The 1,153,433-nt window shown below is 47.3% G+C and overlaps 11 protein-coding genes, 5 long non-coding RNA genes and 1 other non-coding gene across 35 annotated transcripts; 10 read left to right on the top strand and 7 right to left on the bottom strand.

Annotated features, from left to right (window-relative positions):
* Nucleotides 1-20,919: 20,919 nt before the first annotated feature.
* Nucleotides 20,920-209,718, bottom strand: CDYL2 (chromodomain Y like 2). 2 transcript variants are annotated; one of them, XM_033406429.2, is made up of 8 exons: nucleotides 209,335-209,718; nucleotides 83,347-83,935; nucleotides 49,693-49,910; nucleotides 40,376-40,548; nucleotides 31,842-32,052; nucleotides 29,896-30,039; nucleotides 27,149-27,328; nucleotides 20,920-25,119 (listed from the first exon to the last, which is right to left on the bottom strand). In XM_033406429.2, the coding sequence occupies exons 1-7, from the start codon at nucleotides 209,356-209,358 to the stop codon at nucleotides 27,170-27,172; spliced, it is 1,518 nt and encodes a 505-aa protein (XP_033262320.1). In that variant the 5' UTR covers nucleotides 209,359-209,718; the 3' UTR covers nucleotides 20,920-25,119; nucleotides 27,149-27,169. The 2 variants fall into 2 exon arrangements, with proteins under 2 accessions (XP_033262320.1, XP_004280167.1); XM_004280119.3 differs by having other exon boundaries at nucleotides 20,920-27,328; nucleotides 209,335-209,716.
* A 115,788-nt stretch (nucleotides 209,719-325,506) lies between these two features.
* Nucleotides 325,507-325,579, top strand: TRNAV-CAC (transfer RNA valine (anticodon CAC)). The gene has a single exon. It is a non-coding gene; the product is annotated as a tRNA-Val (tRNA).
* Nucleotides 325,580-350,559: 24,980 nt separating this feature from the next.
* CMC2 (C-X9-C motif containing 2) lies at nucleotides 350,560-365,321 on the bottom strand. 4 transcript variants are annotated; one of them, XM_004280118.4, is made up of 4 exons: nucleotides 365,139-365,321; nucleotides 358,634-358,749; nucleotides 354,489-354,560; nucleotides 350,560-350,946 (listed from the first exon to the last, which is right to left on the bottom strand). In XM_004280118.4, the coding sequence occupies exons 2-4, from the start codon at nucleotides 358,712-358,714 to the stop codon at nucleotides 350,860-350,862; spliced, it is 240 nt and encodes a 79-aa protein (XP_004280166.1). In that variant the 5' UTR covers nucleotides 358,715-358,749; nucleotides 365,139-365,321; the 3' UTR covers nucleotides 350,560-350,859. The 4 variants fall into 4 exon arrangements, with proteins under 4 accessions (XP_004280166.1, XP_049559825.1, XP_033262318.1 ...); XM_049703868.1 differs by lacking the exon at nucleotides 365,139-365,321 and adding an exon at nucleotides 364,712-365,021; XM_033406427.2 differs by lacking the exon at nucleotides 358,634-358,749.
* Nucleotides 365,322-365,540: 219 nt separating this feature from the next.
* On the top strand, nucleotides 365,541-386,121 carry CENPN (centromere protein N). Its single transcript, XM_004280114.3, has 11 exons — nucleotides 365,541-365,659; nucleotides 368,205-368,385; nucleotides 369,636-369,681; nucleotides 371,541-371,600; nucleotides 371,901-371,977; nucleotides 378,016-378,192; nucleotides 379,986-380,087; nucleotides 381,374-381,437; nucleotides 382,963-383,075; nucleotides 385,108-385,234; nucleotides 385,499-386,121. Exons 1-11 carry the CDS (start codon nucleotides 365,628-365,630, stop codon nucleotides 385,579-385,581), a joined length of 1,062 nt encoding a protein of 353 aa, XP_004280162.1. The 5' UTR covers nucleotides 365,541-365,627; the 3' UTR covers nucleotides 385,582-386,121.
* LOC117196720 (uncharacterized) lies at nucleotides 378,187-389,093 on the bottom strand. The gene is made up of 4 exons (XR_004477041.2): nucleotides 388,731-389,093; nucleotides 388,121-388,255; nucleotides 387,402-387,491; nucleotides 378,187-378,440 (listed from the first exon to the last, which is right to left on the bottom strand). It is a non-coding gene; the product is annotated as an uncharacterized LOC117196720 (long non-coding RNA).
* A 3-nt stretch (nucleotides 389,094-389,096) lies between these two features.
* On the top strand, nucleotides 389,097-411,531 carry ATMIN (ATM interactor). 3 transcript variants are annotated; one of them, XM_033406417.2, is made up of 5 exons: nucleotides 389,097-389,545; nucleotides 399,589-399,714; nucleotides 400,296-400,495; nucleotides 401,194-401,397; nucleotides 410,600-411,531. In XM_033406417.2, exons 1-5 carry the CDS (start codon nucleotides 389,183-389,185, stop codon nucleotides 410,622-410,624), a joined length of 918 nt encoding a protein of 305 aa, XP_033262308.1. In that variant the 5' UTR covers nucleotides 389,097-389,182; the 3' UTR covers nucleotides 410,625-411,531. The 3 variants fall into 3 exon arrangements, with proteins under 3 accessions (XP_033262308.1, XP_033262307.1, XP_004280161.2); XM_033406416.2 differs by lacking the exon at nucleotides 410,600-411,531 and adding an exon at nucleotides 401,929-404,959 and having other exon boundaries at nucleotides 389,137-389,545; XM_004280113.4 differs by lacking the exon at nucleotides 410,600-411,531 and having other exon boundaries at nucleotides 389,137-389,545; nucleotides 401,194-404,959.
* Nucleotides 411,532-412,635: 1,104 nt separating this feature from the next.
* On the bottom strand, nucleotides 412,636-436,312 carry C20H16orf46 (chromosome 20 C16orf46 homolog). Its single transcript, XM_033406418.2, has 3 exons — nucleotides 436,179-436,312; nucleotides 421,145-421,392; nucleotides 412,636-416,076 (listed from the first exon to the last, which is right to left on the bottom strand). The coding sequence occupies exons 2-3, from the start codon at nucleotides 421,352-421,354 to the stop codon at nucleotides 415,045-415,047; spliced, it is 1,242 nt and encodes a 413-aa protein (XP_033262309.1). The 5' UTR covers nucleotides 421,355-421,392; nucleotides 436,179-436,312; the 3' UTR covers nucleotides 412,636-415,044.
* Nucleotides 436,313-436,468: 156 nt separating this feature from the next.
* LOC117196722 (uncharacterized) lies at nucleotides 436,469-451,847 on the top strand. The gene is made up of 3 exons (XR_004477042.2): nucleotides 436,469-436,604; nucleotides 451,009-451,116; nucleotides 451,483-451,847. It is a non-coding gene; the product is annotated as an uncharacterized LOC117196722 (long non-coding RNA).
* Nucleotides 440,663-452,145, bottom strand: GCSH (glycine cleavage system protein H). Its single transcript, XM_004280110.3, has 5 exons — nucleotides 451,854-452,145; nucleotides 448,288-448,367; nucleotides 447,074-447,137; nucleotides 442,187-442,318; nucleotides 440,663-441,310 (listed from the first exon to the last, which is right to left on the bottom strand). The coding sequence occupies exons 1-5, from the start codon at nucleotides 451,999-452,001 to the stop codon at nucleotides 441,213-441,215; spliced, it is 522 nt and encodes a 173-aa protein (XP_004280158.1). The 5' UTR covers nucleotides 452,002-452,145; the 3' UTR covers nucleotides 440,663-441,212.
* Nucleotides 452,146-455,989: 3,844 nt separating this feature from the next.
* PKD1L2 (polycystin 1 like 2) lies at nucleotides 455,990-539,543 on the bottom strand. Its single transcript, XM_049703631.1, is given in 50 exon segments — nucleotides 455,990-456,205; nucleotides 459,262-459,316; nucleotides 459,567-459,652; nucleotides 459,654-459,797; nucleotides 460,013-460,110; nucleotides 461,004-461,189; nucleotides 462,809-462,946; nucleotides 465,899-465,995; nucleotides 467,158-467,253; nucleotides 467,255-467,363; nucleotides 468,569-468,612; nucleotides 468,614-468,714; nucleotides 468,717-468,797; nucleotides 472,236-472,452; nucleotides 473,319-473,344; nucleotides 473,347-473,380; nucleotides 473,383-473,543; nucleotides 474,219-474,418; nucleotides 476,424-476,570; nucleotides 478,202-478,380; nucleotides 481,213-481,301; nucleotides 483,459-483,700; nucleotides 487,591-487,786; nucleotides 488,345-488,567; nucleotides 491,459-491,590; nucleotides 492,265-492,391; nucleotides 493,434-493,495; nucleotides 493,498-493,556; nucleotides 495,144-495,225; nucleotides 495,227-495,331; nucleotides 496,874-497,006; nucleotides 500,025-500,218; nucleotides 500,907-501,052; nucleotides 502,791-502,907; nucleotides 502,910-502,954; nucleotides 504,089-504,224; nucleotides 504,944-505,064; nucleotides 506,920-507,127; nucleotides 508,640-508,757; nucleotides 510,475-510,524; nucleotides 512,931-513,008; nucleotides 515,445-515,615; nucleotides 515,618-515,848; nucleotides 517,809-518,038; nucleotides 526,546-526,891; nucleotides 529,572-529,756; nucleotides 534,256-534,475; nucleotides 536,601-536,812; nucleotides 538,669-538,736; nucleotides 539,367-539,543. Coding segments are annotated over 50 exon segments (6,864 nt in total). The 3' UTR covers nucleotides 455,990-456,043.
* BCO1 (beta-carotene oxygenase 1) lies at nucleotides 534,375-593,372 on the top strand. Of its 4 annotated transcripts, XM_004280109.4 has the most exons (14): nucleotides 534,375-534,486; nucleotides 547,520-547,627; nucleotides 554,205-554,229; nucleotides 555,563-555,867; nucleotides 559,913-560,041; nucleotides 569,704-569,833; nucleotides 571,398-571,545; nucleotides 573,101-573,248; nucleotides 575,513-575,736; nucleotides 578,305-578,562; nucleotides 585,393-585,498; nucleotides 588,534-588,628; nucleotides 590,185-590,296; nucleotides 592,258-593,370. In XM_004280109.4, exons 4-14 carry the CDS (start codon nucleotides 555,804-555,806, stop codon nucleotides 592,485-592,487), a joined length of 1,644 nt encoding a protein of 547 aa, XP_004280157.1. In that variant the 5' UTR covers nucleotides 534,375-534,486; nucleotides 547,520-547,627; nucleotides 554,205-554,229; nucleotides 555,563-555,803; the 3' UTR covers nucleotides 592,488-593,370. The 4 variants fall into 4 exon arrangements, with proteins under 4 accessions (XP_004280157.1, XP_049559821.1, XP_049559823.1 ...); XM_049703864.1 differs by having other exon boundaries at nucleotides 554,205-555,867; XM_049703866.1 differs by lacking the exon at nucleotides 588,534-588,628 and having other exon boundaries at nucleotides 554,205-555,867; nucleotides 592,258-593,372.
* An 18,764-nt stretch (nucleotides 593,373-612,136) lies between these two features.
* Nucleotides 612,137-714,002, top strand: GAN (gigaxonin). Of its 9 annotated transcripts, none has more exons than XR_007474471.1 (12): nucleotides 612,137-612,479; nucleotides 644,255-644,369; nucleotides 646,688-647,038; nucleotides 649,195-649,412; nucleotides 649,632-649,753; nucleotides 653,398-653,510; nucleotides 654,479-654,628; nucleotides 655,542-655,678; nucleotides 655,937-656,065; nucleotides 678,691-678,882; nucleotides 687,237-688,124; nucleotides 713,775-714,002. XR_007474471.1 is itself a non-coding variant. In XM_004280108.3 (11 exons), exons 1-11 carry the CDS (start codon nucleotides 612,313-612,315, stop codon nucleotides 666,020-666,022), a joined length of 1,794 nt encoding a protein of 597 aa, XP_004280156.1. In that variant the 5' UTR covers nucleotides 612,137-612,312; the 3' UTR covers nucleotides 666,023-678,295. The 9 variants fall into 9 exon arrangements, 4 of the variants coding, with proteins under 4 accessions (XP_004280156.1, XP_033262304.2, XP_033262306.1 ...); XR_007474472.1 differs by lacking the exon at nucleotides 713,775-714,002 and adding an exon at nucleotides 696,163-696,254; XR_004477038.2 differs by lacking the exons at nucleotides 678,691-678,882; nucleotides 713,775-714,002 and having other exon boundaries at nucleotides 687,237-687,328; nucleotides 687,751-690,002.
* On the top strand, nucleotides 701,950-708,919 carry LOC125962763 (uncharacterized). The gene is made up of 2 exons (XR_007474479.1): nucleotides 701,950-705,860; nucleotides 708,040-708,919. It is a non-coding gene; the product is annotated as an uncharacterized LOC125962763 (long non-coding RNA).
* A 1,556-nt stretch (nucleotides 714,003-715,558) lies between the features above and the next one.
* On the bottom strand, nucleotides 715,559-716,373 carry LOC117196718 (uncharacterized). Of its 2 annotated transcripts, none has more exons than XR_007474475.1 (2): nucleotides 716,233-716,373; nucleotides 715,559-715,809 (listed from the first exon to the last, which is right to left on the bottom strand). It is a non-coding gene; the product is annotated as an uncharacterized LOC117196718 (long non-coding RNA). The 2 variants fall into 2 exon arrangements; XR_007474474.1 differs by having other exon boundaries at nucleotides 716,223-716,344.
* Nucleotides 716,374-716,714: 341 nt separating this feature from the next.
* CMIP (c-Maf inducing protein) lies at nucleotides 716,715-954,974 on the top strand. The gene is made up of 21 exons (XM_033406408.2): nucleotides 716,715-717,435; nucleotides 863,043-863,168; nucleotides 874,713-874,763; nucleotides 902,179-902,340; nucleotides 907,249-907,290; nucleotides 914,230-914,292; nucleotides 916,999-917,079; nucleotides 922,018-922,121; nucleotides 923,800-923,904; nucleotides 929,474-929,827; nucleotides 938,434-938,499; nucleotides 939,765-939,791; nucleotides 940,093-940,141; nucleotides 942,586-942,693; nucleotides 945,320-945,436; nucleotides 947,072-947,212; nucleotides 948,032-948,079; nucleotides 949,119-949,265; nucleotides 950,110-950,215; nucleotides 951,280-951,350; nucleotides 952,980-954,974. The coding sequence occupies exons 1-21, from the start codon at nucleotides 717,139-717,141 to the stop codon at nucleotides 953,031-953,033; spliced, it is 2,319 nt and encodes a 772-aa protein (XP_033262299.2). The 5' UTR covers nucleotides 716,715-717,138; the 3' UTR covers nucleotides 953,034-954,974.
* On the top strand, nucleotides 907,298-910,246 carry LOC125962761 (uncharacterized). Its single transcript, XR_007474476.1, has 2 exons — nucleotides 907,298-909,326; nucleotides 909,432-910,246. It is a non-coding gene; the product is annotated as an uncharacterized LOC125962761 (long non-coding RNA).
* A 45,871-nt stretch (nucleotides 954,975-1,000,845) lies between the features above and the next one.
* PLCG2 (phospholipase C gamma 2) lies at nucleotides 1,000,846-1,147,125 on the top strand. Its single transcript, XM_004280106.4, has 33 exons — nucleotides 1,000,846-1,000,962; nucleotides 1,006,685-1,006,923; nucleotides 1,061,903-1,062,046; nucleotides 1,064,267-1,064,360; nucleotides 1,065,174-1,065,221; nucleotides 1,073,633-1,073,717; nucleotides 1,075,229-1,075,312; nucleotides 1,087,488-1,087,531; nucleotides 1,089,095-1,089,167; nucleotides 1,093,906-1,094,007; nucleotides 1,094,831-1,094,949; nucleotides 1,096,481-1,096,566; nucleotides 1,097,739-1,097,859; nucleotides 1,098,441-1,098,609; nucleotides 1,101,974-1,102,078; nucleotides 1,103,634-1,103,723; nucleotides 1,104,356-1,104,531; nucleotides 1,105,636-1,105,836; nucleotides 1,106,713-1,106,832; nucleotides 1,110,708-1,110,888; nucleotides 1,112,352-1,112,423; nucleotides 1,115,723-1,115,832; nucleotides 1,118,769-1,118,865; nucleotides 1,120,208-1,120,274; nucleotides 1,121,920-1,122,077; nucleotides 1,126,508-1,126,610; nucleotides 1,128,119-1,128,328; nucleotides 1,129,788-1,129,933; nucleotides 1,130,858-1,130,972; nucleotides 1,131,886-1,132,053; nucleotides 1,136,451-1,136,539; nucleotides 1,145,905-1,146,089; nucleotides 1,146,785-1,147,125. Exons 2-33 carry the CDS (start codon nucleotides 1,006,731-1,006,733, stop codon nucleotides 1,146,825-1,146,827), a joined length of 3,798 nt encoding a protein of 1,265 aa, XP_004280154.1. The 5' UTR covers nucleotides 1,000,846-1,000,962; nucleotides 1,006,685-1,006,730; the 3' UTR covers nucleotides 1,146,828-1,147,125.
* The last annotated feature ends 6,308 nt before the right edge of the window (nucleotides 1,147,126-1,153,433 follow it).

Raw genomic sequence — 1,153,433 nt, 5'->3', positions numbered from 1 at the left:
CTTCTCGCAGCTCCAGACACACCCATTCTCCTGAGTGTCCTGTCAGCATCCTCACCATGCTCCCTCTCACCACAGGGACTTTGCACGTCCTTTTTCCTCATTTCCTCACCTCTTTACCTGCTTCACTCCTATCATCTGTCCTTCAGTTCTCAATTCAAAGTCACTTCCTCTGAGAAGCCTTCCCTGACTTCCTGAGCGAAGTCAAACCCCCCAGATGACCCCTCTGGACTGCACTCCTCACCTGTCATGGTTGCAGTTCTACATTATTTAGAGAGTTACTGAGTTAATCCATTAGACTCCCAGACCAGGACTTCTCAGTCCCCCTGGGCATTAGAATCAACTAGAGACATTTCTAAAACTGCAGAAGACTGACTCCCTGCAACTGGACTATCACCCCTACCCCCCCCCAACCCTTCTAATTCAGTTACTCGGGGTGGGGGGGGCGTGGCTTCCCAGCAGGGAAGAGAACCACTAGGCTGGTCTCTCAGCCTCATGATGGCAGGAATGAGGTCAGCTTTCCACCCCACCATGCGCCCTAGTGCCTAGCTCTGCTTTAGAGTGTGTGGAAGGGAGGGAGGGAGGGGAGATGGAGAAAGAGGAGGGAAGAGGGGAAAGAAGGAAGGAGGAAGGGGGAAGTGAAGGAGGGAAGGAAGTAAGAGAAGGGAGAACAAGCAGCCTCCTGAAGGAGGATGCAACTTCCAACACAAAGAAGCTACGGCTTTGCTTGTCTCAGTTCCAGCCCCTGGAAGATGCTGAGGGTCTGGAGGAACCCAGCAGGCTGGCAGCGTGAGAACCTTCGCTCTCCTCGGGGTCCCAGCTTACTGGGGTGCGTCTGCTGGCCCTGCAGCCTCCCCCAAAGCAGAGAAGGTGCCCTCACAGCCGGGGTGGGGTAGGGAATAGTTCTGAACAGCTGTAGGACAGGACAGGATTTCACCTCCATTCCCCCTCCGACCTCACACAAAGGGGCGCAGCTGCACTGACTCTTGTCCAAGCTCCTTCCTGTCTGTGTGACAGCACCCCAAGCCCATGGGTCTGTAAGGGCAGGAGGACTGCCAGTTAGGGACACAGCCTGTCCCTCAGCTAGGGGGTCCTGGGAATAGAGCACTCAACAAAATGACAGCCCTTGGCCTCCCACAGCTTGCAGCATAGCAGGGAAGAAATATGTCAAATACGTAAATTATAATAACCAATGAACTAAAGCATCACGGCTGTGCAAAATGCTGCTGGCGGGGGAGCAGGGAGGGTGGCGATGGGGAGGAATAAGGAGCAATGGCCTTGGAGCCACTCAGACCTGGGTCTGGGATACACCTTCCACCTGTGGAATCTTGGACAGGTGGCCTCACTTCTCAGCCTCAGTTTTCCTAACTGTAAAATGGAGATAATAAGATGCCCTCATCAGGCTGTTTGTGGGGCAGAAATGGGATAATCTGTCTAAAGCGCTTAGCACTCTGTCTGCCCTGGAGTGAGCACCCGTCAGAGATGGGTGTTATCTCTGTTCCCAAGCGCAGACGTCAAAATTAAGGCTCAGAGGACAGGAGAAGTCGGGCACTGGGGAGACCTGGTCAGCTCTGTGTTTGAGGAACATTATTCTTTTGCTGGCTCCTCTCCACTCCAGCTTTGAAAGCTCATCACCTTCTGCTCTTCCTGACACTTTTTTCCCAGGTAGTCTTATCCTGTCCCGTGGTTAGAATTCTACCTATAAGCTGATGACTCCCACATTTATATCACCACCCCTGGCCTCTGCCCTCAATGCTAGACTCATCCATCCAACTGCCTACTTAGTCCACTTGACTGTCTAGTGGGCATCTCAAAATAAACACGGCCAAGGAAACCTCTTGATCGGCACTCTCACCCCCATCTCAAAAAGGGACCTCGATTCCTCCCTTCCCCTCGAAGCCCACAGCCCATCCATCAGCAAGTCCTACTGTTCCTGCCTCTAAAATAAATCCCCAATCCACTCACTTCTCTTCACTACCACCGGCATCATCAAGGGCTCCATGATGGCTGACTCCTGGGGTCAGCAGGATAATGGCCCCCAAAGATGCCCACGTCTTAGTCCCCGGGATCTGTGGATGTGTGACCTGACACAGCAAAAGGGACTCTGCAGATGTGATAAAGTTAAGGATCTTGGGATGGGGAGAGGATCTGGGGTCATTCAGGTGGGTCCGATGTAATCAGGAGGGTCAGAGGCAGAGAAGGAGATGCGACAGGAACAGAGTTCAGAGAGAGAGAGAGAGAGATTGCAAAATGTCATGGTGGCAGCTTTCAAGGTGCAGAAGGAGCCACAAGCCAACCAAGGCAGGTGCCTCTAGAAGCTAGAAAAGAAAGGCAAGGACCAGATTCTCCCGCAAAGGCTCCAGAGGAGCCAGCCCTGCCCACACCTTGATTTAACCCAGGGAGACTCATTTCAGACTTCTGACCTCCAGACAGTAGGACAATAAATTTGTGCTGTTTCAAGCCACCAAGTTTGGGTTAAGTTTGTTACAGCAGCAAGAAGAACCTAATCCACCTCTGCACTGCCCTCACCTAACTGGTCCCTCTCTTCCTTCTGTTCCCTCCAGTCCATTCTTGCCACGGCAGACAACATGGGCTCTTAAAAAACATATATCAGATCACAACATCTGGTACATAATACCCTCTGATGGCTTCCATTGTATTATATATATATATATTTATTTGTTTGTTTATTTATTTTAAATTTTTGGCTGCGTTGGGTCTTCGTTGCTGTGCGGCAAGCAGGGGGGGCTACTCTTCGTTGCGGTGAGCGGGCTTCTCACTGCGGTGGCTTCTCTTGTTGCGGAGCACGGGCTCTAGGCGCGCGGGCTTCAGTAGTTGTGGCGCACGGGCTCAGTAGCTGTGGCACGCAGGCTCAGTAGTTGTGGCTCGCGGGCTTAGTTGCTCCGCGGCATGTGGGATCTTCCCGGACCAGGGATCACACCCGTGTCCCGTGCATTGGCAGGTGGATTCTTCACCACCGCGCCACCAGGGAAGTCTGCTTCCATTGTATTTAGAATAGAATTTCATCTATTGTGGCCGAAGAAGTCCTTCGATTCCTGGCCCCTGCCAGTCTCTCTGACCCCCTCCTCCCTCCAGGGATCCCCACAGCCCCCCACTTTTTCTCCAGGCTCTAGTCGCCCAGGACACCTTTCTGCTCCATGAGTAAGTCTAGCCTGTTGCCACCTCAAGGCATCTGCTCTGCTGTTTCTCTTCCAAGGACACTTCCATCACTTGTCATCAAGGGTCTAGCCTGAGGTCTCTGATGACACCCTCCTGTTGAAGAAGCCCTTCTTGCCTTAACAAACGTTGGCCGTGTTCCCCCATTTTACTTCCTTCCTGGCGTTTATCAGTAGCTAAAACGATCTTGTATTTATTTTTTTGCCTACAACTGTGCATTTGCGGGGAGGAGGGGTTTTTTTGTCTCCCCTCTACATCCCCCAAATTATCAGCTCCGTGGGAGCTATTTGTTTGTCTAATTGTTTCTTGCTGCTCTGGCACTATAATGATTCCTGGGGTTAGCAGTACTCAAAACTTGTCTGTTTTAATGTCTGAGTGAATGATTGACTGAACGAGTGAATGAATGAATGAATGAATGAATAGTGCAGCAGCTGGTACAGAATCAGTGCTCAATAAAGGTTGTTTATTTAATATTATCCTCATCATGACGATCACCATGAGAAAGCTTGTTGTTAAGAACAGAGCCCTGCACACGTGTGGCACCCTCATGACTTCATTAGCTCCCCTCTAGGGGGATAACCAGCTGGGATGGCTTTGGGGCTCAGCACCCACCCCAAGAGTCAAACTGGAAGACACAGGGGCCCGTGATGGGTGCAGGAAGTCTGGGCTGGCAGAGACCCAGTCTGGCGGCCAGATGGGAGGGCAGAAACTTCCTTGGGGGAGATATTTGTGTTATTACAAGTGCTAAACTCAGAGAGGCAACAAATGCCCGCTCTCAGTGCGCAGACACACACACACACACACACACACACCACCTCAGCCCCAACAGGGCCCTGCCAGGAAGAGCCAGCAAATGAGGAACCTCTGGAGAACGGATTTGCAGGCGCCTCCCTGCGCACCGTCTGGAGGGCCCTCACGTCATTAATACGCCCTGCAGCTGAGCACATGCTTTTTATTGGGATGAGTATAAATAAACAGCAACAGGAGCCTTGAAAGAAATGACCCCCAGAGGAAACCTGATCCTCAGGCAATTAGAACACTTTTGTTCGGCTAATTGCCGGCTGAAAGAGTGATCTGGGTGCCAGTTCTCAAAAGGCGTCAGCGCCGGCCACCCCAGGCTGATGGCAGTCTCCCGTACGGCCTGGCGCTGGGAGATGGCGCTCCAGCAGGTGTCCCGGAGGGTGTGGAGAGGAAATTTTACCCCTCCAGGGACAGTTAGCAAAGCCTGGAGACATTTTTTGTTATTCCAACTGGCATTTAGTGGGTAGAGGCCAAGGATGCTGCTAAACATTCTGCAATGCACAGAACGGCCTCCACACCAGAGAACCGTCAGCTCAGAAGGTCGAGAGCGCTGAGGCTAAGAAACTCTCGTCCAGGGCGGGGAGAAACCCACAATGAGTTCCAAACACCCACTGCAGGCCAAACACTTTGTCAAACACAGATCACAGTCACTGAATCCTCAAAACATTATTGTGAGGTTTAATCGCCATCCTCATTTTACAGTTAGGGAAACTGAAACTTAAAGTGGTTTTTAAAAGGGGGCAGCTTGCCCAAGATCACCATGCCGGTCAACACAGAGCCGGATCTCAAAGCTGAACTGAGGCCACAAAGCCTGAGCTTTCCCCTCCAAGCTGGACCACCACTCACCGTTATAAAGCCCCACCCTATGCTGGTCACTCTGACATAAGCATCTTCTGGACCCTATCGGAAATGGGAAATGGTGGGAAAAGTGGGGCCTTTGGCTTCCTGTGGACCTGAATTCAATGCCCTGCTCTGCCATTTTTACCTGCCACACAACAGGTTATGGGCATGCTAGTGAAACTCTCTAGGCCTCAGCTGCCTCATCTGTAAAATGGGCTGATAATGTGATCCATCAGAGGGTTTTCATGATATTTCACTTTGAACAGTGCCCAGAGCATTGAGGATCTCAACAAACAGTAGCTCTAAGTGTGACTGTTACTAATGAGTTTGAAATTCAGAGCCACAGAGGTGCTGACTTTCATTAGGGAAGTGGGGCCATGTGGGGCGAGTAGGAGGAACTGAAGGTAGAGGGTGAGAAGGGGAGGGGTTTTGAAGGGTGGTGGGGAGTTGTTCCTACGGCTGCCAGAACTCTTGCCTCTAACTCCCCTCTGCGCTCCTTCCTTTGGGGAAAGCCTTGTATTTTGTTTACTGGTGAAAGTAACAAAAAGTAATGATTCTCTGTCTCACCAAATACCCAAATCTATAAAGTTCCAAACAACACAAACCCAGTCTAGAGAAGCAGGCTGATGTGAGGATGGGGGAACTTCCCTGCAGCTTGCTAGGCTTCGAACCTCTCCCACCCTGGCCTTCTCTCCAATGGAAGGGAAGAGAACTAACACTTCACAACCTGTTCTGTGCAAGTGCTTTTGACACGGCTCTTCCAATTTTCCCAGAAGCGCCTATGAAGTCCTGGCATTCCCATTTCACCGTTGGGGAAACTGAGGCCCAGGGAGGTTTATTAATTTTCCCAAATTGCATAGCTGGGAAATGGAGATCTGAGCCCTGACTCCAATGCTGGTGTCTTTAAACACTTCACCTCAAGCCCAGGGTGCTTATGCAAGATGGTGGTGGCAAGACTGATGAGTCCACTAGGAGCTTCTCTCTAGCTCCTATCCCACTGGTATATGTTGGCCACAGTCAGCATATTCCCCAAGCCCCAGACCAGCCCCCTGGTCTGAAGAGATTAGTGTACTCAAAGGGCACAGGGGACTGAGAATCAAGACCCTCTAGAACAGCACCAAGAGAACTTTTTTGCAACGATGCAAATGTTCTGTATCTATGTATCCGATATGGTCACCAGCAGCCACAGGTGATGGTACATGTGAAATGTGGCTAGCGGAACTCAATTTCCATTTTATTTTATTTTAAATAATTGAATGTTAAAGTTTAAATAGTCACAAATGGTCAGTGGCTTCCATACTGGACAGTGCAGAGAAAATGTAGGACTCTCAGTCTCTGAGTTTTGTGCCAACCATGTGCTTCTGAGAGCTCCCTTCCACAGGAGTTTCAGGTTTAAGACCCATTAGCCCTCAACTGCTCTGGGCACCTGGATGAGAAAGCCTCTTGGATGAGCTGACCTCATATAGGATTGTCTCATTCATGTTTCCAGTCTACAGACACGTGCTGAGACGCTACTGTCTGTCAAGCCCGAACTGGGTATGGGTACCATCCCAACCCAGGAGGAGCTCTAGGGCTACTAGGAATAGTTAAAGAATAACAATAATCATGACATAATGATAATAATGATGAGGGTAGTGATGATGACGATGGTGATGATGACAATGGTGATGATTGTAATGGCGATGATTGTGATGATGGTGATGGTGATGGTGAATGATGATGCTATTGATGACAAAGGCAATATATGTGTGGTAAGAATATGGACTTGGAGTCACTCTCTGGATTCAAATGCACATTCCACCATTTACTAGCTATGAGACCATGGGCAAGTCATTTGGCCTCTTTAACCCTCAGATCTCTTTTGAAAAATAACGTTAATAAAAGCATGTCTCCCTAAGGTGGTTGAGAGCATTAAATAAGATATATAATGTGCATAGCATAGCCTGACACATAGGGAGGACCAATTAAATGTTAGCTATTATTATTATGATGTATTATTATTATTATACAGTACCACTGATTCAGGGCACACTATTTCCCAAATTGTTTTACACAATCTCAATTAGTCTTCACACTGACTCTACTCTCCTTCCCATTTGACAGGTCAGAAAACTGAGGCTCAGATAAATTTAAAGGATTTGCCCAGGTTCTTAGAGCAAGTGGCAGTGCTGTGATTTGAGCCCCGGTCTACATGTCTTCAAAACTTTTTAAGTTGCTTAACTGCCCAGGATGCTACAAATCAGAAACGTTAGGGGCTCTCAACATGGCACCTGCAGAAAGAGAGAAAGAGCTGTGTGACGTGGATAAGTCCTTTCACTTCTCAGATCCTCAGGTGCCTTGGCCGTGAAACACTGTACAGATGTTACAGAATCCCATGGGTGAGTAAATAAGACAGCCCGTGTAAAAAGCGTTTCATGGGGCTTCCCTGGTGGTGCAGTGGTTGAGAGTCCGCCTGCCGATGCAGGGGACACGGCTTCGTGCCCCGGTCCGGGAAGGTCCCGCATGCCGCGGAGCGGCTGGGCCCGTGAGCCATGGCCGCTGAGCCTGCGCGTCCAGAGCCTGTGCTCCGCAACGGGAGAGGCCACAACAGTGAGAGGCCCACATACCGCAAAAAAAAAGCGTTTCATGGAGCTTTCGCACATGGAACACTCATTAACAGCTCACTTGATCAACCAGCATTAAATCACTGAGCGTAAGCCTGGCACACAGGCCATGAATGCTGCCCCCTGACCTTTTCTCCATGCCCCCAGCCCCTTTAACGACACAGCACTAATCTCCAAACTGTTTTATCTCAGTGGGACAAAGGCAAGTGTTATGTCCCCACATGGCTTTTGACTGCCTGGCAAGGCACAGCGCGGAGGGAAGCAGTTCCAGGAAGCAGTTCTCTGCAGGGCCGCGCCTCTGCCGCAGACCCTCCCCGGGGCTGGGGGTGACCCGCCGCCCCTGATTGTCACCCTGGGGAATCGAAGTGCAGAGGCTCTGTGAGAAACCCTGAAATTACTAACAATCAGCTGGGGTCAGAACCGCCGGGGGAAGGGAGAAGGTATTTATAAACCGGGCGTCAGTGACTGCGCCCTCGGGAACCCGAGAGGGGAGCAGGCTCCCCACCCCGCAGGGAAACCAAAGAGGAAAAACACCAACACGCTCCGAGCTTGGGCCCCGGTCAAAAGCCGCAGAGGGTGCATCCAAGTCCCCTTCTAAATTTAGAACATTCAGCCAAACCAGTTCTCCGGCTCACCCAGCATCTCTCCCCTTGGCCGGACCGGGACGTTCTTCCAAGAGCCAACCGCACAGATGGGAGCCCAGATCCCAACCCACTTTGTCTCCATTTCTGTTCCCATCGCCCCGACAGCCAGGACCCCTGGGGCCTTTCTCACACCTGAGACCGCGAGTTCAGATGTTCTTGCTGGCTGCTGACGCCAACCAGCTGCAGATCCTCAGACAAGCATCTGAAGCTTCCTACGTCTCAGATGTTCGTCTATAGCATGAGTGAACCTAACCCAGTGGCATATGGCGGGCACCCAACCCCTGTGGCTGCACCGAGATGGAAACTGGAACCTGAAAGTCCCTGTTCTGAGTCTCTCTTTCCTTCTCTTTGACAAAGTTCAACACGTTTACTTAAATATTACCTGTGTGTTCCAGGCTCTATTTTTAGGACAGGGATAAAAACAGGGGTCATGGTAACTGTAATCAAAATGTATTTCTCTATCCTTGACCCTCCTCTACCATTGAGTGGCATCTAGCCCATCTTTAAAGGCCTCCTGTTATTCTAGTACCACTACCTCCGCTGATACCTGCAATAATAATAATAATAACAGCGATAACCATAGCAACTAGCAGCTACTGAGGACTTACTGTGTACAGACATTGGGTAATTTCATATAATTTAATTCAATGATTTATAGCACATATATCTATCTATCTCAGAAACAAGGTTCATTTGACCCAACAATTTAAATTATACAACAGCAATACCGGGGACTTCCCCAGCGGTCCAGTGGTTAGGACTCCATGCTTTCACTGCCAAGGGCCCAGGTTCGATCCCTGGTGGGGGAACTAAGATCCCACAGCCACGAGACGTGGCGGAAAAAAATAAAAATAAATTTAAAAACCAGCAATATCAATAACAATGCTCTTTTTATGCTCTCATGTAATCCTCACGTTGGCCCTATGACACGCGACCTCACCTCCCTGATTGAGTCCACAGGGGCGTCGTACATAAACTCAAGAACACGCCCCTCTTGGGTATCCCATGGAATCTGACTGCCATGTATCCCTCCTGGCCAGCTCGGGCTCCACCTCTCTATGGGAGGGTCACTGTTGTCCCCAAAGCGCCATCGCCCTGCACTATGCCCTCTAGCATGACGTCATGCTGCGCTCCAACAGCCACCCCCAACTGGGAAAGTACCTGTCCCCATTTGTGCTACATCCTGTTTCCCTGGTTACGAAACCCCGCAGCCGTGGGCGCTCAATGCCTCACCACGTTTTGATGGGTAGCAGGCCTCTGATTTTGTGCTCAGGATTTATGGTAGCTGCCTTGCCCTCGGGAGTTCAGCAGGGAAGTGCGTCCCTCACACAGCCCTGTTCTTGGTCTGGAGTCCACCTTCCCTCAGAATGTTTCTTTCCAGAGGCCTTGGGCAAATAACCCCATGAGGCCACTCCACCATCCTCTAGACTGGCCCGGATATCACCGCCTCCCAGGTGAACAAAAGAGTTTGTGCTGCCCAGCTGGGACTTCCACTCAGAAGATGGAGCTGCTGAACGGCCATATCTTTGGGTTATCTTCTTAGTCCCGGGCTGGTTTCACAATGACTCATTCGTGGTCTCCCTCTGCTGTTGTAAGAAGCCCTGTGCATTGCTGAGACAACTGGTTAGCAGTACGAGTGCTTCTCTGCTCATGGTAAGTGCTCTGTGATGCAGGCTAAATCCCCTTCCTGCGTCCATGCACTCATCTCATCAGGAAGGTAAAGGGTTCTTGTGAGGTCAAACTCACGACTTCACCCCTTCAATTCCACATCCCCACCCCATGGGCTAACTGTAAGGAAGATGAGGTTCTGAGTTGTCGACCAGAAATTCCAAAGCAAGATGTGCTTGAACTCTGCGTGTGTTTGGAATGAAGAAGCATCCCCCGATGTGCAATGACCATTGTCAACTGTAAGAACAGCCTGGCCCACACGGCACTGTCAAGATGGCAGCTGGCTTATGAAATGTTCTTGAAAGAAACAGCCCCGGCCACTTGGCTCCTGGCTGCTACTTGCTACTCACCACGAAACTGCACGTGTTTGAAAAGCTGATGACATCTGGAGTTTCGGTCTTAATCAGGCTGCTTTTGGCACTATCTTTCCTGGCATGGAGCTCATTCTGGGTATTTTTCAAACTTGTATTTAGAGAATTCCATAGAAAAACCCCTACGCTGAATCTTGCTAAAGCCACAGCTTGAAATTCCTTGACTTGCACATTTGTCTCGTGGTTTGATGTGTATCAACACCGAGAAAGTGAGACCAGAGACCGTAAAGGTACAGCACCAAGCTATGACTAGATAGATTTCCCTCCATCTCCAGCCTCAGGCCCAGCTCTGCCATGTCCCAGGTGTGAAGCTGGCAAATCACTTCTCTGGGTTTCTCTAACTTTGCCTAAAAAATTGGGGGAAATGACGTATGTAAAGCACTCAGAAATTACATATTTTTAAAACAGAAGAACACTTTTAAAAAGCATAACTATCGTGTCATTATCCCACCAAAAAATTTACCAATAACTCCTCAGTATTATTCACACAGTTTTTTTTGTTCAAATCAGGATCTGACATAATCTTCACATGGCATTTGGTATGTATGTCTCTCCTAAATTCCCTCCTTCCATTGGTATTTTCTCCTTTGAAATTCATCCGGTAAAGGAACCAAATGCTGAAATACTTTGTTCTGTACTTTTCCACATTCTGGATTTGATTAATTGCATTGATGGAGTTTTAACATATTTCTCTCCCATATATTACCTGGACATTGCAAGTTCTATTTGGAGGCAGGTGGTATTGTGTTTTGCCATGAGGAGGAAAATAATGTCCAGTTGTCTCACTTTTGGTGAAATTCACAGGAATGGTGATCATTACCAAAATTTAATAACTTGTGAGGGGTTGCGACTCCATCATTTTTTTTTTTTTAATTTTATCTTTGGCTGCGTTGGGTCTTCGTTGCTGCGCACGGGCTTTCTCTAGTTGCGGCGAGCAGGGGCTACTCATCGTTGCGGTGCGCGGGCTTCTCATTGCGGTGGCTTCTCTTGTTGCACAGCATGGGCCCTAGAACACGTGGGCTTCAGTAGTTGTGGCACGCGGGCTCAGTAGTTGTGGCTCGTGGGCTCTAGAGCACAGGCTCAGTAGTTGTGGCACATGGGCTTAGTGGCTCCGTGGCATGTGGGATCTTCCTGGACCAGGGCTCGAACCCATGTCCCCTGCATTGGCAGGTGGATTCTTAACCACTGTGCCACCAGGGAAGTCCCTCAGTCACTTTTAAGAGCACAAAAGGGGCCTAAGACCAAGAAGAATGAGGACCATCAGTACAGAGTAAAGGTCACAGAGCTTAAAACAAGACCACCCCACATTACAAACCCAGCAGCTGCCATTTACTAGCTTGGACTAGTTATGGACTTGGAAAAGTTACTTAACCTCTTTGAGACTCAATTTCATTATCTGTAAAAAGAAGATCATAATATTACCCAACCAACTGGCTTGCTGTAAGGATTAAACAATGGATATAAAAGGCAGTGTATGAGAGCTAGAGGAACCATACTCCCCTACTTCAGACTATACTACAAAGCTACAGTAATCAAAACAGTGTGGTACTGGCACAAAAACAGACACACAGATCAATGGAACAGGATAGAGAGCCCAGAAATAAACCCATGCACTTATGATCAATTAATCTATAACACAGGAGGCAAGAATATACAATGGAGAATAGACAGTCTCTTCAATAAGTGGTGCAGGGAAAACTAGACAGCTACATGTAAAAGAATGAAATCGGAACATTCTCTAATACCATATGCAAAAATAAACTCAAAATGTATTAAAAACCTAAATGTAAGACCACATACCATAAAGCTTCTGGAGAAAAACATAGGCAGAACACTCTTTGACATAAATCACAGTGAGATTTTTTTGCATCTATCTCCTAAAGTAAAGTAAATAAAAGCAAAAATAAACAAATGGGACCTAATTAAACTTAAAAGCCTTTGCACAGCAAAGGAAACCATCAACAAAACAAAAAGACAACCTCCTGAATGGGAGAAACTATTTGCAAAAGATGTGACTGATAAGACATTAATATCCAACATACATATAAACAGCTCAACATCAACAAACAACCCAATTAAAAATGGGCAGAAAGGGCTTCCCTGGTGGTGCAGTGGTTGAAGGTCCGCCTGCCGATGCAGGGGACATGGGTTCGTGCCCCGGTCTGGGAAGATCCCACATGCCACGGAGCGGCTGGGCCGGTGAGCCATGGCCGCTGAGCCTGTGCGTCCAGCGCCTGTGCTCCACAACACTGTTGTGGAGCTCCACAACAGTGTTGTGGGAGAGGCCACAACACTGAGAGGCCCACGTACCAAAAAAAAAAAAAAAAAAAAAATGGGCAGAAGAACTAAATAGATATTTTTCCAAAGAAGAAATGTAGATGGCTCTTGTTGGTGGTGGCATGGATGGATATCATTGAAGATGTGGGGAAGCCTAATCTCTCTCGGTTTCTTAATTGGGAACACTAAAGGTAGAAAGTGGGATATCAGGATGGATTGATTAATGGGAGTACAACTATCCAAGTTGAGCTCCCTGGTAAAACATGAGTAGAAAACACCACAGGACCGCCTACCTACCTTCTACCCCCAAGTGAATCTATTCCTTCTCCTCCCCTCATTTGAGACAGAGAAGCCAACGAATGGCAGCCCTCTTCCCAAGGGGGAACACCCAACCCCAGGGGAGAGATGCATATTTTTGTCTCCAGGACTTAGTCTCTCATTGAAAAACAAGGTCCAGTAGACGTTGGGTTCTCACTGATCAGGGGAGCACCCTCCTCGCCCATAGAGATATCTGAACAAGGGGTGGAAGGAGGTGGGAGCTGTCACCCCAGCACCTTGGAGACACTGATGAGATTTCCTATAGGACAAGCAAAAGTGGGAATATGGGGAGGGAGAGAGGGCTTACCCCTGCAGTAATGAAAATTTGCAAGTGCCCTCTGTGGCTAAAATCTCCCCAAAATGATAATACCAGATGCTGACAAGCATATAGAGCCACAGGAACTCTCGCTCACAACTGGTGGGAATGCAGAATGGTACAGCCACTTTGGAAGACAGCTTGAGAGTTTCTTACAAAGCTAGACATAGTCTTTGCATACTATTCAGCAATTGCACTCCTACGTCTACTCAAATAAGTTGAAAACTTATATTCAGACAAAAAACTGCACGTGAATATTTACAGCCGCTTTACTCATAACTGCCAAAACTTGGAAGCAACCAAGATGTCCTCCAATAGGTGAATGGATACACACACTATGGGACATCCAGACAGTAGAAATATAATCCAGCAATAAATAGAAATCAGATGTCAAGTCACAAGGAAAACATGGAGGAAACCTAACTGAAATAAGCCCATTTGAAAAAGCCACATACTGTATGAGTCCAACCATATGACAGTCAGGAAAAGGCCAAATGATTGCTGCGTAACAACATACCACAAACTCAGCAGCTTAGAACAACATGAATTTATCATCTCACAGTTTCCATGGGTCGGGAGTTGGGGCACAGTGTAGCTGAGTTCTTGGCTCAAGGTCTTGAGGCTGAAATCAAGGTGTCCCTTGGGGCTTGGCTCTCATCTGAGGCTTGGGTCCCCTTCCAATCTCACTCAGGGTTTTGGAAGAATTCACTGCCTTGTGTTTGTAGACTGAGGTCCCTGTATTCTTGCTACAAGCCACGGACTGGTGGCTGATCTCAGCTCCTAGAAACCTCCTGCCATTCCCTACCATGTGACTCTCTCCCTTTGGTCTCTCAAGTCTGAATCTCTGAATACTCCATCGCTGACCTCTAGTCTCATAATGGTTCAACTGATTAGGGCAGGCCCACCTGCACTCAAGAACAGGGGATTATGTGGGGGTTTGCAATCTTGAAGCCATCTCAGCCTTCTGCCTACCATAGCCCCAAATCATTAAGCAGCTTTCTTAAACTAGACAGACTTGGTCTCCATCTGCAAAAGACACCAAGAAAGACCAAAGATAAGAAAATTATTTTATTTTTACACCCCCAGGATCAAAGCAGAAACACTTCTGTTTAGAAAAGAGAAAGGGCTACAAAAAAAAATTTTCTTTTTTAAAAAATTAAACAGCCATTTTCCCCTTCCTCCTGTAAGTCAGGAAATATCCACCAGGAAGAGTTAAGTTTCTTTCACTCAAATTTAATTGAGTACCCAATGTTTGTAGGCACTATAGAAAGTAAAGGTAAATTTTCCTGCCCTCAAGGAGCAAACTGAACCGAGAATCCCATTCACTCATGTGTTCATTATTTTATTTCTTTATTTTCATTCAGGAAACATCATGTGGGCTCTCCCCCTGTGCAAGGCACAAAGCGCTGGAGATTTAAAACTGGTTTTTGCCTGCAAGCAAACTCACAGGGTAAAAGCAACATCTTGAGTTGCAATATCATTTAATATTATTTTCAACTGCTTTAACGACAGTATCAGTTCTGACAGTTTGAATACAGTATACAGAAATCAGATTGTGGGTAGCACGGTGCAGTTGAAAGAAAAGAAGCCTTGGAATCTAAACCCAAATGATCAAGTTGACATCACCAGTGATGGAACAAATGGGCATGATGGGATGCACTCTGAAAGATAGAACATCACTTCTGTAATCGTCCTGCCAAAAATGCAGAGCCTGAATTTAATAATGGGGAAGGATGAGACAAACCCAAATAGAGGGGCATCCTACAAAATATAACTAGCCTGTTATATTCTCTTCCAGCTGTCAAGGTCTAGAAAATCTTAGTTCCAGATTAAAGGAGAGTAAATAAATGTGATGTGTGATCTTGGATTGGATTCTGGACCAGAAAAAGGACACTCATGGGACAATAGGTAAAGTCTAAATAATGAGATCATAATATCGTTATCAATGTTAATTTCCTGATTTTTATAATTGTGCCAGGTTTATGCAAGATGTTATCATTTGGGGGATCTGGGTGAAGGGTATGTGCAATTTGGGGGGTATAATTTTTGCAACTTTTTTATAACTCAAATTATTTCAGAATGAAAAAACAAAAGACACATTGGAATTCCTACTCACTGCTTACTACTGTGTGTCCTTGAGCAAGTCACTTCACCTCTCTGAGCCCCAGTTTTCTCTCCTATTAGATCAAGGCATGCAAAGAGACTGGGGATAAAAATACTTAATAAGTAAGAAACTAATCTGAAATGAGTGTACATTATTCAGTTGTATGTCTGCATACGATATTTCTCAATTCTTAAAACAAACAAACAAAACCTGGAAGAGGTATCTGAAGCCAAGAGGAGCCGAGTCATCACATTACGTCACACCATGATGGCGGAAGAATTTGAACCCAGCTCTATTTGATTCCACACGTCAGGCTCTTCCTACTCCCCCAGGGCTGTTGCTATGATGATAATACTACAAGCAAGGCAAGACACCAGGAGGAGAAGAAGGGGGAGAAAAAGACTCCGCAATCAAACAGGAAATGTGGCCCAGAGGAGATAGAATCTTAAAGACACAACCACAAGACTTCTAAAAAAAATTGTCAACCACAGCTCTGTTCTTCCAGAAATTGGCCCACAACATCTGAATTTTCTCCTCTTTGTCAGTAACTGCTTGTCACCATGCAAATGTCTGTGAGAGCAGCCCGTAAGCCCCTCTTTGGAAGTGTAAGCAAGTGTGGCTGCACAGGTGGCATCTTGGGACACTGAGTGTGGCATGAAGCTAGAACCCATCGGGTCCCCTGTCACCTCGAGACAGCTCATTTGCCATCTGTCCTGGCAAAGCCCAGGGCTCTGTGTTTGACCACAGCTGGAAAATCACAAGGACAAGCTTTCCCCACCCTCGCCCACCGGGCACATCCCCGAGTGCTCTATTAGCGTGTGTGAGTGTGTTCCGTACAGGATGGCTACACCTGCGGACCCCAACCATCCTACAGCCACAAATCATTTTGAAGGCCCCTAATCCAGGAGGTTATTAAGTTACTTCCCACAGGTCACCATCTGGCTGGGGGGTTTCCCATGTGGGTGGGGTCTCCTGGCACTTCTCGAATTTCCACAGCTTGGACGTCAGTCCCTGATGACAGACTTGCAGAGACTCTCCCCGCCTCCCAGTTCATGTCCTCCCCTCCTCCCCTGCACTCCAGCCACGTTTCCACTGCTTTAAAGGGAAAGGGGAGGAGGTGGGTATCGGGCAATCAGCATGTATAGGACACCTACTACACGCCAGACCCCGCTACGGGAACTTTCTGCATTTGGTTCACATGAGCGTCGTAATAACCGGTAATAGGAGTGATTGTGCCCATTGTACAGATTAGGAAATCAAGAGTGTGCCATTCATTAAAGTCAAATCAGAGATTTGAATGCAAGGTTGTCTGACTTTATAAAAATCATGTATGTCATGCTCTTTCCACTAACATCCTTGCCTTTGATCTCTCCAGTTGCTTCTTGGCAAAATCTCCCCACATTTCTTACAAACTGACCGTCCTGGAGGAGGAATTCTCATTGATCTATGCAGACACTGGTGCTTACTGCCTGCCCGCTGCCCTGGACAGTCTATCAAGTGCACAGGTTTCCCCTCCCACCCTCCGTCCTGAACCCCCATGGCGGCTCTTGCCCCTGCTGTCCATTCTGGCGCTGGGCGCTGGTGCTCAGCCAGCCACTCCAGATTGGTGCCCTGATCAGGCTCGTTGGCTCCTGGACGCTGACTTCTCGACTTGGCTCAGTGCCCAAAGGGCTCTCGCCCTCACCCCAGCTTAGGAAGGCTCCCGGCCCATCCCTGGTCCAACGCCACCGCATCTGCATTTCCAGGAAGGGGTTTGGAGGATGGAGGAGTACAGACCTCACTGGAAACCTCAGAAGCCAAGAGTTTCTGATGTGGCTGCATTAGGGAATCCCCAAGGAAAAGGGCCCCAGGCCTCACACACGCTCGCATTTAATCCTCATGACCATCTTGAGAGAGGCAGTGTGAGCTCCACACGCAGGAGGACACAGAGGCCAGAGAGGAAAAGGGTGTGCCAGGGTGTCAGAGCCCGGGGACTTCTCTGGGGAAAAGGCTCCGTTTGGCTGTCAGCAGAGACAGGGTCTCGGCTGGGAGAGCAGAGGGACATTACCTGCACTGAGTCCCTGACTTTCGCCCCTGGCCTTCACCAGCATAAGTACTGATACGGCTACTCTTGATTCCATAACAATGCTGTGCCAACAACGGTCCTAAAGGGGTGTGTGTGTGTGTGTGTGTGTGTGTGTGTGTGTGTGTGTGTGTATGTAGGTAGGTAGGTATCCATCTACGTACCTAATCTCATATTTTACATAAATCATATATATGTATCTAATCTCATGCATATATGTAAAGGTCATTTCATCACTAAAGAGTGACTATGCACATAGTGAAGACATGGAAACAACCTAAATGTCCATCGACAGAGGAATGGATAAAAAGATGTGGCACATATATACAATGGAACATTACTCAGCCATAAAAACGAATGAAATAATGCCATTTGCAGCAACATGGATGCAACGAGAGATTATCAAACTAAGTGAAGTAAGTCAGACAGAGAAAGACAAATACCATATGATATCACTTATATGGGGAATCTAAAATATGACACAAATGAACGTATCTATGAAACAGAAACAGAATCATGGACATAGAGAAGAGACTGGTAGTTGCCAAGGGGGAAAGGGTTGGGGGAGGGATAGAGTGGGAAGCTGGGGGAGCAGATGTAAGCTTTAATTCAATATATAGAATGGATAAACAACAAGGTCCTACTGTATAGCACAGAGAACTATATTCAATATTCTAGGATAAACCATATGGAAAAGAATATTAAATAAAAAGAATGTATATACGTGTATAACTGAATCACTTTGCTGTACAGCAGAAATTAACACAACATTGTAAATCAACTATACTTCAATTTAAAAAAAAGAGTGACGAGTGCCAACAGCTGTTCTAAACATTTTATATATAGATAAAATCTCATTTACATATGTACATAATCTCATTTATATATCTTTCCTATATGTGTATAAATCTTATATAAAACCTCACATATATATACACATATGTAAATAACATTAAACCATTAAATAGTAACTGTCAACTGTTCCAAAAATTACATATAATGATACTTATATATAATCTCGTTTGTGTAAATCTTGCATATATAAAATCTTACATATATATGAAAATCTCATTTAATCATTAAAAAGGCTGTATGCCAACTCTTTTAAATATTATATATAATCTAATTTTATATATTACTGTCCTTTACATATTTAAGTAAATCTCATATATATAAAATCTCATATATACATCAGTCACGTGTGTGTGTGTTTGTGTGTGTGTGTGTGTGCACGCACGCACGTGTAAATCTCATTTAATCATTTAAAAACTCCTTAGGAGGCAGGCACAGTTGTAATCCCCAAAGGCTGAGCGAGCTCAAACACCCCATGCATGTGATACCAGGACTCAGCTGAGCTCCTGGTACCTCCACTCAGACCTGCTCCCCCAAGCCCTGGAGCGGTCCCTGCCTCAATCTGGGGGCAATTCCACCTTTCCAGCTGCTCAGGCCCCAAATCCCAGGATCACCCTTGACTCAGTTCTCTCTCTCTTAGTCTGCCTTCAAAATACACTCAGGACTTCACTCCTTCTCATTACCTCAACTGCCCCATCCCTGAGTCAAGCCTTCGTCAAAGGCAGATGGTCAATTACAAGAGTCTCCTCTGGGTTCCCTTTGCCCTCAGTCCCCTTTTGCCCATAGTCACAGAGCGAAATCTTAAAGCGCAAGTCAGTCCCAGCCATGCCTTCCCACACCCTCCCACCTCCCTTTCATCTGAAGTCAAAGGAGAATGAGGCTTTAGCGATTTATATGTACCCCCTAAAATTCAGGGGACACAGTAGATCGGCATCTGACTCATGCCTGAGAAATTCAGCAAATACGAGGCCAACTAGTTGACTAGTTATAGTACACCAGTGAGGCAGTAGCTCCTGTTTGGAAGTTAGCTTGCACGCCCTGATCTGTGTGGACAGAGGTTGCACGAATGCTCCCCTGAGCCACATGGGGTCCAGGAGTGGCAAAGGGCTGGCATGGGGATCATCTTACCCTAAAGGGACAAACAGACCTCAACTGACGAAGCTGGCAGTGGACCACCGGACTCCTAGGGACTGAAAAGGGAGTGGTGGGCTGATGATATAGAGTTTACTTGGCAGTTATAAGAGACTGGCCAGCATCAACTGAAGAGGTCACCGAGAAACCCATACGAGTTCCCTGAGAGTCTATGAGGCCCAGAGGAGGAAAGCACCCATGTGACAACAGCACCATTTGGTCCTTATAAAATCTTTCCAGTTCTCCCTAATCCAACCAGAAAAAGAAATGAGAGTCAGCAAGAATGAGTGAAGTCTTGAATGAAGTTGGAAGCATTGATGCTTAAATGGAACATGGCCATCTTCGACTACTGAATTGATACTGTGTTTGCGACTTTATATTATTTATTGGAAAGGTCCTACAGCCTACCTGTGCTGTCATCTAGGGTGGGGTCAGGACTATTCCGTTAAGTCGACTTAAAGGGACAGTGAGAGACAAAACAAAGTTGCTTCTGGGATTATACTCCATTACTGCTTATTCAATATATTGGTGAGTCATTTAATTGTTGATGTGTCTAACCAGATGGGAGCCTCAGCCCACTTCCTCTCACGATTGGGCAAGGGCTTCTTTCAGTATCATATCACATCAGTGTTAGCCTGTGACAGACAGTTAAAGGAAGAAGGGTTTGCCTTATAGATGCTACACTCTGAAACATCTGAAGGGCCTCGTCCAGTCTCCTAGAAGGACCAGAAGCAGTCAGGAGCAAAGGACTTCCCAGGTTTGACCTTGACTACTTGGGATGGAGTCAGGACCTCAGAGAAAGGGTAAACAGGCACACAAGACGACAATGATGACACCAAGAACAAGAGAAAGGGAAAGGAAAGGAAAGGGGACCAGCACAGGGAAGATCCTGGGCTCCAGCCAAGGCTGGCGGGCCCACACCGACAGAAAGGGGACCCGAAAGAAGATTAACAATTAACGCCGCACAGTCTTCTAGACTTTGCAGGTGTTCACGATTGTGTAAAGTGTTCTCTCCGGTACTGCGCCGTGAACACTCTGAGAATCACAGCAGGATTACGTGCCTTTCTCACATTCTTGGACCCCAAGCTTCTGTACGACGGGGGCTGTCTGAGTCATCTGTGCCTTTCAGCACCTGTGCAGCCCGAGAGAGAGCAGGGGACTCGATACTGCTGCTGGATGGACGGACAGGTAGATGTGACCTTGTGCAAATCCCTTTCCCAGAATTCCCTGCTGCCACGCGCCCCCGAAAGTCTCCTTCTTCCTATTTCCTGCAGCCTCCACGTCGTCTCCGGAGCCAGGCATCCTCAGCCGTGTGTCTTTCCTAAGAGCCACATTGTGATGACCGAGGCAACGAGAAAGGATTCTGCATAATTCCTCAGTGACAAATACGGTCGTTAGCCACGTGCGGCCACTGGGATTGTACAAAACCAAGCTCTGTGGAGGCTTATCTCGAGTGAGGACGGGTCCCTATGCAAAGAAACATTCCAGGTATACCAGGGAAGGGGTGAATGAGCCTATCAACCTTCTGAAAAACAGTACCAGTGCCCTCCCCATCAACACCAGCCTGAATAACTCGAAGCCTCAAGGCCGACGTGGGTGAGGGCATCTCTGCTCCCCAGGAAACCAGACACAACTTAGAAGCCTCAGATGTCGCAACCCCCTGGAGGCCCCAGAAACTTCTCTGTTCAGAAACCACAGAACCTGTTTGTGAACCTTATGTGCAGGCTAACAAAGGGAGAACACAAGCAAACGCAGACGGAGTTTCAACCTTTTTATTCAAAGCAGCTTCTCACAATGTATAAATACTGCATATTAGCACACATGAAAAATACAACTTCTAAGGCACCCAGAAATGTGTTCATACACGTTACAGGACCATTCACAAAGAGAGTGTACAATTTGCTCTAGACAGTCAGCATTTGATAAATCAGAAGATTATTATCCCTCCGTACTGCACCCAGTCTCAGGGAATATTTACAGCATGGTGAGAAAGGGGCAGCTGTACCTGCTTTATCAGTCTATGAATTACTCATACTTACAGATATTCAGAACTAGTTAAAGACTCTCCCATGATAACCCGGTGAAAGAAAATGAGTAGCCTAATTTGCAAAGGTCTCCTTGGATTTTGGTGTGTGTGCTATATCCAGGATCAAATCTGAACACTCCCAGGGTAGGCTGGATACTTTTTTGGTAGCCTGCTTCAATTATCAGAGGTTTGGTAATAAGCCTTACCACTAGAATCCCACTTCTTCAGTATCAATCATTTCTCAACCGGTTAATGGATGAATGATTTCAACATGGATGAAGATGGAGCATCACCTAGCGTGAGAAGTGAAGAAGATTCTTCTCGGGCTAAACAGGAAGTGGAATGGGTTGATGGAGAACAAAAAGGAGGTGGAAATCTAGCAACTGCAGGATCTCAGTGCTCAGTGTAGACACATCTGAAGAACTCACGCTGGAGGTTTCTATTCAGATGGAGCAGTCCACACTGCTCAGATAACCTGAAGAATGCCAGCCCCCCCCACTCCTTATGGTACCGGTATGGATAAAGGCTGGGACTACACAGCAGAAACACCAACCTGAGACACTGCATTTCAATCCGAGAAGCTCATCTCTCAGAGCCTTCTCAAGGTGACGACAAATCCTTCTGTAGGGCCAGCCAGGGGGAGCATGAGGTCGGTGGATGGGAGCAGATTCTCTGTGCCATAAAGCATGTACGTCTCTGCCTAGATGTGCCCACAATCTATGAAACTCGTACTCTGCTGGAATAATGGAATTCTTTGGTCCTTGGTTTTATGAAAGGCAATATTTTCACAATCCTGTCAGCATGGACATCAGCAAATGACTTCAAGCTGGGACGAACGGCACAGGGACACATTAAGTACTAGATGGAAAACTCCACACCCTCCAAACTTCCCAGAGTCGCCTTAAGGAGCACCAGCGTGAGGCCAGGTGTTGGGCCAATGAGGCGTGGTCAACCCACAGAGATGCCAGAGCTGAAGCTGAAAACTAGATGTCAGTTTCTCTGATTGACGCACACACTGCAAATATTTGTAGCAAATCTCCAACCTAATGGAAGATAAGTTGACTTTATGAACACTTATTTGAGAAGAACCAAATAACTTGACTTTAGCTATTCTATGGCCCTGGTCTCAAGATCATCTTTAAAGCCTTGGTAAGGAGAACCAGTAGGTAAGCAGGGCCAACTGAAAAGAATCATAATTTTAAAAAAAAGAAATTTAAGTTCCAAAGTTTAGTTGGTTTTTATCAGACACAGTGGACACACTGCCAGTGAGCTCCGTGACTTACACGCCATTCAAACAGCCCCGGGTAGACTGGCTCAGCTGATGTGTACGTCGTGCATCTAGTTTGCCTGTGCCCTGCTAAACTCAGGTTCAGTATGGCTTAACGCACCTAGTTCACTGATAAGACACTCAGGACATGTGGGAATGCGGATGATGTAACTGAAAGCGACTTCAGATTGTCTGCACAGTAAGACTCACATGTAAACTTTGTTAACGTCTCTCAAGGAGTGCTGACCACAGCCAGACTGGACATGTCCAGGTCACCTGCAAGGAGCCTGGAGTCAACCACCAAGGTCAGGAGCAGAAAATGCCATTGGTTCAGAACAAATGATGGACCAGTAGCCCTCCCTGTGACCACATCTACACCATGTGACTAGCACGAAGGTGGCTCCAGAACACCTGTCCGTGGCCAAAGACAGTCACCAAGGTGTCTGTCTGGGCCCTGCCGCCATCAACTCAACCAAACTCTCCGGATTAGATTAGCCATGGCGTACAGACTGCACAGTCCATCCACGTGGCTTACGCTACTTGGAAGAAACAACCCGTATTACCTTTTTTTTTTTTTTTGCAACAAGCTTAAGGCTCTGTTCACAAACCCCATCAACTGGCACACAGTGAGAATTTATGGGGAGATCTTCAACTACATATGTAGTTGCAAAGGTTGGAAAATCTACTGATCCTAATGGTAAGGCTTATTCACAAATTCAATACATTTTCAAATTCTACTTCAAACTCACTTACTTTGAGAAAAGGAAAATTAACCGGCTCTCTTACAATTTAAGAACACTAGATTCTAATGGAAAACAAAAAAAACCATTGGCACCAAACCAGAATGCTATTTTTTTGAAAGAACAAGTGATATTAATGGAAAAGATTGCCTAAAACGCATATCCTAACTTACCACAGAAATATAAAAGTTTATATTCTGAAAATATATATTGTATTAAAGTCTGTAAGCATTTCAACCAAAATTTGCAGAAATAACTAAGCAACACTTATCTACAACAAAAATATACATGCAAGACAACCCCCAAATGGTTTCCGTTAAATATCTACAAAGGCAAAGTGTAGATTTTTAAAGATTATACAAAACCATTTACAGAGAATAAAATAAAATACTTAAGAAATCTCATTTAGAGTCTTAAATACTGTGTATATTAGTGAGGATGTCTAAACTAATATATACAACAGATCTAAGTATCTGAATACAGAAACACAGAAGAGAAGCAGTTCTGCATTTTAAATATTCACTTAGGAAGATCTGAAGATGTTTCTATCTGTTTCTCTTTGTTAAAAAAATTTCCACAGAAACTAGATTGGAAAATTACATGAATGTGACTAAATTTCAAATTAAAAAAAGTTTACAAAATTTTTTAAACCAACAATTAATAATGGGAAATGCAATTCAGCATCCAATCAAGGCTATCTTTTAAATGTGGATATCTGGAGATACAGTTGCACTGATCGAAGTCTACTGTGATTATCATTTTTCCATCCTCATACTAAACTTCATATGGGAAAAACATATTTTCATGCTTCAGAGAGAACATTTCCTAGTTTACTTTATACCAAACAAGAATAACATTTAAAATCAATTCTCTACTACTTTCTCAGAGTTATCCACTTTCATTCCAAGAGGGTCACTTTTGATGGTTTTCACCCACAGACATTATCTCAAAGCAGGAAGGGACATATGGGTATATCTACCTTAGGCTGAGGCTTCCAAACGGTGAGGAACTCTGATCATCTTAGCAAAGTTCTCCAAAAAGTCCTCCTGGAACAAGGCTGTTAACATAAATGTTCCACTGCAAGATGCTGGATGCTAATCGCCAGGGGTTGGAGGAGAGGAGAGTTCTAACGCATGGCTAACAGGATGGCAAGGAGTGGATTGTCCAGAAGGCTGCTTGACTAAAGAAGTATCCTCATCTTCCCACCACAGCTCTCCTTCCAACCCCAAAGGTAATTCTGGGATGGGGCTACCAAGACCAAGCATGATTCCTCCAAGAACCTGCCCAGGCTCTGGGATGTGACCGCCTGGGTGGGGAGGGGGCAAAGCAGAGTAGAGAGAAAGGAGAAAGGATCCTATGGGTGGAGAGAAGGTCCTGGGGTAGAAGACAAAAAGTGGGCCTTGTCTCAAGAGAGCTATGAGGTTAAACCCTGACACAACAACAGGTCTGGCAAATTCCAACCCAGGTCAATCAGCTGGAAGTTTCCTGGATCTCATCTATACATTATCAAAACAACTAACCAGAAAGTGAAAAATTCAGTGGTTTGGTCTACCCTGTAGCAAACAGATGTAACTGAGTTTTGCCCAATTTGTGGAACATCCTTCTAGAACTGACTGTATGGAAACAACCGAAACACAGACTGTCTTGTAAAACACCTCCTGTTATACACGAAACCTACAGGTTAACACCAGGCATTCCATCTTAGTGATGGTTTCACATTCCTACCTCATCATCAGAGATCCTTGAGGTGTTTAGAAGTTTAGATTTGATGATCCAAAGCTATGTTTTAGTTCAAAGCTAAAACACTTCTGGTTTTTTCAGCAGGGAACAAAGATGGGCACTGAGCAAAAGGAATTTCCAAACATCCTCTTCCATTCCAACGAGAATCCTAACACTGCTTCTAGAGACGTTGAACGTGGCTGCCCCTAGAAGGTAAAAAGAAAACGAAGTGCTCTTTCTTTAGATGACTTAGTGATGGTTGAGAAGTTATCTGTCAAGGGTGAGGTCGTCTAGGGCCTTTGGTCTCAAAGGAAAAGACAAACCCAAATTGAGATGTGACAACAGGTATTTGGGCAAAAGCAGGTGTTTCCCTGTAGAAACTCCCCATCGTCTAGGTCTGCAGTTCCTACAGAAACCCCCATGGAGCAAGGGGAGGGTAACACATCAGCCCCATCTTCCTCTGGCTGGATTCAGCCAGGGTGGCTGCCCCCCAGCCGAAGCGAGAAGAAAGTGAGACATGTCCTCTTCCCTGAGCCTCGAGAAGTCATGGGGAAACTCAGAAGGAGAGAGGCTTTCAACAGAGGGAACCAAGACCATCTGGAGGACGGAGAATCCAGGTAAACTCAGCTTCACTGTTTAAAGGCCTATGTCTCTAGTTCTGCTATAGACAGTCCACCTGTTCTCCGAAACACAAAGCTCAGGGCCATGAGTCCTCTCCACCTGCCCAGTCTAGTGCATCCAGCTGCCTTCAGGGGAGGGAAGAGGACCAGAAAGGGAGAGAGAACTGTAACAATGACCCTCCCTCCCCTCAGCTGGCCTCCCCTCCCCCAGCTGTGCCTAACTCTCACTGCTCAACTTTCTCTGCGGAAGGGTCAAGAGGGGCTGGTGACTAACAGAGGGTACTAGGAGGAGACGGGTGAGCAGAGGTCCTTGAGGACACCTGGCGGGGGGATTGTGATGGAAATGGAAAAATCCCGCCACTCTGGGAACCTAACTTTCTCTGGCGCTTGACCCTCATACAGAACATGGTCCTGTCACTTCTCTGCTTGAACTCTGATGTCTACGTTCTCCTCTCCAACCAAAACCAACACCCCAAACCAGAACCCCTCCTTCGCCACAGCTGATCCAGGGACTTTGGGCTGATGGTCTGAATACAAATGCTGGAGCCCCCCTGCGGCCCATGCGCCCTGGGACAGGAGGCCTCATCCCTGGTTACTGCTCCATTACTGGACCATTCAGGCGGGAAGCCCCATTTATCTCCTTAAAGGGAGCAGAGTGAAGAGAAAACTCTTCCATGATTTCTCCCAAGGGCAAGTATTCACTTGTCATAGAACTGTTTCACACGCAGGAAATCTGGGGCAGAGCTATTCCTTTTATTCACAGAAATCCCGTTTTCATCTCTCTGAATTTTATTTCTACGCGGTTCACTGCTAGAATGTACCAAATGGCGTGAACCTTGTATGGGATTTGGTCCAGGGCAGTGTGAAAATAATATCTGTGTGAACAACAGATATCATAATATATAAACAAAAATAAATAAATTAAATAAGTCGGGTGAAAAAAAAAACATTTTCCTAGTAGTTATGTGTTTGCAAAACTAGCTTTACATATAATACACATAAATTATCAGAATTTCCACTTACATTGTTTTAAAAATATATATTTAACAAAATGCTCCTAAATGTACAATATCTGGGTTTGTAAATCACTCAGTTGGGTTTTAAGACCAAGCCCTAGAAGTCACGCAGATGTGCATCAGAGAGGAGACTGAGGCTGGATCTACACAGTCGTTCTGCTCATGGGTCTAGAGATTCCCTAAGGTTGGTCGTCCCCTGTCACTGGATCTGTACTTAACCAGACAGAGCCATGGCAGCCAAGTTTCCAAATCAGAGGCACTGTGTAGACACAGCCTGAGTCAGAGGATGGGGAAATGGGTCTTCCCCTTCCTGGACCAGGATGGTGCATTTCAGCAAGTGGGGAGAGGACAAGGGCACCTGGCAGAGGACTGGGAAGATACAGCCCTCGATAGCTCTCCAGCCAGTTGGGGTGGGGACACAGGGGAGGCCAAGTATGCTGCGTTTCCCATCGTTACACAAAACCAAACCAATGAGGAGCAACCAAAGGACACGAGGAGATGGACACGACCCTAGGTATAGCGAGACACCTTGACAGACTCCTTGGCCGGGAATACACTGTGCTCTGATTTCTGAAACACAGGACAGAGCTGGAAGTCACCTGCCCTTGAGCACTGGGCCCTCAGACTTCATAAATTTTGTCCTGCAGGTAGCTGAACAGGGAATCCAGGCCTTTGGAGGAACCCCAGAGCTGTTTGAGCATGAGGCATTCTTTCTCGTTCACATCTTCAAGCACCGACTTCAGGAAGCTCCGGACGAGGCATTTCGACTCCTCCAGCACCTGGAGGGAAACACACAAGCCTCATTAGCCTGGCGCCAGGGACTCTGCTCCAGAAGGATGTACTTAACCTCCTCATGTCCAAAGCCAGAGGAGGTTGCCTCCTCTGGTCCGGGGCTTCCCAGGCCTCTGCCCTTGGCAACGGCCAGGAATGGACTGCAGGCATGCTGAGACGTTGAGCCCTCAGACCTTGGGATGGCTGAGTGGGACCCGCATTAACCTCAACTGCAGGAGTGACACTGACATATACTCAGAGTCACTTTCTATGGATGTCATGAAAAAGTTTGGGAAATACTGCTTTCACCTCCCCATGCTACCTAACTTAAGAATGGCTGGGATCACAGAGTAAGATAATGAAATGAACTAATGGTTGTCAAAGTATCCGTGGGACCCACCCTGACAGCAATGCCCGTTGGTCAGGCTTAGTAGTTAAGAGTAGTAGTAATAAAAGTAGTAATAAAAGTAGCAATCATTGTAATAGTAATAACAATTGCAGTATCTGTAGCAATGAGCAATAATAGTGGGAACAATAGTAACGCTATAGTATTATAGCGGTAACAGTAATGTTAGTGGTAGTAATAATGGTAACAACACCATAGTATTATAGCAACAATAACAGTAATGCCAGTGGTCGTAATAATACTACAGTATTATAGTAGTGATAATGGCTAATATTAGTAATATGGTAGCAATCACGGTAATAATAGTAATAATAACCATAATCATGAGTAAGAACAGTGGTAGCAAGTATAGTGATTAGAATAAAAATGCCACTACCACCACTGTTAGCCGATCGGCTCTACGATAGGCACTTCTGCATTCTTTTATTTCTTCCTCAAGTTAACTGCGCAACTAGGTAGCCATCTCCGCGTTACAGATGAAAGATGTGAGGGCAGGAAGTGAAGGTGCCCCGGGCCGCCTGATGGGTGTGCCCTGCCAACGCCTGGCTGATTCTGCAGGCTCCACACTGCCTCGGTCTGGCAGGGGCATAGCCGGAAGCCGGGCGTCCGAGCATCCTTCCGCTGGCCTCCACCACCCTCTGTGGACCTGGAGGCTCTGGTCCTCAGTCTCACAAAGCGCTTTCCAACAGAAAAAAGCAAGACAAGAGCTCCCTTGCTCAAGCAGGCTGGAAAGGGGCAGTGATCTCCCTCATCTTGGGCTGGAGGCGAATGGGTGGTAAGAAAGGGCTGGCAGACCAAGGGTGCCTCTTTCCTTCCAAGAATTGCTCTCCTGGGGTCGTGGGGTAGATTCCCATCTCAGGTGAATCACCCCAAAGCTCCTGAATTCATACCTGTGGGTGGGAGAGGTTTCCTTGCAGTATTTCTTCAAAAGCCGGTTTCATCTGAGCACCTCCACTGCCCAGAGACCAAACTCCTCAGTGGAGCCTTGGGGCCTTTCTCCTCCCTGCCTTTTCAGTCTTATCATCCCTCAGCTAGCCCCTGCACCTGCTCACACCACCAGGAGCCGCTGCCTAGACTCCACGCAGGGTTTTGGACTCTTGCGGCCTCACTCACACCATTTGCTCCGCTGAGAACTTCCACCCACCTCTCTGTGCAGCTGCCCCTATGTCACCAATCATCCCCGTTTGCCCAGGCTCACGGGGTTTCCTGGGACTCGAGATTTTTGGTGCTGAAACCAGGAGAGTCTCAGGCAAAGTGGGACGAGTTGGTCACCAGAATCATCAGGAAGATTAGAAGAGAATTCACATAAAGGGATCAGCAAAGTGCTTGGCCCAACAAGGCTGTACCCTCCCCACCCTGCCACCGTCACTGGGACCAACAGGCTTCCGGGGGGCAGAGCTGACACACAGTGTGTGCCCAGTAAAGGCTGATGAGGCGTATCAAGAGGGGAGTGGCAGCTGGGTGCAGGCTCGGGGTAGACAGGGAGAAGGAGAGGGGTGCTCACGGGTCAGCCCCACAACCCAGCCCAGCACCCCTGTGACGCTGAAGCACAGAGAGCGTCCGGGCCTGCTGCTCCCAAAGCACCTTCCTCGTTCCCCACTCGGCCCTTTCTCCACCTGCAACAGGGTATTTCCATACAGCGCTCAGAGAGACTTTGACGAGATAAAATCGACACAATTCAAACCCGGTGTCTCCGCGGAGGTGTTATTTATCTGTTTTTCAAGGCGTCTTCAGAGTCGAACCGGTTACATGTGCCAAGCACTGGACAGGCAGGAGAGATGAGGTACCAGGACAGCGGAAACCACTTTTTCTCATCTCTCAACTGGCTTCACACCCTCTGTCCTTATTCGTCTTTGCTCCTCATTTCTTTGAAAACCATAGATGATTTGTATTTTCGTGCATGTTCAGGACTTTCTTTAAAGGCAGCCCTTCTACCCCAGGGTATAAATCTCTTCTGTGAGGTTTTCACACTAGAGCTGATGGGGAATATCTAACAGTGCTGACCACCTCCCTCTGGATTTAAGCTCTCAGCACCGAGATGCGGCATCTGTTAAATCACGTACTCCCTGCGTGACCTTTGGCAAGTCGGTCACTCCCTTCCGGCCTCGTTGCCCTCACCTGTGAAATGGGTCTACTGCAAGGACAGGGCACAGAGACTCGGGAACTCACCACCGCGCTGCAGGAGGCCATCTCCTTGACCCGCAGCATGACCTCCTGGCTGAACGTGGTTGGCCAGAAGACCTGTGACACCAGGCCTCTGCTGCATGCCTCCTGGGCGGTGAGCTTCCGCCCGCAGAAGAGCATCTCGTTGGCCTGAGAAAGCAAAGGCAGGAGAAGGCTGAGAGCTGGCACGCCTCCAAGCCTGCTCGCGAGCCCGCCTGCTGTGCGCAACTGTCCCGGCTCCCAGAGGCAGCATCCTTAACTGGGGGCCAAAGATGCTCTGGGGGCTGCTTGCACACGCCTGTGTCTACATGCGTCTTTCTGCAGAGGGCCCACAGCTTTCACTGAATTCCCCTAAGAAGCCATGTCCCTGCAGGGGCTCCGCCTGCAGTACCCACTTCCCCCCCCCCCCGCCCCCGTCTGGTGGCAGGGCTGCAGGAGGAGATGTGTGTGGGCTGGGAACAGTTCACAGCTGATACCCCTTCCTCGGTGACTGATTCGGGGATGAGCAGATGAGCCACCCGAGATATTAAAGCTGTCTGTGAGGTCTCCAAGCTGGAGAGGATGGGGAAGACACTTCCTCCCTCTCTGGTGGCTTAAGTCACAGAGCCCAGGGCCACCCGCTGCTGTGGAGAGGGACGGGCTGCCAAGACAGCAGGGATGGAGAACAAGAGCCCTGCTGGCGCTGGGATTCCTGGGCGTGACACCCCCAAAGGGGGCTCTACTGCTGGACCTGCCAGTTACAGCAACCGTTAAATTCCTTTCTTCCCCTCTTTAAGCCAGTTAAAGTGTTTCCATCACCGGCAGCCAGAAAGGTCCCGAGTAAGACCATAATCCCAACGCAGAGAGGCGCACCCCTCCCAGTGACCCGGGGCTGTGCATAGGCAGTGCCCAGGTACGAAGGGCAGAAACACCTCCTGCGTCCTGCCGTGTCCTCTGCGCCCCACCCCCCAGAGAACTTCCCCTGACTTTGAAGTGTGCAGCTGTTGTACATGGTCTGGGAAAAGCAACGTGGGAAAGGTCCCGGGCACAGACAGAGCCCAGCGCAGTCACCCACTGACACCAACAAATGACTCTCCCGCTGATAATTAGGGCAAGATGGTCACGGTCCCTCCCCCACCGCCTTCACACAGCAGACAACCCAATCCCTTCCCTGACTGCCGTCCACCTGCCTCCCCTGTCCCTCCCTTCCCAGCCCTGCAGGCTTAGCCGCTCTCAGATGGATGTTGAAATGTCAAGCTCTCCCAGCCTCTGGATCTGTGCACGTGCCTCCCCTTTTGTTCTGGTTGTCACTGGAGGGTCATGATGACCCAAGAGACAATCTTTCACGCCCGAGGAGCAAAATTTGTCCGGTCGGTAATAAGCCTGTGGATGCATTCGGCTGGACGTTTGAAGACAAATACGTGTCACTGAACGTATTCAGAAACACCGTCTCAGGAAGGAGGAATGCGAGGAAGGAACCCAGTAGAAGGAGCCCACCAGGACGCAGTTGGGGAGAACACGTCTCAATCAGCAACATTCTTGGAGTTTCAGAAATGATCGAAATGAAAGAAAGCGATAAGGCTGTACAAGGTTAACATTTCTGTGACCACGAAGGAATCGGGCAGAGCACAGGGGCCGAGATCAAAAGGGAAAAGCGCCTGCTTCCGGGGCTCTCTGGCTGCCCCGTCTTCCTACCACTGCTGAGATGGTAAAGCCGCAGAAAGTAGCCCCAGCTCCCGAGTCTGAATGGCCTTGCAATCCACCTGCTGGGCCTGCTGCATAGACACCGGCTGGCGGCAACTCTGGGAAGGCAGAGGAAGCTGAGACGACCCCCAGATTCCACAGGCCAGGAGCACCCCCGGGACTCGACCCACATGAAGGGCTGTATCCTAAACCCAGGACAGAGGAGGGGTGCTGTGGGACCCAAAACCCATGGGTCGCAGGGAAGGACCCGCCGCAGAGAGGAGGCTTACCAGTGCGACACCCAGGATCTGGGGGAAGGTATAGGAGGAACAGCCGGCGGGCGTGAGACGGATGGTGGCGTAGGGGGTCTGAAACCAGGCCTTCTCGCTGGCCCACACGATGTCGCAAAGGGGCAGGATGGAGGCTCCCAGGCCCAGCGCAGGCCCGTTGATCGCCACCACGATGGGCTTCTTAAACTGGATAAAGGCCTTCACAAAGTCCCTGGGGAAGAGAGAAGACCCCCCCTTTAGCCAGTGAGCAGGCCTGCCGAGACCCACGGACACCCTTGATTCTGTCGAGGTGGAAATAAGCTTCCCCAGGTGCTGGGAAGCACCCACAGATCGTGAGGGAAGTGGGTGCTCAGCAGGGTCTCATTCTCCCAGACACCGAGCCGCAGAGCTGCGGGCACAGGCGTGGCACTTAGTGGGTGGTACCAGATTTTCAGAGGGAAACTCATGGGGTGATCACGGTTTGCCCAGAGGGCCCCAGGTCATGCCCGTTGTCCCAGCACTGCACCAGGCTACCCTGTCCTTCCACCCCCTAGATATTGACAAGGTGTAAATATCCTTAAGGAAGATCGCTTGAATGTTAAGGTTCTGAACAGAACCAAAAGGAGGGTGTTACAAGGAAGGGTACGTGAACTCAAGGAGAGAAGGAACATTCTAAGGGCACTGGCGAGGGTGGAATTGGTGGCTTTGAGAGGATGAACCTCTTATTATTCGAGGTGCTCCAAGTTTGGTCTAATGGTCACCATGGGTGATGCTGCAGAGGGCATTCAAGCGTCAGATGGTAGGCACAGGTGGGGATTGATGACATTTAAGAATGCTTTCAAGTCCTAGGATTGTCTGATTCTGAGTTACCTAAAGACATGCCAGACTCACCCGGGGTGGATTCAGAATGCTGACAAGGGTCTCTATATTTGGGTGGCTTTGACCAAAACTGGGGAAGGACGCTGGGCTCCCCTGGAGGTGTGAGGCATCTGGCACCATGCCTACGAATTAGGTGATATGCTATCTCCCTGCCCTTCTGCATTGAGCAAGGTTACAGGGTGCATCTTTAATATTAAACAGAGACGCCTACAATAAACCTCTACTTCCTTGCCTTAGAACACTTTTCACCTTTCCCTTAGTTGCTGTATTAGGGTCTATAAAATTTTAACATTCATGTGGACACAGAGGAAAGATCCAGGATGTCTAGCAAAGCTTGCGTCCCTCATTATTCTCAGGTGGAAGATCGGAAACTAACAAGAACTCACAAGAATAAAATCCAAACTCCTGACCATGACCTTGGTCTGCCTCTGCTTACCTCTCCAGACTTATCTCCCGTCTCTCTCACCCCTGTTCACTGTGCAGGAGCTGCACCGGCCTTCTGAGAGTTCTTGGAAAACACCACTATCACAATTTGCAATTATCCTAATTATTTGCTTGCTTACTTGAATTCTCCTCCCCCTTTAGTTCCTGAAGGAAACTCACAGGTCTGCCTTGGGCACTGCTTGGTCTCCATGCATACTGGAATCAGCACTCAGTAAACAATCTCCCAGAATGAGAGCAAAGACTGCAGATGTGTAGCGGTGATGCACGAGCTATTCACCAGACCTGGTTTCCCTTCCCTCTTCTTCCTGAGGCTGCAACTGGAACACGGTCCCCAGGCTCCCTTGCAGTTGGCTGTGGCCCAGTAAACAAGTGCTGGCCGATGGGATGTGAGTGGAAACCAAGTACACACTTCCGGGCCTGATGCAAGGAAACCTCCCACCACACAGCCCCCCAAGCCCTCTCATCTTGACAAGCTTGGCAGTCTTGGAAGACCTTTGTTGAGCCGCAAGATGGAAGGAGTTTGAGTTCCTGAGTCACCACTTGGAGGACAGTCATGGGCTGATCAGCAACTTCTGTTCTAGGTTCACATATATGTGAAGTAAATTTCTATCACAGCTGAGCTGTTACATACATTTGGGGTTCATTTGTTACAGCAGCTAATACTTAACTAATACAAATGTCGAGCTGATTTATCCCTTCTCAGTTGATACTATTCCCCCCGAATTCTTATCGAAAGATGTGGGTATCACGGTGATATGCTGGGATCAGATTGAACTGTGAGAAGACTGCTTAATACTCCACTGGGGTAGGGGGTATCTTAGGACCTACACGTTGTCATGAAAGTACACGTCCAGGCTTGAGACGTCAGATTTCCTGACATCCGTGTGATTCTGTGAGTAGATTCTCTGTGAGGTATCTCAGTCACTGCTGCCCCACTGTGGCTGATCCCGGAAGGATACTGCTACCCAGAGGGAGACCTGGCACCACGGCCTTCTGAGTCCTGGTTTTCCAGTGGCCCATTTCCTGGCTTGACTTTCTAACTCCATGGCTTCAGTCACTGGTTTTAACAAGTGCTTTTTACCAAATGCAATTTGGAGTCTGCAGGAGATGTGGGGCTTCCTTGTAGGGTCCTTGGAACCACAGGGTTTGGGTATTTTTAACAGATGTTCTACTCCTAAATCCCCTCATATGATTCCAGGATCTTGGATCTCAGAGTTGGGAAGGACTTTAAGAGGCATGGAGCCATATGACAAACCCACAGCCAACATCGTCCTCAATGGTGAAAAACTGAAAGCATTTCCACTAAGATCAGGAACAAGACAAGGTTGCCCACTCTCACCACTCTTATTCAACATAGTTTTGGAAGTGTTAGCCACAGCAATCAGAGAAGAAAAGGAAATAAAAGGAATCCAAATCGGAAAAGAAGTAAAGCTGTCACTGTTTGCAGATGACATGATACTATACATAGAGAATCCTAAAGATGCTACCAGAAAACTACTAGAGCTAATCAATGAATTTGGTAAAGTAGCAGAATACAAAATTAATGCACAGAAATCTCTGGCATTCCTATACACTAATGATGAAAAATCTGAAAGTGAAATCAAGAAACACTCCCATTTACCACTGCAACAAAAAGAATAAAATATCTAGGAATAAACCTACCTAAGGAGACAAAAGATGTGTATGCAGAAAATTATACGACACTGATGAAAGAAATTAAAGATGATACAAATAGATGGAGAGATATACCATGTTCTTGGATTGGAAGAATCAACATTGTGAAAATGACTCTACTACCCAAAGCAATCTACACATTCAATGCAATCCCTATCAAACTACCACTGGCATTTTTCACAGAAATACAACAAAAACTTTCACAATGTGTATGAAAAGACCCTGAACAGCCAAAGAAATCTTGAGAACAAAAAATGGAGCTGGAGGAATCAGGCTCCCTGGCTTCAGACTATACTACAAAGCTACAGGAATCAAGACAGGATGGTACTGACACAAAAACAGAAAGATAGATCAATGCAACAGGATAGAAAGCCCAGAGATAAACCCAAGCACATATGGTCACCTTATCTTTGATAAAGGAGGCAGGAATGTACAGTGGAGAAAGGACAGCCTCTTCAATAAGTGGTGCTGGGAAAACTGGACAGCTACATGTAAAAGTATGAGATTAGAACACTCCCTAACACCATACACAAAAATAAGCTCAAAATGGATTAAAGACCTAAATGTAAGGCCAGAAACTATCAAACTCTTAGAGGAAAACATAGGCAGAACGCTCTATGACATAAATCACAGCAAGATCCTTTTTGACCCACTTCCTAGAGAAATGGAAAAACAAAAATAAACAAATGGGATCTAATGAAACTTCAAAGCTTTTGCACAGCAAAGGAAACCATAAACAAGACAACAAACAAAAGACAACCCTCAGAATGGGAGAAAATATTTGCAAATGAAGCAACTGACAAAGGATTAATCTCCAAAATTTACAAGCAGCTCATGCAGCTCAATAACAAAAAAACAAACAACCCAATCCAAAAATGGGCAGAAGACCTAAATAGACATTTCTCCAAAGAAGATATACAGACTGCCAACAAACACATGAAAGAATGCTCAACATCATTAATCATTAGAGAAATGCAAATCAAAACTACAATGAGATGTCATCTCACACAGGTCTGAAGAGCCATCATCAAAAAGTCTAGAAACAATAAATGCTGGAGAGGGTGTGGAGAAAAGGGAACACTCTTTCACTGCTGGTGGGAATGTGAATTGGTACAGCCACTATAGAGAACAGTATGGAGGTTCCTTAAAAAACTACAAATAGAACTACCATATGACCCAGCAATCCCACTACTGGGCATATACCCTGAGAAAACCATAATTCAAAAAGAGTCATATACCAAAATGTTCATTGCAGCTCTATTTACAATAGCCAGGAGATGGAAACAACCTAAGTGTCCATCAATGGATGAATGGATACAGAAGATGTGGCACATATATACAATGGAATATTACTCAGCCATAAAAAGAAACGAAACTGAGTTATTTGTAGTGAGGTGGATGGACCTAGAGTCTGTCATACAGAGTGAAGTAAGTCAGAAAGAGAGAGACAAATACTGTATGCTAACACATATATATGGAATCTAAGGAAAAAAAATGTCATGAAGAACCTAGGGGTAAGACAGGAATAAAGACACAGACCTACTAGAGAATGGACTTGAGGACACGGGGAGGGGGAAGGGTAAGCTGTGACAAAGTGAGAGAGAGGCATGGACATATATACACTACCAAACGTAAAATAGATAGCTAGTGGGAAGCAGCCGCATAGCACAGGGATATCGGCTCGGTGCTTTGTGACCGCCTGGAGGGGTGGGATAGGGAGGGTGGGAGGGAGATGAAAGAGGGAGGAGATATGGGAACATATGTATATGTATAACTGATTCACTTTGTTATAAAGCAGAAACTAACACACCATTGTAAAGCAATTATACTCCAATAAAGATGTTAAAAAAAAAAAAGAGGTATGGAGTCCAATCTTCCACTTGTGCAGAATCCCCTCCACAGCCTCCCGAGGACGCATCATGGCCTCTGCTGAACATTCTCAATGCAGAGGGTCCATCCCTATAAAGGCGCCTCCCTGCCGAGGCCCTTATGTGGGCCCCTCCGATGCTCCTATTTGCTCTGCTTCACCATCCACACGACAGTTCTTCCAGAATTCACCCGGGCCCTCATGACTTTCCAGAAGCTTCCCGTTCCAGACCCAGAGACTTTCATGCTATTGTTTCCAACCTGAGCTCTGTGCAGAGGCACCAAGGACGCCCGAGGAGGGCTAAGGGGCCCAGGTGTGCTCAGCTCCGACCCTCCACCCCCAAGCTCCCCTGTTTCAGTCCAGCAGCCTCATGAATTCATTTCCTTGATATAAAAATGTGATGCACAGACCACTCTCCCCATCCTTTTCCTCTCACCTCAAGCGGTAGATCGCTATCGCGAGGGCCCGCCGGATGTGGGAGCCAGACAACACACAGGATATTGCATTACAGACACTGCCGCTCAGATAGCTGATGCTGGTCTGCGTGGCGGGGCTGCGCTGGGGAGGTGGCTGGCCGTCATCCCCCCGCGTCAGAGTCCCTCAGGCTGACACCAGCCCTCGCTTCTCCCTCCCAGGCTGATGTGGCAGAAGGAGCAGGAACTTCGGGGTCTGAAAGACTTGGGGTCAAGTCTCAACACTGCCCCTCACTAGTGGGGAGACCTCGGACAAGTTACCCAGTCTCTGGAGCCTCATTTTGCTTCCTGGAAAATGGGAAAGCCAGTGGGGGTGTCCACAAGAATTAAATGTGATGGTCCACCAGAGGCACCAGCACACTGCCTGGCACACAGGCCACTGTTATCACGGTCGGCGCATCGGCTACGGAGGGTGGACACAGCTTTCACTCCATTCTCAGTGGTCTGTAATCTGCTCACCTGGCCTGAAGGAGACTCAGCAAAATTCTGCACACGGGGATGTCTGGATTTCACCTGGAGCACTTGGCAACTGTGACCCCGTTATCCAGTCCCTTTAACCAGAGCCGTACAGTGCAGCCCTCCCACTGCCAAAGTTCAGAGCCAAGGCAGCCGGGACGGGGCCTGTGAGCACCAGGTACACACGGTGACAACCATCCTGGACCGCCCCCGGAAGCCCACTCCATAGTCAGACCCAGGCTTAGCTAGAACTTGCGGCTGGAAGTAACACGGGTAACAATGAAAATAATTCTTTACACTTATTCTAAGTACTCATTCTGGGCCAGGCACGGGTCAAGTATTGCACACAAGTTATCTGATTCCTCTTTGTCCCAGCAGCCCGCCAGCAGGCCACCACATCCCCTGTGAGGAGTTCAGGTGAGGGCAGCCTCTCATCCAGGATTGGGCGGACAGCTTTGCTTGGATCCTGGATAGAGGCGTCTTCGGAATGAGTCATCTGAGCTCTTCCCACATCTGCCAGTCCATTCAGCGAACATCTGCAGAGGGAACGCAGCTTCCCGGGCCATGTGCACGCATGTTTTCTTTACGAAACTTTGAGGATGGGAAGGGAGCACCGCTGGGGGTATTATGGCTGCGTGGCCCAGCCGACAGCGTGTGTGTGCCGGGAGAATTGCAAGGGATGCCCGCAGGTGATAAGGTCCTGTGGCCAAAATATGTCTCAGCCATGCCAGATTGTGAACGAAGTTCTTTCACAAGAGACTGCTCAGACAGTAAATACGTTAACGTGCCTGGAAAATCCGCAGGACTGGGGACAGAACTCATTTATTGACAGAGCCCCTCGCTCACGATGCTGCTCTGGAAAGCTACAGAACAGTCTTTGGGGAAGGCTTCTCTGCACTGTGTTCCTGAAACTTCTGGTGCGCTCAGTCAAGGTGCAGAAGCCTCTTGGTTGGTACGGGGCGGGGGTTCTCAACCCTGTCTTCATATTAGAAACACCGAGGGAACTTTAAAACCCCCACATCACACACATTAACTCAGAAGCTCCTGGAGGGACAGCTGAGCAGCTGGGTTTTGGAAAAGCTCACTGGGCTGAGAACTGGTGGCCCAGGGGACACCCCCACTCCATCTCCCTGGGTCCCTGCCAGCCCACGAACTAGGAAACTCCGCTTCCTCTGCCGCCTTTCCCTTTGCTCTGCCTAAGAGAAACTCTCCTTCTTGAGGAGATGGCAACTGTCTGAGCTCCACTGGCTGCGTTTCTCCAGAGATGAGGTCCTGCGTTCAGCATCTCCTCCAGTTTGGGACTGCAGCTAATGCCACCAGTGAAACTCGTAAACCAGGTGAAGGCTACAGCCACGACTTTGCTCAGGCCACAGAGGTAGGCGCCCCATCTCTGACAGTCCCATAAATGAGGAGGGACATTTATGGGGGACCCTGCTGGTCCCCTCACTATGTGACAAGGTGCCTGTGAAAGGACACAGCCGAGTGGAGCAAAGAACAAACCACCGTGTACATGGCTGGGCTATCTGCACGTGGGCAGCCCGAGAGCAGCCTGAAACCACGCCGCCTTTTCTCATAACTGCCTTCAGGTAGCCCACGTCTCTTCCAGCAAGAATTCTGCCACGGGAAGTGCACAGGGGTTTTAGAGCAGAGATTCTAGGGGATGCTTCCCCCTAAAGAGGGACTCGGAACCCCACGTGTGCAGGCGTCCCTGTGTCACCTCTTGGAGGCTCTGCATCGCCTGGAAGCCTCCCTTGCCTGTGGGAATCAGCTTCCGGGAGATGCTGCCAGAGCCCAGTGAGACTGGAGGCCACAGAAAATCCCTAACATGCGGCCGGAGGCTCCACGACTCCACGCAGAGTAACTGCTCCTTTTCAAGGGACCAGGAGGCATCACTGAACCGTGGCTTGTCTGAGGACCACATGAGATGCAGCAGTGGGCGTACGTGCCCTTCCCAGGATGGAGGACCCGTGACACCCTTGCTGGAAATCACGATCACTTGCTTTTGACAAATGCATAAAGAAAGGGGAAATAACTACCCTTCAGTGTCCCAGAGGAGATACTGATCTTTGGGATTGGATGTCACCCCGAGGATCCCACTTTTTGTCCCAAAGGCAGTAAGACAGTGGGGGAAACACTTCCCACCCCATTGGATCTGCATATACACAGCTCCCCACATCCATCCTTCTCCCCAGGGCTGAGCCATGTCAGCTCCAGGAGGCAGGGACCCCCAGAAAAACAAAGATTTCACCATCAGGCAGAGGGTGGGAGTAGTGTGTATAATACTTGGGCATTACCAGACACTGGGCTTAATATGAAGAAATAAAATCTCTTTTTGATCCAAAGAATAAAGTGGGATATAACCTAGAGTGTAGAAGCATCCCTAATTTTGGCAGGAAAACACTGGATGCCCAGTTAAAATCTGAATTTCAGATAAACATCAAATAATTTTTTTAGTACATGTATATCCCATGTACTGCATGGGTTGGGATACACCTATGCTTTAGAAAATGCTTCATTGTTTGAAATTCCAATTTAACTGAGCAGTCTGTATTTTATTTTATTATTAATTTCTTTGGCTGCACCACGCAGCATGTGGGATCTTAGTTCCCCAACTAGGGATGGAACCCGTGCCCCCAGCCATGGAAGCGTGGAGTCTTAACCACTGGACCGCCAGGGAAGTCCCTGAGCAGCCTGTATTTTTCAGTGGTAAACGTGGCAGCCCGAGGCAGGTCCCCAAGTGTTTGAACATGAGCAGGGCTCACCTGATGGCCTCTGCAATCCGGGTGCTCTCCTTCCTCCGGTCACTGGACAACCGGCCAATTAGGTAGGAGTAATCCAGGCCACTGCAGAACACGCTGCCCACGGCGCTAAGCAGCAGCAGTTTGCTGTCGTCCGTGGCCGCGTTGCAGAGCGCGCGCCGCACCTCCTTCATGATCTGTGGGCAGAGACGGATTTGCGGGGGTGAGTGTCCATTTGTAAGGAAGGGGCCTTCAGACCTGTGCCGACCCCTGGGCGCAGAGGCCAGTCAGTCTACTCGGCCTGCACAGGGAGCCTCCCCTGAACACACGCCACGTCCAGACCAAGCAATGAAATGCCAAACCAGACACCCTGCACCATCCCGGAAGCAGCACAGAGCGCTAAGGAGGTGCCAGTGGGGTCACTGGCTGCAGACTCGGAAGCCTGGCGTGGAGCCATCTAAGCCCTGGTAAATCTCTGCAGATCTTCCTCCAGCGTTCGCTTGTTTAGCCCTTTCCGAGGGGTGGGAAAATACTCCTGTTCACAGCCCAGGTGAGGTATGTTAGCCAGCACTAGAAGGCCCGGTTTAATTACACTCTTCCTTACCCTAAACTCCACTAAGATGCTCACGTGGCTCATAGGTGGCACGTAGGAAGTGGGCTTTGGCAACAGACCCATAACGTTTTCCAGGTGCTGAGGAAAATAACCATTAAACACGTATTCTGTATCCAGCTAAACCATCATTCAAAGGCAAGGGTAAAGAGTAGGCATTTTCAGTTAAAAGAGTGTCTGCCACCCTTAGGCCCTCACTGAAAGAACTAAGAAAGGATGCACTTCAAGAAGAAGAAAACCATGTTCAGAAAGAAAAACTGACATGTAAGGAACAGCAACCGGCACAGAAAGTGGAGAATGTGTTAGGAAATCAATATAAGAATTGACTGTAAGGCTTCCCTGGTGGCGCAGTGGTTGAGAGTCCCCTGCGGGTTCGTGCCCTGGTCCGGGAGGATACCACGTGCCGCGGAGCAGCTGGGCCCGTGAGCCATGGCCGCTGAGCCTGCGCGTCCAGAGCCTGTGCTCCACAACGGGAGAGGCCACCACAGTGAGAGAGGCCCGTGTACCGCAAACAAAACAAAACAAAACAAAACAAAAAAAGAAAAAAAAGAAGAATTGACTGTAAAAATCATCATACTGATAGTGGCTAATTGGAAGCTGGGGTTTTGCACAAGGTAGAACTATAGCCTTAGGCAATAATATTGGGTTAGATGACGAGAGTTAGGGCGCGCCGAGGTTATGTGTCTGGGAGTGGTGCAAAGGGTCATGATCACGTTTAGGCTCCGCTACGTGTACATAGCTTAAGGAAAACTTCTTAAAAGTACGTGAATGACAACTAATGGCTGCAGGGGAGGGGCAAAATAAAGCAAGCTTCATCACTCAATCCAACAGAAGTTAGGGAAGCAGGAAAAATAAGTGCAAAAAGTGCACAGTAAGAAAAAACAAGGCATTTACTTGCCTGAGTGGAGCTGACAGTCCAACAGGAGAGACAGTAAAGGAACAGGCTTTTAAAGGATTCTTATTAATTATTCAAAAGGCAGAATCACAGGGTATAGTGGGGACATTTTATGAGAGCATTGTTTTTTAAATTGTACTTTAAATGACACCCCCACCCCCGCCGCCCCGCTTAATTAAGCACTTAAGAGGGGTCAGGGATTGCATCTGTTAACTTCCACGTAACATTTTACTCCAAACAAAATTCCTGTAAGGTAGGGAATGGTATCCCAATCTTGCAGATGAAGCAAGGAAGACTCAGAGAAGCGAAGTAAGTGGTTCAAGGTCACCAGTAAGAGGCAGAACCAGGATGCAAATCTCACCCCTACGTCCCTTCTCTGTCCATGACTGCACACTGTAGGATGACTTAAATAAATGGATGAATCTTTGTGGAAAAAACACCAGGCCTAGACGTCAATCTGAATCACGACTCTCGGGGTCTGAGCTCTGTGAGAAGGACGGGAGAAGTACTTTCCGCTCGTAACAGGGGATAAGCCACAGATACTCACTTTGAACATCAGAAAAGCTAACAGGCCACTATCATGTGGGTCCTTTAATCCATCTGACTCCAGAAATAGACACACTCTCACCTAGATATGAACTCTATTTCTCCGAGAGGCAAAGAAAACCCTGCTCTGAAGACATGAGCTGCACTTCTGCGTGTGACTCTCCATGCGAGGGCACACGTACTTGTCAATTAGTAAAAGCAAAATCAAACACGGCGGCTGCCTCCTTTACGAATTAAGTGGAAAGTGGCTTTGTGTTTTCTTCATACAACAAAAGTACATACTACATTTTTAATTTTAAAAAACGTATCTATCTAGTTAGTATGCCCTTCCTTTGCCTTTCTCGTGTTGATAATCCAATCTGGACTGATGGCTAAGATGCCACCTTCTCGAAGGACCACGCCCCATCCCACCACCTATTTTATAATGTAACTGGTGTGTTTAGAGTAAAAGGTTCTAAAATTATTACACACTCCTTTGCCTTCTTAAACAGAACACATGGCACACGTGTAACTACCTCTCCAGGGCAAGTGCTACAGCCTGTAAAGGAGCAGTCCCCTCAGAGGCTCCCAGGGCATGCTTCTGTTACAAAAGGGGCCAGACCGTGGTGCATCTGGAAGTCCCAGGTCCGTTCTGGAGATTCACTGCCCCTGCTCTGCTCTTGCCAGCCACTACCTGCTCCTGCGTGAGTGTCTGCTAGAGAAAGCATGCTTCTCCCTGACACTTCTACCTTTCGATCTGCCATGGGTTGGAAGCAGATGACCAAATCCATTAAAAGAGGGTATAGGGATTCTCTGGAGGCGCAGTGGTTGAGAGTCCGCCTGCCGATGCAGGGGATGCGGGTTCGTGCCCCGGTCCAGGAAGATCCCACATGCCGCGGAACGGCTGGGCCCGTGAGCCATGGCCACTGAGCCTGTGCGTCCAGAGCCTGTGCTCCGCAACGGGAGAGGCCACAACAGTGAGAGGCCCGCGTACCGCAAAAAAAAAAAAAAGGGTATAAAAAGGGAGCAGACCAGGGTCCCTCTCTCTCCTTCATCTTTACTTGCTGAACCCAGTCACCCAGGGCCCGTCTCAACTGCGACCACCCTCACAAAGGCCTTCCCAAATACCGCAGACAAAATGCCACCCCCTCCTTCCCCTGACACCCCAAGTACTTTAAATCCCTGCTCTGACGCTTCTACAAACTCCCTGGTAGAACGGGTGTCTCCTTACTTTTTCCTGCCTCCTTCCTGATTTAACCCCCTGTGACAGGCAGCCTCTAAGGCAGCTGGTATTCACACCTGTGTGCAATCCCCTCCCCTCGAGTATAGACAGGACCTAGTGACCCACTTCTAACCGAGAGAATATGGTAAAGTGATGGATGCCCCTTTCAAGAGGAGACTAAGATACAAGATGACGATAGCTTGTCTTGGCTGTCCTCTTTTTTTTTTTTTTTTTCCTGGCTGCACTGCGAGGCTTGCGGGATCTTAGTTCCCCAACCAAGGATTGAACCCGAGCCCCAGCAGTGAAAGCGCCAAGTCCTAACCACTGGACCACCTGGGAATTCCCTCGGCCGTCCTCTTTTGCCAAACCTCTTTCTTGAAGCTCTCGGTCCAGGGGATGCAGGCTGCCATGCTGTGAGTACCCCTGTGGAGAGGCTATGCCATAGTCCATGGGGAGTAGCCAATGACAAGGAACTGATGTCTCTGGCTAGTGAGGACCTGGGACCTGCCAGCAGCCAGCTGGAGGAGCCTGAAAGTGGAGCCTCCCCTATCGAGCCTTCAGGTGAGACTGCAGCCGCAGCCAACACCTCAACTGCAGCCTTGTGGGAGACTCTGAGGCAGAAGTACCCAGCTAAGCCGAGCCAGCACACTTGACCCTCACAGACTGTATTTGTTGTTTTAAGATGCTAAGTTTAGGGCAATGTGTTATGTGGTAATATAACTAATACCATCCCTTAAGGGTTTAAATAAGGGCTTCCCTGGTGGCTCAGTGGTTAAGAATCCGCCTGCCAACCGAGGTGACACGGGTTCGATCCTTGGTCTGGGAAGATCCCACATGCCACGGAGCAACTAAGCCCATGCGCCACAACTACTGAGCCTGTGCTCTAGAGCCTGCGAGCTACAACTACTGAGCCCACATGCCACAACTACTGAGCCCAGGTGCCACAACTACTGAACCTGCATGCCACAACTATGGAGCCCACATGCTGCAACTACTGAAGCCCGTGCACCTAGAGCCCATGCTCCGCAACAAGAGAAACCACCGTGATGAGAAGCCCACAAACAACGAAGAGTAGACCCCGCTCACCACAGCTAGAGAAAGCCCATGCACAGCAACGAAGACCCAACACAGCCAAAAAAAAAAAAAAAAAGAGCTTCAATAAAATAGTATTCTACTCATCTGTTTAGCCCTATAACACCAGGAAACTGTGCATGTAACAGAATTTAATAAATGTTTGTTGGATTGAGTGAATGGTACAGTGTTTACCTCCTCAAGAAGTTTAGAGTCTAATGGAGGCAATCAGACATTTCACAAATTACCACACAGCTACACATACACTGATAACTGGGATGTGTTCCAGGAGGGAGAGTGCAGAGGCCATGAGAGACAGACATAACCTGGTCCAGGAAGGGAGGGAAGACTTCCCTGTGGAAGCGGTGGCTGAGCTGAGATCCTTAGGAACAGCAAGGTTCAGCTAAGCCAGGAGGGAAGGAAGGCTGCTTTAGTCAGAAAGACAGGCATGTACAAAGGCCCTGGGGCAGGTGTGAGCATGAAAGAAAGCCAGGGTGACTGGAGTGCAGCAAGAGAAGAGTGGAAGTCCCAAATCCTTTCCTGAGATTCACTGCCCCTGCTCTGCACTTGCTAGCCACGCGATGTGAGATGAGGCTGGAGGGTCAGAAGCACCAGCCTCGCCAGCAACATTAGTTAAGGGTTTTGATTCTTATCAAGAACCATCAGGAGCCATTGATGTCTTTGAAGTGCGTGTGTGTGTTGGGGGGGGGGTGACTTGATTGTATTTGCATTTCCAACAGATCACTCTGTCTTCTGAAGAACGGATGACAGGGCAGGAAACATGACAGTGGGCAGACTTGTTAGTAGGTTATTACAATAGTGCAGACAAAATAGCTAGTAGTGTGGACTCTCATGTTTGTGATGGAAACAGAAGGAAACATATGAGAGCTATTTAAGAATGAACTGGCTTGCAGATGGTGTGGATATAGCAGGTATGATCAAGAGGGTGTGAGGTGTGCCCCCGTGGAGGGTGGTGATCTGTCTGCCGAGGCTGGGAGCCACCAAGAAAACCAGGAACAGAGTGAGGGCCTGAGGTCCTCTCCTAATGGGAAAGTGAATGAGCTTTTAATCACCAAGACACTGGACAATCTATTTTTCTGGCTCTTTCCTTCAGGGGCATTTTCATTATTTTCCTGGCTCTTTGCTATATTTCAGACAGGAGAAATATTACAACACACCTGCTGGCCTCAGAATCTAGTTAATACACCCAGTAATGTGTGAATTTCTGCCCATGAGGCCGATCCAGCCAATGTCACATATACAACTAGAAAAAGAATTCAGTTATGACTGTGAAGGAGGCCTCCTTCCAGTCCCTCCACGAATGAGCAGGGCTGGGCCTGCTGGTGGCTGTTAAGTCACCTCCGTTTCATCTTAACAATGATAGGAACATTCACTGAATACCTCCTAGGTGCCAGGGACTCTGAGAGCCTCTTTTGCAGATATTATCTCTAATCCCACAGGGAAGATACTGTATAATTTCTGTAAACGAGAATGCTCAGAGAAGGAAAGTAATCCCAAGGTAACAGAAGAGGTAAATTAGTGGAAGGAGGGTTCAGACCCGGTCTGCTAGGCTCCTGCGCTAACTCTGTACCCCTCCCTAACACCATCTCCTCATTTCAACAGGACCTTCATTTCAGGGCTACTTTACGCAGTTAGCCAATTTATCCATAGAGTCAATCCACTTTGGTTGCTGAGAGAGCTGAAAACACCCGATCAATGACTGTTTCTCCATCTTCTTCCTGTTCTGTTACTGACAGACACCAGTTAGGAGTAAACCCCCTAATTAACCAAGCCCGCGGCTCGGGAGGTGAGAACCCGGGCACCTTAAATCACTTGAATGCCACACGTTTCTGTAATGAGAAGGCAACAGTTAGTACACAGAGCTGCTCCAAAGAGACAGAATGAGCTGGGAGGCTTCTCATTTATTCGGTTTATCAGAGGAAAATACTGCGCCTTTTTCAAGCATGCTTTTTATTTTTTAAAAATACATTTATTTATTTTTGGCTGCGTTGTGTCTTCGTTGCTGTGCGTGGGCTTTCTCTAGTTGCAGCGAGCAGGGGCTACTCTTTGTTGCGGTGTGCGGGCTTCTCATTGCAGTGGCATCTCTTGTTGCGGAGCACGGGGTCTAGGAACGCAGGCTTCAGTAGTTGTGGCCCGTGGGCTCAGTAGTTGTGGCTCGCAGGCTCTAGAGCACAGCCTCAGTAGTTGTGGCACACGGGCTTAGCTGCTCCGCGGCATGTGGGGTCTTCCTGGACCAGGGCTCGAACCCGTGTCCCCTGCATTGGCAGGTGGATTCTTAACCACTGTGCCACCATGGAAGTCCCAAGCACCCTTTTTAAAAGTAGTGAAGCAGAAAAAAAATCTAAGCAGAATCGGTCTCGTGTGAACGTTTCATGATGAGCTTAAAATAACAAGGCTTCCAGGTGTATAAACATGTGAAGGGCGGCCTTTGGGGTAAAGCACAGACCCCAGGCTCTGAGTCCTACGCAGAGGTCTACACAGCAGAGGACCCTGAGGTGGTTCTGCTGAAGGTGGAGGGGGGAGAGACCCCCAAAACACCATGCTTAGAAGAGGGGCAACGAGCAACCAGCAGCCCCCCCCATCTCCACAGGCTTGAGCCGCTCTCTTCCCTCACAGGTTGACAAGCATTCCTGACTGTCACCCCACAATCCCGAAAAAGAGCCACAGTCTATGTAAATCATAATGACAAGACACGTGACTGCAAGTTCAAGGACACAGCACCTCCCACTCCACCCACTTCAGGGGCCACCCTGAGTGCACTGGACGTACTGGGCAGTGCCAGGCCACCTAGCCATCTCCATCTGGCTGGGCGGCCACTCCTTGACTGTGTCCCACCTAAAAGAAAACACACCCCTGTGGTTCACCCTCCAGGTCTGCATTGCTATGGTGGACACTGGAGTGCAGGATATCAAGGGACAGGAAAAGGGGGTTTGCACTGAACTGTCTTCAATGGGCCAGGCGCTGGGCTGAGGGCCAGGGCAAAAGGATGGGTGAAAGTGGTGAGGGCCCTGCCCTCCTGAAGCTCTGTGACCCCAGGCCTGTTCAGTTCCCTAGGCCTACCCTGTCTCCTCTGTAAGAGGTGGATCATAATAATCCTACATCAGAAGGGGACTGGTGGGATGAAATGGGACAAATAGCAAATATAAAGCCTGAAGAGCCACTACTAGCCACACCATGGTCGTTTTTGTCATTGATCACTCTACGCCCTGCCCAGGTGGTTCCAGTTGGAGAAGACTGCTTAGATGCATGTTTTCCTACATTTGCACCGTTAACAATCTCTTCATTGCTCCCTACTAAGTATCCCATATTCTGAATGGTGTTGTCTACCTAACTGCATTAAGCATTCCCTGTTTCCCTGTTCTATTCATCTAAGACATAAGTAGGATTAGCATTTTAAAAAGTAATAGAGGGCGCTTCCCTGGTGGCGCAGTGGTTGAGAGTCTGCCTGCCGATGCAGGGGACGCGGGTTCGTGCCCCGGTCCGGGAAGATCCCACATGCCGCGGAGCGGCTGGGCCCGTGAGCCATGGCCGCTGAGCCTGCGCGTCCGGAGCCTGTGCTCCGCAACGGGAGAGGCCACAACAGTGAGAGGCCTGCGTACCGCAAAAAAAAAAAAAAAAAAAAGTAATAGAGGAGAAAGATAAATTGGACTTCCCCAACATTTTTAAAATTGTATATCAAAGACTAGTACCTAGAAAGGAAAAAGATAACCCACAGAATGGAAGTATCATAGCTCTGATAAGGGTCTAGTATCCAGAACATACAGAGAACACTCAAAACTCAACAACAACAACAAAAATCCCATTTTTAAAACTAGGCGAAGGATTTGAATAGACATCTCTCCAAAGAAGGTAGACAAATGGCCAACAGGCACCTGAGAAGATGCCCAACATCATCAGTCACTAGGAAAATGCAAATCAAAACCACAATGAGACAGCACCTCACTCCCACTAAAACTTCTATAATAGAAAAGACAGACAATAATAAGTGCTGACAAAGATATGGAGAAATTGGGACCTTCACATACCACTGGTGGGGATGTAAAATGGTCCAGCCACTGGGGAAAATAGTTTGGCAGTTCCTCAAAAAGTCAAATATGGAGTTACTATATGACCCAGCAATTCCATAATCAGGAATATATCCAAGAAAACTGAAAACATATGTTCACACAAAAACATATACACAAATGTCCATAACATTATTTTTCATGATAGCCCAAAGTGGAGACAATCCAAATGTCCCTCAACTGGAGAACTAATGGACAAAATGTGGCCTATCCACACATGGAAGAGGAATGAAGCAGTGATCATGTAGAAAGCCCCAAAACACCGCGCTGCGTGGAAGAAGCCAGTCACGGAAGACCATGTATTGTAGGATTCCATGCACACGAAATGTCCAGAATAAGTAAATCCAGAGAGACAGAAAGGAGATTAGTGGCTGCCGGGGACTTGGGCCGGGGGAGGATCGGGTGACTGTTAATGGGCACAGGGTTTCCTTTGGGGGTGATGGAAATGTTCTGGAATTAGTGCCAATGGTCGCACAACCTTGTGAATATACTAAACACCACTGAATGGTACGTTTTAAAAGGGTAAAATTGATGGCATGTGAATTACATCTCAGTTAAAAAAACTATAAGCGAGCTGAGTGAATATAATTCCATCTAAAGCAAAGAAATTTGACATGCTGATTATAATGCAGTCTCACTGGAAAAGCCCAAGATACGATGCTTGGTTTCTGGGGCTAATACTGACTAATTCTGGGACCACAATCAGTTTATTGAATCTCTCTGTTTACCGAGGTCTTCATCTTCAAAATGGGATAATATGGTTACTGGTCGTAAAGATCAGACGGATAACGTATGTAAGGTGATCAGTAAATGGGGTCCCGCGGTCAAGTCTGCACGAGTGTCGGCTGTCTCCATCCACTCCTGAGGGCAGAGAGCCAGCGCCCTACTGTGACTGCCTCAGAGTGACACCCACCCCCCATCCTGCCCCCTCACCTCAGGGGTCAGCGCGTTGTTGTCCGAGGTCTGGCTGGACAGCAGGATGTGCGTGAAGCCCTCTTCCTTCCGCACGACAATGTCCCGAAAGCGACAGTTGCTTTCGTTCTGGCGGACGCTGTACCTGAGCCTCTTGTCAAAGACGTAGTCCTTCTCCGCTTCCAGCTTCCTCTTCACCGAGCTGTGCAGGTTTAGTCCCCCGTTGGTCAGAGTGGAGCCTTCCAAAATCAGAGGAACAAAGTGAGAAACTGACTGGGGAACAGTCACACAGGAGTGTGATCAGAGAACGCTCAGATTTTCATGGAAAGGGTCCGATGTGGCTGGGACCCGTGTGCAGCTCTGTTCTGGGTGGTGAAGGGCCTGGGACTTAACGGCTACATCTCCAAACTTGGACGAGCACAGAGAGGGCTCTCTGTGAATGACCCCATGCAATCCTTGCTTCCCTCTCCCACTCATCCATCCGAGAGCACCCAGCTTCTGCTTGGATGCTTTCAGCAACGGGGAACCCGACAATGGCCACGAAACAAAACAAACAAACAAAACCAAAAAACTGCAGCTTTACTCATAATAACCCCAAATCAGAAGCAACCAATATGCCCTTTACTAGGTGAATGGATACACAAACTCTGGTTCATTCACACAAAAGAATATTTGGCATACACAGAAATTCATCATCAAACCACAAAAATACGTGAATGAATCTGAAATGCATATTACTAAGAAGCCGCTCTGAAAAGGCTACACATTACATGATTCCAATTATGTGACATTCTAGAAAAGGCAAAAGTAGAGACACAGTAAAAAGATCAGTGGTTGCCAGGGGTTCAGGTGCAATAAGAGGAGGGTGGAATTGGTGAAGCGCAGGGGATATTTTTAGGGCAGTGAAACTACTCTGTATGATGCTATGATGGTGAATATGAGACATAAAGCATTTGTCGAAACCTGAAGAACTACAGCATAGACAGTGAACCTTAAAGTATGCAAATATTTTTAAAAAATTGAGAGATGGGGGGAATCCAAGGATGGAATGCAGAATGTGATAAAAGAATCTAACTGTATGACAAATGTATGAAACCACCTCCCTGAAGCGGGCGGGGGAAGGCGCTGACCTAAGTAACTTTAGGAATGAGTGGAGTTTGTAAAATTAAAGGCAAAATAACCCGCACAGAAGCAGTGTACTCCAGCTGATAAAGTTGATCACATGGAGGTAAGTACGAGTTAACAATTCTGACATCACACATGAACGCTGGAGTTCAACAATTACATAAATGGATGGCAGATGGGGAGAAGAAGGTTTTTCAGTGTTGGAGTGGCAGTTTACAGGTAAGCAAGGAGAGGGGGCTAGAATGAGCAACGTGGTAATGGATGAGCACTGAAGACCTCAGTATGAACTCAATACAGATACAGATGGTTACCTTCAGAAATATTTACAGATAAGCGTGTACAAACAGGTTAGTATATACATGTGTATTTCCTTGCTCTGTCAGCTGAGAGGGCCCAGAGTCTGACATCCCAATAGCAGTGAGCACACCTGGGGCCCAGAGCTTGGTTTCATTCTCAATAAAAGGAACCAGGGCTCTCTAGAGAGATGGCTGATTCCAGGACTGGGGCAAGAAACATGCAAGATAAGCTTGCAGAGGCTGAAAGGACGAAGTACTAAAAAAAAAAAAAACACACAATAAATAAATAATAATAACGACAACCTTCACAATGATGGGAGTATGTCAAAAGGACACAGGAGCCAAGTGAAAGAGCTCCCCATGGCCAAAGACGGCAGAATTTGAGCAACGACATAAAGTCGTATGTATTGCATTATAATTGAAAGCACAAAATAAATATCCATGAGTCCATACTGATATAATTAAATGAGATTGAATAAATGAATAAATGGGAGACAAGAGCCAAATCTCCCATGGAGAAGAATTCCAAACAGTTTATGTAGATGCTCTGCTCTCAAGGGGGTAGAACATAACTTCTTTAAGGGCGGGCTGCACAAAGTGACTTCCTTCCAAACGGTGTGGAAAGTTGGGGGGCTCAGGGGGGAGAGTAACAGTGGAGAAACCTGACTGTGGCAGATGGAGAAGTCAAAGCCTTGTTGGCCACGTGATCAAGACCAACACCAACAGGGATAAGTCATGGCGTGGTGTGCACCCCTGACACGATGTGAGGAGAAGGGCGCTGGACCTCTGGGGTCTTCCTCTCAGAAACCTACAACCCCAGTCTAATCATGCAAAAAAGGTCAGACAAATCCCAATGGAGGAGAGTTCTACAAAATACCTGATCAGTACACTTCAAAACTGTGAAGGTCATTAAAAACCAGGAAAGCCTGAGAAACTGTCACAGTGCAGAGGATCCTAAGGAAACATGACGACTAAATGTGATGTGGGATCAGGATCTCAGAACAGACGTTAGGATAAGGTATGGACTTTAGTTGATAATGATGCATGAATAGCAGTTCATCGGCTGTAACAAATGTACCACACTAGTGAAGAAGCTCATAATAACAGGAGAGACTGAGTACGGGGTATACATGAACTCTATTAGCTTTCCAAATTTTCTGGAAATCCAAAGAAGTGAAGTTTATTTTAAAGAGTACATTTTAAAATTAAGTTAACTTTAGAAAACAAAACAAAACAAAAAACCCCCAAGAGAACCACTTCCCAGGCAATTCTGACATACAGGCAGGTTTGAGACCCTGGACCAGTGGTTCTTACACTTTTTTTTTTTTTTAAAGATCATGAACATCTTTGAAACACACCTATCTACCTACCTACCTACCTATCTATCTATCTATCTATCTATCTTGGCTGTGCCGGGTCTTAGTTGCAGCATGTGGGATCTTTTAGTTGCAGCATGCAGACTTCTTAGTTGCAGCATGCGGACTTCTTAGTTTCATCATGCAAACTCTTAGTTGCAGCATGCATGCGGACCTAGTTCCCTGACCAGCGATCAACCCCTGGCCCCATGCATTGGGAGTGTGGAGTCTTACCACACTCCCACACTTACCACACTGGACCACCAGGGAAGTCCCCAGTTGTTCTTACACTTGAACAGGCATCCGGATCACCTGAAGAACTGTTAAACCAGCCTGCTGGGTCCACCCCATGCTGCTGCCTCTGCTGCAGCCACCAGGCTTTGAGAACCAGGGTCTGGATAACATCAAGGTGGACTCAGATTCTTAGTTAGCATGGGGGGTCTTGGAATCTCAAGAACCAAGTCAAAGGCAGGGACCAGGAAATGCTTCCCTGGACCCTTTCCCTGCATACCCCGTCCCCACCCAGATGAGCGCCCAGCCCCAAAGGGGCACAGAAGCAGCAGTGCCTGTGTCACCTGACAGCCTCCAAGAAGCCTCCTCAGTTTGTACTTTTCCATTACCCACAGCAACTGGGCTTTGTCAAACACCATGATGTGGGTAAATGATTCAATGAACTCCGGAAAGTAAACGCGAGCATTTAATTAAAAGCCTTGTGTAAAGGGAGCTGTTTCTTCAGGGTCAACCTCAAAACCTCCAGCTCCTCAGAAGCTTCCTAATTAGAGCTGGCAGATCCGTGCTGGGGACCTGCTGGCAGAGGTCAGCACATCATGGGAGCTGCTCTCAGCGGCCACCAGCTCTTGGCCGTGAGAAGTCAGAAGCTCGGGGCTTGGGAAGATCAGTGCTACCCGGGGCTGGGAGAGGTCTGATTAAACTCCTGCCCCACAACCAAGTCAAGGTGCTGCTTTACAGTCATATTAAGGAGGAGGACCTGAGGGTTACCTTTTCTGAGCAGCTCTGTACGCTGCCTCTAAATTCCTCAACAGTCCTACAAAACTGCCATTCTTACTCCACTTTGCAGATAAGGAAAAGTGAGTAACTTGCTGGGAGCTGTGAAGGTTTTAAGTGGCAGAGCCAGGATTAGCGGCAGCTGCCTCTCCTTTTCTCCATTCATTCAAAATCTAATTAGGGGCTTCCCTGGTGGTGCAGTGGTTAAGAATCCGCCTGCCAATGCAGGGGACACGGGTTCGAGCCCTGGTCCAGGAAGATCCCACATGCCGCAGAGCAACAAAGCCCGTGCGCCACAGCTACTGAGCCTGCGCTCTAGAGCCCGTGAGCCACAACTACTGAGCCTGTAAGCCACAACTATTGAGACCTCGAGCCACAACTACTGAGCCCGCGCACCTAGAGCCCGTGCTCCGCAACAGGAGAAGCCACTGCAATGAGAAGCCTGCGCACCGCAACGAAGAGTAGCCCCTGCTCACCGCAACTAGAGAGAGCCTGCACGCAGTAACAAAGACCCAACGCAGCCAAAAATAAAAATAGATAAATTTAAAAAAATCTAATTAGTTATCACCTCCTATGGGCCAGCTATAACACTAGATGTTGGAGATGAAACAAAAATCAGAGAAATAAGGTCCATGCCGTCCCAGAGCTTGCTTCAGGCGTGGGCGATGGAAAGTAAACAAGCAGACTTAGTTTAAACAATGACAGATGGGAAAAGATAGGGTGACATGATAACAAATATTGGGTGGAGGGTTCTCTGTGAAGGAGCCCATGGTCTTTCTGTTAAAGCATAAGGGGAAGCAGCCCTTAAGGAACCATCTGACCAAATAATCCATAAAACTATGTGAGGAAAACAGACCTGTTTATTCTCTATGAGGACACATGGCTCACATCTCCAATGGTGACTTGGAAGATGCACCATCTCTGGGCCAGGGAAGAGAGGAAGCCTCCGTGAGGGCCCGGATTCGCTCACATACAGCTGCGTTAAGTTACCTTTCTGGACCTAACTCTGACCTCACACAGAGGTGCTCTCAAGCCCACTCCTCTTCTGGGGCACCGTGCCTCTGGAGAAATGGGGGCAGGCTGGCAGGGAAGGCACCATGGGAAACAGAACATGCCGGAAGCATAGAAGTTTGGGGCTTTGCAGCCAGACAGCATGGCAATCCCAGCCCTGTGTTTGCTCATCAGGAGAAGCCAGGAAGCCACACGAGCCCTCAAGTGTCGTCTCCTTCGTCAGAAGATGGGGTTAGTGGTACCTGCTTTTCATGGTTGTTCGGAGCTAATTTAATTAAGGAACCATATGGGATTAGCAAGTGCCTGGCTCATTCTAGGCACTGCAGAAATGTTAGCTGAAGGATGCCAAGTCATTCCAAAAATGAGGAATTAGCTGGTGAGTCCTTGCAGCCCCGCCTCTCGCGCTCCCAGCCCCACACACTCCCTCCAAGCCCGGGGAACAGACCCAGGAGAGATGGGCGAACACCCTGGTGAGCCCGAAGGCCAGAGTGAAAACCCAGTGGTGGCGGCGTTCAAAGCCCCGCACCCCGTCCTCTCAGGGCTGCGAGGCTGGAGGTCACTATCCCTCCTCTGTGCCCTCACTTCCCGCACGCGGATGACTGCGAAGTGAAGGGACACGTGCTGTGCTTCTGGGACAAAGGAACCCCCCCCACCCCCGAATCAGGCTCGTTTCCTTCCTTCCACTCCCTTCAAGCCTTCTCACATTCCTTCCTTCAGAGTACAAAGGAGTATTTCCCATTAGGAAGCCTCCATAAAATCATGCTCTGACACAGCCCCTCTGCTCCAGACGTGCAGAGGTGATAGAGACAACACTGGGCTCACAAACAACCATCTCTGTGTGTGTGTGGCAGAGCATCAGCACGAGGCTCGACACAGGGGTGGGGGCCAGGAGTGCTGGGCGGGAAGGGGACCCGGGGGGCAGCAGAAACCAAGCCTCCCACTCGAGACGGGAGGAGGGACCCAGGGGATGGAAGCCAGGCGATGGCGTGATGCCCTCCCACGAAGGCAGAACAACAGTGACAAAACCACGTGCTGTCCACGGCCAAGGCTTTCTCGGGAGCTCCGGGCCAGGTGGAGGGAGAAAGAGGAAGCAAAGAAAGACAAAAACCAACTTCCCTCTTGAAATGAGCCTGTACACCAAAATTCTGAAATAGGGACATATTGAATGCTCAGAATTCTAGCCAATAAAATCAATACTGGTGACATGAATGAATCCAAATCAGATAAATTGAATATTATGAGACAATCTGACAAGGACTTTAGAATAGGAATGTTTCAAATGCTAAAAGTGATAGATGTGAGAAAAAGAGCCATTTAAAATAAATAAGAAATTCTCAGACAAAAGCAGACAGAAAGGAAAAGAGCACAGGGGTAAGGCAAAGAGCTAATTAGAAAGCAAATGACAAACAGGAAGAAATTTGCATATCACAGATAAAAGATCCTCAAATTGTAAAGAAATTTTAAACAGTGAGGACAAGAAGACCAAAATTCTTCCAGGGAAAAAAACGGACAGAAGACGTGGACAGACAATCCACAAATACTACATAAAAATAGCTCTTAAACGTAAAAAAAGATTTCCTCTTCACTCAAAAGAATAATGCAAACTAAAACTCATAATAAAAGAAATGAAAGTTAAAACTACACTGAGATACCATTTCTTACCCATTCACTGGGCAAAAGTTCAGAATTTTGACAGTATACTCTTCTAGAGGGGATGTGGGGAGCTGGGCGTTCTCTTAACTGTGGGTGGAATGCAAAGTGGTACAACCACTATGGAAGGGAATTTGGCAACATGTGAGAAAAGTGTTCATGCATGTACTCTCAACATAGCAATCCCACTTCTGGAAACATAACATAAAAATATACCAAAAAAATATATATATTTATTATTATTACTATTATTATTATTATATATAATTTTCCTCACAGCATTATTCACAACTGCAAAATATTGGAACTACCTAAACTTCCAAGCATAGATTAGGGATGTAAACTATGGTGTATCCACACAAAGGAATACTACGCAGCTGTAAAAAGAATGAAAACTATTTCTATGAATGAATGAGTGATTTCCAAAACATACCTTCAAGTAAAGAGAGGCAAGGTATAAAAGTATTTTACCTTTAGTATAAGAAAGAAGGGAAAAATAGATAAATCTGTTTATTTTTGCAAAAGGAAACAGAGGAAGAATAAGTCAGAAAACAATGAAACTGGACATCCACAGTGGTTGACAGAATAGAGCAGAAGGGATGGGGAAGGAGTATAGTTCTCTCCTATACTTCTCTGAGTATAGCTGACCCTTGAACAACGCAGGGGTTAAGGGCACCAACCCCATGCAGTAGAAAATCTGCATATAACTTTACAGTTGGTCCTCTGTGTCCACAGTTCTGCATCCGTGGATGCAGCCAACCATGGATCACGTAGTACTTATGTATTCAACGGGAGGATGAGCAATACAGATAACTTTTGGACTCAATATAATGACTTATATACCCTCAAACAAATCTTGAATTCTTCTTAGTGGGTTTGCTTTTCGTAAGGGTAAGGGTGGAGCAATTCTAAAATTATTTTATGAGAATTATAGGGTGAGCAAATGAGTAATTGTATGATGTTATGGAGAAAGCAGCGTTCTCTCTGTGGAAGAAGGGACACACAAACATGGAATGTGGGAAGGCAAGGAAGAACTCAGTAGGATTAGAATGAAACTGGAGGTATCAGTATGAACTCATGGCTTTTAAAATTATATCTATTTCCTAGCTCCATTAGCTGAAAGGGCTTAGAAAAAAATGAAGATCTCATAGCAATGAGCACACTTAGACCCCAGATGTTGGCTTCTAAATACCATCCCCACTAAAATAATCCAGGACTTCCCAGAGAAATGGCTGCTTCCAGGGCTGGGACAGGCAAGGTACAAAGTGGGCTGGAAAGTCTTATTGTACCTGGAAGTAAGGAAGTGACCAAAAAAATAACCAGGCATGTCAAAAGGACATAAGAGGCAGCTTGGAGGGGGTTCCCATTGGCCAAATCTAGGACAATTTGAACATAAAAGTAAATAAGGGGAAGAAATGGATTATAAACCATTGCATAAAATAATAATCTTCAAGTCTGAACTGATAATAGATAGAGATGAGGATGATAGATAGATGAGAGGGAGGGAGGGAGGAAGGAAGGAAGGGAAGAAGGAAAGAGATGGATGGGTAAGACAGAGGAAATAACATCATATCAAGTATTTCAGTGGAGATGAATAACTTGAATCTAGTCTTAAGGAAACATCAGACAGACTCAAAATGAGGAACACTCTGTAAAATAACTGGATGGTAGTCTTCAAAAATGCCAGTGTTACTGAAGACAATGCAAGACCAAGGAACTGCTCCAGATTAAAGGGAACTAAAGAGACATGACAACTAAAGTCATCATAGGATTCTGACCTGGATTCTATATTGGAGGGAAAAATAATCTAAAGAACATTACTGGGATAATAGGAAAAAAATGGAGTAAGAACCAAAGATTAGGGCTTCCCTGGTGGCGCAGTGGTTGAGAGTCCACCTGCCGATGCAGGGGACACGGGTTCGTGCCCCGGTCCGGGAAGATCCCACATGCCGTGGAGAGGCTGGGCCCATGAGCCATGGCTGCTGAGCCTGCGCATCCAGAGACTGTGCTCCGCAACGGGAGAGGCCACAGCAGTGAGAGGTCCGCGTACCGCAAAAAAAAAAAAAAAAAAAAAAAGAACCAAAGATTAGATAAAAGGATTCTATCAATGTTAAATTTCTTGGATTTCGTAACTGTACTGTGTTGACTTGAGAATATCCTTTTTCTTAGAAATACCTATACTAAATATCACTGGGGACGGAGGGAGGGATAAATTAGGAGTTTAGCACAGGGAACTATATTCAATATCTTATAATAACCTATAATGGAAAAGAATCTGAAAAACAATATATATATGTATATATGTGTGTGTGTGTGTATGTATACACACACATATATGAAAACCTGAATCACTCTGCTGTATGCCTGAAACTAACACAACATTGTAAATCAACTATACCTCAGTAAAAACAAACAAACATAAAACAAACCACAAAAAATATTACTGGGTAAAGAGGCATGATGTATGCAATCTACACTCAAATGGTTCAGAAAAAGAATAATAATTTATATATAATCTGTATAATCATTTGTATATAAGTTCTAAGTGTGTACATATGTGTGAGTCTATATATATACATATACATGTACAGAAACACACATACACATACAGAGAAAGAGACAGCAAATGTGGCAAAACGTTAAAAACTGGTAAATCCAAAAAGGATTACAATGTTTGATATAAGTTTGAAATTATTTTCAACTTATTATTTACAAGCAGTGACAGAGGGCTGAAAAAAATGAACTATCATCAAAATGCTGAGAGAAAATAACTATCAACCAAGAATTTTATACCCAGCTAAAACCACATTTAAAGGACCGAGAAATGGGTATTTTCAGATACCCCAAAACTAAAAGAGTTTATCTACCACAGACTCTAAAAGAATTATAAAGAGAAACTTCAGCAAATCAAAAAGTTAATTCATAGGAAGACAAGAGATAAAAGAAACACAGTAGATTATTTTTAATTTAGTAAATGTAATTCCTGGCTGCAAAAATAGTTTTTGGTGTTTAACAACACTGACTGGACAAAACAAAAACAAGAGGCTCATTGAGAAGTTAAAACCAAGTAGGGCCCTCCTTGTTATATCAAGAGGAGGATATCACATCTATTAGAAAAAAAATTCATAGTTGAGTATGTATGCTAAAATTTAAGAATACAAATACTATCTATGGTTAGCGTCTAAGTCAGTTCAGGGAGACAGAATATATAAAATGTACCAATTCACTTTAAAAGTATGAAAAGGGTAGGGGCTGGGGATGGGAGAGCGAGCAGAGAAACAGAATGATAATATTAAAATGCAAAATAGAATAGGAAAAAAATCCAAATATATTAATAATCACATTAATTGTTGAGCAGGTTAGACTCCTATACTAAAAGATAGAGATGGTCAGATTGGAGAAAAGAATAAAAGATCCAGGTGTGTGGAAGATTCCCTAAGGAGAGACTCTTGCAGACTGAAAAAGGCATCTCAACTCAGCTAGCAGGAGAAGGAAACCTGCCCAATCAACTGAGAAATGGTGGAAATACTCAAGAAGTGTCAAGAAATGGTGCACAGTTGTCACTGTGCGGCAGGAAGAGGTGTGTCAGAAAATGCACTGCAGTTTGTAAGACACCCAAAGAGAAACAGAAGCTGTCCCGGGACGAGGGGTGAGCTTTCTGGGAGGACAGAGGGTAAAGGTCTGGGGGAGGCCACAGAGGACTGGACAGACGAGGGACAGACCACAGGACACCGCTGCACGCAGCATTAGCCACTCCAGGCAGGGCTCAGCGTCCATGCCTACGTTCTCCACCAGGAACATGTCAAACCCCAGCACCGAAGAGCACCAAGCTTCCTCTGGACATCGAGGAAGGAAGGAGAAGTTCAGACAGGGCACCAAAGGATGCTATCCCCAGGGGAGGGTGCGTCATCTGTGCTGGTTTCACACTCGATTCCTCACCATAATGGAATAATCCTATTTTGTTGAATGCTTATTATGTGATTCACATAGCTTACATCACCCAATCCTAAGAAGAACCCTATAAGACATCGTTTCAGCCACATTTTAGAGGTGAGAAAAGCAAAACCGAAGGTCATGCCACTAGGAAGGGTCAGAATAGGGTTCAAACTCCAAGAATCTTGACTTCAAAAGTGATGCTTGACTCAAGCAACAGGACTCGGAAACCTAACACTGGTCTCGGGCCCTCCCGCTGGTGCTGGTGCTGGCGCTGAGGGATATTCTGCTTTTCTTCCCACGAGCCCACTGAACAAAGGAGGAAGGAGAATCTGGGTGCCACACCTGGCTCCAGTGTCACATGCAACTGTTACCAAGCCGAGCTCGGTTTACTGCATCATCATCATCTCTGCACCTGCCTGATGTCTCCACCTAACGGCGGGCTCTTTGGAGACAAACCTGAGAGCCACTCGCTGTGTCTGCAGGACTGAGCACAGTGCCTGGAAGGCAGCACTGCTCAGCGCAGCGTCCGTCAAGCGAATGAATGAGCAGAAGACAAACAACGGAAAGTAACTGGAGCAGCCTCCTCACACCACATGGCGGCCTCGCATTTAACACTCCTGATTTTGAAACACGTTCCTTGTTCATTTCTCAGCCTCTTGGCCACACTTCCAAATCCTGGTATTAGTCGCACACATAGGAGCGTCTGTTTCCTGAAATCAGGTTGCTCTCACACCTAGATGACTAACTCTCGTACTTACATCACACCTGGCCCTTCTGCTTCACAACAGCTGGGCAAGACCTCACCTCTCAGAGATGCCCAGGGAGAGAACACGGTGTGAGTGCTGTGAAGTTTCCTCCCCTTGCGAAGAATATAGTAACACTTTTTTGGGGTGTGAGCCATCAGGACACAGAAGGAAGACATCTCAAGGCCAGGGTCGCTCTCTCCCGGAATGCCCTTCCTCCCTTGCCCACCTGGTAATGGTCTCCTCACCATTCTCAACGCAGCTCTGCTGTGACCCGCTTAGGAATTCTTCCAGAGCAGCAGCTAATCCCTCTTCTAGTGGCTGCTGGTACATCCTTTTTTTTTTTTTTTTTTTACAGCCTTTACTGCCGCTCCCTCCATCCATTCAGCACGCAGTTCATGAGTGTCTAGGACAAACCTGGCTCCTGGGATACACTGATGGGCAAAGAGATGGATCCTGTGCTTAAGAACTTACAGTCTGATTCAGCGCTGTCCTAGAGAACCCCCTACAATGCTGGAAATGTTTGATATCTGCCCTGCTCAACAGAGTAGCCAACAGCTACATATGGCTACTGAAACTTAAAAACTTTCGTCTAATTTTAATGTACTGAGTTCTAACTTTAACCACATGTGGCTGGTAGCTGCCATACTGGACAGTGCAGGTAATCACGCGGCAGGATAATTACCTTGCGTACGTTGCAAATCCTGACATTGCTTTTCTGGCACATCTGGCTCCCTCTTCACCTGCACACAGATTCTTAAACGTAAGAGCCATGTTAGCCATTCCTGTATCTTTAGACTCAGTGCAACCCAGCACACAGAAATGGCTCAATCGCTGCTGAATAAATGAATGGGTGGACAAAGGAGCAAGTGCTAAACACATAACAGAGGACCTAGAGAAGTTTCTGTCTCCTAACCAAAACTGGGAGAGTGAGAGCGAGAGGCTGGAGAGCAGGATAAGGAAATTGTGTTGGATCTGCTGCTGTCCCCGTAAAAAGGTGCGAATGTTAGGCACTTCCCTTCTGGTCCTTCTCCCCCAGCATCCCAGTCACGATCACTATCTTGGGAAGCAGACACGATTCACAGAGATAAGGGAGGGCTGGGAGCCCCCAGAGAGCGCTTCACACTGGAGCACCTTCAGCTGCAAGCTGGGGAGAGGGCTGGGCAGAGGGGAGGCTTAAAATAAACAAGAGAGAAGACTCATCAGTTCCGCAGTGGAGGGAAACCGCCCTTTGTTGACTGCGGGATTAGGGTTTTCCAGCTGCAGTTCTTAGAAGAGAAAGTGATAGTCTTTGCGCTTGAGAACCATTTCCTGGTCTGTGGTTCACTCACCGGAGATCCCTAAAGCGTGGACCGGTCTGGGGGTGCACTGGGAGGGGAAGTATGAGAGTGCAGAGTTACCGCACCGGGGCCTTCTTGTCTCTGCCCGGCAGAAGGAATGGGGTGTCACCAACAGATTCCGCAGGTAGGGACAGCAGCGCCTTTCCACAGAAGCGGTGCTGGGGGTCAGATCTCTAGAGGTGGGTGGGCCGGGGGCAGTGTGAAGTTGAAAACACCCTGCAATCCCTCCACCCACTCGTGTGATGAGAGTTCAAAGAGCCCAACATACACTCAGTACTTGCACCAGTCACTTCACAGCTGGTCACTGTCCCAGCCCCTAACTGTCACCATGGACAGAATCCCTGATCTCAGAGCTGAATTCAATAGCAAGGCTTGAATTTACAGGTACCTTAAAAAAAAAAAAAAATCTCATTTAAGCCATTATGCTAAGCGAAATAAGTCAGAGAAAGACAAACACTGTACATCACTTACATGTGGGATCTGAAAAAATACAGCAGACTAGTGACTATTATCAAAAATGCAGACTCAGACATAAAGAACAAACTAGGGGGGCTTCCCTGGTGGCGCAGTGGTTGAGAGTCCGCCTGCCGAAGCAGGGGACGCGGGTTGGTGCCCCGGTCCGGGAGGATCCCACGTGCCGCGGAGCGGCTGGGCCCGTGAGCCATGGCTGCTGAGCCTGCGCGTCCGGAGCCTGTGCTCCGCAACGGGAGGGGCCACAGCAGTGAGAGGCCCGCGTGCCGCAAAAACAACAAAACAAAAGAACAAACTAGTGGTTACCAGTGGTGGGGAAGGGGCAGTATAGGTGCTGGAAAGTGGGAGGCACAAACTATTGGGTGTAATCAGGCTCAGAGATGTACTGTACAACATGGGGGATATACAGCCAATATTTTGTAATAACTATCAATGGACTGTAACCTTTAAAACTGTATGAAAAAATAAATTAGCCAAATTAAAAAAAAAATCTTCTTTAGCCATGTTGGTCACCCTCTGGCATGTTACAATCATGCCTGATAAAATCTATACACTAGGAATTTCAAGAAAGCTTAGGCTCCCAAATCCCTTCAAAGTGTCAGGAGTGATGACAGTCATACATCTTACGATGTCTATTGTCAGTTGTCTAAATGTTTTAAACAGCGGAGCCTGAATTCAAAATGTAAAATAACCTGAGTAAAAGGAAACTTTTCTACAGGTGAAATCACAGCTCCTGTGTTAAACCCTACCCAAGGCCAGGCCGACCCTCAAAGCACTGTTAGACCAGAATCCTGGCACCCGGCAAAAGACTCCCTAGGGTCTCCAAAGCAGAGAGCGACCCCACCAAAAGGTCATTTTCTCATCTGTTTTTGTCACTCCTCTGCTCACAAACTCTACCTCCTGGCCTCACCCTATTTTCGAACCTCATCTCCCACTCCTACTCCTTAAACACCCTGATTTCCAGGATGACGTGAAGTTTCCTGCTTCTGGGCCGTCTTCAGCTGCCCCTTGGCCCAGAATGCTGCTTCCGTCCACCTTCACAGCTGGAATCCTCGGGGCCACCTGAAATGCTTCTCTTCCAGGCAGCTGACTCTTCTTCCCCAGGAATAGCCACCCCCGGGGGCCCCGACGGCGGTCTGTCTGGGGTCTTCCTGAGCGCTCAGCACACTCGGGTTTGCAGCTGGCCATCTGGGAGCATCTGATCCCTTAATTAGTTTAATAAGTTCTTTGTAAGATGAGCCTTGTTATCTCTAATCCCCAGTTCCCAACACACAGTGGGTACAAAGTAAATGCCTCTTTTTCCCAACTGAACTGTACGAAAAAATAACGATCTCAGAAGGCTAATGATCTCGGAAGAGCCAACTCTGACTACCGTTGAGGACACAAGTGACAGGGTCAGGCGTCCTACCACCCAGAAGGGGGGCCTCTTGACTTTGCCTTGCTGGTTGACATGAACGGAATGACAATGAATATCCTAGTGTTGATGAGAAGGCAACAGGGCATATGGCGGTAGGGAGGAAAGCGTGCCTTTGAGTAAAGGGAGGGGCCCCAGCAGCAGCAAACCTGCCACCTAAGAAAGGAGAGAAGAGAAATTAACATCCACCAGCACTGCCTGTGTGCAGGGACTCACCATTTAATCCCTTGTGGTGGGTACTGTTATCCCCCTAGGACAGAGGTGAAAACCAAGGCTTCAAAGCTGGAAACACTTGCCTAGAGTCACTGGCTCAACAAGAGGCAGTCTGTACTGGAACTCACAGACCCTCTGTCTCCAAAGCCCACCCCTCACTCTTCCCAGTCTCTTCCTCACCACGATGCCTCCAAAACCCACAACAACCTTACAGGAGAAATCCCGAAGCCCTTTATGTAAGTAGTCCTTCTGTTAAGAAGTCCGCTGCCTTTTCTCTTCCACGGTGAAGGACTACACAAAATACAGAACATGTGACCCGAATGAAACACACTCTGCTGAAAAGGACATGCAGTGCCCTTGATGGAGGACAGGCAGGGTCTGAGCCCAGGGGCTTAATGAGGAGCCGGTGAGACTGCACAGATATTAAGGGTGGAGAAAGAAGCGCAGCCAGCAGGGCCATGGGCAGGTGGTGAGAACAACTGTCAGACAAAACTCTGGAAAGGGAATCCTTCAGGTGCTATCAAGAGCCCTGACAAAACCTCGGCTCTCCATGCCACATTACCAGGAGCAGGCGTGCAATGTGAGAATGTGAGACAGTCCGCCAGGGGTGGGAGGTGCAATGCGTGGACCTGACAGACGTGCGACGATTCACAGGGGCTCAGGACCCCCACGTCTCCAAGCAGGAGAGGCTCCCTGCTTCTCTCTCTGGTCCATCCATTCATTCACCTCCTCATTCGGTGGGTGTTTCTGAAGCACCTCCTATGTGCCCGGCAGTGTTAGGTGTTGGAGCTACAAGTGGAAGCAAAACTAGAGACCATCCCTGCCCTCATGAGCTGACAATCCAGAGAGGGAGGCAGCGGCTCTTCAAGAAATCAGGCTGCGACCATTACAAACCGAGGTATGTGCTGTCAGTGAGGAAACACGGTTCTAGGTGTGGATAAAACGGGAAGCTGACCTACCCTGGGAGTCAGGGGAGTTTCTATGGGGGGGACTGCTGCTTAGTGAGCCATGAAGGATGAGCAGAGATTAAGTGACCAGCTGAGGGCGGGCAGGGAGGGGCATACACGTGCCCAACACGGGGAGATGGCGTGGAGAAGGATGCAAGCGAGGCTGGGGCGTGTGAGCTGCACAAGGGACTCTCTCAGCTCCTTCCAGAAAGAGTCCCCAACACCCTCCTATTGCAGGCTCTATCCACCCAGTTCTTAAGCCAACACTGCAGCTTCAGCCTCCCCTGCAGGGTGGTCCAGAATTGGCTGGGCTGCCGTGTTCTTTGCGACGTGGTATCGTGCACCCACACGCTGATCCTTGGCTTTATGCTTCGGTGGGTGCTGTCATCTTCTCCCACGGGCCCTGCCTTTTTCCTTGCTCATTCTGGCTCATTCTATCAGACTCAGCTTGCATGTCACCTCCTTCAGGAAGCCCTCTCCTAACTCCCTTCCCAAGCTGGCTTAGGCACTCCTGCTTGTAACTCCCTCAATATCTTCTGTGTCTCTCCATCATGCTATGTGGGATTGCAACTATGTCTCAACAGTTCCTGGTATACAGTAGTCACTCAGTGAGTACAGTTGAGTTAAAAAATATAACAAGGGAGTAATATATACAATATATGAAATGCTCTGAAAAGCAAATAGGAAAATACCAAGACCCAGCTAGAGAAACGAGCATAGGATACAAATAATATAGCTAATATTTATCAAATGTCTACCATATGCCAGGTAATGGTCTAAGGGCTTTCTATGAATGAATTCACTTATTCTTTACCAAACCCCATGAGGTATGATTATCTCTACATTTTTATGAATGAAGAATACGGCCCAGAGAAGCCAAGCAATTTGCCTGAAGCCACATGGCCAAATGCCCTGGTCCACCCACCATACTGAGTGTCACCTCCTGCTCTACTTGGCATGACGATACTTGGGCCCCTCCCAGGGAAGGAAACACAAGTGGGGGGAACATGAGAAGATGCTCACCCTCATTTGTAGACTAAAATCAAAACAACAGAGCTTGGAGAAGCATGATGAAGACTGGCAGCAGCCAGAGTTGGCAAGAGTGTGTGCCTCTGGAGGCATCTTGAACGGCCAACAGAGAGAGGACAGCTAAGTCCCTGCACACCATGAAACCCCAGGCAGGCAGAAAGGGGAAGCACATCCACATGCCTGACACAGATGGATTTTTAAATTTAAAACAAGATGTTCTCACCACCTCCAGGCTTCACCCAGATGCCACCTTCTCAGTGAGGCCTTGGCGTCTCACACGTGTGTGCTCGTGCGCCCGTGTGTATATACACCCACCACACCCACAGACGCGGGGTTATTCTTGTTCATCACTCCTTCAACAGATATTTGAGCAAACAGAACATTTTTACACATATAATATATAATGTGTAATAAATAAATAAATATATATATATATAAAATTTGCATAAGCTTAGAGAGTGGTCCAGAAAGATCTATAGGGAAATATTAACATCAGTCACCTCTAAATAGCATTTGGGAAAAAAGAAGGGGGGAACTTGAATTTTTTAAAAGCTTATACTTTCCATAGTGTTTTAATGTTTTAAAGTGAAATATGTTACTTTTTAACTTTAAAAAGGAAGGAAGGAAGGAAGGAAGGGGGGAGGGAGGGAGGGAGGGAGGGAAAGAAGTCGGGGGGAGAAAAGGGAAGGGGCATTTTGGGGACCTGCAGTTAGATAGGCCACCATCCCAACCCATTTCTCTCTCATGAAACCACCCTGAAATAGCAGTGAAGGAATAAATTTTTAGAAAGATATAAATACTCACAAGAAAAAGAGCAAGAAGGGACAAGGGCGGACAATGCAGGTCACCACGTGGACAGGAAATAGGAAGAGGGAGGGCCAAGGTGACCGACCTGAAGTTTCCTCCAAGTGCCCAGGGAGGGGACGGGATGAGGTGGGGGCCGCTCCCCCAGAGCCTCTACAGCTCAGGACTTTGAGATGCCGAGGACCGGGAAGCGTGGCCATGCCCAGCTGTGGACTCCAGGGGTGGGGGGGCCCCAGAACCGAGTCAGAACTGCAGGAAGCCCCAGGGCGGGGACAGGGATCTGGGCCGAGGGCACCGGAGAGGGTGTTGGGCTGGGCAGCCGGAAGTGGACAGGTGGCAGCAGCGGAGGGCAGTCACAATTCCCTTCTCCACGTTCACCACTGACATACAGGCCAGGAGGAGATTTTGCTATTTCTGTCTCTTCCGACAGTTCATCCATAATTTAGGATCAGAAAGTCATCAGGAAACCCTAAATCAAAAATGTAGGATCAGTCCTTCCATTGATTCCATTGATGACCTGCACAGCAGCTGGTCCTGTAAGTACAACTAGGGTCAGGTCCTCAGGCATCCAGGCATCGCCCACCCTTGCCCCGCCAGCCTTCTAGAAGTCTCCCTGAGACTTTCCCTAAACACATCAGCCCCTTGGCCAAGCCCACCTCCTCCCCAGGCTGCAGGCACACCTTGCCCTCGCCTCCATCCTCCTTTGTCAAGGCTGGCAGCACACCACCCAAGTTCAGAGATGGGAGCAGACAAGCCACAAAGAGTCAATGAGCACGTGGAGAAAAGACCCAACCTCAGTGATAAGTAAAGAAACGTGAATCAGAGAGAGACCGAAGTTCCCCCTTTTCTCCCCCCGCAAACAATGCTGGCAAGACAATGGCAAAACTACAAATCAGACCTCGCTGGTTATTGTTAAATATCTGTACAGTCTTCTTTTTTTGCCAGGGAGAGGGGTCAAATCACCAGTACAATCCTGCCTCTGGGAATTTATTCTAAGAAAATAACTGAGAAATAAAACAAGATCAAACCAAAGTAGTTTAGACCCAACCTAAATGTCCAATGATAAGAGACTAAGTAAAATAGTGTATGTTCTCTTGAAAAAATATAATGGCATGACTAAAATTACAAACATGAAGACCTGCCCAATGCGGAAATAGGCGTATGCTATACTGAGTAGAAAAATGCAAATGCAAATGTTGTCATACAAAGTGTTGTCCACACACGCAGACACAAACACACACACACGTGCATGCACACACAGGAGCAGAACAGGCTTTTTCCCACTGTGTGATTAGGGCCTGGTAAGAAAGTCAGATATCACGCATTTAAGGCAGTGTAAGAAAGTTTTAAAAGGCCCTGGATCTCAAAAAAAAAAAAAGGTGGGTCAGAATTCTGACTCTACCCCATTACCCTCTGGAGGTCCTAACTTCTGAAAGGCTCAGTTTCCTCACCTGTAAACTGGGGATGAAAAGATGACCTAGTTCATAGAGCTGTCAGGACTGCCTGAGCTACTGCATGTGAAATTCTGAGCCCCGCACCTGACCCACAGCAAGGATGTAATAAATGTTATTGATGCCATCGCCGCTAGTGTCATTATTAGTGAGGCTCAAACATTCGGAGGGCTTGAGCCAGCTTGTCTAAAATAAATGCTGACGTGGGATGCGTCACATGGAGATGCCTTGTGGAATTCAGAAAGTGCTTCCTGTCTTGTGGGAGCTGCTGTTCACCTCCCATCTCTAAGATCAACAAGCAAACTTAAGCCAACTTCAGCGCCCGCCAGGCATTCACCAGTCCACACCAAGCAGATGATTCCATTTACATGCACTGTCTGATCCAGAGGACAAAATTCATGTTTCCTTGTTACCAACTGGTTTCTGCCCATACAAGAATATAAACCCACGTGCCTCAACTTTCTTCCCTCCAAATTCTCCTACGTGCCAGTGGTCTGCTGAATAATGCACCCCCAAAGATGTCCTCATTCTAATCCCCGGAACCTGGGAATATGTGACCTGACGTGGCAAGAGGAACTTTGTAAATGTGATTGAGGCTCTTGAGATGAGGAGATTACCCTAGATGACACTGAGTGGGCCCAGGATCATCACAAGGGTCCTTATAAGAGAGAGGCAGGAGGGGCGGAGTCAGAGAAGGGGATGTGACAATGGAAGCAGAGGTCAGAGAGACCGATGCAGGGCCACAATCCAAGGAATGCGGGCGACCTCTAGAAACTGAAAAAGACAAGCAACCCAACCCTCCTCTAGAGCCTCTAGAAGGAGCACAACCCTGCCAACCCATTTTAGACTTCTGATGTCCAAAACTGTAAGAGTATAAACGTGTGCTGCCTTAAGCCACCCGGCGCATTGCAGCAGCTGCAGGAAACTCGTATGTGCTGCTGGTCCACTAAGAGCACTTGGATTTCGTAGGTGGGATCTGGTGTTCGGGAGTCGCATTGTGGCTCTATTCCAGCTCCACCTCCTGTGGCACTTGGACAGATCTGAGAGGTGTGGGAAATGGGGGCATCTCTGCGGACAGCACTCAGGAGGGTCCCTAACACACGGCAAGCACTAGCCATGTTTTTAATTCGACTTGTTGTTTCTTTTCCTTTTTGTTTGAAACAGCTTTGTTGAGATATAATTTACATACTGTAAAATTCACCCATTCAAGGTATACAATTTAGTGATTAGTAAGTGTCTTTGCAGGGTTGTGCAACCATCGGTCACTCCCCATTCCTGTCACTCTCCCAGCCTCTGGCAACCACTCATCTCCTTTCTGTCTCTACCCTGGGCCTTTCAAATGAATCGTCGCACAGCAAGTGGTCTCCTGTGGCTTCTTTCACTTAGCGCTGTGTTCTCAAGGGCCGTCCAGGTTGTAGCCTCTGCCAGTACTTCATTCCTTTTTACGGCTGAGTAACATTCCATTGTGTGGGTATAACAAATCTTGTTTACCTTTTCATCAGCTGATGGACGCTGTTGACTTTTATTTTTTGCTATTTCTTCTAGCACTGAAATAAACTTTGATAATCAAGGGAGTTCCCTGGAAGTGTTGCGAGTGTGCGGGGGGGGGGGGGGGTGTGTGTGTCTTTTAACCTAAAGCCTAGAGGTAAAAACAAATGATATAAATGAACTTATTTACAAAACAGAAACAGACTCACAGATTTCAAAAACACACTTATGGTTACCAAAGGGGAAAAGTGCAGGGGAGGAATAAATTAGGAGTTTGGGATTAACAGACACACACTACTATGTACAAAATAGACCTACCAACCAACAAGGACCTACTGTACAGCACAGGGAACTCTGCTCAGTATTCTGTGATAACCTACATGGGAAAAGAAACTGAAAAAGAATGAATATACGTATACGTATAACTGAATCACTTTGCTGTACACCTGAAACTAACACAACACTGTAAATCAACTATACTCCAATAAAACTTAAAAAAAATAGAAAATAAAGCCTAGAGGAAAATCCTCAGGACTGGCAATTCCATCCCCCTAGAATGCCAAGCCAGCATCTTTGGAACCACTGAAGATATCTCATAGGAAGACTCAGGGATGCTGGCCAGAATGCTGCCCTAGGACCCTGGGGAGAGCTTTGCTGGTTTGAACTTAAACCCCTGAAGTGTCTTTTTATAAAACGGGTCACAGACTTCTGAGAGCTTCAGCATCGCCAGACCTGGCACCACCTAGCTCCTCCCTTTGGCACTTCGTGTCCCCACCCCTCTGAGCCTCAGTTTCCCCATCTCTAAGGAAGGCTGATCATAGCTAGCCTTGTTGTGTTGCTATGTTGTCAAGTTGCTATAGGTCAGAGAGCCAGTGAGGGGATGAAATGATATGCACTGACTGGTTAAACACAAACAGTGAGGCTTCCGCTACCGTGGGAGCCCAGCACCACATTAGCCGCACCATTAATGGAGACTGGCTCTTTGCAGGGCCCGTGCAGGTGGAGCCAGAGCCCTGGTCCTGGGGGTCCACCCCGGTAGGGAGGACTAGCTTTTCACCAACATCTGCAAACTGAATTTTACCATTGTTTTGAGACTCTCTGCAGACAATGTACCCCTCTCACAGCTGTGACTGGGGAAGGGGGCGACTTCTACTCCCCACTCCCCGTCTTTTGTTCACCACCGATGAATGGGACTTGGAAACAGTTCCTCAGATTTTTTTTGAGGTAGTTGAGAGAGGAAAACAATATCGGAGCTGGCAGGGAAAGTAATCTGTCGATTTCCGAGTCTTGACAGTAGTCAAGATTCCATCAGCCTCCTCTGGATGCCAAAGTCAAATCCGGAATTGGGAGAGGGAGAGTCGAATTCCCCCTTGGATTGGCCTTGCGTCAGGCTGACGGTCAGATTTTCCATCACAGTCAGGCACTTTCCACTCAGATGCAGCAGCCACGTTGGACAGGTCTGCACATTACCCATAAAAGGGTTTTAAGTTCATTCATTCACACAAGTTGCTCACTTGCCATGCTTTGAAAGACAAAACCTAAGAACCCCTTAGGCTTTGGTGGTGGTTATGTGTCTGGAAAATGACCCACTTCTGAAAAAACAAAAAGGTTGGTTAAAGTCTGCTGCCTGTTAGTGGGTGTTTCAAGTTTGTTAAAAGAACAGCTGTGCCCAGGGAAACGGATACCTGCCTTCACAAGAGGCCCCGCGTGGACACCCTCTTCAGACTTTCTGTGATTCACCAGATGGCTTGGGGCCACTGCCCCGCACCACTGGGGACAAGATGGGCACCTCCAGAAGCAGTGGTGATTCTAAAGGTCATGAACCAGGGTCAAGTTCAGGGCATGGAACAAGATGTTTCTGAAACAATCACAATTTTGAGGAAGTATCAGGGAACTATAACAAGCCCAGAGGGTTATTCAGGACTTTTACCACTATCCTCTTAAGGGAACCCAGCCTATAATTTTCCTTTCTCCTCCCTTCCTTGTCTGGTTTGGAAATCCAGGTTATACTGGTCTTTACACAAGAGTTGGAGTGTTTTCTCTTTTTCTGTTCTCTGCAACCATTCGGATATGAGAGGTAAAGTTTCCGTTCTAGAATATTAGGGGGGCTTGCCTGTAAAATCATCTGAGCCTTGTGTGCCTTCTCCCCGCTTTATGTGAGAGATGTGTAAAGACTGATTTAATGATTTAAGAGTGATTGCCTGAGGGAGACCTTCAAGATGGCGGAGGAGTAAGATGTGGAGATCACCTTCCTCCCCACAAATACATCAGAAATACATCTACACGTGGAACAACTCCTACAGAACACCTACTGAATGCTGGCAGAAGACCTCAGACCTCCCAAAACGCAAGAAACTCTCCACGTACCTGGCCTTGTGGCTGACAGGCTCTTGGTGCTCCAGCCGGGTGTCAGGCCTGTGCCTCTGAGGTGGGAGAGCCAAGTTCAGGACACTGGTCCACCAGAGACCTCCCAGCTCCACGTAATACCAAACGGCGAAAGCTCTCCCAGAGATCTCCATCTCAACGCCAAGACCCAGCTTCACTCAATGACCAGCAAGCTACAGTGCTGGACACCCTATGCCAAACAACTAGCAAGACAGGAACACAACCCCATCCATTAGCAGAGAGGCAGCCTAAAACCATAATGAGGCCACAGACACCCTAAAACACACCACCAGACATGGTCCTGCCCACCAGAAAGACAAGATCCAGCCTCACCCACCAGAACACAGGCACTAGTCCCCTCCACCAGGAAGCCTACACAACCCATTGAACCAACCTTAGCCACTGGGGGCAGACACCAAAAACAACAAGAACTATGAACCTGCAGCCTGCGAAAAGGACACCCCAAACACAGTAAGATAAGCAAAATGAGAAGGCAGAGAAACACACAGCAGATGAAGGAGCAAAGTAAAAACCCACCAAACCAAACAAATGAAGAGGAAACAGGCAGTCTACCTGAAAAAGAATTCAGAGTAATGATAGTAAAGATCATCCAAAATCTTGGAAATAGAATGGAGAAAATACAAGAAATGTTTAACAAGGACCTAGAAGAACAAAAGAGAAAACAAACAATGATGAACAACACAATAAATGAAATTAAAAATTCTCCAGAAGAAATCAATAGCAGAGTAACTGAGGCAGAAGAACGGATAAGTGACCTGGAAGATAAAATAGTGGAAATAACTACTGCAGAGCAGAAGTAAGAAAACAGAATGAAAAGAAATGAGGACAGTCTTAGAGACCTCTGGGACAACATTCAACACACCAACATTTGAATTATAGGGTCCCAGAAGAAGAAGAGAAAAACAAAGGGACTGAAAAAATATTTGAAGAGATTATAGTTGAAAACTTCCTTAATATGAGAAAGGAAATAGTCAATCAAGTCCAGGAAGCTCAGAGAGTCCCATACAGGATAAATCTGAGGAGAAACATGCCAAGACACATAGTAAGCAAACTATCAAAAATTAAATACAACGAAAAAATATTAAAAGCAGCAAGGGAAAAACAGCAAATACATACAAGAGAATCCCCATAAGGTTAACAGCAGATCTTTCAGCAGAAACTCTGCAAGCCAGAAGGGAGTGGCAGGACATATTTAAAGTGATGAAAGGGAAAAACCTACAACCAAGATTACTCTACCCAGCAAGGATCTCATTCAGATTCGACAGAGAAATTAAAACCTTTAAAGACAAGCAAAAGCTAAGAGAATTCAGCACCACCAAACCAGGTTTACACCAAATGCTAAAGGAACTTCTTTAGGCAGGAAACACAGGAGAAGGAAAAGACCTACAATAAGAAACCCAAAACAATTAAGAAAATGGTAATAGGAACATACATATCGATAATTACCTTAAATATAAATGGATTAAATGTTCCTGCCAAAAGACACAGACTGGCTGAATGGATACAAAAACAGGACCCGTATAAATGCTGTCTACAAGAGACCCACTTCAGACCTAGGGACACATACAGACTGAAAGTGAGGGGATGGAAAAAGATACTCCATGCCAATGGAAATCAAAAGAAAGCTGGAGTAGCAATACTCATATCAGACAAAACAGACTTTAAAATAAAGACTATTATAAGAGACAAAGAAGGACACTACATAATGATCAAGGGATCCATCCAAGAAGAAGATATAACAATTGTAAACATTTATGCACCCAACATAGGAGCACCTCAATATATAAGGCAAATGCTAACAGCCATAAAAGGGGAAATCGACAGTAACACAATCATAGTAGGGGACTGTAACACCCCACTTTCACCAATGGACAGATCATCCAAAATGAAAATAAATAAGGAAACACAAGCTTTAAATGATACATTAAACAAGATGGACGTAATTGATATTTACAGAACATTCCATCCAAAAACAACAGAATACACATTTTTCTCAAGTGCTCATGGAACATTCTCCAGGATAGATCACATCTTGGGTCACAAATCAAGCCTTGGTAAATTTAAGAAAATTGAAATTGTATCAAGTATCTTTGCCGACCACAACGCTATGAGACTAGATATCAATTACAGGAAAAGATCTGAAAAAAATACAAACACATGGAGGCTAAACAATACACTACTTAATAACGCAGTGATCACTGAAGAAATCAAAGAGGAAATCAAAAAATACCTAGAAACAAATGACAATGGAGACACGACGACCCAAAACCTATGGGATGCAGCAAAAGCAATTCTCAGAGGGAAGTTTAGGGGCTTCCCTGGTGGCTCCGTGGTTAAGAGTCCACCTGCCGATGCAGGGGACACGGGTTCGTGCCCCGGTCCGGGAAGATCCCACATGCCGCAGAGTGGCTGGGCCCGTGAGCCATGGCCGCTGAGCCTGCGAGTCCGGAGCCTATGCTCCGCAACGGGAGAGGCCACAGCAGTGAGAGGCCTGCCTACCACAAAAAAAAAAAAAAAAGAGGGAAGTTTATAGCAATACAATCCTACCTTAAGAAACAGGAAACATCTCGAATAAACAACCTAACCTTGCACCTAAAGCAATTAGAGAAAGAAGAACAAAAAAACCCCCAAAGTTAGCAGAAGGAAAGAAATCATAAAAATCAGATCAGAAATAAATGAAAAAGAAATGAAGGAAACAATAGTAAAGATCACTAAAGCTAAAAGCTAGTTCTTTGAGAAGATAAACAAAATTGATAAACCATTAACCAGACTCATCAAGAAAAAAAGGGAGATGACTCAAATCAATAGAATTAGAAATGAAAAAGGAGAAGTAACAACAGACACTGCAGAAATACAAAGGATCATGAGAGATTACTTCAAGCAACTACATGCCAATAAAATTGATAACCTGGAAGAAATGGACAAATTCTTAGAAAAGCACAACCTTCAGAGACTGAACCAGGAAGAAATAGAAAATATAAACAGACCAATCACAAACACTGAAAATGAGACTGTGATTAAAAATCTTCCAACAAACAAAAGCCCAGGACCAGATGGCTTCACAGGTGAATTCTATCAAACATTTAGAAAACAGCTAACACCTATCCTTCTCAAACTCTTCCAAAATATAGCAGAGGGAGGAACACTCCCAAACTCATTCTATGAGGCCACCATCACCCTGATACCAAAACCAGACAAAGATGTCACAAAGAAAGAAAACTACAGGCCAATATCACTGATGAACACAGATGCAAAAATCCTCAATAAAATACTAGCACACAAAATCCAACAGCACATTGAAAGGATCATACACCATGATCAAGTGGGGTTTATACCAGGAATGCAAGGATTCTTCAATATATGCAAATCAATCAATGTGATAAACCATATCAACCAGCTGAAGGAGAAAAACCATATGATCATCTCAAAATATGCAGAAAAAGCTTTTGACAAAGTTCAACACCAATTTATGATAAAAACCCTCCGGAAAGTAGGCATACAGGGAACTTACCTCAACATAATAAAGGCCATATATGACAAACCCACAGCGAACACCATTCTCAATGGTGAAAAACTGAAACCATTTCCTCTAAGATCAGGAACAAGACAGGGCTGTCCACTCTCACCACTATTATTCAACACAGTTTTGGAAGTTTTAGCCACAGCAATCAGAGAAGAAAAAGAAACAAAAGGAATCCAAATCGGAAAAGAAGAAGTAAAGCTGTCACTGTTTGCAGATGACATGATACTATACATAGAGAATCCTAAAGATACTACCAGAAAACTACTAGAGCTAATCAATGAATTTGGTAAAGTAGTAGGATACAAAATTAATGCACAGAAATCTCTTGAATTCCTATACAATAATGATGAAAAATCTGAAAGAGATATTAAGGAAACACTCCCATTTACCATTGCAACAAAAAGAATAAAATACCTAGGAATAAACCTACCTAGGGAGACAAAAGCCCTGTATGCAGAAAACTATAAGACACTGATGAAAGAAATTAAAGATGATACAAACAGATGGAGAGATATACCATGTTCTTGGATTGGAAGAATCAACACTGTGAAAATGACTCTACTACCCAAAGCAATCTACAGATTCAATGCAATCCTTATCAAACTATCAATGGCATTTTTCACAGAACTAGAACAAAAAAATTCACAATTTGTATGGAAACACAAAAGACCCCGAATAGCCAAAGCAATCTTGAGAAAGAAAAACGGAGCTGGAGGAATCAGGCTCCAGGACTTCAGGCTATACTACAAAGCTACAGTAATCAAGACAGTATGGTACTGGCACAAAAACAGAAAGATAGATCAATGGAACAGGATAGAAAGCCCAGAGATAAACCCACGCACATATGGTCACCTTATCTTTGATAAAGGAGGCAAGAATATACAATGGAGAAAAGACAGCCTCTTCAATAAATGGTGCTGGGAAAACTGGACAGCTACATGTAAAAGAATGAAATTAGAATACTCCCTAACACCATATACAAAAATAAACTCAAAACGGATTAGAGACCTAAATGTAAGGCCAGACACTATAAAACTCTTAAAGGAAAACATAGGGAGAACACTCTATGACATAAATCACAGCAAGATCCTTTTTGACCCACCTCCTAGAGAAATGGAAATTAAAACAAAAATAAACTAATGGGACCTAATGAAACTTAAAAGCTTTTGCACAGCAAAGGAAAGAATAAACCAGATGAAAAGACAACCCTCAGAATGGGAGAAAATATTTGCAAATGAAGCAACTGACAAAGGACTAATCTCCAAAATATACAAGCAGCTCATGCAGCTCAATAACAAAAAAACAAACAACCCAATCCAAAAATGGGCAGAAGACCTAAACAGACATTTCTCCAAAGAACATATACAGATTGCCAACAAACACATGAAAGGATGCTCAACATCACTAATCATTAGAGAAATGCAAATCAAAACTACAATGAGGTATATCACCTCATACCGGTCAGAATGGCCATCATCAAAAAGTCTACAAATAATAAATGCTGGAGAGGGTGTGGAGAAAAGGGAACCCTCTTGTACTGTTGGTGGGAATGTAAATTGATACAGACACTATGGAGGTTCCTTAAAAAACTAAAAATGGAACTACCATACGACCCAGCAATCCCACTACTGGGCATATACCCTGAGAAAACCATAATTCAAAAAGAGTCATGTACCACAATGTTCACTGCAGCTCTATTTACAATAGCCAGGACATGGAAGCAACATAAGTGTCCATCAACAGATGAATGGATAAAGAAGATGCGGCACATATATACAATGGAATATTACTCAGCCATAAAAAGAAACAAAATTGAGTTATTTGTAGTGAGGTGGATGGACCTAGAGACTATCATACAGAGCGAAGTAAGTCAGGAAGAGAAAAATAAATACCATATGCTAACACATACATATGGAATCTAAAAAAAAAAAAAAAAGTGGTTTTGAAGAACCTAGGGGCAGGACAGGAATAAAGACGCAGATGTAGAGAATGGACTTGAGGACATGGGGAGGGGGAAGGGTAAGCTGTGACAAAGTTAGAGAGTGGCATGGACTTATATATACTACCAAATGTAAAACAGATAGCTAGTGGGAAGCAGCTGCATAGCACAGGGAGATCAGCTCGGTGCTTTGTGACTACCTAGAAGGGTGGGATAGGGAGGGTGGGAGGGAGATGCAAGAGGGAGGAGATATGAGGATATACGTATATGTATAGCTGATTCACTTTGTTGTGAAACAGAAACACACCATTGTAAAGCAATTATACTCCAAAAAAGATGCTTAAAAAAAAAAAGAGTTATTGCCCTATTCAGGTTTTCTAGTTGTGAGTCCGTTTTGTTAAGTTGTATTTTTTTAATGAAATTGACCATTTACTCCTGGCTTTCAAATTGAATGGCACAGAGTTAATCTCAATTTCTCAGGCTTAGAAGAATTGTATCTGTCCATCAATAAGAAATGAGGGTGAGTCCAAGTGGCTTCTGCCCCACGTGCACTCTGGGGGTCCCCCAATCAGGGCATATTGTTTTTCAATTTTATTTTACATTGGAGTATAGCTGATGAACAATGTTGTGATAGTTTCAGGTGCACAGCAAAGGGACTCAGCCATACATATGCATGTATCCATTCTCCTCCACACTCCCCCCCTCCGGCATCCAGGCTGCCACATAACGTTGAGCAGAGTTCAGTCAGGGCGTATTTTTATCAGGGATCAGGAACTGCCTTGTACTGCCTGGGAGCCAGCTGAGCAGTGATCTAGGGACCATCACTGGAGTCGAACTGCCTGGGTTTCTCTCCTAGTCCCAACTTGGACCCTTGTAACTTCAGTCTCCTCCTCCGAAAAGTGGGTAGTCTCCTAACAGCTGCCAGTTAGGACTGAGAGGGTCACCAAAGGACTTTGTAAACTCCAAGGCCTAACAGGGAAGTTCCCATGCAGTAAGACTTCCACTTAACAACTTCATTTCACAAACTTTCAACTTACGAATTCTCAGGAACGCAAACTCAAGGACCAGAGCAAAAGGGCTTCAACTCTCCCCAGTACCACCAACTGGTGTTCCCAACCACTGTCTGTCATTTTGGTCCCAACCACCTTGGTGCTTATTCGTCTAGAGCAGCGAGCAGTTCTGAAAGCAGGGTCCCTGGCGCAGCGGCAGCATCTGGGAACTTGCTAGCAATGCAGATTTTCAGGCTCTGCTCCATACCTACTAAATCAGAAACTCTGGGGGTTGGCACAGTAATCTGTGTTTTAACATACCCGCCAGTGGATTCTGATGCCGGCTCCATGTCTGAGAGCACGAGGTTCTCGAAAGTCATAGGGCATCTCCCATGTTCACGCTTCGTTCTGAAGTGCTTTTAAAACATGGTTACTCCATGATGATCAATAAAAGGAAAACGATCATCGTGCTGATAGAGTGAGTAGGAGGAGATAAACAAACATGAGAGAAGTGAAAGCCGAGATAATTTTAAAAGATCAATGGAGAGACGATGGCAAGTGTTGCACGTTTGTGTGGGATGACTCACTCAGTGATAGGAACAATTCTGAAAACACTGAATCAGGCGGTGTCTGAGATGCAGCACCTGGGCCACAGACAACACTCATCAGAAAACAAGGACGATGATTCTCAAAATTCGAGGAAATGTGAACACGGGGTCACCGGGTCAGCATCAAAGTGGAAACTCACTGGCTTCATGGAAATTCGGAAAACGCTGGGCGTCTGTGTGTTGCGCTGGGGCTCAGAGTTTGCTCCTAGGCAGGGGTGTGTCCACAGGTTAAAGGCTCATCTGAATCTGTCACATATTGATGCTTTGGCCTATTCTGATGAAACAGAACTAATCAGTTCTAGACCAGACCACAGCAGGAGTTCACTAACCCAACGGTTTTTCTATATGGATGAAACAGTCTGTTTTAGGGAAAAAAAAAAGCGAGAGAGAGGGATGCCTGGTAGACAGTGCATTTGCAAGAAGGAGAAATTATATCAGGTTTTAAATGTTTAAAGGACTAAATCACACTCCCACTTACAAGCTTAAAGCCGAAGGAGTAACTCGATCTACCAACAAAGGATGGGATCTATGAACCACCCATCACTTACAACCAAACGCTTATGCGGGAACTACTGTATATATCATGGCAGTTAAAATTCAGCATTTAAAAGACACAATCCACACCCTGCCCCCTGAGATTCATTTGACTGGGGTAGAGCCCAATTTTAACAAGCTCCCGAAGGGATACTGAGGCAGATGGTACCCGGACCACAGAGCCATTTGTCATTATGGGAGAAGAATCAGAAGCAAAAGCGGCACTGAGTCGCTGCACGCGCTTCACAAACATTGCTGGAGAAAATGCTGTCTGAAACCAAAGCACCACCCGCTGGAGCCCCAATTTAGCACCTGTTCCCACAGCTCAGATCGGGGAAGTCAGCAGTAAATGAGTAACGTGTTACATAAGTTGCTTTTCTGTATGCAGAACCTTAATTCACCAAAGAGGAGTTGAAATCATATAAAAAGCAACAGCCCACCCCCAAAACAAATGCTGGGAAAGCGTAGCCAGGATCTCCCCGTCCCCCTCTGCAAGGCAAAGATGAGGCCCCCTCCATGCTGAAAACCCTGCTACCTCACCCTTGTGCCACTGGGATCTGGATCCTTGGGGGCAGTGGTCAGAGAAGGTGGGGCTGGGGAGGGGGGGTAGGAAAACATTCAGGGTCTGCATGGGCATGGACACTGGCCGCATCAAGGCTTCCCTCGGCCTGAAAACATAAGTGGAGTCATGCTGTGCTTGACTATGCCGCTGACCCCTGGCTGGCAAGTTCTGGAACGACACAACCCCCTCTGTCTTGGGTCTTCTCCAAGAACCCCAAACCTTTCTCTCCTCTCTCTCTCTCTCTCTCTCTGGCAAGGATTCTCAGTCTTTTCCTCTTCCCAGTTACTCCAAGACCTGGATATCATGCTATTTCTAACTAGAGTGTTAAAAGCTGACCAGGGCTGGGGCATTTATCACCCCAGTGACCACAGAAGATGTCACGCAGATACGGAAAGGCATACCATCTACGTAACGTATGTGTTACTCCTTCCAGTCAGTCAGCCTCAGGAGTCTTCTCAACAATGACCCAGAGACACCAACTCTCAACCTAGCAGAGCGCAGACTGTAAGTTTCAGAGGGTGCAGTCCTTACCTATCTTTTTATTACTTTACTCCAAGCACCTCGCGTGGTGATTAACTCTCAGGAAGAACAAAAGAAGTACTGAATTGACTTAAATTGACACCTGATGTGAAACGTAATTATCACCCCATTTTGCCACAAAGCAGGTCCCCAAATGCATGAGAGCCACCTAGGGCGCTTGTTAAAAACCCATCTTCTGGGCTCCACCCCAGACTTAGTAAATCAGATTCTACAGGATTTGCATTTTAACAAAGCGCCAAGGAATCTGACACACAAGAATTTGAGAACCACTGCCTTAGGCTTATGAGAACCTCAAGGACACCAACATTGTGGGATGCGATTAAACAAAAGGGCGCTTTGGGAACACCCAAAACCAAACAAAAGAGAGGCAGGTGGCTTCCTCCCCTCTGTCCAGGCATGGGCCCGAGTGAAGTAGAGAACATTCAACATCGGGGAAAAAATGAGGCCAAGAAGAGATCAAAGACAAGAAAGACCTGGGGAAGCACTCGAGGTTAACAAGGCCACCACTGAGGCCAGCAGGCTCATTCTCATCTGTTTCCCCGGGTCATGGGGAACCATGCTCCATCACCAGATCGTGAACCGGGCGGTATCGATGAGGCCCAAGGACAGGTTGCGCACAGCTAGCAGCCCTGCCCCGCTCTGGAAAAGGGCATGGAAGGAGAAGCATGCCTTCACTGAAACTTCTCTACAGGTCTGCCTTCTGTCTCAGCCCTGCAGTGTGGCAGCTAGAGTCAGCACGCTTCCCCGCCCACGTTCCCATCCCCCCACTCTCAGGGCAGCCACATCTTGAGCAGAGTAGAGGGCTGCTCCCGGCCGGGGTGCCAGCAATCACACCCAAGTTCCCTGAGCCTGCACCCAAGGAGCCTCACAAGCCCCCCTTCCAGAGACAGGGAATCCCTCCGTTGCTGTCACAGGAACGCCAAACACCAGTGTTTGTGCCAGGACTCATTTACACAAGCCCACTCCTCCCCAAGAGATGGATTTTTAAAACAAACAGCTTTTCCGTATGTTAGCAGGCAGCGTCATGTCAGCATCAGGGATCCCCAGACGGAAACATGAGTCAGTCTGGGGCAGAGACTGCTAAATAAATCCTGTTTGGGTGAAATTCCTCTCTCTGGAGAAAGAGGAACCTCAAAGCGGATCGCTCAGATTCCCTGGCAAGAATACCTAAAGACGCCACGTTCTCCCCAGCCGGGCACGCCCTGAGCACCCTGAACTCTGAAATCATCACCCCTCTAACGTGCATCTGCCTCTGTCACCCCATCCTTCCGGAAACTCTCCCAACCCGTCCCACCTGCGTCCCGGCACCCCTATTCCCACACGCACTCTGGTTCCATCCAGGGCATCGGGTGGCCCTACTCTGTTGGGCATGGGTTGTCCACACTCGAGCAGGATTTCCTGACATCCCAAGGCTTAGAGTTCTGGCAGCTAAAGAGACAAATGCACCACGTGGACACACGGGTACCTGAGAAATGAAGGAACACAGGTAACAGGTGCAGACGGCTCACCTGGGAGACTCAGCCACTGAGCACTCTGTTGAGGAGATGTCAGATTTGGGAGCTTGAATTACCTGGGTCATCGCCTCCTCTTTCCTTAATTTTGCTTGTGGGGACTTGGTCAGAGGGAGGGATTCCTGAATCTTTGCTGTGTTGCTTGCGGGAGGTGGCAAGAAGGTACAAAGCAAAAGAACTGGCCTAGGAGGGGGTCGGGGCAGCATTTAGGACCTAACACAGACATGGGGCCAGATCATGCATGTTAGCGAGAGATGAGAGGCAGGAGGCTCCAGCTTAAGGACCAGTTGGGAGAATTCCAAGTCCAAACTGCGAAGCAGCAGAGCCTGGGCCAGACCTCGCCTCTCCGGGCTACAGCGCTGAGGGCAGGAGACTGCAAGCAAGGGCTCTGGGAGGTGCATGCGGCCTCCGAAAGGCACTGGTCCTGTGGGGACATGAGTCTCGGGTCCTGATGGGTGAAGACTCTGAGCCGCCCTCAGAGCAGGGGCTCCAGAGCGGTTACCATGGCTTCGGGTGCCTTTAAGCACAACCAGGGATTTCCGACGCAGGACAAGCCTTGGCTGGAGCATCAGTGGCTGGGCCCCGGCCCCGGCCCCGCCCCCGCCCCGCCCGCCACGCATAGGTGTCTGTAACCAGTGCAGGCACGTGAGCGAGCCCACAGTGCCCTAGGTGAAAGAGACAAAGGAACAATTACTGCCTGGCTGAGGGTCAGGGCCGGGGTGGGGGCAGTGTGTTTCCCTAGGCTGCCCGCAAAGCCCCATCCGAGAGGAAGACCAGCCACGTACCGAGTCCGTTCTCCGCCAGCGCCGCGGGGCTCACGTGGCAGTCGCCCAGGTCCTGCTCACCCACGTCATTCAAATCCAAGCCGGGCTGGTGGGACCCGTTTCCAAAATGCCTCTCTTCCTTCTCGGAGCCGGCGTCCCCGTTTTCCATCCCATTCTGCGCCTTTTTCAGGGGCATTATTTGCAAGCCACTGGGGGTAGTCCTGTAAGACACCGTCTTGGTGGCCCTGTCCCCGCCTGCAGGGGGCTTGGCCGGATACCCTTTTTTCGGCTTGGACAGGGAAGGGTTGATCCGCTTCCGTTTATGGGAAGTCCCTTTGCTCCTGCCGGATTCCGAGGGTCTGTGGGACAGTTTCTCGACCGAGGGGCCTCGGCCGTCCCGCAGAAGCTTGGAGGCGCCGGACTGCTTCCCCGACTTGAGCCTCTTGTCCTTGGCCAGGTGCAGCCCGTTGAACTCATCAATGAACTCCTCGCAGTGCAGCAGGTGGTGCTCGGGCTCCCACGTGTCCTCCGTGCTCCCGTAGCCTTTCCACCGGATCAGATACTCCCATTTTCCCTTCTTGTTCTTCCTCTTGTCTACAATCCTTTCAACCTGGGATGCAAGAGGAGAATCAGGAAACAGAGATAGAAGAAAAAAAAAATTAGTCCCAGAACACAAGAACAACGCAGAGCCCTCGGGATAGATGCATCCGCCCTGGCCATGGGGCGAGCTGCTCCCGAGGCAGGAAGCTGACCCTCCCAGGAGTCTTCAAGAAGGCTGGTTTATTTTAGGACATCGCTGAAGGAAACTGGCGGTGAACAACAACCATCGTTGTTTCCCATGACAACTGCACGATGCCACACCTGCCTGGCTGCATCGACCTGTCCATCCAAGGCTTACTCTTACTCGAAATCGCATTGCAAGCGTTCACTGAAGATCTATATTCTTTTCATTGCACCAAAGTCGAATCAGACTTTTAAAGACCAATTTGGTGTGCGTTTTTCACCGTTACTCATAATAATAAGTAACACTGAGCATTTACATCATAGGCACTCTTCTAAATGTATCCTTACTTACAATGATACTAACGATTAGTAATATTCGCTGGGCATGTGTGAGGCAGACGCTACTAAATGCTGGCCATGGATGGTCCCATTTCATTTTCTCCAGACAACAACCCGATGCAGTAGGTGTTCTTCCTATCCGCACTTTACAGAGAGGGAAGTGGGGCTGAGAGATTGTCTCTCAACCAAGCTCCAAGCTGGTAAAAGCAGAGCTGGGATTTGAACCACTCTCACCCCGAGTTTTTTTTCTTAACCATCAGGCCATACCAACTCTCTCTCAACTATAAAAATCTTCCATATTGGCCAAAACTGACTCGAATCAATGAAGCCCAATATCCCCCTATTCGGCTCCCCCAGCTGCAACACAGGGGGTACAGGTACGAGGTAAGGTGATGGGTGACATTTTTTGAGCGCCTATTATGTACCTTGCATAACCCCACAGGGTGTACCTTATTAATGCTCCGATTTGATAGATGAGGGATTAAGTATGACACAAGCTGCCTACGATGCAGGGCTAAGAGGTGGTAGAGGTAGATCTGAGCATATATCTGCTTTTCGAGCCATGGAACTCCTGTCTATGTACCTTCAAAAGTAAGTAAATCTCTCATCTTCAACAAGACATGGAAAAACACACTTAGAGAATGCCAGTCCGAAGGCTAATAACTGGTGAATCGGGGTGAAGGGTGAGTGAGGCTTCACTCATTATTCTCTCAACTTTGCTACACATGTGAAATTTTTAATGAAAAAAACTGACAGAAAATTTCCAGTGCTCTACCCAAAAAAGAGCTAAATTTCAATGAAAAAGTAAACAATTATATTCAAAAGTTTACTATATTTTAATGTCAAGATAATATACTTTTCTAGAATGGAATTCGACCCAGTGAAATGAAGTAATAAGTGAGGAATATGCCCTCAAAACTCATGGAAAAAAAACCAATATGAGAGGGGAGAAGCAGTTACAGTTATAGTTGATAATTGTTAAAGATGGGTAATAGGTAAATGTGGGTTCATTATACAACTGTTTATGCCTGCATGTTGGAATTTTTATGTGTCTAAATTTTTCCATAATAAAAATTTTTGAAAAGTGAGATTATCTCCCAATGATCCATATACAACAGAAGCTATGCAAAATAATTAAACGACTTCCATTGCTTTGCACTTAATAAATGTCTAAACAGCTAGGCCATATTGCCTCTTTATAATACTGCTTCTTCACAGACAATTTAAATTGTTTCCTTAATTGATCCGTCTGAAATCAAATTGGCCTATTTCTATGAAAATTTCTTTCCTTATAAAATGCTCTGTAAACATCTGTTTTAGATTTATTACATAATTTTTAGATGTATCACACAAACTCTATAATAGCTTGAAAAAGTAAAATCATGCCAAACGAATCCAACTTCCAATCTCTGAATCAAGGAATGGGACTAGCTGGGTATTCATTTGTGATAATGCTGCAGAAAAGTCAAGAGGAGGCTCTGGAGGAGCCTGCAGCTTTGCACATTTGTAGGACTTTGAAGGGGGAAACCCTCTGCAAGTTAACAGAGGGAGGAAAGTGAACAAGCAACATGGCACTGCTGGAAATAGCAGCATCCCTGAGAAGACCAACCTAGGAGTGTCAGGAGGAAGCCCAGAAATGTCTAAGGGCTATGAGGTACGGGATGCGTGTTGGCACGGAGGTCTCCAGCTTCAGAAAGCATGTGCTTGGCTCCCAGAATGGAGAACCTTCTTCCCCAGAATAAAGCAGAAAACCATGTTAGACAAACAGCCCACACAGTGATAGGTGGGTAGGTGGATGGAAGGGTAGATGCATGGATGGATGGATGGAAACATGGATGGTTGAATGGATGAATGAACAGATGGCTGGAGAGTGGAAAACCAGCTCCTCCCCCAGTGTGGCCCCAAGGAGCCATGTAGACACTCCACGTGTTCCTGGGCAAGTTACTAAACCTCAGATGACTCACCTAACAAGGGGGAAATAACAGCACCTACCTCGTAGGGTGATAGTGGAGGATATACAAATAAGGAGATTAGCATTCCAGAGTAAAGGTCACTGAATCTTGCATACCCTCCTGTGAATGCAAACCTGGTATCTAAAGATACTGTGTCTCCACCCTGCAGAGCGTGAGCCCCTGAGGACACTCAACTCCTCCCCGGGAAGAAGACAGGGTCGAGTCCACCTACTTAGATAAGTCCTTCCAAGTGCGGGAGGCGGCTGTGCAGAGGAGGGCTGCTCGAGAAGCTTCGGCAGTCAGCAAGGGTGTCTACATGGCTACCTGGGGCCGCACTGGGGGAGGAGCTCCTAGTTACTGGAGGATTGAGTCACAAGTGGCTTTATGAGGGACAGAAAGGCCATTGCTTCCACCTCCGGTACCAACCAGAAAGCCACTGGGTGGCTTGACAGTCATTTCTACTTAAATTAACCCAATATCAACAATGAACAGTATTAACAGGATTATTAACGGCCTGACATGCAGGGGGAAAACTACTGGCTCTTCCACTTTCTATTCACATGACCCTGGGCAAGTTGCCCAGCCTCTCTGGGACTCAATGTCCCCATCTGTCAAACAGAAATAGTAATAATAATAATAATAGCGGCTTCCTGCAAGGTTGCTGGAATAAGGAATAAGGTGTGATTGAGAAAGTAAAGTGCCTTGAACACCACAAAGCACTACGAGGACATGAGTGGAATTGCTCTCAGAAATATAAAGCTTCAGGTGACAAAAGTGATTTTATATACATGATTTCTTCTACCGTTTAAACCTTTTATAAAAAATGGGTTTTTTCAGTTTCAGAAAAACAACTGCTTTTTCTGAAAGATGAAAATGCCCACAAGGAGCTCAGAGGAGAGCTGGCTCCCAAACACCCCAGCAGACTTTGAATGCGCCATCTCCTGGGGCCTGATCTCCTTCTTTACATCCCTGCACAGGTTTTCTGACCCTCTTTTCCTCTTCTTCTCGGGAGATCCTCAAATAGAACCAGAACTCTAGTCTGTTCTGTTGATAACAAAAGCCTACATTATTTAGGACTTGAATGTTAAATGACTGCAACGTTCTCTGTCTGGAAATCCTGTCTTTCCCTTAAGCTCCCCCCAACCTCCGCCACTGTCCTCAACTCCTCACACCTGTTGAAAACAGAGACCTGGGCCCCCAGGTGCTAGCAGCTCTGCTCTTGATGCCCCGCACCCACGCTACCTGCACAGGCCTTGTGCACTACCTGAGGCTCAGGCCCTCCATATGGAAACAATGGTCAATTCCCTTCTCCTGTAGTTACCTAGGAATGCGTGAATGATATTAAAAAAGCATGTGCTCACACACCTGCCACCTTCTCTATTCAAAGGTAAGCCATCTGAGGCCCTGAACGATTCCTTTGAGTTCAACCAAATCATTCATTAACATGTTCTCTCTGTGATCCCCGCTAACACAAGATGCGACTCTACTGCAGGTGGGGGCAGGGAAATTGAGGCAATTATTATCAGCGCCACGATGACAGGTGGATGGCTGTCTCGTTAGGAATGAGGATGACGACAGTCACCTTTAGTGGTACATGCTAAGTTCCAGGAACTGTGTTAAGAACTCATAAGCTGTCCACTGGGCAGTATTCTCAGCACGGTCAGGTGAGGAAGTTGAGACTCAGAGAAGTTAGGTAAGTTTCCCTCCATCACACAGTCAGTAGGTGGTTAGCCAAGACTGGAACCCTAGTTCGTCTGACTCCTCGGCCCAAGTTCTTGGCCACCTGGCTACACCTCACCAGTGGGAAGCCACCAGAACCAGGCAAGCAAGGTGCCAAGCATGTGGCCCACAAGCACTGAAGAAGGAGACGGCTTCGTGAAGTCCTGCGTCCAACACTGTCATGTGTGTCCGTACACAAGGCACCGCAGGCCATGGTGAACCCACAGACCGCCAGCGTGGCACCCACAGGCTGGTGGGGACACAGCGCTTGAATGAGGGTGCACGAAGTCACAGGTGATAACAATTATGAAAAGGGCTCTGACAGTGAAGAGAAAGGGGCTGTGGGAAAGAATGGCTACTTCAAATTGGATGGACAGGGAGGTTCCTCTGAGAAGGAACGGGGCCTTCGGAGATGGAGAAAATTTGGACCAGTGAGAGGCCTTTCCAGGCAGCAGGACAGCCTCCTCAGCTGTTGACTGGCAGGTGACCCAATAACACCACCACCACCTAACATTCACTCAGCATTTACCAAATGCCAGCCACTGTCTTATGTGATCCCTACACAGTAATGTAATATTATACATGTTAACTCATTTAATCTTCAAAATACCTGAACGAGGTAGGTCACTTTATTCTCTTTTTGACAAAGGACAAAGCTGAGGCGCCCAGGGATTAAGGACCTTGGCCAAGACCCCACCTCTGACAAGCAGCAGAGAGTTAAGACTTGGTTTGATGCATCCTGGCTCCAGACCCCATGCTTTCAAGGATGACACCATTTCCACTCCCCACTCTTGTTCAGTGAGCCCAACCTGACTGAGGCTGATGGCATACGTGCAACTTCTGATGCTCCCCCCAACTCCTGCCGGGTCACAGAAAACCTACAGCATCTTTACATGGCTTGAAAGTGGCCTCTCAAAGAAAACTCTAATTCAAAAAGATACATGCACCCCAATATTCATAGCTGCACTATTTACAATAGCCAAGACATGGAAACAAATGTCCATCAACAGATGAATGGATAAAGAAGATGTGGTGTATATATATATATATATATATATATATATATATATATATGTTGGTATATAATATATACAATGGAATATTACTCAGCCATAAAAAATGAAATAATGCCATTTGCAGCAACATGGATGGACTTCACCTATCATACTAAGCGAAGTAAGTCACACAGAGAAAGACAAATATCATATGGTATCACCTATATGTGGAATCTAAAAACTATAACACAAATGAACTTATTTAGAAAACGGAAACAGACTCAGACATAAAAAACAAACTTACGGTTACCAAAGGGGAAAGGGGAGGGAGGGATAAATTAGGGGTCTGGCATTAGCAGATACATACCACTATTTATAAAATAGATAAACAACAAGGTCCGACTATATAGCACAAGGAACTACATTCAATATCTTGTAATAACCTATAATGGAAAAGAATCTGAAAAAGAATAGAGATATATATATGTATGTATAACTGAATCACTTTGTTGTACACCTGAAACTAACACAACATTGTAAATCAACTATACTTCAATTTTTAAAAAAAGTAGCCTCCTGAGCTTGACTCTCCTGGGGTCTCCCAGCATGCCATGTGGGCCTCCCTCCCCTCCTGCTCCAATTCTCCATCAGTTCAAAGGAAAAAAGACTAATCATCAGTCATATTCCCTATCCCAAGCTTCCCATCAAACCAAAAGAGTATATAAAATGACAATAGCTCGGGAATCCAGGATCATCAACGAAGATTTTCCAGACGCTGGAAGGAAGGTCCCTCACGCCAGATGGCGTTGGATGAGAAACTTTGGGTTACTAGTACATGTCTTAACCTCTGAATGCGAAGAACAAGGCCAAAAAGGAATAAAGGAAGATGATGTCCACAACTGCTGTCTACCCACACATACACCAGAGCAGTCATCCTTGGACATTCCTCAGATTCTGGACCTCAAACCCCACACCCACAAGGACCTCTCTTTCTACATCCTTTCAACATCCTGGGACAGCTTCCTTGGACGTAGAGAGGCACAGGCTCCCATCTTTACGACTTGGGGTATGAAGTCCTCAGGAAGAGTAAAGACGGGACAAGTTCTGGGGACAACCAGGTATGGACTGTTTCAGGTCTAGAAGATGGTGGTTGCTTCAGATTATCTAGTCAAAGAAGAAGGCAGTAAGAAGACGTGGCACGTCCCACTCAGTCCAGCCAAACTACAGTATACTAAGGATATAGCTGCAGACCAAGAAATTCGGCTCAGAGCCATGCAATTCAAGCTAGCATCGGGTGAGGGACAGAATGGGGAACACAGCAGCATCCAAGTGAGGAGGGGACCAAGAGGAACTCCCACACCCACTCTGTTGGAAAACACTAAACCAGAGAGACTTCTGTTTGATCAAGAGCACACAGACAAAAACTGGTAACTTATTTATAAAAACTTCTAAAACAGAGCAGAAGCAAGAATTACAGTCCTGCAGCCTGTGGAACAAAAACCACATTCACAGAAAGACAGACAAGATGAAAAGGCAGAGGGCTATGTACCAGATGAAGGAACAAGATAAAACCCCAGAAAACAACTAAATGAAGTGGAGATAGGCAACCTTCCAGAAAAAGAATTCAGAATAATAATAGTGAAGATGATCCAGGACCTCGGAAAAAGAATGGAGGCAAAGATCGAGAAGATGCAAGAAATGTTTAACAAAGACCTAGAAGAATTAAAGGACAAACACCTAGACGAATTAAAGAACAAACAGAGATGAACAATTCAATAACTGAAATGAAAAATACACTAGAAGGAAGCAATAGCAGAATAACTGAGGCAGAAGAATGGATAAGTGACCTGGAAGACAGAATAGTGGAATTCACTGCTGCGGAACAGAATAAAGAAAAACGAATGAAAGGAAATGAAGACAGCCTAAGAGACCTCTGGGACAACATTAAATGCAACAACATTCGCATTATAGGGGTCCCAGCAGGAGAAGAGAGAGAGAAAGGACCAGAGAAAATATCTGAAGAGATTATAGTTGAAAACTTCCCTAACATGGGAGAGGAAATAGCCACCCAAGTCCAGGAAGCACAGAGAGTCCCAGGCAGGATAAACCCAAGGAGAAACACGCCGAGACAAATAGTAATCAAATTGACAAAAATTAAAGACAAAGAAAAATTATTGAAAGCAGCAAGGGAAAAAGACAAATAACATACAAGGGAACTCCCATAAGATTAACAGCTGATTTCTCAGCAGAAACTCTACAAGCCAAAAGGGAGTGGCATGATATATTTAAAGTGATGAAAGGGAAGAACCTACAACCAGTATTACTTTACCCGGCAAGGGTCTCATTCAGATTCGATGGAGAAATCAAAAGCTTTACAGACAAACAAAAGCTAAAAGAATTCAGCACCACCAAACCAGCTTTACAACAAGTGCTAAAGGAACTTCTCTAAGTGGGAAACACAAGAGAAGAAAAGGAGCTACAAAAACAAACCTGTAACAATTAAGAAAATGGTAATAGTAACATACATTTTGATAATTACCTTAAACATGAATGGATTAAATGCTCCAAGCAAAAGACACAGGCTCAGTGAATGGATACAAAAACAAGACCCATATATATGCTGTCTACAAGAGACCCACTCCAGACCTAGGGACACATACAGACTGAAAGTGAGGGGATGGAAAAAGATACTCCATGCCAATGGAAATCAAAAGAAAGCCAGAGTAGCAATACTCATATTAGATAAAATAGACTTTAAAATAAAGAATGTTACAACAGACAAGGAAGGACACTACATAGTGATCAAGGGATCAATCCAATAAGAAGGTTTAACAATTATAAATATATATGCACCCAACATAGGAGCACCTCAATACATAAGGCAACTGCTAACAGCTATAAAAGAGGAAACTGACAGTAACACAATAATAGTGGGGGGACTTTAACACCTCCCTTACACCAATGGACAGATCATCCAAACAGAAAATTAATAATGAAACACAAGCTTTAAATGACACAATACACCAGATAGATTTAATTGATATTTATAGGACATTCTGTCCAAAAACAGCAGATTACTTTCTTCTCAAGTGCACATGGAATATTCTCCAGGATAAATCACATCTTGGGTCACAAATCAAGCCTCAGTAAATTTTTAAAAATTGCAATCATACCAAGCATCTTTTCTGACCACAAGGCTATGAGATTAGAAATCAATTACAGGGGAAAAAAACCCCTAAAAAACACAAACACATGGCGGCTAAACAATACGTTACTAAATAACCAAGAGATCACTGAAGAAATCAAAAAGAAAATCAAAAAACACCTAGAGACAGATGACAACAAAAACACGATGATCCAAAGCCTATGGGATGCAGCAAAAGCAGTTTTAAGAGGGAAGTTTATAGCAATACAAGCCTACCTCAAGAAACAAGAAAAATCTCAAATAAACGATCTAACCTTACACCTAATGGAACTAGAGAAAGAAGAACAAACAAAACCCAAAGTTAGTAGAAAGAAAGAAATCATAAAGATCAGAGGAGAAATAAATGAAATAGAAACAAAGAAAACAACAGTAAAGATCAACAAAACTAAAAGCTGGTTCTTTCAGAAGATAAAAAAAATTGGTAAACCATTAGCCAGACTCATCAAGAAGAAGAGGGAGAGGACTCAAATCAATAAAATTAGAAATGGAAAAAAAAAAACCTTCTAAAATACATCAGAACAAGATCATAAGTAAAAATTCTCTGTAATATCCTACTAAGAAAAGTACTACTATACATTTTTGGATAGCATTTGTGTCATGTTTTCAAAGACTACAGAAAATATGGCCTCTGTTTTTAAAAGATAGAGAGAGGAAAAAAAGATAAATGATGAAATGAAATAAACAGGTTGAGTAGGGAACTGAATTGAAAGTAGACCCATTTATATAAGAAAGGATGTAAGGAAACCAAAGGGAGAAAAAGAAAAAAAGAAAAAACACAGGCAAAGAAATAAAATTCCCATTGGAACCAGGAAAGGACAGAGCCAACATGCACAAAATGACATCAGTGATGTATATGACATACTTGAAGAGCTCTCCAAGAATGCAGAAGAAAAGGACACAAAGATTTTTAAAGAAAACATTAAGGAAAATGAGTGTAGGCATCCAGGAGGGTTAACAGGGACCCAAGCAATGTAAGTCTGACAAAGGGAAAAAAATCAAAATGGGACAAGAACATTAATAAAGCATAACAGAAGAGATCTCTGTACCTTGAGTCTGTAGGTCAAAAAAAGATCTCTGATGGCGGACGCAAAGGTTGAGGATAAATCAACTTTATTTCTATTCTTACAAAACTTAATTTCAAAAAATTAAACTCCCTACCTCACACCCCAACCTTCCCCCATCCAAAATAGTACAGAAGTTGAAAACATAAATATTGTAAACTTAAGAATTCTAAAACCAGTCAAGTGGACCTTCAGTTGGGAAGGAAGAAGACATTTCGTTGGTTAAAGGACAAAACATAAACTAACCCATTAAAAAAGTGAGCCTGGAGGATCTCATAATGCCAGAAAATAAGAAATGTTCAACCAATCAACCCCAAATGATGGCAGTGGAATGCCAAAGGAGACAACTGGAAGAGGTCCCAGTGGCCAAAGCTGGAATAATTTGAATAATAAATAGGTTATACATGTATAACCTAAAGAATAAAATAAATACCCATGAGTTCACCTGATGTAAATAAATGAATTAATTATCAGAAGTTGGCCTGCAGGCCAAATCTGGCCCAGTGTCTGATTCATTGGAACACAGATTCATTGGAACACACCACGCCCATTCATTTATGTATCATCTATGGTGCTTCACGCTATCAGAGTCAGTTGTGTAACAGAGACTGTACGGTCCACAAAGACTAACATATTTGCTGTATGGTCCATTACAGAAAAAGCTTGCTGACTCTGGAATAAATAAACAAATGGGAGAAGGGACAAATATTCCTTAGAGCTGAATTCCAAATAACAAATGTAAAAAGAATAAGGGAAATAGAAAAATCACCATTAGAGCACCACAGTAATAACTGCTACAGACAAGAGCCACAGATGGATGCTAAAACTAGTTGGTAAAACTTTAAAGAGAAAGAGGATATTTGCATAGCCTGAAAATATCTCCCCCGACATATTTATGAACTATCATGGTCGTTTGAACAGATGCCCACCAATCGATCCTCTTCCCTTTAGGAGGTGCAGCTTAATTCCTCTCCCCTTAAGTGACTGGACTTAATGACCCCTTTCTAACAAACAGAGTATGCAAAGGAAAAAAAGAGTACCTGTACGGTGCAGAAACCTGGCCCACACCAGTGATCAAGGTTACATCACCTGCATAAATCGTGTTGCTGGCATGTATACTCTGATCTGATTCACCGAGAAGCACACTTCCCCTTTGTGGTATAATCCCCCAAACCCATAACCTATTGATTACACATCAGACAAACCCAAATTGAAGGACAGTCTACAAAATACTTGACCAGTACACTGGAAAAGTATCAAGTCACAAAATACAAGGAGACCAAGATGTGGCCTTAGATTGGAGGTGACTGAGGAAAAGCAGTAACTAAATGCAATGTGGTATCCTGGACTGGATCCTGAAACAGAAAAGGATGTTCGTGGAAACACTGGTGAAATCCTAATAAAGTATGTAGGTTAGTTTACAGAGTAGCACCAATGTTAATTTCTTAGTTTTTATAAATGTACACGGTGTAAGATGTAAATAATCATGAAAACTGGCTAAGCGGTATATGGAAACTTTGTACTATATAACTCTTCTGAAAATACATAATTATTTCAAGTTTTTTTTAACATACAATTGCAGGTTACGCAAAAACTTAAAAAAAAGCATGTGAATAATGGGAACAGCAATCATAAAACCTAACAGTTCCAGGTACTCATTATATACTTATTCGCTTAGTAATAAAAAATAAGAGAAAGAACAAAAATATATCAGGCAGGATCAAATTTTGTAAAGAATATCAAAGTAAAATTTGAGGAGCAAAAATGCATTGAATAGGAAAGGAAATTTTTTAATTAAAAAATACTCACTAAATACATAATAGTTATGAACTTTTCTGTATCAAATAACAGACTCAAAAGTAACTTTTAAAAATTCAACAGAAAATTGGTGGAAACAATTTGAACTGAAGACTTAAACTCAATACTTTCAGACTGAGACACATCAAGCAGATGAAAAATATGGATATAAAGAATCTGACATATAAATATGATGGTTGATCAAGTAAATATTACATATATTTGTATGAACACAAATTTTAACTGCATAATTTGTAAAGAAAATAAACTCTACAAAATTTCAAGAAAATCATCCATGGAACACTTATAAAAATTGATTAAATACGAAAATGTAAGAGGAAAATAATCCCTAATGAATGCAAAAAAAGAGATATTTTACAGACTGTGATTTCTAAATACGTACAATGCTATAATACTAGATAACACAATTTAAAAATAAACCCCAACCACTTATAAATGAACAAACAACCCTAAGTAACCATCAAATAAAGAGCTAAGAAAAAACTGCAATAACATTTTTTCAAAAATCAGAAAGTGAGTATACACACAGTCAAATAGTTGGGAGGCAGAAATAAGGAAGGAAGGAAGAAGTTAAAACATCTACCCTCAGTAAGCAGTAAAAGAAAACAAATACTCTTGGGCAGAAAGAGGAAAGAATAAATATCAAAGCAGAAATTAACAAACTAGAAAATGTAAAAAAGCTGAACTCATTGACATTCAAAAACTGATTTTTGAAATAAAGAGGAAAGATGGCAGAGTAGGCAGCTCCAAGGGTTGGTTTCTCTACAGAAGCAATGAAAAATCAAGCAAAAACGTCAGAATCAACTGTTTTAGAATTCTGGAAAACAAGGTTTGTAGCAACCAAACTGAAGGCTGAATCAAGAAAAACACAGCTCAAAAACAGTAGGAAGCTTTTTGTCACTTTTACTTAGTTTTGCCCCACCCACTCCCCAACTCAGTAGCAGTCTTGAATAAAGCAGCCCATATCCCCAGTACGGAACAACGGTCCTTGGTTCTGGAGGAAGAAAAGCAATCCTTCTCCTCAAAGAACTGTGTTTGTTCTAACTTGTCTAGGGGCTACCTGAGGAATGACATAAGCACTTGTTTTTGTTCTCCTCAAAACTTACTTAGCTTGGAAAATAGCTAGGCAGAGTCATTCTTTGAAAACAATGTATGCAAATGCACAATCTCCTGCCAAATGGGACAAAAGAGTACAAGTGAGAAAAACAATAGACGCACCAAAAGCCTGGGAAGAAAAGATGAAGAGTTTCCTTGGGAAATTCGGGGATTCAGAAAAGCTACATACATGCCCAAGGCAGGATACATGCCCAGAAAAGATGGCCCTAAAACTTTCCCCTCTGGCTGATCTCTAAACTTAGTGCATGCAGGAAGTGAAGACTAAGGCAGACTTGTAAATGCCCTGGCTAAGCACTGAAGGAATGTCCCAACACAGAGCCAATCTGAAAAGCCAGAGGGAGGCTTGCTTGCTTCCTTCCTTCCTTCCTCCCTCCCTCTCTTCCTTCATTTCTATTCTTTACTTCCTTATTTATTTCTCCTCGCATGCAAGGAAATCTGTCACAACCAGCTTAACACAAGACAAAGGAACAGAGAGTTCATAGACCACACATGACAAGGAGTACAGACTTTAAAAAAACAGTTTAGATAAGCCTCTAAACAAACAGCAACAGTCCACAACAAGCAACAAGAACAAACCCTGACAAGGGGGGAAAGTCTAATTTCCAGAGTTACCACATTATAATATTCAAACTGTCCAGTCTTCAATAAGAAATTATGAAACATTCAAAGAAACAAGAAATATGGCCCATTCACAGAAGAAATTAACAGAAATTTCCCCTAAGAAAGGAAAGACATTGGACTTACTAGACAAAGGCTTTGAATTAACGGTCTTAAGTATTCTCAAAGGGCTAGAGAAAACCATGGACAAAGGGTTAAAGTAAGCCAGAACAACAATGTCTCAACAAATAGAAAACATCAATAAAGCAATGAAAATTATGAAAAGGAACAAAAGAAATCTGGGAGACAAAAAGCACAATAACATACATGAAAAATCCACATGAGAGTTTCAATAAAAGATGTGAAAAGGCAGAAGAAAGAATCGGCAAATTTGAAGATAGTTCAATTAAAATTATCCAGTCTGAGAAGCAAGAAGAAAAAAATAAAGGGAAATAAACAGAGCCCAAGAGACCTGTGGGACACTGTCAGGAGTAACAACATACACACATAATAGGCGTTCTGGAAGAAAAGGAAAAAGAGAAAGGGGCAGAAAGACTATTTAAAGAAATAACGGCCAAAATTGTCCAAATTTGATAAAAGATGTAAGTGTACATATTCGAGAAGCTCAACAAACTCAAAATAGGATAAGCTCAAAGAGGTCAACACTGAGATACATTACAATCAAACAACTGAAAGACAAACTCAAAGAGAGGATCTTAAAAGCAGCAAGCAAAACGATTCATCACATACAAGGGATCCTCAATAGGATTAACAGTCAATTTCCAATCAGAAACCATGGAGGCCAGAAGGCAGTGGAATCACACATTTAAAGTGCTAAAAGGGCTTCCCTGGTGGCGCAGTGGTTGAGAGTCCACCTGCCGATGCAGGGGACACAGGTTCGTGCCCCGGTCCGGGAAGATCCCACATGCTGCGGAGCGGCTAGGCCCGTGAGCCATGGCCGCTGACCCTGAGCGTCCGGAGCCTGTGCTCCGCAACGGGAGAGGCCACAACAGTGAGAGGGCCGCGTACCACAAAAAAAAAAAAAAAAAAGAGTGAAAGTGCTAAAAGAAAAAACTGTCAACCAAAAATTTACATCTGAATATACATGCACCGCAATGTTCATAGCAGCATTATTTTCAATTGCCAAGGTATGTAAGCATACCTTGTGCCCATCAGCAGACAAATGGATAAAGAAGATGTGGTATATATATACAGTGGATTATTACTCAGCTGTAAAAAGAATGAAATATTGCCATTTGCAGGAAGATGGATGGACCTAGTGATTATAGTACTAAGTGAAGTAAGTCAGATAGGGAAAGACAAATACATGATATCACTTATATGTGGAATCTAAAAAAATGATACAAATGAACTTATTTACAAAACAGAAATAGACATAGAAAAACTTATGGTTACCAAAAGGGAAAGGGAGGGAGGGATAAATTAGGAGTTTGGGATTAACATATACACATTACCATATATAAAACAGATAAACAACAAGGACCTACTGTATAGCACAGGGAACTATATTCAGTATCTTGAAATAACCTATAATGGAAAAGAATCTGAAAAAGAATATATATATACATATATTGAATAAATAATTGAATCACTTTGCTGTACACCTGAATCACTGTAAATCATTCAATTTTTAAAATTTGGTGAAAAATTCTACATCTGGCAAAACTACCCTTTAAAATTGAAGGAGAAATTATGTTATTCCCAGGTAAAGAGAAACTCAGGTAATAATATTATTAGTAGACTTGCTTTACAGGAAATGCTAAAGGGAGTCCTTTAGGCTGAAATGAAAGGATACAACATAATAACCTGAAGCAACATGAAGATTAAAGAACTCCAGAAATGTTAACCACATAGGTAATATAAAAGCCAGCACTACTGTATTTCTGATGTGCAACTACTTCTGTACATTTCCTATACGACATAAAAGAAAAATGCATAAAGCAATAATTATAAATGTATATTGATGAGTATAGAATATATAAAGATGTAATCCGTGATAATAACAACATAAATGGGGGAAAGGGAAGGGAGGTACATACAAGCAGAGTTTTGTACAATATTGCAGCTGCACTGATATCAATCCAGTAGACTGCTATACACTTAGGATGTTAATGGTAAATCTCAAAAAACCACTAAGAAAATATCTGAAAAATATACAGTAAAGGAAATCAGAAGGGAATCAAAACAGCACATTACAAGAACTGATTTTTGAGGCAAGGCAATAAAACAGATAAATTTTCTGGTAAATCCCACTGAAGGAAAAATAGAGAAAATACAAATAAAATGAATCATAAATGAAATGAGAATATAACAGATGTAAAATAAATGCATATAATACCATGTCTTCTAACATGCTGAAAAGTTTGAAAACAGGTGAAACGCTTACTATGAAATAATATGTGCATTAGCAAAAATGACTCAGAAGATGAAAGTATAAACAGACCAATAACCAGGAAATAAGCAGATACAGTTATTAAAGTTAAACATCTGAACAGAATAACAACTCTAGGAAAAAATGGATAGTTATTAAATAATTTTTTAAGAAAAGGGTCTACCCTATAATAGGTTTACTCAGGAATCTTACCAATGTTGAAGAAATAGGTAATTCCCACAGTACAGAAATGATTTTGGTGCAGAGAGAAAAAATGGAATGCTTTGAAATCCACTGAACAAATCTATCATTGCCTTCATGAAAACTTATAAAAGACAGCATAACAATAAAATATATATAACAATTTCACTGATCAATATGATGTAAGCATTTTACATAGAACTAAAAAACAGAAGGAGTAATATATTTAAAGGATAAAATATCTCAAAGTGACAGAATGGTTAAATTTAAAAGTCTACTAAGAGGAAGTTTCACATTAATTGGTCAAAGAAAAAAATGAGATGCTCTTAACAGATGCTGAAAAGTTAATTACCCAAACTTTAAATTCATTCCAGACCACCTCTCCCCGCAAAAAAAGGACTAAAATATATATGACAAAGAAAAGCAATATCAAACTGGAAGTCTGCACCAATTCTAAGAGTAAAATTTAATAAGCACTTACACTGATGTCAAGATCAAAACAAAATATGTACAATTATTTCGCTATTGAGCTATTTTGGGTGACAGAGCAACATATGAAAATACAAAACAAGAAAAGGAGACATGAATATAGAAACAGAAAACAAATTATCACTATATTAGATAATATGATGTATGTCTAGAAAATGGGAGATAATTAACATAAAAAAATTTGACTTGACCAGAACTTACAAAGTTTAGCAAATACTTAACAATAAAATAAATATAAATAATTCACTATCAACATTGCTCCAAAATGAAACTACACATTCTCTTCAAATACACATCAAGTATTCACAAAAACAATTACATATTACACTTCAGTTAAATCTCAATACATTAGAAAACATAACAAAAATCACACAATCCATAATTTCAAAATTTATTCTAATAAAATTCTGAATCAACAAGAAAATGACAGAGAAGAAAACTCTATGGACTAGGTTTCCGGTTTCTGCTTAGGCTGTAGAGCTGGAAAACAACTGCTCCCTGCTTTAAAGAGTAAGAACAAGAATAACAAAAGTCCAGGGCTTCCCTGGTGGCTCAGTGGTTAAGAATCTGCCTGCCAATGCAGGGGACACGGGTTTGAGCCCTGGTCTGGGAAGATCCCATATGCCGCGGAGCAACTAAGCCCGTGAGCCACAACTACTGAGCCTGCACATCTGGAGCCTGTGCTCCGCAACGGGAGAGGCAGCGACAGTGAGAGGTCCGCGCACCACAATGAGGAGTGGCCCCCGCTCGACGCAACTGGAGAAAGCCCTCGCACAGAAACGGAGACCCAACACAGCCAAATAAATAAATAAATAATAAATTAATTAATTTAAAAAAAGAGATAGAAATCTAAACACTACTTTCTTTAAATAAAAAAAAAAAAGTCCAGACAAACTCATGTTCTTGACTTGCCTAGAACTCACCACAGAACAGATATTGAGGGGAAAACAACTAGCCCAAAATCTCAGATGCTTGCAGAGAGAGACTGAATTTGATACTTACCTTGAGCAGTGCCACTGGACACCAGCTCTAATGGAGAAGATGAACAATGCAAGATCAGATAGAAAAACTCAGTGGAAAGAAGGAAACGGTAAGAAATAATCAAGCAAAAATGCTAGAAATCAACAACATAACAAGAAATATGAGAATTTCAAGAAACAGACTGATCAGTAGACTCGACATAGCTGAGGAAGAAAATCAGAAAACTTGAAGGTAGGTCAATAGAAACTAAACCAAACTGAACCACAAAGAAAAAAACAGGGCACCTAAGAGCTGTAGAATGATACCAAATAGTCTGACATACATGTCAGTGGAATCCCAGAGGGAAGAGAAAGAAAGAATAGGCAGAAGAAATATTTGAAAACTGAATAGCCAAAAATTTTCAAAATTGATGACAGTATCAAAGCACTAATCCAACAGCTCAGAAAACACTGAGCAGGATAAATACTCTTCCTGCGAAAGAAAATAATATAATACAATGCAATACACTAACTCATATCATACTGAAACTGCACAAAACAAAATACAAGCAGAAAATCTTACAGTCAGAGAAAACACGATGCATTTCATATCTAGGAACAAAAATCAGCATTACATCAGACTCCTTATCAAAAACCATGCATGATAGCACAGTAAAATAACATCTTAAAGGTGACGAAGGAAAAAAATGGTCAAGCAAGAACTTGTCTGGCAAAAATATCTTTCAAATAGAAAAAGGAAACATTTCTCAGACAAAAAATAAGGGAATTAATCTCCAGCAGACTTATTCTACACAAAATGTTAAAGGAAGTTCTTCAGATAGAAGGAATATGATAACCAGACAGAAACTTGGATCTACACGAAGAAATACAGAGCCCTGGAAGTGGGATAAATGAGGGTAAAAATAAAACTTTTTTTCCTTACCTTGAATTGCTCTAAAGTTAAATGACTATCTCAAGCAAAAAGAGCAGCAATGCGTTGTGTTCATGGCATACGTACAAGTAATATGTATGACAACAATAGAACAAAGGCAGAAGGGAAATGGGAATATACTGTTGTCAGGTCATTAAACTACAATGAAGCAGTGTAAGTTATATAAAAGTAAACTGAGTAAATACATGTAATGCAAACTTTACAGCAATTAGTTTTAAAATTAAACAAGAGATATAAATAATTGCTGAGATAAAAAAAGAATCATGAGAAATGCTGAACTTTTTTGAAATTTGTAACTCAGAAGATAGAAAAATGAAACAATAGATGAAGCAAACAAAAAATAGCAACATTGTAATACAAGTATCAATATATAAATAATTACATTAATGTAAAGGGTATAAACATCAAAGTTAAAGACAATATTGAATTGGATTTTAAAAAGTGATGTTGTTTCTAAGTAATCTACTTTCAATCTAAAGACATAGGTTAAAAGTAAAATGATGGGAACATATACTGTGAAACAATAATAAGGCTTCAGCAGTTATGTTAATATCAGAAAAAGTAGAGTTCCAAACAAAGAATACTACTAAAGACAAACAGGAACATTACATAACAATAAAAGAGTCAATATTCCAGGAATATGCAACAATACAAAATATTTATGCACTTAAAAAGAGAGTTACAGGGCTTCCCTGGTGGCGCAGTGGTTGAGAGTCCGCTTGCCGATGCAGGGGACGCGGGTTCTTGCCCGGTCTGGGAAGATCCCACATGGCGCGGAGCGGCTAGGCCCGTGAGCCATGGCCACTGAGCCTGTGCGTCAAGGAGCCTGTGCTCCGCAATGGGAGAGGCCACAACAGTGAGAGGCCCGCGTACCGCAAAAAAAAAAAAAAAAAAAAAAGAGTTACAAACATGCAAAGCAAAAACAGAAAACTGGAAGAATGAGACAAATACACATTATAGTTGGAGAGTTCAGTATTTCTCTCAGTAATTAACAGAACAAGAAAAGATGAAATCAGTTTGGATACCAAATTCCTTAAAAACACTATGAATCACCTCGACCTAATTGACATTTATAAAAAATCTCACACAAAATACACATTCCTTTCAAGGGCACATGGAACATTTACTATACTCTAGGCCATAAAATAAACTTTAAAAAGTTCAAAAGAATGGAAATCATGCAAACAATGTGCTCTTACCATAACAAAATTAAACTACAAATTAACTAAACTATATCTGGAAATCTCAGATGTAGCTTAGTTAATCATTTGGAAATTAAACCACCCACTTCTAAATTACCCCATGGGTGAAAGAAGTCTCAAGAGAAATTATAAAATATTTTAAACTAAATGAAAATTAAATGAATACAACGTATCAAAATTTGTGGAAGGCAGGTAAAGCAGTGTTCAGAGGGAAATTTATAGCATTACACGCTGTTATAAGAAAAAAAAGAAAGGTCTAAAATAAATAATCTGGGACTTCCCTGGCAGAAGATTCTGGGCTTACACTGCAGGGGGAGCGGTTTGATCCCTGGTCAGGGAACTAAGATCCCACATGTGGTGTGGCATGGCCAAAAAAATATTAATAATAAAAATAAAATAAATAATCTAAGCTTCCATCTTAACAAACTAGAACAAAGAGCAAATTACACTCAAAGCTAACAGAAGGAAGAAATTAATAATAAAGGTAGGAACAGAAATAAATGAAATTAAAAACACTAACATTAAAGACAACATCAATGAAGTCAAAAGCTGGTTCTTTTAAAGAACTGTAAAATTGATAAACCTCTAGTCAGACATTAACAACAAAGAAAGTGAAAATCCAAATTACCTATAACAGGAATGAAAGAGTAGACATCCACAGAGACCCTCACATATACATTTAGGTCCATAATCCATGTTTGCCAGGGGGTGGGGAGAGAGGGATGAACAGGCAGAGCACAGAGGATTTTTAGGGGGGTGAAGCTATTCTGTGTATTATAATGATGGATACATGTCATTACACATGTCTCCAAACCCACAGAACATAAAACCCCAAAAGTGAACCCTAAGGTAAACTATGGACTTTGAGCAACAATGATGTGTCAATGTACGTTCATCAGTTAAAAAAAAAAAAAAAAAAAAAAAAGACAGGCACTTCCCTGGTGGCGCAGTGGTTAAGAATCCACCTGCTGATGCAGGGGACACAGGTTCGAGCCCTGGTCCGGGAAAATCCCACCTGCCATGGAACAACTAAGCCTTTGCACCACAACTACTGAAGCCCGTGCTCTAGAGCCCACAAGCCACAACTACTGAGCCTGCATGCCACAACTACTGAAGCCTGCACACCTAGAGCCCGTGCTCCACAACAATAGAAGCCACTGCAGTGACAAGCCTGCACACTACAAGGAAGAGTAGCCCCCGCTCGCCGCAACTAGAGAAAGCCCGCGCGCAGCAACGAAGACCCAATGCAGCCAAAAATTAAATTTTTAAAAAAGACAAATGACAGGTTGACAAACTACTGACATTTATAACAAAGGGTTAATGTCCAGAGCATATTTTTTAAAACTGTGAAATCAACAACAACAAAAAATTTAAAACAATAAAAATAGGCAAAGAACCAGAAAAAAAAATTCAAAGAAATAAAAATGGATATAACATGGAAAAGCACGGTCAATCTCATCACTTATCAGCAAAAGTAGCAATGAAACAATGAAGAAGATTGGCAAAAATAAGGTTGATAATATGCACTGGCAAGGGTGTGGGGAAATGTACAGCCACATATGCCTTTGGTCAGAGTGTAAACTGGTATACCCTTTAGGGTAATTTAATAGATATCTATAAAAAATTTTAAAGCACAGATAATAGATATCTTAAAAATTTTTAAATGCACACACACAGTATTTATATTTAGGGTCACATCACATTAGTTCAGGCCAATGGACCACGAGCAAAAGAATTGTGTGTCCCCTCTGGAGAAAAACCATTTCATTTCTGGCTCTGTCTCCTCATGCTCGTAACACCAAGGAAGCCATAAACTGTTTTTGGTGCAGCTGCAGGAGAGTTAAGCCGCCATCGTCAGCCTGGGCCCCTGAGGGGCTGGGTGGAGCTGACCCCCCCCCCACCAGCCCGCCCTCCTCATGCAGCATGAGTGAAAAATAAAACTCTGTTGCATTAAACCACTGGGAATAAAAACCGCACAAATCGTTGACCCAGCACTTTGTCTTCTGGGTTATCTATCCTGACTGTACAACTGTTTCTAAAGGGAAAAAGAAATCAAGGCAGACCGTAGGTAATCATCTATCAAAGGAGAATGATTAAAGAAATTAAAACAGAGCTATATGCTTTGATATAATAGTATGACTCCATTTCTGTTAAAATACACATATGCAAATGGATACAGGGCTAGAATAATTCACTGTTAATTGTCTATAACTGTTGCCTAATTCTTTTTTTTTTTTTTTTGTGGTACGTGGGCCTCTCACTGTTGTGGCCTCTCCCTTTGCGGAGCACAGGCTCCGGACGCGCAGGCTCAGCGGCCATGGCCCACGGGTCCAGCCGCACCGCGGCAGGTGGGATCCTCCCGGATCCCACGTCCCCTGCATCGGCAGGCGGACTCCCAACCACTGCGCCACCAGGGAAGCCCATGTTGCTTAATTCTTAACAACGCTCGGCTCTCAGGCTGGGAGTGGGATCAGGGAAGAGGCACTAAGGGGATCTTGCATTTTTATTCAACAGTCTTCTGCACTGTTTAACTTTTCTCGGTGCAAGCTATTTATATAGCATCCGTGCCACTGTTAAATCAATAAAAATATTTTCAAATAAATGCATTTTCTATATAACCTAAACGACCAGCTAGAAGATATAATGGGAAAACTGAGCCCATTCCAAAAAGCAACCAGAAAGATTAAATAGCAGAGGTTAACTTTTACAAGAAATATTGAGAAACCGTAAGAGGAAAAACCACAAAATTCTGCTGAGATATTTTAAAGGCCTCAAATGAATCAAGCTATATGTACAATGCTTCTGGGTGGGAAATCTTAATATATTAAAGATGTCAGATTGCAACCAACTGATCGATAAAAATCATGCAGTTACAATCAAAATCCCAATGGGTCCATTTTCAGAACTGTTCAAAATGATTCTCAAGTACCTCTGGAAGAATTAAACAGAAATAGTCAAGAGATTTTGAAAAAGAAGAAAAATGAGGAGGCACTTCCACAATTATATAATAAAGCACGATATAAAGCCACAATCATTGTGAGTATAGCATTTGGGCAGGAAAAAAAATCAAATGAAGAAGAGAGGAAGCCCGGAAACAGTCCTCAGTATATTAGGAAATAGAATCTGAAAGGGAAAAATAGTGGCATCAAAAATTAGTGCCAAGGGGCTTCCCTGGTGGCGCAGTGGTTGGGAGTCCGCCTGCCGATGCAGGGGACGCGGGTTCGTGCCCCGGTCTGGGAAGATCCCACGTGCCGCGGAGCGGCTGGGCCCGTGAGCCATGGCCGCTGAGCCTGCGCGTCCGGAGCCTGTGCTCCGCAACGGGAGTGGCCACATAGTGAGAGGCCCGCGTACCGCAAAAAAAAAAAAAAAAAAATTAGTGCCAAAAGGAAGAATTCTTGGATAAGTGGGATGATTCAATAGGAATGGGGTGAGAAGCAGATCCTCACCTCACAATAGAGGAATCAGAGTTCAGTGTTTGTTTAAATCTAATTCCAGATGGTTCTGAGAGTCAGAAAGCTGAAGGACACACACACCACCACCACCACCACCGCATACAAAACTGAAAACCTAGAATAAAATGGAGGTGGAGAGCCAACTGATTTTTAGTTGAAAGATACCCTATATTTAAAAGGAATAATTTTTCACTCTGAAAAAATTTGTATATAAAAATAGAAACAAAATCAAAAGGCACACAGTAAAATGGAGAAAAAACCAAGAGACATTTCAGACAAAAGCTTAAATAATTACCACATGAAAATCTCAGGAACATCATTAAGAAAGGTACATAAATGAGCAAAGGGCATGAAGAAACTCTTCCCAGATGGTATATACAAATGGCTATTAAATATGTAAAAACACTTTAATTAATGAGTGAAAATGTAAACAAGAATGAGGTGCTGGTTTTTATCCATCAAATTAAAGGGTTTTTTTGAAAATCAATAGTGCTTAATGCTGACAAGGGGATGGACCCCTTGATGTACCACTGTGAAGCGCCACAACTTTCAGAAGGGAATTTTTTTCTTTTTACATCTTTACTGGAGTATAATTGCTCTACAATGGTGTGCCAGTTTCTGCTTTATAACAAAGTGAATCAGCCATACACACACACATGTTCCCATATCTCCTCCCTCTTGCGTCTCCCTCCCTCCCACCCTCCCTATCCCACCCCTCTAGGTGGTCACAAAGCACCGAGTTGATCTCCCTGTGCTATGCGGCTGCTTCCCACTAGCTAGCTATTTTACGTCCAGTAGTGTATACACGTCTATGCCACTCTGTCGCTTTGTCACAGTTTACCCCTCCCCCTCCCCATATCCTCAAGTCCATTCTCTAGTAGGCCTGTGTCTTTATTCCTGTCTAACCCCTAGGTTCTTCATGACATTTTTTTTTTTCAGAAGGGAATTTTACAATACGTATTAAGAGCCTTGAACACCAATACTCTTTGACCCAGTAATGCCTCTTCAAGGACTCCAAAAACTTGGCAAACCATCATACATGTCTACTGCGGCATACATGGAAGCAGACTAAAATGTAAATCTCTAACAAACAGGTTAAAATGAAACGGGTACGCTCTAAAAATTGCTTCTACAAATAGGCTTTAATGATGTGGAAAAGTGATGAAATATTAAATGGAAAACAATGATTTTCATAGCTTCAGGGAATCCTAAATTGTTCCAGTTATGGCCCTTAACAAGTAACATCTTTCTGTGTGCACTCCCTTTGCAGTGGGACTTCACCTCTCTTCTTATCAAGTGGTGGAGTGTATTTTCCAACGCTTGAATCTGGAGTAGGCTTATGACTTGCTTCAACCACCACAAGGCGGTAGAAGTGACGTCATTCAACTCCAAACTCTAAATAAGCCTTAAGAGACTCTGTAGCTTCTAATTTCACCTCCTTGGTCCACTGCCCTGAGACCACCAGGTAAAGAAGCTGGTCTAGCCTACAGAGGATGAGAGGACCAGAGGTGCCCAGCCAGCTGCCAGTACCTTGTGCCAGAAAGGTGAGTGAAGCCTCCTTGGACCATCCATCCCAGCTGCATGAGTAAGCCCAAGACACCCACAGAGACCATCCAGCGTATCCACTGAATCACGAGAATGATAAACTGTTATTTTTCAGCCACTAAGTCTGTAGCTGATACACCGTGATACAAAATTCTACTAGAGAACTAGCTCAATCATGTAACATACAACACACGTAACCTTAGACAAAACGACAAGAAGGAAATATTAACAGGAATAGAAAACCTTATGTATAGAATTATCTCAAACGTGCAGAATACATACACCTGGGAAAAAAGAGAGGAAAAGGCTGTGAATGCTATATCCAGGGAGTGGGACTCGAGTTGAGTATCTTCATTATACTCTTTTATATTTATGAATTTCCTTTTATTCACTGAAAAACACATGTATATAGCATTAGGCTTTAAAAATTCATTTATTTCCACAACTAGATTGTGAACTCTTTGCTGCTAAGTAAAGACTATGTCTTTCGACTGTGGACCTGAAAGCTTGTCACATAGCAGGTGAACAATAAATGTTTGATAAATGAAAACATGAAGCACCTGGGCGTCACAGATTCCGGATTTTTGGGCTGCAGTTGCCAAACTCCTCTTGCCCCCCGGCTTTCCCCTAATGTCCAACAGACCAGACCTAGTGCCCAGGGGTCAATGACCACCCATCCAAGTTGCCCTACGGCAGGTCTCCTGGCCGCCCTGTGCTGGTTCAGGCCAAAGGGCCTTCCTGTGGGGTCCTCTAGGGACTGTTCTGGTTACCCTGTATCATCATATCATTTCTAGATTAACCATATAAAATTACTATTATCATTTCAATGTAACACTCCAAGCAGCCACAGCTGTTCTCTCAGAGCTAATACAAAATATGGAACTCGTTTATTCATTCAACAAACACTTTACTGAGTGCTTATCACGTGCCAGGTGCTATGGTTGACACCAGAGGTACAATGGTGAGTAGAATCAAATGTGGTCCTTACTCTCATGGGCGTACAGTCTAGTGGGGGAGGCAGATACTGATCAATAACATCACCAATAAACATATAATGACAAACACTAAACGTTTGGAAAGAATGCACTGCTTGACCCCGGCTACCAAGAAACAATTAGTTATACTGAATTATCAACCTGGAAGCATGGGACAGCCCCAGAGGAAACCATTCCTCTTCCTACACAAAAATAATTAGCACAGGTGACAAGAATGCTCTAGGTTATAGAAAATATGGACAAGAATGAAGTTGAGAAGGTCTGTGGTGTGGACAGGGACCACCTGGAAGAAGGAAAAGGAGGAAACAAGGGCTGGGGGTGCAGGCTTCCTGACCCAGTGCCCAGACCGGGCAATCAAACATCTTCATCAGAGTGAGGCAGACAGAGGACTGTGTCTCATTCATGGGGAGCAGAGGTGGCTGTAGGAAGGGCTGGCTCTTTGACTGCCTGGCTAAGGGACTGGATGAATCACACCTACAGACTCACTTCCTGGCAGATGAAGTGAAGGTCTGAGCTGCAGCAGTCAGAGACTTCCACCTCTGTTCTGGCAAGTCCTACAAATGGATGGAGGTGTCATGTCACAAGAAGTCACCTCGGGGCAGTGTGGCCAGGGAATATCCCCCCTTCTAAGTCCATCCACCCAGAGCCAGCCACTCTGCTTGGGGAGAGATCAGAGATCTGCCTGATACAGCATCTGGAGCTAAAAGAACATTTCCAGACAATAAAAAATAAATGTGAAAAACCTTGAACAAGATGATCCTTGTTTAAGGAGACTTCTGGAAATTTCCTTCTGGTTCTATGACTTTAAATGCTCTGGTAGAGAAGGAGCCTCAAAGAGGCCAGAACACAAAGCTTCCCCAGGTTGCCTTCACCAAACTGCAGACGCTTTAGTGGTGTCATTCTCATGTCTAAGCCCACACTGAAGTCATAATCCTCTCCTCATTTTTAACAGACTGCATGTTTGCACAAAATGGGTTACTCTGTTTGTAACAGAATGGCCACATCTAGCCCTCCAGAAAGACAGACCCATTAAGTTAGGGGAACGAAGCTCATCTGAACCCTGGCACAGGTCAGGGCTGGTACTTCAAGGGGGCTGTAATACAAGGCACAATTGTTTCATTGCCATTCACGGGGAAAATTCCAGTAAGAGACCACTGATGTCTCTTACACCACGAGTGTCTTCTCTTCCAATATGGCGTCAGGGTACTGAGGGAGTCTAGATCACCTTACAATTATCCAGAAAGCAAGGCAAATGGTTCCTCTTCCAACAGGAGGGCTCAGAGGGCTAAACTCCTCATTGGTGGGGCAAAGATGGCACCCTTCCCCCCCCTGCGTGCCATGAGAAGGTTGTGGAGGATGTTAGGTCAACGGAAAAACCAGCACGGGATGGAAGGATAGGAGGAAACTCTCATTCACCCAATAGGAAATAGAGAAGTCACAGCCATTATCTTGGTACAGCCTCATCACTCCCTAAGAAGGAGCCAACACCATCCCATGTTGAGGATGAGGCTCAGAGAAGATTTCCATCAAGGAGAAAACTCACCTGTCCCTTGAGAATACAAAGGGCATCACTGTACCCAACAGGCAATCAATATGTACTAGCTGGTAGTCAGACATCCTTTTAAAAATGAACAAATAGGGGCTTCCCTGGTGGCGCAGTGGTTGCGAATCCGCCTGCCAATGCAGGGGACACAGGTTCGAGCCCTGGTCTGGGAAGATCGCACATGCTGCGGAGCAACTGGGCCCGTGAGCCACAACTACTGAGCCTGCGCATCTGGAGCTTGTGCTCCACAACAAGAGAGGCCACCACAGTGAGAGGCCCACACACCACGATGAAGAGTGGCCCCTGCTCGCCGCAACTAGAGAAAGCTCACGCACAGAAACGAAGACCCAACACAGCCAAAAATAAATAAATAAATAAATAATTTTTAACAAAAAGAAAAGGAATTCAATATAATGTGGTACATGCTCTTTAAAAAAAAAAGAACAAATAAATAAAAGGCATGGTCTTCTTTGTACACTTATAAATGGAAAATACTAGACGCTCAATTTGTAGTTCAAATTCTTCCCAGCCCCAAAGTATGAAGACAGAGCAGACAGAAATCTGGTAATGATGGAATCTGTATTACAAAGTAAAACTGATGCAATCCTTATTTATTATAAAGCGAAGTGAGGCAATTACTTACCTACATTCCTATTTTTAAATACAAAGATAAAAACTCTCTTCTGGAAACACAACTCCTGTTTGCAAATTGAATAGAACCATAAGACATCGGTCCAACGACAGGAAATACAAATAGAAGAAGCACAGTGAGGACTTCCCTGGTGGCGCAGTGGTTGAGAATCCGCCTGCCAATGCAGGGAACGTGTGTTCGAGCCCTGGACTGGGAAGATCCCACAGGCCGTGGAGCAAATAAGCCCATGTGCCACAACTACTGAGCCTGTACTCTAGACCCCACGTGCCACAACTACTGAAGCCTGCACACCTAGAGCCCGTGCTCCGCAACAAGAGAAGCCACCGCAATGAGAAAACCATGCACCACAACGAAGAGTAGCCCCCCGTCGCCGCAACTAGAGAAACCCCGCGCGCAGCAACGGAGACCCAATGCAGCCCAAAATAAATAAATTTATTAAAAAAAAAAGAAAAAGCACAGTGCATTCTGCTTATAACTTGTTTTGAAAACACACATTTGTTCCAGTACGATTGATATGAAGGTACAATTTGAACATAATGCAAACTTTGTGTTCACGTGTGCAGTTTTCACCCATCAGAAGCACTAGGTAAATGCAGAAACCCACACAAAATGTGCACTCACACGCACACACACACACGTCACACATCTATCAGCCGCCTCAGTTCGCCATGTGTGTTCTGAGCCACAGCGATCCCCAACTCTCCTCGATTCAGACAACCCTCCTTCCAAACTCACAACCACTCTTCAGCTGCAGCCCTTCTCAAACCCACTTCCACAGGCCAACTTCCAGTCACATGCATTGTTGTAGGTATGTGTTTCTTAACCATTTAACATGGGCAGAATTGTGCTGCCTTCTTTTTTTTACTGTGTCACTGACAACGTTTTTGAGCTTTGTGCCTTAATCTCACTTCTCCCATAAACCCTGTGGGTTATTATTGCATGATTCTGGATAGCATAGTGATTTTTAGGGACACCTAAGTCACTTCAAACAGAACTTGCTGTACGTGGAAAAATGTTCTTCCACGGTTGATTTAATTTTTTAAGGAAATACACAGCCTTTTAAACTGGTACAGCCCTTCTAGCTGTCATCTGGCAATATATACCAAGTTATGCCCATGTCTTTTGACCAAGTAATCCCATTCTAGGAAACATAAAACATAATTCAACAGGGATTGCAGACATAATTTGACAAAAAAAAGGAAACAAGACATGTGAAGATGTTCATTGTGAAACTGATGGGTGTGTGTGTATGCAAAGCCATGGAACATTATAATTACGACTATGTAACCCAATAGTAAATGACTGTAATATATGGTTTGTTAAGTGGAAAAGGGGAAAAAAAATGTATGTAAACTGATTAACAGTATGAAAACAAAGTGTGGGAAAAACAATATTTGTTTACACAAGCACACACACACAAGCACACAGAGTTGTGTTTTCAATTTTTAAAGAGCTAAGTCACCAAGAAGGCTTTTCAATGAGCTAATTTTCAGTTTTGCTAAAAATCAGAAATAGTTCTTCACTGCGTATCACATACCCAGCACACTATTTATTTCAAGATGTGAAGGAAGTAATTTGAAATTTTAGTTGTGTGAATACATATTTTTGTACCAGTACCAATCTGCACCCTGAACTACAGCTGGTTATCTTCAGTCTGTCACTAAAACTAATCTGCAGCCTGCTGCTTTCTGTAAATATGGAAACAATGGTCCCTTTGCAACATGCAAATACACAGGGCAAAACATACCAACAGAAAGTAAAGGTTTTATTGAAAGACTGGAGAATTGTACAATGCTTACAGGCTGACTGTGTTAATGGGAGAAGAAGTGGGAGGGTTTGATGGAAGCAGGGCCATTACCAAGAACACAACTTTCTGGACAGACCAGAGGGCCAACAGGAAGTGAGGATTTTTCACGTTTAGCACAGAAGGAACCACCCAATGGGTTCTGTGAAAACTATAAACTCTGTGTCTTTTTTTTTTTTTTGCGGTACGCGGGCCTCTCACTGTTGTGGCCCCCCCCCGTTGCGGAGCACAGGCTCCGGAAGCGAAGGCTCAGCGGCCATGGCTCACGGGCCCAGCCGCTCCGCGGCATGTGGGATCTTCCTGGACTGGGGCACGAACCCGTGTCCCATGCATCGGCAGGCAGACTCTCAACCACTGCGCCACCAGGGAAGCCCTAAACTCTGTATCTTGAACCATTCATGTCAGAATCTCTGAATCAGTCCAAATTCCCATGTGGGAAAGCAGACATTGACAATGTGGAGGGGAAGTGGGTGGACACGCCTGTGTGCACACCTGGGCGGGGGCAAAGATGGGACCACTTTGAATGTTTAATAGAAAGTCCTATTCTTATTAACATTTTGTGAGTTGGCTTTCCCATACCAAAAAGCTCTCTCCTCCTCTGAACACCTGGGACGCAGAGTAGAAAGGAGTGGATCTTAACAGCTCTGGGGGTTCATTCGAGCTGTTTGCTGGGTGACCCTCAGCAAATTGCTTGACTTCTCTGAGCCTCCCTTTCCTCTTCAGAAATGCAGGGATAACAGTGTCTCTCAAATGGCTGTTCTGAGGATTGAATGTTTTAAAAAGCAACACCCCTGACCCTAAGAGGGCTTAACAAATACTCATTAAATCTGAAGCCTAGTATTCCAAGAGACATTCCTATTGCCTCTACTCCTCAACTTGACCCCATCCCTGATGTCCCCAGAAAGAACATAATGCCCTGGCTGACCTCATTCAGTATGGCACCGAGGGATGGGCACCCCAGCAGGATCCTGAATTATCATTTATGCAACCAGCACTGGAATGGACCAACCAGCTTCCCTCACCCCGATCGCCGCAGCCATGTGTGTAGGGGATGATGAGATTGGGAGGAAAAGGGGAGAGTGAGTGCTAAGAATTGCTCTTTACACTTTAAAAGAAAAAGAAAAAACCCAACCACTGCTCACTGGGATTCAACTGAATGCAATTAAGTTGTGTCTGTTTTAAGATAATGTCCAAGAACTTCCTCCGAAATAACCACTTGATGACCTGGAGACTGTGCATGAAATCACTGCTGTAAGGGAGAGCTGCCTGGTGTCCTTTGTCTGCCCTTGAAATTCTCTCTGATTCATTCATCAGCATCACCACGATGCAGGTTGCTGGTTCCTCTACATGTCAGTTAGCCCCTCACATCTCCCAGCACCTCGCCACAGCAGCAAGAAATCGAATACTCGCGGACATGAATGCGGCAAACCAATCCCATCCCGGGCAGCAGCGCAGGGGAAGCCGTATCTCCCCCGCCGCCACCCACTGCGTGGGAAAAGGTGGGCTACCAGGAGGAGGAGGAAGGAGGACTCCTTAAGCCTGAGCAGGGTGCCTGGAATGGAAAATCGTAATGCAAACCCCTCTCCTTGAAAGGTGCATATGGTAAGGCAGCCCCGAGCTGCAGTGCACAGATCTGGAGCAAAGGGAAATGGGTTGCGAGAAGAAAATGCAGTTGCTACCAGACACATCTGTTGCCCTTCATTTGATTTATGCAGCATGTTCAGCTGGCTCTGTCAATTTGCTATCCACTGGGTGTCACAAGCTCAGTGACGTCCAGCCCAAGGGGCACTGGTCTCCTTGGTAGAAGATAGGGACTTTCTGCCAATACCTAACAGAGGGACGACCGGGGGAGGCCACAGGGATATTGGAAGCTGAGGGCACCGAGGTCCAGTGGGTGTGGCTTCATTAATAAAGGGTTTAGCTACAGACCTCTCTACGGCCCCCAGCAGCCCTACTTACTAGCACACGACTATCTCTTCCAGACAGCGTGTTCCTTGAGGGTGTGGCCTGTGATCTACTAAACTCTGTCTTCTTCTCCTGCAGCTCATGACACCCTGTGCAATTCATAGCACATGGTAGACACTTAACAAGTGCTCGGTGGACGGGAGATGGGTACAAGGGTGGGCAGAAATGTGGATGAAAACATGGATGGATGGAGAGGTGGACAGAGTTTGAAGAGAAGCCAGGAGGGGCTTTGAGTACACTACACTGGGGGAAAACTCTGAAACCATTCAGGTGACTCAATCGGATTGTCATCTGCTATCTGTAAACACCCAGAAGACTGGCAGCATTTTAAATGAAATCAAATGGCCATTCGGATGCACTGTGGCAGCAGCCGTGGGTCACTCTTCAAGATGTTCCATTTGAACCATACTGAAACTTAACCCAGAGCTCAAAAGATCCCTCTAAACCTCTGATTAGCTTCAGAGAATCAACGGTCATCTGGGGATGACCATGACCTTTGACACCACCCTGCCTCTATCAGTAGAGTTTGTGGAAGTGACCCTGTGTGACTTCTGTGCCTAGACCATAAAAGTGCCATTCATTTCCACCATGCTCTCTTGGGAGACTCATTCTTGGAACCCAGCAGCCATGCTGTGAGGAAACCCAAGACAGCCGCTATGGAAAGACCACACTAGGTGTTCTAAGCTCACAACACAGCTCAGGTCCCAGCCAACAGCCAGCATCAACCACCAGACATGCAAGCAAAGATGCTTCCAGATGCTTCCAGCCCCCGGCCATCAAGCCCTCAGGTCTTCCTAGTGGAGGTCTCACACACTGTGGAGCGGAGACAAGCTGTTCCTAGGTTCCCTGTCTGAATTTCTGACGGCAGAATCCGCCAGCATTTTAAAAATGCTTTATACCATTAATTCATGGGATGGTTTGTTTTACAGCCATGTTAATTGGAACACTGGAACTGAAACATTATCCCCAAACCCAAACCACTTAGCTCAGGCCTTGACACTGAGCCCCCATCCTATGAGCCCCTACACTGCAGGGGTGGCCCTTTCCTCCTTTAGCCTTAGATACTTTGCGGGGTCTTACTACCAAACATCAATAAAATAAATAAGTCAAGAGACTGCTGCCCATCTGGTTTGGCACCCACCATGTATATATCTGTTCTGTATCTCACACATTAGATCAGACTTCCTTGGACCTGCCACAGTTCTGGCTGCTTCAGTAAAGTCATCTCTGACCCCAGCTCTCTCTGCTTCCCCAGCTGTTCTGGTTCATAAATCCCAGCATACCTCCCATAGATGCCGACCCGGGAACTCCGGGAAGAACTACCATCTCCGCATTCCACGTTCAATCCAAGTAACTCTGAGGCTCACCTGAGGCTGCCAGGTGAAAGGTACATTAGTCCAAAAGTAGGTTACCACTGCACTTGATCAAAGCTCCAGTTTCAGAGATGAGATGAAAGGTGAGCATTTATAACGCTCCTTTAGTGGACAGGCAGATTCCACAGAGCGGCATCAATATGGTATTTCTATCCATCCCACTGGGTGGGAGGTAGCCAGGGCCTCGGAGCAGCAGGCGCTCAGGAGCAGAGACATAACCCTGAGACAGAAACATCAGCAGACACAGAGCGGTTGTTTAAGCTCACACAGATGAGTGGTTACACCTGACTCACCTGGAGGAGCCATGGAGGTGAGACCAGAGTGAGCCTAACTGAAGCACGATGCACAAATACAACTGGGACGTTGGTCAAGCCATGAGCCACTGTGGCTGCAAGGACCAGGCAGCACAGAGAGGAAGAAGTGTTGTACCTGGCCCAGGCCCTGAGGAAGGAGGGTATCACACACACTGTACTCCTGCATCTTGGCACTGGCCTGAGAATACAGGAATCTTTGTGGGAACCCAAGTCATGACCTCTTCACAGTCAACAGCGACCCCTGGCTAGGGAAGACGACAACCGGCATCAACGCCCCAACTAAGCAGCTACCCAAGAGGAGTAGTTATTTTGACAATCAGAGCATCTCATCCTTGCCTCCCGTAAGGCTCTCCATTGGCACCGCCCTAGGGCACCACCAGCCTCTCACAGCAGCCTCCAGATGGAAAACCCTACACCACCCTGGCATCCCTTCCCCCGTTCTCCATCCTCCCTCCAGAGAGGGTTTTCACAATGGAAATCTAATCATGCTGCCCACCCTCTAACCCTGCTTAATAGTCTTCAATGGCTTCCCACTAATCAAAGTAGAAAGTGTAAAATCCCTAATAGCGACTATGGGGCCCTGCCCAGTGTGGCATCTCCCTGCACCTCCTGCCCCCTCCCCCTCCCCCTCCCCCTCACTCTCTACCCTCCAGCCACTTTCTGGAATCACCTATGCCCCTGACCCTCACCTCAGGGCCCATCCCTGGTGCTCTGGAGGGTGCGTTCATCTCCCATCTCTCTTCCCCTAATTAACTCCTATCCACCCCTTAGATGCAAGCAGTGGGTTCTGAGCCAGACTTCCTGGGTTCAAACTCCAGCCCTGCCCCTGACTTGCAGTTATGCCTTGGGGCAGAGGTCTACCTAGAGTCTGTCATACAGAGTGAAGTAAGTCAGAAACAGAAAGACAAATACCGTATGCTAACACATATATGTGGAATCTAAGAAAAAATAAAAGGTCATGAAGAACGTAGGGGCAAGACAGGAATAAAGACGAAGACCTACTAGAGAATGGACTTGAGGCTATGGGGAGGGGGAAGGGTGAGCTGTGACAAAGCGAGAGAGAGGCATGGACATATATACACTAACAAATGTAAGGTAGATAGCTAGTGGGAAGCAGCCGCATAGCACAGGGAGATCAGCTCGGTGCTTTGTGACCACCTAGAGGGGTGGGATAGGGAGGGTGGGAGGGAGGGAGACACAAGAGGGAAGAGATATGGGAACATATGTATAACTGATTCACTTTGTTATAAAGCAAAAACTAACACACCATTGTAAAGTAATTATACTCCAATAAAGATATCTTTTTTTTAAAAACTGAAGTCCCTCCTGGGGGATGATAATCATTCCTGCTTCATGGGGTTATTATGAGGATTACAGAGTTAAGATATGTAAATTAGGTAAGTCACAGGGCCTAGCACATAAAAAGCACTCAGTAACTGTGGGATCCTTACTCTTATCTCAGCTCAAATATCACTTCCACAGAGAGAAGCCTCATGTGGTTCCCCACACTAAGATTCCTTCATTAAATGCTCTTTCCTCCAGAGCACTTACAGCTTTGTAATTATACATCCTTTAGCGGGACTATCTGACTAGTGTATGTCCCACCCACTGGTCCAAGAGTGGGGTATGTGTCTGCTTTTGCCCACATGATAGATGGTAAACTATCCCATAATAGATAAAACAGTGATAACCTGCGGCTGCCATTATACTGAGCACCTCATATGCACAATTCCATTCAATCCTCACATCCCCCCGCTGGGAGAGACCATCGTACCTGATTTACAGATGTGGAAACTGAGGCTTTCAGAGTTAAAGTGCTTGCTTTAAGGGTCAAGGGTTGAACTTGAGCCTACCCACTCCAGTACCTAAGATCTGTATCACCCGACCGTCTTGACCAGAGCTGACTTACCGCTCCCAGGCAAACAGGCTGGGATGGTGGCCAGGCTCGGGAGTACGACTGGCCACAACAGGGAAAGGATGCAGCTGAAAGAGGTGCAGTCGGGCAGTCACAAAGTCCAGTCTGGCAAACGTGACCTGACACCCAAGGCACCAGCAGCAGGTGATGAGTGGATGAGTGGTGGGTTGCAGGATGGAAAATCTAGAACAGTAGGCCGGCAGGCAGGCTCAGGAAAGCCTGCCCAGGGAAGAGGGTCCCAGCAGCCAGGCCTTGGTTGGAGACAGAAGCCCAGTCCCTAAGAAAGGTACTGACCAGAGGCAGGGAAGGCCTGGGATCTAGAGAAACAGGGAAGTACGAAGGTAGCAAGGACTTAGGGCCAGGAAACAATGCAGTGACCCAGGCACAGAACCAGGAAGCCAGACAAATTGTTCTTGGCAAACAAGACCAAAGTTGTCAGAAGTAGGGCACGAGCTCTGCACTTGACGACTTAATGCTCCCAGGGAACTGGGCAAGAGCCCTGGGTTCCCAAGGGACTGCTTTGAAGAGAACAACACTCATCTATCCCTTCAATAAGTACTGATGGAGCACCTGTTATGTCTCTGGCCCAGGCCAGGCCCTGGAGATGGAGCCTTGAACAAGACAGACACAGCCCTTGCCTCCTATGAGCTTGAAGTCAAGGCAGTGTTTCTCAAACCAGAGTCTGGGGACCCTCTGGGGGTGTTTGTAAACATGAAGATTCCTGGGCCCTGCCCCAGAAGGAAGTTAGAAGCGGGAACTTGTGTGGTCTTGAGTAAGTCACCTAACTTCTCAGAGCCTCGGTTTCCCCATTTGTAACCGGGAAGTAAGACTGGCTCATGGGTTGCTGTATTAAATGTACTCGGCACGTAGGAGGGATTCAACACAGGCTGGGATCATCATGACCACCATTTACATCTTCTGCATCACCATCTTAGAATACAGTCTATGAGACTTCATTTGAACAAGACCACTAGTCACTGGCATGCACTACATTTTGAGAATCACTGCATTGTTTTTAGCTCTGCAGGCAGTTCCGGTTCTTCCAACAAGGGGATCAGCCAGCAACTCAAAATTGAGACAAACAAGTATCTGCACTCAAGGCCGCCTGGAGGAAAACAAGGTCATCTGGGACCCCAGCTCAGAACCCGTGCACGCTGTCGTCTCCCCTAGAAGCCCAGACTCAGCGACAGGAAGCAAGGAGGCCATCCCCGACTGCTTCACGCAGTGCAGTCATGGGGGACAGGAAGCACCTTGCTCACAGCTTGCGTCTGTCTGTGCAGATGATGACTCGGCCCAAGGGGAAACTGAGAAGTCACCAAGTCTGCCTTGGCCACTTCTTTCTGGCCCCAGCCCTGCGTGAATTCAGGGGGAGCTTCAAGAGCACCACGGATATTCCCTGTGCTGGGTCATTTCCCAGCAACAATCCCGTCTCCTGTGCCTTGACGTTAAAGCAATTATAGAGTAAAAAAACATGTAGGCAGAAACAAGCAGGTCACGAATGAGGGTGTAAAGATAGGGAATCCAGGTTTCTGCAGGGCTCTGAAACTGTGCAATATTCGCACCAGCTGAGGAGATAAATCCACTCGGCTGCTCTAGAGCCTCTCTCCACTTCCCCTTACCGCTCCCCCTCCCTGGGGACGCACCGGATTCCATGCTGGATCCTGGAAACCACAGACAGCCAGCTGAACTCTAAATGCCAGAAACCCAACAACGCAAGGAGACAAAAACTAGGGATGTTTTGCCCATGTTTGCCCATGCAGATGTGATGCTAATTTCTACCACGTTTAGGAACAATCGCCATTTAGAGCCCAGTGACCAGGCAGTGCAAAAATCACCCACACACATAAAACCCCCGACGAACCCTGTCATCCCTCCCATTTGATCCCAAGAACAGGAAATACTCTGGCAATGAGTGTGCACTCTTCTATCAAAGCAAGGAGAACGATGCTCTGCTGACAGTCTTTAAACCTCGAGGGACTTTACTGGGGACCCTACCCAAGCCTTGAATGTGGCTTCTGAGAGAGCTGTTGCTGCGTACAAGGCATGTCCCTGGCGTCTCTACCTGGGACTCAGGATGCATTTTCCTCCTGGACCGATACACAAATGAGGGGAGGCTGGTGTGCTGCTCTGATGAGTACAGTAACTCTGCAGCTTGAGCGAGGGAAGACTTCAGTGGGCTGGCCTGGGAATCCAACTTGTAAAATCGAACGCTGGGAGCCCAACCACTTCAGAAACTGAGCATGTGTGGTTGCTTAAAGGCCCTCTTTAGAGTCACTGGTGGGGTTACTTATTTAAATAAGAGAATAGACTAAAATAGCCAAAGAGAACCCACATCACATCACTATAGGGAAGTGGCTACAGAGACATGATACTTCATCCTGAAGAGACTTTAAACACACTGAGTGCATTTCCGCTAAGACCCCAGGAAAATGTCACCTCCTCCCAGGCAGTTGAGGGCTTCCTCTGAAGCCCACGCAGTGTCCCCCACGTGTGGCCAAAACAAGGAGGACAGTACAACACCATGAGAACAACCAGGACAACCAATCACTGCTATTCTCTGGCTGCTCCCATGTGCCCTGAGAAACACTTCACCTGCGGTAACTTACTGACTCCTCACTGCTCCCATCTGACAGGTGAGCCAACTAAGGCTCAGGAAAATTAAGGCGTCTGCCTAAACTTACAGAGCTAACACGTGCTGAAGGCTGGATGTGAACCCATAACTGACTGGGAAGCCTGAGCTCTTTCCTGCGACCCTGGGCAAGTCTGAGCAGAGAAACACCGCTCCACAGGAAAGTCCTTCCGTCGGGACTGCTGGGGTAGGTGGTGATGACTGGCCATGCTGCTCCTTGAGCTGCGAGCTCTTCCTTGTTCACGAGGCTTAAACTCAGCCTGGGCATCTGTGACCACCTTCTTCTAAGCACATTGATCATCTAGCATACAACCCACTACATTTCACTGAGTCTAAAACACACATCATTTTCCATGTTACCATTTCTGCAACCAGGATTAAAATCAAGGGTGCCTGAACAATGGCCCAGCTTGGCCATCCTTCTGCTTCTCCAGGACGGAGCTCAGCAGTGCCCACAGGGACGACTCGGCTGTTAGGCCCCCCTCCTTACCACCCCTCCTTCCCCTTTATCCCCGTGCTACCCAGTCCCCAGAGTCCTGCCCGCCCTTCCCTCCACCCACTGAACCCCAGTGCGGGAGCCCCAGCTGCGCCCTCGGGGACTGTGCACCAGGCAGGGCGAGCGAGAGATACTGGCGTTGCCCAGGGCTGGGGTCTGCCAGCTGCGCCAGCGCCCCCTGTAGAGACCCTCCCTGATGAAAGGGTGGTTAGGGAAACACTTGGACGCCATCTAAAAGAGTCCTATGAACAAATCAGAAGTTCCCACTGACAGGGAAGCACTGAGTCATCATATATTTGACGGGTATTTGGGGTTTTTTTAGCGCAGAGGTTCTCAATCTTGGCTGCACGCTGGCGTCAGTTTTTAAAAATATCAATTAAAAAATAAATAAATAAGGAAGGAAAGGAATGAATGAATGAAAACCAATGCCCAAACCCCAAATTACTGATGTAACTCGTCTGAAATGGGGCCTGGGCCTCAAGAGATGTGATTGCTCCCCAGGTGATTCTAATGTTTAGAGGCATGTAAAACACAGAGCACCTTATCATCAGTGGTGTCTCAGCGTCCACGAAAGTGAACGCAGGGCCAAATGCTCAGAATTTACCCAGGGAACTCAGCTAAGTCCCCCAGACACTCCAGTTCCTTTTTTTTAGATTGAGGTAACATTACATAACGCTTTATATATGGCTTGCAACGTTATATAAATTTCACGTATACAACCTTATATTTCAATGTCTGTGTCCACTACAGCGTGCTCATCACCAAAAATTTAGTCTCCATCTGTCACCATAGAGTTGACCCCCTCCCTTGCCCTTCCCCTCTGGTAAACATTAATCTGTTCTCTGTATCTGTGGGTTCGTTTTTCTTTGGTTTGGTTTGTTCATTAATTTTGTCTGTTTTTTATACTCCACATATGAGTGACATCATACAGTATCTGTCTTTGTCTGACTTACTTCACTTAGCCTAATATCCTCAAAATCCATCCGTGTTTTAGCAAATGGCAAGATTTCATCTCTTCTACGGCTAAGTAGTATTCCATTGTATATATATGCACACAACACACACACACACACACAAAAACCAAACAACCCCAACTAAAAACTACGTAGAGGATCTGAATAGACATTGTTCCAAAGAAGACATACAGATGGCCAACAGTCACATGAAAAAATGTTCAACATCATTAATTATTAGGGAAATGCAAGTCAAAACCACAATGGGATCGCACTCCAGCCCCTTCTGATGAGTCACTGTACCAGGTCAGCAATGGCAAAGCTGGGTATGCTCTGCATACAGAAGAATGGGTGTTTAAGCTTCACGTATATTTTATCTGCAATCCTCAGAACATACCTAAGACTGGTTTGATCAGGCCCATCTTACAAATAAGGAAACTGAGGCTCAAAGAGGTCTTATTACTTGCCCAAAGTTACAGAGGAAGTTATTGGCAGACCTCCAAAACCTATGCCCTTTCCAAAACATCATGCTGGTTCTCCAATATATTGTGTCTCCTCTATGGACAGGGCTAGCAGCTAGAATCCAAGGACAGGTAAGCCACAGGCTGTGTACTCTAAGAGTTTATAATCCACTCCAGGAGGCAGATTGGTACCCTGGCCATTATCATCCAGGTCACCCTCCAACATACAATGGGCTGAGGAAGTCCACAAGATGAAAAAATAGTCTTGACAGGAGGAGTCAGTTTCCACATAGAGGAACACTGGACTTGCCCCTTAGGGTCAGGAGGATTTCCACAAGCACAGTAGAGAGAGAGGGCAAAGGCACAGAGGGCCCAGGTGCCATGACCCCATCCTGCCGCAGGGCGTGTAGGCCTCTTACCTGCCAGGGTCCGCAGGAGTGCTATATATCCATCCTCTCTGGCCCTGTGTGTCATGGTACCCATTTCAGGGACCTGCTTAGGCTTACCATCTGCCTCCAAGTACATTTAGGTGTGTGGCACGGGTCCAGGAATTCCTGGAGAGAGGAAAAGCAGCCCGGAGAGCCACCTCAGGCCGTCTCTTCTGAAGAGCTGTTTCTCCCTACACAAAGGCTGCATTCCCTGTGCATGGCCCAATAGCAGGGAACTCTGCCCAGAAGGGTTGTATTAATTAATCCCTGGCCTGGTATCAAGTCCGGCTTTGGCCTCACAGCCCTGAGGAACTGAGCTGAACATCCAATTTACAGTTCGCATTCCGTCTGTGGCTAAATCTGAGGCTGGGAGATGGGACCTTAACTTCAACTGCTTCTGCACCCCAGACTCCCCACACTGCAAACCCTCTGAGTGTCAGAATGCACCGTGGCCCCAGTGGGCCTTCCTCAGAAGGGCCACCACACTCCAGATGCTGTGATCCCCCTGGAGGACCACGCAGGGCAAGCACCATCCTGCAGCACACTGACTTTATCTCAACAAATCCTCCTTCCTCATAAATCCCACAAATCATTCCCCTCCATTCCTCAGGCCACCTGTTGTTGTAAATAAAGTTTTACTGATAACACGGTCATACCCATTTTTTACATGTTGTCTTTCTACAGCTACTTTCCAGTCTTGATGACAGAATTGAGTAGTGGACAGAGATTAAATGGCCCATAAAGCCAAAAATATTTATCCTCTGGCCCTTTACATAAAAAGTTTGCCAACTCCCACCAAAATGAAAAAGAAGAAAAGGAGGAGGAGGCAGAGACTTAGGGAAACTATTCATGCCTTAGCGTTCCTGTCACAAGGCTCTTTTCTTGATTGTTATTTTCTATTATTGTTAGGGTTACTTCTCTCAAAGAACAAATCTGCTTTAGAACCCTGGAGAGGGACTTCCCTGGTGGCACAGTGGTTAAGAATCCGCCTGCCAATGCAGGGGACATGGGTTCGATTCCTGGTCCGGGAAGATCCCACATGCCGCGGAGCAACTAAGCCCTTGCGCCACAACTACTGAGCCTACGCTCTAGAGCCCGTAAGCCACAAATACTGAGTTTGCGCGTCACAACCACTGAAGCCCACCTGCGTAGAGCCCACACTCCACAGCAACAGAAATCACCGCAATGAGAAGCCCGCACACTGGAATGAAGAGTGGTCCCTGCTCGCCACAACTAGAGAGAAAGCCCGCACACAGCAATGAAGACCCAATGCAGACGAAAAAATAAATAAAATTAAACAAAAAAAATCTTGGAGATATCCCACTTAACGCTGGATGAAGATCCAGATTCATTAGTATGGCCCATAAAATCCCCTAACACCCTCCCTCTGCCTACCTCAAACACACACACACACACACACACAAGACGTGACACAAAATATTTCAGTGTGACTTGCCTATAGTAGAGGCATTGTTTTACGAAGTTTTTGTTTCACACAAATATACATACACACTCATTTATGTATTGAGCCCATGATGCAAACTGGTTTTTTTTCAGTAGATCACAGTCAAAAAAGTCTGAAAGGCACTACACTAAAACTCTATGAATTCGATCTCACATCTACCCACTGCTCTGCATCACCAAGTCATGAAATCTCTTACCCAGACCTGTGTGGCAACCTCCTACCTGTTCCTCCTGCTTCCAGCCCTCACCCCCACCAGTGCATTCTGCATGCGGTGCCCAACTCTGAAAGGCCCTGTCCTGAAACCTTCTGGCGGTTTCCCAGTGGTTTAGGAATAAAATCCAGGCTTCTCATCACAGCCCACAGATACACATGGTTTACTGCCTGCCTGCCCGCCCCACTCCTGTACCCCACCCCAGTCCTACTGCCGTCTAGTGGGTCCTTGGCCATGTTCAACTCTTTCCCATTGCAGAGCCTCTTTGTGGGTATTATCCCCTTGGATACTGGGGTTGAATTGGGCTTAATTACGTAAATATTTTAACTTAATATATTGGGGATACACTGAGCTTGAGTATTTCCAAGTCTCATATATCCACCTTTAATGTGTACGCACGCGTGCGCACGCACACACACACACACACACACACACACACACACACACACACCTTGCCTCACCAACTCCTATGCATCGTTTAAATCCTAGTTTAATATCACTTCCTCAGAGTATCTTCCCTGATGCCCTAGACAAAATCAGGGACCCCATACTTTTCGCACTCTTTTCTATCCCTTGAAACGCAACACAACTGTCATTAGCAATTTGGGTGACTCACCGTGACTGTCCTCTCATACTCCCGGACAGCAAGCCCCATGTAGCAGGTTCTATGTGTGGCCTGCCCACCACTGTGTCCCCAGCATAACCCCCGGCCCACAGTAGGTACTCTGGAAACATTTGTTGAATGGCTGAGTCAACAAATCACCTTCTACACTCTGCAGATCTCAACCCACAAATTGCAAATTCTCAGAGTCACGTCTACGAACTACACTCAGTCGCTGGGGCCTAAACTAGAGGTGAAACTCCAGCAGTCCACAAGAAATCGTGGCAACGGGTGTGTTTGACCGACCTAAGAAACCTGAACGCAGGCTTAACTGGAAAATGCTTGGCGTATTTTGCTCCCGAAGGCCTGCCAGCCCCAGTGTGACTGGCATGCTTTTGTGACAAACACGTGCCCTGCTATTCAAGAGTGAGACCTGAGTTCTAGATGAGTGAACCTTCATTTGTTCAAATTCTCACTTGTCCCGAACATTCTTGGTGTCATGCTACCCACAAGCTTCTAATACGCTGGGACAGGAATCTTTCATCTTCTGAAGTGGGATGACAATTAGTTACTCACTGGCTCTTAAACGCCCAACTGTGAAATGTTCCTTCGCATATATTCAAGCTTCTTCCATTGTACGTGTGTGAGTCACAAAGAAGCAGTGACATCTATTTCAAGTTCAAAAATGATTTGCTAATCCAAAAAAAAAAAAAGTCAGGTTCAGATGAATTAAGCTTGGTATGGATACCAAAAGGAAAAGGGGTATGTGGGAAAAATTGAAAGATTGGAAATGACACATATACACTGTTGATACTATGTATAAAATAGACAACTAATAAGAACATAGTGTATAGTGTAATGCACTGTGGTGACCTAAATGGGAAGGAAATCCAAAGAAGAGGGGATATACATATATGTATAGCTGATTCACTTTGCTGTAAAGTAGAAACTAACAAAACATTGTAAAGCAACTATACTCCAATAAAAATTAAAAAAAATATATTGGCCATGAGCTGAAACTATTGAAGCTGATGGATAGGTCCTTGGAAGTTCAGGATATTATTCTCTGTATTTTTGTGTATGTTTGAAATTTTCCACATGCACACTGAAAAATTATTTGATGAGCATTTAGTGACTCAAATAAATATTCATCCACATGTTTGCTCTCAATAATAAGCATTTGTTTTTAAAACTGGCAATGGAATGAAAGCGTTTGTAAAGTAAAGAGGCTGATTTTAGCACAACAAACAATAATTATATGCCCTATCTCCAATTTAATTATAACCCTTTACTAAAATAACATCAAATTGTGAATGAATTTCTAATTAGTATGGGTAAAAATAGTGAAATTCTATTTAGAGCAAGTTTTAAATAACTAAAAACATGACCCCAAGTACAGAGCTCGACATTCAGTATGTATTTACTGAATGAAAGACAGGCTGAGGCATCTTTCCCAAAGTGCAACTAGTTTTAGATTAAGCACAAAGAAGATTAAGAATGCCTAGGGTTCAGATCTTGGTTCCGATATCATTCTCCAATAAAAGGAACAAGGACTCCTTGGAGAAATGGCTGATACAAGGGTTGCAACAGAGAATATACAAAATAAGCCTGGAGCATCTTGTGGTGCCAGAAAGTAAGGAAGTGATTAAAAAAAAGATGGAGATGTGTCAAAGGGACACATGAGGCAACCTGAAAGAGCTTCCAATGGCCAAAGCTGGAACAATTGGAGTAAACAAAATAAGTAAGGTAGTAGTGGATTATAACCCAAATTATAAAATAAATATAGGCAAATCCAATCATATAAATTAGCAATTAAGTAATTAGATGAATTAGGGAGAAGAGACAAATTTCCCACACAGAAGAACTCCAAGTAATTTATGTTAACATTCTCCCGTCAAGAAGGTTGCTTAACTCCCCACCCTTGAGTATGGTCTGAGCTTAGTGATTCGCTTCCAAAGAACAGAGGATAAGAAGAAGAAGGGGGTACCTTTACAGTGGAGAAACCAGATATGACCTCAGTCCCATGATCAAGGTCCATATCAGCAGTGATAAGTCATGTTGATAGCATGCACTCTTGATATGATGAGAAAAGAATGGTACTTTCCCTCTGGGGTCTTCCTTGTAGAAACCCATAACCCAAAGTCATCATGAGAAAAACATCAAACAAACCCAACTTGAAACAAAATACCTGCCCAGTATTCCTTAAACCAGTCAAAGGAATTAGAAATGAGGAGAACCTGAGAAACTGTCACAGATCAGAGGAGGCCAAGAAGACATGACAACTGAATATAATGTGTTATCCTGGATGGGATCCTGTGTTATACAAATGAGCCAAAGACAGCCTCTGTAGATTGACCCAGGTAGAGCATGCATGGAGGGGAAAGCTGAGTCCCAGGTAGAGCATGCATGGAGGGGAAAGCTAAAAGGTTGTTTACCTTTTCATAGCAGGTTGTGAAGCTCGCTGGTACAAAGCTCCAAAGTTTACACATCCAATTGTTTTAAATATAGCCCCAATGAGCAGATTTTCAGGCATTTAGAGCCTGCCTGCTTTGCATATCCTGCAAAATTGCTCCCAACATCTGCTAGTCATAGGTAAGAGAAACTCTGTAACTATGAAGACCTCAGGTCCCAGCTGCCCCTCAGACTCTGCTGGGCTGGGAGCAACATCACCAAGACACATAAGCCCCCTCCACCTCCCCTCTCTCCCCTGGGACTTCCTCTGCCCTCCCACATTCTGAGTAGTGACTCCTGTACCATAGCGCCTGGACAGCCTCATGCTGTGAGCGGCCTCCCCTACAGGCAAACCAGTCAAAGCATCATCCAAATAAAGTCTGTATGTGCCCCCAAATTCCTCAATTTTTGAAACCAAAAAAAGTCATCAACGAAAATTCAATGAAGTCCAAGTGAAGTATGGAGTTTAATTCATAGTAATTTACCAATACTGGGTCCTTAGTTGTTGCAAATGTACCACAGTCACTTATGATGTTATCAGCAATAGAAAAAACTGGGTGAGGAGTATACAGAAACTCTCGTAGTATCTTTTCAGATTTTATGTGAATCTACAACTACTCTTAAAATGAAGTCTATTTAAATTTTTTAAATGATTAATAATAATAAGAGGTGGGACTTCTGTAATAGCTGTGTCAGGAGCTCAGAGGATGCTCTCCCTCAACAAAACAACCATTTAACTGGTGAAAGTTATGCAAGAAAAATAAATATTTAATGTCTCTGGAAATTGTCCTAAGTGCATATAGCAAATGGAGAAACATTTATAAAAACAATTATCTGGGGCTTCCCTGGTGGCACGGTGGTTGAGAATCTGCCTGCCAATGCAGGGGACATGGGTTCGAGCCCTGGTCTGGGAAGATCCCACGTGCCACGGAGCAACTAGGCCCGTGAGCCACAATTACTGAGCCTGTGTGTCTGGAGCCTGTGCTCCACAACAAGAGAGGCCGCGATAGTGAGGCCTGCGCACCGCGATGAAGAGTGGCCCCCACTTGCCGCAACTAGAGAAAGCCCTCGCACAGAAACGAAGACCCAACACAGCCATAAATAAATAAATAAAATTTTTAAAAAAACCAATTATCTACTAAATCTCAATAATAATAGTGAGAGCCTGTGGCATTTGATCTATGACCTGCCCCCTCCCACCCCCGCCCAGCTCTAAGTTACAGATGCTCTACTCCAGGTAGTGCAGCCAAGAAAAAGGAGGTTCCCTTTCCCCCAGCTCCCAGTCTAGGGCTACAATTCTACTTTGGGGGGGGCCAGGCCCCAAAAGTCTCTCATCCTCCCTTCCTACCCCACCCCTCCACCAGCTCCATGTTGCAGAAGCTCAGGTACAGGTGAGGGACTAGAAATTCCTTCCCCAACACAAATCCCATTTATAGGACAAGGGCTCTACACTAGGCTTCGCAGGGTCCAAGAATACTGGAGCTTTAATCTCCCCTCCCCAACCCAGATGTCTTGTAGGGTGGAGGGTGCGTGCATGGAGGGGAAAGCTAAGAAGGGTCTCCCATCCTTTCCCCAGTGCCCATGCACAGAGTGGAGGTATCACTCTGGGAGATGTGAGCTTCTGTCCCCAACCCCAGCCCTGACACAGTAGTGTAGAGGTTCTGCCCAAAGCGGGGAGAGGCCATCAGAACTGGCAAGCCAGAAGCTATGCCTTAAGGAACTGACGTTATGTGGAACAGAGCACGGAGAAATCGTGCCTAAGGATGTTGTTGAAAACAGCGAAGACACTGGTGGCAAGCAATTAAGAGAAGACTGGTAGTTCCATGAAACTAGTACCATCACACAAACAGCAGACCAATCGTAAGTTTAAAAGAAAGAATAAGGGAAATGGACACTCAAGAAGGGCCTTCCTGGAATCATACTCATCCCTGGGAATCCAGAAACCTGAGCACATGTGTTAGGCAACATTCATTCACAATCAATCAGACCTGGATATGAAGCCGACTTAAAAGCATTCCCCCATATGGATGCATCAGCAAAGGGTAGGGGCCTTACTGGTTCAAGAGGTTTAGGCACAACCTCTGACCCAACACTCACTGAGCAATAAACAATGATGACCCTAGGAAGCTAGGCTTAAAATCATACTCATTCATCCCTGGTCATCTGGAAGACTATGCACATGTGCAAGGCTGCATCCCCTCAAGAGTGACCAGAGAGGGAACATCCCAGATACCAGTCTGCAGCACAGGGCAAAATCATAAACCCTGAAAGTAGTCTCCAAGCCACACACAAATCCAACGGTAAAGAGTGAAAATTTAACTGCTTGAAGGGGCATAGGCACACCATGTGACCAATAAGTGGCTTATGTTGACCCAGAGGGAATCCCTAGGAAGCCAGGCTAAAAGATAAAACAAGATGGAAAAGCTGAGCAGGGACACAGGCTACGTGTTGCAGAGAAAAGAGAATTCGTTCAGCCTAGTCATTAAACACGTAAATAAATGACCAAATATAAACAACAGCAGGCCATGGTTGGGGGTGGCGGGAGAGAATCAGTATCTAGATTTGTTACAATATATTATCTAAAATGCCCGTTTTCAACAAAAAATTATGAGACTTGTGAAGAAATGTGGTGTGTTGAATAACAGGGCAGAAAAGCAAACAACAGAAACTGTCTCTGAAGGGGCCCAGATATTGGACATAGCAGACAAAGACTTTGAAACAACTGCTGTAAAGGTGTTCAAAGAATTAAAGGAAACCACATTTAAAGAATTAAAAGAAAGTATGATGACGACAGCACATCAAATAGAAAATATCAATTAAGAGATGAAAATTATTTCTTAAAAAGAAACAAAAGGAAATCTTGAAGCTGAAAAGTACAATAACCAAATTAAGATGTCATTAGCAAGGCTCAACAACAGATTTGAGTCAACAGAAGAAAGAATCAGTGAACTTGAAGATAAATCAGTATAGATTATGCAACCTGAAGAACAGAAAGAAAAAAAAAAAGCTAAAGAAAAATGAACAGAGCCTTAGAGAAATATGGGACACCATAAAAAACACACCAACATATGCATAATGGAAGTTGAAGGACAGGAAGAGAAAATATTAAAATAAATAATAGCTGAAAATATCTCAAATTTGATGAGGAACACTAATCTACACATCCAAGAAGCTCAACAAACCCCAGGTAGAATAAATGCAAAGATATCACACCAGGATACGTTATAGTCAAATGCTGAAAGCCAAAGATAAGGAGAAAGTCTTTAAGGAAGTAAGAAAAAATGACTCATCATATACAAAGGAACTACAAGAAGATTAACGGCAGACTTCTCACCAGAAACAATGGAGACTAGAGGGCAGTGGGGCAACATATTCAAAGTGCCAAAAGAAAACACTGTCAACCAAGAATCCAATATCCAGAAAAGATAACTTTCAAAAATGAAGGCAGAGTAAAGACAGCCCAAGATAAACAAAACCTGAAAGTATCTGTTGTAAAGCAAAATAACTAGAACAAGAAAACAAAGATATATAGCTAATACTCCAATAAAAGAGATTTTAATTTTTAATTATTCAATTAATACAAAAGAAGGTAGAAAAAAGGAAGAAAGGAACAAGGTACGGCCAGAACAAATAGAAAACAAACATTAAGATGATAGAAGTAAGCCTAGTCATACCAATAACAACATTTAATATAAATGGTCTAAACACCCCAAGTAACAGAGATTATCAAATTGAATAAAAAAGCAGGAACCAACTATATGCTGGCTACATGGAACACACTTTAAATATAGAGACACAAAGTGGTTAAATGGAAAAGGATGGAAAAAGACATGTAATGTTAACACTCAAAAGAAAGCTGGAATGGCCATTTTAATATCAAAGTAGATTTCACAGCAAGGTGTATCACCAGGGAAAAGAAAAGTCATTTCATAATGATAAATGGGTCACTTCTTTGAAATACAGTTAACATTTATGCACCTAACAACAGAGCTTCAAAATACAAAAAGCAAAAACTGATAGAAGTGGAAGGAGACAGATCCACAATTATTGTCAAAAGCTTAAAAAGACTTCTCTCAAAACTTAATGGAACAAGTACACAGAAAATCAGTACATATACAAAATCAGAATATAGAAAAATCTGAGCACTACTATCAATCAGCCTGACCTAGCTGACACTCCATCACTACTTGTGACTCCAAGTTGACTAGCACACTCTGCCCCATGACAGCATAATAAACATTCTTTCCAAATGCACACAGAACACTTGCCGATATACTTCAAAGACTGGCCCATAAAACAAGTCTCAAGTTAATAAGACTGAAGTCATACAAAGAATGGTCTCCAACCAAAGTGGAATTAAATTATAGATTAATAAGAGAAGGATCTCTGGAAAATCTCTAAATATTTTGAAATTAAGCAATACACTTCTCTAAATAATACATCGGTTAAAGAAGAAATCAAAAGGAAACTAGAAAGTATTTTAGACTAAATGAAAATTAAAACAAAACATATCAAATTTGTGGTATGATGCTAACAACTCTATCAATAAAGAACTAAGGTCTCAAATTAACCTCAGATTCTACCTCTAGAAATTAAAAAGAAGAACAAATTAAACCCAAAGAAGCAAAATAAAGGAAACATTGAAGATAAGAGGAGAAATTAATGAACAGAAAACAGAAAAATGATAGAGAAAAATCAATGAAACCAAAAGATGGTTCAATGAGAAATATCAATAAAATTGATAAACCTCTATCAAGAATGATCAGGAAACAAAGAGAGAAGATACAAATTCATAATATCAGTAACAAGGGAGGTGACATCATTACAGATCCTACAAATCTTAGAAGGATAATCAGGGAATATTATCTTTTTAATTTTTTTCCAAAAAAATGTAACAATGTATATGAAATGAAGAAATTTCTGGAGAGACACAAAGACAAGGCTCTTGAATTCAAGAAGAAATGTATAACCTGAATAGCTCTGTATCTACTAAATAAATTGATTTTGTAGTTTAAAATCTTTTTAGAAGAGGAACTCCAGTTTTACCAAACATTTACTACTACTACTCGTAGTAGTAGTAGTAGTGGTAATTCAATACAAACTCTTCCAGAAAATTGAAGAGGAGAGAATACTTACCAACTTGTTCTATCAGGGCAACTTTATCATGCCCCCAAAACTACACAAAGATATTACAAGAAAGAAAAAAAACTACAAACCAATATCCATCATGCACATAAATGCAAAAGTTCAACAAACAATTTTAGTAAATACAATCCAACAATATATAAATATATATATATATCATGACCAAATGGAATTTTATCCTCAGGATGCAAGTTGATTTACCATTCAAATAAATCAATGTAATTCATCATATTTACAAACAAAACAACAAAAACCATACAAGCAATTCAACTGATGCAGAAAAAACATTTGACAAAATCTAATATCCACTCTTGAATTTTAAATTTCAGCACATTAGGGACAGAAGGAGATTTCATCAACTTGATGAAAAACAACAAACTAACAAAAACAAAAACCAAAAAAACCTACATCTAGCTAGCATTACACCTAATGGTGAAAGACTGAATGCTTACCCCCTTACCTCATAAACAAACAAGACAAGGATGTCTTCTCTCACCACGTCTACTCAACATTTATTGGAGGTTCTATCCAGAAAAAGAAATAAATGGCATCCAGGTTGGAAACAAGGAAGCAAAACTGGTTTTATTCCCAGAAGACTTGATTATCTAGGAGATAATCGAGTTGAATCTTCAAAAAAAAGCCACTAGTACTAACAAGTGAACTTATCAAAGCTGCATGATATAAGATGAATATACAAACGTCAATGATATTTCTATAGTCTAGCAATGAACAATCAGAAATTAAATCTTTTTAAAAAATACCATTCACAATAGCATCAAAATATATGAAATACTTAGGAATGAATCTGATAAAAGATTGTAAGACTTATACACTGTAAACTACACTGTTGAGAAAAATTTAAGAAGACTCTCTTTTGAGTCTTCTTAATTTAAGAGTACAGAAATAGACCCACACACATATATCAACAACTGATTTTTGACAAAGGAGCAAAGGCAACTGAGTAGAGAAATATATAGTCTTTTCAACAAATAGTGCTGGAACAACTGGGTATCCATATGCACAAAAGAATTTCAATTCATACCTCACACTACTTGCAGAAATTAACTCAAAATGGATCACAGGCCTAAATGTAAATCCTAAGACTATAAAACTTGTAGAATAAAATAAAGGAGAAAACCTCTGTGACCTAAGGTTAGACAAAGATTTCTTAAATAGAACACCAAAAGCACAGTCCATAAAAGGAAAAAATTGGACTTTATCAACGTTAAAACTTCTGTTCTTTGAAAAAAACCATTAAGAGATTGCAAAGACAAGCCATGAACTGAAAGAAAATATTTTGAAACATATATCTGATAAAGGATTTGTAACCAGAGTAAAGAACTCATAAAACTCAATAATAACAAAACAATCCAATTTTTTTTAAATGGGCAAAAGATTTGAGTCGACACATCACCAAAAACAGTATGCAGATAGCAAATAAGCACATAAAAAGATTCTCAACATCATTAGTCACTAAGGAAATTCAAATTTTAACTATAATGAAATACTACTATACATCTAAAAATGTCTAGAATTAATATTGAGCATACCAAATGTTAAATCTGGAGAAACTAAAACTCTCATACACTGCTGGTAGGAATATAAAATGGTATAACCACTTTGAAAAAGTCTGGCAGTTTCTCAAAAACTTAAACATACATCTTCTATACGATTCCTCTATTCCACTCCTATGCATTTAACCAAAAGAAATAAAAGCATACTTTTTTCAAAGTCTTGTGCATGAATGTTCATAGCAGCTTTATTTGTAATAGCCAAAACCTGGAAGCAATCCCCATGTCTGGCAATAACTGAATGGATGAATAAATTGTAGTATATCTATGCAATGGGATATTACTTAGAAATAAAGGGAGTGAACCATCAATACACTCAAGAACTTGGATGAATCTCAAAATAATTATATGAAATGAAAAAAGCCAGACAAAAGAGAGTACCTACTGTATGATTCCATTTATACAAAACTGTGGAAATGAAACTACTTCAGACTGACCTAAAATTGCTCAGTAGTTGACTGGGGTGGCTAGGCAGTGAAAGAGGCAGGAGAAATTACAAGGAGGAAAGAGGAACTACCTGGAAGTAATGGATATATTCATTAGACTGACTGAGGTGATAGTTTCACAGGTACCTACTATGTCAAAATTTATACAGTTTTACACTTTAAATATGTATAATTTATTGTATGTCAATTATATCTCAACAAAGCTATTAAATAAACACCCTTCAAGACATAAGAGAAGATAATTCCCATGCAAAATATGAATAGGATGCTATAAAGAAGGAATATTCAAAGAATCGAAAAATAAAGTTCTTGAAAATTAAAGAGTGCAGAAATAGAAGGGTTAGAAATAGAAGGGTTAGGAGACAAAGCTGAGGAAATATGAAATATGAGGTAATAATACAATCAGAAGGAATACAAGAGGGGAAATACAAGAAACTTGGAGAACCAGGAAATTCAACATCTGAATAACAGGAGTTCAAGAAGTGAAAACAGAGAAATTAAAAGAGAAAAAAAATCAATACAATAATTCTGGGAAATTCCCACAATAATTCTAGGAAATTCTGAACTTCCAAATGCAGAGTCCACTAGGTATCCCAGACAAGGATCAAAAAAAGACTAACCCAGGTCACATCCCTATGAAAATTCAGAAGTGGACTTCACAGATAAGATTCTGAAATCTTTCAAAGTGGAAAATAAAGTTTTACATCCAAAGGAGGAATCAGAATGGCTCTAGATTTCTCAAAAGCAACACTGAACACTAGGAGCAATAAAGCAAATCCTTCGAAATCTTAAGGAAAAATGATTTCCAACCGAGAATTCTACGCTGGGCCAAATAATCAAGTGGAAGAGTAGAATAAAGACATTTTTAGAAATATAAAATCTAAAAAAATTAACTTCCCCCAAAATTAACTGTGCTCCATCATAACAAAGGTATAAATCAAGAAAGAGAATACATTAGAGATACAACACAGTTGAGGAAGCAGGGACTCCCCAAACTAGTGGCCAAGGGGCTCCAGGGTGCCAGCTGTGTACTAGACCTTGAGAAAAGTCAGTCCAGAGTGGAGCAGGTGTAACTAATTTTTGGCCAACACCACTTCAAGGCTCTGTATTCAGAGCCACCGTCACTCGAGAATAAACAGGCACAATGCAAGCCACTAGAGCCATCACGTTCACTGATGAGCTCCATGATGACGGGACAGATGGACTGGATGAGGAGAAGATACAGTACCATAGTTCACTGATGCTGAGACTGCCTTTTTTACATGCTAACACCTCTGAAATCAATATGTATCTTACAACCGAGGGAGTGTCATGGTTTACTTGGCTGTGTATTGTTTTCTGCCTTCGTGGGACATGTCATCATTGACAGCACTTTTATCAATACATCCAGGGAAATATGGTACGTTCCCTACGTTAAGTGGCTAAACTGAAGTCTGGAGGCTCCTTTAATCAAAATCTTGGCAACAACCTTCTGATCTCCATAGGCTGCAATGCAGAGAAAAACACAAATCTGCCCAATCAAGAAAAAGTCTCCTCTCTAAACATCCAAGCTTGAACGTGCACAGAATTTCTTTGGAAGGATACACACGAAGCGGGTAAAGACCACAGTCATGTCTAGGGGGATGGTTGAGGGAAACTACTTTCCCTATTTACCCTTTAGCTCCTTTTGAATTGTGTGCCATGAACATATTTGACCTATCAAAAAATGAACAAACTTTTAAAATAACTAAGTAAATGAATGTATAAAAATATTTAGAAGGTAGTCTAAGAATCTGGGCATTAGGGGTGATGAAGATGACTCTGAACTGCCAGACAGTAGTGTAAGGACTTCCTTTGGTTCCATTTGTTCTGAAACTACTACACTCATCTCTCTTAAGGTCCACACACTTCCTTTGGATGGGTGATAGCCCTTCCTAAACAAGAGTCAAGTTGGGACTGCTGAGGAACAGGAAATACACACACACACACACACACACACGCACGCACGCACGCACACACACACACGGATTCTGTTGCCTGACTCAAGGTATCACGGTCTATTCAGTCTATGAAGAGATGTAAGCACAGCAGACTCAGAGGCACCTGCAGGAGAGGGTGAAAGTTGTAGCAACAAAGCCAATTTACCCCACATCTTTGGATAATGTTCTTCCTACAGCCACCCCCGTAGCACTGGGCCTCTTGTGGGAGCGGTGAAGACAGTTTACCAGGAGGAATACAGAGGTAGGAAGAAACTGAGGAAGTGGGATTCACAAAATCAATTATCAAAATAAAAGCTCTTAATATTATTATTCCAGAATCTCGGCTGCATATTTTTTAAGATACCCTGAGAACCTCCAAGGGGCCACAGCTGCAGCCTGGTTAGAGAGTGGGCAGGGATAGGAGAGGTAGAAAGCCGATTTCTCGATCTGCTGGAAGGACTCTGAATAGTTTCATAATGCCATCTTGGCTATGCAGTGGCCTCACCCTATTCCAACGTTCTGAAAACGGTGAAAATTCTGGACATTCTCCAAGGCTCCCTGGACAGGCTGACTGCAGCTTCCTGGAAGGCATCTGTGACCTCACTTCATATCCAGTAGGACATGGCAGTTGCTAAACTCCCATCCCTCTGGGGACATCACCGCTATGGCAAGATGGAGAGATGCCTGTCTGAGCAAGAGGAAACAGAGGATCTTGGATGTGCCTCTTCCCCAGGGCTTTGTCAATAAACCCAAGTAAAGCAGTTGGCACCACAAAGGAAACGGCCCGGAGGATAAAGTAATGCAGCAGTGAGATCATCGAGGATTCTAAATGTTCTCATAACAGATCACATACACAATGACCACCTTGGATCAGAACTATTCAATGGCTCCTAACTGATTTCTGCTTCAGACTCCTTCCTCTAATCTTCACTTGGACACCAGGTTCAGCTTTCTAACATATAAATCTTACTGCCTTACCTCCCTCTTAAAACTCTGCAATGGCTTCCCAACAGAATTAAGTCCCATCCTGAAGGTAAGACATACAAAGTCTCCCAAAATTATTCTGAATGGGAGACTCGCTTTGCTAACTAATTATTACCAGGAATAAAGGTAACAGATAAACTAGGATATACTAAGTTATGCTCAATGAACTTAACATCAAGCCACTATACTTCATATAGATACATGGGTGGACATTTTAACACAGTTACCTTCTCACAGACTATATTAGGAAATGCCACACTCAAAGCTCAATATTACAAGAGTGTAACTTGGAGACTTTATCTGGCCAACGTGTACATCTTGCTGAATCTACTGCAGGTGAAAAAAGTTTTCAAGTTAGACCAATGGTAGCCAGGCTACACAGAGGAGAACTTTGGGGACCACCTATGTGTTTGTACCATGGAGCTTTGGAGACGCATTTTACCTGGGCATGAAGTTGAGGTGCTTGGGATGTGGACCATGAAGACAAGAGGATGCTAGAGGTGCCCCGGGGGTTGAAAGCAAGGTTGGAAAGCAGATGCACTGTGGCTCTAGAGGAGCTAAGGCAGGACATCTAGGTAGGAAGAAACTGGACAGAAACTCAGAAAACGGAAGTAGGCTTGGGAAGGGGATAAGAGGAAGACCTTCTCATAGAAGTCAATCGATTTGGCAATTAGAAGCATGGGGTTTGGACCCACTCATTTGATGAGGTTTATTGCATTAGCACTCACTGTGTGAAAAACATTGTGTGGGGCTTTGGGGGTACAGATGTACCCCCTTAAGTTTAAGGATGTTTTCCAGGAAATGGAGGTGTTAAGTGACTCACTGTCACATGCACATCCGCTAGACAGCTGGTCCTCAATTTTGTAACCCAGCGCTACTGTTTCTTCAATTTAAGGTGCCAGAAGTGATGAAGGATCTCCCATCACAAGGTGTTCCAACTACTGACAATCAATGGGCCTCCCAGGCTACGGTGATACAACTGATGTCCCTCCATTCAAAGGCTTCCTACTGATCCCCAAGTGCCGAGCTTCATCCCGTATCCTTCGCCCACTTGGCGAAGGTGCACTGTCCTCAAGTCACCACAAAATGAGCGCTTACCACCCAGCTCAACCCTCTTTCCTGGCACTGGTTGGTTCTTCCAGCCATGCACATGGCTCACCTGCTCTCCACCATCAAGGGCAAGAACTCTTCAGAGCATGAAATGATCACAGAAAAAGAGGCCCCAATAAAGTAAACAGACTAAGATGTACCTCAAAACCGAAGACATGCTAGAACCTGCCAGCCAAGAATATAAATGGTGTCCAAGCTACTGAACTTGCCAATAAGCCGCAAAGAAAATTTATATCAATTGTACTCTTCTGTATTATAATGGGTCTGTACATAGATCAAAAAAATATTTGAGATGAAAGGGTGCGGCATTCTAAACAAAGCACAGTCCGATCACATCCTTACAGACTCTGGCAAGTTTCCCCCAGTCTGTGCATCAGTGTTTTCATCTGTAAAATGGGGTCGCTATTGACCACCTTGTGATCAGAAATAAACGAGCGCACTCCTGTCAGCACTTAGCTCTGTGTCTGCCAAGCAGAGGCACTCATCGGATGGCAGTGATGACCATTACCACCATGCCTGACGTTACAGGGCTCCAGTGGCCCAGCTGGGGGCAGTAACGGGATTCTCAGACCCCCAGAGGGTTGCCCCAGGTTCCAACTTGAGCTCTGGGGGTTTGGTCTAGAAGAGCACCCTGGAAATTTTGCTCATAGACATTTTTCTCAGGGACTTCCTAGAAATAATCACTGGACTCCCTACAGAGTGCTCTGTAAGCCATGGCGTTGCCTCCAGACCACACCCTCCATGTGCGCAGTGTCTCCAAAAGAATTCTAAGCCAGTCAGGGAGCTTTGATCAGCTCTGACTTTCAGACAAGACATTTGTCCTTTACCAGCCTTGGACTCTGCCTGTCCATAACAGAGGCTAGAGAGAGCGTGTTAAAGGAGGGACTTTGGAATCACTCAAGGCCGGGTCTGCACTTGCTAGGTCAGGGGCCTCGAGCAGGTCAATAACGGCTCCCAACCTTGGTCAGCTCCGGCCTCTTGGCTAAGAGTCGCCTGGCCAGCTCGCCCTCAGTCACTAGCCCTTTACAGCATAGGCCAGTGACCTTGAGACTGTGGAACACCCAGCTGTCACAGCTGGCCACAGGCCAGGGCAGCGTGTGCAAACCTCTGTCTTGTGGGCCGTTTGGCAGCTCCTAAATCTAATTGCACACGGTGACACATCCCCACCATCAATACATTTATAATTCACATTCTTTCGGAGGCCTTTAATGAATATGTCTCATTTGTCTGTTCTCATTTCTAATGGCGAAACACAACACCTAACTGTCACACACAGAATACTAATACGAATAACCCTTTACGTGAGTTTAGTGTGCAAAACTGTCCAACCCACAGCATTCAGCAAACTCAGCACTTATTTTTAATTAACTAATTTTGAATGTACTAAGCGCTCACTGTGTGTCACAATAGCAGTGGACAACAGAAGTCCACAGCTGAATCCCTGTCTCGTGATGTGAGGAAGAGCCAGGAAGACACAGCTAGCAAACGCAAACTTGTCTACATGGTAGGAAGAGGCAGGGCAGCGGTGGGGTTGAGCAGTGGGATCCTGCGTTCAGACTTCATGGGTTCAAAGAGTTAACTCTGGGCCCTAAAAAGGAATGAAGTGCTCCCACAGGCTACAACTGGACCCACAGAACATTGTGCCAAGCGAAAGGAGCTGGTCACAAAAGGCCAGAGACTGTATGCCTCCATCTCTCGGAAATGTCCAGAACAGGAAAATGTATAGACACAGAAAACAGAGTTGTAGCGGCCAGGGGCTGGGGGGAGGAGGGAGAGAGTGACTGCCAATGGGTATGGGTTGCTTTCTGAGGGGATAAAAGTGTTCGAAACTCGACTATCGTGATGGTTGCGCAGTGTGATGAATGCAACTAAAACCACTGACTTGTATACTTTAAATGGGTGAGCTGTAAGACAGGTGAATTATATCTCGATAAAGCTGTTTATAAAATAGAGTAATTTGGGGCAAATTATTGACTTCTCCAAACCTCATTTCTTCATCTGTAAAGTGGAGATGATGATAATAGTGGCAAATTTTAAATTATTGTGAAAATTCAGAGGGGTAACTTTGTAAAAAGCACTCACTGCTTTGACACTTACTGTTATCAGCTATAGAAGATCAGAGGATCATTCACAACAGGCAGAAGGAGGAAGCAACCCAAGTGTCCATCAACAGATGAATGGATGAACAAAATGAGGTATATACACATACAACAGAATATTATTCAGCCTTAAAAAGGAAGGAAATCCTGTCATATGCTGCAACCTTGAGGACATTATGCTAAGGGAAATAAACCAGTCACAAAAGGACAAATACTATACAATTCCATTTACATGAGATGCTTAAAGGAGTCAGATTCATAGAGACAAAAAGTAGAAGGTGGTTACCAACAGCTGGGGGGCGGGGAAAATGGGAAGTAAGCATTTAAGGAGACGATTCACACAATTCAGTTTTGCTAGATGAAAAGAGTTCTGGAGATGGATGGTGGTGAAGGTCATACAACCATGTGAGAGTACTTAATGCTACAGAACTGTACACTTAAAAATGGCTAAAATAGTGGGGACTTCCCTGGTAGTGTAGTGGTTAAGAATCTGCCTGCCAATGCAGGGGACACAGGTTCCAGCCCTGGTCCGGGAAGATCCCACATGCCGCGGAGCAACTAAGCTCGTGTGCCACAACTACTGAAGCCTGCGCTCTAGAGCCCACGAGCCACAACTACTGAGCCTGTGTGCCACAACTACTGAAGCCCGCACGCCTAGAGCCCGTGCTCTGCAACAAGAGAAGCCACCACAATGAGAAGCCCACGCACCACAACAAAGTGTAGCCCCCGCTTGCCGCAACGACAGGAAACCCACACGCAGCAACAAAGACCCAACGCAGCCAAAAATTAAAAAAAAAAAAAAAGGCTAAGATAGTAAATTTTATGTTATGTGTATTTCACCACAATTTAAAAACAAATTAAAAGACTGGGGGGATATAAGAGCTGGAGAAATGAACACTGTGGGGAGGAGGGAGAAATTTGGAGAAGGCTTCACAGGACAAAAGGCTCGGGAGCTGGGCCTTCCCTGGTGGTGCAGTGGTTAAGAATTCGCCTGCCAATGCAGGGGACACAGGTTCGAGCCCTGGTCCAGGAAGATCCCACGTGCTGCAGAGCAACTAAGCCCATGCGCCACAACTACTGAGCCTGCGCTCTAGAGCCCATGAGCCACAACTACTGAGTCCGCGTGCCACAACTACTGAAGCCCATGCACCTAGAGCCCATGCTCCACAACGAGAAGCCACGGCAATGAGAAGTCCATGCACCACAAGGAAGAGTAGCCTCCACTCGCCGCAACTAGAGAAAGCTCGCACACAGCAACGAAGACCCAACGCAGCCAAAAATTAATTAATTAAAAAAAACAAACTTGGGAGCTGAAGCCTCATCAGAGCAGACTGATGGAGTGTCTCGGTGCCCACAGCCCCAGGACAGAACCAGCACACCAGTCACATGCTGGCGCTGCCTTCCAGGAGTGCTCTGACTGCCTCCTGCTCTGCCATCCACTCTACCACCCAGCACCAGCCCACGGAGCACGAAGCGTCAGCTCAGAGCTCAGAGGTGTGGGAGCAGGAGCGAGTCACGGGCTCTGCTTTCAGACAGACAGACTCATCCCCTGCCAGTTAAGGAAGCTCCGCAGAAACAGAAGCCCCACACCTGGGACCTCCCGTTCACACACAGGCCCTACAGTCCAATGACCCAGAAGTGCTGATCTGGATTATCCCAACAGAACAGCCCAAGTGTGCTGGGGGTGAAGCTGAGTCATGCTGATGTACAGGAACAAAAGACTCAGGAACCATCTCACGGTTCTCCTTTGTATGTTGTTTTCTCCCATGTGGTCGTGAGGGGAGGGTGGGTGGCAAGCAGAAATTACAGAAGACAGGAGAGTTGCTTACAGGTCTCTAACTCAGAAAAAAAAGAGACTACCTAAATTAGGCAGGGTTGACATCCACACAAGTTTGTCCCTTTAGTGTCCCTCCTCAAACTTGGTGCAGACCGTGGGATAAGCAAGTCCAGTAAGATGCAGCAAAAACCAGCGTGCCTGAAATTTGCCACTTGTGTTGCCTACTGCAACCCCCATCCTCCCAAGGCCCAAGATCCTACAGATATATTCCCACTCTTTATCTTTTAAGTTTAAAGTGGTAGAGGCTGGGGGAAGGAAGAAGGGAATACAGAGACAGCCAACTGTAAGCATGGGCATAAGTTACCTGGAAAGCACTTGAAAGTCCTAATACAGAGAGACACCCTTTTGAGCTCTGTAATGCATAACTTTGCACCACTAAAAAGTGCAGCCCTGATTTCTAAAATCATTGTTTTAAATATTGTTTTAAACTTCTAGCCAATGCAATAAGGCAGGAAACAAAAATATAGAGGTAATCTATAGGAAAGAATCTAAAAAATATTATTTGCATAAATCATCGTACATCTAAATAGCTCAAGAGAGATGAATTGAAAGAATTTAGAGTAAGAAAATTCAGAAAGATGTCTGGTTACAAAATAAAGACCTAATCAACATTCAGCAATAACTGGTTAGGAAATATAGTAGGAAAAAAAAACCTATTTATGGAGGCAACAAAAATATAAAATGTCTAGAAATAAACTTAACAAAATTGTGCAGGATTAAATGAAGAAATCCACAAAACAACTGTGATACATAAAAAAAACAATTTTACCAAATGAAGACACTTCTATATTTGTGGATGGGAAGTTTCATTACCATAAACATGTTAATTTTCTCAAGATTAACTTTAAATTTAAAGCAATTTCAATCAAAATCCCATCTGGATTTTTTAAACCTGACAAATTTATTTTAAGTAAGTAAGAAGCAGGAATAGCCTAGAAATTTTTGAAACAAAAAGAAAATGAATTCAGGCCTTGCATTACCATTTATTAAAACATAGAGCTATAACAAAGTAGTAACTGGTGTAAGCAGAGACAAAAAACAAAGAAATTTCATAAAAAGCTCAGAAATAGACCTATGTATACATTATATGCATACATATATATTAGAATTTTGTATATAATAAAAATGGCATTTTAGAATCTAGATTCAGTAAAGAAAGTGGGTTTGGATAACTGGTTAATTATTTAAAGAAAAATTATGAGATGCCTACCTCCTATCAACCAACATGAATACAGTTTAATTCAAGAATTAAATGTACAAATAAATACACTCACACACATATGTAATTCAGGGATAGAGAAGGTCTTTCTAAGCTTACAGAAAATTTTAAAAGCTTTTGTTACATAAATAGTTAAAATGTCTGTATATCAAAGAGTGTCATAATCTAAATTGGAAAAAACATTGTGAGGGAAAGACTCATAACATAAATGGTAGATAAACATTTATTATCTTTATTATTTTTTTAAATGAATCTTATGATTCAGTAAGAAACAGATGAGCACATCAATGGAAAAGGTCAGGGAAAAGAACTGTGGGAAGAAAAAAAAAAGTGAAATGACCAGGAAACAAACAAAAGATATTTAAACTCACCAGTAATAAAACTTTGAAAAATAAAACAATGAATTGGCATTTTTCACAACATTGGCAAAAGACAAAATAACTGACCAGCACTGGTAGATGTTCAGGTAAGTGGGCACTCACATGTACTGCTGGGCAGCAGTAAATGCTGGGCTAATTTACAACATTCCTGGAGGGCCATTTGGCAACGCCCGTGAAAAACCTTTGTGAAATGGTCACAGCTTTTGATCAGTAATTCCACTTTTAGAAAATGGCCTAAGGAAATAACCAGAAGTATGTGCAAAGTTGCGACATCATCATCACATGTTATGGCACCATGTGTACTTATTAGACACAGTTCTCTGCTTTAAATGGATTGTGCAATTTAATTCTTAAAAAGGTAACATCTAGATCCTGATATGATCTCCATTTTTACAGATGAGGAAACTGATGCACAGAGAGATCAAGAAAATCATTCAACATCACACAACTAGTATGTGGTAGAGCCTGGATTCAAACCCAGGCAAGTGTGACCACCTAGGCCCAGACTCTTCAACACTAAGATGCCATCGGGGAAGCATCGATACCAAGAGCGAATCTTGACTACCACCTAACATCCAACAAAAGGGATTGATTTAAAGTACATTCTGGCATATGCACATAACAGAATTAATGGATAGATGGATGGGTAGATGAGTGGAAAGATGATGGATGGGTGCGTGGGTGGATGGGTGGATGAATGAGTGGCTCAAATCACAAAGCACTGATTTAGGACTTCCACTCACAAGTACTGAACATTAACTTCACCGCAGGCAAATTTTCAGGTTCCATTTCAGCCCTCACCGAAACAGCCATGGAACAATTAAACACCAAAATCCAAGGCTTCTGCTCCCAGGAGTAAATAGTGAACAAAGATAGCATGAGGCAGCCCCGAAACCAGGTGTTCTCTTCCCAAAGTTCGTAAAAACGTCTTCATTTCATACAAGAGAGAGAGGTCAAAAGGATTCACAAAGTATGAAAGTCTTTAATTAAAGTCTGGGTCTCAAAGAACCACAGACAAAAGGCCTGACAACTGTCTGCACTGATACAGTAGTTCTGATAGGAGGTAGCACGCCAACGGGGACTAACGTATCTGGGATAGAGAGGATTACCAAGGATGCTGTAAAAGTGAGGACAAGAGAAGAGGATTCAGAACAAGCCAGGAGAGATGCTCCCTACACCCTTGTAGGGTCTCACCTACATCTGGTGAGGAGGGATTGGCATTAAGCCCCAAAACCATGACATCTGAGCCTTATGTTCCATTATTTGTTATTATCTTAATCCAGGTAAGATTATTTCCTATAATAAACATATTAATTGAAAATTTAAAAAATTTTTTTTTAACATTTAACCTCTTCATATACAATTATGGATGAAGACGACAGAAGGCAACATCCTGGTGAACAGAATAAACCAGAAGAAAGATAAGGTCTCTCCTGAACACAGGAGTGGCATCTACTAAACGCACAAGGCATCACAGTAAGTGGCTGGGGTGGTGGTGGGATTGTACTGTTGCTACTGGTGCTGCTGACCCCCCTCAATGAAAAGGGAACATCCGATGTGAGTGTGTCATATAGATACTTCACACCCATTTACTCATTTATTCACTCACTTAATACTTGCAAACCCCTGGGAGTTAGGTATCTTAGTCCCATTTTAAAAATAAAGAAACTGAGGCACAGAGAAATTAAAGCAACTCAACAAGGCCCCACACTGATTCAAACTGAATCAGTGTGATGCTAAGTCCAGAGATGCAAAAAAGGTGGTGTCCTGTGAAACTCACTCCAGGGAGGGGCTCGCACGCGCGGGCAGATGTCACCCTGTTCTCCGCACCTTCTCTTTCCTGCCTTGCTTTCCCCACGACCCCACTCTGTGAGCCACTCTGTGAACCACAGCAGAGCTCCAGAAAGCTGTCAGAACTCTTCTGTGCTGTCATGTGTTGAATCCCTTAACACCCGCTTCACACAGACACCAGGAAGAACATCCTTCCTGAAAGAAACCCTATTCCATAGTCCCGACCTCAGAAGGCTTTTTATTTAACCCTCCCAACAACCATCCAAGAAAGTGTCATTGTCCCCAACTCACGGGTGAAGAAACAAAGGCTCTGGGAAGTTAAGCAGTATGCCCAGGTGATAGGTGTTGCACCAGCTCACCAACACCTACAGTGAAAGTCCACGTGGGGGTCTCGACCAAACTAAGGTCTGATACCATGTGTCAACACAGCCAAGGGACTTCTAGTTAACTCAGCCCTGGCAGGCTCTCTTCTTGGCTGACAGGGTAGCAAAGCAGTAATTTTATCCTTGTGACAACAGGCAGCACATTCACGCATAATCAGAAAGGTGACAATCTTGGACCATCACCCTCCTGCTATGAGTTATACAAGCCCAGCACCAAGCTACACAGTGGTACTGAGCCACCTGCCTCCTCTTCTCTCAGGACAGCTCTGCACACAGGCACCCAGGGGCCCTTTGGGTACCACAGGGCCAGTGACAGAGATGGAACAATAAAAGCACCACTGCTAGAGGTCCTCTGGATGATGAAGTGCGTGCACAATGCTTGTTTCCTTCACCTGCACAAGCACCCCCAAAAGCCAGGTATTGCAAGCATCCTGCCCATTAAAACCACCAAGATAAGAAGTTCAAACAAGCTGCCAGAGGGTGCCCTGGCTGGAATATGGGGGAGGGCCGGGGGGGGATTTTTAACTGAGACTGTCTGATTCCAAATCCCCTGACCTGTGCCCAACACCAGGCAACCTCTTTTGTGTGAAGTGAACACCTGGAAAGCCAGATGTCCACTCCCTAGGACATTAGTGACCCGAAAACCAGGATCCCAAATGAAACCCTGTCCCAGACACTCAAAGACCCCAAGGCAAAAGGCAGTCAGAATGGAATCGAGAGCACCTGGGGTACGTAATCCCAGCCCGACCACTTACCAGCTGGGTGACCTTGAGAAAGTCATATAACCTCTCTGGGCTTTAAGTTTCTCATCCGTAGGAGGAGGAGAATAACAGTGCCCACCTCTTAGAGTTGGTATGAAGATTAAATGAGCTAATACCTATAAAACACTTCAAATGATGTCTGCTACTGTAAGGACTCAATAAAACGATACACGTTAGCGATTACTACTACTATTTTTACAAAGAGATGACAGCGTACAGGTTTCCAGCTTGTAAGAGGAGGTGATTTTGCTCCTTGATTTGGCTTTGAGGAGCAAAACAACACAATTGCAACATCACTCTATGATGCCTGTGGGCCATAGGAAATCAACCCTACACAGGACCGAGGTTTTTAAACCAAACACTAGGGTGTGGTTATGCACTTGGAAAGGTTTCGATCCTGATCCATTCTTGTTGCTCCTCCTGCCTCAGAGGACGGGGGAAGGCAGGGAGGACCAATGACACCACTGTTTACCCAGACTGGTAGCACATCACCGCCACCTGACTGAACAGCCCTGTGGTTGTTAGGACACCCCTTCCTCCTGCCAATCAGCACACCTGCTGCCGACCTGCCCAGTGGGCATCATCTGCACCCAATTCCTCTGAATCTGAAGAGTGAACTGTAAAGGGAATGAAACTCACAAGACCAGACCTGTTCCCTAGCCCTACCTTCCACCTTTGGCTCTGAGGATGAGGTACCTCCCACCAGGTACCATATCAGGGTGCTGGGCTGTATCTGGGCGAAAACAGGGGCCATTATTCCCCATCCGCATAAAGATCTGCAAGTGATGGGTGGCTGAATTCCACTCTGTCTACCTGGGCAGAAGCATGGGCTGAGTGTGTAATAAAAGGACACAAAATGAGCCTACCCCGCTGACCAGGGGAGAGCTGACTTTATAATCCCGAGCACTAGGGATTCAGGAGTGCATTGTGCAACAGGACAAAAAGGGCTTTCTAAACGTGCTTGAAATGTTCCATTGGGCACTGACTCCAGCCGTGACCTCTGGTTTTCTTCTTACAACCAGGTTGCTTTTTTTATTTTATTTTATTTTATTTTATTTTATTTTATTTTATTTTATTGATTGATTGATTGATTGGCTGTGTTGGGTCTTCGTTGCTGCGCACGGGCTTTCTCTAGTTGCGGAGAGTGGGGGCTACTCCTCGTTGCAGTGCGTGGGCTTCTTACTGCGGTGGCTTCTCTTGTTGTGGAGCACAGGCTCTAGGCGTGCAGACTTCAGTAGTTGTGGCACGTGGGCTCAGTAGTTGTGGCTCACGGGCTCTAGAGCGCAGGCTCCGTAGTTGTGGCGCACGGGCTTAGTTGCTCCACGGCATGTGGGATCTTCCCGGACCAGGGCTCAAACCCGTGTCCCCTGTGTTGGCAGGTGTATTCTTAACCACTGTGCCACCAGGGAAGCCCACAACCAACTTTCTTGAAGTGCGGATTCTAACCAATTTTCTTTGTGTCCTCTCAAGCGTTCTGGAATCTTCTGACTGTTCTGAATCGGTGTTGAAGACAGAAAAAAGTAACCCCAAGAATGGAGGGCACAGGAAGTCAAGGGTCCTTGATAGACTGAGAATGATTCCTGGCTCTGAAAGTCCACACAGAATCTTCACTCGGCCACCATACAGGCCAGGAAAGAGCTACACCACGTGGGGCAGCCCCTCCCCAGGGTGTGAGGGAGACCAGCGAGGTTGCAGGAGTGTCTCTGCCAGACGGCGCAGCACAGAGACCTCTCTCTGGGAGACTGCTTCCCCCACAGCCCTACTATTGTTGGCTTAGGGGCATTTAAAAACTGAGCTGACTCTTAAAACCAGGTAGACTTCACTTAAAATCCCAGCTTCTCTTCAAAACAAAAAGTAAGAGAAAGGAAGAACTGGCAGCCCTGGGTCCACATTCCAATACTGGCTGGATTTAACGACTGGCCCTCCTGGGTTTGCCACACTCCCCGCTCTGGGCTATAGTGTCCCCAGAGCTGAGTGTCAGGTGCCGTTTATCATCATGTGTGCTGTTGGTTTTCTTACGGCATAGAAATAGTTCTCTGTCCTCAAAAGCATCAAAACATAAAAGTAAAACAAAAGGTGGACGAAAAGCCCACATATTTCAAGAAGACTGGGAAAACGTCCACCACACATCATCTTCCTCATTTGCATGACCAGCCTGGACCCCTCGGTGAAGAACACAGCATCTGGTGTCAAGAGTTGGCGGGGTTCAAATCCTGGCTTGGCAACTTCTGAGCTGTGGCCTGCAGGTATGGGCTTACCTTCTCTAAGCCCGGGGCTCTTCGTTATTAAAATACCGAGGCTTCATGGGGTTTGGGAAAGGATTTAGGAAGATACTGCATGCAAAGCGCTAGGCACAGGGACCCAGTTAGTGTTGGATAAGTGCTGGCGGTCACTGTCACCAGCGCTGTCGCAAGAAGCAGTGGCGGTGGCAGTGGCGGTGGCAGCTGGTGGGAACGGGGTGGTCTTCCTTCTGGAGCCACTTCTTGCATTTGTTTCCCTCCCAACTTCTGAGGCCAGAGACCCACACATGGCCACACCCAAAAGCTGTCCACACGGACTCTTCCGGGACCACCGAGCACGCACCCCAGCTTCTTTGCCTTACAGACTCATACACCCCACCAAGTCTCATCTCTGTTACAGACCTGTTTATCTGGCTTCGGCTGTTCCGTCTGAATGCAACAGCCTTCCCACTCCTGCCTACCTGGCGGGCCCTTACTCACGCTTGAAGTCTGTGATCAGACATCAGCACCAAGAAGCCTTTCCTGGATTCTCAGGCAAGATTCCTGAATCCAAACATTCTACGTTTGTTCGTCTTCCCCCCTAGACCATGAGCCCTTAGGAAGCAGGGCACAGTCAGCCCTGTGATCCCAGCCCCCAACACACAGGTTCAACCATGGAGCCGGTTCACACCAGTAGGTGTTCTGGGAAGACAGCAGAACATAAAGGAAAGAGTGCAGGTTTGGGGGCCAGAGGCACAGCTTTTGTATCCTGGGTCTGCCGTTTAAAACTCAGGTGGGGAATCCTGAGCTAGTCCACTTCATCCCTGGAGCTTGGTTTGCACAAATGGAAAACTGGGCTAACAAGATGTACCATGAAGGATCCTTGTGAAGAAGAGAGGAACTTTAGTGAAACAACTCAATTCATTATTACCAGCACCCCCAACTACCACAAGACCCAGCTCCTCAACCACCACCACCAACCCCATCCCCAACATAACTTATGACCCCTGACCTTAACTGTCCCCCATCTCCCACTCTCCTAAACTTCACTGCACTGAGAGCTCTAAGGGGCCCAACATGGCCACGGGTTCCAAAATACTCCACCCTGACATAAAGAAACCCATCAAAGAGGGTAACGTCTTAGAAGGGAGCTAATCATATGTTCTCTCTGGACATGTCTAAATACTACCATGAAGAATATAAGAATAGGGCTTCCCTGGTGGCACAGTGGTTAAGAATCCACCTGCCAATGCAGGGGTCATGGGTTTCATCCCTGGTCCCGGAAGATCCCACATGCCACGGAGCAACTAAGCCCATGCGCCACAACTACTGAGCCTGTGCCCTAGAGCCCGCGAGCCACAACTACTAAGCCTGTGTGCCACAACTACGAAGCCCGCGTACCTAGAGCCCATGCTCCACAACAAAGAGAAGCCACTACAATGAGAAGCCTGCACACAGCAACAAAGACCCAATGCAGCCAAAAATAAATAAATAAATTTATTTTTAAAAAAAAGCTAGGGAAAAAACAAACAAACAAAATGATCCTAATCAAAGGAGAAAGGGATTAATTTTTTAAAATAATTACGAGAAATAAAAAGTAAAAGCTTCCTTAAAAAACTAAATATAGAACTACCGTATTATCCAGCAATCCCAATCCTGGGCATATATCCAGAGAAAACCATAATTCCAAAAGATACATGCTCCCCAATATTCACTGCAGCACTATTTACAGTAGCCAAGACATGGAAGCAACCTAAATGTCCATCAACAGATGAATGGATAAAGAAGACGTGGTACATGTATATGATGGAATATTACTCAGACATAAAAAGAATGAAATAATGCCATTTGCAGGAACATGGATGGACCTAGAGATTACCATACTAAGTGAAATTAAGTCAGACAAAGACAAATAACAAATGATATGACTCATATGTGTAATCTAATTTTAAAAAAGATACAAATGATCTCAGAATCACAGATCTTGGAATCAAAGTTATGGTTACCAAAAGGGAAACATGGGGGGAAGTGATAAATTAGGAATTGGGATTAACATATATACAAGACTACATATAAAGTAAATAACTAATAAAGACCTACTGTATAGCAGAGGGAACTCTACTCAATATTCTGTAATAACCTATATGGGAAAAGAATCTGAAAAAGAATGGATATATATATATATATATATATATCTGAACCTAACACAACATTGTAAATCAACTATACTCCAATAAAAATAAAAAAGTAAAAAGAGAAGACTGGGCCAAAAAAAAACAATCAGTTCTTTTAAAAGGACTGATTAGAGCTTCCCTGGTGGCGCAGTGGTTGAGAGTCCGCCTGCCGAAGCAGGGGACACGGGTTCGTGTCCCAGTCCGGGAAGATTCCACATGCAGCAGAGCGGCTGGGCCCGTGAGCCATGGCCGCTGAGCCTGCGCATCCGGAGCCTGTGCTCTGCAACGGGAGAGGCCACAGCAGTGAGAGGCCCACATACCAAAAAAAAAAAAAAAACAACAATAAAACTAACATCTGAGTTCTCAATAAAAATAATAGAATTTCTGAGAGAAAATAAATGCCACTTGAAGGCATTATCCTATGGAAATACCCTTCTAAAGTGAAGTAAAAAAAGGGACACTGTGAGATGCACAACAGCTGAAAGAATTTGCCACCAACCAGTGATGTGCTAGTAAATATTTAACAAAACTAGTTGTAGTTTTCTGTTTCTGTGATACAAATACTCCCACCATGACTGATTTTAAGCCACCAAGGTGACATCACTGAATGTAGAGTTGGAAAAAGATGCATACGATCATTTCTCAGGGCCATGCCACTGTTACAGATAAACTAAAAGTAATTATTTAGGAAGAAGAAAAATTCTCTCACAATGAAATTTGGAAATGCAATAAAGAATGGAAATCAGCAGAAAGAATAAATATGTGAGTAAATATAAATGAATATTTAATTCAATGAATAATAATGGCATGTGGTCTTTAAAATACTGTAGAAGGAAAATGCATGGCAACATTAACAAAGCAGTGGGACAAATGGAGTCAAAGTTTCCTAAAGTTTTGAGAAGTAGTAAAACTCTCATTTACATCAGTCTTTAGTAACGTAACAGAGACAGAGCCATATATATATGGTCAATCAGTATATTATAAGGGGAACACTGAGGTAGGGAAAAAAATAACCCTTTCAAGAAACAGTGGATTCCCAACATTAAAAATAAAAAGAATCTTGATGCCCCCCACCTCATACCATACACAAAAAATCAATTCCAGATGACCACCTATCTAAATGCAATAGGTCAAACAATGAATATTCTATAAATAGCAAAGGAGAACATCTTCATGACCTTCAGGTAGAAAGCCTTCTTAAACTAGGACACAAAAAGCATTAAGAAGCTTTTATATATAAAGGAAGAGACTGATTAAGTATACTTCCTTAAAATTAAGAACTTCTGCTTATCAAAAGATGCAATTAAGAAAATATAAAGGTAATCCACAGATTGTGAGAAGATACGTAGAATACATATTTCTCACAAAGAATTTGTTTCTAAAATATATACTCCACTTTGTCAAAAGCCTGGGTAACTAACCAGGTTTCTGGGAAGAAACGAGGTAGGAGGCACTGGGAGGATGGATTATAATGGGATAATGATGACAGAAGCATGCCTTATGCATCATCTTATTTGATCTTCACAGTAATCCTTCAAGGCAAGTGCAATTTTTATCCCTATTTTACAGGCTCAGCACAACCCTAGTCTCCAACATGCTCCTAAGAGCCACCATCATGCATGGAGAAGGGTACTGAGATGCTTGGTTAGACACAAACAGTAATCAATGTTTGCCAATCTGTGAAGCACCAGCAAGGACATGGATGTATCAGACGTCCCCTGCAGGAGCGGCTGCAACCAATACATGGGCAGAGCCCAATGTGAAACAGACTATATGGCTTTCTGAGGGATGCGTGGACAAGAGTCTGGGACTCAGGACAAATGGCGCTTAAGCCGGGAGCAAATACAGGACCCCAATATCAGAAGCAAATACGGGAGGGCTTCCGGGAAGATGGTGGAGGAGGAGGACGCGGAGATCGCCTTCCTCCCCACAGATACACCAGAAATACATCTACAAGTGGAGCGACTCCTGAAGAGCACATACTGAACGCTGGCAGAAGACCTCAGACCTCCCTAGAGGCAAGAAACCCCCCACGTACCTGGGTAGGGCAAAAGAAAAAAGAATAAACAGAGACAAAAGGATAGGGACGAGACCTGCACCAGTGGGAGGGAGGTGTGAAGGAGGAAAAGTGTGCACACACTAGGAAGCCCCTTCGCGGGCGGAGACAGCGTGGCGGAGGGGGAAGCTTCGAAGCCGCAGAGGAGAGCACAGCAACAGGGGTGTGGAGGGCAAAGCGGAGAGATTCCCGCACAGAGGATGAGTGCCGACCGGCACTCACCAGCCCGAGAGGCTTGTCTGCTCACCCGCCGGGGCGGGCAGGGCTGGGAGCTGAGGGTCGGTCTTCAGAGGTCGGATCCCAGGCAGAGGACGGGGGTTGGCTGCGTGAACACAGCCTGAAGGGGGTTAGTGCGCCATGGCTGGCCGGGAGGGAGTCTGGGGAAAAGTCTGGAGCTGCCGAAGAGGCAAGAGACTTTTTCTTACCTCTGTTTCCTGGTGCGCGAGGAGAGGGGATTAAGAGCGCTGCTTAAAGGAGCTCCAGAAACGGGCGCGAGCCGCGGCTAACAGCGCGGACCCCAGAGACGGGCATGAGACGCTAAGGCTGCTGCTGCCGCCACCAAGAAGCCTGTGTGCGAGCACAGGTCACTCTCCACACCCCACTTCCAGGGAGCCTGCGCAGCCCGCCACTGCCAGAGACGCGGGATCCACGGACAACTTCCCCGGGAGAACGCACGGCGCGCCTCAGGCAGCTGCAACGTCATGCCGGCCTCCGCCGCCGCAGGCCTGCCCCGCACTCCGTGCCCCTCCCTCTCCGTGTCCTGAGTGAGCCAGAGCCCCCTAATCAGCGGCTCCTTTAACCCCATCCTGTCTGACCGAAGAACAGACGCCCTCCGGCGACCTACACACAGAGGCGGGGCCAAATCCAAAGCTGAGCCCTGGGAGCTGTGCGAACAAAGAAGAGAAAGGGAAATCTCTCCCAGCAGCCTCAGAAGCAGCGGATTAAATCTCCACAATCAACCTGATGTGCCCTGCATCTGTGGAATACCTGAATGGACAACGAATCATCCCAAATTGAGGAGGCAGACTTTGAGAGCAAGATTTATGATTTTTTTCCCCTTTTCCTCTTTTTGTGAGTGTGTATGTATACGCTTCTGTGTGAGATTTTGTCTGTATAGCTTTGCTTCCACCATTTGTCCGAGGGTTCTATCCGTCCTTTTTTTTCTTCTTTTTTTTAAATATTGTTCTTTATAATTACTTTTTATTTTAATAACATTATTTTATTTTATCTTCGTTCGTTCTTTCCTTCCTTCCCTCCTTTAGACAAAGAATCATCCCAAATTGAGGAGGTGGACTTTGCGAGCAAGATTTATGATTTTTTCCCCTTTTCCTCTTTTTGTGAGTGTGTATGTGTATGCTTCTGTGTGAGATTTTGTCTGTATAGCTTTGCTTCCACCATTTGTCCTAGGGTGCTATCCGTCCGTTTTTTTTCCTCTTAATAATTATATATTTTTTAATAACTTTATTATATTTTATCTTATTTTATTTTACTTTATCTTCTTTCTTTCTTTTTTTCTTTCCTTCCCTCCTTCCTTCCTCCCTCCCTCCATCCCTCCCTCCGTCCTTTCTTTCTATCTTTCTTTCTACTTCTACTAATTCATTCTTTCTACTTTATCTCCCTTTTATTCTGAGCCGTGTGGATGAAAGGCTCTTGGTGCTGCAGCCAGGAGTCAGTGCTGTGCCTCTGAGGTGGGAGAGCCAACTTCAGGACACTGGTCCACAAGAGACCTCCCAGCTCCACATAATATCAAACGGCGAAAGCTCTCCCAGAGATCTCCATCTCAACACCAGCACCCAGCTTCACTCAACGACCAGCAAGCTACAGTGCTGGACATCCTATGCCAAACAACTAGCAAGACAGGAACACAACCCAACCCATTAGCAGAGAGGCTGCCTAAAATCACAGTAAGTCCACAGACACCTCAAAACACACCACCAGACGTGGACCTGCCCACCAGAAAGACAAGATCCAGCCTCATCCACCTGAACACAGGCACTAGTACCCTCCACCAGGAAGCCTACAGAACCCACTGAACCAACCTTAGCCACTGGGGACAGACACCAAAAACAACGGGAACTATGAACCTGCAGCCTGCAAAAAGGAGACCCCAAACACAGTAAGTTAAGCAAAATGAGAAGACAGAGAAACACACAGCAGATGAAGGAGCAAGGCAAAAACCCACCACACCTAACAAATGAAGAGGAAATAGGCAGTCTACCTGAAAAAGAATTCAGAACAATGATAGTAAAGACGATCCAAAATCTTGGAAATAGAATAGAGAAAATATAAGAAACATTTAACAAGAACCTAGAAGAACTAAAGATGAAACAAACAATGATGAACAACACAATAAATGAAATGAAAAATACTCTAGAGGGGATCAATAGCAGAATAACTGAGGCAGAAGAACAGATAAGTGACCTGGAAGATAAAATAGTGGAAATAACTACTGCAGAGCAGAATAAAGAAAAAAGAATGAAAAGAACTGAGGACAGTCTCAGAGACCTCTGGGACAACATTAAACGCACCAACATTCGAATTATAGGGGTTCCAGAAGAAGAGAAAAAGAAAGGGACTGAGAAAATATTTGAAGAGATTATACTTGAAAACTTCCTTAATATGGGAAAGGAAATAGTTAATCAAGTCCAGGAAGCACAGAGAGTCCCATACAGGATAAATCCAAGGAGAAATATGCCAAGACACATATTAATTAAACTGTCAAAAATTAAATACAAAGAAAACATATTAAAAGCAGCAAGCGAAAAACAACAAATAACACACAAGGGAATCCCCATAAGGTTAACAGCTGATCTTTCAGCAGAAACTCTGTAAGACAGAAGGGACTGGCAGGACATATTTAACGTGATGAAGGAGAAAAACCTGCAGCCAAGATTACTCTACCCAGCAAGGATCTCATTCAGATTTGATGGAGAAATTAAAACCTTTACAGACAAGCAAAAGCTGAGAGAGTTCAGCACCACCAAACCAGCTCTACAACAACTGCTAAAGGAACTTCTCTAGCAAGAAACACAAGAGTAGGAAAAGACCTACAATAACGAACCCAAAACAATTAAGAAAATGGGAATAGGAACATACATATCGATAATTACCTTAAATGTAAATGGACTAAATGCTCCCACCAAAAGACACAGATTGGCTGAATGGATACAAAAACAAAACCCATATATACACTGTCTACAAGAGACCCACTTCAGACCTAGAGACACATATAGACTGAAACTAAGGGGATGGAAAAAGATATTTCATGCAAATGGAAACCAAAAGAAAGCTGGAGTAGCAATTCTCATATCAGACAAAACAGACTTTAAAATAAAGACTATATTAGACAAGACAAAGAAGGACACTACATAATGACCAAGGGATCGATCCAAGAAGAAGATATAACAATTGCAAATATTTATGCACCCAACATAGGAGCACCTCAATATATAAGGCAAATACTAACAGCCATAAAAGGGGAAATCGACAGTAACACATTCATAGTAGGGGACTTTAACACCCCACTTTCACCAATGGACAGACCATCCAAAATGAAAATAAATAAGGAAACACAAGCTTTAAATGATACATTAAACAAGATGGGCTTAATTGATATTTATAGGACATTCCATCCAAAAACAACAGAATACACATTTTTCTCAAGTGCTCATGGAACATTCTCCAGGATAGATCATATCTTGGGTCACAAATCAAGCCTTGGTAAATTTAAGAAAACTGAAATTGTATCAAGTATCTTTTCCAACCACAACGCCATGAGACTAGATATCAATTACAGGAAAAGATCTGTAAAAGATACAAACTCATGGAGGCTAAACAATACATTACTTAATAACGAAGTGATCACTGAAGAAATCAAAGATGAAATTTAAAAATACCTAGAAACAAATGACAATGGAGACACGACGACCCAAAACCTATGGGATACAGCAAAAGCAGTTCTAAGAGGGAAGTTTATAGCAATACAATCCTACCTTAAGAAACAGGAAACATCTCAAATAAAAAGCCTAACCTTGCACCTAAAGCAATTAGAGAAAGAAGAACAAAGAAAACCCAAAGTTAGCAGAAGGAAAGAAATCATAAAAATCAGTTCAGAAATAAATGAAAAAGAAATGAAGGAAACGACAGCAAAGACCAATAAAACTAAAAGCTGGTTCTTTGAGAAGATAAACAAAATTGATAAACCATTAGCCAGACTCATCAAGAAAAAAAGGGAGATGACTCAAATCAATAGAATTAGAAATGAAAAAGGAGAAGTAACAACAGACACTGCAGAAATACAAAGGATCATGAGAGATTACTACAAGCAACTCTATGCCAATAAAATGGACAACCTGGAAGAAATGGTCAAATTCTTAGAAATGCACAATCTGCCAAGACTAAATCAGGAAGAAACAGAAAATATGAACAGACCAGTCACAAGAACTGAAATTGAAACTGTGATTAAAAATCTTCCAACAAACAAAAGCCCAGGACCAGATGGCTTCACAGGCGAATTCTATCAAACATTTGGAGAAGAGCTAACACCTATCCTTCTCAAACTCTTCCAAAATATAGCAGAGGGAGGAACACTCCCAAACTCATTCTACGAGGCCACCATCACCCTGATACCAAAACCAGACAAGGATATCACAAAGAAAGAAAACTACCGACCAATATCACTGATGAATACTGAGATGCAAAAATCCTCAACAAAATACTAGCAAACAGAATCCAACAGCACATTAAAAGGATCATACACCATGATCCAGTGGGGTTTATTCCAGGAATGCAAGGATTCTTCAATATATGCAAATCAATCAATGTGATACACCATATTAACAAATTGAAGGAGAAAAACCGTATGATTATCTCAATAGATGCAGAGAAAGCTTTTGACAAAATTCAACACCCATTTATGATAAAAACCCTGCAGAAAGTAGGCATAGAGGGAACTTTTCTCAACATAATAAAGGCCATATATGACAAACCCACAGCCAACATCGTCCTCAATGGTTAAAAACTGAAAGCATTTCCACTAAGATCAGGAACAAGACAAGGTTGCCCACTCTCACCACTCTTATTCAACATAGTTTTGGGAGTTTTAGCCACAGCAATCAGAGAAGAAAAGGAAATAAAAGGAATCCAAATCGGAAAAGAAGAAGTAAAGCTGTCACTGTTTGCAGATGACATGATACTATATATAGAGAATCCTGAAGATGCTACCTGAAAACTACTGGAGCTAATCAATGAATTTGGTAAAGTAGCAGGATACAAAATTAATGCACAGAAATCTCTGGCATTCCTATACACTAATGATGAAAAATCTGAACGTGAAATCAAGAAAACACTCCCATTTACCACTGCAACAAAAAGAATAAAATATCTAGGAATAAACCTACCTAAGGAGACAAAAGACCTGTATGCAGAAAATTATAAGACACTGATGAAAGAAATTAAAGATGATACAAATAGATGGAGAGATATACCATGTTCTTGGATTGGAAGAATCAACATTGTGAAAATGACTCTACTACCCAAAGCAATCTACAGATTCAATGCAATCCCTATCAAACTACCACTGCCATTTTTCACAGAACTAAAACAAAAAATTTCCCAATTTGTATGGAAACACAAAAGACCCCGAATAGCCAAAGCAATCTTGAGAACAAAAAACGGAGCTGGAGGAATCAGGCTCCCTGACTTCAGACTATACTAAAAGCTACAGTAATCAAGACAGTATGGTACTGGCACAAAAACAGAAAGATAGATCAATGGAACAGGATAGAAAGCCCAGAGATAAACCCACGCACATATGGTCACCTTATCTTTGATAAAGGAGGCAGGAATGTACAGTGGAGAAAGGACAGCCTCTTCAATAAGTGGTGCTGGGAAAACTGGACAGCTATATGTAAAAGTATGAGATTAGATCACTCCCTAACACCATACACAAAAATAAGCTCAAAATGGATTAAAGACCTAAATGTAAGGCCAGAAACTATCAAACTCTTAGAGGAAAACATAGGCAGGACACTCTATGACATAAATCACAGTAAGATCCTTTTTGATCCACCTCCTAGAGAAATGGAAATAAAAACAAAAATAAACAAATGGGACCTCATGAAACTTCAAAGCTTTTGCACAACAAAGGAAACCATAAACAAGACAAAAAGACAACCCTCAGAATGGGAGAAAATATTTGCAAATGAAGCAACTGACAAAGGATTAATTTCCAAAATTTACAAGCAGCTCATGCAGCTCAATAACAAACAACCCAATCCAAAAATGGGCAGAAGACCTATATAGACATTTCTCCAAAGAAGATATACGGACTGCCAACAAACACATGAAAGAATGCTCAACATCATTAATCATTAGAGAAATGCAAATCAAAACTACAATGAGATATCATCTCACGCCAGTCAGAATGGCCATCGTCAAAAAATCTAGAAACAATAAATTCTGGAGAGGGTGTGGAGAAAAGGGAACACTCTTGCACTGCTGGTGGGAATGTGAATTGGTACAGCCACTATGGAGAACAGTATGGAGGTTCCTTAAAAAACTACAAATAGAACTACCATATGACCCAGCAATCCCACTACTGGGCATATACCCTGCGAAAACCGTAATTCAAAAAGAGTCATGCACCAAAATGTTCATTGCAGATCTATTTACAATAGCCCGGAGATGGAAACAACCTAAGTGCCCATCTTCGGATGAATGGATAAAGAAGATGTGGCACATATACACAATGGAATATTACTCAGCCATAAAAAGAAACGAAATTGAGCTATTTGTAATGAGGTGGATAGACCTAGAGTCTGTCATACAGAGTGAAGTAAGTCAGAAAGAGAAAGACAAATACCGTATGCTAACACATATATGTGGAATTTAAGAAAAAAAATGTCATGAAGAACCTAGAGGTAAGACAGGAATAAAGACACAGACCTACTAGAGAACGTACTTGAGGATATGGGGAGGGGGAAGGGTGAGCTGTGACAAAGCGAGAGAGAGGCATGGACATATATACACTACCAAACGTAAGGTAGATAGCTAGTGGGAAGCAGCCGCATAGCACAGGGAGATCAGCTCGGTGCTCTGTCACCGCCTGGAGGGGTGGGAGAGAGGGAGACGCAAGAGGGAAGAGATATGGGAACATATGTATATGTATAACTGATTCACTTTGTTATAGAGCAGAAACTAGCACACCATTGTAAAGCAATTATACCCCAATAAAGATGTTAAACAAAAGAAGAAAAAAAAAAGAAGCAAATACGGGACCCCAATATCAGAAGTTAGGAGACGCTGCCATTAGAGAATTTTTTGCACAGGAATTTTATGTAGTTTGGAAAATATGCCAGAATCTCAGAGCTGTCACAGCCATCATGATCCATAAAGTGTGGCCTCTCGTGACCAGGAATAATATTGTAGAAAAGGGCAGTCCAGTGTCAGCCCACATGGCTCCAGGGCGTGTCTGAGGCATGACCCTGGACAAGTCACTTAGCCCTTCTACTAACACTTGCTTCCCTTATCTGTACACCAGAGATGATAACAGCCCCCCATCAGGGAGGACTCGGCAGGGGAATCCACATGGAGAACTGGCATAGACTGAGAGCAATAAATTACTATGGTGAGATTGTAAAGTTCATTTGGGAGTGTGATGGAGTTTGGCCCTCTTTCCTCCCAAGTATTCATCAACTGGGGAATAAACAGGCCCCCAGAAGACCCTCCTGCAGCAAGGAAAAGCAGGGTCTCAGATGGGAAGGTAGACACTGCCTCATGGGTGAGAAGCCCATATGACTTCCCAAGAGAAGTATCCTCAGAACTTCACTCCTGAACTTGGGCAGTGGCCCAGCAACACCACCTGCACTTCCGGTGAGTGGAGGGGTTGGTAAGGGGCTCGGGCTTCTGCCCTTGCTTCCCCTCTCAGAGTCTTGGTTCCCTCACCTGCACTCTATTTAATGCATGGAGGTATTTTAAGATGGCAAAATACGTAAAATGCCTGACATTTCCTGGTTGCTCAGCAAGCATCAGTACACTTCTGTGTGTCAGCAGGGATGCTTGGAGACTGCTTGCATTTGGAGAGTGGAGGGAACTGTGAATTCTTACCCACTTAATCTACCAAGGAGTCTGGGCATCTCAGATCTATGGGAGGATGAATAGGAAGGGCTTCCTGGCCGCCTCAACCCTGAGTCCTCACACAGGAAAAGGAGAAATCACTGGGGGACCAGAGACCACACTCAACACTTCACTATTTGTGTACAGAGACCTGGCATCTGTGGGGAATGACTTTTAATAGCTACAACCAATAAAAGGCATAGCTGCCCTTGATGGACAAAAGGGCCAATAAAGAATCTGACCATATCTATCAAAAGTCCAGAAAATATTCTTACTTTTGACCTGCTAATCCTGCTTCTACAAACCTATCCTATAATTTGAGATAGAGGGAGATGCAAAATATTCATCACAGAGTTATAAAGAAATTATAAACACGTAAATGAAACCCTCAGCCATTTAGAAAAAGCTCTCTTAAATAATTATTGGGTAAGTGGATAAAGAGATTAAAATATAAATTAGTTCAAAAATAGCAATAATGATAATACGACATAGACCGCTCTAGAAGAGATATGGCCAAAACTGTAATTGTAAGAAAATTATTAAAAGTTTTATTATTAAACAAGAAAGTATAAAATTAAATGCACCAACAATCCAATTCAAGAAGTTAGGAAAAAAACAAAATAAAACCTAAGTAAAACAGAATCACAGCATTAATAAGGTGAAAAGCAGAAAAAAACTATAAACAGCAGTAGAATTCAAGAGCTCATTCTCTAAAAAACACTACTATAAACAAAAACTACCACCAGCAGACAAACCTCTATATGGTCTAATTAAAGAAAATAATGAGAAAACAAAAATAGACACAATAAAGAATGTAAAAGGGTAAAAATATGGCAGCAATTCAAAAATGACAGGAAATTATTTAAGAATTAATCAATTTTAAAATTCTCAATGAAACAGAGGGTTTTCTGGAAATTTTTAAGTGAACACAATTGACTTAATAAGAATCCAGAACATCAAATTAAGCAAACGCTGTAGATGAATTTGAAAAGGCTGCTGAAGAATACTCTCAGAAGCTTTATAAAATGTTCCTGATGCAGTAAAAAAAAAAAAAAAAAAGGAACATGTCCTCAGTCATTTTATGACATTTAGTGACCTTGACAGAAAAATTTGTTTCACACAGAAACTAAAACTAAAACTACAGCCAGTATCACTTAGGAATATAATATTTTTGAAATCTACAAACATAATAAAATAAAATATACCTCTATCAGCAAGGATTTGTCCCCCAAAAAATATGAATGCACTAATATAATCATATTAATTAGTGAAAAAAAAGCACATGATCTCAGTCATTTTTAAAAGGCATCTGATATTCATTTCCAGGTTTTAAAATACAGCAAACTAGGACCAGAAGAACATTCCTAGTCTTAGTTTAAGACTAACCAGCCAACATCAAACTTAAGGTGAAGTAATACAGGCATTCCCATTAAAGTCATGGGTAAGGCTCCTATCACAACTGTATTTAACATTGGTAAACAAAACAAGTAAAAGAAATAAGAGCTTCCATTATCAGGAAGGAGAGAAACTGACCATTATTTGCTTAAAACTGAACTCAAGAACATAAGAGAATTAAGCAGGAGACCATGATAACTCTTAACATGGCAGGTTATAAAATAAGTATTCAGTAACCAATAATTTACCCTATAAAATTAATAATGTAACAAAGATGTATTCTCAATAACAAAAACAAAACTGAACAGAACATAGCTAAGAAAAAAAGGACCAAGAAATATGTAAAATTCACATGAAGAAAAAAAAATTACTGAAAGATACAAATGAGATCTGCACCAGTTAGAGACATAAGCCAATTGGCCTATTAGTAAATAAGAAAGTTCTTCCCAAGCTCAATAATAAGTATTTAATTTATTATTCTAATCCCAGCTACTAAGATTTTATTTGACTTGAAAATTGATTCCATAAATTCACATGGAAGATAACTGGGCTAGTATAGTCAATAAAATTTTGAAACATAAGAATAAAAGCATTATACAATTATGTGTAAATATATAATGTTTATATTTTAATATTATATAATTAAATAACATAATATATTAAAGTAATGTTATATATAAATACAATATTATTATATAATTACTACAATAAGTATTAAAAATTGTTAAGTAAAGCAAAGGAAGTTTAGTCCTAAATAATGTGACTTTCTGGCAAGCCCTTCAAAATGAACTGGCCTCAAATGTGTACTCTCAGGTTAATTGAATGATTTTAACCCATATACCAGGGCTTCCCTGGTGGCGTAGTGGTTAAGAATCCGCCTGCAAATGCAGGGGACACCGGTTTGTGCCCCGGTCTGGGAAGATCCCACATGCCACAGAGCAACTAGGCCCGTGAGCCACAACTACTGAGCCTGCGCGTCTGGAGCCTGTGCTCCACAACGGGAGAGGCCGCGACAGTGAGAGGCCCGCGCACCGCGATGAAGAGTGGCCCCCACTCACCGCAACTGGAGAAAGCCCTTGCACAGAAACGAAGACCCAACACAGACAAAAATCATAAATAACCCATATACCAACTGAATACTATCACATTTTAAAATAACATGCTACAAGGATAGCCAAAACAATAAATCATAATCATTATAAATAGAGGAGTACTTCTGTCATGATGGTTATGAGCACATCAATCAAATTATTCTTTTTGATATTGGATGGTGTTTGCTGCTTGTGTGGATAAGAGGGAGTTACAACCTACCCTCCTCTAGAAGGTGGCAAAACAGACCACACTCCTGAGTGTGAAAGGGTACTTGGAAGCAAATACATAACTATAAAGACACAGTTGCAGGGGAGTAACTGCATTGAGAAAAAAAATAAACACACAAACTTAGAATAACAACAAATTCAGGAACTGCACAAACCACTTCGAGTCTAACCTCACAACTGCAAAAGTTTCCCTAAGACCAGGAAACTATCGGGGGAATTCTAAGATTCCCTGAAACATGTGGAAAAATCTTGAACTATTTTTTTTTTTCCTTTGAGGTCCTGTCATAAATTCTAGGAGAAATGACTCAGATGATTTGGAAATTACTAGAGTTACTAGAATTACTAGAAATTACTGTCTTCGGGTAAGTTAACTGTAGCAGCACGAAGACTGTTTAGAGATTACTGCTCTAACCTGAAGGCATATTTCAATTTAAGGAAAAGGTGAAAATCTAGAATTATAAATGTGGTGTCACTGTTCACTTTACGAAGATGGCTTGCTACAGGGCTCCTTTAAAAATAGCAGGTTGCCCTCATGCAATTACGTTATTATCTGACTTGGGAATGCGTTCATCTATTGTACAGACAAGGCACACCTAAGCGAAAACTTAATAGCATTTGTCCCTAAGAAAGCATCCTGCTTTCTTAGAGGAAGTGCATTGCCTCTGGTATGTTAAAAACAGTGTTAAAATAGTTGTACTCCTTGCAGCGTCTTCTCACCTAGGCTCTATGATTGGAGGGAGGATAAAAATCTTACGAGCTACATAGATCACTAACTACAACTCTGGGTATTTCATCTATTATAGATTCAGGAAGAATGACAGGTGAGCAAGAAGACACAGGAGTGACCAATTATCTAGAGCCATATTCTTAAACTTATAGAAACTTGGGGCTGGACTCAATCCAATGACAAGTTCTCCCTCAAAAGTTTAAAAGACTCATTGAGAACATGTGCTTCTGTGGACTTAATGCACAAGTGTGACAAAGTGAATTAACTCGTAAGGTGAAAGTAATGGGAACCAAATGGACCATGCCATATAGACTTTTCTTTCTTTTGTATTAAAGGTTATACTCCATTTATACTTATTGTAAAATACTGCCTACATTTCCCGTGTTGAGCAATAAATCCTTGTAGCTTATTTCATACCTAATAGATTTTTTAATTGAGATGGCTCAGTCCAAAAAAGGAAAGAAGGTACAGCGATATCAGCATCACAAAGGAGCTTGTTAGGGCTTCCCTGGTGGCGCAGTGGTTGAGAGTCCGCCTCCCGATGCAGGGGACACGGGTTCGTGCCCCGGTCCGGGAAGATCCCACATGCTGCAGAGCAGCTGGGCCCGTGAGCCATGGCCGCTGAGCCTGCGCGTCTGGAGCCTGTGCTCCGCAACGGGAGAGGCCACAGCAGTGAGAGGCCCGCGTACCGCAAACAACAACGACAACAACAACAAATATATATATACACACAAAGAGCTTAATAAGGAGCCTAATGTTCATGGTGGTGGTTTTGACGGTTATGGGTTTTAATTGCTGTCATCTTTACCAGAGCCCTCAAAACCCTCCCCCACACATATCTGAATCACCTGTGGAACGTCTATAACTAGCCCATACAGAGACTACACCCCTTGCCAATGCTGACTCCGGGTCTGGGGTGAGGCTGGGGACACCGTAGTTTATAAAACCCCACAGGTGATTGAGATGTGTGCCTCCTATTTAGAACCCGAACTTCAGGAAAGCAGATTTAAAACAGTTTGAGATTCAAAGGCTACGTCTGTGGTCCAGGAATGCTAAGAAGAAAGGCGGCTCAAAGGAACTTCAAAAGAGCCCCCAGAGTGAAACTCTGACTATGCAAGGGCAGAGGGTCCCAACAAAGAGAAAGAATTTAGTACCTAGGGAAGAATGTGACCACAGGGAGGGCCTGGGCTCCACAGAGACATGAGGCAAAGGCAGGAGGAGAAGAAAGTGACTAGGTCAAAAACGGCGGGCGACGCTAAGACCCAGAACTCACAGCTGCAGAGCTGCTGGCCACCATCAAGTCATTCAGACCAAAACCTGACTCCGGAAGGATGCTCCGCCATTTAGAAGAGATGTTACAGTCGCATTACACGAAACTACATTTGATCCTCATCATTCAGATCCCGTATTTGCGAATTCTCCTACTCACTAAAATTCATTTCTAACCCCCAAAATCAATACCCAGGGGACTTCGTGGTCATTCAAGGACACACACAGAGCAGGGACAATTGAATCATCCAACTAGCCCGTACCCAGCTGAGACTGAACAAGAGCACGTTCTTCCTTCCTGTTTCAGCTCCCATACTGCAAATAAGTGTGCCTTTTCCCGTCTATTTAGTGCCATGCTTTATCATTTTTGTGCTTTTTGTTGGTGATTTAGCTGTTTAAAATAGCCCCAAACACGGTGCTGGAGGGCTGCCTAGTGGCCCTAAGCTGAGAAGGCTACTGGGGCAGAAAACACGTGTGTTACATTAGCTTCCTTCAGGCGTGAGTTTATAATGCCGCTGGCACGCCTTCAACGTTAATGAATCAATATTATGTATTAAATAAGGTGTCTCTGAACAGAAACACACATAAAACGAGGTTATGTACTGTGACAAGAGGCTCACAATTCTAAACTCTAAGTTTCCCCAAGGAAATGGCTCAGTACAGCCATCCCTCAGTATCCTGGAGGGTGGGGTGTGGCAGGGGTGGGAGTGGGTTCCAGGACCTCCCTCGGATACCGAAATCTGCCGATGCGCAAGTCCCTAATGTAAAATGGCACGGTATTTGCATACAAGCTAGGCATCTCCTCCTGTATACTTTAAGTCATCTCTAGGTTACCTCTAATACCTCATACCTAATACAGTGTAAGTGCAGCGCAAAGAGTTGTAAATACAACGTAAATGCTATGTAAAGAGTCGCTGGTACAAGGCAAACTCACGTTTTCCTTTTGGAAACTTGCTGGAATTCCGCCCCCCCTCCCCGCCCCTCAATATTTTCCATCTGCAGTTGGTTGAATCTGTGGATACAGAACCCATGGATATGGAGGAGCCTAGCGTACTGGCAAATCCCATGTTCACAGGGACTTTATAAAGCACGTAACTGTCGTTACTAACAAGCACGGCAAATCATGAGAATCAACTGTAGCTACTCAAGAAGTATTGGCTTGGCCAAAAAGCTTGTGCAGTTCATGAATATGTCGTTCAATAAAGTTCTTGGTGAAAATGAAAAATGTGTCTTCTATTTTTACTTAAAACCGAACAAACTTTTGGGCCAACCCAGTAATTTCTTTCCACCATTCCAACAAAGAAAGGGTAAAAGAAAGAGAAGGGAACTTTAAAAGTTTCACATCTCTGAACTCAGATTAGTTACAATCTGGAGTTCCAAAATAATGCAAGTCCATTCATTGAACAAATATTCGCAGAGGCATAATGCTGGATGCCCCTCCTAGGGATACAGTGGTGAAGATGAACAAAAGTCCCTACCCTCAAGGAGCTTACATCCTACTGGGATACCATAAATAAGTTGATTTTCTTTTAAGGAAATATATAGTATGTCAAAGAGTGTTAAGAACTAGGGGAAAAGACAAAATAGGGAAGAAGGTATAAAATAAGAGAGGGGTGTTGAATATGAAATAGGGTACCCAGGAAAAGCAGTGGGGAAATCAGAGATGTAGAAAAGGGAGCTAATATTGAAAAGAACAAGACAAGATAATCTTTAAATATGGAATGATTTAACATGTTTAAAAAAAACAAACGTGAAAGATAAGCATTTAATAAAGTGGCTAGGTATAAGATGAATAAATAAAAATCACTTACTTTCCTATATTCCAGCAATAAGTATTCTAAAATATGATTTTAAACATTATTTACATGGTGGCATCAAAAGCTATATAATACGTAAGAAGGCCTTAAGAAATACACATGACCTATATAAAGACAACTGCAATACTGTTTTGAGAGATTTAAAAAGAAATTTGGAACAATGGAGCTTAGGGCTTTATTCCAGGGAGGAAGATTGAAGAAATTAAAGTATCAAAATCTCCCCGAATTAAATGTAAGAATGACGCAATTCCAATCCCTATCCCGATATAAGAAAAGAAAATCTTTTACTATGAGTAATTAAAACAGACCAGCATTATCAATACGAAAATATTTATAATGAATAAAAGGGTATGTTGCTGGGACAAGAAAAGGCAGATCTCTGGAAAAGAATATAGAGATTAAAAACGTGGGGACTTCCCTGGCAGTCCAGTGGTTAAGACTCTGCATTTCCAATGCAGGGGGCACGGGTTCAATCCTGGTCGGGGAACTAAGATCCCACATGCCGCTAGTGTACTTTTATGCACTATGGTGAGGTACCAGCATAAATGGTCTTTTTTTTTTTTTTAGGTAAATTTGGTATATAACATTATATTAGTTTCAGGTGTACAACATTATAATTCAGTATTTGTATACACTACAAAGTGATCAGCACAGTAAGTCTAGTTACTACCCATCACAACTGACCCCCCCTTCACCTTTTTCGCCCACCCCCCAACCCCCTTCCCTTTGGATAACTATATAGCAATGTGTTCACTGTATCTATGAGTTTGGTTTTGTTTTATAGTTTTATTCTTTAGATTCCACATATAAGTGAAATTATATGGTATGTCTTTCTACGTCTAACTTATTTCAGTTAGCATAATGCCCTCTAGGTCCATCCATGTTGTCGCAAATGACAAGATTTCATTCTTTTTTTATGGCTGAATAATATTCCATTGCATATCTATATCTATATAGATATAGATATAGATACCACATCTTCTTTATCAATTCATCCATCAAGGGACACGTTATTTCCATATCTTGGCTACTGTAAATAATGCTGCAATAAACAGAGGTGCATATATCTGTCTGAATTAGTGCTTTCGTTTTCTTCAGATAAACACCCAGAAGCAGGATAGCTAGATCACATGGTAGTTCTATTTTTAATTGTTCTGAGGAACCTCCATACTGCTTTCCATAGTGGCTGCGCTAATTTACCTTCCCACCAACAGAGTATGAGGGTTCCCTTTTCTCCACAACCTTTCCAACACTTGTTATTTGTCTTTTTGATAATAGGCATTCTGACAGGTGAGAAATGATATCTCACTGTGGTTTTGATTTGCAACTCCCTGATCTTTAGTGGTGCTGAGCACCTTTTTATGTGCCTATTGGCCATCTGTATATCTTCTTTGGAAAAATGTCTATTCAGAGTCCCTGACCATTTTTCAATCAAACTGTTTTTTTGTTGTTGTTATGGAATTGTATGCTTTCTTTTTATATTTTAGATATTAGCCCCCTATCGGACATATGATTTGCAAATATCTTTTCCCAATCATAGCTTGCCTTTTAATTTTGTTGATGGTTTTTCCTTCACTGTGCAAAAGCTTTTTAGTTTGATGTAGTCCCATTATTTATTTTTGCTTCCTTTGCCATTGCCTTTGGAGTCAGGTCCAAAAAGTTATTGCCAAGAGCAATGTCAAGGCAGTTACCACCTATGTTTTCCTCTAAGAGTTTTATGGCTTCTGGTCTTACATTCAAGCCTTTAGCCTCTTGTTAGTTAACTTCTGTGTACGGTGTGAGATGTGGTCCAGTTTCATTCTTTTGCATGAGGCAGCATAAATGGTCTTTGATATGTACTGTAGGAGTCACCGGCATCAGTGGGGAAAGAAGTTTAGTAAATAATTGGGTTGTGTCATCTTGTTAGTAACATGGAACAGGATGAATTTAGATCCTCATACAATGTGCCCAAATTAATTCCATACTGATTATATACTGAGAAAAACTAAATTAATATTCCATAAATGATTTCTTAAAGTTCTCTGGGTTTTTATCTCACTGTAGAGGGAGAGCAAAAGGGCAGTGTCAGTCTGATAACAGAGAATTGTCCTCAAACTGTTGTTACTGTTCTTTCCTTTTGGAAATAGAAAAATTAAAATAAAACAAAAACAAAGCATGCTGTCTACCTTTATGGTCGGGTAGTACGTTTTCATTCAAATGTGCAATGAAGCAGAGATAATTTTGTCATAGTCAGAAGACTGTTTCGATCCCCCTGAGCAAAATAAAATAGTGGGATCAACATCATATTAGACCTCAATTCTCTAAACTAACTTTTGGGAAGTGAGGCAATGAGAGGCCAGCCCTGGATTCAGATGGAAAAGCCCAAGGCAGATGCTGGATGCTTTCAGGTAGCAAGTACGTGTGGGGCTTGGCACATCAGGGGGAGTGGAGGGCACTGTTAAAAAAATAAAGGCCCTACCAGGAACAGGGGTGGTCTTAGCACCCACCTTGTTGTTTCAGGGATGACCTGGGGACCAACTTAACTCTGAGGACTTCTCCCAACAAAACAAGGAAGTGGAAAGGAGGTCCAGGGGCAAGGCCCATCCCCAGCCACTTCCATCCTAAGGGAGCACCTGGCCTGGGAGAAGCTGGCCTTGTGCTGAGTGAGGGGGAGGGGGTGTGGAATGGGCAGTGGGTACCACCTCTACATTGTACAGTCAGCCCTTCATATCCGTGGGTTCTGCATCTGCAGATCCCGCCAACCACAGGACAGACCATACTACTCCATGTTACATGAGACTTGAGCATCTATGGATTTTGGTATCCGTGGGGGTCCTGGAACCAGTCTCCCACAGTTACTGAGGGAAGACTGTGCATCTTTTTATAGAGCCTAATACACAGGCCTCTTTGCCTTTTTACAGGTCTAGTGTCAAGGGCCCTCAGTGCAAAAGCTCACTGCAAGGTGGGCCAGGTGAGGTGTGTATAAGCTTGCCCATATCTGACCCCACAACATGCATCCAATCCAAGCTAGCCCATATTCCACTCTGCATTCATCTGACATTCATCTAATCCCTGGTGGCAGGTTTCTAAGTTGAAAAGTGATGGAAGAAATGACAAAAGACACAAAAAATAGATTTAACTACATAAAAATTATCAAAGAATTATTAAAAAGCAAACATTAAATATTTTCAACAAATCTGACAAGTATCTGAAATCTCTAACATAAAAAGCAAAGAACCTTTAAGCAAAGTACTTCCACCCCAATTAAAAAACGATAGGCATACTGGGGAAAACAGTCTGACATTTCCTCAAAAAGTTAAACATAAGAGTTACCATATGACCCACTAACTCCACTCCCAGGTATATACCCAAGGTAAATGAAAACCTACATCTACACGGGTGTTCACAGAGGCATTATTCATGATAGGCAAAAAGTGAAAAACACCCAACTGTCTATCAGTGGAGGGATGGATAAACAAAATGTGCTCTATCCATACAATGGGCTATTAATCGGCAATAAAAAACAATGAAGTTCTGACATAGGCTGAAACATGGATGAACCTTGAAAATATTATGTGAAGTGAAAAATGTCAGACACAAAACCCCACATATTGTATGGTTTCATTTACATGCAATGTCCAGAACAGGCAACTCCAAAGCTGTTGCCTAGGGCTGGGGGTGTGTAGAGGGGAGGGTAGAACAGATGACAGGGTACATGATTTTTCAAAGGAGTTATGAAAAATATTCTAAAATTTATTGTGGTGGTGCCTGGCACAACTCCGTAAATATGCTACAAACCACTGAACTGAATAATTTAAAGGAGTGAATTGTACAGTATGTGAATCCTATCTCAATACAACTGTTACTGGCAAAAGCCAAGGAGAGGAAATTCACAATGGAAGACATTCAAATGGCCAATAAAACATAGAGGGAGATGAAGAAAGGATTTACTGTAAAGTACAGAGAACTATATTCAGTATCTTGTGATAACCTATAATAGAAAAGAATCTGAAAAAAATGTATATAAAAAGAACTGAATCACTTTGCCGTACATCTGAAACTAACACAATACTGTAAATCAATTATATTTCAATTTAAAAAAGAAAAAAATAGAGGGGCAGGTTTAACCTCTACTACCAAAGAAGAGTAAATTTAAAGTAAAAATCCACTTTTCACCTATAAAGTTACTGAATGCTTTTTAATGATAATACTCAGACTTGACCAATGTTTAGAGAAAACAGTATTCTCCAGTTGGTAATGAGACTTAAAATTGGTATAACCTTTCTAGAAAAAAAAGAATAGTAATAAATATCAAAAGCTTTTAAAAAATAATCTGATCTCGACACAGCCCAGTGAAGTAGGTACTATTCTTATTTAATGCCTTTACGAAGGGAAAAACTGGGGTTTCAAAAGGTACAGAAGTTTTCCAAGACAACACAACTAGTAACTCCGTACACATCATATATCTGACTACAGATTCTGAGCTCTACAACATGCAGGAGGCAAAACTGCTCTCTCCGAAAAAGAAGTATAAAAAGCAACAGCACAAAACAAGAGAGTAACATTTAAAATCTGAACCAGGAATAAAGAAGTACCAGCCATGCAATCTTCACAGGTGTAAATCACGACAAAATATTCAGTAAGAGCTTACTATATACCAGGCACTGTTTTTTACACATATGAACACATTTAATCCTCCCAACCACCCTAAGAAGCAGGTACTATTACTCCCATTTTGCAGATGAGTAAACCAAGGCACAGAGCAGTCTAGAAAACCTTCCAATGGTCACAAAGCTACTTAGTGGCAGAGCTGGGTTGTGACCCTGTGTGGCCCCCAGAACCTGCACATTCCCCCCGACACCACGCTGCCTCTCATACTCTCCCGAAAGAAAGACAGACAGAAGACAATCAGCCTTCAACATGGTGGAACTTTACTCAACTATATAACAAATGTATAAATGGATTTTTTTTTCTTTCATTCCCCAATTACACCAAGGAATACCCCAAGCATTTTGCATAGCACTTTTCAAAGAACTCTCTGAGCATATCTTCCTTTGGAGAGACTAACTATACTTAGCTGTGTTTCTCAGGGGAGGAGAGCTTCATTTGCTACTTTTCACAGGCGTTTAATGCAACAGGGAAAACACCCGCCCCATTTATTCTGGGGTGGGGCTTTCATTGCACAGAGATTCCACTCTTCAACAGCATTTACAGAAAACAGAACTGTCGAAAGGAAGGACCATCAGGGGTCATAAGATATGATGAACACCGAATGCAAAATAATTTGGTTTCTAATCATTTCATTCTTGCTCAAGGCATCCCCAAAGACTTTTCATGGTAGATGAGGCCTGAGCCATGGAAGTGGCCTAGGCTACCCTCATGCACTCTGCAAAAGCTCGTGTCTACATAGTCACAGTATGCTAGAGAATGAGATGCTGGTTGGTGTCAAAAAATTCATTCCACCAATATTTATCGAGCGCCTACTATGTGCCAGGCACCGGAGGGTCTCGAGCTCTCGCTCTCACTATAAGCTAGGAAAAGGAGCTGCAGTTGAAGCTGTCACCAAATGGCACTGAGCTCCTATGGAGCGTCCCTGGTCTGCCCTCTTCTCCTGCGCCACCTTCTCATACCAGGCACATCGGTGAGAATGGCTCCCTTTTCTAGAGCACCTTCCCTGTACCCGTGCTTTGTGAGTGCCGAGCACCTGACATGAATTAACTCCTTTAGTCTTCCTATCAGTCCTGCAACACCATGGCTACTCTGCCCATTTCATATAAGAGCAAAGCAGGATTTAGAGAGGCAGAGCCAATTCCCTCTACTACCACACTGGTAATGAATGAAGGCCCTGGGCTTAGAACCTGGTCTGGATAGTTTCCTACTTTATGTCCTTTTTACTAAGTCAAATAACCATGCTGCGGCCCACGAAGGAAGTCAAAGAGCATATAAGAGACTCTGGCAACACCCTAAACCTCATTCCCCTCCGTCCCGCCTCCCCATTCATTAGCCATCAGACCTAGCTCCCAAACATCTCTTGAATTTGGCCCACTCAACACTGTCCCCAATGTCAAGGCCTCCAGCATCTCTCGCCTATGATAACTGATATCCATGCTTCCAGCTTCCCGCTTGAGAGGCAACATAACAACACGCAATCAGGCTGCCTGGGTTCAAACCCTGCCTCCTCTATCTATTAGCTTTGTATACTAGTTTTTCAGCCTCTTGGTGCCTTCGTTTTAATGTCTGTTTAAAAAAAAAAAAAGGTGCTTGAGAATTTTTTTAAATGATGCAGATAAAGCACGCATAGAAGCAAATGGAATAGAAACATTCACAAATGTTAGCTGTTATCAATATGATTCTCTTACTTACAAAGCCTGTACTATCAAAAGCATAATGCTGACCACCAGTCTCCTACTTTAAAACCTTCAATGGCTCCCTATTACTCCAAACTTCTTAGCACAGAATATGATGGACCTCATCAAGCAAGTACCAAACACCCATTACACCATCTCCCATAATTCCAGCCCATGTGCCTCAGTCATGTCCATAGCCAGTGGCTCCACATTTCAGGAGTAAATGGAAGAAATGGAAGTGTCTTGGTTTTTAAGATCATGCATGTTCAGGGATATGGTCACATTCTAATCAGTTGTAATTTATTACATTAGGTCATTATATGATTGAGCTAATGGGTCAAAAAGTTGTAATACTAGAAAAACATTAGCCCAAGCATAAGCTGAGGGAAGTGATGGGGGAGGCCAACATTTACTGAGCACTTATACGTGCAAGTAACTATACTAAAGCTTAGCAAGCATCATCTCTCAACTAATTCTCAGGCTCTAAAAGATATGTATCATTTTCCCTTAGTCTTGGCATGCTATAAAAGAAGAGCCACTCTATGGACAGCCAAGTTGGTTAGAGAAGGGACTCTGCACATGCTGATATCAGGCTGTCACCATAAACATAAGAAGGAATCCTTCAGCAGAGCTTGGAAGCTCTGGTCATGTCAACACTTCTTGCTGCAGCTCCTTCTACAAATAAGGCAAAACAAAATCGTAGGAAGTATCAACTTCTAGTTCCCTTCATCTCAGCTTGAAAGATCTGAACAGGAACTAATACTTTTACAGGCAGAGTCTTAGCTCAACTCCTAACACTGGACAAATAAACACAGATAAAGACACTGAAAAAAAATCAGACATATTTGCACAGATGAAATTCAGGATACTAAACTGGGGAATCAGATTACTCACTTCCCAGTACAACAGTAATGAAAAACTTCATAAGACTTTATGCATTATACAATATGCATTTTCAATGACTTTGAGACCATCACATCCATGAAAAGGAAAGAAGAGTTTAAAATAAAATAACTGCAAAGGTATTAAATTAAAAAAGCATTTCTGTATTGTTTATATGATAAAGTACCAGGTTTTATAAAACCAATGTAACTATTTTGCAAAACAAATGGAGTCAGCAAGAGTCACTGCAGAAAACTGAATGAGATAATCAGAAGACTAGCTTATAAAGTTCTCTGAGAATTAAGGAGGAAGAACAAATGAGCAAAACGTTAGAAATATTCAGGGTAATATCCAAAAAAACTACAATATATTAACCAATGTTACATAATTAAGGAAGAAAGTAATAACCAATAACATAATTTTGAAGGACTTCACTACGTATCAAAAGACCTGGTACCAACCTATATTAATGAAAACTGCATACTAGATATATACTTCTGAAATGCATTAATTTAAAAGATAAAGAACAAACCTTACAAGAACCACATAAGAAAGTTATTAAGTTTTTAATCATGTTAGCATCAGACTTCTCCTCCACACCATGATTTTCAAAAAAAAACCAAAACAAATGTGCAACCAAATCTTCACAACCAGCCAAGCTAAATACTGTTCATGTGGAAAGACAAAAAAACCTCATATTTTCCAACTTCAGATCTGCACGTTGGAAAGTACATCACCCATACATTTGTTCTTCCTGAGCAAAAACAAACAAAAGAATTATACCACTGACCAAAACGTGTATCAAAATGATAAATTTTAAAATGAGGCAGATGTGCCATCAAATAATTCATACACACAAAGAAAAGTAAAATGTAGATTTGCTGTCTAATTCTTAACAATGTAACTATATAAAGGATGTTTATCTTTACTTAAATAAGACAGTATTTAAAAACCTATAAAAACAAATATAAAATACTTGGTTATTCCAACAAAAACTGGGAAAAAGTTTTACACACTAGACACCACTAAAAACTCCGCTTCCTTTTTGACAAAGAAAACTAGAGGAACAAGAGAATTAAGAAGGTATTGACTAATTATCCAGACAAGAACTGGGAGAAAATGTAAAATCAGGGAATTGATCTAGAATTGGGGCCATAGGAGGGCATTTACTGAGCCAGAAGAGTCAGCTAAGAGGATCACAAAAGTTGGATCTACTGAGAATTCGTACTGGAACCCTGAAGTTCTGCCCTCTAGAACTAGGGTAAACAGTAAGTAAACTAGCCTATAAAGACCACCGGCAAGGGACTTCCCTGGGGGCGCAGTGGTTAACAATACACCTGCCAATGCAGGGGACAAGGGTTCGAGCCCTAGTCCGGGAAGATCCCACATGCCGCGGAGCAACTAAGCCTGTGTGCCACAACTACGGAGCCCATGCCCCGCAACAAGAGAAGCCACAACGAGAAGCCTGTGCACCGCAACACCGGAGAGCCCCTGCTCTCTGCAACTAGAGAAAGCCCGTGTGCAGCAACGAAGACCCAACACAGCCAAAACTTAATTATTTAATTAATTAATTTTTAAGAAAAAGACCACTGCCAAGATTTCACTGGCTGGTCAAGAAAATCTCCACCCCTGTTCAAGATGAGCCTATCTTTCCCCAGTGTCTGACAAAAGCAGATGAATATCAAATACAGAGAAAGTACAAACATTCAAGGCCTCAGTTTAGTTACACACAGATTTTTTCCCCAAATACAATTCCAAGAACAAAAGCAAATATAAACAGATACAAGAGGAGAGAAGACAATTTTAATGAGAAATGGCAGAAATACCAGATAGTACAAACAGGGGCTCCAGATGTTGAAATGTCAAAGACTTTAAAATAACTATGTTTAGTATGTTCAAGGACCTAAAAGACAATATAGAAATTTTCAACAAAGAAATGGAAACTGAAAAGTAACAGCAGATTTCTAGAACAACAACAAAAAAAAATTAAAGCCTCAGAGGAAGAATTTTAAGACAAACTAGACACAGATGATTAAATGATTAGTGAATTGGAAGGTGAATTGGAATATAACAAGAATGAAACCGAAAAAGTGATTAAGAGACAACGAGGCTACAGGGAAAGACTTTAACATGCATTCAGAAGGAACACCAGAAGGAAGAGAAAGGGCAGGGTGATAGAGAAAAGGGCTAAGCATTCCCCTAAATTGATGAAAAACATCAATTCCATAAATTCAAGTAGCCCAATAAACATGCCAGCCACAAAAAAATGGAATGGCATCTTTAATCCCTGGAAGGAAATCACTGCAGCCTGAGAATTCTTTACTCAATGAATAACTATCCTTCAAGAATGAATGTGGAGAGAGCAGAAGCAAGAAGAACTACCACCCTGCAGCCTGTGGAACAAAAACCACATTCACAGAAAGGCAGACAAAATGAAAAGGCAGAGGACTATGTACCAGATGAAGGAACAAGATAAAACCCCAGAAAAACAACTAAATGAAGTGGAGATAGGCAACCTTCCAGAAAAAGAATTCAGAATAATGATAGTGAAGATGATCCAGGACCTTGGAAAAAGAATAGAGGCAAAGATCAAGAAGTTGCAAGAAATGTTTAACAAAGACCTAGAAGAATTAAAGAACAAACAAACAGAGATGAACAATACAATAGCTGAAATGAAAAATACACTAGAAGGAATCAATAGCAGAATAACTGAGGCAGAAGAACGGATAAGTGATCTGGAAGACAGAATGGTGGAATTCACTGCCATGGAACAGAATAAAGAAAAAAGAATGAAAGGAAATGAAGACTGCCCAAGAGACCTCTGGGACAACATTAAACGCACCAACATTCACATTATAGAGACCCCAGAAGGAGAAGAGAGAGAGAAAGGACCAGAGAATATATCTGAAGAGATTATAGTTGAAAATTTCCCTAACATGGGAGAGGAAATAGCCACCCAAGTCCAGGAAGTGCAGAGAGCCCCTGGCAGGATAAACCCAAGGAGAAACACGCTGAGACACATAGTAACCAAATTGACAAAAATAAAAGACAAAGAAAAATTATTAAAAGCAGCAAGGGAAAAATGGCGAACAATATAAAAGGGAACTCCCATAAGGTTAACAGCTGATTTCTCAGCAGAAGCTCTACAAGCCAGAAGGGAGTGGCATGATATATTTAAAGTGATGAAAGGGAAGAACCTACAGCCAAGATTACTCTACCTGGCAAGGATCTCATTCAGATTTGACAGAGAAATCAAAAGCTTTACAGACAAGCAAAAGCTAAGGGAATTCAGCACCAGCAAACCAGCTCTACAACAAATGCTAAAGGAACTTCTCTAAGTGGGAAACACAAGAGAAGAAAAGGATCTACAAAAACAAACAAAAAACAATTAAGAAAATGGTAATAGGAACATACATATCAATAATTACCTTAAATGTGAATGGATTAAATGCTCCAACCAAAGACACAGGCTCACTGAATGGATACAGAAACAAGACCCATATATATATGCTGTCTACAAGAGACCCACTTCAGACCTAAGAACACATACAGACTGAAAGTGAGGGGATGGAAAAAGATATTCCATGCAAATGGAAATCAAAAGAAAGCTGGAGCAGCAATACTCATTTCAGATAAAACAGACTTTAAAATAAAGAATGTTATAACAGACAAGGAAGGACACTACATAATGATCAAGGGATCAATCCGAGAAGAAGATACAACAATTATAAATATATATGCACCCAACATAGGAGCACCTCAATACATAAGGCAACTGCTAACAGCTATAAAAGAGGAAATTGACAGTAACACAATAATAGTGGGGGGACTTTAACACCTCACTTACACCAATGGACAGATCATCCAGACAGGAAATTAAAAAGGAAACACAAGCTTTAAATGACACAATAGACCAGATAGATTTAATTGATATTTATAGGACATTCCATCTAAAAACAGCAGATTACACTTTCTTCTCAAGTGCCCATGGAACATTCTCCAGGATAAATCACATCTTGGGTCACAAATCAAGCCTCAGTAAATTTAAGAAAACGGAAATCACATCAAGCATCTTTTCCAACCACAACGCTATAAGATTAGAAATAAATGACAGGGAGAAAAAAAGAATGAATATGAACACCATGCCCCAAAATAAATTCAAAACGAATTAAAGACCCGAATGCAAGACCTGGAGCCATAAAACTCCTAGAATAAAATGTAAGTAGTAAGTTCTTTGACACTGCACTTTTTTTTTTCTTTTTTTGGATATGTCTCCTCAGGTCCTCAGGCAAGGGAAACAAAAGCAAAAATAAACAAATGGGACTACATCAAACTAAAAAGATTCTGCACAGTGAAGGAAACCAACAAAAAAATGAAAAGGCCACCTACTGAATGGGAGAAGATATTTGCCAATGATACATCTGATAAGCGGTTAATATCCAAAATATACAAAAAAACTCATACAACGCAACATCAAAAAAACAAACAACCCAATTAAAAAAATGGGCAGAGGACCTGAATAGGCATTTTTCCAAAGAAGACATTACAGATGGCTAAAAAGCACATGAAAAGATGCTCAACATCACTAATCATCAGGGAAATGCAAATCAAAACCACAGTGAACATCACCTCACACCTGGCAGAATGGCTATTATCAAAAATACAATAAATAGGGGCTTCACTGGTGGTGCAGTGGTTGAGATTCCGCCTGCCAATGCAGGGGACACAGGTTCATGCCCCAGTCCGGGAAGATCCCACATGCCGCAGAGCAACTAGGCCTGTGAGCCATGGCCACTGAGCCTGCGTGTCTGGAGCCTGTGCTCCGCAACGGGAGAGGCCACAACAGTGAGAGGCCCGTGTACCGCAAAAAAAAAAAAAAAAAAAGAATAAATAACGTGTTGGTAAGGATGTGGAGAAAAGGAAACCCTTGTGCACTGTTGGTGAGAATGTAAATTAGTACAGCCACTATGGAAAACAGTATGGAAACTCCTCAAAAAATAAAAACTAAAACTACCAATCCAGCAATTCCAGTCCTGGGTATTTAACCAAAAAAAATAAAAACACTAATTAGAAAAGATATATGCACCCCCATGTTCACTGCAACAATAATTACAATAGCCAAGATATGGAAGCAACCCAAGTACCCATCAACAGATGAATGGAAAAAGAAGATGGAATATTACCCAGTCATAAAAAAGAATGAAATTTTGTCATTTGCAACAACACAGATGGACCTAGAGGGTGATATGCTAAGTGAAATAAGTCAGACACAGAAAGACAAATACTGTGTGATTTCACTCATATGTGGAATCTAAAAACCAAAACAAACGAACAAACATAACAAAACAGAAACAGAGTCATAGATACAGAGAACAAACAGGTGGTTGCCAGAGGGGAGAAGGGTGAGAAGAGGAGAGAAATAGGTGAGGGAGATTAAAAGGCATAAAGTTCCAGTTGCAAAAACAAAAAAATGAATCATGGGTATGACATGTACAGTGTGCAGAATATAGTCAATAATTATGTAATATCTTTGTTTGTGACAGACTATAACCAGACTTATGGTGATCATTTTGAAATGTATTGAAATATCCACTCACTATGTTGTGTTACAGGAACTAAAACAGTGTTGCAGGTTAATTACACTTCAAACACAACCAAACAAACCTAGAGAAGAAGAAATCAGATTTGTGGTTACCAGAGGCAGAGGGAGGGAAAGACTGTCAAAAGGTACAAACTTCCAGTTAAAAGATAAATAAGTACTAGGGATATAATGTACATGATAAAGATAATTAACGCTGCTGTATGTTATACATTAAAGTTGTTAAGAAAGTAAATCCTAAGAGTTCTCATCACAAACAAAAACAATTTTTTTCTATTTCTTTAATTTTGTATCTATATGAGATGATGGATGTTCACTAAACTTATTGTGGTAATCAGTTCATGATGTATGTAGGTCAAATCACTATGCTGGACACCTTAAACTTATACAGTGCAGTATGCCAATTATACCTCAATAAAACTGGAAGAAAAAAAAGAATGTGTGTGAAATAAAGATTTTTTAGCCAAAGAAAAATGAAGAGAATTTGCTTCTCACTAAAGGAAATAATAGTGTTCTTGAGAAAATGATCTCAGATGAAGGTTGGAAATGGAAGGAGGAATAAAGAGCCCCAAAAATGGGAAATAAGGGAAAGTCAAAATAATAACAACAATGTCCTATGGGGTTAAAAACGTACATAAATAAAACACGAAAAAACAATAGCACCTAAGACAAAAGAGCATAAATTGGAGCAAAAAGACTTCTAAGGCCTCTGCATCATCTGGGAAGAGTGTAAAAAGCCAACTGATGTTAGAATTTAAGTCAAGTGTGTATGTTAATCTCTAGAATAACCACTAAAAGAAAAGGAAAAAAAAAATAGAGGAAAAATGGGATAATAAAATTTTCTTAATCAATAAAAATACAAGAAAGAAGATAAAGAGTAATGCAGAACAGGTAAGACAAAGAAAAAGCACAGTAAATGGCAGTTTTAAACCCAAATATATGCATAATTACATTAGATATAAATGGTCTAAATACTCCAATTAAAACATAAGGGTTATCAGATTGGATTTTTTTAAAAAACCTAACTATACGCCATATGCAAAGACACATATAAAACATAATGGATACAGAAAAGTTGAAAGTATAATGATGAAAAAAGGAATGCCATGCAAACATTATTGAAAGAATATAATGTGTCTCTACTAAGAGCAGACAAGTATTCTTTAAAGCAAAACACTTTACCAGAGTTTAAAAAAGATTCTTTTATAATGGTAAAAGGTTTAATTTCCCAGAAATATATAAAAATTATAAATCTGTATGCACCTAATATCATAAACTCAAAATACATAATGTAAAAATTTATAAAACTATATCAAAATATAAAATACAAAAATGAAAAAACTACAAGGAGAAACAGACATATCTACAGTCAAAACAGATTTTTATAACTCCTCTCAATAACTGATAGAACAAGCAGACCAAACACTGAGCAAGGACAAATGTTTTAATATACAAATAACACTGACATAAAGGATGTACATAGGATGTGCTATCCAAAAACTGCAGAGTACAACTGTTTTAACACACATGAAACACAGAGTAGCCACATACTAGGTGATAAGGCAAGTATCAACAGATTTTAAAGTGTCAATATCAGAATGTGTTCTCTAACAAAACAATTAATCCAAAACTCTATAGAACAAAGATAACTAGAAAAATCTTCAAGTTTGGAAATTAACAAATATACTTCTAAAGCAAAATGGAAATTAGAAAATGTTTTAAATTCAACAATAATGAAAATATTACATATTAAAACCTGAGGGATATGGCTAAAGCAGTACTTAAATTAAAATGTACAACTTTAATCAATATACTTGGGGGAAAAGGCAGGGTGAACGTTAATGAACTAAAAACAACTATGTCAGAGTTTGTTTTTCGTTTTTTTTTTTTGCGGTACGCGGGCCTCTCACTGTTGTGGCCTCTCCCGTTGCGGAGCACAGGCTCCGGACGCGCAGGCTCAGTGGCCATGGCTCACGGGCCTAGCCGCTCCACAGCATGTGGGATCTTCCCGGACCGGGACACGAACCTGTGTCCCCTGCATCGGCAGGTGGACTCTCAACCACTGCACCACCAGGGAAGCCCCAAGAATTTTTTTTAACAAAAAGGAAAACAAACACAGAAAAGGTAGAAGGATGAAAATAATAAAGATAAAAGCAGAAATAAATGAAATAGAAAAAAAAACAATAGAAAAATCTACAAAGCTAAGAGTTAGCCAAAACACTTTAAAAAAATTAAACCACTAACAATTATTACTAGGGAAAAAGGAGCAAGAGGATAAATATAAGCATTCTCAGGAATGAAAAAAGGAAAATCACCATACAGCTTAAATAGGTAAAAGAATATTAAGAACAAACTTCATGTACATGGAGGTCTCTTGGTGCTGACAGTGTTCTATGATATGAAGACCTGGTGATAGAGACAGGTACTTACTCTATAATTCATTAAGGTGAATATTTATAATTTTGGCAATAAATAAGTAAACATATAAGAGAATGGATAAAATATATAAGGAAAATAGAAACAGAAAGCAAAAGTGGCCAAGGCAAAGCAAAATTAATTCAACTGATATTAACTGCATGTTTACTATGAATCTCTCACTACACTAGGGGTCAGGACTACACAACAGTGAGACAATATACTTCCTTCTCTCGTGAGCCTTAGAGGAGTCAGACATTAACCAATTAGTCATGCAAATAAGTTCCAAACCATAACAAGTCCTATGAAAAAAATAAAAACAAGATATTAGAATATAAAACAGGGAAACCTAATCTGTATTAGATGTCAAGGAAGACTTCTTATAGGAAGAGACATTGTAAAAAAGTCAGAAAATGAACATGAATTAATAAGTGTAGCAGGAGGACAGCATTCCAGGAAAAGATAGAAGAGTATTTTGAATAGTTCATTTCAATGAAACATGGTACATTCAAAGTCAGTAGGAAGGCCAGAATGAACAAAGCACAAAAAATAAAGGTAAGAGTAGTAAGATAGGCAGGGGCCACAACAGGAAGGATAAGGAGCATAGCAGCTAGCTGAATTTATCAGAATATTTTTTAAAAATCATCAGCAAGGGGCTTCCCTGGTGGCACAGTGGTTGAGAGTCCACCTGCCGATGCAGGGGACACGGGTTTGTGCCCCGGTCCGGGAAGATCCCACATGCCGCGGAGCGGCTGGGCCCGTGAGCCATGGCCGCTGAGCCTGCGCATCCGGAGCCTGTGCTCCGCAACGGGAGAGGCCCCAACAGTGAGAGGCCCGCGTACCGCAAAAAAAAAAACCCAAAAAAAATAGGAGAGAGGAAATAAAGAGCAGCTAAGTTGCTTACCTTCTTCAAGAGGGAAGCTCTAACAACTGTTTAACTCTAGACATTAGCATAAAGAATAGTATCAAATTTGTTAAAAAATTAAGGACAACCATTACAAAAATAAGCATATATAAAAATACCAGAATACTAAAAGAAAAAAAAGTCACAAAATAATCAATCCCAAGAAAAGCAAGTAAAGGAAAACAACAAAGCATGATAAATAGAAAATATAACATATGATTTCATAAATAATTTCAAATGTATCAGTATTCATAATAAATATTATCTATATACATTAACATGGAAACCTATTCAATACGTCTACAAGACCTTGAGACTTCAAACTAGCTCTCATCTTATGAAAAACCATTAAGGATCTAAGGAATTTACTTGATATAATTAATCAGCTTTATTTAATAGGTATATATCTTAACTATCAATATATACTTATTCATATAATACAGATACCACATTTTGTGCTCTCTAGAGGCTATGCAATTTCAAGTATCAATAAAATATTGATCAGACATTAAGTCACAAAAAATTCAGTAACACTGCAAAAAGCAGTTAAATATACATCTTGATCTCTGACCACAATGAATAGAAAACTTGAAGTTAGAAACAACAAAGAGAATAAAAAAATAATATTTATTTTAAAATCAGAACAGAGACACATACCCTGATTTTCTTGTTCTACAAAATGCTAAGTAAGAAGCTTTTGTGAATTGTTAGAGAAAATCCTAAAATGGATTTTTATCAGGTGAGTTTATAGGTCTTTATGAAAGTATGGAAAAACATCAATAACAACATGGAACCACCAAAACAAGCAAGTCCTTCACACCAATCTCTTTTCTTCCTTTAATAGGATTCAAAAATTGTACATAAGAAAAATTACACAGATGTACAGTATCTTAAAAGCAACAAAGCATTTGACAAAATTTTCCCTATCATTTAGAAAAAGACCATAAAATGTCAATAACACAAGGGTAATGTAAAAAAAAACAGTGAACTAATAAGGATCTCCAAACATTGTCTCCTCCATAACAGCAATAAGAAAACTGGCAAATATTGTCAGTACAAGCTTTTTAAAAACTCTGGAAATTAACCAAAGGCTTCCAGCAATCGGTTGTGGGGGGAGGGGATTTATTCAACAAAAATATCTGAATCTCAGTAAGAACAGCAAGTTTTGTGATGTTTCAACTTGCCCCATTTCATGCTTGGTACTCACTTGTCCAACACACTTCTCTATGTTACCTATGCTAAAGCCCAGAAATAAAAAGCCCACACAAGCTGGAGAGAACACTCAATCAGGTTTTCAAAATAATTTCAATAGGCTAAAGTGGCAAGGTATAAATTTAACAGAAATCACTGTACCCGTTTAGGTTAGAAAATCAAAAGAAAAGTATGTGCTAGAACAGGCTCCAGATACAATACTGGGAACTGTTTGTGTGAAAAGAAATCTAGGAGGTTTTAATTGCCTTTAAGATTCATATGACCCAACCAAATAACAAAACGGCTTTTGTAAAATGCCCACACTGTTCTATCAAGAAAATATAATGATTATAAACATATGTGCATTTAACAATATAGCCCCAATATACGAAGCAAAAATTGACAGAATGGAAGGGAGAAATATACAGTTCTACTATAATTGGAGACTTGCATACTCCACATTCGATAATGAGTAGAACAACCAGACAGATCAATAAGAGAACAGATGATGTGAAGAATACTATAAACCAATTCCACCTAACATACATATAGAGGATACTCAACAACAGCAGAATATACATTGTTCTCAAGTGCACACAGTATGTTCTCCAGGACGGACCACATGCTAGGCCAGAAAACAAGTTTTACTAAATTTTAAAAGATTGAAATCACACAGAGTATCTTTTCTGACCACAATAGAATAAAATGAGAAATCAATAGTAGAATGAAAATGGGAAAACGCACAATTATGTGAAAATGAAACAGCACTCACTTAAACAACCAGGGGGTCAGAGAAAAAAAAAATCACAAGGAAAATTAGAAAATATTACAAAAGACAAAAGGAAAACATATCAAAACGTAACGGATGCAGTGAAAGCAGTGTTCAAAGAGAAATTTATGGCTATAAACACATTTTAAAAGAATAAAGATTACAAATCAATAACCTAACTGTATAACTTAAAGAACTAAAAAGGGAAAAGCAAACTAAGCCCATGCTAGCAGAAGGTAGGAAATAAAAAAAATTAGAGTTGAGATAAACAAAATAGAGACCAGAAAAACAACAGAGAAAATCAATGAAACTAAAAGTTGGTTCTTTGAAAAGATCAACAAAGTTGAGAAACCTTTAAATACACTGACAAAGAGAAAAAGAGAGAAGACCCAAACTGGTAAAATAAATGAAAGAGACAACATTACTACAGACCTTAAAGAAATAAAAAGAATTGTAAGAGAATATTCTGAACAAATAACATTGTTCATGTAGGTTATCCAGTTTGTTGGATACCTACATTGACAAACTGGATAACCTTCATGAAATGGAAAAACTCCTAGCAACACACAAACTAACCAAAACTAACTCAAGAAATAATAGAAAATCTGAATAGACCTATAACAAGTAAAGAAATTGAATCAATAAACAAAAACTTCCCAACAAAGAAAAGGCCAGGACCAGATGGCTTCACTGGTGAATTCTAACAAACATTTAAAGAGAAATTAATACCAATACTTCTCAAATTCTTCCTCCTCTCAAAAAAAACTGAAGAGGAGGGAATAAATACCTCTTAATTCATGTTATGATGTAAACATTACCCTGACACCAAAGCCAGACAAAAATTACAAGAAAAGAAAACTACAGGCTAATATCTCTTATGAATATAGATGCAAAAATCCTCAACCAAATACTAGCAAACCAAATCCAGAAGCATATAAAAAGGATCATACATCGTGACCAAGTGGGATTTATCCAAGGAATGCACGGGTGGTCCAACATATAAAAATCAATAAATGTAATACATTAACAGAATGAAGAAAAAATACATGATCATCTCAGCTGACACACAAAAGTCATTCGATAAAATCCAACACTCCTTCATAATAAAAATGTCAGAAAATCAGGAACAGGAAACTTTCCAACATGGTAAAGCGCATTTATGAAAAATACACAGCCAATATCATATTCAGTAATGAAATATTGAAACCTATTTCCTAAGATAAGGAACAAAACAACAATGCCCACTTTCTCCGCTTCTTTTCAACAAAGTACTAGAAGTTCTACCCTAAGTATGAAACCAAAACCACAGGCAACAAAAGGAACAATAGATACTTCATTAAAATTACTACTTTTGTGCATCCAAAGACACTGACAAGAGACTGAAAAGACAGCCCATAGAAAGCAAGAAAATATTTTCAAATTATATATCTGATAGGGGTTTAATATCCAGAATATAAAAAGAACTCCTATAACTCAACAACAAAAAGACAAACGATCCAATTTAAAAATGAGCAAAAGACTTGAACAGACATTTCTCCGAAGAAGATATACAAATGCCAACAAGCACATGAAAAGATGTTCAACGCCATTAGTCATTTAAGGAAATGCAAATCAAAACCACAGTGAGATAGCATTTCTTAACTACAAAGATGTCTACAATTTCTTTTTACAAGTAAAGCAACAAGTACAAGTAAAGATGCAGAGAAATCGTAACCCTCAATACACTGCTGGTGAGAATGCAAGACAGTGTAGATGTAGTGAACAACAGTTAGGCAGTTTCTCAAAAAGTTAAAGAATTACAATATAACCCAGCAATTCCACTCTTGGCTATAGAACCAAAAGGACTGAAAAAAAAAGAACTCAAACAGATACTTGTAAGCCAAGCTCATAGCAGCATTATTCATACTAGCCAAAAGATGGAAACAACCCAAGTGTCCATCAACAGATGAAGGGATAAAAACATGTGGTATACATGAAATACTACAGAATATTATTCAGCCACAAAAATGAAATTCTGACTACACGCCACCACCTGAATAAACCTGGACAATACTATAGGAAGAAAAAACATCCAGACAGAAAAGGCCGTGTACTCCATGGTTCCATTCATATGAAATATCCAAAATGGCAAATCCATAAAGACAGCAGATCAGTGGTTGCCCGGCTAGGGAAATGGGGAATGAGCACTTAACAGGTATAGGGTTTCCTCCTGGGGTGATAAAAAAAAATGTTCTGGGGACTTCCCTGGCGGTCCAGTGGCTAAGACTCTGTGCTTCCACTACAAGGGGCACGGGTTTGATCCCTGGTTGGGGAACTAAGATCCCACATGCCACGTGGTGCAGCCAAAAAAAGAAAATAATAATAATAACAGTAACAACATAGCAGGATCACAGGACCCTTGATCCAGTGCTCCATTCATGAAGGCCAGCTTCCTTTACAACAAAACATGTTCTGGAGCAAGGCAGTGGTGATGGTTGCACAACAGTGTGAAAATACTAAATGCTGCTGAACTGTATATTTAAAATTGTTAAAATGGCAAATTTTATGTAATCTAGGTGATCCTTAAACAACACAGGTTTAAACTGCACATGTCTACTTACTTATACATGGATTTTCTTCAATAGTAAATACTACAGTACTACACAATCTGAGGTTGGTTGAATCCACAGATGTGGAACCACGGATATGGAAGAACCACAGAAAGAGAGGGCCAACTCTAAGTTACACATGGATTTTCAACTGTGTGGAGGGTCAGTGCCTCTAACTGTAGCATCTTTCAAGGGTCAAATATATATATTTGACAATTTTTAAAAATAGTAAAAAAATATATATGTAAAACTTGGACATCCAAAAAAAGCTAGTAAATCCTTCAATACACTTATTTTACTGTTTTTCTCTTTTCTACTTTATTAATGTTTTTATTTACACTTATTCCTTCTTTATTGTTTCCCTTTATTCATTTTGTTGTTCTTTTTCTAACTTTTTGAAATGAATACTGACTTTATTCTTTTCTGTTTTTAATGTATGTGTTTAAGGTTAAAAATGTTCCTCTAAGCACCCATTGTACAGAAGTTCTATGAATATTGTTTTCATTCATGTTATTTTTTAAATATTCTGCAATTCAGGTTCTGGTTTTCCTTAAGACTAAATTAATAAAAAGTCCACTGTCCAAATTACAAGAAGTGGCCTTTACTGATGAAACCAAGAGTTATTCTAGGTAATACATTTAAAGTAGAGTGCTAAATAGACTAGATATATCCAGGAGAGAACAACCAGGAAGGTAAAGGATTGGGAAACACATCCAATAAGAGCAGGAAAAAAAATACAGTGATGCTTACTCTGGAGGAGAAAACAGCCCTAATTTCTAGTAGCCCAGACCTTTCTGGAATACTTGGAAGACTTCCACAAGCACCTTTTATGCTCTAGGTGCTGGAGATACACCACTGAACCAGATGTGACCCTGCCTCCAAGAAGACAGTCCTTAAATAAGTACAAAAATAAACGACTGTTCCCTTTTCTCCACACCCACTCTTGCACCGCTGGTGGGAATGTGAATTGGTTCAGCTACTATGGAGAACAGTATGGAGGTTCCTTAAAAAACTACAAATAGAACTACCATATGACCCAGCAATCCCATTACTGGGCATATACCCTGAGAAAACCAAAATTCAAAAAGAGTCATGTACCAAAATGTTCATTGCAGCTCTATTTACAATAGCCCTGAGATGGAAACAACCTCAGTGTCCATCATCGGATGAATGGATAAAGAAGATGTGGCACATATATACAATGGAATATTACTCAGCCATAAAAAGAAACGAAATTGAGCTATTTGTAATGAGGTGGATAGACCTAGAGTCTGTCATACAGAGTGAAGTAAGTCAGAAAGAGAAAGACAAATACCGTATGCTAACACATATATGTGGAATTTAAGAAAAAAAATGTCATGAAGAACCTAGGGGTAAGACAGGAATAAAGACACAGACCTACTGGAGAACAGACTTGAGGATATGGGGAGGGGGAAGGGTGAGCTATGACAAAGCGAGAGAGAGGCATGGACATATATGCACTACCAAACGTAAGGTAGATAGCTAGTGGGAAGCAGCCGCATAGCACAGGGATATCAGCTCGGTGCTTTGTGACCCCCTGGAGGGGTGGGATAGGGAGGGTGGGAGGGAGGGAGACGCAAGAGGGAGGAGATATGGGAACATATGTATATGTATAACTGATTCACTTTGTTATAGAGCAGAAACTAGCACACCATTGTAAAGCAATTATACCCCAATAAAGATGTTAAAAATTAATTAATTAATTAATTAATGACTGATTACAAGGACCAATGCTGTGGAGGAGAAGCACAGGATGCTCAGAGAATACCTAACAGGGAGGTCTACGGTGGTCTGGGAGTCAGGGAAGGCATACTTGAATCACCTTTGGAGCTGAAAGGGGATGGAAAAGGAGACCAGGCTGGGCCAGGGGTCTCCCGGGCACAAGAAACAGCATGAGTAAAGGTCGCGAGGCAAAAAACGTTTGGATGCCTGAAAAGAGGCAGCAAGAGTGGCGCACAGAGAAGAAAAGGGAGAGCCGTCCTAGCTGAGCCTGGAAAGGTAGGCAGGTTCAGATCATGTTAAGTATTTGGAATTTCTGCCCGAGAGCAACAGGAAGCCATTGAAGACTTCAGGAAGAAAGTGACATGTTCAGAATTACCTTTTCAAACAATCACTTTAGATACAGTATGGGAACAGAGAGTGGCAAAGAGGAAATGTTGGGAGTCCAGTTAAGAGGCTATTGTTTCTTCCAGAAGGCAGAGAGGGATGGCTTGGACTAGAATGGCAGTAGGGGAAATGGAGCTACCTAGGAAATGAAACTGATAGCTCTTGGTGACTGAATTCACAGCTCTTATCAACAGGTAGAAATTGCACAAGAAGGCAGACCTTGGCTCACCAAAACAAGGCATTTTCCAACAGCTAGGCCAAAATGGAAGAGGCTGCCCTTCAAGAGAGAGCACCCTATTTCCTTTGAAAGTTTTCTAGGAGAAACGGGGTGATCATATGTGAAGGATGTATGTGCTGGTTGAGGAATGAGACTAGGTGACATCTAAGACATCCCAACCTCTAAGACTCTTTCCTTTTTTTTTTTCTGGCCATGCCGCATAGCATGTGGGATCTTAGTTACCCAACCAGGGATCGAACCCATGCCCCCTCCGGTGGAAGCACGGAGTCCTAACCACTGGACTGCCAGGGAAGTCCCTAAGACTCTTTTCTAAAATCAGTAGAAATGTCAGGCCATCTGGACAACTCAACGTAAAACACCTAGGAAAGAAATAAATCATGTGTGTTTGTGTATGTATATGTGTTGTCTCATATCTCAGTTTTCCTATCTATTCAAACTGAGTTTCTTCTAGAAAAGTACATGGATACATGATTGTCAGTACTTTACAGCTTGTCATGCAGATGGTGAAAAAATTGTACTACTTCTCTCTTTCTGGTTCTTTGTATTCAAGTACTGATATAAAGCTTCAACTTATTTGTACATATCAACTTAATTTTAATAAAGATTAGAAACATGGAGAAAACAAACCTATGGTTACCAAAGGGGAAAGAGGGGGAAGGGATAAATTAGGAGTTTGGGATTAACATATACACACTACTATATATAAAATACATAACCAACAAGGACCTACTGTATAGCCCAGAGAACTATACTCAATATTTTGTAATAACCTATAAGGGAAAAGAATCTGAAAAGAATATATATATATATATATATACATGAATCACTGTGCTGTACGCCTGAAACTAACACAACATTGTAAATCAACTATACTTCAATAAAAAAATAAAAAAAGAATTTGCCTCACCCATGCGAAGCCTAGCTGTTTTGAGGACAAATCCATACAACCAAGGCACCATTGTCCAACAGGCACCACAGTATATGGCAGTAAAGAAAGAGTTTCAAACACACCATCCTGCCAGTTCCAATCATGACGGGATGCAAACACCATGCCAACCAAAACAAAACCAAAACAAAACAAAACAAAAAGCATGTGGAGAAATGCACAGAGACTCATAAATAAGCTGAAAGAATGAAACGACACTGACCAAGAAATGTTACCAACTGCCCTCAAAACCAGTCTTCTCCTCAATGCAAAAGCCTGAGTGAGGCCGACCAGCACCAAGGCCACTGAAATTGGCTCCTGCATCATCATTACTAGGTGGCAGAGCCATCACTATTTCTGAAGCAGCATGACTTAAAGCAGTGTTGAAAAACATCTACTCAGACGGACTCAAACGGAAGATTTCCCGTCCCAATTAACTCACTTCACACGAACTCCTTCACAGGCCAACACACAGGCTGGCCTGTGTCATCCCTGTCTTGAACAATACAACATACATAATTATGTTTTCATGCTAGAAGTATGAGGAAGCAGAAGCATTTTCCTGTTCCTTTTCTTGGTTTTGGTGTAACACCCACTGACCTATACCACCTGGGATTCTGTGTAAAGCACAGGTGCAAAAGAGCGCTAGAGCAGAAACATCACCTAGTAACAAAAGGAGGGAAGTTAGAAGGAAAACTACGGGCATCTTATAATTCACCAAGAGGTGAGAAGGAAAACTACGGGCATCTTATAAATTACCAAGAGGTGAGTACCTCAGATGACATCGTGTAGATCTTGGTTTTACCATCTGGCGGCTGTGAGCCTCAGTTTCTGAATCGTAAAATGGGGACACTACTAACTAGTACGAATCCCATAGGAAGAACTAAATGAGATAATGCACGTGATGATTTACACAGTGTCTGGCACACTGAAAACACTCATTAAACACTATTATTACTGTTTTTACTATTATTAATAAGACTATTTTATACAAGAATCATCGGGAGTTACACTTCAAAAACCTCTTTATACATCAACCAGGATCCAGAGATCAGATTTCTTCAAAAGATATACCAATTCATTAAGTCAAAAGCGAATGGGATTTGCAACAGCTTCCCAAAAAGTCAATGCCATAGACATAGCCACACAAGAGTTGGAGAGTGGGGGGGGTAATAAAACGTAGAAGTGCCTCAAGATTTCAAAGACTTTGGAATCACTGCCATGTTTGATAACCAAGACAAGAAAACAATGTGTGACAATCCTACATGGTACTAAAATATACATCAATTTTGGAGAGAAAATTAGGTCAATACTTTGAAGAAGATCCATTATGTTTTTACATCCCAAAGGCAGCCATTGCGTGGTTCCTTTCCCCTTTCTATTAACTGCAAGACCCTTACCAAAGTCTGTTCCACAAACCACCATGTGTACCATATTCTCCAAAGTGAATGTGGTTTTAGGTGGCAATGCAGACAAGTAAACACAGCAATGTAACTATCAGGACACTAAAATTCTACCCATTCACGTTTTAATGCCAAAGGAGCTTGGGATTCCATGAGTTGATCTGACTTCCAACAGTTCATAAACGAGTCTGGATTTCCGGGAAAAGTTTAGATATCAAGGGCTCCCCATAATGTCAAGGCCTGTGATGTCAGTCGGTGAGGCAGGTCCTAACCCCATTCTCCATCAACAAGAGAATTAGACAAGGCTCAAGGCTGCGCTGAGCCTCACTGGCCTCCTTTACTAAGTCTTGCGTAAGAAAGTGATAATGACATCAAGATTTCCAAGGCAACTCTCCAGAGGAGTCTAGGAAGCTATCATCTCTGTCTCATGGATGACACACTCAGCTTTTAGTGAAGACAAACAGCCACTTTTAGCATCTCAAGCACTTGTCTCCTTCAAAAGAGTAAAAGAGTCCCTCAATTCTGATCACTTGGTGGAAATGTTAGTGAAAGACTGAGCAGAGGACTTCAAAACTCTCCCCCAACTCCAAGATTCAATAATCCTTTGAATACAAGACTGTATTAGCTTTACTGATAACACAAAGCCGAATGCTGTCAGTGAGTTCTGCTTATGAGAAACCCAAATAACTATTAATTGATCAATAAAGACATAGAAAAGAGACTCAAGACTTAGACACCCTTAGGAAAACTGAAAGGTTGAAAATGACTTCAAGCTTCCTACAAAACAGACTGTAGAAATAAATATCTGAGACAATTTCAACTTTCACGTAAATGAAAGACCTGCACAGGTTAATTCTTTCATTAGATTGTTTTCTGAGTCTTGCACTGTGCTAGGTGCTAAAGATGGAACAAGTCAGAGGGAATCCCTGCCCTCTCAAAACTTACAACCCAGTGGGAGATTCAGAGAATGAGTTAACACATTACCACCTATGAACATGAGTGCTGTGATGAGAGACGAACAGCGTTCTACAGGACCCCAAAGAAAACCCTTGATGAGTCGGGGAAGTTTTGCCAAGAGCAACATCTCAGCTGAGACCTAAAGGCTGAGCAAGAATTAAGGAAGCAAAATTGTGGCAGGGCTGGTAATGAAGAGCGCCCAGTCACTTGGGAGGGTGTGATTAAAGGACAGCACATGGAACATCAAGAACTGAGAGCAGAGCTCTCTGGATGGAATATCTGCTGTAACTGGAGAACTAGCAGAAGATGAGAAGGGGCCAAATCGCACAGAGCCTATACATCACTTAAAGATACTTCATCCGGAGAGACAGTAGTAAAATGGGGATTTGAGAAAGACCTTTGGGTTTCCCCGGTGGCGCAGTGGTTAAGAATCTGCCTACCAATGCAGGGGACACGGGTTCGAGCACTGGTCCGGGAAGATCCCACATGCCGCGAAGCAACTAAGCCTGTGCGCCACAACTACTGAGCCTGCGTCTAGAGCCTGCAAGCCACAATTACTGAGCCCTCGTGCCACAACTACTGAAGCCTGTGCACCTAGAGCCCACGCACCGCAACGAAGAGTAGCCCCCGCTCACTGCAACTAGAGAAAGCCCGCACACAGCAATGAAGACCCAACGCAGCCAAAAAATAACTCAATAAATTTATCAAAAAAAAAAAAAACCTTTAAAATAAAAAGAAAGAAAGACCTTTGTGAGCGCAGTATGGAGAAAAGTTGAACTAGATGCATAGATATCAGCTGAGAGGTAGCAGAGTGACTGAAACAATGGGAGTTGTCTCCTGAATTAAAGTGGCGAGAGTGAATATGAAGAGAAAAGGACGGGCTCAAGAAATATTCAGGATGCGGCTTCAACAGAACACACATGATGACGGGGCAAAACAAAGGAGGCCATGTTTCTAGCTATGGAACAGGTGGATGGAGGTACTATTGAGGCTAGGAACAACAAAAGGAAAAGCCCGTCTTACATAGGTTGAACATAAGTTCAATTTTGGATATACTGAGTTTAAAGAGCCCAAGAGGGTTAGATGGATATCATCTCCGGAGCTCAGGGGAAAAAAAAAAACAGGCAAAGTGTCAGGGACTTGGGCATCACCTATATAGTCACTGTAGCACAATAAGAAAACAGAAGAACCTTCAGTCAACACTATTAAGAAGCTCCAAGTTTAAGGAACAGGCAGCAGGAGATCAGGACATAAAGGCAACCGAGGAGTGGTAGAGCCAGTCAAGGACAACGTCTCAAGAATAAGGGGTGGAGACCCAACAGAAATGACGGCCTGTGAAATACCTCCCCGCATGCGATCCTAGCTGCACGCTGTATGGAGAGATAAGGAATCACAAGCACGATCCCAACACGTGGCCAGTGTGTCAGTACTCAAGACCTGGGCTGCCCCAAGAAGCTGTCAAACGACAAATGATGTCTTTGGGAGGGACCAATAACCTAAACTACAACCTAGGTGACAGACATGTATTCTGGTGGATCCAGAGCAGACAGATTCACCCATCAATCAGTGAACGGCAAGAATTGATGGTATTGGATAATGTGATACTCCACCCAGGTCCCCTTTTCAGGGTCGATGTGCCCATCCCCTCAGTTCTAGGAATATCCATGCTGCTAAAGACTCATAGATGTGCCCCTCAAAGGGAACTGCCCTCCACCACAGGGAGCTGCCCTGCCCAAGAATACATTCCCCCCACCGCCGCCAAGGGGCAGCTTACCAGCAACAGCTGCCTGACTTAGGGATATGAAAGTCCAGTTCCCTGGCCTCAATATGGTACATTTCTGAAGAGCCATCCCAGCTCCCAAGCCTTCCTGAGGATCTGCTGAGACCTCAGCTGTAACCTCACTGCTGGTCTGCTTCACCATCTGTCCCATCCTGCATTCCTCACTTCCTTACAGGTGTGTCTCCCAAGAGCATCCTTCAGTAATCCCTCTGGATACAATTCTCCAGTTCAGAGCCCAGTTCTAGGCAGACCAACCTAAAACGGATGGTGCGTATCAAACTGGGCCACAACACTGAGGCTTGAGTAGAGAGGCAGAGCTGCCCACGGCAGAGGTGGCTGCAAACTGTAGGGCGGTCTTTGTATGTGTCAGCGTGAGAGGGGCTCTGTCACATGCAGCATTTAACAGAGAAGGGCCACTCTCAATCCAGTTGTCACCCACAACGAAGGACAATGACTTGAATGCTTGAATTCACCTTCAGGGACTTTTGTTACCTAATAAACCTATATAAGATCTGATGGAAGGCAAAATGGAAACTTGAATTTCAAGGACGATCTGAAGTAATCTTCGAAAAGGGCGAGAGGAAACAATAAAGGATGCTCACTCAAGAGAAAGCCGAGGTGGCCGAGGAGCATAGGTTTTGAATATTTTCAATGACTCATTCAACAAATATTTATTGAAAGATTATTATGTTCCCAACAAAGCGCCACAACTCGAGACGACAATCATGGAAGAAACAAGACATGGCCCCTGCCCTCACAGAGCTTAGAATCCAGCAGAAAATTCTGGAGTTCGGGAATGGAACCCTTTTCCCCCATCAAAATGGTTCCAGGAAACCTAACACATAAAATCAGATACATGGGATAACTTCTTAGTGGAGACGTGTCTTCTGTAAGTATAACATGACACTTCCTTATCGCCGAGTTAACTCGTGAGAGCGATAAAACCTATTCTGATTAAGAGCAAAGTTTTTAAATGAGGTCTGAGGATGTAACTGTGTTCCGATGACAGGCTCGGCAATTTATTTCCGCATGTGGTTTGCTTGTCCATAAGAAAATAATCTCTGATTTGCTACGAAAAGCAGCTGCAAGTGGTATCAGATTTGGTTCGGTTTCATAATCTCGCCTTGCCATCTCAGGGTGTCCTTCACTCTAACTGATCCTGAAGTCTGATGTTTGTTTCATGGTTGAACCTTTAACATACAACTGCTCACATTCTTTCTCTCAAATTTAAAAGTCAGGGCAGAAAGACCCAGAACTCTCAATAAACCCCCACCACCACCTTGTATACAATATAAAGAGACAAAGCTTTAGCCGTTCAGTTATTGCCACACACTGATTATTACACCAGGACTAGAACATTCACCACCGCACCACCGGAACCTTGAGTGGTATTTAATGGAGTGAGGTGCATTGTGCTACGAAGTGTGTTTGCTTGTACACTTTCACGTGAGGAGATATGAACAGGCCTAAAAATTTTTAAGAACGTTGCAGACGTACAATGTTGCTAATACAGTGCATGTACTGGAAGTTCAAGTTGTATGTCCAGAGATGGCAAGAAAAGCTGTATTCTGAGGTCTGCTTGCAAAAAACAGTTGAGCCGGCTGCCCCTTTTAACATACTAAAAACACTGCCTTGTGTTAAAAATGCGGTATATAAGCATATGTGGGCGTTAGGTTTTTTCCACGATCCCATTCTGAACAGCAGTTTAAAAGACGTTTGTGGCTGCAGCCCCACCATCTAGCATAGTTCTAGGCACGTAGTTACCAAACAATAAATATTTGATTGGTGGATTACTGAACAAAAGTAACTATTTTTAAATAAAATTCAAATCCAGCATTTATATAAGATCCATGGTTTATTAGCAAGAGCCCTTGAGATACAATTTTTAGAACACTAGACTCAAAGACGAGGAAATGAAAATCAAAGAGGAAAATTCCCTGATCACGAATCTGAGAGCAGGGTGGTGGCCCCTCGGCAGGGGAACTCCTGGTGTGGCAGAGTGTGGCCCAGGGCCCCAGTCCCGCATACGTGTCCCTCCAGTCTCCACAGTGATGCTTCTGTAAGTCACTGAGAAAGCAATGTGGTGATAGATCGACACTGGGGGGATTCCAGGAGAGACAGGATGACTGGAGTGAACGAAGAGTATTTTTTATTTTTTACTATTTAACATTTTATTGATAAAAATATCTATGATTATAAACTGCATTAGGTTTTCTATTATCAAACACATGGTTAAGAGAAAGCAGGACATAAAATGACAAACTTATGGCTCTCCCAGGCTTCCCAGGAACCCGATCACAGCTTTATATAGGCCTGGTCAACGGATGGGCATTGCACCGGAGCAACAGGACCTTTGGAGGCATCTGCTTCCACCCAGTGGCTCAGGCTAACTGGGCAATGTCAGAGGGAGACAATTAGCTGGAAGGAGGGACAACAAGGCATGGATCAGGACCAAGAGGAGCTATCCCACAACCCCCATCATTCACTCAACGATCAGAGCAGACGCTAACTCAAGGCTGGGGTCAATTTCAGACCCAGAGGAGGCCTCCCCAGGGGTCCAACACCACCTCTGCCTGCCATCCCAAGCATGGCTCCAGGGAACGACTCCAAAAGACAAAGAAATGGCAGGATTCTTGGAGCTCTGGGCTTGCCCGTCTTCACACCTACATAAAAACGAGATGATGGGGCTTCCCTGGTGGCGCAGTGGTTGAGAGTCCGCCTGCTGATGCAGAGGACGCAGGTTCGTGCCCCGGTCCGGGAAGATCCCACGTGCCGCGGAGCGGCTGGGCCCGTGAGCCATGGCCGCTGAGCCTGCGCGTCCGGAGCCTGTGCTCTGCGACAGGAGAGGCCACAACAGTGAGGGGCCCGCGTACCACAAAAAAAAAAAAAAAAAAAAAAAAGATGATGACAGGTACCAAGAAGTACGGTATTTATGTGAAGAAGTAACAAGACTCAATCAGAAGGAGGAATTTCAAAAATAGAAGAGCTCTCATTTTACAGCAAAAGCCATCAAGGTTCATAAAGACTAAAAGACAGGTCTAGCTTCACAGTGTTACCAACTGGTGGTATGTGGGCGAGTACGCTGACTGTATCAATCAGGGTTCACTCAGAGAAGCTGAACCACTAGGAAATATACATTAAGAGATCTAACAAGGAACTGGCTTATGTAGTTGTGGAACTGGCTAGGGAAGTCTAAAGTCCATAAGGCAGGTCATTAGGAAGGGAAACCTGGAACTCTTCCAGGCTGAAGCTGCTATCCACAGATGGAATTTCTTCTTCTTCAGGTAAGCCTCCGTTCTATTCTTAAGGCTTTTCAACTGACGGAATCAGGTCCACCCAGATTATCTAGAATAATCTCCCTTGAAGTCAACTGATTATGGACCTTAATCACATTTACAAAATAACCTCAGAGCAACACCTACTTTAGTGTTTGACTGAATAACTGACACATAAAACACCATCACATTCATTTATCAATAGCACCCCAGTGATCTCTCCTCTCAGAGACTTGCTAGTACAACAAACCCGTTAATGAAGAACTTTATCTCCTTGTACTCAATATATCAAGACCTTTTCCTTGATTAAATTTTATTTTGAAAGGTTCTGGGTGACGATATTAAACATGCTCTACTTTTTTCTCCAGCTAAAATTACTGAAGACGTTGGACCCAACTGTCATAGTTCAGCAGGAGAGAGGTTTGTAGAATTCATGGAAAATCACTTCTTCTAAGAATGTAAGTCCAATAGCCCAAAGTGTATATCACAATTTTTTGTTATCCAAGTCATCCAAAGTAGCAGAGCATGTATAGAGCTAGGAGAATGGAGATGGCTGATCCATTCTCCCACTTCACCCCTCGATACCACACTCACTCTCGCCTATCAAACTCAAGATTCTTTTTATTTTAATTGAAGACTAGTTGATTTACAATGTTGTATTAGTTTCTGGTGTGCGGCACAGTGATATATTCTTTTTCAGAATCTTTTCCATATAGTTTACCATAAGATATTGTATATAGTTCCCCGTGTTATACAGTAGGACCTTGTTGTTTATCTATTTTACATATAGTAGTGTGTATCTGCTAATCCCAACCTCCGTATTTATCCGTCCCCCACCTTTTCCTTTTGGTAACCATAAGTTTGTTTTCTATGTGTGAGTCTGTTTCTGCTTTGTCAATAAGTTCATTTGTACCACTTTTTTAGATTACACATATAAGCAATATCATATGATATGTCTTCCTCTGTCTGACTTACTTCACTTAGTATAATCTCTAGGTCCATCCACATTGCTGCAAATGGCATTATTTCATTCTTTTTTATGGCTGTCACACTCAAGATTCTTGAAAGTGTTAACCATGTAAGATGTCTCTACATCCACATTCCACACCCACCCACACACACACACACACACACACACACACACACACACACCGTCACTGTCACACTGCAATCCAGCCCTCCCACCAGCACATTCTATGGAATATATCCCTTAAGGTTACCAATGACTTATTGGTTATTACGCCCAAAGGACCCTGTTGACCCCTTTCGTGAAATGCATTTTTTCCACTGCCTTCCATAACAGCAAAGCCTCTTGTTTTTCCTTCTACCTCTCTTGCTATTCCTTGTAAATCTGATCTTCTTTCTCTTCTTCCATCCTGTAAATGTCCACTTTCTCCAGTCCTCCTCCATTGGACCCTCCTCGTGTTTATACCCTGTCCTTTGGCTTTCACTATAATCTATACGCTAATGATTTCCAATCTCTATCTCCATGACTGATAATGCTTTTGGGTCTCAGGCTCACATGACCCACTGCTATGAACATCTATACCTGGATGTCCCACAAACACTCTGAACTCATTGTCCTTTCCACCGTCCCCACTTCCTCCACTCAATGCTTCTTCCTCGGGTCTCTACCTCCATGACTGGTTCCACCATCCACCTAATGGACCAAAACAGAAACCACGAAGTTATCCCACAACTCCTGCCTTTCCCTCAATCCCTACATACTGTCAGTCAAGTCTTACTTGAGCAGGGAAGAGGAGAGTACAGCTGAAAATCATATTTTCCAGCCTCCTTTGCAGCTAGGTGTGACCATATAATTATTCAGGCCAATGAGATGAAAGCAGGATTGCATGGAACTTCCAGCAGCTGTTTATAGAGGATGACTCAAGCCCCTCCCTCCCTCCTGTTTCCTCCAAGCTCTTACACAAAAGATGGCTAGAGCTCCATGGCCACCTTAGATCAAGCAGTGACCTTAAGGGTAGAAGCCACAGCTGAAGATGAAAGAGACAGAAGGAGCCTGATACCCTGAGAAGTTCATGGAGCATGACACTAACCCTGGACTGCCTAACTCCAAGTTTATTTCGTGTAAGAAAATAAACCTTGTTTAAGCCACTGTTACTGTACATTTTCTATTATAAGCAGCCAGACAAAATCCTGACTGGTATACCAAATTATGTCGATTCTTTTTAAGTCTTTCAATTCCAACCATTTCTCTCCATCTCTACTACCACTCCTTTGGTTCAAGTCGCCAATATCAGTTGTTTCAATTACTGAAAGAGCATATTAACTGGTCACCATACTTGTAGTCTTCCTCCAGACTAATCCACTGTCCATTTCTGAGGGGCAATCTAAGATTATGTATCAACGGTGTTAAAAATGTTAGCATTCTTCAACCTAGAAATTTCACTTCTCAGAATTTATCCTCAGGAAAATAATAAGATAGGAAGACACATAATTATGTTCATGGAGGTTAATAACAGCAATATTTAAATGGTTTATAAATGGAAAATAATCTAGATGTCCAACAACAGGGGATCAGTTATACACAAAATAGTGCATCTATTCAAGTGAAAATTGGCCTGTCATTAAAAATCCCGATATGGAGTAATATTTTAAGATAGAAGGAAATGCTCATTTTATATATATATATATATGTATACATATATAAAAAAGGGTTATAAAACAATATGTACCCTATGTTCCAATTTGATATTTTAATTACATAAATACGTACAGAAAGTAATTTCACTCTTATATTTGTAGCTACACCAAGAAAGCTATCATTTTAATTCAGATATCACATCAGTATTTAATAAACATCAAGTGTATGCTAAATGTATAATAATAGTTAGCTTAGGTATTATAATTTTTTTCTTTATGCTTGTATTTTTCCAAGATGCAACAATAAATATAAACTGCTTTCAAAAACAGAAAAGATAAATATTCTCAATAAGTCCTGCAAACCTGATCATGCTCATTTCCTAGTTCAAAGTTCTCCACAGTCATCACTTCCTCTGGAAAGCCTTCTCTCATTCCCCCAAGGCTGGTCCTCCCATGGTCTTAGAGAACCCCATCTTGCCCTGTACTAACACTCTTCCCACAGCACGGCAAACTGCCTACTTTCTTAACTATGTCTTGCACTAGACCGTAGGTCCAGGGAGCACAATCTCATGTTTCCCTAGTATAGTGCCTGGGATATGTTTGATGTTCTATTTATGTGAAATGAGCAAATGAATGATGGTGTTATGAATTCAGCCACATCTACACCTCTCTTCACCATCCAAGAGATGTCGAAAAGGACCCACATCTTTGGAAGCTAAATGTGTCTCCAATACTTAAGATCTTTGCTAATTACCATGCCTGAACCATCCCTTATCAATTGATCAGGCTGCAAGAAGCCATATAAACTCCTTTCAAGGACAGTTTAAGCCCCTGAAGAAATGATCTTATGTGATGAGGAATGACTTCACATAAAAGTCTATACTACTTGAAAACAAGCTGATATCTACCCACATGGGATCATTTAAAATAACTTTCAAAAGCTGGGAGAATCATACACCCATTCAATACTCCTCAGGTGCCTACCATGTGCCAAGAAATCGATTCAACTCATCCGATATATTTTCTTTGACGATATTTGCCTCTGCAAATACTGGTACAGAGATTCAAGAAGTTTTATCACTGACCATTTGTTCTGTGACTACACGTTTCACCTGAGGCACGAGTGGTAAGTAGGAGAATATGCCAATGTAACAAGTTGTGTTGATTCTTGTGTGATTTTCATCATTTGTTAATATTTTTAAGCAATCATAGGAAAGAGCTCTCACAAGGCAAGAGAAAGACAAAGATGTTTGAAGACCTTAGAACAAAGCTGGAAACGCACTCAAGTGCCTTCCTTTAATATGAGTAGGGGCCAATCGTGGCATCAAGCACTACTACCTTTCCACCATCTTAACTTGCCTAGCAACGCTGCAAATTACAGATGAAGAAGCTACAGAAAGATTTCTCTCTATACAGATGAATGCAGAGGGCTATGCTCTGGGCCAGATTTAATTTCAGTGAAAATGGTCTCTATTAGAAGAGAATGACATCTGTGATCTACAGAGAGAAGAAAGAAGCACAAGCCCAATTTGAAGGCTGTAAAGGATGGACTGACCTGGGGAGGGCAAACACCAGCCTGGTGGAGATTTAACTGACCTGTATTTTTATTACATTTGGTTTTGTTTTTGTTCCTGGTTACGAAGTTCCAAATGTTTTCAGCAGTCAGCCTCAATCCTGTTTTTCCCATAAGCCTGTTATTTTCAGTGCGTGATTTTGCAGGACGCAGGGTGCGTATGTAGCACTATAGCGGAGACACCAGTGTTCATCACTGCAGCAGCATGGATTTTTTTTTTAACGTCTTTATTGGAGTATTATTGCTTTACAAAGGTGTGTTAGTTTCTGCTTTATAACAAAGTGAATCAGTTATACATATGTTCCCATATCTCTTCCCTCTTGCGTCTCCCTCCCTCCCACCCCTCTAGCTGGTCACAAACCACCTAGCTGATCTGCCTGTGCTAGCAGCATCGATTTTTAACTAGAGTAAATTTCTTTCAACAAAACTAAAATCCTATTATTATTGTTATTTATTTTATTTGGAATGAAATGAAAGCAGTATTTTTTAATATATATACCCATTATTATGCATGTATTATATAAACATATACGTATATATTATATACATATGATATAAACACATACGTATTTATTAGATATGGATACATGCATGTATATCAATCCCCCCCAAAAAACAAACACATGGCACATTTGATCCTTTTAAGATAGAACTTTGGGAAATATAAATCAACAGAATGTTGACAAACATCAGGAACTGACACTGCTAAGTCCATCTCGATAAATTCAACTTGGCCACTACTGACCTTCTCTATAGACATACAGCATTCTCTTTGAACATTTTTGCCAACGAAGTGGAGACCTCCTCCATAATGTCAGCTAATCACACGGGAGAGAGTATAAAATACCACCCAACAGCGACAGGGAAAGCCACAGGGTTGAAGCTTAGATGCATTCAATGAACGCATCTTTTAGTGAATAACCGTCTAGCTCTCTGGAAGGCGACTCAGGCAAACTTCTTTTCAGAGAGAACTGAGAGCCACCCCTACACATGGTATTACCACCACGGAGAGACCACAAGCCAGAGAAGAAAAGAGAACAGAGAGCAGCGCTCAACACAAGCATAACAAGGTCAGCCAAGGTTCTTTACCTATACTTAAGTCAGTCTTCGGTTCAGTGATTCAGTGAACAAGTATTTGAAAGCGCAAGGACACAGAGATGGACAAGACAACTGGGCTCCTTATTCCACTGATTATGTCTTCCTGACATCCAAGCATCTTAGCGAATGTTCACGAGCATCCTGGGGCTACAAACTCTAATGCCTACGGGAGCCAGATAAGTAATTTACGAGTGAAGCAGAAAGGGCACCTGGTACAAGGGAGCACTGGGACAATTATACACTAGACATCACATGCCCCATCTAAAGGCATTCAAATCCAATTCTCTTATCTACCATCAAGGTGAGGCAAAACACACAGATAGCCTAGACGTGGCTCACAGATTACCATTTTATGACTCTTACGTTTAGCAAAATGTAGACCAGAGCATCTGGATAAGGAATTTCATTTTGCATCTAGATTATCTGATTTTAAAATGCTCAACCCATATTTAAGATCACCTTCCTATAGGTGATGGCTATAACATATCGGACGATGATGAGAACTCTGCTATAAGAGAAATAATCTATCAAGAACCAAAATTTTGGAAACTGAGTTTGATTCCATATTTCTTCATTATGACTGAAGAGTGCCATTACATAACATTACATAAACAAAGTTTTCATTTGTTGGTGTCTTTAAAATTAGCACCTATTCCTTAAAAGATGCTACTCAGGGAAGGTTTACTCTTTCCAATTTCACTGTCTGAAGCACCAAAGAGAAGTTGAAGAATCTCTACAATCCAAATCACATCTTCACCATAAAAGGTCAAGGATAGTGTCAGCAGACACACAGGTGAAATAAATCAATTACAAATGTAATAATTCTTGCCCACTCAAAATGTGGGTTCTTGGTCAGAGGTAACAAGAAGCCATTTTATATACCCTTGAGTATAATATTTAATTAAAGTAATATGATAATTGAGAATGGTGTCAGTTTTCCTCTTTTTTTTTTTTTCTTTAAAGGTCAACCAATGTACTGGATATTCCAAGATTTGTCCTTAAATCAACATCCTATTTTTTACACACACAACAGTTTTACAGTTACAAATATATATGCTAATGGACAGTTAGCACATCTTAATTGTTTTTAAAGCTAAATTTGGTCAACAAATTAAATTCCTCAGTATGTGTTATGTAATGGAGACACAGGCTATAAAAATGTTGACATTGGTTATATATTCGTAATGCAATTTAGCCGTTTTAGTAATGACTGTGCAAATAATCAGCCACAGGAAAACTATTTTACATCTAGTACAATTACCTACTATCACAGAAGTAATTATTATTGTCTTGTTTACTGAACTTCAATAAGAACTCGGTGAGGTGCTAAGATACTTCCAAGGCAGGTGTGAAAACTCCCCTCTTAACAGACTCATCTGGCAACTATAATTACCCATGTTAAGGAGGGCATTTCAGATGATCATTAAACAAGAAATTATGCCCAGAAGGTTCATAAGTTCCAAACTTTAAATGGAGAAATACTGACAGCTCCTAACGTGTCCTCCTAATTCCCTCTTGATGCAACTTTTCACCAGGCAAGGTCAGCAGCTCTAAGATGACTCAAGATCAATGGGTAGAAAAATCCATACTCCCAGCGAGATGAGCTTTGCCCCTGAACAATATCTACTTTTGGCCAATGCCCTAATAGTGCTGGTTATACTTCGGGAAGCTCAATCAAACATCCCATTTTACTGTGCTTCAACTTTCTTGGTTTCAGAAATTGCTCCACCATCTTAAAATAGGCAAAAGTGCTTGGATGACCCATTGGGCACAACCTGCCAAAGTTCTTCACCAGGTCTCTACCCAACTTCATCTTCTCTGTCAGCACAGGGATGAGGAAGGCAGTAGGGTAGAGAAGAGGTCAACCTGCATCATTCTTTCAAGGAACCCAGGAACATGTTAGCTGGATGGTTCAGCCCCAGCAAATATCATGGGGTTTCAGTCAGTATGTTCACCAGTGCGGTGGTCATCTGAATGCTTGACTGGGGCTGGAGGTTCTGCTTCCAAGGTGGCTCACAAACACAAGCTTGTTAAGCTAGTGCTGGTTGTTGGCAGGAGGTCTCAACTCCTCGCCACATGGACCTCTCCATAGGACTGGAGTGTCCTCTCATGACACCTGAGCCCACTAGTGGTCCATGACTGCGCCTCACCAAATCCAGAATCAACCAAAAGACCCTGGACTCACAGGAAGCTGAGATGCTACCTTGGCTGTTCTCCACTCTTCCTCTCTCACACCCGCCAGCAAATCCACCACCTGAAAAAGCTTCAGCTGTCCAGAAAGCCCAAAGGAAAAAAACCTCACTGTGGGTGAATCACCCCTGTGGTCTCCTACCCAGAAGGCTAATTCCACCCCTTGGGGTGCTCATCTCAATTTAACCAAAAGCCTTGAGAACCAGGGCTAGTGTTAATCGATTTAAGCGCAGGGGAGTCCAGGTCCAGGCTGAACTCTGACTTGCTTCTTGGAGGATCAGCAGGCCTTTGGGATGAAGATGGCAGGTCTCTTAGCTTCCTTATCCTGAACCTTCTCTTGGGGCCAACAGCTCTTTCGGGCATTCTCCCCAGGGAAAGGGGGTTGCTTCTTGTTTTGTCCACTTGTCGGGAATCCAAAAGCAGTAACTGTTGTATCCAGAGCTAGTAAAACCTAGCTCCCAGAGGCCATGGCTATTTATCCACTGTTTCAAAGATGCCAGACTAATGTTTTCCTTGAGCACTTTTGAGACGCTTTCAAAGTATCCGATGCTGGCCACTAACCTGTGTGGACCTGGAGACAGGTATCCACCGAGGGTGACGTAGAGCGTTGGAAGCTGGGCTCACATCCCATGTCCTCTAGCAACGTGCTACCACCCACCTCCGCCTTCCATGTGCTCTTCCTTCCACCGAAGGCCCTCTACAGCGCCCCCTCTCGCCCCCAGTGAGCACGACACCCGCAAGGACCGCCCCCACGCCCCAGCCCCGAGCCCGTGGCGGGGGCAGCAGGTGGGAGGAGGGGGAAGGTGGCCTGGTGGCCCCGGGGAGCGATTTGGCGGATGCCTCCCGAACTCCCCACCCGGCCGCCCCCTCCGCGGCCGCCCCCGCAGGACCCCGCCTCGGCCCGGCCGGGCTCCGCTCCGTCGGCCCGCCCCCATCCCCTCCCGCGCCCCCGGCCCAGCCCGGGCCGCGCACCCCCGGCCCCGCACCCCCGCCGGCCGCCGCGCGGCCCCCCGCATTCCCGGCACGTCCGGCGCCGACTTTTACCTGTACTTTCTGCACTCGAGGCGGCTCGTCGGGCGAGAAACACCTCCCCGGGACCGCTACCTCCCCCGCCCTGGCTCCGCCCGGCTTCCTCCTTCCCCTCCAAGGCCGCAAAGTAGATGGAGTAAGAGAGTGTGTGTGCGAGAGAAAGAGAAAGAGGGAGCGGGAGCGGGCGCCGCGGGAGGGCGGGCGGGCGGCGGGCGGGAGGCGCGCCCGGCCCCCGCCGCCCTCCGGCCGCCGCCGCCGCCGCCGCCGCGGGCTCGGCAACTCCGGCTCGCGCCTGGCCCCGGCCCCGGCCCGGTCCCCGCCGCCCGCCGTCCGCCCGCCGCCCGCCGCCCGCGGGCTGGGGCCGGCCCGCGCACCCACGTCCCCGTACCTCGTAAAGGTCCCCAGAAGCCATGCCAGGCTGCGGAACTTGGCTCGCCGGGTGTGCGCGTCTGCTCGCTCGCGCCCTCCGTGCGTGTGCGCGAGGGGGACAGTGTGCGCGTGTGTGTGTGCGCGCGTGTGTGTGTGAGTGTGTGTGTGGTGTGTTGAGTAAACTGTGTTTTTGCAGAATGACAGGCTTGGGGGCTGCCTATGCGCAGAATCAGAGCGGGCGGCGGCGGGGCTGGCGTAACCGGCAGCGGCGGCGGCGGCGGCGGCACGAGCGCGGGCAGCAGCGACGGCCGCGCAGCGCGCCCGGGAGGCACAGACGCGGCCCGAGCGCTGCGGCCCCCACGACCCGGCGACCCGGCGGCGGTGGCTGCGGCGGGCAACGGCTCGCCCCGGCGCCGCCTGCAGGAAGCCGCCCCGCGCCCGCCGCCGGCCCGGACGCTGCTGCCACTGGGCGAGTCCCCGCCCCCCGGGAGCCCGGCCCGGCCCCCCGGGCGGGGGGGGCGGGGGCGGCTGCCCGGCCGCGCCCCAGGGGACCAGTCCCGGAGCCGGGGAGCGCCCGGGCCCGCCCCGCCGCCCCGGGCTAGCCCCGGAGGCGGCCGGCGGGGCCCCCCGGGGGTGGCGGGCCAGGTACCCGCCGGGCGCACCCGGCCCCGGCTGCGAAGGGGCGGCCGGAGGCAGGTAGAGGGCTTCGGGGCGCGGCGGGGAAGGGGCCGCCGGCAGGCTCGGCAAGCCCGGGGGCCTCCCCTCTCGCCCCCAACCCCCACGAGGGAGTGGGCGCCGCCCGGGGAGACGCGGCCCTCCCCAGCTGCATAGCCCCTCCCTCCAGTCTGGTTAGTGAGATGTGGAGGCCACAGGAGGAGGGACGCAATGGCCCGTCCAGAGGCGCCCGAGATAGCCAGTACTGCACCCCGGTCAACACTGGAAAGTCTTTAGAGCCGGGCGTGGCCTTCCCTCAACCACCCCCAGCCCCCATTCATTCACTCATCCGTTATTCAACAAACATCTTCCAATGTCTACCCAACTGCACCGTGTCCCTGGTAGGCACGACGGGGACCCTGCCCACAAGGGAGTTTGAATCCAAGTGGAGAGATGAACCACGCGCACGTGAGGCGGATTCAATCGCTCAGCCAAAAGGAGCTCCTACTATGTGATAGGCTCCAGAGCTGGAGGGACTCTGAAATCCAAATGAGTTCTTAAGTTACCTCTTCCTACTTCACTGTGGACAAGTGGTCACCTTTCTGTTTAAAGATGTAGTTGACTGAGGACTTGGGAAGGCAGGCTGTTCTGAAATTGGAAGAAAGGTCTTCCTCATCCTAGCCCAAAAAATGCCCAGTTGGTCTCTTTCTCCAGCTGTGATGTGGACTTAACTCACATCCTCCCTCCGTCTTTTCCTATTTGTGAGACTTTGGACAAGTTACTTTACCCATCTGAGCCTTGCTTTCCTCATCTCTAAATTGGAGATGGTAATACACACCTAAGGTGATGTGAGAATTGAAGAGAGGATCACTGTATACATGAAGTGGCCTAACCCAGCAGAATTCCATAAAGTTATTTGTGTCTGTACTTGAACCCTGAACTGCCCTTATGGAGAGGGAGATGGCAAAGGGGAATTATAACAAGAAGAAGGGTTTAATCCAGACGTTATCAAATTTTTAAAAGTCACCACATTTTTCAATTAAAAAAATTCCACAGAATCTGGACCACAGGGTTTTCATGTCTGGCTCATTCCAGGACACATGAGTTTGCATATGCTGTTCCCTCTGCCTAGAATGTCCTTCCACACTGAATCCATCTGGAAAACTGTTCCTGCAGCGGCTTGTTTATCTTTGTATCACAAGCATGGCAATGTGATCACTATTCCTATTCCTGGCAGAGTGGGTACACAATGAATGTTTGTAGATTATACCAATACAACAGATTTTATACCAGTTTGTAGTTAAAATCCCATATTACTATGATGGGGGGGAAGGGTGAGGGTGTGGAAATAAATAAGAAAGTGTATTTGGTTTAGAAACTGTGGAGATTGTCATAGCAGTTCTCTTCCCTTTTCATACTGATATTTTCCCCATGGTGATTGTTTTAAATAATAATAATAATAAGCAGCTCTCTATCTGTAGGTCACAAAACAAATTATAATGATCCTTAATTTGTACTTGGGAATAAATGCACCACCATAGCATGAGGATGTAATTTGGAAGTAGAAGACAAGAAAGAAACTGGGTTTGGAAATAATACGCTCAACCAAATTTGAATATATAATCAGTAGTTTTACAAAAACACCAAAAACTTCACTTGTGCTGGCCAAGAACTCCCTGGGGATGTGAGCACAGTTTGAAAAAACCTTCGTCTAGACAACAGTTGTTTACGGAGTTCAGAGAAGGAGATATTAACTGCGGATTGGCATGCTTGGGGAGTATTTTATGGAGGAGATAGTGTTGTAATGGACCTCGAAGACTCATAGAAAAGGAGAGACTTTGGAGAAAGAGGTAAGTGTAGATGGTGGGCAGTGCTGCAATGGGATGGACGTTAGAAGACTAGAAGATTGATTCGTGGAAGTCACAGCACATTGGAAAATGAACGTGGCTCTGTTCATGGAGAGTCTTGAATACCAAGCTAAGAAGCTTGCAATTTAGCTAGTCCGCAGTGGAAAACTGGTTGAAGACTTCTGAATCCATCAAAAGCATGTGGCAATCAAAAGTTGTGTTAGAAGACAAATTCTAGAAGAAATATGAAAAATGGACTGCAGGGGTTGAGGTTAGAGGCAGGGAGACCAGGTGCAGTGGACCACGGTGATAGAGGTAGAAATGAAGAAGAAAAACTGGATTTACAAGATGTTCTGAAGGAAGGACCCGCTGGCCACAGACTTTCCTTATGGCTACTCCACCTACTTCCATAAAGTATTTGATCCACATCAACAGGACTTGATGACTAACAGGATGTGTGTGTGTGTGTTTGGAATTGAGGGAGGGGGTGAGCAACTAAGGAAAGAAAGGATACAGAGATGACTAAGGTTTTAAACTGAGTGAGCGCCCCATCTGTCATAACACCATGTTTTTTCTGTCGTTGTTTGTTTTGGTTTTTTGCGGTACGAGGGCCTCTCACTGCTGTGGCCTCTCCCGTTGCGGAGCACAGGCTCCGGACGCGCAGGCTCAGCGGCCATGGCTCACGGGCCCAGCCGCTCCGCAGCATGTGGGATCTTCCCAGACCAGGGCACGAACCCGTGTCCCCTGCATCGGCAGGCGGACTCTCAACCACTGCCCCACCAGGGAAGCCCTCCCATAACACCATTTTATTTTGAGCTTGCCCCCAGACCATTGCTGGCTTCTGGAAAAGCTTCCTAAAGGATGAAGAGAAGGTTCTTCACCCTCTGCAGGAAGGTCAGCCCAACCAATGGACAGAGCTGCTCCAGGTTCTTCGGATGACATACAACCATTGTTGCTCATGGAGAATGGAAGTTAACTACTATCTTCCACAAAGTGGGATAGACTCTTCATACTAGTCATAATCAAGGACAGCTGATAGAAACTCAAACTAATTTAAAACAAAGAGAATTTACTGACTCACGTAGATTAGAAAAAGATGGAATTGCTCTCAGCGTTGGCTGGATTCAAGGTCTCAAAGGATATAAAATGGAGTCTCTCACTCTGCCTCTCCCCCCGATGCTGGACCCTTTCCTGTTGAAGATGGACTTCCTCCAGGCATCTGAGAATATGGCACCTGGCAGCTCACATCATCCCAGCTTAAAGACCTCATAGAGTATTTTGAAATCCCAGGGAAAGGCTCTCCTCGGCTGATGTACATCATATGTTCTTGTCTTGGCCCAATTACTGTAGCCAGTCACTGACAGTGCTCAGCTTAAGTCACATGCCCACCTATGGGGCAGGAAGACTGGAATGACTGGTAGTTTTACCAGCACTACCTGCTTGGAATTGACGATGAGCAGAAGCCCAAAGGAACAGGGGAATGGATGCTGGGAAGATAGATATTCACTATATTCTAGAACAAGCCTGGGGCAGAAAGGGAACTTAGAAGCAAGGGCAGTGGCTGCCTAGAACATGGCCTTGCAATAGACCAAGAACAGCCAGTTTAATATCCAAGGATAGATTGTATCCACTGCCCTGACAGAGCCACTGCCACATTAGAAAGAGGCAATCTTCTCCTTCTGATATCACTTGAGACCTGATCTTGACCTCCTGTATAGTGGGATGGTTGAACATTTCTGCTCTAGATTCAGATCGCCTGGGTTCCAATTCCTGCAGCATCACCGCTAGGTGTATGCTATGACGCTCTTTACTTAACCTCTCTGTCCTTCCATTTCCAAAAGTATTTGTTATTTATTGCTACACGATAAATTATCCCCAAAACTTAGTGGCTTAAAACAAAAGGTATTTCTTAGCTCACAGTTTCTGTAGGTTACGGATTCAGAAGCAGCTTAGCTGAGCCCACGCTCAAGGAGAGATGAATTAGCTTCCACCTTCTAAAGGGAGGACCATCAGAGAATTTGTGGACATATTTTAAAACGACCACACTACATCTGTAAATTGAGGTGATAGCTAACCCATAGAGTTTTTGGAGAATTAGATAAGATAATCCATGCAAGGCACCTGCCACTAATAACAGCTGAATAATGGTATCTGTTATAATTAATATTACAACTACTACTACCAGTTTCAAACTTGTATGTGTCACTAATATGTTTGAATGTTCAAGATTCCTGTAGAAAGGCATTAAATCAAAACTGAGTATTGTTTTCAAGTCACATAGAAACCCTTGTTACTAACTAAACTTTATTTTTAGCATTAATTTTAAAACATTTTACTTCAATGGTAATGATAATAACGATAGTAATTGAAGTAAAGTCATACTTATTCAGTGTCTACAGCACGTCAGTTATTATTCTCACTGAACAAAAACTAATAATGCCCTGCCCTCAAGGAGCTTACAGTACAGTGGAGGAGACAGTGAAGAAAACAAGAAAACAACATACATATGTAATATTATTTCCCGGACTGATAACCACAAAGAAAAATGAAGCCAGGTAAAGAGACAGAAAGGAACTGACACGGGTGTATGCTTGGAAGAGCATACTGGTTTAGATAAGGTGGTTAGCTAAGACCTCACTAAGGTGATGACATTTGAGCTGAAACCCAAAAGAAAGTGAAAGAGAACACAAAGCAAATCAGAGGACAGAGAATGTCAGAGAAAACAGCAAAGGCAAAGCCCTGGGGCTGAAGAAGCTTGGTATGTTCAAGGTCCAGCCATTAAGCATGGTGGCTGAAGCTGAGTGAGCCAGAACACAGGTAGGGGTCAGGCCGGGAACTAACCGAGGACCAGATGATAGATTGATAGATAGATAGATAGATAGATAGATAGGACCTGGTAGGCCATGTAAAGAATTGAGATTCCACTCTCAGTGATGTGAGAGGTCATTGGGGAAGCTGTGAACAAGGGGATGATATGGTTGGATCACTTGGCTCCCGGGTAGAGACTGGAATGAAGAGGAACAACAGGGCTGCTGGACACCATGCCAGAAGTGCAGGTATAAGATCCTCGTGGTATGGACTAAGGGGGAAAGTGTCAAAGAGAAGTGGTTGGATGGGAGGTGTAGAGGGGGATAAGTGGGCTATGAGGAACTTAGAAGAATCCTAAATTTTTGGTCTGAGTGTCTGGGAGAATGGAGGTGCCATTTACTGAGACGTGGAAAACTGGGGAGAAATGTGATTGGTAGGTATTTGTATTTGTATTAGGCCTGGGTGTGGGGAAATCAATAGTTCAGTTTTAGAACATGCTAATTGTGCGATATGTTTAGACATCCAAGTGGACATGAGTGGGGATTCAATAATGTGAATCAGAGGGGCTTCCCTGAGGGGCTTCCCTGAGGGGCTTCCCTGGTGGCGCAGTGGTTGAGAGTCCGCCTGCCGACGCAGGGGACGCGGGTTTGTGCCCCGGTCCGGGAAGATCACACGTGCTGCGGAGCGACTGGGCCCGTGAGCCATGGCCACTGAGCCTGTGCATCTGGAGCCTGTGCTCCGCAACGGGAGAGGCCACAACAATGAGAGGCCCACATACCACAAAAAAATAATACTAATAATAATGTGAATCAGAAACTGAGGCTAGATATGGTGGCAGTGGTCAGCACACAAATGGTAAGGGCTGGGCACAGACCTGGAAGGAAAGGTGGCCTAGGACGGAGCCCTAGAGCAGTTTAGCACTTAGAGGTCAGGAAGAGGGTGAGGAACCAGCAAAGGAGTCTGAGAAGCGGTGATTGAAATAGGAGGGAATCAAGAGAGTGTTGTGTCCCAAAGCCAAGTGAGAGACAGAGGACAGATAATTAAATGTCTGTGGGAGGCTGGGTGAGAAGAGGACTGATCATAGCATCTGGCAACGTGGAGATCTTTGGTGGCCCTGACAGGACCCGTTTTGGTGGAGCAGGAAAGTTGAAACTTAGACTGAAGTGAGTTCAAGAGACTTAGGCAGAGAGGAAGTACAGATGGTGAGCACAGGTTACTCATTCAAGGCCTTTTGCTATAAACAGCAGAGAAGTGGGTCAGTAGATGGAGGGGGGCATCAGATGCAGGAAGGGTTTTTAATACAGACGATATGATAACATGCCTGTAGAATGATAGGAATGACACAGTAATGAGGAGGAAATGGTTATGCAGTAAAGAGATGAATTGCAGGAACAGGGTCCTTGAAAAGGCCAATGGAGAAGGGATGCAAAAGGCCAAAGTGGAGGGGCTAGACTTAGGAGCACAGAGTCCATCTGTACTGGATTGAATAGTGTCCCCCTAAAATTTGTGTCCACCCAGAACCCCAGAACATGACCTTATTTGCAGGTGTAATTAGTTAAGATGAGGTCATACATGATTCAGGTTGGCCCTAAACCAATAACTAGTGTCCTTAAAATAGAGACAGAGACCAATAGGGAGAATGCCATGTGACAATGGAAACAATGATGGGAGAAATGTGTCTCAAAGTCAAGGAATGCCAAGGACTGCCAGCAATCACCAGAGGCTAGGAAGGAAGAATTCTTCCCCAGAGCCATTGCAGTGAGTGTGGTCCAGCTGACACCTTGATTTCAGAATTCTAGCCCCCAGTACTGCGAGAGAATACATTTTTGTTGCTTTCAGCCATCAGGTTTGTGGTAAGTTGTTATGGCAGCCACAGGAAACTAATACATCATTCTCTGGAAGAATAAAGCAGGCCAAGTGCGTGGCTGCATATGAAGTCACTGGCAGGTTTGGAGCTCTCTTCTATTACAGTAAGTCCCCTACATACGGACCTTCAAGTTGCAAACTTTCAAAGATGCGAACGTGTTTTCACGTGTCCAATCACACAAGGCATTAGTGAAATTGCAGCTTCTCTCTACCTCCTATTGCTGACAATCCTTCAGCTCTACCATCTCCCACCTCCTCTCCCTCCTCCAGTCAGTAACTCTTCTTGCCTGTTCCCTCGATGCCAGTCCCTGTATGCCAGCTGTTGTACTGTACTACTGTACTTTTCAAGGTACTGTACTGTAAGATTAAAAATGTTGTCTTTATTTTTTGTGTTTGTTTTTTATGTATTATTTGTGCAAAAAGTATTATAAACCTATTACAGCACAGTACTAATAGCCGATTGTGTTAGTTGGGCACCTAGGCTAACTTTGTTGGACTTACAAACACGCTCTCAGAATGAAACTTGTTCATATGTAAGGGACTTACTGTATTTCTGTATTCCCCATGAAATGAACCACGAAATCATCAGATGAAAGTGAGGGGTATCAGATAGAGAAATGTGATTTGCCTGGAACAATACTTCTTTAATCTGTTGTCCCCCCAGTATTATTAAGAACACCCCCTTTCACTCCTCAGGCTATCTAGATTTAGACCAAACCTGTATCGTTTTTCTAGTGTTAGATGTTTGAAGACAGATTTTAAAATATGAAAAGTTGACTCGGGGAGAAGAGAGGACTGACTAGGAAAATAGAGAGGTGTTGCTGGGAGGTACGGAGGGCCCACTGGATATCTGTGATCAGAAGTTAATTAGACCAGTCAGACCAGTCAGCAAGGTTGTCCTTTATCCAATAACTTTCCGTTGTTCAGGGCAAGCTGGGCATTGCGTTTAAGCAAGCATGGTGTTTGCCATGTGAGTTCAATGGAAGGAGAGAGAGGAAATGGAGTTAAGAGTATATGTAAGGAAGTGATTGTAATGAAAGGATGATGGTGACCGAACCTAAGCTAGATAAGGAGGCATGTGACAACGTGGGGGCCGTGTAGAGATGATACAAACAAAATTGTTGGTCAGTGAATTGGTACAAAGATTGTTCAAGTGAGGACTGTTGCAAGTAACAAGAGCTCTTCAAATGGTGCAGTCAGTGATGGCAGTGACCGCTCACCTCGAGCTGCATGGTTTTGTTTCAGTTTTTTTTTTTTTTTTGGTCACACCACCCAACTCATGGGATCTTAGTTCCCCGACCGCGGATCGAACCCGTACCCCCGTGCAGTGGAAACACAGAGTCCTAACCACTGGACCGCCAGGGAAGTCCCCATATGCTTTCCACGTATGACCATCTTTTGTTTCCACCGCCTCTTTCTTGTCTCCTCTACTCACACGGTAAGGACCTACTGTTGTCCCAGCAGGACAGAGGCGGGATCCATGTTCAGAACCTTGAAGACCTTAAGAATCCGAGGTAAGAACTGAGGGTTGGAAAAGATCACAGATATTGGGGCTGGAAGAGGGGCTGAGAAAAGAGAGAAGGAGAAGGAAAAGGAAGGACCTTCCAGAAACCCAACCGAGATAGTCTTTGAATGACCTTAACTGAAAGGAAAAGTAAAGAAATGTGTTGAGCTGTTTACAGACTCAGGTGATTTTCAGTGGAGTGAATCTGCCTTTTCTTCTACGCATTGTATGCAGAACTGAATTATTATATGCAGATTGTACTATTTTATCATTTCAACAAGAGAAAAACAATTGGCCCTATTTTACAGATGTAAGAAATAAAGGTCATAACCCTGGAGATATGCTCCAGAAAGGGAAGGTAGACCTTCTGTTGCCTGAAGTAGGCCCAGATTCCCTGTGGGCTATGTGCACAGGAAAAAGTTATTTCTTGCAGAGCCCACAGGGGAGAAAGAAAACCCAAGTGTTTGGCTTTAAGCCTTAACTAAGAAATTGGTCCTGTGGTTTTGAAATCTTGGAGTAGGAAATGGGTGAATATTGGGAAGCAAAAAGTATCAGTTTTTTAGTTGTGTGTCTGTGTGTGTGCGTGTGCGTGCGTGTGTGTGTGTGTGTTGTAAGAAGAAGGAACGTGGACTTAGATTTATTGGCCCAACACTCCTTTGTCTAAGAAGATCAAAATGCAATGTTTTTTGTACATAGTATATCAGTGACATGACTGTGAAGCAGATATGTCTATCAGTGTAGCTTCAAGTGACTAAACTCTATCAGAGGATCTCAACTTTTGCTCTCAAGACCCATTGACACTCTTCAGCAAGATTGGGAACGCCAAAGAGCTTGTGTTTACATGTGTCTACTGTTATTCACTGTATTGGATATTAAGTTGAAAAAATTTTAAAACCAGAGTTCACACACAAAAATAACACACAAGCACACACTCCTGTTAGCCACCAGAGGAATACAGTTGTCTAGAATCATGAAACTTCTAGAAAAGTACTCCATATACTAGTGAGAGAATGAGAGTGAAAAATATCTTGGTATTATTACGGAAATAGTTTTGACCGTATGAATCCCCGAAATGATTTCAGGGATCCTGAGGGACCTGGACCACTCTTTGAGAATTGCAATTCTACAGAATTATGTAAAAGGCTATCTCTGTTGTGGGTAAAGTTGCATCTTGGAATATTATATGGAAATGTTTCTTTTCTAAATAGACTTAGACGGCATGGTTCCTACATTATAGGAGGTGAGTGTGTATGTTCTCAATCACAAAGTCCCCCCAAGAGGAGCCCAGAAATAAATGCTCAGAGGCCCTTACACAGGACCTGAGAGCCTCTTTCTTCACCACAAGCTTCTGGAGGAACCCTAAGGGGACAGAAATTTAGTACTGAAGAAGACCTACAGGGGTATTTCTCCCTCTTTTCCTCCTCCTCCTCTTATTCTCCTTCTTCTTTTTTTTTTTATACATTTATTTATTTATTTATTTATTTATTTTTGGCTGCGTTCGGTCTTCGTTGCTGCGTGGGGCTTACTCTAGTTGCAGCGAGCGGGGGCTACTCTTCGTTGCTGTGCGCGGGCTTCTGACTGCAGTGGCTTCTCTTGTTGCAGAGCACGGCCTTTAGGTGCGCGGGCTTCAGTAGTTGTGGCGCGTGGGCTCCAGAGCACAGGCTCAGTAGTTGTGGCGCACGGGCTTTGTTGCTCCGTGGCATGGGGGATCTTCCCAGACCAGGGCTCGAACCCGTGTCCCCTGCATTAGCAGGCAGATTCTTAACCACTGCGCCACCAGGGAAGCCCTTCTTCTTGTTTTTTAATCTTTTTTTTTTACCTTTTTTTTTTACATGAAAAATTCCAAACCAATGCAAAAGTAGAGAGAATAATGCAGTAAGCCTGCATACACATACCCATTACTAGATACAAAAAACACCAGCCCTAGCCCATTCTTATTTCTTCTCTACTGTCCCATTCCCTCACCCCACATGCTAGATTATTTTTAAGCAAGTCTAAGAAATTACATCACTTCATCTGAAAGTGTGTCAATATCTCTAATATAGAAGGACAGGTAGCATGTAACTACAACACCACCATCGCACCTAGATTAACACTAATTCTTTGATATCATCAAATATTCAGTTGATGTCCAAATTTCCCCAGTTGTCTCATAAATACTTTTTCACAGTTGGTTTGTATAGATCATGACTCCTGCCTTTTTTTCTTGCAATTTATTTGTTGGAAGGACTAGAGCATTTGTCAGCAGTGTCATTTAGCATGTGCTTCTGTACCTAGTATCTCCTACACGCTGGTAGCTAGATGTAGATTTGGGTTTGTTTGGTGGGGCAAGAATACTTCATAGCCAGTGTTGTACACTCCCACCAGAAGGCACATAGTGTCTGCTTGTCTTTCTTTTTGTAATTTTAGCAGCCACTGGTGATCTCTGCCTAGATCCATTTCATTAGGTGTTGCAAAATGGTGGTCATTTATCACTCCTTCCTTATTTATCAGCTGGATACTTCTATGAAATCTTCCCTGATCAACTCTTTGGTTGCCCTAAGGCATATCTGTACAGGAAAGGCTGGCTAAATTCTTCATTTTTTCCTTTTATTTATGTTTTCCAAATTATGAGTTGGTTCTCCAACATCTTCTAAAAGATCATACGGTATTTGTTTTAGTGTCATGATGAACTCATGAATTTTAGCATATTCAATATATCTCACCCCACTGTCATTGTTTCTCTTCTTATTGATCAAATTGTTCCTGTTTTTGCAGTTGGTTCTTGAATCTTTGAATGCACCCTCACTTTCCGGTATGAAAACATACTCATGTATAATAACCACTTCCTGCACTAGATCTGGAATCTACCATTTCACCAATGGTCCCTGGTTCTTTTCACTGAGAAACGTCATCAAGATGCCATAAAGTGAACATCAACTTGTAGCTATGGGTTGGTCATTGTTTCTAGACCTTTTCAATGAACAAAGAGAGAAATTTTTTGTAGTTCTTTTGGTCCTTAGGGTATATCCCACAAGGGATGTCCAGTCACATTCCTTTGTCTTATAGTCCCTTGAAATAACTTCTCCATGCTTGGTTAAGCCACCAGCTCACTACACATGTAGAGTCATTTGTTTTCATTTTGATTTTGATGTTTAGAGATTACATTTTTATTTTTTATTTAATTTTTTAATTGTATAAATATTTACATCATTCCAAAATTAAATCTGTAAACAAAGTATATTTAGGGAAGTCTAGCTTCTACCATTTTCCCTCCAGTCTGTTCCCTCCCTCCCTTTGTAGGCAACCATTTTATTTCATGGTTTATTAATGAATTTTTAAAAATAAATAAAAATGCATATACATTCATATACCCCATTTCTTAGATAAGTGTTAGTATACTATGCACACTTTTCTCTACCTTGCTTTTCTCACTAAACATCATATCTTGTAGGTCATTCTTTAGCATTATTTAGAATTACTATTCTTACAGCTGCATAATACTCCATGATGTGGCAGTATCATAGTTTATTCAGTCAGCCCATTATTGACGGACAGCCTTTCGCAGTTACAAATGGTACCACAATGATTCGCTTTATGCCTGTATCTTTTTTGAATTTTTGCTAGCCTATAGCAGGATTTCAATTTTTTGAAACTTGACTCCAGAAAACGTAGTGATCGTTACAATCTGTTGGGAGCAAGGGTGCCCAAAAGCAAGCCTCACCCCTGTGGGGAGGGCGCTAGGTTTATTTTTATTTCTGAGAGGAGTAGCCACTGCAACTGTCAATCATTATGGCAGAAAACTAATCTGGAGATGATATATGGGTACCTGCAGTGGGGAGGGAACCTGAGGCTCCATGAAAAAGAAAGCCAGTAGAGGAAGCCATTGGAGAAAATGAGAATGAGATGGACCTCAACCAGAATTACCCAGTTTAGGAAGTGGCCTTGGCAGTGCCAGATGGGGACTCAGGTGGAGGAACTCGGATCTGTGGTCTTTGAGAATAGCCCAATAATTAATCTTAACTTTCTCTGTGTTCAATGTCTCTTATCTCAAAGTCTTCAGTTTTGTGAAATGTTGCAGCACTATCTTAGTTATGCTATGGGGAATTCAGAGTCAAGCCTGTATGTATGATTGGAATGTACTGATAAAGCAGAGAGTAGCCATCCGTCCTTATGCCGTGCCCCCAAGGCAGCAGGGTAGCAGCAGAAGCAGCTCGAGGGAACAGAGTGGCTCATGATTCCAGGAAGTCAGTGAATGCTAATCCTATAGAAATCCTTGTGACACAGAGAATGGTGTCATCGATTTAAGAGATGGTCCAGGTTTGGGTCCTTATCAGCCTGTTGAGTGGAGTCAGACTTCCTGACGAAGGATGGCCACAGAAAAGGCACATAGATGGATAGAAACTAATTCTCAAGAGGTCTTTTCTTTTAAGTAGAAAAGGACCATTGTGTGTTGACTGAGGAAATATTAATGATATAACATTAAGTGATTAATAAGCGGCTACAAAACAAGGAGTCCAGTACCATTTTTCTAATTAACCATTTATAAAATGTAAAATATTGATTTCTGGTGTGTAAATAGACACATCAAAATGGAAATAATAGCAATAAACTTAGAATGGGTGATGAGATCATGGGTAATTATTTTTCTTTGTATTTTTCTTTGTTTTTGAAAGATTTTTATATTAAAATGTTATTTTGAAATAAAAATAAAAATACCTAACTCAAAAAAATGGGCAAGGCAAGGGAATTAATAGGCAATATAGAAATGAAGAAATATGAATGGGCAAGTAACTTCGGAAAAGACTATTCAAACACACTTGTTATAAAAGAAATTCAATGTAAAAGAACAGCAAGATGTCATTTTAATTAATCAATTAATGATTTTTAAAAATTAGTCCAATACTTGGTATTGCTAAGAATGTAGAGAAAACAGCTTATGTACAATGTTGGTAGGAAGCTAAATTGTTGCTATCTTTTCTGGAAGGAAATTTGAAATTGTTTATCATTCTCCTTAAAATGGTCATATCCGAAGTAATTGAACTTCCACAAATTATTCTAAATAAAAAATTAGGTATTTGTATAATGATATGTTTAAGAGTATTTATTATAGTCATTTATAATACCAAAAATGATTAAAATGTACATGTCTAAAAGGTTAATATTCTTCAGGTAATTAAAATCATGACCTTCAAGAATAGTTACGAACATGGGGAAAAATTCATTATACATTGTTGAGTGGAAAAGGCAGATCACAAAATAGTATATCTAGTATGATTACAGTTTTATTCATAAAACTGTGTGCGTGTGTGTGTAAATGTGTAACAATGTGTGTGTGGTAAAATGTTAACAGTGATTGAATATAGAAGGATATTTGGGTTTTCTCCATAGACATGGTTGAATTTTTAAATGTTCCATAATGATCATACAATACACATACACATAAACAGACACATTTATAGAATCAGGACATTTTGTTGAAGGAAATGTTATTTTAAAAGTAAAGCAAGGTTAAAATTATTATATATAGAATGGATAAACAACAAGGTCCTACTGTTTAGCACAGGGAACTATATTCAATATCCTGTAATAAACCATAATAGAAAAGAATGTGAAAAAGAACATATATGTATGTATAACTGAATCACTTTGCTGTACACCAGAAACTAACACAACATTGTAAATCAACTATACTTAAATAAAATAAATTTTTTTAAAAAGTTAAAGCAAGGTTTGGTAGTGGAAGTTTACAGAGAAGTAATGGGAGGTAGCTAGAATTAGTCATCATCCTGTAAAAAGAACCAGGGCTTTTTAGAGAAATGGCTGATTCTAGGGCTAAGGCAGAAAATATACAAAATGAACCTAGAATATCTTATAGTACCAGAAAATAAAGAAGTACTCAAAATGAATAAATAAACCCACAGTGATGGGAGTATGTCAAAGAAGCCAACTGAAAAAGCTTCCAATAGCCAAAGCTGGAACAATTTGAGTAACAAAATTAATTTAGTAGTATTGGATCATATCCAAAGTATAAAATAAATATTCATGAGTCAAATACTAATATAAATGAATGATTGAATAAATAAATAAATGGGTTAGAAGAGACAAATTTTCCTATGCAGAAGAATTCCAAATAATTTATGTAGATACTCCACACTCAAGGAGGTGGAGCATAACACCCCACTCCTTAGGTGTGAGCTGCATATAGTGAATTCCTTCCAAAGAGCACAGTATGGAAAGGGGTGGGGGAGACTAATTTTAGAGTGGAGAAACCTGACAAACACAACCTCAGCCAGGTGATCAAGACCAAGGTCAAATAGTGATAAGTTGTGCTGACAGTATGTACCCTTGATATGATGTGACGAAAATGGCACTCTACTCCTGTAGTCTTCTTCTCAAAAACCAAAGACCCCCTTCTAATCAAGAGGAAGTTATCAGGCAAATCCCAACTGAGGGACATTCTACAAAATATCCAACCAGTACTCCTCAAAAGCTCATCAAAAACAAGGAAAGTCTGAGAAACTGTCACAACCAAGAAGAGTCTAAGGAGATATGATGATTAAACGTAATGTGGTAACTTGGATGGGATCTTGGAACAGAAAAAAAATGGTATAAGTAAAAATTAAGGTCATGTAAATCAAGTATGGCCTTTACTTAATAGTAATGTATCAGCATTAGTTGCTAATTGTGATAAATGTACCATACCAATGTAAAGTGTTAATAATAGGGGAAATTAGGTGAGAAGTATATAAGAACTCTCTGTACTATCTCTGCAATTTTTTTGTGAATATAAAACTATTCTAAGAAATAAAGTTTATTTTTTAAAGCAAAGTTCTGTAACAAAATACAATAAAAGCACTTTCAGAAATTATCTCTGCAGGGCTCTGAAGGAGGCCATTAAAGACAAGGTTTTTTCTGGAGAAAAACTTTATTATATTGATTTCAATTAACAGCATATCTAAAAATACACACTAAGAGGAGGAATATTTTTCTTTTCATTAAGAGTGAAATATTACATTTTCCTGAACATATAGATGTCCATAAGCCTGTAATTTCACTCTACTTTGTCACAAAGTAAGAGGGAAAGTAGTGAATTCATCTGAGGAAAAGGCACACCTAAACAACAAGAAACCTGGAAAGAGGAGGGATCCAGGGAAGAACTTGCCTCTGAAGATGAGCTACTCCATAATTCAGAAGAAAACTGAAAGTTTTCCTGTTGGGATTCTCAAAGGACAAAAAAACAAAAAAAATAGGCTCTATAAATGATGATCAGAGTATCCTAAGAAAAGATAAAGATTAATAGGCAAAAGAAAAAAATAAAAAGGGAAATGAGTGACACAAAAGATTTCAAGGAAATTTAAAATGTTGTAGAAGAATTAAAATCAACATTACAGACAATAAGTGATAGTACGTGATGTGGACAGCAAACTTAAGAATACCTCCCAGAATTTAGAATAAAAAGACAAAGAAATTGAGATGAAGAGAGAAAATATGATAATCATGGAAGATGGAGGATGGAGAACAAAGATATAATTTTTTTAAGTGCTACTAAAGAAGAGGAAAAACAGAACAGAAGCAAGATCTGAAGCTGTAAAGGAAGAAAACAGTGATGCACTAAAGATTTAACACTTTACAGAAATTTTAAATGTTAAGCATTTTATACCAAGAAAGTAGTCATTTATATGTAAAGACAGCACAATAACATTCTCATATGAACATGAACTCAGAAAATATGCCTTTTAAAAAAAAAATTACCTAGGGCTTCCCTGGTGGTGCAGTGGTTAAGCATCCACCTGCCAATGCAGGGGACACGGGTTCCAGCCCTGGTCCGGGAAGATCCCACATGCCGCAGAGCAACTAAGCCCGTGCGCCACAACTACTGAGCCCATGTGCCACAACTACTGAAGCCTGCGTGCCTGGAGCCTGTGCTCCGCAACAAGAGAAGCCACCGCAATGAGAAGCCCTCGGCAACTAGAGAAATCCCACGCACAGCCACAGAAGATGCAATGCAGCCAATAAATAAGTAAATAAAATAAATCTATTTTTTAAAAATTACCTAATTATATATTCCAATTTAAAAAGCCTCAGGAATGGAACTATCATAAAGAAACCAGCAATAAATACTGAGATTTGTCAAAACAGTGAGGTCTAAGTAACTGTTTTAAATCTACTTTTAAAACTGAAAGTGAATGTAAAAGTAACAATGTAATAATATCAGGTACTTAAAAGCCTGTGAAGAAGGAGGAAGTAAACTGTATTAAATATTTGCCTCAAATGGGAGATGGTGGGTTGGGGAGTCCAAAGATACCCCTTTGCTCCTGACCCTGCAATTACAAAAAAAATCACAGAACAAATCTGAAACACTAAAGATAACCTCTACGAGAATTTACATGTTACATTAGCCTCTAAACACAGACAAATATAAAAGCAAAGTCGATATAGTCCATAGAGCATAAGACAAAAAATAGAGATAGCAAGGAAGAATAAAAAACAGGAAACATGAGTGAAGATGACAGGGGTAATATTTACTATAATGACAAAAGTAAATGGGATAAAGGCCCAAAAGAGAGGCAAAGACTCTTAAATTAGGCTACAAAAACGTGTTAAGCCAAAAACTACAGATGACCCTTGAACAACGTGGGGCCTAGGGGTGTCCAACTTCTGCACACAGTGGAAAATCTCCGTGTGACTTAGAGTTGGTCTTCTATAGCCATCGTTTCTCTGAATCCGCAAGTCCCCCGCATCCGAGATAGTGCATCCTTGGATTCAACCAACAAGGGATCCTGTGGTACCACAGATTTTACTATTGAAAAAAATCCACCTATAAGAGGATCCCCGCAGTTCAAACAGACATTTTTCAAGGGTCAACTGTACATTTTTCACAAAATATAAATATAAAATAAAAGTGATATAACGTGTTTAAAAAACAAAAGACTACAAGAAGATGTGGTATAAATGAAAAATGAATATTAGATGAAAACGAAATCTGGGAAAAAACACTAAATGTGCCAAAAGGGAACCTTTTATGGTAACAAGGGATATAATTCAAAATGAAGATAGGGTGCAGTATTCAACAAATACTTATCAATTCCCACAGCCTTTTAGGAACAAAAAAATGCATGAAACATTTAATGTTAGCTACTACTAAAATTTAAAATAAGTGTGTAACTCTCTTGAGTGGTTCTGTTGCTTACAGATATTTTATTTAAGTATATAAAGAAAAAAAACCTCTCAGAAATACAAAGAAAAACTGACACAAACACTGTAATTCTGTGAAATGTCAACATACCATTATTGTTTTTAGAAGATAAACTAGACAAAAAATAAACAAAATATAAAGGATTTAACTCACAAAATGAGTAAGCTTAACTTTTAAAATGAGGTGAGGAGGGAGTACATTTTCCTGGAAATTATGGAAAATTTATAAACATAAAACATATAATAATAAAATGCACAAATTCAGTAGAATTATTTCTTAATAATAGACATTCCTTGAGGATAATTGATCCTGAGACTAATCCTTTCAAAGTAAATCTCCTTAAAAGGAAGTTCAAAACTTCATAAGAAGCACTGAAGAAAAGTTGGAGTGGAATTTTATCTTGAAAAATGAAACAAAAAATTATCAAGGTAAATTTATTTTATTACATATTTAATGAAATTAAAGAACAAAAAATATTGATTTTGGCATATTCTGACAAATTTGTGATCTCATGATACAACACCCCTCATGTTTGAATAATAGAAAGAAAAATTTTGCTGAAAAAAAAAATCAAAGCTTTTATCAGTTTCCCAAGGGTCCTTTCAATGCTTTTCTCTTTAGAAGTTTCTCCCCTGACACTATACACCATCATCTTGTGATTTTCCTCTTCTTTCACTTGCATTCTGCCAGATCCTCATTTGTCAAAGAAATTTGGGTGATTCCAGCAGTTCTCCAACATGACCTTCAACCTTAAAAATTCTGCAGGCTCTCTTTTTGATCAAATATAATGTGTTTGCTTTGTGTGTCAGGAAAACATCCAATAATCAACTAAATGACCATGATCAACCAGATGGCCAGGTAAAGATCCTGGTCTTACCGGTGGAAGGACCATTAAGACAAGATCGATTTTATAAATGCTTAATTCATCAATGAACATTTCATGTTGTGACAATTTTGCTACCCTATACAACTTCATAACCATAGGGAGTTAGATATTGAAGTCTCCCCCTCTTGGAATGTAAAACAAACTATCCTACATAATTATGTGTGAGAAGATGTCAAAATTGCAATGACAGCTTATTTAGAAGTTAATCACAATGAAAATAGATGATATCAAAACTAATGGAATGAAAAAAAAACTAATGAAATAGAGTCAAGGTGTTAATCAGTAGTGGAATTTATGGAGTTAAATGCTTTCTTTATTAAGTAATATTGAAAATAAATAAACTAAGCGCTTAACTTCCAAAAAAACTGGGAAAAGGTACGGAATCTAAAAACAAGGAGCTAAAGATATAAATGGCGGTCAAAAACTTAATCTAAACTCTGATTCTTTGAAAAGAACAACACATTCCAAGTCTAAGCAAAGGAAGGAAGGAAGGGAGGGAGGGAGGGAGGGAGGAAGGAAAGGAAGGGAAAGAGGGAGGGAGAGAGGAGTGAAATGAGAAAGAAAGAAATGAGGGAAGCAGAGGAAAAAGGGAGTAAACAGGGCACAATTACATAAAGTTAGGAATGGCAAAAAGGTCTCCAGAAGAGATCAGGTTCTGGAAGACTTTTTTTTTTTAAACATCTTTATTGGAGTATAATTGCTTTACAATGGTGTGTTAATTTCTGCTGTATAACAAAGTGAATCAGCTATACATATACATATATCTCCTCGCTCTTGTGTCTCCCTCCCACCTTCCCTATCCCACCCCCACCCCCGCATCCCACCCCTCTAGGTGGTCACAAAGCACCCGAGCTGATCTCCCTGTGCTCTGCGGCTGCTTCCCACTAGCTCTCCATTTTACATTTGGTAGTATATATAAGTCCATACCACTCTCTCACTTCATCCCAGCTTACCCTTACTCCTCCCCGTGTCCTCAAGTCCATTCTCTACGTCTGCGTCTTTATTCCTCTCCTGCCCCTGGAAGACTTTCAAAGTCCATATGTTCTTAAAACGAAATTAACAATATAAAGTGACTCCTATCGCCATCTGTTGGTGGCAGACAGAGTTGACAACTTTCCTCTGGCTTTGTTCCCATCTAAGATATCTTGTAAATCAAAGTTTCCAAGTTATTTTAAATTTACAGCAGATGAAATATTTTAAATGGTACAAGATACTTTAGATGCTATGTCAATTAAATTTTTTTCATTTTTAATGACATTTATTGTTTTCTTTCTAATTTTACAAGCAATACAGTTTCATTGAAGACAATTAGAAATACATAAAAGCATAAAGTAAAAATTAGCGATCACTCATAATCCCCACCGCCCAGAGATAACCATCATTATCATTTTGATTCATTTCCTCCCAGTGTCTACATATTGTTTTAATTGGGGTATAATTGACCTACATCACTGTTAGTTCCAGGTGCACAACACAGTGATTCAATATTTCTATACATTATAAAATGATCACCATGATAAGTGCAGTTACCATATGTCACCATACAAAGCTATTACAATATCATTGGTTATATTCCCCATGCTGTGCATTTCAGCCTCGTGACTCATTTTTTTTTTCTAACTGAAAATTTGTACCTCTAAATCTCCTTCACTTATTTCACCCATTCTTCCCCACTCCCTCCCCTTTGGTAAGCACATATTTGTTCTCTGTATCCATGAGTCTGTTCTGTTACGTTTGCTCATTTGTTTTGCTTTATAGCTTCCACATATAAGTGAAATCATATGGTGCTTGTCTTTCTCTGGCTGACTTATTTCACTGAGTGTGATACCCTCCAGGTCCATCCATGTTATTGCAAATGGCAGAATTTCATTCTTTTTATGGCTCAGTAATATTCCATTGTGTATATATACCACATCTATTGATGGACTTAGGTTGCTTCTATATCTTGGCTATTGTAGATACTGCTGCAATGAACATAGAGGGGCCTATATCTTTTCAAACTAGTGTTTCTGTTTTCTTTAGAAGAATACCCAGAAGTCAAATTGCTGGATCATATAATAATTCTGTTTTTAATGTTTTGAGGAATCCTCATACTGTTTTCCATAGTGGTTGCACCAAATAACATTCCCATGAACCGTGTGCTAGAGTTCCTTTTTCTCCGCATCCTCACCAAATCTTGTTATTTATTGTCTTTTTGATAATAGCTTTTCTGACAGGTATGAGGTGATATTCATTGTGGCTTTGATTTGCATTTCCCTGATGATTAGTGATGGTGACATCTTTTGATGTTTCTGTTGGCCATCTGTATGTCTTCTTTTAAAAAATGTCTTCTCATGTCCTCTGCCCATTTTATAATTGGGTTGTTTGTTTTTTGATGTTGAATTGTATAACATCTTTGTTAATATTTTAATATTAACCCCTTATGAGACACAGAGTTTGCAAAGATCTTCTCCCATTCAGTGGGTGGCCTTTTCATTTCATTGATAGTTTCCTTTGCTGTGCATGCTATGGCAATTAACCTTAAAATCTTAACTAGGTGGGAAAATGTGTTGGAAATTATAAATCACTAAAATTGACTTGAGAAGTACAAATGTCAAAAACACGAATGACTATGTAAGAAATTTTTTTAAAAAAAGCTTTCCCCAACATGTTTTAGGACCAGAGAGTATTACAGGTGAGGTTCTTTTTTTTTTTTTTTCAGTACGCGGGCCTCTCACTGCTGTGGCCTCTCCCGTCGCGGAGCACAGGCTCCAGATGCGTAGGCTCAACAGCCATGGCTCACGGGCCTAGCCGCTTCGTGGCACGTGGGATCTTCCCGGACCGGGGCACGAACCCTGCATCGGCAGGCGGACTCTCAACCACTGCGCCACCAGGGAAGCCCAACAGGGGAGGTTCTTTTATGAAATTATCTATACTCTTGAAACTGTTCTGAAATTTAGAAAAAGAGGAGGACCCTCTAATTAATTTTTTAAAATCAGTATAACTCTGACACCATAAAAAATCTAACAAAAATACCCCAAAAAGGAAATTTAAAGATATTACAATATTAAATATGGAAGCAAAAGTCATTTTAAAAATTATAACAAAATAAATAAAAGTATATAGTCAAGAATATCACACCATGTCCAGTGAGCATTATTTCCAGACGTACAGGATAGCTCAATATATGAAATCATCAATCTGATTCACCATGGTGACAGATCCAAAGATAAAAACTCTGTGAGGATCTTTAAGTATAAAAAGAAAACACTTTGATAAAATCCAACTACATGTCTGGTTAAACAATCCTAACAGTAGAGTTAGAAGAATGGTTCATAAACATCAATAAGATTTCCTCTCCTAAAATCAGGAGTAAGAAAATGATTCCTGAAATAACCACTATTATTCAGTATTGTCTTGGAACTTTGGGTCAGTGCAGTAAGTTAGAAAAAGAAATAATATGTAAATTTCAGAAAAAAAACATATAACTATTTGGTTTCAAAAACCAAAGAGAATAAACTAAAAATTATTAAATAAGTAAATGAGTTCAGCGTTCTAATTTTATTAGAAAATAAATATGAACCAAGATAATATCTTTCCTATATACTAGTTAAAATCATTTATAAAATATCATGGGAGGGAATTATTTCATAAAAGTATCAAAAACTATAAAATTTCTTGAAATTAAGTTTAAGACACACTTTGTCATACCTACAAAACTCTAAGAAAACGTAAAACATAGTTTGGGCAAATAAAATAACATACTTTGTTCAAGGATGAGAAGACTTAGTATTGCAAACAAATTAGTTCTCCTCCAAATTAATCCAAACATATAATGGTATCCAACCATAATTTCAGTAGGACTTCTTTTGAAAATAAATGGTACAGGTTTTCAAAAATTCAACTAGAATAATAAACACAGAGAATACTCAAGACATTTATTAAATAAAGAGAAATAAAATGAACCTTTCCCTAGGTGACTTTAACTGTACAGCCCAACAGAATGTCCAGGAACTAAAAGAAGGATCTAAAAGAAAGTGGCATGTGATAAGAGTAGCATCACAGAGCAGCATGGAAAATAAAGACTATTAATAAGTGGTATTGAAACAACTGGTTAAGTACTTAGATAAATAAATAAATAATAACCTCACTAGCACCCTCCAATAAACATATGGTAAGTTATACTTAGTTCTGAATTGTCGACTGCTCTTCCTATGAGATTATACTTCCACATCCCATGGCATAGACTTGGCCACGTGACTTGATTTGGTCAGTGAATACGCCACATCCTAGTAGAAGTTCAATGTGCCATTGCGTGGTTCCACCATGGCTCTTTGTCCCTCTGGCAGGAGATAGAGCCTGCTCCTTCAGGTGGGGTCCCAGGACGAAGCACACCTAGACCAGTAGCAAAGCTAGCCTACAGCCAATATGCAAAGTGAGTGAGAAATAAATATGTATGATTACAAGCCATTAAAATTTAGGGATCATTCGTTACCATGAACAACCTAAAGAAAATCTGAGTGGTATAGAAATAGAAAGATGAAATGTAAACAAGAAACTATGAAGTCTCTAGAGGAAAATATGGATGAATGTTTATATAATCTTATGTTTATTTAAATGTAACATGGAGGGACATTACTTAAATGAAACAATTTAAAGCTTTGGCTACATAACAGGTCAAAATTTCTTTTCTACAAAATATTCAGCCAACAACACACTGGGAAAATTTATGTACAACACATATGTCAAAGGATTCATATGAAAAAGTTCTTATCAGTGGAAAAAAGTAATGTTGGGACTTCCCTGATCATCCAGTGGTAAAGAATCTGCCTCCCAATGCAGGGGACGTGGGCTCCATCTCTGGTTGGGGAACTAAGATCCCACATGCCATGGGGCAACTAAGCCCATATGCCACAAATACTGAGCCCATGCCTCAACAAGAGAACCCGCGCCTCAACAAGATAGCCCATGTGTGGCAAACTACAGAGCCCATGTGCTTGGAGCCCGCGCCACAACTAGAGAGAGAAAACCTGCACACCACAACTAGAGAGAAGCCCACGCGCTACAACGAAGACCCAACGCAGCCGAAAAAAAAAAAAGAGAGAGAAAAGAAAAGAAAGTATTTTTTAAAAAAGTAATGTTTTAAGGGGCCAAGGATATTTTTAAAAAGTTCATTCTTAAAAGAAAGGATATAAATAACCACAGAAAATATATTTAACCTCACTATCACCAAATAAATGCTAATAAATATTGAGGTTCCTTTTTTTAACAATCTTATTAACAAATATAAAATATATGATCATGCCCAATGTTGGCAGAGGAATAGGGACAGAAGCACTCTCTTACACTGCTCTTAAGAGTGTAAATTTTTTGGAAAGTAATTGGACAAAATATTAGAAGACTTAAAAAGTGACTCAGAAAGTCTACTTCCTGGAGTTTATCCTTAAAAATAATTGGATAAGTGGGCAAAAATATAGATACATATCATTATCATTTATAATAGGGAAATATCTTTTAAAATCTCAAATGGTTAAATAAATTTATGATACATTTATACAATGGAATTCCATACAGTCATTGAGGATGGTTATGTAAATGTATATTTATAAGAAAAGACATATATGACTTAAAAAGGCAAAACACAACTTAAAAATATTTGGTTAGGGACTTTCCTGGTGGCACAGTGGTTAGGAATCACCTGCCAATTCAGGGGGCACGGGTTCGATCCGGGGCCGGGAAGATCTCACATGTTGCGGAGCAACTAAGCCCATGTGCCACAACTACTGAGCCCATGAGCCACAACTACTGAAGCCCACGCATCTAGAGCCAGTGCTCGGCAAAAAGAGAAACCACATCAAAGAGAAGCCTGTGCACCGCAACAACGAGTAGCCCCTGCACGCAGCAACAAAGACCCAACGCAAGCAAAAAAAAAAATTTGGTTGAACTCTACTCAATGCTCTGTGGTGACCTAAATGGGAAGGAAATCCAAAAAAGAGGGATATATGTATAGGTATAACTGATTCACTTTGCTGTACAGCAGAAACTAACACAACATTGTAAAGCAACTATACTCCAATAAAAATTAATTAAAAAGTTCAGTTATATCCAATTATTTTATTCTAAGAATATATAGTATAAATAATATGTATATATGTATATTTCAGTTGTGTGTACATATTTATATCCATACATAATTTTTTAATATCTACAACTGGAGGAATAGCTAAATAAGTAATTTTGGGTGTATTTTTTTTCTTTCGTTCATATGCATTTTCTAAAACTTCAACAATGTATTATTTATGTATTAGAAAAGTAATAAATTTTTTGAGAGTATTCTAAAAAGCTGTGTTGCTTAAACCCCATTAGGGTGACAGATCTCTGAGAATATATGGAAGGCTATTGATTACCTGACCTTGAAAATGCACACATACAGAGAGACACAGAATTTTGTATGGATTTCCAGCGACATGTCATTTCTCTTGAATGTAAATCCATGGACATCTAGATGAAGAATGCTTGACGTTAAGTATTGTACACCTCATTTCTGTCTACTCTGGAAGTCATAACCTTGGGTCCACTCAGTCCAGGTATCTAAAATGAACAAGACCCAGCGTTGTTTAACTTAGTGTTTTCTTAAGTTGACAACGTTTTGAGAATGAATGATGGCAAGGTCTGTCATGAGAACAGCATCATTAATCCCCCCCATCACTAGAAACAAGGTACTAGGAAGTATATCCAGGGTTCCTGAATTGACTGTCTGTCCTTCCAAAGCAAAGTGTGAATTCCCTTAACCAGGACAGCCAAGACAAATGAAGAAACATATTCTGCTCTGGTCTGGTCTGATCTTCTTCCCACGTTTGAGGCTCCACATTTCCCATGCTGGGGTCCCTAAGTCTTTATCCAGACTGAGTGGTGCTGCAGCTTTCTCACCTGAATTTTGTTCTATATCTGTGTCTGCTTTGCCTGTTCTGTTCTCTCACCATCTTATTCTAATGATGGAGTGAAGGAGGGTCTATGTTCTTCCCCTTAACCAAAGGGCACGAATGGTTGAGACCCAAACCGAAAACCCATCACCTCCTTCCATGCCAAGACGACAGCAGCACAGTTATCTAGCCAGTTCACACTTTGTAACATGGGGCTCTGAAGAGTGTGCTTTTTCTCTCATAGACAAGGCATTCTGAAGGCCCCTGAGACCCTGAGATCACCCACCCAACCATAACTGGTGTCACTTGAATTCCTCTAAGTGTGACTGACACAAACTCTCAAAAGCTGAAAGATTAAATGAAGTTATGATACCCAACAGCTTCTACATGTAAAGGTAAGTCAAATCAGTAGCACTTTATTGCCTGTCTCTCATGGTTTATCTCTGTAGGAAGTGTGAGCAGAGATATAAATTAAGGATTTAGGATGATAATCTCTAAAGCTGTAAAAAGTCTAGGCAACAAGATAACATGTATATCCAAATATTTAAAGTGAAATGTGTCAAATATGGGAAGCTTACTGTTTTCAAGCAAAAGATTTTTTTTTAATGGAAATCTTTCAGAAGAAGCTAAAACATTTCTGTGCCTTGGGCAGAATATATGGAACACAGATTAACCTTTTCTATATGTCTCTGGATAATTAGGTATGTCAGCTTTTGCACTATGCTGTGATACAGAAATCCCCCTGGGGATTTTCAAGCATACAGGGTGACTGCAGCTACATGAAATGACTTCGAGCTACTACAATGCTGACTTCATACTTTTCTTTTTATAGTTTTTTTGGTCTCCTCCCATGCTATCATCACTTTTTTGATTTGAGCAGGCTTCCAACCATTTAGCCAAGTTTTGATAAAAATTGAATCCAAAGTAAAAATATATAAGCTACAAGTAAGATGTGAGGTTCTCTGCTTAGATTCTGCTTTTAGATTCATACTACCTTTAGAGAATGAAGTTTTTCGCATCTAATTTTCTGCACAATCACCACTAATTGTTTTTTTTCCCCTGGATTCTTAACTATGTTGAAGAAAGGTAGGTTTGGTGGATAGGTGACATTCGGTCAAATACGATGTTATTGAATAAAATTAAACGTGTAATGAAGGTATGTGCAAAAGAAAGAAATGGGGTCCTTGGGAAATGACACAGGAAAAGCACAACTTAAACCAAACCAGAAGAAAGGAGGGAAGGGAAAGTTCTTGGCATTTATTGACACTCACTATTGCCAAGTACTGGGATGAGAACATACTGTTTCACATTTAGGATTCACAGTTAGGATTCCATTCATCTGCAACAGAAAACAGGAATTTATTTAACTTTTCTAACAAAAAGCCTAAAAGTTCGTGGTTGCTGCCTGTGGTTCAATTTCTCAGTGATACTGTCAGAGATCTGGGCTCTTTCTCATTCTGTTCTGCCATCATTCACAAACTGCCTATATCATGGTGGTTACAAGATGGCTGCTGCAGCCCCAGACATCACATCCAATGTTCGAAGCAAAATGAAGAAGAAGGGACAAAGATTTTATCCCTGTGAGACTTTTTATTTGGAAGCTTGGCCTTCTTTGGGAAACTGCCCCTTTCATCTGCTTATCCAGATCTAGGTCACAGGCCCCTGGGCTGAGATAGGGTTCCTTTTTTTTTTTTTTTGACTGTGCCATGTGGCTTGCAGGATCTTAGTTCCCCAATCACGGATTGAACCAGGGCCATGGCAGTGAAAGCACCAAGTCCTGACTGGGAATTCCCTGAGACAGGGTTCTATTATCCTGAAATAAATTGGGATGCTGTTAGCAAAAAAATAAAAAAGTATAAAAAATGTATGGGTGGGGAAGGCTACTGAGTAGTCCACAGACAATGTACCCCAGGCAGATATTGCCTCATTTAACCTAACAATAACTTGTTTTATTGTAATAGGGAAACTGAGGCTTAGATATGTGACTTATCCCAATGCAGACAAGGCAAAATTTGGATTTGAACCTATTGCTCTTCCTCTCTCATATTCATATTTAGAAAATATATTCCAGCATGTGGAGTAAAGCTATTTCCCCAATATACAGCGAATCTTCCAAGAAGTATTATCTTTCTCTTCACCCAAATTTGGAAAGGCAGAGTGGTCACTTCCATAGAGCGGGGATACAAAGAGAGAGCACCACTCAGTGTGCTGCCCCTTCTCCACGGCTCCAAGATAGCATCGCTCTCCTGCCTCTGGGCAGGGCTGCTTGGTCACGGCCTCCAATTTCATCAGGCACCTGCCTCGACTCAGGTATTGAACTTTCAGCACAGCCTCACCTTTGGCCTCAGAAATCAGAAAATTCAACTACTCCACTCACATCTCCCTCACCTCTCCACCTAATTCCAGTGAATTGAGACAAAACAGTATTTACACTTGTGTGTTTTTCCTCTTCACAACAGTACCATCATTTTCGAGCACACTGCAGAAATTAAAATCATTGCTCCTTTTCGTTTAATAAAAATCCATGGCCGCTGAGCCTGCACGTGCGGAGCCTGTGCTCCGCAACGGGAGAGGCCAAAACAGTGAGAGGCCCGTGTACCGCAAAAAAATAAAAATAAAAAATAAAAATCCTGCTTTGGGACACATGATAAGCAACCTTATTGATTTACTTTTGTATTTAAAATTTTCCAGAAGAAAATAATGCTGTATTTTTCAAAAGTGTGAAAAGGGAAGTGATTGCACTGTAAGTCTTTAGTATTTAAAATCTCCCTTAGTTCCTTTTCATCTCAATATTGCTTCCGTGATTACTGTTCTGAAACTCATACCCAATTGGGTTAATGGTGCCCCATTAAACTTGGCCCCCATGGGTGAGTTTCAGAACATCCATTAAACTGAAAGCAAAATTGTACGTGTGTACATACATGTCTTTTTCTGGAGAAAAGATCCATAGATTTTATCAATTCTCTAAAAGACTGGATTAGTTTCCTAAAGCGGTCATAACAAATGACTAAAAGCTTCCTGGCTTAAAATGACAGAAATTGCTGTCTCAGAGTTTTGGAGGACAGAAGTCCAAAATCAAGATGTTCCCAGGACCACATTCTCTCCAAAGGCTCTAGCGGAGGTTCCTTCCTTGCCTCTTTCAGCTTCTGGTGGCTCCTGGTGTTCCTTTGTTTGTGGTCACATCATTCAAATCCCTGCCTCCATCTTCACGTGGCCTTCCTCCCTGCGTCTCTATGTGTCCTTTTCTGTCTCTTATAGAGACACTAGTTGGATTTCGGCCTCACCCTAATGCAGCATGACCTCGGCTTGATCCTTACCTTAATTACATCTACAAGGACTCTTATTTCCATACGAAGTCACATTCTGAGGTGGACATGAATTTTGGGAGGACACTATTCAATCCACTAAGGATCCATGACCCTAAATACTTAAGGACAAAGGACATCCCAAGCTCTGGGGATGACATTCCAGGATGTCCTGGATGATACTCCACGGCCTTCAGGCTCTACCACCATCTCATATCTCTGACCTCATTTTCTGCAGCCACCCCACTTCTCCCAGCTTCCCAAACAGCTGCCCTGATCTGCTTCCCACCCTTTCTGATGCCTCCTGTCTGAGGCTTTTCCATCTCGCTGTAGATGCAACACACAACCTTTGATCGTCCACCTCCTTGCTCCACACTCTTCCCACTAGAGAACTCAGCCACACCTATCACCAACTTTTCATGTTCCTGAAAAAGCCTTGCCAGCTGAAGTCTGCAACCCTGACCCAATCCATGCTGTGTCCACAAGAGTTAACATTCACTGAGACTTCATTAATTCTCTGAGTATGCGGCCACATGTAGTGACCACATATCAGGTAGGTGCTATCATTACTTGCACTTTATAAGTGAGGGAAATGAGGGTTAGACGAAGGGAAGAATTTGCCCAGCATCACACAGCTAGCAACAAGCAGAGCTGGGGTTCCAACCCAGATGCAGCTGAGTCCTGAGCCTGTGCTCTTGACTATCAAGAATGAGCTTAGCACATTCTCAGATAAGAAAAGCTGAAGGAGTTCATCGCTAGTAGATCTTCCCCACAAGAAATGCTAAAGGGATTTCTTCAGACTAAAATGAAAGTACACTAGACAGTAACCCAAAGCCATATGAAAGAAATAAAGAATTCCAGTAAAGGTAACTACATAAGTAAATGCAAATAGCATTTTATTTTTGGTTTGTAACTGCTCTCTGTGTTTCCTGTATGAGTAAAAGTTAAATGCATGAAAAAAAAAAAGAATAAGCTTACCATGTTCAAATAAAGAAAAGATGGCATGAGTGGAGAAAGGCAAAGAGTGGTAGGAGATAGAAAGGTAAGTAGCCCAGCCCTTGATTAGGTAGGGCCTCCCATGCATGGAAAGATAAAAAGTAATTCTGAATGTGGTGGAAAACCAACAGGGACATTGAGGAGAATGAGATCTGGGACAAGACCATAAAGTTATTCGTTAAAAAGAGTAGTTTCACTTATTCATTCATTTCTCCATTTACTAAATGAATATTTATTGAGAACCTACTACTACATGCAGGGCACAGTGTGGGTAATGCAGATACAATGGTGAACATGTCAGATGAGACCCTGGTCTTCATTGAGCTTGTATTCTAGTAGAAGGAGAAAGGCAATAACCAAGGAGCAGCTAAACAAGCCAATGCAGTTAGTGATAAATACTACTAAACAAACAAACAAGCAAACAAACAAAAACAAACAAAACTACAGAATGGCAGAGAGGCAGGGGAGGAACACGCTAAACGGGGAGGGTTGGCTGGCCGGGGGCAATGAAGGTCTCTCCAAAGAGGTAACATTTGAACTAAGACACGAGCAATGATGAGGAACCAACCAAGCGAATATCTAGGGGCAAGATTTAGGAGAAAGTCGAGAGACAGAGAGACAGAGAGACAGAGAGACAGAGAGAGAGAAAAGATGAAAGTGTGTTAGGGCTGATTTAGTGAGCAAAACTCCAGGAGAAAGAAAAGTCTATGGGACTGAGACCACAGCAATAATACACAAACGTTACAATTCCTACAGCTGCATTTAAACGGTCTTGGTAGGATTGGGGGAAAGGTGAATTATTGTCATTTGGACACTCTGACTATTAGTACTCCTGACTAATGGAAGAGAATGAATATTGGGCAAGAAAAATGACTGCAGCAATGCCTTGGCACCTCCAACTTTTCACCTTTGGCAAACAGCCTTTTCAACGGCCTCTTGTGCTTGTTCCCAGCTGGCAGCTGGGAACTCCCAGAACTGTAGGGAGACATAGCAGACACGACCTTTGCGATGGGGGAACAAAACTAAGAGATGTTTGGGGAACACACTTCAGAAGATGACATAAAATTCATCCATCTTCTGAAGCAAGTGACGCCAGCAAAAAGCCTGGGCTCCAGCCCATGCAACCCCAGGCTCTACCATCTTAGAGCCATCTCCTACCTCATCTCCCTTCCTCTCCTTCATGTAGCCAGGTCAGGCAAGAAGGATTAGACTCCTGCCCCTTGGGAAAGCTTCAGGCTGTACGTGACCTTGAGAAAGCCACAGATACCTATGCAGGACACACGTGCCCAGGGAGACTCGTGAAAAGCCGGGGCCCACTTTGTACCATTGCTTGACAATTCTTCTCATTCACTTAGTTCTGTAAGCCAGATGCCCCCAGTACTGTCTGGCTGGCTGAGGGCACATTTTCTTTTATTATCCAAACAACATGGCTCAAGGCCCCATCTTAGTACCATGAGAAGTCCTGTTTCTTTTCTAGTGTCTGGGAGAGTGTGAATGGGAAGAAGGGGAGAATGGGACAAAGCACATTTCTACTGGTCACAGCTTTGTTCTGCTTCTTCTGATTACCACTCATCTTGCTTCTTCCCCTCTCTCTCCAAACACTATCCAAGGCTACTGGGTGTGGTTCACTTTCACTGAGGCTTTTAAGGACAACAGAAGAGGTTTCTTCAAAATCACTTCCTCACAACCAGAGAAACTCAACACCCAATTTAAAATGGTGTCATTTTGTTCGTAGGTCCCCAGTTTCCTCCTCCACCAGGGAATTTCTCACTGCCATGATTTTCCCTAAGGTGCTGCCTGTTGCCATATTACTGAGGCCCTCTTCTCACGTACTGGGTCCCTCAAACCCTCTTTCTTGGGCTGTCCATCAACACTCAAAATCCTTACTTTTCTAGTGGAAGCAGTTGAGTCCTCTCACCCTCAAGAACCTCGGCTTTGCCTAGAAGTTGGCAAAAACGCAAGACAGAGGCTCACCTTTCTCAGACACACAGCCCCATCGAAGTATTTTACCCATCAAAGAGCCATTCATCTCTAACATTCATGCTGTTCTTTCCCTAACAGATGGAAACTTGACACTCATTTTTTTTCACTAAACAGCATTTTTTTTTTTCTGCCACACTGACTCATGATCCTATCAAGTTATATCAAGACAAACACGGTCAATAAATTCGCTTCCCTCCATATTTAATTTCCCTCCTCATTTAATTTCTGAGTGAGTTTTGTTTTTCTTTAAAGCATCATGTCAGCGTCCTATGGAACACCGCTAGCACCTCTCCACAACTGTAATAACCAAAACCATGCCGCAACATTGCCAAATATTCTGCGGGGGCAAAATGGCTCAGGTGGGCAACCACTGGTCTACTGAACATGATTTTCACTTGTCATTTTGCTCTTTTATCTCCTGGGTGCTATGAAAAACCACAACAGCTTCAGATTGCCAAAAGAAACCAACATGGATGAGGTGCTGGCTGTGTCTTAGGACTCCTGTGATGGACTTGAGTGAAGCCTGGCTGTCCCTGAAGCGATCTATCAAGAAATCCCTGAAGAGGGAATTCCCTGGTGGTCCAGTGCTTAGGACTCCACACTTTCACTGCCGAGGGCGCAGGTTCGATCCCTGGTTGAGAAACTAAGATCCCGCAAGTTGCACAGTGCAGCAAAAAAAAAAAAAGAAAAAAAGAAAAGAAAGAAAAAAAAGATTCCTAAGCAGTTCAAATATAGAAATTGGCTTTGTCTTGCTGGCCAGAACCAAAACATCTGGTTGAACGTTAATTTATCCAATTTTTAGTATGCTAGCAATTCCCAATGATTGAATGAACTTTTTCATCTTTCACTCTTTTGCGGGCTTATACCCAGCCCAACTCCTGGGCAACCCTTCTGTCAAGAGGACGCAGTTGAAGTGAGGCACAATTAGGAAGAGCTAGGCTGTTTAACATCTAAATTGAGTAGCTTTGCAGGTCATAAAACCCCACGAAACTTCCCTATAAACTTGTTTCTAACAGGGATGTCTAAGGCCAAGTTCTTTTTTTCAGGGTCACCTTTAAAATTTGATATCCCATTACAATGCCATTGCTCCTGGAAGGAGGGTCACATCTTGACCACATCAATGAATTGATCCCACCCTTTATAAAAATAAGCCTGGCTAGAAAGGAAAATGGGAAGACTAAGGTAGCCCAGTGGAATATAAGAAGGGGGCATCCCTCCTAATAAGGGCAAGGAAAACATTGGCCTCCTTCCATACTTGGCCAAGAGCAGCCCTGCTTCTGTTGAGTCATTTTCCTGGGCTGCTCCATTCAATTCTCCACACTCTCATTCATTCATCTGTTTCATAAAAGTTGGCCAAGGACTACAGTGAGCTATGACCTTCACTAGTGACTGGAGATCCAAGAATGAATAAATCATGAGGAAGCAGAGCATCATGGTGAAGAACACAGGTCCCCAATTCAGATATATCTTGGTTCCAATCCTGTCTCTGCCACTTACCAATTTGTGCAAGTCACTCACCCTTCCTGAGCCTCAATTTACTCTTCTGTAAAAGTATTGTAAAAGTTAAATGAGAAAATGATACAAGGTACTTAACACAGGCTTTGGTACATAGTCAGTAATCTATAAATGTTAGAGATGATGATGGCAGTAATAATGATATTTCTTAATGCTATTTTCACTCTTCTCAGGAAGCTCAAAATCAAGTATGTGTCAGGGTGAGGGGATCAGGAAAGTAGACAGTTAATGCAGCCAGGGGTGCTGGGTGCCAGGAGAGAAATCTCATGGAGTACAGTGAAGGCACACAAAAGAGAATGGTTAACCACACGACAAGGGAAAGGAAGAAGGAAACCGTCCTCGAGAAGGCAACCTGTGAGATGGACCAAAGTTACCATATAATCACTCCTCTCCTCAGGAATGATGCCCCTTGACCAAGGTCTCAAAGTAATTCTCCTTGAGGATGCAAAAGAATGGCCAATGGAAGAAACTCCAACACACCTACACAGGCTCTTCTCCAATAGTAAGGGGGATGAAGTTGCACATCTGCTGTGTCTAAGGAAACAAGTCAATGCCAAGATGGAGAAGAAAGTCAAGAAAAGGCGTGGCAAGACATGGAAGCGACCTATGTGTCCATCAACAGCTGAATGGATAAAGAAGATGTGGCACATATACACAAGGGAATATTACACAGCCATCAAAGAGAATGAAATAATGCCATTGTAGAAACATGGATGGACTTAGATGGCATTATGTTAAGTGAAATAAATCAGACAGAGAAAGAAAAATACTATATGATATAACTTATATGTGGACTCTAAAGAATACAACAAACTAGTGAATATAACAAAAAAGAAGCAGACTCACAGATATAGAGAACAAACCAGTGGTTACCACTGGAGAGAGGGAAGGGGGGAGGGGCAACATAGGGGTGGTGAATGAAGAGATACAAACTATTAGGTGTAAAATAAGCTACAAGCTTATATTGTACAACACAGGGAATATAGCCAGTATTTTATAATAACTTTAAGTGGGGCATAACCTTTAAAAATTGTGAACCACTATATTGTATACCTGAAACTTATATAATATTGTACAGCAACTATACTTCGATTTTTTAAAAGATTTCTTTAAAAGAAAGAAAAGGCATTGGAACAGAAGAGCTCAGTCCTACATGAAGCCAAAAGGCACAACTGCTACCCTACAATTTTTGTTTCCACTCCCCATCTGCTTTCAGGTGGCCACATTTATAAATGCTCACAACCCAACAGTAAGAAGACAAGAAGCTATTCTGTTTCCAACAACTAGTGTGTTGCATTTACACAGCTTTGAGTCTTTCAGGTGGCCCAAGATTCCAGAAAGGAGTCAGTCTATAAGGGAATGACAAGGGTTTTGTAGAGGAATCCTACGTAGTTGGTGCTTAAAGGATTCCTTTGTCTCCACAAATTAGAATAATGCAAAGCTGCCATAACCATTCCTTCTTGTGATTTAGATGTATATTTCATTCTCAAGGTGGAGAATTTACAAATATAGACTTTTATTTAGGGACTGAAACTCAGGGCACCACATCTACTCAAGAACAGGGTGAGAAAATGGCACCCAAGTCACCATGAAAGTTTTCAGAACAAAAGGAAAGTTCAACAGGGGGATTGCTCAGCTATCTCTAGAGTATGAATGTTGCCTTGGGAAGAACTATTTCGTTCTTTTTTTAAAAAAATGCATCTGCTTTGAAGACTTTCCTGTTTTGAAATCCTATCAGTTCTAAACATCAAGATACTTCCTTCAGCTCATTCATGTACGAAGTTCCCTTATTGATATCTCTCACAAAGTCATTGAGTCCTGGGGTAAGAAGTTACTCACAAGTGGCCTGTTTTGGCACATACTTTGCTATTTGCCTTTTTATTTCAAGTCCTTGAAAATGAACTTTAACACCTCTTTCTGATTGCTAGGGTACACAATCAAGTTGTCAATAGAAATATAAAAGACTGCTTATATTTTTGAAGATCCTTATTCTTTCTTGTGTAATTATCAGTCATGATTTGAGATTAAGTAAAATTAAGGTTTGTTTTTTTCTTTTGCAGTGTTCTTTTTTCCCTGTGCATCCCACTTAAATGAGCACACTCTATTCCCAATACATCATAAACTTGCACAAAGAGATTGCTTAACAGAGACGTTTAAGAACTTGTCCTCATTTCAAAGGGGGACGCGTAACATTAAAGATTCATACACATTGAGCTTCCTGTCTCTTTGGTAAGAAGAAAGAAAATGCATTGTGAAATGAGTTTTTTAAAACAAGCAATTAATTCTTCAACTGTTTTTTTTTTTTCTTTAGCCTTAACTTGCCTGGTTATTTATGAGCCAGACACTATCGTAAATGAGTTGTAAAATCTGGTGACATGTGGGGCGCCAAGGCGTAAGTGTGAATGAAATATGCTCTTGTCTCCGGGGGTGGAGGGACCAACCTCTCATTCCTTGAAGGAATAAGCGCCCCTTGATGCACACCTGTGATCACCAGGCTCTTAAACCTTTTTTGTTGATATAATCTTCCATTCAACTAATAATTAATGATGTCCTTTTATGTGCTAGGTACCAAGGATACAGTGAGGAGCAAAACCAAGCATGGTCCCTGCCCTCATGGAACTTACAGTAGGGGAAGAAAATTACAAGTTAAAGAGAAACACGAGTAAGTCTGACATAGAAAGTACAGTCTGCTGGGTGGTCCTGAGAGGGCTTCCCGGAGTGATTAGCTGGGCCACAGACCAGGGCTGTCCAGGACAGGCAGACTAATGCAATCTGCTAGCCAACTGACTAATAGTACTACAAGCGCCTTCACCTCCAGAATCATGGGGGAAAGTACTGAATCACATATCCTCAGCGAAGTCCATCCTAAAAACTAGTGCTCTCTAAGTAAATAAAAAGTCCTTTACTTATTTTTTTCTGTAAAGAAAACAGAGGCTCCACCTACTGTTCATTCTCCAGCTTTTCCCCTGTCTTCTGAATCATTATTTATTCGTTTCACTTTGCACATAACAACTTATATAACCACAGTAGAATGTTATTCTCCGGTGAGATTGGGAGACGAACCATTGATTGCTTAAAAGTCTTAGCCAGTTAAAAAAGTATGCCATTAAACAATGCATATGTTAAATATATACAATGTACATGTGCATGCCGGTTAACTGATGTCTGTAATGGGGAGGCAAGGACTTTTCTGTGAGCGGGGACACCTGCTTGCAGTGCTGTCCAGTGGAACTCTCTGTGATGCTGAAAATGTTCTATAGCTGTCCTAATGCAGTCGTCACCAGCCACATGTGGCTGAAGGCACAACACCTGTGTGTGGTATTGGCCAGCACAGGATATGACTCCTGTGTTATCTTTCCTGCATAAACCACACCCATATGCCTCCTCTCTGGTTTTCAGTCTCGGTTTCTTTACAATGGAGTGAGAATTTAAAGACAATTGTGACACACTCTGAGAGCAGAATCCTTTTAAATATTTTTTCCTAAATTTTTTACAGGTCTTTAGCTCACACCTAATCTGATAGTCATTTTCCGGAGCAGAGTGCATCTTTCAGGTCTTTGGAAGTATTCCACACCTGTCTGCCCTTCTCACTCCTTCCTGGTTCCTCTCTTGAGATGGTCAGCTTCTCACATGGACAGACTGGAGGTGGGAGGGAATGGGTTCCAATAGGCAGAGAGTCTATAGAGTTTCCCCCCTCTGAGCTGGGGAAGACCCGTGCGGCCAGCATCACAGAACCTTGAGGCAGAGATTGTAAGTGACCGATCCCAGGAAGAGTGGAACGTTACCCTTGGGCTTGGGACGCACAGGGAGCAGAATACCATGTTGGAGGAACAGTATGCCTTTCTTGAGTAGAGAGTTGGAAACTTATTTGCAAATCATAATATATAGATGTCTTATGAGCACAGCAAAAGGGAACAGAATGAAACAGAAACGTTTGATCAAATACCCAAATTAACAAGGGGAAAAACAGAATGAAAAGTGGAATGAATAGCAATCTGATGAAATCAGCAAAAAATAAAGTTAAAAAATAATAATTAAAACAAGTGATTATGAAGTAATTCCCATTCCTAGAACATGCCATGGACTTTACTCCTCTACCTCTAGGTTTACCCTCCCTGCATTTCTCTGCCTTACGAGGCTCAATGGTTTTAGTATATTGAGGGTTGTGCGTCTAACACCACAATCAATATTAGAGCATTTTCACTGCTCCAAAATGGAACCCTCTCCCCTTAGCCATCACCCCTTCTGTGAGCCAGGGCCTCAGTTATCTCACAATCAGTTTGGAAAAACTGATTGGTCTCACAGTTCTTCATTTCCTGAAATGCAACTCTACTTACAAAAGCCTTTAGTCTTGCCTAGATTGTTTGGATGTTTGGGAAATTTCATTAAACATTTCCTATGCACCAGTAACAGCTAGACACATGAAACAAAGCCACCGCCAACCTCAGGTACGGGAAAGGTTATCAACCAGCATCCTGAGGATTAGAAACAGTACTAATTGCTGCCCAACACTGGATATTCATATGCTACTGTATGTTCAAGAAGGAGTAGATGGGAAATAAAAACCCATGTAGAGTCTGATGGGTCATAAGGATCAAGACTGAAAAATAATACCTTAAATAGGAAGACATTTGGGTCTGGTTAAATATCACACCTGGAAACCTTGTATGAGGTTCCATATATGGTGATGAAAGTATGGGATGATTTAGACTGTACTGTTGTGATGACTGAAAGAGAATTACTGAATCAGAATTAGACAGACATCTCAGTTTTATTAAAAAATCACATCTCCATTAGAAAAACACTTGAGACTGTGGACCAGATAAAGAATGGAAATGCAAATAAAAGAGAGAGGTAGGGGAGACAGTGTGGTGCACGTTGACAGGAGTTTCTGTAGCTGACATAATAAACTCCTTTAGGGATATATTGAGCCTACGTGCTTGAGAGCACCTTCGTGTGGTTTCATCCTGCCGTCCCTTTCCATTTTTATGCTTCCAACTCTGCAAGCATGAAACCATCTATGTTGACTCTCCTCTCTTGCTTCAAAGCTGTGCTGTGGGAAGAAAATATTGGACACCAAGATGATGAAATTACTTGTCTGACAGTTTCTGAATGTTGACCAGTGGTGCCAGCTATAGTGGCAGCCAGCAATCGCTCTTCCTTTTCCTTACACGCCAGAAATGGCGAGTCCACGTGGGGATGCTATGATAAGAAATCAAGAGAGATCATAAAATGTTCTGAAGTTCAAGAGAAAGGTGTAAAGTTCTAAGTAAGGTTCAAAGAAGAGTTTCCTGTAAAACAGTTTTCCAATGGAAGATCATTTCACCAGAATGTGCATGATTTGACCTCTTACAGAACAATGTAGTATTTCCAGATTTAGATATCTTAGCTTCAAACAAGCTAAGATATCTAAATATTATGTGGTACCTATGGCAGAGTAAAAAATAAATTAGTTTTAAAGTTTTATATATCCTAGTAGAGTTTTATCTAATATAAATGTATCATGCAACCTAACTGAAGAATGCTAAATATTAAGCCATCATTTTGCACCAATGAAAAACATCTGGATTAACTTGAAAATGAAAAAATAACATATAACTAATATTTCATAATGGGAATACAGCAACTAGATTTTACTTATCAATTCAAACACATAGAATTTGCTTTACCCTCATTTCCTTTAAAAATGACACATTTATAAAAATGATAAATTACTTTTTGAAATGAAGTTTTTATTTCCCAGGAAATCCTTCTTGATCTGAAGAGAGGGATGTGACTAGGGTCCCTTATCAACAGGGTTGGATGTAACAGCAGCACAGAAACCGAGAATGGAACGGTGCCACAGCACTGATGAAAAGATCCATCATCTGCTTTTCCTTCCTCTGCTGTTCTCGTTCAGGTTTCTGTTTCAGCCTCTACATCTGAGCCATCTTCTCCTCAGTAATAAATGATATTTGTCCCATGAAATTTATGAGCTTTTCACAGTATAAAATAGCATCAGATAAAGGCATTCTTCACCCATCCATTTCAACTCTCACCATCACAGATCCAGCTTCCTGGAACTCAGCATCACCACGTATCATTCACTTCAGGAAATCATTCTTCAATTTCTATAATAAATGATTTTTAAAAGTGGGCAATGTTTTTTCTTTTCAAAAATAAGGATATAACAAGTATGTAATAATTCCATCATATACTTATATTTAGACTCTTGGATAAATGATATTCTACTAAACTTCATGAAATAAAAGAATGATTCATAAAACATCCACTGCTTATGTTCAGTAGGATACAAGGGAAATATTTTTATTAAATAAAAACAAACTGATATAAAACACCAACTGATATAAACATTTTTAATTAAAAAAACATTTGTATGGGACATGGTAAAAACAATGCTGCCCAAACTTGATTAAATGCTGCATAGAACAAATTTGAGAAACACTAACAGAATTTTTTTAAATCAACTATTAAAGCAATATTGAATGAAAATGAACATATTAGAGGAGGTGGCAGATAAATTGGACACATTAGAAAAATTTCACTAATGAGTGGATCTTTCTGCAGAAAAAGAGCAAATACAGCAAAGCAATACTCAAAAGTATAAGAGAAAATCTATACAAACTAAGCATTTTTAAACTTTTGAGAATGAGATATTTCAGGCAAAACTGACAAATGAACATCCTCACCAAAACACATAATGGTCACAGGTTCAAAAAAAAAAAAAAGACTGGAAAGTGGCCTTTGGATTAGGCAACCCAGAAGTCAGCATAAGAGCCAAACTTCTTTGCATTACGCAGGCCTCTCACTGCTGGGGCCCCTCCCATTGCGGAGCACAGGCTCCGGACCCGCAGGTTCAGTGGTCATGGCTCACGGGCCCAGCTGCTCCGCAGCATGTGGGATCCTCCCAGACCGGGGCACGAACCCGTGTCTCCTGCATTGGCAGGCGGACTCCCAAACACTGCGCCACCAGGGAAGCCCCCAAACTTCTTGACTCAAAGCTCATGACCTTAATTTCTTTACCACTAGCTTAGTCCTCAACCAGTTCATTATTCCACCTATTCCACTGAAACTCCTCTTACCAAGAAAAATTGATTCCTTCTTGTGACTAATCCAAAGAACAATTTTCAGTCCTCATCTTCCTTGATCTGCCAGCCACATTTGATACCACTGACTACTCTTTTTGAGAAATATCCTTTTCCTTGGTTTCCAGGGTGCCAAACTTCCCTGGTTTCCCTCCCATCTTTCCTCAGCATTTTTATTCATTCTCCTTTCCTGGAATCATCCTAATGTCAGGCAATCTTACAGGCTCTGTCTTTCTTCTTGACTCCATCTACACAGTTTGTGTGTGCAACCCCATCTTCTCCCCAAGCTTCCATTACCAGGGGTATGCCAACAACTCCCAAATCTGTATCTCTAACTCAGTCCCTTCCCACAAGCTCCAAATCCATATATTATATTTCCTGGATATGGCTAGACTTGACCACATAACTTTTCTCTCTTCCTCTCCCAAACATGTCCCTGTGCCATTGTTCCCCACCTCAATAAGTGGCACCATTATCTATTCTGATGCTCAAGCCAGAAATCTAAAGGTTATTTTTGACTACTTTCTCTCCCTCTCTTGCATACCTCAAAAACTTAGTCCTCTTGATTCAGCATGTTAAGCACATCTCATATCTGTATATCTCTCTCCATCCACACTATGGTCACCATCGTCCAAGCCACAATTATCTTTCAACCAGGCTCGTATAGTAGCCTCCAATCTGGCTTCCTAGCAACCCATCTTGTGTCCCAACTAAATCCATTCACCACTTTGCAACCAGAGAGATCTTTGTAAAATAGAAAGATGATCACGTTGCTTACCCAAACCCACCACCTACAACTCTTTAAAACTTTTCATTTTGGCTCTTCTTCTAGGAAAATATCTCAAATCTCAAGTAACCTTATAGAACCCATGATCCTGCATACTTTAGGCAGCATTCTCCCCTTTGCTTGATTCTCCTCCAGGCTTCCTCAAATGTGACACCTATTTCTTAAATCCTTGTGCTGGCATATAATTTTCCCCTTTGTCTATAAATCTTTTTCCTCCCACTTCCTATCTCTTAACCTCTCCAACTCTGACTCATCATTCAAGTTTCTTCTTTCAAGTTATTACTTGCTTAGGGAAGATTCTCTTTCCTCCTTATTTGGGTTAAATTCTTTTAGCCAGAAAACAAATAATCCAATTCAAAAATGGGCCAAAGACCTCAACAGATACCCCACCAAAGAAGATATACAGATGGCAAATAAGCACATGAAAAGATGCTCCACATCTTATGTTATTAGGAAAATGAAAATTAAAACAATGACGTACCATGACACACCTATTAGAATGGCCAAAATCTGGAACACTGACAACACCAAATGCTGGTGAAGATGTGGAGCAAGGGGAACTCTCATTCATTGCTGGTAAGAATGCAAAACGGTACAGCCACGTTGGAAGACGGTTTGGCAGCTTCTCACAAAACTAAACGTACTCTTACCACATGGTCCAGCAACTGCACTCCTTGATATTTACACAAAGGAGTTGAGACATGTCCACAAAAAAAAACCCACACATGGATGTTTCTAGCAGCTTTATTCATAATTGTCAAAACTTGGAATCAACCGAGAAATCCTTCCATATGTAAATGGATAAATAAACTGTGATGCATTCAGACAATGGAATATTATTCAGCACTGAAAACAAATGAACTATTAAGGCATGAAAAGAAAAGGAGGAAACTTAAGTGTTATAACTAAGTGAAAAAAGTCAAACTGAAAAGACTACATGCTGTATGATTCCAACAATATGAGTTTCTGGAAAAGGCAAGACTATTGAGACAATAAAAACATCAGTGGTTGGGCTTCCCTGGTGGTGCAGTGGTTGAGAGTCCGCCTGCCGATGCAGGGGACACGGGTTTGTGCCCTGGTCCGGGAAGATCCCACATGCCGCGGAGCGGCTGGGCCCGTGAGCCATGGCCGCTGAGCCTGCGTGTCCGGAGCCTGTGCTCCACAACGGGAGAGGCCACAGCAGTGAGAGGCCCGCATACTGAAAAAACAAAACAAAACAAAACAACAAAACAAAACAAGAAAAACATCAGTGGTTGCGAGGGACTAGGGGAGGGGGGAGGAATGAATAGGTGGAGCACAGAGGTTATTTAGGACAGAGAAAATACTTTGTATGATACTGTAATGATGGAAACATGTCATTATATAGTTGTCCAAACCCATAGACTGCAGAAGAAAGAATCTGTGAACTTGAAGATAGAGCAATAGAAATTATCCAGTCTGAAAAATTAAGGAAAAAGATTTTAAAAAAATAAATAGACTCAGAAATCTATGGGGAAACATCAAGCACACCAGCATACATGTAACAAGAGAGAGAAGGAGACATAAGATTTTTTGAAGAAATAATGCTTGAACACTTCTCAAAATTTATAAAAGCACTAATATATACATCCAAGAAACCTGAACAAACTCTAAGTATGTTGAAAATAAATAGATCCACACCCAGAAACATCATAGTCAAATTGTAGAAAACAAAAGACAAAGAGAAAATCTTGAAAGTAGCAAGAGAAAAATGACATGAAGTCCAAGGGAGATCAGGACAAGGCCAGGTGTCTAGTCAGCCAAAGATGTACTGTCACTGGCCTGGAGACACAGATCCATCCCAGTCCCGGACCCAGTTATGCAAGCACTATTTGGTCACTTGTGTATCATTTTCTCCAAGCTCCAGCCACCATCAACCTGAGATCATATTCGGAGGCAGTGCTTGAGGCAGAGATCTAGGAGGCTGGCAGTGATGGCAGAATCATCCTGGCCACAGCCCCGTGCTACTTGAAAAGCAGTTGTCCTCACAACAACCACAATAAGATTAACAACAGACTTCTCATCAAAAACAATAGAAGCCAGAAGGCAGTGGGATGACACTTAAAGTACTGAAAGAAAAGACTGTCAGCCAATAACTTTATAACCAGCAAAACTATCCTTCAAAAATGATTATGAAACGATGACTTTCCCAGATAAACAAAGATTGAGAGAATTTGTTGCTAGCAGACCTATATTACAAGTAATAATAAAAGACATCTTTTAGGCTAAAAGGAAATGACAACAGACAGTTATTTGAATACACAGAAGAAATGAAAATCACTGGAAATGGTAAATAAATAGGCCAATATAAAAGATTTTATACATATATTGTGTCTTCTCTTAATTGTTTTAAAAGACATTACACTGCATAAAGCAGTGATTATAATATTGTACTGTTGCATTTTACCATGCATTGATGGAATGTATATGATAACATGGTAGTACAAAGTGGGGATAGGAATGGAGCCATATTGCAGCAGAGTTTCTGTATTTTAGGAAAGTTGAGAGTATATTTATCTGAAAGCAACTGTGAAAAATTGAGATGCATATAATAATCTTTATAGTAATCACTAAGAAAATAACTAAAAATATAGTAAAAAAAATCAACAGAGGAATTTAAAAAGAAACATTTATATATAGGAGGAAGACACAGAAAACAGATAGAAAAATGACCAATGCAAATCCAACCATGTAAATAATTATATTAACATGAATAGTTTGAATGCCCCCAATCAAAATGCAGAGATTATCACATTGGAGGCAAAAAGAGCAAGAGCCAACTACATGCTGTCTATGGAAAACACCTTAAATTCAGACACAAATAGGCAGGAACTAAAGGGATGGAAAAAGATTTACAAAGCTAACAGTAACAATAATCAAGGTAGAGTGACTATATTAATCTATGAGAAAATAAACTTCAAAACAAGAAATAGTAACTAAGAGAGGAATATCTCATAATGATAAAAGGGTCAATATATATCATAAAGATATAATAACTATAAATGTATATGTAACTAATAATGAAGTCTCAAAACATATGAATCAAAAATGACAGAACTGAAGGAAAAATAGACAAATCAACAATAAGAGTTGGATATTTCAATAAATCACCCTCAATAATCAATAGAACAAATATACAGAAATTCAACAAGGATATGAAAGGACTTGAACAACATTATCAACCAACTTAACATATTTAGAATGCACCATGCAATTACTGAGGAATGCACATTCTTTTCAAGCACACGCAAAACATTCTCCAGGATAGGCTATATGTTAGGCCACAAAGCAAGCCGCAATAAACTTAAATGAACTGTAATCCTACAAAGTATGTTCCCTAACCACAATGGAACTAAATTAGAAATCAACAACAGAAAGAAATCCAGGGGCTTCCCTGGCGGCACAGTGGTTGGGAGTCCGCCTGCCGGTGCAGGGGACACGGGTTTGTACTCTGGTCTGGGAGGATCCCACATGCCGCGGAGCGGCTGGGCCTGTGAGCCATGGCCACTGAGCCTGCGCGTCCGGAGCCTGTGCTCTGCAACGGGAGAGGCCACAGCAGTGAGAGGTCCATGTACCGCAAAAAAAAAAAAAAAAAGAAAGAAAGAAATCCGGGAAAACTCAATTATTTGGAATTTAAATAACATATTTCTATATTACTAATGGCTCAAAGAAATAGTCAGAAGGGAAATTAGAAAATATTTTGAATTGAATGAAAATAAAAGCACAATATAGTAAGGGTTATGAAATGCAGTTAGAGCCAGCATTACATGCCTATATCAGAAAAGAAGAACCATCTCAAATGAATAATTGACCTCTAAATTAAGAGATTAAAAAAAGAAGAGTAAAATAAATGGCATACGAAACAGAAAAACAAAGAAACCAAAAGTTGGTTCCTTGAAAAGATCAACAGGGGCTTCCCTGGTAGCACAGTGGTTAAGAATCTGCCTGCCAAAGCAGGGGACACGGGTTCAAGCCCTGGTCCGAGAAGATCCCACATGCCATGGAGCAACTAAGCCCATGCACCACAACTACTAAGCCTGTACTCTAGAGCCCGCGAGCCACAATTACTGAGCCCACGTGCCACAACTACTGAAGCCCATACACTTAGATCCCATGCTCTGCAACAAGAGAAGCCACCTCAATGAGAAGCCCACACACCACAATGAAGAGTAGTCCCCAGTCGCCGCAACTAGAGAAAGCCCACATGCAGCAATGAAGACCCAATGTAGCCAAAAATAAATAAATAAGTAAATAAAATTTAAAAAGAAAAAATCAACAAAAGTGACAAACCTTTAGATTAACCAACCAAGAAAAGAACAGAGAAAAAGAAAACAAGCAAAAAACAAGACTGAAAAAGGGGACAAAATTACTCACTCTGCAGAAAATAAAAGAACCATAAAATAATATTATGAGCAACTTTAGGCCAAGAAATTAGATAACTAACCTATATGAGATGAACAAATTCCTAGAAAGAAATTCCAAATTCATTCAAAAAGAAAAAGAAAGTCTCATAGACCTATAGCGAGTAAAGAAAGTAGCTTAGTAATTACAATCTTCTCACAAAGAAAAGCCAAGGCCAAATTGGTTTCACTGGTAAATATTATCAAATATTTAAAGAAGAAATATTACCAATTCTTCACAAATTTTTTTTCAAAATATAAAGGAGAAGGAAGCACTTCCCAATGAATTCTAAGAGGCCAGAATTACCCTGATAACAAAGGCAAAAATATCACAACAAAAGAAAACTACAAATCAATATCCACCATTAGTATAAATGCAAAAATCTTAAACATAATTATTAGCGAACTGAATTCACCAACACATCAACAAATTATATAATCACACCAAGAATGTATTTATCCTGTGACTTACCCAGGAATGCAAGGTGGGTAGCACATGATATTCTTAGTGAATGAAGAAAATGTACTTGACAAAATCTAACACTCATTCATGATAAAAGTCTCCCCAAAAAATGAGGATTCTAAGGGAACTTCCTCAACCTGATAGAGAATATATGAAAAATATACAACTTGTTCCATACTTAAGTGTAAAGACTGAATGATTTTCCCCTAAGATCAGGAGCTAGGCATAAATGTCTGCTTTCAATAAATCTACTGAACATCATGATGGATGGTCTAGATGACAAAATAAAGCCAAAAAAGAAAAAAGAAGAAAAGAAATTGAAACCATTCAAATTGGAAAGAAGGAAATACAACTGTTTTCATTGACCGTTGACATGATACTGTATATAGAAAATCCCAGGGGGGGAAAAAAAAGAAAACCTAATATTATAATATAAAATAATGTAACACAATATAATAACAAATAAACAAGTTTAGCAAGGTCATAGGATCTAAGATCACCATACAAATGTCAATTGTATCTATATATATTGATAATAAAGAATCCAAAAATGAAGAAAACAACTCCATTCACAATGGTATCAAAATAGAAAAAAATAATGGAACATAATATGGAGCCCAGAAATGGACCCAAAAGAGTATGGCCAACTGATTTTCAATAAAGATGTAAAAGTAATCCAATGGATAGGTGATACTCTTAAACAAATGATATTGGAACAATTGGAACTCATAGCAAATAAAAAAAAAAAAGAAATCACACCTTACACAAAAATAATTACTCAGTATGGATCATAGATTTAAATGTAAAATATTATAGGGGGTTCAAGGGATTTGGGAGCTGATCAATAAAAAAAGACATGACCAAGAGAGGCAGTAATACACACGCTCTATTGGGCAGGGGTTGGACAGGATTGCCTGAGAGGGAAACTCCCTCACAGTATGAGACCATCCAGAAGTTCACAGTGGGGGGGCCTCCACCCAGGATGGGAGGAGGGCAAAGGAACTCCTGGGAAAGAGGATGATCTGAGAGGAGGCTTACATGTCTAGGTGCTGTCACTTAGCTGCAGAGTAGAGACTCTCTTAGAGAGCTCCTTGGGGTCTTTCTTTTTAAAAAAAAATATTTATTTTGGCTGCGCCAGGTCTTCGTCACGGCACGCAGGATCTTCTTTGAGGCATGCGGGATCTTTAGTTGCATCATGTGGGATCTTTTAGTTGCGGCACGTGGGCTCATAGTTGTGGCATGCAGGCTTCTTAGTAGCAACATGTGGACTCTTAGCTGCAGCATGCATGTGGGATCTAGTTCCCTGACCAGGGATCGAACCTCGGCCCACTGCATTGGGAACGTGGAGACTTACCCACTGGACCACCAGGGAAGTCCCTTCTTGGGGGTCTTATAACTACAAAGCTCTATCTTACTAATGGTCAGCAGATACTCTGTGAGGTTTCACAAGGTATGCAAAGCAAGCAGCCTCTGAATATCCTTGTTTCGGCTATTTTTTAAAATAATTAAATGTGTAAAAATTTGCGTTTGGCACCAGTGGGCTTTTGAGCTAGTAAGTCTCTGCCTGCAGTGAAGAAATAAACAACCTAGGGGTCAATACACAGAAGTCATCTTTGGGTCATTTATATAACAAATGTAAAACTATAAAATTTTTAGAAGAAAATATTGGAGAAAGTCTTCGTGACTGAGAGTTATGCAAAAGATAAAAAGGATATACAGATAGCAAGTAAGTATGTGAAAAGATGTTCAACCTCTCTAGCCATTAGAGAAATATAAATTAAAGGTAGAATGAGATACCACTGCACACTGGCTAAAATTAAGGCTGGCAATACCAAGTGTTAGAAAGGATGTGGAGCAACTGGACCTCTCATATATGGCTAGTTGGAATGTAAAATGGGGGAACCTCTCTGGAAAAAAGTATGATGGTTTCTTGTACAATTAAGCATACTTTAACATACAATTGAGCAATCGCACTCCTGGGTATTTATCCTAGAGAAATGAAACTTCTGTTCATACAAAAATCTGAACATGAATGTCCAAAGCAGCTTTATTTGGGATAGCCTAAAACTGAAACAACCTAAATGTTCTTCAATGTGCAAATGAAAAGACAAACTATGTACATCCATACAATGGAATATTACTCAGCAATAAAAGTATATAATCTAATAATCCATGCAACAGTATGAATGGATCTCAAGAGCATTATGCTAAGGGAAAGAAACTAGACACAAAAGACTACATGCTGTAAAATTCCAGAGTATGTAATTTGGGGAGAGAGAAAGCAGATTAGTTGTTGCCTAGGGCTGAAGTTGCAAATGTGGATTAACTGCAAATGGGCATGAGGGAACTTTGTAGGGTGGTAGAAATGGATTATGGTGATGATTGCACGCTTCTATAAATGTGCTAAGAATCATTAAATTGTACATTTACAATGGGCAAATTATACCTAAATAAAGCTGTTTTTTAAAAAAGCATAATTGGCTATAAAAAATATGACAACGTAGAATGGAGTTTATATCATATGTAAAAATAAAATGTATGACACCATAGCACAAGGGTTAGGAGGACAGAAATGGAAGTACAGTGGTCCCCCTATCAGCAGAGATGGTACCCCCAGTGGATACTTGAAACTGCAGATAATATCTAATCCTATATATGTTTTTCCTATGGTACATACATACTCATGAAAAAAGTTTAATTTATAAATTAGGAACAGTAAGGAAATATCTGAATTGCCAGCATCACTCCTCTTGCACTTTGGAGCCATTATTAAATAAAATAAGGGTTACTCAAATACAGTCTCTGTGATAACGCAACAGTCAATCTGATAACCAAGGCGGCTACTAAGTGACTAAGGGGCAGGTAGAATATACCATATGATTACACTGGACAAAGGGATGATTCATATCCTGCATGGGATGGAGCAGGACAGCACAAGATTCATCATGCTACTCAGAATGGTGTGCAATTTAAAACTTATGAATTGTTTGTTTCTGGAATTTTCCATTTAATACTTTCAGACATTCATTGACCAGAGGTAACTGAGACCACAGAAAGCAGAACCATGGATAAGGGGGGAACTACTGCATACTACTGTAAAGTTCTCATATGTAAAGTGGTATAATATCACTTGAAAGTAGACTGTAGGGAATTCCCTGGCGGTCCAGTGGTTAAGACAAAAAAAAAAAAACCCAAAACATCAAACAGAAGCAATATTGTAACAAGTTCAATAGTTTAACAAGTGCAATAAAGACTTTAAAAAATGGTCCCCATCAAAAAAAATCTTCAAAAAAAAATAGACTGTAATAAGTTAAATATACGTACTATAAACCCTAAAGCACTCCTTGAAATAACCAAAGAAAGGGTTATGTATGATAAGCCAACAAAGGAGACAAAATGGAATCACAAAAAAATTTAATTAATCCAAAAGAAGGCAGAAGAAAAGAAAAAAGGGAACAAAGAATACATGAGACAAAGAGAAAAGAAATAGCAAGATTATACGTTTAAACTTAATTATATTAGTAACCACATTAAATGTAAATTGCCTGGATACCCCAATTGAAAGTCACCGACTATCAGACTGGATTAAAAAAATCAAGATTCAACTGTTTGCTACCTACAGGAAAAGCACTTCAAATATAAAGACACAAATAAGTAAAAGAAAAGGATGCTAACACTAACCAAGAGAAATCTGGGGAAGGTATATTAAAATCAGACAAAGTAGATTTCAAAGCAAAGAATATCACCAAGGATAAATAAAATCATTTCCAATGATAAAGGGGTCAATTCATGAAGAGTAGAAAACAATCCTAAATATTTTGTACCCAATAACTGATCTTTGAAATTCATGAAGCAAAAACTGACTGAATTATAAGGCAATATAGATAAATGCTAAATTAGAATTTATTTCAAAACTGATCTAAATAATTTATAGAACAAAGAGAAAATCAGTAACTATACAGAAGATCTGAACAACAATATAAATCAACTTGATGTAATTGACATTTACAGAATGCTCTGGCAAAAATAGCAAGACGACATTCTTTTTAAGTGTACATGAAACACTTATCAAAATAGTTCATATTCTGAGCCATGAAAGAAGATTCAATAAACATAAAATATTCATGTCATACAAAATGGGTTCTCTGACCATAAAAGAATTAAATTAGAAACCCATAACAGAAAGATCTCTGGGAAATCCCCCAAATATGTGAAAACTAAATGAGACAATTCTAAAATAATCTATGGCTCAAAGAAGAAATCATGGAAATTATAAAGTGTTTTGAACTAAATGGAAATGAAAGCACAAAATATCAACATTTGTGGGAAGTGAGGAAGGGAACTTCAATACTTACCTTATAACATATGTGAAAAGTTAGGTCACAGACCTAAGTATAAAATCTGAACTATAAAACTTCTGGAAAAATCCTAAGAAAAAAATCTTTGTGATCATGAGAGGGATAAGATTTCTTACATGGGGCATAAAAAGTATAGACTATGAAAGAAAAATAAACTTCATCAAAACTTAAAATGTCTGACTCAAAAAAAAGAAAAGACAAGCCACAGACTGGGAGAAAATAGTTGCAAAACACATATCAGATAAAGGACTTACATTCAGAATATTTAAAGAACTCTTAAAATACACACAATAACTTTAAAAGCTTAATTTTAAAACTGAGCAAAGGATTTGCACAAACACTTCACCAAAGAAGATATATAGATGGCAAAATAGGAACATGAAAAGATGCTTGCTATATTGGTAATTGGTTATTAGGGAAATACAAATTAAAATACCACTACAGGGACTTCCTTGGTGGTGCAGTGGTTGAGAGTCTGCCTGCCAATGCAGGGAACACAGGTTGGAGTCCTGGTCCGGGAAGATCCCACATGCTGCGGAGCAACTAAGCCTGTGCACCACAACTACTGAGCCTGCGCTCTAGAGCCCATGAGCCACAACTACTGAGCCCGTGTGCCTAGAGTCCATGCTCTGCAACAAGAGAAGCCACCGCAATGAGAAGCCTGCGCACCACGACGAAGAGTAGCCCCCGATCGCCACAACTAGAGAAAATCCATGCACAGCAACGAAGCAGCAAAAATAAATTAATTAATTAAAATACCACTACACTATTAGAATGATGAATATCTTTTTAAAAAAAACTGTCAATACTAAGATGCTGGTGACAACATGGAGCAAATAGATCTCTAAACACAGGTGGTGGTGGGAATACAAAGTGCTATAAGCCACTTTAGAACACAGTTTGACAGTTTCTTGTAAAGTTGCAATACAATTACCATATCACCCAGCAATTCCAATCCTAAATATTTACCCAAGAGAAATGAAACATTGGTCCCTCAAAGATCTATACATGAATATTTATAGCAGCTTTACTCTTAATTGCCCAAACCAGGAAATAATGCAAATGTCCATTAACTGGTGAAGACATGAACAAATAGTGGTATATAGCCTGACAAAGAGATACTACAGGGGAGTAAGAAGGAAGGAAATACCTGCAGGAAGTACCTGCAACAACATCAGCAAATCTCGTAAGTGAAAAGCCCAGACACAAAGGTTATAGACTGTGATTCCATTCACTTGGCGATCTGGAAAAGGCAAAACTGCAGACATAAATCAGATGAATGGTTTTCAGGGGCTGGGGTGAAAATAGGGGATTCACCATGGGAAATGAGGGAACTGGAACTTTTGGGAGTGATGGAAATATTCTACGATTGCAGTGATGGTAACATGACTACGTACGTCAAAATTCACCCAACGGTATTGTCTCCATAAGGTAAATTTTACTGCATGTAAATTGTTCTTCAATAATCCTGACTGGAAAAAGAATATAGGGAAGGGGGAAATATTAAAGATATGTTGGCTAAGAGTTTTCCATGCCTTAAAAAAAGTCATGAATCTTTATTTTCAAAAGTTGTTCTGAGGGAATTCCCTGGCAGTCCAGTGGTTAGGACTTGGCGCTTTCATGGCCAGGACAAGTTCAATCCCTGGTCGAGGAACTAAGATCCCACAAGCTACATGGCACAGCCAAAAAAATAAAAAGGTTTTCTGAGATGAGTGAGAATAAGATAAATAAAAATAAATCCACAAGTTAAAAACATGGTGGTGAAGCTGTGGACCTCAAAAGGCAACAGGAAAATCTTAAAGGCTATGGAGTGAGCAGGGGGTTGGATATGCAGCAGAGGAGGGTTGACAAGACTACCTGTAGATGAATAACAATTAGATTGACAGGAGACTTCTCAAAAACAACAAAAGTCAGATGATAAGCGTATGATATCTTCAAAGTTTCATGAAAAAATAACTTTGAGTCTAGAAATATCTATTCACCCAAACCACCTTTCAAAGTAAAGGGGGAGCTACCATATGATCCAGCAATCCCACTCCTGGACATATATCCAGAAAAGACGAAAACTCTAATTTGAAAAGACACACACCCTTCTGTTCCTAGCAGCACTATGTACAATAGTCAAGACATGGAAGCAACCTAAATGCCCATCGGCAGATGAATGGATAAAGAAGATGTGGTATAGATATACAATGAAATATTACTAAGCCATAAAAAAGAATGAAATATTGCCATTTGCAGCAACATGGATGGACCGAGAGAACATACTAAATGAAGTAAGACAGAAAAAGTCAAATATTATGTATCACTTATATGTGGAATCTAAAAAATAAAACAGGGTTTCCCTGGTGGCGCAGTGGTTGAGAGTCCGCCTGCCAATGCAGGGGACACGGGTTCGTGCACCGGTCCGGGAAGATCCCACATGCCGCGGAGTGGCTGGGCCCGTGAGCCATGGCCACTGAGCCTGCACGTCCGGAGCCTGTGCTCCGCAACGGGAGAGGCCACAACAGTGAGAGGCCCATGTACTGCAAAAAATAATAATAATAATACAAATGAACTCATTTATAAAACAGAAACAGACTCACAGACATAGAAAACAAACTTATGGTTTCCAAAGGGGAAAGAAGGGGGAGGGATAAATTAGGAGTTTGGGATTAGCAGATACACACCACTATATATAAAATAGATAAACAAAAAGGACTTACTGTATAGGACAGGGAACTATATTCAATACCTTGTAATAACCTACAATGGAAAAGAATCTGAAACATATATGTATACATATAATTGAATCACTTTGCTGCACAACTGAAACTAACACAATATTGTAAATCAACTACACTTCATTTTTTAAAAAGTAAAGGGGGAAAATGATAATTTTGGATAAATAGAGATGGGAAGAATTTAGCACTAACAAACACTCACTGCAAGAATTACTAAATGTTACAGTACTTTCAGCAAGTAGGAAATGGAACTCAAAAGGAAGTAGAGTGGTGCAGGGAACAGTAAGTAGAGAAACTAGTAAACACGTCAGTAAATCTGAGTAATAACAGAATAATAACAAATGTTGAGGGAATAAAAACAAAACAGTGGTGATATCAGTGACACTATTTAGCAATAAAAAGGAAGAAACTAGCTCAACAACTTGGATACATCTCAAGGACTTTATGCTGTGTGAAAAGAGCCAATCTCAAAAGGTCACATATGGTACAATTCCATTTATATGACATTCTTGAAATGATACAATTATTGAGATGGAGAACAGATTAGTAGTTGCCAGGGGTTGGAGACAGTGGTAGAACAGGGGTGAGGGTGAGACCATAAAGGAATATCACAAGGGAAAGCTTTATGGTGGTGGATCAGTTCTGTGTCTTGATTACAGCAGTGGTCAAACAAACCTACACGTGATAATATGACACAGAACTATAAATAAACATTGTACCGATGTCAACTTCCTGGCTTTGATATTGCACTGTATTTGTATAAGATGTAACTTTCAGAAGGTACTGGGTGGAAAACACAGAGACCACTCTGTACTGTCTTTGCAACGTCCTATGAATCTATAATTATTTCAAAAGAAAATGTTAAAAAAAAAAAGATGAAACCACTAAATAATAAAAATATAGAAGTATAGAAGATGGCAGGGGCGATCGGAGTTAAATCATTTTAAGGTCTTCATATGTTTGAAAAGAGGACAAAGATATTGATTAAACCTTAAGTCATCTATGTCATTAAAAATTTAAGGAGGGCTTCCTGGTGGCTCAGTGGTCAAGAATCCACCTGCCAATGCAGGGGACACAGGTTTGAGCCCTGGCCCGGGAAGATCCCACATGCTGTGGAGCAACTAAGCCCGTGTACCGCAACTACTGAGCCTGTGCTCTAGAGCCCGCGAGCCACAACTGCTGAAGCCCGCGTGCCTAGAGGTCGTGCTCTGCAGCGAGAGAGGTCACTGTAGTGAGACGCCCGCGCACTGCCACGAGGAGGGGCCCCAGCTCGCCACAGCTGGAGGGAGCCTGTGCATAGCAGTGAAGACCCAATGCAGCCTAAAATAAATAAAATAAATAAATTTATTTTAAAAAATAAATTTAAGGATGACAATAAAAGAACAAAAAAAATGTACAGTTTCTAAACCAGAGAAGGAGAGGGGAAACATAATAAGGAAAACTTGATTAATTCAATAGAAGTTATGAAAGGAAAAAAGAGTAAAGTGGCTTGCTAAAACATATATATTCAAAAAGTCATAACTTTCCTACAACATCAGTAATAATGAATTAGGAAAAAGTAATACAATTCATAATAATAACAAAAGAATTATAATATCTATAAAAATCTAAATGAAAACTGTGTGTGGCATATGAAGAAAACTACAAATATTTATGGAATAAGTGCTGTTTATACATAGCTATTTGGCCTTGAGAGATAAAGAAAGGAGAGCGAGATTTGTTCGTGAAAAGCATGTCCTTGATAAGAAAGCAAAAGTAACAACGTTGTGCTGGTCTGCAAGGGCTGACTGCAAGAATGCTGCAGTTTCTAACGTGTCAAACTTTGACCAGCTGAGTAACATAAAGGATGTGAGTCCTTAAGTCCTCCTAATAAGTGGATGCCATTTAATCCCTGTTTCTGATGGAACAAGCTTGGGGAGAACTCGGGAGTTGAGGGTTCCTACATCTCACTGGAGCAGGTGTGCACCTCTAAAAAGGTCTGGGGCCTGATCCTGGTGGGAAGGCGGAGGTACTCAACCCTTGACTTGCTCGGAACAAGGCTGTTGGTGGTCCCCAAGTCAAGCGTAGTCCACATCGCCACTGCAGCCAGCCACATCTCACCACAAAAGAACATCCTAACCAAAGAGGGTCTTGCCTTAGGGCTAAGACTTCTCTTATCAGGGAGAGGAAGAATGGCTGCGACTGCTTCTATCCTCTTTATCAACCACACCCAATAAAGGGTCTTATCCTTTCAAGAGACTGATGAGGAATATTGAGTTCAATGATCTCATCTGGGTGGGTTTGGGATGATCCAAATCCCCCCTCTCCACACAGATATGAAATTCTCTACTAACTAAGAATTCAACTGGAACACTACATGTGGGTAAAACAACAATGCTCATTGATAAAATATACAGCAAGCTATGCTCCTGAAGAGGGAGTTATCTTTCCAAACCAATGTGTAGGTTTGAATTACTATGATTTCAATAAATATCCCAATGGGATGAGTTTTGAACTTGACAAAATTATAATAGCTAGTATTATTTAGAACTTACTGTGTGCCAGGTATTAATCTATGTGCCATATGTGTTTTAATTCCATTAATCCTCACCACAGCCCCATGAAGAAGATGGTACTATTGTTCTTATAGAAGATACTGCTATTATTCTCATAGAAGATACTGAAGCAACCTGTCCAAAGTTATAGAGGTGGTAGATGTCAATGCAGGATTTGAACTTGAGAAGTCCACCTGTTGGGCCCATGTTCTAAATGGCACTGCAACTTGTCTTTATTTATTTATTTTTTGCGGTACGCGGGCCTCTAACTGTTGTGGCCTCTCCCATTGCGGAGCACAGGCTCCGGACGCGCAGGCTCAGCAGCCAGGGCTCACGGGCCCAACCACTCCGCGGCATGTGGGATCTTCCCGGACCGGGGCACGAACCCGTGTCCCCTGCATCGGCAGGCAGACTCTCAACCACTGCGCCACCAGGGAAGCCCGCAACTTGTCTTTTAAACTAAAACTGGAAAAATAAATAGATAAAGCTATCAAAGAAAAACACCAATGGAGGCAGACTAGCCCTAACAGCTATCTCAGGGTGCAATACACAGTGTAATATTATATGAGAACAGATAAAGGGAACTGGTGAAACAAAACCAACCATTGCGAAACAGAATCTATTGTGTACATTGATTTAATTAAAGGTGTATCTAAAGTCAGAGACAGAGATTTTAGTAAGTTGTGTTAGCACAGCAGGCTAACAACTGCAAGGGGAGGGTAAAGATTCACTCTGAATTAATAATTTCTCTTTTCACCATGCACAAACAGATATTTCAACTGGAATAAAGAGTTAAATAAAACCAAATTGTATCATAGAAAATAGAATGCATATCATTAAATATTTATCAACTTTTGATGGAGGAGGAATGCCTATGTAATAAATTACAAAGGAAAACAGCAACTGACCTGATAACATAAAATGACCTGATAACATAAAAATGTAAATTTTCTGTTAACTAAATAAAAACTCAGAAAGTTCAGAGGCAAAGACAAACACAAAAGTTATAGCAAATATAATTTAAAATCATACAAAATGCAACTGCACTGTTTTGTCAAGTTGCTTTAAATTCGAAGAACTCATTGATGTCCTTAAAATAGAAAGAATTTTCAGAAATCAAAGAGCAAAATACTAAAACACCAGAAAAAAAACTGACATAAGCAGAAAGTCAACAGAATAGACATTAATGTTCAAAAATTCATTTTTAATTCAATAAAAGATGCAAATTAAAACAATAGGTCATTTTATATTTCCCTTTGTTGATAAAGAGTTCTTTTAAGTAATGGTAATAAGATTGTAATATAGGTATAAATGCATGCAAACTTTGTGTAATGCAATTTATCAGAACAGTATAGTTACATTTTGTGTCATTTTGAATTAAGTAAATTAAGTAGTGGGATATAAACATCTTAAGAAAATTGTATTTTGTGTGCAATCTTGGAAATAATGCAAAGCTTGACATTTTTAAAACTTGAAAAACAGCAAAATTACTGAGCTTTCCAACCAAGTGAACTGTAAGCTGTGGAGATGCAACATAGCATGGAAATTAGGAGTTTGGACACCAGAGACAGGTCATTTGGGTTTAAATTCTTCTGTTTACAAGCTGAGCTATTTACAAGCTGTGTAAACTTGGACAAGTTACTTTACCTCTCTGTGCCTTGGGTTCTTCATCTATGAAGTGGTAATAATAACCACCTTATACGTTACAAGTATTAAATGAGATAATATATTTAAAGTATTTAGAACACAGCCTGGCATGTGTAAGTATTACATAGTGTTTATTATGACAGGATGATGATGGTGGTGATGATCATTATGATCATAATGATAACGGTTGACATTGCCACATGATGGCACCAGGTTAGCAGAAAACAAACATACCCATTATCCTTTGTCATTATTCTGACCCATACTGCTGTTAAGTGCTAGACATTCTATAGATGATTTTCTTGGGTATTTATTATTTTGCTATAGTATTCAGTAAAAATAATAGTTTATAGTAAACAGCAACTTTTAAATATGAATTTTCTACTATATTTATATTTATAAGAATGTTTGTTAAATAATAATACAATTACTGTTGCTGAAATGGTAACCCCGAATCAATAACTTTAAAATAGAAATTAGATATATTACAACATTATAAGAAGAATTTTTTAAAACTCATGATACACTGTGCCCTTTGAAAAAACTATCAAAGAATGCTGAAAAATAAAGAATCATTAAAGCAAAAATAGACTGCAGTAGTTGAAAATTTATGCACACCAGGAATACCCTCTCGCACAAACTTCACATTCATTCCAATTGGAAAATCAGCCTTGGATTTTCAAAGTCTTCAGGAACACTTCCCTCACATAAAATGCAACCACCTGGTAAAGGCAGAACCAATAAACCTACAACAGTCAGGACCCTTTATGGACTGGCATCAAAATACATAAGAATTGCTATAAAAATCTCAAGAAAGAACTGACCAAAAAGTTAGACTAAAACACTTGATTTTTAAGATAAAATAAGTAGACAAATATATATACCAAGATATATACCCATTATCTATTTGTCTCGAAAGAAAACCTCAAAATTTTTTCAAAATTTGAATTCGTACAGGCCATAGGCTCTCACCATTTTATCACCAGCAAAGTTTTAAACTGTTTATAAAGTAGCTCTTGAGTCAGGTTGGAAATAAAATCTGTATTTCAAGACAATTTAGAAAATTTCTTCAACAACAATAAGTAGCACATTTCAGAGAATGCAGTCAAAGCTGTATTCAGGGGAGTATTCATAGCCTTAACTGCTTTTGTTATTGAACAAGAAATAATAAAAACAAACATTCAACACAGAAAGCTATAACCTGTAGAAAATGAAGTAAGTAATTATAATAAAGGAGAAATTATTACACTAGAAAATAAAATAGAACTGATATATCTGAGGAGGAGTTCTCTGAGATGGCCAGTTAAGCAGTTTAATAAGGAGATATATATATATATATATATATATATATATATATATGTATGTATATATATGAAATGAGATAGAGAAAATACAAATAGAAAATTTTAGGAATAAAAAGTAAAATTTCTCTCTATGAAATCTCACTTCTAGAGATTTCATAGCCATAAAAATCCAAATAACATTTAAACAAGCCTAACACAGTAGCATATTAAAATAGCCATAGCTACAACAAAATAAAGTTTAAGAAAGCAAAGATGGTTCCATATTAACAGGAATAGATAGGAAAAACTTTGTCCACTTCAATAAAGGTAGAAAAGCATTTTCTAAAGTAGAGCATCCATCCCTGCTTATTTTTTTTAAATCTCCCAATAAAATAGGAATTGAAATATACTTCTGTAATTTAGTAAAGAATATCAATATCAACTGGTAAGCCAGCAAGTAACAGCACATTGCTCATTAAAACAAACAAACAAAAAACCACCAAAGGCATTCTCATTAAAATAGACAAGAATGCCCATAATCACCTCTGCTATTTAAGATTATGGTAGAAGTTCTGTGTACCATTGCAATACTCTTTATCTGTATAAAACATGAGTATATATCTCAACAACAACAGCAACAACAACAAATCAATTGTAAAACTATTGAAACTAATAGGAAACATTTCCAAAATGTCTGTTTACATTGGTTACAATGGCTTGATAGTTTCAGTTTGGGATGAAAAAAAAGTTTCAGATGTGGTTGGTGGTGGTGGTTGGACAACAATGTCAATGTACTTAATTCCACTAAACTGTACACTTTAAATGCTTAAAATGGTAAATTTTGTGTTATTTATATTTTACCACAATAAAAAAATGTCAATGGTTTAGATAACTTGGAATAATAATGGCACTATAAAAGTGCTTGATAATTTTTTTTTTTTTTTTTTTTTTTGCGGTACGCGGGCCTCTCACTGCTGTGGCCTCTCCCACTGCGGAGCACAGGCTCCGGACGTGCAGGCTCAGCAGCCATGGCTCAGGGGCCCAGCCGCTCCGCGGCATGTGGGATCTTCCCGGACCGGGGCACGAACCCGTGTCCCCTGCATCAGCAGGCGGACTCTCAACCACTGCGCCACCAGGGAAGCCCACGATAATTATTTTTTAAATGAATAACTAGTTTTGAAAAGTTAATGGGAAAAAAACAAGCATTCACAATAAGAGAGAGAAGGAAGGAAGGAAGGAAGCAAAGAAGGAAGGAAAGGAGGGAAGGAACGAAGGAAGGAAGGAAGGAAGGAGGGAAGGAGGAAAGGAAGGAGGGAGGGGGGAAGGAAGGAAGGAAGGAGGGAGGGAGGGAAGGAAGAAGGAAGGAAGGAAGGGAGGGAGGGAGGAAGGAGAAAGGGGAGAAGGGAAGAAGAGAGTGAACAAGGGACGGAGGATGGGAGGGAGGAAGATGCAGGACTCTGATGAAGCTAAAAATGTTTATTCAGGAACATCAAAGACAACTGAGTTTTTTCAAAAGGCATCACATTCCTGGATAAAAACATTCAATATTACAAAGGTCTAAAAATTCTCCAAACTAATCTTTAAAGGTAATTCAATTCTAGTCAAAATATCAGCAGGATTTCCCTTTCAGAATTTGACAAAATAATTATAAGGTTTATCTAGAATAATAAATGAGTTAGAAGAGCCAAGAAGATTTTGAAAATTAGTAATGAGGAAGGAGGAGCCATTCCAGAAATCCATAACGTGGTCTATAATTTCTTTTTCTTCCTTTTTCTTCCAGAAGACTAGAAGTTCTGCTTCTCCCAGCTCACTCACAATTGTCCAGAGAAAGAAAAGACATTGGTACAAGTTGCTAAAAGTTACTTTAACTGAGTAAACAAGCACCTTCAGTAGAATATGTTTTTAGTATATTTTTTATTTTTAAAATAGAACACCACAATTGGAAATAAACTTACTAGTTCTGCTGTATAAATTAACCAAAGTGTATTACAGAATGCTTTTTTTTAAGATTTTTTTTAATGTGGACCATTTTTAAAGTCTTTATTGAATTTGTTACAATATTGCTTCTGTTTTAGGTTTTGGTTTTTTGGCCGTGAGGCATGTGGGATCTTAGCTCCCCCACCAGGGATCCAACCTGCCCAACAACTGGACCGCCAGGGAAGTGCCCAGAATGCACTGATATTCTGTGACTTGGGCTCTGAGATTTAAACTTATTCGAGTGTTGTCTTCTTGTACAATTAATGAAAGTAAAATCTTTCTATAAAAATAAGTAAATTTTCTACTATCCACTGAAAAACCATAATCAAGAACAATTTCTTAAAGGGTGGTTATGGGATCAAATAGACAAACAGACTAACAAACAGAATAGAAAGTATAGAAACAGCACCGAGTATATACATGATTTTCATATATAGAAAGGGCAGTGTTTTAAGTCAACAGGAAAACAATGAATTATATGACATTTGCCATTGAAGTTACAGACTGATCATTTGTGGGGAAAAAATAAAGTTAGTTCTCTAAATCATAGCTTACACTAACTTGAATTGTAAATGGATTGAACAGTTTAATTATTCCAAACATTTAACAAATGTTTACCAAGTACAAATTTATAAGCTAGACTACTGTGAGGTAGCAAGGACAGAGCAGTGAACAAGACCCACAGTCATGGGGTTGACCACCTAGCTGTGGTCTAATGGTAAATGCCGATAACTTCAGTGGAATTGAGAAATTCTACAGTTACGTATCAGGGGTCTAGTCACAGCAACTCTAGGATTAGGTGATGTTTCACTTCCCACCCTGCATTTCTTTTATCTGGTGAACAGATCTATCAGGTGATAACCCTTTGGCTTTTCACCTTTCCCTTGCTGATAGTAAACTTCAGGTGGTTTCCTGCTTACCTTTTAGAAATAGTGGGTGGGGAGGTAATTAAGCCCTAGGATGTTTAAAATTCAGTTTCCTTGGGCTTCCCTGGTGGTGCAGTGGTTGAGGGTCCAGCTGCCGATGCAGGGGGCGCAGGTTCATGCCCCGGTCCGGGAAGATCCCACGTGCCATGGAGCGGCGGGGCCCGTGAGCCGTGGCCGCTGGGCCTGCGCGTCCGGAGCCTGTGCTCCGCAACGGGAGAGGCCACAGCGGTGAGAGGCCCGCGTACCGCAAAAAAAAAAAATTCAGCTTCCTCAACATTTAGGGCAGATATGGAGGGCAGGGACACATAAGCTCACAAGGAGGTGGAGGGGATCTCCCAGAACAAAGGGCAAAGGTAGCAATCACAAGATAATGTATCCTGCCACCCTTGATAACATTTTCTCCATCAGGGTCAGAATTACTGAGAAGAAGGAAGAGAAATTCAGCTTAAAAATAAATATATACATAAGTTTCTCTCCCTCTCCCCCTCAGTGCTTGAACTGGGATGTCACCTGACAGGTAAAATGTGAGGTGTAGCATGTGGCTAATAAAACAGCTCTGATTCTGCCTTCCAATTGTTTCTACCCTAATTGACATGGCAACCATAATGCAGACATCAAAGATTGAACTGCACAATCAGTTGTTTAATTACCTCTGGGATGATGCCAGAGAAGTCCAGGGTCAGGGGATTCACAGAACAGGGGCTCTGACCTAACCTCACGGGTCAGGTGAGGCTTCCCTGATGATATTTGAGAACTCTGAAGCGGGAGCAAGAATTAAACAGGTAGAGTGACTAAGATAGAGGCTGAGCACGTGCAGAGTGTGTAATAAAGCAGATGGCCCTCTCCAGCACAGGTGGGCATCATCTAATCCATTAAGGACCTCAACAGATTAAAAAAGTGGAAGGCTGAATTTGCTCCCTGCCTGACTACTTGAACATCAATCTTCTCCAGGCCTTGGTCCTCCTGGTTCTCAGGCCTTCACACCTGCACTGGAAACTACACCATTTGTCCTCTGGCTCTTGGGCCTCTGAACGTATACCACCAGCTTTCCTGTGTCTCCAGCTTGCAGATGGCAGACTGTGGGACTTCTCAGCCTTCATAATCATGTGAGCTAATATCTTACAATAAGTCTCTTTCTCAGCTTTTTTTTTTAATTGGTTCTGTGTCTCTGGAGAACCCTGACAAATACAGATTTCTCTCTTAGTCAGTCTGAGTTACTATAACAGAATACCATAAACGGAATGGCTTAAACAACAAAAATTTGTTTCATATAGTTCTGGAGGCTGAGAAATCCAAGACCAAGATGTGGACAGATCCATTGTCTGGTGAGGGCATTCTTCCTTCTTTGCAGACCAGCCATCTTCATCTTGAATCTCATATGGTGGAGAGAGAGAGAGATCATCTCTCTCATATCTATTCTTTTTTTTTTTTTCCCCAAGGCAGAATAATAATCTGTTGCTTTATTTAACCAGTCCCTATGGATGGACATTTGCATTAATAGGTTTTGGCTGTTACAAATAATGCAGAAGTGAATATCTTTGCACACGTCTCCTTGTCCATCTGTACAAGAGGTTTTATCAAAGATCTGCCTAGAAGTGAAATTTTCATAGTCCTTATCAACGCTTTAAAAATCGTGATACATTTAAAGAGTACCGGTTCCATCCTAAAAGCAGACAGTTATTCATCAAGTTGAAATTGGGGGACATTTTTTAAACATTTCTTGATCTCTATAGAACCAATCTCTTATTTTACAGAAATTAATGACCCTAAGGAAACTTGCGTGGTCCTTCAGACACTTCCTACCTCAGCGAGCAGAAACACAGTGGTGATAGCTGGTCAGAGGGTCACTTAGCACAGCAAAGAGATGACAAAGAGGACCGTGGCCCCAGGTACGTGGGTGTGCTGTTGCCACTCACAGCACGCTTTTACCCATTAAGGTGGATGTTATAATTCCTCCTTTGTCCAGAAAAGGAAACTGAGGCTCATAGAGAGGCTTTTTTTTTTCAGGTTTATGAGATAGGTTTTTTTTTTAATAGATCTTTATTGGAGTATAATTACTTCACAATACTGTGTTGGTTTCTGTAGCACAACAAAGCGAATCAGCCATATGCATATGCATGTCCCCATATCCCCTCCCTCTTGAGCCTCCCTCCCATCCTCCCTATCCCACCCCTCTAGGTCATTGCAAAGCACGGAGCGGATCTCCCTGTGCTATGCTGCTCCTTCCCACCAGCCAACTATTTTACATTTGGTAGTGTATATATGTCGATACTACTCTACTTCGCCCCAGCTTCGCCCTCCCACCCCATGTCCTCAAGTCCATTCTCTATGTCTATCTCTTTATTCCTGCCCTGCAACTAGCTTCATCAGTACAATTTTTTTTTTTTAGATTCCATATATATGTGTTAGCATATGGTATTTGTTTTTTTCTCTTTCTGACTTACTTTACTCTGTATCTCATATCTATTCTTAAAAGGGCACTAATTGCATTCATGAAGGTCTACCCTCATAACCTAATCACCTCCCAAAAGTCCCACTTCCAAATACTATCACATTGGCAACTTAGGCTTCAACATATGAAATGGGGGGGGGGACACAAACTTTCAGTCCATAGCACATACCTAGTTACTTTCATTACATCTGGTTTCATTTTCCCTTTCTGTTGACACTGTACTATTTCTCTCTCACACTTAAATCTTTGCCTGTACATTTTCAAAGAGTGTTTTTAAACACTTGAAAAAATAATATTATTTTATCTAATTGAGAATAGTAATGTGTGCAGAATAAAATACAGGCTTGGCTACCTAGGAGAGTTCTATGGAAATCTGCTTTTCTTGACCATGACCCTATTCCAATTCAAAGTCTGGTATCTGGGGGGAAAAAAACTGATTTTTTAATCTCTCTTTAAACTCCATTTAAATTGTGCTCAAAATGTCCTATTCTCATCAATCAGAGGAAAAATGCAAATGAGTAATAAATATGAGAAAATGTTCAGCACTCAACTAATCAAAGAAATGCAAAATAAAACAACAAGGTAATAATTTTTACCTACCAAACTTGCAAATGCTTTTTAAATATCAATACTGGATGTTGGCAACGGTGAGATACAACTGATATAACAGTGATCATGGTAGCACAGACTGAAAGATATTTTGGCAATATAGATCATGAGCCTTCAAAACAGTCATAACCTTTGACCTCATAAATTCTCTGCTAGAAATCTAGTATAGAAAATCAAAGATCTAGGTACAAAAAAATTCAAAGCAGTGGCATAAAAAGAAAAACAAAAAAACTGTCAACATCCTACAATTGATAGTTTTGGTCACGGTTTTCAGGCTGTTTTCAGTAGAGCCCTAGAGTTAAAAACGGGGAAGCAGTGGGGCCAGAAAGTGGTCAAGTTGATAGGACTCTGAGTTCTATATTTCAGCTTTTATCTATTTTACATATTGAGTTCCAGTTACGATTCACTTTTTGGTGGGAGGGGTATGGAGGAGTTAATCATCTGTGAGTGATGTGCAACCAGATTCCCAAAGCTAAGCACAGTGCTTAGCTCATAATAGGTATTCAACAAATAGATGATGTTTGTTGTATATTTAAGGATTTTTTTTCCTGATTAAAAACAAGTTTGAGGGCTTCCCTGATGGCGCAGTGGTTGAGAGTCCGCCTGCCGATGCAGGGGACACAGGTTCGTGCCCCGGTCCGGGAAGATCCCACATGCCGCGGAGCGGCTGGGCCCGTGAGTCATGGCCGCTGAGCCTGCGCGTCCGGAGCCTGTGTTCCGCAACGGGAGAGGCCGCAACAGTGAGAGGCCCACGTACCGCAAATAAAAAAAAATAAAGAAAAAACAAGTTTGAAAAGTATTACAATCAGTAAATTGAATAAATACCAGAGGTTGGCAAACTGTAGCCTGTGAACCAAGCCTGGCCCACCACCTGTTTTTATAAATAAAGTTTTATTAGGACACAGCCACCCACACTCATTCACTTACATGTTGTCTATGGCTACCTTTGTGCTGCAATAGCAGAGCTGAGTAGTTGTGACAGGGACTGTGTGGCCTGCAGTGCTAAAGATATTTACTCTCTGGCCCGTTACAGAGAGTTTGCTGACCCTTGCTCTATATCATATACTGCATGCCGCCATTTGAAAATATGAAAAATATAACATTAATAATAAATGAAAATGTTCACAACGTGATGTTAAGTGTTAAAAGTTCAAAAACAAAAGTGTTGGTGAGAAGGTGAGGTAACAGGAAGTGTCCTATGCCACTGATAAGAGTGTAAATGGTTACAAGCACTTAGGAAAGCAGCTTGGCATCGTCTCCTGAATTCATAAGTGTGCAACCTATAACTGACATCTGCAAGTTGATGTCTGAACAGAATTCTTCATTCCTAGCAGTTACACAATGGAAATGAGGGCACATATGCACTAAAAGGTATATTAAAAGAATGTTCACAACAGCATTATTTGAAATAGGCTCAAACTGGAAACAACCCAAACATTCATCAAAAATAGAGTGGATAAATACATTATGGTAGATTCATACAATGGGAAAAAATCCTCAGTGCAAATGCATAAACTCTACTCACAACAGGGCTGAATATTGCAAACATAATGCTGAGAAAGAGAAAGCAGACAAAAAAAGAGTATACACAATATGCTTCTAATAATAAATAGAAGCCTAATAAGAGGCAAAATTAATTTATGACAGATACTAGGATATCCTTTAACTTTGGGGGAAATGGAGAGTATACACGTTTGTAGGGGGCTTTAAGAGAGGCTTCATAGGGGCTAGTAACCTTTCATTTCTTTACCTGGGTGGTGGTTACATGGCCATTTTCACTTAGCAATTATCTATTGATTTGTGTACTTTTCAGTATATATTTCAAAATTTGACTTTTATAAATGCTTTAAAATGAATGTATAATATGGTCCTAATTTGGTTGAAGAAAGAAAGTATGAGACTGTATGTGTGAGTGCATCAAAAAAGCAACCTATAGAACTACATCAAAATCTTGAGAAACTGGAACTGCAAAAAAAATAATAAAATACCTAGGAATAAATATAACCAAGGAGGTAAAAGACCTGTATTCATAAAATTATAAAACAGTGATGAAAGAACTTGAAGATAACACAAACAATGGAAAGATACACTATGCTCATGGATTGGAAGACTTAATATTGTTGAAATGACCATCCTACTCAAGGCAATGTACAGATTCAACAGAATCCCTATCAAAATACCAATGGCATTTTTCACAGAGCTAGAACAAATAATTCTAAAATTTGTATGGAAAAACAAAAGACCTCGAATAGTCAAAATAACCTTGAGAAAGAACAAAGCTGGAGGTATCACAATCCCTGATTTCAAACGATACTACAAAGCAACAGTAATCCAAATAGTATGGTACTGGCCCAAAAACAGACACATAGATCAATGGGACAGAATACAGAACCCATAAATGAGCCCACAATTATATGGTCAATTAATCTACAACAAAGAAGGCAAGAATATATGATGGGGAAAAGACAACTTCTTCAATAAATGGTGCTGGGAAAACTGGACAGCTACATGCAAAACAATCAAACTGGACTACTTTCTCACACCCTATACAAAAATAAACTCAAAATGTATTAAAGACTTAAATGTGAGACCTGAAACCATAAAACACCTAGAAGAAAACATAGGCAGTATACCCTGTGATACTAGCCTTAGCAATAATTTTTTGGATATGTCTCCTCAGGTGAGGGAAATAAAAGCAAAAATAATCAAATGGAACTACCTCAAACTAAAAAACTTTTGCACAGTGAAGGAAACTATTAATAAAATGAAAAGGCAGCCTACTAAATGGGAGAAGATGCTTGCAAATGATATATCTGATAAGAGGTTAATATCAAAAATATACAAAGAACTCATAAACTCAACATCAAAAAACCAAAACCTCAATTTAAAACTGTGCAGAGGGGACTCCCCTGGTGGTCCAGTGGTTAGGACTCCATACTTCCACTGCAGGGGGCAGGGGTTCGATCCCTCGCCAGGGAACTAAGATTCCACATGCTGCACAGTGTGCACCCCCCCCAAAAAAAAAGAAGTGTGCAGAGGACCTGAATAGACATTTGTCCAAAGAAGACACAGAGATGGCCAACAGACACAAGAAAAGATGCTCAACATCACTAATCATCAGGGAAATGCAAATCAAAACCACAATGAGATACCACCTCACACCTGTCAGAATGGCTATCATGAAAAAGACAACAGGGCTTCCCTGGTGGCGCAGTGGTTGAGAATCTGCCTGCCAATGCAGGGGACACGGGTTCGAGCCCTGGTCTGGGAAGATCCCACATGCCGCGGAGCAACTAGGCCCGTGAGCCACAACTACTGAGCCTGCGCGTCTGGAGCTTGTGCTCCACAACAAGAGAGGCCGCGATAGTGAGAGGCCCGCGCACCGCGATGAAGAGTGGCCCCCGCTTGCCACAACTAGAGAAAGCCCTCGCACAGAAACGAAGACCCAACACAGCCAAAAATAAATAAATAAAATAAAAATAGATCTCCTTAAAGTGGAAAGAATCACCCTATGAATAATGTTATCGTGAATATCATGCTAACAATTGAATAATTATTCCAATAAAATATTTAAAAAAAAAAAAAAAAGACAACAAATAATAAGTGTTGGCAAGGATGTGGAGAAAAGGGAATCCTCACGCACTGTTCATGGGAATGTTAATTGGAGCAGTACGGAGGTCTCTCAAAAAATTAAAAACATACGATCCAGCAATTCCACTTCTGGGTATTTTCCAAAGAAAACAAAAACACTAATTTGAAAAGATATATGCAGCCCTATGTTCATTGCAGCATTATTTACAATAGTTAAGATATGGAAACAACCTAATTGCCAATCAATAGATGAATGGATAAAGATGTGGTACACACACACACACACACACACACACACAAAATGGAATATTATCTAGCCATTAAAAAAAAGAATGAAATCTTGCCATTTGTGACTACATGGATGAACCCAATGGGTATTATGCTAAGTAAAACAAGTCAGAGAAAGAAAATACCATATGATTTCACTTATATGTGGAATCTAAAAAACAAAACAAATGAAAAAGCATAACAAAACAGAAGCAAGGTCATAGATACAGAGAACAAACAGGTGGTGGCTAAAGGGGAGTGACCTGGGAGATGAGTAAAATAGGCGAGGGAGATTAAGAGGCACAAATTTCCAGTTATAAAATAAATGTCAGGGGACTTCCCTGGTGGTCCAGTGGTAAAGAATCTGTCTTCCAATGCAGGGGATGCGGGTTCGATCCCTGGTCAGGGAACTAGGATCCCACGAGGGGCAACTGAGCCCTCGCGCCACAACTACTGAGCTCGGGCCCCTTAACTAGAGAACCTGTGTGCCACAAACTACAGAGTGCATGTGCCCTGGCACATGCCACAACTATAGAGCCACAACGATAGAGCCCACGTGCTCTGGAGCCTGTGCCCCACAACTAGAGAGAGAAAACATGCATGCCACAACTAGAGAGAAGTCCACACACAGCAATGAAAGATCCTACATGCCTCAGTGAAGATCCCATGCCACAACTAACACCCGGCACAGCCAAAAATAAATAAATAATTAATTAAAAAAAAAAAAAGCTATTAAAATAAATGAGTCAAAATGTACAGCTTGGAAAATATAGTCAATAATATTGTAATGTCTTTGTATGGTGACAAATGGTAACTAGAGTTACCATGGTGATCATTTTATAATATCTAGAAATACTGAATAACTATGTTGTGCACCTTGAACTAACATAGTGTTTTATGTCAATTATACTTAAATTTTTAAAATAATAATAAAATGAGGAAAAAAATTGTCCTATGTTTGGACATTGAGGTAGTTTCCAATGTTTTTGTGATTTCAAATAATACAACCTTCTGATATTTGTATAATATTTGAATATAATATCACAAATACAAATATTTGTATTTGAAAAAAACCTTGAGAAATTGGATTATGACTGCTTTCATTTTTTTCCTCTATACACTGTTCAAAATTGTCTACAATGTTTAAAACATGACAAACCTCTAAGAATGATAGCGGGGGCTTCCCTGGTGGCGCAGTGGTTGAGAATCTGACTGCTAATGCAGGGGACACGGGTTCGAGCCCTGGTCTGGGAGGATCCCACATGCCATGGAGCAACTAGGCCCGTGAGCCACTATTTCTGAGCCTGCGTATCTGGAGCCTGTGCTCGGCAACGAGCGGCCGCGATAGTGAGAGGCCCGCGCACCGCGATGAAGAGTGGCCCCCGCTTGCCACAACTAGAGAAAGCCCTCTCACAGAAACGAAGACCCAACACAGCAAAAATAAATTAATTAATTAATAAACTCCTACCCCCAACATCTTCTTTAAAAAAAAAAAAAAAAAAGAATGATAGCTGCAAGGCAGATATCCAGAATTCCCATTTCTAAACTTGAAAGAAATAGGCAAAAAGAAGGAAAATTAGCAAAGAATACATAGCGAACATTAAAAATTCAGCTGATACTCCCAACTAGGAGCACACGGACTAGAAGTGAGGGCAAGCCAGGGGGAGCCAGGGAACATCCCCTCTGGAGGGCCTTCCCCCACACTGCTGAATGATGTCCTACATCCCAAGTCAGTGGAGTGGCCTAAGTTTACACAGCAATAGGAGTATATACACCACAGAAATTGACAAATGCTACAAATCAGACCTTGACTTATTGCTTTATTGATCATCTAGGCTTAAGAAAATGATGGAGAATAATGTTAATCATGCATTAAAATTAAATATTTATAAAAATCACCCCCAAATTAAGGAAATATTCTTCCAGGACTCAAAAGCTATTATCCAGGGCTTCCCTGGTGGTGCAGTGGTTAAGAATCCGCCTGCCAATGCAGGGGACACAGATTCAAGCCCTGGTCCGGGAAGACCCCACATGCCATGGAGCAGCCCATGCGCCACAACTACTGAGCCTGTGCTCTAGAGCCTGCCAGCCACAACTACTGAGCCCACATGCCACAACTGCTGAGACCCGTGCACCTAGAGCCTGTGCTCCGCAGCAAGAGAAGCCACAGCAATGAGAAGCCTGCACACCGCAACGAAGAGTAGCCCCTGCTCGCCGCAACTAGAGAAAGCCCACGCGCAGCAATGAAGACCCAACGCAGCCAAAAATAAATAAATAAAATTTAAAAAACAAAAACAAAAGCTATTATCCAATCCAGCAAAGGAGTCGCTCATATCATGGACCAACATCCCTACATATGTCTTTGGTTATCTCACTTTCATCTTACTAGTTAACATAAAGGAAAACATCAGCCAACATTTATGCTGGAACTACACTTTCTGGTCAATAGCAACCGTAAGTTGGCTACAGATACAAGCATTCAGCACAAATCAGCAAAAACATACTGTGAAAATCAATCAGCTCTATGGAATTTACAAGAGTATTGCTTATTTTGTCTTTATTTGTAAATTGTGTGCTACACATCCTTTATATCAGTAATAGTGATAATAAATATACAAACATATATGCATCCATCTTCCCAGAGAGTCGGTTGTTAAGCATTTACCAGCACACCACTGCCTAAAAACATTTTTTTCTCAGTAGAAGGGAGTTATTAGCATAAACGTGATTTGCAGATGTAGCCACAGCTGGAGAAGCCAAAGAGCTGATGGGAGGAGGCCACTAAAGCAAAAAAGGTAAAGGTGAAAAGTACCTCTTTCAAACTAGGGCTAAGGGAGAGTAAACAACCAACATTTTGTACCCTGTATGGAGGGAATCTGTAGGAGGTTAAGTCCTCATTTTTCAGGTTCTGCCACAGGTAAAGAAAGAAAATAAGAAATCCGAAAGCAAGAAAGTTAAAAGGTCTTCTCTATAATTAACTTAACAGGTAAATTAAGGTGCATAGATTCCCAGGGGCTCAGATAAAAAGAAGTGGCGTCCCCCAGCATCTACCTAATTCTCTGCACCCTTCGCTATTCATCCAATAAATTGCACTTTCTCCTCTAATGAGATTGTGACTTAATGTGGGAAACCTGATTTCCTTTGCATTTAAACAGTACTTTATAATTTTCAAATACAATTGTATTATCTCATTTGATTCTCATAACAATTTTTTTTTTTGGGTGTGTTGGGTCTTCGTTTCTGTGCGCGGGCTTTCTCCAGTTGCGGCGAGCGGGGGCCACTCTTCATCACGGTGCGCGGGCCTCTCACTGTCGCAGCCTCTCTTGTTGCAGAGCACAAGCTCCAGACGCGCAGGCTCAGTAGCTGTGGCTCACGGGCCTAGTTGCTCCGCGGCATGTGGGATCCTCCCAGACCAGGGCTCGAACCCGTGTCCCCTGCATTGGCAGGCAGATTCCCAACCACTGCGCCACCAGGGAAGCCCTGATTCTCATAACAATTTTTATGAAGCAGGAATGATTAAATTTTAAGGGAAAAATATTCCCAGGGAAAACTTACTATTTTTGTGTGCTTAATTTAATCATGGTTTTAAAACCAGGCCCAAGAAAAATGCTGTATTTCTTTTAAGTGTATTCATACCTGGTTCCTTAAAGATTTTGGTATGGTTTTGTTTCTAAAGCACTTGCCCTTTATCATTCTTCCTGGGAAAGAAGACAAAACCACCTGATTACAATTAACTAAAGGGCAACCTTTAATTTTTTAATTAATTTATTTTTTCACTTTTACTTATTTTTTCACTTTTATTTATCTTTATACAGCAGGTTCTTATTTGTTATCTATTTTATTTATCTATTAGTGTATATATGTCAATCCCAATCTCCCAATTCATCCCACCATCAATTTAGTCCTTGATCTAAATTTTCTTCCTTAGTATAGAAACATGAACACAGTGTGTGCTCAAGTAAATTAGGTAAGGATGGTTTCCCCAGACTGCCTTGCTTGGATGACATAACAAACACCACACTGGAGGGAGACACATCATGAATTGTACATGACTAGAAAATTCCCAAGAAGCCTCATGAAGGCAGGTGATTCAGAGGCAGTGAGAAAATAAGTAGGTACAGTTCCTTCTCAGAGAGAAGGGGTGGGGAGAGAGAATAGAAGGAAAGAGGGAGGGCAGGAGGGAAAGAAAGAAATGCCCAGGACTTCCCTGGTGGCGCAGTGGTTAAGAATCCGCCTGCCAATGCAGGGGATACGGGTTTGAGACCTGGTCTGGGAAGATCCCACATGCCGCAAAGCAACTAAGCCCGTGCGCCACAACTACTGAGCCTGCGCTCTAGAGCCCGCAAGCCACAACTACTGAGCCCGTCTGCCGCAACTGCTGAGGGCCACGCACCTACAGCCCATGCTCCACAACAAAGAGAAGCCACCGCAATGAGAAGCCCATGAACTGCAACAAAGAGTAGCCCCTGCTCGCCACAATTAGAGAGAGCCCGCGCACAGCAACGAAGACCCAACACAGCCAAAAATAAGTAAATAAATAAATAAATTTATTTAAAAAAAAAAAAATGCCCATTCATTGAATCCCTACCACATGTTCCAGGAACCTTCACAGACTTCATGTACTGAATCTTCAGACAATCTGACTTGGTTATCATGAGTCCCATTTTACAGATGAAGAAACTGAGATTCAGAGAGAGGTTAATTGCTCGATAAATAACAAATTAGTTAAAGATGTATCTGTGGGGCTTCCTTGATGGCGCAGTGGTTGAGAATCTGCCTGCCAATGCAGGAGACACGGGTTCGAGCCCTGGTTTGGGAAGATCCCACATGCTGCGGAGCAACTAGGCTCGTGAGCCACAACTACTGAGCCTGCGCGTCTGGAGCCCATGCTCCACAACAAGAGAGGCCACAACAGTGAGAGGCCCGCACACCGCGATGAAGAGTGGCCCCCGCTCGCTGCAACTAGAGAAAGCCCTCGCACAGAAACGAAGACCCAACACACCCAAAAGTAAATAAATAAATAAATAAATTTATTTTTTTAAAAAAAGATGTATCTGTGATTTCAAAGACCATTCTTTACGTCTAGAACAGGGATTCGCAAAGTGTGGATCCCAACCAGCAGCAGCAGAGGCACCTGGAACTTGCTAGAAATGCAACTTCTCAGGACCCACCTCAGACCTTCTGAATCAGAAATTACAGGGGTGGGGCCCACAATCTGTGTGTTAAGGAGGCCCCCGCTGTTATTCTGGTACACACTAAAATTTGAGAACACCTGGCCTAGAGCAGAAGTCAATAAATATTTTCTGTAAAGGATCAGATAGAAAATATTGCAGGCTTCAGGCCAGGTGGTCTCTGTTGCAGCTACTCAATTCTGCTGTCACAGCTCAGAAGCAGCCATAGACAATACATAAGCAAATGAGTGTGACTCTGCTCCAATAAAACTTTAATTACAGACAATGAAATCTGAATTTTATATCATTTTCACGTGTCACGAAATGGTATTCTTCTTTTGACAATTAAAAATATAAAAACCATTCTTATCCCAAGGGCCGTACAAAAGCAGGCTGTGGGCTGGATTTGACCTGCAGGCCATAGTTTGCAACCCCTGCTCTAAAGCTGGACTCCTACCTACTAACAGAGAACTCTATAATTAGAACAGAGACACAAAGGCAACTCTCATACAAGGTAAAATGTTGCAAAACTCTCTAGGGTTCAATGGAGGCAGACAGCCCATTTGGCAATTAGGAAGGCTTCCATGAACAGATGACAATCTGTGTGGGCCTTCCATGATGGCAACAAGTAGGGACAATGAAGATATGCAGAAGGAATGGCTTGGATAAAGGGGTGAGGACTGGCGTATGCAAGGTACCCCCTTCCAAAATGCCCACTTCCACCCAAAATATTTCAGTCTCTTGAACTAAAAATGTTTTGGGGAATTGTAACATGTAAAATGTGTTTCAATGCTTCTGTGAGCACCAGCTAACCTAAAGCATTGAGAAAGGGACAAACTGAAATCACAGCTTCCTGTGCTAAAACCGTTATCAGTGATATATTCTTCTTCTCTCCCTACAGGTCATGAGTTGGGAGGAGGATATCTTATTTCCTACCACAAGTTATTTCCGGGTGCAAGTTCGACTGTATGAAATATGCTCCCAAGTATACAATGCAAGAAATAATTCTCTTGAGATAGTTTCTAGGTATACAAATTCATTCCCTTGAGATTTGTTTTGTTTTCCTAATTCTTTTTTTTTTTTTTTTTTTTGCGGTATGCAGGCCTCTCACTGTTGTGGCCTCTCCCGTTGCGGAGCACAGTCTCTGGACACGCAGGCCCAGCGGCCATGGCTCACGGGCCCAGCCGCTCCGTGGCATGTGGGATCCTCCCGGACCGGGGCACGAACCCGTGTCCCCTGCATCGGCAGGCGGACTCTCAACCACTGCGCCACCAGGGAAGCCCTGTTTTCCTAATTCTTTACATACCATCAAATCAAGTTGTTGTTTATTTTCAAACACAAGAGATCCCTTTATGATCATAAATTAGTCCCATTTCAGAGAGTGGTGTGTTTTTTTCAGGTTACACATTTTCATTAGATTTGCTTCAATACCAGCTATTAAGAGGAAATTCTATCCAGTCTGGTAATATTTCCAAGAAAGAAGGCAAATTGTCAAGTTTTAAGGAATAGTAATTTCCTCTCCTGATCGATTTCCAACTTCAGATAGCAAAGTCATTAAGAGACCAGGTTCTGAAGTCAAAGCCTCTGGGCCCAAACCCCTTGTCTTCCACTTAACAAGCTCTCTGACCTTGACAAATTACTTTTTTCCAGAGTCTCGGTTTCCCTAACAGTAAAATGGGAAAAAGTAATTGTAGTCACCTCTGGTTATCTAAGTGTTTGCACAGTACAGAAAAAGGGACTCAGTTTTAACCATCATTATTATTTCCCAGTGATCCCTTTCCTCCAAAGCTAAACAAGTCTACCTCTCTTGTTTTGAGCTAAAATATTCCCTTCATTCAACCTTTTGATGTGGCCACGAGTTCAAGACAGGACCTGCCAAGTAAGATCTTTCATGGCCCCTTCTCCCTCCTTCCTCCATCACTTGGACCCTGGAGGGATGAGAAACTGCTCACCAAGCTGGGGGAAGCAAAGGCATAAAGACCTGAAGCTTCACTGCCTATTAACCTCGCTGAAGTGCCATTTCCTTCCTTCCTTCCTTCCCTCCTCCCTTCCTTCCCTCCTCCCTTCCTTCCCTGTGCAGCACGCGGGATCTTAATTCCCCGACCAGGGATCAAACCGCGCCCCCTGCCGTGGAAGCGCAGAGTCTTACCACTGGACCACCAGGGCAGTCCACTGGGGATGAGGATGAGTGGGGACTAAATGAGATGAGGGGCTGCAGAGTTCTTTGCACAGCACCTGCCATCCTGCAAACCAAACAAACAACAGTTCTGTGTGTCCTGATCATTAGGACCCGTGTTCTCACACCCACTCGATGGTCACCTGCAAAGTCACATGTGTATTCACTAACAGCGGCACCAATTTGCAGTCAGTGCTTTCATCTGTCAGATTACCATCCAGCAGAGCCTGCTGCTGTGGGCTTTCCCCACACACACGCACCCCCACCCCCCACCCAAGTAACATTGACATTGACATTCCTTTACTCATTACCATTCTCCTCTCCTGACTCATTGGTCAGGAACGACAAGTTCCCAGGCTGGTATGAATAAGGAACGGGCTTGGTGGGAGGATGGAGAGCTTGCCATCCCCCACCCCTTCTGGTTCGCCTCCCTCCTCCCTGCTCCGCCACACCTGGTACTTCTTTCTTCACACAAATCACACTTTGTTGCAATTATCTCTTGAATTAAACACTTTCTCCACACTCTGTGAACTCCGTCAGAACATAGACTGGATCTTTCATCCCTGGATTTGCACTGTCTAGCTCCTAGGTTTCTTAAATGATTTAATGATATTATTTATTAAGGTCTGAGAATAAGCACCTCATTCAAAAGTACACCAGCACTGCGCGGGTTCAATCCCTGGTCGGGAAACTAAGATCCCACAAGCCACGCAGTGTGGCCAAAAAAAACCCCACAAACAAACAAACAAAAAACACATGCTATATAAATCTATATTTGTACTTATAAGCTTTTCCACAGACCATTACTCTAACCGGGTTTTTTCTCACTGAATCATTTCATTTGCCCAGCAGGATTCCCCCAAATCCTCTCTTCCCCAAAGTACAATGTGGCTGCTAGCATTCCATTATGTAAAACAAATATAGGGTGCTCCCTAGGATGCCTTAAGTCGTGTCCCCCAGTGGCCGGAAAGGGGCAACACCTCGCCCCATAACTGCTTCCTCTGGAAGAGACCTCACTGAAGGGAGGAACTGGTGCCATTCTCCAGGGAGCAGAAAACGAGGATCCAGGAGCATGTCTACACAGCCCGCTGGCTTTCTTTCCCAGATTTGCCTCCAAATGAGCATTTCTTAACTTCCTTAAGTGAGACCTCCCTACACCTTGTTATCCCATGTGGCCCATGTGTATTCAGACTAAAGAGAGGCACCAAGTGCCCGAGATCCTCCACATCCCTGAGGGAATCAAAGCCACACGGCCATGTCACAGCCTGCCACACCCCCTTGTCCCCAGCTGTGCCAGGGCAAGAATGCTGTTTCCAAAGCAACTGCAACATAACAGTTGTGCTTTATCGATGCTGCAGGCAGACAGCTCCACGTGCACACATGCAAACACACAGTCACACACCAGTATGGGCACACTTAGGCAGGCACAACTAATGACATATGCACACACCCAGACACGGATCCCCTGTATTGTGGAAGCATATGTATCTTTTAATAAGAGACAGAGGGCTTCCCTGGTGGCGCAGTGGTTGAGAGTCCGCCTGCCGATGCAGGGGACACGGGTTCGTGCCCCGGTCCGGGAGGATCCCGCATGCAGCGGAGCGGCTGGGCCCGTGGGCCATGGCCGCTGAGCCTGCGCGTTCGGAGCCTGTTCTCCGCAACGGGAGAGGTCACAACGGTGAGAGGCCCGCGTACCGCAAAAAAAAAAAAAATAAGAGACAGATATTTTATTTCTTATTCTGGCCAGAGAAGTTAGCTTTCCAAGGATATACTTAGTTGATTTCATATCTGTCCTTTAATATTTCTTACAAGTAGCCTGCAGGAAATTGAAACTCGATGCTTTGTACCTATTTGTAAATGTCTGCTGATCCCATTAGTCCAACTTATCTCCCCTGTTAGCTGGGAAGGGCTGAGAAGGTAGGGATTATACCTGGCTGGAGATGTGGGCCCCTTTCTCCTAAGGCTTCAGTTTGTCCCCTCAAATGAGCAATACATCACCCATGCTATTTCTTCCTCTTCTTCTCTTTCTGTCTTTTTCCCTAATGCTCTGCTCTTGTTGGAATTCCCCTCCCACGAAAGTCAGAAAGCCGAATCCATCTCCACGTGTGAGATCCTGGCGGCTGAGTGTGAGTCTGGGGCAGAGCAAGGAGAACGATGTTGGCCCTACAAAGTCTCAAATCTACATGGGGCAGGCCCAGAGGCCAAAAATGGGCTCTGAAGAGCTGGGTCTGCACCTGAGGTCAGGCAAGACAGAGCAGCGTGTCTGGGAGGAAGAGGTGGGCAACGGCCCAGCGCTGATGTGCAAGGCAACAGGCACCCTTGCAGAACTGGAAAAGGGCGCCCCCTTAGGGCTTGACATGGGAAGCTGTGCTGGATTTCAGCTCCCACCTACCCACCCACCCACTCCTGGTGGCCCTGGGCGAGGGTCAAACCTGTAAGAGTGGGGTCCACAGCCTCGCCCAAGGGCCAAGGTAGCCATGGTTCACACACACTCTCTCTCCACGATCTCTTTTCCACACACTCCACAATCAGATTCCTGAGACCAAACGTCCTCTCCACCTGAAGCATCAAAACTCTTAAAGAGAGTTCTGTTCTGTGCATGAAAAACCAACGAGCAAGTAGTACTTTTTTTTTTCTGGTACGCGGGCCTCTCACTGCTGCGGCCTCTCCCATTGCGGAGCACAGGTTCCACATGCGCAGGCTCAGCGGCCATGGCTCACGGGCCCAGCCGTTCCGCGGCATGTGGGATCTTCCCGGACCGGGGCACGAACCCGTGTCCCCTGCATCGGCAGGCGGACTCTCAACCACTGCGCCACCAGGGAAGCCCAAGCAAGTAGTACTTTTGAGAGTCAGTGTGGTCAGGAGCCCAGGTTCCAAAGCAAGGAGCCCTGAGTTCTCACCCTGCCTGGCCACTGACCGTGAGACATGAGGCAAATTACTCAACCCGGCTGTGCGTTTTCCTCATCTCTACCCTGGGGAGCTAATAGTTCCTACTTCCCTGGGTGGTTATGAGGATGAAATGAGGGCACACATATCAAGCTCTTAGCACCTAATACGTAGTAAGCACTCAACAAATATCACGTACTATGACTTACCTGAATTAACTCCAAATTTAAATTTTCCAAAGTTACTGGTGGATTTGGTTACATACATATATAAAGTAATAGGCGCTGTTTCCCTGTCTGCCCACCTTCAGCATATATGTTTTTTAAAATGTTTATTGGAGTATAGTTGCTTTACAATGTTGTGTTAGTTTCTACCATACAGCAAACTGAATCAGTTATATGTATACATATATCCCCTCTTTTTTGAATTTCCTTCCCATTTAGGTCACCACAGAGCATTGAGTAGAGTTCCCTGTGCTATGCAATAGGTTCTCATTAGTTATCTATTTTATACATAGTATCAATAGTGTATATATCAGCACATATTTTTTTAACATCTTTACTGGAGTATAATTGCTTTACACTGTTGTGTTAGTTTCTGCTGTATAACAAAGTGAATCAGCTACACGTATACATGTATCCCTATATCTCTTCCCTCTTGCATCTCCCTCCCACCCTCCCTATCTCACCCATCAGCACATATTTTTAAGGCACTCATTCTATGAGAAGTTTATGGTCAATATCCAGAAGGCTGGGCTTAGAGATGAGGCTGACCTTGAGCAGGGGCAGACGGGGGGCGGGGGGGATCAGTCCAGTTGGAGCTTTACCATAGGGTAATAAGTTTATCTATCAGAATGATGAACAAGTCTTGACTCTACAAAGATAAAAGTCTTGACTCTACAAAGTACAGATTCTACAGGTGAAAAGGTGACAAGCAATAAACTACAATTCCACTTTTAGAGGCTGCCAATGAAAACATTTTGAACCAAGAAATGGAAAAACCACTGAGTCGATGTTTTTCCCTGTTTCCTTATGTCTGGTGCTATTATGGAATTTGCTTATATGATATATACACAGCATGCCTTAAGGCCACCATTAATGTCAACATCAACCATGCATATGGCATTTCTTCCTAAAACTGTCCCTGAATTTCCAAGTCTGGCTTAGGTGTTCCCATCTTTTCCTCTTACATCAGTAGATTAAATTGTTTGCTTATTTATATCCTCCACTAGACTCCAAGCTCCAGGACGGCAGGGCCATTGTTTTGTTTTGGCACTGTGCCCTTAACGCCTAGCACAGCCCCTGGCACCCAGTAGGCTTCAATATTCTTGTAAGTGAATGAATGATGCTGATAGAGGGGATGAGTCAGTGTTTTTGAGAGGACTGTGGATGCGTGTGGGCACTGAGTGGTGTGTGTAAGAGGGGATTCTTGGCCCAGCTCCCAGCCAGATCCGGGCAACCAAACAAGTAATCATTTCCATTCAAAGACAAGGAAAAGAGGACTCTAGAATGTCATAAAGTGGAGGGGTGCATTCATTAATGGATCAAACAAACCAACGTGCAAAAGAAAAATTAACTTACAGACATTTCTGGAGTACATATCCACAAAGCTCAGAATGCATGTAGTAACACAAATCCCAGCTGTGAGTGTATGATTTGGACCAAGAAACTCTGCACACGCGCCTTGGCCAGAGCAGAGAGAAGTTAGCACAGGAAGACCAGACTGGACCCGCTGCAGGCAGGAGGGACGCCAGTGTGGATTTAAGCCCGGTGCCAACATTCATGGCTGCCCTTGGCTGCAGTCCAGCTGCGGGCCTGCATCTGATAGGGTGAGGGTTCCGAGCAGGGACGTGGCTGGAGGAGGGGTGCGGGAAAGGCCTGCAAAGGCTGCTGGGAAGCCCAAGTGCCCAGTGGAGGTGGGGGGAGGGGAGGCCAGGAAATAGGAGGAAGTTTAGACAGCATCGTTCCCTGGGGCACTGGCCGCTTCTAGGTCACAAGCAAGAACTGCTAGCAGAACAGAAACTTGGCTGAAAAAAAAAATGTTTTTGAAGCTGCTGAGTGAACCTTGCCTCTTTAAGTGCAGCCAGTTCCCTTACTGTGATCTCAAAGTGGCAGTGGGCAACCTCTGCGCTATCTTTGGAGCAGCATTCTCTAGGCCAGGCTACTGGACAGAACTGGGAGGTGGGTCACTGGGAGACTTCTTATGGGAGAACCTTTTGGAGGCAATCAGTCAGTCAACAAATGCTTGCCAGACACCTCTGGTGTGTGGTGGGACCCAGGAATCTAAAGGGAGGTTTCAGACCCAGCTGGTGAGTTCAGACCTGAGGCAGATAACAAACAGTATAAGTGAAACCCAGCTGCCAACTGAGGCCACCCAGGGCGTGCATCCTATCACATCCTAGATGCTTTTGCTTTTCTGAAAATATCCACACTCAGACCCTTCCTCGATTTCCTTTTAAAAGCAAAACCAAAGAAGTCTGTGTGCTTAGGGGAAATGGAAAGTTTAGGTGGGTGGAGCAAAGCAAAGAACTTAAAATCAAACACTGGATATCTTGTGCTTTAGATTCCTTTGCCTTCAGCAGTCACTTGACTCCACAAGGGAGCACCAGGCTGAGACAGGTCTCTGGTTCTCCTTCCTCCTTCCTCTTTCCATCTTTCTCTCTCACCTCCTCACTTCTTGATTACCCTTGGGAACTTCAAATGCCCTTCCTTCTGTCTTGCAAAATGATGGACTCTTTCCAGTTTCCACTCCCCAACACATCTCCGGGTCCACTTTTTTTTTTTTTTTTTTTAGTAAATATTTTATTTGAACTAAATTAAACTTTAACTTTGTAGCCACCTGTATTCATTATCACTGAAATCTAGCAAACTCCCATTGAAACTTAAGTTGCCCGTAGAGAAGTTGTAACTGGAATGTTCAAGACAGTCTAAAGTTTTGAAAAAAAAATCATGCATCCCGTGGATCCCCCAAAACACGGCTCATCCACAACCCTCCTCCTTGTTGCCTCTTTCCATGCTGGGACTGTGGATTAGTCTAACCCCATATTCTCCTTCCCCTTTTCACTTGATCTCTCACCTATATATGTCCATGAAGAACTTAACTGCAATGGAACGTTCAGGGTTTTGTAGGAATTCTTTGGTTTGTCCATCAGCCTCCAAATGTCCCCAAAGAGTCATGCCCTCTGGTCCAAGCAAAGCCCACAGAAGTCGATTTAATGGAAATGGTTGCCCCTCTGTCATTTTGTGAAATTCCAATCAAAGCCAGAGCCAGGGTTGAGCTAACTCCAGGTAGTAAGTTAGGGAAGGTGTGACTTGCTTGGTGACAGCAGCAAACAGCCTCCAGGTCCACTTTTGAAAAACCATGTTCAACTGGACCCGGCATTTGCCATGATCCTTTAGGCAGAAGTGGTTGGTTAATAACATCATTTCTCTTCTCACATCAGGATCAAGTATTATCTCTTCCCTGGTCTCCCAACCTCCAGACTCTCATCAATCCTAAATGAGACTTCCTAAAACATCACTTTTATCAGCTCACTTCTTAGCTGTTGAAAGCCAAAGTTCATCACTTTCTCCCAAATTTTCTTTTCTGTCCATGTTCCCAGTCTCACAAGCATCCATCCAAATGCCCAAGCCAGAGTACTGATATTTTCTACTGTCTCTCCCCATATCCAGTTGGCCACCAAAACCATTAGATTCTCAAGACTTCCCTGGTAGCCAGTGGTTAAGACTCCGTGCTCCCAATGCAGGGGGCCTGGGTTCAATCCCTGGCCAGGGAACTAGATCCCACATGCATGCCGCAACTAAGAGTTTGCATGCCACAACTAAGGAGCCAGCGAGCCTCAACTAAGACCCAGCGCAACCAAAAAAAAAAAAAAAAAAAGATAAAACCATTAGATTCTCCCTCTGAAATGTTTATTGATCAAGAATAATGGTCCAGATGGGTAGTTCAGTGGAAGGAAGGCAGATGCTATGACTAAGCCCTACTAGAAACACATGGGATGGGAAAAAGGAGGTTTCCCAAAAGAAGTATGATGGACAAGCAAAACTCATGACAGCATCTCAGCAAGCAATCCAGGGGCTGTGATGCTCATGAGTCTTGAGAACTGGCTTCATAAAAGTGTATACAGAGAATCAAGCCACGATCAACAGAACCAGCCCCTCAGAGAGGGATTGGAAAGATCAGATTGGGGCGGGCGTTGGGGGAAGGAGGTATGTCCTAGAGAAAGAGAGTGAGGCACAAGTCCATTATCAGAACTAGGGCAGCCATAACGAAGTACCAGACTGAGTGGCTTAAACAACAGAAATTTATCTTCTCACAGCTCTGGAGGCTGGAAGTCCAAAATCAAGGTGTAAGCAGGGTTGGCTTCTTCTGCAGTCTCTCTCCTTAGCTTGTAGATGGCCATCTTCTCCCCTAGTCTTCACATGGTCTTCCCTCTGTATGTGTTTGAGTCCTAATCTCCTTGTCTTATAAGGACACTAGTCATATTGGATTAGGATCCACCCTAATGGCCTCATCTTAACTTAATTACCTCTTTAAAGACCTATCTCCAAATACAGTCACATTCTGAAGTGCTGGGGGTTAGGACTTCAGCATATAAATTTGGGGGTAGGGGGAACACGGTCAGCCCGTAACAAGGGGCCACAGTCAGAACCAAACTGTCAACAGCAGGATGACTTGGTGATGAATCTGAGAGAAGTAGCCAGAGGCACTCAGGAGGCTCCAGCCAACTATGCTCCCCAGGCCCTTCTCATTTATGACACTTTTATTTTTTATTGACTGACTTCTGAGCTGGAGTTGGTTAGGGGCTTTGAAGCATCATCAATGATTAAAGCAGAATTAACTCAGTCACTGCAAAATGGATTCCATTCACAACTAAAGACTAAAATAATCTTCCCTGGTCATCTAGAAAGCAGAAGGGCAGGTTTCTTTGGCCATGGTAGTGAGTTACCTGGAACTGAAATCTTGGTTTTTATATCACAAAACTCCAAACAGGGCCATGCTCTCATTGAAGGCTCTAAGAAAGAATCTGTTCCAGGCCTCTAGTCATCTTCAACCTGACATTTATACATGAATTGCATTTCATATGGGATGTGGGAACATTTGATTGTGATTGATGGGTTGCAAGAAGGTGCTTCACAAAGTGAGAGTGCCTAGGGCCTCTTGTGCACATGGAGATCTTAAAACGGCCAGCCTTTGCAGCCTGCGGCCCCCATGTCAAGAGAATTCTAGCCACAACTCCCTAGTTGTGGAGTTTTGCATTCGGTGGACTTCAAGGTCTCTATAAAACTCCCTGCCTGCAGACAGGGAGCCCTAATTCACCTTGCCCTTGAAGGCCTTTCACATGGATTTCCTGACAAAATGCACCCCACTGGAGCAACCTCAAGATGGCCCTGACCTCCAGGGTGGCAGCCAGCAGCCCCGCAGGGGCAGAGGAAAGTGGGCAGTAACCGGGGTAAATGCCTCTGTCGGGAGCAGCCTGGGCACCTAAAGTCACAGCTCCCATCCAGCCTCGTGGAGGGAGAGAAGAGGGAGCCTGAGATACTGCATTCCCCTGTCAGTCTCAGGGAAGCAATTCTCTAGGTCATCAGTCAAAAGCCTCCTTGGAAATGAGAAAGGGCCTGAACACCAGGTCGTTTAAAAAGATATTTATTGTGAAATGTAGAGGCAGCAGCGCCTTTCCAGAGTCGAGACAGACGCTCAGCATGAATTATGTCGGCTAAGTCTGGAGAAGCAGGCGGCAAGTACCTGGGTAGAAATGACATACGACCTCAAAACCATCACTACAAACAAAGGCCTGGGAGGAAAGAGCACACATGTGGGGGGCGAGGACATTGGTCCCCAGGACTGTGGAAAGGGACCACGGGGAGCCCACTGCCCAGGGCAGATGCTAGTCCTGGTGGCACTCCCCAGAGGGTCTTCAGCCCTGGGTGAAGAGTGAGGCTAAACTCATTACAGTGCAAATGGAAGATGACAGCTGAAATGACTTGTTGTCTGAAATCTGCTTTGAAACACTCAAAAAAAAAATATATATATATATATCTACATCTATATCTATATATCAGGGGATGGATAGATAAAACAAGATATTGAGGGAATTCCCCGGCAGTCCAGTGGATAAGTCTCCGCGCTCCCAATGCAGGGGGCACGGATTTGATCCCCAGTCGGAGAACTAAGATCCTGCATGCCGCACAGTGCAGCCAAAAAAAAAAAAGATATTAATAATGGCTGAAGCTGGGTGATGGATATTTGGGGGTTCATTATATTATTTTTTCTACTTTTGTATAGACTTGAAAATGTAAATATTGAAAACAATTTTTTGAAGAAAATAGGCCTTTATCCTGCATTCATGAATCTATATTCATGGATATATATATCATACATATATATTGTATGCGTGGACACACACACACCAGTATTGTAATTGTTACGTGTAAACTATACAGCATGCCAGGCACAAAGCATACCGTTCTATGTGCATTTTATCATTTAATTGTCATGACAATCACATGAGGCAAGGGACTGAGTAAGTCATCCAAGGGCAAAGAACTAATAAATGCCAACTCCAGGTTTCAGGTCCAACTCTGTCTGACTCTAAAGCCTGGAATATCACCCGCCCTGCTATCCTTACCCAGCTAACCTATGCTCAACTGAGGGTAGGAAAAGCCTCATTGTACAATCACAAGGCCAACAGAAACAAATGGCTTGTGCCAATGAGGAAAGGTCAAAGGAAGCCCAGCTGGCCTGACTGCTTCTAACTCCCCTTCCACGTCTTGCTTCAACATCACCCCACCGCTCACGTCCCTTTAGGCAAATCTGTGTGCACATGACGGCACCCAAAGAGGGCCACCCACTGGCAGCTTCTGCACGAACTGCTGCTCAGCATTACGTGGCCACCCGCCCTCAGGCATCTGCAGTTGGCTGTGCAGCAGGACCCCGGAACTGAGTTCAGGGGCCAGAAGTGGGGAGAAGGGGAATGGAGTTTCCAAGTGTAAACCCACTGTTATCTTTAAATGAAACTGGCCATGTTTGATTTTCTAAAGATAATTGGGTTCCACCAGAAGCAAACCTTGAGTTAACTTGAGTGCAAGTAGTTTCGGGGTAGTGTCAGTAGGGGAGGGGGGGATGAGTCAGGGAATGGAAGGCAGCCACTGAAGGGCTGTGTTACTAAGCAGGCAACCACCATGGGCAACGCGGGAGCTCATTTCCACTGGGAAAGTCTGGGAGACAACGTAGAACATGCATTGGAGTTTCCCACCTAACAGGCAAAGAAGCTGGGATAGTTGCCCTCCAACTCCACCCACCACTGGCTGAATGCTGCTCCTGGCATCAGTAACTCCACCCACCAATGGCTGGATGCCGCTTCTGACATCAGTAACTGTGGCACTTCTAGCACCTCTCTTGCGCCTGGGGCACCATTGACATTTTAGACTGGATGATTCTTTGTGAAGGAAGCTGCCCTGGGGCACTGTAAGATGTTCAGCAGCATTCTTGGTCTCTACCCACTAGAAAGACAGCAGCAGCTCCCCCACCCTAGCTGTGTCCACCAAACATGTCACCAGACGTTGCCAAGTGTTCCTGAGTGGGAGGATAGCAAAATCACCCCACTGTTGAGGACCACTGAATTATGGCAGCCAACAATCCAAGTTTGCCCAGGACTCTGGCTTTAGCACTAAAAGGCCCATATTCTGGGACAGCCCTCAAGTCAGTTGCCCACCCAAAATACATTCCCTTTGAGGGCTAAGAGTAGCTCATGTGCCACTGAAAAGCCCTAAGTTTTTCCAGACACCCCAGTCCAGACCCAGAGTGTGTAGGGGACCTTGGGATGAAGCTACAGATAAGAAGCCCTTTGAGACATCCCACCCAAGGGGCCCAGGAGGTCTGAGCACCCACCCCACTAGACTGAGAGGTCCATGAGGGCAGAAGACCAAGTGTCTCCTTCCGCAGTGATACCCCAGTACCCAGCAGCACATGAAACATGATCAGTAAGTATTGTTGACCAAGCGGTGGATGGATGGTTGGATGGATGGATGGACGGTTGGAAGGATGGATGGATGGATGGATGGATGGATGGATGGATGGATGGACAGGTGGATGGATGGGTAGATGGATGGGTGGATGGATGGGTGGATGGATGGATGGATGGATGGGTGGGTGGATGGATGGGTAGATGGTTGGATGGATGGATGGATGAATGGATGGGTGGATAGATGATGGTTAGATGGGTGGATGATGGATAGATGGATGAACAGATGGCTAGATGAATAGGTGGATGGATGGGCAGATGGACAGACAGACGTATAACTCTAACTAAGGGACTACAATTAGGTTGTTCAATCTTTCAAAACTTCAGCATACTCCTATCCATCAAATGTGGATAGTAACACCGTCTGTGTAGAGCTGCTTGGAAAATTAAATGAGAAACTGAACTGCTGTGTGAGGCTTCCAGGATAATGCAGGCTTAATGCAGTGCGTAGCACATAGTAAATGCTGGCTCCCTTCTTCCTTTTCTGGGGTCCAGAGAACTAGTTAAATTTAATTAAATAATCTGAAACATGAGGAAAGGTAGGAGAGGCCTCCACAAGGCCCACAACACAAGCAGGGGCAAGGATGATTGCAAACACTCTTATCTTTGATTTTTATCTCGTGATCATAATTTCAAATTGTTCCTAATTCAGATAATGGATCCAGTAAATAAGATCTCACAGTGTCCTGCCAAGTGCCTTCTGTCTTGCCTGTCCTGGGGTCGGGGAACCCTTTATAACCAGCCCTCTATGCATTAGGATGACCCTGCTTCTGAGTCATTTGGTCCCTCTCATCACTCGGATCACAAGGAGTTAATCCTCCCACCCACACTGCAGTGCAGAGAAAAGAGAGCAGAAGGCAACAGCCCAGGCTGTACTCAGCATTTTGAACCTGGGGACTTTTGCCTTCGCTCAGCTAGGGGCCCCTGACCCTATGTCCTTCTCAAGTTCAGCAGCTGACCTTGGGCTGGAGACCTCTTTGAAGCCTATGTGGGGGGAAAAAAAAGGAAGGGGGTGGAGGAGAGAGGAGAGAGAAGAAAGAAGAGAGAGAGAGAGAGACAGAGACAGAGGAAGACAGAGAGAGACAAAGAGAGAGGGATTTGTATGAATTGATCCCATGGCCATCACTAGGCTGCCAGCCACCCTCGAGCCTTCTCTGGTTTGTGGAACCCGCCCAGCTCCTTCCCCACTCAGGCTTTCATGTCTGCTATTGCTCTGCCTGAAACTTACCTTCCGTGCCCAGCACAGGGCACATGAAACATGTCACTAGGGATGCCAAGTACTTTTCCATTGTAGCTTTTATTGTATTATAGTTTTAAATGTTTGTGGAATTATATGTTTGATGCCTGCCCTGAAAATTCCTATGTCGAAGCCCTAGCCCCCCGTGTGATAGTATCTGGAGATGGGACCCTTGGGAGGTAATTGGGTTTAGATGAGGTCATGAGGATGGGATCCCCATGCTGAGATTAGCGTCCTTATAACAAAAGGAAGAGAGACCAGAGCTGGTTTTCTCATGCACGCACTCTGCCACATGAAGACACAGTGAGAAGGCGGCTGTCTGCAAACCAGAAAGAGAGCTCTCGCCAGGAAATGAATCTTGATCTTGGACTTTCAGCCTCCAGAAATGTGAGAAATAAATGTCTGTTGTTTAAGTGCCCCAGTCTATGGTATTTTGTTAGGGCAGCCAGAGCTGATTTAGGACAATGTCTGTTGACCCCGGCCAGACCAAATCTGTCTTATTGTTCCCTTCACTCCCAGGCCTCACGGGAGACTTGATGGCACACCTGAACTGGATAAGCGAGGAGGGTTTATTTATATAAAGGGGTGGGGGCTGTAACCCAGAACTTACCACCCCAGGCTTAAGGGGAGGAAAGGAGGGGACATTAGGGAAGCCACAGAAGGGAGAGCTGTGACCAGACAGGAAGCCAGAGGAGGAAGTGCCTGACCCCACCCTCCTTCTTTCTCACAATCTCCTGCCAGGACCCCCTGTTGGCCAAGCCCAACCAGAGGCCAGAGGGCAATGGAGCCCAATGCTGCCCATGTAGGTCAGCCTTCTGGGCCAGAGCAAGGTGGGGACAGGTGGAGAGTAGGTCTGAAGGGGCAAGTGGAGGCTACCTGGAGCATGCCCCTAGCACGCGGCACAGTTCTGAGCACAAGTGTGAAATTAGTATTGTTGAATGAGTGACCACTCTGACCCTGAACCTTCTCTCCTGTGCCTGGAGTCTGCCTGTAAAGGCAGGTCTTAAGGATTTGGGGTACCTTCCTCCTTTGCTTTGAAGGGAAAAGAGCAGAGGTGATTCCCATACTCCAGTCTTGCGACCATGTGCCCTTTGACAATCAACACCATTTTGGTGAAAAACCACAAGAACTGCCACCTGCTCCAAAGCCATCTGGTTACTGTTCCCGATTTAGACAAAGACAGACACGTATACTTGGGTACCTGTCTCTGAGTCAAGGTATTCCATATGTCTGCTCCACATGAATGTCTTCTAAAAAGGCCAAACTCTCTCCTTGGAGAGATTTGATTTCTTCCCCTCCCCAACCACCCATTCAACTCAGCACATATTTATTTAAATACATTTCTCTATTCAAGGCATAGTGGGTGAGGGCCAATCTGCGATTAAGAGTATGGCAGCCATAGAAAATGCATTGCTCAGATCTCCAGCTGTAGGAACACAGTTGACTGACAGACCCAGCTGCCACCCATTGGGATGTACCATGTTCACGACGAGGCTATGCTTCTCTCAGGCTACACCACCCAGTGATTGAGCACAGCATGGTACAGTGCCAGCCCTTTTCCACAGGACATGGGACTCCTCTCAAGGGTGACTTTAGCTGGAAGACCCCTTATCAGCCTGGCTAAAATGTTCTTAGACCTGTACTGTGGTCTGAGGCTCTTCCTGCCTAATCCTCCCTCCTTCCCACTCTCCTTTCAAAGGTGTCAGACTTGGATCTAATCTGAAGGCTCGTCCTACCTCTTCCTGCTTCCTCCCCTTGTCACAACTTCACAGGCAAGTCCCCCAGTGAAGCCTTTGCTTGTCTAATCCCATCTTAGCGTCTGCTTCTTGCAGACGCAATCCATCACATAAAGCCTGGCAGTTCGCCAAACTGAATAGGCTGTTGATGCCTACAGGCAGGTGTTTGCTTGGGTTTGCATGCCTGTCCATGCAAAGATGCTTTCATTAATTTTATTTATTTTTATGAAAGAGGATGATGGGGGCTGGGGACTAGGGAGAGCAGGCTGATAGAGGGAATGACATGAGTACTGTCTCTTTACCAAGTTTTAGCAGCTGGTTTGAGCCTGCATGGAAGAAGGGGAAATGGCCAAAAGTCGAAGGAGCTTCATTCAAGAAAGGCTGTTTGAGAAACTGAGCATAAGTATGACCAAACGTGGGGAAAAGGACAGTCACACACACACAGTTGGCCACTGACCACCAGGCACTGGCAGAAATGGCTATATGCAGTGGGGTAGTGTTTTCATAGAAGATGGTATCAGTTAGCTATCGCTAACCTCAACATGCCCAAACATTATTTATTATCTTAAGATGACAGTAATTTCTTATCTCTCATGTGTCTACAAGTCAGGTTGAGTTTGGCTGATTTAGGCTGGGCTCCACTGAGGTTCCTTGGAAGCTGGGAAACATCCAGTGTGGCCGGAGCTCAGAGATCAGGGGAAGATGCAAGTTAAAGGGCTAGACCATGCATGGTCCCAAAAGCCCCTGTAAGATGTTTGAGTTTTATCCCAAGAGGAGATGGAATCATTGAAAGGTCTTCAGTAGAGACATGACATAACCTGATCCGTGTTTTCTTCATTCTCAGGCACTTTGGAGAATGGGTTGGAGCTGTTAAGAGTAGAAACAAGAGGCCTATGAGGAGGCAATAGCCGTGGTCCAGAAAAACAAAATGGGGGCCTGGAGATGAAGTGAAAGGGACATATCTGAGGGATGGCTTTTTATTTATTTTTATTTTTTGGCTGTGTTGGGTCTTCATTGCTGCGTGTGGGCTTTCTCTATTTGCTGTGAGCAGGGACTACTGTTCGTTGTGGTGCGCGGGCTTGTCATTGTGGTGGCTTCTCTTGTTGCGGAGCACGGGCTCTAGGCACGTGGGCTTCAGTAGTTGTGGCATGCAGGTTCAGTAGTTGTGGCTCATGGGCTCTACAGCGCAGGCTCAGTAGTTGTGGTGCACGGGCTTAGTTGGTCTGCGGCATGTGGGATCTTCCTGAACCAGGGCTCGAACCCATGTACCCTGCATTGGCAGGCGGATTCTTAACCACTGCACCACCAGGGAAGCCCCTGAGGGATGTTTGAGAAGTAAAACCAATAGAACTTGGTGGAAGATGAGGGAAGAAGATCAGGTTGGTGACCTCTTAACTCTGGACACTGCTTTCCATTGAGGACACTCTGATTTTTTTTAATGACCCTTATCCAATAGCCCAAGGAAGTCATGGAAGATTGTCTTGGCAGCAAAGAGTGTAAAATAGACTCCAAGCTAAAATCCACCCAACACTGCCACAAACTTTCTCATTCTACCAGCACAGTATGGGGTGAACTACATAGGGCTGTGAAACAGAGACCTGGGTTCCGATTCCACCTCTGACCCTCATTACCTAGAGAACTTGTGTAACCTATTTTAACTTTGTTGAGCTTCAATTTCTACATCCATAAAATGGGAACTAAAATACCCACCTCTTGGGGTGGCTTTAACATGGGTTGATTCGATCAGATGATAGAACGAAAATCTTTACAAAGCACTATATACAATGCTAGTTAATTTGGCACAATTATAAGGAAAATCATTCTCTTATGAGAGTACATTTATCTAGCACACTGGTTCCTGGCAATGGCTAGTTCTATATTTACTCATCCCCAAAAAGGGAAAATGCTCTTTGGGTCTTTGTTGTAATGTTACATACTTAAAATGTAGGGGACAAAACCTCCCTCTGTGACTTGATGATGAAGCCATTTCAAATGGAAGAGCACAAAGTATCCTATTTTGAGGACAGTTTTCTCCACTCAGAAAACCTGTCACCGATGACCTGTTGTCTTATCTACAGTCCTCTTTGATAAATTACACAGGTGTTGAAGCCACAGGAGAGCAAATGTTCAATGCAAAATGGGATCAAAAGAGGCCAAGCGAGGAGCAGGGCTGGTCCCGAGCGTAAGCCTGGTTTCAGGAGGGGGGCACTTCACTTACAGATGACTCAGAACAGTTAAGTAAAAAAGGGAAATTCATGGACATGAAACAGAAAAGACTGCGGCAGGGCTGGATATTGGGATTTGAACAATGTCAGCAGCTTCTCTCTACCTTTTCCTTCTGCCATGTTGGCTACAGCTTAGGTAGACTTTGCCCTCACATCCTCCCAGTGGCAAGTCCAGCACAAAAGAGAGAAATTCTCTTCTGAGTGACTCCTGGGCAAGTCCTGGGCTTCACTCTGATTGGGCCAACGTGAGTGTGAATCATAAGTTGGTGAGGCTCGAAGATGCCTCAAGCTATGATGGCCCGCTTCCCCACGCAAATGCAGGAGACCTCAGTTTGAGGTGGCCCAGTGGATCTCCCTTTATCACACTCCTAGGCAAGGACCTGCCTTCAGACTCCCAAATCTAGTGCCACGGCTCGTGTGCCATGCCCTGTGCCATGCTGTCTGCCGCTCTCTGCTTCCTGAGACTGCCACTTGCCAGGTATCTCAAATTATTCTAGAGTTAGAGGGACTAGTGTATTTGTGGTTTTGTTTTCCCAGCACCCATTCACCCTTCTCATGATAACGACAACCTCAATTTTCCTACAGAAAGACACATCTTGGGCTTTCCTGGTGGCGCAGTGGTTGAGAGTCCACCTGCCAATGCAGGGGACACGGGTTCGTGCCCCGGTCCGGGAAGATCCCACATGCCGTGGAGCGGCTGGGCCAGTGAGCCATGGCCGCTGAGCCTGCGCATCCGGAGCCTGTGCTCTGCAACGGGAGAGGCCACAACAGTGAGAGGCCTGCGAACCGCAAAAAAAAAAAAAAAAAAAAAAAGAAAGACACATCTTTCTGATTCTCAATCCAGTGGCTTGGGAGAGGGGGACCTCTGCCAACTCCACTCCACTGCCCATTTCCCGGAATGAGCCCATGACACTGGTCTGACCAGTCATTGTAATATCTGCCCCAAGACTCAGTGATTAAGTCAAGGATGGGTATGAACTGAGTCAACCAAGGGAGAGTCAGTCCAAGGTCTCTCTTGGGATTATGGGACAAGAGTCTCTTTGTTTTCGCTGAGCCTGTTACGGGGTATTAGAGGACTGTCCTCAGCTCTTCACTCCCGCCTGTCATGTGACTTTGTAGTGTATGAGTGGCTGGAGTTTGATTCTTCACCCTCCCCAGGTGACTGGTTTTGGTCAAAGGGCTGTGGTCAGAAGCGACAGTGTGCTTGTTCTAAGCCAAAGCCTTGAGAGGCACCACATATTTCCACTTGCACTCTTGGGCTCCCACCCTTGGCCATGAGGAGAATATTTCATGGATAGATGTGGATCCAGAGAGAATATGGAGACATATGGAGTAGACCTGAGCCCAGGCAATCCCCAACCAGGAGCAGAGCTGTCTCAGCCAACCAGCAGAAAACTGTGAGCCAGAAAAATAGATGTATGTTGTAGAAAAGCCACTGAGTCTTTGGGTGTCTTTTTATGCAGCATTATTGTGGCAATAGCTGACTAAGATTCCTGTCAAGCTGGTAAGGTATAAACCTAGAGTTGTTAGTGGTCATTGCCCCCAGATAAGAGAAGAACCTACCTAAAAATGAAGCCAACAGAAAGAAAATGTCAAAAGATAGAAATGAACAGTGTTTGTATTTAAATTTAAATAACAATTTCAAAAGCCAAATTAGTCCACTCCCAGACAATTCAGTTCATTAATTCAAAAACATTTCAAAGAAAGTTTTATTGAGCACCTGTTATGTACCAGGCACGTTTTTGGGTGCTGGGAATAGAACAGTGCACAAAACAGACCAAAAAAACCCTGCCTTCTTGGAGCTTACATTCTACTGTAGCATATATAGATAACAAACAAAGAAAATAATTAAAATAGGGACTTCCCTGGTAGCACAGTGCTTAAGAATCCACCTGCCAATGCAGGAGACACAGGTTCAATCCCTGGTCCGGGAAAGATCCCACATGCCACGGAGCAACTAAGCCCGTGTGCCACAACTACTGCGCCTGCGCCCTAGAGCCCACGAGCCACAACTACTGAAGCCTACGCGCCTAGAGCCTGTGCTCCGCAACAAGAGAAGCCACCAGGATGAGAAGCCTGCGCACCACAATAAAGAGCAGCCCCCGCTCACCACAACTAGAGAAAGCCCGTGCGCAGCAACAAAGACCCAATGCAGACAAAAATTAATTAATTAATTAATTAAAAAATTAAAATATATATAGTATGTTAGAAAGTGATAAATGCTAAAGAGGAAAATATAAAGCTGAAAGGAGGAATATGAAATCTGATGGAAGGTGTCAGGATTTTAGAGAAGGTGACCAAGGAAGGTCTCACTGAGAAGATAACATTTTAGAAAAGACCTGAGTGAGTCAGCTGTTCAGGCAAAGGGAAGAGAAAAGTCTCTGCTCCAAGGTGAGACTAAGCCTGGCATGATCAAGGAGCGTAAGGACGACACTGAGGATGAAGCTGAAAGGAGGGCAGAGTAGCAGGGTATAAGGTTAGAGAGAGGATTGGGGTGAATAGTGTCTCCCCCTAAAATTCACATCCACCCAGAATCCCAGAATGTGACCATATTTGGAAATATAATCAGTTAAGACAGGCCATACTGGATTAGGGTGGGCCCTAAATCCAATGACTGAGGTCCTTATGAGAAGAGAAGAGACACACAGGGAGATACACAGAGGGGAAGGCCATGTGAGGATGGAGGCAGAGATTAGAATAATGCAGCCACCAGCCAAGGAACACCAAGGACTGCTGGAACCACCAGAAGCTAGGAGAGATGCATGGGACCGTTCCTCGCTCAGAGCCTTCGGAGGGAGCTTGGCCCTGCTGACACCTTGATTTTGGACATCTGGCCTCCAGAACAGTGAGAGAATAAAATTCTCTTGTTTTAAGCTACCCTGTTTGTGGCACTTTATCACAGCAGCTCTAGGACACTAATACAGAGAGTCAATGGGAGACACATGTACTGGAAGATTTGGGACATGGGAGTTACATAGCCTGATTTACATGTGAACAGAGTTTCTCTGAGTGGAAATTACCTGCAGGGGAAACAAGGGCATAAGCATTTAGGAGGCCACTGCAAAAATCCAAGCAACAGACAGATAACGGTGACCCACACAGAGTGCTGAGAATTGGACTCTGGATAGATCCAGAAAGTAAGCCAACAGGACTTGCTGCCAGTTGGATGTGGGATACAAGAGAAGGAGAGACATCAGGAATGAAGCCAGAGGGCTTCCCTGGTGGCACAGTGATTGAGAGTCCGCCTGCCAATGCAGGGGACACGGGTTCGTGCCCCAGTCCGGGAGGATCCCACATGCCGCGGAGCGGCTGGGCCCGTGGGCCGTGGCCGCTGGGCCTGAGAGTCCGGAGCCTGTGCTCCACAGCGGGAGAGGCCATAGTGGTGAGAGGCCCGCGTACCGCAAAAAAAAAAAAAAAAAAAAAAAAGAATGAAGCCAGAGAAATAGAGACACAGATGTAGAGAACAAACATATGGACACCAAGGGGGGAAAGCAGGGGATGGCAAGGGGTGGGATGCACTGGGAGATTGAGATTGGGATCGACATATATACATTAATATGTATAAAACAGATAACTAATAAGAACCTGCTGTATAGCACAGGGAACCCCACTTCGCTGTACAGCAGAAACTAACACACATTGCAAAACAACTATACCCCAATAAAAAATAAATTAATCAATTAATTTAAAAAAAAAAAGAATGAAGCCAGGGTTTTTGGCCTGAGTTATAGGAATGATGGCACTGCCATTAATCAAGGTGGGAAAATTGTGTCAAAGCCAGAGTTGGTGTGCATGGGGGATACCGGGGCTCTGCTGGGACTTGTTACGTTTGAGAAACCTATTCGATGTCTACGCAGAGACAGTGTGAAGGCAGGTGGATATTCCAGAGTGGAGTTCAGGGGAGAGGTCCAGGCTGGGGATATAAATTGCGAAGTTATCAGCAGCACATGGAAGGGCTTAGAACTGTGAAGCTGGATGAGATCACCTAGGAAGAGAGTATGGATAGAAAAGAGGCCCAAGGCCTGAGCTCTAGGGAACTTCAACCTTTAGAGAGCGAATGAGTGATGCACACTCAGCAAAGAAGACCGGCATCTAGAAATGGGAGGAGGATCTCAGCAGAGGAGCTTGCCCCAGAAACATGTCAAGGACAAGGGGATCAACCGTGTCAAATGTTAGTGATAGGGCACATCAGATAAGGGCCCAGAAAGTACAGGGTTTAGCCTCAAGGAGGTCACTGCAAACCTGCAGAAGGGCAGATTCAGTGAGTTGAGGTACAGAAACCTGACGAGGGTGTGTTCAAGAATGAGTGGAACTGGAGACAGCAAGTATGGACAAGTCTTCACGGAATTCTTGAACCCATCAAGATTTTCTTTTACCTTAAGCTTGTCAATTGCCTTCTGTTGCTCATAACCAAAAAAAAAAAAGAGTTCACTAAGGAAGAAGGAAAGCAGAAGGCAAAAGAAGGTACTGAATACCTCCTATGTGCCGGGAACTTCATACACATTATCTCATTTATTTTTAATTTTATATAATAACCTATAAAGTAGGTATTCTTTATCCCCATTTTACAGATAAGGAAACTGAGGCTCAGAGAAATTCCCACCCTTGCATTCAAACTTGCATTCAAACTCAGATCTGACTCTCTTACAGCACAGCCACAGGGGGAAAATGTTATTGAAGGGACCACAGGGTGGTCACTGAGGCTCTACTTTTGCATTAATATATATGCCAGTGGCTCTCGAACTTCAGAACCACATGGAGGGCTTGTTAAAACATGGGTTGCCAGGCCCAGTTCAGCACTGGGCAAGAGAGAGGGGATAATTTGCATTTCTAACAAGGTCCAGTTGGTGCTAATGCTGCTGCAGGGACCACACTTTGAGAACCACCAATCTATACCATCACACTCCGTCGCTCAGGCTCAGGGTGCGCGAAGAGCCCCATTCAGAACTTAGATCTCTCAGTCCCACATATTTTCAGGCTACTAGAGGGGACCTCACAGCATCAGACTGTAATCCTTTGGCCCCTTCTTTTGAATCCCTCCTGAGACCTAGCAGTGGGCAGTCATAGGCACTTCATTTAAAATGTCTTGTGTTTAAAAAAAAGTCTTGTATTTAAAAAGACTCCCTGTATTTATCATCACGTAGCCCATAATCATTTATAATCATGATTGTCAAATGAGACATGGAATTCCTTGAATTCCACTACTTCAGAAACAGTTTCTTTGGGAAATTTGATAGGTATATAATCTAGGGAGATTTCTTCCCAGTTCCTGCAGGCCAGGCTGCTACAGACAGGACTATCCTGAAATTCATGGACATTTCTTGAGATTTACAGCCTCTGTAAGATAATGCGGAGAACAATCCATTGGTGCCTCGCCCAAACCTTGCACGGGCCCCTTTGGGCTGAACAGCCCATCTCCCTGATGCTTTCTGCCCAGACCATAGTTCCCAGCCCTAGAATTTTGTGTCTGCTCCTCTTTGACCCTGCCTATCCTTGCCCAGCCACGGCGTGGGGCTGGGTCCCTTTTGGGTGTCTGCATCAACAGGAGAGAATGCAGGGCTGAACAGCACATCGATCTCAGCGTCAGACACACTTGAATTCTATTCCACATTCAGCCAGGCAGTAGCTATGTTCCCCCAGGCAAATTACTTGACCTCCCTGAGCCTCAGTTTCTTCTTCTGCAAAAAAGAGACAAAAAGAGGGAAGTCCCTGGCAGTCCAGCGGTTAGGACTTGGCACTTTCACAGCCGTGGCCAGGGATTCAATCCCACAAGCTGTGCAGCGCAGCCAGAAGAGAGAGAGAGAGACAAAAAGAAATATCTCACAGGCTACTGCTGTTGATTATCAAAACTATTTAATAAATGCCCAGAATAAAGGATGGTTATTAACAGTTATTTATCTATTCATTTAGCAAGTATTTATTGAGCACATACTATGTCCCAAGCACTGCGCTAGGAGCTGGGGATACAGCAGTGAAGAAAGCAAACAAAAATTTCTGCCCTCCTAGAGCTTAAAGTCTGGTGGGAGAAGTCAGACAATTAGTGAAAAATAATTAAAATTATTATAATTATTATTATTATTACATGACATTAAAAGGAGCTAAGTTTGTTGGACGGCGGCCAGGGCCTGCTTTGGCAGGGAGTTTGCAATTTTCAAGAGGATGGTCAGGGAAAGGTCTCATGGAGAAAATGCTCTTTGGGCAAAGACTTGAAGAAGATGAGGCCCTGAGATTGGGGCATTCTACATGGGTTTGAAGACTAGCCAAGAGGACACTGGGCCAGGGCAGAGTGCATGAAAGGAAAAGGATTAGCAATGGGGTCAGGGCGTAATTATGTGGTTTTTATTAATGGAAGTTACAAGCCAAAGGTAACTCACAGCTGCTCTGTCAGCTCACCTAGTGGCAGCTACCTAAATGACACTTTTTAAATAATTGCAGTATATTACACATGACACAACAACCCTTTGTAAGCACATTTGAGTAATCAGGTCTTTCCCTTTATTGCCAACTGTTATCAAAAGCGACTTCCACTAATACCAATAAAACCCCAATTCCCCAAAGCTGTAACTGGACCACGTGGGAAGGAGCAGCTGGATCTCTTGACTTGTTCCCAGAGACCAGTCTTCCTTTCGGGATCTGTCCCAGCCACCGCCCTGATGGCCGCTAGGGGGCGTTGCTCCCCACTTAACGCCCTCCTGGTCTTGACGAGGAATCATCGCGCTCCTTTAATGCCCCTGAGCACGTCAAGGCGTTTGCAAATACGAGGGCGGAGAGCAAAGGGGAATGAAACACTGCGGACCCGTTGGAAGTGTGATCATCTGGGGCCCTAGGCCAGCCCCAGAATCCAGCTCTCAGCCAGCCTCCCTGAGGTAGGCAGCTTGCGGCGTGTATGTGTTCACTGAACACATCTATGTTGGGTGAATACCATGTGCCAGGCACTGTGCTAGGCAATGGGGATATATTTTTAATAAAAGAGGCACAGATCTTACACTTGACAAAGAAATCAATACATAATCCCAAAGTGGAATAGGCCATTGAAGGGAATGGAGAGGTGTGGTGATAGAGAACATCGGAACTGGTGTAAGGTGGCCAGGGAAGACCTCTCTGAAGGGGTACCCTTTAATCTGAGACTTGAGGAGGAACGGCCTGCCTTGAAAAGATGGAACCAGGCAGGGGGAGAGGCTGTGTAAAGCCCTTGATGTGTTAGAAAACCAGAAAGAAGGCCAGAGAGGCTTCTCATTGGGCAAGGGCAGGGGACCAGGCTCTCTGACACGGCGTTTGGACTTCACCCAGGCTCGAAATGGAATCCTACTGAAGGTCTTTAAGCAGGGGGGTTCCTAAATGACCGCACCAAGATCTCCATCCCACACGCCCTTCAGTGCGGCTTGGACACGCCCCCTCTGAGAGGTGGGGCCCACCTTCCCACCACCACCCCTCCCCCCCGGTCCGGGCAGGGGCTGGGACTGCTCTCCCTGACGCAGGGGGTGAGGCGGCGGGCTGTGTGATTCTGGAGGGCATGGGGTCCAAAGGATACAGCTCCTGCCTGCCTCCACCATTCTGGACGCCTGCTCTGGGCAAGCCAGCCATCATGCTGTGAAGCCAACCCGAGGAGCCCAGGTTGAAAGCCCACATGGACAGAACCACGTGGAGGGGAACTGAGGCCCCCAGACACTAGCCGACAACAACAGCCAGACAGATGAGTCAAGACGCCTTCAGAGGATTCCAGCTGTCAGCCCTGGAAAGCCGTTTGAATTCCTCCCCCACAGAATCCATCAATTCAAAAAATGCCTGTTTGACACCACTAAGTTGTGGAGAATGTATTACGCAGCATTAGGTAACCAAAACAAAGGTCTGTTAGAGCGTGAACTGGCTGGAGGCGTAAACAGTTTACAAGACATTTCAATTCCTTTAAGTCTAGATGCAAAGAATAAGACCCTGAGATAAAGCAAAATGCGCTTTCTCCCCTGCCTGGGATAAAACTTTCCGGTCTGACGACGCCCCCTCACACTCAGGTGACTGACCTACGGAAGAACCATTTCCTGTAGGTAGGAGCCACCTACCCACAGGTGGGATGGGCGGGGCCTCGCGGTGAAGGACCACGTACAACAAACAACAGGATCACCCTGGTGGCCCTTCATGGCGCACGCGCCGCCTGGAATCGTTTCCCGGCTTTTACTCTTGAGCATTTTCAGCTTATTCGTCCAAGGACATGTCCACCTTAATTTCATATTTGTAGCAAAGCATTTGTCAAAAGTAATTCTTTTTTCCATGATATGTAACTTTCTGTCCCTTCAGTGTTTTTGCTTCCTTTTAAATGCCTTTTGCTATTTTGCCTGCTTTTAGCATTTTAAAGACTTTTTTTTTTTAGCCATTTCATCCGAGTACCTCCATCTTAATTGGCTGAAAATCCTTGAAATGTTGAAATGTAGCTAGGCAAGAAAAATACAGCCAGGATAGAAGGCTGCCGCTGGCCTTCAAGGAGCAGCACCCAGGGTTCAATGTCTTGTCTTTGGCACATAAAATTCAAAACCCAGAATGCAAAATTCATTCTTTGTGGTGATAAAACAAATGAGTCATTTTTTTCTTATATTATTACAAAATAAATACATGTTGATTGTAGAAATTTTAGAAAATACATAAGCCACAAAACAAAGGAGGAAGAGAAGGGGAAGCAAAAGTGGGGGGGGGGGTTAGAAATAACCACTATCATTACCCAGAAAGTTATAATTTCTCATTAATACATCTTGGTAATCTATCAGGTCTTAATATGCTCATTTGGTGCCAAGCCAATCTCTCTCTTGTTTTTGTTCATTCAACTTCTGTACAAACATTTCTTAAGCACCTACTATGCACCAGGCTCTGTATTAGGCAATGAAGCTACCGCAATGAACAGGCAATTATGATACAGCCTGATACCTGACACTGTGGGGAAAACAGAGGGCACAATAGGGATGCAGGGGAAGGCCCCCGACCCTGGCAGGTTGGGGGGCTCAAAGAGAGACGTCTAACTGGACTTCAGAGATGGGTAGGAATTAGCTAGCAATGGGAATGCCAAAGGCATGGGGGCCGGGTTGGAGGGGAACTGCAGAGAGTGGCCCCCATACTGCAGAACTGAAAGAGGATCTTATGGCCGGAGCCTGGATTGCAAGGAAGGGAAATCCGGACATACGACCGGGATAACGCACAAAGGTGAGATCATGAGGCCCTTTATCCTAAGAGAATTCAGACCATCTGTGGCCTGTGGTATGACTGGATTTGAAGAAGGGCAGTAGTGAAGGCAGGAAGACTAGTTAGGAGGACTCTTCACTTACCAGCCCTGGCTGGAGATGCTAGGGGTCCATGGAGAGAAGGGGAGAAGGGACAGATTGGAGAGACATTTAGGAGGCAGAATCATCAGGAATTGGTGAGTGACTGGATATGGGGGGTGAGGGGAAGAAGGATGTTGAAGGTGACACGTGGGTTTCCACATGGACACGTAGATATATTTGTGGTCTTAGTCACTAAGAGAGCAGATACCGGGCTTCCCTGGTGGTGCAGTGGTTGAGAATCTGCCTGCCAATGCAGGAGACACGGGTTCGAGCCCTGGTCTGGGAGGATCCCACATGCCGCGGAGCAACTGGGCCCGTGAGCCACAGCTACTGAACCTGCGCGTCTGGAGCCTGTGCTCCGCAACAAGAGAGGCCGCAATAGTGAAAGGCCCGCGCACTGCGATGAAGGGTGGCCCCCGCTTGCCACAACTAGAGAAAGCCCTCGCACAGAAATGAAGACCCAACACAGCCATAAATTAATTAATTAATTAATTAAAAATTTAAAAAAGAGAGCAGATACCAAGAAATGGGACGAGGGAGATTTTGGACACATGGAGCTCCAGGTCTCTGTGGGATTCCAGCTGGAACTCAACAGTGGGGAGGTGAATGTAGTTTGTGTTTTTGTCATTCATGGCTGGTTTTCAGGTCCCCTGCATAGCATCTGTCCCTATCAAACTTTTCCATGTTGGTAATTAGCTGTTTCTCTGCTTGGATACTGGGTTTTGGACTCTTACCTAATTCTGAACCAAATGGTTACAGAGAAAAAGCTAAACAACTTATTGTTCTGTCCACAAAGTATCAACATTCAAAACAGACAAAAACTAAGAAGTGGATTCACATAGGTGTTTGCGCTTGTAGACTCTCCACCCACAGCATCTACCAACCCAAGGACATGTCCCTCTCCCCTTATTCAAGGGACCCATGGACCAAGGGACCCACATCACCAGGTCTGCAACCTGTTGGGGCTCAGAAGGTCACACTGCTTAGTGTCATTTAGGTTAGGCTGAGAATATCGGTCCATGAGGACGATCTCCGTATTCCACAGATGGCTGAAGACTCAGCTCCTGGTGGCTACAAGGCACCTTACAAAGAAGAAAGGAAGACTAAGGCAGTGAAAAGAGGCTGTCAGGACTCAGGAAATAGGCTCAGATGATTTGAGTGTTTACTGTCAGGGTAGTGGCACCTTCTTGTGCCAAAAAGCCGTCCTATGTCTGCTCCTTTGAATCTCCCATCCACCCGTGTCTAGGAGAGATCCCCCATCAGGCTGAGCCCCACCTTTCTAGCCTTGACTGTTAAAGTGAACCAGAGGCAGACCCTCCATAACTCCTCGTGGGGTATCTGGACATTGCTGAACCGCCACAGCATGGGTTCAGGGTCACTTTACATCCACATCTTTGGCGTCTTGAATGCTACAGCCAAAAGCCTTTTAGGTGGCTCCTTTGCCCCATTTCAAGGTCTGCCTTCCTACCTCACTTCCCAGTGCACCAGGAAGGGGGCATGGTCAGCTTCCTGAATGGATTTACATGATGCATGCCTTTGTGGCTTCAGGAAATGGACCAAAAAGCTTTCAGTCCATTAGTTTGTCCATTCATCCATCCACTTAATCCTATGTTCTGAGGATATGAGAGTCAGAGAAACAGACATGGCCCTTGCCCTCATAGAGGTTATGGTCTAGTGGTGGCAACAGCATTAATCCTGAGGCTCAAGGAGGCTGTTCCTAGTCAGCAAGGCATCTGCCAAGGGAAACACAGAGAGTGTCTCCTGCATCTCTGGCCGTGTCCAGAGATCTGGAAAAAACCCAGATTCTTTGTCTCATGCTCCCCTCCCCGCAGGGCACGAGTCCCTGTGTAAATCAGGCCCCAAGATCATGCTACAGGAGGCTCACATATCTCCAAGGAAGCTATGCAAGCTCAATCCTAATAACGACCTGGATTAGGAATTGGAAATAATCTCTCAGCTGCTTTAAGAAGTTGCCAAGGAGAATCTTTGATACTTGAATATTCAACTAGTGTAAAAACAAACCACTCCCTTGAATTTAAAGTCACATTTGCTCTCAGTGTGCCAAGGTATCCTAACCAGGTGAGATGCCACCTCACTTCATCTTTCTCAGTGTTGCTGCATCCCTGCTCTCCCAGGCAGTTACCCTTGCCTCCAGGAGAATGTGTTTAATTTTCAGCATTTTCATTTCTGCCACTAACTATTAAAATTCCACTAAAATTGAGAGCTCACAGCAAGAGAGCTCTCAGGATTGTGCCTCTTTATCCAAGACGCCCAGAACTGGGCCCATCATGGTGGAAGATGAGGTGTTGACAAATGACAGCCACTCTCTGAAAGGAGAATGGAGAGATGTATGGGTTATAATTCTTAGGGGTCTCCTATTTGCAAAAGAAATTGCTTAAGTAAAATCTTCTCATCAGAAGTGATTACAAAGGAAAAGGCTGGCTGATAGACTTAAATATTTAAAAGTCCAAAATTTTAGAGAGATGTCACAGAATTAAAAAGAGAAGGGTTCAAGCAGAAAGAGAGATAACAAACTGCTACAGTCATACAATGGAATACGACTCAGCAATGAGAAGGCACACAACATGATTAATGGCAAACGTGGTATGCTAAGGGGGAGCTGTCAGGCTCAAAAGGCTACGAAGTGCATGTTTCCATTTATATGACATTCTGGAAAAGGCAAAACTATACGTCAGAAAAACAGATCGGTGATCACCAGGGTCTGGGGTTGGGGAAAGAGGTTCACTACAAAGGCTCATGAGGAGATATGGGAGGTTATGGAATTGTTGATTGTAGTGGCGGTGACACCACGGCATGCATTTGTCAAACCCCTAAAAAGGGTGGATTTTCGCTATATATAAGTTGTAACTCAATTTCTAAAACTTTAACTATGAAAAAAAGCAGACAGAGGAAAGTACTTAAGTTAAATATGTCAAACCCTGAAGTAATTCAGGTTTTTAGAGACACTTCAAGACCTAATAGATAGATAAAGAATATAAATAGATAATTTATATGGGCAAATACAACTGGTAAAAAAGCATATGGAAAAAATCCATACTATTAAATTTTAATGCAGGCTAAAGCAACCTTGACATATCATTTTAAACCTGCCCAAGTTGGCAAAATTTCACAATATAAACAATATGTAATTCTGGCCAAGTTGGAGCGAAAGTAGGACCTCATTCATTAAGGGTGCCATTGTAAACCAAAATGGTCTCTTTGGAAAGCACTATTATAAAACATTTCCGATCATTTCATTCCTGGAAACTTATACTAAAGAAATGATTCAACAAAAGCAAAAAGCTATATGTCACAAATATGTTTATTACTTTCTCAGCTATTACAGAAAAATAACAACTAGAATCTATCTAACTGTCTGACACTAGACAACTGCACTGTAAATTATGAAATATCCACTAAAAATGATATCTGGAATACTGAGAAGAACTTTAAAATGCTAATAATGTATAGCCTTGAGTAAAAAAAAAAATAAGACCCAAAACTGTATGTACAATGGTTTCTCACCGTAAGCAAGAACTAGATTTTATTCCCTGTAAACAAAACCATCCCATGTATTTCAAGATAGCAGGAGCCAAAAATATTTGGAAAACAAGTATAGGGATTGTGTTGATTTCCATTTCTCTGCTTCTTTTTCTCCCTTACCAGCCGTGTAGGAAAGTCACATCTTTTAAACCTTGGTTCCTTCATTCTTTAAATTATTTATTGATTTATTTTTGGCTGCATTGGGTCTTCGTTGCTGTGTGCAGGCTTTCTCTAGTTGCGGCGAGCGGGGGCTACTCTTCATTGTGGTGTGCGTGTCTCTCATTGCAGTGGCTTCTCTTGTTGCAGAGAAGCAGCCACTGCGCCACCAGGGAAGTACCCCTTCATTTTTTTTTTTTTTTTTTTTTGGCGGTACGCGGGCCTCTCACTGTTGTGGCCTCTCCCGTTGTGGAGCACAGGCTCCGGACGCACAGGCTCAGCGGCCATGGCTCATGGGCCCAGCTGCTCCGCGGCATGTGGGATCTTCCCAGACTGGGGCACGAACCCGTGTCCCCTGCATCAGCAGGCGGACTCTCATCCACTGCACCACCAGGGAAGCCCCCCCTTCATTTTTAAATCGAGGTAAAAAATGAGTGCAAAGTATTGGGTTGGCCAAAAAATTCTTTCAGGGGTTTTCTATAAAATGTTACGGAAAAACCCAAATGAACTTTTTGGCTAACCCAATTAAAAAAAAAAAAAGAAAAGGAAAGAAAGAAAGGGGAAAAGAAAGAAGAGAAAAAGTAAGGGAAAACACTTTCTAAACTATAATGTACTATATACACAAAACATTGCAATTACTAGGAAATAGCAAAAAGTTAAGGGATGGTTCCACAGGAATTTGGAACACTAGCAAATAGCAGGGCTGATGCCATAAGATTTTAAACGTCAGGGACTGTGTGTGTGTGTGTGTGTGTGTGTGTGTGTTTATGAGCTGATTCTAAAGTGAACTTTTCTGGCAGTTTTTAAAATTGAAAGACAAGGGACTTCCCTGGTGGCGCAATGGTTAAGAACCTGCCTGCCAATAGAGGGGACGCGGGTTCGAGCCCTGGTCCAGAAAAGATCCCACATGCCATGGAGCAACTAAGCCCGTATGCCACAACTACTGAGCCCACGTGCCTAGAGCCCGTGCTCTGCAACAAGAGAAGCCACCGCAATAAGAAGCCCGCGTCCCGCAACGAAGTGTAGACCCTGCTCGCCGCGACTAGAGAAAGCCCGCTTGCAGCAACAAAGACCAAACGCAGCCAAAACCAAAACAAAGACAATATTTACAACCTAATTTATTCCCCAAGCTAACTTTTAGCAACTTGAAGAAAGTTTCTTTACTTTTCCATGTTTTGGGTAGTTCTTACACAATGGGACAGTGCTCTCGATCAGTTAAACTGGATAAGTCTGGATAAATTTGATTTAAGGATGTGTAGTACGTGAAGTCTGGAAGCAACAGTGAAGAAAAAATATAATTATCACAGTGTCTTGAACATACATGTTATTGAACAAGTGAGTGAATGAATGATCGAATGAATAAATATGGACAAGGTCCAGGGAGGATTTTTTTAATCACAGTGGCAGGCTTGTGGATAACTGGGTGTCATGGACAGAACACAACTTCAGAAATTCCAGGTTAAGAGGTTAAGACAGTAATTGAAATTGCATCTCAAAATTTCCCAGTCCTGACATCTAACACAATGAGTAAAATAGTTAAACAAGCAAAGAACCAAAAAGTCATCAGTACTATTCAAAGAAGACAAAAGGGGTAAACCAATGAAAGATCAATTATGGAAAGAAACAAAATATTCTGGAGCAAAGCAAAAAGTACAACATGGCATGGCTGTCAAGCCACCCTCATCGCCCAGAAGCTCTACCTGTAAATCAACAAAATCCAGGGAAGTTTTACTTAATCCCCCAATTCTTATCTCTTTCTCTTCTGATATAGAAATAGGGGAAAGGGCTACTGGGAAGAAATAGGGAGAGATCAGGAAACAACAGAGAAAAGTGAACAGATAGAAAGGAAGGCTCCAAACCTATATGCTGAAATTGAAAACAAGACACAGGATATCCCAGCCCCTAGAGAAATGGGTGTACACCTCCCCCAACCCCGCCAACTGAGTGTAGTGAACCTTGATCCAGGATGTTTGGCATAATTTAGAAGAGAGAATAGAGTCCAGGCAACAACAGCATTTTTGCTTGGAGAGGAAACAATCTGGTTTCAGATAGGGTATGGAAAGAGTCAAGAAGTCATCCACGCTATATAATTGCAAATAGAATGTCCAATCAGAGCTGCCCGAGCATAAGTAAAATGAAAAGAAATGTGATAGAAACTGTGCAGACTTACAGCAAAAAAGAAAAGAAGAAAGGAAGGAAGGAGGAGAGAAGGAGGGAGGGGGGAGAGGGAAGGAGCGGGGGAGAGAGGGAGGAGGAGGGAGAAAGGGAGGAGAGGGAAAGGGGGGGAGAGGAAGAGACAGCAAATATAAAACAAAGAACTCAACCAAGAAGAAAGCATGACTCCAAAAAAAGAAGGAAATCCCTTACAACTACTTCGTACTATACAGCAACAAATAAGAACATGAATGTCAATAAAACAAGAGCTCCAAACAAGAAAATAAAACAACAGAGTGAGATGCTCTAAATAGAGACTGAAGAACTTAGGAAACAAATTGAGGACCAAAACAACAGCAATATTATGGAACTAAGACATAATTCAGGACAGCAAAGAAAGAATGGATCTTGTGCTAAAAATTGAATTACTGAAATAAAAAACTTGCATTGCAATTAAAATGACAAACATTTTTAAACTGTTAGAGAGAAACTAATAGATATGGAAGACAAAAAATATCCAACATATGGATATTTGATTCCTTAAATTAATAATCCAACAAAGATTAGAGAAGATGTACTTAAAGACCATACAGTGCAAATCATTTTCCTGAAATAAAGAGAGGAATGATTTTTTAGCTCTAAGAGCACAGTTATCCATTGCAGGAAAATTTTAATCAGAATGCTCAAATATATCCCAGTTAAACTGGAATTATATAGAATCAGAAAGAATCATTCCAACACTCAGGAACAAAAATAAATTACCTACAAAGAAGGAAAAAAATTCTAGCTATCCTCAAACAATTCCACAGGGACTTCCCTGGTGGTGCAGTGGTTAAGAATCCGCCTGCCAATGCAGTGGACATGGGTTTGATCCCTGGTCCGGGAAGATCCCACACACCGCGGAGCAACAAAGCCCGTGCACCACAACTACTGAGCCTGCGCTCTAGAGCTCACATGTCGCAAACTACAGAGCCCACGCACCACAACTACTGAAGCCCACATACCCCAGAGCCCGCATGCCACAACTACTGAAGCCCGTGCTCCCTAGAGCCCATGCTCCGCAACAAGAGAAGCTACCGCAGTGAGAAGCCCACACACCGCAACGAATTGTAGACCTTGCTTGCTGCAACCAGAGAAAGCCAGCGCAGCAACGAAGACCCAACACAGCCAAAAAAAAAGGATTAAAAAGTCAATTCCACACCAGCACTCAATGCCAGAAGACAATGGAATCATGTCTACAAAGTTCTAAATGAAAACCAGTGTATCTTGAGAAGGTTACGCCCAGCCCATGTTGTTGTTCAAGCCATACAGGACCCATAAGTCATTTGTGAAACAATGACTTAAATAAATAATTGAGGAATGCAAAAGAAAAGAGCTGGTGATGAGCACTAAATCTATTTAAATATAGAATCAACAGTAAATATGTTTTACTATGGTTTCTATGGGAAATAAATTTAGATAACTGAATATGTAAATACATATATTTACTGAATGTGAATGTTATAAGCCTGTAAAATTAAAAATAATCATAGTGTAACTTTTTAAAAAATCAGGAAACAAAAGAAGTGATAGGAAGAAATGCATAAATCTCAATGCCCCCATCTTTCTTGGCAAGGATTACGTATACTAGCTAAAAACTAAAGCATGTAGCTTTCACAAATCTCCAACCACTTAATTCACATTCCTTTTCCCTCTCTCTCTCTCTCTTCCTCCTTTCCTCCCTTCTTAAACGAATATTTTATTCTATCTCTTGTGATAGACACATTTATTTAAAATTCAACAATTCTTTCCATTTCACTATCATTTCTTTTCTTGTATTGAATTTCAATAAAAGTAAATTATCAAATTGAATACTTTTTAATAAAATATCATTTCATTTTAATAAAATACTTATATCTATCCTCTACTATATACATAATATGTAAAAATATGTGCATGTATACATTAAAATCTATCTGGAGCAGGATTCACTCTGTGTTCACCAAGGTTAATTCCAAGCGGTGGGATTTTGCCTTTTTTCATGTGTGAACTTTCCTGCACCCTTGATCTCTTTAAAATAAGCATGTTATCTGTTTAAAAAGACAACAGATTGGTTGTATTATTAAGTACCGATACCAGAAGTGTTAGAGGCCGAGAGGAAGGAGGGGCGATGTCGGGTGGACAGGGAGAGAACAGAGGAGAGAAAGTAGCGAGGGGGACCAGAAAGAGGAGAGGGCAGGAAGGAGGGATGAGAGAACGGGAACCGCAGGGGGCGCAGAGCGAGGAAGAGCAGAGAGTGCGGAGAAGTGGGGAAGGGAGGGGAGGGCGCAGAGGGGGGCGCTGGGGACCAGCAGGAAGTGCTGCCTGGCCGCAAGCTGACCTACTTTTCTTGGGCCGATTTGTCTGCAGCCAAAGCTACTGTTGAGAGAGCCCGGTGCTCGGTGAGACTCGCAGGAAGCCAAGCCGGATGCCCACCACGGCCTCCTCCTCCCTATGCACAGAGGGCTGTCAGTTTCATCAACTCCAGCTTCCCCAGAAAAGCCGGAATCCCTTCGCAGACAGCGGGGCCAGGCTTCTTGGAGAGATCAGGGGGTTTCGTCTATGAACCCGAGTCCCCCGATGGGATTTCCGGCCAGAAAGCAGATTTCCTTTTCCCTGGGGCAGGACTAGACCCCTGTGCTCTGGTCCGGGCATCTGCCGGGACTTACTGACTGACAGGTTCAGGTTGTCAGCTCAGCTCTGCCACTTTCCGCCCAGTGTCCTTGGGCAAGTCATTTGCTGCCTTGGAGTTTCATCTTACTTGTTTTTTAGATGGAGAAAATGCCATGTACATCTCATGGTCAGGGTGAGGATTAAATAAAAATAATGTGTGTGATACTGCCCGGAGTGGCAGCAGGCACATGGTGGGTGCTCAATATAAATGCTGGTTTTATCTACTCGTGAGGAGGCTGCTTCCTAGGGGACGCAGCTGATGGCTCCAGACGCTGGCCGATGCTGCCTTGTCCACAGATGGTCAGGAGTGATTTACATCATCATAGTTACCTAAGCCCTGAGACATGAAGTAACGAACTGCTTGGGAAAATGCCTTTGTTCTAAAATATTTCATATGAAGTAGTTTGGCCCCATGCCCACCACCTAAAGAACGATCTTTTGGATTATTGGTACAAAAGAGTAATAAACACAAAGCAATCGCTGGGATACGATGGAGGGTGCCAGAGCTTTAGGTGAAATACCTCTCTTAGCCTCTCAGCAGCAACCACCAGGAGGAAAACTGATACTGAAATAAGCAGCGGAGCTGTGATTGGACATTTGTCATTTTGGGGTCATGTGGGGGGGGGGGTCCATGACCCCTTTTTATGGTTAATATTATCTTGATTTCTTCTAGGGAAATTACTTCGTCTGCACTGTACCATCTCGGGTGACTGAAAACCAAAGTCTCCTGCCGTCCCCAAGCCAAGGAGTGGGCCCATGACCCCACTGGCCAATTGGACTCTCCCTCCCCCAGGACTTGGAATCATGAAGGGAATGTGCAAGGACAGGAGAAAACAATCACACCAATAATAACAATAATAATAACAACAGTGGGTTTTTTTCTTTCTAGTGGTGGTGCCCTATCTAGGTTATCATTGCTTCCACCGCCAGCACCACCCACAACCCATGAGCCTCATGTCTGTCCCTGTAGGCCCACCTCTCTCCAGAGCTCCAGACACAGCAACCCAGCTGACAGCTGGACAGCCACAACCTGATGTCCCAAGGGCACTGACATGCTTAAGACTGAACACCTTGCCCTCCCCTCACCCCTAAACCTGCTCGTCTCCCGTGTTCCCTGTCTCAGTGCAGGCCACCACTGTTCACCCAGTTTCCCAATGGAGAAACCTGGAAATTATCCTAGGTCCTTCCTTTTTCAGCCCCCATCCATCTGGTCTCCAGGTATGCCAATTCTGCCTGCTAAAGAGCTTCTAAACCCATTCCTCTTTCATGGGCCTCAGTTCTTCTGGAAGATGGCAATAGCTTCTCTAGGAAGAGGCCTCCTGCCTCTGGGCCTTTCTCCTCCAACCCATCTTCCATGTTGTAGTGAGGGTGATCTTTCCGAAATCTTCCATCCGGTTATGTCAGGGGCTTGAAACGCTTCAATACTGGGCCCCTTGCTCCTCAGTAAAGCCCAGACTCCTTATCATGATAAACAAGGTCTTGTATCTCTTGGCACTCTGTGCCATGCTTGTCATCTCTCAACACTCCTACCCAAGCACTCTTCTCTAGCTTTACGAAATTCATCACAGATTCCAGGACATTCTTTGCTTTTTTGAGCCTCCAAGCTTTTGCATGTGTTATATTCCTCTGCTCAGAATGCCCTTCACCCTCTTCTCTACCTAGGAAGCTCTTCCTTGTGCTCTGCGATGAGGCTCAAACATCCCCTATTGAGGGAAGCCTTCTCTGAGCCTCACAGGCAGAATCTATCACTCCTTCTTCTGAATTCCCATTATGACACCTACACCCCAATTCTACTCTAGCACCTACTTTACCATATTGGATTTATCCTGCAAGTCATGTGTTCATCTGTCCCCTTCGACCAAGACACCACTTCAAAGAGTGGGATGAGTGAATGAGTACATTCTGGTTGGAGATGGGGAAAGGAGATAGTCTTAGGTTTGCTTTATTTCCCAGGCAGAACATGGGAAGCTGGTTTGAAATGGGCCTCTTTACATTTCTGAGAGCGATTAAGACCTAAGCCTGGACCTGCACGCAGCCATTCTGCCACTATGAGGTAAACACTGCCTGGGAATGGAACCCAAACAAAGAAGGAGTTAGTACCTGGAGTGAGACCAAGTTCCCATGGTGACATTTGAGCCCCTAGATGCAGCTGTGCCTGATGTCAGACATAACTCTTGAACTTTTCAGTTGTGTAAGCCATTCCCTCTGTTTGCCTAAGACATTTTGAACGTGGATTTTCCATCTATTGCAAGCAAAAGAATCCTGATATCATTAAAAGATGTTGAAATAATAATACTCCTTGAGAGAAAACCTTTGAAATCCACAGGTCATGCATCAAAATAGAAGTATGGGATCAACTTAAAGAGACAGAATGGCCCTGAAGCTGCAATACTTGACTGCAACCTAATTGAACAGACTTAGAGGGCATACCTTGTGCCTAGGCTCTTAAGTTACTGGACACAGAAAGTGTCCATGAGAAGGAGGTTTGGTCAGACACAGGTGCCTGGACAAAGGAGGGCTGTGGAGCAAGAGTTGGCAGTGGCCATCCAAGCACCATCTGGGTTAATAGGTATCAGAGTTTCCTTAGCAAGATTCCCCATCTAGCGCAGAGGCTCTGAACCTGGGGTCCCCGGGCTGGGCTTCCTGGAACTTCGTCACCCTCCTGAAATTGTATGTGCAGTTGTACATCTTTCAGAGAAGAGTGTCCATTGTTTCAGTCAGACTCTCAGAGGGGTTGATTATGTCAAGTAGGTTAAGATTTGCTAATGTAGCAAGTGAAAGGGTTTCAGGTATCCTGGTAGAGAAACTCTTCTTTAAAACCACCCAAATGCTTTTGTATACTTCAGTCTCATTCTCAGGACACTGCCCTGTGATAATCAGCTTTCCCGTGTGGCTTGCCTCCAGGAAGAGAATGCAGTGAGCAACTGATGGGGGCACCTGGCTCCACCTGAGAGCTGTGTTACTAACTGCAAAGTAAGAAATGCGGACATTGGGAAAGGAGGGAATGCATTCTCCTAGGCAGCCCCAGGTGCAAGGGTAACAGAACCTGGGGATTAATAACTAGTATTTGCTGAGCCTATGTTCCAGATGCTTTCATATGTTACCTTATTTAATCATAGCAAACCAGGGAGAGGGAAATTATTATCCTCATTTTTATATGAGGACACCAAGGTTTATAGAAGTTTAAAAATTTCCTAAGGGTCACACAGCTGCCTTACTTCCAAGACCATGTGTTTTCATGCTGCCAACAATGACCACAAACCACATCCAAGGAACAGTAATCACGTGTTGGTCTGTGTGGTAACTTTGGTGATGGTGCTACTGTCTTGATTCCCCCTTCCACATGTTTCTAGCAGTGGACCCCACCTCCACCGCTGGCCACAGGTCTGTGAACCCAGGCATAGCTGACTGGGATATGTCCCTGGACAGAGAGATTGACTGAGGGATGAAAACATGACCCACCTCAGGACCATCAGAGTTATTCCCTGGATTGTGTAAATGGGGAAAGCTCTTTGCCTCTTGGGTCTTGGAAAAAGAAAAAACTAATCTTCAAGAGGAGAGAGTAAAGTCAATCAGAAACCAGAAGAGATGAGAGATGGACAGCAGGACTCCAGCAGTTCTAGGCCTCCAGGTCCAGTTCTAGAAGTTCTCCTTTGCATTCTGTAAACATCTCTCCTAAAAGCCTGGACAGATGGAGTCAGTCACTGGAAAGGCAATAACCATAAACTCCATAGCAACCTTTCACCACATTTATTCTTTGCGTCCAAACTCTACGGTCAGTGCTATTCTTTTTACCAAAAGGAGAGAAACAAGGAACAAAGTGGTTAAGCAAATTTGCCCAGGGTCACACAGAGGCGAGTGGCAGGGCTCCAACTCAGTCTCCATGTCACACTGCTTTCCTTTAACATGATGGAAGTACGTGCCAATATCTGAGTCCTACCAGTAAAGAAGAGGAAGGTCATGCCTCAGTTTGGGCAGGGAGCTGGAAGTAGCTGAGATACCCGCAATGAGGAAGGTTTGCCCCAGAAGACTGACTCTTCCTCACTTACCTAGAGAACCAATGTATTAGTCAGTAATGTATTCTGCTGTAACAAACTACTCCAAAAATCTCAAGGGCTTACAAAAACAAGGGATACCTCTTACACTCAAGTTCGCAGCTCTGCTCAGCTCTGACCCACATCTTCTCACTCCAGGACCCAGGCTGAAGGAACAGCCTGAATTTGGGATGTGATGATCTGATGGCAGAACACAGGAAGGCAAGAGGCCAAGCCAAACTATGCAAGATCGATGAAGGCTTCTGCTTGGACACTGTCTAGATCATGTCCACTCACATTCCACTAGCCAAAGCAAGTCACATGGCCAAGCCTGTCGATACAGTCCACCCACTGGAATAACTCCAGGAAAAAATACATTCCACTCATTGGCATCATTCCTGGAAGTCACGTGGCAAAGGGTGTGGATGTATAATACCTTCACCAGGAGGAAGAAGATGGTTGAAAACAATAACGCAATCAGTTATACCAAGAAATGAGCGTGTGCGAGAGTAATAGAAGACCTGACAAATCTACCTTTCATCACAGGGAGCCTTCCAGCAGGGCTGATGGGAGGAGACTCAAAGCTCCCAGACTTCTGGGAGTTGAGCAAAGACAGTCTCAGCTGCAGACAGTCCAGATTTCAGTGGCAGAAACAAAGAGTCTTGAGAGCTAAGCTTTTTTTTTTTTCTTTAACATCTTTATTCGAGTATAACTGCTTTACAATGGTGTGTTAGTTTCTGCTTTATAAAAAAGTGAATCAGTTATACATATACATATGTTCCCATATCGCTTTTGACATCTGGAACCCAAACAGAGGGCTCACAAAAGGCCAGAACACAATGGTCCAAGGGATGCCTCATGAATGTGTCATAAGAATAATCATTGTCTCAAGGCATTGGGTTATGAGTAATTTCCCCTTCTGTTTTCTATTGCGTTATTATGCTACTTTCTTAATTGCTCATTTTTATACCCTTGCTGAAATGGAAAACAGCATGGGCAGCAGACGCAACTGCTTTTCAATGTCAAACCTCACGAAGTTGAGGAAGGTTTGCACGTCAGATGACGCACCGGGGCTGAGTAATTTCAATCCTGTGGGACAAATGGTCCTGCCACCGACTGGAATGACTGACAAACAGAAAGGTGGTGATCAGGATAATCTTCTTCCTTAGGTTCTATATGTGTACAAACTAGGCTTCACTTCCAAAACCTACGTTCCAGGAATTTTCGACTTAGATGCCATCTAAGGTTGAAGAAAGAGAATGGCCACCTGTTCTGTATAAGTTGGAGATCATGGATTTCCTTCTGGTCCAAGAAGGGAGATTAAGCAATATGGGCTTACAAATGTCTTACCCAGCATTGAATCAGCCCTGTGGTTTTATAAAAGTTAAATATGAGTTTGAGGGACTTCCCCGGCGGCACAGTGGTGAAGAATCCACCTGCCAGCACAGGGGACATGGGTTTGATCCCTGGTCCGGGAAGATCCCACATGCCACTGAGCAACAAAGCCCATGGGCCACAACTACTGAGCCTGCGCTCTAGAGCCCGTGAGCCACAACTACTGAAGCCCGAGCGCCCAGAGCCCATGCTCTGCGACAAGAGAAGCCACCGCAATGAGAAGCCCGTGCACCGCAACGAAGAGAAGACCCCGCTCGCCGCAACTAGAGAAAGCCCGCGTGCAGCAACTAAGACCCGACGCAGCCAAAAATAAAAAAAAAAATTTTTTTAATTATAAAAAAATTGAGTTTGAACCAATGTCAGCCCAATTTGATGTAACTTGCATGGCAACTTCAGCCATGTCCTTCTGAGTTATACAGACCTTTAAACCTTGCCCCTGCTGCTTGACAGCTCTGTGACTGTGGACAACTAATTTAATTTCTCTGTGCCTCAATTTTCTTCTTGAAAAATAGGATAATAATAGCATCTACCTCATTGGAATGTGTTTTTAGGATTAAACACACACACCTAAAGCTCCTAGCACTGTACCCGACATATATCAAGCAAATAACAAACTTTGGTTATAAGTACTAATATAATAGGGACAAAAATAATTGATATATGTGTGTTCATAGCTTTCCCCTTTCTTCTCCTATTGAAGAGAGGCTGGCATTACTTGGTCAACATTTCCTCCTTCTTCCCTTTCTCCACACTCTCCTCTACTCTTGGGTCTTATGCGGGAAATCTGGCTCATCAGTGGGAGAAGAACCAGAGAAATGGGGATGAGAATTTGTAATGGAAAAAAGCTAAACAGAACAAAACCAAAATCAAGCAAACAATTATGAAGAGAGGGACTTCCCTGGTGGTGCAGTGGTTAAGACTCCGTACTCACAATGCAGGGGGCCCGGGTTCAATTCCCGGTCAGGGAACTAGATCCCACATGCATGCCACAACTAACAGTTTGCATGCCACAACTAAGGAGCCCACGTGCCGCAACTAAGGAGCTGGCAAGCTGCAACTAAGACCTGGTGCAACCAAATAAAAACAAGTAAATAAATAAATATTTTTTTAGAAAGAAGAAACAGAGACAGAAAAACAGACAGAGGGAGAGAGGGAGGGACAGAGAGAGAGAGAAGGGAAGAATTGGTCCTGAACAATTAAGTGTATTTGTTAAAATTTTGAAAAGAGTGAAAAATAAGAAATAGGATGAGAGATTTTGGAGCTGTGAGAGAGGTGGTAACTGAGATCCACCAAGGAAAGGGACTGAATTAGTTACCTATTGCTGCATAATTAATTATCCCAAAATTTAGCCACTCAAAACAATAAAGATTTATCATCTCACCGTTACTATGGGTCAGGAATTTGGGAGAGGCTTAGCTGGGCTATTCTAGCTCAAGGTCTCTAGTGAGGGTCCTGTTAAGATATCAGCCAGGGCTAAAGTCCTCTGAAGCCTTGATGGACTGGAAGGCCCTCTTTCGAGATAGCTCACTCATATGGCTGTGGGCGGGAGGCCTCAGTTCCTCGCCTAAAGGGCTCTCCCCAGGGCTGCCTGTGTGTCTTCACAACATGGCAGCTGGCTTCCCCAGAATGAGTGATCAGGGAGAGAGAGCAAGCAGGAAGCCACAAGGCCTTTTATGACCCAGCCTTGGAAATCACTCACCAGCACTTCCACCATAATCCAATCATCAGAAGTCAGTCACTAAGTCCAGCTCACACTGTTCCGCTGTTCAGTTACTGGCAAGCCACCTTGAACCAGTGCAGGTTTAGTTTTACGACATTAGTGTGGATCTGCGGGAAGCCCAGCCTCTGCAACTTGGTAGGACTCAACTTCCAAACTCTGCCTCAACTGCAAATCTTGTCGCGATACCATTTTGGGTTTGTTAGGGAAGGTACAAATTAGGTCTTACCCTAGGGTATTGTTCTCAACTAGGGTGATTCTGCCCCTAGGGGACACTTGGTAATGTCTGGAGACATACTTGGTTGTCTCAAGGTGGTGGAGCATTCCTGGCATCTAGTGGGTGGAGTCCAGGGATGCCGCTCAGTATCCTACAATGCCTAGGACAGCTCCCACAACAAAGAACTCTCTGGTCCGAAATGTCAGTAATACCAAGGTTGGGAACCCTGCTCTAAGACAGACTTGCCTCCTAAGGTGTGGCCTTTCTAGCATCTCAGCTGGATGCCAGAGTAGTCACAAGCCATTAATGATCTCTCTCCACTGTGGCAGGACCAAAAATCCAATGATCCCCAGCACTGCTCATCCTCTAGGACCTATATTCTTCTCTCAACCCTATGGCTGCCCTTCTCTGTGAGCCTCAGGTGGTCTTGTTTGCACATGTGTCTCTAGGCCACTAGAGACTCAAAGGGGACCCGCAGAGAGGGGGTCCTCCTGTACAGAGAGCCCTCTTCTGTAACATCCTGCCCCATGGATTCTACTTCTTCACTTGCCCTGAACTCTGATCTCTGCCTCCTTCAGTCAGTGGGACAGCTGTGCTCTGCTCAAATTCTAATTCTTTATGCCACAGCCAGAATATTGTCCCCAGACTGGGTGCTGGATGATTACAGGACTCAACTCTTGAGTTTCCCATCTCTCAGGGATCACGTTATTGCTCTACTTGTCGCCCACTGTCTGACAAAAGTTGCCCCGTGTATTTATAGTTGTTTGTGGGGGCAGGGTTAATCCACACCAGTTACTCCATCATGGCTAGAAACTCGAGTCCAGTGTGTTTACCTCGGCCTTTCTATTTCTACTTGAAGTCTTGTAGAAATTGATGAATCTGAAGAACTGTCGTAACACGCCCACGCTGTAGGTGTTCCCAACCTGCCACTCACTGAAGATGTTTCTAGTTCAGATTCTCATTCAACAGACATGTCGTGAGTCCTCACTACGGGCAAGGTTCTCTTGCAGAGGACAAATCAGTTTATCCTCATAACAACCCTCAGAGGTATGCATCATTATCCCCATTATTTTACAAAATAAACTTGTGTCAGGAAGTGCAATTTTCTTAAGTTTTATGGGAGATAAAACAGATCCAGGGAGAGCACATTACTTCCCCAAGATCATATGGAAACATGTCAGCAACATGAATCAGGTCTATCTGATTCCAAGTCCAAAAGTCCTTTCCTTCCTTTCCAACTTCCACAGCTGTCTCTCTGGGATCTATCTACCACCTCTCAGAGGAGATCAAATGGCCTCAAAACGTGTTTTGAGTTTTTCCCTTCTCACACTCATCTGCTCTCTGACGATTTTATTCATACTTTTCCTTTCTGGCTAACCTGTATGTGATGCTGGGCCTCTTTGTCTAATTTGTCCTGGGACGTATCTGAGGCTGAACACCATCTGTCTCCCAGGGAGCCAGGAACTTACACTGTCAAGAACATGCTGTCCAACATTTACATCACACAACTTCATTTCCTCTGTTAAAATCTAGAAGAAGAAAAAAAACCCAAAACTCTCAGATGTTAACTAAGGAGTTATCCAACTTGGATAAGAGAAAATTTAATGCTTTCTGTGGAGCACAAGTAAGTACTGACCTATGTATTCCTATTTTTATGTATCAGGAACCACTTTTTAGGTTGAAAATTAAAACCGTGTTATCTGTTTGCACTGTAAAATCACAACAAAGAGCAACCACATTGTAGTGGGTCAAATGTTAGCACCAAAAAAAAAAGCTATATCTATGCCCTAACTCCCCAAACCTGCAAGTATGACCTTATTTGGGAAATTTGTCTTTGCAGATGTAATTCACCTAAAGATCTTGAGATAAGACCATCCTGAGTATCCAGGTGGCCCTAAATCCAGTGGCAAGTGTCCTTATAAGAAACAGAAGTGGAGAGACACAAGGAGGAGACTATGTGAAGGTGGAGGTAGGTATTGGAATGATGCCAACAGCCACCAGAAGCTGGAAGAGTCAAGGAACAGAATCCCCCCCAGAGCCTTTGGAGGAAGCGCAGCCCTGCCAACATTTTTATTTCAGATTTCTGGACCCCAAAACTGTGAGAGAATAAATTCTGTTGTTTTAAGACACCTACTTTGCAGTAATTTGTTACAGCAGACATGGGAAACTAACACACGTTCTCAGAAAAGGACAACCACACTAAAGTCTTCAAGATCTTTTCCATTAATATTTTCTTTTCTTCTTGTTCATGGGTTTCCTCAATGGCTAACCCTTGTTACTACTACAAATGTTTATAGTACAAATAGGGGAAAAGCTTAAAATTGAGTAAATTAAGAAACAATTGCTATGTGCTTCCACAACCTATGTGGTACAGAGAGAATGCTTTTGGCGGCAAGACAAGTGGAAAGCCCAGACCAAAGTAGCTCAAACCTCAAGAACATTTACTGGCTCCCCTTCTGGAAAAGCAAAAGTGGGGCGGGCTTCAGAGCCAGCGTGATACCATCAACAGATTTAATCATCTCTCCACTCTGCCATATACAGTGTTGCTTACTTTTTAAGGCTGTTCCCCTCACTGTTGGCAAGCAGAGCTACATGCTTCCTCTTTGGGGTCCAGGAAGAGAGTCCAGAGACAGAGAGAGGCTTCCTGTAGCTCTCTCCTTAGAAAAGGTGCTTCCCTGAACACTTCAGCAAACCTTGCCAAGTTTAATTGAACACAATTGGACCACATGCCCTTTTCTGAACCAACTGCTGGTAAGAGTGATGGGTCCTTAAACTAATGAGTCCATGCAACCCAAACCTAAGGGTGGGTCAGCTTCTCCGAGGCCCCAGTAGGATGCATGAAGGGAGGGTGGAGCCCTAAACAAAATGGAGGTTCTGTCAGGAAGAACAGAGGGGAACACATGATGGGTGGGCATTGAATATAAATGATAATGCAACAATACTAATGTGCCCACCGTCCCACCCACCTTAAAATATAAAATACAGCCATGGCTGAAGATTCCTGCAGTCCCGTGAACAATTACACTCCCTTCTTCCTCCTTAAAGTTGCCTGCTAATTTAAATTTAGGGCTTATCATTCCCGTGTATTTCATTCTATTTTTATTATATACGCTTGTACGCCTAGCCAATATGTTGCATTCTTTTGTGTGTTTTTAAACTTAATACAAATGGGATCATGCTGTACACGCTATTCTGCAACTTGCTTTCATTGTTCATGATCCGATTAGTGAGACATGTCCACAGGCATATGTGAAGTTTCAGTTCACACATTTTCACAGATGCATTCCAACGTACGAACGTATTCATTCATTCTCCTGTTCACCATTTAGGATGATGCTTTTTTTTTCTTTAACTGCTGCAAAGAAAGCTGCTGTGAACATGCTCATCAGCACATGACTGTATATTCCTAGGGGAGTTTCTTTTGGGTATATGAGTAAGATTGGTATCATTGAGTCATAAGGTATGTGCATCTTTAGCTTTCGTTGTTCTCGGTAGAGGCTGTACCAAGTTATATCTCCACCAGCTGTGCGTGAGGATTCTGCCCCTCCACACTCTTGCCAACGACATGCCGAGTCCCACTTTGAAATGGGTTGGTCTTGTAAATCATCTTTAAATGGTCTGTCGCTCTTGCTAATCTCCAAACTCCCCATAGGCCAAGAATGTGTTTACTTCATTCACTCCCAGACACCAGATGACGCTCAGCACTTGTTAAGTTTCACGAGGGAGAGCTGGGCCAGATGCTGAGCTTTTTGAGTGCGGCGTCCTGGCCTCATTCTTCTTCTCTGTGTAAATCCTTTGCTGTGCTGTTAACAGTAAGGAGGGAAGGTGGGAGGGTACAGTCTGGTGACTGGGAGAACCTTGCTGTGGGCTCAACCAGCATGCACACGGGATCTGTAGGATGGGGAAAGGGTGCCTTTACCTGTGCCCTCAGGTTGCCAACAAGTTTTATCAGGAGTCCTCCCCCCCACCCCCACAGTGCTCAGGGTCACTTAGCCCCTCATTATGCTTCCTGGCCAGGGTCTCCCTCTGCCTCTGGCTCAGGCTCAGCCATTCAGGTCCATCGGGTTTACCCTTTGGTGGAGATGGGAGCAGGGAGGTGGGTGGGAGCACATGGAGACGGGGATGAAGGAAGAGGAGGAAGGCAACCATCCTGGCAAAGACAAGTGTGCACCACACCCAAGACGTGCAACCAAATTTTTCTGTTCGTTCCAAATCCGTCTCCCCTGCCGTGGTTCTCAACCGGGGCAGCGGCGCCCTCTGGAGGCATATGGAAATGCGTGGTGGCATTTTTAGCTGTCTCCCTGCTTGGGAATTTAGTGGGTCAGGGCCAGGGATGCTGAACGGCCTGCAATGAGCAGGACAGACCCGCAGTGAGGAACTATCTGGCCTAAAATGCCCATAGCGCTCTCGTTGAAAACTCTGCAGGCTCTGGGAGGCTGAGGACAAGTGTGTCCCCAACACCTGGCCCAGGGCCTGGCATAGCGGGAGTCCCATAAATACCTGCTAAGTGGAAGAAGGCATGTGTGAACGCAGTATTCTATGGCACCAGCCCACAGAACTCCAGCGCTTGCTACGAGTACACTTTGAAAACCAGGGCGTTAACTCATCAGTCAGAAACAGACAGGAATCTGAAGGGAAAATATCCTCCCTGTCAGGAAGTCAGTGAGATTTTCTTTCGATGTGGGGAAAAGATTTTGTTCTCTATCCCTGGAAGCTATTGAATCCTGTCTCCTCTTCCATTTAGAAATGTGTTGGTTGGTAGGGGGGTGGGCACGGGTGAAGAGATAGAGTCACAGGAAAAAAAAAAAAAGCATAAATGCTCAGACTTTACAAAGCAGCAAAAACCTTATGCACAGTAATCCACACCCCCGAACGCCACACCAACGACAGTGACCACGAATGAACAGCGCAGGGCAAAATTTGCCAGGTTAGTTCCATGGGCTTTTGAGAGAAAGTTAAGGGAATTCCCAAGCCCATCTCATCAGAGAGGAGAGGGCAAGTGACTAAGAGCTGGGCTCAACCCTCAGCTGTGATGCCTAGTAGCTGAGAATTACCAAACTTCTCCGAGCCTTATTATCCTCACCTATGAAATGGGGATAAGGATACTTATCCTATAGGGCAACGTGAGGATTAAAGGAGATCATGCAAGTAAAGCACAGTGTCTGGCACTTAAGAAACACATTGTTATTATTATTATTATCACCATCGTTATTAATTATCTGAAAAGCAATCTCAGATGAATGGCCAGTAACAAAGCCACTGATCACCTGGGGGAACAGAAGAGATACTTCTCCGCTTATTTAACCCAAGCACTCAAGCAGACCAACAGAACTCTGTGTTCTTAAGAGACACAAATGAAGTAGTTTTATTCCGCCTCTAAGTCATTTCATCTCCTGTTGAACAACACAAGGTTGTGACTCATGTTAAATGATAATTGTGCTTCGCTATCTCTGTGATGATAAATATTTCACTTTTAGGCCTCTTTTGCCAAAAAAAAATTAAGCCAACTTATTCTTCATTCAAACTTTACAAATTCATTGTTCTTCCCCCACCTTTTCCCCACCCCAGGCAATTGCTGGCGTTTTGCTGTTCCAAGGAGTATATCTGTGGTTGATTCCAATAACTTCGAACATCGATAATAATGAAAACACTTGGCATCTGTTCTCTGTCGAAATGTGAAAGCTTCAGAGCAATATTTACAGAACCCACTTCTCCAACCACTGCTCTCAGATTTGATTAAGTAACAGTAAAACATGACATTCCAAATCAGTTACAAGCTGTTCTCGGGCTGTGTCGGGGCCAATCCTTTATATTTTCAAATTTATGAGTATGCCACTAGAGAAACATCACTTACCCAGCTGATCCAACAAATGCTCTCTCCTTTCACTCCCATGCAATACAGTTTGGTTTCTTGACTCAAATCCCAGTCAAAGCCCCCTTCCACACATATTGGAGACTGCTGGTGATATGGGGAATATTTCAATATTGGAAGTATATGAATTGGGGCATATTCATGAGTTAATCAATCTTTTGGTAAAGATGCTCTGGCATAAACAAATCAAGGTAGGAGCAGGAAAGGGTATTTTATATCAAACTCAAGTCCTTATTCAGAAAGCTGGGACAATTCTCCCCAGGAGAGCATGTGGGCAGGCGGCAACTTTCACACATCCAGTTACACAGCCACGGTATTTGATTTGAAGCGAATCCACATCATTAAATATTACTGTGTGTAGGAGGCTGAATAATGGCCCCCAAAGACATCGGGTCCTAATACCTGGAACCTGTAAATGTGACCTTATATGGCAAAGGGGTCTTTGAGACGTGATTAAAGATCTTGAGATGGGGAGATTAGCCTGGATTATCTGGTGGGCCCTAAATGCCATCACAAGTATCCTTATAAGGAGGCAGAGGGAGATCAAACAAAGAAGATAAGAACCTGTGGCCACAGAGGTAGAGATTGGAGTGATGCAGCCACCAGCCAAGGAATGCCAGCAGCCACCAGAAGCTGATTTTCCCCTGGAGCCTTCAGTGGGAACACAGTCCTGCCGACACCATGACTTGGACACAATGAAACCGATTTTGGAATTCTGGCCTCCAAAACTAAGAAAATAAACTTCTGTTGTTTTAGGCCACAGTGTCCATGGCATTTTGTTACAGAGGCCATAGCACACTAATACACCATGCAAATAAAAGGCCAATAGTAAGAGAGTCAAGAATGTAGCACTGGAAAGAATTTAATCCAATCCCTCTGTTCCTGTTTTACAGATCAGGAGACTCAACAGAGTACCATGTACCATGTCAACAGAGTATCAAGTACCAAGTACCAAGTACCATGACAAAAACCACACATAGTGGGAGGCAGAGCTAAAACCAGGTCTTCTGAGTCTCACAGCTCTTTCTTACGAAGGGAGGTCAAGCCTTCGGCCTGCAATGGGTACCCTCCTAATTTTCTCAGAATGTTTCCAGCGCTGTACAATACTGTCCAATATGGTAGCCACTGGCCACGTGTGGCTGTTTAAGTTTAAATTAATTAAAAGTAAATGAAATTTAAAATTCAGTCCCTCAATCACACAAGCCACATTTCAACAGTCCTACACTCACATGTGGCTACAGGCTACTGAGTTGCACAGCACAGATATTACATAAATATTTCCATTATTATAGGAAATTCTACTGGACAATGCTGGGCCGACACACGGAACACCCAGTAGACTACTCACTGAACTTATAAGCACCATGTCTGTTGGTTCATGCTATGTTCCCGACACCTTGTACACTGGCCTGCATGCCCTGGGGATCCCATAAGGATTTGAATGAAGGTGCAGAGTGACCCTAGGGGCTGTGACTGCTCATACCTTCTCCTTGCTGAGTAGGGCTTTCCTGCATGCTCTGAGGGACACTGCAATATGGGTCAAGGACCACATCCTGGGAAACTCCCTTGTCTGGGCCCAGGAGCAGCACAGGGAGGCCGAGTATAAGACAGTGGGGGCTAGACTCTCCTTCAGAGCATCCCTAGACCCAGCTCATGCTCCAGGAGGGTCTACAGAGCATTCAGGGGCCACTCCCTGCTTGTTCTGATGCCTGTTGGGATGCCAAGAGATGTCTGACACACTCTCTCTAGAAAATATCAACGAATATTTGCATGGCCCTGCATAGTTCAAAAGCAATGCCAGAGTCTCCTTTGATCCACCCAACAACTGGTGAAGCAGAGAACTCCATTTTATAACTGAGAAAATTGGGGTTCTATGGCATAAGGAGAGATAACCTGCCAAAGATATGCAAGGAAGCCAAGATTCCAGTGAAGACTTCTGACTCTGAAACTTGCCTTTCACACCACCACCTCCTTCTTCCTTCTTCCCCGAACACACAGAGATACGTCCCAGGCCTTCTTGAGGACACAGGTGGGGTCTTGCTAACCTCTGTAGCCCGGGTGATATCTAGCAGTGCTCTCCTCAGTTAATCAAATGGTCCTTAAGCCTGTTTTTCACATATCACTCTCTTCCCCTGGGGAAAGTTGAGAAGACAAATCAAGTCCAAAGGAAAATGAGACAAATATATGGAATTGCACTTCTGAGTGGTCAACTCCAAAAACAGCAGTACAAATTCACTTCAGAGGAGTGAATTCCTTACACTGACACAGGAAGTTATGTATCACAATTGAGATGGGGTTATAAAGACAGACAAGAGGCATCTGTCTCCATAAGGCCGTGTGCTTGAGTTTCTAGTTTTCTAACACATACATACAAGCTAGGAGTCTATGGATACTCACAGTATTCCAAGATCACCACATGTGAAATGTGATCATTTGATCCTCACCACAATTCTATGAGGTAGGTACTATAACAGTCTCATTTCACAGTTGAAGAAACCGAGGTTCAGAGAATTTAAATGTGCACTCCATCACTGCAGCTCAGAGGCGACAGAGCTGGGATTTGAATACAGGTCTGTCTGATTCCAAACTCCTGATCATGGCAGTGTTCTGACTCTCAACAAAGTCTGAAATAGACATTTTGGATTTATGGGAATTTGTCATGGAAAATAAGGCCCTGGGGGGGAAAAAAAGCCTTCAAAATAGTTATGAGTAGGTTTCTGTGTGGGCACATATATATCATATTTTGAACACATTTTCTATTCCACTCCTAGCATTTCCACAGTCAACATCTCTCGTTTTTGAAAGGCTGCCCTTTGTCTTCAGCAGAAAAACCCAGAACCTTTCAGAGTCAAAAAATTCAAAACAAATCTTAAGTATTTAGGAAAAAAAGAACCAACAGTACTGACTCCTTTCCTCAGAAAAATATGTATTTATGACAAATCATATTTCTAGATGAAATTGCTTCTTGACTCTAAACATCTAGGGCTCTTAAAAAAATTTTTTATTATGGAAATTTTCAAGCATTCATTAAAGAGAGAAAAGTATAATACACCCTTATGAATCTACCATTCAATTTCAACAGTTATACACTCATGGCCAGTCTTGTTTCATCTAATAACCCCACACTCACTTTGTTTGCTGGTATTTTAAAGTAAATCCCAAACATCTTATCACTCCCCCTATGAATAAAACCATAATGCATATTTAACTGACAAAGACACCTTTTTAAATGTAATCACAATGTCACTATCACACTTAACAAAATTACAGCAATCTCTTAACATCATCTGAAACCCAATCATACTCAAATTTCTCCAACTGTCCCCCAAAATGTCTGTTTTTCAGTTGGCTTGTTCCCATCAGAAGCCAAACATGATTCATACATTTGGTTCTTATGTTTCTTAGGTTTCTTAATCTTACACCACTCACAAAAATGCACTCAAAATGGATTAAAACCTTAAACATAAGACCTGAAACTGTAAAGCTCCTAGGGAAAAAAAATAAGAAAAAACCTCCTTGGCACTGGTCTTGGCAACAGTTTTTTGCATATGGCACCGAAAGCATAAGCAGCAAAAGCAAAAATAAACAAGTGGGACTACATCGAACTACAAATCTCTGCACAGCAAAAGAAACAATCAACAAAATGAAAAGGCAATCAGAATGGAAAAGAACATTTGCAAACCATATATCTGATAAGAAGTTAATATCCACAATACATAAGAAACTCCTACAACTCAAGAGCTAAAAAAACAACCAACTTAAAAATGGGCAAAGGAAATGAATAGGCATTTTTCCAAAGAAGACATATGGATGGCCAACAAGTACCTGAAAAGATGCTCAACATTAGTAATCATCAGAGAAATGCAAATCCAAAAAACCACAGTAAGATAACACCTCACATCTGTAAGAATGGCATCAAAAAGACAGGAGATAATAAGTGTGGTGAGGATGTGGAGAAAAGGGAGTCCTTGTGCACTGTTGGGATATTGGTAAATATGAATCCTCCATGTACAGGACAAACATTCCAGGAAAAAATAGCCAGGTCTAAAGCTCTCTATACAGAATGTTCCACTTTCTCAGTCCTCTACCCTACAGTGTTGAGTACAAAGCAAATACTCTGAGAATTTCATAATGGCTTTGCTCCAGAGTTAAGTAAGATTTTGCTGTCATATTCAATATGACAATCTCTCACGTTAACACTTCCTCAATATAATATATCACCAATAGGAATGTTCTCAAAAACCTCAATACAAAAGCCATTTCAGGAAAGTGCTTAAAAATGCTTAAAAATTAACTGCAGAAAAAGAACAAAGCCAGAGAAGTAGTGACAAGAGTGGAGGAAAGGGAGTTCCCTGGTGGCGCAGTGGTTAAGAATCCACCTGCCAATGCAGGGGACACAGGTTCGAGCCCTGGTCTGGGAAGATCCCACATGCTGCAAAGCAACTAAGCCCGTGCGCCACAACTACTGAGCCTGTGCTCTAGAACCCGCGAGTCAGAACCACAGAGCCCGCATGCCACAACTACTGAAGCCCACATGCCTAGAGCCCGTGCTCTGCAACAAAGAGAAGCCACCGCAATGAGAAGCCCACGCACTGCAACGAAGAGTAGCCCCCATTCCCTAGTGGCTCAGTGGTTGAGAGTCTGCCAGCCGATGCAGGGGACACGGGTTCATGCCCCGGTCCGGGAAGATCCCACATGCCACGTAGCGGCTAGACCCATGAGCCATGGTCGCTGAGCCTGTGCATCCGGAGCCTGTGCTCCGCAATGGGAGAGGCCACAACAGTGAGAGGCCCACGTACCGCGAAAAAAAAAAAATTAAAAAAAAAGAGTAGCCCCCACTCACCGCAACCAGAGGAAGCCTGTGCGCAACAACAAAGACCCAACGCAGCTAAAAATAAAAATATAATTTAAAAAAAAAAAAAGAGTGGAGGAAGGTTTTTAACTTCAAAGAAGTAGTCATTTTAAGGAAGTAGTTAGATCAGGAATAGTCTAAGTCAAATTTTCATGTGCATACAAATCGCCTGGGCATTTTGTTAAAATGCAGATTCTCAGGAATTTCCTGGTGATCCAGTGGTTAGGACTCCATGCTTCCCTGCAGGGGACACGGGTTAGATCCCTGGTTGGGGAACGAAGATCACATCGCTCAGCGAGGCAAAAAAAAAAAAAAAAAAAGATTCTCAGTCGGTAGGTCTAGAATGGGGTCTAAGACTGCATTTCTAACAAACCTCCCAAGTGATGCTGAAACTGCTGATCCATGGACCAGTTAAGTAGCAAGAGTCCAAACATCGATGAAGACACCTGGAAAAGAATGCTCGCAGGCTTCCCTGGTGGCGCAGTGGTTGAGAGTCCACCTGCCGATGCAGGGGACACGGGTTCGTGCCCCGGTCCGGGAAGATCCCACATGCCGCAGAGCGGCTGGGCCCGTGAGCCATGGCCGCTGAGCCTGAGTGTCCGGAGCCTGTGCTCCGCAATGGGAGAGGCCACAACAGTGAGAGGCCCGCGTACCGCAAAAAAAAAAAAAAAAGAACACTTGCTACCTAACAACTCCTCTCTTTGCCATGCCCTTCTCATCTCCCCTTTCCTTCCAACCCCTTTCACTCTCCACTCACCCCCTAGGAATGAGAAATTATTCCTTTAACTGTTTAAAATACAACCATTCCCAGTGAGCAAGTTAAATTTTATGCATGGGACATCTGTTTCTGGTAATATGGATGATTAGATCATCTGAACACCTTCCTACTAAAAAGCTATTTTAAAATACTAGAGCACATATTTCAAATGAGTTTTTTAAGGTACAGTTGAGCTCACAATAAAGTAAAGAAAATCCTTGAGGGTTGAAAGCACTGTTAAACCAGAAAGGTACGAGCATCAGGAGGTGCTGTGCATCCTGGACCAGTTCCAGTAATCTAGAAATAGGTTTTCATTCACACACTGAAAAAAGATGGAAGACACTGGGTCTGTATGAGGAGTGGTGTAGGAAGTAAGAATACCACATAGTGCCAGGACCACCAAAGGGTATCCCCTCTAAGAAAAGGAAACTAGAAAACATCCACTCACCAGCATAGGGAGACAAGAGTAAAGCCAAGACTCATCCTGGGCTCTGAGCAGAAAAAAAATTTTCACCTAGAATTCATAACCTTGAGTCTTCCCCCACCAAAACGTGAGCAATTTTCATTACTCAAGTGATCCAGAAATTCCCAACCAGCAAAATTAGCATAAAAGGTGGCTCTGAGTCAGTAATACCTCTGTGGTGCCTAGTAGAGGCAAATATAGTAGAGATACACCCTCAAGTTACACTGTACGAAGTCCAATTAAATAAACCCTGCTAAAGATATGCTAACAATAAAGGAATTAAAAACACACAAGGAAACAATCAACCATGAGGAAGAGACAGCAAACAAACAGAAGCATTAGATATCAAAAACTTCAAATAGTAGAACTATTGGATAAAAACTATTAAAAAGGAAACTATCTTTAAAAAAATAAAGAATTGAAAACATATGAAATAGCTTTGTGAAAAAAGAATGGGTAAATTTTGAAAATGTACCAAATAGAACTTCTAGAAAGGGAAAATCAGTCATTGAAATAAAAAACTTGATGGGTTGTTTAAATAAGCGAAGGAGGGCTTCCCTGGTGGTTCAGTGGTTAAGAATCCTCCTGCCAATGCAGGGGACATGGGTTCGAGCCCTGGTCCAGGAAGATCCCACTTGCTGCAAAGCAACTAAGCCCATGCTCCACAACTACTGAGCCTGCGCTCTAGAGTCCACGAGCCACAACTACTGAAGCCCATGAGCCACAACTAGTGAAGCCCGTGCACCTAGAGCCCATGCTCCACAACAAGAGAAGCCACTGCAATGAGAAGCCTGCACACTGCAAGGAAGAGTAGCCCCCACTTGTCGCAACTAGAGAAAGCCTGCATGCAGCAATGAAGACCCAACGCAGCCAAAAATAATATATAAATAAAATAAATAAATTTAAAAGATAAATAAGCGAAGGAGACAAAGCAGAAGAGCTAACTAATAAACTGGAAAATAGATTTGAGAAAATTACCAAGAAGGCAGCACAGAGGTAAAGTGAGAAAATTTGAAAAAGTTCAAGAGAAATAGAAAAGGGAATAAAAAGGCTATATATATATGTGTGTATATATATATATATACACACACACACACACACACACACATACACATACATACATACATAGATATACATACGTAATAGGGGCTCTAGAAGTAGAAAATAATGAGAATGGAGGAAACAAAGAAATGGCAGCTGAGAATTTTCAAATAAAGGCAAGAATCCTCATATTCAGGAATCAGACAAATTCTCAAGCAAGATTTTAAAAATCCACATTAAGACAAATCATAACGAAATTGCAGAGCACTGAAGACAAAGGGATCTTAAAACTAAAGAAGGACTTTCCTGGTGGCACAGTGGATGAGAATCTACCTTCCAATGCAGGGGACACGGGTTGGATCCCTAGTCCAGGAAGATCCCACATGCCGTGGAGAAAGTAAGCCCGTGCTCCACTACTACTGAGCCTGCACTCTGAGCCCGTCAGCCACAACTACTGAAGCCCGTGTGCCTAAAGCCCGTGCTCCGCAACAAGAGAAGACACCACAATGAGAAGCCCGCACACTGCAACAAAAAAGTAGCCCCCACTCGCCACAACTAGAGAAAGCCCATGCAGAGCAACAAATACCCAACGCAGTCCAAAAATAAAAATAAAAAAATAATGATGCCTTCTGGTATTTGGGGGGAAAAAAAAGAAAAACTAAAGAAAAAAGAAGAGTTGCTTCAAAGAAGCAAGAATTAGACTGACTACACAACAATAAGCCAGAAGACAATAAGAAAATTTCTTCAAAATGATGAGAGAAAATGATAACCTAGAACTCTATACCCAGCCAAAGATAATACAAGGTGAGGACAAAATTAAGCCATTCTCAGACAAACCCTGAAAAAGTTTACAACTAGTAGACCTTGACTAAAAGAACTTCTAAGGTTTGTTTTTCAGGAACAAAGTAATTAAACCTAGAAGGACTGGGATACAGGATGGAATGATGAGCAACCTATGGCAAACCTAAACACATACTGAAGTTGAAAAACAAAACAATCACTACTCTAAAATAAGAGACCTCTCCAAATAGAAAAACAATAAGGTGTAAATAGGAGTTTAAATTAAGTACACTCTACTCAGGAGATACTGATTAACTCTAGCCTTTGTGAATCAAGTGTGCATGATGGGAAATTCTGGAAAGATGGTTGTAGCTGTGGAAGCAAATTTTTGGATCTCTCCAAATCCCCCCCCACACACACACAGAGACACACACACAGAGACACACACACACACACACAGAGACACACAGAGACACACACACACAGAGGAACCAGATAAGTAAACCAAGACAAAGGCCATGGACAACACTTACAACAAAACTAGATAAAAAAGGCAACCTGCAAAGCACAAGTGAGGACAAATCCTCAGGAACCACAAGCGCTGTGATGCATGAGCATCTACTGTGTGCAAAGAGGCACACAGGAGCAACTGGGCATTTGAAGCACGCAACACAGTCAACAGATCTTCACGGCGAAGGCTGGCAAGCCAATCTGAGACTGGGGCTTCCCTGGTGGTACCGTGGTTGAGAACCCTCCCGCCAGTGCAGGGGACACGGGTTCGAGCCCTGGTCCAAGAAGATCCCACAGGCCGTGGAGCAACTAAGGTGGAGTTTTGCCTACTTCAATAGTGGGTGAGTTAAAAGGGGCCCGTGGATGGTGTGAAAAGGGCTGGAGCAGTTTAGCCCTTGTGAACTCTCAAAACCCACCCTCCAGGGTTCCCTTCCAGGACAAGATCCCACCCTGGGGAGGAAACGCAGGAAGCAGAATAAAGGCTGAGCAGGATATGACAACAGAGGTAAGGAAAAGTGAATGCCCAGAAAAAAAATGAAAGAGTAAAGGCCAAGGAATCTCAGAAAGCATAGTATTTGTTTAATACTATGCAAAACCAATAAGACTTCACACTGTCAGAAAAATCATCCGAATCAAGACTCCTTCTACAAGTTCAGAAACTATAAGGGTGCAAACTGTTATCATCATGCAAAAACCCAGGGAATATTGTTCCCATGAGACCTTCCTGATGAATCTGCTGGAGAATAAGCTTCAGACAACCAAAATGACTAGAGACATATTAATATAAGACTAGCAGTGAGCATTAAATATACTTTTAATATATATAATAAAGTACATTGAAAAGGAAAGAGTGTAGCATGTAATGGCAGAAAAGTATTTACTACAAGGTATTAAGTAACCCTAAATAACTACTGAGGGGGATGAAGTAACTTCAGGAACAAATCCCAAAGCCACTCTGCAGAGCTGGGTATATGTTCCTGACACAATTAGGAAGCTGCCTAGCCAAAAAAAAAAGGGTGGGCGGGGGGAACCACAGCAACAATGGCTGGCCCTCTGACTGCTCCCTGTGTGCTAGAATCCATACCAGCTAAATGGACACCTGATGTGCTGCTTCTCCCGCACCTTAAGTCAACTTTAAACTCAAGTCTCACTGGTGAATGGATACTAATTCGTATCTGAAAGCCTGACTGTAAAGGAACCTGAGAAAATGCAGCACTGAGCTTTCCCTTCTCAGTAGTTTGGGGAGGCATGTGGAACTGAGGTGGAGAAAGTCCGTCCACAACATGTACCACAGGAAGAACTTCCTTAACAACAGACAGGTGTTTTCCAAAAACCTACTACAAACACGTTCTCCGTGAAATGTTAGGATTTAGTGTCAGTAACAAGAGAAACCTGGTGTTTCTATTAAACATTGTACTAGATGCCCTAAGTGCAATTAAAAATAAAAAGTCTGAGACTGGAAAGGAAGAAGCAATACTGTAAACATTCACAAGTGACATGATTGTCTACATGGAAATATCTAAGATAAACTATAAACTACAGCAAGCTTTCTAGATATAAGATCAATATAAAGAAATCAATTCCATACCTATATACCACTAACAATAAGATCAAATATGTAATTTTTAAGGCACCACTCAGGAACAAATTTAGCAAAAGATTCATGAGATGGTTATTTAAAAATCATAAAAATTTATTTTAAAACATAAAAGACCTGAGTAAATTGAGAAATATACTATGTTCATGGACAGAAAAACTTAATATCATTAAGATGTATTAATTATATGTCTATAACCATTTGAGGTGTAATTTAGAAACTCCTAGTAAAGTTGAAGATGCATACCTTACAGCTCAACAATCGAAATCCCAGGTTATACCCAAGAGATTCTCTCACAGATTGCACAAGAAGACATGTAAGAATGCCAATTAAAGCATTGTTTATAGTAGCAAAAACTTGGTGTCTCAATGATCATCAACAGGAAAATGCATAAACAAACAGTGGTACAGTTATACAATGGAATATTATATAACAGTTAAAATGAGTAAAGAGCTTCATTTATCAACATAATATTTTGTGAAAAAAGCCTGCTTCATTGGGGCTTCCCTGGTGGCGCAGTAGTTGAGAGTCCGCCTGCTGATGCAGGGAACACGGGTTCAATCCCTGGTCCAGGAAGATCCCACATGCCACAGAGCAGCTAAGCCCGTGCGCCACAACTACTGAGCCTGTGCTCTACAGCTTGTGAGCCACAACTACTGAAACCCACACGCCTGGAGCATGCGCTCTGCAACAAGAGTAGCCACCGCAATGAGAAGCCCACGCACTGCAACGCTCGCCGCAACTAGAGAAAACCTGCGCACAGCAATGAAGACCCAACACAGCCAAAAATAAATAAATAAAATAAATTTATAAAAACAAAAGCCAGCTACAGAAGGCTACATACATCATGACGACTTCTAATTAAACTGTTTAGACATGCAAAATAATATAGTTTATGGATACTTAACCTATAAATGAGAAGTATAAAATCATACATGGGAATGAAATATAGCAAACTCAAAATAGTTACCTCTGACAGAGAAAGGGAATGGGATCGAGGTGAGACACATACCCAGGCAGCTTCACCCACATTTGTAATGTACTATTTCTTAAAAAAAAGAAAAAAAGAAAAAAAAGAAAACAAAAAACATCACAACCCTGAAACATATATGGCAAAATATTAAAATTAATAAAGCTAGATGGTGGGTACCTGGGTGTTCATACAGCATCTGTATTTTTCAGTAAATCTGAAATATTTACTTTCCAAAAAGAATGGCAACATTCACGCAGGGATGTGGCACTCTCCTCTGGCTCTTGTGTCAGAGGGGATCCACACGGAGCCAATTTCTTTTATGAGTGAGAGCAGCTCAGCCATATCGCTCTCACTCCCTGTCTCTCTACCATCAGTCTCGTTTTCAGCCTCCTGTCTGCCCATGTGACCAGCTGCCAGTGAGATCAGACTTGAGCTTAGAGGAAGGAAACTACCAGCCTCCAGCCTAGGCCACCAGCCTCCAGCCTACGCCACCTGCTCCATCTCTAATACCACAGAGGAGGCAGGAGACTGGTAATAATAAAGCATCCCTCTGCTTTCCCTTTCACTCACATGTCTCTTTCAGTGACCTCACTGGGGGAAGCAGGCATGCCTGTGGATGAAGGCAGGATTTGGCCTATCTGAACCCCTGGACCTCATTTAAAGGGCACCAATTTCCATCTCAGGGCAGGGTGGAAAAGGGAGCTCACTTGGGACTTGGGGACTTGTTCTTTTGCTAAGACTGAATAATCTCGGGTATGTCCACCTGGCAGTCCAATGACATCACTGGGATTCGCCCAAACTCTTTCTCAGGAAACTAATTCTGTGCTTTGAGCTAAAAACCCCATGGAGATTAACCTGATTTTAAACTCCATTTATGAAGGGTCAGAAGAAGCTCAACTTTCTCTCCTCAGTCTTAAGTAGAACTGTGTAGTGCTCCTTGCAATAAATCATTAATAAATTTGTTGTGACCAGAACATTAGGGTTGACAGTGTTCTGCAAAATTAGATTTCTCTGGAAAACACTGGCTTGAGCTCTTCAAGAGATGGTCCTTTACGACCCATAGGCACTGGACACTAGGTAAACCTATCACTTCACTCTGCAGCCCACAGAAACCCGACAATGTCTTCCAGTGCCCTTGAAAGGAAAGCCAACTCTGTACGAGGACTTAGGTGGTCTTTCATAACACAAGCCCTCACCTGGACTATGTCCAGCTTGTTCATCACTGCATCACCAGCACCCAGCACAGTGCCAGGTGCTTGAAAAAGGCAAGAGAACATAGGACCTCTGACCCGCCCTACCCCTCTCTCCCTCCAGCCTCTTAGGCTTCTACTACAAGTGGCAACTGAAAAACAAATTTAAAAGCCAGAAATCCCTAGGAGGAAAGTGCTCTTTCTCTAGCAGCCTGGTCCCCTCTTCTGCCACTTACCAAGCATTTCACCGTGACCCGCCCCACCCCTCTGCCATGGCCCTGCCCAAATGGGACCACCCCAAGTGATCTGGTACATTCTACCAAGGTGCAGGGGAAGTGTTTCTATTACTCCAGTTTGAATGCACTTATAAAGAATAACAATATTGAGTGAGCCCTACTTTGTACTAGCTAATTTGCTAAGACCTTTACTACATTATCTCAACTAATCCCCACAGTAACCCTATGTGATAAGTAATGATATTATTCCTCATTTACAGATTTGGAATGTGAGGCTAAAAAATTTTTAAGTAACTAAACTTGGGTTGAATTAGTTTCACCATAACCATTCTTCACCCAGCCACCAGACAGATCTTTGTAAGATCCCAATTCCTTGCTGTGGCTCCCCAGGCCCTGCCCACCTTCCTCTTCTTACCTCTGTCCCCTCTCTCCCTCACCCGCTGTGCACCAGCTCCACAGCCTTTTCTGCTTCACAAACTCCCTTCCTAGAAGGAGCTAGAAAAGTAGAAAGGGCTGATATGGCCAAGGCCTTGAGTGTGCACATTATTGTACAGGGATTAGGACCAGCTGGAATATTCAGAGCAGGACATGAAAAGCAGAGTGTAGGGTTTCCCTGGCAGTACAGTAAGTCCCCTCCATACCAACCTTCAAGTTGTGAACTTTCAAAGATGCGAACGTGCGTTTGCATGTCCAATCACGTAAGTTAGTTCACGTGTCTGGTGTACATTATCACGTGTGTGCATCCTCTACAAGTGGTTGTGCTTTTGTGTACTTTCCTGTACAGTACTGTATAGAGTACAGTAGTACAGTATCTTTATTTCTTGCCTGTTCACTAGATGCCAGCCCCTGTATGCCAGCTGTTGTACTGTACTACTATACTTTTCAAGGTACTGTACTGTAAGATTAAAAATGTTGTTTATTTTTAGTGTTTGTTTGTTTTTTATGCATTATTTGTGAAAAGTATTATAAACCTATTACAGTACGGTACCATATAGCCGATTGTGTTAGCTGGGTACCTAGGCTAACTCTGCTGGGCTTAACAAACAAATTGGACTTACTAACACGCTCTCGGAACGGAACTCGTTCATATGTAGAGGACTTACTGTACTGGGAGAGTTGGTTGTCTAGAGGAGGCCAGACCAGAGCAGGGAAAGGAGTTCTGAGCGGTACTTTGTAACCCTCAATTTAGCCTCCATCCTCCAGGGATACGATATAGTCCTGTTAGTAAAGGTGGCGTCTTACAGCAGTCAGAAAGAGATGCGAAGGTAGGAAGCTAAGACCTAGATGGGATGGAACTTTAAAGGGAAAATGACACAAAACAACAAAAACATCCGGGCCAAATTTCCCTGACAATCATAGCTTTTTTTATTGCAAAACAAAATTATCTCCTACTGATTACTTAGTGCTTAGTAGGCCTGAGGTAAACAACGCAGTAAACTAGTCCGACAACCTCATTTTAAAAGTAAGAGTTGGGGCTTCCCTGGTGGCGCAGTGGTTGAGAGTCCGCCTGCCGATGCAGGGGACACGGGTTCATGCCCCAGTCCGGGAGGATCCCACGTGCCGCGGAGCGGCTAGGCCCATGAGCCGTGGCCGCTGAGCCTGTGCGTCTGGAGCCTGTGCTCCGCAACGGGAGAGGCCACAACAGTGAGAGGCCCGTGTACCGCAAAAAAAGAAATTAAAAAAATAAGAGTTGAAATCCAGACTGAACAACCTGTGAGAAGTCACACAGCCAGGTGACAACTCAGAGACAGCCTGTGCCCATTTTTGAAGGTCCCCAAAGTCCTTGAGATGGCTACCAAGGTAATGTGATTATGGAGAGGAGGGTTGAGGACAGGAGGCATCTCAGCTCCTGAATTCTGTTGCTGGGGCCCTCAGGGCAGAGGCAGGTCTCATTTCCTTCCTAAACCACCTGGCATATGGTTATTCGCTCCTCTACAAAATGACACGCCCTGGAGACTCTCTGAACTCCAGGAGTCCTGGACCACAGCTGCCCTGTCACAAAAGTCACATCACAACACTCTCGCTTTAGCGTTCACCTCAGTTACAGGAACTGTCAACTGACCAAACGCTGGAAGTGAGAAAGGCGACAATCGGGGCAATCAAATGACTTGCAGTCCCTTCTGTGCATCAGAGGAGTGCCCTATGGGGCGGGTGCCAGCTGATACCAGCTCAGGAGAGACCCCTGTGCGCACCTCTTCCCAACACCACCTTCAGTGAGGTCAGCTTGGTACCTTAAAATCTGCCATGGCAGGAGTATTTACACTATGGGAAACGGAAGAAGCTGCAAAGGAGTTGTTCCATTCTGTTTTTTGTTTTTTTTCTGAGAGCCAGTTATTAAACATTTACCAGCTTATCATTGGTAACTGGTGACCATGTTAGTGTGTCTGAGCTTTTGGTGCTCAGAAAGCAGAAACAGAACCTACTAATTCTTTGGAGAAGAAACAGCACTGCGTCCTGCACAAATAGGTATTTATCACTCTCTGAAAGGAATACTTAACATTTCCTACAGTGCTTCAAGTTTTCAGAGTTTCTAATTTGCCTTCTGGAAAAAAAACATATCACTGTCAGCATGAACCCTGAATCTCATCCATTTTTGCATCCTCAAAGACTTGACTCCATAAATGTATCCCTCTCTCTTTTCTGGCATTCTTTCAACACATACCCATTCCCAAGTGTCACTCACCACTTCTTTTGATTTTGTAAAAGACTGTCTTGGGCTTCCCTGGTGGCTCAGTGGTTAAGAATCCGCCTGCCAATGCAGGGGACATGGGTTCGAACCCTGGTCCAGGAGGATCCCAAGTGCCGCGGAGCAACTAAGCCTGTGCGCCGCAACTACTGAGCCCAGGTGTCACAACTACTGAGCCCACGTGCCACAACTACTGAAGCCCGCGCCTCTAGAGCCCTGCTCTGCAACAAGAGAAGCCACTGCAATGAGAAGCCCACGCACCACAACGAAGCATAGCCCCCGCTCACCGCAACTAGAGAAAACCCATGCACAGCAACGAAGACTCAACGCAGCCAAAAATAAATTAATTAATTAATTAAATTAAAAAAAAAAAAAGAAGACTGTCTCTCAACTCTCCACTGCCCTTCCCTTCAGAGCCAAGCCTTTTCAAAGGTGCTTGAATCCTCCAGCTCCACCCGGACTTCCACCCACTTCTCCACACCCCACACCACACCATTCTAAGGTCACACATGACAGAGGAACCAAATCAACTGGTACCTCAGCCCTTACTCTGACCCAGTGAAACTCCCTCCTCTGTAACTACCTGGCAATCTGAGGCACCCTTCCCTGTGGTTTGCCTTCTACCTCTATGCCGGCTCCTTCTCTGTACACAGGGCTCCTTCTCCTGTCCTGAAATATACATGTAAGTGCATAAGACCCACCCAACTGTCAACTACAGATTCCTCTCGGGAGTCAAGTAATATAGGGGTATAAAGGGTTTCAAATTTTTACTCTGTAAGACATAAATTGTTTGAATGTTCCATAAAAAATGAACTTATACAATTGTTTTTTAAGTTAAGTGACCTCAAAGTTTCATTCTGGTCTATGAAACACCACTCACAGTCCACTGTCAACATGGGCCCATGGGCATTAGCTGCCACCTGCATGCTGCCCTCTCTCAAATCTGCTCTAGTCCCGGTGACTCTAACAAGCTCCAGGTTTGAACACTCAAAAGTCTAAGAGCCATCTCCATCCGGATCTTCCACACACTGCAAACTCAACACTTCACCACACCTCTGCTGTACGCCCTCCAGCTCAGGGCAGGGACCATCAGCATGAAAACACAAATCAAAAGCCTGCGACTGGCCTTCCCTGGTGGCGCAGTGGTTGAGAGTCTGCCTGCCGATGCAGGGGACACGGGTTCGTACCCCGGTCCGGGAAGATCCCACATGCCGCAGAGCAGCTGGGCCCGTGAGCCATGGCCGCTGAGCCTGTGCGTCCGGAGCCTGTGCTCCGCAATGGGAGAGGCCACAACAGTGAGAGGCCCGCGTACCGCAAAAAAAAAAAAAAAAAAAAAAAAGCCTGCGACCTCCTGGACTCTTCTTAAACCCTCCACCTAGTCAGTCATGCTGACTCTAGGTCCAAATTCCCCTCAAATCTAGTCCCTCTTCTATTTATTTTTTAGAAGATGTTGGGGGTAGGAGTTTATTAATTAATTTATTTATTTTTGCTGTGTTGGGTCTTCGTTTCTGTGCGAGGGCTTTCTCTAGTTGTGGCAAGCGGGGGCCACTCTTCATCGCGGTGTGCGGGCCTCTCACTATGGCGGCCTCTCCCGTTGCGGAGCACAGGCTCCAGATGTGCAGGCTCAGTAGTTGTGGCTCACGGGCCCAGTTGCTCCGCGGCATGTGGGATCCTCCCAGACCAGGGCTCGAACCCGTGTGCCCTGCATTAGCAGGCAGATTCTCAACCACTGCGCCACCAGGGAAGCCCTCCAGTCCCTCTTCTTGATCCCCAAGCCACTTCTTTAACTCAGGCCGTAATTTCTCATTTACGTTGGGGCAAAAACCAAATTGGTCTCCCTGGGTGTAATCTCCCACCTCTTCCAATTTATCCCCCAAACCATAACCAGAAAAATATTATTAAAATACAAATTGAAACACATCATCCTTCCAACTAAGGCCCCTCCACAAATCCCTAGTCACCATTTCTACTTCCCCAACTGGTTATCATAGCACTGAAGATAAAATTGCAACAGAATTCAAAGCTGTTTGGGATCTTCTTCCACCAGTAGTTCTCATATTCCAGTCAGGCTAAACAACCTTAAGTTCCTGAGAAAGTTCCATTTTCACTGTTTGCCAAAGGTCACCTTTGCTAAGGAGCCTTCTTGGAATGGCTCCTTCCTCCTGAAGGCTAGGCATGGATGCCCGATGTTTTCCACGACACCTACCTAATCATGGTACTTACTACACTACTGTAATAGTCAACTTGTCAGTTTACTACAAGCTTCTGAAGACAAAATGTCTCACTTCTGTACCTGTTCTGCCTGACACTTGGGGGAGGGCTGACTGAATAAATATTCATAAATCTCAGTCTTGAAAGGGACCTCAGAATTAATTCTGCTTCTACCTCCATGCCTTTATCGAATGTCTGTTACCCTGGGTAACCCCCTTGCTAAATGAATGTCCAGCCTCTTGAACACCTCTTGTGATGCGGAAATCACTACCAAACACTGATGCCCAACAAGGCCTCCTGCTGCACATGAAGGCAGAGTTCACTACAAAGAGCTCATGGCTCACAGTCTGCTGACATCTCATCCAACAGGAAGTTCAAGGCCCTGCCGTGGCCATGGCTGGAAGCTGGCTTCCAGACTGTCACAGGTCTCAGAAACACCCGGCGAAAGGAACACTGGCAGGATGGTTGCTAGAAATGAGACTGGGAAGAAGGGCCCTGTGCCCAGCAAAGAGGAGGCACGCGTGCCTAAGGTTGATGCCCACGAGACAACTGGCACCCAGGGTGGGCACCTTCAACCAAACGGAGTAGCTAAGTCTGCTCAGACTTAAATCCTAGCCAGACACAATTTTACCAATGCTAAACATTTAACCTTTTGGAAAAGAGCTCTTTAAAAACAATAAAGTTGGAAGACTTTCATAGAGTTAACACAGCTGGGATTTCCCCAAGCTCTGTCTGCCCTAGCTGTGCCTTCAACGTTTAGGCTCCAGAACTGCCACACTGCAAAAAGAGAAGTCTAACGGCACCATTTTGCCCTAATTCCAAGAGAGTCTAAGAAAACAGAGAAAATATGATTAGAATCAATGATTTTATTGAGGGAGATAAGTTACTCAAATGTCAACGGGCTGTAGGCAAAGGGAACAAACACGTTAGAAGTCTCAGGTGCGGTGGAAGAGGAGAGAGAGTACTAACAGCTCTGCCCAACCAAAATTCCAGATCCAGGGCTTCCATACTTCTCCAAGGCTCGATTTCTCATGGGTCACTTTCCATTCAAAGGATTCTGAAGACCAAATGCAACGGGATTCCTTCAACTACCACCCAAGAGTCTTTGGGTCTTCTCTCAGCCAAGGCATCCAATGAAAGTATGATCTATTTTTCAGATTCCTCTGGAGGATTAAAAAGTCTCTTTCGCATTGCATTGCCACGCTCCCTGCTCTTGTTCCTCTTTTCCATGTACTAGAAAATAAAAGGAAGGGGGGGAGAAGAGAGACAATAGATTACATCATCATTTACGTACGTTAAATATTTAGATATATTTGCAAAATAAAAATAACATTTTTACTGACAAAATTTCTACATGGCTCTTATTTCACTGAATCTGAGATTGGAAACAGTGACCTTAGAGGCCATCTAGTAAAATTTCATTCAATACAGTACAGCACCTAACTCCTAATAGGTGCAGAAATATTTGCTGAGTTATTTCCTCCCAAAACGTGAATTCAATAAATATTTAGGATGGATGAGTCCTGTCCCTGTTCTCCAGAAGCTCACAATCTAGCGTGTCATCTAACCTCTACTTGAACACTTCTTAATCAGGAGGCTCCCTACCCTGAGAGGCAGCCTGTTTAACTGTTGGACACTTCTACTTGTTCCAGAGCTTCTCGTGTTGAACCAAGTGTTTCCCTGTAAATTCTCCTACTTCCCTCTATTTCTCCTTGCCTGCTACAATCTTCCAAATATCTGATTACAGGTAACCCACTCACTATCTCTTTCACAGGCTGAACGCTGCTGGTTTCTACAACTGTTCCACAGAACACAGCTTCTGCCTTCTAAAGTCTTATCTGTAAAGTGCCTTTTATACAACACTTTAATATGAATAACCCCTTATAAAAAAATACCACACCAGAATTAAATACTCTAGTGCTCTAAACAAAGTCCGGCAGATATGGACTACAGTGGGCCTTCTAGTTCTTATGACCTAAACACACCATATTTCTATAAATATTGCCAAAAGAGTAACTGGCTGTTAGTAACCATATTATCCTAATGGTTCATATGGAAACTTATAGTCAGCTGAACTTCCTAGGATTTTTTCATCATGAATAGTCATCAAACCCAATTCTCCCCAAATCTTATGTTTCTGTAATCGGTTGGATCTAAATGTAGTTTTCACCTTGGAGGATTTTAGCCTAGTATTCTGATCTGGCCAGCAGGTTATAACTAACAGGAAACCCAGAGCCTGGCACTGAGAAAAAGTACTTGTTTAAGGCAGAGAAACTTGAATGTAAGTGGTTTCATACGTGTATATTTACATGCTTATAATAAATACACCAATAAAGACATATTTTAAAGGTGCAAGAGGGGTTCTTAGGCAGAGTGGAAAAAAAGGAAAAGCAAATTCAAGTTGAAAAAACTGAGTATATGTGAATAATTGGACATCAAAATCTTTCAGCTGTCAGAGATATGGAAAGAAGCCATAGAAGCAAAAGATTAGTGACAGAGCACTAACCAGGGACTCTGGCTGCCCTCCCCTGAGTCCTGAGATTAACACCTTTGAGTTACTTCATCTTCTGGGCCAGTAAGCTCAAATGTAAGGAGTTGGGTTAGATAATCTTTAAGAAGTTTTCTCGGTCTAAAGTTTTGACTGAAGAGTTCTAACATATCTTCTGGAATAGTAGCAGTTTTCAAACTTTTTTTTTCCTCATCAAAGGGCCATTTCAAATAACAGATGAAACACCAGGTCCCTTTAACCAAAACATTCCTTTTATCCGTCATACATTAATTTTCTTCATAAGACTGTCGGTGGGGAGAGGGGAAGGGCGTTTCATTGCTTTAAAAGGTTAAAAAAAAAAATGTTGTAGAACATGGAGGGATACCTGCTCTGAGAAAAATATTTGATATCCCTCTTTAATCATATGAAGCCTCCAACAATCAGGTTCAAAGGAGGGTCTAATGGGTAAGTCTTCAGAAGACAATACTCTGTAGCAGGCCAATAAAATAAGTCATAAAGCAAATTAAAACAGAGTGTATATTAAAATGCATGTTACGGTATCTCCAAAGGGAGTCAACATGGCCCCTGAATAAAAGAAGAAAAAAAAAGGATAACTATAATGTTATTCACAAAACACCACCAAACAACGCAGATAGCATGGAAGGTCAATTAGCCAAAAACCAAACCAAACAAAACAAGTAAGAGAGACAAAAGAGGATGCTGCAAAAGTAGTATTAGCGATTATTTCAATAAAAAGAACAAAAGCAGCAACAAAGCAGCAAAGAGAGCATCAGAAAGAACTGGCCGGACCTTTTTTCTAGTTAAAGCTTCAAAGAATGAAGTACTTAAATGACACATGAAGGAAATGGTAGGAGGAGAGCATTAGAAGCAGTAAATGGGAAACTGGGAAGCATTAAAAGCAGAGAGGAAATAAATGAGCACAGGTTCGGAGAATTGAAGGATGAAAGAACAGACAGAAAAACATCTATAACTCAGGTAATGAAGCAATATAAAAAACTACATAGAGGACTCAGAAAGCAGTCAAGGAGAAAACCTGACATTTATACGAAAACAGACTCAGACAAAATAAGAAAAATATCTACACATTCTTCTACCAAATAGGAAAAAAAAATTTCATCTGAGGATCTAATCACCAAACCAATGGCAAAATCACTGAAATGTAAGGGAAAAAAAAAATCTAAACTTTGGAAAAAAGCTATCTTATACAACTGAAAGCATGTAAGAAACAAACAGCTATACCAAATAAAACACTATGGGTTTTATTTTTCCATAATCTTACTAAAACAGGAACACAGCCCTAGGTTTACTTTCCATATAAACTACCATTTACATATGATGAAAAAACTCTTTTCAAAAACCAGTTTAAAACACTTATACCCATTTGTTCACACAAAGAAAATTATCAGAACTCCAGGAAGTTTTTCAAACAGGAAAGATGCTGTAAAGGGATTCCAGGGAGGGCGGGATGGCGGGGGGAGAGCCCCAAAGTGGAAAACACAAAAAATGATTCATAGATGCTGAATGGCTTCAAATATCATATCTAATACCTTTCAATATGAGGGTCATAGGGGAAAAAACGTTCAAAAGTACAGAAAACGCAAATTGGAGGGCAGATTTTTAGTAGTTATATATTTTTAAAGGTTCTGGACCTAAAATATCTGATGAACAAAACAGAAATGGAATTAAATTTCTTTTCAAAGATTTAAAACGCACTCTGTTCAGTTTGCAGTACCTGCAAAAAGACAATAAACTTTGGCTGTTTGCCCAAGTCCAAGTCATAGCCTAAAACTCTATTCAGGAAACAAGTCTTTCCAAACAAGTCAAACTAGATCCCTACGGGTTGTACATACTATAATTATAAAGAAATTCAAAATTTTAAAGCTGGAAAGAGCCTAAGTCTAGCCTCCTCATGTTATACAAGGAAACTGAGGCCCAGAGAGTTTTAGTTACCTGCTATAGCTAAACACTGACTGACAAGTCTTTCTGCTGAACAGCTTCAATGTCCTAAACCTTAAAAATCCATCCAAAGGAGTTACAGTGACTATTATAAGATAGTTGTTTTCATTTATGTACATGCAATAAAAAATCAGCAATGTCCCCAAACTGTCCCCAGAAGATACTTTCATTTCTCCTCTTGGTTTTAGGGGAAGACATACATATAAAGTCAATTTTTGGTGTTATACAAAAATTTGCAAAAAACTCAATATTGTTCCAAGATGTTCTTTTCTATTGTTCAACCATTTCTATCCTTTAACATTTTCCTTACCTCATTCTTCAAGCATTTTCTCATCTCCCGATCAAGATCATTGCAATGACCAAAAAATTTCAGAATGCTGTGCTAAAAGGAAGAAAAGGTGTAAAATATTTCATCCTATAATATGCTAAGGTCTCTGGCACACAGAATTGAAACACTTATTCCTACAGAAATGGGTTTAATGGGTCACGTTGTCAATAAGCAAACAGTTAATAGTTAAGCAAATAGTTAAGTCACAAGTATAAAATATACAAATAAACAGGCTTATTCTGGCATTCCTACAAAAGAGGAATAAATGCTCTATAGGTAGAAATGAAAAATAAAAAGACTTTTCTTTGATAAAAGAGAAGACGATTAACCTGACAAAACCTCATAATGACCGAGTGAAAAGCATTTTATTACCTAATACCCTTTCTTTAAGGGCATGTTATCCATCCTCTATTATAGAGTGATGTCAAAGGGCAGTGTAGCCATATTGACACGACAAGTAACTTCCTTCACCAGCAAACACTCCTGTCCCATAGAAGAGTTACTTATGGAAAGCTTGGTGCCAAAGCCATTCTCTCATTTGCCTCCATTCAAAATGTCATCAAAATAAATTAGAAACACATAACACTATTATTAGATGGCCTGTAAGGGCCACATAACCAAGCCAGTAATTCACAATATAAGAAAATCAATGTCTGAATTCAAAGTCTGCTTTGTTTGAAAAGCAAAGATAAAAATCTTCTAGTGGTTTCAAGTCCTGTGACTATTATCATGGCAAAAAGTATATATGCTCCAAAGCAGATAAAGACTGACATCAAGAACCTGAATTTTAGTAGGGCCATAATTACTGTGTTAGCACGTCACGATTTTTATGGGCAGGTCGGACAGCATGGTGATCTCCTATAATGACATGCCATAAATGCTGAACTTGTAACAATGAGCACATCTTTTCCTTTTCTTTCTAATTAAGGCTTTCATGGAAACCAGACAACACATAATTAGTAATAGTCATGCTACTTCTTTTTTCCCTGTTTCTTCACCACTTTAAATGTACTTTTCTGGTCCACATTGAATAAATGGTCAGAGTTTTTCTGGCAAGCATTTAAGATCTCCTACTGATTACCTAATTACCTTTTCAGGATAAATATTTCCTGTGTATAAACTACCTCTTTGACAACAAACAGGGACAATGCTTTTTCACACACCTTCTGGCCAAAGAGAAATACCAGAAAGGGTTAAACTTTTAGAATGTAAGGTAATATTTCATAGTTTAGTTTATATTTATTCATATCATCCCATACACATACATCTTATTTTAAAATTCAAGACAAAAACTAATTTATATTTTCACTTTCACCTCAACATTAGCCCAAATGAGAATTATACTCTTGTGACATTATGTGAAAAACAAACCCAAAACGCCCCAGTGGAGTTGGTAAAAGAAATGCCCATGGACTGCACTTCTCTTGTATACACGTGCATAAGCCTCCAGTGCCTGGTGTCTGTTCATAGAGAACAAACTGGTAGAGCAACTGATTGAATAAGTGAATCAATTAGTCAGTGTCTGGAAGACAGTGTCCCAGGCACTAGGGACACAACAGTGAGCAAGGTGGACCTGGGCCCTACTCTCATAGCTCAGAGTCAGAGGAAAGAGACAAATCATGAAGTGATTGCTATAAAGCAGCGGTTCTCAAAGTGTAGTCCCCAGGGCTACCCAAGACCTTTCCAGGGGAAGGTAAAATCTATCTTCCTAATAATTGAAGATCTTATTTGCTTTGCTCACTTTCATTCTCTCACAAGGGTACAGTGGATTTTTCCAGAGGCTACATGAAGTGTAATATCACCACAGATTGAGTGCAGAGACAGATATGAGAATCCAGCTATATTCTATTAAACTAAACATTAAAGAGAACTGCAAAAATGCAAAAGCAATGTCACTCTTCCCACCGTTTTTTTGTTTTGGAAAATAAGGTATTTTTTACGAAAAATAACTATTAACATGTAATGGGTTTATTATTATAATTTTTAAATAAATTAGTATTTTTCAATTTCTCAGTTTTAATTTCTAATTCACTAAATATTGGTAGATATAGTCCACATAAACAAAAGTTCTTTGGGGTCCTCAATAACTTTTAAGAGTGTGCAGGAGTCCTGAGACCAAAAAGAGTAAGAGTAACTGCCATAACGCAGGAAATCTATTCTGTACAGTATTACTGGAGTACAGAGAATCCGGGTCAGGAAAGAAAAGGAAGAGGAAATGACAAATTAAGCAGAATAAAGCCTGGAGGATGATAAAACCTGATCAAGCAAATGAGAAGTTGAGACAGTGAGGAAGGCTCTAAGTTAAGCATAGGAAAAAAGCAAGTACAAAGGCTTAGAAGACAAAAACATGCTCCAGTACAACTGCAGACAAGAACACGCAGGAAGGATGAGGGGCGCGGGGGCGGGGGGGGTGGCGTGTAGTCAAGCCCAAGAGTAAGTAGGGGCCAGTACATGAAGGCCTCGAAACACAAAGAAATTTTAGAGTTTATTCTACAGGCAAAGGGAGCCATTAAGGGGAACAGTGATTAAACTTACACCTGAGAGAGCACTCCAGATAGAGCATGGAAAGTGAACTGGGACAGAAAAGAGGACAAGGCAGTCATGGGACCAGGTGGCCCCAGTAAGATAATGTTGGAATCAACTGGTGTTAAGAACAGACATATAAATCAGTGGAACAGACTAGAGAGCCCAGAAGTAGACCCATTCACATATGGTCAGCTGATTTTTGACAAAGGCACCAAGGTAATTTAGTGGGGAAAGGACAGTCTCTTCAACAAATGGTGCTGGAATAACTGGGTATCCACAGGGAGAGAAATAAACCTTGACTCATACCTCACACCATACACAAAAATTAACTTGAATCACACACCTAAATTTTAAAAGCTAAAACTATAAAACTTCTAGAAGAAAAAATAGGAGAAAATCTTTGTGACCAGGAAATATACAAAGATCCTTAGAACACAAAAAACATAAACAATAAAAGAAAAAACTGGTAAATTAGACCTCATCAAACTTACAAACGGCTCTTTGTAACACATCTTTAAGAAAATAAAAAAGGATGCCACAGACTGGGAGAAAATATTCACAATACATTTATGAGACACAGGACTTCTATGCCAAATGATAAAAAGAATTCTTACAATTCAATAACAAGACAAAACAACCCAATTTTAAAATATGGGCAAAAGACGTTATATGAATGGCCAATAAGTACATGAAAATATGCTTAAAGTCATCAGCCCCCAGGGAAACACAATTTAAAACCAAATAATATACTATGACACATCCATAGAATGGCTAAAGTTAAAAAGGCTTACAATATCAATTCTTATTAGTTATCTATTTTATACATATTAGTGAATATATGTCAATCCCACAGTATCAATTCTTAATCTAGATGTATGGCAGAAATAGTTTACCGAAAAGCATATTGTCATCAACAACATTCTTTGAACCAGTATAAATACCTGACTTCACAGGTCATCGGGATTCCTTACTACCTTACTTTTAGTCTTAAAATTTTACTCATTTAAATAATACTATTATTGGAATCTGATATATCTACAGTTTATGAATAACATGAAGGAAATAATGCATCATGCAAAGTTAAAGAAAAACACAAATGCTCCTTATAACTGTCTCATACATCAAACACATGAAAAAAGCTAAATAGTTGACATTGGGAAAAATATCAGATTAATTTAACGCATTCCAAAAATGGGCTTATTTTCTATTTTGGTTTTAACCATGGAATTTTATTTCCATTCCACTAACAACTAAGTAAACCTGTCAAATTAGGCCAGTCATAATTTAAATCTAGTTAACATATAATTATAAAAAATGTTTCAACTTCCTTTAAACACAGAACTGTACAAGTCAAGGACAAGAAACAGGGATTCTAATTACTATATATCATTTCAGAAGCTCCCTAATAAACTACCATGCTTGATTTCTACTCATCAGAAAGGGAAATGGTTTCTAAAAAGATCACAAGCATCAATCTTTACTAAGCTAAGACCCATAACTAAGACATTATCATTTCCTTCCATTAATGGAGATAACGTTTTACATCGGTGTGTTGTACCTAGGTTTCATTTTTGCTTTATGGTCATTTTCTGAACGCTTACATTTTTGTGACATTCCTTAAGCAAGTTAATCAAGACGTTGCATTCTTCAGTATGCAAGTGTGGAGATAAGTCAGGATGCATCTTTAGGAGAAGGAGATGGAGCACAGCAGAGCAACCTGTGGATACAAGAGTGTCTTGAATATGTGTGACTGTACTTGTTAATGCGACCTAAAAGTATTTTCAGTAAGAACCTGCAGTGACTTTTATCAGAAAAGAAGGCTGACCTTAGGCAAATTATTAAACTTGAGCCTCAGCTTCCTTATCCAATGACTTAACAGATTTGGCAGGTTATCAGGAGTGTTTAGAGAATATGCAGGTTCAGAAAAAAGCGGACTCCTCAAGAGACCCAATCCTGGAAATAGGTGCTCAAGCAGAAACAGCTTGCCTATATTAATAAGTGTGCCTTCAATTACTTTTCCCACATTCCTGAAATTGATTACAACTCATTCTGTTCCGATGAAATTCTACCAATGAAGAGAACTGGCCTATTAATCCTTTTTAAATGTATAAGGGTTAAAGGGCCATTACTCAGTCTCACATCAGTGTGAATTAATGTAGACTGCTTTCTTCCTAACTAACATCTGGCTGAGAAAATCTAACTAAACCATGAAGAGAAACAAGAAGCAGATGTGGAAATTTTTTTCTCAAATTTAGCATATATACTCATAAAATGCAATTATTACAATGAAAACAAGAACCTAAAATCCCTGAAATTAAGTTTAATTGCTTCATTTCACAAAGAAGAAAATTAGCAGCCAAGGTCTAAGATAAAACATCATTTTCAGGTTTTGCTATATTTATGCAGCACTATTCACCTATTCTTTTCTTAAACCTATTCTTTTTAACTCAGAAAAGATTACTACACATCCACCAGAATAGCTATAATCACAAAATCAGACGATACCAAGCACCGGTTAGGATGTAGAGGAAAGGGACCTTACTCATTGCAACTGGGAACGCTAAATAGTACAGACACTTTGGAAAACAATTTGGCAGTTTCTAAAGAAGTTAAACACAAACTTAACATATGACCTGGAAACTGCACTCCTAAGACCACACCCAAGAGAAATGAAAACATATATCCCCACAAAGACTTATATGTGAATGTTCATAGCATTATTCATAATAGTCAATATTGGAAACAATCCAAATGTCTAATAATCAAGTAATGGATAAACAAATCGGTATATCTATACAATGGGATACTACTACCTAGCAATTAAAAAGAATGAACTTATACATGTGCCAACATGGAAGAATCTCAAAAGCACTAAATTAAATGAAATAAGCCATATTCAAAACACTGGAATGTATGAGTCCATTTATATGCAATGTCTAAAAAAGGCAAATTTGTAGAAACAAAAAGCTGATCAATGCCTAGGCCCAAAGGTGAGAGTGGGGATTAATATGCAAATGGCACAAAGAAAACTTTGGGGGACGAAAATGTTCTAAAATAGGATTGTGGTAATGGCTGCACAACTGTAGCTTACTAAAATCACTGAATTCACTTAGAGTGAGCGAATTCTATGGTATGTAAATTATACCTTAATAAAGCTGTTAAAAAAAGTTCCAAGAAATTCAAACTGCCCATCAACATCCCACTCCTGACAAATAAAATCCTTAAAAATGACTAAACAAATAATTGCAGAGAATTATAATATACCTATTTCAGATTTCAAGTGATACAAATATCAGAAGATCACTGTTCCACTGAGTAACTACTAAACACACACACACACACACACACACACACACACACACACCCACACACCCACACACCCACAGCTAAAGATCACAAATCAGGCCGCTGTGCCAAGTAAGTATTTGAGTATTTGAAATGGAAACTGGAAATGCAGCCAAGTTCAAGTTCTGTTTGCCTGTCACTGACGACAAAGTCTTTTCAATGATATAAAAATTTTGCCTCAGAAAAATGAGGTCTCATACAGTCCAGCAATTTAAGTCATCTAATATTATACCAGTATTATATACCTACACTTATGTATATATTAGTTATCCTACTTCTGCCTTGCTTATTTTTTCTGAAGGGAGATGTACACTGGTTTAGTCACCTAGAAAATGCCATTAACATTTTATTCTGTAAATATATTTGACAAAATATTCTTGCATATTTCTATCACCCAGCCCTCAAATGTGTGCTTTTACAATTCAGAAACAAGCTTCTGATGTACTGAAATGACCTCTCTCATTGGTAAGGTAAAACTTAAGAACACACCTGGCTGCTGAGATAAATATACACATGCACCTTGTATATAAGCGTAAATGTATATCATAATAGATATTTTTCCTCCCTCCACAAAAGTTTACTTCAAACACGTACGTTACTGTAGACCCAGTCATGGTGCCAATGAAACGTCTTCCTGTCTACCTACTTATCCTAGGTGATTGTGTCAAACAAGAAAATGGTTTCATATAGTTTCCTTTTCCTATTCTTCTTGGTGAAAGCTGTGACTTAACCTAAAGCTCTAAACACTTACCTATCCCTTATCTAACAAATTCCTTGCTTTATCAATCATTCCCCTCTTGCCTCCACCCTATCTTTTTAGTTAGATATTCTCTTCTTCCCCTTTCCTTCTATCTACTGGCTTTGGCTAACTGTTGGTGTATATGCAGATGCACTGCTGTACTCTTGGGTGTAATATACAAAACATAACTCTAAAACAATGGCATTGTTCTTAGAGCACATTTAAATAAGTGCTGACACCCTCCAGTAGTCATCTTTAAAAGCTTATTCTATTAACACTATTGTAACTCAAAGTAACGTTTTATGAACTGAATAAAAGCTAAATATATATTGCATATGCTTATTTTTAAAATTTCATCAAAGCCATAAGAATATATCCACATTATTAGAGTAGAAAATAATTTCTTGAACACTTAACCACCTGCAGGCACAAGTCTTATAATCCTCCCAATAACCGGAGGAAGTAGGTACATTTTTAAGTTCAGTTGAAGCATAAGAAAGAGCTTTTTTGTAGGTCAAAATACGCATTACTCATATTTTCATAGCAAAACTAAGCCCCGGGTCACACAGTAAGTGACAGAGTTACTACCCAACATAATCTCCCACCGTGACAGATTTTTCCCGCGTTCAAAATAGGAAAGACATACCTTCCCAGCAGTTTGTGAATGAAATAAATTCAGATAGAAAAAAAACTATTTCCCAAAGAACCTCTGGTTAGCTACAACTTCAACAGGGACTAATTCTAGGCCTAGGTTCAAAGAAGTCAATGTAATATTATCCTATATTATTAGAAATAGAGGATCTGTCTACATCAAGAAAAAGAAAAGTATTGTGTTTGTCCTGATCAGCCATGTCCAGAATACTGACAATTTGAGTACCCCCGGGGGGAATGCTCAGGATGGAGATGGCTCTGACACTAGGTTTAAACAGGAAGCCATTCATGAAATTGGGAATATTTACTAACTTAGGGAAACCCACAACAGAGGAAACAGATAAAAAGAACAGACTGGTTAAGTATGACAAGTAATGGATCTCAAGGGAGAAGATGTGGGTCTGAAGGCAAAGGCTGTGGACACAGCTATTCACAAGTTATATCACTTGGCTAACTTAATCTGAGACCTAAGTCTCTTCTTCCATAAAATGGAATTAGCTCTTGACCTATATCATGAGGTTTAAAATAACATATGTGAGAGTATCTGAAATAGTGAAGAGTGAGTGCGACAAAGGTAAAGTATTATTAGTATATCTGAAATGCCCTGTCACCTGATGGGAAAGGCTGAACTGAACTGACTCTGAGATGTGTCCGAGGACAGGACTGGAAACCAAAGTGTGGCAGTTACAGAGGCAGTTGTCATCTTCCTGGAGCTGTCCAACAATGAAACAGGCTGCTGTGTGAACTTCTCATTTATCTGTCCTAATGTGCCCAAGAGACTGGCTAAGTTAATTAAGGATGTTACAGAGTATATTCTTACGTTGCATCCTTACCTTTCTTCTCAAATCTAAGTTCACAATTAAATTTAAGTCACTGCCAAAAATAAAATTTGCCCTCAAGGGATAAACGCTAGTTACTACTGATAACACAGAAAACAATCTCAAAAGGCAGCACCAAGGTAATTATGAACATCAGCCGCACTATTGAAGCAAAGGTGAAGGGAGTGTTCATTGGTGACAAGACTTTGTGTACAGGTATTTGCAGTGAGAAAGACAGGGATAAATTCCATTCAAACTGTTAGTACTTAGTTAAACACAAAACTTCAGTCCCAGTTTTACACTGGCATTTTGAAACCATCAGAACGGTTTACTTGTCACAGCTACAACTCTTCCTTCCCCATGCCAATCCCATCCACTTCCTCAGGTATGCACACATTGATACCACAACAGTCCACTTAAACTCTTAAAAATGTTCATCTGTGACAATTTGATATTTTGATAACTGGCTAATAGGCCCCTGCAAAGCAACTGTAACTTTTACTTGGAGGTAAGCTGGGAGGGTTTAAGCAGTAGGGTGCCCTCACAAAAGATATAAAAACTATAGTCTTATTTTATTCACTGCTTCACCTTATTCTACCAAGACCCTGAGGTAAAATTTTTCTAACGAGTATTCTATGATAGGCAGAAGACTTCAACCACCAGGTGGCACAATTTTAGAAAATAAAAAAGCCGAGAGTAAGAAATACATTAACTAGTGAAGAAAAGGGAGGAAGCATTCTAATAACACATTTCAGCAGAACTATGATCACAAGGGGGAAACCCTATATTTTAATGCCACTTAGGCTTTCTTTAGAAAGATTTTGCTATTGTGTGGCCCCACCAGAAAGAAATTTACACTACAGTTATAATTTCTAATGTCATTTTAAAACAAGCCCAGGGCTTCCCTGGTGGCGCAGTGGTTGAGAGTCCGCCTGCCGATGCAGGGGACGCGGGTTCGTGCCCCGGTCCGGGAAGATCCCACATGCCGCGGAGCGGCTGGGCCCGTGAGCCATGGCCGCTGAGCCTGCGCGCCCGGAGCCTGTGCTCCGCAACGGGAGAGGCCACAGCAGGGAGAGAGGCCCGCGTACCGCAAAAACAAAACAAAAAAAAAAAAAAAAAAAAAAAACAAGCCCAGAAAAGCTCTTGTTCAGAGTCTGAAGAATCTGTTCTCCAGGAAAAATGATAAAGTAAGAGTTAATGCTTTCTAAAAGATATTTTTTTAAGTCTAATTTCAGAAAGCACTGGAATTAGTTAATTGAGTGTTTCTCTACTTCAAACTGCCCCATATCCAGTAGAGGTAGCAAACATAGCAGGGGACTCCCTACCCTACCCACTTTTACTTATCACAGCTGCAAAGTCACCAAATCTAAACAGATGCTTTTGAGTGACAAGTGCTCCCAGAGTACAGACCATGCCCCACTGCTGAGAGCAACCCACATAATTTCTTAAGGAATGGGCCCAGGTGCAGCTTTCCCTGAACTAATATTTACCAGCACTTACTTGGTGCTGAGCACTCTGTCAGATCACTTGAATTTCAGAGGAAAACAAATTAGTCCATGAACTTCAACGAACACACAGGCTAGTGAGGGAAGGGACATTCCCCTAAATGCACATAGTAAATGCCCAATAAATGTTTACTGAACGTTGAATATAGGATTACCATGGATTTGAGAATTGATTCAGACATCGACAGTTATTTTTTTAAAAAAGGTGGGAAATGAGGGTCACTTTAAATCAACCAAGTGCAGAAGCCTGTGTGGATAGAAAAGGAGACACAAGGGGTGTCACAACAGAATTCCTTTGCCAGCGCAAACTTCTTTTATGCATTTAAGTCTTCAAATGAAGGCTTCCAGAACTCGGATTTACTGAAGACTCTTCATAAACCACTTACTGTGAAACGACAACCTCAGTAATCTTGAAACCCAATAAACGAGAATTTGAATGTCACTTTCCTTGAAAAGCGTACTGAGGGTGATCTCACTGGATTCTCGCATCGCAAGACGGATTAGTGGGAACTTTCTCTGAAGCTGAGATGCGCCCTAACAGGCTCCCACCTACCACAAGCAAATCCTAAACGCCTGGATACCCAGTAACAGTAATCATCACACAACGTACTGAGCGCTCACCGCGTCAGACACGGTGTTCAGGGCTTCCCTTCTCACAACCGAGGCGCTGGGTTATACCCATTTCACAGGCGAGGAGGCTGACGCTCGGGGTGAGGAGGAGCTCGCCCAAGGTCACAGGCTCGAGAGCGGCGGCGAGGCCGATTCCCGCAGGCAGTGAAGGTCTACGCCGAAGCCGGCTCTCAACTACCAGCGCGCGTCCCAGAGAATGCCCGAGGGCGGGGAGCTCAGGACGACTCCAACGCCCCGGCAACACCCAGCGCAGTGGTCCCAACCCCCCAGGCGGGCGCGAAGTCCCGGCAGGATGGCACACAGCGGGGCGCGCGAGTTTGGGACCTGAGGGGGGACAGGTGAGTGTCCCGCGGCCTCCCCTCACACCTCGGCCACGAAGAGAGCGCTCCTCGGAACGCCCCGGACCCCCGAGACTCACCCGACTGGCGGCCACACCCGGAGAGCGGAAGCGGTATTCACCGGCGAAGACTATGCACCCAAAAGCCGGCGGCCAGGGCGCCGGAACCCGAACAGCTCCGGGTGGCGAAGGTTCCGCGCCCTCCACGCCTGACCCCGCGCGGCCAGCCCCCACCGCTCGCCGCCCGATGCGCATGCGCCATCCGGCCTGGACAGGCCCATTTTCTGGCGCTGTAGGGGGAGAGAGAGCGAGTCCGTGAAGGTGCGGCAGAGCCTGAACTTTAAGTCGAACCGACGAGCCAGATTTCGTGGCTGGGATTAAAGCATTCAAACAATATTCTCTGCTAAGAAGAGTGAGGCGGGGATTCGGAGAGTTTCACTTCCGTCGCTCTCCCGACACGGTCCCCTGTGCCGAGGGTACAGTCCAAAGTTTTGGCTCCGCCGGGCGGGGCTCCAGGGCGGCGGGAACTGCAATTGGTGGCTTTGAAGGTGCAGCAGGCGGGAACATCTGATGAGGAGAGAGCCGGCCAGCGATGTGGTACGGTAAGAGGACCCCTGGCGGCATGGCATCGGGCCCCCGAGCGTGGCGGAAGCCTTGAAGAAGCCACGTCCCACGCCTCTGAGGCGACTTTTTCGCGACTGCCGCAAGTCCCAAGGTGTGGGATTGGCCCTTGCTCTCGGGCCGGAGGCTGGGGACTACAGTGGAGGCTGAGGTGAGGAGGGCGATGACGCTGGGCCGTGACGTCACATCCGCCCGTGGTGGGGCGGGGCCTCGCGTAGGGCCTGCGTCACGCTGGAGCCGCGCCGAGCTGTCACCGGCTAAACTTTCCCAGCCCTGGGTTGCTGCTTTCCCAAGAGTTGAGTGTTCTTCTTTTTGGTTAACCTTGGCGTCCGTCCATTTTAGTCTTTGCAGCCTCTCGCATTACTCCTGCTGCTCCTTGTGGCAGCTCTTAGGCTGTGCAGATTTCCAGGAAAGTTACTTAAAAGGGACCTTTTTTGTCATGCGTTCATTCAGCTGTTATATCTCGAGCTCCAAGCCAAGCACTGTGCTAAGCGCTCAGATGTAAAAAGAAGTTAGCTAATCACAGGGAATCAGAAGAGTTTATTCAAGGGTTTTCCAACTTTATTGATGAGATTGTGTGGACTCTTTCCACCAGAATTCTTTAGAATGGCATTCCCAAAGTTTAGCGGGAATTAAGACTCTTAGTCTTAAAATGCAAAAATCTCAAGCCCTTCTCGGTCCCCCACCCCACCCCCAGTTTAAATCGTTGGAGCCCAGGAATCTGCATTTTAACAACCACCATCTCCAGTGTTTTTGATGGGAGACGTTGGCTTGATATTGTCACCGACTGTTGGACCCTAATCCTTCCCAGGTTGTTTACCTCCTCAGGCACGGCTGCTTCAGGAGAGCCTCTAAGACTTCATTCCACAAGTATTTCCACTAGACAGTTCTTGGGCTGACACTGTTCTAGATTCTAGGAATGCAGCTATGAATAAGACAAACATAGCTCCTGCCCTAGTGAAGCTTAATCAAATATTTAATGCAATAAAGCAATAAGCAAGATAATTTCAGATAGTTCTGTAAAGACAAGGTGGGGAAATAACTAGATTGGGTGGTCAGGGTAAGTCTCTCTGTGAAGAAGCATGGATGAGACCTGAATTACAAGAGCCATGTGAATATGTGCAGAAGAACCTTCTAAGCAGGGGTCACCGCAGATGCAATGGCCCTTAGCTGAAGGGATCCTCTTGTAATAGAGAAACTAGCAGGGCAGTGTAGCTGGAGCTCAGAAAGCCAAGGAGAGAGTGGTGGATGACAGGGAGGCAGGAACCAGACAACGCAGGGCTTTGTGGACCATGGTGAGGATTTCAGTCCTGACATTAAGGCAGGTGGGTCCTGCATCTGGACAAGGAAATGAGTCAGGCTCAATTTTCATGATCCTCATGCTGCTCCCACATTCTTAATTCAGTTATTTTTCTCTCTAAAGAACTAATCATTCCTCTTTATTTTTAACTATTGTTTTTAGTATCTTTTCAAAGTATTGGGTTGGCCAAAAAGTTCGTGCGGGTTTTGCCATAAGATGTTACAGAAAAACCCGCACGAACTTTTTGGGCAACGCAATATATTCAACTACCCATATATTTTCAGAAGTGGGTGATGGTAATAAATTATATGCCGTGTTCAACACTTAAATGGTAGAAATACGTCGCAGCCAGGATTCTTTTAGGGGAATCTCCTCTATTTGCCCTTGGAAATCCCATAGTCGTGGTGGAAGCAGGTGAGATTGACAGACTGACTTCTGCCTCTAGTCATAAAGGCAGCCCTTCATGATCTCTGACCTCACCTCCTCCTCTGTGCCTTTTCACTCACCACTCTGACCTCTCTGGAGGCCTCCTTCTCCCTGTCCCTTGAAGACCCCGAGGCTTTTGCACTTGCTGTTCCATCTGCCTGGAAAACTCCTCCACCAGCTAGCCCCATGGCTCACTCTCCCTCCCCCAAGGGTTGGCTCAAATGTCACCTTCTCTCTGAGGCCTGCTCTCCATCCCCACCACCCATTGCCAGCCTGCTCCACTTTCACTGCTTCCTAACACCGCTCCGTTTTCTCCTCAGCACTTATCACTTTTAACATTTTTTGTGATTTTCCTGTTGCCTGTCTCTCCCAACTAGAAAGGACGCCCCATATTGGCAGGGATTTTTGTCTTTTTGGTTAAAGCTGTATCTATCCCCAGGGCCTAGAAAAGTGCCTGGCACACACAGGTGCTCAATAATTTGATACATGAATCAGTAAATGAGTGAATGATTCACATGTCATTGCCATCAAAAGATCAAAACACTCTAGCCAGGAAAGGAGGGAGAGCACTAATTTTTAAAAACTCTAAAACATATTTAAATGTACGCTTAAGGAGAAAATAGTTTAATCCTCCTGTTGGAACACTGTTCGCAGAGCGCCTGAAAAATGGTAAACATTTGGGTGCTTGACCTACAAATCAAAATTCTGGCTAAAAATATCATGCTGAAAATTCACTAAGTTACACTTTTGTGTTTGGTTAATACTTTATCGTGCTGTTTTTGGTTTTGTCTTTACGAAAGTGCCAAAGAGATGGATGAAACTGTTTCCGAGTTTTTCAGGAGGACCATCTTGAAAATCCCATTGACTGAAATGATGACAATACTAAAAACCTGGAATTTTTTGTCTGAAAATCAACTGCAGACTGTAAACTTCCGGCAGAGAAAGGAATCTCTTGTTCAGGACTTGGTTCTGCTTTGTGAGGTAACAGTGTTCAAAATGATTAACCTTGAACATTATGCTACCCTTTGGTTTTTTTCTTTCCTTTCCTTAGTCCGAAAGAGATGTAAGGTGGCTGCTAGGCTGTGAAGTTAGGAGGGCTACGTACCACGATAGCGGAAAAGAAACTGATTTTTTTTTTAATTTACTTTTGGCTGCGTTGGGTCTTCGTTGCTGCGCGCGGGCTTTCTCTAGTTGCGGCGAGCGAGGGCTACTCTTCATTACGGTGCACAGGCTTCTCAGTGCGGTGGCTTCTCTTGTTGCGGAGCATGGGCTCTAGAACACGGGCTCAGTGGTTGTGGCGCACGGGCTTAGTTGCTCCATGGCATGTGGGATCCTCCCGGACCAGGGCTCGAACCCGTGTTCCCTGCATTGGCAGGTGGATTCTTAACCACTGCGCCACCAGGAAAGCTCCTCCTCATTCATTTTTAAATAAATATACTTTATGACCCAGCAATTCCACTTCGAAATTTACATATATGGAAAACATAATTAAAAAAAGGAGGTATATGTAATATCATAATTGATAAACATTTATATACCTAGTTATAGATATGTAAATATCTATATATAAAGATGTTAACTAGCGTTGTTTACACACAAAAAATTGGAAACAACTATACTTAGGAGATTAGATAAATAATATGTCCACATAAAATATTCCTTAACCATTAAAAAGAATAAATTAGATCTTTCTGTATAACACTGAAAGAAACTATATAATATGTAAACATATAAATGTGTGTGTATAGAGCAGTGGTTCTCAGCTGGGATGATTTTGTCTCCCAGAGGACACAATGTCTGGAGACGTTTTCGGGTGTCAAAACTGTGGGATTGGGGTGCTGCTGGCTTCCAGTGGGTAGAGGCCAGGAATGCTCCTTTACATCCTAGGACAGCTTCTACAACACAGCTTTATCTGACTGAAAATGTCACTAGTGCCTGGTTGAGAAAACCTGGGATAGAGAAAATCTAGACGGATACCATAGATTAAAAAAAAAAAAGTTAAAAGTGATAAATGAGGATTAGATCGGGGGAGAACAGTTGTGAGAACCTGTAATGAGACACGAATCAGAAGGTGTATGTGTTACTTAACAGAAGAGCAGAGATGGGAGACAGGTTGTCAGTAGAGTACTGAGAGGGCCCTCATCTGCTCTAAGCAATCCTAAAATGTGCTGTAGATGGGGTCGAACCACACCTATCACCACGATTACTAAAAATGGTATATTCTCTTTCAGGAAAATCGTGCAAGTCTCAATGACGCAGCCCTTTTAGACATCATTTGTAAGTTTTGGTGATTTGTATTTACGCTTAACCAGTCCAGTTTCATCAGAGAGGCAGTTTTGTATGTAACGGCTCAGATTCTAGAGTCAAGTTGACCTGGTTTCATATTTCAGCTCTGTCACTTACCAGTCTTGTGTCCTTTGCCAAGTCACACGACCTTTTTTTAAGCCTCAGACTTTTCCTAAGTAAAATGGACATAATAACAGCTTCTACTTCACAGGATTGTTATGAGGGTTAAATAAGATAAGACTTGAAAAGCCCTTAGCACAGTAACTGGCATACAATAAGCACATAGTTAGTGTTTGTTAGGCTTTGTATTATTATTAACAGAATTTGAAAGTAGATGTCTGCGAATGTGTTCTAATTACAGTGCAGCCTGTAAGGAACGTAAGGATTAACAGTGACCGTACTTGCACATAGAGTGGTCATGGGGGCACTAAGTGGGAGAGGCACACATGGCTCTGGGGTCTGCATGTGCAACTAGAAGGAAATTGGGCCCCCGGCTAAGATAGGAGACACTAGAGGTGGACCAAGCTTGTCACAAATATCATGGATTAGTCTAGCATGTGTTCTATTTGAGGAAATATCTGCATTTGTATTTAAGTTCTTGCCATTTATCATGAACTTCTACACGGTGTTTAAAAGAATCATTAACGACAAAAAGTTTTTAATCTCCATTATTACGACAACAACCTTATTCAAAGATCATTTAGCAGGCCATCTGAACTCTGAAACAGAGAACCAAGGAAGAAAATACCGGAAAGAAACAAAACCCTCTGGATGCTATCTTTCAGGGCAGGCATCACATTATACCTGATTACACCTGTTTTGGACAGAACTGGATAATCAAGAATTGTCAGGCCATCGCCATAAATGGGGTGGGATGGGGAGACAAGGATGCCAAGGCACCAAAAAAAGAAAAAAAAAAAAAAAAGACACAGGACAAGAAAAGTAATAAGACAAAGGCACAGCAGGTTGGTGCCCCTGAGTATTGGGGCCAACAGCTCCTCTTATGGGGTGCAGAGCACCTTGGTCCTAGGTCCAAAGACACAGGGATGCAGACCGAGGTCAGCGCAGGGGTTGAGTAAAGCCAGGATGACAATGTGTTGGGACTGAACTCAGTAACTTCCTAGGCCCATTTTTACTCCAAGATACTCTTAAGTTTGTAACTCCTGGAGGGTGTCTTCTATATCATACATTCATTCATTCATTCATTCATCAAATATATATGTTTAATGCCAGCCAGTGGCTAGATGCTGGGACTACAGCAGTGAACAAGACTCAGTCCAATATCCCACAGGTACAAGCAGTGTAAAAATGAACATCTAAATGTATGCTATAATGTCAGGTAGTGGTAAGTACTATGAAGGAAACTAAAGCAGGGCGGGATGGGGGGTTGATTTCGGTAGGGTGTTCAGGGTAGGCCATTCTGCACTGTGGCATTTTAGTAGAGACCAGAATGAGATGTGCAGCGAGCTAGGAGAAGAGTGCTCCAGACTAAGGAAAGCCGATAGAAACACCAGTTCCAGGAGCACATCATCCCTGGCTTGCTGCGTAGATGCAGCAGTCTATGGAGTAGACCTGTGTGGACAGAATAAATGGTCTAAGAATAAATGCTAAATCTCTACTATGTTGAGTAATTCTTTATGACTTGTTTTATTTGTCTGGAGTAAATTTAATCCATTTAAAATTTATATTTTGAATAAAGTTCTGTATAACTTAATTTGTAAATTACTGTTAATTTTCTCCACTTTCACATTATTAAAAATATGTATTTATAAGTTGAAAGTTCTCTGATATGATAGTTACTCGAAAGTTCTCCTGATATGATAGTAATAAGCTCTTCCTCCCTGTCTCAGATACTCAATTTCATCGGCATCAGAAAGTTTGGGATGTTTTTCAGATGAGTAAAGGACCAGGTAATGTTTTCCATTTTTAACTGAACACTTGTATTTGATGTTTTGGCAATTTAAAAATAAGTAGCAGTTTGTTCCTCGTAAGTCTCTTTTCTTTCCAAATGCGGTGATTATTACTCATGTATAAAAAAATGAGAACTATATCTGGTGACACTCTGTCAGGGGTACCAGCAGCGTTTGTGTGATTTGATCATTACTGCTCTTTGAGGTTACACCAAATGCTTATCTTCAGGATCTTTGTAAATGTATTGAAGACACTGTAGCTCCCTTGACTCTTCTTGATTTTTCTTTTCATTTTGACAGGTGAAGACACTGACCTTTTTGATATGGAACAATTCAAAAGTTCATTCAAGAAAATTCTTAAGAGAGCATTAAAAAATGTAAGATTAAAATTTATCTGAATTTCCATAAAATTCAATTGCATGGCATCTGTGCACTTAAAATTCGCTACTACATTCTTTTTTTCAATTTGTAAGAATTTCAGTTAGTAATATTCCATACTGTTCTATTCCGTATCAAAGACAAACTCTACTCGGTGTAAAAACTTTCCTCCCCCCTTACCTCTCAATTCAGGGGCACTGCTTCTTTCTCAAGAGCAGCACTGCCCGGTAGGACTGTACAACGATGGAACTGTTCTAGATCAGCACTGTCCAGGACCCAGCTAGTAGCCAAGTGTGGCTGGTGTGACTGAGAAACTAAAATGTTCGTCGTGTTTAACTGTGATGAATTTTAGTTAAGTGGCCCTAGGTGGCTCGTGGTCACAATGTTAGGGTAGCTCGAGAGCACAGAAGAGTCCTCAGCTGCCAGTCTGTTTCCACAGGTACCACCTCAACATCTTATCCTAGGTTGAGGTGATTGCTTTTTTTTTTTTAATTTTTATTTTATATTGGAGTACAGTTGATTAACAGTGATGTGTTACAGGCATACAGGAAAGTGATTCAGTTATACCCATACAAGTATCCATTCTTTTTCAAATTCTTTTCCCATTTAGGTTATTACAGAATGTTGAGCCAAGTTCCCTGTGATATGCAGTAGGTCCTGAGGTGATCACTTTTTAACAGCCTCCCCTCCTTCATTCCCTTTCCACCTTACTCTGCCTTAGTCCTCCTTACATATAAAGACATGCCAAAAACTGTCCCATTCACTGTGCACTGCCCGTCCTCTCTGGCGTAGCGGTGTTCCCTCTTCTCTGATAAACTCCTTGACCTGTCTCTCCATCCCCTTACCTCATCCTGTCTCTAACTGGTCCTGCTTTCTACTTACCCACCTGTCACCGAACATATTCCCTCATCTCCTTTCTTATAATGACCCTCTGTGTGTGCTGTGAATCCATCTCCTGTGTCCTCATCCAACATACCTGCTTTATTTTCCTCTGTTCTCTTGCATCCTTAATCTCTTGCCTCTTCTGATTCCTACTATACTGCTTATAAATGTGCTCAGGTCTCAGTAAAAGTACATCCTTTCCCCAGGCTCATCCTCAAGCTCTGTTCTTTCTGCCACAAGACTCTTGGAGGGAAATATTTCTTCTTGCTCCAGATGTGTCCCACACGTGGAAGCAATCCCACTGGCCCCTCCTCACCGCCCCCTTCACTTTCCTCCAGCAGGAGCAGGGCCTTAGCCTGAGTGAGAGCAGCTGCCTGCAGGCAGCACCTACTCTGGTCTGTTCCTCCAGGGCCGGCTCTGCCCCTGCAGGGAGACCACTCAGAGCGGTCCTGCCAGTTACCATGTAGGCTGCTCTGCCTGCTTCTGGATTTGGTATCAGGAGGGCCACTTGCCTGGAGCAAACTCCCCATTCCTTTAATCGCTGTATTTTTTAAAACATTTCAATAACCCTTAAGACAAGTCAACCCGGCCCCTACCTCCAATTACTCTTCTTTGTCAAAAATGTCCTAACTGTTTCTCCAGATGAATCTTAGAAACATTTTCTCAGGTTTACAGAACAAAACAAAATCTTCAGCCGTTTGAGTAGGGGTGCATTTATTTATTTTTTGACTGCGCCACACGGCTTATAGCATCTTAGCTGCCTGACCAGCGACTGAACCCAGGACCTCAGCAGTGAGAGCACAGAGTCCTAACCAATGGACCACCAGGGAATTCCCTGGATTTAATTTATAAATTAATTCAAAGAAAATTGTGAACCAAGAGAAGGTATGTCTCCTTTTTTTTTTAATTTTGTGAATAAGCAAGCACTTTTTTTTACCTTGCTCCTAAGTTCTTATTTTGGATTATATTATTTGAAAACTCTTCTTACCATGAAATTATGAACTTTGCAGACATTACAGGAGAGTCCTGTCTGGACTGTGGCTGTGGCACATGCACCTGCTTTTTTTTTTTAAACAAAGAGCCTCATTACCACATGACCCCTGGCCAGCCCTCCACAAGTGTTGTGGATATGTGGTTTGGACCCTTCTGGAAGCAGCCTTCTTATGAAGCTGAACATGACTGGCTAACTCATCTTGAGAAACACTCGTGTCTCTCTCTCTCTCTCTCTCTCTCTCTCTCTCTCTCTCTCTCTGGTCCAGTTCAGAGTTTATCCGCATCTTCCCTCCCAACACCTTCTCACTTGATGGTCTTTCCTGTCCCTGTTTTAGGCACCAGGAACTTCTGTTCTTTTAACCCCAGGCCACTGCCCTCACCAGGCATGGAGAAAAGAGTCTGAAACACTCACATTTCCTCCCACTTTGATGCCCATGTATTTCAGTTGTTAGATTTCTCTTTTCTTATCACTACCAAAAGCTTTTGCCTCCTGAATGAATTTCAGGCACACTAGCGGGGGAGGCTGGGGGGACAAAGGAGCTTTTTTACTGATCATATCTGTCCTGCTTGAAAGGCCAGCTAGAGAGTGACGTGCTTTGTATACTGCAGGTTTTAGATGAGGATGAGCAGGTAAAGGCCGTGTGTCTTCTCTGTCTCCCCGTCCCTCTACTCCGAGCTGGCCCACGTGTCCTCAGCCCTTTCCTCAACTGACTGAGGACCCCCGGCTTATCTTCACCTTCCTCCACATAACTTAACTAGTGGCTGGATAACTCCACTTTCCCAAAGGCTGATGATGGTGACGTCATGACAAATAGCACCTCCTGGTGCCCAGGAGTGAAGAGTGACTCACCTGCTGCTCTAGGACAGGCACCTTAACCTTTTTGTGCCAAGGACCCTTTGGCTATTAGTGAAGCTTATGGACCACTTCTCAGAAGAGTGTATTTAAATGCTATAAAATAAAATCCATAGACTCACAGGGGAAACAAATGGTATTAAAAATACAGTTAAGGTATTAAAATGGCAAATTGTGATAAGTAATGCATGTGCTTCTTTATTAACACAATAAATAATCTCACGATGGGTCTAAAAGCAACTAGTTTCAAAGTACTAATAGGTGTAAATGATATTTTTGAGGCATGTGCAACAATTATAATATGATAAGAGTATTTGGGATTTCTATGGACAACAAAGTAACGGGTCTTAAAATTCCACTGTTTTGATGCCTACTTTCCAGTTGAAGGAGATGCTAAATTTCAGTTAGAAATTAGTACAAATAAAGATGAAATTTTTCCCCTACCAAGTCCACAGATGCCCTGAATTCTAACCATGGACTTCAGGTAAAGAACTCCTTCCCTGAACCAATGGGGGAGAGAAGCTGATATGAAAGGACACAGGGAGCCTAACTGGGGAGTGATGAGTGGAGAGTGAGTGAGTGAGTGAGTGAGTGTGTGTGTGTGTGTGTGTGTGTGTGTGAGAGAGAGAGAGAGAGAGAGAGAGAGAGATTAACTGCACATCATACCAGGTAAAACTCTTCAAAATACAAAGTTCTTGGAAAAACTTACAAAGAAGAGACAAACTAAAAACTGCTTCAATCGTAAGGTAGCACATTTTTTGTCCCTTTCTATGCCTGTATCATGTAGTATAATAATGATGGTCTGTGTTAAGTATGTTAATGCGTTAAATATGTGGTGATTCTTTGTATTGTAAGCTTCATTTGATTCTCACGCCAAACATACGTATGTTCAGTAGCTGTGGGCCTTGGCCAGTTACTGACAGTTGATGGCTAGTGGAGGATACCCTGGCCAAGAGAACAGTCCCAGTTTCGCCAAACCACTTAGGACCCTTGGCCACACTCGTTTATGTCATCTTAAATTTTTTTTTTTTTAAATTTTTTGCCTGTTCCACATGGCATGTGGGATCTTAGTTCCCTGACCAGGGATCAAACCCGTGCCCCCCGCATTGGAAGCACGGAGTTTTAACCACTGGACCGCCAGGGAAGTCCCTTGGCTGCAGTCGTTTAAGCTTGAGCAATATTAATCTGAGCTCTCCTCTGTGAAACGCTTTATCCCAGGTATTGCAGGAGGATATCCATTGAGGTAGTTTCTTGGGAAAATAATAAATATCTATATTTGGGCCCTGCCTCTACAGGTATCTGAGTATCTTCTTTACTTTAAGAATGTGAGATGGAGCATCGGCCAGCCGGGCCAGGATTACACTGACTCTGTGGACGCCCTTTCCTCTTAGCCTATTGATTTTTAACCTTTTTTTGGACTATAGACCCTTATGAACATTTTGATAAGTGGCACAGCACCTCTCTAGAAAAGCAGTTTCTTTAGACATGTCTTTAGACATGTCTTTAGACATGTCCATCCAACGGTGCATCCAATTCAGGAGGTCACAGACCTCTTTTAAGTCCCTTCATGAGCCCTCACTTAAGTTATCCTCATTCTAGACTAGAGACTACCTGACTCCGTTGAATGCTACCAATTTTCTCCTAGCGAAAATGTGCCCTCCGTACACTACACTCAATGTTGACTTTACACACTTATTTTCTTTTGTAATGTGATGCAAAGAGGCTATTCAGAATAAGATCCTGTCCTCTTCCATTCAAGCTGGCAGAGGTCCACTGCATGCCTGCTGGGGCCGAGGGCTGTGCTGTTCATCTAGGGGAAGGTCAGACTGCTCTGTACCCTCCATGCCCCTTGTCGTGGGTTCCTTGTCTGATACACTGAGGAAATTTGGGGAAGCAACCAGATAAAGAGTGGGCAGAGTCAAAATACAGTCGGCCCTCCATATACATGGGTTCAACATCCATGGATTCAACCAACCACAAATTGAAAATATTCGGGAAAAAAAATTCTAGAAAGTTCCAAAAAGCAAAACTTGAATTTGCTTTGGGTCAGCAACTGTTTACATAGCATTCATGTTGTACTTATGATTATTTACATAGCATTTACTTTCTATTAGGTATTATAAGTAACATGGAAATGATTTAAAGTATGTGGGAGAATCTCACAGGTTATTTGCAATTACTACACCATTTTATGAGACTTGAGCATCCTCGGATTTTGGTATCCTGAGAGGGGTCCTGGAACCAATCATCCAGAATCCTTAGGGACAACTGTAACTGCCTTCTTTGCTAATGTCAGCAGCCATGTGATCACCAGGAATAAGATACAAGAGGGAGGAAATAAAGAGATGTGGGCAGGGGATTCCCTGGTGGTCCAGTGGTTAGAATTCCACGCTCTCACTGCCGAGGGCCTGGGTTCAATCCCTGGTCAGGGAACTAAGATCCCGCAAGCTGCGCAGCATAGCCAGGAAAAAAAAAAAAAACCAGGGATATGGGCAAGCCAAGTGTGCCTGTCTCAAGTATCTCCAGGGTCTGAGCTGCAAGGGGGGCTAATAATCTAGGAGTGAGCTATTAATTCCATAGAAACTGGCAATCATATGTAAAAGTTTAGAAAGGTCTATATTTTATCCATGAAATGGAAACCATGTAGAATTTCTTATATTCTCGCTATGTAACTTTGCTTTGGGGTAATTTTTAGCACCTGAGCTAAATGCATAAAAGCATTAGGATTAGTATTTTTTTAAGCCCATTGCTACATAGAAGTCTTACTATTAAACTTTACAGTGCATGCTAGGTCTGTGTTCAATGCTAAAAATGCTTCCTTATAAGATATCTCATTTGTGAGGCTGCTTTGCTTCATAAACTCTTATAGTTTTTCAGGACAAAGCCCAAGAAATTACTGAAAATTTCTGATGTCATATCCTGCTTGTAGAACTTAAAATTTTTTTCCTTCCAAAAGACTTTGCAAGGCACGAATGTATCTTTACAAAACGACCACAAAATATTTTCCCAAAGATTTCCCAAAACACTGTAATGAAGAGTAGGAGAGGGACTTCCCTGGTGGTCCAGTGGTTAAAACTCCATGCTTCCACTGCAGGGGGCATGGCTTCAATCCCTGGCTGGGGAACTAAGATCCTGCATGCCTCACGGCAGGGCCAAAAAAAAAAAAAAAAAACGTAGGAGAAAAGACTGCCAGACCTCAGCCGGTGTGCAAGATTATAATAACATCCTTCACCCCTAAAAAGCACCTATTGTTGGTGCCACATGAGATTTTAATTAGGAAACTTACATCTTTTTTTTTTTTTAAATAAGGTGACAGTCAGCTTCAGAGATGCTGAGGAGAATGCAGTATGGATTCGAATTGCCTGGGGAACACAGTATAGAAAGCCAAACCAGTACAAACCTGCTTACGTGGTGTATTATTCCCAAACACCATATGCCTTCACTTCTTCCTCCCAACTGAAAAGCAATCTACCCCTTCTGGGTCAGGTATGGAACCAATTACTATAAGCTATAATGCTGTATTATCCTTATCTCAGGTCCGTGTAGGTTTAAACTGCTCAATATCATTTGATATAAAATACGACCTGTAGGGGGACTTCCCTGGCGGTCCAGTGGTTAAGTCTCCGCGCCTCCACTGCATGGGGCACAGGTTCAGTCCGTGGTCAGGGAACTAAGATCCAGTATGCTGCACGGCGCAGCCAAAAAAGAAAATACCACCTGTAATTCTTTATCTCCTAAAATAAGAAGCAGAAAACATTATTATTCTACAAGTGGGAGGACAGCATAAGCATTGGTTTAGAACTCTTCATTACTGTCTTGTAATTGAGAAGTAGTACACAATCAAGGTAAAAATCCTACCAACATAGAAGTCTCTGAACAGTCTTTTAAGACTCCATACCCTTCTGCGCAATCCCATTCACCCAAAATAACTGCTTTTAACAGTTCTGCTATTTCCTTTCAGAAGATGTTTTATTACAAAAACCACACTGGTACATAGGGTCTGTAATTTGCTTTTTCTAACTTAACAGAACATTTCAATGAGGTTACATATGAATGTACCTCACTACTTTTTCATGACCTCATCATTTACCTATTAATGAACATTATTTTCATTTGTAACCATTTTCCCCACATTGCGTACAGAAGAAGCGTGCTTTAACAGAAGATGGTCCTCTGGTCAGAGCCTGCTTCTGTTTATGGTTCTGCCTTTGGTGTCATAGGCTTCCTAGCATCTTCCCCCAAATAAGCCATCCCTAAATTAGCCTGGCAACTGCTGCTGCTTCCACCGTCTTAACATTCACAACTACAATGGTGCTTCAGTTGGTTCCAGAGCTGATTGTAGATAAGCAGCTCTGCCATCCTGGCTGCATCATCTCTAGTGCCAAGTAGAACACCAAGTCCTCCAGGCAGGCGGACTTGTCATTTAAATTCCTTAGGTGTTTACTGAAATGGCAGAAAGATTGCTATTGCTGCTCACTTCTATTTCTTTCTAACACTTAACTCTCCTTTACATTTGGAGTCTCTTCCTCCATAATAAATGGTGGTTTTCCATCCACTGACAGCCAGGTGAGTCCACCCTGTCCCACCTAGTTTAAACATCACCCCAAAAGCTAATGTTCTTTTCTAATGTGTATCTTAAGGCAAACTTATTTCTACGCTCTAGTTCCAGGTAAATACCTTATTCTATTAATTCTGTTTCAGTCTTCCAACTTGTTTCCCCAGACAATGGGAAGCTATTATAAGTTGCATTTAATTTGCACTTTTTTCTTCAAAATTTGTCCTAGAGCGTACATACATATTTGCATTTTTGTATGGCAGTATCGTAGTATTAATGACTAGTAATCAAAAATGGTAACATTTGAGTATTCACTGTTTATTCTTAACTCTGAATTTCATTTATTATAATTCCTAACTTTAAACAGGATCACTTTGGGACTTCCCTGGCAGTCCAGTGGTTAAGAGTCGTGCTTCCACTGCAGGGGGCACGGATTCGATCCCTGGCTGGGGAACTAAGATCCCACATGCTGCTTGGTGCGGCCAAGAATTAAAAAAAAAAAATTTTTTTAATAAAAAAAATAAACAGGATCACTTTTCTAAAAATGGTATTACAAAAGACCTTACATTTGTGAGAATCTTAATGCCATTAGCCCCTGTTTTTGTTTTTCAAGCTGAGTAACAGGCCATGAGATTTAATTGTTCTGGATTTTTTCCTGAACAAGTATTGTAAATACAGAGATAGACACAGTAATGCTAATAGTCTTGCTAATTTTCACTTCAAGGCACTGACAATTGCTAGCAAACACCATCAGATTGTGAAAATGGACCTCAGAAGCCGGTATCTGGACTCTCTTAAGGCTATTGTTTTTAAACAGTATAATCAGGTGAGCCCATCAGTGACTCTATTTAAAGTTAAGTCTCCATTTTCTCTTTCACACATAATTTAGAAGCTGAGCAGGTGGGAAAGTCTACCTCCAGCGATAGGAGATCACGTCAGATATCCCTGAAGTGCAGAAAGTTTTCAGTTAACATGAAAGGAAACAATATAATTTCTCTCTCTCATCTTTTTATAGTTGCGTTGTATTTTATACTGCCCATTAGTCATTGGGGTCTATGTTATAGGTCCCCGTTTCCAAATCATCTATTCCAATCAGAATTTATTTTCTCTTCAGAGTAACTCGACACTATCTTTTGAAGCTGATTATATTATTCTGTTCTGCAAGAGAGAAGCAGAATTTTTTGTCCCATCAGTCAAGCAGGTGATACAGGAGTTGGAAGTAAAGGAGAAGGCATTGGTTTATTAAGTCCCACAATTTATTTGTCAAAATTATTTGAACACATTGTTCCCCTTTAATGATAAGAACGGATCTGGCCTTGCTCCCAGGCTCAGGGGTTTTTTGTTTGTTTGTTTGTTTTTTCCTCTGCATGGCATCTGTGTGCTCAGATGTTCACATTCCTATAGGATTGTTAAGGCTCTGTGTATATCTTTGAGCCCTTAGGTATGTTATACTTATGTATTTTCATCTGTTCTAAGTAGAAAGAAGTGATGGCTCTCTGCAAGCTACTCTTTAAGGAAAAAATCTAACATTAAGAAGTTAGATAATGATTTTCTCCCACAGCAGCCCCTCCCTCTTACCTACCACCCTCCTACCAAATTGCTATCAATAGTTCTCCTATGACAGTTGCATTTCTAGGAAAATTCATATTGTCAAACACTTAATTGTAAAAACAATGGCTTCAGTGGGGAAAGTAAGCGAAGGGGTCTGAGAGGTTCAGACTTACAATAGGAAAGTTATTTTTCGATAAGGAATCTCAGCAAATTTTTTACAGTTATAAAGACATATATATAAAGCTGAAACATCACATTGTAAATGCTGCCTCTGATTCCTCTAGCTTTTGCATTCACCAGCTATACTTCTTCCAGATCCATTTTTTACATTAACAAGGTACAGAGCTCCTCAAATAAAGCAGCCATGTTGCTGGCATTCTCTGCCAACATCGCTCTAGGAGAAATGCTCAACTCAGTCTGAAAATGGCCTCAAATCTTTGTGTTGGGAAAAACTAAAGATAAGATTTGCCATATTTTTGTGCATTAAAAGCAATTAATATCTATACTTCAAGGTGATAAAATTAGGAAAACATTCACTTTTTTCTTTTTTCTTTTTCCTAGATCTTTGAAACTCACAACTCTACTACACCTCTACAAGAAAGAAGCCTTGGGCTAGATATAAATAGTATGTGTGTTTTAAGATAAAAACTGAAATTTGGAAGGACATTCCTTTTCAGATTTCTGTCACCCAGGAAAACATTTATGTACCAGGATGTGATTCAAAAGTATTTACTGTTTTCAGAAAATTGAAAATTACATTTCTGTTGAAGTGGGGAAGATAAGCTACCATAATCTCTTTTAGAATTTACTAGACTGGCATCTAATAATAATCAGAACAAAAACAAAAATTAACTAACAGTTGTTGAGCATTTCTTCTGTGCCAGGCACCATACTAAGGTGTTTATATGAGTCATTTCCTATTTCTTCACAGCAGTCCCATGAACAAGCTCTTTTCATCAGGAAACTGGGTTTCAGAGAGGTTTAGTAACTTGTGAGGCAAAATCACATAGCTAGGAATCGGCAAAGCCAGGAGTGAAATCCGAATCTGAGTCTGGAGCCCAGGCTCTTAATGCTTCCTGAGTACTTTATTGCATCTCACAGGTATTGCGTTATTTACAAATTGAAGGTCTGTGGCAACCCTGCGTTGAGCAAATCTCTCAGCGCTATTTTTCCAACAGCATTTGCTCATTTCACGTCTCTCTGTCACATTTCCATAATTCTCACAATATTTCAAACTTTTTCATTATTATTATATTTGTTATGGTGATCTGTGATCAGTGATCTTTGATGTTACTACTGCAAAAAGATTACAACTCCCTGAGGGCTCAGATGATGGTTAGCATTTTTTAGCAATAAAGTACTTTTTAAATAAGGTATGTACATTGTCCTTTTAGACATAATAGTGTTGCACACTTAATAGACTGCAGTACAATATAAACATAACTTTTATATGCACTGGGAAACCAAAAAATTCATGTGACTCACTTTATTGCAGTGGTATAGAACTGCACCCGCTTATCTCTGAGGTGTGCCTGTAATCAGAATTGTTACCCTGTTGCTACTCACAGGTGGCATGAGTCCTTTCCTAGAAAACCCAGGAGAATATAGTATGAAACTACTAATGTAGATCAGAAAGTTCAGAAAAGTGATGGGGTACAATATAGATTTATAAAAATGAAAATGTTCCTCTCTCTTGGCAGTGACTTGGCAATAAAATGAAATGGTACAGCCATTATGAACTAAACATATTTATGACTTTCCAATGGCATAGGAACTGCTATTGATGTCATGTTAAGTAAAGAAAGCAGGATACAAAATTGTGTGTATTTTATAATCCCAGTTTAAAAAATACATATCTTTTTATTCACTGAAAAAAGGGTTAGACAAATAGATTAAAATGTTAACAGTACTTATCTCTGTGTGATGGAATTATGGGTGATTTTTATTTTCTCTTACCAGCCTATACTTTCCAGCTTTTCAACAATAAGAAATTATTACAATCGAGAAGAAACAGTAAACATTATTTTTAAGTTATGCAAGCAAGTTGAAAGGTTAGGAATGAAAGGATGATACTTTATGGATGAAATATATATTATTATAATAATATTAAATATATAACAGCTGTTTCTCTTGAAATCTTCCATCTGTAGTGGATTCAAGGATCATTCATGAAAACAAAACAGAAAAAGAGAGGGTCCAGAGAGTGACTCAAGAAATTTTTGGAGACTATCCACAACCAAGGCTAGAATTTGCACAATATAAGGTAGGACACTGCTATAAACTAACTACAACTTATCAAATTTTTTAAAAAGAACTAAAACTAAGTGGAAAACAGATCTAAGAAACTGTCTCTTATTCATTTGTCACTTTAATGTTGTATAAAAAGTTTATGAGTTAAAATAGACTTCTTTATCATATTTAGTAAGTTCCTCTGTTGCAAAGGAGACCTTTGGAAATTCTGAATTTGTCTTTTCATTTCACCTTTCATATTAATTCAGTTATGTATAACCAGCTGTGATCTGTATTTTTGAGAAAAAAAAAAAGGTAGGTTATACCTTTCTAGCCCACCCACACCTAGAACAATGCTTGCACATGGTCAGTGCTCATAAATACTTATTAAATAAAAGAGTGAATAAATAAGTCATTACAAAGCCCAGTTGGCATCATGTGGAGAAAACCCAGCAGCCTGCAAACCTGGCTCATTACAGAAGCTTGCCCACCAGGAAAGCCAGGTGGGGGGCAAGCCCATGGCCACCATTAGAAGAATTCAAGGCTTATATCATGATCACGCTAATCTAATACTCATGCTCATACTCGTAACACCCTCCTCCCCTCAGACCTTCCAATAAAATTCTTTCTGCTTAGAAGGAACCTTCTGCAGCTACGGACCACACTTTAAGTCTACCATTGATCTGCTCACTCAGGCCCAGTGCCTGTTTGGTTTGATTTGTTTTTAGTGGGAAAAGTTGACTGACACCTTTCAAGTTATGCTCCCTGAATGGCAGGTTTCAACCCATTTCTTTTAAACAGCTCACACTCTTAAGAAAGTCATTCTCAAAGTGTGGTCCCTGGACCAGCAGAATCAGCCTCAGCTGGGAATACGGGTAAGAAAGGCAGGTTCTTGGCCCCATTCTAGTCCTACTGGATTGCGGACTCTGGAGGTGGGTCCCAGACAGCTGTCTTCACAAGCCCTCTAGCCGATTCTGCACAGAGAACCACTGATCTAGGATACATAAGATTTAGTCCACAAAACTTCTCTTTATACACATCTTAGAATGGGTCTGTTCTATAAGTCAAGGCATACATTTTTTCATACCTGCTACTAATTTTTCCTTACCTTTTCTATTTTGAAAAATGTCAAACCTTCAGAAAACATGCAAGAATATTACAATGAGCATTCATTTCCCCTTTGTTTCAAAATTTACTAATGGTTAACATTTTGCCACATCTGCTTTCTTTCTCTTTCTTTATTCTGAACCATTTGAATTAACTGCAGACATTACTCACCCTCTAAATATTTCAGCATTCTGTCTCTAAATTTTAAGGATCATTTTAAGTTAAAAAAAAAATAAAATGAAGTTAGAATCTAAGAGCCAAGTACCTACTGAAGTAACAGTACTTATATATTTGATGATATGAAGGAACTGTTATTAATTTTTTTAGGTGTGGTAATGTTATGGGGGTGAAGTTTTGAAAAAGAGTCCTTTTTAGGACTCTTTTAGATACACTGAAATATTTGCAGGTGGGATACTATGGTGTCTTGGATTTGCTTGGAAATAATCCAGTGGGGGTGGGCAGTAGGGAACGGAAGGTAGGGTAATAGATGGAACAAGACAAGTCATTGTTTCAGCTGGGTGATATGCACATGGGGACTCATTACACTGTGCTCCTCGCTTTTGTATGTTTTCTAAATCTTCTATAATAAGAAGTTAAACTGCGGTAATGACTCAAAACACAAGACATTTTTACATCGAAATGACAGATTACACAAAACTGCTCATTTTCCATTAAGAATGCAAACCTAATGCTCAGGTAAAGGGCATCTGAGGGTAGAACTGACATGCAAGGTCTCCTGTGTGTCAGGCACTGTGCACGCTTGGCTTTTTGCATGCAATATTGTTAGATATACTGGTTGCCCTCAATGTTTGCAATTAGCAAATTAAATGGTTCCCACCCCCATTAGTCCCTGTGTTTCTTGATAACAAGAATTAGTGAAATACATAATCCTATTTCTTTATATTTTGCCATTGCAACTGATATATTTAATCGTCACTTAAAAATATATCTGTTGACAGCTTGAAACGAAATTCAAAAGTGACCTAAATGGGGGCATCCTGGCTGAGAGAGAAGAACCCCTCCGGTGCCTAGTTAAGTTCTCTAGCCCCCATCTTCTGGAAGCACTGAAATCCTTAGCACCAGCCGGTAAGTAGTCAGGACACTTCATCAGCCAGAAGAATTAACAACATACTACGTTCGACCCTCTCTTTGCTGACTAATTGCCCCTGAGCTTTCTCATGGCTCTAGTCTGCTATCCCATCATGCCCTGTTTTGCATATTCTGCTTCACTTAATGGGGGTCCGTGATCCACCCTCTAATCTCGGTCATTTTTAAACTGACTCAAATCGTTGTCCCTGTGATTATTTTCATTTTCTTTTCTTTTCTTTTTTTTTTTTTTTTTAATTTCAGGTATTGCAGATGCACCACTTTCTCCATTGCTCACTTGCATACCCAATAAGGGAATGAATTATTTTAAAATTAGAGATAAATAAGATGTATGCGGTTTTGTAAGCACAGCTTGACTGTATTGCATATGCATTTTATAATGATTAGCTGGATAGCTTCTATCTGCAAACTTGTTTTAGAGATTAATCCTTGATGTTGATGATTTAGAAATGTTCAGTATAATTCTTGGGACTGATTCTTTCCTCCTCCTGCAAAGCATAGCAGTTGTGGGACTTTAAGATGTGACAGGATGTCATTTCTCTCACTCCTGTCTCTCCTCAATCCTGGAGAGGTCTGGTTCCAGTTGCTGGTTTCCAGGGATTTTCTCTTAAGCCTTGGATCACAGAAAGAAGAAACAAGAAACTATACCCAACCCAAAACTTTCCAGGAGAACCATAAAATTGGTCCATTCAAAAGGTAGAATTGGGCCCATTAAGTTATTATTGCAGGAGGTAGCCTATCAGTTGATTCAGCTATATAAAATAATGATTTCATTGTAAATATGGTACTTCTCGTCTATTTTATCATACATATGGCATTCGAACTGACAGATAATATACAGGTTTGTGAATAAAGATATTTAAAAATGGGTGTATCGGTCACTTGTGGTGAAAATCCTACAGTGATCATCACTAAATTGCATGTCCTTTTACAATAACACTTTAAAATCTACTCCCTATCTTTATCCACAAAGGATTTGGGGTTATAACAACATATGTTACAATTATGATAAAATTAAAAGGTGAGGGGCTTCCCTGGTGGCGCAGTGGTTAAGAATCCAACTGCCAATTCAGGGGACATGGGTTCGAGCCCTGGTCCAGGAAGATCCCACATGCTGCGGAGCAACTAAGCCCGTGCGCCACAACTACTGAGCCTGCGCTCTAGAGCCCGCGAGCCACAGCGACTGAGTCCACGTGCTGCAACTACTGAAGCCACGTGCCTAGACCCTGTGCTCCGCAACAAGAGAAGACACCACAATGAGAAGCCTGCGCAACACAACGAAGACCAAACACAGCCAAAAATAAATTAATTAATTAATTTTTAACAAAAAATTAAAAGGTGAGGAAATCTGGGCAAATGAAGGACAGAAAAAGAATAGGAGGACAAAATAAAACTAGAGGTAAGATTACCACGTAAGAACATACAAGTGCCTCCTCAACTGCTAGAATAAAAGGAAAAATTTGGATGGCGTTAGCCAGTGGCCAAAGCAGAGGAGAAAAACACCAATTTAAATGAGATATTTAAAAACTAGTATATCAGTTACTTCTGATGAAAATCAAAAAGAGGCTTAATATACAGATATAAACACAATCAGAAGGGGCTAAACAATGCTTTATACCAATATAATGTATTGGTATTGTCTATACCAATAGGTATTTTATGTGAAATATATTTGTTTAGATTTAATTAGCAAATGGCTTAGACACTTCAGTTATCTCAGAGTGAGGCACTGAGTCTGTAGGGGCTTAATAACGCTAATTTTTTTTGTAGACCACAGTCATGGTTTAGAGCATCTGTTCCTATGTGCACACATATGGTAGGCACTTCTACTCAGTGCCTGAATGCCCATATTAGGTCTGTACAGAGGCCCTGCAGGTTCCTGGGATGGTTTCCCATAGGCTCACAGCCCTTTCTGGTGCTTTGCAAGGATGTGCAATGAGAGCCTGAACGAGAAAGCCACTATTCATATTGGGTTGGCCAGAAAGTCCCTTTGGGTTTTTCTGTAACATCTTACAGAAAAACCCAAAGGGACTTTCTGGCCAACCCAGTATTACCCAGCCTAGAGTGGAATCACTTGAACCTGCACCCTGCAGCCCTCCCAGACAGAGGCTTCTGCTTCAGGAAATGAGATACAGGGAATGCTTACCTGGTATGTGCTTGACGGTCCAGAGACACATACACCATTCAGATGCAGTCGTGGGATCAGATGGAGTAGTAAATGCAGATCCAAGGATCTCTAGGCCAAAGGAATTTAATGCACATTAGGTAGGGTCTCCAAAAATGGAAAAAGAGCTCATGTTTACTGAGCACTTACTATGTGGCAGGCGCTGTGCCAAGTATTTTATACGCTTTGTCTTATTTTCATAATAATCCTATAAGGCAGGTGGCATTACTAGTCTCACTCTATTGGCGTGAATACCAAAGCTTAGTACTAGCTAGTAAGTGACTGAGCCCACATTAACCCCAGGCAGTTGGCCTCCAGAGCCTGCCCTCTTGGACACTGCTGGAAGAAACAATAGCCCGTGGATGCTATCTCTCACACAGATGTCGGGGGTTTGGGGCCCACAGTACTTTTTAATTCAGAATTCGTTACTGTGAAGCAGAATAGTACCCTTCTCAAAGATGTCCACATCCTGATCCCTGGAATATGTAAATCTGTTACTTTACAAAACAAAAGGACTTTGCAGTTGGGGAGGTTATCCCGGATGTCCTGGATGGACCCAGTGTGATCACAAGGACCCAGTGTGATCACAAGTGTGATCACAAGGACCCAGTGTGATCCTCAAAAGTGGAAGAGGAATAGAAGAAAGCAGAGGGAGACCTGACTACTGAAGAAATCAGTGATGTGAAGAAGCCTCAACTCACCATTCATTAATGACTTCGAGAAGCTGGAAAAGGCAAGTAAACAGATTCTTCCACAGAGCCTCCCGAAGACATGCAGCCATGCCAACACCTTGATCTTCACCTAGTAGACTCATTTCAGACTTCTGACCTCCAGAACTGTAAGATAACAAATCTGTGTTGTTTCAGGCCACCAGGTTTGTGGTGATTTCTTATTGCAGCAATAGAAAACAAATAGAGCTACTAATATATAAAAGCTGGGAGTTTTCACATAAAAATCTTGAAAAATAAATCCTGCAATACCAAAGACGAGTAGTAGCCACTGCCCCCTTTAAACAAAGGATGTAACTCCCATTCCGCTGCAGTCCTCACCCCTCCCTTTTGACTACACCTGGCCTTCTACACTCATTTAGATGACCTATCTGGTGGTCCCTCTTCCGACTTAGGATTTGGAACCCTCCTCTGAGCTACACTGTCTCCCAAACAGTAATCAAATTTCAGCAGTTAAAATACAGGCAAGTAAATCTACCCTCCCTAAAATGATTAACTCTGTCAATTATAACAATCCTTTTTTTTGTATGTGACCTCGGGCTAGTTACTTCTCTTCAAATATGGGAAAACTTATAATACGTACCTACTAGGTCTGTTTCGAGGACAAAATGAGATACTGAATGAAAAGTGCATTCCCAGTGTCTAGTAAACAGAGATAGTTGTAATTCACATACTCTCGCCTCTCCTCCTGTTGAACACTTGGGTTATTTCCAATCTTTGGGAAGTAAAGTTTCTGAACGCATTGCTTTTCCTTCTATCCAACTGTGGCCCGAGGTAAGATTTCTAGGAAGGCGAACAATGGATCAGCGGGACCAATACGTGCTACCTGTCCCCAGGAACCCCTGTGACGTTTTGTAACCCGCCCGCCTCATCTGGTCGTGGCTCCTGGCAGACGCGCCCTCCGCCACCCGCACACGACGCCGCGGCCGCCCGGGCCCGCCGGATGCTAATGAGCCGAGAGGCCCCGCCCCCTTCCGGAAGTCGCTGCGGCGGGAGGCGGGGCGTCCTAGCTGTCCGGGCTGAGGTGCGGGAGCCATGGCGGCCTCTGAGGCGACTGTGGCGGCGGCGGCGGCGGCGGCGGCGGCGGCGGCGGCGGCGGGGCCCACGGCTCTGGCCTTGGGCGCCGCGGCCGTCCCGGCCGCCGGGAGGGGAGCCGCTGCCGCCCCCGGCCCGTGGGATCCCCCCGGGCGGCTGAGGGGCAGCCGGCCGCGACCCACGGCAGCGAGGCAGCAGCCTGCGGGTGCGGCGCCGCCGGCCCGGGAGCTCATCCAGCCGTCGGTGAGCGAGCTGTCCCGGGCCGTGCGAACCAACATCCTGTGCACGGTGCGCGGCTGCGGCAAGATCCTGCCCAACAGTCCCGCGCTCAACATGCACCTGGTCAAGAGCCACCGCCTGCAGGTGAGCCCGCCGCGGACGGCGCCTCCCGGGGCCTGACGCGACCGACCGCCTGAAGCGGGCGCTCGGGGCCGAGGGCGGCCAGAGTCGCGGACGGGAAGGCGCCGAGGTCCGGCCGGCGTCGGCGGGGGCTTCCGAGGCCCTAAAGGGCCGGACCGGGGAGGGGGGTCCGGGTGGGGAGAGTGGGACCTAGGAGGCAGGAAGGCGCAGCGGTAGGAAAACCCTGTGTCATGCCACTGTGCTGTCGGGCTCGGGCCGGCCGGACCACCGGCCTCGCACTTGGCGTCGCGGGCATATCTCACGTTCGTCTCGTGAGCTCTCACGGCACCTTCGTTCTACTGCAGAGAAACCGATGACGCACCTGCGTAGTGCTGGGCTTTAAACCCGGGCTCGGGTCGAAGCCGGTGCCGTTTGCACCGCACCCACACTGCCTCCTCCTCCGGGCGAGTTGTTAGCAGGGAGCTGCAGCTTTGGCAACATGTTCCACAGTGTTGGTAAACATCACCTTTGCTCAGGGATGAGACCTAAGGGAAATTTCTCCCGTGAATCTTGTTTAAGAGGGGACACGGTATATAATAACAGGACAATAATCTGAACGTCCCTTCCACCTTACGTAAAATGGGGCGACTTTCAGCCTTCAGTGCACATCTGCGGAAAGCTTCTTAAAAATCCAGATGTCCAGCCCCATCCCAGACCTATTAAATCATGATTTCTCAGTCATTACAATGGGAAGTTTACTTGCACCACTTCTTCAAGTCTTTCTAGGCCAACAGGGGCATAATTCCAAAGCACGTTACTGAAAGGAGTTTTGCGAGTATGTAGCTTTCGGTGGTCTGAATTGATTCAGGAGTAAGTTTAAATTACCTTGCCTCTTGCATGTCCCGTCTGCCCTTCAGGTAAATCTTCCTCAGAAACGTTTTTAGAATCAGGCTTCTGATAAGAATTTAACAGCAGAAAGTTTGAGGTGATGGTCTCTAGTAAGGCAGATGTGATGCCCACGAAGGGCAGCCCCCTACTAGCACCAGCTGGATACAGAGGCAACAACGTCCTGAAGTGACGATTAGGGAGGCCCGATCGGGAGAGGTACATGGAGGTAGGCTGAGGAACACCTTGCAGGTGGGGCTGCAGTTTCCCTGCAAGTTCTGCGTTTCTTCTACAACACAAGTGAAGTAACTCTGGGAATGGTCTTCGTTCTCCTGTTTTCTCCTCCATCCCGAATTTTAATTAAACACTTCCTTTTCTTAACCATATTTTATCTTGAGTGGATGAACTGTATATTTGCAGGAATTCTTCAGCCTAATCCCTGGGTTCTCTTCAACTCATGTATAACAGCCATCATCCACCTTTCAGTATCCTCCCCTCACTGGTAGACAACTAAGGCAGACATTACATCTCTGAGCACAGAGGAAGCTGCCAGTCTGACCACGACTCTCTTTGTGTTGGCCTGAACATCACTCTCGCAAGCACTTTTTAATAGTTTACATTGTTCTTTTCTATGGAATTGCTCTCAGGGGCTGTGTATCTCTGCAGACTTTGTGAAGCATCTGTTAAGCGCAAAGATACCATTTACTTGTCAGGACTAGTATACAATGGGTTTGGTAGTATGCAGTAGGTTTATTTCTAATAATGTTTTTAAAATATGTAAAGTTCAGGAATTCTGAAGCTACCAATCCGAAGCATATAATAGGCCTAAGAAGGAGGAATATGTTTGAGGCAACTGTAAATTTTAACAGTCAAACCTTTACTTGGACCTTAGCACGGCAGAGTATCAGCATCCCCCCTTGCTTAGAACCTGTGTGAAGCCATTTTTCCAGTTTTAGTCATTTTTTCAGAGTTCTCTTGGCTGCAGACAGCACAGTACGCTCAAGATTGCTTTCTGAACGGCAAATCTTGAACAACCGAAAAATGGACTCTCCTGAGTTTCCTTCCTGGGTCACTAGAGAGACCTGTTTCAGCAGGAATTAAAGAAACCTCACCCTGAACCATCGTTGTTTCTTCCATGTCAAACAGGCTCACTTTCCTGCCTTGTTCCGTCTTTCTAACCATGCAGCCCCTGAACATCTGCTGTCTTGGTGGAAAGGGGGTTCTTTTTTTTTTTAATGAAGGTAGCCTATGTGACAAAATAGCCATATCTGTATAGTGTTGCCCCAGTGTGGTGAATCTGTCCGCACAATTGGGAGCCAAGTAGTAGGCTCTTGAGTTCAAACATCATGCTTGACCCTTGATGTTCTCAAAGTATTGGGAGGAGGGAGGGGGATGAAGGAGGCCTAATAAGGACAAGAGCTGACTGAGAGCTCCCTGTGGCTTTGAAGGTGGGCTGCGTTTGGACCAGAGGCTCCACTAGCAGTCCAGTGTGCTCCTATGGGCCCTGAAGCGTGAGTGTATCTGCTTGGCAGATCTGCGTCGTATTCAATGGCAATTTTTCCCTTTGTTCTCTTGATTACGGCTACTTACATAATTCTAGTTTCTGTCCTAGTTGTTGTGGTTTTTTTCTCCTAGATTATGATAATATATATTTTTTAAATTTATTTATTTATTTTTGGCTGCTTTGGGTCTTCGTTGCTGCGCACAGGTTTTCTCTAGTTGCGGCGAGCGGGGGCTACTCTTCGTTGCAGTGCGCGGGCTTCTCACTGCGGTGGCTTCTCTTATTGCTGAGCATGGGCTCTAGGCGCGCGGGCTTCAGTAGTTTTGGCTCGTGGGCTCAGTAATCGTGGCTCGTGAGCCCTAGAGCACAGGCTCAGTAGTTGTGGCACACGGCTTAGTTGCTCCACAGCATATGGGATCTTCCTGGACCAGGGCTCGAACCCATGTCCCCTGCATTGGCAGGCGGATTCTTAACCACTGCACCACCAGGGAAGCCCCTATGATAATATTTTATTCCCGTCCCCATTATTTGTTGTAAGTTTCTTATTTATTTCTAGTCTTCAGAAGATACCCTGCCCTCAATCAAATACTCCCTTCTTAATGATTAACAAATCCTTCTGAAGGATGATGAATAAAAGTGGAGATAGAGTTGTAAGGTGTAAGGTACATGATACCTTTTGGTTTTATGTGGGTTCTTAAGATATATGTCTATATTCCATATCCTGTAAGTAAATCTGGAAATATCCTAGTCCAGCCTTGCCTACAAGGGGATCCATGGAGAAATGAAAGCTGGTGATTCAGGGAAAAGAAGAGTAGGAGTAAATCGGCATTTCTTGATTCTTTTATCCCTCACGTTTGAAAATAGTGAAGGGGACAGGGGCCCCCTTAAAGAACCTCTTATCCAGCAACACATATTTTTAAAACATGGCTTAGTGGATTTTGTGTTATGTTCAGTCCAGGGGTTTGCTTTTAATGATTTGCCAGGAATTTTTTTTTTTTTTTTTTTAAGGAAAGACAATGTTCCAAGTTGCTCTATAGATCATAGTATACAAAGACTTCTAATTTTAAATTTACAATAAGACAACAACAAAGCAAACTACTTTTCTTCTTGGATGTTTTTCTGTGAAGGCAGAGAGATGCTAGAGTAGCTATAATGCCTTTTCTTCTTTTTTTTTTTTTTTCCCCAATTTGTGCCAGTTCTTACACTCCTTTCCTTTTATCCTCACTTCATTGGGGTCCTTCCTCTTGCTTTGCTTTTCTTCTCTTTGTTTACTTTTGTCCATCTTGTTTTTCAGTTATTTCCTCTCATAGGTTCTTTTTCAAATTCTTTTACTTAAAATGTTTTATAAACAGGTACCCAAAAGGTACAGAAAGCATGAAGTATTTTTTGTCATTTTTTTCAGTTATGCACACAAAAGGCACAGTTAAAAAATAAGTCTGCTAAGTTTTATTCTAGAATGTATATAGCACTTCAGAACAAAAACATCACTTTCTTACTTCAGTTCATGTCTTATTGTGCCATTACCATTTCTTATTACCCCATTCTAATCTCAGAGCTTATTTTCTAAGGACAAGAATGGGAAGAAGGTCAGGAACTGGGGAAGAGAGGTGGTGATGGGGAGGAATGAGGAGTTGGCCCTCAGAAAGCAGGAAAGCAAACAGCGTCGGGTTGTTTCCACACCTGTAATGACAGCAACAAGGAGATGATGTTGATGTCCAATATGACTGCCTTTAGTGTCTCATCCTGGTGTGTGATACAGTTTTGACTTAGATGGCCACTTAAACATATTCAGTATAATGCCCCAAGTTTTTACTGAACATTTACTCTTTTTAAAACATTCCCAAGTGCAACAAAGTTATAAATATATTCCTCCTTTTGAAAAGGTTTGGGGAATTTCAAGTAATTCCATTAGATATAACAGAGAAATGACGGAAAAGAAGCATAGTTTGAAGCTATATAGTACAGGACTTTGGATGTCCCAGTGGCTAGAGGAATTTGGACTTGGGGAGTGTTGGGGTGCCGTTGAAAATGTTTGAGTGAGGTAATGTCATGATCAGAGGTATATTTTAGAAAGGTGAATGTGGCAAAGTGTGAATGAAAAAGAAATTGAAGGTCTAGAAATTAGTTAAGAGGTTAGTGACAAAGTCCAAACAGAGAGTCAGGAATACTTGAACTAATGGTGGTAGCAGTGAGAAAGGAAACGTGAGGAGGTGGTAGGAGACATTTTTAAAGCATAACTGCCAAAACTTGGAAGCACCCAAGATGTCCTTCAGCAGGTAAATGGATAAATGAACGATGGCACATCCAGACAGGGGAATATTAGTCAGCACTAAAAAGAAATGAGCTATCAAGCCATGAAAAGACATGGAGGACCCTTACATGCATATTACCAAATGAAAGAAGCCAATCTGAAAAGGCTACATACTGTATGATTCCAACTAAATGATATTCTGGAAAAAGCAAAACTACAGAGACAGTAAAAAGATTAGTGGTTACCAGGGCTTAAGGGGAAAGGTGTCATGAATAGGTGGAGCACAGAGGATTTTTAGGAAAGTGAATATACTCTGTATGATATAACGATGGATAGCTGTCGTTATACATTTGGCAAAACCCATAGAATGTGCGGCACGAATAGTGAACACTAATAAAATCTATGGACTTGGGTGATAATGACGTGTCAGTGTAGTTTCATCAATTGTAACAAATGTACCACTCTGGTGAGGAATGTTAATAGTGGAACAGGCTGTATTGGGGTTGGGGGGGCGGGGGCGCTACAGTGTATGGGAACTCTCTGTACTTTGCGCTCAATTTTGCTGTGAATCTAATAAAATTTCTCTTAAAAAATAAAGTTTATTAATATTTTAAAAAGTGAAGTGAACAGGTATATTGAGAACATGATAGGGAGTTTGAAAAGGGATAATAAAAGGATTGCTAAGCAAATTGAAGATGTATTAGAAGTAAGCATGGGGACTTCCCTGGTGGTCCAGTGGGTAAGACTCCATGCTCCCAATGCAGGGGGCCCGGGGTTCGATCCCACATGCATGCCGCGACTGAGACCTGGTACAGCCAAAATAAATAAAAAATTTTTTTAATTGTCCTAGACTTAAAAAAAAAAAGAATTTTAAAGCTTTCTTAATATTCTCTCCGTATTTGATTTTTTCTTGCAGATAACACTAGAAGGAAAATAATATGAGTTTAAAAGTATTTCATTTAAAAAAAGATGAACTGGTAAATGGGATGAGTTTGGTGATTGAGAGACAGTGTTGGTTGTCATTAAAGCTAGCAGAGGCCAGTGTTTCAATAAAAGTGGCATTTCAATCAGACTTTCACAAGGACAGTATTTTTTTTTTTGAGATGAATCCATGGATTTTTCTTTCTTTTTTTAATTGAAGTATGGTTGATTTACAATGTTGTGTTAATTTCTGCTGTACAGCAGAGTGATTCAGTTATATATACTTTATATATATATATATTATTTTCCATTATGGTTTATCACAGGATATTAAATGTAGTTCCCTGTGCTATACAGTAGGACCTTGTTGTCTCTCCATTCTCTATATAATAGTTTGCATCTGCTAACCCCAAACTCCTAATTCGTCCGTCCCCTACCCACCCTCCCCTTGGCAACCACAAGTCTGTTCTCTATGTCTGTGAGTCCATGTCTATTTCATAGATAAATTCATTTGTGTCATATTTTAGATTCTACATATAAGTGATATCATATGGTATTTGTCTTTCTCTTTCTCACTTCACTTAGTATGATAATCTGTAGTTCCATCCATGTTGCTGCAAATGGCCTTATTTTGTTCTTTTTTATGGCTGAATAGTATTCCACTGTGTGTGTGTGTACACACACACACACACACCCCACATCTTTATCCATTCATCTGTCAATGGACATTTAGATTGTTTCCATGTCTTGGCTATTGTGAACAGTGCTGCTGTGAACATAGGAGTGCATGTATCTTTTGGAATTATAGTTTTGTCTGGATATATGCCCATGAGTGGGATTGCTGGATCATATGGCAACTCTATTTTTAGCTTTTTGAGGAACCTCCATACTGTTTTCCACTGTGGCTGCACCAACTTACATTCCCACCAACAGTGTAGGAGGGTTCCCTTTTCTCCACACCCTCTCCAGCATTTGTTATTTGTAGACTTTTTGGTGATGGCCGTTCTGACTGGTGTGAGGTGGTACCTCGTTGTAGTTTTGATTTGTATTTCTGTAATAATTAGCAATGTTGAGCATATTTTCATGTGCCTGTTGGCCATCTGTCTTCTTTGGAGAAATGTCTGTTTAGTTCTTCTGCCCATTTTTCGATTGGGTTGTTTTTGTTGTTGTTGAGTTGAATGAGCTGTTTGTATGTTTTGGAGATTGAGCCCTTGTCGGTCCGCATCATTTGCAAATATTTTCTCCCATTCCATAGGTTGTCTTTTTGTTTTGTTTATGGTTTCCTTTGCTGTGCAAAAGCTTGTAAGGTTGATTAGGTCCCATTTGTTTATTTTTGCTTTTATTTCTGTTGCCACAAGGACAGTATTTAATGTAAAGTACTAGTTTAGATTAGCTTATTGGCCTTAAGTTGGTTGGCAGAAAGCAAAAGAAGCAACAAAAATCTCCACAGCCGATAACTAATAGCTGTAATAATTAATTGAGTGATTATGTGATAAGCACTGTTCTAAGTCTCTTAAATTATTCACTAAATCCTCACAACAACCCTGAGGTAGATCGTACTATCATGCCTGCTTCACAAATAAGGAAACCAAGACAGTTAAGTTTTTCAAGGTCACAGGAAAGGAGCAATGTAGAAAATTCCATATTCCAGAACCCATGCGTTTAACCACTGCACCATGGTTCTTAAGCCAGGCTACACACTGGGATCATCAGGGGAGATTTTTAAACCAAATACCAAACCAAATACCAAACCCACCCCAAACTAATTATATCATTACCTGGGACTGGGACCAGGCACAGGTATTTTTTTTTTTAACGCCTCAAGTGATTTTTCACAGGCCGCTAGATTTCAGAGCTGCTGCCCTACACTGGACTGCCTTTCTAAACGTGCTCTGCCTTTAGTGTGCAGTCTAAAGCATGAAAACAGTACCAAGAGGTGTATAAATTAGTTTCTGCCCTTAAGAAGTTTAGTTAAGGAGGCAGGAATTGTAGAAGAAAACAATAGTTTACAAGTTAAGTTAGCTGCTACCTTGGAATTCAGACAAGGAATAGAGCTGGGTGGTGAGCAGAACAAGGGAGTGCTATTTATTGAGAATGTGAGCGGGCTCCATGGCAATCCAGTACTAGATAATCCTGAGAGTTAACTATTCTCTCTGTTTTTGAAATGAGCAAACTGGCTCAGAGATTAAATAACCTGTCTAAAGTCATGTGCCTAATCAGTGGTGGAAATGGCTCACAGGCCTCTCCATGCCGTGCCCTCTTCCCACCGTTGCATTCTGCCTGAACGGAGACAGTCATCCGAGAGTGGCTGTAGAAGGTGGAAATGGAAGTGGGAAGAGTGTTTAGGCTGAGCAGGGGAGTGTATGAAAAGGGAACAGAAAAAGATATGGTCATAATGGTAGATTGGAGGCATAATGAGGAGATGGGATTTTATTTTATTTATTTATTTATTTATAAATTTTCTTTCTTTCTTTCTTTCTTTTTGGCTGCATTGGGTCTTTTGTTGCTGCGCGCAGGCTTTCTCTAGCTGCAGCGAGCAGGGGCCACCCTACATTGCGGTGCACGGGCTTCTCATTGCGGTGGCTTCTCTCGTTGTGGAGCACAGGCTTTAGGCACGCAGGCTTCAGTAGTTGTGGCATGCAGGCTCAGTAGTTATGGCTCGCGGGCTCCAGAGCACAGACTCAGGAGCTGTGGCACACAGGCTTAGTTGCTCCGTGGTACATGGGATCCTCCCAGACCAGGGCTTGAACCCGCATCCCCTGCATTGGCAGGTGGACTCCTAACCACTGCACCACTAGGGAAGTCCCGGGATTTTATTTTATGTGCCTTTTTTAAAAAAATAGTATTTGTTGATATATACAAATAATTTTTTGGAATGTCAAATTTGTTCTGACATTAGAAGAGGAAGGAAAATTATTTAGGAAACCATTTAAATAATCCAAATGAATATGAATATCTAGACAGTGTAGTGCAATAGGATTATAAAAAGATGGACCAAGGTAGAAGACATGGAGGAATAACTGACTACATTTGATATCACTGAGAGATAAATTACGTTGTTTAAAAATGAAACAAGAATAGCTTCTTTTCTCCTCTACATGAGTGGACACAGACAGACTCAACAAGATCAACATGTTCCTCTTGAGATCCAGTAGGAAAGCAAACGGAGGGAGTCCTAGCCGCACGGTTATTCGTTTCTTCTCTAGATGCACACTGATGGAAGCGGAGGAGGTGGGCGTGTTCCAAAAGTAGTGAATCATTTCCCATCACAGCACCTAAGGACTAAAACGTCTAGGTGCTACAGCGGTAGCTGAGGCCTGAGCACGTGTCCAGTTGTTTCCATCCGTAGTGGGGAGGTTCTTCCCCACCCCAACCCCCCATCCACACACCTTCCTCTGGGGCCAGCTGGGGGTTGCCAGGTAAGAATTATACTGGAGGTCATAGGTTTCTCACTCCTGAGGTATGTGGGCTCATCAAGGGCAACAAGACAGCAGTTTAAGCTAAATTAACTCACCAATTATTTTAAAATTCCCAGCCAAAAAGTCAATCACATACTTAATAAGAAAGGATTACTAGGATGAGTTAATATATATAAAGTGCTTAGAACAATGCCTGCCACGGTAGTAAAAGCTATGTTAGCACTGGCCATTATAATGAGTACTGAATTTCAAACAGAGCATGGTGCCTATATTCACGCTACTGTATAAAAGTTGTGTTAACTAGCTTTAGCTACTTTAGGGGGCATTGTGGTGATCAGAGAAAGTCACAGTTCTCTTTATCAGGAAGACTAGATCATAGTCAGGTTTTTTTCAGAGACTCACACTAATTCAGTGGGGTTGGGATAAAAAAGAAAGGAAGACTTAAGGATGATACCAGGTCTTGAGCCTGAGAAACTATAAATATACCACTTAACGATTAGAGAAGCTGGCTTGAAGGGCAGAGATTTTTAAGTCTAGAAGGAGTGCTAAAGGAATGGATAGAAGATTTTTAAACAATATAGTTGGTTTTTGTTTATTTTGTTTTGAAAAATTTTAACAGATTCATTGAGCTATAGTTTACACATGATATAATTTACCCATTTTAAGTTAATATTAATAATTCAGTTACTTTTTAGTAGATTTACAGTTGTGCAACCATCACTACAATCCCAAATTTTAGAACATTTTCATCACCCTAAAAAGATCGCTTGTGCACATCTTTACTTATTCCTTGTTATCACTCCCAGCTCGTTCTGTTGGGGTTTTTTTGTTGTTGTTTTTTGTTTTTTGCGGTACGCGGGCCTCTCACTGTTGTGGCCTCTCCCGTTGCGGAGCCTGTGCTCCGGACGCGCAGGCTCAGCGTCCATAGCTCACGGGCCCAGCCACTCGGCGGCATGTGGGATCTTCCCGGGCCGGGGCACGAACCCGTGTCCCCTGCATCGACAGGCGGACTCTCAACCACTGCGCCACCAGGGAAGCCCATCTGTTGGTTTTTTGAAGATAATTATTTAAAGTAATTTTTCTTTTGCAGGATGGCATAGTGAATCCAACAATAAGAAAAGATTTGAAAACTGTACCAAAATTCTACTGTTGTCCAATTGAAGGATGCCCTAGAGGCCCTGACAGACCATTTTCTCAATTTTCTCTCGTAAAACAGGTATTTTACTTGTCTTGAAGTATACTTCTCTGAGGATGAAATGCAGATGTCATAAACCTCATGTATTCTAATTACTTACCAATCATAACTAGAGAATTGAGCAGAAAGCTGCTTGTAAGGACAGCCACCCAAGTCTCCCACTTGGGGAAAAAATGAGTAGGGTGTAAGTGAAGGAGACATGGCTTGTTCTGGAGGGGAAGTTGTCCAGAAGTGGATTTGGAAAGAAAAGAAGACCAAGTCAGCAAAGTATGATAAATTGTACTTCCAGATCTCTTGTGTGAATCTGCATGCCTTCAAGGTCAGAGGAGCAAAAGCACAAAGGAAATGTTCTCCCAAGGGATTAAGAAACTGCAGGGAAAAGAATAATTTCAGAAGCAGCTATCTTAAAGAGTAGGGAGGGACCCAGCCAGTGGGGAAAGAGATGATTCTGGACTGGAAGAGTTGCCTGCTTTTACATTCTTTTGATTTGCACTGCTATATTGTATCATGTAAAATCATTGTTAATTTGGGTATGTTGATGGTTTTTGAAATGTTTTGAGCAGTTGCAGTTTTTCATTTTAGTCCTTTTGTGTTCTTCCTAGCACTTTATGAAAATGCATGCTGAAAAGAAGCATAAATGTAGTAAGTGCAGCAATTCGTATGGCACTGAGTGGGACTTGAAAAGACATGCAGAGGATTGTGGTAAGACCTTCCAGTGCACATGTGGCTGTCCCTATGCCAGCAGGACTGCATTACAGTCCCACATCTACCGAACTGGCCATGAGATCCCTGCAGAACACAGGTAAAGGGGAAAAAATGGTGGCCCAAAAGCCAATAGCTGTGGGAAGATTTTCAAATGAAACTTCCTGTAGAGCCATTAGTGTGGGGAGAAAGGAGGAATGGCGGAGAAAAGATGTGACATGAAAAAGGGAACTTTTGGAAATGGCAGCAGTACTAGCAAATGATCCACATCTACTTGACCCAACTGTTCTTCCTTATTCTTTCACCAGCTCCTTTTGAGAATCGCTTAATTATTCCCAACTGAAAATCTATTGGGTTTTCAATTCTTCAAAAACTTCCAGTGTTTTCTGTTAGAGGGATACTAGATTATTGAAGAGTTTTTTTATCATGAAACTGTGCTTCATTTGAAAGGTCATATTTATAATTGAATTAAGAGCTTCCTACTTTAGAAATGATAATAGTTGCATTATATAATCTGTTAGCTTCCTGATGCTTACGGATCTAAGTTGAGTTCTGGTACTTAGCACTTTACTCAAAAAAAGGTGTGCTTCCCTGTTTGCATGTTTCTGAACTTCTACCTACCATATATTGATAATAGGCTGAGTTACAAAAGAAGGGATTTCTCTTCGCTGGGTTGAATCTGACCTCTGCTGTAGATGTGGGAAATAGAATTTGTAAGTGAAGATACAGTGCCAGGGTTGATGAAGAAAACTGCAGTTTAAAATTGTTTTTCTCTTTTTACTCTGTCATTGTTTTCAGGGATCCACCTAGTAAGAAAAGGAAAATGGAAAACTGCCTGCACAACCAGAAGTTGTCCAGTAAGACTGTTGAATCACTGAACAACCAAGCAACCCCAAGACCAGATGCTCAAGAACTAGAAACTTCAGAAATAAAGCTAGTGGCTTCGTTTGAAGATTCTTGCAGCTCTAATGCCAGAAAGCAGACTCTTCCAACACCTCCAAGGTATCCTCAGAAGTTGCTTTTACCAAAGCCCAAAGTGGCTTTGGTTAAACTCCCCGTTATGCAGCTTTCTCCTGTGCCTGTATTTGTGCCTACAGCCGACTCCTCAGCCCAGCCTGTGGTGTTGGGTGTCGATCATCAGGGCTCTACCCACGGTGCTGTGCACTTACTGCCCTTGTCCGTCGGAACCCTGATCCTCGGCCTAGATTCGGAGTCTTGCTCTCTCAAGGAGAGCCTCCCTCTTTCAAAAATTGTAAATCCTGTTGCTGTTGAGCCAGTTAGCACAGGTGTTCAAGTGAACTTGGGTAAAAGTCCATCTAACCCTTTACAAGAACTAGGGAACACATGTCAGAAGAACAGCATTTCTTCAATCAATGTACAGACAGAACTGTCTTATACCATACCACACTTTATACCGTCTGCAGAGTGGGCTAGCCCTGATTCCTCTGTGTCATCTTGTTCTCAAACTGATTTGACATTTGGTTCTCAAGTTTCCCTTCCCATTAGTGTTCATACTCAAACTTTTTTGCCCAGTTCTAAGGTAACCTCATCTATAGCGGCTCAGACTGATGTGTTTATAGATGCCAGTTTCCAGTCAGGTGGGATCTCCAGAGAAACTCAGACCAGTGGAATGCAAAGTCCAACCGATGATCGAGTACAGATGGACCAAGCTGTAATGTGTGGAGACATTTTTGAGAGTGTCCATTCGTCATATGGTGTTTCTACAGACAGTATTATAAGCAGCAGCTTAGTAGCAGAGACTGTGACTCATGGTTTGTTACCTCAGAACCACCCTAAAACTTTAAATCAAGATATTGAGAAATCTGCACCAATTATAAACTTCAGTGCACAGAATAATAGTATACTTTCTTCACAGAATATGACAGATAATCAGACCCAAACCATAGATTTATTAAGTGATATAGAAAACATCTTGTCAAGTAATCTGCCTGGTCAGACACTGGACAATCGTAGTCTTTTGTCTGACACAAATACTGGACCTGACACCCAGCTTCCATCTGGCCCAACCCAGAATCCTGCAATTGATTTTGATATTGAAGAGTTCTTTTCGGCCTCAAATATCCAGACTCAAACTGAAGAGAGTGAGCTTAGCACCATGACCACGGAGCCAGTCTTGGAATCCCTGGACATAGAGACCCAAACTGACTTCTTACTTGCAGATGCCTGTGCCCAGTCCTACAGTTGTAGGGGAAATTCTAACTTCTTAGCCCTTGAAATGTTTGACACGCAGACACAGACGGACTTGAACTTCTTTTTAGACAGTAGCCCTCATCTGCCTCTGGGAAGTATTCTGAAACACTCCAGCTTTTCCATGAGTACTGATTCATCTGACACAGAGACCCAAACTGAAGGAATCTCCACTGCTAAAAACCTACCTGCTCTAGAAAGCAAAGTTCAGTTGAACAGTGCAGAAACACAGACCATGAATTCTGGCTTTGAAACTTTGGGGAGCTTATTCTTCACCAGCAATGAAACTCAAACAGCAATGGATGACTTTCTTCTGGCCGATTTGGCCTGGAACACGATGGAATCTCAATTCAGCTCTGTTGAAACCCAGACATGTGCAGAACTACACCCAGTCTCCAACTTCTGAAAGTGGAATCCACATGGGGGATGGCATTTACAGTTGGTTCCCTTCTGGATTTAGAAGATGGAGAACGGGGACAACAGTGTTAACTCTATTGAATGTACTTGATGATACAGTTACTTTGATTATCTGAGGTTCTTTGCCCTTTGTACTGTAAACATGAAATTTGTGTAAAAATGTGTGAGTGTATTATAAAGTATAAGATGTTGATCTAACAAGAATTGTTTTTGTGTTGCCTACATTTGCCCTTTCAGTGTAGTCTTCCCTTCTTAAAAAAAAAAATGTATTTCACATCTTTAAAACCCATCTAGCCATTCACCTGAAGCCAAGCTCAGCAGGACTAGGGTACAAACTTTTCAAACCTTCAAAACACTTTAGTCAAAGTATGACTTACTTAAATTGCACCTAAAATACTTTTGCCAGTGCTTGTTAGAAATTCCTGTGTCCCAATAATGTCTAAAGAAGTCTGATGCTGTACCATCAGATTTAAACACCAACAGCTTCATCTGCTTTGACATCTTACTCTCCCCTGATTTGAAGACACAAAGGAAACTACACTTGTCTTTAGCTTTTGAGACAATTTTCATATAGTCAATGCCATCCCTCCTCTACATGAACTCTTACTGATACCAACGTTAAGTGTATAGTACTTTCCTCACAAGACGTGTTGCTGTAAAATTATTGCTTAAAGAACTAGCGGCAAGCACTTAGTGTAAATAGTGATCCTTTCAGTCTAAGTGACAGTAAGTCACCCCAACTATGGAAATGCTGGGCTGTGAAATCATGCCTGTTAGCCCAGACTGGAGTGTGTCCTACCAGCATCTCTCCTACTCTCTACAGAAGGCCAGGACGGTGCTCCAGAGCTGCTCGTCAAAGCTCACCCACCAGCTGAGCCTGAGTTTTTCTCTCTAAATGTTTAAAGAAAAATAACATAAGGAGAAAAGGACATTCCCCCCTAAATTTCAATAGTTTGCATAAGCTTGATAGGGCAAGAGTGCAATCAGCAGCTATTCTAAAGTGAATCTTGTTTTCATCCACCTCTCATTTTTTCCTTAAATGAGGAAACACATTGGTCTAGCAAGGATAGTATTTGTGCCTTGAGGATAGTAATTATAGAATAGATCCATCTAAAGTATGGTGTTCTGCATTTTGTTGCTTTGTTTGTTTAGAGAGGGTAATACCAAACAGTCTTCAAAGAAAATGAGGTGAAGACCAAGTGCTTCAATAATCAAGAACATCTGTGTTTTGAGATGGGTGTGTGGTTAAGTATGCTTTTGGAGTTTTCTGTGTTTAGGAGATTCTGAGTTCTTGATTGTTGGCCAACTTTCAGGCAAGTAAAAATCAGTGCAGTCTGTAAATTTTTCTGAGTTTACCCAGAAAAATGCTCTGTTCTTTCTGTGGCACATGCTTATGCTGCTGAAGGCTAAATCCTCAAAATAAAACCTAAGGAGGGGACTAAGAATTCATTAAAGTAACTCAGTGGTGTTGCTACTAATTCCTATCCTGTAGAAGAATTATTGGTAGTGGATAAATAACATATCCTGAGTAGATGAACTCAGTCTGATAGATAAAAGTTTGCTTTGGTCACAGTTGCCTATGAATATGGGTTTCAAAACAAACATAAAGCCTTAACTTAGAATTTCATTATGTTTTAGAATCATCACTGCCTTAATGTTCAAACATCTATTTAAGTTCTCCTAATAAGGAGAAATGCATGTTTGTTTATGGCTTTTTGTAAATATATATGCAGCGATCTATGGCTTTAAAAAAATTCTGTGTTTCTGTGACAGTGTTTGTTAATCCAGCCAATAGAGTTATTTGCAGAAAAATGGAGCATGTAATAGTTCTTCATGTACAAGTAAGAACTGTTTCCCCAAAAAACCTTAGTTACCTGAATTGTTCTAAGATTATTTGTAAAATCTGAAACTCAGTGATTAAAGAGAAGTGAGAATTCTACCTTTTGTGTGAATTCTTCAGCATACTCATAATGTGACTTCGTTGCCTTAACTTTTCACAAACTCATCATCGTCTGAAAGTCACACGATGAAATGACTGTGCCTAGTTATTTCCATTACTGTCTTACCTTTGTTCATGAAAATATGCTAACAATTTTCCTAGTAGAAAATGAAAAGACATTCCATTACCAAAACTTCTGGTTTTTTTGGGCCACGCCATGCAGCTTGTGGGATCTTACTTCCCTGACCAGGGATTGAACCTGGGCCCTCAGCAGTGAGAGCAGAGAGTCCTAACCACTGGACTGCCAGGGAATTCCCAAAGCTGCTGTTTTGATGTAAAGTTTTTATTTTGATAAAAACTGCCCTATGATTTAAGTTTTGGGAAAATTTTTTCAAAGGAAATTTGAAAAAATAATTTCAAAGGAAATTACTCTGATTCATTTTTCATCCAAATGTCACCATTTCATAATGGGGTGTCTTTTATCTTTGTAAGTAATATGGTTCTGGCTTAAGAGCAAAATTAAGAGGGTAGGACTATGACTAGTTCTTTGCTCATACTCAGTCACTAATTGCAGGAAAGCCCAATCAGTGTGTTTGATTCCCTTTAGATAAAGGGAAATAAAAGTAGAAAATTTTTATAGACTTACCTGAAAGATGCAGAGTAAGGTTTGCAGCTACTTTTTTTTTTTTTTTTTTTTGGCTGCGTTGGGTCTTCGTTGTTGCTAGTAGGCTTTCTCTAGTTGCGGAGAGCGGGGGCTTCTCATTGCGGTGGCTTCTCTTGTTGCGGAGCACGGGCTCTGGGCACGTGGGCTTCAGTAGTTGTGGTTTGCGGGCTCTAGAGCGCAGGCTCAATAGTTGTGGCGCACGGGCTTAGCTGCTCCATGGCACGTGGGATCTTCCCAGATCAGGGCTCGAACCCGTGTCCCTTGCATTGGCAGGCGGATTCTTAACCACTGCGCCACCAGGGAAGTCCCAGTTTGCAGCTACTTTTGATTGGAAGAAAATGTATCAGTGTCAGGGTAGTTGTGAAGTTGAGTTGTTTAATGACAGGATGATATTTTCATGTAATCCTTTATAGTCTCAATTTTAGAATGCTTATCTTATTCCCAGTCCAAACTTATTATCTAATTAATATTGACTCTGAAGAGTACTTTCTATCGTGTATACTTAAAGAAATGCTTCTCAGACTTGTTTTCGGAAGGCTCTTTAATAAAGAGTAGGAGGAACGTGTAACTTTGGGGCATTTAGGAATGAAGCCTTTGAAGTCTCAAGTATTATGCAGTTTTATTTTCCTTATATCTCAATATATGTGTGTGTTCTCACCTGAAGTGTGTTAAAGTGCCACAGATTAGATTCAACACTAGGAGAGGACACGTCAGTCTGTTGGCTTAAATGGCATGAATTTAATCTAGTTTTTTCAGCAAGATGTCGGCTAGTCTAATGTTCTTATAGTCAAGAAGATAGTCGACTAAATACCATTGTTTTGCAATGCTTAAATCCAAAGCGTTCTCTCAATTGTGTGAAATGTATTTATTAACAGACACACTGATACACTAGTTTACATATCGAGAGAAGCAGGCTAAAGAGCAAATGGAAAGGCCTCTCAGGTTGTTGGTGTCCTCAAATTAACACATTTGGGCACTGTAATTTAAAAGTATGCATGTTTGAAAGGAGCAAGAGTCAAAGTACGTGAATGAATAAGAGCATTGTCTATAATACTGAAACTGAAAGAGGGCTAGTATTCATTCAGTTCTTTCAACTTCAGAAAAAATCTAAATTTATATATTGCCTTACTAATAACTAACAAAATAAAACACATTTGTAACTTTGTTCTAAATCCACAAAATCAAGAATAGTGAAGGTTGTCATGGGAGAAACTCGTGGTCAAGGCCCTTCCATTAACTTTTGGTTCTTTACCATCAAGCAAGTTAATATTACAGGTCATAAAGGCTACAAAAAAGAAACAACAAAATTAAATAATATTCTTTTTTAGTTTATCAGTGAAATAGTCAAATATTTCAGAAAATAAAAAATTGTTTAAAAAAATATATCTCCACATGGTGACTTTGTTATTCTCAAAAATATATGTTACCTATGTGAACAAAGACTTTTTTTTTTTTTTTTTTTGGCCTAAAGGAGTGAGCTGATTAGCATATTATGTGTCAATAAGACCTTGTTCCAAGTTTGGCATCTTCTTATTGCTTTTGCTTGCAGCTTTTTACTCTTTGCTTTCTGGTGATCTAGTGCTTTTTCCATGTCCTAGGTGAAATATTTGGTTTTATGATTGCATCTCAAACATTGTTGCTGCTTAGGACTGAATTTGAAACTGATCCCTTTCCTACTTTATCTTCCTTTTCCTGTGCTGTAACGAGAAATTTAGTGACTTCAGAAATCGTAGCTCGTGCTGCAGTAAAAATTTGGCAGGAGTCAATGCATCTGAATTAACTTAATCACAAAAGGATATCTAACCTTAAAATGCTCTTCAAAGACTTTTCCCTATTTAAAAAGTGAGCCTTCAAAAACTAAGATTTTTATAGTATGCTTTTTGAGAAACCATCCAAACTTTGGCAAACTATGCTTTAGGAACTGTTTATATTATCTTAGTTCAGTTCGTGGTAATAGTTTTTGTTTAGCTATATTTGAGAGTCTAGTACTTGTTAATGAATTGTAAGCTGGTATCAGTTTTTTTTTCTTTTTCTTTTGGTAAGATGTGGTGTATTTTAAAACCATTTAAATCCCATTTCTCTAATGAGATGTGTGTCTAAGGAGTAAGCCTTCAGATTTCAAGTTCTCTCATTAGCTGCCATAATGGTATGTCCCTGACAGCCCATTTTCCTGGAATTACATTAGAAAAGTCAGTCATGAGGATTTGGGTGAATAGCCATGAAACTAAACCTTCACAGAGTCATGAACAGTATCAGGACCAGTGGTTTTTATCTCAAATTAGTTAGATTTCTACTTTTCTTCACATACAGAGCTTAAAGCGAATGAAATTGCTGAGAGTCCTTTCACATTTACAGACTTAGTGAATAGTCCTAACCCTCCTGTGGTGTTGGAAATAAGACTAGTTTTATGCTATGTTTTCAAGTTAGCAGTCTTCAAGTTTTAGTAAGCGAGAAATTGTTTCATTTTAAAAGATACAAAGGGAAGAAAGGCTTGTAGTTTGAGCTAAATGGGAGAAGAAAGCCATTTTCATGTGTGTGTGTGTATATATATATGTGTATATATATACACACACACACACACACACACATGAAGTATAGATTTTCCAGCGTTACTGAGGAGGGTCATACGTAGTGTTGGCTGCCTCTCAGTATTCACAGTGATTTAGCACAAGCAGTGAAGTTGAGGAGAGTACTGGTTAGAAAAGTAGAGAATTCTGAATGATGCCATTAAATGTAAATAAAGCAACTTAACATCTTAGAATTTTCTTGAAAACCTTGCCAAAACAATAATGTACATTCTCCTAAAAGAAGGATAAGAGAATGCCAACAGCTCTTCCTGGCGCTGGCTAAATGAGCCCTACTGTTACTCTGAGAGAGACTGTCTCAGAGAAAAGCAGGCCTGGAGTCGCTTCCTTCAGGAGGGAAACCGGGCAGTTGCCCCCAGAAGGCCCTGAAGGACTAGGACAAAACTGAGAGCACCTGTGCTTTCCAGGATGAAGCAGGCAGGACATCTCCCACATTTCCTTTGCCTCTGTGCCAGGGCTTCTTGCTCTGTAAGTAAAGTTGTCAGGGAAGCAGCAAACAGAGGCATTCTAGATAACTAATTCTAGTATTCTAGATAACTAATTCTAGGATTCTAGATAACTAATTCCCTAAAGCACTGGTCCTCACCTGGGCCGGTTTTGCCCTTGTGGCACTTGGCAGTGTCTGAAGGCATTCTTGATTGTCACAACTGGGAGGGGACTATTGGCATCTAGTGGGTAGAGGGACAGAGATGCTGCTCAATATCCCTCTGTGCACAAAACAGCCCCACCACAAAGAATTATCCAGCTCCTGAATGCCAACAGTGAAGGTTGAAAAGTCCTGCCCGAGGCATAGGGCCAGTTGGTGGAGTGGAATTGTAAGCACTGCTATGGATGCAATATCAGCTGAGCATTGGAACATTAAAGAAGTATGTGTGTTCACAAAAATAAACTCATAATGGATTAGAGACCTAAATGTAAGACCAGACACTATAAAACTCTTAGAGGAAAACATAGGAAGAACACTCTTTGACATAGATCACAGCAAGATCTTTTTTGATCCACCTCTTAGAGTAATGGAAATAAAAACAAAAATAAACAAATGGGACCTAATGAAACTTAAAAGCTTTTGCAAAGCAAAGGAAACCATAAACAAGATGAAAAGACAACCCTCAGAATGGGAGAAAATATTTGCAAATGAATCGAAGGACAAAGGATTAATGTCCAAAATATATAAACAGCTTGCAGCTCAATATTAAAAAAACAAACAACCCAATCCAAAAATGGGCAGAAGACCTAAATAGACATTTCTCCAAAGAGGACCTACAGATGGCCAAGAAGCACATGAAAAGCTGCTCAGCATCACTAATTTTAGAGAAATGCAAATCAAAACTACAATGAGGTATCACCTCACATCAGTTAGAATGGGCATCATCAGAAAATCTACAAACAACAAATGCTGGAGACGGTGTGGAGAAAAGGGAACCCTCTTGCACTGTTGGTGGGAATGTAAATTGATACAGCCACTATGGAGAACAGTATGGAGGTTCCTCAAAAAACTAAAAATAGAATTACCATATGACCCAGCAATACCACTACTGGGCACATATACCCAGAGAAAACCATAATTCAAAAAGACACCATGCACCTCAATGTTCATTGCAGCACTATTTACAATAGGCAGGTCGTGGAAGCAACCTAAATGCCCATCGACAGATGAATGGATAAAGAAAATGTGGTACATATATACAATGGAATATTACTCAGCCATAAAAAGGAATGAAATTGGGTCATTTGTAGAGACGTGGATGGATCTAGAGACTGTCATACAGAGTGAAGTAAGTCAGAAAGAGAAAAACAAATATTGTATATTAACGCATATATGTGGAACCTAGAAAAATGGTACAGATGAACCGGTTTGCAGGGCAGAAATAGAGACACAGATGTAGAGAACAAACGTATGGACACCAAGGGGGGAAAGCGGCAGAGGGTGGTGGTGGGATGAATTAGGAGATTGGGATTGACATATATACACTAATAAAATATATATATAATAGATAACTAATAAGTATAAAATAGATAACTAATAACCTGCTATATAAAAAATAAATAAAATTCAAAAAAAAGTATGTGTGTTCAGAACATACAATACCCAGAATGACGCTGATGTAAACACTTTAAGTGATTATGACATGTCAGCGTAGATTCATCATTTGTAACAAATGTCCACACTCTGGGGATGCTGATTCTGGGGGAGGCTGTGCATCTGTTGGGGGGGAGAGGGGGCATATGGGTAATCTCTGTACCTTCCTCTCAATTTTGCTATGAACTTTAAACTGCTCTAAAAAATTGTCTTAAAAAAAAAAAGTACATGCGTTGTTTATACAGAATGTGTTAGTAAAGTTGAATTCTCATAGTCTTATGTAAAATAATTTTTTTTCTTAATCTCTTTAGGATTTTTACTATAAACAACTTTTGAAATGTACAAATTGAAATTCATTTAGATTTTTTTTAAAATTTCACACTACAAAAGCCAGCATCCAGAGGAAGTCTGATCGCAAATCTGCAACAAAAAGAACTATTCACATTTTGAGTGTCTGGTAATATTTACAGTCAAGTTAACTGCACTAAAATGACAGAATTAGGAGGGACCCTAGGTATTAATCCCCTCATTTTATAGGGCAGAGTCAACAATGTCCAGGGGGAAAGCTGGGCTATTAAAAAAAAAAAAAATCCTAGTTCTCAGCTCTTAGGAAAAAGGATGATGGAGCTAGTTTTACTTGTTGCACTGGAGTTATCCTAAGACTGTTCAGGAAGATATACAATAGTTTTGATCTGGGAGATTAAACTGGAAAAGTAAATTTTTTGCTACAACACTTCAAGGTGACACAAAATCAGTATGAGAGGCATGGTATAAATCTGCAGAGCAATGGTGTTCAGACTGGTGCAGTGGAAATTCAAGCAAAACAGGATGAGGAAAAGGGCCAGGGAATGAAGATGGCCCATGGATTAACAGGAGTCCCAAGCAAGGACCCTGAGTCCACAAGTTAGGAAGCTGAGTTCTGAGGACTTTTTTTTTTTTTTTTTTTGCGGTACGTGGGCCTCTCACTGCTGTGGCCTCTCCCGTTGCAGAGCACAGGCTCCGGACACGCAGGCTCAGTGGCCATGGCTCATGGGCCCAGCCGCTCTGCGGCATGTGGGATCTCCCCGGACCGGGGCACGAACCCGCATCCCCTGCATCAGCAGGCGGACTCTCAACCACTGCTCCACCAGGGAAGCCCTCTGAGGACTTTTAAAGAGTGAAGACCCATCGAACTCCAAATGACAACTGGCCATGCCCGCAGGATTTCTAGGTGATTTTGAACAGCTATTCATTAAAGGGAAATGATCCAGCTATTTGTATTTGATCTGATCACCACATTCAGGAAGACCACAGATCAAACCTCTATTTGATTTGTTTTACATACATTACCTCCTCGTCTTTACCACATCCTATGTCAAATTGTTCCCATCTTACAGGAAGGAATGACATTCTGAAGCCTTCCTTCCTGCCTTATGTGATACTTTCCACCCATTGCTCCAGCTGTTCCCTCACCTTGGAGATAAGTTGGCACCTTCAGATGCCCAAGGTGCACACCAGCCCTGACTAAACACAAGCTCTCTGTTGATTGGATTCTCCTTGGGTCACAGGAGAAAATGATCCCTGACGCTCATGAATTTGCTCAGGATAAAAAGAGAGAATACCCAGAAGAGGCTTTGAACTCTTAGAACAGTGCCTTGCCAATTCAAGTGGAATTATTGTATCATGTGACCGGCTAGTGGAGCTCGGGTCAGAGTTTAGCCTGGGCATCAAGCGCACAGCACTGAATCTCTCCTGGCTCCAGTGCCCCAGTTAGCCTGGCAGACAGTTGGAGAGTGTTGCCCGTGGTACCAGGGACCACCCTCATCTGCCCTCAGTCACAGCCACAGGAGCCCGTTTCTTCCCCATCTGACTTTTCCGTAGCCCCTAAACTGCAGCACTAAGGCTGCACTGGACCCAAGCCCAGACACCCAAAAAGTCCCAGATGCGGGACTCCAACTGTGCAGCTCGGCCTGCTTGGCCAGCTGGGGGAGCCCGCAGGGAGACGGGCTGGGGCTCCGGTGCTTCGGGAGAGGTTGAAAGCAAATTTGATTCTGGGTTCAAGTCATTTTATAGCATGGTCCTGGAAGTACAGGTAAATTTCACAATAGGGGGCAAAGTCCAGAATAAAAAGAACATAGCTAAAAATTAGGGAAAGTCTCCCTGAGTAGCCAAAGCCCTACATACTTGTCCAAATGTCTCCGGGTCTTATTCTTAGTCTTCCCCTTGGCCTTGTCCCTCGTCTCTCTGTCAGATCTATACTCTTTCCGAGGTTTCCAGCCCCTATGGCCCTGCACTTGCCCAGGAGCATCCCCACACCTCAGCCTGGCCTCACCCAGTAGTTGACCTCAGGCCCTGCAGGAGCCCTCTGTCGGGTGCTGCCACAGTTCCACTCGGTGATTTTTTTAATTTCAAAAAAGAACAGGGGTTTGGAAAGCTTTACTAATGAGACGGCCAAACATAACAGAATGAGGGGTGAAACACAGAGCCCTCCATGCTTGGTTTGGGGAGGACTAGAGGAACCAAAACCTAACTGAGATCATCACCTGGAGGTAGGAAGAGGGCCACTGGCACTGAATTGTAACATGCTTAACTCCTTAAAATGGCAGGATTTTTGTTAGTGACCTAGAACCCTAAGGGGGGGCTGCATTCTAGTAAACATTTAGCCTTTATCTAAACTTGGACATCAAAGACCAGTTCGGATGTCCTGATTTAATCTGAATAGAAATTGGGACAAGGCCTAGAGTGACTATCCACAGAGAAACAATTTAAACCACGGCTAACACAGATAAGATATCAGAGGGCCTTTAACAGGTACTTGAATAATTACCTAAAGAAAAAGATGCCAAATGCAAAGCATTCTTATCTATTCACAGAGGGATCTTCTAGTCAACATTTTGTTGACCAAATTATTTGCTCAAAAAAGATACTAAAAACCTTTAAATTTGGCCCTTCCCTTGTTCAAACTGGCTCTCCTCAATTCTAAATTATTATATGTTTACCCCCAAAGCTATAGAATTTATAACCCTTATCTCAACAAATGAGTTTTTCTTAAGAAAAAAAAACATTATGTTGTAACTTGGATCAGTTCAAACTGCCTCAAGATCTCAACAGGTAAGTACATCTGGGCTGAGCAGGTGGGCTTTGTCCCTCATACTGGTGGATACTTTTTCCCTCCCAATCAAACACTTAAGACTGCTTTACATAGTGAGCTTATTCATTATTCTGCAGCTTATAAAGAGGGGCTTGAAAAACCACTGACTTAGGTGGGCAGGCTGCCAGAGCTGGAGGGTCCTCAAACAGTACTGGGTCCAAGACCCCACTGTCCAGACACAGTGGGAAATCAGGGCCTCTTCTTGGGGATGAATCCAGATGGTTTCTTCATTCAGAGAAGAAAGAATGAGTAGAACCTGTTAACTGCTTCTAGACTATAAAGTGTATGACCTCAAAAGGCAAAATACGCCTTTCAGTGACGGTTGTACTATAGTCACTCCTGCATTTCTGGTGTTTTGTAAAGACAAACCAACAAAACAAAACCAAAAAACCTAAACTTAGACAAGACATCACAAAGACCAGTTATGGAAAGCAGATGTTTACAAATACAGTCATATATTCTGTCTGCCCATCATTTAGGAGACGGAAAGCCTAGAGTTCAAGTACAACCTACCTTAAGCACATGCCAACTATGTAATTACAGAGCGGCTAAATGGTTATGCATATTACAGAATGGTTCTTCAGAGCATTTCTCTACATAGCATTGTCACTTCACATTTAAAATATAACTAATTTACAAAAGTTTAATTTATATACAACTTCAGGAAATACGCACTCGGGTAAAATGAGGGGAGAGGAAAGATGGAAGAAGGAAGAAAGTCACAGCCCCATTCCATACTTGTCTGTTTGGGGTTGTCGAGTTCCCAAATAGTAGTTATAAGGTAAGACTGGAGGAAGCATGTGTGCTGATAATAATCACAGCGACATTTAAAAAAAAAATTATTCTTAACCTGCCTCCCAAGATGAATTTTGTAGAATGGTAAGAAAAACTTCCCAGACACAGAGACCAGCATGAGGCTATAATATATGAAATATATGAAATGTGCGACAAGCATGAGGCTATAATATATGAAATCTGGGGCATATAGGAAACAAGGGATACCGTACATCCATGGATATAATATAAGGATACACCACCTTGGACAGAGGATATGCATTTGCACACAGGCTGGAATTTTTCTCTTATAACATTGTTTCTATTAAAGCAGATCTTTGTTGCAAGAGAAAATGCGGCAACAGACAGACATCTGCCAGGTTCAAAAGATCAAGAAACGATGTGGTCTACACATGCCCAGTACCCTTGGCTTAAGGCACTGGGGTTGAGGGGGCAGGAGCCCCTGCAGGTTGGCTCAGGGCTGGCATGGGGGCATCCCTGAGGGAGGCCCTTCAGATTCCCCACCATCCACTTGTCTTCCAGTGCAGAGATAAGTCAGGCAGAGGCTGAGACTGGCATTACCAGTTTGCGTTTTGTAAACGGCTAAGCAATAGAAGCAGGTAACACATAAATATCGGGGCTTTGAGAGCACATCAAAACCCGTACAATGAGGTTCAATTTCCCCTGATTATACTACAAAAAAGCACCAGGGGAGAGGGGGAGAGAAAAGTGTACGAGAAGACAAGGGGGAGGATGAGGAAGAGACTGGGGTTGGGGCAGGAGGGAGAGAGCGAAGAGAAGATGAACAACTTTCAGACGGTGCTTATTCCCAGGGAATTACATCATGGCAACTCAGAGGAGTCTGTGAGTGGGAACGGCCATAACAACTCTGCTCACCGTGAGGGACGGCAAGAGAGGTCTTGAGAACACTTTGGTCTCCAGCGTTTGGGGCCTGTTTTCCGGCTTGGCCGCTGTGAGAACGCGGTGTGGGGTTTTCATGGGAGGTCTCGGCTCCCTGGCTTTGAATTTGGCTTTGTAGGTCTGCGCTCCTTGTTTCTCCACAAGCTGCAGGGTGGCGAGATAGCGAACACTGTTGTGGTGGGGAGGGCACACCAGGTGTTTTTCAGGCAGGAGGGACCAGGGCAGGCGGCAGGGCTCGGGACCGGCCAGCAGGGATGTCCGGGCCGCCGGGGTGGGGAAAGGCTGCGTTTCCTTCACCTTGTGGTGCTTGGCCAGCTCAATGGGCCTCTTTTCACCTGTCCCGTCAACTGTTTTCACCCCATATGCACAAGCCACTTGCTCATCCTTCGCCACGCTCAGCCCCTTCTCTTCCTGCTGCAAGAAAAAGTTCTGACTCTTCTTACCTGGCACATCCAAGCCATTTGGGGGTGAAGACTTCAGGGCAGGTAGAACTAAATGGGCCTTGGAAGTCAAGGAGTCTGCCACGGAGGCACTTCCGTCAGCGCCTCCGCTGGGGCTTCCGGGATCGTTGCCCCTCACAGCCTCGGGAGTGGCCCAGTCTTCCAGGCACCAAATAAACTCTTTTATTTGCAGACTTTTTTTCTCTCCCTGACTGTAAGTGGGAAAGCAGATCCTGTTAACTTCCCGGTAGGCAGTGTTGGGGCCTGGCGGGGGGCCCGGAGTCTGGGAGAGGCTGCCTCCATCCTTCTCCGGCCCTGCCTCAGCCGGAGCTGAAGCGCCCGACTCCAGCTTCCCGGCCTCCGACTGAAGCCTGGCCTCCGACTGAAGCCTGGCCTCCAGGCTCCCTTGGGAGAGGCTGACACAGAGTAAGCAGCTGCTGGCACTTTCTCCCATCTTCGCCTTTTTAAGCTTCTTCCTGGGCCAGATGCAGGCAGTTGGAGAAATCCTTCCCCAGCCTCGGACCTGCAAATAAAACAGCGTGTTACTCTCAGCTGAGCTGCCTAGACTCCAGTTGCCCCTGCTTTGGCCCCATTCCCAGTTTGGCTGTCCTATTTAAATCAATATTTCTCTAAAAATTGACTTAAATGTTTTAGTTTTAACTTCTCATGCCTAGTTTAGCCTCATACTAAGCAATAGTATTTGTAACAGTATTTTTAAAGACGAAAATACTAAGCGATAGTATCTATAAATGGCCACATTGATGTGCTGACTCTACATTTTTTTAGATGTGCGTTAAAGTAAATTCAGAATTATTAAAATAAAATCAAAACTGTTTGTTCTTGTCCCCTCTGCCAGCCTTTCTTGTACTGCAGGGTCTGTTTACCACACCCGGGAGACTGCTGCTCGGAGAGGCTGAAGGAAAGGCAGAGGAGCAGAGGCAGATGCAGGGTCAGCAGGGCCCAGGCACACCCATGCCCGCGGCCACACTCGGAGTCCCCTGGCTGACCCTGCCACAGAGGTCACAGGTAAACAGAGCTGTTAGAGAAAAACACAAGACCACATTCGGGATATACTTACACTAATTAGGTTTACCGAAAGCCAAGTTCAACTGGGTGCCTTGTGTTTTCATTTGCTAAATCTGGCAACCTTATATGTTAAAAAAAAAAAAAAAAAGCAAAAACAGCTCCCACGATTTTACTATGTTCCAGGCACTGAGCTGAGGATCTCTTGGCATTCGTTCATTTAATCCTCACAGGAGTGCTACAGTTTAGGTATTCTGATATCCAGGTTACAGAGGAGGAAACTGAGGCTTAAAATATCCTTACAGCCAACAAGTGCTGGCACATTCAGGAGGTCTGTGCATCCCCAAGCAGAGGACAAGGAGAGCCTGTGAGGAGCAGCATTGTCTCCTGGGCCTGAAGATGGGGCCAGCCTCTGGTCCTCCTGCACAAAAACATCCCTTTCCCATCATCCCCTTTTCACCCTCCACACCCTCTCACCTCAGGTGTTCAGCTCCCCAAATTCCTGTTAGAAATTCGTAAGTGTCAAGAAAAACTCCTTTTTATTTTTTTTTTATTTTTTAAAGGGAACTTTTTATTTATTTATTTATTTATTTATTTATGGCTGTGTTGGGTCTTCTTTGCTGTGCGGGCTTTCTTTAGTTGCAGCGAGCAGGGGCTACACTTCATTGCGGTGGGTGGGTTTCTCATTGCAATGGATTCTCTTGTTGCGGAGCACGGACTCTAGGTACGCAGGCTTAAGTAGTTGTGGCACGAGGGCTCAGTAGTTGTGGCTCATAGGGTCTAGAGCGCAGGCTCAGTAGTTGTGGCGCACAGGCTTAGTTGCTCCGTGGCAGGTGGGATCTTCCCAGATCAGGGCTCGAACCTGTGTCCCCTGCATTGGCAGGCGGATTCTTAACCACTGGGCCACCAGGGAAGCCTGCAGCATCACTTTTTTAAAAAGTCTAGTAAGTGCTACTGGAGTCCGATACTTTCTTATTCCACAGGCCTAGCTCTTCCCAAAGACGTGCTGCTGAAACCTTGAATATGTTCTCATAAAAAAAGAAAAACATTTTCTTTAGCATAGTGAAGTCCCAGTTCTTGGACGGCTACAAGGCTGCTGCCCAGCACTGCACGCTGAGTCAGCCTGAGCACATCTTCCCCAGCTTCCCCCTCCCTCTGCCTCTGTTCTGGGAACCCCGTCCCTTCACGTGCTGCAGGGTCGGCACTGCATCTTCAAGAGGACCATGCTGCTTGCCTCACACCTCACTGCTCTTGACCCTGGCTCCCCAGGTGGTTTTCCAGCTTTTACAGAAAAGCAAGGGTCCCAGCCCATTTGCTAATAGGTCCTCAGGCTGACAGCCTCTCTCCAGATGGTGGCTTTGGTGGAGTGAGGCAAGTCGCTTGGTCCCCACCTCCACCCAGGCAAGGGGATTTGTCTCCAGGCTGTGTGTGTGGAAAAGGCCAACTCTGGCTTAACGGGATGTTGAGTGAGGGGAGCCTAAAATGTGCAGCAACCCCTGAGCTTTTGTCTTTCTGAATCTATTAAACAGGTCCAATTGAGTCAGCGAAGGCTCCCCAGTTGCCTGACCCTAAGAGTCACCTGAGCTGCTTTTCAAAATCCAGATTCCCGAGGCCCACCCCAACCTACTAAGCCAGTACTCAGGGGAGGGGCTTGGGAAGGGTCAGGGAATCCCTGGGAAGGTAGATTTTAAAAAGCACCCCAGGGACTTCCCAGGTGGTGCACTGGTTAAGAATCCTCCTACCAATGCACGGGACATGGGTTTGATCCCCGGTCCGGGAAGATCCCACATGCCGCCAAGCAGCTAAGCGCATGCGCCAACAACTACTGAGCCTGCGTGCCACAACTACTGAAGTCCGCGTGCCTAGAGCCTATGCTGTGCAACAAGAGAAGCCACCGCGGTGAGAAGCGTGCGGTGAAGAGCAGCCCCCGCTCGCCGCAACTAGAGAAGGCCCGCGTGCAGCAACGAAGACCCAGTACAGCCAAAAATAAATTAATTAAAAAATAAAATAAATATATCTTTTTAAAAAAATAAATAAAATAGAAAGCACCCCACATGGGAGATCCCTGGCAGTTCAGTGGTTAGGACTTGGCGCTTTCACTGCAGAGGCCCCGGGTTCAATCCCTGGTCCAGAAACCAAGATCCAGCAAGCTGCAAGGCACAGCCAAAAAAAAAAAAAAAGGCACCCACATGAGCCTTGGGTCGAGGCTGATACAGAGGATCTGCATCTCCGGTGTGTTCAGATGGCCGGGCAGGGGATCCAAGTCCCAGGGCAGGGGGCAATGACACCTTGCCTTTTTGGTCCTTACAGGTGAGGTGTCACAGGTAAGCTAGGTGTTTCCAAAAAGGTCTGGATGTCTGCCAGGACTTCGAGCCCAGCTGCAGTGCAAGGTGACTGTGCCTCCCTCCTGACTGAGTGTCCACAGAGCCGCCAAGTGGTGTGGGCGTCCACAGGCTGCCACGGGGAGAAACAGCAGGGTAGTGATAGGAAAGGCTCCTGCACTGGGTCAACACTGCGCAGCCCTGAGGCATCCCATCACCTGCCTCCTGTGAGGTCCCTTGGCTCTGCAAGCATAAGAAACTCTCAGGAATTGCTACCAGCAAAGTGTTCTCTGTCCTCCTCTAAATGCTGGCCCAGGGGTCCCTGGCACCAGCACAGAAAGGGTCAGGGGGCCATGTGCCAGTGCAGGAAGCCAGCCTTTGCAGGGGGCAGGGACAGACCTCAGTCAACCCTCCTGAGGCAAGGCTGTCTGAGAGGTGGGGTAGGGCTGGGTGGGCAGGGGTCGGGGGCTGGACAGAGAGAGCAAAGAGTAGCAGGCAGCAAGCAGGAGGAAATGGTCATACCAGACAGTGTGAACAGCAAACGTACTCTCAGCATGGGACACGGGGCAATTTTTCCAATTAAAAGAAAATTCTTTTCCAACAGCCCTTGGTATTTCAAAGTAATTACCTTGAATAGTAAACTGAACCTTCTAACTTCTAAGCTTAGAAATGGAACCTTCTAACTTCTAAGCTTAGAAAGTTTTCCATGCTTAAATAGAACTCTCTACCACCTTGACTTACCTGATCTGGGTGTGTGTGTACGGAAGGTCATAGGTCATATATGCTTAATGAGGTGGGGGGGGCGGTGTACAGTAGAGAGAGCACCAGAGGAGGCCCCGAAGACACATTCTTGCAACTATCAAGTGGACTTGGGTAGAGTCACTCTGCCTTATTTTGGCCTCAGTTTCCATATTTATAAAATAAACCAATTAGATCAAGGTTTCTCAACATTGGCACTACCAACATTGGGGGTTTTTTATGGGTTGCATGTTTGTGTACCCTCCCCCGGCAAATTCCTATGCTGAAACCCTAATCCCCAGTTGATGGTATTTGGAGGTGGGTGTTTGGGAGGTGTTAGGGTTAGATGAGGTCAAGATGGCAGGGCCCTCATGATGGGATTAGTGCCCTTATAAGAAAAGGAGGGGACTTCCCTGGCGGTCCAGTGGTTAAGACTCCACACTTCCACTGCAGGGGGCAAGGGCTTGATCCCTGGTTGGGAAACTAAAGATTCTGCCTCCCATATGCTGCATGGCACAGCCAAAAAATAATAAAATAAAATGAAATAGGGCTCTCACCAAGAACCCAACCATGCTGGGACCCTGACCTCGGACTGAGAAATAAGTGTCTGTTGCTTAAGCTACCCAGTCTATGGTATTCTATTACAGCAGCCCAAGCTAAGACAAGGCTGGATCATTTCTTTTTGCTTTTTTTTTGGCTTCGTGGCATGTGGGATCTTAGTTCCCCCACCAGGGATCGAACATGTACCCCCTGCAATAGAAGGACAGAGTCTTAACCACTAGACCGCAAGGGAAGTCCCAAAGCTGGACCATTTATTGCGGTGGGAGCCACCCTGGGCATTGTAAGCACCCCTGGCCTCTACCCACTACATCCAGTAGCATCCCTTCTCCCTTCCCACCAGTTGTGACACTAGCAAGTGAGAATCATTGGATTAGACCAAATTCCCTTACAGTTCTAAATTTAGAACTGTATTTCTATTACTGATTCTAAGAATAGTCTAAGAATAAACCCACAGGGTTCTGAGTAGAACCACCAGGATAAAAATCTCAGGTCTCTTGGGGAATTAAGTAGCTTGGGTTAAGTTAAGCAGCTTGGGTTCTGGAGTCCAGAAGAGCTGGGTTCAAGCCCTGCCTTGCCCACTGCCTGGGTGATCTTTGACACATTTCACTTTTTGGGTGCTTTGGTATCCTTGTCCAAGAAGTGAGGCTGTCTCACATAATATTATGCCTCACATAATACCTTCCTCACAGAACTATTGAGAAAGTGAATGAATTGATGTACGTAAAGCATTCAGTACTGTGCTTGCCAATAGTGAGTGGCCATAAATACTCAATAAAAGGTACAGCTATTATCATCATTAACATTCTACCTCTGTTCCAAAAGGTTTCTATATTTCATCATTTATACTTTTTTTTTTTTGGCAATAGTAACCGTTTTTGAAAATAGTAAAAGAAAAGGCTTGTATCAAAACACTGACATGCAAGAGACCTAACTCAAGAAAATACTCACTGCTTCTTCCCATCCAGTTCCAATGACAAACTCTTTGGCTTCTTCATCTTGTTCAAGTGTAATGTCACTGATATTGAGAAGACAACAAACGTGATTCTTTTCACTTCTTTCATCTGGACAAGTATAGTTTAATTCAGTTTCTTCTGTGCTTTGAACTTCATTATTTTCACTATTTTCTAATTCAGTCTCATTTTTCAGACTGAGATCCATTACTGTGATGGTTGCTTAAAGTCTTTAACATCTTCTTCCTGTGGTTTGAAATGCAAATTGAACTTAGCATTTAGTATTGTTTTTTGTTTTTTTTTTTAAAAGCAATTCAACAACTCAGGCGAAATATCTTCAAGATATGTTCAGGAATAGACAGAAGAAATATTACAAAATCATCCGTTGCCAGCTATTGACATTGTAAAAGATAAGGCTAATTTTAAAGACTGATGGATTTAAAGACCAAAGTTGGAAGTGAAGAAAAGAGGGTAGAAAGATGTTACCACAGACTCTGTCTCTCGTGATGGGGTACCAAGTGCCCCTACAGAGTAGGAATGTAGGGTTAAGCATCCCTACCCTCCACTCCCAAAACATCCAAATGATACTGTGCTAATATGAAGAGAACCATCGTGCTATGTGTGACTGATGCATCCCAGCCACCTCCTCTGTCCTGTCCGAACAGCCCTGGATGTCGGCTTGGGGATCCTTTGGCTTCTGAGGAAGCTGGTGGAGAATGTGGTCATAGCTAAGTCAATTGGTTCACCCTCATCCACCCTATATGAAGGTGTCCACATAGAGAGGGGAACTCTGGACACAGACATGCTTAGAGGGAAGACAATGTGAGGAGACCCAGGGACGAGACGGTCATCAACAAGTCAAGGAGAGAGGCCTGGAACACATCCCTCCCTCACAGCCTCAGAAGGTACCAACCCAGGGGGAGGGATAAATTAGGAGTCTGGGATTAACATATACACACTGCCATGTGTAAAACAGATAACCAGCAAGGACGTACTCTATAGCACAGGGAACTATACTCAATATTTTATAATAACCTATAAGGGAAAAGAATCTGAAAAAGAATATATATATTCTTTCTGAAAAAGAGTATATATATTATAGATATAATTATATATTATATCTATAATATATATAACTGAATCACTTTGCTGTACACCTGAAAGTAACACAACACTGTAAATCAATTATACTTCGATATAACAAAAAAAAAGTGAGGGACTTCCCTCGCGGTCCAGTGGTTAAGACTCTGCACTCCCAACGCAGGGGGCACAGGTTCGATCCCAGGTCAGGGAACTAAGATCCCACATGCTGCACAGCGTGGTCAAAACAAACAAACAAACAAAAAAAAGTGAAAAGACAACCCAGAAAAAAAAAAGAAGGAACGAACCCTGCCAACACCTTGACTTTGGACTCCAAGTCTCTAGAACTGAGACAGTAAACTTCTGTTGTCTGTGGTGCTTCGTGGTGGCAGTCCTAGCGAACTGATAGAGTAGGTGGTGGTGATGATGGTGTCGGTGGCTGTGGTGGTGGTAGGTGGTGGTGATGATGATGCTGTCTATCTTTAGCTGATGTTTTTCCAGCTTGAAAAATAGGACTTGGCATTCATAAGCCAGCCAAAGTGTTAGGAAAGTAATCATCCTTATCAGGAGAGCACAGACTCGGGTTCCAATCAGCCAGGGTTCCAATCCTATGTCCTAGCTGTCTGTTTTGTTGGGCGAGTTACTTTTCCAGGTCTGTATGCTCATCTATAAAACCAGCATGATTGTAATACAGTCCCACAGATGGGTTCCTCCTGGGGACCCCGCAAGCTGTGTGGATGGACTCTAATGCCCAGGCAATGACCACCAATATTACATCAGCACAATGGCTGCTGATGAATGGCCAGGGCCTTCCTGAGGAAAACTTTGCTTGTAATGAGGCAGAGGCCACTGGGGACCACACGCCTTGCTCTCTCACCCCAAAGTGACCCCTGCCAGAAGCATACATTTTCACTTTCTGTCTAGGTAGAGATCAGCAGCTTCTTATAACAATATCTGTTTAATTACCATTTTGGCTTTTTCACATAGGCTTAAAATGGCATTTTGATGCTAATCAAGTTCCATGTACCTATGGAAGGGCAAATATCTTTGGGCATCCTAATCTTTTCCAATATGACATCAGAGGAAATGAATGAACGCTGAAAGGGAAAGAAATGATATTACAAGTGACTGAAAACTAGAAGCGCTATTCTGTCTCCAAACGGAAGTATGATTAAGGACCAGACAGACTGTGCAAACCAGCCTGGGCCTTTCATATTGTGAAATTTCACTTCAGTTGCTGCCCAGGCCAAAGAAGCTCCTATAAGTACACTCATACCTTTGTAATTTTGAACTGCAAATGCAAATACCACAGAACCCATAGACTTAACAAGTGTACAATTGGAAAGAAAAAAAGCAGAGAATCAAAAGCGAAGTCATTTCTTAAATAATAAAATAAATTTAAACTTGAGGTTAATAGAGCAAAGAAATAGATACTGTTTAGGAGAGATTAAGTATAGTTAGAATGTTCAAATCAATAAGAAAAATGTTCTGTGCTTGAAGTATGTCCACTGACAAGGTGCTCACTACTTAAAGAGACTGTTCCGATAGCAAAGTACTCTAATTTACTGATTCCTGAACTCAGCTGCACCTTGGAATCATCTGGGGAACTTCATAAAAAGTAAAAATGCCCAGACTATACCCACAGAAATTCTGATTCTTGTCGGTCTGGGCACAGCCTGGCCATCAGAATTTTTAAAATCACCCTAGATGATTGTAAAATCCTGCAAAGTTGGAGAACTACCACTCTGTTAGAAAGAGCATCCTTATATTGAACCAGGACTTCTTTCCCTGCCCATTCAACATCGTCCACTCCCTGGTCCTCGTTTTGCCCTCCAGACCAAGGCAGGAAGCCTTCCCATCCATGGATGGGTTTCTGGAGGTCTATGATGCCTCTGCAAACGCTCAATCATTTTTTGGGGGAAGGGCTTGCATCAGAGGTACAAAGCAGTCTGTCACTACAGAGGATTGAAGAATCATTGATTCAGAGACTGGCCACTGCCTCAGCCTCCCAACAGCCCTATGAAAATGCTCCATGTACTCTTCTCTCTTACAGGTTAACCATCTCCAGCTCCTCCATCTACTTCTCACATGTCAAGAGAATACGTGAAATCTGAGGGGCAGACTATATCCCTATCTCTATCTCTATATCTAGAGAGGAGAACCGCAGAAGCCAAAGATGTGGTATTAGGTGAGCCCCCCCGTTTTTTTTTTGGCAGCGTTGGGTCTTCGTTGCTGTGCGCGGGCTTTCTCTAGCTGCGGAGAGCGGAGGCTACTCTTGGCGGTGCAAGGGCTTCTCACTGCGGTGGCTTCTCTTCTTGTGGAACACGGGCTCTAGGCTCACAGGCTTCAGTAGTTGTGGCTCACAGGCTCAGTAGTTGTGGCACACGGGCTTAGTTGCTCTGCAGCCTGTGGGATCTTCCTGGACCAGGGATCGAACCCGTGTCCCCTGCATTGACAGGCAGATTCTTAACCACTGCACCACCAGGGGAGGCCCAAGCCCCTATTTTAGAGTCAGTAGAGGGAATTCGCTGGTGGGTCAGTGGTTAGGACTCCACGCTCCCACTGCAGGGGGCACAGATTCGATCCCTGGTCAGGGAACTAAGATCCCTCATGCGACAGCCAAACAAACAAACAAAAATCAACAACAACAACAAAAACTAGAGTAAGTTAGAAGACAGACCTGGTGAAGGCACCAGAAGAGGTTCCAGTCACATTATATTACCAAGTGCCAAAGGAAACCCAGGTAACAACAATAATCTAATAATAAAACTTACTGTTACATAGCTCTTACTATGTGCCAGGCACTGCTCTATGCACTTTACTTATTCGTTATAAATACTACATTTTTATTGGGCTGGCCAAAAAGTTCATTCGGGTTCTCCTGTAACATCTTGCAGAAAAACCTGAACAAATTTTTGGCCAACCCAATATAAGTACTTTGCTCATTTAATGGGCGGATCATGGGAACTATACTGACTCCTTATGACTGAAAACAAAGCATCATCTCTGAGTTGGTAAATGCAGTATTCTTAGTCAAATGGTCAGATTACTGCATACCAGATTGCTAGGTGCTCCTCTGGAACACTGGTGTTCTCAAGCTGCTCCACTACTAAAACAGAATATTGGTGGGCTTTTCCTAATTAGAAAAACTTCAGTAAGTGTAAAGAATCATCTTAATTTTCAGTTTTCCTCCTATAAACACGCCTTCAAGATTTTTAAAAATATTTAATTAGTTTATTTATTTATTTTGGCTGCATCGGGTCTTAGTTGCAGCACGTGGGATCCCGTTGCAACATAGTTGCGGCATGCAGACTCTTAGTTGCGCCATGCAAGTGGGATCTAGTTCCCTGACCAGGGATGGAACCTGGGTCCCCTGCACTGGGAGCTCAGAGTCTTACCCACTGGACCACCAGGGAAGTCCTGTGCCTTCGAGATTTATTGCCCATTCTTGTCCTCCAGCTCATGTAAGAGGTGACAAATAGAAATGTGCAAGAAGCCATCAAAGGTCAGCTGAAAGGGTGGATATGTGACTTCTTACAAATTACATGCAGCTTTCCTTTTATGTTGGAATGCAGAAATCTGCAGCGATATAATACCCACTTTCTGATGATAAAATTATGCCTTGTTTATAGATTTGAAGTAAATCAGAACTCATGTTCTTCCACTTCTTGATTTCCACGGACCTTTACAACCTGATTCGGTTTAAGAATCACTGGTGTAAAGTATACATAAAAGTCCATATGTTTTCCAAGAAAATTACATCAAGGAAACACAAAGATCACAGTGAAAATGCTCCCATGGGAAAATGCATTTGCAGATGCAACTAGAAGATCGGATTTGGAGTACAAAGCAGGAAGGCACACAGATGTATGCCAGAAGGTATTAAATTCTCTGACATACGCTACTGAAGTGGCTAGAACTGAAATGTACAAAGAAGAAAATTTTGACTGAGGTGCAAGCCCTGAAAGTACATGTTTGGATAAACAAGAATAAACCCAAAGAAAAACTGATCCAAGGAACTTAAGATATGTGGAAATGAAATAAAGAAGATGAATGAGAGTCTAAGAGCCTATGGAAATTCAGTATGATACAGAAAATATCATTTCTAGTAGCATTTAAAGTAAACAGAAATGGGATCTCCCTGGTGGCGCAGTGGTTAAGAATCCGCCTGCCAATGCATGGGGCACGGGTTTGAGCTCTGGTCTTATTTGCCCCCACATGCCGCGGGGCAAATAAGGCCGCGTGCCACAACTACTGAGCCTGCGCTCTAGAGCCCGCGAGCCACAACTACTGAGCCTGCGTGCAACAACTAATGAAGCCCGTGCTCCTAGAGCCCATGCTCTGCAACAAGAGAAGCCACTGCAGTGAGAAGCCCCTGCACCGCAACTAAGAATAGCCCCCGCTCGCGGCAACTAGAGAAAGCCCACGCGCAGCAACGAAGACCCAATGCAGCCAAAAATAAATAAAGTTGCAAAAAAAACAGAAATGGAAAGAAAATGATCAGCAAAAAACCTGTAAAGTATGTTATTATTTTACCAATTAAACATAAGCCGTTATGATTTGTTTCAAAAGTCCTGCAAGGGGGTGGGTGTGGCCATGGTTAGAGAGAGAATGAGGAAATAAAAGTAGCCACAAATTCTATTTGTTGTAGAAGGGTATGAGGACACAGAGGTTAATTGCACTATTCTCTCTACTTTTATGTCACTGTGAAATTTTCCATAATAACGTGTTTTTTAAGCCATCGTGTTATCAGAATATGGTGGAGGTGAGCGAAGCATGAATTTTGACCTTGAGCAAACTGAAGTAAATGTATCAAAGAATAGATTACACGGTTTGTATAATTTTAAGCTGGAGTAAAGACCTTGAAGAGGGACTTACATAAAGAGAACAGATGTACCACAAAGTCAAAAATATCAGAGAATAAAGCTTACGAAGGTGACTTGGAGACACTCCATAAATAATTGGCCAACTACTCATAAGTCAAAGTACTCAAAGCCTTCTCATTGAATTTACTGAATGCAAAAGGAAGGGCTTGAAATGCAGAGGAAAAAAAAGTAGACATTACCTTCCAGATCTCTGACCCCGCACTATGATGGTGTAGTATGTTAATGAAGAAGTACAGAGACTACCAAATGCCTTTTTGTTATACATCTGGCAAAATCAATGGCGCTTTGACAGCCTAACCAATCTGTAACTTAGAATACAAAGTGTCCTGCTCCTGAAATGAACAAAGATTTCCATTAAGCTGCCACTGGCCGGTGGCAGAGGCACACCGCTATTACAGCGGAGTCCAGCAAAAGGACACGTCTTCTGTTGCTATGCTCCTGGATGTGTTGGATGAAAGTTAAAATAGGGTGGCAGGGGTTGAAATTCTTGTAAACCAGGAACAATGACCATATCTACTATTTGCAAATAAATAATGCTGCCCAGAGAGAAACCTACTTGAAAAGAGAAGACCCCCCCACCGCAACCCCAACCAAGAACACAAAGACATTTCCAAAAGGCTAGTAGCTGAAGAGAAGCTAAGAAAAGGGATAGCAGAAGACACAAGAAGAGACAGATAGAGTATGCTATATCATTACATAAAGAAACTTTGTATTTCCTTGGTCAAGAAGGTGATAATGTAGTTACTTTATCATTTTAACAAAAGTAGAAATGGGTCTATTTGAAAATGCCCATAAAACTCTGAATTTTTGTTTGTTTTGTGTGTGTTTGCCCCCGATATGGCTTAAGCTGTCAGGTTCTTTTTGGAAAAGGTTGCCCTGGCAGCCTTACCAGGGTATACTTCAGTTTGACATGGTCACTGTCTGTTAGCCTCAGCTACCTAGTATTAGTCAAGATAGTCAAGGTTATCCTGCAATAACAGGCAATCCCAGGGTTTTTTTTCCAGTGGTAAAAAACAACATAAATTTATTTCTAACTCATGCTACATGTCCACTGTATGATGTTTTGGACTCTGTGGCACATTATCCTCACTCTGGAACTTGAACTGATGGAGATACCATCCTGGGAAACCGTAGCCAACTGCGATGGCAGAATGTGATGGCAAACATGGGGAATCACTGGCTCTTATTTATTTATTTTTTTGTGTGTGGTACGCGGGCCTCTCACAGCTGTGGCCTCTCCCGCTGCGGAGCACAGGCTCCGGACGCGCAGACCCAGCGGCCATGGCCCACGGGCCCAGCCGCTTCGCAGCACATGGGATCCTCCCGGACTGGGGCACGAACCCGCGTCCCCTGCATCAGCAGGCGGACTCCCAACCACTGCGCCACCAGGGAAGCCCTCACTGGCTCTTAGATGTTTCTGCCCAGAAGTAACTCATATGACTTCAGTCCCCATGTGATTAACTGGAACAAGTCACAAGGTACTGCTTAGCTTCAACGAGAAGTGGAGATAATACTTCCTCCTCTATCTCCAGAAGGAAAAGGAAGCCAGATTTTGGTGACCAGTAGTAATGTCTTGGTTCCACACTGGTCTGGTATCATCGGAGGTGAGATACAAAGCAAATGACCTTTAATAACTATAAATATCGCTACCTAAAATGTAGACATTTGTGGTCTTTGAAAAATAGAGTCCAGGGGCCCTGGAAATGGGAAGTCCTAGATCTTGGGAAGATAGGACTCTAAAGTTAAAATTATTTTCTTAAAACTGTTTTCAATTTTCGGGATTCAAAAACGTATGTGAAAATACAAAGGCCCAAGAATAGATAGACAATCCCAAAGAAGAAGTTGGAGGAATAACTGCTGAATATCAAGATATGAATCTAGAGCAGGATTTATTATAGATATTAACAAACTGGTTTTTAAATTTATTAGGAAATGTAAAAGGAACTATAATAGCTAAAACCATTATGAAAATGAAGAACAAAATGGAGGAATCACATTACCCAGTTTAAAAAATTACCATAAAACTATAGGAATCAGTATGGTATTTTGTTGTGGTCATGCATTTACAATGCTTGGTGTCAGTTTATTTAGCTCTTGTAAAAATAAAATACAGTGTGTGTGTGTGTGTGTGTGTGTGTGTGTGTGTGTGTATGAAAAAAGAAAGAAAAACGTTCTGGAGGTGGACAGTGGTGATGGGTGCACCAACAATGTGAATGTACTTAATGCCACTGAACTGTACACTTAAATATAGTGGAGATGGTAAGTTTTATATTATGTATATTTTATCACTATTTTTTAAAATAAAGAATAATACCTTTTTAAACTCAAAAACAAAACAACAAACAAACAAAAGACAAACAAACAAAAATTACCATAAAACTATAGGAATCAGTATGGTATTGGTGAATGCAGAGACAAACAGATCAATGGGCCAGAATAAAGAGTTCAAAAATATGCCCACATAAACACAGCCAATTGATTTTTGACAAAGATGCAAAAAAAATTAATTGCAGAAAGAACATCTTTCAACAAGAATGTTGTGATAACTGGCCATTCATATGCAAAAAAATTAACTCAAAATGGATCATAGATCTAAATATAAACCATAAAACTATATAACTTTTAGAAGAAAATACAGAAAATCTTTAAGAACTGGGGTTAGGCAAAGTGTTCTAGACATGACACCAAAAGCATGACCCATAAAATAAATAAATAAATAGATAGATAAACTGTAGATAGATAGATAGATAGATAAACTGGTCCTCATTAAAATTATGAACTTTCACTCTGCCAAAGGCTCTGTTGGAGAATGAAAAGAGACAAGCTACAGACTGGGAGAAAATATTTGCAAATCGCTTATTTGATAAAGGACTTCTATCCAGAATATGTAAAGAACTCTGCAAACTCAATAGTAAGAAAATAACAACAAATAGAAAATTGAAAAATTATTTTTGCCAAATACAAGATGGACAAAACTCTTGAACAGACACTTCACCAAAGAGGATATAATAAGCACATACTTCTTAGAGGGACAAAGGGCATTCAGCCACCCAAGACTGAGCAATAACAGGTCTGTGATGCCTAGCTCAGTGTGTGCCTACCCTATGCCGGGAGACGCAGGTAACCCGTTGAACCCCATTTGTGATGGGGATCAGGGATCACAATTATTTCCCACAAAAAAAAAAGCACATAAAAAGACATTCAACATCATTAGGGAAATGCAAATTAAAACCATATATTAAAATGGCTAAAATTAAAAATAGTGACCCAGAAATCCCACTACCGGGGATGTACCGAAGCAACCTAAGTGTCCATTGACAGATGAATGGATAAAGAAGATGTGGCACATATATACAATGGAATATTACTCAGCCATAAAAAGAAACGAAATTGAGCTATTTGTAGTGAGGTGGATGGACCTAGAGTCTGTCATACAGAGTGAAGTAAGTCAGAAAGAGAAAAACAAATACGGTATGCTAACACATATATATGGAATCTTAAAAAAAAATGGTTCTGAAGAAACTAGGGGCAGGACAGGAATAAAGAGGCAGGTATAGAGAATGGAATTCAGGACACGGGGAGGGGGGAGGGTAAGCTGGGACGAAGTGAGAGAGTGGCATGTACATATATACACTACCAAATGTAAAAGAGATAGCTAGTCGGAAGCAGCCACATAGCACAGGGAGATCAGCTAGGTGGTTTGTGACCACCTAGAGGGCTGGGATAGGGAGGGTGGGAGGGAGACGCAAGAGGGAGGAAATATGGGGATATATGTATATGTACAGCTGATTTACTTTGTTATAAAGTAGAAACTAATACACCATTGTAAAGTAATTATACTCCAATAAAGATGTTAAAAAATATATATATATATTGACAATACCAACTGTTGGCAAGGACAGCAGCAACTGGAATTCTCATACATTGCTGGTAGAAATGCAAAATGGTAAAGCCCCTCTAGAAAACAATCTGGCAATTTCTTATAAAGGGAGACATACACTCACCAAACTATGCAGCAATCCTACTCTTGATTACTATTCTAGAGAAATTAAAACTTATATTCACACAAAATCTGTACATGAGTATTTACAGCAACTCTGTTCATAATTGCCTCAAACTGAAAACACCCCAAATATCCTTCAATAGGTGAACAGGTAACCAAACTGGTATACGCATACAATGGACCACTACTCAGCAATAAGAAGAAACAAACTCTCTCTACGTATAATGACATGGATGAATCTCAAAGGCATTGTGCTGAGTGAAGCCAGTCATTTTCAAAAAAGTGTACTGCATGCTCTACAGTATACAGGAGTGTATACTCTATATGACATTCTCAAAAAGACAGAACTATAGCAATGGTAGACAGATTGGTGTCTATATATATATGTTAAAATTCATAGAACTTTACACAAAAAGTCAATTGAGATAGCACAACATAACCAAAATTTTGGTAAAGTTTAAAAAATGCCTGTTGATAAAGTGTAAAATGTCAATGGTAGGAGAGTAAATGGGTATAATTTGGAAAAGAGTTTGGCATTAAAGATGAAAATTTACATTAAAAAATAACTCATGAGAGCTCTTTATAAACTATGTATGAGACATTATTCTTACATAAGTGTTATGTTAATCGTTGGATCTGAGGCTTAAATTGGAAGTGTACATTTTTATTAGTTGGGCCTTTGTTGTAAATGACAGAATCCTCATTGATTTTTCTTTAATCTCATAACTCCTAATTTGTCTCTCTTCCCTTCCCTCTCTTGATTGTAACCACAAGTTGTTTTTTTTTCAAAACAAACAACTTTTTATTGAAGTATAGTTGATTTAAAATGCTGTGTTATTTTCAGGTTTACAGCAAAGTGATTTATATATATATATTCCTTTTCAGATTCTTTTCCATTACAGGTTATTACAAGATATTGAATATAGTTCTCTGTGCCATAAAGTAGGTTCCCGTTTATCTATTTTATATATTCCTCATTGGTTTTTAATAACAAAATTATCAGAAGTTATTAGGTAGCCTACAAAATCTTCAGGGGAAGAGTGGGTCAGAAAGCCAGACTTTGAGGCTATAAAGTGAGGAAAAATTTGTTCCTGGAACTATTTATTCAAAATATGTAACTGACTCAGCTTTCAGAAATAGGACACTTGGGATTGGATTCCAAAGCTCTGCCACCCCAGCCCCAAAGTATCAAATGCCTCTGCCACCATCACGACAATTTTCTTTCACCCCTTCGCAAACGACCACTTCTTCCTGTTATTCACTTCTCAATGCATGTATTGTGAGGGTGCATCTAATTGGTGGAAACTAGGTCACATGCCAGAATCCTTGCTACAAGGTAGTACAGGGGTCTTGAGTTTTCTGTTCTACCTCAAAGAGGGTACTCATAATACGGTATATATTACCGAAATGTAAAGATGCTGGGCTGCAACCAATTTCTACCACAGCATTGCAGAGTCAGTCTTGTTTCTCAGGAAACTAGTTGAAGAAAGATAAGCTTGAGGAAAGGAAGGACAACTAACGCTTGCCAAGTGTTTGATATCATTACAATATTAGAATAGGCAGAAGCTGAATTGCCTTTTACGACCTAGCCTCATAAGTCACATCGTTTCACTTTTGCTGGACTCACCTGGTTGACCAACCACTGAGGTCATCCCACACACAAGAGGAGGGGACACCCACACTCCACTTCTGCATGGGAGAAGGATCAAAGAATTTGCAGACATGTTTTTCTGACTCTAAAAGTCCATGCATGCTTTTCTTCATGATATTGTGTGGAAATTCTTGTTCCTGGGAATCCAATGCCAATCAGAAAGCAGCAGTCTGATGGTTCTGGCGGTATGAGACTCTCTGTCTAGCCACATTGAGAAGGGTGCAAGGGACATCCATAACTGGTCCCTGTCTTTATTGTTCTTTATTAGAGATCAGTCTATTCAGAATGCTTCAACCCCAATTCAGAATGCTTCAACCCCACTCTAGGTGGGAAGGGACAGCTCAAAATGACTCAGTCAAATGTGCACGTTATTACTAATCAATACAAGCCACCAGCTGTCTGTGATCAAGGTTGGAAGAATGCCAGAAAAGAAAATATAATGGCTGGAGGGGAATGGGAATCATTATATTGAAAATGAACAATTCCGAGACAAAGATGACATACAAGAAACACTGGTTTCAACTCAGCTAAATAAAAATAAAAGTCAACATATATTTATATCTGGTACCTATACTGAACCTCTGAAAGAGAGGAACTCATAGTTACTGATTATTAAGATAATTTTATTAATGAGAAAACATACGGGAATGTTGGGAAAATTTCCGTGGTCACTGTGAGAAAGTTAGTTCTTCCAAAAGAGCCATTGTCTTTCCCTACATTGCAGCCTCTCTTACAGTTGTGTTAGAGCCCTGTGACTAGTCTAGCCAGCAGAACGAGTGGAACTGATTATATCACTTCCTGGATGAGACATTTAAGAGGTAAAGTGTCCCTTCAGTTCTCTCTTCTCCTCCCACTATGACCTTGGAAGTCACATTTGAGTTGGTAGCATCACAAAACGAAGGAAGCCTGAATCCCGAGTCACAGCTTTGGGAAGAACCCCCATAAGCACTCATCAGACTATGCATGAATGATAACACACTTAATGAGTCAAGCCATTGAGATTTTAGGATCTGTCTGTTACTGCAGCAGAGCCTGACCTCTACCAATGAACACAGTCACTGAGATTGTTAGTGTCAACTGAAATTCCAAGGCCAGACCTTTCTGATTCTAGCACTGATTCATTTAACTATTACACCTGAAGCAAAAGAAGAAACTAGCTAGCTATAACATAGTTTTTAAAATAACTGGATGAAGAGTTACGTATTAAAGGGACTAGAGTGCTATTTACTCCTGTAAGTTATCACTATTGTATATAAAGCTACATAATGATAGAAAACAAGAACTAGCTTCAGGTATGAAAGAAAAATAAATGTAGTTTTTCTATGAAAAAATACCCCCCAAAAGCGTATTTCAGCACTATAGAAAGGAACAAATTTCTATAGGTATTCCACTGTGCAAAGCCAGGCTGGTACGTATCATAAAGTCAGAGTAAAACATGAATATTACAGATTAAAAGTATCAGAATACAAGCTCCATTCTTTGGAAGACCAAGAGTGTACTTGAATCAATTCAAAGGTAAAATGATTAGAGGTGGAACTAATAGTGTATAAGTGTGATTTATGTTCACGGAGAGAAACTGGGAAAATAAAAAAAAAAAAAACCTGTTGCAGTAGCTTTTCTACAATATTCCTGAAAGATAATGTAGTAAATTGAATTCTGCCAATCTTCCCTCCACAAGGTTTCCCCTCCTAATCCCTGGGACTATGAATATGATGCGCTATAACATCCATGAGTTATATTATGCGGCAAAAGGGACTTTATAGATGTAATTATGGTTGCTAATCAGTTGACCCGAAGATAGGGAAATTATCTTGGTTTATTGGGGTGGGCCTAATCTAATGATATGAGCCCTTTAAAAGCAGAGAGTTTTCTCTGGCTAGCAGCAGGAGTAGCAGCAGCAGAAGTCAGAGATTCAAAGCACGAGAGGAATTCGAGGCACCTTACTGTCTTTGAAGAGTGCGGACACTCTTCTTTCTTTCTTTTTGCCATCATCTTTGCCACATATTCGCTATCACCTGTCCATGCAGTCAGACTACAAATGCCTTACCCTCTATTCCTATACCTAGTTGACATATTCTTAATCAATTAATGATGAAGGGAATGTTAATGGGCCAGAAGAGGTGAAAAGCCCAGAGTGTTGAAGTCAAAAGCAGGTTGTTTCTGTCGAAAGCAGGCTGTGATTACCTCAAAACTCCTTACCCGCTCCCTGGCTCTACACCATGCCCACACACCTACCCCCACTTTCCTAGAAGTTTCAGGTTTCAAAGAATCTTGAATCTATGTCAGAATTCCAGCCAGGGAATGTCGGGTCTCTGGCAGCCTCACTTGGAATTCTGAAAGGTTATTCCTGTGGATCCTTATCAACATGTGTTGAATGAAGAAATCAAAGAATACAAACACTCTTAGCCATGATGGAACTTAAGTTTCTTACTGCAGAGCTAAGTTTTATGCATATGAACTGGTTAAATAGGTCTTGAAGATTGGCCTGGGCATGCTGATCACTGGCAATATAGCTTCTAAAGGAAAATGATACTGGGACTGCGACCTAACTTACCGTCTGGGAACACAACTTGGCAGTTGAAACTTCGCCTCAAAGGTTGCACCACCCCATTCGAACAATTTGTTCACATTTTCAAGAGTATAAATGTTATCTCCCCATGTACATTATCTGTGCTTTATGCTTCTTATACACCTACAAAGCACAGCAGCTTTGATTATTCACAGAATGATTCCTAGGACAGCAGTTTCTACAACCATCCCTCCCTACCGGAACATTTCTACTCCAATCCCAGTCTCCAACTCTTCTGTTTTCTCCAGTCACATTCATTACTCACGAAGTGCCTATTAGATGCCTAGCACTGGTAGTAAAATGGTAAAGCAACGCCCGTCTTCCCAGCTCTCACACAGCATACAATGTACAGGAAAGTTCAAGTCTTGAAACACACACTCACTCCACCTGTGGCTCCTGAAGCCCAGGCAGTTGACACCTGGCTCCTCTCTTTCCTCTAGTAGCCCCACCCCTCCCCCACAGGCCCCTCCCCTTCTTCCACGATCCTTCCTTCTTCCTCATCTAGCTCCTCCCCTTCCTCCAGCAGTTCCTACCTTGCCACAAAAGATGCTCCCCTTCTTTTTGAATTTTTAAATTTTATTTTTTATACAGCAGGTTCTTATTAGTTATCTCCTTTATACATATTACTGTATATATGTCAATCCCAATTTCCCAATCCCCTTCTTTCAATAGCTATGCCCTCCAGCAAAGCGCCCCCGCTTGCTCCACAAGCCCCACCCCTTCCCCATTGGCTCCTCCCTCACAGGCCTCCGCCCTTTCAATGGCTCCTCCCACTGCCCCACCCATTCCGCGCCCTCCTCCCCAGGCCCTCCCCGCTCTCATTCCAGCCCGGGCCCACCCTACCTCTCCTTTTTGCCTCCCCGCCTCAGAAGGCAGTTTCCTTCCGAACTGGGCAGGGGTCTCGCGCTGCAGCCCGTGGAGTGGTCTGGGGACTTGCCCCGGAGGCGGGGAAGCGGCCGCCGCCGCTCACACCCTCCTGTGGGGCCGGCGGGGTGCAAGGCCCCCGGGTAGCTTAGTCCCCGCCGGCGGGCTGCAGAGGCAGTTGCCCTGGGTTACGGACGCGCTGGGGGCGGGGCGGTAGGCGGGCCTGCGGGGGATTCGCAGTGGAAGTGACGTATACGCGCCACGCGCAACAAAGCTGAGCGCGAAAGGCGACGCCCACTGACCGCGGTGGGCGCGTGCTCCCGGCAGGCTGTGCGCGACCGCGAACCTTCCACCCGCGCCTGAGGAGCTCACTGCAGCTGAGAGAGCGGGAGGCCGCCTCGCGAGGTACCGTGTAGCCTTAAGTGATGGTCAGGGAAACCCACCGAGGGGTTGGGTGCCCGTCGGACCTTGGAGTTAGAAAGTGAGGGCTTTGGGACCAGCTTCCCCTCAGAGACCCAGGACCTCTCCCTCCGCACTGCTGCCCTTGGCGCGGATAGTTCTGTGATGGGGAGTGGCTAGCAGCGTCCCTGGCCTCTACCCACTAGATGCCAGGCGACCAAAAATGTCCCCAGACTTTGCCCACTGTCCCCCAATCGCCTCTCCCCCATAAGGACTGTGCCAGGGTGGTGCAGGCCAGTAAGTTTTTAAGGCGCCACCCCCTGTCGTGTAGAAGCGCAGCCTGTGAAGTGGGCATTTGCATCTTTTATACAAATGTAGAAAAGTAGCCCCACGTTGCTAAATCAGCTGAGGAACTCGTTGAAGACAGTGAAATGTCACCCCCTGCTCCCCTCCCAGCTTTGGTGCTGGTATTTTCGAGCATCCCAGGGTGCAGCCAGGGGTGGGAACCTGTGCCCGGAGTCAGGCATTCGTGGTAGAACCCAGCTCAGGTCTGGTTCCAAAGCCCTTGTGCTTTCTGGTTTTAAAAGTGTGAAGATTTCTGCTGGAGAAAAATATCATAAGCCTTTTATACCCCTGTGATTAAAAGCCATTTGGAGGGAATTCCCTGGCGTTCCAATGTTTAAGACTTTGCCTTCCAATGTAGGGGGTGTGGGTTTGATACCTGGTTGGGGAGCTAAGATCCCACCTACCTCCAGGCCAAAAAACCAAAACATAAAACAGAAGCAATATTGTAACAAATTCAATGAAGACTTTAAAAAGGGTCCCCGTCAAAAAAAATATTTAAAAAATATATATATATAAAAAATAGGGCTTCCCTGGTGGCGCAGTGGTTGAGAGTCCGCCTGCCGATGCAGGGGACACGGGTTCCCTCACTGCTGTAGCCTCTCCCGTCGCGGAGCAACAGGCTCCGGACGCGCAGGTTCGGCGGCCATGGCTCATGGGGGCAGCCGCTCCGCGGCATGCCCGGACCGGGGCACGAACCCGCGTCCCCTGCATCGTCAGGCGGACTGCCAACCACTGCGCCACCAGGGAAGCCCCATGAAGGAGTTTTTGTCATTGCAGTGTCTCTTAACTTTTTAAACTCCACACCAGAAATCACCTAGTAAGCAACAAAATTTTTTTTAATTATCACCTGACAGTTTGGTTAGGAAGAACCTCCTTTAGTTCTGTTGAAAATAGAAAATTTGAAACCACCTGACTAGCAGGATTTGTTAGCCAAGTCATTAAAGCTGTGTTCTCAGTTTCTGGGAAGTATACCTAAAGTCTTAACTAAGATTTACTAAATAACTGTTAAAAACTTCTTGACTGAAAGCACATTCTCCTAAGTACATGTGGAAGTGGAAGATCTGGCAAATGATTTGCTTCACACTAATTTTGCCTGCATACCCATTTTAAACGGGCTTCTAATCACTGTTGAAGCTTAGCAGGTAAAAGCCTGATAGCAGGGGTAAGCTGGGACGAAGTGAGAGAATGGCACGGACATATATACACTACCAAATGGAAAATAGATAGCTAGTGGGAAGCAGCCACATAGCACAGGGAGATCAGCTCGGTGCTTTGTGACCGCCTGGAGGGGTGGGATAGCGGGGGGTGGGATGGGGAGGGTGGGAGGGAGATGCAAGAGTGAGGGGATATGGGGATATATGTATACATACAGCTGATTCACTTTGTTATACAGCAGAAACTAACACACCATTGTAAAGCAATTATACTCCAATAAAGATGTTAAAAAAAAAAAAAAGCCTGATAACACGACTGAGCAGAAACTTAAAGGGATGAGTGTCTAGTCATGTTTATAAAAAGCCAAAGTAGAGATGGAATCAAGATACAGAAGCTCTAGTAGAAAAAGATCTCAGAGTTGGCAAAGGAGTGTTTTAAAAACACCAAGATGGGGGCAGGAGGTATACAGAAACTACTCTCTGCTCAATTTTGAACCTAAATCTACTCTCTAAAAAAGTGTATTTAAAAGAAAAAAAAAAAAAGACTGATGGGGATAGGTAGTTAATAGTAAAGCCATGTTGCTGAGAAGAAAAAAGAATTTAATCACTGAGAAAGACGCATGATTAGGTCTGAAATAATACAGTGATTGCTGAGAAGTAATGAAGGCACAGTTATAGTTAGCGTAATTTTAAAAACTGAAGGTGGGTGGCACTCTGACATTTTAGCAGCCCCAGAAAAGCTGCAGAAATTCAGAAAAATTCAGAAATTGATTTGCTTGAGAGTTGATCTGAAATACCAGCCTGATTTTCATACTAGCATGCCTGTACAGAGAGCCCTCTAGTGGTTTCTTCATTAAAACTTAATGCCATCAACTTCTTTAAACTATTCAACTATCTGGGAGGTGATAAGAGAAAAAAAATTTTTTGAACACTTCCAGGGTTACCTGTTCCATTTCTTGAATTTTAAATTATTAGAAAGCATTATTTAAAACCTATATTAAGCTCCTCTATTAAGACCAAAACCATTCAAAGGAATATGAGGTCTGAGAAATTGAATTCTCTGTTGATTTAGTCCATTTGGAGGGCCATTCAACACCTCTTATTTTCAGCAGCACTAAAATAGAAACGAAGGTTGAACTGGCTCTGTATTCTAAACAGTGAAAAAGAGCAAGTTGTCATAAAGTTTTGTTCTTTGATCCTCCCCCCGCCTGCTAGATTCCCATTTAAATATATTTTTGGCCGCATTAACGCATCTTGTGGGATGTTAGTTCCCTGACCAGGGATTGAACCTGGGCCCTGGTAATGAAAGCGCCTAACCACCGGACCGCCAGGGAATTCCCTTAAGTATTATCATAGTAACTTACATTTTGCTAAGGAACTGATGAAGAGTGAGCCAGGAAATGTGAAAATCCTAACCATATCCTCTTATCCTCTCCGTCACCTTATCTGTGAAATGGTGGTAGTTATGGATATGCCCTACCTAGCTCTGGCTACTGTGGTAAAGATGAAAGAAGGTAATATATGAGAGTAACTTTAAAACAAGATTTATTTAGATTTAAATGAGCAATTATTACTCATCCCTATTTCCAAAGCAGACAGTCAAATTAATTAACCTGATTAATAACAGACACAGCTCAGCAGTGATATGGCCACTGGCACAGTCCTGGAAAGAATGCATTCTTTCTGCAGAGGAACAAGAAAGACTTGTATGTTATTTACCTACCTACGTACTCTATGTTCTTTATTTGCTCTTTATTTACCATAAGATAGTAGTGTCTACATACTTCCCTTTTCCTCTAGTAACTGGGAAAATGGTAGAAGTTTTTTCTTGCTGTGTGTGTGTATAAGTATATATATCTGTGTGTATATACTTATGTATGTTCTCTCCCCTGCCCCAAATATCAGCATACTACAGTACTACCATTGGCTTAATTAGAAAGTATGCTATGTTGGCCACTGTGTCCACTTCTGTCCCCATTACTTAAGTAGAAACCTTATGTGAATGTGGTTTAACTTTCTTAAGGATGTCATGTGCTATGCTGATCAAAATTTCACCTTTCCTTGTTTTTACTCCTCTCTTCTTTTTTTTTTTTTTTGCGGTATGCGGGCCTCTCACTGTTGTGGCCTCTCCCGTTGCGGAGCACAGGCTCCGGACGCGCAGGCTCAGTGGCCATGGCTCACGGGACCAGCCGCTCTGCGGCATGTGGGATCTTCCCAGACCGGGGCACGAACCCGTGTCCCCTGCATCGGCAGGCGGACCCTCAACCATTGCGCCACCAGGGAAGCCCTACTCCTCTCTTCTAATTGGCATGATAGAAAAACAAAGTCAATGATTTCTTTTATGTTAAAAATGACCAAAAAATAGTACTTGATGCTATCAGGCAATTAGATCTTTGCTTAAGAAAAGCAAGATTTGTGACTAAAAGGAAACATTTTCTTGGAACCAACCTTTCATCGCTAGGGCTTAAAATTCCTTTTTAAAAAATAACTTTCCGTAAGTTAAAATTAGCATCTTTACAAATACTAGTGGAGTCACTAAATGAAATATTAACAGCAAAACAAAAAACACGATTAAGAAGTTGAATATTTTATTATTAAACTGTTTCTTATTTTCCTGCAAGGCTGTTGCTTCACTGTATAAAAATAGCACCAGCAAACACAGTATATTGCAAAATTAAGATAGTAATGTTCTTCACTGGACACTATACAACTAACAAACTTTTCTCCACTGTCATTTATTTCCAATGGCAAGTTCATTGAGTATTTTGACCCAAATCCAGGGATGGCTGTAAGCAAGTTACAATATTATGTAAGGTTAAGATAACAATGTTATCCTTGAATTACATAATTTTTATATATAGTTTTACCACAGATAATTTCAGGAATTCTGAGTATTATAACTGGAGACTAGCCTAAAAATCACAGGCTGTTGTGAAAAAGATGCATAGTGTTTATGTGAAATCATTAGGAAGTTAAGGGGTATTTTCTTCTGGCAACATTGTTGAAAGTAGTTTCTTTTGCTAAAAGTTGCTTTTTAAAAATCTATCCACCACTAATTTAAGACAACTATACTAGATTAAGTTGTTTCAAACTAGTTTATTTAGGGGTTCCATTTTCACTCCTCAATAGATTTTATGTATTTCTCATATGCTTCTTCACTCATTAGTTCATCTAGTTCTGAAGGGTTACTGAGTGTCATCTTGATCAGCCAACCTGCAACCAAAAAAAAGTATCTTATATTCTAAATCACCTTTTTAAAGAGAAAGTCAAATTCATTCAAAATGTAAATTCTGAGTGCCTCAAAATTAACCTAGTATTCTTTACATAAATCACTCATTATTTGTTCAAAGAGCGTTAAATTTTAGCTGTAAGAATTAAATTAATATTCCTTACATATCATAACTGAAAAGAACCAGAAGAAATTCTACCATAATGGATTAAGAACTTCTAGGCTGTAATAAGCATCAACAACTTTACATACGGATCCAAATACACAAGGCCAGGTATATCTTTAACAAAAGGAACACCAACACTGTAACAACTTAGATTAATGGCATTAGAAAGCTTTAGTAGAGAGAAGAAGTAGGTGATAGGAAACAGAGAACTACAACCTAATGCTAATTTTGCATCTTGTTGGCTGTGTGACCTTAGCAGAGAAATCCTTTGGGGCCTCAATTCATCTACAAAATGGAAAAAATTGCTGCTAGCTTACCTTACTACATTATTATGAAGATGAAGATGTGAGAAAACTGAAAATTAATGTAATAAATGTTATTCTATTACCACCTACATCACACAATGTGATTAGATGCTTTATGACTGAACAGGTAAATACTCTGAAGTGTTTTCAATGAGTCTACAACTATGATACTAAGAACCCTATAAAATAAGGCAATGCTTTTATTGACAGATTTTAAACATAACCTTATATATTCAGCTAAACTGTTTTCCCTTTTAAAAGCAGAATATCTCTATTTAGTACCAAGAAGGGCAAAAAGAAGTCACCATCAGCTAAAGATTGCTTTAAATTCCAGATTAAATGTTAACTGCAGCAAACAATCCTTAAAAAAATTTCTAGCAACAACTTACCATCTTCATAACAAGATTTGTTGACAAGTCCTGGATTTTCTGCCAGAGCTTCATTAATTTCAGTTACTTCTCCTGATAGAGGAGAATAGAGTTCACTAGCAGCTTTCACACTTTCCAAAGCACCAAATTCCTCTAAATTGAGAAAATTAAAGAAAGTATTAAATGTCAAGTTAGTGACCTCAAAATACAAAATATGGAGAAGTGATCACCTCTAATACAGTAATGACAGAAAGTCATAAATATCTTTAATTAAAATAAAACCATAGGTTTTGTCATGCAAGATCTTCATTTATACAGTCTGTAGCCTGACAACATGGCCCCATCCAAAGAGCACAGTGTAACTAGAACACAAGTAGAAAACCACAGTCTGATTTGCTAAAGGCATCAGAGGATGGAGTGTGGGCCCCCAAGGTGGCTGGAAATTGAGGGTTGAAATTCTAGAAAGAAGGGAGCCATAGTTTAGAGAAAAAGTAGTCAGTATAAAGATCTCAAAATGATCCACAGACCCACATGTTGGAATTAGCAGAGAACCTTAAAATAGCTACTGTAAGTATGTTCAAAGACCAAAAAACAAAAACAAAAAAACTAGCGAGTGAATATATGGGGAAATAACTTGCAAAGAAATTATAATTTTTTAAATGGACATTCTAGAACTGGAAAGCATAATATCTAAAACGTTCACTAGATGGCATTAACAGTAGACTGGATACTGTGCAGAAGGGTCAGTGAACACGAAGATCATCTGAAACTAACCAATCTGAAGAAGAGTTTGAAAAGAAAAAAAAAGACTGAAAAATTAACAGAGCCCTGGGATTTCCCTGGTGGTGCAGTGGTTAAGAATCTGCCTGCCAATGCAGGGGACATGGGTTTGAGCCCTGGTCCGGGAAGATCCCACATGCCACGGAGCAACTAAGCCCAAGGGCCACAACTACCGAGCCTGCACTCTAGAGCCCGCGAGCCACAACTACTGAAGCCCGTGCGCCTAGAGCCCGTGCTCTGCAACAACAGAAGCCACCGCAATGAGAAGCTTGCGCACTGCAATGAAGAGTAGCCCCCGGTCGCCACAACTAGAGAAAGCTTGCATGCAGCAACGAAGACCCAACCAGCCAAAAATAAAAATAAATTAATTAATTAAAAAAAAAAAAAAAGCCCTGCTCACCTACAGGACAAAATCAAGTGATCTGAACTGAATGTGATGAATACAACACACCAAAGTTTGTGGGGGCAGAGCTAAAAAAGTGCTTAGAAGGAAATAAAATCTTTAGGTGTTATTTAAAAAGAACATCTTAAAATCAATGACCTGGCTTCTAAAGACACCAGAAAATGAACAAAAGCAGTCAGTTTATGGAAAGGAGGCAACATTAGAAAGAAGGGATGACACTGGTGATTTTTTTAAAATGACTTTTAGCCTTGAAGAAAGGACACTGATCTGTGCCAGGTGGAGCAGCCAAAATTCTGAAAGAAAATCTCAGTCTTACTGGTTTAAAGGACTAGGAGACAAGAGTTTGGGGCCACGACAGCTACTGGAAAGTGAGCTGGGAAATCTCATTAAGGATAGAGATAAAAAGGAGAGCCCCAAATTCTGTCTATAAATTCTGTCCAGGTCTCTGAATGATCCCTGAATCATATGTGCACGGGGCAGACTCCAAGTGTCCTAGATAAGGCTAGAAGAATCAGACTAAGATTTTAGCTGCCACTCACCGCAAGGGAGACAGCATTTTACAGTATGGATAAAAAAAAGTCCAGTAAAAAAACCTGAAAACCAACAAAACCACAAGTTTCCAGAAGCTAGAAAAAGGAAATTAAATCTAAGTAAGTTGGAGGAAGAAAATAAAGATATGAAAGAACAAATGAAATGGAAAATAAGAGAAAATTTAACATAGTAGAAATTTGGTTCTTTCAAAAGATTGATAAATTTGATAGAGCAAGCAGACTGATTGAGAAGAGAAAATTACCACCAATATGAAGGAATGAAAAAGGAGTCCTTACTACAGATCGTATGGGTATAATAGGATAATAAATGAAAAATATGAGCATCTGTATGCTGAATATAACAACATGAAATGGAAAAATTTCTCAAAACCAATGTAAAATAATATAGAAAATCTGAAAATATATTAAAGAAATTTGTATCAAAAACCTTCCTACAAAGAAATCTGGCTCATATTCCACCAGTTAAATCTATCAAACAATTAAAGAAGAAACAACACTAATCTTGCACTTTCTTTCAGAAAAAGAAAAGAGGTAGGAATATTTCTAAACTTATTCTATGAGGTCAATATAACAGATTCCAGAATTTGACAAAGCCATTATAAGAAATGACCAATATCTCTCATGAACATAATGTACAAATTAGCAAATCAAATCCAGCAGTATGTTTTTAGAGATAATTTTTAACTTTTGTATCATGACTACCAGGAATGCAAGGTTGGTTAAACATTCAAAAATGAATCACCATTCATCACATTAACAAGAAAAACCCTTTGATCATGTCAATAGATGGAGAAAATGAATTTGACAAAAATTCAACACCCACAAATGATAATTCTCAGCAAACTAGATATAGAAAGGAACTGCATCATCTGATAATGGGCATCTATGAAAAACTCCACAGCTAAATAGCATACCTAATGATGAAATACTATATCTCTGCGAACCTTGGTATGGGCCAGAGTTGCTCACTTTCTCAGTTCACAATGCCCTTAAGTGTCTCAGTAAGGTTTTGTGGTAATCTCTAGACCAAAACAAATACCTAACACTTCAATTTATTAAGAGGTCAGGTCCAAACTACTTAGTAAGTTTTTATATCCTAACAATTGAGTAGCGATTTGAAAAAATTAACACATATAAATTGAACAAAAAAGAATTTTCATTTTTAATTACAATTTACAGATATAAATTATGTGTCTGTTGCATACTGTATTAAGTTCTCCCTCAGGGAATCAGGTCACATCAATCACTGCCATACCTGATGTTCCATGCCAATTGTGCAGTACTTGCTTCAAAGTCACATTACCCAAAGTAATGTAGTAAGATCCAACATTGAAATTGTTACCTCCATTGTTTATTAGTCTGTGCTGTGTCCAACAGATGTTAAAAATTAAAAATACCCCACAGCACCTCATGGCACTGGGGTATATAGTCTGGGAACTATGAAGATAGACAAAAGACTTCTTAGAGAAGACAATGTTCCATACATATATATGACAAAATATTCATAAAATACATTTCTGAAAAAGGATTTGTATCTAGAATTTAAAATGATGCCTAAAAATCAATGGTAAAAAGATAACCCAAGTAGAAGACTAGAGACTTCACAAAAAAAGATGTGAGTGGCAAAAAGCACATGGCAAGGTGAACAATAATCTGTCCTAGGGAAATGCAAGTTAAAACCACAATGAAATATGCAGCACCTGGAACTCTCTCATACTGCTGGTCAGAGTGTAAAATGGTATAACCTCTTTGGCAAACACGATGGGACTTCGCAGCATAAAAAAGCAAAATACTGATCACTCACTATGAATGAATCTCGAAATTATGACATTAGACAAATGAAGCCATACATAATACATATTGTCTGATTCCTTTTAAATGAAGTTAAAGAACAGGCAAAACTAATCTATGGTGACAGAAATCAGAGAAGTGGTTGTATATTGAGAAGAGTTTTGATTGGCAAGGTTTACACAGTGTATAAACACAGTTGTCAAAACTCTTTGGCTTATACAATTAAGATCCATGCATTTTCACTGTATGTAAATTTTGTATCACTTTAAAAAACACCTTTAGCAGAAAGTTTAAAGAAAGCATTCATTAGGTTAAGGGTATTAGTCAACATATTTAGTTTAATAGAATTTTTTCTATAATAGAAGCACAAAAAGTAGGTTCTTGCTTCTCACTTGCTATAAAGAGATGTTCAGAAATTTCTGATCTGCTTGAGAACAGCAAAGTGCATACACAGTAAATAAAACATGATTAAAGAAAACAGATACTTAAATTCTGTAGGGCTACCTGACATATGTCAAGGAACCCATGAATAATAATACACGTGGTTCCACTGGCTGACATTTATCAAGCACTAATCTTATGCTGGTTATTATGCTAGTTTCATTTAATCCTTACAACTACTCTATGAGGTAAGTATTATTATCCCAATTTACAGATGAGACCTACATTAAGTAATCTCTCCCAAATCACACAGCTATGTTGAGAGGCCAGGATTTAAAACCAGATTCTGACTCAGAAGCCCATGTTCTATCCTGATATTCTTTACTGCCTCCAAAGAAAGACTTTATTTTTTAAACTTCAGAGACTTCAGCTATATTATACTATATCAACATGTGGCGGGGAGGGTGCTAAGAGCCATTTCCCTCTACTTCCTGCCTTCCATTGTAAAGTCTGAAAATACTCATTATTCTCCTCACCATCATTCCTTACAGTTAGGCATGGCAATACGACCCAGACTTGGCTAAATTGATAAAAGAAAAGGTGATCTGAGAGATTTCTGGTTGAGATATTTGTTCCCAATAAAGAGACAAAGAGAGCCTGTCCTTCTCTTCCTACTTTTGGATACTGTCATTGAGAACATGATGCTTGAAGGTTCTGCTGCCATTCTGTGACCTCTGACATGCTGAGGCAGAAAAAGTACCAGAGAGGTTGTGTCCTTGATAATCTTCACTGAGCCACTGAGTCAATCCTGTATCCACCTATTTCCAAGATTGCTTGTATGAGATATAATAAACCCCTGTTGGTTGATCTACTCTTATGTAAGTTTTCTGTTACTTGAGGAAGAAGCATTCTAAATGATCCTGGGTACAAACAAGTTATTATGCAAGATAAAGAAAATTCATGGCATGAATCATGACATACCAAGATGAGAAAAACACTCACCTTGTTTGTTCAATTTTGTCCCAACTTCAGGCAGACTACAGTAAACAACATCTCCCAAAGCTTCCTTTAAAAGACAAAAACAAAGCACCAAACCTCTAAGAAATCAAATTAAACCTAGTGAATAGGAACAAGCCAAACACTGAATCCCTTTAATTCACACAGTACATACTTTACACTTGAGGGGCCAAATTCTTTGGTTTTTCTTATAACCCTTTAAAAATGCAAAATTATTCTTACCTCAGGATCTGCAAGAAAACAGGCCACTAGCTGGATTTCCCAGAGGTGGCAGTGACCCCGTCACAAACCATATGCCCCCTAAAAGATTACTGGCTCCTCTAAGAAAACACTTTGTGCTTTTCCACCTCTGCAACTTTACTGAGGCCATTTCCCCTACTGCATCTGCTGACTAATAAGTAGTGATCTCTCCATCAGGTGACAATGCCTTGTACTACTCAAGGCATCCGTCACATAATGTTTTGTATGTCATTTTCCATGTAGTTGATTCCCCCTCATAAACTCCAGGAGAGGAGGACAATACTTATGCAGTATTTCACAAAGCATGCTGTATTGGGCCTCAGTAGGTACAGATATGCCAATGAAGATACAGTTGTCATGGATTCTCAGTACCTGAGATCGCAGCATTTCTGAAGAATACTGTATATACTACCATCAGTTAATACCCCCGCCCCTTCTCCCCACCCCACCCAGAGATCGTGGAAGATCAGTGATGGTGCTGCTATTTGGCTTCTCAAGTGCTTTTACACAATATCTCAATATGGGATCAGTGGCAATAAGGGAATTAGTAGAGACAAACTCTAAATAAAAGGTTTATCTTTGTGTAATCTGTGCCAATCTAGGTGTTCCCTCTTCAAGTCCCCAGATCACGTGTATATCATTGTTATCCACAAAACACTGTCAACACTCCAGCCCTTTTGCTTGCTCTGCTTTTTTCCTTAACTGCCCCAATATGAAACAAACATTTCTCTCTTGAATTTAATTTTTAATTTTAAGTGTTAACCTTTCAATATCTCTAAAAACACTATACGCTGCCCTAACTAAACTATGTTTTACTTTTTCCATCTATGACTGATGTTCTTCTAAGGGCCTTTAAGGGGCCCAAAATAATACTAAGGGGCAGAATAAACAATTTTTAAAAGGTAAAGCAATCCAATTTAGGCAAGAGCAGACTGAAATATTGCAAGACAATCCAATACCTGTGCAAAATTGCTGATTCCCACTGTTCCAACACCGTTTTCTGTTGTTACCCATTCATGTTTGTCTGTGAATTTACGACCTAAATAGAAGACCAATATTTCAGAAAAGCAGTGGCATCACTTCTTAAAAAGCATTTTTTTACATATCAGTGCTGTCAAAGGGCAAGACCTTCCCAGTATTTGTGTTTGACTTATTGGCATTGCCATTCAACAGTATACTGCCCAGGACAAAACAGATCATGTGAGAAGACACATCTCAACATTGGTATCATTTAGGCAAAGATGGCTTGATGTGAACACCTTTGCATCTTTTGGAGATATGATTATTTGCCCTTCACATTACTCAGTCTATATCACACACACACACACACACACACACAAATTTTGGAGCACATTTCAAATATATATTTATCTATTACTGGTCTGTCATACAAAGCAAGTCTGTCCCTCTGAAGAAAGAGTGATGAGCTTTTGGGAGGAGCATAAAGACTGCTCATAAATGATTTAACCTAAAAAATTATGTGCCTCTTTAGGTAGAGCTGTGTGGAATCTTAACAGGAATAAAATTGACCTGGAACAATTATAGCTTGTCTAAGTTCCTGATTCCACCTTAAATGAATTCAAGTCTCCCCTTGAGGAAAGTGACTACCATCATTTAAAGAAGCAAACTATACGATCAGAACTCAATAGTCACCTCAGAGCTAAGACACTAAATGGTAGAAAGGCAGCCTCTGCTCGACATTCATTGGACAGGTTAGGCCTTGGCTTTATGAGCTGCTTCTCTTCAAATACACGGATGGCCAAAATACTCAAGGATTCTTGGAAGAATGACCTACCAGAGTTCGAGTGATGTGAAAAAAATTCCTTACGATTTAATGTCAAAAGTACTTGCTTAAAATAATATTTTTTTAAAAAAACTTACCTTCCTAAATATATATCACATTCTGAAGTGAAGCAGTATTTTTCCAAAAATACTACATCGGAAGTTAATAAGAAAATGGCTCGTTAATTTCAATACTGTTTTACCATAAGCATTGCTGGTTCACTCTTACCCCTTACCCAAAAGATAACTGTACTTAAAACAACATTAAACTGCCTTGATTACACAGCTCTGATACACAGCAGAGTGTAAATAAAGAGTATTTCTTTTCCTCCCAGTCATTAAAAAACTTTAATACCATACTCCTCAGTGTAAGAGGTTGCAAAATCTGCCACAAAGTAACTTGCTTTGCTTCACTCCACTTCAAATACTAAATGCTTCAGGTCAACGTGTGTTTCCCTAAGAAAGTGTGTTTGTACTTAGTGTTCTGACTGCAACCCATTCTCCCCACCGCCTTTTCTTGATTTTCAGATCTCAATTTAGCAGCTCTGCCTGCCAGATGCCTTATGCAGCCCTCCAAGCCTGGGTTCCTGGGCCGTCCAACCTGCTCCCACAGCACTCTGCACCACTCTCCCACACCGTTCCCCCCACACACTCATAGCACTTAACAGGCTACAGTTTCCCCCAGGCAGTAGACCAAGTACAAAGCAAGCAAGAGCAGGCTTTATCTCATCTGTATTCCCAGTTCAAAACACAGTGCTTGGCATATAGAAAGCACTCAAAAGCTGGAGTGAAGTAATTTTTTTTTTAAGTTTAAGAGGATGCTCAGCAAAACATCTAATATATAGTTATTTGGCTACAGGACTCAATTCTCCCTAACATTCTGTCACAACTCTAAAACTGGCAGTTTAAATCTAATATACCTTTTAAAAGTAAGGACTGGACAACCATAAGCATATGACTTCTCTGAAATTACTGTCCTGACTTTGGTCTTGCCATCTTACCTAATTGTAAAGATAATCTTAGGAGTAAGAGTGCTCTCACATTCAATTTAGCAACTGAGCAACCTCAAGTTTAGAGGAAAAGGCGGCAACATTGCTAAGCTAAATGCACCTAGGTCCACTTGACTTCAAAGGCCATGCAGTCTTTGTACTAGGCCATGCAATTTAGGCAAAAGACGATGATTCGTACAATTCTCCTTTAACCCTTGGCCCAACAGGAAAGAAGGGAACAGGAGATTAGGTAAATAATTACTTTTCCTCTGAGTCTTGAAAAACATGGGTTTTGGCCCCCCCAAAATCAGGTGTGTTGAGTAATTTATGAGAAGTTTGCATTCTCCTCCCTTCAGTCACTAAGTCAAATAAAATACATTAACATTTGATCAACTTTCCGCTATTTATTTGATTCTATACACTACTATTTAATAAGAAGTAACATTTATCAAGTACTTACTATGCGTCAAACTATATGTACAGCAGTTAAATTATTTCATTCATCCAACAAATCTGTAAGGTATGGATTATCATTTCCATTTTTCTGATTAGGGAAACAGACTCAGAGAAGTTAAGTGACTACCCAAGATGTCACAGCTCATAAGAGGTGGAGTGAAATTTTGGAACTCGGTCTCTTTAGTATTAAAAACCTAGGTGTTCAACCAGATCATGGGTATTGATATCTTGGGCAATATTTAACTAGATAACAGGAAAATGCAAAAAGCTAGTGATAGTGTAACAATGAATAACCAAAATACATAGGTTTGAAATTCAGTTCTTATCTGAGAAATGCTCTTCCCTTGAAATGCGGCACTAACAGAGCTGAGAGATTTTAATGGGTGGGTGGGGTGGGGAGGAGGTAAGCTTCATTATGTTTGACTTTGGACTTAAACCTATCAACTTTTCTAGTCCCAAACAGGTTTCTAAAACAACGAACTTAATGAGAGAACAGCCACCACAGACCTGCGCTCTGTCAGCAAGAAGCCTGAGTTCTCGGAGGTGCAGTTAATGTCTCAGGTATTGGTGCATGAAGTAAAACGTTTTTTCCTCTGCGGTAACGCGTGCTAAAGTAGGACAGATGGCCAAGACATTTACGGGCAGGTCTCCCTGTTCCTTCAAGTCCATGTAACTAAGGCCTCGTTTCAGCCCAACACACATTGACGACTCGATACAGACTTCAGTAGAACGTCTTCTGTGGAGTCCAGTGGAGTTTATCTCACTGCTTTAGGAAATAGCTCTCTCCAAAGTTGTGCCAGCTTTAGCTGGTAAAAATCTAGACCCAGTGCTTTAAATTTCAATAAATGCTCTTGCTTTACTTTTACTTCAGAATTCAGTGACGATCCGTGTAGCAAAGTAAAGCCTATTATTTGTCTTCACTCTTAGGGTCCACGATGCTCACAAATGCTAGAAATCTAAAGTCAGGAAGGAGCTCGGCGACGCTCGCCCGGGTCTCCAGCAGCGAGCGGCCGACGCTCCTGCCGGAAGCAGCCGGGACACGGCGACCGCGCGTGTTCTCCAGGCCTCCCCGCCCTCCTCCCCCCTCCTCCCAACCCGCAGGACAAAGACTGCGGGGTCGTTTAAGTCACTCAGGGAGTAGCGGCCTCGCGACACGGGATCCCAACAACAATAAGCGTGTGCAGGGGTCGCCTCCCTTGACCGGGGCGACCAGCGGCGGGGACCCGAGCTGAGGATCGAGGCCCCAGTCCCTTACCCCGAGTCAGCTTGGCTCGCCCCACGTGCCCGCCCGCACTTACCCGACAGCAGAACGGGACCGGTGCGCAGCGCCCGGACGGCGCCCGCCCGCAGTCCCCAGGGCCGCGGCGGGCAGGGCGCGTTGGGCGCAGAGATGGCGCGCAGGCTGCAGACCGCGGCCCGCACGCTCCGCGCCACTCGCAGCGCCATGTTCGCAGGGGTGCAGAGGGTCTCCGCGCAGCATCTAGAGCACCCCCGGCTGGAGGGGGCGGGGCGGGGAGGGGGCGGCCCCGGGGCCGGAGCGAGCCGGAGCGAGCTGGCTGGACCGGCGCGCAGGGGCGGGGCCCCGGGAGGGGCGGGGCCTGATGGGGTGGCAGGCGGGAGGGGCGTGACACTCGGACGCCCTGTGGCCCGGAAGGGGCTGCGGCGAGGGGCGGGGACTAGTACGGGGGCGGGCCGGGCCGGGCCGGCCGTCAGGGGCGGGGCCTCCCGGGAGGCGTGGAGCCACGCCTCCGGCATTGCTTCTGGGCGAGTGAAAGCGCTGGGTCAGGCCTTCTTGCCTCCGCGACCCAGCCGGGCGGTGAAATGGGCTCCAATCAGGGGTGGTACTGCTGGGCCAGCGCATTCCAGTGCCCTTGGGCCTTGGGGAAGGCAGGGTGCTCCCAGTTCTGTTAAAAGATTAGTTCCCACCCTTCTACGAGGATCAGGGTCACCCAGAGCAGGATTCATAGTAGGTCCAAACAATCATGCCAGCCAAAGATGGTTATTGGGCATTGGCCAAAGGCTCGGTGACACAAATGCAGTTTCTCTTTGACTTTTTGAAATATTGAAAACAGTCCAGGAACCCACTTTATTACTTTACAGATCCCAAAAGGCCCACGGTCCCCAAAGAGGGGACAGACAGAATCATGAAACTTAGAGGGGCAAGGACTTGTTGAAGGGGTAGGAGTGGCTTCTTGGTGGGGTCTGGACTGCAGGAGCAATCAAAAGGCAGAGAGTTGAGACCCAGCATGATCAGTTCCTTACTTAAGCAGGAGATATGTCCCACCCAATCCAAGGAGAGAAAATAATTAGGTTTGAGGAAAGATCTCACCTTTAACATGGATTTTATGGAGTGGGCATGAATCAGCAAAGAAACGGGGGAGTGAAAAACACTTCAATCTCTACACTTTCAGTATTACAGGATGAGTACCTTGAAGCGTGTGTGTGTGTGTGTGTGTGTGTGTGTGTTTGCGTTTGGGCGACCCAAATGTTGCAGTGAGATTCTGCCTCATTTATAAAATTGGGGATGTGGGCACATGTGTGTGGTGGCTTGCAAGGGCTGCTGTGCTCTGTTTTCCTCTGAGTAAATCATAGCCATTTATTGAGCCCTTGTTATGTGCTGGGGCTGTGTAGATATTATCTTTGTAATCTTCTCCAAACCCCTTCTGGTAGGTATTATACTCATTTTGTAGATGAAGAGCTGGAGACTCAGAAAGTTTAACTAACTTTCCCAGGAGTAGAATGAGGAAGGCATTTTATGACTTAAGCAGTTACTAGGTGGCAGTAGCAGAACTTGCCCTCTAGTCTGATTCACAATCAACTGCTCTTAAGCTCTGTTCTACTTGCCGCTGTTTGGGATGCTGACTGGCTCACAGTGGTCTACTGTAAACTCCAGATCTTGTCTGGTTTCCATAATGTCAGTGTTCTGTTTTTATTGTTTCATTACAAGCCACTGCAGCATAATGCAAGCCATGCCCTAAAATATTTATTCCTAGCTTCACTAACTCATTTGGTATGAAGAACAAGGTCACATATCAATGCGTGGGCTATGTTGTGGGCCCTTATGCCAAAGCAATAGGAAGTGTGTCTTTTTTTTTTTTTTTAATGTAACAAGCATTGTGGATTAAAAAAAATTTTTTTTTTCGTCTGATTATGTTTGTAACATCCATGGATTGGAATGTGAAAGGTCATCTCATTGCACAGTTGGTACAGGCACCTGAAAATGCAGGTGGTCATTTCTTTCAGGTGTCTCAGGGGGGCCTTCTCATCTCTTTGAGCAGATATATTTTTCTCTCTCACAACAAGAAATTTCCAATTTGATATTTATAGTCAACAGAGACGTGGAGAGTGGATGGGAAAGATGGGAAAGAGAAATGAAGAATTTACAACTTCTCTAGATCTTAGAACTTTTCCTATTTAAACTAACGGACTTTATGTGTCTGGTTAGATTTCTGTACCAGACTTTCGGGAGACATGTGTGCACTTGGTATGAATTATTTGATGCTTATCTGCTTATATAGCTCATGTTCATACCTGACACAATAAAGAATGGATGATGGGCTTTGGGGTGGATAGAAGATAAATCCCCAAGGTCTTATGTGTATTGCCATGTTATGTGTCTCTCTGTTTATAAAGGATTCTGGCTTTTGATTGTCATGGTAGTTAGGTGGGATCCTGGTTCAGCCATCATAAAAGGATATTTAAGCTCTCATCCAGATAGAAGGCTGGCAGTAGTTCAGCTTCACGGTTAAACTAGCTGTTTAATGACCTCATCAAGTGTGCATGTTCCTCTCATCTTTCTGCTCTGCCATCTTCAGATTGTTCCCCATGGTCTCAAGGTAGCTGTCAGAGTTCCAGCAGTCTTAAACCAGACAATGTCCAGCACTAGAGCCTATCTCTTTTTTTTTTTTTTTTTGCGGTACGCGGGCCTCTCACTGTTGTGGCCTCTCCCGTTGCGGAGCACAGGCTCTGGACGCGCAGCCTCAGCGGCCATGGCTCACGGGCCCCTCTGCGGCATGTGGGATCTTCCCGGACCGGGGCATGAACCCGTGTCCCCTGCATTGGCAGGCAGACTCTCAACCACTGTGCCACCAGGGAAGCCCTGTCAAGGGCTATTGCTAAGACAAATCAAGATTTACTTTGAGGTGGCCACAGGGTCACCTTACCATGAGTCATGTGGGGTAGGGGTAGGGGCTACCTGAACAAATTGGGATTCTGATAGCAAGGAGGGACGCATGGAATGGATTTGGGGCAGGCTACCTAGAGTACCTGCTACAATGGGTGTGTTAGGAGGAGAGACAAGACAGGGTGAATTGGAGAGGATTCGTGAGGTGCTTCTCCTGCATAGGAGAGGGGAAATGTGCACTTATCCACACAGTCACCTGGAAGACTTTTATTATCTAGGTCTGTGGTTCTCAGAATTTAAAGCATGTTTATCAAGTCTGACTGCACATTGGAATCATCAGGGGGGGCTTAAAAAATATTGATGCCTGGGACCCATAGATTCTGATCAATTGGGATGAAGTCTGGGGTTTCTAGCGTGTAGCCAGTATTGAGAACCACTGGTGTAGATCAACGATTCCCAAAGTATTGCCTAAGGAACACTAGCCCTGACTGAAGTGCTTCAATACCAGAAGCCATGGTCATAGGGGTTTGGGAATCATTACACACTTTATTGCTCATATTCATCTCATCCCAGAAGACTCATAGTGCACATTTAGCATATTAAAAGCTCTAACAATTCCCATGCTAAAGCACTTGTGTATCCAGTGTTTCCCACGTTTGATCTAGAAACATTTGGGGGAGGATGACACCTGTCATGAGTTGAATTGTCGCCCCTAAAGAGATAGGTTGAAGTCCCAGACCCCATACGGGAAGAAGGCCATGTGGCAACAGAGGCAGAGGTCAGAATGATGCATCTACAAGCCAAGGAATGCCAAGGATTGCTGGCGTACGCTAGAAGCTAAAAGAGAGCCTTCCAAAGGAACACGGCCCTGTTGACACCTTGATTTTGGACTTCTCTCCTCCAGAACTGTGGAGCAATACATTTCTGTTGTTTTAAGCTAGCCGGTTTGTGGTACTTTGTTCTGGCAGCCCTAGCAAACTAATATGACACCCATTAGCATCTCCTGGACACAGTTGAGGAAACCCTGAACTAGAATCATTCAAAGGCAACTCCTGACTGACCAAGAAGATGAAATAATCAGTCTGTAGAGGGGATTTCCCACCCCCCCTCCCTGAACTCCAGACAATATTTGTTATATTTCTAGTTGAAAATATATTTGAACAAACAGTCTATGATAGTGGTGGCAACTGTATAGAGGTATGTATGTATTTTTCCTTTTTTTTTTTTTTTGCTTGCCAGGTTTGGTAACTCTTCTATGGACACAGAAAAATATTGACCAGGAGAGATTACAGAATCAGTGGTAAGTGTAGGCCTAAGATGCTGGCCCTCCCCTACTCTACAGATGATTGTGCCTGGACCAACAGCTTAAATTTGGGGCACAGCTGATACAGGTTGAGGGGCCCAGGCCTCTGACAGCAACTCAGGCTGCTCACTGCTGCTTCCAGGCTCCTGTCTTTTACATTTAATGCCCAGGAAACTGAGTATCTTCATCAGTAGCAAATCGATGATCTCTCCTTCCTCCGACAGCTGCAGAGGGAGAAAGAACCATGCAACTTAGGTAGGGCCATTCTCTTTGAGGGCTTTTCTTTCTAAGGGGAAACCATGGTTTTATCGTCCAATTTGGTCCCTGCCAAAGTCACTTCACTGCTTAGTGTTGCTTTTGTGTTGGAATTGACCTCCTTCTGGGAATCCCAAGGGTGTTCACTCCTGCCTTTATCCCCACAGGGTTCCTTCTTTATCCCCAGGGGGTTCCTTCTTCCCCTCCATTGAGAATGACAAGATGCCCTCCACCACAAAGGCTATTAGGAATTTGTGTACAAAGACGCTCATTGCTGCTGAGAATGTGAAATGGAAAACAGTTTAGTGGTTTCTCAAAATTTAAACCAAAGTAACCATATGAACATCTTGAAATAAATTTCTGGGCCCAAGATGGAGCTGCTCCTATGCAGGGTGCCATGTCAGCAAACTGAAACTTGGATAACTTTTGTGTCTCTGTAAAGGCTCCCCTTGACCGGAAAGGCAGTATATCCAGTCAGCTAATCCCCAAACACCAGGCAAATTCCAGGCTCTATACTTATTTCCTCTTCCTTCTCATCCCAAACAAGGTTGACTCTGTGGCCCTGGCCAATCAGATACTTTCTATTTTCTGCTTCCTTGTTCATTATTCTTTACCCTACAAAAGCTTCCTGCCTTCCACTCCATTTTGCAGATCTCTGAATGGAGACAGTCCACTTCATGAAAAGTTAAAGTTTGTTTGTCATCACCTAAATTGTTTTCTTTAGTCATTTTTCCAGTGGGTTCTCAATCTTGGCTGTGTATGCAAACCACAGGGGAGATTTCAAGATACCAGTGCTTGGATCCTTCTCCTAGGAATTCTGTTTTTATTGGTCTCAGGTGCAGTGGCAGGCATTGCCAAAAGCCCTCAGGTGTTTCTAATGTACAGTCAGGGCTGGGAATCACTGATGTAATGAACAGAGTCCCACGAATCAGGAGACATGATTCTAGTCTGCCCTTCATTTGCCATGATCTTGGGGAATTAATTTCCTCCTTCTGGGCCTCAGTTTCCCATCCCATGTGCAAAGGTCCCCTGGCCGTCAGAGCAGAGGTTCTGAAAATGCAGTCCCCAGACTGGTAGCATCACATCATCTGGAAACTTGTTAGAATTGCAGATTCTCAAGCTCCACCCCAGATCTCCCCAGTCAGAAACTCTGGGGGTGGGACCTGGGAATTTGTGTTTTGATGAGCCATCCGAGGGATTATGACTGGCGGTTTTTTGGTTTGTTTTAAACATTATGTCTATCTGTCTGTCTATCTATCTATAAGTATAGTTGATTTACAATGTTAGTTTCAGGTGTACAGCATAGTGATTCAGTACCTTTATAGGTTTTACTCCATTAAAAGTTATTCCAGAGACTTACCTGGTGGTCCAGTGGTTAAGAATCCACCTGCCAATGCAGAGGACGTGGGTTTGCCCCCGGTCAGGGAACTAAGATCCCACATGCCGCGGGGCAACTAAGCCCACACTCCGCAACTACTGAGCCTGTGTGCCACAACTAGAGAAGCCTGCGCACCACAATGAAAAAGATCCCGCATGCCACAACGAAGATCCCGTGTGCCACAACTAAGACCCGGTGCAGCCTAATTAATTAATTAAAAGTTATTACAGAATAAGGGCTATAATTCACTTGGGAATTATATTTTATATAGATATATATAGATATAGATATATATAGATATATATAGATATATCTCCTTGTTGCGTGCCTATTTTATTTTTTATTTTTTTGGCCATGCTGCACAGCATGTAGCATCTTAGTTCCCCGACCAGGGATTGAGCCCATGCCCCCTGCAGTGGAAGCACAGAGTCTTAACCACTGGACCACCAGGGAAGTCCCAATTTTATACATAGTACTTCGTATATGATGCATTTTAAAGTTTGAGGACCATGGTGTTAGAGCAGCCGCATAGAGCATCAGGGGCTTAGGCAGGCAGCAGCTGCAACTGTCACAGTCCCTCTTGGGCTGGCAGTTCACAAGACCAGTTCCTGGAGATCTGCTCACGGGTGCCGTGGAAAGAGCACATGCCAGAGGGACCTGGGTTCAAATCTTGCCTGCCTTGTGGGAAAGCTGATAATGTCTTCGGGCCTCAGTTTCCTCATCTGCAATAGTGTTAACACCAGTGCCTCAGGATCATTGTGAAGAGGAAATAGAAGTGTGTGTGTGTGTGTGTGTGTGTGCACGTGTGTGTGTGCACATGTAGTAATAATAGCTGTTATTACTTAGAGCAGTAATGATGGGCCTGTTTTAAAACATGCCCTGTCCCTGGTGGGTCTGCGTCCTGCTTTGATACATAGAAGCAGAGAGAGAGTATCAGTTGTTCAGAGTGGCAGGAAAACACCTATTATGTGGAAATAAGCTATTCCTGGCCTGTCCTTAATCCCAGAGGACCCCTGCCAGGTGTCCTCCTTTGGGGCTTGCTCCCTGTGTTCCTTGGTGCTGTAATAGTGCCATGGAGGAGATGGAGGTTCACATGGGTTCACTAACTCACCTGGGACTACACAGCTAACAGGAGCAGTGCCAGGGTTTCAAACCTAGGGCTCTCTGACTCTAGAGCGTGCTGGGAGACACAGTGTGTGTGGGCCCTGAGTGTCCCTGCACATTCGTGCTGAATATTCCAGGAATGCAAGGCTCTGGCAGGGCTTTACCCAGGCATCATCTCAGGGCTGAATTTGCAGTGAGCAACCTCAAGGGATGAGGTGACATCCTCCTTCAGACAAAGAGCAGGCTTGCTTCTGCCACTGTAGAAACAGTGAATGCTCCAAGCTCAGTGTTCCTCCTTGGTACTGTAACTCACTGCATGGGCAAGCATCTGTCGTGGCCCTTCCTAGGGAACTGACTTCAAACACCATGAAGCTCTGCTACTGCTTTTGCTGTGAGTAATGAAATCCTTTGTCTCTGACCTAGGAGTCTTGTGTCTTCTGCCAGCATCCATGAAACAGGCTAGTGTGTTAGCTTATGAGTAGGGTAAGACCTCAGACCCTGCATAATTCTTGGTTAAGGTTAAGAGCCTTCACCACTTCCTACTTGCCTGGTGGCGGACACTTTACGTCGTACTAAGTTTCCCATCCCTGTATTGGCTCTAGCAGAGGCCACCAGGCTTGGTGCACCAGGCTGAGAATGCTGGAAGCAGGATTTCCCTTCGAACTCTGAGATTGCACAGTTTCCAGGGGCCTGAAAATATGACCTGAATGCCTCTGAATCCCCCAGCCCCTCCCCACAATGATACAATGAGCTTGGCTCGGCCCTGTTTTGAAAGCTGCACCCTCCAATCAGACCTGGACTTGAGCAAATGTCTTTCCTCTGCTGCATGTGAATCCAGTGAGCCTTACCTTGACGCACTTTGGCGATCAGTCCCCAAGGGGACCACGTAACCTCCTCCCCGGTACACGGTGAGTTAGCCCCAGATGGGATACCCTCAGGCGCTGGCTCTGGCTCTGGTACTGCCAAGCCTGGGAAAAGTCATTGCTGTTATTGAGGACGGAGGCATTCCAGCCTTCCCCATAGTCTGACAGGTCTTCAACGTCCAGGGAATATGGCACACGGCATCCATCAAGGGAAGCCTGCAGGGCTTCCCTGGTGGCGCAGTGGTTGAGAGTCCGCCTGCCGACGCAGGGGACGTGGGTTCGTGCCCCAGTCCGGGAAGATCCCACATGCCGTGGAACAGCTGGGCCTGTGAGCCATGGCCGCTGAGCCTGTGCGTCCGGAGCCTGTGCTCTGCAACAGGAGAGGCCACAACAGTGAGAGGCCCGCGTACAGCAAAAAAAAAAAGAGAAGCCTGCAGCTGCAGGGCAAGAGCACAAGAGCTTTCCTGGACCCTCACTTGGCGAATCTGGGCACTACCCACCAGCTTGGAGTTCCCATCAGTGATAAAGCCTGGAGATGAGAAACAAGTGGATAAATCTAGCCATCAACATCATCTTAACACATCCCAAGCTTTCTGGCCTGGATGCTAACGTGAATTTCAGTGTGCCCGTTGTAGAATTAGCCAAGAGAAGTTCATGGCCAACCACAGACTACATTCAACCATTCATCACCATCTCCCCACCTTGGACCTGGTCTACTTCTTGCATAACTTCTCTTGGGGAATGGCAACTCCTACCCAGTCATCAACTTGGAGACCATTTATGTCCTTTCCCTCGAGGGTCACATCCTAAGGGTCAACGAGGCCCACCAATAGTACCTTTTCAATGTTGTCTGCACCCACCCCGTCCCTCCATCACCTCTGCCCCCATCCCTACATCAGTCGCATCATTTTTGCCCAGCATCCTAACTTACCTACCCTCAACTCCAACTTCCAATGCAGCTTCTACCACAGATTTGATTATGTTACTGCCTCACCGAGAAGCTGTCAATGGCTCCTCACTCCCTTAAGCATAAACTATGAGCTTCCAGAGGCTTCATGATCTGGCCCCTGTTCCTCTCTCCTGCTCTGCTTTTTGTGGGTCCTCAACTCCTACTGTACACTGAAGTCGCACTCCATGCTCTGTAGTTCCAGGAAGTATAGTGCCTTGGTGTTTCAGGCTTGCCTTTTCTCATGTTGTCCCTTCTGCCTGGCACACCATTTCTACCTGGCCAATTCCTGCTCAGTTATCTAAGAAGGAGATTCTCCACTCTGCATCCAGGGAGGGCTAGGGACCCTCAGAGGGTCTCTCCTTCAAAGCATATGGCTCTGTGGTTATTGGTTCTCTGTAAGGCTGAAGTTGACAGTGACCCACAGTTGTTCCTGGGAGGGAGCTGACCCAAGTCCTGGGGTGGGTGGACGGTACCTGGGTGATGACTGTCCAGGTTGCTCACGAGGGTGGTGTTGGCCCACGTGAACAAGTCCTGAAAGTCCAGCACGGCTGAAAAGCCTCAGGTGAAGCTGTGCCCAAGGTGTCTGTTGAAGAGTTAGGCGCTGGGGTCCCCCTGCCCGTAGGCCACCAGCAGTGGCATCCACAGGGAGCCCAGGTGCGCTGGGAAGGGAGGCACAGCCCCTGGTCAGGCAGAGGCCCCAGCTCCTACCAAGTACAGGGCAGGAACTGGAAAGGCACATGGCTCAGAACAGTTGAGGTCTTGTAGACCAGCCACTCACCCCTCTGGTGACAAAGGAATCAGTCCTTATAAGGACAGCAGAAAGTAGTAAAGTTCACAGGCATGAGCCTCCTGCCTGGGTTCAAATCCCAGCTCTGCCACTTCCTATCCATGTGCCCTTCACAAGTGACTTAACCCCTCTGTGCCTCACTCTCCTCGTCTGTGAAATGGGGATAATTCTGTCACACAGGGTTGTGATGAGGGAGTCAACAAATTAATATTTATAAAGCACTTAAAATAGTGCCTGAACGGACTTCGTGCTGTATGAATGTTTCTTAAATAGAATTTTTTTTAAATGGGGCTCTGGGGAGTTCCCAGGCGGTCCAGTGGTTAGGTCTCGGAGCATCCACTGCAGGAGGCAGGGGTTCAATCCCTGGTCGGAGAACTAAGGTCCCACATGCTGCGTGGTGTGGCCAAAAAAAAAAAAAAAAAAAAAATGAGGCTCTGCCATGTTGCAGTGCTGAGGATAGAGCAATAAAGACGACAGACGTGTTCCCTGCCCTCATGGAGCACACCTGTAGACAGGTGAGTGTGACCTAAGGGCCCATTAGGTACAAAGATTTAGTTTAGGAGGCCCGACATCAGAATCATGTTGGGAGATGCAGAACGTTACTGAACCAGAATCTCTGGGCCCAGGGCCTGGGAATCTGCATTCTGGCACCCCTGCTCCAAGATGACTTGTTGGGGTTCTGCCCACATCTGTCTTGTTTTTCATTCTGTACATGCAGCTCCTACGCAAGCTCCGCCACTCTGTGGTTTGGCCACGTGGGCTCCCCGTGGGAGGGCAGGCCAGGGCTGCGGCAGGGTCAGCACCCTCCTCGGAAGCAGCCCTCACCAGTGACCTGGTGGGTGGCAACTAGGGGGTACGTACTACGCTCACCCCTCCCGAGGTCTCAGCAGGACTGAGCCCCAGTTGCCCACATGGAACCCACTCACCAACCGCCTTCCATCGGCTTCCGTCTCTTTCCTGCACTTTTTCCTACCAGTGCTTCTCAGGATCGCCTCCCAAACCAACTGCTTATGCCCAGATCTGCCTGTGGGGGAACCCAGACTAAGACACACAGTGAGGTTTGAAAGCGTCTGGTCAGCGGTCCAGAGGAGCCTCTCTGACGACACAGCCTTTGGGCTGAGAATTGAAGAATAAAAGGAATTAACCAGAGGAAAAGGCAGGGAGGAGGGTGCGCACATTCCAGGCAGACTAGATGCCAGAGGGCCTGGGTCAGGAGCTGCAGGACGCAGTGTCACTGGAGCTGAGGGCACAAGGGGCCGAGAGACGTGACCTGGGTGGGTGGAGCACAGCAGGGAGTTTGGACGTTATCCAGGGGCCTGGAAGAGCCACGGAAGGATTTTAAGTTTAGGGGAGAAGCTGGGGAGAGTAGATATCTGGGGCGATGGGCCCAGAAGCAGTGTGGGCCTGTCAGAGATTGTACCACATCTGCTCAAATCTATGTTGAGAACTAGCGAGTGGGAAGGTTGCTCGTAAGTAATCTTGGCTGCCTACCCAAGATTTCTCTGATTAAGGCAAGTGCTTTCTGTTCCTTGAGGTGGGTGGTTTTCATCTTCTCAACGTCAGAGGCCAGAGGCTTCTGGTAGATGTCCCTTCTGCTGTTTCTTCGTGCTTGGAACAAGGCAGAGGGGTCTGTGAAAGCAAGGGCACAAGGACAGTCCCCCAAATGGGCAGTGGAACCAGCTTGTACGTTTGCAACCAAGAGACTCCCCTCACCAGGTACAACGGGATCCACTGTTCCTCCTCCTTGGGAGCCATTTCCCAATGCTACCCTCCATGCCTCTGCCCGTGCTATCCCAGTGCTCAGAATTCCGTCCCTTCTTCTCCAGCTGGAGAATTCTCCTCATACTGAAAGCACAGATGCCTTCCTCACCTGAAGTCTTACTGATTCCTGGATGCTGTCTTTCTGTGTTCCTGAACTCTAAGATGGATCCCAGTGCTTCCAAAACTTGGAAGGATGGAAGGATGAAGGTTACTAATATCTCAAAGTCCTGTTATATGTAATTCCAAGTATCTTCTTTTTCAAACCACCTTACTGACCTATAATTTTCATAATTTCACCCGTTGGAAGCCTGCAATTCAGTGATTTTAGTAAATTTGTAGAGTTGTGCCACCATCACCACAACCTAGTTTTAGAACATTTCTGTCACCCCCAAAGGTTTCCTCATGTCCCTGAAATTGGTCTCTACTCCCACTCTATCCCCACCCTTAGCCCCATTAATTTTCTTTCTGTCTTCATAGATTCTTTTCTCTGGACTTTTCATATAAATGGAATCATATGTACATAGTTTCTTGTATCTGGCATCTTTCACTTAGCACGATGGTTTGGTGTTTGTCCATGTTGTGTATATTAGTAGTTCGTTTCTTTTTCTTTCCCTTTCTTTTTTTTTCTCCCACACCACGTGGCTTACAGGACCTTAGTTCCCTGACCAGGGGTCAGACCTGGGCCCCCTGCAGTGGAAGCGCAGAGTCCTAACCAATGGACCGCCAGGGAATTCCCTGTAGTTAGTTTCTTTTTATTGTTGAGTAATATTCCATTGTACTGACATACTACCTTTTGTTTATCCATTCACCTGTTGATGGACATTTGGATTACTCCTAGTTTGGTCTATTAAGAATAATGTTGCTAGGAATGTGTTGTGTGGACATATATTTTCATTTCTCCTGGGTAGATTCCTAGGAGTGGCTAAATATCTTTTGACTGTTACAAATGAAGCTTCTGTGAACATTTGTGTACAAGTTCCTGTATGAAAATAATTCTTCATTTCTCTGGGATAAATGCCCAAGAGTGTAATTTCTGGGGTGTATGGTAAGCCCATTTTTAGTTTTGAAAGGAACTGCCAAACTTTTCCAGAATGGCTGTACCATTTTACATTCCTACCAGCAACGTATGAATGCTCCAGTTTCTCTGCGTCCTTGTCAGCATTTGGTGTTATCACTCTTTCTAGCCAGTCTGATAGGGGTATATTGACCCAGCTATCCTTTGGATCCATGCCCCTCTGTCCACCCCCACTGCTAATACATGCCACCTCTAGTCTGGACCATTTCAGTAGTCTTCCTACTGGCCTCCGCACTTCTACTTTGACCCAATACCTCTGGTCTCCAAGAGCAGTCACAAAATCACAAGTCCAATCATGCTGCTCTCCTATTTCAAACACTCCAAAACCCCGGCATGGCCCCGGGCCCTACAGGGCCCTGTATGACCTGCTCCCCATCCACCTCATCTTGAAGCATTCCTTCCATGCACACACAGCTCCCCATGCTCTGGCCACCCTGTCAGTAATTGCTATAAAATGACAAGCTCTTGTCCCACCTCAGGGCCTTTGCACATGCCCAGTGTTCAGACCCTCCCTCTCCCATCCTCTAGGAGCCACCCTCTTATTCTGCCCCCTCATTCTCTCTTACAAGTCGTTTTGTGCATTTACTTGTTTAATGCGTCTTCCCAGATGGGCTGTTCATTCCAAGAGCAGCAGCCTGTTCCCTCCAGTCAGTGCTGTGTTGCCAGGGCTGAGGCTGAGAGTGGGGATTGACTTCAAATGGGCAAGAGGGAACTTTTGGGGGTAAGTTCCAAAAAGCTGTTCTAAATCTGAATTGTGGTGATAGTTGCACGACTCTATAAATTTACTAAAATCAGTAATTATACACTTACAATGACTGGATTTTATGTAAATCATGTTCCGAAGCCATTGTACTGCCTGGCACACAGAAAGTACTCCCTGGATAATTGCCAAAGGAATTACTGAATGAATATTTGATTGGTCAGGAGGCTGTCGTCTCTTTGGAGAAAAATTACTCTTTTGACTTGGGAAGATGGTTTTAATGGACTTTTTGGATCTACAAAGCCAAATCCCTATTGTAGGGCAGAAGAATACAGTCCCATGAGGAGGTCACCACACTGCATGATGATGTAGGGATGTGGGCTTTCGTTTGTTCCCGTTTTACTTCCCCTGAAAGTCAAAATCTCTGTGTAGACTATTAGAGTGTTGAATCTGTTCTGCTTGCTTGTTTGTTTTTTGTAATTCTCTTATTGGAGACACCCTCAGGAGTTTTGGCTGGGAAGTGAGAAATCAGGTTGGGGGGAAGAGGGCTGGTCGTGGGCTCCTCTGACCAGTCAGCATGGCTGTGTTCCACTAAAACTCTTTACAAAAACAGGCGCTGGGCTAGATTTGGCCCCCTGGCTGTTGTTTGCAGACCTTTGTCTTAGAACCCTAATTATAGCTCCCTCACACCCCTCACACACACAAGCTTGTTGTTTTTTGGTTGTCTAATGACCTGAGCCCTGGGGAAGAAAGCTGCCTGCTTGGGATTACACAGAGGATGATGGCCCTTGAAGAACGTGGACCCCATGGTGCCTCTTCATGCTTAGGTGTCAGACAGAAGGGCTCGGATAGGGGAGGAACAGGTTGCCCAAGAGACAGAGGAAGAGTCACTTGTCCCTGGATGGATTGGGGGTGCTTCAATAGTCAGGGTGAAGGCTGATGGGGAGCGAAGGCCTGAGGCCGGGACCACCCAGTGTCTGGGCTCCACGGGGCTTTCTCAGCCTTGTCAGGTTCCAGAGCCCTGCCTGCACCCGGGCACCATTACCTGGGCCAGAGACACGTCCCGGGAGGGGGGCCACAGGCTCCTCCTCATCCTCCACTGTCTTCAACACCAGCGCAAAGAAAGCAGCGAACCCCAGCACCTGGAAGGCACCCACTGTGAACCCCAAGCCTGTGTTGGAAACTCCCTGTCAATTCCTGGTCTGAGCTTGGGTAGAACGGGAGCCACACTTGTGTCCTGGGTGCAGGAGCCATGCTCTGGGGAAGCCATCCTCTGCAGAGAGGGGACGTGGTCATAAAGGGTCAGGGGCAGGGCTTGCGTGCCTGGCCACCAACCAGGCAGAGACCAGCAAATCCTTGAGCTCACGCTGCTTCCGGCATTCTCCAGCCCTCCCACCTGCTGGCCTTTCTCCTACCCCTCAGCCTGGTGACTCACTAGCATAGCTGCTTACACCTGCCTCCTCCCTCCTTCCCTCCCTCCCTTTCTTTCCGTGTTAAGTAATTCCTTCCTTTACATTGTCTGTGCACCTTCAGTGCACAAGCACAGAAGGATTCTGTGGTTTGATTGGGGAACAAAAAGGTTCAGGACTCTGTTCTTAATATTCTCAGACTAGATTGAGGGAGGTGTCAGGAGCTGTTTAAGTCTCTGACGAAGGCTGTTCAGGGAAGAATGAGGGTGGGGGATTCTGTGATGCCTCGTAGGTGGAAGGATTTTCTCTAAATATTCCCTCACTTCTGCAGCTCCCCCGACACAGTATTCCTGCTGCCTGGCTCCTTCCAGGCGGGGCTCAGGGTCTCTTTGACTCTCACTGCTCTCTTGCGTAATTTTACATTTTCAGAAATAGGAGTATTTCCAGTTCATGCACACATTTAATGGCTTGGTGGGTTTTTTTCTGAAGGTAAAGTTTGTGTAAGTTGCTGGCTCATCTCACAATCAAAAGCATCCTAGACCTGAGGAAATATGATATCATTCCTATTTATACATGTGGCCTAAGGGCAAGATTTTTTGCTGACCTTATTCTCTTAACCTCAGGTTTTCTCATCTGTAAAATGGAGGTGAGGCCCCTCCTAAGGGTGATTGTGATGATGAAATGTCAGCATCTGGCCCTGAGGGAGCATGGGTTATCCTGGTAGTTACCTTGCTGCCCCAGGTCCACCCAGAAGTGGTGCTCCAAGTGGGTTTGTTGAATGAATAGATTGAATAGATGAAGGAATTGCTGAAGCCTAAGAACTGGGCAGCTGGCAGGAGGGAAATCATGGGTGGAGGGAAGGAGGGCAGGAGGGCAGCCACACAGGGGTCCTGACCTTCAGGGGCTGGGTGACAAACACACTCTCCACGAAGGAGACGGCCATGGAGGTGAGCCACTTGAGGGGGCTGACCCGCCCGTAGTGCAGGCCATAAGAGCATGGTGAAGAAGGCTGCCACTCCGCTGGTGGCTGCCACCAGGAGCCAGCCCACCAGGACACACCACCAGGGGAGGCCTCGAGGGGGCTTGCTCGCCTGCCCGGAGCTGCAAGAGAGGATGGGTATAATCAGGGGGGCACCATTTGGGCTCCAGTTCAAACCCTGCCCCAACCCTACCAGCTGCGTGACCTTGGCCAAGCTCCTTAACCCCTCAGACCCTCAGTATTCTCCTCTATCCTATTCTGTATTCTATCCGGTACACATACATATATTCTATTCAGGTCACCTTTATTCAGTGCTTACTAGGAGCCAGTCCCCATGCAAACTGCTTTATACAGGTTTTATCTGTTATTCCTCATGGCAAGCCTAGAAGGCTGGTACTTAAGTTTTTATTATGAAAACTCCCCATTATACGGAAATCAGTGAGTACAGTGAACCCTCATCAACTACTTTCAACAACCATCACCTCCTTGTCAAACATGTATCATCTATCCCCACATGCTTTCTTTTTTTTCTGGAATATTTAAAAATAAATTTCATACGTAATATAAAATCATCACCAATTATTTTAGAATACATCTCAAAAAAATGGTCATTTTTTCACTGAATTATGGTGCTGTTGTTGGGGAAGAAAAAAAATTTCCCTCTACCCTTTCTAGATTCTTCTGGCTGGTCTAATTAACACGAGACAGATTAACAGGAGAAAAAAAAATTTAATTACATATATATAGGGGCTCCAGAAGAATATAAGGCTCAAGGACAAGTTAGGCAACTGAGGGTTATGTGGCATCTCAGAGAAAAAGGGGGTAGGGGTTTGGGACCTCAAAGGGGAGGAAGGCAGTTCACATGGAGATGAAAGCAAATGTTTGGTAAACAAAATGTTTGCTATGCCAGCAGTGACAATGGGACCCTGGAGAGGACTTTGGTCTCCAGGCCCTTCCACGCTTAGCCCACGTGCTGCTCTTCATGGACCAGGCCCTTTTAAATTCTTCTTAGGTTTGAACCAGGAGATAGGCATTATCATTCCCATGTTACAGGTAAGAAAGCTATGGCTCAGAGAGGATGGGGGGCTTGTCCAAGAGTGTGCAGCTAGGAAACACCCACGTGAAAATGGTTATAAACTGTAAAGTGCTGTACAAAGGGCTCTAACCGTCATCTGGCAAAATCACCCTGTTCAAAGTCCTCTTCCCTGAATTTGTGCAGTCCATAATCGCTGCTTCTTGGGGAGATCTGGATGAATAACCTTCCAAGGTACCGGGATGTGCTCTCCCTGCAGGCCCCAGGCAGGGAGCACCCAAGGGAGTGTATTACCTCGAGTGTGCTGGAGGCGGGGTTCTGGGCTGTCCCCCTAGGCAAACCCTTAAGGGTCTGCAGCTGCCCCAGTGCCTGGGTGTGGCTCTGGCCCTGGGAAAAGCCCTGGGGCTCCAGCAACAGCAGCTCTTGCTGTAGGTGCTCCACTGAAGGTAGAAACACTGCCTGTAGGCACTGTCCTTCCCAGCGTCTCTTGGGCCCACCTCGGGCCTGGGGCACTGCATTTCTTCTGGAGGACAAGGGAGAGAAAGAGCATCAGCTGGTGCTGAGTGACAGAGCAGACTGTGTGCAATAGAAACAGGAGCGTTAGTAATGGGTTTCTTGTATCGATCGCTTACTGTGTGCCAAACCATGGGGAATCTGAGGTTCAGAAAGATGGGATACTTGGCTCATATGGTCAGTTAGGATTTGAATGTTCCTCTTTTAGTCTTTTATGAAGGGCATTTTCAAAATTTCCGTATACATAGAAGAGACAAGAATAGTATACCCATTGCCCTCCTGCAGCAATTACCCACATTTTGCCAAAATTGTCTCGCCTCAGCCCTCCAATTTTTTTTTCCTGCAGTACCTTAAGCAAATCCTAGACATAATGTTCTCTTATCAGCAAATATTTTAATACGTACAAGATTTGAATTTGAACCCAAGTTTGCCTGTTGCCAAAGATGGTATAAGTCTTAATTGTTTGTTTTTAACTTTTTATTATGAAAAAATTTAAATTACAAAAGTAAAGAGAATGATGAGATGAACCTATACCCATTGCTCAAAATTATCGCCTCATCGTATCACCAGTCCTGTTTCGCCTGCACCCCACCCACCCTCTCCATGTGGATTATTTTGAAGTAAATTCCAAGCCCCATGTCCTGACACTAAATATTTTAATATGCTTCTATGGAAGAAGAGGACTCCTTTTAAAAACAAAACCACAATGTGTCATTATCAATTTTTAAAACAATAATGATAGTCCCTTAATAGCGTGAAACAACCAGTCAGTGGAGAAGTTTCTCCCTGTTATCTCTGAATGTTTTTCTACAGTTCGTTTGTTCAAATTTCAGTTTCCTTAAGTTTTGTTTTTTTTTTAAAAAAAAAACAAAGGTGTTGGGCTTCCCTGGTGGCGCAGTGGTTACGAATCCATCTGCCAGTGCAGGGGACACGGGTTCAAGCCCTGGTCTGGGAAGATCCCACATGCCGTGGAGCAGCTAAGCCCGCGCACCACAAATACTGAGACTGCTCTCTACAGCCCGTGAGCCTCAAGTACTGAAGCCCACAGGCCTAGAGCCTGTGCTCCGCAACAAGAGAAGCCACCGCAATGAAGAGTAGCCCCCGCCCGCCGCAACTAGAGAAAGCCCATGCGCAGCAACAAAGACCCAACACAGCCAAAAATAAATAAATAAATAAATTTATTTTTAAAGAACATTGATATTTAAAACAAAAAAACTTAAAAAAAAGGTGTTTTTTGTTTTAAATTACAGAGGTAATACATATTCATTGCAAGAAAAAAACAAATTTGAACCTTTTCATTATTCCCTGAGCCTTCTAAGGGAAGCTTGGACTCTCCAGGTGGAACCAGGCCTGGGTCCCTGGAGCCTGAGCTGGGAGGCCGGTGCCCAGGGGCACATTCTCCTGGGACAGGAAGGGCCCAGGTCTGGACCAGTGTGCATCTTCACAAGGGGTGCGTGAAACTGGATATAGAGCATGGCAAAATGGAGCACCCTGACCCCAGGACCCCTCCCCAGCCACCAGTGAGAAGTGAATGAGAAAATAACAAGTGATGTGGAGAAGGCTGTGGCTCAGACCCGATGTTGGTAAAGACCTGGCAGCATTGACTCTGACTCCCTCTGACTCAGGCCTCTTACCTCCCCCTCCCTCCTGGGCCTCCATCACTGAAGCCACAGCTAATGGTTCCAGCATCAACAGCCTTCGTAAGCGTTCTGGCAATATTTCCGGAAGATACCATCATTTGCAATCATAAACACTTACTGAATCCTTGCTTTGTGTCAGACTCGTATGATCTCATTCAGTCCTCAAAACAAGCCAAGGAGCTGGGTGGATCAGCGCTTCTGTTTTATAGGGGGGAGGAAATAGTCTCAGAGAGGTTAAACAACTGTCCAAAGTTGCACAGCTGCTTTGGCATCTGGGAGAGCCCCAGGTCTGGCCAACTCCAGAGTCCTGGTTCTAAGGCCCATGCTGTGAATGCCAAAGTCCCCCAAACCCCAAAGACCCCAAACAGGGCCAAGTGTCCAGCGTGGGCATCAGCAGAGCTACTGCAGGGACGACCTTCATAGGCAGCCCAAGCCCAGCTCTTCAGGGCTAATGCTCCAGAGTGGCTGGAACACGGGGGTCAAAGTAGGGCTGACCATGGGGTCAGCATAGGCCTGGCCAGGAGGGAGTGCTACAGTAAGGACTTGGGACCTGGTCTTGAGGACATTGGCTCTCAACATTCAGTGTGCATAACAGTCACAAAAGTGACTGGTAAAAAATGCAGATTCCTGGCCTCACCTTAGAAAACTTAATTCACTGTATCAGAGGTGGAGCCAAGAGTCATGAATTCAAACTCCCTAATCTATAGACCCCATTTTTATATTCTAAACAAGGTTTAGACTGTGACCAGCCTTGTGTTTTAAAAATGGCAGCATTCTTAACCCACACCATCCAATATGGCAGCCACTTGCCACATGTGACGTTTTAAAATTAAAATTTTTTTTTTTTCTAGTTCCCTGACCAGAGATTGAACCCCGGCTCCCTGAGTTGGGAGTGCAGAGTCTTATCCACTGCACCACCAGAGAAGTCCCTCAAAAGATATTTTCAAAGGTGTGTATGAATTGCAAGCGAGGGTTGCAGGCGAAAGAGAAGGTGATTCTGAATTCTTAGTATTTCATAGGAATAAAGATTTCATAGGAATAACAAGGAAGAGGAACAGGTTTTTATGGGAAGATATATATGGTTTAGTTTTTTTTTATAAACTTATTTATAAAATTTAAAATTAAAATAAAAAATTTAGTTCCCTAGTCACACTAGCTACATTTCAAGTGTCAATAGCTACATGTGGCTAGTGGCTGCCATATTGGTCAGTGCAGATATAGACCATTTCTGTCACTGTGGGAAGTTCTATTGGACAGCCTGATCTAAACACTGGAGGCAGCGATCTGGGTGGAAGATGGAAAGGAAAGGGGCAAGAGCAGAGCCAGAGAGACTAGCTCAAACCAGAATAATGTGCAATACATATGTGCAGCTCTTCACACAATTCATGATTTGGCAACAAGCAATGTGAAAGCAGTGCAAGAGATGCTTAGGGGCTAAAGAGCACATGGTTGGAGACCCTGTTGTGGGCTTAGAGGTTGGGTTGCTCCCCTGAGGAAGGGACACATCAGCCAAGAATAAAGTGTGAGTAGGCATTGGCCAAGTGAAGAGAGGAGAAAGAACGTTCTAGATCAGAGGACAAGCATGTGTGCAGGCCTTAGTGGGAAGGCAGCTTGGCGTTGTGTGGAGAGCAGGATGCCTGTGGTACTGCAAGGGAGGCGGTGGCGAGTGGTTGGAGTGGAGGCTGGTGAGGGAGACCCCCAGGAGGACTTCTTGACTCCCTCGTGATAGTGATACAGACGTGGCCCTCGGTCCTGCATCCACCTGGCTCCAACATGCCCCCTCTCGGCCCAGAAATGTTAGGACTCACCTTTCACTTGCACAGACCCAAGAGTGAGTGTTAAAGGGTCCCCTGTCTGGCTGGCTTCCTTCCAGAACACCTGCCCTGCTTTGTTCTGCTGACAGACGACGTCTTCCGCCAAGGCCAGCAGTTGGTTGATGTCCATTGAGTTCGCGAAGTCCCAGCCCGAGCAAGGGGGTGGCACCTTCAGAGCTTTGAACAAGGAGCTGACGAGTCTCCACAAATCCTGCAAGTCACCCAGGGGGAAGGGGACGTGAGCTACAGGTGAGGGGGCAGCAGAGTGGTCAAGAGCACTCGCCCTGGGGCTGGACAATCTGGGTCTGAATCCCAGCTCTGCCTACTGAGACATAACGTTGGGCCACCCTGAGCTTCTGTTTTGTCCCCCATAAAAATCCCTCTTCTAGGATTTCAACTGATACATTCCAGGCTGTATTCCTTGAAGTGTGGAACACAGTAGGTGCTCAATAAATGCTTAACATGTGCATGAATGCAGAGGGAATTCTTTCTATGTGCTTCCAACCTGCAATCTGTTTGAAAGTATAATATTTTGTACATAGTAGGTGCGCAAAAATGTGTGTGCATGTGTGTATGTGTTGTAGGTGTTTGCGTGAATGTATCTGCCGGTGTGTACATGCATGTAAATATGCGTATGTGTGCACTTGTGTGTACATGTATGTGTGCAGGTTGTGCAGGTGTGTTTTCAGGTGTGCACATGTGTGTACATGTGCACACATGTACATGTAGGTGTGGGGTGTATGTCTGTGGATGTGTACACGTGGCATGTGTGTATGCATTCATGTGTAGATGTGTGCACTGTGCAGATATATGTGTACATGTGTGTACACGTGCACATGTGTACACGTTTGTAGGTGTGTGTGTGGTGAATGTGTGCACATGTGGCATGTGTGTATGCATGCATGTGTAGGTATATGTGTGTACTGTGTGCACATATGTGTATGTGCATGTGTACGCAGTTGACAAATCTTAGTGACTGATGCTGTCCGACAACGTGGGTTGTAGGCCTCAAACCCCAGTCCCCACCCCCTTCTGCCCAGGCTAGAGCTCCCCACACTGCCAGGGTTGAGGACCCGCCTTGGTCACTGCTTCAGGTGTCAGAGACCATCCTCCACAGGCTGCGGTGAGGGGGCCAGGCTGAGGGGGCCCCCCCATCCCATTTCCCAGCGTTCTGCTCCTTGGCTACCCAAGGACGGGTGTTCCAAAAAATCTGAATGATCAGGAGGTTGTTGGGAAACGTGAGGAGCCCAATCCAATCATCCAGCCCAATCATCACTTCCTGCCAAGTGAATTCGATTTTACCTGGGGCAGATGGAGGGAAGGGGTCAAGGGGAGAGTCCCCTCCCCCCCTTCCAGTAAGGGTTAACCTTGCCCAAAGAGAGGTCTGCCCCTTGAGTGGCTCCTGGGAGGTGACCACTAAGCCCTTGGGCTGTCCTGCCTGGTGGGTATGCCTTTGTTTACCTGGGGTCTTGGGCCACACCATATAGTCTATGCTAACAATGTGATTTATGGTGGGGGCCTTGGTTGCACCGTATCACCTCAACCTCCGGAGGGGCTGGAGGCTAAGGTCAGCCATACTGTGTTCAGCCATGTCTATGTGAGCATGCCCCGATAAAAACTTTGGACACCAAGGCTTGGGTGAGCATCCCTGGTTGGCATTACTCCATGCGTGTTGTCACACATTGTCAGGAGGAGTGAGCGCTGTCCAGACTCCACTGGGAGATCATAACTGGAAGCTCCACGCTTGGTCTCCCATGGACCTTGCCCCACGTGCCTCTTCCCTTTCCTGATTTTGATCTGTATCCTTTCTCTAATAATTATGAGTATAATGGCATTTCTGACTACTGTGAATCCTTCTAATGAATTATTGAACCTGAGGGTGGTCTTGGGACCTCTGGAATTGCAAGGCATTTCTGGGGCAGTGACAGTTCATGTCCACCAGCCACTAGCCCTGATCGCCATGACAGTGGGAGTTACCCAAGCCCATCTTTTGCTCAGCTGGGTCCTTGGGGACACCCCAGAACATGATGGTGGTCAGTATGGTGCAGAGGAGCAGTGAGAAGCAGCAGGACACCTGGTGGGCATGGGTGAAGTTGCTCCAAGCTGAGTTGCTGAAGATGGAGTACCAAATGTGGCCATCCTGGAAGCCTGTGGAGGTCTTCATGAAAAACAGGTGGCTGTGGACAGGCCAGGGGAGAGGGACAGGCATTTAGGGAGACAGGAATGGGGAGAAGCCTAGTCTCTTTGGAGCAATCCTGGGATGAGAGGGAGGAATTTGTTTCTAAAATTCATCATCTGTTTTTTTCTTTTATAGAAGAAATACAGCATCATAGTAGCATCACTTCAAGTTAATGATGGGGACTCTGGACAGAGTGGTTGGAACCCTAGACGGCCCTCTTACTACTGTGTGACCTCAGGCAAGTTACTTTACTCTTTGTACCTCAGTTTACTCATCTGTAAAATGGGCGTAATAACAGAACCTGCCTCACTGGATTGCTGAAAGGATTAAAGATGATAATTTTTGTAAAGCATTTGGCAAAGTAGCTGGCATATAGGTGAGTGTTCATCAGTGTTAGCAATAATTTTTGTTATAAGTTTTAAATAATAATGTATAACTCTAATATTGTTTGTTTTGTTACAATTAGGGCATTAGAGAATAGTGGTTAAAAATCCAAGGCTTTGGGTTCAGACTCAGTTTGAGAGAATAAAAATTGTGAGACAGGGTTTCTGAAAATGGCACCACGTTCCCCTAAAGAATCTGTATTATTTCCCTATGAGTAGAATGTAGTTTAACCACAGGAGCTATTCAAAGGCCCAGATTCTGCTAAGAGTATCCAGAGTAGAGATTCCCAGCTGCCGCCTGTCCTGATTGGTCAATGCCAGAACCCTCCAGGGTTGTACGATGCTCTGTCACTCGGGGGTGTTCCGGTGGCCTGGACTCAGAGTACAGGTGCAGAAAGAGAGAGGTCAGTTGCCAACAACAGTAATTGTCCATGTTATTTGTCTTATTCGACAAATATCTGATGCCCCTGGTGCTGTGTCCCAGGCTCTCTGCTGGGCACCAGGGATTCACGGGAGGGATGAGGAGCTTTTGCCTTCAGAGAGCTCCTTGCCGAGTTTCTAGGCATCACATGTGCTGATGCACTCGGAGATAATACCTGCTTCTGTAACTGAGTACTTAGTGTGAGCCGCATAGTGTGCCAAGCACATTACTACAGCGTTTCATGGGACCTGGGACCCCCTATGGGGCAGGCACATTGAACTCGTCATCTTTCAGATACGGAAGCTGAGACCTGGAGAGGTGCGGTGACATATCCAAGGTCACGCGGCAAGTCAACAGCAGGCGTGTGGGACTTTGTGATCCGTGCCCACGTCTGTTATACCTCTCTTGGGGTCCAGGTCTCTCTGATTCAGACTTTTTCCCCCTTGGAGGCTGAGATGCTCACAGTGGCAGCTGGGAGGAAACGTCATCTTGCAGTAAATGCACTAGAAGCAGACTGAATGCCCATCCATAGGAGAATGGTCGTGGGACATCCATTCTGTGGAATATCATGCAACCAATAAGGAAAATTTGACCCAAACATACCCTGCTGGAAGGATGTGCGTGATATATTATTAAAGAAAAAAGGCAACATATTTAGAGTAGCATGCCATTTAAAAAGTTATAAAATAGCGATCTGTGGTGGTGTGTGTGTGTGCGCACATGCATGTGTGTACATTTGTACCTGCTTATTTGTGTTTGGGGACAGATGTGGAAGGATGCACGACAGGAAAGGGGGTGAAGGAGTGAGTAAAGCAAGGGGAAACATGCTGAAAATTGCATCTAGGATAAAACAACATGAAGAAGAAGCTCCAGGTGGCCAGACGTTGAATCACCATTCAGATCAGTCTGTTCACTCATGTCAACAGTATTATTCTGTGACATTCATAAGTAAATATGGATAAGTGTTCCATAACTGTTATCACCCCCTGAAGATAATTCTGTCTTGGAGGGTCCATGTCCCTTCAGGGCTGTTTCATTGCAACAAGAAAAGCTGGTTATTAATGTCACACACTCAGAGCTGCCCCGGCCCACTAGCTGAAATGTGCTTTTATTTGGCTGTGACTGAATTATAACGCAACTTCCCTAGAGATGAAAGAACAAAGTAAAGAGCATTTGCTTAAAAAGAGAAAATATAGTACCTGAATTGTTTCCTGTCCTGCTCTGTGGCCACTGGAAATACCTTGTCAAGGACACAGTCTCCGACATTGATGGACAGCCACGAGTTGCAGAGGAAGTACCACTTACGGTCCATTGCCAGGTCATGCACCAGCACCCGGCTTACGTACCTGGAAGGGACCCACACTTTTGAGGATAATGTGGTGGTGGGATGAGACTTATTTGGACCCCATGAAGGTCCAAACCTGAGCCCAAGAACGAGAACTCTTGGAAAGAGACTTTATATTTTTCTTCATTGCTCTTGGTGACTTGATCAAAATGCCCCAATCAGTGGGTGAATTTGGCCTCATGTGGGGAGTTCAGCTAGTGTAGACCGCCAGCTTGGAGGCTGCCAGGTTTTCACAGATATGCTGCAAGAATGTGCATTCTGAAACTGTGAACCCTCATGCAGGGCAGCAAGCCCAGGGTCGCCGGGCTTTACAAGTGAGGAAGGCCAGGTTGTCGTGTGTATAGGGAGGTGCAGGCTTGAGCACACGAAACTTGGTTCTCCTGTGGGCTTCCATCCAGAGAATGAGCCTACCGTCCATTCAGCACTTCGTGGCGATCATCTAACCTGATTTAGATCTTTGAGGCCCAGGAAGAAATGAAATCATCTTGCCTCTGCTGGGAGGTCAGATCCAGCAGCAGTTGCTTTACAGGGAAATAAGAGTAATGATAACAAGAGGCACTCTTTATTGAGCATTTACTGCACATTGGGGACTGTGCTAAGAAGCTCTTGACATGCACTTTCTCCTTTCAGGAAGGATAGTCCCATCAGGCATGCAAGAGCTACCTCTGTTGAGGTCACACAGCCTCCTGGGGAAGCTGACATCCCCTGTGACCTTTGGGTATAGAACCTGGGTGTGATCAAAACCCAGGCATCTCAGCCCAGCTCAGGACAGCTCCAGAGCCCCCTGTGTGGTCAGCTGAGCTGTCTGTGGGCTGCATCAAAGCTCTTCTCCTTCTGCCCATCCTACCTCCTCCCCTCCCTGCCCAGGGGCTGATCCCAGGCACTCCTTGGATAAACAGCCTCCATATTCAACTCCATCTCAGAGCCGCTTCCCAGGAACCAGCCCTGCAGCTGAGGATCTTAAAGCATTAATGTATTAGTGTTTTCGTCTTAAATGAGTCAAAGACAGTGGTCTAAATGCTGTGTTTTCCTAAAGCTGCCAGCCACCGATGAGTGTTCAGGCTGGAGACCACCCATCTGGGTCACTAGTTTTGGCCTCAGACAGTGGGAAGGAGTCTTGGCTCTGAGCTTGCCAGCTGTGTGACCTGGGCAGGTCAGTTATCTTTCCCGAGCTTAGATTTTCCCACCTATAAAACAAGGATAATAACAGTGCTTGTTCCAGAGGGTCACTGTGAGCATCCAGTGAGAAAAGCACAGGAAGACCTAACTTAGTGCTCTGCAGAAGAGCTGTTCTTAGGTCTCCTACTGGAGAATCAGCCCAATGTCTCATCTACTTTCCTCGTATTGGGCAGGGTTTGTCTTTGCAATAGGCATCTATCCCATTTTACAGATGGGAAAACGGAGGGCTAAATGACAGGTTGATGCTGCAGATGTGTCAAGGGAGGGACTAGCATTGTGTGGCCTGTGGACTGGTGGGCCTCTCTGACCCTTGGTTTCCTCATCTGTGAAATGGGGATCCATTCTATGTGTCTTACAGAGGCTCGTGAGGACCAGCAAAGCAGCAAATGCACAATGCCCAGCCTTGGTCGTGGCACTTAGTAGGTGCTTGTGGTTTACCCACCCCTGACTCACCAGGATGGCTGGTCCCCTGAGTTGTCATGCCATAGCCGCAGGCCCCTCAGCTCCCCCAGGGGAAACAGGGTGGAGAGTAAGAACACATCCACTCCTCCTCACTCAAAACCCGGGATGTCGGGGTCTGACAGGTGGTGGGGCTCACTCTCTCCATCCAGGCCATATAGGGTGACAGTCACCTGAAATCCAGAGACCAGTAGTGGCCAGCTCCACGTGGTAACTGAGCCCCGTGTTTCACTGGAGGTGTTGAAAAACCAATGAAACCCAACAAAGCATGGCCTTTTCACCTCCTCTCCTCCCATCTTGGACCTGCCAGAGTTATTTTTCAGTTGTGTGAAGATTTTGGGGTGACACTATCAGCATTCACATCCTGGAGATGAGTTATACTCATAAAATGCTTCCTGATGACCTTTTCAGACTTCTCGAATATTTATTTGAAAGGGCCGTAGGGCAAGAACTGGTTTTTCTCCCTAGCGATTATATTCTCAGTGCCTCCCAGAGTTCCCGGCTCTGAGACAGGAATGAATGACGGCCCACTACTTTGAAAATACATATTCCCAGGCCCCACTCCAGACCTACCAAGAATACTGGGCACAGGGCTCAGGAATCTGTATTTTTCTGAAGCCATCCTGGTGATGGCTGGTGGCCATGCCTGATTTCCTGAGCCAAAACCAACTACAGCAGATGACACCTATGCTCCACTGACATCCATCACTCAGCCTCACCACGGTGGGGTTCCCACGTCCAACTGCCAGCAGCTGTGCCTCTTTCCCTGGGGGTTTCTTTGGCTGTTAGAGCAGCAGGTTGAAGGTAGCAGAGAACTGATGGCCCCTGCAAACCATTTTCCACCAATGCCTGGGGGGATTGGTGGATAAATAACCCAGTTCACTTAGTCCTCAGCTGGGATGACTTTGAGGCCCACGTTCCTTACTGTTTTCCAGAGTTCCCCAGTGGGATTGGGCTGCAGTTGCCCACAGGGGTAATGGGGTTGATTATGCGCCCCTTATTTGTTCCTTCCCTTCCCTACCTGGCTTCCCACTCCTGTATGTGGTGTCCTGGGATCCCCTCTCAAATCAACTACCTGTGCTTGAATCCTTGTTTCAGAGTCGGCTTCTACAGCAGAGTCTCCACTGTAGACTTTCTCAGTCAGATAATTCCTTGCTCTGGGGCTGTCCTGTGTGCTGCAGGATGTTTAGCACCATCCCTGGCCTCTACTCGCTAGGTGTCAGTAGCATCTCTTCCTCTCCCAAGTTGTGACAACCAAAACCACTTCCAGCATTGCTAGCTGTCCCTGGGGGCCAACCAATTGAGAACCACTGTGCCAGGAGCACCGAACTAAGACAGTATCAATTGAAAGGTGACTGCAACTCTTCAAGAAGAGAAATGGCCTATGGATCACAGATTTTCATTCTTTCTTTCCCTGTAAGGTCAGCTCTTCAGTGTCAAATGGAAGTGGGATGGATGTTTCATTAGATGGATGAAAGTGATTCCTGCAATTATTCAACAAATAGTTACTGAGCACTTACTCTATGTTAGCTGGTTGAGGCCCTAAGATGCAGCAGTAAAATTTTTTTTTAATTTAAATAAAAATAAATAGGGCTTCCCTGGTGGCGCAGTGGTTGAGAGCCCGCCTGCCGATGCAGGGGACGCGGGTTCGTGTCCCGGTCTGGGAGGATCCCACATGCTGCAGAGCAGCTGGGCCCGTGAGCCATGGCTGCTGGGCCTGCACGTCCGGAGCCTGTGCTCCGCAACGGGAGAGGCCACAGCAGTGAGAGGCCCGCGTACCGCAAAAAAATACAAAAATAAAAATAAATAAAAATATACATAAATAAAAATAATAAGATTTTAAAAATAAACACTAAAATGTAAGTGGACACATGTCCTGCTCTCATGGAGCCTAATGTCATTTTTTAAAAAAACAGGGACTTCCCTGGTGGTGCAGTGGTTAAGAATCTGCCTGCCAATGCAGGGACACGGGTTCAAGCCCTGGACTGGGAAGATCCCACATGCCGTGGAGCAACTAAGCCTGTGGGCCACAACTACTGAGCCTGTACTCTAGAGCCCTCAAGGCACAACTACTGCAGCCCGCATGCCTAGAACCCGTGCTCCACAACAAGAGAAGCCACCGCAATGAGAAGCCCTCACACTGCAACGAAGAGTAGCCCCCGCTTGCCGCAACTAGAGAAAGCCCGCGCACAGCAGCGAAGACCCAACTCAGCCAAAAAATAATTAATTAATTAATAAAAAACAAAAACAAAAAAAACAATGGAGATTTCTCCAGGATAGTACACACAGTGCCTGTGGTTCTCAAACTGTGTTCCGTGGAGTTCCATGGAGCACAGTTTCAGTAAAGGAAGCTTGGAGGCTGCTGCAGGGGATGCTACCTTCTGATGAGTGATAGGGTGAGGCCAGACTTAACTAAGTATGCTGAGACATGACAGAGACCACCTGCTGTATGCTCCACAGCTAAATTTAAGGATTTCAGAGAATTCATAAACAAATGGAATTGTGTCCTCATGACCTCTAGTCAGCCTTCTCAGGGACAGATGGATGCCAGCTTATCAGTTTTCCTAAAAAACGTAATTCAAGGCTCGTTTTCAAATGGTTGCCATTGTTTGTTTCTTTCCTTTCTCCCCTTTCTCTTAGAAATTCTGTTTTCCCCTTTATTCATTGATAATAGTCTACTGACTGTTCTTCATATGTGAGCACATTTGTGTGCAGGTAACCAGCTGTCTGAATTATTTTTTAATAGGATTAAATGAGAAGACCAGTGAGTACAGTACCAGACCCCAACTCTCCCTTAATCCACTCCTCCTTTATATTTTTAAATATTGGGGCTTAGGGTGTTATTTTGTCTGGCAAAAAGATACTTTTCTCAAAAAAAAAAAAAAGCAAAAGTGAAAAAACCCTACAACAAAATCCACTGGGCTAAAGTAACTCAACAACGGACTGGCAGGTGCTTTGCTGAGTGGGACGTGCTGATCAACCGAGGTGTCTTGCAGGTCAGGTACCTTTGAGGAAGTGGCTGCCCCCCTCCGGTGTCCGGTATAAATTGTCACCAGGTAGTGGTACTGGGCAAAGGCGTCATTGTCCTCCAGCACTGTGACCTTCACCGGGACAGAAGGATGGCATTAGGAGGGCTCTGCTTGGTGGGTTCATCCACAGCACAGCAGCCAAGAGTGAGTTGGGCATTCATGGCAATTAAAGGGGGAAAGCAAAACTATGTATGCTATTGATTCATTCTATCAGGTGTTCTTTACAACAGCAGGGTTTTAAGTGAAAACCAAAACTTTTAAAATAAAAAAATACATTCATTATTAAATATCACCCAAAGTAGTCAAATTGGAAATGAACTTGGTTTTAAGCTGAGAATGTTTGATGCTTGAGCTGATGAATGCAAACTCTGTTCATAAATAATTTCTCATAACCTTGGTAACCAGATTGTGCCTCTAAGGGAATTTAGAAGGAATGAATGTTAAGTTGTTTTCGCAGAAAATAAATAGCAGGAGTTGGTCAGAGCTGCAGAGCGCTCTGTGATGAGCTGCCCAGATCTCCTGTCAATGGAGGGCTGTTTTCCCAGTTGCCCAGGTGGTATAGCCAGGAATGCAAGAGTCGCCTCTGTCAAGGTCATGCCCCATCCTGGAGAGGCCGATATCTAAGAACAGATTGATGCATTGCCCAAGATCAAGACCTGGGCTTCTCAACCCAACTCAGGACAGTTCTAGAGCTCCCCAAGGGGTCCCCCAGCTGTCAGTGGGCTGCATCCCAGCTTGACTTCTCCCCCTGCCCATCCTGCCTCCTTCCCTCCCTGCCCAAGGGCTGATCCCAGGCACTCCCTGGTAAACAACCTGCATACTTAACTCCATCTCAGAGTCTGCTTCCCAGGAATGAACCTAAAGCTGAAGGACTTAACGTATTAATGTTAAATCCCTTGGGCAGATCAAAGAGAGCAGGATAAATGGGGCAACTATTACCTTTTTAAGTTTCATACCATCCTAACACGCTGAGAAGTATTGCTGTGTATAGGGGCGGTAGGGAATGTTGAAGGTTTCAGAGCTTTGTGACAATGCATCCTTGTATTCATTTGTGCGCCCAGTCACTCATGAATGTTTGTTGAAGGCTACTATGTGTCAGATGTGATGCACGTATCAGAAAAATAATCAGAACTTTGTTGTCACAATTGGTTGCACAAATGGTTATAGTTTGATCTCGTTTCTATCCTCAGACCTGACTTATTGTCAGGCAGATCTGGGTTCGAATTCTGGCCCCTGGGAGGGAGGTGGCTTTGGACTAGTTAATTGCCCTCTCCGCTCCTCAACTTGCCTCCTCTGTAAAATGATAGAGGTGCTATGCAGTAAAGGGTGAATTCAGCAGGCTTGGGTTATCCAAACCCCACACATTCCAAAGCATGGACCGGTTTTGGCCAGCTCATGGAAGATAACCTCTAAGTCCTTGAAATAGCCTGCATGATAAGAGTGTCTGACTATGTGGGGCCTTGGGCCACCCCAGGCAGTATGTGCTAACGATGTGATCTGTGGTGAGGGCTTTGGGCCACGCTCTGTCAGTCTGACCTAGGCAGGCATGGGGAGCAGTGGTTGCTGGAGACTAACTGAAGTCAGTCATGCAGGCTCCATACCTATGGGACTTACTCCCAAGAACACCGTGGGCACCAAGGCTCAGGGGAGCTTTCCTGGTTGGCTGTGCTTCACATGTGCTGTCACACGTCGTTGCTAGGAGAATTCATCTGTCCCTAGGACTCCACTGGGAGAGGAATATTAGAAGCTCTTGCCTGATCCCTCCTGGACCCTTTCCTTTGCTGATTTTAATTTGCACCATTTTCACTATAATAAACCATAATCGTAAGGATTTATTTATTTATTTATGGTTTATTATAATAAACCATAATCGTAAGGATAGTGGCTTTTTTAAGTTCTGTGAGTCCTAGCAAATCACTGAACTCGAGGGTCTTGGGGACTCTCAGCACAGTACCTTCTCCTTGGGGCTATCATGAGCATTAAGTGGGGGTAGTACCTGGCACGTAGTAAATTCTCAATAAGAGGTCAGTTTCATACTGCTCCTGATACTTTGATGAACAAGGACATTTTACTGGTCAAGAGGCTGAGGGGCCAGCTTACCTGAGATGACTCCAGGGGTCAAGGCCTGGATTTGCAGCTGGCCCCTCAGCTCCCCACCTGGGCTCCATCCCCTTGAGCCCCTGCAAGGGGACACTCCTGTCCTCCCTCCTGCTGCTGGGGACTGTGCAGCCTCACTTTGGCCTGATCCTGAGCGTCCTTCCTCCTCACCCAGATCACCACCAGCACGTAGGCCACACAGAGGCAGCCTATGGTGGTCACGACCACAGGGCTGTCCGCGAAGGTGGCAAAGAGCTCAGCGGTCTGGCGGACGTCCACGGCATTGGGCTTGACCAGGAGCGTGCTTCCACAGAAGGTGAGGTGGTTGCAGAGGCGGGGTATCTGGGAGCGGGTGGTCCGTGGCCCCCCGCAACCCCAGAGAGGCCCTGGTAGGGATATTCAGGGAGCACATCCCCACCCGCCCGAGCTCAAGTGGGGAGAACTGTGGGGGGGACACTGTCCTGGGGAGGGGCTGGGGAGGCTGCTGGGAGACCAGCTCCGGGATTCCTTTGGGCTTTTTTATTTAGTTAAGAATTAATTTTAAAATGCAGAGAATGATGTCTATAATAAGCATCTTTGCACCTGTCGTCCTCAGTGAGCAACTGTGTCCATCTTGCCAGTCTGCTTTGCCTTTTTTAGGTAAGAAGTATCACGGGTAAAATTGAAGTCCCTTCTGTCCGCCAGCCTCCAAAAGCAGCCGTCATCACACATTTGGTGTGCGTCCTCACACTGCATTCTCCCACCGGGTGCTCATTCACTGGACAGCTATTTGTCGGGTGCTCCTTCCAGGCCAGGCGATGGGCGAGGTGCTGAGAGGACATTCAGGGTGACCAACTCATCTCAGTTTGCCAGAGACTTTCCTGCTTCTCACACTGAAAGCCCCCTTAGTCCCAGGCAAACTGGGACAGTTGGTCATCTTACACTGAAGAGCAAAAAAAAAAAGACGGAGGTTGGGGGAACCGTGCAAGCAAAAGGGAAGGACAGATATTTAAATACTAAGCTGGTGTCTCAGCACCAGGAAAAAATGCTCTAAATTTTACCCACCTTAGATCGAGGCGCCTGCGCGCCCCCGTCCTGGGCTCATGCTTTGAAGAGTCCCAGTCTAGCCGTCCTCAGGCTGCGCCCTTCCGCACAGGATGAGGAGTCGGGGGCGGGGCGGGGCATGCCCACCACAGCACATACCACTCATCCAGGACTAGGGCGAGGTCCTAGGTGACCCCAAGAAAGATCCCCCGCTTAAATTTTGCACTCTGGATGCCTCACTTGCCTCACCTAGTCCTGGCCCTGGCGCGCCCACTTTTAGACGGTGGTTTGGGGACCTGGACCCCAGAATTCCCTGTTACAGGGCCTGCCCGGACCCATTCCTCAGGGTCGTCCTTCTGTGGAGGACTGGCTACTGCTGTGGCCATCCCTGGGCACAAGGGTGGCAAAATGTGGGGAAACGGGGTGTGTAGATGGAACTTGGGCACGAGGTCCCTGGCGGTGTGGGGAGTGCGGTTGGGGGAGGGAGGAGACAGGGATGAGGCAGGGCAGGGCCCCCATCCGGCTCTTAATTCATACTCTGCACTTAGGGGCAGTCCTTCCCTAAAGCCCCCAGCCAGCCTGCAATCCACCCAGGGCCATTTGGTGGGTAAAGATTTAATTCAAACCCACAACCCAGCACTACCTTTTCATTCCAGAGTCCACAACGAGGTGGTAAGGTAGGAGTCAACAGAAAATACTGGCATGCGGAAAGTTCTGTGCCCAGCACCTGGTGAGGAAGAGCCCGCAGCAGCCCAAACATCCCCGCAGGTAATTCTTTTACCTTGAATGAGCCACGGAGAGAGGCCGAGCCCTCCAACAGCTATGGCGTCAACTGCTTTATTGACAGATTTCACATGGGTCTTAGTTCCATGTTTGCTTACCGTTTCCCAATCCTGGTCAGCATTTGGCATACAGCTGTGGGTCTTACAGGAACCCTTGGCACACCCAGGAGGGGTGGGGCTAGTTCAGAGAAGAACCCCAAGCAAGTACCAGTGACAAGACCATCTCAGCGCTGGGAGCCCAGGGACCAGACCTGATTTATGCCTAACATCTTTGCCCTCCTGGGTTTTCACAAAGACTTGGAGGACAGTGACTTTCCCAGTCTTTTCCAGCATGAGAGTCTTTTTGAAAACCATAAATTAATCTGGAAAGACCGGAAAATTTTCATGAGATCCCCTCGTGACAGTAGTTTCACCTTTAGTATCCTTCGAGAAAAATGTACAAATAAGAATGCAGTTCTCAAACACCTTGCAATAATTCTGCATTTCCCCCCTGATAAGGTCTGCAGTTTACAGATTTGGAACTTTCTTTAGTTATTTTGAGAATACAGTGGTGGTTTTCCATCCAAACTTAGTGATCGCATTTACTTATTTTTTTTCCCCATTCACTTATTTATGGCTCCTCAATGATCTCTGTATTGAGATCTCTGTATCAACATCTATATAATGAGCATCAGGTACACAATATTGGGTTAATATAATTTTGGCACTATAACACAGCTCCCACCAGCTCCCACATTCTTTTTTTTTTTTTTTTTTTGCGGTATGCGGGCCTCTCAGTGTCGTGCCTCTCCCGTTGCGGAGCACAGGCTCCGGACGCGCAGGCTCAGCGGCCATGGCTCATGGGCCCAGCCGCTCTGCGGCATGTGGGATCCTCCCGGACCGGGGCACGAACCCGTGTCCCCTGCATCGGCAGGCGGACTCTCAACCACTGAGCCACCAGGGAAGCCCCCACATTCTTTTGTACACCCCACATTCGTGTATGTGTGCATTAGTAGCTGTATATTCTTAATAACATAATAAGCACCTGGGAACCCATGACTCCACTCAAAAGCTAGGAACTTTCCAATAAGTTACGTTTAGCTAAGTGGTCCTCCCCCAATCCGTCCCCATGCTCCCCCTCAACCCAACCGCATGCTGAAGCCTATGTCCATTGTTTTCCTTGATTTCCATTTTATATAGTTTTGTCTTCTCTGTGCTCAGAGTGTCTAACATAGCAATCACTTTAATCTGTGGAGCACCTCCTATGTGCCAGGCACCACATTAAGTACTCTATACCCCTAACCTCGTCCAGGTCCCACCCTGTGGTAAGTGGCAGCCATCCTTTGTCCCCATTTGCAGATGGGAAAGTTCAGAGAGGTGGGGTGCCTTGTCCAAGGTCACCTTGCAAGTACGGATGACGTGGGATTGGACCCAAGTCTGTCTGATGGCAGAGCCAGTGCCGCCAGCCCCTGCATCATCCTGTTCTGAGCCCCGGCCTTGGAAGGCAGGCTGCAGCGGGTATTCTGCCAGCAACGTGGGGATCAGACAAGCTTTTGGTAGCGAGGACTCTAAAAGGTTGCAACACACCCAGGGTCTCGTTCACGAGGTACAAAGACCTGTGCTTCAGGTGTGGGGGACCCACTGTCTCTTGGACATCTCAACGTGCCTTCGTCTCTTTTTGGCACTTTGAGGGGGGCTCCCTATGTGTGGCAGCTGGAAGCAGGAGTTGACAAGGAAGCCAAAGATGCAGCAGAAACAAACCCGGAAGGAGCTTGGCTTTAAGTCCCCTTCTGTGGCTCTGCTGGGACCTGTCTTCTTACACTACTTATGACTGTTGTCATTGGACATATGTGCCATTTGCTTCTTGTCTGTGTCCTCTGCTAGACTGAAAGCTCACTGGTTTTTCTCATCATTGTATCCCTATCAGTTGGCCTTGCACCTGGTGAATATTTGTAGAATGAATGAAAGAAGGTATATGGTGTAGGGGATGGAGACAGGTGTGTGACAAATTTCAACTAGATGTGGAGGTTGCTGTTCTTGGGGAGGGTATGGAAGTCCAACAGAGGGAGACTGAAAACATCTGCCACCCAAAGAAGGTGGCATTGGATTGGGCGATCGAAGGGTGAATCGGAGTTTTCCAGGCGGGATAGGGAAGAAGGGTGTCCTGGGGGAGACAGCAGCATATGCAAAGGCATGGAAGAAGGAAGGGAGACACTGATACCTCAGGGATGGCTTTTGATGGCCTCAAAGCCAATGTCTGTCACCAGGACAGTGTCATGGGCTTGGGTCCTTGGAGGCAGAGCTGAGCTGCCCTGAGACAGGGATCTGATGGCAATTAATAGGGCCCCATGCCTCCAAGGGCTCTGTGAGCTCTGGAGAAGCAGTGCGTCACGTCGCTTAGAGCTTTTGCTCTGGGGACAGACCTGGGTTTGAGTCTCAGCTCTACCACCTTCTTATTTGCTTCCCTTTCCTTACCTGGCACCTGGAGTTGTCCCAAGTCCCCTGGACCTCATCCCAGAACACACAATGGGACAGGAAGGTGGTGATGCCAACTGTGAAGTCCCTGCCGGGGGCTGGCTCCAGGTCAGACTGGGGGATCACAGTCAGATAGTAGATGCCTTCTCCAAAATGCAGGTCCTCTGGGCTCAGGATCCATGTGGACAGCCCATCTTCAGGAAGCGGGGGTCCGGATCAGTCTGAAGCCTCATGGAAACTGGACTAACATGATGGGAGAGGGGCACCAAGATGCCTTGGCAGGGAATCTGATCCTGATGACCGCCCCGATGTCCTAGGAGTACCCTCTCCTCCTGAGACCAGGAGCATGGAAGAAGAGGCACTCCCAAGTCAGGGTGCTGAGCACAGCTGCCAAGTCAGACTGACCAGGTCTCAAATTCTGACTCTGTCCCTTCTTGGCTGTGTGACTTTGGGCCAGTTACTTAACCTCTCTGTTTTTATCTGAAAAGTAGAAATTTTATTCTTCTTCATCCCTAAGGGCTATTATGAGGATTGTAATGAGTTCAGTTCTGTGAGTGCTTGTCAGCTTCTTCAGGGCAAGTGTTCACCTAATATCACCTAGTAATAGTAATAATACCACCAACAGAAATAAGCACTGAATGTAGCAAGTGTTTTTCTGTTTTTCTTTTTCCCTATGGCCCTGATTCTCAAGTTTTAAGCTGGTCACATCCCCCAGGAAACAGCTCAAGAAACTGGCCCAGTGGTGGGACTACCTGGAACAGCCGTTGGCAGGAGGTGAGCTTGGGCGTCGTCACTGGGCACGCTGGGGTGGTAGCCGTAGCCCAGGCTGAGCATGAGTGGGATGTCAGGTCTCCAGTGCAGCTGGATCCCCAAAGCCACACCCCCTGAAGTCAGGTTCACCCACAGAGCTTCAGGTCTGGTCAGGTTCAACACAGTTGGCTCGCTGTGTCCTTCTGAAAGCTGAGGCAGCAGGATCTGTCATCAGAAACAGTCAAATCAAGGGTGTGCCAGGACAGGAATGCCAGTGAGCGTCAGGGCTGCTGGGCAGGGTGAGCCCCTGGGGACCCGAAATCCACCGTAAGCTCTGTTCTTTCCACTAGTTTCCGGGGGCTGCCGTGACAAATGACCACAAACCTGGTGGCTTGAAACAACACAAATTTATTCTCTTACAGTTCTGGATGCCAGAAGCCCAAAACCAGTCTCACAGGGCTGCAGTTGGCAGGGCTAGTTCCTTCTGGAGGCTCCAGGGGAGAATCCCCTTCTTTGCCTATTCCAGCTTCTGGAGGTGCCTGCAGTCCTTTGGCTTATGGCCCCTCCTTGCATCACCCAACCTCTTGCTTCTGTCATCAAATCACCTTTTACTTTTCTGGAGTCAACTCCCCCTCCGCCTGCCTCTTAAAAGGACCTCTTGATGACACTGGGCTCACCCAGATAACCCAGGATCATCTCTGTATTTCAGGATCTTTAACTTGAATCACATCTGCAAAGTCCCCTTTTGCTACGTCACGTGACGTATTCACGGCTCAGGGATGAAGCTGTGGATAGCTTGGGGACGTTTATTCAGCCAGTACTCATCGAGCTGTTCACCCCAGCTTGGGGCTGCATCTGCACAGAAAGTGCACAAGGGTGGCATATGAACTAGTGGTGGTGTCGATCAAAGAGTGGAACAGGGCTTCCCTGGTGGCGCAGTGGTTGAGAGTCCGCCTGCCGATGCAGGGGACACGGGTTCATGCCCCAGTCCGGGAAGATCCCACATGCTGCGGAGCGGCTGTGCCCGTGAGCCATGGCCGCTGAGCCTGCGCGTCCGGAGCCTGTTGCTCCGCAACGGGAGAGGCCACAACAGTGAGAGGCCCGCATACCGCAAAAAAAAAAAAAAAAAAAAAAAAAAGAGTGGAACAAGTAAGATTAAGTTAGGAGCACAGGCCGCAGAGGCACAGAGACCTCTGTTTGATCTTGACTCTGCCCTGTATTAACTCTGGGACCTCTGACCAATTAACAGACCACTTTGAGCATCAGTTCCTTTTCTTTTTCTTTTTTCTTTTTTTTTTTTTTTTTTTTTTGGCCTCACTGCACGACTTATGGGATCTTAGTTCCCGACCAGGGATCGGACCCAAGCCCTCAGCAGTGAAAACACGGAGTCCTAACCACTGGACCGCCAGGGAATTCCTGAGCCTCAGCTTCTTGTCATCAGTAGAATACATAGACTCACGGAGACTATTCAGAATGTCATCATATACAAAATACTGAGTCAGGTGCCAGATACACAGTAGCGCTCACCAATTAGTTGCTGCTACTCCTCTGCTTTTACTGTTACATTAGAATTTCTCACAACCACTCTCCATTTAATCAGCTCTCCAGATTAACTGATGCCCTCCATCCCCTTTTAAAAACAGACTGATTAATGCCCACCATGCACTTTTTATTTGCTCCTGGTGGCCCTCTACGGTAGACACAGGAATATGCCACCCAGCTCTCCCTTCTAGGAAGGACCTCCTACCCAGTCACAGGGAGTATGGTCAGCAGACAGGCTCCAGCTCTCAGCTCCTTCAGGGTCTGCCCTGAAGAATTTAGTACTTATATTCCCTAGGAGCGGAGGACCTGCCATGCCACACAGGGCCACAGGGAAGCACTTGGTCAGGATGCAGGAGCAGGCAAGGGGGAAAGCGTAGTCCACAGCTTTATTGGGGTTTCCACAGGAAAGGCAAGACAGGGCATAGAAAACAGCTTAGGATTGGCCAGTCTGAATAATTCCAGCAGACTTTGGCTATAGGGCTGGTCTCTAGTTGGTACCTGGCCCTGGGATGATTTGGGGCAGAGCTTGAATATTGGCCTGGTGTGTGAGTGAGATAAAGGGGGTGGTTGGGGTATAGACTCAGGACTGGTTGGCGTTCACATGAAAGGTGTGCCCTGGCAGAACCCTTGCTCTCTCTGAGAACTGGCTGGCCCCGGGAGGGGCAGTCTCTCCCCACCAGCAAGGTTTCTAAGGTATCAAAACATCATAACATACAGAAGATAGCAAACACGATTGCTAGAGCCCTGGTGGCTGCTACTTGCTGCAGAGCCCCCTCTGGGTTGACTGAGCCTCTGTGGAGTCCGGATTGTAGTCTGACTTCTGTCCAATCCTGTTTTCTTTCTTCACTCGCCACAAGCATTGATCTCTAGCAAGCATCTTGCACCACAAACACCTTCTCAGTGCCGGCTTCCAGGGAACCCAACCTACAACATCTCTCTAGTAATCCTGGCAGCCCCTCCTACCTGTCAGGCTGTATGCTCAACAATAGACAGCTGTGTCTGATCCCACACCTGCTAACGTCCATCGTACTTGTGATTGTAAGGGTCTGTTTCGATGATAGCTCTCATAGAGTGATAAGTTAACAAAGTAGGAGTGTAAAAGAACTATTTGCATAAAAACTTAAGTTGAAGGCTTTGAGAAGACTCAATAAAGATGAGTGGGGAAAAATTGTTATTGAATTAGTCACTGATGAGAAAACTGTAGAAGATTAGAAAAAAAGTCATTAAAATCTCAAAAGAATCTGAACTCGTACCAGTGTGCCTACATTTTTTATTCACTTTAAAGAACATCTAACCATGTTCAGGGGATGATTTATGTAGTGAAGATGATTAAAATTCCAATCAACAGATTTAAAGAAACTTTCAGTTGTACACCTTAAGATTGATGATGACGTACATTTATAGTTTTACATTAAAATACAATGCTTAAGGGAGGATAAAGATCATTTTTAATGATTCTCTTCTTTAATCTTTTTCTTTTTTTTTTTTCCCATAACCGACCAACTTTTGGTCCCAACCAAGTTGAAAAAGAAGACAGAAGCACCTCCTGACTTCTGAGAGCACCCCAAGTCTACCTTGATATCCTCCGACAGATTCTTCACAGGGATGAGCTGTCCACTAGGGCTGGTCAGAGGGAGGCCACCAACAGTTCCACTGACATCGAAGTGACTTCGTGCTGGGAATGGGTTCTTTGGGAAACTCTTCATCTGAAACCAGGAACAAAGAGTGTCAGCCAAGGGCCCCGAAGGCCGGAAGGTGACTAGTTCCCTGTGTGAAGGATGAGGTTTCCTAAGATGGGATGGACAAGTGGCTCTTGCCCTGTGGGGTGACTGGGAGGGCCCCCCACCTTTAGCTGCTGCTGTCTGTCCTGGTATGTGTCTTCCCTTCAGGATTGTGGCTTCAGAAAGCTGGGCCTAGAGACCCAATCGGACTTGTTACAGCTGAGCAGTTACTGGGCTATAAACAGTCTGAGCCTTTCTTCCTGCAAAGCCAGCAAGTCTCTAAGAGAAAGAAGTTTGTCTGCTTTCTCTGAGGCTCAAGGAGCAGAGAGTCAGATGTGCCCTAATTTGGGAATGGAAAGAGCCCTGAGTTTACTGTTTCCTAGCTATGGAACAAAGTCTGAAGAGCTTAATTTCCAATGACTAACTAAACCAGGGCTGCTGGAGAAATTCCACAGCACAGTAGAAAGAGGATGGACTGGGGAGTCAGAGGCCTGCCACTTTGCTTGTGGCCTCAGGCAAGTCACTGAACCTCACCTGTAAAATGGGCATAATAATTCCATAATTGACAGGGTTGTTATCAACATAAATGAGCAAATATATGTGCAGGTGCTTTGCAAACTCTAAAGGGCTGTTCCCAGGGAGATTCCTTCCGTTGTTACCCTTATGTCCACAGGCACCCTACCATCCTCCATGGAGCCAAGGGAGGGGGCAGCAGGCAGGGTGAAGGTCGCAGAGCTGGCAGCAGCAACGTGCACAGGGGAGCCTCGCTAACTCCGGGGCTGTATTCTTTCCACAAGGTGAGAACAGAGGTGCCAGGAGAGAGGGGAGAAGGTCAGAGTCAGAGGAAGATCTGCCCACCTCTTGCTCTACAGGGATCCCGGCTTTAGCACCAGAGTGGGCGGCTCTTTTGTGATCCCTGTAGATGGTTCTGCGTATTTTCATCAGTAGGAGCAGCATAGAAGGCAGCCAATGTCTCCACTCTGGGCTGGCGGCTCCCTGAGGACAGGGCTGTGGCCAGGTTTGCCTACTGTGGCACCCCAGTGCCTAGAGCAGCGCCTGCCTCATGATGGTGGTCAATACGTATTTTGTTGAATGAATAAATGAGCTTGGCTGTAGACATTTCCCCAGACTTATCTCCCCTACCTACTTGACCTCTGATGTCATGGGCTCCCATAAAGCCATCTTTAATGGCCTTTGACCTCATCCCATCCGAGTAGGCTGGGGATCTGGTTTCAGACCCTAGTGCTGATCCGGATGCTGCTCTGGGAAACTGCCCCTGGGATCCAGGAGAGCACCCCTGGCAGGAGGAGCCAAGGGAGGGTGCTCGGAGCCGGGGGTCTCAGCGGTGCCTGCAGCGTCGTCCAGCCCACGACTGTCAGGAGGAGGGATGGAAGGGGGAGGGCATCCCCAGGTACTGGAGGAGGGCTCAGTGAGTGGTAGGCAGGAGCTCCACGGAGAAACTCCCAAGGCAAGTGCGTCCGGAATCCCCACAGGTCCACGGAGCAGCAGGCTTGCCAGACACACTCTGGGTGAGGTTAAAAGTGGGCTAGTCCCCTTCATTCTGCCCCCTCACCCGCACAGCCTAACATGACTCGTCTCTTGGGACACATGTGTGGCTCTGACACTGGCGTGGTGCTCACCACGTCCCTTCCTGTGCTGCACAAACACCCAACACGGGGACCTTCTCTTGGTGAAAAGCCCTTTCCACTCTAGGTCCCATCACCTCCCCCACTGCCAGGCAGGTCTCCTGGGCTCTGCCTGTCACAGGGTCTTGGGATGTGGGTGTGGCATGAGCCAGGTCAGGGGATGCCACAGTGTAGCTGGTTACCTGTTTGTGTACACGGAGATGGAGGGGGCGGCCAGCGTGGCTGGAAGGCCGCCGGGCAGTCCCCACCCGGCAGGACGGCGGCCTGCATGTGCCCCACAGCTCCTAGCAGCTGGGGCACTATGGCTGTCTGGAAAAGGAAGCAGGGGACACTGCTGTGGACCGGTGTCCGTATACCACCTCTGGTTACTGCCACCAGGCTAGTGAGCCCTTTGGCAGGGACCGGCAGAGGAGCAAGGCGGAGACCATGATGGAAGGCCCCTTCCTGGGCACCAGGCGCTGTAGGGAGCCAAGAGTGAGCACTTAGAAGATTCCAGGCTCTGCCAGCAGGTGCTTTACCTCCCCTGCTTGGCAGAGGGGGAGACAGAGGCACAGAGAGAGTGATGACTTGCGGTGGCCACGCACTGATAGGGGGAAGTGCCGGGATCACGGCAGGGCTCACTGTGCGCCTGTCCGTGCTGCTCCATTGGACCCTGACATCTGCCCACAGCCCAGGTCTTATTCGTGGGGAAATGGAAAGTCACAGGCAGAGCCATTGCACGGGGTCACCCGGGCTCAGACTCCAGTCGCCATGCAACCCAAGCCCTTGGGTGAAGATGTGGCGTCGCTGAAGCGAAGGCAGGCGTGGGGAGCAGGAGGGCTGGACGTCTGTGCAGAGTTCCTATCAGTGTGCAGGCTGCGCGTGTGTGCATGCGTTATGTCTGATGGGTGTGCGACCGTACGTGCGTGAATGTGAGTGTTATGTGTGTGTTGAGGGGGACTGGGTGTGAATGTGTGTGTGTGAGTGTAAGTGTGTGAATGTGTGTCTGAGTGAATGTGGTTTGAGGGTGTGGGAGTATAAGTATCTGAGCATGAATGAATGTGCGTATGTGGTTTTGTGTGTGACTGCAACCATATATGAGAGTCTGTGTGTTTGTGTGACTGTGTGGCCCTGTGTGAAGATAGGAGTGTAAATGTGCATGTGTGTGAGTGTGTGCCGGAGTGTGTGCTTCCCGATGTATGTGAGCATAAATGAGTGCCTAGAAGTGTGTGTGAATGTGTGTGTGTGATTGAAGGTGTGTATGAGTGTTAGTGTTCGTGGGTGTGTGTGAGTGTGTGGATATGTGTTTGAGTGTGTTTGTGTGACCACGTGCGAGAATGTGTGTGTGAGTTCTTGAATGCAGTGATGGCTCCGCATGGTAAAGGGCTGTGGAGCAGCAGGTAATGGGTTCTGTGGCTCCGTCATGATGACGTCCTGGGGGCTGCGGCCGCATGAGGCTGTGCTGCAGCTCTTCTTACTCTGGGGGCTGCCTCTCTTCTAAAGATGTTCTGTATCCTTGGCTAAGTGAACCAGGAGTTGGATTCAAACTTGCAAAGGTGAACCTACGATCTCTCCAACGGGTGGCCTCTCCAGGATGAGGCAGAGCTTGTCCACCTACTACAGATGAGGAGATGAGGCTGCAGGAAGTTGTGTCACTGGCCCAAGTCACAAGGCTTGTGTGACAAGGTCAGGGTTCAAACTCAGGCTGCCCCTTTTGAAGGCTACGCTTGGCCTGTTGTACACTGCCTCCCAGAAGCTGTAGTCTCTGGAGCCTTTCTTTCAGCTCCTAGAAAGGACTTTAACCTCAGTGCCTCAGTTTCCTCATCTGCAAGATGTGGAGAAAGATCTACCTAGAAGTGCTGGTATGAGCTGGGCACGTGGTAAGCGTGACGTCTGTGTCTGGGCTGGGACACCTACCTGGCTGCCACTGGCCCCTGCAGGCTCTTCTGGTCTGTCCCTCAGGGAAGCTTCCAACATGCTGCACACAGCCTGGAACCAGGTCCCCAGTGGCCTCCTGGTGCCTCTGGTCCTCAGGATGGGCCTCGGCACTCACTGCCAACAGGGCCTCACTGGCATGCTGCAGAGCCCGGCTGGCCTCCTGCTGGGCTCACCCCAAGGAGGAGGAAGAACAGCATGCGCCCCTGCCTGGGTTAGACCAGCCCCTGGGCCATTCCAGGGACCAGCGCTGCAGTGGAGGGGAGCAAGGTGGGGGCTCAAGCCAGGGAAAATCTGGGCTGGGCCCGTCACACAAGCTGCCTGTGTCACTGACTTGAGGCCAGGTGTTCCTTCCCTATCACGTTCTAAGTTCCTTCAGGACACTAGCCTCATGCATCTCTGGATCTTTCCCAGAGTGCCTTGCACAATGCCCAGCACATAGTAGGCATTCAGTAAACATTCACTGACTTGAGATAGCCGGCTGGCTGGATGGCTGGCTGGATGGCTGGCTGGCTGGCTGGATGGACATAGCACTTACTCCGATTTTGTAATTATATATGTATTTGTGAAATGGTTTAGTAACTGGCGGGCCCAGTTGTCTAAAAGTGCCATGAAGGCAGAGGCCATGTCTATGTGATTTGCTGATGAATTTTCAATGAGTTGCATAGTACCTGGCACATACTAGGCATCGGGGGAGCACTTGATGAATGAATGAAAAAATTAATGCATGGATAAATGAGTGGAAGGGTGGAGAGACAGATGTATATGTACGTGTATAGATGCATAGAAGGGATGCATGAGCAAATGGATGTGTAAAGTGGGAAGTATGATATTAGGGTGATCAGGGTCCCAGAAATAAAGGTCAGCATAGCAGGCTCCAGGACCAGGAATGTGAGGGGGACAACCTCCTGACAGAGTGGGTGGGGCAGAGCCAAGACAGCTCTCCCCTTTACCGCTTACGGCTTCTTTATTGACATTTGGCTGCCACAGCGTTGGGTGGGAACGTGGTGATTCAATTTGAGTTCTCCAAGAAGCAGGCCCTAAGGCAAGAATTTGACAACCAGTCATTTATTTGGAGATAATCCCAGGAAACGCTGGAAGCAGAATGGGGAAGTGAGACAGGGAAGGGTAGGAAGCCAGTCCAGGGGGTGTGATCAAGCCACTTACCTGGGGCTCAGTCCTACTTGGGAGGTCTCCACCAAGAGGAGCAGGGGAGCCGGGGTATCTGTACCCCAGCCCATTAGTCACTGAGAACTGCATTGACCCCCTGACATGTCCAACCTGCCATGTGGGGAGGCAGAATGGACTCTGGAGGAGAGGTCAGAGAAGGCCCCCAGGCAAAGAAAGGCAAGAGCTGGCAGCTGGACATCACAGTGCACTCAAGTGGGGGACATGGTCAGGTCAGCAGCAGCATCTGGACACACCCTTGACCACCCAATGATTAGTTAGATTCAGGTGCGCACCGGCTGGTGGGGGAGTGAGGTGTGTGAGCACACAGGCCATCACAAGCAGAGGGAGACCCAGGGCTGTGAGAGGGGCACCTTCCCTCCCTTGGCATCGCCCATGTGGGACCCTTGGGAACAAGAAGGCAGAAGTCTTGGAGGCCCTGTGACTGAGGGACCTGCGATCTGGGTTGGGGTTTGTTGTCAGCCACCCACTGCAGAGGTGCATGTCCTATTGCCTGGCTCAGCGGGTGGGAACTACTCACCTGGGCCAAGGGCGTGAGCTCCTCACTGCGGCGGGTCACCTCTTTCAGTGCCTTGGCCAGCTCCTGCACCTTCTGCATGTCCCCCAAGGTGGTGCTGACCGCAGGCAGTGACCCCGCAGACACAGGATGCGCTCTCTGACCTTGGCATAGACATAGGAAGGTGGGGAGAGGAAATGTAATTCCAGTGGCTTGATGAGGCTGTTTCAGAAAGATTTGGGGTCTGAGAAAGTGACCAGGCTCATGTGGGGTTTTCCAAAGCCGGTAGACTTCTTCTTGTCTCCTAGGATGTGTGGTGGGCAGAATCATAGCCTCCCAAAGATAGCTACATCCTAATCCCTGAAATCTATGGATATGTTACTCACATGGCCAAAGGCACTTCGGCAGAATCGCTTTGGAGATTTGATTAAGTTAAGGATTCTGAAATGGGGAGAGTATCCTGTATTAACCAGTTGGGACCAATGTAATCACAGGGGTCTTTACTAGAGGGAGGTAGGAGGGTCAGAGTCAGAGAAGATGTGATGATGGAGGCAGAGGTGGTGGAGAGGGAGAGGGAGATGGAGATGGGGAGAGAGGGACAGAGGGAGAGGGTCAGGATTTGAAGATGCTGGTGTTGAAAATGGAGCAGGAAATGTGAGCAGCTTCTAGAAGCTGGAAAAGCCAATGGGTGGATTCTCCTCTAGAGCTTCCAGACAGTTCACAGCCCTGCCACCGCTTTGGTTTTAGCCCAGTGAGACTCATTTCAAACTTCTGACCTCCAGAAATGTAAGATAATAAATATGTGTTGTTTTAAGTCATAAAGTTAATGGTTATTTGTTATAGCAGCAGGAGGAAACTAATACAGGATGTCTCAAGCTTTCTGCAAATCTTGAAATCAAGTATGTAGTATCTGGGGAATTCCCTGGCAGTCCAGTGGTTAGGACTCTGCACTCTCACTGCCAAGGGCCTGAGTTCGATCCCTGGTCAGGGAACTAAGATCCCATGTGCCACATGGCACGGCCAAAAAAAAAAGAAAATCTGTAAAATCTGGCATTATTTAAAAACAAATGGTGTCTCAGGGTCTCACTGTGACTAAAATGGCATGAAATTCAGAAATTGGATTACTTTGTTGGCCCAGTATGGATGGGAGGTCTTGTTGCAGACTTGGGTCCCTGTGTGCCTTTGGGGCAATGGGGACAAGGATCCCTCCAGCCATCCCCCAACTGCAGCCTTAAGCCAGACCTCCTGCGGCTTCCGGGGAGCATGCTTTCTAAGGCGCAAAGCCCTAATGAGAGGGGCTGGCTTTGGCTGAGGCAGAGAAAAACCTAAGAATATAATTTTAACACCACCCCATCGAACTTTCTGCGTTTGTAGAGATGTTCTGTCCCTGTTTTGTCAGTAACATAGCCACTTGCCAAATGTGACTACATATTAAGCCCTTGAAATGTGGCTAGTGCAACCAGAGAACTGAATTTTTAACTTTATTTCATTAAAAGTCGTTTTAATTTAAATGTACATGGCCAGACATGGCTCATGCAACAATCTGGAAGAACACAGATAGAGGTGAGTAATCCCTCTTACCCTCCCGTCCTGCTTGCTACTCACAACTCACTCTTCTAACCGTCTAACAGTCGTTCACAGCAGCTGCAGAGTTTGAGCATGTCTGCCAACAGCTCAGGGTGCAGCCAGGCTTCCATTCAGGGCGTGGCTTGGATGGAGGAAAGAATAGCCCTGTCTATGAGAGGACGCCTGTCAGAACGTTCTGGAAGGAAAGTCAGGTAATGGATAATCTCATGTTTGCCTCTGCAGCTCTTCCCCATCCTTGGTCGCCATCCTGGAGGCTGCTTTCATGGAGATGTCACTGGCTGCTGAGCCTCTGGCTCGTGGATTCACTCAGCGGGAGACGAGAGGGCAGGAGGAGAGAGAGCTGGAAGCTTTGCTCCCGGCGCCCTCCCTGCCGGGGTTGCCTGCCTCATCCTTCAAAGCCACCGCTCCTACCGGGGAGCCCCCTCCACGCGTAGCTGCCCCTTGAGGATGCTGGTCACTTCAGGGTGAGCCCCTGGGGTCCTGTGTTCTCTGTCGTTTGTTTCTGAAACCTTGCCCCCGGTTTTCTTAACAGAGCCCTTCTTAAAATCTTCTCCATTGCCCAGTTAGAGCTTGACGTCTGTCTCCCGACAGGACTCTGGTGTTTCATGAGAAGACCTTGCGTCAGGCTGTGCAGTCTGTGTGCTTAGGACCCCAGGGCATCCAAAGGGAAGTTTGCTGTAAGTTATGCTCGGGGTGAATGAGAGCCAGGTGGGGTGTGCGGGGGGTGGGAGTGAGGGAACTAGGTGAAGGAAGGGGCTGCGGTGAGAGGGCTGGAGGTGGGCAGGGGAAGAGCGAACCTGGGTTTGCTCCTGTCTTCACCACCTCCTGGAAATGTGGACCCGGGAAAGCTGCTCACATCCTCGGCACCGTGCTGAGGACTTTCAGGCAAACCCTTCAGGAACCAGAGGAGCCTGTCTTCTGTCCTCCATGCCCAGCAGGTGTGATGCTGTGTGTGGTGCACGCAGGTAGCATGCCTGGGAGCACACACTCGGAGTGGAAGTAATCATACCTTTTGCCAGAGTTGTTTCTAATGCTAGGTTGTAGCACATGGAATGGCCATTTTTGTGGATTGAAACTGGTTGAATGTTGGCAATTTCATATGATTTGACCCACAGCTACAGTGAATGTAATTCTTAACATTCACCACAACCTTATGAGGAAAATACTATTATTGTCCCTGTTTTCCAGGTGGGGAAACTGAGGCTTAGAGAGATTCAGGCCTGTGTCAATAGAGATGGTAAATGACAGAGCTGGGACAACATCAAACCATTAACCGTATGACCAAGATGGGGTCACTTTTCTCCTCTGGGCCTCGGTTTCATCCTCTTTAGTAGGAAGAGACTGGAGTGGTACCCTCTACATTCCCTCCCGCCCTAGAAGCCTGTGACTCCGCGAGGCTGAGCAGAGAAAGCAGGCTTCCTTTACCCTGTGTCACTCACTGAAAGGACCAGGAGAGGGAGGTGACATCAACAGCTCGGGAGGCACCAAAGACTTCTCCACAGATCCGTGGACCCCACTGCCCACCCCGAATGGCTGCATACAGACCCCAGGGCCCCAGCAAAGGGACAAAGGAGTCCATCGGGAGCACCTTTTGCTGGCGTCCTCTCTCAGCGGCTGCCCGGAGCCCGGCCCTTGGCACTGCTGGTCCAGCACGGATGACACAGACCTGGCCAGCTGGAAGAGCTGCTCAGGGCCATGCCCGCCCTGCAGAGTGGCGGTGACATTGTCCCACACTGCGGCCTGAAATGCCGCATCCTCCACACGGGTGCCTCCACGTGCGGCCTAACGGGAGACCAGAGACATGCTCAGAGCAGGAGGGTCTCAGCCCATCGGTTCTTGTTCCAGAACCTGGAGCCTGAAGTTCCTGGCCTGCACGTGGTGAAGCAGAGCAGGGCTGGACGGCTTGGTGCCTGGCATGGGGGCTCTTCCGAGGCTGGAGGGCAGGGGACCCACTTGTGCCAGCAGCCAACGGCCACCAAAAGCAAGTCTCAGGCAGGTCATTACTTCTCCCCTCACTGCCCTCCTCATCGTGCTCTCAGGCCCTTCCACTCCAGCACGCTTCTGACCCTTGAAATTCACTTGAGATTTTATCCAGCCTCTGCCTTATAGACCTGTTGGCTGATCTGGGTCCTCCTTCTTCTGGACTCTGAAGGCACTTGGCCTAACTCACCTCTGGATCCTTCTGCCCCCATCTCCCTCAGGTCCCCCACCCCAAGTCCCCCAGGCCCTTCCCCTATACTGGCCACTAGTCATAAGATCTACAAAGGTAGAGACCACATCTCTTTTGTCCACGGCTATATCCCCAGGACCGGACACATAGCAGGTGCTCTGTAAATACACGTTGAAGGAATGAATGAATCAACCACTCATCTGGTCATACCCTCGGCTCCCTTCAACCCGGCCACCCTTTTGTTGAGGTTTAGACAAGTCAAGAAGTTGTCTTAGTAGAGAAACAGTGGCTGCCAGCCACCTTAACTGCTGCCTGGGTGTGCTGTCTGTCACCCACATGATTGCAGACAGAAATGACCACTGTCAGCATGAAGTCATTGTTTTCTGCTCCAAGTGGCAGATAAACTGATGGGAGGGCAGGTTCAGGGCCACAGTGTAGACAGGAACCTGGCAAATGGACATTGGACAATTAGGGGGGCATCTCCAGGCCCCAGGGACACTGTAAACCCACCAAGGTAGAGCCTGATGACAAGGACACAAAAGCCACAGCTCGTGAAGTCACGGCAGGCACTCGTGGACTCCATACTTCCCAGGAAAAGATGGCCGTTTATGCCAATCCACTGTCGTCTCTAAGTAATCACATGCTGCTGTGACTTTGGAATAATTTTACTAAAATCCATGAAAGTTTTCAGCAAAAGAATCCCCCATTTACAAGCTTTTTAGAAAAATTGAAGGTGGTAAACCAAATTACAAAAAGAAGGAGAAAGAGGAGGAGGAGGAAAAGAAGATCTTAACAATTGGTTCAAGACGTATCCAAACTCCCTCAAATGTCACTTCCTGTACAAAGGCCTTCCCAGCCTGCTCTATCTAAAGCAGCACCCCTGTCCTGTGTCTTTGTTTACCAGCTATCTCTACCACTAATTATAAATACAGTGAGGTCAGAGACTTCCTCTCTTTTGTTCACTGCTGTATATCTAGGACCTAGAACGGAGCCTGACGTTCAATACGTCTGCTGTAAGAGTGAATGAATGAATGAATATCCTTCGTATCCTTAAAGGGGACCCGCCTATCATTGGAATCACTTCATTGTAGTGTGCGGACAATCGCGACATTCTTGAATTGTAATTGACAACTCATTTTTATATAGTCACACTTCCCTGCCCCTTACTGGAGCAGCTAGCCTGGCGTCTCCATTTAGGGGGACACAGGTTTGAAATGAAATCTGCTTACCTTCCTTGAATTGGTCCCTTCCAGGCTCAGACCCAGTCGTGGCCCTCTGAACAGCCCTACATTCCATGTCCATCTGACGGGCACCCCATGAAAACCACAATCCCTTGGGTCTGAGAATGGGGCCCCTCCACCTTCGCCTAGTCAATGGGTTCAGTTTATGTCCTTGTGGTGTTTAATGCCGGACCCTGGGGAGCACCCCTGCAACACTCCTGGAGCCTAGGTTTGCAGGAAGGTCCCAATCTGACTGGCACATTTTCAGAGCTCTTGTGAGGGTCACAGAATGCCAGAGGCCATTGGGAGGAGACAAGGACTCAAACGGGCCCGCCAAGGACCAACCATCCCCAAATTAGAAGAGCAGAGGCAATGTGGGCGCTCACCCCGTCTCTCCTGCTGATGCCCTGCTGCTGTCTTGGGTGTGGGTTGTGGTGACAGGACACTGGCTGGGGCACTGAAGTGGTGGCATCAGCATGCTCCGTCCTCTCCTGTAACCCTGTGCAAACAGGTCTCGTCTCAGCTCAGCATGCTCTGTGACATCGCCCATTCCCAGCTACCTCCCGCAAAGTGGGGTCAGTAGCATCGTGGACGGTTCTGTGAACCAGGCCACCCCTGTCCTGAGTGGCTCCAGGGGTCGGGGCTACTCCGAGTGTGCACTGAGGAGTGGTATCCTGGTAGCGACCCCACGTGGTCACACTTCTGCATATCCTCCTCCATTTAGCCCGTTCCATGTCCCTCATGCCACGATAGAGGTCGTTTTGGCCTCCACAGTTGTGGAGAAGATAGGGAGTTACTGCTTCTCACCTCGCTGAGATGTGTGGCAGGGTCTGTGTGCCTGGGGGCAGGGCTTCAGGGTCATCCTGCAAAGCTCTCTCACACATGGAACATATTCTTTGCAGCTCCCAGAGAGAGACAGGCACCTATTCAGGAGCTGAGGGGAGAGCTAGTCCCAAGCCGGTACCTGACTCCAGGCAGAAGCAGTACTCCAGGAGCCCCAGGGCGGCGGAAGCGTTGCAGAAGATGGCAAAGCTCGTCAGGACAGTGCCCTCCTCTGGGGCAGTGGTACAGGTGGGCAGTGGGAGCTGATCACGTAGGTGCCCTCCCTGTAGGCGTGCCGGGTCACTGCTGGGGAGAGGAGACGGAGGGTGCTTAGGGGGCTGTGTGAGGCGCACAAACTCCGCCATGGTTCACGATCTCCTGGGAGCTTGTTCAACATGCAGGTTCCCAGGTCCCTCTCCAGGGCCTCAGACCTCTCTGTAGATTCTGGGGTGGGGCCCAGAAATCTGCATATCTAACAACTACCACGCCCACCCCCTCACCCCCTTGATGCAGGGCATTCCAGGGTCTCTGAGAAACTGGGCAGAGATAGAATCCCAGTCCTGCCATTTACTATCCATGTGACCTTGGCTTTCACCTTCTTAAGAATCAGTTTCTCATCTGTAAAATAGGGCTAATAATAATAGCTTCCTCCCAGGGCTTTAGTGAGGAGGGAGTATATCGGGAAACAAGACTTGATCAAGAGACCGAGTTAGGACAGGCCACAGCCAGGATCTGGAAACACGCAGAACTCCCCCCAAACCATGGGCTCCCATAGCACCACGAAGAGCCCCCAGCTAAGCTGCGCCAATACCCCACACCACCTGTTATAATCACCTGGTTTTTCAAAAGGAGTGCACACCTGGAAGAGCTGGGCATAGAGAATTTTAATCAATTAAAATGAATTCCCTGGCCTACACTTAATTCAGAAGGTTTGGGGTGAACCCAGGAGTGTGCATTTTAAACTAGTACCCCAGGTTATCCTGGGCAGGTGGTCTATGGGCCACTTTGAGAAATACTGAATCAAAGGAATGCACCTGAAAAAGAATAATCACCCCATTATTTATCTTTTTGAGAGTCTACTTTTCCTGCTGCTCTGGGCTTGTCTTAAGTGAGAAGCACTGAATCGCCTGGCAGGACGTGCAGGCTGCACACCCCACTGCTTTTACCACTGGTGGTGTGTCATCCACCCTGCATCATACAGTTCAGAGGCGGGTGTTTCTGTTCTGCCGTTTGCATGAGAGGAAATTGAGACACAGAGACCTTGAATCCGATGCCCGAAGTCTTCCAGTTAGAAGGCGGCGGTGGTGGGATTCACACCAGAGCCTGTGTATGGCCCCCGCCCTGCACTGATGTCCCCTGTTTCAGCGCTCCTGGGTTTGTCTTGCTCACTGTCTGCAGGAGACAGGATCTGTGACATGAGACTGAAGGAGGCCTTCCCACCTCTGACTCTGGTTCCGGTGGCCTGGCTGCTGGTCCTCAGGAAGGAGCTGTTCAGCAGCAGGGTGTCGCTCTGAAGGAGGATTAAAGAACGTGGCCAGAATCCTTGGAGTCTGCAGGCCGCTGGGAGGGGCTCGGCCTGAAAGAGAGCACAGCCCAGGGCCCCTGAGGCTGCAGCCAGCCTACAGGACTCAGCAGGGCAGTGGCTTCTGACCCTGGGAGGCCTTTCAGATTTGTCTCCAATGGATTGACAGCAGTATCACCTGCTTTCCTGAGGTCAGCCCAAATAGCTCATCTCCAGCCGCGTTAGAGTGTTTGTCCTTGTCCAGGTTCCCTGGAAGCAGAGTCTGAGACAAGGATTTGTGCGCAGGGCATTTATGAGGGAGGGCTCTCAGGCAAAACCAGGAGGGCAGGGAGGGAAGCCGAATGGGGCGGAGAATGAAACAAGGCAAAGAAGTGGTTTCGGGAGGCATCCAGCTTCATTCAGCCTGATCCCATGGGGAGCTCTGGAGCATAAGCTGCACCACAGAAATTGTCTCCCTCAGAGCCCGGGGGGCTAGGCTGTTAGACCCCACAGTTATTGGCCAGCAGCCGCCCCATCGCAGCTGGGGGATGCCTGCATCAGCCTGGTAAGGATGGGCTGGGCACCCACAGCATCTGCTGCGATGTTTCCCTATTGTTTCTGCTCCGCTGCATCCGTTCTGTCTTCTGACCAATGCTCCCCAGCCCCCGACTCCTACTCCTCGGGCTCTGAGTGGAGTTGACCAAACCCCAGCTCAGTCCTGGGCATGTGACTCAGGTCTGGTCAATCAAAGTGGGAAGACGTTTCTGTTTTTGAGAGGCTGCCAGTGTCCTCGCCTTCTCCAGCAGGGTGTCATCTAAATACCAGCTGAACACGGCTGCTGCAGACTTGTCCCCCACGGTGACCTTGAGCATAACGCCCCTGCTGGCATTCACTGGCCTGCAGTTCTCCTCACAGCTGAAAGGGAGACAGAGAACGGAGCAGGGATGCTCCCTCAGACGTTGTGGCCGCCCGCCTGGTCTTTTGTCCAGTTCTTCTCAAGTCCTTTGAGAAGGTAGGAAATGCCTTTGTCAAGTGAACGATGGAATAAAAACAACTTCTGCCCCAACCAAAACCAGGTCACGAAGATGAAGCGATTCGTTCCTGCCTGAATTCCCATTTCATTCACTGCACAAGAGAATGACACGGAAAGTGCGTGAGGCTGAGAGAGGACCCTAGGCTCCAATCCCGCCCCTGCCACTTGTGAATGACTGCTTTGCACAAGTCACTTAACCTCTCTGAGCCTCAGTTTCCTCGCCTGTAAAGTGAGGGGATAAGAGCAGTCAATTTCCATGATTCTTTCTAGTGCTGATAATGATCAGTGAGTCCTGTGGTTTTACAGCACACGTGCCACATCCCATTGTTACTAGCTTAGCCAGTGCTGACCACAACCCTGTGAGAATCCCCATATCACAGACGAGCAAACTGAGCTCAGAGAGTTGTGTGATTAGTCCCAGTGACACAACTCCTGAGTGGGGGATGGAACATGGGCCCGCACGTCTGGACGCGAGTCCTGGGCCTTCTGTGTAATGTCATATTCCCTCACAGGAGCCAGTGAGAGATCACTGACTCCTGCTGTGTCCAACCCATCCCCAGTCCTTTTAGTATGAGCTTTAAAATAGCTCTCGAATCTCCCCACTTCTGTCTTCACGTCTACCCTAGTGCAAGTGAGCCAGACATTCTCCATTGGCCCCTGCAGCCCACTTGCCATCAACTCTGTGGCTCTGTGCGCCAGGGACTGATCTCCATAGACTGCATCACTGAGTCTCCACACCTGCCAATGGGCCCAGCCAATGGGGAGCCTTGAGAGGAGAGAGGTTGGGATAGTTATTCACCACTTTCCCTGCTCCTTATTACCAAATGGACTGCAGTTGGCAGAGGCCGTGTTCCTCTGGCCGAGGCCACAGCTCGTGCCGGGGGCACCTCTCCCGCAGCTGCAGCTCCCAAGGGGGTTCCAGAGATGCCATCCCCTTCTCTTACCCCTGCAGGCCTAAGAGGGACAGTGGCTTCCTCCTGTTGTAGTCCTGCATTGTCATCCCTGGTTGATCCCCTTATCCCTGCCCTTGTCTGTAAATAGACCCTTTATCCAACTCCCCTCCGTTCCCAATTTCAGTGAGCCATCTGCTTCCTTCAGGGACCCAGCTGATGGCCGCGCCACCTTGAACTCTCACCTTGATTCCTGCAAGTGCCTAAGCAACATCCCTGAGTCCTCTCTCGCCGCCTCCGACCCCGCCCCAGCCGCTTCTCCACCCTGCTACCAGAGCGTTTGGAAGCAAAACGTGATCATGTTCCCAGCCTGCTTAAAAGTCTTGGGTGGCTTTCCAGAACTCTTAGGATAAAGGCCGAAATCATGTGTCTGACATAACCCTCAAGGCCCTGCTGGAGCCAGGCCCTGCCTGCTCTTCTTCCATGCTCCAGCCACACCAGCCTCTTTCACTTCCAGATTATTGTATGCTCCCTCCCTTTACTGTCTGTCCTGTCTCCCGCCCTCCCTTTTCCTGGCCAAGTTAATTCCTCTTCTGTCTTCACATCTCTGCTGAGGGCAGCCTTCCCTGACCCCGAGTCGGGGAAGTTGTCATAGAGGCGTGCTCTCTCCTTCCATTCATTTGTGTGAACCACTGCTGATCACCAAGTAACCCCAGTGAGAACTGAGACTGGGTCTGGTTTTACCCACCACTGTATGTCCTACCCCTTAGTCAGTGTAGCCAGAGCTGGCACTCAGTACATGTTGGCCAAATGGCAGCCCTGCAGGAGTTTGCTCTGGTGCTCCCACCTGACTCGCGGCCTGAGTTCCAGGGGGTCAGACACACAGAGGCACTGCTTCTCCAGGTTCTCCAGCTCCCGGCCTCTCCAGACTGCCAGGCGCAGGGTAACAGCAGACTCAGGCGTCGGCAGGCAGGACGGTGGCACTACCAACTCCCTCTGGTCTGTGCGGCGCAGCTGCCTCTCAACACAGTCGCTCCACTGAGCCCAGCAGTGCCCTGAGAGAAAGGGGTAGGCCAACACTGTGATCCACCCAGGCACCTTGAACTTGACACATGTGGCTACCTTCTGGTTTGGGGTTTTTAGAAGAAATGGGTCATGGATAAGAAAATTGGTTCCAAATAGAGATTTTTCTTTTTTAGTTTCAGGTTGAAGGAATGGTGCCACAGAAGAACGTTTCTGGGGAAATGACCCCCGCTTCACCCAGACTCTGAGCAAACCTGCAGGATGTGTTGGCTTGTTTTGCATCAGTGACTTGCACTGGTGAGCAGGCCAGCACAGAGCAGGAGAGGCTCCCAGAGGATATACAGCCCCGCCTGGGAGAAGGCACCTTCTTGTCCCTGGTGTAAGTGATTGTCCACAGCTGTTTGTCTCTGTGCGGTACACTGGGGACCTGGGAGGCTGTATCTCTATCTGGGACGCTGCATGTCATCTCGTGCTTTGTACCAACTCAGTAAGTCTCTGTGTCCTTTGCCCTTCAACTCTGTTGATTAATGTGTATCCACTACCCCAACTACCCCTGATGTGTAGTCATTCACAGGATATGCCTGGGGTCAGGTCATCAGCTCAATCACCTAAAGCCTATATTTGTATCCTCTATTAATTCAGATAACAAGAACTAACATGCTGAAGGATGTCCTGAACACTTATCGATTAATATCAAAAGACTTCAAATGTTACATGACTTTTGACCCAGTTATTCCATTTCTGGGAACTTGTTTATGAAAGTAACCACAGCCACAAGTAAAGATTGAACTGTAAGGATGTTCATTACAGCGTTGTTTATAAGGGCAAATCATTTGAAACAACCTCAGTGTCCAAAAAGAGGGCACTGGTAAATAAATGATCATGCAGCAACTTGACAGTCTATTATGCAGTTATTATGAAAATCAAGATGGAGAAGAAGATACCAAGACATGAAAATATGTGGGATACATTGTTCAACGAAAAAAAAGGGTAACAAAAGCAATATGTACAGTATGAATGGCATTCATTTTATTTCTAGAAGAGTGTGCATAGCTAGGATATATCCGTATAAAAAGGAGAACAACCATTTCTTAAAAATAAGTACTGGTGCTACCATCTTGGTTTGTCAGAAAAGGCCTCATCACTTCCTCCTTCTAAACTATCTTTTCAGTGGCATACCAAGAGCGTGGAGGTTAAAAGAGGGGTTCAGTCCAAGAGGGGAGGAGTATTTTACCACTAATGTTGTTTGTGGTGACAATAAAAAAGCAGGCTGGGTTTTAGGGTTTAACTGTTGTTCCTAAATTCTCTACAGATAGTGCCTCTCCTGGTTGCCTGCATTCAGGACCACCCCCATCGTGGTTTGCCACTGCTTCCACCCACCTCCCATTTCTATGGAATTCACAATCTCTGGCACATACAAGGCACACAAAACGTCAAGCGTGAGTAATCCTGGTGTGAAGGTTAAGAAAAAGAGCAGCAAAAGCTGACCGCTGTCCATCACTCCGTGGTGAGATAGGACGGTTCAGAGTTCTAAGGTCACCTACCACATGCCCACTGGAAGCGAAAGTCCTTGTTACTATCTGGCCAGCCCAGAGTCACTGTCGTGAAAGGATCCAAGTACTGACCGGGTTCCACTCACAGCTCCACATCCCCTCTATCTCTCTGCAGAAAAAGCAGCTGGCTGGTGAGACGCCCTCCACAGCTGGCACCCCACCTTGTGCCCCAGAGCAGTCTGTGCCAGGAGTGGCCACAGTGTGAGGCATGGAGTGGAGACAGACCTGTCTGATCCCCCTAGCCTGCAGGGGATGGATCACTGGGTAAGTGACTAGGCCGAGTGCAGGCTGGGTGCCAAGGGTTCATCACGCGTTCAGCTGCATTAACAGAGCCTGCTCTGGGCCAGGCCCAGTGCTTGAGGCCTGGAGATAGAGGAATAGAGAGCCAGCCCCCGCCCTTATACCTAGTCTGACAGACAGGGAACCCAACAATTAAAATGCAGAGTGCTAACTGCTGCAGTAGAGAGGGCTCAGGGGATCGTGATAATAGATGAGGGAGGAAGTAGGTTGAGGACGCCTGTTCCCCCTAAGGGTTTGACAGTGTCTGACTCCTGGGGCTGCTGTGGATCAGATGAGAAAAACGAGTGACGCGCTTCCTCTTGTGTCTGGAGCAGAGGACAGCGCGGAGCTATTACCTCTACACAGCAGACAGCTGGTGTCAGGGCAAGCTTCCCAGAGGACAGGACCCCAGGGCTATGGAGCCGGGGAAGGAGGAGGAGTGAGAGCGAGCTGGGGCAACGATGGAGAGCACATGGATTCAAGGAAAGGGGTTGGCAGGCATGTGGTGTGTTCCAGGATCAGTTCTGGTTAGAGCTGTTAAACAGCTCAGGCCCAGAGGGCTTGTCCTGGGAATAACAGGAGGCTGTGGCAGAACTCAGTCCCCAGGGGTCTCTCTGGTTTGAGAATAAAGCTCAACCCCCTTGCCTTGGCACCTGAGACCCCATGTGATTTGGCCTCTGTCCGTCTCTATAATCTCCTACATCCTCCCCGCCTCCAACAACAGGCCTCAGGGCCTTCTCATCTACATACCTAGACAGCTCTTGTTCTGCTTCCAGGATGGCTGACTGTCCTATCTTCAGGTCCCCACTTAAATGTTACCTCTCAAGAGCCCGTGTCTGATCGCATTTGCTAGTCCACCCTCTGTTAGTTGCTGTCACTGCACTGTATTGGTTCTAGTTAGATGCATCACAGTTCTTAATTATATGCTAACTTTGAGTTAGTCTCACCCACTAAGCTTCCTGAAGGCAGGGACCACATCTGTTTATTCACCATTGTTTCCCCAGCCCCTAATACCAATCCTTGAACATTATAGAGGCACAATAAATCTTGTTATTGAATAAATGCATGCATGAGCAATGTCAACAGCAAGGAGTCAAAGACTTAGTCTTGCTATAAATACCAAAAGACCTGGGCCTTTTTTCTCATATAAGCATTAAAAGCCATGAATTTCCATCCGAGCACTGCCTTAGCTGTATCCCATAAATTTAGATAGGTTGTGTTGTCATTATCACTTAAAATATTTTAAAATATCCTTGTGATTTTTTCCTTTGACCCATTGATCTTTTTTTTTAGAAGTGTGCTGTTTAATTTCCAAGATGTCTGAGAGATATCTACGTATCCTAGATAACTTATTATTGATTTATAACATGCTGCTGTTGCGGTTAGAGGACGTGCTTCATTTGATTTCAATCCCTCTGGGTTTCTTTTTAAACAGAAGAAGCCTCAGTGATTGCTAGTGCTCTGCTGTTAGCACCAAAAAGCCCAAATTCAAAACTAAAACAGAGTACTTAGACATCTTTTTCTTGTGAGGTTGTTTTTAAAAAAACATTCTTTTCCTGAGCCTTTGTTCCAGGTGGTTCTTGGAGACTGAAAGGAGCTATGAACACAGTGGGGTTGGGTGTCAGACGTTGGTGGTGTTTATAAGGTCACCAAAGGGCAGAGTCAGAGGGTACGCTGAGGATGCCCTGGGAGTATCTGCCTGTCTTTGGAAATGGCTTAGGGACACGCAGAGAATATTCAGGTTGTAGGAAATGGGTCAAAAGCAAAACCGTCATGTTCACCGCTGGGCTATAGACACCTCTTTGGCAGGTAAGAAAGAGGCGGGCAGCTGCCAATGGCAGGTAGAACAAGATTAAGGTCAGACTTGCAGCTGTTCGCCATTAATGTTTACCTGCCAGTTGAAGGGTGAGGGTGGGGAGCCCTCATCTCATATGCTATTTTCTGTGGTGCAAATGTTCCCATACAGGCAGATTTCAGGATACCAAGGTGACCTCACTGAATGCGTAGTGGGAGAGATGGGCACAACCAGCTCTGGCAGGCTGGTAGGAGCTGGACTCAGCACGCCATGATGTGTTTCTGGATCCATTCATTGGCGTCTTAATGGCTGTGCGAACCTCGGCAGGTTAGTTACTCTTTCTGAGTCTTAGGTGCCTCATCCGTAAAGAAGGCTGAAGGCAGCCCTTATTTCTCAAAGCTCCAGGAGGACTGAATGCTGTGCTGTATATATTAGTGCTTTGTCATCTATTCATCTGTAAAGAATATTAGTGTGTCAAGTTAAAAAAAATGGAAAAGGTACTCTCAGCTGATATGCTCTGAAGATATTGAAATGTGAGTTTGATTAATATCTAATTAAAGTGTAGTGATTAAGTTAAGCACTTAGGGTTGGTCATTCCATGTGATTCGCTAGGCCCTGGTGACTTGGATGTTTTAAGATCAGGGTATTACTGATCTTTAAAGAATTCCCTCTCAGTGAATTCTCATTCTCACAATGATAAGTTTGAAGGTCTGTAAAATCATACAAAACGAAGCTAAAATGCCAGACACAGAGATCTTTCTTAACCGTAAGAAGGAAGATGGTCCAATAACCCTGAATGAAGAAATCCAGAGAAATTGTTGCTACCCTGATCCTGCCATGAATTAGCTGAGTGACTTTTGCAAAGTCAATTAACCTCCCTGGACCTCAAATTCCATACGTGGAAACTCCTAGGAGGACTGTGGACAGTAAGTAGAACGGACATCTCATATTTTCTTCCCCTGTCCAGGCATCCACGCCCCCTTCTTTTGATAATGGCACTTACAGATGATATTTTCCCTGGGGAACCATCCCTCCCCACCCTCAGTCCTTTGGGTGAATCTGATCCTACGTCATGTTCCGGGGTGGACGTGTGATCCTGGTCTGCCCTGAGTACCACTCTCCTCTGGTCTCAGCAACAGGTCTAGGAGGGACCATGAACCAAGCTTAGACAAGTGAGAGGCAGCCTCAGGACTTGTTCTGAAAATATCAACACAGAGATGCTCTTTCTCCTCTGGGGTTAAGGACTGAAGCCTGCAGCCATCTTGCTACTACTTGGGAAGAGGGAGTCGGACTGAAGCCAACATAGAACAAAGAGATGGAGAGAGGCAGATTTCCGAAGACATTGAGTGGCTGGATCCTGCTGTGCCTAAACCCTGGACTTTTATTTTCTGAGTTGATAAAATTTCCTTTGGCTTGAGCCATTTTGAACTGCTTTTCTTTCTCTTGCTACTCAAAAGTCTGGGCAAACACAGTCAAGGTGAATTTTAAGACAGTGACATCTACTATTGGCTGCCTACCAACAGCCAATACCCTGCTCTTCCTCTTGGCTGTCAGAATCCATCTTCTCCCACAGAGCCTAAAAATGCTGGATTCCCAGCATCCCTTACAGCTGGGCACCTGACCCAACTTTGGCCAATGGTATCTAAAGGGAAGATTGCTGGGGACTAGTGGGAAAGATTTTCTTCCCTAATATAAAGAGATGCACAGGGGGACATGGGTTTCTGCTGCTGCTGGATAATGCTGGGTTGACAGGTGATGTCTGGAACTGCGGCAGCCATCTTGATTGCATGAGACACAAGCCTAAGGACCAAGCGAAAGCTCTTAGGATGGCAGAGCAGAATGACAGACTGAGCCTGGGTCCTCGCTGGTGACACTGAGCCACTGAACCAACCTTGGTACTAACTTCTTAGTTATGTAAGATAATAAGACTTGAAATTAAAGCCACTTACGTTGGGCTTTCTATTATTTGAAGCCTAAAGCAGTGTAACTAATACAAATTCGAATGTTTTAGAATTCTGTATCAATGCTTGGATGTTCTGTTGCTTACATTATTGCCTATTTAGAGTAACCAGAGAATTCTTAATATCTGTGAAACAAAATAAGCATTCAAAGCTCTGTTTTGAGGGCCCCCTCACTAGATTCCCGAGGAAGTGCAATGCCCTAAACTCCTGGTCACAAGTTTTATACCCCCTTGCAGAAAATTCTTACCTGTGACAGTGATGCTTCCAATTTTCAAACTCAAGTTTGAGAAGGCGTTCCTCACCAGCACAGTGACCAGAAAGGTGCCTGCACAGGGATATTGGCTCGGTGCTTTGTGACAGCCTGGAGGGGTGGGATGGGGAGGGTGGGAGGGAGGGAGACGCAACAGGGAAGACATATGGGAACATATGTTTATGTATGACTGATTCACTTTGTTATAAAGCAGAAACTAACACACCATTGTAAAGCAATTATACCCCAATAAAGATGTTAAAAAAATAAAAAAATAAAAAAATAAAAGAGAAAAAAAAAAAAAAAAGAAAGGTGCCTGCAATGCAAAGGGTGGAGAATTATGGGCATTGTAATAAATTGTTTAACTTACTCTGAGACAGTTCTCCCAGCCTGTGCTTCTCCAGTCCTCTGATGGCAGTATCTGACTCTTTCATCATCAAAGCATTTAATGTATCCCTGATGTATGCCAGGCATGGTGCAAGGCTCTGGGGACACAGAGATGAATGAAACATGGTCCTTGTCCTCAAGGCCTTATGGTCTAGTAGGCATGTGGGACACTCCAGTGTGGGAATCGGCATGGAAGGCAGTGTGGGCATGGGGTTGGGGGTCTGCTTCTACCTTGGGGGAGAAAGAAATGGTTAATGAGGTGGGGCAGGGGCTAGAGCTGAAGTTCAGAGGATGAGCAGGTGCTCATTTGCCAGATGAGAGAGGAGATTCCAGCAGAAGGAGGCCAATTACACGGTTTTAAAAGGGTCGAGAGAGTGGGGAGGGGAGAGGAGGATTTGTCAGAAGACTTGGAGAGAGCCGCTGCTACATGAGTATCCCCGCCCCCCTGCCTCCCTCATGGGGAAGAGGTGGTGGGTGCTACCTTCTTCTCTTCTCAAGCCTGGAGAGAAGGTCTTCAGAGAGGGCCCTTGGTGAGCTGGGTATGTGTTCTTTGAGGCTGGGAACCCCCATGGGCAGGTTCCTCACTCATGCCCTTGGAATGATCTATGACGGGTGGAGGAGAGGGAAGGGGAGAGAGGAAAGGCAGCATTTCTGCATTTGGGAAATGACTACAGTCGGCTGGAAGCAGCCAAGGACTGGGTGAGAATTTTCTAAGGACCAGATGTTAGCCTTGGCGGGGGGGAGGTGGTGGAGAGGGTAGAGAGAACGAGGAGAACAGAGAAAGGGACCCTGCTGGTGACAGGAGAGCCCTGGACTGAGTGAATTCTTATTCTCGGTAGTTGTAGTTGTCTGTTCTCAGTTGTAGGTGTCTGACATCTGTAGTTGTCAGTTGTCTATGAGCCTCAAGAGCCCATAGAAGCTCCTACGAGAGGCGGCTGCAAACATCTGCTGGGCGGTGAGAGCAAGGCCAGCGCCACCAAGTGAGCACCTTCCTGTCCCACCTGGTTCCCTTTCCTTCCCCCCTCACTCCCTTCATCCCTGGAGGTATCCAGTCTGTTTTTCTCATGGGGAGGAGAAGACTGCTTATCATCTAAGAGAGAGCCCCAAAGTCACGGGTGTATGGAGATTTTATCTCTTATCTCCTACCAAGTAGCTTTTATAGGAGTCAAAAATTAATTTGCATTTGAATTACAGCCTCTTTATTATATTTGCCATTGTCGTTCCATTTCATTTCCAGATTCTTCCTGTTCCAAACTGTACCTTTGGTACCTGGCAAAATTGCGATGTTTCTCGTCTTGACTCTGTCGTTCCTTCTGCCATCTCTTTTGCCACATCCCTTGCTGAGGGCATGGTAGCCCATACCTGCACATCATTACCCCCTTTCTCACACACCTCTGAGGTCCAGGTTAGCGGACCTGGGTGGGCTGGAGACTCTGCCACCTTCATCACTTTCCTGCCTGCTGACCTCACCACACTGCCCTCAGAGACACTCTGTTCTCTCCAGATTAAATGCACGTCAGCTGTGGCCTCCTGCCCTGGCTGGTGCCAGCCGGTCTGCTGCCCTATCTCTATTCCAGGCAGCCTCCTGATACCTCCTCTCTTGTCCCTCTCTCTCCCACCCTTTAGTTTTTACCCATCTCTCCCCCGCAGGGCGTGGACTGCAGTTTCCCGAAACACATTCTCCTCTAGAAATGATGGAAGAAATCCAAGTACTCCCGCTCTCTTCCAGTGATTCTCAGTGGGGGTGATTTTGCTCCCCAGGGCACAGTTGGCAATGTCTGGAGACATCTGTAGTTGTCATGACTTGGGGGCTGGGGCTACTGGCACCCAGTGGGTCGAGGCCAGGGATGCTGCTAAACATCCTACAGTGGACAGGACGGTCCCCACAACAAAGAATTATCTGGTCCCAAATGTCAGAAGTGCCAAAGTTGAGAATCCCTGTGACTATAAGTTCTATAACTGCAAGTAATATCTGTCTCTTCCTTATTTTGTGACCCAGGCTGGATGCTGTGAACCATCTTTTTGTCTGGGACACACTGAAAAACTGGCTGGCAGAACCCTGGACACCAAGTCAGGAAGGGAAGAGGAGGGAGGTTTGGAAGGGGAGCCACAAACTCCAAGTACCTTCAAGAGGAACTGCCACGTGGTAAGTCCCAAATGGCCCCCCAAGGCTCTCTTTCTCATGGGAGAAGGTTGCATTGAGTCCTGCCACCTCAAAATTCAGCCTCTCCGGGATACCGTGAGCCGCCGAGACATTGACCAGTAGGTCCTGTCCAAGCTCCAAGTTGCCAGAGCCCAGGAGGCCTGCAGGCCTGACAGGGGCTCCACGAAGTGGATGGTGATGTTTCTGGAGGGGGCAGAGGTGGTGGTGTTGCTGGTGGCTCAGATCTCCAAGTGGTGCATCCCTGGGCCCATCCGTTGCTGGACTGCTCCATCCAGGGTCACACTGTAGGGGAGCGGGACCCTCTGCGTGGTGAACTCAGCCAGGGTTGTGTTACCTGACAGCACAGTGTAAGTCACCCCTGTTCCTAGGTGGAGTAAGACACATTTAAGAATGTCAGTCATGCAGTAGATTATACTGAGGTAGTTCAGACTCCAGTTGTAAAGTCAGATTCCACATATAGACATAGATATGGATATAAAGACATATGTAAGGATATATCCTCCCCACCCAAATATTAAAACGGATTATCTCTGAGTATTGGGTTCATGAGTGATTTTTCTTTCAGGGCCCTCTCTGCTCACCTGCATATTCTAATTATTTTATTTATTTTATTTTATTTATTTGGCTGCGCCGGGTCTTAATTGCAGCACACAGGATCTTCATTGCCACGTGCGGGTCCTTAGTGGCAGCATGCAGGATCTAGTTCCCTGATGAGGGATCAAACCCGGGCCCCCTGCATTGGGAGTGCGGAGTCTTAACCACTGGACACCAGGGAAGTCCCTCTAATTATTTATACTATGCATGTGTTACGGTAAACTTAAAAGTTTGTAGTAAAAACCTCAGAACATTTTGTTGATAGAGATATCCTTGTGGCGAGGAAGGCTCAAAAGGTAGCATCTCTTAAGGGTGTGGCTGGTTTTTATGCATGAGAATTAGCCTCCAGTCTTGTCTTAAGTCGAAGCAGTGAAGCCCTTTCCATCTCCATGACTAACTGCCTGAAACCCTGCCCAACGAGAGAACTCAGCCTGTTCACATTAAGATGGGCTCCCTTACGGACTGGGGCTGGTTATCCTAACTGGATGCTAAATATTGTGGTTGACTCTTAAAAAATATGATTTAAACCACTAAATTAAGATTCTTTCCAATAGAAACCAAGCTAGTATATTTCTTGTTTGAGTGATGCTACTGTTGCTGCTGATGGTGTTGATGTAAGCCCTCTGAGAACAGGAGCCCTGACTTTCATGTTTATTGCTGCCTCCCCCCATACCTGACAAAGAGTAGTCACTCAATTATGTTTGTAGAATGAAAAAAGATTATCTTAAGTTTTTCCAGGTGCACCTAGCAAGCTATCTTCAGCCAACAAGCACACCAGAACAGAAAGGAGCCCCAAGCACTGTGTTTAAAGTCCCGTTATAGATCCATGAAGTTACTGCTCTGAGTGAGGCTCTGGGTGGTATGAGGTTGGACTGAGACATGTCCTCACCTCCACAGCTCTGTGCCACTCAGTTTATATCAACAGGTCTCTGTCCAGATCTCAGACTGGACCTGTGCCTTGAGGAAAGATACTGCCTTCGGTGAGGATGGGAGAGTCTATTGACAGAAGGGGTGATATTCAAAATATTTAACAACTGAAACTGCATGGGCACCAGCTAAGTAGAATGATGTTCTGATAAATCAGAATGGACACTGTGACCAATCCGAATGGATGCTGTGACCAATTAGAATGGACGTTGTGACCAATGAGAAATATTGCTATGACCAATCAGAATAGATGCCATGACAAATCAGAATGGATACCTTGACTGATCAAAATGGACATGATGGCCAATCAGAATGGCCTCTGTGACCAATCAGAAGAGAAACTGTGAGCAATCAGCACGGACACGAGCCATAACAGCTGCTGTAGTTGATTATCAGCCCTAACTGGGGGCAATGTGATTGTGTCAAGCTGGTCGATGCTGGCTGTGCTGAGATTCACATGCCCCCAACAGGGAATGGCTTGGAAGTCCAAGTCTTGTGATGGGACTAGGGGCATGCAAATGGTCTTCAGAAGGATGGTTGCTCTCACTAGCTTACTAGCCTTGTGACTTCGGCCAAATTTCTCAACCTTCCTTCCATTTCTTCCTCCATAAAATGTATTGGGTGGGCTACTATATAAGCACTTAGACCAGTTCCTGGTATACACTAGGTACTAAATAAATGAGTGGCTAAGAAACTAACTCTATAAGTGTTTGCTGTTAGTACTTATTGAAGCCTGGGAGCTGGATGGATAGATTGGGGGCAAATCAAGGCTGCCTTGACCTTGACCATTTCTGCAGACTCACCTCCATCAAGCTCCACCTGAATCCACAGAGGGTCCCTGAAGACTGCCCAGGAGAGAGGGCTGGTTCCTGATGTGGACAGGCCAGAACACCCAGTCACACAGAGCCTCTCCATCTTGTCTCACATCGTCACTTGCTTCTGAGCTATCACGTTCCACTCGCTGGTTGTACACTCGACAAACACAGTGAATTCCCCAGGGGCTGTGAACTGGTGGAAGACGCTGCTGGACAAACTGCCAACAACGGTCAGAAACATTACCAGTGTTGGGCTCACACACACGCGCATTCACACGTGTGCTTGTGTGCACTCCCACCATACCTCTCCCCTGCTCTGCAAAGATAAAAAACAATGAAGAAAAAGATGGTCCACGACCAAGCCACGCTCTCTGTGTTTGTGAAGGTTACACTGAGACTCCTGGAGCAGGTGAGAAATGGAAGAAATAGCTCTGACTAATTAGGGAGCCGAATACTTGGCTGCAAGTCCGTTGTCTGCCATTTGCTCCCTCTGTGGCTCATATGCACCCCCTCTCTGGGCCTTCTTGCTTCATCTGTAAAATACTATGCCCCAGCCTACCTTTCTGAGCCTTGTTTTCCCCATTTGTAAAATGGGATGAGTCCAAACATATCAAAATTGCGAGTATGTTTTGCTTCTCATTTTCCCAAGGGGACTAATTTAAAATCTCTCAAATGGCCCCAAAAGATTCATGTGACCTCCCCTCCTGTCCTCTTCCTCAGCTCCTGCCACACTCCCCTTCTGTAACTATACTGGTAGCTCAGACCTCTTTCCAGTTCATAGAACATGTCACTTCTTCCCCACCCCAAGGCCCAGAAGTGCTCTTTACAGGGAAGCCTCTTGCCCATCCCTTTGCTCATACGCTTGCTCTTCCTTCAGTTCTCAGCTTAAACATCACCTCCTCAGGGGCGTCTTAGATTCTTTTATAACTGCCATAGCTTTGCTGCTTCTCCTAGGTGACACTCACCCCTTTTGTGCTCGCTTATTCACTGTCATGCTTCCCTGTGGAGCTGTCAGCGCAGACAGTGTCTGTCTAGTTCTCCCTTTATACCTGGCATCTAGCACAGAGCCTGGCACATAGTGAGGGCTTGAGAAATAGTTTACAAATGGATACAGTTGTGGTAAAGCTTGGAGAACAGTAACCTGATTCTTGGTGCCGGCCAAGATGGAGTTAGCCCACTATAGCCTATTTCTTCCATTAATTACAACTAAAAACCTGGGCAGAACACAAAAAGAAACTACCCAAGGACTCTGAAAAGTAAAAAACAGTAGGCAGATTGCGGGTGAAAGTCAAAACTTTAAGAATCATCCATAAAGACGGGAGTTTCCTGTTTTCTTTCTGGGTTTTTTTTTGTGTGTGTGTGGGGGGGGGGGTTTGTTTGTTTGTTTAATCTCCTTTATCTCTTGACTTTGTCCCGAGGGTAGTCTGGGTCATGGTACTGCACAGTGAGTAAAGAAAACAAAAACCCTGAGAGAAACACCCTCTGTTTAGCCAGAGAACCAGAAAAAGGGCCCCAGTGAGTCTGAGACTACAGAGGAAATGCCCACTTTTGTTTTGTGTTAGTCTTTTTTTTTCCTCTCCTGTACCTACCCCAGGCTGTCCTCTCTCTTGGAGCCTCACTGACTGTGTGGGGGTGATGCAGACCCCAAAATCCCTAAGAGAAAACTGATCTTTCTATCCAGAGGATCCATGGAAAGGGGCCTGTGGGAGCTGGAGATTGTGGGGAAAGTCCTGAAAAGGAGAGATGCAGAGAAGATGATTCCCTAATTCTGTGTATGGCCCAGCATGAATCATGAGTTCACCCAGAAACTGCACATGTGCAGAACAGACCCAAAGAAATATAGCAAAGGCCTCTTGGACTAAAGTACAACATAAACCAGCACCCTGAGTGGCACATGAATGGAACAGACCCTGACGGTTTTGGAAACTGAACTGGAATGGGAACGACTGCTCACAGAAGGCAAGTCAGAATGTGTGGTCTGAACCTAACTGGGTTGGTTGCCTGCTAAAACAAAACAGACAAGAAAAAATTAACATTTTCCAGAGTGTTCTTAAAAGGACCCAGAGGGGCTTCCCTGGTGGCACAGTGGTTGAGAGTCCGCCTGCCGATGCAGGGGACACGGGTTCGTGCCCTGGTCTGGGAAGATCCCACATGCCGCGGAGCGGCTGGGCCCGTGAGCCATGGCCGCTGAGCCTGCGCGCAACGGGAGAGGCCACAACAGTGAGAGGGCCGCGTACCACAAAACAAACAAACAAAACAAACAAACAAAAAAAAAAAAAAAAAAAAAAGGACCCAGAGTGTCAGAACCTACTACCTAAAGTGTTCAGAATATAATCCAGAATTGCCTGATACACAAAGAACCAGGAAAATGTGGCCAAATTTCAAGGGAAAACATAATCAGTAGATGTCAGCCCTGAGGTGACTCAGATATTAAAATGTCAAAGACTTTAACCCAACTATTATAACTATGCTCCATGAAGTAAAAGGAAACTCTCTTGAAATGAATGGAAAGCTAGACATTCTCAGCAGAGAAACCGAAACTATTAACAAGAGCCAAGTGGAAATTTTAGAAATGAATAACACAATGTCTGAAATAAAAGATTCATTCGTTGGATGCAATAGCAGAATTGAGATGGCAGAGGGAAAAGTCAGTGAGCTTGAAGACAGAGCAAGAGAAATTATCCAATCTAAAGAACATAGAGAAAAAAATATTAAAAATCAAAAAAAATGAGCAGAATGTCAGCAATCTGTGTAACAATATCTAAAGGTAAAACATTTGTGTTATTGGAGCACCAGAGAGAAGAAAGAGGTTGCTGTAGAAAAATATATTTGAAGAAATAATGGCTGAAAACTTTCCAGATTTGACAAAGCACGTAAATTTAAAGATTCAAGAAGTTCTGTGAAACCCCAAATGTAAAAAACAAACAAAAACAAACAAACAAAAACCTTAAAGAAAACCTTGCCCACACGTATAGTGAAGTGCTGAAAATTGAAGATAAAAAAAATCTTGAGATCAGTCTGAAAAAATAGTGATACACTACATGTAGAGAAAACAGTGATTTGAATGACTGTAGATTTCTTTGGAAACTGGAGGTCAGAGACAGTGAATGACATCTTCAAAGTGCTGAAAGAAAAGAGCTGTCAACACATAATTCTATAGCCAGCAAAAATATCTTCCAGGAATTAAATCAAAATAAAGACATTCTCAGGAATGAAGAAATTCTGTAAGAGACTTTGTTGCTGCAAAATCTACTTTAAAAGAAATGCTTGGGCTTCCCCAGTGGCTCAGTGGTTAAGAATCTGCCTGCCAGTGCAGTTCGAGCCCTGGTCCAGGAAGATCCCACATGCCGTGGAGCAACTAAGCCCGTGTGACACAACTACTGAGCCTGTGCTCTAGAGCCCATGAGGCACAACTACTGAGCCCGTGTGCCACAACTACTGAAGCTCATGTGCCTAGAGCCCGTGCTCCACAACAAGAGAAGCCACCGCAATGATGAAGCCCGTGCACTGCAACGAACAGTAGCCCCTGCTCGCCACAACTAGAGAAAGCCCGTGCGCGGCTACAAAGACCCAACACAGCCATAAATAAATAAATAAATAAACAAATTTATTTTTTAAAAAAATGAAAAAGGCAATTTGAAGGAAGTTTTTTCAGCTGAAGGGAAATGATATCAGAGGGAAACTCGAAACTTCAGGAATGAAGGGAGAATGCAAGAAAAGGTAAATATCTTGGTAAATGTAGCCTATTTTTCTCCTCTTAAGTTCTTTAATATATGTATGACTGTTGAAAGGGCTTTTCAATGTATGTAAACATCCTACAACTGACAATTATAACATAAAAGATGGCAGGCAAAGGAAACTATATGCTGGTAAGGCCATAACATTTTACCTGAAGTGGAAAATATTAACTCTAAGTAGACTGTGAAAGGTTAGATATGTATGTTGTAATCCCCAAGGAAACTATTTAAAAAGTAATACAAAGAAAAATAACCAAAAAAGCCAATAGGTAAGCTAAAATGGAGTGCTGAAAATATTCAACTAATCCAAAAGAGGGGAAGAAAGGAGAGGAACGGGGGAAAATAAACAGACGGTGCAAACAGAACACAAATAACAAAATAGTAGACCTAAATCTAACTATATCAATAATTACATTAATTGTAAACAGTCTAAACATACCAATTATTATGCCAGATGAGATTTTAAAAAACCAAGACTCAACTGTATGCCTTCTATAAGATGCCCACTTTAAATATGACAATATAGATAGGTTAAAAGTAAAAGGATGGTCGTATAGCACAGGGGACTCTACTCAGTGCTCTGTGGTGACCTAAATGGGAAGGAAATACAAAAAAGAGGGGATATATGTATACGTATAGCTGATTCACTTTGCTATACAGTAGAAACTAATACAACATTGTAAAACAACTATACTCCAATAAAAATTTTTAAAAAATAATCACTTTGAGAAAACAGTTAACAACAAAAACAAAAAAGTAAAAGGATGGAAGAAAGATGTAACAGCAAACACTAATCAAAAGAATGTTGGAGTGGCCATTATTAATATCAAACCATGTAGATTTCAGAACAAGGAAGCTAACTGTAGAAATGTGAAGATGGCCTTGAATCCTACCTGTTTTTCAGCAATCTGTCTGGAAGAAGCAATTTATTCCATTCGCTAAACTCTGGTGCCAACTGAAATTGCCCAGGACTAAAAAGCAGAGAAATGGATTTTTCTTGATTTCTCACCCAGTGATCTTACCCAAGAGCAAAGAATGCAAAGTGGTTTAGTAACTGCTGCCAACAAAGAGAAGCTGTGCTTGGAGTACAAAGCAATGGAGACAACAACTTAAATTTAATGATCCTATGACCCAGGAATTCCACTCCTGGGTATAAACCCAACAGAAATGTGTACATATGTGCATGAAAAGACATGTACTAGAATGTTCACCGTTGCACAAGTTGTAATAGTACAAATGGGAAATCACCCCAATGCGTATCAACACTAGAATGGATAAGTTGAGGAATATTCATACAACAGAATGTTATACAGCAGTGAGAAAAAAGAAATCACAGTTATACACAGCAATATGCATAAATGTCAAAAACATACTGAGCAGAAGTAAGACACAAGAGAAAATATACTTTACGATTCTATTTATAAAAATTTCGAACACAGGTCACAGTAGTCGATGATGTTAGAAATCAGTATCCTTGTGGGGGGGCGGCCCGTGGAGGATTTCTGGGTACTGGGTCATGTTTTGTTTCTTGATCTAGGTGCTGGTTACATGGATGTGTTTATTGTCTAAAAATTAATTGAACTGTATCTTTTTGTGCAGTTTTCTATACATATCTTATGCCTCAATAAAAAGTTGAAAAATTAATTCAAAATTCCATCACTTACTGGTTTGTATACACTGCTTTGATACTTGACGTGAATATGATACAATTTAATGAGAGGTCCCCCAGACTCAACTCTGTCCAGAGGTGACTCAAAATAAAGACCCAAGAATTATGGCAATACCCAGATCTGTCAGTAGGTGGCGCTGAATTACCCAACGCTGGACTTGGACAAATTTCACTTTATTCAAATTGTGTCTTTAGGCACATAATATAATTTCAGAAATGTAGAAAGTTTCCCACGACAAACAGAGAAACAAAACAGCTTGCCATGCAAATGAACACAAGACATGGGGAGTGCAAGGCTAGAAGGAGCTTTTAAAGGAGAAATCCTTTGACTTCTTACGCTGTTTCTATTTGAGGTTGAATCCTATCCATTAGCTCATGTGATTTATCTAGGATGGAGACGGAGTCCGATTTGAAAAATTCACCTGTTAGCCTAATGAGGAGTTAAGCAAAAGTAGGAGTCCGTACAAACACATTTTAAAAAAGCATAGTGACGTTTGCACGAAGTATGTGACTTCTGTATACTTAAAATTCATGCCATTTTTCACACTGTAAACTGAGTTCTGAGGCTGCTAGTGCTGATAAGAAAGCATCAGAAATATATCTCCCAATATTAATAAAAATGATAGCAGAAGGTGAGTGGGTAGTTTCAAGGTCTAACAGATCTTTAAAGTAGACAAAATTGGGTTATCGGGTTGGAGTGATGGTGGAGGGTATCACCATTTATTTCTTTCGAAAGAGAAAAGAAAATGCAGTAGCTTTCACTTACAGCAAATGCCCAGAGGGTTTGCAAATGTAAAGCATTGTTTATTGCTGTTTCTCTTAGATTATGAAAACATTTAATCACACAGAGAATTCCAGAGAGTAATATGATAAACACCCTTGGACTCACCATCCAGAGTGGACACATATTTGCATTTTGTCCCATTTGCTCCAGTTTTTAACTACATTTGTATATAACTGAAATGTCCTTGTGTAACTAAAGAACTTAGCAGGGCTACAGTCAGTCAATTTTGACTTATGCCAAATGCAATTTGTGTAAAATTTGGGGGCTGAAAGACTATGTAACTTAGCATTTCTTGTTTTTTTTTTTTTAATTTATTTATTTTTGGCTGTATTGGATCTTCGTTTCTGTGTGAAGGCTTTCTCTAGTTGCAGCGCGCGGGGGCCACTCTTCATCGTGGTGTGCGGGCCTCTCACTATCGCGGCCTCTCTTGTTGCAGAGCACAGGCTCCAGACGCGCAGGCTCAGTAGTTGTGGCTCACGGGCCCAGTTGCTCCGCGGCATGTGGGATCCTCCCAGATCAGGGCTCGAACCCGTGTCCCCTGCATTGGCAGGCAGATTCTTAACCACTGTGCCACCAGGGAAGCCCCAGCATTTCTTGTTTTATTGATGAAATGGTAGCAAACGGGAAGAAACCTGCAGAATAATGCCATGGGTATTTCTATCACTTAAACCTTTTTTTTCTCCAAAGCAACTTCATATTTAATTTCTCATTTTACTCTGTGAAACAGTTAAGATCGCCATCAATATAAATGTGATAGGGAAGGAAATGGAAACCCAGAGATTGTCTCTGGGTCTCACATCATATCTAGGATAAGAACCCCAGCCTCTGGACACATTTTATTTTGCGGCATGGCACAATGCCTGAGACCCCAGAGGACTTCTGAGTTTGAGATCCGCACTCACTGGATCAGATTTGGACTGTGGACCGGGTTGGTCCCCGGGTTGCCCCAGCCCACCCAGGCCTTCTGGGAATGGCAGGCACCCACAGGGCTGAATTCAGAGTCTCTAGCCCACACAGAGTAGAACCAGAGATGTTTCAGGGTTAGGAGAGGTGCTTATGGGCCTCCATGATTTCCCTGGGGATCCTTGATTTCTCTGAAATGAGCCAGATGCCAAGGAGGATCTGGAACCGATGGGGCACCCCTTCAGCTGGGGCACCCAGCAGGGTAGAATGGAGCTTATTCCAGGCCCAGGTAGGACTTTGAAATGTTATGAATTGTGTTCAGCTGCCATCAGCTTGGGGAGCTATTCTTCCCTGGAGGATGCAGCGTCTGGTGCTCTTGGGCCCCAATGCTGCGTGCTGTGTCCTCCACCAGGGCCTAAGAGCCTAAGAGCCTGAGCTTTGATTCCAGGCAGCCCTGGCTTGCCTGGCTATGCTGTCACTCACCAGCTGCGTGGCTTGGGCAATGCTACTGGACCTGTTGAAGCCTCAATAGCTTTGTCTGTAAAACAAGATGATTATGTAGTTCAGCACTGTCCAACAGAAACTGTGTGAGCCACGTGTGTCATTGTAAACTTTCTAATGGTCACACTGAAAAAAGTGAGAAGGAGCAGGTGAAATTAATTTAGAAAATTTATTTCCTTAACCCCAATAGATCCAAAATACTATCATTTCAATGTGTAATCAGTATCAAAACATCACTTAGTGAGATATTTTACATTCTTTCATGGGAAGGGAGCTACATCTTCAATATCCCACGTGCATTTACATTTACAGCACATCTCAGTTGAGAGCAGCTGTATTCCAAGGGCCCAGTAGCTCATATGGTGAGTGGCTGTTATTCAGGACAGAGTAGCTCCTGCTCATGGGGTTGTTGTGAGGATTAAGTGAGATTGGGTGTGAAAGCTGCTTAGCTGGACTGTTATTAATATTGCTACTATTATTTTTATTATCCTTATCAACAAAAAACATTCGTACACACAGGTGAGCATCTTCTTCACCCTGTTACTGACTCCTTGGACAGTGACTCAGGAGATACCGCAGAGCCGAGCTAAAAGGACCCAGCTCTCCATGACTGTTTGAGTGACCTTCTCCATTGAGAAAACCTGTGAGCACCATTCCTCCCATTCCCGTATGTATGCCCCTTTGTACTGTGACTCTGCCTCTCCTTCCACCAACAGGTGTAGACTATTTCTCCACCTGTTCAGTGTGGGCTTGGCCATGGAACTTGCTCTGGTCAATGGGACATTAGAAAATGTGACACAAGTAGTGATTTGAAAAATGCTTACACATTGGGCCTTGCTTTCACTCTCTGCTGGAAACTCTTCTGCCACCATGCAGATGAGCCTAGGCTAGCCTGTTGGGTGATGAGTGACACATGCCACTAGCTGACATCCAGCTAACTGCCAGGCAAAAGAATGAGGCCTTCCTAGGCCATCCAGCTGAGCTAGTCCAGACAAGAAAAGACACCTAGCTGATCCAAAGAACCATGAAAAATTATAACTATTATTGTAAATCACTAAGTTTTGTGGTGTTTTGTTATGCAGCAGAAACTGACTGATACATTTTTACTCAAGGCTCAGAAATTCCTCTTACCTTGTGGGGTAGTAGGGATCGAAAGTGTGGCCATCCCCCATATTAATTATACAGGACAGAGTTCCAATGTAGGGACAGAGGAGCCATGTAAGGGAGGTGGTGACATTGTCAAAGATGAAACTCTCGGGCTTCCCTGGTGGCGCAGTGGTTGCGAGTCCACCTGCCGATGCAGGGGACATGGGTTTGTGCCCCGGTCTGGGAGGATTCCACATACCACGGAGCGGCTGGGTCCATGAGCCATGGCCACTGAGCCTGTGCGTCTGGAGCCTGTGCTCTGCAACAGAAGAGGCCACAGCAGTGGGAGGCCCGTGTACTGCAAAAAAAAAAAAAAAAAAAAGATGAAACTCTCATTGCACACCATCAGCTTCAGGCCTGCACATCAAAACTCAAAATACCATTTGCCGTTGCAAAGCAGATGTTTCTGTTTAAAACCTACTTTCTTCTATCTACCTGACCTTTATCTTTAGTGGGGCTTTTAAAGTTTTAAAATTTTTACTTTTTAAAGTTCTTTTGAATTTTTTCATTCCTAGGTAATACATGACCCAGATACAGAATTTGAAGTGTACAAAAGGGTCTACAGTGAAAAGAAAGCCCTCCCCGACTGCTACCCCTCAGTCCCCCAGTTCTGCTCCCCAGAGGCAGCCATTGTTACCAGTCTCCTGGGTCTCCTTCCAGAGATACCTACACACTCACAAGCATGTACATACTTTTCTATTTATACAAATGGTGCTCTGTTCACTATTTGGCACCTTCCATTTTTTTCACTTAGAATATTTTGGAGATTGTTCTATATGAATTCAGTTAGAGCTGCCTTATACTCTTTAATAGCTGCACAATGTACCCTAATTTATTTAACCAGGATCCATTGATTATCTAAGTGTATTTTATAATGATTAAAAAGGCAAAAGGCAAAGCACCTTTAGGAAAATCTCCTTGGCTAGGGTGGCTGATGAATCATCGTTAGCAATTTAGTGCACATTAAATTTTACAAATTTGAGCTTCACAAGTTGGCCTGGAGGATGGGGTGAGGGGTAGAATTTGTGGCGGTTCACCCAGCCATGGGCTGATTGGTGCAGCACAGTCTTCTGGTTTCTGACTTAAATGAGAAGGGAAAATATGTAAGAAGCTGAATGCAAATGAAAAGGACTTTCTTGAGCTGGTCAGAAAGCCACCGTGGTCCTGATTGGTACGGGTTCGTGATCATCCGAGGAAACTCAGGATGCAGCAGGCCCTTCTGGGCACAGAGGCAGGAGCTGGGGGGCAGGGGATACTGCTGGATGAAGTCCTTCCCTTCAGAAATCAGAAACTGACGGTGATCAGAACCCACCGATTCACAAGGGACAAGATATTTGAAATCAAAGTCAGGACAGAAAATCTGGTCCATGTGATAGCCAGACCCAACTCACCCCCCTACCCCTAAGCTACCCGTCTGTCTGATGACAGCAAGGCTGCAACTGGCAGATCTCCAAGGGCGCCCTTTGTCCAGGAGCGAAACCACCAAACGGAAAGTGCTGCCAAACCATGTGGCCTCCCTTCCCAGAAAAGAGAACAAGACACCCTGCTCACTCTTACTCCACCCAAGTGTGTTCTGCAAACGAGTGCCACCCCCCCTTCCTGCACCCTCTCCTCCGTGCAGCCCTCTTCCTCCTGTCCCCAAGGACCCCGCTCTCCTGGGTGGCCCCTGGGGACCCCAACCTTCTCTGACTCATCTTTCCCCTTCAGAGCTCCTTGAACCATTACTCACGGACTCGGTAGAATTTGCCGTTCTGACCGATTAATTGGTTGGACAGTGGCATAATGTGGTGTCCCAGCTTGAGGGGAAATTTGCACTCACACTGTAATAGGAATGAACTCGATACAGCCATCTTGGAGGGTAATGTGGCAATGTCTACTAACATTTAAAATGCACGTACCCTGTGACCCAGCATTTCCGCTACTAGGGATCTCTCCTCTAAAAATAATCCCAGGCGTATGTCAAGATATATGCACAAGAATGCACAAGAGAGCACTGCAGAGTGATCCATAACAACAAAAACTCAGAAGCAACCAAAATGTCCATCAAGAGGGGAACAGGTTGGACTTCCCTGATGGAACAGTGGTTACAAATCCGCCTGCCAATGCAGGGGACACGGGTTCGATCCCTGGTCTGGGAAGATCCCACATGCCGCAGAGCAACTAAGCCCGTGCGCCACAACTACTGAGCCCACGTGCTGCAACTACTGAAGCCCGCGCGCCTGGAGCCCGTGCTCCACAACAAGAGGAGCCACCGTAATGAGAAGCCCGCGCACCGCAATGAAGAGTGGCCCCCGCTCACCACAACTAGAGAAAGCCTGCGTGCAGCAACAAAGAACCAAAGCAGCCAAAAATAAATTAATTAATTAATTTTAAAAAAGATGGGAACAGGTTAAATAAATTTTGACATAATCTTATGATGGGATACTATGCAGTCATTAAAAGAATAAGGTAGTGACTTGGAGAGATGTCCAGGATATATTATTAAGTGAAAAAAATTGAGTTGTAGACATATACATCTATACATTCATACACAGCCATGTCTATGAAAACACTTTAAAAGGCAGGGAAGAATTTATTCTAAACAATTGAGTAGTTTCTTTATGAGGAGTAGAATTGTTGAATTGAAGGGAGGGATTCTTCCTTCTTGATTTATAAAACTTTTATAAATTCTGGTAATATGGGTTATTTTTATGGTTTTTTAGATTTGTAAAAGTTGCTGTGCATTCTAAAATGGCAGTCTACAGGGAGGGTGGTGGTTGAGTGCGTGTGGCACGTGGGAATCCTTCCAATCAAGTAATCTTGGTTTTGTCTGTTGTGTTTATTGGGTCACCCCATGAAATTTAATTTGAAGTGTCCTGGGGTTAAAACAGTTGTTTTTCAACTTCTGGCTTGATGGCTTGTTTAGCAACTGAACCTCAAATGCTTTACCCTGCAGCTAAGCCAGGTAGGGAGGGCAAGCCACAGGGCAGCAGTTTTGGGTGAGGAGGTCTCTCAGTACTGAGCAGATCCACCCCCATGGAGAGCTGCACCCTCTGCTCCAAGGAGGGCTACAGATAAGAAGGGAATTCCCACACCCAGGCAAGTTGGGGACTCACCTTCCTGGCAGTGGTACTGCACCCACAGGTAACTGCCCCAGGTGGGGCACAGGTCTCCAAAGTAGGTCCCATTTGCTGCCACCTGGCAGGCCTGCAGCCCCCTGGCACTGGCCTGGGAGGCACCCACATCCCAGCGGAAGCAGAAACCGTGTGAAGGACATTAAAGGATAGGGTCAGACAGAGATGAGTGACCTTGAGTTCGTTCATTCACCCACCATCCCCCCAACAAGTACCTGTTGGTATCTACTGAAGACCAGGCACTGAGTCCGGTGCTGGGGGAGAAACAAGTAGGATTCCTGCCCTCAAATGTCTCAGGGTCCAGCACAATGGTTCCCAAACTTCAGAATACCAGAATCCCCTGGAGGGCTTGTGAAGACAAAAATTTCCAGACCCTGATTCTGATTCAGTAGATTTGGAGGCAGCTTGAGAATTTGCTTTTCTAACAAGCTTCCAGGTGATGTCGATGCTGCTGGCCCAGGGACCCCACTTTGAGAACCACTGGTCCAGTGGCATCTACTCAGATGGTCTAAGGTAGAAACCTACATCCTGAGAACTGGCAAAGAGGGCACAAGATTAGGAACCCTGTGTCTGCCAGGGGCACCAGGTGCCCACAGGAGGGAGGAGTGTGGAGACCCCAGGCCAGAAGCCTCAGAGTCATCCCAACACCCGTTCCCTCTGCCCATGTAGACATAATAGATGCCTACAGAGAGGCCTGGAGAAAGGACAGGCAGATGCTGTGGCCCTGGTTCCCTTCTTGGCTTGAGAGCATCCTATGGCTCTGCCCTGCACTGCATCACTTTCCTTGTTCTCTTTCGCATCTTAGAAACCCATGCTTGCTCCAGGCTGTGGAATATTTAAATGCTCTTTTCCTGTCTGGTTGCTTAGCCAGGCAAGCCCCACCCCCTCCTCAGATGCTCTCCTGGCCCTGGTTCCTCCCCAGCTGTTATGGTTTTGTGCTCCTCTCACCCGGTTTTTAGCCATGGGCCGATGACTCCTTGATCTATGTCTCTTGTTTAGCTCTCTCTTGAGTTCCTATCCTGTATGTCCACTTGTCTACACAGCATCTCCACTTGGACGTCACAGGGCACTCCAGGCTTCTCATATCCTGAAATGAGGTCTTGATCTCTGATTTGGGTTGAAGTGTGTCTACTCTAAAAGGTGTCTTGAAGTCCTAACCTTTGGTACCTGTGAATATGAGCTTATTTGGAAACAGGGTCTTTGCAAACATAATCAAGTTAAGATGAGGTCATTAGGGTGAGCCCTTAATCCAGTATGACTGGTGTCCTTTGGACACGGAGACAGGGCATGTGAAGTTGGAAGCAGAGATTAGAGAGATGCACCTACAAGGGTTTGTGGGCAAGCATTGCCGACAAATGCCGGATGCTAGAAGAGGAAAGGAAGGGCTCTCCCCTGCAGGTTTTGGAGGTAGAGAAGTCCAGCTGACACCTTGATTCTGGACTCAGCCTCCAGACTGCAAGAGAACATGCTTCTGTTGTTTTAAGCCACCCAGTTTGTGGTACTTGGTAAGGCTGCCCTAGGACATGAAGACAATCTCCCTCCTCCACCTTTGCCACCAGCTGCTCCTCCCCCAGCCTCTTCTCTCAATGCCAGGGTCATCCTGGACCCCCATCATTGACAAGTCCTGTCAGTATGTCCTTCTGTTTCTGGAATCTATCCATTTCTCTCCATCTGCATTGCCCTCCAGCCTCCAGCCTCTCTCACCTGGGTTTCTGGCATCAACCTCCCTTGTTTGGACTCACAGCAGCCTGCGGGCAGCTTTAAAATACACCTGGCCGTGATCCTCCCCTGCTCAAAACCCTCCAGTGCTTCCCCAACATCCTGGGGCTAGGGTCTGGGTTCCTCAGGCACTAGTGCCCCACCTCCCCCCATGCTGAGTGCTTTGCAGTTCCCTGCACCTACCACGCTCTTCCTCAGACTTGCATGGGTTCCTCCCTCTCCCCAGAACACCCATCCCCATTCACCCAGCTGTCCTTTTCCTGCGTGACTCCTATCATATCTTCAGGTCTCAGCTTAGATCTCACCTCCTCTGGGAAGGTGGCCCGCCCTTTGACCGTTGGTCCACAGATCCACCCTCACCCTACTTGGTTCCAAATTGCAGGGAACTACATTTCCCAAACTGCCCTGTGCACTGGCAGGCACTGATGGCAGACTGAAGACGATGTATTAACTTCCAATGGCTGCTGTAACAAATTACAAAAACGTAGTGGCATAAAACAGCACATTTATTACCTCACCTTTCTGGAGGTCAGAGGTCTGGGTGGGCTCAGCTGGGCTCTGCTCAGGGTATCACAGGACTGAAATCAAGGTGTCACAGAGGCTCTGGGGAGGAATCTACTTCCAGTCTCATTCTTCTTGTTGGCTGAATTCAGTTCCTTGGGACTGTAGGACTGAGGTCCCATTTCCTTGCTGGCTATCAGCTGGGACCACCCTAAGCTCTTAGAGACCTCTCTCCAGTCCTCCCATGTGACCCCCTGTCTCTCAGAGCTGGCAGTGAGGCGTCAGGTCTGTCTCATACTTGAATCTCACTGACTTCTCCATCTGCCACCCCTCTCTTATGCTTCTAGCCAGAGAGAATTCTCTGCTTTGAGGGGCTCATGTGATTAGATTGTACCCACTTCGATAATCCAGGATAATCTCCCTATTTTAAGATTAGCAACCATAATTACATGTACAAAGACCCTTTTGCCACGTAAGTTAACATATTCATGGGCATGGCATCTCATCATACCCGCAGTTCCAGGGACTAGGGTGGGAAATTGGGGGTTCAAAGTCTGCCTGCACCAGACGGGAAGAGGTACAGGGCAGGGTGCTTTTTGCCCTCTCTCTCACCACATCTCCTCTGAAGCTCCAGCTCCCTGGGGCCCGTCCCTCCCTCCGTGGTCATTGCTCCCCCGGCGCAGATCATGGTTCTAGCACCTGCCAGGTGGCCCTGACTTCTGGTTTTGGTGTGACATCCCCCATGGCTGTCCCTCCAGTCCTTTGGGGTGGTTGCGGCTTTCTGCTCCTCTAATCTCAGGGTTCGATCATCATCCCCTATTCGGCTTCTCAGCACTTCCGTGACTGAGTCATTGGATAACCAATTCCCTGCATTAAATTCCCTCTGTTGGAAGACCTAGCATGATTTTCCTGCTGGGACCCAGTTTGCTCTACCCCTCCGTGTGAGATCTGTACCCTACTAGGTGCGTCCACAGCACTAGACTACAATCTCCAAGAGAGAGGGAATGTTTCGTTTTGCTTTGTTTTTGTTCACTGCTCTATCTCCAGCACGCAGAACAGTACCTGATACACAGCAGGTACAAAATGAGTCTTGCATGAGTAACTAAACAGCACCTTTTCTCCCTTCTGTGTGACACTGAGCACAGTGCTAGGTAATTGCCTGTATTTGTTTCTGTCTCCCCATTAGACTGTGACCCCTTCGAAGAACAGACTGTGTTTGATTCATCCCTGCATCCACAGAGCCCAGGATAGTGCATGGCACACTTTTGGTGCTCAATAAACGTCTGTCAGCAAACTGACTGAATGAATGAGTGATGGTGACACTTAGGTACAAACAGCCCCCCTGGAGCTCTGCCCAGATCTCCTCCAACCCTCCCCAAAAGGATGCAGGGCTCCCATCCAATGTGCCCTCTGGGTGTGGCTACAAGGTTTGGAAGCTTGCATCTAGGCCTTTAAGGAAATAGCCCACTGAGCTCCATCTGTGAAGGAGGCACACCCATCGGCCCGTCCTCCGGGCCTTTCCTCCTTGGTGGGCCACAGCCTCAGGAATGCTGGGGCAACGAGGCGAGATGAAGAGAACCAACTGGCTGATTTCGGCATTTCTTTCCCCCACGCCTACTCTAAGGGGAGGAGGGGTGATGTGGGTCAGACATGGCGGGGAGAGGTGCAAGTTTCTTTCCAAGGAAAAATCCTTGTCACCAGACAAACCTGGCTCAGAGGCAGATTTAATCTGATTTAGAAAAATAAGACCCTAGAGAAACTCTCCCATGTGAAGGAGAGATACCATCCAGAACAGGAGAGATACCACCTGGAACGTTTGTTTGTTTCAGGACTGTTCGCAATAGCAAGGATTAAGCAACAATCCGCACATCTCTCAATAGAGGAAAAGACAAACTATGATATAGTTACATAATAAGTGAAACAAACTAGTACAACATGTATCAGGACAGATGATACGAATCTAATGTTTTATTCATTTCTGTAATGAGGGACTCTTAAGAAAATATGGCATAACGCTAAGATTTGACAAAGTTGGGTAGTGGGTCCAGAGGATTTCACTGAAATTTTTTTCATTCTTGTATGTGCGTTTGAAGTATTTCGAAATTAAAAAAATTTAAATTAAAAAAAAAGAAAGAAATGTTTTTGCACCCAGTTGGGGTGGAGAGCAAAATGTCCACCTGACCCGTCGGGTGGGTTTGATGTCAGGTGAAGGGTGAGCCACGGCCCCCTTACTCCCCTGCTTGGTGCTGTGGGCAGACTGGCTAATTTTCCCATATGATGGAAGCCCAAGGTCAGATATGAAGATTGTTCAATCCTTCCAGACCCCTTTGCTGGGCACAGGACACCAGGAAGTGCCCTGCACTTGCAGCCAGAGCTACAGAGCCCTTGGGCCCTACCTGCCACTTCATCCTTGACGCTGACCCAGTTGCATTCCTCCTCCAGGTCTGAGGGGTCCCCGGCATCCTGGATGCAATAATGGGGAGTCTGGCGCCCATAGAAAGCATCCTGGATCTGGATCACCTCCCCTGAGCCACAGTGCATGGTGGCATTGAGGTTCTCGCAGGCCAGGCTCTGGCCGACACCTGTGGCAAAGGTAAGGTGACACCTAAGGAGGGCTCGTGGTCACAGATGGGCAAGTGCCCAGGCAATGGGAAGCAGAGGGGTCTCAGGGGTCAGGACTGTGAGATGCAAGGACACAGTGGGAGCTGACTCAGCAGGGGTGAGAAACAATGTGGAGGGCATGAGCATGGCTCTGGGGCCAGACTGCCCAGGGTCAGGGCCAGCCCAGCCACACTCGGGCTGTGTGGTCTTCTGCAAGTTATTCAGCTTCTCCGTGCCTCCTCTTTATGGGGGGAGTCAATATCACACCCCATAGAGTCGTTAGGAGGATCAAATGAGTCTGTACGTGTAGGGTCAGGGCTGTAAAAGTGGCAATTATCATTCCACCTGTTTCGAGTGCCTTCCTTGAGACTTATCTGAAAACAATGCCTGGCACATCATAGATGCTAAACTAGCATTTGTTGAATGCATGAGTGATTTCATTGAGTCTTCATACCAGTCCTATGAGCTGCACTATTATCCTCCCCTGTGGTAACATCGGGCTCTGTGGGGTCACTGTGCTGAAACCCCACTCCAGCCCAGCTCCTGGCATGTGGTCTATGCTCAGTAAACATTTGTTGATAAAGAATGACCTGGCTCAGATGTGCACAGCAGAAAGTAGGAAACACTGGCTTCAGACTCAGGCCCGTCTGCCTGGTGGGACCGCCACAGGGCAGGGGTTGAGATCAAAATCTGTGTTCGTTTCCTAATGGCTGCTGTAACAAATGACCACAAACTTAGTGGCTTAAACAGCACAAATTTATCTTCTTGCAGTTATGGTCAGAAGTTCAAAATGGGCTTTACTGGGCTAATATCAAGGTGTGGGCAGGGCTGGTTGCTTCTGGAGCCTCTAGGGGAGAAGCTATTCCCTTGCCTTTTCCAGCTTCTAGAGGCTGCCCCTTCCTTCATCTTCAAAGCCAGCAGCACAGTGTCTCCCAGTCTCTCTCTCTGATCTTCACGTCTCATCTCCGTCACCTCCCAGCTGTGTGGAACTTACCCTTTCTGAGCATCACTTTTCTTAGCTTTATCATGGGCCTGCGACAGAATGATGGAGGTATTTCTGCTGTGTGATGAATAAGTGCACAGACGCATGTACAGCTCAGTGCCTGGAACTCCTGGATGTATGTTAGCTCTTCCTAGTGTGACCTCGTGCCAGGGACTGCAAGACCCTAGGGGCTGACGGTGCTGAGACAGGCTTGCAGTGGGGGTGGGGCAGGGGATGGGGTTTGGGGGGGAGCTTTGGTAAGAAGTGAGGAAGTTGCACAACCCACAGGTCCACAAAGCTTTCGACTTTTCCGAATCGGCCAGGCAGGAAAGTTAAGCTTGCATGGCATCTATAAAGCTGAGTGTGGGGGAAATAGAGCAGGGGTCCCGTAAGTGTCTGAACCCAGGCTGGGGCCTGGGCACCAGAGTCTCCAATGAGGGGCTTAGAACCAGGGAGGGGACTGGATCTGGAAGCCCAGAACCTTCTGTCAAGGCTGGCTTGAGGGTCAGGGGACCACAAGGCAGCTCAGCTCCAAGACCAGGCCCCCCATGGCAGGCAGGACCCAGTGTGGGTCTCGGGCCACTCCTGCGGGGACTCACACACAAAGTCCCCAGGAAGGGGTTCCCAGGGCCCACAAAAGGGGCCTACCACAGGCAGCAGCTGGAAAGGGCACAAGAGCAGAGCGTGGGAGGATTTGGGAGTTGGGAGTGGGATGCGGGGGTGAGGGGCTCAAAGCCAGGCTGACCAGGGAGTGGGAGTCAAGGGTGAGTGAGAACAGCCTCCTGGGACCACATGTCTCTTCATGGGAAGACTGGAAAGGGAGCGAAGATAGGGCTGAGCACTTCCCTCTAATGTGGGCTATGAGAGGGGAAGACAGAGAGACAAGTGAGACTAGAGGGCAGGTAGGCAGGTAAGTGGACAGGGAGAGAGCGGGACATGAGCTGGAGAGATGAAGTGAGACACAGAGCATCACACAGCCGGAGATTGTGGGCATTTAGAGAGGTAGAGACAGAGAGATACAGAAAAAGAGAGAACAAGACAGAAGGAGATGCAGAGAGATAGAGACAGAGAGAGAGTCAGAGAAAGAAAGAAGGAGGGAGACCCCACAGCACAGGCCAGCTCACCAAACTCGCAGATGAAGGCGAACTTCTGCATGCAGTTGTCCGAGGGCAACCACCCAAAGGAAGGGTCTCTCCCATTGTAGCCCCAGGGGTTGGTTACAGAAGCATCCTGCCCTCGGCGCCAGATCCTGTAGCTCACATTTGAGGTGTCCAGCCAGATCCTGGGCCCTGGGATGGGAATATGACCACCAGGACTTGGAAGGGTCCTTCTGATCCTGGTGTGCAGAGAGCTTGCCCCAGCTCTACTCCTTGTATGCCGTGGGTGCTCAGGCAGTGCTGACAGGCTGAAGGCCTCTCTGTCCCATGCCAGTGAAGGGGCATCACCTAGCCACTATCTTCCAAGATAAGGTCTCAGCCTACAAACCGGGGTGCCGAGCCCAAGAGCCCATACAAAGAGGTTTGATTAAATAGATGATGCTTCTAGTAATGTGTAACCACAATTTAAAATAGAGCACAGGACTTCCCTGCTGGCACAGTGGTTAAGAATCCGCCTGCCAATGCAGGGGACACAGGTTCAATCCCTGGTCTGGGAAGATCGCACATGCCATGGAGCAACTAAGCCTGTGTACCACAACTACTGAGCCTGTGCTCTAGAGCCTGCAAGCCTCTACTACTGAAGCCCATGAGCCACAACTGCTGAAGCCCGCGAGCTCTAGGACCCACGTGCCTCAACTGCTGAGCCTGCATGCTGCAACTACTGAAGCCCGGGCGACTAGAGCCCGTGCGCCGCAACAAGAGAAGCAATAAGAAGGCGGCACACCGCAACAAAGAGTAGCCCCCGCTCACCGCAACTAGAGAAAGCCCATGTGCAGCAGCGAAGACCCAATGCAGCCAAAAAAATAATAATAAATTTAAAAAAAAAATTTAAGGTTTAAAAAAAATTTTTTTAATTTAAAAAATAAAAAAGAGCACAGAACTGTGCCTCGGGATGGCAAGACATACTCCAGAGAGTAGCAGGGGCCCTTGTCAAATATACTTGGGCAGCACTGAATTAAAGTGGAAGCAATTTTCATGATTTTGGTACTCTTCAGAGCCTTGAATACACCAACATGATTGTTGAAGAAGTGTGTGTGTGTGTGTGTGTGTGTGTGTGTGTGTGTGTGTAATACAGAGGTACACCAGAGGTCTAGAAAACACTGGCTATAAACTATTTACTGTGAAGACTCAAAAATACATTTACCATTTTTTTAAGGAAAAGAAATCCATACATATGGTTAAAAAAATTCAAAGAACACAAAAGGGTATAAAGTGAAAACATCTTCACTCTTTCAACCTATGGACTACTCCCATTATTGTTATGTTTCTTGAAAATTGTTCCAGGATGAATTGTATCCATACATCAACATTTATGAATGCCTGAAATCTAGTTACATAAATGCCATCATATCGCATACAGCCAGGACAGTCCCTTGCTTCTTAAATAACACTGAGCGATGGAGGTTGGGACGTATCAGATCTACCCCATTTCCTGTAGCAGCCATGCAGTATCCCTTGGAGATTTTAAATAGACACGCTCCTTTAACTGCATGTGAATGGGTGTCCGATATACAGAAATCCACAATTTCTGCATCTACATAGCAAGAAACCATTCAGTAGATGTTGCCTGAAGATGCATTTTAGAATTCAAATCTCTTGGCTGTGAGTTTCCTAAAATGAGCTTCTCCGGCTGCTCCTTTATTAAAGTATTTCCATCCACGCTGGTACATTTCTACAGGTGTTCAGCCCAGACCAAGCTACTCATTTATAAAACCCAGCAGCTTCTACTGGGCAATGGGAGGTAGCAAGACGCTGTCATCTTGAACAAGTCATTTCATCCCTCTGGACTTATTTTCCTCATTCATAAAATAAGAGTAGCAGTGCTTGCCTCATGGGGCAGGGGTAAGGCCTAAATACGGACATCCATTTTTTGTTGTGTATGGACACTGGGAAAACAAAACCGGCCAGAATAATGGTTCCTCCCCTTGAAGAACTCATAGTCTGGGGGGGAAGACACCTAAAAACTGAAGTCATGCCAAAAGTGCTCTCCTAAATGTGTGGACAAGATCCTACAGGTGCAAAGAGGAGGACTCACCTGAACGTGCGGGGGTTGGAGGAAGGGGTCCTCGCCGAGCGAAGGATAAGGTAGGGTTTCCAGGACGACTGTTAACCATGAGACTGTCTAATGTGAATTGAGCTGTGCTAAGCCCTTAACCCACTTCAGCCTCATAACAAGTGGGGGAAGGACATGTGGAAGTGCTTTGAAAATAGCTTAGTCATTATTTCCTGAGACTCTGTTTTCCCATCTGTAAAATAGGGACAACAATCATAACTGTCTCATCGGTTATGATAAGGATTCACTGTGAAAATGGACGTGAAGAACTCAGGACAGTGCCAGGCACTGTTCTAGCAAGAACTGAAGAAGACATAGCTAGTCTTAGGCACAAGCAAAGAAAGGGACATTTCTAGCATGTCAGCTACAAGCTGGATTTTGTGCTAGGTACTGCACAAGAATTCTTTTATTTGATCCACAAAACAACCAAAAAGGAGGGTCTCCTTACCATGAGAATTGGGACATACTAATTTGTTCCATGGAGTTCTGGGTAAGAAACTATGGTGAGAATCACAGCCACAAGCTCCCCATAAAACAAAATTATCGTGGCACCTACCTTCTGTAGTATCATTCCAAGCCAGGTTCCATGTGAGTCCAATCCACCATTCCCTGTCCTGGGTGAGGTGCTTCTGCAGGAATAGCTGGGTGGCTTCACCATGAATAAAAACCAAATGGCCTACTTGCTCCTCACACCAGCTCTGGGCACCATAGAAGGTGCGGCCGAGAGGCACAAATTCACAGCAAGCATCTCTGAAAGCCACTTGGCTCTTAGAGCAAAAGCTGCCATCCTCTGGCTTAGCCGTAATGGCCCTAAACACCAGGGCAAGCCCCAAGAGTACCAAGGCCAAGGTGCTCATCCTTGAACCACGGCTGGAGCATCTGGATGGGCCTGGCTCTCAGGTCCTTCATATGCTCGTGCCTTCACAAGTGGCTGCCATCCATCTTTCCTTCTCTTGTATCACATAATAGTGACTGACTTCTTGTTTAAGTGTCTGCATTTTTGTTAATGCACATCTTAAGTGTCTGCATTTTTGTTAATGCACATCTTGTTAATGTGTCTGCATTTTTGCTTCCCCCAGCTCTTTGTTCCATGCAGTTCCAAATCCAATTAATTTGCAAAAAGGTCTTGTAGAGAAAGATAAAGTTGCTGTATCACTTGTCTGCTTGTCATTGGGTGAACCGTTAGCTTCTGATAAAAATTCCTTGTTATTGGTTTTTATGTCATTACCCTTCAGGGCTAAATGTTTCACGAGGAGCCATCAGCTTGTGGGAAGTATGTGATAAAAGAAAACTGGCAGGAAAGCTAGAATTATGGATAGTAAAGAAACCAAGTTGAGCTCATATCCAACCCCATTGTCTGTGGCCGCTGTGCCCAGATGATAATCACCTTCTCCCCAACATGGCTTCAATCCTAATGGAGATTTTTTTCTGCTCTCTGATTCATCACATTACCACTCATGCCTGTTTGAGAATAAAAATTTCCTACAAAATTTATTTGATGTCATCATGAAAATAAGCTTTTAAAACTTCAAACTGCCCATCCTCACCTACTGCCTAAACCCTCCAACAGGTGTCCATGGTCAATGGATCAAGTTCAAACCTCCTGGCTTTGTATTCAAGGCCCTATATGAAATGATCTCTGACGATGTTTCCAAACACACCCCCAGAATGTGGGGAAACATGCTGTCTCACCAATTGCTGATGCAAGTATAAATTGGTACAACCTCTATTGTGGGTAGTGTGACAATACCTATCAAATATCTATCAAAATTTTTAAAAGTACAAGCTCTGTAATGGAGCAATTCCACTTCTAGAAACTTTACCTACAGATGAATTCATACATATGTGATATGTCATATATATATATATATATATATATATATATATATATATATGGTTATTTATTACAGAATTTTGTAAGAAGGAAAGATGGGAAACAACCTAAACGTCCATTTAAAGAAAACTGGTTAATAAAAGGTGGTACATCCTAAATAGCGACTAAAACATGAACATATTCTTTGTATACAAATTTGGGAGGATCTCTAAGATTTTGGCTAATATTAGAAGTGAAGTATGAGACATTGATGAGGTTCCAATCCCATTTACACACAACCCATATGAATACTTTTTTGTATATGTGTGTAATATATCTCTTAAGGGACATACAAGAGACTAGCAACAGTGATTGCCCAGTGTGGGGAGCGGGGACTAGGTGAGTGGGAGACAGACACAGGAGCGAGATTTTTGTTTCATTGGCCGCCTTTTTGAGACTTTTCCATTTTGTACTATGTGACTGCATTACCTGTTCAAAAATTATAAATTCTCATGAGCCCATCATTCCCCCAGAAGCTCAAAGTCACAGCTCATCCTATCATAATTCATTGCTGGTGACCTTCCTTCATGTCTCTGTGCATTTGTCTGTGCTCTTCCTTTTGCAGGAACCCCTTTCTCCCTAGTCCATCTGTGATCACCCTCAAGCTGATCCCCGGTTAGCTCAAACAGCACTTCCTCAATGAACCTTGTAGAACTTGCCTCAAATAATATGCCTGTCTCCTCTGAGTTTCTTTTTTCTTTTTTTATAACAAAAGGCTTTATTAAGATATAATTCACTTTCCATACAATTCATCCATTTAAAATAGATATCAACAGTTTTTAGTATATACACAAGGTTATGCAACCATCAGCACAATTTTAGAACATTTTCATCACTCCCGAAGAAACCATATTCTGATAGCCTTCACAGCCCGTTCCTCCCTCCCCCAGCTCTGACAGCCACCAATCTACTTTCTGTCTCTAGGGATTTGCTTATTCTGGAAATTTCATAGAATCCTCTGTGGCCTTTTGTGACTGGCTTTTTTCACTTTAGCATAGTGTCTTCAAAGTTCATCCATCTTGCAGCAGGTATTAATGCTTCATTCCTTTTTTTTTGGCACTCCATAAAAGTTTATAGAATAAATGTTCAATGAGGTGTTTTTTTTAACATCTTTATTGGAGTATAATTGCTTTACAATGGTGTGTTAGTTTCTGCTTTATAACAAAGTGAATCAGTTATTCATATACATATTTCCCCATATCTCCTCCCTCTTGCGTCTCCCTCCCACCCTCCCTATCCTACCCCTCTAGGTGGTCACAAAGCACCGAGCTGATCTCCCTGTGCTATGCGGCTGCTTCCCACTAGCTATCTATTTTACGTTTGGTAGTGTATATATGTCCATGCCACTCTCTCACTTTGTCACAGCTTATCCTTCCCCCTCCCCATATCCTCAAGTCCATTCTCTAGTAGGTTTGTGTCTTTATTCCCATCTTACCCCTAGGTTCTTCGTGACATTTTTTTTCTTAGATTCCATATATATGTGTTAGTATATGGTATTTGTCTTTCTCTTTCTTTTTTTTTTTTTTTTTTTTTTTTTTTGCGGTATGTGGGCCTCTCACTGCTGTGGCCTCTCCCATTGCGGAGCACAGGCTCCGGAGGCGCAGGCTCAGCGGCCATGGCCCACGGGCCCAGCCGCTTCGCGGCATGTGGGATCTTCCCAGACCAGGGCACGAACCCGTGTCCCCTGCATCGGCAGGCGGACTCTCAACCACTGCGCCACCAGGGAAGCCCCTGTCTTTCTCTTTCTGACTTACTTCACTCTGTATGACAGACTCTAGGTCCATCCACCTCACTACAAAAAACTCTATTTCGTTTCTTTTTATGGCTGAGTAATATTCCATTGTATATATGTGCCACATCTTTATCCATTCATCCGATGATGGACACTTAGGTTGCTTCCATCTCCTGGCTATTGTAAATAGAGCTGCAATGAACATTTTGGTACATGACTCTTTTTTATTTTATTTTATTTATTTATTTATTTATTTTTTGACTCTTTTTGAATTATGGTTTTCTCAGGGTATATGCCCAGTAGTAGCATTGCTGGGTCATATGGTAGTTCTATTTGTAGTTTTTTAAGGAACCTCCGTACTGTTCTCCATAGTGGCTGTACCAATTCAGGGTTTTTCAGAAGTAATATAGCCCCACCTTAGCTCTTTGTTTGCCTTCCTGAGTAATGTTTGTTGTTCATGATAACTTTCAAGATTAATTAAATTTGCCAAAATTACTATGATACTTTAGTGGTGGGAAGAATTGTTTTCACTACTAATGCCAGAGTTCCTCTTGGGAACTTTTTCTTTAGAAAAATACCTATTAGGCCATTTGGGTTGTGATAAGGATGACACCAAGGGCCTGGTTTGTACCATTATAACAAGAGATGGTCTTCCTAAGAAATCAATAATTTGAGATTGGAGAAGGGAGCCATGCAATGTGGTGAGACTGTGGAACATTCAAAAAAGGTGTCAGATAAACCGTTTCTTGTGTCAGGGTGGCCAAAGGCTTTAGAGAACACAGCTGTCTAATGTCTGTTTTTAAGCTTTTAGCTTGCTCTGACCTGAGTTACCATTATTTTGTTTTTTGCTTCCACCCCTCTCTCCCCCAGCCCCTGGCAACTACGACTTTCTATCGCTATGGACTTAACTATTCTGAACACTTCATACAAATGGAATCATGCAATATGTGTACCTTTGTGCCTAGCATATTTTTTCAGGTTTCATCCATATTGGAGCATGTATCCGTACTTCATTCCTTTTATTGAGGAATAATATCCCATTGTACAGATAGACCACATTTTGTTTATTCTTTTTTCTGTTGATGGACATCTGGATTATTTTATTCTGTGAATTTCTTGGGGGGAAGGAATAATGTCTCTTAACCTCTGTCTATCCCTTGGCTGGCACACAGTAGGACTCAATGAGCATTTGCCAGCCTGGCCCCATTTCCCAGGTCCCTGGGGCTGACACTTGACCCCCCCTCCCTTTCCCAGAAGCCCTTCCAAGAACCCTGGAGTAGCCTTTCCAGGCAGAGCCCTGGGTAGAATTTGATGTCATCGCTGACTCACAGGCTGGAACACAGGCTGGGCAGAACTGGTCTCTTATCTCCAGGGGCCAAGCATCTAATGACTTTCATTAGAGAACTATGTGGAAGGCCACACGCAGAGATAATGTGTCTCCTGGATAAAGGCTTAATTTATGTCCCTCGTGGAACATGCTTGGAGACATTCGATAAGGGACGCAAATGTGCAGGCTGAATTCCATTTCCACATTCTTTATATTCTGATAAATTGCAGACTCCTGGGCACAGAATTCATCTTGGTGATGTCAGCTCCCAATGTGCCTTAACCTCTGTGTATGTGAAGAAAGGAAGCAGGACATGGCTGGACCCATGTGAGCCTGATTCCAAGGATCCGGTCCAGCTGCCTGAGCCTCCAAATCCTGCATTGCAGGATCAGCCAAAGAAAGCAGAAAGAGAGCAAGTTTGGTTTAAATAGGGCACTGAGTTCATAAAAAGAGCCATAAAGCTATTCACGCCCTGTGGCCCAGACATCCCAGTCCTGGGAATAGACCCATTTTAGTTTTGGTCCCCTCAGAAGCCTAGACAAGAATTTAAGTGCAAGCAGCTTATTTGGGAGGGGGTGCAATTCTATATGAACTGGTGTTTTCGTTAGTCATATTGAAATTGGCCTTCCATTCAATCAAAAAGACAATATGACAAAAGAATTTGCATGGTCCCATCACCCTAATACATTCTCGTTTCTTTGTGGTTTCTTCAAATGCTTCTTTTCTTGAAGACAGATGTTTACCCAGGCACAATCGTGTAGTGTACGTATAACTAGCTCATATTACATCCTGCATTTCCCACTTAGCATTAGATAGTAAGCCTTTTCCATGTTGCTAAAGGGCGTTGAAATCCGCATGGTGGTGGCTGGGTCTCCTTTCAATGAATGGACATTGATTACACCACTCCCATTTTGCTAGATGTTCTATGTGGTTTTCGTTACCTGTCTGTGATCTGTTCACTTTTGCTATCCTAGTCAACACTTCTATGAACATCTTCTTGCACTTACCCTTTAGCCTGGGCTGAGTTATCTCTTGAGGGTTATAGCAGACACTGTCAATGCCCCGCCTTACCCTACACTTACCATGTAAGTCTTCTAAATGCACCCATGGCTCTTTGCCTCCCTCTGCACACAAGGAACAGAATGGAAATGCCTGGAAGTTTGAGCCTCTCGGAAGAAACTCTCACCCTATTGACCAAAGTTGCTGGGTCAGTCAATCCCCCAGCTCTCTAAAGATTACTCTAAGGCATGTTCACACCATCTGCAGAGTCTCCCACCAGACTGAGCCTCAGTTTCCTGAGATGGTAATGACCTTGATAATGTACTGTTAATGTCTACCCTCCCTGTTTCACTGCTCCCCTCCTGGGTTCACCACCCAAATAAACCATTTGCGCTGGAATGTTTGTCTTTGGGTCTGCTTCTGGGAGAGCCAAGCTCAGACAAGTCTATCCTTGGGACTGGGATGCCTGCCCACAGGGCATGAACATCTTTGTGATTCTCGCTATGGACTCAACGCTGTTTAAACCAAATTAACAATCTCTCTGTTGTTCATTTTGCTGATCCCACTTGAAGGCTCAGGCTGCCAGATCAAATTCTGGGAAACACGCTCACACAGCTGAGTCGTGCCCTGCACAATCTTCTCGTGGTTTCAGTTCTATACTTGGGGACCAGCTCTGAGCAACTGATAACGACCTGAGTCATTGGAATGGTGGGTTGTGTTCTCTTGGTTTTTTAAACATGTATGTAGGTGAGGCTTCCAAGTTTGCTCATGTATGCCTTGTTGTTTGCTTCTATAGGGTGCCTGGTAACCTGGATCTTAAAGGACTAGTCAGGAAGAGAGGGGTGAGGTGGAGGTAGGGGTGGGGGAAGAGCTGGTAGAAAGGGGTTCTCAGGGAGAGGCCCCAGAATGTTAAGTCCCTATTGCGTGTCAGTACCCCAGGACCAACATAAACCACAAAACCCTACATTATCCCCCCTGGGTGGTCTGCCACGGCAGGCCACACCTCCACACGTTTGCACATGCTGTTTCTCCACTGAGAATGTCTTCTCTCATACGCTTGCACACTTACACCCTTTTTCAAGAATAACTCAACTATAAACCGTTTCTCTGAAGCCTTCTCAGCCTCTGCACGAGTTAATTGCCACTTAATCCATGCCCTTGTAACAGTTTAATCTACTTCCATGTTAGCATTGCTTAAGTTTTCAGCCTTGAAAAACAGAAGAAGAAGAAGAAAAAAAAAATATATATATATATATGTATATATAAAAGAGAACAAGAGAGAAACTACAAGAACTTAGATGTAAAAATAAATCCACTTACAGCCTTTGTAGTTTCCACTTTTGAGTTGTTTTGCTTAATGACTATTGTGGGTTCAGTTGTAACTTCCAAAAGGATTGAAATTGAAATTCTAACCCTTGGTACCTGTGAATGTGACCTTATTTGGAAACAAGGCCTTTGAAGATGTGGTCAAGTTAAGAAGAGGTCATGCTGGCTAAGGGGAGCCTTAAGACAATGACTGGTGTCCTCATAAGAAGAGGGAGATCTGAACAGAGAGACATACAGAAACAGAGGCAAGAAGGCCATATGACAACCAAGGCAGAGGTTGAAGTGATGTAGCTGCAAGTTAAGGGACATCACAGATTGTTAGCAGTACCGGAAGCTGGAGGAGTCTGCCCTCAAGACTTCAGAAGGATCATGGCTCTACTGTCACCTTGGCTTCAAACGCCTGGCCTCTAAAACCATGAGAGAATAAATTTCTGTCGTTTAAGCCACCAAGTTTGTGACACTTTGTCATGGCAGCCCTAGCAAACTAATACAATGACGATGTAGCCCAATGAGGCCATGTGCCATTCATTCATTCAGTATCTCTTGAGACCTACTATGTGCCGGGCACTGTGCTAATCTCCAGATTTTAAATAGGAGAATGATGTGGTCAGCTTTGAATTTCAGCCAGGTCACCTGGTGGCAGCAGGGAAGGTAGATTGGAAGGGGTGGGACTGGGGCCCATGAGGAGGCTGCTCCTAAGAGGTCAAAAATAGTGAGGATAGCAGCTGGGGGACTGGAGGTGAGAGGTGCAGTGTGAAAGATTATTTAGGAGGTAGAAATGTCAGGACATCGTCCAGACTATAACTCAGTGGTTATTATTTAAATTGAATTTTTGTCCAGCTTCACTGACTGGGCCCTGAAGTACATGGTGGCAAATTGAACGGTTCCAGCTCAGGCGTTAGAAGGTGCTTCTTTTCCTACCAGTGGCGTCCGCTGTATTTCAGTCCTGTCAATTCTCCCAAGTGTGGCAAATTCGTATTAGATAAATGATAATACACAGCACCTCTGCATGATGATTATTATTATTTGCATTCCTTTCTCCCTTGTTAGACTCTGAGCTCATTGAGGTCAGGAGCTATGATTTCCCATTTTTCTGTCTGAAATACCCTATACGACACCAGTCTCTGCTGTTTAGTAGAACTTGGAGGAAATTACGAATCCTCTTAAATGTTAATGGCATAATTTATGGTCTTTGTTTAGTGGTGAAGTGTTCACTCCGGGAGTCTTGGGGAGGCTCTCCCACCACTCCCTACATCCTGTGTTCTGGAGCTCACCACCAACGCTTGTCCCTCGGGGAGGCAGCTGCCACCTTTGCTGGCACTATTCCCATTACCTTGAACGCTGCTATCTGAGATTTCCACATTATCCTGCTCAGCTTATCACACAGGCTAATTAGAGGCACCATTTAAAAGCTAACTTAATGGGAAAACCGCAAAGTAATTTAGATATGATAACATTATCTCCAAAAGGGAAATATTAACTCACTTTAGGCTACAACTTTGTTAGTAGAAGATACAGAATTGCAAAATAAGCCTGTTGTTTTTATAGCACACAAAACTTTTCCTTTTGAATTCAGCTTTATATCTTCATCTCGAGGCTGCTTTATGGACGCAGCACATTCCATGGAAAAAGTGGCCTTGGGGAAGGTAGCCTCCTCTTCCTGCATCCTTCCCCAAATTACAAGGTAAGAGGATTCCACGTTCAATCTCCCACCCCTGCCACGTGTTGTGTGATTTCTGGTCCGGGGTACCACCTCCAAAGCTTCAGTTGCTTCCTCCATAAAGAGGGGATAGTAATAGTGTCTGCCGGGTCTGTGTCACGATAAGAAGATACACAAACTACAGAGCAGGGGCACACATCTGGGAACCCCCATCCTTCTCCCTCCCCAGGGGAAGAGGCCAAGCCTTCCTGCTCACGCTGAGAGTGTCTCATCCTCCAGAGGGCAGAATGTGTGTGGTTCTGTACCATGCCTTCCACCCTCTGGAAGGGAGTCCTCTTCCACAGTCTCTGGATCACTGCTGGAAGCAACATAGCCAACTTGTGCAAACGTGTGTGACTTGGGAGGAAGCCCAGGGGTTACTCAACCCAACTCAGAGAAGGGCCCTGCCAGTTAACGCCTCCTCGAACCCCAGCCTTCTTCCTGCTTCCCTCTCAGCAACCCAGCCTCCAGTGCCTCAAGTCTGAACGATTTTCCTCTTCCCCCACCCCTCCCTCTCCTGCCTGCCATTTCCCCTGGCCCCTGCTCCCCTCTCCTGCACACCCACCCCTTCAAAAATCTGGAATGAGGTGGTGTGGCCACGCTGTGGGATGCCTCTGAGTCTTCACACAAGCTGTGGCCCTTTCGGATCGCTCCTCCCAGCTTCTCCTCGTGGCCAACTCCCAGCCATCCTTCAGCTCTTGGCTTGGCATTGCCCCTTTCAGGAAGCCTTCTGGAAAACCCCTCTCCCTACCCTGGAGGATTTCTCACTCATGCCTCTTTGTCACCTCTTCCGTGCCACTGCAACCCCACCCCAGACGGGTGGCCCTCCGTATTTGTGGAACAGCTGAATGAATGAATGTGTGGGCTATTCACATTTTTACCATTGACAACCATGGGCTTCTCTGACAATTGTACTCTCTAAACTGGCTTGTTGTGCAGTCATAACTGCTTCTGTCCACCTGAGTCACATACAAATGCCATCTTGGCAGCTCTCCTGCTAACTCAGCACTGTCAATAGAACTTTCCACAATGATTTGCACTGGCCAAGATGGCAGCCACCAGCCACATGTGTCTACAGAGCCCTTGAAATGTGGCTAGTGTGGATAAGGAATGTAATTTCATTGCAATTAATTTACATTTAAGTTTAAATAGCCACATGCTACTAGCAGCTACTGTGTTGGACAGCACAGCAAAATCCCCACAGAAATGCCTTCCTGGACCTGGCCTCTTGACTTAGGACACCACTGCCTACAGCGTACAGCCCAAATTCTTACAATCTGGCACAATCCAATCCCTAAACGGGGATCGGACTGTGCACTGTTCACTTCCACTACCTCCATCCCGGAGGTAGTGGAAATGAGCAGTGGTTGCAAGTACAGCTCTGGAGCTAGGCTGCCTGGGCTCGAAGCCTAGCTCTGTGGTGTTGGGCAAGTTACTTAGCTTCTCTGTGCCTCGCTCTCCTTGTCTGTAAAATGGGGCTAAACACCTGTACTTAGGGTGACTGTGAGGAGTACATGATCATGTGTACAAAAGGCTTAGAAGGAAAGCCCAGCACCTAGGAAGCTCTCAATAAATGGCACCTATAATTGTCATCATCTCTCACTAAGTCCCTGGCAGCGCCGGCTCTGCTTCCTCCCTGTCCGCCTGCTAGAATTGTCCAGCTCCACGCCATTGCCCACTCTGGCCCTCCCACCTGCCTCCTCTTTGCCCATCCAACTGCTTCCCACCCTCAAGGGCTCGGCTGTGCACCTCGTCCTCCAGGAAGCCTTCTTTCTTAACCCTCCCCAGCCTGAGCAAGATTTCCCTCCTCAGAACTCCCACGATACTTATCTGTGCCTCTTCTAGAACAGGTGTAATAGGGAACTAGCTATTACTTACTGTGTACGTGTCTTCACAGCCAAACTAGAAGAAACTTAAAATCCTGTACTGGGTCATGAGGGTCTACTTTCCCTCCAGGGACAGACCAGAGTTGTATACATTGTAGCTGCTCCAAAAAATTAATGTTTCTGCTTATCATACTGGCTGACCTTTCCAAGTTTTCTCTCTTTTCCAAGAAACGATAGGAAAGGAGCACACTATGAGCTCCTACTATATTCTAAGCACTATGACATACACGATTAGAGCTTACAATGTTTAATTTAAACTTTGCAGCCACCTGTGAGGCAGATATTATAATTCCTATTTTAGAGATCAGGAGACTGAGGTTCTGAGATTTAAGCCAATAGGTCAGCACTCAGCTTAGCAGGTGGAAGAGCTGAGGCTCTAATGGAAACGGGTCTGTTGAGGTTGCGAGTCTCCAGAGGTGGCCCCAAGGGACCACACAGCCCAGGCCCATATTCACACCCTGGTGTGGCCCCTCCTTGCCCCGTGATTCATGCTAACCAGTCAGGGGAAATGAAACTATGCCAGTCCTAGGTTCAGCCTTAAAGGAGACTGGCAGCTTCTGCTTCCTCTCTCTTGAAATATTCACTTTTGGGGGCTTTTGCTGCCATGGAAGAAGTCTGGCTATCCTGTTAAGAGATCTCAGGGAGAGGGTCAAGGAAGGCCCTGAAACCACATGGGGAGGGAGAGAGGCCCAAGCCCAGCCCCCCTAGTGTCCCGGTCAACTGCCAGCTGACTCACAGCCACACCAGGAACCCACACTGTGAAAGCAGAAGAACTGGCCCACAGAGCACTGTCAACCCACAGAGCTGAGCCCACAGAGCCCACAGACGTGATCAAATGCTTGTTGTTTGAAGCCACTGAGTCTTTTTTTTTTCGTTTAATAGTGTTTTTTTTTAATTTAATTTTTGTTTTATATTGGGGTATAGTTGTTTCACAATGTTGTGCTAGCTACAGGCATACAGCAAACTGGTTCAATTATACATATACATATATGCATTCTTTTTCAGATTCTTTTCCCATATAGGTTGTTACAGAATATTGAATAGAGTTTCCTGTGCTATACAGTAGGTCCTTGTGATTATCTATTTTATATATAGTAGTGTATATATGTTAATCCCAAATCCCTAATTTATCCCTCCCTCCCATCTTTCCCCTTTGGTAACCATAACTTTGTTTTCTAAGTCTGTGAGTCTATTTCTGTTCTGTAAATAAGTTCATTTGTATCATTTTTTTAGATTCCACATATAAGTGATATTGTATGATATTTGTCTTGTCTGACTTACTTCACTTAGTGTGATAATCTCTGGGTCCATCCATGTTGCTGCAAATGGCATTATTTCATTCTTTTTATGGCTGAGTAATATTCCATTGTATATATGTATCACATCTTCTTTATCCACTCCTCTGTTGATGGATATTTAGGTTGCTTCCATGTCTTGGCTATGTGAACAGTGCTGCAATGAACATTGGGGTGCATGCATCTTTTTGAATGATGGTTTTCTCCAGATATATGTCCAGGAGTGGGATTGCTGGATCATATGGTAGCTCTATTTTTAGTTTTCTAAGGAACCTCCATACTGTTCTCCATAGTGGCTGCACCAATTTACATTCCCACCAGCAGTGTAGGAGGATTCCTCTTTCTCCACACCCCCTCCAGCATTTGTTGTTTGTAGACTTTTCGATGATGGCCATTCTGACTGGTGTGAGGTGATACCTCATTGTAGTTTTGATTTGCATTTCTCTAATAATTAGTGATGTTAAGCATCTTTTCATGTGCTTTTTGGCCATCTGTATGTTGAAGACACTAAGTCCTAGAGTGGTGTGTTACACAGCAAAAAATGACCCAAACTCTTGTGCATGAAGAGCTACTTCCCTTCACACTACCATTGCCCTGTTTTCTTATGCACTGGCCAGTTCTCGTCCCATTTTAAGGCAGCACATGCATTTTAGAAATTGTGGAACACCTACTTTTGCTCCCATATCTCCTCTGTTCTCAACTATCAGCTTCAAAATGTGGGCAGCATTACTGGCTAGTGGGGGAGAACATGCGCTGACTAGCTGTTGACTTTGATCAAATTCCTCCACGTCTCTGAGGCTGTAAAAATAAGATTGCTAATGACTCCCTCACAGAGATGAACTAAAAGACAGCTAATAAGACACTTAGCATGCTACTTGGCATGTGTCAAGCATCCAGTGAATGGTGTTTATCAGAGGGCGGAGGACAGGCCAGGAGACAGCTCCTACTGGCGACAAGTCCCTTGTCCCACTCTTCCCATATTAGCAAAGACATGGAAAGCAGGGGTCAGGCTTTCATGGTTCCAGAGCGATGCCAGAGCTTCCTGGGAAAGAACAGCTGCTGCTTGTTATTTTTGTTGATAAAGAGGGAGGATGGAGGTTTGACATGAAGGCAGTCCTGTGAACCCCTGCACTGCCTCTAACTGCCTTGGGAAATGCATATTTTTGGGGATATGCAGACTCACCCCCCAAACAGAAAGAACATCATGAGAGCCCGAGAAGGCAGGGACTGACTCTCATTAATCACTACTATATCCTCAGAATTTGGCATGTAGTTGGTATAATTTCTGAGAAGGCACAGGATTGCTTTCCTGTTTTGCTCACAGCTGTATTTCCAGCACATAGTAGGTGCTGAGGAAATATATGTGGCGTGAATGAATGTGAGGATGCATGAATGTTGTACTGCCTGCAGACGACACTGTAAGTTGCCTATCCCCAGCCATTCCCTCGTTTTTCCTTGCTAATGATATCTTGACATGACTCAGGTAGCAGCGTGTTCCCTAGGGGTGACTCATGACAGGTTTAAGGAAATCAGGGCACTCCTGTTCCTCCTTGCCAGGGATTGGCCTGCGGGGCGGGGTCACATGACACAGTTCAGCCAATGAGACTAAGAGAAAAATCTGCTCAGGGGATCATGGGAAAGAGTTGTCTCTAGCACAAAAAGAGAGAAAGCTGGAAAAAGAAAATGCCTGCTTCGTCCCCATCTTATCTCTTTACTTTTGTAGTTATTGTGCAAGGACATGATTCCTGGAGGGAAGGCAATCATTCATAAGCAAAAGTGAACAAGCCCAAGAATGAGAAACCAACCCTCTGAGGATGACAGTGTGGGAGGTGGGAGCCTCGTGAGATGACCCAAATGAGCTTCTGAGCCCACCAGGAGCCCTAGGTGACTTGATGTCTGAGATAAATGCACATCTTTGCTGTGTCGGCAGATATTCTGTTACTTTCAGCCAAAGTATCTTGCATTAACTCATCGTGCTGTCATGATATTGTTATGGGCTGAACTGTGTTCACCCCCAAATTCATATGTTAAAGTCCTAACCGCCGTACCTGAGAATGTGACAGTATTGGAGGTGGAGCCTTTAAAGAGGTGATTAAGTTAAAATGAGGCCATTAGGGTGGGCCCTCATCCAAACTGACTGGTATCCTTATAAGAGCAAAAGTGGACACACAGAGACACCAGGGATGTACATATCCAGAGGGAGGACCATGTAAGGACACAGTGAGAAGACTGTCTACAAGTTAAGGAGACGTCTCAGAAGAAACCAACCCTGCCGACACCTGTATTATGGACTTCCCAGCCTCTGGAACTGGGAAAATTACTTTCTGTGCTACTTTGTTATGGCAGCCCTAGAAAATACATAGATCTCTATTGTTATGATCAAGTTATTATCACCATCATGAAAAAGTCCTTTGTTTCACCATAACATTGTCCCTGAGGAGCAGCTGGGACCTGAATGAAGGGAGCTTGCTCAATATTCCATAACAAGGCAATCATATCAACCCAAGACTGGCCTTCTTCGTCCTCCACCCTTCACTTCACTTGGTAGAAACCTAGCAAACATCCCTCATGCGCTGGAGCTGTGTGGAATTGTCAGAGTATATATTTCGAAGTCAGACGTCCTGGCTTTGCTTCCTAATTCGATCTCTTAGCAGCTGTGTGATCTAAGGCAACCTGGTTGTCTTCCCTGAGTTTTCTCATCCCCAAAACACTGCTAAGAACACGCATCTCATAGAATTATATAAGGCCAGAGCAAGCCAGTACATGCAGAGGGCTTCACCAAGTACTTGACTCAGAGAATATTCTTGATGGATGGAGACCATTTCTCTTCTGAATACACAAAATGGACAAGAAAGGAGAATACGGTCATGTTTTCACTTATACAACTTCAGTCTAATCCTCTCAACAAACCCTGTGACAGGGCATCGCCAACCTGTTTTGCAGAATAAAGTGAGGTTCAGAGGAGTCATGTGACAAATCACAGTTTTAGATCCTAGGGCCTGAGATTCCAGCCCAGGCCTTTTGATGCCCATAAGCCCTGAGCTTTTTTCTTCTGCACCAGAGATGCCGCCCTTGGTAGAGTAATTTTTTCCCAAGCACTCAAGGTATGCCAGACATTCTCCTTTAATCCTCACAAGGACTCAGCGTTCACAACCTAGGAATAAATAACCCTGACATGGTTACACGTGTTTACACCAGACAGCAGAATAAACTGGCAAAGCTATTGTGGGACTGAATGGAAAATGTGGATCAAAGGGAAGTGCCTTCAGAGATAGCAGGGAAGAAAGGCCGACATTAACTGTGCGGGGACGAGGGCTTTTGCTAGACCCTTGACTTTGAATAACCTTGAGATTTTAATATTGTTATACCTCTGTTTTACAGATAAGGAAATGGAGGCTCAAAGAGGGTAAGTAACATACCCCAGACACAGAAAAGGGAGGAACGTGAATCTGGTATTAACGCAAACACGTAGCATCTTCCCCTGGACCAGGGCTTCTTAACCAGGGCCTGCTGTGCAAAGTAGAATACTCCGGAGAAGTTTTAAGACTACTGAGGGCTGGGCTGCACCTTCAGAGACTCTGAATGGGTGGGTCTGGAGTGGGGCCCAGCAAGGGCATTGCTAAAGCTCCCGCCAGGTGCTTGGAATGTGCAGCCAGGGTGGAGCAAAGCCAGGCCACGCTGCTCTCAGGACTGAGCTCTGCGATCCTGGAACAGTCTGGGCCCAGCCCTGATACTACTAGACCCAGCTGGCTGCATAAAGGCCAGCTTTTCTCACTCCACCCAGAGAGGGAACAGCTGGTTCTTTCTTAAAGCAGCATGAGTGAAGGTGAGGCCAGTAACTCATCACCCAACATTCATAGTAAGTTGAATATGAATTTTAGGCAATGGCATCACCTCGAGATTCATGAATATAGGGGAACCTTAAAATCAAATACAGGCATACTATCTCCCTCTTGATGGGCCAGAAAGTTGGAGCTGAAGTTTGTTTTTTACTATTCCTTGTAGTTCCTGAGTAGAGTTTTTGGTTCCCTGAATTTATTGTTTAAATGGATACATGAAACATTTTATGTTTACTTCTCCAAAAAATGAAGTATAATTAAGTTGCTCTTTACATATGAGTTTTTTCTTTCTGAGTGGTGGGGAGTGTGGTGAGGAAGCTCAGGGACCTTTATTCACAACAAAACAAAACAAAACAATACTTTCCCTCTCTGGCAAACAGTTCCCATGCTGCGCAGTAGGGATTCACGTGATTGATGCACTCTGGGCTGCCCTAATCCAGGTGTCCTAAGCAGAATGCACCGCTAAATGATCCCACCTGTTGTTTTTTTAAAATTTTTATTGGAGCAGAGTTGATTTACCATGTTGTGTTAGTTTCAGGTGTACAGCAAAGTGAATCAGTTACACATATACTTATATCCACTCTTTTTTAGATTCTTTTCTCATATAGGCCATTACAGAGTATTGAGTAGAGTTCCATGTGCTATACAGCAGGTCCTTATTAGTTATCTATTTTATATATAGTAGTGTGTATGCATCAATCCCAATCTTCCAATTTATCCCTCCCCCGCCACCCCACCCCCCGGACCCTGTCAGCTTAAACACAGCAAGAAACTCGCTTTTCTTGATTCAACCAAAAGTGGAAGTGGAAAGGGAGAGTTGAGGACACAATCAGAGAATTAAAGATTAACTGGGACACATGGCTGGGGAATTGACCGTTGAGCAAACATAAATAACTCCAGTGCAGCTTCCCGCCACCGTGTGCACGAAGAGATCCCAGGCCCTCGGAGAGCGGAGAGCGGAGAGCGGAGAGCGGAGAGAGGAAAGCAAAGGGAGAAACGAGTGGCATCAGAAGGGAAGGAGATGTAAAGGAAGCTGCAGGAGAGCAGGATGGGAAGGCAAGGAGGGGCCAGGAGTAGTCGCCTTGAACACAGAGGAGCGTCTGTTCACTGTTAATACCCCTGTTGCTCATCGCCCTGCACGATGGATATAATATTTGGCAGAAATAATAAGGAACAACTGGAGCCTCTGAGGGCCAGAGTGACAGGTGAGCGTTTTCTATAAGCGATGGGTACTTATATGTTTAGATGTACACTTTTTTCTGCTTATAAAAGTAATGTTTATTATAAATTATTTTTGAAAAATCTGGAAAGCGGTATATAGAGGGAAGATGATCCATAATCTAGATATATTCTCTGTGAAGAACTAGATGTGCTTTTATGCATTATAACAGTTTTCAAGGAGAGAGAGTCGTTCTCACTATTTCCAGGAGAAAAGTCCCGGGACTGCTGCAATTGGCATACAGACAATGGGATTCTTCTGCAAATTGTGCCCCATCCCCAGTGCGTGATATATTTGTAAAAATGTGCGCGTCCTAAGTTAATTTCAACGTAACAAGAGAATCGCGTGGGAGCGCCCACTGCTGCACATGCGTGCTGGGGGGCATCGCGGAGCCCGATGTGATTTCCTAGAAGGTGCGATTTCAGGATGCGAGTACCTGCAGAGCCCAGGGTGGGAGCCTCCTCAGGAATCTCCGTTTCATGGGTTTGCTCCACCTCTTCTTAGTGGCCACTTTCGTGGGACCATTTTGTTTAGACTCTGCAGGGCAGTAAGTGGATCTGAACTCTCCCGTCCCAGGAGTGGTACTGAAACAGGGAGGGGGTTGGCTCAGCCACACCACCGTTTTGGATAGATGCACAGTTTTCACAAGGACAGGACAACAGTGCCCTTTGTGAGGCAAGTCAGATTGGAGCTTCTCAGCTGAGGAATTGCCTTGGGTGGCTTTCGAAAGAAAAAAAAAAGGTTTTATGTATATTTTTTCTGATTACAGAGGTAATGTGAAATCTATATGCGTGTCTATATTACGCATAAAACTTGGAAGTGCAAATGAGAACGCAGAGGGAAATAAAACTCAGCTGTATTTCCATCTCTTAAGCACTATTAATATTTGAGCCTATTTAAGTTTTTAAAAGATACATAAATATAGAGAGTACAAAGATCTATTAATAGATTTTGCATATAAATACTTTTTCAAAAAACAAATATACACTTACTGTTAACTTTCTATTTTTAAAAAAGGGATCCTTGATGCCTATCCTTTTATCCTCTGGGGTACCACGGACATTTTGCCATTATACCCCTTTACAGCTCATGTTTAGTGACTGCATGGAAATGCTTGGAAATTTTAGAAAACAAGAATCCTAGGACCTGAGAAGCTGAATGAACCTCTAGATCTAGATCAGCTGTTCTCAGAGGATGGACCCCAGACCTGCAGCATCAGCATCCCCTGGGCTCTTGTTAGAATCACAGATTCCTGGCCTCACTTCAGACCCTCTGAATCAGATACTCCGGGGGTGGTGCCCAGAAACCTGTGTTTTTACAGCCCTCTGGGTGATTCCAAGTGGGGGACCACTGCTGTAAATCAGGCCTCCCTACTGGGCAGGTGTGAAGCTGAGGGCCAGGGAGAAGCAGCAACTTGCCTGAGTCCCGGCGGGCAGCAGAGGATGGGCTCCAGCTTAGGGCAGGCCTCCAGCCCTGGGTCACGTCTAATCAGCTGGTCAGCGTCAGCTGGCAGACAGCTCACTAAACACTGTGCCTGTGTGGACACGTCTGCCCCGGGGGGCCAGGCCAAGGCTCTGGCTTCACGTCCAGCTGCGCATTCTTGGCTCTGAGCCTTCTTTGGCGAGTTACTTAAGCATTTTCTGACTCAGTTTCCTCTCACGTCTAATAAAGTCAACATGTACCTACCACATGAGATTGCCGCAATGACTAAATGATTTAATCTATTAAAACACATAGTGCTCAATAAATGGTCTTCTTATTATGTCTAGGGCTTTACTATATGCTCAGATTCATCTCTCCCTGCTCTGCCTCAACCTGCTCCTTCTGTGTCCTGGGTCTCTGTGAATAATCCCACCCAAGGCAAGAGACTCGGCTGCATTTTTTGAGTGTTCCCCTCCCCTTCCCCATACATTTAGTCAAACTCTAAGTCCCTTTGTTCCATTGGTTTCTCTCCATCCCCACTGCTGCTACCCTGTTCCTCTCTCTGGCCTTCCCACCTCCCTCTGGCTCCTCCCGTCCACACTCCACACCATAGCCAGAAATAACTTTTGAAACCCCCAAATCTGATCACATTCCGTTAGTATGAGAAGAGGCAGATCCTTAGAGACAGACCGTGGATTAGTGGTTGCTAGGGGCTGAGCGGGGGATGGGGATTGACTGCTAATGAGAACAGGGCTTCTTTCTGGGGTGATGGAAATGTTCTGGAGTTAGTGGTGATAGTTGCACAACATTGTAAATGTTCATTAAAAGAATAATAATCCTGAACTGTACACTTTGAAATGGTGGATTGTATGTTATGTGAATTTTATCTCAATTTTTAAAATCGCAAAAAAAATCTGATCCTATTTTCCCTGTTATAACCATCAAAGGTGTCCCATTCTTCTGAGCACCAAATCAAAGCTTGGTGTGGTCTTGTTGACCTTGGTCGCTTGGCCCTACTTAACTCTCCAGCCGCAATATTTATGATGTCCTCGCTTGAAAGTTACAGGCCAGCTCTTACTAAACAACTTGCACATCTCCTGATCTTTGAATTGGTCTTTGATCTCTGGGTTCGGGTTTCTCCAGAGATAAGAATTCAGGTGTAAGTCGTTTATTTGGGATGTGCTTCCTAAGGAACACTGGGAGGGAAGCCAATGAAGAAGACATTGTCAAGCCGTTGACCACCAGGAATCATTGGAGCCAAATCCTCTGGACAAAGCATAAAATATGCCTTGCATTGTGTCAGCCGAGGGCAAGGAAGTGGTGGCCTTTGACCCATAGCATCCCATCCATCTTTGGGTGAGAGCAGCTTTCATGGGCGTTAACTCTCCAGTGAGCTTCCAGCTCATCCACGTGTGGGCAGAGCTGCTCCACAGTGAGAACAAAGCCCTCAGGTGGAGAGCTGTAGGTTTTTGCAGAAAGCAGCCTTCAAGGAGAGGTGAACGCCAAGGGGACAGGGGCGGGACCCCAACAGCACCTGCAATGCTGTCCAATGGCAATATAACACCTGCTCATGTGTAATTTAAAATTTTCTAATAGCCGCATTCAAAGAAATACAAAGAAACAGATGAAATTAATTTTAATAGTATATTTTATTTTTTTATTTTTATTTTTTTTTAAAGAAGATGTTGGGGGTAGGAGTTTATTAATTAATTAATTTATTTTTGCTGTGTTGGGTCTTTGTTTCTGTGCGAGGGCTTTCTCTAGTTGTGGCAAGTGGGGGCCACTCTTCATCGCAGTGCGCGGGCCTCTCACTGTTGTGGCCTCTCTCGTTGCGGAGCACAGGCTCCAGATGCGCAGGCTCAGTAGTTGTGGCTCACAGGCCCAGTTGCTCCACGGCATGTGGGATCCTCCCAGACCAGGGCTCGAACCCGTGTCCCCTGCATTGGCAGGCAGATTCTCAACCGCTGTGCCACCAGGGAAGCCCTAGTATATTTTATTTAATACCACATATCCAGAATGTTATCAGACCAACATGTAATTAATATTTTTAAACTGCTAATGAGATGTTTTACATTTCTTTTTCATTCTAAGTCTTTGCAACGTGGTGTGCGTTTCACATTTACTGCACATCTCAGTTGGGACTAGCCACGTTTCCAGTTCCCAGTTGCCACTCGGGGGTGGTGGCTATCACATTGGACAACACAGCTCTAGAATGTTCTCTCCTCAGGCCTTTGCAAGGCAAACACCTACTCTCCCTCAAAACTCAACCAGGTCGCCTCCTCAGGAAACATTCCTCACCCTCCTGCTATCACCCAATTTCAGGGTGGAGTTCTGTTCCACGCAGCACCCTTGCTCAGTCTGTTGCCTTGCCTTTAGCACAGTGTATTTTGAGTGTTTTCCTTTGTTTTTGTCTTTTAATGGATGGGGAGCAACTTGGAGACAGGGATGATGCCTGTTCAGCTTGGTATCCTCAGCGCTAGCACAATGCCAGACATATTCTTTCTGGAAATGAACGGATGCAGCAAGTGGTACAGGGGCTGTATGGCCACTTCTTTTAGCTTTTTGGTTTAGGTGCAGAACTGGAAACTAAATGTTCTTTCTCTCACCAGGCAGGATTCCAGCATGGCTGCAGGGGACCCTGCTCCGCAATGGGCCTGGGATGCACACAGTGGGCGAGACCAGATACAACCACTGGTTCGATGGCCTGGCCTTGCTCCACAGCTTCACAATCAGAGACGGTAAGAGCACCGTGTGATTTGCCATAGCTGCCGTAACAAATGACCACCAATGGAGTAGCTTAAAGCAACACACATTTAATTCTCTTACAGTTCTGGAAGTCGGAAGTCTAAAATGTATTTCCCTGGGCTAAAATCAAGGTGTCGGCAGGGCTGTATTCCTTCTGGAGGCTCCAGGGAGAGAATCCGTTTCCTTGCGTTTCCTAGCTTCTAGAAGTCACTTGCATCCCTTGGCTTGTGGCCCCATCTTCATCTTCAAAGCCAGCAGCATAGCATCTTGTGGTCTCTCTCTTTCTCTCTCTGTCTCTCTGCTTCTATCATTACATCCCTTTCTCTGAGTCTGACTCTCCTGTCTCTCTCTCTCTCTCTTTTTTTTTGAAAATATTTATTTATTTAGGCTGCTCAGGGTCTTAGTTGTGGCACACAGGATCTTCGTTGCAGCATGCAGACTTCTTAGTTGCGGCATGTGGACTCTTAGTTGCAGCATGCAAACTCTTAGTTGTGGCACGCATGCGTGGAGTCTTACCCACTGGACCACCAGGGAAGTCCCCTGTCTCCCTCTTATAAAAGTTTTTGTAATTACTCTAGGCTCACTCAGATAATCCAGGATAATCACCCACTTCAAGATCCTTAACCCAACCACGTCTAGAAAGTCTCTACTGCCCTGTAAAGTATTCAGAGGTTCCAGGGATTGGGATGTGGACATCTCGGGAAGCCATTATTCAGCCCACCACAAGCACAAACCTCCCTGGAAAGGTGGCCAGTGTTGTTTTTCAGCGAGTTCAACTGGAAAAATAATATGCATTCTCAGTAAGGTGGGCAGGGACAGGTGGAAGTTTACAGGCGTTGGAATCAGACACACATCAAATTAAAATAGGAGTGTAGAGCTGAAAAGAACAAAGTGAGCCTATTGCTCACCAGGCAGGGAGAGCCAGGTCAGTCATGTCCCTGAGAAGACACTGAACACAGAGCAGAAGGTAGGAGGTGCCTCAACTAAAGTGAAATTCCGAGTTCAGATGACTGACTCAGGAGGTGCTATTGGTCATTGAGCTGATTTATGTCACAAAGTACAAGCCGGGTTCTTAAAAGGTCTGGAATGGGTTCTGGGAGGCTTCAGCGGGCTCAGGGCCATGTGGTAGGGTTCAGCGTGGTGAGAGTTTACTCTGACCCCTGTGTTCCAGCTTGGGCAAGTGGCAGCCACTCCACCTCCCTGGGCCTCAGTTTCCTCATCAGTAAAAGGAGCTTGATCGTTCTCCCTGGAAAGCTTTTGTGATGATCAGAAGTACTAGGTGTCCAGCAAGGATCTGATGCCTGGTAGATGCTCAGTTGATTAAAAACCACCATCATAGGACCTCCCTGGTGGCGCAATGGTTAAGAATCTGCCTGCCAATGCAGGGGACGTGGGTTTGAGCCCTGGTCGTGGAAGATCCCACATGCCGTGGAGCACGCCTAAAGCCCATGCTCCGCAACAAGAGAAGCCACCGCAGTGAGATGCCCGCGCACTGAGACGGAGAGTAGCCCCTGCTAGCCGCAACTAGAGAAAGCCCGCGCGCAGCAACGAAGACCCAACACGGCCAAAAAATAAGTAAATAAATTTATTGAAAAGTAAAATAAAATAAAAACCACCATCACTGTTGCTGGGTTTGAATCCCAGCTCCACCATGCTAACTAACACATACCTAAGCTGTGTGACTTGGCCAAAGTTACTGACCCTATCTGTGTCTCAGTCTCCCCATCTGTAAAATGGGGCTATTAGTAGCATGTCCCGTAGAATTGATGTGAAATTTAAATAAATTAATACGTGTGAGGGGCTTTGTATAATGCCCGGCTCATCATATGTGCTCCATAAGCGTTAGCTATAATTTTCACATAACTGTCATCTCTTTCAAGCTAGTCGGCAATTATTTTTTGAGTGCCGACTCCGCCAGCAACTTGCTCTAGCATTTCATGAACAGACACCGTGTGTGAATGCCATGAGCTCCGAGTTTGCAAAAACTCACGGTTTTTACAGTGACTCAGCTACAGGGTGGGTAGTTCCATATTTCCCGACAGCCTTGAGCCTTAACAGTCCCCTCTTTTCCTAAACAGTTCCCAGTTCCCAGTGATTCCTGGGGACAGAAGTGCTGTTCTGGATGAGGTGTCTGAGAGGCTTCCCTTCTCTGAGGCCCTGCCTCACCTGCTGCCAGGTTCTTCATGGTCCATTTCCGAGCTCACATTCACGTGTGTGAGAGGTACTCTTGTCTCCTTGCACATGTGACACTGAAACTTTAGGGAGGTTAGGTGACTGATCCAAAGTCACTGACGTAGGGCTGGGATCTGAACTTGTCTGGAGTTCGTTTGCAGCTTTCTCTCCTGTCCTCAGCCCAGCACACACGCGCGCGCGTGCGCGCGCGAACACACACACACACACACACACACACACACACACACACCTCTGAGAAATGGCAGATGCTTAAATGTTATCCTTCAGTAGAGAATCCAGGGACAAGGGAACCAGCAGGGGATGACCGAGCCCTAGCCGTCTTACAGAAGTATGGCTGCTGTCCACCAAAATCCTTGAGTGGGCTAAATGGGCCAGTGACCAAAGTTATCCCATACTATTTAGACTTTCTAAAAGCTTCTAGTAGGTTTTCAAACTAAAAGTTTACTGTCAGAGGCAAGTAGCTGTTTTCTGTTCTTTTCTGAGATGGTCGGTCAGGTGTAACCACAAGAGGAGACACAGAGAGACTCAGGAAAACAAAGGTTATTCTATCCACAGGTGCTGGAGACAGGAGGCGAGTGGCTCAGGGCACATGGAAAAGACACCAGGGTGGACAGGAGACAGAAGACAGGAGCGGGGTGAACTCTGAGACTGAGGCCTTTATTGGGGTTTCTGAGGGCAAGGCAGGAAAGGGCAGAGTGAACAGCCTAGGACTGGCTAGGTGAACAATTCAGTGAACTTTGGGCTGTAGGGATGGTTCCTAGTTGCCTGGTACTCAGTCCTGGGCTGATTAAGGCGGAGGGACATTGTCTCCGGGGGTGTATGGACCAGATGGAGGATTGGTTAGTTTGCATATCAAAGACATACTGGGCTCTTTCCTGCCTCTAAGAATTGTCTGGTCCAGGGAGACACAGTCTTGTTCCAGCCAGAAAGTTTTTTTAAGGTGTGAAAACATCATAATATGCAGAAAATTTTAAATATAAACAATAAAGCAGCATGAAAGACAGTTCTATTCATAATCTGGAATTGGCTAGAAAGTGGGAGGAATGGAGACTATAGCCAATTACTCGCCCTCCCCTGCTTGTCCTGCTCTTGAACCTGGGCGTGTGTCAAGGGTGTGTGGCCCCACTCTGCTTTACAATGATCAGTGTGCCGTTCTCCAGCCTAGGGCGGAGGCCCCAGAGTGCAGGGTCCCTGTTCAGGTTGTTGTATCTTCATCACTTAGCACAGGGTCTGGCCCACAGGGGCACTTAGGAACTCTGTGGAGCTGAAATGACACAAGCAAGGTGAAGATGTTTTGGTAGAAGGAGGCCATACTTCCCCAGTCCATCTCTTCAGTACTTGCTACAGGGAGTGCTTGCTGGCCATTGGCCGAAGTGGTTCATGGCCATCCACAACTCAGCCCTCACTGCAGCTCCTGGGGAAGGGACCACTGTTACTGTCTTGATTTTACAGATGGGCATCTAAGGCCCAGAGTAGCCAAAGAACTTACCCAAATGCACACAGCTAAGAAGCAGTGGTAGTCAGTTATAAACTCAGTGCTCTTTAAATCCAGAATCCTAAGTCCTAAGCATTATGCAATTCTGCCCCCATTCCCCACTCCTGCCAGCTACCATCTCTCCCCAACTCTCCAGCCTAATCCTCCTGAGGCTGCCAGATTGCCAGTGTTGGTGTAGCACAGCCTGGCGTCGTCTCTCCTCTCCTCTTGAACTCTCAATGGCTCCCCAGTGTCTAACAGTGGAAATATAAACCAAAAATGTTAAGTACTACCATACACAATTTAAGAGGACAATGCAATCAGGGTTCTCTGATTTGCAGGTAACACAAAGCCAGTATTTCTCAAAAGGTGGTTTGTGGGCTTCCTGCACCAGAATCCCCCAGGATGCTCATTTAGGTTGTGAATCCTGAGACCCCACCCAGGGCTTGAACGGTAGGGATAGAGCATCTATGTTTCCAACACGTTTCCCAGATGACCCTGAGCACACTGGTGGTTTGGGGCTTGGGCCTCCATGATTTTTTAAAAGTACCAGGTGGTTCTAGTGCACAGCTAGCATGGAGAATGGAAATTAGTGCCAAACCAGGAAGAAAGGACTGGAGGAAGAAAGTAAGAAAGCAAAAGACAGGAAAATGACTCATAGCCTTCAGCAGAAGTCACGAGAAGATAATGCTTTAAAAAACTAAAAAAGATTTGAATAAAAAAGGCAGAGTGGAGATGGGGAAGCCGGGTGAAGGGTGTACAGGAGCGCTCTTTTCTGTAAGTCTAAAATTCTTTCAAAATGGAAAATTTTTATAAAGCAGGCATGGAGATGAGTCAACCCAGGTCCCTCTTAGCAGCACATTTGATACTTTTCCAATAAGAGGCAAAGTCAGTGTCCCGTAAGGATTTGAACGTGTGAATTCCAAGAGTCAGAGTCACAGAGATGTTTTTTTTAAACTGGAGTATAGTTGATTTACAGTGTTGTGTTAGTTTCTGCTGTACAGCATAGTGAATCAGTTATACATATTCATATGTCCACTCTTTTTTAGATTCTTTTCCCATATAGGTCATTACAGAGTATTGAGTAGAGTTCCCTGTGCTGTACAGTAGGTCCTTATTAGTTATCTGCTTTATATATAGTAGTGTGTATCTGTCAATCCTAATCTTCCAATTCATCCCTCCCCCACTTTCCCCCGGTAACCATAGTTTGTTTTTTTTATATCTGTGACTCTATTTCTGTTTTGTAAATAAGTTCATTTGTATCATCTTTTTAGATTCCACATATAAGTGATATCATACAATATTTCTCTTTCTCTGTCTGACTTACTTCACTCAGTATGACAATCTCCAGGTCCATCCATGTGGCTGCACATGGCATTATTTCGTTCTTTTTTATGACTGAGTAATATTCCATTGTGTGTGTGTGTGTGTGTGTGTGTGTGTGTGTGTGTGTGTGTGTGTGTGTATACCACATCTTTATCCATTCCTCTGTCAGTGGACATTTAGGTTGCTTCCATGTCTTGGCTATGTGAACAGTGCTGCAATGAACATTGGGGTGCATGTATCTTTTTGAATGATGGTTTTCTCCAGATATATGCCCAGGAGTGGGATTGCTGGATCATATGGTAGCTCTATTTTTAGTTTTTTAAGGAACCTCCATACTGTTCTCCATAATGGTTATACCAATTTACATTCCCACCAACAGCAGAGTCACAGAGATTTAGGGGCACAAAGCCTCTCCCAAACTGACTTTTTCAACTGTTGTAGTAGCTCCAGTGTAGTCTTTTGGAAAGTTTGCTTTAAATTTTTTCTAATTAAAACATATATATATGTATATCTCCTGCCCCACCAAATAATAACACTTGACCCAGTTCTGGAAGATCCCAGGCGGGAACGCGTCTGTTTACTTGTGTCCCTTTAGAAGGAATGTGGTTAATTGGGCTCCCGACAGCAGGGTGCTAGAGAACGCTCCTGCCTCCTTCTTTAATCTCAATCTCAAAGTAAGTGTCAGCCTTGAGTAATTCCTGAGACACATTTCCCCATGGCCCTCTGACCGCTCCCTGCTCTGGGGCTGGTTGTTTGTAGGATATGGGCTGCCTGTTGACAACCAGCCTGGGCTGGGTGTTTATGTTTCATATGAACAGAGTTCAGCATTTTAGGCAAAGCACATTAGCCAGTACCTATGGGTGGCAGCCCTCAGAGAGAGTGACCGTGAAGGGCAGGCTGGCTCAAGGGGAGACCAGAGTGGCCTTAAAGCTGGTCCTGTGTAGCATGAAGACCAGTAGGTGTGGCCTCACCAGCCCCCAGGCGAGTCTTCCTGCCTCCAGGATTTTGGAGAATTCAGAACTGCAGCCATCACTTATCACGTGCATGCTAAGTGCCAGGGAGCCAAACTCCTTCTATCGTCCCATCTCATTTAAAACTGCCAACCCTAGTTGGGGAGGACTGTATGATCCCCAGCTTGCAGTTGAAGAAACTGAGGTTCAGTGACAAAGGGACTCACCCAAGGTCACATGGCTTGGCTGGGGACTTGCCCGGAGCCAAAGCCTTGCCCCAGCTACCTACTGTATCTGACTAGCATATGTAGCTTTTTACTGAGCACCTACTATGTGCTAAGTGCTTTACAGGCCTTAACTGTTATAGCAGCTCTGTGAGGAAGGTATCAGGGTTCTCATGTCAGAGCAGAGGGGACTGAGGCTTGCCTTTGACACAAGGTCAAGTGCATGGCCGGTAGATGATGGAGCAAGGATTCATATCCACGTGGAGACTCGAACCTACTTGGGGTGGAGATCTTGCCTGTCCCACTCACCATTACATACTCACATCCTGGCCCATCCAGGTGTTTAACAAATAGTGATCAAATGCATGAACCCCGGGCCCAGTTAGTCTCAGAGCCCTTGCTCCTAACCATTCCTCCATGTTCCTTTCCGCTGCCCCAGGGACAAAGCTGCCCCCAACAAATATCTCAGAGATCCTGATGTACAGTAGCCACCCCTGGAAAGATGCTTGCAAAGAGGACAGATGACTATCTGACACACAGTTTACCTCCTGAAACCTGGAGAGAGCACCAGAATGTCTTTCATGGTCTCTTCTAATTTTATCATGATGAGTGTTACCATTATTGTTGCTGTTGCCACTTAAATGCACAGGTTGGAGTCATCACTGCTGGAACGTACACTCACATCCTTTGGAAACAGAGGTGAAAACGCAACCCTGAGGGCAAAACTAACCAAGACTGTTGGAAGTCAAGATAGTGGTTCCCCTGCAGGGTTGGGATCGGGGAGGCTAGTACAGGATCAGATATGAGCGGCCTTCCCAAAGGCTGCTCACATTCTGTTTCTTGAACAGGAAGTAGTTTATATGGGTAGGTTTAGTTTGTGAAACTTCACCAAACCATACAGTTATGGTAGCATATTTCTATAGGTATATTTTTAATAACAAGGAACAGATAGAATGGTCAATTGACGTGGTCGCTGTGTCAGGATCTTCCCGTTGCCAGCTTTTGAGTCCAGTTTACCACTCGCTAGCTGTGTGGCTTAAGGCAAGGTACTTAACCTCTCTGTGCCTCAGTTTATTAGCTGGTAAATGGGCCTGCAGGGTCGGTCGTGAGTGCCCAAGCCCTTTGCCCTTCATTTTGTAAGAAATCTGAAACCTTCAAGTGTTGTTTAAATTTTGTTTTATTTGGCTATTAGCAAATGACATTAAGTTGATTTTTTTTTCCCTAAAGAACACTTTTCTAGTTAGAGTCTTCTACACACTTCTTATGTTCAGAGGATTAAACTAGATAATACACATAAAGTGCCCTCACAGTGATTAGCACACACATGCTCAATAAATGTTAGCTCTTAGTTTCATTTCCTCTCCTGAAAATATAAAAAGGCCCTGGGCAGGAATTTCTTGGGATTCAGTCTCTCCTTGAAGCCCATCATTGTGACAGTGGATACATGATGGGCGTTTCTCTGATGAACCTCTTTTTTATGGGAACAAACTGTCAGTATATCCTGGGTCCTACTTTTTTGCATGTTATCATTGTACCAACCCTGGAAGCATAGGTTATACTACAGCAAGGAATGTGTTCTCTAGAGGGGAAAAGTCAATAATGTCATTTGCTAACTAATGGCAACATAAAATGAAACAAAAACCCTAGAGGAGGGGCTTCCCTGGTGGCGCAGTGGTTGCGAGTCCGCCTGCCAATTGCAGGCAACGCCGGTTCGTGCCCCGGTCCAGGAGGATCCCACGTGCCGCGGAGCGGCTGGGCCCGTGAGCCATGGCCGCTGAGCCCGCGCATCCGGAGCCTGTGCTCCGCAGCGGGAGAGGCCGCAGCAGTGAGAGGCCCGCGTACCGCAAAAAAAAAAAAAAAACAACAAAAAACCCTAGAGGTTTCAAATGAGCCACCCAACCTACAGACAGCCATCCGGAGCAAACGCTGGTTGTTTTGACCGTAAAGGACATTGGAAAGCAGGACTAGATTCAAAATGGACAGTTATTTGGAAAATATGTTTTTGCAGGGGTCCGGATAGGCCACTACAAAGGTCAAAGGCCTCAGTATTCACAGCCCTGAAGACTTAGTAAGGTCCCCACCTGACCCCCAGCCTCATCTCATGCCTGCTGCTCCCAAGTGCCTGGTGTTCCAGCCCACACTGACTTAGCCCATCCAGGAAGTGGGCTGTACTCCCCACCCCTAGGTCTTTGCTTACAGACTTTCTGGGGAGAGTCCATGGGAACACCTGACCCTCTTCCTAGCCCCACCTCCCGGATCTGTTGCAGTTCAATTCTACCTATCCTTCAAGGGCTTTGTCAAGTGCTACCTCCTCTGTGAAGCCTCTCCTGACTCACCCACACCCACGAAAAGTATATGTATCTCTCTCCCTCCATATCTCTCTCCTTTCTTCCCTCTCCCCTCTCTCCTCTCCCCTCTCTCCCCTTCCTTCCCCCTTCTCTCCCCAGAAGGAACCTGTGAATATATTATGTGCTATTCTACATGGTAAAAGGGTCTTGCAGATGTGATTAAGTTAAGGACCTTGAGATGGGGAGATTGTCCTGGATTATCAGGGTGGGCTCAGTGTAGTCATAAAGGAAAGAGGAAGGCAGGAGGGTCAGAGTCAGAAAAGATGTGACAGCGAATCAGAGCTCAGAGTGATGCAGCCACAAGCCAAGGAATAAAGGCAGCTTCTAGGTTCTCCCCTAGAGCCTCCAGGAGGAACTAGCCTTGCTGACACTTCGATTTTTGCCTCGTAAAACCCATTTCAGACGATGTCTTCCAACACAGTAAGATAACAAATTTGTGTTGTTTTAAGCCACTACATTTATGATCATTTGTAACAGCAGCCATAGGAAATTAATATAGGTCTAGAACCATCTGGTATATTTTCAGGTTGGTCTTGGTGGACTAGTCAAGGGTCCATGCTTTTCTGGAGTGAGTCAGATTCTCTGCAGTGTCATCAACACATGTACTGACACTCTATTGTGTGCAGAATTGGGTATAAGGGTGCTCCCTGGTTGCAAAGAGATATGAAATGTTACTCCAGGGGCTAAATTGCCAGTGTAGGGCCCCCAGAACTGAACTGGGCCCTGGAGAAACCTAGCCTAAGTACGGGGCCTTCTGGACTAATCCTCCAAATCTGGACCTTACCTGGAAAGATACAAATATGGTGGAAGGGGTGGTTGATGGCCTGGGTCAGCACCTCTCTGGGTGATGCTGGGCAACGGGATGGAACATTTCTGAGCCTCAGTTCCCTCATATGAAGATGGGGCTGGGAACATATTGTTGTGAGTCTCAACCTTGCCGAAATGTGTGTGAGAGTTCCCTCCAAATGCTTGTTTTATCTAGCACACACATTAAAGGGACTGTCCCAGTGAACTCCCTACCCCCCACTCAACCCCCCCCCCCCCCCCCCCGCTGCCCATCAAATCCCTGGAATGGCTGAAATCAACTTCAAAGCCCTGTAAAGGTGTCAGTCTGGGATGAGTCTGCTGCTTGTCTTTCAGGTGAAGTCTATTACAGGAGCAAATACTTGAGAAGTGATACCTACAATGCCAATATTGAAGCGAACAGGATTGTGGTGTCAGAATTTGGAACAATGGCCTATCCGGACCCCTGCAAAAACATATTTTCCAAGTAACTGTCCATTTTGAATCTAGTCCTGCTTTCCAATGTCCTTTACAGTCAAAACAACCAGCGTTTGCTCCGGATAGCTGTCTGTAGGTTGGGTGGAAAATTTCCCGTGATGGCCTTTGACCATATACGCTACGCAGTTTTTGATCACTGACAGCAAGAGAGGCAAAGAGCATCTGACAGATTGTTAGGTGTTCTCCCACATAGCTGGTGGGAGAGCACTTTGGAATTATCTATCAAAATTACAAATGCACATTCCCTTCAGTCCAGAGGGGTACTTGCTTGTGTCTGAAATGACAAATGTACAAGGTTATTCATGGCTGAATTATTTGTTATGATGAGGAACTGAAAATAACTCAAATGATCATCAACAGAGGAGTGGTTAAATAAATCACAGTAACACTACAGGAAAATGCCAGGCAGATATAAATAAAGGAATGAGGATGCTCTCTATGTTCCAAATGAAAGATTTCCAAGATATACTGTTAAGTGGAAAAAAAAAAAAGCAAAGTGTAGAAAGAGCATATAGTATGCTATAATTTGTGTAAGAAGGCACGGGGAAATCTAGATTTATTTTCGTATGTGCAGAAACTCTGGAAGGATGTATGAGGGAAGTGGGGAACTGATGAGAGGAAGGATGGGGGAAATTTTCAGTTGTATACAGTTAAAATCATCTGGGTTGTGATGTACATGAATGTATTACATACATGTTCAACACTTAAATTGTTGGCCAGGGAATCAGGCCAGCCATCAGTACCTCCTTTCTGATACTCTTTAGACATAGAAGGGTTGTGAAATGTCTTAGGGGTAGACTGGCCCAGAGAGGGAGGCTGGCTTCTACTTTTCCAGAACTGACATCATCTCTCCAGTCTTAGCGTCCAGTGCTGAGTCCGGCACACAGCAAGCGGGGAACTCCCATTCCCTGCTGGGGGAGGAGCCTGGGGGAGGGGGAGGGAGTGAATTTAAAACTGCAGCCTGTGGGGCCTCCTTGCTGTTACACTGTTTGCCAGTAGGGGGAGCACTAACCAGTACACGGGGTCAGGACTTCCTGCTTTGAGTTTGCCTTCTAATCAAGTGATCAGTTCTTAACTCATAATTAGTTTACTTTTCTTTTTCAAAAATCTAATATCCTGGACAAAGTTGGGTAACCAGGGTGGGCTCACATTCCTGCACAAAGCAGATTAGCTGGTTTGCTAGTCTTTGGGGGGCCATTATGGGTATGACTATGATTTCTGTAGAGCTTCTTAAAATACTTCAGAACAATCTACCAGGTCTTGATGGCTCTGGTGCAGGAGACTTTTGGATTTGGGGAGCCCAGGAGGGCTCAGTGGGCAGCCTTGTTGTCTCAGCTGACTCCCTCCTTAGCTGATTGAATGTGGTGGTATTTTTGGGTAACTTGATCTCTGAGTCCTCAGGATTCCTCAAGGAACCCATTAGGACCCAGTACTTTTTCTCCCTTAGTTGAAGTAGAGTGTTTTAAGTGGTGGGAAAATTAAAACCATCTCAAGTAGAACTTTCCAGCTGGATGGACACAGCCATTGACCCCGTTGACTTGCTTCCTCCCCAGAGCTTTCTCCTACCTGTCCCACACCATCCCTGATTTCACAGACAACTGTCTGATCAACATCATGAAGTGTGGAGAAGACTTCTATGCAACCACGGAGACCAATTACATCAGGAAAATCAATCCCCAGACCCTGGAAACCCTGGAGAAGGTATCAGTAAATCTACAACCAGCCTCAGTTCTTGACTCAAGAAAGGGACCCCCTGCAGGAGGCCAGGAGCCTGCAGGAACTCACAGAGGAGCCCTCCTCTGATGCCCTTGGGTCTTGGGCTCTCCCAGCTCAGCACTTAGCACTAGATTCTAAGCTTCCTTACAGCAGGACTGTGCCCTGTCATCTTTGTGTCTGTATTCATTCCTAGGACTCCCATAACAAAGGAATACAACAGAAATGTATCTTAGGTGGCTTAAGACAACAGAAATGTATCCTCTCACAGTTCTGGAGGCTGGAAGTCTGAAATCAAGGTATCGGCAGAGCCATTCTCTCTCTGAAGTTTCTAGGGGAGGATCCTTCTCTGCCTCTTCCAGCTTCTGGTGGTTGTTCCTTGGTTTATAGGAACAACGAATAATTGTTGTAATCCAATCTCTTGCAAAGCTACAAATTATTGTGTGAAGGCCCACCCTAATCCAGAATGACCTCTTTTTAACTTGATTACATCTACAAAGACCCTATTTCCAAATTTAGGCACCAGGGGTTAGGACTTCAACATATCTTTTTGGAAGATACAATTCAACCCCTAACAGCGTCCATACTCCTTGACACTGAGTGGCACCTCAATGGAAATTTGAATGAATGACTATACTGGGCCACCCAGGACTCCCAGCAGCCCTGCCTTGTATTGACCTGAAGAGGGAGGCATTAGGCACAGAGCAAGGGTACAAAAATCAGTGCCCAAGCAGATACCTTTCCTGGGTAGAATCAAGTCTACATTTTCGTGAAGATCAATAGACCCACTTTCAGTTTTCTCCAGCTGGCAGTTCAAAGCCTGGATGTCTTTGCAATACAATTTAAAGATCCCTTGGAAGGAGTGCTTTCCTTAGCTGTGAAATTACGTCCAGCTCCTTTTAGGCTAGGCGGCGTAGGTCCAACTGATGTACGCTTTCCACAGAGCTGCAGAGAGGAATTACTAGGAGAGAACGAGGTATCGCCTGACTTTTGGCTGGAGGAGGTTGTGCTATTCTGGGGGAAGAAGGGCAGGCAGTTGGCTCCCGGGCCACCCCATTGCTGTATGGTTGTGGCCTGTTAGGAGTCGGGATCATTATTGAGCTCCTTAGTCTCTTTTCCCTTTGACCAAATGTTTTTGTAACCTTTCTGTTCCCAGAATAACCCTATGAGAGAGGCCTGGAGATTGATGCCTCTGTGGGATGCAAAAGGGGAGAATTTAAATAGCTTCACCAAAGAAGTGGCCAAGATTAGCCCTAAGGCTGCCTCTCTGCCGGCAAGGCCAGGTGGCAGGGTAGGAAAAGCTGTCAGAGAAAACACATGTAGCTCACCAAGTCCCCTGCAGCCTATTAGCTGTGGGAGGCCCCCTCGAGGTTACATCAGGTTGCAAGAGGAAACATCTCCTTTAAAGGTGATGTCTGCCTTATTTTCAGATCAGGAGATGTGCAAAAATAACCATCATCTCTCTGAACCTGGAGTGAGTCAGCTTTTCATAGGATTTCACCCTTTCCCCTTTCAAAAACCAGGTGGCTGTCATGTTTTGCAGGTTGACTATCGTAAACATGTGGCTGTAAATCTGGCAACATCACATCCTCATTATGATGACGCTGGAAATGTTCTCAACATTGGTACGTCCATCGTGGACAAGGGGAAGACAAAATATGTGATCTTTAAGATCCCTGCCACAGTATCAGGTGGGTCATTCTGAGGCTGTAATGGAGTACAGACACCAAGGGTGGCTCTTTCGGAAGAGTTCTGATTTTGGTTGATAGCACAGCACTCAATCTGACACTTACCCGCACAGATGATTCAGAGGACCGTGAACTCACTTTTCTCCTTTAGGAGAAAAGAAATGATGCTAGGCTTCCTTTTGGAAGAAGTGAATCCCTTTGCTATTCCAACCTCCTTTTCTTTAGGTTCCTGTTCATTAATTCATTAATTTATCCATTATTCATTAATCATCTACCTATCAATCCATCCATTAATCTATTCATCATCCAGCCATCATCCAGCCATCCAGCCATCCTTCCTTTCTTTCATTCATTTTTTTTTAGTTTTCTGACAAACCTCTGTATGTCAGGGCTGTGCTGTCCTTTCATCCCAGCGCCTGAAGCCAGGCTCCCAGGGTTGTTCAGGGAGCTCAGCCCTGCTGGCACTCACTCCAGATCCCCACCCTGTTCTGCTGGCCTCCTGGACCTTCTCCATTTAGGGGTGGGAACCTGGCGTGGAGCCCAGACCGATTATGTTCCTGAGGGGGAGGAGGGCAGGGCTCCTAGCCCTTATTTGTCCAGGACTCTCTTGGGAACCACACCCAGGAGACCAGGCCTCCAAGAGTGGCTGCGCAGGCTCAGGAGACAGAACTATGAGGGTGCTTGGCTAGACCTTCTGGTTTAGGAAGGCCGGTTTCCATCTGTGATCCCTGCTGGCTCCCCTCCCTCACAGTCACGTAGAGCCCCCCACCTCCGCCCCGCAGATTCCAGGCTCTGCTGGCAGATGGGAGCCCCGGAGGTCAGAAGGTACAATGCTCTTGTTAAATGGAACTGCCATTAATTAAGCCAATAAAGGGATATAGGGTCTGGCTTGGGATCCTAGAATGCAGACCTGGGGGTCGTCTAGCCATTTGAGTTTGCCACCTCATATTACAGAGCACTGCGAGTCCCAGGGGCATCAGGTGACATGCGCACGGCTGACAGGAGGTACCCTCTGCACACCTGGTCCAGGCTGGCAGCTTTGCTGGGATTCACACCTGTGTCCTGCCTCCCAGGCCCGGGTGCCTTTCCTTTCAGTTTGCTTTGTGTTCCATTGGTTTGGTGAAGAAAAGAACTGCCCCACAACCCAGAGCATCCCTCCCACCAGCCAGCTGTTTACAGTGTGCACAGGTGGCCACAAGAAAGGTGGCGACGCTTGCATGTAACTCATTATAACCCAGCCCCAGGCCTGGGTGGGGAGGCCTTTTGGCCAGCGGGTGACTCATCCTTGCAGAGGAAAAAGAAAACCAAATAGTCCTGAGCACCTTCGTGGTGGATGCTGAGCAAGGTACTTGGACTCCTGCAGGATTTCCCTTGGTCTCTCCCTTCCCTCTAATAACAGAGTAGGCAGCCAGGCTAAGGAGCCTGTGTCTTTCTGGCTTAACCCTGTGCCTCTGGCTGTAATGATGGAGCGTCCCACCAAGCCCTAGTTTCCCACCTGTAAAATGGGAATCATACAGCCTACCTTGACTGTCACAATCTGTCACATTACCATAGACACTTAGTCTCATTCCCAGGTGTTTCAGAACGGGCAATGCCAAAAGAAATTCATAGAAACCCCGTGAAGTACACGTCAAATGATGGTTCTCAGCAACATATCAAAGCCTAACCTTGGGAAGCTAGCCCACTGCCTGGGAGCTTGACGGAAATGCAGGGCCTCGGGCCCCACCCCACAGGCTGAGTCACACTCCACATTTTGTCATGACGCCCAGATGATCCGCGTGCACGTGAAAGTGAGGAACATTGCTCCAGAGTAGGGGTTAGCAAATGTTTTCCGTAAACGTCCACAAAATAAGTATTTGAGGCTTTGCCGCCTGTATGGTCTCCGTTGCGTGTGCTCAACTCTGAATCTCGAAAGCAAAGCAGCCGTGGACCCTGCAGGGGCCACAGTCCAGATAAACCTCTACGTTTAGGTGGAGGCTGGGTTAGCCCCGTGTTGGAGTTGCACACGCCTGGCCCAGAGGCCCCGCGGTCCAGAGGCCCAGAGCCTGGGGATGCAGTGGTTTTGGATGCCAGACCAGATCTCACGGGGGAAGGGCCCCGTCCCTGCATCAGCCAGGCAGCAGCCCCTTCACCCCGTTTGCTGTCGGCTCTCATTCGAAGGTTCTTCTCAGCGGCCGGGTGGGTTTGAGAGGCCGCGCTGCAGGAGACGGTGGCCCCGTCGGGGGCCGCCAGGCCCTGCGCTGTCCCTGAGGCTGGCTTCTCTCTAGGAGGCGGGAAGAAGGGGCTGAGCCCCCTGAAACACATGGAGGTGTTCTGCTCCATCGCCTCGCGTTCACTCCTCTCCCCGAGCTATTACCACAGCTTCGGAGTCACCAAGAGCTACATCGTTTTCCTCGAGCAGCCTTTCAAGATGGATATCCTCAAGATGGCAACTGCCTACCTCCGGGGCGTGAGCTGGGCTTCCTGCCTGGCTTTCCACAGGGAGGACAAGGTAAGGCAGGGCCGGCGACCCCGCAGCACGAGGACGGCCAGAGCAAGATGGAGGTCAGCAGGCAGGGGTGGCTTCGGGAGGGAGGCCCTCAGCTGCCACGCAGTCTCCCCAGAGGCGTGAGCCGACCTTCCAGCGAGTTCTGAAGCTGGGATGGTCCTTCACAGTGGTCCCCAGTTAGGGCAAGGGGCTGGGCCTTTATGCCCCGACGCCCATAAGTCAGTAGAGCAGACCATTGGCAGAAGAGCGTGGGACCTTGGGCGAGGCAGCCTCAGCAGCCAAGGCAGCCCCTACTCGCCCAGCAGCAAAGGGACTGCTCGTCAGCCCTGAGTGGCGCCTGGCCTCCTCCAGCCTCCGCCATCCATTGACAAGGCCCTTTCAGCATCCCTGCTGGGGGGCGGGGAGGGGATGTCACAGATTATTTAGACATCATGATGATAGAGCGTCCCACCGGATGGTGTAACAGAAACGTCTTCAGTTTAGGTACACCTGAGTGGAGTGCTCAGAATATCTGTGTGCCTGTTATGTACGTGTACCTCCCTGTATATGTGATGTCGGCATGTGTGTATACATGTGGGTATGAATACATTATTCATGTATAGGTGTATGGAAGTATTTATTTGCTCTTGTTACTTGTGAAAAATAATCAAGTAATTCTCCGTGTCATCTATTCAAATAGCACACAAGCGTAGAAAGCAACAGATCAAGTCCCCTTCCTCCTCTCCATCCCCTTCCTCCCACCTCCCCGTCCAGCCCCCTCCAGAGGGAGTCACCACCATCCATCCGACACCCTTCTACTCCTCTTTCTGTGCAGCACGTGCATCTTCATGTTCCCATGCAAATATGTGTCTCGTGTGTGGCTGCCGCCTCTATGATGCCTGTATTCTCAAGGAGGAGAGTGAGGTCCTCGAGGGAACAAAGGGGTTAGGGGAGATCCCTCCTCTGCTCAGAACCTTCTGGTGATTTCCCGTCTTCCTCAGGATAGGATCCAAAGGCTTCACTCACCAGCCCATAAAGGCCCACATGCCCTCATCCCAACCGCTGGCTTCCTGCTCACGTGGTCGCCTCCTACACCTCAAACCTGCCAAACTCGTTCCTGCCTCAGGGCCTTTGATTTTGTGTCCCCTCCACCTGGAATGTTTTTCCTCAGATGGCTTCCTCCCTTGATCAATCCCGGTCTCGCTCTACGCTCCCCCATCCCTGAGGTCCGCCTGTCTATCACAGAACCCCCAACCCCCGACAGGCTTTCTGCATCCCCCACTCCATTTTCTCAGCCGTGCTCATCCGTCGTCCTTGACGTGTTGTATATATTGATCACTGACCTTGGCCTCACCCCCACTGAAGTATACGCTCCATGAAAGTGGGCGGGTGGTTTTATTTTATCTCTCCAGTTCCCCCGAAAGTGTCTGATGTGTCTTCGGCCCTCATATGAATGTTTGTGGACTGAATGAGCTGGGCAAGGGGGCCAGCAGGGAGCCTGCGGAAGTGGGTTTGCTCCACAGGACCACGAGCGTCCCGCCAGCAGGAGTGTCGGGGCCCCCTAGGCCTCCAGTCTGCAGCCCCTGGGGACCTGTGGCCCTGGAGAGTCCCACAGTGAGAAGACAGAGCCCCCGAGGACGGGGCACAGAGCCCTGGGAAGGGCTTTGGAATGCATTTGGAGAACTTTCCAAGAAGTCCCTGTGGCTGACCCTGGGATTGGGTTTATGGGGAAGAAAGCCTACAGTAACCACGCCTGTGTTCACCTCCCCAAACCCACCCTCCCTCCCAATGCCCTCCTCCTCTGTACACTACTTCTCGCCCCTCCCCCACTTAACTTCAAAGCCTGATTCTGGGAAAGGAGAGGAAGAAGCAATGAGCCAGAGGAGGTGGGGAAATGGCAGCCTGGAGCAGCCCCTCCCTCCTTTCAGAAGGAGGATGGTTAGGCCAGAGCTGACAAACGAAAGAAAATACCCCTTCCTCCTTGGATTAGGCAACTGGGGCTGCAGATATGGCCACTTGACACCCAGAGTGATACTGCCTGTGACACCCAGAGGTGCCTGAGGATGCCTAATGAGCCGATACTCACGTGGGCTCCTTGACTAGACCGGTCGCTCAGTACCGCAGCCCTCCAGGGCAGCCGGGTTACTGGGAAAACCACACCCGCAGCGGGCAAAGGTCAGGAGAGGGGACCCAGGAGGGGCTTTAGGGGCGCTGGCCACCAATGGGGCCTGAGGAGCCTTAGAGGGCTGGACCTGACTGTTTCTCCCCAACCTGGCCTGGCCTGGGAGCTGGCCTGTCGCTGCCCACCTGGATCACAGTCAAGTGAAGGCTGGGGAGACGGTACACTCTCAGATCCTGTATCTCCCTGGGTACTGTCCTCCTGGTGAGGAAGGGGCCCTAGCAGCAAAGCTTCCCTCCTCCCTCAGCACTTCTGCGTGTGTCTGGAGGTGGTACAGAGAGGCTCATAAAGGGGAGGGAATTCTTCAGGGTCACAAGCAAGTGGATGGCAGGGCTGGGTCTTGTCCCCTGCCTGATGCCGCTGTGTTGGGCCTGCAGAGGAAGAGCTGACCACTGATGTGCATCTCCTTTCAGACTTACATTCACATCATTGACCAACGGACGAGAAAGCCCGTGCTGACCAAATTTTACACGGACCCCATGGTGGTGTTTCATCACGTCAATGCCTACGAAGAGGACGGTTGCCTTCTGTTCGACGTCATTGCCTACGAGGACAGCAGCCTTTACCAGCTCTTCTACTTGGCCAACCTGAACAAGAACTTCGAGGAGAACTCCAGGCTCACCTCCGTCCCAGTCCTCAAGAGGTTTTCAGTGCCCCTCCACATGGACAAGGTAATGGCTTGAGTCCTGGGAGATGTGAGCCCACTCAGGAAGTGACTTTGGCTCTAATTTCGTTAATATTGAAGTTCAAAATGAGCTGTTCTTTTTTTTTTTTTTTTTTTTTTCTGGCTATGTTGGGTCTTCGTTGCTGCGCGCGGGCTTTCTCTAGTTGCAGCGAGCGGGGCTACTCTTCATTGCGGTGCGCGGGCTTCTCATTTCGGTGGCTTCTCTTGTTGCAGAGCACGGGCTCTGGGCGAGCGGGCTTCAGTAGTTGTGGCCGTCCAGTGGTTAAGACTTCGCCTTCCAATGCAGGGGGTGAGAGTTCAATCCCTGGTCAGGGAGCTAAGGTCCCACATGCCCTGCCGGCCAAAAAACCAAAACATAAAACAGAAGCAACATTGTAACAAGTTAAATAAAGACTTTAAAAATGGTCAACATTAAAAAAAAAATCTTAAAAAAAACAAAACAAAGTGTTCAATTCAATGGCTGTTAGCATATTCACAGAGTTGAATGTACAACCATCAGCACAATCAATTTTAAAACATTTTCATTTCCCCAAAAGACACCTTGTACCCTTTAACCATCAGGTCCCCACCCCCCAACCCCTCCATCCCCCCCCAGCCCCAGGTAACCACTAATCTACTTTCTATCTCTGTGTATTTGCCTCTTCTAGATATCTCATATAAATGGAATCATACAATATGTAGTCTTTCGTGGCTGGCCTCTTTCACGAAGCATGTTTTCACAGTTCATCAGTGTTGTAGCACGTATCAGGGCCTCATTTTTTTTCATGGCTGAATATGTACCTACTATTTAGTCTACTGCTATACATACTATTTCCACCTACTTGTACATGTAGACATCTCTCCATGACGTTAAATATTCTTCTGTGACATCATTTTAAATATTGGCCTGACAGTCCGTGGTGGGGATTCATCACCAGTTGCTTACCCGTCTCCCTGATGTTGAACAGTCCTGTTCTTACATTAAAAATGACCCCTGGGCCAGACGCTATCCTTAATTAGGCTGATGCTGCCAGGGCTCTGGGTTTGGTTTTAAAGGCTCCAGAGGCTTCTGGCTCCAGAACTTCCTGACTTCATGACTTAATTAATTTAAATGAATCCAAATTCAATTCAATTCAGTTTTGATGGCTCATCCTTACTCAATGCACTCTATGTGCCAGGTACTTTGCTAAGCATTGTATTTTCCTTACCTAACTTAATGATCAAAACAATCTATGGGAGAGATCCTCAGGTTAGCCTCATTTTACGGAGAGGTTAAGGAATGTGCCCAAGGTCACACAGCCCAGTGGCAGAGCCAAGATTGGCTCTAAACCCTTCCTTGGAGCTGGTAAGGGGTATAACTCTGCTGATCTCCGGAGCAGGCCTAACTCCTGGAAAGAGTCCCAGAGGGTCACCCTGACCTCTCTCAGGGCCCTGCAGGCCTAGGGAACAGAAGACACTCCTACCTGCCCAGGGAGGCTTCTCTCACCCTCCAGGCTCCTCCATGCAGGAGTTCAGGCACCTCCCAACCAGTGGGCGGAAGACCCGCATCTGAACCCAGCTTTGTCCAACTCCAGAGTCGGGTCCTTTCTCCTCTCTCCAGCATTTCCCCATCTGCAGTCATTTGTGTATCTCTGTCATGATTTTCACTGTATTTCCTATCACCTCTATTAACATTTACAAAATCATGTTTTCATTTAAATCAACTCACTCTTCCCTTAACTCATTTGGAAGGAAACCCATGACGACCCAGTGGAAAGGCAGCATTGCGCGCTGCCATTGCGCGCTGCAGATGGAAGAGCAGATGAGCGTGAAGGGCTGGTAATAAAGCAGAGGTCCTGAGCTCTAGCCTGATGCTGATGCTCTTGCCAAGACCTGATCTCTTCCTTAAAGAGAACGTTGGAAAAGTATTAGGTGTCAAAGACATAGTGGCACTTAACTGAGACTCTCGCCTTGACCCAGTCGGAAAGATTGGAAGAGAAAAAGGGATTAACTTTCTCCCCATGTGATTCAGGGCTATTGAATGAACGGCCGTGTCCCACAAAATCATCATCTGAGCCGCTGGCCTCTGTGCCCGTCACTCTGGGAAGTTCCATAGTGCAGCGCTTGGGGTGTCTCCTGGCTCCAGGATGCAATGGGGGTGTCACAAAGCACACAGGTGGCAAATCCTGAGGCCTGCGCACCTCCACCACACCTCCCACCCCACCCCCACCTTGTGGAGGCCTCAGCCTGCGGCTGATACACAGAGAGGAAACACTCCCTTCCGCTGCCCACACACTGCAGGATTTTATAACCTTTTATCAAGCTCTGGAAATGATTTGCTTCCTTGGAACCAAGCTAAGAAGTTTAGCACGTGTATTTTAAAAAGGCACTGCGTGAGCCGTCTGCAAAGAAGAGCGAGTGCTGGGAAAGGTAGCTCCGGCCACGCCTTTTAATTTGCTGTTTATTGTCCCTTAAAAATGTCTCCTTGCTTCACTTTCAAGTCGCCCCACCTGTGTGTTGAAAGGGGAAATTTGAGCTACAGACATGGCCTATGTGTCCAGATCCGGCGGCTCTGATTCCATCCCGTCCAAAAGCATATTAGGGAAGGGCCTTAGGGGATGCTGTCCTTTCTCAAATGCCCTTCAGTCTGGGGCCTTTGCACGTCGCTGTCCCTCTGCCTGCAACCCTGTCCTCTTCCCGTGAGACCTCTGCTCCTGTCCCGGCTGCAGGTTGAACTTACCTGGGGGTTCTGAGACCAGCCCAGTGAAGGCACAACCTCCAGGGGATTCTACTCCCTTCTCATCCTTCAGGTCTGGCATCCTGACTCCCTCAGTGGGTTTGTATATTCTAATGGCACCTGCAGCTCTTCGCTCACATTGATGGCAGGTATAATGAGCTTCCTGTTAAAGCTCCCAGAGGGCTGGGACTCTTGGTCTTGTCAGCAGTTTATCCTCTGAGCCCATCACAGGGTCTGGTACTCAGAGGGTTCTCATTAAGCCCTTAGATATTTTAAATAAATGAATGAACGATGAATGAATGAAAAAGGTGAAGCAAGGTCTCTAAAAGGGCACAAGGTCTTCCTTTAGCGCTTGGAACATTTCCCAAGTGGAAAGTACCTTTCACATAGAATGGGCTATACTGAAGTGTGTTCAAAAGTCTGGGGCCTCCCAGCTGCCCCACCTTCTCCGGCGTTTGGGCCAGCTGGGGTCAAAGGAAGGAGGGGCCCACTGACACCCTCTGCCTGTTTGTGTAGGGGTTGTGTGGGGGTTGTTTAAGGCGGGGCTGGACCCCAAGGGGCATGGGCGGTGCCAACAGTCCCTGCCAGCCACCCTGCCCTCATCCTGCAGGGCTCCAGGGAGGGGCGGGGCTGGCATCTTGGAGCTAGAAGGGATGGTTCCAACTCCTGGCTCAGTAGATTCGGTTTTTGTCTTGTTTTCAAATGCAAAAATGAAGACCCAATAATAAGAGAAGGCACCATTTCTCAAGAGCTCACTCTGTGCGTGGCCCTGTGTCAGATGCCTTTTCTGCTCTTAGACCCAGGCCAGAGGGGCCCCCTGCTCTGGCCTTTCTCCATCAGTGTCCCTTCTTCACTGGGTGAGGAATTCACAGGGCCACAGGGTGCCCACCCACAGGGGCACCCTTCCGACCCCAACTGTGGCCTGGGATACCTGAATTCCCTGCACAAATGACCCAAGCCAGCCTGCAGCAGCTGCCTCTGTCCTCCTAAGGGCAGGCTGTGCTGCTGGATGCAGCCCTCAGACCCACCAGGGAGGCCAGGGCTGGCTGGGGCTTCCCTGCAGTGGCAAGAAAAGGAGGCGGGAAGCCTGGGCCCAGAGGCCAGCCTTCACTCTGCCACCTGCTTCTAGCTCAGAATGCCAAGGAGTCCTGGGATTCTGAATTCACATGCATCCTTCCAGACCAGCACTGGGCACTAGAACCTGCTGCAATGAAGGAATATTCTCTGTCCAAGCAGTAGCAGCCAGATATCTAGGCTACTGAAATGTGGCCAGTGCAGCCGAGAAAGGGAATTTTAAATTTCATTAAATTTAAATTTAAATAGCTACGCATGGCTGGTGGTGGTTGCCGTATCAGACAGCACAGTTCCACAACATTCTGAAGCTCTGTGCATAAAGGAAGGCGGGAGAGAACGGTATTTTACTTAACAATTTGCTATATGTGGACATAGGTTTGGTGGGCCTCTGCTCTCATCCTGGGTCCTGAACGTTTTTGGCCCTGTGAAATGCTCCACATGCTTCTCACCGAATCTGTATGACAGTCCTTGGGGTTATTTATCATCCCCATGACTGTAGGTGAGAGAGACAGTAACTTGCCCAACATGGCAGAATCATCCAGAGGGTCTGAGTTGGGATTGGAATGCATGTCTGTCTGGCTCCAAATCACTGACTACGATGGTCTGGCCCTGGATCAGGTGCTTTCATAACCATTATTTAATTTAATCCTAACCACAATCCCCAGACGCAGGTCAAAGGGACCTTCGCTTGTACTCACCACCCGTCCAAAAGTTACGGATTGCCCCCCTTTATACAAACGAGGAAGCAGGCTCAAGTTCACGTAGAAAGCTCTACAGTCATACTGCACACCCAAGGCTGCCAAACTCCAAAGCCAGTGCTTTGCGGGATTATTGAGATTACTGCTTCTCACGGGAGTTCCCTCGAGTTGAGGAATTTCAAAGCCAGACTGCAGGATTTCGTTGAATTCTGGCTGGAAAGTGATTTCTTCCCAAAGTTGAGCACATTAGCCATAGAAGGCTGCCAAGTCATGTTCGTTACTGCTGTGTGTGGAAAAATTCACAGTTTATGCCTCAACCAGTCTGACCAGTTTCATGCTGCAGCTAGAAAATGTCTCTGCGGACTGACTCCCTGAGAATCAAGCCCGGGACATGCACAAGAGGCCTGTGGCTGCCTCTTGACTAGCAAGGCACAGGGCAGGGCCTCTCACATGTGGGGCTGCACATACAGATGAAGGCAAACAGAGCCTCTGCTTCCAAGTCACCCGATGTGCTAGGCGCTAGACGACCTTTTCACGCCCTTCGTTTGATTTTTACAACCACCTGCAAAGCACATGTTCTGCCCCTTAAGAGTTGAAGGAAAAGCTCATTGAGTCATGCATTTGCTCATTCCTTCAGCAGTTACTTCCTGTGAGCTGACTATGTGCCATGCACTGAATAAAATCTGATCACTGTCTGCACAGGGAAGACAGCATGAAAGAAGGAAGCAGGTCCATAAAGGAGATATTTACAGCTTGGGACACATGCCTTGGAGACACTGCAGACTAACTTGTCAGGGAAAGGGATGTTTGAGCCGAGAACTATGGGATGGGAACAGGCCAGCCTCAGGGGCTTTGCTTTGCCTGCTGCCTGTAGTGCTTTGGCTTCTGAGCAGAAGAATCTCAGTGCGAAGCTCTGGGCCCAGCCTCTGCTCCCCTCTGTGTGACCTTGGGCAAGTCACTTTCCTTCCCTGGGCCTCAGTTTCCTCTTCTGTTAATTGGGATTGCCCTGAACAAATCTCAGAGGGGCCCTACAGTTCAGCTTCTAGGATGCAGTAAATTTCCCACCTTCTCAGCAAAAAGCTGCTGTTGTTCAAATAGGTTTGTTTTCATTATAAAAGCTTATTTTGGAAAGTTTGGAAAGTAGAGAAAAGTTTAAATGAGAAGTCAGACATGACCATACTTCTCCTCCCGTAACTCCATGAATGCAGGGATTTGCAGTCTTGTTACCCCTTCTCCCCCAGCAGCTAACCTGAACCCACCCCCAGGGGTAGTGGCAGTAGTAGTAGTAGTAAAAATAATGCTAATAATAATACAATTATGTTATCAATAGCAGTTAACATTTATCTAGCATTTACCGCTAACCAGGCCCTCTTATAAACCAACTGCATGGATTATTTTATTTAACCTGCATAATAACTCGGAGACGCACATACTATTTATACGACGCTTGTGCTATACCTCATTATACAGATGGGGAAACTGAACTTCAGAGATACCAAATAAGTTGTTCAAGGTCCCGTAGAGAGTATGTGGGGACACAGGGAGTAGTAGATCCTCAATAGATATTTAATTAATTGTGTTCAGTCTCTCTCCTGGGTTACAACGATGATGGTAAAGTACTGAACAAAGTCTGATTGTCACTTGAGACCAAGAGATGTCCTTGATAGATATTTTTCTCCCAAGTAATTTTTATTGCATGTTTGTTTTCTTTTCAACAGGGGTACATTTTCATAGGAGAAAATACTGAAAATCTAGAAAAGCCTAGAAAAAGAAATGAAAGTCTCCATAATCCCACCACATGCTATATTGTTACTATTTGGTATTTCTCCCAGGCTGTTTTCAATGTAATTTCTTTTTCTTTTTCTTTGTTTAACATGGTTGAGCTCAGACTGTGTATGCAGTTTACTCTGCTGCTTTTTTCACTCAGTATTCTATCATGAGCATTTCACACATTATTATGAACTCTTTATAAACACCTTTTGAATGACTGATGCAGCCTTTTACAGGTGAATCATCCAGTATTTAAAAAGCGAGAACTTATAAGTACATTAATTCACCTGTGAGGGATCAGGCACCCCAGAGTAGAAGATAAGATCCAGGGTTTTTAGGGCCCCCCTTCTACCACCCACCAGCTTTGCCCTCTTTAGGGAGTTACTTCCAGCCCACAGTTCTCATTTTTAACTGAAAATACCAATCGTATAATAGCTGCTTCCGGTGGTTAATGTGAGGCCGGAACAAGGTGACAGACACTAAAGCATTTTTTTTTTTTTTTTTTAACATGTGCACAGTAAAACAAATATTTGTTCTGGATACCAAGTTTTTATTTTTCTGGAAAACCGATTCTTTCAGAACGCAGAGGCGGACTCCAATTTAATCAAACTGTCATCTACAACAGCAAGAGCCCTGAAGGAAAAAGAGGACCAAGTCTACTGCCAGCCGGAGTTGCTTTATGAAGGTAAAGTGCATCCTCTCTCCTGTGTTTAGGGAGGGGCTGAATGTCCTCTTTATATGATACCTCTTTCTGATGCAGAGGAGATGTGCGAGGACGAGGGACTGAGAGGAAGGCTGTTGGGACGCCCAGGGGAAGGCATCTGGGGACACTTCTCTTTCATGTATCTTCATACCCCTCCCAGGGAGGTACTCGGGTGGTCGTTGGACCCAGGGACTTTCACGGCTAGCCTTTCAAATGCTTCCGTGTTTTTTTTTTTGCTTTCTTTTTAAAAGTTTATTTTATTTTTTTGAATTTAAATTTTTAATGCAGTTTTTTAAGGTTACTTTCCATTTACAGTTATTACAAAGTATTGGTTGTATTCCCTGTGTTGTACAATACATCCTTGAGCCTGTCTTACACCCAATAGTTCGTACTTCCCTCTTCCCCACCCCTATATCGCCCCCCTCAACTGGTAGCCACTAGTTTGTTCTCTGTATCAAATGCTGCTGTGTATTGAACGCTGACTTACTGAAAGGCATGGCACATGCAGATTTCTACCTGTGCACACTCAGAACACCCTGCAGAATCGGTGCTATCAGCCCCATTTGCCAGAGGAGAAAATTGGGCCTCAGAAAGCCTGAGCTACACCCAGAGCATAAACCCCCCCAGAGAGAAGCACCCACCAGAGCAGGGCGTCCCAATGTGGGCACTGCTGATACCGGGGCCGGGTCGTTCTTTGCGGAGAGGGCTGCCCTGGGCATTGGAGGATGTAGATAAGCATCCCTGGCCTCCAACCTGATTGAGAACCACTGCCCTAGCATAGAAGCCCATGGGGTGGGGACCGTGTTTGTGTGCTCAGTGCTGTCACCGGCACGTGACAGAAGTCTGGCTTAGAGCAGGGTGTGCTCAGTACTGCAGTGTGGAATGAACAGGCCTGCCCAGGACAGGGCTGGGGAGCGGCGGGCGGGGCTCTAGGCTGGGAGCCCGGCTCCCCATGTCGCTGCCCCACGCCAGGGCCAGGCGTCTGGAAGGACAGTCCTGGGGACTCTGCTAGGACGACCTCAGATTTGCCCATTAAGAACCCCGTCTACACATGGCATCCCATGGATCCCATAATGGGTTCTGTGTGGTGCCCCAGCCCCTCAGAGTCTTTGGAAGTGAATATAGACATGTTCGTCCCTATTCTTAAGGCATCAACTTCCATCTCTGCTCACCTGTCACTCACATGGGCAGATGGAGGAGTAAAACACTACGGTCGTTTTATTTCTGGGAAGGGAATTCTTGTTTATCGTAGCAACCTTGGGCAGCGCTGAAAAGCATGACCGTAGACAAATCCTTCATAATCCCTCCACCTGTGACGGCCGTTTGGAAACATCCACGCAGTCTTTCCATCACGTAGGCGTTGCTTGGCGCATGCCAGGCCCTCTTCTAGGGGCTCCCCAACTTCCCGTCCTTTCCTCCCCAGTCTCATCCTGTTCTTATCACGTTAGGTGAGTCCATGCATGTAAGGGGCTTAGCTGAGGGCCTGGCCCGCAGTGAGGGTCCAGCTAAAAGCAGCCGTGATTAGAACACCTCTAAGAGTCAGGGGCTGCCATGTACCGTTCATGCTTTAGAACCAAGGACAGCAGAGCTGAGAATAATTCGATAACTAGCCTGAAGTTGGGCAGCAGAGCCAGCATCTGAACCCAGGCTTCACTGACTCGAAAAACCCTTAACCTCTGCATTTACGGTTATACAAAATGCATACCATACCATCCAGAATGTTCTGAAATGGCTTCTTCCACTTAATGAACATAGCCTGGGAATTTCCCCACATCCCCAAGATTCTTCAAGAGCGTGGCTTTAATAGCCGGACAGAATTCACAGGCATGAATCACATTTTACTTAACCATGGGCGTATAGCTGGTCATTTACAAAGTGGAGGACAGGGGGGCTCCAGACCAGGTTCGAGGGACCCAAGAGCATCACAGGGAGTCTCAGACCAACTCTGGGACCGACAGTGGGCATCTTTTTTCTGAGTTGAGTGTGTGGGTGGTCCCTCGTCCTCATGTTCATCTTGACCTTGGGAATTTCGTGATTACCCGACTGTGGGATCAGACATCTTCCCTTCTTACTGCTGCACCCCACTTCCCTCCCCACTGAGCCCGATAACCAGTTAGGCCCTGGGTCCTCTTCAGGAGGCTTTTATGTGGCAGATGTTTCCATCTCTGCTTCTTCTTTTCTTGGACATTATATTTTCACCAGCAGTTGGCTCCAACTCGCTGCAATATTTCATAAGATGGACTTTCATTTCAATATTCAGACTTAGAAATTCAATTTGACACAAGCATATATAAATATATATGCATGGACATGGACACATTTTTAAGGCTTTTTGGATTACAAAAGTAATAGGTATAATGAAAATTTCACACAATGAAAAACTTAGAATGGACAGTACAAACATAAACCACCATGAGGAAGTTATCACCCCAGCAATGCTTCCAAGCTTTTTCTCTTCATTTATAACACAGTGGAGATAATCCCATAAGCAGCCTTTTACATTTAATCTTATGATGTGGACATTTCCCCATGTTATTAAAATTCTTTGTAAATGTTACTTTTGTATAATGTTATTATATGATTTCACCAGATTTATTTAAATATTCCCCACTGATGCTCCTTCCACAGTTTCAGAAGCTTCTATTCACACCCACACATGTGCACGCACACACTTTTTTTAAAAAGAGTTTTAAAAAATTGCAGTAGCCTCTGATTTTAATCATGCAATTTTCTTTGATTTTTATCTTGGATAATTAAAGATGTTTATACACTTAGAAACCCAGGTCTATCTTACCTTGCTCTTAATGGAGCTTCTAATGGAGCTGGGGTAGTTATCAGAAGTTCCTTCCTCCTGCCCTGTGATCACCCTTGATCCAATCTAGGGCCTGAATCAAGTTCAGGGATCCTGGCTTGGGAACCGTTTTTGTGAAAAGGATGCCCAGCCTGGATACCACAAAAGACCCGTGGTCCCAGCTCTCGGTGAAGGGGGCTTTGTCAGCTGTGTCATTTCTCTCTAGGCTTAGAACTGCCTCGGATCAATTACGCTCACAACGGGAAGCGATACCGTTATGTCTTTGCTGCTGAAGTCCAGTGGAGCCCCATCCCAACCAAGGTACTAGTCCTTGGGAGATGGCAGCCTATAACCATCGTGTCTGTCTGCAAAGCTGAGTTCCCAGGTTCTCAGGGAGGTCAGAACCGAGGTCCCCTTGGGGTGGGGGTAAATCAGAAAGTGACGTCAGCTTGGGACAAAATACACTGGAAGCAACGATGGACCATCCAGGGGAGGGAATTGCACCTTATGGGCTGTCGCTCAAGAAGGATGTGGTGTCTGGAGTTTATCCATTGATTTCTTTTTTGGATGCATGTTTATTGAGCACCAGCTATGTGCTACAATGTGGTAGGCACCGAGGAAAAGGAAGTGAACAGGAAGATCCCAGTTCCTGCCCTCAAGGAACTCTGTCTCAAGCAGAGAGGGTAGAGCTGAAACTAGGACGATTTACGTTTTTTTTTATTAACTTATTTTTTTAAATTAATTATTTATTTATTTGGTTGCACTGGGTCTTAGTTGCGGCAGGTGGGCTCCTTAGTTGCATCTCACAGGCTTCTTAGTTGTGGCATGCGAACTCTTAGTTGCAGCATGCATGTGGGATCTAGTTCCCTGACCAGGGATCGAACCCAGGCCCTCTGCCTTGGGGGTGCAGAGTCCTATCCACTGCGCCACCTGGAAAGTCCCTTTTAACTTATTTTTAAATTGAAGTATAGTTGATTTACAATATCGTGTTAGTTTCAGGTGTACAGCATAGCGATTCATATTTTGTTTTTTAAACTGTTATTTGTTTGAACACTTGCTGTTTCCCAGGGACCATGCTGAGTGCTGTACAGACATCAGTTTTCCTTAGTAGCTTCAGTTTTTAGTAATAAAATGGAAAAAAAAATTTTTTAATGCAAGCAGTGCAGAAATGTACAAAGCAAAAAATTAAGGTTCCCCCACACACATACGCACACCCCGAGTCACTCCCCTCTAATCCCACACCCTCAGGGGAAAGAGGCCTATTAGAGATTGAGAGAAGGCCAGGGACTCGAACTTTTAAAACAACAAAGGAATCATATTATACTTTAAAGGTTTGCATTGAATAGTTTATCTAATGTGTATAAAAATTGCAATATATGGGCTTCCCTGATGGCGCAGTGGTTGGGAGTCTGCTTGCTGATGCAGGGGACACGGGTTCGTGTCCCACTCCGGGAAGATCCCACATGCCGCGGAGCGGCTGGACCCGTGAGCCATGGCCGCTGAGCCTGCGCGTCCGGAGCCTGTGCTCCGCGGCGAGAGGGGCCACAGCAGTGACAGACCTGTGTACCGCAAAAAAAAAAAAAAAAAAAAAGCAATATAGTGCCAAGTACCAGATAAATCCAGGGGTTTTATTTCTGAAAGAATTCAGTGTGTACTGTCAGCTCTGCAGTGGCAGGAGGACCTTTGCTTCAAGTCAGAGGAGGAAGCAAGCGGCTTTTCTTTCTGCTGTTACACTGACCAGAGGCAGATGCCGTTTGGGGTCTACGTTCACCAGAGTCCACTCCCCTCTCTCTGGGGCCTTGATGCCTTCCTGTTCGCAGGGAATAAGCATGCTCTCCAACCACTCATCCCCATGTTTCTCCCCTTTGGATGCGCAGATAATAAAATACGACATTCTCACGAAGTCATCCTTGAAGTGGGGAGAGGTGCACTGCTGGCCGGCGGAGCCAGTGTTCGTGCCCACACCGGGTGCCGAGGACGAGGATCACGGTAAGGCTCCAGGAAGGGCAGCCCGCTTGCTGCACTGTACCTGTGATCACCCCTCAAACAGAGACATCGTTTGGGGGCAGTGACCACCCCCCATCACACAGCTGGTGGAGTCATGCTTTGAAGCCCAGGTGTGTCTGAGTCCAAAGCTGTGGGATGAGGGAGTCCCCCAGCCCACCCCCACTTCTGACACCAGCTGCAAGTTTGGGGATCCCCAAGACCACCCTCAGTTTCAAGAGAAGAGCTCACAGAACACACCGAAATCTGTTGTACTCATGGTTATGGTTTATCTCGGCGAAAGGGTGCAGATTGAAAGAGAAAAGGCGAGTGGGGCGGGATCCAGGAGAGTCCTGTGCTTGGGGTTTCCGCTGGTCCTTTCCTGTGGGGGGTAGGACCACACCAACTTCCCCAGCGACGTCCACAGAGCATGGCCAACCAGGGAAGCTCTCCAAGCCCTGTGTCGGAGCCCGTGTGGGGCGTGGTCATGCGGACATGGTGACCTCCAGTCTTCGGCCCCTCTGGAGGTTAAGCTGACACCTGTGGCCCAGGCCTCCCCCTAAATCACTTTGCTAGGATGGGTTATATGCAGTGGCCCCAGGTAAACAAAGGCACTCTCATCAGACCGTCAGTCCAAAGGCTTAGAGGTCATCTCCCAGGAGCAGAAGGTCAGACCTCCCTTCCGGGGTGATTAAATTGTTTGCGACACAAAAGCCCACTTCCTTTCCACGGAGCTGCCCTACCTTTGCCCAGAGTATAGAATCTTGGTTTTAAAATCCATTGCAATGGCTGGGTCTTAATTTGTGACTCCTCTAAGCATGTAAGTTTTCCGTGGAGCACCTAGAAATGCTTGTGGCCCTCCTCTCTTGTCCAGGTTTCCACCTGACCAAATGGTCCTTTCCCTCTTTGATTCTGCCTTTGCCCCAGAAATGCCCTGCCCACCCCCTAGGGATGCTAAGGAGGGTACTACAAGCCTGGGTGGGGCTGCCCATGCCTATGGGGAAGGGCAGGCTGCCCCCTGCTGAGCCTGCCAGCTGCTTCCCTCAGGTGAGAAGGGAGTGGTTTTCTACCTGGGTCTTCCTATCGACCTGCACTGCACGGCACGCCAGGTAAGGGACCCCGTGTCACTGTCACCTCCAAGGTGGGGGATGGTTGGTGCCACCTCCTGCTAAGGCTGGCCTCCCCCTGGGCTGGGCAAGTGCGTCCTGCACAATCTCTTGTGGGCAGGGAGCAACCTGGTCTTCATTCCACCAAAGGAGAGGCTCAGAGAGTGAGGTCTTACCCACGGTCTGTCACACGCCCAGTGCATACAGAGGAGGGTCGAATTCAAGCTGATCTGACCTCAGCTGCCCTCAGCCACTCTGAAAGCCGGGAGGCCTTGGGAAGAATCACAAAGTTTCGCTGGAAGTTTATGTGCACTATTTCATTTAGCCCTCTGTCCCTTGAGAGTGGGTGTTTAGAATATTCCCATTTTACAGAGGGGAAAGCTGCACGTGCATGAGATGAACTGGACTCATTCAAACGCCATTTGAGTGCAACTGGTCCGGGTTTAGCCGAGTGACGGATATTAGCCTAAGTGCAGCGTCAAAGCTGATTCTCTGTAACTGGAGTTTCTAGATAGTAGGAAAATAGCCATTCTTCAGTGCATGTAATGATTTACAAAGTGCTTTCATAACTGACCGTGCAAGAGCCTCTCAGCAACCATCTGAGGGTGGGGAGGATTATCCCCACTCTACAGATGCAGAGACTGAGGCTCAGAAAGGTGAGGGGACTGGTTCAGCCAAGCTTTCCAATTTCCCTGGCCTTTCCCTTCTGCTCCCACAGAATACCAAATTCACTTCCCTTCTGTTTTGATTAGATAACTTACATTCAAAGGACAGGGAGATAGAGCTGAGAACCTTATCCCCCCAGCTGGACCAGGTTCAAGGCTGCGCTTTTACAAAGTGTCTCTTTTTGTTTCCCCAAAGGGATTATCTTATCAGCCATTGTCTCTACCGATCCCCAGAAGCTGCCTTTTCTGCTGGTTCTGGATGCCAAGACGTTTACAGAATTGGCTCGTGCCTCCGTTGATGTAGAGATGCACCTGGATCTCCACGGGCTGTTCATCCCAGGTGCCGACTGGGATGCAGGGAAGCAGGCCCCTTCCCGGGAGGAGCGGGACAGGGCTGCTGAGCGCCGTGTGGCCCCAAGGACCTGACAGGGTGGGGGCCTGGGCCCTGGAGAATGGCTCCACCAGACTCAAGGGTGGTCCCTCCCTGGGTGGGGGGGCCCTTCATTTTATTTTGCACTTATTCTTTCCATGGTTGCTTTGAGACAAAGTTACGGAAATAGAGCTTTTATCAGTATCTTTTCTTTCATTTCATTTTGGCCATTAGAACCTTGTTGGAAAGTTGATCAAATATTTACTGATTAGCTCTAGTACTTCTAAAAGCCCCTTTCCTTTAGTATAAAGACCGTGACCATGAATCAGCAATTGTATTAAGGCACATAATCATTGCTCCTAGAATGGGCAGCCACTGACCCACTGGAGAAGAGACACAGAAATATTTATCTTTGCTCCTCCCTCCCCAGCTTTCTTTCCCTTCCCTCCCTCCTTTCTTCCCCGTGGACCACATCGTGAGTTCTAGCTTTCTCAACCCTGTGCTGTTAGTAGACTACGTGGCCCAAAAGGCGTGTACTTTGTGGTCATTCCATGCAAGGCAGGGCATAGTATAAAATAATAAAACTTTAAAGCCTTTTCAGACCTTATTTTAATTTTACATGGCTTCTTTCCTCTGAAGATCTTCTAAGGCAGTAAAACAGAGGGGCAGAGCTAGACGGTTCATAGTCCGCCAGGTGCCTCATTGTACACCCAGTGGGACAGCAGACTGGTGTGGGCGTCCCCCACTGCAGGAGGGCATGGAGGGGCTGGAATCCAGGATTGAGTCCTGTCTTGCCTGATGCTGAGAACCAGGGTGGCGGGGCGTGCCAGAGCCCTACAGGAAAGGGGGTCCCGTCAGCAGAATTCCTTGGAGATTCATCCAAGTTGTCGTTGTTGTTTTGCTCTCCTTTTTATTTATTTGGCTGCGTCGGGTCTTAGTTGCGGCTCCCGGGCTTCTCTCTAGTTGTGGTGCGCAGGCTCCAGAGCACGTGATCTTAGTTGCCCCGTGGCATGTGGGGTCTTAGCTCCCCGACCAGGGATCGAACCCCCATCCCCTGCATTGGAAGGCGGATTCTTAACCACTGGACCACCAGGGAAGTGCTATCCAAGTTGTTGTTTGTTTTCATCCAAGTTGTCCTGTGTTGGGTAGGTTTTATTCACTACTTTATCCTCTAGAACACTGCCTGGTAGATGCAGGCTCTACCAACAAATTAACTGTTTGTTGAACGAATGAATTCCGCCAACAAAGAAATCCAACTCCATAATGTACCAAAAAGGGATGGATATTTAAAAAAAGAAAAAAATAACAGGATATTTTACTGAGGATCTCCTGGGAAGACAAGGAAGACAGTTCACATGGAACACCACCCCCAAATTCCCAACAAGGGTTCCTCTCCCAGCTGTCCCTCATCTCTACTCTCTTTTTTCCCCTGTTGGTTCCTCAAAAACTCCTCTACCATCCCAGCATTTCCATTTCATGCTCAGCTCATAGATCCCATTAAACAAAAACCCAAACTCCGTGGATGGCAGAATGAAGAACATCTACTCTTCTCCTCTGGAGACCTCAGTACTTCCAGCCTTGATAAGATGGATTGGAAAGAAATGTCAACCATGGTGGCCTAAGAAACATGTGATGGAGGCCTGCATTTGGGTGGCAGGAATGGAAAAGAGTTGACAAATGGGACAGTCACTCACCTATTCATTATTTTACTTTAAACGTTTGAGAAGAGTGTGGTATTTAAAAAATGCTTCCCCACCGCTATTCTACTGAATTCCCATTGCCAAACAATACCCAGACCTAGTCATGAAAAAGGACGCAGTTCTGCGGTCAAGAAAAGTATGTCCGTGGTTCGTTTTCCTTGTTTAGGAAGACAGGTAAAATACCAGACCAATGAGGAAGCCTGACACACCACATCTTTTCTTCTTGGTTTCAGACACACCAAAGATCAATGCCAGGACATCCAATTTGCCTTGATCCTGAATTCTGTCATATTTCAGACACAGGCCAGGGTAATTAGCTCAAAAGGCCACAGGAGCTAAGATGCATGCGCCTTTCTTGAAGCCGAGACCATCCATCTTATCCTCAGAGCCTTCCTTGTTATGCTTCACGTGGGTGTAGTGCATGTCCAGGAAGTTCTGCAGGAAAAATCACCCTGGATTTGTTTATTCCTTTGACAAAGCCACAGCTTTTCACAAGCGCTCTAAGATGTGTCAGGTATGTGATAAGCCCTCAGATGTTTGACCCACTAATTTTTCCTTCAAGGGTTTCTCTAATTTGATTCCATCTCAGGAATAAGCTGGATGTATACGTGGACAAATCAACTCACAAAAAATCCAAGTGCATTCGAGCTCCATCCGCATTACTGGTTTGTACTCGTTTCCTCCCAAAGCTACCGAGCAGTGGGCTGACTCTATTGAGAAGGTTGCTTGTCCAGATTAAGTGAAAACACCTTTGATCACTCTTCAGCTGTTTAAAGACAGTTTGGATGGTTTTTAAATGGCCGGGGGAAGTCTTTTCCATGGCAAATCAGGACATGCAGACAGAAAAGTCATCACCGCCTTCCTCATCATCCAACGACAGTGAGACCAATGGTCTCTGCTCTTCAGCTTCCTTCCAGGAGTCTGGACTCAGCGACCAGGTGCAGACGCAGGGCCACTGCCCTGGCTGCCGGGCTGCAGCAGGAAGCAGTCTCTCGAGGTCAAGCACCAGCAGAGAGGCTGGAGTTTTCTTGGACAAGGTGAGCAGGGAGAGATGTGGGAGCCCTGTGTTGGGACAGGTGGGGATGAGCCAGCCTTCCTTCCTCCTGGCGACCAGGAAAGGCCTCCTGGAGGGAGCGCCTGCCCAGATTCTGAGGGTGAAGGTCGGGATGAGGATCTGAAGGCGGATGTGGGTTGACTGAACAAAGCAGGTGTTGAGTGAATTTCCCATGAAAGAGCAGTAGAAAGAGTGAGAGAATTAGGGGGTGTTGTTTTCTCTGATTATAAAAGTCATATATGTTCACAGTAGAGCACCTCGTTATGTTAAAAAAAGGAACGAGAAAGGCACCCAGGGTCCCACTACCGAAAGAAAACCCCTGAAATCATTCTGGTGTGGTTTTTCCCAAATTTAAAATTTTTTTCTATGCACAGTTTCCATATTGGTGATAGGTTTGTAACCCACCAGTTTATAACCTGCTTTTTTCACTTACTATACAATACAATGATTTTCCCAGATCATGAAATTCTTCTAATGGGTGCATATTATTCCATCTTTGGGACATGGCAGGATGTACACCCGCCTGCTGGTGGACATTTAGGTTTTGACTATTATAAACAATGCCAGATTGTATTATATACAATGTGTGTCTATTTTTAGGGTCCACGCCGCATCCCTCTCTGTATTCAGGTGCTTGTTATTGTTATTTTCTTTAGCTAGATTCCCAACTTTGGATTTCTGAGCCAAAGAGTGGAAAAACAAGGTTCGGGTGTTCTTTGAAAGGCCAAAGGTTTTGGTTTGATTCATAGGAAACTGAGAAGCCATTCTAGAATCTGAGAGGCTCAAATGGTCAATGTGGCTATAGGGCTGAGAAATCCACATTTCTCAGGCAATAGGGAAAAAAAGTAGGTACACGAGAATGTAAGTTTAATCCAAATTCTCCCTTCTTCCTTTCCTCTATTCCTTCTTATCCTCTGTATCTTTCCACTCCATTCAGATACTTGTTCTTTTCAAGCATATATTCACTCACTCACTCATTCATTCAGTGATGACCAAGATTATGTTGGCATGTAAGGGTCAACAGAACGAGTACCTCCACTGTCCTCAGGGAGCGTATAGCATAGTGAAGGACACAGCACCAAGGAACAAACCAACACAATTCAATGGACTGGCAGTAAAAAGGGAACCCCCGGGGACCCCCAATACTGTCTCCGGAGCCAGGGATGGCTGATATGTGAAGCATGGTAGCAGGTAACCAGGTGAAATGGGCAATGCAGATAAAGAAAGGGGCATGGAATCAGGAGAGAGCTTGGTAAACTAAAGGTAGAAGTTTACCAAGAACTTCTGTGGGCGTAGAATTGTGGCGTAGAAGATGGCAGAAAAGACAAGTTTCAGCCAGAACCCCAGTTTATCTGTACTCAGGTAAGAAGTGGAATTGGCATTAACTAAAGAGAAGTCTCCAATAGTTTCTTCAAGGACCGACAGTAATTTTTTTGTTTTGGCCACGTCACGTGGCTTGTGGGGTCTTAGTTCCCCAACCAGGGATCAAACCCAGGCCCTCGGTAATGAGAGCATGGAGTCCTAACCACTAATTCCCCGCCAGGGAATTCCCAGTAATTTTTTAAAACAATAGCTTTTTTGAGATCTAATTCCTATACCATAAAATTCACTCTTTTAGAGTATTCAATTCGGTGATTTTTAGTATATTGACTATTGTGTAACTATCACCACTGTCTGTTTTTAGAACATCTTCATCATCCCCAAAAGAAACCCTGTACCCATGAGCAGTCCCCCCTCATTGTGCATCCCCTCCCCCCAGTTCTAGGCAAATATAAATCTACTTTCTATCTCTATGACTTTGCCTAGTCTGGACATTTCATATAAATTGAATCATGCAATATGTAGGGTTTTTTGTGATTGGCTTCTTTCACTTAGCCTAATATTTTCAAGGTTCATCTATGTTGTTGTATGAATCAGCACTTCTTTCCTTTTGTGGCTAAATAATATTCCATTGTATGAACATACCACATTTTGTTTATCCACCCATCAGTTGAGAGACATCTGGGTTGTTTCTTCTTTTGAGCTGTCATGAGTAACACGCATGTTCAAGTGTTTAATGTGGACGTGTGTCTTCATTTCTCTTGAATATATTCCCATGAGCGAAATTGCTGGGTCATGGTATCAATATGTTTAACATTTTGAGGAGCTGCCAAACTGTTTTCCAAAGTGGCTGCACCATTTTACAGCTTCACCAGCAGCATTTAAGAGTTTCAATATGTCCACATCCTCCCTAATTTGTTATTGTCGGCTGTTTTTATTTCAGTCATCCTAGGTAAAATGAAGTGGTGTCTCATTATAGTTTTCACTGGTATTTTCCTAATAACTAATGATGCTGAACATATTTTCATGTGCTTATTGGCTATTTGTATATCTTCTTTGGGGAAGTATCTACTCATGTGTGCTCTGCAATATTTTCTCCCATTCTGTGGGTAGTCTTTTCACTTTCTTGATGGTGCTTTTGTGGTTTTTTTTTTTGTGGTACGCAGGCCTCTCACCTCTGTGGCCTCTCCCGCTGCAGAGCACAGACTCCGGATGCGCAGGCTCATCGGCCATGGCTCACGGGCCCAGCCGCTCTGCGGCATGCCCGGACCAGGGCACGAACCCGTGTCCCCTGCATCGGCAGGCAGACTCTCAACCACTGCGCCACCAGGGAAGCCTTGATGGTGCTTTTGAAATACAAAAGTTTTAAAATTTTGATGAAGTCCAATTTAATCTAATTTTTCTTTTATCTCTTCTGCTTTTGGTGTCATATCTAAGAAACCATAACTTAATCTATGGTCGCAAAGATGTACTCCTATGAATGTTATAGTTTTAGCTCTTACATTTAGGTCTATGATCCATTTTGAGTTAATTTTTGTGTACAGTGTGAGGTAGGGGTCCTGCTTCATTTTTTTGCATATAGATATCCAATTGTCCCAACATAAAAGTCACCATGTAGGGTTGATAAATCTTCCTTCCACACAGGAAACAAAATGTATCTCCTTTTCCTCCACCATTCCTTTGAAGATTGTTCCTTCAACCAGTGAAAAGAAACCGTAGGGCAGCTCTCTGCTGGTTCCAGCAAGGCCTTGGTTCAGAGACAAAGAAACCAAGATGGAGCCTCAGTCAGTGGAGATTTAGTATCTTCCTCCATCTTCATCACTGGGTCCTGGCGAAGTTCCAGGTCAGTCCAGTGTATGCATGTTCAATTCAGAGTCACATCCCCTGGTAGGATTTTCCAGGTTTTTTCTTTCCTTAAGTACATCTACTGTGTTCCAGGAGGGCCAAGGGTGACGGGTGTTCCTAGAGATGCTGATCCATTCCAGGAGGTTGGGACCAGTGAAAGGCATGGGTTCCCTGATTTTGTCTTCAGTCTGCCCTTTGGGTTGGGCAGGCAGGAGGTCTTAGCCTAGTTCAGGGTTCCTTAAATTATCATCAGAATCAATGTGGAAAGAACAGTGATGTCTACATTGTTTGTGCATCTTCTGTGGTTAAGGGCAGGAACAGAGCTTATTATAACAGTAACAACAGGATAACATCAGCTGATGTATGTTGACACCTCACTGTAAGTGCTGGTTCTCATGTAATCCTCGCAACAGCCCTGAGGTCGGTCCTGGTACCATTCTCATTTTAGGGATGAGAAAACTGAGTCTCAGAACAGTTAAGTAACTTTCCCAAGATCACACAGGTGGCTCCTGAGACCACAAGTCTAACCTCTTAACCACTACTTTTACTGTCTTAATCTTATTCACTTCTTCACCCTCAGGGCTTCATTGAGTGCCTGGGACAAAGTGGGTAGTTAATTAAAGGCACAGGGACTCCAGGCTCACTGCCTGGGTTTTGATCCTCTCGAAACCTCATGATGCCTCAGTTTCATCGTCCGTAAAATAGAGATAGTACATGTCCCTCATTCAGGGAGTCATGAAATTTAAATGAAGATTGCCTGACGCATAGCAGTTTTCAATAAATTTTAGCTATTTTATTTATGGGCCTTAAAAACAGTTAAGAGGTTGAATCTTGGCTCCCAACCCTCAGTAGTCATAAGACCTTTGATAAGTTATTTAAACTCTCTGTGCCTCTGGTTCCTGACCTGTGAAATGGGGATAACATTAGAACCCACCTCGCAGGGCTACAGTGGGGATTAAATAATGTTCTGGTAGCCCTTAGAAGAAGTGTCTGCCTCTTAGTTGCCTCTAACCATCTGAGTTAGAGAAAATTATGGGGGCAGTTCATGCAGAGGATGCTACTCGTAAACCCACAAGCGAAGGCTGTTCCTTCTCTCTTTCGGAAGGGCCTTCCTCCTGGTGTGGTGAGAGAGGATGGGGACAGTGTCCCAGGCACCCAGAGTGACCAGTGGCATCAGAGATGACATAAGCAGATCACTGGCACACCCAAAATAGCCATAGTCTGATGGGGCGTGACCAGAAGACCCTCCAATGGTCAGAGAACAGGGTCTCCGAGTTACACGGTCTCAGTTCAAATAGCAGCCGTCCCCTAGGACGGATGTGATCACTAAAAGGATGCTGTGTATCAAAGGCACAGGCCAGTGCCAGGCGCAGAATGAGTGGTCAAGGGCGGGACATCCACATGGCAGGGATTTCCATCAGTTTTTTTCTCACTATATCCCTGTCTAAAATAGCGCTGTATTGGGTTCCTATGGCTGCTGTAACAAATTACCAAAAACTGGTGGCATAAAACAACACAGATTTATTCTTACAGTTCTGGGGTCAGATGTCTACAGTGAGTCTTATGGGAATAAGATCAAGGTGTCAGAAGGGCAGCTTCCTTCTGGAGTCTCCAGGCGAGAGTTGGTTTCCTTGCCTTTTCCTGCTCCCTCATTCCTTTGCTTATGGTCCCGCCTCACTTCACCTTTTCTCCCCTGCTTTCATCGTCACATCACTTTTTTTTTTTGAATTTTAGAATTTTATTTATTTTTTTATACAGCAGGTTCTTATTAGTTATCCCTTTTATACATATTAGTGTATATATGTCAATCCCAATCTCCCAATTCATCACACACGCCCCCCTCCCCGCCACTTCCCCGCCTTGGTATCCATACGTTTGTTACATCACTTTTTTCCTTCTATGAAGTCAAATCTCCCTCTTGCAATAAGGACCCTCATGATTACATTTAGGGCCCACTGGATGATCCAGGATAATCTCCCTATTTCAAAATCCTTAACTTTGTGACATCTGCAAAGTCCCTTTTGCCATATAGGTGACATACACAGGTTCCAGGGGTTAGGACCTGGATATCTTTGGGGACCGTTATTCAGCTGACCACAAGCACCTAGCTCTTAATGCGCTCAGTATATATTGGTTGAGTGAATAGGTGAATGTTAGCCATTGAGTATTGTCGTTGGCATCATCTTGGCTTCAAGATGTGTATGTGGTCTCCTTGCCTTCAAGTCTTGCTCAAATGTTATTTCAATGCAGGTTTCCTGACCCTAGTTGAACCCTGCAACTTGCTTCCTCCATTGAACACACACTCCTGATCCCTTTATCCAGCTTAATTCCTTTTTCCCCCCTAGAACTTTTTGCCTTCTAGCATACTATAAAATTGACTTATTGATTATGTTTATTGGCATTTGTCCATCTCCCCCACTAGAATGTAAGCTCAAAGATTACATTCAGGGTGAGGATTTTTCTGTTTTAGTCTCAGATGTATCCTGGGGGTCTAGAACAGTGCCTGGCACGTAGTAAGTGCTCGATACATGAGTGCTGAATGAATGCATGAACTGAACGCCTCACCAAATTTCCCTCGGCCGCCGACCCGGTTCTTTATCTTTTGTGCTCAATCTTGGCTTTCATGACAATGAAGGCGTTGCCTGTGGTGAAGCCAATCGACTCTAGGTAACCTCTGTATTAATCCTGTTCACGGGTCTCCCCGTTCTATTAACACACTGGCAATTTTTATTTCTAAAACACAGATAACCTCAATTATCTCCACCAAGACTTGCGGAAGTCTGGGAGGGAAATGGATGGTTTGACTTTGGACATTTATTGAAGGATAGACTTAGAATTCGGATGATTGCAGAGCTGGGTGGGGGAGTTGTCCCTGGCTGAAGTTGCAGGGCTTTGTTATGTTGGGTTATACTGTTTCTACCGGTCTGCTGGAGGAAATGAGCTTGTGGTTTCTGCAGTTGGTCAGGCTCAGGATGGTCTCTGTAGAGGGGGCTTGAGTGCCTTAGGGGGCATGGTGGAGGGCCTTCAGGGCACCCGGGGCTTCCTGAAACTGTATGTGAGTTTTTGTGTGTCTGTATGTTCTTAAGGAGAGTAGAGTCCATCGCTTGTATCAGCTTCTCAACAGGGAAAGTGAAGGACTTTTGCACTACCCCAGCCGTGAGGATTCTGTGACTCTGTGTCTCACAACATGTAGGTCAAATTAACAGGCCGTACACAGCTCAGAAAGGAAAGGCAGCAGTTTGAAAGGCAGGCCCCCTTCTCCCCATCTTCTATCGCCTAACAAGTCCCCAAGCTGTTGTGTTAAAGATGCTGAACCAGGCAGTGGCTCAAATCTCAAGATGACCGATCTCAGTCTTTGCAAGACTCTTTATTTTTGGCTGCATTGGGTCTTCGTTGCTGCGCATGGGCTTTCTCTAGTTGCAGTGAGCAGGGGCTACTCTTCGTTGCAGTGCGTGGGCTTCTCATTGCAGTGGCTTCTCTTGTTGGGGAGCACAGGCTCTAGGCACGCAGGCTTCGGTAGTTGTGGCACGAGGGCTCAGTAGTTGTGGTGCATGGGTTCTAGAGCACAGGCTCAGTAGTTGTGGCGCACAGGTTTAGTTGCTCCGTGGCAGGTGGGATCTTCCCAGACCAGGGATTGAACCCGTGTCCCCTACATTGGCAGGCAAATTCTTAACCACTGCGCCACCAGGGAAGTCCCTCTGGGCATTTCTTGAGGCTTCAGTTTTTCTCATAGGTAGAATTGGGATGGCTCTACTTTCTTTGATTTTTGTGTGATTATGAATATGCTTCAAGTGTATAAAATGCTATAGAATTGCAAAGTGTTCATGTCAGAGGGAATGTGCCTTTTTTGCTGTGGCAAGGCTGGCCTGTTCCCTGCTCCATCCATCCATCCATCCGTCCCACACTTGTTTTCTCACAACAGGCATAAAAGCTACTGTGTATGTGACAAAAGCTTTACATGAAACACTAACCCTCATAAAAATCATGAATACTCTGAGGTTCAGAGAGCTCAGACCATTTGCTCAAAATCACACAGCTAGAAAGTGATGGAGCAGAGCCTGAAGGAAAACCCGGTTTTGTCTGATGCCAATAGCAGTGTTCAGCATCACACCCACCAAAACATTCCTAGAGGCAGAGGAGAGGGGAGCTAAAGAAAGGTGGGGGCACAGGTCTACCAAATACAGCACCTTGAAATCTGCATTTTACCTTAAAGTACATATACATGTTAGAGTGTACTCCACAGTACGTCCATGCTTATTTTAATAGCAAAGAACTTCCCAGCAATCTTTAGGTACAAATGGTGCTTTGGGTGTGTGTTGGGGTGGGGGGAGGGCGGTACCCCAGTGTAGCTCTCTGCTATAATCCCCATTACAAACACCATTTTCCATATCAGATGCTTTTTGTTTACATTTGACTCTTATCTCCTGGGTTGGCCTAGAAGCTCCTGGAGGGTAAGATCTGAATGTGATTCCTCCTTTCTCCTTCCCAAGGCTTAGCCCAGTCCCCAGCATGAAATAAGCAGGCAGTAATGGATTTGGCAAATACTTATTGAATTCCTGCCTAACTGAGTCAGGTGCCATGGGAGATAAAGACGGATATGAGGTGATTCCTGCTCTCAAGGTATTTACAATTGAGCTGGAGAGGCCAAGCTTCCAGAATCTGCCTGAAAAGGATCTTCCCAAGACTCTTGGTACAGCATTTTAAAAGCTCGGGACTGTAATATAGCAATAGGTGAGATGGTAGGTAACTAAGATAGCAAACAACGTTTCATTAAATAGGACAAATTTTGTGAAAAGCGACAACCTGTTCCTCTGGAAAAGTAGCATTGTGTCAATTAAAGAGCACACCTTCAACTTACTGATGTTGAAACCACTGTTTCCTGAGAGGGAAAAGTTGAAAGCAGGCACCTGCTCTAGGTGCTGTCTGTTTTGCCAGAAGGATCTCAGTCTCTAATTGCTTGGCCTTTGAGGGTCAGCTTCAAAACTTCAGCAGCACAGATAAACCCATGTTCTTTTCTGACAAGCTTGGGTACGCTGGGGTTTATTAGACTCAATTCTACTCATCAGATATTTACCAAGCTCATTGTGTAGGTGCTGGGGACACATGGAGAGGCAAGAATGTCCAATGAATGGCTTAAAAACTTTGCAGTGAATCAGGGAGTCAAAATCCTGGCTCCTCTATGAATCAGCTGAGGGATGTGGGCTGGAGCCTCAGTTTTGTAACCCATGGCATGGAGATCCTAATACTTACCTTGCAGGTTGTTGTAAACATCTGTTGGGGTAATGGACGTAAAGCTCCCTGCACAGCAAACTTCACTAAGAACTCCACAAACTCCAAAAGTTAAGGTAATGACTTCTGATTTCAAGAAACACCCAGTCTAGTGAAAAGACCATATGTTAACAGATAAATGGCATTAGTGTGATGGGTATGACTATTTTTGACTTTTTTTTTTTTTTTTTGCGGTACGTGGGCCTCTCACTGCTGTGGCCTCTGTGCGGAGCACAGGCTCTGGACGCGCAGGCTCAGCGGCCATGGCTCATGGGCCCAGCCGCTCCGCGGCATGTGGGATCTTCCCAGACCGGGGCACGAACCCGCGTCCCCTGAATCGGCAGGCGGACTCTCAACCACTGTGCCACCAGGGAAACCCCTTGACATTTTTTTTTAAATCATTTACAGAGCACTTACTATGTGCCAGACACTGTGCTAAACAGTTGTACCTGGATCATCTCATTTATTTGCACAAAACCATATATAGCAGGAACCACAATTTTTCCCAGTGAGGAATCTGAGGTTTAGGCCATTTAAACCTCAGGGCCACAGAGCTGGAAAGGGACAGAAGGAGGGTTTGAACCCAGCAGTCTGGTTCCAGAGGCAGATTTCAAGGCACAAAGAGACAGAAAGAAGCCAGGAGAGGCTTCACAGAGGAGGTGCTGGAGCGGCGAGCAGTTTTTCAGGCACCAAAGTCATGGGAGAAGGAGTCCAGGCAGGAGGGAAGAGGTGGCAGGATGAAGAGCTGGGTCTGTGCACAGGGTCTGGGATGGAGGGCGGTGTGGGTCTAGAAGGTGAGGGTGGGGAGGGAGGAGTGGGCCAGATGGTGGGACACCTCATGAGTCAGGCACAGGGACTTGGGGGACCAGTGAAGGATGAGAAAGACAGGATCATGGCACGCAGGGAATGTAATCTACGCCGATGTTCTACGGGGAAAGTATTGGGTTGGCCAAAAAGTGCGTTTGGGGTTTTCTGTAAGATCCTCCAGAAGACACAGGTTGGGAGAAGAAATTTGTGTTCCATATACATAATAAAAGAACTCCTAAAAAAATCGATTTGAAAACCCAATTTTTAAAAATGAAACAAAGGTTAAACAAGCACTTAAAAAAAGATACAAGTGTTCAAAAAGCATATAAAAAGGTGCTCAACATTGTTATTCATTATGGAAATACAAATTAAAACAACAAGATACCACTACACACTCACCAGAATGGGTGTAATTAAAACAAAGACACCACCGATTATTGAGGGATGTGGAGCAACTGGAACTCTCATAAACGATTGGTGGGAGTGTAGTTTGGTACAGCCACTTTGGAAAACTGGCAGCGTCTGCTGAAGCTGAACATATGCCTTTTCTGTGACCCGGCAACTGAACTCGGGCACATCCACAAGGGAAAAAAGCGCATGTGTCCACCCAAACAAAGACTTGTTTGAGAATGTTCATAACAGCTCTATTGTAATAGCCCCAAACTGGAAACAGTCCAAGTATCTGCCAACGGGGAAACAGATACATAAATGGTGGTATATTCACGCAGTGGTAGAGTCACAGTAATAAAGAACCAACTATTGCTACAAGTTAACAAATGGAAGAATTTCAAAGTAACAAATGGAAGAATTTCAAAGACACTGTATGGAGTGAAATACGCCAAATGCAAAGGTTCAAGAACAGGAAAAACCAATCAATAGTGATAGAAGTCAGAACAGTGGTTTCCTGTGGGAGGTACTAACTGGAAACACTGAGGGAACCTTCTGGGTTACTGGGAATGTTCTTTATCTTGACCCGGATGGTGAGTTCACAGGTGTATCCACATGGAACAATTCACTGAGCCGTACACTTTATGTTATACCTCAATCAAGATGTTTTTCCAAGAGAATAAATATATTAAAGTGTTAATTAGTTTCAAAGCTTGCTAGGCAAAGATGTCTAACGTATTTCTGAAAGTATAAGAATGAATTTAAATGTTAAAAAATCAAATTAAATGCATGGAGCATGAAATAAAAAGCAGCAGAATAGCGATGTTTAAAGAGCTGGAATAGGAAGGGGAAATGGCAGATGGGGTCAGAAAATAGATTAACGTTCACTACAGTCCAGCATTTACATCAGGGAGAAGTGAGACGTGAAGTTGTCAAGCCAGACCCGAGAGGAGGCAGCTGGTGGAGCCCGGACTGTAGAGGTGAAGAGACTAGAGTTTTGACTTGAAAGTCAACCAGAAGCTAATAATTCGTGAGCTGGGAAAAATGCCATTAAAAACCAGGAGGACGACTGTGGTGATGACAGCGATCATAAACATAAGAACACTTAGCACTTGCTGAGCACCTGTTATGTGCCAGACCTTCTTGTCAGTGCTTCACTAGTATCATCTCATTTAATCCTCACAACCGCTCTGGGAAGTTACTACGATTATGCTAGTTTTACAGAGGGAGAAACTGAAGAAGCGGAGTAATTAACCCGGAGCCTCCAAGAATAGGAGAAAGAGACCCCGTGGGGAGGTAATGAGGAAATCCAATGACTTAAAGGAATTCAAATGACTTCACGTTAAAACAGGTCTAAGGAGCAGGCAAATGACTTACATGATATAAATGCTGCAGAATACATCAGCAGCGTATTGGCTAGAATTCTAGAGGGAGGACAGAAATTGAGTATCTTTTGCATGCTTTTGGGCATATCAACAACATACTAAATTTAAAGAGTACAAAGTGGAAAATGGTGTGGCTCGAAGGAGGAAATAAAGGTTCTCGCACAGGACTTGGTTTGAAAGAAGTAACTGGGGCGACCTCTGCCCATAGCTGTTATATCGTGACCTTCTGAGGCTTGGAAGTTTCATGTCCTTTGAATCACTCTTGATAATTCATCTTTCTCCACATTGGCAAGGTCAGGTTAGGCAGCAAGGGACGAAAAGATCCAGGAAGATTTTCTCCCTTCCTCCCTTCCTTCAGTCTGTTTCTTTCTTTCAGTAAGTCTATATTTATTGTGTATCAATTATATTCCATGCATTGTTTTAGAGGCTGGCGATACAGTGATAAATAAACTAGGAAGTTCCTGCCAGGCCTCATGAAACTTATCATCAGAGGAGACACACGATACACAAATAAACATATATTATTTTAGGTACTCATTGAATGCTGTGAGGAAAAATGAAGGAGGTTGAGGGAAGCATTCATTATTCAGGAAGATAAGTGAAGGCCTCTCTGAGGAGCTGACATTTGAGCTCTGATGTATGCAGAAGGAAAGATCAAAGTCTGAAAATATGAGGAAAGACATTTCCAGGCTTAGAAATCAGCCAGTGCAAAGGCCCTGGGGTGGGCATCTGTGAGGCCTGTCCAAGGAACAGCAAGAAGGCCAGTTTGGTTAGTGCACATCGAGGGAGAGAAGAGTGGTAGGAGATGACATCACAGAGGAAGTACGAGGCCCACATCTCTCAGGGCTTTCTACTTTGGACTTTTTTTCCCTAAGTTTGATTGGAAGCTATTGGAGGGTTTTGTTTTGGGAAGCAACTGGATCTGATTAACTTACAGCGAGAAAGAACTCATAAGCGGGCAAGAGGAACAGGGAGCACAGCCTAGGAGGCTATTGCAGGAGTCCAGGGGGAGCTGACTGGTGGCTGGACTCAGGTGGTACTGATGGGGGTCAGGAGATGAGGCTGGACTCAGGACACGGTCTGCAGGAGAAGCTGCAGGGTTTGCTAGTGAATTGGATGAAGGGCATGAGAAAAAAGAGCAAGAATGTCCCGAAATCTGTGTCCTTGGTTAAACGAATGATGCTACCACTTTATTTGGGGAATGATTAGGTTTAAGGGGTAAAATTAGGAGTTTATTTTCAACCAGAGATGTTAGCCTGCTGTTGCATAGACCAGCTTGGAGTTCATGGGGGTACTGTGGAAAACAACAAGCGAAGTAATCCCTTGTGGATAGAAAAATCCCAGTTCTCCCTACTTATTAACATTTATTCATTCAGCAAATATTTATTGAGTACCTACTGTGTGTCAGGCCCTGTGTCAGGTGCTGGGAATACAGCATGGATTTGCCCAGAAACATAAACTATCTTCATTACAGCTTAATTAGTTCACTGGTTTCTGAGACACTTCTCTGAATATTGTGTAAATATATAGAATCAACTCTCAAGAGTTATAAATACTGAGATGTTCTCTGACTCAGCAATTTGGAAGAGCTCAGATTCTCGGAAAGAAAGGAGCTATATATAGCTTTGGACAAATGACAGATTTACCTAATAAAATATTTGAAGACTGCCTTAAAATGAATCAGAAGAGACTGCCTCAACCAAATTAATGTTTATGAAGAGTCAACTTGGTGTAATGGAAAAGCTTACAGGGCTGGAAGGCAGAAGCTCTGGGCCTGTCTGTCCTGCCCAACTAGATCACAGGTATGACCTTGACTGAGTCCTTCATCATCTTGCTTCAGTTTTCACTTCAATAAAATGAATCCACTGAAGGCAGTATTTTCCAAAGCGCTTCCAAACTACTAATTTTTTTCTTTGCATTATCTTCTCCTGGACTCTTATTCCTCTTTTTAACATTTATTTAAAAATAAAACCCCAAACTCCAAGGTGATTCTTCTTTCTTTTGAGGGTTCATTTTTTGAAGCAAAGTATTTTCTTTTTGCAAATGAAACGTGTTTTTTTCCTGACTGTAAAATGATACATGTTCAGAAAAGCACTTAGAATAAAAAGTCCCTACAATGATACCATGGAGGTAACTATGTCTGTTTTCACCATCAGTGCCTCTGCAACAGGTATCATATTAGCAGGTGCTTAATAAATATTTATTGAATGAATGACTACTGTTAGTATCTTGTGAAAACATCCTTTTTGGTCTTCAGAGGAAAAAAAGAATCCTTTCTCTGGGGTTGTTTAGCCTCTGAAGAGGCTATAGTTATAGCCACCAGAGACTGAAACTTGCTGGGACTGTATCGAATCTCTGAGATTACACATTTCACAACAGCTGATGTCTGTTATCTGTGGAATGTAGGGAAACAATAACACTAAATACACCACTCTGATGGCCATAAACAATATCAAGGGTGGCTCGGTTTGAGCAATATCAAGAAAGGCTGCGAAACAGTCCATGGTCTAACCAGGAGTGGCTCTGGTAGCAGCTGCCCCACAAGTCCTTCCTCCCACACTTGGGCCCTCTTCCTTCCCTACAGAACCAAGATGAGGTTTTTTGGGGCACTTGAGTTCAACTCAACAATTTTTATTGAGAATCTAGCATTCTTTCGATTGTTAACTCCCTTCTCAGTAAACCAAGATGGTCTTCTGATTGCCTCTGGAAATGAATGGAAGCCAGATCCTGTCTGCAGACACATGCTGTATCTTTTTTTCTCAGATGGAATTCGTGGCTAATGTTGAAAAACTGGGACACTGGACATGTGAATCTGAGTTTTCAGATCTCTTGAAAAATCGCTGGATTTGGCACCCATGGGCCCTCATCACCTGGAGCGATCAGCTGGAAGTGAGGGCAAGCCTCCTACCTGACACAGGGGCTGTGTTCTTCAGCTCCCTGTGGTCCCACCTGCCCCTACTGTGCTATATCCTGCCTCCTGGGCTCATTCACCCAACTTGCCACCTCTAAGAGATCACGGGAAGCATTCAGGGATAACCCACTGAGCACCAGGCACTGTGCAAGTCTCTTGGAAGACGTAAACGCAACACAGCTACTACCCTGGAGGAGCTCGTGTATAAACCAGTTAATTACAGTGCAGTGAGCTAAATGCAGCACAGAAGGCATGACCATGGCACAGCATGGGGTCTCTGCCCTGAGAAACTGGTTGGAGGTTCTCTGAAGGTCACTGAGCTGGATTTTGAAGGATGAATATGAATGATTCAGGCAGGTGGTTGGTGGGGAATATTGCAAACAGTGGGGGTGGAATGGAGAGCATTTATAAGATCTTCTGCCGAATTGCTGCCTGTTGCACAGGGGAAACTCTCAAGCCAGCAACTACCTTTCCCCTGATTGATGCTGTCTACAACCCTCTGCCCAGGTCCTCCCATACCTTCCTTCTGTCAAAACACCAGAGAAGGTTACCTCTACCAGGAAGAGCCTGCCTGACTAATCCCCATTCACCTCCAGTTACTTCAACTAAGGCAACACTCCCATTCTGGAAAAACTGGCTACCTGAGGGTGATTCTGTTATTTGAGCTCTTTGTTTTGTTTTGGAACCTCTGACATTTGAAGAATAGACCAGCATTCCAAGTAATTGATCAGTAAGTGTTTATCAAACACCTATGTATTTGATTGGAACTCTTTCTGTCATATATATCATTTTTGGCTCCAACAATGACCCAGTTGAGAAAGAAGACAAACACAAACTGAAAACAGACTGCAATTCAGAAAACATTTATTAAATGCCTGATATTCACAATTTTTAAAATACCTCCATCCATCCAACATTTACTGAGCACTAATAGGGCCAGGCAGTGAGCTTGGCACCTAGAAATGGAGATGCACTGAAATATACAAGCTAGCAGGAGACATGGATGAATAAACCCCTTACAGTAATTTTCCTGCCAGAGCAACGTTCAAAGTACAGCAATAACTTTAAAAAGAAGTGTTGACTGCTCCCATGAATACTGGGCAGGTATCACAGAGAAGATAAGCTCCAGCTGCCTATCTTATTGACTTTGTATCATGACATTTTACAACATACACAAAAATATAGAGACAAGTACAACGAATCTCCATGTACCCATGACCCGGTTTTAAAAGTAGTAACTCATAGCCACTTTTTTTTCTATTATTATTATTTTTTTTACAGCTTTATTGGAGTATAATTGCTTTACAATGGTGTGTTAGTTTCTGCTTTATAACAAAGTGAATCAGTTATACATATACATATGGTCCCATATCTCTTCCCTCTTGCATCTCCCTCCCTCCCACCCTCCCTATCCCACCCCTCTAGGTGGTCACAAAGCACCGAGCTGATCTCCCTGTGCTAATCTCCCTGTGCTATACGGCTGCTTCCCACTAGCTATCTATTTTACGTTTGGTAGTGTATATATGTCCATGCCACTCTCTCACTTTGTCATAGCCACTTTTGATTCATTTATACCTCCACCCACTTCACTCCATCCCTTTGTTTTGTTTGGAAGCCAATCCTAGACGTTTTAATCATTTCATCCATAATACTGAGCTGGAAATGTCTGGACTTTCCGCTAGTAACATCCTTCTCCCAATCTATTCTTTTGCCAGTGACTACTCCACCAGAGTTATATACCCTGATTCCCACCAGTAACCCCAAATCCTTGACTGGTTCAGGGTAAAGATCCAAGACTTTATTGGAGCCTCTGAGCTGACAGAAGGAAAAGCCTGAGCTGATCCAGTGAAAACCCCATCCTGCCTTATCTGGAATACTGAACATATTCTTCTGGTCCTTGGCCTTTGTAAAACTGCTAATTTCTTATAAGCTTGTTGAGCCCCTAATGTGTGGACAAAACGGGTGCTACATTCCACATTCCCATGTGCCCTTAGCAACCTTCCCAGAAACCTCAGACAGTATGGGGCTTGCTCTGCAGGCCAAGCTGCCCCAGATTTGCTTCCTGTCACCACCTTGATCTTCATTGGGTGGGGAGCCTGGTCACATCTGAACATCTGGCCTCTCTACCTTCCACCCCTTCAGCGTTTCTCTCTCTCTGAAATGTACCAACATCATGCAATTAGTTACTCAACCCAGAACATTATCCTGGACTCCCTCTCCCTTCTAATTCTACCTATTCGTTTACATCCATCCACTACTGTCCACCTCCATCATGACCCTTCCATCCAGGCCACCATTCTCTTCCCTCAAGTACGGCAATATTTAAGCACTTTTCTGCCTTTGGCAACCCCCCCCCCCCACACACACACACCAATTCTCCACGCAGCGGCTAAGTGATCGTGAAACGACCTGCTAAAAACCCTCTCATGGTTCCTAACACCTACGGGATCAAGACCAACTTCCTTATCACTGCTAAGGAGGCCCTGCTTCTGCTCCATCTCCTCCCTGGCCGGCAACCCAAACGCTCTTTTCAGGGCCTGGTTTCTCGGGTCTCTATGCTCTTACCTGGGAAGCGCCTTTTCTCTCGTAAACAGTGAACGCTACAACTACCGCGCCCTCGCTTACATGCGTTATCTCACATGAATCCGCAACAACACTAAGATATCATCTTCATTTTGCAGACGGACAAATTACGGATGGGCAGCTTACCCATGGTAACACAGCTAGTGAGTGGAAGAGCCGAGACTCGGATTCAGACTCACGGCGCCAGAGACCACGGGCTTAACCACCGAGTGCCAGCCTGCCCGCACACCCCTCCATCGCTGCAGCGACCGCTCTCAGCGGCGGACCGCGCCCGGCAGCGCCCGTTCGGCGACCAGCAGCTCAGTAGGAGGAACGAGGCTTCGGATTGGCAGCCTCCGGCGACGCCGGGGAAGAGGGAGGGCACAAAGGCGCAGGGGCGTCGCGCAGAAATGACGCAACACCGCGGCTCCTTAAAGGCGCCGGACTCTCGAGCGGCGCACGGCGCACGGCGCAGGCGCGTTCCGGAGGCTCCCGATTTTGCTCGCATCGCTGGGAGCCGGCCCGGGCAGACGGGCGCGAGCGGGCTGTGCAGACGGGGCGTGCGTTGGACGCGGGCGGCTCGAGGGGTCCGTTTGGGCGGCGTCCGGAGCCCGACCGGCGGGCTGAGGAGCGGGCGCCGCGATGGCCGAGGGCAGCGCAGTGTCAGACCCTCAGCACGCCACGCGCCTACTGCGAGCGCTCAGCTCTTTCCGCGAGGAGTCCCGCTTCTGCGACGCGCACCTGGTCCTCGACGGGGAGGAGATACCGGTACAGAAGAACATCCTGGCGGCTGCCAGCCCGTACATCAGGTGAAGAGGGGGCCGGGCGGGGCCGCGCTGCCCGGAGCCCGGGGGCGGGGCGAGGCGGGCGTGTCCCCGGAGCCCCTGGTCCCCACCCCCCAGCTGCCGGGGTCCCTCTGGTCACCGCTTAGCGCGGTGTCCCTCCCGGCAGACACCCCGGCCGGGCCCCACTCGTTGCCTCCCCGCAGGACAGCTCCTATGGCTTCGGCCGGGCCGGGCCCGTGCCCCCCACAGGACCCCACTCCCCCTGGAGTTGACCCAGGACCTCAGTCCCCCCGCCCTCCCTCCTCGAGTTCCCACCGCCCGGCCCTGGCCGGGGCCTCAGAACCCCGGAGGCCCCCAGACGCCGTCCTGGGCCGGACCCGGCCCCGCGACCGCGAGCAGGGCTTGGGCGGCGCCCGGGAAGAGCTGCCTCCTCGCCCCGGCCCAGCCCACGGATCCCTGGTGAAGTTTGCCGGCCGTTCGCCTCCAAATCGACACATAGTGGGCCGGGCCCAGCGCCGCGAAAGCGGCCAGGGAGCGTCCCTCCCGCGGAGAAGCCAAACAAATACCTCCTCTCCGGGTGTTGGCAGAGGGAAAACCCTGTCGGATCTTTTTCTTAGGATGGACGATCCGACACCCCCTCCCCCCCAGCCCCAAGTTCTTCGCAAAAGTGACTTTCCACCCTTTGTGGGAACTCCTTTTAAAGAGAAGGGTAGTGCGTTATAGACGTTAAAGTAAGCTGTAGCACATTCTAAAAGACTTACTGTAATTCTCAGGATGCTGTTACAGCCCGAGGACCATGAGATTTTAGCGACTTACAGAAAGCATTTAAAACAAAGCTTAACCTGGTTTGCCAGCTCAGCTAACGAGGTGAATTAAAGGTTGATAGGACAGTGCTCATACAAGTGTGTCACATCTTGAGAGGGCTGTTATGTTACAGCAACTTTCTTGCAAACTGGGTTACTCTTTAAATAAAAAAAAAAAAAATGCTAGAAGCTGGAGAAACTGCCTAGTAAGCTGGTTAAATATAGACCAATAGTAGAGAATGTCACTAGAATTGACAGGTCAGAAAAGGCAAAATGATGTGCGCTGCATTCTTAGTGCATTGTCCTAGCAGAACTCGGCACACAAACTGCATTTTAACCTTTGCATTGGCAGACATTTGTGCTAAGTCAGAAGCAGTTCAAGCGCTCTGGTAACTTCTGGCTCCTCCTGGCTCTCTTAAATCCACTTGCACTCTTTCTTTGTGGATTTAAAGGTGCGGTTGGGGTGAGTTGTCATTAGTGTGGATTTAGATTGCCAACATGACAGATATCTCATAGCTGGCAGTTCAGAGCTTTGAGCAGTCAATATAAAATTGGCATCAGCAAGCCAGCGTCTTCCCTGTATCCAAAGTATTCCCTGTTTGGGGAAATGGTTAGGAAAACTACTTTAGATGTATTAGTGTAGTTTTGTAAGTGACATCCAGCTGGCTTAAAAGAAAATTGCGAATCACCAAATACATGCTCTCTATTCCCTTTCCGTGGTTCATTTTTCTCCAGAGCACTTGCCACTATAATATACCCTATATTTTATTCATTTACTCTGTGGATCTTCCCCACCCACAGTGTAAGCTCCAAGAGGCCAGGGACTTTCCTTTCGTTCATTACCGTATCCCTGGCACACAGAAAGACCAGTGCCTAGTGGTTAGCAGATGGGTTGAAGCAAGGACTGCCTTCCTTTATGCCACAGAAGACTGGACATGAGAGGACCGGCCCTGGTGCGTTTCCATTTCAGATGCTCAGTTGTCCCTGATTGAGAAGAGCCCTGCACCTGCTTTCTGCTCCCAGCTTTCACTCTTCTGCGAGTTGTCCATAGATGACTTCATCTTGGCTTCAGCTCACTAGTCTGATAAATGAGGGATAAAATGCGTCTTCATCTCATTTAATCTTTGACCCACACTGTGAAGAAGTAGGTAATAGTGCTTTGAGCCGCTCACAGGTCTGCACACAGGTTTCCAAAGGTAGTGGTATCACTGCTATATCTGCTGAATTAGGAAAGGTGGGGCATCCGCTTGTGACGTGGTGGCACGTATGAGAATATTTAGTAATGTGAAATGTTATTTAGACTAGCAGTATTTTTTTTCTCTATTTTTAGTTTTCTTTTTAAGATTTATTATTTATTTATTTATTTATTTATTTTATTCTTGGCTGCGTGGGTCTTAATTGCGGCACACGGGATCTTTGTTGGGGTACACGGGATCTTTCATTTCGGCACGTGGGATCTTTCGTTGCAGCGTGGGCTCTTTGTTGCGGTGTGGGCTCTTCGTTGCGGTGCACGGGCTTCTCTCTAGTTGTGGCCTGCGGGTTTTTCTCTCCCTAGTGGCGTGCAGCCTCCAGGGCATGTGGGCTCTCTAGTTGAGACGCGCGAGCTCAGTAGTTGTGGCGTGCGGGCTTGGCTGGCGCGCGGGCTTGGTTGCCCTGCGGCATGTGGGATCTTAGTTCCCCCGACCAGGGCTCGAACCCGTGTCCCCTGCATTGTAAGGCGGATTCTTTACCTCTGGACCACCAGGGAAGTCCCGCTAGCAGTAATTTAGATGTGAAATATTACTAATCGTAGTAGCAGAGCCAAAAGGGACTTCAGACCCCTCTAATCCAATTCTGTTACTTTCCAGATGAAGAGTGGTGCTCGGTGGGCATTAGTGATCTGTATTACAGTGAGGTTATTAGCACTTAATGGTTGAACTAGGATTAGACAGCAGGTTAATGACACCTAGTCTCCTACTCGTTTACCATACCAAACTACAGCATTACTCACATGTAACTATTCTTTCCAAGTCAGTAAGCGGTAGAGTTTACATAATATGTTATGATTTACGTGCTTATTAAGTACTTTCACATGCTGTCTCACTTTGACTTTCATTTTCAACCATCTTGTACAGTAGGCAGGGCAGATATTTTTGACATTTTACAGATAAATATGAATTAGTCAATATGTGTTTTTTCAGTGACTAATTGCTGTAACTTTATTTGACTGTTGAAGTGGTATATTTGTTCTTGGGTTTCTTTTAAAATTATCAATCTCAAGGCTACTTCAAAGTAATGTGACTAATTTGTGTTACTGCTTAGAAACAAACTTTAATTTTTGACACCAATGATGTTGGGCTTTTATAACATCTTTGTTTTGTTTGAATGGAACTTAAAGAATTCTGTTGAAACAAAATGAGTCTGTATGTTCTAGAACTTGATGTTTCTCATTTTCCCTTGGGAAGCTGAAGCATTTAGGGCTGTGATATCATTAATATAGGGATTGGGAGTTCAAAAGTTTGGTAGTCTCTGAAGTTTTATAAAAATCTGAGTTTTGTTTAATGTCTTCAGTTAGCCTGGTTTTAGTAACTGTCATAGGGGTCTGAAGTTGTGCAGTTTAGAAACAATGTTATATATTGCTTCTGTATCATCAACCAAGGGAACCAATCCAACACTGTTGCACTAGGAATTAAAACAACTCATTTGGCATACTTTCTACTAAATATAGAAGTCTTTTAGCCTTACTGGTTTACTCTTTTCCTGTGCTTTATCTTTGGTTTAACATTTGTTTTTCCTCCGGGTCGTCTTAGCAATCATACTGCCTTAGAAACACTTTCAGTATAAAAGGAAAAAGCCAGAAAAAACCCAAGTTCGGCCACAAAACCCCAGTGATAACCTGAAAGAAGATTATGTAGGGTATGTGTCATGCAGCCTAAGATTCAAATGCTGTAGGGAAGACAGGCAGGAGCTTCCATAGTTCATCACTCACCCCAGTAAGTGGGAAGCTACTTTCCCAGCATGCCCTCTGCCCAGCATTTTCTCATGATCCTGAATGACATTTTTCCTTTGGTTTGTTGGGAAAACAAAATCTAAATGTAGCTGACGACCTTTAAGAATGATGACATTGAATTCATAGCTTGTAACAACGACCCACAGCAACCCTTTCCTTTCTCAGCAACCCTGAGACCTCCTGGGAAAGGTTCCCTGAGGCTTATAGGAAATTTCCTTTTCTCTTGAATATTGCAAAGTTTGCTTTGCTTCATGTCTGAGGCTCTTCTCATTCTGGCACAATTCCCTTGATCTGATGTGGAGTTCAGACTCCTCTCTTTCGTGAGCTGTGGTTCTTCGGGGGTAATGTATGTGAAAGGATTTGGCAATGAATTGCCGTGTGATTCTGCAGTGGCATTATAGTGGCTCTGTACAGGTTCCAGTCCCGCATAGTAAAGGAAAGAAAGATTCCCAGGATTTTGGGATCCTTTGATGAGTTAGCCAACAATAAGAATGGCAGTTTTTGCCCTTGTTTTTTGAGAGAAAGCTGGTCTAGTGGGAGTGGAGTGGAGGCATTGGGCCTAGAATCCAGCCTGGATCATCTTGGACAACTTTTCTGGGCCTTAGTCTGCTCATCTGTGAAGTGAGGTTGATTGGGCTCCGTGCTGTTTTCGGTCCGCTTGGCGTGTCTGTGTTGTGGGGAGGGGGTCTGTCTCTGTTCTTACGGCTTTACTGTATCATGTAAAGTTTTGTTGCCCATTGATGTTAAAGCCTTTCCTTTGCCCTGTCACACAGGACGTGGTTGGGTATTCTGCTTTATAAATCTAGCCCTGTAGAGTTGTTTTGTAACAAGCATTTATTTTATGCTGTTAATCTGGATGCTTTCCAAGGCCTAGTTATTGATGAGCCTGTTTTGCCATTTAAATCTAAAATTTGACTCATAGATGATGCTGATGAAACTTCTTAAGGAGATGGTTGTGATCTCTGTAGGAGTCCAAGTTTCATGGTGATGCAGAAATTGTTATCATCCTTTCTTTAGGTACTTGAAATCTGCCCTGTTATTTTATGAGCAGTAAAGTCCACTAGTGTTGTCTGCTATGTGCAGAGCAAGCTGTCAGCCCCCAAGTCCCTTTTCTTTCACTTGTGCTCTGAGTTCATAGTCACCTGTGTATGTAGCAGCTCATGAATGATTGTCATAAGGGTTTTGTATAGCAATTGTAACCTGTTAAGTTTCTTAGTTCTCAAGGGTTCAGCTAGAAGCTCCCGGTTCTGAGACTGTTGCTGAATCCTGAGCAGTCTTTAAATCAAATCAGCTGTACCTACCGCTTGCTGTCCTCTGATGGTGATGGGAAATACATTGGGCCTGAATATCTTTTGATGGATCTAGGCTTGTTTGTTTTTATCCACCTACTATAAGGCATCCCTTACAACTGCTTAAAAAGATGAAATCTGTCCTGAAGGGCTTACAGTCCCATGGTTCAAAATGATCGACTCCATCCTTCTCCTCCTCTTCCTGCCCCCCTCCTCCCCTTCCCCTTCCCCCTTTCCCTCCCCTCCCCCTCCTCCCCTTCCCTTTCCCCCTTTCCCTCCCCTCCCCCTGCTTCCCTTCCCTTTCCCCTTCCCCCTCCTCCTCTTTAGTACTTGCAGTCATATTTGATTAAACCCTTTTCTTAACGTGAGTTTTCCAAAACCAATATTAAAGTATGTTGTCTTTTAGAAGATCGAAGAAGTATTTTCTCTGGGCTTCTTAAGGAAACTAAGAGCTTGTGAATTGGAGCTCTAAGTTTAACATAGATTACTTATTTCAGGTGAAATATATGTGTTTATTTGTACAAGGCGGCGGTTGCCACTCTTAGTAGCAGTGAATGCTCTAATTCTGGACGGGTTCTCGGAAGGTTTCAAACGATGAAACAAATCAATAAAATTCTTGTTAGACTAGTGAATCTAACATAAAGTGAAGTGTTGAATGTTTAGATTTATTGTAGAACTTTCCTGAGGGTTGTCATTTTGAGTGATAGTAATGTGATAGAAGTAAATCCTAGCTCCACTGAGCACCAGCTGGTAAGTTCTCCCCTTTTACCTGTGCCCTCTGACTTTTACCTCTTCTTGCAGTGTGTATTTTCCTCTGCAAGTCCTCTTCAGTGTTCTTAAAGTAATTTTCATTATATAATTTAGAGAGTCAAGCAAAGTGCTTTTCCACATAGAAAGGTTGGTTCCTTGGATTTAGATTTGGGTAATAGAGACTGAGCATCCAGATTACAAAACCGCCTTATCCGTTGTTTACACTGTTCGTCGGTCTGTCTCATGATATCAAAGTGAGGCTTAAAATCTATAATCCATAAAGAAAACATAATTAGGACAAATAAGGAGTTGTTTGGATTCATCCTTCAGAAGGATACAAATCTATCATTTTGTGCACTAGAGCTATAATATAAATGCATAATTTTAAAGTTGGAGTCCTAGGTTAAGGGTGGAGGTGCGGGGGTGTGGGTGTGACAGTTGGCAGGTTAGGGCTGCAGCCTTGAATTTGAGTGCTTCCCATGGGTCCTCTGCCTCCTAAGACCCGATGAGTCCAAAGAAGGAAGGAGATCAAAGATGGCAGCTGTAGCTCTATGGAGGATAAAGGTCGTGTGTCCATCTAAACGTCCTCTGTCACTCAGGTGGAGTTCTTGACCCCCATGCTCAGAAGAGCAGAGACTGAAGTCGTTTTCCTAAGTGTTGCCAAAGAATATCTTCACCACACAATGATCTAATGTCTCGTGTTTGCTGCTTCCATTTCTCTGTGGGAGTAAATTATAATTTTTTTTCTTCTTTTCAGAGAGTTTTAGAAAAATAGAATGCTTAGGGAAAAATGAGATCTTGGTGAAGTATTTTGTTAGATAAAACAGTTAGCCTTCAGGCAGTAAAGCTTTGGGAGGCAGCACATATCAGGTGGAAGGGGAGAAGACTGGTTTTTAAAAACAGACTGTTATAATGGGATATAGACCAATACAGTGTCCTTCATTTTTCTGTTTAGAGTTAATGTGCTAATGAATACAGAACCTTAAATGTACATCTTTGTTCATAGGTATTTTGTGATTCTTTCAACTACTAAGTATTTTGGTATCTTTTTAGGAGCATTTTTAAAGACCATTTGACACTTGTGATTTTTATGTTAACACGATAAGATGAGTAGAAATATTGTAAAACATAGTTTGATAGTCATATTCGCATTCATCATTAACCAGTTGCCTATGCCTCTGAATAATTGTAAATTGTCTAGTACTGTTGAGTTCCAAATATTTTCAGACTTTTGTCACTGAAATTGTTTATATGAGTCCGTCCCTGAATTGGAGGAAACTGCATATTTAGGGTGTGAGGTTGGGATGAGTTTCTTCTGACACTTAGAGCACATTCACTGGGAGTGGCCGGCAGTGTGAGAAAGGTGGAATTGAGAAAAGCCATGGGAATCCTTAGAAAGAAAGGTCATTGATCACTGATTTCTATTCTTTCCTCGCTGGAGCCCACTTCTGCTTCAGGGATAGAATTGGAGGCCAGCAGAACCCAGGGTCTTCTTGAATATTCCATTTGGTTAGTCAAGGGAAGAGTTTCCCACCTCCGTCCAGCTTTTCCTCCTGTGCTAAAGCTGGTATGGGAAGTTCAGACTTACCTCGCAGATTAGAGACTTCTTTCAGGTGTTGTTGGTTGGTTGGTTTGTTTATTTTCCTGCCTGACTTCTTAACACTGCTGCTTGTATGAGCAGAGCTACCAACTTTGTTCCTTGCCCAAAAGGGAGAATCCCTGTTGCTGGCCGAGAGGGAGCAAAATTCTCATTTCTCTCACCTCCTGCAATGGAACAGGAGAAGAATAGGTGCTCTGTTCCCTTTCCTTACTGTCTGTTTTCCTATTGATAGGAAAGGGGACTATGAAAATGTGCACTATTGTCATGCTGCTGGTACATTCTTTAGAAATGTCAGCACCACCTTAACCCATATGCTTGTGGGATTGTGCTCACCAATAATAAAGTACAGTTCAAGAATTAGCATTGTCATAATGTTGAAATGTGTCATGTATTAATTCATGACGGAGTTCCCTGTCAAGGGACCTTACATAACTAGTGTTGACTAATTAGGATTAATCATTCCTTCAACAAATACACAGGAGACACTGGGTATCAGCAACAGCTGGGTGCTGGGGGGAGACGGGCAGGAGTTTGTATTTCATGGTTTGCGGAGTGTTACACCTTCCCAGGCTCCATTGTCTTTCTTGGTTGCTGGCTGCCATTTGAGTGTATATTCAATGATCTCACACAAACACTGTCAAAACTGAGACTGAGCACGTGGAGATCAAAATCACTCAACTTATTTTTTCCACCTGTGTGGCCAGTAAAGGAAAGAAACATAAAGCTAACAGTTTTTAAATTATCTTTGACGTTCACTTAATTTTTCACTACTGTACTGTGTAGTGTGGTAGTACCAGAATTTTAAGAATGGGAAAAGAAGGCTTCCCTGGTGGCGCAGTGGTTGAGAGTCCGTCTGCCGATGCAGGGGACACGGGTTTGTGCCCCGGTCCGGGAAGAACCCACATGCCGCAGAGCGGCTGGGCCTGTGAGCCATGGCCGCTGAGCCTGCACGTCCGGAGCCTGTGTCCCACAACGGGAGAGGCCACAACAGTGAGAGGCCCGTGAACCGCAAAAAAAAAAAAAAAAAGAATGGGAAAAGAAGAGATTGACTTTATTTTTGGAGTAGTCACTTCTGAAAGTCTGCTCTAAAAAGTCTAATTAAGATGTGGCACATACATACAACGGAATATTACTCAGCCTTAAAAAGAAACGAAATTGAGTTATTTGCGGTGAGGTGGACCTAGAGTCTGTCATACAGAGTGAAGTAAGTCAGAAAGAGAAAAACAAATACAGTATGCTAACACATATATATGGAATCTAAAAAAAAATGGTTCTGATGAACCTAGTGGCAGGACAGGAATAAAGTTGCAGACGTAGAGAATGGACTTGAGGACTCGGGGAGGGGGAAGGGTAAGCTGGGACAAAGTGAGAGAGTGGCATGGACATATATACACTACCAAATGTAAAATAGAGAGCTAGTGGGAAGCAGCCGCATAGCACAGGGAGATCAGCTCAGTGCTTTGTGACCACCTAGATGGGTGGGAGGGAGGCTCAAGAGGGAGGGGATATGGGGATATATGTATATGTATAGCTGATTCACTTTGTTATACAGCAGAAACTAACACAACATTGTAAAGCAATTATACTCCAGTAAAGATGTCAAAATAAAATAAAGAGTATACTTAGGGCTTCCCTGGTGGTGCAGTGGTTGAGAGTCTGCCTGCCGATGCAGGGGACACGGGTTCGTGCCCCGGTCCGGGAAGATCCCACATGCCGCGGAGCGGCTGCGCCCGTGAGCCATGGCCGCTGAGCCGGCGCGTCCAGAGCCTGTGCTCCGCAACGGGAGAGGCCACAACAGTGAGAGGCCCGCGTACCGCAAAAAAAAAAAAAAAAAAAAAAGAGTATACTTAAATGACTCATCTGATCATTCGCTACTATGTTAGTAACCGCAATTAATCACATGTACAGAAACAACTTTTTTGAATAGAATTATTTATTTACTTTTGGCTGCCTTGGGTCTTCGTTGCTGTGCGCGGGCTTTCTCTAGTTGCGGTGAGCGGAGGCTACTCTTCGTTGCAGTGTGAGGGCTTCTCATTGCGCTGGCTTCTCTTGTTGTGGAGCATGGGCTCTAGGCGCGCAGGCTTTAGTAGTTGTGGTTCGCAGGCTCTAGAGTGCAGGCTCAGTAGTTGTGGCGCACGGGCTAAGTTGCTCCGCGACATGTGGTATCTTCCCGGACCAGGACTCGAACACACGTCCGCTGCATTGGCAGGCAGATTCCAGAAACAGCTGTTTTTAAGTAGCGAACATAGATCCTTGGCCAAGGTTTCCTAAATGCTCGTTCATTCATTAAACTTTTCTTGAGCGTTTACGTGTGGTGCTGCCGTGCTCTGGGCTTTCAAGGCTCCGGCATCCGCGGACTCCAGCTGGGGAGGCAGACAATGAAGAGGCCTCGTTACAGAGAGACGTGAGGGATGGACGTGGTTGCCGCCGTGGATGGGTGAGAGGAACACCGCTCTGAGGAAGTGCCGCTTCACCTGAGATCTGGAGGAGAGCTTCAGTGTGAGCAGAGCTGGGGGCGGAGGGGCAGGGCACCGGGAGCAGAAGTGCTGCACTCTGGAGACAGAATCAGACTGGCACAGCCAGGGGGGCGGAGAACAGCAGCGTGAGGAGATGATGAGCGGCAGGTAGTGTGGCAGGAAGCCAGACTAGAGGGGTAGCAGGGCCTCGTAGTCCTGAGTTCAGGTTGGCACGTGCACTGCTTGCTCCCCAGCAAGATTAAACTTTCGCGGGAACGTCTCCCAGAGGGGCTGTGTGTGGGGAGCCAGCTGGGGAGGTGGCGGGTGTGGGAAAGGGACCTCAGAATTTTTTCTGACATGGGTTATTCCATGCAAGAGAGTTTAGGTTTTATTATAAGGCTTTAGGTTAGGTATTGATGGGAGTCATTTAGGAGGGCACTGCAATGGTTCTGACAGGAAATGAGGGTGCCCTGGGCTAGGGTGGGTCCGTGGACTTGGAGTGAAGTGGCTGTAGTAGGGAGATTAGCAATAGGACTTGTTGGTGAGAAAAGGGAAAGACCCAGGAGAGCCCAGGGTCACTTCCTCAGTATCCTCAGTGACCAGTGCTTATCATCACTTACTGTGGGTATAAGGACAGCTGTAAAAGACTCTGGAGTACAGGATCTGTCCTCAGAGTTTACAGCTTAGTTGTGAAGGCACAAAGTGCAGAACCAAGGCTCTTTTAATTGCATAGACACTTCTAGCCATAGGAGTTCCGAGGAGGAAGGACCCCTTGCGTGATCCCGTAAGGTTTTGTAAACAGAATTGAACATGGCCTCGGGGAGGAGTTGGAGGTGGGTGGGTGGGCGGGTAGGGGAAGAGGGGGGCAAGGAGAAGGGTTCAGGTGAACAAAGGTTTGAGTGCGGGGGCTTGTATGCGCCCAGGGTAGTAAGTATACTTCCCCGGGCTGGACTGGAGCCTTGGCTAGGCAAGTGCTGGTGGACGGGCAGGTCAGGACGGCATTCCCGAGTGCCAGGCTAGTTCGCTTAGATTTTTCTTTCTTTTTTTTTTAACGTCTTTACTGGAGTATAATTGCTTTACAGTGGTGTGCTAGTTTCTGCTTTATAACAAAGTGAATCAGTTATACATATACATATATCCCCATATCTCTTAGATTTTTATTCAGTCTTTCACCAGTAGTACTAGTGATAGAAACAGAGCTCTGCTTTAAGAAGGTGACTTGGAGGTTGTTTGTTCACAGGACCGAGACGGGGACCAGAGTTGCTTACGGATTCAGGTCAGCACCCCGTGGCGCTGTCCCGCACCGTGTCAGTAGTAATGACCGAGGTCGGGATTAGAGGAAGTAGCAATCGACTGCTAATGGATGTGGGAATTAGGCTGAGGGAGAGGGAAGAGCTAAGAGGTTTTGAGGCCAGCTGCTTAAGAAAAGTGGGGAAGGTAACATCTGTCTTCGATGTGTCCTATTCAAGGTAGCATCGCCCTATAAACCCCTTAATTACATTCTGTGGAGTGTGGCACTTACCTGCGAATGTGTGTGTTTCTCACCTCTGCCTCTCTTGACTTCCTGCTTTTTACTGGCAGAGGAATTCCTGTTCATCCTTCAGGACCCGGTATCCCTTCCTTTGTAACATTTTCCCAATCCTGCCAAATAATCCCTCTGTCCTACAGGCTTCTCTGTAGTGTGTGGCGTGTACCTTCAGTGTACCACGTGTCAGTGCCCCGCTGACTTTTATTCAGTGGGGAGAAATAGAACAGACAGATGGACTGGGTGCTTTCAAAGCGTCCTTTATCTCTAGGGTCAGAGGCACTAAATCCATTAGTGGAAAGTCTGTAGGTAAGAGACTTGAGTTGACTACAGTCTAAGTACTGATGAAGAAGTAGAAGATCAGAGTTCAGGATGCTGTATACGCTGCTTCCAAACAAGATGAAACTTTCGGCTGTGGCGTTTTACTGTATAGCTGAATATGTACTGGGGACTGGGGGAGAGGGGCAGAAGAAACCATCTTAGAACAGATTTTAACCAGAAGAGAGTCTTTAATTTTGTCCTGTTTCACATGGCGCAGTCAAGCTCAACAAAGTCCATTTCTGGTGCCAAGAGACCTGGGAGAAGGGTCCAAATTCTTTATTCAAAAGTAGTAGCTCCAGTGAGAGAGCTTTTGTCACAACATGACTAAAGAATTAATAGAGAAGCATTCATTCCCTTGACAACATTTTGGAAGGCACTTTCAGCTTCAGGTTGTTTAGAGAAGTTTATAACAGTAGATTATAAATGAAGAAGGCGCCAGAAGCAGAAAGATCATTGTGAGATGCTGAAGTGCACCTCATCCTGAGCTGCCTCTCATTTATTAAAGAAAACTGAAAGGGGGTGTGTTTCAGGCTGTAGTTGATTTTTGGTTTTGTTTTTGTTTTCCTAGTCCCACTATCCTTTTTTAAAAAGAAAAAAAGAGCTTCTTAACCGTCACTTAACACTTTGGTTTGAACTCCTTTGAAAGGATGAATACAGGGCTTCCCTGGTGGCGCAGTGGTTGAGGGTCCGCCTGCCGATGCAGGGGACGCGGGTTCGTGCCCCGGTCCGGGAGGATCCCACATGCCGCGGAGCGGCTGGGCCCGTGAGCCATGGCCGCCGAGCCTGCGCGTCCGGAGCCTGTGCTCCGCAGTGGGAGAGGCCACAACAGTGTGAGGCCTGCGTACCGCAAAAAAAAAAAAAAAAGAAAAAGGATGAATACAAAGACAAGAATAAATTCATATAAATTCTTACTTCTCCTTTGAATTTATTCAGGAGTTCCACTTTGCCTTTGAAAAGACATAAACCTTCCTTCTGACTCTTTACATTGGGAAGAGGGAATAGAAAGTAGAAACATGGACCTACTTCTGCAGTATGAAATTTCTGTAGTATTCAGTGCCATGGGTGTACTGCAGCAAAGAAGACCCCGGTCCACCAGTTTTTAATTAGAGAAGACTTGTAAGAATGCCCCCCAGATCAAAGGGGCTTACTCTTGAGATGGTTGTATATTTCCATGGACTCTTTTTTTAATATATATATAAATTTACTTATTTATTTTTGGCTGTGTTGGGTCTTCGTTGCTGCACATGGGCTTTCTCTAGTTGTGGCGAGCAGGGGCTACTCTTCGTTGCGGTGCGTGGGCTTCTCATTGCGGTGCCTCTCGTTGCGGAGCATGGTTTCTAGGTGCGCAGGCTTCCGTAGTTGTAGCACGCGAGCTCAGTAGTTGTGGCTCGTGGGCTCTAGAGCGCAGGCTCAGTAGTTGTGACGCACAGGCTTAGTTGCTCCGCGGCATGTGGGATCTTCCCAGGCCAGGGCTCAAACCCGTGTCCCCTGCATTGGCAGGCAGATTCTTAACCACTGCGCCACCAGGGAAGCCCTCCATGGGCTCTAAAGGTTAGAGGAGGAGGCTCTTTTAAACAGCATCTGAAAAATCATACCTGAGGAGAACATCTGGAACTATTTGACAGGTTGAGGCATGAATGTCTTTCTTTTATTTCCAAAAAGTCAGGGTGTGACCAGAACAAGGAATCAGGCTGGTTTCATCCTAGAAGAATTTTTGGCTTCGCAAGTTGCTGCCTCATGATTCTGTCTTTGAACTCACCCTAAAATTTTAATATGCATTTTCAAACCTTGTCTTTTAAAAGGTAAATTTTATTGACTGCTTTACTTTCAGATGTACAAGAACTGGATTTAAATTTTAAGAATTTTTTATACAAAAAGTTTTATGGAAAACCCCATGAGGGTTCAATTATTTATGTCACCCTAAGTTCTGGTTCTGACCAGGGTACGTAATATATTGTTACAGTTGTATTCTATATGTACATATTATTTCTGGTTCATCTTTTCATTTGAAGTCAAGTTGTGTCCCTCTTATATCTCAGTGTAATGCCCATAATCACTTTTAATAGCTATTTGTTATGACGTCATATTGCTGCACCATATAATTTGCTTCATCATTCCTCTTTGACGTTTTAATTTGCAGTTATTTTTTTCTTCTGAATAGTCACTATAAACAAATTAGGGGGGAAAAAAAGACTCTTGGTTGTTTTTTCTTTGTATTTTTTGTGGGTAAACCCACTGTGGGGACTATGTCCCAGGCATATCTGTTTCTGAAGATAGAAACAAATTTGTTCTTATTATATGAAACCAGATTACTATCCAGGAAGACTGGATTATCATATCAAGACCCTGGCAGTGTGTATCTGATTATTTTTTTTTCCTCTCAGGTTTATTACCATTGCCTGGTCCCTTTTGCAAGTGGTTTCTCAAAGTTATTACTATTTTGCATATTATTACTATTTCGTTAGGCTGGATTTCTAAATGTTGTATGTTTGCCATGGTAAAAATATTTAGAGCAGGGTTTGGCAAACTTTTTCTCTAAAGGGTCAGAAATATTTTAGGCTTTCCAGTCCACGTGTGGTCTCTGTCACATACTCTTCTTTGTTCTTATTTTTAACAACAACCTTTTAAAACATAAAAACCATTTTTAGCTCAAGGGCCATACAAAAACAGGCTGTGGGTTGTAGTCAACTGTGATCTAGAGTATTTGAGTTTTTAAAATTTGGACATAAAACCTCTAACGCTGGTGATCATCTTTAATGCAGTTTAAATGTCAGGTCATGATTTGCATGCTGGTCTTCCAGAGAGCAGAGGCTGGCAGTCAAGGCTGATTCTCCCTGGCTCCCTCACCTGCTCTCCCCTCCGCCCCCCGTATTCATCTCTTTCTTCTTGGATGGTCTGTTGTGTATCCTCTTCCTTCTCCTTAAAAAAAAATTTTTTTTTTCCTTCCTTTCTGGCTCCTTTTCCCAAGCATGAAAGTATGGTTAAGTCCTTTCCAGCAACCGGCACTTAGGAGATGTGCAAATGTTGAATGAATACGTCCGTTAAAAGCAAACATACTCTGCATCCTCTTCTAACAAGTGCACGATTTCCTTGACTTTCCTCCAGTGATTCTTGAAGGAAGAGTCTGTGTATCTCGTCCTCGGTCTCACCTCCTGCTTCACTCTGCCCATAGGCTCATGACTTCTCACTCCATTAAAACTGTTCTTTCGAAAATTGCTAAATATAATGGCCAAATCAGTGAAAACTTTTTTTTATTGAAGTAGAGTTGATTTACAATTTTGTGTTAATTTCTGCCATACAGCAAAGTGATTCAGTTATACATATATATATATATACATTCTTTTTTTAAATATTCTTTTCCGTTATGGTTTATCATAGGATATTAAGTATAGTCCCTGTGCTGTACAGTAGGACGTTGTTGTTATTCATTCTATATATAAAAGCTAACATCTGCTAACCCCAAATTCCCAATCCATCTCTCCCCCAGTCCCCTCCCCCTTGGCAACCACAGTCTGTTCTCTATGTCTGTGAGTCTGTTTCTGTTTCATAGAGAAGTTCATTTGTGTCATATTTTAGATTCCACATATAAGTCATATCATATAGTATTTGTCTTTCTCTTTCTGACTTAACTCAAGTTCAAACTTTTAAGTGCTTCTCGCACTTGACCTGTCTGCTGTGTTTATCACTCTAGGGCATTTTCTTGATGCTCAGGCTCTCCAGGCCTCTGTGACACCTTTGTCCCATTTCCCCCACAGTCTCCTTTTCTGGTTCTTTCCTCGTCTGTCCCTAAACGTGATGTGGCACAAGGTTCTGTCTTCTCGCTGTACTCTCCCCACAACAATCTCATCAAATCAGCACCAAAGGTGCTGCTGCCCCCTCTCTTCTGAGCCCCAGGCCTGGACATCCGACGGCCAGCTACACGGCCACCCCACACCCAGTCAGGTCCAGCTCCCTCTGCCCCCAGGCAGGTTGTCCTTCATTACCAGACTCTCCAGGAGAAACGGGGGAGTCCTCAGGGCGCCACCCCCTCCACCCTCCTGGAAGCTGTCTCTTCGTTACCATCGCCAGCACTCGTGCTCTAGCTTCCATAATTCCTGAGTTGTGGCAGGATCTCTGCTGGTTCATCAGTCTCCCAGAGCTGCCACCAGAGTGATGTTTCTAGAATGTAATTAGATAATGTTCGATACTCCAGTGACTTTGGGGATGTGACTGATTCAGGCGCTGGGGCAGGAAGAATATACTATGTGCCTGGAGCATTTGTGCCAGAAAGTAAGGTAAAGAGGTGCTCAAAAGAAGATAGAGGCTTTTAGAAAGCACACAGACTTGGCCTGAAAGAAGTCCCGACGGCCAAAGCTGGAATGATTTGAGCAAGAAAATGAATACCAACAACTTTGGATTATAATCCGTAGAATAAAGAAATACCTATGTGTCTGTGGATGAATAAATGGTTGGATGGATAAATAAATTAATGGTGGAGAAGAAACAGTTCTTTCTTACAGAAGAATTTCAATTAATAAATGTAGAAGAAGGAATAAGAGAATAGGAAATCATCCATTGAACACCACAGTAATAATGGAGACTAAAATTAGTGGACAAGAGTTTGAAGAGAAAAAGGATATTTGCATATTCTCACATTACCTCTTCTGATATATTTATTAATTACAAAGGGAAAAATAGTATCTTAGAGTGGAGAAACCTAACAGCACCTAACCAAGTGGCCAAGGTTAAGGTCAGCACATTGACACATGGTTAATAACATGCCCAAGGTTAATAGCATATTGACATCATGTTTTCCCTGATGTGATGGGCACAGCATCACTTTGGTAGTATCCCTGCCAGAAATGCTCAGCCTCAGTCTAATCATAAGAAATTAAACCCAAGTTCAGGGACATTGTACAGAATAATTGACCAGTGCTCACCAAAGTGTCAGGTCTTTAAAGATGAAGAAAGACTGAGGAACTGTCACAGGTTAGGGACACCACAACTAAATGCAGTTTGGAACCCTGGATTGGGTCCCAGAATGGAGAAAGGACATTAGGGGGAAAACTGGTTAAATTTGAACAAAGTCTATAGTTTATTGAATAGTACTGACCAGTCTTTATTTCTTAGTTTTGAGCATTGTACTAAGATTATATAGGTTACATACCAAGTGAAGTAACCAGAGAAAGACAAAGATCAAATGATGTTGCTTATATGTGGAATCTTAAAAAAAAAAAAAAAGATACAAATGAACTTATTTACAAAACAGAAATAGACCCACAGGCATAGAAAACAAACTTATGGTTACCAAAGGGGAAAGGAGGGGGGATATATTAGGAGTTTGGGATTAACATATCCACACTACTATATATAAAATAGATAACCAGCAAGGACCTAATGTAGTACACAGGGAACTCTACTCAATATTTTGCAATGACATGTAAGGGAAAAGAATCTGAAAAAAAATAGATGTATATATAACTGAAACACTTTGCTGTATACCTGAAGCTAACACAGCATTGTAAATCAACTATACTTTAATAAAAATTTTTTAATTAAAAATTTTTTTTATTTTAAAAATAAAAAAAATTTTTTTAAAGACTATGTGATGTATTAACAGTAGATATGCTTCATGAAGGGTATACAGGAGCCCTACAATTCTTAAAAACTTTTTTGTGAGTTTAAAATTATTTCAAAATGAAAAGACTTTTAAGAAACTCCTCCTGAGTGTCTCCATTTCCCTCAAGGTGAAGTCCACATTCTTTCGCATGGCCCCTCGACTTGGGTTTGTTTGATTTTTTACAATTCGATCGAGGTTACTCGTTTTTGGCAAGAACAGCACATGAGCGATGCTGCACCCTCCTCGGTGCATTGATCAGGGGTCCGTGTTGGCAGCTTGTCCCAACATCAGTAGTGTTGATTTGATCACATGGTTAGAGATGATGTCCGCCAGGTTAATCCACTCCTTTTCTCTTTGTACTTACCATGTAATTAATGGGGCGAGACTTTGAGATTATGTAAATATTGCATTCCCCATCAACCTTCTAGTTTTAGCATCCGCTTATGCTCTGTAACTATCATTCCTTCTGTATGTGTTAGTCGGGCTCCTAAATTTTAGGCTTAAGCAGCTGGGTAGGAAATCGTACCGTTTACCACGATGGGGACAGTAGAGGGAGGAACAGGCTTTCAGCAGGTCGGGACAAAGACTTATTGTGGAACGTGAAGGGTACTTTATCTAGAGGCTTCAGATGAGGGGGTTAAAACCCAGATTCCTAGAAATGACGGGTCACATTTCATTTTACTAACATTAAGACCATGGTTAGAAGTGACAGTTGGTCAGTTCCTCAAGGGTGGGGACCACCGGCTGGTTGAGATCCAGTTTCTAAATCCGTGCCCAGTGCCGAATGCTGTGCCCGGGCAGTGAAGGGACTCGCTGTGCAAAACAGAGTCACCATTTTTATGGGTTTGGTCTCACTTTACAGCTTTCCCTCTGGCAATTGCTTCGTTTCTGCCAGGAGTAATTAATGTCACCCGTGGTCGTGTACACCCACTGTCCCTGTGCTTTTCGTGGATACCACCTCCCTCCCTCCCTCCCTCCCTCCCTGTCCGCTCCCCACCCCCCACCCCAACACTGGCTCACAGTCTACACAGTTTCCTTGACCTGTCCCTGTTTGAGGTGTAATTCACACTTTCCACGTTCTCTTTTCAGAAAACATCACCTTCCCTGAGGTAAATTTCTATTTTGTTCAAATCACATGACTGGAAGGCATATACTTTGTGTTTTCGTATCTCTTCCAGATATTGATGTCATAGGATGTGGTTACTCAGAGCAGATCTAAATATGAAACGCTGTACTTCATCTTCAGAGTGGATGATGTGATAAGAGGAGGAAGATGGGAAACATTTTTGTGAATCCTCACGTGTTGTGTGGTCAGGGAGCGGGGAGGTGGTCAGGGACAGATAGGACTGTGGCCTCTGCATCCTCTATGGTGAAGTGGCCCTGCTTAGGCTTCATTACCAGGGGCTGGTTTGGTGCGCTGACAGCTGGACAGCAAGCCTTTCCTTTTCTGGAAACCTTTCCTAACCTTCGCACTTCTCCATCACTCTGTAGCTCCTAGTTTCCCATGCAGTGCACCAGTTATGGTGAGGGGAAGGCGGCGAAGCAGGGCAGGATGGAGCGCCAGGCAGTTAGGCACATTCACAGACGACAGGCCTCCCCTACAGCCAGTTTACATTCGGGCCTCAGCACAAAGGCAGATGATTGCGTCAGGGGCCTCTGGATAGTGGAACATTTGAACATTCAATTCTTGAATGCTGACTACAGCACACCCTGGCTCGGATGCCGGGGGAAAGCAGTGCAGACCAACCAGCGGATGCTGTACAGGGGAGCGTACAGATGCTTAGCTGGTGAATGATGCCCCTTCTGAGCACTTGTGCTCATTTTGTTTCGGAGCCAAATGGAAACAGTAACTGATCATTGCAGCGTTAAAATCCATTGGTTCCCCCGCCTGGCTGTGTGCTGTTATCAAGTGCATGATATTTTTCAAGTGCCCATTCAGTACTGGACACTTTATGGGGTATGGAGGTAGAGCAGTGAACAAAACAAAGTCCCTGTTTTCATGGATGTAAACATTAAACAAATGCCTTCTATTAGATGGTGGTAAATTCTAGGAATAAAATAAAGCAGGGAGGGGAGTGGGGATGTTATTTTATTTAATTAATTAATTTATTTATCTATTTTTAAAATTTGTTTTTGGCTGCTTTGGGCCTTAGTTGCTACACACAGGCTTTAGTCGCGGCGAGCGGGGGCTACTCTTCGTTGTGGTGCAGGGGTTTCTCATTGCGGTGGCTTCTCTTGTTGCGGAGCACGGGCTCTAGGCGTGCGGGCTTCAGTAGTTGTGGCATGTGGGCTCAGTAGTTGCGGCTCGTGGGCTCTAGAGCGCAGGCTCAGTAGTTGTGGTGCACGGGCTTAGTTGTTCCACTGCATGTGGAATCTTCCCAGACCAGGACTCGAACCCGTGTCCCCTGCGTTGGCAGGCAGATTCTTAACCACTGCGCCACCAGGGAAGCCCAGGGGCTGTTATTTTAGATAACAAGGTACCTGGGCCGCTCTTTGGAGGTGTTCCTGGAGTAGAGACCTGAAGTCAGTGAAGGATTAAGTCTTCCTTCCACTAATCAAGGAAGTGGGAGGTGGAGAGAATATTCCAGGCAGGAGGGAATACATCAGAATAAGCTGGGAAACGTTTAAAATATACGTTGTCTTGGACCTGACATAATTGGTCTAGGACCTGCTTTTCTATAAAAGCTCTTCAGAAGCTTCTGGGAAGCAGAGCTACTCTTAAAATCCAGTAAAAGTATGAGTCATTCTGGGATCTATATGAGGAAAACAGTGTTGATGGTAAATAAGTAAAAACCATAATCCCTCTGGGTAAAAAGAATTGGAGGCAGGGCTTCGCTGGTGGCGCAGTGGTTGAGAGTCCGCCCGCCGATGCAGGGGGTGCGGGTTCGTGCCGTGGTCCGGGAAGATCCCACATGCTGCGGAGTGGCTGGGCCCGTGAGCCATGGCCGCTGAGACTGCGCGTCCAGAGCCTGTGCTCCGCAACGGGAGAGACCGCAACAGTGAGAGGCCTGCGTACCGCAAAAAAAAAAAAAGAATTGGAGGCAAAGAGAAATGAATAGAGGAAATTAAAGGAAATAATGAAGGGAAAGAAACAGTCTTGAACCTTAATGAGAATGCTATTCTTATACTAAAGTTTGATTCTTAGAATAATAGAGGACTGCGGCTCTGGTCCGCATTTCTACTTTTTCTTTGGCACCTCCTGCTCTGAGTGAACCAATGTCCTGCTGGTGGCAGTTCCCAGACGGGCCACACAGCACCATGCCTGTGTTTTCTCGTGGTTTCCTCTGCTCACTGCTCCCTGACTTTGCTCGGTCTTGTGGGAGGAGCATTGCAAGGATTAGTTAGCCTATGTAGGTTGAGGTGCTGTGCAAGGGGAGCTTACCTAGAGGTTGGCCGGTGGCACCTAGCTCGTATCCCGCCGTGTGCCTCGGGATCTCCTTGGACCTCCCTCTGGGACACCTGGTCACGTGTCAGACATCTGTGTAAATGCTTTTCTCCTGTGTAGATGGAATTCTTAGGTGGCAGGAACTGGGAGATAGATGGGTTCCTGCATTCCCATCCACCAAAAAGCAGGCCTTGTCGTGAGAGGATGCCATCTGTTGATGGAAATATTACCTGCACATTTATATTTCATAAAGTTGACTGGGACTAAAAAATTACATTTTAAAAAGAGACTGTCTTTTTTAGAGCAGTTTAAGGTTCACAGCAAAATTGAGAGGAAGATAAGAGGTTCCCCATATACCTCCTACCTACTTCCGCTTCTCTTTGATTTCTGGAGTGTCCACAGTCCTGCAGGCATGGCCCTTTCGGTGTTGGTCGTCTTGCTCCTGGCTGTGTTGTATGAAGGCATCAAGGTTGGCAAAGCCAGGCTGCTCCACCAGGCCCTGATGAGCCTGTCCATCTCCACCAGCCAGCAGCTCATCGAAGAGACAGACCAGAGTTCTTCAAGCTCAGAGTCCCCTGCAGTCGGCAGAACCCACCTCAGGTGGTCTTGTGTCCCTTCGGCCAGTGTCTACTTCATGTTGCTCAGGTGGTCATCGGCTGCTTCATGATGCTGGCTATTATGTCCTACAACACCTGGATTTTCTTTGGCGTGGTCCTGGGCTCAGGTGTGGGCTACTACCTAGCCTATCCACATCTCAGCATGACTTAGCTGGTGACAGCTGTGCAGGCTCTGGGAGCTGGAGAGAGCTGGGGCCATTCTTTCCAGACATTGAACTTCCAGCCCCACGTCTCCTATTTCTTCTGTTGGCTGTTCTCATGGCATTCCCAGCTCCTGGAAACTTTGAGTTGAAGCCAGCATTTGCTCCCTGGAGTTCAGAGGCCACTGCAGCTCCTCAGCCAGGCTGCAGAGGGCCCAAGCATAGTCTTTCTGTGCCTTAAGAAGGCTGCTGTGACCAGAGGGCGGATGGAGAGACCAGAACCCGGGGGGCAGGTTTCATGATGATGGCAGCATATGCTGGGACCTGTTTCCCTTTCTTGGGGGAAGAGTGACAGCAGACTAAAGGCAGAGAAGCAGGACTGTTAGCAAGGCTTTGACCTATCCTCCAAATAGAGTGAGCTTCTCCCATCAGACAGCACTGCCTGCAGGAAGATGATACTTTAATGGCTTTAGGTGTCGGGAGCTCGTCATGGCCTTAATGCCCCCCTCTTATTCTGATCGTCCTTCTATGCAAAACCAAGAACTGCATTGAGTACTATTCAATACAGATGTTCTTTATTTATTACTTACTGCTCACCCATAATGATCTGGTAGGGAAACACGACTCATCCATTTAAAATACTGAGTAAGCCACAGGGGGTAATGACTGAAGATGCAATAAGCAGCCAAACCAACGCATTACACTAGTAGAGTTAGGTGGGGCTCTTCAGATATGTGAACCTTTTCACTTTCAAGAAAAGGGAAGAATAGACCCGCGGAGAGTAAAATCACTGCTGTACACTGTAATGTCTACACTCAAGTACCTCGTGGGCTAGATGAAAGATGGTCTGAAGCTTTGAGAACTTAAAAAGAAATATATTTTAATAAATATATATTTTTAAATAGTCAAAAAAACCCAAACAGAACATGTGTAGCCTCCCCCATGCTCAGCATCGCCCCCCAGAGGGGAGCCTTTGTTACAGCTGATGATGCTCCATTGATAACTCATCCCCCAGGGTCCATAGGTTACGTTAGGGTTCACTCTTGGTGTATATTTTGTGGGTTTGGACAGATGCATAATGACATGTATCCACCGTCGTAGTAACATACTGACTAGTGTCACTGCCCTGAAATTCCCGTGCCCTAAAGATCCTTTTTTGGTGTGGTTTTTAGGAGCTCACGAAGACAAAAAAAGGAGGAGGGGGCATTTGTAAAACAGCCTCCCCACAGGAGCAGACATCATTAGTTGGGCCTCAGTGGGCAAATGCAGTGCTGAGCCCACGCCCCTCTGCTCTTGAGAGCTACCCAGGTTGAGGTGACATGAATCATTTGAAACCGTGTGAGTAATGCCCCTGAATTTCCCTGGAGCTTCTGTAAAGCTTCACTCCTTGAGCATTACATTCTCTTGCATCCTATTTGAGGAGGTTTCCTTGCTTTTATTGGAGACAAGCTTTTGCGTCCCGGGGGAGGAAAAGTCACTTAGATGTCTTCTGTGTCACTGTTATATCAGATCCCGTTCAGTAACGTCTCCTGTGAGGAGGAGGACCAGGACTGATTACCTGGGGTGTTTGTTATGACGTTTAGACACACCGGACTTTTCCAGCAATGGGAAGCCAGTTAGAAGAGGATAGTATACAACCAGCAGAGGACTTTGCTCTGTTACACTTTTTTTTTTTTTTTTTTTTTGCGGTACGCGGGCCTCTCACTGTTGTGGCCTCTCCCGTTGCGGAGCACAGGCTCCGGACGCGCAGGCTCAGTGGCCATGGCTCACGGGTCCAGCCGCTCCACGGCATGTGGGATCCTCCCGGACTGGGGCACGAACCCGTGTCCCCTACATCGGCAGGCGGACTCTCAACCACTGCGCCACCAGGGAAGCCCTCTGTTACACTTTTTTAAAAGTCGTAGACCTCTTTCATGGATGTAAAACTTTGAATCATGCCAGCTTCTTTATTAGCCAACAGCTTTTTTCTTATAAAACGTCTTTCCAGTGTTGTCAAGAGAAAGAAAAAGTGATTTTGTTTCACTTGTGTTTAAGTTTAATAGAACAGAAAATAAATGCTTGCCCAGAGGGTAGGTGATAGGAGGGAAAATGAACTTGCACTGCATCACCCACAGAAGGCATATTGTAAATCCTATGAAACTGATTGAGTTGGCTGGACTTTATCCTCTAGGACTCAACAGAATGTGTGTCTCCAGAGCTGAGTCTCCGCCTAACTTTTTGGTGTGTTTCAGCAGTTTAGCCCAGAAGTGCTCAGGGGTGGGGAAGCCCTCAGATCACCTTATTTAACCTCTTCTTTTTACAAATGAGAGAACAGGGGCAGAGGGGGGGAATGTTTTGCCCTAGAAACAGAAAACTGGGGAAGAATGTGATAGGCATGGATATTTATATCTGAACACTGGAGGCCCAATCTTACAATACTCCCCATTATTTCTAGTTTTTTCAAAGAGTGTTATGAAATTCTCAAAGTGATGTTTTAAGTCTACGGCAGTTTCTAGGAGAGAGTTTGTAAATTGGCATCACATAATAATAATAAAAAAAAGGATTTTGTGACTTCCAATAAATTTATATATGACTCTATATCTTCCTGGGGTGGAGATACAAAACAGAAAAGAAGAGGGAGAGGGGCAATATTAGGGTAGGAGATTAAGAGGTACAAACTGTTATGCATAAAATAAGCTACAAGGATATATTGTACAACACGGGGAATATAGCCAGTATTCTATAATAATTATAAATGGAGTATAACCTTTAAAAATTGTGAGTCACTATATCGTATACCTGGAACTTATATAGCATTGTACATCAACTATACTTTGATTAAAATAAGAAAGGAAACAGAAGAGTTGATTTACTTCCTGATATATATGGACTAACTTTAGAAACAAAACTATTGGTTATTAACCCTTTGGCTTAGTTTTTTTTTTTTTAATTCATTAACTCATTCAGTCCAGTTCATTGAATTCTCAGTTATATGTGGCAGAGAAGATAGAAATGATGTTCAAGGTGAGAAAATTCTAGATTAAAAAAGGGAAAATACAGAGAAAAATGTGTTGGTAGATATTGGGAAAATCAGGGTATTTACTGGAGGAAAGAAATGTGAAACAGAATGCAACAAAAACTGAAGGGATATAGAGATTTAATTGGGGAATGGGGGAGGGGGAAGTGAAGACAAGAAGAGGGAAAATAAGTCCAGGTTTGTAAATGAGAAAGGGATGGCAAGTTTCCAGGCAATGAAAGAAGGGGGAACTTCCCTGGTGGTCCAGTGGTTACGACTCCGTGCTTCCAATGCAGGGAGTGGGGGTAAGATCCCTGGTCAGGGAACTAAGATCCTGCATGCCCCACGGCAAGGCCAAAAAAAAAAGAAGTCTTATAAAAATATTGGATCACTATAAATCTACTATACTTCGAATAAAAAATTTTTAAAAATAGAAAGAAGAGAAAGAAGGAAGTAACTGCAAATGACAGCAGGCTGTGAAGCAAGACAGTTTCACAGCAGGTCTGAGTGACTCTTAGTGTCTAAGACGGATAAGGGCTAACGGCCAACTTTCACTATGTTCCTGACAGACGGATGGATATCAGCCTCCTGAGACGTCACCTGCAGGCTGGTGATGGTCTGTGAATTGTCACCTGGCCATGATAATATAAGTACACACGGAGAGTAAAAGTTAGAAACTCTTGTAGCAGTTTGACAGAATAATTTTATGTCCGTTGAATCTAATGATAAAAGAGTTGGGGCCACAGGAATTCCCTGGCGGTCCAGTGGTTGGGACTCTGCGCTTTCATTGCCGTGGCCCAGGTTCAATCCCTGGTCAGTGCAACCAAAAAAAAAAATTTGAAAAAGAATTGGGGGGCTTCCCTGGTGGCGCAGTGGTTGAGAGTCCGCCTGCCGATGCAGGGGACACGGGTTCGTGCCCCGGTCCGGGAAGATCCCACATGCCGCGGAGCGGCTGGGCCCGTGAGCCATGGCCGCTGAGCCTGCGCATCCGGAGCCTGTGCTCCACAACGGGAGAGGCCACAACAGTGAGGGGCCCGCGTACCGCAAAAAAAAAAAAAAAAAGAATTGGGGCCTGTATTTTATGTCTTTTAAATTTTGTTTTTTAATAACTCATTCATTTTTTATTAAGGTATAATTGACATAGAACATTATATTAGTTTCAGGGTGTACAACATAATGATTTAATATTTGTGTATATTACAGAAGAGTCACCACAATAAGTCTAGTTAACATCTGTCACCACACGTAGTTACAAAATTCTTTTTCTTATGGTGAGAACTTTTAAGATCTGCTCTCTTAGCAACTTCCAGGTATTCAGTACAGTATTATTAACTAGGCACCGTGCTGTACACTTCATCCCCATTACATTTTTATCGTATTTTACAAAAGATTCATCTGAGATGGGTTAGAAATACAAAAACACACATGGATAATTTGAGAAGCATCACTTAACCCCTTGCTACTCAGAGAGGTCTGGAGGGGTCTGCGTCACTGAGAGTGTTACCAATGCAGAAACTCAGCTCCCACCACGGACCTTCTGAAAGCTTGAGAAGCTCTGTGCTTCAGACCTTTCAACATCGAATGCATGAAACTATTAGGAAGTTCTTCCTTGTATTGATTCTAGCTCTGCCTCACTGTACCTGAGATCCTGCAGGAAAAACATCTCCTGTGACAGCTCTTCAGATATTTAAAGACTGCTGTTAATTCAAAAACTTATTTTACAAATCATTATTGAACATCTATTCTTTGTAAACTGACAGGCTACCTTGTAGGGTTATAGTGATAAAGAGGACTCTGACCCCAAGGAACTTGAGGTTAATAAAGGAAAGAGGAAATGGGCTTTGTACATAAATACCATCATACAAGACAGGACCTGATGATCCCACAATATCAAGTGCTGGGGAAATTGATAACATGAGGAATTCTTTTCACCCGCAGGGCAGTGTGGGTGGAGATGGAGCCTGGGGTAGGGCAGGTGAAGGGGAGCCACTGCCAGGCCGGCATTCGAACAGCTCCTAAGAAGATGGCAGGAATTGGACATGCGCAGATGGCATGAGGGAGAGATCAGAAGTGGGACTGAAAGATGGGAAGCTTGGGATCTGAATTTAAACCGTAATCAAAATAAGGTTTTATAATTTAACCCTCAAGACATTTAGAGACTTCAAGAGTACAGTGATTCATTTTTCATGGGCTTTAAAAAGGGTCAGACTTTATGGATCTGAAATGGTGAATGCTCATATTTAAAGGAGTCTTTTTTTCTGTCCTCTTAGCCATTGTCTGTACCCTGCCATCTGCTGAAAGAAAACCATACTCTTTAAAAGGAAACATTTTTCATTGTGAAAACATGAGATAGTACAGTTGATCCATGAACAACATGGGTTTGAGCTGCACAGATCCACATATGCACAGATGTTTTTCAATATTGCACGGGTTTACTTATACACAGATTAATTGGGAAAAAAATCCACGTATAAGTGGACCCATACAGTTCAAATCCATGTTTTTCAAGGGTCAGCTGTACACGATCTATGGTTGGTTGAGTCTGTGGGTGAGGATACAGGGGGCGGACTACTGGACTTGCGCATCTGCAGACTTTGGTATCCGTGTGGGTCCTGGAATCAGTCCCTCGAGGATACCAAGAGATGACTGTATAGTCATCTTTTAAAAAAAATCCAGTCGCATGGTTGAAAAATAAAAAGGGGACACACTGCACGGTCTCTTTGTAACCCCATTCCCCGTCAGCCTGGTCCCCCTCCTCCTGCACTGTCCACAGCCCATGGGCAGGCACAGCCAGCTCTTGTTTGAACAACTTGAATTCTAGGTGGTGCCCCTCTCTCTGAACACATTTTAGAGCTACTGCCTTTAAATAGGTGCAAGACTCATCTGTATCTAGTCAGGAGAAAGAAACCACATAGTAATTTGAACAAGGAGAGTTTAATATAAAGAATTTTTAACTGCAGCAAGAGATTAGAGTAATAAGGGATTGGCTACTAAGAAGTAAACTCTAAAAATTAAAGGAATAGCTGGTGTACCCGGGGCTGAGATCCAGACTTTATTGGACGGCACACAGCCACAGCTCACCTCATGGCAGAGAAGCCACACTGGTGGAATTTGCTTGAAATCAGCCCTCTGGAACTTGCCAGAAATCTGTCCTTTAAGGTGTCTGGGAAAGCTGTTCACAGGGAGGTGTCTCCCCAGAAACAGTTGACTGCAAAACTGCCTCTGGGAGTTCCAGGGAAAGCTGCAGAGTGCTGCTGGCAGCTGTGCACTGCGGGAGCCTATCCAGCTGCAGAACCAGAGCCCGGCAGCAAAACTCTCTCCTCCTTCAGTGTCTTTCCAGCACCTTCCACTGAGAAGCTTAACATCATACCAGTTAACGCAGAAAAACTGTTGGAAAGGCTCAGAGCCATTTTCACAGAGCATGCAAAAAGGGTGGACTTGGAGCTGAGAGGCAATATGTTGATAACCAGCACGGTGACTAAGAAATACAAATAGTCATGACATCCTGAGTGAAACATTCCTGGAGGACGTGTCTGCATACAATAGATTTCAGAGCCAAATATTAATGATTTAGGTGTTATTCTTACTACTTAGGTTATTTTTCTCTCTTGACTGAGAATTGACTGAAGTTTTTTTCTTCACTTTTAGTCAAAGTGTCAGTCATATAGGTACACCTAGGGTGCAGCAAGCAGAAAAGAAATGCCTTTTGAGTAAAATTATTAGTTCTATAGAAACTGTAGAGGTAGGAGTAGCAGATACAGAATATAGGGGGGAAACAAAGTTGTCTAAAACATATGTTATATATTCCATCAGTTTTGCCCTCCTAAGGCCTGCTGAGGCATGCTGCTGTACCAGAATGAACCAGCTTTCCTTCTGCTGGTGCAGAGCTGTTACCTTAGGGTCATTCTTCACCATTCCTTTCCCTGCTTTTCTGTGTTGGATCATGTCTTTTTTTAGTCCAGAATCTTCCTCTTTGTTGGGGCAGTTTTTTCCAACAGCATTCTGAGAAGGGCTGCATGGAAGATCAATTATTTTGAGAGTCTGTATAGCTGAAAATGTCTATTCTGTCCTGATATTTGATGAGTAGTTTGGCTGGCTATAAAAATCTAGGTTGAAAATAATTTTCCTTCAGAATTTTGAAGTCATTTCCACACTGCTATTAAAGTTCCATTTGGAAGTACGAAGCCGTTCTGATACCCATTCCTTTCTGTGTAACCTGTTTTTCTTTCTGGAAGCTTTTACGCTTCCAGAAATTTTTCTGTTTCCAGTATTCTGAAGTATTATGATGACATGCCTCGGAAAGGCGTACTTTTATCCCTTGTTATGAGCATTTACTTGATAATATTCTCTCTTTTTTTTTTTTTTTTTTGGCATGGGCATTCCTGTTTTTCAGATGTTCAACCTTCCGGACTGATCTTCCAGTCTTCTTACCTTGTGTCTCCTATTTTCTACCTTTGTCTTCTTTGCTTTCTTGGCAGACTTGAGGTCTACAAGTTCTACGATTTGAAGCCTACAAGTCTATGACTTCTACAAATTTTAATTTTGACATTACATTAAAAAAAATTTTTTTTGTAGTCTTTAAAATGTTGTTGTTGTTGTTCTCTGAATGTTCCCTTTTAGAGCATCCTATTCTTGTTTCACGAGCACAACATCCTCTTTTTTCTCTCTGGGAATGTTAACGAGAGGTTTTCTTTTTTCCTTGACTTTTCATCTTGCGTGAGATCTGTACTTCCTCCAAGTTGACTTTTTTCTGCTGGTTTTGGTTTCTGTCTGTCTTCTTTGTTAGGCATCTATTGAGTTGCTCAGTTTTAAGAGTGGGGCTCTAAAGCAGAGTTTCTTAACCCACGTGCCCCCCCAAAAAAGATGTCATAATGTGTGAAGGTAATGATGGTGTCAGCCCTCCAAGTGGCAGGGCAGCATCTGGGGAGGCTGAATCCCCCTGGCCCTGCACACAGCCTCATCTGTTTACCCCAGGGTCATATTACATTTTCTGCGTGTGGTGTGAAGTGAAGAAGTTTCAGAAGTGCTCCCCACAGTGCGTGGGAAGCTCAGAGCCCATAGGTTGGCTTAGTGACAGTGGGTTTCATTGTTGCATGGTCCACCTGGGTCATTTTCTTGAGGCAGATCTGTGCCCATGTCTTTAGACCTTTCCTTTGGGGCTGATCAAATCCTCCAGAAGAGTCATCAGGTTCTCACCTGGAGGATGTAGGCCTGACTTTCAGTAATTTTAGGAGCAAAATTGAGAAAAAAGACTGCTGATCTCAGCATTCAATATGTAGACACTCTCTTGACTCTCAGTTTTTGGTGCAGCGCACCTACCCTCAGATGTGCCTGCTACCCCCCTGTCCAGAGACGCCCGCTGCATCTCACACTCTCCAGAGCACGTCACTTATCTTCCACTGGAGCTGGGGAGCCTTACTAAACAGGGCAGAGGAGTCGTGTATCTATGTGGAGCAAGGATCTGGGAACTCACCTATTTCCTAAGACTTTGTCAGTCTCTTCTTCTGTAACTAGCTCATCCTTCACCCCTCCTTCCACAGCTTCCTCATCCTACCAATTCCGAGCCTTGGGGTAATTAAATGCAACTTAGGTTGTGTCTGAGCTTCCCTCGCTGCTAAATTAGGAATATCTTTTAGATCTTGGGTAAAGTACCTGTTCTTAAACAAGGCACAAAAAGTGTTGACTGTGAAAAATTATTCTTCACATTGTTCATCACCTTAAAAAAAAGTGTCAAGTCTGCCAAAGGTTTGATATCAAGAAGATAACAGAAAACGCCTACACCTCAATATGAGGAGGGTGATTAGCTCAATTAAAAATGAGACTTGAGGGACTTCCCTGGTGGCACAGTGGTTAAGAATCTGCCTGCCAATGCAGAGGACACGGGTTCGAGCTCTGGTCCGGGAAGATCCAGAGCTACTAAGCCTGTGCACCACAACTACTGAGCCTGCACTCTAGAGTCCGCAAGCCACAACTACTGAGCCCTTGTGCCACAACTACTGAAGCCCGCGCACCTAGAGCCCCTGCTCTGCAACAAGAGAAGCCACCACGATGAGAAGCCTGCACACTGCAATGAAGAATAGCCCCTGCTCGCTGCAACTAGAGAAATCCCACGTGCAGCAAGACCCAACGCAGCCATAAATAAATGAATGAATGAATAAAAAAGAGAGAGACTTCAACTGGCCATGTGTTTCACAGAAGAGGAAACACAGGGGGCTACAGACCTTTGAAGAGCTGTTTAGCACCTGGGTAATGAGGGGAAGGCAGGTCACAACCACCACCGGAGACCATACTTCGCTCACTGGATCGTGCATTGGAGGATTAGGAAGTGAGACAGAGATAAATGTCGTAGACTTTGTGGGTCCACACATCCCCTTACATATACCAGATGAGGCTAAAAACTGCTCCAGCTACTTTGGAGAATAATTGAGTATTAGCTCATACTTTGGAGAAGAAAGTAGCTTAATTCTACTCCCAGGGATACACCCAAGAGAAATTCTTTTGCGTATCACAAAAGGAGACATATACAAGGATAGTCATAGCAGTACTGTTCACAATACCAAAAACCTGGAGCCCCAGCCCAGGGGCTCATCAACAGGAACGTGGCATACTATACAGCAGAAAGAGCAAAAGAACGCGTGTGATATGCAGCAAGATGAATGACTCAGCGATATAATATTAAATGAAAAAAGTTAGCCCCAGAAGATTACAGACAGCATGAAACACTTTTATAAAATTAAAAACTTAGAATTATATATATACATTGATTATCAATAAATCTATATATGTTATAGGTTATATATATTTCATGGATACAAAAATAAAAAAGAAAGCAAGAGAAAATTGAATATAGGTGGGATTTAGGATAATAGTTACTTCAGATGGGGAAGCAGAGGAATGAATTGGTGGCGAGGACCATTTGGTTAGAAGCAGGTTATCGTCAAGGTCCTAGCTTTTGTTTTGGGTGGTAGGTTTGTGGGGTCCTTGTTACATTACTGAAAATAATTGGATAATTAAATACAGGGAAAAAAATAAGCCTAAAAGGCCTAGGGTTCCCAAGGTGAAGTAGAGATCCTTGCTGACATGGACCTTAGTGCTTTGGTTGTCTGTTTCGTTTGTTTTTTTTAAGAGGTAGCACTCTGAATCCTGGAACAAATGCTTTGTAGTTAAAAGTCATAAAAAATATGTTGCTCTAAAGTTAACAAACGAAATGTTTCAGGTGTGATTCATATATGGATACGTATCATGTACTTTATAGAGTATTTAGTGCATAAATATTTCTAGCTATTTCTGTTCTTTCATAGAAATTTTACATGTTTTTTCCCTTTCTTAGGACAAAGTTAAACTATAATCCTCCAAAAGATGATGGATCAACCTATAAGATTGAACTTGAAGGGATATCGGTAATGGTTATGAGAGAGATCCTGGATTACATCTTCAGTGGGCAGGTATGATGAGACACAGAGGAAGGAGGACTGAGTAGAGGCTCCTCAAGCTCAGGGTGAGGGTCTCCTTCATCCACTCTGTGACTGAGCAACACCGCCATCTCCATCTTCTGTCACTGTGTGCTTGACTTGGGTCTCCTCCTGGACATGGCACCCAAGGGTGTTCTTCCGGGGCTCTGCCCTTGAAGGAACAACAGACTAAGTAAGATCTTACCCAAATCCCAGGTTTTGTTTCTACCGTCCTGAGCTCCACCTTCCAGTCTGAGACATGAGGAACATGGGATGCTCCCTTCGCTGCTGTCTTTTTGTTTTTTAAATCTTCATTCCAGTCTTGCTTTGTACCCACACTATCGGGGAACTCGTTCTGTCTCCACAGCATGGACTTGGGAGCCTTCTTGGGCGGTGGGGATTATTTTGTAGAAATAAAGACTTCGAGATTCACACCAGGGACAGGCACGTGCATCGTACTCATGATGCCTCCGTCCTGTTGCCTCAGGAGGACCAACATCCCTGTTCCCCCACATTCTTTCTTTCTGATTTCCCTTTAGTCTCTGTACCCATTTATATTTCTGGGGATTTCATGAAAGCCAAGGAAGAAAGTGATCAGTGGCTAGTGGTCCTTTCCCTTTCTTTGCCCTCCTCCACCCCACTACTCCCCTGTTTATGTGATTTCAAGTGTATAGCATGAGGACTCTTAGGGATAATCTTGGGTGTGAATTAGGAAGAAGTTCATGTGCCTCACATCTCATCACGCAAGAGTACGTTTTATCTTTACTCCTTTTGAGGGCTCATGTCCTGCTCTCTCCTTTATTCCTTCTTCCTCATCCTTCTTTTAATTTTCCTTTTGTAAAGGCTCTGTCTCCTACATAAGTATTCTGAGTGTACTGCTTACTTTCTCTAAATATGTTCATTCTGTCCAGAGTCAAACTCGGTGATCGTCATCCTCTTTGAAGTTTTTTTATTTCATTTCATGATGTTATCACTTTCTCTTTTCTCTGAACACTGGGTGGTGGGTGTGTGGAAATAAGGTTATGTGTATGATTATTAAAAATAAATGAATTTAAACCAATTTGGGGACAGCCCTTAAAATACTGGCAATGCTCCTTAGCATCACAAAACCAGGCTTAGGTCCAAACTCTTAATCTAACTTGTAAAATCAGTTCAGTGGCAGTTATAACAAGTTAGAGGAGTGTATTCATGTTCAGGCTTGCATTGGAAACTTGAAACCTTATTTATCTATGGTACAGAGTGTGCAAATTGTGGTAAAATGTTTCTTGCTGCACTTCACTGTGAAATCTCTCCTTAACGCTTCCTAATGGAGGATAAATACCCATTCTTTCGGAGAGTCTGGACCGTTCGTGATTGTGACAGTATTTTAGGGGCCTGTTTCTTGATGTTGCCTTACTGTTGCGTAGAAAAACAGTGAAGTGGTTGGAGGAAGAAGCATCAGTCAAGAAATTGAAGAAAATTAAGGGGAAGTAAATGTTCACAATGATTAAAAAAAAAAAAAAATCGGGCTTCCCTGGTGGTGCAGTGGTTGAGAGTCCGCCTGCTGATGCAGGGGACATGAGTTCGTGCCCTGGTCCGGGAAGATCCCACATGCCGCGGAGCGGCTGGTCCCGTGAGCCATGGCCGCTGAGCCTGCGCGTCCGAAGCCTGTGCTCCGCAATGGGAGAGGCCACAACAGTGAGAGGCCCGCGTACCACAAAAAAAAAAAAAAAAAAAAAAATCCTCTTAGGGATTTATTCCAGATAGTAGCTTTGAGACCAAATTGTATCTTTTGCACCAAGTGCAATGTTTGGGGTTCAGAATGAGGCCCCTTGGGCAGTGTGGCTCTCCCTCTCTTCAAGGGTCCGTGTGGTATCTTCCACATACCATTTGGCAAAGAAGTGAACTTAATGTATTTGGAGGCAGGATTTTCATTAGTTCAGGTGCTAGCATTTAAAGAAATCGCCTTCAGTTTGCCATAGAATGGGGGACTTGCCATTTCCTAAGCATTTCAGTCATTTGAGGTTTTTCTCTAAGTATAGAAGCGAGCCCCATGGACAGTTCACCTTGGCAGGGATATTGGTGGTTCATCTAGGTAAAGGAAGGGAAGAGCTGGGAAAAGTTAATCAGCCACGCGCTGCCTGTGTTGTCCGCAGGTGCCTTGGTGCCCTCGGACTGTTCTTGAAAACAAAGCTGAACCGTATGAAATCGCTAGTTTTCAATCATCTTTGACCTCTGCAAATGGAGCTTTCATATGGTCCAGCCTGATAGATTAGTGGTTGCGTTCTAAATATATACATTCAAACATAGACTATCTATGATCATTCTTACAGATCCGGCTGAGCGAAGATACCATCCAAGACGTTGTGCAGGCAGCAGACCTGCTCCTGCTGACGGATCTTAAAACTCTCTGCTGTGAGTTCTTAGAAGGCTGCATTGCCGCCGAGAACTGCATCGGAATCCGAGACTTTGCACTCCACTACTGCCTGCACCACGTCCATTACCTGGCCACAGAATACCTGGAGACTCACTTCCGAGATGTCAGCAGCACAGAGGAATTCCTAGAACTGAGTCCTCAAAAGCTTAAAGAAGTGATTTCTCTTGAGAAGTTAAACGTTGGCAATGAACGATATGTATTTGAAGCAGTCATCCGATGGATAGCACATGATACAGAAATAAGAAAGGTACCCGTACTTTATAGCGTGCTCTGACTTTGCCTTTTCACTTATTTATTCATTTGTTTATTTTTAATCCAAATTCTAGATGTTTTATTTTTCTCCTCCAACTTGAAAAACTGACAAGGTTGTGATCTAAACCATAACCTGGAAAACATCTTCCTATAGCCTCACTAAAGCAGTTTGTTGTTCAGACCAGTCTACCAAAGTCCATGTAACTCATCATATAGCAATGAAAATAGTAATACTTACAAGTCACATGATATCCTTTGAATGTTGTTATTAAGGGGAAAGGGATTTCAAGCTAAGCTGGAGAGTATAGAAATGCACCCTATACTCCTCATCCTAGCTTTCAGCATCCTTCCCTCTGCGATGGTGGGCTAACCCCTACAGGGACTCTGGTGCAGGAAGTGGGGTGAGAAAAGAATGGAATTCTGGCAGAGGGCTGAATTCTGGCACTGAGCTCTCCCTGGAGTGACTGACACCACTGGAGGAGAAGGTGGGAGAGCATTCCGGAGCTTTCATGGCAATGAGGTTCCAAATAGGAAGGTTCTAGGAGTGACAGCCTAGGAAGGAAGGGTCTTAGAGAATATCAGGCTTGAGATCCACATTGTTAATACATTGGGGGAGGGAGCTCTCACCTCTAAATCACAAGGCTTTAAGTCTAATATTTATATACTAGAGGCTCCAGTTACTATATCAAAATAAAGAAATATATTAGGTTTCAGAGTGGCTTTCAGAATGCATAATTGCATTGTTAATTGTTCTTAGTAACTCTTGGCTGACATTTTAATGATTATCTTGTAATTTTTAAATTCTGCAGGCCCATGAGCTTGTCCACTTAGAAACCACATTCGTAGCTTCAGCTCCTTAGTACAATTAGTGTTCTGTTTTCCCCATTGGTGGGGTAGATTGGGAAAGGGGATAGAAGAGTTTCCACCTTGCTGCCACCACTGAAGTATCTTCTCTCTGACCCTCTTCTTGCCTTAAAGTGATGAGGGCATATAAGATGGAACGGCTGCTGGGAAACAAGAGGCAGTACCTCATCCTGTGGTTAATCTGAACTTGGTGCTGTAAGGACTGTTGGCTTTTATTACTCAGGGTATAAAAGGGTGTACCTTAAAATGACAATTTCAAAGCCCAGAAAAACTAGTCACCTTATGTACGTAGAGTGCTGTAGTCAGTTGGTTCAAATCTGATGATTGAGTATGAAAAGTATATCATTCAGGGACTTCCCTGGTGGTCCAGTGGTAAAGAATCTGCCTTCCACTGCAGGGGACGTGGGTTCGATCCCTGGTTGGAGAACTACGATCCCACATGCCGCGGGGCAACTAAGTCCGCACACCACAAGTAGTGAGCTCGCGTGCCTCAATGAGAGAGCCCGCGTGCCACGAACTACAGAGAGAAAACCCTCACGCCACAACTGGAGAGAAGCCCACATGCCGCAACTAGAGAGAAACCCTAGCAGACTGCATACCGTAATGAAAAGATCCCTCATGCCTCAACAAAGAGCCCATGTGCTGCAAATGAGACCCGACGCAGCCAAAAAATAAATAAATAAATAAGGAAAATAAACAAGTAAAATGCATGAATATTTTTTTAAAAAGTGTATCATTCACATTATACATGTTAGATAATTGTTAACAGTAATTACTGAAGAAATGATTATATAGTACTCAGGATTATTTCTTTGAAATTTGGCTTTTTCAGATTTTTCTTGTAACGTTAATGTTGTTACATGTTCATTATCTAGTTGACCATATTGTATCAAGCTATTCCTGTATATGACGTTTCTATAAATGTGATGTAACTCACAGCACATCCAAGCATGTGAAATAAGGCAAATCATAGCAGGGTTCTTCTAAGTTTTCCTGTTGCTGTGGGAACCCTGTAGGGCATTAAAGAAAGCTGCTTAAAACTTCGCAGTGATACATCAAATATAAATCTGAAGTGATGGCTTTTTTTAAGTTAAACTTTTATTTATCAAGGCCAAGGGAAGTAGAAAGAAAAGGGGCCGTAAACACATTCAAGCAGTACTGACCCTTACCACTTGCCTGTTGATAATCTGACTGTCAATAATTTTAGTCTTCCAGGAGTGGGAAAACGTATATTCTAAATGTACAACGTATTCTCCATTTTTCCTCCCCGTGCTTTCCGCCCTCCAGGTCCACATGAAGGATGTCATGTCAGCGCTGTGGGTTTCAGGGTTGGACTCGAGCTATTTACGGGAGCAGATGCTGAATGAGCCGTTAGTCCGAGAGATTGTCAAAGAGTGCAGCAACATCCCTCTCAGCCAGCCGCAGCAGGGTGAGGCCATGCTCGCCAGCTTCAAGCCCCGGGGCTACTCGGAGTGCATCGTGACCGTTGGCGGAGAGGAAAGAGTGTAAGCGTGGCTGTGAGCGGTTTGATGGGTGGTGGTGTAAGGGAAGAGAGATTTCCACGTAAACAGAAATTTATAACACTTTTCAGTATCTAAAGCCTAATAGCAATAGGTTTTTTTAAATGTTTGAAACATTCTTTAGCGTAGTAAAACTAGTCCTAGTTATTATAAGCAGAACTATATAAAACATACTAACTACTAATCAGTTATCTCTCTCCTTAGTTCGCGGAAGCCAACAGCAGCGATGCGATGTATGTGCCCCCTTTATGACCCTAATCGGCAGCTGTGGATTGAACTGGCCCCTTTAAGCATGCCGAGAATCAACCACGGAGTCCTCTCAGCAGGTACCGTGCTGTCACCAAGTTTACCTAAACGCAAGGGCAAGTAATGTCATTTCAGAGTTGTGCAGAATGACTCAAAACCTTTTAAAGAAATAATTTTATTATCCCTCTGTGGTGACTTTTTCAGGGTGGCTCTTAGCTTCCAAGAGTATGGTAAGAAGAGTGTCTTCCGTCAGTCCTTATCGTTCCCAAATCTCAAATACGTAGCTGTTTTTAAGACGTCACTTGAGGAGCATTTTATTGGATGACTTAACTGATAGAAGAGCAAAACTCAGTGACTCCTACCACCCGTTAGCTGGATGATCACACCTGAGGCGCAGGACTTCTTTGAGCCGTGATAGCCTCTCATCTTGGAAAGTTGTGCAGTGTAGAATCGCAACATGTAACTATATTCAAAATAAGAGCGTCACATAAAAGCAGGCATTTCAGATGAAACTTGAGAAGATACTGCTTAACTTAGCTCTGGCTTCAAGTTGTTTTATGACAGGAAGTATGTTTCGGTTGACGTTTACAAGTTTGGAACGTTATTCAAAGCTTTCTCTCCAGGAGGTGATGGGGAAGGCTGTCCTTGCTGCCTTTCTCTTCACCTTGGATTTGCCTTGCTGGCTTCATCCTGCAAGTGCCATTTCACTTCATTCTAACTATTGTTAGCAGCTCTTCGTTTATAGTCTCTGCTTGCCCACAAACATTACCTTAAAAGTTTTAAGCTATGCCACACTGTACCATATTTTAGATATACCTAAAGCTATGGAATAGAAATGGAATCGTAGGTTCCACAATTATTGAAGTTTTTGTCAATGATAATCAGCTGGATGGAGTGGTGTAGGCAACAGGATGTGGGTCTGATTTCTCTGTTCCTTCTTAAAATTAGCTTCCTTAAGTTGTCCTACCATAATGTGTATACATGTGCATAATTTTCACACATGCACACCTACCACAAAGGTTCCTATATCACTGATTTTCAGATTTCCTAGAGAGGTTGTTTCAGAAACTTGAAACAATGAGGAGAGGAATTGTGCCCAGTTGTATTCATTGAAGTTGTGAAATGACTGAGTAGTTCCTATTTGTCCAGCTCATTCTGTGTTTCTTCTTTTCTTGCCTTTTTTCAAAAAATTGATTGACTTTTTTGTCATTGGGTTTTTTCCCTCTCTACCAGGTTAGAAGTTATATTCTATGTCTATATTCCTTTGAAGGTCACTTTATCTTTGCTTTGTTTTGTTCTTTTAATATTTACTTATTTATTTATTTGGTTGCATTGGGTCTTAGTTGTGGCAGGTAGGTTTCTTGGTTGCTGCTCACAGGCTCCTTAGTTGCCGCTCGCCAGCTCCTTAGTCGTGGCACACATGTGAGATCTAGTTCCCTGACCAGGGATCGAACCCGGGCCCCCTGCATTGGGAGTGCGGAGTCTTAACCACTGCTCCACCAGGGAAGTCCCCTGAAGGTCACTTTTTTTTTTTTAAAGGTCACTTTTGAATCCACAGCCTGTACTGTTAACAAAGTCTAGTAGTATAAATAGTACATTTATACTCTTATTTTTCATATTCCATAGTCTTACAGTATTAAAACACATAGTTATTTATAAGTAACTATTTACATATATATGTTTATCTGTTTTGTACACATATCTGTAGATAGGGTTCATTTAGATTTATCCACATATTTACCACTTTCTTTGTTTTTCCCTCTTACTCCTCAAACTTTCCATCTAGGACCATTTTCCTTCTCTCTGAAGTTCATCCTTTTGAATTTCCTTTAATGTGGGTCTAGTGGTAGCAAACTCTTAGATTTGTTTGTCTAAAGATGTCATTATTTTGCCTTCATCCTTAAAGGATATTTTTGCTGGGTATAGAATTTTAGGTTGGCATCTATTATTGAAGATGTTTTTCCGCTGACTTCTGTCATTCCTGTTGTTAAGTCGGTTGTCAGATCTAAAGTCCTGCCTTTTCTCTGGGCTGTATTTAAGATTTTCTTTTTGACTTGATTTTTCTGCCATTTCACTGTAGTGTGCTTAGGCAACATTTTATTTGAAATTTTACCATATTTGGAGACTGTTGGGCATCTTGACTCTGTAGCTTGGCCTTTCATCAAATCTGGAAACTTCTTGTTTGTTATGTCTTCATATGTCATCCTTGCTCCTTCTCCTCTGTCTCTCTGCTTTTGGAAGTCAGATCAAGCATGGCTAGACCTTTCTACTCCAGCCCCTGCCTTCTACCTTCTTTTCGTTTTCTTTTTCATCTTTTTGCTTCCCCATGTTGCTCTGTGATTTCTTTTGATTTATCTTGCACTTAATGAATTCTCTCTTTAACTGTGATGGATCTGCCATTAAATCCATCCATTGAATTTTTTATTTAATCTGTTTTTATCTTTTTTTCCCTAGAAATTCTCTGTAATTTTTTTTCAAATCTACTATGTCACTTCTCTTGTCCCTTCTTCTAGAGTTACCTTCACATTTGTCTTTTTTAAAACATAGTGAGCATTGTTGTTTTATTGTCTTTCTGATTACGCCAATATTTGAAATTTGGAATCTTTGCAAGACTACTCCCTATTGTCTGCTTCTGCTGTTTCTTCTTAATAGAGTCTGGTTTCTTTGTATACCTGAGTATCTTTGGCTGAGTGCCAAAGATTGTTTTATTAAAAATTATTTGTAGGGGGCTTCCCTGGTGGCGCAGTGGTTGAGAGTCCACCTGCTGATGCAGGGGACATGGGTTTGTGCCCCGGTCTGGGAGGAACCCACATGCCGTGGAGCGTGAGCCTGGGCCCGTGAGCCATGGCCGCTGAGCCTGAACGTCTGGAGCCTGTGCTCCGCAACGGGAGAGGCCACAACAGTGAGAGGCCCGCGTACCGCAAAAAAAAAAAAAAATAATAATTATTTGTAGGGATAATGTGATGTTTTAAAATCTTAGAATGTTAGAATCTAAAACTTAGATAAACGTACTTTCTTCCATAGAACTTCTGTGTTTTTTTCTGCCAGTTGCCTGAAAACACTACTAATTTGTAATTACTGTAAATCGAATTCCAATTTTGAGATTTCCTAGATAGGCAAGGAGATTTAAATCTGGCTTCTAATTCTGGTTGGCCTTCATCCTGATGGTTAGAACTTCAGCGAGGCTTTTCCTGCCAGAAGCCACGCCGTCTGTGGGCCTGGGATTTAGATTTCTATCTTCTTCATCCCCTCAAAGCCATTAAGAGAAAGGTTGCATTTTTCCCAGATTGCTAAACGCCCTCAGAGCAAAATGGTTTCCATGCATGGTAACCTCTCTAGGGCCCACATTTCCCTTCAGTTTTACCATAGTGTCTTGTTGGCTTCTTCTCCTTTAAGAAGACTATTTTAAATAGAGTCTGGGGAACAGAACAGATGAACTGAGATAACTCAAAGTCACTTGCTGACCGGGTGGGTGGTGTCAGTTTTCCTCTTAAGGTGCAGGGTAGTGGGAATCCACTCAGAGATCCCGAGGCAAGCGAAATGGTCAGAGTGACTCACAGATTTGGCTCTGTCACCCAGGCTTGGTAAGATCTCGAACCCGTTGTTGTCAGAGAAGGTATCTCCACATCCTATCTCTGCCCTTACGGCATTTGTATTTGACTAGAGATAGGTGTTGAAAACTTACATTTCAACTTCCTTGTGTGTCGTCTTTGATTTTTTGCAGAAGGATTTTTGTTTGTATTTGGGGGCCAAGACGAAAATAAGCAGACCCTGAGCTCAGGAGAAAAGTATGACCCAGATGCAAACACATGGACCGCACTGCCACCAATGAACGAGGTAAAATACTGCTTTTGTAATTTGTCTGATGTTTCTTTTTTCCCTTTAGCACTTTTGTTTGCTTTGCGTTTGAGTATAAGGAAAGAGGTAGCAGCCTCGCCAAGCCCCCCTGCCTGGTACGCTCGTGCCCCCCTCCCGGCTCTGCTCCCTGTGCCTTCCCTCGCTCCCCCTTCTGAAGCCTCCTAGGAGTGCACTTGCTTTGGGACCTTTGCTAGGTACCCACGTGGCTCGCCGCTTGCTTCCTTCAGTGTTTGTCCATGTGGCTCCTTCTCAGCGAGGCCTCCCCCGGCCTCTCAGCTCTCCTGCCCCCTCCCCTGCTTTCCTTCTCTTCATACCACGTAGAACCTCCTCACACACTAGATCTTTCTCAACGGTTCGCACAAGCTTTTTGATGATGGCAGCGCATTTCGCTTGTGTGGTCAGCGCTCTCCCTTCAGCGCTGGAGTGGGGCTGGGCGCCCAGGAAGTGCTGTGAGTGGATGAGTGTGAAACACATCAGGTTCTGTTGCTCTAGGCAGCCTTAGCCCGGGCCTCTCGCCCTCCCACCCCCACCTCTCCAGCCACAGGCAGTGCTGTTGACGTGGATCTTACTTGACTTCACACGTCAGCTGGGAACCACTTGCTGCCCACTGCTGTACAAAGATCATTTTACAGAGCCACACGGTAATAGTTCTCTTTCTTGTCGTGAGCTGTTGTGAGTAAAAAGTAAGGATTCTGCCAGTGAATTCACCACGTGTGTAGTTCCCTTGTTCCGGGAAATTCCTGGACTTGGGTTCTCTGTCTATTGTGATAGAAGAGTGAGCTGCTAGGGAAATCAGAAATATTTGAGAGAGATGGTTTTGAGCCTGGTATTTCTTTGCTGGAACGCTGGAATATAATAATATCTGTAATATTTATTAAATGTATGAATATCAGCTTTCAATCTGATAGTTGGCCTTTTGTCTACAAAGATCTTTGATGTCTTTTCAGGCAAGACATAACTTTGGAATTGTGGAGATAGATGGGATGCTGTACGTTTTAGGAGGAGAAGATGGTGAAAAAGAGCTAATTTCCATGGAATGTTATGATATTTATTCTAAAACCTGGACAAAGCAACCCGCTTTAACCATGGTTAGAAAGGTGAGAACGATATCTTGTGATAACTAATTCACAAATTGGATTTTAAAGTTATGTTTCTTCATTTCCTACGTATGCCTTTTAACACAATTGATAGTGTTAAAAGAATTAACATGATAGAATTCTGTCTTTGTGGGTAGCTTGCCTTCACTATTACCAGCCACACACCAAGCTAGGAAACGGTGTGTGAGAGCGTTTACCTTGGCAGTGGGCTCTGGGCAGCGCTGCTGTGTCCAAGGCCCACGCCTGATAAATGCTTTGTGACTGCACTAACCTAGGAAGGAACCAGGTCTCCCAAACCTGTTTTCTTAATCATTGTGCAGGACTGGGGAGAAACATTAATCCATAGGTAGAGAACTGCCATTGCTGAGTAGGATGAAAACAAATGGCTCATGTTAGCTGTTTACAGCTTAGTCTGTATTTCTTTTCCCTGGTGGAGGCTGGAGTTTCATCCTCAGGCCAAAGCCTTGTCCAGCGCCCTAGGTATTTTACACCGTGGGTACTGGGATTTACTCATAATATGATCTCTCACCGTCTGTGCCCTTTCGACTGACTTACTTGGGGCAGGAATTGAATGATGTCTTGCTCCAAGGAGTCCACATCTGGGACTCTTGAAATCGTGGTGAGAACAGAGAGCCTGGGAAGCCTCTTTAAAAGTTAGGATTATTTACTCACTTAGCGGAATAGTATTAGATGGAGTTAATCCTTTTCTGAGGATTAACAGTGTGTGTATTACCTTGCTCTTCTCATTTTTAAAAGCCTCTGTTGTAATATTGGAAGGCACCATACATAGTCTTACTATTAGAAGTCAGATCCTTTTCCAGATATTTGCCAGTGCTCTCTAGCCAAGCTGGTATTTACTCGCCCAACTTTAATAATAAATGTTGCCTCCCCCACTGTTGCTTTCTCCTTTCAGATTGGCTGCTATGCAGCTATGAAAAAGAAAATCTATGCCATGGGTGGAGGATCATATGGAAAACTCTTCGAGTCTGTGGAATGTTATGACACACGGACCCAGCAGTGGACCGCTATCTGTCCACTGAAAGAGAGAAGGTGAGAGAACTTGGATAAGGACTGTGCAGAGCCCCCTTCACCTGGCTTTTGTTTTTCCCTTCTTTCCGGCTAATCTTTTATTTGACTTGGCATTTGGTTGATATAACATTAAATTAATAAGCCATTTCCTGAAAAAGGAAGAGCCATGTATTTGTGAAACGTTGAATGGCGCAGAGCTAAAACAAGCGTAAGAGGAATTATGGAATCGGGTCATGGGTTGTAAATCTAATACCTAGTATGCCCTATGTGGCCTTTCAGGTTTGGAGCTGTAGCCTGTGGAGTCGCCATGGAACTGTATGTATTTGGGGGAGTCAGAAGTCGTGAGGACATCCAGGGGGGCGAGATGGTAACCTGCAAGTCGGAATTCTACCACGATGAGTTTAAAAGGTATTTATGAATGGTTTCATGCGGCTTCTGCAACTTTTTCTTTATGCTTTCAAAGGCATGTTTTGCTTTGTTTAGTTTTGTTTTCAAATTATTTCATTGAATTTATCTATTTATGTCTAATGCATAGTAGATATTTATTCAGTGACTTCGGAAATCTTGGTAACTCATAGGAAAGCCATAGAAGAATGTTTCTAAAATGTAGGTCAGACCTTGACACTTCTGATAGCTTTTAGGAGAAAGTTTAAACTCCTTAACTTAGCAGATATGGCCTTTTGTGATTTGGCCTATGTCTACTGTTTCTGCTACTGTTCAACCCAGATGCGTCACTTGAGTCCCACTGAGTGACTTTTTTCCTCCAAAACGTGGTGTGATTGTCTCAGCTCTGTGCTTTTTTTTTTTTTAACATCTTTATTGGAGTATAATTGCTTTACAATGGTGTGTTAGTTTCTGCTTTATAACAAAGTGAATCAGTTATACATATACATATACATATGTTCCCATATCTCTTCCCTCTTGCGTCTCCCTCCCTCCCACCCTCCCTATCCCACCCCTCTAGGTGGTCACAAAGCACCGAGCTGATCTCCCTGTGCTATGCGGCTGCTTCCCACTAGCTATCTGTTTTACGTTTGGTAGTGTACATATGTCCATGCCACTCTCTCACTTTGCCTAGAGTCTGTCATACAGAGTGAAGTAAGTCAGAAAGAGAAAAACAAATACCGTATGCTAATGCATATATATGGAATCTAAGAAAAAAAAAAAAGGTCATGAAGAACCTAGGGACAAGACAGGAATAAAGACACAGACCTACTAGAGAATGGACTTGAGGATATGGGGAGGGGGAAGGGTGAGCTGTGAGAAAGCTCTGTGCTTTTGTACTATTCTCTTTGCCTAATATTTCCCTTCCCATGTTTATCCAGTTAATTTGGCCTCTTCCAAAACTCTGCTTAATCATCACTGCCCAGAGAAAGCCTTCTCACACCTCGCAGTCTGAGTCAGGCTCCTCAGTCTGGGATCCTATACATCTCTCTCTTGGATGTGATAGAGGTAACGGAAGCTCCTTCAGGACAAGTTCCAGCTCAGCTTTGGGTCCTAGCTTCTGGCACCATACCTGGCCAGTGTCAGACACTCAGTAAACGTGATGTCAGAGATTCTTAAAACATCTGACAGGCCGCCATATGTCTTGTAAAGTAGGCAGCATCCTTCCAACCCCCTCACTTCCCTCCTCTGACACGTTATATTGTTGTAGCCACCAAACAGTATTGTTATTGCAGTAATATGTTCAAATCCTACAGGGAAACTGCCCTGCTGAAGTTAATCTTGTGGTAGCATTTCAACTGTGTTACCAGAAGGGGGCGCCAGAATATAATGTTCAAGTTCATATTATTTTAGATAAGGGCCAACAATGAGTGGTTGCCAAGATTTTAGAAATATGTATAAATGTTACCTAACTATTAGTGTATTTTAAAGTTAGGATATTTGCATAGCCTTTTCCCCCCCTTTTTCCTGCAATTACAGGGAGCAAACAGTCTTAGGAAAATTTACTAGACAACGTGTGAGAGCAGTTTGAGAATGCTTGCTCTGGTAGCGGTGGGGGGCAGAATTTCAAGGACTTTGCTACACTTCTCTTCCATAATATGTTACTGCGAGGGCTGACTGTTCAAGATATGAAGTAGTTTATTAATTTCTTGCCCAAATGAATCCCAAAACAGTGTGCCCAACCTCGTTAACAAGCAGTGGTCAGTACGTTTGGTTTCTGATAAAATATTGTTATAAGCCTTTGTCATAATGACTGAATTACTGTTTGGACAGTGTGAGCTAGAGAGCTATAAACTCGCTTGCTGAAGTAATCAGGGTTGCTTATGGTTTTACCATTTTCTGTCCCTATTTTGATTGTGTAGGACTTAAATCTGGCTGTAAAGTTTTTTATCTGCCCTTGATATGCTAGCAATTATTAGAACCTTTAGATTTCTGTCAGGTTGTCTCATATTAATATAGTTGAGAAGCTTCAGATATGAGTATATTACTTGCTTTCAGTTCATAATTGTTAAACATGAGTATTGCTTCTTCCTTGCTGTTTAAAAGCACTTCCAGATAAAATCTGTATTATCTTTAGTTTGCTTATATTCAAGCTTTCCAGTGTTGATTCACAAACAGAATGAAGAAAGCTTAACTTCTGTTGATGTATAGGATTCTTGTTTAGATAACACTAAACATGCATATAACACTAAGTGCCATGTATTAACTCATTTAATCTTCAAAACAACCCTCTGAGATATATAGTTACTCTTTTTATTCCTATCTTGCATACGAGGAAACCAAAACACAGAGAGGTTAAGTAATGTGCCCCAAAACACACAGGTAGCAGGTGGCAGAGCTGGAATTTGAACTCAGGCCCCAGAGTCCACATTTTCAGCCACCACACAATATTGCCTTAAAAATATAGGCTTTCCCATAAATACCTATAGAAGGGAAAAAAATCTATAAGTAGTTTATTTCTTTAAAGATCAGATGTTTCCAAGTGTGTGATATTTGCATACTCTGGAAACTGTTGCCAGATGAACAACCTGCATTAGATTGGAGACCATTTACTGTTTTTAAGTAATCTCTTGTCTTTCCTGTCTTTGTTCCCTATTTTTAGGTTAAAACTTTCCTGGAAAAATGCCATATCTTACTATTTTCTGTGTTTCTGACTAAAAACAAAACTATGTGAAGGAAAGCAAAAAAAAATTGCCATTATTTCTACCAAGTCATGGCAACAACTTCATATATCCAGAAAGACAGTACCTCTATTTCTGTTCCTTGTATCCCTGTTCTTTTACTCGTACTACCATCCTCCCAGTGGTCCATATTCAAAATAAGGTCATCTTTGATTCTCTCTTACGCTTCACATCTCATGAGTTGCCAAGTTTTTTCTTTTTTTTTTTAAACTCTGTAGTATTTTTTTACACATCCCCCCCCCCCGCCTTTATTTTTCTGCCCTGACTCCAGTGAGCTCACTCTTTTATATGTGCAAAGTCTTCTAACCAGTCTCTCTAATACATTTCACCTACTTGTGCTTTTGAAAGATTAATCTGACATTGGTCATTTCATTGTGATGGAAATTCTTCCTGTTTCCCCATTGCTTACCAAGTAAAGATAATAGTGTTTAGCCTCCTACTCGGGGCCCTCCACGATCTGAGGTTGAGAAAAATGTTGAGCCTTTTTCGCTTTCTCCTTTTCACATGTTCTGTACTCCAGCTCACTTCTTATAGCCATCCTGTGTTTTATTGTCTCTGTGCATTTGCTCAGCCGAGATGCCCTCCCCCTCTCATTTTTATATTATAGGTAAATCATGTTAACTATTCTTTGAAGCCTACATCTGTCAGTTTCATCTTTTGATGCCTGAATGTATACTTGGACAGACATCTTTGACCACTGGCTGAATCCCCTGTGGTTCTCTGACTTGTGGGTAAGGGACCATTATGGTAGCAAGGGTTAAGTGGAAGTCACTGGAACTTTCCTTCCCTGCCGAGATAGAAAACCAGAAACAGTACTGCATCCTGAGGAATGTGCAGACATTTGTGCCACTGTCAAAGACTTGAAAATGCAAGAGTCGTGCTACGTATCATATCCCCACTTAATTCACTTAGAAAACGTAGAAAAGTCAAGTGGATTTTGGAAAATAACCCGTGAGCTTTCATAAACTTAAGCAGGTGATTAAGCTGATCACAGACTCAGTCCCGCGGGTGGGGTCTTTATGCAGCACAGTCCCTGGCCTTGGTGCCGCTGTTGCCTTAGCTGATGCCTTCTCTTCACACCAGTCTGCAGTGACCACCAGCAGCTGTTTCTTGTACCTGGCAGGACCAGCGGTACCCCTGTACAGTGTTGCCTCAGGACTGTGTCAGTTTTGCCGTGTGCGGTATATTATTAGCCCCCAGAGATTTTGATCACCTTGGTGTGCCGTACTGTATTGGTCTGCCCCGTTGACCATGTTATGCTGTTTGGGTCTGAGGCTTGGGAAGTAGCACATACTACAGATGCCTTCGTAAGACACATGAGCAAGAGGATGGGAGATGAACGCTGCTCCTAGCCAAATCCGCTTCGGTCATGGTCCAGCCCGGAGACAGAAACCACCTCGTCATCTGCAGGGGAGATTTAATGTACGTAATTATTAACTAGGAAGAGTAGTTAGCTGCTAACAGGTGAGAGAATGCAGAAACAGCCGATGAAGGAAGCGCGACTACAGCCTGTAGGGCTGAGGGAAAGTGCCCCAGGAAGGAGCAAACTGGGAAGAGCCCTCCCTGCCCCGCAAGGCTGGATTTACCTCCGTGGAGGAGGGTGTGCAGTGGCCCCAGACGTGGCAGAGCCCTGGGGTGCCAGGGCCAGAGCTGGTGCGTGGAAGCTGCCTGCTGGCTGGCAAAGGACCACCCTGAGGGAGAGCCAGTCTGGTCCCCCGGCACACAGGAGGCGGCAGAGCAGATGGAGGAAGGAAAAGGCCACCGACACCAGGGAAGAAGCCCTTTCCTCTCCCCAGCCTTGCAGTCCCGCCAGCGCTCTCTGTGCTGCGCTTATCTTCTCAAAGAACCAGCTACGCATCCATGTTCATTTCTCCACTGTGTTTTCTGTTTCATTGGTTTCTCCCCTTGTCTATATTATTTCCTTCCTTTTACTTACTTTGGGTTTATTTTGTTCTTCCTTTTCTAGCTTCTTCAGGTAGCATATTAGATTTTTAAAATTTCTCCTATCTTTTTATCATAAGCGTGTTTTCCTTTCCCTCACTGAGCATCGTTATGGTAGCTGCGTGCAGGTCCCTGTCTGGCAGATAATCCCAGCATCTGAGTCATCTCAGAGTTGGCGTCTGTTGATTGTTTATTTCCTTGCAAAGGGGTTTTCATTTTTCTGGCTCTTTCGTTGAGTAATTCTGGGTTGTGTCCGGGGCGTTGCGAACATGACATTGTTGAGGCCCCGAGGTCTCTTGCTGCTGCTTCAGAGACTTGCTCCGGGCATTTAGCAGACAGTGGACTTGGTTAGACTCATGGAGCCTGAGGTGCAAGCATTCGTGGCTCCAGTGTCAGTCAGACATGACTCAGGTGGATGTCCATCAGTTTAGTTCTGCACCTTCCATCTTTCTGAGACCCCCGCACGCTTCAGTGATCCTTGTTGCCCCAAGATGCTCTCCCCTGATTCCAGTGGCCAGAAAGACGGCAGGGTTTTCTCTAGGGCTTTTGTTCCCCAGAGCTGCCAGCCCCAGGCTGCCTTCAGACGGAGCTACCAAGGAACTGGAAACTCATTCCATGTGGGTGCTTGTTCAGCTTTCAACTTCTTTCCCAAATCTGCCTGCTTCTGCTCGGTCTCCAGAGCCCTCAGGCAGTCTGTCTTTTGTATTTTGTCTGGAGTTTGTAGCTGCTTCTCTGTGGGAGGCTCAGCTGAGCCCTCGCTGAAGCTCCCTCTCCCCTCCCCCTCCCCTCCCCTCCCCTCCCCCTCCCCTCCCCTCCCCTCCCCTCCCCTCCCCTCCCCTCCCCTCCCCTCCCCTCCCCTCCCCTCCCCTCCCTTCCCCTCCCCTCCCCTCCCTTCCCCTCCCCTCCCCTCCCTTCCCCTCCCCTCCCCTCCCCCCTCCCCCTCCCCTCCCCCTCCCCTCCCCTCCCTCTCCCCTCCCTCTCCCCTTCCCACCTTCTCTCCTTCCCACCTTCTCTCCTTGCCTGTCTTACCCCTCCCTCTCTGCTCTCTCTGAAGCTTGCCCCATTTTAAAGTTTCCTTTGAGGGAGGGGGGATTCTTAATTCTGAGTTACCAGAGGACACATCATTGTAGCCTGCAAGTCCCGAGGAGCCCACGTTTGAGAACAGTGTAATAAAGGCATAATATTGCCTTGTCCATTACAAAAATTACTGCTACTTCACGATGCCTGCTATGTACTAGACACTGTGCAAAGTACTTTACGTTGGCTGTTCCATGTCATCCTCACAGCAGACACCTGAGCTTGGTGATGGTGTCCCCACCTTACAAATGACGAAAGAGAGACTGGGTTAGCTCAGTCATCCAAGGTCAACGAGGTGAAAAATGGTAGAGAAAGAAATGCAGAAGTACATGCCATTTATACCATTTTTAAAAGCAGCAGCTAAATATATGATCCAATTAAATTCTCATATTTTATGTACTTTGAAGCCTCAGCATTATATAAAATAGATCACACAGGATTATTTTTCTGAAACCCAGGAACTCTGAATCACTGATCTGCTTTGGACCAAATTTGGTAGACAGTCCACATAGACCAATGTCTTCAGCTTTGTGGATTTATTCCAGGGAGGAATTATGTTGAATTCTCAACTCTACAGAATTACTGAGGAATGCCCTTGTATTCTGACGCGTTCTTTCGGTAGATGATCTCGTCGCGTATGTCTTAGTTCAGAAGAAGTACCAGCTGCCTCGTGGGCGTGCCTGCGGCCCTGTCGGTGAACTTGCTGGAAGGGTTGTATGCCTCCCCAACAGGGTCATCCTGGGAGTGGCTCAGCTGCAGGCAGGGCAGGGGGGTACTCATTGGCTTTGTTTGATTCAGGACCTGGGAAGAATTGAAATGTCGAGGTTTAGTTATTTATGTTTATTTAGCCTTGAAGACATAAAATATGAACAGACCAGTTGTTGTATTTGACATTTTCCCAACTTTTTCTTTCAAAGGCCTGTTCGGGTCCCCGTTTTCGCTTTGCATTGAGAGCTCTTAGATGTTTCCCTTTCCCTATTTATTAGAGGCATCTCGGAGGCAGGGGCCCAACTGAACTCCCAGTCCCAGCAAACTGCTTGATTCCAATCAACTTTTAGATGTTCGAGGAATCGGATGTTAGGTGAAGGTACTCAGGGGTATGACAGCTTTACAGCAGCTTTGCTTCTGAGTGGTTCCATGATCTTGGGCAAATCATTCTGCTTCTGGGTTTCTTGGGATTAAAAATATGGAAGCTACTACTTTATATAACAGTCTGGGAAGAGTGCTCATTGAAATAAGAGTGCTGTTCTTAGTGAAATAATTTTACATTTGTATTTAACATCAAGATGCTGTAGACCTTAGCCAGTGGCTTCTTGGACACTTGATGGCAGAGTTAGACACACAAGAACAGTGCCAGGGCATCTTCGTGCTCTGATGGTGAGTGGAGGCCCAGACACTGGTAGTTCTGAAGGGTTTAGATACATTTCCAAGATCTGACTGAGGTCTCCTCTGACCTGGCTATGCCTTTAGCTATTACAGGGAAATTGTTTGGTCAGACTACCTTAAGTAAATATTATTACATAGCAGAGTCATTTGTTTTTGTTTTAAAGCAAAAAAACCCTTTTATTTTGGAATAATTTTAGACTTGTAGAAAAGTGGCAAAAATAGTAAGAGTTCCCAAAAGCTTCTCCCAGCTTCACCCAGCTTCTCCTAATGTTAACATCTTACGTACCGTAGTACAGATATCAAAACCAGGATACTCACATAGGTACAGTATTATTAAGTAAACTACAGACTTTATTCAAATTTCACCAGCTTGCCCACCAATATCTTTTTCTCTCTGCTCCGGGATCCGATCCAGGACCTGACATGGCTTTCAGTTGTTGAGTTTCTTCGGTCTCCTTTAATCTGTGACGGTTCCTCAGTCTTTCCTCGTCCTTCATGACCTTGACACCCTTGAAGGTTATTGGTCAGTTTTTTACTAGAATGTCTCTTCATGTGGGTTTGTCTCATGACGTCTCGTGAGGAGGCTGAGGTTGCGCGTTTGGGCCGGGAATCCCACAGAAGTGCTGCTGGGCCCTTCTCTGCCCGGCGTCAGCGGGAGCATGATGTCGATAATGTCTCGTTACTGGTGATGCTAATCTTGACGACTTGGTTAAGGTGGCATCTTTTGGGTTTCCCCATTGTAAAGTCACTACTTCTCCCTTTGTAATTAATGAGTATCTTGGAAGAGAGAATTTGAGAATATGGGAATATACTGTTTCTCCTTAAACTTTCACCACTAATTTAGCATCATTGGTGGACTGACCTTGCAGTAGTTATCACTGTGCTGCTTGCCTAATGGTGATTTTTCTGCTTCCCTCATTCCTTCTACCTTTGTCAGCTGGAATTCTGTAAAGAAGACCTGCCCCTTCTCCCTAATTTTTTTTAATGTATTCAGTCATTTGTTTTTATCAGTATGGACTTATGGATATTTATTCTGTGAGTTATCTGTCCAGGACTATCATTATTCATTGTGTTGCTCCAGTTGTTCCCACCGTGGCCATTGGGAGCTACTGCATATCAGCTCCGGTGTCCTTCTGACACAACTCATCCTGTTTTAAGCTCTTCCTATGTGGCAGCGCAAGATGATCCAGGCTCATCTTGAATTTTCGGCCTCTTCTGTGGAGTCAGCCACTTCTTCATGGAGCCCTGGCTCCTTTTAGTGGCTATTAAATTGATTTTCAACAGAAGTACCAAGCAATTTAGTGGGGACAGAAATGTCTTTTCAGCAAGTGATGCTGGAACACCTAGGTATCCGTATGGGGGAGAAAAAGGACTTGACTCTTATACCTCATATCATACACAAAAGTAAACTTGAAATGTATCATAAGACCTAAGTGTAAAAACTGAAACAATAAAATTTCCAGAAATTTTAATTTAAAAAACCTTTGCAACCTTGGAGTAGGCAAAGATTTCCTAGGAGGACATAGAAAGCATGAACTATAAAAAGAAAAAAATGATAAACTGGAATTCATCAAAATTAAAAATCTCTGTTCTCAAAGTCCCCATTAAGATAATGAAAAGACAGTCTACATGCTGGGAAAAAGATTTGTGATACACGTATCCAACAAAGGACTTGTATCCATGAAATAAAAAGAATCTTAAAAGTTAATAAGAAGACAGAAAAGCCAATTTGAAAAATGAGCAGATCTTTGAGCAGAAATTTCACAAAAGTAGATACGTAAAGTGTCCAGTAAGCACATGCAGAGATGCTTAGCACCCTTGGTCTTCAGGGAAAAGCACACCACTCATATGGCTAAAATGACAAAGACCGACGGTACCCGAGCTGGCAGTAATGCCGGGCAGTTGGAGTTTTCACATGTTGCTCATTGGAATGCAAAATGGCACAACACCTTGGAAAACAGTGTGGTGTTTTCCTATCAAAGAAAATACACCTTTAACCGTATAACCAAGCAATTCCATAACGTAAGCCCACAAAAGAGCTTTGCCCTCTCAAGTCCAAAATAGCTTCACTCACAATAGCCAGACACTGGAGGCTGCCCAGATGAACCTGAACAGGTGAATGGGTAACAAATTCTGCTGTACCATGTAATGGAATCCTGCTTAAGATTACAAGAAATGAGGTAACGATGAAGCCACAGCATGGATGAACCTCCTTCACACTGTGCTGAGTGAAGGAAGCGGACTGGATAGTGCACTCTATGATGCATTATATGCGACGTTCTGGAACAGACACAACTAAGTCTTCAGTGACAGGAAGGAAATGAGTGTGTCCGCAGAAGAGGGGTGTCGGTGTCGTGCCTTGTACTGTAGGTGGCTCAGAGTTTTGTCATCTCAGTCTGCTGAGATGTCGTGGACACCCTTTGACCTCCTTCATTCTGTCCCTCTGTTTGTTCTCAGGTGGATCTATCTTAATGACCAGAATTTATGCATCCCCGCCAGTTCCTCTTTTGTGTACGGAGCTGTCCCCATAGGAGCCAGTATCTATGTCATCGGAGATCTTGATACAGGTCAGAATGTTACAGTGATCTTGTCGGAACCGTTTCCCGGTGATTCCGAGGCACGGTGTGTCACCTCTGCTTATTCTCACGGCGCAGGTACCAATTACGACTACGTGCGCGAGTTCAAAAGGAGCACGGGAACCTGGCACCACACCAAGCCCCTCCTCCCCTCCGACCTCCGCCGCACCGGGTGTGCAGCCTTACGTATTGCGAATTGCAAGCTTTTCCGCCTGCAGCTTCAGCAGGGCTTGTTCCGCATCCGCGTTCACTCACCTTGACGGGGCCGCGGCGCGGAAGCGGAGCTCCTGACCAAGCGCGCCGGGACGCGGCGCTCTGCGAGGGGACAGAGATGGCAGGCGACCCTTGCTCTGCGCCGGCCTCTGTGCGGTAACACGAGTGGTTTTCTAACGCTTAGAAGCCTGGGCTTCCAGCTCTTGTTCGGGAGAACACGTAACTGCTGAAAAAAAACGAGGAGGAGTCAGTTCCTCCAGGAGATGTGTCCCTAGACCAACCGGGCTAGTCAGCGTCAGAGGAAAAGGGAAGTGGGAATCCGTGTCATGTAAAATCAGGAAGTTATAGCACCAAGGTGCATGTTCCCCGCGGGGAACTCACGTCTGCCTGACAGCTCTGTTCGAGTACCTGGCTTTGGTTAACAAACGAGCAAACATGCATATATCAACATATCCAAACATACCGGGGTTGCTTTTCCACTGCACTTGGAAGGAGATATTATGCCTAACTCTGCCCAACAATTTAAGGTTTGTGCCTAAAATGTTAGATTGGACTCAATGCCAGTTAGTCTCCACTTACTACTAGTTGTCCGTCCTAAGAATCTTTTTTAAACTAAATTATGATGAATTGAAACTAAGATAAAATTTCTCTTTTATGACATTCTATCTTAGTAATCCAAAGGAGTCAATAAATTAAGGAGTCAGGTGGCAGCCCTCCCATGAATTTAAAGGAAGTTGCTGACTTCTGTGTTAATTCAGATGAAGATGTGTCATGCCGTCATTTCTGGGGTTGCGAAGGATCTCATGCAGTGCCAGTCTTCCTTTCCAACTAACCAGAACTGTTTTATAAATATGAGGATATTAGTGAGTAGGAGATTTTGTAAAAGAAGGACCTGAGCCGGACAAATAATAAAGGTCTGCTATGACCAAAAAAAAAAAAAAGTCCAGAGGAAATATATAGGGATCAAAAACTTCTAAAAGTAATCTGTCTGAAAGCACACAGAGTCTTGTTTACTACTGTCTAGGATTTGAAAACGTGTCTTGGAATGCAAATCCACGTTAAGAATCTAGTCTTTGTAGCAGAATTTTCTCAATGCCGTTCACTAGTACGAGTTTCAGACAAACTACATTACAAGTAAAGGTTGGCTGGTAGAATAAACTACCTCAACTTAATTTCATTCTGTTCCTGTAGAGCAAATTAATCCTTTCCTCCTTCCCTCCCTCTCACTCCCATGTCGACCCACTCAACCCCACTCCTCAAAGGGGAAAAAGTCTGTCATTAGTGGTACTTACCTTGTAAGATATTTTGTTTTCCATTCGAATTATACCACCTTAGTGTGAAACCAAGGAGTTCAAAGTGCTTGATGACTTCATCATTTGAATTTTATGCAATATCAGATTTCTAATCAATTTAATATAGAGCTCTTCATTTCTAATTGTTTTCTACAGCTTCCCCCCCCCCTAGTATATGGCTATAAGAAGCAGCATTTAGTCTTAATGATTAATAGATGTATAAGTGTATCCTTTGGTTATAAATTTGAGAATAGGAATTTCTCCTAGAAACTTCCTACCTGGAATGTCTGTATGCTTTACCCATGCGTATGAAACATCACTTGTCTTTTCCCACCCAGGAACAGTAGAAGTCAATCCAGTGCTAGAAAAGTCACTGAGCAGCCTTGTCTGTGGGAATTCTAAAGAATGTTGTGTGTGCGCATTAACTCTCCATCCTGGCAGAGACATGGGTAAGAGGAGGTACAGGGTTTTCCTCTTCTCTGTCAGAGGCACTGGGCCAGATTTGCCGGCCATTCACATAACAGTCAGATTTGACGCGTAAGTCAAAGCCAGCCTCTTTGCTTTGTGCCGTGTACCAGTCAGCAGTTGTCTGCATGCTTTCCCCAGGATACCTTGGGTATCTTCTAATCAAAGCAAACTGCATGGCCACTGCAAAGAAAGAAAACTTTCTTTGTACAACTAGATGTTAGTTTTAGAGGAAATAAATTTCTGAAAAAGTGGATTTTCTTTGATAAAATGTCCCATACAGAACAGAACCTTGGCCTTCAGAAGCCACAGCTGAGGTATGTTAAAGTGGTAACTGATGTCCTATTAAAGCCATGACAGTCAGCAATTCTCTTTTCTTTAATTTCTGAAATTTAAAGTCCTTCCCAGGCTACGCCAGGCCTCTCCAAGGAGACAGTTCATTGTTTAGGAGTGAATGGGTCCCTGTTGCAGTATTATCAGTGCCTGCATGACTTGGTCAATTCATTTTATAAAAGTAGTTTTTTGTTTTTTTTTTTTAATTTAGTTCATTGACACTGTAGCTGCAGAAATTAGGTAACTTTTTTAAAATTAAATTTGCTGCATAATATGGGATGCAATAAACAAGAAAAGCTGCTAAGTGCCAAACTGTTATTTTACTATATAATAATATAAAAATATTACATTGAAATGTAGGCATGTATTTAGTTTTATTATATTCCAAAATTAATCATGACTTTTTTGTAAATTACAGTTACTTTAGTATCGTGAAAAAATTTTTAACTAATTTCACACAGGTTTGTGTTTTAACCATCCACTTATGCCTTGAAATACCCTTTCTTGGTAAATTTTTGATACTTCTTTTTCAATTAGGCACTTTTATCAGGTGTATATTGGAATTGGCAGCAGAAGATAGATCTTAAAATTTTAAATACAGTATCTTTGGGGGAAGTGCAATTTATTTTCATTATCCACCAACAGAAGGAAAGTTGTCTCAGCTCAGAGTAATTTAAAGTATTTCTTCTAGGCTACGGTCTAAAGTAGGTTTGTTTGTTTCTTTGTTTAACACATCCAAATACAGATTTTTTTTCAAAGATTTAAGTGTTTAATTTAAAATGAAGTTTTAAATTTTTTTGTGATCGTGCTTATATCCTGTGAGAGTAAAAGTGTGAGAGAGAGTGTGTGTATGTGTGTGATGTGACTAGCTAAGTCTGTTTGTATATGTTTAGCTTTGGAATTGTCGTTCCAAACTACATATATTATTGTCTCCTGGTGCTTCAGATAAATTCTTGAGCCTGTGGTCCTTCAGTTTATACTACTGTGTTAACTCATGTTGAGTGTATATATTGACGTATTTGTAGTTTGTAGTAAGTTTTACTTGGCGTTTGCATTTCTTTTCTTTAGCATATTAAAAACAGTGTTAGTGTTTACCAACTCATAGTTGGTATGTTATAAAGAATTGGCCTAAGAAATTTCTAAATTCCTCGTGTCTTTTACTGCTATGAGGAGTTGATAGCTGACAGTAGGCTTCTTTCAAACTGTGCAACCAGCAGAAGAGAGTATCTGGGGGATGCTGGACGGCGTGTTGCTTGCCTTGAAGTGTTCTGTTATCGTGCACGACCACTTTAATGACGGCGCTTTCTTCGGTGATGCTGTGGAAGTGCCATTTTGTCATTTATGAGTGAGGAGTCCCCTAGGCAATGCCTGGGAGATACATCCTTTATATCGATGTGGTAAAGACAGGGCTCCTTTGCTGTGGCGCTGCAGTTACTCAGGGTAGCAAGTTAGGTTTTTAGAGAAATGTGTTAGCTGCTTAGGTCCTTTGGGGTTCCGTTTGGTGTGTTCCTGCTTCATTACGCCAAACCAGGGATCTCCAGAAGTTTTCCAAGGAGCATTAAAAACACTGCGGTATTACCTTCCGGAATGTTGTTTTTCTTGATTCAAGAGGAGGCTGCCTGTGATCAGGTGAAGATATGTGATTATCCGGGGAAAGAATGAGGCAGCACTTTCACCACATCAGTTTTGAAGGTGCTGGAACCCCCGTACAGAGCACCCAGTGGAAGGGAAGGGAAAGGTGAGGCTGCTCTGGTTCAGTAGCTGCCCCTGGAGCCGTGAGAGAAGAGACTCCAACCGGCACAGAAAAGCCCGCCCTGGGTTTAATCAACAGTGTTGATTGAGCACCTACTCAGAATTCTGCTTGGGTTTCTGGGGAGCTTCACAGTGAGGCAGATGAAATCCTGCCCTCCCTCCAGACTGTAAACTCCTTGTGGGCAGGAACCCTACTTTAGTCTTCTGCTAATCCTAGTGCTTGGCACACAGTAGGTAGTCAATAAATGACCAACGTATATAGTGTCCTTGTGATCCCGGTGACGTTCTACACAGGATTGAAAGGGACTTACTTTTAAGTGAGAAACTTTGCACACAGATAGGCCGGCCTCAAAATACAGAGTGGGAAACCAGTACAGAATAAAAAACGCAAAGTGCCTGACTTATATGTGACGCACAGCTCTGTGGTCTCCATATGTTCTGGAGGATTTTTGAGACCCTGTACTCAGCACACCCAATAATGTTTACGGCATCTAATGTTGGGTTTTGTTCACTGCTTTTTCTATGGGGCTCAAAATCTTTTCCAGAACGTACTGCTTTGATCCTCACATCTCTGTGATGGGTGCAGTGCTCTCCATTGGACAGAAAGCAGCCTTTGAGGCCCAGTAGATACAGCTTCATTCCCCGCTTCAGATGTGAGTAGAAGCCAAAAAGTGGAATCTGGTCTTTGGATTATCAGTTTCACTGTTCAGTGTATTAGAATATCACTTAATTTTTTAGGCATACAAGTATTTTTAATCATATGATAATCATTTATGGTATAACTTAAACCCCCAAACGTATCCTTTGCAAGTTGCACAAATATAAACTAAAAGATCTTTGGTTTTCTTTGTCATTTAGCTGTGGGAAATTTAAGAATTTACTAAAGTTGTAAGAACAGAAGTCATAGCGTTTGTGTTTGAGAGAGAAGCTGTTTCTACTTTTAAAAGCTGAAGCTTCATTTATCCTTCCCTTTCTTACCACATCTAACCAGTAAGGGAAAAGATACTGTGTCTTAGAATGTTGAGGGAAGCATTTTGCTAGCTTTCTAGTAATCCCTGAAGTATTCCCTAGAGCTGGTTGATAGAAGTTTATGGTACAAGGGTGAGGAATGCCCCACTTGCCCACATTTGAGGGGAGTGTGAATTTAGGTGAGTTAATCCTGCCTGCTGGCAGCGGAGTCCTCCTGGTCTTGAACTGGAGACTTCCTCTATTTTTTGGCAAACCAGCTAGTAAAAATTCTAAATTTTTTGTAATTTTGTTTCAGAGGTAATTCTATTATTTTAATTTTAAACATATCTCGACTTGGTCTCTGCAGTATGCGACGTGTGAGAAGCTCAGATGTAGCTCTATATTCTTTGGACTGATGCATACTGCTTAGGAAAGTTAGTTCTTTTCAATTCTATCATTGAAGTTCTCTAAACGAATGGATTTTTAAACTCCTTCCCTTTCTTATGAAATCAAATATCTAATAACGTTGCATAATGATCTAGTGAGAAATGTCTGTTGCCTTCTCTTTTTCATGTTGAGATAAAAACTCATCTTTTAAAATTGCTACTCACCTGAAATTTAGGCTAATTATAATTTTTGATATTGATGTCTTCATGGCCCAACAAAGTTGTTGTAGACTCTTAAATCACTGTGATCTGAATTAGAGAAGGTGCAGGTAGGAGGGGGTGACAGCCCACGAAGTCTGGGTACACATTGCGTAAGATGACGCGGAGAAAGCTTAGCCACTTCCTGTGACCCTAGTAAATGAATGGCCACTTCAAATCCCGAGTGGCTGTGGGTTCATCTTTCTTTCTGGTTGGTGAATTATATTTGTTAGAACTTTATTTTTAGCATATCAGTACAGCTTTTTAAGTACCTTATTTTTATTCCTCTCACTCATCAATCACACACAAGGTGTACCTTAGAACCTTGGGTTAAATTTTTTCAAGTTAAACCGAGGAATTTGGTTCACAGTTTGCTTTATCATGTTTCCTGTTTAATCGGATGAGAATTACACATGCGCGTATTCCCTTGTTCTTCGTGTTTATAGGAAAGACGCTGTTCTCGGCTACCTCATTATGTAGTGTTGTGCTTGATCCCCTGCCAGTTTAGAAGAATTCAACACATTCTGTCCTTTAACAAAAGCCTGGAAACAAGCAGTAAGTGGCCTTGAGGAATACAATTCTCTAAGGCGTAGTTTCCATTTTACTACTTTTTTTAAAAAAAATAGGCACTTTTAATCAGGAGGAACAATAATTCTCCTAGAGCTGCTGCAAAGTGATTACTTGAAACTCAACTTGAACTTTAAAGAGTCTTTACAAGGCTATGTTTTCATAACGTAGAAAAGTAGTATATTTAAACACCACTGCTGTGTAAAATAGAGGGCTTCATTGCCATCGTCATTCAGATCAGACAGGAAATCTTGTCTATCTGTAATTTGACCCAGTGTTTGGGATTTAGATGCTTGGGGCTACTGTTTTTCCTATTCTATAAGGTGCTATTGGGAGCAGTTTAAGGGTCTGTTAGGTGTAGTTTCATGAATTTGTTTCCCAAGAATCTTAATTTTGGTGAAAGTAGAGGGCTCATCAAGAAGTTCCTCTTCTCTTTTAGTTCTGATAACCTGGGGTTTTAAAATGAAACTCTGAAAGGGCAGGGCTGAGTTGACCAAACAACATAGAACTGCATTACGCTTAAAATCACGAGTGATTGGGTTTGTTTTGTGTGTCAGTGGAACTTCCCCAGCTTCCTCCCGTACGCACCATCTGCACAGGGCACGTGTGGGTGCTGTCCTCGCCAGCATCTGTCCGCCTACCTGGCTGGTGAGTGAGGGGGAGCTGCGGGGCCCATCACTTCTCGGAGACAGACCTTCCCTTCCGGGGGTGACTTCTTATAGGAATTACCCAGTACCCTTCATGGCCAAAAAGAGTTATGCCCATTCCTAAAAACCTAGCATACTAGGAATAACTTACATACCAGGTGAGATCTAAAACCTTAACTGTCCTTGTACATTAAGATTTAATGGATGTGCTCGTGCTTTGTAGACTAAAGGGCTTGCTGCTGACAAAGTCCTCGGGGGCTTCTAGCCGTCGGCCATGAGGCATTCCCTTAGGTGGTTGCCAAGAGAACCGAGGTGCACCCCTCTAAAGCCCCAAGCTTTTGTATTGTAACTGTTTTGAGGAAAATATCTGTAAACATTCTCTGTACTGTCGCAAGTGAACCCAATGGTGTGAGCACGCGTGGGCTTCAGGGCCGGGTGCACCTGGGTTTGGAGATGCTGGCCGCTGGCTGCTTCGTGAGCTTCAACGCTCTTTACCCTGTAGAAAGAGATGATGGGTGTTTACCTGCTGGGGTTGCTGTGAGGAATCCGTGGAGTAAGGACGGTGAGAACTTGGTGTCTTGCACACAGATGGGGTGGTTGGGATCTCAGCTGCCATTGCCGCCCGACTCAGCCTCTAGTCACGCATGGTCTTAGCTCTCGCCCTGCGCTGAGTGTCCCCACCCTTAGTGCTTTCTTCATTCTCACGTCTGCCACCACAGTACACGAGTAAATGCATATTTGCACTTCCAAAATTATTTTCTGGATCCATGACACCGTTCTCCTCCTACTTCTCTAAGACCTCAATTCAAGGTAACTCTAGACAGCGGAAACACCCCAAAATATGTGTTTAGAATATTTAGAGTGGTTATAAATATCCCTTATTTCAGGGTTTGCCTAACGAAGTACTCTAGTAATATTTAAAACTCTTTCCTGAAGTTGAATTTTTCTTTTTTCCCTAAAATATTAAAGGTAGTAGTCTATATTAGTCCAATAAACTGGATGTTTTCTCGATCTCTGTTTGAGATCAGTATACCTGAACTATGCTTTCTGAACTTGGGTGTTATGTGGAACCTAAAAACAAACAAAGAAACTTTGTGTTATGTGTGTGTGTGTGTGTGTAGAACTCCTGTACCTTCAGGTAAAGAAGGGTTATTTAACAAAGTGATACCAAAAGTGAGCTACTTAATCCTTTTATAAAATCACTTCCTTTTCAGTTCAGATTACAGCCTGGTGAATTTAGTGGTACGTGACATACCCAGCTTATCTTGACTTCAATAAGGCATTTGATAAAGTCATTCTTGATATTTTTGTGATTGAGACAAGGGAGTAGAAATAGGTTTAAAAGGGCTGAGAAATACCCAGGCAGTGTTGACAGGAATGGGCCCTTGTGTCAGCACGGATGGGGGTAATCTAGCAGTATGCGTTTTTAACGTTTTCACTACTAACTTGTATAAAACTGTAGACGGCAGAGGAAAGTGTTGGGTGTTAGGGTCTGCAGTGCTTTTTTTACAGTCTAATAACATGGCTAAATATAGTCTTATGTCTAGGTTCAGAGAAGATAGTTCCCAATCGAAAGGGAAAGAAAAAATTGTGTGTGGCGGGTGGGGGGGGGGAAGTCATTGATAATTTGAACATAAGCCAACTGTTTAAAAAAATAGTGCCCTTGTCTGTGTTGGGGGCTGGTAGCCCGAAGAGGAAGTCTGTTCCATCCACATGCTGCATTGATGGGCCCTGGGAACTGCACTGAGCTGCCGACTCTGGGCACCAGCACCTGGGAGGCCACCTGGAGGATGACAGCCGGGGTGGTGGGCTCTCTGGAGGCCCCAGGCTCTGGCCTGCTGGGGGGGCTTTAGAAGGAGCAGATGTGCGTGCCCCAGAGCGCCTTGCTCAAGCCGAGAGGCAGAAACGGTAGAGGCAGAATGTTTCTGTCGCTCTTAGAACTTTCTAGAATTGCCTCGTGATGAAATGGGTGCCTCCTGTGGTTCTGAGCGCTCAGCTCTGAGAATCACCCCAAGGATGCCCCGTGCAGCTGTGACTAGTGGGTGTGACAGTGTCAACCATGGGGGTCTTGCACGGTGACAGGATGTTGTCACAGGCTCCAAAGCTTCTTGCAGATGAAGTTCTGTGAACAGTTTAGTAAAAAAGTGGCGGGGGGGATAACGTTTGTACTTTAGCTTTCACATTGTTTTTGAGGAGAAGGGCCTCTGTTCCTCCTGATGTGTGCTCTCTCCCCGCCTCCCTCCCCTCCGTCCTCTCTGCTCGCTCACCGCCTCCTGATTGCAGCCACTGGCCCACGGCTACAGCCAGCTTCAGCCGAACCTTCAGAAATAGACGTACTTCTAGCGATTTCCCTAAAGCCATGTTAACTAGACAGTGATTCTTGCTGTTTGTATACTCTTTGTTCTAAATCCCTTAGTGCCTCTGCAGGCTTAAGAAAGCTGGTAAGTAAAAATCGGACTCTTTTAAGCAGGGCCTGGGATGCCGTCGAGGGGACCGTGCACTGGGGGGAGTTGGGTCGGCTGACCTCTTCCAGCCCCTCCCAGCTCCAGGAATGGGCACCTCGCTGATGGGTTACTTTGTTATCCCTGGAGAAGCGTTTCCAGAGGACCTGCTTCCTCTCGGGTTCTGTCCCTCCCTCTTCTGTGAAAGCTCCTGCAGTCTTCCTCCCAGTTGACGGGGCTGCAGGGGCGCCATTCCCCGTCTGTGTCTCCTCCCGACCCCACCTGCCCCAAAGCCCAGGGACTGAGCAGAGGCTGGGACAGGCACTCAAGTCCAGGTCCAGGTCCAGGTCCGAGGGAGGGAGCTGTCCACGTTGTTTTCCGGGCGTGTGCCTTCTGCCCATCCCCTCGGCTGTCTTCACTCACTGCTAACCCTCTGTTTGAACCAGTGCTCACTTTCCTCCCCATGTCCCGTTGTGCCTGCACAGACTGTGGGTGGGATCTCCGAGGACATGGGCCCTTCCTGCAGTTGACACTTCTTTCTGGGCGGTTGAGGAACTTTAGTCAAGATGGGGAAGGTATTTCGGTTGCGTTCTGAAGTGTACGCTTATTTACCTACTTTTCTTGGCAATCACATCCTCGCCTGCCCTCTGTTCTCATCCCGTGGCCTCTCCCAGTCTGGTTTTTTAACTGCTTGAATTATGTATCCAAAAGAGTGGGGGGTGCTCTTCTAGTTCCCCAAACATTTAGCCTAAAACACGTGTTGAAAAAGCATTCTTCCAGGATCCCTCACCTGGCCTCTGTGACCAGCACTTTCCGCCGCCAGAGAGCCAGAGCGGTGGCCCAGGCCGGGCAGCTCCCAGAGTCTGCACTGCTCTGCTCCTCCCACGTGAGAACCCGGGGCCCAGAGCCTCACGCCCCAGGCATGGCCAGGTGCATCTCTGCGGCTCCTTAAGCAGCTAGACTGGAACAGCCTCTCCAGGGCCCCAGGCGGCCTCACCTTCCACACCTGCCCCGGAGGTTCTTAGGGCTCCTCTCTGAGCCAGAAGCAGGGGCCCCAGATGCCAGACATACCACATCAGCACCCAGCTGCCAGGCGCCGTGCGGGCTCCACCTCGTCCTTTCCTCTTATTTAGCTCTGATTAAAAACACACTGCACTCCAAATTGTGACTAGGATCGGAAATTAGAATTCCTCATTTATAGTAAGAGAGAGACCATCTTTATGTATTTTCTTCAAAAGGAATTTTTGCTTCAGAAAAAACTCTAGAAAGTAAATGTATTCTTGTTAATCTAAGCATATGCTCACTGAATTGGACTCTATGCTTTGTATAAAATTACGTAGGATCCGGTACGTGGGGCAAAAGGGTATGTATCATCAGCTTAAAAACAAACCTTCAGTGTCGGTGGGTTTACAGCATTGTTTTCCTATAGGGACCTCAAAATTTAAGTTCTGCGTGAAAACAGATCAGCCAGGTTGCATGGGGTAGATGATTTTATGATGGGAAATGTCTCCAGTGGCCTTTAGTTGAGAAAAGCACAGGCGCTTTAGCAACACTTGCTTCATTAAATATCAGTGGCTTTTTCTGCTGATGGGATTCTTTTCATTTTGACTCATCTGTGACACAGCCTCTGTTTGGTTCCTCATTCCTGTACCCCTTCAAGTCGCCAGTGACATAGCGGTACTTGTTTTGTGTTCGATCATACCACTTGTGAACTGTGACGACCATGAAAAAATAATCGTGTTTTCGGCAGAACATTTTGAACACCTGTCGCGGCCCGTTCTGCAATTGCATCAGCAGAGCTTGGAGTGATCAGTGGATTTAACAAAAGCACCTCCCTCCTCCACCCCTTCCCTCCCATCCTCATCAGAAACTATTGTAGAAGTACCTCAAGCAGGCTCTGGCAGACTTCATTTTCACACCGTATGTTCCTGGTGACAGAGACGCTCGTACCTGTCTGTGAATGGGGTCCATCCATTACTCATTCTAAAACGTGTAGATTCATTCATTGGTTTTCTCTCACCGATCCCAGTCTTCCGCTGTGAGAGAAGACTACCAAGGGAACTCCTTGAAACAGGGCCATAAATTCAGTTTGACTTTCCCAGACTCAGGGCTGATCTTCACAGTGGGCCCTGGTCCGGCAGAACAACCAGCGACACTCCTGTTGACTGGTTGCCTGTGCGGCACCAGCCGCCATATGTGACAGTTGCCCTTGTCAAGAACCAGTTTTCAGCACACTCTTGTTTTGTCATTTTCAATGCTTTTAATACCATAAAGCAAAGTCCATGAATACCAGATTCCCAAAATACCATATCAAAACTCATCCTCTTAAACGCAAGTCTTTGTTTAATTAACATATCTATATTTTCTGACATGGTACATACAGAAGAGTTTTTAATTTAAATCCTGCAGCTTTTATTATCTGGTAAGATTCCAAGTTGAGCAGTCTACTTAGACGTGTATTCCGATGAGGTTACATGTGTTCAGATGAGGTATCTCGATCTTCAAAGAAAGACCTACTACTGAAAAAAACAGATTTGCAATGAAATAGACATAAGCTAGACAAAAGACATGCTATGGAAAGTTCAAAATATTTCAAGTACTGGGAAGTTGCAACTTGTAGAGTTATCCTCCCCGAATTCAGTAGGATAGCAGAGAAATTGTGCTAATGTGATTTCATTGAAACGTCACGTCTCAAACATCCTGTGGTACAAGCGTATTCGTTTCTTCTGTGGAGTAGTTTTCTATTCCGTTGCTGGTACAAAATTTTAGTGAAGTTGAAGTAATTTTGAATTAGTGACCTTTCTTACGAAGTTGCTTTATGGTTTACAAGTAATACTGATGCAAACAGGCTATGTTAACTTTCTTAAAATTAAGTAGCACGCACTTTGTTTACAAGCTTGGTTTATTGTGGGGTAACTACGGGGTCACCCCGTTTCACGAGCACAGGATTTGTGCTTTGGGAACATAACTGCATTCGTGCTGTTCTCTTGTACCAAGGATCAGTGAAAGTGTTTTATCTTTTTTATGTAGTTTGTATTGACTGGATTTTATAACTGTAAGAAAACAGAAACAGAGTGTTGTATTTTGATCTGAAATTTGTCTATGGTAAAGTAATTTTGTTTTATGTACTGGAAGTTCATTTAAAACTTGAAATATTTTCTAGAAGGGTACCGAACAAACGAATCGTCTTTAAGCTGTTTAATTAACCTAATAAAACTATTTGATGGGGAAGGCATTGTCATTGGTTCTGATTTTTACAGTGGTTCCCACTAAGTTAGCGTTGTCGATACAGCTTGGCTTGACTTCTGAATGGAAAATTCTGTTTTTTACACCACATCTTAAACGGTTTGGGTATCAGCTCCCTGGATCCTGGCTCACAGTGTAAGATACACTCCTTCACCACACTCCACAGTCATTGCCTTGGTGTCTTCCATCCCTTATCAGAATAAGTCCCCATTCTGACTCCCCCAAAAGACAGTTTCAAATTTACTTTCCTTGGAAGAGAGAATGAATTAGACTTACGAGGAATAGAGGATCCTGACCTCAACGGTCTAATTATACGTTGGAGAATTCTGTCTCTGACAAACAGAATTCTCTGTAATTTCTTCTTGCTCTCATGCCCACAGACTACAAAGCTACAAAGACCAGGGGTCCTGAAAAATGTCACAGGCGGATCTCCACCGAAGACACGGGGCAAAGAGAGACTCTCCCAGTAATGTCAAGGTTACGTACATGAAGTCGGCCAGAATCACTCCTGAGGTCACCTGGAAAGAAGAAGAAATGGAATATTCCTCTTCAGTCGTACAGCATAGCGTCAGGTAGTTCTGGAAGTTGGTTTTAAATTCTTTCCACCTTCCGTAATAGCGAGAAGGTTCTATGGTCCAGCAGTCTGCCAGCCTTTTTATCTTTGAGGGGGGTGGGAAGGTTGCTGTGGAACCCTTTCTTTAAACAAAGACTTGGCCAGAAACCAGTGCCCAAGTTGGCTGGCTGCGGAAGGGTGTAGTCGGAGCTGTCGGAGCCTGAAGCCCGACCCTGCGATGCCCAGGCCTCCACCAGCAGCTCCGAGGGGTCCTGGCTGTGCCCATTCACCCTTGGGAAACCTTAGCAGTCTCTGCCCTCCCAGAGCCTCCATTTCTTATCTATAAAATGAGACTTAGGTCACTGGATTTCCTTGTCTGGAGGGCAAGGACATAGTTCCTTGTTATATAAAACCCTGGACCAGATCATTGCCAGGTCCCTTTTATGTCTACAGTACCTGAGATGTCAGTCTGCTCAAAGCCTGCCCTGCAAAGGAACCCAGTTCTGGAAGAATAGACCCCAGATTGCCTGTTGTAGGTGGTGGGGGAGGGGCGCTTTGCCAGTTTTGATGCAGGTGGAGATGGGACAATGGGCGTTGACCGTGTCACCTTCCTGATACTGTTGCTGGCTTCAGAGAGTGACACGTATCTTGTCTTGACCCACTGTGCGCCAGGGACTGCTTTAAGCACCTCATGTGTTAACTCACTTCATCCTCACAACAACCCATTTTACAGCAGAGAAAACTGAGGCCCGTAGAAGTTATCACTTGGCCAAAACTCAGGCTTGGTGGTGGGAGGGCAGAGCTGGATTCAAGGCCAGGCAGACCAACAGCCTGTCTCTCTGGAAAGGGGACAGACCTTCTTGAAAGCTGCTCTTGTGTTTGCCCAATGGCCAAGGATGGAAAATCAAACAGTTTTGTGGCCGAAGGGGTCAGTCAGGGAAGACTTTCTCGATGGGAGCTGAAATAGGAGGTTTGTTGCTGGTGCTGCCACCATTTTTTCAGCTGGAATAGAAGCTGATGAGAGCCAAGGTATTTTTTTAAAAAACCGAGACCGGACTTCACTGGTGGCACAGTGGTTAAGAATCTGCCTGCCAGTGCTGGGGACACAGGTTCAAGGCCTGGTCCGGGAAGATCCCACATGCCGCGGCGCAGCTAAGTCCGTGTGCCACAACTACTGAGCCTGCGCTCTAGAGCCCGCAAGCCACAACTACTGAGCCTGAGTGCCACAACTACTGAGCCCGCAAGCCTAGAGCTGGTGCTCCACAACAAGAGAAGCCACCACAATGAGAAGCCTGTGCACCGCAACGAAGAGTAGCCTCCGCTCGCCGCAACTAGAGAAAGCCTGCGCGCAGCAACGAAGGCTCAATGTGGCCAAAAATAAATAAATTAATTAATTCAAAAACAAAAACAAAAACCAACTTTGAGTGAGGGTGTGTGTGTGTGTGTGTGTGTGTGTGGTGTTGTAAAAGAAACCTGTAGCTTTCTGGAGAACTTGAGTTCATTCATGTTCACTGCCTGTTAGGTTTTGGAGTAGCTTCTGAAATTTCGGTGTGAGTAGGGCATGATCCTCTTTGTCCCCACGAATTTTTTCCAAGAGCTGTGTCAGTGGCCTCCCCTGGCCCCAGTCCATTTTCACCCAAGGATCTCTCTCTGCGTGCAACGCATTTCCTGCTAATAAAGTCGCCCCCGGGGCTGCAGAGGGTTTGAGTTCTAGGATGACCTTGGAAATCCACTTTCTCAGTGGATCTGTGGAGGTGGGGCTGTGTGGTATCTCAGCTCCACTTTCACAGTGAAGGATAAGCAGTTCGCACACACTAGGATGGCTGTCATGAAACAACAGCTACAGAAAATAGCGAGTGTTGCTGAGGATGTAGAGAAATTGGAACCCTCGTGTACTGCTGGTGGGAATGGAAAACGGTGCAACCGCTATGGGGGGCCATTTGGCGTTTCCTCAGCAAGTTGAAGAGAGTTACCATGTGACCCAGCATTTCCACTCTCAGGCATATATACCCAGGAAAGATGAAGACAGGGGCTCAAATCAATGTTCACAGCAGCACTGCTCACATTAGCCGATAGGTGGAGACAACCCACATGTCCACCAAGAGATGAATGGATACACACCACGTGGCCTGTTCAGCCAGTGGAATACTATACAGCCGTGAAAAGGAGCGAAGCACTGATACATGCTGCAACATGAATGAACCTTGAAAACACGCCAGGTGACAGAAGCCAGTCACAAAAGACCATGTATTCTATGATTCCATTTACACAAAATGTCCAGAAAAGACAGATCCTGAGAGACCAAAAGTAGATTCATGGTCGCCAGGGCCTGGAGGGAGCGAGGAACGGGGAGCAACTGCTCATGGGCCTGGGGATTCCCTTCAGGCGAAGAACACGTTTTGGAAAAAGAAGTGCTTGCACGATGTCGTGAAAAGTACTGAATGCCACCGAATTGCACACTTTCAAATGGTTTGTGTTATGTGAAGTTAGCCTCAAATAAAAGGATGAGGGATCAAGTATAGGGAACAAATCAGAAAAGTGATCAACACTAGCTGCTGGGTCGTTGGCAAGGTTGAGGAAATGGGAATCCAGTTTCCTACCCCCAGTGCTGTGCACTGTAGACGGCCCCGGGCAGGAGTGCCACGTGTCTGGTGTGCAAGGTCTGCCACCTGTGTGTGTGTCAACTGGCGTCTGGGGTGATCCACAGACCTCTTCCTCACCATCAGGAAACTGAAAATCCGAACAGCTTTTCTGAATTCGGTTCAGCAGGAGCCAGTCTACCTGTTAAATACCAGACGGCTGAGTTCAAATCCGGTCTCCACCACCACTGCTTCCTTGGGGTAGTTCCTTACCCCCTGTGCCTCAGAGACAACGGGACCATCCTGGGGACATAGTGCGAACTGAAGGGGCTACCACGTGGCACCAAGCCCCGGCCGGCGCACGGCAAGGCCCTGTGCTGGTCACAGGGCTCTTGCCTCTAGGCTCCGTCGGCACTGCCACTTACTAACAGGGTGCCCTGCACTACGGCCCAGCCTGGCCTGCTGCTTCCCCAGCGGTAGCAGCAGCCTCCTCCCCGCCTCAGAGTGTGGCACGGCTGCCGGACCCCGCGCCCAGGAACCATAGCCACTCCTAAAATGTTTGCAGGGAAAGGCAACTTGCGCTCCCCCAGGCTGGAGGCGGGGTGCTCGGAGAATTCCCAGCCTGGGAATCTTACCGTAAGGGTGGATGTATTTTTATCCAGCAGGATATACTTATCAGCTATGGCCAGGAAAGGGGAAACTGACTAACAATTCCAGCCTGGCCAGATTCTCCATCACTGCCACTGCTGTGTTTCCCCACTGCAGCTGGGAGGAAGAGGGGTATCACCTGCCTGGGGTGTCGGTGCCCCTTAGCTGCCTTCCCCCCATCCTTTAAGCTGCCCAGGGACTCTGGGGGGACAGCACCCATCGGACACCTACCATACAGTGGTGAGCCGGTTATCCTCACAGCATTCCTAAGAGATCACTGTGACCCTCCCCTAACAGACAGGAACGTCACAAGCCACTTGAGTCACTTGCTCCAAGTCATGTGGCTGGTCTGAGGCAGAACTGGCATTTGGACCCAGGTCTATCTGATACCCATGCCCAGGTTCTTCCTACAACTGTCCTTTCACCTTTATGCAGTCTCTTTTTGTCAGCAGACAGAACACAGGGAGACTGGTACTAGCACAGTCCCCACGCTGATGGGTCCACACAGCACCCAGCCTGGAGACATGGCCAGAAGAGCCAGCTGTGCTCAGGGCCCTCCCTCTCAGCATTCTCTGCAGAAAAAACCCTGCGATACCTTAACTCCTGTGGTTAACGGAACGATGCTCCCCCGGCCCCCAGATACATCGATGTCCTAATCCCTGAACCAGAGAATCTGTGACCTGATGTGGCAAAAGGGACTTTGCAGATGTGACTGAGTTAAGGATTTGAGCTGGGAGATGATCCTGGGTTATCCAGGTGGGCCCCGTGTCATGACAGGGGTTCTTATAATAGGGAGGCAGGAGGACCAAAGAGAAGAGGTGACAACAGAAGCAGAGGTTAGAGTGACGCAGGGCCCCAGGCCAAGGAATGTGGGCGGCCTCTAGAAGTCGGAAAAAGGAAGGAAACCGATTCTGCCCTGGAGCCTCCAGAGGGAAGACGGTCCTGTGATACCTTGATTTGAGCTCAGTGAGACCAGCGTTGGACTTCTGACCTCCAGAACTGTGAGGTAATAAATGTGTGTTGTTTGAAGCCATTCAGTTCATGGTGGTCTGTTACAGCAGCCATAGGAAACTCATACAACCCCACCCTCCAGGAGTTCAGCCTTGATTAGTCTGGGGGGGCCCAGGAATAGGACCCAGGTGACTCAAATGTTCAGCCAGCGCTGAGACCCATCCGTCTCCCAGATTCCTTTCCATCTTGGAAACGATGCATCTGCTTCCAGAGTTGGCCAAGGCTTTCGCTGGCCAGAGTTTGCCAGTCCGACGCCTCAAGTTCTGAGCCACTCAAACTTCCTACCCTACGGAGGCTACAGCAGAAGGCCCTGGGCCACCTGAGTCACTGGAGGCCTCTCTTTACCCAGGCTTCCTTCAGACAGACAGGCGTCTTGACAGACAGACCCTCTTGTCTTCACCAGTGCTCTCTGCCAATCCCGCTCAACTTCTATAAAAACCCATCCCCCAAATCCTAGCCCCCTCCCATCTGCTCTCTCAGTCTCTGGAAATCCCACCATGTTACTCCCCAGCGTAAAAGCCCTTTGCTGCTGTCCCACTGCCTTGAGAATGAAACCCGACCATGCCGTGGCCTCTGAACCACTGCAAGGGGGCCCCTGCCCACGGCTCCAGCTTCATTCTGTGCCACTTGACACCTCGCCCTTCAGCCCCAGGGGCCCTCTGTGACCACAGGGCATTGGCATATGCTGTGCCCCCTCCCTTCACTCATCCTGGCTTCTCATCCTTCAGGTACAGCATCAATGGCTTGTCTTTATGGAGAACTTCCCTGCTCCTCTCCTCCAACTCTGTATCAGAAGGGTGGAAGATGCCAGAAGGGTCTAAAAGTGAAGCAGAGGTGTAAAGAACCAACTGCTGATTCTCTGCAAATACAAATGACATACACAATACAAATAACCAAACCTGGGCTCTTCTCGGTCTACTGTTTTTTCCACAGGTAGGAGCAATGGTTCACTTTCCTCCTCAGCTCTACCGTCAGAACCACAGTAGCTGAAGAGTCCTAACTGGCCACAGACGCTCAGCCTCAGGGTCAGAAATCAGCAGAGAGAGGTGAGAACTTTGATACCCATCTGGTGGTGGCAGCCACGGCTCAGCAAATAGTCTGCTGCCATGTGGGAATGCTGGCCAGGTGTTGCCAGAACTTCTGTTTTGGACAGAAGCTGGACAATCTGGAGTTTTGCACGAAATGCTCTGGTTTCTGCATTTAAAGTTAATTTGATATTTTTTTTTAAAGTGTAACACTGTTGAGACCAAGCACATATGTCTATGGGCCTCATTTCTGACTTCTGCCCTACCTCAGCACCTGGTATGCCTCTCCTAGCCTGGAGTAAATTGAAAAACATGGCCATATCATTTTGCAGCTGCTCCCACAAAGAAAGGGGAGTTAATTTTCCCATCTCCTGAATCTGGGCTGGTCTGCAGACTCGCTTTGCCAATAGAAAGCGGCAGAAGTGACGTAGCACTGGTTCCAAAGCCTGGGCCCCAAATGGCCTTGCAGCTCTGCCTTTGCCCTCTTGAAACCCTCTGGCCACCATGTGAGGAAGCCATCAGGTACACTGTTGGATAACGAGAGACTACATGGAGAGAGAGAAGACACTGGTGAGGCCAGCTGAAACCCTCCAGCCACCCCACCCCCGGTCAAGCCACCCAATAACAGCTGAGGCTACCAATGACCTCAGGCAAGACCAGCAGAAGAACTGCCCAGCTGAGTCTGGCCTAAATTGCAGAATTGGGAGGAAATAAATGATGGTTGTCTAAGCCGTATGTCTAGGAGTGTTTGTTAGGCAGCAACACATAACCGATACATAGCCCTTATTACAGTCTTTCATCATTGTTGTTTGTTTACTTTTTTGTCTCTTCCTTGCTCACCTGGCTCCCCCCACACCCTGGAATGCCGGCTCTGTCAGCCCAGGGACCTTGTCTGTCTTGTTCCCTGTTGGGTCTGTAGTGCTTCATATCATGGCCAGGAGGTGCTCAATAAGTATTTGCTCAAAGAATGAATAAATGAATGTTTAAGCCAACAAAGACTTGGGAGGCCACCCCCTTGTCACAAGACATCAAGCTGGAGATGAGAGTGACCTGTCCCCCCATAAGGGAACGTGACTTAGACTTGTGCGTCTTAGACTTGTGCATCTTCCATCATATAATTTTAACCAGATAATGTAGGGAGGTCCCTTAGACCCCTGGCTGATACTTCAGCTACATCTGATTCCAGCATGCAAACAGAGTAGAAAAGGTGTGGCTTCACACTTGAGCACATTTGGGTGTGGATTCTGGAGCATGTAACCCCTCCAAGCCACAGTTGCCTTCAAAGCAGAGAGCAGAGGCTGGCATCTCCTTGAAAGGCTGCCGGGAGGCTTACCCAAGATGCACGTCATGCCTGTGTAGGCATATTGCTCTGTGCTTGGAGGAACTCTGGAAATGTGGGTCCCTTGATGTCTCTGGGGGGAAATGCCATCTTGGGTGGGTGGCATTTTCTGGCTTGGTCCCCATGCTTGGGATCTGCAGCTGGGGACAGAAGAGCAGAGATGAGGATGCTTGGCTCCAGAGCTGCAAACAGAACCCATGGTGGTCCCTGAGTGTGTTCTCTGTCTGCAATCAGGTCCCAGTTAGGAACATTTTATGGAGCAGGGGATGGGTCTGACTTTGGTGCCAACTGCACTTTTCTCTGTCTGCTCTCTGCCAGCCTCTGACCCCTCCTCTAAGGGCCATACCTGGGCCTTGAACCCCTGCAGCCCTCTCCCCACTCAGCATGGCCAGCTGCCCCTCATCATGTGATGCGCCTGGGCCACCCCTGTCACAACGGGTGTGACTGTTGTATTATAACCACTACTTAAGGGGCTTCCCTGGTGGTGCAGTGGTTGAGAATCCGCCTGCCAATGCAGGGGACACAGGTTCAATCCCTGGTCCGGGAAGATCCCACGTGCTGCAGAGCAACTAAGCCCGTGCGCCACAACTACTGAGCCCACGTGCCACAACTACTGAAGCCCGTGCACCTAGAGCCCGCGAGCCACAACTACTGAGCCTGCGCGCCGTAACTACTGAAGCCCACAGGCGTAGAGCCCATGCTCCACAACAGGAGAAGCTACCGCAATGAGAAGCCTGCGCACCGCAACGAAGAGTAGCCCCCGCTCGCCACAACTAGGGAAAGCCCACACACAGCAACCAAGACCCAACACAGCCAAAAATAAATAAATTTATAAAAATAAAATAAATAAATAACCACCACTTAATGTCTTCAATCATTTGAATCCTCACTGAAACCTACAAAGTATTTTCAGACAAAGAAACAAAGACCCAGAGAGTGGAAGTCATTTGTAAAATGGTATAAAGTCAACGTGTATCAACCTCCTCGGCTGGAGAGGGATCTGGGTGACTTGGAAGGGGTGGGCCGGAGCTCAGAGCCCTCCGCCTGCCCCAACATCTTCACTGGACCTGAATTTCTCCTCCTGGCACATTCCAGGGAAGCCAGGGGCCAGCAGCAGGTGACTTAGAAAGAAACGGGGCGAGTCCCTTCTCGGAAATTCCGGGGACTTGGCGTAGTCCAGGCGGAACTTGCACAGCCCTTGGCAGAAGTAGAGTTGGGATGATTTCATGTTTGGATTAGGGACTTTCAGGATGGGACAGAGCTTGTCTTTATTTCAGGGGTGATGACCTGCGTCTGAGTGGGTGACCTCCCTCCTAAGTGATGGGAGATGAGATCCAAACTCGTGATCTTGATGTTGAATAGAGTGACATAGACCTACAGGGCATCTGAGTAGCCCTCCAGCATTTCCTGACACCTGCTGGGTGCCGCCCACTATCCCGGGTGCCCAGGACACCAGCCCTGCCATGGAGACTCTGGCCTGGTGCATCTCACCTTTTTTTTTTTTTTTTTTTCATCTCACCTTTTAGCATTGGCATCACGTGGGGAGCTCTGACACCTACACTTGGCCTCCCTCCACCTGAGACCAATTAAATCAGAATCTCTGGGGTGGGACCCACATGTTGGCATTTTTCTAAAGCTCCTGGGTTGATTCGCAACCAGTGCTGAGAGCAACTACATCAGTGATTAAAAGCCCATATTTGTTGAGCATTTATCTTGTACCAGACTCTAAGAATTTCACATATGTAAATATTAACTCATTTACTCTTCACAGGATCCTTCGGAGGTAGGTACTGCTATCACTATCCCTCTTCTACAGATGAGGAAACTGAGGCCCAGAGTGATGAAGGCATTTACCTGGTGCAGGTGAGTAGTGGGCTCAGGATTAAATCCCAGGTGGGCTGATCCCCGAGCCCGTGCACTTAACACTGCGTATTGCTGCCAGACAGGATAGGACTGGCCTTGGGCAAACGTGGAGGAGAACAAGATCTGGAAGTCAAAGCAGGCCACAGGCCAAATACAAATGTCACTTTAATGGGGAAATCGTGGGTATTTTGGAGTGGGAAAGGTCTGAGTTCAAATCCTAGGCCTGTCATGCCCCAGCTGGGTGACCCTGGGCAAGGAAGTCATTTAACATTTCTGTGCCTCAGTCTCCCCACGGGTAATGAGCTGGTGAGATAGCCAATGAAAACACCCTGCACGGGGCCTGGAAAACCTGGTTGAGGGTGTTCAGTGAGGGCTAATTCTGCATCCGTCCTTCCTCCCCCACCGCCCAATGTCTAGCTCAGGTGTGTCTCCAGAAAGAAAACCTGAAGGGGCCCCTTAGGATGTGCTGGGATCTTCACGAAGCACCAGCACCCTGGGACGCACACCCCACAGAGCTGAGATGGATTTGTTTTGAAAGAATGTTGTTGGAAGAGGCTGTTCTTCCCCGGCCAAGAGATGACCTTTCTTTAATCAACATTCCTGATCACACAGATGGTTTCGGCCAAAGCCTTCTTCACTTGCACGCAGGGAGGGGTGATGGGAATCCCCAAGTCCCACCCCCAGCGCAGAAGGCGCTGCGGGAACTCCGGTGCGCATGTGTCAGGCCTGGCCCTCGCCTCCGCCGCTTCTCAAGTAAGGAGCTACCAGACAGAGCTGCACCAGCGGGTGGCAGAAGGTAAGTGGCTCCCTGCGCTAGTCAGAGCCCAGTTAGAACTTTCCCACCGCCTTGGGGCTGGGTGGGGGGGACGGGGTGTGTGTGTGTGTGTGTGTGCAAGCTGTCTGGCTCAGCGGGAGGGGCCCGCAAGGCGAAGGTGGGAGAGTGCTGACCTGTGATTTGGGCATGGGGCTTAATCTTTGGGGACCTCAGTTTTCTCATCTGAAAAATGGGCTTGATAATAGAAGTGAGGATTAAACGAGGTAATGAGGCTTGGACACATAACTGAGTTCTGTCAGTTTTGTCCATTCAAATAATATCCAATCAGATATCCAGTAAATAAATAGGAGGAGCGGTTCTAGCCATTAAAAATGAATTTAATACTATAATTATGAGCTACTGTGAATCCAATATCCAATGAGTAATATCTGATATACAGTAATATCCTGTATCTAATAAATTTCCAAATCCAACAAATAATATTGAATACCCACAGATAAGTAAGAATATTTGGCATAGCCGTTCAAATAGTATCTAATAAATAAGTAGGAATAATTATATCCACTAAAATAATTTTAATACTATTATCATGGGCTATTGTGAATCCAATAGCTAATAAATAATATGCAATAAATTAAGTAGTAGTAGCAGTGATATTCATTAAAATGATTTTAGTACTGTGATTATCGAGGGCTACTGTGACTCGTAAATAAGGTAAGCGATCAAAGACGGCCTGTGGGAGGGATGGAGTGGGGGTCCCAGCAGGGCAGATCGCTATTGATGGGGACACAAAAATTGAAATGAAAAACGTAGGCTCATCTGCCCTGCGTATTCTTTCCCATCGGCTGGGGACCGGCCATCTTACCCCTGTGACTGCCTCCCCTTCCCAGCTTGAGGAGAAAGAAGATCCTCTCCCCACATGCCTCGTGTCCCCGCCTGCCGCAAACACTCAAATATCCAGTCCAGAGGCAGGTGCCGGCATCACACGGCGGACAGTGGAAAATGTCCAGCAGAGGGCGCCCCAAACCCACAGGGCCGGCGTCTCCTGCTCTCGCGGTCGCCCAGGGAGGCGTGGAGGTGGGGGAAGGGGGAGGTTCTGCGCTTTGGCCTCCAGCCGGTACCCCGCCAGGTCTTCTGCAGAAAGACCGCTGGACTCTGGACAGGGCTTAAGTGACTCTCGCCGGTGATGGTGGAGAAGCAGGAAGGGAGGGGCGTCCTGCACCCTTGCTGGCCCTGATCAGAGCTGCCTGTGACCTTGGGAGGCGGGAGGAGGGTTTGGTCCATTCCCTGCGTGGGGCAGCTGTGTCCACTCAGACAAGAGGCCCTTGGCGGCACCCACCCAGCTCGGCTGCCCACCAGGAACACTCTACCACCTATTTCTCAGCGAGGCAACTCTGCAGGGCCACCTTCCCAGCATGAGCAGGTTTGAGTTAGGGGCCGTTGCCTGGACAGAAGAACCTGAGTTCTTTGTTCCTGAATGAGGTTGAGGAGACCCTGGCCAGTCCACGCAGACACGCATTCTTCCTTAGCACAAATCAGTCACGAGACCTGGCAGTCTGCCTCCGAAAGAGCCCTGGAATCTCTGAGAATGAGGTCCCACTGAGATGACCAAGGCAAGGGCTTAAGCTCTCTGTTTCTGTTTCCTTGTCTGTAAAAATGACACGATCATGTCATATGGAAATGATGTCGTGTCAGATGGAAATGATCACAATGGACCTGCTATAGAGGTTTTCTGGGAGGATTGCGTGAGCAGTGCCTGCCCAGGGCATGGGCTACAGAAGGGTTGCACATGCCCATTTGCTAAGCCAGGCCGCTGACATCTCCCCCCTGGACAGTCCAGACCACCTGTGTGCCCACACCCCCGAGATTTCTTGGGCCAGCCTCATCTCCCCGCCACACGGCCCCTACTGTCATCTCCTGCCCCCTAAGACAATCTGCCTCCCTCCCCCAGCATGCTGCGAGACTCCTCACCTAGTCTTGAACCCTCCTACCCATTGTCCGCCCTGTAGCCAAACTGACTTTTCTAAGATGCAGACCTGATCACGTTGCTCCCTGGTCAGCATCCGCCGCAGGCTTTCCATTAAATTTGGGATTAAGTTTCAACTCCTTGACGTGATTTACGAGGCCTTTGGTCATCTGGCCGATGCCTGGCACTCTAGCCTCATCCCTCTAAGGGACAGCCGGGATCCAACCACGGGGGTCCCAGGCAGGTTGGAAATTTGACACTTGTCTTGATAGTTTTTAAATATTTGCACATTTATCCCAAAGGAAACCACATTTTTTACGAATAGAAAGTCCATCCCTCCCTCTTTTGGTGAACCCAGGGGCTTTGGATCATGTCCTCTGAAGTGACCTGCCATTTGGTCTGGAAGTGTCTCTCATGTGACATTCCCTGCCCTCGTTGGTGGGTCATTCACCCTCCGTAAAGGCCGACCGTATCCCGGGTGGATTCAGTTTCAAAGTCTTCTTTGCCATAAGGAGCCTCCACCTTGCCTGCCCAAATCGGGGCGACTGGGTGCAGTTGGCTGCTCTCGGGATCACGATCCTCTCCCAGGACACACCTATGAGCACACAGATGAGTCAGTACCAGGCAAAGGTACTTTTGAAATCTCCGCCTGAGGGCACTGTTTGGAGCGGGTGGTGCGAGGTTCTGATCCCCCATCCTGACTCATTCCCACATCACTGACTCATTCCTGAGGTCTGCATGCTCCTTGGTGGGTGCCCCAGGCTAGCTGGTCCCTCCACTCAGCCCTGGCGGACACCATCATAAAACCAGTTCCCTGTCTGTCTCCTGACTCAGGGGCTCGCAAACATTCAGACCCGACGCTTCTTTTATGTATTTATTTTTTAACTTTTGGCTGTACCGCGCGGCATGTGGGATCTTAGTTCCCTGACCAGGGATTGAACCTGTGCCCCCTGCATTGGAAGCACGGAGTCTTAACCACCGGACCACCAGGGAAGTCCCCCGATGCTTGTTTTATAAAACGAATATTTTGTAACGTGACTCTCTTTCCTGAAGTTGAGTTCATAGGTATGTAATTCGCCTGTATGTGTGATTTCCAAAACAGCGATATAATTCCCTCATTATAACGTAAAAGTGGAGGATTAAAAGGAAGGTAATTTGTCATAAAACGATGTGGGGAATCAGAAGCTTGTCCTGTACCAGGATCTCCAGGAAGGCAGCGGCCACAAGTGCAGACAGTCACAGGTGTGCCCCGTGGGTGAGGCCGTTGGTGACGTGATTTTCCAGAATGGTGACCAGCTCTTGGTTAATGTCCAAATGAAACAAAGAACAACCTTCCGTCAACTGACATGGTGGTGGCGTTCCTGGAAAATCCAGTGACTATTAAAACGGGGCAGGAAAAGAAAATTTGCATTTATATGTAAGATGAAGTTAGATTCTAGACACAGATCATTTCAAGCGGGGTTTTTGCCTACATGAATGCCCGGTGAGACGTCAGACCGTCACGCGGGACGTGGGCCCATCCCGGTCGTGGGGACTGGTGGGCGCACTACAGGACGTCTAGCCTTCCTGCCCACTGCCGCTGCCAAGTGCCAGTGGCTCCCACACACACACGTTCTGGGGACACATGTCCAGGAGCACACATGTCCAGGAGCACACATGTCCAGGAGCACAGGGGGCTAGTGGGTGAGGCTGTCCCTCCGGGTCTTGGCCTACGTTGTTCCTTCCTCTCTTCACCGAGGGAGTGTCTCCTCTTCCTTCAGGAAGCTCACCCCAGTGCCGCCAGGCTGGGGCGATGCCCTTCCCTGCCCCGAGGCCCCACCCACCAGAATTTGAGAGCCTTGATAACTTGTCCATCTCCCCCCAGGAAGCCAGAAGGCTTTGCCCTTCACCACTGAAGCCCAGGTCAGCTTCAGAGCCTGGCATACAGTAGGTGCCCAATAAATGTTTGTCAAAGACGTGAATCCTAGTAGCGGCTCCTGCTTGGTACCGTGCTCACTTGCTCCTCACAGCAGCCCAGGAAGGATTCTTAGTCCCCTGTTCAGGTGAGGAAACTGAGACTCAGAGAGGTCAGGTGACACGCCCAAGGTCACACAGGAAACTAGGAAATGAATCCGGAACTTCGGATCCTCCAGAGAAGCGTCTTCCATTCTCCCTTACTGCCGCGCTCAACACCTCCCGCGGATTTCCATCAAAGACACGACAGCCAGGCCCCCACTAGCCTCGTGGATGACCCTGCCCTTCTGGGTGTAAGCCCCGAACTCTGGACTGAACCACACACCTGCCCCTGAGCCCGGCCGTGCTTTCTCCTCCTGGCCTTACCCCCACCATCTCCAGCTTGCCCATCCTTCAAGTCCCATCACCGATGCTGCTCCCCGAACCCCATCCTAGGCCCCTTTCCCCGTCACAGCCCCCAGATCTTTACTTTCTGCCCCTGCTCTGCAGGCTGCGATATTTGAGCCGTGTTCCCAGCACCTCTGATGGCCGTGTCTGGAGCGGGGGGCATGGCTTACTCACTCCTGGGCCCCTCCCTGGGGCACCAGCACAGGCCCGGCCAGTAGCCCATCGGTGACCTCGTGCGTGATCCCCACACGCTGGCTGGGCTCTGCGTAAACCAAGTCACTGCAAACGCACGCCAGGAGCAGAGGGGCACCTTTTCGTTATCCCCCGACATTGCTGAGAAGAGCTGCAGGCGAGGCCAGGCTCAGCGTCCAGCGCCGACACCGACACCGGGCCGGCCCTGCGTCTCCACACGCGGGTCAGGGGCGGCGCCACAGGCTTTCACTGCCTCCAGCCACAGGCGGATGTGCAGTCGCCCTGCCCTCCACAGGTTGTGATGAATGAGGAGCAGGGAGGGCCGTTGGCGGAGCCTTGGCGTCACGAGGCAGACGACCCCAGCATCTGCTCTTCCTTGCTGAGTCACCTCATAGCTACAGTGACACGTGGCTGACGATTTAGCCTCGCGGAGCCTCAGTCTCCTCACCTGTAAACTGAGAGTTTGGGAGCAGATGATCTTCAAAGTCTCTTGCGCCTTTTATATTTTACGATTCATTCATCAAATATTTTTTGAGTACCTACTGATGCATTCTAAAACGAAAGTGAAGGGCCTGTCCTACCTAAAATCAAACCCTCCCCTCTCCCCGCCCTCTACCCCTACCTCCTTTTCCTCCTTAGCTTTTAGCAGCACCTGACGTACCTTTGATTCCATGTATTTGTCTCTTTCACAGTGTGTCTCTGTAACGGCTCTGTCAGCAGTGCCTGGAGCAGGGCTGGGCACATAGTAGGCACTCAGTCAGTACTTGTGGAATCAGTGAATGAACTAATGAACTGGATCCAATGGATCTGCATGACATCCAGAGCCCTTACTCCCCCTTGATGGGATCACAAGAACAACCACAGTGCAGTCTTTGGGGGAGGGTTGCAATCCACATGACATCTCTGGGACTGCTTTGAGCCTCCGTGGACCCACAGGAGGTTGTAGGCAGGCCAGGAGAGCACCCCTCCCTGGAGCGCCCCTCCACGATTGACCTGGGTCATGTGGCTTCCCTCTGTCTCCCTGCGTCTCCAGGGTGATGTGTACATTCCCCCACCACCCCCAGCCCACCCTCCCCGCCACAGTGAGCAGCTCCCTGGATATCCTGTATTTTTTTAAATTTAATTCTGATTTTATATTGGAGTATAGTTGATTTACAGTGTTGTGTTAGTTTCAGGTGTACAGCAAAATGATTCAGTTATGTGTATACATATATCCATTCTTTTTTAGATTCTTTTCCCATATAGGTTATCAGAGAATAGTGAGTAGACTAACACACCATTGTAAAGCAATTATACTCCAATAAAGATGTTTTAAAAAAAAAGAATATTGAGTAGAGTTCCCTGTGCTATATAGTAGGTCCTTGTTAGTTATCTATTTTATATATAGTGGTGTGTAACGTTAATTCCAATCTCCTAATTTATCCCTTCCCTCACCATGCTTCCTCTTTGGTAACCATAATTTCGTTTTTGAAGTCTGTGAGTCAGTTTCTGTTTTTTGGATGACTTCATTTGTATCATTTTCTTCTTTAGATTCCACACATGAGTGATGTCATATGACATTTGTCTTTCTCTATCTGACTTATTTCACTTCATATGATGATCTCTGGGTCCATCCATGTTGCTGCAAATGGCATTGTTTCATTCTTTTTTATGGCTGAGTAACATTCTATTGTATACATGTACCGCATCTTCTTTATCCATTCTTCTGTCAGTGGACATTTAGGTTGCTTCCATGCCTTGGGTATTGTAAGTAGTGCTACAGGGAACATCAGGGTGCATGTATCTTTTCAAATGATGGTCTTCTCCAGATATATGCCCAGGAGTGGGATTGTTGGATCATACGGTAATTTTATTTTTATTCTTTTAATGAATTTCCATACTGTTCTCCATAGTGGTTGTACCAATTTACATTCCCACCTAACAGTGTAGGAGGGTTCCCTTTTCTCCACACCCTCTTCAGCATTTATTGTTTGTAGATTTTTTGATGATCACCAATGTGAGGTGATGCCTCATTGTTGTTTTGATTTGCATTTCTCTAATAATTAGTGACGTCGAGCATCTTTTCATGTGCTTTTTGGCCATCTGTATGTCTTCTTTGCAGAAATGTCCATTTATATCTTCTGCCCAGTTTTTGATTGCGTTGTTTGTTTGATGTAGAGCTGCATGAGTTTATTTTGGAGATTAATCCCTTGTTGGTTGCTTCGTTTGCAAATATTTTTTCCCATTCTGTGGGTTGTCTTTTTGTTTTGTTTGTGGTTTCCTTTGCTGTGCAAATGCTTTTAAGTTTAACTAGGCCCCATTTGTTTATTTTTGTTTTTATTTTCATTACTCTAGGAGGCGGATCCATAAAAGTATTGCTGCAATTTATGTCAAAGAGTGTTCTGCCTTTGTTTTCCTCTAAGAGTTTTATAGTATCCGGCCTTACAATTAGGTCTTTAATCCATTTTGAGTTTATTTTTGTGTATGGTGTAATTTCATTCTTTTACTTGTAGCTGTCCAGTTTTCCCAGCACCACTTATTGATGAGACTGTCTTTTCTCCATTGTGTATTCTTGCCTCATTTGTCATAGATTAATTGACCATAGGTGCGTGGGTTTATTTCTGGGCTTTCTATCCTGTTCCATTGACCTATATTTCTGTTTTTGTGCCAGTACCATACTGTTTTGATTACTGTAGCTTTGTAATATAGTCTGAAGTCAGGGAGCCTGTCCAGCTCCGTTTTCTTTCTCAAGGTTGCTGTTGCTATTTCCGTCTTTTGTGTTTCCATACAAATTAAAATTTTTTTGTTCTAGTTCTGTGAAAAATTCCATTGTAATTTGATAGGGATTGCATTGAATCTGTAGAATGCCTCGAGTATCTGTATCTGGGTTGGGGGGATCACCATTTAACCCACTACACGTACCAAATGCATGGAGGGGAGGTAAGCGCCCTCCCACCCGTGTCATCCAGGCACCCATAGACCTCCACAGAGTTTATTCCTGAGACAGTCTCTGCGTATATAGGAATATAGGTATAGCTGTATGTGTGTGTGTGTGATTTTTACACAAATAGTAGCATTCTCTACACACTTCTGCACTTGGCCTTTCTTTCTTAATGTATCTTAATGATCGTCCTGTAACTATAGCCGCCTCATTCTTTTTAACAGCTATGTAATACTCCATTGTATGGATGTACCAGGTTTATTTTTTTTTTTGGCTGCATTGGGTCTTTGTTGCTGTGCACGGGCTTTCTCTAGTTGCGGTGAGTGGGGCTGCTCTTTGTTGTGGTGTGTGGGCTTCTCATTGCGGAGGCTTCTCTTGTTGCGGACCATGGGCTCTAGGCGTGTGGGCTTCAGTAGTTGTGGCACAAGGGCTCAGTAGTTGTGGCTCAGGGGCTCTAGAGTGCAAGATCAGTAGTTGTGATGCACGGGCTTAGTTGCTCCGCGGCATGTGGGATAGTCCCAGAGCAGGGATTGAACCCATGTCCCCTTCATTGGCAGACGGATTCTTAACCACTGTGCCACCAGGGAAGTCCCTGGGTGTACCAGTTTTTATTTAACTATTCCCCCTTGATGGATTTTCAGGTTGTTTCCAGTCATTTGGTATTTCCACCAGTACCACAAAGACCGTCTTGGTAAGGGATGTCTCTGTCCATGTGCATGAGCCTATCTGTGCAGAAAATTCTTCTTTCTTGCTTTTGAAAAGACAATATAAGGAGATTAAAAGCTATCTTTAATTTATAAAAATCTTCCCTTATCCCCACCATGCCTGCCACTCTGCATATTCCCTTCCAGCCTGGTCCTCAATCAAGAGCATTTTGCAAAGTTGTAGGCACAAGAGACATTTTTATCCTGTTCCATAAGCTACATCATAAGAGTTTTCCATGTTGCCAGTCATCCATATTACATTTTTGTGGCTGTGTGACAATGTCCCTGGGCAGATGGGTCATGATGTACGAAGCCATCGCCCCCTGTGGACTGTTCAGGTTTTTTTCTCTTCCAGATAATACTGCAGAGAACATTTTCTCTCCAATAGCTTTTTTTTTTAATAAATTTATTTATTTACTTATTTTATTTTTGGCTGCGTTGGGTCTTCGTTGCTGCGCACGGGCTTTCTGTAGTTGTGGTGAGTGGGGGCTACTCTTCGTTGTGGTGTGTGGGCTTCTTATTGCGGTGGCTTCTCTTGTTGTGGAGCACGGGCTCTAGCTGCATGGGCTTCAGTAGTTGTGGCACACGGGCTTAGTAGTTGTGGCACGCGTGCTCAGTAGTTGTGGCTCACAGGCTGTAGAGTGCAGGCTCAGTAGTTGTGACGCACGGGCTTAGTTGCTCCGCGGCATGTGAGATCTTCCCGGACCAGGAATTGAACCCATGTCCCCTGCATTGGCAAGTAGATTCTTAACCACCGCACCACCGGAGAAGTCCTCCAGGAGCTTTTTAATCATAATAAAAAAAGAGATAATTTCCTTAGAATAGATTTCCAAGCATAGTATTATTCAGTCAAAGGCTCTACAGTTTCACAGCACGAACTGCAAGTAGCCAAATTGCCTTACAAGGAGACAGCCCTCTAGACACTGACATGGGTGGCAGCCGGGCCTGCGTAACTCACCAGCCCTCACCCAGTGTTGAGGCTTAGCTGCTCTGTCCAAAAGAGCACGTGTCCAGGGCCCTCAAAGTTGATTTGATCTGGGTGCCCTTGATTTCTCTGTTGCTCCCTACCTGTGCCACTGTGGATTCTTTGAACCCTGGCTTGGCATCTTGGCCTTGGTCCGACCACTTCACCTCTCTGATCAGATTTCCTCACCCAAAAAGTGTAGGGTGACCAACCGTGCCTGTTTTTCTGGGATGCGGGACTTTCCGTGCTGAAGTCAAGCATGTCCCAGTCAAACCCAGACAAGTTGGTCAGTCCAATGACGGTCGGATCATACCAATGCCCCGCAGAGACTTGCTGTAAGTATGAAACCAGCTGATTGGATGAAAGGGCAGCCCCAGTGCCTGAAACTGACTAGCACACCCTAAATGGGCACTGGGTGATTCATGGATGGTTCAGATCCTGTGTGCACAGAAGCTCTCCTTTTCTTAGTCCTCCATCTTCCCAGCACAGGGCGTTATTCAAAAAACTGGAAATAGAGTAAAGCGGTGCTTTCATCATAGTTTCTGTGACACTTACTCTGTTGCCCCATGGCTGAGGCACTCACAAATCGTCTGTGTTTGAGACTATCTCTGGGGAGCCCCCGGCCTTCCCACATGGCCTGGTGTCCCCGACCTTCTTCAGCCTGGCCCCTTCCCACACTCCAGACGCCTGGCCTCTCTGAGGGTCACTTGCTCCCTGTCATTTGTGGGCCCAGTGGGTAGGAATTCTCAGGCCCCAGGAGCCTTTTCACCTCCGTCGCTCCCGACGTGTGCAGGTGGGAGGGTTTGTGAGTGGGGATTCCGGCCACTCATGAGGTTGACCATTTTCCATACATTTGTTTCCTCTTTGAATTTCCTCCTGGGCCTTTGCGAGGTTACAGCTTTGGGGTATGCATACCTTTTTCGCTGAAAACTGGGTCCCTGTTGTCTTGCTGACAGCTTTTTTCTTGCTGTATTTTTGTTCTTTTCTTTCCTATTACCACGATGTGAAAGATGGACCTGAATTTTTTCTGTTTCTTTATGCCAAAAAAAAAATAATAGGGAGAGGAAATTGCCATGTCGTGTTGTTCTTTTTGATGTCGGTGTGTGTGTTCGTGCATGCACGCTCACAGATGTGGGTAAAAAGCTGCCTTCTGAAACTCACCTTGTGTGTTTTTGTGATGTCTGCTGGGGAGAAGGAGGGCATGGATGCCCAGAGAAGGGTATGAATCAAGAAGCATTTACCCAGACGCTTGGGGGCAATTTTGCATGGGTCCCACCCCTGCCCCTCACCTGGTGGGCACTCAGCATTTATTGAATACATGAGTCTTACCTTATTTCTCTCAATCCTTTTAAAGAAACATTCTAGGTGTAGCTGAAGCTCCCGACTTCAGGGGGCCCTTTTGTAGCTAAGTTTCTTCTTCCCTCCAGGGACATATCACCCCTCTCTGGAGTTTCTCTTCCTATGCTTGTTTTCATACTACTTCTATTCATTTATGTTTGCAAAAACTAGATCTAGCATTTTTTTATGCTTCCCAACCTTGTGTAAATGGTATGATACTGTCCGTGTCACTCTGCAGCTTGCTTGTGTAGATTGCTTTCCTTCTCATATAGGATTTCATTGGGAGGATGTCCCACAATTAATGAGCCATTCTTTGGTTGGTGGCTGTATTGGTTTCCCAGGGCTACCGTAATGAAATATCACAGAGTGGGTGGCTTAAACGACAGAAATGTATTCTCTCACAGTTCTGTAGGCTAGAAGTCCAAAACCAAGGTGTCAGCAGGTTGGTTCCTTCTGAAGGCTGGGAGGGAAAGTCTGTTTCAGGCCTCTCTTCCAGCTTCGGGTGGCCTCAGGCATCCCGGTGCTTGTAAATGGCATTCTCCATGAGTCTTCCCACTGTTCTCTTTCTATGTGTTTCTGTCTCTGTGTCCAAATTTTTCGCTTTTTATGAGGACACTAGTCCTGTTGGGTGAGGGCCCATTCGTATGACCTCATTTTAAATTAATTGCCTCTTTAAAGAACTATCTCCAAACACTGTCCCGTCCTGAGGTACTGGGCTTTAGAGCTTCAACATATGAATTTGGGGGGCGGGGGACACAGTTCACCCTATGACACGAGTGAGGCCATGGCTTTCCACCCTGGTTGCACCAATGCACGCTTGCCAGGGACATATAGACCTTCCTGCTTCTCAGGGTTCACAGCTGCTGACATTGCCAGGATTCTTCATTTTTGGCCAATTTGATGAAGGTGCACATCACTGTCATCTGATTTGCCCCCTCTCCCCGCAATTTTTAGTGAGATTGAGATCTTTTCATGTATTTTGTGTCTGCTTTGGTGAATTCCCTATTCGTACCTTGCCCATTTTTCAGTTGGAGTTAAGAGTGTCTTTCATACTCATTTGTAGGAATTCTTTGTAGATCCTGGATACTACCCTGCATTGCAAGCCTTTTCAGCTGGTCTCTGGCTCACCTTTATACTTGTTTATGGTCTCCTTTGATGTACAGAGGTTTTTCATCTCAACGTAGTCAAATGCTTCAAGCACCAAGGTTGATCTTGTTTAAGAAATCCTTCCCTACACCAACGTCGTAGAAATACCGTCTTATATTTTCTACTAAATAATTCCAAGCTTTGTTTCTCACTTTCTGGCCTCAGTCCACCTGGGATTTATTTGCATGTGCAATGGATGAAAAAAAAAATCGAATTTTGTTTTCCCAGATGGATTGCCAATGGCTGGACTCACCCCATTTCATGCTCTGGTTTCCCTGGTGGGCCGAGGCCCCGGCATCCCGGTCCCTGACATCAGTATTCACGGCACACCCGGGGATTTTCCTCCTGAAAAGGGCTCAGTGCTCAAAACAGTGACGTCTGTGCCTGCTCCCAGGATGAGCCCAGCTGGAGCCTGCAGCTGTGGCCGTGTCCTTCTGGAAGGGGCTGCAGAGATGGATACGGCACTAGTTTCCTGGGGCTGCCATAACACATGACCACAAACTTGATGCCTTAAAATAACAGACACATATTCTCTCACAGCTTAGGAGGCCGGAAGTCTGAAGTCAAGGTGTCAGCGGGGTTGATTCCTTCTGGAAGCTGCAAGAGAGAATCTGTCCCAGGCTCCTCTCTGAGCTTCGCGCGGCCTCCGGCAGTTCTTGGTATCTGTTGGCTTATAGATGGGTCACTCCAACCTCTGCTCTATCTCACATGGTCTTCTCCTCCACGTCTCTGTCCGTTTCCCCTTCTCTTTTAAGGATTCTCAGTGGATTTAGGGCCCACCCTAATCCAGGAGGATCTCATCCTGAGATCCTGCATTATATTTGCCAATCCCTTTTTCCGAGTCAGGTCACGTTGACAAGTTGTGGGTGGAACGTATCTTTTGGGCGCCAGCATTCCACCCACTAGAGGTATTATCTGTAGTGGAAAGAAGAGTTTCTTCCTTCAACAGTCGCTTTCTCTCCCCGACACGCACCGCCTTCTGCCTCCCTTGTTTGGTGAACTGGGCGCCCAATCTGCCATTTTTCTTTTATTTCCTCCCCGATTCCCAAATCCAGTGATGAGTTATCCCATTCCTGGGAACATATCTTAAGGAACTGATTCAACAGTGTGGAAAAAAAGATCTTCTCGTTGTGGCTTTGTTAGTAATATTGAAAAGTTGGACATAACCCCCAGGAGAGAAGGTAATTACTTAATTACTTCAATAACATTTGAGCGTCATGCAGACCAAGGAAGAGACTTAGAAGTAGACGGGGAAGGGAGAGAGCAGAGGAGAGGAGGATACACTTGCTGCCTCCACAGTGAGGGGGGAGGTTCTACTTGTGATGGCCCGAAGGATCACATAATGTCAATTAGGAAATGGACACCCAGGGAAGTCTCAGGTGTGATCCAGTGGCCCGAAGCTGGTCTGAGTCCATGAAACTAAGTCATGAGGGATAAGTTTTCTCTGGTGGACCAGGCTAAGCCAGGAAGGAGGTTTCAGGAGGAGGGCAGCAAGCCTGCAGGAACTGACCTACCTTGCTGGGACCCACGACTGGCCACCAAAATTACAAAAACATGGCAACACGGAAAGGTGCCTGATTAGGTGAAACATGCAGCCTAAAAATTGATTCAGAAGCGTGCCTAGGGACTTCCCTGGTGGTCCAGTGGTAAAGAATCTACCTTCCAATGCAGGGGACGAGGATTCAATCCTTGGTCGGGGAACTAAGATCCCACATGCCGCGGGGCAACTAAAAGCCCGCGTGCCACAGCTACTGAGCTCGCATGCCTCAACTAGAGCCTGCGTGCCGCAAACTACAGAGCCCTCGTTCTCTGGAACCCATGCGCCACAACTACAGAGCCCACGTGCCTTGTAGCCTGCGTGACACAACTAGAGAGAAGCCCACGCACCACAACAAAGAGCCCGCGCACCGCGACGAGAAAAGATCCCGCGTTCCTCAATGAAGATCCCGCGTGCCGCAACTAAGACCTGATGCAGCCTAAAATAAATGAAAAAATAATAAATAAATCTTAAAAAAAAAAAGAAGAGTGTCTAAAAAAAGAGAATTGCAGTATTTTTCAGCAGTCCTACTTCTGGGCATCTACCCATAAGGAAAAACAGGGATTCGAATAGATGTGTGTCCACCCGTGTTCACAGCAGCATTATTCCCAATAGTCAAAAGGTGAAAACAATGTAAATGTCCATTATCCACAAATAAATGGATCAAACAAATGTGGTCTGTCCACACAGTGGAATATTATTCAGCCTTAAAGAGGAAGGAAATTCTGACACATGTTACAACATGGATGAACCTTGAGGATGTTATGCTAAGTGAAGTAAGCCAAACACACAGGACGAATGCCATACGAGTCTCCTTATATGAGGGACCTGGAGTAGTCAGATTGTTCATAGACACAGAAAGTAGACTGTGGTTGCAGGGCCTGGGGGGAGGGGAAGAGGGAAGTTAGTGTTTAACGGGGACAGAGTTTCAGTTTGGGAAGTTGCAAAGTTCTCGAGGTGGATGGTAGTCATGGTTGTGTAACAGTGTGACTACACTTAATGCTCAGAGCTGTACATTTATCCAGTGGTTAAGTGGACATTATATGTTATGTGTCTTTTACCATGGGTTTGTTACAAAAAGGATGCCTAGTATAGTAGTTGATTGGCGGAGGGGGGATTCAAATCGCAGCCACACCTCTTTGTGCATTCTTCTGTCCATGTGGCTTTATTTCTCGTGTTCAGGTGCTGTATGGCCATGAGGGAAGCCAACAAGGTTGCTGCCCTGCTGAAGGCTCCAGGCAACAGGGGCAGACAGACCTTCACCAAGTCACATCATCAAATACGGGCATGACTTTCCTATCAGTGATTAGGTCTGTGACCTTGGACAAGCTGCTTCTCCTTTCTGAGTTCATTTCCTTCTCTGTAAAAACAGGGACAATCACATGACTAGCAGTAATGCTGGAGGCTCCACGAGCACCCTCTGAATCGGCCGGGCGGGACTACTTAGCTCAGAAGGCCCTCCATATGGGTGAGTTCCTTTTCCGGAGTTCCACGTCAGAAAGAGATGCTTGAGGACAACACTGACATGATTCATGTTGCCCAGGGATGGAGTCAGGCAGTGTATATACACATATTTTAAGTCATGTACAATCCTTTGACATGCACAGAAGTTCTGGATAATTCACCAAGGTGTGAAGATTGCGTGATAGGATGTCAGGTAGGAATATATATTTTTTTAATATTTATTTATCTATTTATTTTGGCTGTGAAGGGTCTTAGTTGTGGCACGCTGGATCTTCATTACGGCATGTGGGATCTTTAGTTGGGGCACGCGGGCTTCTTAGTTGCAGCGTGCGGACTCTTAGTTGCAGCATGCATGCGGGATCTGGTTCCCCGACCAGGGATCAAACCCAGGCCCCCTGCATTGGGAGCGTGGAGTCTTACCCACTGGACCACCAGGGAAGTTCCAGGAATTTTTTTCTTGAATCCCTATTAAGGGATTTCTGGCTACAAGATCTTGGGCAAATAACCTGACGTCTCTAAACCTCAGTTCAGTTTCCTCAAGTGCAAACTATGAGTGTTTTTCTTCTTTTTAACTCTTTATTATGGGAACGTTCAAGCCTTCACAAAAGAAGAAGAAATAGTCTAGTGAACCTCCATTACCCAGGGCCAAGAGGTAGCAATAAATTGCCAATTTTGTTTCATCTCTACCTCCCCACCCTTCCTCCGGCTGTTATTTTAAAGCAAATCCCAAACAAAGAGACTCTTAAAAAAAAAACCCACCACAATACCATTATCGTGCCTAAAATTTTTTAAAAAACAATTTCTGAAATCATCTAAAGTCTGATCAGTGTATAATCGTCCTCGGTTGTCCCATAAATGCTTTTTAAGTTTGATTTGCTTGAATCGGGATTCACAAGATCCACACATTTCATTTGCCTGATATATCCATTTCCCCAGAGTTTTGTTCTTTTCTTTTGGCTGTGTTGGGTCATCGTTGCTGCGCACCGGCTTTCTCTAGTTGCGGCGAGCGGGGGCTACTCATCGTTGCTGTGCATGGGCTTCTCATTGCGGTGGCTTCTCTTGTTGCGGAGCACGGACTCTAGGTGTGCAGGCTTCAGTAGGTGTGGCACGCGGGCTCAGTAGTTGTGGCGCACAGACTTAGTTGCTCCGCGGCATGTGGGATCTTCCCAGACCAGGGCTCGAACCCGTGTCCCCTGCATTGGCAGGCGGATTCTTAACCACTGCGCCACCAGGCAAATCCCTTCCCCGGAGTTTTAATAGGACAATTTTCAAATATCCAGCGAAGGCAGAAGGATTTTACAGTGAGCGCGTGTGTCACCCCCTAGGTTGAACCACTGACATGTTTACTGTGCTTTGTCACTTGCCTATCTACCTGTCTCTCTACAGTTGGTAGCACTTTTAAGTTTCTTTTAACCTCAACACTCTCCTTGCTGTCATGTTTTTGTTTTGTTTTGTTGCCATTTATTTGTTGAAGAAATCATGTCATTTGTCGTGTAGGATTGCTCATTTGAGGATTAAATGAGCTAATATGTGCATAGTGCTTAGAATGTAGTAGGTACCTAATTAACATCCATTATGACTTGTTTTGTTCTTCATCCATATCTTCTGATTTTTCCCAAGTGAAAATATATCCTTTTTGTAAAAAAAAGTTTAAAAGCATTCCTGGGCTGCTAGACTTTTCAAAGTTACGTTGATTTGTAGCCACAAGGGGGTCTGTCTTCACTTTGTTTGCTGGGCCCACCCTATCCACTAGGCCCTGAGGAAGGACCGCCAGCATCGGGCAGTTGAAGATGGCAGAATGAGGGAGTGTCCAGGTGGGAAACAGAGCCAGAGGGGCTCAAAGGAAATGCCCCGGGTGGAATCTGGGGGCCAGGACCCAGGTCTGGCCCCTTCCTGGGGGCTGAGGGTGGTGACACCAGGAGGGAGGCCCAGAGGAAACGCAGTAAAGTGTGAAAAGCTGCAGAAATCCCAGGAGAGGGTGGAAGCAACAGCACACATCATTGGGACGGCGAGGGAGCGCACAGCCTGGTTTCGAGGGGCTGGGGCAGATGGGAAAGAGGAAGATGAGCCTCCCCCAGGGACTTGACTCCACAGACTCCGACAACAGGCAGACAGATGAGAAATACAAAGGATCCGGCCTCCTCCATCAGCAGCTGGAGAAGAAAAGCAGGAGCTTGGGGGTGGGGGAGAGCTCTGGGTTGGGGGATCAGGAGCTCTGAGCCTGGATTTGCCACCCATCCATCACCTGTGTGGTCTTGGGTAAGGCTCCTTCTCTTCTCTGAACCTCAGTTTCTCCCACCTGCAAAATAGGAGGGGTGGACCGAGAGCCCCATAGGGCTTTCTTTTAGCTGTGGCAAGGCCAGTGTTCCGTCTCACTGACTGCTCCCTGGGGATGAAGGAGGGCGTCGCAGCTGCTGGGACCTGGAGGCACTGGTGATGCCCTCAGCACTTCTCCTTTCAAGGAGGCAAACACCCAGTCCAGGCTCAAAACTGTGAGTCACCAAGTCAAAGTACCAAATGAATACAGACTGTAGCTACACCGTCCTGGATTCCACTGCTCACCCGGCCCCTTCCTGCCCTGTGATCTTAGGTAGCATTCCACAAAGGGTTGCTGATGTCTGTCAAGGCTGAAGAAATGGGCAGGACCGACTTTTCCTGAACCCAGATCCTGGGCTTCCGAGATGCAGCTAATCATCGGGGTAGGTGTGGCTGATTCACCTTCGAGGAAAATCTGCTGAAGATTTTTAGCCAAACCAAATAGAGAAGTGAATAAATATAGAAATGAATCACTTGCCTGAATCTCTGGCCCAGGACCCAGCCACCTGTCCACCATCACCATTGTGAAACCGCAAGGCCAGAGGTCACACCAGCCGGCTTTGATGCCTGGGTCATTGTCATCCACGCTGAATGAAATTCATTAGTCCATTGTGAGCTGTTCAGGTTTAATGCCTCTGCAGTTGCCTGATGACACTGGAGCATGGTGGAGAAGGTCAGACAATGGGCCACCGTCTGAATAAAAGCTCCCTAATGCCCCGCCCAGGGTGCCCCAGTGGGTTCTCCTGAATCACGGCTGCTTCCTGGGAACTGCTCCCATGTGAGCTGGAGGACAGACTTGTGTCCATGCCTGTTCCAGGGAAAACAGGATGAGCAAAGCCTTCCAGGGCCATGAGGAACCAGGGCGTTACGGTGAGAACTGGCTGGGGTAGAACGGAGTGGTACTTCCAAAGCCGGCTTTGGGCTCTGTAAGGGGTCACATTATGCCCTTCAAAAAAGATGTCCAAAGGGGAATTCCCTGGCGGTCCAGATCCCACAAGCCACGCAGCACAACCAAGGGAAAAAAAAAAAAAAAAAGATGTCCAAGTCCTAGCCCCCAGTACCGCCAAATAAGAACTGTGACCTTATTTGGAAATAGGATTGTTGCAGAGGTAATAAGTTAAAATGAGGTCACATTGGAATAGGGTGGGCCCCTCATCCAGTATGACTGTGTCCTTATAAAAATAGAAGTTTGGACACAGGCATACCTAGGGAGAATGCCTTGAACTTGAAGGCAGAGCTTGGGGAGATGCCTCTGTTTACAAGCTAGAGATGGCCAGCAAACCGGCAGAAGCTACAGGACAGGCACAGAACGGGTCCTTTTCTCAGCGCTCAGAAGGCACCAGACCCGCTGACACCTTGGTTTAGAACTTCTAGCCTCCAGAGCTGTGAAACAGTACATTTCCGCTGTCCAAGCCACCCAGGCTGTGGTGCCTTGTTACAGCAGCCCAGGAAAGGAGTCCGGGTGCTGACAGGCCAGTATCCTGACTTGGTGGCCTCCCCTCTGGGAGACCTTGGGCAAGTTACTTTCCTTCTTTGAGCCTGGGGCCAAAGAACCTGAGACTCGGGGCCTGTATGGATAAAATCCAGCCATCCATCAGATTCCTCACCTGGACATTTGGAGGTGGTGGGAAGCTGGGAGATGGTGCCCACAGCCCTGGTGCATGGGCTGAGTTGGCCATTCAGGCCCAGTGCCAGACACATAGCAGAGGCAGTCAGAGTCCCATGAGCCACTGGACCAGAATCCCAGAGAGATCAGGACAAAAGGCAGAGAGGAGAGAGGAGGCTTTGTGCAGACCCTGCCGTGATTCCTGTTCCTCCCAGGGCCTGGTTGTTCAGCGTTGGCTGGGTTCTCACGTGTCTGTTCTTCCCACGGACTCCCCTTCCTTGAGGTATCACGGGGACAGTATATTAACTGATCTTTTGCCTGTCTTGGAAGTGCTTTGAAAACTGTAATGCGGGGAACACATTTTCTTGGCAAAAACCACCTTACTGAGCACCCATTGCATGCAGGTTAAGAAGCTACAGGTCCTGCCCCAGGTGGTCCAGGCCAGGGGAGTGTCACAGGGCGGCGTGGAGAGGCAATAACAATGCTGTCATGCCTGTCCCCCCTGACTCCCACAGCTCAAAATGAAACAGTGAGGACAGCCAGCAAAGTTCCAGCATTTTCCATTGTCTACTGTAAAAGGCTTTTGCGAAATGTCAGAGATGGTGTTCATCCCCTTCCTCGTCTTTTTCCTCTCTTTTTGAGAGACATGGGCTAACAGAGAAATTATAAAAAACATGATTGGGGCTAAAATAGGCAACATGGCGTGGTGGCTAAGAGAAGGAGTCTGGTACCAGATTGGCTGAGTTCAAGTGTGACCTTGGCAAGTTAATTAACCTCCCTGCTTGTCAGTTTCCTCATCCGTACAATGGGCACAGTAAACCTCATTGCAATTTTGTGAGGATTAACTTAAAGGAATCCACATAGGCGAAGTGCTTACACCAGTGGCTGGCACACAGTAAGCCCTATGTGGTTATTTGCTACTATTATTAATAAAGTCAAGAAATGCACAAGGTTGGGGAACACAATGAAAGAAGTAGTTGTTATTTGGGATAAGACGTTTCTTGGGGTGGGGGGGGTCTGACCAGATCACAGTGGCCCACCTGACCGTCCTCCTCACCTCTAAGGAGCGGGTTGCCAGCAGCCATATTTGTGCAGCTCGGCTCGGACACTGGCTAGGGTGGGCATCTGGGCCAACTGAGCAACCAAGTTCTTCCCTTAGAACTGGACCAAAAGAGAGCTCCTAGTTTGTTGATCCTGCTGGTCTCTCGAGTGGTCACCTTCTGTCAGGCGGAGGCAACACAGCAGAGAAAGCCAGGATGGGGGGGAAGGATGAGTCAGAGAGAAGCAGGTACACAGGGCAGAGAGAAGCTCCTGGGTCCCTGGCTTCTGGCTCTTGCTGAGACCTGCCTACCTTTATGCCCTTGGGGTTCTGGGAGACACCCTCGATTCCTGAAAAGCCATTTCCACCCTTTCTGAAGCTACTCTGATTGGTTTCTGTTGCAGCCGGGGTCTTGGTGAATACCTGGTTGCCGCAGCCTGACTTCCCCGTGTTTCTTTGCGTCTGCGAGGGTCTGCTCCCTGGAGTTAGTAGAGGAAAATGTCCACTCCTCTCCTGTCAGCCCAAGCAGACTGCAGTTTCAGTTTCGTGCTGTGGTTGAAGAAAGAAGGCACCAGGAGTTGAGCAACCATTTATTTCCCTACCATGTATCGGGCACTGACTTCTTCCTAAACCTTGTTCTGGGCACTTTACATGCATTATCTCATTTGCTCGATTGTGAGTATCACGATTGGGTCTCTGTTTCACAGATGAAAAGACTGAGGTTCCGAGAGGTTAAGAGGTTTGGCTAGTATCACCCACCTGAGTAAGGTGGACAGCTGGGCTCCAGATCCAAAGTTTGTGCTTTCAGCCTCCTTCCCATCCTACCTGGAGCCCCTGGATGGCATCCTTCTGCTCTCCTGCTCTGGGATCTCGCACAAACCCTTGATCGTGCCTCAGCTGATGAAAGGGGGGTGTGGGGAAGTTTGGGAAGAGCCACACGTACTCCACACATGTAACACGTTTCCCTGCCCCCCTCCGATACTTCCTTTCCTTTTGCTTCTTAGCAACTGACTCAGAGCGGATGAAGGGGAAAGAAGTGAGGTCACATTTAAATTGGTCAATTTGAGCAGCTCACCGCAAAGGCTGGTGTGGGAGAGAGATGCAATTAATCTGAAAAACACAGTGGTTTTTATTTTTAAAAATATGATCCATGGCCTTCAGTCCTCCGTGGAGCTGTGCGAGGCATCCACTTCCACGAGTCAGCAGCAGCCTGGCCTTCGGGCTCTTCATAAAGTCCCCGTGAATTTTAACACAAACGAATGGCATTCGTCTTCATTTTAAAAAGTGAAACAAATCAATGCGTGTTCATTTTAGAAAATTTGGGCTTGGGGGGTGGGAAGAGAGGCATAAAGAAGAAAACAAATATTTCCCTGTAATTGTTACAGCCGTGTAATGCTTAGATTAGTCAGCCACGAAAGGAACAGACCACAATACGTGCACCAACACAGATGGATTGCAAAAATTGTTATGCCGCATCAAAGGGGTCAGACCCGAAGGAGGATGTATCTTTTGACTCTATTTATATGCGGTCCAAGAAGTAGTGACAGTAGGCAGATCCGGGGTTGCCTAGGTCCGGAAGTGGGTGGCTGGAATCAACGGCAGAGGAGCGTAAGAAACTTTTCTTGGGTTGTGGGAATGTTCTACGTCAGTACCTTGATTGGGGTGGTAGTTACCTGGATGTAGACATTCGTCAGCCCTTATCAACCTGTTCTTTTAAAGTGGGTGCGTTTTATTTCATGTAAATTATACTTTGATGATGTTGATGTCAAAAGGGAAAAGAATGACCTGTAATCCCACCACTCCAGAGGTAACCGCTATTAAGGTTTTGGTGTGTGTATATAAATGAATCCACTGATTGTGTGTAACAAAGATTAGTTCCAGATAAATGTTCAATCCTCTGTGATACTTTAAAAAAAAATTAACCTCAGATTTAATTATTTGGGGAGAGTGAGAAAGAAAGGCAGAGCGGGTGGTACTCCATGTTCCTTTGATGCCCACCTTTGCACCCCCAAATCCCCCAAACCAGAGAAGTGGGCAGGGTGGCACAGTCATCACTCAGCCACCCAGTATCAGAGGCTGTGAAGTAGCAATCGTGCTACCACCCGCTCCTCCCTTCTTCCCCACCCGTGAGCCTAGAAAATGGGCTGACTTCACATCAGCTCAGAAGCAGAAGGGGGATGTTCCCCAACTTCAGGATGAAAACATGACTCCTCTCCCTATACCAGGAGAATAAGCACATTTTATTATTCAATCAGTACATTAAATGCCATCGGTACAGAGTGTGTGTTCCGTTATGCTGGTGTCTCATGCCTATTAAAAATGAGGTTCGGGGGCTTCCCTGGTGGCGCAGTGGTTGAGAGTCCGCCTGCCGTTGCAGGGGACACGGGTTCGTGCCCCGGTCCGGGAGGATCCCACACGCCGCGGAGCGGCTGGGCCCGTGAGCCATGGCCGCTGAGCCTGCGCGTCCGGAGCCTGTGCTCCGCAACGGGAGAGGCCGCAACAGTGAGAGGCCCGCGTACCGCAAAAAAAAAAAAAAAAAGAGGTTCGGGAATGCTCTCCTGGATGATGTAATTTTGAGACAGTTTTCAGGTGGAGCTTCCAGAGCGTTTCCCAAAAGCAACAGTGCCATGAGCAGCTATGAAATTAAGAACAAACGATTCTGTCGTCTGCTTTTGGTGCTTGGCATATGATTACAGGCATGGCTTCATGCCATTAAAGGGCTCCAAAAACACGACTCAAAACAGGTTGCACCTTATTCATCCTGTGGGTCCTCGTGTTCCTTGACAGTCTGATAAAGCTGGCTGCGAGTTTCCTCCGGCCCCTGGGAAGTGGCATCTGAGGAAGGACGTGCCGTTGCATGAACGTGGACAATATAATCTCCCCCAGACTGGGAACCACAGGCTGGCTGGGGAGCAGCCTGTACCGGCTGACAGGGTGGGAAAAATGTCTTCCTTTAAACCAGGGGTTCTCAATCGGGGCTGATTTTGCCTCCCAGGTGACATGGGGTAACGTCTGGGGACATTTTGGTTGTCACAAATTGTGGCTGCTCCTGGCATCTGTGGGTTAAGGCCAAGGATTCTGCTAAACACCCTGAAGTCGTCAGGACAGCTGTCTACCGCCAAGAATGATCCAGCCGTAAATGTTAATGGCACCAAAGTTGAAAACCCTGCGAAGGTGCTGTATTGGGTATCTGTATCCCAGTTGTTGGGCAGATGGGAAACGTTTGGAGAAGTGATCTAGAGGAGCACCTGCGATCAGGGCCGTGGAAACATGGGTTCTAAAATGACAGTGGCAACACAAAATAGCCAACGCTTATTCTAAGTGCTAACCCAGTGCCAGGCTGTGAGCTCAACATTCATTATCTCACTTAATTCCTTTGACTCTGGAAAAAGGTACCGTTGCAGTTCCATTTTATAGTAAATCAACCAAAGATACACAGAGCTGGTAAAGGAAAGGGCAAGGAGTTTGTTTTCTTCCTCGCATACTTTTTTTTTTGAGGGGGGATGATTGGGGGAGGAGGGGTGTCTGATTCCCCTCGCTCGACTATGAGCCCATGAGGGCAGCATCTTGTGTGAGCTGGATCTGTAGTTCCCAACAAAGTCCTTGGCACTCAGTAGGTGCTAACAGACACATGTTTAATGGAACTGAATGAAAGAAGGAAGGAAGGAAGCAGGGCAAGGTTGCCTAGTGGTTAGAACGTTGGTGTTGCAGTTTGATTTCCAACCATTCAACAGATAACCATAGTGCATCTTCTCTGGGCCAGAACAGGCAGGGACCTGCTCAAGCTGACCTATACTGGCTCATGAGAGCTGATTGTTAATTTTTCATGAATTTTGCAAGCTGGTTGTCCAACAGCCATTAAACAAGATTGAATTAATATAAAGTTACGATTAAATAAATCATATTCTTAAAAAGGTAATAAAACTCACCACTTCCTAATTATTTGACTACATATTATACTACATTTTGTATCTCCATTCTGTAGGTTATTTATGTCTCTTTCAGGGGTCGCCAAACTTCTTCTGTAAAAGGGCCAGGTAGTAAATATTTTAGCCTTTGTTAGCCATGAGCTGAGTCTGGCCCCTCAGCCACTGTTTGCTGCCCCCTGGAATGTTCTATCTGTAGGGTAGAAACACTCTACAATGGGGTGCGTCTCTTCCCAACTTCACGTTCAGTGATGCATGTTGATAACCTGAAAACAGCCATGGTGGGAATATTTCCAACTGGGGAATTGTCAAATGCTATAAATCAGGGCTTCCCCGCCCCCCGCAAGCCGATGGTTAAACATTTCACCAGCACGCCACCGGACACAGTGATGCGCGGAACTGGAATGGACCCTGCCCTCTTGCAGGGTACAGTGTGTTGGGTTCGTGCACCCTTTCATAGCTGGGGGCGGGGGCAAGGAGGGAGCTGGGCAAAGGCTGCCGAGGATCTCCCCTGGAGACCAGTCCGAGGAGGACACCCACCTGTGGGCGTCTGCCGGAAGGGGCAGGGCTGCTAGAAGCGGGTGCTTAGGTGGTCCTCTTCTAGGGCTGGCCGTCAGCTCCTACGCTCTCCTCCCCACCAGGGACCCCTTTGTGGGCAGCCAGGGTAACGGGTCTGTCTTTCCGCTCTGAGTTGGCTCCAGGGGTGACTTGAGGGACCTTGGGGTTGAGATGTGAGCTCACGAGGGCAGTTCCCTGCCTGCTCACTGCATTCTCCCAGCTCCTCAGGCGGAGTAGCTTCTCCACCAGTACGGCCCGGGGTAAGCCCGTAGTGGTAATAAGTCTCCCACTTGCTGACCCGAGTGGGAGAGGTACTTCCAGTGAGCAGGTGAGAGCAGAACGTTGCTCTTTGGGACTGCCAGCAAAGGATGCAGAACGTGGCAGCTCTGTCTGGTGACCTTTGTGAGTCAACTGGCCAATGGGGAACCGAGGAGAGTGAAGCGTTTGTGAACTTGCGTGCCCTTCCTGCTGCTCCATAACCCTCTGAAGTTTGACGCCGGGAGGGTGAACTCTAGGGGGCCTGCACTGTTCTTGGCAGAGTCAGGGTTCTCGTGGCACCAAGGATGACCCGGGTACATGATCCATCAGTGGAAACTTGATGGGCTTGTGTCTCCTACAGAGGCTGGCGGGCTGGAGGGAGGGGACTTCTGAAGGAATCTGACAGCCGGACTTACTCATTTTTAGGTCAGGAACCTGGGACAGTGGGAGGCGAGGGGCTCTGCGTATCACCAGCTATCAACGTGTCCCACCTTCTCACACCCTCACTTACTGACCTCGACCTACTGCCTGCACGTGCCTAGGCAACAGAGGATAGGAGAGTCTGACCAAAAGTCACTGCCTATTTGCCTGCAGGCACTGCGTGCCGCTGTCTACCAGGAGCTCCTGGTTTCTGTTCTCAAGGAACTTCTGGCAGCATCTTGGGGGCTCCATATCACTGACATCAAACTCAGGCCAAGAAATATGCTTATTGAAAGATGACATTGATCAGATTCAACACTTTCTTCCTGAGTCCCTGCTCAGGAAAACCTTAACAAAGGAGGAGCGGGAAAAACATGGACTTCCAGGTCAGAATTTCGGGTACAAATCTTGGCTGGATCCCTATGGTTGTCTGATCCTCTCTGAGACTCAACTTCCTCGCCCTTAAGATGGGGATGGTAAGAATTTTTGCCTTCTGGGTTGGTTGGAAGAAAGGAGAACAAATATCGATATATAATGACCCCACAGGACAGGAATAAAGATGCAGACGTAGAGAATGGACCTGAGGACAGGGGGAGGGGGAATGGTAAGCCGGAACGAAGCGAGAGAGTGGCATGGACATATATACACTACCAAACGTAAAACAGATAGCTAGTGGGAAGCAGCCGCATAGCACAGGGAGATCAGCTTGGTGCTCTGTGACCACCTAGAGGGGTGGGATAGGGAGGGTGGAAGGGGGGACGTAAGAGGGAGGAGATATGGGAACATATGTATGTGTATAGCTGATTCACTTTGTTATAAAGCAGAAGCTAACACACCATTGTAAAGCAATTATACTCCAATAAAGATGTTAAAAAAATATATATATATATATGTATATATATATAACACCCCCAACATAGTACCTGGCACTTGGGTGCTGGTCATTTTATCATGCTGTTCGTGTTTAGTGCTTACAGATCAACCACCATATCAAGCAGTGTTGAGGATGTCTGGATAAAATCAGGGATCCTCTGCCTCCTGGTAAATCGCGTTTGCTGAAGTTTTGCCCCCTGAACAGGGAGAGGAGGGTCCACAGATGTCCCTCGAGTGGACAGCAGCTGCTTTGTCTGCCACCGAGCCTCCCCACTCCATGATTTCCTGCTGGACCCCATCACCTCCCTCCCAGGTACCCTCAACAGCCTCCTCACCAGCCTCCCTGCCTCCGGGCTGCCGCTCTGCAAATCTTGTCCATGTCATGCTGTGGCCAGTGACCTTATGAAGGTGATATCTACAAGTCGCTCCCTGCATGCCCTACGTGGTGGCTTCCCACTGCTCTCAGGGCAGAGTCTGGTCCCTGGGCCTGCATTTGAAGGTACTGCCCGCTCAGCCCCTGCTCACCTCTGAGGCCTCTGCCCTGCATCCCCTGGGCTCCTTGCATGCCTTGGCAAAATGTCTGGGGCTCCCCTGGTGGAACAGTGGTTAAGAATCCGCCTGCCAATGCAGGGGACACAGGTTCAAGCCCTGGTCTGGGAAGATCCCACATGCCGCAGAGCAACTAAGCCCGTGCGCCACAACTACTGAGCCTACGCTCTAGAGCCCGCGAGCCACAACTACTGAGCCTGTGCACCACAACTACCGAAGCCCACGCGCCTAGAGCCTGTGCTCCGCCACAAGAGAAGCCACCACAAGGAGAAGCCCGAGCACCGCAACGAAGAGTAGCCCCTGCTCGCTGCAACTAGAGAAAGCCCGCATGCAGCAACGAAGACCCAACGCCGCCAAAAATAAATAAAATAAAAAACAACAAAAAAAGTCTGGAGTTTCCTGCACAGGCTGAGGGTCTTCCCACCTCTTTGCCTTTGTATGTGCCGTCCCCCCTTCCAGGAGCACCTTTCCCCTTTACCTGATTCCTAAAGACCTCTTGGAGTCAGGACGTGTCCCCAGTGCCACAGCCCGGCTGGGTTAGATACGCCCCTCCCCCTCCCTGTAGCCCCAAGCACAGTGCGGTCATTGTCTTTACGTGGTCTTAGACCCTGAGCTCCGCACCGGGGCCCAGTCCTGGCTAGCCAAGTGAGCCTGGCAGTCTCCCTGCATCCTCACCTGCAGGAGGGGATGCTGATGGGTCAACCCTGTGTCATGGGTTGCTGTGAGAAGGAAAAGTTGCGTGCATGCTTAGGACGCGGGGAATTACTCCTGCAACCGGCAAACAGCAGGAGCTCAATCAAGGTTCGGACAACAGACCTAACCCCCTTGGCGGCGTGGCCTGGGCGTCTTGGTCACAACCACCTGCCATCCCCACCTCCGGCATCCACGTCTGTGTCACCGGGTGGGGTCTCTGGCTTGCCTGACTCCTCCTTGCTTGATGGTTTTCTCAAGGCCGTTGATGTTCAGAACTTCAAGAACAGAATTTGCCAGCAGGCTGTGGGGAGTCAGTGAATTCCCCATTTTCCCGCCTAACTGTGCCTCCCCAGGGCTCACGAGGAGAGAACAGCTCTGCCCGTCTCCGGGGCAGGCTGGAGATGCGTCTTCTCTGGTGAGGGACACATGCGGGGGCCCTGCCTTCCACCCTGGCCCCAGCCCCGGCCGGGATCAAGTGAGAGTGTTTTGGGGGGCCCTCATCTTGTCTGTTCTTGGGAGAGAGGGGGAGGGGGCAGTCCCCACTGTAGGGCTGCCGTGGACAAACTTCGACACTCATGATGCAATTCAACACATGCTCACACACTTGTGTGTTCACTACAGAGACACCTTCACTTAACAAAAAAGGCACAGACCTGGGGGTTTTAATGATATTAACTGCAGAAGTGCGTGGATGTGAGAAAGCCCCACCTCAGAGCATAGCACTTGCTGCGTGGCTTTTGGTGCCACTCCTGATGGCAGAAAGGGAACGTTTTTTTGTTGCACAGCTGGCGTTCCCGAGTGACACCATAGCTCACTCCCCAAAGGGGCTTCCAGTATGATTCTCTCACAGCTCTGCGCAGGACCTGGGGATGCAGAGATGAATGACCCGGTCCCGGCCTGAGGGGAGAGGTAAAGAGGCTGGAGCTGCTGGGGTGCAGGCAGAGGAGGGGGGCGCCGGTAACGCTGGGGAGGGATTTTGTTGTCTAGGTTCCTAGTAGGAACTAATCAGGCTCCAGGGGCAGAAGGAAGGAGTGGGGCTGAGGAGCCTGTCCCATCCCCCCAGTAGGCCTGAGGACCCCAAGGGCCACGGCGGGCAGACATTTGTAAATGACCAGGCCTGCAGAGTGCTGCAGGCTGAGCCAGGGCAGCGTGGCTCATTCCCCGGATAACTGACGGGACACATTCAGTTCAAGGAAATATCTCTGTCTTGTGGCGCCATCTGGCCAGCCAGGTGGACAGCTTCCTGCCTGCGGTCCTGTCCCCACACCTTCGGCCCGGCCCAGCCCGGCCCCTGTCCCTCGGGTTTGCACCTGGCCGCACCTCCGCCATCCGCGTGGACAGGTTTCGGGGCGCTGACATTTCGGATCCCGGCTGGCCGCGGGGGTAAGGGTGGGCTGCGGGGGCCGCGGCGCTTTCTCAGAACCGTCGGGCAGGCGGGCCGCGCGGCTCGACACCGGCCTGGGCACCGGCGGGGGCGCGGCTCGGCGTGACGTCACGCGCCCCGCCCCCGAGGCCCCCGCCCACTCCCCAGGTTCCGGGCGGGGCGGGCCCGGGCCTGCCAGGGCTCGCCCGCCCCAGCCCCCTCACCGGGGGCCGCCCCCTCCCGTCGAGCCGCGCCTCGGCCCCTCGCGTCCCCGCCCGGCGACGGACTCCGCCTGCGAGAGGCCGAAGCCGCGGCGGCAGCCGCCGTTGCCGCCATTGACGTCAGAGGGGCGGGCACATGACCCCGCGGGGACCAATCGCGCGGGCGCCGAGCGGCTTCTGCAATCTCTCAACTGAGCCGGCCCCCGCGGCCCCCGCCGCACACTCGCCCGCGGACGGCCGCCCAGACACACGTACTGTACACACGAGCGGGCGGCGGGGCCGAGACACGCCCGCCCGCGCGGCCCCCGCTCGCCGCCGCCGCCACCGGGCCCCCGGCCCCCCCCGCCGGCGCTGCCCCGCGTCCCCGCCCGCCCGCCCCTCCGCCGAGCCGGTCCGGCCGCCGCGAGCATGCATCCGACGAGCTAGGAGGAAGCCGGAGCCCCGCAGGAAGGACCGAGCGCCGGCCGCCCGCCCGCCTGCCCGCCCGGGCCCCTCCCTTGCGGGGCGCCCCCAGCCCCACACCCCCCCACCTTCCTGGGGGGTGGGGGGGTGCGGGACGCCGACCGGGGGCCCCGCCGCCCGGGCAGCCGGGACAGCCCCTCTCCCCGCCCCCGGCCCCCTCCCCGGCCCGGCCGGCCGGCCATGGATCTGACCAGCACCTCGGGCGGCGGCGATTCCCGGCAGATCGAGGAGACCAAGCCGCTGCTGGGGGGTGACGTGCCGGCCCCCGAGGGCACGAAGATGGGCGCCGTGCCCTGCCGCCGGGCCCTTCTGCTGTGCAACGGGATGAGGTACAAACTGCTGCAGGAGGGCGACATCCAGGTCTGTGTCATCCGGCACCCGCGGACCTTTCTCAGCAAGATCCTCACCTCGAAATTCCTGAGGCGCTGGGAGCCGCACCACCTAACGCTGGCCGACAACAGCCTGGCGTCCGCCACGGTGAGTCGCTCTGCGCGGCGGCGCGCCTGCACCCCCGCGCCTCTCCTCGGGGCCCGGGAGGCGCCCCCTCCCACCGGCTGCCCCCTGCCTGCCGCTGCACCTGGAGCCCGGGGCCTGCAGGGCGCCGGGGGGCGGGAAGAACCGGGCGCCCCTTTCCTGGCCTGGGCTCCGGACTGGATTGTGGAATCCGAAGCTCTGCCCTGCCGGCGGGCTCGGGGAGACCCTTAGAATTATGGAGAGGATCTGGCCCACCCCGGACTGAGCATTTGGGTACCTCCGGGCCCAGCGCTTGTGTTAATTACGGATGGGACCTTGGGATAGACCCCCGAGGCTGGGCCCTGATGGTGGTGGGGTTCCCTTTCGGAAAGCACATCTGGATCTGTGGCGGATGGGAAAACAAAACAACCAGAAAAAAGAAAAAACAAACAAAAAAACCCCAACAACCTCAAAACCCCAAAACCCAAAGAATTTCCAGAAGCCAGTTCCTTTCTTTGCTCTCTACCCGTCTTTTTCCTGCCCGGGCTGGCAGGCAAAACTGGGTGCTTCCCTTTCTGAAAAAATTTCACTGACACACTGGGAGGGTGGAAGTGGAGGGGGAGGGGGAGGGGGAGGGGGCAGGGGTCCTGGGCTATCTCCTCCCCACGGGGGGCGGTCAAGTTCTAGTGCGGAAGCTGGCCTGTGGGGTTCTGGTCTTGTATAGTCTATGCAGTATTGTATACGTGTGTTTTGTTGCTGGAGGTTTTATTATGTTATTGTTACTGTTTTAAAATACATGGCTGGGACTGGGTCGCCCTCATGAGAGGGAGAGAAGTCATCGATCTGTTTCTGAAATCAAATCTGCAAGGTGGAGAGAGAGGGCTGCGGTGGGGTCGCAGCGGGGGAGGGTGGCGGGCAGGAGCCGGAACAGGATGCTTTGTGTTTTGAAAGGAGGACAGTTTAAAGCACCAGCTCTGCTTGGGCCCGAGCCTTGCTGTGAGGGGGTCCCGTCCTCTATGGAGAGGTGGCACGTCTTCCCCAGAATGCACGCTCCCCTCTGGGGCAACCGTGATCCGGTTCACTAAGCACGGTGGTCGGGGCGGGGGCGCTGAATCTAACGCCTGCCCACACCTGTGCCAAGAAAACCCAGCCGGGAAACAGGGTGTCGCTTACATAGCATGTCACAAACGTGTAGCATGTGCAGACATTTCCCCGGCATCCATGTTCCCTTGGCAGTGTGTCACAGGCTGTGACACATGCTCCAGGGAATGGGGAGGGGGAAAAGTTAGCAGAAGAAACCATACTCCTTGAAACAGCTCCCCCCCGCCCCCCTCCCCCCCAGGGCACTGAAGCACACGAGGACTTTTATTCTGAATTTTGGGTCCGACGTACTCAGAACACCTATTTTTTCTTTCCTGTGGGCACACTGGTGCAATCTGCAAAGGCTGCTTTCTCGGGGAGGATCCCTGGTTGGCGAGAAGCGGTCCAGTCCCAGTCTCAGGCTCGTGCACGTTCTCAAACCTGTCCCGAGCCACAGGCCTCGGCATTTGGCTTTTCATTTGATGGAGGGAGAGCCTCAGAAAATTCGCCAGCGCGCAGTGTTTCAGATTCAGGGAGGAACTGGTGTCCTCAGTAGTTCCTGCCTGGGGTCAGCAGCCTCCAAATCTGGCTTCAGAATTTCCCCTGGCCGGGGCTGGGGAAGCTTTATTTTTCTTTCTGTCACCCCTTAAAGTGAAGGGGAGTTGGGGAGGAGAAGATGGCTGGGAGGCACAGTGACCCTCCGTGGGAAGGACAGGCCGAGCTCCCGTGCTCCCCCGGGAGAAGCCAGGAGCTGTGCTGTGCTGCCCACGGCTGGGGGAAGCCAGCTTTGGAGGCTCAAGGTGCCCCTCCCCCTCCCCCAGTTTACCTCTGATTGCTCAAGAGGTGTCTGTTGGAGAGAGAGAGTGGGGAGGAAGGGCGCCTGAAGCCCTGCGCTGGCTTCTCAAGCAGGCGTGGTGGTGGCACCTTCGTCGTCTTGGGCCTCTCTGGAGAGGAGCCGTGATTTTCTGGACTGGGGGCCGAGGGCCATCCGTGGCACAAGATTTGTCTCGCAGAGCCTTGCTGTGGCGTTGGGAAGTGAGGAGGGAGGAACTACGCGCGAGTGTCCAATGGGCTGTCCCCTTTCTCCGCCTGTCGTTGGCGAGCCCCGCGGGCAGGGCAGGGAGTGTCCTTACATGTGGCCTTGGTGGGCTTGGGTGGGGTGCACGGCCCTCCCTGCCGGGGCCTGTGAGCGTGGAGGGGGGCTGCTGAGGCCGTGGCCTCCAGGGCAGGGGTGTGGGTGGCACCACCACTGGGGACCTTGTCCCGTCCTGAGACACCTGGTTGTTGGTGTGTCCAGGCCCCCCACCCCCCACCCCCACGGGAAGCAAAGCAGGCCCCTGAGGGGTTTCCCTGAGGCCCAGGCGTTATGTAATCTGTCTGCATTTTATAGTGCGGCCCAAGCACTCAATTGAGAAATGGGAGCCCAAACGAAGCAAAGGTGAATCTGAGTGCAGCTCACTCCAACGGAAAGCCCCCTGTGGCCCAGCCGCGAGCTGCTGGGGGTATCGGGCGTTTTGTATTGGTCATAGCCTTGCATGAAGTGTACGTCATCCTTTTGTTAAGCCCTCTACACAGCTCACCTCAGAACCATCTGGTAATTATCTGGTTAATTGTGTGGGCTTCAGGCGCAAGACTCAGAGTGATTGATCTAGATTCAAACCCATAAACAAACCCAATACACCCTCTGCCCAAACCGTTTTCAGGGTCTGTCTGCTCTGATCCAGTCAGTTGGATGGTAGTCAGAGCTACAGACCAGGCTTCCACGACCACAGCTGCATCAGGCCTGGGTGGAGGCGTCCGGGGGCTCTCAGTCCCACCCGGCAGGCGCTCCAGCTGGGTACACCCCCCAGGTGGACGGACCTCTCTGCATTCCCTGCCGGGGAGATGGGCTCAGCCTGGGGCCCCGGGGGGCCCGCGGCCTCACTCCCGGGCCTGGCTGTAAACTTTGCCTTCTCTGGGGTCAGGTTGGAGCTTGCCCCTGTGCCTATCTGCTGGGCCGGTTACTGATTAAATCCTTGCAGAGTCAACAGTGCCTGACATGGCCGGTGACAGCGCCGGGCCCGATGCACTCTGTGCTGGAGACTTTGGATCCAGAAGACTCATAAACAAAGGAGGAAACACAAAGGCGCCAGTGACCCGGCTGCCGGGAGGGGGACTGGGAGGTGTCCGCCCCTCCCTGGGGTACACACGGCCGCACCTTGCCGGCGGAAGGGTGCATCTGCCCAGGCTGTGGCCTGGACGCCGCTGTTCCTCATTCCCCTCTCACGTCCAGACTTCCCAGTCCCCGGGCCTCCCTGGGCTTTTTGTGGTTGCCAACCATGGTGTCGGCTGTAGCCAAGAAGGTTCGGGTCCGTGGGTCAAGAATCCATTTTGCCGTTCTCGTGTCTGGGCTGAATTTGATCACCTGCTAGGCATGTTTGTCCTCTGGAAGAGGGCTTTGTCCGTGTGCTTTGTCTCCTCTGCACCAAAGAAGTACGAATCAGCTGCTTACCTTTTATTTTACCTTATTTTTTCTAACATGTAGCAGGTGGCATCTCAGAACGGGGAGGGTCCAATCGGTCAAACGGGGGTCAGAGCACAGGCACAGTACCCTTGACTTGTTTTTTAAATTTTCACCACTCTGCTGCTTCAATTGAAACGTCTGTGGGCTTTCTGTTGTGGAAAGGAAAAGAGGAGTCACCTCAGTTCTCGTCGGTTTCTTTAGTCTGGTGTTTTCTTGGGGGCGGCAACCTTCTGAACTTGGACTTATGCTTACGAAGCGCCTACTGGGTGTCAGAGTGCTGCATTCATCCCGATGGTGGTTCCCCCTTGGGAATTAAAATCCGTGTCCTCCCGAGTAGTCAGAGGTCCCGTGGGAACTCGCCTGTGTGCACACACACGTACACGCATGTTCGTTTCTCCGCTTCGTCACCTACACCTCCTCCTTGTGCCCGTCCTCCCCGCTTTTGATTTATGGGATTTTTTTTGTGGCATAAATAAGCACAAAGAATTTTTTTTTTCTTTCAGTGCCATTTGTCATAAGATTTTGGAGTATATCAAATTTGTTGCCCAGGTTACTTGTCTGATTGGAGGTGGTGGAGGGGAGGGGCTGAGACAGAAGCAGAGGAAAAAAATCTGAATTCCCTGTAAACAGCACACGTGGTCTGCCTTCCCCAGGCTGCAGTAAAGAAGAGCATTTTAAGGAAGGAGTAGTTTTGATGCTGCCATTCTCCTGGCGCAACCCGAGATGCCTTTTCTAGCCGCTGGCAAAGTTGCACCAGTCCAGGTTGAAGGTGTCTCACTCGCTGCTCATGGCTGGGCTTTGCTGCCGAGCTGGCTGGGGCTCCGTGGCCCACAGGTGGCTGTGTATAGTGTTGCCCGCTCCTCTGTGCCAACCGGGGAGCCCGCTGACTCACCTGGCAGTGGGAGAGGGCATTTCTGGGGCACCACGTCCGGTGAGGCTTAGGGGGAGCCTGGTGGCCGTGTCATCCTAAAAAACCAAAGCTCTCTGAGGGTGCCTCACTGCCGGCCTCAGCTTGGCCCACATGGATGGTATCCCCTTGGTGTTTTGGTGGAATGAACATCTGAGATGGTCAAGTCATGCCTTTGATTAAAGGATTAAGTGAGATTCAGCAAGGCAGCCAAATGGTTCACGGTGTCTCCACCGTGGGGCAACACAACGGGGTTTGCTGCCACTTGCACCGGGCTCTGGATTCTGAGGTTACAACTTCCTGGCTGTGTGACTTTTGGAACGTTGCTTTGCTTTCCCGTGCCGGGGCTTGCTTTTCAAAACTCCAAGGGGGTGGGATAATCCTACCTCATTTACAGGGTTGCTGAAAGGATTGGGGATCACTCAGACTAGCACCTAGCAGGACGGCCAGCACACAGTAGGGGTATGACAAGGGGCCTGTATTCCACTTTGTGTTTTCCTAATTACCCTGAGAGTGCTTCAGGAAATTCTGCCCAAATGCAAGGGATTATTGCTACTTAAAAACGGGCAGTCTCTAGAGGAAAGTCTCCTGAGATGAGCGGTGCATTTGGGAAAGTTAGGGGTATTTAGTGGATCTGGTATGTGTGAGAGCAATGAAATGGTTGAAAGCAGTTTAAGAAAAATTTCTCAGGGGGCACAGTCTAGTTTCCTTTAAAAAAATACAGATCTCTTTTTTTTTGGAAAATTGAAATAGTAACGTGCACATCAAATAAATTCAGATGGTACAACAAGGCATATAAGGGAAAATGAAGCTTCTGTCTTATTCCACGGGCCCGTGGCCCCTAGTTCCCCCCCTCGCAGGCCAGCCCTGCATCCTTGCTGAGCATCCTGGGCATTTACACAGCTCTGTGCCGTTATTGTTCATTGGACGGTGTGTTTTGGCAGTCATTCTAGATCTGTGCCTGTGCACAGCTGCTCTTCCCTGCTGCATGGTGTTCCATCATAGAGGGGCACCATAATAATACAGGTAGACCATCCCCTATCACTGGACATTGAGGTTAGCCCCAGGCTTTTGCAGTTTCCAACAAGACACTTTCCACTTTGACTGAGTGGAGTTGTTTGTGTTTTGATAATTTGAATGTTTTTTGCCTCCTTCTTTGGTGAGTGTTAAAATATTTAGTCCCCCAGCGCTTTGCAAGGGTGAGCTGACCCTCCCTCAGAGGGGGGAAGGGCAGTGCTGCCTGGGGTCACCGCGGTCTGGAGGCATGCTTGGGTCTGGCTCACTGTCACTGGCTAGGGAGCCTCCTGAGGGTTTGGCCCCCCAGCCCCACCAGGAACTGGTGGGGGGCTCCGGCCAGTCTCGCAGACCTCTGCCCCAAGGACAAGGGTCTGCATGGCCAGGAGAGCTGTTTCCTGCTCCACCTGAGAGCATCGTTTTTGTCCCCAGGCTTCCTGCTTCCCCAGGATGGAAGCCAGCCGCCTGGCCCCATGGTAGAGAAAAGGAGGAAGTGACAGTGTCTCTTCCCTGCTCCTGGCTCTGGTGACAAGGCACCCAGTGCCTTCAGCGGGCCACCGAGGGAGGCCGTGTGAGGTTGAAAGGAAGCTCAGCTGATACCAGCAGAGCCCTACAAAGGGTGATGAGGCGTGTGTGTGTGTGTGTGTGTATGGGGGAGGTGTTCATGTCTGTTGAGGTGAAGGGGACCACAGAGAACATAGTTTTGGTGCTGAAGTTGATTGTTGTGGTGAAACTGAATGTCCAGTAGCCATTTCTTTACACCTGCCACATACCGGTGTCTGGGGTGTCAGGAAGGTGGAGGGAGGAGAAGCAGCAGAGGGGTCAGACAGGCAAGCTTGAGTCCTGCCCTTGCAGCGTCCTAGCTGGTGGGTGACCTTGGGCAGGTCACCTAACCTCCCTCCTTATCTGTGAAATTCACATTCTGGGGACTTCCTTTTAGCATGATGTCAGGATTAGGTGGAGTAAGGCATGGCAGTTCATTCAACAGATAAATATCACTGTTTGTAGGCACTTTGAGGAAAACCAGTCTCTGCCCTCCTGGACTAGGGTAGGGGACAGACAATAAACCACTGAGTAAGTAATTATAAAATCTGTCTGGCCCCGGAGAAAACAGAGCAGTGGTGGGTGGGGTGTGCGGGGCTTGGGGACCAGGAGCCTTGCTACTCTGCACATGGTGTTCAGGGAAGGAGATGGTATCTAGTGGGGGAGCATTCTTGGCAGAGAGGATGGCAAGTGCAAAGGCCCTGAGGCTGGACCGGACTTAGAGATCACCCAGGGAAGTGCCCGGATCTTAGTAAATGCTCTACAGTTGTCATCACCCCTGCCTTCCAGGAGCTGTTATCATCTATCACAGAATATTAATGGGCACCCAGCATATGCTAGGTGCTGGGCGTATAGACAGCTCCCTGCCCCCATGGAGCTTGCTTAGTTTCTAGCACTTTTGGGCTGTGTGTGTTTTATTTAACCCGCTCCCTCCCATAGCGAAGAATAGCAGTGCTTTAAGAGACTCTTAGATTACCAAAACCAGCTCCCTTTGTCCGTGCTGTGTTACAACGGTTCTAGGACCTAGAACACCCTAATCACTGAATTCGCCTCAGGCTTTTTTCCCATGGGGAAGCACTGAGTGTGGGGGAAGCGCTGAGCGCCGGCGTGTTGCCCAGCAGCCGGGCTGGGCTTCACACCCAGGACTCCCCGCACCCCTGGCACCTTCACTGCCTTCCTTTGTCATGGGTTCTGCTTTCTAGCTGGTATCAGATCGGGAGAGTGTATAAGCAGATGAGGCTGAGTAAACGCACTTTGGAGGGAAGCAGAAGAGCTGGATTCTCCAGCCCCCTGGTGGGTGGGCAGGACTCCGCAGGGCAGGGCAGTGGAGGCTTCCCTGGGGCCGGGGTCCTCAGGAGAGCGGAGATAGCACGGGAACGTTTCCTGGTGTCCTGGGCCAGTCCCAAGCTCCTCGAGGCCCAGAGAAGCTGCAGATAGGGGCACACAGCCTGGGAAAGCCCAGACTGCCGCCTCGTTTTGCTCACCGTCCTGCCCAGGTGAATGTGCATCGCCGTGCGTGCTTGTGTGAGGCCCAGCCGGTGGTGGGGCCGGGCCACAGTCAGGGTGGGCTCACTGCTGCAACAGCCAGCCCCCAAACCTGGGGGGCTTCATGCAGCACGGTTTACATGTGCCTCATGTCCTGGTCCGGGGGAGGTTTCTGCCCCTTCAGGGCCTCGGGGAGTCGGGGCTGGGCAGAAGGCGTGAGCCAGGCGGAGGTTCGGTCTGTGGGTCTGGCCGCTCCATTGGCCACAGCTCAGTCACATGGCTACCCCCGAGTGCAGGGGAGGCTAGGGAACGGGGTTAGCTGTGTCCAGGAGACAGGAGGCCATGGATAGATGGCGACACCCACCCCAGGACCGTTGGGACCCTGCAGTGGTCTAGAGGTCTCCAGGGTACCAGCAGCAGAGCTGCTTCCCTGGAAAGGAAATTCAGACGGCGTGGTCTCCTCTGGCTCCTGGGTTTGAGCTTGGTGGCAGGTCAGGAAAGTTTGCAGTCTGCTCTCTGGTGGGGAGTAAAACATCTTCGTGAACCTGTTGCAAGGGATGGAGCAATGCACTCGTGATTACAGCGACACTTACTGTCCCCCTGCTGAGTGCCAGGTACTGTGCTCTTTTAATTTTCCAGACAGTCCTACGGGGCAGCTATTACTCTTCCCATTTTATAGATGTTGCAACAGAGACTCAGACAAGGAGAACTGGGAAGAAGTGGAGTTGAGAGGCAAAGGCAGGTCTGCCGCCACGCCTGAGTGTGTGTGTCCGTGAATATATGTGCATCTGTTGGATCTATGTAACATGATTTCAGCCTCTTGCAGAAACGCCTTAGTGGGGAATCAGTGGGCTTATCAGTTTAGCGTTTGCCGATGTTTGGCAGACATCCCTTTGTGAATTTGTCAAATGAGTTCAGGGAACTGGTGCTGGAAAGTGAATGCCAAGTATTTGTAAAGGGTAAGAGCCAGGTACCAAGTTTGTGCATTGAGTACCAGATGCTGTGTGTGCAAAGGGAGTTTCCCAGGTACTGCACTTGTGGAGTGAGTATCTCCAGGCACCGGGCTGACAAGGTGAGTGTTCCCTGGTACTACGCTTACAAAGTCAGACGACCCTTTGTTCCCCAAAGGCTCACAGTTAAATTGGGGGACACTTCAGATTAGGATACACTATAGCAGCACACCTCCTCAGAGAGATCTGTGCCTTGTCCTGCTGTTTGGAGGGGCCAGGCGGTTTCAGGAGGGACTTCTGGACGGACAGAGGTAGGGCCGGGGACTGGCAGAGAAGGGGCTGGGGGCCAGGGCTGGGAATGGGCAGAGGGGCCGCAGCAGTGGTTGGCACCGTGAGAGCAGGTAGGGAGAAAGATGGAGGCAGGGTCACTTCCCAGAGGGGCCCTCGAGGTCAGTATGGGATTCATGTGCGAGCCGGGAGGGCCCTGGTCATGATGCAGATGGACGGGGAGCGGGCCGCCAGCTGGGAGCCCGGGATGCCCCTGAATGGAAGCTTCAGGAGTGCAGGGATGTGAGCCACCGGGCCAGGCATTAGTCACAGTAGTGACCACTGCAGCAGTGGTCTCGTGGCCACTCACGAGAGTTTGTTTGCTAGGAGCTGGGCTGGGAGGTCACGTTGGTGGCCTCCATAACAGCCCAACAAGTTGCTGTCGCTCCCTGCATTTACAGCTGGGGACCCTGAGGCTGTGTCTCTCAGCAGACGCTCTTTGGCCAGATGAGTGGATGAATGAGTGAAGGAAGGAATGAATGAGCTGCCGCACAGGTTCAGTTGGGTGGCCCCTCCTGTTGGAAGGGGTGAGGGAAGAGCCACGTCCAGACCTCCACCCTCTGCGTCCCTGCAACCCTGCGTGTCTCTTTCACCTCCAGTGAAGGACAGCGTGTGCAGTGGGCCCTCGAGTTGCCCTGCGGAGCTGGCCTCGGGGTGGACACAGGCCCGCGGTTCCTGGCCCACTGCCGGGCCTGTGAGGCCGCTGCCACCAGAGGCCTCTGGTGCTTTCCGGATCCCGGGCCTGAGCCCTCCGCTCTGAGCTTTGGCTCCCAGGGCTCCCCTTCTGGAAGCTTCCTTCCTGGAGGCCAGGTGGGAAGGCCCCGCCCAGCCGTGGGGCTTGGGAAGGTGGCACCATCAGGCCGAGGCAGGGCAGCTGTGGCGCCCTGCTGGTGCCCTTATGGGCTCTCGGGCCTGGGGACTATGGGGCAGTGGGAGCAGGGCTGCCCCGCTGGAAAGAGGAGCAGTGACTCTGACGTCTGCCTGTTGCTCCTGTTGGGTCGCGTTTCACCTGTGGCCGATGCCTGCCTTGACCGTGGGAAGGTGAAAGAGCTTGACCCGTCCCAGCAGTCTGGTGGCTACTGGGCTTGGGGGTCCAAGCAGGGTCAGCCTGCGGGGTCACACAGGCCAGGACGGGGTGGAGGTGACTGCGGGGCAGTAGCGATCATTTCCTCCAGCCCCCGCCGAGCCTCTTGGGTGTATCTGTGCATTTAACCCAGCCCCCGAGGCTCCTGTTTACACTTGGGGAAACTAAGGCCCTGTGAGTTTCAGGTTACATCACGGCAACCCAGACGACCTGGCTCCAGAGCCAGAGGCCTCCTGCAGAGCACGGCGCCTCCTTGGTGGCTTCGAGCACGGGGACCTGGGCAGCGAGGAACAGTCACCAGCAAAGCAGTGAGAACTACAGCTAGTGCTCGCACAGCGTCTTCTGTTCTGAGCCTACACGTGGATGAGCACCTTTCTTTTATTGCAGTATAGTTGACTTAACAATATTATATTAGTGTCAGGTACACAGCGTAGTGATCCAGTATTTTTACAGTTTACACTCCCTTAAAAGTTATGACAAAATAATGCCTATAATTCCCTGTGCTGTACAACATGTCCTTGTTGCTTATCTATAGTTTGTATCTCTTAATCCCATACTCCTGTCTTCCCCCCCCACCACTGGTAACCACTTGTTTGTTTTCTGTGTCTGTGAGTCTATTTCTGTTTTGCTCTATACATTCGTGTTATTTTTCAGATTCCACACGAAAGTGACATCTACAGTATTTATATTTCTCTGATCTATGTCCATTCACATTCCTGCAAATGCCAGAATTTCATTCTTATTTTATTTTATTTTATTTTATTTTGCCGTACGCGGGCCTCTCACTGTTGTGGCCTCTCCCATTGCGGAGCACAGGCTCCGGGCGCGCAGGCTCAGTGGCCATGGCTCACGGGCCCAGCCGCTCCGCGGCACGCGGGATCCTTCCAGACCGGGGCACGAACCCGTGTCCCCTGCATCGGCAGGCGAACTCTCAACCACTGCGCCACCAGGGAAGCCCCATTCTTTTTTATGGCTGAGTAGTATTCCATTGTATATGTATACCACATCTTCTTTATCCATTCGTCTGTTGATGGACATTTAGGTTGCTTCCATATCTTGGCTATTGTAAATAATGCTGCTGTGAGCATTGGGGTGCGTGTATCTTTTCGAATTAGTGTTTTCTTTTTTTCCGGATACGTACCCAGGAGTGAAACTGCTGGGTCATACGTAGATGAGCTTGTTTAAACCTCCCGATGCACCTGTGAGGTATTGCTGTCATGGTTCCTGTTTTACAGATGATCAAACTGGGGCCCAGAGAGATGAGGTCGCTACTTACCCAGCTAGTAGTGGTGGAGCTGGGATTTGCACCCAGGCCATCTGGCTCCAGAGAATAACTGCATGTGGCTGTGAGCCTGGCTCAGGAGCAGAGGCTCAGGAAGACCCAGGGTGGCCAGGGCTGGCTCCCTGCCGAGCAGGGGGGCCGTGCAGAAGGCGGGAGGGTGGGGACAGAGTCGAGTGTCTCACCCTGGGTGGTTCGGCCGTCTTCCTGCAGACGCATGTCTGGGAGAGCCGTGGTGGAGGTTTGCTTCTCACCTGCCCCTGCTTGGTGTTGGGGTCGTGAACTCAACCTCTCGGAGCCTGTTTTCTCGCCTGAGATGGCCTGTCCCTGAGAGCCGGCTGTGATGGCTTGGTGCAGGTGAGCATGGGGTCTGGAGCCCGTCTCAGAGCGTGACTGGGCTCCCCCCACCCCTCGGGGCTCTGGCTCAGCCCCTCTCCCCTCCGCTGTGGGGAGTGCTGCTGGCCCCCGGAGCCTCCCCGACCCCCAGTTGGAGTGAGGGCTTGCTCCCTGCGAGCTCCAGCTGGGTGGCGATTGCGTCTTTGCCCGTCTGTCTTCTCTACCAGCTATTCGCCTCCGTACTTGCAAAAAATAAAACAAAAACAATCACCCAGGGATGATGATGATCTTAAAAAATAAAGAAGGAAAAGATTCTCCCATAATCCCACCACCCGGAAAGCACCCAGATGCACACTTTGGGGTAGAGCCATCTCTGCTTTCTTCCTGGACGAGTACGTGTGACACACATGATCGTGTGCACAGCGAGTAGGGCGAGGTCTTATTCATAAGTGCTAAGCCATTTTCATACATGATCTCAAAGTGTGTCCCCTTGGGCCCCAGATCTTACTTGGTGGTGGGGGCCGTCCTGGGCTTTGTGGATGTTGAGTGTCCCTGGCCTCGGCCCACTAGATGCCAGTACTCTGCTCCCCACAGTGTAACAGCCCCAAATGCCTGCGGATGGTGCCACAGGTCCCCTGGGGGGCACATCACCGGCTGAGAACCCCTGTGGTGACTTGGCTGATGTCCCACCTACCCTGAGAGGTCCCGTTTGATGAGTAGCCCCGGCTGCGGGCTGGCCCGGGAGAGAGCTGGGAGCCTGTGCTCCTGTCTGCAGTCACCTTGCCTCTTTGGAACCTGGCACAGAGGTGGGAACCGAGAACTGCGTGGGGCTGCAGGAGCCCAGATCCCTCTGTCTGCGTGGCGCGGGCCGAGAGCCGGCAGGGACCCTGGAAGGAAATCCTGCTGGCCCCGGCATTAGCGAGCTTCCCACACCTTTGATCCCTCCTGTCGGCTCCCCTGCTGTGTCCTGATGACTCAGGACTTCAGAGATCTGGGTTGTTGGAAGGGGAATTGCTTCATGCCACTAAAAAAGAAGAAAGAGAGGAAATTAGCATTAAGAAGTTTTGGTGTGAGGAAAATGACTCTGAAACCTGCTTCTCGAATCCTGTTTGAGTGTTTTTGGGGGAGTGGGTGCAGCGAGGAAAGGGGCCGGGCCGTAGCGGGCGACCTGGCCACATGGCTCTTCGATAAAGGCCTTCCTCTGCCTGAGTGAAGCCCCACGCAAGGCTGTGCTTTGGGTCCCTCTGCCTTTTGGAGCTAAGTGAACCATACCACCAGGAAAGATGCGAAGAGGAAGCTTCTGGAGTATGTGTGGGCCCTGCCAGCAGGTGCAGTGAAGGTGCGAGGGTCTCAGGCCAGAGACTGTTGCAGAGGGCAGCGGTCTGGGGTTCTTCTAATGCCCCAGTGGTCAGCAGGGTGCCTCTGGGCCGGGACAGCCGAGTGCTGGTGGATCTCAGCCCCTGCTCGGCCCGGTTGGGCAGTCTCATGTCGGGCAGGCCCTGCTCGGCATTCACCGTGGCCTTGCTTGAAGGGGTGTGTGCTGCGGATTGGGGGGCTGCAAACGCTCTGCCCCCACTTTGAAACCCAAGGTGGAGGTAGAGGCGCCAAAGCCCCTGCCTTCCCAGGTCAGTCCTTCCCTAGTGGTTGGTGGGGGGCAAAGTGGTTTCGAGCTCTGGCCAGAGTTTTTGGATTCAGACACTTCATATTAGACCATGTAAGTAGTGGTGTGATCCAGCTCTCAGTTTTCTCATCTGTAAGCTGGGGATAATCGTGGCCACCTCCCAGGGTTATCCGAATCATAAAGGAGATGCTGCACACATGGAAAGTGCTTGGTGGTGTCAGGCTCGGAGCCAGTGCTCAGTCAGTGCGCCTCATGACCACCAGCTCAGTCCTGGCTGCCGCTCTGCCCACTGCGTTCCCGCTTCTGCTCGACTGTGAACTTCTCGAAGGCAGGTGTCTCATCCAGCTGTACCCGATGGCAGTACAGGCTTCTGGCTGAATACGGTTGCTTGATGTATAGAGGCCCCAGGCGTCGCAGGGACAGAAAAGGGTCTCACGTTTTGCTGGAAACCCCGGCCCTGCCTGGCGACCTCGCAGCCGTTGGGAGAACCTCCAGGGTGTGCTTGTGACCTTGGGCACCGGGACCTGGAATGGACCACAGTCCTGGACTCAACCCCAGTCACCGTGTCCCCGACTTGGGCAAGATAGAAACTGGCAGTTGGGAAGATTAAGACATTATTGGTGGTTTTCGCCTCAGCTTTCAGCAGCAGTGCTTGGGAAATAAGATTTTGATCTTGGAAAATATGATTTAAAAACAGAATTGAAAGTCGCTTTTATTTTCTCAATGATATTGCCCCTGACACACGCACAGGGCCTTGAATGGTGGTGTCCGGTCCGAGCCTGCCAGTAGGGAGCCCACTCACGACCCTTCCATGAGGCGCACCTGTGTATATATCATACCCCTACCGCCCCCCGCCCTCGGCTCTCCACCTTTGATCCCTCCACTTGGGTCTGCAGTGACAGAGCGCCCCGTTTAGACAGAGCCCGGGAAGGCCGTCTACTTCTGAGGGAGCTCACTGTGTCGTCTTAGCTTCGCTCCCACCGTTGACTGCGACCCTGCTGCCAGGGGAGGGGGCTTCTTCCTTGGACCTCTGCTGAGAACTAAGCCCATTGATGGGTGGCTTCACGGAGCTTGAATCTGGTTGTCCCATCCAGTGTTCCCATCCCAAAGCAGGAGGAGGGTCCTCTCCCTGCTGGACGAAGATTGGGAGCTCTGAGTCCCCACCAGGCCCCCTAGGGAGCCTTCTGAGAGGTGGGGTCTGGCCCCCTGGCCATCCCAGGATTAACACTCTGTTCTTGACCACCCTTCCCTGTGCCCAGGACCTGGCTGTGTGGCCTTCATCCACAGGCTTCTGTGCCCTCCGGCCTCCAGGTGGGCTTGGCTCATAAGTGGGGACCCTGCAGGGAGATGGAGGCCCTTGGCTTCTTCCTTCAGGGTTGCTGTGGGCAGGCAGCGTCCCTTGGTCACGGCCCCTGTCCTGTCACCACCCCCCCACCCCCCCACCCCCGATTCCGGGCTTCAGTAACTGCTCCTTTCACTTGTCCCTTCAGGCCTTGGGGTAGGAGCACATAGGGTAGGAGTGAGGTGACCAAGTCCTGGCTTTCCCGGGACTGGCCCAGGTGTTTACACTCACGTCCTGTGTCCCGGGAAACCCCTCAGTCCCAAGCAAATCAGGACATTTGGTCACCCTAGGAGAAAACCACCTCTTGTGTTTTCGCTGTGTTCTGCCCACACCTTGGTATGTTGTCCTTTTGTTACAATTTCTTCAAATGACACCGTTTTGTGTCTGCCATCTGCTGCTCCCCAGGGCCCCGGCTGATACACCAGGAGCTTCAGGAGGATGGAGTTGTTTTCAGAGCCTCTTTCCTTTTAGAGTTCGTAGTAGCCAAATGGGCTGTAATGCTAAACGTGGGGAGAAAGAAATTAATCTCTTGCACTTATACTTTTTTTCTGAAAATATGCCCCCTTCAGAGACAAATGGTGATGATGATAGCCGTGGCTCTCTGCCCACTTACTATGGGCTTCTTGTTGTGTTAAGAACTTTGATGCACCCTTGTGTTTAATCATTAAGACAATCCTCTGAGGATTGTCCAGGATGAGAAAACTGAGGCTTAGTGAGGTAAAGTAATTTGCCTAGAGCTCAGGATGGGTAGGAGGTCGGGCTAGGGTATGAACCCCGATGACGTTCCCTGCGAGGTTTCTATGCTTACTGATGAGGTGTTTTACAACCCAGGCCCGGCCAGACAAACCCACAGTTTTGCTGCTTCTGGCTTGGACAGGGTGTCTTATTGGGGGTGCAGGCAGCAGATCTGATGTTCTCCACTTCCTCTCATGTGGCGGGGCTGTGTGCATGGAGCATGCAGGACTGGCTGGGCAGCCAGTTTTGGCCTTGCTGCATTTAGCTATGGCTGGTGTTGGAAAATGTTAGTCTGTTCTTTCCTTTTCCATACCACCCCCCTTTTAAATTTTTATAGTTAAAATCAGAGGCGGCCAGACTTGGAAGAGAACCTGCAGGTCATCTAGTTCTGGGATGGTGAATGTATGACACACGTGCAACCATTGCTCATTGCCTAGCCCCTGGTAGACATTGTTAATCAACCCAGGCGTAATCGATCCTTCCCATTGAGCCTGGAGACAGCCACTGCTAATCAACTGTTGTTGGCATGCACCATGTCTCCCACTGTATACATTAGGAACCCAAGGCCCAGAGAAGTTAAATGACCCTCAAGGGAGCCACTGGGGTTGTGGAGCCTGCTGTTGAGAGATGACTTTGGGTTAAAAGTCCGCCATCTAAGCAAAGTGTGGTGTGGGGGAAGGACCTGGGTTTTGCATAGCAGTGTGTGGATCTGGGTTTAAATCCCAGTTCTGCTTTTACTGGTTGTAACTTCAGGCAAGTCACATGGCTTCTTTGAACCTGGTCTGTGAAACTAGAAACTGTAATCCCTACATCCCAGGGTTGTGAGGAATAAATGACATGGAATGTTAATTCAGCCTCCAGCAGATACTGGTGGAGGGCCTAGTGTGCACCCAGGACTGCTCTGGTCCTGGCGTGTGGTGGTGAGCCCTGTAGACAAGGCCCTCCCCTCAGTGGCTGTGCCTTAAAGATTCAAGTGATGCTGCATTTCTTCCTCTGCTTCTTGGAGACCCTGTGAAATTGTGGTGTTATTGTTATTTTTTAACAACACAGCCGCTTAAATTTGGCCTGTTTATGCATCACATGACTTGCTTTGGGAAGTGATGTATTTTTTCTTTCATTCCTCATCTCGTTTCCATCCTTGTATCTGGGCCGATTGGGACAGGGAGACCGAATGGATATGACAGGAGACTGGGTCTTAGACCGTTTAGAGGGACACACTCCTTTTGGAAATTTGAGGAAAGCTGTGGACCCTTCTGCAGGCAAAATGCTAAGATGACAGGCTTATAAAGTTAAGCATCTATAGTGTAGGCATTTTTAGGGATTGACTCATGGACCCCTCAGGTTATAATCAGTCCAGGGGGCCTGGGACACTCTGGTTAGCATGGAATGGAACTTTGCCCGGAAATAAACATGTAAATGACAAAAGCAAAATGGTTCATTATGAAAGGTCAAGGTTTTTATTCAGAGTTCTGCTCCTTTGGCTGGGCAAGTGGGTTTGTCCACGTAGCATTTTCTATGCTTGTTAAGCTGTGTTTAGTCTTCTTGGTTATGGTAAAAGATTTTTCTTTTACCCTAGACTGGAGTTTCAAGGTTGGTACTTCTTGCCCCTAAAATGTTTATTTTAAGGTTTAGAACAGTTCTTCACTCTGATAAGGCAGAGAGCATCATTGCAGACGCGCCGTGGTCGAGCACAGGGCGACTCCGCTGGCACTGCAGATGGTGGCCCAGCGCTCAGCCTGCCCGGCGCACAGTGACCTTGGGCCACCTCACCTCTCTGACCTGTGAAGCGGGGGACAGAATGACCGCCAACCCCTGGTAGTCAAGGATTAAACACTCTAGTAAGCATGACAGTCCAGAGAATGTCCAAATAGGCCATGGTGGATTTTGTATTCAGTTGCTTGGAATTGGGACTAAGTAGTTTGGATCCTTTGCTCTGTGAAAGGTTGGTGTTTTTACTGAGCCTGTACGATGGAGGTTGCCTGACAGATCCCGCTGAAGTGAACTGAGTTCTTCTGTGAGGGGCAGGATGAGTACAATTCTAATGTGCTTTCTCCTCCTGGACACGCAAGACTTCAAGCAGGCTGACCAGCATAGTTAAGAGAAAGCCAGGGTCTTCCTTGGTTGGTAACTTACAGAAGGGCCCCAGTAATGAGTCCCCTCGTTGCCTTTGACTCTTCCGACGCCCTCTGCCCCCTACCCGGGGCACCGTCTTTAGCCACGCCCTGGACTGAAGCATGATTTCGGTGACTTGAGAGAGAGAGGGTTCCAGGGAACCATTTCACGTTCAGACCTGGGGTTTGCTGGGGTGATTGCTTTGCCACTGACGTTTGCATGTGGGTGTTCTTAAGCCGGAGAAAGAGTTGGACTTTCCCTTTGTTTTGCTTCATTATCCCCACTACATTTGGCAGTCTGGGCGGCATGAGGTGGTGTGTTTTTATGGCTCTCAAATTTGTCTTTAAAAGTGTGCTGTGAGCCTGGAGGCCTCCCGCATCCCTGAAGATTTTGTAGGGAGATCTGAGATGACTGTCCAGCTGGGCGGAGTAATGGAATCTCCCATTTCTTGAGCACCTACTGTGTGCCAGGCACTTATGCATCTCATCTCACCCTTGCAGCAACCCCCCGGGTGGGCAGTGTCCCCGTGTCACAGGGCTGGGGACAGCCCCTGGCCTTCGGGGTCACACAGCTGTTGGTTGCACAGCTGCAAGTCACACCCAGGTCAGGCTGACCTGAATCCATGCGTTTTTCCCTGAGTCCCACGCTGCTCCTGTGGCCTCAAGGGACTTCCTCGGTGTTCTTCATGTCCCCACCCTGGTAAGATTCCACTTGAGGAAAAATGAGTAGGCACTGGTTGGACAAGGGAAAGCCTGGAGAGTTCTGTTTCTCCAGCTCGGCAGCCTCCTTGCTGCTGAGCTCAGGTGTGGCTGGGATTGTCCCTGCCGTCCTAGTCACGTCCTAGTCACCGGCCAAGGTGGCCTTCTCCAGGCAGCCGGCTCTGGGATGAAGTTAGGGCTTCATCTGCCTCACCTGTGTGACCTTCCATGACCACCCTGGCCGGTATATAAAGGAAGGGGGTGCAGAGGAGGTAGCTTTCTCATCAGTCTCCCTGTCTCACAGGTGAGAAAACTGGGGCTCTGTGGGGGGGTGTGGCTTGGGCATGGCCATTTGGATAATGAGGGGCCAGGCTGAGCCTGAGCTGTTCCTAGTAGATGTGTACCGCCCGTTTACCTGGAAGAGATGCATCTTGGGGGTTGGTGTCACGAGCCGGAGGCACATACCTGCCAGCATCTTCCCTGAATCAGCTCTGAGTCACTACATGAGGGAAGAGATCCCTCTGGTTGCTGAGTCCACGTCTGGTCTGGCGGGGCCTTTTGAGATCATCTAGGCCCGTGCTTTCATTTTACAGTTGGGTAAACTGAGGCCCAGGGAGAGAGACTGCCCGGGTCACCATTCCTTCCCCGGCGTAGCTTCTGGTTTTCTCTCTTTATCTACACTGTGGCGCCACAGTCTTATTTAGGCATTTGAGTTCTGTGTGTGTTTGTGTGTGTGTGTGTGTGTGTGTGTGTGTGTGTGTGTGTGTGTGTGTGTGTGTGTGTGTGATGAAATATACATAACATTTATCATTCTAACCATTTGTAGGTGTGCAATCCAGTGGCATTAAATACATTAACAGTGTTGTGTTACCATCACCACTACCTATACCCGAAACTTTTCATCATCCCCAACATAAATTCTGTACCTATTAAACAATAACTCTCCCTTCTCCACTCCCCCCAGCCCCTGGCAACCGCTATTCTACTTTCGGTCTCTGTGGATTTGCCTGTTCTAGGTACATCTTGTAAGTGGTATTATATGATACTTATGCTCTTGTGTCTGGTTGGTGTCACTTAGCATAATGTTTTCAGAGTCTACCCATGTTATAGCATATATCAAAATTTCCTTCCTTTTCACAGCTCAATAGTACTCTATTGTATGGGTAGACCATATTTTGTTTATCCGTTCATCTGTTGATGGACACTTGGGTTGTTTCCATGAACTCTTTTTTTTTTTTTTTTTTAAGATTTTTTTGATGTGGGCCATTTTTAAAGTCTTTATTGAATTTGTTACAGTATTGCTTCTGTTTTATGTTTTGGTCTTTTGGCCACAGAGGCATGTGGGATCTTAATTCCCTGACCAGGGATCGAACCTGCACCCCCTGCACTGGAAGGTGAAGTCTTAACCACTGGACCACCAGGGAAGTCCCTGTTTCCATGAACTTTTGACTCTGTGATGATGATGCTGTGAACATGGGGGCAAATATCTGTTAGGATTCTTGATTTCAGTTCTTTTGCCTACATACCTAGGTGTGGACATTTATTATTTAAAGACATTCATCTCCTTCTCTCCCATTTCAAAGGGAACTCGGGTTCATTGTAGAATAATTAGTCAGTACAGTCAAACAAAAGAAAAAAATAAGATTTAACCAGAATGGGAACACCCGGGAACGATAATTAATGTTTTCTCTATGCCGGTCGTTTGCGTGTGCCGTTTGTTCCGTCCACACAGGATTACTCTGTATCTGCACAGTGTTTGGGGGTGTGGATAGGTCTTCATTCAGAAATGGGCAAACCTTTGTGTAAGGCACTGGGAGGGGGGAGGAGGTGCCGCTCGCTCTTTGCGACCCAGCTGGATGTGCACTGCCTCCAGGGCACGCCCCCCTGCCTGTGACTGCTCTGTGTCCTGCTTTGCCTGTTCCCTTTCCTGTTATCTGCCCCGTCCCCCCCCCAACCCGCTGGACCGTCTGAGTCCCGGGAGGGCTGCCCAGCACAGCGCCTGGTGGTGCTTCCTGCTCAGTAGAGAAGGGGCTGAATGAATAAGTGAAATTAACCAGCCTGCAGACTTGAGACTCATCGACGTCATCGAGTGGAGTCGGGCCCTGTTGGGTGGGACCCCGCACAGGCATGCTGCATGCTGCGTCGTCCCTGTGCCGCTTCCTTGCTGTCCCCCTGCTGTGGAGGCTCTCCCTGCGAACCTGGGTTCACAGGGCCCTGTTTACTCCCCCTGTGCGTGTTCCCTCACTGCACAGATGTTTGCTGGGGGTTTCCTGGGGGTGTCTGGCTACGGGCTGGGCTGTGGGGTGACCAAAACAGGGCCCCTTCAAGGACCTTACGTTCCAGAGTAGGGGACACGCTTGGGCAAAAGAACACCGTAATTTCAGATAGCTATAAATGTGATGAAAACCGCATCTTTTTCTCTTTTTTTCCCTCTTCGTTTCTCTCTTTCTCTTAAAAAAATAAAAATTAATCCAGTCTGGCTACTTCTTGGTTGCTTGGAGGCCAGGGATGTGTGCACTTTGCCGGGTTTGAATCCCAGCTCCTCCTCTTGCTAGCAATGACCTTGGCGAGGTGCAAGGCTCAGTTTTCTTGTCTGTATACGAAAGATAGTGGTGTGTCTGCTTCCTCGAGTTACGATGCGGCCTAACTAACGGCGACATTGCCCATGGAGCACTGTGCACAGTGCCCGTCGTGAGTTCTCAGCGACGCCTGCTGCTGCTCCTGCGATCCCGGAATAATGAGGCTGCCGGCTACGTGGTTTTAAAACGGCAAAACCGGCCCATCCAATCCACTGGTTAACGCAGAGGGGCCAGGAGGGCGGTGAGTGTAGGGGACTCGACACAGCATCGCTTCCCTGGATGCATTGGTTGAACCGAATTTGTCCAGCACGCCCTGCTCCCTGGGAGCAGGAACAAAGGGCCCAGCCATGAAAGGGGCCCTGTTCCCTGACCAAGTTGGGGAACGCCAAAGGCGAGATCTGCAGCTGGTGCCAGGAGTTCTGTGGCAGGGCCCAGCTCTTTCATTTTTCCTGTGCCTCAGTTGGGGCCAGGGCCCTCTGGTTAGATGGGTGCGATGAGCAGAACACACAGGAAAATAAGCAGACAGAAACCCCCAGACTGCCCTTCGAAGTACGCCCATCCTCATGGGGCAGGGACAGGGATCTCCTTGGGCACAGAGAGGTTTTTAATTTGAGCAAGTTTCCAGGTCATCAGGCAAAGGGCTTGGCAAGGTTACAGGGTGTCATCCGGCCCGTGTGGGCCCAGCCACTGTGTGTGTTGGACCTGGACCTGGTTTGCCCCTCACCGTCAGTCCCACTTGAGCCCTTCAGTGTCTCTGAGTGTCTGGCCTCAGGTCCCACCTGCACAGGAGGCACACGGCCACCCCGGGTCTCGTCAGGCAGGTGGGGGACGTGTAGGAAGGGCACCCCAACAAGGGCCCCCCTCCCCCCACAAATACCTGCCGTGTGAAGGTGGGAGGGCTTGCAAGCTCTCCCCTCAGAAGTGCCATTTGTACCCCAGGTTCAGGCCTGGCAGGAAGAGGAATTGAGTGCTTTCCTTTTCGGGGCCTCCCCGTTCTGCCCCTCTTCGAATCCGAGGGCTCCCACGGGCCTGGGCCCTGCTGCACAAGACCATGAGATGCACAGTTGGGGCCACCTGGTGGCTCGCTGGAGTCCGAGATGACAGGAGAGGGCCTTATGGGGCTGGGTGGGCTGGGAGGGTGGGGAGGCAGGTGCGGGAATGGATGGGGGGCTGCCGTTCCCCCTTCCCGCAGGATCGGCTCTGCTCCCGCCTCTGAAATAAACTACAGTGGGCTCATTCCCTCCCCACCCACCTGCCTCTCACGCTCTCAGGCGATGTGTCTGTGCCAGGCTCAGAAGGGTTGGCCTCGAACCCCAGCCGTGCCCCTTCTTTCCTTACAGGACGGAGCCTTCTACACAAGGTAGGGTGGGAACGAAGGGAGGAGACTCCCCCGGGGCTGTGCACGCTGCGTCCTCCGTGCGTGCTAGGGGCTCCTCACTCGACATTAGGGCGTCCATGCCTGAAACATGCGCTGTGGAGCACCTACTGGGTACCAGGCTTGGCTCCAAAGGTTGGGAATACAGAGAGCCCGAGGAGAGAGGGCTGGGGACAGCTGGATCTAACGCCCCACGTGATGGGGAGCTCGGGGAAGCACCGGGGTCCCCCGAGGGGAAGGCTGCTGATCAGAGAAGGGGTTGGCTTCGGCCAGGTGGAGAAGGCAGGGAACAGCATTCCAGGCCAAGAGAGACGCTGGCAGAGCCCAGAGGTGTGGCAGGGCCAGCACTGCCTGCAGAGGGAGCCGCTCCTTGTGCTAGGAGTGTGCTGAATGGGGTGGGCCCGGGTGAGCTGTCCTGGGTGCTGGGCTCAGGACTGTGGACTTGAAGATGGAAGCCCAGTCCCTGGAATGCCCTGAACATCTTGTTCCTTCCTGCTGGGACTTGAAGGGACCTCGTTCTTTGCTCTTGGTCATCCTTAGGCATGAGAACCTGGGAAATGCTGAGCTGGTGACATGGGTGGGGCTCAGTTCTTTGCCAGCAAGGAAATGGCCTGTCTCCCTGAACCTTTGGTGTTGGTGGAAAGACTCAAAGGGGCCAGCCCTTGAGGTCATTCTGGGCCAGAAGCATCGAGCTCTAGATAATGGAGAGAACTGTCTGGTATTTGAAAGGCTGGGATCAGTCTTCCACGGCGAAAGGAACCCCTGGGCTCCTGATCCGAGCAGCAAGTTGGGAGTCCCACCCTGGGCTCCGCCCCTTGCCAGCTGTGTGACCTGGGCGAGTGGCTTCACCTTTCTGAGCTTTTGTTTCTCCTTGGTACAATGAGGTAGATAGTGGTACCAATCCTCTGGGTTTCTGAGAGGGTTTGGTGAGAATAGTGCATGTCTAGTGTTAGTGCCATGCGCAGCACGGAGCTGGTGCCCGAGAAGAAGAGAGATCTTATTGTTCCTGTGATGACTAGTGCCGTTACCAAGACTACAGAGGAGGGGACCTGACTCCTGAGCCCGGGAGGAAGGGGCCGGAGATGGCTTCCCGGGGCAGGTGACTTAGAGCTTTAGAGTCAAGCTCTGCCAGTCCCTGGCTGTATGGGACACGTAGCAAGTTATTGAGATAAAATTGAACATGTTATTTACATCCTGACCCCTTAGTAGTCTTGCCTGGAAAGTGGGATAATAGCACGCTATTCCCAGGCTGCTGTGGAGGTATAAGAGCCGCCAGGTGGCGGCTCCGGCCTGAATCCAGTTTGGGGGGCGGAGGTGAGGGCTTCCTTTGGCTCCTCCTGTCTCCTGAAGCCCCGCAGGCCGCGGGGGCCAGGGAACCCGAGAAACCTGCACCTTGAGCTCGTCCGGAGGCTCGGGCCCCGGTGGGAGCCCTGGCCTCGCCTGACATTTCACCCAGAGCTGTGTGTTATCTTTTGCAGAAGTTGTGAGCGGGAGGAAGGACAAACCACTTCCTCTCCAGCCTTCAGATTTATCAGACTCAACTCTTGACAGTTTCAGTTTGAAGAGAATTTAAAACAACAACAACAAAGATGTTGAGAAGAGTTAGACAAATACAGTGGCCTCAAGCCTCGGCTCCCTGCTGCTCTGTCCTTGGACGAGGCGCCCGCAGGGATGCTTCGGGGTCGGGTTCGGGTTCGAGAAGCAGCCCAGGTTCGGAGCTTTCTCTGTGCACGCGGGCTGCTGGCTGAGAGGCCAGGGTTCCAGGCCTCTGCTTGGTGTTTCCCGTCCTGCGCGCTGTGGCACCTGCACACACAGGCCGGCTCTCAGAGGTGGTGTAATGTTTCAGAAGTTTGACCTCAAAGCAGCTTTCTTTTCCCCTCGGGGTGTCTGGAGAAAGTGCGAAAGATAAGCTGGGCCTGAACTGCAGTGACCAGTGCCCCCCCGCACCCGGGGATCCTGGCCCTGGTATTCTTCCCTTGGCCCCTGCCCACCCTTTAAGACTCCACACAAAGCGGGGCTCCTGGGTTACACTGGGGGGACCATAGGGAACTATGATTTTGTGTCAAAAGTGATTGAATATTGGTTTCACAAAGTTCAAACCGTGAGTTTTCAAGTAAACTCAATTCCCGACTTTCTGGTGTCATTTCTTGGCTGTGGCCCCGAGACTCCTAAGATCAGTAGGGAAGGAAGCCCTTTCTTGCGGAGGAAAAGGGAATGTAATGTCTCGTGTACATATACATATGCATATGCATACACACACATAGACATAAGTACACACATATACAGGCATATACATACACAGACGCACAACACACACACATACACATACATGCACATCTTCAAAGGCTGTCTGGCGTTTCACTCCTGTGTTCAGATCTACCAGGTGTGTGTGACTTGGGGCAAGCTGTCTAACCTCTGCCTGTGTCCTCATCTCTAAGATGAGCTCAGTAGTAATATTTGTGACCTGGGACTGTGGTCAGGATGCGGTGAGAGAACGCATAAAACGAGCCTAGGACGAGGCCCAGGACCTCAACAGGGCTCAGTCCAGAGGAGCTGTTCTTATGTTCAGTATTCTTTCTGGTGTCTCCTTGGCTGGCCTTCTCCGCTCTTTCCACGGCCCTCGGCTTGCCTGCGGGCGGAGGATTTGGCCCGTCCTGCCTGTGGTTCTCCTGGTTACGGGTAGATGGTGAACTCTACCACCCACTCAGCACCGCCGAACGGCAGCTCTGTGCCACGCACGGCCTCTGTTCTCGGGAAGCTTAGTGTTCACGGCGGGGTGTGGGGACGTGACAGCAACTAAACAAGTCAGCAATCACCAAGGTCCTCTCAGAGGTGACAAGTGCTAGGACAGAAATGGGACGGGGTAGAGACAGTCGGGGCAGAGGAATACTGTAGACAGCTCAGTCAAGGAAGGCCTCTCCGAGGAGGCGGCCCTGATGGTGAGCCGGTCCTGTGGGGGTCTGGGGAGGAACGTTCCGGGGTTGGGCGCAGCGAATGCAAAGGCCCCGAGGTGGAAAGCTAGCGGGGCATGCAGGGGCCGATCGCCACGGTGACCTCAGCAAGGAGCTTGGATTTTATTCCCAGTGCCTTGGGAAGCAGGGCCATGGCGAGATCTGACATCCTTTTACAGAGGTTGGTGAGACGGGGTCAAGGGTGGACTGTGTGTCCTGCTCTCCTTTCGCCCCTTTGGGCCTGCCTCAGGCTCGGCTGTGCAGCGACCGCCCAGTGGCTGCCCGGGGCCTGTTGCACTGCTCATCCTGAGCGTGTGAGGACAGCTATTCCCCGCGCGTCCGATTGGTCCAGCGCACGGGCTTGCACCCCGTCCCCTCCGTTGTCCTGATCTGCGCAGTGGGCGTGAGTGTGGCAGCCTCCACCCTCCCACCGCTCCACCTGGGCCCCCACGTCCTTCTCTGAGGTCAGCTCTGTTCCCTGTCCGGCCTGGGGGAGGGCGTCTTGATGCATTCCTCCTGCGTGAATGACACACAGGGCAGGGGTATGTCTGCGACGCTGCTCTGTAGTTTTCATGTCTGGGACGGGCCCAGAGCTGAGCTGCTTTCCTCTGATGGCGGTGGCTGTCGCCCGGGTCAACAGCAGTGCCCTTCCCCAGTTTGCCTTTGTTGGTTTTCTTTTTTTCTCTCTTCTTTTTTTTTTTTTTTTTTTTTGCGGTCCGCGGGCCTCTCACCGCTGTGACCTCTCCCGCCACGGAGCAGAGGCTCCGGACACGCAGGCCCAGCGGCCATGGCTCACGGGCCCAGCCGCTCCGCGGCACGCGGGATCCTCCCGGACTGGGGCATGAACCCGCGTCCCCTGCATCGGCAGGTGGACTCTCAACCACTGCGCCACCAGGGAAGCCCTTCTTTTTTGTTTTTAATAGGTCCTTTTTTTTTACCCCCCTTCCTATGAAAGAAAACTGGCAACTTGGATGTGGTGGGTAGGAATTAGTAGTTTCTGTCCTTTTGGTGTGAGAGTCAGGTGCGGGTTGACTGAAACATTTATTTCCCATTAAGAGGTTCATGGGCTGGAAGCTGGTGCTGGAAGTGGGGTGATCTCAGATCCTGGCTGGTGGCTGGTGGTTTGCGATGGCTGTGGGACCTGACTGCCTTGGAGGGAAGCAGGGGGCACGCTGAGCAGAGGTGACAAGCGGAGACCCGTGGGCCAAGTCCAGTCTGCTATCTGTTTTGTTTGGCCCACACAGTATTTCGGAAAAAAAAATGCTTCAGTAAGTTGTCCGCATTTGAAAATCGGGAGAGTTCCCCTAAAAAAATCCGGATTTCCATTTTCTAATAATAACAACAAAAGCAAACACTTCTGTGTCGCTCACTGTGTGCCTGGCGCGGTTCTAAACGACTTGTGTCTCTTCTCTCCTCTGATCCTCAAGACGGTTCCGTGCCGCAGGTGTCTTTGTTATCAGCCTCCTCCTGCAGCTGGGGAAACCGAGGCAGGCGGTGACCCAGGCTGCTCCTGGCTGTGTATGTGCCTGCTTGGGGCTGGGCATACACCCTCCACTCGCCCTGGCCTTAGCCGGCCCCCTGAACTCAGGTTCCTCACCTGCCCGAGCCCGGGGTCATCGGAGTTTGTACCTTCTTGAGCGTGGAGAGGTCCACATGGGTGATGGGAGGAAAACTGCTGATCTTTTCATTGAGTCACTTATCACTGACTTATTCTCCCCCGACCATGAGCTGGCAGTCAGCCAGGGCCCACCTGGGCCGGGCGAACCCCACACCACTGCTGCTCCCCGTGGGGATTCACGCAGGCTTCTGAGTTTCAGTCCAGACCTCCAGTGGGAGGTGCCACGTGAGGGTCTCCGCGGTGAACGGAGTCAGGCCGCAGGAGAAGGGGGACCCCGGCCTCCTGCCCTGCGTCGGCCACACTTCCTGGAAGGGGGGCCGTGGGGACAGCAGAGGATCCATGCCCACCTGTGAAAAGAGCTGCAGAGGGGCTGTGCTGGAGGTACCTCCTTGTGGGGTGCCCCGCCCTCCTCCCCTTCCCCCCGCTTAGGGCCAGGGAGCAAGCCCAGGACCGTGTCTGCTCCAAGGCCCCGCCAGCCCCGCCATGGGGGGTGGGAGGGGACTGGCCACTGTTTGTCGAAACTGCTGGTGGGCGGAACGTGGTTCTGGGGTGGGCAGGCTCGAGGGTGACTCATTCTGGAAGCTCTGAGACGTTATTTCACCTAAGGAGGCTTCAGCAACGTGGAGGTGAAGTGGCCCTTTTCACAGGAGGGCTTGTGGCTTCGTGGATGGAGCTGTTGCGGTCAGCATGGCTGGCCTTCCCAGGGGCAGAGAGGAGCACGCGTGTGATGAGATGCCGCTGTGTTCGGAGGTCTTAACCCTTCCCTCCCTCTTTCCCATCTCCCCGCCCCCGCCCTGGGTACATTAAAAAAAACCCTCTTTATTGAGGTGTAATTGACATACGATAAACTGCACATTCTCCCTCTCCTTTTTTTTTTTTTTTTTTTTTTTTAACGGTACGTGGGCCTCTCACCGTTGCGGCCTCTCCCGTTGCGGCCTCTCCCGTTGCAGAGCACGGGCTCCGGACGCGCAGGCTCAGCGGCCATGGCTCACGGGCCCAGCCGCTCCGCCGCACGTGGGATCTTTCCGGCCCGGGGCACGAACCCACGTCCCCTGCATCGGCAGGCGGACTCTCAACCACTGCGCCACCAGGGAAGCCCTCTCCCTCGCCTTTTAAGATGCTGAACAGTTTTAGCCATCCAAAGCAGTATGTAAAGTAGTATGTGAACATGACACCACCATTCCAGCTGCGACTCCTGACGTTCCCATGTGTGCCCCTCTCTGCTCTCTGGCTGTAGCCCTTGCCTTTCTCTCAGCCCTGAACTCTTTATAAACATCCCCCTTTGTGGAGTGAAGGGCTTCTCCTGCTGACCCCATCCTCTCCTCCTTCTCAACATCTCCCCACCCCTCCCTTCCTCAGGTCCTCACTTCCCAGCGGCAGCCAAGTTCAGCCCATTGGACCTCCTGAAAATCTTCAGGAGACAGTGAAGAGGGCTGGGTCCTCGGTTTTACCTCTAACGTGCTGGACGTCTTTGGACTCCACCTGTAACGTGGCTGTTTCCATCTTGTGGGGCTAAGATAATTCACGCAGAATTGGGCAGAGCACCTGGAGCATATAGTACGTGCTTGCTAAATGGTGGCTGGTTACATTATCACCCACTGGTAAAACCAGTCCGTCCACTGACTTGGCAGGAACACATCAACCTTGGAAACGTTGGCCCCGAATTCCTAAGGGGAAGATACTAGGGCATGGTAGGGGCTGTATGTTGAAATCACCAGGGCCTGGCGACTGGGGTTACCTCCTCTTCCACTGAAGATGGCAGGGTGCTCTGTCTTGTGTGAAGGCAGCCAGACTCTTTAATCATTGGCAGTAAGACTTGATTTATCCTGTATTTGGGTTCAGGGTTCGTAAAATATTAAAGAACCCCAGCAGGTTAAACAAACAGAAGTTTTACATTTTTCTCTCATGTAAAAGTCTAGGGTATAGGCTGTCATGTTAGGACTAGTGTGGTTGGTCTGTGCTCTTCACGGACCCAAGGTGCTTTTTCTGCCTTGCTGCTCCACTGGTCTTAGCACCTTGCCTCATGGTTCAAGTAGCTGCTCAAGTTCCTGCTGTCGCATCTGCGTTCCAATTAGCAGTGATAGCAGTAAGTGGGAGTGGGAGGGAGAGTGGAAAAGGACTTCTTTTTTAAGGAGACTTCTGCTTTCATCTTATTTGCCAGACCGAGTCACAAAGCAATACCTAGCTTCAGGGGAGTCTAGGAAATGTAGTCAGGAAGACACATGGTAAGCGGGGCACAGACGTACCCTCGTGTTTCTAAAACAGGCCATCCTTGGGAAACCTGCCCACATGTAGAACAGTGGAAGGAACTCTTTTAACAGGAGCCGGGATATGGAGTAAGTTTTCTTCATCAAGGGTGTAAAGTAGAACAAAGAACTGTCTTATTCTTTACAGTATCAGAGATTGGAACTATGCTCCTTGAGAAAGGGTTGAAGGCAGAGATTTGGCTTCCTGTATGTGCAAGAATAGGCTACCGGAAGAGGTAGTGAGCTCCCTGAGAGAGGACGTATGCGAGCAGAAGTTGAAGGGACGTGTGTCAGTCAGGGAGGCCACTGAGTGTGTTCCAGATCTGGAAGGAAGGTTCATGGGACCTCATGGGAATTGCTGTCTAGGGGAGCTCATCCAGGACTGGACCATGCGTTGTCACCTACCTCCCCCAGCCCGCCGATGGCGGTCATCACTGGTCCATCCTGGTGCCCCGTGGAACCCAAATGCCACCTGAGAACCCTCCCAGAGCCCCTTGTTGATAGGTGGCTCATTTGCCTTTCCTGCCTGAATCCTGTCTCTCAGGTGAGAACGTTGAGGGCGAGACAGGGAAGTGACGTGCCCAGCGGTGCACAGTGCGGGCCGGCGGCCCCTCTCAGCCTCAGCTGCAGGAGTTGCCTCCTGGAGGCGGCGTAGCTGTGTCTTGTTTCCTGGGCTGCACGCCCGGCCCTCCAGACCCGCCTGAAGGGCAGCACCTGCCCCCATGCCTGGGCTTGGCTGGACACCCGGACGCGGGGCCTGGGGGGAGCGGGAAGTGAAAGTGTGCTCCGGCCCTTTTAGTTCTGCTATTGACCCGGCAGAGTCTTTCCTGGGGGGAGGGGAGGGATCCTCTGTTTTCTTTACTTAATCTGGCCTTGCCCAGTAGAGAAAACAAATGCACAGTCTCCATCCTGTTTGTAAAGAGGGCGTTTGGTACTCGAGGTCACTGGCCTGGAAAAGCTGGGAAGGTGTCGCCTCGGACAGAAGTGAGTTGTGTGCTGGGGACGCTCCGATGGGCCCCGGCAAGTTTATTTATCGTGATGTCTTGGAAGGTCAGCTTATGACTTTTTAAACTGTGGTAAAATACACAGAAGATGCAGTTTTACCATTTTCACCATTTTTAAGTGTGCAGTGCTAAGTACATTCACTTGTTGTGCAACCGTCATCACCATCCGTCTCCAGAACTTTCTCTCTTCCCAAACTGAAACTCTGCACCCGTGAAACACTAACTCCCCATCCTCCCAGCCCCATGCAGCCATCATTCTACTTTCTGCCTCTGAATTTGACCACTTCAGGTACCTCATAAAAGTGGAATCATAGTATTCGTCCTTTTGTGTCTGGATTGTGATTTTTTTTTTCTATTGAGGTGAGATTGACAAAATCCAACCATTTTAAAGTGGACAGTTCGACGGCATTTAGTGCATTCGCAGTGTTGTGCAACCACCACCTCGATCTAGTTCCAAAATATTTCATCACCCCAAGAGGAAACCCCCCATCCCCCAACCCCCAGCCCTTGGCAACCAGCATATGGTTTAAACCTGTGAATTTGCATCTACGAGGCGAGGCGTGTACTAGGCGCTCTACAAATGTATGTTGAATGAATGAAGGAAAAGCCTTGCCAGTTGGTGAAATAGTGAGGAAAACTTGAATTTCCTGAGCACTTACTATGTGCCAGGTGCATACAGACATCCGTGTTTCTCTGACCTGGTTGTACTGTGCAGTCACTCAGGTGGTCTTCATAACCTGGAGATGCTGAGTGCATTGGTCCAGGGGAGGCCTGGGCACTGGGCTTTTTTAAACAGCTCCTGAAGTGATTCTAGTGTGAGAATGACTGATACGCATGATTTCACTGCGCTATAGTGCTTCTTTGGGGCTACATGTGATCTCCATTTTATAGATAAGGAAACAGGTTCAGAGAGGTTCAGCAATTTATCCAGGCTCGCACAGCTTCAAATCTTTGTGTGAGTCCAGAGCCCTGACCCGACCCTTTCTGCTGTCCCCGGCCCCCGCAGTTAGTCCTATTTATATGTGATTTCGAAGGGGGACCTATAGCTACTCAAATGTGTGCTATGGGATAAAATAACTAAAAACTCACTAGCATTTATGGAGCACTAACTGTATGCCAGGCACTATACACTTCATTCGCCTTCTCTCATTTTACCCCTACAGGAGCCCCGTGCAGGGGAGATGTCATAATGACATGTTTCCCCATGAGCTGGCGCTAAAGGGGACGTGATTTGCTCATACATTACTGGGGAAAGACAGGTGGGGCCCCATCAGCCGTCATGCAGCCATCGTGATGGGGGGCTCTCCTGAAGCAGAGGGAGAGGGAGGGCTTCCCTGGTGGCGCAGTGGTTAGGAATCCGCCTGCCATTGCAGGGGACATGGGTTCGAGCCCTGGTCCGGGAAGATCCCACATGCGGCGGAGCGGCTAAGCCCGTGCGCCACGACTGAGTCTGCGCTCTAGAGCCCATGCGCCACGACTACTGAAGCCCGTGCGCCTAGAGCCCGTGTTCCGCAATGAGAAGCCACTGCAGTGAGAAGCCCGCACACCGCAACAAAGAGTAGCCCCTGCTCACCACAACTAGAGAAAGCCTGTGCGCAGCAGCGAAGACCCAATACGGCAATCAATCAATCAATCAATTTAAAAAAAAAAAAAAAACCAAGAAGGGAGAGGGCAGGTTGGCCTGTGCGGTGGCGATCTGAGGCCAGTCTTGAAGCTGGACACAGCATTTTCACTGGAAGGCCTGGGCCATCAGTGCTTCCTCTGCCCAGTTATATCCACCGGCGTCGACCCAGGAGAAGCCATGCGACCTTCAGGGCCTGGCTTGGCTTCCTTCAGGAACACCGTGTCACATGGTTTGTGTCTGAGTTCTTTTGATGCTTTGGGCCTCACTCATTCATTCATTCATTCAACAAATATTAGACCTGATAGCCTGGCACTGTTGGGCACTCTGGGGGTACGTGGTGGATAAGGTGGGCACAGTTTCCACTCTCCACAGCCCAGATTTCTCTGCAGGATACAGATCGTAGTGGCAAACCCTCCTTTGAGCGAGCCGGGCCCTGTCTCTGCGTGGATTCTCACATCCAGCCTCACGGCACTTGCAGGAGATACTGGCCGCATGTAAGAGATGAGGAGAAGGTGGCACAGAGAAGTTGGGAAACATTTCCAAGGTTGCACAGCTTGTGAGAGGTGGAGGCTGAAGTTGAACGGGCTGCCTGGCGTCACAGTCCCAGCCACTGATGGATAATTGTGAAAGAAGAAGTCCCTGGAGCATCTGCATGAGGTCAGACCACGCCGAGGCCAGGGCAGTACCCCCCTGAGCTGCGGGTGCAGGGGTGCGTTGGTTTCCCATGGCTGCTGTAACAAAGTTCCACAAATGTGGTGGCTTAAAAGAGAATGCATTTATTTTCATACACTTATGGAGGTCAGAAGTCCAAAAATGGGTCTCATGCAGGCTAAAACCAAGTTTTGCATTCCTTCTAGAAGCTTTAGGGAAAAATTTGTTTCCTGCCTTTTCCAGTTTCTAGAGGCTGCTTGAATTTTTTGGTTCACGGCGGTATCAGGCCAGCCTCTACTTCTGTTGTCACGTGTCCTTCTCTGACTCTGACCCTTCTGCCTCCCTCTTATAAGGACCCTTGTGATGACATTGGGGCCACCCAGGTAATCCAGGACAGTATCCCCATCTCAAGATCCCTGGCTTAGCTGCATCTGCAAAGTCCCATTCACCACGTACAGTAACATATTCACAGGGATTAGGGCAAGGACGTCCTTGGGGGCCGTTACTGTGCCTTCCACAGCAGGGGAGAGTGGGGCTGGCCTGGGGCCTGGAGGTAAGAGAGGAGGAGCCTCCGTCCTGCAGCCTCTAGGCAGGAAGATGGAGAGCTGGGAGTATCCGCGTCCTGCAGGTGCCAGCAGTCTCCGAGACAGGAGGGTGTTTGGCTCGATGGGGTCGGGCAGGCCCCACACGTTACATCAGCCACTTCGGCGGGAAGTGACATGCCTGGGCTTTGGAGCCCCCGGAGCTGGGAGTGTCCAGGCTCCACCACATTCTACGCCAAGCCCATTCTTCTGTAAAATGGGGGTGAGACGGTGCCCGTCTCACAGGGTCACCTGTGAGGAGGAACCAAATGAGGCGAGTCATGGGACGAGCAGAGCTCGCTCGCCTGCCCGCCCGCCCGCTTCTTCATCCGGCAGGTGTGGCTGGAGTATCCGCTGTGCGCCAGGTACTGTTCAAGGCACAGAGCAGAGCAGACAAGGTCCTGACCCTCTCGGAGCCCCTGGGCCCCTGTAGGAAGAAGAAGGAAATAGAGAATCTTGTCAGCTGCTGATAAATGCTATGGAGAAAAATACAGCAGGGTAAGGAGGATGGGAGCGCTGGCATAAGTGAGGAGGGGTCTGTGTGTGGTGGCATGTTAAATAAGGTGGTCAGGGAAGATCTGGGTGAGGAGACATTTTAGCAGATACCTGAAGGAAGTAAGGGAGCAAGCCATGCAGTTATCTCAGCACATGCAAAAGCCCTGGGGTAGGAGCTTGGCATTTCCTAGTAACGCAAGGAGGTGAATGTGGTCGAAGTAGAGCCAGTCAACTTGAGGAGGGTGGTAGGAGTTGATGTCAGTGAGTCAGTGAGTCAGGGAGGGGCCAGACGGTGTAAGGCCTTGCTTGAGCTTTGGCTTTGACCCTGAGGGAGAAGAGAGCTGTGCCGGAGCAGGCATCCAAGAACATGGCAGCTCTCAAAGGCCTCAGCGCCTCCCTCCCTCCCTCCCTGCCGCCTGCATCCACTGCCCACCCTGTTGTGTGAGAAGGGTTGGCCCATCAAGGCCTCGCTGCATTGAGCCCAGCCTTACCTGCTGTGCTGTTTGGGGGCTTCACTCGCTGTCCCTCCTCCAGCCCCACCACCGGTCTGACATGGCTTTTGCTATTTATATGACACAGTGGTTTATAAGCTCTGCTTCTAGAATTTCTCAGCCTCTCCTGCAGTACATTATCTCTTCAGGCAAATAATGGCGATCTTTCTCCAAACCAACGACTATAGAAAGAATTGTCTGCGTTTCATGTTTCCCACCCATTATATTTTTCCTTATGCGTTTGACTTCCAGTGGACTCATGTAAGGTAGCATCCAGTTTAGCTCAATTTTGTATATAATCATTTCAAGGTTACAGAATTGGTTAATGTGTGTCGAACACCTACCCTTTGTGCAGTTTTCTTCTAGACATGAGATTTGGTGGTGAACAAAACAGGAACCTTCTCTGTGGCTTTACAGAAAGCAAGAAAACAAGTCAAAATAATTTCAGTCTTGTTTTGACGTCATCACCCCGGGTCAGCTTGGAGGCCCACCTGGTGGAAGCCTTTCTCCCCTCGTGGACCCTGCTGGTCCCCCTTCCCTGTGGCAGGCGGTTTTGGTGAAGTAGCGTTGGCAGCTGTGCAGCTGCACTTGCCAGCCTGGGGAAAACTTCTGTGAGGTGCAGAAGCAGAAACTGCTGGGTGGCACTCAGCCGGCCCCTGCCTGGGCCAAGGTTTTGGGGTTGCCATTTCCATGGCCTCCTGCCTCCCTAAGGGCCTGGAGGGGGTGCAAGTTCACCTTGACTCTAGTGGAGAAAGATGACTCGGTTATAGAAGCCCTCGCAGTAAAAACCCTCTCCCTTCCCCTTGGTCCAGGTAGAGCTGGAGGGGAGGCAGGAGTGAGCCTGTGGGGTGTGTACACAGAACGGCTAGTTAAGGACCATTGATCAGCCTTTTGCAGACTATTAAGTGGTGGAAATATTGGACAGATCCAGTCCTCGGAGGCTCTGGACAGGGCTGGAGGATGCCAGGTGGCTTCTGGAGCAGGTGTGGAACTCAGCCTCCCTTCTGCTCCTCAGTGGTCGGCCTGCCTTTGCTCGACTCTCAGCTTCCTTATCCCTCTGTCCCCTCCTGGGAATGCCCTCTGCCCAGGCACACCCTCTTCCCTCCCCTCCTGCCTGCAGGCAGCCCCCGACGACCTCCCTTTTCTGTCCAAGGCAGCAGCTCCCATCCTGGGCTGCCCTTCAGAACCTGCGGGACTTTAGGAGACTATGCTGATTCCCCGGGCCCCACCCCCAGAGACTGGGGTCCACGCGATGTGTGGTGGGGCCCAGGCATCGGTTTTTATGATGACGTCATCTAATTTAATAGCTGCAGAGTAGTCTCTTGCACGTATATACCAGAATTGTTTCCTTTGACAGACATTTGAATTGTTTCTAAATTTTCCAACGATAGTACATTCTACATCCATCTATTTCTGAGATCACGTCTGTCAAGAAATATTGTAAATGACTTTGAAATGGGTGGGGAAAGATTCCTGGGTGTCTTGTCTTGCTCACTCATCTGAGCTATTTTCTGCCTTCCATTGTCTTGGAGCTATTTTACAACTCTATTGTAGAAAGCTGATGATAATGTAAAAATGATCCTTGCTCGTAGAAATGCCGATTAATTGTGCCCACAAAACGCAGTTGGTTACTGCTGGACACACCACCATCTGTAAACACTCCCCAGGTGATTTGAACGTGCATCCAGAGTGGCGATCTCCAGCTTAGAAGATTCCATGTCATCCCTCTGGACACAATGGGAACCAGTGGCTTATGTATTTTGCTGTAGGTTTAGACAGACAGTGGAAGTAATAGTAAGAGTTAACATTTGCTGAGCACTTAAAATACGCCAGACGTTTTTGAGCATTTTCGGGATTGTTTAGTTATGTGGGTGCCGTTTTACACAGGTGAGAAACGGCCTGATGAAATAGGTGCTCCTGTCATCCCCTGGTGCAGATGGGGAAGTCGAGGCAAGAGGAATTGCTGGAGGTAGTATTGCTGATGAATGACGGTGCTGGCCGCTTCCTCCACTGAGTTGCCCCGCTGCTCTGAGCCCGTGTCACGGGGCTAATGACCCTGAGCTCCCAGACCTGCTGCCGAGAGGTGAGGTGTTGGGCATGAGCCTGGCCCTGTGCCTGACAGGCTGAGGGGGCCTCAGCCAATGCCATTCTCAAGGCCGTCACCCTGTGTTCTCTGCGTGTCGGTTTGCATGCTCGTCACCTGCCTGGTCAGAGTAAATGCGTGTGTCAGACCTCACGTGAGTGGGTGCAGGGGCAGTTGCGTGGGTTAGGTTTTCTCAGGGCGTTCATGTTCCCAAGACTCAGGCTATGAGGTCTGCAGTTGACAGACTTAAACATTAAGGGACGGGTATGCACATACTCTGCCAGAGCCTTCAGACTGTTCTCCCCGTCTGTCCTCAGAACAGCCTTGGGAGGGGGTGGTGGAGATTATCCTCCCCATTTGACAGATGAGGAAACCGAGTCTCGGTCATTCATTCCCGGTTTCCTTCACTCATTCACCTCGTATGTGGGCCGGTACTCACTAGACCCCAGCACACAGTGGCAAGTTAGGAAATGGCACTTTGGGTCCTTTCCCGAGTTCATTCTCTTCCAGGAGAGGTGAGATGAGATGGTTTGCCAAGCGGCTCAGAGAGGTCAAGAGAGGTGCCCAAGGTCACACCGCAGGAAGTGTCAGGGCTTGGCCTGCCTGCCGTCTCAAGCCGCTTTGTGCGTGAGCGCACGCTGTGACTCCAAGCACACCTAGAGGTCCACCGGCCCCACTGAGGTGCTTTCCGGGCGTCCTTAGCCCAAGGGGGGCCCTCACCCAGTCCCCAGAGAGACCCAGGCTCCCCAGGAACTAATTTCTTAAGAGAAGTTTATGGCTCTTAACTCCCTAAGCGGATCCAGATGTGCCTTGTGGCCGGCGCTGCTGCAGATGTCCTGGCCAAAGCCAGCTTGGTTTGGAAGCCTGGCCCCGGCAGCCGCCAAGTCTGGAAATGAAGTAAATGAGCGAGTTGTTCTTGGCCATTTTCCTCTCGTCTCAACCCAACTCAAATCAAACTCGGGCTGTGACCTCAGGCATGGCACATTCCAGCCTCCCCCTGGCCTCCTGGCGTCCGGGGTACAAGGCAGGGGATGACCGCTTTGGGGGCATTGAGCAGGACAAGGGAAGCCTCTAGAGGGAGCGTGGGACCCGGGTTGGGGGCAGCAGGAGAAACCGAGGGGAGGCCTGCTGGGCCGGGGCTGGCCTGCAGCCCATGGGGGTCCGGGGAGAGCAACCGGGCCCTGCTGGGAACAGAGAGGCAAGACCGCTGCGCAGCCAGGAGTCGGGGCTGCCTTGGGGCTCCCCCTCCTCCCGCTGCATCTGTGCCTGGGAGCCCCACCCGACTTCCTGAGCACCGGTGGCATTCTGCTGCTCCCGCTGGGCGGTCGCCGAGGGCTGCCCTTGGACTCCCGAGGTCCTGGGGAACCCGGTGCAAACCTGGGTGGTCAGGGGTGAGCATGGCTCTGGTCCCTTTACTGCCCCCCCCCCCCCAGGCCCAAACCAAGCCACCCGGCCCTCGAGGGTGAGTCACTTTGAAGTGATGGGGTTCCGGGCCCTGTGGCAGGCCGAGGGGGCCGACTTGGCGGGAAGGGAAGGGGCAGGCCGGGCAGGCTGTCCCTCTTGGCTTCCGGGCAGCTCCTCCCCTGTGCAGCGAAGGAGGCCAGAGCCAGAGGGCCAGGGCCTGGGCTCGGGGGTCAGAGAGGCTCAGCTCAAATGTCACTTCCTACCTGTCTGGCCTTGGGCAAGTCACCTGACCTCTCTGAGCCGCAGCTGCTTTATTTGCAAACTCGGGGCATCCTTGCAGCACTTTCAAAGGAGAAAATCTATGTGAAGTGATTAGCCTGGCGCTCGGCTGCAAAGTTAGGGCACCAAACAGTAGTTTGGGGGCGGGGGGGCGAGCCACACCCCAACTGACATACAGTCTAGACAAAAAATGTGCTAGTTTTGCAAACCACTGTTAGACACTCTCCCGATACCCTTTGTCTCACCGAATTACCGCCTCCAGCCCCTCTTTTATATAAATTCTGGAGGGGCCGTTGTTTTTTTTTTTTTTTTAAGCATCTTTACCGGAGTATAATTGCTTTACAATGGTGTGTTAGTTTCTGCTGTACAACAAAGTCAATCAGCTATATGTATACATACGTCCCCATATCCCCTTCCTCTTGTGTCTCCCTCCCACCCTCCCTATCCCACCCCTCTAGGTGGTCACAAATCCCCAAGCTGATCTCCCTGAGCTATGTGGCTGCTTCCCACTAGCTATCTATTTTACGTTTGGTAGTGTATATATGTCCATGCCACTCTCTCACTTTGTCCCAGCTTACCCTTCCCCCTCCCCGTGTCCTCAAGTCCATTCTCTACGTCTGTGTCTTTATTCCTGTCCTGCCCCTGGGTTCTTCAGAACCTTTTTTTTTTTGATTCCATATATATGTGTTAGCATACGGTATTTATTTTTCTCTTTCTGACTTACTTCACTCTGTATGGCAGACTCTAGGTCCATCCACCTCACTACAAATAACTCAGTTTCGTTTCCTTTTATGGCTGAGTAATATTCCATTGTATATATGTGCCACATCTTCTTTATCCATTCCTCTGTCGATGGACACTTAGGTTGCTTCCATGTCCTGGCTATTGTCAATAGAGCTGCAGTGAACACTGTGGTACGTGACTTGGAGGGGCCGTTGTTATACTCTGTTTATTTATTAACTGTTTGTCGGTTCTATGACCTTTACATACTAAAGCTGAGAGTGTTATTAGAGTATCATCATCATCATCATCATCATCTACATGACCAAAGCACACTAAAGCTGAGAGACGTTCACCATAGTGGTTAAAAGTCCTGGTTCCGGAGCCAGTCTGCATGGGTTTTAAATTCCTCTTCCTCTGCTTCCTAGCTGTGTGACCTTGGGCCACTTGCTGAGTGTCTCTGTGCTGCAGTTTCCCAACCTCTAAAGTAGAGATAATACTGTCTCCCTCAAAGGGCTGTTGTGAGGCTTAAATGAGGTAGTAGCGAAAAGTGCCTGGAATGGGGCCTGGTGCGCAGCGGGAGTCTGTGTTAGTGGATTCTCTGCAGTCCTTCCTTGAGTCTGTGTCTGGTTCCCTCCAGGAGCACAACTGCCAGTCTCCTGGGACTGCTGTAAGGGTGACGGGCCAGTCCCTTCCCTGTCCCCCTCAGTGGGCTCCTTCCCCTTGCTTGACCACAGCCCTGGCATCGCCCCTGTGACTTCCAGAAGTGCGTCGGGTGGGCCCTGGAGCCTCGGGACCCCGTTCCGGGAACTCTCCCCCGGGCCCGACTCACTCTTGTTTTGTCACCCAGTGTGATCTCGAGGGGTCAATGGGGGGTGACTGTGAAGTCAGGTGTGCGCTGCCGTCGTTTGCCACTTGACTGCGGCTCCCGACTCTGGACGGTCACTGGGGGAGGGACGGCCTCTTGCTTCTTCCTGCATGTTTTGTTCACGCTTTATTCTGTCGTTCATGCAGTTTTTTTCATTCCCTCTGTTCCCACTCTTTGCTTTCATTCATTCTCTTGTCAGTCACTCATTTTTCAGCTGATTGAGTGTCTGCTGTGTCCTGGCCTCACTCTCAGGCATGGGAGATGCATCCGGGAGCAGCGCCCATCCAGGTGCCACGGGGACTCTCAGAGGCTGACCTGAGGGGTCAGGGAAGGCTTTCTGCAGGAGGCGGCATCCAAGTGGACACCCGGGGGCGGAGCTAGAGTTAGCCGGGGGAGGAGGGGAGGTGGTACTTGTTGCCTGTAGAGTGGACCTTACCTGCAGAGGCTCAGGGTCCCTGGGGCAAAGAGTGGGCTTCCAGAACTCCAGGAAGGTGATACTTTCTTCCCCTCTGTAATGAGATACACCATTTGGATGCAGGGGCTTAGGTGAGAGACCAGCCCTGGAGGTCTAGTTTGTGGGTCCCTCATTCCAAAAATCCCACTGTACCCAGAGGTCTGGAAGCCCTTTGGAACCAAAGCAAACCATGTGGCCGCTCTTCTCCCAGGACCTGGTTCCTGGGGTGGCCTTGGCTTTCACATCTGGGTTTTTGGAGCCCCTGTCCTCTGTGAAATGGCACTGGCTCAGGGTGCCGGGGGAGTAGAGCTGTGATGTGTGTGAGACGCCCCACACAAGGGAGGTTTCTGCAAATGCCCGTGCCCGTGGTCCTGGTCCTGGCCCGGTGGGTCCCTCCCAGCAGGAGGAGTCACAGTGGGGAGGGAGAGACCTGGGGAGCTTCCCCAGCCATCCAGCACTAGGAATTTGGCTTTGGCCTCCCCCAGGGGTTCCAGAATCCAGTGGATGTACTGAAATCTATAGTCCCTGCCACAGCGAGGCAGCTTGTCGTGTTTTTGGCCAGCAGGGTTCGTGGTATATTCTCAGTGGCAGTCTTTGGTCTGGTGCCCTTTCGGTCCCTAGGGAGTGGGCAGGGAAGCAGAGAGGGCGTAGGACCCATGGGCACTGTGGTGGCCTGGCCAGAGGCCTGCAGTGTCCCGGGGAATCTGATGCCCCTTGGGGGCTGTAAAGACCGCGTCGGCCCTTAGTTAAGTGTGGCCGAAGGTTCCTGTTTCTGTGGCAAAATCATCACCACCGCTTATTAATTAATCAATTCACCATTTATTGAGCTCCTACTGTGTGCTAGGAAATATAGCACCGCAAGGAACAAAGTCTCTGTTCTCATGGTAGGGGGAGCCTGACCCTAACCTGATGAATACACAGCACGTTGGGGATGGATGAGGGCCATGAAGGAGACGGAGGCAGGATACCGGGTTAGGAACGTCCATCATGTGAACAGGGTAGGCTCCGAGCGCCAGGGGAGCGCTCGAGCTGAGACTCGAAGGAAGTGAAGGGGGCAGCCACAAGGGTATCATTCCAGGCAGAGGGAGCAAGTGCAAAGGCCCTGAGGCACGGAGGAGCGCTTGCTGTGGCCGGACATTGAATGGGGTGCATGACACGCACTGTCCCCTTGCATCAGTAACCCTTGGAGGTTATGACCATTTTACTGATTGGTCGTGTTGAGGCTCAGGGCGATTCGGCACGCGGACAGTAAGCGGAGGAGTCGGGATTCACAGCCGCAGCTGGTGCGCTTGTGCTGTCCTCCTCATCCGGCTGCAGGGCTTAGGTGAGACCAGTGGTGGAGGTTTTCGTCTGTGGGTCCCCTGCTCCTGAGCCATGTGTAGAGCACGGCGTTCGGTCAGCTGCAGGTCAGGGGCGTTACCTTTGTGTAGGCTCTTGGCTGGCAGCCCCGGAGGCTGATCCGTGGTGTGGCCCAGAGTGGTGTCACGTCGGGGGACGGCCAGAGACGTCCAGGGGGTTGGAGCTCTGGTGTCTGCTTGCCCAGAGAGGACGGGCCCACAGGCCTTGTGTGGTGCCTGGCGCTTCCCTCCTGGTGGCCCTGGTTTGAGTTCCTTCTCCGCCACCACGTGGCTTAGCGAGGCTGAGGAAGTCACCTCGTTTCTGAGGCCTGGCTTTCATCTTGGTAAAAATAGGGTCAGCAGCTCCCGGCCGTACCTCCCTTCCAGAGCTTTTGTGAGGATCAACTAAGATTATAGATGAGAAAGCCCTCTGTCAGCTCGAAAGCCTGGTACATGAGAATCCTGCTTTTTTTCCCTTTATTTTATTGCAAAAACGGTATCAAAGCAACATTAAAGAGTTTAAAAAGAAAAGAAAAATCGTTTACTTACAGTTACACCACCTCAACATAACCACGAATATCCTGTCCTACCCAAACACGTACCAGCTGAACAGATCTGGATGTGTTTTCAGATAAATTCTGTATTTTCCTAACCCGCGCTAATTGCTGTCCCAAACTTGGAACCGCACAGATTCCAATTATTTGGCATCCTTCCCTATCTGACCTGGAGCTGAATGGATTTGGCCATTGAGCACTCCTTGTATTGATTTTCTAATTATTCCTCTTGGTTTCTGTCCATATAGGCATGTATTTTTATGTCATTACGGGGTGAACATGCCGGCTTCTTTTTCATTTTTTCCTCTGCCGTCACCAGCAGAGATTATGTTTCTCACAGTCTCCACAATCATTATTTTCAGTGGCTCCGTGGTAGTCACTGCACCGTGTTTTTATGAAACCGTCTCCCTTTGGTTAGATATTAAGTCAATTTCCAGCCTTTCTTCGTCACTAGAATGTGCCACCGTGAATATCTGTACGCTCGTAGCTCTTTCCCCCCTTTCCTTATGATGATGAATAATTGTTTGGAAAAATCCCCAGGAGGGAGATTAGTCGGTCAAAGGAGTATGAGCGTTTTGACGGCTTTTGATAGTAACGAGGCTCTGTTGCTTTCCAAAAGAGTTGAACCTATTTGTAATGCCTTCGGCAGCACAAATGTCCTCATTTTCCCACAGCCGAGCCCACCCTGGGTGTCATTGTTTTTCTTTTCTTCCTTTTTTTTTTTGTGTGTGTTTTAAATTCACGGGTTGAAAATGGTGTGGCGTTGAGTGTTGTGAGTGAGCAGTTGGCTTTGAGACACTTGCCCTCGTGTCTTCAGCTCACGTGTGCCCTCTTTCCTCCCGTCCCTCGACACTCAGCCACCAGCACTGCTGTCGGCAACAGAGGTGGCACCGCGTACCCTCCGACCAGGACCCCACTTCCTGTCCCGCCTGCAGAACAAGGGGGGACGAGGAGCAGAGAGGAGAGGCCCGGGGAGAGGGTCTGGGGACAGAGGCGCCTAGGGAGGGTGTTCTAAACCCGTGAGGGAAAGGAGGGCCCTGGAGAAATCCAGGCGGGGGAAGCGCAGACAGAGCCTGGCGCAGATGGACCCCTGAACAGCAGTGAAGGTCAGGAGACAGAACCACTGGGGAGAAAGGCAGGGTGTGCAAGAGCGGAGGATGGGTGGTGTGGCGGGAACGCGAAGAGGGAGATGGGCGCAAAGCGAGAAGGGGTTTCAGGGGAGGAGCACGGGGTCTGGGCCATGAGAGACAAAGACAGAGTCAGGGAGAGTCAGACAGCGAGAGACACATAGACAGACAGACAGAGAGACAGACGCAGAGAGACGGGTGGGGCGTGGGATGAAGAAGAGAGAAAAAGGGAAAAGGAGAGAGCGGGAGGGAATGGAATGGGGGGGGTGGCGAGTGGGGAGATGAGAACCCCTTGCTTTATATGAAGTCGTTGCTTTCTCTGCGGTGGGCGGCCTCTGAGCCCGGCGGGACCAGGGTGTGAGCAACGGGGTGGGGAGGGGAGGTGGGACACCTGTGTTGTCCATATGAAACTTGAATGGGAAGTTAAGCGCAGTGACTTGTAGCTGGGCACGGGTTTCCACCCGAGTCTGCCCCTTCCCAGCCAAGTGACCCCAGTTCCGCCTCTGGTGATGGCACTGTCCGCACGGGGTGACAGCGTTGGCAAGCACCTGGCATACGGTGACACCTGCTTCAGAGTGAGAAAGCCACGTCCACCAGGTCCTCCCCGGGCACCCCACCAGCATCAGAAGCCAGTCTGATGGGGCAGTGGGTGTTGAGCACAGCCGTCTGTGAGGAGGTGGGTGGGCACGAACGCTGGGGCCTGGATGCCCCGGTGCACGGCTGGCTGCCACCCTGCAGGCCAGGGGACCTGGGAGTGCTTAGTCTCTCCTTTACCTGTTGTCATCTCTTCTTACCTGTTGTCCATCTGTGAAATTCAGACAGTAGCGACATTGCCCACTTCTCGGGGTGTGAGGATCAAGTGCAGTTTGCTGTGTACGGCACTTGGAGCAGGCCGGGCACGTGGCGCGGATTCTGCTGGGACCTGAGGGGCTGCCCTCCTTGCAGTGACTGTGACGATGGCAGCGGTACTGCAGCCACCATGGCGTGAGCCCTGACCGGGAGCCTTGCCTGGTGTCGCCTCCCCAGCCACCTGGCTCATGCAGCCTGATTGTTCCCACTTCACACGTGCGAAACTGCAGTTCAGAGAGTTAGTATAATAAGAAGAAGAACAGTAACAGTGGCAACAACAAACTTTTTGAGGGCCTACCATGCACAGGGCATCTGTGCCCTTTGTAATCCTCCAAACAGTGGAACTGACAGATGAGGAAACTGAAGCTCAAAGAGGAAACTGGGTGGCTTGGGCCCCATGACCGTGGAGGGACAGAACCAGGCTGAGCGGGGTCCACACAGTCCACAGGGCGTTTGCTTCATTTTCAGGCCCAGCCTATGAACTGGAGCTTTTCAGGAAGTCTCAGGAAAGATGATTTATTTATTAGCCGTTTTTCATCTCTTAATTTAAAAAAAAAAAGTATGTGAGTGTGTGGAATTGTGATTCCACTTGATCTGAGAGGTGGAAGCCAGAGTACCTGACTCAAAGGTCACAGCCGTGCCCACCTGGGTGGGGAATGTTCCAGAAGCTTGCCTCCGGGCACCGTCCTTGCCCACTGACCAGTCACCTGGGGAAGCAGGGCAGGGTTAGGTGGGCATCAGGCTGTTGGAGCCACGTCTTCCTGGGTCTTCAGCCCGTGGCTGGCTTCGACCCTGTGCTCCCTCTGACCTCTGACCTTGGCCTTGGCCTTGGCCTTGGCCTGGCAGATCCGGGGCGTGCCTGCCCGCCGACTGTGGCATCGTTCCTCTCTCTGTCCCCAGCCCCGCGCCGGGGCACCCGCAGCAGGTCCAATCGTCCAGGGGTGTTTCCAGATGTGCACCAAGAATGGAGCAGATGCAGGGGGGGAAGGGCCCCGGCACCGACCTGCGTTGATGCAAAGGGTGGGAGAGGAGCCTGGGGCTGCGGTGGGAGGGCTGGGCCTCCTTAGGAACTTTCCAGGGGAAGGCCAAACAGCCTTCCTTTCACCTCGGGGAGGAAATGAAGCAGGACACACTTCCCACAGGAAGCCAACATCAAAAGAGCGGGTTAGAGGAGCGCTGGCTGGTTCCTACCAGGGGCTGGCGTTCAGGGCGGCCCCTCGTGCCAAGCACTGCTTACGTTTCTCTGCACGGTTCCGGGGGTCACGGGCTGCCCTCCTCACCTTGCCCACGATGCCCAGGGCCACACGGTAAGAAGTGGTGAGCCAGGATTCAGGCTCTTCATCCTGTGCCCCACGTCCTGGGCTCCTTTGACTCCCTCTGGATACCTGCCTGTGGGTACCTGGTACTCTTGTCCCCAGAAAAGCACAGAATTGATTTTTATCGTGAATATTCTTACTAAGGATAAATAATGACAGCCGCCATTTATCCAGAGCCTCTAGCTGCCAGGCACTTCCCTGCATCATCTCGTTTACCTGCTGAAGAAGCCCATGGCATGGGCCCCATTATCCATCATGATGCATGGGTTACGTCACTAGCCATCAGACATACAGCTGGTGTCAGAGACGGAGAGATGGGACCTCCACCTGGTTCTGATGACCAGAGTCCTATACCTGGGCACTCTAAGGCTTCGAGCAAGTTAGGTGACCTCTCTGAACCTGAGTTTCCTCCTCTATATATGGGCCTAATCACGCTCCCTATAGCAAAGTTTTGAATTATGTGAATTAATTAAGTGGAAAGTGCCTGGCACAGTGTCAGCTGCCGTCACGGGCATCGTCGTCATTAGTACCATAACACAGGGTCTCATGAGGAATAGACACTGATGGTCAGAGTGGAACTTCCTGGCCTGGGGAGGTAGAGGAGGAGCCCCCATGGGTGTGCCCGGGCAGGTTGGGCACAGCGGTAGGGGGGAGCCAGGCAGACCTAAGGACCGAGGCTCCTGTGAGGGGGCTGGGCGTGGGCGTGAAGAGGAGCTGCCCGCGCAGGTGGGCGGCGGAGGGGCCTCCGGGAGAACAGCAGACCGACCCAGCCCGCCACCACCGCTCCATTTCCCGCGAGGAGGGAAGTTATGGATTTCCGCCCTGGCTTCCAGGGAAGGATGGGACCGGCTGCCCGGCTGCTGGAGTGCGGTCGGCATGGGGAGGCTGGTGGGAAGCTTGCTGTGCTCCTGCGCAGCTCACGGGCCGTGTCCAGAGCCCTCCTGCTGCTGACCACGGGCTGATGGAAGTCACACACCTGCTTACTGGAGGGTGGGTAGCTGTGTCCCCTAACCTGAGATATCCTGGGCCCCTCTTCCTTTTACTTTTGTGGGAGGAGTGGTTGAGACCCCAGAACTGTTGGCCACTGGCATTTGGAGGCCTTGACATGGAGCCCTCCCTGATGGAGGAGCTGCAGCTCCAGCCTGACATCCTTGAGAGCTGTCACCTCCTAGAAGCCCTCCCTGATGCCCAGCAGCAGGCAGCCATCCTTCTTGGAAAGTTGGTCAGCCCTGCTCCACGACTTCACTGTTGGCTGTTTCCTTTCCAGCTTATCCCCCACCTAGAGAGGAATTTCTTAGCCCTCAGTCTCCTCATCTCGGAAACGTACACATTGCAGGATAACTGCCTGCGCGCTCCCGCTTCCTCCAGCCCTGAGACTTGCAGGAACAGAGACCGTCTGGTGAAAAGGGGAGGGTCAAGGGGAGCAGGAGAGCCAGTGACGGAAGGCAGGGGCCTTGAAGCTGCTGCAGATCTGGGGTGGTGAGCTCAGCTGTGCCTCAGTTTTCTCCTCTGTAAAATGGGGATAACAAGGGGACCTACCTTAAAGGGTCAATGTGAGCAGTGGGTGAGTTAACGCTCGTAACCCGTATAGACACAGCCTAGCCTGTAGTGAGTACTGTGGTTACTGTTATTAATTATTGCATTTAGTTCATTAAAACAATGTCGAATCAATATTTGTTGTACCTACTGTTGTCCTGAGGATACAGACGTGAACAAAACAAACAACCCCCTGCCTTCACGGGCCTTACTAGTTACGGGAGATGGATAGGAAACGGATAAGTAAGTGAAACGTATGTACGATGATGGTGCGTCCTGCCGTGATGATGATGATGGTGATGGTGATGGTGATGCTGTGCGCTGTGCAGAGGGATTAAGCCACGCGGTGGAGCAGGGCTTCGGTGAGAAAGGGTTTTGTGATGTTAAATTGGGTGAACTTTTGTGCACACACTGTCAGTGATTTTGATGTCACAGTGCTCAAACACCATCCTGAAGAGCAGGTTCATAAAGCCATGCCGTGCAGGTTGAGGTGGGGGCCAGCCCCCCACGGGGACCCTTGGAGCCCATTTAGGGGTCCCAGGGAGCACAGTTTGAAAACCAACATTCCATCTCTTGTGTCTCTTCCCAATTAAAACGATCACAGAGGGCTTCCCTGGTGGCGCAGTGGTTGAGAGTCCTCCTGCCGATGCAGGGGACATGGGTTTGTGCCCCGGTCCAGGAAGATCCCACATGCCGCGGAGCGGCTGGGCCCGTGAGCCATGGCCGCTGAGCCTGCGCGTCTGGAGCCTGTGCTCCGCAACGGGAGAGGCCACAGCGGTGAGAGGCCCGCATACCGCAAAAAAAAGAAAAAAAAAAAAAAAAAAAGACGATCACAGAGTCTAAGAAGAACATTCTGTTAAACAGAATTGGAGGAAAGGGGGCAAAAGGCAGGTTTAAGACAGAGAGCAGTGCCAGTTGGAAGGCAGTGCCTAGGGGCCGCCCACTCACCGGGCACTGGGGCCACTTGCTCACCTCATCGCAGCAGGTGAGTTGAGCAGCTGGCAGTGGCCATGGAAGTGGATTGTGGAGAAGTACCGGCTGGGCCCCTGAAGGGGTGTCTGGGGCGTGGCAAGGTCTCAGATGTAGAGAGGGGCAGGGACGCAGGGGCAGGGGAGCCGAGGCGTCCACGCTGAGACCCCTCACAGCCGCTCCTGGCAGCCTCGGGCAGCCATGGGGTCAGCAGCTTGGGGCCCTGTCTGCCCAGGTAGCTCTGGCCCCCGATGGCTGTTGATTATGAGAGCAGCCGTCATGCGGGAGGACCTGCTACGTGTCTCATGAGACGTGCTTTCCACCTTGTACGGGGCCCTCCCCACCCCAGGGGAGGAGCTCGGGGCCCGGCCAGGTTGAGCCACTGGTCCAAGGCTGCCTGGAGCTCAGGACTGCGAGGTGTGGCCAGCTGTGGGCTCAAGGAGCCGTTTGCAAAGGGCCCCTGAACCCGGCTGGCAGCTTCCAGAAGGGTTTCCGGGGGCCGGGGGACTTTCTCTCACCATCATTGGCTTGAGCCCTATGGGGCCTTACGACACAGCCGGCTCGTTGAGGTTGCAGTGCGAACTCGTCCTTCCTGTGACATCCCAGCCTAGGCAGGCTGGCCAGGCCCTGGCAGCTGGGTTCTAACTAATCTGAAGTCCCAGGGGGAGCTGAGGTGAACGTGGAATGCCAGTTTTCAGAAAGCACCCTGAGGCCCCAGCGTGCAGCTGCCGGGCCTGCGCAGACTCTGGGCTGGTGGAGGCCGGCCTGGGAGCCTCCACCCCACCCAGGCTGCTTCCTCTGCCACGTGGGTCCTGGGCCCCCAGCAGGACTACTTCGGGGGCGGCCCTGCCCCCCGCGGCTTCTTGAATGTGGCATGCCCCCGCTACGCCGGCGCTTCCCTTGTGCCAGGCCTTCTCTGGGCACTCGGTTTCGGTTTGCTTTTCATTGTTCTTTGTTTGTTTGTTCATTCATTCCTGCCTGTGTACGCCCATTTTTTCATTCGTTTCCATTCATTCATTCAGAACTGCGCAGCAGCTCAGAGGGCAGGCCCAGAGCGCACAGAGCTGGCTTCGAGCCCCTGCTCCGAGCTGGGGGTCTGGGGACAAATTACTTAACCTAATGGGGATGGCACTCCTCCCAGGGCCGTCAGGAGGGTGAAAGGAAATAGCACGCGGAGCCCCTGGCGCGCGTGTGTGCAGTGGCTGGTCCGTGGACTGCCGTGCATGTCTGTCCCTCACCAGCTCACACTCGCGTTTTCTCTCCGTCCTTCCTACAAAACTTGCTGAGGCACAGGCTTGAGTCACCGGTGGCCCGTGTTGCCGGCCTTGCCGGAGTGGGTTCCCCACCTTTCTCCACTTACAGTCAGCCGATGGGTCCCTCTGAGCACTGGGCCACCCATAGCCCAGGCTGCTCAGAGCCGCCCTTCCCACTGGGGTTATCAGGCCCACGCTCAACACAATTCTCCCCCCCGAGCGGGTCCACCCCATGCACGCGCGTGCTCCCCGAGCATGCCTGCACACTCTGCACGCCCACGTATGTGCACACGTGTCTTCACACTGGCCCGGGAGCAGCACGTGTTTGGGGCAGTCGCACACACTTCCCATGACCTCTGGCATCGTGGTTACACGCAGCACACGTGTTGGAGAACAGCTGGGCACATTTCACTCTTGCACGCTGCTCCGCTGCACACCCAGCCCATGTTTCCCTGCCCCAAGTGTGCGCGTGCCCCCATTTAGTCTACGCTGTGCACACCTCTGCAGTGTATACAGGTGTGCATGTCCAACCGTGTGAGCACTCACTTACATGTGTGTATTTATTTTTTTAACACACATACATCGCATTTACTCAGGCCCCACCAAAGTGCTTTACAACCAGGAGTTCATTTAATCCCCCTGAAGATACTCTGAGGTGGTGACTACCATGAGCCCTGTCTTCCAGATGAGGAAACAGGCCTGGGGAAGTTAGGGTCTCTGGCTCAAGGTCGCACGCCAGGGCAGGGCAGGCCAAGCTTCAGCCCCAGCCTGGCTCTAGCCAGGACTCTGAAGCCCGCCGTGATGCTCTTCCCGTGAAGGTGTGTGGCTTGTGCCACGCTCACCCTGTGAATGTGTGTAGGCGTGGTGTACACCCCTCGCAGTGTACACACGTGACCACCTTCTCAAGGTCACGGGTGCACACGCTGCCCACGTGCACGGGAGGACACACGGTACATGTGCCAGAGAACATGCTTATGTCTGCACGCATGCCACTCGCACACACACAGACACACAGGTATCCTGTACCTCTCTCCCAAGCCTCGCCCCAGTCTCCAGCTCCCTTTCCCACCTTCTAGATTGTTCTCTGTTTCCGCACACTCACCCGGCCGGAGAGGGAAGTGATTCTACAGGTTTGGACTTGCCCAACCGGGGCCACCTGTGCTCACCTTCTCCCCGGCTTGTGGCCCTTGTGTGGCAGGCAGCCCTGACCCAGGGCCGCCCCCAGAGCCCCACAGCTCTTCCCTCTGCCAGGGCCCCTACTTGGCTCCCTTCCCATCCATCTTCTCGGTTGGCACAGGTATCTGGGAACAGCCATGCTGGGCTGGGCCGGGGACAGGGCTGTGTCCTGGGGGGCAGGAGTGACTGGTCCAAAGGCTTCCCACGAGTCCCCGGCAGGAAACTCACGTTTCCTCCTTCTGGTCCTTCACTTCCTGGCAGTTGTCCCCCACCTCCTTTCCAGCTCATCCGCCCACCCCGACCCCACAGGGCCTTTGAATCTGACCATCAGCGGCTCCCAGCCCTGCCCAGGGCCTGCAGTTGTCGCCCTCACGTTCGAGTCTGGGCTTGTCGGCCGAGGCGAGACTCTCCTGTTTTGGCCTCGTGAGAAGTATCCAGACCTCTGGGCCACGGCCAGAGCTGCTGCGCTCCCCGGCACCTTTACCTGTCTCTGCACCTTGCTTGGCCGTCTCCCCACCGCCCCCCGTGGAACCTCTCTTTCCTTCTACAAAACATACCCAGCCTGGAGGGAGGCACCAAGTCCCCCCTTTGCGCTCAGCTGTCTTCAGCCTCTGACCTCCGTTAGAGCTGGTGGTCAGTGCTGTCTGAGCGCTGCTGGGCCTGGAGCCGTGGGCTTTCACTGAACTTGCAGCTTTTCTTCCGGTGAATTTTGATTCTTCATCAAGATGCCCACGCTCCCTCTCTCCCTCCTCCCCCCCGCTCGCCCCACTCTGCTCTTTCTCTCTTTCTTTCCGTGTGCCAAGCACTGTGTCCAGCCCTGAGCGCTGCTGCTTTGAAGCCGCACATTGAACTAACAAAAGAAAACCCCAAGGAGCTGAGAAATCACTTGATAGCGCAGGTGCCCCTTGCCAATTGGTTTAAAAGTTTTTATGAGCAAATCTGGTGGTTATCCTTTGGAAAATAAGCAAAGGCAAACCACTTCCTGCCGCTTCCAGGAGCCGCTCGAGTGCCTGAGCTTTCTAAGACCTACCAAGAATCTGAAACTTCAGGCAAGCTTCCTCCGTTTTCCTGGAGAACTCGGCAATGTGTGTTAGTGAAATTCCTCTGGGCCCGATGGGCTTGGAGATTGCATTTCAGCCTTGTCTTGCAAAGGAATTTCTGAGCTCGAGTAACTTGGCTAGAGGGAAAAAGGGGAACTCTGGCTTGTGACCGAGGCAGCAGTGCCCTTTATGGGACCGGGGCCGTGCAGCCTCAGGGGACCCAGACCCCCTCCTCTGAGTCAGCTACCTCTCGGGGCCTAGGGCGAGCTATGGCACTGCCATGTGCCACGTGTGGATTCAGGCCTTCTTGCACCTCTTACTTGACCTGTGACCTAAACTCCCAAACGGGGAGAGGAGCTGCCGTGCTCCCCATTGCGGGAGAGGGGGGTAGGACTGCCGGTGGTTAAGACACGGCCCGAGTCTTAGGTTCGAATCCAGTTCTGTCGCTAACTAGCAAGTTATGTAACCCCTTCTGTGCCTTAGTTTCCTTATTTGTAAAACAGTGATGATTCTCGTACTCCCCTGGGAATGGTAGAACTTCTTGATTCAATAAACACCTGTATAATGCACCTACCACATGCTGGGTCCTGCATTAAGGGTTTGCAAATATTAACTAGTGTAATCTTTGCAGCAGCCCTCTGTGGCCGCTGCTACTTAGCTCCATTACACAGATGAGGAGACCGGGGCCCAGAGAGGTTAAGTAACTCAGGCTGCTGCTGGTTGGTGGTAGGGCTGGGCTTTAGACCAGAAAGTCTGGCCTCAGCATCTGGGCTTGTTCCCACGGAGGTACATGTCGCTCTAGGTAGGGTAAGATGAGGTGCTGTCCTTCAGCAGGGTGAGCCCTATTCCTGTTTTGCTTGGGACAATCCCAGGATACATTTGTAATCCTGGTGTAATTATCAGTCATGCCCCACTTCAAGTCATTCCCCAGACTGTCTGTCCCATTTGGAGGATAGCTGATGGGGTCAGCTGATGTGTGGAGTACTTTGGACAGTCCCGGGAACACCGTGGGCACAGGATCCACGGGAACGATGGAGGGGGAGGTGACACAGCCATCACCACCAGCTTGGGTAGCCGGGGGGTTGCCTGAGTCACTGCAGAACAGAGATGTCCTCCTGCATCAGTTCATTCACCGACTGCGCTGGGCATCTCTCACATGCCAGGCATTTGCGGGTGTTGTGCTATGGGGCTGGGGGTTCTTTGGGGGGGTGATGAGAAGGGAGACAGAGGACACAGCTAGCAGCTCTGGAAGATGAAGTCACCCCCAAGACTCGCCCTTGTAAGAAATGCGAAGCATTACCCCCGTTCATAGTCCCCTTGCTTTGTTTGGCAAATTGTGACAATACATCACCAACCCAGCACACTCTGATTACCTGTTGTTTGAATTTAAAAAAAAAAAAAGAAAAAGAAGCCGGCCAGAAAACAGCTTCTGGTTATGTGATCGGTATTTCGAAGTTTCCATTCCTGAGCCGGCCTTGGGGCAGGGCCAGTCCCCAGGCTGTATGGAGACATGGCTGTCCTCAAGATGCCTGGTAATTGGTTTATCGTTGGTGCACACCCACTGCGCCCTGTCTCCCTGTCCTGAGATGTGTTTGCAGGATGTCGTGGGATGTGGCTTTCCCGGTGGATGTTTTATTAAAGACCTGACCCAGTTCAGCACGTGCTAAATACGGTGGCTGAAGAACACAGGGCTCGGGGGTTGGGCGAACAGCTCGCCCCTGTTTCCTCATTGGGAAGTCCCAAGTCCCAGGGAAAGAGGGCCGTTGGTCACCCTCCTCTGGAGTGAAGCCAGCCGTGGGTGACCACACCGGACTCTGCTGTGTGTCAGCCGGTACGTTGCTTAGCCACACTGAGCCTCAGTTTCCTCTCCTGCAGAAGAGGCTTGATTGGTACCCGTCTCACGGGGTCACTGTGAGGTATCAGTAATTTATGACGCCTCGCAAGTGGTGGTGAGCCCTGGTTCCTTACTGGTTATAAATTATCTTAAGATTTTCCTCCTGGTGCCGAGACAGTAGTTATTATCCTCTGGTTTCGGTGGACAGCCAGGAAGCCTGCCCAGTCTGACCACCTTAACTCAGGGAGGGTGTCTGGAAGTGAATTCTGCATCTCGGCCCACTACCTTGTTCTCTGAGGCTGCCTGCAGCCTGGGGCCCCGCCCAGATCCCGGAACCAGCCACTGGGCCTGTGTGTGATCACACCTGGCGTCGTGGTCTGTGCACTTCGTGTTTAAACCCTCACGCGAAAATCCTTACTTTACAAATGGAGACTTGAGGCTTGAAAAGGTAAAATTGTTTCCCCATCGTTAGAAAAATGTGAAGCTGGGGCTTGAGCCCACCTTTGTCTTGAGCCACAGGCCGTGCCTCTGCAGTGTGGCCCGGGATCTGGGCCGATCTGCGAGGAGATGAGTACAGAGAGCGAGAATAAGGGTGTAGACACTTTGCTAGTAATTTAACATTGCAATTTGTTTTTATTGTGTTTTTCAAAAGTATTGGTCTGCAGTGGATTGGAAATTAAAAATAAAAGTGAAAACTGGTCTCTCACAACAGGTAGGTTAAGAAATGCTGCCATAGACTGTGCTGTTTAACTCCTTGTATCAGCCAGTTAGGCGAGGTTATGCCGCAGTAGCAAACAGCCCTGCCCACCAGTAGCTTTACACAACTGAAGTTTATTTCTCCTTCGTGCTAAACATCCGGGGCACTTCAGCAGGGGCCTTGCTCGTCTCCGGAATACACGGGGCCCCAGGCTGGTGGAGGCCCCATCTCAACATATGTTTCCCCCATCAGGAAGGCAGGATAAGAGATGTGGCAACTTGTACATGGACCTGCAAGTGATACACGTCACTTTTGCCATTGCACTGGCTGGAGCGAGTCACACAGCCACACCTACAATTTAAGGAGGGGTGAAGTGGAGCCCCACCCTGTGCCTGGATAAAGGAGGAGACCTGCGTGTTTGGGAACAGCCCTGCTACCACACTCCTGCCTGTTCCCGCTCTGGGTGTGACTGGTCCTCTGGGCCGGCCAGGCTCCCACAATCTCAGGGCTGCTGATTTTGTCCCACCATTTACACTCCGGTTTCCACAGGCAGCAGGGTCCGTGGGCCCAGGGCACCAGGTGAGGCCCTCTGGACTGGGTTCCGGGCCCTGCTGGAGGGTAGCTTTAGTGCTTTCTTGGTTTGGGAACTGAAAGTCTTGTCTACTTCCGCCAGGCTGTGCAAGGGAAGAAATGGCGAGCAGTGTCAGGAAGCTACTCTGACATGTTGGCCAAGATAATTTCCCTTCCCAGACCTCGGGGCTCTCCTTGGTGAAGCAGGGGCTGGTGTAAATCAGGAATAACATGAACTACTGTTGCTTGGGTGCTTACTGTGTGCTAGGCACCAGGCTGAGCCATTTGCACACATTTTCTTGATTCATCCTTCCGCAACCCTGACAGGTGGGACTGTTCTTAGCCTCGTTTTATGGATGAGGCCACCAAGGCTCAGGGAGGTGAAGGAGCGTCCTCTAGGTCACACAGGTGGCTGAGCTGGGGCTGGATCCAGGTCTGTGTGATTCTGAGCTTGCTCTCTGAACTGCTTTACTGAGTTGGGATCTCAGGAGATAGTGATGAGGCAGGCTCCCCGGAGAAATTCTGAACCTTCAGAAAGCCCAGTGCAGTCTTGACATTTGTTCTTGAGACCTGGATCCTGGCTAAGTTAAGTTCAGCCACTTTATTACACAGGGAAACCTGATCCTTCCTTTTATTGACATTTACGATTTGTTTTTTTTTAAAAAACTGTCCTTGTGCTATGGAAATAGCATTGGAAAATGGAAATAAAAATGGAAAATGGAAAGAAAAGTTGGTAATGGCTTCAGAACACTCGTTGGGGGCTGGGGAGGTTTTCTAAATATAAAGATTATTAAGTGGGAGGAGAATAAAGTGGGTCTTTGAAGTCGAAGGGGCTCAAAGCCTTTTTTCTAAATGTGCCCTGAGATGCAGCCCCGTGGCCTGGCTCTTGGGGGTCTCGGGCACCTGCACTCTGCAGATTGAATGATGGGCCTCAAACTACTCCTCTCAAACAGGGTACGTGCAGCCCACGGGGAATCAGGAGTTCCAGAAACCATAGGCTAGCTCGGTGTGTCTTCCCCACGTATCTGCTTGACTTGTCGATTCAGAGGGAGAAGGTTAAGTCTTTTAGCTAATCTATAATTGAAAACATGGCTCATCCTCTTGGAATGAGCATTTTACTTGACGGAGGGAAAGGTTAGGTGATTTCATTGGTGTGTAATTTGTAATATGTCACCCCTTTCTGGAAGCATCCATTTTAGAAGCAGACTTGGTGATGGGGAAGGTTTCAACAGCCTAACTAAGGAGTCATTTAAAATGTGAGTTTGCTATTAGAGCAGGCGCCGATATGGGGTGGAATGCAAAATCCACAAGGCTTCTTAGGATTAAACACAAGACTTGAGTGAGATTTCCTGATGGAGTGGATGTGGGTTACTGAGTGTTTGCCTTCTTTATATTTGGGGTTCTTGGAGGCACAAGAGGCTTGGGATCTAGGGAGGGTTTGTAACGACGGCGCCAGTAGTGCTGAGGGCGTGCGTCGCGTCCTGTTGCTGCCCAGGACACCAGGCCAGCCTTGAGGATCTTTGAAGGACAGAAGTGGTCCCATCTCCAGAGGTAGCCTAGGTACACACAAGCAGATGCGTGCATATTTTTATTTTCTGTTTTGTTTGTTTAAACAAATGACGGAATCCCGCACACCCGTTCCTGTATTATGTATTTCTATCAGTACGGCTCCCTCGTTCTCTCTTTGTGGCTGCAGAGTATTCCCCTGTTTGGATTTGCAGAACCATCCCCTCATGATGGGTTTGTTTCCAGCCTTTTGCTGTTTCAAGTAATGCTGGCGGCGATCAGCCGCATACGTATATCATTGAGACGTGCAAGCTTGTCTCTGGGATAAATTCCTAGAAGTGGAGTAGCTGGGTCAAAGGTTATGTGCCTTTGGAACATTGAGAGAGATTTCCGAACCGTGCTGCCCCGAGAGGGTGCCCCTGAGGGAGGTCTCAGGACAGTGTGTGGAGGCCTGGGGTGGCCTGTGGAGAGAGCAGGCACCAGGCTGGGCTGGGCCTCGTATCCGGGGGCCTGACATGTGCTTCGTCAACGATGCAACGTGGGTTGGGCAACGCTTAGGAGAACAAGTGTCACAGCCCAGAGCCAGCCTCCCTCGGTTTGTTTGCAAAATTCAGCACGTGATGCCTTCATTCCGAAGGAATTTGGATACTTGGGATGTACAGCCGCCTTCTTGCTTGGTGTGAAGTCCCGCCTCTCCCAGGAGTGAACTCTTTCATCCAGCTCCGGTTCCCTTTCACTTTGCCCGAAGAGAAGCAGCTTTAATGATACAGAGGGAAATCATTATTTACTGTTTTTCAAAGAAAGATCGCCCTCCAGGGAGAAAAGCCAGCAGGCTCATACAAGTCTGCGAAGGTGACGCGTGCTCCCCACATGGAGGGCCCTTGTCCTGCCTCTGGGACGTCATTCTCACTGCGGTGGGCTTTTATTAGGTCCGTCCTGCAGAGCCGGTGTGGCCCTGGCAGGACCACCCAGCGTGTGTGCCTCCCCGCCTCTTGGGGTTTCGTCCCCGCCACCCAGGCCCTGGGCAGCGTGCAATGGAGGGAGCATGGCTTTGGAGACAGTCACTGGGTTTGAAGCAGAGGCTCCCCTGCTTCCTGTCTGTGTCACCTCCGGCGCCTCTCTGAACTTGAGCCTTGTCAGCACGAAAAATGGGAATGGCCTTCTTGATAGGGTGGGTGCTCAGGGAGTCGCGGTCTGGCTGTCTTTCCCTCCTGCCCCATTTGTCCATCTCCTCCCGTCATCCCGAGCAGGTCGGGCCAGTGTGGCCCCAGCACAGAGCATTTCCCTTGAGTCAGGCAGGGACATCTTTCGGGGTGGCTCCCGAACCCTGCCTGGACCGCCCAAGGGCATGGTCTGACCCGCTTTCTCTTGGGCACACCTGCCCCAGCTACATCTCTGTGGCTGGGTCTTACCCGGGACCCAGGACCCCAAAGAGCTGTCCTCCTGTCTCCCCTGACCAGATGGGCCGGGGCGTGGAAGTGAGATTGGTAAGACGGAATGGAATGGCCTGCCCACCTCTCTGGGAGGAGGCCCTTGGTCTGGAACTCCACCTAGAAGTTCTGCCCCGGAGGAACTTCGCCTAAATCGGATCTGGCTGGCAAACGCACCTCGTCTTCTGATCGGTTTACGTTACCCTTTCGGATGAGGGTGCCCTTTTACCTCTGATGGGCCGTGTGGCAGGAGCCGTCTAGCTGGGCTCTGCCTTCTCTCCCTAGTAGTGCCCTGTCGAGGCTTCGATGACGGGCACTGGCGTCCTTCCACCTTCTTCCTCCTGGAATTCATGGTTCTCAGGGTCCATTCGGGGACGAGGAGACACTCGCTCCTCACAACTGCCCAAGAGCTGCAGAGATCAGGTCCTTCGTTTCCCAGGGTGAGGACCCTGGAGCTCAGCTTAGAATGTGCTCAGGACAGACACCTCGTGTCCAACATTCTCTCTGAAGATGATGATGTGAAAACCGGTAATGCTGCCACCTGACGTTATTATGGGCTAAGCCCTCAGTTTGGATTATTTTTTGTAATCCTCGTAACAGTCTCCCGAGGAAGCACCATTGTGATTAGCTCCACTTAACAGAGAAGTAAACTGAGGTTTGGCAGTGAAGGGACATGTGCAGTCACGAGACCAGCCAGTGACAACGCCAGGGTTTCAATCCTGGAGGCGAGATTCCAGGGCTGGCTGTCATTGTTCCAACACCACCCTCCTGTGCTGCTGCCTCAGACCAGCCCGAGACTCATGGTTTTGTCTCTAATTAAAAGAAAAAAATAAATCAAACCTTTATTTTGGGAAATTTAAAAACATATACTGGCACCACAGAACAGTAAAATGACCCCCTGCACACCCGTCACCATCTTCAGCAGTTACCAGCTCTGGGCCAGTCTTGTCCAGTAAGTTTCCCCCCGCCACTCCCCTCTCCCCCAGCCAAGGAATTATCTGGAAGCAATTCCCTGACATCTCACTTTATCAGGGATTACTTAAATAGGTATCTCTAAAAAATAAGGTATCTTTAAAAAAATAAATAGAAACGTAATGCCATTCTCCTGCCTAAGAAACTAACAATGATTCCTTGATGTCCAACGCCCTGTCACATTTCCCCAGTTGTGTCGTAAATGATTTTGGTTGTGATTTGTTCAAAGAAGAATCCAGACATGGTCAGTACATCACGGTTGCTTAATATGTCTCTTAAGGGTTTTTAACTCTCCTTTGGAATCAGGTCATGTATCTTGTGGAATTTTCCATCCCCCCAGTTTTGCCGATTGCTTCCTCGTGGTGTCGTCGAGCTCGTTCCTCTGTACCCTGTATTCCCTGTAAATTTTCTGCACCTCCTGTGACTTTCTAGGTAGCTCGACACCTGTGCTGTCTAACACAACAGCCGCCGGCTTTCCTGCTAAGTTTTTAGTTGTCATCAACGATCATGCTGGGGTGCGTTATTTCCTCAGGGATGCAGAGAGACGATAGTTTAAGTCTACCTTTCCTTCTTCATTTGTTAGATGGAATTATTCTAAAAAGGGCTTCACTTCGTCAGCTACTTGTTTGTACTGAAGTTCAGTTTACACAGAAAAGGCAGGGAAGAAAGCTTCAGTCTTCCCCCGTATCGCCAAGTTTTAGAGCAATGAGCTGATTTGGCAGAACCTTCCCAAGGTTTATTTAAAACTTTTTTTTACTATCAATGTGAGTTCAGGGGTTTAAATTTGTACTTGATGTGTCTGAATCCAATGTAGTTACTCTTCTTTTTGATGTCGATCGTCCCACCTGTGGCCAGTGGGAGCCTCTGGCCTTGATTTTGATTCCTCGACTAAACCCTTTGTGAATCTCCAAGTTCTCTCCTCTTTTCAGCTGATGGGAAGATTCCCTTTCTTCCAGAAGGAGTGGGGCCTGCCTGCATTCACCGCTGCTCAGCAGGCCTGGAATGTAGGGGCTTCCTGCCAGAGGGCTATTCATAGGTGCCACCTTCCCCGCTGGCCTCGTTGCCAAGGTGCCAGCCAGAGGCTGGAGTGGAGGAGCCAGGCCAGCACTGCTGGCTCGGGCCCCACACATAGTAGGTGTTCCGGAAACGGCTGTCGAGTGAATGAAGGGACCGAAAGCTGATCCGTCACACCACCTGGCTGGGTTGGGTTCCGCTCCTCCCTGGGATTCTCCCGAGAGGCCAACTCGAAAATAGAGCTGGCCTTTGATTCCCTGCGGCCTCAGGACACCCTCCCAGGGCCAAGTGCATGGGGAGCTGGGGTGAAACCTCCAGGGTCGCACCGAGGGTGCTGATGTGGGAGCCGCCCGTCCTCCTGCGAGGGGCACTGGCCGGGGTGCGAGGGCCGGCTCTGACACTTCCCAGACCGGGCCGTCCCTGGGGGCCCAGGCAAAACTGGAGCCGGTCCCTGGCCCAGCGGCGCGGCTCCAGCTCTCAGAGCCTCTGGGCATGGATTTCACTGCGCTGACTTGCAGCCTCTGCACTATTGTCAATATTTGCTCTGCTCCCCTTGCCCTGGCCGGGCTTGTCCCGAGTACCCAGCACAGTCATGGGCTCAAGGAAGGCTCTGTGGCCGGACCCCTAGATGGACCTCGGGGCTTTTGGTTGCTGCTGCTGGTTTAAAAAAACAAAAGAAAAACGCTGCCAGCTTTGTTGATGTCCAGAGACTCTTGGTCCCCAGAATAACGTGTGTGTTTATGGAGAATGACTTCATGTATTTACTGTAGAAGAGGCTGGAATCCGGTGAAACTTCTGGTCTATCTGAGGGTGGATTTGTGTGCGGATTTGTCGTGAGGAGGGCAGGTGTTCCGACCCATGCAGCCGAGGGGAGGGTGGGCAGGGAGGAAGAGAGTGACCAAGGAAGCTTCCCCTCTGGGGGACGTGGGACCACCCCCAGAGGATGAGGATGAGAGAAGTTTCCAGAAATGGAGCGAGGAGAGCGGAAGGGCAGACCAACCTGACCTTGGCAACAAGGCTGAGCCCGTGGGTCGGGAGTAGAGTTCTGGAATGAGACCACCTAGGTCCCAACCTGCGTGGCTCCCTGTTAGCCTGTGACCCCTGGACAAGTGGCTTCACCTCCCTGAGCCTCCAATTCTTCATCCATAAAATGGGGGGCCTTTCACTTAGTTCCTGGCACAGAGCGGGTACCTGTAATGGATAGTGCGAGCAAGGTGGTTAATCGTGTGGGCTCTGGGGTGCCTGCGAACGAGTTCTGGCTCCACCTGTTACAAACTGTGAGTTCACGGGTTTGTTTCTGAACTTCTCAGTGCCTGAGTCTCCTCACCTGTAAAATGGGTGTAATGATATTTCCTACCTCCCAGGCTTGTGAAGATTAAGTGGCTTAAGAGATATGAAGTCCTTAGGATGACACCTGGCACGTGTCTGTGCTGGGTCAGTGCCAGCATTATTACTCTAGTTAATATTAATACAACCGTCTGTCCGAAGTGGCTGCCATGGGCCCAGAATGGGGCCCTTTGCTCCAGTGACAGGAGGTGCAGTGAATGGCTCACCCAAGGGTGATTGTTTGAGAACCAGGCACCATTTCAGTAAATTTCCCAGCAGCCCTGGAGGGAGATCCTATCCTTCCCGTTTCCCAGAGCTGGAGCCCGAGCCCCGGGGGTGACCCACAGCCACCCAGCCGGTTCCTGGCAGAGCCGGGCAGCCGCAAAGCCCTCAGCCTCTTCCCCGTGTCTTCTCCCAGCTAGACTGAAGCACAGGCTCTAGCAGAGAGAAACCTACTGGCAGTGGGCCTTTATTCTGAGCCAGGATGTGCCAGAGACCCTGAGCAGGGTTTCAGGATTGACTGGGCAGGTAAGGCTGGATCCTCTCGCTTGCACTTGGAGGCCTCAAAGTGACTCACATTTTTCTTTTTTTCTTTTAAGATTTTTTTTTTTTAATATGGACCATTTTTTTTAAGTCTTTATTGAATTTTGTTACAATATTGCTTTTGTTTTATGTTTTGGTTGTTTGGCCGCAAGGCATGTGGGATCTCAGCTCCCCAACCAGGGATTGAACCCACACCCCCTGCCCTGGAAGGCGAAGTCTTAACCACTGGGCCGCCAGGCATGTCCCATGACTCACACTTTAAGTGAGTTCTGGTTCTTATCCCTGAACCTTTGAGGTCCCTCCCGCTTCACGGTGTGGAAATCAGCCTCTGCTGGATGGTACTGCCGTCTGTGGGGACGGGAGGGGAGGGGCGCGTGCAGTCCCAGCTCTGAGGCCAGGCAGGTGGGCACCCCTTGGCTGCTGTTTCAGAGAACACGCTATTGATCGGCTCTTGGATGTGGGGCACGCGGACCGGGCTCAGATAACGAGAGGCGGATTTCGTCAGTCTGAGAGCAGCGTCAGTGGCTATCGGGAAATCGATCGTAGGCTTGGAGGGCCTCTGATGCCATCTGGGCTCTATTTATGCTTTTAGGAGACGTGTCTCCTGCACCAGGTGCTACTCCAGGTACCAGAGTCTTAGCTGTGCTGGTCTGGACTTGCTGACTCCCTGTCCATTCCTTGCCCTTCCTCTCTCCCGCTGGGTGCCGGGGAGAGGGGGCGACCCTGCAGGCCACATGTCCCGAGTGCCTGTGTCACTGGGTTTGGCCAGTGGGAGGAGCCAGCGGAAGGCTGGAGGATTTCTCCCCCTCTCTGTCTCCGGAAGTCTCTGTGACAGCAGCTGCCCCTCCCCCGTGGCCCTGGCTTCCACTGGACAGGCTGTGGTTCTGTCCCCAGTCCCGGGCGTCAGGACTGCCACTCCCTCCCTCTGTCTTTCCTGTCTAGGGGTGGTGGCAGCTTCCTGCTGCTGCTGATCTCCGGGTCTCCTCCGAGTCCCCCATTTGACTTCTCAGCTCTTCCATCCCTGTGTACCCATTTCCCTGCATTAATTAAGTCCCTCAGTTCAAACACCCTAGGGGCTTCTGTCTCTGGTTAGTTGCCTCTGATCCACCAGATGAAGACCCCAGGGTCCCAGCTTCTGCGTGATTTCCAGTCTTGTCACCTGATTCAGGTCTCAGCCATAAATTCTTTTTCCCTCTGCCGTTTTCCACGCGCTCAGACTCTCCCCTCCTCACGCTTCGGTCTGCCCATGCCTTTCCTCGGGGCCCGGGTTGTCATCTCAGCCTGCTTTCTCTTTCCTGCTTCCCCTGGGTGCTTGTAAAATCAAACCACGCTTCTCCTCGGAGCCTGCTTCTCCGTCTCCACCATCCTTCCCGGCAGGGTCTCCGTCACGCTGACTGCATCTTCCTCCTGAGGAACGGCACTCCGACTGCCCGCTTGTTCTGGGCAGGCGTGTGCTCTTACCAGGCTTGGAATCTGTCCCCAGCGCCCCTCCCTGGACACTCTGAGGTCTGTCTTCCCCACTAGAGGAAGCTGGCCCTGCCTCCCCAGCCTGTGTGTCCCATGGATGACGGCACCCCGTGCTCGCTCGGGGCTCAGGACTCCACGGGGCTGGGACCGGGTCTGGCTGTGTACTGCTGAGTCTAGGGGCCTGGCGATAGGTACCAAAGCGTCTAGGTGTCTGTCCTAAAGAAGTTCTCCCTCGTGCGTCTAGAGGCATGCCCTAGAGGATGTGTAAGGGAGCAGAGTAAAAAGCTAGAGACGGCGTCCAGGTTTGTCAGTGAAGGACTCGGTCAGTACGTTTCAGTCCGTTGATCCTGTGGAGTATGATACACGATGAAAAAGAGTGAGGTTCGTCTAAAATGCATTGCCGCGGAAAGATGCCCAAGATGTGCTGTTGTTTGAGACCCATTGTCAGACCAAAACATAAAGGTATTTTTTTACATGCACATAAATGCCTAGAAAATGACTCCAAGGAAACACCCCCAAACTGGCAAAAGGGATTATCGCTGGGGAAGCCAGTGGGACTGAATCCAGGTGAAGCTGACTTTGTTGCTTTTCGCCCTTCATATTTCTGGATCGTTGAGTTTTTATGACAACACTGTATTAATGTGTTAGCTACGTAACTGTAAACTAAGTAATGGTGTATCGACGGAAAGACACCCCCATGTTTAAGCTAGTGTGTCCTAGGAAACTCCCCTCAAAACACTAGGGAGACTGGAGACATTTTCTCCAGAAGAAACACGGAACAGCCTTGTCTCTGTTGGGAATATATCGGAAACAGTCCCATCCTTCGGGAATGCCATTTTGGAGTTAAGTCTTCCCTGGAGACTTGGAAGATGCAGCTGTGGCACAAAGTTGGCTTAAAACATCTGTTTTCAACCTTGACCTCACATCACAACAATGGGAACCTCTTATAGTTGTTGGATTTTCTAGGAGAGTGGACATCAATGGATTTGTGGAATTTCTTTGCAGGCAAAGTAAATGAAAGGAGTTCCTTTGACTGCCCCCTGCCCTCACCCCACCATGGTTAACTCTGTGTGTGTGTGTGTGTGTGTGTGTGTGTGTGTGTGTGTGTGTGTGTTACCGGAGTGGAGGCAGGAGCAGGTAATGCAGCTCCTTGAGGACTTGCCATCCTTTGGAAGGCTTGAGTCAATGAGATGCTGTTTCCCAAGTCACCTTTGAAACCCCCATGGCTAAAGCCTGTTTATTATCTCATCCCTACATTTCCTGTTTGGCTCTCTCTTTGATCAGAAGATCGCTGAGCACAGAAAAATCTGTCGTGATTTTGAAAGCGTGACCTGCCATCTGCGAAGGGCTCAGTTCACCTGGCTCACTGTCTGTCCCCTGAGCTTTTGACGCCACAGAGTTGGGAAGTGGAGAGAGGTGTCAGGGTCGTGAATCAAAACAATGGCTTTCTCATGGTGGACGGAATACAGGAAATGCGTGAACCTTTCAGGGACAGAAAGAGGGCACAGGCTTGGGAAGGGACCAGGCTGGGCTGCACCCCACCAGCTTGGCAAGAGGTCCAGAGGCCAGCCGTGGTTAAGGGAAGTGCGGATTCTGAGTCCCGCCTGTGTCCCAAGAGTGGCGCCGGGCTTGTGGCTCACACCATGGCGTTTATTTCTCAGCCAGCACTGTGCAGTGGGCGTTAGCGTCCTACCTTACTCACTAGCCAGCTGAGCTCAAACCGATTAAGTAACTGTGTACCTGCTTCCTGTGTTCTGTGTCTATGGATATTGACTTCAAAGTATGAGACAAAATCCCTGTAATTGCTGGTCCCACCACTACACTGGGCCTGCTTGCATTTGACAGCAGAGCCTAGACCCCCAGAGAAAGTCCTAGCCCCTGGCCTCCTAACTCATATCTTACAGAGTACAGGAAGTGCTTTCTCTGGTCTGTTTTCCCACTCAGTGACAGCCTCGCTGGGCTTCCCAGCCCCCAGGGCACACGGGGAAACAGCATATGGCTGTTGGGAAGGGGAAAGGACTTTGACTGTGAAACCAGAGAGACCTGGCCACAGTGCTGCATCTCCTACTCCCTGTCTCTGTGACCTTGGACAGGTCACTAACCCTCTCTGAGCCTCAGTTTGCTCATCTGTAAAGTGCAGCTGTAATGAGGCTCAGACATTAGGATAAGCCACATGAAACTGCCAGCATTTGGCCACTTTTACCCTACAAAACGGCAATTTCACATGGCTCTGCTGAGTCCTTACACCATGGAAATGCCTTTGTGAGGTGCAGGGACGGGCTAGACTCTTGTTTCCTCCCTTCACGCCCTCAACCTTGAGGGCCCTGTCTCCCTGGACTGCAGTGAATGGGAAGTGGCTTCTGAAATCATTGCCTCTGAATGAAGAGGGAGCAGTGAAGTCATGACTCCCTGGAAGGTCCCGCGTGCACGGAGGGGGCCGTTCACTGAAGCCGTCATTAGGATTCGCGGAGGGGCTGCGTGGACACAGCCGTGGGTGCTGATGCAGATGCTCCTGTGAGGCCAAGCAGGGTCCTTTCCAACAGTGTCATGGGGTGACAGGTGCAGCCCAGAGGGTTGGGAGGCCTCGGGAAGCTGTGCTGGCTGGCTGGGGTCTAATGTTTGTGTTTCAGCCGCGCGTGTGGTTGGGAAGCCGGTGGTCAAGAGCCCCGGCTCTGGAGTCTAGCTGGTCGAGTTTGAACCCCATGTCTGCCTCTTGGTTGCTCTGTGCCCTCAGACAAGTCATTTCACCTCTCTGCACCTCAGTTTCCTTGTCTGTAGTAGTTTCTGCCTCACAGTCTCTGGGAGACACGTAAGATGCCTCATGTAAAGTATCTAGCACAACGCCTAGCACAAAGTAAGCAGTCTTTGTGGAGTAGCTATGAATGTGTATTGAAAATAATACTTACTAAAAATCACCATTAGCCACTGTTAATAAGTAGGGCCTGATTCATTGAACACTGCATTGGAGATAACAAAGGTGACCAGAGTTTCTCAGGGCCTGAGAGTCAGATTCAGACAGCCCTGCCCAGTGTGCTGTGTGACCTTGGACATGTCACTTAACCTCTCTGAGCCTCATTCCTCTGTAAAATATGGGTAGGAAGTGGGACCTTCAATTTATGAGCAGGGTTGTGAGGATGAAATCAGATGCTGCTTTTGGAAGGGCCTCTCCCAAGTCCCTAGTCTGCTGTAGGGGCTCCTGTCGGGAGCTTGTGGGCTTACTGTGGAAGCCCCTTGGTGTCACAGCCTGCTCTCTCCATTTGAGCTGTGGCCACGTGTGGAAAGAAGTACCTGTAGGGTTCTTTTCTTATGTATTTTACTCTGGAGATTTCTGCAGCTCAGGAACAGGAATGTACTTTAGAAAGGATTTAATTTGGGGGTAAATGAATTCTTGAGGAGCAGGATGAGGGCTTTTAAACCCCGCTCTAATCGTTTCGGAAGGCTTCTGTCACTTCCCGGTGCCCGTGACTGTGGACCGCAGGACACTGTCAGCCCCAAGACCTTTTGCAGCAAGCCTTCCCGAGTGGCCTCTGCATCATTGCTTGCTGAGCGGATGGTACTGTGCAGTTGCCATGGTAGCAGCAGGATGTGGTTCCTATGGTGATGGTCGGCAGTGGCAGGAAGACAGCAGAGGTTTTAGTTATCCGGTGGCTCTACATTCGCCGCCCCCCTGAACAGCACAACACGAGCTGCCCCCACTGCCGCTCTGCTGTGTAAAATGGTTACTGCTGAGGTCGCCTCCCCGCCGCGAAACGTCAGTGCTGCTTCTTGGAAGGACTGGGCTGTACAGGGGTGTTTCTGCCTCCAGAAGGGGAGGGCCCTGAATGTCTGGGGCACCTCAGCTGGGGAGGGGGCTTCATGTGGACCCTGAAAGTAGCAGGTGGGGTCTGTGGGGAGCTGATCCAAAAAGCCCCTCCTGGTGGTTCCCTGGAGTAAAGCAGAGAACCATGCAAGTTCCAAGTCCGTATTTTCCCATCCAAGTCCGCCTTTACTTGCAGGAGAAACCAGATGGTTTGTAAAACTCCTGCGGTACCTTGCATCCAGATTTCAGCATGGCCACGGTATGGGGGTCACGGGTTGTCCAGCACGTGATCCTTTTCTTCACTTGGGGGTTGGCTACGATCAGGGAAAGGAATAAAGTATCCTGAGTGTTTCTTTTCCCTTCTGGCATCTGAAATCTTACAGCTAGGAGTTCTCCGTAGAAAGGCAAGCAGATGATACAGTGAGACATAGCATACAGAATATCATTTCTTTTTTATCTAGAGATGAGGGAGGGAGAGTGAGTAAGCAGGATTCAAGAGGCACTGTTACAATTTAAGAGGAAATCTGAAATTTAGGAGCTAAGTGTGGGCGGACACGGGGGCTGCTGGTTTCATTGTTGGACAACGCCGTCCATAAATTGCACATCCACCTTGATAAAGGCTTCCCAAGAGAAAGGAAATGTCTTTGCCTCGAGCTGAAATCCTGTCAACCTGGTGTGGCAACACGATTCGCTCATGCCGGGCAGGCGCTCCGATTGGCGGTCGGTGCCGTCACTGGGTTTCCTGGGGTGTGATTGGTGGATCGGACCCTGCCATCAGAGCCGTGTTCCAGGTGGCCATACCTGGATTGAAAGGGGCGGGATGGAGGGCCCAGTGCTGGTGCCTCCACTGCGGGACACCCAGAGCTCCTCAAGTGCCTGTCCCAGGAACATGCCTCGTGGCAGGGCCCAGGGCCGAGCGGACCAACTCTTTTCACCTGAAGTAGCCAGAGGTCAGAGGAGTGCCTACGAGCTGAGCCGGGGAGCACCCAACTCTGGGTTCTTTTTGGGAGGACTGCAGTTTAGTGAGCACTTTGAATGAACACTGCGTACTCTGGGAGACTTCTTTTTTTTTTTTTAATTAATTTATTTTATTTATTTATTTTTGGCTGCGTTGGGTCTTCGTTGCTGCGCGCGGGCTTTCTCTAGTTGCGGCGAGCGGGGGCTGCTCTTCGTTGCGGTGCGCGGGCTTCTCACTGTGGTGGCTTCTCTTGTTGCAGAGCACGGGCCCTAGGCGTGCGGGCTTCAGTAGTTGCGGCACGCGGGCTCAGTAGTTGTGGCTCGCCGGCTCTAGAGCGCAGGGTCAGAAGTTGCGGCACACGGGCTTAGTTGCTCCAAGACACGTGGGATCTTCCTGGACCAGGGATTGAACCCGTGTCCCCCGCATTGGCAGGCGGCTTCTCAACCACTGCGCCACCAGGGAAGCCCGAGACTTCTTCTTTTTGAATTTTGAGAATTAAAAAAAGAAAAACACAACGTAGGATACATATACAAGCAGTAGGATTCATTGCTTGACCACATACGGATCTATCAAGATGACTTTCAGGTTAGCCAATAATCAAACAGAAAGCATCAAAGACTAATATCAGAAAACACATTTCTACCACCCATAATTGACCATTGTTTATATTTTATCCTCTTTGCTTTGCCTTTTTAAGTAAAAGGAATAAGACACCATTGGAAAAGTGAATAATTACCTTGACCTGTAGCTCAGCACCCGCCTCCAGCTGCCCTTTATTACGAATTTGGTGTAGATCTTTCCATTAATTTCCATTTAAATACTTTTACACACACATGTAACCATAAACAGTGTGTAGCATTGCTTTGCGTATGTTTTTAAAATGTGCTTACAACTTGGCTTTCCCCCCCTGCGCCATTTGCTCCCGGGTTTGGGATCTGTGTCTGTTGGTTCCTGTTTCGCTCACTTCTTTTCCCAGCTGCACAGTAACCCTGTGTTTGCCATCTTGTGCAGATAAACCTTGTCTTACAGAGGGGGACCTGGAGCCCGTGGTCACTCGGCTGCAAGGTGGGCTTCATAACCACACCCGCCTTCATGTTGGTGGGACTCCAAAGGCAGGGCGTCCCTCACGTCCCTGGCCCAGCAGCTGACGAATGCAGTCTGACGAATTCAGGTTCCCGAGTCACCCAGCTCAGCTGTGTTTGCCTAATCTAGGTCACTGCCAACCCCCTCCCTGAAAGAGCCCTGTGGCCTAGAGTGCCGTCTGAAAAGGAAATGCGATTACGGCGCTTTTGTTGGGAGAGCGCTGTGCCCATTTCCCTGACCACCCTCACCCCCTGGTTGGAGGCCCCGGCCGCGAGGTGGCAAAGGCAGCCTTGGGTGCTGGCGCCGCTCTGCTGAGCACCCCGAGTCGCCTCCTGCACTGAGTCACCCTCAGGGAACCCTGACCTTTTGCTCAGGCGCAGCTCCCTCATCCAGGGAGCGTGGCCGTAAGGCTGACCTCATCCCTCGGCTCTCTCCCAGGCGTCGGGACCCCTTGAACCAAAAGCCACCCCCTTGCACACTGGCAGAAACTCGCAGCTCCTGGTTTCTGAGTCATCGGTGTTTTCGCCAGGTGTGTGTGGTACGTGTGCCGGTACGTGGGCAGCCACCAGCAGGTACGTGGATTTTTCAGTCCCTCTAACTGTGGCTCCCTCCAGCCCCACCTCTGCTGGCGGCCCTGGGGAGAACAGTGACCTGTGACTCGCCGGGGGAATCACAGCGTCCACGTGGAGACCTGAGAGCCCAGGCCCAGTGAATGCCACCGTCCCTCGCTTAAAAGGAAAGTCAGTTTTGCGTTCAGACAGAACTTGATTCTTCCAGTCGCCCAGCAGGTATTTACTGCGCCTCCAGAGCGCCTGCCCTGGGGATAGTGTGGCAAATGGAACAGAGACGGTGTCTGTCATGCTGGAGCCTGCTGCCCAGTGGGAGAGACAGTAAACGAGCACCAGGCAGATAACCACAGGGCCGGACCTGGGGCTCCTCTGTCAGCCCAGCCTGCCAGTCCTTGCCAGTGACCTCGGCTGGGGTCAGCTAAGTCCCCTGTGAGCACAGGCACAGTGCTCCAACCACTGGGGGTTACGGAAGTCTCAGCAAGGCGGCGTGACTGTCACCATGCTGGGCGCGGCCCCGGTGCCTGATGCGTGGCAGCCCTCTCTTACGGAAGTGGAGATTGAAGCCAGAGAGGTGAAGTGACCTGCCCACGGTGGTGCAGCAGCTCGCAATCCCAGGCCTGTGTAGCGACCCGGCCCCCAGCCACAGGGGAGGCTGTTCCTCTTTTCACAGAGCCAGTGCCCTCCATGTTCTACAGGGAGTGTTTTTTTTTTTTTTTAATTAATTAATGTATGATTTGTTTATCTATGATCGTGGTCAAATATACATAACGTAAAGTTTACCATCCCAGCCATTTTTAAGTGTACAGTTCTGTGGCATTAAGTACGTTCACACTGTTGTGTAACCATCACTACCGTCCTTCTCCAGAATCTTTTCATCTTCCCAGACTGAAACTGTCCCTAGTAAACACCTAACTTCACATTCTCCCTACCCCCAGGTCCCTGTAACCACGTGCTCGTGATACTTTCTGTCTCTAGATATCTGACTACTCGAGGTCTCTCATGTGAATGGAATCAGACAGTGGTTGTATTTTTGTGTCTGGCTTATCTCACTTAGCATAATGTCCTCAAGGTTCCTCCATGTTGTAACATGTCAGAATTTCCTTTCTAAGGCTGAATAATATTCGTGTGTGTGTGTGTGTGTGCGCACACCACATTTTGTTCATCCACTCATCTGTCAGTGGACATTTGGGTTGTTTGCAACCTTTAGTGAATGGGAGTAGCTCTGCTGTGCACGTTGGTGTACAAGTATCTGTTTGAGTCTTTCCTTTCAACTGTCACTTCGTTTGTGTATATATGTAGGTGCAGGGAGCATTTCACATCAGGAATAAAATAAAAGGAACAAAAAGGAAAACTCCTAACTTCCAGGAGTTCTTATCCTCGGGCCCATGGATAGAATTCAGGGTATCTGTGAACCTGGATATGGAAAAAAAAAAAAATGGCAGCTTTTTATCGTCACTGACCTGTAACTGACATGCAGCATTTCCTTCGAGAATGACTGTAGACAGTGCTGCACACTGGCGGCAATGTTAGCAGTACCTGTGACACAGTCACTAACAGAAATCCCAGATGTTTTCAGATACCGTTCCTGCCATTGTAGATATCTTGGAATATCGTTATCTTTGTCACTACTCCGAAGTTACAGTAGTTATCACACCTACGGCTAGATCTTGTTATTTAATGCAGTAAAGAAGTTATCTTTTGCTCTATCACAAATTTTAAGAAATATTTTGATAACCATATTTCACTGTGATCCATATGTCGCTAGGTTCCCTTGCGATCCTATGAATTTCTTTTGTCCGTTTCAAAAGTTTATTCTGGGACTTCCCTGGCGGTCCACCGGCTTCCACGCTTTCATCGCAGTGGGCATGGGTTCGATCCGTGGTCGGGAAACTAAGATCCTGCATGCCGCACGGTGTGGCCAAAAAATAAAGTAAAGGTGTACTTTTTAAAAATAATAAAATAAAAAGTTTATTCTAAGAAGAGGTCCAGAGTCACCAGACAGCCAAGGGCTCCAAGGCACAAAAAAGGTTAAGAGGCCTGAGCATCTTCCCCTGCCCACGAGTACACACAGGCCCCCTCTTCTCAGGAGGTACCCCCTCTCCCACTGCAGGTCCCACAGTGCAGGATCCAGCCCACCAGACGGAGTAGGTTTACATTATTGCTTCCAGGCAGCTCCGTGGAGGAGAATCAGAGTTTCTTTGGAGGGGTGGTCAGGCATCCTGGGCCCTCAATGATTTTCAGCCGCTCCCTACCCCACAAAACTGAGAAGAGAAATTTCACTTCATAATTATGGGAATCTTCTCTGTTTCCGGGATGGCTCTGGACATGTTTTGAGTCCGTCTGGGCTCCCAGGATTGAGCACACAGGGGCGTGCGCCCTGCAGCCTTGGGACTGTTTCCACTGGAGGACGCAGCCTGCAGGGTGATGGTACAGTTCGGACAGCGCAAGGCCAGACGGGTCTGAGCGCGAAGAGGAACGTATTTCCTTAGTTTTTGCCCACTTCACGACATCTCCATTCTCCAGCTCATCAGCCCAAAGTGGGACTGGGGGCGGTGAGGGGGCGGTGGAGGGAGCAAGGTGATGGGGCCTGGGGTGGTGGTGGTGGCCAGAGTTGGGGGAGGTAGGTTTGCAGACGGCCCTGGCTTGGTGAAGAGCTGTGGTGGGGAAGGCCGGGCTGTGTTGCTTGAGAAACTTTGGCTTTATGGCCTGCATGTTAAAATATTATTATTGGGCTTCTCTGGTGGCGCAGTGGTTGAGAGTCCGCCTGCCGATGCAGGGGACACGGGTTCGTGCCCCGGTCCAGGAAGATCCCACATGCCGAGGAGCGGCTAGGCCCGTGAGGCATGGCCGCTGAGCCTGCATGTCTGGAGCCTGTGCTCCGCAACGGGAGAGGCCACAGCAGTGAGAGGCCTGCGTACCACACACACACAAAAATATTATTGAACACTAATACCGAGGCCTGGAGGATGGCTAGAAGAATGGATAGAGAGCTGAAAAAGCAGGAGTCGTAAAATGTTCTTTGTAACATCTAACTGGTGAATGTATGAGTATCCACTGTAAGAGCCTTTCAACATTTTTCTTCTTTCATTTTGTTTTCTTTTTAATTTATTTTTTAAAAATTTTTGGCTGCGTTGCGTCTTCACTGCTGCACACAGGCTTTCTCTAGTTGTGGCGAGCAGGGCCTACTGTTTGTTGCAGCGCACAGGCTTCTCATTGCGGTGGCTTCTCTTGTTGCAGAGCACGGGCTCTAGGCATTCGGGCTTCAGTAGTTGCAACACACGGGCTCAGTTGCTCCGCGGCATGTGGGATCTTCCCAGACCAGGGCTCCAACCCGTGTCCCCTGCATTGGCAGGTGGACTCTCAACCACTGCGCCACCAGGGAACCCCAGAAGCTGCATCTTAACACTGTCTCGGGATGGGCCCAGTGAGGGAGGGTGATGGGAGAGAGTGGGCATCTGGTTTCCCTGATGGAGGAAGACAGGTGAGCTGTGCCGGGGGTGCTGAGTGAACCTCAGGCCACCAGGTGTGAGGTCAGGTGGGAGATACAGCTCTGGAGGGGTCAGCAGGCAGATTAGGCAGGGCCTAACGGCCCTCCAAGGAGCACTGGGACAGCATTTATATGGGGCAGTAGGACAGACTAATGCCCCCCAAAGATGTCCACATCCTAACCCCCAGAACCTGTGACTATGTGACCTGACATGGCAAAAGGGACTCTGAGATGTGATTGAGTTAAGGATCTTGTGATGGAGAAGTTATCCTGGGTTATCCAGATGGGTTCTGTGTAGTCACAGGGATACTTGTAAGAGAAGGGGGAGGCAGAAGAGACAGGGTCAGAGATGGAGACTGTGAGAACAGAGCAGAGGTGAGAGTGATGCTGCCACCAGCTTTGCAGATGGAGGAAGGAGTGTGAGCGCCTCTAGAAGTTGGAAAAGGCCAGCAGACAGTCTCCCCCCTGAGCCTCCAGAAGGAGTGCAGCCCTGCCGACACCTTGGTTTGGGCCCTCTGAGACCTATTTTGGACTTCTGGCCTCCAGAACTGTAAGAGAATACATTTGTGTTGTTTTAAGTCACCAAGTTATAGGTGTCCGCTGCAGCAGCCTCCGGAAACTGATACGCTGGTTAACGCGTGGGGTCATCTGAAAACCTTTGTACAAGGATCTGGGTTAGGGGTGCAGGACTTTTTGGCCAGGGACGGTAAGACCATCACCGTTTCCTGAGAACCTTCTTAGAGAGTCCCGCTTCCATCCAGTGTTCTTGGTAGATAAATTGTTCCATTTAAGGCCAGAGGGAAATTAACCTCATTTAGTATCAAGGAGACTCACTGATCCCAATGCGTGCTTACCCGGGACCCATGTGTTAGGATGTTGGAAACTCCTTTCTAGGGGATTCTGATCATACATCACCCCAAGCAGATACGATGTGAACTGGACCCCGCTTTGGGGTGAAAAATCCCAGCGAAAATGGCAGATCCCTTAGGGACCTTGATGGAGTTCCTGTTACTCATTCTCCCGTTTGCTGAGCGGGAAGGTGGGGTGTGTAGTATCACTGTAACCTGTACTTTCCTAAAGTCAAACAGATTTCTCTAGGTGGGAGTATTCCCTTTGGTGGGATCGGTGCGGCCCGTCTGACTCAGCGGCTCCCCCAGCAGCACCTTCTGCAGCTGACACCCTGACAACCCTCTAGAATCTCCTGCCTTCTGCTCACAAAAGCCTCCTTCCCCCGAGAACAGAGCAGAGCCTCTCCCGCCCCGCCTCCCTCCCACGGCTCTCCCTGAGCCGGGGCCTATGTGACTGCTACCTCCAAGACGTCTGTGTCACCAGCAGATGTTGATGTTACCCAGCGATGGAGCCAGGAGCCTCCTCCAGTCACTACCCATAAGGGCATCTCTAGGTGGGATTGAGTGCCGGCACTGTGCCCTCCTTTACATATACGTTACCTTATTTAGCATTACAACTCCTGCATTAAATGTTTTATCCTAACACCTCCGGGTTAGTAAGTGGAAAAGCTGAACCTGGCACCCGGCACATTTACCCACTCACGTCCCTTCTAAGTGTTGAACTTGGGACATTAGCCACTGGCTGATGTCAGCTTGCTCTAATACCGTTACCACTGTCGTGAGTTGGATTGCGTCCCTGAAAAAGATCTGTTCACGTCCTAACCTCCAGTACCTGGGAGTGTGACCTTATTTGGAGACAGGGCCTTTGCAAATATAGTCAAGCTCAGGTTCGCAGTCCAACCTTCGCTTGGAGAACCGGGTTCATTGGGTTCAGGAATCGTTTCCTCTCCTTCCAAGTTAACTGATTTCAAGAGCTCAAACCATGTCGTGGCTTTTCCCAGACTGGCTGATTCAAACCATGCCACAGCCAGGAAAGGAAAAAAAGAAACAAACCAGATTATTGACTAAGAAACATTCATTTCTGTTGCAAATTACTAGTTGGGGCTAGTTGTTGATTATCTCACCTCTGTTGCCATTTGTATTTAGAAATAGCTTATAAATTTGCTTACGTGGGTCTGGTTTGTCCTCTAAAATGAAACGATTGCACTGCAAGTAGTTCTAAAACCATACTGTGATTGGCTAGCTTCCATTTCGTGGATCTCCACCTCTGTCAGGCACAACCCTGGGTACTTTACTTACGTTACCTGTGGCTTTCACAGTAATCTGGTGAGCTCCAGATGAGGAAACGGAGGCCAGGACAGCTAAGGAAGTTAGGAGGCCGAGGTCGTGCAGCTGATGCCTGTGCGAGCTGGCTTCCAAACCGCAGTCTTCGGCCTCAAGAGTCTGTTCTGCCCTGCCCGTCTTCCTGCTAACTGCAGACACCTTCGTAATTAGATGGCAGAGAAGAACAAGCACAGGGTGTTCACATTTAGATGTGCGCTTGGCAGGAGAGCGTGTGGTGTGAGTGCACGCTTGTGCAGCAGGCCATCGCGTACATATAAGTGTCTTCAAGAATGTCAACCGTCACCAATTTTGAAAAATTTCCTAAATGACCTCTCCTGGCAGACCAATAAATGGAGCCCAACAGATGAACCACTGGGCTTTACTCGCAGTCTCTTCAAGTACCTTTTAAATCCCACAAATAGCCCTGTGCTTCCCCAGGGACCGGGGCTGGCCGTCCTCAGCTCAGTCCTGCAGATCGAAGGAGGCCCCCTCCGCTTGTCCAGTGGCTGAGTCAGGAGAAGCTTCCCCGGGGCCAGAGGAAGGGGGAGGTGATGCTCCGGGACCCAGTACTATGAGGTGGGTGGGAGGTGGGTCGGCAGGTCCCAGGGCTTTTCACCCCCAGCCCATGAAGGAGGGTGGAGGTGGGGCATCCAGTGCCGGGCTCCATGCCCTTTTTCCGTAGTGCCATCCACGTCTGGCTGGTCTCTCAATGATTAACCGTGTGACCTTGGGCACATCACGTGGCCTCCCGGGCCGTCAGCAAAGGCAGTGTGGCCTGCGAGCTCACCTCATTGCTTCCACTGGGGCTGACCTGGGCTGCCGCCGTGGACACGCCCGGCGATGCACCTGGAGGCCTTTGCCCTGGCTGGTCCCTCTGTTTGCATCTTGGACTAACTATCCACACCGCCAGCCCCCTCACTTCTTTTTGATCTTTACCCAGAAGTCACCTAATCATGTTTCCTCGACTATCCCGTCTAAGATGTTGACACCCACCCCACCGCCGCAATATTTTAGCTTACTTCTCGTTCTCTGCCTCATTTTTTCTCCTTAGCACTTGCCATAATCTAACAGACTATGCATCTGTTATCCGTTTTGTTTATTTTCTCCTCCTGTTAGAAAGGCAGGGACTTTTGTTTGTCTTCTCTCCCCCCACTGCTGTATACCCAGCATTCAGAACAGGGCTCTGTGCTTGTAGATGCTCGATAAATACCTTTTGAGTGAATGAATGAATGAAGAAGTGAATCTATTTAACTTCGCAGAGCCTCACTTTGCTCATTGGAGTGAAGTCTGCCTACTAAGTATGTAGTAGGCATTCACGAAGTGATAGTTACTCACTAAGTGACAGCTTCTGTTATTTATATTGTCTTTCTGTGCTTTATCTTTAAAATCAAGGGGCTGCAGCTGAAGGTTCTCCAGAGCATGAGCTGGGGCTGAGCCAGTGCGGGACAGCAGGGAAGTGCTAGTTTGAAGGCAGGGAGGACCCCACCCCCCACCCCCACCCCCCCCACCCCGCCATCAACCTTGAGCATGGGGCATCCTCTGGGCAGCCAGAGGGGGAAGGAAGATCCTGGAGACGAGCGGTTTCTCTTTCCTGCTGTCTCATTCGAGGCAGGGCAGGAGAGGGGTCCCGTGGAAGCTCCGCTCACAGCTCCACTGCCCCCCTTACATGGGTCTGTCTATCTCCACCAGGCTGGGGCTGGGGCGCCTGTCTCTGTCAGGATTCCTGCACCTGGGCACGTCCCGGGCAGCCTGTGGTCAGCTGTGTCTCTTGGCCAGGACTTTCAGGAATGCACCCTTTTGACCACACAAGCAAGGCCACACATGCCTGATGATAGTGAACTCTGAACTCTTAAGGAGCACGAACCTCGCGTGGTACCCTCTGTAAGGATTGGCTACCTTAAATCTCACTCACTCCCCTCACTTCATGAGTTTGTTATTAACTATTTGCATTTCTGTTGTGCATTGTTTAGATTCCTTATGTTTTATTTTTAATTGGAGTATATGCCTTTTTAAAAAAAAGTAGTTTATAAGGGTTTCATTTTTCATATAGAAAAATTATTAATCTTTTTTCAAATCAGATATGTAGCAATTGTTACCCCTGCCCACTTATCTTTTTCTCTGGCTTCTTAATTTCATGTGAGGTATTTACTGACATATAGAAGTTTCACATTTTTCTGTGGTTGGATCTCAGTGTCTTAATCCATGGCTTGTTAATGAACTGTCTTAGTGGTTTATAAAAGTTCTTCCAAATTTCAAGATTGAGCAGACATTCCCCATTGTTGTTTGTTTGTTTTTTAACATATAACTGTAAAATTAAACTAGAGTTAATTTTTGGTATAAGGTGTGAGGCTGTTCTTTCCCTCCAAATAGTTAACTGATTGTCCAGTATTATTCAAAGAATAATGTTCCCTTTTCCACTGCTTTAAAATATCCCTATATCGTATGCTAAAAATCTCAAATATGTGCTGAAGTCTCTTTTAGGCTTTCTGTTAGTTGCTACTGATTTACTATCCTTGCTCCAGCGCTGTACTCTTTTAGTTATTGTAGATTCATAGTGTTGTAAAGTTAAACGCTTCCTTTTAAAGATCAAGGAACCGAGGTACAGAGAGGTCAAGTAACTTTCCCAAAGTCACACAGCTAATTGGGGTCTCCAAATCTCATATGCATATAATTTCCAGTGTATTTACCTTTCTTGTAGGTGTTTCTCATGATGGCTTTCTGTGCTTCTTATGTATTATTATCACTTTTGCTCATGGCATATCACGGACATGTTTTGTTGTTGTTGTTCCCGCAGCCTTAGTAAGTTCTGTCTCTCCTAAGCAGAGCTAGCCCTTAGTATCTGCTAAAATTAACAAGCATGAGATCAGATGTGAATTTCCTAGTACCATGTCTGGCACATAAAAGCCCTTAATCTATTAATAATAGTACAGTTATTATTATTTCCATCAGTGTCATTGACTTTCTGTAAGGTACGTTTTTACTTCACACCTTTCACCTCTGAGCAGAATTCATAGTAAATGCACTGTAGTCATATGTCCTTGAGTTTTCAGGATACTCCCAATGGCCAGTGTTGGACCCTGATGTCCACCTCCCCCTCCATCCAATAAATTACTCAGATGGTCCCACACTCTCAGTGGGCTAACAAGCTCTTGCAGTGATAAGAAATCGTACGCTTGAGCAGGGACTCGAGGTCAATCTGTGTCTCCCCCAGAGTCGTGCCACCCGAGGGCCAGAGAACCTCAGCGATGAGGGACCTCGTGTCTGCAGTGTCCCAGGCACTTCTGGATCAACGGAAGTGGATCCTGTGCAGGATAAGCTCGTGGGCAGGGACTCAAAGCACCCCTACCGCAAGGTCTGCAGTGCGGCTATAATTGGCCAACGCAAAGATGACTTTCCCTGTAAAAATTCTGAAATCAGGTACCTGTTAGTTACTTTCATATTACACATAGGAGAGACCAGGTTCCGTGAAATAACTGGTTCCTCGAAGCTGTTGGAGGGTGAGGGCACTTGGAAGGTGCTCCCCAACCTTGCTGCTGGTGTCGCTTTCTTTTTTTCTTCTTTTTAATAAATTTATTTATTTATGACTGCATTGCTGCACACAGGCTTTCTCTAGTTGTGGCGAGCGGGGGCTACTCTTAGTTGCAATGCACAGGCTTCTTATTGCTGTGGCTTCTCTTGTTGCGGAGCACGGGCTCTAGGCACGCGGGCTTCAGTAGTTGTGGCACGTGAGCTCAGTAGTTGTGGCTCGCGGGCTCTAGAGCGCAGGCTCGGTAGTTGTGTTGCACGGGCTTACTTGCTGTGCGGCATGTGGGATCTTCCCAGACCAGGACTCGAACCCGTGCCCCCTGCATTGGCAGGCGGATCCTTAACCACTGCGCCACCAGGGAAGTCCCTGAAGTCGCTTTCTTGCACGTGGACAGAGGTGCGTCCCCTCTGAGTGCCTGGACTCTGGAATGTGGGTTGATATTAACCGTCATGTGGAAGCCGTTCTGGGTCACGCTCTATAGGAACCCATGCTTGGCGGTTCCTTGGCTTGGAAAGAGGTGGCCTTGATTTGGAACTGAGTCAAGAGTGAGCTTTCATGGGGACTTGCCTGGTGGCGCAGTGGTTAAGAATCCGCCTGCCAATGCAGGGGACATGGGTTCGAGCCCTGGTCCGGGAAGATCCCACATGCTGCAAAGCAACTAAGCCTGTGCGCCACAACTGCTGAAGCCCGTGTGCCACAACTACTGAAGCCCACGTGCCTAGAGCCCGTGCGCCGCAACAAAGAGTAGCCCCCGCTCACCGTAACTAGAGAAAGCCTGCGCGCAGCAACGAAGACCCAACGTGCCAAAAATAAATAAATAGATTTATTAAAGAAAAAAAAAGGAAGAGTGAGCTTTCAGCCAAAGGGAGAGGGGTGGTGTCACCTGAGAGGTGGTCAGTCACAAGTGTGGTTGTTGAACCTCTCATCCCCTCTGCTTAGAACCAAGATGTCCCCCTGCCCCATCCTGCACTTGTGTCCAGGGGGATGAGGACGAGCTCTGGGAAACAATGAGGGGAAAAGAGGAGGGAGGGCGAGTGTAATTAGGGATGGGACTGCCTGGGACACTGTATTGAGAAGGATTCTGGGACTTGATTTAAGCTCAGCAGGAAAAAGGGCTGAAATCTAGATATTTCCATGTAGGGAAGAGGGGCGGTGGTGTCTCTTAGAAACAGGAATCCACAGAGACACACAATAAAACTGGCTAAAAAGCCACTTCACAAAGGGGAGCAGCTAGACCATGAAGCCTAGATAAAAGTTATTTATTGTCATTTAGTTTTATGATTAGGAAATACGAATCTAAAATATTCAAAGTGTAGAAAAATAGAAAAAGAAAAGCATCAGGATTTCTGCTCCTCAGAACAATAATTGCTGTTGTCCGTGGCTCCTTTCCCTACTCTTTGTCTAAATCCCTGCGTGTTTCAACATATTTTTCCAAATACATAAAAACGTGTATCCTGTGTTCTCTTTTAACAGCTATTGCTATTTATTCATTTTTTCCATGCCTCAAGGCAAGCGTTTTGAAACATAGAAGCCCCAGGGTGCAACTTGGTGCCTTTCTCACAAGTCACTAACTCTGGGGCTTTATAGATTCATCTTCAGGATTAGAATATTCCCTTATAGTTCATCTCTCTTTTTTTTTTTTCTAATTGTGGTAAAATACACACCATGTAAAATTTATCATCTTCACCGTTTTTAAGTATACAGTTCCGTGGTGCTAAGTATATTTACGTTGCTGTGCCGCTGATCTCCAAAACTTTATCATTCATCTTAAATGAAGTCCTGGAGCTGACCTCAGGATGGGCACCTAGTTCACGACCTTCAGGCGAGGTGGATAGAATTTAGGGCAGGAAGGGAAAGGAGAAGCAGCACGGGCAGAGACCTCTGCAGTAGGTCTATTATCTCCCCAGTAACTCCCATTTTACAGATGATGAAACTGAGGCCCAGATTGTCCTTCATTGCTCTTTTTTTTTTTTTTAGTAAATGTTATTTAAATATATATCCAGAAATATGCACAGATACTGTACCGCTCAGTGAATTTTTGCCAACTAAACACATCTGTGTAACCAGCACTCAAATCAAGAAGCAGGCCAGCCCTCCCCGTGTCCTCAACCCCAGGGGTACCTGCTCTCCTGACCTTCGTTAGCATCCAGTAGTCTTGTCCGTCCCCGAGCTTCACACCAGTGCATTCAGCGTGTACAGTCTTGTCTGGCAACTTTTGTATATGTGATGTTTGTGTGACTTACACAAGCAGCTTGTTGGAGACCGCGGAGCCAGTCGGAGGCAGACCTGGGATGCAGACTTGGGTCTGCCCCATCTGCTCCACCGTCCTGCCTTTCAGGGGGCACGTGAGAGTGACAGCCTGGGGTGCGGGGGGATCCTGAGAAATAAAGTTGGATAGAAGTGGCCAGCTCGGGAGTTTCGTGCATGTTCAGTGGAGGAATTAGACGTGGGTGTTCCAGGAACAGCGTATGTTGATTAGCGAAGTGACCTGTGTTGTTCTCTGTGACAGTGAGACCCTGGGGTGGTGAGAGATGCCTGGAGGGAGCACAGGGCAAAGGTCAACCAAAGGAGTGACTGAGGATTCCCAGAGAAGCGTAGGGCGAGTGTGGGAATTGGGTGTGTCAGGGAGAAGAGACCAGGTGTTCTGGATCGAACAGTAACAGTAATAACTTTTTAAAAAATGGTTATTTTATTCAGAGTGGTTGCTTTTTAATGATGCTGTCTTAATTTCCTCTTGAACCCGTTTCATCTGTAATCATCCAACATTGGTATTTATTTTGTTCATTTAATTTGAAAGTCTTCTTAAAGCTATCGCCAATATTTTACTGCTGCTGAAGCTAATTCAGCCGAGGCGCTACCATGAAAGTATCATAGAAAACATGATCGATGCGTTATACCTGTGATCTGGTGTAATAAACACGGTACTATAAACTGTTTGAGTCAATTAAGAAGTAAGCCTCCTAGAACGTGAATAGCAGTGATACTTGACACTTGCCAGGGGACACTATTAAATAAGCACGTTACGCATTTCATTGCATCCCTGCCACAACCCTGTGAGGCAGGTACCACCGCTGTGCCCATTTTCAGACAAGAAAACTGAGGCTTGGCAGGTGAGATGACTTTCCCTAGATCAGGTGTCTGGAAGGAGGAGGGGTAGGACCGGGACCGTTTGGTTCTCAGAACTTCACTCCTACCCCCCCACGCTCTGAGACCTGCCCACAGAACTCACGGAGTCAGCATTGGGCCCCCTCCCGCTTCCGGGAACCTGAGCGGGGTAAACACTGAGAGAAGGCTCCCTATCTGACTGCGAGGGGTTGTTGGGACCCGGTGGAAACACGGTCGAAACCAGTTTCATCATCACTAGTGAACGTGTGGTGGGTTAGCTGGAGTTTTTTCAGAGGATTTGCTTGAGGCTGGCATGTATCTCCGTATTCTTACTTCATAAACTGAGTAAGCTGATAACTGCAATTTAAAAAGAGCCTGGTTTGGGGAGGAAGTTGATTTCATTACCATTTTATAAGATTTTCTTGGTCTGGTCTTGATCCTGTGGATTTCTCTTGGTTGCAGTAATTTTGGGGTGGTGATCTATCCCCTGCCATTTAAGCCGATTCCCCTGAAACTCAGTGCTCGCAAAGGAACGTGTTAGCATAGCCTCATGCCAAGGAAACAGAAAAAGGCGGAAATAGCGTGTGACACCTCCATCTAAGACCGTGGGATGATCTTGGATGGTGATTCGATTATCCGAATTTTTTTTCACAGGCAAGTTGATTCCTTCTAAGATCATTAATTTTATCCATATCCAGTGGAAATTGCATTCATTTTAAATTAAAATAAAAGAAATGGTGTCCATCTCTTTTTGGAAACCTTAGTCTATTAAAGCTTATATAATCAGTCTGTTTACCAGTTCATCATGGGTCAGAACAACAGTATTTATATTCATACACATAGGAAATTCAATTAGATAATGGAGAGGAAGAGCACACACTGAAGGGACGTGATTGCCCTGCATTCAGGCAGCCTAGATTCTCCGGTTCATCCGAATGTCATATTAGCTGGGGAGATCCCTTTTGTGACGCAGAACCTTGCAGCAAAACAGTTGGGTGTAGCCGCCTGGGAGGAAGAAATGCTTGCAGCAGGGATCTTCCAAGCAGGCGTCTCAATTGCACAGAAAACCATTTTGGGAATGTTTCCATAAGCCCAGCAGTGTGAGGGTCTGTGCAGCACGGTGAGAGGGTTTTTAACCAGGCACCCTTGATCATGATGGGTGGGGACAGCTGCAGAGGGTCTAGCTGTTCTAGGGGGCCTGACATGCACATTGGTGAGGCCCGCGGTGCTGGAAGCAAATGAGGGCCACGTTGGAAGCACAGGCTGCAAAACCAGTGTTTTTTCAGCTGGGCATGGACAGCACGTGCATGATGAAATGCCACCCTCCTGCTCAGGAATCCTGCTCAGGTTCCCCCAGTGTGTTTAGGAAACCTTCATAATTCTTGACCTGGGCCTCACGGCTACATAATGATTCCGTCCAGACCCATCTCTGCCACCTCTTCACGCACTGTGGGGTTCGCTTCCCTGGCCCCATCCAGGGAGTCCTTTGCTCAGCCAGGCCAGCCTTCTGATCACCTGGGTGCACGCTGTCCTCGTTGCAAAGGCCATCCTCTCTCCCACCTTCACTCCCTCCCTCCTGAGTCCCCACCGGTTCTCAGCTTCAGTGCCCTCTCCTCAGGGGTCCCTTCATGGGCCTCCCCCAACCGCCAGGATAGGCTAGGTCGTTCTCTTTAAGGGCTTTATAGCACGAACACAGTTCTCATGGAATAATTTGTCCGTTGGTGGTTTTGTGTCCTGTGTGCTGGGACACAGTCTCCAAGTTCACAGTCAGCCCCCGGGTCCAAGTGCCATGCCTCACATGAACGGGGGACCCACAGATCACTGGGGGATGAATGATGGGCACAAACGTTTGCAGTGAATGAGGCTGAAAGTAGTTGTCTAACTTGCAGAATAACTCAGCCACCTTGAAAGCTCCCTTTGAGCGCTACTTCTCGGTGAATTTGTCAGATGGTACAGCACATCCGGCTAAATGGAGGAGCAAATCAAGGGCCGAGAGCAGTCGGTCACTGCGGTGGCTTAACGCCAGTGCGGACCTTGTGTCTGGTGAGCAGCACCCTCTAGTCCTGCCCGTTGAAGATCTCCAGCCCCTGAATGCCTCTGACCACGCCATTCACTTGCTCACCCCGGCTGAGAGGCAGACAGCTGTTTCTTTGAAGCCAGTAGAATGTTTCTTGTTTTGAGTGTTATTTTAATTTTTTTCTAAGCTGCATATGTATCCGACCGTAGGCTTATTTGTCTCATGTGCTGTACTCTTCTGTTAAATCCTGTTGATTCAAAAAGAAAAAAACTCAATTATGTACTTTATCTATACATATTCTTGCAAAAAACAATGCCTTAGAGAAAAGTGTAAAGTTCCCCTTCCTTGACCACCAGTCCCCTTCCTACCCCACATCCCATCCTTCCAGTCTTTTTTTTCTGTAGATTTATATCTAAACAGGTAGTTCTATAGCAAGTCTATAAACATACAAGGAATCAGATTGCATGTATCTTTCTGCAGTTTGCCTTTTCTCTTACTAAGACTTTTTGGGGATGTGTGTTTTAGTTCACTAGAACCGCATGCATTATGCTAACTGGACTCACTCCTCTAACTGTAAATGGCTGAAGACTTATTTAAGAGATTGGCTGGGACGACGACCCCCTCCTCAATGGCTGAGGCACAGCTGACGGGATGCTCCAGGAAGCCCCTGTGCTTTTCTCCTGATGAGTCGTGCTGTGTGTTTCCAAGAGCCAGTGTGTTTGTTCCCAAACCTGATGATGCTGGTTATAGGTGTTACTGTAATCACACAATTTACTTGAAGGTTACGTAAACTTATGAAATATGAGTGTGAAAAGAGAGTGGTTGTTTTTATGAAAACCAAATGGAATGCTTAAGAAAGTCTCAGTGAAACAATAGCTGTTGTGGGTGAGAGAACCGTCAAAGAGTGAGAAGAAGCCACAATAACCAGACGGACTTGTGAAGGTCTTTAAAGGAGGAGGAATTGCAAATTGTCAGTTGCAGATTGCTTGGGGCTTCTGTGAGAAAGACTGGGGGGATTTCGGTAGGGGGGCATCTTCAAGGACAAGGCTTCGCTGCTGCCGCGAAAGGTGGAGAACAAATACCCGTTTTAGATATTCTTAGTAAAAATAAAATGTCTGTTTCATTTTGTGCTTCCCTCCTTTAATTGACTTATTTTGGGTTCATCTGATAGCTGTAGACCTACCCCATTCTGTTCAGCTGCCGCATCAAATTCCATGAAATGGCCACTCCCCAACCCCGGCCCCTGTCGATGGACGTGAAGGTCGTTTCTCTCTTAAATGCAGTGCAGGAGCAGGCAGCCTTATCTGAGATCCCTGTGCACACATCGGTTGTGGGTAACTGCTGAGATACAGAATTGCCGGGTCTGGGCATTCTTCATTTTCATGGAGGTTGGCACTGGTTGATTTGGAAGTTGCAGACTTCTGGGCTGGGAGCTCTGTGAAGGAAGGAACAGTCTTTCAGCTGTGAGTGAGGGTTACGTTAGGGCACAGGTAGTAAATGTGCAGGTACTCAACCAGTGCTTAGTTCTGTTTGTTCAGCAAGTGTTTCTTGAGCCCCCCCTTGTATGCCAGGGGGCCATGTTAGGCACTGGGGGGTGGGAGATGCCCAGTATGGGGTCCTGGTCCTGAGAAGCAGGGAAAATTATTCAGTATTTGGAAGAACAGACTGCACAAGTGGAGTTTTCTGGGCCTTAGTCTAAAGGGTAGTATTCTCCATCTGTCTCAGTCAGCTCAGGCTGCCGTAGCAAAATACCATAGACCGGGGGGCCTACACAGCAGACATTTATTTCTCACAGCTCTGGTGGCTGGAAGTCTGAGATCAGGATGCCAGCATGGTCGATTCCTGGCAAGAGCCCTCTTCCTGGCTTGCAGACAGCCACCTTCTGCCTATGTCCTCACTAGGCTGAGAGAATGAGTTCTGGTCTCTTTCTCTTCTTGTAAGGACAACTAATCCCATCATGGGGGCCCCACCCTCATGACCTCATCAAACCTAATTATCTCCCAAAGGTCCTACCTCTCAATACCATTCACATTGGGGGTTAGAGCTTCAACATAGGAGTTTCGGGGACAAACACATTAAGTCCATAACACCATCCCCGGCATGGAAGAGCAAAGAGGAGGAACGTTTTACAAAGGGCCAGAATATATAGGTTGGCTTGTGACTTGGCTCTTTGCAGGGGGGGTTGTGGATTTTCTGTCCTAGGCCTAGTGAGAGGTAAGTTCAGGGGCCCCTTCCAAAGAGTGTTCACCTGACCCCCACTGACTTGGAATCTGTGAGGTGGGAAGGGCAGAGGCATCATGGGACCTGTGTGTCACTCCTGGTTCTGTCTCTGACTTGCTGTGTGGCTTTGGAGAAGTTGCTTCACTGCTCTGGGCCTCAGTGTACCCATCTGATAGGTGCGCTGGGTCAGTTTTGGGGAATCTGAAGAAGTATAGTGCTGAGATGCCATAGAGTGGCACCCGCAGCCAGGCCTCATGGCCATATTTCAACCCTCCCCGCCCCCAGTCACAGCCAAGGCCACATGACAGCCAGAGAGTCCTCTTTGTTGGCCCCAGGAGAACATTTGGAAACAATCACATCCACCCCCATTGATTGCTGCTTGTTGCTAAGACATCGTGTTGGCCAGCCGTCCCCACGTCAAAGTTCAGGGCCGCTCAGGACTCTGCCGCTGTCTTCCTGGGCCCCGCTAAGTGTGCGTGTGGCCCGGCCTCAGCCCAGCAGAACGAGAGGGCTGAATGTGCCGAGAGGGAGGTCAGGGTCATGGGGTAAGAGCCTGACCCTTAGAGCCAGATGGCCGGGGTCACGTCCTGGCTTCTGCTCTGTGACCTTGGGCAAGTCACTTCACTGCTCAGTTTCCCCATCAGGAGTCACGGCGGGGATGAAACCAGCTCCTGTCTTGGAGCAGCGCCTGGCTTCTGTATCAGGCCTAACAGAGACGGCGTTGAATTCTCTGGGACAAAGGCAGATCCTTATTTGGTTCAGGCAGTCTCTCCTTCCGAGGAAATAACTGAGTTTGAATTCAGTTTTTGAAAACTGATTCCCTCCAATCCAGCCCCTGAAGTCCTTGCCATTTCAACTTCTGCTTTCTCTCGAAAGAGAAGGGTTTGCTGAGCTATTATGCTGGTATGAACCATATTGCAGGGGAAAAGGTTTATCCTACTGAGGAGAATGCAGCTATTTTAAGGAACTTGAACTCATCTTTATTTGCACCCACCTGCCGCAAGAAATCCGAAGGAGCCTCCTTGGGGTAACCATTCTCCTTGGAAAACAGTTCATCAGCTCAGGAGAGGGAGGAAGGCAGAGACCAAGTGTGGTCTCTCTTCACATGGTGGAGTCTCCCCCACCATCGTTCCATCTTTCATGGGGCCCCCATCACTGTACCTTCTGCACCGTGGCTCTGAGTTCGTGCAGACAGACCCACACTTCCCTTTTAAGTTGGAGCGAGGGAGGATTTTTTTTTTTTTTTTTAAATGAGGATCAGGCTGGAAAGTTGTGCAAGTGAAAAATACTGGATTTTTATTGTAAAGTCTCTGGTGCTACATGTGGTCTCCCTGACCTGCAAAGGCATCACGTTCAATTACCCATAAGAGCTCTCGTCCTCAATGGGTAAACGCGTGTGCACGTGTGTGTGTGTATTTGTGCGTGTCTGTGTGCGTGGAGAGGGTATATGTGTGTGGAGTGTTGTGTGTCTGCTTGTGTGTGTGTGTGTGTGTGTGTGTGTGTGTGTGTGTGTGTGTGTGTAGGGGGCATGCTACCGGTCTCCAGAGTTGAGTAACTTTATGAGTGGTACTTAAAACCCTTCTGTCATCCACAGGACAAAGTTCAGCTCCTTATTTTCCTGGCAGAGAAGCCTGAATTTGGCTCAAACTCAATCTTTTCATTTTCATCTCCTGCCAGTTCCTTACCAAGCACCCTCTGCTCCAGCCACAAACAACCTTTTGCTATTGCCCAGAGAGCCCATGATCTTGTGCCCTTCTAGACCTTTGAAGATGCCAGGCCCACAGCCAGGGATCCCCTTTCGTTCCTCTTTCCGGGCCCAGCTCACATGGGTGTGAAACCTCCCAGGCCTGCCCAGATCGAGTCCTTCCTCCGCCGGATTCCTTAGCTTCTTTTATCCTCACGAGACTCTCTTGTCACGTGCACTGTTGTGTTTGATTTATTGCGTCCGTCGTCCAGCAGGTGTCTGGCTACCTGAGAACGGGTGCAGACTCTGACCCGTCTCCGTGTCGCCGGCACCAAGTGCATTGCCCGGCAGGGGTCCGAGCTCAGTGCTGGTCAGAACCGAGGAGCAGAAGCTTAGGTTCTGTAGTAAGATGCTGATGTGCTGCTGAAAGAGGCTGGCAGACACATCGGCATCAGTAGTAATATATGCGTACTGAGGGTGGCTTCTGTGCTGGGCCCCTGCGAAGCCCTCGGCCTCTGTGAATGCATTTAATCCATACCACTCTGTGGGGCAGGTTCTGGCATGATTCCCCATTTGCAGGTGGAAACATGAGGCCCAGAGAAGGGAAGCCACTAGCTCGAGGTCACACGGTTAGTGAGACACTCGCCATCAAGTAAGGCCGGTTACCACTCGACTGATCTGCTTTTGTTCTGGGCACTAAACCTTCCTTGGCATCGTTATCCTTGCGATGATGGCTTTCGAGTTCTACCCGTCCAACTTCCTTGGGTATAGGAACCGCCCTGCCCACCCTTCCAGGTGCCGCAGGGTCTTTGCACAGGGTTTCCTCCTGCGGTTGCAAGTCTGGGTGTCAGCTGACCGAGAGAGCACAGCGTTCCTACATGTCCTTGAGAGGATTCCTAAATTTGCTTCCAGCGGTGCTACCCCCGTCACTGGAGGCACACCTAGTGAACGCAGGGAGAATCCACCGTGACCTACATTGGAAGGAAGTGGGGCGGGCGGTGCGGGGGGAGAATAACAGTGTGGGAGAGCATCGCAGCCGACAGTCAGAGATGAAAGGCATTTGATTTATAACAGAATCTCACATTCATCCTCATTCTCATGAGTTAGAATTTTTCCTGAAAGTTCCTGGGGGGCCCCTGCCGCCTGTGCACAGAAGCAGGGAACAGCAGCCCCGGGGAAAGGAGGAGTCCTAATCCTTTCCTCTGAGCCTAGAGCAAACAGACTTGCTCTACTTGTTCCATGGCATCGGGGGAAAGGGAAGGGCACGAGAGAAAGGATGCTTGCTCATGGCAGCCGAATCTCACAGTTGACACCAGCACGCAAGGGGCAGGCGGTCACTTTAGCGAGAAGGAAGAATTGGGCTGGAAATACATTCAGAAACCAGCCCAGTGGGACTGCTTTCTCTCTCACCACAGTTTTCCTTCGGTGTTGTAAGGAAGGGAGAGGGGGACTGAGTTACAGCTCATTCCCTCAGTGAATATTTATTGAGGTCCCGGGAACTATATAAAACACTGGGGATGTAGTGCTGAGCAGGAACCCACTGTATCCTGCCCTCGGGGTGCCCTCAGCCCGCCGGAGACGACTGCCATGGGACAGTCATAATGTGGGGCGATAAAGTGGGATAATGAACATCACTCATTCATTCATTCACTGAACCAGCGGGTATCTGGCACTTACCACGCGCTAGGCATGGTTCTAGGCCTGCACTTCCTAGATAGTAACCACTAGCCACGTGTGGCTGTTTCCATGTAATTAAAATGAAACAAAATTAAACATTCAGTCCTTCAGGTGCACAAGCCCCATTTCACATACCCCTTAGCCGCATGTGGGTACTGGCTCCCATGCTGGACCGGGCAGAAACAGGCCGTTTCCATCACTGCAGGAAGTTGCATTGGGAATACAGTGCTGCTTGATACGCCGGGCCGTGAAGGGGGGCGCTCAGGAAGGCTCTGCCCTTGGGGTTGGCGGCTCTTGGTGTTGGATGAAGAGCAGCGTGCATTCCGTTAAGGCGCAGGGTGGTAGGTGCCGAGGCGTGGGTGCACTGAAGCGGCGCGGCCCAGCCGAGCCTGGCCTCCAGAGGCCGGGGGTGTTGCAGTGAAATCTGCGTCTCGTGAAGAGGGTATGGGGCAAGTGGGGAGGGGAACAGTGTGCCAGGAAGAGGGAGGAACGTGTATCAAGGCCTGGGCTCTAGAAAGAGGCTGGAGAGACGAAAGGAGTTCAGCGTGGCTAGTCATGGACCCCGTGCGTTTCTGTGGCTGTAAGTGCGGAGACGGACAAGCAGGAAGTGGAGGGAGACCAGGCCGTCCCGGCTCTTGCAGACCCTCCGGGAGGCGGGGAGAGAGTCCAGCTCGCAGGGCTGGGGCGGGCATCTTGCTCAGAGGGCCCCTCTTGAGCAAAAGCCCGGAAGGCAGGTGGGGGACGGGGAGAGGAGGAGGGGGAAGGAAGAGTCTGCTCCGAGCTGTCTGCAGGGTCCACTCTCGGTGTTCGTCCCTTCGGCACCCCAGAAAACTGGTCCAGAAACGACCCCTCTTCCCTCTGCGGAGCTGTGGAAGGACGGAGCGCGCCGAGAGGCTGGCTTGCAATGCTGGGGCGACGAGGGCGGCTTACCCCGGGCCTGGGACCAGCCTGTGCCACAGCTCCAGGTGCCGTGGGGGACAGGAATGCGGGTGGAGCCGGGTGGCCCATTCAGCTCTGCTCCTTTAGTCACCTGAGTGAGTCGCAGCCTCTCGGAGCCCCGCTTCCTCCTCTGCAGCCTGGTGACAATAATGTCACGCTGTAGGGCCACCGGGACCATTTTGAGACGATGATAGCAGCAGGCGTTTACTGAGGGCTTACCTTGAGCCAGGCGTTGTGTTGCACCCTTTGCACCAGGATCTCTCACTCTCGGCACTGGACACGTGGGGCCGGATCATCCTCTGTGCTCGGGACCGTCCTGGGCATGGGAGCACGTTTAGCGCATCCCTGGCCTCCATCCACTAGGTGCCAGTAGCACCCGCCCCCAGTTGCGACAAACACAATGTCTCCAGACACTGCCAGATGCCCGTGACTGAGGACCCCTAACACACATTGTCCCGTGCATTCCCATAGCGACCCATTTTACAGACGTGGAACCAGCAGGCGTCAGAGCTGAGCTGTCAGCGCTGGGATTTGAACCCGGGCGTCTGTCCACTTGGGCCTGGGTGCTCGGGCCGTTAACTCTGTTTTACTGTTGGCCTAGATGGCAAGGGCGTAGCCCAAGGCCAGGAACGTAGTAGGTGGTCAGTGAAAGGGCTCTTTTGATGACCGATCACTGGCTTATTCGGTCAGCCGAGCTGGAGCTGGAGCTGCAGGGCGGGGACGGTGGGCTCTCTGACCCCCAGCTGGTCCCTGAGTTGCGGGACCTGCAGTAGCACCAGGGGGAGCAGCCTTGAGGGATGAGGGAGCCGCCCGTTCTAGGCAGCAATTAACCTGAGCTGGTCACTCATTTGAGAGGCAGAACTTTTCCCTGGAAAATGCCAGCCGTGCAGAAGTGGGGCCGTTTGTTTCATCTGCTCTTTCTTCATCGGGCTCTTATTACCCACGAGGTCAGGAGCCGTGCTGAGGGCCCACTGGGGAAGCCGCAGGCAGATCCCTCCGTCTTTCCCTTGCCAGCCCTGGTCTGCCGCTTGCCCTCCGGACAACTCCCAGATGGGGTCTTTCAGGGCCGGGTTGTGTGTGTGTGTGTGAGCGTGTGTGGTGTGAGTGTGTAGTGTGAGTGTGTGTGTGTGTAGTGTGTGTGGTGTGGTGTGTATGTGTGTGTAGTGTGTGGTGTGTGAGTGTGTGGTGTGAGTGTGTGTGTGTCTATGTGTAGTGTGAGGGTGTGGTGTGGGCATGTGAGTATGTGTGTGTAGTGTGTGTGTGTGGTGTGTATGTGTGTGTGTATGTGTGTGTAGTGTGTGTGTAGTGTGTGTGGTGTGGTGTGTGAGTGTGTGGTGTGAGTGTGTGTGTGTCTGTGTAGTGTGAGGGTGTGGTGTGGGCATGTGAGTGTATGTGTGTGGTGTGTATGTGTGTAGTGTGTGTGTGTGTGTGTGTGTGTGTGTGTGTGTGTGTGTGTGTGTGTGTCTGGGACGTGTTGAGGAAATGGCCCTGAGAGGCAGGCCTGAGTCCTGCTTGTTTATTTACTGTCTTTGGAAATCACCGTCAGTGATGAAATCGCCCCAGGGCCAGAGGCGGCAAGGCCTGGCCTTTGCTAAACTGGCAGCTGGGTTGACAGAATGCAGAGCAGGGCACAGGGTGGCGAGTGTCCTCTTCTTCTGCGTGTTGAGAAGCTGTGTGTGTACATATACAAGTGCTTGTGTGTGTGTGCATGTTAACCTGTGTCTGGGTGACCACTGCGTATGCATCTGTGTGTGTGCGCATTTGTGTGCATTTGCATGTGTGTACACGTGTCTGTGTGCCTGTGTGTGTTTAAATCTGTGCATGCATATGTGTCCTCCTGTGTGCACGCATACGTGTTGCATGCTTGTGTGTGACATGACCCCTTCTCCCCCCGTTGTCACACCGGTGGACACAGAGAGACCTGGACTTGACCCCCAGCTTTGCCAGTTACTCACTTGACCTGAGGCTAGTCACACCCACTTTCTGAGCCTCAGCGTTTGGGTCTGTGAAATGGGAGAATAAAAGACAGCAACCTTGAGGAGGAGTTGCGATGAGGACCACAGGTGACAATGTGGCTGGGAGCCTGGCTGGGAGAGGGCAGCGGGTAGAGGTTTGTCCCCACCCTCAGGCTTTGGGGAGGTGGGGACTCTGGTTCCCCTCCCAGCATCGGGCAGGGCTGGGTAGACGCATCTCCTCACACATGGTGTGGCCCGGTCACGTGGCCTCTGGTGCCTGGAGAGGCCAGAACTCAGTGGGGCCGTTTGTGTTCCCATAGCTCTTCCGCTCAGGGTCAGGGGCTCCAGAGACCCCAGCTGTGCCCCCTGGTGACCAAAACACTGCCATTCTTATGTGACGCTGCCACCCTTTTCTGTAGCGACAGCCTCCCAGGTTCTTCCCGTTTGCCCAGGAGAGGACAAAGAAAATCCCACCCCCATTTTGTACACCCCGCACCCCAGCTCCATCAGATAAAGCCAGAGGGTTCTCAGTAACCATGGGCAACCGAAAGCCAAGAAAATGGGAGTATTTTCTCTGCCTCGCCACTGTTTTCTGATTAGTCACTCCTTGCTAATTAGCAAGTGAAGAATGGGACAATAAAGCTCTGAAAGTATCCACTGACTTCCTAGAATCCCAGCCATAGGCATGGCAGAGGGCCTGGCAGAGAAGCCCAGAAACGGGAAGACGTTTGTGGGTCCCGAGGAAGGAAGCACAAAGGACCAGGTCACACTGGGCGTGTCGGCGGGTACTTGCCTCAAAGACACACGCAGGACACGCGTGGGAGGCATGGGAAGCGGCTCCGTCTTCCCCTTTCCCTCCACACTGTCTGGAAGAAGTGATTTCACTTCATGGTCATCTGATGACTACGGCAGACTTCCCCTGTCCCTGGTGGAAGTTGTTGAGGGGACCCTGGGGACGTTGCAAGGGTCTGTGGCAAGGCTTCCAAAGGCGGCTGAGAGCTCTTGAGTGGACAGCTCCACCAGATGCACGGGGGTGACAGCTGCTGCTTACATACACGGGTCCCCACGGGCCTCGTCAGGATGGGCAAGGTTGTGTTTGTAACAGAAGATCCCCCAACCCCAGGGGCATACGTCGGTTTCTTCTTGCTCCCTTGACGTGTCCATGAAGCGTCAGCAGGGACCCTGCTCCACGTGGCGGTATGTTGGGGGCCAGGCTGGTGGAGGTTCCTCCACCTGGTGATGTGTCACCTCCACACCCGGGTTCTCAGGGGCGGGGAGTACTGGAGCCCTCAGCGCCGGCAGTATAGTCCGTTGGCCTCGGGAAGGCACTCATGTCACTTGTCTCACATAGGTTCCGCCGGAATCTGTCATGCAGCTGTGGCCTGGCTCCAAGGGGGCAGGACTCTCCATCTTTCCGGTAGCTGGAGTAGGAGGAAACCAGGACTCAGTGGCCATTAGTATTGTCTGCCTGTTATGGATGTGGGATCAGTGGGGCTGATCATCGCAGGCTGGAGGTCTCGAGTGTCCTACCTGGGTGTTTTAGTTTCCTTTGGCTGCTATGACAAATTCCCATAAACTTTGTGGCTTAAAACCACATAAATTTATCATCTCATAGTTCTGGAGGTCAGAAGTCCAAAATGGGTCCCCCAGGCTAAAATCGAGGTGTCAACGAGGGGGCAGAATCCCTTCCCTCTCCTCCTCCAGTTTCTCCAGACTGCCCACACCCCTTGGCTCGTGGCGGCATCACTCTGATCTCTGCCTCTGATCTTCCTGCCTCCCTCTTATAAGGACGATGTGATGACGTGAGGCCACCTGGGTAGCCCAGGATCATCTCCCCACTTCAAGGCTCTTGATCACGCCTGCAAAGACCCTTTTGCCTTGTCATGTCACATATTCACAGGTTCCAAGGATTAGGACGTGGGCATCTCTGGGGGCCGTTATTCTGCTGACCACACAGGCCAGCCCTGGTAGGAAAAACCAGGCTCCCTCCCCTCCCCCGCTTCTGTTCCTCTCTTGCTCTTTGTTTCCCTCCAGACACTGTGCTGGGGACTGGGGCTGACGAAGCCCCTTCCTCATGGAGCTGCCAGTCCATTCCAGGGTGGGGGGACGAGGGGGACTGACGTGAACAGTGGGCACGTTTTATGGGGCGGCCCAGTTGCCTGCTCGGGGTGGGGCACGGCAGGGTTTTTTTGGGGGGGGTGGGGCACGGCAGGGTTTTTTTTGGGGGGGGTGGGGCACGGCAGGGTTTTTTTTGGGGGGGTGGGGCACGGCAGGGTTTTTTTTGGGGGGTGGGGCACGGCAGGGTTTTTTTTGGGGGGGTGGGGCACGGCAGGGGTTTTTGGGGGGGTGGGGCACGGCAGGGGTTTTTTGGGGGGGGTGGGGCACGGCAGGGGTTTTTTGGGGGGGTGGGGCACGGCAGGGTTTTTTTTGGGGGGGTGGGGCACGGCAGGGTTTTTTTGGGGGGGGTGGGGCACGGCAGGGGTTTTTTGGGGGGGGTGGGGCACGGCGGGGGTTTTTTGGGGGGGTGGGGCACGGCGGGGGTTTTTTTGGGGGGGTGGGGCACGGCGGGGTTTTTTTGGGGGGTGGGGCACGGCGGGGGTTTTTTTGGGGGGTGGGGCACGGCGGGGTTTTTTTTGGGGGGTGGGGCACGGCGGGGGTTTTTTGGGGGGGTGGGGCACGGCGGGGGTTTTTTGGGGGGGTGGGGCACGGCGGGGGTTTTTTGGGGGGTGGGGCACGGCGGGGGTTTTTTGGGGGGTGGGGCACGGCGGGGTTTTTTTGGGGGGTGGGGCACGGCGGGGTTTTTTTGGGGGGTGGGGCACGGCGGGGTTTTTTTGGGGGGTGGGGCACGGCGGGGTTTTTTTGGGGGGTGGGGCACGGCGGGGTTTTTTTGGGGGTGGGGCACGGCGGGGTTTTTTTGGGGGGTGGGGCACGGCGGGGTTTTTTTGGGGGGTGGGGCACGGCGGGGTTTTTTTGGGGGTGGGGCACGGCGGGGGTTTTTTGGGGGGGTGGGGCACGGCGGGGTTTTTTTGGGGGGTGGGGCACGGCGGGGGTTTTTTGGGGGGTGGGGCACGGCGGGGGTTTTTTTGGGGGGTGGGGCACGGCGGGGGTTTTTTGGGGGGTGGGGCACGGCGGGGGTTTTTTTGGGGGGTGGGGCACGGCGGGGGTTTTTTGGGGGGTGGGGCACGGCGGGGGTTTTTTTGGGGGGTGGGGCACGGCGGGGTTTTTTTGGGGGGTGGGTCTTGGTTGCTGCGCGCGGGCTTTCTCTAGTTGCGGCGAGCAGAGGCTACGCTTCGTTGCGGTGCGCGGGCTTCTCATTGTGCTGGCTTCTCGTTGCGGAGCACGGGTTCTAGGAGCACGGGCTTCAGCAGTTGTGGCTCTCGGGCCCTAGAGCGCAGGCTCAGTAGTTGTGGCGCACGGGCTTAGTTGCTCCGTGGCACGTGGGATCTTCCCGGACCAGGGCTCGAACCCCTGTTCCCTGCATTGGCAGGCGGATTCTTAACCACTGCGCTGCCAGGGAAGCCCCAGGCAGGGATTTGTCAGCTGTGACCTGAGCAGTGAGGAGGGGTTAGGGAAGTGAGCTGGGGGATAACGTTATAAAGACGGGTTCCTCGCTGCTTGGTCCCAGTGCCCAGGGCCTGGGCTCCCTCAGTTTCTGGAAGTCACTCCTCATTTTTGTCTGCGCTAATCATGCCTGCTGTGTTCGTGGACCCCTCTGCCCACCCACCGCTTTTCAGGGAGGTGGGAGGCGACGGCTTCCTCCTGGTCCGGGTCTCTGGCCCCAGTGTGGGCCATGCCTCCAGGAGGCCGGCCGGACTTGGCTGCAGGGAGGTGGGAAACAGGACCCAGGACCTACTGATATTTGCAAAAGCACCACAGTCGAAAGCCGGGCTGGGCAGCCTGGGCTCCGCTGTTTGCACTGGGGGAAGCGCCGGCCTCAGAGATGCCTTCCTCATCCTCGGGCCAGAAAGGGGGATTGTCTAAGCCTCCTCTGATGAAGAACAGATCCTCCAAACAAACCCCGCTGCCGGTCTTGGTGCCAGCCTTAAACAGGGGAGGTGACTGTGACACGCTGTGGCCCCCCTCCCGCATGGCGGTGGGCGAGGTTGTTCAGGCCAAGGGGAGAGCGAGACCTCTAAGTACAGCCTAGAGATAAAAGCTGGACACGCTCCACTGGCTGTAAACACACCTTCCCTCTGAGCCCTGAGAGATGCCATTGGCGTTCTCTTTCTCCTGTGCCTTTGCCCCCTGCCAAAAACTCTAGGCGGCGTGGCCAAGATTCCTCTTTGGGGTGGAAAAATCAAAGGACGAGGCATGACCTTCTAATTAGCAAAGATAGACACATGGCTGGTGGAGGGACCACCCTGGGCTTCGTGTGCTGCAGCCTCCCGAGATGCCCTTTCCCTCTCGTGCCCACATTCCTCAGCCTTCAACACCCTGCTGGGCGCCAGAGCCCACATGCAAGTGTTTCCAGTGGACTGTGGACGGGAAGGTAATTTTCCACGTCAGGGTCAAATCCTTGCCAGAGAGGCAGGGACTGGTGGGTGTGGTGGCCCCCTGGACTTTCCACTTGAGGCATTTAGACCAACTGTATTTAATTATTAAGTTAATTGTCTTCCTTGCTAAGCACTGTGAGGGCAGAGACCCTAGAACACAGTGGGTGTCTAATAAGTGTACACTGCCTGTAAGAATTGAATGCCAAGTGTGTCATTTAATATTCAGAGAAAAATACCCTCCTCTCCAAAAGTATTTCTACCTATTATTCTTTATCTGAGCTCATTTAATGCAAGGGGAAGCTAAGGACCAGGGAGGTTCATTCTCCAGCGTCAGGAGGATGTACAGTTGCCTGGTGATGATAAATGTGGCATCTGTTGTAGTGTTTCCCACAGCTGTGCCCAGAGCAGACATCAGTAATCAATCACCACTCTTTCCTGTTGAGCCCAGATGCAGCTGCAGAATCCTTCACAACACACCTCCAGGAAGTCACCACCAGGCACTTGAGATGTTTGCAAAATCCCAAATTGACAAGCATTTCCATATAATCGAATTCATCTGTACCTTAACCTCCAAATTTCTACTTTCTGACTCAGAATGGTCCCTGTACTTTCTCCTTTTCTTCAGTTACCAGCGTCAATAGGTGTCTTTCTTCCTGTGGCCACTTCACTGACCGTGTAACCCTGGTCAGGCCACTTTAGTCTTCTGTGGACCACAGTTCCTTGTTTGTAGGATGGAAATAATTATAATGTCTGGCAAGACTCCCGGAGGCCCAACCAAAGCTTAGGGCACTTGGAACAGTACTTGCTAGCGCCTAATGGACACTCAGGAAATGATAGCAATTTAAAAATACATTTGTCTCCCCGCTAAATCCTCAGCAGATTGAAGCCCCGGCAGCAGGTGGCACTGGGCTGAAGCGCCTGGGGAGGCCCGCCCTTCCTGGGTCTCCAGCCAGCCCTCCTCAGCACACGCCCTGACCCCCTCTCACTCTGATGCCCCCACCCCCGCCATCCCGCATTCACTCCTCCCAGCCCAGGGAGCCATCGCACACCTGAAGACCTCATCGCAGGTCTGCAGCATCCAACGCAAAGCCAGAGGGAAAAGAAGGCCTGTCGATTCCCCCTGTGGAAATCCACAAGAAATATTTCCGATGTTGTCATCGTTATAATAAGCAACAGGCATCATCTAGGGGTGGGAAACACGATGGAGCGACTCGGGGAAAATGCCCTCGTGCCTTTTTCTCCAAAGTGGTCACCGTGGCTCTGGGGAATTCAGGGTACCCCTGGCCTCAGGTGGGGACGTCTTCTCCTTTCTGACTTACCTTTGGGGAACACACCTACACCCTGGCGGGGGACACAGGGAGATGGTGACCCCACGGGCTTGTTAACACCACTGCCAGGCCTCCCAGGGAGGGGGTCCCAGGCCGATCTGAGGGGAACCTGCAGGCCCCAGGGTCGCCCAAATGGAAAGGGCCTGCCGGACAGGAAGCGGGTGGAGGGGGGTACCGAGCGGGGAACCAGGGCCTGGGCTCTTGTGCGGCTCGCGCCGCAGTGTGTCAGGTGTGTTACCTGGGCAGGTGTGTGCCATATTCCCTGCCCCCTGCTGGGCGCGAGCGGCCTTTTCCTCTGTTTTTTCCGCCCGTTCAGATTCCGCCCAACTTCCTGCAGAGCTGCACGTGCCTGACTCTGCTCCAGGTGCTCCCACAGTCACGATTTCATTTAAGGAGCCCAGCAAGCCTGCTGGTGCATATGATTCCTTCCATCCTGCAGTGCTGAGACTGACGCTCAGAGGGGTGAGGCTACTCGCCCAAGGTCACACAGCTTCCAGTGGCACAGCAGGAAAGTGCACCCCGATCCTCCAATTCCAGTGCAAGTGCAGCGGGCACACCTTGGACCTTTGCTGGAACTTTCCACGTATGAGTAAATAAAACTGGTGTGGGGGGGAAGAAACTCGAAAATTAACAGGCAAGAAATGTGAAATTCAGAAGGGTGTTTTTTTGTTTTTTTGTTTTTGTGGCACGCGGGCCTCTCACTGCTGTGGCCTCTCCCATTGCGGAGCACAGGCTCCGGACGCGCAGGCTCAGCGGCCATGGCTCACGGGCCCAGCCGCTCCGCGGCATGTGAGATCTTCCCAGACCGGGGCACGAACCCGTGTCCCCTGCATCAGCAGGCGGACTCTCAACCACTGCGCCACCAGGGAAGCCCCGGAAGGATATTCTGATGTGGGTTAGGGTTGAAAGAAGGGCTGCTTTCGTGGCCCTTCCCTCCCAGACCCATGCCTGGCCTTAGAACAGCTGTCCCCTCCCCTTAGACCCTCTGCTCCTGTCTTGCGGGGGTGTGGGACCCCTCCTGCCCTAGTGCATCCAATCATGCACTTTAGAGAAGGTGACACTCCTTGGTGCCAATTATTGCCGTTGGGGCTGTTGACAATCTACCCTGAACGGAGGAGCCTGATTCCTCCCTGAACCTTAGTTTGCTCACCTCTAAAATGGGTGGACAATAATGCCTGCAGGTGGGGGGCCATGAAGAGGACGGCTAGGAGGTAAACCTTAGCATACAGTAAGTGCCTAATAAATAGCGACTCCTTTGTGGCTGTCATTCACTCTTCTTACCACTTGAGTACGGTCCCACCGCAAACAATCACCGTCTTCTCTTGCTTTAGCCTTTGTTTCCCTAACAAATGCAGACCCAGTTATACGGTGGGAATCATGCAATGGGCTCCCTTAACTCCTGACGCCTCCAGCTGGGAGGGACATCCCGTGGGCATCAGAACTTGGGTTCCAGAGTCACACTGACCAGGATGATACCTATGTGACCTTGGGCAAGTCACATCCCTTGTCAAGTGCTCATTCAGCCCGGTGAGGACGACTGTTAGCAGGTTGTTACTCTTCTCTTGGTGGACACAGCTGTGGCTGTTACTTCCCAGGTGTGTGTGTGCTGGGGAGGGAGGGGCTGCTGGTCAGAGTCTCCGGGGAGGGAGCCTCTCTTTCCCACCTTTGCTTCAAGAGCCACCAGGTGGTGTCAGTAGTGCAGGCCCCGCCCAGTGCCCCTGCCCTGGGTCCCAGCTCTTCCAGGGAGGCAGCAGCTGCCTGGGGGACCGTGGGTGTCCGCTGTGGCATCTCCACCACAGCACTGCCTTCTGATGCAGCCTCGGCCGGGGACTTCCATCGTGGCGCAGGCTCACCTGGCCGCAGGTGACCTCAGCGTGCTCTCATGGAGCCCATGCTCCGTGCTGGACATCGCTGGGGCTGGGATGCCCCAAGGAGCAAGGTAGACACAGCCCCGAGAGGTGGAAGGTAGGGAGGTGGGGACACAGGTGTTGAACTGGCTATTACAAGGGGAGGCCAGTTCAAAAAGGAACTAGGTGTCCACGGACATGGGTTGCTTCCATTTTCTGGCTATTTTGCATAATGCTGCTGTGAACACAAGTGTACAAATACCCATCCAAGTCCCTGCTGTCGATTCCTGAGGGTATATACCTAGTCATGGAATCACTGGGTCATGTGGTAATTCCGTGTTTAATTTCTTGAGGAGCTGCCAAACTGTCTTCCACCCTGGGTGCTGCACCATTTTACATCCCCGCCAGCAGCAGGCAAGAGTTCTAGTTCCTCTGCGTCCTCCCAGCGCTTGTTATTTTCTGTTGTTTTGATAATAGCCGTCCTAACGGGGGTGAAGCGGCATCTCCATGTGGTTTGCATTCAGAGAGGCAGAAGGAAGAATATTGGTCCCCCCAGGGCAGGGGGGTGGTGAAAGGGGAGTTAACATTTAATGGGGACAGAGGTTCAGCTGGCAAGATGAGAACGTTCTAGAGATGGATGGTGGTGAAGCGTGTACAACAACGTGCATGCATTTAATGCTATTTAAGAACGATTAAAATCCTAAATTTTATGTTATGTATGTTTTACCACAATGAAAAAAAAAAAATGAGATGCCACATTGGAGAAACCCGATTTGAAGGGCATTCTGTAAAGCACCTGAGCAGCGCACCTCAAACCTGTCCAGAACTTCGGAGGCAAGGAACGTGTGAGAAACTGTTGTAGACCACAGGCGGCTAGGGTGATGTGATGACAGGTGTAATGCAGGGTCCTGGCTGGGATCCTGGGACAGGAAGAGGACACTAGAGGGAAGCAGTCGAGTCCAAATGAAATGTCGAGTTAGCTAATAGTCACGTACCAACACTGGCTTCTGGCTTGCGACAGACGTCCCATGGATATGAAGATGTTAACATTAGGGGAAATTGGGTGAGAGGTATACCAGAATTCATGGGAATTCCTTGTACTGTCTTTGCAACTTTTCTGTAAAACTCAAATGATTTAAAAATGTTTTTAAAAAGTTGTTAAAAGGGGGGACATGTCTGATCTGGGCGGGTGGGGTCGGGGAGGGCCTCCAGGAGAAGTGATGATGGTTAATCTGAGGCTTGAGGGCTGTCAGGGACCTGTTAGGTGAAGCATGGAGGGAAGAGTGTGTGGGCAGAAGGAACACCCATCAAGGTGGCTCAGAGTTCAGCCTGAACAGTTAAGATCCTAAAAGAACTGAATGCCCACTGCCTTGACTGCTGGACCACCCAAGAGAACATTCCTGGTCCCTGGAGCTTGTTCTCTTCCAAGTGCCAACACCCTGTTAGTTACTTCACTGGCTTCTTAATACTAATACCTTGAATATTAGCTTTTTTCTTGGTGAGTGAAATGCCTTTATCTGTTTGGTTTCTTTTTTACTTTAACTTTTACAGCAAAAAACAAGCAAACGAAATACTTGCTTATAGGAGATACAGCGAAGCAAAGTAAAGAAAGAATTACTTGGAATCCCACAACCCAGAGATAGTGCGGTTAATATGTTGGAATATATTCTTCGAGACTTTTCGCATCTTTAACCTTTCTCTGTATCCCTGGGAGATCCCAGTCATGTTTCCGAATAATCCTCGTCATGCTAAAACCCAGGGAGCTTTCAGGGGCTCTGGGATGTGTGGGCTCAGCTTTGCACACTGGGGTGAGCAGCCCCACAGGAGGTTCCCTCTGAGTGGGGACCTGATGGTGGGGTGAGGACAGCCTTCTGTGGGGGAGAGTAAGCAGGACCGAGGTGCCCGGCTCAGCCTCCTGAGGGGCGTGGTCCCCAGTGACCCTTCATCCACACTCTGTCTCTGTGACCTTGACTCCCGTAGGTAGCTCTTATATGTGGAATCGTACGACGTTTGTATTTTCGTGGCTGGCGTATTTCATCTAGCGTAATGTCCTCGAGGTTCCTCTGTGTTGTAGCATGTGTCAAAATCTCTTTCCTTTTTAAGACTGAGTGTATAAACCACATCTTCTTTACCCATTAATCTCTCCGTGGATACTTGGGTTGCTTCTACCTTTTGGTTCTTGTGAATAATGCTGCTATGAAGACAGGTGTACGGATATCTCTTAGAGATCCTGCTTTCACTTCTTTGCGGTGTGTACCCACCCCAGAAGCAGAATGGCTGGATCCTATGGTAGTTCGATTTCTCATTTTTTGAGGGGCCTCCATCCTCCATTGCCACCAATAGTGGGTAGGGGCCAGGGTTGCTGTTCAACGCCAGACAGTGCTCAGGACAGGCCCCACGGCAAAGAACCATCTGGCCCCAACGGTCAGCAGTGCCGAGGTCGAGAAACGCTGGATTAGAGTGAGGGAGGGGCAGAGGGACAGACTCGGAATGAGGGGGGGGAAGGTGGAGGCAGGCCTGGCCGGGCAGGCTGCTGCGAAAATTGCGAGGAGCAGGTTCCAGAAGAATAAAACTAATCACCACAGCAGCGGTTAATGTTTACCGAGCTCTCCTCGGGGTGCCGGGCGCCACAGGAAGCACCTTTCTCGTGTTTTCTCCTTTAAACCCACGGCCTCACAGGGGTGGTCTGGAGCGTTGAAAGTGGGCTGCACAGGTCCTCAGCAACCTGGACTCGCCTTCCTTCCCCCCTGCAGACACGTGCCCTGCGATCGTGACTCTGGTCCCATTCAGCCGTCGCTCCCCAAGGTACTTTGTCCTTTTGAAAGCAAGGCACAAACCCTGGCCGCCAGGCTGGCAGATAAGACAGCCGAGTAAACAAACACACAGTCCTTCCCGGTGGAACCTGCTCGCCCGTGTTCGTGAGTGATGGGGTGGGGTTGCCCGGCAACCGGGACCACGGGTTCCCCCCCCGCTGCCCTCCTGCACAGGGCTTCCTTCCTCTATGTGGGGCTTCCAGCTTCTTGGCACCTGCAGGCAGGACATACGAGCAGAGGAGAGGGTGTCGTTCCCTTGTTGGCTTTTATTTAAGGCGAACACCGGGCCTGGCTGAGTGGACCAGGTGATGTGACATCAGGCCCTGACACGGACTGGTTGGGTTTGGGGTAAGAATAATGGTGACAATTTACTGTTACCGCAGCAGTGGCAGCCATTTATTGAGCACCTGCTGTGCACCGGGTATCTTAACGATTCTTCCGTTCACCTTTATCAAGGGCCTGCCCTGTGCCCATCCAGGGCTGTCCCAGGCACAGGAGATACAGCTGCGAGCGTGACAGACAAAGGTTTTGTTTCCATGAATCTCACATTCTGGTAAGGAAAGAAAGAATAAACATGTGAACAAATACATAATAGTTCAGGTGATCATAGGTGTTCTGAAGAAACAAAGCAGTGGGCCGTGAGGCACAGGGGACCCAGGTGTCATTTCGTGGGGTCAAGTACAGAGCCCTGAATTAAGGGAAGCAGCTGTGAAGATATTTGGGGGAGTGTGTGTGTGTGTGTGTGTGTGTGTGTGTGTGTGTGTGTGTGAGTGAGAGAGAGAGAGAGAGAGAGAGAGAGAGAGAGAGAGAGAGATGGGTAGGTACAGCACGTGCAAAGGCCCTGTGGCAAGCCAGTGGGGCAGAACGGAGTGAGTAAGGAAGAGATAGGTGCTAAGCCTGGAGAGAGTGGAGACAGGCAGATCACAGAGGATCTTGCAGGCACGTGCCAGGGCTTAGGGTTTTCCTCTGAGTGAGAAGGGGGTCTTTGGAGGGTTTTGAGCAGAGGAGGGACACAGTCTGACTGACTTTGGCTTTAAAAAGCAGCCCTTGGCTGCTGGATGGAGAATAGTCTAAACCTCCAGTCCTATGGCCACGAGCCACACGTGACCCTTGAAATTTAAATTAATTGAAAAGAAATAAAGCCGAAAATTCATTTCCTCCGTAACAGCAGCCACATTTCACGCACTCACTAGCCATTGCAGATACAGAACACCTCCACCGTCCCAGAAAGTTCTCTCGTGTGTGTGGACAGTGCTGTGTAAGGGGGGCGGGGGGAGAGTGCGCTCCGGCCACCTGCTGGGAGCTGCTGTAATCGTCCAGGTGAGAGCTGACTCTGATATTTGGCTACTTGTGACCAGAGGTTGGTTGCAGGACCTGGTTGGAGGTGAAAAGGACAGGACTTGCTCATGGGTTGGGTGTAAACATGTGAGGGAGGGAAGCTGAGGGCAGCTAGGCTGGATGAGAGGCATTTATGAGATGAGGGCGCAGAACGTAACTGGAACTCACCCACCGAGTACACGGCCTGGGCCGGTTCTCCTGGAGCCCCCTTTGTCAGCGGAGCAGGGGAGGCCCCACGGAGGGCCATGGCCTGCCAGGCTCATCTGCCTCAGGGTTCAGAGCATCAGGATTCAGACCCTGGGTCTTCTCCGCTCTGAGCTGTTCACAGGGAACGGCTCATTGGCCGTTCTCTCATCCCAGAAACCACCTGCGAGGTGCCAGACCCTCCTGCCCCCGAGCGAGTTCATTTGGGACCGACACGGAGTGTTGGCCGTGCTTGGCAGGCACCCAGGTGCGGGCCTGGGGGCCAGGGCAGTGCTCACTGGGCTGTGGCCCATGACAGTGGGTCACGCGACAAAGCAAGGCTGCCGAGGTGTCCTCCCGTTTTTCCCAACCTCACCCTCCCCCACCACGGGCAGGCTGCCCCGCTGGGCCCCTGAACACCCGCCTGGCTCACTCATCTATCCAGTGCCGACTCTGTGCCGGCGTCAAAGGGCGCCGAGTTCATATTTCACAGTAGGTCCATGAGGAAGGTGGGTAGTTCTCCCATTTTCCACATGTGGAAACTGAGGCTCAGAGAGGTACAGTCACTTGCTCAAAGTCACACAGCGGCTAACTAGTAGAGGCGGAATTTAAACTAAGTGCTTTTGGAATCCCTCGTGTTGCCCTCACGAGGACTTGCTACCTCAGCCTGAAACACTGGGGAGCACGGCCTCCTGCAGACGGTGGTGCACTTTTCACTTCAGCCCTTGGCACGGCCAAGGGTTGAGTGGGCCGGAATCCCACGTGCCCTGGCAAGGCACTGACCCATCCGGAGAAAAGGGCATCTTGTTCTTTGCACAAAGGCTCCCCCAGCTCGCCAGGCCATGACCCGTGTTGGCTGCGAGGGGGTTTCGTTTTCTAATTCCCACAGCCTGGCTGGCACCCGGGACGGCAGACATGGAGAACTGGCGAGAATGAAGCAAAGCCCAGAGGGTGACCAGGGTGGCACCTCGGCTTCGTGGTCATGGGCTTGTGCCGTGGAGCCCCCAGTCCCGAGTTCAGATCCCGCCTCTGCCTCTTCTGCCTTTGTGACTCCAGGCAGCTCCTGAATTCTACAAGCTGCCAGTTCCCTTTTTGTTGTTAAAATGGGAGCGATGATGACGATAACCTCCTCCATCTGGTGTGAAATAACTTTCCATCTGAGGCGTGGTCCATGCAGCAGCAGCCTCAGCGTCACCTGGAAACCTGTTAGAAGTGCAGGCTCTGGACCCTTCTCGAACCTTCTGCGTTATAATGTGGGTTTCCTCAAAACACACAGGCGATCCGTATGCACGTTAAACACGAGAAGCTCCGGGGTGAACTACACGAGGTAATTCTGTAACACCAAGAGGCACCATGCCGCTCTTGGTGGGCGTGTTCCTGCTTCTTATGAGCTGTGCAGTGTCGGGCCGCCTCTCTCATACTCTCATCTTTACGGGGCTTCATGGTGCAGAGATGAGGTGCCCTGGAAAACAGATCAATACCTGGAAAAGCTTCTGCCTCTGGCCCTGCTCCTGCTGCAGTCTGGCCGTCTACCTTGCCTCGAAGAGCCAGACTCCCATTGCAGACCGCAAGCTGGGGACCGCCCAGCCCTGCTGCGGCTCAGCTGTCTCCAGCTGGCGGTGCCTCAGCCCGGCCGGCAGAGCCCGGCGTCGTGCAGCTGCCAGAGCCGCAGAGCCCAAGCCCAGGGCCCGGAGGCCAGCCACACCGCCTCCCTCCTCTCTCCTAGCTCGCAGTTTTAGGACAGATCGATATTTGTGGTCTGAGAGAGCTCGGGGTGGGTGGGAGAGAAGCAGGCGGCTATTACGTCACGGGGGAGTCCAGGTCTTAATTGGGCAAATCAGTCTCTCAGGGGACAAGAGAGTTCAGCCCCCCACACGGGCAGGGGAGCCGGCGGCCCAGAGGGACCGCAGATAAAGACTTGTTGGCCCTGGGGCCACTGGCATCGCCCTCTGCATGCCCACTTAAGTCACCTTTCTTGGGGGAGCTTCCCTAAGACATGTTCAAGAAGACCTCCAGAGACTCAACTTAAAAGTGTATATACCCACAGACACATTTAGAAACAGATGTAGATCTCTGTGTGTGCGTGTTATGTATATATTTAATGCTTCCGGAGCAGAAATCAAACCATAAAGCTATCAGAGAGGAATCTCTTCTCCACGTAATGTGGCTCTGAGCCCCTTCCTGGAATCTCTGAGGATCGATGGGGGGTGGGGAGTGAATCACGAGGACGAGGAGGGGGCAAAGCTGGCCTGCGTCAGCACTCTGCCAGCCGTTCTCAAACTGGAGTGCGCGCCGGCAGCGCAGGGAGCCTGTTACAGGAACGCGGTACTGGGTGATGGTGCAGTGGGCGGGGCTGCTCTGTGTGTCAAACAATCGAGCCGAGGCGATTCCGAGGCTGGTGACCCTGCAGATCACATTCTTAGAAACTGGGCACTGGGGGAAGAATCAGCACGTAATAGGTGCTCGGTAAATATGCGATGAGTGGAGGCGTGTATATAGCAATGAATAAAACGTGCACGAGGTGAGGGGTGAGTGTACGGAGAATGAGTTTGCAAATGATAACATGCCGAAGTACAGCAGCGAACGCACGCGTGCCGGGCGCACGTGCGTAGATCGGGGTTCCAAGGCAGTAAGGGTGGAGAAGCGACCTCCAGAGTGGGTTAACTGAAGGGTTGCTGCTCTGGTGTGCCGTGTGAGGGCTGGCCGATCCAGGAGGGAGCTCAGGACCTTCTGGCTGGTTATGGGCTCAGTTCTGGGAGTGAGGCAGAAATGGCACGGTTACTGTGGAACCTACGGAAAGTCCCTCCTTGGACCAAGGTCAGGGCAGTACTGTGAACTTTAGCCCAGAGTCTGCCTCCCAGCTGGGCGTGGAGTGGGGTGCATCTGGCTACATGGCAGACCTTCCAGAGGGAAGTTTGCTCCTTCGGGTGCCGTTGGGCTTACTCAGAGGAGACGAGCCTTTCTCCCTGGTCTTTACTGCATAAACTCCTATGCATCCTCCAAGACCCACTGAAAGGTGCTGCCTTCAGATAACCTTCCCAGTTCCAGGCACACATCACAGCAGCCCAACTCAGGACCGTGGGAAAGCAGTACCAGAAGCCCCTGGCGCCTTCATCTTCACTGCTCTCTGCATTTCTGCTTCCTCCTTCTGCCTCTCTCCGGCTAAAACACGGCCTCCAGTGCACCCGGCTTACCCTTTGCAGCTTCCCCGTTGGTGAGAAGACTGTCTGCTCTCACTCTCAGTTTCCAAGTTCCCAAGAAGGGACCCCATATGGCCAGGCTTAGGGCAGATACCGACCTCTGGACCATCACCATGGCTACCGGGCCGGGTCATAGTGTACACAGGGCAGCTTCCTATGGTAACCATGGCGACCCTACAGCCAATGGAGGCAGGGACATTCATAGGGGAAATTTAGAGTTTTCGAAAGGGGAGGGAGTGACACAGAGACAGCAGCTGTGCCACTGGTACCCCACGCCCAGGAAGAGTTTGGGTGCCTCCTGGCTTCTCTGATTTTTCAGCCCTTCACTCATCCGGTCAGTGGAAAGGCAGCCTCAACACACATCTGTCTGTCGTTACATTTATCTCCCTCTGAGAACATGAACTCCTCCTTCCACACATGCTAGCCCCATCCGTCTCTTCCCAGCCTTGTGTTGGGGTGGCAAAGGGTGAGCAGGCACAGATGTCACACGGGGGGACATGCCCCCTCCTCTAGGCTTCAGGACTAGGACCAGACAGAGTGTGTCCTCACAGCCAACAGGAAACTTCAGGCGAGAAACTCGAGAGACTGGAGAAATAGTTGGTCCTTTGAAGCTGAAATCGGGCATCAGGGGACGTGGGGGACCGTTGACTGTCCTTTGTTTGGACAAGCGAGGCTTCTGCCACTCCGTCTTGGACACTCCAGGGAGACAAAGGCGCTTCAGATCGGAGGCTGCCCTCTCCCCAAGAAGGAGGGCACGCCGGGCGGCTGGACGCCTTTGCTTCCAGGTGAAGTTATGTGCTTGGGGTTTGGTGGACTTAGGCCTCATTCATGCGTCTCTGTTTGCTCAGCCCTCCGGGCCCCATCCCTGGTCTCCCAGCCTCCTGGGGACAGACTGGGGCCTTGCTGCTCTTCCAGGGAGTTAAGGAGCGTTATCCTGCCCCTGAAGAGATCTCCCTCTCTCTGAAATCTCTTTCTCCAGCAGGTACCACTCAGGGCATCCACCCATGTGAGAGAGGAGCTGTGCATAGCTGAGTTTCAGTTCCAGCTCTGCTACGCTCTAGCTGTGTGACCCTGGGCATGCTGCTTGACCTCTCTGTTTCCTCATGTACATGATGAGGCTCGTGTTGCCTGCCTACCGGGTCTTGGCAAGGCTCTACGTGTTCATTCCTGTTTCTCCCAGGACCCAGTGATCCTGTTCCCAATGATGTTCACCAAGAGGCATGAACAAGAGCGTTCAGAGCAGCCTGAGTAATAGCCTAAAACTGGAAACAACCCAAGTATCCATCAACAGTAGAATGGATAAACAGATTATGGCATAAGCACACAGGGGAGTACTATACGGCCATGAAAAATAAACACCGCAGATGAATCTCACAGGCATTATGTTGAGCAAAATAAGCCAGACACAGATGAGTACCTACTGCACGACTCCATTTATGCAAAGTTCAAGGGCAGACAGAACTAGCCTGTAGTGACAGAGATCACAAGAGTGGTTATTTCTGGGGGACGTTGACCGGGAAGGGGCACCAGGAAGCCTGCTGGGAGCTGGGCGGCGGCCACACGGGCGTGTGCATGTGCGAATGTCCATCAGGCTTGCGCGTGCATCAGAAGAGAGCTGGGTCCCCCACCCTCAGGTGAGGGGCTGCTCTGTGAAAACCCCGCAGCCTCTGGGCTGCTAGGGTGCGGTGCCTCGGGGGCGAGTCACTCCTTCTCCATGCCAGGCAGAGGAGGTCCAGGGGACAGGGGAGTGACCCCAGTGAGTGAAGCCCTGGCGGGGAGGAGGCCCAGGCACAGCCCTTGGCTTGCTGGGCGAGAGGGGAGGAGAGCGGAAACTTTTACAGTTGTTTCTCACTCTGCAAGCCAATTAGTGGGGATCAACCTCACAGATCAACAACAGCCCTGAACCTTGGCTCTTTCTGTTCGAGAAACCACAAAGGAAGGGAGAACTGGATTTGGCTACGTAAAAAGTGACCCTTGAGCGTGGAAAAACAGACAAACAGATCAGCCTCACCATAAACCAATTTGAAAGGCACGTGATGAACTGGGAAAATACAGTTGCAGCAAATAAAGAGTTTGGCAGATAAAGAGTGAAAAACCTTAATGTGCAGAAAGGGTGCGTGAATCAGTGAGAAGCCGTGATCACTTGAAGGGGAAAATGTGCAAAGATCAAAAGGAGAAATGCAATGGCCAGTAACTGTCTGAGAAGAGTCAACCTCCCAATAATCAGATATGTGAATTAAAAAGGAAATGGGATACAGTTTTTCACCTGGAAAACTAGCAAAGATTGAAACATGATAATGCATTTTGCAAGGAAGAGAGGTGTCTGCATCGTTGTAGTGGACCCTCTCCCTTCTGGGCGTGCCAGCCCCCTCCTCTAAGTCAGTTAGTCTTTCAGTGGCCTTGTCCCTGTTCTCTCTTACCCCTGCTCCGTGTCTGCTGAGGCTCTAGTAGCCACCGCGCATGAGCACCTACTCTGGGTCAGGCCTTCTGCCCATATCATCTTATTCTGGACATCCTACGTAGGACGGCTTATTGCTCCGTTTTGCAGATGAGAAAACTGAGGCTCAGGATGGCGAAGTGACTTGAGGAAGGCCCCACGGTGGGTAGTGGAGCTGGAGATTGAACCCAGAGGTAACTAGCCCCAAAGGCCATGCTCTCCTCCTCTCTGCCTCCCTTCGCGTTTTGGGTCCTGGCATCTCTGGTCTGTATTTTGCCCTTCCAGCAGCTGTGGTCTGCAGGGGCTGACTGGCGAGGACAGCCCTGCCAAGGAGGCCGCTGGGCTGTAGGTGGGCATCCATAGCTTTGCCACGTGGTGTTTGCTCATTGAGACAAATCATCCCGTAGGTATCTGAACTCTGAGTGTGCGAGTGTGGGTTTCTCACAAAACCTGGGAGCCTGAAGGGCAGAGCATCGTGTGCGCGTGTGCATGCACATGCGCGCGCGCGCACACACACACACACACCATATACACATAGACCCACACTCAGAGAGGGGATGTGCCCTGGTGGGGGAGAGCACGAATTCTGACTCCCCGAGTTTGAATCAGTGGTGTGCCTGTGAATCTGCTTTCTGGGAAGTGGTGCATTTTCTGGGGGGAAGCCTTGTTATAGAGTTTGCCAGTTTGCAGTGTAACTAACCCTGCTGTGGCCAAAGCAAGACCACTGACTGCAGAATTGGGCAGAGATGTGAATAGTCGTCTAGAGCCAGCTCTAGCTCATACCCCACAGCTGCTCCATGTCCCAGTGGGGAGCCTTGTTCAGATCACTTCGTTGTCTGAGGCTCAGTTTCCTTGTCTGTGAAATGGGAATAATATCTGCTTTATGAGGTTGCTCATGAAGATTAAACGGGTGAACACAGGTAAAGTCTTGGTACAGTGCCTGTACAGAGTAGGTGCTAAGTTGTGATTGTGTGCGCATGACTTTTCATTCATTCGTTCATCCATTCATTCATCCAGCTTTCAGTCACTCCTTCAGTCCGTCAGCATCTGTTCATTGAGGGGCCACTGTGCACCAGGACCATGCTGGAATCTTCCTTTGCCCTCTCTCCTTTGGAGAACCAGCAAAGGGGAACCTGAGACCCTTCTCCAGAGGGGCCTGGTCTGCCCCTTGTTGGCTGTGGTTTGAGCCCAGGGCAGTGTGTTTTTACCAGGATAGCAATCTCCGTTTATGTGGCCGCCTGGCTGTGGCTGACAAGGGTTGAGAAGCCCACACCCAGAGCCGCGTGTGTTCTAACAGCCAATCCTGGCGCACCATGTTGTCTGCTCAGAGGACGTGACCTGGTGCTTCAGGTGCTACAGTCATGGGGCAGGTGCAGCCAGAGAGCCTGGGCTTGAGCCTGACCTGGCCACTTCCGGTGATGCTTTGTTCTGAGCCTCAGTTTCCCCGTCTATAAAACGGTGCTGACAGCAGCTTCCTCGCCGGTGGCGGAGGGTTGGTATTGACGAGGCCGGTGCTGAGAAGCCCTTTTCCATGGCTCATTGTGTTCTCGGTGTTTCTGCCAAGCGGCTGCGTCACCCCTGGGCCGTGGCTGGGACTTCGAGAGTCTCCCGACTGGCCCCCTTCTTCCTCTAGGCGCCAGCAGGCCTGGGAGGAGAAGCGAGGAGGGACGAGGGAAAGGGCTTTCTTTCCCTGGTGAAACATCATCCCGTGTGAATTGGGTCCTCTGAGTGCAGCTCTGGAAGAAGACACTGCTCCATTTCTTGGGGTCTCTGGTTCCCGATCCCCTTTGTGTCTCACCTTCGGGCCTTCAGGTCATCAGCCCCCCACTGTAGCCACCAGAAATGAGGACCACGTTTCCTGAGCCCTACCGAGTGCTGGGCGCTTTACAGGCACGACCTCTGGTCCCTACGACCACCCTGCGGCGTGGTTCTCATCGTTCCCGTCTGGGGGGTGCAGTCCGCAAGCAGAGGTCCGATGCGCATGTCTCTTGCCTGATCACAGAGACTGACCGAAGCCGGATCAGCAGCCCTGTTTGTCTCCCTCCAGAGGCTGATTCCGCAGCCCGTTCACACAGCCTTGGAGCAGTTGCTAGATCAGGAGGTACGAATAGTACTGGCCATACCCAGAGAGGCTCTCATAGCGACTTCTTGCCAAGGAGCACAGTATGGAAAAGGGAAAGAAAGGACTACCTGTGTGGTGGAGAGACCTGCGGACACCCCTCAGCCAGGTGCTCGAGGTCACCACCACGGCGACAAGTCCCGTGATGGCCTGCACCCCTGATAGCATGTGAGGGGGAGGGTGGTTTACCTCCTGGCTCTTCCTCCCCAAAACTCACAACCCCAGTGTAGTCATGAGGAAAACATCAGATATCCCAACTGAGGGACCTCCTCCGAAACACCTGACCAGCACTCCTGGAAACTCAAGGTCATTAACAACAAGAAGAATCTAAGAAGCCGTCATAGCTAGAGGAGCCTAAGGAGACATGACGACTAAATGTGATGTGAGATCCTGGAGCAGGAAAGGTGAAAAATAAGGAAATCGGAAATAAGCATGGACGTTAGTTAAAATAAGGCATCAATATTATTTCACTTGTAACAAAGGCACCGCACTAGTGTAAATAGAGGAAATGGAGTGCGGGGTACATGGGAGCTCACTGTACTGTCTTGCCTATTTTCTGTAAATCTGAAGCTGTTTGAAACAATAAGATCCATTGAAAAGAAACAGGCCATCCAGAGAGCTGCGGGCTCACACAGCCCCCTCCTCTTGAGCCGCACGCATGCGTAGAGAGCACAGCGTGGACTGGAGGGCGTCCCATTCATTGCCTTGGCTGGCCCCACCCTGCTCCCAGCATGGCAACCCTGACCAGCACACGGCAGCCCCGATCGTGCCTCCCAAGCCAGGAGTGCTTCCCAAGCTCTGAGCCTTTCCCGCGATGCCCAGGAAGAGTCCCAGCCTCTTCCTGTACTGATGGGTGGACCTGTGCTGAAATGACCTCTTCTCTGGTTGTCCTGGTCCTGCCCACCACAGCTCCCTCAGAACTTCATCTCACGGGAGGAAGGGCATTGGGAAGTGAGTTCCACCATCAGACCCTCATGGACTCATCACCAGGAAGTCCTTGGCCCCAGCCCTGGGCAGCAGCCCAGGACACTTTGATGTAGTGTTTGGGCCGGTCCTTGGGCCAATTTCCCTCCTTCTCTGCCCGGGACTTTTTTTGCATGTTCTTGCCAAGGCTTCAGCGACCTTGAGCTCGCCATCTGAGCGGCCATCTCTTTCTTGGATCTCCAGAGTGGTGATTTCAGGCAACTGCCCCAGACTCAGCTTCCCATTTCTGTCCATCAGGTCGGCCTCCTGCTTGGCTACCGTGTCTGCCCTGACCCTTCTCAGAGCAGCACGTGGCCCCCATCAGCTCTTTCTGTGGATGGTGGGCCACGGCATGAACCCCCCATCCCAAGGCTGGGCTCTGAGGTCTGTCCTGGAAAGAGTCCCTCCCCCCTGTACAAATGGGGTATAGGGTGTGGGAACGTTAATTAAATGAGATATTTAGAGTTTTTCCTTGCAATTATTCAGAAAAGTTAGTTCTTCTTCTGGGCTTTTTTAATAGCGGCAGCAAAAAGTATTCTGTGAGCACCTAATGTGCTTTTATTTCTTTGTCCTCCCCACGGCAGCCCTGGGAGGGGAGCTTTACTGTCCTTGTTTTACAGATGAAGAAACTGAGGCTTCAAGAAACTCCTTGCTCCACGTGCCAGCACGGAGTTGGTCTGGGATTGGGGTTGGTCTGGGATCCAAACCTGATTCAGTCTGCCTTCAAATCCAGGCTCCTTTCTTGACGGCCCTTCCTTGCCTGGTGACTGATGACCCCTTAGTCAGAGGTGCCCCAGGTCCCTGGTGATGGTTGTGAAATCAGCCTGATGCTTCTCGTGGAAAGTGACACGGGGCTGGGAGAGTCAGCCCCTTGTGACCGAGGGCAGTGACCAGCCGGGACTTCCCCAGCCCAGCACTGCAAGGCCCTTGTTCTGGGAAACTCCTCCATCCCAGGCAGACCAGCATGGTTGGTCATTCACATCCCACTTTCTTCAAGTATCGGCGAGTTTCAGATTGAGAGAGAACTGTAAATATAAGATCATGAAATGACCTCCTGTCCCTAATTATCAAAGCTGTCATCGGGAAATTCCTCTATGGGAACAGCCAGGATTTTAAATGCAGCCATAGCACGAGAACCTTCTTTTAAAAAGGAAGGTGCTCCCTGCTATCTCATCCTTGGAGGCTTTGGGACGAAGCGGTGAGGAATTTGACCGTTGGCTGAGGGGAGCGGGGGGATTGCGGAGTGGGTGCTCCAGAGGTCGGAGGTGGGGAGGTCCAGGCGGGGGCAGCGCGCCCCCACATCGGGGTGTCACTGCGCGTTGAGAAGTCGGAGAGAAACAGACCTCCAACGCACGCTCATTGAGAGCCGAGTCTTTCTTCTCCCGAGCTGGAAGGAGGAGTTTGAGGGGAGATGTGGAAACAGAAATTGACTTTAGTTGAAGGAAGCAGTCGATGGAATTGTCACTTTCCGGATTGTTCTGGCAAAGCCTTCCGTCTCCTGTGGATGGTGGGCCATCTGAGAGGAACTGGACACCCCCCGGAGGCCTTCACCACCCAGCGCCCTCCTCCACACTTGCCCTGCATCCCTGTTCAGCAGATGCACAAAATGGGGAAACAACCCAGCACACCCTGCTGCAGGAGGGTGGCTGGCGGACAGCCCCGCCCCCGGAGGGGTGTGTGTGAGTGTGTTGAGATGGGGGTGGGGAGAATGGGGCAACATAGGATGGCGGCTGAAGCCCCGGAATACTCAGACCTGAGTTCTAATCCTGTGTCCCTCCGGCAACACAAACCTCAGCCTCTTCCTCTGGGAAGTGGGCGTTGCCGTCACGCTCGCCTCCCTGGGTGGGTGTGCCAGTTGAAGCCGGTTAATGTAAGTAAAGCGCTTAACGCGAGGCTTGGGTTCGTGAACGTGAGCTGTTAGCCGTCTGAGGCCTCTTGAGCAGAGAGGAGACCGCGTGTCTGAGAGCCGGGCTCTGACGTGCTGTGCTGCATCTGGCTGGTTTCCTGGGCTGCAGCTTAACCTCCAAATCCTGGGCTTGACCTGTGGAGTCCCTGCCTGGGCTGCTTAGTACTGTAGCCACTAGCCACGCTGCGTTCAAATCACTTTCGAGGAACGCAGTTCTGCAGTCGCACTAGCCACTCTTGGAGAGCTCTGTAGCCACCCCTGGCCGCTGTGTTGGAGCGCTGAACCCCGGGGCGGGGGCGGGGTGGTTGGTGCTGCCAGGGAGCCCACCTGCGCACTTCCCCAAGCTCCGCATCCGGCGGCAGGCTGTGAGTCTGCATCCCCTCCAGCTCTCCTGGTAGCCTCTTGCCCCTTCCCAGGGCCACCCGGCGCCTGGCCCCAGCAACCTCCCAGCGCCAGGAGTCCTCCTGCTGGCAGATAGGAGGATGTGTGTGTGTGGGGGGGAGTTGCCAGGCTTGGCACCTGGCGTGTTGGCTCAGCCGGACTGGGCAGGCCCTGTCCTGGGCTCGTGGTGTCTGCGTAACCCATCAGGAAGAGATGATGGTTTGGCGAAAACTGGGAACTCCTGGAGACTCTCGTACTGGACAAATCAGGAAACTTTCATTCACCAAAAAACAGAGGGAGGGAAAGATGATGGGTGTTGCTGTAAGAAAGAGGCTTTGATTTTTGACCTGAAATAGCCCTTGACCTTTGCTCATTTCTTTCACCCATCTGTTAGCAGGTTTGATGTGCTGGGCCCTGGGGTCCGTGCTGGGGATACATGGGTGACCTCTGGGGGACGGGTCACCGTCCCTGCTGTCAGGTTCACAGATCCAGCAGAGGGTCAGACGCCTAAGCAAATAGTCACACTTCAGCTCCGTCAGTGCTTTCACCACCAGTACTGAGTGCTAGAATGCACCAAATGTAAGGGGGCCTGGCAAGGACTGCTATTGTCCCCTGAGTGGCCACAGGGCCCGGAGCACAGTAGGTGCTCATTAAGTGGTTGCTGGAGGAACATTTCTATAGGACATTGTCATCTACTGAAATCTTTGTCCTTTCCTCCTCAGAGAGGGGATATTCATTGCTCCCACTTTATGGAGTTCAAAGAGGCATTCCCTGCTGCTTCTGGAATGTCCTCAAGGAGAGTTGCCTTATAGTATAATACCTAAGATGAACCAAGTTTACTGTGTGCTCAGTACATGCTAAATGCTTTACTCTGATGATCTCAGTTAACTTTTACTCAAACAAGGGACCTGTTATTATCATTCCCATTTTACAGAGGAGGAAACTGAGGCACAGAAAAGTTTGGTAGTTGAGATCAAGTCAGGCAGCGGAGGAGTGGGGATCCCTCAGTCTCCTCTGCAGCTTTACCGGGCTCAGAACCTTCCTGAGAAGCCGATTTGGACTGAATTGACCCTGGCACTGAATTCCTTGACCTCAGCCGCCACACCACCAGGCGGTTCCAAAGCTGTCGCTGGCCCAGTTTTCTAGGAGGCTCAGAGCAGGGGCGAGGCGGGGCTGCAGAGAACAGAGAACTTTTCCCTAAGTGGAGCCAGCGGGTCTCCAGAGTGACGGTCTGGGCCCCAGGAAGGAAGGTCCCACGCGGAGGCTGACTTCACCCATTAGTGCAAAGTAAACACCGTGACGACAGGCCCTTGAGGCTGCAGCTGGGGCCTGGGACATGCTGCCCTGCTCCCTTCCTTTACTCCCCTGTTCCCCTTGGGATGCTTGAATTACTGCCAGCGTGACAGCAGTGAAGCTGCAAGCCAGAGTGCTTTGAGCTGTGTGTGGGCAGTTAGGAGTTCTGAGTTCAAGTCCCGCCTCTGGCGCTTCCTAGCCGTGTGAGCTTGAGGCCTGATGTGTGGGCAGGGGTCTGTGATGGTCTTTCAGGGGAGGGGCAGTGTGATCACTGAACTAACACTTGAATGAGTTTTGTAGACTGGCTAAACTCTAAACATTTCAAAATGAGAGCAAATGCTTATAACTGCTCGCTCAGTGCCTGGTGCAGTTCTAAGCACTCAGTAGATACTGTCTCCCTTTGTCCCCGGAACAACTCTGTGCGGTAGGGATCACCATCTTTCAGCAAATCTGAGACCATTGCTTGTTAGATATTGCATTCTCTTGTGTACATCTAAGAGAGAAAAGAATGCACCTAGAGCTTCGTTATCACATCACCTTTAAGGGAGATTAGGCTGTGCATCTTTGAATTGATGAAATACAGTATTACTATGTTCATTCTAGATGAGGATATCAAGGCACAGAGAGGTGCAGTAACTTGCTCAAGTACATGCAGCTACAAAGAGTCAGAGGCAGGGTTCAAACCCACGCAGCCTGTTTGCAGAGCCTGGTATCGTAACCACTGACGTGTGCTACGGAATTACACGAACTAAGCCTAGTGTAGAACAGAAGGTCTAGAGCTAGATCCAGCTGTGGAGCCCACTCCTGTGACTTACCAACCGTGTGGCTTTGAGATGTCCCAGAATCTCTAAGGCCTGGTGTTCTCAGCCGTGAAATGGAAGTGTCACAGCAGCGGTCAAATTTGATGAGGCTCAAGAAGCACTTGGCCACAGCGGGAGCTGTTTTCATCACCGTCACCGTCATTACCACCACCCCCATCCCCGTCACCGCTATCACTATCATCATCGTCATTACCACCCCATTACCACCCCTCTCATCACCACCTCCAGTATCACCATCATCACCATCGCCACCCCCATCACGCTCAGCAGCATCGTCACTCACCTCACCATCGTCGTATCACTGACAGTGAAAGACACTGCGTGCAAGGCCTCTTCCCTGCTCTCCCTCGTGACTGCGTCACAGTGGGAGCAGCGTGCCTTGGTCTCATCCCAGTCAGTGACAGTCGCAGTCTTGAGCTATGTGAATGCTGGGTCTTTCCTAGTGTATAACCTTCACATTATCTGAACAATGTCCAGGTCATGCTTGTCTTCAGAAAGGAAGGGCAGCGGAGTACTTTTAAGTGCTCAACCCCAACCCTGGGACTAATGGGCCATAACATTTGATTTGGAAAATGAGAGTGTTTTGGAGCTATATGAGTGCAGGGAAGGAGTAGGAGAAACTAGTCCACTTGAGGAGTCTTTCTGGATGGATCACTTAGATGGAACTCAGCATGAGTCCTTCAGTCCAACCTGCCAACAAGCCTTCAGGTTCCATTCAGGGGCCAGGACAGCTCAAGAGCAGGAAATCCCAAGAGGGTACTGAGAAGGGGTATCAGCCTCTGTTTTCTCATCTGTGAAATGGGCACCGTAACACTGAATTCACTAAGAATCCCTCACCACACTTCCTCTTTCTTGTAACACTTTTGGAAAATAAATTTGTGGTTTTTCTTACCTCTGAAAAGTTTCCCCTGCCTGGTGAGCTTAGGCGATTGTTACCAGGGCTTTTTCTGGAAGCTAAGGGCGTGTTGTTAGAGGCACAGTGGATCCTGAGCACAGAATGCCGAGGGATCAGTGAAATCCTCAGCAGTGAAGGGAGGTGAGAGCGGCAGGAGGTGAGACTTAGAGGGAAACCAGCACCAGTTGTCGAGGGCCTCGAATGCCACTCTTAGGGGTTTGGACCTTTTCTGAGAAATACAGCGGCGCACCAGAGTTCCTTAAGAAGTGTAGTGTGATCTTCTCCTTGCAGTTGAGAAGGACTTCTCCTTCCCGAATAAAGAAATTCAAACCCCTCACGCTTTTTCCTGGTGGCGCCAGGAATATCTTAGCCTAGCATTTCCTGAAATAAGTTTTGTTCCACGATGTTAATAGGTGTGCTGGCAAAAATAAGAATAACAACAACAGCAAAACAAACACAATCCAAAGGTTCAGTGATATAGAAACAATATAGACAGGTGTTTTGATTGCAGGACTTATCAGTGCCTTTAATAGGTTGCCATGAATTGTAAACCTCAATGAGGAGAGTAACAGGGAGGCAGTTCTCCCTGCCTCCCTGTGTTTGTCTGTGAGACCTCTTCCTCCCTCCCTCTCTTCCTTCCTTCCTTCTTTCCTTCCTCTTTTTTGTCCCAAAACAATCTCATCTTGGAATCCACATTAGAGAGGGCTGTCCTTGTGAATTTCCCATCCCTTCCCCTGGTCTCTTCAGCCTCATGGATGTGCAGGATATCTTCCTGGACCAGTTGGATAAGGATGCCTTGGGCTTTTCCACACGGAAGATGTCACAAAAGGCTGTGAGCACACATGCTCTGTGACTCTCTCTGGGGACCACGGCCTGGAAGCAGTAACACCTGCTCCCCGCCTGTGGTGGCTGCAGGCAGGGACCACTGCACGTAAGTCAGAGCTCCCTCCACACTGGTCTTCAGGGAGGGCTGATGGCAGAGGTGAGCCCAAGCCACCTGTGGCGCTGCAGCCACGCGCTCTGGCCCTGGCTGGCGAGGTCTGGCCTCAGTCGGTGCCAGCTGACTTTTCCAGCTGTGTCTCTCTTGCCTCTCTGTGCCGGCCAGTGGAGTAGGGCAGAAGGAGCGCCTGGCTGAGCTGAGGTCAGGAGACAAGAGTCCTAGATCTTAATCCGCTCTGTCAGCTCCCTCCCCTGAGCCTCTGTTTTTCTCTTCAGGTTCAGATAAGAATTCCAGTTGACCTTGGGGCAAGCGCCCTGACCTCTCTGTGCCTTGGTTTCCCCTGCAGGGAAATGGGGGTGGCATCCCTGCCTGCTAGAGCAGGTTTGCGGTCATCTTGCAGGAATGAGTGGAAAGAAGAGGACGAGGGGCTGCTGCAGTCAGCCGAGACAGGGTGCAGTGACTGGCCTCCTGACGCTCCTTGCCTGCCTGGGCACCTCTTGGGGTCCAGAGACCTTCATCTCCTCCCCTCTGCCTTATCTCCTTCAGCCCTCCACCCACAAACGCACCTCCTTCTCCTGGCCTCACCACAGCAGCCCTCCGGACTTTGGAAGGCAATTTCTAGCTCAAAAACAATTCTGTCCCTCGTGGAAATGGCTCGCCTTGAGCCTCCTTCTTGAAGGAATCAGCAGAAACCTGCCAGGCCTGTTCCTGAGTGTCTCACAAGGAAGATGTGAGGAAATGAACCAGAGCAGGATGGGGAGAGGTCGAGGGGCTGGGCCAGGCCCTCCCCAGGCCACTCCCCCCCGCCCCCCCCCGCCCCCCCCCCCCCCCCCCCCCGGCCCTGAGAGGCGCCTGCCTTATCTTTTACCTATCGGGACTCTGGACAAAGGTTTCATTTGAAAAAAACGTTCTCTTGCTTTAAAAACAAAAACAACAAAATGATTCGACAGGTTTGCAAAGTGCTAAGCTGGGATAGCTATGACTTGCTGAGGAACCAGTGTTTCCAGTAGGACCGAGCCAGTGTCTTTGGGCTTTTGGAAGAGTTCTTTCTCCTCTTCGGATCCTCGTAAGCGAGGAAGGTGGGGTCTGGGAGGCTTCCTCACCTGCCTTCAGACACACCTGCTTTATCGGCTTCTGCACTGGTCCCCATCCCCTCCCTGCCTCCTCCCACCTCTTCAGACCCCTCAGCCTGACAGACTGAGTGTTTTAGTCACGTCCCAGGCCCCGTGTCAAGCACCTGCACACACTGCCTCATTTCTTCACATCAGCAGCCCCATGAGGTCATGGCCACGATCAGACCCATCTGATGGACGAACGAGGAATCTGAGTAGGGAGCTGCAGGGTCTCCCAGTGCCAGAGCCTTGGACACAGTGAGCTGTGTGCTGGGCACTGAGCTAAGGTCTTTAAAACTCAGGTGAAAGTCACATAGCATGAAATTACCTCTTGTAAAGTGGAGAATTCAAGGACCTTTATTATGTTCATAATGTCGTTCAACCGTCACTTCTGTCTAGCTCCAGGACATCTCACCATCCCAAAAGGAAACTGTTGCCATTAGCAGTCACTCCTCATTTCCCCCTGCTTCCCTCCTTCAGCCCCCGGCACCCACCACTCTGTGCTCTGTCCCTGGGGCTCTCCACATTCTGGACACTTCGCATACATGGACTCATACAATATGTGGCCTTTTGTGTGTGGCCCCTTTCACTTAGCCTGATGTTTTCAAGGTTCATCCATGTTGTAGCATGTAACCGTTTTTATGGCTGAATAGTGTTCCACTGCACGGACAGACCACATTTCTTGATCCGTTCATCCGCGGATGGACTTTTGGGTCGTTTCCACCTTTTGGCTACCGTGAATAAGCCGCTGTGTGCAATGACGTATTATACAAGTATTTGTTTGGGTCCCCGTTTTCAGCTCTGTTGGCTTCTATACCGAGGAGGGGAGTTGCGGAGCTTAGAGGTCTAAGAACTGCGTCTTCTTTACTCCTCACAATAACACTTCGAGGTAGATGCAGATGTTTCAGAGGCACAGAGTGATGGAACCACTTGCCTCACGTCAAACAGCTTCAAAGTGACAGAGCTGGGGTTCGAACCCAGGGAGTCTGACCCCCGGAGCCCAGGGCCTTCGCTTCCTGCTCTCGGCTTCCTCCCCGGGGGGCCTGGGCACCAAGGGGCTGCTCACGCAGCACCCCTGGGAATTCCTGCCTGGAATGGTCATGTGCCAGCTTGCCAGCTCAGCCCCCATCTTTCTGAGCCTGATGGGACCAAGGCGATGCTTTTAAAAATCACTTATCAGACAGGCAGGTGGGGCTGGAGGAGTGGGGATCTAGAAGAGTTCCTTTCTGAATCAAAGGCCTTCCCGAAAAGGCAGGGGGTGGCCTTTAATTACAACCTGGGGTTCAGTGGTGCTGCTTTTCAATTGCAAGCACCTCTGCTCCTTGAGTCAGCGGTGGACCTTGTTTCGAGTAGACAGGGGAATGCCCTACTTATTCCGAGGTCACCTTCCAGCAGGCACACCAGCCCCCAGTACAGCCCAGAACCCCAGGAAGATGCATCCTGAGAGGCGGTAGCAGCCCCACACCGAGCTCACAGGTCTCATTACTCACATCCCGGGCACAGCTCCAACAAGTGTATTGCTTGGGTTCCCAAGACCATGAATTAGAAGCAGCAACTTAGGAGGAGGTTAGGGTAATTTTCACGGACTGACATGCCGTGCTCGGGGAGCAGGGGAGCAGGAACACATGGCGGCCTGAAGCTGGGGCGGGGGAGGGAGGGGGAAATGAGAGAAAGAAAAGAAAAGTGCAAAACTGCACGGCAGCTGGGGACATTGAGTGCCCAGCAGCCGGCTTGCCACTGCGTCCCGAGCCCCTGACGGTGGCAGTGTGCAATCAGGCATGTTCAGGATGGCGATTATGTCATCCAGAAAAGGGCAAAGGATATTCTGAATGGTCTGTTTACAGCAAGGAAAGAGGAGACATTTCTATCTAAAATTATTTAAATTTTTCTAAAGGGCCTTGGCACGGAGGGTAAGCTCTGGCTGGCGTTGCCTCTGACCTTGGCCGCCTGCCTGGGCAGTGAAAGAGGGAATTGTTCCTGGGGCTGCAAACGGGACCCTGCCAACATCTGGGCTGCCTGGCCCCTCTGTCTCCCCACTGATGGCGAGCAGCGTTGGGAGAGCCCTGGGCCTCTTGTCTGTGTGAACGTCCCCCTGTGTCACGAGTCCCAGCCCAGGGTCGGAACTGGGGGCCTCCCCTACAGCTGTGGTCCCAGACAGCAGCAAAGGAGGCTCTGTTCTTTGACCCTGACTGCAATCGGCCACCAGTCTATTCTTGTTATTTGTGGAGCAACTGTCCTGGGCTAAATCTGAATTCTTTCTCAATCATTGCCCGATTTTGCTTTTTAAAAATAAATCATTGGGAATATTTGTCCCTGGGCAGAGAGGGGGACCAGCCGTCAATGAAAGTTGTCAGTGGAGTTTCCCACAGTTGGGTCAAAGGTTCAGAGCGGAGTGGTCGAGTCCCCAAAGGAGGCCCTTTGTCTCCAAGTCCCTTCTTTTTACTGTCGCCCCCCATTGGGGTTTGGGGGGAATACCTTTCTTTGGATCCAAGCTCCTCTCTGCTCTCAGACTTTGCACAGGTACTCTGGGTACCCTGATCACATGGGCTCTGGGAGAGACCAGAGTATCTGAGAAACATCATGGTCGCTCCTGAGTGCAGGGTCAGAGGGCTGGGTTTTTCTCTGAAGGCAAAGCAGGGCTACCCAGAGTCACTGGGCAGAGGAACAAGAAAACCGAGTGGGTTTCAGGAAGAAAACTCTGGTGGCAATGTTCCATCAGAGAGAGGTGGAGAGAGTAAGCTGGGAGCAGGAAATCCAGACAGGAAGCCTTTGCAGTATTCTAGAAGGAAAATGACAGAACTGGAGTAGCATGCATTGAAAAACATGGGTGAATTGAAGGGGCAGATGTAGCTGGATCTGACCCTGGGGATGACCTAACGTCAGGAGTTAGGGCTGTGAAGAGGTTTGAGCAGTTAGACTTCGCAGGGGGCCAACTAGTAGATGTGTTGCCACAAACCAGGCTTGGGAAGACAGCAAGGGAGCCCACCGTGTGGGCTCACCTTGGGTGGTGATCTGGAGGGGCCCGGAAGGCATCAAGGTGGAGGTGCCCGCCGGCGATCGCTAGAGTGTAATCCCTCCACGAAGGCAAAGGGCTTTGTTCTGTTTGGGGACGTGTCCCCCAACACCCAGAACATACTGGAAGTACTTTCGTGGCACACAGGAAGTCTTTTATAAATATTTGATGAATGAATAAACTGTGAGTCTGAAGCTCAGGAAACAGGCTCTTAAGCCAGTTTTTGGATTATTTCTGTCGAGCTGAGTACAAGACACTGCGTGTGTGTGTGTGTGTGTGTGTGTGTGTGTGTATGTGTGTGTGTGTGTGCGCGCACATATATAATATCATCCCTCGCACTGCCAGAGAATGACCCTGTTTTTGCCTAATGCGGTCATAGAGTTTTCCATGGAAAGTGATGAGGCCATTGATCTGGAGTTAAGAGCAGGTCAACATCGATTGATCGCCGCTGTACACAATGGCTTGGTTCATCCTACCAGGGAGGCCAGTGCTCTTGGAAATAAACGCCGTTTCATCCTGTACAGACCAGCCTGGCGTCATCCATCATCGGAATTATCAACACATGATTCAGTGCCAGGAGATGATTTTCTTCTCTTGAAATGGCCTCTGAAGGAGTCCCCCGAGACCCTAGTTCCTCCTCTCTCTCTGTCCGGTGCAGGATGCTACTGGCCACTGGGCCTGGACACCTGCGTGTGAGGCCTAAGGAGGAGCAGAGGCTTCAAGCCAACCGCTCCGCCATCATCCTCGAGTCTGTAGAGTTCTTAGAATTCATTACATTTATTTTGAACTTTTAAAAAATTGAAGTGAAATTCCTATAACAGAAAATTAGCCATTTTAAAGTATACAATTCAGTGGCCTTTCGTTCCTTCACAGTGTCGTTAGACACCACCTTCATCTCGTTCCACAGCACTCGGGTCGTCTCCAAAGGCGGCCACCCCGCCCCACGCTCATGAGCGGTCAGCCCCCGGCCCTCGGCCACTGCTAGTCTGCTTTCTGTCTCTCTGGATGTTTCATGTGAATGGAATCATACCCTCTGAGGCCTTTTGTATCTGGCTTTCATCTAGCATACCGTTTCCAGGTTCATCCACGTTGTCGCCTGCGTCGGTATGAATTCCTTCCGTTTTGCAGAGAAGTTCATGTCAAACCACAGAGTTTGCAGATGCCCCGTGACTTAGCTCTCAGTCCCCTTCCCTGGCCCTTGGAAGCTCCTACGCACAGCCTGGGCTGGGGGAGAACCCCACCAGTCCTTCTCCCGTGCCCAGATGCCTCCATCCGGCCACGCGCCGGACACGACCTGTGTCTACAGCTTGGCCTTCCCTACCTTTCCCGACCCAGCCTAGCTCTCTGATCTCATAGCCCACCCTTTCCCTCGTGGATGCCACGCTGCAGCCATGCCCACTTCCCACCATCCCCCAAACTGTCCCAGACACCTTTCTGCCTCCTCCGCCCAGCAAACTCCTACTCGTTTCTCAAGAGTCAGCTTGGCAGAATCGGTGGTTGTCTTCTTTACCGTCTCGGGAGAGTCTGTACCCTCATGTGGCACTACATCTCATCCCGTGCTGACCGTGTCGCCTGTTCTCCGTGAGCTCCTGGAGGACAGAGCACAGGGCGCCGCCATTGAATGTTTGTTGAGTGAATGAGTGACCCAACGAATAAACAAATGGCATTCTCACACTCAGACGTCACTGCTTCCTCTTGCTAGCTTCTGAGATCCGTCATGTTGTCATTTATTGTCCTCCTGTCTTTTTCCAGAAGGGATTTGGGGTTTGCTTGGCTCTAAACAGCTACTTGTGGTGACAGGGGTTGCTGCACACCTAGCCTTCCAACCGCCGGGGTCCCTCAGAGATGGGATTTTGGAACCTCTTGTGTAAATGGGGGTGCTGAGAGGTAGAAGGTAACTTTCACACCACTGTTTCGATAACTCAGGTTTAGAAATGCTTTTGATGGCCAAGGCGAACGTCCCGCCGTGGGCTGTGGCCCTGAGAGGGAAGACCTGCTGGGACTGCCATGCGGCTCTTCCTCATTGAGGTGATGACTTGTTGTGACTGTTATGATAGCAACATCGATAACGGAAAGAGATGGTTGTTCAAGGCTCACCCGGTTGTAGACAACAGCCACCCTCGGGGGCCGCCTGTCAAGTCCCTCTCTCCGAGGCCTCGCACACGTCGGTTCACTCGATGTCTTGTGCACCGAGGAATCCCATCCCACCTTCCTCGGTTATCCAGTGGACATTACAGCCTGGCGTTCAAAGCTCTCCATAATCTGGACCTTAAGAGTTTTTCTGACTCGTCTCCCTCAACCTCCGCCCCTCTGCCTGATGAACTCTTCACCCTTCAAGACCCAACTCAAACATCACATAGCCTCCGAAGGCTTCTTGAATGACCCGGTAGTGAGGTTAGTTAGGTCACCTTTCCCAGGGCTCCAGTGCCTTCCATCTGCAGGTATCATGCACGTGGAATTCTGATGATCTGTGATGTGTCTGACTCCCGCACTCAACTGAGAGGTCCTTAAAGGATGGGATTCTAGACTGTGTTTTTGTTCTTGGAGCAAATGCTTGACAAGTGAATGAGGAGGTATCTGGGGGTGCTTAAAGCTGGGTGAAGGAGGCAAGCCAGGTCGATTACTCAAAGAGGGGTGATGGCTGGATTCAAACGTGAGGGCTCCAGAATTCTGGGGGGTGTGTGTGTGTGTGTGTGTGTGTGTGTGTGTGTGTGTGTGTGTGTGTGTCTGCAAATCCCTTGGGACCCCTGAACTGTTTTAATAATTTTGAAAAGTGTAAAGAACAGTCTTCGAGATCAAACCTATGGGATTGGTTGGTTGGGGGTTTTCAGTACAACGTATTCAGGTCGATTTGGTAATCCCGGTTATGCGGCACGTGGCGTTGACCCAGAATGCTGCTGGGCCGAGAGAGAGGGTCTTTTGTTCATGAAAAGGGCATCATGCGCAACTCATTACCACAGGCAGGAATCCCGTGGGCTGCACCTGGACGCAGGACCAGCTGCTTACAGCTGGTGTCTGTTCCGATTCATTCATTCCTAGGCTGTCTCAGCTATTAAATATTTTTACTATCACTTCTGTTTACTACGTCATAGGTAGGTTTTGTTTGGTAGGGAGAGTGCCTGAGGGTCAGATCCACGCGGTGGTTACTCTGGGTCACGTCTGCACACGTGGGGACCCGGACTCAGTGGCTCACTTGACGTCTGCACCCTCAGAGCCACCGCTTAGAAAGTCCTTGGCTTCCCAAGTGTCCACGTAGATGTCATAACCGTCACAGTCATCGTGACCATCTTACCAGTGACAGAGGTGAGCTGCCCCGCGAGTGAGCTGCAGAGCTGGGATGGGGATCCAGCCGTCTGACTCCACATTCCAGATCTTTCCTGCATCCCACCTGGCTTCCTGAAGTGACCAGCCTATGTCTCCCTCCTCTTCTGACATAGCGGGAGCAGATTTTTTTTTTTAGGCTTCATGGTTTTTTTTTTAGAGCAGCATTAGGTTCACAGCAAAATTGAGGAGAAGGTACAGAGATTTCACAGGTACCTGTGTCCCCACCTGTGCACAGCCTCCCAGGTATCAGCCCCCCACCGCCAGAGTGGTTCATTTTTTACAGTTGCTGGACCTAACATTGATACATCACCCAAATCCTCCAAAGCCCATAGTTTACCTTACGGTTCACTCTTGGTGTTGTACATTCTGTGGGTTTGGACAGATAAATAATGATGTGTATCCACCACTGTAGTATCATACAAAACACTTTTCACTGACCTGAAAATCCTCTGAGCTCTGCATAGTCATCCCTTGCTCCCCCCATCTCCCTGAACCCCTGGCAACTACTGATCTTTTCACTGTCTCCAAATTTTTGCCTTTTCCGGAATCTCACATAGTTGTAATCATGCAGTATGTAGCCTTTTTAGATTGGCTCCTTTCACTTAGTAACATGCATTTAAGCTTCCTCCATGGCTTTTCCTAGCTTGATAGCTCATTTCTTTTCAGTGCTGACTAATATTCCACTGTCCAGATGTGCCACACTTTATCCACTCACCTACTAAAAGACATCTGGGTTGCTTCCAGGTTTGGGCAATTCCAAATAAAGCCACCGTGTCATCCCTGTGCAGGTTTTAGAAGGGACATAAATTTTTCAGAGGCAGATTTTTAAATGATGGTCCTAGAGGTCCCGCCTCTGGGTGGGGAGCGAGAGCTTTCACAAGCGTTAGAGATGCTTCTGGCCCTGCAGCCCAGCTTCCTTGGAGGAGGATCACCGGGGCTGTGCACAAGCAGCTAGCGTGCAAGAATTCCCTTGTCACACGTCCCAGAACCCTCAGATGGAAGCTTGCAGCCCCCAGGCAAGATCCGAGGCAGAACAAGCAGGGATTTCCCACTTCTTATTTGAAAGGCACCAGCGGTGGCTGCCAGCCATGCTTCCCCAAGAGCTGTTGTTTATTTGTCTAAGATTATACCCTGCCTGCCTCCAAGAGGACAGCGGCTTCTCAGAGCTAAGACGCCATGTGAAATGAGGCAATTAGGATCTCACAGAACACGCCCCTCGGATCCCCAGAGACGCCCATTATCCCAAGCCTTGTTTGGCTGTCCCGGCTCTGTGTTTAGGCAGCAAAAGGGAAACATGGTTTACATTGCTTTTGTTTTCTGACCAGGAAAAACACACAAGTCCATCTCACAGGATAGATCCCACCCCTTCCCTGCCTTTCTCCTCTCTCTCCTTTTCCCCATTCACGGATTAAACCTCTTTAAGAGATTCTGGGTGGGATTGTCAATCACAGTTGCCCCTAGAAAGGGCTGCCTTCCTGAGCTCTGACCCTTAGTTGGAGGGGCCGTTTAGCTTGGTCCTGTTACGTCACCAGCCAGGGGGCTTGTTTCAGGCCAGGGGTGGTTTACCTCCGATCACAGCGCTTCCCACTGTGATCTCCACGTGATGGTCACGTTATTCTCTCCTTCCCTTTGTTTTTCTTTAAATTTTTTAAAAAAATATTTATTTACCTAACTACTCTTTGGCTGCATCGGGTCTTTGGCTGCATCAGATTTTAGTTGCGGCACGTGGGATCTTTCATTGCAGTGCGTGGGTTTCTCTCCAGTTGTGGCTCGCAGCCTCATTAGTTGCGGCGCGAGGGCTCTCTAATTGTGGCGCACGGGCTCAGTAGCCCCGGGGCATGTGGAATCTTAGTTCCCCGACCAGGGATCGAACCGGCATCCCCTGCGTTGCAAGACAGATTCTTAACCACTGGAGCGCCAGGGGAGTCCCTCTCTCCTTCCTTTTGAAACTCTATGGCCGCGCCAAAGCCCGGCATCCCCTCCTGCTCTGACCTGCTTCGTTTAACTTGAACTTACCGACACTTGACATCCTATGTATTTTGCTTATAAAATACCTGAACTGTCTTGCTTTTCAACAAATTTACATTCACAGTGAGAGCTTCTGCCTGCATTTGAGATAGTGTACAATGTGTACACAGACCTACGAGTTTTTCAGTCTACAGGGTGTGCTTGTGGGCAGGGGTGGGTCTCGCACACCTTGGCATCCCCCGCAGCCTGGCATGTTCCCGGCACACGTGGGCTCTCTCTGTTGCATGACGCAGGCGTGCGTGGCGAGAAAAGATCTCAGAGTCATTCTGCAAGCCCCCACCCTGGTCTGTGCCCATTACTGGCAACCGTTGATCCAGAGGAATACGGTCTTTCAAGGGACCTTCTTCTGTTGAATTGTATAAAAGACCTGCCGAAGAGCACACAGATCCTAAGTATACACTTCGGTGAATTTGCACATTGAACACGTCCTTGTCACCTGTACCCAGATTAAGACAAGGAGGATGACCACTCCCGAGACCCTTCTCGGTCCCCTTCCAGCCACCACTTCCCCAAAGGTGACCACTACACTATCCTTGGACCTTATATAAATGGACTCACACGGTATATACTCTTTTGTCGGTGAAACTCATCATATCACTGTGAAGACCTGCAGTTTTTCTATTTTCACCGCCGTGTCGTTTTCCACTGGGTGAATACCCATCGTTTATTTACTCAGTTACTGTCAACGGGTGTTTGTGAAGTGCTCCTGTGACCCTGGGGGCATGGTGACCGTGTGGACACAGCCCTGTTGGGAGTATCTAGGAGTGGTGATCCCAGGATGCAGAAGGTAGGGGAGAGTCCGCTTTCGCAAATGCTGTAAGTTACTTTCCAAAGTGCTGTACCAGTTCATGCTCCCGCTAGCAAGGCAGGAGCATCCTGGTTTCTCCTCATCTTGGCTGTCACTGGCTACTGTCATTTTTCCCCAATTTTTTTTATTGTTGTGGCAAAATGCACATGACTTGAAATTTACCATTTTAGCCAGCTTTAAGGGTACGGTTCTGTGGCATCAGTTCATTTACATTGTCGTGCCACCATCACCACCATCCTTCCCCAGAACTCTTTTTATCTTGCAAACCTGAAACTGCACCCATTCAACAGTGACTCCCACCCCCTCCCCCCGACCCTCCAGCCATTGGCAGTCTTGCTACTTTCTATCTCTACGAATCTGACTGCTGTAGATCCCTCATATAAGTGGACTCATACAGTATTTGTCTTTTTTTGTTTGTTTGCGTTGGGTCTTCGTTGCTGCGTGCGGGCTTTCTCTAGTTGCGGCGAGCAGGGGCTACTCTTCGTTGTGGTGCGCGGGCTTCTCATTGCGGTGGCTTCTCTTGTTGAGGAGCACGGGCTCTAGGCGTGCGGGCTTCAGTAGTTGTGGCTCACGGGCTCTAGAGGGCAGGCTCAGTAGTTGTGGTGCACGGGCTTCCTTGCTCCGCAGCATGTGGGATATTCCCGGACCAGGGCTCGACCCCGTGTCCCCTGCACTGGCAGGCGGATTCTTAACCACTGCGCCACCAGGGAAGCCCCGGTATTTGTCTTTTTTGTGACTGTCCTGTTTCACTTGGCATAATGTTCTCAAGGTTCATCAGAACTTACTTCCTTTTTTTTTGTTGTTTCTTTGTTTGCTTTCTGGAATTTTCTAGGTCTGTCTTTTTAAATTTATTTTGTTGAAATATAGTTGATTTACAAGGTTATGTTAATTTCTGCTGTACAGCAAAGTGATTCAGTTATACATTTATATACATTCTTTTTCATATTCTTTTCCATTATGGTTTATCACAGGATATTGAATATAGATCCCTGTGAACAGGGGTATACAAATATCTTTTCAAGTCACTACTTCTCAGTTCTTCGGGGTATATACCCAGAAGTGGAATTGCTGGATCATATGGTAATTCTGTGCTTAATTTTTTGAGGAACCTCTAACTGTTTTCCGCCAGCGGCTGCAACATCTTATATTCCCACCAGCAGTGCCCAAGGGTTCCAATTTCTTCATATCCTCACCAACACTTGTTATTTTCCGGGTTCTGGTTTTATTTTGATCATGGCCGTACTAATGTGTGTGAGGTGTTGATAGTTTCTTCTTTTTAAGCCATTCTAGTAGGTGTGTAGTGATTACTTGGTGGTTTTAATCTGGTTTCAGAAGCATGAGGTTCTGATGAATTTATCTGGGTAGCTGCCTTGAGTATTGGTTATTTTATTCCGGGGCGTTGCAGGTGATGCTGGATCACCTTTGGTGTCCTTCCAATCATGGTAAGGCTGCTGGCGCACAGTAGGGCAAGCAATACACGCTTGTGGAGTTAAATCACGGGTGAGAGTGACAGCCGTGTGCTGGGATTCCAGGGGAGAGAGAAAAGAATCCTTGGATTGTGGAAACGTCAGAGCTACACTCGCCCTGACAGGTGCTGACCCCGTGCAGCCCCAGGCCTGCAGGGAAATCTCTCTCTCTCTCTCTCTCTCTCTCTCTCTCTCTCTCTCTCTTTGCAAGAAAAGACCTGTTTACTTTCCCAAGTTCTTGCCCCAGGATCTGATCAGAGCCCCAAATTCTGTGTCTCACAGCGTAGAAGAGATGACATTAACTGAAAAACATTCGGGGCAGAGGCAGCTGCCAGCCGTGACCTCAGTACAGCCCCCCAGGTGCCCCCAAAGGACACGCACCCTCCTAAGTGGCACGCGAAAGGCCAGCCTTGCAGCTCGGATCAAAGGGGGCCATGTCCGCCTTGCTGTAATTAGCACAGGGCAGCACCTTCTGGAAATAATGAATCAACAGAGAGGAGAGCTCGACAGCAAACCTGTGCCCGGCGTGGGCCGGGCCTGTGCCCGTGTGCCACCTGCCCCTACGTGGGGTGTCATCAGCCGCCGTTCTGGTCTTGTGATGTCTTGGGGGCCAGCAGCTGGCCACACGTTTCCTCTGTGCACCGTTTTCACGTCTAATTAGAGTTTTCCCCTTAGTCCACTTGTTTATTGTGCTGACGGACACCGACTCTGGTGGTTTCGGCAGATCCCGAGTGGGCCCTGGGCTGGCCTGTCTAGGGTCAGAGCCAGTTTCCAGAACAGGAAAACCTGGGGGCACCTCGTGCTTTGCATCCCCAAAGGGCCTCTTCCTTCCCCTTTCTCCTTTTCCCTCTTCCCCCCTTCTCTGCAGCCAGGGTCTCCTGGGTCTCCTGGGTTGCTCCAGGGTCTTCTGAGCCACCAGTTTTATTATCACCATCACAGGACTGAACAGCGATTACAAGGGTTGGACGGGTCAGGAGTCAAGTCCGGGCCCCACTGCTCTCTCGTAGGTGGCTTTGCCTCCCGGTGCCTTGCTGACTCATCTGTAAAATGGGAGGAAGAGCGCGTTCCAGTGACGATTAACAGATGCTTGAAAATTCCTTCGCATAGTCAGACTTCGTAAAAAGTAGCCCAGCTCCTTCTCTCCCTTAACCTGTCATGGAGAATGGGGTGAACTCCGGGCATGGAGTTAATCTGTTTAATGAAAAATGTAAGTAACAGACAGTTACCGTGTGTGAAAGCACATGTGATAGGTTGACATCTGCCAGGGGTCTTCTGTGACCTCAGAGGAGGGGTGCTGGAATCTGCTGGGTCGGGGGTAGCAGGGACGTGGGTTGATGAAGGCCAGATGGACCCTGGACCATAGGGCAAGGTGAGCTATCATTCCGAAACTCGCGTCGCTTACCACCAGCAATCCTCACGCACCGAGGTCCAGCTCTGGGTGGAACTCACAAGAGGCAGCTCTGTCTCAGAGAGTTCGGCGGTCCTGACTCAGTTCTGCCACTCCCAGCTGGGTGACCCTGGGGAGTTACTGCACCTCTCTGAGCCTGTTTCCTTTTGCATGTTGGACCAAAACATCATTTTTGTTCTTTTCCTCCCACCCTCCCTTCTCCCGGTATTTTCTAGAAGGCTGCTTTGACGGAAGGCACTGTCCCCAGCTTTCTTTACACTGTCAGGTTCTCCGAATGGGACTTCACTCATGCTGACTTGTTCCCATTGTTTTGGGAACAAAAATAAGATGAGGGTAGCAGCACCTGGGTCCTGCTAGCTCACTTCCCGGCTCATCTCAGCAGCCTACATCCCCAGTGGACGTGGGTGGCGCTAGGAGAGAACACCCACGTGCCCTGGCTTCTGGGTTGTTTGTTCTCATTTCGAGATGGGACCGGGGTGGGGGTTTCCTCAAGTTTGTCGTCTGGGAAATTTCTGCAGAGCTTGTCTCGTGCGTCCATAGAATTTAGGGTTAGAGCTAAGGCCAGTCGGTAGAGGGGACATTGCTGGAGCCAACCTCAGGAAGTCTCAGCGGGACCCAGCCCTGGTGGACGCAATAAATAGCAAATTGATCCACTCACCTCCTTACCCGCTGAAACATCTTTTGATGCTCTGTGCTAATGTCACCCTAGAAAGAAAGCAAGGAGAGAGAACATTCCACTCATTTTCTCCCATCCATCTATCGATCACGTATTTTTACTCCTCTGGAGTGGTTTAAGTCAGAGATTGGCAAGCTATAGCCCCCAGGCCAAAACTGCCTCTGCCTCCGCCTGCCTTTGTAAATAAAGTTTTATTGGAACGCAGCCACAGTCATTTGTCTATTGTCTGTGGCTGCTTTCACACCACAACGGGCACTGTTGAATTGTTAGGACAGAGACCATGTGACTCACAAAACCTAAAGAATTTACTATCTGGCCCTTGACGGAAAATGTTTACCCACCCCTGGTTTAGATCAAAGGGCTAGAGTGCCAGTCCTGGCTTCATCAATAACTGGCAGCATGGCTTAGAGCAAGTTATTTCTCTTTTCTGGGCCTCGGTTTTCTCAGCTGTAAAATGGGACCATAGTGACATCCATCTCGTGGGTCCCTCTGAGGAGTCAAGGGGAAGACATCTGTGAGCAGTTGACCCGCATAGGCACATAGATGGTCCTTGACCAAGACAGTTACTCTGGAAGCAGGCTAAGGTGGCAGGGTGCCTGTCCTCAGGAGCTCACAGCACACAAACAGCTGACGACAGTGCACAGGAAGGTCCTGCGGTTGAGGGGTGCCCCGGCCTAGGAGAGCCTAGAGGCAGGTGGCCCTGTTTCCAGGCTGTCAAGAGGCCCCTGAGTTACACCATCAACTAGCATATGTTTGTGAAGACCTGACAGTGTGCCCTCTGGTTCCCACTGGCATCCTTACATCAAAAACACCAAGTGGATAAAGGCCTGTGTGACAGTGGCCTGTGATCTTGGAGTTAAATTAACGCTAATGTTGACCAAAAAATAACAGTTGCTGTTCCCAGCCTTTAGCTCGGAGCTCTAATCTTGAGCAGACATGCCCTTTCCATCTGCAACAGCATCTGTGCCGAGCACAGCAAGGAGACCGAACATGAAGGGAACAGAGACGTCCCTTTCTGCCACATGAGCCACAAAGAAAAAGTTTCTAAGTTGCCGCAACGTCCTCTGCAGCTCTGAGTGCAGTTTTGAGAAGGGTGCTGCCTCTCCTGCGTTTCTCAGAGGCCCGTGCGAAAGGCACGCTCCACCTTTTGAGAAAATTGAGCTCCATCACCACCCAGTTCCGTCCCCCAGACTCAGGAATCCTGTTCTCCCAAAGGCGTGGGTACCTGAGAAGAGCAGGCCCTACAAAGAAGCTTGCATTTATATCAGACTTCCCTGGAATTCCCCACAAACAGGTTTTCTTGGACTTAAATAAAAGCAGTTTATCCTGTGGCCCAGGAATCCCACTCCTGGGTATTTACCCAGAGGAGTGCATTTGCCACCCCCCGCACCCTACCAATAAGTACAGAAACGTTCACAGCAGCTTTCTACACAGTAGCCCCAAACTGGAAATAACTAAAGGTCCACAGACAGCGGTGGCACATAGAAAGGAACACTGCCTTGCGATTGGAAAGACCAGTAAGGGACTTCCCTGGTGGCACAGTGGTTGAGAATCTGCCTGCCAATGCAGGGGCCACGGGTTCGATCTGTGCACCACAACTACTGAGCCTGTGCTCTAGAGCCCGTGAGCCACAACTACTGAGCCCACGCACCGCAACTACTGAAGCCCGTGCTCCGCAACAAGAGAAGCCCCCGCTCGCCGCAACTAGAGAAAACCCGCGCGCAAGCAACAAGAACCCAACAAAGCCGAAGGGGGGAAAAGAAAAGGTGAATAAGCTACGGACACACGCATCTCACAGACGTGACGCCGAGCGAAAGAAGCCAGACTCCAGTGTGTCTACCGTGTGCTTCCTCCTGTAGGGAGTCCGAGGACCAATCTCCAGTGGTACATCTAGAACAGCGGATCTAGATGGGGGACGCAAGGGAGACTGCCTCCTGGGGTGTTGCCGACGGTCCATGTCTTGACCCAGGTAGGGGTGACACGGGGCTGTGCTTATGCAAAAATAAATGCAGCCAAATATTTGTGCATTTTTGCACTTTACTGTTTATATGGTGTACCGTAATTCTTTTAAAAGATAGGAGGAAAGAGAGAGAGAGAGGATATCCAAGAAATAGGTTGGGCAGTCAAGGGCTGTGCCCTGGTCTGGGTCCTGTCTCAGGCCTTCCTGGGAGGCTGGTACCCCAGCCTCGGGTAACACCTCCCTGTTCCGAGATCAGGGTCCCACACACCGCAGGCTCCTGTACCCTCCCTTCCCTCTGCTGGGAAGCCTTCCGCAATGTTCCAGAGCATTCCTCCCCCCACTTGCCCTTTGTACCTTGTCTGCAACCGTAGTGCTTATCACCTCGTGTGGCCGTTACCTTTGTGCACCTCTGTGACCCGGCCCCCCCCCCACCTCTGCCCCAGTCAAGAGGCCCACTCCAGCCAGTCCTGGTCATCTCGTCACTGCAGGGCCATTGTCTCAGAGAACAGACAGGGGGCGTGGCCCAGTGGACCAGACCTGGCCTCTGAGTCAACAGTGTGGCCTTTCTCCTGACCAGCTGTGACTGCCCCCAGCCTCCCTCTACCGCCTGGGGGGGTCCTAGCGGCACCCGTTTCCCAGGGTCCTTGCGAAGAATCAGTGAGATGGTGCCTGTGACCTCCTTAGCGGATCCTTGAAGATGTTTGCCGACCCGGTGGTTGGAAGTATGCTGACTTTGTGTCCAGCCCTCAAGAGCCTTGATCAACCGCTCCAGTGGCAAAGGCACTGGGTGGCACAGACGCCCCAGGGTGGCGCGGCGCCCTGGGGGTCTGGATTTCCATTTGTCTTCCCATGCCCGCCCTGGAGGCTGGAGTGGGAAGGGTCTGAACGTGGGCATACCGGCCCTTCACTCTAATGTTAAACTTCCTGAGCCATTTGGCCGTACAAGCGGGTAGCTGCTGTGGCTGGACTCATGGTTAATGAGCCCAGTGGGCCGCCTGACCATCTGCACGGAGCGCAGTCCATAGAGAACAGCCTTGGCTGGCCCCGGACTCCAGCCCCGCTCTCACGGTCCAGCCTCCGGCGCTGCTCTGCCGAGGTCTGCTTAGCAGGGAAGGGGGGCTAGTGGCTCTTCCTTCTGTGTTGAAGATCCCACAGCCCCCTAGGCGACCCTTCCTGGCCCCCCAAAGAGGCCTGGGCTGTCGGGGGAGGGGTGCTTGAGGTGGGACAAGGCGAGGGGGGCGAGCCTGGAACAGGCGGTGCTATGCGGCCCAGAGCTCCTGGGATGCCATATGGGGGCCTGACCCCAGACCGTCCACAACGGATGGGGCCTGCTTGTCATCTGTCATCTGGAGCTGGTTGATCACCTCCTGTGCACCAGGCCACTCCGAGCCAGAGCCCTGCTCTCTGATCCATCTTTCTGGAGTGATCTGTGATGAGGGAGGGCCTTGGAGGGCTCTTGTGTTAAAGCCCCCTTTTCCTTCTGTTGAGGCTTTGAACGTGATCGCCTGGGTGTAAGGAACTCCCTCCTAGCGCCCGGGCCGCATGCGGGGAGTGGAACTCAAAGACACGGTGCCCTTACCTCGCGGCTGCCCTGCCCCCAGCCCATTCCGGGCCATCTCTCTCGGGCCACCCCTGTGCAGCGCCGTCTCGGGGTGACCGTGAGAGGAGTTGCCTATATCCAGCTCCTAGGAGGTGCGGAGCTGTACATACCTAATTGCTTACCACAAACACCCTTAAGATCTGAATGCTGCTACTTTTTTTTATTGTGATTTAATTCACATACCATGAAATTCCCCACATGGGTCGTATGGAAACTGCTGAACTTTCTGAAGAACTGCCAGACTGCTTTCGCACGTGGCAGCCCCCTTTCACATTCCCACCAGCATTGTATGAGGGTTCCAGTTTCTCTACGTCTTCTCCAACACCTGTTATTGTCTTAAAAAAAAAAAAAAAAAAAAGTGGGTATGCATACTACCTCGCTTTTACAAGGGCGAAATTGGAGTCTCAGAGAGGCTGAGTTGCCTAAGGCCACACAGCCGGCAAGTGGTGGAGCCTGGATTCAACTCTAGAACTTCCGGTTTTTAAAAAATCTTTTGCTTGAAGTAGAGCACACACACACACACCCAGAAAAGTGCCCATGCCGTGTCCTGCCTGATGCATTTTAACAGAGTGAACATGCTGTGTCGCTCCCACCCGGAGGCAAGACCTAGGACGGTACCAGGCCTCCTTCAGCTCCCTCCTGCCCCTTTCCAGTCCTCTCCCACCCAGGGGGAACCTGCGGGGTCACCAGTTCTGCTGGAGGATGGTGTGATGGTCTCTCACTGTGACAGGATTCCCCCGCCCCCATTTTTAACTCACCCGCCTGTTGGAGACAAAGGTTGGGGTGTGAAGTGTGACGGCCTCGGTTCTCTTCTGGTCTGTCCTGAGTTGCTGTGTATGGCTGGGCCAGGCTCGCACCTGCTCAAAATCTCCATTTCTGGTCTGTCACAGGGGTGGTGGTCATACCTGCCTCCCGGGAGGGCTGTGGCTTCTAGGGGGCTGATGGAGGTGGGTGGGTGAGGGGAGCCAGCAGGGGTGCTCCCGGCCTGAGAGGTCCTGACACTGGGGCAGGGGAGGGATGCTCTGCTGGGCCTGTCCCTCCATCCAGGCTCCGTTCCAGACATCCTTGATCAGTTGCTCGGCTGACAGAGATGCCCAGGGGCACAGATGAAAAGTGCCGTGCCCAACGACACAGATTCCCGGTCATCTGATCCCCCTGGTTTTCCTGGGTCATCTGTTTCCTCCCTGACTGTAGGGCCATGTCCCTTCTCTTCACTGCCACGTGCCCAGCCCTGGCATTAGGTTGCATACGGAACGGGTTCCACGTGTTGAGTGGCTATGTGAATTCGGTCCCGAGGTGACTGTTGCACTGGCCACCTGTCAGGTTCTCAGGAGCCCACGGGTGTTTAGTGCGGTGGACAGCACTGTCACAGCGCATTTCCATTATCGTAGACGGTTCTGTTGGGCAGTGCCGATCCAGGGTTATTTATGAAGAACTTAGAATAATCACCACCAAGGAAAGAAGATCAAACAGAACACCCTAAAACGTAAGAAAGATGTTTTTTTCTCGTAAGAGATTTTCCTGCTCAAAGCCCAGTTACTTTTACTTTACATGTAATTGTAACAGGCTTGGCTGTCTGGTTTCACAGCCAACAACAGTAGAGCAGAAACCTTTTGAGGGTCGGGTGTGGAGACGATAGGAAGTCGCCGTTTGGCATCAAGAGAGTGATTGGAGACTGTTCAGGTCAGACACGCTCTCTCACACTCTGAGGCCAGTAGATGTGGCAGCAGGCAGCTCTCTACCCCCTTAGTGGCACCAAGAGCTTTGCTGGGCTGTAGCACCACTCACCAGTGGATGGTGGGTGGTAGTAATAACAGTAGCTCCGGGGCAGCAAAAGGCTAAGTTATGCTCAGTATCTTTGGTTTATGGAAACAAGGGGAGAGGGAGCGTGAGAGGCATTCGAGGAGCTTTGCTCCGGGACTGGGGTCCAGACTGGTCCAAATTGTTAACCTGCTGCTTTGCTTTTGCTATACAACTTTCTCTTTGTGGGATTAAAAAGAACATCAAACTATTTTGACATGCCTTTCCCAAGTGAGAGTGTGTGTGTGTCTGCCCTCAAGGCCGAGTTGAGCCGATGGCGGCTGTAGGGGCTGGGTGGGTGGCAGCGGGAAGGGAGATTCTGAGCCCCGCGCCGTGCTAGTTCCTTTCTGCACACCGTGCGTTCAGGTACACACACTGGAGTCTGGATCTGGCCGGAGGAGTTGGGCAGAGCGTAGAGATGGAGGTCACCATCTGGGGGGATGTGAGATTGAATCCATGGTCTGTTTCTTAAAAGCAGGGACTAGTGACATGTCATCGCCGATTTGTGCTTCCGTTTCTTCTTCTGTAGCGTGTGGATAAATAGAGATAAATACAGCCCCCTGACCCCAGTGTTGTTGTACAGTTAAATGAGATAATATAGCATATAAAGCCTTCAGCATGGTGCTGGCCACATGGTAACGGCTTGATAAATGTTACCCAGGGACACCCGTGCCTTTCTACGTGTGTGTGTGTGTGTAGGCGGTGGGGGGAGTCATGTGGGTGGTGTTTGCAGAGCGTGTGTCCTGCCGTGTCACTGAAGAAAATATCCAACAGGCTGTTCACAAAAACCAAGACGGAAACAACCCAAATGTCCATCGGCTGACGAGTGGGTAAACCAAATGCGGCTTCTCAGTTCAATGGAATATTATTCAGCCATAAAAAAGGAACAGCGTGGTGATACATGCTACAATGTGGGTGAACCTCAAAAACATTTAGGTGAAAGGAGCCAAATAGAAAGCAACACATACTGTATGGTTCCACTGATGTGAAATGGCCAGAACAGGCAAATCCACAGAGACAGACAGCAGACCAGTGGTCGCCATGGACGGAGGGTGGGGGGCAGAGAGCGACTGCTTAGTGGGTGCGGGCTTTCCTTTGGGACGATGCAAGTGTCTCAGCGCTAAACTGCGCTGGAGGTTGTACAGCACCGTGAATGCGCTAAATGCCACTGAATTGTACATTTTTAAATGGTTAGTGTTTAATTTTATGTCGTATGAATTCTACCACAGTCTTTAAAAGAGCAGCAGGGGGAGATGAGGACTGAAGCCCACTCCCCTGATCCAAGAGGTAATGGCGTCACCATTATTATTACTGCCGCTGGTGTTGTTGGCCATCCAAGGCAGGGCCGGAGGGGGCTCCCCTGCCCTCTGATTTGATCTCTCTCCTTTGAGGCAGGGGTTTGTGTGGGGGGCTGGGGGCAAATCCTTCCTCGTGGCGGAAGGGTGGTACCATATAGAGTCAGGCTGTGCGGTGTGGGTCCCCTGCATGACTCAGGCGACGTCCACACACGGAGAGAAGAGATCGTCCCCAGGCCCCAGCGTGGCCCGCCTGCCTGGGCGGCCACCCCCCAGACAGCCTGCTGTTCCCAGCCTGGCCCCCCGGCCGGGCAAGACTTCCCCTCCTCCCCCTCCACCCCCTCCCCCTCCTCCCCTCCCCCTCCTCCCCCTCCCCCTCCCCCTCCTCCCCCTCCCCCTCCTCCCTCTTCCCCTCCTCCCCTCCCCCTCCTCCCCTCCTCCCCTCCCCCTCCTCCCCCTCCTCCCTTCCCCCTCCCCTCCTCCCCCTCCTCCCCCTCCTCCCCCTCCTCCCCATCCTCCCCATACTCCCCATCCTCCCCTCCCCTTCCCCTCATCCCCTCCCCCTCCTCCTCCCCCTGCCCAGGAACGGTGCCGGGAGCTTTCCCGACTTGTGTCTTGAATCAGCCCAGAGCCTGCTCTTGGGGGCCTTCAGACTCATGATTCATACTCGCTTTTGGAGAAATCCCCATGGAAACAAGCAGGCATGTCTGGGCGGGAGGGAGCTGGCTCCCCAGAAAGGCAGGGGGAGGCGAAGCCTGGTGGCATCCTGCCAGCATTAGGGGCTGAGGTCAGGGGCTGTTTTCAGGGGGCCTTTGGTCACCCCACTCCCTGCCATCTCTGCCACATGGAAAGTGGAGAAGGTACAGAGTTTGGAACATCAACCCTGAAGGCCTTTGGGGGTCACTGGGGGCCCTGATGAGTTCCCTTCAAGCCCTGCTGTCTCTAGTCCAGATCCAGGTGTTGTGTGGACAGGGAAAAAGCTCCTCTCAGAAACAGAAGCAGGGAGGCAATGTTCTCTTCCCTGTCTGGCAACACCAGGGCCCACCCTGGCCCCTCATCAGTCCCTGAGAGCAAAAGGGCAAAGGCATCCCCGACCTGTTCCCTGACTCCCATGGGAAAGCAAGAGCCAGGACCTGGCTTGCAGAAGGACCCTCCTGCAGAGGGACCCCCCCTCCTGCAGAAGGAACCCCCCCTGCAGAAGGAACCCCCCCCTGCAGAAGGATTCCCCCTTGCAAAAAGACCCTGCTTGCAAACTTCTGAGACACCAGCACCCATGCCGTGCAGTTACATTGCAGGCCCTCATCGAGCAGGCGGTTGCTCAGAACTCACACGGGTCAGAGTAGCGTCCAGCAGGACCCAGCCAAGCTGGTGGCCCAGGGTAAAGCCCCCCAGGCTTAGCCAGGACTCCCCAGATCTCTTTAATTTCTCTTTAATGAGAGCAATTTGGCAACAACATAAAATATGCTCTTACCCTTTGTCCCAGTAATTCCATTTCTGGGAATCCGGCCTAAGGAAATAATCCTAAACATGGGGTAGAAAAACATGTTTCACAAGGATGTTCATTGTGGAGTTGTTTATAGTAGCATAAAGTGAAGCCACCGCAGTGTCTAGGGGAGGGGGTGGGAGTGGTGATGAGACAAACGGGGGTCAAATACTTAATAGGCACTAAAATGGTTGTTCTGAAGATGGGATGGGCATGTTCAGAATGGGTTCAGAATATGGAATGGGCATATGCTGTAACATGTGAAAAAAGGCGAGTTTCAGAATTATGTGTACCTGTAAAAAAAATTACGTATAAAAAATAATCAGGGGCTTCCCTGGTGGCGCAGTGGTTGAGAGTCTGTCTGCCGATGCAGGGGACACGGGTTCGTGCCCCGGTCCGGGAGGATCCCACATGCCGCGGAGTGGCTGGGCCCGTGAGCCATGGCCACTGAGCCTGCGCGTCCGGAGCCTGTGCTCCGCAACGAGAGAGGCCACAACAGTGAGAGGCCCGCGCACCGCAAAAAAAAAAAAAAAAAAAAAAAAAATCAGGACAGTATACCAAAGCGCTTATGAGAGGCCTTGATAATGATTTTATCTGAAAGATTTCATTCTATTTATCGGCTTCCAACTCATCTTGAACATTCACGCATTGCCTTTCTTAGGTTTGAGTTGTAATTTACATTCAGTAAAATTCACCCTTTTAGCGTGCAGATCTGTGGATTTTGACAAATGTGTACAGGCAAGTAACCACCACCACAGTCGGGACAGAATATTTCCATCACCCCAGAAAGATCCTCCACGCCCCTCCCCCAGGCCCCTTGGTAACCAGTCCCCTCCCCCATCTGCTGGCAACCGCTGGTCTGATTTCAGCCCCTGTAGTTCTTGCTAATTCCAGGATGTCATACAAACGGAATCATACAGTACCTCTTGCACTGCTTTTACATGTAGAAATAACTTTTAATCTGCTTAATGTTCTCTTAAATGCACCTCTTAGAGCTGGATTTCCTAGCTTCCCTCAAGTAGAGAATTTAATTTTTCCTTTTTACCTAACTCAGCCTTTAACCCATGCAGGAATCTCCTCCGATGTAGCTCTGATCGTCATGTTCAGATTACCAGGGAATTATCAGTTATCTGTAAAATCATCCCAACAGTGTGAAAGTACCCAGGATGAAGGAGGTCCTTGGTCAGCATTAGCTCACACCTGCATCCAAAGAGCAGCGTGGGAGGTGGGGGGGGCTTCCAATCCCGATCTGCCCCGTTACCCTTGCAAGCCTCAGGGGCACCCCCTCCAGGCTCTGTCCATGATGATGATAATAGGATCAACAACAGGGGTAGCAGCAGCAGTTAATTTTTCTTAATAAGCATTTTATGTCAGAACAGTTTGAGATGCAAAGAAAAGTTGCAAAGACAGTACAGAGAGTTCCCACATACCCCACATCCCCTTTCCCCAATGGTTAATATCTTACAATAGCATGAGACATTTGTCACAGCGAATGAACCCGTATTGATATGCTCTTATTGAAGTCCACACTATATTTGATTTCCTTAGTTTTTCCCTAATGTCCTTTTTCTGTCCCAGGATCTCACATGGGCTCACAGTACATTTAGTCATCATGTCTCCGTAGACTTGGCGGGGACAGATGCTCAGACTTTCCTTGTTTCTGATGAGTACAGGTCAGGTATTTTGAGGACTGTCCCTCAACTGGGGTTTGTCTGCTGTTTTTCTCATGGTTAGACTAGAATTATGGCTTTAGAGGAGGAAGATCCCAGAATAAGAAACATTAGTGTTTCTCACAATTGTTCATATTATTGAGTTTTTCAGTATGTTCCAGATGCTGTGCTAAGCCCTTAACAAATTGGATTCCCTTTAAGGCTCCTAATACTCTCTTAAATTCTCATTTTACCATTGGAGGAAATGGGCTCAGAGAGGTGCAGTAACTTACGTAAAGACACCCAGTAAGTGGCTCAAACACAGGTCTCATTGATTCTCCAAATTTTGCTTTTAGCCAATACTGCTTCAAACAGCATCTGCTTTTAAAAAACAGTATGTATTTATTTATACCCGTTTCCCCAAAATGCCCGTGCTGAAACTTTTAGTCAAGGCCACCTTGAGACAGCTACAGCGGGGTCGAGAAAAAGGCCAGCACAGGTGGTTAGCTGGCCCTCCATCATGTTACATCCCACATGCCGTGGTCATCTGGAAAGTGTTCCCACGGGCTTGGTGGGCACTGGGCGGCACAGGGCCTTGCTGTGTCTTCGTCTCCAGGAGGCTGTGGTGGGAAATAGAAGCCTCCAGGCTTTCTGCTCATGTGCCCAAGGTGCAATTCTAAAGGAACGAGGCTGGCCATTTGCTCAGTTTGGATAATCAAATCCACCCCATTGTGGTCACGCTCTATACCGTTGTGGGATTTTGGGAATGGGTTTCTGTATGTCTGTCGTTTGGTGTGATCCAGACATTTTCTAGATGCCCTAGTGGCTGCGTCCTAGTACGTGTTCTCTGGCTTCTCTGTGCATCAAGGGGTCAGTGGCCTGGGGTTTGGGACCCAGCCAGACCTAGAAAAGGGAGAGAGATGGCCGTGGGCCACCAAGGAGAGCTCTTCAGCACATCCGGGCACCCAGGTGCCATTGCTTCCCAAAGGAGAGTTTTTAAAATTTATTAATTTATTTTTAATTTAATATTTGAAACTAGTAACCAAAGCCTCTTCCCAAGTATGTTATGCGTGTGATTGTAAGTAATAACACGGATGGACATTTTTTATTTAGGAAAATATTCCTTCATTTGTTAAGGAAATCACCTCCTAAATGTCAGGCGCGGATTAGGCACAAGAAACGGAGCAGGTAAAAATGCTCGCCCTCGTGGTGCTGACACACCAGCAGGGGAGACAGTCAGCAAGAAGCGCAAACGTAGTCACCCATCCGCCGGGCCCCTGGTGCCGCTGGTATTCTCAGGACAAGACGTGCTGTTGAGGCTGAGTCATGTACTGCAGAATACTGAGAACGTGCCAGCGCAGGGGATGTGGAACAGGGCAGAAGGGCCAAGGGGAGCCCACGTGTCTGCCTTTGGGATACACTGATAAGCCATCTTGGTTGGACACAGAGGCTGCCTGGGTTGGTGCCGAGGGGCAGCCCATGCACTGGTGAGAAGGGCTAGATGGACTTGGCTGCCTCATCCCCGCCCTGCCTGGGTGTCAGCAGCCCCATGGCTCATCTGGACCCATGCGGGAGCCTCTAGGCTGTTCCCTGCTTCCGCCAACTGCCTCCATGCAGCAGTCCCAGTGATGCTACGCCCACCCCATGGGCAACAATTCCCGGAATCCCACTGGGCCTTCCAGTCCCTCCAGGGATGGCCTGCCCATCTCTTCAAGACCGTTCTTACCCGCCCTCCCTCCCTTTGGCCTTTGCTCCTCCCTGAGCACTCCCAGCTTGTTCCCACCCCTGGGCCTTTGCACAGGCCATGGGCCCGCGACGCGCTTCCCCTCCGTCTTTCCGCGGCGCTCCAGCTCTCTGCCACCCGTCGCCACACCCTATCTTGGTTTTTGGTGCCGCACTTGGCCACTCTCCAATCGTTTGCTTATTTGGGTATTTTGTCTGTTTGCTGTCTCTTAGCCCCGCTGCGCTTCTGTCTTGTTCACTGCTGTATCCCCAGCAGCCAGCACGGGGCCTGGAACGTACCCGGTGCTCAATAAACATCTGTCAGATGAATGAACGAGTGAATGAATGAATGACCAAATCGATGGGTCAAGTTACTCTTACTTCCTGAGCGTGGTAACTGATCGTACCAGGGAGATTTGAGGCAGCCTAAGCCCTCAGCCTTTTCTCCTCCGCCACCACGACCACCGTACCTCAGCGTTGGCAGACAGAAATTGAAAATAAAAAACCTCGTGGAGGTCCTCAATCCTCGGGGTAACATTCACTTGTTGGGCCACCGATTTTAAATCGCTTGTATCACGGCTTAGTGGTCCGGGCAGAGATCCCTGAGTCAGCAGCTGAGTTCAAGCTTGGCCACGCCCCTTCCCGGCTGGGTGACTTTGGGCAAGTCACATGACCTGCTGAGTGTCAGCTTCCTCATCTGTGCAGTGGGGATGGCTCTTGTGAGGATTAAAGGAGATAGCACTTGCCATGTGCTTGGGGAGTGCTCGGCCTTTGTCAGAGCGTAGGAGATGTTAGCTGTTACTCTTCTCAGCTGTGTTGCACTCACCTCTGATTCTGCTGAAGTCTGGCTTCCTGGGGCCAGAGTGACAAGGACACTGCTGGTTCCCGGTGGCCAGCGCATCCCCCTGGTGCCTAGCGCCTTCTCCCCGTGACAGCGGAACTCACTCAGCCGTGAGTGGCTGTGAATTTCTCTTGCCCCACCCTTACCCCAGCATTGACCGATGATAGCCCTTATCATTCTCCCTTTCAGCACAAATGATGGAGCCCTTGCCACGTACCAGGCACTGGGGAGAGAGAGCAGGGACCAAGACACACACTGGCCTGACCTCACGGAGCTGCAGCCTGGCTAAGGAGGCAGACAGCAAACAGATAACGCATAGGTCCACAGTAATTAAAACGGGTATGGTCGAGACGTCCCTGGTGGTCCAGTGGTTAAGGCTCCGTGCTTCCACTGCAGGGGGCTTGGGTTCGATCCCTGATCGGGGAGCTAAGATCCCACTTGCCTCGCCTCGCGGCCAGAAAACCAAAACATAAAACCGAAGCAATATTGTAACAAATTCAATAAAGACTTTAAAAATAGTTCACATCAAAAAAAAAAAAAAAAAACCCAACAAAGCGGGCGTGGTAAGCACGTAGGGCACAGGGAGGGATGTGACCAGGTGGGTTATGGGGTCTGGAGAGTAGAAGAGGAGATGCCAGGGGTGGGTCGGGGGGACCACAGCCTTTTGGGGACCAAAGAGTAGCCTGAGTTTGCCGTGCTGTCAGCAGGCCTGTGTCTGTGTGTGGGTGCTCGGAAAGGGAGAGAGACAAAGGGGGTGGGGCCGGAGGAGGGTGCGAGACCATTCCTGCGGGGCCCCGTCGGTGGTGGATGGGAGTGTGGCATATGTGGTTGGGCCACTGGGAGCCACTGAAGGCTGCTGAGCAGGGGGGCAGAGGGATTGAGTTTGCCGACTTGGAACACGGCCCCGAGTGCCGAGTGGAGGACACGTATCTGTAGGGGGAGATGAGGCAAGGAGTCCAGTGGGGGTGGGTGGGCTGTGACTACTTTCTGGGCAGGAGAGGGTGGTGCCTTGGACATGGTGAGGGATGGAGGGGTCCAGGCTCCGGCTGTGCTGGGCCCCGCAGAAGCCCAGAGGAACACTGCACAGGCCTTGCCCTCAAAGGGCCCCCAGTCTGGTCCCAACTCTGCACGTCCCAACACATGGGCGGGTGTCCACCATGGCCCCCCTCCCCTCCAGCTGGATGCTGCCAGCTAGGAAAGATGGAGTCCTTTGGTCCCCAGAGTTGCCAAGTGACTGTACCAGCTCAGTCTGCTTGTTGCTAGAGTGAGAATGTTTTCCAGTGCAGATATCGTGCCTGATCTTGTAACCAATGTGTGTCTTCGCTTTTTCTTTTTTTGTTGCAGCCAACTGGGTACATGGAAAACTCAGTCTCCTACAGCGCCATAGAAGATGTTCAGCTGCTGTCCTGGGAGAATGCCCCGAAGTACTGTTTACAGCTTACAATTCCTGGGGGAACTGTCCTACTGCAGGTAGGATAAATAAACATGAACAAGCAGTTTCTGCTCCATATCCCCACTCACTTGCCCTCCTCTTATCCCTTGGAGGGAGACAGCCAACTATTAAGAGGAAAGGTTGTTTAACTTGGGATGTTTTTTTCCTCCAAGTACAAGAAAGGTGTAAATTGGGGCTTACTGTGGGAGACGGAGGAGTGCGTGCAGATGGAGCTCCTGCTGCACACCTGCCACCATCTAGGAGCTTTCCGTGTTGTGTTTTTATTGCTCTTAACAAAGCCAAAAAACGGGTTTTCTGATCTCCATTTTACAGATGAGGAAACTGAGGCACACAGGCACAGGCTTTAAAAGACTGTAGAAAGCACGTAAGCAACAGATGCTACCTTTTGCTGTACTTCGAGTGAGGAGGTTTCTTACTTCTCATTGATCTCAGTCTTTTGAGATTCTGATGGAAATATGAGCCACCTCCTTGGAAAAGGGTGCATTTTGTGTGTATTGATCGAGACTGTTGGTTGGATATGATGCAAACATTATTCAAATGACCTGAAGCAAAAAGAGAATTGGATGCTGTAAGTGTATTAAAGTAAGTGGAAGTCTAAGAGAGGACTTCAGGCATAGCTGGACCCAGGAGTCAAATGCTATCATTAATATTCAGTCTCTCTCTATCTCCTGGCTTTGCTTCTGTGTGCCGGTTCATTATCGGGCAGAGGCTCTCCATGTGGTGGGAAAGATGGACTTCTGGCAGCCTCAAACTACATTCTTGGAGCTTGTAATTCTTAAAAAACGTGAGAACGCATTTTCCTTTCAGTATCTTTCTATAAAATCTCATGGAAGATTCTGATTGGCCGTGCTATTGTCCGATTCACCCCAGGGGATGCCCTGTCCTGGGTTACATGCCCACCTTTACAGTGGCAGCTGTGTACTCTGATAGCCCTACCAGGACCTCATGGGAGGGGAGAGGTGGGTCCACCAAGAAAGGAATTGCGGCAGAAATAATAGCACGGCTGCTGCAGTACATGCATGTGACATGTTCTGTATCATTTCAGGGAGTGCCACCCCACTTTCCAACAGGGACCCCAAGTCAGAGACTCCTTGTCCCGAGAGAATGTACTCTCTCATCATTGGGAGGATGGTCTGCCTTGGGCTTTCTTCTAGGAACATTTTCTAACTCTGTCAGTCCGGGGAGACCTGCTTTGAGCCCAAAGAGATGCCCCATAAAACTTGTTTGAAAAGGGGCCACTGGATTGTTTTACAACATTGGAGCCAAGAGGCACACAGTTTGGCCTCTGAGGAATGCCGAGCCCCAGAAGCTGTGTGTAACAGCTAAGCATCCTTTAGGAAAACCCCGTCATTCACTGATGTCTCTTGGAAGACACCAGAGCCACACCTGCCTGTCTGTTTTCTTCTTAAATCTCTCACTCTCTACAGTTTGAATCACGGAGCACTGAGCCTGCCGTCCCATGTGCTAGGGCTGGGGGTGGGGAGGTGAGTCAGCCCCTCAGCCCCATCTTTTTTTTTTTTTTTTATTTTTAATTTATTTATTTATTTATGGCTGTGTTGGCTCTTCATTTCTGTGCGAGGCTTTCTCCAGTTGCGGCAAGTGGGGGCCACTCCTCATCGCGGTGCGCGGGCCTCTCACTATCGCGGCCTCTCTTGTTGCGGAGCACAGGCTCCAGACGCGCAGGCTCAGTAATTATGGCTCACGGGGCTAGTTGCTCCACGGTATGTGGGATCTTCCCAGACCAGGGTTCGAACCTGTGTCCCCTGCATTGGCAGGCAGATTCTCAACCACTGCGCCACCAGGGAAGCCCCCCTCAGCCCCATCTTTGAAGAGCTCCTGGGCCCCCCCCGGGGAGACAGAGCCATAAACAAATGACTACAGAGGTAGCAGCTGAAATAGAGTCCTGTCCCCAAGGACTGGGAGCCCAGAGCAGGGAGTGACTCACTGGGCCTAGGGGTACCAAAGAAGGCTCCGCCCGGGATGGTGATATTAGAGCTGGGTGTAGAGGGATGAGTAGGAATGGGCCAGGATGGGAGGCCACACCCTCCGGGCAGAGGGAAAAGGGGGTATAAAGCATGAATGTGGCGGAGGGGGCCTTCGCTGCCGTGGAGAAGAGGGGGAGGTGGATGCAGGGCCTTGCCCATGCGTCCGGAGTTGTTGGGTCGCAGCCAGACCATACAGGTCTTGTTAGCTGAGTGGAGAAGCCACAGTGTCATTCTGAGGGGCAGTAGGGAGTCACCGAAAGCTCCTAAGAGGTGGTGGCCCAGTAGAGGGATCAGTCCGTTTGCAGGGCAGAGGGTGCTGGATCCATGCGTGCCACGGGCAGGCAGGACGGAGAGAAACCTTGAGATAGCCCAGCTGGAGGAGGGAGGGCCCCGAGCCCCCAGCTCCCTGGGTGTGATGGTCGCTCCCCTGGTAGAGGCAGCTGGGTGGCCTCATTGCTTTGGGGGCTGGAGGGGCAGCCTACCCCCAAGGAGGACCTGAGCATCACTCGCCCCGGGGACAGGGGGCAGTGCGGCTTGGAGGATGTACGTCACCGGGCAGCGCCAGAATGTCCCTTTAATCTTGGCGGTGGCCATGGGCCGGCTGTGATGACTCGCCCGGCTGGGGCTGTGTCCCGCGGTGGCCTCACGTCAGAGCTCCCCGTGACGTGTTGACGGCGGGCGGGCCTGCGGCTGCTCCGCACCCCTGTCTCGCCGGGTCCCTGCTCCAGTGGACGGCGCAGCTGTCACAGCCCAGGCACCTGCGGGAGCCAGAGCGGGACTCAGAGCCAGGGCGGGACTCAGACCCAGGGCGGGAAGCGCTCGCAGCCTCCGCCCGCCCGTCCCCCGCCCCCCACCCGGGGAGGCCCAGGTGGGTGCAGCCCTGCCCCTGCCGCCTCGGTCTCTCCGTCACTGTCATTTCCATCGCTTCTACCTTCCTTCCTTCTTGTCGTCACCCTCCTCCTCTCCCTCCTGTGATTCATGGGTGGCGTGTGGCCGTCTTGTTATGTAAGCGGGTTCGAGTCATCTTGGAGATGGGCTCCACGCTGGGAGGTCCGTATGGTTATGGGGCAGCCCGGGGTAGGGGTCCCGTGGGGCCCGGGGTGGTGCCCGGAGGTGGCAGGCCGGGCGTCCCTCCCATGCTCTTGGGACGGTCAGCAGGATCCTCTGCTTTGGTTTGGTCCTGAGTCCCGTGACAGGAGCCAGAGCAGTGGCGTGACAGAGCAGCCTTCCCTGCTCCAGTGGGGGGTGGGCGGGGGAGGACCGAGAAGCAGCCAGGTGTGCTCGGGGGGTCAAGGCCACACTTTACCTGGGTGCTTCTGGTCAGCAGAGGGTGAAGATGCCGTGAACCGTGTTGTCCCTACATCAGCCACTGGCCACACGGGGTTGTTTGCACTTAAATTTAAGTTAATAAGTCAAGAAGGCAGTCTCTCAGTCCCCTAGCCGTGTTCCGAGTGCTCAGGACACGCGTGTGGCCCGCGGCCGCTGCTGTGCCGATGGAGAACGTTTCCGTCATCACACAAAGGATATGACCCCAGAACTTTTCATTTTGGCCCCATGCTCCGTGCACCGCTCCCGCCATGGGAAATAGCCTGAGAATGCAGGGGGGGGGTCCGTAGGGTTCCAGCATTCCTGCGTCCCTGAGTAGGGTTCCATCCTGCTGCATGTGGCACAGACGTTCTCTATGTAGGGGTGACGTCTGGGGGTCACAGGGGTCCTTGCCCTAGCGTGCCCGGTCTCTCTGTCTCGTTCAGGTTCTCCGTATCCACGTACGTCTGTTTCCCTCTGACTCTCTTTGACACTTCTTTCTCCATCTCTCCCCTCCCCTCCCCATCTCTGTCTCTTGATATACCTCACTCTCTGCTTCTCTTGTAGTTTCTTTTCCTCTGGTGTCTTTCTCCAGGCCTCTCTCTCCACCTGAGCCCTTCTGTCTGTGTGTCTGGACTGAACGCTCTCCTCCTCTCTCCCTCCCCTCTCCCTGCCCCTCTGCCCACAGCGTCCTTACACAGCTGCTTTGTGAGAACTTGACTCGGTACCTCACTCAGACCCCTGGGAACTGACCTGGGCACTGAGTTCAAGGAAGGTTAAGAAACGCTCTCAGGAGGACACGCCTCCCCCACTCTGCTCAGAGACACCGAGCAACACGCCAGCAGGTCGAGTCACCAGGCAAAGGCGCCAGCCTTCTTCCAGCCTGGGTCCAATTGGTGTGTTTCTGGATGCTTTGTGGTATTTCATCGTGAGCTCCCTAATATGCCATGTTATTAGAATCCCCGGGGGCAGAAAGGACCTATTTGTCTTCCTTCTTCCCTTAATGCCCTTTCGGCTGGCATTTCGCCGTGAGGAGTATCTCCACGAGTACATAAACAGTGCCGTGAAAGCATCCTGCGGGGGTGCTCGTTGCACGCCTGCGGGGTCGGGGAGCGAGCGGGGATTAAAGAACTGGGTGGCGGCACGTCACCTTCCGGGGAGTTCTGCCTCCCAGATGGGTTTCCACCCATTGATGAGAAGCGGACAGAGGCCACTGTTCGGAAAAACAAGCTTTTTCTTGGGCGGGACAAGAGCAAGGGGGCCCGCCCGCCCCCCCTTTCCCACGAGCTTCTGCTGCTGCTGCTTTCTGGAACGGCTTCCAAGACCCGCTCTTCTCCCTGACATTCCCGAAAGCCCCTCAGGAGGCCAGGCAACTGTTGATCCCAAACGCTGGCAGCAGGGGCAGGGACAGGGCGGGTGCCCTTCTTACTGGAAGCCAGAGAGAAAGACCTTTCCGGCCTGAAAAGCACGTGCTGTTTTTTCCCTAAGAAGTTGGGCCGGGGAAGGCGAACCTGGGAACGCTCACCCACCCATGGTGCACCCTTGACTGTTTATCTCACCTCTCGAGACAATACAACAATGAGGGAGAACTTGGCAACTTTCGAAGAGGAAATTAGGCAGAATTTGCCTGGAACGAGGCCCTTTCGGTATTCGAAAGCTTTATCACTGGGAGAGGTCGGCGCCTGCCCGAGCAGGCCTGCCTGCTTCCAGGGGTCTTTCCCAGGCTTGGATCCGGGCTCCGCTGAGTGACCCTCAGGACTCAGAGGTGGGCCCTGTGTCCCGTGGGGCCGGGTCATCCAGGCTCAGCCCTTCACACGTCAGTGTGGTGACTCGGCGGAAACTCACTCTGTCCCCCAGGCCGGGCACAGCCCAGTGCGCTCTCCATTCCCCTGGAAGGCACTTAGAGATAGATGCCTGTGCTGGGATTCCGGACGTCCCTCAGCAGCCCCTATCCTTCTTCAAAACTAGACAAGCCAAAGGAAGGAGCAGGATGAACCCATCCCCTCTGGGATGTCGCATCCTCTCTCTGGTTCTGTCATCGAGAGGGGACGCAGCTGTGAGGATGCGGTGGCCACACCACAGGTCGCCTCCCCTCTTCTGGAGGAAACTTCTGGCCTACCCTCTTGTGGGCGGTGGGGGGCCTCCTGGTGATTGGAGCCTTCCCGTTCATCAGCACGGCGCTTTCAGATTCCCCAGCCCAGTTCCTGGGAGCCCAGCTGCAGAGAGAGCAGGCTGTGGGCTCAGCCCAACCAGAGGCCCAGCCCAGCTCTACCATGCTCTCTCTACCTTTGTAACCTTGGGCAGCAGGATAACCTCTCTGGGCCGGCAATTTATCTGGAAACCGGACCCATAATACCTGTCTCCTTGGGTGCCGTGAGCATCAGCGATATTACATGTAAAATCCTTCAACACTACGCCTGGTGCACAGTAGGTGTTCAGGAAAAGACTGCCTTGATTATTTCTAGAGCCCTCGTCAAATATGACATGGGGAAGACAGGGTGTAGAGGCTGGACAGTTCTTTTGAAGTTTACTGCACATGAAATGTTCTTCAGTGAACAGAATGAGTATACCGATGCTTCGTCCAGCCAGCCATCTATTCACCTACCCATCCATTTATCCATCAGTCCGTTCACCCATCTGTCCATCCACCTATCCATTTATCCATGTATCCATCCAGTCATTCCTTCATTCATTCATTCAACAAGTCAGCCAAACTTTCATTTAACAAACATTTATCTGAGCTTTACGGACACAGTGTTGAATAAGTCAGACAGGGTCCCCGACCTCACAGGGCCCACAGGCCAGAAAGGAAGAAAAACAGCGAGACAAGCGATCACAGGGCAGTGTGACCTGTTCAGTGAGGCGTCATCACCTGATGTAGTCAAGGGTGGCGAGGGGGAAGGCACCACTCAGACAGGCATTCCAGAGAATTGCCATTTCAGGTGAGACACGAAAGGTGAACAGTTCAGCAGGCATTGAGGGAGGGGGTGAAGGGTTGTCCACACTGTGTGAAAGCCAGACTGAAACAAAGCAAGCCAGGTTATGCTAGGTTATGCTGCAGTGACAAGCAGCCCTGAATTCTAAGTGGCTTCAAACAGCAAAGGATTATTTCTCACTCCTGCTGCATGTCCATCATGGGTCGGCTGGAAGCACGCTCCATCTGCAGTCTTTCTGGTCAGCAGGGCAGGGGGAAGGGACCTCCTCAGTCGTGCGCTGGCTCGTCAAGGCTTCCACCGGAAGTGACACAAGTCCCATGGCTGTGCATTCCTACCTCGTGCCCGAAGGAGAGCTGGAGACGTTGGGGGAGGACACGGATGAGACCACAGCAAGTCTGGGTCTTGGTTTCCTCATCAGAAACAAGGCTGGAGAGGAAAAGGTTGGGTCAGAGTCGGGTCCTTACCCTTTGGTCCGTGGTGTGTTCTGAAACTGCTTGCACAATTGTGTGTGTGTGGCGGGGGGTTGTACACATGTGCACGTTACTTGGGTGCGAGTCCACAGCTTGTGTCAGGCTCTCAAAGGGTTTCAGGTTCCCATAAACCCCCAAAAGACCCAGTAGCCCTGGTCTGGGTGATCCTTGAAATCCCTTTGAGCCTCTGAATCAAAGAGCCGTTTGTTACAGTGGACGAACACGGCCAAGGCCTCTGTCTTCCTGCAAAGTGCAGCGAGCCTGCAGCGGAAGAGGGGACTGTGGCCGCCTCCGCTCCCAGTGGAGCTGGAAGGAATGGGCCCGCGGGCGGACGGGAGACGTTGGGTGTCTCTGCCTCCCAGGGGAGGTGGCTCGGGAAGCTGGGTGGCGTCACCCTTCCCCAGCAGGCTTCCTGTGCTTTGCCTCGCCTGAAATTAATTCACTCAGCGGACTCTTTAACACCAGGCTCGCTGCGGAGGCAGCACTTAATCCCACTGGATCCTGCCTCCTTTCCTAATCCTGTGGGCAGGACAGATAACCGGCAGGGGGCGTGGGCAGGGTAAGGGCTCTAAGAGCTGGGAAGCAGGGGAGGGAGGGTGGACCTGGCCAGGGCCTCGGGGAGGGCAAGGGGTTTCAAAAGCAGAGAGAAGTGGGCGAGCGCCCTCGAAGAACGGTGGGCACGGGGGCGATGGTGTGGTCAGGGCAGGGCTGGGTCGGACTCCTGCGCGGGCCGCAGGGCCCTCCACCTGCTCTGAGACTCGATTTCCTCATCTGTGAGATGGGAGTTTGCACGCACTCTCCCACATGAGCAAAGACCTGGAAAACGCAGGTTGTCCTGCCTGAAAGGTTAGGCTGAGAGGGGAGATGACGAAGGGCAGGTGAGATGGTGGTTCATGTCCCTGAAGAAATTCTCCTCCCCTCCAGACAGTGAGACGGCTGTGAAAGGCGGGGCACACAGACCCAAGTGAGACCAGGACAAGGCTGGACCGGACACGGGGCAGGAGAGGAAATCTCTGGAGCTGTCCCTGCTCAGCAGCGAGCTGGGCACATTGAATGAGCTCTGGGCAGGGCCAGAACCATCTGGCGTGTGAGCCCTGGGACCTGGCGGTGCCAGGAGGGCTCACAGTGTAACTGGGAGAAGCTGTGTCTCTGGGAGCTGGCTGGCTCCTTCTGGAGAGACAGCTGCAGGGAAAAACGGATCCGGCGGGGCCGTGGGGACCCATCAGGACTCCAAGACGCAAGCAGCAGAGGTGGACTCAGGCTATCGCGAGCGGGAAGGGAAATATACTAGAAGGACTGGCGGGATCCTGGAGAGCCGAGGCCGGTGTGGGAGCCGTGTCCCAGCCCAGTAACCATCTTTAAAGGAAGACACAGCCCTTGCTTCATAAAGAATTGTCAGCCCCCCACCCCCCATCTCGACATCACTTGCTCGAGACCCAGAGTCCCAGCAGGAGCTTCTGATTGCCCAGTCAGATCACCTGCTCACACATGGCCAAGGGAGGGGCCAGGAGGCCCATTTAAAGATCTTTAGTCCCCTGCTGGCCTAGCCCTTAGGTTAGCCTTCTGGGCTTTCACTGCCGTGGCCCAGGTTCAATCCCTGGTCAGGGAACTGAGATCCCACAAGCCGCGTGGCATGGCCAAAAAAACAAAAAAAAGATCTTTAACCGGGACTCACACTGGAGAGGCCCCAGAATGGGAAGGGCTGGGCCTGGTTGTGGGGAAGACTGGTCTGTGTTGGACTGGATTGCCGAGGCAGGGAAAGGAGTCAGCATCCACCACTTACTACCATTGCCCTCCTGTTTCTTGCATTGTTTGTTTGTGTTCATTCGTTCTTGTGCAACCAGCCCTGATGGTACTACTGGCCACGCTAATCAGAGTGAGGGAGTTGGAAATGAGACCCTGCCCTCAGGGAGTTTACAGTCCTCTCGTTCATTCATTTGTTCATTCCTTCAGCAGGTCTCTCTCAGGCACCTCATGCCCCAGGCCCTGGGGATACAGTGATGGTCACACGGGGGTCACGCACGGGTCACTCGTGTCGGCAGGGCAGCATGCTGGGTTGCCCAGTGGGCGCAGAAGAGGGAGAACACGGGTCTCCTTCCCCCGCTCCTTCTCCACTTCCCTCTCCTCTGCTGTCTCCTCTCTCTTCCTTTGTGTCTTCTCTCGGTCTTTCAGTCCAGCCAGTGACACCTTGTGGGCACTGTCTGGGCTCCCCGTGGACCCTCAGAACCAATGCAGTGATCCACGTCAGCACTAAACCAACCTGGCCATGCCTCCTGTATTCATTGCCTACTGCTACCGTGGCAAGTTACCACAAATTTACCACAAAAACAACACACATTTGTTATCTGACTATTGTGAAGCGCCGAATCCAGCACAGGCCCCACTGGGCTAAAAGCAAGGTATGCGCAGGGCTGGTTCCTTCGGAGACTCCAGGCAAGAACCCATTGCCTTGCCATTTCCAGCTTCTGGAGGCCGCCTACATCCCTGGGCTCACGGCCACATCATTCCAACCTCTACTTCCCTCTCTGACTCTCTGACCTCCTGCCTGTCTGTTATGTAGACCCTTGTGATGACATTGGTTCACCCAGAGATTCCAGAGTCATCTCCCCATCTCGGGGTTTTTCACTTAATGACATCTGCAAAGTCCCTTTGCACCTAAAGTCACGCATTCCCAGGGTATTAGGACATGGACAGTCTTCGGAAGCCCCTCATTCAACCTACCACACCTCCCCTCTCTCTGGCTACGTCGGTGTGTTAAAAAGCAGACAGATGGTCGCGGACCAGAAGCATGCTGCAGCCAGCTCATACCGGCTTGTACCAGCACCCAAGAGCCGATCGGGGTCAGCTCTTCTCAGCTCTGGTCCAGGGACGGCCCCTGGTAGCGTGGAACCGGCCAAATGCCATCATTCACGGAAGGCCCCAGGCACACTGTGCCCGGGGCTTTTTATCCAGGAGAGCCTGTTGTGACGCATTTATCAACACAGCGCTGGCCGTGCTGCTGCCGGCTCCCTGCTGTTGGTAGTGTTTGCACATGCCTGGTGCCGCGCTGAGTAAGCGTTTTACACGGATTATCTCATCATTTGGTATCTGCACCGCTACTCCTGAGTGTGGGATGTATTTTGTCACCCTAATGAACAAGAATTGTCCTGAGAGCACAGCTAGGTCAGCACTGACAGGAGGTGACCCAGGCATGGACCCTCCAGAGGGGGGCTTCTGGTCCCCGCGGTGGACTCCCCTTCAGCCTCTGCTGCCCCTGTCAGGTGTCACGGGCTCTGCATCGTCAGGGAACTTGCTCCAGGTCACACCAGGGCAGAATGGGGGCTTGAACCCGGGTCTGCTGGAGACTCAGCTGCTGCAGATGTTCCTGCATCACACGGAGGGTGTCCCCCAGCCTGCTCCCCACGTGGGGCAGAAAGACAAACTCACCTTGCCTCCAGGTGCTGGAGTGGATCTGTTCAGGGTTTGGAACGAGTCTCCGAGCTTTGCTCACGGGAGCCTGATTCCCGGCTGCACAGGCCACTGAACTGGTTCATTCGTTCTGGCCCAGAGATTTGCCCAAACTCTGCTCCGGGCGAGCTGCTGACATTTCGTCGATGATTTGGCGGGAGTGGGGGGAGGTAATCTGCAAGACCTGGATCTCCTTGAACGAGGGTGACCCCAAGTTGCACACGCTGTGCGTGCGTGCACGTGTCCACCTGTGTGGCTCAGGAAAAGAAGATGGGCATTCCTGCTTGGGGCGAGGCTCCGGCCCTGTCAGAGCCCCTTGCCCATCAGGGTCACGGCGACTTGAAACAGGGAGCTGCGGGGTCAGGCAGGGAACAGACGCTGCATTTCTGCCTTGGGGGTGGCCAGCAGCAAACTTGAAACGCCTTCACACTGTGGTTTCAGCATGAGTCAGACCGCCGGTTCAGGCCCTGCCCCACACCTACTGCCTGTGAGCCCGTGGGAGAGTTTAACCTCTCGAGCCTCAGTTTCCTCATCTGTACCATAGGGATAATGGTGCTGACAGTGCCAGCTTCCCAGCACGGACTGACGAGGACTGGAGGAGCCAGTCCACGCGTGGGGCTTAGTGCTCCGTCTAGGGCCTGTCAGACGTGCCGTAAATCCTGCTTTTGCCATCAGCAAATCTGCTAGAACCGGGGGTGAGAGCGGCGTGAGGCTGAGCGGCCCGAGGTCTCTGAACGGGTGTGGAGTGGATCAGGGAAGGCCTGGCTCCCTGCGCGGTGCTTTGAAATGTAGTTCTGCCCGAGGTCAAGGCTGGGTGCTCTCTACCACAGCTTTCTGCAGTTGGCAGGAGGTGCAGTGGTTAAACCCGCAGGCTTGGAAGCCGTGCTCTGGGTTTAAGTGCGGTCAGTGGACGTGAGAGCTCGGGGTCTCAGTTTTTCCCTTTGTGAAATAGACGCAGTGTTGCCCGCCTCGTAGGGCTGTCGTGAGGGCTGATGACAGATTACGTGGATAACAAAGGCCCGGTGCCTGGAGCAGGGCTTGGGGAGCACCCAGGCAGCTACATTATCATCCTCATCTCCCTACACGCCTCTTCCCCACTCATCCTGGCCCCTTCTCTGATCCCGGATGAGTTGAGATATGTGTACAGTTTAAGCTCTTCCAGGCACCCGTGTCTACCCAGCAGAATAAGCGCCCGGTGGCAGCAATGTCTATTTCAGACAAGTCCCCCAGGCGACCACTTCCGGTCTGGTTTTACACACAAGGGGTTCAGCTTGGTGCATGCCTCGGGAGGCTCTGCAGGGCCACAGGGCAGAGCCTGCAGGACGGAGCCGGCTGGGGCTCTCATGCTGGCCTGTAAAATGCTCTGAAATGCTGCGAGCCGGCGACTTGACCTTGCTGTCCTGTTCTTCTCGTTGCAGGCTGCCAACAGCTACCTACGAGACCAGTGGTTCCATTCTCTGCAGTGGAAGGTAAGTCCTGACTCGCTTGCTTGTGGGAGGAGCTGGTCTGCCACCCAGAGACGTGAGGGCAGAGGTCTCCTGCCTTCTAGGAGGCTCAGCCCAGGGGCTTTGCTCCACTGTGTGGAAGCCCCCCACCTCCCTCTTGGATGGTTGATACCTTTCCCCCTTGCGATGGTGACACTGTGCTTGTGCCCGGCTGGCCCTTGACTTTGCCCAGGAGCCTTATCGTGTGGTGCCTGCCTGATCTCAGGACAGGGGCTCATCTGAGGGGCTCGAGGTGATGGGTTGAAAGGAACTTCCGAAGGCGCCAGCAGAGGTAAATTTATCAGAGGTGCAGAAGCCCAACCGTATTTCCAGAGGCTTCACTTCCTTTGGCCCTAATTTCCCAGTTCTAGCTCTGCATAGCATGGTCCCCGGACTTCTAATCCACACAGTGAATTAGCTCCCGACTGGTCACCTTCAAGACCCAGGGGCCAGATTTATGAGAAGGGTCCTCCCAGCCCCCTGGGGAGTCCGCGTTCTGCTCCGTGGCTCAGGACCTTCGCACCCTGCCCCCCTGTCTCTCCTGCCTTCTGACCTTTTAGTTTAGAACAAGGCGTGACAGGCCCACGGGCTCGCAGAGCCAGCAGGGTATGGCTAGGATGACCGGTGCCTGTCCTGAGCTGTCATCTTTACTGTAATCTGGAGCGCGGTGGGGGACGAGCAGCTGGCCCTGGACAGGGTTTGAGACCATGTGCCGTGTTGGGATGACCAAAGGGACACTTAGAATTCTTCTCGTCCTCTGGAGGGGCTCTCGTCACAGCTGGGCGGAGGACAGAAATACAACCCCGGAAAATTACATTCCTGGTCCCAAAGAGGGCCACTCCCCTCCTTTCCCCGACAGCTGCAGGTCCTCTCCTTTGTGCCAGCGTGGCCATCTCAGAGGCTGAACGGGAGTCTCCAAGTGGGGGCCGCAAAGGGAAAGGACTAGCATTTACTGAGCACCTACTGTGTGCCTGGAACGTGAGGCTGGCCCATCACGCCTATTGCACCCTTGCGGCAGCCTCGTAAGGCGGCTTGTTGTCATTGCTCCCATTTTTTATACAGGGAAGGCGAGGCCAGACCGGAGCCCAACTCCCATAGCTGGTAAGGGCCTGGGGCAGTGTTCAGGCCCAGGTTGTTGCCGTTCCTGGGGATTTCTGGACGCAGGCAGAAGGCCCCGGGTGACAGCTAAGCAGGCAAGTGGCACGTGCCTGCTTGGAGTCTGCAGGTGCTGCTGAGAGCTTGATTTCTGCAGGGACATCGTCCCTAAGGCCTGGCTCTCTGCCGCCAGGTGTGTCCCGGGACAGGCAGGACATACATCAGGACCTGCCAGGGGCCACCGGGGAGGTAAATGCCGGAGCAGTCTAGAGGGAGGGAGGAATAGAGGCACGGGGCGGTGGGGGCCCTGCAGGAAAGGCCGCTTCACTGCCACGGACAGTGGTTACTTAGAGGCTTCCCTCTTCTGTCGTTCATGCGTGTTTTCCTTGGGGGTCCTCAGGAAGTGATTGCCTTGCTTTTTCTTAGGTCAGGGTGGGGCAGGAGGTACTTGGAGACATACCGCCTACTTGACAGTTTGGGGAAACGCCTCTTTGAAAAGGTGGCCGAGATCAGTGTCAAGGAAGAGGTGGTCTTTAGTGGATTCCACAGAGCTCTGCTTTCCTCCTTGCCCTGGGCCACGTTTTCTTCAACCATTTTCGGGAATCTCTGGGAACACCTAAAAGGCAGTGCTTGTGAAATGTGTGAATATTATGCAGCTACAAGGGATGACTAAGATGGTGGGCATAGAAAGCCAGATTTCGGGAGATCAGTGACAGCCAGAAGGATGATTTAAGAGTGACAAGCTTGAAATGTACACATTCAGACGTCAAGGATTGCATGTGGGGTTCAGACAGTTGATTGAGCAAGTACAGAACTGGGGATCCCTGGGCTTCTAGCAGTTCTCATAAGGACCTGGATATCTGCACTCAGTTTTGGTGGTGTTTGGTTTGTGTATGGTTGTTAAATCTAATCAGTTGAATTTTTAAAAAGAAAAGAGGACTTCCCTGGTGGCGCAGTGGTTGAGAGTCCGCCTGCCGATGCAGGGGACACGGGTTCGTGCCCCGGTCCGGGAAGATCCCACATGCCGCGGAGCGGCTGGGCCCGTGAGCCATGGCCTCTGAGCCTGCACGTCTGGAGCCTGTGCTCCGCAACGGGAGACGCCGCAGCGGTGAGAGGCCCGCGTACCGCAAAAAAAAAAAAAAAGAAAAGAAAGCAAGCATCCCGGAAACTCAGGATATCAAGGAATCAGCAGATGCTCAGCAGTGAGTGGCCCTTTTGCCAGGTGAAGGAGGGTGACCTTTGTTCTCACTGTTTCGATATCTGCTCGTGTCTTAGGCACGTGTAAGATGCTAGCAGTTTTTCCCTTTGGACACGCCCCCCCATAATTTAGGTATGCTGCCACCAGGTGGCAGTGATATTTCAGTATCAGCGACCTGATTTCATTTCTGCGGCTCTTTGCCACTCGGTTTTGATGAGATTGGAGGGAGGCGTGCTCACCTTCCTTGTAAAATGGCAAAGAAACATAAGGTGTTTCTGAGGTACTGCCAGCTGGTGAAATGAGTTGAGACCCAGATTCGAATCCTGGTTCTATAGGTGACTCATCTTGTGGTCCGCATAGATTCTAGCAAGTGTTCATTGATTCATATGTGGTTACTGAGTACCTACAATATACAAGGCACGGCCAGGGGCTTTCCTGTTCCTTGTCATTCAGCAAGTGACAAGGCTCAGAGAGGTCTAGTTACTTGCCCATAGTCACACAGTGGATTTCAGTACAGCTTCGTGGAGCTGCCCTTTCTCCTCCTTGATCCAGCTGTGTGTGATCCTGAGCTTTGGCATTTTCAGCCCACTCGGGATGTGTCCTGCTTCTCCCACCTGATACAGCCACTCTCTCCTCTGTAGTTACCACCAACCATTTGGGGTTTTTCTTTTTCTTTCCTTTTCTTTTCTCTATCTTTAACTAAAAGGGGGGGGGGGAATCAATAGAACATCCAAAATTAAGGACTTTTAGAAACCCCACAACCTCAAAATTTTAAATTTTCTAAATGTTGTGTTTATCACCTTTTCTCCTATACCAACATATACGTCCCTGTTGTAGCTGCAGCGCAGATAGAGAATACTTTTTCTATTTTTAAAGAATGTTAGCTCTTAAATGCTGCGTTCCTGTTGCTTTATCGAGTTTTTATCCAGTTATGCTGACACCTCCAGGGCATTCTCCACAGGTGTGATATTGCCTCCAAGGGGGTCAAAATTGGTATTTTGGGGCTTAAAAAACCTTAAGTTATTCCAGTGGTGTGTGGCCTTCCTAGTTCAACCTACTCAACAAAATCTTACTGTCTAGAATTTAGTTTCAAAGGGATCAGGGCAAGGTGTGTGGTGGGGGGCCGGGGGCGGATATCTTAAAAGGCTCCTTAGGGGAATGATAATGGAAAAGAAACTTGAGAAGCACCGCTCTAGAATCTACCTCAGGTTGTGATGTTGAACAAGGCAGAGTCTGAGTAACACACCTGTGTGATGCTCTTGATGCCTGTCTCCATGCTGGGGGTCCCGTTGCTCTCGTGGCCTCAGCTCAGCTCTGTGCGTCCACAGGCCGTCACAGCGCGTCGGGAGCTTCCCCTCCGCGCTGGACTCTGTATTTTAAGCGTCATCTCAGCTCACTGAATGGTCTGTTGTTGACGTTTGCATGTGAGGGAATCGGAGTCACTTGTCCAAGGTGCCAGGGCCCCCAGAGGGGGGACAGGGGTTTGACCCACAACATCCTGGCCCCCCGGACCCCCTTCCCTACCTCTCCCTCTCTCCGGGCATCTCTGCCCTTCCTCCCGGATTCCCGCCCTTGGGCAGCACTGATCAGGGAGGTGCAGGGAAGGCCTGGGGCCCGGAGGAGAATGACAGGAAGGGGGTGGGACCGCAGCGGAGCACGCTGTCCTCGGGGCTGTCTGGGGAGGCCAGGCCTGTTTGGTTTGGGTGGCTTGGCCCCTGAGGCCAGTTCCTGGGGGGATGGAGGCATAAACAGTTGTACTGAGTTGATGAGGCCTCATTTCTGACTCAGATGCACCTTGGAAGCCACGTCCTGCGGAGACAGGCCTGCCCGTGTGTGTCAGGCTGTGAGGGGACAGGCCTGTGTGGGTGTACGAGGCCAGGAGGGGACAGACCTGGTTTGTGTGACACAGCCAGAGTGTGCTGCAGCCTGTGAGGGTCCAGTGTGTGTTTATAACGCTGTCAGGAAGCTGGCCTGTTTCTAGGTTCAAGCCGAGAGGCCCAGGTGCTCACAGCTGTGAGGACAGGCCCGTCTGGGCGCACAAGGCCCCGAGTACCTGGCTGGGAAGAGACATGTGCATAAGGTGCCCCCGAAAAAGCCAGGTACCAAAAAGCGCCCGCTTTGTGTAGCCGGCGCTTCTGGTGCCTCCAGCTCTGAAAGACGCCTTCTGCCTCCCTGAGAGGGCTTCCTCGGCCCTTGCACCGAAGTCTTGAAAACCAAGATGATTTTCTCCCTGGGGGAAGCTGGGGCACCAACGACAGCCCCAGGGGCCGACCGAGCGCCGTGGCGGGGAGCAGGCTGTGTGAGACCACAAGCCGCCTGTTTTCCTGTCGCAAGGCCGCCAGGCAGAGGAACGCACTTGGCTCTGGGAAAATCCCAGCCCAGGTTCGCATCCCCTCTGGCCTGCTGCCCTGGCCACGCTGCCGCCCTCTCCCCGAGTCCCCAGGCAGGGTTTCCCAAGCCCCTGGGGCGGCCACAGCGACTTGGTCACCCCATTCTCTGTAGAGAGTAGGAGGGTGGAGAAGAACGTGGGGTCTGTGTGTGTGTGTGTGTGTGTGTGTGTGTGTGAGCGCGAGGGGGTGACTGTGTTATGGGTGCATTGGGTGTGGGGTGTGTTTTTTGGGGCCTCAGTTTTCTCCTCTGTGAAATGGGGAAATTGCTAACCAGCACCTCGCCCACTGGGTCAGTGTGAAGAAGGGCTGCCCTCCCAGGGCCGTGGGAGCATCATCCCCTGCGCCCTTATCAGAGCAGCCAGCGGGTGGGAGTGGGCACCCAGCCCCTGCAGTGCCCCCGTGGCATGTCTGTAAGATCCGAGGGGGTGGGCAGTCTGTCCTCGGAGGGCCCTGCCTGGCGCAGGCTGTGGGGCGCTCCTATCGCCAGGCCTGCAGTAGCGGTTCTGCAAGGTCTTTGCTACCCCGCCTCATGGATGAGGGGACGGCCATTGCCAAGGGCGGCCGCTCCCAATGGTGTCACAGTCTAGCTTCCACATCAGGCCCTGGGCTGAGCCCCAACCAGGGTCCCCGGTGCATAGGTGAGGAACTGGGGGTGTAGGGCGTGCCTGGGAGCCTGACTTCTCTCTCCCATCGGGTCGCCCTTTTGGGAAGGCTGGACCACCACCCCCAGTCCCATGCAGGGAGAGAGGCCCCGCTGGTGCTGAGATTCCTGGGGGAAGCTGGGTCAGAGGGGACAGAAGGCCCTTGAGCTGATGCTCCTCCCTGAGGGGAAGCTGCGCAGGGGAAGGGTGGGACCCTTCAGTGGGAGCTGTCACCCTCCACTCTGACCTTCCTCCTGGACCCTCCTCCCTCTCCCTCTTGGGCACAGGAGTCCGAGACCTTTACTCCCAGGGGAAGAGCCACTTCTAGTCCCGCAGCCGCGGCCCCTGGACTACCCCGCTCTATCCACTGCAGATCCCCCAGAGCACGCATCCCCTAAAACACGTGCCCGAGCCTAAATCCAGCCCTGCCTCAGCACACGGCGGCCGGTGGCCTCAGCACCCGTCACGGGACGCTCCTCCTGTGCTGAGCAGGTGCCAGCACCTCGCGCACCACCCCGCTGAATCCCCGCAGCCCTGAGGAGGGGACACGTCCTCCTGCTGCCCCGTTTCACAGATGCGGAGACAGAGGCCGAGAGGTGAACTGCTTGCTCAAGGGCCCGCACCTATTAAGTGACAGAGCTGGGGTCTGAACACAAGTTTGATTCCAGAACCTGGGATCGTCACCACTGGGAACGTGGCTTCCGCTGCACACGTGTGTGCGCGCACACATAGGCAGACACGCATACGCACCAGACGGTTCCTCCCTCACACCTGCGGGCTTGCGCTCCTGACCATCCCCGTCGCCTGTCTGTCCTCGTGCCTGGCGTGTCGGGGGCTGTGGTATTTTTGTCTCGTGAAGCATTTCATGAGAGCTTTACATTTTTCTCTGAGTCTCACAGACGTCCCCGTGAGGATTATGTGAATTAACCTCTGACTTGGCCATCCCCTGCTTCTTGTGGGAAGGGCCAAGTGCCCCGCCCGCCCTGCGTGGCGCACGGCACACGGCAGACCACCTGGGCCTGGGCCCCGGAAGGTCAAGGTCAGGACCAGCCACTTACACATCTGCCCGAACACACCGTGTCCCCCGTGTCCCCAGGTTCGAGCATCGAGGCTGTGTTACCTGACCTAGCCTTGCTCCTGGCCCCCCTTGGCTCTGGGCCACACGCTCCCATGTGGCTCCTGCTGGGCTCACAGTGTCTAGAGGGAAGGTAGCGACCCCTGTTTCGCCTCCTGCCATTTCCACACAGCCCATCCCTCCTGCCCCGCTCCCCTCTTTCTCTGCCCTTCTACCACGATCATGAAAACACCTTTACAACCACATTCGAGGGCAGAGACCGCTCTGCTCTGGCCAGTCCCCACCTGAGGGTGGATTTTACTCCTGCAAATGCCCTTCCAGCTTTCGTCCACCTTTGCATGGACCTTTTGGCAGCTGTGGCCAGGTGTGCAGACAGTCCTGCCAGCATTAACGCTGCAGCTTAAACGTTTCAGCCTATGTCCATCACGTCTGTAGAGAGATCGTGACATAATTGACCAAAGGTAAATTTTAAAAAAAGAAAAAAAAGAAAAAATATATATATACATATATATGCATATATATGTATATACGTACAGATGGATTATGTCTTCTGCAAAATAAATCAAAATAATATTAATAAAAAAAATTGACCGAAGGACCTGCTTTTGGGTATTTGCACTGTTCCCGTTTTTCTCAGTTATAGATAATGCAGTCATGACTGTCACGTATAGCCAAGCTTTTGCTTCTTTTGAACTACGTTTTAGGGCAGGTTTCCACAACAGTGGTTACCAGGCAGAGAGCAGGGGTATTTTTGTGTGTGTGACTCTTTCCACATACTGCCAATTTGCTCCCCAAAGAAAAATTTCTGTAATGCCTAAGGGGAGAGCTCTGGGCCACACTGCGTGAGTTCAAATCCTGGCTCTACTGCCCACAGGCTCTGTGACCCTGGACTAGCTGCTTTCCTCTGTGGGCCTCTTTTTCCTCCTGAATAAAGTGGGGGTCATGATAGGACCAAGCTTGTTATGTTCCTGTGAGAGTTAAATGGGTTAGTAGCAGTAAAGAGCTTAGAACGGCACCTGCCACGTGAATAAGTATTGGATCAATGTTAATTCTTCTTCTTTAGTGATCAAGGCCTCTTTCCCTTTGTGTAGAAAGGCTCCAAAGGACAGGGCTCTAGAAGGAAGGTGCACATGTATAGCACGCGTGCCACCAACCTCCAGTGAGCCCCATGACAGGCATCACTAATCAGTCACTGAACTCTTCTCCACATAGTACCTGCTGGTCAACCTGAGTTGACAGAGGGGGCGAACGCCCACCACACCCGCTTTAGTGACCTCCTGGACCTGTGGAATTTGAGTATTACTGGGAAGCCACGTCCAGTCCTGTCAGTGCTGGCCTGTGTCTCCTTGGGGCTTTTTCACGGGAGCCTTTGCTGAGCTTCCTCTTCTCCGCTGCCTGGGAAGGTCATGAGTGTCAGCCGTCCCGCCTCTGAGCAGGAAGGTAAATCAGGGAAGCAGGGCAAGGAGGGCGGGAGTTGCCCTCGGTCCTTTTACAGGCCCGGCCACAGGTCTGCTTCCTCCAGGTCGAAAAGGCGGGAATTCCATCCAGATTGATTTCTGGCACTTGGTCAAAGAGGGCTTTGTGACTTCCTATGAGGGGTCAGAGGGATTCCACAGAGAACTGTGAAAGGAGGGGCTCTCCCCACGAGGCAGGGGGCCTATCACAGTCCAGGACTTCTGGGGGGCCCCTCAGCGGGAGGTGCAGCTGGTGGCAGAGCCAGGCCCCCGAGAGCAGAGGCCCTCACAGAGGTGAGTCCAGCCAGGCCACTTCTGCACCTGTGGTCCACGGAACTCGAGGGAGGCCATGGGGCCCAGGCTGCCAGTCCCCCGGGGAGGGCCACAGTCCAGCCTCCAGCGACTCCCAGCCACAGCTCACGGCCCTCGGTGGGTCATCGGGGACCCTGTAACTAATAACAAAGGAAGCTTCAGGGTTTGAAACTAACAAGTGGCAGAGGGCAGGACGGCCTGGGGAGGAGAGCTCACGCTCTCCTGGGTTTTCTTTACAGTAAACGGAGAGAACACTTACTAGGTACCTACTAGCTTCAGGAGCTGTGCTGGGGGCTCTGATGTGTGTGCTCTCTTGCAGTCTTCTCAAAGTCAGGCCCATCTTGAAGGAGGAGCTGAGAGGGCAAAGGGGCTTGTCCATAGCTAGAACCGGGCAGAGCTGGGATTTGAACCCGGGGTGGTGGGTCTCCGAGCCCAACCCCCTTATCCTGGTGGGAGGAGATGCCATCTCAGGCCTGGAGAGGTTGCGGGTGTGGGCAGCGTAGCCCTGTGTCTGAGCCCACAGAGGCCAGGAAGCCCCAGATGGGCGTTAAGCCCTTGCAGTAGTCTCCACTTTCCCCAACCAGAGCTCTCTTGGGAATAGACATGGGGCGCTTTGGTCTGTTTCGTTGTTGTTGTTTTGATAAATTTATTTATTTATTTTTGGCTGCGTTGGGTCTTCGTCGCTGCGCGCGGGCTTTCTCTAGTTGCAGCGAGCGGGGGCTTCTCTTTGTTGCGGTACGCAAGCTCTGGGCGGGCGGGCTTTGGTAGTTGTGACACGTGGGCTCAGTAGTTGTGGCTCGCGGGCTCTGGAGCAGAGGCTCAGTAGTTGTGGCGCATGGGCTTAGCTGCTCCGCGGCATGTGGGATCTTCCCGGACTAGGGCTCGAACCCGTGTCCCCTGCACTGGCAGGCGGATTCTTAACCACTGCGCCACCAGGGAAGTCCTCTGGTCTGGTTTTTAAATAAACTTTTCAAGGGATAACATACATGTAGAAAAGTGCATAGATCAAAAGAATGCTGCTGGATGAATTCTCACAAATTCTCGCAGAATCAACCTGTGTAACCACGCAGATCAAGACACAGAGCATGACCACCTCCCTGGTGCCCCCCGCCCCCGCCCCAGGCCCTCCAGTCCCTGCCAACCCCCCACCCCGCCGCCCCCAGCACAGGAAACCACTCTCCTGCCTTCCAGCAGCATGGATTAGTCTCGCACGAACCTGAACTTCACGTAAATGGCATCGCACAGGCTGAACTCTTCTGTGCCTGGCTCCTTCGGCTCAAAATTATGTTTATAAGATTTACCTATGCAATATATAATATCCTGTGTAGCGGTAATTTATTCATTTGCTTTGCTCCATAGCATTCTGCTAAATGAATATAGACTATTAATTTGTTCATTCTGTTAATGGACAGATACTTCCAGGTGGGGGCTACTATGAATAGAACCATTATAAACATGTCTCCTGGTGAACGTATGTTTACAGCCTTTGGAGCACGGGCCGTAGGGCAAGCAGAGGGTCCCCTCTGGTGGATGCTGCCCAACAGTTTTCCAAAGTGGTCCAAACCAACTTATACACCTACCAGGGGTATACAAGAGTACTAAGGTGAGACATTTAAAATTGCATGTATTAAGATTTTCTTTTAATAGTGAAAAGGACAAAGAAAACTAAAAAAACTTCCCACTGTCCATAAACCTTTGTTAACACTTTTTAAGTTTAAAAATAAATGGAGCTAGAATGGAGACATAACAAAATGCACCCATTTATCTTTTGGGTCTGGTGAGTTTTGACTGTTGTAGTCACCTGAGTCACCACCATCCAGGTTCCTGTCACCCAGGACAGTTCCCTCCTGCCGCCTTTTCCAGCCAATCCCTCACTCCCCAGATATCCGCTGTTAGCATCTAAGACCAGTGAGTTATGCATGTACTCGGTAATTCTAAAAACTCTAGAAGGGTGTAACATGCATAGTCTCTCCTCCCTCCACTCCATTTTCCCAAAGGCAGTCCTGTTAGTCTCATGGGGCCCTTCAGAAGGTTTTATGAAAATTCCTTTTAAAACACCACACAGGTTTTATTATCCACACTGGGTGTTCCTTGGTCCTTTACCCTTTAATTACGTATCGTGCTTGAGCTCATACACGAGCTCATACAGCACGTTCAGATCTACTTCATTTCTTTTTACGGTTTTGTAGTATTTCATTCAGACAAGCGTCAAGCCAGGTGGGACTTTAGATCTTTCGGTTTTTACTGTGGAGAAGCTGAGTTTCTGCGGGAAAGGACAGGCATTGCTGAGTGCCCGCCGTCCACCGGCCAGAGGCAGTGAGAGGCACCTTGTACCTAATCCTCACCCCTTTGGATCCCTCTAACCATCCCACTCAAAAGGTCAAGAACATGGAGCCCAGGGGCCCCAGGTGGAATGACCTGTCCGGGCCGCAGGGCAGGAAGCAGGGGAGCTGGGTTTGCACCATGTCCCTGGGACCCCAGGCCTTTCCCTGCCCCCTGCTGCCCCAGCACCGGGCTTGGAGACATTAGACACCCCAGTGCCCCCTGCATGACGGCCTTCCCTGGGCCTCAGGAGGGACGGGTGGCAGCCGACTCTCCAAACAGTCAGGAAAAGAAGGGCATCTGTGGGTTGTTTTTCTTTCCCAGACGAGGAGGGGGACCAGGGCTTCAGCGTGTCATCCCACGCACCCTTTGACGGGGCTGATGAGTCACCGCACCACACAAGGAAGTTTTCCACGTAAACGTTTTGCGGGTGAACTTGTTTCCAGCCCTTTAAGGCAAAAATTTTTTTGTTCCTTTCTCTTTTTTCAAATAAGTCCTTAAAACATAAATGGGGGCTCCCCTGGTGGCGCAGTGGTTGAGAGTCCGCCTGCCGATGCAGGGGACACGGGTTCGTGCCCCGGTCCGGGAAGACCCCACGTGCCGTGGAGCGGCTGGGCCCCTGAGCCATGGCCACTGAGCCTGCGCGTCCGGAGCCTGTGCTCTGCAATGGGAGAGGCCACAGCAGTGAGAGGCCCGCGTACCGCAAAACAAACAAACAAACAAAAAACATAAATGGGAGGCAATCTCTTGACCAGGAAGACCTTCTGTTCTACAGGAATCTGCAGGTCCCTTCCGCAGCTGGGTGGTGGGCAGCAAGCCCCCCGAGCCGGGGATGCTGGGCAGCTCTCGGGGGGCCGTGCGGGGGGCGGGGCCGGCCTCGGAGGGGAGGGTGGCCTGCCGTTCTGGGTTTGCCTCCAAGGCTCCTGCCCGCCTGTTGGCTCAGAGACAAGGCCAAACAGAGCCTCCGAAAAGAGCAGTGCCTGTCCCCACAGAGGGATTAGGTCCTCACCTCTCCCGGCCATCAGAAAATACCCAGTGGGCAGCCAACTCTCTGGATGGAAAGGGGTTTGGGAGAGAGGCTAATTGATCGGGAGACAAGGGCGCAAGTCCCATGGCCCTTGCCCCTCTGAGACCCCAAGGATGGTTTTGCAGAAGGCTCTGAAATGGACAGAGAGCTCGCCCCTGTCCAGGGTGCTAAAGCCACCCAGACGGAGCCTGCTGACCTTGGCGGCAGGAGGCCCCGGTGGTCTGTGTCCGGGTGGGAGCTGGAGAAACAGTGGGGACCAAGCAGATGCGTGGATAAGACCCTTTGGCAGAGTGGGCCGAATCTGCCCTCTGGGCTGGAACAGACGTCCGAGAGTGCGTGGACCCTGAAAAGCGCCCCCAGGAGACCAAGGGCCAGCTGAGCAATGGCCGAAGGTGGCAGGCTGGAGCAGACCATTGGCATCTGTTGGCTCTCGAAGCCTTTGTCAGCACCTGCGTTGAACTTTCCATCAGGGATGGTCTTTATTTCCTCAGAGGCCTCTTCGTCACGATGGACCCCGGGGGTTCCGAACTGTAGCTCAGTGGTTCTCAAAGTGGGGTTCCCAGACCAGCAGCCTCAACGTAGCCTGGAAACTTACTAGGAATGCAGATCTTCTGTCTTATAAACTGGAAAGTGGGGGAGGAGAGTGTAGCAAGGTGTGTTTTCCATGCCCTCCAAGTGATTCTGATACACAGCACAGTCGGAGAGCCACTGCAGTAGCTTAAAGAAAGGGGAAAGATGGGACTTCCCTGGTGGTCCAGTGGTAAAGAATCCGCCTTCCAATGAGGGGGGACGTGGGTTCGATCCCTGGTCGGGAAACTAAGATCCCACATGCCACGGGGCAACTAAGCCCACACACCTCCACTAGAGAGCCCGCGTGCCCTGGAGCCCGTGCGCCACAACTAGAGAGAGAAAACCCGCACGGCACAACTAGGGAGAAGCTCGTGCGCCACAATGAAGAGCCCGCGCACCGCAGCGAAAGACCCCGCGTGCCGCAACTAAGACCCAACGTGGCCAAAAAAGAAATAAACAAACAAATAAAATTTTTAAAAAAAGAAGAAAGGGGAAAGAGCAGCAGATGTTTATTGAGTGCCGACTGTTTTCCAGCCACTTCATCTGCTGCCCTATTTTAGTCTATACAGAGTCCCTGGGAGGTAGGATTGCGTCCCCATTTTGCAGACCCGAAAACTGACTCTCAGAGTAAATAACTTTCCCCTGTATCTGAGCCAGAATTCAGACCCAGGCCTGAGCCTCCTCTGTGTCCCTTAGGCCCTGTTGCTGGGTCCCTCTCGGCTTGCGATCAAGCAGGAAGGGCTCTTGCATTGCTCTGCCAGCCTCTCCTCCACTTGTGCGGGCAACTCGGACTTGACCGCCGTGAATGCCTCCCAGGTCCCACCCCTGGACTCTGTCTTGACCATGCCCTGGGCCTGTCTGAGGGGCCTTCCTCAGCAAGGAAGGAACAGCCCCTGGTGCATCCTGCTTCCCCACAAGACCCCCGCTCGTGAAGGCAGGAGTACGCCCCACGCTGATTCAAGCACACCCTCATTGCCTGCCTGGGCACGCCCCTTGACGATCCGCTGCGGAGGAATTAATTAGGGAACTAGACCCTTTTCCAGGGTGCTCGTAAATTAAGGCGGCTTGTGGCAGGAGCCATGGCTCCAGCCCAGAGGCGGCAGCCCGACAAGGACTAGAGGCTTCCCACACAAAGGGATGAACGGATCGGATGCCTTTGAAGTGCTGCGAGCAGTAGATAAAGTTGTTAGTCAAATAAACAGCGGAGGCCCCTGTTGAGATGCTACCGTCTGAAGCCAAGCCGGAGAACTCCTTATTTGGGGTAGAGGTTTCCCTTTATCGGACCCAAGGGCAACAGCCCTGTGCTGTCCTCTGCCCTTAAGCACAGCCAAACCCACTGGGGCTGGCCTCCTCCACACGGCAGAGGAAAAGCAGCCTCTGGTACCTTATTTGCATTTTTTAATTTATTTGGTGAGTTGCTAGCCATCGGGGGTGTTTCCTCAGAAAACAGCCTTTCCTGCTATTGATTAGCAGGTGGCCCCCACTGTGCCCTTCAGGATGTGGTTCAGCTCTGCACGGGGTTCCCAGCACCACTAACGTCATTGGCAAAATCATTACAGGAAAATAATAGGATCTCCTTACACATTCTGTTAAAGGTGGGGTCTCACCCACACCTTGGGTCGAGTTTACAATTAAGGAGAATCAGGACACGTCTCGGGGTATGTGAGAGGCTGGCCGGGGGGGGGGGGGGGGGGCGTGGCTTTGATCTCGGGAACCGTGGAAGTACGTGTTGGACCAAGGGGGCCGCCTCAGGGCAGGCAGTGGCCCCTGGAGAAGAGCTCTTTGACGCAGAGTGTCTGGTCAGGGACCCGGCTGTCTGGTCAGGGATGCACCCGGTCACTGATGTACGGCGGTCACGGCGCCCGATGGCTGCTGCCAGAAAGACCTCCCAGAGGATCTGCACAGAAGGCTGAGGTCGGGCGAGAGGACTCCTGTTGGCTTGATTTTCATTTTCTAAACGTATATGCTACCTTTGCGCGGTGATATTTCAGGTGGCTTATAAAAACACACGGCATGGGAACATCTATACTGATTGACATGGGGCCACTTCCAGGTGTTAAGAGAGAAAAAGCAAGATGCAGAGATCCACGTATAATGTGATGCCCTTTTCGTAAAACAAAACAAAAGCTAAGGACCAAAGAAAATCTCTCTCTATATTTGCATTTGATTAACGTATGGCCGTGGAGGAATATCTGAATTGATATGTACGGGGGTGGACAGACTATCGGGCTCACTGCCTGGTTTTGTAAATAAGAGGTTTGGGGGGACCCAGCCCCACCCATTTGTGCTACAACAGCAGAGTGTGGCCAGAAAAGCCTGTAATATTTATTACCTGACCCTTTTACAGAAAATGTTTGCCAACCATATGGTTTGTTTTTAGCATGGATTCTGGGGTGGGGGAGATGCAGGGGAGGCAGAGGTGAGGTTAAAAAACAAGCCAACAGGGACTGCCCTGGTGGCGCAGTGGTTAAGAATCCACCTGCCAATGCAGGGGACGCGGGTTCGAGCCCTGGTCCGGGAAGATCCCACATGCCGCGGAGCAACTAAGCCCGCGCGCCGCAGCTACCGAGCCTGCGCTCTAGATTCCGCGAGCCACAACTACTGAGCCCACGTGCCACAACTACGGGAGCCCACACGCCCAGAGCCTGTGCTCTGCAACAGGAGAAGCCACTGCAATGAGAAGCCCGCGCACCGCAACGAACAGTAGCCCCCGCTCGCCGCAACTAGAGAAAGCCCGCACGCAGCAACAAAGACCCAACGCAGCCAAAAATAAATTAAAAACAAAAAAGCCAACACGTGCGATATGGGCTAAATTTATGTACACTTTTATGGCAGGGGTATGCATGTGCACAGAAAGAGAATCTGTGGAGCGATGGTCACCCGCATACAGATGTGCAGGCGGTGAGCCCACACCTTGAGCTGTTGCGCACTTTATTACTCCCTTCCTGGACACCGTTCTGTACTATTCTGGTTTTCCAGTGAACACGTATCATTTCAAAAATGAAGTAATCCTGGGAATTTTATTTCTTTTAAATTAATGTATAATACACGGCTATGGCTTCCTGCAACAGTTTGAAACATTTCAGGTAGAGCTGAAGCTCTCTTCCTCAGCCCCCTCTTTGGTCCTCCCCTCCCCACCCATGTATGTGCAGCGTAGGCATGTAAATATATACATACACGTGTGTGTGTTTGCTTCTACACTTAACACGGTTCGTGGGGGTGGAATCCGTGGCAGGTCTGTTGGCTTGCCTTTGTTCCTTTTAACTGCTGTCTGGTGTGATGCTGCATGTGGCTGTAGTTTGTTCAGGCATTTCCCTATCGATGGGCGCTTAGGGGTTTCTAGTCACCTTTATTTTTTCTCAGCACTTAACTGTCTTTAATCGATGTCCTACTGACTGAGTAGCTACCATTTATTGAGCATCTATAAGATTCAGCATGAAATATCACATTTAATCTTGTCAACAGCCGCAAGAGGCAGGCGCGACTATCATCCCCATTTTACAGATGAGGAAACTAAGGTTCAGACAGGTGATATGATTTGCCTGAGGCTGCACAGCTTATTAGCAGCAGAGGTCCGCATGCAGAGGTGCGCCACTCTGCACACACCTGAGGGCCACAGCAGGGTCGTGACTGAGCCTCTGAGCACCCCAGGAGTTGACGAGGGTGGAGGCATGTGAGCAAAGGCAGTGAGGGTGTAGCGCCAGGTGTGCTGAGCACGACTGGGGAGCCCCCAGCCTCCCTAGAGGGCTGTGACCAGGCCGGAAGGTGCGTGCAGCCCCGCCCTGGGCACTGCCCGTTCCCCAGCCCCTGAGGTTAGGCCATGTGGAGACAGGAGAGCATTTCCAGAAGCTGAGAGCAGGTCCAGGGCTGTACCTATGTATTGCAGCTCACGGTCTCTTCATTGACCATGACTCAGGACAATGAGGTGACCCTGAGGAGGGGTCCTGGTTCAGACAGCCGCTTTGACCCGGAGCAGGTTACTGTTGGGGTCTCGCGTCTGTACGGCGTGCAGGGGTCGCATCTGCCACCTTAGACTGGACACCGGGGCTGACCTCTAGCTGCAGGCTCAAGTCACCTGGAGATTTAAGCGTTCAGTTCTGCGGCGTTCAGTGCACTCACACTGTACAGCCACCTCCACCAGCCTTCTCTGGAACGTTTTCATCTTGCACAACTGAAACTCCGTCCCTGTTAAACACGGACTCCCCCTCCCCACTCCCCCAGCTCCTGGCAACCCGCGTTCTACGTTCCGTCTACTTTCTGTCTCTATGAATCGGATGACTCTAGGTATTGCCTCCTGTGAACGGAACCTACAGTGTCTGTCTTTTTGTGACTGGCTTTTATTTCACTTGCATGATGTGCTCAAGGTTCACCCATGTTGTGGCAGGTGTCAGAATCCCCTTCCTTTTCATGGCTGAATAATCCTTTGTATCCATAGCCCACATTTGTTTATCCGTTCACCTGTCGGTGGACACTTGAGTTGCCTCCACCTTTTGGCAATTGTGAATAATGTTGTTGTGCCCATTGGTGTTCAGATGTACTTTAAAATATACCAGTGGCCAAAGAGCCAGATGCCTCGGCTCCGCCCTGCCCACAGCAGCCGCCGAGTGGGATTGGCCTGGGGTTGGACTCTGTTATTGGAATGTTGTTAAGCCTCCCAAATAGTTCTTATGCGTAGCCAGGATTGAGAACCCTGGGACAGTTGTTCTGGGATGAGTTTAGTGCAGTGCCCGGCTGTAGGAAACCCTGGGCTGTCAGCTGGAGTAATGGGGGTTGCCAACCATGGGCAGATGTGTAAACCTCATGAAAGGAAAGAGAGGGCTTCCCTGGTGGCGCAGTGGTTGAGAGTCCACCTGCCGATTCAGGGGACGCGGGTTCGTGCCCCGGTCCGGGAAGATCCCACATGCCGCAGAGGGGCTCGGCCCGTGAGCCATGGCCGCTGAGCCTGCGCGTCTGGAGCCTGTGCTCCGCAACGGGAGAGGCCACAGCAGTGAGAGGCCCGCGTACCGCAAAAAAAAAAAAAAAAAAGAAAGAGAAATGCTGGAGAGGGTGTGGAGAAAAGGGAACCTTCCTACACTCTCGGTGGAAACGTAAATTGGTACAGCCAGTATGGAGAACAGTAGGAGGGTTCCTCAAAAAACTAAAAATAGAACCAACAATGATCCAGCGATCCCACTCCAGGGCATATATCCAGAAAAGACGAAAACTCTAATTAGAAAAAATACATGCGCCCCAATGTTCACAGCAGCACTGTTTCCAATAGCCGAGACAAGGAAGCAACCTCAACGTCCATTGACAGAGGAATGGATAAAGAAGGTGTGATACATATATACAATGGAATATCACTCAGCCATAAAAACAAATGAAATAATGTCACTTGCAGCAACATAGATGGACCTAGAGATCATCATAGTAAGTGAAGTAAGTCAGACAAGGAAAGACAGATATCATACGATATTACTTATATGTGGAATCTTAAAAAAAAAAGATACAAATAAACTTATTTACAAAACAAACAGACTCACAGACATGGTTACCACAGGGAAAGGGGTGGGGAGGATAAATTGGGAATTTGGGATTAACATATACACACTACTATATAAAAAATAAATAAACAAGGACCTACTGTATAGCACAGGGAACTATATTCAATATCTTGTAATAACCTATAATAGAAAAGAATCTGGAAATATATATATATATTATATATATATATAACTGAATCACTTTGCTATACACCTGAAACATTCTAAATCAACTATACTTCAATTTAAAAAAAATATAAAAGGAAAGCGGGCTGTGTTTGCTCTGAGCCAGAGCCCACCTCATGACTCTTTGCCGAGGACCCTAAGCCAGCCCTGTGCTGACGTCCTCCCGAATCCTCCTTGGAATTCCCTCTGCAGCTTCTCTGGGTGTCCAGGCGGCTCCCCATGGCATTAGTGATGGTGCAGGCGCCCAGGTGTGCAGGCAGCACAGGACCAGGGGCTTCTGCGCTCGGGTGATGGGCTGGAGGCAGGCGTCAAGCGTGGACGCCAGCTTTTCCAACCCCGAGGGAACAAGAGGAGACAGGAGGTCAGGTCTTCCCCAGCAAGAGAAAACCTAGCCGATTCCAAGCCGAGGGTAAGCTGGGAGAAGCCGCTGAGAGCAGGGGCCCCGGCTGCCACCTCCATAAAATAAAAGGATGGGAAGGGTCAGCTCTAAGGGCTGAAGCGGACCAGCAGGGTGACCAGGAGCCGGGCTCCCTGGGGTCTGCCTTGCTTTGCTGCTCGCCAGCTGTGTGGGTTTCCCATAACAAAGTACCACAAACCGGGTGGCTGAAAACAACAGAAATGTAACCGCTCACAGTTCTGGGGCCAGAGGTGCAAAATCAAGGTGTTGGCAGGGCCATGCTCCCTCCAGAGACTCTAAGGGAGGTTCCCTCCCGGCCTCTTGCAGCTTCTGGTGGTTGCTACACTCCTTGGCGTCCCTTGGCTGGTAGAGGCGTTGCTTCAGTCTCTGCCTCCACCTTCACCTAGCTTCTCTCCCTGTGTATGTGTGTGTCTTCCCCTGGTCTTTTTATAAGGGCCCACCCTAATCCAGCATGACCTCACCTTCACTTGATGGCCTCTGTAAAGACCTATTTCCAAATAAGGTCACATCCACAGATACCAGCGGTTATAGGACTTGGACATACCATTTTGGGGAACATAGCTCACAACACCAGCTGTGTGACCGCAGGCAAGGTATCACTCCCTCGCTGCCCCCTTCTCTGTATCATGGGTGCAGAGCAAGCATGCCTCCTAGGGAGGAACAGACGAGGCACCTGGGGTTGGGTTCAGGAGCATCTCTCTTATCTGGAAACTGCTGGAAAGTGCAGACTCCCAGGCCCCATCCAGCTCTACCGAGTTAGAATCTGCCTTTTAACAAGCTCCCCCTGCAGGTAGTTCATGTGTTTGCCGTGGGCTGGGAGGGTTAAAGGATTCGGTGTAGTAGCTGACAACAGTGGAAGCCCTTCCTACATGTTGGCCGTTCTTTCTTTCTTTCTTTTAAAGAACAGGTGTCATTTTTTAAAATTTATTTATTTTTGGCTGTGTTGGGTCTTTGTTGCTGCACGCGGGCTTTCTCTAGTTGTGGCGAACGGGGGCTGCTCTTTGTTGCAGGGCTTCTCTTTGGTGCGCGGGCTTCTCACTGCGGTGGCTTCTCTTGTGGAGCACGGGCTCTAGGCGCGCAGGCTCAGTAGTTGTGGCTCGCGGGCTTAGTAGCTGTGGCTCGCGGGCTCTAGAGCGCAGGCTCAGGAGTTGTGGTGCACAGGCTTAGTTGCTCCACGGCATGTGGGATCCTCCCAGACCAGGGCTCGAACCCGTGTCGCCTGCATTGGCAGGCGGATTCTTAACCACTGTGCCACCAGGGAAGCCCAACCATTATTTCTGATTCTTATTCTCCTCCCTTTGACAAATACTGAGAGCACCTTCCATGTGCCCTCAGCGGTTCCAGCCACCACACAGAACAGTAAAGAAACAGACAAGGCATTATCCCTGTCCCCAAGGAGCCAGAGCTCAGTGAGGAAAACAGCCACCTAAAATTTTCTCAGTGCAGTCAGTCAGATCCGTGGGATGATTGGATTTTGCCAAGGTTGCAGCAGGCCCCAAGAGCCAGGTAGGATGTGGTACCCAGCTGCAAGCCTGGCACCAAGACCAGTACATCTCCTCACCAGCCAGATGCATGGTTGCCCAGGCAACCAGGCGATGCTCCAGAGACGATGAGCGGGACACTGTGCCCGAGTTTCTGCTGTTTCCTTGGAAGCAGTAATGACTGCAGGAAGACTGTCTCCAGTGGGCACTTAGGGGGCAGAGTGCCATGCTCTTCCCCCTTTTTCAAACAAATTGCCCATCTCCCCAGGACCCGGCTTTCCAGGCAGATGTCATCCAGACGCCCAGCTGCAGCCAGTCTGGAACTGCTCCTGGGCTCAGCCCTCCAATTTAAAGGGCTTCTTGTTCGTTTCAGCAGGAGGCAGCGGCATCGATCAAGGCAGAGAAAGCACTCAGGTGTGCCTCTCAGAGGGGCACAGTGGTCGGGGACTCAGGATCCGGCTCTACCTGGGTCCCAACTCCAGCTCTGGCTCTTACTAGCTCCTTGACTTAACCTCTCTCAGCCTCAGACTTCTTATCTGTGAAATGAAGCTAATTATACTGCTCCCACTGTTGGGTCGTTGTGAGAATTTTTATAAGTGTGCCCCCAGAAGCACACTGGGTTGGCAGAGGTGGTGAGTTACCTGGCACACTCCTCCATAGCCCCAAGTGAGTCTTGAGGGAATGAGGAGGTCAGAGGCCCCCCTGTCTAGGAATCAGGGAAGCCAAAGAAGTCAACCACTTGGTCATTCTCCCTGGGTGTGCAAAGGACATCTGGGGACAGCCCCTGCAGGCCTTGGAGGGAAAGTTGGAGGAGATGGGCAGCGTGCCGCTCACATACTGGCCCCAGCAAATAGGCGTTGCCTGAGTGATGGGAGAGGCAACGAGCACGTCACTGGTCCTCTGGGGCATGCTAAGACTTTAGGACAGCCTGCCCAATAGAACTTTCTGCAGTGATGAAAATGTTCTCTATTTGCACTGTCCAGTGTGGCAGCCTCTAGCCACGTGTGGCTGTCCAGCCGCTGGCATGCGGCTAGTGGGACTGAGGCGCTGAATTTTCAGTCGTATTTCATTTTAATTAGGTTCAGTGTAAGTAGCCACACGGGACTGCGGGCTCTCGTGCCGGGCAGCACAGCTTTGGGACACCCCCTGGAAAGAAGTTGTCACAGCCAGCCCAGCTCCCGCCGGGCTCCTTTTTCTCATTGGCTCCAGGAGCGCCCTCTCCTTTAATGACGGGTGGGGGGAGCATGCGTGCTTGCGTGAGCCCGAGCTTCGGAGGCTGCAGCAAGCGGCAGAGCAACCGCCCCGTCAGCGGGAGGCGTGGTGCCCGCACATTCTGAGTCACACCTCTCCTGGAGAGGGGCGCCTGCCCGGGGACGGCTTGTCTCCCGTGGAGGAGCCGACGGGCTCCACTTTCCCAGGCCGGGGAACCCGGGCGTCTGTGGTTGTCTCTGCGGTATAGCAGCATTTGCTGGAGAGATGGCGGATGTTGCCCAGGTAACGCCCCCTTCCTGATAAGCAGAGGGCGAAGACTGCAGTGGAGGAGCGGCTGGCTCTTCCTGCTGGCTCTGTTGTTTCGGGAGAGGGTGGGGCTTAGTCACAGATGCCGGGAGCCCTCCTGAGTCCTGCCTGCTCTGGATCACTCACCCACAGGACTTGGTGGGTGATAAGAATGAGCGCTGCTGTTTTGCGAGGCACAGGGCTAAGTGTTTATACATATCATCTCATGGAATGGGCATGGCAAGCCTTTGATAGTGGTTGTTCTCATCCCACGTTGCAGATGAGGAAAGTAGGGTGTCAGTAATACGCTGTAAGTTCCACGAGCACTGGGATCTGTCTGCTTTGCTCATCACTGGTATCCTTAGGACTTAACTCAGTACTTGCCACACCATACTAGATGGTTCCCAGTAACTGTTATTGGATGATTAGATAAATGGATGGATGGAGGAGTGGATGGGTGGACGGACGGATGGATGGATGGATGGATGGATAAGTGAATAGGTGGATGGGTAGATGAAGTAGAGCTTAGATTTGGACTGAATTCTGCTGATTGCAAAACCTGCACTCTTAACCACGAAGCCATACTGCCTCTGACTTTTTTTTGATGTCCTCCACCTACCTGGGTTGGGATTTTTTTCTTTAACACCTTAATGAAGGTGTAATTTACATGGCATAAAATTCACATATTGTAAGTGAATGATTCAATGATTTTAGTAGATTTATAGGGTTATGTGACCATCACAATGCAGTTTTAGAGTATTTCCATCATCTAAAAATGCCCTCGTATCTGTTTGCAGCCTAATAATCCCTGTTGCCACCTCCCAGCTCCAGGCAATAACCGTTCCACTTTCTGTCTCTGTAAATTTGCCTTTTCTAGACGTTTCCTATAAAAGGAATCCTCCAGTAAGTCTGTTGCATCTGGCTTCTTTCACTTAGCATATTGGTGAGATTCATCCATATTTGTAGCACATATGAGTGTTTCCATCCTTTTTACTGCCAAGTACTATTCCATTGTCTGGATATACCATGTCTTGCTTATCCATTCATCAGCTAACGGACATGTGGGTTGTTTCCAGTTCGGAGCTGTTATGAATAATGCTGCTCTGGACATTCACGTGCATGTCTTTAGGTAGAGTCTGTTTTTCTCTTGAGTAGATTTCTAGGAACAGAGTTGCTGGGTCGTATGATAAATTTATGTTTAATGATTTAAGAAACTGTCAACCTGTTTTCCAGTGGTGCTGTACTGATTTACATTCCCAGCAGCAATGCACAAGGATCCCATTTTCTCCTCATCCTTGTCAACACTTGGAGATACCTGTCTTTTGGTTCCAGCCAGCCTAGTGGGTGTGGAGCAGTAGCTCTTTATGGTTTGAACCTGTGTTCCCCTGGTGGCCCCTGATCTTGAGCTGCGTTGTGCTGTTACTCCTTGGCTGGGTGGGGTTCGACCTTTCCAGCCATGGGTTAGCACACTTTTTCTTTAAAGGTCCAGACAGCAAATGTTTGGGGCTTTGTGGGCTACATTTGATTCTGTTGCGTCTTCTTTTTGTTGTTGTTGTTGTTTTCCCCTGAACAACCCTTAAAAAAAAAATGTGAGACCATTCTTGGCTTTCTTACACAAAAACAAGCAGGGAGACAGTTCCGAGGTTCCTGTCAAAGGAGTCCAGCAGCCCATCCACTCCAGACACGGCAAGAGGTCACCCGCCCCTTCTGGTGACGTGGGCTCAGTGGAGGGACCATAGGGCAAAGCTGAGGGCCGGGCTTCTGGGTGTCAGGGTTCCAGAGGCATCCCCAACGCAGTCCCACCGTGATTCATCACCAGATGAGCTCAGCAGAGCTCCTGGGATGAAATGTGCTGATTTGTCACCCAAGGCAGAGTGACTAGGCCCCCACGGTCCTGGGCAGGCCTCCCTATGTCCTGTGGCTGCCCTGTGCCAGGGCTCAGAGCCTCTTCCGGGAGCCAGCCACCTACCCACACCCCATGAGCACCGTGTCACAGCTGCACTGCCCCCCTGCTGCTCCCACCAGCTCTCAGAGCCTTGGAGACGCGTTCTAGCCCTCATCCCAGACCGTCAAGCGTCCTTGCAGCCCTCCTCTCGGTGTCTCTTGGTGAATCTGCGCCTCCTCTCCACCATCTGCGCTGGCCCTGACCCATGTAATGGAAAGAGGGAGACCTCTGGGGTCCACCAGAGCCGGTGTGTACTTGTGAATTGCCCCTTTCTAGCTGTGTGACCTTGGGCAAGTCATGTCACCTCCGGGCCCTGGTAGTCTTGTGTGTAAACAGGAAACTAGAGCCTGGGGCAGAAGCTGCAGACGCCCTACCTCTTGGCATCGCTCTGCCCTGAAGACTGTAAACACGGTGACTCTGCCCTGGGGGCACGTCTTTTCCTGGCTGTGGGAGCATTTTGGCCTGGGCGCAGGGCAGCCAGAAGTCCAGGAAGTTGGTGGGTAAACAGGGCCGCTTCCTTGCTCCTTGGGTGGGTCAACTCTAGGGCGTGATCCACACTGTCTCCCAGAGGCCCCCTCAGGACTCAGCCTTGTCCCCACAGTGGTGGCGTTGCCTGTTGCCCAGTCCTAACACTTGATGATGCTCTGGCGGTGACTGACTGCCTTCTTCTCCCAGTCTCACTCCCACCCCTGCACTGATGTGTCCTCCATTACCTCCCCAGTAAATAAACCAGCTGCGCTCGGGTCCTTGTCTGCGGTTCTGCTCCCAGGGCCTATGGCAGGTCCCCAGCTCCTGGGGTTACTGTGAGGGTGGAGTGAGATGATGCCCCGAAGTGCTCTGCACAGTGCCTGGTGGGTCGTTGAACGTTAGCCCTTGTCAGCCCCTGGGAACCTCTGGTCTTGAGTGCAGCCTCTGTGACCACTGTCCTTGGGACGCGCCTTAAGCAGGGGCTCGTGGGAAAGCTGTTGACCTCCGCGGCCTGTCAGGGGGGCTGTGTCTGTGAGCCCGAGGCTGGGCACGCCTGTGAAGGGGCTCGCTGGGGCAGGCGGCGCCCGATGGGCCCTCTCACCTGGGCCTCACTGTCTCGGTGACATCGAGTGTGGGTCCTGAGGACTTAGGGGCCGAGCTCACGGCCGCCCACCCCCACGGGCGAAGTTTAACTGAGGGCCAGCTGGAACAGTGCTCACCAGAGGTTAGTGATGGCTATTTCTAGGTTGTGGGATTTTCGAGACCTTTTTTCGTTTATCCTCTTCTTTGTGCTTTTCAGTGTGGTTTATATTTCTCACAGTGAGCATGCCTCGTTTTCACAAAAAGAGTGAAGTCATTATTCTTTCAAAACTAAACAGCTTGCCGCTGATTACGAGAGAGGGCGCTTAAGTGCAGACCGTATTCCAGTCTAGAATCTACCGTGGGAATGCACGGCTGTGCGTCCTTGTGGTTTTCTTTGGGGCTGAATATACGGTGAGTTTCTGTGACCATTTCATGGTCATTTAAAAATTAAGCAATCCTCTGGGCCCAGAGCAGAACCGCAGTGTCTAGGACTCAAAGGAGCGTTCATCTTCGGGGATGGGCCGGGTTCTTGCCTTGGGAAGTGTCTCTACCGCTTCAGACTTCGGGCACTTTGAATTTGTATAGACGTGGTCATGCTCCTGGCAACACCAGTCAGGTAACTGGGACTGAGGCTGGTTACGGTCCCAGGGGAGCCTCAAGAGGCTAGGTGCGCCTCATCACGAACGTCACGGAGTTCAGCAAATACTGCTTGTCACCATCGTCTCCATCAACAGTGTATTTATTATTCACTGAACACCCACTCCCAACAGGAGTTACCATGCGTTTCTTCCGGCCCTTATAGAATCTAAAATGATTGACAAGTAAATGTTTCTACTCTTTCCCATTCCCTACTTGACGAAAACTGTGCTGTCTTCACGTCAAAAGCTTGGAGATTGTACAGCCACTATGGAGAACAGTATGGAGGTTCCTTAAAAAAACTACAAATAGAACTACCATACGACCCAGCAATCCCACTACTGGGCATATACCCTGAGAAAACCATAATTCAAAAAGAGTCATGTACCAAAATGTTCATTGCAGCTCTATTTACAATAGCCAGGACATGGAAGCAACCTAAGTGTCCATTGACAGATGAATGGATAAAGAAGATGTGGCACATATATACAATGGAATATTACTCAGCCATAAAAAGAAACGAAATTGAGCTATTTGTAATGAGGTGGATGGACCTAGAGTCTGTCATACAGAGTGAAGTAAGTCAGAAAGAGAAAGACAAATACCGTATGCTAACACATATATATGGAATTTAAGAAAAAAAAATGTCATGAAGAACGTAGGGGTAAGACGGGAATAAAGACACAGACCTACTAGAGAATGGACTTGAGGATATGGGGAGGGGGAAGGGTAAGCTGTGACAAAGTGAGAGAGAGGCATGGACATGTATACACTAACAAACGTAAAATAGATAGCTAGTGGGAAGCAGCCACGTAGCACAGGAAGATCAGCTCGGTGCTTTGTGACCACCTAGAGGGGTGGGATAGGGAGGGTGGGAGGGAGGGAGACGCAAGAGGGAAGAGATATGGGAACATATGTATATGTATAACTGATTCACTTTGTTATAAAGCAGAAACTAACACACCATTGTAAAGCAATTATACTCCAATAAAGATGTAAAAAAAAAGCTTGGAGAGAGGGAGGGAGGCAGTGGGGCCGGCAGAGTGTGTGGAAGGAGAGAGAGAGGGAGGGAGAGGCAGACTATAGAGATTGACATAAGAAAGATCTGGGATGACTATGGGAAACAAACTTAGGTGTAGTTAACTAAGCGGGTGATGGTGGTGGCGCAGGGGTCTGATTAGCAAATAAGAGGCCCCAGAACATCATGCAGTGTGGGAGAAACATGGGAGAAAAAAACGGGGTGCTGTCCGGGTCACTGAGGGTTGTCCATTTCATTCCTTTAAAGTTTTTCAGAAGAGGCAGGTTGAGTATCGCGAGTTCCCTTTGGGTTATGTGGTTGTGCTGTTGGGACTACGCTTTTGACTATAACTCCTCACAGAGAGGGGACCACCTGGGTCCAGGATTTATAAGGGTTCCACATTGGAAGAGGCCACAGGGTATTTTCATGCATAATTTACAGAAGACGAGGCTGAGGCACTCCGTAGGTGAAATACTTTATGGGAAGAACCAGGCCTGTCTGATCCTACAGTCGACCACCTGTTCCACCACCACGCCTCACTCAGCACAGAGAACTACCCAGTTGGATGCAGAATTTGTCCCCCAAATGCTTCATTTTAGGCCTTGGCTTCCAAGACCCTTTGTAATTCTTAACTCAGAAACTAAGTGGTCGGGGAGACACTGGTGGCCTACAAGCTTCTCTTTGAGCCTCGGGGCCAGTGGGGGACCCTCACCTCCTCCTGCCCTCATTCAGACTTTGGTTCAGAGATTGTGACATGTCACCCAGCTGGCTGCTGGCTCAGTGACATTAAAATTAGGTTTTCCCCAAGGAGCAGAGAGCACTTAATGAAGTTTATCCAGTTAGAGAGAGAGATGGCCAGGCAAGCCAGGCGGCAGTGGGGCAGGCCACTGCGGAGCCGGGGGAGCGCAGGCTGGGACCTCGGCCTCAGAGAGGGCTTCTGTTTCCATGATGTCAGAGGGCGGAGCCAGCCCGGCCTCATATGGACAGAGCCGCGGCCACTGCCCCAGCCGCTCGCCAGCTTTGGATGCGCAGGTGAGAACGCACCCATCTTACTCCCCAGGTGGAAGCTGAGGACCATTCTGGGCTGGGTCCCCACCTGGCTGGAGCTGAATTCCAGGCCCCAAGCCTGTCTGTCAGGTTTCCCAGCTGAGCACAGTCTCCAAGGGGACCTCTTAGGGTCAGGGTGAGCAGAAACAGTGCCTCCAATGCAAAGAAAGTGCCTTTGTGGACCCGGAATCCTTCCCCTCCTATGGCGTTTGAATACTTGGGGAACAAGTTTGGCAAAAGATATAACCTGAAGGATAAATAGCTTCATCTTTTTTTTTTTATGTCATTGGAAAAGGAGTGGAAATTACTAGCGTTCAGGAGGCCTGACTATCTGCAAAGGCAGCCTTCGACTTGGGGCAAGACTGTCCCTTCTTCGGGGGTCGGATTCTGATGGGGCTGGGAGGGGTCCAGACGTGGGGCCTTTCACATCCAGTACATCTGATTCTTGATCGTCTTGTATATTCCACCCCTGGCCTGTTAATAACACGTGTGGGTCTCTTTTTCTCTCCCAACCAGAAAAAGATTTACAAATACAAGAAAGTCCTGAGTAACCCAAGCCGTTGGGAAGTCGTCTTGAAGGAGATCCGAACTCTGGTGGACATGGCCCTGACGTCCCCCCTGCAGGATGACTCCATCAACCAAGCCCCACTGGAAATCGTCTCGAAACTGCTCTCAGAGGTAACGCTTCCCCGTGGCTTGATTTCGCACTGTGCCATCCCATTCCCCACCCACGCACCCCCCGCCCCTTTGAAGTCGGCTTCCTTTACACCTGCTGAGTACCACCCGGTACCAAGCAGCAGAATCGAATTTGAGTCTGTGTTGTCTCCCTTTTGCGGGAGGAGGTGAGCGGTCCCCCAGCGACAAGAGGGAGTTGAGGAGGAGGTTTGCCCCCGGTGCTTCCAGCTGAGCCGTCCAGGGACGATGGTAGAGTGGTTGCCACCCTGCTGTGCCCCAAGACTGGATTCGAGGGAGGACATGGTGGGTGTTGCTCTTGGGCCCGAGCTGGGCTGGCGATGGTGATGATGGCAGCTAGAATTCTCTAGTTCGTTCCTGAGCGGGAACACGTCCGTGAAGCCCCCAGACTGCCCTTCCTATACCCATGGCGTGGGCCCGCCTCCGTCTCCCCCCGCCCCGTCCCCCGCCAGCACTGGAGGTCCAGGCAGACATGGCTCTCCGCTCTAATCATCCCTCACAGCCCATAGCTGTCCTTCAACTCACACAGGGTATTAAAAGTCGAGAGATTTCACAACAAAATAGGGATTTCCAGGTTCTCTTTAAAAACGGTCGGAAAATCCAGCAGCACTTTGCAGCTCGCTGCTTAGTGCCGCCCAGCTGAGCCGTCGGCTTTGCCAGGCAGCCCCACACTTTGAGTGTGTGCCGTGTGCCAGGCGCTGTTCTGCGCACTTGGATGAAGATGGTCCCCTGCCCTCCTAGAGCTTACGTTCTGGCAGGAAAGACAGTGGGACCTGAGGCTTTAATCCGTCAGTTAGGCTGCCCGATGGAGGGCGAGGGGTGCTCGGAAACATCTCTCTGTTTACTGTGCTCCGGTGCTATTTTAAGCACTTGACAGATATTAATACTTCTCTCATTTATTTGCCTGCCTGGCCCTCTAGGGACACTGGGGTTGATGACTCCTGGTTTCAGCTATGCGTGGCCGGCAGAGCTATCTCTCTGTCCCTCTCCCCAGGGAGTGGCCCTTGCTTCTCTGGCTGCCCCGGTGCCCCTGATGGCTTCCTCACCCCACCCCCGGACTCCGGCACAAGTTCCCTGCTACCTAGAACCTCTGCTTTCTCTGCAGACCCAGGCTGGTCACTGCCCGTTGGTCCAGGAAACTGGCCCAGGCCTTCCACGTCTGCTGAATAGAGAGGGTCCCTCGCCCTGGGAGGAGGTGGGAGCGAGAGGTAGAAAGTGGGTGGCAAAGGAGCAGAGGACGTGTCTGTCCTCGGGTGGGAGACCAGCCTCGTCCCACAGAAGAGTAAAGACCCTGGCTCTGAAATGAATCACGGTCAAGGTCTGGGATTTGAGGCCTGTGCCGTACACCCGGCCTCGAGTCCAGGCTTCCCACCTGAGCGGGAAGGGCTTGTCGGCAGGCCCGGGACTGGCTTCTCATCTGGAGAAGGGGAAGCAGCTCGCCCTCAGGAAGCACCTGCTACATGCTGGACAGGCGCCGGGTGCCACGCACACAGCATCCCATCTGATCCTCACGCTCCCCGAGAGACAGCCCTTGCTGTCTCCATTTCACAGATGGGAAAGCTGAGGCCCAGAGATACCGAGTGACCTGCCGAGAAAGCAGTGGGGCCGGGAGTTTCACCTTAAGGCTGTCTAGCTCTTACTGCAGAGCTGCACCGCCCACCCCATCAACCCCACCAGTCTCAGCCGCCATCACACCGTCATTAAATCAGGCTTGTCGTCAGGACGATGGCGAAGGTGGCAGACGACACTGTGGCCGACCTCTGGAGGGATTTCTTGTCCGTCTCAGATACGTTTCACGTGACCACGTGCTCGTGCTCGTGGGCTTTGCATCACTTCTGAGGCTTTAGATAAGGATCTCAAAGTCAGCTGATCCCAAGCGCTAGGGTAGAGAGACAGAGGCATTTAAAGGAAAAATAAGGAGGGAGCTTGGATTTGCTGTGCACCAACTGTGAGTCAGGCAAGGGGTCCGTGCTATCCCCAATTTACTGCCAAGAGCTGCTGTTTGCGAGGGACAGAGCTGGGGCCGCAGCCCAGGTGGCGTCCCCTCCAGTGAGGCTAACGCCTCCCCGAGCGATGCTGACGTTTTCTGAGCACGTTCTCTGTGACGATCACAGTGGCGGGCATTTACACCAGCCCTTTTACATGTCTCCCAGCGACCCTGCAAGGTAAGTATTAAAACATACGGAAATGTAAACGGAGGCTCCAAGGGGTTACGTCGCCTGCCCAGGGTCACTTGGGTGAGGGGTAGGCAGGACCCAGGCCCAGGTCTGCCCAACTGCAAAGCTAATGTGACATTACCTGAATCGGTAGAGACTTTTTCGTGAGTGAGGGACCCAGCCACCAAGGACGGCAGTTAAGAGCAGGTGTGCAGAGTGAGGAAGACCCGGTTCTCCTCTCAGGAGCTCCCTGGCCTTGCTCAGGGTACTGGATCTCTCAGCGCTGTTTTCATCTATGAGTTGGGGCTAAGATTAGCACCCGTTTCACAGAATTCGGGATTGGATGCTCTAATATGTATACAGTGCCTGGCACTGTGCCTGATGTATAGGGACCAATGGATAACAGGTCACATTTCTGTTATCGTGGGAGATGGCTGTGAACTTGACCTTCAGTACCCTCAGCTAGATGTCTAGAGGGGATGGGTGGAAAAACAAACTCTCTCTCTTTCTTGCCCTTTTTTGTGTATGGACTGGATTCCCTGTCTGTTCTCTTTACGTAAGCTGTTCCTGAGGCCTCCTCCTAAGAGGCTCCAGGCATCACCAAAGCGACCAGAAGGTGGGCAGGATCCCAAGGGAGGGAAGGGGAGGACAGGCCTATTAAAGCTGGCATCCCCACCCTCCCAGGCCTTTGTTGGGTTGAGTGTGTGGAGTGGCCGCTCGGTTCAGGATTCAAGTGTCCCCTCCAGGGCAGTGGCTGTTAGTGAGAGCTCTCCACCCCGGGTCAGAAATGGCCTTAGTGGAGAGAAGTTTCCCTGCAGAGTGCCATGTGCCGTCACCGGTGACTGGGACCAAAGAAACGGCACCTGTGTTTGCCAGAGCTCTTCTTGGAAAGGTGCATGGGTGTGGTGAGGGATGGCTGGTCCCTTCGGAGCTCCCACGGCTGCCTGAAAGATGGAACCTCCCCTCGCATGGACTGAGCTGTATAGCTCAGTGGTTGGCGGTATAGGCTTTGGAACAGGACAGACAGGGGTCAGATCTCCACTCCACCACCTGTTACCTGTGCTCCCGGGTGAGCCACTGGTTGCTCATCTGTCACTGGGATAATAGAACCTATCCCAAGAACAGGAAATGGGTGGGAGGAGGGTAGCAAAGCCCTGACAACAGTGCCTTAGGTGTAGTGAGTAGGAAAGACCAAAGCCGGGCTTTCCTCTGCCCTCGGCTGAAAAATGGCTGGTGTTTAATAATCTGTCATAAACGGGGTGCTCAAGCCGCACCAGCATCCACAAAAAGAAAAAGATGTTAGAATCCAAAAAACATCCTCCCGCGTGTCCTGGATCCCAAGCACATAAGTCAGGCGGTCTCCATGGGAACCGGGACGCTCGTGGCGCTCAGGCACTGACCCTGGTTCTGTGCCGCCTTCACCCCTTGGGCAGCCAGCTTACCGGACAAAAGGAAATCCACAGCTCACTAGCTTTTCTTCCACTTGTAGCTGGTGTAAATGCATCAGCTAACAGGTACTTCTCAAACCTGTTCAGCCCGTGGAGCTCTTTCTAGAACCCGGGAACAGTCGATCTTGGGGTTTACTGCCCAACGAGGAGGTGCCTTATAAACAGCAAACACGGCTGTTAGGAAATAAGAGTTGATACCAGTGAAAGCTTGTGTCCACTGAGACAGATGGTCAGAGCAGAACACACCAGGACACTAGCAAAAAAGACAATAGTGGCTGTTTCTGAGTTTTTTTCGCTGTCTCTTGCTTATTGCATATTCATCCCTTTCCTCATTTGCAACCTCATTCGCCTCCTCATTTGCATACACAGGATGGTGGTCACAGGTACCAGCTGTGTAAGCAAATTCCAGATTGCGGGGCGGGGCGGGGCGGGGCGGGGCGGTGGGGGGGGAGGAAAAAACCCTAGAAATTTAGCAAGTTTAATCCATTCCGCTTAATATTTTTGCAAGTTGATTGCTAGAATTTAAACATAGCTAGACCATCTTGGGCCAACTCATGGAACACTAGTGTTCCCTGGGAACCTAGTTTGGGAACCACTGAAATATTCCATGTGCTGCTCCCCAAAGACTACCCGGCACAAAGTCAAGGCCCGAAAGTCTGTTTCTTTACGTGTTTATTATGAAGCTGCCTCCGGCCTTCCAAGTGGCATGTGTCACTATGACGAGGGCCAAGCATGAGTTTAAGCCCAAAGAAGAGCCCCATCTACGGAAGAAGAAACTGTCTCACTGAGAAGTGACCAGTCCAAGGTCACGTCACGCCAGTGGTGAAACAGGGACTTGGAACTCAATTCTTCCTGCCCCGAAGCCATCCTTCCCCTGCTTCCGACCCTGCCTTTGAGGGTCTTCTGATCTATTTAATTAAGAAAAAGTGACAAGTGCCCTCTGTCCGAGGGGCTGAAAGCATTTGAAACTGCATGGACCTTTGAGATGCAAATGTTCCATTGTATTTATTAATTTAATTTTTATTGGAGTATAGTTGATTTAAAATGTGTTTCTGCTGTACAACAAAGCGAATCAGTTATACGTGTACATATATCCACTCTTTTTTAGATTCTTTTCCCATATAGGCCATTACAGAGTATTGAGTTCCCTGTGCTACATAGTAGGTCCTTATTAGTTCTCTCCCTTATATATAGTAGTATGTATGTGTCAGTCCCAATCTCCCAATTTCCATTTTATTAATAGTGTGTTTTGCTTTGTTTTCCTCCTGCTCTCTCCGCTCATCCTTCAGAACACAAACTTGACTACCCAAGAGCATGAAAACATCATTGTGGTAAGTCCCGGGCAGCCCCTCTCCCTCTGCCCACCTCCTGTGCCCACAAGCCTCCCCTGGTTTGAGTGAACTCTTGAAATGCCAGCGTCATCCCCCAGCACGGTGGCCTTGCTCAATTTTGTCTTTTCTATCAGGCCAGACATGTCTCCCTCCTGCCTTTGCACGTGTCAGAGCCCCAGTTGATTGGGGGGATGTAATTATCAGTCTCTGAGGTTGGTAGCAAATGTGCCTTAATCGCCTCCTCCTTCCCGAGTCGGTCTCAGGGAGAGGAGGCCGGAGATGGCAGAGACCGTATAATTTACTCTCAGCCCGTAACCCTGTTAGCTGAAAGGTAAACTCTCTCTTTCTTGCGCCAGGACATGCTCCCAATTAATCCACACCTAGAAACCCGGATTGAATTCCCTCTGATGTGCAAAGTGCGATGGTAGTTTCTGGGACTTGACTTTGATGTGAGCATCTTTGGTGTAAAATATCTTCCTGGGTGATTTTAAACTATGAAATGTGGTTCTCCCAAGAGAGAAGAAAGAAATGAAGTTGCACCTACTGGGTGCCAAGCACTGAGTTCTGTATTTGAATCCACAGGTAACTAAGACGGCCCCTGCACCCAAGGAGTTCTTGGTCTATTAAATGAGATCACTGCAAAAATAAGAGGCGTGTAACATAGAGAGTAGAGTGATAAGCTCACCTGGGAAAGAAGCCAGAGAGCTTCGCAAAGGCAATGATGTCTGAGCCGGGTTTCGAAGGATCAATAGGAGTTTGCCAGATGGCAAAACAGGGGAAGGGCTTTCCAGAGAGAGAAAACAAAGCATGCAGAGAAATTTTTTTTTTAATATTTATTTATTTGTCTGCGCCGGGTCTTTAGTTATGGCACATGGGATCTTTGTTGCCACGTGCGGGATCTTTAGTTGCAGCATGTGGGATCTAGTTCCCTGACCAGGGATCGAACCTGGGCCCCCTGCATTGGGAGTGCGGAGTCTTAACCGCTGGGCCACCAGGGAAGTCCCATGCACAGAGATTTAAAGCACCATGGTATATTCTGGAAGCTTCAGCATTGCTGGAGCATAAAGCCTAAGGAAGTAGGAAGCAGGAAGGCAGAACTTGAAATGGAAGTGAGAGGCAGAGCTTTGTGTGCCCAGGAAAGGACCTGGAACATTTACCTGCCCAAGAGGTCCCGCAGCTGCAGCCTTTGACACAAGGGCCACATCCCAGACACCGTGCCCCTCTGAGCTGCTTTAGGGCTTCGGGAGCCCACCCCCTTGGCCCTGGCCAGCCCGGCCTGGAGAATCACCCTCCATGCTGCAGCTGGGTCCTGTGGGCTCCAAAGGAGGTGAGCCTTAGGGCTTTTATCCTGGAGAGTAAAGGCAGCAGCTTCTGTGGTGTCCCAACCGCAGTGTCTGGCGCATAGCAGCTGCTCAGTGGGTGTCTGCTAAGAATATAGAGGTTTTTCCCATGCTCTGCTCTGACCACCCATTGCCTCCTCTTGCTAGAACAGGGGCAGCATCAGCCTGGACCTCCCCAGTCACCCACCACCACGTTTCTCTGGCATGTTATTAATTAATAAATTCACTTAACAAAACATTCGTTGACGTGTGAGGACAAGTAGGTGCCAGACGCTGGTCTCTGTTGCACAGACAGAGCTACCATTGAGGGATTACTGTGTGCTGGCGGGACCTGACAGATAATCCAGAAATCACGTGGTCCGGGCTTGAGATTTGTTCAGGGTGTTAGGGGAGCACAGCGGGCAGGCACCTGACCTCCTCTCTCAGGGAGGGGACTGGGAGGGGGATGGAAGAGCGCTTCAAGGAGGAGGTAAGTGAACTGAGTCTTAACAGGTGGATAGGATGCTCCTGGGAAAGGCAGTCCAGGCAGGGAGCCCAGCACAGGCAAAGGCAAAGAGGCTCTCGCTGGTGGAGAAGCAGGCAAGGACGTGGGTGCCGGGGAAGGAGTTGGCATCTTCCCCTCCTGGTTGGCAACACCTGTGGGTCCCACTGTACACCTCAGCCCTGGAAGGAGGGTCAGGGCTTTGGACTTGGGAGGTGCCGGGGAAGGAGTTGGCATCTTCCCCTCCTGGTCGGCAACACCTGTGGGTCCCACTGTACAGCTCAGCCCTGGAAGGAGGGTCAGGGCTTTGGACTTGGGAGGAGCCTGGGAAAGGAGTTGTGATCTGAGAAATCCAGCCTGCATTTATTCAGCTAATTTGACTGGGCTGACCCCTAATGGGACTGGGCTGAGCTTCCCTGCTCAGTGGGGATGCCTGAGAACAGGGAAGAATTTGAACTCAGGGTCTGACCCTCAGCCGCCCGTTTTACAGCCTTGCTTTCAGTGTTCTCTATTACCAGTGCTGTTATTATCGTGAAGCCTTCTGTAGCCTCCTTTCGTTCCAGCCATTACATTTTCTGATTTGACCTGTTGGCAATTAGTCTTCTCCCAGTGGGGCTTGGTTTTTGTTTTGTTTTTTATGCACTTATTTTTCACAAGTACTTTCACAAGTAACTTAAGTTGGTTTTATTCAACCCATCAGTCAGGCATCAGTGCCGTGGGTAATTGTTAGCTGGTAACAGGTGGCGTGTCACTGGACAAGCGTGAACCTGGAGTCCAGACTCCGGCGGCGTTCCCACGTGCTGGTGAAGAACGTGGGCTTAAAGCTGAGTGTGGTTCAAGTTCAGAGCTGAGTGCAGACCCTGGGCTCACCCCCTACCAGCTGTGACCTTGGGCGAGTAATGGAAGAGCTTTTCATTTCACTTAAAATATCTTTAAAATATTCTTTAAAGTACTTTTGTAAGGATTTCATGAGCATATTTTCATTGTTTAAAAAAAAAAAAAAAAAAGATTTCACCCCATCCCAGCGGCCCCTTCAGAGGCAGCCCTGGAGGTTTTCATGGGGTGGCAAACCCACAGAGACAGACACGGTTGTGTTTTTATTTTTTGCTTTTAACATTAAAGATGCGAAGCTTGATGTGTCGTCCTGTGTTCGATTTTTCACTTAACAGCATGTCTTGAAGATTCTTTCAAGTCAAGACATGCAAGCACGTGTCTAACCCAGGGTTTCTCACCCTCGGCACTAGTGACATTTGGGCATGGATGACTGTTTGTGGTGGGGCCGTCCTGGGCATTGTAGGATGTTGGGTAGCATCCCTGGCCTCCACCCACTAGAACTCCACCCAGCATTCCCCTGTTGTGATGATCGCACTGTCTCCACACCTGCTAATATCCCTTGGGAGGGGGGCAGAGCTGACCCTGGTTGAGAACCACTGTTCTACCCCATACTCCATTCTTTCCACTGGCTCTAGAGTATTTGTATTTAACCAGATGGCCATTCAGATCATTTCCAGCTAACTTGACACTCTAAGCCTCAGTCCCCTCATCTATGAAATGTGATAACAGTGCCATTTCCTACAGGACTGCTGGGAAAGTTAAATGGGCTAACACACCGAACATGCTTGGAAGAGGGCTAGGCTCATAGCAAGATGCCACAGAAACATAAAATCTTCTTATTAATAGTACGATCTAAAATGATCCTTACTCTGTGACTGGGGCAGGCCTTGTAACAACCTCCCTGACCCTCTGTCTCTTCATCTGTACAAATGGAAATCACTACCGCTTGACCTCACAGAGTTGTCATGAGGATCAAATGAGATAATAGCTGTGGAAGCGCGGAGCCCACGCCTGACGCCCACTGTGGGCGCTTAATCTGTTCCCACTCCTTTATTCTTTGATTCAGCCCTGTGAAAGAGGTGAGCCCAGCTTGACTGAAGGGGCTGAAGCCAGGAGGATACACCCTGCACGTGATCCTTCCTCCCAGAGGTGGTCCCAGAGCTCAGTGTGGGGAGCAGAGCCACGGGCCAGGCAGCGACTCGAGGGCTGGGGGAGGCCCTTGCCCTGCCCCGCCACCGATGCTGTGGCCTGACCTCTCCCTGCGTTCACCAGCATGGGCAGCAGAGAGTTCCCACCTGACAGGCTGGGCGCTGAACTTCTGAAAATGAGCGTGCAGAGCCCGAACTGTGGGCCCGGCCTACTTTGGGGTGTTTCATCGTCTTTCATTGCCCCATTTCTCCTCCTATGGAGCTGTCACGAGATGGGTTGCTTGTTTCCTGGTAGTGTGGAGAGCCCGGGCTGAGAAGTAGCATGGTGAATAATTCAGGCTCCTGGGTCACACACATGGCTTCAAATCCGGCCCCAGCACTTTCTCACCATGCGACCTTGGGCAGCAGACTTCATCTCTCTGAGGAGAGGGCAAGACGCACACCCCGCTCCCAGCACACAGTGAAGATTAAGTGACGTGACACAGCCCAGAGCCCAGCATAGGCAGTGCCTGCAACAGCTACGGCTATTGTGGGTGTGGCTGTTGGTATATTATTATCATCAGTGCAATGATTGGTCCACGTAGCTGCGGGGGATTGTGAGAGGGTGGCGGGCTCAGCCTTGCAGTCAGGTCGGAGCCCACCAGCCCCCTTCCCACACCGTCGGGGAGAGCTGCCTGTGGTGGTGGACATGCTCTCCATCTGCGCTGTGCATTGCAGCGGCCACTAGATTCATGGGGCCGGTGAGCACTGGAAATGCGGTCAGTGCGTCTGAGGAACTGCACTTCGAATTTCATTTCCTTTAGAATCGTTTCTTGGGAATTCTGTGGCGGTCCAGTGGTTGAGACTCCGCGCTTCCACTGTAGGGGGCACGGATTCAATCCCTGGTTGGGGAACTAAGATCCCGCAAGCCATGGAGGGTGGCCAAAAAAAAGAAAAGAAAGAAAGAAAGAAAGAAAGAAATCGTTGCTTCCGTGTCAGTTACAGCGGGAAGAGTTACACGTGGCTAGTGGCTACCATGTTGGACCGCCTAGCCCTAGGTGAGTGAGACCCTGGGCCCCCTCTCCACGTGTTGGTCAGCCTGACCGTTGCTGCTGTGAAGCAGAGACTCAGCTTTTGATGATTTCGTCTTCCACATAATGGGGAAGATGGGCCGGTGGTCATCCCCCTACTGCCATCGAGCTACGTGTTCCTTCCCCTAACGGTCCTGAGACAGGCGGAAGCCCTCCCCGAGGGGTACCCACCCACATCCAAAGGCCCTGCTTGCGGGAGCAGAGCCAGGAGACCCTCTGAAACCAAGCAGGCAGGGTCTGGGCTACGGGGCTCAGTGATGGGGAGACCCTGTCATCACAGAGCCTTCCTGAGGAGTCAGGCGAGTCCAGTACGGTCCCCCTGTGCTGGTGTCAGTGACAAACTGTACTCCAGGCAGTGGGCTTATCCCAAGCCTGAGACACCAAAGCTTCTAGAGTTTTCTCTCATCACCTCCCCCCAGCAACCCTGTGAATTGGTAACTCTAGTTTTCCACGTTTTGTAGACTAGAAGACGAAATGTCCAGAGAAGCCGAGCTGCTCACTCAGTCACACAGCCCGGCAGTCTCGGTGCTGGGTCCTGGGTCTCCCGTTTCCTAATGTTGTGACCAGTGTGGAACTGGGTCCTGGGTCCCCCATTTCCTAATGTTGTGACCAGTCCACAACGAGTGGACTTCACATAGGCATTAACCATCCGTCCCATAATGAATGTTTATGGAGAGCTGGCCTTATCTCAGGCTGGGAGAGGCACTTTACACCAGGGGTTCTCAGTTGGGGCCGATTTTGTCCCCCAAGGGGAATTTGGCGATGTCTGGACATAGCTTTTTTTCCATTGTTCCAATTTTTTATTTGAGTTTGAAATTTAGCAAAATCATTAAAACAGAAATTATGAAAGGGGCAGGAAAATCAAGAAGCAAACACCATCTGAGCCGTGGGAACCTTGCACAGGAATGGCGGTGGGAAGAGGTAACAGTGTACAGCCGGCCTAAGAAGGCTCGGTGGTGGGACTTCCCCGGCAGTCCAGTGGTTAGGACTGCACACTTCCAATGCAGGGGGCGCGGGTTCAATCCCTGGTCGGGGAACTTAGGATCCCACACGCCACGCAGCGCAGCCACATTTTTAAAAATTAAAAAAAAAAAAAAAGACTCGGTGAGGAATGAATTCAAGGGGCATTAGAAATTCTAACCTCCCTTAATATAAAATGAAGTGCATCTGGAGACAGGTTTTTTTTGTTGTTGTTGTTGTTTTTTGCGGTACACGGACCTCTCGCTGTTGTGGCCTCTCCCGTTGCGGAACAAAGGCTCCGGACGCGCAGGCTCAGCAACCATGGCTCACGGGCCCAGCCGCTCCGCGGCATGTGGGATCTTCCCAGACCGGGACACGAACCCGCGTCCCCTGCGTCGGCAGGCGGACTCTCAACCACTGCGCCACCAGGGAAGCCCTGGAGACAGTTTTGATTGTCATGGTTGGCTTGGGGGTTGAGAGCAAGGATGCTACCAGCCATCCTGCAGTGCACAGGACAGCTGCGCTGCAGGCAAGGGCCAGCCCCAGGTGCTCACAGGGCCAGGCTGAGAAGCCTTCTCTGCACAGATTATCTCCGCTCACCCTCAAAGTGATGCTCTCTGGTCCACCTTCCCGGTGGGGACCACAGGGTTAAGAGAGATGAAATAACTTGCTCTAACGGTCACATCATAGCAAGTGCCTGAAGCAGGACTTGCACCCAGGACTCTGCCCCCAAAGTCTGGGCTTATGACCACCATGCGTCCTGCCTTGTAGGCAGGCACTATGGATCCACGGGGGACGCGGATGGTCATCAGCAGGTCGTGAAACCCCTGAAGTTGCATGCATCGTTACAGATGTATGTTTTTCTAGGGGGCAGCCCAGAGATTTTATCAGCTTCGCAGTGGGAGCCACGTACCCCCCCCACACACACACACAATTTAGGAGCTCTGGCCGGCAAGTTAGAGGATGGCTTTTTTGCCCAGAGGGTGACAAGGAGGTTGTGCTTTCCACCGTGAGTTAACCATCTTACGTAGACACCCCCACCCCCACCCCCACCCCTACGATTCCTTCCAAGAGATTCCGACTGACGTTTGTTCCTTTTGTTTCAGGCAATCGCTCCTTTGCTGGAAAACAACCATCCACCACCAGATCTCTGTGAATTCTTCTGCAAGGTATGGCACTGCCGAAGCAGGCCTGTGTTTGCAGGAAGCAGCCTGTCTCAGTATGTGCACGGCAGGGGTTGGTTTTGCAAAATTTGCTGAAAACCAAACTTAGACCCTCCCCCGGCCCCGACCCAGGTCAGGGCCCCAGACACAGCCAGAGACAAGCCAGGCACCCCGTTCTTGGGTTACAGCCCCCTCTCGGCCACACAGGTGATAAGCGAGACCCAGGGTCAGACCAGCAGGTCAGGGAGGAGCATCAGTTTTCCTTGGAATGTCTTCCTGGCTGTCTTGGGAGAAGTTTGCAGCAGACTTTCTGAGCTCCTGACATCAGAGCTGGGCTATTGTTATTAGCCAGGGCTCCTGTGAGCACCGGCCCGCCCACAGTGAGGGCACAGCCGTGGGGCTTTCCCTGAACAGGGCAGGCAGGCGGGGGATGCCAGGTGAGCTTGGAGGAGCCCTGGAGCAGGACATCCAGTCCCAGGGACCCCACGCCAGGCCAGCCTTGCAGTGGGATCTACGTGGAGCATCCCCAGAGCACGTCAGGGACCAGGCATCCCCCGTCTGAGAGCACCTTGGTTCCCCGGGGGCTGGACCAGCACACGATCCTGTTTGATCCTTTGCTGGGTAATTTTTTTTTTTTTTTTTTTTTTTTTTTTTTTTCCCTGTACGTGGGCCTCTCACCGTTGTGGCCTCTCCCGTTGCGGAGCACAGGCTCCGGACACGCAGGCTCAGCGGCCATGACTCAAGGTCCCAGCCGCTCCGCGGCATGTGGGATCTTCCAGGACTGGGGCACGAACCCGTGTCCCCTGCATCGGCAGGCGGACTCTCAACCACTGCGCCACCAGGGAAGCCCCTGGGTGATTTTTTTTAATGCAATGGTCTGATGTCCTTGGAAAGTCGCAGGGCCTGGCTTTGCTGCTTTCCCAGCGCTCCCCTGCTCTTCCTCTCGCCGACCCCCTTCACCGAGCTTGTTCCTTCCACGGCCACACACCGTCCTTTGGGGGTGTGGGCTGTGTGCACCAGTGAGACAGGCGCGTGGGGTGGCAGAGCAGGCTCCTGGGGACCTGCTGGTTCTGGGGTGAAGGGGACCGTGGTGCACTTATTGCTCCTCTGTCCCCTTACCCAGGGAGCATGTCCTCTGTGTGTGTTAGGGGACGCAAGCTTTAGGGAGACAGGATCGCATCATCCTCTTTGGCCCTGTCTCTCCATCAGCAGACCTTTCCCAGCGACCCACAGAGCAGAGGGTGGGCCCAGCCTGCTACCTGAAATGCCCAGGTGCATCTCTTAATGTGGGCGTGTGCCAGTGCATGGCCTGTGGCCCACGCGGGTGAGCCCCGAGTGTACAGTTGTGTGTGTGTGTGTGCAAGAGCGTGTCTAGGCATCGGGCCCTGTGCTGTACCAAGGCCCCCCTCCCCCGTGGGGAACAGCTGCGGAAGGAGTAACCACTTGGTGGGACTGCACACAACTAAGACGGGCCTTCTCTGCCCCCAGCACCTGGCGTTGTGCCCCCAAGCAGGGCAGTCAGGTCACCCAGTGTTTGGGCTCCTGAGAGAGCGGCCAGCTGCTCCCTTACCTGTCCCGGCGGGTCATCTCCTCTCTCAGTGTTTTGTCCCATTTAATCCAGACCTGCTCCTTGTTCCCCTCTCAAGCTGGGTGGTTTCTCCCAGATCTCACGGCATTCAGACTTTTGTTCTAGAACAATGGACCTTTGTTCAAAGTAAATCGTACCTGAGGGTTCCTGGTAGCACAGTTTGAAAAACAGTGATGTGGAGGACACCATCCCTTTTGGCATTTCCTGATAGAACTCCCTGGGTAGCTGCCCTGCCGTTTGGAGCGAGGGGCCCAGGCACAGGGATCGATCGGTGAGACTCAGGGCTGTTTTCCCTCGGGTTGGGGGGGTGGGTGGAGTTGCAGCCTCAGCACTTCCTCCACCAGGCAGCCCACCCAGAGAGGAAGGCTTGAGGAAACAAAGTCGCCTCCACCGGGTCCACTTGGCCAGCTCTCTGGACAGGTCCAGGCAGCCTCTCCTGCCAGACTTGGAAGCCAGGACCCCGAGATTTGGGGAAAGTTTACTTATCAAGAATAGTCTAGGATTTCTAATATCCCAAGTCCAGTGTCCTCTTCCAGGGTTGGAAACAGCACCTTCAGGCCCAGGCAGGTTTAAATGTGGTGGAGCACATCGTCTGTTCCACCCGAAGGCCATCAATTTCACTTTGAAAAACAAAACCCCCATGCTGGTGAGATAAAATACTTCCAAGAGCTGCGTGTGGCCCGCACCCTGCAGCCAGCTTATCAAAGCCTTCAACTGAGAAGTCACAGAGTTTTCGAGATTCTGGCATCCAAGCACTAACCCCCGGTATTCTTGCACCTGATTTTCAAGAGACTCTGGTAGACCACGCACGCCGAACCTTAGTGCTGTGGGGATCTTGCCCTGTTAAGTAGGATTGTGTGGGAAGGACTCCTGTCTGTACCCCCCTGAAACAACCTCAGACCGTCAGTCAGATCAAAACAAAAAGCAAACAGAAGATCCCATCCCCACCTCCTTTTCTCACTCCCCCAAAATGAACAAAAAGATATGCAGCAGTATTGAGCAGGGGAACCCAGGCACCAGAGCCGGGCTCACTGCCCCGAGCCACAGACCACGGTCAGGGCTTCCGCAGGCCCCGGCTGGACCCCGCCAGGCTCGGCGCTGACCGTTTCCTCCTGCCTCCCCAGCACTGCAGAGAGCGGCCCCGGTCTATGGTGGTCATCGAAGTGTTCACCCCCGTGGTCCAGAGAATTCTCAAGCATAACATGGTAAGTTCCCCCGACACCCGGACCACAGAGCCAGGGGAGGGGCACAAGCGTCCAGTCTTTCACTTTTCCAAAGATTTGGGGATGGGGTTGGCGGCTGACGGCCAGGGACTGGGCTTGGGATTCTGTTGCACCCTGTGGGTTTTCATGCACCCTACCTGGCTTGGTTCTGTTTTTTGCTCTTAAGACAACAGGAGGAATCTTTCCACGGTAAGAATGACAAAAATCATGTGGCTGGGGGAAAAGAGATAGTTGTGTAGAGACACAAATAATATCTGTAGAAACTCAGCCCTCGAGGAAGGGGAGGGAACTCCTCACTCCTTAAGAGGGGGCTACCCATAGGAGCGTCCATGGAAAGGGCGGAAAGAGGGCTGTACAGTGCAGAGACCTGACAGTCGTGACCTCAGCCAGAGGTCAGGGTCAACGTCCACAGTGTTAAGTCACAGTGCGGCATGTCCCCTTGGTGTGATGTGAGGAGGAGGGCCCTGGACCTCGCGGGTCTTCTCTCTCAAACCCACCACCTCAGTCTAATCATAACAAAAACGTCAGACTAATCCCAGCTGAGGGACATTCTACAGAACACCTGATGGCCCTCAGAACTGCCAGGTCATCGAACACAAGGAGAGTCTGAGAAGCGGTCACAGCATAGAGGCCCTAGGAGACATGATGAGTAATTGCAGTGGAGTTTTCTGGATGGGATCCTGGGACAGAAAAAGGACATTAGGGGAAAATCAAGGAAATCCGCATAAAGTATGGACTTAAATTAGGTTACTTTTAAAAAACATAGGCGCAGAATTTCATTGCGCACTCAGTGGTCCGGGCTCTTGTAATCTGCTGGCCCTTTTGCATTCTGTCCTCAGTCCAGTGAGAGCAGCAAATGTCGTTCTTTTCTCTGTATTACACATGGGGAAACTGAGGCTGAGCAAAGTCCTCTAACTGGCCCCAGGGCCACAGCTGGGAATAAGAACAACTAGCACCTACTCTCAGGTATTTACAGAGCACCTTTCAGAGCCGGATGCAGTGTGACGCTCCAGTGTATTATGTCATGTGACCCCCATGACGGCCCGTGACCTCCTTCTGCAGATGAGGAAGCGGAAACCCAGAAAGTGCCGTGGGTTCCTCCCGGAACCTCTAGGCAGCTGTGATTTCTGTAGGTTACTCAGGGCCCTGTGGGCAGGTGTGGTGTCTCATGAGTGGTGCTAGGGAGCTGGCAGTCTGAAGCAAGGGCTGGTGTTCCAACAGGCTCTGCTGAGCCAGCCACCAACCTGGACTGACGCCGCCTGGGTGGCGTGGAGGTGTCTGTGTCATTGCATCACACGTTGGGCCACTGAATCGGTTGTGGGGTGACCGTGACTACTGCCCCCCAACCCTGTCGAGAGGCAGCATGTGAAAACAGCTCTGAAAAGGGGTGACCTGCTCACAATTTGGTTTGTGAGGTAACCTTCCTGTCTCGACACCAGATCCCCAAAGAATAGGACATAACCTACCCCCTTCCACAGTCAGGAATGGAAAGTATGACACATGCGCCACTCTCCCCCATCCCACACCCCTGGCAGACATCATTAGCCGATTACAGCACTCCTCCTGCAGAGCCCAGAGTTAGCTTCAGTCTTTCTCTGCACAGCATTCCAAGCAGCCACTACCGGTTGTACCATGTTGGTACCCTACAGATTCTCTTTACCATTCTCCCTGAGTGATCACACACCATAATTAAATTGTTGCTTATTTCTGAGATCCTCCTTAATTTGAGATAAATGTATTTCTTGTTTTCTGAACAAGAACTAACAAAGAAACTCCCCTGGGGGATGGGTGTGTGTGTGTGTGTGTGTGTGTGTGTGTGTGTGTGTGTGTGTGCTGCCTTAATTTAGGCTTTAATCATTGCAAGGGCACTCTCTGGCCTGGGCCAGCTGGGAGGAAAAGGTCCCTGATTGTTAACTTTTCCCCCCCCATTTGTTTATTTATTTATTTGTTTGTTTATTTATTTATTTATTCTTGGCTGCGTTGGATCTTCATTGCTGCGCGCGGGCTTTCTCTAGTTGTGGCGAGCGGGGGCTGCTCTTCGTTGTGGTGCGCGGGCTTCTCATTGCGGTGGCTTCTCTTGTTGTGGAGCACGAGCTCTAGGCGTGCGGGCTTCAGTAAATGTGGTGTGCGGCCTCAGTAGTTGTGGCGCACGGGCTTAGTTGCTCCGCGGCACGTGGGATCTTCCCGGATCAGGGCTGGAACCCGTGTCCCCTGCATTGGCAGGCAGTTTCTTAACCACCACGCCACCAGGGAAGTCCCCTGATTGTTAACTTTAAAGTCACTGTGGATGTGGTGTGAGGTGAGGGCCATGCCCTTTCAGAGTCCAGAGCAAAGGTTCTGGAGTTTCTTTTGCAAAGGACCTTCTCTCATCACAACACGTCAGTGACAGAGCCACATCCCCAGGGCACCCCTGGCCAGGGTCCATGCCTCCTCAGGTGCGTAAGCATTTTTGCGCATTCCATGGTAGTCAATAGGCTGTTTAATAAGGGTTCTTTTAGGACATCTGACTTCAAAGGGGAAAATGTCAAATTTCAGGCAGCCTCCCAAGGCTTAACCATACAGCATCTCCCTTATACCTGGTTAGTTTTATGGGCCTGGAGTGTTGGCTGTGTAATTTTCTGGATAAGAATCAGAACAGCTACAAGGCAGATCCAGAATTTATAGCATCTTTTGTGGCCTGGCAGAGACCGGGGACCCTCGGGCACGAATGCTTACGTCACTTTTAAAGAACTGCCACGTATGGTCCCGGGGTCTGGGGATGCTGTAACGCTTCGCGATCCCACTTGCTCTTAAAGTCCACTAACTACACACTGAACTATGTCAAAGAGAACTGTAGACAGGACAGGGTGGGGGAATTAGGCCCTCCTGCAGAAGAGACAAATGTGACTGTGGCTCACACCGGGCACGGGAAGCGCAGCGGGCCTTTGGTGTCACCCACTTCACACTCCCTAAACCTAAGTGATCGGCCGGGACAGCGTTTCGGAGCTGGCGTGGGGTGTCTGGTCACTGCCTGCCGCCAGCCACAGACCTGTCAGCACAGCCTGAGCCAGCCCTGACTTCACCCCACGTGCAGTGTTTCTCAAGGACACGCTTGAATGTGTGGGAAATGGGGAAGGTCACACACCCCCGTGGTATTCTGGGATTTCAGAGCTTCCCCTACTCTCAGAGTGCATCTTTTGTCACTATATCCCATGTCCCGTTTCAGGGATGAGCAAACTGAATCTAGGTTAAGAGTCTCGAAGAATGGTACTCCTTGGGCCACAATAAAAACTAGATACAAATGGAAGCACCCCTTAAGTATGTCCCCCTGGAGATTCTAGACAGTTTGTTCAGCTGCATCCCCGAGAATGATCACGGATCCTGTGCCCACGTGCCACTCATTGGTGTGTTCTTGCGGCAGAGGCGACAAGAAGATGTGGCTGTGGCCTCTAGTGGCCCGTGATCTGACCTCCTACTTTCCAAAGGCAACATATTTAACTTTGCCAAAGAGGCAAAATGTCCCTCACCCACATGTTAAAAGGCCACCAGACCCATCTATAATGTTAATTTCCAGGGAAATGACCTTGACTATCCAGAAATCTAATAACAAAGATAATGGCAGTTAGCAGGGCTTAGTTGAATCAGTTTTCATAGAATCATAAAACGTTAAGGGTGGAAGGGGCCTAGAGATCGTTTCTTCAACTCTCGTTCCACAGTGGAGACAGTGAGGCCCAGAGAGGGCCGTGGCTGCACAAGGCCACACAGCTTTCCTGTTACCCTTTTCTCGGGGACTCAGGGACTCTGGGCAACTTCCTCAGTTTGAAAGCACAATCAAGCTTCCATCTTCTCTTCATGCAGGGGCCCCATCCTCTAGCCCAACGCTCTGTGTGTGCGTGTATGTACGTATGTATTTGTGGTGTGTGTGCGCACGCACACGCCTGCGCAGATCCTTCTGAGCTTTCTCGTGGCTTTTGCTGCCCTCCTTATGCAAAGGCATAACCCTAGTAGGCAGGATGGAAGCAGATGAGCCCCCGTCGTCTTGGGGATACTAATTCAGCCTCTCACTCCAGGTTGAAGAAGCACCAGGCGCTCTAGAAACTCGCTCCTGTGAGCTGGCAGGAGGGCGTGGGCGGGCCGTGTTCTGATCTGGGCTTTCCCCAGGACCCGCAGGATCGGTTAGATCTACAAGGAAAGTCTCCACAGGCTTTATTTTAGATTAGAGTCTGATCCAGGTTGCTTTTTATTAAATGGGTTCCCCCTGAGCAGGGGCAGGAGAAGAAACAGCGGAGTTTGGAGACCACCAGGCTTCCCTCCGATGTCTTACTGGTCAACCTCATCACCACACCGTGACTTGCCCTCCTGGCCGTTCGCAGCCTAGCACGCGGGTTCAGAAGTGCAGTGACGTGGGAAGGGACGCGGTCCTTTCCTGGCCCACGCCCTTCTCTCCTGCACCGCCTGTGCTGCTTCTCCTGACGAGTCCCCGAGCCGACAGCCACCTCGGACGTTGGCCTTTCCCCTCTTAGCTGAGAAAGCAGGGGGCCCAGAAACTCTCGGGGGACTGCACGAGAGGAGCCGGTCCCCGCTGAAGACCAGCTGGGCATCTGCAGGCCCCCATGCAGCTGCGCAGAAGGGAAACACACCAGCTGGGCTGTTCTCCGAGCACGTCTGGGTGGCACGCTGACCCACAGGGTGGGTGACACGTGTCAGGGACCCTCCTGTGGCAGGACATCTCCCATCTCCACCGGCAGCCGTCGGGAGTTGTGAGGAGAGGGTGACAGGGCCGGTCCCTTCGAGTGAAAGATACTTGTGCTCTTAGGAAGAGATGGCTGGCATGTCCCCGTTGCCTTCCACCCCAGTGTCTCGGGGCAGAGTGGGCTCCCACCACCCCCTGGCCTCCTGCCTGCCTGTCTCCCCAGCTCCTGCCCTCTGCTCTGTCTGCAGGACTTCGGCAAGTGCCCGCGACTGAGGCTGTTCACTCAGGAGTACATCCTTGCCTTGAACGAGCTCAACGCGGGGATGGAGGTGGTGAAGAAGTTCATTCAGAGGTGGGTTCCTCAGCCGGGCCCCCTCCCCTTCCTGGCCTGCAAGCCAGCTTTCCTCTGCGCCCAGAACTACTCACTCCATCGATGCCTGGAGAGGAGCTGCTGGCGTTCAGAGGCCCCAAGCGTCTCATCTTCTATGAGCGTCTCCTGCGTCCTCCTGACCCCATGTGGTCTGAGGCACTTGCTTGCTGTGTGACATTGAGCCAGTCGCTGTACCTCTCTGATCCTCTTTCCTCTGCTATCCACAGGGGTTGTCATGCAGTTAAATAAGATGATATATGAGGAAGCCCCTAGCACAGTGCCTGATGCCCAGTAGGAACTCAGGAAATGGTTAACAGTCCTAAACAATAAGAGGATTTCTGTGGATCCCACCTGTGGGTGCTGGGTGTGTAGGGAACGATCTCCTGCTAGCCCAGGAGAGTCATCACTGGGGATTTGAACAGCCACCTCCCAGACTTGGCCTAGAGGAAGCCTGATATTCTGACTCTTACTTTTGGTGTTTGGGGCGGGGAGGGGGTGCTTTTGTTTTGATTTTTTTAAATTTTTCTGTGCCTCAGTTTCCTCATCTGTAAGATGAGAACTATAGTACTTACTTCAGCTAGGTAACATGAGGATTCTGTGAGCTTATACACATAAACACCAAGAACGGTGCCTAAGTGTGATGGGAACGTTAGTGGTCGTCATCACGACTCTTCTCATTTTTTAAGAAAATCGTGACAGCCTGTTGAAGCCGGTTCCAAAAGATAGTCACCTGGAACTCACAAAGCATTTCCAAACCCAAGGAATGTGTCCTTCTGGGCACTTCCCTGGCAGTGCAGTGGTTAAGACTCCGCACTTCCACTGCAGGGGGCACGGGTTCCATCCCTAGTCGGGGAGCTAAGATCCTGCATGCCGCGCGGCACAGCCAAAGAAAGATAGATAAATTAAAAAAAAAAAAAAACTTGTCCTGCTGGCACCCTGGTGACCCCAGGGTTCCTTTAAAGCACCCAGTAATGGTTTACGAAATTGTTTCAGGTTAGGCCTCTTAGTCCCAGCGGCCACAGCGATTTTCCAGGAATGTTACAGGTATTATCCCCAGGCCCCAAGCAGCCCTGGGAGTAGGGATATTAGCCCCATTTTACAGATGAGAAAACTGAGGCACAGACCTAGCTGTGACGAATAACAATGGCTGGCATTTATGGAGGACTTAGCAAATGTGTCCCAGACCTCATGCTAGGCCAGGATCAGGTTGACCATAATAACTTTTCTTTCAAAGCAGGCCACTTGGAAAGGAAAATGAGGTGAATGATGGTTACAGAACCGCTGGGCATGAATTACAGACACAGGACGTATGGCCGCTGTCCGCTAACTCTTCCCATGAATTAGAAAATTAGATCCTCACGGTACCCACTGAGGAGGGGGCCGTTGTCCCCATTTTCTAGCTTAGGAAAGAGTGCAGAGTTTAAGAAGCCCGCCAAGGCCACTCAGCTGGGCGTGAACACAGGCTCCCTGGATCTGGAGCCCACGGTCCAGAGCTTGGCTCTCTGCTGCCTGCACATGGCAGAGCCAGGACGCAAATTGCCAACCCCCCAGCAGAGGACTTGCGGTGCCCCCCATCCCACCCCCCAGTGTGTGTCTGAAGGGCACCCCGTCTCCCCCTCCTCCCTGCCGTCACCTCACCTAGCCCTCTCCTCTTTTCTAGCATGCACGGCCCCACAGGGCACTGCCCCCACCCCCGGGTCCTGCCCAACCTGGTGGCTGTGTGCCTGGCCGCCATCTACTCCTGCTACGAAGAGTTCATCAACAGGTCAGTCCCCACCGCCTCGGGAGGGCCTGGGTGGGACACACTTGCCCCAAGGACGGTGACCTGTACACACCTGGCCAGGCGGGGAGGTGGAATGGCTTCCGCTGGACCTGCCTCAAGTGTGTTTGCCAAATCCCCTGTGTTCACTGGTGCCAGGGCCCAGAACCCAGGGATGTGACTGGAAAAGCAAACACTGTGAATCAATACTGGCACTGCAAGGCCGTCGTGTTGACTTGGCTTTAGGAACAAGTGTTTTATTCTGAAGATTTCTCACCAGCGGGCACATGTAACCGGAAGAAGACATGACGGAGCCACTGTCCTGGGTCCCCCAGGGTTTGGGGGCAAGCAGCTTATTAGGGAGGTAACCCCAGGAAGCAGTGGGAGGGAGCCTGGGAAGGGAGGACAGCCAGCAGACTCGACGTTCGTAAGCAGGTGACCACTGCAGGCACCTGTGCGTGTCCCAGTGGGACCTCCCGGGAGACTGTGGAATGTTCTCTCAGAGTCCCTCCCCTGAAGGATGATGACACCCGGGTAGTTACTTACCAGCTCCCATTCTTCCCGGATTGAGGTTGGCTCCTGGGATGCAGTGTGACGTGGATGCCATTGGTCATATAGAACTTTCTCTGGTGATCTCTGGGGTCATCAGAGAAGGTATGATGTGCAGGGCACAGATGGCATCTTCTGCAGCCACCCTGTCCAGTTGTTCAGGTGGAGTACTGCACAACTTGGAGAGGACCGAAATGTGTCTAGGCGCCGCTAGAGCTGGGAGCATTGCAGGAATGTATTTCAGTCCTTAAAGGAAAGGCAGTGGAGCATCACTGAAAACCTGTGCAAACAGGGCAACATGAAGATGTCATGCTGGTCATTCCCAGGTGCCTGTTCCATGCCCTACAGCATGTTATATTAAAAGCCAAAAAAAAAAAAGGAGGAGGCAGTAGAGAGTAAGGCATGGCCTGTACAACCATCCTCGGCATCCCTGTGTACATGGATGGTCACTTGCCCTTGGCCTCATGCACTGCAGCTCTGGAGCTGATCCGCGTGCATTTCAAGCCCAGGCCACCCCAGCAAGTAGGAAGAGCATCAGGGGTGCCACAGACTCGCAGGCTCCTTTTCCTCCTGAAGCGTCCGCCTCATCCACCCTCCCCGGGCTCGCTCCGCAGACACCTGAGCTGGGACTTAGGTTTCGGGGCAGGAACAGGAAACAGCACCTGGCAGCGTTCTCCCTCTGCGACTCCAAGGCTCTGCCTGGCTGCCCTAGAGCAGGGTTTCCCTGACTGGGGAGCAGGAAGCAGAATGGAATCTCTTTCCCAGTTCCCACCCTAGGAGAAGGGCAGAGATGGAAAGAACCAGAATTAGGACCCGTGCACACTGTACACGGCAACAGCCAGCCTCTGTCCTTCTCTCATCCTTTCAACACTTGTTTAGTGAGGGTCCCTGCTGTGCCAGGTGCTGAAGGTACAAAAGTAAACCAGCCGATGGGGCCCCTGCCCTCCCAGAGCGGATGGTGTGGCAGTGGGCGGAGCGGGTGGGAGTGAGGATGCGATCGATTTCATCAGGGCTGTGATGAAAGGCGCCAGAGGCGTAATTAACGTGGTCCACGGCAAGGAGTCTCAACCCTGGCTGCGTGTCAGAGTCACTGGGAAGGCTTTACAGAAGCTAAACACACATAAACCCTGGGACCCAGCTCTCATCACTTTGGTATATTCATCAGAAGGCATGGACAAGAAGGTTTACAGCAGCATTATTTGTAACAGCCCCAAACTAGGATCTGCCTCAACCCCAGTGTCCTACAGCAGGAGAACGGGTACGTTGTGGTGTGTTCACACGAAGGCACACTGCAGGACAGCAAGAATGAACAAACTAGTGCAACCAGCAAGCAGCGAACTAATCTTACAGACGTAATATGGAGGAAAAGAAGCCACAACCGAAAGATACACAGAGTGTGAATCTCGTCCCTTGAGTTTCAAGAACAGGCAAAACCAATCTCTGGTGATAGAGGCCAGAATGGTGGCAGCCTCGGGGCAGGGACTTAGGTGGAAAGGCGTGAGAGGAGCTTCTGGGTCCTTGGAAATGTTTCACATCTTGATCTTGGTCAGTGCTTCTCAGCTGGGGGCAGCTCTGACCCCCAGGGGATATCTGGCAACGTCCGGAGACATTCTGGGCTGCAGAAGGAGGGGTGCTGCCGGCATCCAGCGGTGGGAGTCAGGGATGCCGCTGAACACGCTGCCACGCACAGAGCAGCCCGGAATCCTCTGAACTGTCTGGCCGCAGATGTCCGAAGTATCGAGAGGAGGAGGCTGGTCTGGTGGCTGCTTATTACACAGGGGAATTCGTGATAGTCACAAAGCTCTGCACCTAAGATTTGTGGACGAGACTGGCCTGATGTTTCCCCCGGGGTGTGCTGGAGCCCAGGCACACTTGGAAGCACATCTCTTCCCAATTCCACAGTCAGGGATGGCATGTTGGTAGCGTGACTTCAATCATGGTGGGAGTATTTACACCAAGAAAATTGGCAAACGCTACCAGTCAGGGCTCTTTTTTTTCTGGAGACTTTGTTGTTAAGACATTTACCCTCATCCCACTGGTTATATCTTAAAGAAGAAGAAGAAGAAAACAAGGTGCCTGGGCCCCACCCACTGCCATTCTGATTTAATTGGGATGTCCCTGGCATCGGGTTCTTTCTTTTTTTTAACACCTTAGGCAAGTGGAGTCTGTGGCCAGAGTTGAGAACCCCTGCTCTAGGGGGAAGTGAGGAGGGGATTCTGCAGGGAGGTGATATTTAAATTGACACCTGCTGGCTGTCAGCAAGGCAAGAGGACAAGACGTTCCAGGCAGAGGGAACGGCATGTGCAAAGGCCCGGCAGTGCAGATGGAGCTGCCATTGGTCACACGTCCTACCCATGGTCCTTAAACACCTGCTTAAGAGTCCCCTGGAGCGCTGCTTGAAAATGCAGACTCCTGGACGCAGCGTTTCCGGGCCAGGCCCAGGAATCTGCATTCTTAAACTCCACAAGTGATCTGCTCCACGCTAAAGGCCACTGCAGGGGAGGAAGTGAAGGAAACTGAGTGTGCCCTGAGCAGAGAGAGGGGCAGAGGCAGAAGACGAAGTTGGAGAGGAAGGCCAGGCCATGGAGAGACTCGTACCACTGAGCTTCTCCCACCTCCACCTCCCGTGCTGAGCTGCTCCTGGGGTCATGTCAGCGGGTCTGCGGCAGGGCCTGAGCCTCTGCTTGTCTCATAGACTCCCAGTAATGCCGCTGCTGCTGGTTGGGGACCGTGCTTTGAGTGGCGGAGCTGTGCCTGTGTGTCAGTTGTGGAGGTTTTATTCTAAGGGCGTTGTAGTCGCCGATGGGTTTTAAGTAGAGAAGGGACTTGATGAGGTGTCAGTTTCCAGACTCCCCTCTGGCTGCCGCTGCAGAGGCCAAGCACGACCTTGGGGATCCCAGTAGGCGGCGGTTGCTACTAGGTGCCCAGGGTGGAGGCCTGGGGAGGACGAGGCGGGCCTGCTGCCTCCCGCTCAGGCCTGCCCTGATTCCCTGCTCAAGACAGCCCAGCCCCCTCGCAGCCCACAGTAGCTGGGGATCCAAGTTCTGCCCTCACCTCCCCCAGGAAATCACGCTGAGGGATGCAAGACCTTCCCTAGGCTCAGGTCCATCCCACCCCCTCGGTCAGTCCCTGGAAGATAAAACCCCGTGCCGTCTACCGGGCCCATCTGCGGCACTCTCAGTAGGTACGTGATGTACTTGCGCACAAGAGAACAGACAACTTGACCCAGGTTAGCATAGCTCGCTGGAAAATCGCCCGATCTAAGCCAAGCAGCCTTGAAAATCCACTCCTAAATCCCAGCAAAGGCAAAGGGGATGGAGCTGAGTACTGGAGAGCAAGTTTGCCCTGAGTAACTACACCACATCCTCCACTGGACCACACACAATTTTCCATCAGGCATAGAATTCTCGGACTTTAGCTAAAGGGTTTTGTTTTTCCCCAGCAAAGCTCAAAGTGTATTTATCAAACATCCTTGGTGGGCTCAGCTCAGGCCTGGCTCGTGGCACGTGCTGGACAAATTCAGGCCCTCTGAGCACACTGGGTGTGAGTCCTGTGCTTGAGCCAGTCCTTGTGCACAGGGAGCACACGCGTCTCTTTGGAAGCGCAGGCGCATGCGTGTGGACCATTTAGGGAAGGACTGGACGAGCAGCTGTTTGTGATCATATCATCGTGCTCTGAGTCTCTTGGAGCAGTGGGCTCAACCGTGACTGCACACACAGGAAGCCCTAAGCATGACTGGTGTCCGGACTCCACCCTAGAGATTCCGACCTACTGGGACATTAGGATGTTTAGAAGTGCCTCAAGGGACGCTGGTGTCCAGCCATGGGTGGAAGGTTCTGGCACAGGGGCAGGAAGGGTGAGAGCGGCGGGTGGAAGAAATCAGGGAGGACTTTATGGGGGAGGAGGACCTGCATGGGATCATGCAGCATCTTGGACATGCAGTCAGAGACCTGGTTTCAAATCCAAGTCCTCTCCACTTACGAGCCGTGTCATCAGGGTAGTCATTTGACCTCTGGTAGCATCTTTCCTCACCTGTAATGTGGAGATGGTAATACCTACCGTTCAGAGATATCTGAAAATGTCTGTGTGGTCTGCGTGATAGCACTTAGCACCGTGCCAGACCAGGGGCACCAACAAAGGAAGCCCGTTGCTGGAGTTACCTTTGTCCTGACGCGCGCCTCCCCATAATGTTTGGAAGCACCCAGTGAGGAGGCGCTTTACCCAGACTCAGAGCTCTGACAAGTCCTGCTATAAAGAGGCCCAGCATTTCCCAAACACATGTGACCTCAATGATGCCATAGCGCACTTTCCTCAGCTAACACCTGTTAATAACCCCCTGCACAAGCATTGTTCCTCTAGGCGGTGGAGATGCTGCAAGGGGCGGGGTGGGGGGTTAGCCCAGAGCGGTGGGGTGCTACAGACAGGAGGGACGTGCAGACTCCAGGGGACTAGCATCTGGGGTTTGGGATCCCTTTGAAGGGTGTTCCCAGGTGGAGGGCAGAAGCTGAGCTTTCTCACCCAGCAGGGATGGGGCCGCAGAGGTGGGGCCTGGGCCTTGCCCCGAGGATATTAGGGGGAGGGGGACAGTTAGACCACAGGAAGCAACTAGAAGCAAAATCGCTAGTAGGTCTCATAGGTGTGTCCGGAAGTTGGCCAGGGAAGGCATCTTGGTGGAGGTGAACACCAGGGGCCTTATGGGTCTTGTGTAGAGGTTAACATCACTTACTCGTTCCACAAACGTGTCGACCGCCTGCTATGTGCTGGGACTACAGCACGTGCCTCGATGACAGGCAGCCCGGTTTGGATGCCATCCCCACCTCTCCCTGTCTGGAGGCCTTGAGGGAGCCTGTCTCCTCGCTGGTGGGGAGGGATACAGTAGCACCAGCTCATCGCACCGCTGTGGGGTTCCGGGGACACTTAGCCGCGTGCAGCCTGGCGCTTGGAAGCAGCCACTAGATGGCAGCTCACGGCTTCTGTGACCCGCCCCCAGGGCCCGCACTCACGCCCCTCTCCACCTCTCCCCCAGCCGCGACAATTCCCCCAGCCTGAAGGAGATCCGGAACGGCTGCCAGCAGCCCTGCGACCGGAAGCCCACCTTACCTCTGCGCCTTCTGCACCCCAGCCCGGACCTGGTGTCTCAGGAAGCCACGCTGTCCGAGGCGCGGCTCAAGTCGGTGGTCGTGGCCTCCAGCGAGATCCACGTGGAGGTGGAGCCCGCCAGCACTGCCAAGCCGGCGCTGACGGCCAGCGTGGGCAACGACAGCGAGCCCAACCTCATCGACTGCCTCATGGTCAGCCCCGCCTGCAGCACCATGAGCATCGAGCTGGGCCCCCAGGCCGACCGCACGCTCGGCTGCTACGTGGAGATCCTCAAGCTGCTGTGAGTGTCCCCCGGCCTGCCTGGTGCCCTCGGGTTGGGGAGGGGGCTTGCCGCTGGCTGGAGGCGTGCAAGGGTGGGCGTGCTGAGTGCGGGTGCACAGGATGCAGAGGTAGGGTGTGAGGGCACTTGTTTCGGGGTGTGTGCGTGCAGGGCTGTGTGTGTACGTGTATGCTCGAGGATCTGGACACGTGTGTAGGGTACAGGCACAAGCATGATGTCTACACCTGTGTCCAAGAGTTTGAGAATGTGTGAGTGTGTACGCCTGCCAGGATGTGCTTCAGCGCACGGGGCCCAAGTATGTCTTGCGTGTGTGGACACCTCTGCGTGTTGTGTAGGGTGTGGGCTCGTTCTGAATCCGTAATTGTCCTTGTGTGAGTATAAATGGCTTTGGATGTATGAGGGCATAACAGCATATGGGTGATTGCCCGAGTTTCTGTGTGTTGTGTGTGTCTGTGTGTCTACATATAGGAGTTGGATATGGGAGGGATGTGGATTTCTCTATAGGGGCAGTATGTGTGTTTCGAGTGCCTGTGAGTGTAAGTGCACAAGTGTAGGTGTGTCCGGGTGCTTGTGCTGCTTCTGTGCATGAGTGGCTCTGAGTGCAACACCTGGGTATGAGCATTTGTGCACAAGAGCTGGAGTGTGTGTGTTCTCTGTGTATGTGTGCAGATATGCCCATGAGCCAGCATGTGGGTGTGTTTCTGTGTCACACGATCCATGTACGCTTCGCGTATGTGGTGCGTACTGGCCGTCGGGTTCCAGCAGCTGTCCCCATGCAGCCTCATCCACCGGGCGGGGGAGGGAGCATGGCATGCGGATCAGGCTCCACGCGCCTGGCTGGTGGGAGGAGTTCTAAGCAGGAGCCGGAGACCAGTCTGCTCTGAGTGGTGCTTCTGAGCTGGGTGCTTTGGACTGTGCCTGCCCCTCCCCGAGCCTCAGTTGTGTGACTCTAGAATGGAGGGGGTCTTAGTCTTTGACCCCCAAGGGTCTTTCCAGTTCCACCATTCACACCCCAGACCCGTCTCGGACTATGTGCGCCTGGGGGGGGCCTTGCTGTCCACTCCCTTCCGCCCCGCGCTGAGCTCTGCAGTTCTGTGGACCAGCCGGGCCGGGAGAACCCAGCAGACGCCTCCCCCACTTGCTCCCACCAGCTCTGTCCTTCAGAACAGGACTTGGCGCCACTTGCAGGGATGGGCATTGCCCGGCGCAGTGGGTGGTGGCACGTGGGCTTTTCCGAGGGGTTGGGGGCATGACGGCATGGTCGCGTCTGACCGATGCCCGGCGCTTATCTAATGTCAGGGCACCAGGGCCCCTCGATCTGGGGGGGGCCTGCCTCCTGGGGCTCGTCAGTGTTGCCGGGGTCACACTGAGTCCCTGCGTCGTTGTTGCTCGTCTCTGCGGCGTTCGTTCTGCTCTCATGAACGGGGTGCTGCCCGGAGTGTGCTCGTGGTCCGGAGGGTGGAGGCTACCTGCCGGTTGCCTGGTGAGCTGGTGAATGAGAGCTGCCTAGGGGTGCCCCTGTTCACGCTCTAAAAGCGAGGCCTGTGGTGTCTGTGGAGGTGAGCACGTGTGTGCACACACAGGCGTACACGTTATGCAGTGGCTTCTCGCGATTGGAGGTGACTCTGGTTGCAGCATCCCCAAACTCTTCCTCTGCCCTTGCGTTGGCCCCGGAGAGGAGAAGGGGAGGCCTCCCTTGGTTCCGGCAGCCAAGGCCAGCTGAGGGCACGACCGCGATTAGCGATATCCCCACCCAAAGCAGATTCAAAATTCTGCTCAGAGAGCATCTCCGAGAACACGTCTCAGTCTCTTTAAGGCTGGAGGAGTCCCCGCTTTCTCCCAGGGCGGCGGCCAGCCCTCTGAGGGACCAGCCAGCCGCGGCCCACATCTCCTTCTCATCTGGCCGGGCCCGGCTCTCCTCCTGCGGCCCCTGACTCCGGCTGTTTTCCGCAGACACCTGGAACTCCCAGACCTTCTGCCAGTTCGGGCCCTGACTCATTCTTCTCATTAAGCACTAAGGATTTGAGTTTCATCATGCAGTTGACACACATTTTTTTTTTCCTTCTTCATAAACATGCTCATGAATGAGGACTCTGTTCTTCCTGATCTGCTTCCAGACCTCCTGCCTGCCCGCATTGCCCAGCTGCCAGGTCATGGGTGGGGGTCAGGGGGCCCGTCAGAGGCTGCCTGCTGGGCGCTGGGCGGCGTTCCTGACCACTGCTCAGGGTAGCACGTCCCGCCCCACCCGGAGATCTCCACGAAGCAGGGTTTGTACGTCCAGAAGCCTTTTTCACCTTGGGGGAGCGCAGAGCACGATGTGGGCCTGATCACTTCTTTCCCTAGCAGCTTTCCTTTTCTAACCCTGCTGCCTGCTTGACTCACTGGCCCACTGGAGGGCCTCACATGTGTCAAACCCGCAAAACCCCAGCAGCTCAAAGTGCTCCAAAGCATGATACGTTGGAAAAAGCACAGATTCAGAGCCAGACTGCCGGGTTCAGGGCCCAGGGGTGTCAGTGTTAGCTTGTGACCTTGCACTGGTTACCCACCCTCTCTGAGTCGAGCTGCCCCCAGCCATCAGAGGGCATGGCTTCGGGCCCCAGCACAGAGCAGGTATCTTGCAGGCATGGACACTGGGCAGATGGGAGTTACTACACTTTCTGACTACAACTGTGTTTCCTCTATTTTAAGGTACCATTGGGAGTAAGACACATCATCGATTTAATAACAGCACTTTGTGAGGGGAAAAAAAAAGAAAAAAAACCCACGAATGTGGCATTCAGTGCAGACTCAGTTTGCAGGAAGCGTGCATCTGAGAATTGAGGAAATGCGGCCATAGGACTTAGTCTGCTGTGTAACTGCAGGCAGTGTTCTTGGCTTCTCTGGGCCTGAGTTTTCTCATCTCTAGAATGGGTGTCTTCCTCAGAGGGGCTATTGGGAGAATTTAGGACTTGGTGAGAATGGACTGCTGTTTTCAGTAGGACGGCTCCCCAGATAAGAGTAGTGTGTAAAGAATGGAAGGACAGAGGCTCTAATGTGGAATTGAGGGGTCCTATCAGTGCATTGTGGGGGCCAAAGAGGCCATGCTTAGAGCCTGGGCCCAGCCTGGCAGACCGCGTCCACAGGAACAGGCGGGCACCACTCCATCCCGAGAGAGTGGACAGGGGCCCTGATTAGTTGTGTTCCCATCAGAGGGCCCTCAAATAGTTAGAATTTAACACCATTGGAAAGTAACGTAAACTGCAAAACGTTCCCTGGAGACTCAGAAAAGGAAAACTATTCCCAGCACAGGTCAAGGCTGACTCTGAGATCATCACCCTGTGAGGCCCAAGCTGGGTGGTACGATGGAAAGAATGTGGACTTTGGGAGCTGGACAGAGCACGTTTGGCCTATAGTTGTTCGGATTCCAGCTCTTAACCTCCTGGGCACGTGTGTGTGGTTCACACTTTTGTTTACCCACTTATTTATGCATTCTTTCACCAAACACTTACAGCACACCCAGGTGGGCCAGGTTCTGTGCTAAATGCTGGGGACCCAACGCCCCCTGCTCTCATTCCCTCTGAATCTGAGTAGCACCAAGTTCTGAAAGCAGCGACATTGCCTGCCCGGTGGGATGGAGTGTGGGAATCTCCTGGCACACGTGTGGCCACAGGCAAAGGGATGCCCTTCCGTCCAGGAAGAGAAAAGAGCCGCCATCGTGAGGGAGAGCTGGGAGATGGGCACATCCACTGTTTTCTGATCAGCTCGAATCTGGCTACTTGTTACTTTTGCAAACACATGGATTTTAAAAGAGGCCTCGTTGGGCTGGAGGTCAGCTGGAAGACGCCTCACCCCTCGGGGCCTTCAGGGAAAATGCAGATGGACTTGGGGTTGTCCTCGTGACCGGGAAGCACGATAGTGACTAGAATGTAGAAGGCAGGCGCCGGGGACATCGCCCAGGACCTCCCTGCTCCGTGAAGGACTGGCACAGCCAGATAGCGCAGCTCTGCTGAGCGGAAACGCCCGGAGTTCAGTGCAGGGAAGGGGGACTGTCTGGGGGCTTGGAGACCCTGGCGGACAAGGAGTGGCTGGAATAGCCTCCAACAGGCGGAGAGATGGAGAAGGAGGTTGCAGGCGACCGCGCGGCCAGGATGAAGCCCGTGGGTGTGGCTGGGGAGTCTGATGAGGCTCTGGGGTGGGGTGGACAGGAGCCCAGTCAGCATCTCTGCCCTCACGCGGGTCCTCAGGCCCCAGACACCACCGCTGCCAGCCGTTCCTCCAGGTCAGCTCACCGTCTGCCAGCCGCTGTCTTCCCAGTGGGACTCGGGGGCGGGAGCTGGGTGCCCGGGGGCGGGGGTGGAAGGACCACCTCACCTCCTTGGTTGAATGTCAGCCAGACTGGGGTCCAATCTTCCCCCACACCGTTCAACTGATCATATGATTTCAGGCAATGAGTCCGCCTCTCTGGGCCTCGGTTTCCCAGTTGTGAAATAAGGATAGGGACGCCTGTCAGTGCGTGCTGGCTCTCAGGGCTGCCTCGAGAATTCAGTGAATTCGTGTGTGCCACGCGTTCGCCACACCACCTGGCACCCTGCAGGCTTGCGGCAAGGACAGGTACCCCCATCCCCACGGTCAGCATCTCCGTGCTCGGGCTTCCGGCGAGGGTTTTAGATGAGGTCTGCAGAGCAGCAGAAACACACGTGTGTGTGTGTGTGTGTGTGTGTGTGTGTGTGTGTGTGTGTGTGTGTGTGTGTGTGTGTATAGTGTATGTATGCGTATAGATGGACTGATCAGTTTGGAAAATTTCAGATGCAGATTCCTGGGGCTTGTGGCCACTCTGTAGAACCCAGACGCTCCCTAGAGCATTTGAGGCCAGTGGATCTGCCTACAGCCCTGGAAGGTCCCTGGTGGGACGACGAGGCAGAGAAGGAGGATTTGCCCAGGTCCCCAGCTTCAGAGATAAAGGCCACTCATTTCTCACCTTGGATTTTAATCCCTGGGCCAGCTAGTTGCCTCTTGAGGGAGCAGATACTTGTGCGTGTGATGGCAGGAGCAAAGCAGAATGAGCTGTGTCCCTGACACACCCTCCTGGCGCCCTGGGCTGCATTAGGTGCCTCGCTCATGGTCTTCTAGAAAGGCCATGGACCTCCCCTTGGTCTCCCAGGCCTCGCTGTGCCTAGCTCACCCCCAGGGGCCCCTTTGAGGACCCCACCAGGGCCCCACCCCAGGGAGCCACACACGGCATTCTCCAGGCTGTGGCCGTGACAGAGCCAGGGTTCAGTTTGGGCGCTGCGAGCACACAGCCGTCAGGGCCAGGCCTGCCCGTCCCAGACCCGTGTGCTGGGGGCTTCGGCTTCTCAGAGGCTTGCTTGGCCCCCCGTGCCCTCAGGCTGGTGTGTTCTCCCCATGCCATGCAGAAGATTCCGTGAAATCGGGGAAAGGGTCTGCTTGGAGAAAGCACCTTGTCCACGGGACAGCTCCGAGCTCTGGTCTAACAGCACCTGTCAAGCTGGGTTACAATTCTACCAAGTGTGCTTTGTCTCTGCCGGGCCAAGGCGGCCGCCCCAAATCCTCGGAACCACTCTGCCCTCATTTCCCACATCCACCCCTCACCGGCCCAGCTTGTCTCTGGTGTTACCTACGCGCACCACCACCACCACCCCCCGCCGCCCCCGCTCCCCTCCCAAGCAAGAGAAAGGAAGTCCTCAGCCATGTAGGCTCTAAACCGCTCGTGGAGAGCAGCCCGAGGCCAGAGGGCTGGATTTCTTGCTCACGGAGCCTCGTTCAAGTCCAGCTTCTCCCCTCATGAGCTCTGTGATCTTCAGCAGGTGTCCTGACCTCTCTGGGCCTCCATTTCTCATCTGTAAATGGGGGTTATAGGATTAAATGTGTGCTGCTTGACACCTGAGGCCCATCAGAGGCCCTCAGGTTGCTTAAGGCACCTGGTTCACTCTCCCCTTCCTCCCTGAGCCCAGGGAGGCCTGGCTATCCTGTCCTTCCTGCAGGTGGGCTCAGGCCTCTCACGGCCCGGCCTGCAGCTCTCCCTTCCACCCCAGGTCAGCCTGGCCTGCCAGCCCTTAGGCCAGCACTGCTCTCAGGATGCTCCTGACAGGCGCTCTGCTGGCCACAGGGATCCCACGCCCATCCCTTGGGCCTGGCCAGGCCCCGGGCTCCTAGCTTCCCAGTCTCTGCCCAGCACACCCACCATGTATGCTAAAATGGTCAGACCGGACATTTGGAGTAAGTCCAGGGGCCAGCTGCAAACTTGGAGCTGGGCAGGGCCCAGGCCAGGAAGGAAGTCCATCTGCCTCTGCCTCTTCCTTCACCCCTGCGTCCTCCCCCTGGTCCTGCGTGAGCTGCCATGACAGAGCCTTCAGGAGGCCGAGCTCCAGGCTGGGGAGACACTTTCACCTAGGCCCCTGCCCCAACCTCCCACTGAGCTTAGCACCTGGACCCGGTGACACAATGCTGTTCATTGATCACCTCCCCTTCCTCCGGAGTGAGCCATGGTCCGGGCTGTGTCTGTCCGGGAGCCCAGCCGGTGCCTACACACCAGGCGCGGCCACAGCTCCTCTGACACCCACTCTGATTATGGGTGATTTAAACACTCCGTAGAGATTCCTGTATTTAATGGCATTTCTACATTGAACATATCTTTTTAAAGCAAAAGAAAAACGAGTACGTGCCCCTTTTGAGAAAGGGAACAGGGCCTGCCTCTGCAGGTGGAAACAGGGGCCACGAGATGTGTTGTTCAGTGGGCAGGAGCACAGACACGGGAGCCAGGCTCCTGGGGTCAAACCCCAGCTCTTACCGACTGTGTGGCCTTGGGCCAGTGCCTGTCTTCACCGAGACTCAGTTTCCTTGGCTGTAGAATGGGGATGGCGGGTGCATCCAGCTCACTGGGTCTCTGGGAGGAACACAGGGGCTGATCCATGGCCTGGAAGAGCCCCTGGCTCGAGACACGTGCTGTCTACAGTGTTTGCTCCTATTGCTTTTAGATTTTTCTGGAAGCCATAAGTCAGTCAGTGACAGGTGGGAGGGAAAGAGGGAAGGGGTTTAGAGGGAAGACAAGCCAGCTGTAAAAATCAATGACCACAGGTATGAGGTCGAAAGGGGTCTGTCTCCACGTCTTGATCTGGGCTCCCTGTGCCCATCCACCCATGGGCAGCATAAAGCACACACCCAGCCTCGGGCACTGGAGTCCGAGGACCTGGCTGTGAATCCTTGCTCTGAGCGTCCTAGCTGCTTGAACTCAGGAGGCACGAGGGGCCTCGCTTTCTCACCTGTAGGGCAGGTGCGATACTCTTGTCCTCAAGTGCCTGTTCTGAGGACTAAGTGAGCCGGGCTGTGCCCACTGCCTGGCCTGGTCAGTGCTTAGTAACCCTCAGCTGGCAACACTGTCAGAACTTATCTCAGGCCACAGGCTTTTCTGGGAATTCTTTTCGGTGTGTCCGGCGGCTTTCCTCGGAACACTCCAGGGTGTGAGCTGGATTCTGAAGGCTGCCACTTTATCATCACTTTATTTGGAGGAAGGAGGGGTGGGAACAGTTCCTACGCCGGGGTTATCTAAACTGTGCATTGTTGGTGAGGGCGAATTATTTGTTCTGGGGGGTGAGAAGATCTTCCTCTTTTTTGGAATAAAGTAGAGACAGACATACAGCATACAGATATAGTGTACTTAGAGAGCAATTAAGGAAAATGTTGAAAAAGCTCCTTGGGGCGGCGGGGGGCAGAGGGGTCCAACTGAATGAAAAGAAGGTTGAAAAACAGCGAATTCTGGGACTTCCCTGGTGGTCCCGTGGTGAGGACTCCACGCTTCCACCGCAGGGGGCACAGGTTCGATCCCTGACTGGGGAACTAAGATCGCACAAGCCGCACGGCAGTGCCAAGAAAACAAAACAAAACAAAACAAAAAACAGCGAATTCTATACATCAGGGAGCCCTGGGCCCACAGGACCACAAATTAGGTCTGGGGTCCGGGGCCGTCCTCTGCTTAGGCCAGGTTCCAGCACAGACCAAGGGGCTTAAACAACAGAAATGTATTTTCTCGCAGTTCTGGAGGCTGGAACTGTGGAATCAGGGTGTGGGTAGTGTTGGTTGTGTCTGAGGCCCTCTCTGCTCGGCTCACAGGTGGTCATCCCTGTGTGTGTGTCTGTGTCCTGATCTCCACTTACGAGGACACCAGTCCGGTTGGGTTAGGACCCACCCTAATGACCTCGTTTTACCTGTCACCTCTTCCTGGGCTCGGGTCCTGGGGTTAGGACTTCAGCGTACGAATCTGAGGGGGATACGTTTCAGCCCATGACAGCCCTCCGTGCTCTGGAAGGTAGAAGGAACGAGGGTCTGGGAACCTGGGTGTGGTGGCAAGGAGGAGGAATCCGGGGAGCTGGGTGACCAGCCCCTTCGGCGGCCACGCGGAAGTCTCCGGAGAGGCTTATCAGGCCTTGCGGCCACGCTGCAGACACCAGCTGCTTGTCCCTCGGGGCCCCTGGGAGCCGAGGTCACCAGAGCAGAGTCGGTGCCACGTGGTGTCTGCCAGACTGTCGCCCCATCTTTGACCCTGTGTGATAACACGCCATTAACCGCCCCTCGTCTAGACCAGCCCTGACCGTCGGCCCCTCTCGTTCCAGGTCTGACTATGATGACTGGAGACCGTCTCTGGCCAGCTTGCTTCAGCCCATTCCATTCCCCAAAGAGTAAGTCCCACACACGTCCCCAGCACCCTCCGGCCCTGAAAGGACAACCTCCGTCGGCCACCCCGGCCTTAGCAGGGGGACCGATCAGGTCACGGGACGCACCAGGGGACACCACAGACGACAGCGGGAGATGGAGATGGAGGTGTTGGTCCTCAGCTGTGGGACCCCGAGGAGGCTCACTCCCACCCCCGAAAATGGGGAAATCACGTGCTTGCATGGCTAGATGGCTTCACTGAGCTAAGAGTACAAAGGCCCCATGCGGTCACGTCAGCGGTGTTTATTGTGCATCAGATGGGCGTAGGAAAACCTGCCTCTCCCGTCTCCCGAGGGCCAGAGTAGAAATCCAGACATAACGCGTGCGGAATGGCTTTGTGTGCTGCGCGGCCATATGCTGAAAGCTCCCTTAGTACCCCCATTACAGGATTAGCTCCCGCCCCACAGTGAGCTGGGCCAGGAACGGACCCTTCCGTCTCTCCGGCCCTTATCCCAGTATTGAATTTATCACGGGAAAATAGGGAGAAAACTCTCTGGTGGATAATGGCCTGAGGAGAAGGCTTTGTCTAAATCACCAGGCCCTAAAATGCCTGCAGGCCTGTTTTGATAGCTGTGAAGGAGCCGGGCCCCAGGAGGCAGCCCCGGGGGGCTCTCTCCAGAGGAGCTCTGTGTTTATGAAATGCGGCTCTCCGAGGGGCCATTACACTCAGTAATTACCCCATTTGCCGGCCCGACTGGAGAAATCCGACTCCTGAGAGCAGTGGCGTCATCGGCTGCAGTCGCTGTTCCCACAGCTGCGGGGATACACCTGACAGTGGGCCCATGAGGCGATTGGCCCTGAGAAGGGTCCCCGGTTGCCGCTCGGATGAGTGGTGGCAATTAGCGCAGCCGCGCCTTAGTGGTGGAACAGTTCACAAGCACGCCTGGGTCCCTGGCGCCCACGTGCAGACGTGCTCACGTGCACCCCCCGGAGCGCCGCTTCTGCTTCCTCTGAAGCCTGGTGCTCGTGACTAGGTGCTACCGTCATCCCCATTTTACATTAGAATTACCCTCCTTTTAGAGTAAGCAGGGGCCCGGGGAGCTCAGCCCGTTCCCGTTCCTCTGCTCCATGTCATGTCGAGTGGGGACACGATGTCGGTGTTTCATGCTCAACTTCCCCTTCATTCTTGGAATCCGGCAGAAAGCCTGCCGCCCCCAGAGGAAGGACCCTGGGTCACTGTGCTGTTGCGAACGCCCTGCTCACTGCGGTTTTCCCTTTGTTTCTGTTGCAGAGCTCTCGCACACGAGAAGTTCACCAAGTGAGTATTTGGGCAACGCCCTTGTTACCTTCTTCCCGGACGAGTGTCCTCTGTCCTGCGGGCGTCCCCCAGCAGCCAGCCCTCCTTCCGGCCCGTCCTCGTCACGTGCCTTCTGGGAGGCAAGGATGGCTCCTCCCAGAAGTTCTCCCGGAGACGCGTGTCCAGGCCCGTCCAGGCGTCTCCTGATCCCGCCAGCTCAGCCGGTGCCCCGCCCCTCCCCAGCTCTGTCCTCAGCCCCCCATCCTGGCCCACCCCAGCCAGGACCCTGGGCATGACTCTGCCCCTACCCCGTCTCTTTCAGGGAACTGAAGTACGTGATTCAGAGGTTCGCCGAAGACCCACGACAAGAGGTGAGGCCTCCCTCTCCCTCGCAGGCACACGGTCCAGGCTGCAGCAGGGCGCATGTGGCTCTGTCAGGGCCCCCTTGTCCCCCGCGGGCATCCTTAACAGTTTACAAAGGCTCCTTTGCCTTGTGCATAAACACAGCCCCCAACCCAAGTGTCCAAGCCTGGCCCGTGATGTCAGTGTTTTACTGTAAACTGAGGCTCCCCAGAGGTGTTTCCCACCGGCTGTTTCTCCTTAGGGCACGGGCCATGATTTAGGGCCAGGCTGGCACCCGGGCTCCTAACCAGCTCTGAGATACGGCTCATCCTCTCTGGTCCTGCCGTTCTGAGTATCATCGGGCCAGGGAAGATGTCTGAGCTGGGATCTGAGCCAGGTTTTATTTCCCGGGCATGGTGGCCTAGGGCCTCCCCGAGGGGCCACTCTGCCCCTCCAACAGCTGGGCTTCAGGGAGAGGGCAGCAGCCTTCCCTCCCAGAGCCCTTGTGTGTGAACAAGGACTCAGAGTGGGCCGGGAACCCGCCCCAGCCGTTCTCCCATTGCATCGCTGTAATGACAGCAGCAGCCTTCGCTGGGTGCTCACGCTGTGTCAGGCACACGCGTTCTCTCATTTAATCCTCACAACAACCCTGTGACTAGGTGCTGCCATCATCCCCATTTTACATTGGAATCACCCTCCTTTTAGAGTTGAGAAAACGGGGGTTACATGCCCGAGATCACACAGCTGGTACACGGGCCGAGGCCCTACCCTCACCCAGGGGTAGTTAGGCTCCAGAAGGGGCGGGCCCTGCCGCGTGCACAGCGGGCCGGGCGGGGGCTGCCCTGAGGTGCTCAGGCCCCTTCTCTGCACACGGAGTCTGGGGCACGAGGGGTCTGGTTCCCAGGCGGGGACAGAGGTGGACACGATGCACCCCTAGCGGAGCCGGAGGATGAGGGAGGGAGTTCTTCTCGGTGGAGCCAGAGTACATTCTAAAGAGGCCACACTATAAAGCCTGGTTCGAGAAGGATCTAGAAGGATCTAGTTCTAAAACACCATGATTCTACACCTGACTCCAAAAGCGATCCTCAGGCAGAAGCCATAGACAGGGAGCTTTTAAACGTCTGGGTACCAGCGATGGTCTCCGTTCTTCTTAACCCTGAGCCATCCCTCGCCGTGCGTGAAGCCAGAGTCTCAGAATTCCCCTGGAAAGTGAGGCTTCATTTCAGACACCGACTTTGAAGTTGATGAATAAAAGTGGTACCAGCTGCATCCCAGAGCGGAGCGGCAGTGCCGAGTGCCAGGAGGGAAACTTCCCAGCCCGGGTAACACCCGGGAGGCTGCTGAGGACACGGCCCCCCAGCAGGCCCCTCTTGCCAGCCGTGCCTCCCGCTTCCGCCCGCCTCCTGCTCTGATTTCCTCTCCTGCTTCTCTTCCCCTCACTCGTCTCCCTTCCCACCTTCTCCCTCCCAGATGGAGCCACAGTTGTTTTCTTATAGATTCTCTGCTGTATCTGTTGAACAGAGTTTCATACTCTTGCTTCCTTGTTTCTTTAAGGTATAGCTAAGTTAGCGTCCGATAGTCTTCCAACTCAGAGGGGAAAGTCAGAGCCCTGCCGCCCCTGCTTTCTGTTTACTTGTGTGTGGGTTGTGATCAACTGAATATCTGTGAGTAAGTGACTCTTGGCAGGAGCTCGTCCTTCACTCTCTCCCTGCAATTACAGCGGGGCCGGGGTGGATGTGGAATTCCTCCCACATGTGTACACGTGTTTGCACACACGCACACACGCCACCCACACACAGACGCGTGGAGCCCTGGGGAGGAAGCTGAGAGCCACAGAGAGAGCTGTGCTTCGGGCTGCACTGAAATTGCCCCCGACTCTGGACAGAGACCCTTTCTCCTAAGGAGAGAATGTCAGGGTCCCAGAGAGAGAGAGAGAGACATCGGCGGGACAGAGGCAAAGCCTGGGGACAGCACGCATGAGGGTGAAGTAGGGAAGGAAGCAGGCAGACCCCCAGAGGTGGAGGGGCAAATGCCCCAAAAGTGAGGGAGTGGGGCAGAGGTTCAGAGAGAAAGGAGAGCAGAGAGAGAGAGGAATTGGAGACACAGAGAGGGGGACAGACACCCAGAAAGAGAAGAGAAAAAAATGCCCCCATCCAAGGTACAGGAGAGAGCGGCACAGAGGTCCCTTTGCGCCTCTCTACCCCAGCTTGGCCACAGACTTGCTTTATTCAGGGCCAGGGCCCTGCCCTCCATCCTGAGGAGCTGGAGTGCCCCTGTTTATGGATATCAGAGTTTTTCCCAAAAGGCCTTCCGTGGAATTTAGTAGAAGGCTGGCGGGTCTGGACTAAACTAAGTTAAACCAGTTCCTTAACCGTGGGACTTGTCTGGGCGTTTGCCATTGGCGTGTGTGGATCGTGGGCCACCGTCGTCGTGGGTCTGCAGGGGCTGACCAAGCGCTCTCCCCCTGCGGCAGGTCCACTCGTGCCTGCTGAGCGTGCGAGCCGGCAAGGATGGCTGGTTTCAGCTCTACAGCCCCGGAGGGGTGGCCTGCGACGACGACGGGGAGCTGTTCGCCAGTATGGTACGTGAGGGGCAGGGGTGGGAGTGGCCGGAGCCACGGGCGGGCACATTGGCTTCCCCTCCTCTGACCAGTGAGAGAGCCGCCCCGCGCCCGCTGGGGCCAGCCCTGGAATTTCCAGGCTGAAAGGATGCCGGTGATGAAGATGGTGATGGTGACGCCGGCCACAGGTGTCACTTCCTCATCTCTTACCTGAGCAGGCCCCGAGCCAGAGGCTCCCCCAGCAGCGTGAGGAGGGACACTTCCTATTACCCCATCTTCCAGACGTTACAGGTGTTAACTGCCCAAGCTCATCGGGTTCACTGCAGCGCGTTGCTTTGTTCAAGGGTCTGAGCGCGTAATGGGCACAGGTATCCTAGAAGGCGCTGCAGATCCATCCGCCAGCTCGTCTGATCCTTGCCCCGTATCGCCAAGGTCAGGATGACCGGCCCACCTTGGAGATGAGGCATCTGAGATCCCCAGACCAATAGCCGCATCCTTGGTGACTCCTGATACTTGCCTTGTGCACTGTGACCGACACCTCACATGCACGATCTTTCTTCATCTTCACGGCAGCCCCATCCCTTAACTACCTCTGTGTGGAAACGGGCACAGAGAGGTGCAGTGGCTTGCCCGAGGTCACACAGGCCTCCGGCCTCCAGGTTCCTCCCTCGGCCAGGCCCACGCTGTCCAGAGCCGGCCCTTCTTCCAGTAGCAAAGAGTGTCCATCTTGTGAAAGGAGGCACAGATGCCCCTTCCCCAGGGCAGATGCTCCTCTAGGCGGCCGGCAACCTCACCTAGCCCGCTTGCTGACGAAACCAGCTCCGTTCCACAGTCACTCATGCTCCAGAGCTTGAGGAAGGCGCAAGCCTAGGCCAGCCGTGGCTAAGGTTGCAGCCCTGCTACACGCTAGCCTGATGACCTCGGATCAGTAACTTGCCTCTCGGGGCTTCGGTTTCCTCGTCTGTGAAACGGGGAGCGTAGTCCTGGCGTCTCGGGGTTACCATGGTGATTGCCTGCAATAATATATGCGAGGCACCGGGCCAGGGCCTAGGGCACAGTGAGTGCGCAGAAGTGACGGGTGTGGTTATTCTCATCCCTACTGGGCAGCCGGTTCAGTGGGGTGAGCAGCTCATAGCGCTCTCCGCTGTGAACTTGGCAGTGTTTGCGCAGTGACGACAGACCCCAGCACTGCCTCTGGATCCTCTCTGGAAAGGGGCTTATTTTTAGGTTCCTTTCCTTACGCACTTGCTCTCCACTCCTCGCCTGCTGCCTGACGCGTCCCCTTCGAGTGCCCTGTGTGTCCTGAAAATGCTGGCCTTGCCTGCCTGCACCACCTCTCACAGGCTTCTCTGCTCTGATGTCACAGCTTCACCATGGCAACGCCCCGTGGTCCCCCCCGCCCCTTGGTGCGGGGACTGTGAGAGAGAGAAGTCAGGGAGCTGGCAGCTCCCCAGCCTGAGAGATTGCATTTGTATGCCAGAGTTGTTGGTGATGGAGCAGAAACGAATATACGTGGGGAAGGAAGCAGGCAGCCCCTGGATGGTGATGCGTCGTTTCCATGGAGACACATGGCACGGATGAGGTCCCCTTGATTAGGCTGCCGTTTCCAACCGCAGAAGGGCCTTTGCTCTAACGTGAAGTCAGGGGGAGAGCACACCAGGTGTGTGGGCCTCCCAGCTGTTGGTTGGGGTCCCTTGCCCTTGGGCACCCATCTCCAGATGCACCAGAAAGAAACACACTTTTCTTAATGGCCGCCCTGCGGCTAACCCAAGATGGAGCAGAATTGGCCAGTTCTTGGGTTTCTGGGGCAGGCGACCACTCAGAATACCTTTGGGACTCACAGGGGGCTTGGGAAGGGGAGACGGGGCTCCGTACTGTTTCCTACCCTGCGTGTGAGGGGTGGGCCTGCGCACCCTAAGCAGGGGCTGCCGAGACGTTTCTGCCAGCTTTGACAGTGCCAAGACCCAGAGGGCCAGGTGTCAGCAGAGTCCCGAGGGGGACGGGACAGGGGGCTTTTGTGTGTGTGTACGGAGCGGAGGTAAAACATATATAACATAAATCTTACCACCTTAACCATTCTTTAAAATATTTTTATCGAAGTATAGTTGATTTACAATGTTGTGTTCATTTCTGCCCACCTGAACCATCTTTAAGTGTACAGTTCTGTAGCGTCAAGTGCACCGACAGTGTTCTGCAGTCACCACCACCATCCATCTCCAGACTTTCATCTTCCCAAACTGATACTGTCCCCGCTGTAAACACTAGCTCCCCACGCCCTCCCCCAGCCCCGACACCCCACCCCACCCCCGCTTCTCCTTTCTGTCTCTGTAGTCTGACCCTAGGTCCCTCCCATGAGTGGGACCCTACAGGATATGTCCTTCTGTGAGTGGCTTACTTCACGCAGCACAGTGTCCTCGAGGTTCATCCACATGGGAGCCGGTGTCAGGGGTGGGGGTGGGGGGGTGGGTCCTTTGAATCCCCTGGGGAGAGTCTGGTGATCGTTGCAGATGCAGTGTCCAGACTGGGTGTGGGGTGTGTCTGATCAGTGTCTTTTGGTCTCACAATCCTTGTAGCACGTAGAAGGCAGGCACTACGGGCCACAGCCCACGCGGTCATTGCCCTTCACCTGGCCCATCTCTCCTCACAGGTGCACATCCTCATGGGCTCCTGTTACAAGACCAAAAAATTCCTGCTCTCCCTGGCAGAAAACAAGCTGGGACCCTGCATGCTCCTGGCGCTGAGGGGGAACCAGACCATGGTGGAGGTAAGGAGCTGGTCCGAGTCCCTGGTAAGGTTGCCAACTCTCCCAGGACTTCATCCTTGTTGATGGAGCACCTTCTAGGAGCTTCTAGGAGCCCCGAGTTATTACAAGAGCTGGGGACACGGCAGCAGATGAGGCAGGCACAGCCCCAGCCCTCCTGAGCTTAGCGGGAGCTGGAGACCTTCATCAAATCGTCTGCTAATTTCATTTTAATTTCACTTTTTGATCCACGTGGGTCCAAGGGATCGATTGGGCAGGTTTCTGTTCCATTTGTCTGTTGCTGCAGAACAGACCACCCCCAAATGGGGGCTTCAAACAATAATGCTCATTTATTTGCTCCTGGGTCTTATTTGCTCCTGGGATGACTCATTTATTTGCTCCTGGGATGACTGGGCTCAGCTGACCACTTCTCACTCTGAGTGTCTCATGGGGTCGCAGTCAGATGGGGGTGGGCTAGGTCCTCCCAAGGCTGCTTCCCTCACGTGTCTGGCACTGGCCTGAGGGGACTCGACCAGCGGAGGCTGGAGCAGCTGGGGCTGCCAGGCCGCCGTCCACACAGCAGCCTTGGTCGTAGCCGTCCCACTCACCGAGGAGCACACACCAGCCCCGGGCACTCATGTCACCTCTGTCTCCCCCAAAGTCCCCAGAAGCCTGGGGCTTCCACAGCCACTGTCCAAAGAGACCTGGCAGAAGCTATATCTCTTTTCCTGACTCAACCTCAGAAGTCAGGCAGCATCACTTCTGCCACTTTCTGGCCATGAGAAGTCGGTCCCCGGGACTTCCCTGGTGGTCCAGTGGTTAAGACTCCATGCTCCCAATGCAGGGGGCATGGGTTCAATCCCTGGTCAGGGAACTAGATCCCACACGCATGCCGCAACTAAAGATTAGCGTGCCACAACTAAGACCCAGTGCAGTCAAATAAATAAATTAATTAATTAAAAAAAAAAAAAAAAAAGAAGTGAGGGCTTCCCTGGTGGCGCAGTGGTTGGGAGTCCGCCTGCCGATGCAGGGGACGTGGGTTTGTGCCCCGGTCTGGGAGGATCCGACATGCCGCGGAGCGGCTGGGCCCGTGAGCCATGGCCACTGAGCCTGCGCGTCCGGATCCTGTGCTTCGCAGCAGGAGAGGCCACAGCAGTGGGAGGCCCGCGTGCCGGAAAAAAAAAAAAAATAGAAGTGAGTCACCAAGGCCAGGCCCATAGTCAAGGGGATGGGAATTAGACTTCACCTCTCAGCAGAGAGAGCATCAAAGAGTTTGACTCCCAGAGCTTTCCGTGGAAAAGCAAGGGATAGAAAGAGGTGTCCTGTCTTTCGGGCTCTACCAGGCCATAGGGGCCCGGTGTGCATGGTGCCCACAAGCGTTAACCAGGAGCTCCCACGCACTGAGTGTGTGTGCACTAATGTTCCCGTTACACAGAGGGGACACCGGGGCAGGCGATCCCCCCCGGCATCGCACAGCGGGAAGTGCGGAGAGCGGGGAGAGAACAAGACCTGGGAACGCATGGGTGTGCCGAGCTTGGCCGCCTCCCGAGGCGTGAGGGGCTCTTGGGACAGGCTGAGGGTTCAGGCCTCCGCGCCTTCGAGGACCAGCCCCGCCCAGAGCCTCGGGCTGGCGGTAACTCGCCTCCCGGCTCTTGGCAGATCCTGTGCTTGATGCTGGAATACAACATCATCGACAACAACGACACGCAGCTGCAGATCATCTCGACCCTGGAGAGCACGGGCGTGGGGAAGCGCATGTATGAGCAGCTGTGCGACCGGCAGCGGGAGCTGAAGGAGCTGGTGAGTCCACGCCCGGCTGCCCGGCCCGGCTCCGGGGCTCCCCTGCCCAGCAGCGAGAGCGTGGCTGCAGTGAGCAGGGCAGAGCCCAGGGTCCGTGGCACCTGTGCCGGCCTCCACCGCACTGACTCCTCCTCCAGACCCAGAGAGGTCGAGATTGCCACCCGCCACTTTCCAGATGATCAGAGAGGCTGAGTCTGTGGCCCAAGGTCAAACAGCCCATATGGGCCTGCTCACAGCCACATCCTGTGTCACCCTCCGAGCCAAGCCTGGCAGTGGCTGTCTGTGCCCCTCCTCCCTCCCTCCCTCCCTCCCTCCCTCCCTCGCCCACTTCCCTCAGGCCCTTCATTTCAGGGCACGGGGCTTGATTTCCGAACGCCAGCACCCGTACCTCCTGGCCAAAGGGCCTTCTCTGTCCACGGGCACAGCAGGACAGAAGTGGTGGAAAATTCACACCCCGTGGTCTCCTGCAGCAGCTCTCAACCAGTGACTGACAGGAGAAGTGGGGTCTCTCTGTGGGATGTGACTTCGCCACCATTTCCCCGAGGCCCAGGGGTAGCTGGGGTGATCACAGCCTCTTCCTTTAGGGGCCTTGTGGTCTCAGTTCCCCGCTCCCCTGCTGGGGTTTCTTGGGGTCGCCTCTCTGATACACCACCTGCCCTCAGACCTGGCCTCGGGGTCTGCCCCTGAGACAAAGACCACCATGTTGCCCGCCACTCCCAAGGAATACAAACAGTGCCATGAGAGGTGTTACTGGAGGTGCGGGTACCAGGTGAGGGCTCAGGGAAAAGTGGGTCGTAACCAGTCTGACTTCTGTTGCAGCAAAGGAAAGGCGGGCCCACCAGGCTAACACTGCCCTCCAAGTCCACAGTGAGTTGGTTTCATTTTCCTGCAGGGCTGGGAGGGAAGAAGCGGGTTATCCTCCCCGGTGGGGAACAGCAGACAGTGTCCGCTGGAGGTGATGGGAGGAGGTGAACAGGGACCCTATGTTACTTCCCTCCCTAGGAGGGAAGTGGGTTGCAGGAAACCAAACATTATGATAAAGATTACTGTTGATATTAATGTTACTATGTGACCAGTTATTCATAATGATGACGATAATAGCTCATATACATTGAGGATTCATGTACCAGATAAATTGTGCTCATAGTTCATTTTATCTTATGACAAGAAGCCTATCGGGCTGGTGCCTCCTTCCCCATTTTACAAGGTCTTCAGGGATCTTAGTTCCTTCTATCCTGCTGCCCCACTGTCCTTGGCACATAGCTTCCACCTCATAGTCCAAACTGGCTGCTCAGGCTCCAGCCATCTTATCTCCATTCAAGCCAGGAGGAAGAGGCAAAGAGGAACACGCCCCTTCCCTTTAAAGACCTTCCTGGAAGTTCTGCGGACACATCTGCTTGTATACCGTTGTCCAGGTTTAGCACGTGGCCCCACCTAGCTGGGAGATTAGCCTTAATCCAGGGCAGCAGTTGGCAGCTAAAACTCAAGGATTCTATCACAAAGACGGAAGGGACCCTCAACGACCTCAGAGTCTGTGCTCACATACTCCTTGAAAGGGCCTCAGTGTTTGCAGGTGGGAAGTGGGCGCAAGCTCCCGCCTGGGAAAGTGAGATGGTCGGACACACGTGCACACGCCTGTGGGAGGGATGTGGCCTCGGAACACCCCACTGGTGACTCAGGCTGTGGGTCACAGCTCCGAAGGCTTTCTCCAGCTAGGCAGCTGCCACCACGGAGACGTGGAGGCAGCCGCGCCCTCCCTGACACCCCGTTTTGTCCCAACCCACTGGACCATGCTCTCCTCCCCGCCACAGCTTTCTGTGGGGCTGGGGAGGGGAGGCTTAGGGCCTCGGGGAGCTGCTGGCAGCCCCAGGCCTCCTGAGACCCCGCCTGCCCGTCCCGTCTGCAGGATGCTGACTTGGCTCGTTTGCTGAGCTCTGGCTCCTTTGGAAACCTGGAGAACCTCAGTTTGGCCTTCACCAACGTAACCAGTGCCTGCGCTGAGCACCTCATCAAACTGCCTTCTCTCAAGCAGCTGAACCTGTGGTCCACTCAGGTACATGTGGCCCGCCCTGCCCCTGCCCCCTGTGCCCCCTCCGTGCCCACCGTGCACCCCTGCCCCAGGCCTGCCCTGCACCCTCCTCCATGGCTGGCTTTCTGCCCAGAACCCACGGGGCCAGTCGCTTCATCACCACGCCCCCTCCACGGCACAGCGCCCACGTCCCCCAGAGGGTCCCAGGCCAGAGAAGGTTTAGCCCCTCGTGAAGCCCAGGGGCCCGTCCCACAGTTGGAGCCGCCAAGGCCCAGAGCAGGGGCGTGCCCGGCACAGCTGACACGTGACACAGGTCTCACACCCCTGCCCAGGGGGTGTGCAGGCGGCTGGTGGGTCTCCTCCTTGTAATGACCACAGCGCACGGTGCCCGCTGCCCGTGCTTAGTACCGACTGGGCTGTTAAACACGTACCAGCACGTGTGGCCTCCACTCCACTGTGAGGTGCGGGCCCTGCCGACACCTTCATCTCGCAGAAGAGACCCCGGGCGTTCCCAGCTGCCCTGCTGTCCCACTGTCCCGCCCGGGGAAGGGCCACCTCGGCTCCCGCTAGTAGCCACGAGTCACTGAGTTCAAAGCCACCCTTGACAGACGGCAACACCGACTCCGGGGGGGGGCCCTTGTCTGGTCCACGGCACTGGCAGAAGCTGGATTTGAACCGGGTCAGGGCACTGGAGTCTCTGGAGAGAAGCGAGAGCGGCCCAGGCCCTGAGGCGTGGAGGCCATGGGCCTCAGGCCTGGGCTTTGTCCTGTCTCCTTGCTCCGCCGCTGCCCCTGCCTCGGGGTCGTCGCCCCGGGTGCCCGGGGAGGCCAGCGTCAGTGTCCAGGCTGAGCAGGTCTCTGCCCCACAGTTTGGAGACGCCGGCCTGCGGCTCCTGTCGGAACACCTCACGATGCTGCAGGTGCTGAACCTGTGCGAGACGCCCGTCACCGACGCCGGCCTGCTGGCCCTCAGCTGTGAGTCCCTCCATCCATCCCTTCATCCCCTCCTCCATTCACGCACCGTGCTGTGTGCTCCCGGAGCACCTCCCCCGTGCCAGGCAGAAGTATCCCTGCCCTCGTGGAGCTGATGCTCTAGAGGAAAAAGGAAGAATGAGTGAGGCCCAGCCTGTGCCCTCCCGACGCTGTCCCAGCCCCTGAGGGCGATCGTGCTCCCCTGACCCGCCACAGCAGCTGCAGCCCCAGCCACAGCCTTCACCCGGGAGTTGGTTAGAAATGCAAATTCTCGGGCCCTGCCCCAGACCTGCTGACTCAGAAACTGCACTGTAACATAGTGCCGGGCAATTCTCAACGCACAGTAAAGTTTGAGAAGCACCGCCCTAGTAGAAGGAGCCACAAAATACTGGAGGCACCTAGAGCTGTCGACTTCTGTACCCTGACCCCAATCTCCTAAACTCAAATCTTGGGTGATGTCGAGCCTGGGAATCTGCATTTCCCATTTCCAGGTCCATTGGTTTAGATGAGAGGCCCTGGGCCTCAGCTGGGAGGAATCCAGGAAGGCTTCCCAGGGAGGTGACTGGATCTGGGGGTGAAAGACACATACGTAGGAATTGACCGAGGGGGAGGCATGCTGGGCAGTGGGCATGACTCCTGCAAGGTTGTCGGCACGTTCTGGGTGGCTTGGGAGTGGCTGGGGGCGGGTGACGGGGTAATGGAGGGCAGAGAGGATGAGGTTTAGAGTCACAGCGGGGTCCACTGTCTGTAGTGCGGCAGGCAAGTTCTGGGGACATTTGGGGTACAGGCAGTGGAGGGACATGACAGAGGGGGACCAGAAGGGAGAGAGGCTCAGAGGGCAGGGGGAGAACGTGGGCCCAATTCAGATCAGCTCCTGCCTGAAATAGACCTTCTGTACGTAGTGGTCCCGGGCTGTGCCTCTGAAACCCCACCTCCCCGACCCCGTCTCCGAACCAGAGGCCTCAGCAACTCAGTCCGCCCCCAGCTTTTCCATCCTGTACCTGCAACTGCCCCTTGTGGGGTCCCACTGACCTAATGACTGTGTCTGTCTGTCTGTCCCTGGACAGCCATGAAGAGTCTCTGCAGCTTAAACATGAACAGCACCAAGCTGTCGGCGGACACCTACGAAGACCTGAAGGTAATCCTTTTCTTCCCTCCTTCCTTCCGTCCTTCCTTTGCAAGTGCAAAGGTCCTGAGGCAGAAAGGGCTGGTACGAACCGACTTTGTAGCCAGCGTGACTAGAAAGTGAGAGAAGAGACTGGAGCCAGACCGGATAAGGCCTCGCAGGCCACGGAAGGACTCTGGATCTCATCCAGGTTCAGGAGGCTCTCAGAGGCTCTAAGCAGGGTGGTGAGTTCTGCTTTTACAAGCTCGTTCTGGTTGTTACGTGGAAAGCAGGATTTTTGAGGGCGAGTACAAGCAAGGGGTAGCAGCATGGAGAAGGTTTGCAGGGCTGGTGCAGTCACACAGGTGAGACCCAGGACCCGCAGGCTGGGCTAGGTTGGCAACTTAAAATCAAGGAAAGAGGATCTGGGTGGTGGAAGGTGGGCACATTTTGTTTGTAGAAACGCATGTCTCGTCAGGGCTGGAGGGGCTGGGCCTTCAGCAGGCTCCTGCCGCCCCCTCATCCTGGGCCCAGAGGAGTGGGCTCAGCCGCAGAGCCCTGGGAAGGAAGGGCCCGGCCAGGAGCGCGCCAGATCCTGGGCGCCCTGGAAGCCCACCTCCAGCAGGGCCTCCCCCCCTCAGCTTCCCCTCCAGCTCAGCCAGACCTGTAGCCTGGGGCCCATTCACTGGCCAAGCCTCCAGACGCCTTCTGTGTGGCAGGCTTGCGCTGGGGACAGGGACGCCGAGGTGCGGTGGGCTCACCCCTGCCCAGGAGGGAGCTCAGTCCGGGCAGACAGACACGTGCAGCAGACTGCAGCAGGACGGGGCTCAGGGGCCAGCAGGGAGGGGACCGCCAGCTCGGTTCATTGGGGCGGGAGAGCCTACACAGAAAGGAGTGGTTAAAGTGAGTCTGCCGGGCAGGCCAGTGCCCAGGAAGCTGGGGAGGCGGGAAGCAAAGGCAGGAGACCAGTTAGCAGCCTCTCTGTGCAGCAAAGGCTTGTAAGAAAAAGTCAACCGTTCATAAAAGAAGGCAGAGCACAAGCGCGTCTGGGTGGCAGCGATGGGGGGCAGGAAGCCGCTCTGAGGAGTAGCAGGTGGGATCCTGTAGTCCGGCCACAGATCCACGTGGGGGAGCCTGAGTGGGAAGGATCTCCACCCACCCGCCAGGAACCGGCAGCTTACGGATCCCTCTCCATTCTCCCCGCCGGACTCCTGACAGCCCTGAGGGCACAGGCACTGTCTCGGACCGGGTGCTCTGGGTTTGCCCTGCCTCGCCCCGTCCCATGAGCCAGGGACTGGACTCGGATTCCCTCCACAGATGAGGAAGCCGGCTCCCGGAGGCCAGGGCTCTACCCAAGGGCAGGTGGCCTGCAAGTGACAGTGGTGGGGGGCACACATCCTGGGTTTCCTGCCCCCAGAGCCAGTGACCCGAAGCCTCTGTGGGGTGGGAATGTGGGCTCCCCAGCAGCTATCGCCTGCTTTCTGTGGAGCCACATGCCGCCTACTTGGTTCTCCCGGAGGTTCCCCAGCTCTGGGCTCGGGAGCCCCCGATGGTGACGAAGTGGGGAGGGCATCGTGGGAATGCCAGCCGCCGGGCGGGGGCGGGATGGAGCTCTGCGCCACCAGGTTCTGGAAGGGACTGGATCCTTCTTGCTCCCCCCAGGCCAAGCTTCCCAACCTGAAGGAGGTGGACGTCCGCTACACGGAAGCCTGGTGAAGCTCCCACTCGGCAGGAAGGAGTTTGCAACTGCGACACGCAACTCTTGACTAATAGCTGTAGAGCAGCGGGTCTCGGGGTCCCACCCCGCGTCCTGGCTGTGAGATAGACGGGGGAGTCTTTCTGGGGGCGGAGGGCGGAGGGGGGAGGGGGTGGGGAGGGGGTCCGTAAGCACGCCCAGCCCCCACCTAATTCTTTTAGCTTCATAATCGGAAACATTGACCTGATCTAAAACGGACTTTGTAGCAACCAGAGGAGCGGCAGCGGGTCGGGGAGAGGGTGGGGATGGGGGCGCTTGGGGAGGGGGGACCCTTTGTGGATTTTCTTTGCCTCTGTGTTCAATGCCATGTGGGAAGAGTCAACTCTGATGCCATCGTCTCGCAACCCCGACGGGCCTGGAGGCCAAGGAAGGCTGCTTTCTCCCTCCGAGGCCCTGCGGAGAACTCGCCCCGCCATCGCCATCGCCATCGGACAAGACCCGGTCACGTGGTCACGTCATCACACCCACACCCGTCCTGTGTCCTCGCCATTGCTATGCAAAGTGATTCTTGTTGTACATAAGATTTAAATAATGCGCCTATTTAAGAAACGTTGACAAATTGCAGGTCTGGGACCTGCTTCTTATTTATGAAGTCTTTGACCCGCCCGCCCGCCCGCCCGCCCGCCGGCCGCCCCTGGCGTGTAGTACTGTACAAACCAGTCAGCTGTCAGGGTAGTGGTAGTATTCTTGTTATTTTTTTAAAGGAAACAAACAGACGGAAAAAAAAAAAAAAAAGAACCTCCTTGGAAAATTAATTGCTTTTTCGTAATGGATTCTCTATGCTAACTCTCTTATGTCGGTCCGTCCGTCCATCCCTCTGCCCGCCACGCCACCGTGTGTTTCGATCCCAGACGTCTCCAGTTTCCTCACAGGGTGGAGGTCAGCTGGGGGAGGAGAAGTGGGGTCCCCACATTGTCGTCTTGCTCCTCTATGGCCCCAGCTTTCTCTCAGCCCCCTTTTACACATTTGGAGGGGGAGGGTGCTAACCTGTCCTCCCATCCGTCCCGCAGGAGAGCTGCCCCGCCCCCTCCCCCGGAGCTCTCCCATCTGCGGTGGCCTCTGCTGCCCCCGTCCCCGCTGAGGCTCTGCGACCTGTGGCCTCCCCGCCGTCCTGTGCCTCCCGCGGTCCCCTCATGCATGCCCGCCTCTCTGCATGGTCTCTTGGGAGAAGAGAGACGTCGCCTCCACCAGCCTGACTGCCCACCCCGCCCACGAATGTGACCACTGCAGTGCAGACGCCCCTTCTGCCCCCTCTGTCCCCACACCTGCCCCAAAGACACACCAACCTCTGTTTCTTTTATAAACAAGCCCTCACTGTACAAAACAGCCCTCATGGTTTACTTGGGGTCCCCTCTCCCCCAAGCCCCTTCTTCTGTTGGTTTAGCACAAACACAGCCCCCCTTCAGCACCTCCAGACCTAACCCCCAGTCAATGTAATTGTTTTATATATATTTAATCTTATTCAATGGAAACCATGCTTTTGTCGTTTTATACTTTGCTAGGTAGACTTTATTACCCCCCGACTATGCCCTCATTTTTTTAAAAAAGGAAAAAAAAAGAAATTGGGTTTCAGTCTTAATTCATTTTCCGTGCCAGGTTTGATTTCGTGTGTGCGTGTGAGTGTGTTCCGTTTCGTGTTTTTTTTTGTTGTTGTTGTTTTCTGTTGTTTGGTTTTATTCGCTCCCCTTCGGTCCCATACTTTACAGCACTCTGGTGCAGGACGAAGCAGAAGCAAAAAAAAAAAAAAATTTTAAAAGAAAAAAAAAAAAAGAAGAGTCGAGACATGCCACCTTTTCCCTTCGCACTGTTGCTTTTCCTGATGGTTAATACTACTGTCACGTAGCTGTGTTCAGAGATGTGAAATACTTTCAGGCAAAAATAAACTGTAAGTGACTCATTGACATCTGGCCTTTCTGTGTGGCTTTGAAGGGGCCTCCCAGGGCGACGGGAAGGGACGAGACCTAGGCCGAGAGTCGGGGGCTCACAGCAGAGCCCGGACACCCTGTCCGAATGTCCAGGACTCCTCACCCTGGCGCGTTAGGGGGCAGATCTTCCTTTGTTGTGAGGCCGCCCTGGGCATCAAAGGATGTTGAGCAGGCCTCCCGCCAGCCCTGACCCACTAGATGCCAGGAGTACCTCTCCACCACCCACTGCAGTTGTAACTGAAAATGTCTCCAGACGGGGCCTAGTGTCCCCGGGCGGGGGGGTGGGGGGACGGGAAGAGTCACCCCCAGGGTAGAACCCGGCTGTCCACCTAGACTGCTGTGCGGTAGGGCGTCACGGAAGCTCTAGTCCAGTGAGAGTCTCCAGAAAACGCGGGTTCTGATCCCCAGGGTCTGGGTGGGCACCAAAGACCCTGCATTTCTGAGACGCTCTGGCTGACGTGGATGCCTCTGGTCTGTGGCGGGCTCCCTGAGGTCCAGCGCCTAGACGCATCCAGCCAGCTGGCTCCTCCCCGAAACGAACTTTCACCTCCACCCTGGCCCACGGCCAGCCCACTGCTGCTGGGTTGCTGAGTCTCCTCCCTCTGCACCTCCATCCGCCCCCCCCGCCCCGCCCTCTCAGCCAGGCCCCTCATCCCTCTCCCAAGGACAACTGGTGTAACCCCCTCACCGGCCCCTGATAACCCCACACCTTTTTCCCACCCCCGCTACCTCCCTGCCTCTCCGCACACCTCCCCCTCCCCTGGCCTCCTCACTCCCCGAGGCCTCTACATCCCTCAGGTGTGCGGCCTGTCAGCTGACCCACATGACGACCTCCGGCCACTCAGGGAAGCCAGGTGCCCTGCGTGAGAACAAGGAGGGCCCTGGACTTGCAGGGCTGGCGGGCGAGCTCCAGGAGCTCCGGTCCTCAGGCCAGATGGCCCTGGCTTCACGACAGCCAGCTGCGGGCCGAGACACGGGGCTGTGAGGCCCCGCAACCTGCCGTCTCTGATCCTTCCCACCCAGCAGAGGGCCTGGCTCAGCAGGCGCTCATCACTGCCAGATGGAAAAGGTAGGACCCTGCAGGCACCTGTCCTCAGCCCTCCTCCCCACCCTGTCACCTCGGCTCCTCCGGCTGAGCCTGGAGAATGCTGGCTACCTGGCAGAGAGGCAGGGACGCGGGAAGAGAGAATCAGGGCGTTTCCTCCCCCATGCTTTTCTTGCAGAATCGGCCTCCCTCTGTGAGCTCAGGTACCCCCCCGCCCCCGCCTCTCCCCCGGCGGCAGCCGCCCTCCACCATTCCAGCTCTGAGCACAACCCTCACCCCCACCCTCAGCCTTGGCCTGGAAGGACCTGCGGGCTGCCAGCTTCAGGTGCCTCACATTTCTTAGCCCCGCCCACCACATGCCTTGCTTCACGTCCCTTAACCCCGCCCACCCACGTGCCTCACTCCCTTTAACCCCGCCCACCCCACGTGCCTCACTTTACTTAACCCGGCCCATCCAGTGCCTCACTTTCCTTAACCCCGCCCACCCTCTGGACCAGAAGGTCACCAGCTTGCCCTCCTCCTACAGAAACTGAGTTACACCGCGTCTTCCACTCACCCTGCCGACCTGCACGTGGTAAGAGCTCCCTGGTGTATGTTCCGGGACCTCAGCGTCCCTTGTCAATTACCTAGCCAGCACCGCCCCTCCAGAGCTAGCCCTTCCTCACTGACTTTACAGAACCCACCAGAGTGGGTCTTCTGTTTCAGGCCAGGACCCTACCTGTTCCTCCCGTAACACACGTGCAACTCCCCCCTCTCCCCCTCTTCCCCCCTCCCCCCCTCCCCCCACAGCTGATGGTGAGGGGCCCAGTGAGAACCCAGTGGAGCGCTAGGTCCTTGAGCTGGGGAGGGAAGTTCATCAGGAAATTTCAGGGTAGATCCTGAAATGGGGGCAGGGAGAAGCACTCCCAAGACAGTGGCCACTGGGTTAGTGGAATCTGAGCTCTGTGGTCCGCAGGCCAGCCTGATGCAATTCTCCAGGTTGCCACACTCAAACAGTGCCTACTTTAGAATGAGCTGTCCTCCCATCACTTAGACTACAGTGTGAGTGGTACTCCCTGGAGTTGTACCACGTGGGAACCTGGTTGTCATTTGTGTCTGACAGACTGCTAGAAGTTTCTCTAAAGGCCAGCCGGGAAAGGGGTCAGAGAGCCTTGGAAAAGGGCCTGGCCTCATTCATTCATGCATTCAACTATTCCTTATTGAACACCTGTTTCTAGCAGGTGCTAGCATGTTCTAGAAAACATGCTAGAAGAAGCAGGAGACATGGCCCTCGCCCTCCAGGGCCCCAGTGACCTGGCACTTGCTGGCAATCAGTCAGGCAGCCCTGATATTGTGTGACAGATGCTATGACAGGAAGCTATGGTGGGCATGGAGGGTGGCAGCTAACCCAGGCTTTGGAAGTCGGGGCGGGGGGGGCGACGCTTCCTGGAGGAGGTGGTATTGTTGACAGTGAAGACTGAGGACGTTCGTCACATCATCAGAGAGGAAAGGGGGGTGTGCAAAGACGTGGCGACAGACCGGAGCGGGATCTGTGTTGGGACCTGCAGACGGAAAGCATGGTGGGCATGGGGGCGGGGTGGTGGCTGTTATCGTTGGAGTTGAATTGTGTCTCTTAAAAGAGAGATGTTGAAGTTCTTAGTACCTGAGAGTGTGGCCTTATTTGGAAATAAAGTCTTTACAGAGTATTCAAGTTAAAATGAGGTCATTAGAGTGGGCCCTGATCCAGTATGGCTGGTGTCCTTGTAAAAAGGGGAAATTTGGTCACAGAAGCAGACATGCACAGCAGGAAATTGATCTGAAGAGACAGGCACACAGGCAGGCCATGTGAAGATGAGGGCAGAGACGAGAATGATGCCTCTTACACACCAAAGATGGCTAGTAAGCCACCAGAAGCCAGCAGAGAGGCCGGGAACAGACTCTCCCTCACAGCCCTCAGAAAAAACCAACCCTGCCAACACCTTGAATTTGGTTTTCTGGCCTCCAGAACTGTGAAAGAATACACTTCTGTTATTTTAAGCCCCCCAGTTTGTGGTGCTTTTTCACGGCAGCCCTAAAACACAGAGTGCATCCGTTTTCCAGGGCTGCCACAAAAAGTACCACAAACCCGGTGGCTGAAAACACAGAAATGTATTCTGTTTCTGGAGACCAGAAGTCCAAAATCGAGGTGTCGGCAGGGGGAATTCCCTGGTGGTCCAGTGGTCAGGACTTCACGCTTCCACTGCTCCCTCTGAAGACTGTAGAGGAGAAACATTTCCTTCTCCCTTCCGGCTTCTGGTGGCTACCGGCGTTCCTGACTGGCGGCTGCATCACTCCCATCTCTGCCTCTGTTTCATGTGGTTCCTCCTCTTCTCCAGCTCACACTTCCCTCTGCCTTTCTATCGTAAGGACATTTGACGTTGGATTTAGGGCCCACCTGGATGATCCAGGATGATCTCATGGCCAGATCCTTAGCGTGATTACGTGATCTACGAAGAAGACTCTTTTTCCATATGAATTCCTGGTCACTGGTTCCGGGTGAAGGTACCTTCTGGGGCCACCACTCAGCATATCACAGGGGGAGCAGGCGTGGGGTGAGACCAGCCAGTGTCTCGTTAGTCATATTTATTGATCGAAGTCTGGGATTTACCTCAAGGGCTATGAATGATTGTAAGGACGTTGCAATTATCTTATCCATTTGCTGACAAAGCATGTATACAGCACCTACTACACGCCAGGCATGGTAACAGGGTTTTATAGGTCTGAACTCATTTACTCCTCCTGGCAGGCCTATGAGGCAGGTGCTAACATGATCCCTCTTGACCGATGGGGAAGTGGAGGCCAGAACAGGCTGGGTCTCTTGGTCAAGGTCACGCAGGGAGCTGGGGATCAAAGCGACCTTATGACCCAGGCATTATGGGAAGATCTCTCCACTGCTGACTGGTGAGTGGATGGGGCTGAGGCTGTGGCTTGGACCACGTGGAGAAACAAATTCAAGAGAAGCTTAGGAGTAAAACTGTAGAACGTGGTGATAGGTATGGAAGGAGGGCCAGCAAGGAGTGAAGGGTGAAGTTCGGTTTCTTGGCTTATTCCCTGAGGCTCTGTGAGGCCCAGAATTGCACCTCTGCCTGGCAGCAGCCCTCGTGGCAGGGGGAGCTGGTGTGCAAATGCCCCTGCTCTCTGGCTCCTGGTGGGGGTGGAGACCTCCAAGGCTCCTTTTCTTCCTTGATTCCTGGAGTCCTTCCCTGGGATTAATCTCCAGCTGCCCCCTGGGCTGACTTGCTTGTTAGGACTTCCTGCTCTTCTCCCCTCACTTTCCCATGGTCCCATTCATGGTTCCTGGGACCACTTCCCAAATAAGCTACCTTTGCTGGAATAGTTATTGCAGAGCCTGCTTCTGGGGAAGCCCAAACTAAGACAGTGACTGACTGTGCCAGGGGACAGAGGGACAGGATGGAGGGGAGCATCTCCACGACAGGCTGGGAAATCCCTCCCAAGGATACCAGGTCACCGGGTATTCCTGTCCCAACCTCAACAACACAACTGCCTCCCAGCCGAGCTGGAAGAGCTCTGCGACAGGGGCCCCAGAATCAGCTTGCACCCGTTTTCAGAGGTGGGAGTGGCGGCTGACAGAAGCTCTCAGACTTTGCTGGCAGGAGTAGAAATTGGTTCTGCCGCTTTGGGAAGCATATCTACTAAAGCTAAACATCTGCTGACCCCGTGACCATGCAGCTCTGCTCCTGGGTAGACGCCTGAGAGAGCTGAGCTCATGAGTCCACCGAAGACACAAACAAGAATGTTTATAGCAGTGTTATTCATAATAGCCCAAAGTGGAAACAGCCCAAATGTCCACTAACAGGAGAATGAATAAACTAACTGTGGAACAGACATACAGCGGACGACGCAAATGCCTCCGTCAACAGGAGGAAGAATAAATACATGGGGACATGTCCATATGAGAGGATTCTGCAGAAAAAGAGAGAAAGATACAACGGATGCACACAGTGGCGTGAGCGAATTGGACAGACGTTATGCTGTGTGAAAGGAGCCAGACACAAATGAGGGTTTGCTGTGTGATTCCATTTGTATAAAGTTCATGAAGAAGCACAAGTTATCTGTGGTTATAGAGGTCACAGTAGTGGTTATCTCTGCAAGAGATAAGAGGGGTTGTTATTTTTTATTTTTGTTGCGGTACGCGGGCCTCTCACCATTGTGGCCTCTCCCGTTGCGGAGCAACAGGCTCCGGACGCGCAGGCTCAGCGGCCATGGCTCACGGTCCCAGCCACTCCGCGGCATGTGGGATCCTCCCGGACCAGGGCACGAACCCGCGTCCCCTGCATTGGCAGGCGGACTCTCAACCGCTGTGCCATCAGGGAAGCCCAGGGGTTGTTATTGATGAGGAAGGTAGGAGGGAATCTTCTGGGGTGCGATTCGTGTAATTTACTGTGTTCATTACATGTCAACTTTTTTTTTTTTTTGGCCACACAGCATGTGGGATCTTAGTTCCCCTGAGTAGGGATCAAACCCACGCCCTCTGCATTGGACGCGTGGAGTCTTAACCACTGGACCACCAGAGAAAGCCCCACATCAACTTTATAAGAGTGGCAGCAGGTGGACACAATCCAAATGCCCATCTGTAGATGAACAGATAAATAAACATGGTATATAGACAATGGACTCCTATCCATCCGTGAAAAGGAAGGAAGCACTGATACATGCTCCAACGTGGATGAATCTTCAGAACCTTATGCTGAGTTAAATAAGCCAGACACAAAAGACCACATACTGTAGGATTCCATTTATATGAAATAATAGAATAGGCAAATCTGTATAGGGAGAAAGCAGATTGGTGTTTACCAGTGGCTGGGGAGTGACTGCTTCATGGCTATGGGGTTTTATTTGGGGTTGAGTGTATGGTCAGGCCACTCAAGGTGGCTGTTCTGTTGCTCTCTTCCAACCCCTGCCTGACCAGGGCCTGCTTCCCCTACATCCTACTCACCTACTCACCTGACTGACCTTCCTATGTGTACTTGCCCCCGGGGGCCCCAGGTGGTGATTGTTCTTATCAAAGGACCGGTGAGGGGCCTCGCCTCTTGTCCCTCTGCTGGTTTCCCTGGTAACTAATGAGCCCACCTGAGGTCATTTCCCCTATAACTGGTAACCTCCCCTGGCCCTCAGGAGCGAAGCCTGCCACCATGTCCTACCCACCAGGAGCCACATACGGTGGGGTGTTGCTCGTGGGACGTTGCTCCAGGACCTTGCTTCAGACGTGGAAGCTCCCCCATCCGTTAAACCTTTGATGTCTCTGTTGCCGACTCTGGGCTCTTTCTTCCATCTTAAAGCTGGGCAAGTGCAGGCCTTATAGGCCTGCGGGGTGCAGCCCCACAGTGATGAAAAATGTTTGGAGCTGGATAGAGGTGGTGATTGTGCAACATCGTGAATGTTTGAAATGCCACTTTAAAGTGGTTTGTTTAATTTGAATTTTGCATCCGTTTTTTCTTAAGTGGCATCAAAACAGAATTTTTTAAATGACAAGGTGGCTGCTGCTTCTCTCTGCTGTGTCTGGGCTGGGGAGCATAAGGGGTGCCAATGCCACCATGACATCTCCTATCACAGCCATACTTGTCCGTCCTTGCGAAGCCTCTTGGTGAATGGTTGTGTCGCCTCCTCAAAACACACTACTGCCACCTGCTGGAAATTTGTCGTAGTAAATATTCAAGTTTATGTAATAAACATACAAACTTCTAAATGCGGCACCCTTGTACAGTGCCCAACCTGCACAGCTGTACATGGCAGGATAGGTGACTTGGCTTTATTTTTCAGTGTACTCTATCCAGACTTGGATGCGGCCTTGAAAACCTTAAGGCTGACTTTTCCCTCCTGTTCCGCGGTAATGCTGAATAAGGCAAGCCTGGGCTAGCCTCTCCCAGATTTGTCAGGGAGATGAAATCCACCTGCTCCCTGATCAGTGTATTGAAACCTGCCTTTCAGAGTCACCTCTAGAAATGAAACCTTCCCCAGAGCACTTGCGGTCATCAAAGAAGCAGGAGGCCGAGGACGGGCTGGAAGGTCTCCACCAAGCTCCTGGTGACAGACGTCCTGGCTGTTTTTCCTCTGACGTAAAGGTAGGGACGAGGATCTGAACACCCCTAAAACACCGGGCGGCGCCTCCTCTCTGATTTGCCAGGGAGGGGAAGGGGCTGTCAGATCCAGTGGGAAGGGAGGTTTAAGTAATGGGGTTCTGGAATCTTAGCAGCTTGCTGGGCACAACTTACCCCTCACAGTGTTGCCGAAAACTTGGCCTCTGTGCAGCGGGTGCCGAATCGAATCTCAGAGACAGTTTTGGATGAAGTAGAAAAGAAGAGCTTTATTGCTTTGCCAGGCAAAGGGGGATACAGTGAGCTCGTGCCCTGAAAAACTGTGTGTCCCAACCTGGGAGGATTTGGTGAGGAGTTTTAGAGCAGTGGTTCAAGGGCAGAGTTGCTGATAAGGATCAAGGTGTGTGCAGGGCCTGTGCTCCTTTAATCTGGTCTCAGAAAAGCTCCCGATGAGCTTTTCTGGTTCCTTTGATCTGGCCTCAGATGGTCTCTTGATGAGCTTCTCGAGGTTATCAAACTGTGATCTTCTCCGGAATGAAGAATGCTAGCATCTTCCATTTGTTAGGGGTTTTCGTTCTGTAAAGAGCTCAAAGATGTTGTTATGTGTATCCCTTGACCTACAAACAAGAAACAGGGGACACAGAAAGGCTTCTGTGTCCAGGAGCCCCACAGGGTCCTGCTTGGTCTCAACAGCAGCTCCTGTCTGGGGCTTCCCCCACCCACTGGCTACAGGGGTTTTGCTGGGGTGGGAGGTGGGGTTTTTTGTGGGTAGCAGCGATGCATCTTAAGCCCCTCACAGGCCTGGAGTTCCGGCGGTGTCCACCATGGCCATGGGGTTGGGGGCTGTGTCCCCTGGTGGACGGCCGTTCAAGACTAGTGGTGTCCTAGAGAAATAGAACACAAGCCACACGTGTAAAGTGTTCTCGTAGACACATTTTTAAAAGTTAAAGGAAACACAGGCCACATTCATTTTAATAATATATATCTCTTACCCTAACATGCCCAAACATTTCAACCTGCAATCAATATAAAAATTATTGGAAAAAAATTATTGAGATATTTTACATTCTTTTTTTTTTGTTTTTTAATACGAAGTCTTTGAAACCCAGTGTGTAATTTGCCCTTCCGGGGCATCTCAGTCAGGACCAATCATGTTCAAGTGCCCAGTAGCAGCCATATGTGGCCAGTGGCTCTTGTGTGGACAGCATGGTTCCAGCATTTCCATAAACCAGGAGCAGGGGCAGTGGCAGCTCGGTGGGAAGCGGGGAGAGCAGCAAGGGGACAGGACTGGAGCCAGCACTTACCCATAAATGGTTTTTACTGAGATGGTGTGAATTGAGAGGCTGTTACAGGTTCACGTGCCCAATGTACAGTGAGGGCAAACAAACCCAAACGGGGGAGTCTGGAGCAGAGAAAAGTTTAGCGCAGGGCCAAGCAAGGAGAACGGGTGGCTCGTGGTCAAAACCCCTGAAATCCTGGGACTTCCCTGGTACTCAGGTGGTTAAGGCTCCATGCTCCCAATGCAGGGGACATGGGTTCGATCCCTGGTTGGGGAACTAGATCTCTCATGCTGCAAATGAGAGCCCACATGCCGCAACTAAAGATCTCACGTGCCGCAACTAAGACCCGGCGCAGGCAAATAAATGAGTAAATATTAAAGAAAAAAAAAAAAAGAAAACGAAATTCCGTATGGCCTGGGGGGAGAAGTTTTTTTTTCTAAATTCATTTATTTATTTATTTTTGGCTGTGTTTGGTCTTCGTTGCTGTGCGTGGGCTTCCCCTAGCTGGGGAGAGTAGCTCCATGGTATGTGGGATCTTCTTGGATCAGGGCTCGAACCCATGTCCCCTGTATTGGCAGGGGGATTCCTAACCACTGCGCCACCAGGGAAGTCCATGGTGGGGGGACGTTTTTAATAGGCAAAATTTGGTGTGAGGGCTGCAGGGTGTGTGTGACTTTTGTCCGATTGGTTGTTGGTGAGGTAACAGGGCGGTGCTTCAGGAATGTTGCACTCAGCCTGAAGTTACCATCCTCCACCTGGATGGGGCCTAAGTTCCTGCAGAAGAACTCAAAGATATTGTTATGTATATTCCTTGAGGAGGACCCTGCCACAAGGCTGCACTATTGTTTCTTTCTCTTTTTTTTTGCGGTATGCGGGCCTCTCACTGTTGTGGCCTCTCCCGTTGCGGAGCACAGGCTCCCGGACACGCAGGCTCAGCGGCCATGGCTCACGGGCCCAGCCGCTCCGCGGCATGTGGGATCTTCCGGGACTGGGGCACGAACCCGCGTCCCCTGCATCCGCAGGCCGACTCTCAACCACTGCGCCACCAGGGAAGCCCCTGCACTATTGTTTCTTGACTGCTCCTCCCTTGTTTCTGTGTTCCTTCCCTTCCCTGATTAGCAACTGTTTGGATCTGCCCTTTGGAACTCAGAGAAGGTCAAGGAGACTGAATAAAGCCCACTTCCTACAAACAAGCAACAGGGGACACAGATAGGGCTTGTACCTGGGAGAGCCCCACAGGGTGCTGCTCAGTTTCAAGGCCACCGCAGAGCTGAAACCGTGCATCTCAGATTGGGACTGTTTTTTAAAATATTTATTTATTTGTTTGGCTGCGTCGGGTCTTAGTTGCGGCATGTGGGATCTTTAATTGCAGCATGTGAACTCTTAGTTGCAGCATGTGGGATCTAGTTCCCTGACCAGGGATTGAACCCGGGCCCCCTGCGTTGGGGATGTTGGGTCTTGCCTGGACCACCAGGGAAGTCCCCTCAGATTGGGACTTGAACCCACGTTTTTTTACCTGAGATCACACACCTGGTCTCAGGACTTAACGAAGCTCAGGTTCTTGATGTCTCATGGCAGAAAGAATTCAGTGAGAGACAAAGTGATAGATAAGAAGTGCATTTATTTAGAGAGAAACGCACTCCACGGACAGAGTGTGGGCCATCTCAGAAGGCGAGAGTGGTCCCAGGGTATGGGATTGTCAGTTTTTATGGGGGTGGGTAATTTCATAGGCTAATGGGTGGAAGGAGTATTCCAGCTATTTTGGGGGAAAGGGTGGAGATTTCCAGGAATTGGGCTGTCACCCACTTGTGGACCTTTGTGGTCAGCCTTGGAACTGTCATGGCACCTGTGGGTGTGTCATTTAGCTGATGTGTCACGGTGAGCGCGTAATGAGGCTCCAGGTCCACTGGAAGTGGGCCGCCATCTTGGACCTAAACCGATTAGAACCAAATATGTCATGTCCTCGGGCTATGTTATTCTTTTAAAGGTTGTGCCCTGCCTCCTTCCCTCTGTTTCAGAGCCCCCCATGAGGGACCCCACGCAGGAAAGGCTGGACGCCCTGCGGGGGGCCTCCTGCAGAACTGATGTCCAGAGCTGCCAGGTTTGAGGGTCTGGCCTCAAGTCACCCTGGAAAGCAAGCATCTATTTTGATTTTTTTTTAAACAAACATATTCATTTACAAGAGAAAGACTTATAGATCATAACCATGCATTTCTGTGGCATAAACGAATGGATGAATGAAAAACTCCGATGTGAAGACAGGAAAGGAGCTCTGCCGATGGACCAAGGGGCAGTGGGCATCTGACCTACATCCACTGTCAGGGGTTGGACAGTGAGACTGGAATCTTGATGTTGAGACAAGCAAGTGTGTCTCTGGGGCAGCCAGGCCATAGTCTCCTTCAGAGTCTGTCCCTTCTTAGATATGGATCCCATAACAGACCCAGGACCATCCTCCACTGCCCATCATCCCACCAGGAGAGCACCTTTCCTTTGCTTCCCATAGCCTTTCATTCATTCAATCACCCATTCATTCATTCACTGAGCAAAAATGTATACACTGAACCTTGAAAGCACTGATAACTGAAAGAAGCCAAGGTCCACATGCTTTAACGTTCCAGTTGTCTGAGCGAGTGTCCAGCGCAGGGAACTCTCTGGAGGCAGAAAGTCAACTAATGGTTGCTTAGGGCCGAGGGGTCAGGGGACCAGGAGGTGACAGCTAAAGGGCAGAGGTTTCTTTTTGGTGATGAACACGTTCTAAAACTGACTCTGGTGATGTCTGCACGGCTCTGTAAATATGCTAAAAAAACATGGAATTGTACACGTTACTTGGGTGGATTGTATGTGAAATATATCTCAGTAAGCCTGTTTTTTTTTTTTTTCTTTTTTAATGTATTGAGTACCTACTGTGTGCCAGGCACACTGGGGACTCAGGACTGAATACAGTAAACCCTGTCCTCCACCACATACAGCCTGAGGGAGGAGGCGACCATTAGACTAATCCCACAGATATTTTCCATCAAGGCGGTGTATCTATTGAGCTAAAAGGAAGTACAGGCTGGAGGGAGCGCCGCCCAGGGCAGCACAGAGCTGACCTGGAGAAGGAGCCGGGAATGACCCGCCCCGAGGGGAGATGGAGGAGGGAACAGCCTTCCAGGCGGAGGGAAGCAAGGGTGGAGGCCCTGAGGCAGTGCCTGGCACTTGGGGCGGGGGCAGACTGCCAGGACGGAGAGGAGGAGTGTGCAGCGGGACAGACGGGCAAGGCCCTTAGGTCTCAGTCCTCAGGCACGGTTAGCATTTGGGGGCTGAGGCCAGCACCTCACCTCCCACATTGTATTAAGATGTGCTTTCTCCGGGGCTTCCTGTTAATGAAACAGGAAGTAAGGTCTCTTGAGCTAGCAGCCAGCTGAGAGTGCTTTGAGGACAAAGGGGCATCAGGAAGGTGGCTAGCAGGTGAGACCTGGCTGGCCCGGTTCACAGCTGTCTGCTTCTGGTGGCCAGGACGAGAGCCAGCGGAGGGCAGGGTGGCAGCTCCAACGCCCCTGAGGTCCCAGCCGCTGCTGAGTGAGGCTACGGCTGCACCAGGCCCTGGTGGGGGGCGGGAGGCAGCGTTCAGGGACTCCAGGTCCATGACGTCAGTGTTGCCATGGAGACCCCCCTCCCCCGGCTTCCAGCAGCACGTGTTGCAGCTGCTGGAGACCCCCGGGCAGGGAAGGCTCTGCAGGAAGAACAGCCCTGAACCCTGAGGGCCTGTGCCCCAGAGCACGGTCCGGGAGAAGGCAGGGTACCAGCACCGGGAGGGGGGCCCTCCAGCTCTCCATCCTGCCCGCAAGCCTGTCACCCAGACACGCTCCTGTCTTGCAGTCTGGGAGATGTCTTGGTGTAAAACAGCTCAGGCTGTGGCCCCTCCCCACAGTGGGGGCCAAGGGAGGCGGGCTTGTAGGCTCCCTCTACTGACCCCTCCCACCCCCGCACTCCTAGCTCCATTGTTTCGTTTTTAATGTCCCTTCATTCAACGATTTCCGGAGACCTCCTCGTGCCAGGCGCTCTGCCAAGCTGAGCACCTGTGGTCCTCAGGGCGGCCCAGCAATGGAAGCTGGCCCACTGCTCACGTATGGAGCACACATGTAACATGGTGTGTTCTTTGTCGCTAAACCTTGTTCTCTGAAATCTTTCTTTCCAGTTTCTTAAACACACTTTCAGTAGCAAAATGCCCAGGCTGGTTGAGAACGGTAGCCTCCCATCCAATTTCACGTTCATTTCATGCCTTTTCCCTTTTCTGAGTCCCTGTCTCCTCCTGTGCAGGGCGAAGGTGGAGAAGGGACCACTGGTGTCCTTGCCCTTGTCTGGTCATTGCTGCTTCTCCTGGCTGGCCATCAGAGAAGTGGCCAGGGGTGTTGACTTAAAAAAAAAAGTACAACCTAAAAGCTGAGGATTATGTTTTATTCGAGGACATTTCTGAGGACTGCAGCCCAGGAAGGCAGCCTCTCAGCTGGCTCTGAGGGACTGTTCAAAGAGGTAAGGGAAGAACCACGATATATAGGAGTTTTTGCTGGGAAACAACAAATGCTGTAGAAAGACTTACAAAAGATTACTGCTCACCACAAAAACCAGACATCTCAAGTTAATGATTTTAGTGTCTTTCTGTGTATGGGACGGCGCAAGAGTCTGGGCTCATTGAAATGATTCCTTTGATAGTCATCTTAACTATCTAGGGCCAGTGTCCTGTATTTTTCCATCCTGAATTCCCTTCAGGGCGCACCTTCGGGATGGGATGGCTGTAGTGGCTGATGGCTGGATGGCGGGCAGCATGGCTTGTTTTCTGAAATGGCAGGCATCATGCTTTTGTCCACAGGGGTGTTCAGAGGCAGCCCAAACGTGTGCTTTTTGGGGAACCGTATGGGTGGGGGCAGAGGTGAGGATCCCCACGGCGTGTTCCCCTGCAGCTCGCTCCCCTTGTGGTCCATCTCCCACCTCACACTGCTTCCTGGGGGTCGGGGGAGAGGGCTTCTCACCCTGGGGCCAACGCTTTCAGGTGGGATGATACTAGGAAAGTGTCTCAGGCCCTGCTTCCTTCCTGGTGTCCATGTGATTCCCAGAACTCACGCCTCCCTGCAATGCTCACCTCTTGACTGTTCTCTTGCCCCTAACATCAGGCAGGTGCCACGTGAAGATCAGCGGCACCTGCCTTACCTGGGGATGGGTGCAGGACAGGGCTGAGCCTGGGACCTGGGAAGGGAAGTTTCTCCTTTTCTCTCCCTTCTCATCCCACCCCCATCTTTTGTTGGTGCTGGGATGATAAATGGAGAGAGCAGAACCTTTGCAGGCACATTTAATAAGCCTTGGGGTGTGGGCTTCTCTTTCCTGGCTTTTTCTAGAATGTGGGGAACTTACACCTAGATGCTGATTTCAGGGCTGCTGGAGAAGTCCCGCTCGGTATCCTTACTTTAAACATCTGTTCATTTATCCATCCATGCATTCATCATGTCATCACCCATCCATCCATCCGTCCATCTACCCGTTCATCATCTTCCACCCATTCATCCATCCATCCATCCATCATCCTCCATCCATCCATCCATCCATCATCCTCCATCCACCCATTATCCTCCAACCATCCATTCGTTCATCCACCCATTCATCATCTTCCAGCCAGCCAGCCATCTATCCATCATCCTCCATCCAGCCATCCGTCCATCTTGTAAACCTACTATGTGCTGGTCACTCTGGCAGGTGAGGGATCTAGCAGTGCATAAACAAGGCCAAACCCCCTCTTGTGGAGCCAGTGTTCTGAGGGAAGTCTGACAGTAAGCAAACGCAGTAAGGAAAGGATGTAGTGTCTTAGAAGGATAAATGTAATGGAAAAAAGTGAATCCAAAAGGGGGATGGAGAGAGTAAAGGAAGGAGGGCCAGGGAAGGCCTTGCTGAGAAGGTGACCATTTGAGCAGACACCTGAAGGAGGGAGGGAGAAGCTGTCAGTTGGGGAAGAGCTTTCCAAGAGGAGGGAACAGCCTGTGCAGAGGCCCAGAGGTGGGAGCAGCCGGGCATGGAATGTTAGAGGAACAGGAGGAGATGACGCAGCAGGAGCAGAGTGAGCAAAGCGGAGAGGAGAGGGTGGTCACTGCGGCCCTGCCCCCGCTGGGAGGACGTTGGTTTTACTGTCACTCTGCACCCCTCATCACAGCTCCCAGGGCACAGTGTAGTGCTTGCTGCCACTGGGCCTTTGCTGAGGCTCTTCCCGGGCACCCAGTCATCTCACCTCCAAAATACCCTTGTTATTCCCATTTTACAGATGAGAAAACTGAGGTCCTAGCATGTAACCCTGAGGGATGAGAAGAAGAGTAGGCTAGAAAAGGCATGTGTGGGGTGGGAAGGGCCCGGGCCTCCATTCTGTTCTCAGGGAAGAGAAGGAGGCTGCACAGGAGGAAATCGGCCTTTCTGCGGCTGCCCCACTCCAGGAAAGCCCAGATCTTCTCATCACAAAACCCCCAGGGGCAGGCGGCTCTGCCATTCCCCCAGTCTTCCTTTTCCAGGCTAAAGCTTCTCAGCAGGAGGAAATGAGGTTGGATGGGCTCAGGTGGGGAAGTTCCTCCCCACAAGGCGGTCAACAGTCTGTGTGAGCCAGAGTATGTCCTTGGGCTGCCCAGGCTTGTCCTGCAGGACCAGGTACCAACCCGGTATGATCCGAGGGTCACGTTTCTCGGCAAGTCCCCTGGCCTGTCTCAGGCAGTAACATAGAGGAGACGTTTAGAAAATGTTCATTTATTTGACAGATATTTACATGGGTCTCCTATGTGCCAGGCCCTGTGTTCTAGGATGGTGGGTGGATGGAGGGGTAGATGGATGGGTGGATGTGTGAGTGAATAAATGAATGAATAGGTAAGGAGATCAATGGATAGATGGATGGATAAATGAAAGGATAGGTGAGGTGGGTGGGTAGATAAATGGGTGGGTGTGTACAGGGATGCATGCATGGTTCAATGACTCCTGAATGGATGTATTAATTATCTATGGCTGTGTAACAAATCACCCCAAAATTTAGTGGCTTAAAACAAGCATTATCTCACCACTTCTGTGGGACAGGAATTCTGGAGTGACTTAGCTGGATAGTTCTGACTCAGTCCTGACTTCTCATTGCAACCAAGGTATCAGCTGGGGCTGGAGGATCCACTTCTACGATGGCTCCCTCTCATGGCTGTTGGTGGGAGGCCTTTGTTTCTCCATCACCATCGCGTCTCCCTTTTCTTTCTTCTCTGTTTGTTAGAAGCAAGTCACTAAGTCCGATGACACTCAGAGAGAGGGGAATTAGGCTCCACCTCTTGAAGGAAGGGCATCAAAGAATTTGTGGACAGGTTTTAAAACCCTCACAACAGATAAATGAGTGGCACACCCACTATTCTTCCTGTATGTTGGAATCTTAGAATAATCTTAGAACAGGGACCCTCCTTCGTAACTGCACAGTTAAATTCATCTGGGATACTTAGAAGATATCAGTGCCCAGGGCTCGACCCCCAGACCGTCTTATTTAGTTAGTCTGGTGAGACCTGTGGACATTTGTGTTTGTTTTGTGGAGTGATCTTAAACTTTAATCATGAAACCCAGCATGTATATTCCCATTACATGTTTTTTTGTAATTGTGGTGAAATATACGTAACATATTACCATTTTAAACCTTTTTTTTTGCGGTACGCGGGCCTCTCACTGTTGTGGCCCTTCCCGTTGCGGAGCACAGGCTCCGGATGCGCAGGCTCAGCGGCCATAGCTCGCGGGCCCAGCCACTCCACGGCACGTGGGATCTTCCAGGACCGGGGCACGAACCCGTGTCCCCTGCATCGGCAGGTGGACTCTCAACCACTACGCCACCAGGGAAGCCCCATTTTAACCATTTTTGAGGGTACAATTCAGTGGCATTAAGTGCATTCACATTATGGCACAACCATCACCTCCAGAACTTTCTCATCTTCCCAGGCTGAAAGTCTGTACCCGTGAAACACTAGCTCGCCATCCCTCCCTCTCCCCAGTCCCTGGTTACATCTATTCTACTTTCTGTCTCTGTGAATTTGACTGCTTCTAGGAGCCTCATTTGAGTGAAATCATACAATATTTGTCCTTTTGTGTCTGGTTAGTAATTCACTTAGCACAGCGTGTTCCAGGTTCACCCATGTAGCATGTGTCAGAATTTCATTCCTCTTCGGCGGAATAATATTCCACTGTCTGTATGATATATGCCACATTTTGTTTATCCCTTCATCCATCCATGGGCATTTGGGTTGTTTCCACATTGGTATTTTTTAAAGCTCCCAGGTGATTGTGATGTGAAATCAGGCATGAAAATTGAGCCCTTGGTTCTCAATCCTGTCTGCACATGGGAGCTGTTTAAAAAAAAAACAAAAAAACCCCACCAATGCCTGGTGCCCATGCAGACTCGCTTAGTCAGAATCTCTGAGGGTGGGACCCGGGACTCTGGATGAATACCCAGTTCCTTCCAGTAGCGGAAAGCACAGGCACATGGAATCATTTCCCAGTCTCTGCTGCCCCCTGGTGACACAACTGACAGCATCCCTGGTAGTGACGCCTGGGAGCCTCCCTCTCCAGGACTGGCTTGCTTGCCCATTGGGAACCCAGAGCGCCAGAGTGGGGTCTGGGGACCCTGCATAGCTCTACCAGTCCCCCTTCCCCTACTGTACTTCCTGGCTGGCCTTGCATGGCTCCCTGTCTAGAAGAACACATGAGGTTATTAGAGAGGAGAGGGCACAGACAGGCGGAAGACTCCGCTTGGTGTGATCTTGAACAAGCCATTTAACCTGTGCCTCGGTTTCCCTGGCTTTCACGTGAGGATAACCACTGCTCCCTCTGACAAGTCCCTGAGATCGCAGATGGGTATGTGTGTCAGCTTCGGGAACGACCCAGGGCAGGTGTGTCAGCCTCGAGCACTGCTGACATTTGGGCTGCGTCGTTCTCTGTGCTGGAGCCGTCCTGGGCGTGGTGGGGTGTTCAGCAGCAGCCCGGCCTCCAGCCGCTAGCTGCCAATAGAACCCCCCAATTTGATCATCAAAAATGTCTCCAGATGTGGACAGATGTCCCCTGAGTATAAGGTTGCCAGATAAAATACAGGTTTCCCAGTTAAATTTGCATCACAGATGAGCAACTCACAACTTTTTAGTAGAATTATGTCCCAAAGGTTGCATTTTTATTCGTTAAATCTGGAAACCCCAAGGGGACAGAATCAGCGGTTGAGAACCCCTGCCCTAGCGAGTTTTTGATACCTGTTTAGGAGGCTAAGACACCAGATGGGGAAGTTGCAGTGGGGGGTGGGGCTTGGGGGGGCGTGGCACCGCCCTGGGTGCCGGCTAGGGGTGGGCCCAGCAGTGGTCAGCCAGGGACTAGGGGCCATCGTCCGGAAGGAGGCTGGGTTCATGGCTGGGCCTTCTCGGTGATGTGCTGGGGGCCAGGCTGGGGAGGAGGCCACCTTGCTTTCCCAGCACCTAGGGCTGCTGGGGACAGAGCAGTTTGTGGCCGACCACAAGTCAGAGCAGTGCACCCCCAGCTTTTCCCCAGGGGGAGCCCAGGCCCTCAGTGATGGAGATTCAGGCCCAACTTACTCATTTGCAAGAGGAAGAAACAGGCCCAGAGAGGGTCAGTAACCAGCCCCAACTCACACAGCCAGCTTGTGGCAGTGCAAAGCCGGGGTCTGGGTCTTCAGGCCAGGACTTTTGCCCCTGAGGCAGAGTCTGGGAGTGTCCTCAATTTCTGGTAAGTTCTTTGGGAGCTCCCAGCATTTTTCAGATACAGCGAGAGGCACTCGAGACAGGCTTCGTGACGAGACTGGGCCACCTGCTGTCCTCAGCTGCTCCCCATTCTACTCCAGGGGAGCCCTGGGACTCCTTCCGGGGCTGCCCCTCTGACAACCGTCTCTTGTTTTTATCTGATGGGGAGAAGCGACATGAGAAAGTGGTGACACACTTGGACTTGGAGCCAGACTGTCTGGGGCTGGATACTGGCTCTGTCCCTCACTGACTGTGACCTGAGGCACCCACGGCCTCAGTTTCTTCATCTGTAATATGGGAGTGATGAAAATGGTACCCACTTTGTAGGGTTGTTATAAGGATTCAATGACCTAAGTATGAGTGTTTAGGACAGTGTGTGGCAGGTCGGAAGGTTTACCATTTATCTTACTTTCCTCCCTTCTTCTGGTGACAACACCCATTCTCCCTCCCTCGAGGAGCTGGATCAGTGGGGCTGTCGATCGCAGCCCCCAACCCTGCCCTCCCCTAAAGGGCATGTGAGTCAGGCAAGGCCAATCACTGTACCCTATTTCCCCGGCCAGTCACTGGGTTAGTCCCCCTTCCCCTACTGTACTTCCCGGCTGGCCTTGCATGGCTCCCTGTCTAGAAGAACACATGAGGTTATTAGAGAGGAGAGGGCACAGACAGGCGGAACACTTGTCTGACTCCGCTCCGCTTTATCAGACAACCTGATAAAGGTCTAGTTGAGTCCCTGGATCCAGCCTAACCTGAAGCCAGTGTCCTCCCTGGGATTCCCAACATGTGAGACCATAACTCTCTCATTTTGCTTAAGCAAGTTTGGATAGAGTTCTGATCCATATACCTTCTTTGCTCCATAGAGCGGGAGGGATTTCCCCAAGGCAGTCCCCTTCTCCCATGGACCAGGGCCCTCAGCCTTGGTTTTGATCCAGCCCCACCCTGGGTCACTCCCATTCACTCAGAGAGGCAGGTCCTCTGTGTTTGAGGTGTGATCAGGGCTCACAACAAGAGGAAACTGACTTGTATTAAGTACCTACCATGTGCCAGGTGCTGTGCTGGGGCTTTAGTTGCATTTACAGGCAAGGCAACTATGGCTCAGAGAGGTAAACTGACTTGTCCAAAGCCACACAGCCAGGAAGTAGAATCACTTCCATTTGAACCCAGGCAGTCTGGCTCCAAAGCAGGGGGACTTCTCACAGCACCAAGAGGCTTATTATTGGTAGGGGCATTTTTTTGATTAAAAAATGTTTTTTAATCATAAAATACATATAAAATGTGCCATCTAAGAGAGGGAATTTTCAAAGGCAGAATAGCCCTTCTCAGCTAAGAGATGACCTAGAGAACTCGCTACTCCAAGTGGGCTGTTTTCCCCTGGAAAACGGAGGCCTGGGCTCATTCGTTCACTCAACACATCTTATGGGGCCCTACTACCTGCCCGGCAGGGTCCAAGGCAGGGCCTAGTGTTCAAGGTGAGGCCGTGAGGGGCCCCAGGTGAAGAGCTTAAGGTGAAGCTCCCTCTCAGGGTAGACCCTGCACCTGCCTGGCCCCCAGAGGGGGCGCCACCCGAAGTCCTGCAACAGAAACCTAGCATGGCCCCTCTTGGTCACTCTAGTCCCAGCCCAGGTTCAAGATCAAGGAGAGTTTAGATAACCTGACAGAGACCCAGTCCAGCCACGAAAGGAGCTTCCGACACACCGTCCCTGAGGAATGATTCTGTCAAAGGGTTTCTGGGGGGCACTTAGTACAACGCAGCATAATCACCGTTCTCGGGGGTCTGGTGGGGAGAGTGAGGGCAGGCGAACACCAGCACATGTGCACACCGGTTACCACATGTCACAGCGTTCTGAAGGGCAGGGAGGTTACCACCCTCAGGGCCCCCTTTCGAGGGAGATGATGTTCAAATTGCGGCTCACAAGCTGGCCAGCCCCGCCTCAGAGGCCTCGGGCCCAGCACCTCGTCCCCCTCCAAGCTTCTCCATTTGCATCATCGCCTGCTTCCCTTGTTCCTCCAGCCCTGGGATGGTGGCTGCCCTGGGTCCCTATTAGCCCGCGATACCTAGTGTCCCCATGTTGTCTTTTGGGTTCGCAATACCTGGTCAACAGCTACATTACACGGTCTCTGTTAAAAGAACCAGGGTGCTTTCCGTTCTCGACGATACTGGAGGAACGGGCATCAGCTGGGCAAGGAGCAGAAGGCGGTGCAGTGCCCGCAGAGGCATCTGCGTGGCCAAAAGCCATGAGGCTGGAGGGAGCGAGGCACATTCCAGAAGCTGGGGGAGGGGGCGGGCTGGAGGGAGTGAACGGGGTGGCAGGTAGAAGAAGGTGAGGCTGGATGGCTCGGCTCTCGTGGGCCATGGAGCGGAGTCTGGATGAGATCCTGAGGGAGCTGGGGCGCCGTGGAATGTAAAGTGACGGAGTGATGTGATCTGATTTATCTTCCAGAGGATTGCCTTGGCTACAGTGAGCCTCACTCATGGGAGGGGGCAAGAGTGGGTGTGTGGGTTCACTCCAGGGTTCCCTCACGTCACTCTGACAGTGAGGTACAGCCTGCTTATGGGAAACCCAGGCTTGCTTTCCTGTAGTTTCCATCTTGGGTCCTCGCTCCTAAATGCGAACATCCCTGAGGATTTGATGGCAGCTCCGATGTCCCCAGGTCTTACCTGCTTTGGGCAGAACGTTGCAAGTCCCTTCAGTGGTTCTTCCCATGAGGCATAACAAGAAAGAGAACAGGTTGCTCCCCAGGCTTCCTCTGGGCCCGCGCCTGTGCCCTTCTTCAAATAATATTTTTAAGTGCATGAAATAAAGTCCAAGGAGTCTTAAGGACACCAGTTATATTGAATAGAGTTATCAAGATATAAAATCCAAATCTGTAGTATAATAATACCTGTGCTTGTAAGTAACATATTTAATAACCAGCTCTAGTAAGCAGTCTCGTGATACTAGAATTTGCAGGGAGCGATGAGCATCAGTGATACCTGAGACGTCTGCAACAACTATAATGTGATGTGCAAATATCTGTCACTTCTGAGGGTGAGAAAGTCACAGGTCCTGCTGATACTCCTGTATCCTGTTGCCATGTTCATCATGGAAGGAAACGCTAAATTTCAGTTAAAGGTTAGTGCAAATGAAGGTGTCATTTTTTTCCCCATCTGTATTAGCTCGGGCTGCCGTAATAAAATACCATAGACCGGGTGGCTTAAACAACAGATATTTATTTCTCACAGTGCTGGAGGCTGGAAGCCCAAGGTCAAGGTGCTGGCCGATTCCGTTCCTGGCGAGAACCCACTTCCTGGCCCTCAGACAGCTGCCTTCTCACTATGTCCTCATACAGCCACTACTCCCATGGTGGGGTCCCACCCTCATGACCTCATCTAACCCTGGTCATCTCCAAAAGGCCCCACCTTTAAATACCATCATGTGGAGGGTTAGGGCTCAACCCTGGCTCTGGGGGTGGGGGACACAAACTTTCATCGGTAACAGCATCCAAATTCATGGACCCGATTAACCACAGTCATCAGGCTAAATAAACCCCTGCTCTAGGGCAGAGGGCCATGTTTCTTTATAAGCTATACTTTGATGAGCTCTTTAGGGTGGAAGGTGAACCCTTAAAGGCATGCTCAACCAGCAAAGACCACCTTCTAAACTCTCTGCTGGGGGAGGGGTGGCCTGTTGACAGGAGGACCCTTTGCTTCACTGAGCACCTGAACTCACTTGGCTCTGGAGTTAGGATTGCCTGGGTTCAGATCTCACTGTCGCCACTTACTGGCCTCAGTTTACTCATCAATTCAATGGGGATGATAGTCCCTCTTGTGTATTGTTGACAGGATGATGAGTGGGCTAATCCGTGTGAAGTGTAGCCCAGCGTGCATCCTAGTGGACGTGCATGGTCTAACCCAACATCCACCCTCCCTTCTTTGCTGACGGTCTCCCACGTGCCTTGAGGGAACCAATTCGCATGCACTCTGGGTCCATGGTTTGATGGCTCTGACTGTCCCTGACCCCACAGCTCTAGGGGTGATCATCTGATCCCGCCTAAGCTAGTCCCTATATTCCGTCTCCATTCACACAGGGGCTCAGGAATAGGCACCTCGTCCACGTTGAGCTGATGAGAACTTGGGCTCAGGGCTTTCAATGGACTTGGTGGGTCGGGAGCTCTTCTTCCTTGTGGATAGGAAGTTGGGACAAGGGAAACTTGGAGCTGCCAAGGCTACTGTGGGAGAGAGCCTGCCTGAGGTCAAGGTCCCCCTAGAAGGAAATAGCCAGGCGAGATGGAGAGAGACGAAGAATAATGACATTGTCTGAGCTCCTGGATCCAGCTGTGACTGCAGGCCTGGGCCGTTAGTTACATGAGCTGATCATTTCCCTTCTTGTTTACGTCAGTTTTAGTTGACTTTTCTCTCACTTGCAACCAAAAGATTCCAATTTCACAGCAGTAGACTCCATAAGTGCAGTTGACCTTGAACAACATGGGTTTGATTTCTTTCAGTCAATACCTTCTGCACAATTTGCGGTTGGTTGAATCCGTGGGTGCAGAACCTGGGATATAGGGAGGGGCTGACTGTGAAGTTATAGGCGGATTTTTGACAGTGAGGGTGTCAGCACTCCTAACCCTCGTGTTGTTCAAGGGTCAACTGTAGTAGTGATGGTGGTGATGAGGAAGGAAGTGTGGAAAAGGAGCTGGGGAGGAACTGAATTGCTCTAAATAATAGCGGGAAAAGGAATTTGAATTTTTGAGAGAAATTTGGAGAGCTGGAAAGAGGAACCGACAAGACTGGGCACTATGGGAAGGAAGGGGAGATGAAAAGAAATGCTGCTTTTTCTTGACCAAAAATGTCTAATCTTAACCCCAACCCTGTTATGGATTTTAAAAAGAATGTTGTGCAGTGGAACTTTCCATTATTTTGTAAACATTCAGTAAAGAATACATGAACCAGTAAATGCTCGTTTTATGTAAATCAGCCCCAGTGAAGACGCTGGCTTTTGCATCCAGGTCCCTGCAGGGCTGAACTAGAGAAGGTGTGTTCAGTAACACGTGGTGTTATAGGTTCCCTTTCCTCCTTGCTGACACCACATCAGGGTGCCCAGTGCGGAGATCGAATCTTGGTTGATCTAAGCTAGTCATGACATTCCTCGTCCTCTTCCTACTGATTGGACATGTGCACGTGACCTAGTGCTGACCTATGAGAAACAGGTAGGGTTGCCAGAAGCCTTCCGTGATGACCTGTGGCCATATACATCTTTCTTTTCTCTAAGTTCCAATATTCTCTTAGTGTTGCCACCAAATATCTTTGCCTCTGACCATTCTCTGTCTCCCAGCTTGAATTTTCCTGAATTCTAGCTACCCCCGGAAACACACACACACACACTCTCTCTCTCTCTTTCTCTCTCCCTCTCCCTCTCCCTCTCAAAACAATGACTATAACTTAGGAACTGTATTCAAAATATTTAACAACCAGGATGGCATGGGCACTGCACATTGAATGGCCACAGGCAACTTGGCCATATGGTAAATATCAGCTGGATATCAACCCCAAGGGCCTTCCTATTCTGGGCAGCATGGGCTGGGTGTTGGGGATGCAGTGATAAATTCTGTACATTCACTGCTGTCAAAGCAGGCAGTCTCGTAGCTCCTGTAAGAAAATGTAGGTAAATTTAGAATACAAACATTTCGTATTTTCCCTGTAAACCTGAGGCTATGACCTTGGCTGCAGGTTAGAATCACGTGGGGAGCTTTGTCCAGATTCTGATTCAGTGGATCTGGGTTGGCCTGGGCTTGTGGGTTTTAACAGAGAGGAGGTTGAGGACCCTGCTCTCACCTATTGATTCAGAAGCTGACTTCAGCGTCCAGACTTTATTTTTGAACTTCCTGCCTGTAATACAACTATTTGACTATCTGAAGAAGCAAGATAACTTTTTTTTTAAAAATAAATTTATTTTATTTATTTATTTTTGGCTGCATTGGGTCTTCGTTGCTGCGCGCGGGCTTTCTCTAATTAACGCGAGCGGGGGCTACTCTTTGTTGCGGTGCGTGGGCTTCTCATTGCAGTGGCTTCTCTTGTTGCAGAGCACAGGCTCTAGGCGTGCAGACTTCAGTAGTTGTGGCACGTGGACTCAGTAGTGGCGCACGGGCTTAGTTGCGTCGTGGACCAGGGCTCGAACCCGTGTCCCCTGCATTGGGAGGAGGATTCTTAACCACTGTGCCACCAGGGAAGCCCCACAAGATAACTTTTAAAAGGTGCTTCCTTTTTTTTTTTTTTTCTTTACTGCTTGGAAGGGAGCGGGTGTCTCAAGGAGGAAGAAACAGGGTGCGCTTCTTGGGCAATATGGCGTCACAGAATAAAGGACGGAACCTCGGGGCCCTTAGAAGACTCAGCAGTAAAGTGAATGCCAGGATCCTAAAGGAACCTCTGCTAACCCTGAAGTCGGTCAGAGAAAGTCACAACCGATAGCTTCCCAGAGCCGTGTGGCCACAGACAGAGCCAGTCTGCTAGGTAAAGGGAAGCAGAAAGTGACTTCAGGCCTGCTCAGTGCCTCCCGGTTTATAAATGCGGTATCTATTCCCACCAGATATCTTTGTGCCACACGGGTTCGCTGCCCGGTCAGTCCCGAGCCCCTTAGGTCCTAGCATTTCCGATCCCGGACCCCTCAGAGACCACAACTCCCAGAAAACACCTAGGCCGGAAGCGGAAGCGCGCCAGCGGGATGTGGCCGCACTGTATTCTGGGAAGTGTAGTCCACATAGGCCGGAGGATCCCTGAGAGCGATGCATTCTGGGGAAGATAGTTTTCAAGCGGTCTGAGAACCCAGCAGTGGGAACCGAGATGATCTCACCCGAGCAGAAAGCGGCGGCAGGGCGTTAACAAGTTTTGGATTTGGAGTTATTTTGTAGGATTTATTTTTGTATCTGTCCCCTCCCAACATCCAAGGGGGGTATTCCCGCTTCTGTGATGGCAAACTGGTCTGGATCGGTTATTCCTCGCTCAGACTGGACTGAACAGTCGGCTTGACCTCATCATCCTGTTTGCTTATCTGTAAAATGGGCGTGTTAATAATGCACACTTCGCAGGCATCCATCAGGCGTTGCTTAACAAATCCCTCCTTTTGAATCGTAGCAGCTTAATGAACAAATGGATGTGTATTGTAACAAATATCAACAATTCTGCTCCCTGAGAATTCTTTGGACTTTGTCTTTGAAAGGTAGGATTTTATTCGGATTCCAGTCAAAGCTCATAGGGGAAAATGTAAGGAAATCTTGTCAGACAGTGGCTCTGCAAGGCTGCGTGGCCCTGCGAGCCAGGACTCAGGGAGATGAAAGTTTAAAAATATGACAGGCTTCTGGGGCAAGCGTCCTCACACAGTATTAGTGGGAGTATTAATAAATACATCCTCTAGAAAGGGCCATTTGGCAATAGCTTTCAAGATTACAAATCCATCTATATGCAGGTACAGTGATTCCTCTTCCAGGAGTTTACCCTACAGACACACTCTATACTCAGAAACTTTCAAGAGGATAGATTTAAGAACATTCATTGTAGCACTGTGTATAAAACAAATGATTGGAAATCATCTAGACATCTGTGGATAAAGGACCAGTTACACAACTTGTATACACTGGGATACTCTGTTGCCATCAAAACTAATGAGGTGTAACGTCAGCTATGTACTATTCCTGCACACAAAAAAAATTGTTTTACCTTCATCTGTTTTGAGGAAAGAGTCAGGGAAGTCCAAATTGAGGGATATTTTGCAGAACTGACCTAGACACTCAAAAATGTCAATGTCATGGAAGACAAGAGAGGCTGGGGACTGTTCCAGATTCAAGGAGACATGACTGCTAAATGCAATGGCAAATCCTTAATTGGAACCTGAATTTTTTAAAAGGATGTTTAAATTGGATACCTGGGGAAGTTTGATTATGGGCAATACACTAGATGATTGAGTTTCCTGAATGAGATAATTGTATTGTGGTTATGAAGGAGAATGTCCTTCTTAGGAGATACCTGCTGAAGTGTTTGGGATTGAAATACTAACTCTTGGATAGTTTAGAAAAAAGAGAGAGAAAGAGATGAAACAAATGTGGCATGTATTAATAATTGATTAATAGTTGCTAAGTTAAAAAATATGGTTGTTTATTTTCCTATTCTTGCAAATTTTTTTTTTATAGCATTGAAATTCTCCAAAGTAAAAAGTTGGGAGGAAAAAGAATGAGGAAGCTCCATATGCACTGATAGGGGAAAAGCTGTGGGAAATGTTGGAAAATTTTTTTAAAAAGCAAGGTGCAGAGCAATAGATGTAGAATGCTGCATTTTTGTGGAGGTGTGCAAAAACTAACCCCAGAGGAAGACAGAAGGAAGAGGTGACAAAGGCTGCCTCTGGGGAGGGGAGATGGGGGGTTGGGGGGACAGGAGTGGGAAAAGGAGGCTTCTCACCCTTACCCTTTTAGACCTTTTGAACTTTGTATTGCATATAATCTATTCAGATAAAAAAATAACAACTTAAGAGAAGATTGTTTCTGGGAAAGCACTTGTGGTCAGAAAACCCCAGACTGGGCTCCGCTATTCCCCAGCTGTAGACCTGACAGCAAACCCAAAGCAGAAGGAACACCAGTTACTTTCACATCCTTTCCCACATCTGATCCTCATCACAATGAATGAGCCAGGCAGGTTTTAGCAGGCCCATTTTACAGATTAGGAAAACTGAGGCTCAGAGAGTCTTAGCAACTAGTCCAAAGTCATCCAGTGGGATACTGTCAGAGCTGGGATTGAAACTGAGTCTTTTCTAGTGACGCAGCCTGGCTCCTTCCCTCCTTCAGGGGACCTCTCCAAGCCCTGAGAGCTGGGGGTGGGAGGAGAGGGCCCAAGGTGGAGCCTGAAGTTCAGCCCAGCTGCCTTCCCGCTGCTGCTTTTACATGGGGCTCTCCAGGCAGGAAACAGACATCAATGCTGGGCATCCAAAGCATGGGTTTGATTTACATGTTCATGCATTACTGGTTTGGGGGTTTATTTGGGGGACCATGAGCTAACTCAGCCAAAGAACCTCATCTCTGAGCCCATCTGGGCTGTTTTTTACCATCTCTGTAATCTTAAATCTTAAAGTGGTCCTTTTATTAAAAAAAAAAAAATCAAAGTATTAGATGGATATTGTTACTAATTAAACAGTAAAGTATCTAAAGGGTCATTTGGCATTTCTGTCAAAATTTTTTTAAAAATACATACATATATATATATATATATATATATATATATATATATATATATATATATATATATATATACGTTTTGGTACGTGATCCAGCATTTACAATGGCAGATGGTTTTTTTCTGTGATTATGTTCACCCAGGTGTTCAAAGATACATGTGCAAAGATGCATTGCTTATAACAGAAAGACCCAAAACTGTAAACAGCCCATCAGTAGGCAACTGCTAAACGCAATGGGTCTCCATGTGCACAAGGGTTTGCAAAGTGACACGGCTGATTAAAAACAAAAACAAAACGAAACCAAACAATATACCATGAGGTTTGCTGCATTTGCTGGCCCAGAAAGATGTCTACACTATAGTGAGTTAAAAGATGATCTCATTTCAAAAAAAAAAAAGCTAGCTAGAAGCATATATTCACAGAGATATATATGTTAGAATAAACATAAGAAAAAACAATTTATAAGGTTAGATATCAAATTATTTGACTAGAATGTAAAAATGACATTTCATTTTCATTTCTTTGATGATTAGTGAGGTTGACTCTTTTTTTTTTTTTTTTTGGCGGGGGGGTTGGCCAATTGTGTTTCCTCTTGTGTGAATTGCTGAAATATTACTGTTCCTTGCTGTTTTGTCACGTACAAATGCTGTAAAATTCTGAAACCATGTCTCATAAGAGTTTCTATTTAGATTTCCAATGCTTCCTTCACAAGGGTATTTTGGAAAAGAGGTTTCTGAACTTGAAGCAGAGAGCACTCTGCGTCTTAATGTAATGAGTTAACCTGTGAAATGCAGGCCTTTGAAAAATACGAAGTTTCCTGCCCAAAGCGTCACTCCTGTTTCTTCCTTCTTTCAATTCTAGGGAGTTCTTGTAAAGTATATTGTTTGGTTCTTGGTGAATAGTTTGTAAGTGGAGGTGGTTAGAATGTTTGAAAGAAGGAGTGATGGGAACTAGAGACTGATGACCAAGGCCAAGACTAGGGTGGAGTGAGCAAGGGGCCTAAGGTCCACCCTGAGAGTGAACGTTTCAGGAGTTGCCAAATTTAAGGATACACAAAGTGTAAGGAGGTACTCACTCTCAGGGACCCATCCTAGGTACTTCAATCACCTCACTCAATCCCCAGCCCTACTGACTGCTTTTTTTTTTTTTTTTTTAAGATTTATTTATTTATTTTATTTACTTTTGGTTGCATTCGGTCTTAGTTGCAGCATGTGGGATCTTCGTTGAGGCATGCGGGATCTTTCATTGTGGCATGCGGGCTCCTCTCTAGATGTGGCGTGAGGGTTTTCTCTTCTCTAGTTGTGGCGTGCTGGTTCCAGAGCGCGTGAGCTCTGTAGTTTGCGGCACGCGGGCTCTAGTTGGGGCGCGCGAGCTCAGTAGTTGTGGCACGCAGGCTTAGTTTCCCTGCGGCACGTGGGACCTTAATTCCCTGCCCAGGGATCGAACCCCCATCCCCTGCGTTGTAAGGCGGATTCTTCATCACTAGACCACCAGGGAAGTTCCTTGACTGCTTCGTCATGACAGAACAAAAGATCTGTAAACAGCTATTGCACTATGAGGTAGAGTGGTGCTGACCATTTCTGCTGAACTAGGTTCCACATGGTGAGGGAACAGACACAACTAATTCTGCATCCAGGTCAAAGCAGCAGAGTTTTGGCTTAGCTCCCGAGATAGGGTCCCAGACCCTTTGTGCCGTGCCATTTGGCATGTTGGTGACAACTCCTCGTCTGGAGGTGTTGAGGATTAGACTGTGCTGTGGAGAGGGTTCAGAGTAGGCCTCTGGAGAGATGGGGCTCATCCATTTTTGTCCCAAAGATTTTTCTGATTCTCTCTCCATTTGTGGTAGAAGCATGGCTACTTTTCTTTGGATGTACCCCATGCCTAGCCTCCACCTGCTGCCAGCCCTAGGCCCAGCCTCCTAGAGAATCTCCTAGGCCTCAGAGATTCCCCTGACATAGCAATAGCTAATGCTTATTAACCTCTTACTGCGTACCAGGCATGGCATTAGCACTTCATATCTAAAGCCTCACTGAATGCTCACCACAAGCTAGGGGCTCTCGTTATCTCCAGGTTGCAGATGAGGAAACTGGCGCCCCAGCAAGGTAAGCAACCTGTCTCTAACCGCAGAACTAACAAGGGCAGAGCAGGATTTGAACCCAGAACCCCACGATGCCCCATCCTCCATGGCTCATGGCTGTGAGCACTGGGCTGGGGGCTCCCACTGTCCTCTGCCCCTGGGTCTCAGGGCTCCCCGAGGCTGGAGGGCCGGAGGCCCGCAGAGGTCTAGAGTGTTTTCAGAACATCAGTGTGGGGTTAAAGCAGGTTCCCTCTTCGCTGGTGGGAGCTTCCAAGAAGCACTGGGCCAGCTCGGCCCCTTTTCTTCTGAGGGGAGGGGGCAGTGTGGGTTGGGACACGTCCTCTTAAGGTTCTCTGTGTTCTCTCTCACTGCTTCTGACCACTTCCTCTTTTCCTTGGGGCGGAGGCAGCTGTGACCACACTAATGGCAGCCATCCAGGCGGTGGCCGAGGAGGCCTCTGAGGCTCTCCTGGAAACGCTCGCCCGCTGGGCTGCGGGCGCTTCTCCTCCTCCACGTCCAGGGTCCTACCCCACACCCCAGAGAGCAGTGGGGGGTGGGTGTGCTCCCCGAGCGCTCCCTAGGGACCCGTAACGCTGACCCACTGCTGCCCACCCTCCCTTCAGGCTCTGCCTGGGCAGAATCTGCTCCCAGCGACTTCCACGGAGGATGTGGCCCAAGTCCAGGACCCCTGCCTGGACGGCCAGACCCCTCAGGATGCCCAGGAAGGTGAAGACCCCAGCCCAGCGCCAGACACCACAGTAACAAATGCCCCCAGAGGCAGAGGAGCTGCCGCCCGGGAAGAGGATGGGTGTCCAGAGATGCAGGGTCCAGGCCTTGCTCGGCCACTTGTTAGCTGGAGGCCTTGGGCAACTTGCTTTTCTTCTTGGAGCCTCAGTTTCCTCATCTGTGCAATGGACGTAAATAATAACACCTCCAAGTGTTGTAATAATAAGGAATAAATGAGGTGCTACGCGTATCGTGCTAAGCACAGAGCCTGGTACACAGCAGGTGCTTAATAATGGTATCAGCTCTTATTAGGCAGAGCTGCTGCTGGCCTGAGCCTCTCAGGATGCCTCCACCCCCACCAGTCACAGCTACCCAGCTCTGTTCTTGGCCTCTGCCCTGTCTCGACTCCCACCCGCCCAGCTGCCCGGCTTCCCTCCTGCAGCAGGTATGGCCCTCAAGCTCAGTTCCGCAAGGAATACCACCTTTCTTTAGTTTGTAGCCTTTCAGCCCATCTAGCCAGTTTGGTGAAACATCAGTGTCAGCCGTTGTTGGGGTGCCCGGCCCAGTGTCGAGCCAAAGCCCTGGGTTTGTTTTGATTCTTGTGGTCAAATTTACATAACATAAGATCAACTATCTTAACCTTTTTTTTAAAAAAAATAAATTTATTTATTTAATTTATTTATTTTTGGCTGCGTTATGTCTTTGTTGCTGCACGCGGGCTTTCTCTAGTTGTGGCGAGCGGGGGCTGCTCTTTGTTGAGGTGCACGGGCTTCTCATTGTGGTGGCTTCTCGTTGCAGAGCATGGGCTCTAGGCGTGCGGGCTTCAGTAGTTGTGGCACGTGCACTCAGTAGTTGTGGCTCGTGGGCTCTAGAGCGCAGGCTCAGTAGTTGTGGTTCGTGTGCTCTAGAGCGCAGGCTCAGTAGTTGTGGCACATGGGCTTAGTTGCTCTGCGGCATCTTCCCGGACCAGGGCTTGAACCCATGTCCCCTACATTGGCAGGCGGATTCTTAACTACGGCGCCACCAGGGAAGCCCTTAACCTTTTTTAAGTGTACACTTGTGTGGCATTAAATACATTCACATTGTTCTGCAATCATCACTACCATCCATCTCCAGAACTTTTTGTTTTTCCCAGTTGAAACTCTGTCCTCATTAAGCACTAACTCCCCATTTCCCCTCTCCCAGCCCCTGCCACCTACCCTTCTACTTTCCGTCTCTACGAATCTGACTACTCTACATGCCTCATGTAGGTGGAATCCTACAGTGTTCGTCTTTTTGTGACTGGCGTATTTCAGTTGGAGTAAGGTCCTCGAAGTTCATCTGCGTTGTAGCAGGTGTCAGCATTTCTCTCCTTTTTGTGGTTGAATAATATTTCATTGTGTGTCTAGACCACGTTTTGCTTATCCACTCACCCATCAGTGGACACTTGGGTTGCTTCCGCATCTTGGCCACGGTGAATAACGCTGCGAATGCACATAACGGTGCAAATATCTGTGCAACTCCCTATTGCAGTGCTTCTGGGTGTACACCTAGAAGTGGGGTTGCTGGGTCATACGGTAATTCTGTCTGATTTGTTGGTTTTTAATTTGGGCCCAAGCACTGGGGAGGCCCCTCTGGATGTAGTGACGACAGAGGGTGGTGGAATCAGGAGCTCGACATGGTGGGTTCCAACCCTGGCTCTGCCACTTCCAAGTGGTGTGACCTTGGGCAGGTCCCTTACCCTCTCTGTGCTTCAGTTTCCTCTGCTGTAACATGGGATGCGCGAGCACCTGCCTCATGGGGCTGTGGTGGTAATTAGAATTTTACTTGGAATGGTGCCTGGCACACCGGCAGTGCTAGTAACTGTTAGCTCTGGTTGCTGGTGCCTCTGTGTGCTTGCTGAGATCCGATCCTGCAATCTTACTGCTTCTGCAGCACCATACCAGCCTGACCCTGCCGTGGAGCATCCCTTGGGCTGGCCCTGGTCCTTCCCCAGGACTCAGATTTCTTTTTCGCCTTTTCCAGGTCTCTGGGAATCTCTCTTCATCTGGGGGGAGTCTCTCTCTCCATGTCCATGGCCTAAAGCCAGAAAGCCATGCCTTGGACCACCTCTGGGAGAGCCTGAGCTGGACTGGAGGGGAAACTTTGGGTGCTGACCAACACGGGCACTGGCACAGGCAAGGAGGAGCCCTTTCCTCTTTCCTTTGAGCTTGACTGTACTGTTCTCCATGACCAGGTTCAGTCTGGGCCCTGAGTTTGGGAGGGGATGAGGCAGCTGGGAGGATGACCGAAGACAGGCCATAGCCATGATTACAGGGGCGGGAAGAGGCGCTCTGGCTGGAGATGAGAGGAGCGCTGGTTTGGCGCTTCTTCTTGCGGAGTTAGCTGCGGGGCGCGGGGTAGCGAGGGGTGGCTGTGGAGGGAGACGAGGTGGCTAGGGCCAGGCCAGTCCCACCTCTGGTGGAGGCTAAGCTGGTGTGAGGGCACTGGCTGGTCGGCTGGCCTGGGTCCCCATCACAGCCCTGCTGGCCTGGGGCGATTCCAGGGGGAAGGCAAGGCCAGACCTGGCAGGCTGAGGACTTTGGTCCTTGGGGACCATGCTTGGGGGTTGACCCAGGGACCCCAGGTCCTGGGAACCCACTTTTAGGTTTGCCACCTTCACCTGTGATAGGAGGGGACAGAGAGAAGCCTCTGGCATGACCTCCCCATTCCCCTGCCCCCATTCCCTTCCTTCCCCATCCTTCTCCTTTCCCATTTGTCTTTTCTGTGTTCTTTGCACCACACCCCACATGGTTGGTGATTTGGAAATTCACAAAGCAATGCACTTCACTTCACAGTTTATCCTCCTCAGGGACCTGGGAAGGAGTCACCAGCTGCTTTAGTGGATGACTTCTTGCCTGGCCCTCTGGCAGAGCTCACTAGTGGAGGCCCCTACCCCTCCTGACACTTCTCCCTAGGTTTGTCAAATCCAGGCCTGTCTTAAATATTTGCAGAAATCCCCAATGGGGCACTAATAACCTGCTCTGGGGTATTAAATAGAATTAAAGAGAATAGGCCATGAAGATTAAGTAGAGTAACATGTAGAAAATGCCTGGCACATTGTAGCTATTAAAAAATTAGTTATTATTATTTTTATTTTTAAAGATAATTATTATGTAAAAAAGGAGGACTTGCGTTTTAGAAATATTTATTGAGCACCTACTCTGTCCCAGGTACTGCAGCGTGTGAATTTTGCCCCAGGCGTCGAGCTGACTTTCCAAGCTGGCTCAGAAGTGGTGACCCCCGCCAAGGTCATCACCCCGGCTACAGCACAAAGTGAGGGACGTGTCTGAAGAGGAAGAGCAAGCTCTGTGTCCTTAGGCAAAGTGCCTGGCCTCTCTGAGCCCCTGTGTCCTGATCTGTAGAGTGAGGCAGGACAAAACCCCCTTCCCCTTCTTGTGGGTTGGGAGTCAGGAGATAGAACATGTGTCAGTCTTGGCAAGCAGGAAGGTGTTGACCCGCCGAGCAGGGAGGTGGCTGTCCATGGGAGACCGGCCCCGCCTGTGCCTTTAACTGAAGCATCTGCCCTCAGCTCCTGAAGCCGCGTCTGCAAGCTCCAAGGACACCCCTCGAGGACACTGAGACTGTGCTGTCCCCCAGAGCTCCAGGCCATCAGAAAAGAGTGTTCCACAAAGTCCACGGAGAGACAGTCATTCCCCTAGTGCCCCCAGCCAGCCAGCTAGCTAGCCATCCAGCCAGCCAGCCAGCCAGCCATCCATCCATCCATCCATCCACCCACCCATCCATCCACCCATCCATCCACCCATCCGTCCATCCATCCGTCCATCCATCCAGCCAGCCAGCCAGCCAGCCAGCCAGCCAGCCAGCCAGCCAGCCAGCTAGCCATCCTTTTGTCATTTGTCCATCCGTTCATTCAGTAGACATTTGCTGGACTCCAATTTGTGCCAGGCCTGGGAAACAAAGCACACAGACACAGACACACACACACACACACACACACAATCCCAAACCAACAGAAAAAAGCCATTGTTTGACATTTTCCTTCAGTTCTTTTTTTTTTACACTTTGAACAGTTTGAGACGTAATTCACATACCATACCATTCACCCATTTAAAGTGTATATTCAGTGGCTTCTAGTGTATTCACACAGTTGTGAAACCATCACCACAATCAACTTGAGAACATTTATTATCACCCCGAACAGAAACCCCATACCCATTAAGCAGCCACTCCTCATTTCCCCTTTTCCCCAACCACCTTCAATCACAAATTTACCTTCTGTCTCTGTAGCTTTGCTTATTCGAGAGGTTTCATGTAAATGGAATCACACACTAGGTGGTCTGTCTTGACAGGCTTCTTTCACTTTGCATAAAGTTTTCGAGGTTCCTTCATGTTGTAGTGTGTATCGATACTTAATTTCTTTTTATTGCTGAATATATTCCATCCTATGGATGTTCAACAATTTGTTTATCCATTCAGTCATCGGGGAGCATCTGGATTGTTTCCGCCTTTCCTCTGTTATGAGTAATGCTGATATTAACGTCATTACAAGTGTTTTTGTGAACACTTTCAGTTCTCTTGGGTATACACCTGGGCATGGAATTGCTGAGTCATATAATAACTCTGTTTAACCTTTTGAGGAACTGCCAGGTTGTTTTCCAAAACAGCTACACCATTTTACATTCCCACCAGCAGTGTATGAGGCTTCTAATTTCTCCCTCATCCTTGTCAACACTTGTGATTTTCTTTTTCAGGTTTGCAATCCTAGTGGGTGTGAAGTGGTATCTCATGTGATTTCTATTTGCATTTCCAGATGGCTCATGATGAAAAGCATTTTTTCATGTGCTTATTGGCCATTTGTATATCTTCTTTGGAAAAACGTCTATTTGGATTTTTTTGCCCTTTTTTTTTTTTTTTTTTTCCTTTTTTGCGGTACGCGGGCCTCTCACTGTTGCGGCCTCTCCTGTTGCAGAGCACAGGCTCCGGACGTGCAGGCTCAGCGGCCATGGCTCACGGGCCTAGCCGCTCTGTGGCACGTGGGATCTTCGCAGACCAGGGCACGAACCCATGTCCCCTGCATCGGCAGGCGGACTCTCAACCACTGCGCCACCAGGGAAGCCCCGAATTTCTGTTGTTTTAAGCTCCCCAGTGGTACTTTGTTACGGCAGCCGCAGGAGACCAATGCACTTGTCAGTGACATTTTGGTGTCTTACAAGTTGGGGGTCTGGCTGACCGATTAGTGGCTTAATTCAGACTTGATGCAAAGGTTCAGTCTGTGCAGGAGTGACGCCTGTGGACCCCGTGCTGTGTGGCCGAGGGAGGTGACAGGCCGGGAGAGACTCGGGCACAGCGTGCTCTGTTGACGGGGAGGATTCAGGAAACACATGAGTCACCAGTCACTGATGTGTGTTTGCTTGCTAGGATCTTTTAAAAATTGTTTTAAATGTGAAAATCCAGCTTGGCCTTCCCGGGTATGTCCTGAGTCTCCCTGACTCTGGAGCTGCTGTGGTTGTGTCCACACGGGCGCTGTTTATAATGGCAACGGCTGTGACCTATAGACCCGAGAGGAAAGCGGCCCTTACGGATTCAGGCTGTTCTCTCCACGCTCACACTCGGGCCCTTAAACTGTTATTCACCAGAATATGAAGGGAAACATAGCTGCTGCCGGCGAAGGCCCTGTCCCTCTCCTGCGGGAACAGAGACCCCAGGGAGGCATAGCTGCCCCCCATCCCAGGGCTTTAGGGGTTCCACATCCTGCACCCGTTGTGTGACCCTCAAAAGCAATCAGGGGTGTCGCTGGGGGCTTTGCTTTTGCCTGAGAAGCTCCTTCTTCAGGCTCCGCTGGCACCCCCTCTGAGAGGCCTTTGTGCCGCCGCTGCCGGGCGTAAACACCTCCCTCACCTCCCCCCCCACCTCCCCCGTAATATTCGCCTGCTCCACCCCATCTGCAGTGACCTTGACACCGTGCTTCCTTGTTTGTGGTCTGTCTTCCCCAGTAGCATGCAAGAGACACAGGGAGTTAGGGTGCATTCGTATATCCCCGGCTTCTGCTAACAGTGCCTGGCAAGTGGCCAGTGCTTGGTTAGTGTCTGCTGAGTGACAGAAGGCCCCAGCCAAGGACGCACAGCCGTAGGCACAGAGCGTCTCACCAGCCCTCCTGCCTTCAGCCCGGCTCCCTCATCCCACCCTCCTCCCGGTCAACTGTGAGTTTTCCAAACCAGAAATCATCCAAGTCACTCTTCTGCTCTGAGACCTGCGGTGGCTCCCATTGTTCCTGGGTAGAGTCCAGATGCCTCAGCAGGACTGAGCCGGCCCTGCCGGAGTGGAGCCCTGCCTGCCTTCCTTCCCCTCCAGGCACATCCAGCCCTCACTGCAGCAGAACTGAGTCACTCCCCGAGCAGGCGGTTCCCCTGTCTGAAATCCCGCCCTCTCTCCTCCCCTCCCAGTTCAACTTCACGAACTTGAACTCCTGTCCTTTGTCTAGTCTCAGTGTAAGGATCACCACCTTCCGGAAGGCTTCCTGATCCTCTTTTCTCATTTTTTCCCCCCAAACCTGCGTTAATTATCCCTTCTCTCTCAACCTTGGCCTTATCACCTGTATTGTAATCATCTTTTTTTTTTCTTAATAAAATATGATTTACACTCAGGAAGATTCACCCTTTTGGGTACAGAGTTCTGCGAGTTTTGGCAAGTTCATAAAGTCATGTAACTCTGCCACGACCAAATGTAAAACAGTTGCATCTGCCCCCAGCCCGCAAAGTCTGTTACGTGCTTTTGTAGTCAACCCCCCTCCACACCCCCAGTCTCTGGCACCCAGTGATCTATTTTCTGTCCCTGTGGTTTTGCCTCCTCCAGAATGTCCGATCAATGGAATCACAGCTCTGTGGTCTTTTGATGCCGGCATCTCTCACTTAGCACAGTGCATGGGAGATGCATCCTTGGCGTTTCTTCCCTTTTATCCATGGGTGCTGTTTCAGTGTAAGGATGTTTGTTTATCTCTTCACCAGTTGAAAGGCATTTGTGCTGTTTCCGGTTTTCAGTGATTATGAAGCTGCTGTAAACATTAGTGTATAGTTCTTTGCATGGACGTATGCTTTTATTTCTCTCATGTAAATACCTAGATGTGGGATTGTTGCATTGTACGGTAAGCGTATTTAACTTAAGAAACTGCGCAGCTGTTTTCCAAAGAGGCTGCACCATTTTGCATTCCCATCAGTGGCTCCACGTGCACTCCAGCCCTGGCTATTGCCAGGTGTTTTTATTTTTTGAATTATATTTATTTATATTTATTTTTTTGGCCATGCTGCGAGGCTTGCGGGATCTTAGTTCCCCAACCGGGGATCGAACCCGGGCCCCGGCAGTGAGTGTGCCGAGTGCTAACCAGTGGACCGCCAGGGAATTCCCCGTCAGGTGTTTTTAGTTTAGCCATTTTAACAGGTAACCATTTTTTTTTTAACCTGCTAATCTTTCCCACCAGCTGCGACCTCTTGATAGAGAATGAATCTCTCCTTTTCTTATCCTCAGAACCTAGAGTAGTGACTGACACATAGCATTCAACAGGTATTTAGGTAAGCTGAATGACTGAATGAGTGATCTGTCAAATTGGTGTTTAAGGAGAATTCGTCATGGATTCCATGGGGGGAGTATTAGTCAATGCCCTCCCTCCCAAAGGAGCTCATTATGAGGTCATCTTTCTGGAATCTGCCAGGCATAACCTCCTTATCTTTATAATATCTTTATAATATCTTTATAATACCTAATACCTTCCTGTATCTGCCCAAAGTGCCCAGACTGCTTTCCACCTCTGAAAAGGCCCATGATGTGTTTCTTCCTTGTTTCAGTAGAAGGCACTGTTGCCCATACTAGAGGGTACAAAAGAATCATGGGGAGGGGGGGTGGGGGCGTTAAAATGCAGATCCCCAGGTCCCAGGTCCCATCCTCAAGGTTCTGATTCTGTAGACCCAGCATCTCTGAGTGTGTCTTAGACCTCCCTGAGAACCCCCAGGAGAAGCAAGAGTCCTTTGTGGGAGTCGAAATAACCCCAGATCTTGAAGAAGGCACTCTGCTTCAGAGTCCAGCTCTGCCACCAACTGCTGGGTCACCTCTGTGAATCATTTAACACCTCTGAGCCTCAGTTTCCTCATCAGTAAAAGAGACATGAGAATAATTGAGCTTCCTGACTTTGTTGTGAGGGGTTAGTGCATTTACTGCATGAAGGGTCCTGGTGCAAGGTAGGTATTCAATACATGTTACTGATTTTGGTTAATGGCAAAGATTTTAAATGCTTCCTCTTCCCTTTAGCTAATGCCCTTGTATTTTAATGTTTTTATTCTTGCATGACATCATGCAGAAAAGTGACCTGTGACAGCCTTGATTTTGAAACACATTTGGTTTTCTCGTATAGCTAAGACATGCTTAGTAAAGCATATGTAGAAAACACTGAAGGCAGAAACAAATCAGAGACAACCTGTTAACACATTGAACAGCCTTTAAAAAATATTAATTTTTTTATTGAGGTATAACATAAAGTCGCACAAGTTGTAAGCATAAGGCTCGGTACATTTTCATTGGGTGACCACCTCCCATTAATCACCAGATCAAAACTGAGCACATCACAGCTCACCAAGAGCCTGTCTTCTGCCCCTCCCCAGTCCAAGAGAACCATTATTCCAAGGGCATTGATCAGCTTTGCCCAATTAGCCTTGTTTATTTCATTTTTAAAAAACAATTTATTTATTTTTTGGCTGCATTGAGTCTTTGTTGCTGCACGCGGGCTTTCTCTAGTTGCAGCGAGCGGGGGCTACTCTTCATTGCGGTGCGCGGGCTTCTCTTGTTGCGGAGCATGGGCCCTAGAGCACGAGGGCTTCAGCAGTTGCAGTGCGTGGGCTCAGTAGTTGTGGCTCACAGGCTTTAGGGCGTGCAGGCTCAGTAGTTGTGGCGGGCAGGCTCTAGAGTGCAGCCTCAGCAGCTGTGGCGCACGGGCTTAGTTGCTGTGCAGCATGTGGGATCTTCCTGGGCCAGGGATTGAACCCGTGTCCCCTGCACTGGCAGGCAGATTCTTAACCACTGCGCCACCAGGGAAGTCCCTCATTTATGTTTTTTAAAAATTTATTTTATTCAAGTATAGTTGATTTACAGTGTTGTGGTAATTTCTACTGTACAGCAAAGTGAATCAGTTATATATATATATATACACACATTCTTTTTCATCTTCTTTTCCATTATGGTCTATCACAGGATATTGAATATAGTTCCCTGTGCTGTACAGTAGGACCTTTTTGTTTATCCATTCTATATGTAATAGTTTGCGTCTGCTCATCCCAAACTCCCAATCCAACCCTCCCCCACCCCTCGTACTCCTTGGCAACCACAAGTCTGCTCTCTATGTCTGTGAGTCTGTTTCGTAGATAAGTTTGTATCATATTTTTTTTTTGGCCGCACCCCACAGCATATGGGATCCCCCAACCAGGGATCGAACCCGAGCCCCCTGCGTTGGAAACGCGGAGTCTTAACCACTGGACCAATAGGGAAGTCCCATATTTGTGTCATATTTTAGATTCTACATATAAGTGATATCATATAGTATTTGTCTTTCTCTTTCTGACTTGACTTCACCTCGTATGATAATCTCTAGGTCCATCCATGTTGCTGCAAATGGCACTATTTCCTTCTTTTTTTATGGCCGGATAGTATTCCATTGTGTACATGTACCACATCTTCTTTATCCATTCATCTGTCGATGGACATTTAGGTTGTTTCCATGTCTTGGCTATTGTGAACAGTGCTGCTGTGAACATAGGGGTGCATGTATCTTTTTGAATTATAGTTTTGTCTGGATATGTGCCCAGGAGTGGGATTGCTGGATCATATGGTAGCTCTATTTTAGTTTTTTGAGGAACCTCCATACTGTTTTACATAGTGACTGCACCAACTTATATTCCCACCAACAATGTAGGAGGGCTCCCTTTTCTCCACACTCTCTCCAGCATTTGTTATTTGTAGACTTTTTGATGATGGCCATTCTGACAGCTGTGAGGTGGTATGTAATTGTAGTTTTGATTTGCATTTCTCTAATAATTAGTGATGTTGAGCGTCTTTTCATGTGCCTGTTGGCCATCTGTATGTCTTCTTTGGAGAAATGTCTATTTAGGTTATCTACCCATTTTTTGAGAAGCCCAAATTAAAACCACAGGACCAGAGGCTTTTCCAAGCAGCCCTCAATTTGAATAGCAGACTCCTACAACTCAATAGTAACAAACAAACAAACACCCCAAATAACCTGCCTTAAAAATGGGCAAAGGACCTGAAGATGTTTCTTTAAAGAAGACATACAAATGGCCTAGAGGCATATGAAAAGGTGCTTAGCATCGGTAATCATCAGGGAAATGCAAATGAAAACCATAGTGAGGTATAACCTTATACCTGTTATAATGGCTCTCACCAAAAAACCAAAAGGAAACAAGCGTTGGAGAGAAAGTGGAGAAGTTGGAACGCTTGTGCACTGTTGGTGGGAATGTAAAATGGTGCAGCAGCTATGAAAAACATTGGAGCTTCCCCCAAATTTTAAAATAGAACTACCATATGATCCAGCCATCCCCCTTCTGGGTGTATATCCCAAAGAATTGAAAGCAGTATCGTGAAGAGGTATCTGGACTCCCATGTTTGTTGCAGCATTATTCACAATAGCCAAGATATGGAAACAATCTAAACTTCTATGGATGCCTGAATGAATAAAGAAAACGTCGTGTATAAATACAATGGAATGTTATTTACCCTCTAAAAAGAAGGAAATTCTATTGTTTGCGACAACATGGAGGACATTATGCTAAATGAAATAAGCCAGACACAGAAGGAAAAACACTGCTTGGTTCTTCTCACACGAGCCACCTAAAATAGTCAAACTTATAGAAACAGAGCCTAGAATGACGGTTGCCAGGGGCTGGGAAGAGGGGGAAACGGAGAGTTGTTCAATGTATCTAAAGTTTCTGTTTTACAAGATGAGTAAGTTCTGGGTTAACAGTACTGTATTTTACACTTGAAAACTTGTTGAGGGACTTCCCTGGTGGTCCAGTGGTAAAGAATCTGCCTTGCAATACAGGAAACGCGGGTTTGATCCCTGGTCAGGGGACTGAGATCCCACATGCCGTGGGGCAACTAAGCCCGCGTGCCACAACTACGGAGCTCGCGAGCCTCAACTAGCGCACGCGTGCCGCAAACTGCAGAGCCCACGCACTCTGGAACCCGTGCACCACAACTACAGAGCCTATGCGCCCTGGAGCCTGTGCACCACGACTAGAGAAGAGAAAACTCACACACCACAACTAGAGAGAAACCCGCGCACCACAACGAAGAGCCAGCGTGCTGCAACTAAGACCCGACGCGTCCTAGAATGAATAAATAAATAAACAAAAAATAAATCTTAAAAAAAAAAAACTTGTTGAGAGGGCAGGTGTCATGTGGTGTTCTTACCACATATACACATGCAAATACAACAACACAAAAAATAACAACAATAACAAAAGGATACAAGAAACTTGAAGGTGATGGGTGTTTATTGCCCTGATTGCAGTGACGGTTTCTCAGGTGTATGCATATGTCCTAATTCATCAGCTTCTGTGCTTTCATTGTGCACAGTTTAGTACCAATTATACCTCAGGAAAGCTGAAAAAAAATAGGGGGGTCTGACTGCCCCCCCATGCAGAAACTTCTAGATTGAGCCTAACCCTGACCAGGTCTGGAAGCCAGTTCTGGGTGGTACTTCCTCTCACAGACGCCTGCCAGCCAGCAGCTGGGACTCAGCTTGTCCCCAGGGGACATGCACTTCTCTGAACAATATCAGGAAAGGAAACCAAACTCAAAACCTCTCGGGGTTTTCTGGTTGTTTTTGGCTGTTGGGTGGAGGGAGGAGGTTGGCAAGGCCCTGGGGCAGCGTGGTGGACCTCAGCCTGGCCGCTGCCGTGCGTGACCGGGAGAGGACGGCCAGGTTCAGAAGAGCCACTATCTAATAATGATTATTATAATGAGCAGCTGCTACTTTATTGAAGACTGCATTGTGCTAAGCTGTGTTAGCCATTAATTCTTTTCTCTTTTAATTTTCTTTTCAATTTAGTTATTTTTGGTTGTGTTGGGTCTTCGTTGCTGTGCGTGGGCTTTCTCTAGTTGTGGCGAGTGGGGGCTACTATTCGTTGCGGTGCGCAGGCTTCTCACTGCGGTGGCTTCTCTTGTTGTGGAGCATGGGCTCTAGGCGTGTGGGCTTTGGTAGTTGTGGCACGCAGGCTCTGTAGTTCTGGGTCGCAGGCTCTGGAGCGCAGGCTCAGTAGTTGTGTCTCACGGGCTCTAGAGCTCAGGTTCAGTAGTTGTGGCACACGGGCTTAGTTGCCCTGACGTATGTGGGATCTTCCCGGACCAGGGATCAAACCCGTGTCCCCTACACTGGCAGGCAGATTCTTAACCACTGCACCACCAGGGAAGTCCCAGCCATTAATTCTTTAAACAGCCGTCTAAGGTAGGTGGTTCGTTTTGAACAGCTTTGACAGAGTTCACATCCCATACAATTCACCTATCTAAAGTGTACAGTTCAGGGATTTCCCTGGTGGTCCAGTGGTTAAGATTCCTCGCTCCCAAGGCAGGGGGCATGGGTTCGATCCCCGGTCAGGGAAGATCCGGCATGCCGCATAGCGTGGCCAAAAAAACACAAAAATTTGAAGTATACAGTTCAATGGCTTTTCGTGTATTCACAGAGCTGTGCAACCATCATCATGATCAATTTTAGAACATTTTCATCACTCCACAGAGAAACCCTGTACCTCCTAGTCATCACCTTCCAAGACCCCCATGTCTCCCAGTCCCAGACAACCACTACTCTACTTTCTGTCTCTGTAGATTGCCTATTCTTTATATCCCAAAGGTAGGTCGAATCATGGGGAAATTGGAGGTTCAGAGAGGGTAACTGACCAGCTTAAGGTCACACAGCTAAGGAAGTGGCCATTTGGGACTTGAAACCAGATCTCCCTGTCTTCCAAATCCATACCTTCCCATTGCACCACGGGGCTTTTTCTTCTTCCTCCCAATAACAATACTGAAGATAGTCAGCCCTGATGGTTGAACTATGTTGCCTGTTTTACCCCTCGTCTCATTTAATCCTTATAATCACCCTGGGAGGTAGGACAGTTAATATACCCATTTTGCAGAGAGGGAAACTGAGGCACTGAGGGGGTTGGCTAATGGTCCAATGCACCATGGCTGCTAGCAAATGGAAGAGGGTTATGGGGAAAAACATGTGCATCCCTGAGGACTGGTGAGGGACTCAGAATAGAAAGTCAAGACAATGCTGATTAAAACACAATTTTCTTTCAGGTTATTCCCCCCCTCCCGCTTTTCTTTCTTTTTATATGAAAAGGAAAAGAAAGTTCCCTCCACCCTTTGAGGTCACTTCCTGACCCATTTGTGAATCCATGCGGAGTGGTTACACACTCACTTCTTCCTGCCTGAATGCCTCCTATTAATGCTGGGGACGGGCAGTGGGCCTGTGTGCCCATGGGCTCTGGCCCCAGACAGACTTGGGTTCAAATCCAGCCTCCACCACCCACTGACTTAATGCCCTTGAGCCCTAAAATAGCTAACTCATGACAGGGGGCTCTGCCATATGTATCTGAATACATTGGGTGGCTTCTCCCCCTACCCATTATGCCTTGGAGTAGAAGTGTCATGTCGTGTTTCAGCCCTCCCAGAACCAGGGCTTCCGTCTCAGTGACTTTATTTTGAACAATCAAGTTGGAGTTGGAGAAAAAGAGGCCACGATGAGGAACCCCAGACACTCCCATTCATCGCACTGCATTCCTTTAGCTGTTCAGCTGAGATCGAAAACCAAGGCAAAGAGGAAAAGTAGTTAGAAATACGAAAAAAGCACACTGCCATCTCCTATGACCACCATCTCAAACACAGCAGACATTTTAACTCCCGAAATGCTGTAAGCTCCCAGTCACAGATTAAATGAGAGTTCTTTGAGCTGAAGCGTGTGCTACATGTTCTTCTTTGCTTGCTTGATCCCCAGGGACCAGGGAAAACTCCAGCCAGAATTAGTATCTGTCTGGACAGAGGTTAGGAGCCAAGGCTTCCCACCGTGGTTTCCAAAGCTGATTGCACTTAGTTTCATTTTATCAGCAAGAGATTTAACACGGTTCCCTATACACATGGATTTTGTAATAATAAATTCTAGGGCTTCCCTGGTGGCGCAGTGGTTAAGAATCCACATGCCAATGGAGGGGACACGAGTTCGAGCCCTGGTCCGGGAAGATCCCACATGCCATGGAGCAACTAAGCCCGTGTGCCACAACTACCGAGCCTGCGCTCTAGAGCCCGTGAGCCACAACTAGTGAGCCCACGTGCCACAACTGTTGAAGCCCATGTGCCTAGAGCCCATGCTCCGCAACAAGAGAAGGCACTGCAATGAGAAGCCCGCGCGCCGTGACTAGAGGAAGCCCGCGGGCAGCAACGAAGACCCAATGCAGCCAAAAATAAAGAAAAGAAAAGAAAAGAAAAAAGAAAGAAATTCTACACATATATCGTTGTAACAATATATTATGTACATTAGATAACATGTACCAAAATAGAAATGATAAAAGGATTGATGGAAATAAATATAAATTGAAGTTGTTAAAAAAAAAAGGCAAAGAAATTTAACCCAGATTCAGCCATCATTCCTGGGGAGTTGGCCCCATGATTACACATGGTGTCAAAGATTTCTTTAAAAATTGGTGCAGTAAGTGATCTGTGGGGAATAGCAACTAGTACACCCCGGAGCTAGGAGCAGTGAAAGAAATAAGTCCAGATTGCCTAAAGTCAGTGAATGAGCCCTGTGGCTTTAGGTATTATATTTTCAGCCAGAACGGTATTCATAGATTTAAAAAATGCTGTAACTCAAGCGGCTTACGAGTAGAACTGACGTGTCCTGACAGCTCTGTAGGTGACTGGAAAGCTGGCTACAGTCACAACGGACTGTCGGCAAAGATGCATATGAAAGGTTTGAATAAAATTGCTTCATGAAACAGGAAAGTGTAAAAAGCAATATTTCTCTTAAAGAATATCTTACATCATACAATACGTGACTTGAGGTAGGCTTGGTGTAGCCAGATGAATCAACTAAATACCGTCATTAGGCATTTGACCATGTCGTCTATATGCTTAGAAGTTTATAAAGTGAGCCATAAAAAATAATCTCACTGGGAAAATGGGAGATCAGTTCCCTAGTATTCTAAGTTCCGTACAACAGACTTTTGGGGCCGGCACTATTGTGATCATGTCTGACGGATGAGAAAGCTGAGCTGAGGGTATTTACGTGGCTTGCCCCAGGTAGTAAGAGGCGGTCACCAGCGCAGCCTCAGTAACGATTTCAAATTAGGGCCATGACCTGCCAATTCCCGTTGATTATATTAAATGCATGTAAAACACGTGTGTGCAGTAGGAGCTCCATAAAAGCTAGTCTATCTGGAAGTTTTCTCTCCACCTTGCAAGTGAGGAGGGGCAGGTCGATCCCCTCCCCCTGCCTCAGTTTCTTTCTCGGCCCACGGAGGCGGGGTCCCAGGCCTGGTCCGCCCCCAGGGAGGACGCGGCGCCGGGGGTGCCCTGAGCTGCGGGCCGGGGGTGGGGCGGGCCGGGGCGCGGGGGGCGGCCCCGGAGGAGTCACGTGGCGCGCGGCCGCGGCCGAAGCAGAAGTAACGGCGCCCGCGTCGGAGGGCGTGCGCGGCAGGGAGTGCCCACAGCCAGGACGGCGGGCGGCTGCGCGCGGGACCCCAGAGCCGGGACCCGCAGCGGGGGCGCGGCCAGGTGAGTGGCCCGGCCGGGTGCGAGCGCCCGCGGGCGCCCGCGGAACCCGCGCTCGGGGAGCGGCGTCCAGGGGGGACCTGTGCCCGGGCGCTGCCGGTGCTGGCAGGGGTGGGGCACGCCGTCGGGGCCCCCGCCCGCTGTGCCCGGGGCCGGCGCGGAGACGGCGGGGGTCCGGGCTTCGTCGCCGGCCACTTCCTCACTCTGGGCCGGCGCCACTTCGTCGGTTGGTGTCCTGGGTCCGTCCGGCTTTGAATGAGAGCCTGGAGGAAGCGGCGCGGCTTGCGGTCTGGGGTTCGTGCGAGCGCTGGTGGTGTAGGCTCCGGTGGCCGGGGGGGCGGGCGTGTCTCCTGACCACCTCTGTGCCCAGGGCTTGTTGATTCCAGGCGCAGCCCTTCGCCCTGAGAAATAGAGCTTTCGGGGGATTCAAGATTCCGTCTCCCCCCGCAATAGTTGTACGGATCATTATGTGCGTCTCTGAGTTTTCCTGGTTATGTTGTGGAACCCCAAAGAGGTCGTTACCCCCATAGCGGAAGAATTCGCGGGAAAGATGTGTCCAGTTTCGATGGGGGGCGGGGGGCGCTTGGCGCCTGGATTCCAGAGGGGGCCCGGGAGGGGCTCTTGTAGCACCCTGATCTTGAACTAGAGTGAGAAAGTATGGAGGGGGGTGGCACGCGCATGGGAAACAGGTGGCCTTGTCAGTCAGTGTAATTAGAATTTCTGTTCCAGCTGTGTAACCTTGGGCAAGTTGAAGAGTCTCTGAGCCTCAGTTTCTTCCCCTGGGTACTTGGGCCACCCAGGCCTCCATTCCAGGGCTGTGTGGAGAATTGGGGCTTATCTGCCACTTCTTCACCCTATGCTTAAGGGCCCTGCGTTGGGGCTCGGACCATAATCCTTAGCTACAGTCTTTCAGGGAGTCTTAATTTAGGGGTTCCTGGCCGCCTCAGGCAGTTACCCTTATTACAAAGATATGAATGCCCCGTGTGTACCAGCTCAGGACGATCCTCACTGCAGGTTTCCTTGATGCTGAAATGGCCTAATCATGCTGCAGCCCTCCCCCCTCCCTCTCCCTCTACCTGGAGCCTGTGAAACTCCTCTGGAAGAGGCCAAGCCAGGAACCCCATAAAGAGCCCTTTGGCTGAGTGGAGTTGATGGAAAATTGCGGGTGAGGAAATTTTTGAAAGCACGTCTTCATTTGGAAAACACTTAAAAACACAGAGCAGAAAATCTCATCCATTATGTTAGCACTTAAATCAGTAAAAAGTCAGGTCAGACCCTTTGCCTTCTCCCGCTCTCCAAAAGTAACCACTCCTCCTGGGTTTATAAGCAGACAGCCTTTTAAAAAATGTAATTATATTTATGCTTTTTAGTTTGCAACTCTTCTTTCATCCACCTCACGAATCTTTCCAGATCAAATTGCGTGTAAATCTTCCTCATTCTTTCCAACAGCTACTGAGCATTCTTTAATGTGTGTGTCCCATCATTTAAGGGACCACCCCCATTCGCGAGCTGTTGAATTGTTTCTTGTTTTTTTTTCTCTTTCTATTACAAATGATGCTTCTGTGACTATTTTTGTGTGTGTTTCTGCACCGCACTGGATCAAAGCATATACCTGTTTTACATTTTAGTAGGTGCTCACAGGTTGCCCTAAAAAAAAAAAAGTTGAAGTAATGCACATTCCTATCTGCCCCAGCTGACACTGCTTTGTTCCTCCAATGAAAATATGTATCGCTTTAGCCGCATAGCACAGGGATATCAGCCCGGTGCTTTGTGACCACCTAGAGGAGTGGGATAGGGAGGGTGGGAGGGAGGGAGACGCAAGAGGGAAGAGATATGGGAACATATGTATATGTATAACTGATTCACTTTGTTATAAAGCAGAAACTAACACACCATTGTAAAGCAATTATACCCCAATAAAGATTAAAAAAAAAAAAAAAGACAACCAACAAGGACTTACTGTATAGCGCAAGGAACTATACTCAATATCTTGTAATAACCTATAATGGAAAAGAATCTCAGAAAGTATATACATATATATATATATATAAGTGAATCACTTTGTGGTACACCTACAACTAACACAACACTGTAAGTCAACTATACTTCAATAAAAAAATTTTTTTAAGTATAAAAAAAAAGAAAATATGTATCGCTTTGTTGCTGCAGGGTGGGTGTGAGATGCAGCAGTAACATCCCTCAGGCTGTAGGATGGGCTGTTACCTCTCAGGGATGCGACTGTAGCAAAGCCTAACAGAATTGTTTCGTGGGATTTTGCATGAAATTCTGTGCTTCTCTTAACGTGTGCAGAGAGCACTGAAGAGAACTCCCCTGCTTCCTGGTTCTGGGTCCTTGTATCCCAGAAGTTTATTTTTTATTTTATTTTTAATTTTTTTTTGGAGTATAGTTGATTTAAAATGTTGTGTTTCTGCTGTACAGCAAGGTGAATCAGTTACACATATACATATATCCACTCTCCTTTAGATTCTTTTCCCATATAGGTCATTACAGAGTAATGAGAAGAGTTCCCTGTGCTATACAGTAAGTCCTTATTAGTTATTTATTTTATATGTAGTGTAGTTTGTATATGGCAATCCCAGTCCCCCAATTTATCCCCCCTCCCTTCCCCTCCCCGCTAACCATAAGTTTTCTACATCTGTGACTCTATTTCTGTTTTGTAAATAAGTTAATTTGTACCATTTTTTTTAGATTCCACATATAAGCAGTATCATAGGATATTTATCTTTCCCAGAAGTTTATTTCGAATAGAAGGACATGAAAAGTAGAATCTTGTTCAATCTCAGCCACATTTGTATTTACACCATAAGTCACTTTTATAAAGTTACCCAGGGAGGATGAGAAACAGGAACAAAAAAGGGATTTCGAGGCTATTTCTTTCTTTTTCTTTTTTTGAAAGCAGAAGCAGAATAGAAATTGCCTGTGATGGCTCGTGCCCTCCCCTGGGGTCAAGGCCTCGGAGACCTCCTTGCCTTAGTTGCTGAGCACTGAACTCTGGAAGGCTGAGTTGGGAGCCGGTGGATTTTGGTGGTTGACTCCAAGGATCTTGTGGCCGTGAGGATGTCTTCCCAGTTCTTGGGGAAGGACGTGAGAGACTTGGTGTTTATGGTTGAATCAATCCCCTGGGTTTCTAAGTGGGAAGTAACCAGAATCCTGGGAAGGTTAAGTCCAAGGCCCTCCCAGAGTCAGAAAGAACTGAGGGCCCTGGTGCTTCCCGGTTGGCTGGTTTACATGGCAGTGTTGTGAGGGGTTGTGTGTTTCCTATTTGTGCTCTGCTACACGTGGGCCTTGAGCCCTGGGAGTGGGGAACTCAGGAGGTGTATGGCTGGGACCTGGTCCAAATCTTGGTTCTGACACTTTGCAGCTGTGTGACCTTGGACAAGTCCTTCGACCTCTCTGCCAAGTTAGTTACTGTCTGACCAGATTCTGCCACCAGATTCTGGATTCCAGAAGGCGGGTGCTGAAGGAGCAGGGGCATGGGATTCAGACCGGGGTTCCGATCCTGATGTCACCATGTGTCTCTGTGACCTTGATCACATGATTTCACCTCCCAGGACTTGAGTTTTCACCTCCGGTATTTCTCATTGAAATAAATGAGATGAACGAGATATGGCAGGTGCAGGCACCTGGGGAGGGCCGATAAAGAGCTAGTTTACCAGGATGAGACTGGCCTCAGGCACCTTGTTCATCCCCTGACCTGGGTTCGAGGGCGGTGAGGCAGGAGGCTCAGGTCAGGCAGAGTTCTTGGCATACCCTGTAGTCCTGCTGCCGGGCCTTTGCTTAAGCCTGTTCCTCTGACTACAACACTGTTCCCTCCCGCTTCATCTTTTTTTAAAGCTTGGATTCAGACGCCGCCTTCCCCCAGAAGCTTCCTATGAGCACTGTCAGTTCCCAGCCTTACCCCAGACTAAGTTGGGGACCCCTTCTTGCTACTCCCTTTATTACCCCCACCCCCATGTCTCTGCTACTGCAGAGTCATTGAGCTGACTGGTCCCTTTCCAAATGGGTGGAGAACAGGTATAATTCATGACCTTATCGCTGGGCTGTCAGCATACCTGGGAGGTGCCTTTGGCTGTGGGTGTGAGGTAGAGGGATGAGGGAGCAAAGGACAGGGCCTGGGCCGCTCCCTGCACCCCTCATTTGCGTAGAAGTCCGCCCTCCATTTCTGTCATAGAGTTGACCCTTGATTAATGTCTTGACCAGCTGGCTGATCAACATGATCAGAGGCCCTGCTAGATGCTGGGGGCTGTACATACACTGTGGCGTCTACTCCTTCCAGAGCCCCTCGAGGGTGGTATTGTTATCCCCATTATACAGCTGGGGAAGCTGAGGCCCTGATTTTGAGCAACTTGGCAAAGAGGCTGTGGGGAGGCTGAGCCAGTGTGGAGGCCCAGACAGCCTTGACTGAACACCGATTTCTCTCCAGAGTAGCAACTGTGGGAGCCTAAAGGGATTTGGAGGAGGGGAGGAGGTAAGAAAGAGACAGGGAACAGTGGATAGTGACAGTAGCAGGAGCTGAATCTGAGGAGCACTGACTTTGCATCTTTGTTTTACGGGCTGAGATATATTATCTGGTTCGATCCTTACAAGAACCTTTGGAGGTTCTTTCATCTGTCATCTTCCCCTTTACAAGGGTGGTAATTCAGCCTGCGGGTGTAAGTGACTTGGGGTAGGGGGCTGTGGTCTGCAAGCCTGAAGTTAAGTCCCTTCTGAGTGAGGGGCGGTGAGTCTTTGGACATTTGGGAGGCAGACTTGGGGGAGGGTTTTTGCAGAGCAGGGGCTGAGGGAGCGACACGATTTCACTCTTGTTCTTAAAGCATCCTTTTGGTTCCTGGTCTGAGAGTGGACTGTAGGGGCTGGAGCAGAAGCAGGGAGACCAGTTAGCAGGCGATCAGAATGACCCAAGTATAAGATCCTTGGAGGGACCAGTGAAGCAGTGAGACTGATTGCATTCTGGGTTTGCCTGTGGATTGGATGTGGGCGTGAGAGAAACCAGACAAGGAAGGCTCTGAGATTTGGGGCGCAAACACCTCTCTGGGAAATGCCAGCTGTGCAGGAGGATGAGGGATCGCCAAGGACACCCCTGGATGTTGAGCGGCACGCCAGGTGCTTCACAGGTGGCTTCCTAACTGTTCTGATGAAACTGAGGCTCACGGAGGTCACGCAGCCTGCCCAGGTCCACACGGTCAGTGGGAACCTACACCACGATTTGAACGTGAGGCTGCTGGGTCCTGCTGTCTTCTGCCCTTTTTGCCCCAGTTCCATGGACACATTCGGAAGGGTTTTTTTTTTTTTTTTTCCTGTTCCCAACTTCACTCGGGAAGTAAAGGGATGGTTGGAAATCTCTTGGCAGGCTGTCAGGGGTGGGGACAGGAGTCAGTCTGGGCTGCTCTGGCTATTCAAATGTTCCACAGCATCAGAGTATGTGGGGAAGGAGTGGTAACAGCCAGGCTGGAGTGATTTGGTTATTTAAAGCCGGGATAGTGGTTGGGTCACTGAGGTCGAGGGCTCCACCCACACCTCACTTCCATTTAAACCTCTGTGTGTCCTGCCTGGGCTCTCTGAGCGGCCAGCAAGTCTCCGCCACTAGAACCTTCTCCCCAAACTCATCCCGATGGGCATGAGACAGGATCTTCACTCTTGAAGTCGAAGCCAAATCCCACTCAGTTAACTAAAAGCAGTTCCCTCCTTTATTCCGCCCTTCCAGCCTCCCTCGTTCTCTCACTCCTTGCCTCCCCCTGGAGCTGGCAACCATGAGCACCACGGTCAATGTGGACGCCCTTCCGGAGTACGAGAAGAGTCAGATCAAGAGGGCCCTGGAGCTGGGCACGGTGATGACGGTGTTCAGCTTCCGCAAGTCCACCCCGGAGCGGAGGACTGTCCAGGTGATCATGGAGACCCAGCAAGTGGCCTGGAGCAAGACGGCCGATAAGATCGAGGGCTTCCGTGAGTACCTCCTCCCCTTCCTGCCCAGACCAGTGGTCACGGCAGTTGTTGTCGGTTTGATACCTTCTGAAAGTGAAAGTGGGGCCGCTCTGTCTGGGTCTCTGAATGGGTTCAGAGCAGGTGGGGGAAGTTAGCCAGGAAACAGCAGGTGAAGGAACAGGAACCTGCGTGGGCCAACTTGGAAATGACATCCAGACAGCTCACCCGGGATGGCAGGGGCTGGGCTCCCTGTCTCACAGCATCGGGGACCATTTGGTTCGAGCTGATGGTCAAGCCGTCTGCCCTTTGAGGGCTTAACTGGCCAGAGCTTGTGGAAACTCATAGCTTGGTAGCCAGACGAGCAGAGTGAGAAGCCTGTGCTTTAGCTCCAGGTGGACAGAGCGCACTGCTGAATGTTCTGTAGCTCTCAAGTGAAGTTCTGGTCCAGGTGGAGGCATCTTCTTCTCCCCATCCTCTTTACATTCGGCAATTGGCTCAGTCCCTAAAGTTTCTAAGACTGTTTTTAACAAACAGAGTTAGGAGACTTAAGCAATTTTCAGTTGCAGAGACTTGTTTAATTTGACTTTTTTATTGGCTACTTTTTAATTGAGGAATTAAAACGTACACTTGGGGGAGAATGAGACGATTCTAAATAAGTGTCTCTTCCCCAGCCCATGTCTTGCTCCAGGGGCAAGCTCATTACCAAGTTCTTTGGTCTTCCAGAAGTATTCTGTGCTCGTGTGACGTGTGCATTGTGTTTCCTACATGAATGGGTACCTACTACGTACACCTCTGCACTTTGATTTCTTTTTTTAATTTAACAATTATCTTGGAGGTGGTTTACTATTGGCCTGTTGAGCTGCCTTTATCTTTCATGGCCACATAGCATTCTGGCTACAGTGTAACAGTTTAACCCCTAGAGACGGACACTTTGGGTCTTTCCGGTCTTTTGTTATTAGCTGCAGTGACTATACTTGGATTCTAGTTTTTTTTTTTTTTTTTTTTGTGATACGTGGGCCTCTCACTGCTGTGGCCTCTCCCGCCGCGGAGCACAGTCTCCGGACGCGCAGGCTCAGCGGCCATGGCTCACGGGCCCAGCTGCTCCGCGGCACGTGGGATCTTCCCGGACCGGGGCACGAACCCGTGTCCCCTGCATCGGCAGGCGGACTCTCAACCACTGCGCCACCAGGGAAGCCCGGATTCTAGTTTTTAAAAAAATTTTTTGGTAACAGATTTATGGAGATACAGTTCACATACCATATAATTCATCCATTTAAAATGAACAGTGTATTCTGATATGTGCAACCACTACCACAATTTTCATCACGCCAAAAAGAAACCCTGTACCTTTTAGCCATCCCTCTGTTCCTCATCCACCTCTCCTGCCCTAAGTAATCATTAATCTCCTTTCTATCTCTATAGAGGTCCCTGTTCTGGAGATTTCCTCTAAAAGGAACCATATAGTATCTGGCCTTTTGTGACCGGCTGCTTTTACTTAACACAATGTTTCCCAGTGTTTTCAAGGTTCGTCCACGTTGCGGTGTGTCTCAATACGTCCCTCCTTTATGTGGCTGAGTAATATTCCACTGCATAGATATTCCACAGTTTGTTGATCCATCATTTGTTGGTGGACATTTGGGTTGTTTACACTTTCTGGCTACCATGAACCCTGCTGCTGTGAGCATTCATGAGTGATTTTTTTGTATGGCTGTGTGTTTTCATTTCTCTCGGGTATCTGTCTGGGAGTAGCATTGCTCCTAGGTCAGTATGGTAGCTTTGTTAATCATTCTAGGAACTGCCAGACTCTTTTCCCAGTTGTGGCACCATTTTACCTTCCCACCAGCTGTGTGTGAGGGTCATCCTTGCGTTATGCTTTCATGCACACGTATTTTGTGTTTACCTGAAGGACAGCTTCCTGTACCTGTTATTTCTGAGTTAAAGGGTACAGGCTATTTTAACTTTGAAAGGACAGTTGGAGAACATCCCACAGAGGCCCACGAGGTGTTGAGGGTACCTCCCGTTCCCCACACCCTCATCCACTCTGCCGTGGGGTTCTGAACTTGGCTGTTCACAGGTGGTCTCTGATAGCTCGGTGCAGTTCTTCGTGTGATTTCTTTTAACATGAGTGAGGTTAAGTAGCTTTCCAAAAGGTTTCTCCTAGCTTTGGAGCCGAGCAGGCCTCCGGTGGCACAGAGCCAGAAGCCCGGCTTTGAAAGTGCCCGTGTCTGGAGGCAGCAAACTCTCCTCCCAGTTTGGTTTGCATTGGCCACACTCCACCTCCCAGGTGGCCCAGAGACCTGTGGCAGCTGGGGCGGGGGTGGGGGCCTGCCTGGGGATGAAAGGGCATGGATGGTAAATACAGGTGTCCTGCACTGAGAGTGGATGGCTGGTCCCTCCTCTTCTGGGGGCTGAACATCGGAAACACCTGGGGGGAGCATTTAAAGATACAGCCTACTGGAACTTTCTCCCGAAAGTTCTGATGGGTGTGAGACAGGATTTTGCCTCTTGAGATCCACACGCTATAGTTCTCCCCACGCATTAACCAAAAGCAGTTCCTCCTCCTCCTTGGAGTGGCTGAGGAGGTCTGTCATTCACCAGGTTGGTTGGGATTCAGTATTTTAATAGGCTCCCCAGGTGATCCTGGTAGCTAGCCAGGTTTGGTAGGTACTGCTCTAGAGACTCCCTCCCTCCCTCCATCCTTCCATCGGTCCATCCACCCTTCCCTCCCTCCCTCCCTCCATCCTTCCTTCCTTCCCTCCTTCCTTTCTTCCACCCATCCTTCCTTCCACCCATCCTTCCTTACCTCCATCCATCTATATTTGAATGCCTGCTCTCCCAGGCACTATTCTAGGTCCTGGAGATACAGCAGGAATTACATTAGACTCCAGTCCTCACGGAGCCTACATTGTTGGATTAGGTACAAGCAGTGTGGAGCTTGACTTCCAGCACATTTGATGAGCTTTGCCATGTGACCGCAGGGCAAGTTACATGCACTTTCTGAGATCTAATTCTCTTATCTGCAGAATGGGAGTAATATTGGTATCCATGCACACGGTTACAGTTGGGCATGAGTAAATGAGTCGATACATCAGAGGGTCGAACATGATGAACGGCACAGGGTAAGCCCTGGACCAGTGGCAACTGCTGCTGTTACTTTTGCCATTGGCTGTTGATGACGAGTGGCATCCAGCTTGTCCGGGGCAGCAGGGTCTTGCTTAGGTGTTTGGACCTCTTCTGGAGAGCAGTAGGGATCCACCGAAGTGTTTTCAGAAGAGGGATGATGTGAACACGTTTGCATTTTTGGACGTGCGCTGGCAAGTCTGTGCGCTATGGCTGTGTCAGTAGTGTTCGTAAAGCAACAGAAAACCCAATTTGGGAGTAAAGAGCTTAGAAAAGGCGCTCCCCTGACCACTTAGAAAGAATAGGCCTTTGGGCCCTAGATGGGGACTCTCAGCACCGCATTTTCAGCCTCCTGACATAGGGGTGTCCTGGGGGGACCCCCCCACAGCTGTAGTGTTGCTTCAGCGGTCCTAGTTAGCGGGATCCTCCAGGTTACTGTGGCGTCTGCAAGGGGCAGGCAAACAGGAGGGAGCACGAGCGTGTGGTCCTGGGGTAATTGGCAAGCAGCCTGTGACCTTTGGACAGCTGTCACAACACCCCTTTCAGGCCTGGCTGAAGGTAGACACCCAGGGGTCCCACTGTGCAAAGCAGCGAGTGGTTCTCAGCGGGGGCAATCCCACCCCCACCCATTCAGGGGCATCTGGCAATGCCTGGAGATACTGTTAGTTGTGATTATTTGGGGGGTAGCTTCTGGTATCTAGTGGATTGGGGCCAGGGGTGCTGCTAAACACCTTACAATGCACAGGACAGTCCCCGCCCCCACCAAAACAAAATGATCCCATATAAAGTGTCGGTGGTGCCAAGGTTAAGAAGCCCTGGTCTAAAGTCACGCGTTTGCTTTGCTTAGAACCGTAAAATGGCACTGGGTATGTTCGGGTTTCTCTTTGGACCCTGTCATGACGGAGCTGTGTCATGTATTCAGCCCATATTTGCTGTCATATTGGGTGCTAACTTCTGCTAAGAGAGAGGAGGAAGGATGGAGTCCCTGCCCTGGAGGGAACAGATGAAGCAACTGGGAATTGCAGGATCGTGTGGTCGGTACACAGTGCAGGTCTGCGCTGGGTACTTGGCGAGGAAGGAAGGCTCTTGTCCCCCTCAGTGGGGATGGGGGGTGGTCGGGAATGGGAGGAGGCCTCATAGCAGAGGAGCTGCTTATGTGGAGAGTTAAGGGAGGGGCTTGTCAGGTGGCCAGCAGGACGCCTGCCCTGAAGTGGGGTCCGTAGGTGCCATTGGATGCAAGTGCGTAGATTTGGGGGTCAGTGATTCGGACAGGGCTTAGCTGGATGGTTCTTCTACTCTATGTGGCCTGGACTGAGGTGGCACTCAACTGGCATGTCACCTGGTCTGAAAGGTTCCAGAACCTTTACTCCCATGTCTGGTGCTGTGGTGGTGATGGCTGGAAGCCTGGACTCAGCTGGAAATGTTGGCTGAGCACCTGCTGCGTGGCAGTCCCAGGGTAGCTGGACTTCTTACATGGTGCCTGGTGTCCCCCCTGGGTGCGTGTCCCAAGAGTCCCAGGCCAAAGCTGCTGGGCTTCTTATGACTTAGCCCGAGAACTCCCAGAAAGTCACGTGCTCAGGTCACCAGGGCCAGCTCAGGTTCAGAGCATGGGAAGTCTCCTCTTGGGGAGGGCGAGGCTTGCACGTCCAGGGCGGGGAAAAGTTGACGGCAGCCACCTTGGAGCCAAGTGACCATGAGAACAGCTGGACTCTGGATCCAGACTTGTAGCTCAACTCCCTGCTTGACCAAATACTAGGTGCTGCGTGATCCAAGGCAGGTTGTTTGACCTCTCTGTGCCTGTTTCCCTGTTGGTCAAGTGAAATGATAATAGTCCCTACCGATAAGATAAGGGTGAGAATCAAATGGATTTTATTATATGTACTTTTTTATTTTTAAAATTATTTTTTAATAAATTTATTTATTTTTGGCTGCGTTGGGTCTTCAGTGCTGCGTGCAGGCTTTCTCTAGTCGCGGCAAGCAGGGGCTCCTCTTCATTGCAGGGCGTGGGCTTCTCACTGTGGTGGCTTCTCTTGTTGGGGAGCACGGGCTCTAGGCGTGCGAGCTTCAGTAGTTGTGGCGCGCGGGCTCAGTAGTTGCGGCGCACAGGCTTAGTTGCTCCGCGGCATGTGGGATCTTCCCGGGCCAGGGCTCAAACCCGTGTCCCCTGCATTGGCAGGCGGATTCTTAACCACTGCACCACCAGGGGAAGTCCTTATGTACTTTTTTATATGCACATGTTTTATCTGTATATAAAAGGTACATATTTTAATGGATGGGAGTCCCAAGGCCTGGCTTCTAATAAAGACGATGGTCTCCAGCCAGACACTCACAAGACGTGGCTGTCATTCTCCCGTTTACTTTCCAAGGCTGATGGGCAAGGTGGTGCCCTGGGTTCCTTCCTGCACTGGCTCCTGAGGCTCTGGATGTCGGGAGGGAGCTCATGCCGGGAAGTGCTGCCTCTCTGGTTTTTCTTTTTTTCCAGGGGCACCAGCTGCGCAGACGCCAGCTGGAAAGGAGCCCGCTTGGGGACCTTTCTGAGTTGAACCTTTGGGGTCCTCTTGCATGTTGTCCATCTGGGAGGCCGGTCTGGAATGCGTCTCAGGAGCCAATGTGATGCCAGCTGTTTGTGGAGTGTGGATGGGGCCAGCTGTGCAATGAGCTGCCTTTGAGGACGTGGAGCATGTCCATTTCGACTGAATGGGCCCTTTATCCTCAAGTTTTCACTTCTGCTTACGCGTGTTTTCTCCGTCTGCTTATTTTTGGCAAGTGGTGGCGGCCCGTGAATGAGGGATTCTCGCAAATAGGAGCTGTTCTGTTTCCCTGGTGTGAGGTCCTTGGCTTGCCTGTGACCCTGTGAACAGGAAGCAGGAATCATCCCCACTTTATTACGAGGAAACCGAGTCCTGGGGAGACTAGGTGACATGCCCAAGGCTACACAGTCAGGAAGGGGCAGAACTACAGTTTGCCTTCGTTCAACCTGCCTTCAGAGTCGCAAGTCTTCTGCTCTGTGTTGCTGTCTCCTCTTACATGATATCAGAGATGTCTGAGTGCTGTATGGGATAGAGAAGCACCCTGCTGGGGACCTAAGAATGACAGCTTCGTTCAGGTTTCGTTACGACAGGAGGGAAGGCACCGGTTCCTATTCGCGCAGAGGACACGCTCTGCCTGGTGCTGAGGTGCCAGGGGAAGGAGACTCGAGAGGTGCCTGGTTAGCGGGGAGCCAGACATGCCTGCTGGAGACCCCACGGTGGAGACAAGTGCGGACACGGCCAGGGGCGCTGAAATGGGCTCGTCCTGTATCCTGGCTTCTTCTGAAATCCAACCTTGAGCTTCTTACCCATCTTTTTAAAAAAAGTATTTTGCCAAGTTCTTATTTTAACAAAGTGTTTTTCAAACGATGGAGAAATAGGTGTTTTTTTTTTCCACTGGCATCTTCTGTCTAAGAAGAAATCCATTGTCTGAAAGTGGTTCCCAAGCTCTGTCAGTCAAGTGTCCCGTCAGAAATAAGATTACACCAGTGCCCCCAGTGTGTACAAACTTATTTTTCTTTTTAAAGAAAATTTTTTCTTTTTTAATTGAGGTATAGTTGATTTACAATGTTGTGTTAGTTTCAGGTGTACGGCAAAGTGGCTCAGTTATACATATATCTCTTCTTTTTCAGATTCTTTTCCCTTATAGGTTATTACGAAGTATTGAGTATAGTTCCCTGTGCTATAGAGTAGGTCCTTGTTGGTTATCTCTTTTTTTTTTTTTTTTTTTTTTGCGGTACGCGGGCCTCTCACTGTTGTGGCCTCTCCCATTGCGGAGCACAGGCTCCGGACGCACAGGCTCAGTGGCCATGGCTCATGGGCCCAGCCGCTCCGCGGCATGTGGGATCTTCCCGGACCGGGGCACGAACCCGTGTCCCCTGCATCGGCAGGCAGACTCTCAACCACTGCACCACCAGGGAAGCCCTATCTCTTTTATATATAGTAGTGTGTATATGTTAGTCCCAAACTTCTAATTTGTCCCTTGCCCCTTTTCCCCTTTGGTGACCATAAGTTTGTTTTCTGTGTCTGTGAGTGTGTTTCTGTTTTGTATATAAGATCATTTGTATCTTTTTTTTTTTTTTTTTTAAGATTCCGCATATAAGTAATATCCTATGGTATTTGTGTTTCTCTGTTTGGCTTACTTCACTTAGTATGATAATCTCTAGGTCTATCTGTCTTGTTACACATGGCATTATTTCATTCTTATGGTTGAGTAATATTCCATTTTGTGTGTGTGTGTGTGTGTGTGTGTGTGTGTGTGTACATACAATTTTTGATTATAGATGTGCAGTTATGGTAACAGCACAGGCTCTGGAGCCCGAGTGCCTGCCTTCAGATCCCAGCCCTGCCTCTTCACTGGAGGGTGACCTTGGACCATTCATGTCACCTCTCTGTGCCTCTTTTCCAAGTCTGTAAAATGAGAATAGTAAAAGAACCTGTCTCCTAAGGCTTTTGTGAGGATTAAATGAAGTAATACATGTAACCTGCTTTCAGCAGTGCTGGGCACAGAGGAGGTAGGTGCTCAGGCATCTGCTGCTCTTGTCCGCCTCCGACGTGAAGGGAAGTGGCATTGTGGAAAGGATGACGTGAATATGAGAACTTGCATTTATGTGACGAGATCCTTGTTTCTTTCCTGCACCCGAATGGGTTGTCCTCCTCCTCTTCTGGGGTGCGGATTCCCTAGGGCAGAGCCTGCTGGTGTGAGAAATAGAGCTCTTGTTTTCATTCCTGACATTGATGGAGACCTGCCTGTATGCTGGTCAGTGGAGGAATTGGTTTCTGTGTTCAAGGGCTGTCTTCTGCCCTGGATGACCATCACTTGGTGTGATGAGAATTCAGCCGTCTGTTGGTTTAGCAAACACTCAGAGGGCTTGGTGTGTGTCGGGCGTGGTGCTCAAACCTGGGGACAGCGTGGTGAGCGGGACAGTGTGGACCCCCAGAGGCGCTTACAGTGCCACGGGAAAGGCAGAAAAAGCCAGGCTAATCACCCAGTCATTCTGGATCGTGTTGGGTGCTAAGAAAGGAAGAAGCAGGGCACCTTGGCAAAGAGTCACCGGTGAAGAGCGCTGTTTTAGGAGGCCACGCCTCAGGGGAGCATTTCCATGGAGGTGACATTTGAGCTGAGAACTTGAAAGGTGATAAGGGAGCCATGAGAAGCTCTAAGGGGAGAGCATTCTGGGCAGAGGGCACAGCAATAAAGCTTCTGTATTAGTCAGGTTAGCCTAACAGCCGTGACAAGTGATTTCTTGATCTCATGCAAGTTTCTCGCTCAGGTCATGGTCTAGTGGGATTGGGGGGTGGGGCTCTGCTGTCTGGTGGTACCACTGTCCCCTCAGGCATCTGAGGCCACTGCAGGGTCTTCTCTTCGGCCAGCATGTGGTGGAAGAGGAAGAGTGGGGGATGGCTTAGGAGGTGTTAGGGGTCATTTCTGGAACTGATGTGCCTCTTCCCTCCCATCTTCCATTGACCAGAACTTGGCATGTGACTGGCTACAAAGGATGCTGGGAAACGTGGCCCAGTTGTGTGCCAGGAAGAATGGGAAAGGGGCTTGTCAGGTGTCCCCCAGGCTCTTCCACGGCCCCTAATTTTGGAAGATGCAGAGGTGGCTGTAGGAGCCCCACTGATGGCCAGAGAATAGAATGATTGCAGTGATTTAGGGATTCTTGCAGGAATTCAGGGAAATGAAGAGCCTTTGCACTGGGCCTCCTGGGAAGGGGAGGTGATGGCACTGAGGACTCTCCCATCCCATCTGTGACAAGAGCTGCTGGTGGTGACGTTTCTCCATAGATGGGCTTTGTCGGCCGTCTTAGGTTTCCTCATAGTCATGGCTAGACCCTCCCCAGCAAAGCTCTCCACTTTGACAGTGTCGGCCCATCAGTGAAGGCTTTGGGTCCCAGCCTCCCAACGATGGATGCCTCTGATTGGCTGGGTCTTCTGAGCCCGTGCTCGGGGGTTGGCTGCCCTTGAGACCAGTGTCATCTCCGGTCAGCTTTGGTGTGGAGGGTGGGTTAGACGGGTCTCCTGCTAGAGAACATGGTCTGGCTTCTTCAGGACTCTGGGCAGAGATGGGTCCCTGTTATGGGTGAATTGTGTCTCCCTTCCAAATTCATGTGTTGAAGCTCTAATCCCCAGGACCTCAGAAGGCGACCTTATTTGGAAATAGGGTCTTTGCAGATGTAATTAGTTAAGATGAGGTCATGCTGGCACACGAATGGGCCCCTAATCCCATATGACTGGTGTCCTTATAAGAAGAGGGCGTGCACACACACACACACACACACACACACACACACACACACGACGATGCCTCTGTAAGCTCGGGAACACTGAGGGTTGCCGACATCCTGGGAAGCCAGGAGGGAATCAGGGAACCGATTCCCTCTCACAGCCACAGAAGGAGCCACCCTGCCAACACCTTGATCTGAACCGGGAGACAGTACATTTCTGTTGTTGAAGCCACCCAGTTGGGGGTGTTTCGCTACAGCATCCCTAGCAGACTAACACACTCCCCTTTGAAAGGAGCCCGAGGGGCAGGGAGGTGAACCCAGCGGCTGATGTATCCACGTGGCCGCAGATAATATGGACAAGCTGGAGTTTGTTGTAAAGGAATTTGAGAGCCCTTGCTTTATTCCAAGTGTCATCTCAGTTCCTGGCTGCATTGGTCTTGGCTGTGAGGGTGTGAGAGGCAGTGTTGTATGCTGGTTAAACGTGGGGACTGGAGCCAGCCTGCTTGGGTTTGAGTCCCAAGTCTGTGGCTTGGGCAAGAGACTTCCCTCTCTGTGCCTCTGTTTCCTCACCTGTAAAATGGGAAGAATGACAGTACCCACCTTATAGGGTCTTCAGGAGGATCAGATGAGCTCCTGAAGGTAAATCACTTAGAAAGGTAGGGGAAGCGCTATGTGAGGTTTGCTCTCGTTACCATGGCTCAGGCTTCTCGCCCGTCTCTTGGAAGTACATCCCTTGAATCCTCTCCTAGTAACCAAGCCTCCCCTTTGGAGGACGCTGTGCATGTCTGGTTAGTTGTGGTCCATCCAGTTCCCTGTGCTCCCAATGGCTGTGGAGGTGTGGACAGGACTCTCTTTCGGTCTGGCTTTTGGGGATCTCGGTGTCCCAGCCCAGAAGTCCATCTGGCCGTTGGGGAGGAGAGGACAGGAGAGAGGGGCAGCTGCAGTGTGGACACATCTGAAGCCAGAGGGCCGGCACAGGGAGCGTCTGTGCTGTAGTGCCAAGCCCTGGGAGGCATACGTGTTCCCGCTTCACGCAATTAGAGGGTCCCCGACAGTGGGTGCAGGTTGGATCTCTTACGCATGTCTGACTAGGGGAGGGAGCTATTAAAAGGCAGCCCCTGGTGAATCCTGTAGGAAAGAAAATAATCTGCCTCCCCCTCCACCCTCCCCAGCCCACCCTCACCCCTACCCCCGTCTGTCTTCGCTGTAAACGAACATTTTTCCACGTCAGGCGGGCGAAGTGACACGTCTTGTTTTGCCTTGGAAGAGACCTGAGTGCTGTGCACCTTGAGGTTGAAGCCAGAAATCCTGGTGTTGACTTTTCCTGCCCCCGGCAATGCCTGACCCCAGAGCCAGGCCCTCGGTGCCTGTCACCCCACACACTGTGAGCTCCGGGAGGCTGGGGCCCACGGCTTCTGATCACCAGGGAGGCATCCCAGCACCTGGCCCACACCTGACCCGCAGTGGGTGCTTCTCAGAGACGTGGTCAGCAGATAGATCCAGGAAACCACCCCTGGCTGCCCTCTCAGCCTCTGTCCCCTTCTCTCTCCCCAGAGGTGGCAGCGTCTGGGGTTAGGATAGGACAGCTCTGTGACAGCTTCTCTAACCACACTTGATGCTTCTGGCCTGGGCCTGTGCTTGCCTCAGTCTCCTCATGCATGAGATGGGTAATGAATGGCTGGGCTACCCTGTAGGATGGTAGTGAGGATTACATTTGTAAGTGCCTCTGACACGCATGGTAGGTACCTGACAGAGCTTGTGTGTGCCGCATCTGTGTGTGCCTGGGGGCGCTGGGGGCGGCCGTCGTGTAGCCCACCCATGTAGAGGCCCCTCCTGACGCGTGTGGGTAGGGGTCCTACAGGGTTAAGGTCCCTTGGGTTTGAGCCTGGCCATCAGCGGGCAGCCCAGCTCCCTGCCTTTCTCCCTCCGCAAGTCCAGGGAGGCCGGGAGTTGGAGGAGGAGCGTCCACAGGGCAGCGGTGAAGTTTCGTAAACAGAATCGGTGCTGATGCCACTTTAGAGCAGGAGGGCCTCTTGCACCCTCCTGGCACAGTAGGGAGAAGCTGTAAGATGCTTTCATCTTACACGAGGTGTGCCGGTGGCCATGGTTGGGAGTGAGTTTTGAGGGGTAAAGTGTGTGTGAAGGACTCTGTTCTGAGAAGGAAGAGCCTGGGAACTTGCTGATCAGTAGAATGGAAACTAGCAGTTAGAGTCAGCAGCGCACAGTCGAGAGCGATATGGCCGGAGGAGGCCTCCAGGACTCACAGGGGCAGACGCACCTCAGGACTGGGGGCCCGCCGGGGGCTCCCTGCCTCAGCTTCTCAGTCCGATTGGATCTCACCGGCCAGGTGTCACCTGCCTGCCATGCCTGGCCACTCCAGGCCACTCCTGGCCTGCTGCCAGCCTCTGCTGGTGGGAGCAGGGACCTGGCCGGGGGAGGACCGATGTCCCTGGGGAGGCAAGAAGGGCCTGAGCTGGGGTGGCCGATGGTGAAAGTTACACCCATCTCCTGTTGAAGACAGCTCCCAGCAAGGTCCCTCTGACGTGGTTTTATTTCCCCCTAATTAAACGGCTCTTACTTTGTTTTTCTTGAAGAAGTCGCATGTGTCCATTAGTAGAAATATATATATATATATTTTTGCGGTACGCGGGCCTCTCACTGTTGTGGCCTCTCCCGTTGCGGAGCAGAGGCTCCGGAGGCGCAGGCTCAGCGGCCGTGGCCCACGGGCCCAGCCGCTCCGCGGCATGTGTGATCTTCCCGGACCAGGGCACGAACGTGTGTCCCCTGCATCGGCAGGCGGACTCTCAACCACTGCGCCACCAGGGAAGCCCCTAGTAGAAAGATTTTTAACTTTGGTGAGGATTACGAACTCTTCGCCACCCCCAACCCAGAGGGATGCGAGTTCACACTTGGTGTAACCCTTCCAGATTTTTTTTTTTTGCAAGACACAGTTACATTTTTACAAAACATAATCCTTTCATAATACTCTTTAGTAATATGCATTTTTCATTTTGTGCTATATTGTGACCACCTTCTTCTCTTTATGAGTTATTTGAAATGTTGAGATTGGTGTAGAGACAAAGATGACAAACGCCTGTGTACTTAAGAGCATGTCCTCTAGGGTCTGACTGCCTGGGTTCAGATCTTGGCTCTGTCACTTACAACGTTTGTGACCATGGACAAGTTTTTTAGCTTCTCATTTTCCCATCTATAAAATGGGGTAATAGTAATGCCTTCCTCACCGCATTCTCATGAGGATTAGGAGAGCTAGCTAGCACACTTTGGGCCTCACGGACGGCTCAGAGCACTCAGTAAGAGTTAGCTGCTGCTATTACGACCACTGTTACTACGACTACTGCTATTATTATTATTATTATTTCTATCTATTCTGGGGATAAACCACCCTGCCCCCCAGCCCAGTATTCACATCCTAATCCTCAGAACCTGTGACTCTTGCCCAATGTGGCAAAAGGCTCTTTGGAGATGTGATTAAGTTAAGGATTTTGAGATGAGGAGATCATTCTGGATTATCTGGGTGGGCCCAGTGTCATCACAAGGGTCCTTATGAGTGAAAGGGAGGGACTTCCCTGGTGGCCCAGTGGTTAAGAATCCACCTGCCGATGCAGGGGACACGGGTTCAGTCCCTGATCCGGGAAGATCCCACATGCTGCGGAGCAAGTAAGCCCGTGGGCCACAACTACTGAGCCTGTGCTCTAGAGCCCACGAGCCACAACTACTGAAGCCCGCGCGCCTAGAGCCTGTGCTCCACAACAAGAGAAGCCACCGCAGTGAGAAACCCGTGCACCAGGATGAAGAGCAGACCCCGCTCGCCGCCACTGGAGAAAGCCTGTGCGCAGTCACGGAGACCCAACGCAGCCAAAAACAAATAATAATAAAATTTTTAAAAAAGAAAAAAAAGAAAAGGAGGGAGGAGGGTCAGAGTCAGAGGAGGAGATGTGACGTCAGAAGCAGAGGTTAGAGTGATAAAGTCAGTGCTTTGAAGGTGGAAGGGGTCCACGAGCCCAGAGATGCCGGCAGCCTCTAGAAGCTGGAAAAGGCAAGGGAACAGACTCTCCCCGGCACCCCCAGAAGGAAGGGAGTCCTGCTGACACCTTGATTGTAGCCCAGTGAGACCCATATTTGACTTCTGACCTCCAGAACCGTAAGATAATAAAAAGATAATAAATGGTGGCCCTACGTTGGTGGTAATTTGTTACACAGCAGCAATAGGAAATGAATACACCCTCCTAATCAACACAGACACATCGTAGAATTTGCTTTGGATCTTTTTTGTCTGTTTTTAAGAAATTAAATATTACAGTTAAGTCCTCACGTATACCCCTCCTTCCCTGGAGAAACCAGTATCATGCTTTGATAAGTGTCATTCCCATGCATATTTTTTACATTTATTTCAAAAATTTTAGTCTGCAGTTTATAATAGTATATTATTTGTGAGGTATCCACACGGTATCAGTAGCTTTATCTGAACCGCCCATAGTTCTTTTACTACATTAGTTCACCTTGATAGATGCACCTGTCCTTTAGCTTATGGAGACTTAGGTGGTTTCCAGTTGTCAACATCTTTCCAGTCCAAGCATATGCCTTCCCTTTTGTTTTAAATGGCTATATTTTTCTACCTTACTTTTTTTTTTAATAGCTGTTATTTAATTTATTTATTTTCCTTAATTTTTTTTTTGGCTGCATCGGGTCTTAGTCGCAGCACACAGGATCTTTGTTGAGGCGCGCAGGATCTTTTCGTTACGGTGCGTGGTCTGCTCGGGTTTCTCTCCATTTGTGGCACGCGGGCTTCTCTCTAGGTGCGACTCGCGGGTTTTCTTTCTGTAGTTGTGGCGCACAGGCTCCAGGGCGCGTGAGCTCTGTAGTTAACGACGTGTGGCTTCTCCAGTTGAGGCGCACAAGCTCAGTAGTTGTGGCGCGAGGGCTTAGTTGCCCCGCGGCATGTGGGATCTTAGTTCCCTGACCAGGGATCAAACCCGCGTCTCCTGCATTAGAAGGTGGATTCTTTACCACTGGGCTACCAGGGAAGTCCCTCTACCTTATTTCATAATTTTTATTTATGTATATTTTTTACCAAACTTCTATACTTGTATATTATGTAGTTTGTTATTTTGCCATGTCAAACAGTGATCCCGGGAACATTTTCATATCTAACTCATAGGCACATCCCTGTTAATTTCCTTAGGATAAATTTCTAGAAGAATTTCTGGGAGGAAGGCAGGCTGTGTCGAGGGCTCTGGGCATAGAGTTCAGTTGTCCCCAGGAAAGCTTCACCGACTTGTATGCCCACCTACCACCCCTACCAGCATCTGGATGTCCGTGGGCTCTCACATCTTTTACAGATATGAAATTCACAGGCAAATGAAGGGTCTTGTGAGTGTTGTTTGGGCGTCCTTCTCCTCCCGGTTTGCCTTTATTCTGTCCCAGGCCGCGAATCTAGCAGCTTGATTCCCCTGTTGGCTGAAGGCTGTGTGTCTCGCCGTGACATCAACAGGACCACTTTGGATGCTGGCGGAAAACTTAGGAGCCCGTACTGTGGGCCGAGGCTGCTGATGGGGCCTCACAGTAACCCCAGAAAGTTGATAGGAGAAATTTGATGCTGAGGGAAGCTGAGGAGCTTTCCAAGGGTAACCGTGGGGATTTAGTTGCAGTTATTCTGATTGCTCAGCTCATGCGTTTTATTAGGACAGGCTCTCTTCTGGGATGTGAGTTAGGTGTCATTTTCCTTGCTCGAGAATAAGGCTCTGGACGAGCTTCCGTTTTGAACTTGGTTCCAAAAATGTATGGCTATGCAGAGTTGCCGACCAGAGCTGGGTCTGGAATGAAAAGACTGGACTCTAGTTCCTTAAGGCGGGGGTTGTCTTGTTTGGTCTCTGTACTTCTAGCTTCTGGCACCAGTGCCATGAGTAGGTGCTCAATAACTGTGTGCTGTTGAGTGAATATCTTCCACCATGATCTACCACTTTTTTTTTTTTTCTTTTCTTTTTGAGGAGGAACTACTTTCTCTGTCTATAGATTTGCCTATTCTGGGCATTTCATTTGAATGGACTGTCTACCCTTTGGCCCCTGATGACTTTCACTTAGTATACTGTTGTCAGTGGGCATCCACATTGTGGCATGTACCAGTACTCACTCCTTTTCATGGTTGAAGGATATTCCATTGTAAGGATAGACCATAGTTTGTTCATCGCTTGATGGACATTTGGGTTGTTTCCACTTTTTGGCTATTGGGGATAATGCTGTTGTGAACATTTGTGTACATAGGTTTGTGTGAATATATTTTCATTCTCTCGGGTGTATGCCTAAGAGTGTTTTTGCCAGGTCACGTGTAACTCTGTTCACTTGTTTGAAGAGCTGCCAGGCTGTGTTCCGAAGTGGCTGTGCTATTTTACATTCCCGCCAGCAGTGTATGAGGGTTCCAGTTTCTCCACATCCTCACCAGCACTTGTTCTCGTCTGTCTTTTTCTTCTCCCAAATATTTATTTATTTGGTCGTGCCGGGTCTTATTTGTGGCATGCAGGATCTTTAGTTGCAGCATGCGAACTTTTAGTTGCAGCGTGTGGGATCTAGTCACCTGACAAGGGATTGAACCCTGGCCCCCTGCATTGGGAGCTGGGAGTCTTAGCCCCTGGACCACCAGAGAAGTCCCTTGTCTATCTGTCTTGATGTTAGCCATCCTGGTGGGAGGGAACCATATCTCATTGTGGTTCTGATTTGCATCTTCCTTTTGGCTCGTTCTATTTTATTTATTTATTTAAAATTTATTTATTTATTTATTTTTGGCTGCTTTGGGTCTTCGTTGCTGTGCACAGGCTTTCTCCAGTTGCGGCGAGCACGGGCTACTCCTCATTGCAGTGTGCGGGCTTCACATTACAGTGGCTTTTTTTGTTGCGGAGCACGGGCTCTAGGCACGGGCTTCAGTAGTTGTGGCGCATGGGCTTAGTTGCTCCGTGGCATGTGGGATCTTCCCAGACCAGGGCTCGAACCCGTGTTCCTTGCATTGACTGGTGGATTCTTAACCACTGCACCACCGGGGAAGTCCCATTGTTCTATTTTATTTTTATTTATTTATTATTTTTTTAAATCTTTTTTTAAAATTAATTTTTAAATTAATTTTTTGGCTGCGTTGGGTCTTCATTGCTTCATGCTGGCTTTCTCTAGATGCGGCCAGCAGGGGTTACTCTTCTCTTCGCTGCGGTGTGTGGGCTTCTCATTGCTGTGGCTTCTCTTGTTGCAGAACACGGGCTCTAAGTGTGCAGGCTTCAGTAGTTGTGGCTCACGGGCTCTAGAGTGCAGGCTCAGTAGTTGTGGCACACGGGCTTAGTTGCTCCATGGCATGTGGGATCTTCCCGGACCAGGGCTCGAACCTGTGTCCCCTGCATTGGCAGGCAGATTCTTAACCACTGTGCCACCAGGGAAGTCCCAGGACCATGTTTTGAATGGGCTGGCTCATCTTACTTTCGTTAGTAAATGTTCAAATTCACTTGGATGTGGTGGCTGAGGTGTGGCACAGATTTTCCATCACTTCAAGATTTAATGCCTTGTCCCCAGGGTGTCCATACTTGGTGAATCTTTTCACAGAGCCGTGGAAATGCCTCCTCCCTTCTTAACTATCTGCTTAGCCCTTCTGCCTGCCATTTGGCTGCCAGCTACCCTCTAAGGGGAGTTGGGGGGGGGAACTGGGAGGCACTGCCGACAAGAGGACAGGAACACCTTGAAGGCAGAATAATTATTGCATTTATTGAGCATATGCCATGAGTCAGCATCATGCTGGGTATTATAAGCACATATGTACCCATGTGATCATGTGTATGGATATTCATGTATAGTGTCCAGTCATCACAATAAACCTGTGAGTTATACCCTATTACTGGTGAGTTAAGTGAATTAGGCAAGTCAACCAAAGGTTACCAAGGCTTTTAGAGGAACTAATAAGGTCAGATTTCCCCAATCACTATGTGCTATAAAAACTTTAGGTTGAGATTGAAAAGACAAGGCATAGACTGGGAGAAAATGTTTGCGCAACGTGACTAATAAAGGACTTGTATCCAGAATATACAAAGAATCCCTAAAACTCAACAATAAGAAAACAAACAACCCAATTAAAAATGGGCAAAAGATCTGAACAGAGACCTCACTTGCTCTTTCCCCCATCCCACCACACTGCCCACCCACCTGCCTCTCCATTCTGCTGTAGTGAAGGTAGGCTACTTCTAGACCAGCTCTGTCTAAAAGAAATATAATGAGAACCACCAATGCCGGGTACATGCATAGTTTCAAATATTCTAGTCACGACACTAAAAAAAGAAAGAGGTGAAATTAATAATATGTTTTATGTAACTCAGCATATCCAAAGTATTATTTCAACATGTACACAATATAATTTTTTTTTTTTAAATTTTGGCTGTGTTGGGTCTTCATTGCTGCATGCGGGCTTTCTGTAGTTGCGACAAGCGGGGGCTACTCTTCGTTGCAGTGTATGGGCTTCTCATTGTGGTGGCTTCTCTTGTAACAGAGCATGGGCTCTAGGCATGCAGGCTTCAGAAGTTGTGGCACGCGGGCTCAGTAGTTGTGGCTCGTGGGCTCTTGAGTGCAGGCTCAGTACTTGTGGCTCACAGGTTTAGTTGCTCCGTGGCATGTCAAATCTTCCCAGACCAGGGCTCAAACCCGTGTCCCCTGCATTGGCAGGTGGATTCTTAACCACTGTGCCACCAGGGAAGTCCCCACAATATAATTATTAATGAGATTTTTACATTTTTGTTTTTGTTCTGAGTCTTCAAAATCTAGTGTGTCTTATACCTACAGAACATCTCAGTTTAGACCAATTCAGTTCCAAGTGCTCACAAGCTGTATCTGGCCAATAGCTCCTGTATCGGACAGTGCACTTCTAGAATACACCTACTTCCTCTTTTTGCATTCGCCACTTCCTTTGTGATCCCCATACTCTTCCTTCTTCCCCAAGCAACAAAGGTGTTCTCCGTGTGGCAGGTGCTGTGATGCTCCCGAGGGCAAATCTGCATCCTGCTGCATGAGGTCCGGTGGCTTTATTTTCCCACAGCGACTGAAAATGTGGAATTGTGCATGTCTGCTGGCTCTGCCATCTGCCTGGGCATCTGTTCTAGATTTAGGTGTGACACCTGATCCCCGGGGCCTGAGCGTCCACTTCCAGCTGTGCTTCTGCAAATTATTTGGTAGTCCCAGTAGAACCTTCTTCTGGTGGTGCCCTGCATCCCGGGTGGCACTGGTCAGCTAGCAGACTGGGGAGCACGTGTGTGTGTGTGTGTGTGTGTGTGTGTGTGTGTGTACATATGCATGTGCCTTTCCCCTCTTGCTGCCAATTGCCCAGTCTTCTCTGTCACCTCTGTCCTCACTTTAGAGAGAGTGTATCTCATGCCCAGTTCCCACTGCCCCGAGCACGAGTTGGAATCTTTGGGCTGCAAGGGTCAGAAACCAGCTTAAGCAAAACGGAGAATATACTGGAATGTGTGGCCGAGAAGGATGCTCTGTAACTCACCAGATCCAAGGAGCTGGGGCCTTGGGAGCAGAAAGGGAAACTGCCTCTCGTCCTTTGCTCACGTTGCTGCCGGTCCTTGCTTCTTGCCTTGTTCTCTCCTTTCAGAGACAGGCCTCGCTATAGAGCAGATCGTGTAGCCATGAGCAGCCCCAGCCCAGCAGCCCTACAAGAGTGCCAGTTGCCCTCAGCATCCACCCTTGGTCCTCACTCGTGGATTCCACCTTTCCAAATTTGCTTACTCGCTAAAACTTATTTGTAACCCCCGTACCAAACCTCGTGGCTTCTGTAGTCATCTGTGCACATGCGTAGAGCCGTGAACTTTTTTTTGCTTTTTTGTTTGTTTGTTTTGGGCCACGCCTCTCAACTTGCGGGATCCTAGTTTCCCAACCAGGGATTGAACCTGGGACCTCGGCAGTGGAAGTGCAAGTCCCAGCCGTTAGACCGCCAGGGAGTTCCTAGAGCCGTGAACATTGGAGTTGCCCGAGGTATGCGTTCCCAGCTGGCTGTGTGCTTGTTTCAGCTCTCCTAGTGTAACAGGCTAGTTAGTACCACGTTTTTCTCACTTTTTTGCCTTTTGGGTGTGATTTTGTCATTTAAAAGGCCCCCAATGGCTGTCTAGTGTTCCTATGAAGCACAAGAAGGCTGTGCTATGCCTCATAGAGAAAATAACAGGTGTTACATAAGCTTTGTTCAGGCGTGAGTTACATTGCTGCTGGCTGTGAGTTCAGTGCTAAGGAATCAACAATATATGTTAAATAAGGTGTCTTTAAACAAACGTATAGAACAAGGTTTTGTGTTGATCAGTTGAGGAAAATGTTGTGACCAGAGGCTCGCAGAAACCTAACCTTTATTCCCCCGAGGAGTAATGGTTCCATATTTGCCTGTTCAGTGTTTACGGTGACTTTACAGAATGTAACTGCTGTGAAAGGTGAGAATTGACTGTATATGTCAATCCAGGGGCAAGACTGGCTCTGCTTTGGTCTTGGGGCCCCCCACTTGAACCAGTGACGTGAATTCTAGAAGAGGGTGTGCAGAGGCCAGAGGATGGGTGGGAGCGCGTGTCTGGCCTCTTCCCCGGGCTTGAGAGAGCGCCTCCTGCCACCAAAGCCACCCACTGGAAGTCTTGGCGAGAAACTCAGGCCCACGTCCTGCTTTCTAGAACCTTCTGCCTGCTCTTCCCACAGCCCCCGGAGGTACCACACCTCAAGTCTGAGAGGGAGGAAGGTCTTTTTCCTTAGAATTAGCCTCTTCTACTGTAAGGTCGTGAAAGCCCTTTGGGAACCGAGGTTGGGAGAACACGTCTCAGCTGTGGCTCTCAAAGGCTGGTCAGGAAGAGAGGCTGCCAACGAACTGGTTGTCTCTTTGCTTTTTTTTTTTTTTAATTTATTTATTTATTTTTGGCTGCATTGGGTCTTCGTTGCAGTGTGCGGGCTTCTCATCGCGGTGGCTTCTCTTGTTGTGGAGCACGGGCTCTAGGCGCGTGGGCTTCAGTAGTTGCTGCACGTGGGCTCAGTAGTTGTGGCTCGTGGGCTCAGTAGTTGTGGCACACGGGCTTGGTTGCTCCCTGGCATGTGGGATCTCCCTGGACCAGGGCTCGAACCCGTGTCCCCTGCATTGGCAGGTGGATGCTTAACCACTGCGCCACTGGGGAGGTCCCTGTCTCTTTGCTTTTATTCATCATTGCTGAATTCATTCCTCCCATTATTTATCCATTTAATAACTACTGATTATTTGCCAAGGGCAGGGAGCTCTGATCGTTGAGCTCTGATCGAAATAGACATGGTCTTTAATTTCACGGACATTATTTGGGGGATCCGGCAAACATTGGTAGAATCCACACACAACTGCCTTTGTAATGAAAATGAAGATAAGTTCTGACACGTTCTTTGAGGGACCACGGGAGGTTTCATACCTGACAGGAGCCCAGGGAACAGCAGCCAAACGGATCTAACTGTGGCCTTTCTGGTCCCAGTGGCTGTGCTTTGTGGCTCGAGGCCAAGTCTGACCTGTGTCCCAGAGGGCTGTGAGTGTGCACTTCCTGGGGGGACCCTGGGGCAGCTGATGGGCTGCGGGAGGTCACATCACGTGTAACAGCAGTGTTGGAGTTGGACAAGCCTGGGCTTGAGTCCTGGCTCTGCTACTCTGTCTGTGTGTGACTTCCTGCTTCAGTGTCTGCATCTGTCAAATGGGTGCAGTGATGGTACCTGCCTTGTGAGTTGGCGTGCAGACCAGAGGCAGCTCTGTGAAGCCTTTAGCTCAGTGTTCATTGAGTGCTTTTGTTGGCAGTGTCATTGGTAGGGGAAGGCTTTGCTTACCCAGGGTCCCGGACTCACGAAGGGGGAGACCTTTCCTGGTGTCAGTCTCCTGGGAAGGCGATACGCCCTCTGCCTCCCCATCCCCCAGGCCTGGACAGTTTGGGGATGGTGTTTCAATTCTCTATTGCTGTATAACAGACCATCTTAGAGCACAGTTTTGTGGGTCAGGAATCTGGGCAGGCCTCGGCTGGGTGTGGTTCTGTCCTCCTGGGGGTTGACTGCAGTGCTTCACCTGGATGTGGTCAGCTACTGGCTGGGCTGGAAGTCCCAAGAAGGCTCTCCGGTCGTGTCTGTTCCTCCATGCTCCTTCCTGCAGTCAGTCTGTCTGTCTGCCTCCCTCCCTCCACATGGCTGGCTTGGGCTTTCTCACAGCTCAGTGGTCTTGTAGTAGTTGGACTTCTTACATGGTGATTGGCTTCTGGGGGCGGGGGGCACAAGAGGGAGAGGAACCTGCAGGCCCTCTTTTTTTTAAATTTTTATTTTATTTTATTTTATTTTTTAACATCTTTATTGAGGTGTAATTGCTTTACAATGGTGTGTTAGTTTCTGCTTTATAACAAAGTGAATCAGTTATACATATACATATGTTCCCATATGTCTTCCCTCTTGCGTCTCCCTCCCTCCCACCCTCCCTATCCCACCCCTCCAGGCTGTCACAAAGCACCGAGCCAATATCCCCGTGCCATGCGGCTGCTTCCCACTAGCTATCTACCTTACTACGTTTGTTAGTGTGTACATGTCCATGACTCTCTCTTGCCCTGTCACAGCTCACCCTTCCCCCTCCCCATAACCTCAAGTCCGTTCTCCAGTAGGTCTGCGTCTTTGTTCCTGTCTTACCCCTAGGTTCTTCACGACATCTTTTTTTCCTTAAATTCCATATATATGTGTTAGCATACGGTATTTGTCTTTTTCTTTCTGACTTCACTCTGTATGACAGACTCTAGGTCTATCCACCTCATTGCAAATAGCTCAATTTCGTTTTTTTATGGCTGAGTAGTATTCCATTGTATATATGTGCCACATCTTCTTTATCCATTCATCCGATGATGGGCACTTAGGTTGTTTCCATCTCCTGGCTATTGTAAATAGAGCTGCAATGAACATTTTGGTACATGACTCTTTTTGAATTTTGGTTTTCTCAGGGTATATGCCCAGTAGTGGGATTGCTGGGTCGTATGGTAGTTCTATTTTTAGTTTTTTAAGGAACCTCCATACTGTTCTCCATAGTGGCTGAACCAATTCACATTCCCACCAGCAGTGCAAGAGTGTTCCCTTTTCTCCACACCCTCTCCAACATTTATTGTTTCTAGAATTTTTGATGATGGCCATTCTGACTGGTGTGAGATGATATCTCATTGTAGTTTTGATTTGCATTTCTCTAATGATTAATGATGTTGAGCATTCTTTCATGTGTTTGTTGGCAGTCTGTATATCTTCTTTGGAGAAATGTCTATTTAGGTCTTCACCTGCAGGTCCTCTTAAGGGTTGGGGTCGAAAGTGACAAGGTGTCACTTCTGCTGCGTTCTTCTGGTCAAAGCAAGTCACAAGGCCAGCCCAGAGTCAAGGGGAGGGAGGTAGATTCTACGTCGTAATGGGAAGAGTGGCACAGAATTTGTGGCTGTCTTTAACCCACCAGAGATAAGACTGGTAGCCAGGGAGTCTCTCTGACTCTCTGGGCCTTGACCTTGGACATGTCTGGATGTGCAGAAGGCTGCTCTGGTAAGGGCATATTAAGAGGGTCTCCTCCTCAGGGAGAGAGGGTGGGAGGTAGAGGATGGGGAATCCAGGCCAGGGTCTGTACAAATGTCTTAAAACACAGTAAGAAGGAAGCACTTGGGTCTGAGGGATGGAATGTCTCTTTGCTGTTTGTTTTCTGTTCCACTGTTTATGTCACTGTTGTCCTTGGTGGACATAGTCTTTGGAGGCGACCTGCCTGTTTTAGCTGAGCCAAGGGGTAGGGAAATAGTCTTAGGTCAGAGCGTTCAGGAGTAGAGGACCTGCCTGGGGGGATTAGTGAGGTGAGTATAGCAGGGACTGGACTGAAAGGCACCCCATGGGAGATGAAGCACAGGGAGGTTGGAGAGCAGAGCCCCCAGCCCCTGTCATGGCCCTGTGCTCCCTTGCTGTGTGACCATGGGCAGTTGATTTAACCTCTCTGAACTCAGTTTCTTTGTACCGTGGGACTATCAAGGGTTGGGGTAAGGATCAAATGAGCTCACACGTGCTAGGTTTGTAGCACAGGGTTTGGCCCAGAGTAAGTGCTCTGTAAACGTCTGTGCTGAGGATCATGCTAGCACGTAGCTACTTCTGTAACTACTGGGACTGTTTGTTTCAGAAGTCCTGCCAGGACTTCCCTGGTGGCACAGTGGTTAAGAATCCGCCTGCCAATGCAGGGGACACGGGTTCGATCCCTGGTCTAGGAAGATCCCACATGTCACGGAGCAGCTAAGCCCGTGCGCCACAACTACTGAGCCCGTGTTCTGGAGCCCACGAGCCACAACTACTGAGCCCGTGCGCCACAGCTATTGAAGCCCACACGCCTAGAGCCTGTGCTCCACCACAAGAGAAGCCACCGCAGTGAGAAGCCCATGCACCGCAACGAAGAGTAGCCCCTGCTCACTGCAACTAGAGAAAACTCATGCGCAGCAACGAAGACCCAACGCAGCCAAGAATAAATTAAAATAATAATAATAATAATAGAAGTCGTGCCAACCTGACAAATCTCCTTCCAGGACTAAACCTTCTGGTTGTTGAGGTTAATTTTTAAGCGTTTCTTTCTTCCCAGGGTTGAAAGGAATGTGTAGTCATTGTTCACAGTCAGGGAGTTCAGAGGCTTAAAGGAAACCACCGTGAGGCCACCTCCTGCGATGGCCGTTCGTGCCGAGCGTGAGTGAAGGGAGACGCAGCCGTTGCACGAGGAGGCTCTCTGGACAGAAGAGGGGAGGGGTCTTTCACCTGGAGGGTCTCTGCTCTCCCTGTGGGGCCAGGCTAGCCGGTGAGCCTCTCCGAGTCCTCCCCGGGGGTCTCGGCCTGAGCAGGTGGGGGCCACGCAGGACAGCGAACTGCTCGTGCTCGGCCGAGCCCTCAGGGTCCCAGAGGCAGAAGATACAGCCGCAGGGTGACCTGTCCCTCCAGGGGGAAGTCTGGGGGCTGTGAGACCCGCCTCCAAGGCTTCCTGATTTGTTTCTTTAGAACCGCCATGGTTGGGGACTGTTTTCCCTTCTGCCCAGCCCTGCTTGGGTTCTGTCGACTCATCCTGTGGCTCTGAGGTTCTCCTGGCCCTTCCAAAGGTTAAGGGAGCTCCGAAGCCGTCCAGAACGCAAGTCCCTCTCAGGCAGCCCAGGGCCTCCTTGGGGGGATCCAGCTTCGCTGCCTCATGTTGTCCCAGCCCTGGTGTAGCTGGCTCCTTAGATGCCCGTGGCCTTCTTGGCGGAAACACCTGAGGGCCCGTAATGCGTGGTATTTAGCACCCTTACACTTAGCCCTCAGACACTGAGTTGCTCGGCACTACCCAGTTTGGGCCATGAAAGGGCCACGTGACAAGTCTGAGAAGGGGCCCTTGTCCCTGGTTAGAGATGACTACTCACTCCTGAGAAGGTGGGTTTCCAGAAGGGAGAGCCAAGATGGTGGACACATTGTTACTGTGCGTGGGGCAGGGCTCGGATGCCCGGGGCCACGTCCCGGTGCTTTCAGCTGGGCTGTGGGTCTCCTCTGAGCCAGTTTCTTTGCTCCTGTACCCATTGCTCAGCTACCTGCTTAGAGCCTGATAGGCACTAAAGGTGTTGGATGCTGCATAAATAGGCAAATGACAAGATCCTTCTCATGACCCTCGTAGGCTGGCGGGAAGAGGTGGGTAGTGAAAGGGAAATGAAGACGAAGACCCGTCTTTACTAATGACGGCACCTCAAGGGGCAGGAGAACCCATGGTGGGGTGGTCAACAAAGGCCTCTCTGAGGACGTTGAGGCCTCAGTCCCCCTGTGTGTAAAATGGGAGTGTCAGCACCTCTGTCCTTGGGCAGCTGTGATGATAGAATGAATTAGGGCCTGTAAAGCACCTGCTCCTCGCTAAGAACAAAAAGCTTTCTTAGGCGTTATTATTTTTATTATTACGCTGGAGAGGAGTCTTATTCTTCTGGGGAGCTTGAGAGAGTGTGTGTATGTGTGTGTGATGCCCAAAGACCACGAGGGGTGTTCCAGCCTGTTTGTGAAGCTCGGACGTGGGCTGTGTTAAAGAGTGGTACGTGGTGTGTGCCGTCAGCATTTTCACAAAGCAGTAGGCAGCGTTGATCCAAAGGCAGTCGTGTGGCTTTAGAATGAACGTAGCAGTTTGGGGAGACATAAGGAATTTCGTTACTGGAGAGAGAGGCCAGTGTAGAAGAGTGGTTAAGAACCAACACACTGGAACCACACAGTCTGTCCAAATCCTGGCGTGCTCTCTCTCTAGCTCTGTGACCTGGAGCACATTACTTCACCTCTCTGGGCCCTTTCCCCATTCGTAAAATGAGGATAGTCACAACTACCTTGCCAATTGTGGTGAATTTTTAGTGAGTTAATTCATGCAAAGCATTTTGTTGAATTGCTAACATACAGAGAAAGCTGAATAAATGTAAGCTCTTATTAGTGGTAAGGGATTAAGACTGTGGGCTTGAGTCAGAGGATCTGAGTTCAGATGGTCACCGGTGGGTGTCCTTGGGTAAGTCACTTCACCTCTTGACACCCTAGCTTCCCCTTTATGTAGAGTAGGAGAAAACATTATCCACTTTATCAGAATGTTGTGTGGATTAAATGAGTTAATGTACGAGTGATGAGGAGAATGCCTGGCACATAGTAACTGCTAAACGAACGGTAGTTTTTGTTGATAGTGGTCATAATGGTTTCAGTTAGCTATGGCTCTGTAACAAACTACCCCAAAACTTAGTGGCTTAAAACTGCACCCATTTGTTACGTTGCGCGGTTCTGAGGCCGTTCCTCTGCTGGTTGTGCTGGCCTCACTCGCGTGGTTGGCAGTTGGTGCTGGCTGTTGGCTGGGGGCTTCTGTTCTCCGTGTGGCCTCTCATCCTCCAGCAGGCCAGCCTGGATCCCTAATGTGGCAGTCTTAAAGAAACGTTCTGATGGGACTTCCTTGGCAGTCCAGATGTTAAGACTCTGCGCTTCCAATGCAGGAGACGCGGGTTTGATCTCTCGTCAGGGAACTAAGATCCCACATGCCGGGCAGCCAAAAGAAAAGAGAAAAAAAGAAAGAAAGAAATGTTCTCAGAGGCAGAAGCGGCAAGGTTTCTTGATGTCTGGGCTCTAGAACTTGCACAGTGTCACTTCTGTCTCATCTTATTGGTCAGAGCAGGTCACGAGGCTGGCCCAGATTCAAGGTGAGGGATACCCCTCTTGGTGGGAGGAGGTGTGAGATGAAATGCACCCACTTGAGGGTCACTGTCTACTGCCTTGTCAAGGTACTTTATCAGTTGTATATTGTGTGACTACAGCTTCAGTAAGCACAGTTGGTCAAAGTGAAGTTCTCAAACTGCACCTGCCCTTCAGGAAAGACTGCAAATGGGAATGCAGCATTTCAGAGGGTAGGTGATAATTCTGTCACGTAACACATTTATTGAGTACTTTCGACACATGTGCCTGGTCGTGACACGTTGCCTGCTTGCACGGAGCATTTAGTCTAGTGTCCCTTCCTCTCTGGGGGAGGGAAAAAAGGATTAAGTGAATCTTTGGGGTTGAGAGCAAGACTGAAAGGAGAAGTCAGATTCTGGGAGGGAGGGGCACGACGGAGAGAGCTGGGGGTCATCTCCTCTCTGTTCCTTCCCACCATGTGACGTGGCTCAGTCACTTCCTCTCTGCAGGCCCAAGTGCCCTATCTGTCAAGTGAGGATTGCAGGACTTCGTAGGGCGGTCGTGAGAATTCAGTGAGCTGGTGTCTTAAGCTCTTAGAGTTTTTCTGACCACTTCCACCCTCTGTGCCTCGGTTTCCTCCCTGGTGAGGGCCTTTCTGGCTCCGGATCTGAGTTCAGTTGACTCCTGACCTCCTGTCTCCCTGTCTGGCACGCGTCCACGTTATTCTCTCTCATTCCACCACGCCCTTCTCCTGGGGAGCTTTGCGCAGCTGGTGATCACTCCTTATTTCTGTGGGTTTTGCATTTGTGTCAGCCCTTGGAAGGGGGGCCGTGTTTGTTCTGCTCAGTGTTCCAGGGCACTGCCCAGTGACCAGCACATGCTGGGTACACTGTACACATCATCTCAGTGGATGAATGCCATCCTTCCCCTGCCTAGCCTAGCGATACCCTTCAGCTGTAGTGAAATGCAGCTCTGGAGACCTGAGCTTCAGGAACCATCTGTCCAGCGAAGGCAGTGTTTCTGGAGGCCTCTGTGGTCTGGATGACAGCCAGGCCAGAGCCACCCATCCAAGCACAGCCTTCGTCAGATGTGGCAGGCCTGGTTGGCACTCGCAGGCAGAAGGAAATGGTTGGGGTAGTTTCCATGAGGGTGCCCCTTGTCATGAGTTTCCATGGAAACGGAGGGCTGCCTACCTCATCAACTTGGCATAAGGGAGGAGGATGGAGGGGAGCATCATGGGAGCTGGTGGGTTTTTTTTTTTGTTTTTTTTTTTTTTGCAGTACGCAGGCCTCTCACTGCTGTGGCCTCTCCCGTTACGGAGCATAGGCTCCGGACGCGCAGGCTCAGCGGTCATGGCTCACGGGCCCAGGCGCTCTGCAGCATGTGGGATCTTCCCGGACCAGGGCACGAACCCACGTCCCCTGCACCGGCAGGCGGACTCTCAACCACTGTGCCACCAGGGAAGCCCGTATCTGGTATTTTAAAAAAAACTTTAAAAAATGAACTTTATGGAGAGATAATTTACATGCAATGCAATGGTCCCATTTTAAGAATATGGTTAAGTGCATTTTGACACGTGTACGCGTGTGTAACCACCAGCCCTCCATCACCCCAGAAAGCTCCCTCGTGTTCCTTTTGCATTCAGCACCCGCCCGCTCACTCCTGCGCCAGGCACCTCCTGACCTGCTTTCTGCCTTTCTGGGCTTGTTTTGTGTGTATTAGAATATCACTTAAATGGAATAGCACATACAGTATGTGCTGTTTTGTGGTTGGCTTCTTTCACTCAGCGTGGTGTTCTTGAGGTTCATGTGTGTGGTTGCAGGTCCTAGTAGTCTGTTCTTTTCTATTGATGAGTGGTATTCCACCCACCCTTCTGATGGATGACCTTGGGCACCTCAGTTTCCCCTTCTGTAAAATGGGGGGAAATATGGTCCACTTCGCTGGATTGCTGTGAGGATTTAATGAGTTCCTGGGAGCGATGAGGAGAATGCCTGGCACACGGCGAGTGCTAAATGATGGTGGTTGTTACTGAGAGTAGTAATAATGGTTTCAGTTATCTCTTGCTTATAACAAACTACCTCCAAAACTAAGTGATAGACATTGCAGGCGTTTTCAGTCCGGGGCTCCTTTGAATAACGTGAATGAATGAATAAAATAATAAAAAGGGCAGCCTCCGTGGCTGTTGCCTTTGTCGCAGGCTTGGACGCTGTGCATTTTGGCGACAGGCTCACGGGCAGACTCTGCCGCTTCTAACGTGGTTCGGTTTTGTTTGGAGGCGGGCCCTGGGGTCTCTGACCTGCTCGGAGCTGGCCCTGCTTCTTGCCCTGCGTCCTGCTCTGAGCCGGCGCTGGTCTTGCTGGGCAGACTCCCCAGCTTGCCTCATTTGAGACTCAGGAAGTGGCCTCTGTAGAAAAAAATGTATAAGCAGCGGGTGGTGAGTTTGAGGCCGAGTAAGCAGATCACTGGAGCGTAAAGCCCCCAAATAGATCTTTCTCTGCTCAGTCTGCAAGCGAGTGGAGGCAGTGGCACATGCTTTGCATAATTTCCTACCCAAAAGGAAGGGGTTTTACTGTGAACAACTTTTCGGGACCAAAAGAAAAGAAAAATCTCAAAAAGATCCAAGTTTTTTCTGTGTAGCCCAGTGTGAGAGCCGGATAGGCCTGGATTTGAACCCCGGATGCACCATTTGCAGGCTGTGAGATCTTGGGCAAGTTCCCTAACCTCTCTGAGCCTCATTCTCCTCTGTGCTAACTGACAAAGGTGAGACCAGACTCTCAAGTGTGTATGCAAAGCACCTTGCCCTGCGTTTGACACATGGTTGGCTGCTGCAAATAGGGAGTTGTTTTTGTTTTTTCTTTTTCATTTACCCTCTTTCCTTGTCCCAGAACTTGTGCCTCAGTGTCTGGAAATGTGGTAGGCATGAGGGGAAGGGTAAGCTTTGGCTTTCCTGGAAAGATACTTGCAAAGCTGTCTTTGAAGTAATACCGGGCTCCTCTGCAGATCACTGATAGGGAGAGTTGAAAGGTAGGGTGTGCATAATGGCCCCAAAGATGTCCACGTCCTAATACCCAGAACTTGTGGGTATATGTTCTCTTATGTGGCAGAAGGAACTTTGCAGATGGGATTAGGTTCAGGATCTTGAGAGGGGAGGCCATTCTGGATGGTCTGGATAGGTGGGTCCAGTGTGATCACGAAGATCCTTTCAAGTAAGAGGCAGGAGGGTCAGAGTTAATAGAGGCGATGACAGAAGCAGAGGTTGCAGAGATGTCCTTGGAAGCTGGAGGAAGGGGCCACGAGCCAGGGAGTGCAGACGGCCAGGCCACTGGATGCTGAAAACCGTGTGGAAATGGGTTCTCCCTTAGAGCCTCCGGAAGGGACCATACCCTGCCCATACCTGGATAACCCAGCTTAGCCTCGTGAGACTGATTTTGACCTTGGAACTGAAAGAGAATAAATTTATGTTGCTTGAAGCCACTAGATTTGTGGACTTTGTTACAGCAGCCATCAGAGGCTTGCACAGCCTGCCAGGTTGATGTTGCTATGGTTCCGCAGGAGGTCACCTCCCGTGATGGCCCCTGTGCTCATTTTTCTGCTTTTACCCTTCTGGCTTGGATGGACTGTTTTGCTCAGGCCTTTGGGACGTGAGATACTCTGGCTTCCCTGGGGCCTGGCCTCGGCGCCTCGGTCTCTGTGGTCAGGCGGCCGCGAGCCCCCGTGGCTAGGGGAACTGCTGCACAAAGGCTTCCTCTCTCGAGCAGGAAGAGAAACGAGCCATGCGTTCTCGGGGCCAGGCTTCCTGTGTGCCGCCTTCGCCCCCCGCTGTGTCAGGTTCCAGGTGGGGCGGGGACGGGACTCCGCTACCCGGTGTTCTCTGAGGCGAGCTCCTCTCTGTCTGGTGTGGGCTTGTATTTAATTTTTTTAAACGATTCTTTTATTGTGATGTGGCACTAAATGACCCCTGGCGATGTGAGACCACTGCCCACTTCTGTGGAGAAGCAGGCCCTGGTGCTGAGTGGGACTGACTGCAGGGCTGGCCGTGCTTCTCTGTTGGGACCCTAGTTGGGTGCGTCGTGGGCCTTCTTGCCGTGTTCCTCATGTGCCACATTTGTGAGGTGATGGGCCATGGTAGGAGTTGGGCATTGAAATTCAGTAGTACGTGTTGTAATGAAAGAACAGCACTGGGGCTGAGGCATAAAGCACACCCCATGGCGGGGGTCATCTCACTGGTTGCCATCTTGTGACCTCTAACCTTTTGGTCTGTTCCCAGGACACCCCCCTGTGTGGGTAGAGTGGTGGTCCCCAAAGATGTACAGGTTCTAATCCCCAGAACCTGTGGATATGCGACCTGACATGGCAAAAGGGACTTCGCAGGTGTGAGTAGGTTAAGGGGCTTAAGATGGGAGATGATCCTGGATGGTCCAGGTGGGCCCGAGGACATCACGGGGTCTTTAAAAGATGGAAGAGGGAGGTCGAAGATCAGAGTCAGAGAGAGGCTGAAAGATTCTGGCTTTGAAGATGAAGGGTCCACAGGCAAGGGACGCAGGCGGCCTCCAGAAGCCAGAGAAGGCAAGGAAACGGATTCTCCCCAGAGCCTCCGGAAGAAGCAGCCCTGGTGAGACCCATCTTGGAATTCTGATCTGCGGAAATGTAAGATCATAAATTTGTATTATTTTAAGCCTCTTAAGTTTGTGTTCATTTGTTAGAGCAGTAACAGGAAATGCATACATTCCCAAATATGCATCTCCTTCCAAGATCTTTTAGATTGACCCATTTAGTAAAGATTTATTGAGCACCGACCATGTTCTAGACAGTCTGCTGGGCAGTGAGGTGACCAAGCTGAATAAAGCAGAATCCCATCTCTCAGAGGTTCACAGTCTGCGGGGGAGATAGACAAGAGGTGATGATGCTACGACAGGGGTATGTGCAGGGTGCCATGGAATTGTCGGGAAAGGCGTGGGACCAGACCGGGGGCTGCGGGAGGTTTCTCATAAAAGTCATTGGGAGGATCTCCGAACTTGGAGTAGGAACTCTAGAAATGTCCAGTTGCGTCTTGGTTATCCCTACTTGGACCTCTAGTAAGTCTTTTAAGCTGAAACTGTTTAAAATGGAACTTGTCACTAAAAAAAATGAAGGCCTTGCACTTCCCCGGTGGTCCAGTGGTTAAAACTCCAAGCTTCCAATGCAGGGGGTACGGGTTCGATCCCTGGTCGGGGAAGATCCCTTGTGCCGTGTGGTCCAGCCAAAAAAAAAAAAAAAATTAAGGCCTCCTTGTTTAAAACCTACTCTTTGTTTCTCCACCTTGTTGAGAAGCTCACCACACCCACCCAGTGGCTCATGCCAGAAAACTGGAGTCCTCCTGACCCCACTCTCTCTCCTTCACCTTCGACACCAACCCTGCCCCCAAGGTCTGTGGGTTTTATCCCCACCTGGAGGTATGCTTCCCTCCTGCTAGATGCACAGCACTAGGATCCGGGCTCAGAGACGGAGGGGAGGATTGAGAAAAACATCCAATGTAACCGGTTTCCTCATACAGGTAGTAGTAGGAGGCCATAAGTGTCATGGCCAAAAGGGTGGATTCCAAAGATGGACTTCCCGGGTTCAAATCCCAGCTCTGCACTTAGCAGTGTGCTCCTGAGGTCCAGGTGCTTCACCTTGAGTGCCTCAGTCTCCTCATGGACGAAATGGGAATAAAAATAGTGCCTATGTCATGGGGATGTTTTAGAATTAAAGATGTTAAAATATGTGAAGGACTTAGAATGATATCCTGTATAAATGGTGGAGGTTGGTGGAGAAGCACTAAAAATCCTAACAGCAGCAGCCACTTTCCGTGTCCTCTGAAGGGTCTTAACAACCTCTGTCCTTGGTGCTTTATAAATCCTCCTTATAAAGCCTCCCCATTTTACAGATGGGGAAACTGAGTCTCGCAAACTAGCGCGACCTTCCTGAAGCCACTTAGTCGGAATGGCTCTGCCATGATTGTTTCCAGTGTGTCTCTCAAGGTGGCCTGAGACAATTTTGAGCACCTCTTGGGTTTTTTGAAGGTTCTTCCTGTACCCACCTGGAAGTCTGGCTCTTACTGCTGGAGATGAGCAGAACCAGGCTCCTGCTTCCTCTGGACCAGGTGACTGAAGCCAGGGCACTTGGCCCCGAACTCCTCTCTCGGTTCAGCCTCCTCAGTCCCCTAAGGAATTGCTTCATGATCTACGGACTGTGTGTCACCGTGCTTGAGTGTCCTGAGGGTGCATTTCCCTGTGAGCTTGTGCTGCAGTCAAGACTCACTGGGCGTTTTCCTGGGACCCCGTAGACGGGATGTGTGAGAAGGAGCCTAGTAAATTCATGTCTGCTGCAGTTATAAAGGGTCTCTGTTGTTCTGGGGCTCTGGCTACTTCTGTACAGCATCAGTTAAGTTTTCAGGTCCAAAAACAGAACTTTGCACTTATTCCTTTAAAACTCTACCTCCTCTGTTCCAGGTGAAGGACCAGAAACTCATCTACTTGTAGGAGGCCAGGCAGGTGACCTAAATAAGAGAACTGGACAGGGTCTAGGGAATGAATGACAGCACACCTGGGCCGCAGAGTGGGTGAGATACGAGGGCGGGTGGGAACCGTGGTGGGTGGGGAGCCCGTGTGTGCCCGGTACGAGGTGAGCAGATCGTACCCCACACTGTAGACTCAGGGTCGACAGATCCGCAGCTGGAAACGTAGGTCGTTAATGCAAAATCGGCTCATTTTTAAAACGTGCTGACTCATTTAAACAAATAAGCAACACGATCTTGACCTAACCAAACACGTCTGCAGTCAGATGCAGTTCCCTGGCCAACGAGTGAAAGTCTGTTTTAGGCCGATGAGGGTGTTTGTGATTCTTATTGTTGCGTGGCACGTGGTGCCTTGTCCTTTGCTTGTTTCGGCCACAGTTGCAATCAGTGGGTCTGCAGGGTCCACAGAGGATCCTGGGAAGACATGCTTGTGTGACCTTAAGCAAGTTACAGAGCTCCTCAGAGACTCTGCTGACCTTTATAGCACCAGCCTTGCGAAGCTGCTGTGGCGGTTGAACTTGCAGTGTTTTTCAGAGCGTGAAAGGTGTGCTCCATCCAAGGTTTCAGTAAATGTGAATTTCTTGCCCGTCAATTTGCATTCCTTCTCTTTTCCAAATTTTGGAGTAAAATTTAAAAAAGAGCTGAGAAAGGCCGAGAACCCTGGGGTTTATCCCTAGAGACCTCTTTCCAGGGAGACACGGCACATCTCCCAGGCATCCTGACACCTAGCCCTCTGTCTGGGTTTCACGTTTGTTTGTGTTGGTCTTGTTCAGACTTGGCTCAGGTCTGGAGATGCACCTGGCAGTCTGGCATAGAGGGAAGAGTGAGCGCCACAAGAGAACGGGTTCCGAATCCTGGCAAATGCCAAGGTCCCGTAGCCAGAGAGCATTTGCTGTGTTTAAAAAAAAATAAAAAAAAAAAAGGCAAGGAGGGTAGGGTGCTGATGAGAAGCAGGGTGGCTGAGCTACGCGCATGTGGTCATTATAGAGACTCTGCGGCATCGACCGTATGACTGTAAGCTTTTTTTATTTTTTTAGTTTGAAACAATACACATTAAATATTCAGTATAATGACTAATTATAAGACGAACTACCATGTAACCATCACTCAAATCCAGACCGAGAATGTTGCCAGCTCCCAGAAGCTTCTCCTTATCCTCCCAATCACCCCTCCTCCCTTACCAACCAGCCCTTCACTTTTCTTTATAGTTTGACCATCTATGTACACAGAGGGTTTTTTTTTTTTTTTTTTGCTTTTGTCACTGAATAATAGCTCAGGAAATTTCTCCAATTCAGTTGACACAGATAGTCTACTACGCCCTTTTTACTGATTACATAATAACCCGTGGTGTGGCTGAACCAAAGGTAAATCACCTATTCTTCTGCCTTTACTATGTTTCCAGGTTTTTGTTTTGTTAGTTAGCCACTGTGAACATTGAGACAAAGGGGCCTCATTCTTGCTGTATTATTACAAAAGCATTACCTGCTTACTATAACAAACTCAAAGAATGTAAGTGAGGAAAAAAAATGTTCTGTCCTTCCTTCTCCCAAGTCTTGAGGTAACCAGTGTTAACCGTCTAGTGTATTTCTTTTTACATCTTTCCTATGTATGTATATATCCATATGCACACTTATACACATAAGTTTACGTACAGTTTTTTAAGCAGAAATACGGCCACACGATGCACGTTGTTCTGCAGCTTGCCTTTTCTCTTTACTGTGCTCTGTGCAGCTGTCTCATCAGTACACGTGGGTCTGTTCCATTCTCTTTTGATGGCTGCCTGGTGTTCCAGACAGTGGCTGCGCTGTCGTTTCTTTAACCCAAGTTCCCTACTGGTGGACAGGAGGGCACTTCCAATCATCCAGAATAGAAGTGCCCTTGGACCTGCATCTTTGTGCACCAGTGCTACCATTGCTGCAGGGTGAGTTCCTAGAAGTGGAATTCCTGGGTGTGCACATTGAACATTTTAATAGATTGTGTCATATTATCTCACCAGCTGCATCCTGGTTTTAGAGGGAACACTGAATGAAGTCTCTGCTGTGAGTGTTGAATCTCTTAAAGATTTCTAGACTCAAAAATAGTCACAGCGTCACAGAATCTGGGTTTTCATGATGCTCAGGCACGTGCCTTAGCTCTGTCCTGCCTTTTTCTGCTTCTGTGCTTTTCACTCATTCATGAACTTTTAATTATTTTAATAAATACATGTTTGAGTTTTTAAATTATGAAATATTTCAAACATAAAAAGCAGAGCATAGAAAATAACATAAACCGTACCTACGCACCATGACCCAGTTTCACCAGCTCTTAGCATTTTCTTCATTATATTTGCTAGAGATCTCTTTTTAGTAAATGTTATAGACACGGCTATAAAGCCCTCTGTCAGTTCTCCCAGAAATAACCATTTCGTGATGAAGATGTGTACCCTTCTCTCTCTCTCTCTCTTCTTCTTTTTTTTTTTTTGGCCGCATTGGGTCTTCGTTGCTGTGCACGGGCTTTCTCTAGTTGTGGTGAGCGGAGGCTACTCTTCGTTGCAGTGCGCAGGCTTCTCATTGCAGTGGCTTCTCTTGTTGCGGAGCACGGGCTTCAGTAGTTGTGGCGTGTGGGCTCAGTAGTTGTGGCGTGTGGGCTCAGTAGTTGTGGCTTGCGGGCTCTAGAGCGCAGGCTCAGTAGTTGTGGCACACGGGCTCAGTTGCTGCGCAGCATGTAGGATCTTCCTGGACCAGGGATCAAACCCGTGTCCCCTGCATTGGCAGGTGGATTCTTAACCACTGTGCCAGTGGGGAAGTCCCTACCCTTCTCTTTTATGTCTTATACTTTTCATACACTGGGGTAGCTGGAATAACAGATATGCATGACAGTTGGTTTGTGTCTTTTATTTATTTATTTTCTTTTAAAAAAATTTCTTTCTTTTATTTACTTTTGGCTGTGTTGGTTCTTTGCTGCACGTGGGCTTTCTCTAGTTGCGTCGAGCGGGGGCTACTCTTCGTCCTGGTGTGCGGCCTTCTCATGGCGGTGGCTTCTCTTGTTGCAGAGCATGGGCTCTAGGACCGTGGGTTTCAGTAGTTGTGGCACGTGGGCTCAGTAGTTGTGGATCACGGGCTGTAGAGCATAGGCTCAGTAGTTGTGGTGCACGGGCTTAGTTGCTCTGCGGCATGTGGGATCTCCCCGGACCAGGGCTCAAACCCGTGTCCCCTGCATTGGCAGGCTGATTAACCACTGTGCCACCAGGGAAGCCCCGGTTTGTGTCTTTTAAATAAAAAGTCATTACCATTTGTATAAAATTTCAAACTTTTGCAACCTTTTCTGTGCTTAGCATTTCTTGAAACTAAGCTTTTAATTTCGGAATAATTTGGATATACAGAGGAGTTGCAGAGATGCAGAGTTCCCATGTGCCTTTCTCCTACGCTCCCATCTTACGTTACGTGATGAATTTGCCCAGACCAGGAAATTAACATCAGTGCATGGCTCTTAACTAAATCTCAGACTTCATTTGGATTTTACCAGCTTTTCCACAGATGTTCTTTTTGTGTTCCAGGATCCGTCCAGAGCAGCACGTTGCACTGGGTTGTTTTGATTTATCCACGTTACTATGTGTAGGTCTGTCTTTTTTAATTGGTGGAGAGGGGTCCGTGGATGAGGAGAGCCAGTTTGCTCAACTCCTCCAGTGATGGATGCGCACGTTGATCCTCTTTTCCTTCTGCAGGTGTGAGCTGCCCCACAGTCAGCCTGGGTGGGTGTTTCTCATGGGTGGATGGACTCTGAGAGGTGGAATCGCCTGGGGAAGGAGTGTGCGTTTCCAGTGGCTTTGGTGATTGCCACGTCACTGTCCAGGGGCCTTGTTCTGCCTGTTGGCTGAGTCCCCCCTTGGCCAGGTACTGAATGCTGCAGATGCAGAAGTGAGAGGGGGACAGTTAGCCATTTAGTAGGTCTCAAAAACTCATGGCCAGAAGCCTCCTTGTTAGCAGTGCAGGGACTTCAAGAAGACCTACTGCTGTGTAACAAAGAATTGGACCGGTCTTTGTCCCTGGTTCCTGGGAAGGAGAATCGAAATCTTTGGAATTTCCCAAGTAAAATAAGTGTCCTTATTATGTAGAGCCGTTTGGATCACACCTGAGTTTATACTAATGAGATGAGATGACTCAGGATGGGGCTGGTCAACAAAAAGCCAGACTTGTGATGAGAGGGTTGGGATGTTAAAACAGCCTGACCTCCAGTGAGAGAAGAGAGGAAGGGGGGTTGGAGATTGTGTTCAATCATGAGGTCTACGTTCAATCAATTATGTCCATGTAATGAAACCCCAGTTTGAAAAACTCCGGACACCAAAGCTTGTTGGTACTTCCTGGTTGGTGAACATGCCGAGGTGCCAGGAGAGTGCTGAGCCCTGATTCCCCAAAGGGAAGGGATGGAAGCTCTGTGTTTAGGACCCTCATAAACCTTGCTGTACCTCTCTCTTCCTCTGGCTGTTCCTGAGTTCTGTCTTTTATAGTGAAACTGTAATCATAAGTATATAAAAAAAACATGGCGTGACCACCCACCAGGGGCCACAGCACACTCCAGAGGACCCCAGAGGGAGCCGGCGAGTTACAGTGGGTGACGGTGGACAGGGATGAGAAAGGTGCGGGGATGGGGCTCCAGGCAGGTGCAAAGGCCGTACAGGTGTGTGCGCCAGGCAGGAGGAATGACTGAAGGTACACATGTGGAGCTGGTGTGATCAGAGTGTACAGATGGGAGAGGTGAGATGGGCAGGCACTGGGGGGCATGGAGGCTCCAGGGAGCACATGCCGTGTGTCCGGGCAGCGCCCTTCTGTTCCTCACATCCAGGAGCTGAGCAGAATGCAGGACACACACGCACATTTCCCTCTTGGGAACACAGCATTGCACATTTCCCCTCGGGGCCTTTGTACTTGCTGTGTGCTCTTCTTGGAATATTCTTCCCCAGACATCTACATGGATCTGCCCTTGCTTCCTTCAAGCCTCAGTTTAGAGAGCACCTCCTCCGAGGCGGCCTCCCGCATCCCACCTGCTACCCAAGCTTCTCCCGTACCCCGTCACCCTCCAGGCCTCACTCTACTTTGTTTTGTTCTTTTTTCGGCTGCACCACACAGCCTGTAGGATCCTAGTTCCCCAACCAGGGATCAGACCCTCGCCCCCTGCACTGGAAGCGTGGAGTCTTAACCACTGCACCGCCAGAGAAGTCCCTGCTTTGGTTTAATTCTTAGAGCACTTACCACCACCAGATATAATACATATTGATTTACCTGTCTGCCTCCTTAGAATAGAATTCCTTGAGGGCAGGGATTTGGTCTGCTTGGTATCCACAGCCCCTGCCACTGGGCCAGGCCCGTGGACCCTCAGCGCCTCTGCCAGCTGGATGAGTGGTTGGGCATTACCCTCATCGTGATGACCTGTGGGTGACAGCAGCGAGCATTTAGCACCAGATCGTGTCCTGCGCACCTCTTTGATGTGAGCTGTCGACTCCTTAAATCCCCGCATCACCTCCATGAGCCTGACCCTACTTAATGTGTCTCTCTTTTGCAGGGGGAATGGGAGCTGGCAGGGTTGTGGGTGGAGTGACCGTGGGGCTGGGACTTGACCCTCTGATGCCCCGAGCTCCAGTTGGGAGCACAGCCTGGCTCCCTGGCAAATACTGGGAAAGAGGAGGCACGCTGTGGGTTTCCGCCCCAGGCTGTGGAGTTAGACAATCGTTCATGCCCCCGCGCTGGACTCGTATCCTTGTGCAGGGAGGTCTCGGGGTGGACCTGCCTGGACTGGAGTGCTTGGGGGACCCTCTTGCCCCAGTCCTGCCCTCTCTTAAAGGGAAGGAAGGCTCTCACCTTCTAGCTCGTTGTAACAGGAACTGCCACCCCCTACCCCGCAATCTTGGTTTGCAAAACTCTGAGCCTCGTGGGGAAATGAAGGGCTGGCTCGCTAACCACAGTGAAAACTCATTTGCAAAGGCAAAGCAGGGGCCACAGGGCCCTTCTCTGCCCCCAGCAGAAGGGACCGACATCTGCAGGCTGCTGTCTTGCTGGAACTGGTCATGCCCCGCCGTTGGGCTTGGGAGCCTGGAGCCAGTTACCAGCTGCCGGCTTTCTAGTCTTCCAGCCTCAGTCTTCCCCTCTGTTAAATGGGAGTAATCATCATAATATTGTGGTGCTCTGATGCTCAGACGAGGAAATGCACGCAGTGCCTGACGCACTGTGGATACCGGGAGGCCATTAGCATCATTTCCATGGTGGCGATAGATGGTCGGCATCCTTCTCCCGGCCTCCGCTCCACATAGCAGCTGCTTTTTAGGAATAACCCTCAGGTTAAGCAGCAAGGAGATAAAGGCATATTTCCTGATGCATTCTTTCCTTTTCCTTTTCGAGCAGAATTTGCCATTTTAGTTAACCTTCTGTGAGCAGTCTGATACTGAGCTGACTGAGGGCATCGTGAGGGCCAGAGCCCATTCCTGCAAAGCTGAAGAATGAGGCAGAGGCCGGCCCTCCTGCCTTGCGTCTGGCGGGGGAGACCGCGGTGCCCAGTTAGCTGTAGGGGAGCATGATGGGAGCCGGCACAGGCAGTTGTTAGGCTCCCAGAGGTCCAGGCGTCCGCGCCTGTAACTGTTTGAAGGCTTCTAGCGTGCCATGCTTGCCCGGGGCCCGGGGCCGGGGCCGGCACCGGCGCCAAGGTTGTAGCGCTAAAGCAGAGGAACGAGTAATTACCGTAAGTGTGATGAGGACCCGGAAAGGGGAAGTTGAGAAGAGGAAGGAAAGCCCTCCCAGAAAGGGGGCATTTGAGCTGGGCCTTGAGCTGAGATGAATGCTCTTTCCTGCTTCTGGGCTTCCGGAGAGTCTGCTCCTTCCCTGCCTGGAAGGCACTGTGTTGGGGGTTTAAGGACCCCACGAAGGCCCACGGACCCCAGGATGAAATCCCCCTTTAAAGGATGAGGGCTTTACTTCTCTGGAGGGCTTTCTAGGCCGGGAGGGCCGGGTGGGAATGACCAGTGTGTCGTGTGTTCACCGCAGGACTCTGGGGATGGCTTCTGGAAGAGCAGGGCCTTCTTTTGCGGTCTGTCCTCATCCCTCAGAGCCCTTTCCCTTGATCATGGCCCTGTCAGTCACGCCGAGGGTCCTGAGCCGTTTTTCTGGCCAGCACGGCCCAGTGCCTGCAGGAGAAGCCGGAGGGTGAAAAGGTATCTCTGCCTGTCTCATCCAGGGATTGACTTTGGCAGTGGGAGCCCCGAATACACTTGGCATCTCCCTCCGCCCCCGGAGGCTTGGCTTCAAAGAGAGGAGCTACGTTTAGCCAGTATCTGTCCTGTTCACGCAAGGGTTTTCGGAGAGGCCCTGGGGGGCGCAGCCCGCTCGGAAGTAGAAGTGGGGAGGGGAGAGAGCCAGCCTCCCCAGTTTGGCGGGGCTCTCTCTCTATACCACCACCAACCACATCGCCACCCTGCTGCCTTTGGCATCGAGGCCCAGCCAGGTGGCCCTGAGGGAATGACTTCACCTTCCTGAGCTGAGCCTGGAAAATGGGGGTTTGTTCCCAAGGTTGGCAGAGGATTAAGGAGATGGTGAGGTCAGCTCTGGCACCTAATAAATATTTTGTAAGAAGGGTCTGGTCTGTTTTCCCTCCAACTCAGGTGTTTCTACCCTGGGCTTGACCTTGGCTGGGCTCCGTTTTCTGCTGGCGGAATTGGTTGTTGAGTCCGCCTGGGTGGGTGCTGGAGTGTGCCGGCTCTGGAGCTGGAGCAGCAGGGCTCGCACCCGGGTCACCCAGCCTGCCAGAGCCTGTTTACTCCTCTGCAAAGTGGGGGTGCTGACAACGGTGACCGCTCACCCCTTAGGGCTGCAGGAGGCACCGCTGAGGTAATGGACACTGAGTATTACACTTGGCTGGCGGTCGGTAAACTGTGAACTGTCAGAGTTGCTGCTGTCTGTGTAGGGCTTTCGGAGCCGGGACCCTTGCAAGGATGCTCCTGAGAGGAAGAATCTAGCAGGACCCAGTTGGCCCAGGGTGAGGTCTGAGCAGCGGGGAGGTCTTTCTTCCCTGTATAGTGATTAAGAGCACAGGCTGGGAACCAGACTGCTGGGGTTCAAGTCCTGGCTCCACCAGTGTGGCCTCAGTCTCAGTGTCCCCATCTCTGGGACGCAGATGACGATCTCGGCTCACATCAGAATCCCTGATATGTTGCCTGGCTGTACTAGATGTTTCTGTGAATGTGGCTTCCCTGCCCTTTTGCTCCTCTTTGGTTTCCTCTGAAGCCAAGAGGTTCCTGGTAGAAAGACGAGGACCAGCGTTTTCCATGGGAAGATTCAACATCAGTCAACCTCGAGAATTTTCTCTACACAAACCTGGTCAAAGTTGAGATAATTGTCTGTATTCTCAGAACCTTTCTTTTCCTGTGAAAAAATAACAAGAAAAGAACCATCAGACTCAAAGAATGAGTGTGTGTTTATGTGTAGTGCTGCTGGTTGGACTGAGGTCAGGCAGGGGGAAGATGGGACGAGAGGCTGTTCTCTTGTTACAAGGGGAACCCACGCTGTCCTTCTGCAGGTGCTGAGAACTCAGGCTCCTTGCGGACGTACATAGAAATTGTGTTTTTGGCTGCCGTCCTTGGCCTTTGCAGAATGAGTGGGGCCCCAAGCTAGGCCCCGCCGTGGGTCCCCTGCAGGCCACTTCCTCTGGGTTTCAGTGACTGACTTATCGGCCAGCCCCATGCGCATCTGTTTCTGGTCCGGCTAGAAATAGTATGGATTCCTGGTGGAGGGAGGAGCATAGGGCTGGCTCCTAGAATGGAGAATCAGCCTGTGGGGAGGCGTAAGGGATGCTGTCCCCAGTGTCCCCCAGGGGAGACCATGCTCGGGGCCCTGGCAAAGCACGATTTCCAGGCAGGGCCTCTGGAACGTGAGCCAGTGGTGGGAGCATCCTTCCCTTCAAAGTTCCTTTCTGGTCTTTCTGGTCATGTCAGGGAGAATATCTGTTTGCTACTAGCATGGTTGGTTTCTTTCTTTCTTGATATTCTGTATATCTTTTTTTTGTAAATTTATTTATTTTTTATTCATTTATTTTTGGCTGCGTTGGGTCTTCGTTGCTGTGCACCGGCTTTCTCTAGTTGCGGCGAGCGGGCTTCTCACTGCGGTGGCTTCTCTTGTTGGGCAGCACGGGCTCTAGGCGCGCGGGCTTCAGTAGTTGCAGGACGCCGGCCCAGTAGTTGTAGCTAACAGGCTCTAGAGCGCAGGCTCAGCAGTTGTGGCGCACGGGCTTAGTTGCTCCGCGGCATGTGGCATCTTCCCGGACCAGGGCTCGAACCCGTGTCCCCTGCATTGGCAGGCGGATTCTTAACCACTGAGCCACCAGGGAAGCCCCATACTCTGTATTTTTAATTGAAAATTTCATTGAGATAATTGAAGATTCTTTTGAGATAAATGAAGATTCATTTTCCAGGTGGACTGTGCTGTTTCCCCCAGTGGTAACATCTTGCAGAACTGTAGTGTGACATCACAGCCAGGACGCTGGCACTGATTCAGTCCACTACCCGACTTACTCAGATTTCCCCAGTTGTCCTTATACTCTGTGTGTATCTGTTTGTTTTGTACGATTTTATCCCATGGGTAGGTCCCCGTATCCCCCGCCACAGTCAAGATATTGGAAGTTCCATCACCACCGAAATCCCTCTTAATAACCACACCCACCTGCATTTCTAAAATTTTAACACGTCTCATTTTGAAAGGGATTTTTCTTTAATAAGATATAACAAACCTATGGTAAAAGGCAAGCGAGGTGAGCCTGAGCTCAAATTGACACATGTCCAGCTCTGTGGCCACTGTCCGCACGAGGCAACCACCGCTTTGCTTCTGTGTCCTTCTGTGAGTCTTACTATGGTGAACTCGGCCTCACGCCCTCTAACACACCTGCTTTTGTCCTCTTACAACACAGAAGCACATGAGGGTTTCCTTTTGGCATCAGCTGGTTTTAGGCAGAATTTAACATTGTCCTGTTTCCACTGACTGCGTTATTTTACAATTCCTGTAATGTATGGTGGGCGGGACTGGTTTTCTTTTTACCGTAAGGCATAAACCCATTTTTTTTTTAAAAATAAATCTATTTATTTATTTTTGGCTGTGTTGGGTCTTCGTTTCTGTTCGAGAGCTTTCTCCAGTTGAGGCGAGCGGGGGCCACTCTTCATCGCGGTGCGCGGGCCTCTCACTGTCGCGGCCTCTCCCGTTGCGGAGCACAGGCTCCAGACGCGCAGGCTCAGTAGTTGTGGCTCACGGGCTTAGTTGCTCCGCGGCATGTGGGATCTTCCCGGACCGAGGCACGAACCCTTGTCCCCTGCATCGGCAGGCGGACTCTCAACCACTGCGCCACCAGGGAAGCCCCATAAACCCATTTTTAAAATACATCTGTTCAAGTGAAAAAGGTGAGTTGATTTAAAGATAAATATTAGACAAACAGTGCCAGCACCATGCAGGTACGGCTCACTTGACAAAGTTGATAATCAAATGACTGACATTTGAGAAAGTGTCAGAAGCACATATGACTCCAAAAAACCCCAAACCAAAAACTGGTTGATCCAGTGGGGGAAGTATCTATATATAGCCTTTGTACAACGAAGGCCTTCTGTGTAATTTTGATTCACAATACTGGTCTAAGGCAAAGCAAATTAAAATTTTAATAGGCTGGGCGTAAGGGAGTGGGTCCTTCCTTTAATGCCTTAATGATGTTTGAAATATCTGCACAATACCTGTTTTATATACCTAATACGTATTTTAAAATGGACTCTTTTTAACTTAAATTTGTAGAGAAGGAACTTTGATCTCACAGTTTAGAGGCTGCTAGATCTGTATTTTCCCAATTCCTATTAAAATACGTCACAATTAAGACATAAAAAAAAGGTAGCTACTGTTATTAAAGTCCTCTCCCATATCACACGCATGGGATGATTCTCATTTCATTTCCAGCAGGAGGGAGGAAACATGAAGTTTAAGTGACACTGAAACAATGCATATTTAAAGAATTATATTTGATGGTTATTTAGTGCTTGGGGTTTCAGCTGACCAGTTCATAAGACTCCTCTTTCTCTCATGTTCTCTTGAGTTTGGAAACAAGAACTGAAACACAGGTAACTCATAACTGGCTATGAGAAGGTTTGCTCTGTGTTTGAGCTGCCTTAAGAGTCTGGTTTAGAATTGACCTCTGGCCCCTGACCTGCTCACTCTGTCACTGGCACTGTTGGATGTCCACTCCATGTGGCAGGGAGTAGGGCAGGGCGTGTGGTTCTTGGGGGATGGATTGGACCAGAGCTGGACCAGGAGGCTGAGCTGGGCAAGCCCGGTTCCTTCTTCCAGACTCTGCTGTCCGAGAGCATTCCCTGCTCCCATGGGGAGAGGGAGTCCCCGGAGGGAAGAGGAGGCCAGCCAGTTTCTCCAGGATCACTGAAAACTCTTAAACACCCATAAAACAGTCCTTCAGACATTTCTGCCTGGATACAGAGCATTCCAGGAACAGCTAAATAATTACTGGCGTGTTGTGATTCTGGAAAAGTCTCTATGTGGAAGCATGAGGTGGCATATTCTCCTCTGGCTGTCAGCACAGTCTCATCCATTGTTTCTTACATTTTCAACAAGGAAGATGAGAACGGCCCCCCTCACTTCCCAGCTCTAGGCTTTAAAATAATTTTTAATGTTTTACCAAGTTCTTTTAGGTATGTCTACCTGTGGGAGGGATATTATTTCCCCATGTTACCTATAAGAAGGCAGAGGCTAGGCTAGAATAAAGAAACCTGTCCCAAGCTGCATAGCCGGGACAAGTAGAGTGGAACTTTAAGCACGTGTCTTCTAGATTCTTTTAAATTTGGGCCCTTTCTCCTCTCCCACGTTGAACCTCTTGTAACTGTGTTCTGTGGTGCATCTCAGTTTTTTTTTATCTGACTTCAAGGTCAGATGCTGCTGTGTATGTGAAATAACCCCACACCCTTGGTTTTGTAAAGCAGGGTCCTTCACTGAGACAGAGCAACACTGAGACAAAGTGAAACCACCAGCAGTGGTGAAGGTGTTATTGAAAGATACTATGAAAGAACATTCATCCCAAGAGCTCAACTAACCCTGACTGTGAGACCTCCTGGGGGCCACTGCAGTTTTTATTTAATGTAATTTCATCTTGTTTGCAGAGCAGCTCAGTGAAGGAGCTACTGTACCACTGTGAGTGCAGATGAGGAAATTGCAGAGAGAAGGGAGGTGACTTGCCCAACCTCCCAGGCGTCTTTGGGGAGCAGAGCTGGGATTTGAACCTGGGTCTCTGGAGCCCGGGACTCCTTCCAGGGCTTTCTGCTCCCCCTTCACCAGGATAACTCTAGCCTTCAGAACTCAGCCAAGATGCATGTCCCCGAGAAGCCTTTCTTCTCCTTGCTGGGAAGAAGCCCCCGTGTAGACTTGATTTTGCTCCCTTGAGGTGTTTTGCATGGTGGTGGGTTTACGTGCTTGTGTGCAGGTTCGGACAGGGTCTGTCCTCCCAGGCTCTGAGCTTCTGGGGACGGGGACCGTGCCTGTCGGCTTCATCCTTGGCACTCAGCGAGATGGTCACTACCTACCTGGTTGGTTGAATGACTGAAAGATGGAAAAAGGAGGGTGGTGGGTATGTGCAGGAAGGTCCCCGAACCTTCTCTGTCTCTTCCCCTTGGGTACATCTGGAGCTTCCTTGAAGATACTTTGTTAAGCTTGTTGGGGGCGGTGCCATTTGAGATCGAGTGAGGAAATTGGGGAATAGGTCACGTGAGGATAGGAGGATGTTCCAGGCGTGCGGCGGGTCAGCAAGACGCGGCCCAGAATCAAGAGTGGGAGGAGGAAGGAAACAGGAGTCGAAGAACAGGGGCATGGGGACAACCGACAGAGGGGGCAGAGAACCCCAAGTGTGCCTCTGTAGGTGATGGGTGGGGAGGGGTGGCCGGACCTGGGGAAGACCCGAGGTGATGCCGGGAAGCAGGGGGAGGTTTCAGAGACAAGGCTTTGCTTCTGTGGCTGTGTTATCTCACTTCTTCAAGCAGGAAGCACGGCTGCAGAGCCCGACGGCACGAGCACACTCGGCCCGAGCTCTGGCCACCAGAGCCGACTTGGAAAGTAAAGTCGGTCCTCTTACCGACTCTGTGCCCCTTGGCCAGAATTTCAACCAGTGCAGATCAAGCTCCCGTTGCCACCGTTTGCGCATCCCCCTTCCCACCAGTAATCCCTATGGTCAGCAGATTGGTGGGAATCTCTTTTTTTAACGTTTTCTCATGCTTTTACACACATACGAGCACATGTACAAATACAGGCATCCCTCCTTAGCTGAGCCTAATGCATTCCTGAAAACACAGTAGAGAGCATCTTTCTTTGGATAGCAGTGTATTATGTCATATTACATGGATACAAGTGGTGGCACATTACCAACAGCTCGAAAAAACCCAACCGGTTTCCCCAGTATTGCTTGACACCCTTAATCACCTAGAAACCAGCCCATCAAATATTTCTGTAAGCATACGAAGCATTGACAGCAACAAATACCTAATGATTTGATGCTTTCATGAACTTATTACTCATACATATGATACTACACGGTATTGGTTCTGAATTTTGATTTTTTTCTGTCCTGTAACTACTTTGTAACTTGATAGAAATGACAATGAGATCTGTTAAAAATACTAAAGAGGTCACCTAAATTGGACTGTGGCTTGCCGGAAGTAGACACTAAGACTGAATAGGGTGGGCAGGACACGAGGTTTGCTGCGTGACGATTTTCAGTGTTAGAGCACTGGACATGTTCCTCTCTAATGCAGACAGATACACAGCAGTATTTCCACAGGTGCCTGCACCTGACCTTCCTGTAGCAGGTGTGTGATCTCTGTGGTGCATTTTAGGTAAAAAATGTTTGCGAGTTACAGTAAATATTAATATAGTGAGAATTTGAACAGCAACGGGCACCTGTATACAAGATGTGCACGCACACGTTTGTACATACATGTGGACCCACACACGCACAGATGTAGGCACGTAAATCTGGTGTCCTGTTTATGTAAGCTGTCGTGGAGCTTTTCTACATCACTACGTAAGAATCTGCCTCTTCAGTTTCCACAACAGATAAGTTGAGAGATGGTGTTTTTCCTTAGGCCTTATACGAGTTCAGCTGTATTCCATTGCGTTAATAATTTAAAAAATAGTAGCTGACAGGCACTTAGAAGTTACTACATCTTCATTAGTTAAAATTACCAGACACTATTTTAATTCCCACGCACGCGTGCGTGCACGCGCACCTACGGACACACTTTCATTTAATCCTCAGAGAACACCGCGTGGGGAGACCATTATCTCTCCTATTGCTCACATGAGGAAATGGAGGCAGGAAGAGGTGAAGTTACTGCCTGAAACCACCTGCTGGATTTGAACCCAGGTGGACTGGTTCCAGAGTCTATCTGCTCCTCACCAGCCATGGGCTTGTCACGACCTGGGGGACCCCTGGAAAGCTGTGGATTTGCATCCCCGGCACTAGGGTTTTATTCCCAGCGGCAGGTCCGAAAGGTGGTTTGGGATTAACCCGGCTGGGTGCAGCTGGCCTTACGCTTCTTGCTGCTCCGCACCCCTGGTGTGGTGGGACCACCCTTCAGCAAGGAAGGTGCCCCCGTGTGATGCAAGATCAAGTACTGGGCATGCCAACAAAAATGCCCAAAGGGCCCTTGCGGACTCTGCCAGTTGTCAAATAGAAAACCACTTCCACTGGCCAGGGATTTCCTTCCTGACTTCCCGGGGCCCCTGGTAATCAAGGGGGTGGCCAGAGAGTGAGCACCTCTGTGTCTCTGGAGGTGGCCCCTGCTTGCCCAGAAGGCCTGGGAAGTAGTGGTGACAGCTTTGAAGGGCTCGGTGGTAGCTCATGCACAGCAAGTGACTGGCCACCTACACACGAGCACCATCGCTGGCCTGGATTGGTCAGCCGCGTGGCATGAAGGGGGCACGTCACCGTTACACCTGCAGCCCTGAGGGTATAGTCGATAGAGGACCAATTTCCACTCCTACCAGAAACCTGAGATAACTGAAAACGGGTGTTCAAAAAGAAACCTGTATGTTCAGACAGAAACCTGTCTGCAGATGTTCATAGCTGTACTATTTACAATAACGAAAAGGTGGAAACAACCCAAATGTCCATCAGTGGGTAAATGGATAGACCAAATCCATACAGTGGAATATTATTCATTCATAAAAATGAAGTACTGACACGTGCTACAACACGGAGGAACCTCAGAGATCTTCTGCCAAGTGAATTTAAAAGCGAGACACAAAAGACCACGTATCGTATGCCTCTCTCTATATGAAACATCCAGAACAGGCAAGTCTCTATAGACTGAAAGTAGATGAGTGTTGTCCGGGGGCTGGTGTGGGCTGAGTGGGAAATGTGGAGGCTGAAGGGTATGGGTTTCTTTTTTGGGGGATGAAAATGTTCTAACATCGATGCTGGTGGTGGTTGCACAAGTCTGTGAATATACTAAAAGTCATTGAATTGTATACTTCATGTGGATGACCTGTATGGCATGTGAACTATATCTTAAAAAAGCTGTCACATTAAAAAGAGAGAGTGAGCGCGGGGGTGCACTGATACCTGTAATTCCAGAACCACCTGCTGATCCAGGATACCTCTGGGGCTACAGAATGTACAGGGGCAGTAACATCTCGTCCCGTCTCCATGTAGGATCTCTCCTGGGGGAGCCCAGAGACGCTGTTCCCGCAACAGCTGGGACTTGTCCACATCTGCCACTGTTCTGCCTGAACTAGAGAGACATTGCAGCTTTGACCCCTCAAACATCTGATCGCCGGGTTCCATGGGGGTAGCATAGAAACTACCAGTTCGATAACCTGATATAGCAGAGGATGCCGAGGCCTAACCCTGCTGCCATATTAGTCACTGCTGCACATTAAAGGCCCGTTGCCGTGAATGCTGCAACTCTTTGCCTGAGGCCTGGGGAGTTAAGGGCCCCTAAAAGCAGCCCTCAACCAATAGCAGTTGGAGGTTGGGGGATAACACCCCAGCTCCCTCCCTCTCTCGGTGGGGCAAACTCTAAGGGGCTCCCAGATCCCCATGCAGCTCCCTGTGCCCCTGGGGTACCAGGATGATGACATAGCAGCCTCCTTATCAGCGCCTTCCCTTCTCTGTCTCACTTCCCTGCTCCTCTGCTGGTGTTTCCTGGAATCAGCTCCTGGATAAACTGCATGTGCTCAGATCCTTGTCTCAGGGTCCGCTTCTGGGGGAGGCCAAGCCGAGACACCCAGGAAACCCAATCCTGTGTCCCACGGCAGTCTGAATTTCTGCTCTGACCCAGGCTCTGACGTAGCTGGGTGTGAGGCTCCGGTCGTGAACAGGGCGGACACGACCCTTGTCCTCCTGGGGCTTAGAGGAGAGAGCAGACAGGCAGCCAACAAAGACATCTATGAATGCGGGTGGTGCTGGTGAGGAACTCTTTGGCACAGATGTAAAAATGACGGGCTGGATCAGTGCAGGGAGGGGGAGAAGGAAGGCGGTGTTGAGAAGTCACTGAAATGAGAGCCGACATAGCCAGGAGGCCCATGTACGGTGAGACTTGCTGACTGGAGCGCGGTGGGAAGAGGGCTGCGTGTCCTAACGTGGCTTCTCAGCGTCACCTGCTTGACCGTGAGAAGCAACGTAAAGGTTCAAATTCTGGCTCTTCCACTTGCTGGCTGGTGACCCTGGCCGAGGTACTTCACCTCTGCATGCCTGTTTCCTCATCTGTATAATGGGGACAGTCATGAGAGAGCAAGAGGACAGCCTCGCTGTTTCCAGGAGACTCACTTTCCTGGTGTGATGCAGGCTCCAGCGCCTCCTGTGACCACCTGAAGCCCGTTCCCTGCTGGGACCACAGCCTGGCTTTATTCTCCTGCCTCATCTATTTCTGCAGTCCTTTGTCCTTTGAGCACCCTCCCGCCACCCCACCGCCCAATAAAAACCTAAAAAAGAATCCTTGCCTCAGGCTTGGCTCCCAGGGAACCGACCTGTGACGTGTGCAGAGCATTAGCACTGTGCCTGGCATATAGGAAGTGCTCTGTAAGAGCGGTACATGATTATTATTATTGCCTTTATTTCTAGTCTCATGGATGAAGCTAGTGTGTCTGTAAGACCTTTGGAGGTCAGGAGTGTGTACATCCAGGAGAGTGTCTGGCTGACAAAGTATGCTGAATAAATACTCTGCGTTTATGGATAGAAGGACTCAATATGTCAGTTCTTTGCAACTTGGTGTAGAGTCAACACAATCGCAATCAATATCCCAGCAAGTTATTCTGTAGATATTGACAATCTGACCCTAAAGTTTCTACGGAGACGCAAAACACCGAGAATTGCCAGTGCAGTATTGAAGGAGAACCAAGTCAGAGGTGTCTGCTGCCCCACTCTGAGGCTTACTAGAAAGCCATAGTTATCAAGACAGTGAGGCGTTGGGGAAATAATAGACAAGTAGATCATGGAACAGAATAGAGAGAACGGAAATAGACCCACACACATCATCAACTGATCTTTGACAGTGGGACAAAGGCAATCCAATGGAGACAGCATAGTCTTATCAGTAGCATGATGAATAGGCCAGTACTTATCCCGGGACAGGAAAGGGGGAAGTGCACAGGATGACATCATGGAGGCAGCCAGTCGTGGCTGGCGAGGGTGGATGCCTGCGGCCCTTTCCTGGGACAGGGCTGGCGTCCAAAGGGTCCTTGCTTGCACTGAAGTGAAGGGCAGTGTAGGGCTGGTCAGGGCTGCTTGCATCATCAGAGTGGCTGTTTATATTTTAGTCTTTTCCCGTCTTTTCCCATGTTTCTTTCTCTCTGACTTTGTACGTTGCATGGTTGTGTCTCCCTCCCTCCCTCATCTGGATGGCTTGTCTTCTGTTCATATCTGGTTGTCTCTGACCCTCTTTTACCCTGTCTGGTTGTTTCCATTTGTGTGTGTTCGTATCTGTGTGTGTCTGTCTCCCTCTGCCTCCCCCTCTGTCCCCTCTCCAGTTCTGTCCCCGTCTGTGTCTCCATCTCTCTCTGTCCACTTCCTCTTTCAACAGCTGTTTATTGGGCCCCACTGTGTACCAGTTGCTCTGCTAGGGGTGGAGATACAGTGGTGAGGAAAGATGCACCGTCTAGGGAAGGAGCCATGAATCCACGGTTCACACCACTAAGCACTTGGCATCTTCAGTGCTGTGGGGAAGGGGGGCTTGGTGTGTGTAGTAGCAGTAGTTGGAGGGTATTCTGTGCGTCTGACGGTGATTGAGCTGAAACTGGAAGGGAGAATGTGGAGCTAACTAGGCTAAAAGCGTCCCCAGCAGAGCCAGCGGTGGTGTCCTGTGGGGGAGTGAATGCAAGCTGCTGGCCAGTGTGGCTGGAGCACAGCAGTGAGGATGCACAGTTGATCCAGATGGCGTCGGCAGGGTCATCACGTGGCCTTGGTTCTTAGTCCTAATAGTACTGGGATGCCATCAGCAAGCTTGAAGCCCAGGGGTGGCTGGAGCATGTCTGCATTTCATAGAAAAGACTATGGGGGTAGCTCCTGGCTACTTCAGTAGCGCAAGCGAGAGGTGGCAGTGGCTTGGATTATGGTGTTGGCCCTGGGAATGGGTAGAAGATAGATTCAAGAGTGATATAGAAGGAATTGATAAGACTTGGTGATTGCCTGAAGACAGTGTTACATTATCTGAAATTTTTTTCTTTAGTTATGAACGCATCAAATTTTTATTATAATTTTGCTGTAAGGAAAAAAGCTCACAGTTGGCCAATTCAGAAATTCCCTCTTAGAGATATTTTATGGGGAAAGAGAATGGTTAGATAATCATTGTTAGACCAGCTAGGAAAAAAAAGAGTATTGCTTAAGGTCACTAGACTCTTAACTGGCAGTCAGCTGGGTTGGGTAAGTAACTGATTTCTGAGAACAGACATTAATACCTCAGATGTTCTCAGATAACTGCTGAAGCAGGTAAATCAGCAGTGCTGATTTAACCCCCCAGAAGGTTGTGAATCTGAGCGTGCACAAAGACTCTGTGTTTTGTTGTTAGTTTTTGAGGAATGAAGGACCCCCTTGACCCCACCCCCACCCCATAATAGGACCACCCATAATTAAGTGGGTTTAAAAAGATTTTTTTTAAATTTATTTTTGGGCTGTGTTGGGTCTTTGTTTCTGTGCGCGGACTTTCTCTAGTTGCGGCGAGTGGGGGCTGCTCTTCGTTGCGGTGCGCAGGATTCCCATTACGGTGGCTTCTTTTGTTGTGGAGCACGGGCTCTAGGCGTGCAGGCTTCAGTAGTCGTGGCACGTGGGCTCAGTAGTTGTGGCTTGCGGGCTCTAGAGCGCAGGCTCAGTAGTTGTGGCACATGGGTTTAGTTGCTCCGTGACATGTGGGATCTTCCCGGACCAGGGCTCGAACCCGTGTCCCCTGCATTGGCAGGCGGATTCTTAACCACTGCACCAGGGAAGTCCCTTGATAAGTGTTTTAAAAGACATTTTAGTTTGAAATAATTTTAGACTCATGATGACATTACAAAAATAATACAGAGTTTCTGTGTACCATTCATCCAATTTCCCCCTGTGATAACATCTTTCATAACCATAGTTGTCAAGCCCAGGAAATGGACACTGGTATAATGTTATTAAATTACAGACCTTAATTAGTTTTTTTAAATTTATTTTTTATTCAATAATAGTTGAATTACAGTATTGTGTTCATTACTGCTGAACAGCAAAATGACTCAGTTATACATATGTATACATTCTTTTTCATATTCTTTTCCATTGTGGTTTATCACAGGATACTGAATATAGTTCCCTGTGCTATACAGTAGAACATTGTTGTTTATCCATTCTACATATACCAGTTTGTATCTGCTAATCCCCAACTCCCCGTCCAACCCTTTTCCACCCACCTCCCCCTTGGCAACCACCAGTCTATCCTCTATGTCCCTGATTCTGTTTCTTTTTTGTAGATAGTTTCATTTGTGTCATAGTTTAGATTCCACATATAAGTGATATCATGTGGTATTTGTCTTTCTCTTTCTGACTTATTTCTCCAAGTGTGATCATCTCTAGTTGCATCCATGTTGCTGCATATGGCGTTATTTTGTTCTTTTTTATGGCTGAGTAGTCAGACCTTAATTAGTTTTCACCATTTTTTATGTGGACTCAACTTTTGTTTGTTTTTGTTTTGGTGTATAGTTTCAAGGAATTTTATCACATGTTTAGACTTGTGTAGCTACCACCACACACAGGGTACAGAGCAAATGCTGTTTATTTAAAGTCTTTTCACTTCACTTCATGATTCTTGTCCCCCAAACTGTTTTCAGTCTAGCTAGATCCATGGTAAGAAAGTGAAAAGCCTTCGGTTTGGGCTTCCCTGGTGGCGCAGCGGTTAAGAATCCGCCTGCCAATGCAGGGGACACGGGTTTGAGCCCTGGTCCGGGTAGATCCCACGTGCCGTGGAGCAACTAAGCCCGTGCGGCACAACTACTGAGCCTGCGTCTAGAGCCCGTGAGCCACAACTACTGAGCTCACGTGCCTAGAGCCCGTGCTCTGCAACAAGATGCCACTGCAATGAGAAGCCTGTGCACCGCAACAAAGAGTAGCCCCCGCTTGCCGCAACTAGAGAAAGGCCGTGTGCAGCAACAAGACCCAACGCAGCCAAAAATAAATTAAAAAAAAAAAAAGGCTTTGGTTCATTCCATCCCCTCCTCCCCTAATTTAATACTCTGTCTCCTCCTCCTACTGTTATGTGTGAGTGGCCGTGAACCTTTCCTGCCAGTTCAATTCTGACTCTAAAATGCCTGTGTTCACTTGGGTCTATTTGCTTCCTTGATCTCAGGTCAAAGCTGAGGTCTCCTTCCCTACTCTCTCATTTCCAGGAATACCTCTTTCCTGTATCTCTGTGCAGTGTAAGAACAAAGATGTATGTCCCAGGATTCTTATGGTTACATGTGACAGAAACTCATTTCCCACTAACCAAAGCAAAAAAGAGAATTTATTGGGTCACCCAGGTAGCATGCTCCAGGGCAGAAGTGGCTTCAAGCCCAAATGGACCCAGGGGCTCAGTAGTGCATCAGGGATGAATCTTTGCTTTCTGTATGGCAGGCCACATGGCCTGCTACCCCCAGCCTGGCGGCAGCAGCAGGAGAAATTTGATGAATAGCTTTGGCCACATAAGTCCCAGGAGGATGCTGATGGGGGCAGCTTAGGCCGTGTGCTCATCCCTGAGCCCATCACCGTGCCAGGGGTGGGACATCGTGGTAATTCCTGGGACCTTGGCCCCTCCTTTGGCTTGTTGTGGTGAAAGGAGCCGGGGTGTGGATCATCTTCACCTCAAGCACGTGAAATGGGTTCATCCCAGGAAAAGGTGCTTTTTTGACAGAAGAAAGGGAGGAAAGGATGGATGGACTTGCCACTCTGTGACACTCCTTAGTTCACGGGACATCCTATGGCAGGAAGGGGGGGTCTCCCTTGAATCAGGTGGCCATCCTGTGAGGGGAGGGGGTCATTCTTGGGCCAAATGGCCACCCTGTATGTGGGGGTCACCCTTAGATGAGATGGCCATCCCATGGAGGGAGGGGTCACCCTTGGGTCAGGTGCCACCCTGGCCAGGTAGGTTTTGGCTAGGCGTGAGTTGGCATCACATGGCAGCAGGGGTTCTAGGGAGGATGGGTTTCCTCCTTTTCTGTCATCTATTGCTGTACAGCAAGTCTCCCGGTACTTAGTGGCTCAGAACAACAAGCATTTCATTTTTTGCACATCATCCTGCAAGCTGGCCCAGCTTGTCTTCACTCTGGGGAGTGAAGAGCTGGGCTCTGTGTGTCTGGGGTGCAGGCACATGGCTGCAGCCTCAGATGGAGTGAACTCCAGCTTCTGATTGGCTGATGTTAATTTTCCTTCAGTGGATATCATGGAAATAAAGGAAATCCGCCCAGGGAAGAACTCCAAGGATTTTGAGCGTGCGAAAGCAGTCCGCCAGAAGGAAGAGTGCTGCTTCACCATCTTGTACGGCACCCAGTTCGTTCTCAACACGCTCAGCTTAGCAGGTGGGTGCATGGCATATGCTTTTCTCCCTCCCTGGGTCTTTGTTTCCTTCCTAGAAGGTTCACTAGCAGGATGCTCACACCTGCCCAACCGCTAATGCGTGTTTAGGGCGTCATGGTTTTGAATCCTAACCCTGTCCCTTTCTAGCTGTGTGACTTTGGGTAAGCGACTCAGCCTCTCTGAGCTGCAGTTCGCTCAGCTGTGAAACGGGGAGCCCAATAATGCCGACTCCACTGGCACGTGGAAAGGATTACGTTAAGGGCCTACCTGGCTCGTGCAGAAAGCTGAAGGCAGGTACATTTTTCGTCCAGCAGAGTCTGGCCTGCACCATTTATTCAGCTTAACTGATCCGAAGGAACTATCCTGAAATCTTCCACCTCACACATGTAAACATGCGTACATACACTTAACAGTAAACGCATACATGCACACACACACGTGCACACACGGAGACACACGTATCTGGAAGTGAGATTTCAGGCCATCCCTATGAGTCCACCAGAAAGTCCAAGAGGCCTCTGAGCAGCTAGGAGAAGGGCTGTGAAAAAGCTCAGGCACTTTGCTCAGGGGCAGAAGCCTGTAGCTGCCTTCAGGTCTAATCCCAGAATGTATTGATTTAGAACCTGACGTACAATCATGACTGACGAGAGAGAAAGTAAGTAGCATTAAAAGTAGACCAAAGTGGGGGGAAACCGTGAAAGCTGAGTAGCGTTAGAGACTTTGAATTTAGGGTCAGGTAGGGACTTCCCTGGCGGTCCAGTGGTTAGGACTCCGAGCTTCCACTGCAGGGGGCCTGAGTTTGATCCCTGGTGGGGAAACTAAGATTCTGTAAGCCATGCAGCACGGCCAAGAGAAAAAAAAAGTGAAAAGACAACCCACAATATAGAGAAAAAGAATTGCAATTCGTATGCCTGATACAAAACATATCTAGAATATTTAAGAACTATTACAACTCAGTTATAAAAGACATATAATTTAGGGTCAGATAGGTCTCATTGGTTTGAGTTCTCATTCATGCTTGCATCAGGCATCTTTTGAACATATGCCCTGTGCCAGGTTGTACTACGTGTCATTGGGGCTGTAAAGAAGAATAAGACCCAGTTGCTGCCTTTAAGGAGCTCACAGTCTCCTTGGGGAGACAGATGTGTGGACAGGAACTTAGAGTACTCTGTGATAAGAGCAGTAGTCCAAACATAAGCGTGCTGCAGGAGTACACAGTGCCTCATTCCCTGGAAGGCTTTGCAGGGGAGGTGACTTTTCAACTGGGTTTTAAGGCATCAGTAGGAGTTGGGGTTAAAGAGGGAGGATGGTCCAGGGAGAGGACATTGCATGTGCCAGGGCTTGGAGGAGGGAAATTAGCAAGCTGGATGTAGGAAGTGTTGGGTGGCCGTCTGATTGATGGTGTGTAGCAGGAGGCAGAGATGGGGCAGGAGAGAGGGGCCCGTGACTGTGTCCCTGAGCTCTGTCCACGTAGCCCCCCTGCAGGCTGAAGCCTGGGTGCTCTTCTTGGTAGGGAGGCCCTGAAAGCCCAAGCAGGACGTGGAGCCCAGGGTGATGTCTGGATCCCAGCTTCTTATTTACTGGCTCTGGGACAGGTCCCGTCACTCTTCTGAGCTGTAGTTTTCTCCTCGTCCACACGGGAAGAGTGAGAGCAGAAACCTCAGCATGCTCTATCTAGACTAGCAAACTCCCTAGTTTGGAGATGTTTAATAACTGGACTAGTTGTTTGCATTGCCATCTCCACTTTACTGATTAGGAAATGAGGCACAGAGAGGTTAAGTAACCAACTGAACATCACACAGCCCTGAAGCGGTACACTGGGACTTGGCAATGATGCCAGGCTCTTAACTGGTACTTGTTGCCGCTTCCCTTACAGGCATCAGCATCACCTACTTTCCACCCCTCTCTCTGGCCTTGAAGGGAAACAGGGGAGATGCTCAGGGCTGCTCGGGATTGTGGTACAAGTTATCCCAGGTCCTGCCTCTTGTTTGTTAGCATAGGGCTAAAACTTTTAAAAAGTCACCGGCTTGTCACCCCTGCTGTAGGAGGCTCGCCATGGGCATATGGCCTCATCTGAGACAAAAAGTAGGTCCTAGGAACCAGCACAGGCTCCTCCTAGCCACGTGGTCTGTGTGGGGCTGGGAAGGTGGGGCGGGGGTCCCTAAGCAGCAGTCTGTCTTCCCAGGGAGTAACAGAGCATTTCTGTCCCCTCACCTCTGCAGCCGACTCTAAAGAAGATGCAACTAAGTGGCTCTCTGGCTTGAAGATCTTGCACCAGGAAGTGATGAGCGCATCCACCCCCACCATCATTGAGAGGTGATGGTTTGGGCCTGTTTATCTCTGTGTTCCTTCACTCAGGCATTTATTCTGCTCCCTTTAGCCAATATGGTGAAAGAAAGAAAAAGGGAATATTGCGTCTTGGAGGCTCATTGAGTGTCCTGTATGCAGTAGGTGCCCGTTAGTGGCTGTGGACTCTCCAGCATCTCACAGAAAAGCCTGTCTCAGTGCTGGGCCTTGGTCTTCGCCTGCTGGAGTGAGGAGGGCCCTGGGGCTGAGACAGAAGCTCGTACTGATGTTGGGTTGGAGGGGAGGGCCCGAGGCTTGTTTCTTAAAGGATTTAGGAAGAGGGATTAAGCTGACTGATCAAAGGACCCCAGGCTTGAGGTCCAGGATTTTCCACCTGCCACTCCCTTTGGGTGGGATTGGTGTGTGAATTACTGTCCCTCCAGCAAACCAAAGCCCTCTGATTTACACCGTTTTCCTTACCAGCTTTTTGGGGATTAACTCATAGAATCAGAGGGAATTGTCAGTTTAAAGATTGCCAACCTCTGTCAAAGATTAAAGATTGCCAACCTCTGCCAACCTCTGCCAACCTCTGGGCCCCTTGGCCCAGCTGGAGCATTTCAACCACAAGGAGAAACTGCTTCTTCCCAAGTCGCCTGAGTTAGAAAGTTGGAAAACCTTCCTTTTCGTTTCCAGTTTCCTTTGTCCCATCCTGTAGAACTCACTTCGACTTGTGCTGTTTCCTAACTTTCTCTCTTTGTCTCAACTCTCTTCAACTCTCTTCCCTATAGAACTCGCTTCGACTCGTGCTGTTTCCTAACTTTCTCTCTTTGTCTCTCTTCCCAGTTGGTTGAGAAAGCAGATTTATTCTGTGGATCAGACCAGAAGAAACAGGTAAGATTCGCTCACATATTTGTAGTTTTCTCCCGATCGTTTTGGACTCGGATGTTCATTCTTTCTTTAAACATTCTGAGGGGGTTGGAGCAAGTTCTCTGCCGTGGAAAGCTCCTCATGAAGTTAGATTTGACTTACAAGGTACCGGACGCAGTGCTAGGTGGCGGGGGTCACGGTGACAGACTCTCCACCCGTGCAGGACCTCACTGCGGTGGAAAATTCCGGTCCACCTGCAGAGGTGGCTTCTCTTTTGTGGAGCACTTGCAGCACGTCCTTTAGGCCTTCACATGTGAGTCCCTTCTGTGTCCCGGGGAGAAACAGGGTCACCATGGTGCCTGCCCTTCCTCTGTGCTGGGGGATTGACCATCAAGAGGTAAACCCAGTTCAGTAGCGATGGTCGTAAGGGCTGGGTGGACGTGAGTGGGGCGATGTGATAACACGTAATTCAGTGTCCTTGACCGGTTCACTGAACAGCGCGTCTTGGAGTGGTTCCCTGTCGGAACACACAACGCTCCATGCCAGACATTTTTGTATCCAATGCGGTTTGTCCTTGGATGGATGCAGTGTAATTCTCTAATTGATGAGAAATCATTTCCTTCTTGATGGACATGAAGTTGTTCCTGATCCTTTATTATCATACCGTGAAAGCCTTCACATCTCCCTTTTTGTAAACTTAGGTGATGAGGGTATGAGCAGGATAAATTCCCAGAAGAGGAATTCCAGCGGCCAGGTGTCCTCGGGTCTGAGATTTTTGAGAGAGGTGGTAGCGATTTCTGTTTCTACCAACAGCGCAAGAAAGTACTTGTTTCACTGTGTCTCCAGAGTTTGACCTTTATTAATCTGTGGGTAAAAGGCAGCAGTGGATTTTGGCTTAAATTTGCGTTTCCTTGTTTATGGGCGAGGTTGAACATCCTCTCCATTTTTTTTCGGTTATGATCCAGTTCTTGTTAATAATGTAATGACCAAAAAACCACCATTTATTGAGCACCCAGCATGCCAGGCACTGTACTGAGCACTTGACAATCAATTGTATCATTTTAGCCTCACATCAGACCTCTCTGAAAGTTTTTAAATGTTTTTCCTTCCTTCCATTCTCCATTAAGATGTGACAGCATCACGTCAGTGAGGCAACAAGTAACCTCTACAACTCACCTCTCTTGTTCCCGAAAGTCTTTCCATCCCTGAGGCATCCTAGTGTCAGGCTAGTGTCATCCATCACTTGTTGATTTCAGAGCCTCTGCGGTCTCTTGTACATGTGCCCCACGGGATGCTTTGCAGATGGTAACCAGGAAGCGATGAAAAGTTTAGTGACGTTGTTAGGTCAGCCAGCAGCTCAGTCCGTGTCTCTGTCCATCTTCCTTTCCCTCCCTCCTCCTCTCAGCCAGCGTTCTGTGGTCCCACACCTGGGCCTGGCCCGTGTTACGGAGGGTGGATCAAACGAGCTCCCCGCGCTGGGGGATTTTATATACACTGGCCTCTTTCAGTCTCGGAGGTGGAGCCTCCCATGACTGTTTCCCTTCTCTGTGGCTTTGAGGTGATTCACAGCTGAGGTTGGCACAGAGCTGAGAGAGGGAGCCCTCCTGGGCCCTCTCTCCACATGGTGGGGTATGGCGTTGTTGATCTGGTTCCACAGTCTGCTTCTCCAACTTCTGTTGTCAAGAAGTGGGAGCCTCCCTCCAGCTCTCTCGCTCAGAATGGATTCTTGCAAGTCCTTTACAGAGAAGTCCTTTCCAGAACCTTCAGCAGACAGCAAGTCTGTCTCTGGCCATGATTCCTTGTTCCCTGCTTGCCGTTCCCGCTCCCCGACCTCCCTTCCGCTTGGCGGAGCCCTGCTGCTCTGTCAACACGTGGAAAATCCCACCTTTCCTGTGGTTCTGGGAGGCCCAGAGGGAGTTTTTCAAAAGGAACTTGACCAAGGTGCCAATGAAAGGGCAACTGACTTCTGCCAGTCTCCCTCCTTTCCTGTCTCGCACAGTGGTCCCGTTTCCTGGAAGAAAACAAAGGAGCTGCAGCATGAAGGAAAGAGCCTGGGGATGGGAGGCAGACTGTGGGCTGGCCCAGCTCGGGCAGTGTCCAATCCCGGGTTTTTGTTGGCCTGAGCATGTTTCCCTTTTCAGCCTCTCGAGAGGCAACATGGCAGCAGCTGGCGTTTGTGAGGCGTTTGTTGTAACACCCGCCGTTCTGAGCACTCTCCTTACTTAGGGAATTGGGGAAAGCTTATGGAAAGAAGGCTCTCAGACTGGCGAGCTGGGCACCCTCTGGTCCATTTTATGAGGATACTGAGGCCAGGAGAGGTTAGATCACTTGTCCACAGCAGCCTAGCCGGTCAGCTGTGGCTTAGCTGATCACTGAGCTGGTAAGAGGCAGAAATCTTCCCTTCCCCACGGGGACCTCCTTTGACTGAAAATTACGTATGGGTTTCATTGTGGTGAAATATACATAACATAAAACTTGCCATTTTCAGTGTACGCTTCTGTGCGTTCGTGTTGCTGTGCTGCCATCACCATCCATCTGCAGAGCTCTACCCCTCTTGCAAAACTGAAGCTCTGTACCCATTTAGCCCTCACTCTATTACCCCCTCTGCAGCCGCTGGTAACCGCTGTGCTATTGGGTTGGCCAAAAAGGTCGTTGAGGTTTTTCTGTAAAATGACATTTACGGAAAAACCTGCACGACCTTTTTGGCCAACCCAATATTTTCTGTCTCTGTGAATTTGACTCCTGTGGGCCTGTGAGCGGAAGGATGGTGCATTTTGTGACTGGCGTACTTCACTGAGCACGATGTCTTCATGGTTCATCCACGTTACTGTAGCAAGTGTCAGAATTTCCTTCCTTTTTAAGGCCGAATAATATTCCACTATGTGCATATAACACGTTGTGTTTATCCGCCCATCTGTCCATGGACACTTACTCCAGGTGCTTCCACCTTTTGGCTCTTGTGAGTATTGTTGCTGTGAATATGGGTTTCTAGTCTCTGCTTTCAGTTCTTTTGTGCATTACCCAGAAGTGGCATTGCAGGATCAAATGGTAATACTGTTCCATTTTTTGATGAACTGCCTACTGTGTGCCACAGCAGCTGCAACCATTATACATTCCCACCAGCAGGGCAACAGGATTTCATTTTTTTCTCACTTCCTTGCCAACACCTGACCTTCCTTCCTTCCTCCCTCCTTCCCTCCCGTCTTCCCTCCTTCCTTCCTCCCTCCTTCCCGCTTCTCTCCTCCCTCCCTCCCTCCCTCCCTTCCTTCTTCCCCCCCCACCCCCCTTCCCTCCCTCCAGCCATCCCAGTGGGTGTACAGTAGTATCTCATTTTGGTTTTGATTTGCATCTTCCTAATGACTACAGATCTTGAGCATCTTTCCGTGTGCTTTTTGCCATTTGTATATCTTCTTCAAAGAAATATCTAGACAAGTCCTTTGCCCATTTAAAAACATCACATGGACTTTTTTTTTTAGATATGGTAAACAAGCCTATGTTTTATTTAATTTTATTTTTTGGCCGTACTGCAAGGTATGTGGGATCTTAGTTCCCTGACCAGGGATTGAACTGGCGCCCCCTGCATTAGAAGCTCAGCGACATAACTGTTGGACCACCAGGGAACCCCCAAGCCTATGTTTTTTTGTTTTTCTTAAACATCTTTATTGGAGTATAATTGCTTTATAATGTTATGTTAGTTTCTGCTTTATAACAAAGTGAATCAGCTGTACATATACATATATCCCCTTAGCCCCTCCCTCTTGCGTCTCCCTCCCTCCCACCCTCCCTATCCCAGCCCTCTAGGTGGTCACAGAGCACCGAGCTGATCTCCCTGTGCTATGTGGCTGCTACCCACTAGCTATCTGTTTTACATTTGGTAGTGTATATATATTATGAAAGTAACTCATGTTCGTTATAGAACATTTTGGAAATACTGAAAACTAGAAAAAATTTGTGTGAGTTTGACATTAAATGGTAGGCACTGTTTAACTCTGGGTACAATTGTTTTCAGTAGATTTCCATCCTCAACTTTATTGGTTTGCTGTTCATTTTACTTCATTAATATGTAACTATACGTATGACTTTACATTGTGTTCTTCTTTAACTAATTTTAAAATTTTGGAATAATGTTACATTTAGAGAAAAGTTGCAAAGATGGTACAGAGATTTCTCATATACCCCTTTGGCCAGTTTTCCCTACGGTTCACATCATTCATGTCAAAACTTGACAAACCACATTTGCTATATGACTGTTAGGTGAACCCTAGACTTTACTGGAATTCACCATTTTTTCCACCAGTGTCCTTCTCCTGGTCTTGGATCCCACCCGAGACCCCACATTGTACTTAGTTGTTCTGCCCCTTTGGTGTCCTCTAGGCTGTGACGGTTTCTCCATCTTTCCTTGTCTTGCATGACCTTGACAGTTTTGAGGAGTAGGTCTCAGGTATTCTGTAACATGTCCCTCCATTTGTGTTAGTCTGATATTTTTGTCATGATAAGACTGGAGTTAAGGGTAACCTGAGGTTGTGTTTGGGAAGAATATCACGGAGGTGAAGGTCTTTTTCTTCACCTTGCTCAAGAGATGCCTGCTTTCACCATGGCTTGTCAAGGGTGATGGAAACCTTGATTACTTGGCCAAGGTTGTGTCTTCCAGATCTCTCCTTTGTAAAGGCCCCCCCCCCACCTGCCTGCCCCCGCTCTATTTTCTGGGAATCAGTCACTAAGTCCAGTCCGCACGCAAGGAGGGGAAACTATTTTCACCTCACCTTAAACCATAAACACGTTTACATTTTGTTGCAACTCTTTGGGAACAGTATTAACGCCTACATTGTAATTCAACCAATGGGATCTGATATTTGCTTGAAAAGTTGCCTTTTGTTTGTCATTTAGTTTGTGTCCGGTTTTTATTAATGTTCACAGTTTCACTGCATTGCGTTCAGAGGGAACGTTATGGAGCGACCCTCACGAGAAGCGTGTTTCGGGTCATCGTAGGATTCTCGGTCTTAGTGCCAGTCTGTCCCGTCGGCCGGACGCTCTCTGCTTTCTTAGAGTCTTCCCCCTGTTGTTGCTGTTCACACCGGTGGGGGCTCTCGAGGTCGGGGATCCGGCTGGTTCGGTCTTTGTAGTGTTGGTCAGATGAATGAAGCCCTCCCTCTTCATTCGTAGACGTAGCATTGTAACAAGGGACAACCAGAACGTTCTCGTCCTTATAACATTTCCAGGCCTGGGGAGACTGAGTCAAAGGCATGAATCGTTCAACATTAATCTTGACCAGGTTTCCAGAAACCCCCTCTTTTTGAGTCTCTATAGAGTTTAGTTGCCTGTTACCTGGGAATTAGGTTCTAAGGTCAGTGCATTAGGGGAAAACTTCTTCAGTCAAAATACCCCTTGCGAGAGCCCCTGAACCTTCGGGGGTGGAGGGTGGTCACTGGAATTGCATTCCTCAGGGTGAGGCTCACGGGCTGAGTCCTGCAGAGGGGCCAGCAGACCTACGGGCTGGGAGCAGGTTGTCTCTGTGGACATCTCTTTCCCACTTTGCCCCTTGCCCCTCGGCATGTGACACTGACTTTGCATAAACCGAGTGTGCACTTCCTGTTCTCGCTCAGCCTGGCCTTCAGGAGGCGGGAGGGTTGGGCGTGCAGGTGGGAGGCAGGTGTGCGGTCCAGTTCTGTCTTCAGCAGGCATGCAAATAGGTTCCCTGCGGTCAGCAGTCTTGGCTCCAGCACGTCGGACAGCCTGGGGGGGCTTTACCTGCAGAGGTGCGCTGCCTGTCCTGCAGAAGTTCTGTTGCACTGGGTCTGGGTGGGGATCATGAATGTGCCCTTGTAACAAATTCCCAACTGATGTTGATACTGGTGTTCCAGGGACCCTACTTAGAGAAGCAGACTTCTAGAGCTGCACTGTCCACCTGTGACTATTTAAATCTAAAGTAATTAAAATTAAATAAAAATTTAAAAATTCAGTTCCTTGGTCGCCCTAGGCGCATTGGACAGCCCTGATACGGAACGTTGCCATCATCCTAGAAAATTCTGTTGGGCAGCGCTGAGGTTTGAATCTCAGCACTAACGCTTACTGGTTGTATGAGTTTGGGTAAGTTCCTTGACTTCTCTGTGCCTTCGTTTCCTAATCTGTAAGAGAGATCATAGTTCCTACCTCCTGGGATTGGTTTGAAGATTCAGTGGGTTCATTTGTGACGAGTGCTTGGCCAGTGGCTGGCTTACAGCAAACACTAATGAATGTTTATTACTGTTACAAGAAGCTGGGGGTGGTGGAGGTGTCGGTTACCAGCCTCAGGGTGGCAGGTAAGTTTCCTGGGGCTGCCAACCCAGTTGTTTGGTAAAGGCTGCACCAGCGTGCAGCGTTGTAGCATCTGGGAGCATGCCAAGCTGAGGAGGGAAGCTGACATGATTGTTCAGTGCCTGTGGGGAGGGGGTAGTTTTTGCCATCCCTCCCCAAAGGGGTTGCCCTGGTTCCCTAACGCACGGTCACAGGCTGAGCCTGCAGGAAGCAGAATCTGAGATGGGCTTTGTGTGCAGGAAGCTCATGGGGAGTGTGTGCGGGTCCACACCTGCAAAGGCAGCTGGATTGTGATGCAGTCACAGTCACGGCCTCAGCTGGCCCCGTGGGGAGCTCCGGGGAGGCCCTGCAGAGCTGTCCTGAGTTACGGCCAGAGGGCAGACCATGATCTTGGCTGAGATCTGATGACAAGTCCTGGATGGGGAGAGGGGTGAAGTTGGGAGCTGCTGGCTTCCTACCCGCCAGCAGCTCCACGGGCCAGTCCTGATCCATGTGCCCAGAGCGGGGAGTGAGGGCGCGGCATGGGTAGTGGAGTGGCTAGTCCCTGCACAGGAGCCCAGAGAAGCTCTCTGGCCCCCACCTTTACCTGGGGGCTCAGTTGCTCCACTGTAAGGCGGGACCTTTGGAGCCGGTGGGCTCAGATGCCCCAGTGCTCAGATTCTCGCGCCCCCGGGCCCTGTGTTTGCTCCACTGGCCCCCCCGGCAGCTGCACTGGCTCCCAGCTCCCCAGTCCCTTTGTTCCTGGGTGTGGGAAGGTTTCCTGGCCCCGTTTCTGCCTGGAAGTTCTGGGTTCCCCAGGGGACGCCGACCTCTTCCTTGGTCCTGGGTGAGCCGCCTTGGCTACCAGCCAGGCCAGACCCTCTCCCTGCCTCGTTTTATAGCGCCATCCCCCACCACTCCTCTCCCTTCATCCTGCCCTGGCCAGGCTCTTCGTGGACACCCCGGGGGCAGGGTCCGAAAGCGGGTCTCAGCCAGCCTGCTTGCTTCTCTGCGCGGCCCGCCCTGCCGGGCCTGCCGAGGGCTTTGTGCTGCCCTCACCGTCTCTCTGGGAAAGCCCTGGGTGCCGGCCCCAGGAGTGGTGGGAGGTGGGGAACACGTGGCCCATAAAGGTCTCCCACATTAGGGAGGCCGTTAGACGAGAGACAGGGATGCTGGAGATGGGGACACTGGGGTGGCCAGGAGTCCTCTTGGCGGTCTCCCGGGGCAGCTTCCGAGTGTGGCCTGCTGCTTCCTCCCGGGCGTGCTGGCAGAGGCCGAGTAGACAGTGTGGCGGAAGCTGGGCCGTTCCTGCTCACAGCCCGGGCAGACTTCCTTCCTGGCCACGCACAGCCCCTTTCTAGTCTGACGTCTCCAGGAACGCAGAACAGTTTTCTCTGGCCACACCAGAGGCCGCCCAGACCACCCTCTCGCTCTGCCGGACACTTGGCTCCGCAGCCACGAGGGTCTGGATCTCAGGCCCTTGACCCGCCGCCCTCCGTCACTGTTCACGGCGTTCCCTGAGAGGCTTCAAATGCAGTGGTTACAGGCAGACCCGGAGGCAGGCTGCCCTGGAGTCCGCCTCTGCCGCGTGGTAGCACCCAACGTCTCTGAGCCTCGGTTTCCTCACCTGCCGCGTGGAGTGATAATGGTGCCCACCTCCTCAGGTCGTCAGACCAGCTCCGACCTTGAGCCGCATACCCTGCCCCCATCCCCGTTGCCTGTTCTGAACCCTGGGGCTCGAGAATGCATACCGTGTGGGGGGTGAGGTGTAGCGAGGGGTGAGGTGACGTCATTGCCTGGAGATCCCCGGGGCAGCCTGGCACATAGTAGGTGTTCAGAGAAGGTTGGCTCCTTCCCCTGCCTGTCTCTGGCCTTCAGTGACCTCTTCTTGGCTGGAACCCCTGTGACATTTCGCGTCTGCCGAGATTATCCGACACCATTTCTGCCCTCACTGCAAATCTCCAACGTGATCCGTGTCCACAGCCATCCCTGAAGGGTGGAGACCAGCCTTACACATCGGGTGTCTTGATCCCAGAGTCTCTGTTCCCAGTTAGTGCTCACTAACAGCTGGTGGTGGGAGATGGGAGCTGACGGGAGTAGCCAGATCCTCCACTCTTGACACCCCTCAAGGCTGACGGGGCTGGGGTTCCCCTCTTTTGCAGCATCAGCCTCCGAGAGTTGAAGACCATCTTGCCCCTGGTCAACTTCAAAGTGAGCAGCGCCAAGTTCCTCAAAGATAAGTTCGTGGTAAGTTTTGTGTCTCAGCCTGGCGATTCTGTGAACCCAGGGCTACGTGTGCCTTTCCCATGAAGCCACTACGTGCCTTTGAGCTCCACTGAATGGTGCCCAAGGAAGTCCCCCGCCTCCAGATTCATCCATCCTAGTCCAGACAGAGGGATTGTGTGAAGACCTTAAGCCCGTGTTCTCAGTCATGGCAGAGGACGTCATCCACGAAGACCATGTTCACCGAGCTGCTTGACTTGGGACGTTTCCACCAGTCCAACTTTCCCTTTCCCTCACTATCCCACAGCCTGTTTTCCTTTTAATAATATGAACACATGTGTTTCTTCTGGAAAATATTATGGAAGATTCCTTATGTAGGTTGCCAGGGATGTGGCGTTTTGTATTCAGGTCCTGATAGCGTAGTTGTCAGAGGCGACTCTTCTCTGCCCTTCCCCTCTCCTCGCACCCACCCCTCCCTTCATCCACTGATCCTTCCACCCATCCTCCCATCCCTCCATCCCTCCTTCCGCCCATCATTTAATTTGTTTATGTTCTTGTGTAATTAAGCCATTGGTAGATCTGAGTCGGGTCATTCCATGAGTGATGGGGTAGCATAGGTCAGGTGGGGCTCTTCTGAAGGGTGTAAGGATGGAGGTGATCCATAGGCATTCTTTCTGGCCTTCAGAGAGATATTGACTCTCGTCAAGGAGCCCAACAACACTCCATCCCAATAGTCCCAGTTGGTGGACTCACAGGGGCATGTCATCGGATTCCTCAGCTGAAGAAGCTCATTCATTTTTATACCAGTGAGCTCCCGGAACAGTTAACCCACTTTATGGCTTATCCAGCCATCTTTTGGCCCGCCCCCATCATTCGAACTGATCCAAGAAGGCAAAACCAGAGGAGGGTGGGGACTGACAGAAGAGAGATGGGAGAGGCATTTACCACTGACCACCACGTAGTTGGAATTTTGTTCCTTATCGAGCCTTTACCATGCAGGTGCTACGTGGATGTTCTCTGGTTTGGTTTCAAGGAAGTCCGAGGAGGGTAATAGTGGTTCTCCCATTTTACAGATGAAGAAACGGAGGGTCTGAGAGGGTCAAGTGATTTGCCCAAAGCTGTTAAGCCATTCAGGGGACAGACCTTGACTGGAGTTGAGGTCTGTTAATTCTAAGGGCTCGGTTCATTTTCTTATGCTTTTAAAAATGACCTATCTGTACATACCCTATAAATATGTCTCGATTTGAAAGTGTCTTCTGCCCCCAGAAGGAGGAGTTCTGCATTATGGCTCTTGGAATTCTGGCAAAGATCCTTCCCTTCTGGGGAGTCAAGGGAAGGATCTCACCAGGGATCCCTGGTGGGTATGTTCTCCAGGCAGATAAATTAGGAAACTTGTGGATAGTTGGGTTCAGAGGAATGCAAGTTTGATTTTAACCAGTGTTGTAGCAGAGCCATGGTATTTCTGTGAACAGGGAAGAGGCATTCTTGTGGTGGACAAGAAAAATCGTGTGGTCACTTTTTTTATATATTTACAGGAAATAGGCGCACACAAAGATGAACTCAGCTTTGAACAGTTCCATCTCTTCTATAAAAAACTTATGTTTGAACAGCAGAAATTGGTAAGATGATTCTTTTTTTCCCATTCACTTTTTGAAGGTTTTGATAGTCTTACCTTACTTTTAAAAATTGAAGTATAGTTGATGTACAATATTATATGAGTTACAGGTGTACAATTCACAATTTTTAAAGGTTATCCTCCATTTATAGTTATTATAGAATATGGGTTATAGCCCCTGTGTTGTACAGTGTATGCTTGTAGCTTATTTTATACGTAACAGTTTGTACCTCTTAATCCCCTACCCCTATACTGCCCCTCCTCCCTTCCCTCTCCCTACTGGTAACCACTAATTCATTCTCTGTATCTGTGAGTCTGTTTCTTTTTTTGATATATTCACTAGTTTGTTGTATGTTTTAGATTCCACGTGTAAGTGATATCACATAATATTTGTCTTTCTCTGTGTGACTTACTTCACTTAGCAGGATACCCTCCAAGTCCATCCGTGTTGTTGCCAATGGCAAATATTTCATTCTTGTTTATGGCTGAGTAGTATTCCACTGTGTGTGTGTGTGTGTGTGTCTGTCTGTATATCTGTGTATCTATCACATCTCCTTTATCCGTTCATCTGCTGGTGGACACTTAGGTTGCTTCTATATCTTGACAATTATTAATCATGCTGGAGTGAACATTGGGGTGCATGTATCTTTTCGAATTAGTGCTTTTCTTTCTTTCGGATACATACCCAGGAGTGGACGTGCTGGGTCATATGGTGACTCTGTTTTTAGTTTTCTGAGAAATCTCCATACTGTTTTCCACAGTGGCTGCCTCAGTTTATATTCCCATCAACAGGGTAGGAGGGTTTCCTTTCTACACACCCTCCCCAGCGTTTGTTATTTGTGTTCCTTTTGATGATGGCCACTCTGACGAGTCTGAGGTGGTATCTCATTGTGGTTTGGATTTGCATTTCCCTGATGATTAGTGATGTTGAGCATCTTTTCTTGTGCCTGTCGGCCATCTGCATGGGTAAGATGATTCTTGAGCAAATGATCGAATGATATTTTTGTTTCCCCTGTGTTTCAAAGTCCGGCATGTTCCTAAGAGACCCATGAGATGTGTTCTGTCTCCCTTCTAGTCAAGGAAATATCAAGTGGGAATGGCAGTGACATCATATTTTCATCTGTTAGATTGGCAAAAGTTTTAAATGTTATAGAGCTATGGGGACAGTGTGGGGAAATGGTGCTCTCATACCTTCGCGGTGGGAATATGAGTGGCCGTCAGTCTGATTGGAATTTAGTCTGAGCCTATTAAAGTAAAAAAAGTTCTACTAACTCTATCATCTTGTTCTGGAAGGAAATTTACCAAATTATTAATAGTAACTTGTCTCTGGGTTGAGGGATTTTTGTATGTTGTTCTTTTTATACTTTTATTCCTTGTTAATGAGAATATGTTTTTCGATTAAGATAATATGCTATTGGGACTTCCCTGGTGGCGCAGTGGTTAAGAACCCGCCTGCCAATGCAGGGGACACAGGTTTGAGCCCTGGTCCGGAAAGATCCCACATGCCACGGAGCAACTAAGCCCGTGTGCCACAACTACTGAGCCTGTGTTCTGGAGCCCGCGAGCCACAACTACTGAGCCCGCATGCCACAACTGCTGAAGCCCGCGCACCTAGAGCCTGTGCTCCGCAACAAGAGAAGCTACCGCAGTGAGAAGCCTGCGCACCGCAATGAAGACTAGCCCCGGCTCGCCGCAACTAGAGGAAGCCTGTGGGCAGCAGTGAAGACCCAACGCAGCCAAAAATAAATTTAAATCAATAAATTTATTAAAGAAAAGATAATATGCTATTTTAAAATTAAATTAAGATGTGCGTACATTTTGACCTGACAGTGGCATTTTGGGGCCTCTGTTTTAGAGAAATGAAAGCACTGAGGCCTAAGAGTGTGTCACTAGATTGCTTATTGCAGCATTATTTATGCTGGCAAAATACTTGGGAGCCATCTGAATGCCTCTCAGTAGAGCAAAAGCTGGGTAAGTTATGGTCCATCCATACTGTGTGACACTGTGCAGCTGATTAAGAAGCCTGAGTCCATTGTGTTTCTGTCCATCTGGAGGGATGTTCATGGTATTTTGTGAGGAAAACCAGCTGCAGATTCATGCAGGGAGCTAGGTCTGATTTTTTGGTAACAAACAGTGCTCCTCCTATATATGTTTGTGAGTGTTTTTTATGAACAAGGAGAAGGTATGGAAGAGTATACACACCTCATGTTTAATGTTTTTTTTTAATAGGTTACTGTGGTTTAAATTTATTTATTTTATTTATTTATTTTTGGCTGCATTGGGTCTTTGTTGCTGCATGTGGGCTTTCTCTAGTTGTGGCGAGAGGGGCCTACTCTTCGTTGCGGTGCGCAGGCTTCTCATTGCTGTGGCTTCTCTTGTTGCGGAGCGTGGGTTCTAGGCACGCAGGCTTGGTAGTTGTGGCAGGTGGGCCCTAGAGCGCAGGCTCAGTAGTTGTGGCTCGCGGGCTCTAGAGCACAGGCTCAGTAGTTGTCGTGCACGGGTTTAGTTACTCCACGGCATGTGGGATCTTCCCGGACCAGAGCTCGAACCCGTGTCCCCTGCATTGGCAGGCGGATTCTTAACCACTGCGCCACCAGGGAAGTCCCTCATATTTAACGTTGAGTTTATGTATGTCCTGGAGGGATTTGGAAAGATGCTCAGGAGAGATAATTCAATTTGTCTTTGCACCACTCCGTTTTCAACTTGTTCCAAGTAGCACATTACTTTTGCAATAAAAAAAAATGTCCCATAAAGCATAAGGCTTAAAAAGGGAGGCATTCAGTTCAATGCAGGGAGTGGCATGCCTGGTGTGTGGTTACTGCTGTTACTATTGGAAAAGGGCTTTGCAGGGGGCCGAGGTGGGTCCAGAGCAGAGCCGCGAGGGAGCAGAGAAGTGGGTAGGACTTGCAGCAAGACAGATCTGCTTTCTTCGGCTGTGTGATCTTGGGCCAGCCACTGACCACTCCCAGCCTCGGTCTTCTCATCTGTGCAACTGGGGCTATGATTCCTGCCCCACCGGGCTCTGCGGAGGACTGACGAGGGACTGGAGGTCAAGAGTGCAGGCATTTTAAAGTGATGAGTGTGAAAGACAGTTATCAGTTGCCTTCTCCCTGCAGGCTGGGCACAGGATGAGGCCTCTTGATAGGTGACCACTGGCCTTGGGACTTCGGATGTATCTGAGGTAGAGAAATGGGAGAAGCATTTCTTGTCTGCGTAGATTGGGGAAAAATACATTATTTCATAGAGTAAAAGATTCAGTTGCAGTGTGTTCACTTTTTCACGCAAGTGATAATTAGTTCTTGGTTTGCCAAATAGAGTAGAAAGATCGTAGGCTTTGGAGGTTGAAAGACCTGTGTTCCAGCCCCAACTTGACCCCTAACTGACCAAGTGATTTTGGGGAAAGCCATCTTTCCCCCTGTCACTCAGCCTCCTCTGTAAAATGAAGGTATTAAATCAGGTCATTGGTTATACAACTTTAAAGCTGTCTAACCCTGCTCCCCTTTTTTGTATGAAACCTTAATTAAGAAAACTCTGCTGCATAAAAGCTGATCAGAACACTTTTTATGTGAAAATCTGTATCTTTCATTCATAATCAATTCTTGAGAGCAATGAAAATGTTGTGATGATAGTATATAAATGAAATCCAGAATAATGACAATTGCTGTCTTAGGCAGTTGACCAGAACTGAGAAAAACTTGATTCGCTCAAGATAAGTAGTTGCAAAAAACAGGTTTTATAATCGTTTGTCTGGAAATTTCAAGATACTGTCTCATCAGGCAGAGAGCAGGCGAAGCTTGGGAATAAGGTTCCCATAAACGCTGCTGCACCTGCCAATACAGGTTACCCGCCACCGATGGTCTCCACCGCGATAAAATTCCACATAAGAGCACTTTGCATTGCGGTTCTTTCTAAAGCTCATGTATGTGTGTTTGAGAGGGAGAAGGAAGGGAAAGAAATTTGTGTCAGATTTCTGCAGAATCCCTGAGTCCTCTGGGGGTACCCTAGATGGCCCAGTTTTGGGGAAAAACATCTGTACGTACCAGAGGTTACCCTGGTGGCCAGCATGCCACATGCAGCCAGCGTTCGGCTGTACTTGGCCTAATGGTTTAAATGTTTTTTCAATGAATTGCCTACATTTAAAACTTGGGAGATTTCTTATTAAGATCCAGATTTTTCACTTCTCTTGGGAAACAAAAAAAATCGAGATCTGGCTATATTTGGCAACCTCTGAGCAGAGGGAAGCATGCTTTCTCTGGTTTGCCCCAGCCCTTCCCCCAACCCCCCATCCAGCTCTCTCTGCTAATTTATGTCACCTACCCAGTCCCTAAGACCTTCTGGGTCAACAGCCTCTCCATCACTGGAGGGTATAACTGTCCAGTCTGGCCACTGCATATTTTAATTCAGTGACTTGGAATTTGAATAACAGAGCCCCGGGCTCTATAGATAGTTACTGGCCAACTGGAGAAGCCTCAGTGCTTTTGTGTAGGTAACTGCTTCTCCCTTGTCAGCATATCATTTACTTACTGATCTCCTCACTGGAAGCTCAGGGCAGAGAAAAGCATTACCGCCGTGCTGTTAGGGGCTCAGCTGGCTTTCCTGGGCTCCTTGGGGAGACAGGGCCATTCGTGGTGATCGATGATGCCCAGACCTAAATCCAGGGAGTGGGGTCCTGCTTATCAGTAGCTCCAGGTTTCCAACTTGAAGTGGCCAGTCCCTCCTTGTGTCTAACCACCCGCTTACGTTGCTGCTGTGAAACCTCAAAGCTTCCAAAAGTTTGGCAGCAGCAGGAAGATAAGAAATTTAATTCCATGTGTGTCCCCCTGGGCGGGGGGACATACCTCTAACTAGGCTGTCATAACAGTATTGTGAATAAAGATCAGAGCTAACATTTCCTAAGTGTGAACTCTGCTGGGCGCTGTGCTGTATGTCTTACATACATTGAATTCTCCTGGCAACCCTGTGGGAGAGATACTGCTCTTATCCTCACGTTGGGGATGAACTTGCTGACACTCGGGTTACTTGCCGGAGGTCGTGAGGTTAGTAAAGCCGCGGAGCTAGAATTTGAGTTCTCCTGTGCTCAGCTTCACTGCCCACCCGCTGGTACTTCTTTTGAATTTTTTAAACTTTGGTATTAAGGGAAATGTCAAACAGAGACAAGCAGAGATAATAGTATAACAAACCCCCAAGCACGTGGCAGCCAGTTTTCAGCAATGGTCAACTCATGGTCATCTTATTTCATCTATGCCCTTACCCACCTCCCTCTCCTCAGATGGTTTTGAAGCAAACCTAAGACCTTGTGTTTTTTCTTCCTTAAATATTTGAATCTAATACCCAGCTTCATCACTGCTACTTTGCTGCCTCCCCAGCAAACCTGTGAAGTCCCCCGTTGGTTACTGGAGGCTGGGGGTCTGGCATTTACAGGCCCTGGTTATGAGTGAAGATGGTTGACTGATATCACTCTTGTTCTCGGCCCAGGACTGGAGTTTCAACCCCATGGGATGAAGTGGTTGGGTTACTGTTGATTCATCTGTTTTTACCCCCTGCCGTTTCACATGCTCTCTTCTTGCTGCCCTCTGGTAGATTCGTTTGGAAACGCGTTAGCGTTCTGTATTACTCACGTATTGCTTACGTATTATGTGTGTGAGTTCTGTATTGCTGGCATGTACATAACAGTATTACCACGATGCACGTTCTCTCTCTCAGTTTCTGGGGCTCAGGCATCCAGGTGTGCCTTAGGCTGGATTCTCGGCTTTGGGGTTTCACAAAAAGCTGCGTTTAAGATTTCCACTGAGGCTGTGGTCTCATCTGAGGCTCAGATGGGAAAAGATTGGCTTCCGTGCTCAGGTGGTGGTAGCAGCATTCAGTTCCTTGCCGTTGTAGGACTGAGGGCTCCAGCTTCTTGTTGGCTGCCCGCAGCTCCTAGTGGCTGCCCATGGCTTCTCCGTGTATGGGGCTCCCTGCCTGGCTGTTTGTTTCCTCAAAGCCAGCAAGACAGGTTCTCCAAGCATATAAAAACATCATCATGTAATCATACGCACATAATTGTGTACCTCCGTTACCTTTGCAAGTTACAGGGATAAGGCAAGGGTTTGCATACCAGGAGATGGGGATACTGGGGCTGTCTGTCCCCCATGGGTTCCCATGAACCCAAGTCTGAGTCGCTCTCCAGCAGCTCAGAAATAATCAGTAATCGACTCACAAATTATGTCCAGTGCAGTTGAAAGAACAAATGCCTTCCCGGCCTTGCAAGGTGCCAGGGAACATAAACACACACAGCTCTCTGCCATCCCATTACTATCCCACTGGGGTCTGAATATAGGTGATTTCTGTTGCTTGTTTGCCTGTTAAAGTAGAAAACAACTCTGCTATAATTTAAGGTGGCACTGATTTTCCTTTAGCACTGCTTTTGGCTAGGAGCAGTGTTAGATTTCCTGACCGTCATGGGGCAACGGTGGCTATCCTAGACGGTTGTTGCGAAGATTAAAAGCACTGGTAGAAAAAAAACAACTGGAAGGTCTCAGTCAGCCAGCACCGGGTCTGGCATGCAAAGCTGCCCTCAGAGCGTGGTATCTGCTATTACTGTCAGCCTGTCTCTACGAGGCAGAACCCCCCTGGGAGGAGGTGAGGGCAGCCGGCCTCTGGTGCGCTTGCTTTCTGTCCTGTTTCTAAAAGACCATCTTGGACACAGAAGCAACCTAAATGTCCATCAACAGAGGAACAGATGAAGAAGATGTGGTCCATATATACAATGGAATATTACTCAGCCATGAAAAAAGAATGGAATAATGCCATTTGTAGCCACGTGGATGGACCTAGAGACTATCATACTCAGTGAAGTAAGTCAGAAAGAGAAAGACAAATATCATACGATATCACTTATATGTGGAATCTAAAATATGACACAACTGAAGTTAACTGTGTGAAACAGAAACAGACCCACAGGCGTAGAGAACAAACTCGTGGTTGCCAAGGGAGAGGGGAGGGGGAATGGGGGAGGGATGGATTGGGAGTTTGGGATTAGTAGATGCAAACTATTATATAGAGAATGGACAGACACCGAGGTCCTACTGTATAGCACAGGAAACTATATTGAGTATCCTGTAATAAACCATAATGGAAAAGAATATATAGATATCTATATAGATATATGTATATAACTGAATCACTTTGCTGTGTGGCAGAAATTAACACAGCATTGTAATCTTCAATAAAATAAATTTTAAAAAAAAGACCATCTTGGTCACAATCAGTGGATTTCCCAGCATGTCCTTTGATATCTCATGTACTGAAGCAGAAGACTAGGCAGCCCTCGACAGGAAATTTGTTTCTGATATCTGGATACATTTTACTATAAGCAAAGTAATGCATATTCAGTCCATACAAGTTGAAAGTGCATTATAAAATAAAAAGGAAATTAAACTACCTGCAAGCCTACCCGTGATTAGACCTACAATTAAACGCTCAATAAGAAGTTTGATGTTTTCTCTTCCAGATTTTCCATGGGTGCGAGCGTGTGGGAAGAGAGCGACTAACATTCTGTCATATGTTGGTGGAGGAGTCTAGGGAGTGTCACAGGCTATCCTAATCAGTGGTCAGGGGAGAGACGGATCCCCAGTGCAGAAGTTAGCAGTGAATCGGGTTAGCTTTCCTATCACTGCGGTTTGTCCCCATGGCCGCTTCACATGACCTGCAAAGCACAGACACTGTGGAGGGCAAGTTACAGCCCCAGAGGATGTGATCACCCACAACGATGTGGGAAGATGCAATTCCCTGACCTTAGGTGGACCTCTGGGCCGTCATTTCTGTCCCCTCCCTTTGGCATAGCCCCTTCCCTTGTCTAGCTGGTAACTGCCTCTTCTCCTGAGGACCAAAAGTCATAGGTTACTTTTCCCTGTCGCCTTTTTTTTTTTATTATTATTATTTTTTATGTTTGGCTGCGTTGGGTCTTCGTTGCGGTGCGCGGGCTTCTCATTGCAGTGGCTTCTCTTATTGCGGAGCACGGCGCGCGGTCTTCAGTAGCTGTGGGTCACGGGCTTAGTTGCTCCGCGGCATGTGGGATCTTCCCGGGCCAGGGCCCGAACCCGCGTCCTCTGCATTGGCAGGCGGACTCCTAACCACTGCGCCACCAGGGAAGCCCTCCCTGTAGCCTTTTAACTTAACTTAATTTTAATTTAATTTAGTTTCCCTGTAGCCTTTTACTTTTCCCCAGAGAAATTAATTTATTATTTTAGTCATCCATTCAATAAAGGGGTGACACAAGAAGGCACAGTGGTCAACTAAACAGACGTCACCCTGACCTTATTGAGCCTTTATTGGGGTCGCAGGGCGTCAGAGGTGTTGCCCAGAGTCACAGAGGGCTGAATGCCCTGGCTTGGTAGGATTTGGCCATGTAACCGTACACGGCAATGTGAAGATAAGTTAATTGCTGCCTCCCCTGTGTGCTCATAGTATCTAGAGCGTTCTGCCCTCGTTGCTGGGATGTTGTCATTTATATTATGTGCCTTTGCACATACTGTGTGGGGCAGTGGCGATGGACCAGGGTGGACCTGGATTGAAACTCTGGCCCCTTGATGTTCTCGGTATATAACCTTGGAACAATTACGTGTACTCCCTGAGCCCGTTTCTTGCTTCTGAAACAGGGTTTATTTTACTGCTTTCCTAATAGGATCGGCACAAGGAGTAACCGAGGTCGGGGCTGCCCTGCATCAGCTCGCAGTCGTGCCGTGTCCGTTTCCCAGGGCAGCCGTAACAAAGGACCCACAACTGAGTGGCTTAAAAGAGCCAGAACTTCATTCTCTCACAGTTCTAGAGGTTAAGTCTGAAGCCAGGTGTGGGCAGAGCCACACCCCTTCTGACAGCTCTAGGGGACCATCTGTTCCTCGCCTCTCTGCAGCCTCTGCCGTTTGCTGGCGATCCTGGGTGCTCCTTACCTTGTAGACGCACCTCTCCAGTCTCTGCCTCCATCATCCCATGGGCACCGTCTCTCTGTGTGTCTGTCTGCAAATCCCCCTCTTTGTAAGGACTCCATTCATTGGATTTAGGGCCACCCTAATCTAGCATGACCTCCACTTAACTTGATGGCATCTTCAAAGACCCTGTTTCCAAATAAGGCTGCATTCACAGGTGGTGTTAGGACTTGGACGTGTCTTTTGGGGGACGCGGTTCTACCCATAGCACATGCTGCACATTCTTCCATCTTTAGAACATCCTCCTGACACACCTCCCCCTTCCGGCTGCCGCCCCATTTCTCTGACCCTGTAGAGTGACCTGTTCCAAGAGTGCCATCTGCGCCACCGTCTGCGCTTGCTTCCCTCCCTCCACCTCTGGAGCCCATTCCAGTCGTGTTTCCGTGCCTCCTACCCCACAGCAGTTCACCTTGTCACATCACCATTGACCTCCGCCTTGACAAGTACAGTGGTCCACCCTCTGGTCTTTGTTTTGTTCGCTCCGTGGCATGTGACCCGCGTGGCAGTTGGCCGCTCTCTCCTTGATGTTGTCGCTTGGCTTTTGGGTGCTGCACTGTCTTCCTCCTTCTCGTGCGTCGCCTCCTGCTGGCTCTCAGCCTCCTTGGCTGGGTCTTCAGTTTCTTGGCGTCTGATGGTTGGCATGACCCAGGTGAGGCCGGTGCTTGGCAAGCAAGTGCTGATACCAGTTGTTAAACTAGTTGCTGCCGGAGGGAGCTGGTGACTCCCCTCTGCCCCACCAACCCGCTGGTCCCCCAGAGTCTTGAGTGGACCCCACGGGGGACCATCCAGTGCCCGTCGGCTCCTCAGCCAGCCCCCTGCTCACACGCACTGGCGTGTCCTCAAGCGTCTGTGGCCAGAGATGGTGAGGGACAGCTTTCCCTGCAGTTATGCTGACACGCAGGCGGAGAAACGCCCAGTACCCGCTGGAACCCCAGAATGGCCTCCCAGCTGCTTTCAGGAAAAGACCCACCATGCTATTGCTGGTTTTTTGTACATCCCTACCCAAAACTCAGTCCACAGAACGCTTGTCTTCTCTGTTTACTCTTGGTGTGATCCTGTCTGGTCCCCCGGCTTCAAATAGCATCTTTATGCTGATTAATCCCAGAAACACGTCTCCGGCCCCCACGTCTCCCCTGAATGCCAGACTCCCCTGACTGCCAGCTTGCCTCGCATCTCACGCTAGAGTGTCCAGAAGAGGCGGCGTGATACTCAGCACCGACCTCCATCTCCACTGCCATGAACCCATACCTGGCCGCCCCATTGGGACAGCCCAGGAATCGTCTTGATTCCTCTCTCCCACTTCCCATGACCCCTGCCCCCAGTGCATTCTGCCCATCTCCTAACATATCCTCAGGCACCTTGGCCTTTGAATTCTGAGAGAACTGGGTTTGCTTCCATGTGTGCTACCTGAGTGGTGAGCCCTGGGCTGGGCATATTTGCCTCTTCGATTTTAGTGCGTTCTCTGCCCTGCTCTGTACCCCGAGGGGCTGATTCTTACAAAGAGGTTCCCAGGCACCTCTGCCTCCAGGGGGTTCAGCAAACGGGGTGACAGGAGGATTGCAGGCAGAGGAGTGGGGAAGCTGAGGTGTTGCTCCCCATCTTTCCTGGCTCTGGAGCGTCTCCATAGTAGAGGCACCTCCTCCTGCATCCCAGCTCCTCATGTAGCTGAAATGGGGTGCAGCTTTTTCTGTACATCATCGCAAGGCAAGGCAAGGAAGGGGCTGGCTTTAAGTAAGGACCACGTGGAGCAGACAGTTGAAGGGGGGTCACAGATGGCCTTTCTCCAATGTAGGGAAACCAGTTTCGGGATTTGGGTTTGGAAAGGATCCGGCCTTAAGCACCAGGTTGACCCAGTGATCTAAGGGCCAAATGACTCCAGATAACAAACAGCTGGCACTGCCTAAAATCCCTTTTCTTTTTAAAATCAATAGCCTTGCTGCAAATGACACATAGATGAAAGGAAGCACTTCTAAGTCATTCTGAAAGAGCGACTCCTCATCATTTTTGGTGACCTGCTTCCTTGAGATGCTCTTTAAAGCTGTGGATCATCTTTCCAGAAAAAAAAAAAAAACATATTTGCACAGACTTACGCAGATCCCCTGATTCTTCCCAGGGGCCTGTGGATACCTTTTCTGGAACATAGAGCTTCCACGTCATCCTGGAGTGCAAGCAGTTTGGCAAGAGGACTTGGGGAATCTAGAGCAGGAGTTGTTTTATATCATTAGCATTTGTAACCTGCCAGGGGCTACATTTCCATTTGTGCCCTGAATTACTCAAATGCTTATCCAATCGCAGTGTCATTAAAGATTATTTCAGTGATGCTACCTAGCCAGAAATAGACGCAGTATGGGTGTGCCTGTGTGTGGCGTGTGAGTGTGTGCATGCATGCGTGCGCGTGCATGTGGAAAATGCCTGGCCAGTGAGTGGAGGGACCCCAGGCCTTCCTGGTGGAGGAGCTCGCCATCCTTCCGTCAGTGGTTGGGAGATCAGTAGGCCATGAAGTGTAGGACCAGAGCTGTCCAATATTTGTTTCTTTCTCTTGAATTCAAGGATTAGAAATGAGCTCATTGAAATATTAAGGATTGGAAATGTACCAGTGAGGGTGCAGAAAAGGGTGTGCATTCTCTGGTGGGCCTGCGGGTCAGGGCAGCTGTTTTGAAAGCAATTTGGTGAATCTGCCAAAGTACACACCCCGTGTCCAGGCGCTTTCCTGCCCAGGAAACTACCCACTGGAAATGCTGGCACAAGTGCGCAAAGATATACATGTATGAACGTTCTTTGTAGGACTGGATATAATAGCAGAAAATTGAAAGACAGACATGTTATGGAATACACTGTGGGTTTTGAAAGTAGTGAGGTAGGGCGCTTTGAGGTTGCTGAATAATACGTAAAGCTTGAAACAACAGCAAAAAGTTGGGAGACATAGATGTCATATAATATGATAAGATAGAATTAAATGAATAGCCATAAAACAGACTCGAGAAGGAGACCTGCCAAATCATCGAGTGGTTGCTTTTCAGAAAAAAGACTCTGCAAGGGGTGAGGAAGACTTCCACCTTTTGTGTAAGGATGTAAATATTTGAACATTTGCAAGTCACATAAATGACAATGATAAGTTTTTAACAACAAAAACATCTGTTTCTTTGCATTAAGTGGCTCGACTTGTCTAACGTTCTTGTTTCATGGGTGTGTTCCTTCTGTTTTCTATTTTAGATTCTTGACGAATTCAAAAAGGATTCCTCCGTGTTCATCTTGGGGTGAGGCGCCTCTGCTGGGTTGTTGTTCTGGGTAGTTGTGCCGGGTGTTGGTGCCCTTGTGGGTCCTCCCAGCCTTGCCATCGGAACTCCAGGAGGTCACCTCTCTGGCAGGCACTGGTGGGGTCCTCCTGTTGGGGAACTGGCCATCCCAAGCCTGTGCCACGAATAAACATGCACAGCAACAGGGCTTGTGGAATGTTGGGAGGGTGACCCAGAAGGTTCTGTAGAGAAGCCTGCTTGCTTCAGGACCTCCTTTCCCAGAGGTGAGTTGGGGAAATTCCTGGCTAAGCAGAGTGAACTGAATTCAGATGAGTTGAAGCATATCAAGTGCTTCATGTGGTGCACGGCAGGGCTCGTAAATAGTGACAATGATGTTATTATTAAAGCCTAAGTGCTGCAGGACTTGTCAGGACCTCTACTACACTTACTAATTCCCCTAATTATAAAGTGGTCTATGTCCTCCGAGCCTGTCTACCTGGGAGAAATGTTTGCCATGGAGTTAATAGTGCCTAGAATGTGATTTGCGGCCCGCTGACCTGCGCCTGCTTTTTGGAAGCAGCCCTCATTGATGAGGATGACCTGGCAACTGTTCCCTCAGTTACATTCTAAGCCAGAAACCCCAAGACTCTAAAATGTATATAAAACGAATCCAATTCTTATGTGGTATTTTAATGAAAAGATTAGTATTGTTGGACTATGAGGCTGGTTAGGAAAGAAGGTTGGAAATGCACTCAGAGACAACAGACTTTTGGACCCTGAGTGTTTAGTAAAGAGAGAAAGCTTAAAGCTTGTTTTACCTCCTTTATTTCAAAAGAGACCCTCCACCTTCCACCCCCGCTGCATGTGCTCAGGGAAAAGTACAGATTTCCCCGGAATGCCCTGCTCTGCCGGATACACTTTCCATAGCGAACAGGGTTGCCAGTCCAGTGAGGTTCTGGTTTTCTGGTAGCTATGAGCCTCCTCTCCACGAGGCCATCAGTCAGCAAGCTGCTGGCCGAGGTGGAATTTCCCTTTATTCAGGGTGAAGGGGTCCGTGTCAAATGGAAAACTCTCCCAGCAGCGGGCCTCTGCTCGCTCCACAGCTCTCATCTTGCAGGTTCCAGCTGATTCTCCCTGTCCGCCAGAGTTGGGGGCTTCATCTGGCCCGCACCCCTGCTTCAGAGCCCTCGACGGCTCAGCCAACTCTGGAGTCATTTCTCCAGCATCGCCTACCCCAAACGCTCTCCACATCCAGCCCTGCCCGGGCGTTTGCTGTCCACGCCTGTCCGTGCCCGCCCGCCCTCCCTCCCTCCCCCTTCCTTCTGCCTTGCACCTGGACCACCTGGGAACAGCCGAGTGTAGATTCCAGGGCCCAGTTCTCCCAGGTTCTGGTGTCAGGGCCCCTCTGAATCCTCCTGGGTCAGGCATGTCGTCTGGGTCACCTTCGTCTTCCTGTTGGCCAGCCTGCACCAGGCCCTGCGGGGGGCACTCGACAGGGTGTCTGGGTGGCCGTCCTGCTGGCTGGGATCGCCTCCTGACTGTTGGCTGCCCCTCTCTCAACACCCTCCCTTTCCCCGAGGACAGCAACACCGACCGGCCGGATGCCTCCGCTGTTCACCTGCACGACTTCCAGCGGTTTCTCTTACATGAACAGCAGGTGAGAGGACAGCAGGGCAGGGGCTTCTGGGGTGGGGCTGCCCCAGCGGTTGCTCACCTTCTCACCATCTGCCGTCATGAAGCAGGTGTCGTCTCCCTGCTCAGTGCCGCCTCGGGGGCTTAGACCCTGGAATCAGCCCCTTTCCCAGGCCCCAGCTGGAGGAAGGGAAGGAGGACACCGCAGGGCGGGCGGACGGTGTGCTCACCTGCCGGCTTCTGCTCCTCTCAGCTCATCTCTGGTGTCGCTTCCCCATGAAGCCTTCCCTGACTCGTGGAGGGTGTGACTAAGGTGGATGAGCCTGCGGGTCCTCTGGGGGATAAGGTGGCACAGCTGTCCTTAAACAGATGACACGTGGACGTCTCCCGGAATGTTTGCGTGTGGGCTCCGAGCTGGTGGCTGAGTCAGAGTTTGTGTTGGGCAGTGGTTTTCTAGGGGATGGTTCTGCCCCAGGGCAATGGCTGCAGACTCGACTCAGAGCTGCCACTGCCATCTGGTGCGTAGAGCCAGGGATGCTGCGCAATAACTAAAGGTGCACAGGTCAGCTCCCCGCCCCCCAACAAGGAATTACCCAACCCCACATGTCAGTAGTGCCTCGGCTGAGAAACTGAGTTAGAGTGAGAAACCTGACATCCTCTCACCAGCTGTGTGACCTTGGGCAGGTGGTTTGACCTTTCTGTGTCCCACTTTCCTCCTCTTTAAGTGGGGATGAGAACCCTACCTCTCAGAATTGTGGGGATTAGACAAGATGGCCTTGATCTTTTTTTTTTTTTTTTTTTTTTTTTGCGGTACGCAGGCCTCTCACTGTTGTGACCTCTCCTATTGCGGAGCACAGGCTCCGGACGCGCAGGCCCAGCGGCCATGGCTCACGGGCCCAGCCGCTCCGCGGCATGTGGGATCTTCCCGGACCAGGGCATGAACCCGTGTCCCCTGCATCGGCAGGCGGACTCTCAACCACTGTGCCACCAGGGAATCCCATGGCCTTGATCTTTGTGTGTGTGTATGAGTACATATATATTGTGTAGTCACATATCTATTTCAAATTTTTGTTTATATCACTGGAGTTTCATTTGCTTTTATTCTCTTTAGTTTTTTTAATAGACTTTTTCATAATAACAATATATAGTCTTTTTCATAGTAATATTCAGTTCATTTACTTTAAAAAAATACTGTGTATTATAGAGCATCTCAAACATACACAAAAGTAGACAGGCTGGCATCATAAGCCACCCTGTACCCATCACCCTGATTACAAAGAACATTCTGCCACTTTGATTTCATCCATCCTCCATCTCCATACCCACGTGTCTCCCTTCCCTTCTTTCCTTCTTCATTTATTTGCTGGAAAATTCTAAAGTAAACCCCGGACTGTGTATCATTCCATTTGAAAATACTTCAACATGTCTCTCTTATGAAATGGACCTTTTTTTTTTTTTTTTTTTTAGAAAACATGGCCATAATACCCCTGCTACACCTTTCACAATGAACACGAATTTCCTAGTGTCAGGCAGTACACATCCCACGTTCAGATGTCATTGATTGTAGGGAACGTAAACAGACGCACGCTTGCGCGAGGGGCAGAGCTGGTAGCTGCTGTGGTGCGTGATGAACGCTGACCGAGGGCTCTGAGGTGTCGCGCTTTCCCCACGTGGGGTGAATGGCAGTGACCAAGAGAAGTCTTCCTTGCCCCGCCTGAGACTACAACCCAGGGCAGGTGAACTGAGGGGGGATCCGTGAATTCTGTTGAGCACGATTACACGCACGGTGCGGTGCTGCCAGGAGAGTGAAGCAGAGACAGAGGCCCAGGCTGTTTGCTTTTCCGCCGTGCGCTTCCTTGCGCTGAATTACTCAGTTTTGTACAGAGCCGTTGAAGTTAAACGGTTAAACTCCTAGACACAAGTAGTCTTATATCCTGGAATCCACCACCTCGTGCTCAGTAATTTTATTCCAGGGGAGGGTCACAGGCTTTCCCTACACCGGCCCCGTGGCTGGGCTGCCCTCAGAGATCAGGGCTGTGGGCCCAGAGCAAGGTACAGGGCGTTAGGATCCCGCATCCGGGAGTGAGGACGCAGGCAGCCCATGAGCATGTGTGTGGGTGCGCGTGACGGGAACAAGATGTGCTGCCAGGGATGGGGCCCCTGAGCCGTACGTTTTGTGGACCCGGAATGTCCCAGCTTCCAGCGCTCTGTGGGATGCAGGCATGGAGCAGAGTCAGTGACCTAGGACGTTTGTTGGGGGTGGTGGATGCTCATATGTGGAATAACCACTGTAGCACTTGGTGTGCGAATTAGTACAGGTTTTTAGAAAACACATTGGCAATACACAATTAAAATGAAAACTTTGAAAAAAGGCTTATATACTTTGATTAAATAATTGCTCTCCTAGGAACTTATCCTAAATAATGGCAGCATTTTTAATAGAAGTGAGAACTTGGAACTGATCTGAATTTCCATTCGAGGGCTGGTTAAATGCGCCGCAGTCCAGCCCTGGGAGGCATGGGTGATACTGACTGACCCGGAACTGATGTGCCTGCGTTGGTCTTGGGCTCATCATTAGGTCAACTTAATTAATGACTGAAGCCTCAGCTTTCTTATTTATATAACTGGAGAATAATATTATATGTCCTGCCTGGGCTTATGTGAGTTCAAAATGAGCCGCCATGTGACAAGGTTGAGCACAGAACCCGGTGGGCTGCCCCTGCCCAGTGTTGACGGCCTCACCATGCTGGTTCCTCTCATCACTACTCTGATCATTTTCATTATTATATTGATAGTTGCCCAACTCAATACCCCACACCAAGTAGATACATTTTTCTACCCCCCCAGACTATTCATATTTTAAACTCCTTTAGGGAGAAGATTTCTTATTTACAGCCAGTGCAGTTCCAGGTTATAGCAGCTAAGTTCCCATTTTTTTGTTTTTGTTTTTTAATTAACTAAGTAATTAATTTATTTGGCTGCATTGGGTCTTCGTTACTGCACGTGGGCTTTTCTCTCTAGTTGTGGCGAGCAGTGCGTGGGCTTCTCATTGCGGTGGCTTCTCTTGTTGCGGAGCATGGGCTCTAGGTGCGCGAGCTTTAGTAGCTGTAGCATGCGGGTTCAGTAGTTGCAGCTCGCGGGCCCTAGAGTGTGCAGGCTTCAGTAGTTGGGTGCGTGGGCTCAGTAGTTGTGGCACGCGGGCTCAGTAGTTTTGGCTCATGGGCTCTAGAGCACAGGCTCAGTAGTTGTGGCACACAGGCTTAGTTGCTCTGCGGCATGTGGCATCTTCCTGGACCAGGGATCGAACCCATGTCCACTGCATTGGCAGGTGGATTCTTAACCGCTGCGCCACCAGGGAAGTCCAGTACCCGTGTTTTTTTATGCGAAAGCTTTTTAGGAGAAGGAAGCAGGAAGCTTTTGGCCTTTTGGGGGCGTCTAGGGCTGGCAAGGCATTTGCATTAAGTATCCTACAATTTGAGTTTCATGCTCTGGTATTCAAGGATTGCATCACTGCTGTATTCAAATGAACTGGATGCTTCCCCAGCTCCCAGCTATTGGGTGTCCTTTATCCAAGTAGATTTGCAAGGATGAACAGCAAGGCTTATTGTTGATTTGCACCCACCTCATTTGTGTCTGCCCTTATGCTTTTCCTTGTTTCAAATGTCCTGATCTGACCCTTTCCATCCAACTGCACACGTCGGGTAACACATGTGCTTTTATGATTCTTAAAGATGGAGATTTTAGAATGTTTGGAACCCAGAAAACATGAGTCAAAGTGGAATCTGTGGCTCAGGTGTCATCCTCTTGTCTATGAATATTTGGGGTTTTAGGGTTTGAGGAGGAAAACAATAAAGTTACTTTATGTTATATATCCTTTTTCTAAAGGGCTTTCGAAGTTCTGAGACCGTGCAGAAGCTGTTTTTGAACTGGTCATGTATGTTTCAGACGTTACTGTTGTCTGAGCAGCACACTGCTTCACTGATCTGGACTGATTTTATATCCGTTTTCCAAAGTTCAGTTATTTGGAAGCCCAGCTCTCCTACTTACCAGCTGTGTGAAGTTGGGATCATCATGTGATGTCCTGAGCTTCTGTTTCCTTGTCTGTAAAATGACGATGACAGTGTGTGACCTGCAGAGTTTTCTGGACTAAACGAGATGTCATGGGAGGGTGACGATTGCTCACACAATGCCGTGATCTGAGCACCTTCCGTGTACCTGGTGCTGTGTTAAGCACAGACCCTTATTTCATCCAGCCCGTCACAGCCTCTGTGCGTAGGTACCATTATTCCCATGTAACGGATGAGGAGGTACAGAAAAGGTGTGTAACCTGCTTAGCATCAGCCAGGCGAGTAACCCCAGGGGTCTGATGTCACTGTGCTCCCCGCCTCCTTGTGATAACGCGTATAAAGAACTAGCGTAGAGCAGGAGTCGGCAGACTACACCCAGGGGCCAAATCTGGCCCACTGCCTGTTTTTATAAATAAAGTTTTATTTACAAACGCAGCCACAGCGATTTGTGTGCCTGTGGTCTGTGGCTCCTTTTGCACGACAGTAGCAGAATTGAATGGTTGGGGCCCAGAGTCTAAAATGTTTACTCTCTGGTCCTTTAGGGAAAATGTTGGCCCTGCACAGGGTAAGGCCTCGATGGCATGTGCATGCAGAATACGTCCATGTTTGGGTCTTCGACTGAAACCGGATCCTGAGAGGCAAAGAATTTTGCAGTTCCTCTTTCTGATGATTTCTTGTTCTCTTTATCGTTCTAAGGAGCTCTGGGCTCAGGATCTGAACAAAGTCCGTGAGCGGATGACAAAGTTCATTGATGACACGATGAGAGAAACTGCCGAGCCCTTCCTGTTCGTGGATGAGGTAAGTGGGCCCCTCGTCCTGTTGGCATGGCTTTGTGATTCAGGTGTCTGTCCTCCGAGGTGTATTTTCTGGGTCTCTTCCCTCGGAGGGCTTTGCCGTTAGATGCCCCGAGACTGGCTCTCTTAGTCGAGAACTCTTTTTTTTTCCTTCCAGGTCCTGAACCGTCACAGCCTTTGACTTTTCTCCTCCTCTATTTGATCCTGTAGCCTGGGCGGGATCTTTGCTTTTGTCACTAGAGGGCGTGTGCTGCCAGGGAGTCTCTAACCATTACAAGCAGAGCAAGGAAATTCCAAGGTTTCTGGGGCTCTTGCACGATGTGGAAATGGGTGCTTTTGGCCCTGTGTGAGGGGGAACTGGGGAGCTCCAGTCCCATGTACTGTGGTTCCCAGGAAACAGAGTGTTACCCACTGTCACTCAATCTTCTGATTTTTCTTTTTTTTTAAGGGGTCAGGAACTGGGATATGAAATTTCCTGCCTTTTAGATGTTACGATACTGGCATGTTCTGTTTCTCATGTAGGTTCACAACTGTTCGTAATGTTATTATGCCTTAAAACTTATATATGGGCAGCATATACTCTTGTAGCCTCACATATTTGAGGATACACATTAAAAAGGTAAATACCGTATAGGTCAGTGAAACGTGTGTTGGTACAGCCTATTGCAGTCTGAGTTTTCTGCACTGAAAACCTGGGTAACTGAGGTCTGGAGACCATCTGTTGAATGTTCATGTACCACCTCCCCGTGTTGACACAGACCCAGAAGAACCCGGCACCACCCGTGCTCAGTGTGGTGATCCCCTCTTTGTGTTTGTGACTCTCCTAGTTCCTCACGTACCTGTTTTCCCGGGAGAACAGCATTTGGGATGAGAAGTATGACGTGGTGGATGTGCAGGACATGAACAACCCCTTGTCCCATTACTGGATCTCCTCATCACATAACACGTGAGTTTCACGGCGAGCCTGCAGCGGGTCGGGCAGGTGAAGGGCAATACGGTGGGCGCTCAAGGGCACTGCTCTGGCGAAGCGCGTGGGCAGAGTGCAGCCCCTCGCTGCTCAGATTGGAATATATGAAAGCTTCTGGAGGATGGGGGGACGCATCTCTCTTTCCCAGTTGGTTTTGCAATAATAAACCTTTTTCTGTGGCCCTAAGAAGCAAGTCAACAAAGCTGGTTGGCTGTTTGGGCATCCCATTCTTAGTGGTCACAGGAAAGCAACTGAATTAGTCACTGAACTGATATTTACTGAGAGTTTGCCCTGTGCCAGGCCCTGTGCTTGCTGGGTGCTGGGGATACAGCAGTGAAAAGGGCAGGAGCAGCCCCGTCCTCATGAGCTTGGAGGGGAAAAGGCCTCCTTTGAGTCTTCACGATGAGCCGGCGTTGGTGAGAGAAGAACAGGTGGTGAGGCGAGGAGGAGGGTTCAGACAGAGGAACGGCATGTGCGAAGGTCCAGGGGCGGGAGGAACTGGGGGGGTTCTAGTAGGACTAGAGTGTAGAACCTGGCAGGGTGAGTGGCAGGAGAGGAGGACAGGAGGGTCAGCTTGAGTGGAATCGTTGAGGTCAGAGCGAGGGCAGTGGCAGTGGGAGCCGCTGATAGCTTTTAGGCCAGAGAACACCACACTCAAATGCGTATCTTTGGAAGATTGCCCTGATTGCAAAAAAGAGCAGACGGGAAGGGAGAAATGGGTGTTACACTCAAATTCTGTTACTCAGTCTGCTTTGTCAGGTGAGGGGGTGGAGGCCCTGGGTTCTGGGCATCCAGAGAGCTGTCGACTGGTACTTTACCAAGTGTCAGTCCAGGCAGGAGTTGGAGAGAAAGGCCCTTAAGTTCACCTCGCGGCATTTTGGAAGGTACCTTCCTTTTCCGGGGCAAATTGACTTCATGGTTCTCTCTTCCCCACCATGTCCGTTGGTTTGAGTTTGTGTCTTAGAATGGTCAGTCCTGCCAAACCTAGAAAACAGCTGAGCACCACAGACTCTTAAAGGGGGAATGTGGTCAGGAGGAGCGTGATAAAAATAGGTATTTTCACATCAGTTTTGGTGGACATAGTTCATAGGGTGGTAAGTTCCATCTGTTCTGTGCTTGGCCTGGGGCCCTGGTATCAGAATGATGGCCCATCTCTGCCCTGTTGAGACTGAGGGCCTAGTGGGCAGCGGTGGGGCAGGGGGGTTGGTAATTTATCATCATACGTCAGTCTCCCGCCTGACACCCTTTGACCGAATTCTCCTCGAAAGAACACACGTGCTCGAGCCCACACTTGGACTGCCAGGATGGTTATCCTTATAGCCCACGATCACGGCCTGAGTCTCATGACTGGCTTGGCCACACGACTGCCTGTGTCTGGCCCGGATCCTAAATGGGGGTCTTTGTGGACAGGGAGAACTCAGGCCTTTGGGAGCTCGGGCTGAGAAGTTCCCCGGGGATGCCCTGAGCTGCAGGCCTGCTCCCACACAGCCGCCCACCTCCTCTCGTCCAGGTACCTCACGGGTGACCAGCTTCGGAGCGAGTCGTCCCCGGAGGCCTATATCCGCTGTCTGCGGATGGGCTGCCGCTGCATTGAGCGTGAGTACCCCCTTCACGCTGGCGGCCACGTGGTCGGCGGGCTCAGACTGGCCGTGTTGTTGCTGGATGCTTTGTTTATTTGGAGGCCCGAGTAGTGGGCATGCACGGGACAGATGGAGGGAGAACCCAGGTGCCCGTAGCATCTGGGGTGAGCCACGCGGCCACCAGCTGGGGACCTTTCCCCAGAAGAGAAGGTCGCCACGATGAGGAGTGGTGTTGAGCCGGGCCACGCTGGAGCGACAGCACCTTGGGCTCCAGAAAGTGTCCGGATACAGTGGAGGGGCTGGGAGGCCAGTAGCCAGGACGGCCTTACTGTCCTCCTGTCCCTCGGCTTCTTTCTGGGCTGCTGTGTTTGAGGCAGCAGACACCCTGCGTGCTTCAGCAACGGCCCTGCCATGGCCGCCTCCCTGACTCTTTTGTCCCCAGTTGCTCACAGCCACCCCGGCAGAGGTGATTCCAGGCCCCGGACGTGGCCGGGGGCCTGTGCTTCCTCCTGTCCCCCCACCCTTCGCCCCCGGCCCGACTCAGCGCCAGAGGCTCATGGCTGTACTGGGCTGAGAAGAGGCACAAACCACTGATGTAGGCTCCGGTTTTATCAAAAGCGTCCATCAGGGCATCAGGCCTTAGCGGCAGTTATTCCTACAGAGTGTTGCTTAATTTACGCCTTTGTCCCCCCTTAGGAAAAAGCAAATGTGAAAAAAATCAGGTTTGAAACTGTCAGCTCCTCTTCCTATTTTGGGGGCCAAAAATACAGGGGATGCTCACCTTCTGCATAACCTAGTTCGGTCTGAATATTTTACCGTGAATCTTTAAAAATAAATTTCCCATTGCTCTGTATTCTTTCCGCTGGCAGAAGCAGCAAGCCAAGGTTTAGACAAGTCAAATCAGAAGATAAAACACATGATAAATCTCTTGTTAAAAAAGAAACGTTTCGTTTCTTTTGGACAGCGGGACCTTTAGTTAGACGACCAAAATCTTCCTGTAACCGCATAGGTAACACGCGTCCTCCTGTTGGTGGCCCCTGAGGGCGATACCGGGTCTGGCCCCGGGGTCCTGGTGACTGAGCCAGTGCGGGGGCCGGGGCTGGTGGCGCGGTCGTCACCCGGGCAGCGTGGCCGCCATCAGTGGACGAGGGAGGCGCGGGTGCTGAGACTGCACGTCTCTGCCCTCAGTGGACTGCTGGGACGGGCCCGACGGGAAGCCCATCATCTACCACGGCTGGACGCGGACCACCAAGATCAAGTTTGATGACGTCGTGCAGGCCATCAAGGACCATGCCTTTGTCACCTCGAGGTCAGTTGGCTGATTTCCTTCCTGGTGGTTCACCTTTAAGGGGAAGGCGGCTAGGGTTGGGTGGACAGACACACACACAAACATACCCCCTCTGCAGACACACCCCACATGGACACACACACACACACACACACACACACTCAGAGACACCCTCTCACAGACACGGGCAGCCCCCCCACGGATGGGCGCAGACGCCCCCTTCCCCCCAGCGCACGCGCACGTACATTCACGCACATCCCACACAGATGCTCACGTGCAGAGGCACCGCCCGCATAGGACACCCCTGGAACACAAAGACACACAGACACCCCCTCTGCAGACACACGATCAGACGTATATTCTCCACGTACAGACACACGTGTACACCCCACATAGCAACACAGATACCCCCCCGCACACACACAGCCCACCCCAGGCTCCATCCTGGCCAAAGTCACTGCTGAGAAGCCCCAGCTGAGTGCTGGCGTGCCCCTAGGCCGAGAGCACAGGGCACGCCCTGGTCCCGGAGGCCGGGCCAGGCAGCCCTGCGTGGGCGGCCCCGTCCCGCTTGCTGAGCGCCCCTCCCTCCTCCCCGCCCGCAGCTTCCCCGTGATCCTGTCCATCGAGGAGCACTGCTGCGTGCAGCAGCAGCGCCACATGGCCAGGGTGTTCAAGGAGGCGTTCGGCGACCTGCTGCTGACCAAGCCCACGGAGGCCAGTGCTGACCAGCTGCCGTCGCCCAGCCAGCTGCGGGAGAAGATCATCATCAAGGTAGCGGCCCGGGGCTGCCGCTCACGTGGGGAGAGCCAGCGGCTCGGGGCACGGGCTCCCGTTCTCCTCGCTGACCTTGCGCCTGACCCGGGCCAGGTCGCTTCACCTCCCGCCGCCTCTGAGTCCTCGCGGTCTGGGGGTTCACCACAGAACCCGCGTCGTTCACGTGCTGCGAGCGTAACGTGGAAGGCCATGTGCGGAGCGCTTGGAACTGCCCTGTCTCACAGCAGGTGCCCCAGAAGTGTTCACTCACTCCCGTGCATTTGTTTTGGCCAGTCTTCACCATGTCCCGCTCTGCGTCAGGCCCTCGTGAGGAGCTGGGGCTGTTCCACCAGGCTCTGTTCTCACCTGGGGGCTGGGCTGGGAGTGAACAGTTGCCCCAGAGGGCTGCGTGTACTAGGGGCGACAGGTGGCTGTGGGGAGGGGTGAGTGACGGCTGCACCACAGATGCCAGGAGGGGTGACGTTTGGGCATGTATATTACTAGGGTCAAGAGACCAGACGGACCGTGGGTTCAGTCATGTAAGTTCAAGACTCGATGTGCAGGAGAGTATTCTAGGAGCTCTGAGCTCTGGTCCGCGAGGCTGTCCGGGGACTCAGGATGTTCTCATCTTGGTCTGCGGTCTCCCAGGGAAGGGGTTTTCGGATGGGGTTCTGCAGACCCCCAGAGAGTCCACAGATAAAACTTGTGAGGTGGTGGCATGTGAACTTTGGGCAAAAATGGTGCCTCTATCAACATGTAGGTGAAACTTAACATTTCCTTCCATTATGAATGTTGGCAACAAGCCGCTTGAGGCTTCGTCACCAGCAGAAATCATGGATAATTTCATAGCACTTCTGCCGTTGTTGCCAATATCTCAAGATAACGTGTGCTCGTCACTACTTTAAAACTATGATGGTTATTAGATCTGCCTGTAGATCTTTTGGAAGATGTTAGTAAAGAAGTACATGTATTAGTATATTGCAAGTATTTTTTATTTACTTGGTAGCTGTATTTCGATATAATTGGATTCTCCTTTCATTTTATGCATTATAAACATTATTCTGAGAAAGGCATCCGTAGTCTTCCCCAGACTTCAGAGGGGGTCCATGCCACAGAACTGGCAAAGGCTCTGCCCTAGGGGGCACTGTCCTTGTGTGTGGTCCATGCTGGGTTGCAAGGCACATTGAGCTCCAGCTTGTAGAAACGGGAATGTGAGGGGTCCAGGGCGAGTGATTCCTGGTAAGCAGGTGGGACATCAGTTGGACAGTCCTGGGCTGTTGTGTCCAGTGCGTGAGAACTTAGTCACATGACCGCACCATCTGCAGGGGCTGACTCTAGCTGGGCAGCCGTCGGTGGGAGGAGCGGCGTGGATTTCAGTGACAGCTGGCAGGTTCGTAGGAAGGACAGACAGGGGTTTACCAGGCAGAGAAGGGAGAAGGCCCTTCGGCTTCGGGGATGACATCCATGAAGGTGGGGTAGTGTGAACGCGTGGTATGTTCCCTAGATTGTCACTGGACCACTAAGATGCATTGGGGACATTTCCTACATGCCAGGAGATCACGGTCTTACAGGGAGACAAACCGCTTGACAGAGGAACACCAAATTGTGAGGGGGCTTTGGCTGAGGCCCATCCAGAGAGGAGGAGGCTGGTGCCCTCAGGGATCAAAGCACCAGCATATTTGGAGAAATCGGCTAAGATGCTGGGGCAGGTTCCGCTGAGACGCTCAGGGAAGCTTCCAGCGTGAGGAAGGCGGGATGAGAGGCAGAGGGTGCTTGGCCGGGCTGGGGAGGTGTCCAGGGCTCCTCAGGTTTGGCAGTCAGTCTTCAGGGAACCTCGTTGCATCTCTCTGTTCCCGGCTCCCCCGTGGCTTCCCTCCGTTTCTGTTAGAACAGCTCTCTGCGTGTCCCCAGGTATTTTCCAGCGCTTGTTTTAGGGTGTGAAGACTCCTTTTAGAGCTCCCACTGCCCCACCTGTGGTACCTCTTGGTTCAGCCCTTTCAATTTCAGGGAAAAGGGGTGGAAGTAGCATTTGGGACGTGATCACTGAGTGCCACACACTGGGCTGGGCACGGTCGTCAGTGTTATTCAGTCTCATGGCAGACCTGCAGGACTGATAATCCCGGGCCCCCAGCCCACCTGACAGGTGAGGACCCTGAGGTCTAGAGGTTGACTCAGCTGAGGTTACACAGTTAGTTCCTGCCAAAGATGGAACAAAATGGAACATTTATGTCGTGCTGCACTATCTACAGATATCCTACACGCTCACTGCCTTACGGGACAGGGGGGCTATGTTACCCCCATTTAAAAAATATATATATTTATTTATTTATTTGGCTGCGCTGGGGCTTCGTTGCGGCATGTGGGATCTTCAGTTGCGGCATGTGGGATCTTTAGTTGCGGCATGTGGTATCTTAGTCGCAGCATGCGAACTCTTAGCTGTGGCGTGTGGGATCTAGCTCCCTGACCAGGGATCTAACCCAGGCCCCCTGCGTTGGGAGTGCGGAGTCTTAGCCACTGGGCCACCGGGGAAGTCCTTGTTACCCCCATTTTACAGGGGAAGTTACTGAGACAGATGGTCATGCAGCCAAGGCCACACAGAGAGGAAGGTGATAGGCCCTGAATTCAAGCCCAGGTCTGACTCCCAATCCTGAGCTCCCTCCACCAGGTCACCACAACTGGGACTTATCAAGGCTAGTCCACATGGGCAGTCAGTGAACTCGCCCAGGTGGACGTTGTCGTAATCATCCTCTTAGGCTTGCAGATGAGACATGAGAGGTTCAGAGAGGTGCGGCCACCTGCTCAGGGTCACACAGCCGATACAGCAGCAGCAGTGCTGTTTGCACCCAGGTCTTCTAAATCTACATCCCCAGTGTGCCTTCCACTGCCCTGCACAGCCTGTGCCCATGGGCTGGCTGTGATCTTGCCTTGCCCTCTGTGTGCTGGAGAATGCGGGCGCATCATTGATTCATTGAATATTTATCGAGCGCTATCTGCTAACCTAGTGCAGGAGGTTCAACAGGGAACAAAACAAAGTCCCTGCCCTCATGGGGCTTATAATCTAGCAGGGAAGACAGACAGAAGACAGATAGATACGTAGATACACTTAGGCTAAAGAGCGTGAAGATGAACTGCCAGGGGCTAGAGAGTGGCAGGGGTGGGAGGGGGAGTGTGGGCTGTTTTTAGGGAAGCTCCTCTGAGGAGGTGACGCCGAGCACAGAGCGCAGTGTAGTGAGAGAGAAGCCAGGCAGAGAGAACAGACAGTGCAAAGGCCCTGAGGTGGGACGATCCGGTGGATGCCTGGCTGATGTGAATGAATGTTTGCTGGCTCACAGATCCTAACCTGGGTCTTAGGGAGACAGGCTTTGTGTATTTTTCCCCTCAGCATAAGAAGCTGGGCCCCCGAGGCGACGTGGATGTCAACGTGGAGGACAAGAAAGATGAACACAGGCAGCAGGGTGAACTGTACATGTGGGATTCCATCGACCAGGTGCGTCTTCTCGTGCCCCTTCTCAGAGCCCTGAATGTGTTACGGCCTGCTGGAGAGCTCCGGGAGGATTCCTGTCTCACTCCCACTTTGTGCCAAGTGAATTTGTCATTTTAAGGAAACTATTCTTCTTTTGCATCATAAGTGTTTTATTTTGAAGTAGTTTTATATTCAATGTAACATACTCTAGATTCTCACACACATACAAGCACAGAGAGTTCTCATACGTGCTTCACCCAGTTTCCCCAAATAGTAACATCCTCTGTAACCAGAGTATAATTATCATAACGAGGAATTGAACATTGGGCACAATACTACCAACTAATTTGTGGACCTCATTCCAGTTTGTCCACTCATGTCCTTTTTCTGACCCAGGATGCAATCTCGGATGTGATAATGCAGTTCGTTGTCCTAACCCCTTAGTGTCCTCCAATCTGAGGCAGTTCCACTGGAAACATTATTACTGTTATTTTTGGCCGAGCCACGTGGCTTGCAGGATCTTAGTTCCCCTGACCAGGGATCCACCCCGGGACCCCCTGCAGTGGAAGCGCAGGGTCCTAACCACCGGACTGCTAGGGGAGTCCCAAGGAAACATTATTTTTTGATGGGAATGAGGCATTTTGAATGTTAATGCCACTTCTCATATCCCATAACCTAACATGGCAATCTATTTGAGTAGGTATTGATCAATTCATTGATTCACTGATTGAAGTGTATTTGATTTACAGGGGTGTGTTAGTTTCAGGTGTACAGCAAAGTGATTCAGTTATATATATATATGTATGTATTTCAGATTATTTTCCATTATAGGTTATTACAAGATACTGAATATAGTTCCCTGTGCTATACAGTAGGTCCTGTTGCTTATCTATTTTATGTATAGTAGTTTGTATCTGTTAATCCCATATTCCTAATGTATTCCTCCCCCCAGCGTTCCCCTTTGGTAACCCTAAGCTTGTTTTCCGTCTGTGAGTCTGCTTCTGTTTTGTGTTTAGGTTCATTTGCATTATTTTTTAGATTCTACATATTAAGTGGTATCATGTTATGTTTGTCTTTCTGCATTTGAATATGTCTTTACATGTCTATTCTTATATTCTAGGAATAAAAATTTAAAATGGTTGAAATTTAAATATAGAATGAAGTCACATTTAAATGTTGAAGAAAGGGTCTCTAGACAGGCTGGCTGAGAAATCCTGAAAGTCTTAAAAAAATGGGTGAAATAGAAAAAGGCAGTCGTGAGGACACACACACACAGAAAACAATCCCATCATTCGTAAAAGCCTTCAGATTAAAGGAATACAATACTACGTTGTGTCTACCCTTAGACACACTGAATAAAGAAGCCCTGAAAATGCCAGAAGAACCCCAGAATAAATAGATGTTTTAAAAGAAATGTCTCACAGGGGATCGAATTCTGTGAAACCACCATAAATGGCTCCAAGAGTGGGAAAGGCGAGTCCCCAGTGGATGCTGGGGTGATGCCAGGCAGGGGCCTTGGGCCTCAGAGTTGATGGAGCAGGGACTTTAGGGAAGCCCTAACGCTGGTTTCACTTTGTAGAAATGGACTCGGCACTACTGTGCCATTGCTGATGCCAAGCTGTCCTTCAGCGATGACATTGAACAGACTATGGAAGATGAACAGCCCCCGGTAGGTGGACACCTCCTGTAATGCTGCTCTCACCCGGTGGCCGGCAGGCCCGGACATGCTCAGTCCAAGGAGCTGCCTCTTTGGGTACCAAGGCGTGCCTGGCTCTTCTCGGATTGGCTGGCTGGCCCATGTGCTTAGCCAGTGAGGTTCAGGTGTCTTTCCTGCTCTCTGAAAGGCGTGCTTGGCCTGTGCTCCCTGGGGAGGATGGGGACATTTGGATGTTCTGTCCAGCCTTACCCACTAGCCTGTTCCTGGCTCTCCTGCCCTCTCCCCCGGGGCTGCTGGTCATCCTTGGTACTGTCCCTTGAGTGCAGCCCCCACGGTATTATGGCTCTCAGGCTTCCTGTACAGCAGAGTTGAGGGCTGTACTGGGGACCCCTTATCCCGGGACTCAGAACTCCAGGAGGCCACCACAAATGGGGAGGTGTCAGGAGTAGGTGGCTGGGGGGTGGGGAGGGCAGTGGAGGGCTGGCTTCCCGGACCTCTCGGGGTAAAAGTGAGCTGAGGCCGTTTTTGGTCTGTTACCCAGTCCAGTCTGTTATTCAGGAATCAGCATACACAGAGGGACTAGCCTGATGATACTGGGGGTCTGGTCCGGGTTTTCAGAAACCCCTCCTCTCCTTGCGGCCCAGGATATAGCCCCCACGGAGCTGCATTTCGGGGAGAAGTGGTTCCACAAGAAGGTGGAGAAGAGGACAAGCGCCGAGAAGCTGCTGCAGGAATACTGTGCCGAGACGGGGGGCAAGGATGGGACCTTCTTGGTGCGGGAGAGCGAGACATACCCCAATGACTACACCCTGTCCTTCTGGTAATGGCCGTCTTCCCCGGGGCACGCGCCTTCTCCTCGCAGCTGGTGGGGTGGGGTGCCGTGAGGCAAGTGGTGGCAGCTTAGGCCAGGCTTGGGTGGGGCTGGGCTGGAAACCCAGACTTTATTTAGTGAGCTGTGTGGGGCAAGACTTGGGTGAGGGCCCCCAAACTTAGTCAACAAGATTAGCGATATTTCAGTGCAGTATTTAAAATTGTAAAGTGGCCTTACGGAACTGTGGGTGAGGCTGTATTGACTCATCACTGACTCAGTCATCTGTGCATGAATTCATCAAAAGATATTTATTTATTTATTGGGTACTTGCTCTGTGCTAGGCACAGTGACTTAGCAGTGACAGACAGACAGGGTCCTTGTCCTGATGGAGATTAGAGTTTCAGGAGGGAGATGAACAGTGGAAAAGGAATCAGGCAAATGATACATAATTCTCGTTGTGACGTGTGCAGTGGGAAAAGCGCAAGACGTTATGAAAGTCTGTAAGAGAGGGGTCTCGTGTGATGTTGGGAGAATAATCCAGGAAGACTTCCTGAAAGAGGTGGTGTTTAAACTGCGACCTGAAGGATAAAAGTTCTAATATTAACAACATACAAATAATCGCGACAGCTAACGCCTGTAAGATGCTTACCAGGTACCAGGCAGCGTTCCGAGCACATGCTGTGTGTGATCTCGTTTCATCCTCAGGACATCTCTGTGAGGAGGATACTATCATTGTCCTTGTTGGACCACTAGGGTAATAATAGGGAGACTCAGAGAGGACAGGTCACTTGTTCACGGTCACTTAGCTCCTCAGTGGCAGAGTCAGGATTGGAACCTAGGCTGTCTGGCTCCAGAGGAACAGTTACGTAGGTAAAAGGGGACGGCGGGTAGAGGAAGTAGGTAGAATGGTCTGGAATCCAGCCCCAAGGATCAACTTGTGTGAAAGCACTGGGCCGGTGCTAAGAGCAGACGGAGGCTTGTGTGGCCGCACGTAGCGTCCACTCCTGGGGGCCCCGGCTGCAGCTGTGGCCCACCCTGTGCTCTCTGCCGTACCGGCTGCGGGAAGGGCCAGCCGGCCGGGCCTGGGCTCTGACGTGGTCCCTCTCCCGGCAGGCGGTCGGGCCGCGTCCAGCACTGCCGGATCCGCTCCACCATGGAGGGCGGGACCCTGAAGTATTACCTGACTGACAACCTCATGTTCACCAGCATCTATGCCCTCATCCAGCACTACAGCGAGACGCACCTGCGCTGTGCCGAGTTCGAGCTCCGGCTCACCGACCCAGTTCCCAACCCCAGCCCGCACGAGTCGAAGCCGTACGTGTGCCCTGTGCTCTGGGGGCGCGACTGTGTTCACGGATCAGAAACACCAGCCTGGAGGGTGTGCTGGGGCCCAGATTCCCACGGGGCGCCTCACCCGGGCCCACCGGGGTCTCTTGCGGTTCCCCAGGGTGGCCGCTGTCCAGTTACCTATGGCCTGTTTCTCTCTCCTCTCCCTCTTCCTCTCCTTTCCTTTCTTCTCCTTTATCTTCGTGGTCCTGAGGTCTTGAGCGTTGATTTTCAGAGATAATTTTGGCCCGGTGTTACTGTTTTCTGTCCAAGCTCGTTCCTTTTGGTCTGAAAGCGAAAAAATAATTGTAAAGTGAGTATCAGTTAGGCCTTGCAAAGGGTTGACTAGTTGTGAAAAGCAAAGAGTAGTTTTTAAGCAGAAGGCTGCTCAAATGCACATTTCACAGGAGGCCATGTAGCTATGACACCTTTATTTTTTACTTTTCTTGTCCATATTCAGATGGATTGCCATAGAATTTGCTATTTCACATCTTTAAAAACAACCTAAAAACCCTATTCCCTATCTTTTCTGCCTCTGCTGTTCTGAGACACTGTGGTGACTGTGCCACCCTCTGATGCTTGGGTCGGGGGTGGGGGGGTCGGGGTGGGTAAAGATGTAAGTTGATTTATCCGCTTATGCTCCAAGCAGACCCACTACATGAACGCTTCACCCAAACTGTGTCTGGGTGATCTTTTTAAAAACTTCTGTCTTCAGAGGTGATTTCGGAAGTGGAGGCCCACTGTGTAATTTCCGTGGTGGGTTCCAGGGCCGTGTCTCAGGCATCCCGGGAACCCACCGTTTCCTCCTCTGCTGCCAGTCTCAGCAGCCTCTCCCTTGGCCATTTTCCCGGCCCTGTGCTGCAGGTGGTACTATGACGGGCTGAGCCGTGGAGAAGCGGAGGACATGCTGATGAGGGTTCCCCGGGATGGGGCCTTCCTGATCCGGAAGCGGGAAGGTTCTGACTCCTATGCCATCACCTTCAGGTAGGTGCACGGGCTGGAGCCCACTGTGTGCTCTGCAGAGACGGCTTGGGAAGGGCAGCTGTGGAGAACAAAGGGGGAACTGCAGGTGGAGGCTGAGCTCTGTGTCCTCTGCCCAGGGTGTCTGCCAACCACGACGATGGCGATAGTAAAGAGCGAGAGCAGACTATACTGATGTGTGCTTTCAGTGTGCTGGGCGCTGGTCTGTATTCTCAGGAGCACTGTGTTTTATATTAATTCATCTCATCTTCCAACGACTGTGGGATCAGCATGACCGTGATCCCTACTTTTCAGAGGAGGAAACTGAGGCACAGGGAGATTAAATAACCTGCTTGAAACATGCAGTCTGTGAGTGGTGGAGCTGGAATTCGAACCCAGGCAGCCCTGGCAACCCAGATGGGTGATGTTGTAGATGTTGTTTCCTCCCATCCACAGTTGACACCCCACTGCCAGTGGTTGTATGGACCAACCATTTCTAGGACTGTGGTTCTCTACGTTAATTCTACCCCAAGATGCCCAGTTCCTCCAATTTCTACCAAAAGCAATGTGAGGGAGGTTCAGACCCAGTTCGCCATACTTTCCCTCCGTCTCCCCATTTTCAGGGTTTCCCTGTGTATTCTTGATGATGGTAATAGAATGCTGGCTACCAGATATTGAGTTCCTAACTGATGTTTGGGACACTGGGCCGCCTTCAAGGCCTCACCTGTTCGAGGCCATCACTGTAGCCCATGAGGGGTAGATCCAGTTATTACAAGTAAGGAAATGGAGGCCCAGAGAGGTTAATTGACCTGTCTAAAGCCACACAGCCTCACCCTAGGCTGAGTCAGGGTTTCAGACTCAGGCCTGTCCTCCTCCAGAGCCTGCGTGCTTTACTGTGAGGTCTAAGCAAGAGGCTTGTGGGCCAAATTGGGCCTCTGGGTGTTTTGCTCAGCCTGCACGGTGATGTTAAAAACGGAGAAGTTTTACCTGGAAATTCAGATTGCTTCTTATGAAAAATGGAAGGAGTTGGAAGCTCTGGGCCCACGGTTCCCCGTGGTGAAGGTGGTTACCGGCTGCACAGTCGGGGCCCTGGTGCGCCAGCCTGCTCCTGTCCTCCCTTTCCTGTTGCCCTCACCCATCCCCCTTGGCTACTGTTCCAGTCTGCCCCCCATCCCCCCATTAGCCCTGAGCTGCCTTCTTGGGGGTGGTGATGGTCATTATCACTGCTGTTTACTGAGGACCTACTGTGTGCCAGCTCCATCCAGCGTGGCTCTTTTGTGCTTTGTGCCGCCAACAGAGGGGTCTCTTTGCTCTTTTCCCCACAACTCTTTACGGTGCCTGCTACCCCTGGATGGGAGTTGAATGTGTTTAATTGAATCTGTGCTGTACCAGGCACTGGGCTGGATGTTGGGGGTCGCATTGTGCTAAAGTCTGTCGTCAGTCGGGGTGCTTCTGGGTGCAAGGGACAGAAACCAAACTCTGTGGCTGAAAGAAAAAAGGTGGGGATTTAGTGGCTACAGGCTGAGATGCCCAAGAGGTGAAACTGGCCTCCAACACACTCGGATACAAGCCTCGTCTGTGACCCTCAGGAGACTAGCTCTGAGCATCTCGGTGTTATGCTCCATTGGCTCTGTTCTCACTTGACCTTGAGGTGCCAGGACAGCGTCCACAGAGAGGATGAGTCTTGTGAGGTACTCCCACTGGCCCCTGCTTGAGCCCGGTAACTTGATTCTGATTGGGCACCTTCAAGCTGGCGATGAGGTTGGGGTCACTGGAAATGCATGGATGAAGCGGCGGGCTCCCAGGTTGATACTCAGCTTATATACATCCACCGTGTTCTGCTTGCACATCTGTCCTCCCCATGAGATTGGAGGCACCCTGAGAGCTGGAGGTTTTCTTTTTCAGAAATCAATAAATGTTTGATAAGCCCCTGCTCTGGGTCAGGTCTAGAAATTCAGGAGTGATAAAAACAGCCCAGCCCTTGCTCTCATGAGGCCAGTGGTCTGGTGGGGATGAGAGGTGTCATCACAGGACTTACAAGTGACTCCCCTTCTTCCTTCCTCCCTCCCCCCATATATCTGTGGGGGTACTTCTTCTGTACCAGGCCCCGTTCTAGGCCCTGGGAACATATACTAACCTTCTGTATGGATTTCCACAGGAGGGAAGTGTCTGCTTTCAAATCCACGCAAAGAGACGAGGTTGCTTTCTGGGTGTGAGTGGTGGGAGGCGCCCCTCCATGGGATGAGGGGCTTCATCGCGAAGCTAAGCCCTCAGGCGTTAGTGTCCACTGGCTCGTAGCAACACACTCCGGGAGGCTCATACTCCAGCCCTGTTCTCCCCTTTTGATTGTTCTGTCTCCCAGGGCAGTTTTGGCTTGGCTGTGTATATTTTCCCAACCATCCATTTCTTTAGTTTCTTCTGGGTGCCAGACACCTTGCAAGGGGCTTACCCTGGGTTACCTAACAGACAGCAGTCCTGACACTTACCTTGAGACAGAAGCTGTGCATCCCCAGATCTGTGCATGATGAAACTGAGGCCCAGGGAGGTTACCTGGGGCAGGAGCCAGAACCTGACTGATGCTCTTAACCTCGGTACCCCAGAGCCTCCCTGCCCTGTGGAGCTTTTGTATAACGTTTTAAAATTAATTTTTCACTATGTAAGTATATTAGCCTTATAAAAAATTAAGATACTGCAGTGAAAGCTAAAGCCCCCTATGGTCTTTGCCATCTCAATCTTTGTTTTGGTAGAAAGCACAGTTTTGTAACTGGCGTCTCCAACAAGACTCAAAAAAAAATTTTTTTTACACACATATGTATGTACCTGTGGGAAATATATAGCACCATTCTGTTAGTGGTATTTTGTTCCGTTAAAAAAAATACAAATAGGATCATACTATAGCTTCATTCTGCAACTTGTTTTATTTACTCAGCAGTATTTCTTTTCTTTTTTAAAATAAATATTTAATAAAATATCATTGCACGTAAGCTACTGAAGAAGTAGTCTCCTAGCATTTTTTTTTTTAAATAGGAGTTTTGGAAGAAATGGCTTAACGGGATGTATTTTTTAAAACAGTAAAAAATGTCTGTTAAGGTGCAAAATTTTTAAGAGAAGTAGTTTGAGCATAGTAACTATTTCTGTTGCAGTTTTCAAGTGCTCTTGGCTGTAAAGTTAGGGTCAAACTTACTGTCACAGATATTTCTATTCTTGCTGATAAAAGCTAGTAAGACTGAGGATTCTATTTTCTTTTGGATTTTTTTCTGCCTCTTGTTTCAAATAGGTGAGGAAATAAAAGATTTGTTTCCCCTTTTGGGAAAAAAAATTCCATTTGTGCACTAGTTGGACCATTAAAGATAAGATTTAAGGATTTGGGCATCAAGTCCCAGAGTTCTCGAGTAGAGATGGGCTAATGTTTTCTATAAAGGATCAAAGGATAAATATTTTAGGCCTTGCAGGCCAGTTGGTTTCTGTTGCAACTGCTCAGCTCTGCCGTTGCAGAGTGAAAGCAGCCACAGGCAGTACATAAACAGGTGAACATGGCTGTGCGTCAATAAAACTTTATTTACAAAAACAGGAGAGGGGGGTGGATTTAATCTGTGGGCCATAGTTTTCTGGCCCTGATCTGGACACTGGGGTGTTCTGTAGTCAAGTCCTATAGTTGGGGAGGAAGGGAAGGGCCAGAGGAGCTATAGCTGTTGAGTCACTCTGAAGTGTTTCTTCTGAGGTACCGGTTCTTCTGTTTCTGTTTTGCAAAGACCTACATCATTGTATTCCATGGGAGGGCTGTGTGCTCTTCATTTATTTGGTCTGCTAGGTTGGATGACTAGGTTGTTTCTAATTGGTGGGCTTATATGGCCACCATCTGGCTGCCAGGATGTCAGCACCATGTGGTCTCCCCCCAGGGCCAGGGGCAAGGTGAAGCACTGTCGCATCAACCGGGACGGCCGGCACTTCGTGCTGGGCACCTCCGCCTACTTCGAGAGCCTCGTGGAGCTGGTCAGCTACTACGAGAAGCACGCACTCTACCGGAAGATGAAACTGCGCTACCCCGTGACCCCCGAGCTCCTGGAGCGCTACAATATGGTAGGTGGTTGACTCACTCGAGATTGGGTGGAATATCTTGTCTGAGGCTACGATTCATCTGTTTGTTCATTCAGCAAACCTTTCTTGAGCACTTACGTGTGTCCCACACGGCTCTACGTCCAACAGCGTGGACAAAGACCCTGCCCTTGGGCTCTTACAGTCTAGTGTAGGGGAGACAGACAACAAATGAAATTTAAAAAAATATACAGAGCATGTATCAGCTGGTGGGTGATAAGTGCTACGGAGAAAAACACACTGAGCAGGTGGATAAGTGGATAGAGCGATGGGGAAGGGGCTGCACTTCTCAAGGGTGCCCGGGAAGATCTCGCTGACAAGGAGACATGTGGGCAGACACAGGAGGTGGAGGAGGGAGCCCGCAGCTATGAGGAAGAAGAAAGAACAGCCAGTGCAAAGGTCCTGAGGTGAGAGCGTGCCTGAAGGCACAGAAAGGAAGCTGCTGTGGCTGGTGAGTGAGCCAGGGCGGGGGCAGAACTAAATAAGGAGAGAACTGCGTGGTGTAGGGCCACTGTGAGACACGGGCTTTTATTCTGAGCCGTTGGGAGGGTTCTGAGCAGAGAAGACAGCCGATGTGATTACCATGTCTCAGTTCCTATCAGATAGAGTCATTAACTTACTGAAAAGAGATTTACTGTGCACCAACCATGTGCCAGGAACTGTTCTAGATACTGGGAGTATGGTGGAACACCATCGGCCGCTGGGAAATTTGGGCTGTAGAAAAGGGAACTGGGTGACACACACGCACCGGGCAGGGTGAGTTACAACGAAGAAGAGAAAACAGGATGGTGTGCTAAGGGATGGGGCACTTCGTTAGACTGGGGCCACAGAGGTGGGAGCAGGCCTCCTGCAGAGGGTGAGAAGGGAGCCCAGGGAGCAGACTGGCCGGGAAGCTGTGCAGAGGCCAGTTCCAGGGGTGGGGGAGCAGGCGTGCACGAGACGGGAATGTGGCTGGTGGGGCTAAAGGCCAGTGAGAGAGGCAGAGGAAGGGCAGGAGGGATCTTCAGTGTGTGCTGGTGGAGGTTTACCCACCTCTCTGTGAAACAAAGCCCTGGTTTGTGGCATCTGCCAATTTCTGTGGTGTAAATACTCCCACGGTGGCCAGCCTCAAGCTGGTGACGTTGAGTGGCGGTCAGGAAGAGCGGTGAGCTCGCTCCAGCACACCACTGGATCTCAGGGTGTGTGTTTGTTTCTTACGTAGGAGCACAGTGCCTGGCACAGTGTAGGCCCACATGGGGGCCGCTCTCATTTTGGGGTAAAATTTCCAAGTTTTGGGGAACTTCTTAATAGCTTTTTACTGTCTCCACCCGCAAGGTGAGTAAACGATGAGGTTTCAGCTCTTCTCCTAGAGAGCAGGAAACCACAAAGGTGCGTAGCATCCTTGTTCTAAGGAAGGGCTGTCCCGGGAGCTTGGACGGCTCCATTTATTTTTCTCTCTTCTTTTTCAGGAAAGAGATATAAACTCCCTCTATGACGTCAGCAGGATGTATGTGGATCCCAGTGAAATCAGTCCTTCCATGGTACGGTGCCGAACTTCCAATTCACGCTATTCCTTAGTCACTAGATTGACATGGGGCCCACCCCCAAGTTAAAAGAGGGTAAGGGAGCATTTTGGAAAACTTGGCCCCCCAAAATGTTTTTTTGAGAAGAAACTGATGATTGACAATACGACATCTAGTTTCAGGGAAGAGGTTAATAGAATTCCATCCAAACGCGACTGTGTTTTGCTAAAATTCTGAAGTTTGATGAACCACCTTTGGGCCACACAGCTTCTAATTAAAAGTCTTTCGCATGTTTCTTGCTAAGTGCCTGAGCCTGTGGTGTTCATAAATTCATTTGGTTCAGTGACCTCTTTGCAGTGCAAACGGTATCTTACATTCCCACCCCAGCTGCTCTGTAATTTCATGCAGGTGGGCCTGGATTTTTACTGTTAGCCTGCAGCTCCTGGTTTCATCTCAAATTCAGTTTGAGCCTGCGGCGAATTTTCTGTTTGGGGGGCTGTCTGGTACGCGATTAGTGTACAGTTCTCACTTAGGAAGGGGCCCAGCTGGTGGGCTCTGTAGAAATCCAGAGAGAAAGTTGTTTAAACTTATAATCCTTGGCCAATGCAAATTCCTTTCAGCAAGAAGTGAAGTCTTGAAAAGTTGTGGGTGAATGGAACTGGGTGTGAAAGGCATTAGGGGACTTGGCTAAATAGCAAAAACTTTTATTAGAAGTGACAGATGCTTTGGTTATGAGAATGACATGGCCTCATGTCAGCCAGGTGTCAGGGTTTGGTGGAGGCCACGGTAAACTGGGGACACACAGCCCATCTCAAGGGCAGCTGCCTCCCGTTAGGAGTCGATGGCTGCCTTTCCAGAGATCAGGCTGGGTCTTCTGATTTCTCGAGACAAGCCAGTAATCTGGATGTTTGAGGTGAAATCTCCCCATTATAAAATCCTGGCAACTAAACCAAGTTGTAGAGAAAGTCTTCCTACACTCAGTGAGCCAAGTAAGACATGATTGTATGCAGAATTTGATCGCAAGCTGCCAGACCATGGTGAGTGCTTCAAAATAAAATTATTATTACTGTGACTGAAAAAATGATGTAACAATTAAAGAAAACACTTGGAAAGCAAGAAAAAGAACGAGCCCTGGTCTCACCATCCCAGTGCAGTAGCTGTCTGCGTCTCTGGGTGTTCCGTCCCTTCTCGTCTTTGTCCGCGTGGAGGTGTATTTTAGCGTCACCACCACCAGCACCTGCCATTTTTATTCTGCTTTGTACACCTGCTGCTTGGCCACAGGTTGAGTTTCTCCACTGCTAAGCTACTTAATGACCATTTTTGTTTAACCTGGTAAGCCAGGCAATTTAGATGAAGTACATGGACTGGAATTTTAACTTAAAAAGAGAGTGTGTTTTATGCTGTAGAGTATTCTGGGTAACTGTGCCCATTTGGCTGTGTCCCCATCAGTGGCCATTTGGGTTGTTTCTAGGCTGTGCTCTTCTCATTAACACTAAACTGAACTTGCTCACCTGTGAGGCTTTGTATCTTTTGCTTTATGTCCTTTAAATGAGCTCTTAGAACTGGAGTGATTAGATCAGTAATAACAGCTAACACATACTGATGACCACAGAGCGAGCATCGTTCTAAGCACATGATGGCTCATTATTCCTCATAACAGCCCCAGGCATTAGGTACCATTTTTGTGCCCATTGTACAGATGAGGAAACTGAGGTACACAGAGGTTGAATAATTGCTGAGGAAGGTGTGGAGCTGGGATTTGGGTGCTCCCAGGAGTGCACTCTTAGCCAGTTTGCTGTGCCACATGCCCGCTTGGTCATCCAGTGGTGGTTCATTTCTCTAGTTCATGAGGGACCTGACATGAGGACCTCTCCTGCCATCTGTCAGGCTGGAGACTTGCTCCTTTGGAAGCCGTTATATGGCCCCCCCGCCCCCCGCCACTGGCTATACCTTCCTTGTGGCCTTGGAGTCTGGCAGTGACCTGTAGGATTTCATGGGGTCAGATGTGGCTCTGGTCCTTAAGTCTGCCCTTGAAGCAGGATGCACAGGTAGAGCCTGCACTGTTTGCAGGTGGGCGAGTCAAGGGCGAAAGCTCTGGTGGGAGGTTCCTACGGCAAAGTTCATAAAACCCACATTGCTTCTTATGGAACATCACGAACTATGGCAGTAACTCATATTAATGGGCTCTTTCTCTGCTCAGTCACTTACCAGTTGGTTGACTTTGGGCAAGGATACTTCTTTGTGTACCTCTGTGTACCTCTACTTCCTCATCTGTAAAACAGGATATACTCCTACTGCTTACCTACCTGTTAGGGTTGTTGTGAGGATTAAGGAGATACTATAGATAAAAGGCCTAGAACAGGGCTTTGACTAAGAAATGCTAGCTTTTGTCATTTTTATCCTTTCGTGCATTCTCTCATTTAATAGTCTCAGTGACCCTGTGAAGTATGTAAAGTTTTAATTCCTGTTTCACAGATGGGGAAACTGAGGCTGAGAGCGCCTCAAGATTATAGAGCTGGTAAGGAAGGGGCAAACGAAGGATTTTAACCCACGTGTCTGACTCCATAGCCCATGCTCTGAGGAGCAGTTTTACGGATTCCTTATAAAACCCCCATCCCCATTTCCTTGGGTTGGGGGAGGGGCGGCTGCTGATCTAAACAGGCTGGTTGTTTCTGAGGTTTTCCTGTTAGTGTTTGCTTGCTGTGTGTGTGGGTGTTCATTTTGTCATTGATTTATGCTTGCCAAGCAGCCGGCATTAAAGCAGGTTCACTGGAGAGAAATTTTGTCCTAAGTTCTGTCTTGTTTCTGCCAGTGCAGAGACCTCCTTTTGGTGAATGTCACGGAGGAGCACCTCAGTTACTCTTGCAAAATGTCAGCATCCTTCAGGAGCCTAGTTAGGGGATCACTGGCCTAGGTGAAAATGCTGGTGAGACTTGGGGATGTCCAGAAACGGTGTTGAGCTTGAACTTCCGGGAGGATGGACTTCCGGGAGCACAGGCACTGAGGACTTCAGAGGAGGAGGTTGTGGCTTAATGTGAAAGGCATGTCCTTTCCTTGTTGAGGAAATCGAGCAATACTGGCTCACTCTGAGGTGCCCTAGGCTCTGACTTAGGCCAGTCCCCATCCCCACTCCCTGGTATACGTCCTGGGGGCCGTGGCTCCCTGGCAATGCCAGCCCTTCACCAGCAGATGGCGCGGTAACCTTGGACTAAAGCCTCCCTCTCTTTTGAGAGGAACCAAATGTGCCAGAAAATGCAGCCGCCTCCTTCTGCTCTTGTTGCCCGGCCTGACCTTTACCCTCTTGTTTTCCCTGAAAGCCTCAGAGAACCGTGAAAGCTCTGTATGACTACAAAGCCAAGCAAAACGATGAGCTGAGCTTCTGCCGTGGCGCCCTCATCCACAATGTCTCCAAGGAGCCTGGGGGCTGGTAAGGCTGAGGGGAGCTCTGACCCCTTTATCTGCTGTTCTGAGCTGGCTTTGACCTGTTGTACTTTCTGTAGGAAGGTGACTGATGCGTGCTGTATTCAGAAAAGTGGATAAATAACAATAACAATTCTCATGTCCTTTATCATATCATTACATCTTATTATGTATTATTTTAATTATAACAGCAGCTGCTATTTCTTGAGGTCTTACTGTGTGCCAAGCACTATGCTGACTGCTTTCATACAGTAACCAAATCCTTGTTACAACCCTGCAGAGTTAGGACTATGATTATCCCCACTTATAGATGCAGTGAATGAAGCTTTCCAAGGTCCAGCTACTAAACAGCACAAGCCTGTGCATTATTATTATTATTATTTTTTTTTTTTTTTTGCGGTACGCGGGCCCCTCACAGTTGTGGCCTCTCCCGTTGCGGAGCACAGGCTCCGGACGCGCAGGCTCAGCAGCCATGGCTCACGGGCCCAGCCACTCCGCGGCATGTGGGGTCTTCCCAGACTGGGGCACGAACCCGTGTCCCCTGTATCGGCAGGCGGACTCTCAACCACTGCGCCACCAGGGAAGCCCGCCTGTGCATTATTTTAAATTCAAATTCTTGTGCTATTGCTTAGTCCCGTGCCCTATGCGATGGCCCCATCCTGGACTGAAGAGGTACATTTTTAGGCCAAAGGCACCTGGGTGTTTGAGGGTTATCTCTTCTCCTTTTTCACCTGGGAATAAGAATTCTCTGCCCATCCATAGGTCCCTAGGCAAGTGGGTTCATGGGATGATTCCTACCTTAGAGCCATAAGGACTTGTTCATAACCATGAGCACTTGCAGAGACTCAAGCACCTCACAAAATTGGCACCTCTTCCTCCTGCAAGATAGCTGGACCTGACTTAGAAATCTGAACAGCAGCCTGAATGGAGCATTGTCAAGCACTGTCTTAAGCACTTCATTTGAAATAATTCATTTAATGCACACAGTGATCCTAGAAGGTTGGTTCTGTTCTTACCTGCATTTTACAGACGAGGACACTGAGGCACAGCGAAGTGTGCAGTAACTTGTCCAGGGACACACAGCAGCCTGAGATTTGAAGCCAGGCCTTCTGACTCAAGAGGCCACACTTTTTACTTACTCATGTGCTAGATCCAGAGGTGTTCAGACTTTCTTTTTGTTTGTTTTTTTAATTTGGAGAACCCCCTCTTTCCAACCCACTTCTTACCTGGATCCCCAGAGATCTTGTCTCAAGATGAGTTAAGAGACTGGAGTAAGTGCCTTTAGGGAGGGACTGAGGGTAGACCTTATGCCCAGCTGAGGTCCCCTCATTTCTTATTCTCTCCCTGGTGACAGTATTGCCACCTAGTGGGATGTCTGCCTCAGTCCACATTTTTTTGCATCCTCCCATACTAGAGGACCAAATAATTGTGGTTCAAACCAGGATGCATTCGAGAGTGGAGGGAATGCAGTGTTGACACTACATCTGGACCACAGGTATAAACCATTCAGTTCTGGGCAAATGGTCCATACAGTCACCCTGAATACAGCCAGACTTTGCTGGAGATGGGTCTGGAGAAATGAAGGTGAAAAGAGTGTGAAAGAGGCTCACAACTGGCAATTCTGTGTTTCCACCAGGTCGTGGGACAGTCAGTCCTCTCTGCTTGTTCAGGCTAACAAACGTTTGTTAAGCGCCCCCGAGGATAGATTTGATTAAGACCGAGAAAGGTCTCACGTCGAGGGGAAGACCGATGTATAACCGTTAAGTTAAATATAAGGCGCGGACTGCTTTGACGGCTGTGGGAACAGATGCCAAGGAGCACAGAGGAAGAGCACTCAGCCTAGGTGGCAGTCAGGGAAGGCTTCTTGGAAGAGGAAGGCCCCAGCTGAGTCTTAAATGGTTAGGAGCAAGCTGGCTATAAAGGGCATGGACCAAGGCATAGAAGTTAGACAGCATGGCAGGGCCACATGGGGAGGTGGCCACAGGTGGTCTGGAATGAATATCAGGTTCAAGTCACAGAGAGGTAGGAGTCGGGGTCCAGGAGCCCCTGGGGCTATAGCATTCCAGGCTCTGATCACCAGGCTGAACAGTCTAGGCTTAATTTTGAAGGCCCCAGGAGCTATTGGTATGGTGGGGTCAGAGGTGCATTCTGGAAGGAGCCCCCTGGCTGCAGAAAGTGGCCCACAAGAGGGGTTGGAGGAGGAGCCCTGCATGTCCAGGCACCGGACCTGGGGGCACATCTTGGAGGTGCCGCCAGTTTGGTTGAATCAAGACACGTACAAAAGTTGATTATGTCTCATGTTATTAGTGTTGCTACAGAGGTGGGAAGGTCAGGGGTGGGGGGCACGATTTTAGCCGAGTATCAAGAACCAACACTGTTGGTCGCTTAATATGTACTAGGTGCTGCTCAAAGCTTGTAGTGTATGTTAACTCATATAGTCCCAATAAAACCCTCTGAGGGAGGCACTGGGATGATCCCCACGTACAGATGGAGGGTCTGAGGCACAGACACCTCGTAGCTGATGGTGGAACTGGGTTTGATTCCAGGCCGTCTGGCTCCAGAACCTTCCTTATCCCACCCCTGTCTCCAAATTCACAGCCCTCCCTGAAAGGGGGCTGGGCCTCCGCTAGAGCTGAGCTTTCGTCTTGTATGGCGTCTGATGTCCACTTAAAGCACTGAAACTTTTGACTTTTGGTGGCTTTGACCAAACACTAGGATCATGGTAAGGGGAGGACGTGACCTCCAGCCCTCACTGCTGATAAAAAAAAAAAAAAAAAAAAAAGCAGAGGATCCCTTTGATAGGCTCCGCTGTCACAGATAACGACCCCCTCTTCCGGCCACTCAGTCACTTGCCCCCTTCCCCCTCCCCCATCGGCTGGGAGCTAGTGAGCAGTGATGATCGCTCGGCCAAGGCCCTCTGATCCCCTCTCTGTTTCCATATAGGTGGAAAGGAGACTACGGAACCAGAATCCAGCAGTACTTCCCGTCCAATTACGTTGAAGACATTTCAACAGCTGACGGGGAGGACCTGGAAAAGCAGGTGAGCCTCCATCGTTCATCACAGGGCGGGACCCACCGATCCTGTTCTGGGGGGTCCACTGAGCCAGCTCCATGTTTTGTACGCGTTGTCCTGTGTTCCCCAAGGAGCTCCCGAACAGGGACAGCAGAGTGACGGGGAAATTGGGACTGTCCCCCGAGTTGGGGGTGACGGTCACTGTGACAAGACAGTCAGGTTTAAATCAGGCTGCTGCGCTGGGCTGGAAGGCTTTGCATATGCAGAATTCCCTCTGCAGTGAAAACGGCCACGGCCAAGTCCTTTGCTTAAAGCAGCTTGCGGATGAAACATTTCGCTCGGCCAGCCTGACGTTCAGAACGTGCTTGGTGTAAGCAGGCCGGCCCAAGGGAAAGGTGCGTCGAGGCCCTCCTGGTGACCTTGCAAACCTGGTTTCTGTTCCCCGCTGCCTCTTGCTCAGAAGGCTCGAAGTGCAGCTACTTTCAGTGCGACAGCAGTGCTCCAAGGCTGGAATCTTAGACTTTCTTCTAAGGGACCCGGGGCACTTTAGGAAGGCTGCATGGAGGAAGAGGCCTTTTGAGTGTTAAAAGTCAAGTTAGAGTTCAGCAGCCAGAGACCAGCAGAAGGGAACTGCAGGTGGGAGGTACAGCCTAAGCAAAGGTGTGGTAGTGGAAACACAGTTTTGTTCACTGCGCTCGGCCTGAGGCAGAGACGTGAACGCCCCCTCCCACACCCCTCCCCAGCTGTGTCCATCCCGCATTGCCCTTTACCCGCACAGTCGGCATTAGCCTGGGGGAGGGGTGGGGTAGTACATGTGATGGGCAGATACACAGTTCTTTCAGCTTTCCCGAGACCAGGAAACTCCCCACCTCACCTGACCCCTGGGATGGTTCAAATGTGCCGCGCGAGAGGAAGAGCTGGAAGACTGAGCAGGGCCCGGAAAGCCTTGAGGCGAGACTGCAGAGCTTAGGTGTTGCTCCCATAGGACACAGGGAGCCACAGAAGGTTCCTGAGCTGGGCTTGGAAAGGAGGCCAGTCCCATTTCCTGATAATGTCAGAAGAAAGGGTCTAGGGTGTTTCTGAAACCAGATCCACGGAAATGCTTCGAAACCTGCTCTGGAATTCACAAGGCGTCTTTTTACAGATTGGAAAATGAAACGCTGAACCTGCCAGCACCTGCTCGCTGCTGGGTCCCCACCAGCAACATGCTTCATTATTTAGCTCTCTCCCCGTGGACGTAGCCTGTGATGAAAGTGCATTTTAAACAGTTCCAGAGGCAGTGCCTCTGCTAAATGGTATACGTTGGAAACCGGTATCTTTTCATTATTCCCTTTAAGACGAGCGTGAGTTATGTCTTGTTTCTTCACAGATTATTGAAGAAAATCCCTTAGGGTCTCTTTGCAGAGGAATACTGGATCTCAACACCTATAACGTTGGTATGTGCACACATGGTCTCAGCCCAGATTCCCACCGAAATCCGCCCCCAGCCTGGCCTCAGGACCGCCCCAGACAGGGGGTCAGCTGTCCTGGGTCCCTCTAGCTTCGACTTGGTTGCTGAAGCTGAGTATTGGGCCAAGCTGGTCCATGACTGTCATCTTACATCTTGATTGCTATGCTGTTAACATCCGTAAAGCGCTATAATCTGGTGTTATTATATACCCTGGTGCGTATATATTAAGTGCTGGACTAATGGTGGCTGTTGTTATTCCCAACGTCATCGTCCTCATTGCAGGGGTCTGCCTGGGTCTCCCATGCTTTTCTAGGAGGAGCCGAGACGTTGGCTGGGCTGCAGTGGAGCATAGAGTTGGGGGTGTCTGGTTCTTAGCCCAGCTCTGCCTCTCAGTTGCTGCGAGACCCTGGGCCTGTCATTTCCCCTCTCAGAGCTGCAGCTTCCTGGCAGCTCAGCTGGGCGTCAGGAAACCTGGCCTCCCCCTCAGAGTCTGGTGCAGGAGGGAGCCCACAGCCTCAACCATGGTGGCAGGGGTGTAATTTGCATGGTGCTTTCTGGGCCTTTGAAGTGAGCATATAGCAACTTCCAGTCAAAGGAGCTGAAGGCAGTGAGGAGAGACTTTCTGGGCAAGAAGCCAGAGCGCCTTTCTTCTCTGAGCAGCCCGTGTTTCCATAGCCAGCCTCCGTGCCCCCTGTAGTCCGTCAGTCCACTAGCCTAGGCAGGTGGGCAAAGGATTCTTGGTTCCATTTCCAGTTAACAGATGAGAAAACCAAGCCCTGTAGTGACCACAGAAGCTGCCTGAGCTTCCACTGCGAGTTGTGAGACAAGCTGGGTCTGGGGCACTGGGGGCTCGTGCCCTCCCTGCTGTCACCCTTCGTATCATCCTGCGCTGAACTTGCACAGGCACGTGGCTCAGGGTGATGAGGAGGGAGCTTGGAGTCAGGTCTGACTTGAGCCCCAGCTTTGCCACTACCAGCTCTGTGACCTTCCATGGGTTACTCTGCCTCAACAAGTCTCTGTTTCCCCTCCTGTGAAATGGGCAGAACAAGAGTAGCACCCCAAAAAGCTGTGATTAGACTTAAAGAAGACACAGAGCAGTGCCTGGCACGTGCGAGCCCAGAGATCTTCGTTGATGATATCATGTGGCCGATAATTTCTCCTCTCGTAGCCTTCATTTTCTCTTGCCAGAAAATACTTTCCCTGTAGAGAGAACCTATTCCACGCCTAGCTGCTCATGGCTGCTGGCGGTCCGTGGCTTGAGCTGATCACTGCAGTCTCTGCCTCCATCTTCAATGGCCAACTAACGCCCCTGGGTCTCTGCCTCAAATTCCCTCTCCTTTCTCTGATGAAGGACACTGGTTCCTAGATTTAGGGTCTACCCAAAATGCAGGGATGATCTCATCCTGAGATCCTTCCGTACATCTGCACAGACCCCATTTCCAAATAAGGTCACATTGACAGGAACTGCGCATTAAGACGTGGACCGCTACCTGATACAAGGTAGATGTCCCGGTCGGCGCTTTGACAATGATGGTTGGGTTGGGGTCATCAGAGAAGTGGCGGAAGTGGAAATCTGGTCTTCTTTGGCTTTCTAACAGGCTGATCAGGCCTTTTGTTATCCTTTCCTAAAGTAAAGGCCCCACAGGGGAAGAACCAGAAGCCTTTCGTCTTTATCTTGGAGCCCAAGAAGCAGGGTGACCCTCCGGTGGAGTTTGCCACAGACAAGGTGGAGGAGCTGTTTGAGTGGTTCCAGAGCATCCGGGAGATCACCTGGAAGATCGACACCAAGGTAAGCCTTTTGCTCACCTGGGCTCAGGTGGGCCTGATATTCTCAGGCTTGTGGTACTCTGCTGAGGTGGGGTGGGTCTGGGCTGCCGGAGGAGCAGGCCCAGCGGCCCCACAGAGTTCGGGGGTTAGAGGGGGGGATGTTCAGACGACAGGAGCACTGCGGAGAGGAAATGGGTACTGGAGGTCCACCTGCGGAGCTGGGTCTGGTTTGAACCTTTGAAGGCTCATGGTGTGCAGTGTCCCTTGATGTTTGGGGCCTGTCGGGTCCTGTGTGTCTTAACAAGAAAGTTTTGCCTTCCTCATTTGGAAAGTTTTCTTGTTTCTAAATACTGTTCAAAGCAGCCTGGATCCTTCCGGCGCACGTTCACTGAGCTCACGTCTCTGGACTGGAAAGGGCCCTGGGAATACTGTAATCGACAAGACACAGCCCTTTCCTTCCAGAAGTTTGTATCCTTGTGGGGGGAACTTCCAGTCTTGATGGGAATGAGCTTTTGAGGGTTTATCCTCAACGGAACATTAGGGTTTGTCTGGAGGTCTTTTGAAAAGGGCGAGGTTCTAGGTAAGAACAGGAGGTTTAGAATTAAGCCAACTGGAGTTTGCATCCTGGCAGGGTTGGACCCTGAGCAGGTAACCACATCTCTCTGGGCCTCAGTTTCCTCGTCAGTAAAATGAGGAGCCAGATACCTAACTCACAAGATGAAAGGAGATGATGCATAGAAAGTGCTGGCCCAGAGCCTGACACACGGCAAGGGCTCAGGTCACCACAGGATTTAATCATCACGTTGTCTTCATGCCGGGAGGACATGGGGAAGTGTTGCTGTGTCTTGGATGACGGAGCAAGGTGCTGTCTGCTCTTTCTTGTCGCCACGGAGCTGGGAAGAAGTTCTAGGGTTTCCCATGTACCCAGTTGCTTCTAGGACTGACTTTGAGGCTTTCTCAGGACCTCCTGGATCCCTCTGGCCTCGGGTTATAATTGATGAGTCTCCCTCCTCCAGTGTACTTGGCTTGATTTTTTTCTTCCCCCTGTGGGGGACTTTGCAACTTGGCCAGTCTGTGGTCACCAGAGGCCCCCTGACTCATCCTTTCGACACCCTGGAGTAAAGTCCTCTTCTTTCGAAGACTTTGTGCCGAGAGCTGTTCAGATGGGCACCCTCCCTGGCAGGGCCTGCCGTCTTTCCCCCATCCCAGAATCTAGTCAGAGGCCCTACCTACGGGTCCTTATTCTTCGCAAGACCTGTCACATCATCACATCAGTCACTTGGGATGAACCACGCGCTTGTGGCCAACAAGGCTGTTCCCACCTTCCCCCATGGGGCCATCTCATCTGCCCTCGGTGCCTCCAATGCAGTAGGGCTCCGAGGCCCAGGGGGTTGCCACTGTCCTGGGGTTCCTCTGAGAGGTAGTTTCCTCCTGTCTTCTTCTACGTGTGTTTTCATTGTCGGCTGAGTGGTTGTCGTCATGATCTGCACGGCACCATCTGCGAGCATGTGACTGTCCTGAGCATCTTCTAGTACTTGGGATTCTAGGCCCGTGTAGCTGAGAACAGAGAAAAACACCAGTGAGGAGGAAGCCTTTAGCCGCTTTATTCTCAGGCACTCACGCCCCATCTGAGTGTGGGGCTCGGAGGGAAGGGGCATGGCGATGACACCCTCGGCCGGGTGCTTCCTGGCTCTCTCCCTTTCTCTTAATGGAGGAAGATGTGACTTCACTTGAAGGCTGTCCCCTTCATTCCCCAGCACATGACGGTTTCTGAGGCTAAGCCTAGCTCTGGAAGGCTGCTGTGCTCTGCCTTGGTCTACATTCCTTTTTAATTAGCTTTTACATCTGCTTAGTCTTATCACATTTCATACGAATGTTAAAAAACAGAACAGGAGTCAGCAGAATTGACAAAGGTTCCACTCTGAACACAACCAGCTGTAGGGCTTGCCGCTGTGGGTACAAGCAAGGTGGACCCATGCTGCCACTGGGAAAGCAACACGAGGTGTGCTCTCAGCTCACTGCCAGGAGCTCCTCACCGAGGCCCTAGGAACCTGCTCAGGGCTCTGTAATTTCATATCATCTCTGGCTTCTTTCAGTCAAATGGCAGAAGACCAGTCACTAGGATTCATCTCGTTAGTGAGTTTCCAAAGCCTGACCAATGAAGTGTGTTGTGATTTCAAACTCTGAGACGGCCTATGGGCAAAGTCTGTGGGTCTGGAGGGTAACTGTTCTACAATTTTGCAGTAGCAACTGGTATTTCATCGTGAACTGATACTGTTTTCTGCTGAGGTTGAGAAAAGAAGTGATGCCCCATAACCCTTCATGGCTCTGTGCTTGGTGAGGCCAGAGGTCCACGCGCGGACACAGCTGTGGCTTGGCTCAACCCACCCTTACTTCAGGCGGGCGTACTGTCGTGAGAAGTGAGCTGTGTTGTTGCTAGGGTTTCCTCTCCCCAAATAACCTGCAGGGAAAATTGTGTACTAAGAGGACAAAGCCAAACTGACACAAGGATTAGGAAAGAACACCTGAGGTTTGAGCTTAGACAATGCTTCAGTCTCCCTGACGGCATCTGGCCATAGACGATCTGGCTGACACCTTCTTCGTCTCTTGCTCCGTGCCCGTCCCACCCACACCAGCCCTTGGAGCCTTGCCACTACCTTGCTTTGTGCCCAGGAACATTCAGGGAGTGTGGGAAGGGCTGGTGAAAGCTGGGTGTGCTTCGACGAACTAGGGCAGATTTCACGTTCTGATCTTCCCTGGTGATGTGTCTGCTGCCGGAGCTCATGTAAAAAGCTCGTTTGCTGGTCACTGCCAGGGTCCACTTGGGCCCCAGGATCTTTGTCAGCAGTCATGAGTTGGAGGCATTCTTACAGACGAAATCGGGTGCCCGCGCCTGCTTGTTTAAAAAGTGGATGCTCTTGTCCTTGGCCCGGAAAGGCATTTCTGGGGCAATCCGTGTCGCACCCCTTGTTTGCCACGTGATCGGCGAGGGCAGAGGCCTCCTTCTTTAATTCTCTCAATAGCTCCAGGAGGTTAGGTATTCAAGTTAGCCTCATCGTACAGGTGAGGAAACTGAGGCACAGAGAGGCTAGGTGACTTGTGCCGTCGGCAGAGCCAGCAAATCGGGCCAGCTTTCAAACCCGCCTCTGAGTCCAGTCCCCACGGTTGTAACCACTGTGATGCTCCTGTCACCAAATCACCTCCCAAGGGACGTGTCTCAGTGTGGACACTGGTCTGGACACTGGTGTTGAAAGGCGCCAACATAGATAGTCGGAGGAGAGACAGTGCAAGGCCAAGACCGGGTGAGGCAGTGGGCATTCTGGAAGGCTTGAGGGATGCAGCATCTCTTTCCCAGGCCTGGATGGAGTTACCCAGGAAGGCGTCCTGGGGAAGGAGTGATCTGGGTGGCGTCCAGAATCCGACGGACCTGCAGAGGAGGGAGGAGGATGGGGGCGGTAGGATGAGGGGCCAGGACGTCGTCGCTGTGCTTCAGAGGGACCTGGGATGTGAAGCTGGCGGCCTTTCAGACAGGCCTCCTCCCATACCTGGCGGCTGAGGGTGGAGAGGGGGCGAAGCAGAGGGGTAACACAGGTGAGGCCGATTGCTTAAGCATCTGGTCTCGGCCTGCTGTGGAGCCCGGGGTAAGCTACTCAACCTCTGTGTGTGCTGTAATGTCGTGGAAGAGTGGAGATAAACTGTACCTCTCAGGGACGTGTGGGCTTAGGTATAGTATCCATCAAGCACTTAGTGTGCACTGCCTGAAGCTAAGCAACCTCCCGGATGGTGAATGTTACCATCTGTGAACGATATTCTCTCTAGGGTTCCCCCGCTTGGCCAATGGGGGATGGGTCAGAAGTTGGTGAGGCCAGAGAGGGTTGTCTGGTTTGGAGTGGAGTGAGAGCCCATCCTTACCTGGAGATGGATTTGACCGTGGGTCCTCCGAGGGCGAGTGGCTCCCAAGTCCTTGGTGTGTGGCCGGGCCGTGGAGAGTCCTCTGCAAAGAGAGGTGCACGTTGCAGGAGGTGGGGTGCAGGGGACAGCGAGTGAGCACAGGGAGGCCATGGCCTAGAGCGGTCCTGGGCTTGAGAACTAGAATCTGATGAACTGTCACAGCGTGGTTTCGGGAGGAGGGATAGGGCAGCGTGCCGAGAGCAGAGGGTTGAGAGAGGGGTGGTGACAAAGAAGAGCCCTCGTTCCCCTGTATTCTCGAGAGTTGTGGTCAGAGACTGAGCTAGACAGCGATCCTGGGTGGAGACAGCTTGGTGGAGAATTTCCAAAGTAAGAGGACAGGCAGGGGAGAGGAGAGCTTTCCACCACATTTAAGATGTGAGCATGTGTGAGGGCCAAAGAGAAGAGCGGACCCAGAGGAGGAAGACGCCTGCCAGGTGCTGGGAGGATGGGATTTCGCAGGTGCCGGCTTGAGGGCTGAAACTCGAGATTGGCTCCACACAGGAGAACAACATGAAGTACTGGGAGAAGAACCAGTCCATCGCCATCGAGCTCTCGGACCTGGTCGTCTACTGCAAACCAACCAGCAAGACCAAGGACAACCTAGGTACCGTCTCCCATCACTCTGCCCCCCAGCCTCGGGGGAAACTCTTGATTCCATTTGAGTCTGGTGTGGTGAAAAGCGTTCCTACTCGTCTTAACTGTGCTAAGTGGGAACCTCCCCTTCAGTTTGTCCTCAGGGCCAGGATGCTGGTGAAACAGGCCCTTCTGGTATGTTCAGAAGGCAAACCATCTTAAAGGGTGGATTAGTTTTTCTGCTGCTGTCACAAGTTACTACGAACTTGGTGGCTGAAACAACACGTATTTATTCTCTCACCGTTGTGGAGGCCGAGGTCTAAAATCAGTATCCCTGAGCTGAAATCAAGGTGTCAGCAGGGCCCCACTCCCTCCAGAGGAGGATCTGTCCCTTACCTCTTGCACCTCTGATGGTTGCTGGCATTCCTTGGCTTGTGGCCATGTCACTCCAGTCTCTACCTTTGTGGTCATATTGCCTTCTCTTCTACGTAGTCAAATCCCCCTCTACCTCTCAGTTATAAGGACTTTGTGGTTTCATTTAGGGCCAGATAATCTCCCCCTTTCAAGCCCTTCAATTTAATCAATCTGCAAAGTCCCTTTCCTATATAAGGAACACAGTCACAGGGTCCAGAGACCAGGACCTAGATATCCCTGGGGGCCATTATTTGGCCTGCTGCAGAAGGATGCAAAAATGGATCTCCTACCAAATCCTCCAAAGTAGCAAGTTCTTTCATCTAATAATGGTCCTGTTCATATTTTCTTCCTCCTTTTGAGCAACTCCTGTCTCTGATCTCCAGAATCTGTGATTCCAAGGCAGAGGACCAGAGAGGCAGTACTAAACCTCAGCGTTAATGGTCACTGGGAGGCTGGTCCCTGGGTACCTCCACACGCAGGGAAAGATGGCATAGCTCTGAACCAGACGCGGCCACGCTCAGCGTGTTAAGAGCTGTCCTACCACAGCTGGATGTGAAGCAGCAGAGCTTCATCCAAGCAAAGCATTGTTTGCGTTTTCCCACAAGTCTCCTCCCATTCACTGTCCCCTCACCCACGCGGGCATCCCCTCTCCTGTCACATCCCTTCCTGCTGGCATTCGATTCTCCCTCCACCAAGATGCTGGGTTCACTCATCTTGTGCCTGCAACACCTTTGATGAGGAACAGATCCAACGTCCGCACCTTCCACTCCTCAGATCTCCTCCTCCCTGCGGATCCCATTTCCCCCACTCCTTTCTGTAACTGTACCGCTTTTGTGGTTTCTTGTACAAGGCTGCTGGTAGTTCTAAACAAAAAGTAAATTACAATAATCCTAGACTAAAAGGCTGTGGGAACACTGGGCTCCCTCTTAATATCTGGGAGCGCCCGGCCCCGGAGGGGAAAGCCCACAGCAGAACCAATTATGGCAGTATCGTCATAACCACTTGAATGTCTCATCCGGGAGAGATTCCTGGTTTCATTTCACGACCTGCACATCCCGCCAGTACATTAGGCGTTAAGAAAATGTGCGAGACACAGAATAAACGCGACTCCCTCTCTTTGTGCAGAAAACCCCGACTTCCGAGAAATCCGCTCCTTCGTGGAGACAAAGGCTGACAGCATCGTCAGACAGAAACCCAACGATCTCTTGAAATACAATCAAAAGGGCCTGACCCGCATTTACCCCAAGGGACAGCGGGTGGACTCCTCCAACTACGACCCCTTCCGCCTCTGGCTGTGTGGCTCCCAGATGGTGGCACTCAATTTCCAGACACCAGGTAAAAGGGGGCTGATTGTGGCCAGTGAATCTGAGACGACGGAGCATTATTCCAGGCACCGTCTGCTGGGGCCACCGGTGTGATGGGGTGGCCAGAGCGCGTAGTTTGTCTTAGGAATTGTCAGAGTTCAGCCAGCATGCTAGCGCGAGGCCCATCCCCTTGAACAGAGTGATGACGGGGACCCCTGGGCATGCCAGGTGCTTGCGTGACGGGCTCCGTGATGGCAAGTGACAGACGCGAAGTCAGTCCGGTTTAAGAGAGAGAGGAAATGCATCCACACACGTAATTTAAAAGTCTAGGAACTGAGCTTCAGGCAAATGGATTCAGGTGTTCAGTGGCTGTCTTCCGGTCCCCTCTCCGGGCCCATCCTTCTCTGAGGGCTTGCTGCCCGGGCTGTCTTCTGGAGATAATCATATGCTGGGGAAGGCCAACACGCCCAACTTCTTTATGCAAAGGGTGGCATTACTCACGATGCTTTGCACTTTGGTGGGTATTTAAGCCTCTTTGGAGGACCTGTTGATCAGTCGTCTCCTTTGTACTTTTGTGCCTGCATAGGATTCCACTGAGCAGAACCATAAGGTCTTCACCTGATCCCCGGCTGAGGCACATTTAGGTTATTTCCCTTCATTTGCTACTACAGACGGCACTACCCCCTGTAACCTTACGTGAGCATCACTTTAGATACGGGAGCACGTCTGTGGGGCAGAATTCTCAGAAGTGCAGGCTGGGTCAAACAGCTTTGATCAACTTGGCCCTGAGGAAAACCACTGCACCCCTGTATCCAGGAGGGTCTGAGCGAAGACACTTAGCCACCCTGCTCTCCATGGGGACTGCAGGCAGGAGTGCGAGCGGGCGAGACGTTTACCCCCTTTTTGGCAAAAGCTGACCAACTTAGTTTTAGCAAAACTTTTCAGTCTTCGATAGGTGAAAACTGATGTTACACTGTAGTCACAGCTTCCCTTACTGGTAACTTCTCTTTTTATGAGTAACATGTACTTAAGATGCATTTGTGTTTCCTTTTCCGCAGACTTCGTTCATGCTTCTTACCCAGTTTTTCTAAGGGGGTTTAGGTATTCACAGCACACAGTTACCAGATTTCTTAACAGGTTAAATTTACATATAGATATTTACCTGTCAGTTGAGTTACACTGATTTTTCTACAGCACATCAACTTTTATGGAAATTTTGTTCTTTGTGGCAATTTTTAGCTTTGAATACATTTGGATTTTGTATCTTACTTGGAAAGGTGTCCCCAGTCTGAGATTTTTTTAATCCCACATTTTCTTCCCGTAACATTGGTTTTTAATGGATTTTTTTAAACCCATATATTTGAGTCTGATACCTATTTTAACAGCTGCCTCAAATTATTTTCGGAAAAAGGTATAAATCATCCCCTACCCAGCACCTTGGGGCCCCTTTTCTTGCCTCACTTTCATCAGCAGTTATCTTTCCTCTCCAGATAAGTACCTGCAGATGAACCACGCCCTGTTTTCCCTCAATGGGCGGACTGGCTACGTCCTGCAGCCCGAGAGCATGAGGGCGGAGAAGTACGACCCCATGCCGCCCGAGTCCCAGAGGAAGATCCTGATGACTCTGACGGTCAAGGTAAGGCCCAGCCCTCCTTCCGCGCGCGTGGGGCCGGGGCTGTGCAGCGTGGGGATGGCCCAGCCCGCTGCCTAACGACACCGGTCACCTGGTTTAAACCGTCAACACCCAGACACGGGTCAGGATCTTAACTGCAGTGCCTGCCACGGTCATTGCAGGGGAAGAGGGGAGGGAAGGGCACCTTCCCAGGTCCAGCTTGGTCACCTCCCCTTGTTTGCGGGGATGAGCTATGAATCTGTCTCTGGCTGGGTTCACCAGGGTCCCTGTGAGGTCAGCATCTGGTCAGAAAAAAAGGGGAATCAAACATGTGAGAAGCGGCTCTCTGGTCTTTATGGAGGAGAGAGCTTGTCCCCATCGTGGCCACTTTGAGGGGTGAAAGCTTTTCTAAACTGGTCCAACTTTCAGAGAAGGTGTTGTCTCTTTGTTAGAGTTTTTGTTTTCTCCCGTTTGGGAAATGATGCAAGGTAGGGAAATGAACTGCATTTCTCATAAGATTAAGGAAGAAAAACTGAAGCATATATAAATAACCAAAGTTCTTAAAAATTTAAAAAAAAGGCCTGTTAACAAAAAGGATTCCACATTCTCCCCCATCCTTTCCTGGGAGGGGCTGAGAAATTGAGTGACTGAACTCCATCTCTGTAGGTGCTGGCCTGGGCGTATGCATTTCTGTGCACAGGTGAGGTCCACCTGTTGAGTCTCTTGGCACTGGGGCTGCCATCCCAGCTCATCCTTAACAGCTGTGGGAATCCTCCCTGACTCTCCACCCCTATTTCCTCATCCACAAAAGGGAAGCAGTAGGGGTGTCCACTGTAGGAGGGTCTAGTACTTCACCAGTGAAGAAATGAGAACCCACCCACGTGGAACTTGTTGGCTCTGCCCAGGATGGAGCCGGGAGAGTTCTAATCCTTGCGTTTGGTGTCCTAGGTGCTGGGGGCTCGTCATCTTCCCAAACCTGGACGAAGTATTGCATGTCCCTTTGTGGAGGTGGAAATATGCGGAGCCGAATATGACAACAACAAGTTCAAAACAACAGTTGTGAGTAAGTTGCTGGGTCCTTTCTTCAATTAAACTTCAGGCAAGTTGAATCACAGGTTGGGGATGCTAGTCATCGGGGATGCGGTAACGCACTGGTGTCCAGGTCTTTCCCTTCATCCCCCTTGCCTGCTATGGGGAGCTCGGGGGGCGGGGGGAACAAAGGGCCACGTGATGAAAGAGTTGGACATGGACCCACAGCTGTGTTTCTCAGCCTGTAACTCACGTTGGGAGGCCCCGGCAGGGCTCCAGCTCCCTCTCACCTGTGCATCAGCCCTCACCTGCTTGCCTACTGAGTCCAGGGCTAAGAGAGGATGTGGCTGACCTGACCCAAAAGGCTGCAGCCCAACCTGGGTGATCTTAACCCGCAGAGGCCAGGGAAGCCCAGAGAATGCTTGTTCTGCCATCTGAGGCCTGGAAAAACCTGAACTGTGGGCCTTTTAAGGCTTGGGACCACTGCCCCTGGTAGAAGGTAGCCCGATGAACAGCTCACGTGCTGACCAGTGAAACTGGCCTTTGTGGAGGGTGAAAGTTAACTATTTACCTTACTCCCTGAGGCTGGTTCTCCCCTGGCAACTCCAAATCCCACTATCTCTTCAGAGCACCTAACCCGCCTCCCCCATCAGACGAGGGATGTGGCTCCCATGTCTCCTTTTCTCTTGTCCAAACCTACCTGTTCCTGCACTGTTGTCCACCCCCCAATCCCAGGGGGTTGAGGTGGGAGATCTATAAGGGGCGGTGGTCGCCTCCCCCCTGCTTACTGAGGGCCAGGCCTGTGATGGCAGTGGAAAAAAAATTATTTCTTAGCTCCTGGCCTAGATGTGTATTTACACCGTTCAAAGCCAATGGATGTAGAGATGGTGTAACCAAGAGGGGGCAGGACGAATGGGGCCTCTAAGTGAGCTTGGATTTCCTTCCAGATGACAACGGCCTAAGCCCTGTTTGGGCTCCAACACAGGAGAAGGTGACGTTTGAAATTTATGACCCAAACCTCGCGTTTCTACGCTTTGTGGTTTACGAGGAAGATATGTTCAGCGACCCCAACTTTCTCGCACATGCCACTTTCCCCATTAAAGGAATCAAATCAGGTGAGACCCGTTTTAATGATAATGTTTGGCTTGGATTGGCATCCTTTTGGGTCTGGGCTGCTGGCTTTGAAAAGAATGAAAAAGCCTTTTTCCTGGCTTCTATTAAATCATGGGTAGGTTGGACAGCTGATCTCGTGGGAGTTCCCGTGAGCTGGGACAGGGACCGCGGCAAGTGGCAGGATGAGATGCCGGGCTGGTCACAGTGGGGCTTCTGCATCCAAAACGGGATTATTAGTTGACGGTCCACCTGGCACTGTAGTTTGGTTTCCTTTTGGAAGGTTAGAAGCTGTTGGCCTCTCCTCAGGCAGGTTCAGGGGCTGGTAAGCTGCTCCCGGGGAAGGAAGAGCCCCGGAACTACAGTCTTAGGCCTGCTTTTCCCCACGTCACCCTGGGCAAGTCACCTGGGCTGTCGGAGCACCACCTTCCTCTTCTATGAGGTTGGGATGGCTGACTCACTTCTTCTTCTTGTGATTCCTTTCCCACACGAAACCCCTTCCTGCTTTGAGAAGGGCCCTGTATTTCTGAGAGACCCCAGTCATAGATCCTTCTAAATTCCTCATGAGGTCACTCACTGTTCCCCTATTTTCCAAGGGTCATTTTTCGAGAGCCAGAGATCACTGTCATTTCAGTGATCTGTATACAAAGATAGTCTTTTCTCTTGATGTTGTTTGGAAACCTTGGGTCCTGTTTCCTATTTTTTTTTTAAATTTTTTCTAAACTTGGAACATACCAGATAGTCCCTACATTTATATCATACACACCTAATCATTTCTACAACTAGACCTGTGTGTGGGGTGCTCCAGTTAGAAAATGCAGGCCCATCCCAGGGTGTTCCCGTTCAGCCAGGCTGGGTGGGCCCAGCAATCTTCATGTGTGGCCAGCTCCTCAGAGGGCACTCGCAGAAAACCGGGTGAGACCTAGGCTGCCCGTCCTATCGAGGAAACACAGTCCTAAGCGAATGAGTAGATGAAACAGGAACTTGAGAAGAAGTACCATCTTCCTGATTTAATGACAGCAGTGAACACTCGGTTGGAAGGTCCAAGAGGCCTGACGTTTGCCAGCCCCCTTGGTTAACTTGCCCCCACTGGAAACTAAACCCAGCAACTTAGCCGCAGGACTTTACTCTGCGATCTGCCTCTTTTACATTAGCCCAATAAGTAAGGCTTAGGACACATTTCTTTTTGTGGTAACTGTGCCCACCCCTTCCTAACCCACCTCCCCTGGACTCATCCTACACAGAGCAGTGGCTCTGCTGTTTCCCCCTCCTTACGGGGTCCCTGAGGAGGGATGTGAACCGTAGCCCCTTCCCAAGGCTTAGAGAGAGGTCAGCCGAGGAACCCTCTTGACCAGCCACCTAACAGTGTCCTGCTGAATCATCTAGAAAATGCTACGGCTTAGCTTGGAGAGATTTAAAAAACAAACAACATCTCAAGGATGATAAAAAACGTGACCCTTCCCCCAGCTGTGAGATGCTCCCAGTAAGACCTTCTCTCTCTGTCCCGCTGCTAGCACTGCCTTGTACATCCATATTCATGGCAGGCATGACACAGAATAACAATACCTTCGTGCATAAGGCATCGAACTCGAAAATAAACTCTGCCCGTTGTCATTAGAGACGCACTTAAGCTTTTAAGCCAGCTGGAGCTCGGGAAAGAAGGAGGCAGCCTTTATGGTGCTTCGTGCCTTAAACTCTTTCTCTTTTAATCCTCACAGCAGTCCTGTGAAAGGGGTTTTATCATCTCCGCTCTTTAAATATAAGCACTTTGGGCCTAGAGATGTTCATTAACTAGGTCAAGGTCACGCACCTTTCCGACCAGAGCTGGGATTCAAACCCCATGTTCTTCCCTACTCCGCAGGCCACCCTCAGGGCCTCCCCTACTCCTAATAAGCCAAAAATACTGCTGCTACGTCAAAAGATGTCTCTATTTCCCTTTCCTCTGTGATGTAACCAAAACCAGTAAGAAGAAAAACGGAACCAAACTATTTTTAGTGAAATTGGCAAACACCGTTCAGCCCTACTCCCAATCTATGTGAAGGGCTGCTCCTAAAAATGAGGCTTGAGCAGTGACAGGAGGTATGTGGAACTGGAGACGTCCAGCCGAAGGAGGGACAGAGCTCACTTCTCCAACTTTGGAGGCACGCGCTGGGCCGCACCACTTTGCTCGGGGTGCGCGGGCTGCCCCCCAGAACGCCACAGTGCACAGCAGTTCAGCACGTTCTAACATCAATCAGTACCTAGACTGACTGCTTCCGCACTGTTCACAGATCAGCTCAGTAGAGATGCAGAATCTCGGCCCCATCCCAGATCTCTGGAGTCAGGATCTGCATTTTAATAAGACCCACAGGTGATCCACATCACCATAATTCCCAACACCTCTAAGGGGAAAAGAAAATAGGCCAGAAAACTTCTCTACAGCAAAATTCAAGGAGAGCAGTGGTCCCAAAATCCTCCAGGGAAAAGAGTGTGACCTGAGAGTTTTATACCCACTCACACTGTCACTCAAGTATAAAATCACAGGATGGATGTGTTCACACATGCACAGTCCGGGGATTATATGTCCCATGAGCTCGTATTCAAGAACACAAAAGACAAATTTAGCCAGCCAAAATATTGATGGAAAAGTTCAGTTCAGTAAGAAGGTGGTGAGCATTGGACATTTTTAAAAATTTGTGCATTTCATTGTAAATTTTATATCACAAAAGGGACATTGAACAAATACTGACTTCTTGTTAATGAGATTCATGCTGACATAAGGAGAAGTGTACAGAGGCCTTCATCTTTCTTTGAAATATGAAGTAAATATCACACGTGATAGATTGGTGGGTGGATAAACATAAGTATAGTGAAAGGTTAATGGTAAGATTTAGGTTGTGAGTATACAAGTGTTCCTTGTCATGTTCTTTTACAGAACTAAGCCTCCCTTTGTGGGAGAATTATGGTTACAAAATGGAACACAAATATTACACACCATGTTGATGGAGAAATAATAATACAGCTTACCCAGATTAGGGGAGGAAAAGGGAGAGAAGCTATAGAGTTACATAAGCATGCCAATTTCCTCATCATTAGCAGTCGAAAGTGAGGGATTCAATAGATATTATTTAAAGGTGATAAATCAACTGACAGACTAAAAAAAGGTTCTCTAAGAGAAATAAGACTAGTCATCAAACAAGCCAAAACCTGAGTGGTGGAAGGCACAGAGAAACTAGCCCACATGCCCTACTTTGAGCGTTGCTTGTCCCAGACAAGCAGTAGATACAGCGCAAATAAGAAGCTTTCAAGGTACAAATCTCTCCTTACAAAGAAGCTACTGGGATATAATATAAAAGCATAAGGAACATGGCCAGTAATACTGTACTAACTTTGGGCACAGATGGTTACTAGAATTACTGTGGTGATCATTTCATAATGTATGCAAATATCAAATCACTATGTAATACACCTGAAACTAACATAATATTGTACGTCAACTATATTTCAATTTAAAAACTTTCAAAGTGATACTAGGGCTATATAGTAAATCCTTAAGATACAGTGGTCAGTGGAAACTGTAAGGTACAGAATTGCTGGGCAGCGTACTATCCTTTGCGATTTTAAGGGAAACAAACATATGCATAGGCTATTTTGGAAAGATACTGTTAACAGTGGTTCCTTCTGGAATAAGGGGTTATGAGTGGGTGGAAGCGAGACTTTAATTTCTACTGTGTGTTCAGTTATACTACTTCATCAAAACAAGCAAACCAACCAAGCTTGAGAGGTGTTGCCTTAAACATTACTTAATGGGGAGGGGTGGGGGGAATTCAGCCCCACCTCAACCCTCTCCTAAATAAAAAGAAACATTTAAAAGACCGTCAGACACAGGTCCTAATTGTAAATTGGGAATGGGTTTTAGAGGAGAATGATCAATGCTGCTGTGAACTGCCAGGGGACAGGAAGATTTCTTCCCCTTGGAAATCTTTAAAGAGAAAACACTCCCTCGTCCTAAGCTTTGTAAAGGGCTAAGTGCAGAAACTGAATGTGGGGATTCATTACTCCTTTGAGTCTTTGGCCTCATCAGGAGTATTTAAGGAATTGAAACTACAGCTGTAGTCGCTCTGAATTCAATGTGCAATGTTCTGTGGGTTTTAATTTGTTCTGAGTGAGTCATTTTCATTTCTAGATGACAGGTATTTTTAACTTCACTTCTCCGGATGGACCTGTCAGTCAAGGCTGTGCTCTGCAGCCTCCCTCCCCAACCATCAGGGTGGGACCTGTGGCACCCAGGAAGGAAGTCAGCCCCCAGCATGGGGCACTGACTCCTCTGCTCCTTGTACTGGGTATGTGATCCCTGGGTACTCCAAGAAAGCAAAGGTGTGACATTAACTGCCTGCCTTGGTGTTGTTTTTCCACTCTGCAGGATTTAGATCTGTTCCTCTGAAGAACGGCTACAGTGAAGACATGGAGCTGGCTTCCCTCCTGGTTTTCTGTGAGATGCGGCCAGTCCTGGTGGGTGGAGACCCTCCAGCTGGGGTGCCCTGAGCTATGTATGTCTGCTGGTGGGGTGGAGACGACCAATGAGTATGGCTGAGGGACTTGGAACACATGGAGAATTATCTAGCCAAACATGCCACACCATAAAAGAAGGATTCCTTTTAGCTACAGATTTCCTCCGAGGTCCTAGGGTTTTCCTTCCAGCGGCCTTTCTTCTGGCAGGATGCTATATGATTCTGTGAAGAGGTTGTGTAGTTGGAAAGGGAGAAGCTCTTTGGAAGTTCTTTGGTTTCATTTTAGCCAGAGCCAGGCAAGACAGTGCTCTTCTAGGTAAACGCATCTTTCCTGCGTGCTTTACCTCACCTGTTGGTTTACCTCACCTTCCAAAGGTCTGCAAGCATCCAGCAAAGCTTTGTCATGGCTTGTCCTGGGGAAGGGAATTCATGGACCTCAAGTTCCCACAGCGAGTGGCACTCCTTTTGTGGTTCTGTGTGCTGTTGGTGGAGCCTGCCTTCTTGTTCTTTCGGTTTGCAGCAGCCTTGAAGATACTTATTCTCTCCTTTGGTTAACCAGTTTGGGTAGGCTGGATGGAAAGGGCTTGGCCTCCTTGAATTATGAAAGAGGATGAGATAAGGTTGGTGACGACCAAGGTTAAGAACGCAGCACCGAGGAGTGGGGAGTTCTGGTCTTGGGTTTGATGGTATGTATTGTGATTCTAGAGCTTCCGAGTCTCTGTGATGGCCTCTCCTATAGAATGAACCCCACTAGGCCCCATATGTGGCCAGTACAGTCTCCCAAGGTCTTTCCACTCCCCTAACCACAACACTCAGCATGGGCTGGGTGAATCTGTGCTCGCCCCAGTTCTCTTGGGAGAACCTGGAAAACCCGGAGGGCTGACGTGGGCTTGGTCAGTGTTGCATACCTCGTTTTATTGCGCTTTGCAGATACTGCGTTTTTTTAAACGAGTTAAAGGGTTATGGCAACCCTGTGACCAGCAAGTCTGTTGGCTCCGTTTTTCCAACAGCATTTGCTCTCTTCATGTCTCCGTCTCCCGTGTTGGTAATTTGCATATTTCAAACTCTTTCATTATTACTGTATTTGTTATGCTGATCAGTGACCTTGGCTGTTATTACCATGACTTGTTCAGATGACGGTTAGCATTTTTTAGCAATAAAGTATTTTTAGTTAAGGTAGGTACATTGTTTTTTAGACATAGTTAATATAGTATAGTGGAAACGTGACTCTTACATGTACCAGGAAACCAGAAAATGTGTGTGACTCGCTTTACTGCACTATTCACTTTATTGGGATGGTCTGGAACCCAACCTGCAGTATCTCCCAGGTGTGCCTGTGGAGCTGAGCACCGTCCAGTGGGGAAGAGAGAAGGCAAGGAGGGGGATGCCTTTGAACAGCCATAGTCATCGCCCACGCAGTTAAAAGCCTAACGTTAGGTTTTCTGCATAGCTGTTTGCCTTCCGTTCAGTTTTGATAACCTTGATAGTTTCAAAAGCATTTTAGAAGCATCAAGGTGGAAGGGGATGCAAAAATACCAGGCACGGTAGGTGGGGCCAGAGAACCTCAGTGACAGTTTGGTGGTATAAAATAAGCTCGTGATGATGAAACTGTCTGAAAAAGATAAGGGGATGGATAATGAAGGTTCTCCATTTTGAAACACACTTTAAATGTTAGCACTTTGGACTCTGTCAAAGTAAATGTAATGTTTATATGAAGATCAGTTTTCACTTGAGCCTTAAATTATGGATCCAAAAAATGACCTTTCATGATTCGAAGTGATAGAAATGCTCGACATGAAAGGTTTTTTTTTTTTTTTTTTGCGGTACGTGGGCCTCTCACTGTTGTGGCCTCTCGCGTTGCGGAGCACAGGCTCCGGACGGGCAGGCTCAGTGGCCATGGCTCACGGGCCCAGCTGCTCTGCGGCACGTGGGATCCTCCCGGACCGGGGCACGAACCCGCGTCCCCTGCATCGGCAGGCAGACTCTCAACCACTGCGCCACCAGGGAAACCCGACATGAAAGTTTTATATACGTTCCTCCCTTTCCTGGTAGTCCTCGTTGAGCATTCGTCTACACACTGCTCTACAAAGCTGTCGTTAAACAACCTGGAAGCATTATAAAGACTTTAAATGACTAGGTAGCACCGGCGGCAGATGCAGTTAGTGTATTTAAAAGAAAATGTATTTATCCAGCTTTGACTTCCTTAATGAGGGAAGCTTCTGCTGGGGAGGCCACTGAGAGGGTGGGGGGAAGAGGGGCCTTTGTGTGGGGTTCCCAGGGGAAGAGTTGTCTGAGTACGTGCAGGTTTCATCTTTGCTACTGCTTCCCGAGCTTTTATTTAATTCCACATCTGTCACCTGGTTGTAAGCCATTCACAGGCACCGTCTGGCCTGTGTGCCCCACACTGTGATGAGAGGTGTGTGTTTGGGACACCTGGGTGCCCAAGGTCAAACCGCGTTTTATTTATCATGTATCCTCTGTGACGCCAGGCACACTCTCTGGTAAACAGCTTCCAGAAAGCCTTGTCTGAGCAAAGAATGAATCCAGTGCGAGCTGAGATGGAGTTTACTCGTAAAACACTGGCTGCGATAAGAGTTTAAAGCCCCCAGAAAGCTGTCAGTAAGCACGTTGAGCCCTTTCTGAAGAAGCCATTTAAATGTCACAATCACTTATCAATTCTGTTACTCTGTTAGCTGTATATATGGTTTACGGAGGGTCTTTTTAACACCACTTTATTACCTATGATACTTAATTTGAGAAGTAGGAAAACGAAGGAAGGGGGAGGTTGAAAAAATCCCATAAACCACCTGTACATAACTACTGCTAGCATTTAGATATCTTTCCTTTGCCTGATAATTTTTTGCGTATGATATTTTCATAGTTGGATTCATATAATATGAATATGTGCCCTTTATTCACTTCACAGATGATGCTAAGCATTTTTCCATATTCTTACCATTTTCAAAGCCATTAATGCCTGTTTCATCAGGCGGAGGTCCTTAATTCACTTAGCCTTTCTCCCACTGACGGACAGTTAGGTGGTTTGCACCTTTTTACTTTATAATAATGAAGGTCTTCATGTAACATTGATTAAAAATTACTTCCTGAGACTAGCTACTTCGCAATGGAATGATAGGTCAAAGAGGAAAATAAAAGACCATATATTTTTGGATACATGTCGAATTGTGCTCTGGAAGTAAACAGTTTCTTTTAAGTTGATGTATTATATGCAATCCTGTCCTTAATTGAAAATGGCCTCCTTCACTCAAATGATCTAGACTTGTGAGATTCAGAAGAATGGAGCAGGAGAAATACGGAAGCTCGAATAGTCACCCTAATTATTATCGCCGGGCAAGCTGGCAGTATCCGGAGGGTACGTTTGAGAAAACTGGCAGCCCCAGGATCTCTGAGTACAGATCCCGGGGTCGTCAGCGCTCACCTTCATGCTGGGTGGGAGCTAAGGTACAAGGGGTAGAGTGGCCTAGTTGGAAAGACCAGGGTCTGTGGTTCCCAGCAAGGCTCAGCCAGAGCCGACGTGTGGATTCACACATACCCCTCTGGAGAAGGGCTGCGGGGCACACTCAACTCCCGGAGGATGAGTAGGGGGGTGCTGCACTCGGGAGCTGAGTTGGGCCTGGCGTTGGACATTGGGAAAGACTTCTTTACAGTCGTGAGACCTGGAGACAGAGAGAAAGGCCCTCCTCGTGCCTCAACAGCCAGAGCTGGACCAGTGCTGCTCCCAAACAGCAGAAACCAGGTGCCTCCACTGTGTCCCAGTGCCTTGGTGGGACTGCTGCACATACAAAGCCGTGAGCATGCAGTGGTAAACCAAGCACGTAGTGACTAGGAAAGACCAGGTGAATACCCGGTACAGGTGCCTGGCAGTTGAACTAGAGCTGCCGGAACCATCTTATGAGAACCCTAACACATCAGTGCTTTATTTGGAGGTACATTAAAGCTCTAAAAAAGACCTTCTGGAATTTGAAACCAAAAAAAAAATTATCTTTTGAATTTAAAAATTCAGTACATAAACAGAGCCACATTAGTCCACTCAACGACCAGCAAGCTACAGTGCTGGACACCCTACGCCAAACAACTAGCAAGAGAAGAACACAATCCCACCCATTAGCAGAGAGGCGGCCTAAAATCATAATAAGGTCACAGACACCCCAAAACACACTACCGGACATGGTCCTGCCCACCAGAAAGACAAGATCCACCAGAACAAACAAATGAAGAGGAAATAGGCAGTCTACCTGAAAAAGAATTCAGAGTAATAAAAGTAAAGATGATCCAAAATCTTGGATACAGAATGCTGAAAATACAAGAAACGTTTAACAAGGACCTAGAAGAACTAAAGAGCAAACAATGATGAACAACACAATAAATGAAATTTAAAATTCTCTAGAAGGGATCAATAGCAGAATAACTGAGGCAGAAGAACGGATAAGTGACCTGGAAGATAAAATAGTGCAAATAACTACCACAGAGCAGAATAAAGAAAAAAGTATGAAAAGAATTGAGGACAGTCTCAGAGACCTCTGGGACAACATTAATTGCACCAACATTCGAATTATAGGGGTTCCAGAAGAAGAAGAGTAAAAGCAAGGGTCTGAGAAAATATTTGACGAGATTATAGTTGAAAACTTCCCTAATACGGGAAAGGAAATAATCAAGTCCAGGAAGCACAGAGGCCCATACAGGATAAATCCAAGGAGAAACACACCAAGACACATACTAATCAAACTATCAAATAAAATACAAAGAAAAAATATTAAAAGCAGCAAGGGAAAAACAACATACAAGGGAATCCCCATAAGGTTAACAGCTCATCTTTCAGCAGAAACTCTGCAAGCCAGAAGGGAGTGGCAGGATATATTAAAGTGATGAAAGGGAAAAACCTACAACCAAGATTACCCAGCAAGGATCTCATTCAGATTCGACGGAGAAATTAAAACCTTTACAGACAAGCCAAAGCTAAGAGAATTCAGTACCACCAAACCAGCTTTACAACAAATGCTAAAGAACTTCTCTAGGCAGGAAACACAAAAGAAGGAAAAGACCTCTAATAACAAATGCAAATCAATTCAATTAAGAAAATGGTAATAGGAACACACACATTGATAACTACCTTAAATGTAAATGGATTAAATGCTCCCACCAAAAGACACAGACTGGCTGAATGGATACAAAAACAGGACCCGTATATGTGCTGTCTACAAGAGACCCACTTCAGACCTAGGGACACATACAGACTGAAAGTGAGGGGATGGAAAAAGATATTCCATGCAAATGGAAATCAAAAGAAAGCTGGAATAGCAATTCTCATATGAGACAAAATAGACTTTAAAATAAAGACTATTACAAGAGACAAAGAAGGACACTGCATAATGATCAAGGGATCGATCCAGAAGAAGATGTAACAATGATAAATATTTATGCACCCAACATAGAAGCACCTCAATACAAAAGGCAAATGCTAATAGCCATAAAAGGGGAAATCGACAGTAACACGATCATAGTAGGGGACTTTAACACCCCACTTTCACCAATGCACAGATCATCCAAGATGAAAATAAATAAGGAAATACAAGCTTTAAATGATACATTAAACAAGATGGACTTAATTGATATTTATAGGACATTCCATCCAAAGACAACAGAATATACTTTCTTCTCAAGTGCTCGTGGAACATTCTCCAGGATAGATCATATCCTGAGTCACAAATCAAGCCTTCCATACTTCCTAGATTAGTATAGATAACAGATTATCTACTTCATTGACTCTGTATTTTTCCCATAAAACAACCTCGCTCTTGCATTTATTTTGTATTTGGGTTTACCAATTCAGCCATTTCTAAATTTATCTTCACTGATTCAGTCTTTCCTTAGCCTTTTGTTCTTTTTATTACTCCTTCTGTTTGGATACATAATTTATGTATTTCATTTGTGTGTGCTAATACAAATGGGACTGTACATAGGCTGTACACAGACAGATGGCCTGGGGCCAGTGGGCTTCACTCTTCTGAAACACCCTTCATAAAAAGAGATTTGGCAGGTGCCCAGGACTTAGGCCAGCGGTCAGCTGCTTGCTTGAGGGGATGGGATAAAAGTGGATACAGCCCTGCAGCCAGGACACAGACAGGGTTAGTAGTATTCCTGAGAACCTAGAGCCCCAGACTATCACTGTAACACTGCTGGCCCTGCCCTTGGGAGTCCCCCATTTAGAGCATTCAGAAAACTAGATGCCCGTGTATAGACTGAAGGAGGAAAGAAACTTCCCATTCCAGATGACCTTGCACATTAAAATTTTAACACTCAAGGAAAATAATGCTAATATATCTCACAAGCACAAAAGCAAGAGAATTGACTCCAGTGAAGCTGAAAATAACTTTGAAATTTAAAAAAAAATTTAAAAGGGAACCCAGTGGATGCATGGATTTTAAAAAGAGCCACCCTTCTTAAAATTAGTCAGAAAAGGTAGGAATGAAAGGACCAATAAAGAAATCCCTGGAAAGACGAATCAAAAAGTCCTGAAAAAAGTTTTTAAGATTAATAAGTAGGAAATTACAGAATGGGTACAGTTAAGGAAAGAATTAATAAATGTGAAGATTGTGTTTGGGGAATTTGCTTTAATACAGCAAGACAAGGTAAAAATACTAAAAGAGCAAAAAAAAAAAGCGTAAAATGAGAAGCTCCAACATTGGAATAACCATGGCTGAGAATGTTCCAGCATTGAAGAGACAAGCATCCTCCAACTATAAACAGAGCAGTATAGAGACCCACATTCAGGCATATTCTACTGAAATGGCAGAATACAGAGTAAAGAGAAAATTACAAAAGAAAAGACAGATTAACTACAGACGACTGACACATAACAGCAGTGCTTCCATGTATAGCAATAGCAGCCTGAAGACTAAGGGATACCTTCAACATGCCTTAGATACACAGCTGTGGGTCTAGATATTCTACATCCTAAGAGCTACCATTCAAGAGCGAGGGCAAAATGAAGGTATTTTCAGAAATGCAAAGACAGATAATTTAGTACTAATAAGCTTTGCTAAGAGAATGACCATGGTAAGCAAGAAGGAATGTAATGCAAGAAGCAATGGTGAGAAAAATTGGTAAGATACATGTATTAGAAAACAGAAATAACCGTTGACTTGGAAAAGAAAAACTAAATTTTTGTGACAACTCAGACTCAACAGAAAGCCAGGAAATAATTATCACAAAATTCTAAGAGGGAAGGAGGGAGTCTTGATTGGGAGGGGTACATAGAGTAGACCATGCTCTGTTTCTTGACTTGCTGGTGTCTCCATAGCTGTTTGCTTTATAGTTATTCACTAAACTGTATATATGTTTTACATACTTTTCTGAATGTATGTTGTATCTCATAGGACTAAATTATATCACAGCTGTAAATGCTTTGGGATTCAGAAAAGGAGACAAAGGCCTGCAATTTTAAAAGCATTAGTGGAAAAGGTGTATTTTTTTTTTACATCCTCATTGGAATATAATTGCTTTACAATGTTAGTTTCTGCTGTATAACAAAGTGAATCAGCCATATGCATACATATGTCCCCATATCCCCTCCCTCTTGAGCCTCCCTCCCACCCTCCCTATCCCACCCCTCTAGGTGGTCACAAAGCACCGAGCTGATCTCCCTGTGCTATGCGGCTGCTTCCCACTAGCTATCTCTTCTACATTTGGTAGTGTATATACATCAGTGCTACTCATCATTACATATATGAAAGCAACGTAAGTTGTTTTCTTCTAGGCGGAGAGCAGGTGAAAAGAGACCATTTGTAGTACAGCGTGAAGACTTCAATGTGGCTTTCGTTTTGTTTTGCTTTAGTTTTAATAGGAAGGAAAGCTGGTCTCCTTGAGGAAGGATAGACGTTTAAGAGAAGTCACTATGGACCCTTGCCAGTGCCTCACTCAGTACGTTGAATCAGTTACCAAGAACTACCCATTTTACCTCCACTCCTTGTGCAAAGACAATCATCGTTTTACTCCTCAGCACTGTGCCAGTGGCTAGAATAACCTTTACCATCTCTCTCCCCACTCTCCAAAGTCAGAGTTCTACCTGTTACCCCGGGGATATCCATGATGGTTTGTTAGGTCGTTAAGGTGAGAAAAAAATTTCAGACCAAGCTATGGTCTGAGACATGTTTTATAAAAATAAATGACAAAAGCAGCCCACTTGTGTATATGGATGCCCGTTTTTGTAGCCCTGGAGTCTCTCGACCTACTGCACCAGTGGTAACAGCCACTAGACCCACCCCCTGAGTAGCCATCCTTTGCACAATAGACAGAGACCTTTTAAAAACATCAGTGAGGCAACACACCCTCCTCCTCCCATGCTGAAATACAAACACCTTACCCGATAAGATTTTTTTTTCCCCTTAGCATAATGGGGGGAATATTTTGGCTCGGACAACTGCGGGGTTTAGGAGTAGGGCTTGTTACAGTCATGGCTGGACCCAGGTGCTCTCCCAGTGGCTCTGTTTCCCTCTCTTTCTCGACGCGATAGCAACGGGACCGCTAGCACCTGGAAACAATCAGCACTCTTTCCACTGATCCCCAAGAAAAGAAACTTGCTTTTTACCAAGAGCACTGACCAGAGGCCCAGGGCTGCTACCCATCTGCCTGGCTTGGGTCACACGCCTGGAGGCGGCGGTGACAGGGGAGTCGTCGTTACTGGCCAGAGTGACAAGCCCATCTCTGGGGGTATAGCCTGACGTTTCCCTGCCTCTTTTTGCCACAGCAGGGGTGACAAGTTTATTGAGCTATAATTCGTATACCGTACATTCCACCCACTTAAAAGCATACAGTTCAGTCGTTTTTAGTCTATTCAGAGTTGTGTAACCATCATCATGACCAGTTTGGGAATATTTTCATCACCCCGGAAAGCAACTCCTGCTCATTAGCTGTCTCCACTCACTCCAGCCCCCAGGCCACCACTAAGCTACTTCCCATCCAGGCTGCCCTCTGCCTCACCTGCTGTGTTCCACTATAAGCAGAGAACCTTTGCATTTGGATGAGAGCCAGAAGGTGACACAGACCCACGAAAAAACAGATTTGGTTAAGAAACAGGATCAGCGGGCAGTGCGTTTGTTATTTCAGTGTTTCACAGTAAAGCTCCCCCTCCTCGAGAACCAGAGTTTCTAAACTGCTTGCTTCCCGTGGAGTAAGTGACTGCAAGTTTATCTTTGGTTAAAAGAGGCCCTAGATTTTCTGGGAAGGTCCCAGCAGATGACAGGTCTGCCCTGTGCTCCCTTCCCTCACACCCTCCAGGTGCCATGCCCCACATCCTGGTTTGGAGGACACTGTGCCCACATGGTTGTTCTCACCTCTGTTCTCCAGGAGAGCGAAGAGGAGCTTTACTCCTCCTGCCGCCAGCTGCGGAGGCGGCAAGAAGAACTGAACAACCAGCTCTTTCTGTACGACACACACCAGAACTTGCGCAGCGCCAACCGGGATGCCCTGGTCAGAGAGTTCAACGTCAACGAGAACCAGCTGCAGCTGTACCAGGAGAAGTGCAACCGCAGGTGGGTCAGCCCCCCGCCCGCAGACCCTGTAGCCACTGTGATGCTGGGCCCTGGGGCCAGGGCTGCGGGAAAGCCTCCATCTTTAGAAATCCTGACACCCTTGCCTCTACTTCTCTTTGCTCCATCAATTACTTACAGTTAGAGCTTAAGCATCTGCACCTTCCCTAAGCCGAACTGTCCTCATGAGAGGGACTCTTGAGTGTCAGAGTGCAAATAAGCCACGACCACTACTGTTTAAGGAACGCTTCCAGACTTCCCAAGCATGGGCTAGTCCAATGGTTCCTAAATCGAAACAGAATCCCTCCCCCTCCGCAACAAGGGATGCTTTGAATTGTGCTACGGACGCGTAAGGAGGGCCCGCCAAGTGTGCCAGGCAGTCCTGCTCCACCAAGAGCTATCGTCAAGAAAACGCCAGCAGCAACCTCTGTTGCAAACAGCATGGAGACTCCTTACCATGTTACTTTCATTTCCTCTTGACCACGCCTACACGGTAGCAGTGACCCCAGGACAACGACCAGTGAGGAAACAGATCCACGGAAGTTACGTGTCTTTGCCAGGGACTCACTTCTCCCAACTCTGCCCTGTACCCTGCAGCCCCGAATATCCTGCACATGTGTGGACAGAGAAATGTCAGAGTTCAGCACGTGGCCCATGTCCTAGACTAATGGATGACGGTGAAATCTGTTTCATTTCAGGTTAAGAGAGAAGAGAGTCAGCAACAGCAAGTTCTACTCATAGAAGCCGGGCTCCATGTGTAAAGGTGTCGTGTGTGCGCGTGTGTTTGCATGTAGGACTGTGTGCTCTCTTCGGACCCTGGGAACATGCTCATGTGTGACGTCATCCTCTCCTCAAGCCTGTCAGCGAGATGACGTTTCTGAAGTCGACCCAAGTGGCATGAGTTGGGGTAATTTCCTGGTAACTTTCTCGACTTGGACAATTTCTTAACTTATAGTCTCTATAGAGGACCCCCAAAACCTGCTCACATTCGGCCTCTCGTGTTCCAGACCTCACTGAATAAAAGCAATGCAATTCTTGATCGGTTAGAGCTTCTGTGCACGACCTGTAGCGTGAGCAGGATTCCTTCCCTGGCCCCTAAAGACCCAGGTAACTGACTTCCACAGAAGATGAGCCCCATCTCTAAGAAACTAATTCATTAGATTCTGGAAACGATTTGAACGCCCTTAAGGCCATCAGAATTTACCAGGGCCCAGAGAGGGCCCTGCCCTGCCCCGGGTCAAAGCACTTTAACTACCACCAGCAGGCTGAACCGACCTGCTGCCATACACGACACGGGGCTGGGGGTGGAGCCCATCCATTAAGACAGAGACTTGCTTCGTGACTGGGGCAGTGGGGGTCAAGGGTGGAAATCTTGGGGCCTCTTTGATTTACAGAGCTGATCAGAGCCCCTGAAGGCGCGGCCAGCTTCTCACTCACCCCTGCTCCGTCCACTTATGAGCTGGCTGCATAGCCATAGGGAAGTTCCGGGTCTGCAGCTGTCCACAGGCAAGAGGTCACTCACTGCTTAAACGGCGTGATACAGGGTAGGCTCTCTGGATTATCCAGTTTTCTGGAGCAGTGAGCGAAGCCTTAGGAAACTACAGAAAATCTCAGATTCGGCCACCCACAAAGGGGCAGACCGACCTAGGACAAGATGATCCTCCTCTACATCTTGAGATGCAGTTTAATGATTTGTACAGTGTGATGCTTTAATAAGGCTTTTTCAAGGCGAGGATAGTGTGCGGGGGGTGGGGAGTGGTCCGTAGAGCCACAACTTGGTCAGAGGGAACTGAGAACTAACTTAGGAGACAAAAGGGAACTATGGGAAACAAGTGACTGATGGGGAGCCACAAACCAGCAGTCAGTCTGGTGGCTTTACTTGGATGGAACTGTGTCCTAGAAATCCACTCCGCCCACCCCTTATTATCCTGGGTTTAGCGTGCACGCATTAGCTGGAGAGTACCTTAAAGGCAGCCATGCTCTGTCTCATCAAAAGACCCCATCCCTCCATTCCACGCAAGTTCATCAAGTACTTCCATACACCAAGCACTGTGCCAAAGTTTATCAAGTACTTCCATACACCAAGCACTGTGCCAAAGTCTGGGGGTTCCAGGTCTTAAAAAAATTAAGGAAAGAAAAAAAAAGCCATGGTTACTGGTCTCATGGAACCTATCCATGTGCTTCTAAAAGAAATGCGTTTTATCTTCCATGAAGCCCTGAGTATACCTAACAGCCTCACCTTGGTCAGGCTGCTCTTATTACTTAGTTATTCCTTGAGTTGGAGTTGCTATTTTATTTGGCAGCCAGCAACTGAGGGAAGAACATTCCCGATGGTAGCAAATGTTCAAATCAACATTCAAGAAAGGTTAGATGGAAAAGGCACTGAATTGAACACTGCATGGAGGGAATTTTCAGACTCTGTAGCCAGTGCCCCATTGGCTGTTGGCCAGGAAGCCACTGGAGCCTAATTATTGCACCTCCAGCCACAAGCCCCTTTTGGCTCCAGCATTACCTCTACAAGCTCAGGTGTTGATGTCATTACCTGTTTTCAGCTAGGGATGAATAAAAGACATAAACCTTCCACCTCACTCCATTTTAAAGCCAAAAGGTAAGACCAGGATCCCCTTTCTGCTTAAAATGGATTTTCTGCTACTGTGTCAAAAAAAATTAAGAAGTGGTAGCACAGAAGGCAGAAGCTAAGCATCTTTTCAGCTGCTATCTCGTAGAATCCATACCGAGCCATACTCATGCAGAGACAGAGCAGGCATATGAGAGGGTTTATACTGTCGATGGTGCTGGGAAGAACCCTCTCCCCTAAAACCGGCTCCTGCTCCTCCGTGCTACAGTGACTTGAATCCACCATTAGAGAATATTTGCTTTGGCACTACACTCTCCCCTTAATAGGGTAACACATTAATCTGGTTCTTGGTGGTGGGAGGATTCTCTAGGTTGAGACACAGAGAAAGTGAGGGGCCCAGATGCCACATAACCTAAGTATAAAGTATCTAGCTGAGATTGTGGTTTAACAGCCATGTAATGAGCACAGCCAGTTCAGGTCAAGGAGAATCGTGATTGATAGGAACAACCTGAAATAGCAGGAACATCGATGGAGTCAAGCCGTGATTGCCTATGTGTAAAATAGTCTTTATTCTAATTGATAAAGGAAATGGTGAACATCCGTTATTACGTGGAAATATAAATGGAGGAGGCTGGTTAGATAATTTGAGTTTGTGAAGTTTAGGTTATAGAAAGTTAATTTCTCTACTGTAAAACTTGGCTATTCTAATGTGCACAGTGAAGAGGGGTGTAGAATATCCCTTTCCCAAATTTGATCTGAGAACCCTTTTGCCAACAAACATCTTACGGGACTAGTTACAGTGGAATACATTTGAGGACCTGCTGCTCTATTAATTAAGAAGGCGACATAATCTAATAATTTATATGCTTTATGACATAGTTAAATAAAAACTAAACTTAAGCCCCCAAGGCCAATAATTTTTGAAGTGGGCCAGTCTTACCCCTAGCAATCTACCAGACCTTTCCAGGGAGTTAGTTTTAGGGGATCAATTTTCAGATCCTCCCCTTCCTATTGTACTCTTTCCGAAGATTCATCTGCCCGAGAAAATGCCCTTTTCTCTCCTTACCGAAGAAAACATCTTTCCCCATAGTCAGTCTGACTGTAGAGCATGACTCAAGATGTAAACATCAAAATATGGTGTTTGGAAAGTGAGAGCCTCTTTAACAGGATACAAATCCTTCTGCAATGCTGGTGGTTCCCAATTCTCTGCTTTCAACAAAATTGAAGGAACACCCAAGATTTCTGAGTATTTACTTTAGCATGTAGTTCTGAAGGAGTTGGAAGAATTCAGCTACGCTGCTGTCACATAATTCCTTCTGTTCTCTTCTATCTCTGTGAAAGACCACCAATATTTCCATACATAAAATCGAAAAGGGAGAATAGAAGTGATACTGTACCGTGACAATTCTAACAAAGATAATATTAATCTATACAGAGATGAAATAGTTGGAGGGAGAAGCCTTCTTCAGCTCCTTAAGTGATACATTGCCAATGATATGTTACTGTGTTTAGTTAGTACTTTTATTAAAATGTGCACCCTATTTGTTTATTAAACTCAGTCCAGAAGAAGTTTAAAATATGTAAGAGCCTTATGATGACAGGATATGTAATTTTGTTACAAATATGCAACTAAACAACATAAAAGCCAAGAATAATTGGGCTAAAATTTTGAGGGGGAAGTAGAATAAAAATACAAATTCAGTGAGTAAAAACGAAAAATGTAGCATTTCCTACCATTAAAAAATTGCCTTGTTTAATTTTTTGAAAGGATGGTAGTGGCCACCACCTATTGTACTTAGAGCCTCTTGGCTAAATTTAAAGGGGATGTAACCGTTTTGCAGCATCTACAACATGCCGGCACTTCGATCCTTTGCAACTATTTAGGATGAGAAATTTTAGACATCAATTTGGAAATGTGTAAGGGCATACACCGGTTTTCAAAATTCACTGCTGAGGTCTCTGAACATAAAATTTTACAGTCGCTGATCTAGGGCCACTAAGGATGAGTCGTATTTGGAAATAAGGACAGCTAAAAGGGGCTCTACTTCTTTTAAGTTTCAGAAGGAATGTAGCTGAACTTTCTACTTAGGTGACATCTAACTTTTTGGAGACAACCCTAAAAGCTATATTCTTGCCAACAGAAAGCTAATAGGTAGATTAAGAAATATGGAGAATTACAAAACTGGCATTTGAAGAATACTCAGTGATTTGCCTCAGGCTTTTCCTTCTCAAAATATTTTCTTCTTGAAGAGCCAGCTTCTACAGTGATCCTGTCTCAGAAGTGTCCATATTTCTTAACTTTTTGCTAGGCTTTTAGAAGATGCATTTGTAAATGTGTTTCATTATTAAAGCTTAATTTATTTTTTATGTAGTGTGTGCTTGTGTGTACACAGAAGATCGTGTGAATGAGTTACACAAACGTTGGCTGTTGTTAACGTGAAAGTTTAACGGCTGTGTCACATTAAAAAAAAATAAAATTTGGTCTCATTGAATACAGCAATCTACCCGGAAGCATTTTGTTGTTATTGTTTTTAAAAGCTATTCACTTTTTTTGTTCTCCTAAAAACAAGAAACAGGTCAGTCACAAGATAGGTACAGTTACAATTCTCTTTAAACAATCGGTTTTTCTATCCTTTACTCTTTTCTATAGGTTACTGGTTTTACTTTCAGCAAAAGCTCACTCTATGTAGAAACCCAAGTTTCTAAAACTAACACGTGACCACTCTGCAATTTGTCAGTCTTTGGAAGAATGCTCTGTGCTAGAGGGGCAATAATGTTACTAAAAACACCTGTATTTCTCGACTAAGTGATAGGGCACAGGAGAGCTGTCAGCCATTGTATTTTCTTGTCATCAAGTCCCGTGGGCAGGAAGCCACACTGTGTACCTTACAACTGTTTTATCCCCAGCCCTCATCCACTGATGACTGGACGAGTCACCCTGGTCCAAAAACTTGAGAACAATCTATGACAAACCCTTGCACTTGAAGGTAAACAGGGAGGAGTAAAAAGCAAAGGAATTAGAACTGCTAAAAGGTCATTTTTTAAAAACAGATAAAATCATAACTCTCATAAAGATATAAAATTGAACACGTCCAAAAATTTATTTAACTCCTTTATTAACAAAGGAACCAAGAAAATGTTAACAACTGGTTCAAAGAATTCAAAGAACAATACATGTTTAGGCTACCAGCTGTCCTGATTATCTGATTCTACACCTTCCACTGTGAGTAATTCAGATGATTCTTGCCCCTAGAAATGCAAATTGTGTCCAGTGGAAACTCAATTGATCATTGGCTGTGAGTCAGTACTCACAGTTTTTGCCATTTATTTATTTATATCTATTAAGCAAATTCATTTTAGCATCACCAATAGACACGAAATCTGACCCCTACTTACACCACACAAAAATCAAGCCCAGTTAGGGCTTCCCTGGTGGCACAGTGGTTAAGAATTCGCCTGCTAATGCAGGGGACAGGGGTTCGATCCCTGCTCCAGGAAGATCCCACGTGCCGCAGAGCAACTAAGCCCGTGCACCACAACTACTGAGCCTGCACTCTAGAGCCCGCGTGCTGCAACTACTGAGCCTGCACGCCTAGACCCCGTGCTCCACAACAAGAGAAGCCATCGCAATGAGAAGCCTAGGCACCACAACGAAGAGTAGCCCCTGCTCGCTGCAACTGGAGAAAGCCCACGCTTAGCAATGAAGACCCAACGCAGCCAAAAAAAAAAAAAAATCAAGCCCAGTTAGATTACAAATCAAAATGGAGAAGATAAAACAGTAACAGTTGCAGAAGGCATTCACAATCTTAGAGTAGAGAGCAGTTGCTTCAGCAGAACACCAAAAGCACTACCCCTGAAGGAAGACAAAATTAGACTCTGCTAGAGCTCAGAGCTGCTGTTTATCAGAACATATAATTAGTAGAATGGAAAGGCAAGCAACAGGATGGAAGAAGACATTTGTAACAATCTCTCTGACAAAGAACCTCAGTCAAAATGTGACTCCATCCCTCTAAATCAATAACATAATTCATTAGGGAAAGGTGTATTTCATAAATAAGCACCTCACAAGAGTACATCCAAATGGCTGATAGGCAAATGAAAAGATGCTTACTCATTATCTGTAAGAGAAAATGCAAATTAAGACAATAAGATACCACTAATTGCTTACTGGAGTGGCAAAAACTGAAAAGCCTAACAATACTATCAATTGCTAGCAAGAATGTAGAGCAACTGGTTGTTCTGTAAATTGGTAGCAAACTACATTGTAAAGACGTTTGACTCTCTACCGAAGGTAACCACGTGCATACCCTATGACCAGCAATTCCACTCCTAAATACAGTTGGCCCTCAGTATCTGCAGGTTCCGCATCCGTGGATTCAACAAAACTTCAGGTAATGTACTATGTTTCCAATCCACACTGGCTGACTCTGCAGGAGCCAAATCCACGGATAAGGCGGGCCGACTGTGAGACTTAAGCATCCTGGGAGTATTGTAGCACAGCAGGTCCTAAAACCAGTCCCCCACAGATACTGAGGGACAACTGTATACCTACTAGAAGTGCATACCTATGCCTCCAAAGGACATGTACAAGACTGTCTGTAGTACTGTGATTCACACTAGGCAAAACCTGAAAGAGTTCTACTGTCCATCTACTGCACAACTGTTAAACTGTGTCTTTACACAATGGAGCAAACACAGCGACTACAAATCACTGAGCTGTAACAGCATGGATGGATCTCACAACTATAATTTGAGTGGAGGGAGCTACA

The sequence above is a fragment of the Orcinus orca genome, chromosome 20, assembly GCF_937001465.1.
Source record: "Orcinus orca chromosome 20, mOrcOrc1.1, whole genome shotgun sequence".
Lineage (NCBI taxonomy): Eukaryota > Metazoa > Chordata > Mammalia > Artiodactyla > Delphinidae > Orcinus > Orcinus orca.
This window is presented reverse-complemented; position numbering and strand designations above follow the sequence as displayed.

Coding starts and splice junctions, on each gene's coding strand:
- C20H16orf46 (XM_033406418.2), bottom strand. CDS start 421,354: ATGGATCTCAGTCTGAAAAATGAGACTGAATTAGAAAATAGTGAAAAT. Junction 416,077..421,144: donor GAACTGGATGGGAAGAAGCA/GTGAGTATTTTC, acceptor TTTTATTTGCAG/GTCCGAGGCTGGGGAAGGAT.
- PLCG2 (XM_004280106.4), top strand. CDS start 1,006,731: ATGAGCACCACGGTCAATGTGGACGCCCTTCCGGAGTACGAGAAGAGT. Junction 1,094,950..1,096,480: donor ATCTCCTCATCACATAACAC/GTGAGTTTCACG, acceptor CCTCTCGTCCAG/GTACCTCACGGGTGACCAGC. Junction 1,102,079..1,103,633: donor TGTGGGATTCCATCGACCAG/GTGCGTCTTCTC, acceptor TTCACTTTGTAG/AAATGGACTCGGCACTACTG.
- GAN (XM_004280108.3), top strand. CDS start 612,313: ATGGCCGAGGGCAGCGCAGTGTCAGACCCTCAGCACGCCACGCGCCTA. Junction 644,370..646,687: donor ATTACATCTTCAGTGGGCAG/GTATGATGAGAC, acceptor TCATTCTTACAG/ATCCGGCTGAGCGAAGATAC. Junction 653,511..654,478: donor CACTGCCACCAATGAACGAG/GTAAAATACTGC, acceptor ATGTCTTTTCAG/GCAAGACATAACTTTGGAAT.
- CENPN (XM_004280114.3), top strand. CDS start 365,628: ATGAGGAGAGAGCCGGCCAGCGATGTGGTACG. Junction 380,088..381,373: donor TTTTTAAACAGTATAATCAG/GTGAGCCCATCA, acceptor TCTTTTTCCTAG/ATCTTTGAAACTCACAACTC. Junction 381,438..382,962: donor CCTTGGGCTAGATATAAATA/GTATGTGTGTTT, acceptor TTCCATCTGTAG/TGGATTCAAGGATCATTCAT.
- CMC2 (XM_033406427.2), bottom strand. CDS start 365,312: ATGCGCATCGGGCGGCGAGCGGTGGGGGCTGGCCGCGCGGGGTCAGGC. Junction 354,561..365,138: donor CGGGTGTGGCCGCCAGTCGG/GTGAGTCTCGGG, acceptor TCTTCCTTTTAG/CACAGCATTCTGAAATTTTT. Junction 350,947..354,488: donor GAAAATGCTTGAAGAATGAG/GTAAGGAAAATG, acceptor TTTATTTTCTAG/TACATGGAAAAGAGGAACAA.
- CMIP (XM_033406408.2), top strand. CDS start 717,139: ATGGATCTGACCAGCACCTCGGGCGGCGGCGATTCCCGGCAGATCGAG. Junction 863,169..874,712: donor GGGGAACTGTCCTACTGCAG/GTAGGATAAATA, acceptor TTCTCGTTGCAG/GCTGCCAACAGCTACCTACG. Junction 945,437..947,071: donor GGAACCAGACCATGGTGGAG/GTAAGGAGCTGG, acceptor GGCTCTTGGCAG/ATCCTGTGCTTGATGCTGGA.
- GCSH (XM_004280110.3), bottom strand. CDS start 452,001: ATGGCGCTGCGAGTGGCGCGGAGCGTGCGGGCCGCGGTCTGCAGCCTG. Junction 442,319..447,073: donor GACAAAATTGAACAAACAAG/GTGAGTGTTTTT, acceptor TTCTCAATTTAG/AGGAATTTGGTGCTTTGGAA. Junction 441,311..442,186: donor CAAATCTTGTTATGAAGATG/GTAAGTTGTTGC, acceptor TTTTGGTTGCAG/GTTGGCTGATCAAGATGACA.
- ATMIN (XM_004280113.4), top strand. CDS start 389,183: ATGGCGGCCTCTGAGGCGACTGTGGCGGCGGCGGCGGCGGCGGCGGCG. Junction 389,546..399,588: donor TCAAGAGCCACCGCCTGCAG/GTGAGCCCGCCG, acceptor TTTCTTTTGCAG/GATGGCATAGTGAATCCAAC. Junction 400,496..401,193: donor GAGATCCCTGCAGAACACAG/GTAAAGGGGAAA, acceptor CATTGTTTTCAG/GGATCCACCTAGTAAGAAAA.
- CDYL2 (XM_033406429.2), bottom strand. CDS start 209,358: ATGGCTTCTGGGGACCTTTACGAG. Junction 83,936..209,334: donor CTTCTGGGGACCTTTACGAG/GTACGGGGACGT, acceptor CTTGCATCCCAG/GTTGAAAGGATTGTAGACAA. Junction 40,549..49,692: donor ACAACGCGCTGACCCCTGAG/GTGAGGGGGCAG, acceptor CTCTGCCCACAG/ATCATGAAGGAGGTGCGGCG.
- BCO1 (XM_004280109.4), top strand. CDS start 555,804: ATGGATATAATATTTGGCAGAAATAATAAGGAACAACTGGAGCCTCTG. Junction 571,546..573,100: donor CCCTGGAAACCCTGGAGAAG/GTATCAGTAAAT, acceptor CATGTTTTGCAG/GTTGACTATCGTAAACATGT. Junction 590,297..592,257: donor TGCCGAGGACGAGGATCACG/GTAAGGCTCCAG, acceptor GTTTCCCCAAAG/GGATTATCTTATCAGCCATT.